This window comes from Homo sapiens, chromosome 3 (genome assembly GCF_000001405.40).
Source record: "Homo sapiens chromosome 3, GRCh38.p14 Primary Assembly".
NCBI classification, from domain to species: domain Eukaryota; kingdom Metazoa; phylum Chordata; class Mammalia; order Primates; family Hominidae; genus Homo; species Homo sapiens.
The window spans coordinates 61445254-62393906 of NC_000003.12; the positions used below are offsets into that span (position 1 = coordinate 61445254).

General features: G+C 40.8%; 3 protein-coding genes, 5 long non-coding RNA genes and 3 pseudogenes across 21 annotated transcripts, besides 42 other annotated features; 4 read left to right on the plus strand and 7 right to left on the minus strand.

Annotated features, from left to right (window-relative positions):
• Positions 59801-60301: an enhancer, noted in NCBI's record as "H3K27ac hESC enhancer chr3:61490728-61491228 (GRCh37/hg19 assembly coordinates)". NCBI's record gives its function as "activates a minimal SCP1, AML or CMV promoter by ChIP-STARR-seq in primed H9 embryonic stem cells {active_cell/tissue: H9 hESC(primed)}" and the evidence as "EXISTENCE:reporter gene assay evidence [ECO:0000049][PMID:30033119]".
• Positions 60302-60802: an enhancer, noted in NCBI's record as "H3K27ac hESC enhancer chr3:61491229-61491729 (GRCh37/hg19 assembly coordinates)". NCBI's record gives its function as "activates a minimal SCP1, AML or CMV promoter by ChIP-STARR-seq in primed H9 embryonic stem cells {active_cell/tissue: H9 hESC(primed)}" and the evidence as "EXISTENCE:reporter gene assay evidence [ECO:0000049][PMID:30033119]".
• Positions 77205-77284: an enhancer, noted in NCBI's record as "active region_20028". NCBI's record gives its function as "activates an Ori minimal core promoter by ATAC-STARR-seq in GM12878 lymphoblastoid cells {active_cell/tissue: GM12878}" and the evidence as "EXISTENCE:reporter gene assay evidence [ECO:0000049][PMID:35858748]".
• Positions 114420-115095: an enhancer, noted in NCBI's record as "H3K27ac-H3K4me1 hESC enhancer chr3:61545347-61546022 (GRCh37/hg19 assembly coordinates)". NCBI's record gives its function as "activates a minimal SCP1, AML or CMV promoter by ChIP-STARR-seq in primed H9 embryonic stem cells {active_cell/tissue: H9 hESC(primed)}" and the evidence as "EXISTENCE:reporter gene assay evidence [ECO:0000049][PMID:30033119]".
• On the plus strand, positions 116318-852356 carry PTPRG (protein tyrosine phosphatase receptor type G). Of its 7 annotated transcripts, none has more exons than XM_017006961.2 (31): positions 116318-117119; positions 303625-303729; positions 544372-544551; positions 558096-558244; positions 570560-570679; positions 632910-633005; positions 687349-687415; positions 711814-711971; positions 722718-722910; positions 746216-746400; positions 749809-749917; positions 756252-756301; positions 757920-758697; positions 773598-773730; positions 785972-786058; positions 798554-798645; positions 809871-809962; positions 817545-817641; positions 822157-822239; positions 822432-822566; positions 823782-823916; positions 826130-826302; positions 827693-827828; positions 828445-828591; positions 830620-830713; positions 831719-831795; positions 832298-832426; positions 836310-836456; positions 837474-837616; positions 847168-847303; positions 847908-852356. In XM_017006961.2, exons 1-31 carry the CDS (start codon positions 117035-117037, stop codon positions 848052-848054), a joined length of 4458 nt encoding a protein of 1485 aa, XP_016862450.1. In that variant the 5' UTR covers positions 116318-117034; the 3' UTR covers positions 848055-852356. The 7 variants fall into 7 exon arrangements, with proteins under 7 accessions (XP_016862450.1, XP_016862452.1, NP_002832.3 ...); XM_017006962.1 differs by lacking the exon at positions 116318-117119 and adding an exon at positions 302772-302790; XM_017006963.2 differs by lacking the exon at positions 785972-786058.
• Positions 171977-189580, plus strand: LOC124909388 (uncharacterized). Its single transcript, XR_007095940.1, has 2 exons — positions 171977-172522; positions 177210-189580. It is a non-coding gene; the product is annotated as an uncharacterized LOC124909388 (long non-coding RNA).
• LOC124906245 (uncharacterized) lies at positions 214248-246631 on the plus strand. The gene is made up of 2 exons (XR_007095942.1): positions 214248-244431; positions 244813-246631. It is a non-coding gene; the product is annotated as an uncharacterized LOC124906245 (long non-coding RNA).
• Positions 226640-227477: an enhancer, noted in NCBI's record as "H3K27ac hESC enhancer chr3:61657567-61658404 (GRCh37/hg19 assembly coordinates)". NCBI's record gives its function as "activates a minimal SCP1, AML or CMV promoter by ChIP-STARR-seq in primed H9 embryonic stem cells {active_cell/tissue: H9 hESC(primed)}" and the evidence as "EXISTENCE:reporter gene assay evidence [ECO:0000049][PMID:30033119]".
• Positions 234974-235473: an enhancer, noted in NCBI's record as "H3K4me1 hESC enhancer chr3:61665901-61666400 (GRCh37/hg19 assembly coordinates)". NCBI's record gives its function as "activates a minimal SCP1, AML or CMV promoter by ChIP-STARR-seq in primed H9 embryonic stem cells {active_cell/tissue: H9 hESC(primed)}" and the evidence as "EXISTENCE:reporter gene assay evidence [ECO:0000049][PMID:30033119]".
• Positions 240615-241350: an enhancer, noted in NCBI's record as "H3K4me1 hESC enhancer chr3:61671542-61672277 (GRCh37/hg19 assembly coordinates)". NCBI's record gives its function as "activates a minimal SCP1, AML or CMV promoter by ChIP-STARR-seq in primed H9 embryonic stem cells {active_cell/tissue: H9 hESC(primed)}" and the evidence as "EXISTENCE:reporter gene assay evidence [ECO:0000049][PMID:30033119]".
• Positions 242884-243517: an enhancer, noted in NCBI's record as "OCT4-NANOG-H3K27ac hESC enhancer chr3:61673811-61674444 (GRCh37/hg19 assembly coordinates)". NCBI's record gives its function as "activates a minimal SCP1, AML or CMV promoter by ChIP-STARR-seq in naive and primed H9 embryonic stem cells {active_cell/tissue: H9 hESC(naive and primed)}" and the evidence as "EXISTENCE:reporter gene assay evidence [ECO:0000049][PMID:30033119]".
• Positions 245090-245629: an enhancer, noted in NCBI's record as "H3K27ac-H3K4me1 hESC enhancer chr3:61676017-61676556 (GRCh37/hg19 assembly coordinates)". NCBI's record gives its function as "activates a minimal SCP1, AML or CMV promoter by ChIP-STARR-seq in naive H9 embryonic stem cells {active_cell/tissue: H9 hESC(naive)}" and the evidence as "EXISTENCE:reporter gene assay evidence [ECO:0000049][PMID:30033119]".
• Positions 246897-247397: an enhancer, noted in NCBI's record as "OCT4-NANOG-H3K27ac hESC enhancer chr3:61677824-61678324 (GRCh37/hg19 assembly coordinates)". NCBI's record gives its function as "activates a minimal SCP1, AML or CMV promoter by ChIP-STARR-seq in naive and primed H9 embryonic stem cells {active_cell/tissue: H9 hESC(naive and primed)}" and the evidence as "EXISTENCE:reporter gene assay evidence [ECO:0000049][PMID:30033119]".
• Positions 247398-247898: an enhancer, noted in NCBI's record as "OCT4-NANOG-H3K27ac hESC enhancer chr3:61678325-61678825 (GRCh37/hg19 assembly coordinates)". NCBI's record gives its function as "activates a minimal SCP1, AML or CMV promoter by ChIP-STARR-seq in naive H9 embryonic stem cells {active_cell/tissue: H9 hESC(naive)}" and the evidence as "EXISTENCE:reporter gene assay evidence [ECO:0000049][PMID:30033119]".
• Positions 247998-248546: an enhancer, noted in NCBI's record as "H3K27ac-H3K4me1 hESC enhancer chr3:61678925-61679473 (GRCh37/hg19 assembly coordinates)". NCBI's record gives its function as "activates a minimal SCP1, AML or CMV promoter by ChIP-STARR-seq in primed H9 embryonic stem cells {active_cell/tissue: H9 hESC(primed)}" and the evidence as "EXISTENCE:reporter gene assay evidence [ECO:0000049][PMID:30033119]".
• Positions 249966-250466: an enhancer, noted in NCBI's record as "H3K4me1 hESC enhancer chr3:61680893-61681393 (GRCh37/hg19 assembly coordinates)". NCBI's record gives its function as "activates a minimal SCP1, AML or CMV promoter by ChIP-STARR-seq in primed H9 embryonic stem cells {active_cell/tissue: H9 hESC(primed)}" and the evidence as "EXISTENCE:reporter gene assay evidence [ECO:0000049][PMID:30033119]".
• Positions 254121-255016: an enhancer, noted in NCBI's record as "OCT4-NANOG-H3K27ac hESC enhancer chr3:61685048-61685943 (GRCh37/hg19 assembly coordinates)". NCBI's record gives its function as "activates a minimal SCP1, AML or CMV promoter by ChIP-STARR-seq in naive and primed H9 embryonic stem cells {active_cell/tissue: H9 hESC(naive and primed)}" and the evidence as "EXISTENCE:reporter gene assay evidence [ECO:0000049][PMID:30033119]".
• Positions 255912-256806: an enhancer, noted in NCBI's record as "NANOG-H3K27ac-H3K4me1 hESC enhancer chr3:61686839-61687733 (GRCh37/hg19 assembly coordinates)". NCBI's record gives its function as "activates a minimal SCP1, AML or CMV promoter by ChIP-STARR-seq in naive H9 embryonic stem cells {active_cell/tissue: H9 hESC(naive)}" and the evidence as "EXISTENCE:reporter gene assay evidence [ECO:0000049][PMID:30033119]".
• Positions 259026-259753: an enhancer, noted in NCBI's record as "H3K27ac-H3K4me1 hESC enhancer chr3:61689953-61690680 (GRCh37/hg19 assembly coordinates)". NCBI's record gives its function as "activates a minimal SCP1, AML or CMV promoter by ChIP-STARR-seq in primed H9 embryonic stem cells {active_cell/tissue: H9 hESC(primed)}" and the evidence as "EXISTENCE:reporter gene assay evidence [ECO:0000049][PMID:30033119]".
• Positions 259754-260481: an enhancer, noted in NCBI's record as "H3K27ac-H3K4me1 hESC enhancer chr3:61690681-61691408 (GRCh37/hg19 assembly coordinates)". NCBI's record gives its function as "activates a minimal SCP1, AML or CMV promoter by ChIP-STARR-seq in primed H9 embryonic stem cells {active_cell/tissue: H9 hESC(primed)}" and the evidence as "EXISTENCE:reporter gene assay evidence [ECO:0000049][PMID:30033119]".
• Positions 269760-270261: an enhancer, noted in NCBI's record as "H3K4me1 hESC enhancer chr3:61700687-61701188 (GRCh37/hg19 assembly coordinates)". NCBI's record gives its function as "activates a minimal SCP1, AML or CMV promoter by ChIP-STARR-seq in primed H9 embryonic stem cells {active_cell/tissue: H9 hESC(primed)}" and the evidence as "EXISTENCE:reporter gene assay evidence [ECO:0000049][PMID:30033119]".
• Positions 270262-270761: an enhancer, noted in NCBI's record as "H3K4me1 hESC enhancer chr3:61701189-61701688 (GRCh37/hg19 assembly coordinates)". NCBI's record gives its function as "activates a minimal SCP1, AML or CMV promoter by ChIP-STARR-seq in primed H9 embryonic stem cells {active_cell/tissue: H9 hESC(primed)}" and the evidence as "EXISTENCE:reporter gene assay evidence [ECO:0000049][PMID:30033119]".
• RPL10AP6 (ribosomal protein L10a pseudogene 6) lies at positions 297172-297884 on the minus strand (annotated as a pseudogene).
• Positions 384164-384767: an enhancer, noted in NCBI's record as "NANOG-H3K4me1 hESC enhancer chr3:61815091-61815694 (GRCh37/hg19 assembly coordinates)". NCBI's record gives its function as "activates a minimal SCP1, AML or CMV promoter by ChIP-STARR-seq in primed H9 embryonic stem cells {active_cell/tissue: H9 hESC(primed)}" and the evidence as "EXISTENCE:reporter gene assay evidence [ECO:0000049][PMID:30033119]".
• Positions 384768-385372: an enhancer, noted in NCBI's record as "NANOG-H3K4me1 hESC enhancer chr3:61815695-61816299 (GRCh37/hg19 assembly coordinates)". NCBI's record gives its function as "activates a minimal SCP1, AML or CMV promoter by ChIP-STARR-seq in primed H9 embryonic stem cells {active_cell/tissue: H9 hESC(primed)}" and the evidence as "EXISTENCE:reporter gene assay evidence [ECO:0000049][PMID:30033119]".
• Positions 421451-421953: an enhancer, noted in NCBI's record as "H3K27ac-H3K4me1 hESC enhancer chr3:61852378-61852880 (GRCh37/hg19 assembly coordinates)". NCBI's record gives its function as "activates a minimal SCP1, AML or CMV promoter by ChIP-STARR-seq in primed H9 embryonic stem cells {active_cell/tissue: H9 hESC(primed)}" and the evidence as "EXISTENCE:reporter gene assay evidence [ECO:0000049][PMID:30033119]".
• Positions 421954-422454: an enhancer, noted in NCBI's record as "H3K27ac-H3K4me1 hESC enhancer chr3:61852881-61853381 (GRCh37/hg19 assembly coordinates)". NCBI's record gives its function as "activates a minimal SCP1, AML or CMV promoter by ChIP-STARR-seq in primed H9 embryonic stem cells {active_cell/tissue: H9 hESC(primed)}" and the evidence as "EXISTENCE:reporter gene assay evidence [ECO:0000049][PMID:30033119]".
• Positions 426532-427316: an enhancer, noted in NCBI's record as "OCT4-NANOG-H3K27ac hESC enhancer chr3:61857459-61858243 (GRCh37/hg19 assembly coordinates)". NCBI's record gives its function as "activates a minimal SCP1, AML or CMV promoter by ChIP-STARR-seq in naive H9 embryonic stem cells {active_cell/tissue: H9 hESC(naive)}" and the evidence as "EXISTENCE:reporter gene assay evidence [ECO:0000049][PMID:30033119]".
• Positions 429622-430328: an enhancer, noted in NCBI's record as "OCT4-NANOG-H3K27ac hESC enhancer chr3:61860549-61861255 (GRCh37/hg19 assembly coordinates)". NCBI's record gives its function as "activates a minimal SCP1, AML or CMV promoter by ChIP-STARR-seq in naive H9 embryonic stem cells {active_cell/tissue: H9 hESC(naive)}" and the evidence as "EXISTENCE:reporter gene assay evidence [ECO:0000049][PMID:30033119]".
• Positions 501397-502118: an enhancer, noted in NCBI's record as "OCT4-NANOG hESC enhancer chr3:61932324-61933045 (GRCh37/hg19 assembly coordinates)". NCBI's record gives its function as "activates a minimal SCP1, AML or CMV promoter by ChIP-STARR-seq in primed H9 embryonic stem cells {active_cell/tissue: H9 hESC(primed)}" and the evidence as "EXISTENCE:reporter gene assay evidence [ECO:0000049][PMID:30033119]".
• Positions 539782-540076: an enhancer, noted in NCBI's record as "tiled region #14465; HepG2 Activating non-DNase unmatched - State 23:Low, and K562 Activating non-DNase unmatched - State 24:Quies". NCBI's record gives its function as "activates a minimal TATA promoter and a strong SV40 promoter by Sharpr-MPRA in HepG2 and K562 cells {active_cell/tissue: HepG2 | K562}" and the evidence as "EXISTENCE:reporter gene assay evidence [ECO:0000049][PMID:27701403]".
• Positions 595957-597156: an enhancer, noted in NCBI's record as "CDK7 strongly-dependent group 2 enhancer chr3:62026884-62028083 (GRCh37/hg19 assembly coordinates)". NCBI's record gives its function as "activates an origin of replication core promoter dependent on BRD2, BRD4, P300/CBP, MED14 and CDK7 cofactors, with strong dependence on CDK7, by STARR-seq in HCT116 cells {active_cell/tissue: HCT116}" and the evidence as "EXISTENCE:reporter gene assay evidence [ECO:0000049][PMID:35650434]".
• RNU2-10P (RNA, U2 small nuclear 10, pseudogene) lies at positions 673047-673257 on the minus strand (annotated as a pseudogene).
• Positions 678173-679465, minus strand: ID2B (inhibitor of DNA binding 2B (pseudogene); annotated as a pseudogene).
• Positions 724577-725117: an enhancer, noted in NCBI's record as "NANOG hESC enhancer chr3:62155504-62156044 (GRCh37/hg19 assembly coordinates)". NCBI's record gives its function as "activates a minimal SCP1, AML or CMV promoter by ChIP-STARR-seq in naive and primed H9 embryonic stem cells {active_cell/tissue: H9 hESC(naive and primed)}" and the evidence as "EXISTENCE:reporter gene assay evidence [ECO:0000049][PMID:30033119]".
• Positions 728789-728958: an enhancer, noted in NCBI's record as "experimental_70816 CRE fragment used in MPRA reporter constructs". NCBI's record gives its function as "activates a minimal promoter by MPRAs in K562 erythroleukemia cells, with activity observed for both the introgressed and non-introgressed 3:62159801 variant alleles {active_cell/tissue: K562}" and the evidence as "EXISTENCE:reporter gene assay evidence [ECO:0000049][PMID:34662402]".
• Positions 743642-743936: an enhancer, noted in NCBI's record as "tiled region #11400; HepG2 Activating DNase matched - State 12:CtcfO, and K562 Activating DNase unmatched - State 12:CtcfO". NCBI's record gives its function as "activates a minimal TATA promoter and a strong SV40 promoter by Sharpr-MPRA in HepG2 and K562 cells {active_cell/tissue: HepG2 | K562}" and the evidence as "EXISTENCE:reporter gene assay evidence [ECO:0000049][PMID:27701403]".
• Positions 744566-745412: an enhancer, noted in NCBI's record as "H3K27ac-H3K4me1 hESC enhancer chr3:62175493-62176339 (GRCh37/hg19 assembly coordinates)". NCBI's record gives its function as "activates a minimal SCP1, AML or CMV promoter by ChIP-STARR-seq in naive H9 embryonic stem cells {active_cell/tissue: H9 hESC(naive)}" and the evidence as "EXISTENCE:reporter gene assay evidence [ECO:0000049][PMID:30033119]".
• Positions 745940-746440: an enhancer, noted in NCBI's record as "H3K4me1 hESC enhancer chr3:62176867-62177367 (GRCh37/hg19 assembly coordinates)". NCBI's record gives its function as "activates a minimal SCP1, AML or CMV promoter by ChIP-STARR-seq in naive H9 embryonic stem cells {active_cell/tissue: H9 hESC(naive)}" and the evidence as "EXISTENCE:reporter gene assay evidence [ECO:0000049][PMID:30033119]".
• Positions 764989-785867, minus strand: LOC124909389 (uncharacterized). Its single transcript, XR_007095941.1, has 2 exons — positions 785783-785867; positions 764989-777419 (listed from the first exon to the last, which is right to left on the minus strand). It is a non-coding gene; the product is annotated as an uncharacterized LOC124909389 (long non-coding RNA).
• Positions 816566-873694, minus strand: PTPRG-AS1 (PTPRG antisense RNA 1). Of its 3 annotated transcripts, none has more exons than NR_038281.1 (5): positions 873613-873694; positions 872555-872647; positions 849447-849525; positions 847361-847464; positions 816566-818889 (listed from the first exon to the last, which is right to left on the minus strand). It is a non-coding gene; the product is annotated as a PTPRG antisense RNA 1 (long non-coding RNA). The 3 variants fall into 3 exon arrangements; NR_038282.1 differs by lacking the exon at positions 847361-847464 and adding an exon at positions 871853-871939 and having other exon boundaries at positions 872555-872650; NR_038283.1 differs by lacking the exons at positions 847361-847464; positions 849447-849525 and adding an exon at positions 871853-871939.
• A 74-nt stretch (positions 873695-873768) lies between these two features.
• CEP15 (centrosomal protein 15) lies at positions 873769-890960 on the plus strand. Of its 6 annotated transcripts, none has more exons than XM_017006931.2 (6): positions 873769-874358; positions 874468-874579; positions 875207-875271; positions 876677-876800; positions 886072-886146; positions 888002-890960. In XM_017006931.2, exons 3-6 carry the CDS (start codon positions 875219-875221, stop codon positions 888134-888136), a joined length of 387 nt encoding a protein of 128 aa, XP_016862420.1. In that variant the 5' UTR covers positions 873769-874358; positions 874468-874579; positions 875207-875218; the 3' UTR covers positions 888137-890960. The 6 variants fall into 6 exon arrangements, with proteins under 6 accessions (XP_016862420.1, NP_065736.1, XP_047304587.1 ...); NM_020685.6 differs by having other exon boundaries at positions 873769-873979; XM_047448631.1 differs by having other exon boundaries at positions 873769-873915.
• Positions 916641-916935: an enhancer, noted in NCBI's record as "tiled region #9750; HepG2 Activating non-DNase unmatched - State 22:ReprW, and K562 Activating non-DNase unmatched - State 24:Quies". NCBI's record gives its function as "activates a minimal TATA promoter and a strong SV40 promoter by Sharpr-MPRA in HepG2 and K562 cells {active_cell/tissue: HepG2 | K562}" and the evidence as "EXISTENCE:reporter gene assay evidence [ECO:0000049][PMID:27701403]".
• Positions 919798-920790: an enhancer, noted in NCBI's record as "VISTA enhancer hs434". NCBI's record gives its function as "enhancer in: forebrain[4/4]" and the evidence as "EXISTENCE:transgenic organism evidence [ECO:0001131][PMID:17130149]".
• Positions 922881-923787: an enhancer, noted in NCBI's record as "NANOG-H3K27ac-H3K4me1 hESC enhancer chr3:62353809-62354715 (GRCh37/hg19 assembly coordinates)". NCBI's record gives its function as "activates a minimal SCP1, AML or CMV promoter by ChIP-STARR-seq in naive H9 embryonic stem cells {active_cell/tissue: H9 hESC(naive)}" and the evidence as "EXISTENCE:reporter gene assay evidence [ECO:0000049][PMID:30033119]".
• Positions 923788-924693: an enhancer, noted in NCBI's record as "NANOG-H3K27ac-H3K4me1 hESC enhancer chr3:62354716-62355621 (GRCh37/hg19 assembly coordinates)". NCBI's record gives its function as "activates a minimal SCP1, AML or CMV promoter by ChIP-STARR-seq in naive H9 embryonic stem cells {active_cell/tissue: H9 hESC(naive)}" and the evidence as "EXISTENCE:reporter gene assay evidence [ECO:0000049][PMID:30033119]".
• Positions 924428-928297, minus strand: FEZF2 (FEZ family zinc finger 2). The gene is made up of 5 exons (NM_018008.4): positions 928026-928297; positions 926764-927673; positions 926280-926414; positions 925964-926096; positions 924428-925089 (listed from the first exon to the last, which is right to left on the minus strand). Exons 2-5 carry the CDS (start codon positions 927613-927615, stop codon positions 924830-924832), a joined length of 1380 nt encoding a protein of 459 aa, NP_060478.3. The 5' UTR covers positions 927616-927673; positions 928026-928297; the 3' UTR covers positions 924428-924829.
• Positions 927021-927580: an enhancer, noted in NCBI's record as "H3K27ac-H3K4me1 hESC enhancer chr3:62357949-62358508 (GRCh37/hg19 assembly coordinates)". NCBI's record gives its function as "activates a minimal SCP1, AML or CMV promoter by ChIP-STARR-seq in primed H9 embryonic stem cells {active_cell/tissue: H9 hESC(primed)}" and the evidence as "EXISTENCE:reporter gene assay evidence [ECO:0000049][PMID:30033119]".
• Positions 927581-928138: an enhancer, noted in NCBI's record as "H3K27ac-H3K4me1 hESC enhancer chr3:62358509-62359066 (GRCh37/hg19 assembly coordinates)". NCBI's record gives its function as "activates a minimal SCP1, AML or CMV promoter by ChIP-STARR-seq in naive H9 embryonic stem cells {active_cell/tissue: H9 hESC(naive)}" and the evidence as "EXISTENCE:reporter gene assay evidence [ECO:0000049][PMID:30033119]".
• Positions 928938-929643: an enhancer, noted in NCBI's record as "VISTA enhancer hs435". NCBI's record gives its function as "enhancer in: midbrain (mesencephalon)[3/3] | forebrain[3/3]" and the evidence as "EXISTENCE:transgenic organism evidence [ECO:0001131][PMID:17130149]".
• LOC105377647 (uncharacterized) lies at positions 928963-930598 on the minus strand. The gene is made up of 3 exons (XR_940901.2): positions 930476-930598; positions 929771-929946; positions 928963-929257 (listed from the first exon to the last, which is right to left on the minus strand). It is a non-coding gene; the product is annotated as an uncharacterized LOC105377647 (long non-coding RNA).
• Positions 931301-931900: an enhancer, noted in NCBI's record as "H3K27ac-H3K4me1 hESC enhancer chr3:62362229-62362828 (GRCh37/hg19 assembly coordinates)". NCBI's record gives its function as "activates a minimal SCP1, AML or CMV promoter by ChIP-STARR-seq in naive H9 embryonic stem cells {active_cell/tissue: H9 hESC(naive)}" and the evidence as "EXISTENCE:reporter gene assay evidence [ECO:0000049][PMID:30033119]".
• Positions 931901-932498: an enhancer, noted in NCBI's record as "H3K27ac-H3K4me1 hESC enhancer chr3:62362829-62363426 (GRCh37/hg19 assembly coordinates)". NCBI's record gives its function as "activates a minimal SCP1, AML or CMV promoter by ChIP-STARR-seq in naive H9 embryonic stem cells {active_cell/tissue: H9 hESC(naive)}" and the evidence as "EXISTENCE:reporter gene assay evidence [ECO:0000049][PMID:30033119]".

Below are 948653 nucleotides of genomic sequence, written 5' to 3' on the forward strand. Positions count from 1 at the left end.
TTAATATTTCAGGATAAATCCATCTTAAACAACTCCAAGTAGACATAATACTTACAAACGAATAGGAATATATTTGTATGCAAAACAGAGTTTGCTACTGTTCTTTTTAAAAAATTTTAATACCTTTAGAAACAAAGATCCAATCCAAACTCAATAAAAATTAATAAATGGGACTAAGGCTTTTTCATTTTTATGTTAAATACATGCAAAATATTTTATTATAACTGGCAGGTAATTTTAATTTTAAAAAAAGATTAAATACTACTAATAATAAGAGGGCTAAATTTCTCCCCTACTTGGTTCTGCAATATCTACAAGGGACTTGTATCTTTCAGACTTTTCAGTAAACAAGTTTCCAACATGGCAAATTTTCATGTAGGCGTCAGCAGAGATATTTTCTATGAATGCCTAAAATAATCATCACTTTTTCCATGTAGATATTTTCTATGAATACCTAAAATAATCATCATTTTAAGCATATTAAATATTATCTTGGAGAGTGTTACAGCTTACACTCAACTAAAGGCCTAGAATGTAGGTTATAATAAAAATTTTATTAATAAATAAATGAATGAATCATGCCACCGGTTATTGCCTTTACTGTTAACATCCGGGACAACTTTTACTTCTCTTTATAATCTCCATTGATTCATAACTTCTCTTGGTTCCCTTATCTGTAAAATGGGAGTAGTAATCGTGCCTCATGATTGATTCAGTGCCGCATTACTGAATCATTGTGAGGATTCAGTAATGTAGCCTATGGAAAGCACCTAACACCAAGCATGGCATTTGATAACCCCTCAACAAATATAAGCTATTACCATTAACAATAGCATAATCATCACCATCCTCATCATCATCGTCGTCATCATCATCGTCAGCATTACCATCAGCATTATCATCATCATTATCATCATCATCATCCTTGAATGCAAATACCATCTGGCTTGTTCTCTTTTTAAGCAGGCATGAGCCTTATTTTCTCCTTGAGGAGAAAATTATTTTACTATAGTTGAGTTCCCAATACATTCCCCACCCGAGGGTACCGTGTAGAAGGGGGTCAGGAAGGAAGAGCTGAGAGAGAGAGGGAACCTGTTAATTTGGAAAAAGCAAGATGTTCCAGAAAACCTTGGCCTAGTGTATGAGAAAAATGGGCTTAGCAATTACAGTTGTTATGAAACTTGGGTTTTATGAAGCCAGAGGCTGGAACTGTACAATAAAACAACTTTGAAATATCAAAAGATCACTTTGGGTGGCCTGCCAGTGGATTATAGACATGACTTTTATAGTGAGAGGGACTGTCTGGCATTGAATCAGAGGAACTATATGGTTTGAGCAGCAGGACATCAGTAGCTAGTTTGAGCTTAAATAAAAAATCAAAATGGCAAATCAGTACAGAATAAACAAAACCTAAGAGATTTGTTTTGTACAGTGTAAAGGAAGAGTGGGTTCTGTAAACATCAAACTCTGGAGGAAAATGCTAGGGGGTTTTCTACCATTTCTCTCAGTGCACTGAAGCTTTTCATGGACTTAATTGATTTTTAGGAAGATATTTAACATTGCAATCTGGATGGGAATATTCTCTGAGATAATTTAAGAACGAATTCATCATAAACGCTCATTTTTCTAATTATTGAGGGGAGAATTGAAAATTGCAAGTTGGAAACAGACATGGCAGAGCCCAGAAAAAAAAAATTATCTCCAATTTCCTAACACAAAAGGAAAGGGGGAATGCAAAAACTGTCCTTTGTTGAAAACCACATCTGCAAAAGCTAATGAGAGCATGGCCTTGCTGTGTCTGTCAACCACCGATGGTTGATAAGCAGCTAGTCTTATAAACGTTACCAGTTCAAAATGGAAACAAAAGCATGCACAAGTTTTCATCTGTAATTGGTCAGAAAGACTGCATACTGCTTCCAGAACTCAGCTGCTTGCTGCTCTGTCTCTTAGATTACTAATCCTCATGCTGTCCAAGTCCTATGTTCATTTTAGCAACAACAATGGCCATTTCTCATCCTCTAGAATGCAAACGACACAAAATGTACAAAGTGCAAAATGAAGTTATGTTATAGGATGTTTAGGAGCCAAGCTTCTGTTAAAGCAGGTAAATTATGAAATAGAAGAGAATACCAGTGCTAAAACTGAACACAAACAAGCCATCATTTCTCTCTGGAAACTTTCAAAATGATTTTGCCAATTAGTTACTCCAAGCTAACAAAGAGGAGACCACTGGGCATTGTAAATGATGTTGTTATATCTGCAGAAAGCCATCTTCAAGAAATGGGTTGTTATAATATTAACACACATTAAATGTGTATGATTGGAGTCTAGTCCACCTGCAGGGTTAAAATAGACAGCTTCTGTACATTACAATCTTTTATGCTACAGTGTCCTACAAACAACCTGTTTGCCAGGAGATCCCACCATTGGCCTTCCAGTCATTCTAGAGAGAATGTCTGAAAGATGTCTTGATTGCAGGTAATTATCTCCGTTCCCCCAGTATATTTACACGTATCTAGCCCAGACTCTTTCATCAGTGCTGGAATTCTCTTGCTAAACACAGACTGATCTTGCTGTCATCAACCTCACCTCCTTCAATCAATCCTTCACAGTGCCATCAGAGATACCTTTCTAAAACATAAATCTGATATTCTCAGTATACTGTTGTGTGTTTGTGTGTGTGTGTGTGTGTGTTTTTCTTTCTTTTTTTTTTTTTTTTTTTGAGATGGAGTCTCGCTCTGTCACCAGGCTGGAGTGCAATGGCGCGATCTCGGCTCACTGTAACCTCCACCTCCTGGGTTCAAGCAATTCTCCTGTCTCAGCTGGGACTACAGGTGTGCACCACCAGGCCCAGCTAATTTTTGTATTTTTAGTAGAAACGGGGTTTCACCATGTTGGCCAGGATGGTCTCTATCTCTTGACCTCATGATCCGCCCGCCTTGGCCTCCCAAAGGCTGGGATTACAGGCATGAGCCACTGCGCCCGGCCCAGTATACTGTTTTAAAAATCAACAGTGGCAAACCTCTTTCCTCCTGGTTTAAGTCCAAAATCCTTATAATAACCATATTTTAAAAAAAAATATGTGCTTGGCATTATATAAATCTTCCATTTAGTAATATAACAATTATAATATTTTTAAATTATTAAACAAGGTTGTTTTTAAAATTTCCCTTAAATCATGTACCTTGTGGCTTTTCTTCTATTGAGTAAACAGTTTCTATTTTTCCCGAGTAGAGCAGATACACATTAGAGCAGTGGTTTTCAACCAGGGACAATTTGTCCTCTAGGAGATATTTGGCAATGTCTGGAGATATTTCTGATGATCACACTGGGAAGAGATGACTGGCATCTAGTGGGTGGAGGCCAGGGAGGTGCTAAACATCCTGCAGTGGCACAGGACAGCCCCTCACAACAAGGAAATATCACAACAAAGCCCAAAATGTGGATAGTGCAAGGTTGGGAAACCCAGCAATAAAACAATAAAAAATATTGCTCAGCTATAACCGTGAAACTGGGGTGCAGAATCTTACACTACAAGAGTGGCCCTCAGGGGGTAATAGATGGGTGGTTGTGAGAACTGACCTTCACTTTGTTTAGCATTACAGTGAACACTAAAAAAGGAGATGGAACTATGTCGTGTATATGGCACACCTGGTAGGCCAGTCTTCAGATGCGTCAGGCAGAGAAAGGGGTCAGGAGGTGTTAATAAAAATTAGAATGGTAGAGGAGCTTGTCATGCCTAACAGACTCCTCAGTCAGCCCAGGTAATATCATTCATTGCTGTAAGTCCCTGTGAAAAACTTGGGGGACCTGATAAGCCATCCTTCTGAGAGCAGCCAGTGACAAATTCTGCTTGAGCTAACAGTCTACTTCTATATCCTTAGCCGTATAAGATTCCTGTATCCTCCAACTTCATCCATTGGGGTTTCCCTTAATCATCATCACTTTAGGACAAAGACACACCAGTGAAACAATGATCTTGGGAGCCAGAGTGAGTTGAGCAAGAAAAACGAATTCTAAAATCTGTCTTTAACACATTGAAAGTAAAACTTTAAGATCTGAATGTATTTTTTTTTTTAACCGCAAGCCAGAGGATAACCTGGATTTTCTTAATCTGGAAAGCAGGATATGACATAAGGAAATTTCCCAACTGCACAGACAGGAAATGGGGTGTATTTGCATGGTGGGGAGTCTGGGGGCAATGTGGAGGAAGAGGAAAGGAGGTCAGGCCCAAAGATACTGACTTCTATAGGCACAGGAGCCTGGGTGGGGCTATATGAGAGGCAGTAAAAATGCCAGAGAGCTTGACAGGGCAGCTGGAAGCCTCAGGAATTTCAGACCAACTTTCCATTTGTACTCCTGGAAGGAGGACACTTTTCACACTGCCTTCAACAAATGTGTATTAGTGAAGGAAAAGGAAACATGGAATATTTTTGGAAAGGAGATGGCCTGGAGGAGTCCAGATGTTTCTACATGTACACAGCGAGGAATACAAAAGATTAGGATGAGGGTCAGGAGTCCAGATATTTCTACATGTACACAGCGAGGAATACAAAAGATTAGGATGAGGGTCAGGAGTCCAGTGAGAGTTGACTTTATAGTGAGGCTGGGTTGGCAACCACACCTTGAGTTCAGAGGGAAGATGTAGCTGAGATTCAGGGGATCTGCAGCCACAGGGCCCACATCAACACAGGAAGAGAGGAAAACACACCCAAGAAAATAAAAGTTTTACTGTCTCTGAAATTCAGCAGCAGTTGCCAAGTGGGACTAAGCACATCTTCATGAGGTCAGCAAAGATTGGAGAGATGAGCCTTGTGGCCCAGTGGGCCAGGCCCCAGTCCGTGACAATACATGTATTAATAATACATGTACACAGGCACCAGCTTATGAGGAAGAGGAGGAAGGGCAACCCTCTGAGAGAAGCAGAACTGAAGGTCTATTCAAATGTGTGAGCAAAGTTAAGGGAACGGACACTCGTGAAGTTGAGGTAAGTTATGGGAAACAAAGAAGCTATACTTTTTTGCACATCTAAATCAGAGTGTTTAAAGTGTTGGTGTTCATTTCAGTAGGAAACCCCTACTTACTGAGTGTAATTATGAAATAACTGAAGCACAGAAAAGTAACTTATCTCACCCAAGGTCACAGAGACAATAACTGGGGGAGCCCTGGCGTCAAAGACCATGATCTTTCCACTCTACTTCTCCTTATAGCAACATTCCAGCCCACTCTTGATGGTCTGGCCCCACTCTAAATTACCAGCCTCATTTACTATTACCTCATACTCTTTTTCTTTCAATCACAAGATTAGTTCTCAAACATGCCATGCTTTTTCTTCCTTCATGGTTTTGAACACATTTCTCCTGCTGCTCCAGTGCACTTCCGAGCCACCTTCTCTCTCCCGAAGTTGACTTTATATTCCACCCAACTTAACACCTTTGAGTAGACTGGAACACTCTTTTTTGGTAGCAAAAGGTGGGAAATATTGAGGAGCAAGGTGACAAAATTTAGTTACCCAAGCTAATTGCCAGAGAAAGAGCACTATTGTCTCTCCCAGTCTGGTTTTCCTCTAGACAAAGAGGCTGCCTGGTTCAACATGCCTGACAGCATGGTTTTACAATCGTGTACTTGATTTTCACTGGCATAGTCACACCCATAAGTTCTCAAGCTCAGAGACTTGGTTCAACCATTCTTTTGACAGCCCACCAGCCACTTAACATTCCATTATTTTTCCTCTGGCACACAAACTTCCTTAATTTCTCCCCAACTTCCCTGCACAATGAAACTAGCCAAGTCACTCACAATTCTTGTTTATCTTACTTGCACGTGGCTTTTCTCATCATCATGTCATTAGTATGAGTTGAAAAATCCCTCTAACCAAGACAATCAGAAGTGCCTCAGCCAGTCCTCTGGTTCACTTGGTTTCCAACTGGCTCATCTCCCTCTTGTGTTCCCAAGAATCTAAACACCCTACAGTCTCTTCCCTTACTGACCCTTAGCAAGGTCTTTCTATGTCTACAGATCAATTTATTTTCTCCTAAAGCCAGTTAGGTTAGCACAGCACTTTCAAGTAGAACTTTCTGCAGTAATGAAATATTGTATATCTGCACTGTCCAATATGGTACCTATTATCCACATGTGGCTACTGAGGAAGTGAAATTTTATTTAATTTAAATGTAAACGTATATTGCCTAATGGGGCTGGTGGCTATATGCTAAATAATGACAGTATTAGAACATTCTATTTAAATCAGTGTAACACACAGATTATTTCCAAACATACTTTCCAAGCCTACGTGATATATTTGTATACCCACTAACCAAATTCATCGTATATACTTAATATTTAAACTAAAATATTTTCCTTCCTCCAGTGCAGATTTCCCTCTTGTTAAACTATAGCCTCAGCTATTATAACCAAGACAAAAATTACTCCCCCAGCAAAGCTTTCCCTGTCATCAGTATAGAAGCAATCATCATTTCTTTTGTGTGTGTGTGTGTGTGTGTGTGTGTGTGTGTGTGTGTGTGTGTGACAGAGTCTCACTCTCTCACCTAGGCTGGAATGCAGTGGTGCAATCTCCTCTCACTGCAACCTCTGCTTCCTGGGTTCAAGTGATTCTTCTGCCTCAGCCTCTCAAGTAGCTGGGATTATAGACACTCGCCACCACACCCGGGTAATTTTTTACACCCGGGTAATTTTAGTAGTGACAGGGTTTCACCATGTCACCCAGGCTGGTCTTGAACTCCTGACCTCAAGTGACTGGCCCACCTCAGCCTCCCAAAGTGCTGGGATTACAGGCTGAGCCACAGTGCCTGATGAATCATTTCTTTTCTAAGACTCATATTTTCTTTATCACTCATAGAATCCATCGCAACATATTAGTTCATTATTTACATGTTGATCTCCCCCCCTGTTAGAATGTGCTCTCTCAGAAGGAGAGAAGGGACTCTTTCATTTATCTTTGATTCCCAACACCTAGAGCAAAAGTGGACGTAACAGTTATCCAATTGTTGGATAAATAAGTGAATTAAAAATAACAGTGGAGGACTGCTAGAAAGGATACAACTATTTTTATAAAATTAGCATAGGAAGGGTAAAATCTAGCTAGGGTGTGGATAAATGTATAGTCTTTTTCTTTCACATTTCTTTTTATGGAAATCTCTGTGATCTATTTGAGAGATGCTACAGAATTGTAATTGCTAATGACACCTCCGTAGAGGGCAGCATTAAAGACAGTATTTGAGTTGTCAGTTAGCAAATGTTGGTAATAGATGGGAGACAACATGCCTGGGAGAACAGTTCTCTGTGTCATCGGCTACATGCACCAACCCAGGACGTGTTTCTGCAGACTCCTGAGTCACAATTATTACACTGGGTGTTGCTGTCACTATAGCTTCCTCCAACAACTTTCCAAATTACTGCTTCATTCTCTTTTCAAATGCCAATGATGTTGGGTCATGTCCTTGACTGAAATCCGTTGCTGACCAAACTCCATAACATAGCCTACAGGACCCTGAATGATCTGACATCCAACCCAACTCTCCAATCCCATCTCAGACTACACTCCCTGCTCCAGCCACACTGGCCTTTCCTCCGGTCCTCATGGTATCTACCAAATTCCTTCTGGCCTCAGAGCACGTGCACTTTCAGCTCATGCTCCCTGGAACTCTTACTCTTTTTTTTGCTCTTTGCATAGTTCATGCCAGCTCATCCTTCAGCTCTCAGCTCAGGCATCACTTGATGGGGGAAGACATTCCTGAAATCTGGACAAGGCCAGATCCTCCTTTTATAAACAACATGTGCCTCTTCCTAACACTCATCACGGATGGTTTTACATATATTTGTGAGTATTTGACACACATCTATCTGTACCTCTGAATGCTTAGTTTCATGTGGACCTGAGCCATGTTTACTTTTATTCACCATGTGACTCCCTGTCCCCTAGCACTGTCCCTGGCACAAAGTGGACACTCAAGAAATATTTTTTGGATAAATGAAAGAATGAATGTATGAATGATGCAAATAATTTCCCTTAAGAGTATAGGTTCAGCAATTAAATATTATTGGGCAGAGAACCAATGAGACTGAAAATTGTTGATGCTCCATTCCATCTTTGGGACTGCATTCAGACCACACTCCTCTGGCTAGGCGACCATTTGAGGCTTCCTTCTTCTTAATATCCCATGCTGCCTTCAAATCTATGAGTCCTGGATATCCTTCCAATAAGCTGTTTTTGCTACTAAGGTAATTTCTGTTGCTTACAACTCAAAACTAATAGTCACTGAAAAGATCACAAGACAGGTTGAGAAACAGGGTCGTGAACAGCTAGAAAATGGTAGTAGGATTAGAACCCATGCAGTCTGACTCTAGAGCTCTCCTCACTGCTGAAAAAGGTTGTGACATGCCCGTGAGTACCATGGCTCATAGGGTGAATTCCAGCAGTTGCTGTGCTGTCTGACTTTGATCAAGGCTTTACTAATGTGTCACCCTCAAACCAAAATATGTCCATGCTTCCCGGTCATTATTTAAAGGATTTCCCCAAGCAGAAACATGACAGTTGGCTACAAGGGTTGGTAGAGGTTTGTGCACAGAACCAGCCAGTCTCTGGGGCACCTACAAGTGTCAGTTCAAGCTGGACACACAGTGGCAGATGAGCTGGCCACTGGAAATTAATGGTTTTCCTGGGGTAGTGCCCCTAAATGACCTTGGAACTCAGTCAGCTTCCAGTTTGAATAATGCCCCCATCTCCTCTCCCCTCTTCCCTACCCAGAGGCTTATCTAGTTCTGGAGAGTAGAATCACTCACCCTGCAAGCATACGTCTAAAATCTTTGGGCCAGAAGCCTCTTTCCCTGAGTTTAAAGTCTCTGTTGTCACTTCCAAAGTGAATGACTCAATCCTGGGGGAAGAAAAAGGCCTCAAGAGAACAAGTACCAAAGCACAGGGGGAGGGACACCATTCAGCTGGAGTTCTCATTGTGCCCTATGACCTTCCCACAAAGAGCACAGCGATAAAGTTTCCTTGTAAACCCAAAAGAGAATGAAATGGGTATAAATACGTTGCTGGAGTCCAGCGAAGAACCCAAGAGAGTTTCTTTGACTGTGTTAGTTACGGATTTCTCACACATACAATAACAAGTTTCTGGCTTTCCTGGCACATATGTTTGAGCAATGTGTTGCTATATCTCTGACAGTTGGTGACATTTCCTTTGCAGTCAGCAAGATTCATAAAGGGGCTGTGTGTCCAATGAAGAAATTAACATCCTAAGTCCCTGTATTTGCTATTAGTCATCATTTATGCCTTTATACAAAAAATATTCACCGAATACCTACTCTATGTTCAGCCCCAGCAGACACAAAGATGAATCCAAAGCAGTCCCTGCTCCCTCAAAGGACAATACATGTATCTAAATAACTATATTACCCAGTGATATTATTAATTAGAACAATTGCAATTAACATGTATTTGAGGACTCATATCGTGCCGGGGACTATTCTCAATACTTTTTATGGAATATCTCTTCTATCTAATCCTTGCTGGAGCTCTGTTATTATACCCATTTTACAGATAAGGACCATGAAGAAGTTATATATTCCCAAGATCATAGTAGTACAGTAAGAATGGAGACAAAGTGCTTCTGGATTCTAGGAGAGAGATGTTAGTCCCACAGAGGGATGCCAGGAAGGTTTTGGAGTAGAGACAGTGTGTGAGCTCATCCAGTTAGTGTACAGTCTACTCAGCTGGTGTTACGGAAATGTGAGCATACTTCTTTTGTGAATCTCACCCTCACGAATCATTGTTAACCTACATCACTCATCTGAAGAGTTGCTTATGCATCTGCAGGCACTGATAACAGACTTAACATGAAGACCTTAGGCTTATATTGATCTGTCTTCAAAGCTTGATAAAGTTTATTCTATTGGTCTGTTGTGTTTGAGATCTGAAAATTCAGTAAATCAATTAAACCCAGGGAGAGAATTGACACAGAGTTAAAAGATCAATTGAAGAAATGGATACCTTGACGAATTTACCTTTTTGCCCAAAGGCCCTTATACAATCAGAATTTTTCAAATGAGTGAGACCTTGACATAAACTGATCTATCACTTTCAACTTACAAATGAAAGAATGAAGGTACATAGAGGTAAAAAGACTTGTCCAAGGGTACACCCTTATCTTGGCACCCTTATCTTCCAATTCCTAATCCAACGTTCTTTTTATTAATATTTAAGAAAACAACTTGCCTGTAATTCCAGCACTTTAGGAGTCTGAGGTTGGAGGATGTCTTGACCCCAGGAGTTTGAGACCAACCTGAGTAACACAGCGAGACCCTGTCTCTACAAATAGTAAAAACATTAGCCAGGTGTGGTATCTCATACCTGTATTCCCAGCTGCTCAGGAAGCTGAGGCAGGAGGATCTCTTGAGCCCAGGAGTTTGAGGGTGCAGTGAGCTACGATCATGCCACTGCACTCCAGCCTGAGTGACAGAATGAAACCCTGTCTCAAAAAAAAAAAAAAAAAAAAGAAAAGTAAAAGAAAACACCTTTATCGAGGCAATTAAAATACACTAAATCGCATATGTTTGAAGTGTACAGTTGACTCCGTTTTGACATATGTATTCACCCGTGAAACTATCACAATAAAGAAAGATATTTCCATAGCCTCCAAAAGTTTCCTTATGCCTTTTTATTCCTCCTTGTGTCTCCATTCCTGGGCAACCAGTGATCTGCTTTGATCACTCTAAATTTGCATTTTTGACAATTTTATATAAATGGAATAATACAGTATGTATTCTTTTTGGCTAGCTTCTTTCACTCACATAAATTATCTTGAGATCCGTTTGTGGTGTGTGTATCCATAGTTCATCCCTTTTTATTGCTGAATAGTAGTCCATTGTATGGATATAACACAATTTGTTTTGCCATTCATCCGTTAATGGACACTTGAGTTGTTTCCAGGTTTGAGCTATTATAAACAAGCCCATGATAAACATTCCTGTTCCAGTGTTTGTGTGGGTGTATGCTTCCATTTCTCTTGAGTAAATATTTAGGAGTAGACTAGCTGGAAATGTGGTAGGTGTATGCTTATCTTTAGAGGAAACTGCCAAACTGTTTTCCAGAGTTGTACCATTTTATATTCCCATCAGCTGTGTATGTGGGTTCTAGTTGCTCCACATCCTCTTCAACATTTAATACCAACTTTTATTTCACTATTATTTTTTATTAGCTAGTAACAATTCCCACTGCAACTAGTAAATTCTTTAATGCTGCACTGGTAGAGGAATGTCCATCAACTGTCTGAGGCCTAACATGACTTTCTTTTTTTTTCTTTTTTTGAGACAGAGTCTCGCTGTGTTGCCCAGGCTGGAGTGCAGTGGCGCTATCTAGGCTCACTGCAAGCTCCGCCTCCCGGGTTCACACCATTCTTCTGCCTCAGCCTCCCAAGTAGCTGGGACTACAGGCACCCGCCACCACGCCTGGCTAATTTTTTTTTTTTTTTTTGTATTTTTAGTAGAGACGGGGTTTCACCGTGTTAGCCAGGATGGTCTCGATCTCCTGACTTCGTGATCTGCCCACCTCAGCCTCCCAAATGCTGGGATTACAGGTGTGAGCCACCGCACCCAGCCGCCTAACATGACTTTCTTACTCTTCATGCTTTTATTTGCTCCACTCAATAGCTTTGATGGAATATCACCTTTGGGAAAACAGAGTAAAGAGAATAGGCATTTTTAGAGGAGAAGTCACCGTGAATGACAGAAAGGGCTGCCTTTCTTGGAGGTGCTCCCCTTTGGTGAATAGGAAGGAACAGGAAGCTCCCTCACTCAAAGCACAGGAAGAATGTGCTATTACCACCAAGCCGGGGTTGGAAACAGCACACAGAAGCTGAAGGCCTTGATACCACGACCCTGGGGGCACCAATGAAGGAAGGGAAAAAGGAAAGAGATCAATGAGAAAGCTCTCCAGTCATCTATTCTGGGGGCTTTTCAGGGGCCACAAGGTGACTTTCCCTTTCTTTCCCAGAGTCTGAGACTGGACACCTTCTCTTGGTCTTAGACTGCCTGTAGGGCAGTCCATATATATCTACTGTTAGGTATATTGTCATAATAGATAACTATTTAATTAGCACAGACCACATGTCAGGAATTGTGCTAAGAATTTTATATCTATTATTTTATTTTAATTCTCAGGACAACCATGTGAAGTTGGAATGACTAGTCCCATTTTACAGATGAGGAAAGTGAGACATAGAGATGTTAAGTAACTTGTTCATGGTCACCAAACTAATTGGCAGAGCCCAATTTGAACCCAGTTCAGTCTGATTTTAAAACCCAAGTAATTAGCCACTGAACTCCACTACCTTTTATATGACTGAATATGAATGCTGTGAATGTGAGTGAATAGTAAATTAGCATGAAACCCCTTCCAAATCTAACCCCTCATTGAGTCTATTTTGTAATATCATGGATTGATTACAGGCATTACATGCCAATTATTCAAGGAATTCCTGCAGTCTTTAAATGTTTGCCAAGTGTAGATCCTCCATGCTCCCCAGCAAATTCTGGAGGGAAGAGAGAATCCATATTTAGAACTTTGGTTACCAATTGCACCAGTCTTTTATTTTTTGCCAACCTGTTCAAGCTCATGTTTCAGCAATTAAAATTGTCCCTCTGTATTTGCTGGGTATTGATTGCAGGACCTCCCACAAATACCAAAATCCATGGATGCTCAAGTCCCTTATATAAAATGGGGCTGTGTTTTTCACATAACCTACAACACATTCTCCTGTATACTTTAAATCATCTCTAGATACTTATAATATATTCAATGTAAGTCGTTGTTATACCATATTGTTAGAAAATAACAAGAAAAAAGTCTATACATGCTCAATACAGACGCAACCATCCATATTTTTTTCCCAAATATTTTTGATTCACAGTTGGTTGAATCCACAGATGCAGAACCCACAGACACAAAAGGGCTGACTGTATTACAATTGTTCAGATGTATGTATGTACATTTACTCCTCCCACAATGTCCAGTGATTCCCCAACTTTGGTGTGCATAAGTCTTACTTGGAGAGCTTATTAAAAGCAGAAATGTTGCTGGGTGCAGTGGCTCATGCCTGTAATCCCAGCACTTTGGGAGGCTGAGGCGGGTGAATCACCTGAGGTCAGGAGTTCAAAACCAGCCTGGCCAACGTGGTGAAACCCCGTCTCTTCTAAAAACACAAAAATTAGCTGGGGGTGGTGGCAGGTGCCTGTAATCCCAGCTACTCAGGAGGCTGAGGCATGAGAATTGCTTGTACCCGAAGGCGGAGGTTGCAGTGAGCCAAGATTGTGCCACTGCATTCTAGCCTGGGCGACAGAGCAAGATTCCATCTCAATAGATAGATGATAGATAGATAGATAGATAGAAAGATAGATAGATAGATAGATAGATGCAAAAATGCCAAGGCCCCGCACTCTGAGATTCTGATTCAATAACATTGGTTTTCACCCCAGCACCTGTATTTTCAACATGCATGGTAGATAAAGCATACAATTGTTATATAGTTGCCCATCATTCATTCCCTGACCTAAAATCTACCCAATTTTATTTGGAGGAATTGCTTCTTCCTGGCTTGGCTTGGTCCTGGTGGGAGGGCTATTCCAGGCACTCACCTCCATAGAAGCCAAATCCCCTTTTCCATGCATTGTTTAAACTAAGGATTTGGCATGTGACTTTCACTAGCCAATCATATTCCCTCTCTCAGGACTTTGAATTTTGAATAGAAGAACAAGCAGAGATGATGCAGCAGCTCAGCAGTGGTGTCCGTTACAATCATGAGACAATTTGGTGCTTTCTGTTTCTTGAGTTTCCTTAGCACCTCCTTGGTATCTCAGACTCCCCTCAGTTCTATGAACCTCTATCCTACCTGTCCAAATATCTTTTCAATAAGTGACTTTTTGCTCAAGTTACCCTAGTTGCTTTTTGATGCTTGCAACCAAAACAATACTCCAGGATACCTCAGATGATTCAGTTGTGAGTGATGCAAAGGCAGCTTTTGAGAAACATTGCCCTTAATTTTCAGTGCTCCCCTACTTGATCATTTGGAGAAAAAGCATGTTATTCCTCTTGACTAGCTATCTCCAGCCATCATTTTCACATAAGTAAACTTGTTAAGTATTTTCAAAAGCATAGGGAGATCCCATTTGTATAATATTTAATTCTTCCTACTTTGCATATCATGCTTACAGTTTCTGCATATAATATGGATTTTTTTTTTTTTTTTTTGCCTCGTTCACTATTAAGTTAGAGCTCCAAAATGCTTTTCTTGGGCTGGCAAACCCAGAATTACCCTCACTAGCTTTTCTTTATTGTGCACCTCGGGAGCCTCTGTTAGTCTAAAAGTAGAGTAAGAATTGGTAGAACCAAGTAGACATCTGACAAACCACTAATTAGCTGCCTGGTAGTGTGTTGATGTGGGCCATGACCTCAGGGAACTGACTGCAATGTGAAGATCCCTAGGAAAGCATTGAAAACCAAAAGACCGCCATTTTTAGCAACTCCTGATGAAATGATGACATTCCAATGATAATAATAGATACTAATTGTCCCCTCAAAGGAAGTTTCTATGGTAATAAATCCTTGGTCACAGATTTCTAGCTAAAGAGTTAGTCATTGCAGAACAAATTATAGTAGAACAGAATAAGGGCTGTAACCCTCTTTTCCCAGATAAGGCAATCTTATGTACTTTGGTATTACATAGTGTTGTTAACTAGTTCTAGATGCAGCAGTTTTGCTGATCTTGGGGTGAATGGACTTCCAGTGGTCAGTGGACTTCGGAGGCCAGCATTCATTATTTCTTTCTCAGAGGATGGCATCTCAATATTCCCCTGGGAGACCTCCATTCCCCCATTGTATTCTATGTAATTTAGGTGGGGTTGACACCACCTCCTTAGCTCGAGCGTTGGGCACAGAATTTAGGCCTAGTTACGGCATTCTATTTCCCTGGCCACACTGATGGAGTTAAGATGAACATATGACACAAGCCAGATCCATGAGACTCAGCTGGTCTTTTGCTACATTGAGAAAAAGCTTCTTTCTGCTGAGTTTGTTGAGTTAGTTCAAGCCAGGCCATGTTTACCACCATTAAGTGAGAGTCCATTTAATAATCAAGTCAACTCAGAGTAAAGTCAAGCCAAGGGACTGAGGAAGACAGATTCCTGATGTCCCTATGCAAGCCCCTGAATGCAGCCATGACTGAGGTTGCACTACCTACTGGGCTTTTCAATTACATCAGCCAATGGAGTCCTTTTTGGTTTTGCTTTCATTGTTTTTGAATTGGGTTTCTGTCACTTGCAACCACAAAACTTTGACTAATACACATGGGAAGCAATAGATTGACTTCCACAAAGGTTATTTGATGAGATCTTTAATCCATTAATCTGGAACTTCCTGAACTACTCTTTCTGGTCTATGAGGGAAAAGTGAAACAGGCATAAGAAAAGGACAGGAAGAGTTTATAATTGATTCCTCCTGCTACAAACACTTTCCCACACATTTCCCAAGCTATGTGGAAAAATCTTGTTTTCTTGCCTTCCTTCTGCACAATGTTTTCAAATTCAGAACATATGCTGAAACACTCCAAATGAACTTGACTTCTGCTGCTTCTCTTTCTTTGGGAAACCACCTCATTTTTTGTGGACTAGCTGGCCTCCCCTCTCATCTTGACGCCTTTCTCCAGTTGTGATTACTTTAAGAAATCCTGCCATGCCAAGGTCATTAGCTTTAGCACCACCGTTACAGGGAAGGCAGGTCAGGTTTGCCTCCTCAAACTCATCCTGGTGTTCCCGCTCAGCTCCTTAATGCATTCACTCTCTAGTCTGTTAGGGACTCTAGTCTGTTAATATTGAATAGCCTTTCCCAGGTAATGGGATAGAGCTACTGAGCATCTCAACGAACCTCACTAGTATCATGTTATAAAGTCAATTTGCAGCTTATCACTATCCTTGATTCCTCGTGAGCAGTGTATTGCCAAACCCTGTGATCTCTGTCTCAAGGAGCTTAAAAATGAAATTCAGATTGGTTAAAAGAAAACACACAGAGGCTTTCAACACCATTGGCCCCGGGTGTGGATAACACCAAGATCACCCGCTTTAGATATATAATAGAAAAATAAAGTCCAAAATCTTGAGGAGAATGGCTGTAGACAAAGAAGATTGAGAAAATGTAGAGGAAAAAATAGTAAAACCACTGGTCTTGTGACTACAAAGGAAAAGACAAGTTGGAAATTATGCTGGAGTTTCTGGCTTAGGAAGTTAGACATAAAGTAGAAAATACAATAGCCATGGATAAGAGCTGATAAATTTAAAAGTATCGCTTTTTTAAAAACCAGAAATAATACTGATTCACTTTAAAAATAGAAATTATCAAAATCACACTGCCCAAGTATAAACACAATTAAGTTTAACCTATTTGTTTAAATGGAATATTCTGTGATCATTCTTCCACATTACTAAAAATTCTAAATGACTTTTTCAAATTTATTTTTTCAGTTAATTGTTCAATATTTCAGGCATATCTAGAGGTATAAAGAATAATATAATGAACACCCAGTTTGAAAAAGAAATCATTACAAACACAGTTGAAGCTGTATGTATAGCCCTCTGTAGTAGCATTCCTCTTTTCCCCAGCAGTAACCATTTGCCCTCTAAAAATGATTTTTCCTGGTTGCATAATGTTCCATTATAGAAATGTAGCATAATCTATTTAACCAATTCCTTATTTTTGGGCATTTGGACTGTTTCAAATGTTTCATTATTATAAATAACAGTTTGATGAGCATCATTATGTATTTTTGCACACATATCTGTGATTATTTCCTAGAGACAAATTCCTAGAAGTAAAATTGCTATTCCCCAATGCTAAAGATATTGTGCTGCACGTTGCCAAATTGCCCTCCAGGAAAATTCTAACCAAGAACACCTTATCCCACCCCCAACCATTGTATGAAAGGACTTAGAAAATAGCTACACGTGAAACACTGGGGAAGCATCATAAATTATATTTCTAATACACCTTTTCAACAGCCAAGCAGAGTGTCTGTTCCCTCCTAGGTGTAGGCTCTGTGCTTGGTACTGAGGATACAGAGGCCACTAAGGCCCTGTTGATCTAGAAGAGAAGAATAACACTGGAGTAGGGGGCAGGAGGTGTGCATGCTACTGGGCAACCTCGTAAAGTGCTTTAGAGCAATGCTTCCAGAGCCAGACCTCCATCTTGGGCAAATTATTTAACTTCTGTGTGCCCCAGTTTCCTTGCTTGTAAAATAGGGGTCATCAAATTTAATCAGCATAATCCATAAATCAGTAGTTCAAAAGATACCATGGGCCAGGCACCATAACTAACACATATAATCCCAGCATTTTGGGAGTCCAAGGCAGCAGGATCGCTGAAGGCCAGGAATTCAAGATAACTGTGGGCAACATAGTGAAACCCCATCTCTACAGACAAAAAGAAAATTAAAGACACAATGCACAATGCCATTCACTTATTCACTTGGAGCATAGTGTTATTGACACACCTGTATGCACAGCATCTTTGGAAAAGGCTTGGGATAGAAAGGGAGGGCAGAGCAGCAAAACAAAAAATAGGGACAAGAGGCCGGGTGCGGTGGCTCACGCCTGTAATCCCAGCACTTTGGGAGGCCGAGGCGAGCGGATCACAAGGTCAGGAGATAGAGACCATCCTGGCTAACACAGTGAAACCCCGTCTCTACTAAAAATACAAAAAAAAAAAAAATAGCCGGGCGTGGTGGTGGATACCTGTAGTCCCAGCTGCTCAGGAGGCTGAGGCAGGAGAATCCCTTGAACCCTGGAGGCAGAGCTTGCAGTGAGCCAAGATCGCACCCCTGCACTCCAGCCTGGGTGACAGAGCGAGACTCCATATCAAAAAAAAAAAAAAAAAAAATAGAGACAGGAAGGGAGGGTGGCAGGGAGGAGAGAGAGGTTTGTGCTCTTGGCACAAAAACACAATTACCCTCTTAAGTAAGAAGGAAATGCTCCATGCCAGGAAATGCTCCATGCCAGTTTTCAGTGTCCCTGCCTATGTGTTGCCCCCAAAACGGATTAACAAAATGTTTCCTTGCTGTGATCCACTCTGCTGGCCTAAGGCCACATATGAGCTGTACAGAAGGCAAGTTACTAGAAGGGCCTTGGCTACCATGCAGAGGGGTGTGTTTCCAGTTGCCAAGACAGAAGGAAAACACTCTCTCATTACACACCCAATATAATCTACATGCATTGATATACTCTATGTATCACCCATAGAAAAAGGCACAATGCAGAACAGTATGTTGCAAAAATACTGTATATATGTAATATATATGTTATATATGTATTTATACACTTATACATATAAACTATAGTTCATACACTCATACAATAATTAATATAAAAGTATTTATTGAGGGCCTACTATATGCCAGGTCCTATGCTAAATGCCAGGAGATATAATAAAAATATGGTTCCTGCCCTCAGCAAGTTTCCATTCTAGTGGCAAAAACTAACATATCTTCTATACTGCCATCTTGTTTAATTTTTTTATAATGATTTGGTATTACCGGTCTAAGAAAAAATAATTTTTGTTTTTAGAATAATGAATGATCTGCAGCAGCTATAAGACAGAGGCCAAGGCAGCCAGATATCTTGAGCGCAGGAGTTCAAGACCAGCCTGGGCAACATGGCAAAACTCTGTCTGTGCAAAAAATACAAAAAAATTAGCCAGGTGTAGTGGCATGTACCTGTGGTCCCAGCTACTTGGGAGGCTGAGGTGGGAGGATCACCTGAGCCCAGGGAGGTTGAGGCTGAAGTAAGCTGTGATGGTGCCACTTCACTCCAGCCTGGGCAATACAGTGAGACTTCTGCTTCAAAAAAAATCTCATTTAATTATCTATTCTAGAACAGGGGTCAGCAAACTTTTTCTGAAAGGGGTCCAGTAGTAAATATATTAGGCTTTGCAAGCCATTGGGTCTTCACTACAGCTATTCAACTCTGCCATTGCAGCATGAAAGCAGCCTGAGATAAGATGCTGATGAATAGCCAGGCTGTGTTACCAAAAAAACCCTGTATTTATGAAGGCAGGATTTTGAATTTCCTATAATTTTCACATGTTGTAAAATATTCCTCTTGAATTTTTTAAACCATTTAAAACTATAAAAATCATTCTTAACTCTTGGGGTGGGTTTGGCCCATGGGTCATAGATTGCCAACCCCTGATTTAAACAGCTAGGTAATAGCCCATTTCGTGGATATTCCAAAGTACTTTTAAATAATCCCCCATTGGTGATATTTAGATTGTTTCCAGCTTCTTCCTATTCCACACAATGCTGTGATGAGCATCCTTGTGTGCATCTTTGCATCCAGAGTATGTAAATGAGTACCTTCCACCTGTCTCTGAATCCACACGGATGTCACCAGCACCAGCTCGTTTGAAAAAATGATATGAGAGGGGTTCTTGAGACAGTCCCACTGAACTGCAAATGCAGAGGATCATAATGGCTCTTTTATTCACCAACCTAATAATTCTATTTTTAAAAGGCTGTCAAATTGGCTGACATGAGTTATTCCTTGTGAACCCTGCTGCTTGTTTTCAGTGATTCATTGTTCTCAATGTTTACTGAAAGGTTCTCAAGATGGCCTTCACGGTTTTCACCAGGAGGCTGTTAGAAACACTCTACAGCCATTTGCCAGGCCGCCCTCTCCCAGCGTTTCTCACCAGGCTCCCTGCCCTATCTTTGTTTTAGATATTCAGTCAGTTTGATATAAGATTTCCTTCCTACCGCCGCTGTAACTCACATACTTGGATGGGTGTTTCGTACATTTTTAGAATTTTTCCCAAGGATCTTCAACTTCTATTTATACACAGCTATCTCCATCCTGTCTACACAATTTCTATTTTTTCCCTTTGTTTGCATCACTTCGAAATTTGAAAGAATAGGTTTATTTTAAAATTATTTTTGCAAAAGCAATACTTATTGCAAAAAAAACAAGTAGAAGCTCACTAAACACCATAAAATAGACCGTGAAGGTCCTCCCTTCTCTGCCCCACCAGTAACCCTACCCCACCCCTAGAGGTAGTCACTATACTCAGTCAGACTGGGACTTCAGATGCAGAACTGCAGATCTCTGTGACATTGGACAAGTCACTTAACTGAAGCCTTAGGTTCTTCATCTGTAAAAGGAGAATGATCATTCTTATTACTTTCAGATGGAAATTATGCTTATGAAGCATTTAACACTTACTACAGTGCCTGATCATACTAACTGCTCAATAAACAATAGCTGTGTTAGAAATATTATTACTACAGTGCCTGACCATACTAACTGCTCAATAAACAATAGCTGTGTTAGAAATATTATTAAGAAATTAGTATTATCCTTCCTCTGTGCAAGCGTAGTCATAATTTTTAACATAATGTATAATTTTTAACATAAATGGCTTCATTTTATGCCTAACCTTTGGTAATTTTTTTCAGTCATTTTTTCTGGAATAACTGTCTTCTTCCTTTTAATGACTTTATAGAATCTCAATGCATTGGTGTCCCGTTATTTGTTTAATCATTCCACTGTTGATGGTTATTTAGGTTTTCAATTCAGATTTTCTTTCTTTCTTTCTTCTGTCTCTCTTTCTTTCTTTCTTCCTTTCTTTCTTTCTTCCTTTCTTTCTCTCTCTCTGTCTCTCTTTCTTTCTTTTTTTCTTTCTTTCTTTCTTTCTTTTGAAACAGGATCTCGCTCTGCTGCCCATGCTGGAGTGCAGTGGTTCATTCATAGCTCACTGCAGACTCAACCTTCTGGGCTCAAGCAATCCTCCCACCTCAGCCTCCAAAGTAGCTAGGACTACAGGCATGCACCACCACACCCAGCTACTTTTTTTAAAGTTTTTTGTAGAGATGGGGTCTTGCTATGTTTCCCAGGCTGATCTCAAACATCTGGCCTCACAACATCCTCCCACCTCAGCCTCCCAAAGTGCTGGGAATACAGACATGAGCCAGAATGCCCAGCCTCAATTCAGATTTTCAATGCTGGAGGGAAGAGCCTTGAACATACATATTTGAGTATTTATGCCAGTATTTTCTTAGAACGAATTCTCCAAAATGGAATTGCTGTGTCAATGGGTATAGACTTTTTTTTTTTTTAATTTTAATAGCTCCCAGAATACTTCCAGCTCCTTGCCGTCCAGAACCTCACGGGGCTGCAACCCTCTAGTCCTCTTGCCAATGGAAAGGCCATGAGACCTGGCCAATAAGTTGTTGAGTGCAAGGGACATATGTCATCACCATTTTACTGCCAGTTTGAAACCTTCCAGGGGTTTCTTTATCTTCTGCCATTGTAATCAGCTGTATTTCAGACAGACAGTGGCTGCTCCACCAGCCTGAGTTCTGTAGTGAGTTCCATGTGAAAGAGAGCTTCAGCTGACCTGCCACAACCACATAGCATGAATGAGCAATAAACATATGTTGTTTTAAGCCACTGTCATTTGGGGGTTGCTGGTTACTATAGCATAACCTGATTGATACACTGCAAAACTGCTCTCCAAAAAAGTTTCTATCAATTCACAATCCTACCAATAGTAAGTGAAAGAGCTGTTTTATTACAGCCCTTTTGCCGTGTTTCCTCATTTTATAGATTTCTCCTTTCCATTAGTCTTATTAGAGATGATCAGAAAAAAAGGTGTGTAATGCTTCAGCCACTTACCAAGGCTTTATTAATTTCACACACCTTCTTATTTATTAGCAAATCCTATTTTCTCAAATATGTCTCACTGTGCTAATATGCAAGTAAAAGGCCTTCTCATGCTCTTTAATTGTTTTTTCCTTAGCATTACCTAATTCCCTTTTTGCTACCTCATTTTATGTCCAAGAGCCTTAACAAGTATACTGTAATCCCATCCATGTCTCTCCTCACCATCTTGATATTCACAAAAGACCTTCCCCATCATAGAGAAATGAGCAGTCATTGTATTTTATATGTCACTATATTGAATTGTCCTTTTAAAAAACTCACATTAATACTTCTGCATAGCTCTTACCTTTATTTGTAAGTACAAGGGGAAATAAGTGTAGATGTTCATCCAAACTCTGGCCACTTTTTAAGGAGCAGCTCAAATGCCACCTCATCACCCTCCGCTTAAGGTAATCGTTGTCTTTTCTAAATTCCCATGTGCTTTTCTATATCTTTTTCACAACACTTGCTTTGTTGAATTGCAGTTAGAGGGGCCTAATTTGTGAACTCATGCTTCCTGTGTTCCCTTTGCAGTAAACATTATTCATTTATATGGAGCATATTTTGCTATCACCGCACTATGAAGTTATATCATGAGGTAGCAACTCTCACTGAGAGCTCAGGAAGGCATGTGATCAGAGCACCAGTGTGAAAACAAGACCTTCTCATGAAGATTTGGGAAAAACCCAAAACCCTTAAAATATGAATGTTCAAACTCCTCAAACCCCAAGTGCATTCCTGTATTTTTTTCCTACAAGCCTAATGATTCTTCTACTGATGAAATCCAGGAAGAAGGGAAGCAGGATGTATTTGATGATAACCACTGGTATATGTACAAACTCTCCACTGGGATGTATTTGCTTGTCTCCAGCTTGGAAAGTTGTAGTGGGACAATGTGAACTGACTGACTCAGGCCAGTTTGGTTAAGTACAACTACTAGGTTGCTTCTCTTGTAGAATATAAATTGCAAGAAGGCACAAAGTAGTTGCTAAATAATTGTTTAATACATAGTTAGAGGTAGGTCACTGTAAACTACCTCCCCTAAACTTGCTGCAATAAAAGTGAGTCTAGTACCAAATTCTGTCACACAAACATTTATTAAATAAGCATTTATTAGCAAGCAATCACAAAAACAGTCATATAACCTCCAAGCTCAATGAAATCCCAGCACTCTATCCTTCTATATACTCCAACCATTCTTTGCATTAAACATTCTCTTGATACAGACACAACGACATTCTTGAAGCAGAATTCAGTTAACCTCTTAGCCAGAATCAGGCAACCAGAATCATCTAAGTTAGTAGATGGAGGCAGGACTATATTAGAATCAAGCCTTAGGCACCACTTTGAAAGTCGAAGGGCAAAAAGCTCACTAGAGTTTTATGTGCTATTTGTGCAATATTGGGAAGTATCTGTAAAATATTTTAGCCAATCTGCATATCTTGAACACTAGTCATTTTAGCATGAAACCTCACTTCTAATATTTATCATGCTAACTAACAAAACTTTTGGTACTAGTCAAGGATAAATACAAAGTAGTTGAAACACTCGTGGTTAAATTTATCTAGAGTATGGCCTTATTAATAAATGCAAACTGGCCATCTCCGGAGGATATTTCCAATCAGAGAGACTGTCGGTTCCTAGGGTGTAGCTTAAAACTAATCAACCACTTATTTAGATCACACTCTCTCTGCTGGCATAATTTAAAATCAATTACAGACATCAAAACACAAGGGGTCACTCATGTCAGATTCTAAAGAACAAAAATTAGAGAGTTTAACACAGCTCTGGAAATCTGGGGTGGCGGTGAACAATAGGCGCAGCAGGCACCTCTCTGTATATCTCCAGTCACATTAACTTTTGTGACAGTGGAATAAAAAGGAGAATTTGATTCACCAAAGGGACATTTCTTCTGGTAAACTGCCTGTGTACAGTGGGAGCAGTTGCCAGGTGACCCTCACTCTCCAAATTTGTCAGGGAGACTACCCCACACGCCTCACCCGCCACCCCTACCCAACACCTCAGCACAAGCTTTGAAAGACATCTAACACACAATTCTAAGATTGGAAATAAGAAGTAGTAGATGCTTTATTCCTTTTTTTTTAAGACTTTATTTTTTAGAGCAGTTTTAGGTTCACAGCAAAATTGAGTAGAATGTACCAAGATGTCCCAATATCCCCTGCCCTCACACAGGCACAGCCTCCCCAATTATCCACATCCTGCACTAGAGTGGTACATTTGTTGCAATTGATGAACGTACATAGGCATATCATTATCCTCCAAAGCCCATAGTTTACATTAGGGTTTACTCTTGGTGTTGTACACCTCCCCTATTATCAACATCCTGCACCAGAGTGGTACATCTATTGCAACTGATGAACCTACAAGGACACATCGTTGTCCTCCAAAGCCCATAGTTTACATTAGGGTTTATTCTTGGTGTTGTACGTTCTATGGGTTTAGACAAATTTATAGTGACATGTGTCCATCATTATAGTATCACACAGTGTAGTTTCACTGCCCTAGAAATCCTCTGTGTTCTGCCTGTTTATCTCTCCCTTCCCCATCCCCTAGCAACCACTGACCTTGTTACTGTTTCCATAGTCACCTTTTCAAGGATGTCATGTAGTTAGAATCATATAGTATATTGCCTTTTCAGGCTAGCATATTGTGTTTCTTCTTTTGTCTTAAGATGGATATAAAGAAAGAAAAGCCTTCTCATAGAGCCTCATTAAATTTCTCCTTCTCACACCCAATCTGCCTCTCACCCCCTCAGTACCCACATGGAGTTGATATAGATGCAGAGTTGAAAGAGGTGGCTCTGGACAATCCTTACTCTCCCCACCTCCTCCTCATTATCACTCCTCTCACTGAAGAATAGACTTTTTATGGCCATGGTATTTTGTGCAACATCTTACTGTGTCCCCATAATTCCTCTACCAAGCCAAGGGTCAACATTTGAAGGTACAAATGATTGCACATGGCCTTTTATTATTTCTTCGGTATTTACATAATGCATTTAAGTTTTTTGAAATGTGTTTTGGGTCAGCGTTAATGGATCAAAAGTGTTGAATGGTATGGCTCTGAGTACGTAGCTACATTTTTAAAAATAATTCTTATGGAAAGAATTTCCCATTATAAGTCTTTGCACTGTAAGTTGCATTTTTCCTGAGATACAGCCTTGACATGCGATATGGATCCTGTACAAGATACATGTACAAGCATATCCTATCTCCCTCCTGGAGACTCCAAACATAGGTCTGTGCCTCTTAATGTCTGCAAGTCCAGCATCTAGCTCAGTGCAATGGAACATAACAGGACTTTAAAATGCATTTATTGAGTAGATCTCACAGGTAACTGACAGTTATTTGTGCTTTGTTTGACTGTGATTCTCGCCATATTTAGATTTGTCTTTCTTATGAAATTATGTTAACATTTCAGTGTAAAGACAATACTTTGGAGACATTGTGGGTTAGGTTCTGGACTACTGCAATAAAGTGAGTCACACAAAATTTTTTGTTTCCCAGTGCATATAAAAGTTATATCTAGGTGGGTGTAATGGCTCACACCTGGAATCCCAGCAACTCTGGAGGCCGAGGCAGGAGGATTGCTTGAGCCCAGAAGTTTGAGACCAGTCTGGGCAACTTAGTGAGACACTATCTCTGCTATAAAAAGATTTTTAGAAAGGGGAACTACTTTCTTTGCTCATTCATAAGAAGCAACTCCTCAAATGTAAAGTTTTATCACATCTTTAGGCTCCACTTCAAATTCTGTTGTTATTTTTATCACATCTACAGTTACCTGCTCCACTGAAGTACTGAACCCCTTAAAGTAATCCATGAGATTTGGAATCGACTTCTTTCAAGCTACTCTTCATGTTGATATTTTGACCCTCTCCTATGAATCACAAATGTTCTTAATAGCCTCTAGTATGGTTAATCGTTTCCAGAAGATGTTCAATTTACTTTGCCCATATCCATCACTATCAAAGGTGGCTATAGTTTTATGAAATGTACTTCTTTTTTTTTTTTTTTTTTTTTTTGAGATGATGTCTCACTCTGTCACCCAGACTGGAGTGCAGTGGCGTGATCCCAGCTCACTGCAACCTCCACCCCCCAGGTTCAAGCAATTCTCCGACTTCATCCTCCTGAGTAGCTGGGATTACAGGTGCACATCACCACGCCTGGCTAATTTTTTATTTTTAGTAGGACAGGCCTACTAAAGAATAAATTTCCAGCCTGAAATGTATTTCTTAAATAATAAGGCTTGAAAGCTGAAATTATGGCCGGATGCAGTGGTTCATGCCTGTAATCCCAACACTTTGGGAGGCCAAGGCAGGTGGATCACCTGAGGTCAGGAGTTCAATACCAGCCTGGCCAACATAGTGAAACCCAGTCTATACTAAAAATACAAAAATTAGCTTGGCGTGGTGGTGGGTGCCTGTAGTCCCAGCTACTCAGGAGGCTGAAGTGGGAGAATTGCCTGAACCTGGGAGGTGGAGGTTACAATGAGCTGAGATTGTGCCACTGCACTCTAGCCTGGGTGATAGAGTGAGAACCTGTCCCCCACTCCAAAAAGAGAAAGTTGAAATTACTCCTAGATCTGTGGGCTGCAGAATGGATGTTGTGTTAGCAGGTATGAAAATAACATTCATCTCCATGTACATCTTTGTCAGAGCTCTTGGGCAACCAGGTGCATGGTTAATGAGCAATAACATTTTGAAATAAATCTTTTTTTATGAGCAGTAGGTCTCAACAGTGGGCTTAAAATATTCAGTAAAACATGCTTTACAGGCAACATAACAGATGTGCTGTCATGAAGGTTTTGTTGTTCCATTTCTGGAGCAAAGGCACAGTCAATTAAGCCTAATTTTTAAGGGGCTAGGGTTATTGGAATGGTCAATGAGCATTGGTGTCAACGTAAAAGTTAGCCTGTCCTTTCAAGTTTTGAAACAGGCCTTGACTTCTCCCTAGTTTGAAAAGTCCTAGATGATATCTTCTTCCAAGAGAAGGCTGTTTCATCTACATTGAAAATCTGGGGTTTAGTGTACCTACCTTCATCAACAATCTTAGCCAAATCTTCTGGATAACTTGTTGCAGCTTCTCTATCAGCACTTGCTACTTCACCTTGCATTTTTATGCTATGGAAACAGCTTTTGTCCTTAAACCTCATGAACCAACCTCTGCTAGCTTCAAACTTTTGTTCTGCAGCTTCCTTACCTCTCTCAGCCTTCATAGCATTAAAGAGAGTTAAGGACTTGCTCTGAATTAGGCTTTGGCTTAGGGGAGTGTTGTGACTGGTTTTATCTTTTATCCAGGCCACTCAAATCTTCTTATCAGCGATAAGCCTGCTTTGCTTTCTTATCCTTTGTGTGTTCACTGCAGTAGCACTTTTAATTTCCTTCAAGAACTTTTCCTTTGCATTCCCAACTTGGGAAACTGTTTTGCACAAGAGCCCTAGCTTTTGGCCTATCTTCGCTTCTAATATGCCTTCCTCACTAAATTAAACATTTCTAGCTTTTGATTTAAAGTGAAAGAAATGCCACTTTTCCTTTTACATAAACAGTTAGAGGCCATTGTAGGGTTATTAACCGGACTGATTTCAATATTGTGTCTCAAGGAATAGATAGGGCTGAGGAGAAGGAGAAAGATGAGAATGGCCAGTCAGTGGAGACTTCAAAACGCATACACCATTTACTGATTAAGTTTGCTACCTTATATGGGCATGATTTGTGGCACCCCAAAACAATTACAATAGTAATATCAAGGATCACTGATTATAGATCACCATCATAGGTATAATAATGAAAAAGTTTGAAATATTGCAAGAATTACCAAAATGTAACATAGAGAAATGAAATGAATTGTTGTTAAATGCTGTTGGGAAAAAAATTGTGTCGGCAGACTTGCTCAACTCAGGGTTGTCACGAATCTTCAATTTGTAAAAAACAAATCTGTGAAGTGCAATAAAATGAGGTATGCCTCTGTTTATTGTGTCCTGAATGCCCATAAAAGAAGTTTAGGGTATGGTTTATTTTATTTTTCACTAGTACAGATTCTACTTTTTTACAGAAGGATGGTGGGCATTGCACCTACCCTAAAGAATTTTTGCATAAAATAAAGTCAGTAGTTGCCATTTTTTTAAAAGACTCTCAATTATGGGGACAATTGGCAGCTAAGCAATTTTATAACTATAAGAAAACCTCATTTAATAATATGGTTAAAATTTTCATATATTTAGCATGTGCAAGTCTTTGTGCTAAGTATCTTACAAGCATGATCTCATTTAACCCTTTATTCTTTTTGCCTTAGCTTCCAATATGGCTTGGCACAGCACTGTTACTGATCCTGTGTTTATTGAAAATGTTGATAGTTTTTTCATCATGAGGTTTTTTTGCATAAATTTGGGTATTTTTAAAATCTGGTATTAAAATATTATTTATCTAAATTCCTGTTTTTTTCGGCACCTCCCTCAATTTTGCGCCCTATTTCCAGTAACAGCCTCAGGGTGCTGGGACTATTATTTTTCTCCCTTTCGAGATAAAGAAACAGAGGGTCAGAATAGTTGCATTTGCCCACAGTTTACAGGTGCCAGTAATGGTGGAATAAGGTCAGATTCCTGATACCATGACATATCAGCCCTCAGTTTACGCACATAGTTTTACAGATAAGGAAACAGAGATGCAGACAGTTAAGAGGGTATGCACAGTCACCCAACAACTTGGGAACAGAACCAAACCAGAACCCAGGATTCCTCACCTGTCTCAAAAACACAGTGGTGTGAGCCGTGCATTGTAGATGCATCATACTTGTTCCCCAGGCTGCACCAGGCTTCAGAGTTCATTCTTTCAATAACTATTTATTAAGCATCTCCTAGGAGCTGTACACTATGTAGTAGTTGGTCCAATGAAGACTGACTTCCTTGGCAAAGAAGCTGGGAAAATGTAGTAGAAAGCATTCATTTCTTCATTCACTATGCTAGGCTCCGGGATACACAGCAGAATAAAATTCTGAAAAGTTCACTGACAAAAGGAGGACATAGATATGCAACTAAAAATTGAGATAAACTAAGCTAAGCTCAACCATAGAAGGACTCAAAAGTTACAGAGCCTCTGTTTCACATTCTGAATGCTGAGTCGCTTTAGTTTAGTGAGCACCTTCAGTACTGAAAACACAAGTGTTATGGGCTGGCGGAAGAGGATTCAGAGAAATGTAAAGGAAGCTTCCGCTCCTTCGGTTTATATTCTACTTGAAGAAAAAGGTCATGTACATATGACATGTCTAGTATTTATTTATCTGACCTCCTAATTATTAATATTAGGTTGGTGCAACAGTAATTGTGGTTTTTGCATGGGCTTTTTTCCTTTTGTTCTCCAGGGTATTGTCAACACCCAGAATAGCAAATGGCACAGGATTGGTGCTCAGAGTTTCGAGAATGATGGAGAACAAGCAGAAATAAGTCTTTTAGGAATTGTGCCATTCTGGTTGGAATTTTGGACACATATTCCCTCTCTTAAAAGTTCATTTGACATATTTATTTTTAACATCTTTTTGTCACCTTGAAGGTGCCATCTTGTGTCTCTATGGGCAAAGGCTATAAAAGATGGATGGTGTTTGGATAAGAAGAGGTCTTCATGGAGAAGTTTGTCTTGGAATTTGACTTCAATAAGGACAAATATGGCACCCTTCCAATATGAGGTTTTAAGAATTTGACAGATAATCAGTCCTTTGGCTTAATCTAGTGTAATGAGTCCCCACGTCTGAGAAGTCAGACTAATATATTAGTCTGAATAATATAAATATTAATATATATATTAATTTCACATACCTTCTTATTTATTAGCAAATCCCATTTTCTCAAATATGTCTCACTGTGCTTATATATATATATATATTATGTCATATATATATATGACAATCAATGGCTCTGTGTGTGTGTGTGTGTGTGTGTGTGTGTGTGTATTCTGGCTCCATTACTTGGACAATTTACCTAACCCTTCTAAGCCACAATTTCTTCATCTGAAAAATAGAGAGATTAACAATATCCAGCTCATAGATCTGTGGTGCCAATTAAGTCTACACTATGGTGAATATGAATATACCACATCCCCTTCAAGGAAGAACTTGCTGACCAGCTGCAGGAGGGCACGCAGCAGCTGCTATAGCTGATAATTCTCTCCAAGTTAGCCTCAGATGTAGAGAGCCTCCCTTAAGGTCAGGCCCTTCCTGGGGCAGCCTATACCCCACGGCTGAGCAAGGCAGAGTACAAGAGTGTGGCTATTCCAGTTTCATACAGGACCTCCTGGTAGTCAACACTCAACTCACAACTCCCCAGCAAGTTGGCTGAGAATTTTTTGAGCCTGAATCACAGTTTTTCTTCCTCTGCCCATTCCTGCTTCCTCCTCCTTCCTTTCACTTTGTTAATCCCTAATAAACATCTTGCACCCCAAACTCCATTTCACCATCTGCTTCTGAAGAACCCAACCTGGAACATATGCCAGCTGCTCAGAACAGCACATGGATCTTAAGCATTCAAAAAAAATTAGTCAGTATTACTATCATTATTATTATTATTATTATTATTATTAATGGGCCTACTGATGACAAGAGCAAAACTGCATGCCTGTTTTCAATATGGTTTTCTGCAATTGTGTTGAGATTATTACTTTTCAATGGAGTTTCCAGGACTTTTAAACCTAATCTTCTCTCTGGTTTTCTCTAGGGGTGAATGTGGATTTTTTCATTCATTTTATATTGTGAGCGACTACTATGAGCCAGGCTCTGAGCTAAATGCTAGGAATGAGAATACACCCAGCCTTGCAAGAGCATTTGAATTGTTGTCGACTGAACACAAAAGTGAGGGTGAGATTTATTGCCCTGCCCACCAGGTGATACTGTCAATATGTAGCTGTTTATCCCTGAAACAGGGGTCCTGGTAAGGAATGGAAAGGATGAGACAGAGCATTTTATTATTTTATTGGCAGAAAGGGAAAAGTTACAGTCAGCCCAGAAGGTGCATCTTTTGCTATTTCTATCAGTTTTCTCTAATGCTTATGATGATGGGAATGCATAGTTCACTGAGTGGATGGAAATTCAGGCTCCAACTATGGCCAAAACCAATGAGCAGTAACGTGGAAGTAGTCAAGAATATACAAAACACAATGAAGAGACAGAAACACTTTAAAGCAACCAGTTATTTTATTCAATCATTTCCTGAGCATGCTGGATGCAAAGCCCAGGTATGATGCTGGGGGTAAGAGACACAGAAATAATTAAAGCAGTCCTTAACCTCAACAACTAAAAGTCTGTGAGCAAAGACTGAGACCTGTACAGACTAGCGATATAGAACATAGAGTATTCTGGCTGGGCGTCGTGGCTCATGCCTGTAATCTCAATGCTTTGGGAGACCAAGGTGGGAGGATTGCTTGATCCCAGGCAACATAGCAAGACTTCATCTGTAAGAAAAATGTGCAAAAATCAGCCAGACATGGTGGCATACACCTGTAGTCCCAACTGCTTGGGAGGCTGAGGCAAGAGGATCACTTGAGCCCAGGAGATCAAGGCTGCAGTGAACCATGATCGCACCACTCCACTCCAGCCTGAGCAACGGAGTGAGACTCTGTCTTTAAAAAATATAATAATAATAATAAAGAGTATTCTAAGAGTGATTGTGTAAGAATGCTATATATGCATGAATATAAGGTAAGTTTATATTTTCTCAAAAATTAATACAGAAATAAGGGATTTGCCTTATATTTTAGTTCTTACCAAGTCTCTCATCACAGGACATGCACTCAAATTTTTTAATTTGAAGAGTGAATTGCTGAACCAGACTAACTTCAACAATGCTGGTTTAGGATAATTATGAGGGTCACCTAACTTTTTAAAAAATAAAAAGTGAAAGAGATTTAAGACAGATTTAGAAACTATTACTGGGTGTATAACCTCACAAATCCAAGAGTCAGATTATTTGTAAACAAAATTTTGAAAGACCATTTTAGAAAGCAATTCAGAACTTTCATGTCAGCAGAGCAGACACTAGATAAACAACACTGCTGAATGAAACAAGTAAAAAGCTGGATTAAAAAGATAAAAATGTCTTTTTAAGTGTTTTGCTGGGTTACAGTCGGAAGAAAGATTCTTCAGAGGCCGAGAATAGAAAATCAAGTTTCCTGGGAAACATTTTTCTGAGACTAGAGACCTTGAACCTTGGCACATACTGCTGCTCAGAGTGCACGCCAGAGGGTTGGGGTTGCAGAGGGGTGCTAATTTCATATTCCCACATAACATTGAAACCCAAACAGGCTATACTCTCCATGTAAGGAGCAAGGAGAAATAAATCTAATGTGCTGATAGGAAACAGAACAGCTCTGGACAAAGGCAGGAAAAAAAAAAAACTCCCTGGAGAATTAGTAACCACAAACTAGACTTCACCTACCTGGGTTTGCAGTCTGAATTCTACCTGTATGATCCCAAAATACTTCCAGAATAAAATTTAATATAAAGTAGATCAGGATAATTTAAAGTTGTGTTTTTTCATACATGGTACTACAATTTTTAAAAACCATTTATTTCTGTATTACACAGGTACACTTAGCTATCATATATTAAAATATATATATAAAAGAAAAGACATATGGACAATTATCAACAAATTCTACATATCCATCTGAATTAATAAGGAATCACACACAGTTTTAAGGACAGCCAATCAAGGATAGCTATGATAGCAAAATGTTAAAGGCAGGATAATATAAAGAATGGCTTGTTTTAACTATTTGCTTAACTCTTTTACTTTAGTTTGGCTTCCACGTAAGAAAAATGAGATAAAGCTTTTAGGGCTATGTTGGAACAAGGTGATATGATGTTCCTTGTTAGTTTGCTAAGTTAATGGCAATCAGTGACTTTCTATAATAATATTAATATTGAAACTGATGAGGAATGATATTAGACTTCCCCTGGATGCCATGGGCCTAAGTCAAGTATTTAACACTGGGAAAATCTCAAAAGCCTTTACAAGATAAATAGGCAAGTCCAGGTGCAGTGGTTAACACTTGTAATTCCAGCACTTTGAGAAGCCAAGGTGGGAGGATTGCTTCAGCCCAGGACTTTGAGACCAGCCTGGGCAATACAGAGAGACCCTGTCTCTACAATAATAATAATAATAATTAAAAATTAGCCACGTGCATGCACCTGTGGTCCCAGCTACTCAGGAGGCTGAGATGGAAGGATCACTTGAGCCTGGGAGGTCGAGGCTGCAGCAGTGAGCCATGATCACACCACTGCACTCCAGCCTGGATGACAGAGACTCTGTTTCAGAGAAAAAAAAAAAAAAAAACAGATAAATAGCCAATAGGCAAGAGGAAAAGAAGTTAGATCCTGGTAAGTATTTAGGTCACCAGGGAAAAATAGTATAAATGGAACAATTATCTTGACATATCCATGTTTCTCTCTGGCAATCAACCTCAGTCTTCCAGATGTTCAAATTTGCTTTATTTGTTCAAAGGGAACCAGTGAAAGCCACACAGCACATCATTTAAATAGCTGGACTCCAAATTTCATCCAAATTGATTTTTTTCCTCTATCCCACTATTTGCCTGCCTTTCAACATTCCTTTTCTGCGGACACTCCTCCTATACATAATATCAAGTAATTCATGCATCACCATAAATGAAGCTATTGACAGAGGAGATGAGGGCAATGCTCACCAAAGCCTAAACAATTAGTGGCTGTATCATGGGAACGGGGCTTGAGAGTCAGGCTGGAACTATCATAAATCCAAAATCAAAATGTCTCAGCATGATTCCCTTAAAACTATAACAGGTCTGCATAGTATTTCATTAAACATAAAGGCTCTTATTTGATAAACCAAAACTAATCTCATTTTTCTGATTAATGTCTTCAATAGGAAAAGCTAGAGTCCACTGTCTTAATTTATTTCTAAGGCAGTCTATAAAAAGCAGGAGGATGATTGTTCTCTAACTAAAATCAGACACCTAGCCACACTCACCAGAAATTGGCAAAAAGATTATACTTCACTGAAATTTAGGGAAGAACATAAAAAGAGTGTTTCTTGAAATAGAAAAAGAAGCATTTTGGAGAGAGCATTTGTTGTCTGACTTCTAGCCTTTTAGCCTTCTGCCTTCTTAACAGGACATCAAAGTTCTTAGTCATGAGTTTTGGCTGAAATTGAACCCTCCCAAAAATTTAAGGGTAGGCCCTGACTGGCTAATGTCAACCAGTACATCTTTCTCCCAGCCAGAGTGAATGGCTTTTTGGAGGAATTCTAGGAAAGGAGTGTTCTCTTTGGAACATGAAAGCTACAAAGAGAATACTTTCTCCTCTCTGCTAAAACAAAAGTGGGGCTGCTGTTCCTGCCACCAGCTTTGTGTGGCCATGATGGATGCCAATCTTTAAATGAAATTGATAATGGGAAAAACAATATGGAGCAACAAAAAGAAACTGGGCCTCTAGCGATGTGGTTGAGCCACTAGATCAATCTATACTTGAAGACTGCGCTACCACTGAACTTTTCAGTTAAGTAAGCAGGTAAGTTCCTCTTATTGTTTAAGCTAGTCTAAGTTGATTTTTCTGCTACTAGTTAATTAATAATGGGGCTGGAACCACATAAAAAGATAGGCATCATTTTAAAAAAACAGACTTGAATAAAAGTATCCAGATTTCTCAGAGATTCTCAGCTTACACAGTGTAAGGTATCTTACTCAACAAGCAACTGTGGCCTGGCTGTTTAGTAAAGTTGAATCTGTTACAATAAAAAGATTTTTAACACTAACATGTAGAAAAATCTATTATTGCTAGCATAGTGGCAAATTTTAAAACAGTTTACCATGAAAAGAGAGCTAAGGCTAATACCTCAGTTCATTCTTATGCATAGGCTGTGAAGAAAAAGCAAAAAAGAACAAGTGTATAATTTCCTCCATCATCTCCATGGCAATTTTCAGTCTCCGTCATGAAATGTTTAATCCAAGAACCTTGTTTGTTTGCTTGTTTGTTTTAAGGAGACAGATGGGAAATCACAGAGACACTCTCTGGACATCCAAGATAAAATAAATAACTTTTTTTCAGTTATCCGTTTTCCTACTGAATGCCACCAAAAAAAAAAAAAATACATTAAGAGGCTTTGTGGCCAGGTATGATGTGCATCGGGAGGCCAAGGTGGGAGGATGTCTTGAGGCCGGGAGTTCAAGACCAGCCTAGGTAATATAGCGAGACCCTATCTCTAAAAAAAAAAAAAATCAAAAAATCAGCTAGGCATGGTGGCACACACCTGTAATCCCAGCTACTCAGAAGGGTGAGGTGGGAGGATCACTTGAGCCCAGGAGTTCAAGGTAAGCCATGATCGCACCACTGCACTCCAGCCTGTGCTACAGAGCAAGACCCTGTCTAAAAAAAAAAAGAAAAGAAAAGAAAAATGAAAAAACAGAACCACCTATGAGGAAGCACTGTTATTACAGTCGTTTTAGCGTTGAGTATACTGAGTGGTTAAGCAAATTATCCAAGGTCAGAGGACTACTAAGTGTGAGTGCAAAGATTCAAATCCAGACTACCTGACTTCAGCCCATTTGCTCTAAACCACTAACCCTCATCCCTGTTGCCATTTTGTGCCCAAGATTCAGATGTATCTCTCTCTTTTAATCCTATAAAACCATCCAGTATTTCTATAATAAAATTTCCCTTTTAGCTTTATATAAGTTGGTTTCTGTTTCTTGCAAGCAAAATGTCTTAAGGAGCACTTTACTGACAACTGGGAATCAACATTTATAGATCCCAGGAACTCCATAAACAGTGAGAAAATGGATAAATGAACACCACCAAGTCCCCTCTACAGTGGGCTACTGGGCATATTAATTCACAACAACCTCAGACTCAGAGTCGCTGAGCAATGCATCTTATTTGTGCCCTGTACGCAGCAGATGCTCTGTTCCTGGGCATTTTTGTAGTAGGTGGATAATTTCCTGGAACTGGAACATGTTCTTGAGAGGAAGAGCAAACAATGCCCTCCTCTGCAGTCTTGGCATTTTGAAGGGCAGATGTAGGACTCAGTCAGTAATTAGAATCCAGGGGAAAATTGCATTGAGATTGAATTTTTGAAAAACAAAGCTATATTACTTATGGCAAGATTAACTCAAGGCTGAGAATCACCATTTTGAAGCCAACCAAATCTGAATTTGAACCCTAGCGACCTCCACCACTAGAATGGTGGTTACTAGAGGCTGGGAAGGGTAGTGGGGAAGGAATGATAAAGAGGAGTTGGTAATTGGGTAAATAGAAAGAATAAGATATAATGTTCAGTAGCACAACAACTAACACTATAGCTAACAATTGTATGTTTTGAAATAAGGAAGTAGATTTGTAATGTTCTCAACACAAAGAAATAAATGATAAATATTTGAGGTGATGTATACCCCAGTTCCCCAGATTTGATTATTACATATTGTATGTTTGTATCAAAATATCACATAGACCCATAAATATGTAAAACTATTACGTATCCATGAAAATTAAAAATTAAATAAAATAAAGGCCAGGCATGGTGGCTCACGCCTGTAATCCCAGGACTTTGGGAGGCCAAGGTGGGCAGATCACGAGGTCAGGAGATCGAGACCATCCTGGCCAACATGGTGAAACCCCTTCTCTACTAAAAATACAAAAATTAGCCAGGTGTGGTGGTGCACGCCTGTAATCCCAGCTACTCAGGAGGCTGAGGCAGGAGAATTGCTTGAACCTGGGAGGCAGAGATTGCAGTGAGCCAAGATCGTGCCACTGCACTCCAGCCTGGCTGACAGAGTGAGATTCTGTCTCAAAAAAATAATAATAATAAAATACGACATTACTTTGGGAATTTTTAAAGCACCTCAAGAAAATACAAAGAAGGGATGGGTGCAGGGACTCACACCTGTATTCCCAACACTTTGTGAGGCCTCAGGGGAAGGATCACTTGAAGCCGGGAGTTCAATACCTGCCTAGGCAACATAGTGAAACCCTCATCTCTACAGAATTTTTTTTTTAATTAGTCGGGCATAGTGGTGCACACCTGTAGTGCCAGCTACTCCCAGAGGCTGAGGTGGGAGGACTGCTTGAGCCCAGAAGTTCAAGGCTATGATTGTGCCACTGCACTCCAGCCTGGGTGATAGAGTCAGATCTTGACTAGGAAAAAAAAACGAAACAGAAAGAAAGTACAAAGAAGGAATTATCAATTAACTATGTTTTGCACAGAATTAATTATCCTACCATCTTGGCCTGTTTGCTGGCTAGGCTAGTTGGTTCATGTTTTTTAAAATCACACAATGATGTTGATAAAAATGACACACATTTGTTATTTTTTAAAAATCCAACCAATGCAGAAAAGAAGAAAGCTTACTTTAATGACCCAAATTCCACCACCCAGAAATTACTATTATTTGTATTAGGTGAACATTAATATGGAAAGTTGCTGTATACATACAGATAGTTGGCTACATAGATAAATTGTTTAATAGATTAGATAGATGAATAGAAATATTTTACTAAAATCAGATCTATTTTAGATGGTTTTAAAAAATATTAAATTTAATTCTACTTGACTTTAATTTTTAAAAAACAAGCTGAAGAGACACTAAGGGCATTATTTCTGAAATTTTTAACTTCTAATTTTCTTCTCTTAAGTCCTAGCTGATGCTTATGCAAATATTCCCATATATTCACCCAACATCGGTGTCTCCTATATTTCAGAAGAAGGGAGACCCTTCAGATCATCCCATATTTTGTTGTTGTGGTGGTGGTGGCAAAATATACATAACATAAAATTCATCATTTTAAGCATTTTAAAGTGTACAATTTAGTGGCATTTAGTACACTTACAGTGTTGTGCAACAACCACCTCTATCTAGGTCCAAAACATTTCATGGCCTCAAAGGGAAATCCTATACCCATAAAGCATACATCCCCCCTTCCTCCTCCCTCCAGTTCCTGGCAACCACTAATCTGCCTTCAGTCTCTATGGATTTGCCTATTATGGGCATTTCATATCAATGGAATTCTACAACATGTAACCTTTTTTGTCTGGCTTCTTTTGCTTAGCATGCTTTTAAGGTTCATCCATGTAGTAGCATGCATTATACTTCATTCCTTTTTTGGCTAAATAATATTCCATTGCATGGATACACCACATTTTGTTGATCCATCTATCAGTTGATGGACATTTGCATTGTTTCCACCTTTTAGTTATTGTGAATAATGCTGCTATGAATGTTTACATATAAAATGTTGTTGAAAGACCTGTTTTCAATTCTTTTGGTATAGGCATATCTCAGAGATATTGCAGATTTGATTCCAGACACCAAAGTAAAGAGAATATCATAATAAAGTGAATCACACACATTTTTTTCCCAATATATATGAAAGTTGTATTTACACTATCCAGTATTTTATTAAATGTGCAACAGCACTGTGTCTAAAATAACAATACACACACCTTAATTTAAAAATACTTTGGCCGGGCCCAGTGGCTCACGCCTGTAATCCCAGCACTTTGGGAGGCCAAGGTGGACAGATTGCTTGAACTCAAGAGTTTGAGACTAGCCTGGGCAACATGGCAAAACCCCATCTCTACAAAAAGTAGCTAGGCATGGTGGCACACACCTGCGGTCCCAGCTACTGAGAGTGAGGAGGCCCAGGAGGTCAAGGCTGCAGTGAGCTGAGATCACACCAACGCATTTCAGCCTAGGTGACAAAGTGAGACACTATCTCAAAAAAAAAAAAAAAAAGGTTAGGAGTGGTGGCTCATGCCTGTAATCCCAACACTGGGAGGCCAAGGCAGGAAGATCACCTGAGGTCAGGAGTTTAAGACCAGCCTGGCCATCGTGGTGAAACCTTGTCTCTACTAAAAATACAAAAATTAGCCGGGAGTGGTGGCACATGCCTATAATTCCAGCTACATGGGAGGCTGAGGCAGGAGAATCGCTTGAATCCAGGAGGCAGAGGTTGCAGTGAGCCGAGATCGTGCCATTGCACTTGAGCCTGGATGACAAGAGCAAAACTCCATCTCAAAAAAAAAAAAAAAAAAAAAAAAAGCTTTATTTCTAAATAATGCTAACAAAAATCTGAGCCTTCAGGAAGTTGTAATCTTTTTGCTGGTGGAGTGTCTTGCCTCAGTGCTGATGGCTGCTGACTGATAAGGCTGGTGGTTGCTGAAGGTTGTCATGGTTGTGGCAATGTCTTAAAATAAAACAACAGCGACGTGTATTCCTCATGAAAGATTTCTCAGTAGCATGCAACACTGTTTGATAGCATTTTACCCACAGCAGAACTTCTTTCAAATTTGGAGGAAATCCTCTCAAATCCTGCCACTTTCATCAACTATGTTTATGTAATACTCAAAATCCTTTGTTGTCATTTCAATGGTGTTCACAGTATCTTTACCAGGAGTCAATTCCATCTTAAGAAACCACTTTCTTTGCTCACCCAAGAAGTAACTCCTTGTCCGTTCAAACTTTATCATCAGATGGCAGCAATTCAGTCTCATCCTCAGGCTCCACTTCCAATTCTAATTCTCTTGCTATTTCCACCATATCTGCAGTTACTTCCTCCACTGAAGTCTTTATCCCCTCCAAATCGTTCATGAGAGTTGGTATCAACTTCTCCCAAACTCCTGTTCATGTTGATATTTTGACCTCCTCCCCTAAATCACAAATGTTCTTAATGCTATCTAGTATGGTTAATCTTTTCCAGAAGGGTTTCAATTTACTCTGTCTAGATGCATCAAAGGAATCAGTATCTATGGCAGCTATAGTCCTTACAAAATGTATTTCTTAAATAATAAGACTTGAAAGTTGAAATTATTTCTTGATCCAGGGGCTGCAGAATGAATGTTGTGTTAGCAGACATGAGAACAATATTCATCTCCTTGTACATCTCCATCAGAGCTCCAGGTTCATTGTCAATGGGCAATAATATTTTGAAAGAAATATTTTTTTCTTAGGTCTCAGCAGTGGGCTTAAAATGTTGAGTAAATCATGCTGTAAACAGATGTGTATCATCCAGACTTTGATGTTCCATTTCTACAGCACAGGCAGTTGATTACACATCATTCTCAAGGACCTAGGGTTTGGGGAATAGTCAATAAGTACTGGCTTCCACTTAAGTCATCAGCTGCATTACTTCCTAACAAGAGAGACAGCCTGTCCTTTGAAGCTTTGAAACCAGGCTTTGACTTTCCCTCTCTAGGTAGAAAAGTCCTAGCTGGGATATTCTTCCAAAAGAAGGCTGTTTCATCTACATTGAAAATCTGAGGTTTAGTGTAGCCACCTCCATCAGTGATCTTAGCTAGACCTTTCTGGATAACTAGCTGCAGCTTCTCTATCAGCACTTTCTGCTTCACCTTGCACTTTTATGTTATGGAGACAGCTGCTTTCCTTAAACCTTATGAATCAACCACTGCTTGCTTCATAGTTTTCTTCTGCCTTGCTCACCTATCTTAGCCTTCACAGAACTGGAGATAATTGGACCCGGCACAGTGGCTCATGCCTGTAATCCCAGCACTTTGGGAGGCCAAGGCAGGTGGATCACTTGAGGCCAGGAGTTTGAGACCAGCCTAGCCAACACGGTGAAACCCCGTCTCTACTAAAAAATACAAAAAATAAGCCAGGCATGGGGGAACACTCCTGTAATCCCAGCCACTCAGGTGGCTGAGGCATAAGAATTGCTTAAACCCAGGAGGCAGAGGTTGCAGTGAGCCAAGATTGTGCCACTGCAGCACTCCAGCCTGGGGCAACAGAGCAGAACTCTGCCTCGAAAAAAAAAAAAGAAGAAGAAGAGAATTGGGGCCTCGCTCTGGATTAGGCTTTGGCTTAAGGGAATGTCGTGACTTTTTGATCTTCTATCCAGACCAAACTTTCTCCCTATCAGCACTGTTCACTGCAGTAGCACTTTTAATTTCCTTCAAGAACTAAGAACTTTTCCTTTGCAGTCTCAACTTGGCAAACTGTTTGGTACAAGAGGCCTAGTTTTTAGCCTATCTCAGCTTTTTCTTTGTTTTTTGTTTGTTTGTTTGTTTGTTTGTTTTTCCTTGAGACAGGATCTCACTCTGTCAGCCAGCCTAGAGTGCAGAGGTACGATCATAGTTCACTGCTGTCCTGAACTCATGGGCTCAAGTGACCCTCCTGCCTTGGACTCTAGTAGCTAGGACCACAGACACATGCCACCATATCCAGCTAATTTTTAAATTTTTTGTAGAGTTGGGATCTTGCTATGTTACCCAGGCTGGTCACAAACTCTTGGCCTCAAGTGGTCCCCCCACCTTGGCTTTCCAAAGCAGTAGGATTACAGGCATGAGCCACTGTGCTTGGCCTGTCTCAGCTTTTGACATGTCTTCTTCACTAAGCTTAATCATTTCTAGCTTTTAATTCAAAGTAAGAGACACGCAACTCTCCCTTTCACTTAGACACTTAGACGCCATTATTGGGTTATTAACTGGCCTAACTTCAATATTGTTGTGTCTCAGGGAATAGGGATATTCAAAGAGAGAGAGAGGGAGAGAGAGGAGGAGGAATGACTTGTCAGTGAAGTAGTCAGAACACACACATTTATTGATTAAGTTTGCCACCTGATGTGGGAAGTTTCTGGAACCCCAAAACAATTACAATAGTAACATCAAAGATGAATTGTCACAGAGCATCATAACAGATATAATAATAAGGAAAAGTTCAAAATATTGCTAGAATTACCAAAATGTGACACAGAGACACAAAGTGAGCACAGGCTGTTGAAAAAATGGTGCTGACAGACTTGCTCAACACAGGGTTGCCACAAACTTTCAATCTGTAGAAAACACAGTATCTGTGAGGAATGATAAAGGGAAGGGCAAAAAAAACCCCAAGGTATGCATGTATATGCCTCAGAGTGGAATTGCTAGGTATTATGGTAATTCTGTGTTTAACTTGTTTTCTATATCAGCTGTACCATTTTATACCTCGTTTTGATTTTCATTACTCATTCTACACTGTCAAGGGCCTTCTTTTGAAAGAGGTTAAAAACCCTAAGTCAATTCTATTACCCTTATAACCATATTCTGCCCATTGCTCTGTATTTTACTTAAATGGGTACAGTCATAGTCATGTAGGCAATTCTTAATCAAACACATGACTCTTTCTCTACTTAATAGCCTGCCTGAGGCACACATTGCCAATTGGTCAGCCTTCTCTCTAACCCGGAAACAGCTTCACAATTTCCAACTTAGTACACTACCAATCAATCCAAGAGCAAACATAAAACTTGAACCTTTCAGCAGGTGTGGTGGCTCACGCCTTAATCCCAGCACTTTGGGAGGCTGAGGAGGGTGGATCGACTGAGGTCAAGAGTTCGAGACCAGCCTGGCCAACACGGCGAAACCCCATCTCTACTAAAAATACAAAAAAGAATTAGCCGGGCATGGTGGCAGGCACCTGTAATCCCAGCTACTCGGGAGGCTAAGGCAGGAGAACGGCTCGAACCCGGGAGGCAGAGGTTGCAGTGAGCGGAGATCGCACCACTGCCCTCCAGCCTGGGTGAGAAGAGTGAAACTCCATCTCAAAAAAAAAAAAAAATTGAATCTTTCGTCCTCCTTGCCTGTGCCTCCTCTAATCACCATTTTGTTCAGGCCATCCTGCTTTCTTGGACAACCCTATCCATTTCCTTGAAGTTTCTGATGGCTGTTGTCTTTAAGACCCAGATCAGACTTCACCATTTTCATGGGTACTCCAGTCCTCTTAATAGGAACACCCAGAGCCACCATATTGTCTCTACCCCATAGTTTGTCCCCATTTCGTATCTCTTAGTGTTATAGGTTTTGTTCCTGCATATAGATACTCTCTCCACAACTCATATTCTTCTTGAGTTTAGTTGAGTGGGAGGCAGGAAGGCAGAGTGAGAAGGAACTGGGCCATATAAGTTAGATGCAGGCCTGAGTTCACACTCCATTTAGCCATGGGACAGGCCAGCTGCCTTACCTCCCAGGGCTGTCTCCATTCCTCTTCTATGACATGGGGGAAAATTCTGACATTGCAGGTTATGATCATGAGGGGTGATACCTACAAAGCTCATAGGAGGTCACTGGTTAATTGCAAAGATGCAGAGCAACACAGTCTGCATTTTCACATCTCCTGTATCTCTCATGCATCACTGACAAACACTGAACATATTCAGATATTGTCTGAACAGGAGCTCAGACAATATCAGCAGATTGTTGTGTTCATTCCACACTTACCCATAAGCATCGGGCAAAGGGTGAGAACCAGGCAGAGCCTCTTCTTTCATTGTATTAGTTAATATTTTGTGCATATGATATATTCATTTTCTTATCTATTTATACCCGCCACTTTCCAAAAAGTTGATGAAACATAAATATCCTCTTGTCTAAATAGGCTTTTCCCAAAAAGCCTCCTCAAAATAGTCATGGACACAGAAAAAATGCTAGAAGGTCTGTTTTACACCCAATGGATTGATAGGTAATAATTCAATTGGACAAATATTAGTTCCCATGTACTAAGTGGGCACTGAATGGCAGGCACTGACTACATTTCACATGGTTCCCCTTGAATCCTCACCACAACCCTGAGTCAGGATGCACTATTATCCTCCTTTTCCAGTGAGAAAACTGAGGGTGAGAGTTGGCCCTATGGCTTCCAGAGGCCGAGATGGAATTTGAGCCCACCGTCTGCCTGACTGCTGAGTCCATCCTCTTAACTCCTATACTATACTCTCTTCAGCCCACAACTGAACTTCCAGAAGGAGCTGTTTTGAAGCATTCAGGATTTTGCCTCATCAAGCACGATACAAAACTAAGTAAAGAGGAGAAGCTTCAGAGAAAACAGCTTCAGCATAAGCTTCATAAGGAAGAGATGAAATGAAATGCCATAAACGCTAATACACTGAAATCAGGAGCGTCACTGGAAGTTATGTGGTGCCAATCAAATCACATTATCCCTAAATATATAGCAAATGGCTTAACAGCTTTTGGGCCCATCTCCTGCCAAAGTATTTCAACATTAATAAAACCAGGTGTGACTGTACAGTCTTTTAGTCATTTAACCAATATGCATGGGCCACTACTGTGTGCCATGCACTGTGCTTGGGGTGTGATCCTTTTGAATCTGTTGCAAGAGGATTTACTCCATAGATATAACTGTGAGATGTGCCATATGTTTCAGGAGAACCGTTGAAATTGCTGTAGGCATTGCTCTGTTCTTCTGGATGGACCTGGTAATTAGATACTAGGAATGAGGTTAAAGAGGAGCTTGAGTTTTTATTAAAAACTCTCTCAGTACTCCATCAACATTATTATCATTTGATAAATTCTTATCACTTTTCTAATGTAAAAATTAAATGTTGTTTAAGCTTACATGTTTTTTTTTTTTTTTTTTTTTTTTTTTTTTTTGAGACGGAGTCTCGCTCTGTCGCCCAGGCTGGAGTGCAGTGGCGCAATCTCGGCTCACTGCAAGCTCCACCTCCCGGGTTCACGCCATTCTCCTGCCTCAGCCTCCCAAGTAGCTGGGACTACAGGCGCCCGCCACTACGCCCGGCTAATTTTTTGTATTTTTAGTAGAGACGGGGTTTCACCGTTTTAGCCGGGATGGTCTCGATCTCCTGACCTCGTGATCCGCCCGCCTCGGCCTCCCAAAGTGCTGGGATTACAGGCGTGAGCCACCGCGCCCGGCCAGCTTACATGTTTTTAAAAAAATCAAGTCCATGGAACAATTCAAGCGTATTATGAGAATGAGACCAAACACAGTGCACATGTGCACATTCCTTTTTTTTTTTTTTTTATATACGGAGTCTCACTCTCTTGCCCAGGCTGGAGTGCAGTAGCGCCGTCTCAGCTCACTGCAACCTCTGCCTCCTGGGCTCAAGCAATTCTCCTGCCTCAGCCTCCCAGGTAGCTAGGATTATAGGCACCCACCACCACATCCGGCTAATTTTTTTTTTTTTTTAATTAGAGACAGCGTTTCACCATGTTGGCCAGGCTGGTCTCAAACTCCTGACCTCAGGTGTTCTACCCGCCTTGGCCTCCCAAAGTGCTGGGATTACGGGCATGAGCTACTGTGCCCAGCCACAGTTCACATTCTTACACCCTTACCGTGGTAGTTAGAATAATGGCCCCCAAAGATATCGACATCCTAATCCCTGGAACATGTGAACATGTTACCTTACATGGCAAAAGGGACTTTGCAGATGTGATTAAGAATCTTAAGATGGGAGATGATCCTGGATTATCCAGGTAGGCCCAATGTAATCACAAGTGTCCTTATTAAGAAAGAGGCAGGCAGGTGAAAGAGAGAGGGAGATGTGATGACAGAAACAGACGTTGAAGTGATGCAAAGCCATAAGCTAAGGAATGCAGGCAGCTTCTAGAAACCAGAAAAAGTAAGGAAATACAATCTCCTCTCTAAAGCCTCCAGAAGGAGTGCAGCCTCACCACACCTTGATTCTAGCTTACTAAGACTGGTTTTGGACCTCCAGAACTGTGAGATAATGTTTATATTTTTTAAGCCATTAAATTTGTGATAATTTATTACAGCAGCAGTAAGAAATGTACAGACAGACCTAATGGTCAGATGTCAAATTTCCTTTGAATGTAATCATTTAAAAAATGAGGGGGTCAGGGGACAGGGGCGTCTTTTCTTACTTGTCTTTTTACAAGCTCAAGAAAGCTAAACTGACCTAGTGCCATGGCTCACGCCTGCAATTCCAACACTTTGGGAAACCAAAGCAGGAGGATCACTTGAGTCCAAGAGTTTGAGACAAGACTGGGCAACATACAGAGACCCTGTCTCTACACAAAAATTAAAAATTAGCTGGCTGTGGAGGCTCATGCCTATAGACCTAGCTACTCAGTAGGCTGAGGTGAGAGAATTGCTTGAGCCCAGGAAGTCGAGGCTGCAGTGACCTGTGACTGTACCACTGCACTCCAGCCTGGGCAATGGAGTGAGACCCTGTCTCAAAAAGAAAAAAACAGAAAAAAGAAAGCTAAACATGGTTTGGCTCTTGTGAAAGTATTAAAAAAAAAAAAAAAAAGCAATGACAGAATGGTACAATATGCAATTTGACTGTTCTAAGAGGTCAGGGCAACTTCTAGAAAATGTGAATAATACTAAGGAATGAGGTTAAAGAGGAACTTGAGCTTTCATTAAAAACTCTATCACTATTCCATCAGTGATTATCATTTCATTAATTCTTACCACTTTTCTAATAGGAAAATTAAACGTCATTTAAGCCTAAAGATTTTACAAAGAACTGTTGTAAGTATAACCCACAAAAAATCTACACACAACCCTACCATGTGGTCCAGTTTGGACACAAAGTCACATTCAAAGAAACAGCAAGCCAATAGAAAAGCAAAGTTGAGAACAACTCAAATCTTGATGTAAACGTTGAAGAAAATTGTAAGGGGGAATATTCACTCTTAATAGATAACTTCTTGAAATTTATTTTGGGACTTCCGTCTTTCTGAATTGTTGCAGTAGCTCTCCCCAAAATTCCCCATTTTTTCCTTCCCAAAAATGGTCCTAAACATCCAGCTCTATCACCTCTCTAGTCTCACTCCCTGTCCCCTCCAAGCCTCAACCCTTTAACATATAGATACATGATTCCCAAGCAAGGGGCCAAGGATGCCGCTAAACATCCAACAATACGCAGGCCAGCCCCAAGCCAATATACTGTTTGTACATAATGTCAGAGTATTGAAATGTGGATCAACTGAAGTTCTCCATCTCTTGATTTTGTTTACAACAAAGGTAGTTCACTGGGTAAGGAGTCAACAAGACTCCACCCTTAAAAATGAGAGGAGGGGGCTGGGTGCAGTGGCTCACGCCTGTAATCCCAGCACTTTGGGAGGCCAAGGCAGGCAGATCACGAGGTCCGGAGATCGAGACCATCCTGGCTGACATGGTGAAACCCCATCTCTACTAAAATTACAAAAAATTCACTGGAAGTGGTGGTGGGCACCTGTAGTCCCACCTACTCAGGAGGCTGAGGCAGGAAAATGGTATGAATCCGGGAGGCCCGCCTTGTGGTAGTTAGAACCAGGAGGCCCGCCTTGTGGTAGTAGCTGAGATCTCGCCACTGCACTCCAGCCTGGGAGACAGAGCGAGACTCCGTCTCAAAAAATAAAAATAAAAAAGAGAGGAGGGAAAACACTTGCAATCTCTTATGATTTGACAAATTTTCTTCTATTCCTGTGCCATCAGAATTAAATACAATAACACACACAAAGTGCCCAGCATGGTTGCTCAAACCATGGGTGCTAAAGGGCGCTCAAAAAATACTAGCTCTCATTCTTTTTTCTAGAAGGGAATGAAGAATCAATTTAATCTTAATACGGTGTCCCTAAAATAATTGCATCTCTCCCTACTATCACCTCCCATCCCACAGCTGCCTCAAAAACTTTTGAATATTTAAATTATAAAAACTCTTCACCTGCTGTAAGGGAGTAGTACATTCCCCAGGAGAATTAGATTCTGGAAATAAGAACATCAGAGAAACAGCAAAGAGGATTATCGAAACCCAGCATTTGACTGCTGAATAGCAAAGGCCTCAATTAATATGTTTTGATACTCAAAACAAACAAACCTTTTGTCAAGTAGCATTCACAATGAGTAAGCAAGGAAATGACTTCTACCTGTTTTCAAAAATGCCTCATTTTTACTGTGATGATTGTGAAGCCCTTTGCATTATGGTTGGATACATAAAATTTCAATTTCTCAGCACATGTCTTTTAAATTGTAGTATAATATAAATAACAACATTTACCATTTTGGCCATTTTTAGGTGTACAATTTGGTGGCATTAAATACATTCACATTGTTGTACCACTGCCACCATCGTCAATCTCCAGAACGTTTTTCATCTTGCAAATCTGAAACTCTGTACCCATCAACCACAATAATTCCACATTTCTCCCTTTCCCCAGTCCCTGGTAATCACCATTCTACTTTCTGTTTCTATGAATTTGACTACTCCACGTGTCTAAAATAAAGGGAATTATAAACCATTTGTCCTTTTGTGACTGGCAGATTTCACTTATCATGATGTCTTCAGGGTTCACTCATTTTGTAGCATGCGTCAGGATTTATTTCCTTTTTAACACTGAATAACATTCTATTGTATGGATATAGCACATTTTGTTTTTCCCTTGCCAGTGGACATTTGGGTTGCTTCTACCTTTTGGCTATTGTGAATAATGCTGCTATGAACATGGGTAGAGCATGTATCATTTCCAAATGCTCAAGTCACGATGTCAAAATATTAACTCGTCCATATTTACTTTAGTTTTGTACGTGCATAACATGGAATTCAAATTTTACTTTTACTGGCCTGTGAAAATATACAAGTTAAGATTTCTGAAACAAAATTAAGCAACAACAAATTACATTATTATTATGATTATTACTGTAAGGGTTAACAGCATGGTGCTCTTTAGTCAGCCTAGCAATGTACAACTCTAGGCAAGAAACTTCATCTTCCAGTCATAGGTTTTATTATTTATGAGTAAGTACGATGCACCGGATGTGGCAGTAGGCACTTCGTAAGTATTAACTCATGAAATGCTCATAGCAACTCTATGAGAGACATACCATTTTCACCCCCATTGTCCTTAGCCTAGCAGCTGAGGGTAGGTAGTTGAGCCAGATTGCCTAGCTCTTCCACTTACTAGCTATGGGAAATTAGTCAAGTTAATTAACTGTATTAATTTCCTCAAGTGTAAAATAGAAATGATAGTATCAATTTCTGAGTGCTGTTACAAGCATTAAGTGAGATGATGTATGTGAACTCTTGAGACCCTACATGTAGTTAGTATTCATAAATATTGCATATTAATGTTTGCATCTACTTTTCACTCAGTACATTCCTGATGCATTTCTTCCCCACCCTAATGGTCATATCTGAAGAGTAAGCTCAGAATTTGAAAACTGATGTTAATATCAGCTTAAACCAAACAAAATGTATTAAGTCAACTTAACTTTCTGAATTACATGAAAATAGTATAATGGCTACATAAAAATCACATTCCAAGTTCGAGTAAAATGATTTAATGTTACCATCCAGTTCTTTTTCCTAGTATGGATAATGACTGAACTGAAATTTCAGGGACTTCAATTTGAGATCAAGGTCTTCATCAACCTTACAAGTTGGCTTGGACAAGTCACATTACTACTCTGAGGCTCATTTTTCTCCTGAACAGAGCAAGGGCATAGGACTCATATCTTTACATATGGATTGGAGTCTCCTGAGTGAGTAAGCTACTATTTGAGAAAGAGTATCTACTCCAGCAAACGAGCAATCCCTAGAAGGCTTCTGTCCAGGGTTAAGTCTTTTTTTTTTTTTTTTAATCCTCCCACTCCCCAGACAGAGTCCCACTCTGTCACCCAGGCTGGAGTATGGTGGCAGGATCTTGGCTCACTGCAACCTCTGCCTGCCAGGTTCAAGTGATTCTCATGCCTCGGCCTCTGAGTAGCTGAGATTACAGGCATGTGCCACCACACCCGGCTAATTTTTCTATTTTTAGTAGAGATGGGGTTTCACCAAGTTGGCCAGGCTGGCCTTGCACTCCTGACCCTAAAGTGATCTGCCTGCCTTGGCCTCCCAAATTGTTGGGATTACAGGCATGAGCCACTGCACCTGGCTCAGAGTTAGCTCTTGATCAAACCTATCAACTGCTTTCTATATCTTCACTGTTAGGAAGGAAGGAGCTGGAATATTGAAGTTTAGCTGACCAGAAGACCATGCACATAGCCTATGACTTTGCAATTTCTAGGTTTTTGCATGTGCTGTTTTATCCATGTGGCATATCTTCCCTTCCTGATGGAAATGTTATCCATACTTCAAGGCTCAGCTCAAATACCATGTTCTGCCGTGAAATCTCCTAGGGTCTGGCCAATTGGAAGGTTTTTCCCTCTTCAATTCCAACAACATTGCTTTATGCTTCTTCATTGTTCTTTATTATACACTTCTTTGCCTGATTTGCATACCTATGTCTAGAAACCTTATCTCTTTCATGTTTGGAATCCTCAGAGTGTTAATGTGGCATGTTCTAGATGCCCAACAAACACTGATTGGTTGGATGTAGACTCCAGCATCCACCTGTAGATGACACCTGTGAGATTAAGTCTGATAATTCAATGCATATGCCTTGTTTGTGTCACCCACACCAACCCTCAGAGAAGACAGTGTTGAATATATTTATCTAAGCAGATTATTTGTTTTGCCTCACCTTGACACTATCTAAATCTTCTTGGTCAGAAAATGTGAGAATGAGAAACCCAGAAAACGGAATTGGAGCACTTTAATTTTTTCTGTATGGAAAAACTTCTTTGTATACTTGATTTGATGCTGTCCTTAATGACCTAATGGAAGGGAAAACCAGCTTCAGCTGGAATGACTTCAGTAGTTTGCTGTGAAGTTTCCAGGAGATAAACAGTCAAAAAACAGATGATTTCAAAAGCCACGATGGATAATCTCAACGGCCACTAAACTGGACCAAATCTCATCACAAATAAACAACTTTGGGTAGGAATAATGGTTGGAAATAAACAAACATGGACCAATACCAATGTGAAACTTCTGTTAAGATAAAGTGGATGGTCTTTTGGAATTATCAGAGCTATTTTTTAAAGTTCACAACGCTATGGATTAAGAATAAAGTATTAAAGAATTGGCAAGATGTAAAATCCATGGGCTGGTGTTGTCCACAACTAAGGAGTTTACCTTAAATGTTGAAAGGGGAAAGCCCTCAGCTCACCTTGGAGAACTGAGTGATGCATGATGTTAAAGGTAGAGAAGCCACATGCAATCAAAGACTAGAATCATCAGAGTCAATATAAACAAAGATGTTAATAGGCAAGCAATAATTGCCATGAATAATTAAATCCAGGATTGGCTGAAGCCAGACTGTAAGTAATTCCTTGATGTAAAACCAAACTCACTGAATAACCTCAAGGGATGTTCCCCACGTGTTAAATGGAAACCACAGTCCCAAGATTCTGGATCTTGCTCTTGGAAAAAGAAAAAGATGGCTGTATTTCTGATGTTGTTGCCAGAGAGTCCTGCCCACTTGCTCAGTGATTGAGATGCCCAGTCTTTCCTTTTCTCTCAAATAAAAATCATATGAATACAAAATTGTATTTACTTTTAAACTAATGCAACACATTTTACTGAAAACATTTGTGATTGTGTTAAGGGACACAGAGATGGTTTTAAGACAGGTCTCTTACTTTAGTAATAATTACAGTAAAGCATGATGAATACAATAATAGAAAGAGAATAGATGTGCTCCAATCCAATGTACACTGAGGCCTCTAACTTCATTCTTCTTTGTTTTGGCAATTCCAGTTTATTTGCATCTACATGTAATTTTAAAATCTGTTTTGTCAACACATTTCAAAAGAAGAAATACATGCAGCCAACAAGCATATGAAAAAAAAGCTCAACATCACTGATCATCAGAGAAATGCAAATCAAAACCACAATGAGATATCATCTAACACCAGTCAAAATGGCTACTATTAAAAAGTCAAAAAATAACAGATGCTGGCAAGGTTGTGGAGAAAAAGAAACGCTTATACACTGTTGGTGGGAATGTAAATTACTTCAGCCGTTGTGGAAGACAGTGTCGTGATTCCTCCAACACCTAAAGACAGAAATGCCATTCAACCCAGCAATCCCATTTCTGGGTATATACCCAAAGGAATATAAATCATTTTAGTATAAAGACACATGCACATGTGTGTTTATTGCAGCACTATTCACAATAGCAAAGACATGTAATCAACCTAAGTGCCCATCAACGATAGACTAGATAAAGAAAATGTGATACATATGCACCATAGAATACTATGCAGCCATAAAGAAGAATGAGATCATCTCTTTTGCAGGGACATGGATGCAGCTAGAGGCCACTATCCTTAGCAAACTAACACTGGAACAGAAAAACAAACACTGCATGTTCTCACTTATAAGTGGGAACTAAATGATGAGAACACATGGACACGGAAAGACAAACAACACACACTGGGGCCTTTCAGAGAGCGGAGGGTGGGAGGAAGGAGAGGATCAGGAAAAATAACTAATGGATACTAGGCTTAATTCTCGGGTGATGAAATAATCTGTACGACAAACCCCCATGACACAAGTTTACCTATGTAACAAACCAGCACACGTACTCTTGAACTTAAAAGTTAAAAGAAATTATTTTGTCAATAAAAACTCAATTTTTTAAATTTAATTTAATTTTTTTTTTTTTTTTTTGAGACGGAGTCTCGTTCTGTCTTCCAGGCTGGAGTGCAGTGGTGCGATCTCGGCTCACTGCAACCTCTGCCTCCTGGATTCAAGACATTGATGTGCAGTTGTCTTTTTTTGTATTATCTTTATCTAGTTTGGTATCAGGGTAATATTAACCTCAGAAAATAAGTTGAGAAGTATTTCCTCTTCTGTTTTCTGGGATACATTATATAAAATTGAGGTTAATTTTTCTTCAAGTGTTTCACAGAATTCTCCAATGATGCCATCTTGGCCTGAAGATTTATTTTACGAGATTTTCAGTTATGAACTCAATTTCTTTAATACCTACAGGGTTATTCAGATTGTCTGTTTCATATTGGTTGAATTTTGGTAGTTTGCGGCTTTTGAGGATTTGGTTCATTTCCTCTGAGTTGTTGAATGCATGATGATAAAATTGTTAATAGTATTCTCTTACTATGTTTTTAATGGCTACAAGATCTACAGTGATAGCTTTTCCATTTCTGACATTGGAGATTTCTTTCTCAACTGTTTTTATTTTGGTAAGTTTTACCAGAGGTTTGTCCATTTTGTTGATTTTTTTCTTAAGGATTAGGTTTTCTTTTCACTGATTTTTCTCTATTATTTTCTATTTCATTGATGTCTGCTCTTTTCTTTGTTATTTTATTTCTTCTGCTTGCTTTGAGTTTATTTTGCTCCTCTTTTTCTAATTTCTTGAAGTAGGAATGTAGTTTATTAATTTTTTCTTTCCTTTCTTTTTTTTTTGAGATGGAGTATCGCTCTGTTGCCCAGGTTAGAGTGCAGTGGCACGATCTCAGCTCACTGCAATCTGTACCTTTCAGGTTAAAGCGATTCTCCTGCCTCAGCCTCCCGAGTAGCTGAGATTACAGGCACCCACCACCACCCCCAGCTAATTTTTGTATTTTTAGTAAAGGTGGGGTTTCACCATGTTGGCCAGGCTGCTCTCCAACCCCGAACCTCAAGCGATCTGCCCGCCTCGGTCTCCCACAGTGCTGGGATTACAAGGCATAAGCAACCATACCTGGCCTGTAGTTCATTGATTTTAAACGCACCCATCTGAACTGAGTTTCTTATATGTGGCGTACAATTGGGTCACATTTTCTTATACACTCTACCAGTCTGTCTTTTTATTAGTGTATTTAGATCACTTACATTTAAGATAATTTTTGTCACATAAATCTGCCATTTTATTGGGTTTTTAAAATTTGTTTCCTCTAGATTTCACTTCACTTTTTCTCTGTTTTGATCTTTCCTCATTTATAATATAAGCATTACTGCTATAAATTTCCCTCTCAGTCCTGCTTTAAGCTGCATTCCACAAATTTTGATAAGTTGTGATTTCATTTTCATTGAGTTTAAAGTATTTTTAAATTTCCTTTGAGACTTTCTTTTTGATTGATGGATTATTTAGAAGTATGTTAATTTCCACATTTTAGAGATTTTCCTATTGTTTTTCTATAATTGATTTCTAGTTTGATTCCGTTAAGATCACAGAATACACTTTGTATAATTTCAGTTATTTTACATTTGTTGAGGTTTGCTTTATAGCCAGGATATGGCCTATCTTGACCAATGTCCCATGGATGGTTGTTTTCTATGTATGTCAGTTAGGCCTTGTTGGTGATTGTGTTGTTTAAATAGCATGTATAGTATGTGCGAGGAGGGGACATAATCGTGGATTTGTCTATTTCTCCTTTCAGCTCCATCAATTTTTATTTCATGTGATTTGAGGCTCTGTTGTTTGATTCATACACATTTAGGACCATTATGTCTTCCTGATGAATTCATTCTGTTTTCATGCTGTAATGTCTCTCTTTGTCTCTAGTAATTTTCTTTTTCTGAAACCTACTTTATCAGATATTAATATAGACACTTCTACTATTACCGATTGTTTGCATGGTATAGCTTTTCCCATCCTTTTACTTTCAATCTACCTATGTTGTTGATTTCAACTGAGTTTTTTTTTTTATTTAATTAACTTTTTTTGAGGCTGGGTCTTGCTGTGTTGCCCAGGCTGATCTTGACCTCCTGGGTTCAAGCAGTCTGCCAACCTTGGCCTCCCAAAGTGCTGAGATTACAAGCCCAAGCCACCATACCTAGACTAAACTGAGTTTCTTAAATGCAGCATACAGTTGGGTCACATTTTCTTATACACTCTACCAATCTGTCTTTTTATTAGTGTATTTAGACCATTTACATTTAAGGTAATTGTTATGTTCTCACATATATCTGTCATTTTATGTTTTAATTATTTAATGTTAAGTTCACAGATACATGTGCAGGTTTGTTATATAGGTAAACGTATGTCATGGGGCAGTATTGTGCAGATTATTTCATCACCCAGGAATTAAGCCTAGTATCCATTGGTTACTTTTCCTGATCCTTTCTGTCCTCCCACCCTCCATCCTCTAAAGACCCCAATGTGTGTTGTTCCCCTCTATGTGTCCATGTGTTCTCATCTTACAAGTGAGAATATGCAGTATTTGGTTTTCTGTTCCTGTGTTAGTTTGCTAAGGATAGTGGCCTCCAGCTGCATCCGTGTCCCTGCAAAAGACATGATCTCATTCTTTTTTAAGACTACATAGTATTCCATGGTATACATACCACATTTTCTTTATTCAGTCTATTATTGATGGGCACTTAGGTTGATTCCATATCTGTGCTATTGTAAATACTGCTGCAGTGAACATATACATGCATGTGTCTTTATAACAAAATGATTTCGTTCCTTTGGGTATATACCCAGTAATGGAATTGCTGCGTTGAATGGCATTTCTGTCTTTAGGTCTTGGGGGAATCACCACACTGTCTTCCACAATGGCTGAAGTAATTTACATTCCCACCAACAGTGTATAAGCGTTTCTTTTTCTCCACAACCTTGCCAGCATCTGTTATTTTTTTGGCTTTTTAATAGTACCCATTCTGACCGGTGTTAGATAATATCTCACTGTGGTTTTGATTTGCATTTCTCTAATGATCAGTGATGTTAAGCTTTTTTTCACATGCTTGTTAGCCGCATATATGTCTTCTTTTGGGAAGTGTCTCTTCACGTTCTTTGCCACTTTTTAATGCGGTCATTTGTTTCTTGTAAATTTGTTTAAGTTCCTTATAGATGCTGGAGATTAGACCTTTGTCAGATGCATAGATTGCAAAAATTTTCTCCCATTCTGTAGATTGTCTGTTTACTCTGTTGGTAGTTTATTTTGCTGTGCGGAAGCTCTTTAGTTTAATTAGATCCCATTTGTCAATTTTTGCTTTTGTCGCAATTGCTTTTGGCATCTTCATCATGAAACCTTTGCCTATGCCTGTGTCCTGAATGGTATTGCCTAGGTTGTCTCCAGGTTTTTATAGTTCAGAGTCTTATATTTATATCTTTAATCCATCTCAAAGAGATTTTTATATATGGTGTAAGGAAGGAGTCCAGTTTCAATCCCCTGCACCTGGCTAGTCAGTTATCCCAGTACCATTTATTGAAAAGGGAATCCTTTCCCCATTGCTTGTTTTTCTCAGGATCGTTGAAGATCAGATAGTTGTAGATGTACAATCTTATTTCTGGGTTCTCTATTCTGTTCCATTGGTCTATGTGTCTGTTCTTGTACCAGTACCATGTTGTTTTGGTTACTGTAGCCTTGTAGTATAGTTTGAAGTCAGGTAGTATAATACCTCCAGCTTTGTTCTTTTTGCTTAAGATTTTCTTGGCTATTCAGGCTCTTTTTTGGTTCCATATGAATTTTAAAATAGTTTATTTCTAGTTCTGTGAAGAATGTCAAGGGTAGTTTAATGGAAATACAATTAATGGGACCTATAAATTGCTTTGGGCGATATGGCCATTTTAACAATATTGAGTTTTCCTATCCATGAACATGGAATGTTTTTCCATTTGTTGCTATCATCTCTGATTTCTTTGAGCAGTGATTTGTAGTTCTCCTTGTAGAAATCTTTCACCTCCCTGGTTGGGTGTCCTTCTAGTTATTTTATTTGTTTTGTGGCAATTGTGAACGGGAGTTCATTCATGATTTGGCTCTCAGCTTGATTGTTGTTGGTGGGTAGGAATGCCAGCAATTTTTGCACATTTATTTTGTATCCTAAGACTTTGCTGAAGTTGCTCATCAGCTTAAGAGGCTTTCGGGTTGAGACAATGGGTTTTCTAGGTATAGGATCATGTCATCTTCAAACATAATTTGACTTCCTCTCTTCTATTTGAATACCCTTTCTTTCTTTCTCTTGTCTGATTGCCCTGGCCAGAACTTCCAACACTATGTTGAATAGGAGTGGTGAAAGAGGGCATCCTTATCTTGTGCTGGTTTTCAAGGGGGAATGCTTCCAGGTTTTACCCATTCAGTATGATGTTGGCTGTGAGTTTGTCACAGATGGATGTTATTATTTTGAGGTATGGTCCTTCAGTACCTAGCTGATTGAGAGTTTTTAACATGAAGCGATGTTGAATTTTATTGAAATAATTTTCTCCATCTATTGAGATAATAATATGGTTTTTGTCTTTAGTTCTGTTTATGTGATGAATCAAATTTATTGATTTGCATATGTTGAACCAACTTTTCATCCCAGAGATGAAGCTGGTAGATAAGCTTTTTGTTGTGCTGTCGGATTTGGTTTGCCAGTATTTTGTTGAGGATTTTTGCATTGATGTTCATCAAGGATATTGGCCTGAAGTTTCCTTTTCTTTTTTTTTTTTTTTTTTTTTTTTGTTATTGTAGCTCTGCCAGTTTTTGGTATCAGGATAATGCTGGCATCATAGAATGAGTTACGGACAAGTCTCTCCTTTTCAATTTTTTGGAATAGTTTCAGTAGGAATGGTACCAGCTTTTTTTTGTACATCTGGTAGAGTTCAGCTGTAAATCCACCTAGTCCTGGGCTTTTTTGGTTGGTAGGCTATTTATTACTGTCTCAATGTCAGAACTCATTATTGGTCTGTTCAGGGATTTAATTTCTTCCTGGTTCATTCTTGGGCAGGGGTATGTATCCACAATTTATCAATTTCCCTAGATTTTCTAGTTCATGTGCATAGAGGTGTTTATAATATTCTCTGATGGTTGTTTATATTTCTATGGCATCAGTAATCCCCCCTTATCATTTCTGATTGTGTTTATTTGAATCTTCTCCCTTTTCTTCTTTATTAGACTAGCTAGTGGTCTATTTTATTAATTTTTTCAAAAAATGAGCTCCTGGATTCATTGATCTTTTGAATGGCTTTTTTTTTATGTCTCAATCCACTTTAGTTCAGCTCTGATTTTGCTTATTTCTTGTCTTCTGCTAGTTTTGGGATTTCTTTGCTCTTGTTTCTCTAGTTCTTTTAGTTGTCATGTTAGATTATTAACTTGAGATCTTTCTAACATTTTGATGTGGACATTTAGTGCTATAAATTTTCCTCTTAACACTGCCTTAGCTGTGTCCCAGAGATTCTGGTATGTTGTATCTTTGTTCTCATTAATTTCAAAGAGCTTTTCAGTTTCTGCCTTAATTTTGTTATTTGTCCAAAAGTCATTCAGGAGCAGGTTATGCAATTTCCATGTAATCGTGTGGCTTTGGATGAATTTCTTAGTCTTGATTTCTAATTTGATTGCACAGTGGTCAAACAGAAACTAGGATTGCAACCTCTGCTTTTTTCTGTTTTCCATTTGCTTGGTAAATTTTCCTCCATCCCTTTATTTTGAGCCTATGTGTGTCATTACATGTGAGATGGGCCTCATGAAGACAGCATACCAATGGGTCTTGGTTCTTTTGTGTGTGTGTGTGTGTGTGTGTGTGTGTGTGTTGGAGTCTTGCTCTGTCCCCCGGCTGGATTGCAGTGGCGCAATCTCAGTTCACTGCAACCTCCACCTCCCAGCTTTAAGCAATTATCTTGCCTCAGCCTCCCGAGTAGGTGGGACTACAGGCATATGCCACCATGGCCAGCTAATTTTTTGTATTTTTACTAGAGACAGGATTTCACCTGGTTGGCCAGGCTGGTCTCAAACTCCTGACCTCAGGGGATCAGCACGTCTCGGCCTCTCAAAGTGCTGGGATTATAGGCGTGAGCCACTGTGCCCAGCCAGGTCCTGGTTCTTTATCCAGCTTGCCATTCTGTGTCTTTTAATTGGGGCATTTGGCCCATTTACATTTAAGGTTAGTATTGATATTCGTGGATTTGATCCTGCCATCATGATGTTAGCTGGTTATTTTGCAGACTTGTTTATGTGGTTGCTTTATAGTGTCACTGCTCTGTGTACTTCAATCTGTTTTTGTAGTGGCTGGTAACAATCTTTCCTTTCCATAATTAGTGCTGCCTTCAGAAGTCTTGTAAGGCAGGTCTGCTGGTAATGAATTTTCTCAACATTTGCTTGTCTGAAAAGGATCTCATTTCTCCTTTGTCTATGAAGCTTAGTTTGACCAGATATGAAATTCTGGGTTGGAATTTCTTTCCTTTAAGAATGCTGAATACTGGCCCTCAATCTCTTCTGGCTCATAGGGATTCCACTGAGACGTCCACTGTTAGTCTGTTGGGCTTCCCTTTGTAGGTGACCAGGCCTTTTTCTCTTGCTGCCCTTAACATTTTTCTTTTATTTCAACCTTGGAGAATCTGATGATTATGTGTCTCAGGGTTGATCTTCTCACTGAGTACCTTGCTGGCGTTTTCTGCCTTTCCTGAACTTGAATGTTTGCCTTTCTAGTGAGGTTGGGGAAGTTTTCATGAATGGTATCCTGAAATACATTTGCCAAATTAGTTCCATTCTCCCCATCTCTTTCAGGTATACCAATTAGTCATGGATTTGGTCTCTTCACATAATCCCATATTTCTTGGAGGTTTTATTCATTTCTTTTCATTCTTTTACCTCTATTCTTGTCTGCCTGTCTTATTTCAGAAAAACTACCTTTTTTTTTTTTTTTTTTCTGAGACTGAGCCCCAGTCTGTCGCCCAGGCTGGAGTACAGTGGCACAATCTTGGCTCACTGAAACCTCTGTCTCCCGGGTTCAAGAGATTCTCCTGCTTCAGCCTCCCAAGTAGCTGGGATTACAGGCACCCACCAACATGTTTGGCTAGTTTTTGTATTTTTTGTAGAGACGAGGTTTCACCATGTTGGCCAGGCTGGTCTCAAACTCCTGACCTCAAGTGATCTGCCCGCCTTGGCCTCCCAAAATGCTGGGATTACAGGCATGAGCCACCACACCGAGCCAAGAAAACCTGTCTTTAAACTCTGAGATTCTTTCCTCTGCTTGGTTTATTCTTGTATTAATACTTGAGATTGCATTATGAAATTCTTGTATTGTGTTTTTCAGCTCTATTGGGTTCATTATGTTCCTCTCTATATTGGCTATTTTGTCTGGTAGCTCCTGCAATGTTTTATCGTGATTTTTAGCTTCCTTGCATTGGTTACAACATATTTTTCTAGCTCAGTGAAGTTCATTTTTATCCATATTCTGAATTCTATTTCTGTCATTTCAGCCATCTCAGCCTCAGCCCAGTTCCGATCCCTTGCTAGAGAGGTGATACAGTCATTTGGAGGAAAGAGAGCACTCTGGCTTTTTTAGTTTTCAGCATTCTTACTCTGATTCTTTCTCATCTTTGTGGACTTACCTACCTTCAATCTTTGATGTTGCTGACCTTTGAATGGGTGTTTTTTTTTTTTCTTTTAATAGTCTGGCCGCTTTTCTGTAGGGCTGCTGCAGTTTGCTGGGGTTCGGTTCCAGTCCTTAATCACCTCAGATTTTCCAGTATCTAGACGTATCACCAGTGAAGACCGCAATGCAGCAAAGATGACAACTTGCCCCCTTCCTCTGTGAGCTCTGTCCCAGGGAGGTATGGACCTGTTGCCAGCACAAACCCATCTGTAGGAGGTGGTGAAGGACCCCAGTCGGGAGATCTCAACCAGTCAGGAGGAATGAGACAGGAGACCGGCTTAAAGAAGCCGTCTGGCCATGCTTTTGTAGAGTGGCTGTGCTGTGCGGGGGTACTGCCTCTGCCTCTGGTTAGCTTAGGCTCTCCAAAAAAAGCATGGAAGCTGGAACAGCTAAGTCACCCAGCAGCAAAATGGCAGCCCACCCCTCCCACCAAGAATTCTGTCCCGGGGAGAATGCAAATCTCTGTCTGCTGGAGAACACCGGCAGGGGTAGCCAGAGGGCCTGGTTGGGAAGCCCTGCCCAGTGAGGAGGAATGGATCAGGAACCAGCTTAAAGAAGCAGTCTGGCTATGTTTTGGTAGAGCAGCTGTGCTGTGCTGGGGCATCCTGTATGCCCCCAGTCAGTTTAGACTCTCCAAAGCCCTCAGGCTAGAACAGCTGAGTCGTCCAAACAGCAAAGATGGCAGCTCACCCTTCCCCATGGGAACTCCATTCCAGGTAGGGACAACACTGTTGCTGGTGGTTGGCTGGAATTCCAAGCCATTGGGTCTTATCCTGTGAGGCACCATGGAAGTGGGGCCCTCATTCCGTTGCTGCTCGGCCCCCTGGATTCAGCCCCCTTCCTACGAGTATGTACAGAGGTCCAACCTCCCACCTTGCTGGAGTTGCAGTCACTTTTGCTGGGAAGCCTGGAGCCAGAGTATGTAAAGCTCCTGGGCCTCCACATGTGCCTGAGCAGCTGCTCTGCTGAGGCTCCATGCAGCTATGTGTGTCAGACTGAAGGCCCTAGTGGAATGGGTTCACGAGGGGATCTCCTGATGAGGGTTGCAAAGATCCATGGGAGAAGCATGATTTCCGAGGGCCGCACATTCACTCACCGCTTCCCTGGTTTGGGGAGGTTCCCCTGGCTCCGTGTTGCTGCTCCTGGGTGAGCCATTGTCCTGTCTTGCTTTTCTTCATTCTCCTGGGTTGAGTTGTTTCCTTGATTAGTCCCAGTGAGAGTACCTGGATGTTTCAGTTGAAGGTGCTGTATTTGCTAACCCCTTTTGTTCCTCTTCGTGAGAGCCACACACTGTAACTGCTTCTAGTTGGCCATCTTGGCCTGAGTTGTTTTTTTTTCCTCTAGATCTCACTTTACTGTTTCTGTTTTGACTTCCTGTGCATTACTTGAACATTTTTTAGAATTCCATCCTGACTTATTTATAGCGTTTTTCAAAAATATAGTTGACAACTATATTAAACACAGGTTTGAACCGTGTGGGTCTACTTATATGCAGATGCTATGGTTGTGATGTTTGTCTATTCTAAACCTCATGTTGAAATTTGATTTCCAATGTTGGAGGTGGGACTAATGGGAGCTGTTGGGTAGTGGGGACAGGTCCCTCATGAATAAATTAATGCCCTCCCTTAGGAGTAATGAGTTCTCACTCTGTTAGTTCCTCTGAGAGCTGGTTGTTTAAAAGAGCGTGGCACCTCTCCACTCTTTCTTGCTTCCTACCTCACTATGTGATCTCTGTACAGCCAATTCCCTTTCACTTTCTGTCATGAGTGGAAGTAGCCTGAAGCCCTCACCAGATGCAGATGAACAATCTTAAACATTACAGCCATCAGAATTGTGAGCCCAATAAACCTTTTTTTCTATATAAGTTACCCAGCCTCAGGTATTCCTTTACCGCAACAATGAAGAGACCAAGACAGCAGATTTTCTTCTGCCTCTGCCATCCCTGAGACAGCAAGACCAACTCTTCTGCCTCCTCAACCTGCTCAATGTGAAGATGATAAGGATGAAGACCTTTATGATGATCCACTTTCACTTAATAAATAGTAAATATATTTTATCTTCCTTATGATTTTTAATAACATTTTCATTTTTCTAGCTTGATTAAAAGAATACAATATACAATACATATAATATACAAAATATATGTTAATCAACTGTTTATGTTATCAGTAATGCTTCCAGTCAACAGGAGGCTATTAGTAGTTAAGCTCTGGGCAAGTCAAAAGTTTTACATGGATTTTTGACTGCCAGGGGATTGGTGCCTCTAACCCCCACGTTGTTTACATATCTTTGTATAGTGTTACTCTGGGTATTTTAATATACACATGTGTCATAACACGTACCAGTATCATTTTACTTTTACTTTTTTTTTTTTTTTTTTGAGACGGAGTTTTGCTCTTGTTGCCCAGGCTGGAGCACAATGGCACGATATCGGCCAACTGCAACCTCCGCCTCCTGGGTTCAAGCGATTCTCCTGCCTCAGCCTCCCGAGTCGCTAGGATTACAGGCGCCTGCCACCATGCCCAGCTAATTTTTGTTATTTTTAGTAGAGACGGGGTTTCACCATGTTGGCCAGGCTGGTCTCAAACTCCTGACCCCAGGTGATCCACCCGCCTCGGCCTCCCAAAGTGCTGGAATTACAGGCGTGAGCCACCGCGCCCGGCCCATTTTACCTTTCTAAGTATAGAATCCCAATTCCATTTAGGTCCCTTTACTTTCTCCGCTTTTAAATATCATTGCCTCTAGCATCAAATGGTGTTATAATTTTTATTTCAATCATTGAATATGATTTATTAAACTGCTGAGGAAAAAGATAGCCTACGGTATATATTTATGTTTCTGCTTTTTCTGTTCTTCCCTTTTCATTCCTGATGCTCCAAGATTTATTTTTTATTATTTCCTTCCTGTTTTAAGAAATTCCTTTAGCCAATCTTTAATGGTAGCTCTACCAGCCACAAAGTTTTTTAGTTTTTCTTGTCTGCCACTGTTTTCTTTTTTCTCTTTATTCCTGAACAATAGTTCCACCAGATATAGAATTTATGGTTGACAGTTGTTTTCTTTCAACACTTTAGAAATAATGTGATACTTCCTTTGGCCCCCTTGGTTTCAGATGAAAAATTTGCTGTTGTTTGAATTGGTGTCCCCTATACATAATGCATTGTGTCTCTCTGGCTGCTTTCAAGATTTTTATTCTGTATCTTTAGTTTGCAAGTTTAATTATCATGTGTCTTGGCATGGACTTCCTTGGGTTTCTCATGCTTGGGATTTGCTCGGCTTCTTGGATGTGTAAGATTGTGTCTTCTGCCAAATTTAGGGAGTTTGCAGTCAAATCTCTTCAAACATTCTTTCAGCCCCACTCTCTTTCTTCTCTCCTTCTGAGACTCTGGTGATACAAATGCTGGATTGTCATATTACTTTCTTCAGGCCCCTGAAGTGCCTTTTTCTTCTATATGTTCAGATTGAGTGAATTCTATTGTTCTGTTCTCAAGTTCACTGATTCTTTTTTTTTGTTGTTTTTTTTTCATAGACACAAGCTCTCACAATGTTGCCCAGGCTGGTCTTGAACTCCTGGCCTCAAGTGATCCTCATATCTAAGCCTCCCAAAGCACTGGGATAGCAGACGTGAGACACCACACCTAGCCTCAAGTTCACTGATTCTATCTTCTCCCATGTCCACACTACTATAGACCCCATCAAGCAAGTTTTTAAAATTTTTATTATTATATTTTTCAGTTCTGTGATTCCCATTTTCTTCCTTTTTACATCTACTTCTTGACATTTTCTATTTTTTCACTTTCATTTGTTTCAAGAGAATTTGTAATTGATTGTTGAAAAATTTTTATGATGGATGCTTTAGAATCTTATCTCAATGTTGATGTCAGTTGATTGTTTCTTATTAAATTGTGATTTTCTTAGTTATTGGTTTTTGGAGTGATTCTTAATTGCATTCTGTACATTTTTCTATTTAATTAGGACACTCTGGGTCCTATGTTAATCTTTTATTTTGGGAGTCACCGTGTTTAGGTTTAGCATGTAAGTCTTGGCCTACTTTTGTGGAGCGTGGTTTCAACAGGAGTTTAATTTTCAGAGAGTTTGGGGTGTTATTTTGATGTATTTGGTTTATCTGATGCCTCTGGTGCTGCTGAAGGGATAGATGAGTTTTATTCAGACCAGACCAGGCCACCAGATGTCTCTTGGTGAGACAAGGATGAGGTGCGATTTACCTACTGTTGTCCCCAACTGCCTTGGCGTCTCTGGATGAGAGAGGATAGTTTTGAGCTCATGAGAATGAAGAAGCTTCCTAGACCAGGCAATGTGATATAGCTGGGGCTCTCCTGCAAGTTCCACATGCCTGCCTTGGTATCTCTTGGTATCTCTTGGCAGAAATAAATAGTCTCAGGCCTGGCAGGAAAAAAGAGTTTGTGGGAGTTTTTTTGTTTGTTTGTTTGTTTGTTTCTTTTTTTTTTTTTTTTAATGGAGTTTCGTACTTGTTGCCCAGGCTGGAGTGCAGTGGCACAATCTCGGCTCACTGCAACCTCCGCCTCCCGGGTTCAAGCAATTCTCCTGCCTCAGTCTCCCGAGTAGCTTCGACTACAGGCGCCCACCACCATGCCCAGCTAATTTTTGTGTTTTTAATATAGACGGGGTTTCACCATGTTGGCCAGGCTGGTCTTGAACTCCTGACCTCAGGTGATCTGCCCACCTCACAGATTTTCTGAATCTTAAATCTTGCATTCATAGAAGTTGGATTTCATTTGCTAATTTTATGCTAAGGATTTGGCATCAATGTTCCTGAGTGATACTTATCTGTAACTTTCTCTTTTGTAATGTCTTCCTCGGGTTTGAGGGTTAAGGTTATGCTTGCCACATAAAATGAGTGGGGAAGTATTCTCTCCTTTCTTTCCTGTTAAACATTGTGTAATAGAGGTTTTACATCTTCCTTGGATGTTTGATAGAATTCACTAGTAAAACCATCTGGACCTGGAGGATGTTTTATTTGTAGAAAGGTTTTCAATAATGTGTTTAATTTCTCTAATAGCTATATAGCTACTGAGATTTTCTGTTTCATCCTGCTCAGTTTAAATAAGTTGTATTTTTCAGAAAATGTGTTGGTTTAATGTAGCTTGTTGAATCTATTGACATAAAATTGTTTGTAACAGTGTATTATCCTTTAATGCCCACAGGATCTGTAACAAGAACATCTAATCCTTGATATTGGTGATTTGTATTTAATTTTTCTCCTGATCATTCTAGCTAGGGGTTTGTCAATTTTGTTGATCGTTTCAAAGAATAAACTTTTTGACTGATTAATTTTCCTTATTGCTCATCTGAGATTTTTTTCATTGATCTGCTCTTTGTTAGTTTCTTCCTCCTACTTATTTGGGTTTACTCTGTTCCTCCTATTATATCTTCTTGTAAATGTATAACCTTTAGTCATTGATATACAAATGTAAACTTTTATCTTTCATTCTAAATACTGTTCTAGCTTTATCCCACAAATTTCAACAAGTTATAAGTTCTTTATCATATAGTTCAAAATACCTTCTAATTTCTTCTATGATTTCTTCTTTGACCCATGAGTTATTTAGAAAAATGTTTATTTCAAAATATGTAAGAGTTTTCTCAATATTATATTGTTATTAATTTCTAATTTAATTCCTCTATAGTCAGAAAAATAGCTTATATAATTTAATTTCCTTGAATTTATTGAGACTTGTTTTATGGCCTAGCTTATGGTCTATTTTTATCAGTGTATACTAAGCCCTTGAAAAGGTATATTCAGCAGCTCCTGGTGTATAAGTATCAATCACATCAAGATGGTTGATGGTGTTATTCAAATTTTCCAAGCCTTTACTGATTTTTTTTGGCTAGCTTTTCTATAAATTGTTGTGACAGTGTATTAAAATTCAGTACTACACTTGTGGAATTGTCTTTTTCCCTTTAATTCTGTTGATTTTGTTTTTCACGTAATTGGAAGCTTAGAAGTAGGAAACAAAAAGATGTAGTCAGGAAATCTACATTCAAATTTGGGTAAGGCTGGACATGGAGTAATGTTAGAGCTACTAATTTTCATCTTTATTAAATAATGATTGTGTAATAATAATATTATCTTGCTGTTCAAGATTTATATGGTAAGACTTTATTATAATAAAAACAGTTATCAGGATAATCTGCAGGCACTTCCAGAAAAAATGTTATTAGATGGAGTTTAAATGAAATCCATTATAGAAAATTGTCTTAAAATGTATAAATACAAGTAGGAGGCATCATAACCATCATCACTATAAAATCAGAGCTAGAGTCTTCTACACAGTTCCAAGATTGTGTTTTATCAAGATTTTAGTACTAATAAAGTTAATTAGAGCTGTTTTCAAAACTCCTTAAAGTAATTATAATAAAGGGGAGCTGTTTTCTATGAAAAAAAGAGGTGAGCAGGTGGTAAAAATATTTTGAAAAGTGCAAAGGATACATTATATGAAATATAATATGATGAAAAGTATGAAATATATCTATACTTAATAGATATATTTAATATAGCATATGCATATGAAAAGTTGACTAAGATACATTATTAAATAAAAAAGAAAATTACAGAATAATATATAATGTGGTTTCTAAAAAGCATACAACTCTCTAAGTGCATATGAATATATGCATATTTGTACAGGCCTAGATCAAGAATGAAATTGTTAACTGTGGACAGCTCTGGGAGGGGGACTTCAGGATAGGGAATTGGCTGGCAGGGGCCTTGGGGAGTTGGGATGGAGAGGGAGGCATGGATGGAGAGTGGAGGGAACTTTTACTTTTTACTATTGTTTTATATTATTTGTATTTTCTTTTATAAGCAACATGCATTGTTAAACAAGAACTTTTTTTTTTAAGTTTAAGCAAAAGGGTGGGAAATAACTCTCCACTGCTAAATCTGACTGGATTTAAAAAATCATAAGTAAATAGTTTTAAAAATAATAACAACAATAATAATAAAATAGAAAATATGCACTGAAAAATAATTAAAGTTTCTAACATTGGGACAGAATAGAACCTGGGAGAAAGATAAAAAAGAACTCCCCAGCAAATTTACCTCTATAATGCAAGACTAGGTAAGATTACTGGAGTATTTTTTTTATAAATTCATGAAGATAATCTGTGCTGAGATTAATGATAATTATACATTGTAACCTGTTTGTTCTATTGGATTTTTAATCAAACTTTAAAAAAAAAAGCAAACACAAAGCTACCTCCTGAGCATTGTAGCACAATAGCAGCCTTCTCCTGTGCTGTCCTTTATTAGATTAATTAAATTAAATTGGTTCTTAGGGGATCACAAATTCTACAGAAGCCTAAAGGAAAAAGACATAGGGCTCCCTAGCCACCACAATATCGAATCAGGACGCGGTTTGATGGGGTGGTCAATGGAAAGACAGAAGGATTTGCCTGCAGACAGTAACATCTTTAAGCAGATCTATTTAGTCCCAACAAGATATGTTAGCCTGCTGAAGTGTGATAATTTAGAATGTAAAACAATCATATAACAGAAAGTGGTATTATCATTGTGTGGCAGACACTTTTAATTGCCAACCTAACAGTCATTTTCTTGTCCTTCTTTTTTTAAGAGACAGGGGTCTCACTATGTTTCCCAGTCTAGACTCGAACTCCTGGATGCGAGTGATCCTTCTGCCTCAGCCTCCCAAGTAGCTGGGACTACAAACACATGCCATGCACCCAGCTTCTAGCAGCCATTTTCCTACCCTGCTTTTTTTTTTTTTTTTTTTTTTTTTTGCCAGCAGAGCTTTCCTCATATTCCAAGAAGCTGAAAATCCAAATACTCAATTTCTGCACCTCTTTGAGTCAGTGCTTAGATATGTGATGAAGTCCTGTCCAATGGGACTGCAATAAGCAGAGAAATAAACAACAGAAATACTCTCTCACACCCTTCCTACTTTTGGACATTATTGGAGACAGATTTTATTTTTTTTTTTTGCAGCTGCATCTTGCAGCTATGAAGAAACACAGGTCACTGATACACTGAAGATGACAGAGCAGCAAGAAAGAATCTGGACTCATCAGTCAGCTGGGAACCCTACTTTGGATTCACCTACTTCTATACTTCTATACTTCTATTTGCTCTGCCCTGGGATGAGGAGGGGTCTTTGGTCTGCTCAGGGGTTGAGCAGAAATTGTGAGCAAAGAGGAAGGGTCAAGTATTGTCCATATTCTTGTCATAGTTAAGAGGACAACCACAGTGTTACAGCAGAAGTATTAGACATGTGAACAATGAAAGGTTTTGGCCGGGCATGGCAGCTCATGCCCGTAATCCTAGCACTTTGGGAGGCCAAGGTGGGCAGATCACTTAAGGTCAGGAGTTTGAGACCAGCCTGGCCAACATGGCAAAACCCCATATCTACTAAAAATAAAAAAATTAGCCTGGCATGATGGCACATGCCTGTAGTCCCAGCTACTCAGGAGGCTGAGGCACGAGAATTGCTTGAACCTTGGAGGTGGAGGTTGCAGTGAGCCGAGATTGTGCCACTGCACTCCTGCCTGGATGACAGAGTGAGACTCCGTCTCAAAGAAAAACAAACAAACAAACAAACAAAAAACAATGAAAGGTTTTGAGTTACTCTCTGTGGTCTGGGAAGGTTCTAGAGCCACAGCAGCAGGAAACAGAGGGTAAAATCCCCCTTGGGAGGCCTCTTGCCCCTCCCCTAAACAGAGCCTCATTTCCCACAAAGAACCTGTAACTTCCAGGCCAATCAGCAGTGACAGAAACTACCAGGCTTTTCAAAGCAGTGACCTAATCCATCCAATCTACTTCCTGTGCGAGTCATTTTTTATGCAGAATTGCTCACTGCGAGCATCAAGGCCACATGTCCTCTATGGATAACTCTTCTTCAGACACTTCGTCCTCAGAGACCCTGAAGACTTCTGTACCTAAATAATACTCCAGGCCAGGCGCGGTGGCTCACGCCTGTAATCCCAGCACTTTGGGAGGCCGAGGCAGATGGATCACGAGGTCAGGAGTTCGAGACCCTCCTGGCTAACACAGTGAAACCCTGTCTCTACTAAAAATACAAAAAATTAGCCAGGTGTGGTGGCATGCGCCTGTAACCCCAGCTACTCGGGAGGCTGAAGCATGAGAATGGTGTGAACCCAGGAGGCGGAGGTTGCAGTGAGCCAAGATGGCGCCACTGCACTCCAGCCTGGGTGACAGAGCGAGACTCTGTCTTAAAAAGAAAAAAAAAATAATAGTAATACTCCAGCTGAGGGCTGTAACTCCTGGGCAATAATAACAATAATATAATTATGGAATAGCTAACATTTACTCAGCTCTCATTCTTTGCCATTTACTAGTTTAAGTGTTTTCATGAACTAATTCACAATAATTCTATAAAGAAGACACTATCAATCCCTCCCATTTTACAGATGAGAACAGTAAGGCATAAAGTAATTTACCCAGCATCTCACATCTGGTAGGTAGCAGAGCTGGGCTATAATCCCAGGCAGCTTGGCTTCAAAGACTGTGTGCCCAGCTTCTACACAAAACTTCTTAGAAATAAGCTTCCATTAGAATGTAAGGGGAGAGCCAGAAGAAAGGAATTAATCTGAAGAACAGATTTGTAGAGGGACAATGCAGGGAAAGAGGGAGAACACAAGTGGACAAATGATTCCAATATGACTGAGTGACTTTCCCTGTGTCACCAAGTTATTCCAAGTCTAATCCCCTGTATTTCTTTCTTCTTTCTGCAAAAGTAGAGAAGGCATCACTGTAGTTAAGCTATCTCCATGAACTTGCCAAGGTTACTGACAAGGTTTGGATCTATCCCCACCCAAATCTCTTGTTCAATTGTAATCCCCAGTGTTGGAGGTGGGGCCTGGTAGGGGTGATTGGATCATGGTGGATCCTTCATGGATGATTTAACACTATCCCCTTGGTGCTGTTTTGTGATAAAGGGTCTCATGAGATTTGCGTGTTTAAAAGTGTGTAACACCTCCCCCTCCACACCCTCTTGCTCCTGCTCCAGTCATGTGACATGCCTGCTTCCCTTCTTTGCCTTCAGTCATGATTGTAAGTTTCCTGAGGCCTCCCCAGAAGCAGAGGCTGCTATGCTTCCTGTACAGCCTACAGAACTGTGAGCCAATTAAACCTCTTTTCTTTATAAATTACCCAGTCCCACGTATTTCTTCATAGTAGTGTGAGAACAGACTAATACAGTTACTAACCTCTTCTTCCAAGGCATCTACTTTTACTCTATCCATTCCTTCATTACTTTCGGTTTGTTTGTTTCATAATGTATTTTCCCCCTGCTAGACTTGAGCTTTAAGTTGCTGTTTTTCTTACCAATGTCTTGAAGACAAAAGATTGTGACAAAAGACACCCTTTTGATGACAAGGACTCAGTTTCGGTTTTCTTAAACAGAAAGGAGCCACAGGGTTGGCAAGATATACAAGAAAAATATTCCCTTTTCCTAGTGTTCCTTTCACCTAGGAGTACTCACAGCCAACATCAGACTGGGCTCCCAACATTACAACTCTTCAGTGACACCTACTCAAAGCCACTTTTCCCAGTGAGGATCCCATAGCACCCATGAGACTGGATCAGAAGCAGCTGCATTAGAACTTCCTCTAAGACAGTAATTCTCACCTCTAGGTGCAATTAGAATCACCTGGGGAGCTTTAAGAAGAAAACCCAAAGCCCACATTATGCCCCTGATCAATTATAGCAGAATTTCTGGAGTTGTGACCTAAGCAATAGTATGGTTTAAAGCTCTCCTAGTGATTCTAATGTGGTTGAGAACAACTTTCCTAAATAATGTGTAACTTCATTATTAAAATATCACTTTCAAAAAGTAAAATCATGACTCTTATGCAAATATAAAACATATATGCCAAATTTATTCAGTTCATCAATAAGTGAGCCAGTAATATGGCAAAACCACCCTCAAAGAGCGTTTCAGGAGCTAAATATTTACAAGCAATGGGTCGGGCACAGTGGCTCATGCCTGTAATCCCAGCACTTTAGGAGGCCCAGGCGGGCAGATAATGAGGTCAGGAGATCGAGACCATCCTGGCTAACACAGTGAAACCCCGTCTCTACTAAAAATACAAAAAATTAGCCGGGCATGGTAGCGGGTGCCTATAGTCCCAGCTACTTGGGAGGCTGAGGCAGGAGAATGGCGTGAACCTGGGAGGTGGAGCTTGCAGTGAGCCGAGATTGTACCACTGCACTCCAGCCTGGGCGACAGAGTGAGACTCCTTCTAAAAATATATATATATATATACACACATATATATATGCAATATTAGCTTAAGGTGGTTGTTTTGATACAAAACTAGTTAATGTCACTCTCCAAAGCAAGCCACAGATTCACTGCAATTCCTATCAAAATCCCAATGGTAGTTTTTGAAGAAATGAAAAAGGTCAATGGGATTGCAGTGGACCCTGAATTGTGATTGATATGGAATTACAAGGGGCTCCGAATAGGCAAAATCATCTTTAAAAAGCAGAACAAAGTTGCAGGACTCAAACTTGCTGATTCAAAATCTTACTATAAAACTACAGTAATCAGAACAGTACGGGACTGGCATAAGTATAGACATATATATCAAGAGAATTGAATAGAAAGTCCAGAAATAAACCCATTCATCCATAGTCAATTGATTTTTTACAAGTATGCCAAGACCATTTAATGAGGCAAGAACAGTCTTTTCAACAAATGGTGCTGGGACAATTGATTATCCACATGCAAAATGAAGTTGAACCCTTCTTATCACATACCATATACAAACACCTCAAAATGGATCAAAGACCTAAATGTAAAAACTAAAACTATAAAACTATAAAACTTAGAAGAAATCATAGGAGTACATCTTCATGACTTGGATTTGACAGTGGTTTCTTAGATATAACACCAAAAGCAAAAGCAACAAAATTAAAAAACAGATAAATTTGACTTAATCAAGTGTGAGAAGACAACCAACAGAATGGGGGAAAATATTTGTGGATCATAGATCCGATAATGGTTTAATATCCAGAATATACAAAGAATTCCTACAATTCAACAACAAAAAGACAAACAACCCAATTTTAAAATGACAAAGGACTTAAACATTTCTCCAACAAAGACATACAAATGGCCAAGAAGCACATAAAAAGATGCTCAATGTCATTAGTCATTAGAGAAAAGCAAATTACAACCACAGTGAGATAATACTGCACACCGACAAAGTTGGTCATAACCAAAAAAAAAGGAGGTGAAAGAGTAAGTATTGGCAAAGACGTAAAGAAATTGAAATCTCCATACATACATTGCTGGTTAGAATGTACAATGGTATAGTTGCTATGGAAAACGGTTTGGTGCGTCCTCAAAAAATTAAGCATTGACTACAGGACCAGCAATTCCACTCCTAGGTAAATACCCAAAAGAATTGAAAACAGGCATTCAAACATATACTTGAATGCTCATAGTATCACTGTTCACAATAGCCAAAAGGTAGAAATAACCTAAATGTCCATCAACAGATGAATGCATCAACACAATGTAGTATACACATAGAGTGGAATATTATTCAGCCCTAAAAATGAATAAAGTACTGATACATACTACAGCCAACACAAAGGAGCCTTAAAAACATTATGCTAGATGAAAGAAGCCAGATACAAAAGGTCACATATTATATGATTCTATTTATATAAACCATCTAGAATAAGCAAATCCATAGAGACAGAAATCAGATTAGTGGTTTCCAAGGTCCAAGTGGATGGTGGGATAGGGAGTGACTGCTTAATGGGTATAGGATTTCAGGATTTCCTTTTAGAGTGATGAAGATATTTTAGAACTAGATACAGGTGGTGGTCAAACACATCGCAAAAATGATGAAAATGTTTCAGAACTAGATACAGGTGGTGGTCAAACACATGGCAAAAATGATGTAAATGTTTCAGAACTAGATACAGGTGGTGGTCAAACAACATCACGAAAATATGAAATGCCACTAAATTGTATACTTTAAAATAGTCCATGAGGCCAGACACAGTGGCTCACACCTATAATCCTAGCACTTTGAGAGGCAGAGGTGGGAGGATTGCTTAGGCCCAGGAGTTCGAGACCCGCCTGGCAACATAGGAAGCCCCTGAATCCACAAAAAAAAAAAAATTTTTTTTTCAGACAGGGTCTCGCTCTGTCGCCCAGGCTGGAATGCAGCGGTGAGATCTCAGCTCACTGCAAGCTCCACCTCCCAGGTTCACACCATTCTCCTGCGTCAGCCTCCTGAGTAGCTGGGACTACAGGTGCCCGCCACCATGGCTGGCTAATTTTTTTGTATTTTTAGTAGAGACGGGGTTTCACCATGTTAGCCAGGATGGTCTTGATCTCCTAACCTCGTGATCCGCCCACCTCGGCCTCCCAAAGTGCTGCCATTACAGATGTCAGCCACTGCGCCCAGCCAAAAAAAAATTTTTTTTTAATTAGCCAGGCATGGTAGTGAGCACCTGTGGTCCCAGCTACTCAGGAGGCTAAGGTGAGAGGATTGGGAGGTCAGGGCTGCAGTAATGATTGCACCACTGCACCCCAGCCTGGGGGACAGAGCAAGACTCTGTCTCTAAATTAATTAATAAATTAAATTTTCAAATAAAATGGTTAATGATTAATTTATGTTATATTAATTTTACCCCATTTTTAAAAAGAACTGGTTAATGTCCAATGAGGCCATAATTTGTAACCCTTGGAGTTATGTGTTCCACCTGATAGAAACTAATTTCATCTGGCTAAACCCTTTCAGACAAAAAAATCTACAAGTTTACCTTTGCCCCTATGAGTTGCGAAATAGCCCTGACAAAAGAAAGTTAACCCAGCACTGTACTGAAAGAACAGCCAGTAACCTCTTCCCTATTTCCAAGTTTTAGGTATTTTTTTCTGACATCATATAGAGTCCAAATTACCAGTTCAGATTTCACTCTTACTGAGGGTTACTTTCACCATTGAAGTGAGCTCCCTTTTGTTTTTTTTTTTTAAAAGTCAGTTGGTCTTATTCAGGGCTATCTCAGTCCATTAGAAATGTACTTAAACTAGAAAGGGAATGTATTGGGATCTAGATTTCTTTATTCCCTGAAGATTTCTGGGAATGTATGCAAATTTTCCCACCTTTTCCTGGCAATCAACAAGCCTTCTGTGTGTGGATCTATCTACTTATCCATAGCATTGTATTAGTCTGTTCTCACACTGCTGATAAAGACATACCTGAGATTGGGTAATTTATACATGAAAAGGGGTTTAATGGACTTACAGTTCCATGTGGCTGGGGAAGCCTCACAATCATGCTGGAAGCCAATGAGGAGCAAGTCACATCCTATGTGGATGGCGGCAGGCAAAGAGAGAGAGCTTGCACAGGGAAACTCCCATTTTTTAAAACCATCAGATCTCGTGAGAGTTATTCACCACATGAGAAAAGCATGGGAAAGACCCACCCCCATGATTCAGTTATCTCCTACCAGGTCCCTCCCACATGTGGGAATTATGAGAGCTACAAGTGAGATTTGGGTGGGGACACAGAGCCAAACCATATCAAGCATGTATTTTTGTATGCAACAATGAGTAAGAAATAAGTATCATTCACTCTGCCTGCAGAGCTGGATTCTCAGCCTTTTACAAGCAAAACCAAACAGAAAATTCTACAAAACTATTTCACCAAAATATTGGGGAAGAACAGTGTAAAGAAACAAGAGAGAGGCCAGGTGCGGTGGCTCACGCCTGTAATCCCAGCACTTTGGGAGGCCAAGGAGGGCGGATTACCTGAGGTCAGGAGTTCAAGACCAGCCTGGCCAGCATGGTGAAACCCCATCTCTACTAAAAATACAAAAATTGACCAGATGTGGCGGTGCCCACCCTTAATCCCAGCTACTCAGGAGGCTGAGGCAGGAGAATCACTTGAACCCAGGAGGTAGAGATTGCAGTGAGCTGAGATCATGCCACTGCACCCCAGCCTGGGCGACAGAGTAAGACTCTGTCCCAAAAAAAAAAAAAAAAAAAAAAAAAAGCGAGAGAGAGAGATGGAGAACTCACAAGAGCATGCAGACCCTGGAGCACTTTTGTGTAGCACTTCAATTTTTTTCTTTCTTTTTTGAGACCAAGTTGCTCTGTCGCCCAGGCTGTAGTGTAGTGGCACGATCTCAGTTCACTGCAACCTCTGCCTCGCAGGTTGAAGCAATTCTCCTGCTTCAGCTTCCCAAGTAGCTATAATTACAGGCCTGTGCCACCACACCCGGCTAATTTTCTTGTATTTTTCGTAGAGACAGGGTTTCACCGTGTTAGCCAGAATGGTCTCTATCTCCTGACCTTGTGATCCGCCCACCTCAGCCTCCCAAAGTGCTGGGATTACAGGCATGAGCCACCGTGCCCGGCCAGCACTTCAATTTTTACTAAATATTTTGGGGGTAACAGAACCCTTTTAGAGTTTAAAGAAAGCTGAAGATATCTTCTGCAGGAAAACACACATAGATACATAAACGCAAAATGTCGCAGATAATTTCAAATGATTTTGTGCCTCCAGAAAGGTTTCCAGGTAAAGAATTCCTATTCTGCGTCCCCCAAAACCAGCAGAAATGGCCAGAGTAAACAGTTTAAAAATGTTCCATGGGATCTGACTAACCCACGTGTAGACAAAGTCTCCAGTCTATAGGTTTCATCTTTTTGAAAAGAACCATAGAATATATAAAATTGCTCCCTTTCTTGGTAGGTTCCTGATATAAGGAAATCAAGTTGTTAACAGAGAAGAAATTGTCAAAGAAGAAAACTTCTTCATAGACCTGCTTTTTGGACTTCTGTTATTTTAACTAATTAGCCAACCACTGTTAAAAGACATTCATTTCGGAAAACTTATTTATTTTGGTCTGCCACATTTATTTGCTTAGTGTCACTCTTATGTACATGGATTACTGGTTAATGAAGTCTAGAACAGCCATATTCAGCATGCATTTCAGTATTAGGCTGAAAATGCAATAAATTTTCTATATCAACTTCTAACTGAAATTAATCATCTTCACTTTCTTCTCAGCTTGAATACTTTTTATGGGCCTTTCTGCTCCTCCCACTCACAAACTCATTAGTTTCACCTGCTAATTTACTTTTTAATTATTTATCTCTGCCATACTGCCCCAGTAGTATTCAGTGGTTCTTAGTAAACCTTGGACTATTTCAGGAAAAAAAAAAAAAAAACTGTCGGAATGGTATTTTTTTTTATAGGAGTCTAAAGTTAAAAATAAGATTTACTTTGCATGCACCATTAAAGGTGATAAATCTTCAAGCTTCAGTTAAGAACATAACAGCATCAAATGTCAGGGAAATTCCTTCTTTATGCCACGTATTTTATAATGAAGTTTAACATAGAATTTAAGGTATTTCTTTTTAAAATGTCACAGAGTTGATGAGCAATCAACTCTTGAAAGATGAAGAAAGAGCTGTGAAACCAGGACTTGTAATTAATTGCTATGCACCAGTACCCAGTGTGGGGTTTTACATCAAACATCTCTTCTCTTTGGGCCAGGGTTCATTCTGACTGGTCAGGCCCCTTGTTCTGATTGGTTGAATGCCTGGGGTGACAACTGTATTCCTGTTTGCATGGGACTTCCCCAGTTTTAGCACTGAAAGTCTAGCCTCCCCTTTTAGTTCCAGGAAAAGTGAGACAGTTACCTCTTTCAACAAAACTCAATGTTACTAATTTAAAAACACCCCAAGTTCACATTTTGTAAATAGTTGTCTCTCTTCAGATTTGTAATACACTCCAGAAAAACATTTTTTAATATACTCAATTTAAAACACATTTAAGACCAGAATGGAAATTACATGAGTATTATGTCAGAAAAGTCTGGTAGCAGAAAGACTAATTTGCATTGGCATTTATAATAGAGAAAATTTACATATTGTGAAATTAAAAGTAAAGATTTTTTTAAAGTATATATGGAAATCTGCCTAAAATATGTTAATCTGAGAATAGTGAAGAATAGAATTGCTTCTACAGCTGAGATTTGTTATTGTTTTTATATTTGAATTGTATTTATTGGAATAAGTATATGAAGTACAAAAGTTCAAAAGAAACAAAAAGTACACATACAATGAAACGTCTCCCACATTTTCTAGACAACCACACAAACAGTTGTTATTTCTAATATTTCTGTCCAGAAATATTCTATGCAAAAAAAGTAAATAAATGGAATTTTTACAGAGTAAAATGATAATTACTAAGATGAAGTTGGAGGAGGAGACCTAACTTGGTGCCACAGCTGGAAAAGGCCTGCCCTGTGGGCTGACTGCAGAGTTGAACGGTAGGTGTTAGTCAAACTAGAAAGACCAGAAAGAACAAAGGCACGGGGTAGAGGCAGCTTGGAGCATTCAGGGAACTGTAAGCAGTTCAGAAGGGTCAGAGCTAAGGGGACAAAAACAGTGGGGACAGTGGGAGATTAATGTGGAGAGACAGGCAGGGCCAGCAAATATGCTTTCTTTCAGTATGAAAGCGCAAGTTTCGTCTTAAATTAGTGTGAACCAAAGAAAAGCAGATTAAGTCTCTACCAGGAGTCCAAAAACAAAAAAAAAAATACAGTAAAAGGCAGTTCTCTTGTTGCCAAGCCTAGTTTGGTCCAACTGCTGGATAATGTGTTAATGACACACTGTGGAGGAGGGGGAAGGTATCCACATAGAAGACAAAACTGAGTATTCTCCAAGACTGATGTCCATCTCTATTAAGTGAATCATAAGCAAGGCTCTGACAAAGGTAGATATTAGGGGAAATTATTTTAGCAAGAATGCTTACTTCCCCCTAAACTGCCTTGACAAGCTCTGAAGGTCATTAGATCACTGGGAAGTACTGCTTTTTAAAACACTCATCAGCCCTGCCTCCTGCAATCATAGTGCAGCCGATGTCATAGCTGTGAGCTTTTAGAAGGCTTTCTCTATGGCTGAAACACTATGGGAGAACCTTAAGAAACACTGTCCTCACTAGCGCATTCCCTCTGCATGTCCATGGACTTCTGGCAACTGTAAACATATTTCTGTTGCTGAGCCAATAAATAGGAACTCTTTTTCTAGAGAGAATGACTTGCACCATTGCATAGTAATTTCTAAGAAATAAAAGAAAGAAATTTCAATCAGTGCAAGACAGGAGTTCCCTTACCTGGCTCTATATTAGAATCGTCTTGAGAACTTAAAAGAGAAAAAAAAGATTCTGACCTTGACTTACCAAGTCAAAAAGAGGGATTGGTGATAAAGGAGTCATCTTTTAAAAAAAAAAATACCTCTGGGATTATTTATACTGATCAACCAGATCTGGGAGATTTCATCTGCTAATCCAGAATGGGGCAGAGTCTTCAAACAATCTTTTGTAATCATAAAACTCGTATCAAATGAGCCTGACTGCATTGAGACTGTTGAAAGGTTTCTAATGACAGGTTGTAAGACTCTTTAACTCCCTGGCAATTTGTTAGTCTCCGTAACAGAGGAAATGGCCAGTGGAGAAGAAAGTCCTTATAGAAACCCATTGGTGATGGGTCATTTAACCATATTGGTGTACCTTAATGCAGTAGATGTGTTCCAGAAAAAAGAGTGAATAAATCAAATTTTTATAAATGGAATTTTTTTTTTAAGTATATGAAGAGCCTTAGAGATTTAAAGGGTTCTTCAGGGGCCTTTTTCAAATCAGCGCTTTATTTTAAAAGTAATACATGCTCGGGGTTAAAAAAAAAATTCACACACAATAGAGAAAAAAGTAATGAGATGTAATAGTCACTTCTTCTCCTTCCAACTCCTCCCACATAATAAACTTAACCCTTACTTGTTTCCCAGCCATTTTCACTGCATATTCCTTGATGATTTTATAAAACCTGTTTGTTATTTTTTTCTCTATCAAAGCATTATAGACACCACCCGTTAGGAAATACAGAGCCCCCTCATTCTTGCAATGGCAGAATGGATGTACCATGATATGTAATATCTATGGTCTATGTAACTATTCCTCTTCTTACAGAAATTTAGGTGATTTCTTCTCTCTCTGTTTCTCTCTCTCTCTCTCTCTCTGTCACACACACACACACACACACACACACACACACACCCCATCCTGGTAAATATATCCTTAGAAATATATCTTTTTATATTTTATATATATTTATATATAATATATATTTATATATTTTTTTATATTTATATATTTATTTATATTTATATATTTTTATATTTTATATATTGTAGATATATATAATTAAATAATATATAATAATATATATGTTATTATATGTATATAGAATATATAAATAATATGTAATATATATAAATAAATATATATGTAAATATATATATAGGATAATATATAGAATACCTATAGAATAATTTCCCAGGAGTAAAATTGCTGGGTAAGAGTATGTGCATGTCAAATTTGGCAGGCATTCTCAAAGCATATTCTCCAAAAAAGTATACCAACTTCCAATCCCAACAACAGTGTGTGACATTCCCTACATTCCCACTTCCTCATCCCCTCTCTATATTATCATATGCTTCATCTTGGTCAGTCTTATCAATGAAAATGGTATCTCAGCTGAGCATGGTGGCTCATGCCTGCAATCCCAGTACTTTGGGAGGCCAAGGTGGGAGGATCGCTTAAGGCCAGGATTTTGAGACCAGCCTGGGCAACACAGGGAGACTCCTGTTTCTATAAAAATTTTAAAAATACTAGTCAGGTGTGGTGGTTCACACCTGTGGTCCTAGCCACTTGGGAGGCTGAGGTGGGAGGACGGCTTGAGCCCAGGGCGTCAAGGCTGCAGTGGGCCGTAATTACACTGCTGCACTCCAGCCTGGGTGGCAGAGCGAGACCCTGTCTCAAAAAAACAAAAAAGGAAAATGTATCTCATTCTTATTTTAACTGATACTGATTTTTCGTGGAGGCTGGGTATATTTTCCTGTTTTTTGGCCACTTGGATTCTATTGAGAATTCTTTTGCAAAGCAGAGAATCATTATTCAGAGTGATCCTTCAGCTGCCATGATTTATCCCTTTCTAAGTTTGGGTTGTCACGAATCAGCCAAAACGTCATTTCTGGTGGACAACCATGCACAGGTCACCCTGATTTCGAAAAAGCCATCATTTGGTTCTGCTCCAGTCCCATTTCTATACTTTGCTTTGCTGCCAAGAGGTTGATTCTTATTTCCTCCCCGCCCACACCTTCCTCATTTCCCTGAGTTCTGGCATCTGTCCCCAGCACTCTAACAAACATGTGTTCTGGAAGGTCACCAAGGGTCTCTTTATTGCTAAACCCCTTGACCTCTGCTCTGTCCTCATTCTCCTCCATTTGTCAGAGGCACATACAGGGCCCTACTGCTGTCTAACCTCTCTGGGCCTCAGCTACATCATGAGATACTAAGAAGAATACCCTTTCTGTCTCATATTCGTTGGGAGTTTTAAGTGAAAAATACTAAACTGCTTTGTAAACTGTAAAATCTACATAAGTACAACTTGTTATTATTGTTCATCTGGACTCCTGTGGTTCCCAGGACAGGGTTAAGCTTAGAGAAGATACTTCTTATTGATCAGCTACTGAGGTTAGTTCTTAGTTCTCCATCTCTCTTTAAAGAGATTTTTATTGAGTACCTACTGTGTGCCAAGCAGCATGAGGGGTGGAAAAAGCAGTAATCACTTTTGGGAAACCGCTATTGAGTGCTGACAATGCACCCAGACTGTGCCTAGTAGCCCACAGGGATAACGATGTTCAACCCGTATATCAAGTCTCAGAGACAAGTATTATCTTTTACATCTGTTTTTTTTGTTTGTTTTGTTTCAGAGACAGGTTCTTGCTCTGTTACCCAGGCTGAAGTACAGTGGTACTATCACAGCTCACTGCAGCCTCAAACTCCTGGGCTCTAGCAATCCTTCTGCCTCTCCCTCTTGAGTACCTGGGACTACAGGCTGTGCCAATACACCTGGCTAATTTTTTTAATTTTTTGTAGAGATGGGGTCTCACTATGTTGTCAGGCTGGTCTCAAAGTCCTGTGCTCAAGAGATCCTCCCACCTCACCCTTCCAAAGCACTGAGATTACAGGTGTGAGCCAACAAGCCCAGCCTACCTCTGTTTTAAAGATAGCAATCTGAGACCTAGAGAGTTGAAGTAATTTACCCAAAGTTACACAGCTAGTAAAGATGGAAGCTGGGATTTGAACCCAAGTCTTTATGACTGCTCTATATAATGCTCATTACATATTACAGCCACCTGCCTTACATGGCTGTAGGGAGACAAGGCTGGCTGTCCAAATCAGAACGAGATGAACTCCTTTTGAACAAATAAGTGAGACAATGTAGATGCTTGATGCGAGCCTGTAGATGTAGATGAGATAAGTAGGTATTTAATAAAGGTAGACTCTTACTAACTCCAGGATCAAGAATGTCAAGATGTGTAACTCAGCTACAAGCAGGCTCTCGGCAGGATTGACATGAGCAGCTCATAGGCCTCAGGGGCACATTGGTTTTCCAGGTGAGCACAACAGCGGGCAGTGCATGATGATTAGTCTATGCCACAACCAATTACCTATTTCCTCCTTCTGCCACAGGGGTCCGTAACCACTCCTGTTTTATTCACTGATTTTATGCCTCTTGCTGGAGGGAACAACAAGGGATCAGGTGTCATACTTCAGTCCTGAGCCAGAAGAAAGGTCCCTGCAGCCAGAGAGAGCAGTCTGCTTCCTTTGGAGAGGAACAGAAGCACTCCAGTATGTGGATCGCATTGTCTCGAAAAAGCCACCCAGAATTTGGAATTCCAAGTCATTCTGTAGATTGATCAGGTAAGTCAAAAAGACACCAAGTTCCTTGGTAAGTCAGCATTCCAGAAAATGAAAAAATTACCTACTCAGAGCTAAATGGTTCCGTCAGAAAATACACATGAACCCACAGGACACAAATCTAAGTTCTATTATGAAAATTACTACTGCTGCCATTTCTCACCCAATCTAAGACAACGTCATTTGCAAAACATGCCACTTTTCAATGTACTCCTAAGAAAAAATGCTGCCAATTAAACTGTGCCATGCCACCATTTGTAAGATGCACCCTCATTTTGGAAGAGACTAACACATGAAAAGATAGGTGTGTCGAAATTGATAAAATTGGTAATAGTAAGAACAACTAAAATGTTATTGTCTGCTACCTACTGGACAGTCTTCCAGGTGCTTTGTACACCTTATCTTATTCAATCTTAAGTACCTGTGAGGGAGGCATGACTCTCTGTCTTTCACAGATGAGGACGCAGAGGCCTAGAAACATCTGCGCCAAACACGCAAGATCACAGAAGTGTTCCTGGAATCCAGATCTGTCCATCCACGCCCAAGTGATCTCTCTGTCACCCCCCCACATAGGTTTGGGAAAGGTAAGTGTGTTCTTTGGAATGCCCAGTGGGCAATGTGGAGTCACTGAGGCTGAGTCGGAGAAGGAGCGTCGGTGGGAAAGGTGCCCAGAGCTGCCACCTGCCAAACAAACCTGGGACGTGGTGCAGAAGACGTCTGGCTCCATGAATAGTTTCACCAAGGTCATCTAACATCAAAGAACATGAGAAAAATTCCGGACAAGTTCTGGCATGTGGTTTACCAACAGGCCATTATTAATCTCAAGCAGCGAGCTGAGATAGCGGACGTGACAGCAAGCACAGTGGGTGGACAGGACTCCACTGGCCAGCCCCAACTTTACAGAATGTGGCTTAATTCTGGAATCTAGGAGAATCCATAGACCAAGGCTGGCTGGCCAAATCTGAACCAGAAGAGCACCTCTTGAGCACCTTCTCTGAGAAACCTCCAATGAATGCTCAAAAAACACTTGTTATAATCATATGCTCTTCTATCATTAAATGCCTACACTCAGGAAATGGACCCCGGCAGGAAGTCATAACAAGAAAGGGTCACAGTCTGATAAAAAAGTCAGTCCCCTAGCTGCCCCATTCCATCCAAGCCAGTTTGTCTCAGAAGAAAACACCTGGATGTTTTTACGAGGAAAAATAACTTTTTCATTAGTAAGGGACAGCAATGTCCTCTGGCAATACTCTCAATGGACATGTCTTAGGACTCACCTGAGGAATTGCGTTAAAAATATGGATATCTGCACCCTCTTCCTCCATACCCAAATCATCTAGCATTTTAATTTTTTTAAAAGTGCTTTAGGTGATTCTTCTAATTCAGGAAGTTTGGAAAACCCTACCCTGCAAGCAGTTCTTGTTTTTTTGTTTGTTTTTTGTTTGTTTTTCTTTTAGACAGAGTCTCACTCTGTTGCCAGGCTAGCATGCAGTGGTGCAATCTTGGCTCACTGCAACCTCCACCTCCTGGGTTCAAGCGATTCTCCTGCCTCAGCCTCCCGAGTAGCTGGGACTACAGGTGTGCACCACCATGCTCAGCTAATTGTGTTTTGTTTTTGTTTTTTGGTTTTTGGTTTTTTTTTTTTTTGAGACAGAGTCTAGCTCTGTCGCCCAGGCTGGAGTGCAGTGGCACGATCTCAGCTCATTGCCACCTCCACCTCCCAGGTTCAAGTGATTCTCCTGCCTCAGCTTCCCGAGTAGCTTGGGATTACAGGCTCCCGCCACCACATCCAGGTAATTTTTGTACTTTTAGTAGAGATGGGGTTTCACTGTGTTGACCAGACTGGTCTCGAACTCCTCATCTCGTGATCCACCCACCTCGGCCTCCCAAAGTGCTGGGATTACAAGCGTGAGCCACCACACCTGGCCAATTGTTGTATTTTTGGTAGAGTCGTGGTTTCACCATGTTGGCCAGGATGGTCTTGATCTCTTGACCTCGTGATCCGCCTGCCTCGGCCTCCCAAAGTGCTCGGATTACAGGTGTGAGCCACCGCCCCCGGCCACAGTTCTTGTTTTAATGGAGAGCCACTGAAATAGTTGTCACCTGGATGGGCAAATTGCTGGAGTGCAAATTAACTTCCTGAAACAAATGGATACTTGAAAGGGTCCTGGTTCTTATTCATTATTTTATCTTTAAAAAAAAAAGTCTGGCCCAGTGGTGGCTCAGGCCTGTAATCTCAGCACTTAAGGAAGCCAAGGCAGGAGAATTGCTTGAGCTCAGGAGTCCAAGACCAGCCTGGGTAGCATAGTGAGACTCCCTCTATACAAAAACTAAATAAATTAGCCAAGCATAGTGGTGCATGTCTGTAGTCCCTGCTATTAGGGAGGCTGAGGTGGGAGGATCCCTTGAGCCCGGGAGGTTGAGGCTGCAGTGAGCCATGATCGTATCACAAACAACTTCCAGTTGATTTCCTGTATCTTGATAAGAATGAGTTGCACCCTTAGTGGCTGCAGCCTAAGAAGGAAACTGAAGAACTGCAGATCAGGGACCATAATTTGGTGGCTACTGTTAAGCTTCCTGCAAGCAATAGTAGGTATGCTCTGTTATTATTACCATTTTACAGATGAGGATTCCAAAGCCCAAAGAGGTTAGGAGCTTGCTAAAGAGTCAAATGTGAGCAGGGCTATTGGGAGCTAAAGAGATAGAAAAAACTCTCAACTTGAAATTTCCATTTAAATAAATCCAATCTCAATTTGGAAATGTTATTTTAGCCCCTTTAAAAGTCGTTAAGCTTGGCAGTAAGAAAACTAAGCCCTACTCTAAAGGAAATTAGGTTCCAGCTTCTTCTGTCATTTTATTTATTTAATTTTGAGACGGAGCCTTGCTCTGTCACCCAGGCTGGAGTGCAGTGGTGTGATCTCGGCTCACTGCAACTTCTGCCTCCCGGGTTCAGGTAATTCTCCTGCCTCAGCCTCTCAAGTAGCTGGGATTACAGGTGTGTGCCGACACACCCAGCTAATTTTTGTATAGTTTTAGTAGAGACTGGGTTTCACCATGTTGACCGGGCTGGTCTCGAACTCCTGACCTCAAGTGATCTGCCCCCATCGGCCTCCCAAAGTGCTGGGATTACAGGGGTGAACCACCGCGCCTGGCCTTTCTTCTGTCATTTAAACTTAACCAAAAAGCGTTATCAAAATCCAAACATCACAGCTGTCATCTGATGAGGTTTTTTTAATTGGTCCAATGTCTTATTAATAAAGATAGAAAAATATTCATTGTGTTTCGGCCGCACCCATTTGCAGTGCCAAGTGTAAAGGGTCAACTGTACAAGAAAGGCCTTTACCTTCTACACAAATCCAAACAAAATTACTCCATCTTTATGTTAGTAAAATAATTCCTTAGATCTGTTGATTAAACTTCAGTATGCAGAAGAACTCTCTTGACAGCTTGTTTAAAATGCAGATTCCTGGACGTGAGATTAGGTCTGAGGTGAGGCCCAGAAATGTGAATTTTATTAGGTTGATGCAAAAGCAATGGCAGTTTTTGTCATTACTTTTAAGGACAAATTCGCAATTACTTTGGCACCAACTTAATAAAAAACAGCTCAGTTGCATCTCCTAATAGGGACTCATTTATCAGACTCTGAACTAATAAAACTTACATGTAACTGCTTTCTCCTCTTACTGTTATCTTCCACACCAAGGGAGCCTGTTTTTGTATTCAATGCAGAATTATCAGAAAAAGCTGGAAGAGCTCTGAATTTCCAGAAAAACAGGTGAATTTCCAGCAAAGTGAAATAACTCATTCATTTAGGCAAATCGGCTCCCCCTTGTGGAATGTCTTCTATGGCAGGTATGGGCCTCTTAAATGAAGCACACAGGTCTTAGTACTGAGCTGATCAACACAATCAACCAAGAGTATTCTTGTGGTTGTTGGAGCTGAAATTCTGGGAAAGACATTTGGTTTCATGCATCCTACTACACTCTATTTCCTGCATCTGATCTGATGTTCTGAATTCCTGTCTCACTGATGTCATGAATAGAAATTAATTGAATTAGCCTGTCTCCAATTTTCATTTGCACAAACCAACTTCGAGTTTAATTCTGCAGTGTCTGCTTTCCTCACAGCCCTCTCTTTTTACAGGTAAAATCCCTAGATAAACAAACCACCCACAAAAGGACTTTTCCCTTGACTATTTCCAAAGATAGATAAGCTAAATGAATTTTGTATAATAGGTTCCATCATCATTTCTAAAAAAAAATTTTTTTTAATCTCTTAATTCTGTGATAATCTCTTGTAATATGTGTTTGCTGTATTATTTAAGATTATTCAATTCTGCAATGGAAAATAAGACAAGCAAATAAGGAAAAGAGATGAAACTAAACATAGAAGAAGTAAGTAGCTTATCAGACACATTAGACATAGATAAGGTAAGCAGAGCAATGCATGTACTAAACATAGAAAAAGATGGAAGGACCAAGAAATTCCAAATAGCCGTGCTGCACAAGTTAGAGACAAGAGTTTTTAAAGTCAGGTTGTGCAGAAAATCACATTAAGGCAATGGTTGCCTTCAAGTGCATGAAGCATTTAATATTCAATCTATGAGGTCTTAAATTGTCTCCTATTGATGACATCCATCCTGATACCCAAAGTATCTGCCCAAGAAACACCTATGGCTTCTTATCAGCTTTTGGGCAGGCTACAGATGTCGGCCAGGAATACTTGCAAGTGTGTTTCTGATAGAGCAAGTATATGTTATGGTCCCAGATACCTTCTGTTTTTTGGGTGCCTTGCTCAAACCTCACCTGTGGTCCTCCTAAAGATATCAGACCATCACTGTGAAGACTGATGCCAGAAAAGAGATATTGAGGAGGGAGGAGAAGGGGAGGAGAAGAAGAGGGGAAGAGAGGGGAGGAGGGAGAGAGGGAATGTAAACATCCCCAGAACTCAGTGTGAACTTTTCACCCCATTGACATCCTATATTCAGTGTGTTAACCTATCCCAACTCTCCCCTGTTGCTTCACACTGGGTGTTTTAAATTGCTTCAATGAACCATATAATTTGAACGTCTTAATTTGGTTTGTGAGCCTTTCAGTTAACTGACCTCTTAGTTAGCTTGCCTGGTAGTGTGTTTGGAGCGTCATTCCACCAGGGAAATTTCCCATACAACATCTCTTATTCTTGTCTATAACATGTTCTAAAATACATCAGTAGAGACATGTAATAGATGTGCGAGTTAACATTACTCTAGCACCCTAAGTGTAATGAATTAACTTTCAAAGTGCCCTGATCAAGAATCCACACTCGGTCAGCATCTGAAGGATCCTAATCAGGAATCCACACACCAGAAAAGCCCCCTCCCCCAAGAGCTTCAAATATCCCTATTGAATCAGCACCAGAAGTTTTAATAATTAGCATAAGAGATGTTAAAAATAAGTTTTCGTGGATGAAACGTGAAGCTGGCAGGAAAATTTGTATAGGCATCTGCACTCTGACATGGATAAGGTCTAATTATCTGGCGAGCCCAGAAGCCTAATGTCTCCTGAGTGGTGCCTAAAGTTTATAACTCAGTTCACTTCTGTGTCATCTCAGCTTACATACTGAAGAATCCTTCACCTGAAAGCGAAGTCACTTCAGGTGAAGTTACCTTCACCTGAAGGTGTAGTCAAGATGACTCGAAAGTGGGGGATTCCTGCCATCACCACATGATAGCATTTGTCTTGGAATAAACCACTCATGTAAAATGTTATCAAAGTGCCTAAAATGACACAGAATAGCGACTTTTGGGAGTTTACAAGAGAGGATCTGTGATTGCTTTGTGTCTGCTTGTTTGCTTACCAGAATTAAATCTGAAACTTGCCTCATTGTTTTCATTCAGTGATATTGTCAGGAAGAACTAGAGCCCTCACCTACCCTAACTCTTAGAGGGTGCTAATATCCATCAAAAAGAACACATGAATTGTGAACAACCAAATTTACTTAGGTTAACTTGAGGTGTGTATTAGTTATCTATTGCTTTGTAATAACCCCAAAACTTAATGGCTTGAAACAATAAGCATTCATTATCTCACAGTTTCCATGGATCAGGAATTCAGACGTGGCTTATCTGGCTGGTTTGGCTCAGAGTCTTTCATGAGGTTGTAGTCAAGATGTGGGTCAGGGCTGCAGCCATCTGAAGGCCTGACTGGGGCTGATGGATCAACTCCCAAGGTGCATCACTTACGTGCTCTGCAAGATGGTGCTGGCTAGTGACAGGAGCTTCAGTTCCTTGCCACGAATCTCTCCATAGGACTGCTTAAGTATCTTCAGGATATTGAAACTGGCTTTCTCCCAGAGTGACTGATCCAAACACAGTTAGGTGAAGGTGTCAATATGCTTTACAATACAGTCGGGTGCAGTGGCTCATGCCTATAATCCTAGCACTTTGTGAGGCCGAGGTGGGCAGATCACTTGAGGTCAGGAGTTCAAGACCAGCTTGGCCAACATGGTGAAACCTCGTCTCTACTAAAAATACAAAAATTAGCCGGATGTGGTGACACACGCCTGTAATCTCAACTACTTGGGAGCCTGAGGCAGCAGAATTGCTTAAGCCCAGGAGGCGGAGGTTGCAGTGAGCTGAGATCACGCCGCTGCACTCCAGCCTGGGTGACAGAGCAAGACTCCATCTCAAAAAAAAAAGAAAAAAAAAGTCTTACAAGACAATCTCAGGAATCGCACATATCATCACGGCCACATTCATTTACAGTGAGTGATTAAGTTTGTCCCACACTCAAGGGGAGGAGAATTAGTCTCCACCTTTTATAGGATGAAATGCCAAATAATTTGTGGACATATTTTAAGACTTCCACAAGGCACTTACTTGATGCTCATTTTTGCATATCAAATGGAATTTATTCTCTCCTCTCCATATTCTTACAGTAAATATTTGTCAAGCACTTACTATGTGCTAGGCCTTGCTGTAGGTGTTAGGAATACAGCTGTGAGCAAAGCAGGGGAGGTTAGGATTGAGCAGGATGGAGGAGATAGCTAATTAACAACAAATTCGAGTGCAACGGAAGGGAGTTGCCAAGTGTCAGGATATGGAATAATGGGGACCATGGTGAAATGATGAGTACCTTCCTAAGAAAGGCATTCACTGTCAAGTTCTGTGTGGGAATATGGGCTGCTCAGTATTTCCAGACTTTCTGATTTTTCAAGAGAAGGTGGAAATATATGCATGTATGTAGAATTCCCAGGATTTTAATGTTAGCGACTACTTCAAATATTTATAAAACACTATAAGGAAAAAAAGTCGGTGGGCCTAATTCAAGCAATAGACAAAAATATTCACATAAAATAATAAAAGCCTAGATAAAAGTTTAGATAAAAGCTCTGCTGTTATCTTAGCGATACTGATTAATTTTTCCGTCTTAAAATGATGTTGATAATTATTTTAAAGATTAAAAACAAAAATCTCTGGGAAATAAGAGTAGGAAAAAATGATGTTGTGGAAGAAATGGGACAGCCTGCATTTAAGTAAAATGAATTTACAATCAAGTACGCAAGACCCTAGATACTTTTCTGCCCTTTCCCCTCACAGAAAATAAAACATTTATGGTATGTAAAAAATAGGTAGAAACAGACCCCACTTGTTGCATTTGGTGACTTAAAAATAAAAGCTAGTAACTTTTTTTTTTCTTTTTTTTGAGACAGAGTCTCACTCTGTCACCCAGGCTGGAGGGTAGTGGCATGATCTCAGCTCACTGCAACCTCTGCCTCCCAGGTTCAAGCAATTCTCATGCCTTAGCCACCCAGATAGCTGGCAGTACAGGTGTGCACCACCACACCTGTCTAATTTTTTTAAATTTAGTAGCGACAGGGTTTCACCATGTTGCCCAGGCTGGCCTTGAACTGCTGAGTTCAGGCAATCCACCTGCCTCGGCTTCCCAAAGTGCTAAGATTACAGGCATGAGCCACGGCGCCCGGGCAAGAGCTAGTAATATTCTTAATTGATCATTTGTTTTTCTCCCCAATTATTTATTGTGTTATAAGTCTGCAGTTTACAATTAAGAACTAGAAATGGTGATGCCACATCTCTTTCTTTAAAAATGTAAATGTTAGGCGGGGCATGGTGGCTCACGCCTATAATCCCAGCACTTTGGGAGGCCAAGGCAGACAGATCACCTGAGGTCAGGAGTTTGAGACCAGCCTGGCCATCGTGGTGAAAGCCTGTCTCTACTAAAAATACAAAAAATATATATATATATTAGCCAGGCGTGGTGGTGCAGGCCTGTAGTCCCAGCTACTCAGGAGGCTGAGGCACAAGAATCACTTGAACCCAGGAGGAGGAGGTTGCAATGAGCCAAGATCACACCACTGCACTCCAGCCTGGGTGACAGAGCAAGACTCCATCTCAAAAAAAAAGGTAAATGTTGAAGTCAGTAAGATTTAATCTACCAGGCTTTCAGATTTAAATTAGAAATCATATGCTAACCTGGGCAACATAGCAAGACTCCGTCTCTTCAAAACAATTTTTTAGGCTGGGTGCAGTGGCTCACGCCTGTAATCCCAGCAATTTGGGAGGCCAAGGCAGGCTGATCACGAGGTCAGGAGATTGAGACCGTCCTGTCTAACACAGTGAAACCCCGTCTCTACTAAAAATACAAAAAATTAGCCGGGCATGGTTGCAGGCACCTGTAGTCCCAGCTATTCAGGAGGCTGAGGCAGGAGAATGGCCTGAACCCGGGAGGCCGAGCTTGCAGTGAGCCGAGATTGCACCACTGCACTCCAGCCTGGGCAACAGAGCAAGACTCCGTCTCAAAAAAAAAAAAAAGGAATTTTTAAAAATAAGATGTAGCGATATACACCTGTAGTCCCAGCTATTCAGGAGGCTTGAGCACAGAAGTTTGTGGTTACAGTGAGGTGTGATTGTGGCACTGCACTCCAGCCTAGGTGACAGAATGAGACCTTGTCTCTAAAAAAATAAATAAACCATTCAACTGACATTCTGTAAATGAGGCAGAGTGAGTGGTGTGGCGATTTGGTTTAAGAAGGTGAATGACTTCTGCAGTTATAAACACAGGATTTACATCAAGAGGGTATTGGTTAGAACATAGGTTTTTAGCTTCAGATTCTTGGTTCAAATTTTAGCCTTTGATCTTAGATAAGTTATTACATCTCTCCAGGCTTTTTCTTTTTTAATTTGCAAAATGGTGATAATTAGACATGCACCTAAGTATTGGAGAGATAATGAGATTATGTAAGTCTTACGCGCATTCATTGTCAACGCTCAGTAAATGTCAGTTATTGTTGTCACTGGGCCACATGCCTTCCATATGGCTGCCTCCTGGGAGAGAAGTCAGTCCACCTCATACAAATCTTTCTTATCCTTAAAATCCAAGGGGTTCTTTGTAGGCCACAATTTGGGCCAACAGCTGCTTTCTTCAAAGGTAGTTTAACATCACCAGGTGGGTATTTGTTAAGTCCCTGAAAAATTGCCTTAATGGCATTTGTACAGGTCCAAATCCTGGAATTCTGTTCATGACCTCCTCTTTCAGGAAGGGTAAATCACTTAAACTCTCAGCTTGTTTGCCTAGAGAAAAGAATAAAAAGTCACTTTCCCAACTGTGATATTAATTAGTAGAAGTAAAGGGTTTTGGAAATGCAGAATATGGTTACTTTTTAAAGGGTAAAACATAAATATTAAGTTCATTGGAATTTGATCACACTGTAGAGGGAATGTAACTGTTTTAATCCTTTTTTGCAGGAAAACATTAGACGGTAGTGGTGATGATTAGCCTGGGTTCATTTTGAGTAGATCTAAGAAGAACCTTGGGAGATGAGGCAAGTTTTTAAAAATTGGAGTTAAAACACACACACATACACACACACACACACACACACACACATACGCAGGACTTTTATAAGGCTGCTTTTTCTCTGAAATCCCTTTAGTAAAATGAATTTGTTTCCAGTTCCCCAACATTTCCACTATTGAATATCTCTAGCTTTAATACGGTCATAATAGCACTCAAGTTTTCTCTTTGTCACTAAGGGGCTCTCTGTTGAGTGTTAAATTGCTCATTTCACTTGCGGAAGTGAGGGTCCCTAAGTCACCAAATCAATGTAATAAATTTTATGAGCTGGTTTATACCGGTGAGGTGTTCTAGAATAATGACTTGTTTAAAGAACTATTTGACTTTTCAAAATGGAAGTATTATCCTTTTAACCAGGAAAGTTCACATAGAAATCCCCAACGGTAGCTGGCATGGTGGCTGACGCTTATAATCCCCACACTTTGGGAGGCCGATGAGGCCTTGAGTTCAAGACTAGCCTGGGCAACATGGCAAAACCCCATCTCTACAAAAAATACAAAAATTAGCTGGGCGTGGTGGTGTGTCTGTAGTCCCAGCTACTCAGGAGGTGGGAGGATCACTTAAGCCGGGGAGGTCAAGTCTACAGTGAGCTGTTATCTCTCCATTACACTCCAGTCTTGGTGACAGAGCGAGACCCTGTCTCAAAAAAGAAAGAAAGAAAATGAAATCCCCAACGCCACGGGGGATAAACTGTCATGGCTCATGTTGACGTAATAAGGATACTTGCTTGTCTTTATTTTTTAAGTGTTAATTTTTATTTCTTTATCGTAACTTAAAAAAATCCCCCATGGGGTAGAAGAGCGACATTATCTCCATTCACTGAAGGAAATCAGGACAGTGGGGCTTGGTGACTGACTTTTCCTGAGTTTGTAATGGAAGCTAATGAACGAGCCAAAATTAGAATCCCTAAATTCCTCCCACTCTCCTTGCTCCACTGAACGCAGTTCATTCCAAGCAGAGGCCCTTCACTTTACCATTTCCTGTTTGCTCTCGGAGGGAGTTCAGCCCCTCCCTATTCCTTTTTCTTTGGTCTGACCTTCCAAAGACAGGAATATTTATCAAAGTCCTCTAAGTGCTCTGCCCAAGCACCAGCCATTTTCAGATTTTACATAAACAACAGGGGGGGTGACACCCCAGCGTTTAGTGAATTTGAGGGGGATGGCATGCCTTTGAAAAGGGATAAACGATGTTTAGATGGGATGGGAAATGAGACCTATGCAACGAGGATGGAATTTACTTAGAAAAGGAAAAACAAAATCTAAAGATGGCCTGGAAAAGGAAATATTAAGGAAAGGAAAAATAGTCATTGGTGCTGGCATAGTGAGAACAGAGCTGGAAACCAAAGATTTAAATTGTAGGAAAGAGGTTAAAAGAGGAGGAAATTTTCTGTTTCCTGGCTCTGAGCAGAAAGGTGGATAACTTGATGATGATGATGATAATGTGCTTAGGGAAGTTTGAAGGCAATGCTGCCTAGGGCAGGAGAAAGGACTCAATGAGTCTGTTGGGCCTCGTGAGTCTCTGGGTTTTAGACTGAGAGCCTGAGAGGTGGGCAGAAGCACAGAGATCTTGGTAAAAAGCAGATTCCAGTTCTAACAAGGGGGCAGGAATCTGCATTTCTAACAAGGTCCTACAGGATGGTGTTGGTGCTGGTCAGTGAACCACATTTTGATTAGCAAGGCTCAGAACTATGCTGTTAAATAGAAATATTATGTGAGCCACATATATAATGAAAAATTTTCTAGCCACTACCTCACAAAAAAGAAACCAGGAAAAGTAAGTATATTTTGTGTAATACACTATATCTAAAATACTATATTAAAATCCAAAATGTTATATATTTACCATATAATCAATATAAAAATTTTTTTCCATACTAAGTCTTTTTTCCATACTAAGTCTTAAAATCCAGTGTGTAAGTGTGTATTTTATACTTAAAAAAGATCTCAATTTGAACTAGCCACATTTCAATAGCCACATGTTGCTTGTGGCTTCCGCACTGGATGTGCAGGTCTAGACAATATTTACAAAAATTTAGCATCGTCCAAATGCCATTGGCAAGCTAAGAATAACTGTGCTTTTAGTACCGAAACCCACTTGGGTGAGATCCAAGAAAACCCAGGGCCATAATGAATTCTGTGCCACTGAGCCAGAGTCCTCAATGTTTAATTATTCACCAGGATTCCCTGAGGACAGGGTTAAATTGTAGATTCCTGGGCTTTACCCCTAGGTATATATTTTTTAATCCCAAACTTTTTCTCGCTCTGTTGCCCAGGCTGGAGTGCAGTGGGGCGATCTCAGCTCACTGCAACCTCCACCTCCTGGGTTCAAGCAATTCTCTGCCTCAGCCTCCCAAGTAGCTGGGATTACAGGTGCCTGCCACCATGACCGTCTAATTTCTGTATTTTTTTTTAGTAGAGACAGGGTTTCACCATTTTGGCCACGGTGGTCTTGAACTCCTGACTTCTTGATCCACCCGCCTTGGCCTCCCAAAGTGCTGGGATTACAGGCATGAGCCACCGCACCCAGCCTTGTTTTGTTTGTTTGTTTGTTTTGTTTTGTTTGTTTGTTTTTTGAGATGGAGCCTCGCCCAGGCTGGAGTCCAGTGGCGCAATCTCAGCTTGCTGCAACCTCAGTCTCCTGGTTCAAGCGATTGTTGTGCCTCAGCCTCCCAAGTAGCTGGGATTACAGTTGCCCACCACCATCCTCAGCTAATTGTTTTGTATTTTTAGTAGAGATGGGGTTTTGCCATGTTGGCCAGGCTGGTCTCAAACTCCTGGCCTCAAGTGATCTGCCTGCCTTGGCATCCCAAAGTGTGGGGATTACAGGTGTGAGCCACTGCACCTGCCCCAAAACTTTTTATTATTAAAAAATGTGAATATCTATACATAGAGTAGAGAAAATAGGATATTAGACCTCTTCCCTTCCTTTCATGCCATTGATGTGGTTGTTAGAGAAACAATTATTTTGGGCGAATTGTCCCTTCTCCTTGATTTAGCTGATTGCTTCCCTATAGTGTTGTTTACTTGTTCTTATATTCCCCATATTTTCTGCAAACTGGCATTTATTGCTGGAGAACTGATGAGATTCAGAGTCACAGAGATCCTAATTAAAGTAGGGGTTTAAGCCCTGGATCCCCATGGGAAACACTTGGGAGCTTTAAAAATTATTGATGGGCCAGGCACTGTGGCTCATTCCTATAATCCTGGCCCTTTGGGAGGCCGAGGCAGGAGGATGGCTTAAGGCTAGGAGTTTGAGAGCAGCCTGGGAAGCATAAGGAGCCCTCCATCTCTACAGATAAATAAAAATAGCCAAGCATGGTGGCACACACCTGAGTCCCAGTTACTCAGGAGGCTGAGTGGGAGGATTGCTTGACCTGGGAAGCTGAGGCCACGGTTAGCCATGATGGTGCCACTGCACCACAACTTGGGCAAGAGAGCAAGACTTCGTGTTTTTTTTTTTTTTAAATAAATTACGGATGCCTGGGTTCCTCCCCCAGAGCTTCTGATGTAATTGGTATGGGGTATGTTGTGCACAACAGGATTTTTAAAAGCTTCTGGGTGGTTCTGGTGTGCAGCAAGGGTGGAGAACCACTGAATTAGACAAACTGTGGCTTGAAACAAGGTACGTTTTCCCTAAAGGCTTCAAAGTAGGTCTTCTCCACCTTCTTATCACTCTGACTATTCCACCTCCTGTCTTGAAGTTCTCCTCCTCCCCCTTATTCCAACAGGAAGAGAAATCACTGAAATGCTCCCAGAGCAAAGCCTAGAACACACTTGCAAGTCTTACTTGTAGAAAAAAAAATTATTTTTCATTTTATAATTAACTTTGCAAAGGAGCCTCAGAGACAGTGTCATGCTAAGAATCGAGAGTCACCTGGGGAGCTTAAAAAAATACCAACACCCACAGTTTTCCCTAGAGAATCGGATAGAATTGTTCTGGAGTGGGTCCTGGTTTGTTTGGAAAGGCTCCCTGGTGATTTTAAGGTATGGCAGGGATTGACATCTAGGACAGTACTTCTTGAATTTAAATAAGTCATCTGGGCATCTTGTTAAAATGCAGATTCAGATTCTGCAGGTCTGGGTTAAGTCCCAGGTTCATCATTTTGATGAACTTCCAGGTAATGCTGGTGTTGCTGGGACAACAATTTGAGCATCAAGGGTGTCGACGGATAATATGCACTACAGCGCTAGAAAGAACTGCCTTTTAATTCTGCATTTGCAATTTACTAGCTTGTATGGCTTTCAGCAAGTCACTTTACTCCTCTGAGCTTTTTTTCCACCCACAAACTAGTGAAAATAAGAATGCCTACCTTTACCCTGGCCAGGCACGGTGGCTCACGCCTGTAATCCCAGCACTTTGGGAGGCCGAGGTGAGCGGATCATGAGGTCAGGAGATGGAGACCATCCTGGCTAACACGGTGAAACCTCGTCTCTACTAAAAATACAAAAAATTAGCTGGGCGTGGTGGTGGGCGCCTGTAGTCCCAGCTACTTGGGAGGCTGAGGCAGGAGAATGGAGTGAACCTGGGAGGAGGAACTTGCAGTGAGCTGAGATTGCGCCACCGCACTCCAGCCTGGGCGACAGAGTGAGATCTCGTCTCAAAAAAAAAAAAAGAAAAAAAAATGCCTACCTTTACCCCATCCCATGCCAGGTGTTCATTAAACACTGCCCTATCATTGCCTGATGTGAATAGCATAGAGAGGCTAGTTGGATGCGGAGTTTCTCTAAGATCTTCACCCTTTGAGGCTAGATCATTTCCAAGAGGTTTGTTTGGCTTTCTAGCAGACTCTTTGTTAAAAAGGACAGATCAAGAGTTTGTTTGTTTGTTGTTTGAGATGGAGTCTCGCTCTTGTTGCCCAGGCTGGAGTGCAATGGCGCGATCTTGGCTCACTGCAACCTCCGCCTCCCGGGTTCAAGCAATTCTCCTGCCTCAGTCTCTCTAGTAACTGGGATTACAGGCGCCCGCCACCACACCTGGCTAATTTTTGTATTTTTGTAGAAACAGGGTTTCACTATGTTGGCCCGGCTGGTCTCAAACTTCTGACCTCAAGTGAAACACCCGCCTCAGCCTCCCAAATTGCTGAGATTACAGGCATGAGCCACTGTGCCCAGCCAGATCAAAGCATTTAAATAAGTATTCTGAGGCCAGCATCAATACTCCTCTACATGGTGCCAGACTTTTTGGTTGGCAAAGCAGAATTTGAGGTGATTCATGACGTGCTGTCTCCTCACCTCTTGTCCTCATTTCCTCTGATCCCTTTCCCCCCCACTTTGCTTCTCCTGATGCTCTGGATTAATTGTCTTTATGTCATAAATCACAGCCAGCACCGCGTGTTTCTATGACTATGTTGAAATAAAATCCCTCTTTTCTCACCATCTGCCTAGCTTACCCTCATGTCTGAATCTCAGCAGGTTCTTGATGCCCTGACTTTCAGTGCTCAGAACAAACGCCAAGAGTTCATCTATTGTGAAGCTGAGAAAAGAAACTCTCCTGTTAACATAACTTATGAACTACAAGTTCAGATCCTCTATTTTTAGCCATATGGAATAATTTGGAAGGCTATAAATCACATAACTGTGTAAACCAAACCAAAACTACCTCCTTTTCACATTAAAAAGAATGTTATATTTATTCTGTTTTCTAAAATTGACAGACAAAACAGTTTGCTGTGGCTTCTTGACTTCACAGATGTGCCTTCCGGGTGCTTTCAGCATTGGTCTGAGTGTTAACAGTTCACAGTGGAAACTGATTAACACCATTAATAGTTTTCCAGTTCAACAGCCCTGTCCTATCTGAATTACTTTTAATATTTGTTTCTTCCATGTGCTCCTCATTCAGGCACCTGACTCCCTCTCAATTTCAAGTTCCCATTGTGTCTTTTGAGGGATCAAATAAATTAAAAGACTTTTTATTTGTTTTCCTGTAGAAATGTCTTTATGCTAAGTGACTGAAAATGTGTTTTCTATTCAAATTAGGGAAGGAAAAAAGATACAGCCTCTCCATATCAGTATTTTTAAAGTGAGCCATGTATTAACTGATTCAATAAGCCATTATTGGGTGTTTCGTTTGTTAAAAAAGCCATGCTGAGTGTCAGGGAAGGAACCAACAGAGATGAAAGTAATGAGAATATAAAATCTTTGTCTCTAAAGACCTGAGAACCTAGAAAGAGAGACAAATCTACATATATGAGCACCTATAATGTAAGCACATGTGAAAAATGTCTAGCTGGGCACTGTGGCTCATGCCTGTAATACCAGCACTTGACAGATCGCTTGAGCCCAGGAGTTTGCAACCACCCCTGGCAACATAGTGAGACCCCATCTCTACAAAATGTACAAAAATTAGCCGGGTGTGGTGGGATGCACCTGTGGTCCCAGCTACTCGAGAGGCTGAGGTGGGAGGATCGCTTGAGCCTCAGAGGTTAAGACTGCAGTGAGCCATGGTTGCACCACTGCACTCCAACCTGGGCAGCAGAGCGAGACCCTGTCTCAAAAAACAAACAAAACAAAACAAAACAATACAAAACAAAACAGCGATGTTGCTCAAAGCCTTCCCAGGTCCAATTGTCCTTGTACACTCTGTTCACAATGCAAACACTATCCATTGTGTTATCATTGGTTGCCTACTGTCTGTCTCCTTGGGAGGGCTATAAGAACTCTGAGGTCAGAAACCTTATCTCACATCTCTATGGTCTAAGCAGAGCCTGGTATTTGAAGGTGTTTATGAATAAATGACAGGAAGGGAGGGAGGAGAAAGAGAGAAAGAGAGGCTAACTTGGGAGTGAGCTGACCTTAGAGCTGCGAAATAGGTGGGGCCTGGTGGCTCACACCTGTAATCTCAGCATTTTGGGAGGCCTAGGCGGGAGGATTGCCTGAGGCCAGGAGCTTGAGACCAGGCTGGGCATAAAGTGAGACCCTTATCTCTACAAAAAAATAAGAAGAAGAAGAAGAAAAAAATGGTGCCTGTGCTCCAGGCATTCAGATCCTGTTGAGGGAGGTGAAATATAAGTCTCCAAACCTGGTAAGACTTCTGTTGAGTAAAAATGAAGTAGAAGACATTCAGGCTCAAGAGAAGCTACAAGGAGCAGAGTGGAGGCCGGTGTGGCAGGACTAATCTGAGAAGTAATTCGTGTATTTGCAGCTCCTACCAAGTCCAGGATAGAAACACTAAGAAATTTTGAGAGAGAGTTTAAGAAGCAGAAACACTCTGCAGTAGAAATGCCAGTGACTAAGCTGGTAAAAGTCCTGGTGGCAAAGCCATCTTCTCTTGTTCACTAACCCAACGTATTTAATTGTATGTACTGAGCCCTAATTCTGTGGAGGCTCTGTTCCAGGTTCTGAGGACCAGAAGAATGAGGATATATGAACTTCCTGCCTGTATGAGGCGCCTACTCCCATGGGCAAAGGCAATAATTAAGGAAACCAGGAAGATGATCCACACACAGGATGGGATAATTGACTGGGAAGCGAAGAACAGGGTGCTGTGATAGAAAGTGACCAGTTGGGCCGGGCGCGGTGGCTCACACCTGTGATTCCAGCACTTTGGAAGGCTGAGGTGGGTGGATCACTTGAGGTCAGGAGTTAAAGACCAGACTGGCCGATGTGGTGAAAGCCCGTCTCTACTAAAAGTACAAAAATTAGCCAGGCCTGGTGAGGTGTGCCTGTAATCCCAGCTACTCGGGAGGCTAAGGCAGGAGAATCGCTTGATCCCAGGAGGTGGAGGTTGCAGCGAGCGGAGATCGCGCCACTGCATTCCAGCCTGGGTGACAGAGCGAGACACCGCCTCAAAAGAAAAAAAAAAAGACTCAGTCTCAAAAAAAAAAAAAGTGACCAGTTGGGGCCGGGTGTGGTGGCTCACCTCTGTAATCCCAGTACTTTGGGAGGCCAAGGCTGGCGGATTACTTGAAGTCAGGAGTTTGAGAGCAGCGTGGCCAAAAGGGTGAAACCCTTGTCTCTACTAAGAATACAAAAAAATTAGCCAGGTATGGTGGTGGGTGCCTGTAATCCCAGCTACTTGGGAGGCTGAGGCAGGAGAACCGCTTGAACCCAGGAGTGGAGGTTGCAGTGAGCCGATATCATGCCACTGCACTCCAGCCTGGGCGACAGAGACTCCATTTCAAAAGAAAAGAAAAATGAGAAAAGCTGGGCACAGTGACCCCCTGTAATTCCAGCACTTTGGGAGGCAGGCAGATCACCTGCGGTCAAGCGTTTGAGACCAGCCTGGCCAACATGGCAAAACACTGTCTCTACTAAAAAATACAAAAATTAGCCGGGCATGGTGGCTCACGCCTGTAATCCCAGGTACTCAGGGGGCTGAGGCAGAGAATCACTTGAACCTGGGAGGCGGAGGTTGCAGTGAGCAGAGACCACGCCACTGCACTACAGTTTGGGCGACAAAGTGAGACCACATCTCAACAAATAAATTGATTAATTTTTTTAAAATGACGAGTTGGATAGAGTGGTCAGGGACAGCCTCTGTGAAGCCGAGCTGAGAAATGAGGAAAATGGCACAGCCAAACATTGAGGAAAATAACTCCAGCTAAAATAGTGGTCGCAGCTGGGAATTTGGCATGTAGAAGATATTTGGGGTTGTCACATCTTAGGGGAGGGGCTGCTACTGGCATCTAGTGGGTAGAGGCCAGTGATGCTGCTCAACATATTACAGTGCACAGGCCAGCCCCTCCACAACAAAGAATTATCTGGTCCCAAATGTCAATAGTGCCAAGGGTAAGAAACCCTGAGCAAGGGAAATGGACAACTGCAGAGACCCTGAAATGGGAGTTATGATAGCTGTTAAGTCTGAAAAACTGGAGGCAGGCTGATGTGGAGGGAACATTCTGAGGTCTGGGAGGAGTAGAAGGTGATGAGGGCGTTAGAGGTGCCGACCGAATCACTTGGGACCATGTTGGCTGTGGCAATGAGCCCACCTAATTGTGTTACTTTAGAGCAATTAAACTGGCTCCTATAGCTGCTACAATTTATAATTTTTAGGTGGATAAGGTATTTCCTTTAAAGACTTTAAAATAAACAAATCAGTTTATGGTCGCTATTCCCAGCTCTCTCTGCAATTCCAGTAGCAGACCAAAAAATGATTTCAGAACAATTTTCTTCTGAGAGCTTGAAGAAAAGAACTTCTAAACAATTGCCCCATTCATCCTATGGATCAACAAAAATTCCTGCAGTCAAGAGGGACCCAGGAAATGGAATCTTATTTAACCTTGTTTAATCCAATTCTCCAGCCTTCTGTCATACATCTTTATGGCTCTTTCGCCCACCCAAATTGCTAATGTGGAAAGAAAGACACCTTCATTACTAAGAACTCAGACATGATGGATGATGATGTAATGATTGATTTGCCATTGTTGGAAAATGGAGCTGTACATGTTAAAACCTCAGTAGAGAGAAGCAAGATTGAATGGAAACGTGGCTATTAATGTGATTGTGGAGAAATATGAAATAATGTAGCTTCAGAGGCTTCTGATGTACATACAAATGTATAGTTTTATAAACATACCAGTAAATATTTAGTTCTCTATCATGCATGGTACTCTTGTGCATCTACTATGTAGAAGGAAATGTGTATGGTATTGGAAGCTAAAAAGAAAAATAAGGCAGAATCCTCCATTTCAAAGAGTTTGTAGTTTATAGGTAAGATATCACATAGTCAACACAGTATAATATAATCCAGAATTAAAGAAATACAAAGTGGAAGCCAGAGACATCTATAGTTTCTGCCTGTCTAGTATGTCTTCTCTTTCTTGTAGTAGCAGCAACTTGATTTTTTCTTTGGGGAACCACTCTCCTTCATTCTCAGTCCAGGTGGACTGGATCAGTTTGACCCTCACTTATCCTCATGCCACCAGGACTGGGCACATATCCAGGCCCAGCCAACCAACTTATTCCATTCCTCTGGCCACAGGCTGGTGTATTCCAGGATTCCAGGGACACATGACCCATGTTGATCCAACAAGAGTCAGCCCCATCAAAGAGAAAGAAGGCCTATCTGAGAATAAATCTAGCCTAGAGTAAGAGAGACAAGAATTGCAGAGAGGATAACTCTTGCTGACATTGTTTAAGCTCCTGGATTTAACCATTCCTGAAGGCAGTGTCCTATTGAAAAAAAATTATTTTTAAGTTTACATACAGTAAAACTGACATTTCTTGGTGCACAGTTCCATGAGTTGTAGTACATACATATATTTGATTATAGTGGTGTACCTACCACTATAATTAAAATAAAGAACAACTCTATCACCTCAAAAATCTCCCTCCTATCAGGGGCAGTTGCTCACTCCTGTAATCCCAGTGCTTTGGGAGGTCTAGATGGGAGGATTGCTTGAGCCCAGGATTTCGAGACCAGCCTAGGCAACATAGTGAGACTTTTGTCCTCTACACACACACACACACACACACCACATACCACACAGAAGTCAGGCATGGTGTTGCACGCCTTTAATCCTAGCTACTTGGGAGACTGAGGCAGGATGATTGCTTGAGCCCCCGAACTTGGGGTTGCAGTGAGTTATGATCATGCCACTGCACTCCAGCCTAGGTGACAGAGCAAGATTCTGTCTCTTAAAAAACAAAAACAAAAAAACGCCCTTCTTCATGATGACTCTTTATGATCAAACCCTTTCTATACCCCTAACCACTAGCAACTACTGATCTGTTCTCTATCTCTATAGTTTTATCTTTTCCAGAATGTTACACAAATGGAAGCATATGAATGTAATTTTTTGAGACTGGCTTCTTTCACTTGGGATAATACCTTTGAAATTCATCCAAGTGTTGCATGTATGAGTCATTTATACCTTTTTTTTTTTTTTTGTACCTTTTTACTGAGACAAGGTCTCACTCTGTCACCCAGGCTGGAGTGACAGAATGAGACCTCCTGAGCCTGGGAGGTCAAGGCTGCATGGGAGGTCATGGCTCACTGCAGCCTTGACCTCCCTGGCTCAGGTGATCTTCCCATGTCAGCCTCCTGAGTAGCTGGGGCTACAGGTGCCCACCACAATGCCTGGATAATTTTTGTATTTTTTGTAGTCAGGGTATCACAATGTTGAACAGGCTGGTCTTGAACTTCTGGGCTCAAGCAATCCACTCACCTTGGCCTCCCAAAGTGCTAGGATTACAGGCATGAGCCACCGCACCCGTCCCATTTGTACCTTTGCATTGTTGATTAATAGTCCATTGTTTAAATGTACCACAGTCTATCCATTCTCTCTTTGAAGGGCATTTGGGTTGTTTCCAGTTTGGGGTGATTACAAAGAGAGCTGCTATAAATATTTGCATAGGGTTTTGTGTGAACATAGATTTTCATTTCTCTTGGGTAAATACCTAAAAACGGGATTGCTCAGTCATATGGTAAGTATATGTTTGACTTTATAGGAGCCTGCCAAAATGTTTACTAGAATGGCTACACCATATTATATTCCCACCGCAATTAATAAGATTTCCCTTTGTTGTGCATTCCAGCCAAAACTTGGTATTGCCATTCTTTTCTTAGGTATTGCCATTCTTTTCTTAATCTATTTTAATGGGTGTGTAATGATATCATACTGATTTTAACTTGCATTTCCATAATGGATTATGATATTGAGCAACTTTTTATGTGCATGTTTGTCATCCATATATTTTCTTTGGTAAAGTATCTGTTCCTATATTTTGCCCATTTTTGCTTGTTTCCTTACTGTGGATTTTTGAGAGTTCTTTATTATTATTTTTAGAGATGGGGTCTCACTCTGTCACCCAGGCTGGAGTGTCGTGAGTGATCACAGCTCACCACATCCTCGAACTACTGAGCTCGAGTGATCCTCTCACCTCTGCCTCCTGAGTAGCTAGGACTATAGCCACATGCCACCATGCCTGGCTAACTTTTCTTACTTTTTGTTTTGTAGAGACAAGGTCTTGCTATGTTGACCAGGCTGTTTCTGAACTCCTGGCTTCAAGCAATCCTCCTGCCTTGGCCTCACAAAATGATACAATTACAAATGTGAGCCACTGTGCATGGCCAATTTTTTTCTTTTTCCTTTTTTTTTTTTTTTTTTTAACCTTCCAGCCAATTATTTTTTATTCCAACAGTTTTTGAGGTACAGGTGTTTTTTTGTTACAAGGATGAGGTTTTTTTTTTTTTTTTTTTTTGAGACAGAGCCTCATTCTGTCGCCCAGGCTGGAGTGCAGTGGCACGATCTCAGCTCACTGCAACCTCCGCCTCCCAGGTTCAAGCAATTCTCTGCCTCAGCCTCCTGAGTAGCTGGGATTACAGGCGCCGCCACCACGCCCAGCTAATTTTTTTTGTATTTTTAGTAGAGACGGGGTTTCACCATCTTGACCAGGACGGTCTCAAACTCCTGACTTTGTGATCCACCCACCTCGGCCTCCCGAAGTGCTGGGATTATAGGCGTGAGCCACCGTGCCCGGCCTAGGATGAGTTCTTTAATGGTGAATTCTGAGATTTCAGTGCAGCTATCACCCGAGCAGTGTACACTGCACCCCATATATTTTCTTTTATCCCTCACCTAACCCCTAACCTCCCTCTGAGTCCCCACAGTCCATTATATTGCTTTGTATGTTTGTATGTCCTCATAGCTTAGCTCCTACTTATAAGTGAGAACATACGGTATTTGGTTTTCCATTTCTGAGATACTTCACTTGGAATAATGGCCTCCAGTTCCATCCAAGTTGCTGCAAAAGACGTTATTTCATTCATTTTTATGGCTGGGTAATATTCCATGGTGTATATATACCATATGTTCTTTATCTACGTCTTGGTCAGTGGGCACTTAGGTTGGCTCCATATCCTTGCAACTGCAAACAAATTGTGCTGCTACAAACATGCGTGTGCATGTGTCTTTTTCATATACTGACTTCTCTTCCTTTGGGTAGATACCCAGTAATGGGATTGCTGGATCAAATGATAGATTTACCTTTGTTTTTTTTTGTTTTGTTTTGTTTTTGTTTTTGTTTTTGTTTTTGTTTTTTGAGACGGAGTCTCGCTCTGTTGCCCAGGCTGGAGTGCAGTGGCGCATCTCGGCTCACTGCTAGCTCCACCTCCTGGGTTCATGCCATTCTCCTGCCTCAGCCTCTCGAGTAGCTGGGACTACGGGCACCTGCCACCACACCCGGCTAATTTTTTGTATTTTTAGTAGAGATGGGGTTTCACCATGTTAGCCAGGATGGTCTCGATCTCCTGACTTCGTGATCTGCCCGCCTCGGCCTCCCAAAGTGCTGGGATTACAGGTGTGAGCCACCACGCCCGGCCTACCTTTAGTTTTTAAAGGAATCTCTGTACTGTTTTCCATAGTGGTTGTACTAATTTACATTCCCACCAGCCGTGTAAATGTGTTCCTTTTTCACCATATCCATGCCACCATTTATGGTTTTTTGACTTTAATTATGGCTATTCTTGGCCGGGCGCTGTGTCTCACGCCTGTAATCCTAGCACTTTGGGAGGCCAAGGTGGGCGGGTTGCCTGAGCTCAGGAGTTTGAGACCAGCCTGGCCAACATGGTGAAACCCCATCTCTACTAAAAATACAAAAAATTATCCGGACATGGGGGCGTGTGCCTGTAGTCCCAGCTACTCGGGAGGCTGAGATAGGAGAATTGCTTGAACCTGGGGGGCAGAGGTTGCAGTGAGCTGAGATGGCGCCACTGCACTGCACTCCAGCCTGGGCGACAGAGTGAGACTCCAAAAATAATAATAATAAAATTTAAAAAAAATTAGCAATTATGGCCATTCTTGCAAGAGTAAGGTGGTATCTCATTGTGGTTTTACCCTGATGATTAGTTAAGCATTTTTTCACATGTTTCTTGGCTGTTTGTATATCTTCTGAGAAATATCTTTTCCTGTCCTTTGCCCACTTTTTCATGGGATTATTTGTTTTTTTCTTGCTGATTTGTTTAGGTTCCTTGTAGATTCTGGACACTAGTCCTTTGTCAGAAGCATAGTTTGCAAATATTTTCTTCCACTCTATGGGTTGTCTGTTTACTCTGCTGATTCTTTCTTTTGTTGTACAGAAGCTTTTTCGTTAGTTTAATTAGGTCTCATTCATTTATTTTTGGTTGCATTGCATTTGTTTGTTTTTTTGTTTTGTTTTGTTTGAGATGGAGTCTTGCTTTGTCACCCAGGCTGGAATGCAATGGTGCGATCTTGGCTCACTGCAACCTCTGCCTTCCGGGTTCAAGCGATTCTCCTGCCTCAGCCTCCTGAGTAGCTGGGATTACAGACGTGCGTCACCATGCCCAGCTAATTTTTGTACTTTTAGTAGAGACGGGGTTTCACCATGTTGGCTAGGCTGGTCTTGAACTCCTGACCTCGTATTCCACCTGCCTCGGCCTCCCAAAGTGTTAGGATTACAGGCGTGAGCCACCATGCCTGGCCTGTTTTTTGGGTTCTTAGTCATAAAGTCTTTGCCTAAGTCAATGTCCAGAAGAGTTTCTCCAATGTTATATTCTAGAATTTTTATGGTTTCAGGTCTTAGATTCAAGTCTTTAATCCATCTTAAGTTGATTTTTGTATAAGGTGAGAGATGGTGATCCAGTTTCATTCTTTTACACGTGGCTTGCCAGTTTTCATAGTACCATTTATTGAATAGGGTGTCCTTTCACCAATTTATGTTTTTGTATGCTTTGTGGAAGATCAGTTGGCTGTAAGTATTTGGCTTTATTTCTGCATTCCCTATTCTGTTCCATTAGTGTAAGTGCCTATTTTTATACCAGTACCATGCTGTTTTGGTAACTATAGCCTTGTAGCATAATTTGAAGTCCAGTAATGTAATACCTCCAGATTTGTTCTTTTTGCTTAGTATTGCTTTGGCTATGTGGGCTCTTTTTTGATTTCGTATTAATTTTAGGATTTTTTTCTAGTTCTGTGAAAAATGATGATGGTATTTTGATGGGAATTGCATTGAATCTGTAGACTGCTTTGAGCAGTATGGTCATTTTCACAATATTGATTCTTCCCATCCATGAGCATGGACTCTATTTCCATTTGTTTGTGTCATCTGTGATTTCTTTCAGCAGTGTTTTGTAGTTTCCCTTGTAGAGAACTTTCACCTCCTTGGTTAAATATATTCCTAGGTATTTTATTTTTACTTTTTTGCAGCTGTTGTAAAAAGGATTGAGTTCTTAATTTGATTCTCAACTTGGTCATTGTTGGTGTGTAGCAGTGCTACTGATTTGTGTGCATCGATTTTGTAATCTGAGGCTTGACTTTAGGAACCTTTTGGATGAGTCCTTAGAGTTTTCTACGTATATGATCATATCATCAGTGAACAGTGACAGTTTGACTTCCTCTTTTCCAATTTGGATTCCCTTTCTTTCTTTCTTTTGCCTGATTGCTCTGGCTAAGACTTCCAGTACTATGTTGAATAGAAGTGGTGAAAGTCGACATCCTTGTCTTGTCCCAGTTCTCAGGGGGAATGCTTTCAACTTTTCCCCATTCAGTATGTTGCCTATGGGTTTGTCAAATATGGCTTTTATTACTTTGAGGTAAGTCCCTTTTATGTCTATTTTGTTGAGGGTTTTTATCATAAAGGGATGCTGGATTTTATCAAATGCTTTTCCTGTTGTCTATTGAGATGATCATATGGTTTTTGTTTTTAATTCTGTTTATGTGATATATCACATTTGTTGATTTGCGTATATTAAACAACCCCTGCATCTCTGGGATGAAACCTGCTCAATCATAATGTATTATTTTTCGGATTTGCTGTTGGATTCAGTTAGCTAGAATTTTCTTGAGGATTTTTGCATCTATGTTCATCAGGGATATGGGTTTTCTTTTCTTTTTTTTTTTTAATGTCCTTTCCTCATCTTGGTATTAGGGTGATGAGTGGCTCCATAGAATGATTTAGGGAGAATTCCCTCTTTCTCTACCTTTTGAAATAGTTTCAGTATGATTGGCACTAATTCTTCTTTGAATATCTGATGGAATTCAGCTGTGAATCCATCTGTTCTTGGACTTTTTTTGTTGGCAATTTGTTTATTACCGATTCAATTTCATTGTTTGTTATTGCTCTGCTCAAAATTTCTATTTCTTCCTGATTTAATCTAGGAGGGTTGTATGTTACCAGGAATTTATACTTCTTCTCTAGATTTTCTAGTTTGTGCATGTAAAGGTGGACTTAGTAGCCTTGAATGATCTTTTGTATTTCTGTGGTATTGTTGGCAATATTTCCAGTTTCATTTATTTACTTATTTATTTAAGATGGAGTTTCGCTCTTGTTGCCCAGGCTAGAGTGCAATGGCGCGATCTCAGCTCACTGCCACCTCCGCCTCCCAGGTTCAAGCGATTCTCCTGTCTCAGCCTGCCAAGTAGCTGGGATTACAGCCATGAGCCACCACGTCCAGCTAATTTTTGTATGTTTAATAGAGACGGGGTTTCACCATGTTGGCCAGGCTTGAACTCCTGACCTCAGGTGGCCCACCCACCTCGGCCTCCCAAACTGCTGGGATTACAGGCCTGAGCCACCATGCCTTGCCTCCAGTTTCATTCCTAATTGAGCTTGTTTGGATCTTCTCTCTTGTTTTTTAAGTTAATGTTGCTAATGGTCTATCAATTTTGTTTATCTTTTCAAAGAACCAGCTTTTTGTTTTATTATCTTTTGTGTTTTTGTTTGTTTGTTTCAATTTCATTTAGTTCTGCTCTGATCTTTGTTATTTCTTTTCTGCTGGCTTTGGGTTTGGTTTGTTCTTTTTTCGTCTAGTTCCTTAAATTGTGACATTTGTTTGTCAATTTGTGCTCTTTCAGAGTTTTTTTTTTGTTTTTTTCTCTCTTTTTGAGACAAAGTCTTAGTCTGTCACCCAGGCTGGAGTGCAGTCACACCATCTCAGCTCACTGCAACCTCTGCCTCCCAGGTTCAAGTGATTCTTGTGCCTTAACCTCTTGAGTAGCTGAGATTACAAGTGCATGCCACCATGCCCAACTAAATTTTGTATTTTTAGTAGAGATGGCGGGGTTTCACCATGTTGGTCAGGCTGGTCTCGAACTTCTGAACTCAAGTGATCCACCTGCTTCTGCCTCCCAAAGTTCTGGGATTACAGGTGTGAGCCCCCATACCCATCCTATTTTGATGAAGTTATATTTATCATTTTTTTCTTTTATGGATTGTGCTTTTGGTGTCTTATTGGAGAACTCTTTGCTAACTCAATGACATAAAGATTTTCTCCTACGACTTCTAAATTTTTTGTAGTTTTATGTTTTACATTTAAACTTATATTCTATTTTAGTTAATTTTGCTGGCCGGGCGCGGTGGCTCACGCCTGTAATCCCAGCACTTTGGGAGGCCGAGACGGGCGGATCACGAGGTCTGGAGATTGAGACCATCCTGGATAACACAGTGAAACCCCGTCTCTACTAAAAATACAAAAAAATTAGCCGGGCGTGGTGGTGGGCGCCTGTAGTCCCACCTACTCGGGAGGCTGAGGCAGCAGAATGGCATGAACCCGGGAGGCAGCGCTTCCAGTGAGCCAAGATCACGCCACTGCACTCCAGCCTGGGTGACAGAGCAAGACTCCGTCTCAAAAAAAAAAAAAAAATTTTTGCCATAAGATGTGAGGTATAGGCTGAGGATTTTTTTTTTTTTGCATATGGATGTCCAATTGTTCTAATATGTTTTGTTGAAAAAAACTATCCTCACTATATGAAATTGCCTTTGCATCTTTGTAAAAATCAATTGGCAATATTATGTGGGCCTATTTGTGGGTTCTCTATTTTATTTCATTATTTCATGTATCTATAACTCCACCAATACCATATTGGCTTGATTAATGAACCTTTATAGTAAGTCTTACAGTCAAGTAATGTGAGGCTTCTAACTTCTTTTTCATAATTGCTTTGCTAGTCTAGTTCCTTTGCTTTTCTATATAAATTTATTATCACCTTGTCTGTATCTACAAAAAGTGGAAATGCACAAATGCATAGATTTATTGAAAATGTATATTTGACTATAATGTCATCCAACCCATGAATATAGTATATTTCTCATTTAATTAGTTTTTATTTGACTTATTTCATGAGCAGCTTATAGTTTTCTACATACTAATCCTACACATATGTTGCTAGGTTTATACTAAAGTATTTCATTTTGGGGAGTTTATCGTAAATGAGTTTTTTTGAATTTTAGTTTTCAATCTTTTGCTGCTCATATATAGACACAAAAATAATTGTTGTAGGTTGACCTTGCATCCTACAACCTTGCTAAACTCACTGGGAACTATGCAGATAATCATGTCATCTGTATAGGGGCAGTTTTATTTCTTGCTTTCTAATATATACGGTTTTTTTTGTTTGTTTTGTTGTCTTATTGTACTGGCTAGAATTTCCAGAATAATGTTGAATAAGAGTGCTGAGAATGTATTATTTACCCTGAGTGAGGAAAAAAAAAAAAAAGAGTGGTGAAAATGAATATCCTTGCCTTGTTTCCAGTTTTGGAAGCAAAGAATTCAGACTTGTATAAGTTTAGCTATGGGTTTTTTTTTAATAGATGTCCTTTATTATGTTAAGGAACCTCCTCTCTTCCTAGTTAACCGAGAGTTTTTATCATGAATGAATGTTGAATTTTGTCACATACCTTTTCTGCTTTAATTGATAGGATCATGTAGTTTTCTTTAATCTATCTTTAATGTAAAAGAGCCTTACCAGTCATATTTGCTATGACTATTTAATCCTTTTTTTTTAGACAGCGTCTAGCTCTGTCACCCAGCCTGCAGTGCAGTGCTGCAATTACAGCTCACTGTAGCCTCAATTTCCCAGGCTCAAGAGATCCTCTCACCTCAGACTCCTGAGTAGCTGGGAGTATAGCCACACACCACTAAGCTTGGCTAATTTTTTTTTTAAGAGACTGGGGTCTCACTATGTTGCTCAGGCTGGTCTTGAACTCCTGGGCTCAAGTGATCCCCCCATCTTGGCCTCCCAAAATGTTGGGATGACAGGCATAAGCCACCACACCCAAACTTAATCCTACTTGTTAAATAGTGTATTAAAACACCACTATATGGCCGGGTGCAGTGGCTCACGCCTGTAATCCCAGCACTTTGGGAGGCGGAGGCAGGCAGATCACTTGAGGCCAGGAGTTTGAGACCAGCCTAGCCATCATGGCGAAACCCCATCTCTACTAAAAATACAAAAAATTAGCTGGGCGTGGTGGTGCACGCCTGTAGTCCCAGCTACTCAGGAGGCTAAGGCAGGAGAACTGCTTGAATCCAGGAGGTGGAGGTTGCATTGAACTGAGATTGTGCCACTGTACTCCAGCCTGGGCAACAGAGCAAGACTCTGTTTCAAAAAAAAAAAAAATGCCACTGCATGTTCATTTTCTTTCAGCCACTGAATATAGGGCTTTTTGTAATGACAAAAGTTATTATTAGGGGACTTAAGAGATTTTCTATGGTTATATATATTTTCAGAATAAATAGGCTTTGCTAAGTCTTAAGTTCTTTAAAATAAACATTGCCTCAAAATTTAAAGTTAGGATGATTACAATGGGTTTTGTTGTTGTTGTACAAACATTCACTTGAGAAGTTGAAAGCCCAGTCACAAATGTGTTTTGTCTATACATGAAAACAAACGAAGGGTAAAAGGTAAATGGGCTTTGTATTTATTTCCTAGGGCTGATGTAACTAAGTACATCCAACTAAATGGCTTAAAACAACAGGAATTCAATGTCTCACAATTCTGGTGGCTAGAAATCTAAAATGAAGGTGTCATCAGGGTTATGCTCCCTCTGAAATCTGTAAGGGAAGTTTTTGCCTCTTCCTAGCTTTTGGTGTTTGCTGGCAATACTTGGTGTTCCTTGGCTTGTAGATGCATCACTCCAATCACATGGCTGTCTTCTTCCTGTGTCTTCCCCTCATCTTTCCTGTGTGCTTGTCTGTGTCTGTGCCCAAACTTCCCTTTTCTATGAAGACACCAGTCATATTCGATTAGGACCCACACTAAGGACCTCATTTTAACTACATTACCTCTGGAATGACCATATGTCCAAATAAGTTCACATCCTGAGCTTCTAAGGGTTAGATACCTTCTTTCAACATTACTTCACAATAATTCAACCCATAACAGGCACTACTCACTTTTAACAGTAGATGAAGTAGATTGTTTGTATAGAAGGCCACAAATTTCCTCCTACCTTTCTATTCATGTCCTTTTGCTTCCTGACTTTGCTGCTTCTCCCATCAAGAACTGGAGTCCATTTCCACCTCCTCTTGAATCTGCCCTGGCCTTGTCTTGCTTTGACCAGTCAAATGAAATGGAAGTAATTTCACACAACTACTAAGTCTAGGTCTCCAGGTGCCTTGCAATTTTCACTCTCACTCTCCTACCTGAGATCTTTTTGTAAATAAGTCTGAGACAGGCTGCTATAGAGATTAGTGGGTGAGGTCTGAGATGCTCCAACCAACAGCCAGCACGAATTGCCAGGCATTTGAGTCAGGGAATCTTAGACTACGAAGCCCCAGCTGAGCATCTGGATTCTGGTGCTATAGATGCATGAGTGACCTCACACAGAACCAACAGAAGAACTACTCAGCTGAGCCCACCCCAAACTTCTGTCCTACTGTTTTAAGCTACTACGTTTTGAAGTGATTTGTTACACAACAATAAATGATTGATACAGAAGAATGTTAAAAGCTTGAGTCTTCTGTTGTTTACAGTCTGAATTGCCTCAACTAAATCACTTAATTCTAACAGCCCCTGCTTCCTTTTTTGTAAAATGTAGATATTTTACTCATCTGTCACCACTGGTTCCAGGTTTCAGGTTTTCAGTTTTAATGAATAAAAACGTAAGGGATAGGAATAAGAGGAAATTATTAGCTCAAGTAACTGACAAGTCAAGGAGTTGGTTTGGCTTCAGGTATGACTTGATTCAAGGACTCAAATGAAGGTATCAGGGATTTGTTGGCCCCCACCTCTGTATTCTTTTTTTCTTCTTGTGTCAGATTCTCAGATGGGCTTGCCCCAAGTGAGGGCCCTCCTTGCAGTATGAGGTTTAAGTTGATCTGGCCTGGCAAACCTAAAAGGAAGTTTGACTTTCATTGGACCTACTAGAAATATGTGCCCATCCCTAGACCAGTCTGGTCAGAGGGATGAAATGCTCCATTTGGTCAGGACTAGGGCACGTGTCCACCTAACCCAGTGAAGTGGAGAGGTGGAGGTAGGGATAGGGGAAGAAAGGGTTAGGCTCACCAAGACCATCTGGGGAGACTGGCACAAAGGAAAACTGGGACACTATTACTAGAAGAAAAGAAATGGACGCTGAGCAGGTAGAAAATAACAGATGTTCACTTCTTATTACATAGGCTGGGTAAACAGATAACAGTAATAGCTTATACTTATTAAATGCTTATTAGGTTCCCAGCACTGATCTGAATAGTTTATGTATATTAATTCCTCTTATTCTTCTCTATTTAGGAAGATGTATGGTTATTATAGTATTCCTACTTTACAAATGAGGAAGCCAAGGCATAAAGTGATTAAGTTGCCTATGGTCATGCATATATGAGTAGCATCAGAATCTAACTAGACTGGCTTGAAAGCTACTGCCTTTAACCTCCAGTCTATATTCAAAATAGGTCACCAGCACTATGGTAGGCAGGATTCTAACATGGTCCCCAAGATCCCCAACCCTTGGCATATAATTCCTTCTTCTTGAAAGTGGGTGGGACCTGTGAACATGACAGGATAGCCACTCCCTTGACTAGGTTACATTATATGACAAAAGTGATGAAACGGTCACTCTCTAGACTCCTGTAGGAGGATTCTCCTGCTGACTTTCAAGGAGTAAGCTGCCATGTTGTGAGGGCGCCGTGTGGCTTAGACCACTAGTTGAAAGCAGCCCTTGGCCAACAGCCATCAAGAAAATAGTAATCTCAGTCCTACAACCACAAGGATCTGAATTCTGTCAATAACCTGAATGTGCTTGAAGGAGGAGCCCAAGCTCCAGATGAGAAAGCCTGGCCCATCCCTTGATTTCAGCCTGATGAGCCCTTGAGCAGAGGACCCAGCCATACTGTGCCCCAGCTTCTCACCTCTAAAAGTGACAGGCAATGAGTATATATTTTTTTAAGCTGCTAAATTTGAGGGTCATTTGTTACTAACGTCAGCATCTTCTCTTTGTAGCCTTTTTATCTTCCATCAGGGTAGCTAGGCTCTCCCTCCTTTGGCACTCCCAGGGCTTTTCACACCAACTTGCTCACTGTTATCATAGAGCTCCCATATCACCTGGGTTAGGATTGTAATTACCAGGTAGGAGCATGGCAGGGCTACTGCTAGGTCATTATTGTGTGACTAGCACTTGAAAGTGTCTATTATATATGAATCGCTCTGTAATTGGTTGCAGAATAAATGAAAAGGCATCTGTGATGTATGTTTGCAAAATTTTATCTTTTGTAGGAACTGGTGGGGCCTGGATTGTGCTTCCAAGGGTAGTTTGGGGGTAACCTTCAGCCTGGGGTCCTAGGACAGTCACCAGTCCATACCGAATTGGATGTGAAGTTTTAGCATGGGGCCTCCTACACTACTAAGGTAGTGGTAATTCACTCTGCAAACCCATATGAGGTTTTCCCCGACTCTGAAGCTCTTTTTTTACATTCCACATTTTGGTGCCTTCTCAAGCCATTATTCTGTTGCCTTGAATCACAGCTGTGGAGGCAAACAGGCCTGGGTTGAGAATCTCAGCTCTGCTGCCCACTAGCTGAGGATCCATCATTGTACTCTTCTGAGCATGTTTCCTTGTCTATTAAATGGGGAAAATAATTCTCACAGCTGGCAGTATTTTAAGAACTCCATGAGAGAACGGAGCATGGACTTAGGAAGGTATGCTCCCATAAGGCATGGGGGCTTGCCCTTTTTGTTCGAGGCTGTGTTCCCAGTGTGTCCCTCAAACAGTAGGTGCTCAATACATTTGTTGAATGAGCAAGCAGTTTATGGCATGAATTCAGCACAATGCCTGGTAGACAGTAAGCATTCCACAAAGGACAGCTTTTACTGTCCATTTCACAGAGGAGGAAACCTCACCTGAGGACGCTGACACAAGTATTTGACGAGTTTTTCCTATTTTATCACTCGACATTAAGAAGGTAGTCAGGGATGCTGGGGTAATCTAACTTGAGGAACGAATATCCCTCATTACAACACTTCCAAGAAAAATGGCCCTCGCAATCCTTTATAAAGAAGTCAGGATTCCAATAAAACCAGGAAGGACCACATTCCAAAGCAAACAAACTCGCCTCATTCCCCACCCTGGGGGAGGGTGTTCACCCCCGTTCTGCTAAAGATAGAGCTAGGGCCCTCCCCAGGAACTTCCTGGCTTTTATTAGTTTGTAATCCCATACGTAACTTTTCAAAGGTTTTTCTTTTGGAAGTGTGGGTGTGAAAATGCTTCCTTAATCACATCGAACGGGAGGATCTCCGACCATCTGTACTTTATTTGAAAACCTAGCATCCGGTTGGGATGTTTGGGTGGGTGGAGGACCCTGCCGTGTTGGGATGAAACAGCAGGGACACGTTTAAAACACAAGAACCATGCGCGGTGGCTCACGCCTGTAATCTCAGCACTTTGGGAGGCTGAGGCAGGCGGATCACAAGGTCAGGAGTTCGAGACCAGCCTTGCCAAAACGGTGAAACCCCGCCTCTACAAAAAAAACCAAAATAAAACAAAAAACAAACAAAAAAAACCACCAAAAAAATAATCAGCCGGGCGTGGTGGCGGGCGCCTGTAGTCCCAGCTACTCGGGAGGCTGAGGCAGGAGAATCGCCCGAACCCGGGAGGCGAAGGTTGTAGTGAGCCGAAATCGAGCCACTGTACTCCAGCCTGGGCGACGGAGCGAGACTCCGTCTCAAAACAAAACAAAACAATCCCACGTCAAGATCGCTTTGAAACACAGGCAGAAAAATTAGGCAAAAAATGTCAAACGGCTAATTACCTTGGCTCAGTTACACATTTACTCGAAAGCCCGCCTCCCCCACTTTTAGCCCCAGCGTTAAGAATGTAAAATAGGGCGCTTAGAAGTCTAAGCGATAAAGATCTTCTTACCGAGAGCCAAGGGACAAAACTCATTACAGATAAGCCTAGTCCTCCCATTTCCCCCGGACGCCTCTCCCCGATTGCTAAAGAAGCAGCCGCTCCCCGGGTAGCTGCCAGGAAATCAGTCCGGCCCCGCGGCGCTGCTTTCACCCTGCAGGGTGTAAGAGGCGCACTTCCTGCGCCCTCCCCGCGGCCAAACCGGGGTGCGGGAACCTTCTCCAGAGAAGCTGCGAGTTGGGGAAACTCCGCCACCGATCCATCGTGGCGCCGGGAAAGGGGATGCGGGGCTCGGAAGGGCTAGATTTCGCAATCCTGGGATCGACATTCCTCCCCTCCCCCACTTTCCCCAGCCTTGGACTGGGCCAATGAAAGCCCGAAAAAGAAAAAAAAAAAAAATTAAATCTCAATGTAGCCGGAGTGCAAAGGCCGCTCGGCTTTGTTTCCCGGCGGGGGAATGCGCTGTGTTGGAGGCGCGAACAGGAGCCGCAGACGGTGAGCCTCACCGCTGCAAATGCCAGGGCAGTGAAGCCGAACAGAAAACCCCATCGCTTTAAAAAGGCAGCTGTCCGCCCTCCCCCTTTCCCCTCGCCAGGGCGAGGGGCCCCTCAAGTCCGGGATCCGCGAGCTGCGCGGAGGATCTCGCCAAACCCGAGCACCGTGCGGCGTCTTTTAAGAGCTCGAACAACGGGAATCCAGCAAAAAACAAGCCGGCCCCAGAAGGCAGCCTCCCTCCTCTCTCCGCGCACGGGCTACAATCGCCCCCAGTCCCCAAACTGTCCCAGTAGAGGCCGCGCGGAGAGAGCAGAGCCGAGGGACCCAGCGCAAGGCGGGAGCCAAGCGCGGCTGCTTTAAGAACGCGGAGAGCGCGCGCCCGCCGCCAGCTGGCCCGGGCTGCGCGCCCCCGCCGCCACCGCGCGCCCCCTGTTCGCTCGCTCCTTCGCTCGCCGGCTTTAAAGTCTCTGCCAGGATCCATGCTCACATGTTACTTCCTGTATGGAGGCATGGCCAGTTTCCAGCCCCGCGCTCTTCGTTCCTTCCCAGCCTGCGCCGGAGCCACAACTTTCAGGAGCATGGACTGAAGGCGCCCTCGCCCCAGCGCCCCTCTGAGATCCTTTGTGTTTTCCTCCGTTTCCTCCGGCCGTTTCTATTTTGGGGGGCTCTCCGCTCCCCCTGCCTCTCCCCTCCCCTTCCCCTCTCGCAAACATGCCTCCTTCCTTCCCGGGGCCCTGGAAGGAGCTGCCTGCCTGAAGCCCGGAGACGCCGCGCCGCGCTCAGCCCCGCCGCCGCCCGCCGGCTCTCGGGCTGTGCTGCGCTGCCGACTCAAGTTGGGGATCCTCGGCTGCTCGCCGCCGCCGCCCGCGGTCCCTGCCTGCCCCAGGCCCGGGGCATCGCCGCCGGCCGCCGACTCCGCGCCCTGCCCGATCGGCTCTCTCCTTTTTAAACGGAAAGCAGCCTTTCTCCGCCGAGAGGATCGTCCCCAGCGTGGCTCTGCGTTCCCGGTCACTTTTTGAGATTTTCCGGGGGGCGCTCGGCGGCTTCCCGGATTCCAAGGGGACTCGGGCCGCCGAGCGCGGGGGGCCCGTGGAGCGGGCGAGCCGGGGAAGCGCCCCGGCTTAGCGGAGGCTCGCACGGAGGCAAGAACTTATTCAACAAGTTTACCTCCCTGCTTTCCTCTTTTCGATGTGCGTTTTCGGACATGCGGAGGTTACTGGAACCGTGTTGGTGGATTTTGTTCCTGAAAATCACCAGTTCCGTGCTCCATTATGTCGTGTGCTTCCCCGGTGAGTGCCGGCCGCCGAGGGGATGCGGCCCCGGCCGGCGCGCGTTGGGGATGCGGAGTTGTCGCCTGGGCGCGGAGCTCCGGCGCCCGTCCGGGAGACCCTGGAGAGGGTGGAGGGTGGCCCGGCGCCCGGATAGGAGAAAAGGATTGCTCCGCTGGCTTGGATGATGTTTAGGGAGGCAGGCTAGTGGTCGAGGAAGGTGGAGGCAGGGGCTGGCCGGGGAGGGGGCTGGGGGACGCGGGGGTCTGCTCCCGCTCCCTTTTGGGGGTCCTGGGGAGCTGGAATCGGGAGAAAGGGGGACTTGCTTTGCTGACTCGTCGCCGATCGGGAGAACTCGAGTTGTGGGGCGGTTGGGGAGACTGAGGCCATGGAAAGGATGCTTCTGTGGGTTTGGGGGGCCCGGGATGAGCCCCCTCGCTCTGGCGGGTATTGAAGGAACTCAGAAGGTGGGGGTTTGCTTTGCTGTTCTCCATCCCTTTGGGAGGGCTAGGTTTCGGGGAATGGAAGTCGGAGGCTGGCTGCGGAGGACTGAGGATGTGTGGGGAGCAGCCTGCGTTCTGGGTCGGGGGCGTCCTCCCTCTCTCTGGGGGCTGGGGCGCGGGCAGCACTTCGGTGCCGGCGTGAGGCAGCCTCCTTGGGCGCAGTGAGACGGCAGGGCGCAGGCGGTTTCGGAGAGATCCGTGTCTCCCCTAGCCCCGGCCCGTGGCCCTTTCCCTCCGCTGCTCTGCTCGATTGGATTGCCTGGGTCTGGACGCGGGGAGGGGGCGGGGGCGGTTTCGGCGGCCGGGGCGGTTTCGGCGGCCGGGTTGCTGTTCGCGCCGGGGCTGATTTTTTTCCTGTCTCGCGCGCCCTGCCTACCTTCATCTTTGCCCTTTTGCAGGCTGTTCGCGGCTGGCAGACCCAGTCTCGCTCCTTTCTGGCCAGGTTAAGACAGGAACAATACTGGCCGTTGATAAGAATAAATCACCGCACGTAACGGTGTGCGGCTCGGCGACCCTCCACTTCCAGCTCTCAGCTGGCAGTTCCCCCTCCTCTCTCCCCTGGGGAGGGCAGAGGCCAGCTGCCTCCCTCTCCTCTCTTGCAGGTCCCCCGGGCAGCAGCCCCGAGCTCCCTCGTAGCTGTCCCTTGGGGTGGAGGCCAAGTCCTGCCCTAGCCCGGGGAAGGGCTGGAAGAAGGGGTGATTTGCTTTTCATCCCTCGCTCCCCTAAGGACAGAGAATTCCCCGTTTTTCTGCCCTCTCATCCATCAACTCCTGCATACCCGGAGGTGGAGGTTATCTGAATCAAGAAAAAGAGGAATGTGCCCCGAGGTCTCCGCTCTGCCTGGTTACAGACGCCTGTCCTCGGGCGGCTGGAGCGCCCGTTTTTGGTGCAGCGGGTCCCTTAGTCCCGTCGTGCGACCCGGAGCAGGGCGCGCGGGAGCCCTCGTCGCCCTTGGGGATCCCCTCGGGGGACTGGCAGCGAATGCCCCCTTTGCAGAATCGGGGATGGCCTCGAGGGGCAGAAAGGGAAAACACCGTCTGGTATTCTGCACCCCCTTTTCTCTCTGCGCATCCTCCTGCCCGCGGAGCGGCACGGAGCTCCAGCCCAGAAACGCAGCTCGGAGGCCGAGCTAGGACGTGCGTCCACACTCACCCTGGGGTTTGCCCACTGGAGTCCTGCCTCTACGGTAGGACACTGGGGCCTGGGGTTTGCCCACTGGAGTCCTGCCTCTACGGCCTCTACGGTAGTGTAGGCCATGGGGACATCTCCCCTTAGAAACAGCTGCCTTCATTCACTAAAAGATCACTGCTCAGTATTTGGGTTAATCATCTCTCCTTTCTAGTCTCCCCTGCTTTACCACGGACTTGACGACTGAGCGGGCTCAGGTGCACACAGGGGTTGAGCTTTGTGAGGGCCACTCTTTAATGGGTGCAGTGGGAGGTCGTGGAGGGCTGCCTTGCAAATTAGAGGAATTTCCAATTCCACTTCTGTCCTTCTTGCGCTCGGGGATGCAGTCAGTGGGCTGACCGTGGTTTTCTTTTCCCTGGTGTGTGAGGAAGCTTGAGATCCAAAATGGGACTGCCAGGGAACCAGCCTTCGTGGGGCTTGGACCATTTTCGTCTTCTCATTTTCTTTTCGCGCCCACGCTGCGAGGTAAATAGCCCCTTTCCTGGTCCGGGAGCCGAGGGGTGTGGGAAAGGGAAAGGACAGTGGTGGGAGGCGCAGGGAAGAGGGCGGTTTGGTTTGGAAAAGTGCAGCCCGAGAGGGAGCAGCAGGCTTTGGAGCAAGGTAAAGTTAAAATATCAGAGCTCTGGGAGACGCTGGCTTTTCGTTTTCCGAGGTTGCCGCGACGCCGCTGGACCTCAGGGGGCGCCCCCGAGCCACTGGTGGGGCTCCTGCCACCTCCACACTGGTCGGCCTCGGCCACCTCCACGCCTCAGGGATGGGGCGCGCGTGCCCGGGTTCCCAGGCTCTGGGGCTGCAGACGCGCCTTGGCGCGAGGCGGCGGCCTCGGCCTGGCGATGCTGCTCCTGGCTTTCTCGAAACCCGCTGGGGGCTGGAGTTAGCCTTGGGACCCCTACTTCTTGCCTGCTATGACCTCGAAAGCGCTTATCTGTTTGACATGAGGGATAAAAATGCTTCTGTTTTGGAGTAGGGTCGTCCTTGTGAGGTCTTAGCCAAAATCCCTTTTTATTTAGTATTTTTGTGTTTCCTCTCAGAATCATAACTCAGCATAACTCTTCAGTTGCATTTGAGTTCTCAGCTCCTGTTCAGGATATGGGTTAGCTGTAGTTTGGGCAGGGTTTTGGAAACACAGCCCTGGCATGAGCTTTTTCCCAGTGGATTGGAAACAGTGGATTTTAGTCTTTGAACAGCAGTGTGGCAGGTTTGGGATCCATTCAGGGTTAATAATGCTTCAAGTGATGCTTTCCAAGTGCAAAGCTAAGAGTGTTACCAAACATGATATTAGGCATATTACATTGCTATATACATCTTTATAAAGCACTGTAGAAACGTTTACAAAAATAGCAAAATATAATGGATCCCCCACCCAACTTCAACACTCACAACTCAATCTTCTCTCATCTCTTCCTCCCCAACACCTTATTATTTTAAAGCAAATCCTACACATAGTTCATTCAAACTCTGATACATATCTCCAATCACTGGGAATTTAATTGCCTCTGACACAGTATAAAATATGTTACTTCAGAGTGTTAACCTTTTATCTAGTTTACATTCTCAAGCTCAGCAGATTTTTTTTTTAATTGATTTTTGTCTTTCGGCCCTCAGAGTGAAACTCTGGTTTTGATATGTTTTGTATTGTAATTACATTATATCTAGGATGCTGCCATTGGAAACAGTTCAGATGGATAAGCTCAGCTGTGTACCTTGGATGTGTCAGAATTGGAGGCTCCATGATTAATGTCGGGTGAATCATGAATCTCCCTCTAAGCTGTCTCTTATTTTATTTGCATGTGCGGGCTTTAGTTCTGATGGGCATCCGTTATGGCCTTAGGAAAAGGCAAAAGTAATATTTGGAAATCAGCAATCTTTCTCTTTACAGGGTGTGAGATTGTACAGGTTTTTTTTCCCTCTCCCTCATGTATCATGTTTGAAAATGAAGAATCTTTACCCAGTCTCTAAACTGGGTTCCTTTGACACAGTTATGGAATAAAATCTTTGATGTTTCCTTCTAAACAGTGTTCACATTTGAGGGTTGATGGACTTAAAACACTAATAAAGATAGGCATAAACAGGGCCTTTTGGAAATAGGGGAAGTTGCTGTTGTTGCTGAAAGAAGAAAGGTCATAGGAAGGGTTGGCTGATGTGGGAAAAGTGACTATTCCATAGTGAAGCTTTGAGTATCTCCCATTAATTATGGACCTGTTTTCACTGAATAAAAGATTATGTTGTTGTTTACATGAAGCGATCCAGCGAATGCTGATGATTTAATGCAGCAAAACAAACAGCCCTTTCAGATTTGCCTTTCTATTCTAAACAGCTCCCAAGTTAACAGAGTAGAATCAGTTATACACCTGTGTGCTGATTGAAAGTAACTTCCTTGGCATTCACGTGAGATCACTTAAAATGCCCTAGAGTAGTTACTCAGGAGCCTCTCCTACTCCCTTGTCTCCCTGCCTTTTCCTGGAGACTTCTTTTCTTTTTTTGAGATGGAGTCTCACTCTGTCACCCAGGCTGGAGTGCAGTAGTGAGATCCTAGCTCATTGCAACCTCTACTTCCCAGGTTCAAGCGATTCTCCTGCCTCAGCCTCCTGAGTAGCTGAGTCTACAGGCACGTGCCACTATGCCTAGCTAATTTTTGTAATTTTGTGGAGACGGAGTGCCGCCATGTTGGCCAGGGTGGTCTTGAACTCCTGACCTCAGGTGCTCTGCCCACCTCGGCCTCCCAGAGTGCTGGGATTACATTGCTACTGGGCTGTTGCTTTAACACTTTGCTTTTACAGTGACACGTTGTTTGTTCTTTTTAAATCTTGATTTCCATTCAGCATGTGGGACAATGAAATGCCATTTCTAGGCAGGTTGAAGATTGCAATATGCGTACATTCTGAATTAAGAGATTTAAACAATTGTAGTTAATACTGTCATCCTGGGTTACATTTCATGTGGTCACATTCCATAACCCGGAGCTTATGGGAAAAATTTAGGGCATCTGAAGTTCCCTCTAAAGCACTTGGTGCCCAGAAATTAGCCCTTGGTTTGCTTTGGTTCAGAGTTGACCTCTGTTAGATGTTGGGTGGTGGTCACTGAAACTGTTTTCGGCTGTATCCTGTTTAGAGAATAAAAGGGCTGTTTTATTAATATTATAGAAGCCAAGGAGTACACTGCTCCCCACCTTTAATTTTCCACCTGAGCTTGATCTAGGTTAAGCAGCCACTGACGAGGTAGAGGGAGTGGCTCAGGAGGGACTCAGGAGGGGCTGAGAAGAGCCTGCTCTGTGAGGGCTTCTTGTGGGATTTGGCAATAGTCACTGAATTTGTCCCAGAATGAGGTTGCCTGTGCAAATGATTAAAAGATAAAACTGGGCACTGTGGCTCACTCCTATAATCACAGTGCTTTGGGAGGCGGGAGGGTCACTTGAGCCCAGAAGTTCGAGACCAGCCAGGGCAACATAGGGAGACCCTGCCTCTACAGATAATAAAAGAAAAATTAGCTGGGTGCACTCTTTTGTCCCCACTACTTGGGAGGCCAAGATGGGAGGATTGCTTGAGCCCACGAGGTTGAGGCCGCAGTGTACTGTGATCATGCCACTGCACTCCAGCTTGAGTGACACAGTGAGACCCTGTCTCAAAAAAAAAAAAAAAAAATTAAAAGATCAAATGTAGGCTGGGCATGGTGGCTCATGCCTGTCATCTCAGCACTTTGGGAGACCCAGGTGGGCAGATTGCTTGAGCCCAGGAGTTCAAGACCAGCCATGTGCAACATGGTGAGACCTCATCTCTACAAAAAATACAAAAATTAGCTGTACTTGGTGGTATGCGCCTGTAGTTCCAGCTACTCCAGAGGTGGAGGACAGGACTTTGGGGCTGCAATGAGCTGTGATGGTGCCACTGCTCTCCAGCCTGGGCGACATAGTGAGACCCTGCCTCAAAAAAAAAAAAAAAAAAAAGTTCATTTGCCAGTCTGAGAAATGGGAGCAACCATCTTACTTGGAAACAAACTATATCCAGGACTAGGGCAACATTCTGTGCACTTAAAAAATCAACTATACTTGTGTAAAAAAGAGTTATCGGACTTGGCTTTGACTTATTTTTGGTATTGTGTTTATGTGGAGTTGTAACCAACAAAATCAATAAAAAGGATAAGTATATTCCAGAAACCTGTATTTACGTCTCCTTGCTTTTCCCTACAATTTGCCTGTTGCAAATTTCTAAGAACATGGGATTGTTAATGTCTCTTTAAAAGATGTCTTAAAGTAATACAGGTAAATTTCACTGTCAGGAAAGTCTGTGATGATTGAGATGTAGAACAGATAAATTTGTGGTTAACTCAGTATGAAAAGGATTGTTAGGTATAAGTGATGGCTGTGCAAGATTGCTTTAAGTAGCTAGAGGGCTTCTTGAGTGATTGTCCCCTTCTATTGGGACAACTATAATTGGAGGGACCATTTCACCTGGTATCATTTGTGGCAAGATATTTGGTGTTTTGACAGAAAAATATATTCTGTGTGAGATAGCTTGCTGGATCTATGCAGGCCTAAGGTTTTTATGATTGCAGCCCTTAATACAACTGTAAAAAAAATTTTTTTTTTGGCCTGGCATGGTGGCTCATGCCTGTAATTCCAGCATTTTGGGAGGCCCAGGCGGACGGAACATGAGGTCAAGAGATTGAGACCATCCTGGCCAATATAGTGAAACCCTGTCTCTTCTAAAAATACAAAAATTAGCTGGGCATGGTGGTGCACACCTGTAGTCCCAGCTACTCGGGAGGCTGAGGCGGGAGAATTGCTTGAACCCAGGAGGCAGAGGTTGCAGTGAGTTGAGATTGCACCACTGCACTGCAGCCTGTGCGACAGAGCAAGACTCCGTCTCAAAAAAAAAAAAAAAGATTCGTTTTAAGTGCTTCCAGGGATAGGAAGAGGAATGACAGCTGATGAGGTTTCTATATGTGCCTGGTTTCTGTTTTGGAAGCCTCCCAAACGGAATTGGGTAGTGTTTCACTTGTACTTGTGGTGGGTGTGGGGATGGAGGTAACTTACACATTGAATGAAAACTTCATGTGTCAGCCAGTTGATGAGAGTTGCCATACTATTTTGTCAGCATGTAGCAGGAAGAAAAATCTTTTAGGAGCCTGGAACTTGTTAATGCTTTTCTATTTGTTTTCTAAACTAGGTGGCTATTGAGAGTTATACAGAACATAGCAAAATAGGTAAGAATATGGCCTCTGGAGCCAGCCTACCTGTGCCATTGCTAGCCGTGCTACCTTAGAAAAGTTACATACCCTCTCTGTGCCTCATTATTTTTTTCTTCCTCTGTGAAATGGGGTGGTGATAGAAGCCTAACTCCTAAAGTCTTTGTGAGGCTTGAATGAGAATGTATATAAGGACTTAGTGCTGTGCATGGTAAACAGTAAGTGCTCAATAACCATTTTTTTAAATCAAAAGTTTTATATGTTTATTTTTATAGAGACCGGGTCTCTCCCTGTGTTGCCCAGGCTGGTCTTAAACTCCTGACCTCAAGTGATCCTCCTACCTCAACTTCCCAAAGTGCTAGGATTACAGGCCTGAGCCATTGCTCCTGGCCACCGTTTTTAAGTGTTCTTAAGAGATTTGGATAGGAGTGTATGGAAAGCGGACGGTGGAACTGAAAAGGACAACTGTATGTATAGACAACTTTTTGAAAAATTGTATAAACATACGTGATGGGTTTTTGTATCTGTCTTTGCTGTTGAGGGTGAGGAGGAGTAGGGATCAGCATGGGGACATTCTATGTAAGATTACTAACAGGTTACATTTTGAGGTTTAAATAAATGAGAAAGTCCTCATGAAGTCTGAGATATCACCTTGCCCACATTGCAAAGGAGGTCTCTGCTTTCTCAGCTTAAAGTGGGAAAAATGCTTTCTGTGGGCTTAAAATGTGTCTCATAAGTCTTCCAAATCCCTGTGTAGAAAGAGTCGCCTAGTCCTGCACCCTCAGATGTTAATTCCTCTTCTCAGGCTTTATGGACAGTGTGGTAATGGAGGGAAATAGGTTACTCATTACTGGGATTCAATTTGGCTCCACTGATGGGAAGCAAACAGTAGTTGGGTGTTTGCTTTTATTTTACACTTGTGTGACACTTGAACACATTGATGTCCTGTCTCTATATGTTCATGGATTCAGAGCTACAGAGCATATGAGAGAGAACCAAACACTGATGCACACCTCGTACCCTCTAATCTTTTCTTTTTTTTTTTTGCAGACTGAAATCAGCATGATATTTTTCTGGCCAAACAACAAAATGTGATTTTAAACTACTCAGTTTAGCTATTTTTGGGGAGTAGCAAAGTGACACAGTTGGCTGCTGAATTCTAGCAACTAAAAAAGAAAAAAATGAAAGCATAGTTCATGGAATATGTAACACTTCCATGTAAGAAAATAGGACAACTGGTCTTATTTTTGGGTCTGTGATACTGTCTTTCTAAGTGAGTGAAGCAGGGTGTTGTATAATGCAGTGGATATACTTTTGAGGAATTCATACTAGTTACAATATACATCTAAGAGGTATTTGAGTTTTCATAGCATTGCTGCCTCATGAATCCTGCAGTGCACTTAAATCAGATCTGTTCATTAATTGGGAATGATTTGGATAAGGGGACACAGCCATAAGCAATTGACCAAGCATAAAAGCATAGTCCAGATTAGTGAGGAAATATTACTGACTTTTTAAGGTTGTCTCGAGAACTTTTTAAGAATTGTCAAAAGGATTTATTTACAAAGCGGTGGTTATTTATAAATGAGTTCTACCTGTTTTTAAAATGACACTTTTCCAGAAGCGTTTCTCTTCAGTAAGTGTGGAGGCTTAGCTCTGTCTGTGGGTAGCTAAGGGTGGTTACCCAACATCTTACGGAAGTGGGGTTGGGTGGCGCTGGGGCTCTGGGAGTTTCAGATATACATATCTCTTATTCAGAATCCACACCAAAACCACAGAGACCTGGGTTGAAATTCTTAGTTCATTACAGCATTTACCTTGGGCAAATGGGCCTCACCCTTTTAATCTATAAAATGGGAATAGTAATTATAATAGCCTACGCTTACCAAGCACATGTGATCTATGCCCCGTGCTTGAGCATTTTATATGCTTTTAATCATCCCTGGAAGTATGAACCATGATTATTTCCACTGTAGGGTTAGGAAACTAAAGTTGAAGAAGGTAGGTCCAAGGTCACCGGGGTAGCAAGGCGCGGGGAGCGGTGGGGGGCGGTGACTGTAATATGTTTCTCTAATCATTGCTCAGGATTTTTTTTAAATTTTATTTCAGACCATTTGCTTTTTGAAGAGAGTATGGAAACTATTTTTCCTAATTGCACAGGAGGGCCAATTGAAAGATCTAGCTTTTTATGTATTTCACCCTGTTACTTTTCCCATATAAGCAAGTGCCATGAACACTGGGTGGAATAAAGGTGTCTTCCTGTACTTGCTACAATTAAATAAGTAAGTAATGCAATTAGTATAGGATTTTATTTGGTTACGTTGAAGAGATGACCTTTCAGCAAATTACTTTAGCTTCTGAATAAGCTGATAATAACTGTGGATAGAGTCTGAATTTGTTGGTGGTGAGTTTTTTTTTGACACTACTCCTCTTCCAAATTACCTAAATTGATTTGCTTTGTAATTTGAGAACTTTTGTTTGGGGCTTTGAATATGGTTACTTTGTAGTAATGCGGTATTTTTACTGTCCCATGTATATCATCTAAGTGTGGGCAGCAGGCTCTGAATCATAACTTCAGGAAAGGTCTGAGGGTGTTGTGTTTGGCAAGAAATGGCTTGGATTCTGCATTTTTCCTCTGGAGTTTGGAACTAGCCATGGGAGCCAGCCAAACCAGCTGTGGGATCTTGGGCAAGACCCTCAATTTCTTTCGGGTTGTTTGCCTCACCCTTCACTAAATGGCTTCTAAAATTTTTTTCTGGAATTTTAGAGATTGTTGATTCCAGGCTAGGCAGTTTGGAAGGGTTATGGTCTTTTTGCAGTATGCAAGTCAGATGCCCAGGACACACTGTGATTTGTGAGGTGCACTTGTTGACTTTTTCCTGTGAGGGTTTGCTTCCTAAGGCGTTGAGAACCCTTCCATTATCTTGCTAACCTTGCTACGGATTATCCTGAGGGAGTAGCAGACAAGGTGGTGAGTGGAACTTGGTTAATGGAATGCCTATAAGCTATGTTTTTGTTTGTTTGTTTGTTTTTTAAACATGAAACCTTATTTCTTCTGGAGACCAAGTTAAAAAAAATATGGAGATTTGCTCATGTCAACAAAGTTATGTGTATAGCGTTTAAAACTATCTAATGTGATTTATGATTGGAGTGGTGGGGGCAGACGTCTTTGTCTAAAATGAGAAACGAAGCTCGTTCTGGATCTTGTGTCTGGAAAGGAGAAATGGAGAAAGGACAGGCATTTATTTGGGTTATCTGGAATTCTACAGATGTTCTTTTGGCCATACTGCATTTAAAAGAAAAAATAAATTAAAAATTAAGAATGCATTAAAAATCAGTCATTTTGCATTCATGCCATCAACAAGTTTCTGGGTGCCTAGAGCATGCCAGGTGCTGTTCTAGGCACTGGGGGAGACAATGGTGACCAAAACAGATGGAAGCCCCGGCCCTCATGACAGCTTCCCGTGAAAGTGGGGTTACTCTTGAAAAATAGGAAGGTCTAGCAGCCTAGGGCCTATGTTAGTGCTTGGCAACAACATTAACCTGAAATTAAATAGTGCTACCCCTTGGGATGGGGCACACACCTGTCCCGTAGTGGTTATTTACAATACTCAGCTGGTCCCTGGAGGTGTTTGTCACCCAAGCATAGGTGATTTTCCTGAGGGACAGATTTTTTCTTTGGGCTTGTTTGGGGTTTTGTATTGCCTGGATTGGTCATGTATAACCATGTGCGTGGGCACATGCGCTAGTGCACACAGGTGCATTGCTGGCTGATGACATGACTTCTTTCCTGTCAATCTTGCTTATGAAGCTGAAGCTCACCTCTCCTGGCTGTGTCGTTTTCTGGCTCTACAAATGGCCTGCTCCTTGGATATTTCACAGTCATGTGTTGACTTCCCTGGTTGATTTGAATTTCTGTTAGCTTGTTCAGTTAAGACAAAAGTGTGTTTTGAAAAATCGCTCATTTAAGAGCTGGTTCTCTTGATCAGTTTCTTGTTATCAGATGGCCCAAGAAGGGGTATGATGTCGGGGGACAAGGGGGGGAAAGCCAGTGACTATTAATAGAGTAGGATCTGAGTACATTAATATTGGAGATGCCATATTAGTGGGTCCCTTGCTACTTAGTTTTTTTTACACAATATTGCTGCCCTCCTAATTTTTGCACATGGATTTCCAATAAATGATAGAAATAGTGCACATTTTAATTTTTACAACAACAACATGCGAAAGCCTGAACTTTGTACAATAGAGTGGCTAGCTTTTGACTATTACAGATGGAAGATTTGAGGGGATGATTCCTTCACCCTTGTTTTAGTACATGTTCATTAAGTGGTCACCGTGATACGCAATACATTTACATGAATTCCCCACATGTGATTCAGAGCCAAATTAGGCTATGTTCTTTGAGGGCAGGACCACATTCCTCCTTGTGCTGTGTCTTTGGTGTGTCAGTAGTGGTAGTCATGTATGAGGGCTGACAGAATGAGTAGATAATGCTCTTCAAATGATTATAGGATGTTTTAGAAGACATTGATGTCACTGTATGTAGTTTCAAGATATCTCATGTTTGTATATTGTGTCTTAAGAGATACACTATCCAAGGTTAATATCTTCCTTAAGAGAATTCTGAGTATATATATTGTCATGGTGGTTGAAGTTTATCTTTAAAAAGAGAAGCTAAATTCGTACCTTCTGTTGGCTGCTAAGGTATCTGTTGCTGAGAACGGGATTCCATTCTAATTAGAGGACAAATGTCTATAGGACAGCAGGGTTATGTTTTGATGGTTGCAATGGTAGTAAACCTTTTTTTTTTTTCCTCTCTTGTGGAATAATTTAAGCTAAATTCTGTGAATCTGGTGGTCATTGTATCAAAAGTGGCCTTGGCTCTTAGGTGATTCAGGAGAAGGTAGCCCTCTTATTAGTGCTTTGTTCCAGAAACAGTGAATGAGGTATGCAGAGAGCAGCAGAGCTTGCCTCAGCTGACAGTAGAGCGCAAAAATGAATGCCATTGCCCAGTAATGGCTTTGTGCAGGTTGGACTAGGAGAAGGGCTTGCCTGAGCTGATCATTTTTGCTTGGTTGACAAGTACTAGTTGGTCACCAGATCTACTGCCCTTGATGAGACAGATGTTGGCTGGTGCATCATGGTGATTCTAATGTGCACAGGCAGAAGCTAAGTTTTCTAGAACACATTGCTAGTCAATGCCTGCCCTGTTTTATCCCTCTTCCCACCAGTTGTTTTCTCTTCTAAAACTAGTCATTTTCTCTTATTTACATGTGTGTAAAGGTTACGAGTGGAGGGTGCAGAAAATCTCTTGACAGTTTTAGGCACTAGCTTCTCATTTTCCCAGTCAGTCAATTTGGGCAGAAGCTGCTGAAATTATTTCATGTGATAGAGGTTTGCATGCTAGAGGTCTTAGTCCATTTTATGTTGCTGTAACATTATCTGAGACTGGGTAGTTTATAAAGAAAAGAGGTTTATTTAGCTTACAGTTTTACAGGCTGGGAAGTTCGAGGGCACGGCCCTGGTGTCTGGTGAGGGCTTTTGTGCTGCATCATAACATGGTGGAGAAGGTGGAAGGGGAAGTGGACATGTGCAAAGAGAGGCAAAACCCAAGTGATGCCCTGGCTTCGTAACAACCCCGCTCAAGGGAACTAATCCATTCCCACGAGAAGTGACTCGGGCTTGCCAGAATGAGAACTCAGTCACTGCCTCGAGAATGGCACCAAGCCATTCGTGAGGGACCCACCCTCATGACTCAGACAACTTCCACTAGGCTCCACTTCCCAGCACCACCATGTTGAGGATCAAATTTCAACAAGATTTGGTGAGGACAGACCGAAACCATAGCAGCGCATAACTTTAGCGTTAGAGTTCTTTCTGAACATATTTTAGGATGTGGTTTTTAGAAGAACACGTCAGTTGCTAGTGAAGTTTCTTAACTGAAATGAGGGAGTTGCTGGTTCTTGAAATTTCTGCTGCTCCTTATGATGCGAAGTGGAGGTAAAATTGATTTCTGGGGAGTCTAGGGGAAATGTAAGCACTCTGACCACATAAACAAAGGATTTTGTGAAAATAAATCTTATATGCCTTGGAACCTTTAAATGGGGTTGAGGGAATGAGACTTGAAGACAAGTGGATTCTGATGAAAGAGGCCAGTGGCAAATGTGTATTTAAAAAAAAATGCATTTTTTTGCAGGTACCAGAGTGAATCCTAGCTTTGTCCTTTGCTAACTTTGGCCAGTTACTTAACTTTATTGGTTTTCTTACCTTTAAAATGGGGATAATGAGAATTTCAACCTTCTTGAGTCCTTGTGAATATTAAATGAGATGTGTGTGCAAAGCACCAGAAAAGCATTAGGCACACAGAACTTTTTTTTTTTTTTTTTTTTTGAGATGGAGTCTCGCTTTGTCACCCAGACTGTTCAGTGGCGCACTTTCGGCTCGCTGAAACCTCTGCCTCCCGGGTTCAAGCAGTTCTCCCTGCCTCAGCCTCCTGAGTAGCTGGAATTACAGGCGCATGCCACCACGCCCGGCTAATTTTTATATTTTACATAGAGATGAGGTTTCACCATGTTGGCACCATGTTGGCCAGGCTGGTCTCGAACTCCTGAACTCAGGTGATGTGCCTTCATCGGCCTTCCAAAGTGCTGGAGCTGATATTATAGACATGAGCCACTGTGCCCGGCTGGCACACAAAATTTTATAAATGGTACCTGTTTTTAATAGCCAGTGTTTAAGATTCATGAAACAAAAGTGTGCCTAAACACGCTCTCAACGAATGCTATGCCACTGTTGTGAAGACATGGGAGAGAGCTGGAGCTGTGACAGCAGAGATCCCACAGCGAATAAAGTGGCAGAACCAGAATCTGAACTGGCTTTTGGCTGTTGTCATGCTTTCTTCTGTGCAGAGCAGGAGTGTGATGAATTAAGGCTCACAGGGCTACCAGGAAGAGGTTTTTTGTTTGTTTGTTTGTTTTTTTGACAGAGGTTTAGCAAAGATGGCTTTTAGGATTTAATTTGTCCTATATCTCCCACCTTGAAGAAAAAGGTTCATAGCTACTCTTCATATTCTCATTGCTGAAATTATCAGCACGAGTAGGGTACACATGCCTTGCTGTATATCTTTGTGTTAATATGGGGCCAGTCACACCCCCTAGGTGCATATAAACAGGGACATTCAGTGAAAGTGAACAGCATATGTCTTCTTCCTGTCCCTGTGTGTTATTTTGCAGTTTTTCTACAGAGGAATTGGAGGTTGGCATTTGAGCCAATGGTCCCCATTCCCATAGCTGTGGTAGATGTTGCTAATTGATCACAGAGCTTTTTGCTACTGAAGCCTGAACGAGGTCTTAGAATCATTTTCAATAGTTGGTCTGGGAGAGGACTTTTGTGCCATCTCTGTGCCTATAATAAGGCAGATTAACCAACCTTCGAAAATAGCATGAGAAAGAGAGGTGTATCCAAGTGGCTACTGTATTCTTGGAAATAGGTGTGCTGCTACATGGGCAATTTTTAAGGTTTGCTTGTCCATAAAATTGATTTGAACTTATATTTGACTCACATTTGTTTATTCAGAAAAAAAAATCCAGTCTCTTGATGGTGGTTACATCATATTTTAATTGGTAAGATCCACTAATGGAGGTATAGGGATCTAAATTCACTTGCTTATTTTTCCTTCAAAGCCCAGGGGTTTTGCATCAGATTATGGCGCTTGTAGGAGTGTTTATATTCCGAAGTGACACCTTTCTGAATTCTTAGCTATTTAAGTAAGTGTTAAGAATGGGCTTGGTGACAGCAGTTTTTAAAACTGTGATTGACTTATTGGATCTTTTCCCTCTGTTGTTTATACCTGACAGAGTATCTTATGTTTGTTCTGAATAAGTTGATTGTTACCTTTAGGGTAGCTTGTTTCTCAAAATTTGAGTGGTCCTCTGATCAGTGTTATTTTTGATAAGGAAATTGAAGAGTAGGCATGAAAGGTGAAAGGAATTCATTTGCAAAGCTGACATCAGATAAATTTTAGGTGCTTGGTAACATACCAAGTACTCGGATGACATCAGGTAATCCCGTATTTGTTTCCTGTATATGAGTTTTTCCACCTCAAGATTCCTTTTGATGTTGAGCCTTTGCTTAATGAATGTGAAATGTCTATAGAGCTCTCTGTTCAATATGGTAGCCACCAGCCACCTGTGGCTAGTAAACACTTCAAGTATGGCATGTCTAAATTGAGATGTGCTTCAAGTGTAAAATATACACCAGATTTCAAAGACAAATGAAAAAAGAATGTGAAATATCTCATTAAAACTTTTCATTGACTGCCTATTAAAATGATATTTTAGATATATTAAGTAGAAAATGCCATTGAAATTACTGTCACTTGTTTCCTTTTACTGTTTCATGTGACTACCATAAAATTTTAAATTACACATGTGGCTCGCATTTGTAGCTCGCATTGTATTTTTATCGGACGGCACTGGTCTAGAGAGCTCTTTCCAACCTTTTCTCACCTTCCAGAAGAGCATTTCACAGCTGTAATCCCCTGTGTGACATTGATTACCTGTTTTCTCTTCCCTACCCCTTCAAAATGTAGGGCTAAGAGAAACTCTTGTAATTGATGGAGAAGGTTGTCTCCTAGAAGATACTGCCTCTGGGATATTCCGGGTATGTTAGGATAGCAGGTTAGGGTCATTTAGCTTTGTGTGCCTGTTTACCCATCTGTGAAATGGGTTTAACAGTCCCTGCTCTGTGAGGTTGTTGGAGGAGTAAATGAGGTAAACCATGTAAGGCATTTGGCACAGGCCTTGGCATCTAGGGAGCACTTGAAAATAAAAGCCGTTGTTATTATTTTACCAGCTCATGAGTAGACATTTAGCAGAGTTCCTGGCATTGATTTCTCCCTCTCCTAGTTCCTGTTGGTGCTACATCGTGGGACCTGTGTGGGTTGCAGACTGGTCCCTGCTACCTAGAAAATCCAGGAACAACATCTCGCTTGAGCTCCTGCTCAGCAATTTGAAAGGTAGAAGGGAACTTGGAGATTTTCAGAGATTGCACACGGCCTGCGGAAGCTTCTTGACAGACTGATATAATCCATTGCAGCAATCAGCCCCTGGTGCCTGATGAAAGAGCTTTATAATTTCATGTATTTCATGAATAGCCAAGCTCATTTAGGATCCAAGCTGTGGACTCCAGGGTATTACCAGTGGTCCAGGCTTTAATACAGCTGTGGATTTATTTGACCAGTTGGATTGGGTGGTGGTCTCTGCATCTGAGTAGTGTAGAGACATCCAAAATCCCCTCTTGGGATGTTTGGTTCCTTTCTCCAACAGAATGCTAAAATGGGTGGCTTTTCCAAGTAAGGTGAATATTCTCTACTCTCCAGCCTGCTACTTAATTTGGAAATTAAAATGTGGAGAATGTGAGAGGCAGACAGGACATACCCATCTGAGAAAACAGTTAGGTCTGCCCAGAAGGGCTTCTAGCTTGGATCCCATTGAGTCCATGTGCATCCACAGGCCAAGGAAATGGGCAGTGGTGGCTAATGGCTAGGGAGGGATGCAAAGGCACAGCTGGGAAAACCCCATCCCTGTTTAATTGTTTTTGAGGTTCCCCCGATGGAAATACTTCCTTCCCAGGGAATGTTTGGCAGGGTGGACACATGCCCTTTGTTTGGTGCAGGTGATAAGAATCTGGGTTTCAGTGGTAAGTTCTTTTACGAGGGATAAACAAGGATGTTAAAGTCTTGCAGTTAGTGTGTTGAAGGGGCGCTGGAGGATCCTCAGGCCCCATCTCGAGCCTTGGAAACTCAGGGGAGGGCTTCTGAGAGCAGCCTGTGAGTGTCCACATGGGAGTGGGAACAAAAAGAGTTCCCTGAGGACTAGCTAATACCCTCCAGCAGAGCCAGACTTCAGAGTGACTCTGAAAGAGACTAGTCCTTCAGACCTTTCTGTTCACACGGAACTTTGGCCAAGTTATCTCTTGCTACGTTATCAAGGCAAACCCTTTCTAGGGAGTGCTGTGATCACCTGCATCTGCCTCTAGCGACAGCTCCCTCTCCCCGTGTCCCTTCATGGGGTCTGGGAGTTTTACTCTTGTGTAGTATTTTCCACTGAAAGCCCCAAGGGAAGAACATCTCCTTCACCAGGGGTGAGGGAGGGCATCCTGAAATTCTGCTGCTATTCCGACACGTGTTTTTTACAATGTGGCTAACACAAACCATTTTTTGAGCACCTACTGTGAGCATGAGCTGGTAAAATAAAATAACTTCATCTTAGGGGCTGGACACACTTTATCTGTAATTCATCCTTGCATTTTCCAGGTGTAAAAGTTGAGGTTTTGCTAAGTTAAGAAATTTGCCCTGTATCACGTAACTTGGAAAGCGGCGAAAGCCAGGCTTCTGACTCCAAAGCCAGTGCTCTTCTTTCTAACAGTGTGGTGTTTCTGTTCATACATGGATACCATCTACGCGCAGCTTGTGAATTGCACTTATTGGATTGAATTTTGGGTACTTTAAGAGCTGAGTTCTGAAAAGGAGAAAGGCCAGGTGAGCGAGGACAGAAGGCTAACTTAGACTGATATCTTCATTTTCTGGCACTTGGCCACTGTAGGGATACATGGAGTAGGGTGAAGTCTTTGTATACACAGCTGACCCTCGAACAACATGGGTTTGAACTGTGTGGGTCCACTTATACATGGATTTTTTCTTCAATAAATGTCTTAGAAGATTTTTTGGAGATTTGTGACAATTTTTAAAAAATCACACATCAACCATGTAGCTGAGAAATATTGAAAAAAATAAAAAATATGTCATAAATGCATAAGATGCATGTAGATACTAGTCTGTTAATGTGTTAACTGATGGTTTATGTTATTAGTAAGGCTTGTGGTCAACAGTAGGCTATTAGTAAAGCTCCTGGGGAGTCCAGAGTTGTACTCTGAGCCAGGCACGGTGGAACCTGTAATCCCAGCTACTCTGGAGGCTGAGGCAGGAGGATTGTCGGAGCCCAGGAGTTTGCAGCCAGTCTGGGCAACATGGCGAGACCCTATCTCAAACAAACAAAATTAAAAAACAAACAACAGTTATACTCAGATTTTCGACCGTGCAGGAGTCAATACCCTTAACCCTTGAGTCGTTCAAGGGTCAACTCTATTCTGATTTTTTTTTTTTTTTTTTGAGACGGAGTCTTGCTCTGTCTCCAGGCTGGAATGTAGTGGCGTGATCTCAGCTCACTGCAACCTCTGCCTCCCAGGTTCAAGAGATTCTCCTGCCTCAGCTAATTTTTGTATTTTTAGTAGAGACGGCGTTTCACCATGTGGGCCAGGATGGTGTCCATCTCTTGACCTTGTGATGTGCCCGCCTCAGCCTCCTAAAGTGCTGGGATTATAGGCGTGAGCCAATGCGCCCGGCCATCTGATTTATGGTTGATAAAATACTATAATGTATTTTAAACTTAGTAAGTGTTACATATGTTAATAAAAGTAAGGGAAAAAAACCTAACTGGGTAAGTGTGTTTTATTCCTGTGGCTAAGAATAAAATAAAAGGACTTAACGATTATTATTTTCTTTTGGCTGCAGAAACCCTTCAGTAGATCTTCTTAAGTTACCTTGGGTAACAGGATATAATTATACCCTTGGTCTGCAGAGGGCATGTTAGCAAGGTACTGTGTGATTTGTACTGGTTTCTGGAGGTTTTGGAGTAGTTACAGGGAAGTAATGTCTTGATGGAGAGAAAATATTTGTGTTTCCCTCATTGGCATGTTAGTCCTAGAGCATAGCAGACATGCCTTCTTGCTTTCTGACTTTTCAAAGCCTGGGCTTGGTCCATTCTGATGTTTTTCTCAATGGTATTTTTTTGTACCCATCTATAGCCAAGGAAGCAGCCATGTAGCCAGGGATGAATTTTAAACTTCTCTGGAGGTGGATACTCCTTGAATAATGAATCCCATCTCACTGTGCTCTCAGTTAGTTCTAGCCTGGAGGAGGCGTTGTAAATCTAGTCGTTAATTCCCCCAGAGAAAGTTGCCAGGGTTTGTTTTTGTCTTTCTTTCATGCCACACCTGTTAATTAGTTCCAGACACTAGCTAATCAGACTCAAGTGTAAAAGCTCTGGGGTAAGAAGGAAGGTCAAATCAGCGGTCTTTCTCCACACACAACAGAAGCCCTGGTTTTAGTAGCAAGGTTTCATGGCATCCTTTTCCCCACCTTAGTTCCCTGACTCTGCATTTGATTCATTTCTGAGTGCAGGCTGTGCGTAGCTCTGGGGCTTTTTGTCTTCTGTGGTGTTAGGTTTGTGCTTCTCAGTTTTAGAGCGTGTGGCCACGAGAATGTGAGAGGGGGAGCAGGGCAGAGTTAATGAGAGAACCCATGGTTGCTTCTTTTTTTCTTTTTTTTTTTTTTTTTTATGAGACAGTCTCGCTCTGTCCCCCAGGCTGGAGCGCAGTGGCACAATCTCGGCTCCCTGCAACCTCTGCTTCCCAGGTTCAAGTGATTCTCATGCCTCAGTCTCCCAAGTAGCTGGAATTAGAGGCACGCGCCACCACGCCCAGCTAATTTTTATATTTTTAGTAGAGACAGGATTCCACCACGTTGGCCAGGCTGGTCTCGAACTCCTGACCTTAAGTGATCTGCTCACCTCAGCCTCCCAAAATGCTGGGATTACAGGTATGAGCCTGTACCTGGCATATAGGTCCTTCTTTATCTTGGCATGTACTGTACTCTTATTTTATTTTGTTTTGTTTTATTTTTATTTTTATTTTTTTGAGACAGAGTCTTGCTCTAACACCCAGGCTGGAGTGCAGTGGCGTGATCTCCCCTCATTGCAACCTCCCCCTACTGGGCTCAAGCCATCCTCCCATCTCAGCCTCCCGCATAACTGGTACTACAGACGTGTACCACCATGCCCGGCTGATTTCTGTATTTTTTGTAGAGACAGGGTTTTGCCATGTTGCCCAGGCCGGTCTCAAACTCCTGGTCTCAAGTGATCCACTCGCCTTGGCCTCTCAAAGTGCTGGGATTACAGGGTGTGAGCCACTGCACCTGGCCCTTATTTTGTTTTATTTATTAATTTTTTGGTGCTGGGAATGCTGAGTATATCATATATTCATACATGTCATTATATCTAAATGATAAAAATCACAAGAGTAGCAACCACATGTAGCCAAAGTGGAAAGCTGTCCAGTACATTCTTTTTCGTCCTGGCACAACTCTGAGATTGATGCTGTTTCTCTAGGGGGGAATGGGGACAGCATGAGATAGAACAATTTATCCGAAGTGGCGAGTGCAGCCAGGACGTAGCCTGATAGGAACCCAGAAGCCTTTGCCTATGTTTGATAAGAGTGGAATTCATGTTAACTTTAACCATGTATTCTGTGTTTGTTGGGATGCTGTGAAGGGAAGGATGACCAGGCTCACTCTTGGGTCCAGCTGTTGACTTCTGGACCTTCCTGTTTCCAGGCTGTAGATACAGAAATGAATGCCTGAGATGTCCAGTGGGACGTTATGATTTTTAACTATTAGGGAGTTTCCTCTTGTACATTATTGCAAGGAAGATAATGGATTCAAGTCAACTGTTAGTGGAAACGCCATGTGTTAGCACTTTGCTTCGGGTTTTGGGGGTTCAAAAAATGTGTGCAAAAAGTCCCTAAAGCAATGTGTTGCAGTGTAAGACTGAAGCTAATAACATGCTGAAATACTGATTCAGATCCCAAGTGTTCAGGAGCGATAGAATAATGAGATAAGATACCTTCCTACGGGTATCCTGGCTGGTATTTTATGTACACAATGAAGTGAACACAAAGTGAACAGAGGCAATAATGAGCATACGGTGGTTGACCATGAGGCAAATGGGCTTATTCCTAGAGATGAATCATGCATGTCTGGGACTTGGACCCATATCTGCCTTGTATCTTAGGTGCTTCCTCATGGTATAAAGCCATTAGTGACTGCTAGCTGGCAGATGGGCCCTGCAGAGATTTGAGAGGCTTGGGAGCCAATGTTGATACGCATGGGAGCCAATGCTGGATGCATTGACTGGCCCCTGAACGCAAGGCTGAGGCATTGTCCATGGAGACTGAGCACAGGGAAGGGCTCAGTGGCTTCCTTACAGTGGTCTTGTAAACTATAGTGTCTCTGTGCTTGCTGGTCATGGACTAGCTTTGTGTCCTCAGGCCCCAGTACATCTATAAGATGGGATGATGATCCCTGTCTCATAGAGCTGATGGAAGAATTGGATGCGGATGTAAGTAAAGCACTGGTCCCTAGCAAACACATGATTATTGTTGTTTTTATTGTACTGCTATTATTTTTGCCTGCCTAGCATCTCTTTTAACATTCTTTGCTAATAGGACCTTTGCTACTCTTTGGGTATTGATCTCCTCTCCTCTCTGTGTTCTTGATGGGATCATCTGCTGATTAAGGAGCTCTGTCCACACCTTTTTGAGGGTGGTAAAAAACTCAGGCTGGGCTCGATACACCTTTTCTCCCTAGAATTGGCATCTTGAGCCACGTGACATGAAGACATCCTCATCTTTCTCAATTCCTGCTCCCTGAAGCTCAGAGCCACTCTGATCCTTGCCCTTTCAAAGCTGGATTGTTTGGTTCTTGGTTGGTGTCTCTGAGATGTCCAAGGTTCTCTCAATACATTCTTTTAATGCCTACGTTAACCAAGGGTTGATTTGGGTCATTTTCAATCAAAGGGCACCAATATCAGCTGGAAGTACACAGAAGGATAGATAACTAGATGTGTTGAGAAGGACAGGAACCTTCTCCCCTGCCTGCCAAAAATAATCCTTTAATAGTGGTTTCATTTCTTTGTTTGGTTTTTCGAGTTCATTCATTTTGAGCTTTTTATCTTCGGGAATCTGAGGACTTTTATTTTGGTGCTAGGGACAGCCTCTCTGGAGGAGACATGCTGATAACACTTAGCCTTAACTGCTTCTCTTGATTTTATTTGTAAATTAGAATCCTAAGGATCTGTAAGGAAATGAGTAAAACTTAATTGTACAACATTTAGAGCCTGAATTAAAAATAATAATAAAAAGAGTCTATAATGGTAAGAGGCCCTGGAGGATGAGATGAATGCTGAGCTGTGTGTCTGGGCATGTATTTTGTCCACACCTAATCCTTTCTGTCATGTTTTAACTACTCCTTAGAGTGGAGGTCAGCAGTGTCTGATTACCTCCAGAGTTCCTCTCTCTTATCGTATCTTGTCCCTCGCTCCATTTCCTTTTCTGGCATTATTGGACAGCAAGTGTTACAACTTAAAATCAATACGAAGCAATTTCATTTGTTTATAACTATGAAGATGAGCGCTTCCAGCAGAGCACTGTACTTTCAAGTAAAGTTTAGGTTTTTTTTTTTTTTTCTACTTTTTCTGTCTGGTGCCCAAAATGCATTAATTTTTCATTGTACGAGTTTGCTTATGTTATCCCGCTTTGATCTAAGGCCTTGTTACCATCATCATCTCTTTAAAACTGGGATTGTTGGCATCTGAATCATTTTTGTGTTTTGTAGGTCCTTAGTAATCACAGCTCCATTGAGTTTGTCCAGCCCTCACACGGAATCTTATTAAAAATGCAGCATCTCTGCCTGCCCCAGACCAATGGAATCAGAATTTGTGTTTCAGCAAGATCGCCAGGTGACTTGGTACATGTTGGAGTTTGAAGACTGCTCTGTGTTTGAATGGGATGTCATTCTAATCTCCACGTTTCTTCATAAATTTTTCACTAATTATTGAAGTATAGCAAATGTTCGTTACAGAAAATAGGGGAATTCAGCTGGGTGTGGTGGTTCACGCCTGTAATCCCAGCACTTTGGGAGGCTGAGGTGGGCAGATTGCTTGAGCTCAGGAGTTCCAGACCAGCCTGGCCAACATGGCAAAACCCCATCTGTATTAAAAATACAAAAATTAGCCTGGTCTGATGTCTGGCACCTGTAGTCCCAGCTACTTGGGAGGCTGAGGCAGGAGGATCACTTGAACCTGGGAGGCAGAGGTAGCAGTGAGCCAAGATTGCGCCACTGCACTCCAGCCTGGGCAACAGAGGGAGACCCTGTCTCAAAAAAAAAAAAAAAAAAGAAAAAGGAAGAAAAGAAAATAGGGGAATAATTCATATAGGTACGTGGAGGAAAATGGCAATCTTCTGTAAATCATCTGTAACCTCAACACGCAGTCTTATGACTTGCCATTTGGTACTATAGCCATTGGGTGGGTTGTTGATTCATTCTAAAAAACAATATTAGAGGCTGGTGTGGTGGCTCCCACCTAAATCCCAGCACTTTGGGAGGCTGAGGAGGGCGGATTGCTTGAGCTCAGGTGTTGGACACCAGCCTGGGCAACATGGCAAAACCCTGTCTCTACAAAAAAAGTACAAAAATTAGCCAGGTGTGGTTCCGTGTGCCTATAGTCCCAGCTACTTGGGAGGCTGAGGTGGGAGGATGGCTTCAGCCCAGGAGGCAAAGGTTGCAGGGAGCTGAGATGGTGCCACCACACTCCAGCCTGGGCAACAGAGCCAGACCGTGTCTCAAAAGAAAACAATATTAGGACAATATTGCAAATATTAAAACATCTTTTATTCAGCATGCAGTTTGATTCTTAGGAGATGAATGATGAAGATCCAAGTTCTGTTTTGGTCAGTGGCACAAAATTCTTGAAGAAACCTTCTTTTCTCTCAAACCTGTTTCATTTGTTGGGGACCTACTGTGTGCCAGGTGCTGCTGCCTACCTTGGGGAACCGTCTAGTTGGTAATCACAGTGGAATATGAAAAGACACTGATTGGGCTATTGGATTATAACATGAATTTTTAGTGAAGCCTCTGGACGGTTGAGACAAAGGAAATTATTAATGCATTTTGTTTTCTGCTTTTTCTTTTTTATTTTTTGCCTTGTTTTGCTAGTATGGATTTTGATTTAATTGCTACTTTAATTGCTTTCATTGGGTGATAGATTCCTCTGATTGAGTAGACCTTTTCCATCCCCAAATATCTAGGAGTTGAAACTTAAGGTCAGGAAGGACAAGTTCTTCAGTGGGAAATAAAAAAAAAAAAGGTGGTTGTCTTGGCAGCGGAAGCTTGCTAATTACACTGCCAGTTGTAGTATCTATTTATGATGGAGGCACTGGGGACCCAATTAGCAGGTCATTTTCATGTAAAAGTTTGGGATTGGACTCTCGTGTATGAAGATGATATGGCAACCAGTGAGCACCTTCCCAGTGCAGGGGAATTGAAGGTGGTTTTAGATCTCATTGCCTTGGATCTCCACAGGTCACTGATAGGAAACTAAAGCTTGACTGTTCCTTCTGTTCGTTTGCACCACCAGTTTCTAAAGTTATCTTGTCTGCAGGGCCAACATTACTGAAAAGTTGCTACTTTTGAGAGCCTGACTTCCTGGGAAGGAACTGGTCATAGTGATGAGACCAATAGGGTTGTGAGAATTTGCAAACTGGAAACATAGGGATGGGAAAGGCAGTGGGACCAGGAGGGCATTGACACATCCCTTCGGTCTGGATGTCCCATTTGTTTCGGGGCTGCCTCCCAGAAACAATCTACTTGGCTTCTTTGACTAACATTGATTTGGAAATGCTAGAGCATCATCAGACAGACTGGGCTACCGTGTTCTCTCCCTGTTTATTCCTTATCATTTGTAGACCTCGTGTTACCCAGGTATTTCTGTGCCCAGATATATGTGTCTGCTTCCAGCTCTCTGCCCACATGTAGGACACAGAGCAGGTGTGACTCACCTGGTGGATGCCAAGAACAGGGGAGTCTGTGATGGCCCATTGCAGGGGCCACTGTTACGGGGGATGGGGGTAGTGTTCTGACTCCTTTTTATGTTACTCACAGCAGAAATTAAGGGCCTATGGTGACAGTATACACAGTCTTGATGTTAGTTTATTTGTAGCACTGATGGCAAATATCTCCCTACATTATTGTGTAAAATAGAAATGTAGAAAGCAAACAGGCATGCTGTGTATAAAGGGCTTTTAACAGGGAACTTGTAGCTATCACTTATAATTTGTCCTTAAATTGTTAAATTTTGAAATAATTTCAGATTTCTAGAAAACTTACAAAATTGTACAAAGGATTTCTGTGTCCCCTTCTCAGGTTCTCCAAATGTTAAGTTGATCACATTTGTTTTTTCTCTCTATGCACATACACTCTTTCTGTCAGACTCATTTTCTCTCAAACACACACTTTTTTTTTTCTGAGCAGTTTAAGTTGCAGCCGTGATGTTTCTTTACCTTTAAAGACTTGAAGATGTGTTTCCTCAAAACAGGGACTTTCTCTTGCTTAAGTATAATACAGTCATCAACATCAGAAAACCAACTCAGATACATTCTGTTATGTAATTACAGACCTTATTCAAATTTAGTTAATTATCCCACTAATGTCTTTTATTTAATAGGAAACAATAAAGTTTTTCATTTTATCTTATTTTATTTTATTATTTTTTTTAAGACAGGGTCTTACTTTGTCATCCAGGCTGGAGTCCAGTGGCACAATCATAGCTCACTGCAGCCTCAACCACCTGGGCTCAAGCAATCCTCCCACCTCAGCCTCTTGAGTAGCCAGGACTACAGGTGCACACCACCATGTCCAGCTAGTTTTTAAAATTTATATTTGTAGAGGTGGCCTTACTGTGTTGCCCAGGCTGGTCTCAGACTCCTGGGCTTAAGTGATCCTTCCATCTTGGCCTCACAAAGTGTTGGAATTCCAGGCATGAGCCACTGCAGCTGTCCCATTTTTTTTTTTTAAACTTTTTTTCTGGTCCAGGATCCAAATCCATGATCACCGTGTTACATTGGGTTGTCTTGTCGCTTTAAAAAGTCTTCTTAAATTAGGAACTTTCTCTTTCATGACCCTGCCCCTTCAAGAGTACAGACCACTTAATTTTGTAGACTCTCCCTCACTTTGGATTTGTGTGATGCTTCCTGTGGTTAGATTCAGGTTATTATTTGCTTTTTATTACAGTTATGCGTCCTGTTTCTGAAAGGAGGCATGGAGAGCTCGTTTCAACTCTTTTTGATCTGGTACTCTTACTGCAGGGAGAAAGTTTTGAACATATACCCCTATTATACATACTTTCCTAAATTACAGTTGTACTCTTATACTGATGTTATATCTATCATAAAACATTCCAGAAATACAAAATTTAAGGATAATTTTTTTTTTTTTATCTTGAGACAGAGTCTTGCCCTGTTGCCCAGGCCGGAGTGATGTTGGCTCACTGCAACCTCCACCTCTTGAGTTCAGGCAATTCTCATGCCTCAGCCTCTGGAGCAGTGATGTGATGTTGGCTCACTGCAACCTCCACCTCCTGAGTTCAGGCAATTCTCATGCCTCAGCCTCTGGAGCAGCTGGGACTACAGGCCTGCACCACCACTCCCTGCTAATTTTTTGTATTGTAGTAGAGACAAGGTTTCACCATGTTGTCCAGGCTGGTCTCAGACTCCTGAGCGCAGATAGTCCGCCTGCCTTGACCTCCCAAAGTGCTGGGATTACAGGAATGAGCCGCCGCGCCCGGCCCTAGGAGGGATAAATATTCATTAACATTCATATATATGAAAAAAATATATACACACACATACTCATATATGCATCCGTGTATATGTATGCATAGATGCTCTGTTGTTTTCTTCAAGTAGCACAGTGCTGGAGACTTCTGCAACAAACAGCAGTTGTAGTCACCTCTCTACAGGGAGGAAGAATTCATAGCATGCTAAGTTGGGATTTATTGATCTCTCCATAGCTTATAGGATTTCCTGTAAAACAGGGGTCAGCAAATCATAGCCTGGGACCACCCAGTCTGGCCCACTGCCTATTCTGTACAGCTAGCAAGCTAAGAATATTTTGCTACATTTTTAATTGTTGAAAATAATTAAAAATAATATTATTTTGAGACGGACATAATTATATGACTTTCAAATTTCAGGTCCATAAGTAAAGTTTTCTTGAAATACCCATGCCCATATTTTATTGAAATAGCCGTATCTGTTTTTTTATGAACAGCACCACAATGGAAGAATGCTGTGTAGCCTGCATGCCTAAAATATTTATTATATGGCCTGTTACAGAAAAAGGCTGCCAACTCTTACTCTAATACCATCTCATTAAGGAAACTATCACTTGTTGAATGATATGTTCCAGGTCCTGAACTTAGCACTTTGCATATATTAATTTAATCTTTGCCCCAAACCCATGAGATACAAGGGTCTTCTCAGATATCTGCTTCTAAGATACTGTCTCTGCCATAGAAGTGAGAAAACTTTGAGGCTCACAGAAAAATTTCCCCCAGTTACACAACTGGCCAGTGGCAGGGCTAGGATTTGAAAGCAGTTCTTTTCCATTTTGGTTGTTGGTGACTCAAAGTCATTCTGAACTTTCAGAATTCAGGTGGTTGATGGGGTGGGGTGGGGGTGTCAGTATGCGTAGCTCAGGCCACTAGACTGGTCTGCGTGTCAGGATGGCCTTGTCCGTTGCTGTATGCTTAGCACATGGGGACACGTGGCAGCTGCTTAGTGAAGAGTTGTCGGGTGGATGGATGAGTGGATGGGTAGATGGGTGGATGGATAGGTGGATAGTGGACAGCTGGATGGATGGATAGATGATGCCTAAACTCAGCATGGAAAATGAAAGTCGAATATGGATGTGTAGTCAGGGTCAGTTACTAGACTAGATTTATAGAAAACAGCCACTCACATTTGGCTAGAGCAAGAGACCCACAGTTTAGGGAATCTGTGGTGAGAAGTTGAGGAGTTAGGCCAGAGATGATGCTAGGAGCCAGAGGGTTTCAGACTGATGCTTTCCGAGACACGTGGTAAGTGGTGACTCAGGATGACACAGCTCTTTGGAAATGCCTAGAGCTTGTGTCCGTGTACCATTGGGCACAATCCTTCTCAGGATGGCATCATCTTCTATTTCAGAATGAGATGGATGGGCCAGGAGCATGGCAGCATCTACTCCTGGAGTAGGCATTGTTGGCATTTATTTTTTTCTTTAATCAAAAAAAAAAAAAAAATAGGCTGGGTGCGGTGGCTCACGCCTGTAATCCCAGCACTTTGGGAGGCTGAGGTGGGCGGATCACTTGAGGTCAGGAGTTCAAGACGACCCTGGCCAACATGGCCAAACCCCGTCTCTATTAAAAAATATATAAAAATTAGCTGGCGTAGTGGCACGCACCTGTAACCACAGCTACTTGGGAGGCTGAGGCAGGAGAATCGCTTGAACCTGGGAGGTGGAGATTGTGGTGAGCCAAGATCGTGCCACTGCACTCCAGCCTGGGCAACAGAGCAAGACTCCATCTCAAAAAAAAAAAGTATAATACATAAATACGTTTTTTTCTTAGAACATTTCAACTAAGGCTTACATCTGTTGACTACTTCCCTCTTGTCCTGCTGCCCTAGAGTATGAAGAGATTTGAATAGGTTTACAAAAGTATATTTATAGAAATACATAGATTATTTTTACATGAATAATATGCTGTATTTATCATTGTATTGCTTGTTTTTTTCATTTGGTAATAGTTTAAAAAATACTTGATTGTTGACCCCTAATACATTTAGCATAGTCTTTTTAGTTACAGTATAGTATTCTATTGTTGAAAATATGTTGCAGAGGTGCCATATGCAGTGGCTCATGCCTGTAATCCCAGCACTTTGGGATGCCAGATCACTCGAGGTCAGGAGTTCAAGACCAGCCTGGCCAACATGATGAAATACCATGTCTATTAAAAATACAAAAATTAGCCAGGTATGATGGTGCATGCCTGTAATCCCAGCTATTTGAGAGGCTGAGGTGAGAGAATTGCTTGAGCCTGTGGGAAGTGGAGTGAAACCTCCACTGGGCAACAGAGCAAGACCCTGTCCCAAAAAAAGAAATGCTGCAAATGTAATTAGGCATTCTCCTGCTGATGGCCATTAAGGCCACTTCACAGAAAACAGTCTTTATATGTACCTCCTTGTGCACATTTGCCAGTATTTGTTTAGGGTCAATACAGAGATTTGGAACTGTTGGATCATAGGATAATAGAAACGAGGGTCTTGGCTAGCCCTCCCCTTCTTATGGTACTGGATACCCGAGGGCAAGATTCAGTCTCCATTAGCTGGTCCTCTTAGCTTTTCTTCTTGTGGATGCTATTTGTTTTTCTTTCTTTTTTTGGAGATTGAGAGGGCACAGGGATGAGCTTGCTGTGATAATTGCAGGCCAAGTTTGTATGAATCCAGGACCTCCTATCTGCTGTGTCACTGGGCCTGCAATGGGTTTTCTTCCCTCTGTTGTTAAGGGACAGATAAGATGTAATTGCCTTAATGCTGAATTGCCTTTCAGCAGGAGGGAAAAGGGACCAGTGGCTTCTCCTTCTCTAGGCCAGTGGCATGGAAAGGAGATGAAGAAGGAGTAGGAAGAGGAGAGGGCAGTGAGGTGTGTAGAGGAACTAGAGAGAATCCTGTAGACCTCAGGTTTTGAACTTGGTGGTGGAAGCATGATATGCTCTGGCTTAAAAATATTCACTGAAGCACTATGTATAGTGGTTGGGGTTGGGGACATGGGCTTTGGAACTGGGTAGATGGTGACAAGGGCTTTGGAACTGGTAGATAGATACGGTGCGATTCCTGTTTCTAGGCATAACTAGCTAAGTTACTCAACCTATTCTGAACTTGATTTCCCCAAGGATCCTTAAGAATTGTTCCTCAAAGGGGTAGAAGGGGATGTTCCAGAAGAAAACAGATGTGAAGTGCTCCTCCACACAGTGGAGTGCTAATTTTTTTTTTTTTTGGATGGAGTTTCACTCTTGTTGCCCAGGCTGGAGTCAACGGCATGATCTCCGTATCACCGCAGCCTCCGCCTCCTGGGTTCGAGCAATTCTCCTGCCTCAGCCTCCCGAGCAGCTGGGATTACAGGCCACCATACCCAGCTAATTTTGTATTTTTAGTAGAAACAGGGTTTCTCCATGTTGGTCAGGGTGGTCTCGAACTCCCAACCTCAGGTGATCCGCCTGCCTCAGCCTCCCAAAGTGCTGGGATTACAGGTGTGAGCCACCGCGTCCAGCAGTGGAGTGCTAATTGTTAATTCTCTGCTGTATGTCAGTTCCTAGTTTTGTGCGGAGACTGTAAAGGATAAGACGTGTTCCCGCCTTCAGAGCAAGTATGGCCTAGAAACTGCTGTGTAAGTCAATCAGCATGAATACAATGTTGGATGAGCCCAAACTGCTTGGAGTTTCTCTCAGTAAGAGGCACTGGGGGAAAAAAGGACTGAATTTTCCCTTTCTCTGAAGCTTAAACTGTGCCAGGGTGAATGGATGTTGCAGCATGCAATTTTTGTTTTTATATAAAGTTTAGCCTAATCAAAATAGTTGCATATTATTTTCTTAGTAGTCATTGTAGGAAACACCAATTTTTTCTTTTCTCTCTCTTTTTCTTTCTTTCTTTCTTTCTTTTTTTTTTTTTTTAAGAAAGGGGGTGATCTGTCTAGCTTGTGGACTCTCTCAATATTCACCCTGTCTCTGAAAATCACCCTCCCACCTCCTTGAATTCTGGTGAAGGCAGTCCCACAAGTTTGTGTTCCACCGGTTGAATAGCCCTGTTAGGAAGACATCCATTTTCCCCCACAAGTTCCCATAAAAGCCGTGGGGCTGACCCTTACTGGACTCAACTTGGGGCATGGCCCCATCCTTGACCTAAGTATGGCCCGTGGGGCTGTGCTGAAGGTGGTTCCTTAGAATAAATACTGGGCAGGCAAAAACAATATAGGTGCTGACTGGGCCTAGGGTATTCTAGGATATTCTATGTCTTACTACTCAGGGTATCATGCTCTGGTCAGCAGCATCACCATTACCTGGAAGCTTGTTGGAAATGCAGACTCATAGACTCTTAGGCCCCACTGTGGGATCTCATGGATCAGAATCTGTTCTTAACATATTCCTATGCACATTGGAATTTGAGATGTGTGCAGTGCTGGAGCAAGTCAGGGAACTCTGGCCCATATCCATCTCTTCTTCATGGCATATCCCTGTATACACACTGGGCACCTCCATCTCCCACCAGGGCTCACACCTTTGAAACCCTAAAGCAGTGTGTGTCAAGAGAGGCCCCACCATGATGAATTGCTTTTAGATGTTCCTATAGTTTCCTTTAAGACCAGGAATCAGCATTTCCTTTGTTAGCTAGGTAAAAATAATGAATTGGAAAAAAAAAAAAAAAACCAACCACAAAAGATGGTCCAGGTTTTCCTCACAGTTAAAATAACTGGTTACATGGGTGGGAATTGCTGCATAAAGGCTTAAATCTATTCCTTAAAAACAAGCTGTGTATACAGTTCTCCTTTTCTTAGCTAAACAAAATGAACTGGGTTTCAAAAATTGGAGATGAATGAGGTTCTTATAATAATCAGTTGCATTTACTTATCAGCTCTTGTTCCTGTTCTCTTCATTTCCTTTCAGATTGAGGCATTTTTAATGAGGAGAGAAGTTAGAAAAGGGGGTCAGGAAAACTGGAAAAAAAAAAAAAAAGAAGAAAAAGCCAGAAAAACTCTTCTGCTGAGCTCTGTAGCTGTTCTCAGTTCTTTAAAGTGCTTGAAAAGTAATATTTTGTTGCTACTAAATCTAATTAATAGCTAGCTGGTACTCATCAAGACCTCATTTCTTTCAACCTTGAAGGCAATTGGAAAGATACACAGATCTGTGTATTATCACAGCAAACGAATTCTCTTTTTTCCTTAATCACTTAGAGCTTGGTAAAGCAATGTAGGCAGCAGACGGACAGCTGTGTTTTAAAAAATAAAACGCATCTCAGGATGTTCACTGTGGCTCGTAATGAATGTGTATTGATTTTTAGAATTACTTTTTGAAAAAAATAGAATTTTGAAAGCAGAATCTAAACTGTATACTAGGCATGGTTCTTAACAGAATAGCCTACCTGTTCCTGAATGTTTGGATTGAGTGAATAAGTATTTGGAAGCCTGTCCTCTGCCCAGCACGGACTAATCAGAATGCTGTGGGCCAAAATGGGTTTAAACACAAAGAGAGGATGAAAATACTCCTCCGGGAGGAGGGCGCCGGGTGGATTACAATGCAGAGCCCTGCATCTCTGCCTGTGTAGGGTGCAGCTGTGGGCTGTTAGTTACATGGGCATTTCTTCCATTCTGAGTGGACCAAGTGTGAATTGACTTGGTGCCTGAGGTGCAGATAGGCTCAAGGAAAGTAGGTCAGGCCTGAATTGTGGCTGTTAGACGTTGGGAGTGCAAGCAGAAGAGAAGACAGTGATTACAAATACTGCCTATTTAGAGGACAAGAGCAACTTCGGAGAGTTGGAGGAGCACCCCCCATCTGCATACCACCTCCTCCATCCAATCAGTTATTTCTGCGGAAGCACACCCAGGACTGATGATGTTTTGTGTGTTGTTAGGTAGACTGTTACTCATTTGGCAGATATTTATTAGGTGTGTACTTTGTGCCAGGTCCTTTGTTTGAACCTCAAACCTGCCTTGGGTTGGTTGTGCCAGTGGCGCCGACATCCATCACTACTTTGCATGTTGGTAATTTATATACTACACTAATAATCTGGCAGTCCTGCTTTCAAGCCTGACTCTTATCAATAAAGCGTAACTGAGAAATGCGCACAGTGTGTTTGGGGAAATAGTTTACAGGAAGAAACACGATGTTACAATAAAATTGGCCTGATCTAAGCATAGCTAAAGTCTGAAATTGACAGGGAATTGTTACAATTAGTGCACTGATTTTTTTTTTCTTTTAACCATTCCTTGTCTGTTGCGGGAAAATGAAAGTTTTTCCTCTCCGGATGAAAAGCGAGAAAACTGATCTGTTTATTTACAGATGTTTGTCATTTTGTCAAAACACACAGATGACGGTCTACGTTCTTTGGTTTCTGTCTGGACATGCTGCATGTGTCTGTATAATGAGAGCAGCAATAATCTCCCACTTCCCCTGGACGAAACCGAACAAGATGTGTTTGTTTTTTTTTTTTTCCTTTGTACTCTGAATGTGGGAACTTAATTGTCTGTGTTCGCTGGTGAACTATTTGTTTCTATGCTAGGTGCTAGTACATATTAACGTTGTACTTCCTTTGCAGAAGGGGAAAAAATCTGATTATATAGTGTTACGTAGCTGCTCAAAGTTAATTGAAATTGACTGAAGTAAGACTCTGGGGACTCTAAGATGTCTCTTCTTACAGCTGGGAATGTGTCCTCAAAGTTTGTATATTCTCCAAGATGGGTCAGCAGTGTTGCAATTCCAAGAAAGGGACTAGATGTCAGAACTTGGGCAAAGGAGGCATTTCCTGTGACTGCTTGAGAGAAGGTGGTAGAGAATTTCATTTTGGTAACTTTAGTAGTTTGGCCCTAGGCCTTGACCCTTCCTTCTCCTAATTGAAAAGACATTATATTCATAGGCTAGTAGGCTGGAATACCATTTATATACTTGACACAGCATCTGTCAAGCTCAGTGGGACTGTCTAATATTCACATGTAAAACTGGGTTGGGGTCTTGGAGTCTTTATTGGTTTTATAGGTTTAGGTAACTGATTCATATAGTAGCTAAGAAATCTATCTAGTGTTCACTCCAAGGGAAAAGATTAGATAATTTATATGTTGTATTTCTTTTTATACTTCTGTTTCTCTCAGTAAACAAAGTGTTTAAAGAATAAGCAGCTATAGCCTGAAGTGTTAGTACCATTGTGTTTTTTTAGCAAGTCTTGGAAAAACTGAAGGTATTCTTGAAAAGAAAGCTCCACCACCCCATGTAATTTATACATAGCCTACGTTCAAGGCAAAAATCCATTTAGGCAGAAGGACAATTCATTTTGAAAACAAATTGCACAATCTCCATTTGTATTTGGTTTTAGAAATGGAAAATGTACTCTTCTTAAGTCAGTTTTCAGTAACTTTTGGCCAAAGGATATTTTGGGACAAAGAGTATTCTTGAAAAGTTGCTTATCTTTGAAATGCTTAGGTTAACGTAGAAATTTTATCGTTGTCACCCCCTCATTCCTGAACCCCACAGTCTCAACTTGTTTTCCATTGTAAGAAGACAGTGGATATGTACATTTAGCTTAAATTAAGTGGAATTGTACCATAGTTTCACATTACTTTTACTGTGTGAGTATGAGACAACATACATATTCATTTATAAAAACAACAGGAATTTTTGCAAGAGAAAAACAGATTTCACTAGTGGTTTTCAAAACACAGAATCTGTTTCAATTCGGATGGATTTGTTGTTGTTGTTGAAGCACAGTATATGAAACACGTAGCATGACCTCTTTATTTGACAAATAACTGGGGCAGTGTAGGGCAAGACACTTGCTATCTGAGGCTTTAAAGCAAGCTATTTGTTTTTTATCTAGTGTAACACTTCTCTCATTCCTGATGAGGAAACTGAGATTCAGAAAGTCCGAGACCCATTCAGAGTCACTGTGAGTTGGTGGGAGAAGTGAGTTTGAACCCAGGTCTCCTCTTTGCTAGTTTGTAATTGTTTCCTTTTTCACAAGTAGAAAAGACAATGAACAAAAATGAGAATTGCATGAATATGAGTTTAGAGTCTCAATTAGTTTATTATTATTATTATTATTATGTTTACTCTTATTCCCTAGTGAGACAGAATTACTTTTTAGAAGTGAATAATTGTCTCAAGGTTTTTATGCAGCTTAACCTATATTTTAGTAACATATGTCTTAGTCCATTTTGTGCTGTTATAACAGAATACCTAAGACTAGGTAATTTATAGTGAAGAGAAATTTATTAGTGCAGGCTTTTGGAGGCTGGGAAGTCCAAGATTAAGGGGCCAGCGTGTGGTGAGGGTCTTCTCGCTGTGTCATCCCTTTGTGGAAAGGCAAAGAGAAGGCGAGGTAGGGAAGGGGCAAACTAGTCCTTTTATAAGGAACTTACTCTCCCAGTAACAAACCCACTCCCTCCTTAATGACATTAATCCATTCATGAGGGCAGTGCTCCCATGACCCAAACACTTCCCATTATGCTCCACCCAACACTGCTGAATTGGGGAGCAGGTTTCCAGCACATGACCTTTGGGCGACAGATTCAGACCATACTGTATTATCCGCCCTCCATATCTGCTGAGTATTGATTCTAGGACTCCCTGTGGATACCAAAATTTGCAGATGCTCAAGTCCCTTATCGTCGGCCCTCTAGATCCTTGGATTTTGATCTGCTGTTGACTGAATTCAAGGATGTGGAACCTGCTGCTGTTAGGGAGGCCTGACTGCATATTTGATGGAAATAAATGGTATAGAACATTTAATGTTGAATTTTACTTTCCCTGGTCTATTAGTTTAGAATACCACCAGCTGCCCACATTATCTAGGGCATGTAAGTCCATTTGTTAAAGGGTCTGATTTAATCTTTTTACCATGTAGGATTTGGTTTTAGGTCATTGTCCTGAACTTAATAAATTGGTTTGGATTTCCTGTGTGTTGTGGGCTTATGTCATCTTTAATTTAATCTATTAAAATGGATAAATCTGCAAGGATGTTGAAGACCCTGTATTTCTTTGACAGATTTCTGTGAGCCACTGAATCACTTTATTTTTGCTAAATATTGATATTTATGTGAAAATGGATAGAGTGATTTGTGTTAGTTGTCATTAGGGACATTTTACTAATAAGAAATTTATCCTCTTAAAGCATTTTGGAGCCATTGTCATGGAGTATAAAACAAAGCTAAACATTATTCTAGCATGAAAAATCCACTTAAAGGGTACAGTAGTTGCCACAGTTTGTTTTTCTTTACCAACCAAGATACGGCTTTGAAACTGAGGGGCACTGGCTATGGGAAGGAACCGCTGGCACTGAATGAATAGAAATTTTGAACATGCTTGTTTTGAAACTCGGCTACCTCTGTTCAGGGTTGACCGGTCTCAGTGGTAACAAGCTAAAAGTGAAATAATGCCTTTTTGCCAACACCATCTTGATTCTTCTTGTATGGACTGCTTGAGCCAATGTAACACATAATGTAGAGCAAAACAAGGAATCGATAAAGCCATTAAGCAGCTCACTGTCTGGCTAGGAATGTTGATGAATGGGTCCGCATTTCCCCTTGGGTGTTTTTATTCACCACGGGAAGAAAAGGAGTGGGCCAAGAAAGTAGAAAAATTGAGAAGAACGGCTTTTCTTGCTTCAGTGAGGCAGCGCAGCTAGTGTCTGTCCTTTTACCCTGGAGATTCCTTTTCTTATCTCTGAACTAGGATGTGAGGTTGAGCGTCCTGTGCTGTCCCCGTCCTGTCTCTTATTTTGGGGCTTTATTACTTGATGATAGAGTGAAGAGCTATAAGACACGCTCATTAAACTCGGCCATCAGTTAAGGTGTGACTCCGCTTAGAGTCGGGGACCAGTGCCCAAGAGATGTGATGCCATTGAGTGGGGCCACAAGAGAAGATGTGAGCTTGGATGGTATATTCGTTTGCTAGGGCCCCTGTAACAAAGTACAACAGCATTACAACAGTCTGGGTGGCTTTAACAATGGCAATGTATTGTTTCATAGTTTTGGAGGGCAGAAATCTGAGAGTGTAGGCAGAGTTGGTTCCTTCTCAGGGTCGTGAGGGAGAATCTGTTCCGTGCCCTCCCCTAGCTTCTGGTGGTCTTTTGACATTCTTTGGCCCGCGGAAGCACCATACCGACGTAATTCCTTCATGTTCACCTGGTGTTCTCCCTGGCTGTGTGTGTCTGTGTCCAAGTTTCTCCTTGCTGTAAGGATACCAGTTGTACTGGAATAAGGCCCACCCTAATGACTTCATCTTAATTAATGATATCTGCAGTGACCCAATTTCAATTCAACACATACAGATGGATAGGAAGATAGCTAGTTTTGTGTCTCTAAAATCTTAGTTAAGAGTGGCTGCAGTCAAGCAACCTCAGTCAAGCAACCTACAGATTTGGAATTAGCACCTACTGTGCATTAAACCATTAATTAATTAATTAACTAATGATAGTCTTGCCCTGTCGCCCAGGCTGGAGTGCAGTGCAATGACTCGATTTCAGCTCACTGCAACCTCCGCCTCCCAGGTTCAAGCGATTCTCCTGCCTCAGTTTCCCAAGTAGCTGGCATTATAGGCACACCACCACGCCTGGCTAATTTTTGTATGTTTAGTAGAGACAGGATTTCACAATGTTGGCCAGACTGGTCTCGAACTCCTGACATCAAGTGATGTACCTGCCTTGGCTTCCCAAAGTGTTGAGATTACAGGCATGACCCATTGTGCTTGGCCATTGAAACTTTTTTCTAGGTGCTTTCACATATCCTGCATTCTTTTTTCTTTGTTTGTTAGTTTGAGACAGGGTCTAGCTCTGTCGTCCAGGCTGAAGTGCAGAGGTATGATCTCGGTTCACTGCAATCTCCATTTCCTGGGCTCAAGTGGTCCTCCCAACTTAGGTTCCCAAGTAGCGGGGACTACAGGTGCACACCACCATGCCTCCCTAATTTTTTTTTTTTGTAGTAGAGACGGGGTTTTGCTATGTCACCCAGGCTGGTCTTGAACTCCTGGACTGAAGTGATCTGCACGCCTTGGCCTCCCAAAGTGCTAGGATAATCGGCATGAACCACCGCACCTGGCTGATCCTGCATTCTTCACCACAGCAAACAAATGCATTCATGTTTCTGAAAGTTGTAAAGGCTTTATAATAGAATAGAATAGAATGGCTGGGCAGGGTGGCCCACGCCTGTAATCTCAGCACTTTGGGAAGCTGAGGCAGGCTGATCACTTGAGGCCAGGAGTTTGAGACCAGCCTGGCCAACTTGGCAAAACCCCATCTCTACCAAAAAATACAAAAATTAGCCAGGTGTGGTGGTGTACACCTGTAGTCCCAGCTAATCAAGAGGCTGAGACAGGAGAATCACTTGAGCCCAGGAGGCAGAGGTTGCAGTGAGCCAAGAGCAAGCCACTATACTCCAGCCTGGGCGACAGAGTGAGACATTGTCTCAAAAAAAAAAAAAAATATATATATATATATATATGTGTGTGTGTGTGTGTGTGTGTGTAAAATAGAATGAACTTTATAGACAAGCAGGCACACTTTAGAATCTTCTACTCATCTTTTATTCCTTTCTGGGTACTGAAAAGCATAGTAATTCTAATTCCCAGTCACCTGCATGAAGACTTTGATTTCAGTCAAGCTCAGTGGGCAGCCAATGTTGACATTACACAAAACATGTACTGTATCATTACGTAAGACATGAACTGTACTTTTTGAGTGATTCACGGGATTTGTCAGGGGTAATTTTGACTCTGGATGAAACCTTTTACTTTGTCTTTTGAACTTCTTACTAAAGTTTGATGATGATGTGGTTTTGGTTCTTTTGTTTTTTGTTTTTGTTTTTTGAGACAAGGTCTTGTTCTGTCACCCAGGCTGGAGTGCAGCGGCACAATGACAGCCCACTGCAGCCTTAATCTCTCAGGCTCAAGCGATCCTCCCACTTCAGCCTCCTAAGTAGCTGGGACCATAGGTGTGCACTACCATGCCTGGCTCATTTTTAATTTTTTTGTGGAGATAGAGTTTTCCCAGTGTTGCCGAGGCTGGTCTCAAACTCCTAAGCTCAAGCAGTCCTGCTACCTCGGTGTCCCAAAGTGCTGGGATTACAGGCTTGAGCCACTGCACCAGGCCTGTTTTTGTTTTTTAAAATGTCTTAAAGTTGGGTATTTTCAAGCCTGCCTTTAGAAGTGGAACCTGTTTTGCAAATAAAATCTTACTTCAAATCTCAATGTATAAAACAGATTTTTAAAAAGAGCTTTTTTGGGCCAGATGTGGTGGCTCACGCCTGTGACCCCAGCACTCTGGGAGGTCGAGGCGGGCAGATCACTTGAGGTCGGGAGTTCGAGACCAGCCTGGCTTACATGACATAACCCTGTCTCTACCAAAAAATAGAAAAATTAGCCAGACGTGATGGCACACGCCTGTAGTCCCACCTCCTTGGGAGGCTGAGGTGGGAGAATCACTTGAACCCTGAAGGCGGAGGTTGCAGTGAGCTGAGATTGCACCACGGCACTCCAGCCTGGGTGACAGACGGGGACTCTGTCTCAAAAAGCAAAACAGAGCAAAACAAAACAAAAGGAGCTTTTCTGAATCAGGGTATCGGCTTCTGTTCGATGCCTGCCTCCCACCTTTCTGAGTTGAGTTAACTCATCCAGAACACACTTTGGGAAGACACTGAAACACTGTAGAATGTGGGCATGTTGGCCTCTGCTATTTGATGTGAGTTTTATTATCTAGAGGAAAATTGCAACATTATATCCTTTGGGTAATCTCCAGTATTTATGGGCTCAAATCAGTGTTGATGGTGTATTCTTTTGTTCACTTATTCAACAAAAACAAAAACGATGTTGGAGGTCAAAGGATCAGTGAGTCTCTTCCATAAGAGTTCTTGGTTTCTCTTTATCCATCCATCTCATATTTATTGAGTACCTCCTATGTGCCATACCTTATTTTAGGTATTTGGAAAAGTGACAAAACCAACAAATAATATCAGCCTTTATGGAGCTTGTATTTTAGTGGGGGGAAACAGACTAACATGATAGAAGGTGACATGTGTCAGTAAAAAGGAAAGAAGAATCATGGAAATCAGGAATTGGGTGGGAGTTGGGTGGATTGCCACCTATCTTAAATAGACCTCATTGGAAGAAGTTAATATTTGAGCAGAAATGTGAAGGAGGTAAAGTTAAAAGTTAGGAGCAGAGGGAACATACTACTCACTCTCATGCGTGGTTTCATTTGAACCTTACAACAACGCTGTTAGAGCGTTGCTGTCAACCTTCAGCCAACACTGACGTTGTCCAGGATGAAGTGATTAGGAAACAGTGGTGGAATTCCCAGCCTGTGGGTGGCTTTATGCAAGATGCAGCTGGCTAATTGGACAAATGTATCTATGTGACTGTGTTAATGGAAGCCTTCTTGGGCTTCTGTTCAGGCCTTCCTAGCTTTTTTTTTTTAAATTTTTAATTTCTGTGGGTACTTCTAGCCTTTTGGCTGGCTGTCTTAGTCAATAGGGTTGAGACTGTACCTGTCTTGCTCACTTGGGTTTCCACAGTGTCTCGTTCATAGCTTACATGTGTTGATTAAACAAGAAGGAAAAAATATGCCACCTGCCCCCTTGTAATTAAAAGAGAAGTTCAAACATCCAACCCAGTGTACACAATCCAGAGGGAAATGAAATCAGCATCCTCACGGTGGGACCAGTCAAGTGTCCAGCTACCTCACACACGTGGGCTTCTAATTTTCTCTGTGGGTCACACTAAATAGTCCATTGTTCATCAAGGAGAGAGGAAATTGATTTCAAATTACGCCTGTATTGGTTAAAAACTGAACTGCCATGAATGCTTTATGGGATCAGGGAGAAGATAGGCCCAGGGTTTTAGCTGCAGTAAAACCTGCTTAATTAACCAGACACTGTCTATTACTATCTTGACAGTCAGCAGGACCCCCTCTTCGGCACAGGGGCTTAGTTTTGCAGCCCATGCTTGCAGGGCCAGGCTTGGTTTAGACCTATAAGGGTGGAGGGTTTGGGCTTCTCATCTGTTGTCTACTTCCTTCCCTGGGTCACTGCTTGTGCCGGCTGGTGAGAACTGATTGTTACATTTTCAGGAATTTTGAGAGCCAATTATTAAACACAGTCTTTTAAAACATAGACTTATGTAAACTTACAATTAAATTACATTTAAGAAGTGACAAATATCTCAAGCTCAACACTTCCTAATGATTTTCCTGCATTTTACTCTGATCTGTGCTCCGGAGGTTGTATCTGTGGTGTGTGTGGTAGTATTACTGTATAATGGTTTGCTACTGCACATCTTTCCTCCTTCACATTTAGTGATGTTACTTCATTTTGGTGCTTTGAAATGGGTCATCATGGGAATATTTATACCATGGAAATCAGCAAACACTATAAATCAGCCACCCTGCTGGAACTGGATGGTAAGTGTTTACCAAACCACCACTGACTTGGGGCATCCTCTGAGTTCCTTAGGGCTACTGATAAAGTTTGGATGTTTGTCCCTACCCAACACTCATGTTGAATTGTAATTCAGCATGCTGGAGGTGGGGCCTGGTGGGAGGAGTTTGGATAATAGGGGCGGAGCCTTTGTGGTTTGGTGCTGTCTATGCCATAGTGAGTTCCTATGAGATCTGGTCATTTAAAATTGTGTGGCATCCCTCACCTACCCCCACTTGCTTCTGCTTTGCCTTCTGCCATGATTGAAAGCTCCTTGAGGCTTCACCGGAAGCCAAGTAGATGCCAGCACTGTGCTTCCAGTATAGCCTGAAAAACTGTGAGCTCTTTTCTTTATAAATTACCCAGTCTCAGGTATTTCTTTATAGCAATGCAATCATGGCCTAATATAGCTACCATTACAAAATGCTACAAACTGGTGAGTTAAAAAAGAAGGAAATTTATTGCCTCACAGTTGTGGAGTTCAGATGGTCCAAAATCAAGGTGTTGGCAAGGTTGCTTTCATTTTGGAGGCTCTGAGGGAGAATCTGTCCCTTGCCACTTTGTAGCTTCTGGTCCTTGCTGGCAATCCTTGGCATTCCTTGCCTTGCAGATGTGGCTCCAATCTCTGCCTCCATCTTCACATGGCACTCTACCTGTGTCTGTGTTTTCACATGCTCATCCTACCATCAGTGTCTCTCTCCCCTTACTATAAGGACACCAGTCATATTGGATTAAGGGCTCATTCTACTCCAATATGACTTCACCTTAACCAGTTATATCCACAGTGACCCTATTTCCAAATCATGTCACATTCTGAGGTACTGGGCATTAGAACTTTAGCATGGCTGGGCACGGTTTTATTGACATATATTTGTCAACATATGCCTGTAAACCCAGCTCATGCCTGTAATCCCAGCACTTTGGGAGGCCGAGGTGGCAGATCGCTTGAGGCTAGGAGTACAAGACCTGTCTGGCCAACATGGCAAAACCTTGTCTCTACTAAAAATACAAAAATTAGCTGGGCATAGTGGTGGGCACCTGTATTCCCAGGTACTCGGGAGGCTGAGGCAGGAGAATCACTTGGACCTGGGAGGCGGAGGTTGCAGTGAGCAGAGATTGCACCACTGCACTCCAACCTAGGTGACAGGGTGAGACTCCGTCTCAAAAAAATAAAATAAAAAATAGAACTTTAACATATCTTGTTCTTTGATGGTGACGGGAGGTTGTAATAATTCAACTTTTAACTTCTGCCAGTGGTTTTAAGTTGCCTATTGTGACATCTGGCCTGTAGGAGCCCAGCTCAGATCATACAAATAAACATTAAAGGCCCATATGTCTAAGAACTTTAGTGGCTTACTATGCATCAGGTATTATTCTTTGTCACATCAGTTCTCCTTTAACCCTCTCAACCAGCCTGTAATGTAAGTACCATTTTTTCCATTTACCAAATAAGGAATTTGGTAAACTGAGTAAGCTGGAATAATTGTCCTGGCTAACAAGTAGCATACTTGGTAGTTGAACGCAGGTCTGTGACCTTTTGTATTGTAACACTGCCATTCATCAGCTTGCTTGCCATGAGTTTTTTTTTCCCCCTAGAACCCTATTAGCTGTGCCACGGCCACATGGAGGGTTCATTGTGGCAAAGTAGGAGAGAAGGAGTATCTGTTTTTCAATAAAACTCCTTGTAGATTCAGGGTCCAGGCAGGGTGCCCTGATATATATTACCTGATTTGATCTTCATGACAACTTTACAAGTCACTCGGTCTGCTAGATGAGAAAATGGAACTGGAGGGGAATAAAATGAACTTTGTACACAGAGCTGGTAAAGGGGACAACTGACGAGGTAGCCCAGGTCTCTTCGGACCTAAAGGCCTTTCTTGTTGGATCATGCCACACTCTGTCCTTCAGCACATCCAACATCTGATAAACTGGCATCTCCCATTCGCTATCCTTCTCTTTGCTGGAGGATTTAGTCACGCGTCTGTTTATTTTCTCATTCAGTTAGTTAAGTACTGAGAGAACCCTAACGATGTGCTGAGGACTGTGTTAGGGGTGGGTTGTGACTTGTAAATAAACATTTATTTTAATTAATTTTTTTCTTTTTTATTCTTTTGATACAGAGTCTTGCTCTGTCACCCAGGCTGGAGTGCACTGGCATGATCTCGACTCACTGCAACCTCTGCCTCCCAGGTTCAAGTGATTCTCCTGCCTCAGCCTCCTGAGTAGCTGGGATTACAGGTGCACACCACCACACCCAGCTAATTTTTGTGTTTTTAATAGAGACGGGGTTTTGCCATGTTGACTGGGCTGGTCTCAAACTCTGGACCTCAGGGGATCTGTCCACTTTGGCCTCCCAAAGTGCTAGGATTACAGGTGTGAGCCACCACACCAAGCCAATTTTTTTATTTTTTTGTTTTTTTTATTTTTAGAAAGAGTCTTGCTCCGTCACCTAGACTGAAGTGCAGTGCTGTGATCATAGCTTACTGCTGCCTTGAACTCCTGGCCTCAAGTGATTCTTTCACCTCTGCCTCCCAAGTAGCTGGGACTACGGGCACACACCACCATGCTTGGCTAAGTTTTCTAGTTTTATGTTTGTAGAGATGGTGTCTTGCTACGTTGCCCAGGCTGGTCTTGAACTCCTGGCCTTAAGCAATCCTCCTGCCTCACTTCTCAAAGCAGTGGGACTACAGATGTGAGTCACCACACCCAGCCTGACTTGTGAATAAATATGAACAGCTTGGCTGCCAGAACTAGAAGGCTTTGGCATCTCCCACTGCCATGCTGCCTTAAAAGGGCATGAGGTCCCACCTCTGTCTTTTCCATTTTCCTGGTTGGTGGCACCCCTCACCCCATGTGGTGTATCCATTTTCTATTGCTGTATAACAAATTACCATAAACTCAGCAATCTAAAACAACACACATTTATTATCTTGCGGTTTCCATGGGTCATGAGTCTGGGCATTAGCTGGGTCCTCTGCTCAGGCTGAAATTAGGGTGCCAGCCAGGGCTGTGATCTCATCGGAGGCTCATTCTCTCCCAGGCTTGCTGGTTGTTAGCAGAACGTAGCGCTTCATGTTTGTAGGACTGAGGCCTCAGCTCCTGAAGGATGCCTGCCTTTGCCTGCGACGTGGCTGTCTCCACAATGTGGATGTTTGCTTCTCCAAGGCCAACAAGGTGGTGGGGGTGCGGGGTGTCAGGGTGTCTCTGCTATTTGTAGTCTCTTTTAAAAGACTCACCTGATTAGGTCAGGCCCACTTAGAATAAATTCTCTTCATTAAATTAAAGTCAGCTGATCAGGGCCATTGATATACATCTGCAATATCCCTAACTCCTGCGGAGCTATATACAGAGCTTATTTCTAAGGAGAGAAGTTCTTCTGGTGTCCCAATGTCAGTCCATGTATGTTGTTATAACAAAATATCTGCAACCAGGTAACTTATAAAGAAGAGAAATTAATTTTCTTACACTTCTGGAGGCTGGGAAGCCCAGGATCAAGGCACTGGAGGCATTCCTTGTCTGGCAAGGGCTACATCCTCCAGAGGGGAGGAACACTGCCCTCAACATGGTGGAAGGAAGAAAGGCAGCTTTCCTGGAGGCGCTGTGGGTCCTCTTTTATAAGGGCCTTAATTTTATTCACCAGGGAGGAGCCCTCAGGGCCTCATCACCTCTTAAGGGCCCTAACTATTATTACTATCACATTGGCAACACCTGGATTTTGGAGGGCAGGCACTCTAACCATAGCACCAGATATCATGCCTTACTCTTAATGATCAAGATTTGGGTCACGTTCAGCTGGACCAATAACTGAACAGGCTCAGATGACGTCCCCACCTACGTGATAGAAGTGAGGATGAAAGCCCCCACTTCAGCCTCAGGGAATAGCATTGTCTTAGGAAAGAGGACTCTCTGCCAAGAGGTGAGAGAAGGAGCTTTGGGCAGGTAAGGATAACACATGCCCACTTTGGAACTTAGAGTGACCAGCACATCCTACACGGATCAACTTGGTTATCATTCTAGGGGTCTAGAATTGGTATTCTGTGTACCTCCTTCCTTGACACTGTAGTGGTATGGACAGCCACCTGTGAAATAAAGCTGTGGGTACAGAGCAGTCCCTGTTAGGTTTTCATTTTGGTGTGAATCCTCTGTCTCCTTGACATGAGTATCCTTTAAATACTTAGAATATTGTCCCGAGAAAATGCCATATGAATTCAGAAATCGGATCAAACTGTGTTCTTTGGGATCCATTAAAACTGAAATGCCTGGGGCCAAAACACTTACCAGATGCATCAAACACTACTGTCAGTCTGAGACTGCTCAGCCACATCGCTACCGCTCTCATTTCATAGGAGTTTTCTTTCCCACAGAAAGGCAGCTCGACAAACTCTTTTAAACCTTACTTTTTTTTGGTTTTGGTAGTGGTAGAGGGAAGGTCTGAGCAAAGATAACAGAGTGGCTACAAACTTAATTATTAATCTGACTCTTCTCTCCTGCTTCTCTTTAGAAGTGACATTCTCTGTGGAGAGGCCAGGAGGGGGAAGTTGTAGCATTCAGGTTTTATCAGTTTGAGGGCCCACTTTCTTCAGTGGGTCTCTGTGATGGCTGAAACGGGTTGCAAATAAATAAATGCCATGTGGGCTCAGGAAGCTAAAGTGAAAGAGTGAGGTGCAGAGCCACAGCGAGGGGCTGGACTGTGGAGAACTGGACGCGACTTGCCTCTTCTCCAGGCCTGGCGGGGTTGGGCTTGGGGTGAGGATTACCCTGTTGGAATTTGAGCCAGCATTGTTAGATCATTCTAATATTTCCAGAGAAACTAGACATCTTAAACTTTACCTAATTACTTCCAATTTTTATTTTTTTTTAATGAATTCAGCTTTTATTACTGCATGAGGGCTGAAATAATTGTCTTTTGGCTAGACTTGTCCTGTGGGTGGCCAGTTTTGATCTCTGGTCCGCAACTTGCCAGGGCAGAAGGCTTATCGGGGATGCTGTTTGATGCCTTGTCAGCATCCATTTCTATCTTCCTTCTTCGTACAGAGCCTCGGTTTTGTACAGATATCTGTCCTCCTCCATAAAGCTGAGCAGCTAGGGAGAAGCTGAGCAGCAAGGGAGAAGCTGAGCCACTAGGGAGAAGCCCAGCAGTTGGGTAGAAGCCAGACCCTAGCTCCAGGTTGGCTATATTTGGTTCACAGCCATCATTAAGGATTGGTTCAGGAGCAACTATGTGATCTCACCACGTGTGTAATGGAATTGGGAGGATGTGTGTGCTGGGCCCTTCCGTGGAGAGCTGCATCTTTCCTTGAAGCCTGGGAATCTGTATTCTGTTTGCTGTGGGTGCTGCCAGGATGTGCCACCCACAACTGCATGTGGCAGCCATCCTGCTGCCAGCCTGAGGGTACAAGGTTGAGGAGAGCTGACCTGGAAGGGAAGGGAAGCACCTGGATTCTTGTTCGACTTCTTTGAGCTGCTCAATCAGCTGGCTCTGGAAGCCTGCCTTTCCTTTGGACTCCCATTTGTGTGAAACAATAAATGTTTTATTGTTTAAGGCAGCATGAGTCGGCCTGGGAAGCAGACTAGGAGAGGGACCTCAGTCCATTTCTAGACTTCATGAACTATTGGTGATAAAGGATGCTTTCCCTGATGCCAGGCTAAGCTGCCACTAATTCAGGGCTAGATGATGGAAGGATTTCATCGTCTTTACGCTGAGCCCTTGCTATTGTCCCTTTAGGGGATTATCCAAGATAATACTCCATCTGAGGTCTGGGCTCAGTGGGGAAGAGCATAATCACTTACATCTGCCATGGGGGCTCAGCATGAGGAGTGGCAGGAGTACCAGTGTTTGCCCTCGATGTGTGAGGTTGGGTCAGCCTGAACATGATACGGAAGCCTTTGGTCTCTAGAGAGGGTTAGATATAGATTGATACTAAACTATGACCTTTTCCATTTATGAAAATTACTCTTCAGGACGATATACCTTCATCAAGGTATAGGAAGTTATTGGACTTCCCTTAGGCCGTGTCCCCTTATCTGTAAAATTGGGCTAACCATCCCTCTATACCTTGCTGTGTGGGTCGAATGAAGTTATGTATGTAAAGTGATGAGCACAGTGCCTTTCTCATTTTAATTTTCATGTTTTCCTGTTCCATTTCTACGTATCATCTTGGCTACCAAGTCAGAAACCTAGAAAGCCTTTTGGGGAACTTTATATATGTTGTGCTGTTTGCTGATTTTTCTGGTGGAGTTTTCTGAGAAGGGAGCTTCGCCTTTCAAGGAAGAGCTGAGTTGTATGTGGTATCATCCACAGTTTCAGGTTCTTAAGAGTAGTACAAACAGAAAAGGTGGTTCACCAACAACTACAAGCACTCTACATCTCTTATCATTCCAGATGTTTCTTTCTTTTTTTAAAATAAGAAATAAGACTGGGTGTGGTGGCTCATGCCTGTAATCCTTGCACTTCGTGAGGCCGAGTTGGGTGGATTGCTTGAGCCCAAGAGTTTGAGACTAGCCTGGGCAATACGGCAAAACCGCCCTCTACACAAAATACCAAAAAAATTAGCTGGGTGTGGTGGCGTGCACCTGTAGTCCTAGCTACTTGGGAGGCCAAGGTGGGAGGATCACTTGAGTCTAGGAAGCCCAGGTTGCGGTGACTGCACTCTAGCCTGGGCAACAGAGTGAGATCCTATCTCAAAATAAATAAATAAAATAGCATTGCATTTTGTTTTCTTATTTCTATCAATTTACACAGATTATTCTTTCCAACTTTTTTCCAACAAGTTAACAATTAAAGACAGCCCTTCTATTAATAATGCAGATAACTTTTGATTATATACAAATTATTTTCACACTTTAAAATGTTTTTATTTGTATCTAGTATGGAGAGGCAGTGAGGCATGTGATGTAAGGAGTATGAACTCCGATACCACACTGCCTGGGTTTGAATCCCAGCATGGCTACCTAGTGGTAAATCACTTAATCTTGTTGTGCCTCAGTTTCCTAATCTGTAAAATGAGAGCAATTATAGTACAACTTTGTAGGGATGTGAGGATTAACAGTTTAATGCATTTAATACATTTAATGTGCTTGGAATAGTGCCTGGCGCAGTCTAAGTGCTGTGTGTTCACTTCTATGCATAGTCAAAAATAACAGTAATAAAATCTGCAGTACTACTACTGGCTCTATCATCAGTCTTTGCTAAGAGATTTTGCAAGACCCAAATCATTTGGTAGATGTATTGTCATTGTCTCTTAGATTACAAGTGATTTACTGCTGAATATAAAAAAATTGCCCAGGCAGGTAAGCTTAGGAAAAGGAGCCTCCATGGGGCAAAGATGCTGGGCTATAGCCAGCAGTCTTCGTAGCAGATGGATAAAGAGATTATATCGTATGTTTGCCTACATAGATTTGGCTGTACTTAGGGTGATAGTAAGAACAGGAACTGAATGTTACTTAAGAGCTCAACACTAATGCATATGCAGCATTTAATAAGACAAATATTCCTCTGTTAAGTGACCATTCCTTTCACAGGTAGGTAGTTATTTTCGTTTCACTCACTTGAGTATTACTTATTCTCTCATTGCCTTCCTGCCTCCCTGCCTCCCTCCCTCCCTCCCTCCCTACCTCCCTCCCTCTCTCTCTCCATCTCTCTTTCTCTATCTCTCTCTTTGTTTTTCTTTCTTTCTTCTCCTGTTGCCCAGGCTGGAGTGCAATTGCACTATCTTGGCTCACTGCACTGTCTACCTTCTGGGTTCAAGTGATTCTCCTGCCTCAGCCTCCCAAGTAGCTGTCACTACATGTGTGTGCCACCATACCCAGCTCATTTTAAAACTATTTTTAGTAGAGATGGAGCTTTGCCATGTTGGCCAGGCTGGTCCTGAACGCAAGTGATCCTCCTGTCTTGGCCTCCCAAAGTGCTGGGATTACAGGCATGAGCCACCGAGTCCGGTGTATTCTTTCTTTTTCTAAACGGCAAAAGCAAGTTTTTGAACAGAGATCCTAATCATCCTGTAATAGTTTAAAAGTATGAGACTTAGAGCCAGTAAAACGTGGGCTTGAGCTCTGAAGGTATCATATACCGCTGTGACTTTATCAGAATGTTATTCAGCTTCTTGTGGGTTCAGTCTCCTTACCTGGAATAAGGTGAATAACCATCCCTCAGAACCTTGCTGTGTGGATCAAATGGAAAGATGTACACAAAGTGACAAGCACAGTGCCTTTCTCATCATTTTAATTTTCATTTTTTTCCCACTCAATGTTAACTACCATCTTGACTGGTAAGTAAAAAAAACTTGAATGCTTTTTTGGGGACTTTATGTATGTTGTGCCATTTACTGATTTTTCTAGTAGACTTTTTGGAGAAGGGAGCCTGTTTAGAAGGAAAAGAGCGATTTTTCTTGCATTAGTAAGTACATTTTTCTAGTGGGCCTTCAGTTTATTTGGAGCTGCTTTCCCCAAATTTGTGGGTCAATTAAGGCAGGGGTTGGCGAACATTTTCTGTAAAGAGCCCAATAGACATTTTCAACTTTGCAGGCCATATGCCTCAGTTGGACATACTCACTGCGTTGTAGTGCAGAAGTAGCCACAGACAGTACATCAATGAATGGGTATGGTAGTGTTCCAATAAAACTTTATTTATAGACTCTGAAGTTGAATTTCATATCCTTTTCATGTGTCAGGAAATATTCTTTTGACTTTTAAAAAACTATTTAAAAATATAAAAATCCTTCTTTACATGAGGACTATTCAAAAGGAAGCAGCAGGTCAGAGTTTGTTAACCCCTGCTGTAAGGGTTTTTTGTTTTATTTTTGAGATGGAGTCCTGCTCCATTGCCCAGGCTGGAGTGCAGTGGCACTATCTCGGCTCACTGCAACCTCCGCCTCCCGGGTTCAAGGAATTCTCCTGTCTCAGCCTCCCGAGTGGCTGGGACAACAGGCGCCTGCCACCATGACTGGGTAATTTTTGTATTTTTGGTAGAGACAGGGTTTCACCTTGTTGGTCAGGCTGGTCTTGAACTCCTGACCTCAGGTGATCCACCTGCCTTGGCCTAATCCCAAAGTGCTGGGATTACAGGTGTGAGCTACCACGCCTGGCCACTGTAAGGCTTTTGATAAGCCCTGTTGCAATCTGTGCAGTTGAGAAGGCTCTCATTTAAAGAGGTTCTCTGGTGAGCTTCTTGGAATGCGAAGCATCTTTCTGTAACCTTTGTCGTGACTCTACAATTCCATCCAGTTGAGCAACTGTTCTCTTGGATGACCTTTGCCTAAAGTGAGATGCACATGTGCCTCCAGTTCAGTTGTAGGTAGTTCTCGGCAGTACTGCATGTGGCCTGTTTCCAGTTAGAAATGTCAACACTGTGAGCCCAGGTAGGTGCTGGGCACGAATTGCCTGATGGACTCTCTGAGAAGCTGTTAACTTCTCCACTGCTTTTGAAAGGATCTTCACCTTTATGCATTCTCTAGCCTATTTTGTTCCTCTGTTTTTTTCCCCCGTCTTCTCTACATTAAAGGTGCATTAGTGTATTCTCAGTGCAACACTTTAGAGTTCTTGGAATGGGCAGAGAGCAGTTATGTCCCATAATGGCAGGATAATCAATGGAAAGAGATAGATTGCCAGGTTGTAAATCATGTGAGAGAATTTGATGATATCAGCTTCGGGGGAATGGGATCCTATTACTCGTTCTGAATTCTCTGGTTCCTGGAATTAATTTGTGTGTGTGTGTGTGTGTGTGTGTGTGTGCGCACTTGTAATCTTTTGGTAGAACAGCCTTTGTTGTGAACCAGAGGATGACAAAGGACAGGTCAGCTTGTCTCAATCTCTCCCTCCATTCCTTGCTGTCTGTGCTCACCTTCGACGAGAAATGCTTTCCATAAAGCCACCAATAGCGCAGCAGAGTGGCTTACGCTTAGACTGTCAGAGTCAAAAGAACATTTATTTCTCCATATTCAAGGGAAATCACACCCTTTAGACTAGGACACTCAAAAGCCTAGTAGAATCCTAGCAAATGCATTTGCTGGCAATAGAAAGCAAAGGGCTTTTTCTATTTTTAAGAGGAATAAACTGTGCCTTTTACTTTCTGACTTAATGCAGAGAGATGAAAATATGCTAAAATCATGTTTTTTTTAAAGGCATAGACCAGAGACATTTTGGAAGCTTTTCATCTAGCAAAGCCAGCGTTCCTTTAAGCAAAGCATCAGGATTGCTTCAATATTTAGGTATTAATATTCCCTTGTGGCTCAATCAGCTCTTTGAAGATGAATTTCTCAGCACTGCTGTCACAATTAAAGAAAGACATGCAGGGGTGAAAGGGAATTTGTGTGTTTCTTAGATTGGAAGGATGTGTTGAGTCAAATGAACATTCTCTCAAGGTTAAATTATCTATTTAAAACCCACCCAATTACAGTGCCAGGTACAATCTTTGATGAGATTCAGGGAAAACAAATTAATCTGTGTGGGAGAGATTCTCTTTGTATGAAGGCAAGCTATGAAATCAGAATGAACTGGGCATTGTTTGTTAAGGGGGAAATGGTTATATAAATTGAAGATGGTGTAGTCTCAAAAACCATGATCCATTATTAGGTTACTGAAGACCTCCTAATAGAAGAGGGTAGAGGTGGTTTATTACAGTTGTGCTTTTGTATTTTGTTGAAAGAATTGTGAGGTGACCACAACACAAAACCATGAGCAATATACTGTGACCTCTGTGTGCGGAGACTAATCCAAGGAATTTAGAGTAATCTCAGGGCATGGCTTTCTAGAATGATCCTCACATCCTGTTGGTTTCACCTCCCAAATAAATCTTGAATCTCCCTGAGCAGTGCTCTCTAAATTTACTGCTATTGACTTGGTGAGCTACCATCCTCCCTGGGTTAAAATATGGTGGTAGCCCTCTAAGTGATCTTCCTCCTTTTAGAAACATCTTCCTAGTACAGATGAAAAAATCCAAACTCTCACCCATGGGCCTGCCTCCGCCTCTCACCTCTTCGCCTGTTGTTCCTCACTCACTCACTCACTAGCTCCAGCCTTCATGGCTGGGATGGTTCAGCAGGCCTGGCTCCATTGTGCCTCCCCATCCTTCTGTTAGTTGCTTGGGGTTGCCACAATGGCAGAGTAATTAAGTATAGTCTCTGGAGTCAAACTGGTAGATTCCAATCCTGGCTGTGCTACTAACCAACCCTATGACCTTGAGTGAGTTACTAAAACCTTTCTGTGTCCCAGTTTCCTCATCTTTAAGTTGGGTATAATAATAATTTGACTTTAATAATACCTTTTTTTTTTTTTTTTTGAGACAGGATCTTTCCCAGGCTGGAGTGCAGTGGCGTGATCTCGGCTCACTGCAACCTCTGCTTCTGGGGCTCAAGTGATCCTGCCACCTCAGCTTCCCAAGTAGTTGGGACCACAGGTGTGCACCACCACGCCCAGCTAATTTTTTTGGTGTATTTTATGAGATGGGGTTTTAGCATGCTGCTCAGGCTGGTCTTGAACTCCTGGATTCAAGCAATCCACCCGCTTTGGCCTCCCAAAGTGCTGGGATTACAGGCGTGAGCCACTGTGCCCAGCCTACTTTAATAATACTTAATAATTCTAATTAGGTTTTTGTTGAGGAATGAATGAATTAAAATATAGAAGGAATTTTAGACCACTGCTTTGAGCTCAGTAGCACTGTATAGATTGTGGCACAGTTTTGTTATAAAATTAGCATCCTCATTATTATGTCTGCCCTTTGGATTTGTATGTGGCAGCTCCTTCTCTTGTACATCTCAGCTCTAGTGTCTTCTTTCAGAGTGACTTTCCCACCCAGCTTCTGAAAGAACCTACCGCTTCCAAACACACCATGCGCTCCACCCGTTATAGTTTTAAAAAGATGGAAAAAATTGTAACAACATAAAAGAACTTTTCCTCGCTGAACTACTTGGATTCATTGCCAGCCTGGCACCCTGTCCCCTCTGGACACTTGAATGTGTATTTCCTACAAACAAGAACAGTCGTGTATCACAATACATCCATCAGTATTGTGAAATTAACTTTATACCACACTACTGTCTAATCCTCAGAACTCATTCAAATATGCCCTAATTGTCCCAATGACAGAAGGAACCATTTAGAATCACGTGTCTGTTGTTAGTCTCTTTCAGGTCTGGAACAGTTTCTCGGAATTTCCTTGGCCTCTATGACCTCGATACTTTTGAAGGTAACACACCAGTTGTTTAGCTAGACTGTCACTCAGTTTTGGTTTGTCTGAGGTTTCCTCGTGATTACGTTCAGGTTATGCGTTGGGACAGAAACACCAGCGGAGTGGTGCTCTGGGCCTTTCAATCCTATCAGGTGATTTGATTTGTCCCATTGCTGGTGGTGTTAACTTTGATCACTTGATAAGGCAGCATCTGCCAGGCTTCCCCACTTAAACTTATTCTTCTTTTTCCCTTTGTAATAAGTGTGTTTTGAGCAGGTACTTTGAGACTGCTTTCCATAAACTTTCAACTTACTCTTTATTTGACTTAATCCATAAATCCTCATCAGTTTGGATGATGGATTTTTATTTTATTTGGGTTATAGTCTGTTACCATCATTATTTTGATGCTCAGATCTCTCCACATTTAGATAGTGGGAGTTCTTGCCAGCTGGTTCCTGTGTCCTTTTGACATGTCCCCATCATTATTTGAGTAATTCCTTACTGTCTAGAACAAGAAGTTCCAGGTTCATCTTGTACTCTGCCGGCCCTGGCTCTGGATTTGGCCAAGAAGCTGAGGAGCCAAAGAGCTCTGATTTCTTTTAGAGGAGACTAGTATTTATTTACTTATTTGTTTGTTTGTTTGTTTGAGATGGAGTCTCGCTCTGTTCCCAGGCTGGAGTGCAGTGGCACAATCTCGGCTCACTGCAACCTCCGCCTTCTGGGTTCAAGCAATTCTCCCGCCTCAGCCTCCCAAGTAGCTGGAATTATAGTCATGTGCCACCATGCCAGGCTAATTTTTGTATCTTTAGTAGAGATGGGGGTTTCACCATGTTGGCTACCTTGGTCTTGAACTCCTGCCCTCAGGTCATCTGCCCACCTTGGCCTCCCAAAGTGCTGGGATTACAGGCGCGAGCCACCATGCCCGGCTGAGAATGGTATTTAGAAACCAACATCTGAGCATATCTTGGGATATTGCAGCCCCCAGGCCCTTTTAGTGGACAAATCTATGGGTTAAGTATGTATGTCCATGTCCATATACACACATTAACATCTGTATGTCTGTTAACATTCACAAGTTCAACAACACATGCTTTATTTTAGTTTTCTCTTTCATGGATTTGTGGGACTCCTTCTGTGACAAGGTGAAACTGGGCTCCGACTGTTTTGAATATGTTTATTTACTCAGTCCATCCCACTGTGTGTTGGAATACTCTTCCGTGTAGACACTTCTCAACTCCCTCAAACACCAACCTCCACGCCAAGCCCTTCTCCCTGCCATATAGACACCCTCCTCGTCTCACTTGGTTACCCCTTCTGGACAGACGGTACTCTTCTGCAGAATAAGGCATGTCTTCCTCCTGGTGGAGGGCAGCCCCATGGCAAAGTACTTGGCTTGGCAAGCAGGGTGTGTTGGCTAGATTTCATTCTCTCAATTGACCGGACACCTTTGTGTTAATACGCAACTTTATGTGGCAACCCTGAGGACTCTGCCCCACCCCAGCTCTGCACCCATCTTGGGACTGAGGCACTGCTGCTGCAGGGGTGCTGCTCTGTTAAACCTAGGAACAGAAAGGGTGTTGTTGGTAGTTGACTTTCCACCATCGATGCCGGAAGATAACAGAAAACTCAGTAAGAGGGGCATAAAGTAGGTAGACAGAGAAGATAGCAAAAGAGGACTGCTGGAGTTTTGGTAAAAGGATTGTGTGCCTGATCCTGGTTTGTGTCCGAGGCTAGCTGCATCCCTGCCCTTGGTATTTGAGGGACAATGTTATAAAAGATTTCACTCTTGAAGTTAAGCTACCAACTGAAACAAGTCACATGGTCAAGCTCCAAGTCAAGGGACAGGAATTACACTGTGTGGGAGGAACTGCAAAGTTGCCTGTAGAAGGACCCGGATACAGACAGGGCCAATTACCCAGTCTACTATAGAGAGGTCAACTTGTTTGCCAAGGGCTAACTTGTTAATAAGTGGTAGAATCTAAATGAGGTCTGTCCAGCCAGGGTGTGTCGGTATTTAATGGCTCTTCTACTGCTTCTGGATAAAATAGTCAGGGACTTGTTCGGCATGTGGGTTGCTCAGGGTGTACAGGCCATTTATAAGGGTGTTCCTTTCCTTTTGCTTTCTCTTGCCTCCTTGTATGTAGGAAGTATACTTTCAAGAAGATAGTGTTAATCAGATACAGAACTTCCAAGAACCAGATGGCCTTCATTTCTTTCTTCCTGATTAGCTATATAAAACCAATTGTCCAACTGAGAAAGGCTTAATTTTACAGGCTTACCGGGGAGGCAAGCTTATTGTTTACAGCTTTCAACCTCCCTCTTGCCTTCCTTGCCAGAGGCTCGGCTCCAGCAAGGGAACCTGAATCTAACACTGAAGAATTTTGGAAGAAGTTGGATTTTTACAAGGAGTCCTCACACAGTGGATAGATACGAAAACGGTCTCTTTACTTCTGTGAGTTAAAGGTGTGCCTGTGTTGTTCTTAGGGCCTGCCTTCTATATCTTCTTTGTTGTGTCATATTTTAAATGGCAAATGACATTGACTGACAGTAAGAGCTTGTATCGTATTTTTCAGATAGTATCTGCATTAATGTCCTGTAGGAAAACGTCTGATAGTGCTGCAGACCATTTTAAGGAATTGAAATCTAAAAATTTCACTGAATTATAAATGTGCAGGTACACTATATAACTAATTATTAAGCTTACAAAGCGGCCAGGTGGTACTTGGAGAATCTTAGTATTTAGTGTGGTGGAAGAACTATTCTTGCATCAGTGGAAATATTACACTGAAGCCGTGTGCTTTTTTATGCAGAGTAAAGATAATAGTGGCTGGAATACAGGATCAGCCATGTGCTATGTGAAAGATGGCAGGCTTAAAAAAATCCATTTGTATTTCTGGCAAATTGTCTTAACATAATCCACATGCCTTTCTAATTTAAAATATAAAAAATTAAATAAAGTTTATACTGAAGTTATATCCATTAAGAAACTGGTAAATTAGTTAAGTCTCACAAGCTTAGACTCCAGCATGAGAGGGGGGTGTGTGTGCCTGTGTGTGTGTCCTGCTCACATTTGAATTGTGAATTCACATTGCATTCCCTTGCAAGGATGTGCCATTTTTAATTAAGACTAAAGCATGGTGGGGTATTCTAAATTGGGCCTGATTATAATTGCAGATGGCAATTGAGCTTTTGGAAGCTGGTTTCTTTAACTGTTAAATAAAAATTGTCTTTTTTAGTATTGGTTTGCAGAAGTTTAGCAGTGGATGTCGAGGGGAAAAAAACGGTAACCTCTTTCTTTCCTTGAAACTAAATGTCACAGCATATCCATCTTCTGTTAAAGGGGTTTAGCTCTGAAGAAATTTTTCTTAAGGCCTTTTTAAACAATTGATCAGATAAAAAATTTTGGCTCATAAAGCTGAACTTTCCAGAGACTTTCTGTTGATGAGAGTCAATACAGTAAAAAATGACAGTATTCATTGTTATTATAAAGAGTACTTTTGACCATCACACTTTTAGTGATCATAATTAGTACCTTAGGCTGGGCTTGGTGGCTCGCGCCTGTAATCCCAGCACTTTGGGAGCCCAAGGCAGGAGGACCATTTAAGCCCAGGAGTTCGAGACCAGCCTGGGCAGCATAGTGAGATCCTGTCTCAAAAAAAAAAAAAAAAAAAAAAAAGTTAAAAACTACCCTGGTGTGTTGGTGCGCATCTGTGGTCCCAGCTACTCGGGAGGCTGAGGTGGGAGGATTGCCTGAGCCTGGGAGATCAAGGCTACAGTGAACCGTGATCATGCCACTGCATTCCAGCCTGGGCAAAACAGTAAGACCCTGTCTCAAAAATTAAAAAAAGAAAAGGTACCTTAGCATACAGAGCCTTCTTCTGTTTGGTAGGCAAACATGGCTTTGTTCTGTGCTCCAAAAAGGATGGGCTTGACAGTCTGGGCTTTTAATGAATTTCTGTATGGAGTTCTATATACATACAATTTCTGCCTATTGATGAGTATGTACACCCACGAGACCAGTGGTTTGTAACTGAGGGAGGGTTAATAGTTTTGTTCTCTTCCAAGGGGACATTTGGCAATGTCTGGAAGCATTTTCGACTGTCAGGACTGGGAGGATGGTGCTACTGGCATTTGGTAGGTAGAGGCCAGGCATGCTGCTGGGCATCCAGTAGTGCACAGGACAGCCACCGCAGGAAAGAATTATCCAGTCCAAAATGTCAGCAATGCAGCCTTTGAGAAACCCAACACTGAACAATGAGCCTCTAGTGCCTCTTTTTGTCTCACTGCAAAAATGGGCTTGGGTTCAACATGGGCTTCCTATATTTTATCTTCCCATTATAGTACTGGTGGGTGTATGAAACATGAATTAATAGAAAATGGTGTTTTCTGGAAGAAGTCAACAAGGAAGGTGAGCTATGAATTAGTGGCATAGCAGGTAACTGGTATTGTGGACAGAGCCAGAAGTTTACAACAGACCTGGTAGTGGATTTGTTTATGGGCTTTGGGGAAATGGACTGTTTTGAACCCTAGGAAGTCTAGCTTTTTTTGGGTAAACATCACCTCTTAAATGTTAACTCTTCTAAGTGATGGATTATTAAACAGGTGCTGATGAAAGCATCTTAATAAAACACATCACACAGTTGTGTTACTCCTTCACGCTGAGCTCTGCCTAATGAAGATTGGCTGTGTAGAGCCACTACTGCTTCATTTTGTTGCATTTTGTATACACAGTTCAGAAAATTAAGAGACAAGGGAACTAGTATTGAGTAGAATAATAAAAGGACTTTCTTGAATGATGGCACTTCTGATTTTTTTTTTCCCTGCCCTACGTGACTGGACGAATAAGGGAGGAAGATGTCATGGGGCCTCTAAACAGCTGATAACAACAGGGTTCATTTACATTTTGTAGCTTGTGTGTCCCCCCTACTTCAAGCACATGCGTAGGGAATTGAAATTGCAGTTTGCCTATTACGTGTTGGCAGTAATCTTTCAAAAAAAATTTTATGTTTCAAAATCAGGCAGCCAACAGCAGTAGCCAGTGATATATGGGGCTATTGATGCGGATTGAATTTGCAGAGGGAAAATGGGATTTGGTTGCCATATGAACTCATAATGAGGTGGCCTCACAGATTTGTAATGGTCAACCATTATTTGCACCTGGAATCCGCCAGGAATCAAATACCTTTCAAGGAGAGACTGAAATGAAACTTGAGGGTTTTTTTTGTTCCTCGTCCGGTGAATGGAGCAGTTCCAAAGTAATGTCATTTGGTTTGTCAGTTGAAGATGCTTAAAGTTAACAGTTACTTTTTTTTTTCTTTTTTGAAATGGAGTTAACGCTCTTGTCACCCAGGCTGGAGTGCAATAGTGCGATTTTGGCTCACTGCAACCTCCGCCTCCCAGGTTCAAGCAGTTCTCCTGCCTCAGCCTCCCGAGTAGCTAGGATTACAAGTGTGTGCCACCATGCCCAGCTAGTTTTTGTGTTTTTACTAGAGACAGGGTTTCACTATGTTGGCCAGGCAGGTCTGGAACTCCTGACCTCTGGTGATCCTCCCACCTCAGCCTCCCAACATGCTGGGATTACAGGCGTGAGCCACCGCGCCCGGCCTTACAGTTACTCTTTTAATAAGCGTAGTGTGGATCAGTGGTCTTCACTGATCCCATTGCCTTATCAGCAAAAAAAAATTTGGACCCATGCCCCAGTGTGTGTGTGTATATATATATATATATATGTGTGTGTGTGTGTGTGTGTGTGTGTATATTTATTTATCTGTTATGTTCTTATACTAAAATCCTATGAAAATTATAAAACCTTAAAAATGTAAAGCATGAGGTCAAAACTATTCTGGATATAGAAGGCTAAATATTGTTTCCCACATCCCCTTTGAATTGTCTTATGCACCCCTGGATACTCAGTGCTGGAAATGACCAGCAGGAATCCTGCCTTAGGTGACGAGGCTGGCACTGGAGAATGTTGGGCCGTCCTTCCTTCCATCCTGCAGGGATCTTGCTAAAATAAATGACTTAACCTTGAAACTTTACTGATTACGTGGTATGTGCTATAGATGGGATTGGATTAATACTAAACATTTCAGCAGCAGTTCTTCTCCCCAGGTGTGGGGTGTAGGCATGAAATAGCTTAAGTCAACTAAAGCTCACCTCTTATGTTTTACCTGGATACTGTGCTTTAGAAGTTTACTTTCTGATTCATCTCAGCAATTTTGTTTTTTTCGCTTCCTCCCTCTTTCTCTCTCTGTCTTCCTTAACTCCTTCACTCTTTCTGTTCTTCCTTTATTCGTGCCAGGGGAGATTGGGACACAGTATTTTCCAAATATATTTATCCTCTCAGGTCAGTTGGAGTTTGTGGGCTAAGAGTATGAGATTTGAAGTTAGGATAATTATAGTATTTGGATGAGTGAATGAATGAATCAATAGATATGTCCCTTCATCCAAACTATGCTGGTTAGGTGATTGGTGGGCAAGCTGGTAAGTTCCTCTGATTCTCTGTTTTCTTATTTGTGAAGTGGAGATCGTTGCTAATGTATGTGGTTCTCTGTAGAATTAAGTAGAGAACACGGGAAATAGCCAGCACATGGTCTGGCATTGTGTACATGCCCATTTAATTTTGGGGTAATTATTATCTCCACAGTCCCTGTCCTTCTTGGAAGTCCTGAAAGTATTTCTTGAAAGTCATCACTCAACTTCAGAGCATCTTAGATACCAAAATAACAGATGGTACAGTATTTGCGGGGCATACATCTTTCACTTAGGTGTTCTTTTACTTTCCTTTTCCCGCCTAAGTTAACTTTCTAGAGGGAGGAAACCAAGTCTTCACTTTATTTTGTGGTTGACTTTTCTTGCCTCCCTCTCCAACACCTCGCTCAACAGGTAATCAAATAACTAATTTTTAGTTGTCAGGTAAAAAGACATTTTTGTGTTTAAGTTCTTCAAACCTTAGCTTTTGGTTGCATCAGAAGACTTGCTTTGAAATTGCACAAGGTAAAGAAGGGGGAGCTGGAAGGATTTCAGGAAGGAGAGTTTGCTATTTGTAATTAGTGCCTAACAGAAGTTGGTACATTTCTGTAGTTTTCCGTTGTCAGTCACTTTGGATGATAATTTTTTTTTTTGCTATTATTTTTAAGTGACAGATTGCAGTACGTATTTTAGGACCTGCCACCCATTTTGATTTGAAAGATTATGTTGTCGGAATTTCAGACACTGCAGGTAAAGATCTAATTTTACTAATTAACAAGGATTTACAAATCTTGTAAATTACTTTCCTCTTGCAATGGAAAGTGCTTTTCTCTGATTTATTATACAAATAATTGCAAATCCTTATAACTGAACAAGGTAAAACTTTTCGTGTCTTTTGGAATCTGTTTTCTGGTTTTGTGCCTTCAGTAATAGTCTTACCTTAGTAGACAAGATGTATAAATTGTGTAAATTACTAAGCAAAGGTGAAGGGAAATATATTTTGGTTATTTCCAGTTAGTAACTGCCTCTTAATGAATCACATTAAGTGCCATAGTCACTTCTTTTTTTCCCAAATTGTCTTTAAGAAGGTACATTTGCACCCTAAGTACAAAAAAGGGACAGTATTATTTTTCTGCTTTTAATAAAAGTAATAATGTCATATTTTTCCTGTTCTAGAATTTCAGGCATCACCCCCTGGAGCTGATGGAGAGACTGGTATTCCACTGTGTATCTTAATATCAGGGAAATATCTCACAGGCACATCAAGCTGATATCACAGGGTTTCCTTGATTGTAAACAATAGAATGGATTATGACTGACATGAGCCAACACTTGGATTTGGAAGGGTATGATAGATTTTTTTGCTCAGGGTCTAAGAATCGTAAGATACCAAACCTTGGAAGGGGCAGGAATCAGGACAGTGGGAGCTAATGGCAAGTTGGTGGTGGAATACATTGGCCCTACCATGTTTTGTTTTTAGACATGGCATTCCCAAGACTCAGATCCCTCCTTGGGCGAGGTTCTGATCTGCATGACTAGGGAGGACAGAACAACTGCATGGTTAAGGCAGAGGAAAGTTGGGGGACTAGAACACAGAGAAATCGGGGGGAAGGACCTTGAGGTTAATTACAACTAGGCCTTGCTTTCTTTAAGGTTATCCAGTGCAGGGCTTTGATCATAGAGTGGATTTTCAAACATTGGAGCAGGAAGAGGCTCCCGACTCTCACCAAAGCCCTGGGGAATGAATGACTTGTTCAGGAGGTAGGTATAGCTTGGGGTTACACCTGGTTTTCTTTAGCTTTGCAACAGACTAGAGAATTTGGTTCTTAAGTGATATTATCTAAAATTGGGAAAGAAAATCTCTTTCAGTTAGCAGAGATAAAATATTGACAATGCTGTGGAGGGGATGTCTATAAATAGGCCTTCTATAATTGAAAAGGAGCAATTAAAGAAGACACAAAACCTTCAGTTGCTGTTTGTAGAAGTCACATACAGGGCTACCTGTGAAAGGCTTCACCTGTTTGAGGATTATAACTATCACTTGAAGAAACAAAACATCTGAGGAGACAGGAGCAGGCAGCATGAGTCTATTTCTAAATTTTACTGCCAAGCACCAAATACAGCCGCTGGTGTTTATTCGGAAATGCTGTTGTTTGAAGGCATATCCAAAGTTCTGTTAGCCTCACTGCCTCCTTGCATTCAGGTGCTCAGTTTACCTGAAACCCCTAAAGAGCAGCCACTGAACTCAGGAGCAGATCAAAACCCTCTCTAATTCCTTTACACTTGGGACCCACCCCTTGATAAAGGTTTTGGGTTTGCTGAGAGTGCAGTATGTCATGGTGGTCCCCTGTCCCAGTATGGGTTGGGGATTAAGATAATCCTGTGAATTTAAATCCCGACTCTACCACTTAATAGCTGCGAACCGGAGCAAGCTTTTAACTTCCCTGGGCCTCTCTAGATATGCTGAATGAAAATCTACCCCCTCCTCCTTCCTTCTGAGTCCTTGTATTATTAGGCATGGCAATGAACCCAACTAAAAAACTACATTTCCCAACTTCCCATGCCAGTAGGGATGGTCAGTGAGTTCCAACTAGAAGTTGTTTTGGGCTTCCAGGAACACTGGAAGGTGAGAAGAAGTATGCTCTTTTTGATTTTTCACATTTTGCATTTTAGATACGAAATGTAGATGTGGTGGTTTGAGCCACAGCATCCATTTTGGGACCATGAGGGAAAGCCCAAGGGCATCGCAAAGACATGGCTATCTTTGGGGTGCTGAGTTCTATTAATACCTGCAGACTTCTTGTTATATGAAAGAAAATTAACCCTTATATGTTTAAGCCTCTGATAGCAGCAGCAGAATGCAGTTCCTGATACTTAACCTCAGGTTCTGCATCTGCAAAATGAGCATAATAGTACTCACCTTCTAGGGTCATTCTAAGGATTCAGTGATAGTGCATACACAGTACTTACCACTGTGACTGGCAGCTACTACTTTTCTTTTTAAATGACTGTTACCATTATCAAATATAGGGATGTGTATTTATTTGCTAGGGTTGTCATAACAAAGGACCACAAACTGGGAGGCTCAGATAACGGACATTTACTGTCTCACAGTTCTGGAGGCTGGAAGTCTGAGGTCAAGGTGTCAGCAGGGTTAATTCCTTCTGAAGCTGGAAGGGATGGATCTGTCCAACTTTCTTTTCTTTGGCTCGTGGATGGCTGTCTTCTGCCTGTGTCACTTTGTGTCATCTTCCCTTTACGCATATCTCTGTGTTCATATTTTCTCTCTTTTCAAGGACATCAGCCATATTCGATTAGGGTCCAACCTAATACCTCATTTTAACTTGATTACCTCTGTAAGGACCCTATCTCTAAGTAAGGTCACATTCGGAGATACTAGATGGGGTTTAGGACTTCAACATACCTTTTTTAAGGGGGGATATGATTCGACCCATCACAGTACATACGTAACATTATCAGTCAAACTTTAGTCTCTCACCCTTTTTCTGATTACAGAAACTCTTTATAAAAAAAATCAAATACTTCTTCATGAAAAATTGCTTCCCTTCCCACCAAAATTGTCCTGTTGTATAAATGACTTTTAACTTTCATCTCTTACATTTTAAACCCATCAACTAAACCCAGCTTCTGGAATCTAAGGGCTTGTAATGGGGCCATTTACATTTCCAGTTAGTTTTAGGGTGGTAATGATCGGCTCTTAGGACGCTCTTCGATTTGAGTATTCACTTGGGTGTGTTTCAAGCCCGTGACTTGGAAATACAAGGGTTTTCTGTTTATTATTCCATACTCTTTAGAGTAGTGTTGATGTGGTCATAGTCATACACGTCATGGGATGTTTGCTGCTCTCGATGAATTTACTGGCCATTGGTGCCCTGGAGTATCTACTACAGAGTGCCCAAGACAGGCTGCCTGGGGATATTTAATGTGTCTAAGAACACTCTTAAGCATTTCAGCCTCCAACATAAGCTCAGTAAGGTGGGACTTGCTTAAATCATATTCCGTGTATAAAAATTTAAAAATGTTGAAGATTTTACTGTTGCAGAACTTACTCCATTTAAACTTGAAACCCAGTGTTCCTACAGCTGCTTTCCTTTTCTATGCAAATATTTCAAGCATTGAGACCATTACCTCCTGAGCAAAGCAGAGTCATTTATGCATTAAATAAATAACTTTCCTGTCCCAACAGGGTTTGTTTGTTTTTTTTTTTTGGGGGGGCGGGAGAGATCACTTTTAGGCGACATTATGTGTTTGTAGGGGCTTGTCTTCAAATAAAAGGCATAATTGAAATACAGCTGAATAGGAATCAAGAGTGTGATTCAAGTGTAAGGTAAAATTGATGGCATCTCTTATTGCTTCGTAGATGAATTACTTTATGGCAGCTTTTTCCTGATAAAGCTTTTTTAAAAACTAAAAATGCATTATTCTAGTCTCTAATTGTCCATCCTGACAGCAGCAAAAAAGAAAGGCTGTGTTTTGCTTTTTGTTTCTTTTCCCTCCCTTAGCAGTGATAGTAGAAATTGCTTATTGCTGGAAAATCTGTATTTGCCTGCTGGTATGCCATTAAAAAAGGGATTTGGTAGCCTGAATTCCATTTTTTCTTTAACGCAAAACATAAGGGGTTGCATTTTCCATACTGGCAGAATGTGGAATGGGTAGGTGACTTGAATGTTGTCTTTTCCACTTAGTATTACCGTTCAAAACCCACGTACACCAAGGAATTGGAATATTCGAATGTGAGACAGAAAGATGACATTGCGGTTAGCACTGTCTGTATCCACCAAATCGTGAACCTTCTCAGAGTCATAGTCCCAGCCAGGGAAGTAAGAGTGTCGCTCTTCACTATTGCTGCACACATCCTGCTGCTGGGTGCCAAAGTGGGGCAGGTGCTCAACTTCCCAGCAGTGTTAGGAGTAAAGGCTGGTGGGGGAGAAGGCTGGTTGGCAGATTATTAAATGTATTTTACATTTGCCATCCAGTTTCATTTTCATGGCCCACATGGCCACCTAGGATATATTCTTAGAAAAAGGAATAGTAACTCAAATCAAGATCAAGCTTCTGATCAAATGCTGGGGATACAGCCTGATGTAAAATGGGACACCTGGATGCAATCAGCAAAACCCACAATGAGGGGAATTCTACACTACAAATGATCCTGTTATATCCAATTTATGTATGGAATGGCTTAAAGAGGCAGAGAAAAGCCTTTGGATTAAAAGAGACTTGAGAGACCTGTCACCCAAATGCAGTGTGTGGACTTTGAATTTGAACAAATCAATGTTAAAAGCAAATTTTTTTTTTTGAAGTAGGGAAATTTGAGTACTGGATGTTACCTGATTTATGGAATTATTGTCACTTTTAAGTACAGGCAAAATAGTAGTGTTGGAATTATACTTTTTAAAAGAGTCCGTATCTTTTAGTGACAGATGCTGCATTAGTTATAGGGAAATTATGATGTCTGGAACTTGCTTTAGGATAATTCGGTTGGAGTAAGGTGTGATTTGGGGTAAAAAAACATAAAATTTGCCTGATACGATAATTGTTGAGGGTAAGGGAATGGTTATGTGGGGACTCTTCTATCTCTGAATGTTGGAAATACAATAGAAAGTTAAAACATAATGACTTACCTGTGTTCTATTCTTTATGATGGCTGCTGGCTTTATCAGGCCTACTTCTTTTTTAAGTATTTGTGGGGTAATGAATATTTAAATATGTAACCTTTTTACCTCAAAGTAATCTAAGTATAAATATGGTCACTAACTGCACAACCAGGTCTCACAGAACTGACAGGTTTTATTTAATGACCCATTTTCCTTTATTTGAACTCAGCCCCATGGAATAAAGGGAATGTTTTATTCATCAGACTGTTCACTTTTTTAAATTTTAGAATGCTTTTGTAGGAATTAGCAGGTGTTTAATTATCAATGGGAGGATTCTTTATTTGCTGAATGCAGTAGAAGGTCATTAAAATAAGTTTAAAATATGAAAGAATCAAGTAGTGAGAGAACTTGGGGGGAAATGAATAAATCTATTCTCTTGTGTCCTAGGTTTGTTAAGGTCAAATGAGGTGTGGTTTAATGTTTTGCAGCTTCATTGTAAACCAAGCCAAAGGAAAATCTTTCTGCCCTTTGGTCAAACATTCCTGAGTGAAGAGAGCACTGGCTGACATGGAGGAGTGCCAACATTTTTGGGTCATACTTTAGAACTTAAGTTTAGATAACTGAGATAAGCCAGGATTTATGGACAGACAGATATATCCCTAGTCTCAACATTAAGCCATTATTTCCATATTGCATCGTCTTTCATGCTCTAAGTATATGTTGGAGTGCCGACTGTGGATTTAGCTGTGTGCTAGGCACTGGGGAATAAGACAAATAAGAATTAGATATATGTGGCTCTTTTGTTTAACTTGAACATAAATGTTTTCCCTCTTTCCCTTTGCTTGTAATTTTTCTCTTTTCTAGCAACATTGCCCTGTCAACTTCTTATCTATTTTTTCATTTTTATATATTTATTTTTTTTGAGATGGAGTCTCACTCTGTTGCCCAGGCTGGAGTGCAGTGGCATGGTCTTGGCTCACTGCAGCCTCTGCCTCCTGGTTCAAGTGATTCTCCTGCCTCAGCCTCCCGAGTAGCTGGGACTACAGGTGTGCACCACCACACCCAGCTAATTTTTGTTGTTGTTGTTATTGTTGTATTTTTTGTAGAGACAGGGTTTTACCATGTTGGCCAGGCTGGTCTTGAACTTCTGACCTCAGGTGATCCGTCTGCCTTGGCCTCCCAAAGTGCTGGGATTACAGGCAAGAGCCACTGCACCCAGCCCTGTCAACTTCTAATGATATAATGTTGGTGGTGATGGTAAATTATTTGGATTTGGGGAAAAGGTGTGGTTAAGGTGAAGCAGTTTGGAGGTGGGGTAAGGTAGGGGGAGGTGAACAGCTACCACTCATCCATCTCTGACCCTGTGCCATACTGCTTATTTATTCATCCACAAATCCTGCAAGATAAGAATCACCCCTATTTTGCAAGGAAGGAAAGGAAACTGAGCTTGAGTAACTTGATCACAGTCTCTCGACTCATAAGCATCTTTGTTGGTAAACACCCAGGTCTGTTTAAAGCTGTGCTTGTAACAAACATACCACATATGTTCTCCAAGACGGTAGGTAATGTGGGCTGTTTTTCAGTGAAACGTCTGCCATGCATTTTCACCATGATGTTGCTTTTTATTGATTTCATTTGGGAAGTTTAGGGAGAAGTAGGAGGGACACTTGGGAAATAGAGGCATTTGTGCCTTCAAGCAGTTCACTCGGGGCACCTGCATGAACTTCCAGGTGTCCTAAGTTAGATTTATTTTTTATTTTGAGATGGAGTCTTGCTCTGTCATCCAGGCTGGAGTGCAATGGCGCAATTTCAGCTCACTGCAGCCTCTGCCTCCTGGGTTCAAGTGATTCTCCTGCCTCAGCCTCCTGAGTAGCTGGGATTACAGGCACCCACCACCATGACCGGCTAATTTTTGGGTTTTTAGTAGAGATGAGGTTTCACCATGTTGGCCAGGCTGGTCTTGAAACTCCTGACCTTGTGATCCGCCTGCCTTGGTCTCCTAAAGTGCCGAGATTACAGGTGTAAGCCACTGTACCCGGCCCCTGAGTTAGATTTATACCTCAAATGTTTTCTGGGTAAAAGAGGGTCCTAGGAAGGACAGACACTATTAGGTTTAATTGCTGTGAAATTAATTGCTAGCTGTTCATCTGCGCTGCTGCTTTGTTTTAACATCAAAGTTGACAAAGTCTCCACGGTGTAGTAGAGAGAGGTCTTTGTGAAGAAAGCTCCTTGCCAGCTGTGGGCATTGACAGGAAGGCACTCTCTTCCTAAACCTTGTAACTGATATTGCTTTTGCGGTCTCAGGTAAGAAGGAGAAAAAGGGTAAAAGTTTACTGTAGATTCTTTAGAAAGCCTATGGCATTTTTGAAGTCATAATAAAAGATAGATTCCAGTGGATCTCCTAGAGGCTCTCTGTGTTAACTGGCATTGTTTAAGTGTAACATGTCTTCAGCTTTAGGCTCCTTAGCCTTTCAAGGGCCCTTCTGTCAAGCTGATGGGCTACCATGCCAGAAATGAAGTCCGATATTAAAATGTTTGTTCAACAGAAGGTGGATGGAGAGCAGCATTTTCAAGTAATGGGCAATAAATCATGGAATTGGAGAAGTTACTCAAATTTTGGTAATGTGCCCAAAGACCCTGGCCATGGCCTTATGACTGAGACATGCATATAAGTGGTGGTTCTTGGCCTTAGGGTGCTAGGAATTGGTTGATTGGATGTGTGCTTTAAATAGATGATATTATTGGTTCAAAATAAAATGATGGGGTGAGAACTGTAAATGCCTCCTAGACCATATTCTGGGTCTTTTTTATGGAGTTGTAGATAGAGCAGATTTTGAGATAAGTATTCATTTAGTTAAAGGTGTTGTCATGAAATTCCTTCTCAAGGAGTTGACTTGAGCTAACTTGCATGTTAACAAATACCACTGTTCTGGCTTTCCACCATCCTGTATGAATATGGAAGTTACATAGAAATAAAACATTTAAGTTTTCTTAGCGTTTAAAGCACTAAACTGTAACATATCTGGTTAATACTTTAGTATTGTGTGCTTTCCTATTAATATGACTTTTTTCCCAAGTAAAAGATGTTTTCTCCTGTCTTCCTCTCTGATCAGGGAAAAGAAAACAGTTTCTGTTTTTCTTTGGAGAGCTCTTCAGGGGATCTTTTTAAGGATTGACTCAACTTTAGGAATTTTTCAGTTGAGCTGACATTCATTGCAATGTGTTTGTGGTTTAGCATGGTTCAAAGTATTTATCATCTCAAGTCTCTTTGACCACAAGGGTAGAAAGAAATATTCGCACACTTGCCCCAAAGTGCAAGTGTGCACTTAAGTAGATTGTCAACTACTTAAAAAATGTATTTTTAGCGGGGCGCGGTGGCTCATGCCTGTAATCCCAGCACTTTGGGAGGCAGAGGCGGGCAGATCATGAGGTCAGGAGTTCGAGACCAGCCTGGCCAATATGGTAAAATCGTGTCTCTACTAAAAATACAAAAATTAGCCAGGCGTTGTGGCACGCGCCTGTAGTCCCAGCTACTCGGGAGGGTGAGGAAGAAAAATCGCTTGAACCCGGGAGGTGGAGGTTACAGTGAGCCAAGATTGTGCGACTGCACTCCAGCCTGGGTGACAGAGCGAGACGCTGTCTCAAAAAAAAGAAAAAAGAAAAAAAAAGTTTTTTTTTTTAAAGACAAATGAAAATTCAAATCTTCAGACTATTGGAAGCAGGGAATTGTTATCAGAAGTGAGGAAGCAGAGCTGACCATTAAAGTTTTTTACTACTATCTTGAAATTGTATGGTAAGAAAAAAAAAATGGGTAGCAACCTTTTGCCAGGTGTGACAATTTCTACCTGATCTGTTAAATTTAGTACAGTAGTCCACCCTTATCTGCGGTTTTGCTTTCTGTGGTTTCAGTTATCTGCAGTTGCCTGCATTCTGAAAATAGGTGAATATAGTATGATAGTATATTTTGAGAGAGAGAGACCAAAACTATATTCACATAACTTTTATTACTGTTTGCTGCTATACCTGTTCTATCTTAGTGGTTATTGTTAGTCTCTTACTGTGCCTAATTTATAAATTAAACTTTATCATGGATATAGTTGTATAGAAAAACCACAGTGTATATAGAGCTCAGCTCCATCCATGGTTTCAGGCATCCACTAGGGGTCTCAGAATGTATCCCCCTCAGATAAGGAGTGGGTCTGCTTTATATTATTTTCCAAAAATTGCGTTTGTTATATAAAAATCCATGTTGCCAAAGTTTTTAAGCTCTGTGTTTTCAAAAGTAGTTTAAATACTATAAAAGTGCTTATTCTACTCAGTCATTGGGGAGAGTATTTCTGGATCAGTAGAGAAAAGGGAAATTGCAAGTACATGAAAAGCTTCCCCTTATTTTTTTTGTGATGTAGGCACTGGAGGTACAGATATAAACAAGATGTGGAACCTCCCTTCAAGGAATTCATAATCCAGTGACAAAGAGGGAAATGTAAATAATCAATTGCTGTAAAATGATATAGATGCTCTGATTGTAGCCTGGATTGGAGGCAGTGGGAGCCACATATAGGGAGTGATCAATTCTGCAAAGGTAAGATTTCGGTCAAAAATCTATAGTCAGCTGGGTGCCGTGGCTCACACCTATAATCCTAACACTTTGGGAGGCTGAGGTGGGCAGATTGCTTGAACCCAGGAGTTCAAGACCAGCCTTGGCAACATGGCTAAACCTCATCTGTACAAAAAATACCAAAAAAATTAGCTGGGTATGGTGGCGTGTGTCTGTAGTCCTAGCTACTTTGCAGGCTGAGGCAGGAGGATCACCTGAGCCTGGGGAGGTCAAGGCTGCAGTGAGCCGTGATTGTGCCATTGCACTCCAGTCTGGGTGACAGAGTGAGACCCTGTTACACACGCACATACACACACACACACACACAAATCTATAGTCTAGAGGAAGTTATAAGGCACATAGGTGTAATGCTTATAATTGATAGGAAGTGATGAGTATGAAAGCAGGTTGACAGATAAAGTGCTCTTTGTTTCTAGAGAAAGAAATCACTTCTGTTCTAGGATATTAGGGAAGGCCTCAGTGAGGAGGATGATAATTTTGCTATATGTTCAGCAGCCATTTTCAGATGAGATCAGGCACGTTCAGGGTGGCATGGCCATAGACACAGCAGCCATTGTCAGTTTGCAAAGAGCTTTCAAGTACATCATCTGCTAGTTATTTGGAAACCCTGGGAGGAAGTTGTGATAATTTAGATAATGACCCAGAGAGGTAGGGCAACATACCAAGGGCCACCCAGCAAGTGATGATGTAAGCATGTGTTTAAGTTGAGCATTTCTGACCAATTATTTCACAAAGAACTAGAGTCATTACATCACTTTCCTTCATCCCCTTCATCCCCCTCCCCTCCCTGCCCATGGCATCACATTACATGTAGGATAAAGCTTTCACTCTGGACCATGTTCTGCAAGATTCCACATGATCCAGCTTCTGTCTTTCTTCCAGGACTAGCCTTCTTGCTTACCTTGCATGCCGGCTGTTTCCAGAATTTATGAAACTTTTTTCCACCCCAGGGTTCTTACACATGCTGTTCAGTTACACAGAAAGAGTCATCCCCACCATCCTTCTTCTTGATTTGGCGCATTGTTAGAATGTCACCTCCTTAGGGAGACTTCCCTGATCTTTGTATCTAAAGCACATCCCATCCTCCCATGAGCCTGCATCTCTCTTCTCTGTTTTATGTTTGTTATGGCACTTAGCACTATCAGAAGTTGTCCTTATTGTTCATTTGTATGTTGTCTTGTATTCCCAACTGGAGTGTGAGTTTCATGATGGGAGTGGCAGGGATTCTTTGTTCACTACTGTTTCCCCCAGCACTTGAGATATAGGAAGCACTTGGTAAGCATTTGTTAATCAAATAAAGGAACCTGTAGTAGCTTAGGGTACAATTACAAGTGGTTTTCCAAGAGCCAGAAATGAAAGTCATTGGGATGAGTTATAGATGCAGCTTATGGATTGGAAATTTGGAATGTATTTGGGACAAAATGATGTGAAACATTTTAATTTAATTTTTGGATTGTTCATTGCTAATGTATAAAAATACGATTGATTTTTTGTATATTTATCTTGTATCCTTCAACCTTGATGAACTCGTTTATGATCTCTGATAGTATTTTTTGTGGATTCCTTAAGATTTTCTGTATACAAGATTATGTCATTTGCAAATAGAAATAGTTTTACTTATTCTTTTCCAATCTGGATGCCTTTTATTTCTTTTTCTTGCCTAATTGCTCTGGCTAGAACCTCAGTGTAGAAGTGAGGTGGCCTCCAAAATAGAAGTGGTGAGATCAGACATCTTTATCTTGTACCTTATCTTAGGAGGAAAAATATATAGTCTTTTACTATTGAGTATGATGTTAGCTGTGAGTTTCTAATAGATACCCTTTTTCAGGTTGAGGAAGTTCTCTGTTATTCCTAGTTTGTCGAGTGGTTTTTTTTTTTTGGTGTTGCTGTTTTGTTCTTTTTATGAAAGGGTCTCAGTCTGTCACCCAGGCTGGAGTGCAGTGGTGTGATCTCAGCTCACTGCAACCTCCACCTCCTGGGTTGAAGCGATTCTCATGCCTCAGTCTCCCAAGTAGCTGGGATTACAGCAGTGTGCCACCATGTCTGGCTAATTTTTTTTATTTTTAGTAGAGATGGGGTTTCGCCATATTGGCCAGGCTGTTCTTGAACGCCTGGCCTCAAGAGATCTGTGTGCCATATGATCTATATACATTAATTTCTTACTGAAGCAAAAATACCCAAAGTGCCAGGATTACAGGTGTGAGCCACCAAACTGCCTGTTTTTTGAGACAGAGTCTCCTACTGTCATCTGGGCTGGAGTGCAGTGGTGCGATCTCGGCTCACTGCAGCCTCCGCCTCCCAGGTTCAAGCGATTCTTCTTGCCTCAGCCTCCCAAGTAGCTGGGATACAGGTGCCTACCACCACGCCCGGCTAATTTTTTTGTATTTTTAGTAGAGACGGGGTTTCAGTATGTTGGCCAGGCTGGTCTCGAACTCCTGACCTCACGATCTGCCACTTTGACCTCCGAAAGTGTTGGGATTACAGGCGCGTGAGCCACCGTGCCCGGCTGTGTGTGTGTGTTTTTTTTTTAAACCATGAAGTTGTGTTGGATTTTATCAAATGCTTTTTCTGTGGAAACCTAAACTTTTAGGCTACAGTTCTTTTTAAAGCAGGTAGCAGGACAGAACTTCTTGACCACCACTCAGCAGAGGTTTGAAAGTTTCCCCTCTTCTCCTGTGAGGTCACTAAGCATTTGTTACAGAGTTAACCGAGAAGAATGCCTGTGCTTATCCTCTGGGAACAACTGTAATGATGGGATGTTTCTCTATAAGTCTGAGAAATAAACTGCTGGAATGTGATGCCATATCTGATATGCTGTGTTTGTTTTGCCAGTGTAATACTGTCACAACACTGTTGAGTGAGCTGATTTCAAGCTGTTGATATAGTTCAGACCTTGGCAGTTCTCTAATCTCCTTGACACTTCAGTGTTTGATTGCATTCGTTTGCCCTGCAAATAGTCGACAGTGTAAGTGATCTCAAAGTGAGAATATATCTAAAGTCTGTATTTGTAATAGACAAGGTTTGAAGGAAAGCTGAGACCTTGTTAAATTCACATATGGACTTCCTGAGCATGCAATAAAGACTTAACTTCTACTTGATGGAGCCTGTCAAACAGCCATATTACAGGCATGATTTGGTTGCATGGGACTTCTATTCTTAATGTTAAAATAAAATCCAATAAAATGAGTTGGCGAAAATCAAGCTGTCATGGAGTTGCTAAAAATCTTGTTCCAATGAAATGCTATGAGAAAGGCCTTATCATTATGCTGTTTAGTTTTTACCAATTACCCTATAAAGTATTAATTTATATATATATTATATATATAAATAATAATTATTATTAGAGACAGAGTCTCACTCTTATCACCCAGGTTGGAGTGCAGCGGCATGATCTCAGCTCACTGCAACCTTGGCCTCCCAGGTTCAAGTGATCCTCCTATCTCAGCTTTCTGAGTAGCTGGGACTATAGGCATGCACCACCACGCCTGGCTAATTTTTGTATTTTTTTGTAGAGGTGGGGTTTCACCATGTTACCTAGGCTGGTTTCAAACTCTTGAGCTCAAGCTTTGGCCTCCCAAAGTGCTGGGATTACACATGTGAGCCACTGCACTTAGCCTATATTATTAATACTATTATTATTGTTGACTTCTTTTTACAAAACAGAAAGCTTGAGTCTTAGGCTGATTGCTTCCCTAAGGCTTAGATGGCCTATGGATTTGATTCCAGGTAGCCTATCTCCACATTTTGTACTCTTGAACATTTTCTAATTTATTTACTAATTCCTCAGTCACGTAAATGTCATCCATGAAAAATATTAGAGTTTTGGTATCTCAGAGATGGTTCCTTAGAGCTCTCAGCCCTAAATGGAAACACATCTTTTTGATAGTGTGTTTTATTTTCCAAATCCCAAGAATCTGTGAAATTAGTAGTGTTCTTGACCAACAGTTAGATAGCCTCTGCTTGAATGCTTCTAATAACTGGAGAGCTCACCACTTCATGGTGACAACATTTTTCATTCTTGCATAAATTCTTCCTAAATTTGAGCTATCCTGAAGGTCAGTTTAGCTTTCCTATCGTCTAAAGTACTGTATATTGCTGTCTGAAAACACACAGACAACTAAATGCTCCAGTTGCTTTTTTTCCCTTTTGGTGACAGCTTTATTGAGATAGAATTCATATAGTATACAGTTTACTCATTTAAAGTATTTTGCATATATTCAAAGAGTTGTATAATGATCTTATTTTAGAACATTTTTATTATACCCGAAAGAAACCTTATACCCATTAGCAGTTACCTATTTTCGTTAAACACCTCCAGCCCTAAGCATCTACTAATTACTATCTTATAAATTCGCCTATTCTGGACATTTCATTTAATAGGTGGCCTTTTGTGTCTGACTTCTTTCACTTAGCAAAATATTTTCAAGGTTCATCTATCTTGTTGTATCAGTACTTTTTTTGTTGTATTTTTAGTAGAGACTGGGTTTCACCATGTTGGTCAGGCTGGTCTCGAACTCCCGGCCTCAAGTGATCTGCCTGCCTTGGCTTCCCAAAGTGCTGGGATTACAGGCGTGAGCCACCACGCCCAGCCTTGTTGTATCAATACTTCATTTATTTTATGGACAAATAAAAGTCCACTCTATGGATATACCACATTTTGTTTATACTCTCATTTCTTTATGGGTATTTGGGTAGTTTCCACTTTTGACTATCATGAATAGTGCTGATCTAAACATTTGTTTCAAATGCTTTTTTTTTGTATGAAACACTGCTCTGTCTGCTCCTGCACTGTGATGATTTTTTGATTAATCTCATGTAGTATTTTACTTGGTAAAATCTCATACTGTTGGTATTAGTCTGGTTCCGCCTTGCTGGAAGTTTGAAATTTTGATTCTTTGATTGATCATATGATTTGTTCATTTCAACCTTGGGTACTATGCCAATTGGTTAAATCTCCATTCTCTGTCCTCATCCATGTCAGTGATCAGTATACTGATTGCTGAGTGGTGTGGCCTCTCTGCCACATAGCTTATTGCTGTGGAGGAAAGAGAGTCTTCTCTTAGCCATTGTTCTGTGTGGAGTTGGCGGACTAACACATTTTTATATTCATATGCAATATTTTCAATTCTAAAAATCCTTATGTTTGTACCAGAACTAAGATGTCCTGGCATTATGGAATTATTCATGTCAGTTGCCTATCTCTGGTCAGGTAGTTAGTTGTGACATCCAGCAGCTCAGACTACAATTTGAATTCTGGCTCTTGTCCCACTTATTATCAGAATGACCTTTGGCAAATGACTTGAAGGTTAACTTGGGTAATTTTCTCATCTGGATAATGCGGATAGTAGAAGGACTTAACCTCATAAGGTTTTTGAGAGGACTGAGTGAAGCAGTCCCCACAATACACCATCATGTGCTGGGCATGTTGGTAAGGGCTGGATTTCAAGGATGAAAACAGAGGCCAGAGAACTTTCTGTGGCTTTCTGAATGTCAAAACTGAGACTGTGCAGATCAAGCAGAACGCTTTCTGTTCCTTCCAAGGCTTGTTCCCTTCAGGTTTCAGTTTCAGACGGAAGCGAAGTTGTTTGTGATGCCGGAGCACACACCTGCGGGAACTGTAGACTTCTTAGGAGTCCACCGGGGTTGCGTCGCATTGCTTCCACGCCTCTGTCCTCACCAGTGTTGCCAACTGTGGATTTGTGTGTGTGTGTTTATCGTTGTTGGCCATGCACCAGAAACAGAGATATCAGTCACATTTAAACTCTGCTGCCCAGGAAACTCCTGCCTACAAACCCAGCCCAGCCCTTTGAGAACCTCACCGACCAAGTGAGTGATATGTTGAGAGATGAGCATAGCCATCTTACCATTCATGTCTGTGAATTATTATTTATTCAGACTGGATCTCGTTAAGAGAACTGTGTGTAATCTTAGCATGATAATCGGATTCCACTTATCACTTGGAACTGTGACTCACTTTTGGAATTTTAAGGACGTAATTACAAAAAAAATTCTTGGTTATCTTTTAAAAAGGAGTCTGTTGTCCTTAGACTTGTTAACTCTTCAACTGCTGTTTTCCAAATCGTGGTACAAAGTTATTATTTGCAGGTATTCCCAAGTGGCCTTATAAAAACCAAAAAGGCTTCTTGCTAATTCTCTTCAGATGCTGATATAGAAATGACACTGATTTTTTTCTTTTTAGTATTTAAGAGCACCCACTAGAAGGATATTTAATATTTGTATGTAGTTTTTTTTTTCCTGTTATGTTAAGCAGAATTTCAGGACCTTGCTGTAGAGCAGCATCTCTCCATTTAAGTAATGTGTAGACCCCTTTTCAAAGGGGAAAGCACCTTGCAAGAACCCTGTGAATTGTACCAAACCCAACAAACATAAGGTAAACCTAAGGTTTACATGCAAGTCTCTTTTGATTGCCAGTTATCAGGGTTCTTGCCTGGCTTGTTGTTCATAAATGGGAATATTTTATTTTTAGATTATCATAGAATTGAAAAAAAAAATCTTCCCAAGTAGCTGGGACTACAGGCACACACCACCATGCCTGGCTAGTTTTTTTTTTTTTTTTTTTTTTTTTTTGGGGTAGAGGGATTTCCCTATGTTGAACAGGCTAGTCTTGAACTCCTAGCCTCAAGTGATCTGCCTGCCTTGACCTCCCAAAGTGCTGGGATTACAGGCGTGAGCCACCGTGCCCAGCCTTGCCATGCCTACTTTTTAATAAGGTTGTTTTTTGCTTGTTCAGTTGTTTAAATTCCTTATAGATTCTGGATATTAGATATTGGTCAGATGCATATTTGCAAATATTGTCTCCCATTCTGAAGGTTGTCTGTTTACTCTGCTGATATTTTTCTTTTGCTGTGCAGAGCCCTTTAGTTTAATTAGGTCCAGTTGTCTGTATTTGTTTTTATTGCAATTGCTTTTGAGGACTTAGTCATAAATTCTTTTCCAAGGCTGATGTTTATAATGGTGTTTCCTAGGTTTTCTTCTAGGATTCTTATAGTTCCTGATCTTACATTTAAATCTTTAATCCATCTTAATTTTCATATGTGGTGAAAGGGAGGTGTTCACTTTCATTCCGCTGCATATGGCTAGCCAGTTATCCCAGTATCATTAATTGAATAGATAATCCTTTCCCTATTGTTTATTTTTGTGGACTTTGTTGAAGATCAGATGGCTATCAATGTATGGCTTTATTTCTGGGTTCTCCATTCTGTTCCATTGGTGTATGTGTTGGTTTTTGTAATAGTACCATGCTGTTTTCGTCACTGTAGCCTTATAGCATAGTTTAAAATTAAGTAATGTGATGCATCTAACTGTGTTCTTTTTGCTTAAGATTGCTTTGGCTATTCGGGATCTTTTTTGGTTCCATATGAATTTTAGAATAGTTTTTGTTTTAATTTTGTGAAAAATGATATTGGTAGTTTGATAGGAATAGTGTTAAATCTGTACATTGCTTTGGGCAATATGGTTGTTTTAACGATATTGATTCTTCCAATCCATGAGCATGGGAGGTTTTTCCATTTGTTTGTGTCATTTGTGATTTTTTTCAGCAGTATTTCGTACTTCTTGTAGCAATCTTTCACCTGCTTGATTAGATGTATTCCTAGGTATTTTATTCTTTTTTGTGGCTATTGTAAATGTGATTGCGTTCTTGATTTGGCTGTCAGCTTGAACATTATTGGTCTATAGAAATGCTACTGGTTTTTATACATTAATTTTGTATCTCGAAACTTCATACTGAAGTTGTTTATCAGTTCCAGGAGCGTTTGTCTTTAGGGTTTTCTAGTTATACAGTCATATCAGTGAAGAGAGATAGTTTGACTTCTTTTCCTATTTGGATGCCTTTTCTTTCTTTCTCTTACCTGATTGTTCTGGCTAGGACTTTCAGTACTATATTGAATAGGAGTGTTGAAAGTGGGTGTCCCTGTCTTTTTCCTATTCTGTTTTTCATTCAATAAAAACTCAACACATACTAAGTATGGAGTGGTATATACCTTTGAAAGCATTACAGACACTACGTTTCTCTTTAACTGGGTTTGCATTCCACTGGAGACTTTCACTGCTTTGCCTCTTGCTTTAAACTCTTACCAGCCAGATATTTTCCTTTCTTGATCTACCCTCTTAAGAGTCCTGCCCATTGTCCATGATTGACAGCTTGGTTTCCTGATTGAGTGCTTTATGTGAACATGAAAATTCATAGCATCCTTAAGGGAGAAATGTAGTTGATGGGCAAAGAACAGACAACAATCAGTCTTTTCCCAAAATGAAAGCCGCCCTCTGGAGAGATCAGAGTAGGTCCTGGGGTATACACCTGGGGCCATTTCCAACACTAAAATGGGCTTTCTCTCCAGTGTATATGTGTTGATCCTCCTCCTCCTCCTCCTCTTCTTTCTCCTGATGAACACAACTTGTAGAACATAAACCAAGGATCAGGCTCTATACCAGGTGCTTTTTGCACATTACCATATTTAATCCCCGTAAGACCCCAAAAGGGAGGTACTCTTATCCCATTTAACAGATGAAGCAAATGTCTTAAAGGAAAGATGTTAGCTGTTTTAAAAGCCTTGTGGCTAGCAAGGGTCTGAGCTGTCTGATCAGAGTCTAATGGTTGCCATTAAGCAGTCTTCACCCTTTTCATGATGCAAAATGGACTTTCAGGTTTAAAGAAACGAAGTCTAACACAAACTGCAGTTATTTAAAAGGCAATGTAGTAATTTAATCAAGATCCACTTGCTTTTGGATATTTCACGTTTCTACTTCTGGTTTCTTCTTGGATCACTTTCTGAATATAATGGATCTGGAGTACAGGGCCACAGCCTTTAGAGTTTCTTTTCTCTTCCCTCAGTGTTTTAAGTGGGAAGGTGTTTGCCCATCAGAAGAGAAACTGTTGGATTGCATGGTGCCCCTTGCTGTTTGAGGTGCCTCTGAGGAACTTGGTGTGGAGATAGGAGGAGATCAGGAGAAGATTCTTCGAGCTTCGGCTAGAAGATGTCCAGGCAGGTTATCTTCTAACTACATGCAACTAGAGGCATATTTACAGAGAATAATCTGAAGCTTGACTCTTTGATCATCAACTCCTTGGAGTAGCCTGTTAGCTCTTAAATACTCTCAGTTCTAGTGAAACAAATAAAATTCCTACCTCCCCCTCCACCGTTCCTTCCTCCTCCTCTCTCCAGATTTCCTCCCCCTCCCTCCCTGAAATATATATAGAATACCCACCATCAAGCATTGTTCTTGGCTCTGGGGATGCAGCAGTGAATGGAAACAGATGAAGTCCCTGTCCTTATGGGATGTTTCTATTGGGGAACAAAGTGGAAATCTCGGGAGGGCAAGACGCCCAGCACATGGTTATCCTGTGGACTGCAGGAATAGTGAGTAGTTTGTTAAGCAATAATTATTTTTATTAACTTGGGGGAGAGAAAGTTTTCACATGTGTATTTCTCCTTGCCTTCTCTCCATGCCACCCATTTTACTGATATGTTTTTAAGGAAGAATCACCGAGTTAGTTCTGACTCTCATTTAGGTAAATGTTTCCAATTCATTTAAGGTTATCGGCTTTTGTGTTTTGTCCCACTACAGATGGGCTTGCGGTTCTGTTTAAAAGATGGGTCATCATTACATATATAGAAACCTAATCCAGGTTTAGTAGTGTCAACAGATGTCTTCATGAAATCTGATTTTAAAAAATCAATTTCTGTGGTTGATTTGGAAGGAGTGGGCCCAAATCTAGAAGCACGGACATGGGCTATCATTTCAGTGCCTTTTAGAAAAATTGCAAAGCAGGAAGTAAACCTTGCTTGCTGAGGTTTAAGGATGGATGGGTCTAATTTTGTTTTGCATTTATATTTAATGGCCTGGGTGCCTTTCCTGTGGGCTGGTGCACATTTAGCTAATGAATGCCTTCTGAGGAGACCTTGTTGGTTATATGGAGGGCACCCCCCAGCCTCCTCATCTGGAAGCCCAGAGAGAAACCTGGTGCCGTTGCCCGCAAGGCCGCTGCAGGGCTCACCTGCAGAGTTGTTTTTGTGTTGCCCACTCGCCTGGATTGTTAGTTTGTAAAAATCAAAGGACTAAGGCAGAAGCCCTGATGCTGACCCCGAGTTATTAAATTGGTTCCTCTGGCCATTTTTCTCAGCCACAGAGCTGCCCACTAGCCACGGGCCCTGACCCCGGGCTGTGGCGTATGCCTCTCTCTCCTTGGGGCCGTCAGCCTTGCAGTTTGTAAAGCCATCATTCAGTTGAGTTCAGGCTGTTGGTTCTATTTTTCTCAAGTACAGTTTGTTATTTTGCTCTGCTTTGCTGCTCATATGCGAGGACCTTTCTTGGCCAGCCTCTTGAGATCTTCTGTTCTGGTGATAGATGCTTGATTCAGGTTTGGAGAGCAGCTTAGTGTCCTCAGATAATTCTGGGAAAGCAACTGAAGAGTGATCTGGTTCTACAAGCTGGTGACTGGACCCACAATACCCAGAAGAGGTCTGCATTTTGCCCCTGGCACCGCAGAGTGAAAGGGAGGCCAGAGTTCTCTGCAGACTCCACCTGTTCTCCTTACTGCCCTTTGTAGTGAATGGACATTGACTCAAGTTTGTCTATCTACACTCTTTGGGGAGCCCCTTAAAACCCGGATTTGACTTGGAAATGAAGCTTTTGGTTATGGCTTCTGATCATGCTATATGTGGTAGAAGCTTAGTGTCTGTATTTTTAAAATTCAGACTGGCTTTTAATACTGGGTAACTAAGTCATAGATGAGGGGAAGTTGATGGAGTGATGGAAATAGACAATTGCCATTTTGCAGCCCATCAATGAATTGATGGATCTGGGCATGAGACATCGACACTTGGTAATATCCTCCAGAGACAATAAGCTGTTGTTTGCCCCTGACAGTAGAATACTTTACCTCCAAGGAAGTAGTCTTATAAAAACAAATACAGCTGATCTGTTCAAGTAACAATTTACAGTAACTACAGAGGACACGAAAACATGGTAAAACAATGTTGTTAGGGATACCATTGGCCTATTCCAGACTGACCAAAGGTCTGCTTTCTTTAACAAATAAATTACAAGAAAGGAAAAAATGATGGAATGGAAAACCTACAGATTAAAGAATTTGAGACATATCCATGAAAGTCTGTAGTCTCAGCTACCTGGGCGGCTGAAAAGGGAAGATTGCTTGACCCCACAAGTTCATTTCTAGCCTGGGAAACATAGCAAGACCCCATCTGGGGAGAGAGAGAGAGAGAAAGAGAGAGAGAGAGAGACAGAGACAGACAGACAGAGACAGACATACCAACTGATCTCCATATGTACCTTATTTAGATCCCAATTCAAATGAATTAACTAGTAAAATCTGGGCATTTGGAGATTTGAACCCTGATTGGAAATGGGGCAAAATTAGGGGAGAGTTGTTAAATTTTTCTAGGTCCAATAATAACTTTGTGTTTTTATTTTAAAAGCACCTATTGGCTGGGCGCGGTGGCTCATGCCTGTAATGCCAGCACTTTGGGAGGCCGAGGCGGTGAATCACTTGAGGTCAGGAGTTCGAGACCAGCCTGGCCAACATGATGAAACCCCCATCTCTACTAAAAATACAAAAATTAGCTGGGAATGGTGGCGCACGCCTGTAATCCCAGACAGGAGAATTGCTCTAACCAGGGAGGTAGAGGTTGCAGGTGAGCTGAAATTGCACCAGTGCACTCCAGCCTGGGTAACAGAATGAGACTCTGTCTCAAAAAAAAAAACAAAAAAGCACCCACTGTAACACAGTGAATGTATATAGAGGACAGTCAGCAAATGCTTATTGAATGGTCAGTTTGATGATATAATATTTAAGTTTAATTGGATTCTTATAGATGAACTAGGATACCCTTTTCATTCTGAGTTGACCATTTGCACCTTGTAGGAAGGAACAGGTGAGGCTTCCAAGTTTGTCCTCCTTCCTGCTCTGTGGAACCAAATCCATTATGTACACAGCCCCTACCCTAACAGAGACGATCACAATCACATTTAAATTATACAGTGCACCTACAGAGTTTCAGCAGATGTGTGAATATTAAGTTATTAATAACTAATTGGGTGCTAATTATGTGCCCTGGAGTTCTTGGAGTGATAAAGAAGTGTCACCTACTGTGTCAGGCCTCTGTCTTTTCAGCTTTGGAAAATCATTTTTGGCAGATGTGCCAAAGTTAACTTTGGAGCTTTAGGTTTTGAATATCATTTCTCACAAGTCTTATTTTATTTTTTTATGCCTTGTGAAAACTTACTGTGAAACTGATGTGACTTCCCATAAGTAAAAATTGCATGTACCGTTTTCCAAAGAGGGGGTGGCCTGTGTGTGATGATAGTGTTTCATCTCTCGGGAGATGGAAGAACTAACATTAATCCCAGGGGAGAATTTAAAGCTGCTCAAGGGAATTCAGAAGTGATTCTGAAGCCCAGTGGGTTTTTGGTATATTTTGGGAGATAACTGGTTTGGAAGGGCTTTGAACTTGGATCTTGCAAGTCTTAGCTCCATCACTAAGGATACGCATCTCGTATTTGTGCACACACGCCCCCACTGCCCCCTTTTTGTTCCATCTCTATCCGAAATAGGACTAGTTTGGCTTTTGTTAACTGGAAGAAATCATTGAGTTAGAAAGCCTGGATACCAGGTTAGGATACTAGGAATGTGATCCATGGTTTCTAAGATTTATAGAATCCTGTTAAATTTAGAAGAAGGGTTTTAATGAGATAATCATTGAAAGGCTACACTCTCCCCTTTCTGTCTCTAGTTGCTTGTAAGCTTTAGATTGCTGGAACTTTGTGCCTCCTATTTGGAACAGGCAATACACTCATTTGTCTTAAAGTCAAATCCAACAAGAAAAGAAGGTGTTGCTTTATGGTCGACATAACCCATTTGCTGCTGGAAAGTTGTTAGGACATTAGAGCTGCTTGGTTTGCTTTGTCTTTTAAAATTAGCTTCATAAATGCACACAATTGAAGAGGCTCCTGATCTTGGATATTGCTTTTCCTTCTCCCACTAAGAACATTAAAAAAATCTCAGTATTTCCAACCCAGGGTTAAAAATATAATATAAAAGGTAGAAGGGAAAACTGAAGATGAAAGTAAACAAATAGAAGGCCAGAGTTACCAAATATTGACAATGATTAACACCTGTTTGTTACTGGTCAAGCTGGCCAAAAACCCAGTGTTTGCATTTAGCCACAGAAAATAAAAGCTCTCCCAGTTGGGTTGTGATTAATAGCTTTGTCCACACCCCGCATTCCTTTTCTATGCTGTGTGTTTGCCCACCTGTTGTTTGGAACTCCTTTCTAGGTTTTGGCCTTAACTGATAGATGATTCCTGGTGGGATCCAGAGACTGTCTGAGGTTCAGGTTTCCAGCCTCCCTTGCAGCTAGTGTGTGGGCATGTGACCCGGGCTCCACCAATCACATGCATCTGTCCCAGACTTTGGATTTACTGCTAGTTTTGCCAACACAGACAGAAGAAAAGACATTTTGCCAGTTGCTACAACATCCTGTTGACAAGAATAGCAGTGGTGGTAGAGAAGCCTCGTTGCCTTAACGGGGCTAGTTCCTGAGCTCCATTATCTAGCCCACGGGTTGGCAAATTTTTTCTCTAAAGGGCCTGATAGTAGATGCTTTAGATCCTATGGACCATACAATCTTTGTTGGAATTATTGATCTTTGTTGTGGTGTTGTGAAAGCAGCCATAGACAATATGTGAGCAAATGAGCATGGATGTGTTCCAGCAAAACTTTATGTACAATAACAGGCAGTTGCCTGATTTGACTGTAGTTTGCCAATACCAGATCTAGCCTAACCAGTGATCCTGGGAGCTGAGCTACCCAAAACTTTCAGTAAATTCTGTTTCTTAGATCAGGTAGACTTGGTTTATTTTCCTTGCCACTAGGGTATTCATTCCTATTTCCAGACTTCATAATCTAACTTACTATGTGCAGAGGCCATAAAATCTTACCTGCTTTATACAGACACAAATAAGGACTCCTCCATTCAGAGAGAGTAACTCTTTTGGATAAAATATGGTTTGTTTTTGATTCTCTGCAGTAGATCATCTTTTTTTATTTTTTTGAGATGGGGTCTCACTCTGTCACCCAGGCTGGAGTGCAGTGGCGCAGTCTTGGCTCACTGCCACCTCCACCTCCTGAACTGAAGCAATCCTCCCACCTCAGCCTCCAGAGTAGCTGGGACCATGGGTCCCACCACGCCACCACGCTTGGCTAATTTTGTGTATTTTTGGTAGAGAAGAGGTTTTGCCATGTTGTCCAGGCTGGTCTCGAACTTCTGAGCTCAAGTGATAACGCCTGCCTTGGCCTCCCAAAGTCCTGGGATCAAAGGCATGAGCCACCGCTCCTGGCCAGATCATCTAATTCTTAATTGAACTGCCTTCTTTGTCCAAAACTCTTCTGGAATTACACATCTAGAAATGCTCCCATTCAAAACATTATTCCCCTAGAGGAGTTCTTTGTACCCTTTCCCCAGCCTCCCCCAATGATGCATTCTATATACTTATAGTGTAATATCAAAACCAAGAAACTGACATTATCAATTCACAGACTTTATTCAGATTTCACCAGTTTAACATGCACTTATTTGTATTTACTCAGTGGTGTTTGTGGTGTGTATGTGTATGTATAGTTTTATGCATTTTTTTCATATGTGTAGATTTGTGTGACCAGCATCACAATCTAGATACAGGACAGTTCCATCACTGCAAAGATCTCATATGCTACCCCTTGATAGCCACCCCCACATCCCTAACCTCTAGCAATTACTAACCCATTGTTATTTCGAGAATGTCATTATATAAAGGAAATCATACGGTACATAACCTTTTGGTGCTGGCTTGCTTTACTCAGTGTAGCTCCCCAGACCCATCCAAGTTGTTTGTTCCTTTTTATTCCTGAGCAGTATTCCATGGTAGGGATGTGGCAGTTTGTTTATCCGTTCATCTGTTGAAGAACATCTGGGCTTTTCCTAGTTTGGGGCTATTACAAATAAAGCTGCTTATGAACATTTGTGTACATAGTTTTTGAGTGAACCTAAGTTTTTATTTCTCTGAGATAAATGCTCAAGGGTGCCATTGCTGGGTCGTATAGTAAGTACATATTTAGTTTTATGGGAAACTGCCAGACTATTCTCCTTTACTAAGCACGTGATAACTGGAATTGGCAGTGTTTGAACAGCTCTTCCTGTCTTTCATTTTACCGTCTTTCACACCATTATCTGGATTAATTTTTAAACAAAAGAGGAATTGCAGTTTTCTTACATGCCAGATATTATACTAAGCACCATACACATACTATCTAATTTAAGCCTCATAACAACTCCCCAAAGGAGGGTCAATACCATTGTTTCTCTAAAGAAGGAAACTGAGCCACATGGTATGTGCGATTAATGAGCTAGATGATCCTGTAATTGTTCAGGTTCATCCAGCTCATTAAAAGTTATCAATTGGCCGGGCACAGTGGCTCACGCCTGTAATCCCAGCACTTTGGGAGGCCGAGGCGGGCGGATCACGAAGTCAGGAGATCGAGACCATCCTGGCTAACACAGTGAAACCCCGTCTCCACTAAAAAATACAAAAAAATTAGCCGGGCGTGGTGGCAGGCACCTGTAGTCCCAGCTACTTGGGAGGCTGAGGCAGAAGAATGGTGTGAACCTGGGAGGCGGAGCTTGCAGTGAGCTGAGATCACACCACTGCACTCCAGCCTGGGTGACAGAGTGAGACTCCGTCTCAAAAAAAAAAAAAAAAAAAAGAGTTAGCAATTCAAACTCTGACCTTGGAGCTGGTGCTGCTTTTCTGAAACCACTGAATGTTTGGTGCCCTTGATGCCTTGAGATGTTCCCTTACGAAGTGTCCTGATTGTGATTGCGGCCTGTGAGGCCCGTTATGGCTTGTCTATCTACTGACACTCCCTTGTACCCATCCGTGAATCCTCTGTCCTCTTGGGTTTTATTTTTCTGTCTTGCTTTTGATATGCCTGAAGCCCAAGACAGGCTGCAACTTCATGATAAGTGGAGGCTTCATGTTTGATTAAACCAGTCCTATGCATTGTCACCTGAGAATATCCTGACAGTGGAATTAGTAAAGGAGACTACTGCAGGGTGTTGTGGACCCCCATGGTGATGAAGACACTCTGAGATTAAAATAACATATTAGGAGATTCGTTAACATAGTTGTCCATTCGTTACCCAGGCAATCCTTGTTTCATTCATAAGGTCTCATGACTGCATCTTAGTTGGACTTAGCAGCACCTAACTTCTGCGGATTCCCTGGCATCCCTCCAGGACCCCATTCTTTCCTGCCTTGAATGCCTTCCTGTGTTTCACACATAGGCACCAAGGATCCAGGTGGAAGACACCTAGCTTGCTCCTACCAGGCTACACATTTTCACCCGAGGGGAAATGAAAACTGGGCAGCAAAAGAGAGGTTTTCTTTTGGAATTACACATCTTGAAATACCTCAGTTCCTCTGTCCTGAGACAAAGGCATTTCATTTTTTGTTGGCAGCTAAATGCAGGGTGTTTGAGTGGGGTGACCCCAGGCTGATGCACCAAGGGAACGTCTAATGCCTGCACTTCCCAGGCTTTCTGCTGCAGAACACACACTCATTTGGCTGCCATCTGTAATACAGTCAGAGAGAGAGGGCAGACATTTTTCTATTAGGTTCTATTACCTTGTATTGGAAGAATAATGGCATGTTGCTTGAATGTTTCCCAAGAGAATGTTTTCTGTGCTCCGTGTATATTTCAAACTCCAAATAAGAAAAGTAATGAGGGTTGGGGGCTGCTGGTGAGGCAATCTCCACTTTAAAGATTCTGATCTTTGTTGAAGCAATTATTTATTTACATGAAAAAATAATGCCTTTTCCTTGAGCTGTCTCAGGAAATCCAAAAGTGAAGAAGCAAATAGACGTTTCATATAGTATAGCAGTGTCAAAGAACAGTCATATGTGAGTTTATTACCAAGGTTAAAAAACCTAGTGTTAACTTTGGGTTTGTCTAAGTTTGTTTTTCATTGTTACACGAGTATGCCGGAGACTGGTTAATTTATTTTACTTCCTCCCTCCCTCCCTCCCTTTTCCCTTTTCACTTCCCTCCCTCCCTTCTTTCCCTCCCTCCTTCCTTCCTTTTTCTATTTTCTTTTAAGAGATGAGGTCTTACAGTATTGCCTAGGCTGGTCCTGAACTCCTGGGCTCAAGTGATCCTCCCACCTCAGCCTGCTAAAGTACTAGGATTACAGGCATGAGCCCCTGTGCCTGGCTTTGGTAATTTATAAACAATATAAATTTATTTCTCACAGTTCTGGAGGCTGGGAAGTCCAAGATTTAGGTGCCAGCAGGTTCAGCTGTCTGGTGAGGGTTTTTCTCTGCTTCCAAGGTGGCACCTTATTGATGCATCCTCTAAGGAAGATATGCTGTGACCTCTCATGCAGAAGTGGAAAAACAAGTGAACCAAACACTATCTGAAGACTCTTTTATATGGTTCTTAATCTCATTAACAAGGGAGGAGCCATCATGGCCTAATTGCCTCGTAAAGATCCCGATTCTTAATACCATCACATTGACAACACCTACGTTTTGGAGGAGACATGCAGGCTTCAAATCACAGCAGGGCTAAATCAGCATAATATGACAACTTGGATTTATTGTGTTGAGTATAATGCAAGGCACTTTGCTTATATTACATTGGCTCCTCTTAGAAATAGGTTGTCGTATAGATGCACAGACTGACACTTAAAGTTTTAGTTACTTGCTCAAGATCATGTGGCTGATGACAGGGCTTGAAATTGGTAAAGCCTTGGTTTGGGGTTTGAATCCTGCCTTATGTCCCTGAGCTCATTATTTCAACAGACTTGCTATAATCTGCTGGTGGAAAGCAGACCATCAAGAACATCTTTTACAAATGGTAGCCTGAAGGTCCTAATAAACAGGGCACTGAGTTTTACTGCTAAACCTAATAAGGGGAGTCTCTGGTTTCTCTCGATTTCTCCTTGTCCTTAATTCTTCCACCTTTTCTTCCCAGAAGGAAAAATAAAACCCATAAGCACCAGGGATTAAAAAGCCTGGTACTTTTTTTCCCCTGTACAAATGCAGTGATACATATTGAATGTGTGAAAACCAGAGCTGTACACGGCTGCTGAGAAATTATCTTTTAATACATAAGGGTTACAAAACCAAATCAAGGAAGCCAAGGGTGGGGGCACCATGTACCTTGATCCTAAAAATGTTGAATGCCAGCGAGGTATTACAGAATCTACCATTGCCACTCACCTAGGAACACCAGTGGGAATGTGTAGTACAAGATTTTTGTGGAATGAGACTCATGTTCGAAGAACACAGTGACGAGTTCCGCACAAAACTGTTGAGAAGCAGCCAAAAAAGAGCTCATAAGAGATTGAGTCCCGGCCAGGAGAAGGGAAACTTGGCACCTGATTTTATTAGGATGCAATAGTTATCCAACCATTGGATGTGCCTGCGGTTTTCACAGGGAAGACCGTAGACCTCAGGATGATAACTGAGTAAGAAAGAAGTTTTGTGTTTGAGCCCATGTGTTTCTAACCAGAGTGCTCTTTTCCATGGAATAAATGTTTCCTAACACTAGTGTGAAGATTTAATCAAATACACACTTCCTCATCAAACGCACAGTCAACTTTTATCTTAAAATTTATTAATGTGATGGTTTTCATTTTCAAATGTAAGCATTTTCAAACACTTAATTGTTTAACTCTCGATTTGCAAAATGAGTTTTTTGGTGAAATGTGTCATTTGAGGGTCTTTTACCACTGTTTGGTTTTATAGCTTGCTTTTCTTGTTTACTTTATGATGTAAACTAATTTTTACTACCAATAAAAGTTTTAGGAATCCTATTTACATGTGAACAATGATTCAGCAATTTGAACCTATATTTTTTGCTGTGGAGTTGTCTAGTAAAAGTTTATATGACTCTGCTGACTCTAATGGCTCCGATAAATTACACATTTATCTGTGTGTATGTTTATATTTTTTTCCTCATTGCCTACACTTCTAGAACCCTGTTCATCAACCTCAATTACACGATGTATTTGGACACTCTTTCTCTTTTTTTTTTTTTTAAAGGAAAAACATAATTTCTATATACTACCAGATGGGTGTGTTGGCTGTAAGATAAAAATCCCAAAATACTTAAGAGACCATCTGGTATCTTGGTAGGGTTTAGTTGATTAAGTTCTTGTGTATTGATTTCAGTCTGAGCAGAGGTAATCTTATCCCTTTGGATCTCTACTTAAAGAAAAAAGTTGTCGTTGACATTTTGTCCCATTGTTAATAATCTTTTTTTTTTTTAAGTTTCACAAGAAAATACTAGTGATAGATGATAGCAGCCATTGATTTATATGCTCACACAGTTGCTCATGACTAGTGGTTGTTTATCCTGAACGGGCCTGATGAAGCCTTAGGGCTAGACTTAGTTCATGAGACACAGATTTCTTTAGAAGATGATAATGGGTCCATGTGGGAATTGACCTGGATTCATTGGTGTTGAGCTTGAAGCTAAGCAATTTCCGTGCACCATGTTGGAAGTTTTCTGGGTGTTACTTTGTAGGCCACCAGTGAATACTGCACCTCTGGTGTACCTTGGAGAGTGTCAGAAGCTTTATATATATTGATCCATGTAAGTCATGTAAGAATCAAATAGCCAGGTGTGGTGGCTCACGCCTGGAATCCCAGCACTTTGGGAGGCCGAGGTAGGTGGATCACTTGAGGTCAGGAATTTAAGACCAGCCTGGCCAACCTGGCGAAACCCCGTCTCTACTAAAAATACAAAACTTAGCCGGGCATGGTGACACACACCTGTAGTCCCAGTTATTCGGGAGGCTGAGGCAGGAGAATCACTTGAACCTGGGAGGCTGAGGTTGTAGTGAGTAGAGATCACACCACTGCACTCCAGCCTGGGCTACACAGCGAGACTTCATCTCAATATATATATAAAAGTAGGCCAGGCGCAGTAGCTTATGCCTGTAATCCCAGCATTTTGGGAGGCTGAGGCAGGTGGGTCACGAGATCAGGAGTTCAAGACCAGCCTGGCCAAGATGGTAAAACCCCATCTCTACTAAAAATACAGAAATTAGCAGGGTATGGTGGTGGATGCCTGTAATCCCAGCTACTTGAGAGGCTGAGGCAGAGAATTGCTTGAACCTGGGAGGCGGAGGTTGCACCGAGCCCAGATCGCCACTGCACTCCAACCTGGGAGACAGAGCGAGACTCCGTCTCAAAGTAAGTAAATAAAAAATAAAATGAAGAATCAAATAAATAGTGCTCTATTCCTCATTCTGCAGATGCGGAGTGTGTTAGCCATTGACAGGGCTGATCTTCAAGTTTACCTCTGCCTGACTCTGAAATTAGAATTTCCTCTACGGTGCAATCTATTTTCCCTGATGGCCAGGACACTTGTTGAGCTCTTTCTTTGGGTCATGGACTGGGCTAGGGTTAAGGGATATTCAGTGGAGCAAATGTTCCCCTTCTCTGCCCTTCTAGAACCTTGTTCCTCTAGTTACAATATTTTAATATTGTTGTTAATGTTTCTTTTCTTATTTATATTTAAGATACATCCTCAGGCTCTTCATTTTAAACAGGGATTCTCAACCTTAGCACTAGTGGTATTTTTGGGCCCCGATAGTTCTGTGTTGCTGGAGCTCTTCTGTGCATTGTAGGATGTGTAGTAGTATTCCTGGCCTCCACTCACTGGATGCCACTAGCATCCTCCTAAGTTGGAACATCCAGGGGTAGTCAAATGCCTTCTGGCAAGTGGGGGATTCTCCCCTAATAGAGAACCATTCTTCTAATGTAACTGCCAGCTATTTGTCACTGGGTGAAGGGTCAGAAGCCTGTTTGGCAGCTGCAGAATCTTTGTATCAAAATGCTATGGAGTGGAGATTTACACTACAACCACCAGATATCATGGGGGTAGAAATTATGCCAAACAACAGATTTGTATTCATTGCAGAACATTTTATAAGTACATATAAGATAAGGGAAAAGTAATTTTTTTTAAAAGTACTTATAAGCCAAAAGAAGAGACAATTTAAAAAATCATCTCACAATGTAGAGATGAATGTGACTTAATGTCACTACATCCTGATAGTTTTTTTTTTCTATACATATTACACATAGGAAAGACGTATTGTACATATAGGGTTAGTCAAGACATCCTGTCTGTGACTGATGTTATGCAATCTACTTTTTCATTTTATATTGTGAACATTTCCCCATTTCTTTAAATTATCCCCCTTTTTTTTTCCAGCATGGTTCATAATGGGTGGCATATTTGTCTCCTGTTCCTTGTCATTTTTAGCAGCTGCAATAGTGATCCTCCATAAATGGGCCAGTGTCTACTTTTCTGTCATTTTAATGTTGGACATTTTATTTGTTTTCATTTTTTTTTTTGTTCTAAATAATGCTTTTAGTCCTCACGTATTTATGTACATGAGACTGTATGCCAGGCACCCCTGCTTCAGGTACCTTGGATAGAACAGTGAACAAGGCTGATCCCTGTCCTCATGGATCTTACAGTCCAGCTGCGTATGTGTAGCTAAATCATTGCATATGTCTTTGTTTTGTTAGGATTCGTCGTGCCCTGCCATTTTCTCAGATGTGTTGTCCCCTGCCCTTTCAACTTTCTTTGCTCATCAGGGTAACCTCTTCCTGTATAAGGGCCCAGCCTCTATGAAAGGGAGGCTCTAGAATCTGCTCGCCTGTGAGATTAGAATTCACCTTGGCCCACACTGTTCCCAGTTATCTAGTGAAATCAGCATGAATCAGAATCTACTAGAAGCAGCATGTGTGCAGGTTGTTAAGCGGGGAGCGGTGGGGGGCGCGGGGAACTGTAAGGGAACATGTAAGGCTAATTAAGGTACATCATCTGTTAGGTGTCTTTTTTGTCCTGTTTTTCATGGATGGCTCCAGGGGAAGCCCAGTGCCACATCTGAGAGGCATAGAGGGAACATGAGATACATGCCCTTCCAGGGCACTTTGACTTTGACAAATTACCTAATCTCTTCGGACCTCAGTTTACTCTTGTGCCTTATAGTGTTGTGGTGAGAAATGAATCGTGTGTGAATAGCATTTACCGTGGAGTCTGGGATGTGGGAGTCATTCAAGAGAATGGGGCTGCTCTTGTGCTTTAACCAACACCTGCCCGCCACCCCCTGCACCCATATGCTAGATAATTGATGTGCGTTCTCAAGTCTTCATAGCACATTTAGGAGATATAGGTGGAATTTTGTTAGTTTTTGCTTCATATGCTTTGAGGCTCTGTTGTTAGGTGAATATATATTTATGATATCATTCTTTTTTCTTTCTTTCTTTTTTTGAGACAGGGTCTCACTCTGTCCCCCAGGCCAGAGTGCAGTGGTGCAGTCTCAGCTGACTGCAGCCTCCGCCTCCCAGGCTCAAGCAATTCTCATACCTCAGCCTCCTGAGTAGATGTGACTAGAGGCATGTGCCACCATGCTCAGCTAGTTTTTTGTATTTTTAGTAGAGATGAGGTTTCGTCATGTTGTCCAGGCTGGTCTTGAACTCCTGAGCTCAGGCAGTCCGCCCGCCTCAGCCTCCCAAAGTGCTGGGATTACAGGCGTGAGCCACCATGCCTGGCCTATAATATAATTCTATCCTGCTTTCTTGTATGCAGCCCAGGGCTTAATGGGTTGACCTTCTATGCTGCTGACAAAGGAAGGCTACCTGTGCTTTTTCTTTTTTTTTTTTTTTTTGAGACAAAGTCTCACTCTGTCGCCCAGGCTGGAGTGCAGTGGTGCAATCTCGGCTCACTGCAACCTCTGCCTCCCGGGTTCAAGAGATTCTTGTGCCTCAGCCTCCTGAGTAGCTAGGATTTTAGGTGCCCACCACCATGCCCAGCTACTTTTTGTATTTTTTTTTTAGTAGAGACGGGGTTTCACCATGTTGGCCAGGCTGGTCTCAAACTCCTGACCTCAGGTGATCCACCCACCTCGGCTTCCCAAAGTGCTGGGATTACAGGCGTGAGCCACCGCACCCGGCCACCTGCGCTTTATCAGCTTATTGAGGTGTGCGGCAGGAGTCCTGGTTGCCTGGTGAGTCATCCTGCAGGTGGAATGGTTGAGTCGCCGAGTCCCCTGCCAGATTGTCCAGAGTTGTACAAGGGCACAGTGCTGCCTCTCAATGACAGGAAATAGGTATGATTTCCTCTCTCTTCTTTGTCCTTATTTCATCTCTGATTATTGTCTTCCCAGCATTTAACCACATTTGCAAGTTACGTTTTTCACTTATTTGTTGACCTGTTCATGATATTCATTAATCCTGTAGATTAAGATCTTCAGGGATTGTTATCAGTTTCACTTATTCTTTTATCATATGGTCCCAGGATACTGCCTGGCACATAGTAGATGTTCAGAAATATGGACTAAATGAGTATTATAATTGACACATCTCAGTCAAGAAGGAGTGGCAGTTATACTCAGTTGTAACTTTTTCTTGAAGATATGTATCTTCAAGTTACTTGTACTAATGGGTGGTTGCATATTTTGGCTCTTTTACTTTGTATTTTTTTAGAAACAGGGTCTTACTTTGTCACCCAGCTTGGAGTGTGGTGGCAGGATCACGGCTCACCACAGCTCACTCCTGGCTCACTCCTGGGCTCAAGTGATCCTCCTGCCTCAGCCTTCCCTGTAGCCAGGACAACAGGCATATGCCATCATGCCTGGCTAATTTTTAAATTTTTTTTGTAGATATAGGATCTCCCAATGTTGCCTAGACTGGTCTTGAACTCCTGGTCTCAAGCCATTCTCCTGTCTTGGCCAACCAATTGTGAAACTGTGTCTGGCCTGTTTAACTCTTAAGTGTAGATGTAATTTACTTCATGAAAGAGTCAGACTCAGTGGCTTATACCTGTAATCCTAGCCCTTTGTGGGAAGCTGAGGTGGGAGGATTGCTTCAGGCCCTGAGTTTGATACCAACGTGGGCAACATAGCAAGACCCCCCCCCCCCCGACCATCTCTAAAGAAAATAAAATGAAAAAATAAGCTGGGCATAGTGGTGAGCTCCTGTAGTCCCACTTCTCAGGAGGCTGAGGAGGGAGGATCAGTTGAACCCAGGAGTTTGAAGCTGCAGTTAGCTATGATTGTACCACTGTATTCCAGACTGGGCAACAGAGCCTGACCCTGTCTCTTAAAAAAATAAATAAATAAGAAAAACAAGAAAGGGCTTCTTTCCTTCTGAGTGTGTGAGCATCCCTCATTTGATGCAGAAGGTGAGGTGACACAGAAGTGGTCTCTGTCTCAGGGATTAGCAAATTTAGTAGGGAAATGCCTCCATAGCCCCCAATTTACATATGAATAGTTAAAAACTGACCGTTTCATAAAATAAGCCCTAACCAGGAATGCATTTTAAGGGAATACTCTTGTGATGAGTGGATTTCCAGAGCAAAGAAGAGACACAGTCTGAGTTACCAGTGCCAATTACTTGGTACCACTGCAAATCATTCCCCTTTGGCAACATTATTTTTAAAATTAACTTTTAGGAATTTCTTCTCCAAGCGTATTCTTGGTTCGGCATTCTAACAGTTCATTTACCTGATTGCATTTGATGGGTCTGTTGGGATTCTGGAATGTCAATTTTACTTTTTAGGAGATAGGTTGCCTGGGTCATGTCCAACATTCTTGTAGATTGAAGATATTTTCCTTAGCTTCTTGTTCTTTGCTTTCTGGACTCACATCCTTTAGTTGTTTTCGATTTGGGGCTACTATAAAAAATGTTTTTACTTATTCTCCAGATATTTTCTTCCAGCCATATGCCGGGCCCCTTTGTTTCAGGCACCCAGGATAGAGTGGTGAACAAATCCCTGCCTGCACAGAGCTGACATTCTAGAACCTGTGTAGGGGAGAGAAGATTCCTTTCCCTTACACATCAAAAAGTTCATGGCTGAGGCCCCCATAACAGATTAACAAGAGAAAAGCAAGCATATTTATTGAATATCAGTTTTACGTGTCACAGGAGTTTTCAGAAATGAAGACCCAAAGCAACGGGGAAAACTGTATTTTTATGGACAGTGGTGCCAAAGTATGATTGGAGGACAAAGGGGTATTATTGTCTACCGGTAATAAACTGTGGGGGTGGAGGGGAGCCAGCAAGGCTTGTTTTGTTCAATTTCTTCTTGGTGTCTCACAGAAATAAGGACGTTCCTTTCCTCTGGGCATGTGGAGGACCTCTCTAGAATGAGGGTGAGACTATGACCTACTTTCAGGGGAAGGTCAGTTAAGTTTTATAACCAGTTTCAGGGGGAGAAGGGATGAGAGAGGACCAGAGAGACCATCCTGCTTTTGATGTTCTCCCAAAGGCAAGGTGCTCCATTTTGAGGCCAGGAGTTTGGTACTAGCTTGGGCAACATAGCAAGAGCCCCCGTCTCTACACAAAATAAAATAAAAAAATAAGCTGGGCATGATGGTGAGCTCCTGTAGTCCCACTACTCAGGAGGCTGAGGAGGGAGGATCAGTTGAACCCAGGAGGTGTTCTCAACTCTGGCACATGCTTGTAGCTGAATTATTGATGATGCCTTTGATTTGTTTTCTTGGGATTCATTGTGCCCTAGTGTCTCCTGTATGTGCCGTCCCTCATGCCTTCAACTTTCTTTGCTCAAAATGAAACCAATTGATGATAAATGAAAGGATCAGTAGGCTTTAAAGCAGTTATTTACAACTGAGCATTTAGAGTTCCCACGCTTAAAAAGTGGGAGCTGTTCCCATGGCTGCTGAGAGTGCTGCGGAAGCTGGTTCTCTTTGTCCTTAAGTTGATCGATAGCAGGCATCAGCGGGGAAGATGCTTTGTACTTTGCTTGTTAAACAGAGGGCTGCTAAGCAGCTGTGGCAGTGTGACCCTGGTTGTGCTGCTGTGGGTGACATGAGTGTGCATGTGGACAGTGGTTATGGTGCTTCCCTACACACTGGGCACCCACCCTATGGACAGACACACTCCATGAAAATGTTTGGGAAGTATAAGAGCTCCAGGCCATGGGATGAAATGGGAAGGACCTAACTCTGATTTCTAGATTTGGAATTGAATCTGCATGTACTGTTCAGGTCATTGTTCTGGCACATATTTGACGGTTTGGTTGTCTTCAAGCTCAGGGGCTGCGAAAGTTGCCAGAATAGGAATGTTCTGGCCTGATGCAAGCAGGCACCCGGTGCCTGTGGATTCAGGACTGGTCACACTGCAGCTGGACATTATGAATTCAGATGTCCCTGATGAGACGGTGTCCTAGGACAGTGGCTAGGTGAGGTCTCAGGATCTCAGGTACAAGGTTAGAGGAGGCAACGTGGAGTCACAGTGGAGAGCCTGGTTGGTCCCATAGCCAGATAGCTACAGGTTCAGGTACCAGCTCTGCCCTCATCTATTTTTTGTGACCTTGGGAAAGTTAGATAACAATTTGAGCTCCTTTTTCTATCTTGAAAATAGGGATCTAATGTCTAACTTAGCTCCCTGGTGTTTTATTCTCCCCATCTCATCCACATCACACTTTTATTTTCAAGTCTTGTTTTCTTTCTGTCATTTATTCCCGAGATAAGTGTATGCTTGTTTTGTTGTTTATTTTCCCAGCTAGGATACAAGTTCTTTGCGAGTTAAGGATTTGATTGGTCTTGTTCACTGCTCTGTCTCAGCACCCAGCACCTACTAGGTGAAGTATTTATAGAATGAAAGGATGAGTTTGCTAGACACTCATGGCCATGATCTAGTGCTCCCAGGTCCGTATTTTTTGGCCAAAGCCAGAAAAAGACCATCTTCAAGTAGAAACATAGTTATACGCCTGTAAAAATTTGACACATTATAGATTCTGGCCACCATGCCCTTGGAACTTCACTTCTGAATCTGTGTTCAGACCAGGAATGTAGCACTGGTTCTCATGGCTTGCTTTGGAGGAAGTCTTTGGAAATTTTTGCTGATAGCCTTCTACCTAGGAGCATGAGTTCGGCTGTTTTCTCCTGCCCCTGCCCCTGCCCCTGCCCCTGTTCCCCTTTTTGGACAGTGCCCAAGACCTAGCAGACACACCTTGGGGCCCCTCTAGCCTGAAAGCCTTTGGTAATCCCTGCTTTTAAGGGCCTTTTGCCATGGCCTGATGAACATCAGACAGGATGCTGATGGTTTTATTCTTGTAGCTCCATAGCCGTCAGCCTGAATAGATGTTCTCAGGGCTTCATATAGGCATATACAATGTATGTTTTCTTTCATCGACAAAGGCACTGATGGTGCAAGTCCAAACAGTGCTGCTCAGTTGAGGATTTTCTTGTTCAATTTTCGGGAGCTCTTGACTGACTGCATTCTGCTTCACTGGAGAAGAAGATAGTTTGATGAGGCTGTGTACACTTCTTAAAAGTGAAAAAGCCTTTGCAGGTTTGTCCAGACAGTGGGGTGACCAGGAAGGAGAGTCAGAAGAGAAGGTAGGGGTCTGGATCCTGATTTTGAGTGTTCATTTCCCAAAAAATCTTAGGAAGATAAACACTTTCTTGGTAACCTTTGAGTGTCATGTTCCTTCTCTGAAGAGTGTATTAGATTCCATGTGGTATACCCAGTAGATTGCATTTTGAGTGTCATTGATGATTAATGGATAGAGACTGCTTAGACCACTGTATGGAGAAGGATTCTGAAGTCATGTCTGGGTGCAGTGGGAGAGTGTCATGATACATTGATTATTACTTTTCATAACCGATTTACCTAAACCAAATAATACTAGTTTTTAAATTCCTGGATGTGATACACAATTTCCTTTAAAAATAAATTTAATTAGAAGAAATGAATGGTTTTTTTTAAATAAGGAAAACTAGAGTTTTTCAGGGGGAATGTGGCTATGGTGGAAACTTTGAACATAGTATGAGAAAGAATGAAATTCTGGCCGGGCGCGGTGGCTCACACCTGTAATCTCAGCACTTTGGGAGGCCAGGGCAGGCGGATCACGAGGTCAGGAGATAGAGACCATCCTGGCCAACATGGTGAAACCCTGTCTCTACTAAAAATACAAAAATTAGCTGGGCCTGGTGGTTTGTGCCTGTAGTCCCAGCTACTCAGGAGGCTGAGGCAGGAGAATCGCTTGAACCTGGGAGGTAGAGGTTGTAGTGAGGTCAGATCATGCCACTGCACTCCAGCCTGGCGACACAGTGAGACTCCGTCTCAAAAAACAAACAAAAATGAAAAAAGCACAAAGAATGAAATTCTGGAAACACTAAGGAGATGAATGTTTACCTACCTGACAGAATTGTTTTGGGAGTTTTAATGCAGGTGGCAGCTTGCTGTGACTTCTAAAGGCAGTACAGAAGTATCACAGTGTGGTTAAACTTCTTTTTTTGACCAGGAGGTAAACCTGAACTCAAAGTCTCCCAAAGCCCTCTCTGAACAAGAAAATAGAATAGTGGTCCAGAGTTTGGATACTGAGGCTGGACTGTCTGGGTTTGAGCCCCCTCTCGCCTCTGTTCACATAGTTAGCGAGTGATATATGCATTTAACTTCCCTGAGCCTCAGTTTCTCATTTGTTAAAGGCAGTACCTCATGGTGTTGGTATCAGGATTAAAAGACCATTTCAGAGGAAGCTTCTAGAACAGCACGTGGTTCAGTATAACACGGCGTCTACGGGTTGACAATGATAATGATGATTGGATATTAAAAAAACCTGACTGGATGCGTTGGCTCACGCCTGTAATCCCAGCACTTTGGGAGACTAAGGTGGGCTGATACCTGAGGTCGGGAGTTCGAGACCAGCCTGGCCAACATGTTGAAACCCCATCTCTACTAAAAACAGAAAAATTAGCTGGGCGTGGTGGTGCACACCTTGTAATCCCAGCTACTCAGGAGGCTGAGGCATGAGAATCGCTTGAACCTGGGAGGCGGAGGTTGCAGTGAGCCCGGATTGTGCCACTTGCACTCCAGCCTGGGCCATAGAGTGAGACTCCATCTCAAAAAACAAAACCTTACACAATTTAATACATTAAACAGGTTTGGACACTTTTTCCCCCCCTAATTAAAAATTTTTTTTTTTTCTTTAAGAGACAAGAGTCTTGCTCAGTTGTCCAGGCTGAGTGCAGTGGCATGCTCCTAGCCTACTGCAGCCTCAAACTCCTGGGCTCAAGCAATCCTTTCGCCTCAGCCTCCCGAGTAGCTAGGACTACAAGTGCATGCCACTAGCCCAGGCTCCCCTCACTTAAAAAAAATGGGTGCTTGGCCTTACAAATTGCTGAGATTACTCTGTCATCTTACTATTTTTATAAAAGTTTCCTTTTTTTTTTTTAAATTTTTAAGAGAGAAGTGATTTCTGAGTGAAGGAATAGCAAACCTTGACTGTGGTGAATATCTTATTTCTCCTTTAGTGTCTATATGCCCGTTTTTATGCTGCGTATATCTTATTTATCTGGCTTCCTAGGCAGTTTAGAATATGTAAAGCATTTATGCCACTGAATGTTTTTTAGAATTATAGCATCTTTAGTGAATGACTGTACCTACGCTGAGCCATTTTATCATGCTATAAATACCAAAAAACACTAGAAATTAAAGAACAAGTTTATTTCATTTTTGTATATAAATTCTATTCCTTTTATTTTTAACTTGGATAAAGAGCTTTGTTTGTTTGTTTCTTAATCACTTCTCTTTTCTTTGTAGTGAGTAAAGAGGAGATATCAATTTGTGTGTAGATATTAGCATTCTTATATAACAGACTCAGCCCTAGACACATAAAACACCAGCACCTACTAGCTGGTGTTGAAATGTGTGGCAAAGAGAATAATGATTTTGATTTACAAATACTTACCTGTCAAGAAACACCACCACCACCCAATCCCTTACTGTTTCTTTTCAGAAATTAATAATTTAAATTTTAATAAGCACCAGGCTTAATGCCTCATCAAGTATTTTTTTTCTTTATTATTTATACATGTTGGTGTAGCTAGCGTGTTGACTAGCACTGGTTAGCACACTAACAAATAGAAACCAACACTATACTCACCTTCTAGGTTCTAGGTTTATAGTTAATTAACCCAAGTTCTCCTGAAGACCAGATTTCTTCTTGTCTTGGAAGGGGTTAGAAGGTAATAGTCATTTGAACATATGTCCACAAAATCTTTTTTCAGAAACTGAGGTTTAATTGTCCTCCTATTGACTATGAGCTAGACTTCATGTCTCCTGATGAACATAATAAGGTTGAAGTGATAGTGACTTTAGAGACAATATCTCTAAAGAGACTTTCTGTCTTGGATAACTTTGAGGAAAGCCACCTGCCATGTTGTGAGGACACTCAAGCAGCCCTGTGGAGGGGCCTGTGTTGTGAGGAATGGAGGCCTCCCACTGATAGCCATATAAGTAAGCCTGGAAGTGGATCCTCTATCCCAGATTAAATATTCAGCTGACTGCAGTGCAGCCAACACTTGACTGTAACCTCATGAGAGAACCTGAGCCAGAAGCAAGCCAACTAAACTGCTCTTACATCCATGCCCCACAGAGCCTATGAGATGATAAATGTTTGTTGTTAGAAGCCATTACGTTGTGGGATAATTTGTTACACAGTAATAGATCACTAATGCACAATAATGGTGGGGGTCAGATACACAGGAACAAACTGAATCCATAAGAAGATGATGGTCCTTGGCATGCCCTTGGAATGGGGTCCAATGATGTTGCAGAACTAGGTAAGGCCTTTCTAGGGGCAGAAAAGGGAATGTTTTGGGGTTAGATTTGGTACTTAGCATCAACAAGGAAGATCTGTTCCAGTAGCATTTTAAAAAGGCCTCTCAACTAAGACTTATTGATGGTGATGGTGCATATGTCTGTCGGTCTGCGGAAATGCAGGTGAGCAAGGGAATGCAGAACAGATGCAGAGTATACACATAGGCGTCTGATGCAGGTTCAAGTCGAGTAGCTTCCGATATGACTGTTTTCTTTAGTTTTCACAACCATTGAAAAGAGCAGGCCAGGTATGGTGGCTCACACCTGTAATCTCAGCACTTTGGAAGGCTGAAGTGGGTGGATCACTTGAGCACAGGAATTTGAGACAAGCCTGGGCAACATGGCGAAACTGTCTCTACCAAAAATACAAGAATCAGCTAGTCTCATAACCCGGTCTCAAAATAAATAAAAAATAAAATTAAAAATAAAAGAGCAATGTCGTTGGCATCCCATTCATGTTTGGGAATGGAATCTGACTTTGCCACTTGGAAGATTGTAATCTCCATGAAGGTAGGGACATGTCTGTATTATTTACTCCCAAATGCCTGGTGTCACAGAACGTGGAAGGTTCTCAGTAGGTATTTGTTGAAATAATAAATGAATATCATTGTATAATTTTGAGCAGATGATACAATCTTTTTAAGCCTCAATATCCTGCTCTGTACAGTGGGGATAAATAACCCCTAACTTGCAATGTTATTGTAAGGCTTGGAGATAGTGTATTCAAAGCAGTAGTCCCCAGCCTTTTTGGCATCAGGGACCAGTTTTGTGGAAGACAATTTTTCCATGGACCGGGGGTTGGGGGGATGGTTTTGGGATGAGTCAAGTGCATTACATTTATTATGCGCTATATTTCTATTATTACTATATTGCAATATATAATGAAATAATTATACAGTTCACCAAACTGTAGAATCAGTGGGAGCCCTGAGCTTGCTTTCCTGCAACTAAGCAGTCCCATCTGAGGGTAATGGGAGACAGTGACAGATCATCAGGCATTAGAGCCTCATAAGGAGCGGGCAACCTAGATCCCTCACGTGCACAGCCCATAATAGAATTTTTGCTCCTATGAGAATCTAATGCTACCACTGATCTGACAGGCGGCAGAGCTCAGGCAGTAATGCTCTCTTGCCCTCCACTCACCTCCTGTTGTGCAGCTCGGTTCCTGACAGGGCACGGACTGGCTGTGGTCTGTGTCCTGGGGGTTGGGGACCCCTGATTTAAAGCACTTACACAGTAGGCAGGCATGTATTTCTCAGAATCCTCAGAATCCATTCTTGTTATGATGGTCAGAGAACGAATGTGAAGTTTTGATCATGTACTTTCTGTTTTGGCAGAATTAGCCTTGGTAATTCAGTTCCTTAAGTTGTGAGTGATGAATTCAAGAAGTGAACTGTTGGATTTTGTTCCACATCTGGATTGTATTAAGTGGATTATTGCCAAGTTCCCACTCTACATGCTCCTTGTAGTCAAGCTAGTGTCACGCCCCTCGCATTTTTAAGAAGGTAACATTACAGTTGTGAGTCATAGTTACCCAGCAGGAAGCCACATTCCTGGGACTCAACTGATGGGGTGGCTGAGCCCAGAGCTCTTGGTCTGATGGGCCATCACTCCTTGTCTTATAATCCTCAGTCCAAGAGCATGACAGAATTATTTCTTTCTGTCACTAAGATTGTTGCAGTAAAGTAACCTAGTATAAATCTGGATATTCTGTAAAAACAATTCACTTCTACCTTTGTGCTGTAAATAATTATGAGCATTACTTTTGGCATTTAAAAATGCATTGTAAAGGCCTGGCGTGGTTCACACATGTAATCCCAGCACTTTGGGAAGCCAAGGCTGGTAGGTCACTTTGAGCCCAAGAGTTCCAGACCAGCCCAGGCAACATGGTGAAAACCCCACCTCTACAGAAGATACAAAAATTAGTCAGGTGTGGTTGTACACGCCTGTAATCCCAGCTACTAGGGAGGCTGGGGTGGGAGGCTCCCTTGAGCCTGGGAGGCGGAGGTTGCGGTGAGCCGAGATCGCGCCATTGCACTCCAGCCTGGGCGACAGAGCCAGATCCTGTTTCAAAATAAATAAATAAATAAAAATAAAAAAAATAAAAAAGCATTTAGGAAGATATTGAGTAGTAGGAAGTTTTTGTCTGAAGGGTTATGTGAAATTTAAGGAACTGGACATCCCCTGTTTTGGTTCAGAATTTTTCTTGGAACCACTAGCAGGTGGAGTTTTCTGATAAATCTTACTGTCTCTATCAGTGTCACCCCTGTTTGAATAGGAACCCTCACAAGAGGATCCATGTTTATGTCAGATTTTATTCTGTCCCATTTTGTGTAGCTGGGCTGTGATTCAAGGTGAAATTCTTAGGAAAGGAAATCTTGTGTAGTAGGTAGGGGCTAATCTTCACCACACAAGCTCCTGCCTTTCTGCCATTCAGAAGTAGAGACCTAGAAGAGATAAGAAATGGGGAGCTAAGAAATACATTGCTGGCCTTCTGCAGTACTCGCCTATCAGTATTTTCACTGTCTCTTCCTGGAAGTATCGTTTTAAATCTATTGCACAAAGTCAGACAAATAGGTTTATTTGAGTCAATGATTTTTTTATAGCGATATGGCAATGTTTTATGGAGGCTCAGAGTTATCTTGCAAGTCTGGGCCAAGTTGTAACTTGAAAGAAAACCCAAAGCTAAGATGGTGAATTGTAAATAAATACACACACACACACACACACACACACACACACACAGGCACAAATATATTGAAGACTTTGTTTTTCTAGGCTGGGTTCTGGTAAAAGGGTTCATGCTTGTAATTCCTGCACTTTGGGAGGCTGAGGCGGGAAGATCATTAGATTGCTGGAGTTTAGGCCAGGCTAGGCAACCTAGTGAGACCTTATCTGTATTAAAAAAAGAAAAGAAAATTAACTGGGTGTGGTGGCATGCACCTGTAGTCCCAACTACAGAGGATGCTGAGGTGGGAGGATCGCTTGAGCCCAGGAGTTTGAGGTTGCAGTGAACTATGGTCATGCTACTGTACTCCAGTCTGGGCAACAGAATGATACCCCATTTCTTAAAGGAAAAGATTTTGTTTTTCTAAAAATGAATTATGGATATGAAACTCTTTTAGTTGGAATTTTATGTATGAATTTGAGAGGTCCAGAAAATGAAATAAAATTAGACTTATATTGGAAAGGATTAGAATTCTAGCTCTTAACGCCTTTTTACTTTTTTTTTTTTTTTGGCCAAGTAAAATGGCTAATTATACTGGGAACTGGAAACAGGTGGCTGTGTATCTTAGTAAATAAAGAACGATGTTAACCTCTCCAGAATGCTGGTGACTATTGAGTTTGGCCAGAAAATCCTATAAAGGAGAAAGAGTTGCAGAGTGTAATAAACTCCCAGATGCTCGATAAAAACCTCTGTTCCTCTTATGCCGGCTGGTGAAGATCAAGGGCGCCGCAGCAGAGCTGCTGAAGGCTCCTTACTGGTGTGAAGGTGATGAGATTTCTCTTCTGTTATCTGTCTGAATTACTTCTGGGCTTGACAGAGATGGGAACTCTCATTTGATAGCAGTTCACAGACTTTGGATATCTTATTTCCCTTAAGTTAAACTTACCAGTCTTCATTTGCCAAATAATTTCCCCTTCTGGGAAGGGTGTGTGGCAAATCTGACAAGCTTGTGTTCAGTTCTCTGCTGTTACTATGAGGCTAGGGGACTTGGAGCAGGCAGCCTAGCCTCTCTGTGCCATCTTTTCTTGCATCTAGCAATGGAAGAAAGGAAAACCAGCCTTTGTAGGGTTGTGATGAAAGTGAAATGAGATGATAAACACCAGGTACCTGGCAGGTGGTTTTACTGTCGCTGGTTTTCTCAAAACCTAAGGCAGAGTTGCTGAAACTCAGCACTATTGACATTTTGGGCTGGATAATTATTTGTTATTATCCAAAGGTTATTACCCAGCATCTGGGAGGACCATCCTGTTCATCGTAGGGTGTTTAGTAACATCTATCCTAGATGCCAGTAGCACACTCATCCTCTTTGTAATACCAGAGATGTCTCAAGAGTAATTTGTTTCTGACCACTGACAGAAGCCTACTTAAGAAAAGCTGACAGCTGATGTCAGGTGTTTTCTTTGTTCAAAAATGGTGTAGAACAGTACTTGGAGTGAATGGGTGACTTCAATTTAGTAATTGTTTTTACATTTAGTAAAGAAATTATGTAATGGTAGTGTCTCCTCTCCCTTACCCCCCCAATTCATTTGAATTAATAATTTAAAAAGTACTTTTAAAACTTAGACCCAGCCATCTGTTCCTTCCTGTTGCCTTACAGCAGCAGTAATTGCTTTAGGATGGGCTTGGAAACAAGAGCGGAAATGGTCTCCAGTGACCCCAAATCATAACAGAACTCGAATCCTAAGAAAAACCACAAGTGGCTTATGAATAAGCTGAAAACTTAAATGCCTCCTCAACAATTTAAATTTGGATTGCATAGCTTATGGATTTGGTGGGACATTCTAACCTCGATGTATCTTTAACATTTTCTGCTTTTAAGATGCAAAGGCGTTAACATAGGGATGGAGAGAAAACTTCCTTCTAAGTTTTCCTAGAAAGTCTGGCACCTTTGACATAGCTATAACAGAAAGAAAAATATATATATGTATTTGATACTGGTTCTAGATAATGCCATTAATTAGATTTAAAATGATGCTTATAGCAAGCATATGTACAACGTAATATGTTCCAGCTACGACTCTAAGCACTTTTCCCATTTTAATTCACTTGCTTCTCAGAACAGTTCTATGAGGGAGGCTCTATTAGGCCTGACTCATGCTCGGCATTTTGTACACGAGGAAACTAAAGCAAGGCAAAGTCGACTGCCCAGAATTACCGGCTAATAAATGTCAGTCTTGCCTGGTGCTGCACACCTGCAGTCCCAGGTACTTAGGAGGCTGAGGTGGGAGGATCTCTTGAGCCCAGGAGTTTGAATCTAACTGGGAAACATAGTGAGACTTTGTCTCTTTAAACAAAATTTTTTTAATTAAAAAAAAAAAAAAAGTCAGTCTGGCTACTAGTCTTTTAAGTCCATTCTGCTGATTCTAAGACTTGATCCACAAGACCAGGGATTGGCAAACCATGGCCCATGGGCAAACATCTGGCCTACTGCCTATTTTTTTGTAAATAAAGTTTTATTGGTCAAGGTGTAGGGGTGGGAAAAAAGTTTTATTGGAATAGAGCCCCTGCTATTTGTTGACTTATTGTCTATGGCTGTTTTCTTGCTACAACAGTAGAAATGAGTGTTTGCAACAGAGACCATATGGCTTGCCAAGCCTAAAATATTTACTGTCTGGCTGTTAGCAGAGTGAGTCTGCCTACCCATACAGAAGACCATTCTCATCCATATGTATAGTCCAGAAAGGTAGGAACAAATTTTTAAAAATCTTAATTCCATATACTTTCAAATAAGATTGAGTTAAAACTCATACATTGAAGGTCCAAGTATTTGGTGCCATTCTCCAGTGTTATGATGAATGTGAAATCATTTACAGGACACCCCTCTATCAGGCATTTGGGGGAAGAGAAAGGAACAGATAAACATGTGAAAAATGGGAGAGTGTGTGAACTCTCTATAGTACTCTAGAAAGCCCGGCTTTAACTCTGCAAAATTTGAAAATAGCAATCTTAAACTTTCTGTTTTTCTCGCTGCTTTTCTGCAACAGCTTCAGAATAGAAACTGACAGGCCCATTTTAGTAGAAAGCAAACGGCAGTGTGTGGGTGGCGCCTTATAACACAGCAACTCAAGGTTAGGTGGGGGGAGACCAAGAATTGAGTTTCTTTTGTTAAATCAGAAATTATGCAAATTTTACAAAAAGTATTAGAGGAAATGTGTAAGGCTTTAATTGGTTTTATGGGTTTGTCGCTTTTTTTTAAAAAAGGTTACTTTGTGAACATTACCCTCTGCTGAACATGTAGACACTTCCTGAAGTTTAATGAGATCTCAGAGTAGAATCACAACAAATGTGACTCTCAGATATTTTCAAGAGATGGTATTATCTTGGGCTGAAAGTATGTTACACTAAGGCTGTCATTTCTTAGGAGGATTTACTCTACCACACAAGCTCCTCTATCTGAAATTATGATGAGCCCCAACATAGAGCTTTTTGCTTATACTAAATTCAGAGAATACTTAGTATTTGCTAAATCAGTGGTGGCCTACTTTTTAAAGCTCATTTATTACACTGAACTTTAGATAATATAGAAATGCTTTCTAATTACAGTTTTGTCCCCTGGTAAAACTAACACTGTGCATTGCGTTTGTATTATTGACATTACCTTCTAGGGCCTTGAGTGAAGGATGCTGAGCTGCGCTGCTCTCTAGGATTGGTTATTTTAAACTTTGATTTTTGCTTGAGAGTGGACTAAGGTAGTGTAGTTAAATAAAAAGTATGAGCAGAAGTGTTTGTTTCAGGCAAGATTTTTTCAGGGCCTCATTTCCAGTGGGGTTGATGGATGATTTTTGTGGCTTAGAGCTTGAGACATTATGAGTTGTTCACCGAGACCCAGAATCAGGTCAGAGGACTGACTCCAAATACTGTAATGTGCTTGGATGCTGGTACCGGTATCAAGAGGCTCAGAGGAACATTGGATGTGTCTGTCCCTAGTAATGACAGCACAGTCACAGCTGGTCTGTGGCTTAACAGTGTCTGCAGGGGCATCCATTCCCATCCCTCTTACTCCTTCTTACTTCTCTTCCTAGACTTTACTGTCTCTGTTAATTACAGTTCCATTTCAGATAGAGAGTTAATTGATTTAAGTTTATGACTGGACCCCCGTGCCTGCAGTGTATTGTTGAATGAATGGATGTTTTGATTTTTTCTTCTCCTTTGAAGCAAGGAATTTACTGCTTGGAACTATGCTGCACAGGTTTTTCTTAACGTTCTGTAGGATACACATTACTTTTTCTACTATGTGTCTTTTATTGCTGCAAAAGTCAGTTGTACTTGAGACAGTTTGGCACTGAGAGGGGAATGTGGCATATCTTGGCACTGTGGACAGCTGGTTGGGTGTTGATGTGGTGACAGGGAGGAGGGAAGGGCTCACAGACCAGACACGTGCTGCCTTTGAATGCAGGTGGTGATCAGTGTGCTTAGTCATGTAGGGCTGCTCTTCGTGGAAGAGGTAGCTTGGTAGGGTGGTTGAGTTTCAGTACTGGAGTCGGCAGAACTAGACTTCTGTCCCCACCCTGGCTCACTAGCTGTTTGACATTGGACACCTTGATTCAATCCCTTTGAACATTAGTCTCCTTGTCTCTTTGATGGGGATAAATATCTGCTTCACACATAGCCCTGTGGGAAGATGTGAAAAGCCCAACTCTGGGTGTGTTAGGGGCAGATAAATGCTGAGTGTTAGCTTTCCTTTAGCCGAATCTGAACTGATTGAATTGCATTGGGACTCAGTTTGTAGTCAGTGACTTATGTTCAAAAACTTGGGAAGACCCAGGAGGGGGTTGACTTATCCCGAAAAATCAGGTTCTTTTTGAAAATGTGTTAATTCTTTCAGGCCAGCAAGGTGTCATCTAAGAATGTCTGCCAGTAACTAGTTCCCAGGGAGTCTTAAAGATGTCACTGTAGCTTTCAGACATACCTGAGTTACTCTTAAGAGCACCTTGCCTTGTAGGAATCCATTTTGTGATATTTGTTTAAATTATGTCACAGCGCATTGCAGACTTGTAATCTGTTTTCAAAATGGTATTGTCTGCGCCCTTATTGATCAGCGCGACATCTTTTACTTGCTTATCTCTGCTTTCCATATGGTCATACTCCAAAGCTAGACCTAGAGCAGACCCACTAACTCATTAACCTCTCTGACACGAAATAGAAACCTTCTAGAAGGGGACCAGCTATGGGAGGCAGAGTTCTTAAAATCTCTCGCAGTCCCCCGGCATTTTCCTGAGCCTCCGGTTGTAGGTATTAGACTGGGCGCGAGTTTTCACAACACGGGGAATTTGTCATGGTTGAGTCTGCTGTCGTTTGAAATACTGCTTAGTTCTTTAAGATATAATTAAGTAGAATCGCAGAAAAGAGACCTTCGTTGGCATTTTTTGTTTGTGTTGTGACTATCGAAATCCCTGCTCTCCGGAGGCTTGCCCTGACTTGGGGTGGGGAGTGTGACGTAGAGACACTGCGAAGCCGGAGCGATCAGGTTAGGTGAGGCCATGCTTAAGTTGGATTCGTTGAAAATATGATTCAATTTGAGAACATGGTAGTGCCCATTTCCAAGCTGTCACAGAGTCCAGGAGATGGGGAATAAAAAATCTTCGGCATCTCTCGGGGAAGATTATTTTGTTTGAGGTCTTAGGACTTCTCCTGATACTGTATGAACTTTCTTTTTTTTTTTTTTTTTTTAATTGATCATTCTTGGGTGTTTCTCGCAGAGGGGGATTTGGCAGGGTCACAGGACAATAGTGGAGGGAAGGTCAGCAGATAAACAAGTGAACAAAGGTCTCTGGTTTTCCTAGGCAGAGGACCCTGCGGCCTTCTGCAGTGTTTGTGTCCCTGGGTACTTGAGACTAGGGAGTGGTGATGACTCGTAAGGAGCATGCTGCCTTCAAGCATCTGTTTAACAAAGCACATCTTGCACCGCCCTTAATCCATTCAACCCTGAGTGGATATAGCACATGTTTCAGAGAGCACAGGGTTGGGGGTAAGGTCACAGATCAACAGGATCCCAAGGCAGAAGAATTTTTCTTAGTACAGAACAAAATGAAAAGTCTCCCATGTCTACCTCTTTCTACACAGACACGGCAACCATCCGATTTCTCAATCTTTTCCCCACCTTTCCCCCCTTTCTATTCCACAAAACCGCCATTGTCATCATGGCCCGTTCTCAATGAGCTGTTGGGTACACCTCGCAGACGGGGTGGTGGCCGGGCAGAGGGGCTCCTCACTTCCCAGTAGGGGCGGCCGGGCAGAGGCGCCCCTCACCTCCTGGACGGGGCGGCTGGCCGGGCGGGGGGCTGACCCCCCCACCTCCCTCCCGGATGGGGCGGCTGGCCGGGCAGAGGGGCTCCTCACTTCCCAGTAGGGGCGGCCGGGCAGAGGCGCCCCTCACCTCCCGGACTGGGCGGCTGGATGGGCGGGGGGGGCTGATCCCCCCACCTCCCTCCCGGACGAGGTGGCTGCTGGGCGGAGATGCTCCTCACTTCCCAGACGGGGTGGCTGCTGGGCGGAGGGGCTCCTCACTTCTCAGACGGGGCGGTTGCCAGGCAGAGGGTCTCCTCACTTCTCAGACGGGGCGGCTGGGCAGAGACGCTCCTCACATCCCGGACGGGGCAGCAGGGCAGAGGTGCTCCCCACATCTCAGACGATGGGCGGCCGGGCAGAGATGCTCCTCACTTCCCAGATGTGATGGCGGCCGGGAAGAGGCGCTCCTCACTTCCTAGATGGGATGGCGGCCGGGCAGAGACGCTCCTCACTTTCCAGACTGGGCAGCCAGGCAGAGGGGCTCCTCACATCCCAGACGATGGGCGGCCAGGCGGAGACGCTCCTCACTTCCCAGACGGGGTGGCGGCCGGGCAGAGGCTGCAATCTCGGCACTTTGGGAGGCCAAGGCAGGCTGCTGGGAGGTGGAGGTTGTAGCGAGCCGAGATCACGCCACTGCACTCCAGCCTGGGCACCATTGAGCACTGAGTGAATGAGACTCCGTCTGCAATCCCGGCACCTCGGGAGGCCGAGGCTGGCGGATCACTCGCGGTTAGGAGCTGGAGACCAGCCCGGCCAACACAGCGAAACCCCGTCTCCACCAAAAAAATAAGAAAACCAGTCAGGCATGGCGGCGCCGCCTGCAATTGCAGGCACTCGGCAGGCTGAGGCAGGAGAATCAGGCAGGGAGGTTGCAGTGAGCCGAGATGGCAGCAGTACCGTCCAGCTTCGGCTCGGCATCAGAGGGAGACCGTGGAAAGAGAGGGAGAGGGAGACTGTGGGGAGAGGGAGAGGGAGAGGGAGAGGGAGAAGAGGGAGAGGGAGAGAGGGAGAGAGAGGGAGAGAGGGGGAGAGAGAGGGAGAGAGAGAGGGAGAGGGAGAGGGCTCTTAAGGGTCCATCATGTTTTGGAGTCTAAAAGTTGGGACCCGGTGTGGGGGCACAACACCTGCAATCCTAGCACCTTGGGAGGCCAAGGCAGGAGGATTCTTGATTGGCCCAGGAGTTTGAGACCAGCCTGTGTGACATGGTGAGACTGTCTCTGCAAAATATAAAAAATTAGCTGGGTGTGGTGGTGCGTGCCCGTAGTCCTAGCTACTCGGAGAGACTGAGGTGGAGTGTATCACTCGAGCCTGGGAAGTCGAGGCTGTAGTAAGTGGCGATCGTGGCACCTGCACTCCAGCCTAGGCAACAGAGCGATACTCTGTCTCAAAATAAAATGGAAGAAAAAAGATAAAACAAATAAATAACAAGCTATAAGTTGTCCCTGCATGTAAAACAAAAATTGTTCCTGCATGTGAATCACAGTCTTTGCGCTTTCTGGAAAGTAATAGAAATTTCTGTGGATGAGCCACTTGGCAAAGGTTATTTCTAAAACTCTGTGTTAGAGATTTTTGGTAAATAACAAAGAGCCTGAATGGTCCCATGGGATAAAACACCAGCTCAAGACTTTACAAAGTGGGGCTCTCATTGAGGTAGTTCTCAGTCTGCAAAATGAAGATGATACACCTTAGATGGTATATATTTCAATGCTATTATTATTGAGAGCCAGTTTGGCATTAGGCATCACACTGAGTACAAATTTATTTCTACATGTTCTTCTTTTAAAATATGGAATTCTTTTATTATTGTTTGTACTAGTTTATTATTACTGTTTGTATAAATCTATGCAAGTACAAGTGCAATTGTGTTACATGCATAGATTATGGAGTGATCAACTTGGGACTTTTAGGGTATCCACCACCCGAGTAATGTACCTTATACCCAGTAAGTAATTTCTTATCATCTAACCCCCTTTCTGACTATTGAACTCTGAGCAACACTTGACTGGATTGGGAGGATTGGAGTAAGAAGAATGTACATTCCTTATGTTAAGATGTGGTAGGAAATAGAAACTTGGCTTTGTCCATAAAAACGTGTGAGTTCATGTCCTTTTCAGGAACATGGATGAAGCTGGAAACCCTCATTCTCAGCAAACTCAGGAACAGAAAACCAAACACTGCTTGTTGTCATAAGTGGGAGTTGAACAAAGAGAAAACATGGACACATGGAGGGGAACATCACACACTGGCGTCTTTGTGGGGTGGGTGGGGTAGGGGAGGGATAGCATTAGGAGAAATACCTAACGTAGATGACGGGTTGATGGGTGCAGCAAACCACCATGGCACGTGTATACCTATGTAACAAACCTGCACGTTCTGCACATGTATCCCAGAACAAGTATAATAATAATAAAAAAAAAAAAGAAACATGGCTTTGCATGAGAAAAGCCTATTGAATGTCTCAGAGATGGACATGTTAATGTTGCCTTGAGTAGAAAGATCTGGATACTGATCTCCAGCTCCCCGCTCTTTCAGTTTTGGATTCTACTGTTACCTAATGTGTTTAAAGCCATATTGGTTAGCAGGGAGTAGTGATCCCAGCTACTCAGGAGGCTGAGGTGGGAGGATTGCTTGAACCCAGGAGGTGGAGGCTGCAGTCAGCTGAGATCGCCCCACTGCCCTCCAGCCTGGGCGATAGAGTGAGACTCCATCTCAAAAAAAAAAAAAAAAAAAAAAAAGCCATATTAGTACTCTATAAATACTCCATTAAAAAAAGGTGGGAGGTAGGAGACGATTCCCCAGTTGTCCAAAAAATTCGATTGATGTGCTGCTGACTTCTGTTTGGTTTAGCAGATGTTTGTTGAGCAGCTGTTTGTTGAATTGGTTGAAAATGAATTAAAAATAATTTTATCTTGACCTTTCTCTTTGTAACTTTAACATCACCTCATGAGGTAGCTGGAAAAGTCCTGGAATGTCTTTCAAACTCTGGGTGGGAATTACTGTTTACAAGTTGTCAGCCAGTGTCACTAGGTGATAATTCCCCTCTGTGTGAGTGTCATGGTTACAGTATGCTTTTTTGCCTCTAAAAGAACAATTATATTCAAGAAATTTCCTAGTGCATTTAAAAACAGCTGGGTGAAAGTCATTTTAAATCCCCAAATCCAACACATTCGTTCTTTTGTGCATTTAATTAAGCAGAAGTTAAAATAAATTAGAACAGGAGACATTCAGTGCTGATTGTTGAATCAACAAAGCAAGAAACAGCCTAGCATTACCCTACCACAGATGTCTGTCACTCAGTGCTGTTGCCCTATAAATTTCCATCAACTCTTACCATTTTTTGAATAACAATTTCTTTTCTAGTAAAAATTGGCATATGATGTATAGCAAGCAATATTCTTTATGCAAATGATATTTCCATATATCTCTAATTTTTTCCCCTTAATGATACATTTATGTTGGTGGCTTGGATAACTTTTCCGGAGGATGGAGGATGTGAGATGGGTTAGGCTAGAATGGTAAGGTTTAGGAAAATATAGAAAAATAAGATTTAGCAGTAAATTTGGGTATTATTAGTGGAAGTCATGGTTGAGGTTGTTTCATTTATGATACTAAATTATTTTAAGGACATGTTAAGTTTAATTTGTCTTTATAATGCAAGTAATATATGGTTCATGATAGAAAAAGTTGATTAAAACATATCAGCCAGAAACTGAGTCCCGTATTTTTCTCACCCACAGGTATCACTGTTAGCATTTCTAGGTAAACAGTCTTTTTTCCCCCTATTATGTATGTACTTTTGGCTATCTTTTAATAACAGGATTATGCTTCCTAGGCAGTTGTATGTCTTTTTTCTGCCATTTAGTAGAATATCATAATTGATATGGTATTTGATGTTGGCTTCTAAATAACCAAGGGGAGAGGTGAGGCCTATGGCTAATGTTTCAGCTGAAACAAGGTTAGCCCTAAGTTGAGGATAGTTTTTGCAGATGAGTAATGAGGGTTTATTATACTGTTGCTTTTGCATACATTTTGAATTATCTTTCCTAAATTTTTTTAAAGTGTTCAGTAAGCCATAAACATCTCCCCAGATCTACACATTCACACCAATGCCATTCTTAAGAGGCATGTGTCATTCCGTGGTAGCATGGATCATATTAATAATTGAACCAGTATCCTATTGTTAGATACGTCTGTTCTCAGTTTTTTCGACCATTCTTGGAAATAGAGGAAAATTTGTCCAGTCATTTATTTAAGAAGGCATTTGTAAGTTAAATTTTTATTTATTTTTCACTACCCAAGAAGGAATCTGGAGTTACAGTAACAGAAGATACTGGCTAGTATTTCGCCTTAGTTAACAAAACAATCATGAAAAATCTTTGTTTAGAAAGTTACTAAAGTCTAGGCGGGCACAGTGGCTCACGCCTGTAATCCCAGCACTTTGGGAGGCTGAGGTGGGCAGATCACGAGGTCAGGAGATCGAGACCATCCTGGCTAACACGGTGAAACCCCGTCTCTACTAAAAATACAAAATATTAGCTGGGTGTGGTGGCGGGCACGTGAAATCCCAGCTACTCGGGAGGCTGAGGCAGGAGAATGGCGTGAACCTGGGAGGCAGAGCTTGCAGTGAGCTGAGATTGCACCACTGCACTCCAGCCTGGGCGACAGAGCCAGACTCCATCTCAAAAAAAAAAAAAAAAAAGAAAATTACTAAAGTCTGTGAAATTAGTACATTTTCTGAATACTTCACTGTAATTCCAGTGAATATTTTACTTTCACACACACACAAACACACACACAATTTAGTGTATCAAGTAATTTTTATTGCCCGATGTCTTGGCGCCTTGATATATTTTAACGTGTTGCGGTTGCATGTGACTCTTCCAAAGACATCTATCGGGAAATGGATAGTTAATGCATGGTGTGTATCTCTCTGTTGTTTATTTACCATAAGTTACTAATTCCCATTTCTCAGCTGAGAGCTATTATAGGCCTTCCTCTCATCAGGGATAGTTGGAGCCAGATAGGATAGAGATTGGGTAACTGTTGGAATGTGGACCACCAATTTCTTTTATTGGCTTCCATAGCTAGTTAGATGGAGACTCCTGACCTGAGTGAGGAGTATTATCTGTCCTGTGAGCCTCCAGTTAGCCTGGGTAAAAACAATACATTAAGAATCACTACCTCTTCTTAGCCAAGCATGGTGGCTCAGGCCTGTAATCCCAGCACTTTGGGAGGCTGAGGCGGGTGGATCACAAGGTTAGGAGTTTGAGACCAACCTGGCCAATATGGTGAAACCCCATCTCTACTAAAAATATAAAAATTAGCTGGGCATGGTGGCGGGCGCCTGTAGTCCCAGCTACTCGAGAGGCTGAGGCAGGAGAATCGCTTGAACCCAGGAGGCAGAGGTTGCAGTGAGCCCAGATCGCACCACTGCACTCCAGCGTGGGTGACAGAGCGAGACTCCGTCTCAAAAAAAAAAAAAAAAAAAAGAATCACTACCTCTTCTTATGTATGTTTAGTGTGGGACAGGTGCTGTGTTATACCTGGCACCTACCTTAAACAACTGAATCTTTATGAAGGCCATCAGAGGCAGTCTCTCTTATTCTTCCCACTTTACATGTGAGGAAACGAGGCCTAGACAGTGAGAGAAACTAACTTGTTCAGTTAAAGTTGCACAGCTAGATATAGATTTTTTGGACATGTTAATTAACCCTTTCAGTGGCTTGGATCACGATCCCAATAAATCAGTGATGAATTTTTGGTAGATGTATATTTACTTATTAATTATAATGTGTGCATATAAAAGCCATAGATCTAGGCCTGTGATTAAAACCTGCCCATTGCTTATGTGTCTAAAAGTTCCTTTTCTCTCTGTGCTGCAATAGCTAAATTTTGCCGATTTTCTATTTTCTGTTCTTACTTTGATTTGGAACAAACCAAGCTTCAAATGCACAGGGTCCCAGAGTGGTAGAGTGGCTTGCTTATTTGATATATTTTTTAAGCTAGTGATTTCTGGAAATCGGCAGCCCCTCTTGATGTGGCACACCTAGACCATAAGTCAGTTATAAAGAGTCCTTAGGAGTGTTGGGCCGTGGATGGGAGGGGAAGGGAAGTGACTGGTACAGTTTCAAAAGGTAGCTTGTGTACACCCCTTCCTCATGAATTAAAATTTATGAAAGCTGTTTGGGAAATTCGATACCCAGAGGTGCAGACACCACATTTGGTAACACAACATGCTGTGTGCAGAACTGGGGCAGAGTCCTGATGTTGGGCAGATGAGGATGTTTTATCATCATTAGACAAACAGTGCCGTGAATGAGGGGCTGTGGCTGGGATCATCCAGCTCAGCTCGTGCTGTTTCCAGTCTCATAAGCAAACCAAAGGCATGCGTGTGGCTGCCCTCCCGCAATCCAAAGGAAGATGGAAGATGAATGGAAAATGACTGTCGTTCTAAAAGACACTTGAAAACTAACAGCTGGGAAAACTGTTCTGAATACTTGAAGGGGTAGCCCGACGGGTTTAAAAAAATGAAGGAAGCGATAGATATTCATGTGTTGTCCAGGGAAGAAATAGTCAACATGTGTTTTACAATGTCTGGCGTAGTTGTCTAGTCTTTACAAGTAGAGGTGTCTGAATACACAGCAGGGGAGTCAAGAATTCGGAGGAGTCGGGTGGGGCTGGAATTGACGGGAACAACCTGATGGTATCTCCCCACATTCCCTTCTTATTTGGAAAGAAGTGCAGTCCATTGTAGCTGTACCCTCTGTCTTTGCATCTTTGATTTCTCCAGCTCGGAGCATCCCCAGACAAGATGGCCTCATCCCTGGTAAAAAGTTCCCTGGCCGAGAGATCAACGTGAATTTCCCATCCTGGCTTCCAGGCGTCTCCGCTTGGCATCTCACATTTCTAGAAAAACAGCACCCAACCTACTTCCCAGACGTGTCATAATCATGTCCCATTTTGATACTTATTATACAAATAACCCCAAACACGTGTACTCTTTCTATTGGTTGTTTGTCTAAAACTTTATTTTTGTTCTCCAAAAGTAAATGCCCATTGTAATACCCAATAGTCTCTTTGAATTTGCATCCCCCATACCTAAGTTTTGGGAGGCCTCCCAATGCTCACCCCTCATTAGTATCTCTGTATTATGTGCAATTTTTTTTTCCTTGAAAGCATTTCTGCAATAATGGCTTTTTTTCCCCCCGTTAAGTGACGACAGTCATCCTAAGTTAAGTTTATTTGACTAGGAGAGGGAAGAATATTCACAAAGGGCACTGGTCTCACGTGATTGAGAGACTGGTAGAAACATGGCAAGATTGGGCCACAGTCAAATCAGAGTCTGGAAAGCTTGCTGCCTCAGGGATGGCTGTACATACAAACTCCCAAATGATACATTAATTGATTTTGATTATATGACTCCAAAGCTTGAGCATTTCAAACTGTTTTCAAACTAATGGCCATCGCATTTGGCAAGGAGCCCAACTGCGCATTGGGTTCATTATAAAAGGAGATCTTGACAGCCTGTCAGGAGGACAGAATGCATGCTAGGGTTTTGAGAAGTTGCTCAGTTTCAGAGGACTTGGTGGTGTTTTTCATTAAAAGGTACCAGAAATTTAGCAGCCCGACCAAGAGCCAGGCTTATAAGTCACGGAATGACCCTGGTCAGTACATGCAGAACCTTAACAGTATGATCTTAAGATATCTCATTAGATTCCAGTGAATAAGGCCAGGTACCGTGGCTCACGTCTGTAATCCCAGCACTTTGGGAGGTCAAAGCTGGTGGATCACTTGAGTCCAGGAGTTTGAGAACAGCCACCACAGTGGAACCCTGTCTCTACTAAGAATACAAAAAATTAGCTGGGTGTGGTGGTGCACGCCTGTAATCCCAGCTACTCAGGAAGCTGAGGCACGAGAATTACTTGAACCCGGGAGGTAGAAGTTGCAGTGAGCTGAGATCATGCCGTTGCACTGCAGCCTGGGCGACGAGCGAAACTCTGTCTCAAAAAACCAAAAAAACAGAAAAGCAAAAAAACCCCACAATCCAGTGAGTAAGACCTCAGCCGGCCTGAGGTTCACAGGGTTTAAATGGAATGCAGTGGGAAGTAAAGAGTGATCCCAAGGAGAAGTAAAAATCTTGACACCTTACTCTCTTCGGCTTGTCCCACTTTTCTTCAACTGCCCCGCTACTGGAACATTTTCTCTTTCTCAATTTCGATTGTCCCCTTAAGCAATTTACTAATTAGACATTAAAACTTCCTATTCTCTCAATCCCAAAGCAAAACTGATGAGCAGAGCAAACCAGAGCAGTTGGGCCAGAACAGAACAAAGACGTACCTGATGCAGGGAATTGAAGCCAGACCCAAAACGGGCAACCCAATAGGATGGCCATCTGCCCCATTAATGCCAGCTTGTCCAAGTGTAATTATTAACAGTGCCCCCTTTCACTCTCCAAAGAGTCCCTGTCCAGACAGTTAATTGTGAAGTCGCCTTCAGATGGCTGGCGGTAAGGAAAGTAGAGTGAGGGAAGCAGGGTAGGTGGAGGTGTGAAAGGGAGAGGGCCTCATCTCAGGGTGGCTGGACCTGCACCAGCATCGGCCTGCATGAATGTGCTCCTACTCTTGCCCAGGCTGAGTATCAAGAGAAGCAAGAAATCTAGATAAAAATCCAAATCCAGAAACATCAGCGTTTTGAGGTTAACATGTTGGCAATTATTCAGCTTTATGAAAAAAAAAAAAAAAAACACAAAAAAACAGCATGGGAGCCTGGCAAAATATGTGGGTGACCCTTGGCTACTTTTGAATGAAGTTTTTCATTCTGTCCTTCAAAAAAAAAAATCATACAAAAAAAATAGGAGATCAAGGGGGAAAAAAAAAAGAGGGCATGGAAAAACCAGCCTCTGGTATAGGCTTTCAGGGTATATTGGTGAGCAAACTTTTCCTAGAGCTGTTTCTGGTTATCAGGTGTGGTACAGGTTGCAGGGAGGTGGGGATGGGGATGACTAGGGTCACAGCAGGCAATAACTAGGGTTATTGGCACCCGGTTGGTGTTTGGTGCCTGCTGTGTAACTTGCTGGGTGTTGGGAACCTGTATATGGCATATGCCATGTGCACAGTGGGATGTGTTTAAAATGTGGGAGACAGGAGCTGTATGGAAATCATTATTTTCAAATGCGGTCATGGCTTTTAGGTTGTGAATTTTTGTTCCTTTCCAAAACCGGTTTAGATGAGCAGCTTTGCTTTTTAGTGAGATTGAGTTAATCTTATATCTTTATGTTCTAAAAAAAAAAAAAAAAAAAAAAAGAAGAAGAAAGTAACAATGTCCAAACTTCCCTGGAGCCATTTCTGTCTCTGTGAAATAGGCAATTTAAGGTCCATCCCATCCTAAAAGCTTTTAGCTTGTGAAAAGCTTCTTTTCTTGCTTTTAAAACCTTCACTCTGCGTTTAGAATAAATGGCATTCCTGGATCTGTTAAATAGGCAGTTAATAATGCCACAGAAACTACCCACCACACACCCAACCACAAAACTTGCTCAGAGGCAGGATGTGTATTGGAATATTCTGTAATGATCCAATGCTGAAACATTACAATCAGCCTTGACCCTGCAATCTGCATTTTTAATTGCAGCCTTCATTTACAGTGGGGTATTGGTCTGCTTTCAGTTTGTCCTGAAGGTTGACTGGATCTCGTAATCTATTCATGTCAGACTGCCTGCTAGGACCAGCATGAATTCAGCTCTTCAGAGGAAGCATTGTCATACAGAGAGGACTCGGCCGTTTGTTTCACCTTGATATATTTCCCAATATATGCTTCATTCTCTGGGGTAGTTTTTATTCCTCTTCTATGAAATGTGGATTATAAGGACTCATGCCCCATGGAATTTCTATAGGGTTTAGATGAGATAATACATGTAAAGTATTTGATATGGGCATGTAGGAAGCACCAAATAAACAGTAGCCATTATGATTTTTCTTGCTCTGGATTTAACTTTTTTAAGCTCCTGAATTTTGGATTAGTAATGTTGTTGACCATGGAGGAAAATTGAAAAAAGATGTTGGCTTCATTTTCTTGATGACTGAAAAGTAAACTAGTGGCCGGGCGCAGTGGCTCACTCCTGTAATCCCAGCACTTTGGGAGACTGAAGCTGGTGGATCACTTAAGGTCAAGAGATCGAGACCAGCCTGGCCAACATAGTGAAAACTTTTCGCTACTAAAAATACAAAAATTAGCCAGGCGTGGGGTGCACACCTGTAATCCCAACTATATGGGAGGCTGAGGCAGGAGAATCACTTGAACCTGGGAGGCAGAGGTTGCAGTGAGCCGAGATTGTGTGACTGCACTTGGGCCTGGGCCACAGAGCAAGACTCCTGTCTCAAAAAAAAAAAAAAAAAAGTGAACTGGTAATGAGAAATGAATTTTGGAAATAATGGTGAACTGCAAACATGGACTATAAGTTAGACCATATTATATCAATGTTAAATTCTCTGAATTTGATAATTCTACTATGATTATATACGAGAATGTCTTTGTCTTAAGAAATTCACTCGAGTATTTGGGGTCCAAGGGGCATGATATCTTCAAGCTATTCTCAAATGGTTGAGGAATAAATATGTGCATAGAGACTTATATAGCAGATGCTGTTAAATGTTGACAGTAATGGGTATGGGTGATGGGGACATAGGCATTTGTTGTAAAGTTAAACATAAAAAAGTTTTTAATAAAGTGGGCCAGTGAGGAAAAAGGTAGCTGGTAACTTCATTCTGTGTTTTTTCACTAGGTCAGAACTACTGGTTCATTTATCATTTCTGTCCAAAGGTGGATTTTTTCCAATTAGTTTATCTATCCTGTTCTTCTTTCCCACCCCTCAATTCTTGATTCCTGGGGATGGTTATTTGAAAAGAACTTCCTTGCCCAGCTTTCAGTGACCCTGCTGTTTTGTTTCCAACTCCCAGTCATAATCCTTTGTTCATGACATTATAATCATCACCACAAGTGGCTAATTGTGATGTCACAAATGGAGGATTATGACTCAAATGAGGAATAAACAGCAGTGGCGGATTAATTCCTAAGCAACGAAGAAGATTCTGTTTTGTGCAAATGCCCCAGGGTAATAAAATTTAAAACCAGAAAAAGGCAAGGGGAAGACAAAGCTGAACATATGTGATCTATTAGCTAAATTGTCCTTAAGTGGAAAGCTTTTCTTTCTCTCTTTCTTCCTTCCTTAATTTTCCACGTGGTATGAATAGCTCCTCTATGGTAGATAAATCGATTTGGTTTTAGGCCTAACAAAGCTCAAGGTGTCTTGCTGACTAATTACAGGGATGTCACACCTGGGCTGAAAAGTGAGTCATTATGGAATCTTTGAGGTGTTTTTATTTTCCATAAAGTTGAATTGCTCTTTTCAGTCAGCATTGCAAAAGTCAGGCTATAAAGATCAGCACAATGGCCGAAGACAGCTGGGCTGATAATTGACGGCAGTCCCAACCTGGAAACTCTGGGTAAGGCCAGCAGAGCCGAATGGCGTCAGTCACTCAGGACAGTTTTCTGAATGGGTGATATGTAAATGAGGCAGTGGTAACAGCTGTTGCTGTGGATTGGCCTAGAAATAGTAGTCAATTCTCTGTGGAGGGTCAATTTTCGATTCTAAGTCAAGGATGTGTTTTTTTCCCTTTTAGGAAATAGGTGGTTCCCATACTATTCAGTTAACCAAGCAGCCAAATCCCTCTCTACACTTAACAGCTCCCTCATCCTTGGGGTTACTTGGCCGTCTCAGGAACACTCTTGAGTTTGTGGCCTTTTCTAAAACCATGGTTGCAGTAGCCAAACTAAACTGGAAATCCCTTTGAATTGTTTTCCTTTTCATGGGACATAGTGTTCCTTTCTTCCGTTTGATATATTTCGTTCTCTGTCGTGCTTGAGCTCTCTCTCGACTTATGACTTCACCGTCACTTGAATATTGGAAGCCTTCTTGAAAAACATTGGTGAAAGACTTGAGGCTACAGTTTGGCATCAGCAGCAGAGCAAATAAAACCACACTTTAAAAACTTGGTAAATTTAGTTATGAAGGAGACCTCCCATTCGAGTCTAGGCGTTTAATAATAGCCTGTATGCACAAAGTAGAAATTATGTGATTATCGTCTTGGGGCTGTGATTAGAATGTGTTGCTATATATTGGTAACATTTAGAAATGTGTAACTTCATCCCAGCTCCATGGTACCGTAGGGCAAGCATGACATAAACATGGTCTTGCAGTTGTACACTGGTTTGAGATTCCCTGGAGACTAAACAGCTATGAGGGAGTCATGCTTCCGTTTGCCACTGTTGTCTCCTTTGTCTCGTATAGGCTATCAGAGATGTTTCCTGGACTTTTAAGAGTAGCTCCAACAGAAGTTTTGCCTTCTGAGTAGTAAGGTGGTCACAACTTGTCCTGTTTCCCCTATGGGAGTGTATATGCTGGTGGTGATGGTGGGGGATCTCACCTTTGTTTCCACATCAGTATGCTGCTGCCAGCTCCCCTCCAGGCTGTGCTGTCGGGACACATCTGTGTGCCTGTATGTGGCTCATTAGGGAGCGGGTTGCCTGTTCTTTTGAGGTGAGCATACATTTTGATTTTTCTTTTGGCATCTTTTGGTTTGGAACATTTACAGCCCTTTTTAAAAATATAGTCATTTCTGTGTGGGTTTTCTCTGAGCCAGTATTTGCCACACTCCAGTGATATTGAGAGAAACAAAGGGAACACGTCCAAGCCCAGAGGGGCTCTGTCTTAACATCTGACAGGAGCTTCTAAGCCCAGTGTGGTTGTTACTGTGGGAAGTCGGGAAGTCCATTACCCAAGGCTGTGGGAAACACAGGTCATAAAAGCGGGGGCCTCTGATCCTGGGGCATTTACAGCTTAGTTTGGGAGCCAAAACTGGACCATGTGAAACAGCTTAGAACAATTGCAGAACCAAGAATTAGCAAATGTGGATTAATGTAGATTAAAACTTGCCTGTGAGATTCCAAGGTACTTGGAAATCTGAGTTTTACAGTTGACTGGGAAAGGCTTCCTGGAGTAGTTGAGTTTGGGAACCAGGTTTTAAATGAACCAATATGGGGTGGTGAAGATGATCGTGATATCTGTCACCAGAGACACCTCTGTGTGAATCCCTTCCCTGCCATTGACTGACCTTGGGACAAATTATTTAACCCAAGTCTAGTCTCCTGGAGATGAGCCTTTGTTTCTCTCTCCCCATCTCCCTCCCTCTCTCTGTTACTCCTCCTCCCGCTCTCCTTCTTTCTTTTCCCGCTCCTCCGCCTCTCTCATTCTCTTTCTTAAGTACAAGACTGCCTACCTCCCTCATCTGGTGGTTATGAGGATTAAACGAGATAGTACATTTAAAAAATTGGGCAATGTGCTTGCACTTACTATGTTGAGAATTTGGAATTATCAGTGGAGGCAGGAAGAGTTCAAGACAAGGAAACTGGCCTGTGCAAACAGGCGCACTGATGGAGAAGGAAGACATCAAATGCCTTATCGTGGAGGGCAAGTTAGTTTGGTTAGAAAGGAAGTCTGACCAGGGAGGAGAAGAGGGTTGGTTAAAATTAAGAGTGTCCTTGATGGTCCCAATAGGGATCTGACTACCTCAGGGATGCAGATACTGAGTTAGCAGTGCAAGGAATTCATTGGGGGTTAGTGCCTGTAGCAGAAGTAAAGGGAAGAAGCAGGATTGGACAGGGAGAATCTCAGAATGTGCTGCAGATCTGCCATAGTGGACAGAAACAGGCAGACCCCAGTAGTACCCCTGACTCCTTGCAGCCCTTGGCTGGGGAAGAGCTTTGCCTTGACACAAAAGCTGCTTGGAACCTGAAGGTTCTTTGCAGCTGAGTAGCAAGTTCTTTGCTGAAGGGAGCTCCAAGTTGTACCCCTGCTAGGGCTAGCTAGAGATACCTCCACTATCTGTGTTGGGGTCCCTATTCTGTCTTACTTCTGTCACATGTAGTTTATTTCCTACACAGCATTTTATCATCAACTATAATAAAAAGGTAATGAAAATGTATCCTGTTAGTCTCTGCCCCTAGAGTGTGGCCTTTGTCAGTGTAATTGACTGCTGGCACATTGAGGAGCACAGGAGAGGGCATTTCCTGGCAACCTGGCATATAATGGTGTCAGATTTCTTATTGCCGTGTTCTCTTTTGAGCTTGGAAAGATTAGTTACCGCTTGTTGGGGTATGAGTGGGAGCGCCGTGCTTCTGAACATTTGCAAAGCATCTGCCAGGACCCTGCACCGTGAGGAGCACTTGGTGCTCGTTACCTCATTCCCGTGGTCTTGCGTGGGGAGGGACTTGTTTACATTTGTTTTAGTACCGAGATGCATGCATGTCCACTTGATGGGTAAGGAAACTGAGTGTTAGAGAACTTAAATATTAAGGTTCTCTAGGACCACTTACCTCAGGAGTGGCAGAGATGGGACCTCAGCTCTTTCTGCCCACTAAGCCTGTCAACTTAATGGCTCTGCTGTCATGTGACAGATAGAGCTGGAGCTAGGGAATGAATGCAAAGAGAATTTGGCCCATACTAGCCCTCTGATACTTACCATTGTTCTCTGTGCCAGGGTTCATGTTAGAACTGGCCTGTGCCGTGAGTAGTTGGTGAGACTGGGGGAAATGAGTGGTCTTAGACGTCACTATTGGGGACTTTAAATGAGCACAGCTTCTGTGAAGGCGACTGGGCCATGTCCATCACAGTTAGATTTGCCTATACCCTTGGATCAGGAAACTCTGCCCCCAGGTGTGTGCCCCACAGATGTACTTGGCCACAGTGCAAAATGACTCATGTCAAGGTTATTCCTTGCATCAGTGTTTGGATTTTGAAAGGATTGGAAATAACCTGACAGCCCATTAATAGGGGCTGTTTTAATAAATTATACTATGCTAAATAATGGCATATGTGCAGATGTTACAATCAGAGAAGCATTGCCCTATGAACAGATACATATGTTTGTCTGTATATCGAAATCTCTATTTCCCTAGATAGCCTTGTTAATCAGGTGGGGGAAAAGCAGGGCGTACAACGGTATTTAGTTAAAGCTACTTTTTTTATGGGACACATACAGGATTATCTTTAGCATCATGGTATTAATGGTTGGTGTTGTCTTGAGAGGTATGGGGAAGAGGTGAGATAAGGAGTCCATGTTTTTATACTTTGACTTTGATTTATAGAATATATACATACATTATCAGTTCAGAAAATTAAATTTAATAAAGACATCCCCAAAACCAGCCAACCAAAAATGCATCAACCGTTGACCACTGGGACTAGCAAAGAGATCAGGTAGAGCTTACCAGTTAGACAATACCTACCCTGAAATGAAACCAAGTATCTGTTCACTTCCAGCTGACAGGAAAAGACGTAGGAAATCTTCACCAGATTTGAAGGAAATGTTTGGAATGGTTTGACTTAAACATCTTATTATCTGGCTTATTTGGAATTTTCTTTAGGGGGCCTTCAGTGACACCTCAAGTTGGTCCTTAGCCATCCACCCTGGTGGGTGCCCATAGATTCAGATAAGCAGTGGAGAGCATGTGTGCTGCACTAGCCCTGTTCAGGGTAATAGCCAGCATGTATTCATACAACACTGGTTAATGATTCTTCCCGGCAGTCCTACTAGGGACTCCACCTTTGTCAAGGCCGTAAATGGACTTTGGGGCTGTACATTAAGAGACCTGGCCTGACTTGATCTGGCTAAACATGGCTTTGGGACCCTCTTGAAGTTTCCAGTTGATATTTTTTATTCTTTTCAAACCAAATCACTGCAGTGAAAAGAAAACAAAAAAAGGAGTTTTTAAATTTATACAAAAGTATGAAAAAGAATGAGAAGTTAGGAAAGTGTGAATTATATTTTAAGTAAGGCTTTGTGGCTTTGTTGATCATGGAAATCTTTTTATTAACACATTAGACAAATTCTTTACATGCCAGTTTGCATTCACTTAAACATTTGTGGGGGTGGTGTGTAAAATGTGCAGCAATACCTGCTCCTTTTTGGGAAATCCATTTGTTAAATAGCCCTCAGAATATGACAGTTTTATAGTAGGATTATGACTTTTTTTTGTTTCCATGTCTGCTAAAAAGGCTAACAGAATAGGACAATTTAATCACATGCCATTATGTTCATAGGGGTTTGGGAAGCTCAGACATGTTTCTAGAAAAGGAATCGCGTACCCAGCTTTTCCAAGTTTCTTAGCAAAATTCGATAATTACTTGATTTGGAGATGTCCCCATTCAGCCCCTTCTTCTGAGGGCATCTGGCCTTCCTGAGTGTGGCTGACATCACTTTCATGACCTTGGCTCTGTTGAGGTGGTTGTCAGGGAAGGTGTGTTGCCAGAACTGTCCTGTCACTCTTCGACAGAGAGAGACAGAGAGACATTTCCTGGACTAATCCATGTTTCCAGCCAGATTTATATTATTTACAGGGTATTAGGCAAGGACCAGGATTTAGCCAGGTGTTGCCCTGGAGAATTGTTTCGGACCTCAAGTCAAAAAAAGGCTGCATGCTGACTAGCGGAGGAAACAGCTCCCCACGGGCCAGCCTAGACTCTGTATCCTGGCATTTGTCATCCCAGCTGGAGTTTTTTGAGGCATCGGAGCTAGAATAAAGCAGGAGCTCATCAGAGGCTCTCTTTTCTCAGTCGCCTCCATCTTTCCAGAGACTCAGAGGCCACCAGCTGTGGCAGCAGGTCTCAAGCTTTGTCGGTGATTAGTTGCACGGCGGGGAAGGCTCTTCGCATTTTCCTCTGTTCTGGGGCTCTCTGGTGGATTGGAGCAGGCAAATCGGGCTCCTCACTGAGCAGGATGCAGGCAAGTCAGAGTGAAAGAAAGGAGCCAGTATCCCCACCACCCGCTAGTGTTTTCCATACCAAAGGACTTAACGCTTATGTTTGCAAAATTCAATAGTCAGTACCCTTGTCAGCTGCTGCTTTAAATTCTGTGTCCTTTGCCTGTTTCTGGGTCATTGCCTAGTAAATGGTAAACATTGCCATATCCCAGCTTCCTTTTTCTGGGTTGCCTTGTGTGAGCCTTGTCAGTAGAAGAAGCTTAGATAGGGCGGCTTGACCTTGGCTGACTTGCCATATTCTTGAACTGTCCTGCCCTGCTTCTCAATGCATCAGGGAAAATATCCTAACATGTCTGGCGTGCCCTTTAACTTGACAGAGAGGGCAGAGGCTGAGGAAGTTTGGTGGTACGACTGCACTTGGTTAAGCAGCCAGTGCTGGCGAAACAGGCCTTACTTAGCCCAGGCATTCTGACTGCCATTTGAGGACTGTTTTTACTGTAATAATCCATCACTCTGGACTTTATGCTCTAGGAATGAAAATTGTATTTACTATTGGCCTAAGAAAAACATATTGCAATTCATATTTGAAGCTGCTTAGCAAAGATCCCTAACACCAGCCAGAAGTGATTTGGCTATTGGAATTACCTGTTTTGGAGAGTGATTCCTATAACTGCTTCCCTATCATCATCTGTAATGGTTGAAGCTATGTGTATACATTCACACGTTTACACACAAAACAAGATAATTTCTTTACTGGGTCTTAGCAAAAAGTCTAGAAGAATTTTCAATAAAACTGGATGCATATTTATGATTGTCTGACTTAAAATGTAGACTGTGTGGCATGTATGAATTTCACTTTGGAGGGAACAGAGTCTTGAGCAAGCACCTCAAATAAATACATAGGCCATTACTCTCTGCTATGGCAGCTGAAACTAAGAAACAGTGAGAGGGCTATGTGGCTGCTTATGTGGGAAGATTTAATTTCTGTTGTAGGATGCTGAGGACCTTGGAAATTGAGGCACTGAAGCTGAAGTGGCAAGGGCAAGTGTGAATTGCATCAGATCTTTTTCTCTCAGGGTAATTTCTTCATATCCCAGGTAAGGTAGCATTTGGATTTCTAGTCTTTATATTTATTGGTGGTGAGTAATTCTCCCCAAAAATGGAGGGGGAGAAACTAGTATGCAAATGATGACAAAATAGAAGAAATCTATCTCATTTTGCAGTGTTCTTATCCCATCATAAAAATTAGTTGATCAGATAAATTGAAGTTTTAACCTGATTCCATTTATTTCCTACTAGACGCATTTTGGAAATCTCAGTTTGTGTTCTGAAGATTTTCTAGCTAGAAAGTTTTAGTGGGGTTAGAAATAGTGTTCCTCTCAATTGCTTCTGAATGAAAGCATACTCCATTGGAAGGACCATCAGCAAGGGCCATACATTCTAACAAGTCTCATTGTTTTTCCCATGCTATTCTTCAGCTTCCTTTTTCTTTGGACACTGTCTCAACCATCCCCTGGGTTTGGTGATGCCAGACTTCCTTCTGGCATTATCCGCAACCGACAATGGACTTTACTTGTTACGACAATATCACCAGCTTTCATTGCATGCGGCAGATGGCCTGGAATGCAGTTTGTCACTATCACTTCTTGGAAATGCAGAGGCCTCCTGGTTCTTCAAGGCCACTAAGCCCAGGAAGGGAGCAAGTGTGAGATGGCAAAGACCCCCTAAGGAACAGCATCAGATCCCTTTCTGGGTGTTTGTTGCAGGGTGGCTCACTTGCTGCTTTTCTCCAGGATAAATGGCAATTGCTTGATGCTTGATAGGGACGTATTAAATACAACGGCTGTCTCAGGACCCTGTCTGCCTTGTTTTTCATCACCTGGACGTCTGATACATGCAAAGTGGAGGAATTACTGCAAAGAGTGGAAGACAGGTTAAACAAACATTCACCACAACTAACTGTTTAAGCTTAAGTCACTAAAACACTCATTGTGTTTTTGCTCTGAAGGTCCATGAAGGGATAGATTCGTCCATCCTCCTTCTCCGTCATCACACATCAAGGCCAGGATTGTGCCATTTATGGATTCCACATCCTAAGAGAAAACTGTTCACTCAGATGGTTTCTGGTAGTGACTCCTCTTCTCTTTGAAATGCCCTTCAAAGTATTTAGCCAGAAACAAAGCTTTTTGGTTTTTGGGCTTGTGTCAGGCTTTTGCTAGAGAGTGATTTTTTTTTTTCAAGGAAATTAATAGATGATACAGTCAATGCTAGACAATTTTAGATCTCAGAGCTGTCTTCCTTGAAAGGTACATTACTGTTTCTTTTACATCTCTGAGATGAGACTGCTCAGAGAATGATTGATTTTGGGGTGAATTGCTATGTTTTTACATAGACAAAATAAAACCACAGAATCCTTCAATAGAGGAAATAAAATATGGCACGCCATCAATGTGGAATATTAGGCACCCTCAAGTGTAAGTCTATGTATATATGACATGGAAAAATGTTTAAGATGTGGTTGGGTGACTTTAAAACAAGTTGCAGTTTGGGCACAGTGCCTCATGCCTTTAGTCCCAGCACTTTGAGAGGCTGAAGTGGGAGGATTGCTTGAACCCAGGAGTTTGAGACCACCCTGGGCAACATAGAGAGACCCCATCTCTACAAAAATAATTAGCTGGGTGTGGTGGCACATACCTGTAGTCCCATCTACTCTGGAGGCTGATACAAGAGGATCGCTTAAGCCCAGGACATAAAGGCTACAGTGAGTTGTGATCACACCACTGCACTCCAGCCTGGGAGACAGAGGGAGACCCTGTCTCAAACAAACAAAAAACAAGTTGCAGAACAATGTGCAAAATGGAGTGTGATCCTATTTGTGCTTCATATATATGAGGATCAGGACCATCCTAAATATGTATGTATATCTCTGTGTGTGTCTGTGTAATTGCTTAGAAAAATGACTAAAATGGTATGAATCAAACTGTGTTCCTTCAGGCAACACTAGGGGGAAGTGGACAGAGGGTGACCATTGCGTTTTGTGTACATCTGTGTATTGTCCTGATCTCATACAATGAGAAATATTTATACACTATGGATAAACAAATTTTGGAAAATATCCCAGCAACGTTAGTAATGCAACAGTGCTTTCCCTGGGGCCACCATTTTGGTTCTCACCAAGAACAGATGGTAGCATCAAGTATTTCAGTAAAATTTTAATATCATAAAAAGCATATGGGGCTTTCCTAAGGTCTGAGAGGCACAGTATAATCATGTTAAATAAAGAGGACTTACATTTAACCTTGGATTCATTAACAATTTATTGCTGGGAGGATAAAAAGGGGATGTTTACATCACACACGGGTCGAAGACAAATACATTTTCGGTTGCAGAGAGTATATAAGGCAAGTAGAATGAAGAATGAGTATTTCATGATACATTTTTTACTTTTATTAATTTTTGAGTACATTCCAGTGCTAAGCAGTGAATAGTATATGATACATAATGAATTTTCTTCTGCTCCTACGCAGAGTTTTCTCCTTAAGGATTCAGCTGCCCTTCAATAGGTGTGGTGTTAGTTAATGGTTTGATGAAGAGTTTTATGTTGCACGTAAGTTGCAAATAGCATTCCTTTTGTTTGGATGCCCAGTAGAATTGGACAAACCAGAGTTCAAATCTCCATGGCACAACTTAGTAGCAATACATCCTTGCATTCAACTTTGAGCTGGGGTTTTTCAGCTATAAAATGTAAATAATAAAATTACTTAACTCCATAGAGTTGATGTATTAAATGAAATAGTGTACAAAATTGATGTAAGTTACAGGTTGTGGCACATGTTGTTTGGTAGATATTAGCTGCTATTACTACATTTTACAGTTTGGAAATTTTCATGCGCGTCCGTGTGAAGAGACCACCAAACAGGCTTTGTGTGAGCAGCAAGGCTGTTTATTTCACCTGGGTACAGGCGGGCTGAGTCCGAAAAGAGAGTCAGCGAGGCGAGGTAGGGGTGGGGCCGTTTTATAGGATTTGGGTAGGTAAAGGAAAAACGGGGGTTGTTCTCTGGCAGGCAAGAGTGGGGGTCACAAGGTGCTCAGTAGGGGAGCTTTTGAGCCAGGATGAGCCAGGAGAAGGAATTTCACAAGATAATGTCATCAGTTAAGGCAGGAACAGGCCATTTTCATTTCTTTTGTGGTGGAATGTCATCAGTTAAGGCAGGAACCGGCCATCTGGATGTGTACGTGCAGGTCACAGGGGATATGATGGCTTAGCTTGGGCTCATAGGCCTGACAGAAATGAGCAGAATTGAAAGATTCATGACAAAAGTTGGCTACTTCTGTACATGCACCTATTAAGCTTTTTTTGGTATGTTGTACATTTTCTTCTTCAGGGTCTTCCCAGCCCTATTAGTAACAGTTGTTTTTATAGCAATTGGATAAGATATGAAACTAAGAACTTTATTATTAATTGGTTGCTATTCCTTGGAATAAAAATGAAAAAAAGATTAACAATGGAAGAATATTAAAAGTACAATTTGCCCATTCATTATATCAGATGTCTCAGTTTTATGGTGAGGTAGGCATCATATTAAGGTACAACTATTTAGCGAGATGTATAAATGATTAATATATGAGAAATTATGAATTTAATACCCGTCCAAAACTTGTTAGAATAAATGACTTTTATGTTCCCATTAGGTTTTGTGATGGGAAATAATATATTTTATGTAAGAGAAAATTCAGATGCTTCTACTTATTACCCATGAGGTGTCCGTGAACTTGGCACGATATTCCTTTTTTCTAATATATTCTGAACTCTCATGGTTAAATGCATAGGTAATGTGTCATAATTGAATACATGTTCTTATCAATAGTGTCTGTCAGCCAGTTTCCAGTAGATTCAGCAGACATTTTCTGCCTATTAGGGGGCTGGACTTGGTGCTGAGGAGTACCCAGGGAGGGTTAAGTTCTTGCCCTTGAAAGGTGTGCTCAGATACTCCAGTAAGAGGCAGGCATAATCTGCTGCAGAATAAAGGTGCACAAGGTGTGTGTGTTCAGGGCTGGGGAGGGAGAAGATGAAGACGTATTGAAATCTGACTCCAGGCTTGTGTGTGGAGAGGAATTAAGAGAAGCAAGGCTTTAGGCCGGGTGCAGCGGCTCACGCCTATAATTGCAGCATGTTTGGAGGCTGAGGTGGGCAGATTGCCTGAGCTCAGGAGTTCGAGACCATCCTGGGCAACACAGTGAAACCCCGTCTCTACTAAAAATATAAAAAAATTAGCCAGGCATGGCAGCGGGCGCTTGTAGTCCCAGCTACTCGGGAGGCTGAGGCAGGAGAATCGCTTGAACCCAGGAGGCAGAGGTTACAGTGAGCCGAGATCACGATACTGCACTCCAGCCTGGGTGACACAGTGAGACTCCATCTCCAAAAAAAAAAAAAAAAAAGAGAGAGAGAGAGAGAGGGAAGCAAGGCTTTAAAAAGTAGGTGATGTTAATGAGTTGAGTAGGGGATGAACCAGCTGGGCTTGAGGATCTACCATGCCATTTCAGAGACAGGGAACAGCATTTTGAATACAGGGAAGAATGCATGCTAAGACGTGGGTGCAAAAATGCCAATTAATTCTTTAGGGAATGACTAACTCTCTAACAGAGACAGAACTGGAATAAGGTAGACAGGCAAGAGGCCAGTTCATGAAGGGCCTTGGGTCTTTTAAAGACATTAAGAAAAAGATTTTTAAAAAGTCCCTTACATAGTTAAAACCACAGTGAGGTAACACTATCTCATGTTGATTGGCGAAGATCAAAATGTTTGATAAAATACCAAACTGGTATGGGTATGAATAAAAGTACTCTATTACCTACCTACTCCTAGACTGCAACTGTGTCAGTACGAACATGCATCTGGTTGAGAACCTGTCGGTTTCCACAGAAAGTAAAAATACGCATACTTTCTGACTCAGTGATCCCACTTCTGAGAAATTATCCCATGGAAAAACTGCATATCTCTACCAAGGTTTATGTACTAAGATAGTTATTGCAGCAACGATTGGAATAGCATGAAACTTAAAACATCCTAGATATCCATAATTAGGGAATTTCAAATTGTGATATATTTGTGCAGTGGGGCACGATGTAGCCATTTATAAGAAAGGAAGCTCTGCATGTATTGATTTAGAATGATTTTCCATCTATATACTGAGTGAAAAGAGGCTATGTGCAGAATTTGTACGGTGTTCTGTTTAAGATTGTGGGAGTGAGGAACATGCTATTCATTCTCATTCTCTCTCTCTCACTCTCACCCTCACTCTCTCTCATTCACTCACACATACTGTCTTTGGAAGGATATGGAAGAACTGTTACCAAAAGTAGCTTCTGGGGAGGAGACCTACTTTTCACTGCGTACTCTTTTGAACTGTTTGGCTTTTTTTCTTTTTCTTTTTTTTTTTGAGACAGAGTTTTGCTCTTGTCATCCAGGCTGGAGTGCAATGGCGCGATAGTGGCTCACTGCAACCTCCGCCTCCCGGGTTCAAGTGATTCTCCTGCCTCAGCCTCCTGAGTAGCTGGGATTACAGGCGCCTGCTACCACGCCCAGTTAATTTTTGTATTTTTAGGAGAGACAGGATTTCACCATGTTGCCAAGGCTGGTCTCGAACTCCCGACCTCGGGTGATCCACCCACCTTGGCCTTCCAAAGTGCTGGGATTACAAGTGTGAGCCACCGCGCCTGGCGTGTTTGGCTTTTTATTGCAAGGTCCTCCATTTTTTCAAAATTTGGAAATAGGAGTTCCTGCATTGGCTTGAGGCTCCTGATGTCTTAAGAGCATTGAAATGGGTGGACCACCATTGGTTAGGGTTATGGGTAGGGTCCTGAAAGGCTTAATGTAGTAGTTTCTAGGTCTCAATTTTCTCTCTATGAGAACAAGTTCCGTTGACTAAAGGATTTCTGTTCCCTTTCTACCTCTGATATCCAGTCCCTTGCAGGGTCCAACTTCATACACCTCGGCATTTTAGGAATTAATTCGGGATTTTACAGTTTGGCTTGATTTGATTTTATTTTGTTTTTTGATTTTTGACTATTCACAAGATTTTTAAAAATGTCATACATTTCCGTTGAAGATATGATGAGTTCTACAGCTAGTATGACATGTTCCAGGTTGCAGTGGTGTAGTTCAAGTTTTATGTTTGTTTGGTTTTAATTTTATTGTTTTTGCCAAGTGAACAATAGTTCGAATCAAGGATGCTAATTATATGATGTACAGAATTAATCAATTTTGAGATTAAAACACTACTGTATACTATATACTAAATATACATTAATGTTAATAAATACATCCCTAGTTCAAAAATGTTAGAATGAGTGAATGAGTATGTTGGCAAGAGGGATGGAGTGAGATAGGGATTTAAGGATGTGTTTTGACAACATTCTGTGGCACAGTCAACATGAGGTTGAGCTGATTGGGATGTAACTACATGTTCTTAAAATGAAGACTTTGAGGGTGTTGTTATGAGAACAAACCAAAAATGCGGTTCTTCCATGCACTTGTAGTACCCCAAAATTCCCCCAATGCTTGTATGTTTGTGCTATTTTGTTGTTGTTGCAAATTGATACGAGTACATATCTATTAAAAAATTCTAGCCAGGCCGGGCGCGGTGACTCACGCCTATAATCCTAGCACTGTGAGTGGCTGAGGTGCGTGGTTCGCCTGAGGCCAGGAGTTCGAGACCGGTCTGACCAACATGGGGAAACCCTGTCTCTACTAAAAATACAAAAATTAGCCAGGTGTGGTGGCAGGCGCCTGTAATCCCAGCTACTTGGGAGGCTGAGGCAAGAGAATTGCTTGAACCCAGGAGGCGAAGGTTGCATTGAGCTGAGATCACACCATTGCACTCCATCCTGGGCGACAAGAGTGGGATTCCGTCTCAAAAACAAACAAACAAACAAATTCTAGCCACATGCTTATTTGCAATGTGAGCCCACATTTGGTTTTATAATCCTTTCTCACTGATGGACTGATGGACTACATGAATACACTTTCTTTTGTATTCATACTGGCTGGGTACTTCAGTGGGTAGGTGCATGGAGGAGCAGGTAACCGGATCTGAGAATTAGTCTTTGCCGGGGAAGCGACTAGAGCCCTAGCTTTTTTCAATGGAGAAATCCCTTTTCTGGCTTTAGCCAGTGTAGGGTAGACTGCCACAAGGAGCTATGATAACTTACCATACGTATTTTTCATGCTTCAATCTGGTGATGGTTGATCTTCGAGTCAGACTGGGGTTTAAATATTGCCTTCTCCACTGATAACGGTCTTGTGACCTGAAAGTCTTTTAAACTTTCTGAGCTTTAAATTTTTCCTCTACTCAGTGGGGATGATGACAGAGTCTCTCTCCTGGAGTTAGTTATTGGGAAGATTGATTTTGATGGAATTCAGGACATACTACTCCAAAATATGGCACCTTGGAATTTGAGAAAACAGCAGAAGCAGAAAGGTCACTTTTACCTTCCCTGACCCTTCTCCCCTGAGGCAGGTTATAAAACCTAGGAGGGCCACTCTCTGGCTTTCTCCTGCTTTTCTTCACTGAAGTAGGTCCTAAGACCCTCATTCCAGAGGCGCCTCCCTCTACCCTGAGAAAAGAGGCATCCTTATCACTGAGGTCAGAGAGATGCTGTTGGGGCTCAGAGAACAATACTCCGAAGTCTCATACTTCGGCATGCTGAGTACTTTTGAATTAAAGAAAATTGGAAGGGCTTCACAACTGCCCCAGAAGCAAGGATTTGGGAACTTTCTGTTGTACTCCCTTCGTCCCCCAGGGTCTCTCTGGAATTCCCCATATCTGACTTAGAAAGCTTCTTACAAAATAAATGCAATGGTCTTAGAAGTCTCATTAAATAACCAGGCACGATTAACCATCAGAGAAGAGAAAAGACTAAAAGTAGTCACCATGCCCAGACATGTTTTTCATCTTTTCTTCTGAAGGCAGCTTTGAGGGATTACCTGGAAGACTTTATCTGCATAATAAGATAACCTTTGGTAACAGTGCAGTTCTGCTCCTTACCTTCCAGTATTCAGTCCCATTCAGTTTCCAAAGAATCACTTATAAGCTATTGTCTGTCCTTTGGGCTCATTCATTCCCCCCTAAAAATCATTTATTGCTCCTTCAAAATTGCCCACAGCCCCCCACTTCCCTTTCCCCTATGAAAAGGGTAGTTACGCCTCAACCATTTGGCCCTTCTTTGAGTCTCATATTTTGCATGACTCCTGTACTTATGCCTGTTATTCTGTCTGTTGTCAGTTTGAGCACACATAAACATTCAGAGGGAGAGGGAAAATTCTTTTTATCCCTACAACACCAAGAAGAATTTGAACAAACAGTCCTTGCTAATTTCCCCTGCGTTTATTCCCATTAGACCATATTCTTTTATCCTGTAATTGTATTTCTCCGTGACTCTTCATTCTTCATCAAACATAGGCATAAAAATACATAAGGTTACCTATTTCTTAGAGTCTTCATTTCCAAATGAAGCTTCCCGTGTCACATAAAACTTACATTAAATAAATATCTATGCTTTTCTCTTGTTAATCTGCCTTTTGTTATAGGGGCCTCAACCATGAACTTAGGTTGGGAAGGAAAGAGATTTCTTTTTCCCTACAATTTGATATAAAGTCTCCATGGCACATAAGAGATAGTCAGTTAATGTTGCTTATCATCATCATCATTTTTTTCTGGAAAGGGCCACATAGAACATGTTTTAGGCTTTGCAGGTCATACCTTGTCTGTCAAAACTATTCAACACTGCCCTTGTAGCAGGCAAGCAGACATAGATAATGCATAAGTGAATGGGTGTGGCTTTGTTCCAATAAAACTTTATTTACATAAACAGGCAGGCTGGATTTGGCCTGAAGATAGTATGTGAACCACTGTAGCTGTGTGTGTCAATACAGCCTTACTTACAAAACCAGGCAGGATAGATTTGGCCCATGGGACATAGTTGGCTAATCCTTACGTAGCAGTGGTTCTGAAACCTTTTAATTTCAGATCTCCTTTATACTCTTAAGAATTATTGAATAGGACCTGAAAGAGGTTTTGTTTATGTGGATCATATCTGTGGATATTTACTGTTCTAAAAATTTTAACTGACAAATTAAAAAAACTTAATTCATTTTAAATAACTAATACAACCATAGCATGTTAACATAAATAACACATTTTTATAAAAGAATATATGTGGCACATATACACCATGGAATACTATGCAGCCATAAAAAATGATGAGTTCATGTCCTTTGTAGGGACATGGATGAAACTGGAAACCATCATTCTCAGCAAACTATCGCAAGGACAAAAAACCAAACACTGCATGCTCTCACTCATAGGTGGGAAATTGAACAATGAGAACACATGGACACAGGAAGGGGAACATCACACACCAGGGACTGCTGTGGGGTGGGGGGAGCGGGGAGGGATAGCATTAGGAGATACACCTAATGTTAAATCACGAGTTAATGGGTGCAGCACAGCAACATGGCACATGTATACATATGTAACAAACCTGCATGTTGTGCACATGTACCCTAAAACTTAAAGTGTAATAATAACAAAATTAAAAAAAATTATTTTTCAGATGAGATCGGGCGCGTTCAGGGTGGTATGGCCGTAGGAAAAAAAAAATTATTTTTCAAAACAAATTTTAGTTGGAAGAGTGGCATTGCTTTATACTTTTGCAAATCTTTTTAATGTCTGCCTCAGCAGAAGACAGCTGGATTCTCCTAACTGCTTTTGCATTCAATCTGTTGTGATATTATAAGTCATATTGTCTCCTGAAAACTCCCTTGCACCTCCTGAAAGTATCTTGGGGACCCACAGGGGTCTTTGGACCACAGTTTGAGAATCTATGTCCTACAGACATCATTAAGGGAAATTAAGTATTACCTTGTAAATGGCAGCTGCTTTTACCTATTATTGAGAGTTTCTTTGTCATCTTTTTTTCTGAGCTAAAAGTGAACATTTCAGTGTCTGTTCCTTCCCCCTGCTGTAGAAGGCATATTTAGTCATGTGGTAGGTGTTTATGAAAGCAGGTTTGCTTTATTTTCTGAAATGATTGTCACCTTGGCTTGAATTGTCTGCTGCTGCATCACAATAGAGTTTTACTACTGTGGAGAAACAAAAGCCAGGAGATAGTCTGAATTCATTGGAGTAAAAGGGAACAAAAGAAGCTAGCTTCAGAGCAGGAAAATGCCTGTGATGACAAAGAAGCCTAAAAGAATGATTTGCATAAAACTGAAACACTTGAAAAGCTTCAAGATAATAAGGTTAAATACAAAAGGAGACTCAACCTCAGAGTGGCTGCTTTTGAAATAAGTTTTCTAGAGGGTTTTCAAGAACAAATATTTCCTACTTAAGTTTTGAGGGCCCTTCAAGTTTAGGTCAGTGATATCTGGGATTCTGGGTTCTTGGCAGTGGTGAGGGGGTCTGTGTGGTCCTCTTGGAATTGATCCTTATATAGTAAATGGGTGGCTCTGAAAATCTGAGGAGGTTTCATGCCCAAAGTCTCCTTATTCTTCTCTGTACCCCCTAAGGATTGCCATATGCTGCTAAAACTTGGCTTTTCAACCAAGAAATAAGTCAACTCTCACATTGCTAGAACGATGCTGTGGGATCCTCATATGAACCTATATATGTGAGATTTTTCTCATAAAGGCAAAATTATTTCATCCAGATCTGTTTTCTTCTTTGATACCTGCAAGTAAATAGATTGGGGGATAAAGCTGCAAATAAGCTGAGAATGTTCCACAGTAAGATTTCTCACAGTCCTGACTAGATAGAAATGAATATTAAAGTAATTCAGCACAGTACTAAAAGCTTGTACCTAATTGCCTTTTCTTTATATTTAGCTTAACTTTAAAGGAAATTTATAACTAAATTGGGCTCAGTGAATTCCCTGGTTGCCTACTTTTATTACCCATTATAACATATTTCTGTTTAATTTACCTCTTCCAGCCGTGATACTTCAGTGAAGATATGAGTATGTATTTGGAAGATGGTGAAGTGAACTTGACTGTTTTGGGAGGCTCAACTCCAGGGCTTCTCAAAAACAACAGCAATGTCAAGGAAACAATTTTAGCCTTGTTCCAGAATATTCACATTTTGGGTTTTCTCTTCTGAATGTAGAAGGAAAAATTCCCCTATTTTTTTCACACTCATGTTCAGCTCTGTCATTTTCATTCTGGGTATACATCCCTTTCCCATTTATTACATCTGTTACTTTTATACTACACAGGAAATACATGTAAAACATCCTACCCACTCTGATAGAAACAAATGTGCATCCCTGTCATTAAAGCTACACCTGTAAGCTTTGCCCCTATCCGGGTCAAAAGGCCCTATCATGTAAGGAATCCCAGCAACTAGCAAGGAAGTGAAGACAGTCTAGGAGGGAAAGACTCCTGGTTTTCTGGAAACCTATGCAGTGGGAGCTTTAATAGTTGCCCTCAATCTCCCTGCCCTCCTTGCTTGCCCCTTTGTTCTGTTTAAGGCTAGCTGCATATTTCTTCTTGTGTTTTCACGGAGTAGTCCACCATCACACCATATGGGCTTTTTCCTGTGGTGATTAATTAGGTTGCATGCTGAGCTCTCTGATTCTTTGGGGACTGTGTTTCCTCATGGTCTTGTCAGAACATGCAGAATAGCTGTGTGATACTTCTCACATTTGCACCCACTGCTAACAAGGTATCTGACAACTCCTCAATATCATGTTGGATGCAAGGCACAGGATGCTGCTGGGCTAGTGCTGTTTAATTTTCAGATCTCTGGTAGCTATGAGTTTGAGGAGGCTCGGGTCACATTTTCTTATTTATGTTTCATCTCTACTTTCATATGATTATAATAGTAATATTTGAAAACTTTTTGCATAAAGGCAGAAGAGGAAAAAACCCATATTTAGTGACTAATTTTTCTACAGTATAATAATGAAAAGAAGTGAGTGCAGAAACATTTCTAACAATTGTTATAATAATGATGGTGATAGAAATAATTGAAGGCTGGGCACAGTGGCTCACACCTGTGATCCCAGTAGTTTGGGAGGCCAAGGTGGGTGGATCCCTTGAGCCCAAGAGTTCAGGACCAGCCTGGCAACATGGCGAAACCTCACCTCTACTAAAAATAAAAAAATTATCCAGGTGTCGTGTCACGTGACTGTCATCTGAGCTACTCAGGAAGCTGAGGTGGGAGGATCAGTTGAGCCCCCAGGAGGTCGAGACTGAAGGGAGTGCCACTGTACTCAGCCTGGGTGACAGAGCCAAGCCCTGTCTAAAAAAGAGAGAGAGAGGGAAGAGAAAGAGGAAGGAGAGGGAGGAAGGAGGAAGGAAGGAAAGAAAAAAGGAAAAAAGTAGCCTGTGTGCTTTCTTTTCTTTATTTTTTGAGACAGGGTCTCACTCTGTTGCCCAGGCTGGAGTGCAGTGGCGCGATCTCGGCTCACTGCAACCTCAGCCTTCTGGGTTCAAGTGATTCTCCTGCCTCAGCCTCTGGGGTAGCTAGGAGTATAGGCGAGCACCACCACACCTGGATAATGTTTGTATTTTTAGGAGAGACAGGGTTTTGCCATGTTGGCCAGGCTGTTCTTGAACTGCTGGCCTCAAGTGATCTACCCACCTCGGCCTCCCAAAGTGCTGGGATTACAGGCGTGAGCCACCGCGTCTGGCCATGAATAGTAGCCTGTGTGCTTTGATGCATCCTGCTAAGACTTTACCCATCCTTACCTTTTAAAATATTGACCCTAACATGCTGAGAATAGGAACTGTTACTTTCTTCATTTTAGAGAAGAGGATTTTGAGGCCCAGGAAATAAAGTAACTGACTGTAAGTCCCTCTTAGGGAGAGTTACATTTTTACAAAACTTTTCATTAAACAATTAAAAAAATTTAGTTTGAGTTAAAACGTTTATACACACGTGTACACACACACACAGGCACAGTAAATTGTACAAATCTGAAGTATGTGGCTCAGTGTGTTTCTATAGGTGTGTTACTGCTTTCACCTGAGTGGCTGCCTTGCAGATCAAGATGGAATACTTTCTAGCATTCCAGGCACATCTGTCATTTTTCCCAACCCCCCACCAGGTAACCACTATTGTATTTCCACTCACCATACAGATAGATTTGCCCACATAACTTAGGGAACTCTTTTGGGTCTGTCTGCTTTTGCTCAACATAATGTCTATGAAATTCACACGTGATGTTGTGCGGTACTTACTCTTTAGTTATTGATTATACAACTATACAACAGTTTGCCAGTTTTCTTCTTGTTAGACCTTTTGAGTTCTTTCTAGTTTTAGGCTTTCATGAGTAAAGCTGTAAAGAGCAATCTTGTAAATGCCTGTTGGTGCACATTTGTATGCAGTTCCCTCTGGTGCCTACCATAAGGGATAAGGTTAAATGTAATTCATACGGTGGGTGCAGAATTTGCATTTGAACCTTGATTCTCTATAGGCAGAGCCTTGGCTCGTTACCACTACCCTCTGCTGCTGCCTGTAATTTTAAAGCCTGTATTTCTCCCCAGGTAAGGAAGTTGAATCTTTTTTTTTTTTTTCCCCCTGTATGAAAGTTCAGTGGACTGGCACTTTAAGATGGTTCTTAGCAGCTTGTGTTTGCCCCACTTATATAGGTGCCACACCATTAAACTGCCTATCATTTTCCGACTGATGCCTTTCTGGAAAATAGATAAAGGACATCAGAAGAATGCATCTTATCAGTATTGATTTAGCCGAAAGGGTTGTAAAGAAATCAGTTACAGTAATGTCAAATTTCATAAGATTGGTTTTGAGAGAGTAGCTGTGTCAACTAGGCTGACATTTTTTCTCTTTTGGCTTTATTTCGTAGTATGGGCATTAATGGTGGAGTGATCCAGATTTGGAAACCAAAAATGGTATTTCTAAGGCATTCCACAGGGCTGGGGGAGTTGATGCTGTATCTTTTCATGCTCCCTTGGTGCTAACTGGCTGTATGGCCTTGGGAAGGCCACTTAGTTTCTCCTGCCTCGCTCATTTGTAAAGTGGGGGGCATAGGATTGTATCAGTGAAACTTCACCTTTTCTTGGTAATCTGATGGATGACCCTCTCCTTTGAAAAACAAACACAAATCTGTGTAAATTTCAAACCCATTTCATATGGGCTTGTTGATACCTGTTAGCTCGTGATTTCTTAATTATAAAGGAAATTCCCAATTCTATTATTAATGAAAGTTCAGCTCTCTGCATTTTGGAGAAGTCTTTTATTATACCAGGTTTATTGTTCTGGACGGCAATATATAGCATTGTAGCTAAAATGAAAATGATACTCCATGGTCTACCTGCAACAAAAGTGAGCTGGATATACTATTGATCACACTTTAAATAACTTATCTTTGTGGACTGCCACTCTGGGCAGCCTTGTGCTGTGAGGGTAGAGAGGTAAACAAGTCATACTCCAGCTCTACCCCCATAGGATTTACAGTAGGGATAGGATCTGATTTGGTGAATTACTATGGAGAGGAGAGGCACAAATTGGTTGTCTGCAAGGCCAGGTAGTATATAAGGAGAGGCACAAATTGGTTGTCTGGGAGGCCAAGTTCTGGAGGTAGACGGCCAGGTTTTTGTGGGCCAGTTACTAAAAACTGTACTTCAGTTTGTCCAGCTGTAAAAAGGGTATAGTAACTGTACCTACCATTTAGGATTGTTGGAGCTTTAAATGAGTCCATGCAGGGTTTCTTGGCTTGGGCACTATTGGACACTTTGGGCCAGATAATTGCTGTGCATTGTAGGGTGTTAAGCATTTGTAAAATGGGGAGCATAGGATTACATCAAGGATTCTTCACCTTTTCTTGGTAATCTGTTGGATGACCCTCTTCTTTGAAAAACAAATACAAATTTGTGTCAGTTTGGCCTCTGTTCACTAGATAGCTCCAGTGTGGTAATAAAAAATGTCTCCAGGTATTGCCAGATGTCCCCTGGAGGGGCAAAATCACCCCCCACCCACCCCACCTTGACTTTGAGAGCCACTAGTCTTATGTTAAATTCTCTTCTAAATGCTATGGTAAAAACACCTGGTGGCTGTTGCCTTAAAGAAAAACTCCTCTGAGAAAGCCATAATTCCCTGCCTAGTGCCCCACTGATGGAAACAAAAATAGAAAGCTAACAAAGCCCTGGTAGCAAAGGTCTGTTTGTTCCCATTCCCCTGCTTACTGAATTATTGATATACTTTCTGAGATGAACTGCATTTGTTCAGATAGGATTAATAGCCACCACCTTCCTGAAGAACAGTAGCTTCTGCCTGGCCCCCGCCCCTGGCCCTTGCAATTTGACAGTTTCTGCTACCTGCTCATTTGCAGCTCAGCTTCCCTGGCTTCCTGCAAGTAGGTCCTTGCTGAGAGCAGACCTGTTAAATCATGTTAAAGCCAGGCAGCTCCTGGGAGAACCCCAGCCTGCTAGAGGTGTGAACACAGGTGCTGGACAGTGAGCTTAGCTGCCTGGGATAAAAAAACACATGCACTGAAGAGCTTTGGGTGGCTGAGCCCCAGGTATTTGCTTATCACCTGTTAATGACCACATACCCCATAGGCATCCACCACGAAGGGGCTCTTGGGGCACCTGAGAGTTGAAATTAAGTTAGTGAAGATGCCTGCGCTGGGTGTGAGGAACAAGTGGAAATTACAGTTCTGAAAAGGCACTTGGAAAGCAGGGAGCAGAATACCAGTATCTGATGGGTTTTGTTTGTTGGGAGAGGGAGTTGGAGGGTGGGAGAATGGGTAGATTCTGATTCTTCTTTTATTCTCCATTATTTGCTCAAGGCTGCTATTTTGTCAGGGGTTTCAGGCTTTGGATTTTGTGGACCAGTTTAAAACTGGAGGCCTGCTGTAAAGTAGCTAAATAACTTTTAAGTTTGTCCAATAGAGATGTTTAAAGAAAAAAAAAATACTATTTACTGTCGCCATCACCGCATCAAAGAAAGGATGCTTTGTCACCAAAGGAGTAGGAGGTGTATAACTGTGCAATAAAGAAGAGTCATTGATGTTAAATGAATCAGGTGTTATGGGCCTTATTCTTGGTTATTTTACCAGGACCCGGGAACGATGTCATCATAGGCTGGTCCATTTGTTTCACTGCACATAGTAGGGATTAAATGCTTATTACTGCTTAGATGACTGAATTAATGAACAGTGGTACCCCGTATTCATCATTCTTGGGGAGGACTGATGCTTGAGCAGAGGCCGTGAGGTGCCCTCTTCAATGGCACCCATCTTCAATTCTTCCTTTTTATCTTTTGCTTTTGACCTTTCCTGAAGTGGCTGAAGATTGTAGCAATACACAAGCATACTCCGATTTCCCCTAAGATGTTGTGCCTCCCATCTGCTTCTTGTTTCATATTGTTCTGTTTTCATGTGCCCTAAGGGACAGTTATGTTGTATAAAGAGCAAGTCCCCCAAGTGTCCTCCCCACTTCGGGTCTGCAGAAAAATGATTGATTATGAGGAATGTGATTTCAGTAATGCAGGCAGGATTAAATGCTTGCCATCTATCGACACTTTGCAGTGCCTTAAAGAGAGCTTTTAAAATTTTGGGCTATCACTAAAAAAAGAAAAACCCAGAAATACCCTGGGGGGGAAAAAAAAAAGAACCTGGGAAAATGTACAGAATACAACTGGGAGCCGTCCCATTGAGTAAGTGCCCAATGTGAGCTGCATCTGCAACTTAAAGCAACACTCTGACCTATTTCTCTTACTAATAATTGGAACATATATAGTGAGATAATATCTGTAAAGGAAGCTGTATTTTTTTTTTTATAACATGTATAAAGCTAACAGCCCAAATTCCTTGCTTTGGAGAATTGCAGAAATGACATTAACTCATTTTCTTTCTTTGATTTTTATCTGAATGTGCAAGTAATTTTTTTTTTTTTTTTTTCGAGATGAAGTCTCGCTCTTGTCCCCCAGGCTGAAATGCAATGGCACAATCTTGGCTCACTGCCACCTCCGCCTCCGGGGTTCAAGCGATTCTCTTGCCTCAGCCTCCCGAGTAGCTGGAATTACAGGCGCTACCACGCCCAGCTAATTTTTGTATTTTTAGTAGAGATGGGGTTTCACCATGTTGGCCAGGCTGGTCTCGAACTCCTGACCTCAGGTGATCCACCCGCCTCAGCCTCCCAAAGTGTTGGGATTACAGGGGTGAGCCACTGTGCCCGGCCAGTATTATTATTATTATTATTTTTAACTAGAAAGCAATATATGAATACATTGAAGTTTGAAAAAACTTAAAAATACATGAAACATGCTTAACCTACCCCTCCTAGTTCCAGTTTCCTCTCAGAGATAACTGCTGTGAATTTTATACATTTACTGTGCATTTACATATGGGGAAATACCTAATTTTCATGTTCCATGAATGGTATTTTCATATTATTAGCCTATTCTTTTTTCTACTTAATATCTCTTAGAAGTCTATACAGGTCATTCCATAGATAGTGTCTTTATTGTTGTTATAATAACTGCTGCATAGTTTTCCATAGTATAAATATTTCATAGTTTATGGAGTATGTAGCTGTTCATGGTTGTGTTCTATTACAAATAATGCTGAAGTGAAAAAAGTAGCATATGCATCCTCATGCATATATGCGTTTTTACCTATGATTAAATGCACAGAAGTTTAGTTAGTATTTGTATTCATCAGTGTTCTCCAGAGAAATAGAACCAACGGGATCTATATGGAGAGAAAGATTTATTATAACAAATTGGCTCATCGGATTATGGGGGGTGACAAGTTCCAAGATCTGCCTGTTGGCCAGCTGGAGACCCAGGAGAGCCAATGGTGTAGATCTAGTTCAAGGCCAGCAGGCTGAAGACCCAGGAAGAGCTGATTTTTTTTCTATTTCAGTCCAAAGGCAAGAAACAAATGTGGCCCTAGCTTTAAGGCAGTCAGGCAGGAGGAATTACCTCTTGTTAGCAGGGAAGGTTAGACTTTGTATTCTGTTCAGGCCTTCAGCTGATTAGGTGATCCCACCCACATTAGGGAGGGCAATGTGCTTTTTACTCAGTCTATCAATTCAAATGTTAATCTCATCCAAAACACCCTCCAGGGCATACCCAGAATAATGAATTGACCAAATATCTGGGCACCTTGGCCCAGTCAAGTTGACACATAAACTTTACCGTCATAGTATTTAAGGATATTTTTATTTTTTAATGCCTATTTTATTATTATTTTTGAGACAGGGTCTCCCTTTGTTGCCTAGGCTGGAGTGCAGTGGTGTGAACATGGTTCATTGCAGCCTTGACCTCCCTGTTTCAAGCAATTCTTCTCCCTCAGCCTCCCGAGTACCTGGGACTACAGGTGCACACCACTGTGACCAGATAATTTTTGTATTTTTTGTAGAGATAGGGTTTCACCATGTTGCTCAGGCTGGTCTTGAAATCTTGAGCTGAAGGGATCCACCCACCCTGGCCTCCCAAAATGCTGGGATTACAGGCGTGAGCCACCACACCCAGTAGTTTTTTTTTTATTTTTTAGGGATATTTGCCTCCCCGGAACGCTGTGTCACTTTGTGCTGCTCCTACTAACAAAGTATGAAAGGACTGTCCTTTCTGCACATCTCAGCCAACTGGTGATCTAAGCTCATTAAAAAAATATTGAGTCACTATGTCAGGGCAACTTTGAATAGTTGGTCTTCTGTACTAGTGAAGAGGGCATGATGTTTTAGAGTCATGATGGAAGCAGTGACCTGCCTCCAGGAGTGTCTCAGGAGCATGAGGACACTGGGCACCTTTCTCACAGCCCAACTGGGGGATCATTAGCTCACCAAAACTTCTTATATCTTCCCTAATGAACTGGGCTCTCTGCAAATCTTTTTTTTTTTTTTTTTTTTTTTTTTTTGAGACAGAGTCTCGCTCTCTTGCTCTGTCACCCTGACTGGAGTGCAGTGGCGCAATCTGGGCAAGCTGTGCCCCCTGGGTTCATGCCATTCTTCTGCCTCAGCCTCCTGAGTAGCTGGGACTACAGGCGCCTGCCACCACGCCCAGCTAATTTTTTTGTAATTTTTTAGTAGAGATGGGGTTTCACTGTGTTAGCCAGGATGGTCTCGATCTCCTGACCTCATGATCCGCCCGCCTCGGCCTCCCAAGGTGCTGGAATTACAGGCATGAGCCACCGCGCCTGGCTTTCTGCAAATCTTAAATTGAGCAATGCATAAACTTTTATTTCTGAATGGAAGATACCAGTCTGGATTCCTGAAAAATATTTTGGAAACTTATATTTCATGTGACTGTGAAGGTGGTTTAGAGCCTTTCAGGGGCGCACTTGCCCTAAACCAAAATCAAACAGGTTAATTTTTAAAATGTCACAAGGTTTGGCCGGTTTGGATTCTAAGTCTGTTGGAAGGAAGCAAACACTGGTAGTAAGATTACAGTAAAAACAATGCAGCTAGCTGCAGGTATGTTAATTTCAGCACTATGCATGTCTATGCTGGATCATTTTGTGCTTTAATCCTTTTTGTGTTTCATCCTTCCCACAGTCCCACTGAGTCAGAGGTATTGTTGTCTCCATTTTGCAGATGAGGCCACTGAGGTAGAGCTTGCCTACTGGGGATACAGCTGATAAGAGTGTAAGCCAGCTAATGCGTGTGACATGTCAGCCTGACCCAAAACTCTTGGCCATATATGGCTTATTGGCTTTGAATGGTTTTCATATTTTTAAACAGTTGCATTTTATTTTTTATTTTATTTATTTATTTTTTTTGAAATGGGGTCTCGCTCTGTCACCCAGGCTGGAGTGCAGTGGCGCAATCTCAGTTTACTGCAACGTCCACCTCCTAGATTCAAGTGGTTCTCCTGCCTCACCCTTCCGAATAGCTGGGATTACAGGCATGCACCACCACAGCTGGCTAATTTTTGTATTTTTAGTAGAGAGGGCGTTTTGCCATGTTGGCCAGGCTGGTCTCAAACTTATGACCTCAGGTGATCTGCCCTCCTTGGCCTCTGAAAGTGTTAGGATTACAGGTGTGAGCCACCGTTCCCCGCCTTAAATGGTTGCATTTTAAATGGTTCCATAAATACCTACCTAATCTTGACTTTACTTCTTGCCTAAGATACTTACTATCTAGCCGTGTATGGAAAAATTTTGCAATGCCTCCTCTTGACTATTACTCCTTCATTTCCCAAGACTGAAAAGAAGCCTTTTCACTGTGCAAATTAACCACTGTGCCAGTGGTTCTCAAATTTCACTGTGCAAGAGAACCACTGTGCCAGTGGTTCTCAAATTTTAGTAGGGCCCTGAATCACCTGGACGGCTTGATGCAACATAGATTGCTGGGCCTTATTCCCAAGGTCTGGGTTGGAGCCTGAGAATTGGCGTTTCTAGGTGCTGCTGATGCTGCTGTTCCTGGGACCACACTAGAAGTAACATTGAGCTAGAAGGGTGAACCAGTACTTCCGGGTGTTTGCCAAGTTACTGTGAGAGTGTCTCACTCCAGTTATTGGTAGTAGTAGCATCCCCTTTGAGTTTGAGCCATAGGTTTGTTGCCTGACAAAATCATGCACTAAGCACGGAAAACTTTTGTTTTGATGATGAAGAAATTTAAAGTATGATGGAAGTGGCTGTCTGAAAATGGAAACAGCTAGTATGAAAGAACTTCAGCTTTTTCTGCTTACATGTTTTAATCTTAAATGTGGTTAGATCTATATTTAAATCTCTTCCTTATTTAAATGATGATAATTAGCATCAATTATTGATATTTCACTATGTGCCAGGCTTTGTGCTAGACCCCTTTCCATGTCGAATCCCATGTAGTGCGTACAATAGTTCTATGAGGTTAGATAATAGTAGCCCCATTTTAAAAGTAAGTAAACGAAGGCTTAGATATAAGAGGAAACTTCTCTTAGTCTCTTGACTAGTAAGTGGCCCCAGATCATTCCAAGCTTGTCCAACCCGTGGCCCAGGGCAGCATGTACCCCAGGATGGCTTTGAATGAGGCCCAACACAAATTCGTAAACTTTCTTAAAACATTATGAGTTTTTTTGCATTTTTTTTTTTAAAGCTCATTAGCTATTGTTAGTGTTAGTGTATTTTATGTGTGGCCCAAGACACAGTCCTTCTTTTTCCAGTGTGGCCGAGGGAAGCTAAAAGATTGGATACCTCTGATTTAGACCCTTGTTCATATAGTTTTCTCTTTACTTTCTTTTTATTATTATTATTATACTTCAAGTTCTGGGATACATGTGCAGAAAGTGCAGGTTTATTACATAGGTATGCATGTGCCATGGTGGTTTGCTGCACCCATCAACCCATCATCTACATTAGGTATTTATCCTAATGCTATCCCTCCCCTAGCCCCCCGCCCCCAGAGAGGCCCTGGTGTGTGATGTTCCCCTCCCTGTGTCCATGTCTTCTCACTGTTCAACTCCCACTTATGACTCAGAACATGCAGTGTTTGGTTTTCTGTTCCTTTGTTAGTTTGCTGAGAATGATGGTTTCCAGCTTTATCCATGTCCCTGCAACGGACATAAACTCATCCTTTTTTATGGCTGCATAGTATTCCATGGTGTATGTGTGCCACTTTTTCTTTATCCAGTCTGTCATTGATAGACATTTGGGTTGGTTCCAAGTCTTTGCTATGGTGAATAGTGCCGCAATAGACATATGTGTGCATGTGTCTTTATAGTAGAATGATTTATCATCTTTTGGGTATATACCCAGTAATGGGATTGCTGGGTCAGATGGTATTTCTGGTTCTAGATCCTTGAGTTATCACAACACTGTCTTCTACAATGGTTGAACTAATTCACACTCCCACCAACAGTGTAAAGTGTTCCTATTTCTCCATATCCTCTCCAGCATCTGTTGTTTCCTGACTTTTTAATGATCGCCATTCTAACTGGTTTGAAATGGTATCTCATTGTGGTTTTGATTTGCATTTCTCTAATGACCAGTGATGATGAGCTTTCTTTCATGTTTTTTGGCTGCATAAATGTCTTCTTTTGAGAAGTGTCTGTTCATATCCTTCGCCCACTTTTTAAAGAGCTTCTGCACAGCAAAAGAAACTATCAGAATGAACAGGCAACATACAGAATGGGAGAAAATTTTTGCAATGTGTACATCTGACAAAGGGCTGATATCCAGAATCTACAAGGAACTTAAACAAATTTACAAGTTTTCTCTTTACTTGCGTATCATTCAGCTTTCACCTTCCCCCATGGCTACCACATGAATTTACATTTGTCTGTCTCTAAAACATTAGAAAAGTTTTACTCTGGAAAAAGATATGGCCCATCAGATACAAAGTTAGTGATGTTATTATAGTCTTTTTTTTTTTTTTTTTGAGACGGAGTTTCACTCTTGTTGCCCAGGCTGGAGTGCAATGGTGTGATCTCGGCTCACTGCAACATCTGCCTCCTGGGTTCAAACGATTCTCCTGCCTCAGCCTCCCAAGTAGCTGGGATTATAGGCACCTGCTACCATGCCCAGTTAATTTTTGTATTTTTAGTAGAGACGGGGTTTCGCCATGTTGGCCAGGCTGGTGTCGAACTCCTGACCTTAGGTGACCCGCCTGCCTTGGCCTCCCAAAGTGCTAGGATTACAGGTGTGAGCCACCGCGCCCGGCCTGTTATTATAGTCTTTAAAAAATTGTCCTTTAACTGCCATCGATTATTTTTACAAATTTGAATTATGTAAAATTTTTATATAGAAAAAATATATGAGACATTTAACAGATGCTAATATCTTGTCACAGCGGCTTAAGACTTTTTTTTTTTAAAGAGAGAACACTGGAGAATTGGCAAGTTCCTAAACATCCATATCCCTTTCTTCCCCATTGATATTGTTTGGCTCTGTATCTCCACCCAAATCTCATCTGGAATATAATTCCCATGTGTCGAAGGAGGGACCTGGTGGGAGGTGATTGGATCACGGGGGAGGTTTCCCTCATGCTGTTCTCGTGATAGTGAGGGAGTTCTCATGAGATCTGATGGTTTAACAGTGGCAGCTTCCCCTGTGCTCTCTCTTCTCCTGCTGCCTTGTGAAGAAGATGCCTGCTTCCCCTTCACCTTCCACCATGATTGTAAGTTTCCTGAGGCCTCCCCAGCCGTGCGGTACTGAGTCAATTAAACCTCCTCTCTTTATAAATTACCCAGTCTCAGGTGATATCTTTATAGCACGGTGAGAATGGACTAATACATCTATCTCAAAGGAATATCTTCTTTTGCTTATGCATACTTTTATCTAGAGCAAAACTACAAAAACATGCATGAAAGGTCATATATAGCAGCTTCTGCATATGACATTGTAATCAATGGTATGTTGACATTTTTTGAGTCAGTACACAGTGGGAGGTGACAAGATTAAGAGAATGAGCTCTCTTGATGTTCATGGAGGGGTAGGTTGTAGGCATGGTATTAGTAACATACCAACTTCAGGAATTTTTATCTGGCATCCCAAGTACCCCCTTTCATCAGCCATGTTTTGTTGTTGTTTGTTTTATTCATTTTTTCCTAGTTTCTCCTAAATGCATGTCTTTGGGTTCAGAGTTATAGGGTCTTATCAGGGTTTTGACAGATTATCTGAAACATCAAATATGTTTTTTTTTTTTTTTGAGACGGAGTGTCACTCTGTTACCAGGCTGGAGTGCAGTGGCACGATCTCGGCTCACTGCAACCTCCAGCTCCCTGGTTCAAGTGATTTTCCTGCCTCAGCTTCCTGAGTAGCTGGGATTACAGGCACGTGAGACCACGCTCAGCTAATTTTTTTTTTTTTTTTTGTATTTTTAGTAGAGACGGGGTTTCACCATGTTGGCCAGGATTGTCTCAAACTCCTGACCTCGTGATCCACCCGCCTCGGCTTCCCAAAGTGCTGGGATTACAGGCATGAGCCACTGCACCCGGGCTGAAACATCAAATAATTTTAAGCCTCTGTATGTGTTGTAACCTCCTTTGTTAGGCAAGGGGATTATAGTAGAGAATGAGGCAGATAAAATACCCTTCCCCTTCCCCATGGACCTTAAATTCAGGTTATTCCAATTTTTATTAGCCCTCCCCCAAATTTAATATAATATGATTTTTCTAAAGGTAATGCTTGTTAAATACAGTCCCAGATTTTACGTGCTGGCCGCAGCATTCAGCAGTTAACATCATCCTGTGTGTGGCAGGCAGCGTGTCCCAATTTTTGGTTTGTAGAAGGTGGTCACCTTATCTATTATGTGGCAATGAGGCATCCACACTCTTATTAGATGGCCTGCACAAGTTATGTGCCCATTTCCATTTGTTAATAGACATTGTGCTAATTGCATGGGTGATTTAAATGTTAAAAAGGCATTAAAGCATTTGTTGTAATAATTAACAAAGAGATTGCTAGGTTACAAATGAACGATAATGCCGTATTTTAAAAATACAGCATTACATATCTGTGCAAAGTGATATATGTTATGAAACATTAATATCCAAATGAGAGATTTGAACTGAATGATCTCCAAAATCCTTTCTAATATGTCTTTTCTGGCTTTCTAAAATATGAGCTCTATGACTATTAATATATTTTGTGAGATGTCAACTGTGCCATATTTCTGCAAACCTCAAGGAGAGGCCACAGCCTATCTTTAGTCTTATGCAAGTATATTAACTGAACCTTGCATGGTGGACTAGAGGTTGCTGATTGTCTTCTATTATTTCTCCATAATAGAAGCCCTGTTTTTCTAGGTGGGCCCATAGCTGCGAGGAATAAAGACCAGCCTTCACCCTCCCTTGTAGTTAGCCATGGTTTAAGTGTGCAACTTCTAGGACATTTCCTCAGTGGAAGACGGTCATGTCCTTAGTCTGTTCTTCCTCCCTGATAGCTGGAATGTGAATACAATGGCTGGATCTTAAGCAGCCATGATGGGACCACGAGATTGGTACTATGTGCCGAAGATGGGAGAGCCACAAGATAGAAGCAGTCTGGCAGCTGTAGATACTCAGATGTACAGAGTATTTCTTGCAGAAAAGTCTGCTACTGAGGGAAGGAGTTAGGGGCTGAGATTCAATCCAGGCTCTTTCTCAAGTTGTGTTCTTAGAGAAAGGTGGGGCCTTTTACTTTCCACAAAAGGATCATATGTTTGCTAAACCATATACTTGCAGGGCTCCTTCCACCAGGAGGGCTGCCTTTCTGTCATTTGTTCAGAGGCGCCACGTGAGCCTTGATACTGTGAAATGTCCCACCATCCCAGACTTCCCTACCTCTGAACTGTATTAATGGTAGAGAGAAGTTACAAGTTACAAGAAGTATCTTGTTTTAGCTACTCCTGTTTTGATATTTTCCATTACTGGTACCTGAGTCTAATCCTGATAAATATATCACTGTCTTTTTCTTTGCAAGAGTCACTTTGGATTTTTTGTTCACAAACAGCAATCAAATTTGAGTAACTCAGTTGAAGTGTTTTGGAAGTTTACAGAAGCTCCCAGAATAGAGAGGCAAAGTGAAGAAACATTGCTGGTCATGGGCAAGGAATTCCAGAGGCTGGGAAGTGAGTGCTAGAGGACAGCATACTTAAAGCCGGGATGGTCTGGTCATAGGTACAGCTTCTGCTACAGAGAGAATCATCTCCTGCTTGCTTTTTTTTTCTTTGTTTTTTTTTTTTCTTCCTTAAGGAGCTTATTTTTTTGTTTGTTTGTTTTTGAGTCAGGGTTGTCCTGTCTTTTTCCAGGCTGGAGTGTAGTGGCATGATCATGGCTCACTGTAGCCTCCACCTCCCAGACTTAAGCCATCCTCCCACTTCAGCCTCCCTAGTAGCTGGGACTACAGGTGTGTGCCACCACATCTGGCTGATTTTTGTATTTTTTCTGTAGAGACCAGGTTTCGCCATGTTGCCCAGGCTGGTCTTGAACTCCTGGGCTCAAGATGTCCACCTGCCTTGGTCTCCCAAAGTGCTGAGATTACTGGTGTGAGCCACCGCGTCTGGCCCTCAGGAAGGTGTCTGTCCATTTGGCAAGGCCCAGATCGTATGTCTTGCCCCCTCACTCTACTGGGTTGGGTGGAGGAAGGCCCTGGGTTCTTGGCCACCAGTTCCTGGAGCAGGAGTGAGTGCAGCTGGGTTGACTGCCTAACTGCCTGCAGTGGAGGGGGCACAGATTTCCAAAAAAGAAATGAAGCTGCTGGGAGGATGAGGGATGAATTCTGAGCAACCAAAATAGAGAAAACAGGAAAGAAGTAAAAGACAACGATGATGACACATGATCACACGCCTCTGTGGTCTCCAGATTAGAAATGGAATAGGGTACATACTAGTTTACCACCAATGGCTTTTTTTTTTTTGGTCCTTAAATCTCTACCATCCAAGAAGTGAGTGCTAACTCTGTATTTATTAGTCCCTGGATAGATAAGCAGAGTCAGTACTCACTGCTTTGTGTAGAGTACTCTCCTAGACATAAGAGGAGCATAATGACATACTGGATGGAGAGGGTCTCCTGTGGTGAGGGTGCTGGGAACACTGAAATGCATCCAGAATCACAGGGAAGCTTCAGAAATGGCTCTAAGCTCTCAGCTCACTGCCACCGCCACGCCCCTTTCCTTTATAACTCTTTAGGGAATGGTTTGTTTGCTTTTTTCCCCAGAATTGGGGATCACGTCACAACTCTGAGGTTCCTCTAACGTCATCTTGAACTCTGCAGAAGTGTGTTTCTTCCTCTGAAGTGCTATTTTGTGGTAATTTAATGTATTTTTTTCATGAATAATTTACCCATAGAGTCCTAATATCTTAAGACAGTGAATTTTGTTGTTTATCAAAGATGTATCTCAACTAGGAGACAGAAATCAATTTCTTATTACAAAGCAAAGACAAAACACAAGATCATCTACCCTGTGGGATAACAATCTGTTTTGGAAGCATTTTGGATTATTAATATTTAAGTCAGGAACACATGGATAAAGAAATTATTGTCCCTTTTTATAAAGAAAGTGGTATATTTATTACTCATCTTATGTGTCCCCATTGCGTACTCTTTTTTTCTCTCATTATCTTTTCTTATTGTTGGGTTATGAAGTGTCCTGAAGTCACAGCATTTTAGGGCTAAAATACAAACTGTACTTAAACTACCTGGTAAAAATACTTGCTTACTTTTTAAATAAAAACTCCCAGCTGGGCATGTTGGCTCACGCCTGTAATCCTAGCACTTTGGAAGGCCGAGGTGGGTGGGTCACGAGGTCAGGAGTTCAAGACCAGCCTGGCCAAGATGGTGAAACCCCATCTCTACTAAAAACTACAAAAATTAGCTGGGTGCGGTGGCAGGCACGCGTAATCCCAGCTACTCAGGAGGCTGAGGCAGGAGAATCACTTGAACCTGGGCGGCAGAGGTTGCAGTGAGCCAAAATCGTGCCACTGCACTCCAGCCTGGGCAACACAGTGAGACTCCATGTCAACAAAAAATAAAAAATAAAAATTCCCAGGGACATAGGCTTCATAACCAATTATGGTGACTTGTTTCTTTGTCTTAAACTCTAGTAGTATTTATTGCAAAAGATATATTGATGCTCTTGTTTAATTGTTATATAGCTGTTTCATGGATTCACGTGTTGTAAAAGATTTTTATGTTTTTGAAGTCAAATAGTCCATACAGGCCATTTTTTTCTGCCTTGTGTGGTTAGTCTCTGAATGCCCACAGGAAAGAAAAATAGTAGCAATAATAGTAATGGTTACAATTTATTCATGCTTCCTATATGCAATGCATCATCCTGACCCTAACCCTTTGAGGTACATATTGTTATTATTCCCATTTTACAGATGAGGAAACTAAGGACTGAGTTTTTATAGCCAAAGGCAATAGACCCAGAACTTGAGAGGTCTCTGCCTCAAAATCACTCTTGTATTTTCCCACAATGAGTAAATTGATACACATACACTTTTTTTACTTGAAGGAGAACTAGTAGGTGTTACTATAAAGAATGATTTGTGGGCCAGGAGTGGTGGCTCATGCCTGTAATCCCAGCACTTTGGGAGGCCGAGGCAAGCGGATCATGAGGTCAAGAGATCGAGACCATCCTGGTCAACATTGTGAAGCCCCGTCTCTACTAAAAATACAAAAAAAATTAGCTGGGCGTGGTGGTTTGTGCCTATAGTCCCAGCTACTTGGGAGGCTGAGGCAGGAGAATCATTTGAACCTGGGAGTTGCAGATTGCAGTGAGCTGAGTTTGAGCCACTGCACTCCAGCCTGGCGACAGAGCCAGACCCTGTCTTTAAAAATAAAAATAAAAATAAATACCAAAAGATTTGTGTTTTATTGTAGGTATTAGAACATATTAAGCTACTGTTTCACCCAGACATATAGCTTTGTAAAAACTAAGACTCGACTGGGTATGGTGGCTCACACCTATAATCCCAGCACTTTGGAGGCCAAGGTGGGTGGATCACTTGAGGTCAGGAGATTGAGACCAGCCTGGCCAACATGGTGAAACCCTGTCTCTACTAAAAATAAAAAAATTAGCCGGGCATGGTGGTGCGGGCACCTGTAGTCCCAGCTACTTGGGAGGCTGAGGCAGGAGAGTTGCTTGACTGGGTGGTGGAGGTTGCAGGGAGCCAAGATCATGCCACTGCACTGTAGCATGGGTGACTGAGCAAGACCCTGTCTAAAACAAAACAAAACAAAACAAAAAAACAAAAACCAAAAAAAAAAAAAAAACGCAGACTCAGAGAACCAAGACAGATTTGGAAACTTCATTCAGGGAAGAATTTGTTAGATCATTGACATTGCTTTAGTTTTAAAAATTCATTTTATATTCTTAGCTAATTTTCATTTTAACAAGCTGTGATGGTCCATAGAAATGAATGGAAAAATGCCAGGTTGATTGAAACTGTATGCTGGAGAAGGTGTGGATCCACTTTAACACATACTTGGCTTCAGCGGGTTAAAAGACTACACAATCATGTGACATTGTGACATTGTGATGTGACCATCCGTTAGTTTTAAAATCTGAGACTGTTTTATATTAGTTATGGGAGTGAGCAGAAAGCACAGAAGGAGGTTTTTGCCTGTGTCTCTGTTGCTTTGAAACAAAATCAGGAAAAACCGTATCTCCAAAAGCAGCCTGTGTGCCATCTTCTGTGCTACTGTAACTTAGTAACTTTTTTAAAGCAATTAGAAACCAGGGACTTGAAGTGGCCCAGAGACTCATAAGACAGGCTGATGATTTCGCTGGATAGAATTGGACTTTGCAGAAAGGTTTTGATAACCTTTTTGGCCTGGTGCCCTGCCCTCATCTAGTCCTTTCCCATTTGTAATAGAAGCATGAAGTTCAATGCTATTGACTTCCCAGGAGTCATTGAATTGCCACACACACAGTGAATTTGGAGTTTGGTTCTTAAGTTGAAAGGGGATAAACAATCGACATTGAATTTGTACCTCTTATAGCTTTGTTGACTTAATGGATTGTCCCCAACAATCCATCAAGAATGGTACATATACCAGCCATCACCTGGCTCACTAAAAGCCAGTAGAAATTCCCAAACCTCATTTTAGGCAAGGATTTCCACTTCTCCTCTTGTAAAAGCTTTCCCAAACAGCAAGGATTCCAGACATGAGACATTGTATTGCTTTGCCTGCTGTGAAACTGTACGATCTTACAATGGAGAGAGAAGAATGGCAATTGGATATGAATTGTAGAAATTTGGGAGAAGGAATTTGTTCGTTGACTTGTATTTTCTATGAAGATGTAATCGAGGAAAGGCCCTGGGCTTAATTTTTTTAATTAACAGAGAAGACTGCAGGTGTTCTCAAGTATTTATCAAGCCCCTGCGCCTTGGGCCTCTAACTGGGAGTTGTGGGGATGACTGGTGTCGAGGTCTTTTCTTGCTAAAGTGTGTGGGGAGTGCATACTCAGGGGATGTGCCCCTCCTCTCTGTCCTTTGTAGTGACTCTTGGCTCTCCCGGGTCTCCCCACTGCCAGTTTTCCTCTGTGATACAGCCTTCGGTGGTGTCTTTGTCAGCAGGCTTGGCAGTGGCAGAGAAAGGGAACAGGGAGAAGGTGGAATAAACCTAACTGGTGGCTGGCCCTTTCCTATTATGGTTCCTTACCCTCCCTTTTCCGTTTTCTCAATCCTTCATCCTGTTTCTTCCTCCCAGAAGTTATGTTAATCAATTCTGAAGTCTCTCTGAATTGAGGCCATGTGTGGTTGGGGTTTGGAAAAGCAGGGCTTACAGTTAGGTTGAGTCTGATCATCACTCACTCACTCTGCTCTAGCGACCCTGGACTTCTTGCTGTTCCTCACACTTCCCAGACACCCTTGTGCCTCACTGTTTTGTAATTGCTCTCCCCTTTCCTGGAACGTTCTTTTCTGAGACCCAACTTGCTCTTGACTGCTTCTGTGAGTCTTTGCTCAAATGTCACATTTTCCTAAGGCCTTTGCTGGCCGCTCTTGCTCACTTTACAGTGCAGTCCTGACTTGTCCTATGTCCTCTCCCTACTTTTTTTCTCCTGGGCACCATTTGTCATTCTATATGTTTTACTTTATCTTGTTCATTATTTATCCCTCCTCCGTCCTGCTTAGGGGGTAAACACCATGATGACAAGGGAATTTTTTTTTTTTTTGAGACACATTCTTGTTCTGTCCCCCAGGCTGGAGCTGGAGTGCAGTGGCAGGATCTTGGCTCACCACTGCCTCCACCTCCTGGGTTCAAGCAATTCTCCTGCCTCAGCCTCCCGAGTAGCTGGGATTACAGGCATGCACCACCACGTCCAGCTAATTTTTGTATTTTTAGGAGAGGTGGGGTTTCACCATGTTGACCAGTCTGCTTTTGAATTCCTGACTTCAAGTGATCCACCTGCCTCGGCCTCCCAAAGTGTGGGGATTACAGGTGTGAGCCACCACTCCCGGCCAACGGGAATTTTTAAACTCGTATTTAATTGTAACATGCATGTGGAAAAATGCATGCATTATAGTGAACCGCTCAATGAATAATCACAATATCTGAACACAGCCATGTAACCAACTCCCAGATGAAAAAACAGTATCACTCCCGAAGGTCTCCCCATGCTCCCCTCTTCCCACTTCAAGGGCTACTACCGTCCTGACTTCTGATATCATAGATGAGGTTTGGATGGCAAGAACTTCTGTCAGTTTATTTCACTGCTGTATGTGCAGGATATGGCAGGTGCAAAGTACACATTGATTGAGTACATTAAAATAATACTGGAAGAGAGACCTGTATTTCTGATGTAGCTAGATTTCTAAAGCTGACCTCCATTGATGGATTAATCCCCGCCAATGGAAAATGCAGTTAGAGGCTTTAGAAATATTATCCAGTGGCAAAACACTGGCCATTATAACTTAGACGATTAGATTTGTCACTTGTTTCTGCTGCGTTGGCCTTGATTATGTAAGTATTTTAGCTGTGATGTCTTTAAGTCCACTCTTCTTGCTTGTAATTTTAATTTATTGTCTGTTCTATTTGCTGGCACTTAATCAGACATCTCTCTGGTGATTGTCTTACAGGATTATTTAACTTCTTCTTGCCTTTCAACTGCATTGTAAATTTAACCAAGCATAATAAATTTGCACCAAATTTTACCCTTCAGTGTTGATTCTTCCCTAGCTGGAATTACTGTACATTTCTGTTTCTGGTCACTGGCCACTCTCTGGTACTACTTGAGAATTGATTACTGTTCCAGGTGGGTGACTACATTAGAATTGCAACCTGAACTATTTTAGCGCTTTAAGTAATATAGTATCATCAGTTTTGATTGTGCTGTTAACCATTTGATATTTGATGATGAGTTCAAGGATACAGTGGCTTCCTAGAAGTTTGGGTTACAGGTGCCTCCAGTAGAGATGTTTACAAACTCAAAGATGTACCATTCACTACAGAGACACTATGCAATTGAGTACAGTTATTGGGCCTTTATCCTGGAAGATGGTAGAGATGTGTCTAGAGAAGGGAGTACCTTTTCTAACTTGCACAAAGTCACATCAGCCAACTGATGGGGTTTGACCATCTGTAAGATGGAATATTATACAATAATTTAACAAGAAGAACATTATATTTTTGGATTAGCTTTGTGTCCTGTTTTTCATATTTAACACCATGTCCTGCATATTTTCCTAAGTCAAAAAGTTCCTGGAGAACTTTTTTTTCCCTTAAAATCCATAGAGGTCATCCCCTGGCTAGGGCTGCCATGTAAGCAAAATCCATGTGTCACCTGGGATGCTCTCGGTTCAAGTAAGGGAAGACCCAACTCAGAACAATGAGAAAATAAAGAAATAAGTTAGTATAAATACTGGAGATCCAGAAGTAGTGTATTTCCAGACAATCAGCGACCAGTGAACTTCACTGGAACCTCATATTGTTTCTGACTTTCTGCTCTGTCATCTGTGGATCAGATTTAGCTTTAGAGTGGTTCTCCTTAGTATGGCAAGATGCAGCAACATGAAGTGTTGCATCGAGACCAGGAGAAAAAGGAGTAGACCAATTCGGGCCCTTGAGCTTGTCTTAATCTGTGTTGTGCTGCTGTAACAGATTACCACAGACTGAGTAATTTATAAGGCACAGAAATTTATTGTCTTATGGTTTTGGAGGCTGGGAAGTCAAAGATGGAGGGGCTGGCGTCTGGTGAGGGCTTTCTTGCTCTGTCCTTCCATAGCGAAAGGTGGAAGAGCAAAGAGAGAGGGCAAAACAAATACACACACACACACACACACACATGCACAAAAGAGGGCCAAACTAGTCTGTTTATAATGAACTCTCTCCCTTCATAATCCATTCATGAGGCTGATGCCCCCGTGGGCCAAATACGTTCATTAGGCTCTACCTCTCAACACCACTGCATTAGGGATCAAGTTTCTAAAAGCTGAACTTTGGGGGATACATTCAAATTATAGCAAAGTTTGCAGTTGAGCTGAAGGGAAATTTGGACACTAAATTGATTTTGATGTAGCAGAGGAAGCAGTCTGGATAAGGGTGGGGATCAGATACAGGATGGGGCATCCAGCCCACTTGCTAGAATTAGAATTGGGCTTTTGGAACTCTGTTTATGCATAAGTCTTCCTGCAAGGCTTATATTTAAAGCAACTATATAAAATATGAAAGTCAGTATCAAATTTCTAGTCCTGTTTTCCTTTAATTTCAGTACTATAACTTCAAAGTGAAATTGTAATTTTTGTTAGGAAATGAGTAACGGTGAATTTTATGTTATGTCTGTTTATTTTGGTTAAATTTTTAAACTGCCTTTTAAAATTTTCCTTCAGACGGGGTGTACTATCTGGCACACAGGATGCCTAATACATAGTTATTCAATCATGGAAATGTATTTTCTGTTCTTAAGAACTTTATAAAGGTGCCAACTGATGTTGGAGTTCTGAAAGTAATGTTTTAATTTGAATGATTTGAGAGATACAAGTGGAACTTAAAAAATTATTTGTCGAGTGGGTTTCTCGGGGTGAGCAGAGGTCGATGATAAATTTAGAGGAGTTGGTTTTGTGACCCAACCCTAGGTTAGAACTATGCAGTATTCAGTCTAAGTCAAATATTTAGGACTATTCTGATTTCCTGTCTCCTTTATTTTCAAGAAATGTCTTTGTTGTAGAATTCATATAATCCATCCTTTAATTGGTACATTGTTCAAAGGCCTGGTAATGTGTGGTAATAAACTTTTGTTTTATTTCCCAGTATTTTATTGGATGATTGACAGGAAGTTACAGATTTAAAGTCATGGTGACTTTTCTATTTTTTTTTCTTTTTACTGTCACAACAGCATTAATTTTCATGGCCTGATGATCTGTTGAGATATCTTTCTAAGAAGTTGCTAAGTTTTATCTGCCCTCATCTTCCTCCATCCCTCCCCCTTGGTATTACCATTATAAATAGGATACATGTGCACATTTTTGGTGAAACAAGAAAAGGGAAACCCCCATGGTTTCATTGTCTTTAAATATATATTTTCTCATGTTACGAGGTCCTTGTTTCTATCAAAAAGGGTTGGATAGAAAGTAAAAATGATGGCTACTGTTAGATTATCTTTAGAAGAGATATATATTATTAAAAATACCATTAACTTTTAATTTTGAAATAATTGTAGATTCACAGGAAGGTGCCAAGATAGTACAGAGCGGTCCCATATACCCCCTTTTTTTGTTTTCTCTAGTGGTTCCATCTTACAGGATTACAGTACAATATCAAAACCAGGAGTTTGATATTGGCACAATATATGTTTGTAGGTCGTGGACATTTTATCTCATATATGGTGTAACCACTGCTGAAGTCCAGATACTGGATGATTCCCATGTCACAAAGATTTCCCTCATTCTACCCCTTTATAATTGCAAACATCCTTTCCTCTACTATCTCCAAATGGTGGCATCCACTAATCTGTCTTACATCTCTCTCATTTCGTCATTTTGAGAATATTGGGCTGGGCCCTGTGGCTCATGCCTATAATCCCAGCACTTTGGGAGGCTGAGGCGGGTGGATCACTTGAGGTCAAGAGTTTGAGACCAGTCTGACCAATATGGTGAAACCTTGTCTCTACTAAAAATACGAAAATTAGCCTGGGTGTGGCAGTTGGCGTCTGTAACCCCAGCTACTTGGGAGGCTGAGGCACTGGAGGGGGAGGTTGCAGTGAGCTGAGATCATGCCACTGTACTCCAGCCTGGGTGACAGAGTGAGACTCCCATCTCCAAAAAAAAAAAAAAGTAGTTATATACATAGAATCATATAATATGTATATAGTGTGTGACTTTCATAGTGCCCCTGATCTCCATCCAAGTCATTGTGTGCACCAATAGTTTGCTTGGCCTTATTGTAAAGTAGTATTCTGTGGCATGGATGCACCACAGTTGGTTTAATCTTTCACCTTTTGAGGGAGATTTTGGTTGTTTTCACTTCCTAGCTGCTACAAAGTCAAATATTAACAGTGCGTACACGTTTTTGGATGATCATAAGTTTTCACTTCCCTGGGATAGTCACCCCAGAATACAGTTGCTGGGGTGTATGGTAAATGTATATTTAAGTTTTTTTTACTGCCAGGCTCTTCCAGAGTACCTTTCCCACTCTACACTCCCACCAGCAATGCATAAGAGATCCAGTTTTTTTGCATCCACCCCAGCAGCTTTTGGTATTACCACTATTTTTTTATTTTAGCGATTCTGATAGGTATGCAGTTATATCTCAGTGTGGTCCCAATTTTCATTTTCCTGGTGGCTAATGATACCGAATATCCTTTCATGTGCTCATTTGCTGTCCTGTCTTTGTGTCTTTTGCCCACTTTCTTATTGGATTTCTTTTTACTGTTGAGTTTTGAGAGTTCTACACACACTCTAGATAGTAGATATTTGCAAACCCCATCAGATATGTGGTTTGCAAATATTTTTTATCAGTATAGAGCCTGTTCCCACGTCCTCTCACCAAGGCTCTTTATAGCACAAACATTCTTACTTTGAATGAAATCGAATTGATTGATTTCTTCTCTCTGGCCGATGCTTTGGTTGTCATATCTGAAAACTCTTCACCAAGCACCAGGTACAGAAGATTTTCTCTTCTCCTTTTTTACCACTTACGAGTTTCATACTTTACATTTAAATGTACAATCCATTTTGAGTTAATTTTTGTGTAAGTTGTGAGATTTACGTTGAGATACGCTTTTTTTTGGGACAGAATCTTGCTCTGTCACCCAGGCTGGAGTACAGTGGCGTGATCTGGGCTCACTGCAACCTCCACCTCCTGAGTTCAAGTGATTTCTGGCTAATTTTTGTATTTTTAGTAGAGACAGGATTTTCACCATGTTGGCCAGGCTGATCTGGAGCTCCTGACCTCAAGCGATCTACCTACCTCAGCCTCCCAAAGTGTGAGATACACTTTGTATTTTATTTTTTAAATTTTTTGCCTGTGGATGTCCAATTGCTCCAGCACCATTTGTTGAAAAGACTATCCTTCCTCCATTGAACTGCCTTTGCACCTTTGTCAAAAATCAGTTGGCCGTACTCTGTGGGTCTCCTTCTGGGTTCTCTATTCTGTTCCATTGATCTTTATGCCTGAATCTCAGCCTATACCACATAGTCTTGATAACTTTAGATATAGAACAAGTCTTGAATTTGGATAGAGTGATTCTACCCACTCTATTCTTCTCTTTTTGAAGATTTGATTCCCTGCCTACCTCCACCACTACCCCCACCTTTTTTTTTTTTTTTTGGCTTGGAATGGCTACTGTGTTCATTGCAAATGACCACAGCACTCCCTGAGAAATCTTCCCTTTCATGTGGCACATTTAATCCTGAGGGCCAGTTCTAACGGTTTGGTAATGTCTTATCATCTGTTTTATTCCTTTCTGGATTCCAATTTTAAGTCAGATCGAGAGAACAAGGCCTGGCCCAGCAGGAGAGTTCTCTGATCCTTCGGTCCTATCTGACTTGGGTATGATAGGTATGTGGTATCAACAAAGCTGGGTTTTTGCCTCACTGGTATCAAATAAGGCACTGCTGAGTGTTAGTTGGAGAAGAGCCAGAAGCTTATGACTGGCTGGGATGAGTGGTAGAGAACAGGCCTTCCCCACATATTTAATCTAACCTCTCTAGTTTAAATATTTCCAGTGGATCATCATACTCTATGACCTTGTGACATAAATCTGCACAGAGCGGCAGTTCTTATCTTCAGACTTCAGTCAAGTTTCATTACTGTGGTTTATGTGTAGTGGCTTTGTTTTGGGGCTTCCGCTTATACTGCTGTCTGCTTGTTTACCATCTCTTTCAAGCGAAAGGGTCTTTTGATTTATGACTTGGTGGGATCCTTTTCAGCATTGATAGAGAGATGTATGGGTTAATGGTTGAAAATACATAGGATTTGGTTGTTAGAGTATATCTAGAGAAATTGAGCTACTTTGAGGGAAATATAATATCAAATCTCACTTGTACTGATAATTTGTATAATGGAAATATACTGCCATTAAATGGATAACACAAAAAAATTGCTAAATATAATTGTAAGTAGGCACTTTCCTACCTAGGACATATAAGATAACCACAAAGCCATTTTATAATCCATTAAACACTGCTGATAGAATTATATCTTCTCCAATGCATGCCCCCTAAATTGCCTGTTTCGATGCCTGAAGTTTTGCCATTAAGGATTATTATTATTGTATTTTTGCATCCCTAGAAATTTTCTTTGTTGGATTGACAGTTCCCTTGAGTTTATGATTTGTTAAGCTGTTCCAACTTATTAAGATTGAATTGGCCGGGTGCGGTGGCTCACGCCTGTAATCCCAGCACTTTGGGAGGCCGAGGCGGGCGGATCACGAGGTCAGGAGATCCAGACCATCCTGGCTAACGCAGTGAAATCCCGTCTCTACTGAAAATACAAAAAATTAGCCAGCCATGGTGGCGGGCGTCTGTAGGCCCAGCTACTCGGGAGACTGAGACAGGAGAATGGCGTGAACCCGGGAGGCGGAGCTTGCAGTGAGCCGAGATTGTGCCACTGCAGTCCAGCCTGGGCAACACAGTGAGACTCCGTCTCAAAAAAAAAAAAAAAAGATTGAGCTATTGAATTTAATTTTGATTTTGATTTTCTGTGGCATTTTTCTGAGTGCTGTAGTTTTGAATGCAGGAGGGGAGAGGAATAGACCTGGAGCCCAAGTTGTTTGGGAAAGTGGTTTAAGTCATTGTAGTGTAAAATCATAATTTTTTTTTTTTTTTGAGATGGAGTAGTGCGGTGGAGTGATCTCATCTCACTGCAACCTCAGCCTCCCAAGTAGCTGGGATTATAGATGCTTGCCACCACACCCAGCTAATTTTTTTGTATTTTTGGTAGAAACAGGGTTTTGGACGGTTGGCCAGGCTGGTCTTAAACTCCTAACCTCAGGTGGTATGCCCAGCTCAGCCTGGGATTTGGGATTATGGGCATGACCCACGGTGCCCGGCCCATATCAAAAAGTTAAAACCATGGATTTTATACAAACAAAATGAATACATGTCAAACGCAAATCATTAATAAGGCAAACAATAATCAAGTAAAGTTGGTTTAAAGGACATTTTGAGGAACTGGGTATTCGTAAGTTACAAAGGCATGCCAGAATATGATTGCTAGGTTACAGCCAACACTGGTTAATGTCCTACAGGGTAATACAACTGCTGCCTGTTTTTCTTTCTTTAAACTGGATATAAATCTACAGGTTAATGTGTAAGGTCACCAAGTCTTAACTTTAATCCCAGTAATATCAAGTCAAACAATGGTATGTTCTAGGTAACTAAATAATTTAAGGTGAGCTTGTTAAATTCTTCACCTACCATGACACTGAAATTTCGGAGAATTTTTCTTCTCAGCAGTTTGCGAAGCTTCTTGGCTACTGATAATGCCTGGGTTTTATCTACTTTACAGTTTTGCTTTGGTCTGGTATGGAAGGCTGGTCTACCTGTTTGTGAGGCAAAGCACTTTACCAGCTGGTAGCTGAACCATTTGTGATATTTTCATTGTTTTTCTTCTTCTCTGTTGACATTTGCCACTTTCAGTCCCATTTCCATCTCCATGTCTTTCTTTCATCTTGTTAGAGTGCATTTATGCCTCTCAAATTTGCCTAGCGTGCTGGCAAAGAGGAACAGTCTGTTGGAGATGAGTGAATTACAGAGTCCCATATGATTTACTTTCTTCACTGTCTTGGACTTGGAGTTAGGTGGACATGCCTCTGCACACACCCGTGCGACCTTGAGCAAGTCTGGTGCTTACTTTAAAAGGATACTGTGAGGAGTAAAGTGTTAAAATAAAGGATTTAAAGCTATGCATGGTGGTGCACATTTGTGATCCCAACACTTTGGAAGGCTGAGGTAGGAGAATCACTTGAGGCTAGGAGCTCAAGACCAGCCTGGTCAACATAGCAAGACCCCTTCGCTACAAAAAAATTAAAAAATTAGTTGGGTGTGGTCGTGTGTGCCTGTAGTCCCAGCTACTCGGGAGGTTGAGGCAAGAGGATCATTTCAGCCTAGGAGTTAGAGGCTGCAGTGATCTCTGATTGCACCACTGCCCTCCAGCCTGGAAGACAGAGCAAGACCTTGTCTCAAAAAAAACAAGTTAAAAAAGAAAAAGATTTAAAAATGGTGTCTAGCACACACACAGTAAGTTTTCAATTAAGATGATCTAGCTAAGAGCTATGTATTTTTTTTGTATCTTATTATTTTATATCTTAGGTGCTCTAACATATTTGAAAACCCATATGCTTAAAAGGACCAGGGAGCAGGCCTGGTGGCTCATGCCTTTAATTCCAACACTTTGGGAAGCTGAGATGGAAGGCTTGCTTGAGCCCACGAGTTCGAGCCCAGTCTGCGCATCACAGTGAGACCTAATCTGTACCAAAAAAAAAAAAAAAAAAGAAAGAAAGAAAGAAAAAAATTAGCTGGACATGGTGGCATGTTCCTGTAGTCCTGGTTACTTGAGAGTTTGAGATGGGAGGATCGCTTGAGTTTGGGAGGTTGAGGCTGCAGTGGGCCGAGATTGCACCGTTGTGCTCCAGTCTGGGCGGCAGAGAGAGACCCTGTCTCAAAAAAACAAACAAACAAACAAACAAAAAGGACCAGGGAGGCTCCCTGTAAGTAGCTAAAGGGGCTTACAGAATTAAATACAGGAGCAAGGGTAATCTGATATCTGGCATCCCAGCTGAGGGGAGAATAGTGATTAGTAGGGGCAGTGGTGAAGGGGAGAACATTTGCACTAAGTGAAGATGGCCCACAACTGTGCATCCGGGCCAGTTGTTGCCGTATGTTTCAGGATGGCTTGATACCAACATTTTTAAAGGGAAGAGTAAAGTCTGATTGTCCTGTGTTCTTTCCCCTTTGTAAAGGTTGGCAACTGATTGACATTTAAAAACCGCTATATTTTTGGGTTTCATAGAGTAGGCTATCAGTTTGCCGTGTTTGCTCTGGGTTGATTTAGGTTACTCAACAATAAAGGTAAATAGTTAATTTAGACCTTGTAAGACCTTGTGACCATAGCAATCATTTTCCCAGTCCTCTGCTTTCACAGACAAGGGAGTAGCTTTGGGCAAAGTTACATGGCCCGTTAGTGACAGTACTTTTACTTTTTATGAAAATGAGCTTTACTTTTACACATTCTTTGATTTGGGGAGTTATATGGTTTAACATACTCATTTTTTAACAATTCACCATGCATTTAAAACATGAGCCTAGTGATTGTTAGAACAAAGGAGGGAAATACACTGAAATTTGAACAGTGGTTATGGTTATTTTTATTTTCTTGTTTATGCTTTTTATGTACTCTCTTGCCTATTTAATGTACTCTGCTCATTAATGTACTTTGCCTAATGTGCTTCTATAGTGAATATTTATTGCTTTCATTATCAGAAAAAGCAATAAATGCCATTAAAAAAAGAATTCATCATGGAAATGCCTAGATATGTGATAATATAATGATTGATTAGTTTCATGGCTCCCAAGATTGTTGCCCATAACGTGGTGGTTCATTTCGTTTGCTCCATGAAAATGATAGTGCGTCTTATTTTGCACCTGAGATATGTTTAGATGGGTCTTCCTTAGGTCTGCTGCGATTTCTTTGACTGAAGGGGTTTGTGACCACCACGGGGCATGTAAGTTGCTGGTGCCACTCCTGGGCAGCTTGCCTGTAAGGGATACCGTCTGTGTTGGCAGAACCAGGGGCTTGTCCTGCTGGGCTGGAGCCCACCAACTGTTGCAGCTACAGTGCCTCAGCTGTCGTGCTTTTACACTGTCATTAGCCATGCAGACCTTTATGGCTCAAACCAGGCCACATCTGTTGTGAGTCCTGTGACCTTCAAAACCCACACCAGGAAGAAATGCAAAACACATTTTTATCTCCAGGCTTTCTGCAAACACATCATTTTAGAGGGCTTATTTAAGAATGTTTTTCTAAACTTATAAAAGACTTTCATTTTTCTTGTCTTCCATTAACAGCGGAGGTTCATTGTTAATGATTTGAGCAAATTAGTGTTGCTCAGAAAGTAGTTTGTTAACCACTTGCATCTGATCACAGGAGTTTGTTAAAAATATTGTCTCAAGCCTCACAGTAGTCCAGTGGAATCATGATCTGAGGGGTGTGTTTGTCCATCCACATTTTAAACCAGTGATTTGGGCATTTAGGGCTATATGCCCTAAGGGACACTCTCTTTTAGAGAGGTAGGCATGAAGTTAGAAAGGTGACTCTAAGATGAGTGGTCATGTGGTGAATTGGGCACCTCCAGGAGTGCCTAGACTTCTTAGAAAGTTTGCTTTTGTTCACTTATCACATTATTGAGAAAGGGAGAGTAAACTTTAGGGAAAGGGGTTCCAAAGTCATGTTACTTGCAGAGTGTTTGTGGCCATTGAAAGATTGGGAACTGGATTTCTAGGTTACAACATTGATTCATTTGGCTATGCTTTTCAGAAATAGTAATGACTATAATGAAATTGTCCTATTTTCTGTATTTGCTGTGGGCCCCTTTAACTCAGTTCCCTCTGAAAACCTGTTGAACACTGTTCTACTCTTTCTGCATTATTCAATGCCAAGCCAAGGTGTTAGGCTTCCTGATGGATTTATGAGCCTCACATTTCCATTGCTAAAGCAGTGAATAGACCAAGGAACGATTTGGCTCCATAAAAATAGTTTTTACCCCCGTTGAGTTAGCAGTCTCTTGAATAGAAAAAAGGAAAAGAGAAAAAGTAGAGTTCCCTTAAATTGTGGGGATGGGATAGGTAGAGAATTGAAAGACAGAGGGTTTGACTAGTTTTGTTCTTGGGGACAGGAACATTAGTAGGGAGTATGCCATGAAGGAGACACAGAAGCTCACTTTCCTTTTTCCTTTTTTTTTTTTTTTTTTGAGACGGAGTCTTGCTGTGTTGCTAGGCTGGAGTGCAGTGTCACAATCTCTGCTCACTGCAACCTCCGCCTCCCGGGTTCAAGCCATTCCCCTGCCTCAGCCTCCCGAGTAGCTGGGACTACAGGCACGCACCACCACGCCCAGCTAATTTTTTGTATTTTAGTAGAGACAGGGTTTCACCATGTTGGCCAGAATGGTCTAAATCTCCTGACCTCGTGATCTGCCCACCTCGGCCTCCCAAAGTGCTGGGATTACAGGCGTGAGCCACTGTGCCCAGTCAGAAGCTCCCTTTCACAGTGCTATGCAGGGCTTTAAAGCCACACATGCCAGACATTCTAGATGGAAATTTCTTTTTCCCATTTATTTTTCCAGCTTTTTCTGTAGTTCTCCACTGTCCAGTAGGAATGGAACGTGAACTGCATAGGTACTTTTTTTTTTCTTTTTTCTTTTTTTTGAAGCAGTCTGGCCCTGTCACCCAGGCTAGAGTGCAGTGGTGAGATCTCGGTTCACTGCAACCTTCACCTCCCAGGTTCAAGGGATTCTCCTGCTTTAGCCACCTGAATAACTGGTATTACAGGCGCCCACTACCATGTCCAGCTAATTTTTGTATTTTCAATAGAGACGGGGGAGTTCACCATGTTGGCCAGGCTGGTCTTGAACTCTTGACCTCAGGTGATCCACCTGCCTTGGCATCCCAAAGTTCTGGGATTACAGTGGTGAGCCACTGTGCCTGACCCACATAGGGACTTTTAAATTTTGTAGCAGCTACCATAAAAAGTAAAAAGAAACAGGTGGAATTAATTAGAATAATTTATATAACCCAGTATATCTAAAATGTCATTTTGACATGTAATCAGAATTTTAAAAATGTTGATGAGATATTTTGCCTTTTTGTTTCTTACTAAGCATTTGAAATCCTGTATTAGCAGGCCGGGCGCAGTGGCTCATGCCTGTAATCCCAGCACTATGGGAGGCCGAGGTGGGCGGATCACGAGGTCAGGAGATTGAGACCATCCTGGCTAACACGGTGAAACCCTGTCTCTACTAAAAATACAAAAAATTAGCTGGGCATGGTGGCGAGCACCTGTAGTCCCAGCTACTCGGGAGGCTGAGGCAGGGGAATGGCATGAACCCGGGAGGCGGAGCTTGCACTAACACGGTGAAACCCCGTCTCTACTAAAAATACAAAAAATTAGCCGCGCATGATGGCGAGCACCTGTAGTCCCAGCTACTCGGGAGGCTGAGGCAGGAGAATGGCATGAACCCGAGAGGCGGAGCTTGCAGTGAGCCAAGATCACTCCACTGCACTCCAGCGTGGGTGACAGAGCGAGACTCCGTCTCAAAATAAATAAATAAATAAATAAATAAATAAATAAATAAATAAATAAATAAATCTTGCATTAGCTAGGGGCGACAGTGTCGGACAGCACAATTTGGAAGGGTGCTTCTTATCCCCACTGCTCAGTTAAAATGTGAACATATGCCTGCGTGGAACATTCCCTTTTTCTGTTTAAAAGAAAGTGAATTGTTTTCGCAGCAGTTAGTTGGTGTTAGCATAATGCCTTCCTGTGTAGGCTGTAGTGTTAGAATTCTCTTTACAAGCCTTGTAATAATTTTCAGGAATGATCACTTTTATTATAGTATTTTTAGTGCCACTAGAGGGTTTTTACAGTGTGAAATCTCTTAAAAGGACAGTCAAAAACATACTGTGTTTCTTGTGGGACACAGGGTTGGGCATTTAAGTACCTAGTAGTGTTCTTGAGACAGATTCTATGAAATTAGAATTGTCCAGGAGAAACCCAGGTCAAAGGTCACTTTGTATCAGTTCAAACATGTTCTATATTGGTATTTCATGTTTGGGTCTTTATACTCTGTATATTTTGTGAAATAACTAAATCTTCATGATTCATTTCTATGTTGTAGCCCCTCACACTTAATTAGGGGGTCCCAGTGGAGCTTCCTTTCCGTTTCTCTATCTGTTTAGAGTGTCTGGGTGTGTATTCATTTCTCTGTCATGTGCCATGTGACTTTGGCAAGGTCCTTAACCATTCTGTGCCTAGATTGCCTGGTTTTTAAAATGGGAATAATGAGAGCATTTATCCCAGAAAGCTCTGGTGAGGGTTAACATGAGATATTTCAGTTGAATAGATCAGCACAGTGCCTCCTGGTACATGGTAAGTGCTAAAGAAGCATTACCTATCACCAGCACCATTACTCATTTTCTTTGTGAATTTTAGCAACTAAAGCAGAGCAGGACAAATTTTAGGAATGGATTTATTTCTTTGACATTGAGATGGAGCTTTAAAAAGCATTCCTGACTTCTTCCCAAAACATAAATTAAAAATCTTTGTTTCTGCCACAATATCTTTAGTCTCATTTCCCTGTTCCTTCTACTGTTTCATCCTGGGATTGATCAACTCTTCACTTTTGTTTTGTTTTATTTTATTTTGAGACAAAGTCTTGCTCTGTACCCAGGCTGGAATGCAGTGGTGTAATCTCAGCTCACTGCAACCTTTGCCTGCCAGGCTCAAGCGGTCCTCACACCTCAGCCTCCCAAGTAGCTGGGATTACAGGTGCATATCACCATACCTGGCTAATTTTTGTATTTTTTGTAGAGATGGGTCTATCATGTTTCCCAAGCTGAGCTCAAGTGATCCGCCTGCCTCGGCTTTCCAAAGTACTGCGATTACAGGCATGAGCCACCACGCCCAGCCAACATCTGTTCACTTTGGGTAAATTATTTTAATAAGAACTCTCTGGTTAGAGCATGACTGTTAAAGAGAAACTTCCTAAATGCATTTTACAAAGTGCTTTTTCTCTTTCTCGCTTTTTCTGAAACACTGGTTCTTGAATAAACCTCAGATATCATGTATGATTTCTGAAATACCTAAAATCTGCAGGCTTTTTTCTCTCCTACTTTTTGGTTCCATTATGTTAAATATCAAAGAATAGATTAACCAGAATATGAATGGACAGGCATGCAAGAAAAACTGGAGGTTTCCAGTTGCTCCTAATACCATCTATTTCTCTCACCTTTTCACTTAATACTCACTTACTGATTATGCAGAGGTGATATTTAAGAACAAATCCATTTAATAAACCTTTGTAAGTAATATTTAAAGGAGTGTTTATTTTTCAGAATTCACCCAGGATTTCTGTGATCTGCGGTTCTTTGGCTTTGGCACCCGGTTGTCCCAATTTGTTCCAGAGTATTTTACTGCATATGCGATGTCTTTCTCGTTTGCTGTCTATAAATCAAAGGAAGAGTTCGTTTCATTTAATTTTGCCTGATAGGGAAACCCCCAAAGATACAAAATGACTCTTCAACGTTAGTGTATTTATTAAAAATAAAAAAGGAAACTGCCTTTTTGTTCTCCTTCCTATCCCAAGTTTGATTGACCGTATTGCAGAGTCATAAAAGGATTTATATTCAGAGTTGAAAAGTCTCCCTGAAATTGATTTCACCTAGCTTCTTGTATATAAATAGATATTGAGAGGGGGGGAATAATACTGAACTGAAACTTTCAATTTTGAATGTGAGCTTTCCAAAGTCATGAAACTGCTTTTCCGTCTGACTCTTCAGATGGATCTTATAGCATAATTGGTCAGAGCCAGAGGAGGTTTTTGAAAAAGCATAGCCAAAAAAGAGAAAGGAAACAAACCCCACTTTTTTAATAGCTGCAGTTTCTTCATCAGGAAAGGACTTTGGTTAAATAGCTCTTCTTCCCAAAAAGGCAAAACATTTTTCCTCATATAATTAATTTAAGAAATTGCTTTTAGAGCTATTTAAACAGACCTAGAGATAAGTGCTTTAGCCATCTTGATGTGCTCTAGCGAAAATTTTTATGTGGTTAGAATTTTTTTAATTAAATCACTTCATTTAAGATTGTAATAGCCCTTTTAAATTATTTTCCTTGAGACTCGTATTGTGTTATTTCAAGTTAATAACTCCTCTTCAAGCAAAGCAAAATGCAAGATATTTCTTCTGATGATTTCTTTCTGCAATTGAAGAGAACAAAGCCAGCCTCATTCTTGCTGGAAAGGAAGCAAATCTAACACCTAATAAAAATGGAGATAACAAAAATGAACCTGTAGCCCTGGGATATTCTGACTAGCAACATTAAAGTGGTTGCCTGGGCAATACTAACCCCAATTCCTTGAGTTTTTTTTTTTTTTTTCTTTGAAATGCCGGGGACAGGCCTACATTGATTGAATCAAACAAAGCCGATGAGAGGCCTGTGTTTGAGGGGGAAGAAATGTTCCTACAGACTTGGAGTGAGGAAGAGAGCAGTGTATTTGGAATTTTTCTACCCAAAGCATATTTGTCCCTGAATACAGATGCATGATTATAGAGCCATCCTGAACAGGTGCTAAAGACAAAGTCTTTCTCATTGTGCAGAGACAATTTACCATAGATTTAATTTATTAATTAGCCTTTACTTAGATGTGCTCACACCGACTTACGGAAAAGTTCTTTTTAGAATTGTTTTGGGAGGCAGAGTTGAGGTTGAGGCCATGCTCACATCCATGTTAAAACAATGATTTTTTTTTTTTTTTGGAGACAGCATCTCGCTCTGTTGCCCAGGCTGGAGCGCAGTGGCGTGATCTCAGCTCACTGCAACCTCCGCCTCCTGGGTTCAAGTGATTCTCCTGCCTCAGATTCCCGAGTAGCTGGGACTACAGGCGCAGGCCACCATGCCTGGCTAATTTTTTGTATTTTAGTAGAGATGGGGTTTCACCATGTTACCCAGGCTGGTCTCAAACTCCTGAGCTCAGGCAATCCGCCTGCCTCAGCCTCCCAAAGTGCTAGGATTACAGGTGTGAGCCACCGCACCCGGCCATTTTTTTTTTTTTTAATTTTTTAATCATCACTGACATAAGGTTCCTCTGAAATCCATAGTAGAGCCTTCTGTACCTCTACAAGTATCATACAGGCAGGAAGTTTTTTTTTCTTGTATGATTATCAAGGGTGTAATTTTATGTACTATATAGCTAAGGGAAAATTTAGTAATAATGTATATTCTTTCTTTTCCTTATTTTCTCTGTGAATACTTGTATTTGGCTTGATTCTCATTAACTATTATCTTTTTTTTCCCCCATTGATCTGTCTAAGCAGTTCATTTTGTGAACAATCCTAATTCAGATGAAGAAGGGTGAAGGTGAAGTTTGTAAAAATAATATCAAAAGAAATCTAAAAACACGTTCATTAGGCATTTGACCAAGTAAATATAAATAGATGAGTTGAATATTTGTTTTGCTTTCCAAACTTTTTCTTCCAGGAGCACTCCCTCCACAGTCCCCTGTGCACAGGTGGAAGTACACACTTAACAATGATTCGTCTTGACTCACCCTGGGGATCGGAGTGAGGAGCCACTGTTTCTGCTCTTGCCCGCCTCCCTCCAATCTGTTCCCTGCCCAGCAGAGTTGTTTTTACAAAGCATATATTGGTTAAAATGTTCTAAAATTAGATTACAGCAATGGTTTATGCAAGTCTGTAATTATACTAAAAACCATTATATCTCAATAACGCTGCTTTAAAGGAAGGCATATATCAGACCATATTGACTGCCATGTTGGTTCTTCATTGCCTTCTTAAGTTCCTTTAAGGTCCTGAAGGATCCTGACTTGGTGCATCTTCAGCCTCCCACTTCTCCCCAACACCAGCTCATCAAGATTTACCAGGGTGGATGCCACCCTTTTTCCTGCCTCAACATCCTTGTATGTGCTGTTCCCCTGTCTTTGAACCCTATCATCTCTCCCTGTCAATGCCCTCAACTAAAATGATGTTTCTTTTCTCCAAATGATGTTTCTTTCCCTGCCTCCTCTCTCTCTCTAAGTACATTCTTTCCCTGCTTGTATTCTCTGTGGCTGTATCATGTGTGTTTCACTTTATTTTCATGTTGTTCAGTCATTATACAAGTTTTGCTTTATGTGTTTATTGATTGCCTTCCTCATGGACTGGAAGCTCCAAGAGGGCAGGAACGGTGTAGAGTATATACTGTTGAATGCCATGGCAGCATCCTGTCATGGAGAGACCAAGAAAACTTGCCTAAATCTTACCAAACTTCCTAGAAATTATCTTTTTGATAAGCAGGAGTTAGGAGCTACTTAAGCAGATGGTGGGTGTTGGAGGTGGAGTACATAGTTTGCTGACCAGAAGCACAAAGCTTGGGGAATAGATGGCGATGGGCTATTGAGTGGCTGACCAGCTAGGGTTCAAGTGGTTTCTTCAACCTGGCTCTGGAAGTCAGAGGTCTTTGGTTTTACTCGGGGGAGAGTTTTGGAATGAGGTCCACCCCCTTCATGATACGGTGTTTTAAGCAAAGGGGTGTCATGGTTGGAGTGTCCCCTGTATTTGATCCCCAGACGCAGGTCCTAGGGCTTGTGCATTCAGGGTGTTTTCTACCATCTACCATGTTTAGGGATTATCTTGGTGGATATTTTTGTTATTGTGAAGCTTACTCATTTCTAAGTTCTGGAATTATTAATCACCTGCTTGCTCCTGGCACATTTTGCTAGAGGTTGTGGATATGCTGAGGTTTTTTTGTTTTTTTTTTTTAAGACGGAGTCTTTCTCTGTCGCCCAGGCTGGAGTGCAGTGGCGCGATCTTGGCTCACTGCAAGCTCCGCCTCCGGGGTTCACGCCATTCTCCTGCCTCAGCCTCCCGAGTAGTTGGGACTACAGGCGCCCGCTACCGCACCCGGCTAATTTTTTTTGTATTTTTAGCAGAGATGGGGTTTCACCGTGGTCTCGATCTCCTGACCTCGTGATCCACCCGCCTCGGCCTCCCAAAGTGCTGGGATTACAGGCATGAGCCACCGCGCCCGGCCTATGCTGAGGTTTTAAAATGGGTACCCAACCACATTTAAATAGGGCTTCTTTGTCCATTTTTATATATATATATATATATACATATATATATATATATATATATATATATATATACATATATATATATATATATATATATGTATATATATATATAAACCTATTTCATTCAATATTTCACATGGAATGTGCATGTAAAAATGACTCAACAATATAAAAGGCCTATATAAAAGGCCTATTTCTTTCAAATACCAAAGTTAGGTGACATAGTTTGTTTTGGGGTTTGGCACAAAGTTACTAACCATGGTGCTCTATTCGACTTATACAACTGACAAATAACTGCTGGATGAATCTGCTTTTTTTTTTTTGAGATGGAGTCTCGCTCTGTTGCCCAGGCTGGAGTGCAGTGGTGCGATCTTGGCTCACTGCAAGCTTATTTCTCATGGATAAAAATGTGTTAGGCAGTCACAATTACACATTTTAAATGAAAGATAACATGAATCAAGATAATTTATTAATCAACATGTCACTTTCTTATTTGCTTCCTTAACTCAAGTTGTAACTTAATGCTTACTTCTTTATTTTTATTTTATTTTTGAGACAAGGTCTTGCCCTGTTGCCCAGGCTGGAGTGCAGTGGTGCCATCACGGCTCATGGCAACCTCAGACTCCTGGGCACAAGTGATCCTCCCGTCTCAGCCTCCTGAATAGCTGGAACCACCTTGCCTGGCTAATTTTCATTTTTATTTTTGTAGAGATGGGGTCTTGCTCTGTTGCTTTTTTTTTTTTTTTTTTTGTTTTTTTTTTTTTGGTAGAGATGGGGTCTTGCTTTGTTGCCTAGACTGGTCACAAACTCCTGGGCTCAAGCTCTCCTCCCTGGTTGGCCTTCCAAAGTGATGGGACTTGGCCTATTTGAAAAAAAAAAATTTTTTTTAAGGCTAGTCAAGGGAAGCAGTGGGAGTGGAGAAAGAACAAAGAAATCTGTTCCTGGTTGTGATCAATTTGATACATATTTCTGCTTGGCTTGGAAGTGACTTTCTTATTTATAGACAATAACCAAAGTTTGTGTAGTTGTAATTGGAAGTTAGAAAAATCACTCTACATTTTACTGTTAATAATATTGGGAACATGATTTTATCTTAGACAATTGCCAATAGTGGTGGAAAGACTAACCTAGACAACTTCTTTCTTTTGGAATTGTTACATTTTTAGTTTTATGAGGCTCATGTAGAAATTTTTCACTTGTGATGTTTGTTTACCTTTGAGCAAGTGGAGTAGCTATTCATATTAACTCACAGATATTTTTATGATGCCTAAAATTCAATTTTGTGAAGTATAGTTGTAGTGTAGTATCAGTTATAGAGGACTGAGAGTAATATCTGGTTCAGACCTATGTGTTCTTATGTAAGTAACATACCTTTTCTGAATAATTGTACCTAAGCTACAGGACTACTGGAAGAATTACATGAGCCTGTGTATTGATGGTAATTTTAATGATGCTTTCCTCATAGGCAATAATTGACTTGATTTAGTAAATAACTTATGATTGGGCCAGGCCATGGGTGCAAACACAGATGGCCACAGGGACTCTTTAAGAAATACAAATGAACAAGTGGGACTGGGTGGAGAAGGCAGCTAGCTGGATATTCATGACTCTTCTCTAAAGAGCTACTTGCTATTCACATAGCATATTGTTGCCATTTGGGAACATGACCCAGCTCTCACATTTTAAAAAAATGAAAATACAGATATTGGTGTTCTCTCCTGGGGTTTTCCACACTGGCAACTAATGCAATACGCATACACCCATGCATACATGTACAGTGGGTGAAACAAAAGTTCAGATGGGTGGCCGTGTTCAGCATGGTGGCCACCAGCATGTAATCTCTCTGCTGTTTGCCATTTCTGCTGGCCATTAAAGATATAAAGAGATGCCACAATTGTAAAATGGAAAGTACAGGTCTGTGGCCTTTGATATTACACCAACACTGTCTGTCACTGATCTTCATTTTCCTGGTAATATTATAGAATCAGGAGATTTGTTTCCTTGAGAATCAAACAGTAGTAAAATGGCCTGAAAGAGTAGTCATTTTATTTCTGTCTGATATTTGATGCCGTGAGCCCAAATTTTTTTAGGAAGGTGCCTGTGAGAAAGAGGGAACCATGGTATTTTTCAGATTTTCATCACAAATGTATAATGAGCTCCATTATAAATCAGTTTTATAAGTGTATCTTTTCTGAGATCTGTTGGAAAGTGTGTATTTTTTAATTTCTGAAGTTTTAAAACTGACAGAGTTAATGGCAGAGGAATGACTCCAATGTTTTGTCCATTTTAGCCCTTATTTATTTTTTTTTAATAGATTCTGCCCTTTGTAACTGACACTATTTAAGAGTAAAATAATAGAGGACTTCAGTATTTTGTTCTCTGCCTGGCTTATAGCTCATTTTTACAATGCTTTTTTTTCTGTTTGTTTTTCCCTCTAGGATACGACATTGCTGTGTGATTCCTCTTTCCCTTGAATTGCCTCTGAGTTTCAGTACTTTATTTTACTTAAAAAACATCATGGCTCTATATTAGGTCTCTTTATTCATGTAAGGTGATGAAAAAAACTTTTTATAGTTGAAACAGTAAGTATATTTGAATATGATAAAATAGGGAATCTAGTGTAATATAATCTATTGTATTTGAGGTTAGCTCAGTATTACAAACAACTAGAAGGACCATTTATAATGCAGTGCTTACAAAGGAACACACTTTTTCATTTTACTTTTTGGGACACTCACCGAGCACATTTTACTACAATTGATTGAAATACAGGCACAAAGGAAATGAGAGGTTGATCAGAATATTTAATTACTTTTAACTTAATTTGATACTTTTGCCCATTGTAGGCATAAAAAAAGATTTTCATTTTAGACTATTGTGTGGGATTTAATGTTCTTAAATGCTCTTTAAAATTTAGAGAAAATTGTGCTCAATGGAGATTTCACCATCCTTGAGGGATCTTTAATTTGTTTGTTGATGTGCCATTAAAATAGATATAAACAACCTACTTAACTGCTTGTCTGCCATTCTGGATATCTTCGTTCTAGATTTGACAATGTGAGTGCCTGTTGCTTGTTTTTAGTTGGCTTATGTTTTGGCAGTATATCTGGGAGAAGAACTAGGACTCTGTATATGAGAACCACCCACCCATCACCCTAAGTAGTTTTCATTTTGGCACTGGAGAACCAGAATTTCTTTGTTCTGATGTTTTCAATTTTATATGGAAGCTGACCTATTCTCCCAGGCTTCTAAGTCCTTTGGAATGACCTAGAATTGGACATACAGTTAATGAGAAATACCCTTATGTGTTACTACGCTGTTTTGCTTTGATCATAGGATGTGCAGCCATATTGTAGATGGAACTTTGGGATGTTCTCATCACAGACTTACTCTGCTTTCACCTTTGCATAACCTTTGTCATATAATCACTTTTCCCTGTAGGAGATAATGACATAGCAGAGGTCAAGTCGACATGGCTGGTTCAATACAGTCAGATGAACCAGTGTTGTGGATGAATGCCGGGGTTATTTTGGAATCCTTTGTGGCCATGTATCTTCTTTTCTTGGTGGACACCTCAGACTTCCATTGACATTCATATACACAAATCTATATGTAAATGGACCACCTTTGTCAAAAACAGTAAGACATTCATTGTACTCTAATTTCAATCATGAATTTGCAATCTTGTAGGAAAAATATTCCCTATGGATATATTATGTAACAACATTTATTCATATTCAATATAGACTCAGTGACCCTTTCATCTCTCTGAGAGTAAAACTTAAGAAAAAACATCTATGTCACGAATGCTGTTTCATGTGGTATTCAGAGGAGCCGGGCTCTTTGTATGAAAAATGTTTAGACTGCAAATTAACACAGAAGAGTTAACACAGCTTGCAAGTCTTTTTTTCCCCGGAAGTCAATATTTCTGTGAAACACTGAGAGTAAGGATTACACAGAATCCTCCCGAAGACACAGTTAAGGCAGATGGGATACACATCTGCTTTTTTATTCTGGAATAAAAACATTTATTCTTATAAACTATGTCCGGTGGCTCTGGGAAATTAAATGAGGCACGTAGGAAACAGTTGCGTTGATATCTTCAGTAGTAGGTGACTCTTAGGACATTTTTATAGGAAGAAATTGGGCCTTTGGGTCTGGAATTTTTTTTTTTTTTTTTTTTGAACTGGTAATAGAATTTATTCAAATGTGCCTTAATATAGGCGCTGGGGCTTGCCCATGGTGCTCTCGATATATAAGGCCCGGACATTCTGCCAGTTTTTCTTGAGCAATGACACCAAGAAGTTGACAGCCAGGTGAATGTTATACACAAGCTCATCGGCTGTCATCTTCACGTGACCAACAGCTACAGCCAGACATAACACCTTCTTCATTTGGAACTTGATTGTGGACTTCACCTCACCCACTTTGGCCACCATGTTTTCGTTGTGTGTGAGCAGGGAAGGGAACTTTCCTGCCTTATTTAGACCTGGGCCGAGGATTCGTGGAATCTGCTTGATCAGAGACTCTGAGGCCAAAAACGCATCATACTTCTTGGCCAGCTTCTTGACCAGTTTTTTATTCTTTTTGAGTTTTTTCAGCGCCTCGATGTCCATGTGGGGGATATCCACGGCCTTAGCCTCGTCACAGTGCTGCTGGTCCCCCAGGACACACACACACAACTTAGGGCGGGGAGTGGACTTAAGTCTGACGGTGCCCGAGAAGCACTTGTCCTTCTGGGGGTCATAGTTCTTCAAGCTGATCTGCAACTCCACCGTCTCCAGGAACTTGCGGCGCTTGCGCTGGTTCCGGTGCAGGACTTCCCGCACCGCCTCGTACAGGGTGTTGCGAGAGACTGCTGCTCATGGCTTCTCACGCCGCGCTAACCGGAAAAGAGCGGGTCTGGTAATATTTTTATCTTTTTTTGCTTCGGGCTGGAAATGAGGTAGGCTCAGTAGAAGTTCTGAGAAGAGACAGAGTTTATGGAAACTCCCTGATGAAAATACCTGTCACTCATTCAGCTCTCTGCCTAGCAACCAACTTGACTTAAGATTCCTCCTGCTGAGTGAGACGTAAGCATCATTGGCTAGTTAATACTATTGGTTTTGAAATCTCCACTCTTACCTTGTCAAAATCGAGAGACTCAGATTTTCCTGTATGATGGGAGTCACTGTATTCTTCCTTTCTAAACCCATTTCATTATTACACTATTCAGACTACTTAAATGTGATATTCCTGATGCTCAGGTTTGTCAGGCCATGGGTGTCTGTGTGTGTGTGTGTGTTGGTTAAAATGTCATTAGAGATGACCTCTTTGAGGAGGAGAATGCAGCAATGTACAGCATATACTGCTGGGCTTCTCTGTGTCTTACATAACTGATATTCCAATTTCTCGCTGTGCTATAACATGACTAAAAGTCCTCCTAAGCTTTTCACTGAAAAACGACTTCCCCTCCATAAACCATAGTGGGCTTGGTGCTGTAACACTTGGTAGAATATATGTGTGCATAACACCATGTCCTCCCTCTTGTTATTCACATGATAACCATAGGCAGATTTACACTTATTGTCTATTCTGAAGAGTGAAACTACATATTTTCATAAGCATGCTCCATTTTTAATTGTGTAATTAAGTTGCTGACATAAGCAAGTATGCAATTTCACATTAAGGTGAGGATCCGTAAAGGCATTCATTTGCATAATTTAATTTTCTGCACAGAAGATATTGAAAATCAATAGCATGATTCATAGCCATACCATATCATTGCCACACCGCCTTTGGTTGTCTGTCTGAGCTTAGAAGAGTACAAAGAGTATTAAAATTGATTGAATTTTGGTGTGCTGACTCTGTATCTTTACTTGGGAACCACAGACTGTTTCTATTTGCAAATCACTGCTCCTTGCCAATAAAATATTAAGTTGCTTAATATACTCTATATATACTTTTTGACTGCTGTTCAAATAATAGTTTTAAAAGTTGGTTTTTAAAAAAAATCACAGCATCGTCGATTAAAATGCATTTGAGGAGAGGACTTAAAGTGTTGTCTTATTTTAAATTATGTGAGTGCCAGTAATAATGATAATTAGTCCTCAGACGCTTTTGTTGTGCGAACATCATAGAGTGTACTTAACAAACTTAGATGGAATAGCCAGCCCACTGCACACCTAGACCATATGGTGTAGCCTAATGCTGCTAGGCTACAAACCTGTACAATGTGTTACCGTCCTGGATACTGTAGGTAATTGTAGCACAGTGGTAAGTATCTGTGTATCTAAACATATCCGAACACATAAAAGGTACAGTAAAAAATACTTTATTATAATCTCATGGGACCAGCATCATATATGCAGTTTTTCATTGACTGAAATTTTATCATGTGGCACATTACTTGATTATGCTCTTACAGATAGGGGAGGGGGAGAGGTCACACATTACTGACAGAGATGGAACAAAAGGGAAAACTAAATATAGTCACCTTTAATGAGTAGTTTATCTAGTTAAAAAATAAAATGTGGTGCTGAGGTTAAAAGTCCTGCCCTGTTCATTTCTGAACAATTGCCTTCCTAAAGAATTGCTTATTGGTTACTCAGGGCCATTTTCTTTTTGCTTCATGTATTAAATGCTTGCTGTTTGTGATAGGTGGGCAGTGGCTAGAGAGTCAGTGAGGTTCTGGGTGGTGGTTTTGCCTGTGGCTTATGTAAACAGGTACATAACATGCATAGATACACACACATTTTCTTACCATCACTACCCTCTAGAACACAGAAACCATCAGCTTTTTGATCTTTCATGTGTTCATTCATTCCCTCACTTTTTTTTTTTTTTTTTTGAGACGGAGTCTTGCTCTGTTGCCAGGCTGGAGTGCAGTGGCGTGATCTCGGCTCTCTGCAAGCTCCGCCTCCTGGGTTCAAGCGATTCTCCTGCCTCAGCCTCCCGAGTAGCTGGGACTGCAGGCGTGCCACCATGCCCAGCTCATTTTTGTATTTTTAGTAGAGACGAGGTTTCACCATGTTGGCCAGGATGGTCTCGATCTCTTGACCTCATGATCCGCCCACCTTGGCCTCCCAAAGTGCTGGGATTACAGGCGTGAGCCTCGCACCTGGCTGCCATTCCCTCACTGTTGATGAACACACACCATGCGCTGATTTCCATTGTGAGTGGTAGGTTGACAGTAGTAGTTCAGGAATATGCCTGTGCCCTATTTCCAGGGAGCTTAGAGCCCTTCATACGCCATGCAGCATGTACTTTAGAAGCCAGTTTTCCTGCCCATGCTGACCTTGCTGTGGAAAACCCACTTTGTACCTCAATACTTTGCGTAGTGTGAGGAAGATAAGATTAACCTACCTTCTTGGGATGGCCCTGTCCCTTCTGTTACCTCTTGTCGTATGTAGCAGAACCGTACCTTTTACTTCTGTCTTAAGTGAATTACCTTTAGACAGGCAGTCCTGTTGCTCAAGTCCAATTCCTTATACCACATTGTGATGTATATGTGTGTCTGGGGTGAAGTCCAAGGCATAGGGTTGGTTGGTTGGTTTTAAAGTAGCCCAGGGTTAAGAGAGCTCTAGTACAACAATGGCCTTTTATGGATGGAGAAATTTATGACCAGGATTTCAAGTGATGGTTTAAAGCATACGATGGGTGTCATTTGAGGATCTTCTTTGGTACAAAAGACAGAAAAATGTGCTTTAGCAGGTAAAACTGATCCCAGTAAAAATAGACCCTCAGAGAGGGCTAGCTTCAAATCAGCTTTGTCGAAGGTTTAAATATTTTATTTTAGTTATTTTATTAAACTTTCTTTCTTTTTCTTTTCTTTTTTTTTTTTTTTTGAGACAGGGTCTCACTCTGTTGCCCAGGCTGGAGTGGAGTGGCACAATCACGGCTCACTTGAGCCTCCCTGGCTCACGCTATCGTCCCACCTCAGCCAGCCAAGTAGCTGGGACTACAGGCGTGTGCCACCACACACTCTAATTTTTTTTTTTTTTTTTTTTTTTTTTTTGAGACAGAATCTCGCTGTGTCTCCCAGGCTGGAGTGCCGTGGCGCCATCTCGGCTCACTGCAAGCCCCGCCTCCCAGGTTCACGCCATTCTCCTGCCTCAGCTGGGGCTACAGGTGCCGCCACTTCACCCGTCTAATTTTGTTTTTGTATTTTTAGTAGAGACAGGATTTCACCGTGTTAGCCAGGATGGCACACGCGCTAATTTTTTTATTTTTTGTAGAGATAGGGTTTCGCCTTGTTACCCAGGCTGGCAGAGTTTAAATTTTGTCAACAGAATTGATTTTTTGGTCCCCCTGGCTTTGGTTCTAATTTTAAGGTCCTCTGTTAATCCCTTACTTGGTCCTCAACCACCCCCCGAGGCTTCCACTTTGTCTAATACCTTCAGGAAGGAAGAAGAATCTCTCTGACTGGCCAGTGTGCCCATACCTGAATGCATCACTGGGGCCACGAGAATGGTTAAAAGTGATTGACTGGCTTGAACCAAACAAGGCTCACTCCTAGAGCTAACATTGGTGGTGGCGGGTTAGCTGTCCAATGCGTGATACACAGCTAGCTGGAGTGGGGATATGGTTATTACAAAACAGATCCTCTACAGCAAATTTCCACTATGTTGTCGGACACTAAAAAGCACTAGGGCTGGGTGCAGTGGCTCACACCTGCCATCCCAACACTTTGGGAGGACCAGGTGAGAAGATTGCATGAGCCCAGGAGTTTAAGATCAGCTACAAAAATAAAAAATCAGCTGAGCATAGTGGCATGCGCTGATGGTCCCAGCTACTCAAGAGGCTAAGTTGGGAGGACTGCTTGAACCCAGGGGTTAAGGTTGCAGTGAACCATGATCTTGCTACTGCACTCCAGCCTGTTCGACAGAGCAAGACCCTGTTTCAAAAAAAAAACAAAACCAAAAGCAGTGTATGCCCAGTGCTGAGTTAGGTGCTCTGCTCACCATAACTTGCGTTATCTTTGTAACAGTCTTAGAAGGCTGGCATTTTTAGGTCCATTTTACAGTCAAGGAAATTGAGGCTCAACCACATACCCTAATGGAAGCCACATTTATTACTAACATAGCAAGACAGTGTTTTACTCACTGTTTTGATGGAAAGAGGAAGGATTAATGGGGAATAATTATTTGTAGAATGGTTTGGATGGAAGGCACCTAAACCTACCTTGTACTTGAAAAATGAGTGGAAGCTTAAATTTTGACATGAATTTTCTTTGAGGACCAATGAGCAGACATAAATGACATCAGGTTTACTTTTTAGGCTTGTGTTGAGAATTTATAGGATTCTTGTTTCCCTCTAAAGGGCTCATCTCTGTGGAATACTATTGTTCAAGCATTACATCTTTTAATGCTAGTCTTTTTAATTGAAGTGTAAGCATAAAGTACTCTACAGGTTTCTTAATTTTTTTTAATGACTGTCACATTGTCTAAAAGGCTAATAATATCTTGGCGATATTATTCCATTGACTAATTTGGAATACAGAATGCGTTGTGTTTTCCTGGTCCCATCTTTGTCTTCAATTGAATATACAGCTTCCCAAAACTTTCTTAAATTTTTTTTTTTCTCTTTGAAAGCAGGCTTGCTTTTGTTTAGGTGCATTTAAATGTTATCATAGTCAGCTGGGGTATATTGTTTGCGTGTAATTCCGTTTCATTTTGGATTTTGAGGCACCTGTGACATTTGTCTTCTTATACATCAGTGTTTTCAGGTGTGGGCTCACAACAAAAGAAATCCGCATCCATGAGGTAGCTGGGAAGAGAGGGCTTTGAACGCTATAGCAGGCAGATGGAAGCTCTCCATAATGGGTGAGAGTAGTATTTTTGCTGTTGCTTGGTGGATTGAAATGATTTTGAGATTTCAAATATACATCACTAATCAGTGTTTCTTTTGTGGGCATTGTGGGCCTTGGAGGCTTTCTTGTTTCATATCTTCTGGCACCACAGGTGACTGTTAGTGGCCCAAAGGATGTGGAAGACTGGTACTAATCACAAGGAGTCTCCTAGGTTTCAGATTGTCCTGTGTTTGGGTGGCTGGCTTTGATGCAGGGATTCTTAAGTCTGGTTTTCTCATCTACTGCATACCTACTGGGTGACCTGGGGCCAGTTACTTTGTGTCTCTGCTCCTTAGTTCCTCCATCTGTAAAAGAGATAGAATGACCCTGGCTCTGTAAAGATCAAATGGAGCCCGAGGGTCTTTACACACAGGTTGTAAACTTATACATGCAGTTGGAACCGAAGTCTACCAGTTAGTTGTATGTATGACCTTGGTCAAGTTAAAGTTCTTTCTGTTGTTGAAGCTTCAGTTTGCTTATCCATAAAAGGGCCCCATTATTGGGATCACTGTTTGTACTGCTTGGTGGTGTTTTGCAAATCAACTAAGATAATGTATATGAAGTGCTTAGTGTACTGCACTTCTTGGCACAAAGTAAAGGTTCCTTGTCAACGATTCCTAATATTAATAATAATAATTTGTCTGGACTTTCCTATAGTTTTTTTTTTTTTTGTAAAATAAGTTGGTTCTAGTCAGTCATCCTCAAGGACTATGATTCTACGAAGTCACCCAATGGTGTTCATTTGACACCCTTCCTGTATCCAGTGGGGTGCTGCCTTTGTCTCATTGTGGGTTTTCCTCTCTTCCAGCGTTGACAGAAGGCTACGTTGGGGCCCTGCACGAGAATAGACACGGCAGCGCAGTGCAGATCCGCAGGCGCAAGGCTTCAGGCGACCCGTACTGGGCCTACTCTGGTAAGTCCAGTTGTTCTAATGGAGATCACACAGGCCAGTTAACATCCCATTCAACTCACTTGAAAGCACACTTTGAATCACTTTTATGCCTGAGTTCTGTTTGCTCAAATCTTTCGTAGTTCACTAAAAGTTGAAATATTCGAGCCTGTTTTTCCTCAAGGTTATAAGCACCTTAATTTATCTCTACCACCTGTTTCCTCAACCTGTTTTCCCCTCAATTTGCGTTTATTTCTGAACTTTACTGTTAATGAGTTATTGTACCAAACTTGTAATTTTCTGAAAGACGTAGTCTTGTCTTTTCTGTTTTTTCAGGGGCTGTGATTTCAGAGAGCAGAAAATATATGGCTAGTCTTGAGCTGCTAAATGTCTGCTAAACATTACAAACATCACATATCAGAATGCTCTATTAGGCTCTAAGCCAAGAAATGCAACTTTATTTTTAAATCACATCTTGTTCTTTGAATATATTTTAGCTGTCTACTCGATGGTAATCTGCAGTCCTTTTCATTTTTATTTTTACTTTTACCCTTTTGAGCTAATGAAGGGAGAGAGCATTGTTCTAACTATGTTGAATGTTACATTGCAAATAATTTTCTTACATTTTAAGGGGACAAAAATGAAGACCGAAAACTAGGGATAGACTTTTCTGGATTAGGCTTCCCAAAACTCCCAAAATATGAGAGGTGGATTGTTATTTCTAGAAGAGATTTTTGATGCTCAAAAATATATGGAAAATGTATTAAAGCTAATTAAGGAATGCTTGAGTAAGATAGACCACTTTGGAAATTACTTTGGCACTGAATAATTCAAACTCCTTCTATGAAAGAGCTTGGAGGCATGGAGTATTAGTCTTAATAATAAATCTATGTATTATGCAATGTTGTTGCATATAGAACTGAAAGTATTCTTTTCATAATGATGCTCGGGTTTAAATCCTGAATTTCTCCCAGCAAATCCTGTTAAATTTATGCCAGTGTAAAATTTATAGGTCTGATCTTTAATTATACCTTATCTATTGGCTTTTTGCATCCTTTTGTCTATTGATAAATCTGCTGCCCCTGCAGGGAGAATATCCTATCTGTTTTGTTTTGCAGTGAACAGATAGTGATTCTGAAGTTTTCCATCACACCCAGTACCTTGTGATTAGAATTATCTAATTAGAGGCTTTTTGTCACCATTTCTGATAAATGAAGGAAATTGGCAGATGAAAGCCAAAATTACATATATATAGCATCTTGCCAAGAAACCCAAAGAAAATTTATCATTTTGTACTCTGTGGCTCTGACATCAGTCAGGAGGAGGCACAAAGTGGCTTGCTATTTACAGTTCATCAGTTTAGAATAATAATGCTGTTAGTCAGGAAATTGGAAGTTATATCCCATTAGCATGTCCAATTGCAAATGGCAGTGAAGAGATGAAAGCCCTTAAACTTTTCCCATTATGTAGTTAAGAATGACCATAAGTGGTGCCATCTTTGTGATGGAGTGATTGTTGATGTCTTTAACTTTGGTAGAGTTCAGAAGTCTCCATTTTGTATTTCTGGAATGCATTGTGTCTGAATTTGGGTATTGCCTCCAGTAGTAGAAGGACTAATGGTTCAAATTCAAGAGTTGGCACACTTTTTCTGAAAAGATCCAGGTAACAAACATCAAAAGCCATGTCGTCTTTGTTGCAACTGCCCAACTCTGCCATTGTAGCTTAAAAGTACCCACTGACAATTCTGGACAGACTGGCTGTGCTCTGATAAAAATTTACTTATGAATACTGGAATTTGAATTTTATAATTTTCATGTGTCAGGAAATATTCTTCTTTTGATTTTTTTCTCATTCATTAAAAAATATACAAACCATTCTTGCTTTGCAGGCTGTGCAAAAACAGGTGGCTGGTTGGATAGGGTCCACAGGTTATATAGTTTGTGAACCCTTGTTCCAGTTGATTTTTTTCCTAGAAATCAGATAGGAGAGTCATTTGAGGAATTGCTTGGAAGGATGTGGACTGGTTTGGAAGACTGAATGAAGTCATTTGTTAGGCATAATGGAAAAAATAAGAGTAAAAGAAGAATAGAATGGGACAGATATCAACTGATGGTATAAAGTTCTTATGCTTGCAACAGTTCTTCCTGACAATTCGACAGTATCTATGGTTGGCTCATGCTGACGTGGTGCAGTATTGGTTCTCATGTCAAGAAGGCTTGGAGTTCATCACAGACATTCCTTAGCATTTGGCCAATGTGTAAACAAGGCCAGGAAGAAGTAAGAGTTGGGGCCTGTTACTTTGGGTACATCAGACCAGCACCTTAAAACCACAGCAAATGAGATGTGGGACTATTAGCTGCAGGCATAGTCCTCTGGATATAAATGCTTGAAAAGTGGGACTGACAAAAAAAGGCTCATTTTTTATGAGGGAAGTGTTTCTAAATTTAGCAAAATGAAGCAGGCAGTTCCTCAAAGATTGCTTTAATAGTCTAGATTTTAATCTGAGGCCTCAAATTCTCTGATTTGTCTTATTTCCTCCTAAGATAATGCCATGGGTGCTTTAGGGGTGCAGTGTGTGAGAGTATGAATTTTGAAGTCATATAGACAAACCATAGTTCAAAGCGAAGTTTTGTTAATATCTTGATGATGTTGGAAAAGTGTGACATGGGAATGATTAATATTAATAGCACTTCCCACATAGGATTGTTACAGGGATTCAGTGAGATGATATTTGTGAAAACATTAACATAGGCCGGGCGCAGTGGCTCACGCCTGTAATCCCAGCACTTTGGGAGGCCGAGGTGGGCGGATCGCGAGGTCAGGAGATCGAGACCATCCTGGCTAACACGGTGAAATCCCGTCTCTACTAAAAATACAAAAAAAAATTAGCCAGGCGTAGCGGTGGGCGCCTGTAGTCCCAGCTGCTGGGGAGGCTAAGGCAGCAGAATGGCATGAACCCGGGAGGCGGAGCTTGCAGTGAGCCGAGATTGCGCCCACTGCACTCCAGCCTGGGTGACATAGCATGCCTCTGTCTCAGAAAAAAAAAAAGAAAACGTTAACATAGTCTCTGGCGTAAAGTAAGTAGTTAATATTACTTCTTGCTTATTTTTGAGACTGTTATTATTACTTTTGCTGCAATTAATGTTGGTTTTGGAATGCACAAGTGTCGCGATTGACAGTGGGTGATGACTGGATAGTTCTGAGAGCTGAACAAGTTAGATTCTCTCAGCCATAATTCTCAAGGGGTGCTTAGTTGGGATTTGGGCATGAGGGTTAAGCAGACTATCCTCAAGTTCAGTGGTTGGCAAACTACAAACTGCAGCTGTGTTTTGTAAAATAAATTCTGCTGGAACACAAGCACACCCATCACATTGCATATTATCTATGGCTGCTTTTGTGCTACAGTTGCAGAACTGAGTGGTTGTGACAGAGACCTAGAATGTTACTATTCCAGTAATGTTGAATATCTAGTAATATTGAATATTAAATATCTAGTAATGGTGAAAAGCCTAGAATATTACTGTATCTGGCCTCTTATAGAAAAAGTTTGCTGGCCGGGTGCGGTGGCTCATGCCTCTGATCCCAGCACTTTGGGAGGCCGAGGCGGGCAGATCACGAGGTCAGGAGTTCGAGACCTGCCAACATGGTGAAACCCCATTTCTACTAAAAATACAAAAATTAGCTGGGTGTGGTGGCGGGCACCTATAATCCCAGCTACTCGGGAGGCTGAGGGAAGAGAATTGTTTGAACCTGGGAGGTGGAGGTTGCAGTAAGCTGAAATCGTGCCACTGTATATTCCAGCCTGGGTGATAGAGCAAGACTGTCTCAAAAAAAAAAAAAAAAGAAAAAAAAAAAGAAAATATTTGCCAACTCCTGCTTATAGTAATATAGCCTGGGTTTTTAGCAGATGTTAGTCTGGTATAACTTTTCACTTCTCATTTTAAGACTAGCCTACTTTATTTCCACTTCACTGCATCACCTTGGAAAATGCAGACACCTTATTTATTTTTGAAATGTTAAACTTTACCTTTATAGGCCTATCAAACAATGCCTTTGTGAATACCTGTAATTTTAGCATAGAGAACTATTTATTGAGGAACCTGGAGATATGTATTAGAGTTCTCTTGTGGTCACTGGAAGATTTGTTGTTTCTCTGGATCTTAAATTTCATCTGCTAGTAAAAAAGGGGGACATAATATCTGATTTTGACATGAAAACATCATAGAAGGTATGAAATGGAACATAAATATAAGTTATTGTTGACATAATAATAGCAATGTAATTTGATGATTGATTTATATCTTTGGATTTCTTTTTCCTTGTACCAACATAGTAGGCAAAAATGGGAATGAGTTAAGTTTCATATAGAATTGTACTGAAAAAATGCAGTAGTTTAATAGTATCTCATTGGAAATAATAAAACAATTTCTTTTCTATTAATTTTACTCAGTTAAAGTATATTTCTGTCTTTCTTGAGGTGATGGTAGCTCATGAATTTTGGAGTTTGCCCAGAACTTCTATAATTATTGCACAAAGAGTAACACATGCTAGGCAGGTCATCAATGCAGGAAAGAGAAATGAAAAATAAATCATAAATCTAGAGTAACTTCAAGTAGAAATTTGAGGGTTTTTTTTTTTTTTTTGGAGATTGGATCTTGCTCTTTCACCCAGGCTGGAGTGCAGTGCCTCGATCTCAGCTCACTGCAACCCCCCAACCCCCTGCTTCCTGAGTTCAAGCAATTCTCACGCTTCAGCCTCTCAAGTAGCTGGGATTATAGGTGTGCACAATCACACTCCCAGCTAATTTGTGTATTTTTAGTAGAGATGGGGTTTCACCATGTTGGCCAGGCTGGTCTTGAACTCCTGACCTCAGGTGATCGGCCTGTCTCGGCCTCCCAAAGTGCTGGGATTACAAGTGTGAGCCACCACACCCGGCCAGAGGCATTTTTATATATAAAGTTATTTTCTCTCTTGCCACTCAAAGACTAGAGAAAAACAGGTGGTAGTTTCTTCCCTTCCTCTGCTTTTTTTTGTTTTAACTTAATTCTGTTTCATTTTTCACAATTTTAATAATCTCTATCTCATTTTCCCCTGTGTAGAAATAGCTTCTAAGAATCAGTACAAGGAGACCATTTCTCATTGTTAGAGAAACCCAGAATTGAAATAGGCAGTGACCAAAATTCCCCGTAAGACATTTCTGGCATTGGGCTGGGTGAAGGTCAAGCAGGATTATTCTAAGAGGCATTCCTGCCATAGCCAGGGGCCATCCATGGTCCTCTCCAACTGTCCTGGGATTTGAGGAATTGCTCAGCTGTAAAATGGAGATGGCTTTGAGGATTAAAGGTAATATATATTGGCACCTGTAGTATGTACTTTTTGGCCTCCACCCTGGAGTAGAGTAGGTATTACCTGTGTGGCTCTTCATTATATGCCACCTCACTACACTGTTCATATAAACATCTTGTTTTATAACATGCATGTGTGTGTCTGGGCGTGTGTCTCATTTCCCCGGCTAAGTGTAGAATCCTTGAAGACAAGGATTATTGCTTATAATTCCTTGTTTCTCCTGCAGCGTGCCAGTGTGTCTTGTTTTGTGGAGATTTGGTGCATGTTTTTCAAGTGGACAAGTGGATACACGGATAAATTAACTCAAGCCAGAGTCTGTCCTTGGGAATTTACTAAGGGGAGTCCTGCCATGAAATTCAGATAAATTAGTGGGTGATTTGCAAAAGGTTTCACTGTTGGATCCCTTTAAATAACAAGCTCCCCTGGTGAACTTAAGATATAATTAAATTCCTAAAATTACATTTTCATGTCTATTTTTAAGAATGTCTGTACAGGATAAAGCAAAATATACGTGCCTGCAGAATTCAGCTTTTGTCATTAGAAGAATGGAAGGCACTGTAGGACCTCAAATTTAATGTTAATATTGTTGTGTTATTTGCCTCTCTCCTAAAGCCTCCTCCAAAATCTCTTAAGGGAATCATTTCCTTAGAGACATTCTCTTCCTAATAGAGACCTCCTTCTTCTTCTTCTTTTTTTTTTTCTTTTGAGATGGAGTCTTACCCTGTTGCCCAGATCTCAGCTCACTGCAACCTCCGCCTGTCGCCCTGATCTCAGCTCACTGCAACCTCCGCCTCCTGGGTTCAAGCTATTCTCCTGCCTGCACCTCCTGAGTGTCTGGGATTACAGGCATGTGCCACCACGCCCGACTAATTTTTGTATTTTTAGTAGAGTTGGGGTTTCGCCCTGTTAGCAAGGCTGGTCTCGAACTCCTGACCTCAAGTGATCTGCCTGTCTTGGCCTCCCAAAGTGCTGGGGTTACAGGCATGAGCCACTGCGCCCAGCCCTAATAGAGACCTTCTGATCGGAAGGAACCACACCACTGAGGAGGAATCAGCCTTGAGAGTCTTCCTCCATGTCTCAGCTCAAAGGCTCCCTGTGCCTTGGTGCTTAGCCTGACCCATTTCTGCCTAAACTCCTCAGTCTCCCCTTTATTTATTTTTAAAATTAATGTTTATCTTTTCTACATATCCCTATTAATCTTACAGTTTTAAAGTAGAATTTCTTTACTTATTTGTTTACCACACTTACTAATTGTCTACTGTGTGCCAGGTGTTGTGCTAAATGTGAAGGGCCAGAGAAGCTGCCCATAAAATTGCTGTTGCCAGATTCCAGTCTTCAAAGACAGGCAGGTGTTTGCCAGGACACACATAGGCCTTGAGCCTGGAGGGCTCTGGCAGTGATTAGAGAACCAGAAGCAGCTCAGAAGCTCTAGAGCATGTGGTCGGGTGGAGAAAGTTAAGGGCTTAATGAAGAGGATTGGAGTTAGACTATGGACAGCCTTATGATATTATTCTACTAGTGACATAGAACTTCTTTCTAAGGATGATAGGGAGTAATTAAAGAGCTTCACCTGGAATTGGACTACAGTTGGTTTTATGTTTAAGACCACTGGTTGTAGGGTTAAGGACTGGGCAGTGGGAGGAAGAGGGCAGGATGAAAAATGATGGGGCTGTATCACTGGGGATTTGAGAATGAAAAGAAAAGAGCTCATGGGAATTCATTATCGTTTGTACAAGGAGGAGAAGGCAAAATGAATTGTTGTCCCCAAGATGATTGAAGATGGCATTGCATTTGTTTTGAAATAAGTAAATGAGGAGTGGTGGGTTGGTTGAAAAGATGAAGAATTTTGACTAGAACCTATTAAGATGTGTTATAGTGTTTTGTCTGCATTTCTTATGCCCTTTAGAGTTCATGCTCTTTGAACAGAACCTTTGTCTGTAATTAGTCATTGTATTTCCCTGTTGCTACCTAAATGTTTTTGGATAGGAGGGCTTCAAGATAGAGAACAAATTGTAGAATAAACTGTTTCTTCCTACAGATACTATTTTTCTTTTATAGTTCATGTGTGGTTCCAAGGGTAGATGGTGTAAGAAAAAACACATATGGTCACACACTAATCAGAACTTTATGTACAAAGGAGAAAAATGTGTTGCCATATGCTTAAGGTACCTGGAGAATTTTTCAATACTTGGCCAAGTTTGGGAATTGCCTCTCCAGTGTTTGAAAGACGTTGTTCTCTCTACTTAGAGTTCTTTTCTTATTTTTTTTAAACTTTCATCCTTGGCACCTGAGTTCTAAAGTTTCTTGGCATTTTCTCTGTGGAGGTGGTTTCACAAGTGATTGTAAAGTTAATGGATGCTAATGCATTAATATATTATCAGAGGACATGAATACATTCCTTAGGGGCCTTGTGACCATTGGAAAAGTCTAGCAGTAAGATGAAATACTGTTTAGTGCTGTGTTGTTATCAAGTGGTACATATCAGTGGTAACAAGATTTCAATTGTTGCTGTGATGGGGTATTTAAAACATGGGTAAATGGAATACTGAGAGTTTGGGTTTTAAAGTGACTCTGAAGGTAGTGGGGTGATGGATCCTTTTTGGAGGAGAGCTTTTTGGCAATATCTGTGAAAATGTTAAATACTGCTCATCTTTCATCCAGCACTTCTGCTTCTCAGAATTTCTCTTTCTGAAACACGTGTGCATGTCTCCAAAGTAGCATTGTGTTTAACAGCCTAAGTGACCAAAATAGGGACTTGGGTAATTATAATACATGCTTACAATGAAATGCTTACCTGAACATCCACCAAAATGGAGGAGGTTGAACTACAGGATGTATTAAAATAATATGGGTAATATGGTCCCATTAATGAATAAAGCTGAAGAATCCAGAGACTACACCCAAAAGTTAATTGCGGTTATCATTGAGAAATGAGGGATACTACCTTTTAATACTTATATTTCTATAATATTTTAATATTTTATAGAAGCATATCTAGAATATTTCAATTTCTTCTACCAGTAGATTCATAATTTTTTTTAATGACCTTTTTATTTTAGAGTAGATGGCTAAATGGTATCAAATTCAGGCAGTTTTCTTTGTAACAATTTTGAGGGGGAGAAAAAGAAAAAAACCTAAAAGGGAAGCCAGAAGGAAAGCAAAAACCTTTTTGTCTCTTTAATTGGCTGTATCTAAATTTTTTAGGTGAAACATTGTCAGTGGCATTTCATTTTTTTATAAAATGCTGATATGAACCTTGCAGAAATTAATGAACTGATATTGACTTAGTTTGAAATGAACATCAAGATTTATTGAGCAAAGCAGTAAATATTGACCCAGCCAAAGATAAGGTCAATATTTACTTTGACATAGCATAAATCCTAATATTCATTAATGTATAAATTTATTGTGTCAACACAAGGCATACAGAAGTTGTATATAAATATTTTTTTCATATCTGCGATGAATCAGAGTCAAACATCTTTTTTCTTGGTTATAAATTTAAAAGGACAATGTTCTCTTCTTTGAAACTACCTTCTTTGGGGAGAGGGGTGTGCGCGTGGGTGGAAGGACATGATTAATTTAAAGGTTCAAAGGAAAAATATACCTAGCTGAATACATGTGTTATAATTAGAGCACAGTGATTTGCATGTGCTCTGTGATTTACTTAAGGGCTACCAGTTTTCCTTTCTAACCTAACAAAACGTTCTCTTTCATTACATCTGATTTGATTCATAAAGCCCACCCACTTCTTTTTTCTTTCTTTTTTTCCATTTTTTGAGACAAGGTCTCACTCTGTCACCCAGGCTGAAGTGCCTGGTACTGACTATAGGCGCACACCACCACACCTGGCTAATTTTTGTAGAGTTGAGATTTCACCTTGTTGGCCAGGCCGATCTCAAACTCCTGGGCTCAAGCCCAGTATTCCCGATTTAGCCTCTCAAAGTGCTGGGATTACAGGCATGAGTCAGGGTACCCACCTAAAACCCACCTTCTGATGATATAAAACGGGGACTTTCTGTCTTTCCCTCTGGATATTGTTAAACTACTTACGTAGAATTTTGTTTGGTAAATAACATATTGTTGGTGTATATCATACTTTATAATACTTTATTGGCTGAAATTTCCCATGTTGAAATTATCTTAGTTTATTATTATTATTTTTGAGCCAGAGTTTCACTGTGTTGCCCAGGCTGGAGTGAAGTGGCACAATCTTAGTTCACTGCAACCTCTGCCTCCTGGGTTCAAACAATTCTCTTGTCTCAGCCTCCTGAGTAGCTGGGACTACAGGCGTGCACCACCACGTCTAGCTAATTTTTGTATATTTTAGTAGAGACGGGGTTTCACCATATTGGCCAGGCTGGTCTCGAACTCCCGACCTCAGGTGATCCGCCCACCTCAGCCTCCCAAAGTGCCACCACGCTCGGCTTCATGTTGAAATTATCAATTTGAGTTGAACTCTCATTCTTTATCTTGTGCCTTCTCTTGGTGGGGTGGTCTTGGTAGCAGTAAGAAGAACGTAAGGAGGACCCATTTCACTGGATTGTGAACTTTTAGAATTGCCAATATGTAGTTGGAATAAGTGTCTAATATATGCTTAAAGACTGAATTTTCTCGCTGTTCATTTAAGCGAAGAAAGTAACTCAGTCACAAGCTTAAGTATAATCTTGTCCCTATGCAATAGTCTTATATGATCCTGTTGTGCTCAGTCCACCTGGCATGTTCTTTGAGTGTAAAGTGGTGGTGTTAGTTTCAGTGTTTGGCTGATCTTGAAATGACCATCACTTCTCTCTCTCAGCTGGTAATCTCCTATGACCCTGTTTGAGATCAGCTACCTGAAGGGTGGTTATCTTCTTGGTTGTCTTTCTTGCTATTAAAACTTAACTGTCCTATGTTTCGTTTACTTTAAGGCCCATTTTCTGTTATGTAACTGATAACTTGTGTAGGTTAAAAACTTATCAGTGGTGTGTATATAACATAGAACTTTGCCTTCTTGAGAAATGCTTTCTAATAACTTCAGGAATTCTCACTTTTCATTCATGTCACTATAGTATATAATAATGTTTTCCACTGCGTGTAGTGGCTCACACCTGTAATCTCAACACTTTGGAAGGCTGAGGTGGGAGGATCACTTGAGCCGAGGAGTTCGAGACCAGCTTGGGAAACAAAGTGAGGACCTGTCTCTACAAAAAAATTAAAAAATTAGCTGGGCATGGTAGCTCACGCCTGTAAGTCCCAGCTACTCGGAAGGCTGAGGTGGGAGGATCGCCTGAACCCAGTCAAGGCTGGAGTGAACCCTGATCACACCACTGCATTCCCAGCCTGCGTGGCAGAGTGAGACCCTGTCTCAAAAATAATAATAATAAGAATACTAACAATGTATTCCTTGAGTGTAGTATTCATTGGCATTTTTATGTCATGTGAAAAATGACTCTATGACTCTCCTGTGATACAAATATTTGACTTTCACATAATAAAGTCATTTCTTCTTGAGGTTTTTTTTTTTTAAATCAAGGAGAAAGTGAGTTTTGTACTAATAGGTCTTTAACATCTCTCTGTCACTTGCTCATACCTCTTTTTATCAAGAAGAGATAGGACTGACCTCAGTCTGCTGGGAGAGTATCTTAGAATTTGATCTCGTGGATTTCATTATACCCTGGTACCCTTCATGTCTGGCAAGCCATGTTAGTTTTCCGTTTTGATGTGTTACATTTCCTATTAAGTCATATTTGAGATTTTATAAAAAGTGGGCCAGTTTAAAGAAAAATTTTATCTAAGCAGTAGTACAGCTGGCTTTCCAATATGGCAAAATAAGTCTTTCTGTAGGAGATATCACCATTTTGGCAGGATTGAAAAGCCTCTTGTTTTGTGCCATATAATCAAACTATATCTGTGATTTGAAAAATGACAAAGGGTATAATAATTCCTAGAATTGGTTTTAAAATGAAGGAAAATAGTATCCTAGTTCAAAAGTTATGGCTCATTGTAAGTGCTGGTCTGGTATAACCATACAGATTGTTTAAAATCTTTAAATAAATACTTGGCCCAATCCCTTTTGTTCCCCCTTTCTCGCTGCCCTGGAAACTCCTTCTCTTATTTTGGGACCTTTTAAAAATCCTACCTTAGACCTGTAAACCCACTCTGTACCATCTGCTGTGACTGATTATTATCTCTGATTTGTTAAATGATTTAAGTTTCATTTCTGCTTATCATGACTTGGAGGGAATTTCAGAGTGATAGGCCTGACTTGGTAGGGTTTTGGGATATGTATTATACTCTGCAACCCATTCCTTTGTTTTTTTACATTTTATTTTAAGTTCAGGGGTACTTGTACAGGATGTGCAGGTTTGTTACAAAGGGAAAGTGCGCCTGGTGATTTGCTGCACCTATCAACCCATCACCTGGGTATTAAGCCCAGCATGCATTAGCTATTCTTCCTGATGCTCTCCCTCGCCCCTCCCTGCTCTCCAGGCCCCAGTGTGTGTTGTTCTTTTCCCTGTGTCCATGTGTTCAGCTCCCTCTTTAAGTAAGAACATGCAGTGTTTGGTTTTCTGTTCCTGCATTAGTTTGCTGAGGATGATGGCTTCCAGCTTCATTCACATCCCTGCAAAGGATGTGAATGAAGGATCTCATTCCTTTGTATGGCTGCATAGTACTCCATGATGTATTTGTACCACATTTTCTTTAGTCTATCATTGATAGGCATTTGGGTTTATTCCATGTCTTTGCTATTGTGCACAGTGCTGCGATGAACATAGGCATGCATGTATCTTTGTAACAGAATGATTTATATTCCTTTGGGTGTATACCCATTAATGGGATTGCTGGGTCTAATGGTATTTCTGATTCTAGGTCTTTGAGGAATCGCCACACCATCTTCCACAATGATTGAACTAATTTAAATTCCCACCAACAGTGTAAAAGCATTTCTGTTTCTCTGCAGCCTCTCCAGTATCTGTTGTTTCTTGACTTTCTAATCATCATCATTCTGGTCAGGCATGGTGGCTCACGCCTGTAATCCCAGCAGTTTGGGAGGTTGAGGTGGGCAGATCACTTGAAGTCAGGAGTTCAAAACAAGCCTGGCCAACATGGTGAAACTTCATCTCTACTAAAAATACAAAAAAATTAGCCAGGCGTGGTGGTGGACACCTGTAACCCAGCTACTTGGGAGGCTGAAGCAGGAGAATCGCTTGAACCCTGGAGGTGGAGGTTGCAGTGAGCTGAGATTGTGCCATTGCACTCCAGCCTGGGCAACAGAGTGAGACTCCGCCTCAAAACAAAGAAACAAACAAACAAACAAACAAACCGTCATCCTGACTGGCATGGCGTGGTATCTCACTGTAGTTTTGATTTCTGCAACCCATTTCTTGAATTGAGTTGATCTTGAGAGTTTCCTTGGACACGGGAAGCCACTTAATCCAGATTTCCTATTTCTGTTGATCCACATTCTTCCAGCTTGAAAGCCTTTTTCTGGGGGAGGAAAACAACCTTCTTCTTAAAGCTGCATGAAATTTTGCTGCTCCCAAAGGCATCATTTAGTAGCTCTGCCCCAATTATTGTTGGCCACTTTTCCTCCTGGAAACTGTTTTTCTCTGTCCCACCCTTCCCCCTAGTTCCAAATGTTAGGCTGATGTTCTTCTTTTTAGCAGAGTGTGCATGCCATTAGTACACTGAGTATTGATTGGTCATTGAGAGATTTTAGCAGGAAAATGAAATATGAAGCTCTTCTTGGCTGTTGGACTAGCACCTGCAAAGATGAGCGAAGGCATTTTTAGTGTGTTTCTGGCTCTGGGGCTCACTGTGATAATGGGAGGTATTTTCTTCTCGCTGTTGATAAGTACATGGTCCACACTCTCCTCTTGGGGAGTGATTTTGACACTTTTTGATGGTCCTATGGCTTTTACATTCTTATACCATTTCCTAATGAGTTATCTTTTCTCTCACCATCTACTAGGGTGTGAAAAGGGAGTTTCAACACTCAAGGCCAATTGAGCTGCATACCTGCTGTGCCAGAAAGAACGAGTTAAGATTTGCTTCTGGCTGGGCATGGCGGCTCATGCACTTTGGGAGGCTGAGGCGGGTGGATCACCTGAGGTCAATAGTTCGAGACCAGCCTGGCCAACGTGGTGAAACCCGTCTCTACTAAAAATACAAAAAGTAGCCGGGTGTAGTGGTGGGTGCCTGTAATCCCAGCTACTTGGGAGGCTGAGGCAGGAGAGACGCTTGAACCCAGGAGGTGGAGGTTGAAGTGAGCCGAGATCATGCCCCTGTACTCCAGCCTGGGCAGCAGAACAACACTGTTGCTTCTCTTTGACGTATGAGTACACCATAGCTAGCAATATTACTAGGATTTTTCTCCTAAATTCCCACGGAAGTCATTTCCGGGAGTATGAATGAGTATAAGGATTTGTTTTTGGATCAGTTTTAGCCTCTAGAAAAGACCCCCTTACTCTCCTGGCCTAAGCGTAAGGGCAGTTTATCGCCTTACATAGCACACCTAGGGTAGGACACCTCTGGGCAGCACCTTTGTACCCTGCCATCTTTAAGGTACACCCCATGTTGTTTAGGCTTTGCCATCCTTAGTGGGTAGGCTTGGTCCTTAGAATCACTTTCCCTGTGTTCTTAACATGGCTTCCAGAATTCTAGATGTCAAATACTGAGTACAAAGTTCAGAGGAGAAAGGGAACGTGTCCCTTTCTTATGTCTCTGTTGAAGAGCATGTAACATGTTCTTCAAAGCATCCCACCCCTGGTGAATCAGCCTTCATATTTTGTTGTCCAGACTTGGATCGTGTTCTCATGCTTAAACCAATTATTGGCAACAGGAATGGGATTAGCACTGCTGCCTTAGACTGATCAGGATCTACCCCGAAGTAGAGGTCCTGGAAATATAGCCCGTGTGGCTGCTACCTATACCTACCCTTGTCATCATTTTCAGGTGTTTTTTTTTTTGAGACGGAGTCTCACCCTGTTGCCCAGGCTGGAGTGCAGTGGCATGATCTTGGCTCACTGCAACCTCCACCTCCTGGGTTCAAGTGTCTCTCCTGCCTCAGCCTCCCAAGTAGCTGGGATTACAGGCGCGCACCACTACACCCGGCTAATTTTTGTATTTTTAGTAGAGACGGGTTTCACTGTCTGCCACTACAGCACCTCCCAGTTTCAAGCAATTCTCTTGCCTCAGCCTCCCAGGTAGCTGGGATTACAGACTCCTGCTACCACGCCCAGCTAATTTTTGTATTTCTCCTTCGTTAGAGATGGGGTTTCACCATGTTGGCCAGGCTGCTCTCGAACTCCTGACCTCAGGTGATCCACCCGCCTCAGCCTCCCAAAGTGTTGGGATTACAGGCTTGAGCCACTGTACCCAGCCCATTTTCAGGTTTTAAAGGCTAACAACCCCATGGCACTTAATAAAGGAAAATGTTCTAGGAAAGAAATGTGTTTACTTTTGAAGTGAAAATTTGATTTCAAAAGCCTGACATCACTGCAAATAAAATAATAAAGCTCCATGAATTTGGAGTCCTTTATGGTATTCCTAGCTTCCCTGTACTCTTCTATAGTTACTAGTTACATTTGGCTATTTAAATTTAAATTAATTAAAATGAAATAAAATTTAAGATTCAGTTTCTCAGTCACACTAGCCAAATTTCAAGTTGTCAGGAGCCACACATAGCTACTGACTACCCTTTTGTATTGCACAGATATGAAACATTTCCATCCTTGTAGGAAGCTCTATGTGACAGTGGTGTTCAGAGGATATAGGCATTATAGAGGAACCAGCAGGTAACATATTATTGAGTACTGAAGATGTGGGTATAAGACCTTTCTGAAAAGCTTGTATAGTGCCCCAGTTGTACAAGCTTCTAAAATTCAGGTAGACCTCCCTGTTCCTTTTGGAGGTCTTGAGAAGTTGACCTAGGGTATATTTTCTGAGCCTTGTTTTTACCAAGGTTCTGAATCTTTGGAGAAATACAGTGAGTGGAGCGTAGAAGTGAGGAGGCATGAGGGCATCCTCATACCAGTCTTCATTCATTGAGTCATTCAGTAAAAGTGTTTATCAAGCACAAGCCAGGTGGCAAACTCAGTTCGAGATTAGGGCTAACTACAACAGAGAACAAAACATACACAGTTCTATTCCTACCTGGTGGAGGTGGACAGAGCAGCATATACAAAGTAACATGTAGTATCATCACATCATTCTGTGAAATAAAGTGTAAAGTGAGGTGGTGCCTAGAGAGGGATTTAGGGGAGAGAGTTGTTATTTTAGCCTGGGAAGACCTCTCTGATCAGGTGATACTTGAGCAGACATCTGAACACAGAGGGACTGAGCCTTGTGGCTATGTGAGGTAAGCATTGCAGGTAGAGGGAAGCGGGGGAGATAATAGCACTTGGAAAGGTTCAATGTTATACCTTAAACTACTCTGTGAATTTTAATTAGGCCTCCTTCTAGAACCTTCTGGCCCTGTATTCTTGCTTAGGATAAATTTTGCATTGTTCTAGAGAAGTAGTTCTCAAGTGGGGACTCTTTCCTTTTTGTGGAATATCTGACACAGTCTGCAGACATTTTTTGGTTGTGACAATTGGAGATGGTTGGGTGGCCAACTGGCATTTAGTGGGTAGAGGAACAAGATGCTGTTGAACATCCTACAATGTACAGAACAGCCCCCACAATAAAGAATTATCTGGACCCAAATGCCAATAGTGCCAAGATTGACGAACCCTAAACTGAAGGCTCACCAGAATCCATCGTTTTTACACAGTTGGTCTCCATGCTGCTGTGAGGTTCTACCTTTCTAGCCAGTCCTTAATTGAATGAGTACGTGGCACAAACACAGCAAGGTGTGTTGTGCACAGTGGCTAAGGTATTAGAGAATAAAGTGAGTGTCATGGTGTTCAATCATCTTTGGAGATTAAAGAGTAGAAATGGAAAGCTTGGCAAGTTGACCATTTCAGAAATCTGTGCATGAAATCATAAAGGAATGAATCACACTTCTGGTCGTGGTGAAAAGCCTACCTCGTAATGTCACATGGAGGTGATGAATGTTGATTGTGCTGCAGTAAAGAGGTGGTGAGATTGCTTTTATTATTATTGTTTTATTTTTGAGGTCTCTTGTGACTATGCCATTTGTCAACTCTTTGATCTAAGAGGCCGTTAGGAAATAATATTCATCTTAGTATTGCTAACCATGAAGGACCCTAAAGGATCAGCTGGCCAAGCCCCTACAGCACCCTGAGAAAATTTATAGTTACCCAGTTGTGAACCTTGACATGTCACTTCAGGGCTGGCAGGGAATAGCAGTTTCTTAAATGATCACTTTTCACTAAAGGAGTGGAAAGGAAACCAGAGCTGTGAATGGTGATTGACAGGCTACCGTGATCCAGCTTTTTGTCAAGTGTCAGCACCTTAATATTTGATAAGGGTTACATAAATGTAGTAGTAATGGCCACAGATATCTTCCAGAATAGATTTCTCACTTTTTTGTATAAATTAAGCAAAGCTACCTTGTGATGGGGTATAAATGCATGTATATTTATCTACACGTGTTATGGTGGCCTGAATTTTCCACAGAGCAGATGGCTGTTTGTACTCATTTGTTCCCAAACCCTCTTGTAGATATTTGAGTATAAAGATAGATTCATGTGGTCACCGCTTCTATGGAGCTCAAAGGCTCTCTTTCTCTTTTCTCTATTGAAACCCAATTTTTATTAGCATTGAAGGCCACTGACGTTGTAGGTTAAACATAAAAACGTCTAATATATCTATCTCAATACTCCTATTGCAGGTCTACGAGGAGTTTGAAAAGGTGTAAGATTATTTATACATCAGAGTGGCTCAGAAATACTTTTTCTTTAAATTGGAATGATAATATCATACCAAAAGTATTGATATATCCATTTAAATTGTGAGCTGTGAATGTTATTCCATCTTCCTTCATTCCTATACAGTTTCGAGCTCAAATTGGAGAAGGTCATGTGAAAACCACTTTTCTCCCCAAAGAAATGTTGGCATTATTTTAACATCTTTTTCCTACCCTGGATTCTTTCTCACATCCCAGACTAATTCCAAAAGAGTTTCTTCAGTCACTGCTGTTGACAAGAGACTTTATTTTTGGAGATAATTTTTTCTTGTTAAGTTTTCTTTCTTAGATTTTGATTCTAACATCTCTAATTGATAATCACATTTTCCAGATTTCTATCTATATATTAAAGGAGTAGATCTGGAATTTCAGCTCTCTTTAGTAGACTGCATTATAGAAAGGAAACTTTGTTCGTATCACACATGTATTATTTAACACCATTATTAATGTTAAAAAAAATTTTTTTTTTTTTTCGTTTAAGACAGTCTCACCCTGTTGCCCAGATTGGAGTGTGGTGTCATAATCTCTGGTCACTGCAACCTCCATCTCCTGAGTTTAAGCAATTCTCCTGTCTCAGCCTCCCTAGTAGCTGGGATTGCAGGCATTTGCCACCATACCCAGCTAATGTTTATTGTATTTTTAGTAGAGATGGTTTTTCACCATGTTGGCCAGGCTGGTCTCAAACTCCTGATCTCAAATGATCTGCACACCTTGGCCTCCCAAAGTGCTGGGATTACAGGCATGAGCCATCGCGCCCAGCCCAGCCATTGATTATTAAACATGTTACTTAGAAAGTAGAATTAGGACAGGAGCACTGGCTCAGGCCTGTAATACCAGCACTTTGGGAGGCCGAGGCAGGCAGATGACTTGAGGTCAGGAGTTCGAGACCATCCCGGCCAACATGGTGAAACCCCATCTCTACTAAAAATACAACAATTAGCTGGGCGTGGTGGTGCACGCCTGTAGTCCCAGCTACTTGAGAGGCTGAGGCAGGAGAATTCCTTGAACCTGAGAGACAGAGGTTGCAGTGAGCCGAGATTGCACCACTGCACTCTAGCCTTGTGACAGCAAGATTCCATCTCAAAAAAAAAAAAAAAAAGAAAGTAGAATTATCAAACTCCATTTTTTTAACTAATTTTTTATGTTAAAAAAGGCATACCATTTTCTTTTACTCTCATTTTGTTTTTGCTTATTCTAGTACATGATGATTTCCTTGTAGTAAATAGTTTTTTCTAATTTTCCCCATGTAGACAAATCCAAAATGCATACATGCTCATTTAAATAATTTGTCCACTGGTAACCTCAGCTGAGCGCTGCCCTTGGCAGAATATGTTTTACAGGATATTAAATGTGTTTAAAATATTCTTTCATATTAATTGGTTGGCATTTAGATGTCTTAAGTTGTTTTAATAAATTAGGGAAAGCTAGAATATAAAAGGTAGAAAATATATACATTTTCAGTGTTCCAAGACACTTTGGTGGACTATAGAATGCTTTAAATGCAAGTTAAGATGAATGTTTTATATTTGGCTGGGCATAATGGCTCATGCCTATAATCTCAGCACTTTGGGAAGCCGAGGTGGGAGGATCGCTTGAGCCCAGGAGTTCAAGACCAGCCTAAGCAACATAGTGGGATCCCGTTTGTACCAAAGGAAAAAAAAAATAGCTGGATATGGTGGCACACGCCTGTAGTTCCAACTACTGTGGAGGCTTACATAGGAGGATTGCTTGAGCCTGGGAGGTTGAGGCTACAGTGAGCTGTGATTGCACCAGTGCACTCCAGCCTGGGTGACAGAAAGCAAGACCCTGTCTCAAAAAAAAAAAAAAAAAAAAAATCTTGGTATTTAATTTTGATCTCTCACTACGGAACAGAATAGATTTATGCATTGGGAGGATAGGAAATATAATAATTAGAGATATATTAATTGATTTTAGATTTTTGTCTGTAAAATACTAGTCATAAATGCAGTTACTAGAATCCATGTTTATGGTCTTTGAATTTGATCAAGACAGAGAGTTATTCATCAAAAAGCCACTAGACCCACCATTTATCACAACTAATCGTGAACTTATATCTCTGTAACTCACAGGTATGATGTATGTCTTTTTTTTGGTAGGGATATTTACTACAGGAATTAATTTCAGACATTGGGAGACTTTTATAGCCATTTAACTGTTAGCTACCTAGAGATTTAAATAATTTTCCTGGTTTCTCTGTGTTAGCCTCTGGGAGTAGAGTTTCTCTGCACAAAAAGAATGTCATCAGTACAGAATTGTTGGAGTCTCTCTTTGCCAGCCTCAGTACTGAGTCTGTGTAGGAAGTCCCCGGCAAGTAGCTAAGTATGGGTTGTTGCTCGGAGAGCATTTTCTCAAAATCTGTGTCTGGAACATTAGTTGAGGAGGCTGTTCACAGGCTTTTTATGGCAGGAGGGTTCTGTGACCATGGAAGATTGGGAAAGGCCAAAGTAAAGATTGTCATACAGGTTTCTTTGCTGCAAGACTTCTCAGATCCTTTAATAGTCCACTCTTAATAGAATTGGAAACTTGTCCTTCACTGTGCACTTAGACGTCCGATTAGAAAGTGAGGGAAAGAGGAAAATAGTTGTGTGGGGGAGGGTGTGTTTGCCCAGGGAAGAGGGGTATGGGGGAGGAGAAAGGTTGATTCTCCTGAGTTGGCTCAGTGTCTACTATCATAATGATTTCCCCACAGCTTTATGAGGGCTGTGCTGCTGTTGTGAGGTGTGGTCACAGGGAAATTTCAGTCTGAAAGATGAGTTCCACATGATTCACACACCTCCTATGAAGTAGTAAAAGGAAAAACTATGCCAATTTACATTAGAAGTATTTTCCTTTCTTCTTTATTTCTTGGAAATGGAGCATTTGTGTATGAAAGAGTTCCTTGGGGGATAAAATGCCATTTAGTTTAATGTGATGACAATATGTATTTAAGTCACCATATGAAAATATTTACTAGAAACAATGACATTTGAATTTATGGACGTGAATTTTGCGTAATACCTTCCTTAAGAGGGTGATGATATATGGGAGTGTGGGATGGTTTTCTTTCACTGAATTTGGGATTAATAGAATTGTCACCCACAAATGTTTGTTTTTTTTGTTTTTGTTTCCATATAGGGTTTTACTCTGTCGCCCAGGCTGGAGTGCAGTATACTTTGGCCCAGTCATAGCCCACTAAAGCCTTGACCTCCTGGGCTCGTGATTGTTCCACCTCAGCTTCCTGAGTAGCTGAGACTACAGGTGTGTGCCACCACGCCTGGCTAATTTGTTCTTTTTCATAGAGATGGAGTCTCACTGTGTTGCCCAGGCTGGCCTCGAATTCCTGGCCTTAAGCGATCCTCCCAGCTTAGCCTTGCAAAGTGGTGGGATTATAAATGTGTGACACCACACTTAGATGCCCACTAATGGTTTGGTGAAAGGATTAAACCCCCCAAGAACTGAATTTTCAGTAATAAGGAATTGAAGATTTTAGTCAAGCCAGAGCACACATGATTGAACTTCAGCAGTGAGGGTACCAAAGAATATTACATTTGGAAATTAAATTTTAAGAGAGAAGAGGAAAAAAACTGGGCGTAGAGAGTATGGGGAGAGAATAAAATATGGTGAATATGGTGATGTGATTCTTGAACTGTCCTTTTGTTTTTTTCTGACTGTAAAGAGTAGCACATTCCCCAATTAGACAATCAGAAGTGTTTTCAGATGTTCCCACCTATCCCCTGGGGAGTCAGGGGCAGACTCCTTTTTGGTAGAGAACCCTCTGCTGTAGAACGTGCAAGAAATAATAATAAATAGTAATAGTATGGAAGAGTATAGAATTATTACATGGTAAAGGTGGCTGTGATTTTTGACCTGATAAGCTTATTTAGCCAATTCCAGAAGTTTCCTTATTGCAAAGTGGGCGGATTTTAAGTGTTCCTTACCAATTGTTAAATGTGGTGAGATGGATTTTATTTCCCTTGGATTCGTGCTATATCTGCCATGGAAAGCCTGGGTGGTGTTGATTGTAGCTCAGATTGAAAATGACAGCCAGGAGTTGCTTAGTTAATGGGGTATATGTTGGTCCTCAATTTGTGCAATTCATTGTTTAATGTGAATGAATAATTTAGGGATGAATGATTGGGTTCATTTTTAGACACTGGCTACCTTAACAGGATGATAGTTGACAGAGCTTCATGTTATATTTCCTCACGTGAAGAGCTAAAGTTGTTGCCCAGGTTAAGTCAAAACATTAGACAAGGTCATAATGTTAATTATTTGAATATGTTAAACTGCTGAATATACATACGTTGGTGCAAAAGTAATTGCAATCTTTTGCACCAACTTAATATATACACAAGTGTATATATATTTGTGTGGTGGTAGGACTAATTACTTAAATAATTTTTCTCAACTTTGCATATACTTTTTTCTTCCTGCATTTAATCTAGTTTCATTTGGATTATGTCTAGTTTCTGTGGAAGTAGCTTCATAAATAATTTAAATGATCTTTGATTTGAGACTGACTCTTAAAAATGGAAATTGCATTTATCTGGGTTAGAATTTTATCTAGGATTTTAATTTAATAGCTGTTATTTTTACTTTCAAATTCATATTTTAATACAATTAAAAGTTGGGTTTTTTAATTTGGGGACAGACAGCAAGCTGTTTTATTTTATTTTTGCCTGCCAAGGAATGCTTTTTCCTTGACACGGACAAGGGTGCTCTTTCTTTTTCTGTTCTAGCTCTCCTGTGTCTTGGACTTCTTAATTCTTTCTGGTGGGATTTTTCTCCCTTCCTTCTTTACCTTTCACTAGAGATAGAGTTATCCTTTCTTCTGGCTCTTGTTTCCCTCCCAAGACAGCTACATCTCACCATTTGCCTTGGCCTCCTTTATTTCTCCTTCTATTCATCTTTTGTACTTGGAGTGGTCCGCAAGGTGAGGAGAGTTGAGCTCAATGAAAAGAAGGTAGATTTTTGCCTTTTTTATGCAGAACAATGTCTTCAAAAAAATCAGAACAGAAAAAATAAGATGCATTCTAATGGATCTTTGACACTTTTTGGTAATGAAGCTTTTAGTTCCCATAGAGTTGTGTGTAGGTCAGAAAATCTGCCAAGTTTCTTACTCTATGTTCAGCTCAAGTTTGCTCTGGCACCAAAGAGGAGAGAAACGGGGGGTTGCAGAAAACAGGGGGTTGAGAGCTTTATCTTTTTGTCCTTTACTTTCATCTAAAAAAAAAAAACTTTCTATGTAAGTCAAAAGGCATACTAATTTTATATTTCAGTGTTTCTTTGAGTTTCATTTAGACCATACAAGCTGACCATGACATATGACTTCTATGTGTTCAGTCACTTAAGATCATCAAATGCCTAGACTTTTTATTTGAAATCTTTGGCATCCCTTCTAACTTGTGTTTTGCAGTTAAATTACTTTGGAGATGAGATAGAAATCTGAACCAAAAATAATTATTGTAACTATGCAACTCTTATTTCCTACCTTGGCTTAATGTGTTCCTATGTGAACTGTGTTTGTTTGGAACAATTTAAAAATATATCTCCTCTCATCCTTTTTCTTTCCTGAACCATAGTAGGCTTTGGTGAGCAGATATGAAAATTGTGATGACCAGGCTGGGCACAGTGGCTCACACCTATAATCCCACCACTTTGGGAGGCTGAGGTGGCGGGTCACCTGAGGTCAGGATTTCGAGACCAGCCTGGCCAACATGGTGAAAACCTGTCTCTACTAAAAATACAAAAATTAACCAGGCATGGTGGTAGGCGCATGTAATCCCAGCTACTCAGGAGGCTGAGGCAGGAGAATCACTTGAACCTGAGAGGCGGAGGGTGCAGTGAGCCGAGACGATGCCTCTGCACTCCAGCCTGGGTGACAGAGTAAGACTCTGTCTAAAAAAAAAAAAAAAAAAAAAAAAAGAATGAATGAATATTGTGATGATCTCTGAATCATCTTCATGTTCCTTCTTTGCCAATTCCCATCGGGGCCAACCAGGGACAAACTCAGGACTTCCTGGGAAATTATACAGTTGAGGGAGGGCGTTAAGCAGGGAGGTGTAAAATATGTTCTTGGAGACTACTTTGTCTACCAGAATCTGTGAAGCACTCGTTTAGTGTTGAATGAGGAATTTAGGAATGATTGGCCTTTGTTGCTGCCAATCATGGTGATGTGTGTATAGGATTATCAAAATGTGTTACAAATCAACCTGCTCATTCACATTACTCCTTTTCCGTAATGTCTAATTTTTGTATCATTAATATTTTTATATTTTATAAAGTATAAAATATTAATATTGATTTTCTTATTATAGCTGATCAATCAGTGGAAAAATGAATAATGTAACCTGCTATTCCTTTCCCCCAAGCCTACTTTCCTGAGATCATGATTATAATCTTTGTACATACACTCTTTTCTTTTTTTAAGCATTTGCCTTTGGTGACATCATTCTCTTCACAATGTAGAGTAGATATCCATCTGAGTCAATACATAAAAATCCATGTTTTTAAAAATAACTGCATCTGTTCTGCAGTGTAGATAGACCATATGTTATTCAAACATTTCCTTCATGATGGACATTCACTTTGTATCAAGCTTTTTCACACTACCAAAGCACTGCAGTATCTATCCTCATGTGCTGGTGCGTTTATTTTTGTAGGAGAGATGGTCAAAAATAGGGTTGCTAGATCAGAGAATATGCTGTAACTTTTTCCCGTGTCCTTCAGTATGGGGATTTTCAGATTTGATTATTTCTACCACAACGAATGGGAGAAATGAGTGGAACTCCATAATAATATAGACTGAAAATAAGTGAATTGATCAACAATGAAGGAATTGCTTTTAGAGGCAACATTTGAAAAGCAAGAAAGACAAGATAACATTTGAAACATTAGATGTTGGTTTGCTGAACTTAAAACAAAACATGCAGGTGTCTATCTTAGGAAATATGTGTGTTATCGGCTGGTGTAGGGTAGGGTGGTGGTAGGTTTGCAGAGGGGTTGAATGTATGCAATAAATTATTTGGAAGAGTGTGTTATTGATGCAGTCAGGTGGAAATTGTTCAGAAAAAAAGTGACAAAGACCATACAATGATAGTTAATTACTAATTAGAAATTTAGAAGATGAAATTTTACCAGGTAGAATATTTGAGAAATAAAAGTGATCTGTTGCTTGAGCTGAAGAGGAAGAGGAAAGATAAACGCCTAACTACAGACCATTGGTAGCAATGTAATAATAATAAAAGATTCCAATTTGATAGAAAGAAGTGGTGAAAACTTTCAGGGATGCTGTGGATTTGGAAGATCGATACATGTGGCCAAAATAAAAGACTTTTGGGATTGGACATGGTTATTGGATAAATAATAATGTATTGAGCATTTCTTTTGTGTAAAAGTGTTTTAGGTTAGTAATGTCTTTTAATTCCTCCTATCAGTCCTAAGAGGAGAGTATGATTACTGCTGTTATTATATAGCTGTGAAAATTGAGGTTCATAAAGAACTTGTCCAAAGCTCACTGCTGTATCCTGAGATCTCAAAAAAGAGCCTAGGATGCTGTGTATGCTTAGGGAAAAAAAATTGTCATGTAAATAAAAAAGTTAAAACCTTCTCCCCCATTGACTTTTTTTTTTTTTGAGACAGAGTCTTACTCTGTCACCCAGGCTGGAGTACAGTGGTGTGATCTTGGCTCACCACAACCTCCGTCCCCCGTGTTCAAGCAATTCTCCTGCCTCAGCCTCCCAACTAGCTGGGATTACAGGCGTGCACCACCACGCGTGGCTAATTTTTGTGTTTTTAATAGAGATGGGGTTTCACCACATTGGCCAGGTTGGTCTGAAACTCCTGACCTTGGGTGATCCAACCGCCTCAGCCTCCCAAAGTGCTAGGATAACAGGTGTGAGCCACTGTGCCAGCCCAGACTTTTTCATTCATTCCAGGCTTAGAGAGTATCTAAGAGACTACAGTCCTTTCCCAAAGTTGACCGCATAGAACACAGCAAAGCATGACATTGAAGAAAGATTTTGTCAAAAATCGAGTTAATTCTCAAGTACAAAGTGCAGATGAGTTTGATGACTGAGGGGTTCCCAGAATGGGAGACATTCATGCTACTCTGGCCAGCACACCGGGAATGTGTGCCTGGGACCAGGAGTAGTAGTTATTCATTTATATGCATTCAGCTAATCATTTTTGCAGACGATTGCATGAATATAAGTACCCCATTTGGAGTTTGCTTGCTGGCACTTGAAAATTTGGCTGTCTTATATATACGAAATGTGAGAGTTGGTACTGGAACTGTTGCATAAGAGTCCAAATAGTTTACAAATGCAGTGAGATCAATTGCAGCCTAACCAGAGTAGCACCAGAGGACAAGAAGGCCACAAAGACTCTGGCAACTTCAGTTGGATGCAAATTTCAAGTCTGTTCCAGTTTGTTTTCTGTTTAAAAGGCTGGATGTGTCTTGCACACTCTCTTGGGAGATTTCAAAGTTAAAATTATTGTTTTATAATTAGCATCAATATAATCGACTTGAGAGGAATGTTGCATGGATTAGTGCATGCAGGCAGCAGGGAGTGAAGGATGCTTGCCTACCGGTGTCTCTGCTTCATTCCTCATCCACATATGGCTATTGAGCAGCTTCTCGGGTTGTTAAGAAAACACAGCCTTGAAAAGGTTATTAGTTAAAACAAGATGGGAATGGACGACTGAGTGACCCAGAGATTGGACTGTGTTTGACCTTTTCCCAAAGTGGAGAATGTATTCTTTTGTAATGCCCACTGTATCCACTTCAAGTTGCACCTCTTTCTCTGTGCCTTCCATACTTCTGAATTCCCAACAGGTGACCTCCTTCCCAACCCCAGTTAATTTTTTTGACTCGTATGTGATGGTGTGTGACATTTTATCCCTTAAAGAAAATTGTTGTTGTTGTTGTTGAGACAGAGTCTTACTCTGTCTCCCAGACTGGAGTGCAGCGGCACAATCTTGGCTCGCTGCAACCTCTGCCTCCCAGGTTCAATTGATTCTCCTGCCTTGCTCTCCTGAGCAGCTGGGATTACAGGCATTTGCCACCACACCGGGATACTTTTTGTATTTTTAGTTGAGATGGGGTTTCACCATGGTGGCCAGGCTGGTCTCGAACTCCTGACCTCAAGTCATCTGCCCACTTTGGCCTCCCAAAGTGCTGGGATTATAGGCATGAGGCACTGCACCAGGCCCCTTAAATAAAATCCTTTCAGTAATTTTAAGCTTGCAAGACTGTATGTAGCAAAGCTTGCAATGCAACATGGCCTGCTTTGGTTCCTGAATATGGGCAGATGTTTTTAATCGTATTAAAATAATGTTACGGGAGAAATGCTAACCTCATAATGGAAATCTTCTTTTTGATAATTTAGTCGATATTAAAAGACAAACTGAGTCTTAGGAAATGCTCAACAATCCTAGAAATAGCTTCATGTAAATAGTTTGTTTCCATGTAAAACAAACACCAAAGGTCTTGGCTAAGAAATCAAGGTTCTGCAACCCAAATGTCCAACAATGATAGACTGGATTAAGAAAATGTGGCACATATACACCATGGAATACGATGCAGCCATAAAAAACCATGAGTTCATGTCCTTTGTAGGGACATGGATGAAGCCGGAAACCATCATTCTCAGCAAACTATCGCAAGGACAAAAAACCAAACACTGCATGTTCTCACTTATAGGTGGGAATTGAACAATGAGAACACTTGGACACAGGAAGGGGAACATCATACACCGGGGGCTGTTGTGGGGTAGGGGGAGGGGGGAGGGATAGCATTAGGAGATATAACTAATGCTAAATGACGAGTTAATGGGTGCAGCACACCAACATGGCACATGTATGCATATGTAACAAACCTGCTCGTTGTGCACATGTACCCTAAAACTTAAAGTATAATAATAATAAAATTAAAAAAAAAAAGAATTCAAGGTTCTGGTATAAGTCATTGCATTGGTCAGGTTGGTCTGACCCCTCCCACATCTCCAGGTTTGTATCTAGAATGTTAGCATCAAGAGTGAGTGGGAGCGTAAAGAATACTGTTTGCTAAGGGAATGGAACTGCTGGCCAATCCAGAAGTCTTTGGTCAGTTTATTTCTTTGGGTGAGTGAGACCTATGAGCTTGACTTACTTCCTTAAAGGTTAGATGATTTTTTTGACCCCAAGTTCTCATTTTTATTGGAATAAAAAAATTAGTTGTATCGCATAGATTAAAATCAACACAGGCGCTTTCCCCTGCTGTGCGAAACACTCTTTGAAATCCCAGGTGTCACTTTATGCTTATGGTAAGAACCCGTTTGTGTCTGTTGTTAATTATTTTCTCTTGGTCAGACCAGTTCCCCAGCCTCAGAAAATTTCAGAGGAGAAAGTACATCCATAGTGAACTGGGAAAGTACTTTCTGTCCTAGAACTTATTAGGGCGGCACCTAGTTTACTACACAAGAAATTCTATCCTTTTAACTGGAACATCTGGGTTCTTAATGCTCTCTGCTTGCAATTATCTGTAGCCTTATATTTTGCCACGGTCTGTCTTGTCATTCTTGAACATTCTCCATCTGAATGCTAATTTGCACACATTCTGTAATTGTGTGTAACTGTGCTTCTTCTTGTGTATTAAAGTCCTCCCTGTCTTTAAGAGTAACTTAAAAACTACTTCTTTGCCTAAGTGTTGCCAGATTTTTTATTTTGCTCCACCCCTTAATTTGAATTAATTATTGCACGCCTGTATAACTTTACTTACTATTTCTGCACTGAACTGTAGCTAACTATTGACTGGTATGTTTTCTTTGCATACTGGTTTGTGAAATTTGTGGGGGTCGAGGTTCAAGTCTCATTCCTCTTTGAATCTTTCCTGGGCCTAGATCAGTACTGCATATGAAGTTCTCAAATAAATATTTGAAGCATTTCGTTGAATTGTGTGTCTCTGGAATATCAGAAATGACATTTCTCTTAGTCAATACCTAATAAAATTTTACTCGGTAGCTTTATTTTTTAAAGATCCATACAAGTGCTGTCCAACAGAAGTTTCTACAATGATGGCAATGTTCTATGCTGTGCTGTCTAACACAGCAGCTACTTGCCACATGTGACCATGGAGCACTTGAAATATTGCCAGTATGGCTGAGGAACTGAATTTTGAATTAAATTAAATTTAAATTTAAATAGCCACATGTGGCTAGTGGCTACCATATTGTACAGCAAAGGCAGAGAAATAAGCTTTCAATCTTGATCTTTTCCTCTTTCATTTCAGCAATCTTTATTAAGCACCTATTAGGTGGCAATACATTTTCTAGGCCCTGGGAATACCAAGATGCATTGGTTAATTCCAGGACTGAGACAACTGTCACGGTACTGCAGAGAGATCAACAGGATCCTATCATTCATTAACACAGGACAGTAAATGCAGTGCTGTTAGGGTTAGCAGGGAATCGGAGACATTTAGAAAAGAGTGGTGTAAAGCCAGGGATCATTTTCAGCCAAAACCGTGGAAATCCGGGAAGACTTTTAAAGAGGTCAAGGAGGGTATCACACAGGAGGATTACGTGACAAGAACATATTTTATGGGCCCTCAGTGGGGAGGCCATTTGTGGTTGATCTGTTTCTAGATAACGTGAAACATGGCAGAGGGTAATCACATCATCTGTTCACCATATTTTTATTCTGAAGAAAGTCTCCCATAATAAAAGACAGAGTGAAGTCCTATTACTTTGTCCATTTATTTGACTCTAAGCCCTGACATTGTTAAATTTCCAGAGTTTCAGATACCAAGTGTATTTAGCTTATAGTTGGTTCTTCAGTGCCTAGTACAATACGTGCCATTCACTCATTCATTCATTCATGTAACAGGATACTTGGAGGCCTGCCCCATGCCAAGCACTGTGGCTCCACTGGAGGTTGTAACCCATTTTGTTATTGGTAGAGGGTCTCAACTGCAAGTTATCCAGGTTCTTGGTGTTTTGATCAAAGAATTGGACAAAACGCTCAGAAAAGTGAGGAAAAGAACGAAGGAATGAAAGCTGAGATTTATTGAAAATGAAAGTATACTTTACAGGGTGGGAGCGGCAGGGGCTCAAGGGCTCCTGTTATAGAATCTCATGGGATCCACATGCCCCCTAGAGGTTTCTTATTGGCCACTTGGTGTTCACGCCATGTAAATGAAGTAGTGGCCCACAATCAGAGGCTGAACTGAAGTTACAAAGCTGCACTCCTATGCAAACGTCTGATTGGGTGGGGAAAAGCAACTAATCAGAGATACTTTCAATTTTCCATCTGCTATGCAGAAAACTTGGGATGGGGGTGGGTTTGCAAAGGGAGTAGCTTCTGGTCCTCTTGTTACTTAGGCCCGGAACGTTGGGGTTTTTCTTTTGATTTTGTTCTAGGAAGTCAGTGTGAATCAGCCTTAGGTTCCCTGCCCCCAGACCCTATTCTCCTGCCTCAACTTGGTCCCTGCTACTATCCTGAGACCCATCTTAGTTGGCCTGTCAGGTGAGAAACTAGTGAACACATCAATAGATAGTACTGACCTACTGTAGCCTTGAAGGAGTGAAGGATCTCAGATAGATAACAGCAGCAGGATTGATTTTAGGCAATGGTGAGGGGAAGGTCTCCCAGTCATGTGATGAGTCAGGGAAAGAATTCCAGGCAGAGGGACCAACAAGTATCAGGACCACGTGGTGGGAAAAGCACATGGTTTGTTCTAGCATCTGAGTGCAGACCCTGGAAGCAAAGCAAAGTGAGAGAGAGAGGAATAGTGTGACAATGAGGTCTGAGAGGGAGGGAAGGAGGAAGGAAGGAGCTGGATCCTGCAGAGTCATGTAGGATGCATTAAAGACAATAAAATCCTAAGGATGATGAAAAATAATCATTTCAGGAGGATTTACACACACACAGACACACACACACGTTCTAAGGGAGGGAAGTTTGCAAAATTTTAGTTTACCTTTGAAGTTACTGAACACTTCTCATGGTCAGTCATGTTGCTCTTTTGAGATACCTCATTTTGGCCATAGATTAAAATGCATTAAGAAGCTGCACAGAGTTGTACATTCTCCTGAGAGTGCTTGAAGCTGAGCAAACTGGGGAAACATCAGATGAATCCTCGGGGAGGAAAAAGTGGAAGATATAATGCTATACAAGTAGGTTTTGACTCCCAAGTCTAATTTTAAGAGTAAGCCCCCCTATGAGTGGCAGTAATTGGCTGGAAGAGTGTGATTGCTTCTAATTGCCTTCCTAATGACACGTGGCAGTGTTGGGAGCTGCAGGCTTGGTGCCTGGCACTGTACATCACAGATGACTTGACCCCGGGGAGATAGGGCTAAAATATCTCCCTAAGGTGAGCCTTTTTTTGCAGTCCTCCAGTCAGTGAAGATGGAGGGATGTAGGTTATGTGAATGGTCCTTTAGGCATTTTAGGTAGGCATGTTCCACCTCAGAGGGTAGATATCCTACCAAACCTTTCAGCTTTAGGAAGATTAGCTTCTTAAATTTTCATATTTTAGCTCTTGTTTAGTAATCAGTGGAGTATTCCAAGAAGTTTATGTTGCATAGATGCTGTTAATATCCCACCCACATTTTCTTATTTTCAAGCACTTATATTTTTATTTTTTGCATGCTGACCTGCTGTCCTCCTGCTGGCACTTGCAACTCTTTCCCCAAGGGCTCTATGGGGCCACAGATGACATGTTGCCATCCAGAAGGGCTGGGGGAATCCATGTCCGATAGCGAGCAGCTCTGAGGCGATAATTGATCAGAGTTAGATATTACCTTCCCTTATCTTGTTCCCTACTCCTCTATTGTTTCCTGGGTCACCTCCCAAAGAAAGTATTGGTACCTCAATCTTTGTCTTGGGACCTGTTTCCTGGGAAAGCCAGACTAAGACACACTACCTTAAGAAAAGTTGATGTAAGAAGTTAATGGCCAAAAAGCTTCATTGCCAGACGTGGAAGTCACATATGAAACCCAAATGTGTTTCTCTGAATAAGACAAAGTCAGCGTTACTATATAAAGTTTAATCAAGTGATGACAAGTTACTTGAAATTAGTCATTTAATCAGCAGCTCTGGGTAATGACAATCAGACTTTGTTTTGTTGTTTCATGGGAGGGATCACTTTTTGAAGCTGGAAAATACCAGAAACTTGAGTGGGGGGCAGGCAGCCACTTAGGCCCCCAGGAAGAAATTACAAGAATGCTTAATGAAGCATTATGAGTTTCCTGCTTGTGACTAAATCACAGGAAAACTGGATTTGTCTCTGATTTGGGCTGTATTTAGTCTGTGAATATTGTATTTGTTCACCCAGTGTTTTTAACATCCTTGGATTCGTTCCCAATATTTAAAAATTGGGGATTTTAATTTAAAAGGTCAGTATTAATATCTTCCTTAAATCACAGTGCACACATTCTGAATTGAAACAGTAAAGTCAGGCAGTTGGGCAACAGGGAGCCTGCATTCTTCCCTGACAGCAGTGTCTCTTCCTAGTCAGTCCCTACTGATGAGTGATATTGTGAACTTAGCCATTTATATGATCTGCCACACCCCATGAGACAGTTGTATTTGCATCCATGATCTAAGAATTTGTTTTCAGTTCATTAACCATTTGAAAAACTTAATTCTTAGGCACTCCTGCCAATGAGCTTTAAATAGGAAGATAAAATGTCCATGAAATTAAAATGTGTGCCTATGTCCATATTCTTTGCTTTTGAGGGCGATGTACTTGATGGCGTGATATTATAAGTTAATGGGATTTTGCTAACAAAAACATGATTAGCTTAGAGCTCTCCTACAACAGGCCTCCAGAGGGAATGGGGAGGAATTTTGGTAATTATGTAGCTCTTAGAGTATTTGACTTGGGTCTCTTTAGTTATCTTAGCTAATTTCACATGACTTGAGAGTATCTGCCAAAAATTGAGGCAACACATGGATATATTAAAAGGAGTTGGATAGGATAGCCTCAGTGATGGCCTCTGTAGGAGGAAAGATGCCTTGGGGCTGAATCTATTGGGAAATTTAATATTGATTCCCATCTTTCCACCTGCATTAAAAAAGTTCATAAACCTTTAGGAGTAGAAGAGCCAATGAAATAGAATTTGCCGAGTGTTTCACATAAAATAGGTTTAGTTGTGTGTGCTTTTCAGATAAAACGTTGAGGGATGACTAGGTATATGAGCATTTAGTCTGTTTTTCTAGATATAAAAGAGAAAAAACATAATTTAAGTTTGACAACTGTCCTTTGATTATTATTTATAATTTAATATATTTTTTGAAACTAATGAGGAATACTCTGTTTTGTGTGGATCAGTGAATTTGGGATACATATCATCACTTCCTACATCCTGACCTCTCCACTGAATAAAAATTTGAGAATGCTTAATCTATCATGAGTTTCCTACATGAGGCAAAATCACAGGCAAACCAGATTTGTCTCTGATTCTCTGATTTGGTCAACAAATATTTTGCTTTTATCAGTATGATAATACTATTCAGCTCTGAATGTAGACAGTTGATTTTTCAATTGAATTATTATGAGATGTTGATTACTAAATTAACAGAATTTATTAATTTCTCTTTTTTTTGAGATAGGGTCTTACTCTCTTATGTAGGCTGGAGTGCAGTGGCGAGATCATAGCTCACTGTAGCCTCAGCCTCCCAGGCTCGAGCGATCCTCCTGCCTCAGCCTCCCAAGTAGCTGGGACCCCAGGCATGCACCACCATGCCCAGTTTTTTTTTTTTTTTTTTATGGTAGAGATGGGATACTACTATGTTTCCCAGGGTGGTCTTGAACTCCTGGGCTCAAGCAATTCTCTTTCCTCAACCTCCCACCGATCTTTTGTTAATAAACATGATTTAAATCTGTCATAGCTTCAGCTCAGCAGGACATGACCATTGCAACCTCATTGAATGGGTATAATCCCCAGATCTAAGTGGAGATACTTTGTGGGTTGTTATTTTGTGCAGCTACTTTAAAATATTGGGAAACACCACTGTTGAGCTCCACTGTGACTTTGAGACCTTTAAGGCCAAGGGGCAAGGTACTTTATATTTCCATCTTCCTTTGGCTTGCATTAAACTTGCTTAAAGATGAGCTTACTCTAGTGTAGTTATCTCTTCTACTGTCTCCTCAATGTCAGATGTTGTTTATTTTCCAAGGTATCACTTGGCTAATTTGACAAACCAATCAGTGCTAATTTAATAATAGATGAAGACAATGCTTTATTCATCAATTTAGTCGTGTGTTAAATCGGTCAGTAAATTGAGTGTGAACCATCAGCCAGGCTGATGAACCCTGCCTTCACAAAACTTGGTATGAAAGACAGACATTGGACATATAATTTCACTAATCTTTGATTTTAAAATGTCATGTGTATAAAGACGTCTGGTGTACAGCTAAACAAAAGTGCTAGGTGAGCCAGAAACTGTGAAGTTTTAAGGACAAGAGTAATTGATTTTGTTAATTGAGGCAGAGTGCTCTGATGAAACAAGGGCTGAAAGAGAAAACTGAAGACGAATGTTTAACCTAGTTGACCTGGCGCATTTTAGAACCCTTCGTTTTAAGCTGAAGGTTATGATATGCTCTTTCATTCATGGTAATAATTGCTTGAGTCTGGATGAGTATCGTGTTTTGTTTTGTTTTGTTTTGTTTTTTAAATAGAGCTAGGGTCTCATTCTGTTGCCCAGGTTGGAGTGCAGTGGTACAGTCATAGCTTACTGAAGCCTCAAACTCCTGGGCTCAAGTGATCCTCCTGCCTTAGCCTCCTAAGTAATTGGGACTACAGGTGTGTACAACCATACCTGGCTAATTAAAACAAATTTTTTTTAAGAGATGGGGACTCACTATGTTGTCCAGGCTGGTCTAAAACTCCTTGCCTCAAGCAATCCTCCTGCCTCAGCCTCCTAAAATACTGGGATTACAGGCATGAGCCAGCACACCCAGCTCAGTTTGGTTGAGTATTCCATTTGTAATTCACTTTTTAAAATATATTTCAACATGGCAAGACCCTGTCTCCACTAAAAATAAAAATTAGTTGGACATGGTAGCATGTGCCTATAGTCCTAGCTAATTGGGAGGCTGCGGTGGGAGGATTGCTTGAGCCCAGGAGGTTGAGGCAGCAATGAGCTGTGTTTGCACCACTGCACTCCAACCTGGGTGACAGAGTGAGACCCGTGTCAAAAGAAAAAAGTGTATTTATTGATTATCTGCTTCATGCCAAGCATTCCTAGGAACTAAAATACTTAAAGAGTGTTCATTGTATTTAGGGTTGAGTAGATATAGATGCCAGTTCACACAGTATCACCATGTGATAACTACAATAATGCAGAAATGCATTGGTTGCTATAGGAACCAGCTATAATGTGTCCTAGGGTGTGGCTTGGTGGACAGGGAAGATGTCTGTGTGTCTGGGTGATATGTGTGCTGTGGTTGAGGAGGGTTGAGATGGTGTGTGCTGCGGGTTGAGATTGACGTTGAGTTGGGGTGGGAGTGGGGAGCTGGCAGCAGCATGTTTGGTGCAGTAGAGAAAGTATGAACAAGGGGTGGAAGCCAGGACTAGCATAGCTCATGCTGGGTGGAGGGCCACAGTGAGGTCCTAAGCCCTGGAAGGAATGTGAAGGCAGGCACTGGAGACAGATGAACTTGGGTTGCATATCGGGGCCTTGTCGTGGAGAGCCTTCATGCCAAGTTTTGGACTCTAAAGTGGAGACATGACAGGGATCTGTGCAGTGATTGACTGAGTTAATTGGAGGTGCTAGCTGGATGTACTGTTGGAAAAGTTCATCTGGCCATTGGGCATTTGAACCTGAGCATGGGATGGGGTCAGAGGTTTGGGATTAGCTTAGATGACTGAAGGAAAATTATAGAGCAATATCCCCTGAGAAACACCAATATTAAAGAAGCTGAAAAACCAAGAGGAACCTGCATAGAGAAGGCTAGGAATGGTGAAAACTACACTGTGGACCTAAGAGCAGTGGGTGAGCCAGAAACTGCTGCAGAATTTGGAAGGAGGTGAATAATTGGTGATGTCAGCGGGGCCACACTCACAGGAGCCTGCCATCCTATTCCCAGCAGCTGATCTGAAGGGCAAGGCTACATGCTGAGTGGCAGTGGGGTTGGGGGACGGGGTTAGGTGATGTTGGATTGAGCGAGAAGCAGCCGTCATTTAACTAATGATTTTCCCTTCCTTCATTTTTTTCAGATACTTATTTCTTAATGCACACCATAATATGTAAATATTTTTGATTCTATAAAGACATAGTTTTAACCTAATTGGGTGGGGGAGAGAGTTTGTGTGAGTGAGTCAAATGAATCATAGAGTTTATTCCTGGAATGAGTACGGACTGTGGTTGAGGATGTTGAGGGTAAGTTAGCAGCTGACATCTGTGTTTCACTTTAAGCTTCCACAAGACTTAAGCCAGATCTAGTTAGCTGATCATCTGCATAGTTGTTCTTTAAGTTGGGTATGCATAACGCTGGTAGATTAGGAGCTTGATAATTTCATTAAGTGATCATGATCTATTTCTTCTGCCTTTCCATTTTTACATGTAGAAGCAAATATCGTTACCAACCAAAATGACCCATTTGCTCTCATTATGAATTACAATTCTTTTAAAGAATTTAGTATGCATATCCTTGACCTTTTTTGAAATTAAAAATTATCTTGAAAATTTACCTCTCCGTCTGTAATTTCTGTGGTGTGCTCAAGAACAGCTTAATAGTCTGAAAACGGATGAATTTAAAATTAGAGAGTTGAAGGTCGTAACCCAGCAGTGATAACTCAGCTAATGAAATATTCATTTCCAAGTACGAAGTGGCACTGTATATCAATATGTTGTCACTGTCTGTCATCATTACGTAGAGCACAGGTATATTTATGCATTTATAAATAGCTAAGGGAAAAAAGAGGCTAATTACATGCAGAAATGCTACAGAAATTTCCGTGGCTGTGCTTCTAACAGGCAACTGCTAACCATTTTTCCAAGCCACGTTTGTGAATTAAGTATAGGTTCTGCACATTAACCTCTGCCGTATTTGGTTTTTAGAATGATGCTCTTAGGGGGAGGACAATTCAGGAGATATACATACTTTTTAAGGTCATGTCCACACTAGGGATTTGTTTATACAAATGTAAAATGAAACGTGCAATTTAGCACCTATCTAGAAAAATTAAACCGAAAACTGTTTGGTTTGAAAAATCTAGAACATTGTAGAAGAGAGATATATTTATATAATTAGCATCACCAATTAAGAATGAATTGACTTTAGCAAAAATCAATGTAATTATCTAGATAATTCAGGCTAATTAAAGACCTTCCCAAATCCTTAGATCTTCATTAGCTGCATGCTTCTGGTAAAAGCAGATTTTTGGGGTGTCACATTAGCTTTATATTTTGCATCAGTCTTGCTCTATTCTGCTGCCGTAGACCTGGCTTCAAATGATAGTGCCCACTTGATAAACAGATGTTGTTCAGGAGAAAATAAAATAGGAAATATAAAATATTCTGTGTCGAATTGAAAGCATGAGGGTCCTCATGTTCTTAGAATCTTCTTAGAAATACAGTATAAAATCTTTATATACAGATACACATTGACAACAATAGAGAACTCATAAGCAGTTACCTGAGCAGGGTTGAACATATAGGTAGGGTCATGATGATAATACACTAATGAACAGCCTGCCTTACACACATGCCTCCAATACACAGACACATACACACTTAGCTTAGGGAAGTAGGGCCACTTCTCTCCTGTTTGTTCTTTTCCTTGGATTCCTATACTTCCCTGGGCCTGTCAGTAACCATCCCTTCTCCCCAGTCACACTTTTTCTGTAGTCCCCTCTCTAAACAGGAAGCGACAACTACTAATTAGACTTATAAATAAAAGCCACCTTAAATGAACATCATGTGTAGGTTTCCCAAGTTATACGTGCCTCTGGCCTTTTTCTCATCATTTACTATGGAAATAAAGACAAACAAACATATTTTCCCCCATAATCTTTGGAGGGTAGAGTAGGTAGTGTCAGATGTGCCTGTTATGGTGGTTGTTCAGAAATTAAAAGAGGGCAATTTGCATTGGCCAATGGACACTTTAGCTTCTAAAAAATTCATTTTATTCTTCTTCTTTGATTATTCCTAGCTTTTAATCTGAGTAAAGGACATAGATTGTGGCTTGGCCTTACTTCATGGCATGGGAAGCACATGATACGAATAAACTTGACTTAGTACTGTATTTGGCCGTGGCTTGACTTGATACCTTGAGCCTCATGAGTTATTTCATCAGTTGGTCGCTAGTTATGGTTCTTTATCTTTCAAGGGCCTTAACAAAAATTTTTAAAGAGCCAGGCTGGTTATCGTAACTATTATAGGAATTCAAGGGTGGTTGGAGAGTCAACGTAGCGAAGAGTTAGAAAAGAGGAAAGAAATCCACCCCCAGACTGGGTATGTATCATTGATAGTGTCAGAAACAGGCAGGAGTATTATTTTTGGAGAAAAGACCTACTTTTACCTTTGTGCTTCTATTTTTATACTTATGTCTCATGATGTTTTTAAGACGCCAGAAATGACATATGTCTATCAAGTTTTGAAACTAATATGTCTTTAAATGATCATTCTCTGATTACATCATGTAGATTTAGAATATGCTAAATTTGAGGAAAATTAGCATTGTGTCTTTGAAATGTCCCACTGGAAATAGAAGCCTTACGCACCATAACTGCTTAAAGACAAAGAGAAAATAGATGTCTTTTGAATTCTTTCTTAATTATCACCATGATCTCCCATGTGTCAATGCTAGTTTTTCTAAGCAAAACACAGTTTTGGTTTTTAACATATATCCTGAAAGGGGAAATAGTTGGTGATCTGGTATCCTTCTTTAAAAGCTCCTCATAACGTAGGCTAAAAGAATCGCTTATATTTTCCCCAAAGCTGAATCCTTTGTGTGCCAAAAAAAAAAGTTATTTAACCTAAGAAGCAAATATTAATATTTCGTTGAGTTGAAAGATGTGTCTGTTCTTCTCTCCGTCCTAACCCCAAATAAAGTGATTGATAAAGAAGGAATTATGGTGATGAATAATTCCTGATGGCCTTTTAATGTTCGTTTGTATTTCCTGTAAATGATTAAGGATAATTACTCTGGAAAGAATCCGGAAACAAGAGAAACTCCATAGCAGGAATTATTTAATTTATGCTGTTACTTCCTTTCCTGCCTTTTCCCTGAATGAATCTAAGGCAACTTTGGTAGCATCACATTGCCTCTGTTTGAAAAACTTTGCTATGCTTAGTTTTAGTGGATGGGTTATCTCATTGGCATCTGAAATGGTAAATATTCCGAGTGGTATCATTAGTTTCGCTTTTCAGTGATCTGTGAAGTAAAGAGCCCCTAAGTAATGCGGGACAGTACAGTTACTGAATCACCATAGTCCGCTTTATTAGGTCCTTCTGGGAAGCCCATAAATGCTTGATCACTGACCCCAGACCTTAATGTTCATTCCTTATTGGAAGCCTTTAATTTTGGTATGATGGACACAATTATATCACAGTGGTTCCTGTGGAGTTGTTAAAGTCAATCTGTTCTTAAAAACTTCTTAAAAGGCCGATTTATTGACTTGATGGGCTGTAAAACAGTTTCCGTTTATTACGGGAATTACCTTCTTAGGTAGACATTTGTGAACATGACGGCTTTAGTGATACCCCTCGTTACCCAGTGGAGTCCTGTTAAAATTCCTGAAATTAGGCCATTTATTCCCTCAAGGATATCGTCTCCAGTGGTGTCTTTTTTTCTTGAAGATGGCTCCCGCTATCTCAGACAAACTTGTGAGTTTGTCTGAGGAAAATAAAGGATTTGTAGCAGTATTCAAAATGTTCCCAGTTTGACAGTAGCTCCCAGTTAGAGAGGCTCCTGCTGCTTGTGTCTACCTGTCCTCAAAGGACACACGGCCAACTTCTTTCCTTTTCCCAGTTTAAAAGTGATTTACTCCCATGGTTGAGACTGGTTTTCAGCATCAACGTGTGCTGCATGGCGTCTTCTAAGTATCAAAGCAGAGATTCACTTTTCATTTCTGGGTATTTGGAAGATGATCAGGTGCCTAGGACTATTAGATGTATAATAAATATGTTTCACTTCTCAACCAGAGTACACAGGGTTACAGAGGGAACTAATTTTATTGAGTTATCAAAATATTAAAATTTGTGATTGGCAATGCGTGAACATTTTATTAACACATTACAAGATCTACTAGCACGTATAACAACTATCATAATATTAAAGTTGTCATGAATGCCTGTGACATTTTGAGATACCTGCAGCAACTGTAATGTGAGTGATTTCTCACAATGACAAATTCTCAAATATTGCTAATAGTACTGTGGATTTTCCTACATTGGTAAATTGAAGGAATTGCTAAATGCTGAATTCAGCAACCAGTTTGAGATTGTTGAAAATAAAGATTGTTTCTTTTTCAATGCAAGTTCACAGATCACTGGAGTTCTAGCTACAGTTTGTTCTAGACCAGAGGTTGCAGATATTTTTGTCCTATAAAGAGACACATGGTTAATATTTTTGGCTTTGTGAGTTGTATAGTTTTCGTTGTAGCTGTTCAGCTCTGCTACATGAAAGCAACCATAGACCATACCTTAACAAGTGGTCACTTTTGAGTACCAATAAAACTTTATTTAGAAATAACAGAGGGCTGGATTTGGTCCTAGTTTGCTGAACCCTTTTCTAGATGAAGGCTCCTCTTGCCAAGACTGGCTCCCTACCTTGGCTGACAAATTCTCACTTTGGGACTTAGTCATTGTTGCTGCTCTCTGTTATTTTGCATGTCTTTTCTCATGTTTAGGTGCTGTGTCTTAATACTTTTTTCTTACATTTAATTTAACAATCATTACTGAGCGCTGGTATGTCTAGTTTCTTTTCTCTTCTTTCCTCCTTTTCTTTTCTTTTTTTCTTTTTCTTTATTTGAAGGCTCTCACTCTGTCACCCACACTGGAATGCAGTAGCAGGATCTCAGCTCACTGTAGCCTTGATGTCTCGGGCTCAGGTGATCCTCCCATCTCAACCTCTTGAGTAGCAGGAACAATGAGTGCATGCCACAATGCCTGGCTCATTTTTTAAAATTTTTTGTAGAGACGGGGTCTCCCTGTGTTGCCCAGGCTGGTCTCAGACTCTTGGTCCTGATCTCAAGTGATCCTCCAGCCTCAGCCTCTCAAAGTGTTAGGATTACAGGCATGAGCTACTGTGCCTAGCCTCTAGTTTCTTATAATACAGAGATGATTAAGACATACTTCTTGCCCTTACAGAAATTCATACTAGTTGAATAGACCAACACACAGATGGGTAAGTGTAAATATAGTGTTATAATTGCTACAGTAGTGCAGCATAAAGTGTTGCTGGAACAATGAGGACAAAAATAACGTATTCCTCCCTCATGGGACTTTTCAGTACTTTGCATTCAGTACTTTATATGGATAGTGTTCCTTTCTTTCCATGACCTGATATATCTAAAGATCAATGTGTCTGTATTTAAGTAAGTATTTTATTTGAAAAGGATGAAGAGTTCTGAAACCCTAAGTGTTTGTATATGGTAATGGAAGTTTATTCACAGGTAATGATAACTTACTGCTTTGGAGGTACTTTGTTTCACGAGTTGATTGTTATTTGAGGCTTCTGTTGTAAGTGAGGTGAGATAAAAAATAATGCCTAAAACCTAGTCCTCTAATCTGGGGACAGTAAATTTTGTGCATGGAGTGAATTTCCATAACTGGCATATCCTGTCCTGGTTGAGATCTTGTGCATCACATGATTTAGTGCTTCATTTTCAGCAGCTGTTTCCTGGTACCATCAGGGTCGGCATGGCCGTGGGATTCAGCTGATGTGCTTATTCCAGTGGGTGGTTTCTCCCTGTGTTGCAGAGTTCACAGGCTGTACCTAGCTCAGTGGAGTAGACTGGTGTGATCACTTAGCCGTGTCTGTCATGGGCAGTGGAGTACAGAGGGTGGTTGCCCTCTCTCCATTTCACACTTGTACTGGAGGAACCCTGAGGCTAGATGGTTTTTCTGTTAATTTAGAAAATCTTTGTCCCCTAATGTTGCTGGACTTGCTGGGGTGGTGAACCATTCGAGTTGTTGCCTTCTCTTCTCCGTCTGTCCCTTCCTTAAGCACAGAGTACTTCGGGAACACCATCTTGTCTTCATCACTATCTTGGGCATCTATTTATTACAAACTTGGAATTGAACAAAAATGTTTTAGTCCAGTGGTTTGGATTAAAATCAAAGTTCATAACAAAACTCAGACCATGTTCTATTTTACTGAAAACATCAATAGTGAGTGTACTAGAGCTTTTGGAGTTAGAAAAAGAACCATGGAAAGCAGAGTTGCTGCTGATGTGTTTTGCTTCTTGGCTAAGTTTGTGTATAAGTTTATAGATGTATACTTTCCCTATGTATACACATGAGGAAGTACTAAAGCAGAACTTTATAGCTATTTACTTTACCCTTGGTTTCACAAATAGCTTCACTGAAACATTACAAGAGAAATTCTCAGTCTCAGAATCCCTTTCATTTCAGAAATTCTTTGACTTCTGTGATTTTTTTTTTTTTTTGGTTTGGTAATTTTTCCTGAAATTCAGTTATTCACTTTGTGATTTAATTATTTCATCTAGGAAAATATGTCGAATAAGTCATTCATCTCTGACATAGGTAGGTACAAGGATTGATTTGTTGATACTTTTTTGAATATCAATAAGATTAAAGTATATATAAAATCTGAGTTTTTGATCTGTTGTATGTTAGCAAGGATATTTGTAATTAAAATGAATTATCAGTCAGCACCTCCTTTTTCCTTTTACTGTGGTTAAGGTAAAGATGTCGGTTAACAGTTTAAAACAATAGTCTAATCAATGGTTGCCGTGTTGCTAAATTATTAATGAAACAGGGAAGAAGTATGGTATAATTTTTATTATTTGACTTGACTTCTGCACCTGTTTTTATGTATAATTGATCCTAAGCTATTAGAGCTGAAGCTTTGAGAATAGTTTTGAGAAGCAAGAAACTGTCCTTTCTTAGTGGGCTGGAAAAACAAAGTCAGCATTTATCTCAGGTATTTACAATGTATTGTTTCTTAGATTTGTCATTTAGGCTTACTCCCACAGAGTCTGGGAAATAAGTTTCTGTTGCAACGGTTTCTTGAGGCATGCTGTTCCAGCCTTTGAGTCAAACTTACCAAGTGACTTTAGGAACCAAAATGATTCTTTTACTTAGATAACCTGTTTGAGGCAAGAGTTGGGTACGTATTTGTAACTGTTTCAGATGCTGTATTTCTAATAAATTTATTTACTTACTTTTTTTGAGAGGGAGTCTTGCTCTGTTGCCCAGGCTGGAGTGCAGTGGTGCTATCTCGGGTAACTGCAACCTCTGCCTCCCAGGTTCAAGCGATTCTCCTGCCTCAGCCTCCTGAGTAGCTGGAATTACAGACATGTGCCACCACGCCTGGCTAATGTTTATATTTTCAGTAGAGATGGGGTTTCACCATGTTGGCCAGGCTGGTCTCAAACTCCTGACCTCAGGTGATCCGCCCATCTCGGCTTCCCAGAGTGCTGGGATTACAGGCATAAGCCATCAGGCCCGGCCTGTTTCTAATAAACTTATAATATTTATTCAATGACATCTATAAACTACAAGTGTCTGTGCTAGTTCGGATGTTGTTTAAGGTCCTTTCTTGCCTTCAGAGGTATCGTTTATTAGTGAATTTATTTTTATCTCACTTTTTAGATTTTGTTAATGATGTGCAGAGTTTTAAGAGAAATGGAAGGCAGAAAAGTACATGTTTAATGCATCTTCCTGTAGAATCTTTAGTTCTAGACACTGGAATGCCTCACTTGTTAGAGCTCCCCTTTTTGCTTGGGTTGCTGTGACCTCAGAGTGTAGGAGTTTTTAGGGGAGCACGGAAGATGAGAGATCTGTAATCTTGTAGTTGGTGTAGTGTCACCAAAGGGGACTCTGGCAGGCACATGACTTTATGTCTTTACTTCTTTCTTGAGGCGGGGAGTTGGGGGTGGGGGAAGGACCAGTTCTTATTCTGTCACCCAGGCTGAGTGCAGTGGTGCCATCACAACTCACTGCAGCCTTGACCTCCTGGGCTTAAGTGATCCTCCCACCTCAGCTCCACAGGCACCCACCCCCGTCACCCCTCCGTAGCTGGGACTGCAGGTGTGCGCCACCATGCCCAGCTAATATTTTTAAGTTTTTTGTAGAGATAGGGACTCACTATGTTGTCCAGGCTGGTGTCAAAACTCCTGGGCTCAAGCAGTTTTCCCTCCTTGGCCTCCTAAATGGCTTTACTTCTCCGTTGAGCCTACACTTAGTGGGCCCACGTTGGGCTATGCCACATTCTTCTCAGTTCTTGGCCCATTCCACCAATGAATTCAGGAATTTGGGTTCATATCTCAGGTGTGCTATGTCACATTTTTCTTAGTTCTGTTTCCCATGGAAAACATAACTTTTTTGTGGGTTTTCTTTCTTTCTTTCTTTCTTTCTTTCTTTCTTTCTTTCTTTCTTTCTTTCTTTCTTTCTTTCTTTCTTTCTTTCTTTGAGATGGAGTCTCGCTCGATTGCCAGGCTGGAGTGCAGTGGCGTGATCTCGGCTCACTGCAACCTCCGCCTCCTGGGTTCAAGCGATTCCCTTGCCTCAGCCTCCCAAGTAACTAGGACTACAGGCACGTGCCACCACGCCTGGCTAACTTTTTGTATTTCAGTGGAGTTGGGGTTTCACCATGTTGGCCAGGATGATCTTGATCTCCTGTCCTCATGATCTGGCCACTTCGGCCTTCCAAAGTGCTGGGATTACAGGCATGAGCCTGTAAATAGAAAGGCTTTGAGAGTGGCACAAGAAATATAAGATAGGAAATATAAACAAGTGGAGGAAAGGTCTCCAAGGTTCAGTGAATGATTGTGAATATTGGATGCATGTCAGGATTTGTCTCTTTATTGGTCCAGCCTGTCGCTTCCTGTCTGTCCCTGCTTCTCACAGTTCTACTATGGCTGTCTGTCACCGTGACCAGAATGGGAGTGGACCACTTACCCAGCCCAGTCTCTTTCACTTGAATGGATATGTCACCTGGGCTTGTGGTGTACCTAGCCAAAGTGGTGGTTTCAAGACTGGTTATGTGTCTCAAAGCAAGGCTAATGAGCATCTTTTCTGAGTTTGCTAGTCCCCTCCCAAACAGAATTTATCTTCTTTTGGATGTGTTTCTCATCCAAAGAAGAATATGCTGCATTTTTGGCTTTGTGATGGCAACTTCCTGGCCTAGAAGGTAGAAAGAGAACCAGAGCTATGATGATACCTGAACCAGCTGTATCTGGAGCTTTGTACCTTAAACTTTTTAATTATTTGAGTCAATTCCTTATTTTATTTATTTGACTTACATTTATGTTCTTTTCTATCAAAAAATAAGCAATACAATGGGGAAAGGGACACAAAAAGCTATTGATAAAAAAATAATAATAACAAGCTATTCTTACCAGCCAAGACCTTAACTTGCAAATTGGCAGAAGTCCAGTCCAGTACAGCTTTCTGGATGCTGTCTACTTGTTGTTGTTTTTTTTCTGGCCACTGTCTCCACCCCTTGCCAGTTTCCTTGAGCTAAAAGGACCAAAGTTAATTCCAAGTTTGGCTAGGTGGTGAAAATGACACTGTGAGAATCATCTGTTCTCTGTTTCTCCCTGCCATACAGAAATAAACATCTTTTTGATTATTAAATTAGAACTAGCCTGAAGTTCTTCCATGGCATGTTGAAGTTGTTTCCACCAAACACCTTGTTGGAGCAAAGTGATTTTGCTGTAGAGGAAGTGACATCCCTGGAAGTTAATGTCACAGATTTTGGAGTATCTGCTTAGTGTTGGAGAAAGGCGAACTTTTCTGTTTCGTTTGCCCAACTGCCTTGACTTGAGCACAGAAGGCCATTTTGCATGAATGCTTTTATCTAAATTCTGTCTTTCCCATTACTTTCCTTGTTTTCCACCCCCATCTCCATTTTACTTTAAAAAAAAATCAGAATAGAATTTGTATAATTATTATGGACTTGTGTGTGGGGGGTATCTTTTTCTTAAGGATGTGTTAGAATTACTATTATTTAAAAAATTCTTCTTGTCTTTATTTTTCTATTGCCATCTGTTCATTTAAATATTCTCAGATTGTTTATGGTTTTGGTTTTCCCTCCATATATTTTCTGGCATTTGGCTCTCCTTTTCTGACACAATAGGTCAGGCTTTCAAAAATCTGGTCCCTATGTAATTTGACTTTTTCAGTAGTCAACATACCGCCCATGCCTTCCGAAGTCTTTCATCTCTTAGGTCTTTGAGCAGATGTTAACTGTTTAAATATTTTGTTGTTTTGGTGTAAAGAAAATTGAAATATAAGACGTCAGTGATAGCATGCTTTGCTTACACCAGAGCAGATTGCTGCTTACAAGTTGAATATGCAAACATCTTTAAAACATGGAACATTCCCTTATGCATTTTAACCATAATCTACAGGTTGTGTATTCTGAAAAATGAGTAAATTCATCAGGTTATAATGAAGATTTTCGTTTGAAAGCTGGTGTTTTTATTCCCTGAATTGGTCTTCAACTTTGGGAACTTACCTGTGGATAGAGTCGGTCTCCCACCTGAGAATGAGAAAGGAATTTAGGTGTGTTTTATACTCTATAACTTCTGGTTCATATTATATTGATGATGGTATTTGGACTTATTTAGTCATAATATGAGTGGTTAAAATAAATGAATACTAAGTTGGTGGTGGTGTAGAGTCAACTAGGAAAGTGACCTCACTGTTACTAGTAGTAGCAACAGAAGCAGCAGTATCAATGATCAGCGTTCATTGCATACTTAATATATTCCTGACACAGTGTCAAGTGTCTCATTTAATCCTCCTGCCAGCCTTATCTGTTAATCCCTTTTAGTATCCCATTTTACAGATGAGGGAACTGAGGCTTAGAATAAGTAGCTTTTCTAAGGTCATACAACTAATAAGTAGTGGGGCTGGGATTTCAGTCATGGTGATCTGAGTCTATTGCTCATGTGCTTGACCACTGTATTGCATTTCTTCATTGTGGTATAGGGCTTAAGAGCACAGGCTGGTGAAGGTCAAGAAGTAGTAACCTCACTAAATCTTACTTTTTTAATCTGTAAAAAGTAGGCGGGAATAGGCCGGGCATGATGGCTCACACCTATAATCCCAGCACTTTGGGAGGCTGAGGCGGGCGGATCATCTGAGGTCAGTTCAAGACCAGCCTGACAAACATGGTGAAACCCCATCTCTACTAAAAATACAAAAATTAGCCGGGCATGGTGGTAGGTACCTGTAATCCCAGCTATTGAGGAGGCCGAGACAGGAGAATCACTTGAATCTGGGAAGCAGAGGTTGCAGTGAGCCGAGATCGTGCCACTGCACTCCAGCCTGGGTGACAGAGCAAGACTCCGTCTCAAAAAAAAAAAAAAAAAAAAAAAAAAAAGTGGGAATAGTATCTACCTTCACAGTGTTGAGAGATTAAATGAGAAAATATAGATGCCTGGTTGGCATAAGTGCTTAGTATATACCGGCTATTTTTATTATTTTTAAGGCTATTGATTACTAGTACTTTAGAACTTTGTATATACTGTGTCTCCCCACCCCCATTACAAAGTGGCCTTTGCATAGTAAAAGTTCGTATGGCTTTGAGTGTAATCATATCTTTGGGTGGATAGTGCATCACTACCTTTGCCTTACATGATATATTAAATAATTGAACAGCAGCAGATACCTCTTTAACTTTATTCAGATTTTGTCCTTGGCCTGTTCCCCACCAGCCAAAGCAGGGAGAAATTTGTAGCTCAGGCCCTCAAGTTGAAAGTGGGCATTAATATTAGCAAATTCCCTTTAATAATCATCCCATTAAATTTGATGACCAGAGGGGACGTCCTCATAGCTTATAACAGAAAATAGTGTCTCTAGGAGTCAAGGGAGCTTTTCCCAAATGTTATCTATTGAGCAAGATTAAAGAGACAGATCACCCAGGAGGCTGATGGTAGGTGGTGTTAATCCATTAGTCCACACGCAGATAACTCGTTAGGTTTCCTGAGCATCCCCCTTAATCTTGGCTGCAGAGATAGAAAAGGAGATTGTAGAAACTTGCCCTGCAGCAAAGATTATTGATATGTTTTCCTCTTACATGACTCAAAACCAAAAAGGAATGTAATAAATAACGGCTGTGACTCCTGGAGTGATTAAAGAGCACTCAGGAGCCAGGAGAGCTGATAGCTGCCAGCTCCAGAGCCTGAGTGGGCAGAACTTGGTTCCTTGAGACAGCAGCTGCCTAGGAAGGACAAAGTCTGCATGACGCTCTGTGGTGCTTTGTGTGCAAGTTGACCATTGTGGCAAGGTCATAGGATAGCATGGTGGGGAGGGGGTTGCCCCTTTGTGTTTGTTGCCCGCACCTTTGCCCTTGTGTGCAGGATTCTCTCTGCTTCCTTTTGTGGATGAATCCTTCTGACTTTTTAGGTCATAGATTTTGTGTTGATTCTTAAGTGTGGCCTCTACAGAGGTCGTTTGCCCCTTAATATGTTTATATTGTTGCTGTTAACTTTATTGTTTTTGTCTGTCTTACCAGACACAAGGCAAGATTTTGTTTCTCTCTTCACTCTCTTTTCTGGCTTAACCCAAGACCTGGTGGTGGCACATACTAACCACTCCAAAATTTTTAGAGGCTGAATGCCAGCTGTTGGCTTAATCCATATGTTTTCATGAAACCATTGTGTTCATCTGTTTTCTCCCGGGTGAAGGGTTAGTTGTTGGATTCAGCTTTATATATTTGGAAATAAGAAATCAAGTGAGGGACTGTAGGAAAACGTAGAGCAGCTCCTGGTTTTGCGAGGTTGTTAGAGGCCAGCCGGCACAGAAATGTTCGTATTCTTCCCAGGAGCTAAGATATTCATCATGAGCTCTTTGAGCCAGGTTTCCATCATCTGTGAAATACAGAAATGATGCTTACTGTGTTCTAGCTCCCCTTAAGGATTAAACCATTTAACAGATCTCACTGATGCAGAAATTTCTTCTTCACATTTTAATATCTCTGAAATCGGAATATACTTTTCATTGAATAATGTTTGAAAATTGTTGGATTTTTTTCCCCCATATTTGAACATCACTGAGATTGGGCTGAGTCTTAAAATCATTGGTGTCTGACTTCATGAAATAAGGTAATTATGGGAGCCGCATTGGTCTTAGGTGTATACTAAATGTTAGTAACCTTTTTCCGTAATAACTAAGAAAAAAATGTTGATACAAACATCACTATGTGAAAGGAAGGCTCACAGGTGTGAGAAGAACAGGGAGGCTGGGTTCTTTCAGGTTTGGTGTTGTCACTAGCCTGGAGTCATTTATCTCCACACCCCCCCCCACCCCCCCACCTCCCGCCTTCCTTTGTAAATCAAGATTTTTGGTTTTTCAGGTATGAAACTAGGTTTTCCATCTAGTGCCACTGATTACCAGTAGCTCATGAGAGCTCTGTGCTTGAGTAGAGTTGTAAAGCCAAGTCCTGAGTTTGTATGCTGGTGTTAGATCATGCTGACTGCCCGGAGTGTGGTGTGGAGAAGGAGACTTGACAGTGCCCTCAGTTTCCCCTCCTGGGTTACCTGATCCTCAACTCTAATTTTTAATGTCAAAAAGAAGGAAAGATGAAGGAGGGACGAAAAGAGTGGGAGAGAAGGAGAAAAAAATGAAAAAAACAAGAAGGATGAGGATGAAATTTTTAAAAAACCAGGTCAATGGACTATTCTTCCCAGCATAAAATTAAAGAAGGCAGAGAGATACTTGAGTCTGCCTGCTGAATCCAAGCATGTAGTAATACTGTTGAGACAGTTATGGTTGAATAATTTTTTCTTCATTCTTAAAATGCTCGTCTGCATTTTAATACAGACAATTGCATAAATTATCTCTTATAGGAATAAACTCTCTTTCCACAAAGATTAACCCTGCCCAGTATCATGGGGAGCTTTTAAAGAGTTTATTAGCTGTGATATAGGAAATAAACACTTCAGATGATTGTGGAAAGAAAATAGATACAACTGTAGCTATAAATGCTAAAATACCAACTCAGCATGTTAGGATCCCTTCCCCAACACACACTTCACCACTATGTAGGTTCCCACCAAAATCCCGTATGTGACAGTAAATGACAACTAGTTAATTCTTTTGGTAGGTTAAGAAGGGCTTTTAGGGTATGGACAGTAATATCAGGCATGAAATTACTTTATCAGTGTAATGTTTATCAGAATCACTTGCCAACTCACTATGCTTCCTCTGAGACTTATATCCAAAACATTTCCCTGAAAGGAATAAAAATTTTTTCACAGTCACTTTGCATTTTAAAGAGTCTGTTCTTTACCACCTCATCAGGCATTCAAAGTGCTGTTGTTGTTGCTGCTGGTTTTTTTTTTTTTTTTTTTAAACCCTTTGAGTTATTTTGAATCTTTTCACTTTTACCTTTGGAAGGGACCCTTAGTGAAGGTCTTGTCTTTTCATCTGTAGCATCTTCCAATAAAAGTTGGCTCAACAACAGCCCATCTGATAACTCAAGAGTCGGAGACAAGGGCTTGACTAGTGAATGAAATGTTCTGCTTTTGTGGATAAGCAGCAAGTAGAAAAGGAAGGTCAGTGGAACAGACCAGAGGCATGGTGAGTCTTTGGCCTCCTGTTGATGGGGTAGAGCTGTGCGGTACAGAGCCAGCCTTCCGTTCCTGAGCAGAGTTCTCGTCATTACTAGAACCTGAAACCTTGAGGGTTTCTTGGTCTTTTTCACCTTCTCTCCACCTGTTAGGGACATAAACATTAAAAATTTTTTTTTATTTTAAAATAGTTTTTGATTTATAGAACTCTACTATTTTCATAATAGTGTTATGAAATACTATTATGATAATTGCATGAATTATCTCTTACAGGAATAAACTGTCTTTCCAATAGTAGTATGAAATTCTATTATGAAAATAAAGAGTTCCCATATACCCCAAATCCAGTTTTTTCTATTGTTAACCATTTACATTAGGTTGGTACATTTATCACCAGTAAAGAACCAAAATTAATACATTTTGATTAAAGTTCATACTTAATCTGTGCAGTACAAAGCCAGCCTTCCCTTCCTGAGTAGAGTTCTCGTCATTACTAGAACCAGAAACCTTGGCTATTCAGATGGCCTTATTTCTACCTAATGTCTTTTCTGTTCCAAGATCCCATACAGGATGCCACATTGCATCTAGTCATCATGTCTCTTTAGGTTCTGCTGGACTGCGACAGTTTCTCAGACTTTCCTTGTTCTTAATGACCTTGGCAATGTTGAGTACTGGTCACATATTTCATAGAATGTCCTTCAATTTGGATTTACCTAAAGTTTTCCTCATAATTACATGGGGCTTATAGGTTTTGGGGTAGAAGATAACACAGGTAAAGTGCCATTTTGATCACAACCTATCAAAGGTACTTGTTTTCAACACAATTTATGACCTTGATCTCCTGGACTGAGTTGGTATTTGTTAGATTTCTCCACTGTAAGTTTGCCCCCCACCATACTGTACTCCTTGTAACAAAGTCACTATGTGCAGCTCACACTTTAGGAGGTGGGAGTTATTCACTAACCCCTTGAGAGTGTGGACATAACATTTTTCCCCAGAACAGTAAGTGTATTTATTTTATTGTTCAAGGGGTTGAATTCTGAATTTGGAAGATGCTGTACTATCACAGTTAAGAGTATGGACACTAAAGCCAGACTAGGGTGGGTGTGAATTCCAACCCTGCTAACTTCCTAGCTGTGTACCTGGAAGGTAATTTAAACTCTCTCTGCCTCACTTTCTTCATCTATCATATGGATCTAACAATGGAAATAGAGTGAAAAATAAAGACTCTGTGGTACAATGCTTAGACCAGTGCCTGGAAAATTGTAATTACTGAATAAATATTGTGTGACTGTGTCCATCAGCTCGTTGTGGGGTGGGAGGGTAGGATGGTGACAGATATATTACTGGTTTTAAGCTGATTTGGTATGTTTTTTCATAGAGCCAGTGTTCTAGAAGGTGGTAGGTTTTCCAGGTGAGTTGAAGACAGGTGACATGTTATTACAGCTCCAATTTCAAAAATAAAGACAGAAAACACAAAAAAAATTCTTTGGGTCAAAAATACCCTGAGCACTAGTAGAGGATAAAGAGTTTTTACTTGAAGTTTAGTAGGTACAAGAACTTGGAGAGTTTCCCAAGGAGGCTTCTCGGTGCCTTGGCTGGGTTAGAGATTGTTGCTAGTTCTTGATGGCGTCCAAGTTACCTCCATGCCAGAGACTTCCGTATGAGGTTGGCACAATCCCTAGTCTGATTTCTCAGGATTAGTGTTTCAAGTTGGGTGAAGAAAGTCATGTTTCCTGAGGTAATAGGTGTGGAGAAAGAAGGGTGTTCCGTGGTGGGGACAGAACTGTGCACGGTACTCTGTTTTTTTTTTTTTGTTCTTGTTGCCCAGGCTGGAGTGCAGTGGCATGATCTCGGCTTACTGCAACCTCTGCCTCCTGGGTTCAAGTGATTCTCCTGCCTCAGCCTCCCGAGTAGCTGGGATTACAGGCACCCGCCACCACGCCCAGCTAATTTTTGTACTTTTAGTAGAGATAGGGTTTCGCCATGTTTGTCAGGCTGGTCTCGAACTCTGGACCTCAGGTGATCCACCCGCCGTCAGCCTCCCAAAGTGCTGGGATTACAGACGTGAGCCACCATGTCCGGCCAGAACTCTGCACAGTACCTTTAAGGAAGAAGAAAGGTGGAAGGAAGCAGAAATCTGCTGAAGCTTTGCAGTGCTCTCTGGTGAAGCCCCTGCCCTGGCACCGCCTGCCGTAGCTTCCCTCTGGGAAGTGACTTCCTGGTAAGGTAAAAAGTGTGTCACCAGCTGCTTCTGCAAAACAGATGCACTGGCAGCCCAGGGGAGTGCTTGTGAGGTGGGAAATGGCTTCTGACTGCTTAATTTAGCTTCAAAAGCACACATATTTTCATGATTACCCCCCAGTGGTCTATGCACACAGACGCCCTCAGGTGCTCTCCAGGTACAGACCACTGGGGAGGGTGGTGTGCGCACACGCATATGTGTGTGTGTAATTTTTTTTTTTTTTTTTGAGACAGTCTTGCTCTGTCACCCAGGCTGGAGAGCAGTGGTGCGATCATGGCTCATTGCAGCCTCAACCTCTAGGGCTCAAGTAATCCTCCCACTTCAGCCCCCAAGTAGCTGGGACTACATAAATATAATTTTTTTTACACACATACATAGAAGAGGGGTGGAGGGGGGAAGAAAGGGGAGGAGAAGATGAGGGTGATGTCTACAGCAATAACCTATGTGGAGTGCAACAACAGAAACTCAAGTCGGCTTGTGTCATAATGGAAAAAATGGAAAAGAATAACGTCTGTGTTGGCCTCAGTGAGGGTTGGGTTCCGCTTCTCAAGACGGTTAGGGACTGTTTCTCTCTGTTTCTGGGCTCTGCCATCCATATTGTTAGCATTATCCTAATTCTGGCTCTGCATTATGGTGGGCTGTTCACTGTCCACAGCAGGGAATGTTTGGAAGAACTTTCTCAGAAGGCCCAGAGGGCCGGATGCCAGGAGTTTGAGACCCGCCTGGCCAACATGGTGAAACTCCGGCTCTACTAAAAATACACACACACAAAATTAGCTGGCCGTGGTGGCGTGCGCCTGTAGTCCCAGCTACTCAGGAGGCTGAGGCAGGAGAATCACTTGAACCCGGGATGTGGAGGTTGCAGTGAGCTGAGATTGCACCATTGCACTCCAGCCTGGCCAACAGAGCAAGACTCCATCTCAAAAAAAAAAAAAAAAGACTCAGTGTTTCAGGTCATGTCAGTTGCATCCTAACTAGCTCCATTATTTGTGCAGCTGGTTATCTTAGCACCAAGATACATGCTGCACCCTACCCTACAGTCTGTTTAGGACCTTAAATCAATTTTTAAAAATGGAAATTATCAGTAATATACAAAAGTAGGAGGAGTAGGAGAATGAGCCCTGGTGTAGTCATTGCCAGTTTGGGTGGAACTTTTAAAAATCACCAGTTCATGATTTGAATAGGGAAGGTGTGACCACTGAGACGAGAACCAGCATTATTTTCCAGAGATGGCAAAATAGAGCTTGAGAAGCTGGCCAAAGAGAAGATGAAATGAATGCTGGTTGCACAGTGTTCAGTATGTAGACATCAAGGGATTCTGGCCCTGTTAGATATGTTAGAGGAAAGGTTTGTTTAACATTAATACAATGTGCTACAGGGGAAGTGTTGTCAAACAGTTATGCCGGTTTCTTAGGTAAAGTTGGCCAGTATTCTTCTTGCAGGCCTAGTTTGCTTCATCATTAGGATAACTGTATGCATTCTCATTGGAGCCTATTATCCAGATATAATTGTTAATTATGTCCATTCTTTCATTCTCAAAATTGATTTGGTTTGGACCATTTATCAGTCCTGGGTAGAAATGCACATTTTCTGACTTTCTGACTGTCTGTCTCTGTGGAGAGCCTCTTTGTATGACACCAGCTCTGCAGCAGGAGTGCTTGTGCACATGGCCATTATGAGAAGGCCAGTTAGATTTCAGGAGTCATGGGGACTGTGAGGACCTGGAATACCCATGCCCAGTATAAAGGTAATTCAAGTTCAGATCTGTGCAAAACCCACGCTGGATGCAAAAACACATTTGCTGGCCAAATTCAGATCACAGGCACCTGGTAGGTTCATCTTCTTCTTTATAGGGAACTGTTAATGTTCTAGACCCTGGGTAGGCAAACTAGGGCACACAGGCCAAATTCAGCTGTCTGATGAACTAATATTGGAACATAGCCACATTCATTTGTTTACATATTATCCATGGGTGCTTTAGCACCATAGACAGAGCCAGAGCCTAAAATATTTCCTGTCAGGCACTTACAGAAAATTTGCTGTGAGTAGAAATCTGTGAGCCATCAATGCCAGTCACACATGTAATTTAAAATTTTCTAGTGGTCATACTAAAAAAGTAAAAAGAAAAAGGTGAAATTAAATTACATTTAGTTGTTTATTTTATTCAACCCATTATCTCTGCAATAGCATCATTTCAACCTGCAATCGATAAAAAAAATTATTAGTGAAATATTTTACATTCTTTTTTTTCCTGCGAAGTCTTTGAAATCTGATGTGTATTATACTCTGTAAGCCCATCCCATTTCTTACTAAGGGACATTGCAATTGCTTAATTGGCCATATGTGCCTGGTAGCCATTGTTTTGGACAACATGGTTCATGTTGTCCATGTTGTCCAACATGGACAACATGTAATGCCTCAAACATTCTGCTAAGCACACTGCAACCCACAGTACTATTTCAACTTATGTTCACGTTTTACTGCATACTTGATGAGTTATTTTTTCCCCCAAAGGATTTTTGTTGTTGTTGTTGCTTCCTGAATGTTGCACTTTTACAATAAAACAATGTTGAAATGTGAATGTCTGGTGGTTGGCTGGGCTCTCTCACTGGGTGACACACCACCATATACTAGCTTTCAGGTGCTCAAAAGTAATTTCTTCCTCAAGAGATTGAAAAATACCTATTTGTCATGGGTCTTCTGGGTCTGTTAGAATAATTACCAAGTATTTGGATAGTTAAAAGTTGCAACGCTAGGGTCTTTTATACTTGCTCTAGGACATAGTTGTCAGGTATGAAAAATTTACCATGGCAAGATCCATTTGTTGTATTAATCACTACCTTTCCCTTAGAGTTGATTTATGGTTCAGAGGGATATTCTGGAAAATGCTTAGATCAAACAAGACCACATTCATTCATGGAGAAAGAGTGGAATGCAGGTTCGTAGTAAAGAAAAATAATTTCCAGGGCTCCTGGGAAAAAGCTTTGGTCACTTAAATGCCCTTGGGCTTTCTGTAAGTAAACATCTGCAGTCCTCTCTATTGGTTTTCTAGCATATTTCACACAAAAGCAGGGGAGCAGAGTAGTGTTAATTACCCTGAGCCAAGTCAGTATTAATCTCAGGTCTCCATTGTTGTTTAAGATTGATGGATAAAGATGTGACTGCCCAGAACTACCTTTGTTCTCTTACTGGAAAGATGTGGACTTGGAGGGGCAATCTGGAGTTAATAGTCAGAACTAGATTGTATCCTCCTTACTGGGATGTGAGCTCTGTCACCTGAGTAACCAATTTCTTTGTAAAGGGATGTAATCTCAAATCTTAGCTTTCAAGCTGCCAGGCTTGGTTTGCTTTTATATCCCCAAATGGAACCGGAACCTTCTTTATTCCAATGGTACATTGTGGTAGACTGTATTCGGCAACCTTTTGTATGAAAGGGTTAACATAGATCTGTCTCATCAGTGTCTTTCTGTTTAAGGATAGCATAAAAGTGCTGATTGTTAACTTCACTTGGTCCTATGCTTATTCTTTATTTTTACTGTAGGATTTACTTTTTCTTTTCCTGTGTCTTTCTCTCTCCAAAAAAAAAAAAAAAATAAAATCTACCTTGATGTGTCAAAGAGATAAAGAAGATGTTATAAACATTAAACAAAAGTTCACGTTTCTGTTTCTTTGTGCCCCCGGTCCCCCTTTTAAAAATAGGCCTCACAGCATCAGGCATTTGCCAGTGCAGCAGTTTTGAAGCATAGGATTTTTCCCCTTCCTGATGTATAAATGCCAGCTCTCTTCCCCCCTTTGCAGACACAGGCATTTTCCTCTTTTGAGTTTTAGTTTTATGATAGCACATTACAAAGAGTTTGACAGATCCTTTAAGATGAAGATCTGTTGATGTACTTCCTGTTTATGGTGGCTCCCAGCTTCACTGGTGATGAGGACACAGGCGCCTGAAACCCAGAGGCAGGGTGGATCTGCACCACTTCTCTGACCTTGCCAGGGCTGACCTTCATCATTCTAAGGGAACTTTTTTTCTTTTTTTCCCCTCCCTAAGCAGTGGTTCTCAATTTGGGGCTATTTTACTCCAGAAGGGGCTTTTGGCAATGTTTGGAGACATTTTTGGTTGTTACAGCAAGACTTGGAGCTACCAGCCTCTAGTGGGTAGAGGCCAAGGATGCTGCTGAACATTCTACAATGCACTGGACTGTCCCCACAAAAGAATGTTCTGTCCTGAATTGTTGATAGTGCCAAGGTTAAGAAACCCTCCCATAAGGGATGTTTTCTAGGCTTAAACAGTGGCCTGTATGTGTCTTTCTCCTTATTTCTTTATTTCAAGAAAAGAAAAACGCTGCCAAAGCAAAAGCCATGCAGTATGTTCATAATAAATTACCTTTTAAAACAAATCCCAGGCCTACTCTTCCCGAAAATGGGAAAGACAAAAAAAAAAAAAAAAAAAAATCAAAGTGCCCCATGGCACAAGTTATCCACTGATGACATTTCCCTCTGAGGACTGTTTTCTGGGTTAGGGTAATTACCACAACCCAGAAGGTCATGGAGTCTAAGTTAAAGGGCGTCACTGATTCAGCTCTCAGATGAGCCACCCCACTGGGATGTATGATGGTATAAACTGCAATTAAATCTTGTGCTGTATTTACTGTGTGATTGGAAGGACAGAAGGGAGATTTCCCTTTAGTCATTCTTACCTAGAGCAAAACTCATGTTTTTTTAGTGTAATGTGATTTCTTGAGAATGGTAGATGTTAGTGAAGTGGGGCAGGGAGATGGATTTACAAATCTTGGAGTTTGCAAAATATGACTTGACCTTTTGTTCTTATGTTGTGGGCTGTGTTTTCTATTAAGCTCTCGATCATATTCTCTCTTTGCCATTTAAGAAAAATACAGCACAAACCTCTGTCAGATTTTAGTATATGGTGACCTAATTTGGTGGGATGATTGCTAAAGTTCTGGAACAGGCCCTTTGTAGCTGATTTTTGTTGAATTGATAAGCATCGAATATACTAAATATAATTTTTTGTGCCTAGGTCTCTTCCAAAACTTGCATACCATTTTTAGCCTGAACTCAGTGTTATCATTTTGGTCTTTTAAAGTGGAGGGAGGGGGAGAGGGAGAATCCAATTATAGCAAGCCTGACTTGATTGAATGATCTTAGAATGAACCTTGTGGGAAATAATGTGTTGGCGAGAAAGAAAGTTGAGTTTCTAAAGTTACAGAATCTGTAGATCTGTTACACAAGTGCATGTAGGTAAAGCCTCCCTGGAATGATTCAAAAGGTAGTTGTAATGGATGGGTTAAAGACTTCATTTCACCATCATCCTTATCCAGGTTCTGAATACACATGCCCTGTCGGGTCTGTGGCTCATTTTAGATACAGTGAGTGGAAAATTGAATTTAATGATTAAGTCTTTTTGGTTTCTGATTTGTGGATTTTCTTGTGATTTTTGTACTTCTGGATTTATATTGCATCTTAGTGAATATCATTTTTTTTCTTCTTAAATTATCTAAAATATGTGATAGGGTAGTTAGCAAACCTGTGTTGGTTATACCTATTGGCAAATGAAAGGAGATGACAGAAATAGGCTCCGATGGGCCCATGGCTGAATTACAGAGTGGTAATTATTCTTTAAATACTGAAATAAGAGTTTTGCCTATTAGAAGCCTCATAAAACCAGTGTCTACAATCTATCTGATTTTGCTGTTGATGTAATTTTAGGAAATCAAATGAACTGGGATGGAAATTAGGTTTCATACTCCGTGGCTTGTGTACCCCTCTAAGTTCTATTAAATTTTATAGGAGTTTTACAGGTGGAAACACAGCAGCACCACAGCTTTTGTCACTTCAAAGAGCAGCCCTTTCATAAACAGAGAATACAGAATCATGCCTTTTATCTTGCCATTTAAAAATTCTTCATTTTCTGCACCCAAGTGATTTATCACATGGACGGAGAGGACAATTCAGGATATTGTATTTCGAAAAAGGGAAAGAGAAGCCATTCAAATTCCTATTAAAATGAATTGCACTAGCTGTACATCATTTTCTAATTTCTGAGACGACTTGTAAATCACAAGGAGAGAGGGCATTCTACCATTGGTCAGGGGAAAAATGGGAAATTTAATAGTTTGTCAAAGATTGATAAGAAAGGATTACCACTCTGAGAGACCCTAACTTGATGAGCAAGTACATTTTGAAGTTCATCAGACGTATAAGCAGTTGGAGAGTTTAATTAAAGTTACTTGTCATTACTCAAGTTTACATCCGGTCTGTCTCTGGGCCAGCGTATATGGTATGCCAGTGACATTGTCAGAACTTAGTTTTGACCCTGAGAGCTGTGCGTTGTTCTTTTACTCCCTCTTGATTCCTCTTTCATCATGTAGAAGCTGATGTGTATTTTAACATTGTGGTCAATTTGGTGACAGAGGTCTTGATCAGTGCAAGTTCCAGTAGTTAGCTGAATTTTATATTTTTCTTTATTTTTTAGCTGATAATGATTCAAGTTGTTGGAATAATCTAAGACTGCTAGAAAATAACATATATACACATATGTACACTTGTGTAAATGCCATCTTGATAACAGAATCATAAATGTGTTCATGTAAGGGTATGTGTGTGTACGTAAATATGTATTATTGAATCGTATTGGGATGATTTTTTTTTGCCCTTTCAGATGTCAAATTGTATATTGAGACTATTTATTCCATTCTTATAAGCAAAGCCCTTCCTTTCCCTCTTGTTCCTGCAAAGCAGCTCAGAGAATGACTTTTAACTGGGCAACCATATTTTTGATCTTCTGCAGAGCTAGGAGCACTCTGACATATGGTTCAACAAAGGCTCGCAGACCGGGGCATCCAGTACTTGTGGTGCTTCTGTTAACGCCTGTTTATCAGATTATTGAAGGGCAAGCTGCTTTCCTCAGAACGTGCTTGCTCTCCCTGACTCTGTGTAATCCTATCCAGGCACGGAGCTGATATTGTTATACAAACAAAACTCAATAGGCATTACTGAAATCCAGAGAGTGGATTCTTTAGGATTGGACCTTTTGTGTGTGTAACCACATTTGAAGGAGACCTAAGAATCATCATCTGGAACTTTTTAAAATTGCAGTTACTGGAAACTAAAGCCAGAAACTAGGAGAAAACCCTCCGATTTTTTGTTTGGTTATTTTTAAGTGGAGAAGTTACAAAGGTGTTAGCTGTTAAGATGTGGAGTGAACTGGAATCCAGTGGCTCTCAAATCTTGCAGCTCATCAGAAACCCCTGGTGAACTTTGTACGTGGCACTCACCCCTATTCCTTAACTGTGAAATCTATACATTTTTTTTTCATCCACCCCAGATAAATCATATGTAGGTGGGCTCTTGGTCCAGTTTGGGAACCCGTAAAAGAAGTTATCAACCTCATCATAACCTTCCCAGGCAGGAATCAATTTCTTTGAATATAAGCCATTCAAATTCCATAATATGATACTGGCTCTAAAGGCACATTTAATTATGTAGGACACACCATCCCTTTCGCAAAATCGCACAAAGATTTCAACTTAGGCCTAAAATCTTTGGCACATACGTTGCACTGGGCACGGATCCCTTGGCCTAGATAATACTGAATTAAACTCCTCCCTTTCCTGCCCTCCCACACAGAATTTGGCCAGAGAAGCTCAGTGAAGGTTATTCTTAAACCCATCCCCGTTGTTCAAATCTGGCAGTAAAAAAGGCTTTACAACTTGGGTCAACTCCTAATGGGGCCTTTTGATCCAAGTGCTTTAAAGTTTAGACCTTTTGTATCTTTGTTGATAAAAACTGAGGTGTAGTATACCATTAAAATTTTTAAAAAATTATTTCTACTGAACCTGTTGGATTTAATCTGTTTTTGCTATCTAGTAGGCTTGTGACCTTGAGCAGATGACTTAACTTTGCCACATTTTTTTCTTTTCTTGTAAAATGGGGGTAATATAATCCATAGAGTTATCATAAGAATAAGTAAAAGAATGTGTAAAGTGTTAGTTCACTGCCTTCCACATAGTGAAGGCCCAGTAACTGTTGTTTCTTATTATTATCACGGTGGGGGAGGTTAGTGGGGGAAAGTTACAAAATGAATAAGCAGCAGACTTTGCCTTAGTCAAGAGCTTGCATCCTCAAATTTGGAGTAAGGTATAATTATATTACCATACTAGAAGTAGGAAGGATTAAAAGAAGAAAATAAAGATGCACTCTTTTTTCAGAGAAAAATGTGATCACTGATGGCTTTTTGCTGCATCTTGAGGGGAGACATTGCCCATGAAACAGTTTTCTGAGCTGAGCCCAGAAGAATAACCCTAAAGGAGTGGGACAGATAGAAAATCCAACTGGAAGAGGAAGTGGTATGGTGTACTAGTGTCTGACACACAGAAGATACCCAAGAAATAAGGGTTGAAAAACATGAGGCTTTATGGAGAGAAACTTACATTTGAGTTCTGATCCTGTTAATTTCTGTAAAATAAGTATTATAACACTGACCACATAGGGGCCAGTGTGGACAGTGAATACTATATGTCATGTACCTAGCAGGTTATCTGGCACGTTGTAAGCTTGAAAAGAAAATAATATAGTTATTCTGTATTAATATGAAGGGGAATAGAAAGACATAAACTTGAAACATAAATGTGGACCAGATAATTAAGGCATTTGAATCCTGAACTAAGGAGCTTAGATTTTATTCACTTGACAGTTGAGAGCCACGGAAGCTTTTTGAGCGGGTGCACAGCTATTGAAGCTCTGTGCTCTCTTGATTTCAAGGTGATTAAGCAGAACAGTTTTCCCCCAGCTCCTGTATCAGGGAGGCAGAGCTTTCCCAGAAGTCCCATTGCATACTTCACCTCAGGTGTGTTCTTGGAATTGTGGCCATGCCCACCTTATAGCTGCAATGGGGGGCTGGGAAACTGTTTAGCCTGTTGAGCCTCTGTAGCTGGAAGTGGGCTGTGCCTGCACAGCCTAAATGGCTTTTGGTCTGTGGCCAGGAAGCCAGTGATACTTGCAACTGTGAGCATAATAGCATGTTGGAGGCCAAAGTGTACTCTACAGGGAGTGCAGGATAAAATAAGAACAATACGACTGGTACAGAGAATAGAGGAAAGGGTAGAGGTTTGTATGAAAGCTGGCAAATTCAGTTCTAGACCAAAAATGAGTTTAGGGTGCAGGTAGGATATCCAGGAAGAAGTGATGCATGGGCAGGAGTAATTTAGGATTAGAGTGCAGGACTGAAAGTATTGATCAGTGAATCATTGATTTGGAAGATGACAGTAAAACCCTAAGAATCTGAGGTAAGGAAGGATGAGAGAGGAATGGACAAGAACCAGATAACAAGCTTAAAGGAATGATTTCTTTTTAGGTGCCCTGTATAAGCAACGACAGTGCGAAGGGATACCTTATTTAGCATTGTTTAAACCTCTTTATCTGCTCCATAGGCATATGACCTCAATAAAGGCAGCAGTGTGTTTATGATGCAGACCCAGCTAGAAGACAAGTTCCCAGGTCTGGCTACCCACCCCTACTCTTGGCCACCCAACTCCTACCTCTTTTGGACAGATTTCTCTTCTCAGCTCTGTCTGTGTAATGCAATTGTCCCTACAATGGCCTTTGACAGAGAAGTCATGGAGATCCAAAGAAACTAATTAGAATGAATAGGCATTTTTTATAAGTAATTCGGGACAAATGGAGAATCCAGTCCTTAAGAAGGGTTGTAATGAGGGTAGCTGAATTTGCTTTTGTGGGCTTTTACTTTAGCGTTCCACCATCAAGGTGACATCATATGATGTAAGAATGAGTATCTGATTGGCTACCTGCCAGCCAATGAGGGTTCCCCCTTGCCTACCTGTGTTGGGGAGTGCAAGGCTGTCACCAGGAGGGCAGGTTAGGGTGAATGTGGCAGCCCAGGTGAGGTAGACCTGATGATTGTTCGAATGTGACACTTTCTCCCTGTCATAGCCCAGCAGCCCCTTTAGTTTGTGACTCTGCTGTGCCTCCCAATTAGGCCTGCTGTGGACATCTCACTTCTGGCTGAACTTTGGGCTGGGTTTTGTGATGCTCTTTGGTCAGTGGAATGTCATGGAAGGCCCATGAATAGAGTGCTTGAATGTGCTTGCATGACTTTACTTGGCCTCTCTGTTCTGCTAGGTACCATGAGAAAAGCATGTCCTAGATTCACAGGTGGAACTTCCTGGCCCCAACCTGTTGCTTAACTCTCAGTCACCCAGTGTACCCAAACACCAGTGAGCAAGAAATAAATGCCTACTGTTGTTCAATACCAAAATCCTTTTTTCCCCTCTTGCTTTTGGTCCCACAGTATTGTTGCAGTAGAAATCTGACCAACACAGCAGACAAGTTGACTAATATGTCTGCTCTTTGGCCAGAAAACCAACAAGAGCCAGAATGGACAGTGATGATGGAAATGAATTAGTTGCATCTAGGGCCATGTAACTTGCCCTCCATTTGACCAAAGCTGAATTTCATTGAAGTGTCCATTCCATCATGCCTGAGTTCTATATTGGAAAATGATCTGCTTTTTCACAAAACACAACTTCAGCTTTCATATCCTGATTAACAAAGACAATATGCATTATTAGACTTAATTTAAAGGTGTAATCAGCCATGCGAGTCAGATAAGGGAAAAAATAGTACCATGGACCTTTTCCAAATTCCCACAGGCTTAAAATATAAAAATTCCCTCAAGAGTGCTGACAGCATACCTTGCCTGTTATTACAGCTTGAGTTTTATTTTGTTCCTCTGCCAGTACCAGAATAAAATTAGGTTACAAATCAGATCTAACGGTTTAGATTATTGTTCATCTTGAGCTCTGCGCTTTCTCTCCATTTGTTGTGGCATAGCAGAAATAATTAAATTTATTAGTAGGCCTGTCTTCAAAAAAAGGCTTTTATTTCAAAATGTGCTTGAGGACATAGTGGGGAGCACCATGAGTTAAGCCTTAGTTTTTCAGGAGGTAGAACTGCTAGGATATAAACGTGTGGTTTTGCAGGATGAAGAGATGCTTGTACCCCAATATAACGCATTCTTACTGCAAATAACAAGTTTTCTGGCAACTTCTTCCTGGTATCTACAGTTGATTGTGTGTGTGTGTGTGTGTGAAAACGATGATTTTTAGATTTACTGTCTTGAGGGTAGTTTAGCAGTGGTCCTGACCATTCATTCATTCATTCATTCATTCATTCATTTTGTCAATCCATCTGTGAGCCATTCAGCAAATATTTATTTTCCACCTTCTTTTCAGGATGTGATCAATTTTTCTTTTGTATGTAATAATCTTTCACACTTTGAAGATCATTCAAAACGGGTATGTACATTTTTGTGGTGTAATGAAAACCCACCAGTTTAAGCCCAGATTTGTCATTAAACTTCCTAAGTTTCCACATACTGCCTCTATTTGTTCCTTTTTTGTAATAGAGGTTGAAGATTATTTGAAACAGAAATGGATGCCTTTGCTCACCAAAAGTCAGATTCATCCTATCTAGGTTTCCAGATAACTCCTCGTTAGCTGCTTTCCACAGTAGAGATTCTTAAGGGACAACAAGACCAGCAAAATGACTCAAGAGTCTTTAAGAAGAATGTGTGCCCCGAGGGCTCCTCAGATGTTCACCCTCAGTCTCCCTGCCCATGTTGGGCCAGCTCTCAGATAATTCTCTGATGCAGTTAAGAGTGTGGGAAGTGATAGAGGGCATTGCGGCAGAGAAAAACCCTGTGAACAACTGTCTTGCTGGTTTGATGAATATTTAATGTGCTCCTACTGGTTTAGGATGCTAGGTTCATCTAAATGTGCATAACTACTTTTAGGGTCTTAAATGCCCCCTTGCTTTCTGGAGACAATTAAAATTTTAAATCCTGTAAACAGTTTTGTTACATGCAAAGAATACTTGTGTAGATCACCTGAAACTGTTTCCCACCAATTGTTGTTTGGGAAAGACTGTTGTATTTGAAATACTAGAACAGGTGAGTGAGGTAGAACATAGTACAGATTCTCTCTAGCATGAGGTTATGTGGGGCTCAACGGAATGGTAGAGCATGGGGTCTGAGGCTGTAGAAAGAGTAAGGTATTTTAGAATGAAAATCTTTGTGGGTATGGCTGGGCACAGTGGCTCACGCCTGTAATATCAGCACTTTGGGAGGCTTAGGCGAGTGGATCACCTGAGGTCAGGAGACCAGCCTGGTTAACACGGTTAAACCCCATGATTACTAAAAAAAAAAAAAAAAAAATAGAAAAAAAATAGAAAAATTAGTTGGGTGTGGTGACATGCACCTGTAATCCCAGCTGCTTGGGAGGCTGAGGCACCGAGAACCACTTGAACCAGGGAGGCAGAGGTTGCGTTGAGCTGAGATCGTGCCACTGCACTCCAGCCTGGGTGACAGAATGAGACTCCGTCTCAAAAAAAAAAAAAAGAAAAAAGAAAATCTGTGTGTGTGTGTGTGTGTGTGTGTGTGTGTGTGTGTGTGTGTGTGTGTTTAGTTGTACTGGCTTATTTTTCAGCCATGAAGAGTTCTAGATGCCTTTAATAGCAGTAGTTGTAGTTGTAGTCATAATAACTTATTGAATGTATACTATGTTCTTGGCTCTTCCATGGAACATCTTGTTTGATTTATTCTAACAAGCCTATGATGAAGGGGCTGTTAATATTCTCATGTGACAAAAGAAGCAAGGTCTCGAAGTGGTTTGTTTATGTTCCAAACATTTGTGTAGTGCTGTAATACATGCTTTTCACATATTACATTAATTCTTACAGACATCTTATGAGATACTGGCTTTTTTTTTTTTTTTGGGGGGGGTTGGAGTCTCGCTCTGTCACCACCCAGGCTGGAGTGCAGTGGCGCAATCTTGTCTTGGCTCACTGCAACCTTGGTCTCCTGGGTTCAAGCGATTTTCCTGCCTCAGCCTCCAGAGTAGCTGGGACCACAGGCATGTGCCACAAGGCCTGACTAATTTTTGTATTTTTAGTAGAGATGGGGTTTCACCATGTTAGCCAGGCTGGTCTCGAACTCCTGACCTCAGGCAATCTGCCCGCCTCAGCCTCCCAAAGTGCTGGGATTACAGGCGTGAGCCACAGCGCCCAGCTGAGATACTATTTTTACAGTGAAGATATTGATGGGGAGAAAGCTAAGGCGCCTTTCTAAACTCACATCCCTAACAAGCGGGTGAGCAGGATTTGAACCAGACCCTCTCGCTCTTTCACCATCTTACTAAAGAGCTTATAGTTCATAACCACTGGAGTATTCCACTTCTCGTATACAAGAACAGCTGGAAGGACAGACTTTGCTAGTTTTTTATCAGAGAGTAAATCTGAAATCCACCTGCAGACCTATGTCTAGTGGTAACTTGCTTTGTTGATATCTGACTTACTGTAGTTCAGCTTCTCTCTAGTAGCCCCGTATGTTTTCTGCTTGTTTTTTGTTTGTTTATACTTGAAGATCTGCTCTGAAGATTTTCTCAGACCTCTGGTAACTGTGAGTTACATGGGAGGCTGCTTAGAATTCTTAAATGTCAGTAGTAGCTACCTAGTGTGCTGCTGCTTTATTTCATGCATAAGCAAAAGGAGAAGTAACCTGTATAAAAACTTGTGTGCCATGATAGGATATTGCTCTTGCTTTCTATCTTATCTCACTTTTTTCTTCTTTGTATTCATCTAGGATGACTGGGAGGGGCTCAGGGAAATAAATGTCGTTGCATGGCTGCTTTGTGCCAAGCATATTGTTAAGTGATTTGCATACCTGGTATCATTTACCCCTGGCAGCAACTCTATCAGGAAGCTAGCAGTTTTTATTGCTATTTCATAAATAAAGATGCTGAAGCTTAGAGTGGCCAGTGGTAGAGACAGGATTTAAACTCATATCTGCCTAGTGTCCTATCTAGTACATTTTCTCCTCTGCAGGGCTGCCTCAGACTCAGGTTTTTTGTGAGCTGCCTGCTAATTAGGTGGTTAGTGGCTGCTGCTTTCTCATGTTTAGTTTTGTTTATTATTAAAAGAAATCTGGCTGGGCACAGTGCTTCACACCTGTAACTGCAGCACTTTGGGAGGCCGAGGTGGGTGGATCTCTTGAGCTCAGGAGTTCAAGACCAGCCCGGGCAACATGGCGAAACCCTGTCTCTACTAAAAATACAAAAAAAAAAAAAAAAAATCAGTTGGGCATGGTGATGTGCACCTGTAATCCCAGCTACGTGGGAGGCTGAGGAGGGAGAACCACTTCAGCCTGGGAGGTGGAGGTTGCAGTGACCTGACTGTCACACTCCAGACTGGGCAACAGAACGAGACCGTCTCAAAAATTAAAATTAAAAATAAAAATAAAAGAAATCTTATTGTTTCATTTTACTGTCTTGATTGGCTTTAACCCTGTTTCCAATGCAGTCTTAGAGATGGAATACATTATAATGGGGATAACCATGTCTCAGTGTCATCTCTCATTTGATCTAATCAGAGAATACGAGGTTATATATTGACAAGATTGTAGGGACCCAGATGAGGGGGCTGCATTGTTTTACTGTGCAAAAGTAGTTTATCCGTTTTTTATTGTGAGTGCTTATTGAGAACCTCATTGCTCTGTGATCTTAATCATTACTAAGCAAGTTGAAAGATACAGTGGCTGTTTATTAGGTTAAGGGAAGCCCACACATCTATCCAATAAATATCTGTAAAGCACCTGTTACATGCTGTGCACTGTTACAGGCACTGGGGATATAGGAATGAATACAGCAGAACATGTTCCTCATTTGCCCTAAAAACATAACCAGTGTTTGGAAATTCTAGAATGGACCTCTCATTATTTTCATTTTTATTTCATTTTAGGCTATTTTATTTCCTAAAGTCACTGGTGACTGGCCATCTTTAACCCTTGAAAATATTACTACAAGTGAAGATCTCTTGATAGCAAAACTGATGACTTTAGGTCTTCCCTGCCTGCTGTTGAATAACTCTTTTAAGTTTGTTATGAAATCTGTAACATGACTTCAGTATCATCTAGTCAAGCTCCTACATTTACCTGGTGAGGAAATTGAGATCCAGGGATGAAGTTCAAATAGCAAGGCAACTCCATTCAAAGTAGGAATTGTGACATGCTGTTGTTTTGTGTCTTGGCATTCTTGAACAGAATTTCAAAAACCCAGAAAAAGGCTGGACGTGGTGGCTCACACCCATAATCCCAGCACTTTGGGAAGATGAGGCGGGCAGATCACTTGAGGTTAGGAGTTTGAGACCATCCTGGCCAACATGGCGAAACTCCATCTCTGCTAAAAATACAAAAAAAATTGCTGGGCATGGTGGTGGGGGCCCGTAATCCTAGCTACTTGGGAGGCTGAGGCAGGGGAATCACTTGAACCCTGGAGGCGGAGGTTGCAGTGAGCCAGGATTGCGCCACTGCACTCCAGCTTGGGTGACACAGCGAGACTCCCTCTCAAAAACAAACAAACACCAGGAAAAATGTTGGAATGTTAACTCTATCCCATCCAGCTATCAGATGGTTGCAGCTTTACTTGGCCTAGAATTCCTTGGACATCTTCTCCCACAGAAAAATCCCAATGGCTACATGTATTCAAATTGTTTATGGAGTTTTTGAAAATGAATTGAGGAGGCACATGGATGGCTGTTTTTGCAGCGGTCTTGATGAGATATGATGAAAGTTTGGTTGAGTATGATTGTGAAGGAGATAATAGAGAAGTGACCAGATTTGAAGACCTTGGTGAGATAAAAGTGATGTCTCACTGTGCTGATGAGAAAAGTTTCAGTTGAAAATTTGTATTGACATGTAGCTTTTTGGTAGGGATAATTTACTGGTAAAATGAAATGAAATATAATGCTATGAAGCTTTTTGGTAGTACCTGAGAGTTTCAGTAATCACTTATATATATATTATATATATATTATATAATATAAATATATATACTATATAATATATAGTATATAATATATAATATTATATATAATATATAATACATATATTATATATAATATATATTACATATTATTACATATTACATATTACATATGTATTACACATAATACATATATTACATATATATAATATATAATATATAATAATATATAATATATAAAATAATATATATAATAATATAATAATATATATAAATATATATTTATAGAGAGCTGTTGGGAATCTCCATCAAAAGTAAGTGCTGAACCTTTTAAATCACTGAAATTTTTTTTTAAATGGTTCAACAATTTTATAGAAAACATTGGTAGGGGGAGATTTTTATTTTGGGGGGAGTTGGTAATTTAATGTACCTTTTCATATTTCTAAGAAAAATAAAATATTTAGTTGATTGTTGTTGGCTTTAGAATCATTATAGTTGAGTTTTCAATGAATTCTGAGAAGAAAACAACCAATAATGGCAGTTTTTAAATCCCAAATTCTTCCATGGAAAAATAAAGCAACTAGGAAAGCTAAACTATAAACTCACAAACAATATCTGTAATGAAACTAGGTTATGAGGTATCTCCATCAGTCTCAGAATATGTGTGGATGGGACAAACCACCTACAGCTACGAGACCTGCGTGGAATTGGCCCCAGAGGGAAGAGACAGAGGACCTGAAGTCTCAAATCAGCTGCATATTGCAGATGCCCATGGGAAAGTGTGCTGGGCCTACTTGGGATGTGCATTGAAGAGTAGGCATGCTTCCATAGCATACCTAGTTCCTGGATGAGTGCAAGGAGACTGCAGTGGAGCAAGATGTGGTGATTTTGGGGCTCTATCATTTTCCAAACTAATAACCTGAATCTGCCTTCTAAGGTAAAACTTGCAAGAGGAAGAACTGCTGGGGGTAGAAGTCAGAATGAACAAGATGGGGCGGTGAGAGTCAAGTATAGACAAGGTTCAGATAACAGTGTGGAAGTTGAGAAGACAGGTCTGTGAAAGCAGAAGGTCATAGTGTTTGGAATCACTTTGTGAAAATAACAGTGGGAGATCTACATGTTAAGAACTAGAAAAGCTCCACCATACCCCCCACCCTAACCCCATGATTAGCGTTTGGGAATATTTATTTTACATTAAAAAATGAGCAGAAGAAAAGCATTACACTTGAACTCTATATAAAGTTATTCCAAAAAAAGGAAATACGGAGCAGCACTCATAAAAGAGTTGAACACTATATACCTGATATTTTAAAATAAGACTAAAATATGAGAATGTGATAGATGGTATGAAAGAACGTTATACATTAGTTTTAGAGAAACTCAGAAATGCCAGAATTGAAGAGAAAGATGGCAGGATTTGGGAAAGAAGTAGAAATAAAATAATGTCTCAGAAATTAAGAATAAATTAGAAAGAATGCAAGAGCAAGTAGAGGAGGAGAAGATTTTAATAATCAAAGAGAAATATAATAATGAAAAAGTCCTATAAAATGTATAATGAAAAAGTTGTTTAGGTGGGTGTGGTGTCTCATGCCTGTAATCCCAGCACTTTGAGAGGCTGAAGTGGGAGCATCACTTGAGCCTGGGAGTTTGAGATAGCAGTGAGTCATGAACGTGGCACTGTACTCCAGCCTAGACAATAGAGCAAGAAGACCCTGTCTCCAAACAGAAAAAAGGGAGAAAAGAAAAAGTTGTATAGAGGCTGCCTAAAGGAGAACCAAAATATGTGTGATAGGAGTCCTGTAAGAAGAAATTGAAAGTAAAGAGAAAAAAAATATTAAAAATCACAAGAAAAAGTCATTGAAATAGGGGCCCTTTAAAGTGAAATAGTGAAATAGTGAATAGTGAAATAGTGAATAGTGAAATAGTGAATAGTGAAATAGTGAATAGTGAAATAGTGAAATAGTGGCCCTTTAAAGCTATATTTAAAGGGCCACTATGTTCCTTACTAAATCTTCTCAAATCATCCCAGATAAATAATATAGAGAAAGTATGGGTCATTCATGAAAAGGAAAAACAAAAATCCTTTGAGCATCCCAGCAAAAAGACTCTGTCACTATAAGGAAAGGAAAATTGGATTCTTGTGAAACTTTTTTTTTCTTTGACAGTAGTGTTATATGCCAAAAAGACAATGGAGTATCATATTTAAGATATGCAAGGATAGAAAATGTGAACCATGAATTTTATAACTCTCCAAAATGGTCTTCAACTATGAAGATCATATGATTGTGAGTGTGCCAGAAATCAGGCAATATAACTTCCATGAGCTGTTTTTGAAGGAACTAGTGGAGAACAAGCTTCAGATAACCTCAAAGCTTGAGGAAGCATTGATGACATAAGTAGAGGTCGGTAAATGATTGCTAATTGTTCTTTCTCTTTACATCTACTAAGGATACCATGTAGTGTTTCAGATAATCATAATTGGAGTGTCCAGTGAATTTGGGGAAGGATAGCACTAGAGGTGACACAGTTTTGTGGCCCTGAATAAATTTGTGTATCTAGGCAATAATTATCAATGGCCACTAGCATCACAAATGGGGGAGACACCTAGACTTTATATAATTCTCCATAGGAGAATGCAGTACTACCTATAAGGTAGTTCTGCCAACAAAATAGGGAACTTTAGTCTGATCAAGCTTCTACATCTATCAATTTACAGAAATTAAACTGAGTATCATGTTAAATGGCACCATGGGGATGCAATCAGCAAAACAGACAAAATCCATAACATGGGAATCTTTATACAACAGAGGGTACAAAATGTTTTTAGCACAAAAAGGGGTAAATGGAGATAAAAGGGGAACCTATAGATTAAATGAGATTAAGGAATACCTTGATTTATCTTAATGTGTATGGCCCTTATTTGGATCCTGATTGAAGCAAACACGTTGTAAAATGGAAAACATTATAACTAGTTGGGAAAATGTATGTGAATATTGGATTTTTAGGAACGGATCATTCATATTTTTTAAGTGTTTCCTGACATTTTGGTTTTTATTAATAATAAAAAAGAATACATTGGAGAAAAAGGGTTTGAGTCATCAGTAAGCGAACATAGGATGTTGAATCACTCATTTGAAATTTTAGTAGATATGTGAGTTAGGGTTCTTCAGAGGAGCAGAAAAAAGGAGATATATTTTTAAAAGACATTTATTATAAGGAATTGGTGTGACTGTGGAGGCTGAGAAGTCCCACAGTCTGCTGTCTGTAAGCTAGAGACCCAGGAGAGCCAATGGTGTAAATTCCCATCTCTCTTGGAGGCCTGAAGAAACTTATGGCCCTGGTTAAGCTTAAACACTCAGGCAGAGAGAAGATGTTTTCCCTTCCTCTGCCTTTTTGTTCTATTCAGGCACTCAGGGTGCCCTGAATGGGTACCTACCCACATTGAGGTACCCACTCGTATTAAGTGGTGCCCACCCATTGAGGAAGGCCATCTGCTTTAAACAGTCTATTGAATCCTAAACACCCTCGCAGACCCACTAAGAGATAATGTTTAACCAAGTATCTGGGCACCCCATGGCCCAGTCAAGTTGACACACAGAAATACCCATCATCTCAGAAAACACTCCCCTTTTTAATTTCTTGTTCCTGTGTCTCTGTTTTTTTTTTTTTTTTTTTTTTTTTTACTGTGGCTTTAGGGATAAAACAGTAATTTTGGTGTTGAATCACGGTGTTCATTAAAATGGAGAAAGCAGGTTTTGCTCTTGGGTAGATAGAGGCGCCTGGCTGCTGGGGATTGTTTGAGTAACAGCTAGCTATAGCATTCATCTTCAGGGGTTCCTGTTTTGCACTTCCTCTGTGACCGCAGTGAGAAATTGTATATGAGTGAGACTTCCTAGGGTTCTTTGGCCACACTGGAGAGCTTGATTACTTGTTACCTCTAACACCTTTATTGGACATGGTGTTTTTTTGATTCACTGTGAACATTTATGGATTTTTTTTCATTACGCCAAGCATTTCAAATATTCCTTTCCTTATCCAGGATTTTTAAATGCTGTGTTTCTTTTGGACTTTGTCTACATTTTGCAGTATTCTCCTCAGCATAGATTTCTCCTTTTAATGGCTACTTCTTCAGCTTTATGAGTTTAACTTTTTCAATAATAAAAACAGCACAAAACATATTAATCATATTAGTTATGATCAGTTCTCATTTGTCTGCTCTTCTTGTTTTCTTTTTTTTTTTGAGACCGAGTCTGGCTCTGTTGCCCAGGCTGGAGTGCAGTGGCGTGATCTTGGCTCACTGCAAGCTCCGCCGCCTGGGTTCATGCCCTTCTCCTGCCTCAGCCTCCCCTGTAGCTGGGACTACAGGCGCCTGCCACCTCGCCTGGCTACTTTTTTGTATTTTTAGTAGAGACGGGGTTTTACCGTGTTAGCCAGGATGGTCTCTATCTCCTGACCTCGTGATCCACCCGCCTCGGCCTCCCAAAGTGTTGGGATTACAGGCGTGAGCCACCGCGCACTGCCGTCTGCTCTTCTTAAGTTGACAGAAAAGGAGTTTTACAGTTTTTACATTTCTTAATCCTTTATGGGAAATAGTATTTCTTTCGTTTTGCATGCCAGAGAACTGAGGCTTAAATGATAAGTAATGTGCTGTGACTTATAAAGCTAATAAAGGAAGGCTAGGATGACCCTAAGCATAGAAGACAGAGGCAAAAGAAGAGGGGAAATATGAAAGTTAAAGAGATATAAACAGTAGAGGGTAAGGGGTCGTGAGGTGAGTGTATGAATAGCAGTATGAGCGATGACAATACTGAATATGATAATGATTGAGAACATCCGCCCAAGATGCATGCTAAGCGCTTTACTAGTATTATATCACTGGATTTCACAGCACCTTTATGTGGTAGTCACAGTTATTTTCTCCATTTTACAGATGAGTAAACAGAGCTGTTAGAATATTATGTAATGTGCACTGGGCAGGCTCTGCCAAGTGCGTGCAGAAGCATAAGCTAGCAATTTAACTGCCTCTCAAATGCATCATAGTAATCTATCTTCCTCCTTCATCATCAGGGATTAAGTAACTGCACCATGGACAATGTAAGTAACTTGCCTAAGTAATTAGTTTCAGTCACTGGCACAGCCAAGTGGAGAATCTCTCTTTTCTGACCTGGAAGTATTATGAGTTTGCTCAGTGAGTTTGTTTTTGGAAATGCTCCTCTATGGCAACATTCTTGCCTATTCAATACTGTTTCTTTGACTTCTGTGTCTGTTTTTAATTGTTCAGCTCTTCTCTTTCCACCCACATCCCCAAATATGCAGTGAGTAGCCGTTGGGTTTCACGTTGTAATTGGAAAAGGTAAAAGCCAGCCTGAAAATAATTCTGGCCTGTTGGGAATGTTGGCTTCATGTTTTGAGAATTTCCCTCGTGTCCCTGACTTCAGAGTTAACTATTTCTTTAATGAGGACTAACATGTTAGTGTTGTCTCTGAACTTTATTTGCAGTAATTCACTAATGGAAGCTTTCACAGCCAACTCTGGTAATGAATGTAGAACAGCGACCTTCTGTAGAAAAGGAAAGAAAAAAAATGCTTTCTGTCCTCAGAGGGATCTTTCCTGTTTGGAAAAACCAAATGGACAAGAAAAATAAATCAAGCATTTGAAGGAAAGGAGCTACATCCTTTAGAGTGTTATATTTGTGAAAATTCTCATAGCCTAGAGATTTTCTTTCCAATTTAAGCAAGGAGGAATTTTCCAATGTGAAGCTATTTTTACATGGCCATTAATGGGGTATTTTTGGTGCAAAAATAGTTTCTGGTCCTTGGTGTAGCAACCTTTACCCTTTTAGTCAAATGTTTTATTCTTCCAACCACACACAGTAGGAGAATTTCTTCTCTAACAGTCCTCATACCTTCCCCAAAAAAGGAGACAGAGGAAAGGCAATATTTGTTTTGAGACTGATTCGTTACATGGCCGATGGTGACTTGAAAACACCTCCCTGTGTGTGTTTTCTGGGAAAGAGAGGAACAAGTGAGTGTTAATTCTCCACTCTGACTGGGGGCCAACATCCCTTTGATACTCATTGTGCTGCCTTTCCTGGTTAGGAGTTCTTGGGGCACTTAATTACCCTGGGCTGAATATTTTTTACCATCTACTCCATCCCATCATGCGTAGTTTGCATTTGCAAGTTCGGTTACTTTGGGAGATTGATGGAGTTGAAATTGATGATGAGCCAGTTGCACAGGTTTGTTTGTTTGTTTTTGTTTTGAGATGGAGTCTTGTTCTGTCGCCCAGGCTAGAGTGCAGTGGCACCATCTCAGCTTACTACAACCTCTACCTCCCGGGTTCAAGGGATTCTCCTGCCTCAGCCTCCTAAGTAGCTGAGACTACAGACACACACCACCACAACCAGCTAATTTTTGTATTTTTAGTAGAGACGGGTTTCACCATGTTGAGCAGGATGGTCTCAATCTCCTGACCTCGTGATCCACCGCCTCGGCCTCCCAAAGTACTGGGATTACAGGCGTGAGCCACCAGGCCTGGCCGCACAGGGGTTATTAATTAGTGGAATCATATTGCTCATTGCAGAGGAGCAAGTAGAACTTAAATGTGTTATGCATTTTGGGTGTAACAAATTTATGCATTTAGAATAGATGTTAATGTAACAAAAGTGATGAAAAACTTAAAGATTATTATGGTAATTTATATATTTTTTAATTTTGTAGACTAGCTTAATAAGGTGAAAGGAAAAACAACTTGTTCTTCATGGAGTTTAAGTTCACATGGATTTATAGTGCAAGTAGAAATCAATAATGTAGGACAACGGAGAAATGCCTTCATTCTTGGATATGTCTGTCCAGCAAATATACTGATAATAAATATCCCTGTTATAAATGATGATGAAGCTGGGTGCAGTGGCTCACGCCTGTAATCCCAGGACTTTGGGAGGCCGAGGTGGGCAGATCACAAGGTCAGGAGATCGAGACCATCCTGGCTAACACAGGGAAACCCCGTCTCTACTAAATTACAAAAATTAGCCAGGCGTGGTGGCGGGCGCCTGTAGTCCCAGCTACTCAAGAGGCTGAGGCAGGAGAATGGCATGAACCTGGGACGCGGAGCTTGCAGTGAGCCAAGATCGCTCCACTGCACTCCATTCAGCCTGGGCGACAGAGCGAGACTCCGTCTCAAAAAAAAAAAAGATGATGAAAAATGAGTTGACAGTTGTGAGATTTGAGTGAGAGATTTTGAACAGTTTTCCAAACCACACTAGACTATTCCTATTGAGTTAGTTTAAAATATTTTCTAGGCTTTCCTGCAGAAATGACTTGTCATATTTGTAGATGAATATGTTAATTTTGACTGAGAAGCCAGGTTAAATTTTTATTTGTTTCCTTAGGTGTTTCATAAGAATGTAAGCAACCTTCCTTCACAAACCCCACACAGTCTTCTACCACCAGGTTACTCATGTAGGATAGGTGGATGGAAGAAAAACAAACTTTACATCTAAGAGGCCTTCCCTTGCAGCAGGGAAAACCATAGCTGCAATTTAATTCTGCTTTGAGGATTTTCAATCTCAATGGAATCCTTAAGTGAAACTGTGATTTCTCAGCAAGTATGGTGGCTCACGCCTGTAATCCCAGCACTTTAAAAAGCCAAAGCAGGAGGATTGCCTGAGCCCAGGAGTTTGAGACCAGCTTGGGCAAACAAAAATTAACTAGGTATGGTGGCACATGCCTGTACTCAAGAGGCTGAAGCAGGAGGATCAGTCAAGCCCAGGAAGTCAAGGTTGCAGTGAGCTGTGACCTTGCCATTGTACTTCAGCCTGGGCAACAAAGCAAGACCTCATGTCAAAACAAACTGTGATTTCTCCACAGTGATGAAAATTTTGTATGACATAAACTCTAATCCTTCAACTACTTGCTGGTCATGTTGATAAGTCATACAAAGTCCAACTGGCTTCCTTAGATTTAACAACCCACTTAGGACAGAAAACCCTTGTGGATATGTGTTCCTTGACATTCAGTTAATTTAACTAGGTGTGGTCTTGAAGCTGCCATCAGATGTGGGCAGTGCAGAATGGGAAGCAAAAGGTGACATGCCAGAGTAGAAGTAAAGAATTGTCTTTTAACCCTGACTCCTTTCTCCTCTAGGGGTGATTTGTGAAAAGGGTAAGAATATTCGAGATACATCAGTAAATGTACTCCTGAAGTCACAAAGCCTGAAGAAAGTTTTCAGGTTATTGGACAGAATTCAGTAATTCTGCACATTCATGTGTCTCAACACTTTTAGGGATTACTAATTAAGGGAAACCCATTGAGCTTACTATTCTCCCATGTTTTATTTTAAAGACCAGTAAGTTAAATGCTTCAAGTGTAAGACTGGTCATACTGAACACAGATTAAATAGACAAACTACAGAAAAATGCAAATAAGTGGTTGAGGTTGCTTCTGGTTATGATCCATAGAAATTGTAAACACCAGAACATAATACAAAGAGGGAAAAGTGGAAACATAAGAGTTTCATACCTATTGTTTTGATGGTTTTACAATGCGTATCATAGATTTTAAAAGCTGAACTAGCAGTTAGTTACTAGATTCTAGGTATGAAATGGGAGGCATTATTGTATGGTAGTTAAATAAATTTCACAAATTTGGAATAAGACCAAGATAAGGTCTTAGTTCTACCACTTGGCTTATTCCGTTTTCTTAGGTTTTTTTTTTTGAGACAGGTTCTCGCTGTGTCACCCAGGCTGGGGTGTAGAGATAGGATCACAGCTCACTGCAGCCTCCATCTCTTGGGCTCATGCCATTCTCCCTCCTCATCCTCCTAAGTAGCTGAAGACTAGAGCTGTTCCCTACCACATCCAGCTACTTTTTGTTGTTGTTGTTTGGTAGAAATGAGGTTATGCTATGTTGTCCAGGCTTGTCTCAAACTTCTAGACTCAAGTAATTTTCCTGCCTCAGCCTCCCAAAGTGCTGGGATTACAGGCGTGCGTGAGCCACCACTCCCAGCCAATCTTGTTAATAAATGATGATAACAGTAACAATTTTGGAAGATTCATGGAAATAATGCATAGGAACTACTTAGCACTCTGCATGGTACATAGAAACTGCTCAAATATCCTTAACTCTCATTATCATTACCAGCTGTCCTATTGTTTTAGGAGGATAAAATACATATCTTAAGTTAAAATGTTTTTTTATTTGGTTGTGTCGTTTTGCACGGAATAGTAGGGAGAAGCCTCCTGATTTGTTTCTCTCGTGGAAATTTGATCTGTATCTGCTAAAAAATGTTTATCCCTTCTTCTGTAAAAGGGACTCTTTCCCCTACGGTGAGTAGTATATAGTGAATATCAATGCTGATACATTTAAACTGTGGAGGCATCAGGGGACCAACCTGCAGTGATGCTAAGTGGAACTGACAAGATAATGACATGCGGGTTATTGTTGATTAATCCAGTTCACTGGAGAATCATTGGGAAATGCATTTATCCTTTCACCTGACCCTCCCAACCCCACAAAAATGATTTACAGTAATCTTGGAGTCACCCAGTCCTTTCTTCCACATCTTCCAGAACTTAAAAAAAAAAAAAATCCGATGTTTGTACTATTTCCCCTCTTCCCTACTTTTGATGACGGCCAATTTGTTAAAAATGTAAGAATGGCCAGATGTTTGGTGTTTGTGTTAGTGGCAGCCTGGAGCTAAGTATGATTTTTTACAGTGAGGTAAAATACTTGCTTCTTACTCTACCAAGTACTTTTTACACCTCCCTTTATAGCCCTTTTTGTAAGCAAAGATGCCTGACTTCTGTTTCTCATCTGTGAAGTATCATAGGTCTAGAGTCCATTAGACATGATAGCCAAATATAAAACGTTCTAAAAATGGAAAGGTTTTTTTTTTTTTTTTTCCGATTATGTGGTGGCAAAACCTAACCTGTCCTGAAATCATTTGGTGATTGAAGTAGTAATTACTATGCTTCTAGAAATATTTTTAGCTCTCCATCTCCAGGCGTATGGTAGCCTTACTTATCCCGCCCTCTTCTAAGTTGAGCATGACTCTCAAACTCAATCAGGCAACTAGAATGAGAATATCGATATGAATGAGGATATAGACGTTTGTTGCCTTTAGTTGGAATCTTTCAGAGTAAGGGCATGCTTTGCTGTGTTCTTCTATCCTCTATAGTCAGGGAAGTGTGAAGGTGGAGCTACCCTCTCAGCCTGGGTACCCCAGTAAGGGAGATGTTGGGCCTAGTCCCCTAAGTGGTGCATTTGCAGCATGAGCAAGAAAACATCTTGCTGTTGTAAGATTCTATTTGGAGGACTGGTTTGCGGCATAACGTAGTTCACCCAGAGAAGTATGTGGTAAATATAGGGCTTTGATTTTTAGTCTTTCATGTAATCAGATGCACTTTCGGAGAAGGGTTTCAATCTCACTTCCAACCTTTGTATACCTTGTTCCTAATCACACCCCATCATACTATAGGAAAGGTGGAAGGTGGACAGAATCTGGGATCCCAGCCTCACTCATGGATCCAAGGTCAGAAATCATCTCATGTCTTTCTGCCAGTGAATGTCCTTCTCGTGACCTCATGATATTTTGTGACATCCCTGATCTGTCCTTCAGTCCATGGAAATGCCCCTGGCTGTAGTCATATTTCTCTGTCTATCTAACCATGTGTCTATCTATATTTTCATATTTATCTGGTTGGAAGCATATATATATATCTTTCAAATACTGGGAAGGCCCAATATTTTGCCTCATTAGGTTATACATACATGATAAACAGCATGATATACATTTTAATATCAAGTAGATAAAATACAAGCTTTTCTAAGCTATAGGTCATCACTGGTGACCCTATCCTGATACAGTTACTTTAGAGATCTAAAGAGATTAGATATTATATTTTCTTATTATATAGTACCTTAAATATGTCTATAACAGATAATAAAATAGTGCATTAGCTCATATATACTACCTAAAGAGAGACACTTAATCTTACTGTATTTATTTGGAAAGTTTAGGTAATTTCTTACATTAAAATATTTTTCCTTAAATTAACTGCTGATTCTTAGATCAAGTCAGTTATGTATTATTGACCTAAATTCCACGTACAGTAATTAGTTTTTGTTTTGCTGGTCATACTGAGTCATTGCGATATTTCTCTGGTATGTGATTTTAGTCTTCTACATGCCCTTTTTTTCTCAGTCTATCAAGGTACATTACATAGTTTATTTATTCTAAGCGTTTCTACGAAATACAATAATTGTCACTCACTTTTTAAAGGTTTAAATTCCTAGGCTAGCAAAGGAGTAAGTTATTTTCCTATATGCAGTCAAACCTGGGTGACACAGTATGGAAGATGTTTAATATCTGTCCATATGTCTGTTTATTCTTTCATACAGCGACACATGTGTTGCACAACTATAACATACCAGGCATAGTCAGTAGCGTCTGGGAATATTCAAGTGAAGAAATCTAAGTTCTAGCTACTCCATGGAGAAGATGCTTTTAGACTAGAACAAGGTAGACAAGGTGTGTTTTGCACGTAGTCTTTCATTTTCATAGTGCCTGGCCCATGCTTAACACCAAATAGGTAGAAAGTGAATGCATGGACTTGTAACCAACATGTGTCTCATCTGGCCTTTCAAGGAAGTGCTGTGTGAACCCAGAGGAAGTGCTGTGTGAACCCAGGGGAGGAGTGACTACACATGGTTGGCGTCGGATGCATTGGAAAGGCTTCAGATAGGATAGTATTGGACTTGAGCCAATGGGAATTGGCTTGGTGAAGACCTCCAGGGGACAGGGTGACAAGCCTTGCCTGCAGTGACAGCAGCTTGTGTGAAGGCACAGTGACAGGGATTATGTGAAAAGAGGTGAGCTGTGGTTTTCATGTCCCTGAGGGATCTGTTTATTTGGGCCAATAACCTATATTTCCTTTTTTTCCCTTGGTCATGGGTGGAAGATATTTACCTATATGACTGATTCTGTACCCAGAAGAGGTGAAAGCCTAGAACAGATGATTTCTCCAATATTTAAAGTGTAGGTTTTGTCAGCATCTGCATGTGTTATATAGATATATATCCTTAGCACGTGGTGTGTATGTGTGTGCATGAGCTTGCCTGTGTGTGCCCGAGTACGTGCCTATGAGTGAGAGAGAAGGAACTTACTTGGCATGGGATATGAAGGAAGATACTCAGTATTTGTTCCGACTCATGCATCCCAACAAAGGCGAAGTAAATGTCTCTGTGGTGTCCCACATAAAACATGAAGCACTAAATAATATTGAGAGAGCCTCGCTGAGCCCTCCACAAATAGTACATTAATGTCAAGGAAGTGTTGAGGAATTCCCAGACAGCGTTGTAGTTCAATAATGACCGTTATTTATCACAAACGTGCACTCTGTTTGTTCACATTGGGTAATGAATGACCTTTCTGTTTCCGTGGCCAGGGCCAAACAGGCCTCTGTCGAGGCGGGTGCAGGCTGGGGGCCATTTATCATGCCTCACTTAGCCCGATCACTGCCTTAAACGACACCACCAGGGACATACTTGGGCTTAAAGGATCAGGCCCGAAGAAAGCCTTCATGGGTTAACTACTCCAAAAGCAAATACTGTCCAACCCTTCCTGCTGTCTCTTTCTCTTGGATTTGATGCGACTACAGTTTGGATGAAATCACATGACAGGTTGTCAGGGAGAGTGTATTAATCCACAGGAAAAGTATATTTCCAACAGTGATGACTCTTGCAGGATTTTTTGTTGTTTTGTTGCTGTCTGACACAGCTTCCTTTTGGTTTTTTTAATTGAGAATTTCTGTCATCCTTCAAGTGAGAGTCATACAGTCAAGAAAATCACCCGGTAGATTAATTTAGCTGGTGTAACATGGTCCTGAACTTGGAATGAAAGGAGACAGAGCGCCTGTGTATTTTGGAGGAAGAGGTTGTCTTGCTTGTGATCTGGTTGGGACTGTTGATTTAGTGTGGAACTAAAGACTACTTCATTTTAGTTTTTATAATGCTGTGATGTTCTTGTATCCTCCACATGGTGGATAGCTCACAGAAAAGAAGAGGAGAAACCTTTGCATGTGGTGATTTAAATACTGCAGTGTGAAGACAGCATCTTTGTTATACACAGTAGTTGTCCTTAAAAGTTAGATTTACATCACAAGCTGGTCAAATTTATTCACTGAAAAATGCATTTAAAAGCCAGCTCTGAGAATTGCTGTGATGTCATGTGGCATAACCCTGGGAATACTGCCAGTTCTGAAAACCTGTGTAGCAAATCAGAATTGCCGTATTTTTGGAAACTTCACTGTGTGAATTTCAAGACTGCTATGCTTTGGAATTATACGGTGTGAACTGTCTTACTCTGTTGTCGTGGAAGAATACTATCATCTTTTAGGTTGATAATGTTTAATTTAGTTGTGTAATTACAGTTCAACCATAAAACCCAGAAATCTGTCAATCTCTCCAACTGTCTGTCTATAGATATCTTTTAAATAGAAAACAAACTTTAGGGGCTTCTCCAGGTTTGCTGATTCTTGACAGATTTGTCCACAATGTTCTCATCTTTGAATCTTCGACTTACGACTTACTTAAAACTGGTGATGGTTCTTTTTGTTTTTGTTTTTTTTTTTTTTTTTTTTTTTTGGAGATGGAGTTTCGCTCTTGTTGCCCATGCTGGAGTGCAATGCCGTGATCTCGGTTCACTGCAACCTCCACCTCTCAGGTTCAAGTGATTCTCCTGCCTCAGCCTCCCGAGTAGCTGGGATTACAGGCACGCGCCACCACACCTGGCTAATTTTGCGTTTTTAGTAGAGATGGGGATTCTCCATGTTGGTCAGGCTGGTCTCGAACTCCCGACCTCAGGTGATCCACCTGCCTCGGCCTTCCAAAGTGCTGGGATCACAGGCATGGGCCACTGCGCCCTGCCGATGGATCTCTTTATCGGGAGGTATAAATGCATCAAAATTTGTGGAGCTGTAGTGAAATTTGTGCTTTGTTTTTACTTGGTGGCTTCCTTTCTTTTTTCAAAGACCTAATGAGAATGTTTAAATAACAGACATCTGGGTTCAGCCTTTGAAGCCTTAGCTTGTACTGTCTGATATTCTCAAGTTTTTGAGGAATATCGGGTCAGTGATGGACATTTAGCTGCAAAATATATTCCTTTAGTGATCCATCTATTTAATCTCACTGATAAAAAGATACTGATACTGATGAGTATCTTTCCTATTTTCATGGAGGCATTATTCAGGCATAACCCAGGATACTCCTAGCTGCTGTTGCAGAATTTTTCACTGAAATATAGAAATATGTGTGTAAACATCTGTCTCACAACTTTTGTGAAAGAGCATAATACCCATTTATGGTGAAGAGAAGGAATAAGCAGTTAAGAAAGGAAGCAGTTGAGTGAATAATTTTGTCATTTGACTTGCATAAAATCATTGGGATAATTTTTACTTATAAATATACCACACACAGGAAGGACCTTTTGTTCCATTTTAAAAATTGCAGGTGACACCTGTTTTTTTGTTTTTGTTTTTGTTTTTTTTAACCTCATGTTACTTCTCTTGCTTGATGTTCAACCCAGCTTAAAGTTAAAGCAGACTCAAGCCACCATTCATTCATTCTGTTGAGGACAGCATCCATCTGGTATCTTCTTACTTTGTTAATTCAGTTATTCTATCTACAATTGTTTCTCACATTGATGACTTAGGAATTTCAGGAATGGATGAGTTAGGAAAATGCCAATGACCATGGAAATAGAGAAAAAGGTATACCAAATTTTGGGTGCTTTTTGAGTTTTCTGTCTTATGGGTAAATGATATTTTTGTGCCTTTTTCTCCATTGCAAAAAGGAAATAGTTTTTCATAAGAATTGCTGGTTCAAACTGTATATAGATAAACACACACATAGGATAGATATTGATGGGTGGTAAAAGTTTTCTAATTGGTTCAGATGAGAAGATTTAAAAATTACTTAAAAGAGAATAAACAACATCTTGTCTATAACTATTCTAGGTGGTTTGTTTTTCTAAAAATAATGTAATATTTTAAAAATGTTTCTAGATGATTTCATTTATACATGGATTTATACATTTGTATCTTATAAATATCCCAGAAAGAGTCAATCAAAAAATTATATCTGCCAAAATAAGTGTAATCATGTTGTTCAGCCTAACAAGAAGGGGGTGCTTTGCATGCACAATTCCATGCAAATGAATTCACATTTCCATTTAGCTGTAATGGGCACATTCTCCCCACAGCTGTGCTTTTCGTTGTGACATGGAGATAGAAGCTCCACTTTCAAAATTATTGGATTTGGAAATGGAGTTAGAATATTGAATTTGGTGCCTAAAATAATAACTATCTCTTTTTAAAAACATTATTATATGCTCAAAACCCCTTCCCTGGACTAAGTCATTTAATTCTCATAACCCTATGAGATAGGTACTGTGATCATCTTCAGAACAGAGTTTTGGAGCATAGAGAGTGGGTAAGCATCTGGGGCAGGGTCATACAACTGGGAAGAAACTGACCTGGACTTGAACCCAGGCTTTCTGGCTTTGGAACTAGCTCTGTTAAGTGCTGTGTGTACAGCCTTCAGGGTATCAGGTCCTTATCTGACATTATCTCACCCTCTTCCCCCAGTGGATCTTGTAGGGTAGGTATCATTATCTTCATTTTATAGCTGAGAAAACTGAGATGCAGAATATGCTGCTCTGATCTTTGGTTTTTACTTACTTTTTTAAAAAAAATATTTATTTCTAGTTTGTATTTCAGTAGGTTTTTGGGGAACAGGGTATTTGGTTACATGAGTAAGTTCTTTAGTGGTGATTCATCAGATTTTGCTGCATCCATCACTTGAGCAGTATACACTGAACCCAATATGTAGCTTTTTATCCCTCGTCCTCTTCCCACCCTTTCCCCGCTGAGTCCCCAAAGTCCAGCGTTATCATTCCTATGTCTTTGCATTCTCGTAGCTTGGCTCCCACTTATGAGTGAAAACATATGATGTTTGGTTTTCCATTCCTGAGTTATATCACTTAGAATAATAGTATCCCATTCCATCCAGGTTGCTGTGAATGCCATTAGTTCATCCCTTTTTATGTCTGAGTAGTATTCCATTGTGTGTGTGTGTGTGTGTGTGTGTGTGTACACAGTTTCTTTATCCACGTGTTGATTTATGAGCATTACCTCGTTCTCCTTCTTTTTATTTGAAGGGTGGAGTAGAGTTAGCCTGAGGTGCAGGTAGAGTCTCCTGACTGAAAGTTATAAATTGAATTCTACATATGACCCTAAATATATACTATAGGACTTTCACTATAATGCCCCCAATTTTGCAGGGCAATTTGCTACATCTGTCAAAATCCAGTGTGCATGTGCTTGATATAGCAAATCTGCTTAAAAACGTGCAGAAGAAATCTCTAGGGCTTTTACTGGCTTAATCTAGTTTATTTCAGAATGTCAGATCTTGCGCTTGGGGTGGTGTTTGTGACAATTCCAGACCTAAGCGAGAGTCCCTGCGAGGATGTAGTGAGCGTGTGTGCCAATGCCCTGGTGAATCCTTTATCCCCAGGCACTTCACTTGCTTTCCTCATTCCGGCAAAGTGTTTTCCTTTCTTTTCTTTTTCTTTTTTTGGAGACAAGTCTCACTCTGTCGCCCAGGCTGGAGTGCAGTGGTGTGATCTCGGCTCGCTGCAACCTCCGCCACCTGGGTTCAAGCAATTCTCGTGCCTCAGCCTCCTGAGTAGCTGGAACTACAGGTACCCGCCACCACGCCTGGCTACTTTTTTTGTATTTTTAGTAGAGACGGGGTTTCAGCATGTTGGCCAGGCTGGTTTCGAACTCCTGAGCTAAGGCAGTGTGCCCGCCTCGGCCTCCCAAAGCGCTAGGATTACAGGCGTGAGCCACCGCGCCCAGCCGTGTTGAAGTGTTTTCTATGGAAGCTCATCTTTGAAAGGAGAGCTCTGTGTAAATGTTAGGTATTCTCATCCACAAAGTTATGGGTCTTCCTTATTTCTCATCTACTTTATTGGCTTCAATTAGTCACAGCACAGTAACTTAAAATGATTAATAACATGGAGGTCAGCTTAGGATTTCAGAAGATGCTTTTCTTGGGAAGTAAACATAACGGATTGCTTATATATTACTCTTTTAGGTTATTTGTCAAAGAACACATTTGCCTTGGAAGGATGTTTGTTACAGCATCTTTTCTTCTTTCTTTGACATGTTGCCTCTCCTGAGTCATTTCTTCACAAAAAGTCTCTTGTGGTTGCAACTGTTAGATGGAGCTTTGATAAAAATTGGTCTCAGAATCATCTGGAATATTTATATTGTCAAGTTTTTTCATATAAATTATTTTATGGCCTTAAGAGTGTTTTTTTCTCAAAGATACTACCCTGGCAGGGGGTCAGTTTACAGTTCAAAACTTTGTTTGCTGTTGAGCTTAATTGATTTAAAAATGTGCTTCTAGCCAGGTACAGTGGCATGTACCTGTAGTCCTAGCTGCTCAGGAGGCTGAGGTGGGAGGATCGCTTGAGCCCAGGAGTTCAAGACTAGCCTAGTGAGATCCTTTTTCTTAAAAACATAAGGCTTGCCACGGTGGCTCATGCCTGTAATCCCAACACTTTGGGAGGCCGAGGCAGGTGGATCAGGAGGTCAGGAGATCGAGACCATCCTGGCCAACATGGTGAAACACTGTCTCTACTAAAAATACAAAAATTAGCTGGGCATGGTGGCGTGTGCCTGTAGTCCCAACTACTCAGGAAGCTGAGGCAGGAGAATTGCTTTAACCCAGGAGGTGGAGTTTGCAGTGAGCTGAGATCGTGCCACTGCACTCCAGCCTGGGCTGGAGTGAGACTCCATCTCAAAAAGAAAAAAACATGAACATTTTGGTTCTGATGTGAGCTGCCAATTTTTTCTCATCCTGGAAGTTTCCTAAGGCAAACATATTGGGAATCCAGCTCTCAGAAATTAGACAATTGAATTATATTTCATCTAGATTGCCCACCCAAGCTAGTGAAAGCTTGGGTTTTGATTTTGGTTGTGTTTAATAATTACAATCCTTTTGGCTGTGTTTTCTATCTGAAATTCAGCTAGATATAGAAATAAAGTCCAAATATACCTAAGATTCAGCATCATAAATGTCAGGTTCATGGAAGGATTATTTATACTTGTATTGAGAATTATGCTGTCCAGTTTGGTAGTTTCCAGGTGTCTCATTGTGGCAGAGGCAGGCTGCCTTCCTTTGGTCGTTACTGTGCCTCAATTACCTCAATATTCTCTTGAGAGAAAAGGGCTTAGGTTATTCCATTAGCCTCTGGTCAGCCCTTCCTGACTCTACTGTTACTTTCTCCTGCTCCAGCCTCCTTTGTAAATGTGGAAGTCAATTTCCTATTCAGTGGGATCATGTCATTCCTACTCCCCCCTTCCCCAGGCTGGAGTGCAGTGGTGCGATCTCAGCTCACTGCAACCTCTGCCTCCTGGATTCAAGCGATTCTCCTGCCTCAGCCTCCTGAGTAGCTGGGATTACAGGCACACGCCACCACACCTGGCTAATTTTTGTATTCCTAGTAGAGATGGGATTTCACCATGTTGGCCAGGCTGGGCTCGAACTCTTGACCTTGTGATCCAGCCACCTCAGCCTCCCAAAGTGCTGGGATTATAGGCATGAACCACCACGCCCAGCCCGTTCCTGCTATTTAAGTCCTTAATGGCCTGGCCTTGTTGGTAGTCTGAAGTGTCACATCAGTGGTTCTTAAACCAACCTTTTTATCAGGATCACTTTGGGCATATGTTAAAATATACACACGTGGGCCGGGCACAGTGGCTCACACCTGTAATCCCAGCACTTTGGGAGGCCGAGGTGGGTGGATCACCTGAGAGGTCAGGAGTTCGAGATCAGCCTGGGCAACATGGTGAAACCCCATCTCTGTTAAAAATGCAAAATTAGCCAGGCATGGTGGCACATGCCTGTAATTCCAGCTACTTGGGAGGCTAAGGCAGGAGAATTGCTTGAAGCTGGGAGGTGGAGGATGCGGTGAGCTAAGATCGCGCCATTGCACTCCAGCCTGGGCAACAAGAGTAAATCTCCGTCTCACCCCCCGCGCCCCCCCCCACCAAAAAAAAAAATATATATATATATACACACACACACACCTGAACCCCACTGCAGATTAATGGCTCTTTGGATATTTGTAGGCCTGCTCTTTGTTCTTACAGCTATGTGTAGGAATCACTGGTAAGTCTTTACCTTCCTTGTCTCTTCTCTTTCCAAACCATTGTTCTTTGTTTAGGCCTTTGTTATAGAACATAGCCCTTTTCTGTTCATCCACTACCCTCTGACCTCTCTGATTCATGTACCCCTCACCTTCCTCATTGTTTTCTGAGTGTGTAGTACATAGTAAGTGCTTGAAAGTGGTTGAAGTAATGCAGTTTAAAGTTGTAACATTTTGAGGCCTGGTGTTGATCTACAAAGATGGTAGGCTCAGTTCCAAACAAGACACTAGCCTTTCCTGTCTCCTGGAGGCCAGCTTTACTTAGGGATAGTGATAATAAAATATAGCAGCTACTATTTACTATGCTCTTACTACCTTCCGGGTACTTTGCATAATGCCTCTCAGACATTATTGACATCAAGGCCTGAACTAGGAATATCAGATAATAATATCTATTGCCATCACTTTGTAGTTGAGGAAATAGAGGTGCAGTAAGTTTTAATAACTTGCTGAAGATGATGCAGTTTGTAAATGGGTGAAGTTCTGTTTGAAACCAGTTTTTTTGTTGTTGTTGTTGTTTTTTGTTTTTTTATTTGTTTTTTTCAGACGGAGTCTCTGTCTGTCACCCAGGCTGGAGTGCAATGGCACAATCTCGGCTCACTGCAACCTCTGCCTCCCGGGTTCAAGCAGTTCTCCTGCGTCAGCCTCCCTAGTAGCTGGGACTACAGGCACACGCCACCAGGCCTGGCTGATTTTTTTTTTTTCTTTTGAGATGGAGTCTTGCTCAGTCGCCCAGGCTGGAGTGCAATGGCACAATCTCGGCTTACTGCAGCCTTCACCTCCTGGGTTAAAGCGATTCTCCTGTCTCACCCCCCAGAGTAGCTGGGATTACAGGTAGGCACCCATCATCATGCCCGGCCAATTTTTGTATTTTTGTAAAGATGGGTTTTATCATATTGGCCACTCTGGTCTTGTACTCCTGACCTCAGGTGATCCGCCTGTCTTGGCCTCCCAAAGTGTTGGGATTATAGGTGTGAACCACTGGACCTGGTTAATTTTTGTATTTTTAGTAGAGACAGTGTTTTGCCATGTTGGCCAGGCTGGTCTCGAACTCCTGACCTCAAGTGATCTGCCTGCCACAGCCACCCAAAGTGCTGGGATTCACAGGTGTGAGCCACCGCACCCAACCTGAATCCAGCTTTTTCATCTTTAGATCTTGACCTTTTGACAGTTACCCAGTAATATCTCCTAAAATGTGGGATACAGTAAAGTAACTGGAAGTTGAGTCACAAGCAGGGCTCCTGTTTGCCCATGTCTTGCTGAATGTTCGGCATGCAGGGGGTACTAGACTATTAAAGGCTGAATACGGAGGTGCAGCCTGAATAGTACGTCATAGACAAGAGCGGATCAGCAGCATTGATTGAACAATAGCAAGGTTTTAGCCTGGATTTTTGTGTTTGAGGTGAAGGAAGGGGATGAGGAATGTCTGTACACGTACACATGTACCATATTTTTCACTTGAGGGTGCTTTCACTGATCAATTTTGAGGGATTATTGAAAATAAGTGAAGACATTGAAACCAGATGTATTAGTCCATTAGGGCAGCTATAACACCACAAACTGGGTGACTTAACAGAAATTTGCTTTCTTACAGTGCAGGAGGCTGCCAGTCAAATATCAGTGTATTGCAAGTTTGCTTTCTTCTGAGGCCTCTCCCCTTGGTTTGGAGATGGCCACCTTCTCTGTGTGTCTTCACATGGCCTTCCCTGTCTTTCTTCTTCCTCTTACAGGGACATCAGCCTTAATGGATCAGGCCCCCGACACTTTTGCCCACATTTAACCTTATTCACCCCTTTAAAAACCCTGTCTCCAAATACAGCCCTGTGAGGGCTTCAACATATGAATGTTGCAGGGGAGGCACAATTAAGTTCACAACACCGGGATGGTTAAACAACTGCCCTGAGATTTCAGATGGTGAATGGGAGGGAACTGGGCCTAAAAGCTGGTTTCTAGGACAAGTGGTGAAGGTGCTCAGAATTATTGTCCTGAACTCAGTATGTGAGAAATAGTTAAATGGGGAAGGTTGTGCTGTTGGGTTATCTACCTGAAATCAGTTGAAGAATCGTTTTTGGTTTCAAATAATTAACCCTAGAAGTTGGGCCTGACTGGAGACTTAGGCCACCAAAACTAGACAGGTTTATATAGTTTCTTTTCCCTTTGAAAGGTCCCTTTTGGATTTAGTTTCAAAATAAGATGGCCAAATTTAACCTCCCTGAAGTTTCATCATACCTTCAAGTTTTTCATGTGTGTGAATGGACAGAGTGCCCACAATGTGATATTTTGGCCCCACATGGTGATTAAAATCAGGCTTTTCCTTTAAAACTCTTCAACAGTTTATGGCTGGGCATCCCTTAAATAAAAACAGTCTGTTAAATAAGTGATGGTATAAATCTGCTTGTATTTGGACCTTTTGAACGAAATACCAGAATGACTTTTTAAAAATAGTTGACTAAGTTTTATTTCAATAACACTGTAATGTTCCATATCAAATGACTGGTCAAAAAGTGACATATTGGGTATTCTTACCACTCTCCCTGAGCTTTTTCTTCTTCATTTGCTTTCTCTTGCTAAAACTGTCATTTGGAATTAGTTCTTGTCTTATGTTTCTGTAAATAAAATTGATAGCATGTTATTAGTGTCTTTGTTTCCAGAATTCTGAGAGTTTGCATTTTAAAAGGAGCTATATAAAATCTAAGCTTTTCATGCTTAATAGGCTAGTCTTTAAGTGAACAATAGTGTGAAGTTAGCACATATTAATTAAAATGTCTGCAAAACCAAAGCTTTATGAATTCAATAAGCATTGAGAGGAGTTTTCAGGTCTCTGATTTATGTGTTCCTACCAGAAAAATTTTAATATTGTAAGCAAATCTAAAACCAACAAGGCATATATCCTTTAAGATAATAGATAAACTTTCAATTAGGGGCTTTAAAGAAAGTAACATCACTGAGAAAAGAAATTTCACAGAAAATTACTTTTATTGGAGGCAGGAAAAGCTTATTTAATGTGTTAAATATATTTAAATAGCTCTTAAGTTGATTACACCTGAAAAATATTTACTGTTCGGTAGATTAGAGTTTGGCCTCTGTAGAATGAATCTTATTTTAGATGCACAGAATGTAGTAGACACAAGAGACTATTCTATGATACTGTTCTGTTTCTTTAAAAATATGTCCAGCTGCTCCTGGAAGCCCCAGATCAACAAGGAAGATAAATGCAAAAACAAACTAAAGTAAAATAGTTAATATTCTTCAGCTGCTAGAAGGCTGGAATTTCTGGGAAGGACCAGCTCCAAGAGCCACAGCTTAAAACATTTTAAACTAACCTTGTCAGAGTTGGGACTTGAACTGAAAAGATAGGAATTTGCTTTAAAATAGACCTATATAGCAACAGTACTTTCGTATTTGAAAAAAATGCCTGTAAAATATTTTTAATGAAGTCTATTTTAAGGTTATAGAGCTAACACATGTTCCATATAGAGAATTTGGAAAATAAACATTTAGAGAAATAAAATCGCAATTAATTACATTAGGGAAAAAGAATTGCTTTGGACATTTTCTGAATTTTCTTTCTGTACCATACCTGCTTCCCTCACCTCTCAACTCTCACCCCCTTCCCCCTCGTTGCCTACACAGCATTTTTTGTCGTTATAAAGCTCACACCCTTCAATGCATTTGGTATTTATTTTGTAATCCTAATGCATCTTAGAGTTGTGTGTATTTTATGTGGTACTATTTCTTTTTCCTCCAAAAAAGCTGCTATTAAAATGACTGCGTATTTCAGAATTCATGGAGTCTTGGAATTTAGAGAATATAGCACACATATATTTATGTATACACTTATAGTTTATATGCACATATATATTTAGATGTGTGCCTGCATTTTCCCCTTGATATTATATCATAAACATTTCCTGGTAGTATTAGGGTCTAGGCACTTGTAATGTCTAAATCATATTAATTTATGTGATTGTGACTTTATTGATATGATTTTGCTTCAGTCACTTAGGTTGCTTTTAGTTTTTTGACTAAGTGTAGTTAACATTCTTAAGAATATTTTTTGCTAGTTTTCTGTCTGAATATCCAGGACCCATTTCGATCTGTATTCTTTAGTTACTAAATCTTTAAAATTTAAAATATTAGGGTTTTTAAGCCCATATAATTCAAGAAGTAAATGCTTTATATGTTGAATTATGATTTGGGCAAATGCATCTTATTGTTTTAGGGCAAAAAACTTAAGCTTTCTTCTATTAAAGTGATTTAATAAGCACTTTGTAAGTGTGTAATGAGGATGATTTGGGTTTTATTACAAATGATGTCAGTGTGAATTGTGTAATGATTTCTTGCTTTGGTCATACTAATTTAAGCTCTAGGAATAAATATTCTTTTATCAAAGAATCATTGATGACTGGGCACTCTGTGGGTGGGTACATGGGACAGAGAATATATTTTTACCTTTGGAGTTTATATTGGGGGAGGGACAGGTCATGTGGAGACAAACAATGCACAAGTAAACAAATATATAGGATACAGAAAATTTCAGATGGAGTTTTTTTTGTTTGTTTGTTTTTTTTTTTTTTTTTTTGAGATGAGGTCTTGCTCTGTCACCCAGGCTGGAGTACAGTGGCAAGATCTCTGCTCACTGCAACCTCCACCACCTGGGCAAGCAATTCTTCTGCCTCAGCCTCCCGAGTAGCTGGATCTCCAGGGGCCTGCCGCTATGCCTGGCTAATTTTTGTATTTTTAGTAGAGGTGGGGTTTCACCCTGTTGGCCAGGCTGGTCTCGAACTCCTGACCTCAAGTGATCCACTGGCCTTGGCCTCCCAAAGTGCTGGGATTACAGATGTGAGCCACCACACCCGGCCGATAGGTAGCTATCTTAATAATGCCCTTTTCCATCCACTGATTATCTTACCAACTTTAACAATGAAAAAAGCATCAACGTATATATTGGGACCGTTATAGAAGTTTACGCCAAAAATGTTAAAGAGATGTTTTATATATACTTGACACAGTCATATTATAGTGAGCAGGAAAGAACCTTTCTATTTAATATTTGTTCTCCCAGGTCATGTGTTTGCTGAAAAGCCATCAGTTAAAGCGAGGCGGCCAGGTGCACTCTCTAGGTGGAGAAATTAAGAGCCTGTTGCTCTCTTTACAGTGATTTTAGTTTTGTGAGGTTTCTTGTTTCTTTTAAAAGAAAGAGAAAAAAATATCTTTGTCCTGTAGGTATAAAGTCATTATCCAGACTAATGGGGCATTGAACTAACAGGAGGTACAAAGTGGACTCTTTTCAAACCTTTTTATTGAATCCGTTTCACTGTCAGGTCAAACAAGATGTGATTAAACTTAGCCCTCGTCCACCACCACCCCCACCTTACCCCTCTGCCCTTAAGAAATGTTTTCATGCTTAGGAAATGGCACCACAAAAGAACAGTCATGTGCTTCTGTCCACTGGCAATTTACCAAGTGAAATAAGCTGAAAGTAAGAGAAAAAGAGAGTACTACTGTGGAATAGTAAAGCTGCTTGAGAAAGATGTGTAAATACAGGACGATAAAGGAATGTGCCAGGGCGACAGAGCGAGACTCCATCTCAAAAACAAAAACAAAAACAAAACAAAACAAAACAAAACAGACTTTTTGTACCAGAGCTCTAAGAGTTAAAAATTTCAGGCAAATTACCCATAAAAATCCCGATGGTGGAAGGGTGGAACAAGAGAACTTGGGTCACCACACAACTCTATGACAGTCATTGTAGATGGTATGCACAGAGTTTGTTGTGACACAGCAACCCTGATAAGTATACAAGAAATGAAAGCCTTAGCTAAATGTTTCTTTATAGGATTGCAATTTCTAGTTTTATTTAATAAACACAGTTATAAGAACCAATGCAGCACTGAACAGGACAAGAGATAAATGAGCCTGTCTCTGAGTATGCATCACACCCTATACCATGTTTAGTTCAGAACAGCCAAGGTTAGCAACCTCCTCCTTCAAATATCACAATTCTATGTGCATCCATCACTCAGCAGCAATAACGTTTCTTATTGCTTCTAAAGGCAATGCCATACACTTGGAAAGCTGTAATTTCACTGCAACACATACATGCACACTACACACAAACACATTTATATGCTCTCTCGCCAGTCTGGTGAGCAGCAATCCTTGACTCAAGTCTTCAGTCTGCACCTTCGAAAGTACCAGAAATGTCCCTTTAGGAAGACAGTTCAGATTTACTTTCATTACATGTTCCCCTCCTTGTATTCCAGGGCAAGAGAGGAAAGATAATAGAAAAGATATTGAAGGCCCACATTAAATCAACCCAACTTACATTTAGTATGTGCAGTACACATTTAAATTATGCTGTAACAGAGATTTCTACTGCTACAACACAACTTGTTTCCTTTTTTCTGGATGACACAGATAAAGTGAATTTTTCAAACCCTCTCAGGGCAATGTATGTGTGGCAAAAAAAAAAAAAAAAAAAGAAAAAGAAAAAGCCAATGGAAAGTGGCAGAGTAATATTTACTACTTCTAGGCCTGACCCATAAAATGTTCCCAGTTAGATGGGGATGGCAGAGCTACAAGACAGAAGGAGACTTGGTCCCTGAATGACAACCTGGAGGGGAGCATACTGACTCACCATACCTGTGCTACTAACTTTGCATAAGTTAAGAACAAACTTTTATTCTGTTGAACCACTGAGATTTGAGAGCCTATTACGGCCACCATCATTATTAATACATGCCCAAGCCACTGCAAATCAAATGGAAATCCAAATTATATTTCATGAAATGTCTGGTATCTCTCTTACAGCTCTGTTGCTCTAGCCTGATTTATACTACTTCCCACTTCATAGAAGAAGTTTTTTATCTCTCAGTTTCATATTGATTCATTCTGCAAAGAAAATCCAGTTTTACCGAATGTCAATTTAAATTTTGATAAGCCACAATCCCACCAATATTTGAAAATGGCCAAGTTAATCTATAGCCCATCTGAAGCAAGAACCATCAGAAATAACTTGAAAAAACAAAACAAACAAAATCAAGGGTTTATACTGTAAGAAAAAGCATAGAATAAAGTTGGTATTTAAAACAGTGTGGTACTGCCAATATAGATTATTATATTGTATATATACACACACATGTATATCACACACATACATACACACGGATCATAGAAACAGACCCATGTACAAATAAAAAATAAGAGATATAAATGAATACAATGTAAGATAGTATCTATCTTCAGGGAGTATCCTGAGACAATTCAAGGTGGGCAAAATGAAACATTCATTGAAAAGTTTTGGTGAAGAAGAAGTTAAAATGATGACTTAGGGTTGTATGTCAGATATTTTAATAATGTTGGCAGTTCCTAGATTCTACAGTCTTTCTCAAAACTAAGAGGTTTATCCCTAAGGCAATTTTCTTCTCTTTTTTTACTACCAAAAATGTTTATTCTATCGGCAGGTTTCCAGTGACTAGAAAAATTTCCTTCTTTACAACTCTGAAATCGTAGCTCAAATCATTTTCTAACAGAGTGAAAGTAAAAACATTATTAGTTGATGTCAGCACCAGCAGAAAATCTCTTAAAACTGGACATTTCTTTAAAAAAAAAAACAAAAAACCCAGTTTTCCAAGTCACCAATTCCATGCACTTAAAATGCTGCAAATTTCAGGTGAAGTAAAATAATATTATAGTTTATGTTCATGTCATTGATAGCTTGGAAAATTCACATTTTACAACTCTTTTTTTTTTTTTTTTTGAAATGGAGTCTCATTCTGTCGCCCAGGCTGGAGTGCAGTGGCACAATCTCGTCTCACTGCAAATTCCGCCTCCCGGTTTCAAGCGATTCTCCTGCCTCAGCCTCCCGAGTAGCTGGGATTACAGGCATGTGCCCCCAGGCCCGGCTATATTTGTATTTTTTAGTAGAGATGGGGTTTCACCATATTGTCCAGGCTGGCCTCGAACTCCTGACCTGAGGTGATCTGCCTGCCTTTGCCTCCCAAAGTGCTAGGATTACAGGCGTGAGCCACCACGCCCAGCTGAAAAAAAGTCTGTTTTTATATTTGTATTGCAAGTTGACACTACTGATGAAATGGCGTATTAGCCTTGCTAGATAAAATACAGGATGCCCACTTAAATTTGAATTTTATCTGAATTTGAGATAAATGACAAATAATTTTTTAGGATAAGTAAATCCCATTCAATATTTGTGACATACTTATCCTAAAAGTTATTTGTCCTGTATCAGAAATTCAAATTTAAGTGGGCATCTGTTTTTGTTGTTGTTGTTACTGTGTTTTTAAGAGGGAGAGTCTCGCCCTGTCACTCAGGCTGGAGTACAGTCATGTGATCATAGCTTAGTGTAGCCTTGAACTCATGGGCTCAAGTAATCCTCCCAAGTTGATGGGACTATAGGTGTACGCCGCCACATCTGGCTTTTTTTTTTTTTCCCCCTGTTTGGTAGAGATGCGTATCTTGCTATATTGAACAGGGTGGTCTCGAACTCCTGGCCTCAAGCAGTCCTACCGCCTTGGTCTCCTAAAGTGCTGGGATTACAGGCATGAGCCACCACACCTGGCCAGCATCTGTATATTATTTGCTAAATCTGGCAACCCTAGTTTCTAGAACAATTTCATCAGACTTTAAAGGGACATTGAATGGTTAGATAGTAATAGGGATACCTACATCAAATAACTGGCAATAGTTGAAAGGTTTTTTAACTATATAAACTAGGGCAAGGCTATATCTGCCTTATTTGTTGTTTCTAATCTTATTACAGTGCTTGGCACATACGTGCTAAATATTCAGTTCTTACGTGGTTGTTTATCAATAAAGGGAAAATTGATTCATTCATTTTGTCATTCTCTTTCTTTTGGGTTTGTCACACTTTCCCCAGCAACCTACCTTAAGCATTTTATGAGTGGAGTTGTTTCATGTTCTTCTTTTGTGTTTTTAAAGTATTAGTGATTTAAAAGGCACCTGCCAAATACCTGGTAGGTGCTTGGTGAATGAACTGTCAAGGTTTTTAATGGGTGCAGAAAACTGAGGGAGGTGATGGGAGAGCAGCTTGTGGTTACCGTGTTGAAATTTAACAAATAATTTTAGGTTATAGATGAGGACAAATAACTTAACAGTGAGGACAATTAAACCGTGGGGTGGCCTCTTGAGGCAAACAGCAGAGACTGTTGCTTTAGGCAGCCAAAGGCAAATGTTTCCACTGGGAAGATGTCTATTGATCCTATTATCCCGGGACTTGAAATAACATTTCCATTTTCCCCTTGAAAACCCATGATGCTGTTTTTAAAATCACATACTTCATCCTTAAACTCTCATGCAAAGCTATTACTTGAGTTAAACCTCTCACCAGAAATGTCTTCAAGGAGTATTCTCTCTGTAAAGGTGTATATTGTGGAAGATGAAAAAAGGAAGCTCTCTTTGGTTCTCTGTTACACGGGGTGGCTGCTTTGCAAGGTGAATCACTTCGGAGACTGTGAAATATTTCATGTCTTATAATGTATTTTCCATTATTTTTGGTCCATAAGCATGTATATTAATAAGTTGTACGAAATCAAATGTCAGAGGTTCAGGGAGACAGTTTTGAAATCCCAGCATTTTGTGAGTGGAGGTTGTTTCCTATTCTTTTGTGTTTTTAAAGTATTAGTGATTTAAAAGGCACCTGCCAAATACCTGATAGGTGCTTGGTGAAATGAACTGTCAAGGTTTTTTAGTGGGTGCAGAAGACTGAGGGAGGGTCCCAGTTTGGGATGTGAATTTGGGTTCCAGATGTAACATTAATTTGCGCTGTCACCTTGAGCAAAGTGCTTAACCTTTGAAAGCCTCAGCTTGCTCATCCATTAAATAGGGATAATAATAGTAATTATTGTGAAGATTAAAGAAGATCTGCCTAAAGCACTCACTACGGTGTCTAATCTCTGATAAATGCTCGAAATATTTGATTTGCTGTATTTTATTATTTATACCTGTAATTTAAAAGAGACAATTATTGTTACATTGTTAAGGCTTAAAGCTACAATAGCAAGTAATTAATTCGTACAATAGCAATTAATATCCGAGTGATGAATTGTCTTCCTATAAGAAGCAGCTAGGAATGTAGTCATCCATGTGACGGTTGCAGGTCCTAGGGTGGTTTCTTATTTAAATTGTAAAGGAAACAGCCACTGGGGCAGCTCAAGAAACAGGCTTCAGAGTCAAAAAAAACACCCATCTGGATTCCCTTCCTGACTCTGAGGCTCATTGACCTTGAATAAAGTACCTTATTTACCTTCTCTGAACTTGGGCTTCCTCCTTGGGTAACTGGTGGCACCAGTGCCTTCTATGCATAGAGCTTGCCACAGTACCTAGAACACAGCAAGCTCTTGGTAAAAGCACAGTGAAAGAGAGACAATATTTTTATTGGGCGTGGTGGCTCATGCTTGTAATCCCAGCACTTGGGAGGTTGAAGTAGACAGATCACTTGAGCCCAGGAGCTCAAGACCAACCTGGGTAACATGGCAAAACCCCGTCTCTACTAAAAATAGAAAAATTAGCCAGGTGTGGTGGCACATGCCTATAGTCCCAGCTACTTAGGAAGCTGAGGTTGGAGGATTGCTTGAGTCCAGGAGGTGGAGGTTGCAGTGAGCTAAGATGGCACCACTGCACTCCAGTCTGGGTATCAGAGCTAGACCCTGTCTCAAAAAATAGAGAGAGAGGGACAATATTTTGCGACTGTGCTGTCTAGTACAGTAACCACTAGCCACATGTGGCTATTCACATTCAAATAGATGGAAAAATAAAATTAAAAATTCAATTCTTCGGTGTTTGGAGTGGAGTTGTTTCCCCTTTCCCCCAGTCATATGTTGAATTCCTAACCCCTAGTACTTCAGAAAGTGACCTTCTTTGGAAATAAGGTTGCTACAGATATAATGAGTTAAGATGATGCCATACGGGAGTAGAATGGGCACCTAATCCAGTATAACAGGTGTCCTTATGTAAATGGGAAATTTGGATGGAGATACAAGCACACGGGGAGAACACCACACAAATGTTAAGGCATGGATCAGGGCAAGGCATCTACTGGCCAAGGAACCCCCCGAAGATTGCCATCAGCCCACGGGAAACTTCAAGAGGGGCATGGAGTAGATCTTCCCCTCATGGCTCTGAGAAGGGCCCAGTGCTGCTGACACCTTGATCTTGGACTTCTGCCCTCCAGAGCTGTGAGACAACAACTGTTGTTTTAGGCACCCAGTTTGTGGTGTGTTGTTATTAGCACCCCAGGACACTCATGCACTCAGTCTCACCGGCTGTATTTTGAGGGCTCAGGAGCCAGTGTGGCTACCATCTTGGACAGCGAGGACACTGAACATGGCTATCACTGCAGAAAATTCTAATAGACCTCCCTCCTTCGGGGATTCCAGGTTGCTCATTGCTCCAAAAACTCAAGCCAAGAAGATAGAAGAGGTTCAAATGATTGTATGAAGCATGTTCTTTGTCTGGAAATCCAGAACAAAACAAATAAATGATCTTTGAAAAAAAAAATCTCTGCCTTAAAGTTGGGCTGGTCAACATGTCCAGATATTCACAGAGACTTCCTGTTCTGGAAGAGATGCAGACAGAGGCTTAAGACAGCCTTCTGTCCTGTGACGGACGAATTTCTGATTCTGCTTCCACTGTTAAACTCTTACATAATTGCATTCTATATAGAGAGCTTCCCTTTGGATCCAGCTTGCTTTTCCCCTTGTCTTCTTCCTCAGACTTTATGAAAGTATTTGCAGAGACGCCTTGTCCCCTGCCATGAGCTGTAAATACTTATGCAGATGAAGGGTTTGTTACTCTAGTTGATGAGTGTTAGGGAACCTGGAGCCTTTCCTGGTTTTGAGCTGTGGCTGAGGACGTAGGCAATTCTCATGCACACTTTGCATTGGCTGAAGTGCATGTCCTGGAGTGCCTCATGCTACAGGACTGGCAGTGAAAAGCCTCTTAGGCTTGGGGTAGAGGTGAAAACCTCCCTCCATGTTTGCACTCTCTCTCGCCATGCCCCCACCTTCACGCGTGGTTGTGACTGCTGGGTGGGGCTGAAGTCACAGCCTTGCTGCAGTCTTTGCCCTAGGCAGGCTCTGTATGATCTTTGGTCAAGGGAAAGCACTTTGTGTGCCTGACCTCTGAGCAGCCCATTTTGGCCCTGAAATCCTCTGTTGGCAAACTTCACATTCAGTGAGTCAGAATTAAAGGAAAATGCTGAAGGAACATTTGCATTTTTTATCTTTTCCAAGTTAAGGCTGTTCTTTTCCAAAGTGGAGTTATACTTTAGAGTATCTTAATATATCTTATAGCAACTCATCAGGTCTTGCAAATGTATTTTATCTTTTCATATTAGAATTATTTCAGACTATTTTTATTCATTATGCGTTTTGTTAAACCAGGTTGTTCCTATAATGAACATGGAATATAAAGACTTGCTCTTCCCTAAATTGCTCAGTATACTATATCTTGAGTCGTCTTTATGCTCAATCTAATGCTTTATTAAAGGAGAAGACACACCCACACACATGTATACATGTGTAAAATACCTGTACTGTGCTCCTACTATGTGTCAGGCACTCTGCCAAGCACAATGCACTTGTTTTATTCCTTACAATAAATCTCATAAAGAGGCAGGTAATTCAATTCATCTTCACATTATAGTTGAGGAAACTGAAGTTCAGGGAAGTCAGGCCATCTGGCTGGAGAACAGTTTGATATCACAGCAAAAGTTCCTTCCCGGAGTGTTTGTGAAATAATGATTTCATTAAACATTGTTCAAACCTAAATTGCGTTTGTTCTTGCAGTCTTTGGAGTACACTGGGCCTTTTGCAGTTGGGACAAACCCATTTCCTCTCTCAGTGGGAAACACTCCAAGTATTCCTCTTGAAACAAAACGTCAAAGATTATTTTTGCAGACTTCTGTGGAGTCATTTTTGGACAACACCCTGGAACAGGAAACCACAGTTTCTCCTAAATTTGTACAGGATGGAAATAGATAACATTCTTCATAAAACCATGGCCACAATTAATGCTTTCAAATCAACATAATGGTGGATGGTTTGTTTTTTGCATTTCTTACCTGAATAGATTATGGGAACCTGCAGCATGGGAAATTTCATGAATAATTTTACAGGGTTTTATTTTATAAACTGGAAATGCGGTGAAAAGATATGTGTAGGTGATGAAAAAGAGTGCTATAGGATTCAACGTATTTGAAAGCTCTCCCTGAAAGATGGATTTGAAATAAAACAGAGTCTCGCACCCTAAGTTATGGGAATGAGATTTACGCTCGCTGACTGAAGCCCAGGTGCTGCTAAAGGTTAATTAGTGAGAGAATGTGATGAACTTAATGAAATAGGTGATGATGCAGTGTGAGGGAAGCCCACACAGTCATCAAAAGATAAATGCACTGAGACATTGTATTTTTCTTTTCTTTGCTACAGAGGAGTAGCAACAACTACACATAGAACAAATCCAGAGGAGTAGCTACAGCTACACATAGAACAAATCCTGCGTATACCCATAGCAGGTCCGGAAGGACTGGGGTGCTTAACTACAGACTTTGCTGGGAGCCATCGTTCCATAACTGCTGAAACTCCTTTTATTTTAGGTCTGTTTCTGCGAAGTCCTGATAGCTGAGTTGACTTAAGAGGAGTTGGACTAAATTTTTAAGGCTACTTTATTTTTATGATTGATTTTTAATTATTCTAAGCAATACATAGTTATTTTCTCTGGGCGAAAAGTTGAAATGTTTCATACAAACCTCATTTCCTTGTTTCCTAACCCCAGACCCTTCTCCCCTTCTTCTCAAATAAAAGCTAGCACTAGTTTTGTGCATATACTACTAGTTTGCTTTTAACGTGTATGTATGTTTATATTTTCTTAGGAAATATTTAATATCCTGTTCTTTTATTTATTTATTTTTATTTTTTATTTTTGAAACCGAGTCTTGCTCTTTCACCCCTGCTGGAGTGCAATGGTGCAATCTTGGCTCACTGCAACCCCCGCCTCCTGGGTTCAAGCGATTCTCCCTGCCTCAGCCTCCCGAGTAGCTGGGATTACAGGCACCCACCACCACACCCAGCTGATTTTTGTATTTTTTAGTAGAGGTGGGGTTTCCGCATGTTGGCCAGGCTGGTCGTGAACTCCTGACCTCAGGTGATCCACCTTGGCCTCCCAAAGTGCTGGGATTACAGGCGTGAGCCGCTGTGCCCAATCCTTGTTCTTATATTTTTAAACATAGAAGGTATGACATATATGTTTTTGTGTGTATGTGTGTATATGAATTTCATACTTTTAAAAAATGTGTCCTATTTGTACCTTGTTTATGTTAATCTTCTTCAATTTGTATATACTTCCTGTTTTAAACTGTTGGACAGTATTTTCACATTGTGGCTATTTTATAGTTATTTATTTGCTTCTCCTTTACTAGATGTTTATATTGTTTATATTTTTATTGACATTAAGATGGTAGTTTACCAACATCTGTCTTCGTGCATCCTTGTACACATACGCTGCAGTTTGTGGTAGACCCATTTAAAATTTTAATAGACATGCAAAAATGAGAGCACCATCTTAAAGCAAATCTTAGAGATCCTTTTTGCAAAGCAAAACATGCCTTTGTATGAAACAGGATATATTTAAAGGTACATCTCAATTTTGCTTTCCTGTGATTTCTGGCAAGATGAAGCTTGCGTGGGCACCTGTGACTAGGTTTCTGAGAGGCTCCAGCACTGTCCATAGGTGTCAGGTTAGGTAAGATTCTTAGAATGTTAACGGTAACTCTCCCTCTTTTTGCCTGTTCACCAATAGCAGAATGCCCTTGGCAGATGAAGGAACACTATATGGTACTAAGACTGAGCCCACAAATGATACATAGTAACCTATGCTGTCAGTCAGTGTTGCAAACAACTGAAGGCTGCTATGGCTTAGTTTAAGCAAAGATGGACTTTGTTGGAGAAAGGGGAGTTGGGGAAATCTCTAGCTGAGCTGAAAACTCCAGCTCAGAAAGGATTAGATTCAGGGAAGAATCTAATCAGAACTTTTTCACTGTCTGTATTTCAAAGTCTCTTCATTGTAGGATGGGTCTATTTTATAGGAGGGTGAATACCCTGTTTGAATGGTTCCTCAAGAGAGGATCTAGTTGGGAAACATATTAACACAAAAGAAAACCGAGCTGCTTTTAGGAATACAGATGCTTGGTGGCCAGAAAATATACAATACTAGCTGCCATCAAATAAACTGACCAATATATCTCATGGCGTGCTTTATCTGTATAAACGTACCTAACATTTTCCAAATGTGCTTTTCACATCTAATATTCATTTATTTGCATGGTGGAAAAATGGGTTGTTTGAATCAGGTATCTATTTTTATAGAATTAGATTAGGGTGAAGTACACTTAACATTTAAAGCACATTTAAATTTTAAAATGCCTGAGAATTGTCATGAGGAGTCTTGGAATTATTAGACTTTTCTTGATGGGTTTGTTGTTACTTATTGGTAATGAGAGAGACATATTCTGATTGAGGTTCTAGTACAGCTGCTACAATCAGTTTCTTCTCTTTGCCTTCAGTAGCATAATTGTGGAGGTGAAAAATCAGAAGGGGTAGTTCAAAAAGTAGTTTTCATGTTAAACAGCCATTTTAAATTGGAGTCACGTAATTTTCCAGTGTCTTATGATTATAGCTATCTAGATTGGCTGACCCTCAGAAACTGTGATGAGGTTAATATTAGTGGTTTTAGGCCACTAGATTTTGAGGTAATCTCTTATGCAGCAATAGATAACTAATACAATGTTGATACAATTGGGGCTGTATTTTTGGTTGATGGTAAAATATTTTGAGTTCTTTTGGAACTAGATTTTAGGGAGTTTAATAAACCCATTTTTGTTAATTTCTTTTTAAGGTGTTTGGATACAGTATTAGCTGATACTACTTTTCTCTCTCTTTGCGTCTGTCCTTCACTAAACATAATCTTTGAAAAGGAGACATTTTTGTTTGTTTGCTGTGCTTTCCAAGAAGGATGGGGTCTGACTTTCTCTTTTTATGGTCAGTTATAAAGTTGTAATAAGGATTATTTTGACCTTTCTGGAGAATATGTCATGACAATTATATTTCAAGCATGTTATACAGTGATTATAAGGTGGGTCCAGTACTTGGAATAACAATTCACAAATGGAATTTTACAGTAAGACACAGATCTATGTTTAGACAAACCTACTTGCATACTTCGGATTTTCTTACCTGAAGAGTTTTTTAAAAACCATGGACATATACTGTTAGCATCCAGCTTCAGTGACGTTATAATTGGGATGAGGTCTTACTGATAAATATTGTGTTTCTTACGAACATGGAAGCTGAGTCCCAGAGAGTTAAATTGATGAGTCTTTGGTTTAGAGGCAGAATCAAGATAGAATTGGAGACTCTGTATTTCTAGGTTACTTTGTGGTCTTTGTATTATGGTGCCTATGTCTTTGTCAAGTTCACGGTGGCTATGGAGATCCTGAGCTTTGAGGGCCATGTGTGAAAGCACCATGCAACAGTTTGCCTTATGAAAATTGCCTGATTTATTCTTGTTTCCAGGGGCCTATTTTAGAAATGTTATCTCAGTAACGCGTATGGACATACATGCATGGACTTGCAAAGGTCCTAAAAGCTGGACGTCTCAAAGACCTCACCTTTATGAGTAAAGTAGACATTGATTGCCACTGCCTACCTGACATCCATGTCCCTTCCTCTTTGCATCTGTTCATCTAAATTCCATTTATTGAATGATTTCTTTGTAACAGCTGTTGTGTTACATGCAGGGGATAGGATAGTGACCAAAGCATACAAACATGCTTGTCCTTGCGGAGCTTACGTTCTACTGTGGGAAACAGACAAAGAGTAAGAAGTATGTTGTATGATGATAAGTTCTAAATAGAAAACATTAAAGCAGGGAAGGGGGGTTTGAGAAAATGGAAATTTTAGAGAAGGTGTGTGCGAGGTTCAGAATGGCCCCCATAATCCCCACTTCCAGGTATTCACACCCTTTTTTAGTCTTGTTAAACAAAGAGAGCTGGTTTGTGTGATCAGTTGACGATGGCAGAGGTGACACTGTGTGACTTCTTAAGACCAGGCCGTAAAGGAATTGCGGCTTCTGCCTTTGGGCTTACTATTGATTGTTTCCTTTGGAACAAGCTCACTCCAATATCATTAGAACGCTGGGGAAGAACTGAGGCTCCACCAACAGCTGGTACCATTTTGCTGGCCATGTGATTGAACCACTTAGGAAATGGATCCTCCAGTCCATGTTAAGCCTCAGATAACTGCTGACCCAGCTGACATCTTGACTGCAATCTCATTTAGAAAACTTGTTTCAGAACTGCACAGCTAAGCCATTGCTACATTCCTGACCTATAGAGATGGTGACAGATAATAAATGTTTATTGATGTTCTAACTTAGTGAGTTTTGGGGGATTTAGTTACACAGCATATGACAACTAAGATGCAGAGTGCTAGGAAAGTCTTTACATAAAATATTCCTTTTGGGGAATTCACTGTGACCCCTTTGTTTTCTCCTCCAAGTTGATGTGTTCTGGGGTGAGCTGTTTTCCTTCTCTGGGCTCTAGGAATGGACACATGACCCAGGTCTGGTCATTTAGGTTGTTAAGATTGCTTTGATTGGATTGGAGATGAATATGTGGCCATGGCCATCTAATGAAAGTCTCCTGTGCTTTACTTCAAATGGCCACATCAAAGTCCTTCCTGTGCTGAGGCTTCTGTGCTTTTCAGAACATAAGCTCAGAGGAACCGGTGGCCATTCAAAAGAGAAAGGCCTGTTTGAGAGTGCAGCCAGCACTGGAATGCAGAACTGAGTTGACAGCAAGAGAATGAGATCTCTTGAGAGAACAGCAGCCCTGTGCTGCTAGAAGGTAGCAGTACTACACACATGCACAACAGATGTACCCCCTGAATAGTTACGTGAGACAATAACCTCCTTGCCCTTTGGTTTTCTTTTGTTTAGGCCACTTTGAGGTGGGATGGTTTCACTTTAAACCAGTGCCCTGAGTTTTCACCATAATTATAAAAACATTGAGCCTCGGTTTCTTATCTGTAAAATAGGTCTGATTTCACCTATTCTCATCTATAGGCTGTGAGAAATTAATAAGGGAAGACAGGTAAAGTACCTGGCAAAAAATTGATTCCTCTGTCTTCTCTATTTACTCTGTTTCTCCTTCCTGCAACTATGTACCCCATTTTGTTTGTTCTCCTAAGGTCTGTGCCTGTTCAGTGTGTACACATACATATTCATGGACATATGAATACATGCTTTTTAAAACGTGCACTATTAGGGAAACTGTACTGGTGCACTGTAATATACATGCAGCATTGTCAGTCTGCTGGCTTATCAAGCACTGTGCTAGTGGACTAGATATAGATGAGATACAGGAAGGTCTTTTCCCGTAAGAAGAGCAGTCTCATGTGAGTGGGCAATACTTACCTGAGGTTTAAACTAGGTATCAGGTAAGATTATAGCTATTTGAAGATCCACATATCCTAAAAACCTGTAATATGAGGGTCCTAGAGAAGGATAATGCTGACAGTGTGATAGAGAAGGTTCCGTTATATTGCTGGCTTATTAATAAAATTGCATATTACAATTTTGAATTTAAGATGCCAAATTCTATGTTTTAGCATTTTTTTCTTTGGTGCCTAAATCGCACATTTGCATTAATTTTTCTAGTAGAGGGAATGCCGCTGGTTTATAGTGGTATGAAGTATTTTTGGAGATGGCTGTGATTTAATTTCTTCTTATTTTCACTGCATCAGAAGGTGAACGCAGTTACTGAGTGGTTCTCTTGTTTGACAACAAGCCTTTCCCTTGCCTGTTTTGTTCCCAGCCTTGTACTTAGGTCCCTAAAAGTGTTACTAAGCTCTCTGGGATTGCAGCTGCTGACCTTAAGACATGAGCCACCTGTAAGGTAAAAGTAATAGTATAGAAAGCTTTCATAACTGGGCTCTTGTTCTAGATTAGCCGCCTTTCCTTTTCTTGTAGGAATTCTTCCTCAAGCAGTTCTCTCAGAACCATGGGTTTTGTAGTCATCTCATTGCAGATTGTACCTTCAGTGTTTTGTAATTAATCTCCTCTAGACTTTCATGGTGTAGAGAAAGATGTTCTCATACCCCTTCCAAAACAGCAGGATTCTTGCCCAAGTCTGGTGGTTTTCAAAGTGTGTTCTGGAATTCTGTGGTTGCTTGGAGTCTTCTAAAATTTTACTTTCTATATTTTGGTCTTCCATGTAAAACTTCAAAACTCAGTTTCAAGAAAAGCTTCTAAAATAGCTTTAAAATGTTCATGTTAAAGTAGACTTTATAGTCTTGTAATGTTTTACTAAGGGGTATAAAATAATATGAAAGGGTAGGCCTTTTTTTTTTTTTTTTTTTTAAAAGCAAAGCACTGATTTAATTATAGTAATTTCTTACTTTTATTTCTCTCTTAGTACTTCTCATACTCTTGGTTTACTGGTGCTTCAGGCCTCACATTAGGAAGCTTGCTGAGGTGTAAGCCTGAGGTAGTTGGAATGCTGTCTTGCTGGGGGGCTCTGGGACCTTGGAGGTTGGCATTAAACCAAGGAAGTGTGGAGCAACAGCCACTAGATGTCAAGGTGTTGTGGAATGGGGGAGTGGGTTTCCCTTGAATTAGGAAGAAACAGATATCTCTATATCCCTCTGGCCACATAACTTAAATTTTACTTCTTCCTATTTCCAGAAGAACTTTCCCTTCCTCCCATCATGTTTTCCTTATTGATTGGGAGGATGCTAGTGATATTGATGGGTGGGTGCTAGTGACAGTCAAGTGTGATGCCCTCAGTCTCTTGTACTTACGTAGAACATTAAGACTAAGGGTCTTTTAAATTGTAAAATACACATAACATAAAATTTACCATTTTAACCACAGTGTACCTCTCAGTGGCGCTTAGTATATTCGCAGTGTGATGCACCCATCACCATTATCTAGTTCCAGAACATTTTAATCACTCCAAGTGGAAGCCTCATACCCATTGAGCAGTCACTCCCCACTTCCCATTTCCCACCGCCCCGGCAACCACTGATCTACTTTCTAAGACCAAGAATTTTACAAGGTATTTTAGAAATTACAAAATTTATATTTTAAGCTCTAGCATAAGAACAAGCCAAAAGAAACAGTTACATGGAAACGAAGCCCACAGTTTGCACCATGATTTCATTCTTCTTTTCATCATTTCTGATTTGCCATCTCAACCTTGGTTCCAAAACATTTTGAAATATATCCTTCCATACTTTTTTTCTCATTGCATGCATACAAGTGTATTCCCGTATTTTGATTCATTTTCTGCACTGTTTATAAATATAGAACTATAGTGTACACATCCCTCTGCAACTAGCTTTTTCTGAACAGGTTTTGTTAACATGTCTCCAGGTCATTAACAAACAACTCTAACTTATTCACTCTGTAGCTGTGTAATATTTCATAAGGTGGCTGTTCCACAAATTACTCATTATGCTGCTCTTGGAGGCCCTTTGAAGAATTAGTAATTAATGCTTAGAAAGTCTTATGAGGAGGACTGGACAGGTAGAATTAGCCCATTTTGTATGTTGGGGCACTGAACCTCAGAGGGTAAACCATTTAAAGTCACATAAGCAGTACTGCTATATGATGTCTTGACTGCTGTCGCTCAAGCTGATGACTTTCAAGTCTTCTACTGCATTTTCTCTACATGAGGCTCCTTTATTTTCAAAGAAAAAAAATGCCCTTTATGTGGGCTATTTCTTTTTCTGATCATTTCCCATCCTATTTTCCTATTTCTGTGTGTGTCTAGTATCTTTTTTTTTTTACCCCCTCTCTCAACATAGCCTCATTTAGTATTTGGCAGTTTTGCAGTTGAGGTAACCAATGCCTCATCACTCCAGAAATCTCATATTGTAAAATCTTTAGAATTAAAAAATCCTTATACAACTGAAGAAAATACAAGAGAGTTTCAATGACTTGCTCAAGTTCATACAGACCTCCAGTGGCCAAGGCAAGACTTGAACCCACCTCTTGTGAATTCATATCCCATCATAGGAGACAGATACACAGCAGCTCCCACAGCAACATTCAACAACTGGTAGTGGCTCTCTACAGCACCATGTGTGAATAAATCTGAGACTTTGATTGATTAATGATGTCTGCCATGAATGGGATGGGTCAGGGAGTAGACTAGAGAGATAACTAAGTGGTGATGCATGTGCCATGGGTTGCCTTTGCCCCAGCACAGCGTATTGACAGTGATGATTCTTGAGTGTGACTCGATAATTATTTTATTTCAAGGGTTTAAAAGGTCAGCCTGGGGACCAATCACAAAGTCAGGGTTGAGATCCTATATATCACAAGGCTTTGAGACTACCTGACCAACATGGGTTTAATTACTAATCCTGCAAAGACTAATATAGTTCCTAACGTTTTATCCATGTTTTATTAGTATGCTGATGTTGAATGTTGGGTGTGTGTTGTTGGCGTCTTCATTTTTTTTCTGCAATCAAATATGGCTTTCTTTCTCCTTTGGAAGAAATGACGTAAGGTGGGTGAAATTGGGCTATCACAGTCTCAGCATTATGGACATTGGGGATAGCTAATTATTTGTTGTGGGGGCTCTCCTCTGATATTTAGCAACATCCCTGCCTCTATCCACTGGAAGTCACTGACACCTCCCTCTTAACACCAGGTCTTTAATCTTGACAACAGGAAATTTCTCCCAGACATTGCAGAATCCCGCCTGTATGAGAACCACTGGCTTAAACTGATACATGTTTTCAATGGGTTGTAATAAGTTTTTTAAAAGGTAATTTTCTCTATGGCCCATTTGTATTGTGGGCGTTGGAATAGTGACAGAAAAGCATGAAGGAAAACAAATGTTTATTATCTTTTGTAAGGCAGTGGGAAGCTTTTCTTTTCTATAGTACTGAATAGGAAAGCCACAAATACAGAAGTACATTTTACAACAATAGGTGGCACACTACTACCAGAAGCCTAGTTCAGAAAGTAGATGGAGACAGTTTTATAAGTGAATGTATTTCAATCGTTTTTTATTAACAGTATTCCCAACTTCTTCATTTTATTTCTCTTAAAAAAGCATATTCTGCTTTAACAGTCCTTCTAAAGCTAATTTTATTTTTAAAAATGAGCATAAATTTGCCATTTGCTTTGCAAAACAAACCTGCAATCAATATAGTATTTATAATAGAGATGTCATATAATTGTGGGATTAAACCAGATTAACTTTGATGTCAATTATTTTTTCAATGCATTATAGAAAAAGGCATTTTTTTAAAGCTTTTCTGGAATATTAGGTGTTCTGTATGTATTTTTTAAAACAAGTAAATGGATGTTTAGTCTCTATTAGTACTTAAGAAACACTATTATAATAAATATGACTTCTGTTGAAAACAGGTCATGAGATATCAATTGAGGGTAGCTGAAAATAGGGCAGCTCAATGCCTTCTTTTCTTTTAAAAACTCTTAAACTTTTAATTATGATGCCTCAGTGTGTATTTGGAGAAGACTGTAAGTTGAAATTTAAAGATTATAACCATGGTGCTTAGAGCTAGCATAAGAGACTAGTTTATTACAAACTCCTTTTAATAAACTCTCTGCCCATACATTGAAAAAATAAATGCTCTCCGTTTTCTTCCTGTTTGAGTAAATAGCACTTCCAATGTTTTAAGTATGCAGAGCATGATCAAAGAATGAGGAGATGGAGACAAAAAGTTGCTGAGTGAATATTTTTATTTTTGTAGTTGTGTCTCTGACTTGTTTAGGAGTTGATTTTTTTAAGACTTTAAGCAAAATAAAGCTTAATCTAGTGGAGACTCTCAAAAGGAATGATGTGTCACTCCTTTTCAAAGTATATGTGCTTTAACTATATAGTAATGTTTTAAAGCTTTTATTAATGCTGGGGTTCTTTATAATGAGAATACCATTCATTGGTCATTTATTACAAACCTATTATATGTTAGATATGAAAGACCTTAGGTTATTTTCTTTCTTTAATCCATAAAATGATGGGAATTAGGACATTATATCCCAAGGAGGATTATTAAATAGTTAATGTCACGGTGTTAGTAAGTCACAGGGCTGAGATTCAAACCCGGGTCTAATTTTGAATTACCCTTTATCTAAAATCATGGAATATCACCACAAGGGAAAATCAGAGCTGACATGAACTTTCTTCCCCCTATGCCTCTGTCCCCCTTTTGTTCCTTCCTTTGGCTTTGGAAAAATTTGTTTAAGCGAAATTCTATGAGCCCCCAGGACAATTGACACAAGGAGAGTTTCTTATTTGAGATCTTGGTTTGATAGTCCATAGTTTTTTTTTTTTTGGTCATTGTTGTTTGTTTGTTATTTATGAGCAAGGAACTTGAGTTACAGAAAGGCAAGCAAATGACCCCCATATTGAACTGCTGGAGAACTTATGACCTGAACCCAAGTCTTAGGAGAGACTCTTTCAAAATTACCTTTCTGTTGGCCTAATTTTAATTAATAAAATACTGCTGCCCACAACATTTAAACTGTGTGGTAATTATTGTTTCTTTTCTTGTTTTTCTTCCGCATTACAACATAAACTCTCCCATCTGCTGTATATTTATAGCACTTAATATAATCCATGGCACATAGATGCTCAGTAAACCAGTGTTTCATTATTCTTTCATAAGCAACTGCTCTTGTGACATCCTTTATTGTGATCAATAGAATATATCATGTATTAATTATATTTCCTTTATAATTTAGTAAACTCTAGGAAACACTGAGGGATTCCTGTTTGTACACCAATCCATAAAATCACGTGTGATTGCTTAGTCCTGTTACTAAAGATGTTGAGACACAGAAGAGGAAATATTGTATGTACATTTCAGAGTGAAAAGTAATTCCTCAGGGTTGGATATGAAATTGAAACAGTTGATAGTAAGAGTGCTGCACTAAGAAGGGAATCCTTCCCCTAAATTTTAATATGTCCCCTAGTCATGCTATTCCATCTTAATGAGAATTGATTTTGTCCTTTCACCTATCACAGACCCTTACATGCTTCCTTCCCAGCCCGTGAAAGCCATTGTTTGATGAGAAAAAAAATACATGACTTTTCTCCCCAGGCATAGAAGGATAATAGCTGTGCTTTTTTTTGTTTTTGTTCCTTTTTTTTTTTTTTTTTTTTTTTTGAGACGAAGTCTCGCTTTGTTGCCCAGGCTGGAGTGCACTGGCACAATCTTGGCTCACTGCAACCTCTGCCTCCCAGGTTCAAATGATTATACTGCCTCAGCCTCTGGAGTAGATGGGATTACAGGCACGCACCAGCACTCACCGGCTAATTTTTTTGTATTTTTAGTAGAGACAGGGTTTCTGCAGGTTGGCCAGACTGGTCTCGAACTCCTGACCTCAAGTGATCCACCCGCCTCAGCCTCCCAAAGTGCCGGGATTACAGGTGTGAGCCACTGCGCCTAGCCCATTTTTTAAAATTAAAGCTTTTCAGGTAACTGTTGTTTCACATGCAGTTGTATAAAATAATACAGAGAGGTCCCTTTTATACTTTTCCCAGGGTGTGTGTGTATTAAGTTCTACACAATTTTATCACTGGTGTAGATTCATGTATCCGTCACCACAGTCAAGATTCTGAATAAGTCCAGCACCACAGGCAGGGTTGCCACAGCCACCCCCCTTCCCTGTCCCCATCTCTGTCCCCAACCCGGGCAACCACTAATTTATCCTGCATTTCTAAAACTGTCATTTCAAGATGTTGTATAAAAGGAATCATAGAGTAAGTAGCTTTTTAGGATTGGCTTTTTTAATTGTCTGGTTTTCTGGACAATCATCCAAATTGTTGAAGATATCAATCATTGGTTTCTTTTTATTGCCAATTTTTAAAAATATAGAATGTTACTTTAAGAAGATCGTTTAGGAAGCTGAGCCTGTATTATGATAGTTTCAGTCACACAAGGTGTAAAGGGAGGTCGTTTGCTATGATTGTTGTTCTCCAGAGTCTCCAATGAGTAGCTTTTTCTTAGTGGGGAAAAAAAAAATTGGCACAGTCACTGCTTCTCAAAGCTTTTGTCAAGCTGGGGGCCAAAAACAAAATCCCACGAAGGCATTGATCAAAGATATCATTGTAGGAGGAAGTCCTAGAGGGCAGAAAATGCTGTCTTCCTTTTGCTGTCTTGCCACAGTTCCCTGTTATTAGAGTCCTGTCCTTTGTCTTCAAAGCTTTGGAGAAGTGCTTCACATAAAAGACAATGAAGCAGGGGCCACCTAAGAGGCTTGTCTTTGTTGTTGTTTATGCAGAAAGTACTGTTCTCTGCTATTGGCAAAGTAATTTTCAGCTCTAGATGAGCCCAGATCAGTCACAATAGTTTTCACAAGCCTGATAGGAAGGCCTAGAGTGGTGTTAATTAGTCAGAGATGGGAGAAGGAGGACATGTGTTAGCATATTCAATCAATGCAGAGTTTCTTCAACTGGCATGGGGGCATTCCTCAGCAGTCACTGCTACAGTAGGGCACTTAATGCATGCCGATGCCCGTGGGTTTGATTGCACTATTTAAATTTTCTGCCATGCATCCCAATGGTGGCGAAATACTGCTGTTTTAGAGATGCATTATGAGTTGTGAAATTAGATTGAAAGAACCTTATGGGGGCAGAATTAAGATATGACACAAGCAGAGGTGAAAATGGTAAACATTTGTGTGCAAGTTGTATCATCATGTAATAATACAGGGGTCTCCAACTCCACGGATTGGTACCGGTCCCTGGCCTGTTAGGAACTGGGCTGCACAGCTGGAGGTGAGCAGCTATGAGTGAGCTCCGTCTCCTGTCATATCAGTGGTGGCATTAGATTCTGACAGGAGCGCGAACCCTGTTGTGAACTGCTCATGCCAGGGGTCTAGATTCCTTGCTCCTTAAGAGATGCTAATGCCTATTGGAAAAAGTGTCTTCCACAAAACCAGGCTGTGGTGCCCAAAAGGTGGGGGACCGCTGGTATAATACATTTATTGAAACTTTTGGAAGTTGTCATGTAGTGTAGTGGCCTCCTTTGGCCAAGGAACCATAACTAGTATTAAAGATTATTTCTAATGTAGGTATTACTCAGACTTTTTTTTTTTTTTTTTTGAGATGGAATTCCGCTGTTGTTGCCCAGGCTGGAGTGCAATGGCGTGATCTTGGCTCACCACAACCTCCACCTCTGCCTCCTGGGTTCCAGCAATTGTCCTGCCTCAGCCTCCCGAGTAGCTGGGATTACAGGCATGCACCACCACGCCCAGCACGCCCACTAATTTTGTATTTTCAATAGAGACGGGGTTTCTCCATGTTGGTCAGGATGGTCTTGAGCTCCCAACCTCAGGTGATCTGCCCGCCCAGGCCTCACAAAGTGCTGGGATTACAGGTGTAAGCCACCGTGCCCGGCCTGATGTTACTCAGACTTAAAGAGTAGCTGCATACAGTTCCCTTTCACTCTTCTGGACTTTGTTTTCCAGACCTGCTTGTAAAAATCTATTTCAGGGAGTTCTCTCTTGTTTTCTTAGTGTCTGTCTGATGTCAGCCTACTTAGTATATCTGCAAAGACTCAGAGTGGTTTATCGGAAGGTTCCAAGTCCCTCCTACTATGTGACATTGGGCATGACATTTAACTTTGTGGGGTCTTAATTGCCTCAAGTATAAAAGCAAACGAGCAGATTTCAGTAGATGATGCCTAAACTCTCATCTAGGTTTAACAGTCAATAAAATCTATGAGGGCGAACTGTAAGACCTGGCACCTTTTTCTGAAGAGAGATTGATTATGCAGTGCAGTTGTCTTGAATGCACTGCACAAGGATGTGCAGACCCAGGAACTGCTTGTCTAATGAAAGGAACCAGCTGAATGTCTCTCTGGGCTGCCAGTGCTTAGGGCCTGACCCAGACGGGGCTTCCCCCTCTTTGAGCAGTGGATTGTCTTGGACTGAGACAGTGAAATCTCCTTTCTTCACTCCTCTTCTTTAAGGAGGATCAGTGTCATCTGCCTCACCTGTATGCCTTCCTTGGAGATGTTCATGAGAGCATTTAGGTGGTGGGTAGGTATATAGGCATTTGCTCTAAAATTACTTCAACTTTGTTTTATGTTTGAGCATTTTCATAGTATTAGATAGGGAAAAAAAACTAGTGGAAATTGAATTGCTTAAACTTTGGGAGCAAGGCAATTAGAATGTGTGCGTAGCTGCAGATCCCAGTAGCCTAGACTTAATTCCTGGCCTTCTCTCAGATGTCAAGTGTCCACAGGACAGGAATTTGTAATGGGTGAAGGATGCCTTCATTTCCCCTTGCCTTTTCTGCTTATTTGCTATGCAAAGCAATTATTCCAGATTTTCAGTGTGGGCCTCAGGAGCCCCTGTGTTACCTTGGGCAATATGACTCTGAGTTCCTAAGACAGGGCTCTGCTCCCTGCTGCTCCTTGCAAGCCTTGGGTGACTTCAGTGTGTTTTCCAGGTTGTCATAGCATTCTGAACATACCATTTAAGCTGGTCAAAGGTAAGGCCACCTTTGAATGTGCAGTTCAACCTTTTCCCACTTTCCATAGAAAAGAGACAGTTCAGCAGGTTGAGGGAATGACCTAGTATGAACGTCAGTGTTGTTCTATGTATTTAGCAGAACTCTTTTAACAACATCAATTCTGAACAAGTTACCCAAGGTTAAGTTCATGCTGGTTGAGGAGAATAGTGCTGGAGCCAGATAGCTTTGAGGTCCAGCCCTGGATCTTATCCTCTCCTAAGTTAGGGAATTTTACGCAAGTCACTTAACTTGTGAATCCACAGCTCTTCACATTTGTACAATGGGGAGAGTAAAAATACCTTACCTACCTCCTGGGTTATTAGGAGAACACAGTCAAACAATCCCTTCAAAATCCTCTCTTTGAACCTGTCATGGATAATTCTCAATAAATGTCACCTAGGGTAATAAGAATTCTCCCTGCTGTATAAGTAGAACCTTTTGTATCATTTTACCCTTATTTACCCAGGATTTCTATATGTACCCCAGGAGACACAAGTGTCCTAATATCTCACAGAAATGTCAAGACTTTGTCTTGTGGCATTGATCTCTAACGATGCCCATGTATGATAGGTGGATAAGGGGACAGTGCTTCTCCTTGTGTCCCGATCGCTGAGTATGGAGAATCCCGGGCTTCTAATTCTCTCCAACTGCAAGCAAAGTAACGGAACTGAGCATTCAAGGATTTTGGGAGAATTAAGGCAAATCCCAGGGGGATTAGGAAACCAGAGTCATTTGGTTGTCCCTTGATCTTTCTTTAATAAACGATCAAGTTCAGCTTTGCATGGTGAACTGAATTTGTTTCAGCTCTTAATTTTTTACCTTGTAGCTATAATTCTCTGGCTGCTGTTGCTGTCTTTAAATCCGGTTCACCAGCCACCTGGAGCATTCCAATAACACAGGCGTTTTAAGGTTTTCACTTCAACATCTGTGCTTTGGAAATTGAGAAGAGACCACAATTTAGGAATATGCTGAGAAGGAGGCATGGAAGACCAGGGGTTCCATCTCCTCGTAATGTGTGGTATCTGTTCTCTCATTCTTCCCAGATTGCTCCACAATGTTCCTCTCCCCACTTCTATTTAAATGGTCCAGGGGAAGCTCTGTCATGATATTTCAATGTCTCAGGAAGGCCCACCATGCCAGCATGCCACTGTCATGGGGTCACATTCAGTCATTCATTCCCTTGCTCACGTGCTCAGAGACCATTTTATGTTTTGCCTGTTCCTAGGCTGCATGTTCAAGCACTTGGCTGTGTTTGGGTTTCTGGAGACTGGAAGTCATTTTTGCTGATTAATGGGGATGATGGTATTTTTGTCCAGGAGCAAACTGGGGAGTTGCTTTAGGTATGTGGCCAGGAGAGAAATGCCTTGGATATTTGTGGGGTTAATACTGGGCTTATTAGAATGCTGTCAGTCACTCCTTGCTCTCAACTCTAGCCACCCATGCCAAACCCCCACAACAATAGTGACAACAACAGCAGTAATAATAGCAGCTACCAGTTAGAGAGCTACATGTGAGGCCTTGTTTGAGCGTCTCATTTAATTCTCCAAAAATCCCACAAGGAATGTGTTGTTATTTTTTACTTGTTCTAGCTGAGGAAACGGGATATTAGAGTTCTGAGTCCAAAGCATGTGTCTTGTAAATGGTGAAGCTAAGATTTGAACTCAGATAACCTTGACCTAGTACCCAAGTTTGTACCAACTGTGCATCATTCCCTATCACCCTAAGCTAGGGAGTAGGTCGAATTAAGGGTACTACCTTCATATGGATGGCCCGATACCTGGTCATAATGAAATCATTCTTTCTTGGCCTTGGTCTCTCCACCTGCCGACAGGGCAGGTGGCAGCAAGCTGCTTACACCACATGAGCATGACAGAGCCCCTTTGTCTTCTCATTGGCCAAGTTCTTCTTCCTCTCTTCATAAATAACTTCAGATTTCCTAGCCCACTGCTCTAGAAAATGTATTTCCTCTGATGGCCACACAGCCGGAGCAACCCCAGAAGGCCTGTGGTGTTGTGCTGCTCTTTATTTTCTGCCAGCTGCATCTGTACTCTTCTAGAAAATGCTGAGATTCAGCAGTTGCTCAAAAGGCACTGACATCTAATTATCATCCTATAGGCTGTTGCCACAAGTCTGCATAGTGAAGTCAATGCTGAGACAGGCTTCCTTTGCCAGTCAGAGGGGCTCTGGCTTGTTTACAGATAGAATCTTTAACTCCTTTGAAGGGCCAGCGTGAGGATACTGGGAAGGTTCCTGTGGGACAGTTTTATAATTGAACCAGGGAACTCCTCTGTGCCTGCTCATATGTGATATGGATAAGTCATGCAGCACCGGTCCTCCTGCATCCAGGAATGGGCTGACATTGATCTGTTCACTCTTCAGGGATGCTGTCTCAACTACTTGCACAGGTATAATTTTATTATATTACGCTGCATATTAAATACCTGCACTTCCCTTTTCCCATCCTGATACAGATGATTTCATTTTGCCCACAGTAACACATGCTTCTGTTTGCACGTGACCATGATCATTTTCTCTACCTCTAGGCTTACAGAAGGGCCAGAGGTGGTGCTAATCAGGAACTGGAAACTTCTGACCCCACTGTGCAGGCTGGAGTAGGGTTGAGGCTGTGGCTGAGAACCAGAAGGAGAAAGCAAGGGCAAGTCCCCATTCTAGAATACCTGGCTAGGATGTGGGGGAGAGAGGTGAGCATAGCTCCTTTCTGTAAAAATTACACTTACACAGAGCTTCCCTGGCTTTGGAACTGTTTGCTCTTTTTTTTTTTTTTTTTTTTTTTTTTTTTTTTTTTTGAGACGGAGTCTTGGTCTGTCACCAGGCTGGAGTGCAGTGGTACGGTATCAGCTCACTGCAACTTTGCCTCCCTAGTTCAAGCGATTCTCCTGCCTCCGCCTCTGGAGTAGCTGGGACTACAGGCATGTGCCACCACGCCCAGCTAATTTTTGTATTTTTAGTAGAGATGGCATTTCACCATGTTGGCCAGGATGGTCTCGATCTCTTGAACTCGTGATCCATCCGCCTTGGCCTGCCAAAGTGCTGGGATTACAGGCATGTGACACCGCACCCGGCCAAAGTGGTTGCTTTTATTCTAACAACGTCTGTGTTTGCAACGGAAGAGAGACCACAGGAGTGCTAGAGCCTGAGTTCAGGGAAGGGTTTGACAGGAGTTTCAAGGCTTCTTGTTGGCGGGGTAGAACATCATCCTTCCAGCCAGGAGTAGCTCTTCATCAGATTGCCCGGGATTGGAAAGGGATCAGTACCAGATGGCCTCCTGGCCCCAGAAGTTCCTTCTGGAGCAGAACAGAGTTTTCTTGTCGCTATGATTCAGCAACAGCAGGCATTGATGGCGGCCCCACTGGGTGCCTGGCATGGCATCATACCCCCTGCCTCCCAGAACCTGCGGCCCTCCTCCATGGCCAAGGAGCAATTGCATGTGGAGCCATACCAGCAGCCCCCATTGAGCTGACTTGGTTGCCTGAAGTGAGAATGGTTAAATGGGTAATTGATGGAAGCAAAAAGCCAAGGGAAGGAGGTACCCGCTGGGTAACTGGTTAGTGTAAGAGGCTATGTGTGTGTAGCTGAAGTTGATCACCATTCCAAGGCGAGTCTTTTCCCCTCTCTTCTTTCCCTCCTTTTTATTTAACAATAATAATAACTTTATTGATTCATTGCTTTTTTTGAGGCATGCATTAAGCCCTTCACATTTATTAACTTGAAAAAATAGGGGAGTTGAGGGCCCAGAAAGGTAAAATGAAGTACCCAAAGTCACACATTTTAGTGAGTGGCAAAAATGGGATCTCAGGGCATGGTTCCTATCTCTTGACAATCTAAGCTCTTCACCCTGTACCTCTTTTCCATCTCTGCAGCCCTCTCTCCCTCTCTTCTTTATAGATACTCTGAGCGTTTATCTTGCATCCAGTTAGCAATGCAGTTTCAGAGATAGAGGACATAGGACGTCCCTTACGGAACTCAAAATTGAGTTTGCAGAGACAACCTTAACCTTTGTAAGGTGAGGGAAGCCTAGAGTCTCATGTGGTGTGTGGGGCCCAGGGATGCGTTTGTAAAGCTTGGGTGCAGTGGTCTTTCTTCCACAGGGAGTCTGAGACCTTGGTCTGCTTACCTTTCTCTAGGGCACCCAGGGCATGAGAAGGTGGTGGTGTTCCTTATAACCTTGGCCATCCAGTAGATAAAGTTCAACAAGTAGGATTGGTTCAGTCTGATACCTGTAGTCCCCTATTTTACATAAGCCCCTCCCCACATTCTCCCTTAAACACATGAAGAAGTGCAGAGGAGAAGGGAGAGGGCATGTCTTGAGACCCAGTTATGTGAAGGCTGTGGATTGAGAGTTTACAGTGTTAGTGATCTCTTGTCATCCTCACAACAGCTCTATGCAGTGGACCCTGTTAGATCTTATATCACGGAAGAAAAGCTCCAAGATCAGAGTTTCAGGTATCTTTTCTGTTTCATCTCTGCTTACAATCTTCTCACAATTTCTTGCCTCTCTCAGATTTGATTCCGAAATCCCTGAGTGCTAGAAGAAAGGCATCATATCATCTTGTCCCTGGTTATCTCATTGAGTTCATTTTCCTGCCCTCTGCCCCCTGCCCCCAGCTCCCTGGCCTCTCTGCTGCCTGATGCACTGCGTCCAACCTGCCTTGAGCCTGGGCATTCAACACTCTGCCTTCTTTCCCTCTGCCTTTCCTTGTTCACTTTCCCCCTTCCAATCTCTTTTCTTCCTCCTTTTAAATTTTCCTTGTGTGAGTTTGATTTTAAAGGTTTTGTTGGGCAAAGTGAACACACTTGGCTTATAGAATCACCCTTAGGGTAATTTGTTACAGAAAATTCTGTGTAATGGGACAGTTTTTTTGTTTGAGTCAGCACAAATAAAGCAAACTCTCCAGGGTTGTGGTCAAATGCTGTTTCTTACAGTTCTCAAGGTTTCTAAGTCCAGGCTCTCTAGTTCTCATGTTATTTGGAACTCCTTTGGGCATTGGTCTTTGTATCTAAAATGGTCTCATGTTTAATTCAATGTGCGCATTTATAACAAGGTCTGATTTGATGACTTGTTCAGAAGGGTGTTTTTTTTTTTTGAAGATTTTGGTAGAATTGTATGATTTTCTGGTCTTTGGACTAGTCACTTCTAATAACTTTTTTTTGGTGAGTGAGTCTGGTCTTCTCCATAGTTTCCACGCTTCATAAAGCATTAGGAGGACGGCATTTCACTTGCCGTTCCCCATGGTCTAATCTCCTGCTGATTTTATTTTAACTCTGAGGGATTTGCTATTGGTCCAGCTTTACCATCAGTTGCATCTCCATCAATGAGGCTGACCTGGAGGGACTGGATTCAAATAGGGAGCAGCATCCAGTTCCCTCTACCTAGAGATTGCCAACTTCTCTGAAGCATTTCCATGAAATTTATAATTTAATTTCTATTTTGGCTCAAGAGCATCTTGGTACAAATCCTTGGGTGTGGCCCTCTTTTGTAAGAAGTACAGAATGAAAGACCATCTTGCCTGCAAACTGTGTGCAGATCTTTGTGAGAAATAAAGTCATGTTTCATTATTTTGGCTGCATGACTTAAAAAATGTCATGACCCAGAATGAATATTGCTTTTCAGTCAGGTGGTTGCACGTTTCAAGATGGCTCCAGTGGCTTCTGAAATGTGTTTACCCTGCGAACATTCCAAAGTTGTCTGTGCTTTGTCCAGAATCCCTGGATGCCATTCATTAACCCTCCCCTCCCCTCCCCTCCCCTCCCTTCACCTCTTTGTCTGACAGAGTCTTACTCTGTCACCCAGGCGGGAGTGCAGTGGTGCATTCATGGCTTACTGCAGCCTCAACCTCCTGGGCTTAACTGATCTTCCCCCCTCAGCCTCCCGAGTATCTGGGACCGTAGGTGCACGCCACCCTGCCTGGCTAATTTTTTGTTTTGTTTTGTTTTGTTTTGTTTTGTTTTGCAGAGATGAGGTTTTCCCATGTTTCCCAGGCTGGTCTCAACCTTCTGGGCTTAAGCGATCCACCCGCCTAAGTCTCCCAAACTGTTGGGATCACAAGTGTGAGCCACTGCACCTGGTCCTGGGTGCCATTCTTGACTACGTCACCTAAATGCTCCTTCTTGTGATTCGACTCTCATCCTATATACCTAGTGCCACCATGACCCCATCACCCTACGTCCCCTCCCCCTTCGACTTGTCCTCATCACTGCATATTGAGCTTTCACTTGGCAAAGTCTTCACCTCCCAGTACCATCACCTTGGGGCTTAAGTTTCAAGATATGAATTGTGGGAGGACACAAACATTTAGTCTATAGTGGTATGAAATGCCCAGCATTATTGTTTCTGTGACCTTAGGACAAAAGGGTACATAGATGCTATTGCATAAAATATTATGTTTCCTAGCTTTTCTGTTGGGGAACTATATAAAAATAAGTTTTGGTACATAACATACTTTCCTGATGCTAATATTTCCATTGTCAACTAGGAAAAATTATTCTTTTTTTTTTTTTTTGGAGACGGAGTCTCACTCTGTTGCCCAGGAGTGCAATGGTATGATCTCAGCTCCAGTGCAGCCTCCACCTCCTGGGTTCAAGCAATTCTCCTGCCTCAGCCTCCCGAGTAGCTGGGACTACAGGCATGAACTACCACACCTAGCTTTTTTTTTTTTTTTTTTTTTTTTTTGTATTTTTAGTAGAGATGGATTTTTTTTTTTTTTTTGTATTTTTAGTAGAGATGGATTTTTTTTTTTTTTTTTTAACCATGTTGGCCAGGCTGGCCTCGAACTCCTGAGCTCAGGTGATCCACCCACCTCAGCCTCCCAAAGTGCTGGGATTACAGGCATGAGCCATCGCACCCATTGTTGGGTAGGAAAAGTAATGATTACCTCCCAGTTTTGAGCATCAATTGGTAACAAAATCTGTGTAAGTGTTGTCTGTATAAATGGTAAAGTTCTATTGAAATGTTGAATAAAATAGAGGCATTCATAGTAATAATAACTGCGTCATACTAGGCTTCTTTCTATGAAATAAATTAGGTCATTTACTAAAAGCTCAATTAATGAATATTACTAAGAAATTTTCAGAAATCACTGCTTAGAAATCAGCAACGGGGTAGAGTGAGTTACTTACAGATGAATATTCGAATCAGGGGTTTCAGGAAAAACTGATGAGAATTGTTTGTTTAGACTGTCAGTCTCTCTGTGCCTCAGTTTCTTTTTTCTAGAATGAAGGGGCAATCACCAGAGTGTCTTGAAGGTCCCATTCAGTATTCCATTTTCCCTACATTCCCTGTTATGTTATGTTATGTTATGTTGTGTTGTGTTGTGTTGTGTTGTGTTGTGTTGTGTTATGTTATGTTATGTTATGTTATGTTATGTTATGTTATGTTATGTTATGTTATGTTATGTTATGTTAATGTTATATTTTAAGACAGGGTCTTGGTCTGTCACCCAGGCTGGAGTGCAGTGGCACAGTCACAACTCACTGCAGCCTCAACCTCCTGGGCTCAGGTGTTCATTCTGCCTCAGCCTCCCAAGTAGATGGGACCAAGGCACATGTCACCACATCTAGCTAATTAAAAAAAATTTTTTTTTGGAGAGATGGGGTCTTACTGGTCTCAAGCAATCCTCCCACCTTGGCTTCTCAACATGCTGGGATTATAGGCATGAGCTACCACACCCGGCCCCTTTTACTGTTTAAAAGCATAAAACTGCTGACTCTCCCTGAGTGTTTGATTCTAATAGGAAAAAGTTCATCCTCTGGGCCCTGTTGGATCATGGTTGATGTAGTATGACAAAATCTGTAGTAGCTTCCATGAAAAGAGGAAAGTTTTGTTGATGTGAAGATTTGTTTCTCTTTAGTTTTATATTTTAGAACTCATCTTGGGTTCCACTTCCCTTTGATTTGGGGGTTGTAGCTTTGGTAGTCAGGGAAGCAGGACCTGGAAATCACAAGGCCTTTTGGAATTGCAGCTCCCAGGCAACACGGCCTGCTTGCCTTCCCTTTTGAAGGAGATCAGTTGCTCCCTCTCTCTTTCTTAGTGTTTCTCAGCAAGACTATTTAACATTTAAGGCCGTAGGCATTAAGAATCCAGGGATCTGTGTTTTAGAGCTGAATGTCCTTCTCCAAGCCAAGCTCAGAGCCAAAGCTCTCAACAGCTGAAATACCTGCTTGCTCTATTCTTTTTAACCAGTGCAGCAGTGCTTCCTTCTAGGATAACAGAGCTCTTCTCATATATTCCATTGACTGTTGAAATCTCAGTAAGGGAAACACTTTTCAAAATGTCTTGTTATGGAAAGGATTGGGCCAAATAAATATATTTCCTGTTGAAAGTAACGTGTACTTTCACTGAAGGATAGCTTCTCTACTACAGCTACTGTTTGAAAGACAATAAGAATGTTGATTCTGGCCAGGTGCAGCGTTGGGCACCTGGAGTTCTGGCAACTCAGGAGGCTGAGGCAGGGGATCACTTGAGTGTGCTGTGATTACACCTGTGAATAGTCACTTCACTCCAGTCTGGGCAACATAGTGAGAACCAGCCTCTTCAAAAATGAAAAGGAGAAAGAACGTTGGTTCTGGAGTCAGAATGAATTGGTTCTAGTGTTTGGCTCTTAGGCTCAGTAACTTGTGATCTTGGACAAGTTACTTATTTTGTCTGGCCGAACTCCAAATTCCCCATCTGTAAAGTGGGAATCATAACTCTGAGAATGGCTTGCCGATGCAATAAGATGAGATAGGTAGTGCTTGTGTTGCCTGACCCTGAGTAAGTGCTCACTCAATATTAATCACAATTTTTTTTTTCATGACCATTTGTACAGTGTATTGTCATGTATATGGAAAGGGTTTCAGTTCTGTTTTAGGGATTTCTCTTAGAAATCTCCAGCAATTTCACTTAGGGAGCTTTTGAAGCCATCTGCCTTAGTGAGCTGTGCTAGTGTGCTCTTTTTGAAAGGTAAGCAATCTTTGGGCCAGTTTGGATATGACTCTTTTACATGTCCAGTCCATATATTCCCAGAAGAATCCAGAAGTCATGGCCATCAAAGTAAAATACCCAGCCTTTTAAAACCACTACATTTGGATAGGAAGATGCTCTCCTTGAAATTACCTTTTACCTTTGAGATCCATCTAGAAAAAAATCTAAAGAGTTGATTGTGGGTCAGGCCCATCAGAGTGTAAGAATGAATTCGAGCTGTAAAAAATGTGATTCTTTTTCTTTTTTTTTGAAGAGCCATTGGGCAGGAGTAAATTGGTAGAACCATTTTGGGGAGCTGTATATATTCAGTAAAGTTGAAGATTTCTATGCTGTTAGGATCAGGTAATTTCATTTGTAATTTAGAGAAATTTTGATACATGTAACCTGGGTGACATGTACAAGAATATTTGTAACAGCAGTTTGTAAGCGGAAAACTGGCTACAGCCTCAATGACATTCACCAGGCAGTAGGTGAATTTGATGTTGTTTATTCATACCTTGGGAGACCATGCAACTGCTAAAATGAATGAATAGGACCAGCAGATCAGTGTGGATACATTTTTAGCTTTACTCATAAGATGTCATATCTTAAAACATCTGATACAGAAATAGAAAAATATGAAATCATATTTTAAATATAGTAGCAAAAAAATATAGACATAGCAAAATACGGAATCTTATTTTAACTATAGTAGTGACTGTATGGCTGTTGATTCTGTTGTTTCTGGGCATTTGCAGCATTTCTTACTTTTAGATAGCTGTCGGAAAAGAAAAATACTATAGGATGGGTTATGGGTTGCCTTTGGCATTTATTTTTAATGTTATACAATATTGTATTTTTGAGGAAAATAAATTGGTAATGTGTGGAATTGGGTAACTGGGGGGAGGGGTAGTTTTTGTCCACTGTATTCTCTGCTTATTTTTTATTTACTTTTTACCATTGGCTCTCTGGTATAAGAAAAACTGAATGATGATTAAGTTCAGTTGACGCAGTATAAATGATTAGCTAAGTGATCAGGGCTCTGAGGCTGCCTTTCTGGGTTTATGTCCCAGCTCTCATTCTTACTGGCTGTGAGATAGGAGGCAAGAGACTCAACCTCCTCCTGCCCTGTTGCTTCCCCTTTAAAATTGTTCAGTAGAGCAGTGAGGATTGAATTGGATTATTCCTGTTGATTCAAGTACTGGACAGTGTTTGACACAGAATAAATGTTAGCTGTTTTTGTATTATTATAGTTTGATATGGAAGAAGGAACTGTAAAATGCAGTTAATTATGGGATCCTGGTAAAAGACACTCAAATCAGACTCTCAGGGGCACAAGAATCCAGAGTGCATCCCATTGAGCCTGCACCATTTCCTCGATCCTCACCTTATCTTTCCAGGTTGAGCCCTCCCCAGACAGTATAATCAGCATGCACTACCCCTGTTTTCTTTCTCTTTTGTACCTTGAGACTTTAGGGTGGCCTAAAAGCATTTGCTGGATCCCCTCAACCTCCTTTGGGAGGCTCATGCTCTCATGGTTGACCACGTCTTACCAAATATGTTTATCCTCACAATTTATCTAGCCAATGCAAATGTCTTTTCAGTGGAGATGATAAATTGGGTATTTAAAGGCACCAGGATAATTTCAAATTTGTGACTTCCACTGGAATGGGGTACATTTTAAAGCAGAGAGGTAAATGTCTTTCTTTTCACTTAAATACCCACCATTCCTTTTTCTTTCTTCCTTTTTTTTTTCTACACATAAACACAGATACTCAACCACTTTAAATTCGTAGAAATTGATCTAGGACAGAGGTGGTTGATTCCCAGCCAGGAATGGGTCTCCTTCTCCCTGGAAATATTTGGCAATGTTTGAAGGCAATTTTGATTGTTAGGCTTTGGGACAGGGGGAGTGTGCTGTTAACATTTAGTGGGAGGAGTCCAGGGACGCCATAAACATAAAGCACAGGACAGTCCTCCACAACAAAGAATGATCTAGCCCAAAATATTAACAGAGCTGAGGATGAGACGCCCTGCCCTAATTTAATGAGAGAGATGTAAGTCCATACCCGTAACTGAATTCCCAGACTTCTTCACCATGGCATTGCTCCAGCGTTGAGTAAATCTGGCATCACAAAATTTGTCTTATGTAGAGCTGGAGACAAAGCAGGGAAGAAGAGAAGCAAACCTGTTAAGTCCCACGTAGTCTACAACTCCATCAGGTATATGGGATGAGCAGGAACAGAAAGCTGTTTTCTTTAGAAATTCTCACTCTTCTCTTTCCTCTGCCGCGAGCTCTTATCTAAAGAAGGGAGATTCAGAGTGGATAAAGATCTCAGGAAATCTTTTGCTCTAGCTTTTGATCCCTCTTCTCAGTTTCTTCTCTTTTCAGTGTGTAGAAGTCATATGTCAAAGCACAGACCTGTTTAGAATATCAAGAGTGTTAATAGAGGCTTCAGCCTTCTTTTAGGCCACATTCTGGTTCTGCAACTGACACTTGAGGAGGTATTTCCTGTTGATACCATTCAAGGAGCTGTTTCAGGAGGGCCCTGGTGCTGCCTGGGGATGGTGTTCTAAGTACTTGATTCCATCTGCAAGGCAAAACGTTTTGAGAGAGAGAGGATTCTCTTTTAAAGGAATCATAATGTTTTTAATGTTAATTATACAGGCTACTCGATTAATCAGTTAAGTGCCATCCTTATACAGAAGGGAAACTGGGAAGTGTTTCAAAATGAAGAGTACCTAGCGGCTTGAAAGAGATGTTTGCTCTATATTTATATTTTGGGACTTGGGTAACTGACGATTCAGACATCTATCAGATGGAGGGCTGTCTGCTTGGAGTCATGCCTCAGCTATACACACACATGCACATGCGCACACACACACGGCACACACACACACAGCACACACTTTATAGGCCGTCTTCATGCCTTTGCCGAGGTCTTTCTGTTCCTTTTAAGAGTGCCATCATTTCTCGCAGAGATGTAACTGGAGAACAAAGCTTGCAGAGGCAGTTGGATATATATTCTTTTTACTCCCACCTTCTGCCTGGAATGAAGATGAGGTATAGGCTGCACTCCGTTTCATTTTTGACCCACTTTGATAAGAATCCAAGGTGAGGGACCCAACTGGGCCTCACTGGTTTCCCACTGGGGAAACCTTATAACTGAAATCTAGTCTCTACTTTTGAAAATCTTAGTCATGATTGACTAAAGGCAGTCTTTCTTTAAATAAATAAATAAATAAAAGCACATTACAAATAAAGCCTTCAAGATTTGAGCATTTGGTAGCCCAATATCAGTCAGTGAAAGAAGTGTTTACAATTAAAAGTAGTAATTAGAAGGGACATGACATGATTTCTGTAGTATTCTTGACAAAAATGCATAACTGTACTCCAGTCCTGGGATGACATCATACACCTTCAGATTGAGGGATATTCTACAGTAAGTGATCTGTACTCCTTTGTCAAGATCATGAGAGACAGGAGACTGAAGAACTTTTTATAGATTGGGGAGGGCTAAGGAGAAATAACAGCTAAATGTAATGTGGGATCCTGGATAAGATGCTGGAATTGAAAAAGGACATTAAGGGAAAATCTAGTACAATTCAAATAAGATTTTTCATTCAGTTGATGAGTTAATTCTGTCACGCTCGTGTCAATTTCCTGGTTTTGATCATTGTACTGTGGCTGTGGGCCACAGTCAACATTTGGGGAAGCTGGGTCAGGGATATATTCTTTGTACTGTTTTAGCAGCAACTTCTCTATAAATCTAAACTTCTCTCAATACAAACTTATTTTTTTAAAAAGTAATAATTAGTATGCATAACAAAACTAGGTTAAACAATTTCTTTTCCGGGCTGGGCGTGGTGGCTCACATCTGTAATCCCAGCACTTTGGGAGGCCGAGGCGGGCGGATCCCCTGAAGTCGGGAGTTTGAGACCAGCCTGGCCAACATGGTGAAACCCTGTCTCTAATACAAAAAGGTATAAGCCCTTCTATTAATATAACTAGCTTCCTCCTCCTTCCCCACTACCACTTAATAGTAATTCATGTTTTTTTCCCAATATATATACTTCTGCCTAATATCATTTATCTGCCTAAAATATTACATTTTTAGAATTTGTCATAATGTATTTACTTAACTTAAGTAGTCTGTAACAGAGTGAGGTCATAAAGTGTTGAACATTCTCGTTCTTGTGGTTCTCCCTTTATTCCTTTTTTTTTTGACATTAAGAAATACCGCCTGTAATTCAGGCTTACATTTTTGTGTCAGGAGGATTTGAGGTCTTTGCCTTGTGCAATCTTTGCATTCCTTTTTAATTCTTTTGTTTCTAAAGTGTAGCACTCCAGACATTAAATATCTGGGTCTAAATATAAGAATATTTTGCATTTTAATTTGCAGGGAAGAAAAATTATATTTTAAAGTCCACAGTTTCTGGCTTTTATTTACATATTTTGGACTACTTTGGTTATGCAGGGAGCACAGAAACATGCCTTAGCATTTGGATATTTATTATTTTCTAAGTATTAAGAACGTGGATGTTCTGCAGCATTGGAGAGATGTTTGAGAATGCTGGCCTGGCCTGGCCCTCAGAAGTTAATTTAGGGTTTTTAACTCTGGTGCAAATGCTTAGGTTACCGGCAGGGGGTTAATAAGTAAACCACAGAGAAGCCACAAAGGTGCCTACATGTGGTTGTTGTGTAGTTTATCATTAGACCAGAAAGCGGGGGAAACAGCTGACCAACCAATTCACAGAAATTTATCATAATTGAGTGGTTAATGCAAGCATACTAAACAGATTAAATCTCAATAGTTTTTGTGTATACCCTGGTAGAAAAAGTAGTAACTGCTTACTTGCACATCGGAAACATGCTCATGGGATGTTAACGTGTTTGCATGCAGAAGCTTATGATGCAATGAGACTGAAATAATGAAAATGATGACAGTAAAAAGGAGAAAATGTAAAATGCATGCTAGTTGGTAAAAGAAAAAAGTCTTCTCTTTGCTTCCAAGGTATTTAAACTCTGAACAAACTGTGTGTGTTGTGGAATATATTGGGTTAGCGACCTTTCAGAATTAGGAAGAAGAAGTTGTATTTTTGAATATAGAAGGCCAGCATAATTACTCAGAGTACAGTAAATGTCCCTATCATTCTTTGAGTTTAATCTTAACATAATTAGCTCCTCGCACAATAGAGTGTTTAATTTGAAATGCTGCCAAGGCTCATTAAGTGAGAGAAGTACTTCCTGAGATCTCTGTTGTTAAATTTGGGATTTTTTGTATGAGATAATTTTCTCAAGAAGTGTTAGGGTATCAGAATTGTTGTTCATATTCTGACATTTATCACCCAAACTCACTGAAACACTTAACATTTTCTGTTTTATTGATGGAGCCTTTTATTAATATTGGGGAATTTGCTATGTCACATGGAAAGAAATTAATTTCCGAAGTCTTGACAAGCGTTCTGAGTGATAGGTCCATTTGCCCTGCTGTGCCTTCCCCACACAATAGCGATAGTAAATATGAGCTGGAAGGATTTATATGAGCTGGTAGGATTTAATTCTTCTATCTCTTCTTTTGGGTTCTGTTTGATTATTGATTTCTGAGTCAGGATAAGCAATACAAAATGTGAACACCAGTGTTTTGTTGTTGTTGTTTGTTTTTAGTTTGCATTTCTATTTTGGCTTGACTTGACATCTCCCCAGGTTGTTTTTGGTTTGTTTTTGTTTTTCATTAAGACAGGTAGGGTATCGCTCTGTCACCCAGGTTGCAGTGTAGTGGCAGGATCAGGGCTCACTGTAGCCTCAACCTCCTAGGCTCAAGCCATCCTCCTGCCTCTGTCTCCCAAGTAACTGGGACTACAGGCGTGTGCTACCATGCCTGGCTAAGCTTATTTTATTTTTTTATCTTTAGTAGAGATGAGGTCTTACTATGTTGCCCGGGTTGGTCTCGAACTCCTGGGCTCAAGCCATCCTACCTCCTCTGCCTCCCAAAGTGCTTGCATTACAGGCATAAGCCACTGTGCCTGGCCCCCAGGTGTATAAAACACAATAGAACCGTCCTATATTTTTGGAATGAGAGTACAGAATATTTTAATATGCTTTGATAGTTTATTACATGTATCAACTGACATGGTTTTACTAGTAAGGCGTCTTATTTTATAAGATCACTAACCTGTGCATACTAGAATTCCTTGGTCTTTGTAAGTACTTCTATATATTAACAGGAGGTAAATCTAATCGAGTATAAAAAACTGAAAAGTAATGATTATTAAGAACCAATATAAATTTACTAGGAACAAATCCTGTGACATTAACCCCATTTCCTTTTTTGATAAGTAATGAACCAAAGGTGTAAAAATTGCTCAGAAAAGTCATTGGACAGTGTGAGCTGCAGGACTATAATGCTGTTCACTTTACATGGTGATCAGACACCCTGAGTGTTGATTACCAAGGCAATAAAAACCTAGAGAGACAGATTTCTTGCTATGCTTCTAGGCTGTGTTTTTCTCTGCGTCCTCACGATCAGCTCATACTGCAATATTAGAGCAGTTTTAAGTCTTCTGATATAGGAACATGGGAGTCTTTTCCCATTTATCGAGGTCTTCTTTTCTTTCTTTCTACGGTTTTCTGTAGTTTTCAGTGTATAATTCTTGTATTTTGGGGGATAAACTTATTCCTAAATATTTTATTCTTTTTGATTTTTTTTAAACGAAATTGTTTTCTTAATCTCATTTTTAGGTTAAATGAGATTAATCCAAAAACTGAATTTTATTCAGTCATATGTTACTTAATGACAGGGATATGTTCTGACACTTTGCTCAATTAGTTTATTGGATCTAATAGTTGTTTAGTAGATTTTAAATAATTTCTATATACAAGAGCATGTCATCTGTGAGCAGAGGTGGTTTTAATTCTTCCTTTGCAATCTATATGCCTTTTATTTTTTCTTGCCTAATTGCTGTAACTAGAACCTCCAGTGCAGTGTTGAATAGAATAGTGAGAGTGGACATTCTTGCTTTCCTAATGGATTTTAGGGTTTATATCCTTCTACTATCTGTATGTATATTTTTATCCTAGCTCAGCTCCGTATGGTGCTTTGTATAAGCCTTTACGTTATAATGAAACAAATCAAAATTCCTTTTACAACTGAGAATGTCAAAAACTGAACCAAGGATTGTCTTCACTACAGCCTATGGTTTTTCACATGAAGTATTCACTTCAAAAATGACCTAGTGATGGTTCCTTTGACAGGTCCCTTTGTATGCAGCTTTACTGCATTCTGTCATGAGACAGCACCACTAGTTTTTGATTCCAGTAATACAATGTCACATCTGGCAGGGATTTTTAAATTCATCTGTTTATCACATATTTATTGAGTGCTTATCAAATACCAGGCATAATTGATGTTCTGGGGAAATAACAGTTAATAAGAAACTTAGAGTCTTGCTAGAGGCTGACAGATTAAGAAATTGACAAATGTAAAATTTTTAGACTATCTCCCCACTGCTACCTTTTCTAGAATTTGTATTTTAGAATACATTTAGCAACGGACCGGCCGTGCACAATGGCTCATGCCGCACACAATGGCTCATCCCAGAACTTCGGGAGACCAAGGCAAGTGGATTGCTTGAGCTCAGGAGTTTGAGATCAGCCTGGCCAACAGGGTGAAACCCCATCTCTACAAAAAATACAAAAATTAGCTGGGTGTGTTGGTGTAGGCCTGTGGTCCCAGCTACTTGTTGGGGGCGCTGAGGAAGGAGGATTGCTTGAGCTTGGAAAGTCGAAGCTGCAGTCAGCTGTGTTTGCGCCACTGCACCTCAGCTTGGGTGACAACGCGAACCCTGTCTCAAAAAAAAAAAAAAAAAAAAAAGAGAGAGACCTATGGCCAGGTGATGAGGTATGAAGCCATTTAATGCGAAGAAGAGCTAAAAGAATGAGAACGTGATTGCATGAAATGTTTAGCCAGAAATCTTGGGATATAGGAGAAGAGGGGGAGACTTGATTGATTAGGTTGTAAATATTTGTCCTATGGACCACGGTAACGTGGATTAGCATTCAGAGTAGTAACCAGTAGTGGGAGTTGGAGTCATAGAGTATTGGGTCTCTTTATCCCAGGAGATTTCCAATGGGGTCAGTTTCTACTGACCTTTTAGAGAGACCATGCTATGCTGTCTTTTTTTTTTTTTTTTAATTTTAAATTTTGTTATAGCCCCTATTAATCTTCATTCCACTCATTTGTTACCCTCTTGGCATTCTTAATATCATTTGTGGCCCTGTCCTTATCATTTTACAAGGGTTTTTTTTTTCCAGATATAAAAATGTTTAATAAAATTTAAGCACATCAAATTTAACATCATATACAAAGAACAGTACTTTATAACAAAGTGAGGTTTACAAGGGGCTTGCTCTCTAAAAACAGCCTTCTTCTTTCCCGATAGATTGTAAGTCTGTGCTTGTAAAGTCATGATTCTCTGTGAGAAGATGAATTGTATGCATGACTGTTTTACTATTGGTTACTACTGCATCTATCAACTTGGGGAGAAATGTATTAGAGACAAAATAAAATGGTTTTAATCTTAGAGAGAACAATGGTGGTGGTAACATCTGCCTTGCCAGCCTCCCAGGTAGAATCCCAGGTGGTGAGTCAGACGACTGTGAGTTTACAAATATGCAACACAGCAGCAATCGATGAACCTTCATGATGTGCTGGACGCTGTTTAGGGACCCAAATAGACCATTTCACCGTCACTGCATGCAGATCTGAAAGCTCCTGTTTTCTAAAGGAGGTTTTTCTAGCCATTTGGGTTTTCCATGAGCAAGTTAGTAATACAGTGAATGTGATAAAAGCTTCTATGAAGTTGACTAGATTTATTTTAGGTAAAGAACACTTTCCTCAAATACATTTACACAACTTCCTTCCTCTCCTCTCCCTCCTATATATAGAAATGAAGAGAGAACCTTAGCCCAGATACCTATCCTCTTGGCTTCCTTTTCATTGTCTTAGATGGTGCCTGATGAGCCTCTTCAGAACCATTGGACACAGTTGGAAAATCACAGGCTCTGATATACTTTGTAGATCTGTATTCCTCCATAATAGTGTTTCCCAACCTCAACACTATTGACATTTTGGTTCCCCTGACAGTCCTGCCCAACTCTTTCAGTTCCAGTCATCATGTATATAACTAGACCCGTGTATAGCAGAGCTACTGCTTTTCCTCATGGAGTCTCATGCTGGGGGTAAGAGCTTATGCGAAGGGAGTTCTACATTTGATTGACTCCTAGTTACATGCCATTACAACTGACAGTATACCCCCTTTTAAAGAAAATACATGTCAAGTCTTTCATCTTCTGAGAACAAAAACTGTGAACAACTTTCTGAATGGGAAAATCACTGGGCATTTTGAAATATAGTTAAAGAGTATTGGGGTAACTTATAAATGGTGGGTCAGTCAACTGCGTGTGTTGTTTACACAATTCCAGTGACTAGTTGGGAAGTTGTTTCCTCTGAAAAGGGACTTGCTCAGCTGGAATTGCTTGCTAAAAGGCTAGGTTTGTTAAATAGATTTGTACTCTGTTTTGGGAAGCCAAAATGTCCCTGAAACTATACTGTTCTGAGATGACACAGTTTGAAATTAGGTGAAAGCATTTACTATGGAGTTGCTCTTAATTAAATTTGAAAGATGAGTCATTGATCTTGGAGATGATGATTTGTCATAATTCTATCTTGGTGGCAGAGTTAGTATGAGGTACTAAGGGCTTTTATTTAAGCTGTGTGCCATCTCACTTATTTGTGTTTTTCTACAAAAGTCCTGCATACTTCCATGAATGTCAAAAGTGATGTCTTAGAATTACATATCTAAATACCTTGCACATCATGCTAGTTGGCCTCTTAATTCAGAGTATTCGTCTCTGGATTTGAATCCCTGTGCCACTGCTTGTTCACCTGTCTGTCTTTCCCATTGGATTGAGTAGTCCAGAGTACATGTTTTTGTTTGTTTCTGTATCATACGTGTTTCTAAAAAGACTAGACCCACAGGAGGTATTTGCTGATTAAATGGGTGCCCCATTCTCCTCTGTTCTTCTTCTAAAATCTCCTTCAGTATTCAGCCTTCATTTTCCATTTCCTCTGCTGCCATCTCAGGCCTCTGCCATCTTGGCTGGGGATTCTACTAGATGCTTAATGGTTACCCCAGTGCCACTCTTCTCCTTAGCAGACAGAGCTCACTTTGCAACCTTCAACCCCTGTGTTCAAAACTTCTCATTATGGCTGGTGACATGCACAGATGGTCACCAACAGCTCAATACTGTGGCATTTCGCACAGGTGAGGTGTTCAAGCTGGGCCTCCAGGGTGTCTGTCCTTGGGGACTTTTTCCTTTTATCTTTAATTATCATTGTAAAGGTTTATCTTTACAATGTAACTTGAAGAAGCTTAGAATAATGATGAAAAAATTATTTGCTGAACACCATGCACTGTCTTCTGACCAAACCACCCCTCCACTTATGGTCTTATTAATACATCAGGTCCTTTGTCACCTGTGTACTGGGGAGGCTCCTGATGTTCCTTGTTTCTGTGTGCCCTTCCCTGTGGTTCTCCACCTGGGGTCTAACGGTGCAAAAGTCCTGTCCTCCAGAAACTTTTCCTGGATTGTTCCAGGAGGAATAACTTCTCCTGCTAGGATGTCCTTTAAAAATACCTGTAAAGTAAGAGTCCTTATTTAGTAATTCAAAACTCCTCTCGTTCCAGAAAAGGAATTAAAATAGCTTACAGGAATATGTAAGAGTCAATAAGAATTCCATGGGGACAAAAAAATAGTGTCTGTGTGTTAGGATATAAAACAGGGCCAGAAATGAGATTAATATAAAAATACATATCATGAAGTTTGAGATACCTTTTATGGGTTGAAATAGTTACCTTGTCAAAGTCGCTCTTTTTTTGGAAGGCAGGGTGGAGTGGGGCCAGGTCTCACTCTGTCACCCAGGCTGGTAGTGCAGTGGCACAATCACAGCGCACTGTAGCCCCTACCTCTCAGGCTTAAGCAATCCTCCCCACCCCAGCCTCTCAAGTAGTTGAGACTATAGGCATGTACCAGCATACCTAGCTAATTTCTGTTTTTGTTTTTTGTAGAGACAGGGTCTTACCATGTTGCTCAGGCTGTTCTTGAACTCCTGGCCTCAAGCAATCCTGCCACCTTGGCCTTCCGAAGTGTTGGGATTACAGGTGTACAACATTCTTAGTTGTATGCTTGTTTTCTTTGCTTACAAGCTTTTGGTGGTTTAAAATGGCAGAAGACATTGGACAATCCATGACATACTTAGGACATTTATAGTCACCTCTTTCTTCTTGACTCTGCTAAATTGTTTTGGGAGTTTTACATTTTTTCTCCTGAGCCGTTTCTTTATCCCCCTTTCGAAACCTAGCTGTATGGTTGCTAAATTGATAATTATGTTACTCCAATCAAATGCTGTAAGTGGCAGAATAGTGATTTAGTAATTGGGTTAAAGTTAGTGTGCTTCACTTTAATATGAAGGCACATGGTATACCAGCTCGGTGAAATGAATATTAAGATTATAAGGTTATCTGAGCATATGTTGGGTCAGCCCTCAGGGAATTGAGTCTGGTGGGGAAGATAGCAAAAGTTATATAAACAAACAAATGCATTAAATGATTAGAAATTGTGTCAAGTCATGTGGAGGAAAGTTTTGATAGAGTTGACCTGCCTAGAAGAAAAGACTATGGAAGTTCTTTTCAAGATTGCATTTAAGGTGAATCAAGAAAAGTGAGAAGATACAAGGTTTTGCTTGTTTTCGTAGGATGTTGTCCTTGGTGGAGGACCAGTTTACACAGAGACTTCCGGGCTGGCAATGGTTTGATGTGTTCAGAAAGGTGAAGAATGTCCACATAATTGGAATGATACTTTAACTTTTCTTCTTTGGAAAAGTTGAAATTCTCTTTAAGGGCATGAAGTTTATTTACCTTTCAAGGGCCTCGTCTCTTCTTGATTTGAAAAAGCAGGTACAAGGCTACATTGTGGTTCAAGTTTTCCACTTGCCATTACTACTAAACTCTAAGGGGAGTGATCTTCAAATTGGATTCCTGACAGATTTAAAATTCCCCTAGCAAAAGAAAACCCCAGGGGAAAAACATGGTTAAAGCTAAGGAAAGTGGGATGCCTCAGGTTTAATCAGAGTACCTGTTCTCCTGCCCAGAGTCGCTTACAGATCTGTCCTGCGTGTGCATTTGGTAAATAATCTTGATGTGTGGTGTTTGCTTTCATTGTCGGCTGTAGTAAAATGTCATTTATTGCACCCTGCCAATTTGAAAATCGTGCTCTTTTATGAAAATACAAGTAGATGAGGTGTAGAGGTGAGGTTTTTGCTGTCTTTTCACTCAATTTGTAAATTTCATAGATCATATAACGGTAAACTATGACAGTTTGCTTAGAAGCAGACACTGGGCAAAATGTATTCTGAATTTTGACTGCAGATCTCTATTCTGCTGTTTGTTTCAAAAAACCACCTGTGTGGATTTCTTTTTTACTACTGTAGAATATTTGGAAAATATGCTGAAGATTACAGAGGCAAAAATGATTATCCATACTTCTGCCCCCAAGAGCTAGCCACTGTCGGTGTTTTTTTTTTAATTTCTTTTCCTATTTGTACATATGCACATTAATTCACGTGAGGACTCGTGTATGTGCAGTCTTGCTATCCTACTTCGTTGTTATCCTCTCACATTTAACCCCAATATGTTTACACCAATTGCAATAAAGGCCAGATGTTAAAGGTCAAACAATCCATTTTATCAATGGTAATGCTATATTGGACAACACAGTTTGGATCTACCAATACAGTGGAGCATTTATAGACTCACTCTTTTCCTTCTCTCCTCTCCTCTCCTCTCCTCTCCTCTCCTCTCCTCTCCTCTCTCGACAGGGTCTTGCTCTGTCACCCAGACTACAGTGCAGTGGCACTATCGTAGCTCTCTAGGGACTTGAACTCCTGGACTCAAGTGCAGTTCCCGCCTCAGCTTGAGTAACTGGGACTATAGGCATGTGTCACCTCACCTTTCACCACCTTTTTGTTGGGTCTAAATCTTGGGACCTGTTTAATACAGAGCTGGGGTAGGTAGGGTAGATTCTTATTCAGCCAGCTACACTGATAGTCATTTTCTTACACTTCTGGTGCCTTCAGAATGGACCACAGGTAGATGGAAGACACCACATGCACACACAGGGAGAGAGGGAAACCCTGGACACTGACCCAGGACAACTCGAGCACCACCCCCTGACATGTCATGTACTACTTGGAGAAAGAGAGAGGAGAACCTATCATGGAAAAGTTATCCCACAGTTTAGATAACTTGGAAGATAACTTCGCTATTCCTGCTCGATCCTTCCTTCCAATTTCAAATCAGAAGAACTGTCTTCCTTCTGAGGAAGAAAAGTGGGTAAGTGGATTCAGGTGGAGAAATTATAACCATAACCCTCCTCTTATAGGAGATGGAGGTTAAAACTGTTACTTTTTATGGCTACTTGAGGAGACACACAAAAGTAAACCTTTCTGCATTGAGTTTTCAAGTCTCAATGACTACCTAGTAGTTCATTTACTTACCTATATTTGTATATTCCTCTTTTTGTAGAGAGTATTTTTGAATATTTTGGTTTGAGATCATGGGGAAATCGTTGCACTGATCAGTGACTAGGAGTCAGTAAGATAGTGTTGAAGGATATTGATGTCTGATGTTGGATGGTCTACAACTTGTCCTGTATGCCTTCCCCGCCCTGCCCCTTGCCACCTCCACTGCTGTTAGGATCTGCAGAAGTCAAAGGTGGAAAGACAGAAAGCTTCAATCAGGAAGATGGGGAGTTAACAGGTAGGGCTGTTTGATGCAAGACATATTGCTGGGTATGTACCTCCTAGCTACCCATGGCCCCAAACTATTTTGAACTACATTAACTAGCTTTTCCATTTTCTGTTTCTTTCCAAATTTGTGTTTTATAGATAATCTTCTTCCAAATAGAAGGTTTTTATTTTCTGCTTAATTGGGTGTAAACAGTTGATTACATGTTTGCTTCATAGACTCTCTGTATCCTGGAATTTTTCTGCTGTTAGAGAATTGATCAGAAGAGGACTGGACTTTTTTTTTTTTTAAGTGAAGCTTTGATTAGGGACGAGGTCAAACAGCGCACAGTGTTCATGGACGATCAAGCAAACCAGTGAAGCATCTTGTGTGCGCTACTAATATCTTGTGTGCGCCACTAGTAAGAGGAAACATCTCTTATTTTCTGATTGTTTTCCACTTAAGCATTATCTCGGAAAACTATTTTTAAAGTATAACCATAGCATGCATATATATATATATATATATATATATATATATATATATATATATATATTTTTAATGCCATCATCAAACACTCATTTCAGCCTGGTAAGACAATTTCAGCCCTTGGTGAGGAGAGAAGGAAAGTTGAAAAAGAAAATTCACAGGACGATACTCTGCTGTGATTTCTAAGCCCCTGGCAATCATTTCTTTGCTCTAACTAAGAGCCATTAAACCAGTTCTAACAAGAGCTCTAGACATAGTGAAAAACACATGCTAAGAATAAAGAGTCCAGCAAAACTTTGAAGATTTTCTCACTTAGAGATTTCCCAGTGTACTGTTTACAAACATGTCCCCAGTCTTGAAGTGTATTCAGATTTCTTTAGGCTAGGAAAACAAAACAAAAAACCAAACCAAATGCAGACACACACCAGAAAGGAAGTTCCTTTACCAATTCATGAAATTCTGGGAACTTTTTATGTGAGCTGCTATTTAACCTTTTGATTGCTGTGTGGTAGTTTTGGACAGTAATCACATTACGTGGTTTGACTACTGTTGTTTTGCAAATTCTATGCCATATATTACCAGACCTTGATTATGGATGATGGCTTTCAGTAAGTTAAAAAAAAAAAAAGGCTGATGGTTAAATCATCCATATTTATTTAGGGCAAAAATGAAGACCTCAGAGTATCTTTGCATATATTCTTTATTCTTAAAGAAAAATTAATACACCACTCATCTATATTGCTGAGGTCACATTCCTGGAAATGCAAAGATATTAGAGGAACATTACTTAAAATCTAATTTTTCACAGGGACAACGTTATAGATTCAGTCAGAGAGCTCTGGAGAATACCAAAATGGATTAAAGTAAGTCCAAGTAAAAAAACCAAAAAACAACAAACATAGAGCCAAAGTCAAAGACACAGAAGGCGCTAAAATAGGTATTATGTGATGGTGAATCACGTCTTCCTCTATACTGTGAAGAGGTTTTGGAGTACCTTTGTATTATTTTATAATTTCAAACTTAGAGAAAAGTTGAAAGAAAAGTACAAAAACCGTCTGTATACTTTTGATCTAGTTTCACTAATTTTTAAATCTTTGTGTGTGTGTGTGTGTGTGTGTCTGTCTGTCCGTCTGTGTGTATTTATTAGTGAAGTTTTAGACGTATTATGCCCCTTTACTTTTAAATAATTTTCTATTTCTGTTCTAGGAAAATGGGTTGTTTTTTTTGTTTGTTTGTTTGTTGTTTTTGAGAGGGGCTCTTCCTCTGTCGCCCAGGCTGGAGTGCAGTGGTGCAATCTAGGCTCACTGCAAGCTCCACCTCCCGGGTTCACGCCATTTTCCTGCCTCAGCCTCCCGAGTAGCTGGGACTGGCCCCTGCCACTATGCGCGGCTAATTTTTTTGTATTTTTAGTAGAGACGGGGTTTCACCGTGTTAGCCAGGATGGTCTCGATCTCCTGACCTTGCGATCCGCCCGCCTTGGCCTCTCAAAGTGCTGGGATTACACGCTTGAGCCACAGTACCCAGCCAAAAAAAGGTATTTTCTTACATAACAAAAGTATAGTTATCTGAATTGAGGAGTTCAGTGTTGGTATGATTTTATTCTCTCAATCCTTATTCTAAGTTTCAATCTCAGCCTTTGTCTCTTTGTTCCTATTATAGGAGATTTCTTCCCAAGCCAGATCATACATTGCATTTTGTTGTCATGTCTTTTTAGTCTCTCTTAATCTGGAACTGTTCCTGAGTCTGTCTTTGAATCTTATGAAATTGACATTTTGAAGAGTATATGGCAGTTATTTTGCAGAATGTCTCTCAAATTAGGTTTCCCTGATACTTCTTTGTGATTTGATTTGGGTCATGCAGGAATAATTATTAGTGATATTGTGTTTTTCTCAGTGCATATCAGGAGGCAGTGGATGCCAGTTTATAAAATTTCTCAACTGTAAAGCTAATAATGTTTTCTCAAGTTAAAGTGACTTGTAAGATGATACTTTGAATCTGTGTAAATACCATATTTTTCATCGAACCTTTACCCATTAACTTGAATATACTTTGATAATTGTTGCTATTACTATTATGGTTGCCAAGTGGTGGTTTTCTAACTCTGTGATTTCTATATATGTATTTCTGTACCTTTGTTGTCATTCTACTGGAAAGAAGCACTTTATTTCCTCCTCTAGTTATTTATTCGTTTGACTTTATCATTGGGGCTCATGTATTCTTGCCTTATTCGGTGGGTTATAATATATTACTATTGTTATTTTGCTGTTCAAATTGATTGTCCCAGATTTGGCGAGTGTGCTCTCTTCAAGCTGATCATTGTGTTATATATCCATGACCCTAACTTGTACATGTCTAACTTGATTAGCAAAGTTAAATTTTAACATGATAGTGACATGTTTACATACTCAGTAATGTGAAAACTTAGCCATTAAAGTGTTGCCGTGTTATCTCCGTTAGTATTTTTATGTTGCCCATATGAAAAGCTGTTGTTATTATTTCTGGTTTGTATGCTTGAGTCGTTAGCTCATTTGAACATTACAGTCTACTTAAAGCTAATTTACATTGTTTTAAAATGGAATCTTCCTGTAGGTGGATGGTTTTTAAGGAGGGATGGCATCACACTCTTCCCCAGAAATCAATCATGCCTTCTTAAACTATTTCCATCCTAAACTGCAGATGTGATTTAGTGTGTATTTTCTTCTTGTTATTTTAATGTTTAGCTTATTTCCCTTGTCAGTTCTGGAGAAGGCCAATATTCGTAATCTGGATTTAATTAAAAACACCAACTTATAATACAGAGACATACCTGCAAACAAGAATGTCAGAGAAACGGATGATGGGGGGCATTCTCTCTGAAACACATGGAATTATTTTAGCAAGTATTCTGTTAAGGGGCCTCCAAATCAAGAGATTTTGCACATAACTATTCTCATACTTTTTGTACGAAGATATTTTAAGTTTTTCCCACTTAAGCTTTTCTGCAGAGTATATGAGGACAGCTGTTGCATTCTTTTTAGTAACAAAGTGTGATTCATTTTGCAGTCTGAAGGTCAGACTTGAAACTCAATTATTATCCTTAAAGTATTTATTAGATGGAAAATTATCCATAGCTTAGTATTTAAGGTTAACTGAATGGCCAGATTTAACTAAAGTAACAATTTAGTGAAGGATGTTGTCATTCATTCTTTGGTTCTCCTTTTCTGTGAATGTATCTTAGTCTGTTTGATTAACCAAGCGCAGCACTTTGCTGTGCAAGGCGATGGTCAGTGGAAGTATTTATGGGTTTTGGGCGGGTTTCTTGTTCTTTGTTTTTTTTTTGTTTTTTTTTTTTTTTAGGGTCAGGTTTTTTCAATTTTCCTTTCAGGTCCTAACTCAGTAACTCCATAGTCTTTGAGCAAAGATGCCTGGAAGCTTTGGCAACAACAAAAGAACAAACATTCCTTGAAGCAGCTATTTTTATAATAATGTTAATATTTTAACAGGTATTTTACTACCTTCTATCCATTTTTGTTCTAAACATGCAGTGACTTGAAATAATTTCCACCTCCAACTGCTGAATTTGAGAAAGAGTTTTCAGTGTAAAAATTGACTTTTAAAAAAAGTCTAAACCCAACTTGAGCCCTACTCCAGCCTTCAGGTTTGAAATCCATGTCAGTGCTTGTCATTTGAGAGCATGAGTCCTTTCTACCTGCCATTCAGCTTTTGAAAGGAGACATTGCTTATGTAAGTGTGAGAGAATGCGAAGCATTCTACAAATAATGTTTTGTTACTTTACATCCATATGAAAAGATAGCTCTTTGTTTTATAATTAGTAAGTACTTTTGCCAACTTTGATGAGTTTAATATTACATTTTATTCTTGAAAATTTGATGTTTTTACGGATAGCAACTTTTTTTTCCAGATATATATGTTGCATGTTTAAAAATTTTTTAAGGCTGGTTGCGGTGGCTCATGCCTGTAATCCCAGCACCTTGGGAGGCTGAGGTGGGTGGATCACGAGGTCAAGAGTTTGAGACCAGCCTGGCTAACATAGCAAAACCCCATCTCTACTAAAAATACAAAATTTAGCCAGGCGTTGTGGCATGCGCCTGTAATCCCAGCTACTCAGGAGGCTGAGGCAAGAGAATCACTTGAATCAGGGAGGCGTACCATTGCACTCCAGCCTGGGTGACAGAGCGAGACTCCATCTCCAAAAAAAATAAAAATACAAATAAAAATAAACTTAATCTCAGTGACCTTTGTCATCCTCCATCCTACCCTGCGTTTGATCCCAGCTGGCTTGACTCTATCCCTTGAAAGACCAATTTTCTGAATCCCCTGAAAGACAATGTGGAGATTTTCTATGTGTAAACCATTTAATTTTAGTCTGTTCATGGAAACACATCTCTACAGATTTAAAAGAATTGTTTCATTCATAGCCATTTTTTGGTGAATCAACCTGAGAATCACCTAATGATGGTGAACGGAGACAGAATTGAAAGAATGAACTTTAAGGTCAAGAATGTTGTTACAGATGCTTACCCTCTGGAAAGCACATGAGGTAGCTGAGAGCAGTGGAGATCATCAGAGGCTAGTTTTAAACTAGAAAACGCATTTTAATCTAAAGAGAGGCAAAGTGTTTTGTAAGCCATTATACACAAAGTACTTCCTGAAATATTTTTGATCCTCTATCATGGGAAGGCTCAGTTTCTTACTGTAATGAAGATAGTCTGTGTAAGATGTTCACCTACTTTTGTGTTGTTCCTTGTGGAAATTAGCATTATGAGAAAAATGTTTGTGTGATTTCACTAAGTTTTCTTTTCTTTTTTTTTTTCAGTAAATTAATACAAACTGATATGCATTTTCAGTAAATAAATTTAATCTTTAAAATAATTTTATAGCTGCCTTTATGAAAATAATAGTGCAAATTTACTAACTGCTGGTAATGTGCTAGGCACTGGACCATTTTGAAGAAAGATTTTTCATTCAGTCTTCATAATGGCTCTGTGAAGTAGTTAATACTGTTATCTCCATTTTACAGATGGGAAAGTATATCTCAGAGAGAGAGAGCTTATGGAACATTCTCCAATCCATTCAACTAGTTCAAGTAGTAGAAACTAGGTTTCCAGCCCATACCACGTGATTTTTTGTTTCTTCTTTTGAGACAGAGTCTTGCTTTGTTGCCCAGGCTGGAGTGCAGTGGCACGATCCTGGCCTACTGTAGCCTCAGCATCCTGGGCTCAAGTGATCTTCCTGCCTCAGTGTCCTGTGTAGCTGCACACCACGATGCCCAGCTAACCTTTTGATTTTTTGTAGGGATAGGGTCTTGCTTTGTTGCCTAGGCACATCTCAAACTCCTTGGCTCAAGTGATCCTCTCACTTCAGCCTCCCAAAGCGCTGGGATTACAGGCATGAGCCACCATGTGATTTCAATGCTGAAATAGGTACCTGGGTCAGGCGCGGTGGCTCATGCCTGTAATTCCAGCACTTTGGGAGGGAGAGGCGGGTGGATCACCTGAGGTCAGGAGTTTGAGACCAGCCTGACCAACATGGAGAAACCCCTTCTTTACTAAAAATACAAAATTAGCCGGGTGTGGTGGAACGTTCCTGTAATCCCAGCTACTCAGGAGGCTGAGGCAGGAGAATCGCCTGAACCCGGGAGGGGGAGGTTGCAGTGAGCCGAGATCGTGTCATTGCGCTCCAGCCTGAGCAACAAGAGCAAAACTCTGTCTCAAAAAAAAAAAAAAGTACCTGGGTCCCTTTAATTGATTATTGATATGTATGTGTATTAATGAATGAAATAAAAATTGGGGCTCACTTTGTTCAGTTTTTAATAAGACCATCTTAAGGGGTTAGGCTGGTTAATAACTAAAGAGTAGATACAATACAGCATAAGAATCAAACTCGATTCAAAACCTTCATTCCCAGTTTCTAATGCAGGGATGTAACAGATGTTCTTACATTTAGACTGTTATCTTGATGGGTGGCACGTCATTATCGTCGACTGCTGATGAGGTGCAGATGAATGCTGCTGGGAGCCATGTGTGATAGTGGAGGAAGTTCTAATTGGAGTGCTCTCAGTACAGAAAATTTAAGAATTTATCAATGTTTTAGGAGATAGCATATTTTGGGAAAGTCAGTGTGTCTGCAAGCTGCTGAAAGATGTTCTTGTAGACTTGTTGAAGAATTATGAACTGCAGGATGCCAGTTTTTGAAATCCCAATTCCTTTGGTAATAAGTATAAAAATAGCCACTATAAATTGAGCCCCAGGTACTGTTAAACTAACTTAATTCTCATAAGAACCCCATAAGGTAGTCAATGTCAATATCTCTTTTTAGCATTTTGGGCAAAGTAGATCCAGAGTGATTACCCAGAGTGATTGATTATTGACTGTAGGTGGAAGAGCCCATTATCTACCGTTAGCTTTGGTAGTCTTAACCGCTATGGCGCAGCTGCCTCTGCAGTTTGGATGGCTCATACAAAAATCCACTTGAGGACTGGGTGATACTTTTTTTGGTAAGACAGGTTTTCTTTCATCTAATGAGGTATGTTTTGGAGTCTTTATGTGAAACATTTTCTTCTAAACCATGATTATTAAGGGCAGGAGCTACGTCTGTGTGTTCACCATTTTATCATCAGGCTTTCAGTGGTGTATAATAAATATTTGTTGATTGGACTTGGATTCTTGAGCGGGGGCATCCAGTTGGTATGGTTAGGGAACTTTTAAGAGAAACATTTCGTTTATGCAAACAACTCTTAAAGGATGTATCTTTCAAACATTTCTTTGGTGCTGGTCAGGTCACTTACTACTGGGCTAATAGGAGTGGTGGTTTCCTCCTTGTTAAAGTTGTCTGTTACCTGAGAGTATTTGGGACTGATAGAGAAGCTGGTGGTGGGGGTGTTATTTGCAGAGAAAGCAGCTGGCACTAAGTTTACAGGCTAATTAGAAATGGTCACGCCTCTAATCCCAGCACTGTGAGAGGCTGAGGTGGGCAGATCACTTGAGGTCAGGAGTTCAAGACCAGTCTGGTCAACATGGCAAAACCCCGTCTCTACTAAAAATGCAAAAATCAGCTGGGTGTAGTGGTGCGTGCCTGTAATCCCAGCTACTGGGAGCTGAGGCGAAAGAATTGCTTGAACCTGGAAGGTGGAGGCTGCAGTGAGCCAAGATTGTGCCACTTCACTCCAGCCCGGGCAACAGAGCAAGACTCTGTGTCAAAAAAAAAAAAAAAAAAAAAAAAAAAAAAAAAGGTCAGCTTTTATCTTATCTGGTGCTGGAGGAGTTGGAAACTATTTAAAAGAGTAACCAAATTTAATCTGAAAAAGATGGTTTACTCTGTTGGCAGCTGAGAAATAAAAAGACTGGAGTAAAAATTGGAAAGAGTTCATTAGTAATAACAAAACATTTATTTTTGGGATCCATGCTATGGTTTTTGACAGTCATCTCTTATTTATTTTCATTTTTCTAACAGCTCTTAGGGTGAAGAACAGTCATTAATTCCCCTTTACAGATAATAGAGACTTACTAAAGGTAATCGCCTAACTTAATGTCACCCAGATATTAGATATTAAGTGTCAAAACTGTGATTTCAACTTGGGCTTTATGGCTCCAGCAATGAGGCTCTTAAAACATGGTCACAAAGAAAACCTTCTTCCTTGGGATGAATCAGATTTGAGAAGATCAAGGGAGTAACAGCTACCTTTGCCCTTGGAGATCAGATCCACTTAGTAGCTCTAAGTTATTAATCTTGCTTTTATTTTTTTTTTTAATTGTATGTTAGCGATCCTTTTGTTAAATGCAATGCTAGCATCCCTCTCTGTCAGGAGTTTGAATCTCAGCACCATTGATATTTGGGGCCCCATAAGTCTTTGTTGTAGGAGGGTATCTTGTACATTGTGGAATGGTTAGCAGTATCTCTGGGCCCTCTGCCCCCATAGCTGTGACAACCAGTGTCTCCAGATGGACGTCGTTAAACATCCCCTAGGGGCAGAATGGATCCCTGATGAGAATCACTCCTCAGCAGGAAGAAGACAGCAGTAAATTATAAACAGGTAAGTGTTCTAACAGGGCTTCTGAAACTCATGCGTATGAGTCACTTCATAGCTTGTCACAGTGGTTTTTTCAAGCATTACTCTGACTTAGTTGGTCTGGCTGGGAGCCAAGGGATCTGGAAAGTGATTGATGCAGGGTGTTTCTTGGACCGTACTTTTAGGGGAAGTAGCCACAAAGAGCTGAACCTCACACCCTTTCATGTAAACTTCCTGCTTAGCAACAGAATAGAGTACCTTCATGGTTATTAAAATGCTTTTCTCCTTGTCTTTTTATTTTTTCTTAGATCTGCTGGCCTATCTTGCTAGTGATTAAGTTTACAGTTCAGCTAATCATTTGCTCCAGGTTTCCGAGCTTGTAAAATCGCATGCTGTGCATATAAATGTATAGGATTTTGACCTTAGAAACTGAGGAGCAATTATCCACATGTCTTAAGACAGAGTAGGCCACCTTTTGACTTTGAAAGTATCACCAGGAGGGCATTTTATTTTTGAAAGTCAAGTTTTGTGTTTCGAAATATGTTTGTTGGGCTTCTTGGTAGCAGTTTAAGTTTTATTGTGATTAGGGGCTGAAACAAGTGATAAAAAATGAAGTTTCCTATTTAGTGATGTGATGTCACCTGTTGCTGCAGATGAGAGTTGGTTCTCTTTAAAAATTTGAAAGTGATACCATTTATATTTCAGGATTCTCACCATGTAATTTCTCTCTTCTGGCTATCAACCTGCACTTTTTAAATTTAAATTTTTATTCAGATTGTAGGTTCACATACAGTTGTAAAAAATAATACAGAGATATCACTTATATACTTTGCCTAGTTTCCCCAAAGGTAGCATTCTGGTAAAACTATGGTATATCACAGGATATTGATATGGATATAGTCCACTGATCTTCTTCAGATTTCCTGATTTTAATTTATACTTATTATGTGCATTATGTAGGTGTGTGCATGTGTGTATAAATTCTATATAATTTTGTCATTTGCGTAGGTTCATGTATCCACTATCCCAGTCAAGATACTGAACAGTTCCAATACCATAAGGATCCCTCATGTTTCCCTTTTATAACCACGCCTACCTCCTCCCTCCTCCCATCTCTAACTCCTAGAAACCTCTAATCTGTCTTCATTTCTAAAGCTTTTGTCACTTCAAAAATGTTACATAAGTGGAATCATACAATATTTAATCTTTGCAGATTGCTTTTCTTTCACTTGGAATAATTCTCGGGAACTCATCCATTTTGTGTATATCAGTGTTTGTTCTGTTTTATTGTTGAGTAATATGCCAAGGTGTAGATGTGCCACAGTTTAACCTTTCACTTATTGAAGGATATCTGGACTGATTCCAGTTTTTGGCTATTACAGATAAAGCTGCTGGGAACATGTGTGTACAGGTTTTTCTATGAACCTACATTTTCTATTTCTCTGGAATTAATAACCAAGAGTCCAATTGCTGGGTTGTGTGGTAGTTACGTATGCAGTTTTATGAGAAATTGGCAAATGGTTTTCCAGAGTGGCTGTACCATTTTGCATTCCTGTAGCAACATATCTCTGCAGCCTTGGCAATTTTTGACATTACAATTTGATATTGATATTGATACTGATTTTTAATTTTTTACTTTAGCCTTTTGGATCACCAATGTAGTGATATCTCATTGTAGTTTGAATCTGCATTTACCTAATGGGTAATGATGTTGAACAACTTTTCCCATGCTTATTTGCTATCTGTATGTCGTCTTTGGTGAACTATTCGTGTCTTCTGCCGATTCTCTTTTCTAATTGTATTTTTTTCCTTCTTACTATTAAATTTTGAGAGGTTTTTTTTTTAATATATTCTGAATACTAGTCCTTTGTTGAATTTGTGGTGTGCAAGTATTTTTCCCAGTCTGTAACTTGTGTGTTTATCCTGTGTTATTTTGTCTTTATGAGCTTTCTTGGCAGAAAAGTTTTTAGTTTTTATTAGGCTCAGTTTATCAAATTTTCCTTTTATAGATCATGCTCTTAGTGTTCAGGTCTAAGAACACTAAGAATGTAGGGCTTAGCCCTACGTTACCAAGATTCTCTCCTATGTTTTTCTGAAAATTTTATAGTTTTACAATTGAAATTTAAATAGATGATCCATTTTGAGTTAATGTTTGTATGAGGTGTGAGGTTTAGGCTGATCTTCTCTTTTTTTTTGCCTAAGGTTTTCCAGTTACTTTGGCACCATCTGTTGAAAAGGGTATTCTTCCATTAATTTTATATCTTCATCAAAAATGAGTTGAGCATATTTGTTTGAGTCTATTTCTGGGTTCTCTCTTCTGTTCCATTGATTGATGTCCCTATCTCTCCACCAATATCACACTGTCGTGATTACTATAGCTGTACAGTAAGTCAATATCAGGTAGAAAGATTCTTCTCTCTCGATTGTTCTGTCAAGATTTTTGTAGCCATTCTAGGGCCTGTGCTATTCTATAGAAGTTTTATAGTCTTGTGGATGTCTGCAAAAACTTTCCTGGGATTTTAATAGGAATTGTATTAATAGTATAGATCAGTTTGGGGAGAACTGGCATTTTTACTACTTTGAGTCTAGGAACACACTGTATCTCTCCATTTATTTAGGTTTTTGATTTGTTTTCAATATCACATTGTAATTTTTAGCATACAGATACTGTACATGTTTTGTGTATACCTACATATTTTCTCTAGAGTACAGTTATAAATGGTATTTTTGTTCCATTTATTCCTTTTTTAGTATATAGAAATGTGATGGACTTTTCAGGTTGATCTTTTATTCTGTAACCTTACTGAACTCACTAGTTTTAGGAGGTTTTTTTTCATGGATTCCTTGGAATTTTCCATATAGACAAGCCTGTCATCTGCAAACAGAGATAGTTTTATTTCTTCTTTTTTTCTTTCTGTATGACTTTACTTCTCTTTTATGCCTTATTTTAGTGGCTAGAACTTTCAGTGCTGTGTTGAATACGAGTAGTGAGAGCACACATCCTTGCCTTGTTCCCAATCTTAGAAAGAACACATTTGGTCTTTCATCATTAAGTATGCTAGCTATACTTACGTTACAAATCTCTCTGTAGGTGTTCCTTCTGATTCTTTGGTAATTCCTCTTAGTGAGACAAGGTCTCACTATATTGCCCAGGCTGGTCTTGAACTCTGGGGCTCAAGAAATCCTCCCACCTCAGCCTTCCAAAGTGCTGGGATTACAGGTGTGAGCCACCATGCCTGGCTGTATACATCTTTTTAAACATTGCACAGAGGTGCTCCGGCCTCATTGTTTGCCCTTATGCTGCTGCTTTTTTCTGTCTTCCTCTTCTTCTGACTTTATCCTTGTTTCTCTTATTGTATCTCTAGAGGTTATGCTTTAGATAATTTGGGCAAGAAAAGTTGAAGCAGGTTCTATTAGATGATACATCAGAATCATCTGAGTTCATATTTAAACCTAGCTTTTCTGGTTTGGCAGTTGAAATAGGCATGATAGGTTACATTGCGTTGTTTTGCCCAGGCATTACCTCTCCTCATTGTATGATTTTTGCAATGGAGTCTCTTTTCTTATTGAATAAAGCATGTGGCAAAGGTCTTTAAATGGAAAGAACCTTCTTTTGATGGTCTACTTGCTGTTGAAGTGAATAAATAAAGAAGAATGAAGAGCCAAAAGAGGAATTCAAAAAGAAAGAAAATGATTCTGTTGATTCTGGGGTAAGATTAATCTGACTTGAGCCTTGGTTCTGGAAATAAGTAACATTGTGTCCCTGGACAACTTGCTCAATCCCTTGTTATTTATTTGTCTGTCTGTCTGTTTAGAGACAGGGCTTCACTCTGTCACCCAGGCTGGAGTGCGGCGGCGCCATCATGGCTCACTGTAGCCTTGAGTTCTTGGGCTCAAGCGATCCTCCCACCTCAGCCTCCCAAGTCACTGGGACTATAGGCACATTCCACCATGCCTGGCTGATTTTCACTTTATTTTATTTTTTGTAGAGATGGAGTCCCATTCTGTTAGCCAGGCTGTAAGTTTTTTAAATTTGTGAAATGGAGACATCTCTCTGGGTGGGTTAAATGAAATAATACAACTTACCTACTCTGCCTAGTGCCTAGGTTCCTTGTGTGCCCTCCATAAATGATGGTTAGTTCTGATAATGGTGTGTTAGTTACACATGGAATGGGTGAATAATTCTGACAGGGAAGAAGAATGAAAAATAGGAGGTGGTTTTGGAATGATTGCTGAGACAGAATTGCTAATATTTTTAGGTAAAAGGAACGTAAGGGAAATATTTTCAGGAAAAAATCCAAAATGACTGAAACAGTTGTGTTTGAGAGTGAACATGGTGAAAACTTGTGCCTTGAAAGTGATTTCATATGGCCTTTTAAAAGGCCCCTTCAGGAGAGAGAGCTGTCGGTTTCTGCTTTGGTGTCATTTCAGTCTTGCTTGGAACATTGCTCTCTGTTGTTGTGCTGTCTATGGAAAAAAGGGTGAACCTCCAGAAGACTCACCAGGAATGGGTCCCAAACCACACTTCCCTGGAGACTCATCGGGGAACACCTGCTACTGGATTTTCAGAACCTGTTTGTGGATTCCAATTCAGTAGATTTGGGGGCAGGGGGACAGGCATCTGTATATAGTTTGAAACAGAGATCCTAGGAAATTCTGAAATGGGGCCAATGTGTCAGTGGGATTCATCGGGATGTCGTGGGATTTAGCAGCTGTAGTAGCATCTTCAGTTCTGCTACCAACTTTGTGTGTAACCCCAGGAAAATCACTTAACCTTTTTGTACCTTCTTTAACTCAGCCTTCTGAAAGAGGAGGCATAAGGGATAATAACTCTGACCTACTTTACATCGTTGTGAAGAATTACTTTAAAAAATGACTGCAAAGCACTTTGCAAATAGAAATTGCTCTATAAATGTCTGTTTTTTAAAAAATGTAATTTTCTAACACAGTTTTAAACACAAATAGTCTTGTTGAGTGCATCAGCTCAAATTACAAGTATCAAATGACATGGTATGATGGCTAGAAATAGTGTTTTTTTTTTTAAATACCCAAAGTTAGAGGCAATAAGGAAACAACACAAGGTTGTAATGTCGTCGTTTATCTGTATCATCGTTAAAAAATAATGCTGACGCTAACCTCTACATCCACATTTTCCGGTTTGTTTTGTTTTGTATTTTTAATAGGCTACTCCCATGAATTTGAGAATTTAATTAGAAAAATAAATGACTTCTACCATTGCTGCTGTGCTGTTAATTCTCCCCCTCCTTCCCAATCTCTCAATGAAAGGCCTGCTCCTCCTGTCATTAGACACATCTGTGGATCTGTTAGAAGTCTGTAAATGGACGCACACCTGCAGAGTTGGCAAAGACTCTGTAAGTCCCCATCCTCTGATGTAAGGTGTGTTTTCCTGTCATTCATCCATCCCTGCAGGAGCACCCCAAACACCTCCTCTTCAAATCTGCTGCAGTGCAGCTCCCAAACCACCCTGTCTCTAAGGCTAAGTAAGACAACTGGAGGCCCATTAATGCCCAGGTCCACGGATTGTAAGCTTATTTTCCACCTCCAAATTTGGTGGCAGGATGGTTGAGGTGGTAACAAATATCAGACAAGTTAGAGGACAGAGTCCATGTGAATTCAGAACACATAATTTTAGGCACTTGTCACTATATGTGTGTACTGTAGTTAAAAAAAAAAATCGTAGGTGGCAGTACAGAATAGTTGCTCTGGAGTGTCACCAGCCAGGTAAAAATCCTGGTCCCGCTGTGGTTTTAGGCAAGGGATCTAACCTCACGAAGCCTCCATTACCTCATCTTTAACCTGTGGATGCTAACAGCAATAATCTCATAACAATGCTGTGAAGGTCAGTGGAAATAAGCATAGAAACTTGTTAGTTCAGCGCCTGGAACATACTAAGTGTTCAACATAGCTGAGCGCTCTTAATCTGCTGACAAAGGCAGTGGTGCCCTTGTAGGAATAGATGGCAAACCATATGGACTAACGTGGATTTCAGATGTTCTAGTAGTCTACATTTAAATATTTTTAAGCTCGGCTACCAATAAACTTAATGGCTTATGTTTTGTTGGGTTTTCTCTTAAGTTATATTTTGCTACCATGTCTGTATATATCTGTAGTTTTTCATACAGATAACACAGTATGATGCTTTGTGCATCCTTCAGCAGTGTGTTATTGCAAACAAGGAGTGTGAAGGTTGGGTTGGTAAGCAAAGAACTGCCTCCATATTTGAGTTCTGTGATGCAAAAAAGTTACTGGATGGCTTTCAACTCTTAATTAATGTTTCTATTGACTGCTGATGCTAAGAAAGTATTATCACTTGTTCCCTCTGGGTGGTATACACTGAGATGAGGTAGATAAGAACAACCTTGGATGTACTGTTTCAGTTCCCTTGGAAACTATAAATCCAAAGGTGAATTTGCACGCTATGTGCAAGATGTATATGCTTCCCAATTTCAACTGCAGTTCCCTCAGTCCACAGAGAAGTGTTCTTGTTTTGTACTGTCTATTGACTGGGCTAAGCGTTAATAGCATCCCAGATTCTTCAATCCAGCAAGCTTTAGAGCCTTTTCACACTGATTCTGAGATAAGCCAATTTGCCAACTGCTTTCCTAGGGTGACCACCTGCTCCTGGGGTCTGAACCATCTGATTTTAGATAAATTCAGGCTCCACAATTTGTAGAATGCCATTTCTTTTTCCTTTACTTTGTAACATTGATATCACTGCTAGATATCTGGACCTTAAAAAAGTAAAAGAAACCTCTTTAATAAAAAGGATGTTTTAAAATGATATTACCTGATAATTATGCTTGCCTATTTTTATACCTCTTCCCCCATTTTTCCTTGATGAAGGTTTTTGTCTTGTAATGAAACGTGGTAATAAAGAGCATATTGGATGGGAAGGTACTCTATTGTCCTACCAGCTTGGTGTGGAGAAAATAAAACGTTAGGTATACACTGAATTGTTGGTTATCACCCAGTATGAATTGTCCTTCTCACCATGGGGTGTACCATATGCAGACTGTTAGCCTGCTCTGGGGACCTGGAGAGATGCCACATTCTTCTGTTTCCAGGCTGATTGGAACTGAAAGGGTTGGGCATGAATGTTAGGGTGGCCTAAGGTAGTCTTTCTGCCTGCTTGTTTGGAAAGAATTAGGTGGGAGAACATGCTGAGAGCTACTTTCCATTGTATGGTTCTTAATACCTCAGGGCTGATTATAGCATTGGAGGGAGAAGCAGGTGCTTGCTAGACAGGTGCATGTAGGCCCAAGGGAACAAATGTAATTCATTGAGCCTTAGTTTCCATCACCTGTGTATTAAGATTCATCAAATGGAAGACGCCCTTGAATGTAAGACCTGCTATCTTTTATGTACCCCTAAGGAAGAAAACTCACTACCAATTAAACTGTGCTATATTGCTAAGTTACCATCAATAATAGTATCTGTCCTGATTTCAGAGATAAAAGATGTAAGTTGTAAAATATAAAAGCACTTATATCATAAATTTCTAAGGACCACATTAGATAGTATACCTGTAAAGTATCAGCAGTGTCTTAACATATAGTGAGCACTCAGTAATCATTAACTGTCTTCTCTCAGCCCTCTCTCCTGGTAGTATTTGGTAAATACTTCCTACCTGGTAAATCTTTATTGAGCATGTAATATGTATCTATCATTGTTTTGTGTATCTGGCATATATCAGTGAACAAAATAGTACATAGATCCTAGCTCTGTTGCTTATTTTTGATATCAGGGATATAATGTGGACTTAGGGACCTGCCATCTTGGTAACTAGGAGAGTCGCCCCTCAACTCAGCTCTCCTTTCCCACCAGGGGCTGCTTTACTTGGCCTTGTCTTTGGGGTTGAATGTGTGTGCCAGTAGCATAGGCACATGTAAGACCTGCCAAACTCCTTCCAGTCTCATTGCCTTCCAGTGTTTTCTGTGTACCTTACACTCTGTCTAAGCTGATGGCATACCTTGCCTCAAACAAACCATGCTCTCTCCCCTCTCCCTTTATCTGTCCCGTGCTGTTCTCTCCATCTGGTATTTTGTGTCCCCCACCATGAACATGCAGATTCCCCAGCGAATCCCATGAGCTGCTGCTCTCCTGATGCCTTACCTCGTCCTTTCATCTGAGTGTAATTTACCACCTCAGGCTTTCTGCATGACACTGCTTTACATCTGCTCCTCTGAGGGTACTCACAGAATGCGATACTGATACTGCAGTCACGTGGCTATTGGCTTCTTTTTTTATTTTTAGTTTTTGAGACGGAGTCTTGTTCTGTCTCCCAGGCTGGAGTGCAGTGGCACAATCTCGGCTCACTGCAACCTCCGCCTCTCGGGTTCAGGTGATTCTCGTGTCTCAGCCTCCCAAGTAGTTGGGATTACAGGTGCCTACCACTAAGCCTGGCTAATTTTTGTATGTTTAGTAGAGACAGGGTTTCCCCATGTTGGCCAGGCTGGTCTGGAACTCCTGACCTCAGGTGATCCACCCACTTTGGCCTCCCAAAGTGCTGGGGTTAATTGCGTGAGCCACCGTGCCCGGGCCTGGCTGTTATTGGCTTCTTAAGGAAGCCCACTTAACAGTAATTACTGGCCAAAGATACATGTTTTTATTAATGCAAATCAGCATGTCACACTGAATTATATAAACATATAGTGTGTATATTAAACAAATTAAGTCATGACCTTACAATCAGGTCATATGGTGGTCTGTACTTAATTATTTTTATATTTTATTAACAGGAAGTGTGTAATTAAGCACGGATGGCTCTTCCCACCCCTTTCCTTTTTACATATGTCTGTTCTGTCTTCTCACATTTCTGGACTGACTTAAACTTGTCAGCCAGAAAGATGGATGTCATTCAGGTATTGGCAGGAAGAGATGCTTCTGTAAATAGTCTCTTTCACATCTGGGTGTTCAGTTTTCCTGCTGGGGCTGAGAGAATCTGATGAGCTTTGGGTATTTCTTTCCACAGCCGGGACTGATCCAGCCTGTGCCTCCTCTCTGGCGTAACCTCATCCTGTCCTTCCTCATTTTTAACACCCAAGTGCAGCTGCAGGGGCTTTCATCCGCCTCAGACTTGCCAGTACCCACCACTTGAAACTGGGCCCTGCTGTGATTGTAAGTCTCCATCCAGAAGGAGCTGGGTTTTTTTCTCAGGACTCAAGAGACTGTGAAAGTCTGAAAAAATTTTGTGCCAAGAGAAAGAAGTGCAAACATCCTCTGTTTTCTGTCTCTAAAGCAGGGTCAGTGGTTTCCAGTGCTGTGTTTTTATGTCATTTGACTAACCATCTCCCTACAGGCCCAAGCAAATGTGGGCAGTGCAGATCAAGCCTGCTTCCCAGGACTTTTTGAGAGTGACGGTGGTACAGTATTTCACTGTTTGTAGCATGCCTATAGACTGCCAATTTACAGGATTTAAAACCTTCCTGGCAGATGTCCAGAGGCCTCTGGCTCATATCTACCTAGTTTCATGGTTGGCTTTCTAACTCTTACATAACAGCTGGGGTTTTTCACTACATTTAAATTGTTACTCAGAATTTAATGTAGTCTTTCTAAAATGCTGTCCCCTAGGTGGCTTAACAAAGGTGTAAATCCAGTCTGTAGAAGCCAAGAAAGGCATTGCATATGAGTATAGCTGGTATTTACATTTCACATATGTATTTTTTTCCAGTTGACAAAAATCAGCCCAGTAATTTTACCCTGGGTTTTCATCCTAGTAAAGAAAATTGTTAAATATTACCAAAGTATAAAGTGATCTTTGATTCTAATTGGAAAGCCTTTTTTTTTTTGATGCTCAAAAGTAATGTTGTAAATGGGTAGAAAATTGTCCATTTGGTTCCTGCTGTCTGTCTTTTCCTGCACTTTGATGAAGGAAAGGCTTTTTTTCCCCCAGTCCCTAGAAGACCTCAAAGGAGCTGCTTTTTGAAGGAAAAGGCTTCATTCTCCCTGCTCGAAAGATTGCCACACTATAGATATTTGAAAATCAGATGCGGTAATCAGAAAGCTATTCTGATAGTCTGACTGCTCTGCCGATACAGGTTATATTACTCTCACACAATATGTTATCACGTAAGGGCTGGGGAGGACATACATACTTCAGTGGGTAAACTGAGGTTAGGGACATAGGGAGCTTGACTGTGATTCCAAGTATGTGGTGAGCTCACAACCCCCAAGATTATCTTATCCTCTAAACGGTCTTGTCATGCGCTTTTCAGGAGTCACATTAGAATCTGCTTTCTAAGACCATATCTAGTGGCTGGGCTGTTTTTTAATGGATCACTTCCCCTTCCATCTTTTGACACTATCTATCCAATTCTCAGGATTCTTTGTCTTTCAAAACTTCATGTGCTGTATTGAACTTTTCATTTTCTCAGATTAAAGGTGGTCTTTTAACAGTTAGCATACTTGCTTGTTCATCCATTTCTTTGTTAGACACGTAACACAAATTCAATCCCCAGGAGTATTTAAGCATCTCCGGAGCATTCTGTGTTTTGGTCTGTATTTCAGTTAAAGATCTACAAAATCAAGAGAGAACTTCTGAAGTCAAACCAAGCAGGTTCAGATATCTGCCCAACTTTGTTGATTTTCACTCTTTCTATGGTGGGATAAACAGGGACAGCTGAGAGGTGTTATTAGAAAACTTTCAACTGAGTCAAAAATAAAAGCAAGGGCCAAAGCTTCTTCACCCTTTGTCTGTGTCCATTTAACTTCCCAAAATACTTCTTCTCTAGATGAAATAGACCATTCAGTATTTCATCACTAATTTTACATGTATTATGTCTCCAGGATTAAGATTCCTTGTACTTAGGAGAAAATATTCTCTTATGAAAGAATCATGTAAGTATTAATTTTTTCATTAGTGTGTTTTATTTCAGAGAGACATGAATACATGGAGTTTTATATTTTAGGTTTTTTTAGCTCTAAAAGTACATGTGACATTATTAAAGTTGGAATGCTTCCTTTTTTTGCTGTGGAGAAAGTGAAGTCATATTTGAAGAAAACATTTTAAGACCTTGGATTTAAAAATTATAGGGACTTGGGGCTGGGCTCGGTGGCTCATACCTGTAATCCCAGCACTTTGAGAGGCTGAGGCAGGTGGATCATGAGGTCAGGAGTTCAAGACCAGTCTGGCCAACATAATGAAACCCTGTCTCTACTAAAAATAAAAAAAAAATTAGCCGGGTGTGATGGTGTGCACCTTTAATCCCAGCTCCTCGGGAGGCTGAGGCAGGAGAATCATGTGAACTGCGGAGGTGGAGGTTTCAGTGAGCCGAGATCATGCCATTGCATTCCAGCCCGGGTGACAATGCTCAACTCCACCTGAAAAAAAAAGGAAAAAAAAACATATATATATGGACTTGGTGTGGTGGCTCACACCTGTAATCTCAGCACTTTGTGAGGTCGAGGTAGGAGGATCACTTTAGCCCAGGAATTCGAGACCAGCCTGGGCAACATAGGTAGACCCCATTTCTCCAAATAAAAAGTAAAAAATAAAAACCTAACCAAGGGTGGTGGCACAGGCCTGTAGTCCCAGCTCCTCTAGATGTTGAGGTAGGAGGATCACATGGGTCTGGGAGATCAAGTCTGCAATGTGTTGTAATTACACCACTGTATTCTAGCTGGGCTGGGAGACAGAGTGAGACCCTGTAGGTAGGTAGGTAGGTAGGTAGGTAGGTAGGTAGGTAGGTAGGTAGGTAGAATTGTGTTCATATTGTAGAAATCCATATATCTGAGTTAGATTTTTAAAACGCTGTCTGACTACTGTTGCTCCTGGCTACAACATTAAAAAAAGGTGTCCTGGTTTTCTTTTCAGGAAAGAGCGATATTTTTATTTTTTTCATAGAAAACAGAATTAAACCAATAAATGAAGTTATTACACTTTTGAGTTGGACAACTTAAAACACACAATGTTTGAAATTATAAAGCATTTTTGCAAGAAGTTGTTATTTGGGGTAACATATTCTGTCACAGTATGCTACTTATTCCTTCTCTTCCCCAACTTCCCCCACCCCTTTTTTTTTTATATAAATGGTGTCATAGTAAATATTTATTATAGAATATGATAACTACTGGCCTGGTTCTTAATGCCTGGTTTATACTCTTGCTAAGAAAAGCTCGAGGGTGACTCTCAAATCTCAGGCTAATTCTAAAACCAACAATTGAGAAGCCTCCTTTCTGGATCCAAAGGCACATGGTCTCTCTCCCCTGCCTCCATGATCAAGGAAGACATCACTAGTTGATCAGGCCGTCTTCCCAGCAGAGCCCAGATGTGCCCTCCTGATTCTTCTCAGCATTGCTCTGAAAGCTGCCTCCATCAGTCATGTCGAATTGGTACTCACGATGAAATCTCTTTGACATCCTTGAATAAAAGTGTGTTTTTATGGAAGGTCCTTTTATGAGCAAAACCCTGTGCTGAAGGGGATTGCAGAAAATCCTTTCTTCTGGGAATTTATAAGTCTAGTAAGGAAGATTATTGCAGCACTGGGTAGAACCATAAGCAAAATGCAGACAAAAGTTCCTGTAATTAAGGGAACACAGATGATAACGATTGGCCTGGAAGAATTCTTGGTTGCTTTGATCTTATCTGAAATCGGACTGTCAGTGGGACTTCTTTCTCAATTGTGGTAAAGCTAAGGAGCCGATTTCCTTTGTAACTGCTGAGCAGAGACCAAGGTACAGGTCTGAAGGAACTTATAAAGTCAGTATTTTGGAACTGGATGCAGCGGCTCATACCTGTAATCCCAGCACTTTGGAGGCCATGGTGGGAAAAATCACTTGAGGCCAGGAGTTTGATGCCAGCAACATAGCGAGACCCCCGTCTCTGTGGAAAGTAAAACAATTAGCTGGGTGTAGTGGTGTGTGCCTGTAGTCTCAGCTATTCTGGAGGCTGAGGCAAGAGGATGGCTTGAGCCCAAGAGTTCGAGGCTATAGTGAGTTATGATTGTGCCACTGCTCCAGCCTGGGCGACAGAACAAGACCACCTCTCTTTAAAAAAAAAAAAAAAAAAAAAAAAAAAATCGGCCGGGCTCACGCCTGTAATCCTAGCACTTTGGGAGGCCAAGGCAGGTGGATCACTTGAGGTCAGGAGTTCGAGACCAGCCTGGCCAACACGGTGAAACCCTGTCTCTATTAAAAATGCAAAACTTAGCCAGGCATGGTGGCGCATGCCTGTAGTCCCAGCTACTCGGGAGGCTGAGGTGGGGAATCGCTTGAACCTGGGAGGCGGAGTTTGCAGTGAGCCGGGATCGTACTACTGTACTCCAGCCTGGGCAACAGAGCAAAAAAAAAAAAAAAAAAAAAAATCAGTTTTTCAGAAGTGGAAATCTAGTTGTGAAATATATATTGGGAGGTCATTGGCTGCATTTGGCCACAGTTCCACATGTAAGATTTGGAGGACGTGGTTAGAGTTTGAGTAATTTAGGATCAACAGTTCAATCCTGTATAATTTAGTGACTCAGTGCAGCAATAAACCCTGGAACCTTCTGCTTCTGTGTTTCTCCTCTGCAGGAATTAAGGGCAGATAGAAAGAAAGCAAACATGAATTAATTTGATTTTATGTGCTTAAGGAGACATAATGAGAATCTGTTGGTGAGGTAGAAGTTACCACCAATCTACATAAAAATGAATAATACTGACATTAAAAGAAAGAACATCAATTATGTTGCAGTGATTGCAGGTTTAAATCATGTTAGGGCTTAGGCTTAACACGTAAGAGTCTCCAGTTCCCGAATTTGTTGGGCCTTACATGGAAGCTGAGATATGACAGAGGGGTCTGAAATACTGCCCCCCATTCCAAGTGAGATTTCCTACTGTTCCTTTCACTGACTTGCCCTTTCACTAGATATGCTATCTTTTCTCAGAAACACTAAAAAGGATTTTTGTGTTTGCAAAGAGTAGGAATGAAATGGGGTTTTTCTACCCCTTCTGATAACTGGGTACTTTTAATGGCAAGGCTATTCTTGGTTTCATTCCTTGGCCAATTTTGAGATAATTTTTTAAGCACATTGGAGCCCACGTGCTCAGTGGTGGTTCTTCAGCAGAAAATTCAAAGATCAGCTACTGAGAATTTTAGATTTCCTGTTGTAAGAGGTCAAACAAATGGTACAAGTTACATAAGCGTTTCTTCGATGATAAAGGAGCTGTTTTCTCTAGATAGGTGTACCCTTTTCAGCTAGCTAATATGAATCTGTGTCAACACAGGTTTTAATTTTTTAATTTTTATGTATTCATTTTTTGAGATAGGGTCTCACTCTGTTTCCCAGGTTAGAGTGCAATGCTGTGATCATGGCTCACTGCAGCCTTAACTTCTTGGGGCCAAGCAATCCTCCCACGTCAGTCCCCCAGTTAGCCAGGACCACAGGTGCACCACCACACCTGACTAATTTTTAAAAATTTTTTTGTAGCAATACAGTCTCACTGTGTTTCCTAGGCTCGTCTTGAGCTCCTGGGCTCAAGCAGTTCTCTTGCCTCAGCCTCCCAAAATGCTCAAGCAGTTATCTTGCCTCAGCCTCCCAAAATGCTGGGTTTACAGTTATGAGCCATGGCATCTGACCTCAACTGAAGTTTTAAAATCTGTAGGACTATACAGTTTAAACCTCAAGGGTAGCAAAGTAATAATATAAAAACTACAATACATGAGGTTTGTTAGAGAAATCGAATTGCTAATATTGCTGCCATGGTATTTGTATACAATAATATACCAAGTGAGATTTTTATCGCTGATAAATATTAAAGTCTGTTCCAAAATCATTTAAACACTTTTTTAAAATTTGGACATCAGGTTCAGAGAGTTTAGTGATCATACTCTTCATGGCATACTGTCCTCCTTGGTTTGTGAAGGGGCTCCTTGTGGTTTGTTTTGCTTTACTTCATTTTTCTCTTTCACTCATATTCCATTCTTTTTTCCCCAAAGATGCTGATTAGTAGTATTTTTAATTCACTTATTTTTGTGTGATATATCTCATTATGCTGTTATGCATTTTAAATCAATGCCAATTTTCAAAGTCTGTTCACATGCCTTACGTACCTCTTCATTGCTTTTGAATGCTGTGTCCTATTTCGTGTATTGATCCATCCCATTCTTACCCATTCCCCACAGGGAGACACTTTGTTTGTCCTGATGAATTTTGCAAATTTAGTGAATTTGTTTGTTGCCGAATGTCACCAAAATGTGCTCCATCACTTCCTAGGATGACTCTACTGTTGCTCTGCACCATCTCTGTTTGAACATCAAGAGTCATATGAGCTTACCAAAGATTCTCATTGCCTCGTATCCTAATGTTGTCCAACCCAGTGGGTATGAAATGGTAACTCACTGTTTTACCTTGCCTTTCTCTTGTTGCTGGTGATGTTGAGCATCATTTTACACCTTTAACCACTGGATTTTCCTCTCCTGGATATTGCCTGTTCCAATTTGTTCCTGTTCCTTTCCTTTCTATGCTGGTAGTGACTGTGTTTTCTTAATTATGTTTAAGAAATTGAGAGTGAAGCCAGCCTTGTAGTACCTGGTGCAGGCTTTGTGTCTGTGAGATAACTCCCGAGGCTCCTCCTAGAATTTCTTTTTGTCTTTTAACAATCCAAGGCTGTCATTTTCCCTATGCTGTTGATTCCCACCTGCTTTCCCCACAGAACCCCCTGCCTCTGTTCGGTGCAGCCAGGAGGAAATCTGAGCAAGCCCCAGACGGTCCCTGCTTTGATTAAAACTGTCAGGGGCTTCCCTTGGCACTTAGGTGGAAGGCCTGAATCTTTGCCAGGTCTCAGCCCCACCTCCCATGATTCAATTCTTGACTCTGGTTGTCCCCCATTCTTTATGTTCTGGCCACAGAAGACCTCTGCCTTATTCTTCCAGCACCTTCTCTGGGCTCAGCACCTCTTATTCCCTCTGCTGCTCCTGTTGTCCTCTCTGCATCCTCTTTCACCTGGATAACGTCTACTCTTCCAGTTTCTCATAGTGTCTTTAGGAAAGCCCCTCTTGACCTTCATACTCCTCTCTCCTATGACAACCTCTATTTCCTTCTTTCAAACCCTTTCAATACTTATGAACTGATACTTAATACATTTTTGGTTTCAAGACAAAGAGGGGAAGGGGGCAGAGACATTTCCCTTGTGAACTTCGTAATCATGAGGTCAGTACCTGTGCCTTTGTTTCTCCTTACTGTATTTTAAGTGTCTGGCCAGGCACCAGAGACATAGAAGTCCAATTAATATTTGTTGAGAGTGGGATAAAAGAGTAGGCAAATTAAATGCTAATTCCATCACTTTGGCTTCCTATGTTATTTTTACTAAATATTTGAACCTATTTTTCCATTTGGGACTACTTTTGATTCTGCTTTTCACATTCACTATGAAAATACATTTAATTGCATTTTTCTTGTTGATTGAATAAATATACTTAAATACATATCTTTCTGTTAATATTGTCTACAAGTGTATTTTTAATAGGGGATGTATTTTACATGTCATTACCTTAAATGTCATTATATACCATGCTGCTGCGTCATGGTTTGTATGATTGTTTCCCCATTTTGAAGCATTGTTTTCAATTTCATTATTTTATAATGAAATGTAATATTTCTTGGTATAAATTAATTTCTTTTTTCCCCAAGTTACTTCTTTGAAATTACTGCGTTTGAACAGCTCTTATTAAAGGCTGCTAGATCATTTAAAGAAAGATTGAAGTTGGTTTCATTGCCAGCAGTGTGTACCTGTTTATCTAGAGCTCTACCAAAAATTGAATTTTATAATTTCATTGTATTTTAATAGCTGTGAAGTGTAACTTTAAAGTTGTTTCAATTTGCATTTCTTTCACTCCTGGTAAATCTGTGTATTTTTCACCAGGATGATTTACGCCCCCAATTTCTTCTATTTTAATTGTCAGTGTGCATCATTTGATGTCCTTCTAATGTAATTAAATCTTTTCTTTTTGTGAGTGGTGTAAGGAGCGAGTCCTCAGGATCTTATCTAGCTGCCTTCTATTTTTATGAAGTATTTTTGTAGCCTCATAGGATTTCCTTCTAAGAGTATTCCTTGGTACTCTTAGAAAATGCGCAACAGTATAGTCAGCTTTAGAAATACCCCTTCTTTATATATAATTTCCATGGGAATGTAGTTATGGCCCCTTACCACTATTAAGACCAAAACAGTCAGCAAACAAAACAATAACTCTTCTATTTACTTGGGTGAGAACTAGCCCACTGAGAAGGTAGGAGGAATTTGCATAATGAAGAGGGTGTTTTCTTGGTTCCCTTTTAAATTTAAAAATTACTCATGGATTTGCATTCTGTAGTGTCTCAGCATCATTTAGAATTAGGCTTTGCTTACTGAAGTCAAACTGCAAAGCTTCACTTATGTATGACTTAATTACCCTTTAATGTTAAAAAGAGGAAAAAGTAAAGAAAAAAAATCCTTTGGAATTGGTCATCATGATTGATTTTTGTGCTCAGAAGACCGACAGTCTTTTCTAAAAGTTGTATAGCTGTTTTTTGATCTTTTGCCTTTTTGTTTGATATTCTTGAATAATCTGCATAGTTTTGATATTTAATTCCCCTTATTCTTGTCAATCGGGACCAAGATTTGGGAGGTTGGCATTTCTTTATTCTCCATGCAGTTAGGAGTTTCTTGTAAAACATTTGAATTATGCAGAGCCTGGAATCATTTTAAGAGTGGTTTGATGTGGGTATTTTAGTTTACTGGCAGGAAACAGACTCTGGAAACAAGTCATTGATGTTTAGGTTTTATTTTTTTTTCACCATTTTTTAGTATTTTTCTTCCAATTTCTTTTTGCTTTACTGGTTTTTCTCATGCTGAAAATAACATGAACAGGTGTATGTGAAGGACTGCAGTGGACAGCTGGGCAGGCTGCTCACTGTGTGAGAGCACCAGCCAAGGAGACCAATGGCGGCTGCATATCAGAGCAAGGGACACCTTTTCTTTTCATTTAAACTTTAGATTCAGGGGATACATGTGCAGTTATGTTATATGGATGTATTGCATAATGTTGGAGTTTGGGCTTCTGTTGAACCCATCACCCAAATAGTGAGCGTAGTCCCCAGCAGGTACTTTTTCAACCTTTGAGGGGACAACGTTTTCTTTTTTATTTTTTTTCTGAGACGGAGTCTCGCTCTATCACCCAGGCTGGAGTGCAGTGGCGCGATCTTGGCTCACTGCAAGCTCCGCCTCCTGGGTTCATGCCATTCTCCTGCCTCAGCCTCCCGAGTAGCTGGGACTACAGGTGCCCGCCACCACGCCCGCCTAATTTTTTGTATTTTTAGTAGAGACGGGATTTCGCTGTGCTAGCCAGGATGGTTTCAATCTCCTGACCTCGTGATCCGCCTGCCTCAGCATTCCAAAGTGCTGGGATTACAGGCGTGAGCCACCGCACCCGGCCGAGGGACACCTTTTTCTGATTCATACAGATGCACTCTACGAGTGCATATGTATGTGTATGCACTCATATGGATGTGTGGCTTCAGTGGTTGCTCAGAGTTTTCTAGATCTTATATTTCTGTATGAGTTTCTTTACGTCTTTTTGTAACCTTGCTTTTGTGGTCTTCACAAAGGGATATCCAGTGGTCTGTGCCTTTTATTCCATTGAAAGCATATTCCTTACTAAGTCTGCACCCATGGCTGGATGAGCATTACCTCGTTCATTACACCTGAAGTGAACATACTTGGTTATGTGACTAATCTCTAAGGGAAATCTCCCCAGCTTTTAGTTTTGTCTGATGCTTTCTTCTCACCAGTGTGAATGTCTGGGTTTCTAAAGCTGTGTAAACTGAGAGGCGTGGTCTTAGAGAAGAGCTCAGCTCTCAGAGATCGGTCCAAATTTACTAAAGAATCCTATTTTGTTTCAGTGTTATAACAAAAGGAAAACCTCCCCCCTTTTCCAGCCTAATTGAGTATACTTCACAGTGGGATCACAAAGGCTCTGGTTTATGTCCCATCTGAGTGGAAACCTTGGTTCATGGAGTTACTTTTCCTCTCATCTACAGTTCAGTGGTCCTAGAACTGATGTCATGATTAGGTCAACATTAAAGATTCCACTGATCTCTGGCTTTTTGACTTCTTTGACCTACGTTTCCTGTTTGGAAAGGGTTAATTACACTTGACTTAAGCGTTTCTTTTTGTGATTCCATGTGGGGTGCTGGAATAAGGTATAAAGTTGATTAATAGTCTTGGAGCTGGGTCTTCTACTTTAAGACCCAGTTCAAATCTGTGTTCCCCATGGGGACTTTGAATTTCTGCTCCCTGCTCATTTCTAGAGAAATGTTCCAGAGAAATGTGACTCCCGGCAATATTTGGTAGCTCCTTGCCATCTGGTAGTCATCATTGACTGCGTCTCTTTCCTGCTATGAATACAGCAGTGTAGGAGGCAGATACTTGCCTATGTCCTTGTTTTCACGTTCCGAGTTTAAGCATCTGAAAGTATTCTTCGTAAATTAGTTAGAACGGTCTTGGCCTTTATGAATAAACATGCTGTTCTGAAATGATACTAGTTTTCCCCCTTTAGAGTCAAGTACCTTCCTGGTTTCATTAATTCAATCTTCTTCCTAGCTTATTTCCAAGAAATTACAATATTGACCCATATCGAGGTATAATTACCTCAATATGTAAGTAATTTTAACATGTAGAAACAGGTTAGGAAAGATACACACAAAACAAATAAATTGTCATGAACTCTCCTTTGATGAGGAGGATGGGCATAGGCAGAGAGGAATACGTGGGCTTTATATGGGATGCATTTTATTTTTCTCCAAATGTTACCATATTGTTTGAGTCTTTTTAAAGCATATCTATTACATACATAATAATTAAGTGGGCTGGGTGCGGTGACTCACGCCTATAATCCCAGCACTTTGGGAGGCCAAGGCGGGCGGATCACCAGGTCAGGAGTTCCAGGCCAGCCTGAACAACATGGTGAAACCCCGTCTCTACTGAAAATGTAAAAATTAGCCGGGCGTGGTGGTGCGTGCCTGTAGTCCCAGCTACTCAGGAGGCTGAGGCAGGAGAATCGCTTGAACCCAGGTGGCGGAGGTTGCAGTAGGCTGAGATCAAGCCACTGCACTCCAGCCTGGGCAACAGAGTGAGACTCTGTCTCAAAAATAAATAAATGAATAAATAAAAATTAAGTGGGCAAGATTTTGAAACTTATCTTAAGATAAATAGCTCTGTCGGTTCTCCATTTCCTTTTCTTTGCATGTTTGGAAGCAGGGCAGTGTTTCTCCCCCTATTTTCCTGTTCTGTGTTTTCTGAATATTTCAGAACATCTCTCTCACTTCTTTTCTGTTGACTTCAATATGGCAGTGGAGGGGTAGTTGAGCTGAAATCTGATTAATGTAGCAAGAGACGGTGTCAAGTTAGAGGAAGGCATTGTTGTTCTGTAATTAGAGCCGTGAAATATATCTTATTTGTCATCATCTTATTATTCTTTGGCCTGTTTCTAGAGATCAGCACAATAAAGTTTGTAAATCCTTGTTCAGAAGCTATAGTTTAAGCCTTGCTGAATGAGGCCTTTTAGGAACATATTTTTTCTTTCTTTCTTCTTTCTATTTTATTTTTTTGAGAAGTCCAGGAAGTATCTGATTATGTTTCAGATGCTCTATGTAAATGGAAATTAATTCTTCAGCAAGAAGACGCAATCACAGAGGGTAAGATTGGTGTTTGCAAAGCATCATAATATCACTTGATTTAAAGTCAAATATCTGAACCTGAATACTATAGGAAATCCCAAATAGTGACACTGAGTTTAAGACAGCTTGAGTTGCATTTTATAACTCCTGGCTGAACAGCACAAATAATTGCAGCCCATTCCTGAATTAATGTGTCTGGGTGTGGGTCACTTTGCACAGATGAGGGAAAAGTAGTCAAGTAAACTATTCAACTGCTTTTAATTCTTATGCATAAAAATATACAGAGTGCTATTAAATTAGATATGAATCTTACAGCACTTAAATCCCTTAGCCCAAATGCAGTCAGTTACATTTGCCATGTAAGACATTTTGATTTAAACTTTAGTCAGGAAGCTGAGGAAACAGTCTCCTCTTGAGCCTAAACATTAAAAGTTGGCTGCATGTTTTTCTTTGTTGGCATTTGTAAATTGAGTTTTTCACAGGATTCTAGACTTATTTTTGGGTGTGTGTGTGTATAGAGCTACACTATTTAATGAAAATATAGTTTGATTCAGACATAGGGTGGTGTTGAAAATTATTTTAGTAATGAGATTATCATAGTTATAAATTGATTTTGAAAATTCTAATTTTCGTGTTAGATGGCACCAAAGAGACTATTTTAACCTCCTACTCCCCACCTTGTATGTTTTAAAATAAATGATTTCTAGAGGTTAAGCTGTGACAAAACTGTGCTGAGAAAAAAAATCTCACTGTCAAATTAGGCACCTTTCTGTGTGTGCTGTAACATGAGATCATGATAATTTAGATTAAAAATGGAGTTTCATAGATGCCTATTCGATTGTTTCTCTTTAAATCTGTTATTGTTATTATTATATTTATCTTTTAATCATTATATGTTTTTAATTGCTTGCATGTGTTAGGTTTCATACATGTTCAAAATCTATTTTATCCTCATAACAGTCATGTAGCATATAGGAGCTATTATGATGTCCATTTTTCAAATGAAGACACTGAGGTATAGGAATATTAAATAATTTGTCTTGGGTTAAGCAAACTGGTATATGGTGGCTCCATTTCCATTACAGATCTCAAGCTTTTAATCACTCTTGATAAAAATCCTACCCAGTGCCTTTTTAAGTTTAAACATTATAACATTCTGAAAATGTCAAAATAATAAGTCGAAATTGATGGTGAATGATGCCCATTCTTGTGGATAATTTTTCCTTGCATTCTGAGCTGTTTTCTTCTGAAGCCTTCGACCTCTCTTCATCCTAGCGATGTGGGGACTGGAATGCTACGGAATCAGCTCTACTGGCTGATGGCAGATGCGTTTTGGGTCAAGGTGGCCGCCAATGCTTTTTGCGTCCCCTGCAGCTGCTGAGACAATATGAATCTGTACGGTGGAGGCCTGCCAAGTTAGACGCTCGGCTCCTCATTATGCTTTGGGAACTCACACGTTCCACAAACCTCCTGCCCTGCAGTGGCTCACATCAGTGCATTGCTATGTCAGGCTGAATAATTCGCAGCATTTAGCACTTAAATTGGCTCATTGCAGACAATCCAATTAGAATAAAGTCTATTATCGTTTTGGTACCTTGGAATGAAATGGAGTGTTTAAGCGGTGAACATGCCACGTTGCCTGGCAGTTGCTCCATGTCTAACTCATATTCGTCTTGCAGGTTCTTTGCGTGTTGCTAAAATCACACCCTACCTTAGTGTGAGCCATGTATGAAGCTCAGTAACATACCTCTCACACAGGCGTTATCTTAATGTGTCAGCATTCAGAGGGTCCTGAGAGCTAGACAAACATGTCTTAAAATCTTGGTTACGTGTCCTGCTAACAATGGACATTTAATTAAGGTTGCTTTTCAGAAGAATCCAAGCAAAGGCGGGGCGTGGTGGCTCACGCCTGTAATCCCAGCACTTTGCGAGGCTGAGGCAGGCGGATCACCTGAGGTCAGGAGTTTGAGACCAGCCTGGCCGACATGGTGAAACCCCGTGTCTTTACTAAAAATACAAAACATTATCCGGGTGTGGTGGCGGACGCTTGTAATCCTAGCTACCAGGAGGCTGCGGCAGAAGAATCACTTGAAGCCAAGAGGTGGAGGTTGCAGTGAGCCGAGATCACGCCGCTGCGATCTAGCCTGGGCAACAAGAGCGAAACTCTGTCTCAAAAAAATAAACAAATAAATAAATAAAAGAAGAAGAAGAGGAAGAATCCAAGCAGGCATTGATAAAGGACGAGGCAAACTAATGAATCATGTAGCTTAGAGATCAGTAAAACAGAAGTTAGAAGAAGCAGTTTATAGAACTCTTGAATTTTTTCCCCTATAACTTGGTCAGTGATAAATGAGATGAGGAGGAAAATATGAGGCAAAGGCAGGATGGTGGAGAGAAGTTCCAAGGAAGACACTAATCAAAAAAATACTTGGATTGAGACCAGGATAGAATGATGGAAATTTTGATGTCAATGTGAAAGTGAGGCATTCTCAGGGGACTAAATCAGAGAGAAACGAGAATTAAGTACAAGTTGTTCCTAACACATTTATACTCATCAGGCTTATAAATGAGAAAGGAAATCAGTTATTGAATGGGAAATATGTATATATATATATACACACACACAGAGTATATGTACATAAGGTGAGTATATGTGTGTGTATGTATTTAATTCTCCTATGATGCATTGTGGTACTCTGAAGATACTGTTGGGTGTTTGAGATACTAATTATTCTTTTGGAGCCACATGTAAAAATAAGAATAAGATCGCCCTGTACAAATAGTACTGAGGATAGGAAATAGTATGGAAAAGCTCCTTATATTTAGTAAAAGCCATACATGTTGTCTAATTATTGTAACTTTAAGCTCAAAAATCACATGGCCAAGAAAGGTGGCAAGGATAGCTTCCTTTACTCCTTTAAGGTTTTGAAAGGGCTGTATTTGAATTAGATACCACAGGTGGACTGGGGAGCGGTGATGGGAAATGCCCTTACTGTCACTGAATATGGCAGGGATTTAAACCATTTCTCGCTACCTCTCTCCTTTGTTTTTGTCTGACACAGGTTTTATATTGCCAGCCAACTTATCCTTATTGATTTGTTTTACACTGTGAGTCAAAAGGCTACCTCATTTCCTGGTGGGAGATCGTGGTTCTGTAAATACTCCTTTATCCCTTTGTAAATGCTGTTAAAGGCTTCTTGAGGAGAATTCGGTGGTTGTGAGGGTGGGACTAGGCAATCTCTGTAGTCCCTTCCCACAGTGTAGTAGGAGAGTTGGTTTTGCACTTGGTTCCCTGTGCCTAAAATGTTCCCAAAAGTCGGGGCATTGATGCTTGTAATTCCTGTGATTCCTGCATTCCCAGTCAGAGATCTGAACTAGCATGCTTGGTAAGCATTGCTTTTGAACTGCCAAGGAGTACTGGTTTTTACATGGAGTCTAGCCATCAGATACCGGCTCATCTCCTGCTTCATTTTCGGTGCTGCGTTGAGGTTGGAGATACAGATGTGGTTGATCATGCACAGTTAAGTAGGGGAGTGTTTTGGGTCTCTGCAAAGTAAGGATGTGGTAGAAATAGCAATACATCTAGAGAATGATCACATGGTGAGTCTGTTTATTAGCCAACAAATAGAAAGCAAATCAAAATGCAGACAGTATCCATGTGGTCATCTGCGATGTGTGCATCTCTATGCCTTAGGTGAAATTCCAGGGTCTAAACAGCTTTGTGCCTCCCTCCACGATGGAGTTTCCTACTTAATGATGAGCATGAATTGGAGGAGGGTTTTGCCCACAGCTGTCACAATCCAGTAGGGGTCACTGGTCCATTTGGGGAGTGAAGATGGACAAATGGGAATGGTCCTGAGCGGTCCCATTCATCTCCCTAGGGAATCATGGTTGCATCTCGTCATGGGGAGGGTTTTCTGTTTCATGTACCTCCTCTAAAGGAAGATTTTTTTTTCTCTGATTGATTTATCTGTGGACCTGCTTATCTACTGTTCTACCTAGCCATAGAGTTTTTAAATAAAAAAGTTTCTGGAATTGCTTAAAAACTTGTTACATGTGCCTTCCCTCACCCTTACCTCTGCAGCTAAGAAGCCTGTCCTTACAAAAGGCGAACAGTCCAGTCGTGGGCAAGGTTTAAGTAAAAGCAGTCACTAGTAGCTGCTGTCTTCTAATCCTATTGGTTACCCAAGAGAAGAAGAAAAATCATTATATGATGGTATCCAGGATTCCAGGCACTAGTTAGGAAATTTTCTTGATTTCTTACCCATAACCAGCTACAGAAGTGCTTGTGACATACTATTGTGGAGGAGGAAGATGATCCCTGGTTGAGGTGTTTTTCTCCATAGGGAGATCCCACATGCCTGCACTCGTCCCCACATCTCAGTTCTAGAACAAACTCTCCCTCACTTGTGAAAGACTCAAAACACTCCCCTACTTAATACCAACCATATCTGTATCTCCAACCTCAAGACAGTCCAGAGTCTTTCCAGCTCTGTGCCTTCTGGAGACCATGTCTAGAAATGCTCATCACTCTCAGGCTCCTCCCAAAATGTCATAGTTTGTACATGAATGAGCATCTACTGAGTGTTCGGATAGTTGTAGTTCTCCATTTTGAAGTAGATTTTTTTTAAGACTTTTTTTATTTTTTATTTTTGAGACGGAGTCTTGCTCTGTTGCCAGGCTGGAGTGCAGTGGCACAATCTCGGCTCACTGCAAACTCCACCTCCCGGGTTCAAGTAATTCTCCTGCCTCAGCCTCCTGAAGAGCTGGGACCATAGGCTTGCACCACCACCCCCAGCTAATTTTTGTATTTTTAGTTTAGACGGGGTTTCACCATGTTGGCCAGGATGGTCTCTGTCTTCTGACCTCTTGATCCGCCTGCCTTGGCCTCCCAAAGTGCTGGGATTACAGGCGTGAGCCACTGCGCCTGGCCAATACTTTATTTTTTTAGAGCAATTTTAGGTCCACAGCAAAATTGAGAGGAAGGTACAGAGATATTCCTTATGCCCCCTGAGATACACATATTTTCATATTTTAGCATTTTTTAAATGTATGTGATTTTTAAACATTGATGTACTGTTCATTAAAGAATTGGAAATACTTAAAAAATTTAATGGGACATTTAATAAAAATGAATTTTGAGTTGATGGTATCTTAGATTTGGTGAAATATGATGTTTTCCTTTGGTGTCTCCTATTCAATGGTAAGCTTTCTTTCATTGGATACCAGAAATCTTGGCTTATAATAGTTACTTTGTGTCTCAGCAAACCGTGAGGGTCTTGTTATAATAAAATTAACAATTAATTACTTTCTTTTCTCCTTCCTTCTTGTCTTCCATCCATCTCCTTCCATCCATCTCCTTCCTTCCTTCCTTCCTTCCTTCCTTCCTTCCTTCCTTCCTTCTTACCTATCTACAGCTTAGGGAAAAAGATGGGACAGATTACTATTTAGCTTTAGGAAAGTCTTATTTTCTTTTATTTTAATTTAATATTTAAGATATTGGTAAAGATAAATCTTGTTGAAGAGCTGTTGAAAACAAAATGATGAGAGAATGAGAACATATCGAAGTAAGATGATGACAGAAAGCTGAGATGGAAAATAGCATGCTAAAATCTAGTAGGATAACGGGATGGATCTTTAGCCCTTGGTGAGTGACATTACAGGTTAAGCGTCCCTAATCTGAAAATTGGAGCTCCAAAAAACACTTCAAAATGTACGGCTTTTTGGCTGCCAGCATGGTATCAAAGTGGAAAATCCACACATGACTTCATGTGACGAGTTGCATTCAAAATACAGTCACAACTTTGTTTCAGGCACAAACTTATTAATTAAAAATATTGTTTAAAATTACCTTCAGACTATATGCATATATAAGGTATATGTGAAAGTTAAATGAATTTCATGTTTAGACTTGGCTCTCACATTTAGACTCAAGATTTCTAAGATATCTCATTATTTATTTGAAAATATTCCAAAATTTGAAAAAATCCAAAATCTGAAATTTTGGATTTTTTGGAAAAGGTTCCTCAACCTCTACTGGATTCTGTACTTACAGGTTAGGAAATTGTTTTTTTTCTGTAACATCTTTATGTGAAGCAAAAAGCAGAGTTTATGCATATTGAGCTTTATTAAACCATGCCTTAACATTTGTACATGTCACCTTACTTGAGTTTCCACAACCTCTGTTTAACATAATAAATTAAGCATCCAGATCTGTCTTTAATGTATCAAGCATGACCCTAGATTTAGTATAAAGGAAGCTCTTCCAGAAATGTAAATTTTACTCAGTTAGTCAACATTTTGCAGCTTGTTGAGTTTCCTTCTGCAGGCATATCCTGCTTGTGAGCCCTGTACTTTTAAGTGAATGTGATCTGCCCTGAGGATTCCTTTTCCCCAGCAGTATGCTATTTCTCAGCCAAAAGTACTAAAATCACTTCAAGGGACTTGATTCATAGGTAAAATACAATTCACAAGTAATTCTGGAAAGCATTCTTCTCCTGGATATCTGCCCTGCATGTTCACTTAGAAAGGTCGTTTAGTCATTCAACACACATTTCATGAATGTTTGTGCTAAATGCTTGGCATGCAGGCTTCCTGCCTTCAAAAGATGTGCGCTCTGGTTGGGGAGATGGACAAGAAAGCTGGCAATAGTAGCAGAGATGCACAGGGAGTGACAGGAGCATGTAGGTGCATACACTTGTGTAGGAATGTGTCTGTGTGAGTGTGTGTGTGTGTACGCTTGTGCGCGTTTGTTATTGCTGCAGGACCTAAGGGGAATCCTTCTTTGGTACAGACTCAGGAGCCTGCACTTAACTATTTCTTGTCTGGAGCATGCTCTCCCTCACCCTCAGCTGTCATATAACTTGCTCCTTAGCTCAGTTCAGGTCTTTTATCTTTTGAGGCAGGCTCTTACTCTGTGGCCCAGGCCGGAGTACATTGGTGTGATCATGGCTCACTGCAGCCTCGGCTTCCTGGGCTCAGGTGATCGTCCTGCTTCAGCCTCCTGAATAGCTGGGATTACAGGTGCGTGCCACCATACCTGGCTAATTTTTGTATTTTTGGTAAAGACAGAGTTTAGCCATGTTGCCGAGGCTGGTCTTGAGTTCCAGAACTCAGGTACTCTGCCTGGCTTGGCCTCGCAAAGTGTTGGGGTTACAAGCGTAAGCCACCATACCCCACCCAAATTAACCTCTTTAAAACATTATTTCTATCCTGCTCTATTCCCTTATGCCCCACTACGCCTTGAATTTTCTTCATAAAGATTATCCCCACTAGGTATTGTATCATTGTTGTCTCACACTCTCCAATAGAATTTAACTCTTTTTACCCTGTTCTTTTCCCACTGCCTAGAGCTTAGTAGGTACTGATTAAAATGTATTAAGTTAATGCTGTGACATACCAGCTCTGACTTTTCCATAATTTGAGCCCATTAACTATTGTGTCTTCCCCAAACTTCACAAAATTAATCATTATTTTGCACGTGTGTCAGTGGAGACCCTGAGCTGTGTGAAAATAAGCGATGGCTTTAGAAAAGTGCTAAGAATTGATTTAACCGTACATCATATTTGCTGTTCCTATGCATATCTTTACTTGCTCCGTGAAATCGCCAGCGTTTTCCCAAAAGCAGACACTCTTTTTTTATTTTTTATTTTTATTATTATTATACTTCAAGTTTTAGGGTACATGTGCACAACGAGCAGGTTTGTTACATACGTATACATGTGCCATGCTGGTGTGCTGCACCCATTAACTCGTCATTTAGCATTAGGTATATCTCCTAATGCCAACCCTTCCCCTCCCCCCACCCCACAACAGCCCCCGGTGTGTGATGTTCCCCTTCCTGTCTCCATGTGTTCTCATTGTTCAGTTCCCACCTATGAGCGAGAACAGTTCCCACCTATGAGCACCACCATGTCCAGTTTATTTTTTGTATTTTTTTTTTTTTTTTTTTGTAGAGACAGGGTCTCACCATGTTGCACAGGCTGGTCTTGAACTGTTGGGCTCAAGCATTTTGGGAGGCCCACCTCAGCCTCCCAAAACACTGGGACTATAAGCATGAGCCACTGTGCCCGGCTTTGTTGGTTTTTCTATCACTATGCTATTATGCTATAAAATATAGTAAAGGGGATGTATTAACTGTTAATTTTATCAAGTAAACGATTCATCTTCGAGAATAACTAGGAGAAACATTCATTTCCATTATACTATTTGCTATAAGACAATTTCATAGACATTTTTAGAGGTTTCTTTAAGATATCCTGTATTAGTTCTTATGCTATAGAAAGCTAGGGCTTTTCCCATCGTTGGATCTCCTACTGGATTTTCCTTTTTTTCTGCTATTCAAAATTTATGTTTCCTCTTGGGCTCACTTTCCTTTCCTCAAAGGTGTACTGCTGTAGTGTGTTCTCTCTGTGCCATGGCTCCAGTTGGCCGGCAGTCAGGTGGCCTGTCCTTCTGTCTGCCAGAATGGTCCTGTGACCATGCAGATCCTGACCTGCACTTGCAGGTCACAGGGTCAGCTGCTTCTGGATATGGCAAGTCCTAATTTGGAAACTGGATTCCATCCTGCCTACCACCAGCCCAGAAGGAAGGAAATGGAGTTTGTGGTGGAAGAAAACCGGCTATTGTTATTAACAGGAGGTTATATTAAGCACTGTCATTTTTAGCACATTCTAAATAAATGCCTTATATTGAAGAGCCAGAGAAGGAAACGGAAACTTTGAAGCACCTTGATTAAAAAGTATGAGCTTAATTACAATTGGCACAAATTGTTCAGCATCTCCCACGTGCTGTCACTGTGCTGAGTACTTACATGTAGTAGTGAACAAGACAGCTATGGAAGAAATAATTGCTCCTGCTGAAAATACTATGGCAGTGAAACAGAAGATGGGATGAAGTATTTGAGTAGGTGATTTAATCCTCTGGTCCAGGGGTCAGTAAAGTTTTTCTGAAAAGGGCCAGATAGCAAATGTTTTAGGCTTGTGAGGGTCATATGGTCTCTGCTGCAACTATTTGTCTTTGTCATTGTAGTAAAAAAGCAACTGTTGTGGACTGAATGTTTCTGTTGCTCTGAAATTCATATACTGAAGCCTTGCTCCCCAGTGTGATGGTATTTGGAGGTGGGGCATTTGGGAAGTAATTAGGTCATAAGCGTGGAGCTCTCATAAATGGGATTATTGCCTTTGTCTAAAGAGTCAGAAGAGAGATGATATCTGCAAGCCAGGAAGGTTATATTGAAATCTTTGTAAGAACCCCACAGAACACACTGGTCCCCTGATTTTGGACTTCCTAGCCTCCAGAACTGTGAGAAATAAATTTCTATTAGTTAAGCCACCTAGTTTGTGGTATTTTGTCATAGCGGCTCAAGGTGACTTAAGACAGAATCATAAATAGTACACAAATGGACATGGCTTCTTTCAGTAAAACTTTATTTATAAAAACAGATGGCAGTCTGCATTTGGCCCATTGGCCGCATTCTGCTGACCCATCACCTTGGTGCTTTTTCTGCTTTTTCTCTGTTGTCCTCTGTGTGTGTTCCTTTGTCCTGATCCTTGTCACCTTGTGGGTCCAAAATGGTTCCACTAGCCTCATGGAGCCTGGCCTTACATTGCAGAGTCCAAAGCAGGAGCTGAGGGAAAATGAAAAACAACTTCTTCATCACCGGAAGCCCAGCAAACTTCTCCTTAAAAATCACTGGTCAGGGCTGGGTGCAGTGGCTCACACTTGTAATGCCAGCACTTTGGGAGGCTGAGATGGGCAGATCACCTGAGGTGAGGAGTTCGAGACCAGCCTGGCCAACATGGTGAAACCTCATCTCTACAAAAATGCAAAAATTAGCCGGGCCTGGTGGCGTGTGCCTGTAATCCCAGCTACTCAGGAGGCTGAGGCAGGAGAATTTCATGAACCTGGGAGGCGGAGGTTGCAGTGAGCCAAGACTGTGCCACTGCCTTCCAGCCTGGGTGACAGAATGAGACTCTATCTTTAAAAAAAAAAAAAATCATCATTGGTCAAAGTTGCAGCACCTGCCAACCTATACGCCAGTGTTCACCAGAGGGGATTAGGATTCTTATAACTGGCTTGTCCCGAGCATGACTTATTCCTTGGGATGAATACATTACTGTTCCAACAAAATCCCTGTTGATGAGGTAACCAGCAGTGTTTCCATAGGAACTCGAGCTCCTGGCTATTCCTAGCCTGGTTCTCTGACCAGCAGCACCAGCGTCACCTGCCAGCTTGTTAGAATGGCAGAACCTCAGACCCTTCCTGTAACTACTATATCAGAATAGAAACCGCATTTTAGCAAGATCTGCAGGTCATTCACAGACACAGTAAAGTTTTAGACATGCTGATCTGGAGAGGTAATGGAGGGCTATTTTAAGGAAATCCATGGAAATAAACTTGGAGAAAGAGTAGCTTGAGTGGTTGGTAGCTGATATGGTTCGGATCTGTGTCTCCCCCCAGATCTCATGTTCAGTTGTAGTACCCAGTGTTGGAGTTGGGTCCTGGTGAGAGGTGATTGGTTCATGGGGGTGGCTTTTCATGAATGGTTTAGCACCATCCCCTTGGTGCTGTTCTTGTGACAGTGAGATCCAGTTGTCTAAAAGTGTGTAGCACCTCCCCCTCCTCTCTCTTGCTCCTACTCCAGCCATGTGATACGTGTGCCTCTCCTTCACCTTCCTCCATGATTGTAAGTTTACTGAGGCCTTCCCAGAAGCCAAGTAGGTTGCAATACCATGCATCCTGTACAGGCTGCAGAACTGTGAGCCAATTAAACCTCTTTTCTTCATAAATTACTCAGTCTCAGTCCTCCTTTCTTCCCCTTCCCTCCCTCCCTCCCTCCCTCCCTCCCTCCTTCCTTCCTTCCTTCCTTCCTTCCACTAACATCATAAGGTATTTTTTTATATCAGTGCAAGAACAGATTAATATGGTAGCCCAGCCTTGACTCCCATTCATATAAATGCCATTATAATTCCAGTTTGTAGTGATATCTCAGATTTAATCCACATCTTAGTACATTTTATGGTGTTTAGTGTTCATAGTGGACCATAATTATTTAGAGGATCCTCTTTACTCCTTTTTGCCTCCAGCAAGTTCTGACAGTGTTCATAGTGTTAGGAGGTTGAAATTAAAACAAAAACGAAAAAAACAGTTCGGGGGGAAGAAAAAAAAAATCTGTACATGTTGTCCTTTTCTACCTGTAATGTAGTGCATGCAGATGACAGGACATTTCTTGTCTTTATTTTGAAAATCATTTGCCATCGTTCATGATGTGCAACTGCATGAGTACATATGACTGTCAAGTGTCTGGATTCTATTTCTGAATTCAGGAAACTCCAGAGTTAAGCAACCAAATTCCATTTCAGAATCCGCTTCTATTTTTGTTCTGTTCATTTGATCTTTTCCATCGGTAGGCACATTAGCTTACTAAGCATAAAGAACTTTTTTTTCCTCCCAGCTATATATTCTCCACAAAACACTGAGGGCTTCCCTGGGAAATAAATCCCTGGCTAAATGGAAATGTGGTTGGTTTCATGGTATATCTTCAGGTCTTGGACAACAGCTCTGTGCTTGCAGTCTTCTTTGTGTGACATTTGGAGGCCGAGCTCTCAAATGTCCCTTGAATTTCATTAACTGGTGTGCTGTTTTGAGTTAACTGTGGAGAGAGGCCTATTGGAGATGGTCCCTGCCAGTTGGGCAGCTCTCCCACTTGGCTGTTTTGAGAATTGTTATATCCTGTACTATGGAAACAGGATGAACTTGGCCATGAGTGTGGGCCAGAAGCCTCTATCCCATTTATGCGGACTTGCTGGCTGAGTTTTGAGAAGTGCATGATTTCATTTGGGCTGTGGTTTGCTGCTAACCGTGTGAGTCTGCAAAATGATCCCTTTTAAGTAGAACCAGGACAGAATAACCCTGGAGCTATGTTTGGTGTGGTTTGTCTGCAAGGGTTAAAAGCTCACTACAGGATGTTGCTGCTTTATAAAATTGAGGCCTCCTTGAAAGTTGTGTCATTTCTATGCTTTATGAATAGGATTATCTTCTTTATGCAGCAGTCATTTGATGTTGAATAGAAGCTGAAGATACAGTTCCTCTGTAAAGATTTCATCATTGTTTGATTGGTAAAGGTGGACATTTTCCCCCCTTTCCAGGTGAGGTATACGTGCGTTCAAAGAGGGATGGGGCAGGAAGGTGGTTGGCGGTGGTCAGAAAGCCATCTGTAACTCAGGTGATTTTCCTGTACCGGTCACCTAGCTGAATCTGAATGAGAGTTTTTTGTAAAGTTGTGGTAGAAGATAAATTAGCCTGATGATGGATTATGCACTATTTCTCTTCTGCTATAAGGGGTATGAGGCCGGAGGTTAGGAGACTCACACACAGTCATGTTGTCTGTCAGAGGGAGGATGAAGCCGAGAGTTGAGTGGCCTTCAAGCTCCCTCTGGTTGCTCATACCTTGTTTCTTTCTCCTTCTTATGAGTTGGGAACATGCCCAAGAAACCTTGTAAGTGTGAAATACAGCATGCCTAGTCTCTCCTGCAGAATAATGCGACCCCATATTTGTTAACCACACAGACCTTAGAATGTGACAGTTTTCTAGCTTAAGTGAATTGGAATGAAACCCTATCACATTTTCCAAACCAGACTTATTTTGCCTGAGTCCATTTTTTTAATCCCCTACTTTCTACTTGAAAAATGAAATTGCTTGAATTTACTGAAAGAAAAAGTCATAGCAATTGTCAGACTGCATGAGGAGGGTATTTATTCAGATTTCATGGATGGGGCCAGTATTTTCTGGAACATGTTGCTGAAGTTTATGAGCATTTAAATTATAGGATGCTATTTGGGATTCTCCCTAAAACAAAAGCTTTTATAGTGTGATACTATGCTTTTAAGAAGACAAAAACACTGGTTTGATTTTTTTTTCATTTCAGTTTTTACTTCTGTTTTAAAAGTTTAAATATATTTTCTAGAGATACTGGAGATAAGGGGGATGAAAATGTCTTATCTCTTTTCAGGGTTGATATATATTTATAGAAAGGTATCAGATGTATTGTGACAGTCTATAGATGTAATAAAATATTTCACTATAAAACAGTTGATTGGAGTCATACAGTGGTTCTCAACTAAAGGTGATTTTTCTCTTCCCCTACTCCTGGGGACATTTGGCAGTGGATGGAGACATGTGTGGTTGTCACAACGGGAAGGATGTTGCTATTGGCAGTCTAGCGAGTAGAGGCCGGGGATGCCACTGAACATCCTACAATGCACAAGGACAACCCCCACAGCAAAGGAGTCTTTGGCCCCAAATGAGAAACCCTAGAGTGGCATAACCAAAACCAAATGCTTTAATAAATACCCAGCCCTGAGGTTTTGGTATTTAAAGTGACATTTAACATCACCAAAAACATGTCAAAAATGTGTCAGCCATTTAACACATGCATAAAGCCTTCTTTTTTAAAATAACAGATGTGAGACTTCTGAGCCACATTTTTCCTAGAGGTTGTTCTCTCTCTGGGAATGAATACCGAGGTGCTATTTCACATTATAAAATTTTTAGCTACTGAAGAATTATGTTTAAATTTGAAAAAAAAAATACTTTTGCTTTTTACCAGATCGAGCGTTTCTTTAGTGGCATTCTCTTTTAATCCAGTGATTTTCAAGTGACCCCGTATTTAGTCCTAAAGTTCCATTTCTCAACTGAAACTCAACATTTAGTTGAGTAGCCCATTCTAGTTCTATATGCTTTTCATAATGGGCTTCCTTTGAGCAAAGTTCATGCATTGCACCTAACCGTCCTTTGGATGTGAGTTTTTCATTGTGGATTACTGCCCAAAGAAGTGATGAATTAAATTGTTAAACTCATTTAGCTGTGACCTGAGATGAATAGAGTGCATTTGAAAAATGAGCACAGGTTGTTTATGAGCCGTCGTGTCGGCATCACACTTCAGAGTCGGTGTAGATGTCTACCGCTCTAGCCCTATGGGCTGCAGTGATTCAGGAGCAAGAGCGAGCAGTGGGTTCTTTCTAACGTGTCAGCCTTTTGACCTTGAGCTGCATTAAGGCTTTCACATGTGCAGTTGATTAAGATTTTTATTTTCTTCCTTTATTTCATTTGTACCATATGCACAGAGAGTCGTGGATAACAGTTTAGACTAAATAAAGGACATTGAATTGTCAGTAATGAAATATCTTGTTTTAATTAAAACTATTAGTAATGCTCTTTCTTGCCCTGGATACTAGGATATTGACATACTTAATGGTAGAATAACAGATAATGCGGTATTTTTTTTTTTTTTTGCTTTTTACTCCTACAAATTGCTTTTAAATTCTCTAAGATCTGGTTGACAATTGCCAGTATAAGTATTTATAGAGAAAGATAAAGATGGAGCTACCTACACTGTATCTATAAATACAGCTGTACATATAAAATTTGATGGTGACAGCCATCTTGCCTGTTTCAGCTGTGTGTGTTTTTAGGAAGATTTGAATATAAAAGATTTGTATTTATATAAATTATTTTTTGTATTTTGTGTGGCTTCATACCCTCAAGGGTGACTTTGAAAGGTATCTTGACCCAGGGACACCAACGAGTTTATTCCAACAATTCCACGTGGAAGAATGTCAGTGATTCCCTGGAGGTCAGAGTTCCGTCTCCCCCTGTCTTCTCAGCAGTGTGATGAGGGGCTCCCAGCACACAGATTATCACTTCCATTCCTTTTGGGATGTAGACCTGCATCTTATGTGTTGCGTCTTACTTTTGAGTTACTGTGAACAACTGTTTTCTTCATCTGCCAGTTAAAGACAAATTACAAGGAGGAAAGGATGGAAAATACAGGAAAAGAGTGTGAAAGCCCAAGAACTTAAAGCTCTGGATGTACAGTTGTTCTTTTTTGTGGAGTCAAGCGTCATTGTGGCATCCTCTATGGGTGTTCCAAAATTACAATTATAGTTAGAGAAATAATATAGGTAATTATGCTGTCGAACCACTGTAAAGGAGAGCACGTAAAAGAAGGCAGTGCGGCCAGGCGCAGTGGCTCATGCTTGTAATCCTAGCACTTTGGGAGGCCGAGGCCGGTGGATCATCACGAGGTCAGGAGTTCGAGACCAGCCTGGCCAATATGGTGAAACCCCATCTCTACTAAAAAATACAAAATACAGAAATTAGCCGGGCATGGTGGCGCACCTGTAGTCCCAGCTACTCGGGAAGCAGAAGAATCACTTGAACCTGGGAGGCAGAGGTTGCAGTGAGCTGAGATCACGCCACTGCAGTCCAGCCTGGGTGACAGAGTGCAGCGCCTAATTCATTGCTTAGAAGGGCCCAAAGCTCCTTCCTGCCCGTGGGCCATGTGCTGTGGTTCCTGCAGCCTCCCCAACCTGATCTTCTCTGTTTGCTTTTGCTCATTTTGCTTCTGCAGCACTCACTGCTGGGCCACTTTGCTCTGTTCTGATTTGCATTCTTGTTCTGTGCTACCTGTGCCTGGAAGGCTCTGGAAGGTTTTGCGATGTTGAGCGCATTTTCACCCTCAACAGTTCTGCTTAAAGGTTTATTACTTGTTGTGGCTAACTCCAAGTTACTTTGCTGCCGTTTTTCTGGAATCCTGCTTGATGATATTTGGTAAATAGAATAATGTTGGCACAGACACACTGCTCTTCTGTTTCATGTGTGGTAGTGGTATGTCCACAGTCTTTTTTGATTCTTCCCTTACTAAGTCATGGCCACGTTACCCGTGCTGCCTCCGGAGCTAAGCTAACCTCACTGGATCTGCTGGCGAGGGACTGTGTGTCCCGGGCCCAAATGGGTTACTGCTCTTACACAAGTCAAGACCCCGTGTCCTCTTAGAGCTGCCTTCCCACCCTCTTCTAACCTTGACTTTACTAATTTAAGTTTATGATCTAACATGATCAAACGCACAACTGAGTCTATGTTGTTTACTTTCTGGTGGCTTCAAAGAATATCCAACCACCTCCATTCCCCTCAAAACAAAAACAAAAACAAAAACACCAGGAGATTCATTCAAGGATGATGACCATATTATCATTTTTCATTGTCTGATCCATGTTATTTGTTGAGTGGATGTTATGACAAACTCTCATGTTTAATAACAAAATCGTGTTTCTGTTCTTAGCTCCAAAGCCAGACCTTTGGTCCTAAAGTTTTTGAAGCTTCTGGTTGAAACATTGCTCTTCTATGTTGTCTTCCTTTCTTAGGAATGGTCAACCTTTATTGTACTCATGACATTCATCATTTGTATTTTCATTTTTTATTTTTTTACTATTTAAAACATGTTTTTTGCTAACAATATTTTCCCCTGCCAAAATCTGTTTGCTTTTAAAAAATGAATTAGCTTAGATTTACTCTCCAGGTCAATTATATATCTACCACTAAGTGTGTGTCAGATGGGGTCTGCAGGTGTGGGACCAACTAGCTCCTTTCTGAAGCCAATGGTTTGGTAAAGCTTTGTGACCTGAGAGCTGCATCTTTGGATTGGATATTACATAGATTCTTGTAATGCAGCACTGCATGGAATTATCCCAATGTGGGCATCGGTGTTGAACACAACAGACCATAAAATTCCATTTCATTTCTGTTGCATAAACATAGGATCACAAATAGTGTGATTATTTCTAGCAGCCTCAGGCGTCTTAGCCAGGGGGAACATGTAGGAGACTATGAATACTTAAATATATTATAAGCTTCCCCACATGAGCTGACCAAGTACCTTTGACACTAGCCTTTAAAAGGGTCGAATATAAAAACCTCTAATACGGTCACTTGCTGAGTTCTTACTGTGTGCAAGGCGCTGTTTTCATGCTTTCATTTGCATTATCACAGCAAGTCTTCAAGCTAGCATTGTAGTGCATTATATTCTCACTTCACAGCTGAGGGCATGGAAGCCCAGAGAGGTCATGACACTTGGCAGAATTGCACAGTAAGGGCAAAAGGTGGGTTTTGAACCCATGTCTTTTGACTCAAAACTTGTAACCACCACCACCAAAATCTTGGTCAGAAACAATTCAGTTTCTCTCACAGTTGCTTTGATCTTGATTGGCTTTCCCTTATGGGTTTTTCAGGCGCAGCATTCTCGTGTTCTCCTTGTCTCAGTATTTCATGGGAGGCAGGCAGTGCCGCAGAGCCTTGAGGAAGACTAATCTGGACCAAGACTGGGGCTAGAATAAATGAATGAAACCCCCCACTTGCTACTTCACTTTTAGCTAAAAAGTCCAAAATGGTTAAATTGGCTGTCTGAAACCCATATGGCTGAGAATTTGTGGTCAGACAAGCAAAACTGAGCACAGCCTCTGCTGCGATCCTGTGATTGGGGTCCCCAAAGCAAATGTCTGTTGGAGTTCCTCAGAAAGCATAAATATGCAAAACAAAAAGGTAAAAGACAGTAGGAAATAGTGGAGCTGGGGTCTATGTGGAAAGGTACATTTCTCTTTTCAACTTCAGGTTAAAAAGTAGTAACAAAATCCTAAAAACCTGGTGGTGAATCAAAATGATGCTGAGATACGATTTTGTCCCCTCTGCAGTAAGAGTGCTGATCTGTGATGGCAGAGATCTTTTTTATTCTTTTTTGCTCTCAACTATTAATTGTACTGGGTACCTGATGGGCACTCATTAAATATGTTGTGAACAAATAACAAACCACTGTAAGACTCAGTTTTCTCATCTATAAAATAGTCATGATGAGAGTTCACAGCTCAGGGGGTAAAATGAGATTCCCCACCAAGCATACGTTGCTTCTGGTGTCTGGTGAGTGTAAGTGATAATGGAAGTGCTGACTGTTAATAACAATTTCCACTAATTGATTAATTGATTATTACCATGTCACTCCTCCATGCTTTACTTGGTAGCAATGACCTTTTGTAAAGGGTCACCTAAGACCATCAGAGTGTGACTCAACATTGACGGTGGCCACTGACGCCCCTTCCACTGCTCTCTAGTCCCATGGTTTCCTCTCCATTTTCTAGAGTGTTTTTTAGATACTGTATCTCACCAGTAGCCATAGGAAATGATGAGATAATCAAACAGATTTCTGCCTTGTCTCCTCAATGATACCAGTTTTTTCTTTCTTTGGCATTTATATCAAACATGTAATCAGTAGATCAGCTAGTTTGAAAATAGTCTCCACTGCAGAAATTCACCCCATTAGATATCTGTGCCATCAAGCCCAGGGAAAGCAAATTTCCTCTCTGCAAGTGAGCCACATGTGGGTCAGGCAGGCTCATGCTTTCGCTCCTGCACCTGTGTTTTCGTGTCTGAATATTTTATGGGCTTAAAGATGCAGCTACAATTTCCTCACTTTGTGGGGACATTTAGCTTGTTCTACAGGGTGTTTAGACTTTCAGTGGTGTGGGGATGTGTATTCTAACAAGAACAAAAGAAAGGTGCCAGTCTTAAGCGTAGCTCTCATCACATTAAGTTTTATATATGCATATATAGAGATGTGTATATATTTTTAAATGTATTAATTAGAATCACTGACACTGCATATTCTGGTGTATGTCAGAATGCCCTAGGAGATGGATGCTTAAGTAATCTGCAGAGTGGATTATATCCTTGCATTTGCTCTAAAACTTGGATTTGCTAATACTGACTGTGCTATTCACAAAATTTAAATATCTTTTCTCGGTGTGTGCATTTGCAATCCTGTTTTTCTGCTGTAACAATAGTCCAAGTAACAGTGACTTTTAACGATATGCTGAATTTTGTTCTCATCTAGTAGTCTGTCCTCCAGCAATTTAGGGCTGATCTGGTGACTATGTTGAGTTGATCCTGACTACGCCTATCTTGCTCCTGTGTTGTCCACCACCTGTCTCATGATCACAGGTGGGGACCCCAGTTCCTGCCATCATATCTGCATTGTGGCCAGCTGGAAGGTACAAAGTATAGAGTATGTCTCATTCCCTTTTAAGAGTGTGTGCTGCTCCCACTCTTGTCCTATTGGTCAGAATTTATTCACATGTACATCCCTAGCTGCAAGGGAAGCTGGGACATGTAGTCTTAAACTTGGGTGGCCAGCAGCCACTGACCTGGGGGTTCTATTGCTTATTTTGTTGAAATAAATTGACATAGTCTTCTGACCATGGGGAGCTTATTTGTCCTGTTGTGTATCATGCCCCTGGTGCTCAAATCAGTGGCTGGCACATCATGATGCATGGGATGCGTTGCTTAAATGAATGAATGAAATGGAGTTCATCTCCTCTTTGGAACTTCTTGAGTGCGGAGTTCCCAACACGTCCCTTCCACCTTCCTTTCACAGCTCTTCTTTCCATTCCAGGGGTTTACAGACATCCTCCTCTCCTTCCCACACATGTGCCTTTACTGGCTCTGAAGAGAGCTGCCACGTGCAGCCCCCATCTCCGCCTCTCCCTACACCAGGCCCAGCACCCACATTCCCTTTAACTGTTGTGCATTTTCATAAGCTGAGGTCCTTCCCCCATCCTTGTCTCTCACCTCCAAACACATTCCAGTTTGCTCATTTATTCTTTAAAAGTGTGATCTACATAATGGAGCACAGCTTCTCAGTTTTGCAAGTAACAGATGGACAGAATACGTCCTGCTTCGTGTGCTTTTGATGGACATCCTGTCTTCTCCACACTCTTGACTACAATTTCTTTCTGTGTGGCACAGAACATGGCAAAATTACGCACGTGCACACATACAGACTCACACACCCAACCCCACCAAAAATACATATTAAACAAACTTCATGGCAGGCAGAAGAAAGGAACTTTCTTGATCTTTCTCCAGATGCAAAAAGAAACACTACCTAAAGCAGTGTAGACAGTTTAGGCATAAGGGCAGCTGGACAGTGGTACATTTTATACCACTGTTAGTATACTTGTGCCATGTAGGGCTTTATATTGACCACTGACTTTACTGCTGATATCTTTTTTTAATCGTATTCTTATTCTCGGAGTCCCTTACCTTTTTTTTTTTTTAATGTTGTAATTTCTGTATATTTGCAAGATGTCCCAAATCCAAGAAGTCATCATATATATAAAGTATGTATATCTTAGAATTATATTAATATTAGCCAACCTCACCTAATCCTGTCTGTCCTGGGCATTGTTCTGAGCACTTCATATAGAATATTTAATTTAATAACTGCTTGGTTTAAATGATGGTGTTCCCTTCAAAATGCGTGTTGAAACTTAATCCCCAGTGTAAAAGTATTAAGGTGTGGCCTTGGATGGTGATGAGGTCATGAGGACTTTGCCCTCATGAATGGTATTACTACCCTTATAAAAGAGATTAAAGTTGAATGAAGTGCTGTCTTGCCCTTCTATTCCCTCTGCCACATGAGGAAACAGCGTTCCTCTTCTCTGGAGATTGCAATACAAGGCACCATCTTGGAAGCAGAGAACAGCTCTCATCAGACATCAGTCCTGTTGGTGCCTTGACTTTGGACGTCCCATCTTCTAGGACCATGAGAAATAGATTTCTGTTCTTTATCAATTACTCAGTTGCAGGAATTTTGTTACAGCAGCACAGACAGACTAAGACAATTACCCTGTGGGACAGGTACTAGTTCTATCCTCTTTAAGTGAGGTGAGTAACTTGCCCATGAATTCTTTTCAGAGATGAGATTCAGTACCAGGTGACTTGAATCCAGAACTCATGCTCTTGAGTAATCATTAAGCTCTACTGTATTTATTTGTGACTTTTTTAGCTTGGCTTTGACCAGGTGGGACCATGGGCATCATCATAGTTTACTGTGCATCAAATAAATAAAAGCCAGAAAGTAGTCACATTCAACCCCCTACCCGCCCCCTACTGGTCAAAACAGAGCTGTGCTCGGTCTGCTGGAGGTACAGATGAGGGCCAGAGCAAGAGCTGTGTGTTGAGATGGGCTAATTTTCATTGTAGCTGTGTAGCTCCAATTTTTTCCTTAACATGTCTACTATGAAAGGGGATCATCGCTTTTTAGTTCTTCCTAACACTGTGAGGGCTTTAGGTTATGGCGTCTGAAATCCTTACGTTTTGGATGTGGAAATTGTGTGTTATTTATAGCTGACACATGAAGAGAATTACCAGAAGTGATAATGGAGGAGGAATACCTTCTGTGATTTTACTTTATCAAAAGCAACCACTGCGAAAACATCCCCTTATAAAAGCCATATGAGGGAATAGGATGTTTGGCTTAGAAGCAGAACTTGATCCTTGAAGAAGTTCACACAAGTGATGTACACAGCAGAAATGCTTTTAATCCCCACAGGTATCTTGCGAATCAGATGACCAGGCAGAGGAGGCTTTTTTTTGAGACATCCCTCGGGGATGCTATGAACTAAAATGGGAATCGTCTTCTCTAAATGTAGTGCACCGTTGCCCTGTCATTTAGATGAGATGTAGCATCAAAGGAAATCACTGGGGATATTCAGTTGCTAAAGTCTTTCCTTGAAAGATGCAAACCTTCAAGGAGACCTAACCTGTGTGAGAGATTGCTTTCTGGAGAGTCAACCTAGGCAAGCAAAGTGCTTGAATATGCCCACCAGATTTGGCGTCCCTGGCCTTCCTTTTAATGTGAGAACTGCTGGCCATTTCATTTTGACCCTGGTTTCACTGCTGTCGCAAAGTGTCCTTTTGAATCCCGTGGTAGCTTGTGCAAGGTTCCTCGTGCTCTTTCACATCCCAGACATGGAGTTACCATTCTCTTGTAAACCAAACCCAGTTTCTGGGTGAGGCTGTCTCTAGATATTATCAGATCCCAAGTCTTAGAAGCCATTTGAAATACCCTTCATTGAGGATTTAAGGCTGATCGTATTTTCATTATTTAGAACAAATGCTTAAAAATAATGTAAAACCAACTTTACTCTGATGAAGGCAGCTGAAGCCATCATACTTCATAAGTTCTCTCTTCTTTTCTTTGAGGCCTGGAAACTTGGAAACATTTTCACAGCTTCTTGCTTATTTTAGAGGCAAGAAACATGCAGTCAGAGTGATCACAGTTTCAGATTTATAACAGGTGACGGCAAAAGGAGAACATTGTGCTCATCAAACTGCTGTGCCACTTCCACCTCCCAGCTCCAGTATATTTATTAACGTCTTTTGAGTAAAGTCTTAAAATTATCTATTAAGCACAATTTTTCACCCTTTCTGATAGATCACTGGTGCTGCCAAGAAGCTTTTAAGCTGTAAATGAAAAGGAAAAACAATCCTGCATTTGATCTTGGGGTTTTTTTTTTTCCCCCTTCAGTGAATTATCTTAGAACAGAATTTTGCCATGAGTGCTTTTATTGGAATTTAAAACTATAATACCGACTTTTCCTTCAGTCTGGGCTTAAGGTTTCCCACTGTTCTAAGACTGCATTTGAAGTTATCTATCTTATCTTAGTGAAAGTTTAAAAAATACTCTTCCTTTGCATTTAAATTTCTTTCTCTGTGGTTAACTAAATCCGAATGAGTCATTTTATCAAAGCTTTAACATGTATGTTTGTTTTCTGGGTAGCTTATCACCCCTTTTTCTTTTTCCTTTTTTTTTTTTTTTACTTTAAAAGTTTTTTTATATTTGGTTGGATAACCACATGATACGGGTGTATAAAGTTGTTTGTATGACCATAAACTTTGAAAATGGGTTTTAAGAAGGCATTTGCACCATCTTATCCTGCAAATTAGTAACTTTCTGATCTGGAAAAGGACTTTTGCTATGCCTCATACATTTCCCTGGAGTTTGATGTAAATTGAAATTTATTATGAATCAAATTCAATTTTAGGTGTTCTTGAGGAATCTGTAAATGCCAGTTGAGAGGGGAAATTGATTTTGCGTTCAGCCCTCTATGATGAATATCCCCGTGTTTGACACGTGTAAGTGTTCCGCTTATGTTAGTTATTTTTCCTAATAACCTTTCAGAAGTGTCTGCTAATGAAAGTTGTACCTGTTTTTTTCACTTAAGGTGCGGTCAGTTGAAATATTTGCTGTTGCTCTATATTTTATGCAGAGTCTAATGCTTACGCTACGTTATAAACTGAGTCTAAATGGAAAATGAAAATTTTCATTATAGTTGTCTTTTTTTCTAGGAGAAATTAACAGGTACATCTTCTGGAATGAGAAAAAAGTAATAGCATTGCTTAACATTTTCACTATTCAATATCCAGGTATAATTGGTTTCGAGATTTTTGCTTTGGGGGTGAAATATTTCATGAGCGGCCATTAATTCCCATAATAACTGATGTAAAAACTGAGCTTTATGAATGGAAAAGTAGATTCAGACATCAATCATATTTGCTTGGGATCACCCCCTGCAGTTCAGCATAAATCTGTGATTTCCATTATAATACGTTTAAATTACTGCAGCACCTGGGAAAACCGGAACTGGGTACAGGCGCGATGTCCACACTCACCATTTTGACAGTTGTTTGGATCCCGTTCAAACTGGCAGTCACACTTGTAGTGTGTTTAGGAGCAGTTTTTGCACAACTTAAGGAAGCATTTAAAAATAAAACACTGTTTTCTGATAGAAAGCAGCCCTATATTTACTCACACGAGGTTTGCAAAGCTCAGTGGAATAATTTGACATGAAGTGCCTCTAAGCAGACCTCAAACAAGCTCCTTGCCTCCCATAAGCTTAGAAAGAGGATGCTTACATAGCAAAACTGAGTAAATATGCACAGGGCTCATAAAAAGTCGTAAGTGATGGAACCTAAAGAAAAAGCCAGTGCTTAATAAAATCGCAGTGTGAAGATAGATTGCTAAATCTGTCATCCTAGGAAAATGCCAGGCAAATACACAGAAACTGCTGAAGATTTTATAAGATTGTTTAAGGTTTAGCCATGTAAAAGAAGTAAGGTGCTGCATTTTGGGAGAAGATAATCCATACTCTATTTCTGAAATGTTGGGTTTCTAGTTTTCAATAATAGTACATGAAATGGTTTGAGAGTTATATTTAACTTTATTCTCCTGCATTGATCCAAAAGGTCCAATAAAATGTTAGATTTTATTATTTGAGAAGTAATCATTTATTTTGCAAAGCTAAATAGGGAACTCTGTTTTGCCCTTTCATGAAGAGATGGAGTTTCTGCAGCTGGAGCACCATGTGCAGCTCCATGGGCTTTGCAATGTCCACCCATGTTTGATGGAGAAAGAGAGTAACATTTTGGATAACTTTTGAATTGAATGGAAAGAAGTATTGGTGGGGTCCATGTCTTGGCTTCCTTACTGACTTGTCTTTTTTTTTTTTTTTTTTTTTTTTTTTTTTTTTTTTGAGACAGTCTTGCTCTGTTGCCCAGGCTGGAGTACAGTGGCGACCTATCTCAGCTCACTGCAACCTCTGCCTCCCAGGTTCAAGCAATTCTCCTGCCTCAGCCTCCTGAGTAGCAGGGATTACAGGCACCTACCACCATGCCTGGCTGATTTTTGTATTTTTAGTAGAGACAGGGTTTTACCAGGTTGGCCAGGCTGGTCTCGAATTCCTGACGTCAGGTGATCCACCTGCCTCGCTGGGTGGATGAAGTGCTGGGATTACAGGCGTGAGCCACCGTGCCCAGGCACTGACTTGTTTTTAATGTGGTTGCATTACTTACTTTTCTGCACCTTCTTTAACTTTAAATGAAAAATAACCTTTCCTAGCAAAATACTGAGTGCGTAATTAGTAGATAGGTGAGATAGCACTGCTGGCAGAGGTCATGCATGAATGAATGAAACTTGAGAAATGCTGGACTTCAGAACAATTAATCTCATAGCAGTGAGGATACTCTGAAGGAAGTGCCAAGATTTTTTTTCTCCTTCACTGATTCCTCCTTTCTGCCCTGGTTGTTTTTGCATCTGATTTGGCATGTGCTCTGTGTGTCTTGTGATGATTTCTTGTTTTGTTCTCTTGGTAGAATTACACATTTCTCAAGGGGATTTTATTCTGGTTTTTATTGATTTCTATGGATTCAGTAGATGCTTTTATTTATTTATTTATTTATTTTTTATTTTTTTGACAGAGTCTCGCTCTGTTGGCCAGGCTGGAGTGCAGTGGCGCGATCTTGGCTCACTGCAAGCTCCGCCTCCTGGGTTCATGCCATTCTCCTGCCTCAGCCTCCCAAGTAGCTGGGACTACAGGCGCCTGCCACCATGCCCGGCTAATTTTTTTGTATTTTTAGTAGAGATGGGGTTTCACCGTGTTAGCCAGGATGATCTCGATCTCCTGACCTCATGATCCGCCCGCCTCGGCCTCCCAAAGTGCTGCGTTAGATGCTTCTTATATGATGGTCAAACCAATGTGGTCTGGTGGAAGGAGTTCTGTAGTTGAGATCAGACACATTGACATTCTGATCCCAACAGCAGCCATTACTTATTGACTCTTCTTAGGCAAGTTAATTTACAGCTCTGTGCACTCTTCTTCCTGTATTAAATGGAAAGAATACTGCCATCTCACAAACTTGTTGTGTGGATCCAAGGTGATAATCATTCATGAGTGCAATAATTGCCATACTTGTCATAATAATCCAGCAACCATTGTCCTGCAGTCGTCCAACATGCTTCATCCATGTAAAGGGCTTCGCCCAGTGCCTGAAATCTATGACTCTCATTATTATGATTCTCTATCAGGGATAATCTCAGAGAGTCAGATGATCAGTTAAGAGGTCAGTGATTTAGGCCAGGCATGGTGGCTCACGCCGGTAATCCCAGCGCTTTGGGAGGCTGAGGCGGGCAGATCATGAGGTTAGGAGATCGAGACCGTCCTGGCCAACATGATGAAACCCCGTCTCTACTAAAATACAAAAAATTAGCCGGGCATGGCGGTGCATGCCTGTAGCCCCAGCTGCTTGGGAGGCTGAGGCAGGGGAATCTCTTGAACCCAGGAGGCGGAGGTTGCAGTGAGCCGAGAGCGCCACTGCACTCCAGCCTGGGCGACAAGCAAAACTCCATCTCAACAAAACAAAACAAAAAAACAGGTCGTGATTTATAGATGCCATAAAATATGACATTTTGCTGAACTAACCATTGAAATTTGATCAATAGTCTCCCTCCAACTTCCCCTTTTTTTGGTCTTTAAAAACAGTTTTTTTCATTCTTAAGAAGTTTGACTCACACTCTATTGGCTTATGCTTTGTTTATAAAGAAATATTTGATTTGCTAACCAGCATGTAAGAATAGATTTTTTTTTTTCTTTAGAAAGCCAGAATGCTGGCCAGGTGCGGTGGCTCATGCCTGTAATCCCAATACTTTGGAAGGTCGCGGCGGGTGGATTACCTGAGGTCAGGAGCTGGAGACCAGTCTGGCCATCATGGTGAAACCCTGTCTCTACTAAAAATACAAAAAATTAGCCAGGCGCGGTGGCAGGCATCATAATCCCAGGTACTTGGGAGGCTGAGATAGGAGAGTCACTTGAACCCTTGTGGTGGAGGTTGCGTGAGCGGAGATCGCGCTACTACACTCCAGCCTGGGCAATAGGGCGAGACTCTGTCTAAAAAAAAAAAAAAAAAGGAAGGAAGTTAGTTTTGCATCATAAACAGAAATTGGCCATGGCCATGTTGGAGCTATTCCCTTTACCTGGGTGCTCTCCCAGGAGCCATGGTCCTCAGCCATCTGTACTGCCTTCTAACTCAGAGGCAGTTTCTATTTGTCACCACATTTGCTGTCATTTTCCAAACAGCAGAGTTAAGAGGAAGTGAAATGCCTATTTTCTTCATATACCTATTAAATAAGAGAAAACAAAAATTAGACCAAGCCCCATTCACTCATGTGAGTGTACCCCATGGCCCTTTTTTCATTTTGTCTATATTATTGAGTCAATTTTAGGTTCAACAAATATTTATTGTTCACTTCATAATGAGACCTGTGTTAGGCACATTTGCATATCTTATTTAATTCTCCTAACCGTTATTTGAGATAGTTAATGATGATGACCATGAATTCACTTTTTTTAAGAGATGAAGAAACTGAGACTCAGAGAGGTTTGTGAACACAGCTATTACACAGCTATTAGCCAGAAGAGCTAAGTCTTAAACTCTGACCTGGACAATTCTGTTACATTTATGTTTACTGTAACATAGAAACTTTGCCCCAAATCTCAAAAGTATTGCTTCTCTATTAAATGTCTTTTTTAAAATTGTCCCAGAGAATAGAAAATATAATTTTTATATGACTTAGCAAACTTCCTTCCCAAACATGATATGAAGAAATGAGTGAAATCTCCTTTAAATAGACATCTCAGTCTTTCTAAGTATTGTATGCCAGTAGGAAGAAGGCTAGTATTCTCCCTAGGATATGCAGGCCAGTGTATACAGATTTGTCTCACATCTGGGTGCAGATCTCCTTGCCAGGTGCAGAATGGGGACTTTACGCCAGGTATGCTTGTTGGTCATTATAAAGTTCAAGTGAATTGTGTATAAGTCTTTGTGTTTTCATGACAACTTTTTTTTCCTGATGTTCAGGTACCAAACACAGAAAAATCCTTACGTGAAAAACAGATACAGATTCTTGTAGTAGGAAGGGAATTGCATTAGGGGTTGGAGTTCTGGAGTTTTTGGTCTAACCACATCCTGTCTTAGGAATTTTGCCATATCAGTTGTTGTGAACCTGTTTTCTAAAAATGCTGACAAAAATACATGTAATAGGCTGGACGTGGTGGCTCACGCCTATAATCCTAGCACTTTGGGAGGCTGAGGCAGGTGGATCACCTGAGGTCAGGGGTGTTCGAGACCAGCCTGGCCAACATGGCGCAACTCCGTCTCTACTAAAAAATATCAAAAGTAGCCAGGCCTTTAATCCCAGCTACCTGGGAGGCTGAGGCAGGAGAATCGCTTGAACCCAGGAGGCAGAGGTTTCAGTGAGCCAAGATCGCGCCACTGCACTCCAGCCTGGGCAACAGAGTGAGACTCTGTCTCAAAATAATAATAATAATTTTTACCTTGTAAGTTTACATTGCCTGGGCAATACTGAAGAACACATGGCAGTGAAAAAGTTCTTAATACAGGGGAGCTTTTATCATGTTAATGATTTACTGTCACCATCATGCCCTAAAATATTACTCTCTTCATGGGGTACGTCAAAATTTCTTATACGAGTCACTTAGTGTGGGTCCCTTTGAAAAAGCATGAATGAAATGGCAGGGCCTATGCTCCCAGAGGATTGGATAACTGCTGCTTAACTAATGGGATAGAGGTCATCACCCTCCCTAGTCTGAAGAATAGAGAAAACAGAGAAGCCAGAGTGTAGGTAGCAGTTTCAGATCTGGGTTATCTCCTTATACTTCCTTTAGTTCTCTTACATTAAAAGTAATTTAACTTTTTTTTCGTTGAATATATATTGAGCAGGTGCTATATGCCTTGGTTCCAGCAGCAAACAAAGTACCACATTTTGTCAGTTACATCAGGGTTTCTCAACCTCAACACTATTGACATTTTGAGCTCATTTTTTGTTGTTGTTGTAGGGGCTTTCCTGTGCCTTTTAAGGGAGTTCTGCAGCATCCTGGGTCTCTACCCACTAGATAACTGCTGTGACACCTCCCATTTGTGACAACGAAGCCTCCCTAAACATTGCCCAGATGTTCATTGGTGTGCAGAACCACCCTGGCTGAGAGCCACTGAGTTGTTGGATGTACAGTTTTCACATATTGATGTCCCTGTGATCGGAGCGCATCTTACAACTGATGCCCTCCTGTTCTTAAGATTGGCAGTGGGATTCTTCTTGGCTTGTGGCATTGTACAGCAGGTGGACACCGTGCTTCCATCGTCTTCCTCATTTCCCCTAGCCCCTTCTCAGAGCTCACAGTCAGCTGGCTGCAGTGGAAGTCTGGGGATTAGATGAAGGTGAATTTAAGTCCCTCTCAGTTTGAAGAGCTCTATGACTTTATCACAGTCTGAAATTCCCCTTTTCACAGGGCCAGACAGCCTCGCGCTACATGATAATCTGTTTGTGAGTTCGAGATCGTTGGATTCATTAGGGAATGACTAGGATAGTTGTCAGCCTCTGCTTTGTCAAAGTATAATCTTGAAAAAAAAATTTTCTTTTTCAATTTTAATATAGTCTATCCCACTGGAATGTACTATCACTGGCAATAAACTGGCTCTGGTTCTTTTTAAAGAAATTACTGTTACGCTGTAGCATTTGTCTGTATAATTTTAGTTATTGAATTAAAATCTTTTGGGACCCCAACAGGATGAGATCATTGGCCAGCTGGCTTCCTCCCACCTGCACCTGGACTGAAATTCCCCGTGGCATTAGAGGTGTTTCGTAAGGTGCTCCCTGCTGTCTGTCCTACAGATTGCAGTGGCTCTGCTGGAAAAGAACGGAATTCTATGCAAGTTGCGTGTGTCATGAAGGTCTCTGCACAGTGGGTGTGTTTCTTTGTCGTCTTTTCTCCACTCTGCTCTTCTGTGAAATGTGCCAGCAGTGGACAGAACAGGGGCAGAGGTGATCAGTGACCATTGCACAGAATATCAGTAAGTGTTGTAAGGTATATAGTCTTGGCCAACAAATTGTAAGCAAAATACCAGGAACTTCCTAATCTAGTAGGAAATTTTGTATGCTTTTGACAAACATCTGATCCTACTGACACTGAAAGTCCTTAGAAGGAAAAACTTGAGGCCAGGTGCTATGGCTCACGCCTGTAATCTCAGCACTTTGGGAGGCCAAGGTGGGCGGATCACCTGAGGTCAGGAGTTCGAGACGAGCCTGGCCAACATGGTCAAACCCTTTCTCTACTGAAAATACAAAATTAGGTGGGCGTGATGGTAGGCGCCTATAATCCCAGCTACTCGGGAGGCTGCGGCAGGAGAATTGCTTGAACCCGGAAGGTGGCGGTTGCAGTGAGCCAAGATGGCGCTACTGCACTCCAGCCTGGGCAATAGGAATGAAACTCCGTCACCAAAAAAAAAAAAAAAAAAAAAAAAAAAAATGGAAAAAACATAAATGGAGGTGAGCTGGAAGATTGAGTGAACTCATCTGAGCCAGAAAGGATACATCTACAAATTTTTCTGGGAGAGTATAATAGCAGGCTGCAAACATAAATATGTCATCTGTACTTAAGTAATTTTGCTAAATTAATAAGATCAACAATGGCTACCATTTAGAGAACACATTGCATAACTAGGCACTGTCCTGAGAACTCTGAATATAAAATGAATACTGACAGTGACTCTGAGAGGAGGCATGGCAGCAGACAAGACGGCTATTTCTGTCCCATTAGGTGAGAAAAACGAAACACAGAGACGTGAAGTGGCTTGCCCAAGCTATATGCTCATTAAACATCACTGGTGAAATGAGCTTTCCTCTGCTCAGCCAACTTTCTTGATTGATTGATTCATTCATTCATTTTTTTTCTTTACTATTATCTCTCTCTTTGTATGAGACTACAAATTGTTATAGTAATTGACTTATTGATACAGTTACTAATTATTTAAACAGCACAAAATTAAAAACTTGGCCACAATATTATTAACACACAGCTGGGGATTAATATTTTGTGTCTTCCTCATACAATCCCAAAGTCAACTTCACCTTCCCTAGCAATAAATAAAATCACACTGGATAATTTTAAAATTTTCTATCAAATGTGTGATCAAGTCTGTGCTCTGACAGCAACTCTACAATTGGCAGGAGCTGAGAAACAAAATACATTTTTTAAAGTAATAAATAAAAATGTTAATTCCTGCCATGCCTGTGAGGTTTGAAGCTGGGAACAGAGAAGGATTTAATTTAGGGAACAGAGAAAGATTTAATTTAGAAATGACTTCATAAAGACTTAGGTTCTAATTAAGAAGACTGAAAGAAGAGCATCAAACCCCACAGCCTACATTCTTCTGTGGGCCTGTTTGATAGTGAGCTCTCCTGCCTTCAGAAGTGCCCTCTGTACTACATAGATTGTGCTGTGCATGGTTGAATTTACATGGGATGCCTATCTACAGGTAAACCAAGTACAGGTATGATATTCCATTCCAGTGGATTTAGCTCCATCTTGATTTTGTAAATGAGATGCCAAAAATACCTGTGTTCAGTAATTAGTGTCGCTTTCTGCATCAGTGTGCTATTTTGGCATTGCTCTCTTCTGTTGCAGAAATTTGAAGACATCTGTTTACTTTCAACTCTCAGAGACCTTTTTAAGCACACTGAATTTGTAGAGCATGAGCTTGTTCTTATGTTAGAGCTCCTTACGGTATCTTCCCTCTTCTAGAACTTTTTAACAAAATTATTGAAAATCAGTGAAAACATTTGAACAAATTTAGACATGGTATGATGAGAAATGACAGCTCTTATTAAAAGGAAGAGTGTTCTGCTAAAATCTCTTCTTGGGGGATGTATGTTTGGGGTTAAGTAAGGAAGAGTTTCAGAGGTTTCCAGCAGCGATGTAATCCTTTATAGAAAAGGCCCATCGTTCTTTTAACAATAGCCAAAGTGGACCGACCAGGGTGGCAGCGTTTTCATTAGCAATGATAATTAGTCCAGCTTAATCACGTGGGCATTTGAGCTTTTGATCCCATGCTAATTTGTGGACCTGCATAAGGAGATAAACTAAGTGGACTAAAGGTCAGTTTTGTGGTTGGCCTGTGTAATGAGCATCTGTTCAAAGTATATAAAAGACTTGTTTAAAAATTGACAACAATTTATGAAACCAGTTACAATGTAAAGGATGGTACTTAATTTATACCTGAGAAATTATACATACAAAATACGTGACATAAGGAAGGGTTCATTTCAGCAGCAATGGTTCTGACCGGTGCCAGGGCAATATGGGAATGATAAATTGAGATAAAGTGCACAGAGTATGCAGTGAAGGAATGTCAGTGATATATAGGAAATCTGAAGCTTTGGAGGTTGCCCAGATGGAGGTGACTTGTATCCGTTAGGATTTATTCAGGCATGTATAACAGAAAAGCCAGGACAAGCAGGGTGGAAGCAAAAAATAGGAACTGATTGACTGAAGTAACTGAAAAGTCTGGGGCTGGTTCTGGCCTTTGGCTTCCTGCCTCTGCCTGGGTTGGCTTCCTTTCTAGGCAGGCCCTTTCTTCGTGGTGGCCCCTGGCATTACTGGGCTGAAATCGTCTTATAGTTGCAATGCCAAAGGAACAAAATCTTCTCTCCCTAAAATTTCTTGCAAAAGTCTTATCCTTGGACCAGTCACCGCATCTAGAGGGAAAAACTTGTCTAATTGCCAAGTGTGAATGTCTGCCTGCCTCCTTTTTCAGAGGAGGCCCTGACCAGACCCTGCTTGCCTTTCAGAAGGACTGAATATGGAATGAGGGGAATAGTTTCTTAAAAGGAAATCTGAGTGGGTCCTCAGAATGAGAAGAATTGGTGCTGGCCAGGCACGGAAAACACGTATCCCATAGGAAATCAAGAAGGAAACTCTAAGGCCAGGCGCAGTGGCTCAAGCCTGTAATCCCAGCACTTTGGGAGGTGGAGGCGGGTGGATCACCTGAGGTCGGGAGTTCAAGACCAGCCTAACCAACTTAGAGAAACCCGGTCTCTACTAAAAATAAAAAAATTAGCTGGGTGTGTTGGCACATGCCTGTAATCCCAGCTACTCGAGAGGCTGAGGCAGGAGAATTGCTTGAACCCAGGAGGTGGAGGTTGCAGTGAGCCGAGATCGCTCCATTGCATTCCAGCCTGGGCAACAAGAGTAAAACTCCGTTTTACAAAAAAAAAAGAAGGAAACTGTTGACTGCTCATAAATGCAGTCATTCACTCCCTCATCCTTCCTACCAAGAATTATTGAGCACCTGCTATGGCCAGGCATTGTTCTAGGTGCTGGGAATTCAGTAGTGCACCAAACACCTCAAATTTCTTTCTTCATGAAGCTTAAAACATTTTTCATGCTAGTGTTATGGGGGGCGGTCAAGGGTGGGTTATGTCCTCCAGATATGGAGTGATTGGTTGCTATAGCTACAATAAAAGGCAGAGGGGTTGACGGATTCTGTAGTGGGAAAAGTAATCTAGGGAACAGGAGATTCTATTAGAGAAAAGGAAGGGAGGGATGGAGAGAGGTTTGAATACCTCCAAAGTGGAGTCTGACTTTGGGTACCTGGAGTATTGTATCAAGCACAGAGGGATTTAGCGTAGGTGTGTAAAGAGCCTTTTTGTTAATTGGGAGTGAGAGTTAATGTATTTACCTTTGAGAATGCAGTCATGATACTGTGTTATTTTAGATGCTTTGCCTGCCCTGGAAGAAGCACTGAGTTGATGATCTAATAGCTTGTTACCACTGTTAATGTCTATGATTATCTTTGTCACAGTGGGAATATAGCTGTCAGGGAAAGAGAAAGGCATTTCTTCTTCACTTTCAGTAATCGAGCTCAAACTGCTGACACTCCAAGGAAAAGAGAGAAGGCACTTAACAAAAAAGACAAGCCAAGAAAAAAAAAAAAAAGCCATGGGACCTTAGCATGTGATGGCTTTTAATGGGAATGCTCAGATGGTCTTGCCAACGGCCTGGTTTTCGTCACCAAGGGATTAGTAGAGTATGACCTGATGGCTTAAAAAAACAACTCAAAAAAACCAAATCAACCAACCAAACAAAAAAACCAGGTGTGCTGGGGTATTTATAACCGAAGGAAAATGGATTTAAATGAACAGATGGAAAAATAAAAATAATGCAGTTTTTCTTGTTGATGGTAGCGTAATGAGGATTAAATAAAAATGTAGCCTTTTATGTTTTGAGGGGTGCAATATGAAGGAGAGGCTCTGATACAGGCTGTCTCTTTAAGGAAAGAAGCAACAAAAATTAATTATGTAGAGGAGAATCAGGGTCTTGAGCATTGGTGGTGGAGAAACCACAATTGAAGTGAGGCTTTGGGTAGCGTTTACTATGTGCCACATGCCTCAATGAGGGTCTAGTATATTTTACCTTTTATGCAACTCACCTGCCTGGAAAACAGTATTGTCCTAATTTCACATGGGAGGAATTTGTAACAGAGAGGGGTTAAGCAACCAAGTTTCCATGACTGTCAAATGCCAGCTCAGGTGCTGAAACCTAAGACATTTTTTCCCCTTCCTAAGCCTTTGGGTTTCTGTTTTGTTTTTAAAGCCTTTGGATTCTTTGTTTTTTTTTTTTTTGTTTGTTTGTTTTGGAGAAGAAGTCTCGCTCTGTCACTCTGTCACCCAGGCTGGAGTGCAGTGGCGTGATCTCGGCTCACTGCAACCTCCACCTCCTGGGTTCAAGCAATTCTCCTGCCTCAGCCTCCTGAGTAGTTGGGACTACAGGCACCCGCCACCGTGCCCGGCTAATTTTTGTATTTTTAGTAGAGACTGGATTTCACCATGTTGGCCAAGATGGTCTCAATCTCTTGACCTCATGATCCGCCTGCCTCGCCCTCCCAATGTGCTGGGATTACAGGCATGAGCCACTGAGCCCGGCCAAGCCTTTAGTTTTTAATCACTGCCTTCCAGGCCCCTCCTCCAGAAAAATCCCTGAATGGCCTTGCATTACTAGTAATATAAAGTTTTAAAATACTTTGTGTGGCTTACAAGGTCCTTTTTAGCTTTCTCTGGGAGACAGTTTCCAGGCCTGTGCTGAATTCTTTTGTCTTTCCTCACATTCTTTTCCCCCAGCTCTCCCCCATCTGACTTTCTGCCATCTTACTTACTTCCTCTTATGCCCCTGCAGTTTTGCTTATACCTGTGTTATGACACCTATGCCTCCAAATTGTCTTTTTCTGAATGCTTGATTGTGAGAACTTCTGGGAGTTCCAGTCTTGTGGAAGTTGTATCTTATGTTTTTTGCCCCCATGATTTTAGACATAGTAGGTGTTCAATGAAGTAAATGCTGAAAGAAAACTATAAATGGTAGGTTTCAGAGGGTTAATTGTTCTTGGTATTTCTTTCAGACAGAAGCCCAGAGGAACTTTAGGAGCAGCAACCATGCCTTAAATGGTTTTTTTTTAATACATTTTTTTAAAGCATTGGTTATAGGTTCTTTCTGTACAGTTGTGTTAGAGGCAGATTACATTTACTTTCTTGCACCTCTGGTAACTGGATAAAAAAACTCTTTGTTCACCTAAGAAGTCTTGCTTCATATTTGAACTGGCTGATTCGACCCCCTTTAGTATTTTACCATGTTTATGCCTGCCACAGGAAATGTGAAAGTGAGTGTTTTTTGATCTTTATGTTTAAATTATTAATGTAAAGTCAAAACTGGGAAGAGAGCTCAGTTGCTGCATGGCATATACGTAAATATTATCCTATTTGAAGAACGGGATTTCTGGAAAAACTCATGGGGATTTTGCAGTAATCCTATGTCCTGTCATGTGGACAAGTATTTCAACCCAGCTGTCCCCAAGACATGCCATCGCTCCCTTTCAGCCCATTGGCTCTGTGGAATTTTCATTGCAGGAACATGGAACTGGTTAAAATATCATTTTCGTAAGCAGTACAAGAAGCTGTAAATTGCCCCCTAGCTCTTAAAGACAGTAAGTCATTCATTGTTAGCAGTGATAATGCATGCCTATACAGATTTTAGGAGTGTTTCAGTTCTGATCTTTCATGTTAGAAAAGTAATCTCCCTTCCCAGTTGAACTCTTTTTCCTAGTTACTAGAATTGGAAGTGGCAATCACTTCTATTCCAGCCTGTCCAGTGTTTTCTGCTGAAACTATTTAGAAAGTGTGATGTCCTAATGGGACCTGGCTAACTTCTTGAACTGTAGCTTTTAATGTTCTTGGTTTTGTAATAATCTCATCCTTTCAAAATTTGCTTGAAATTTGTGTTTCTTTGACCTCTGGTAGACTATACTTTGGTGCCCTTTGTAGAAAGATTTTCTTTGACTCAATATTGTAGATAGTTCAGGCAACCTTTTAAAGAAGTATTCTTCTTTGTATGGTTCTAAGAATTCTTTACACATTTAGTTCTGGATTATTTCGTGGGAAGATGGCTCCCAATCTGCTCTCTCTAGTCTCCTTGAGGGCAGAGGACTCCCCTAATTTCCTGTGTATTTCCAGCGCTTGTTTCCGTGTCTGGTTCTGAGATAGTCTACACAGAGTGTTTTTTGGGGAATGTGCAAGGGTTTCTTCTTGGCAACAATTGACTTCTACTGTTTTACAAAGTACAGAGAGGCTGTGCTCTGTTGCTGATGGGGTTACTTGATTCTGTGAAGTGCTCTTTTCTGACTGGTATTAGCAAGTAACGCAAACCCAAATTTTAAAAATGATAGAATCGGCCTGGCGTGGTGGCTCACGCCTGTAATCCCAGCACTTTGGGAGGCCGAGGCGGGCAGATCACGAGGTCAGGAGATCAAGACCATCCTGGCCAACATGGGGAAACCCTGTCTTTACTAAAAATACAAAAATTAGCTGGGTGTGGTGGTGCGTGCCTGTAATCTCAGCGACTTGGGAGGCTGAGGCAGGAGAATCACTTGAACCAGGGAGTCGGAGGTTGCAGTGAGCTGAGATCACGCCACAGCACTGCAGCCTGGCGACAGATCGACACTCCACCTCAGAAAAAAAAAAAAAAAAAAAAAAAGACAGTATCAGAATCCCAGTCTTCCTCAGACCTCATATGTGGAGGCAGTGCATGTTTAGCAAACCTGGGGCCCTGGGAGCCACCACTGACTGTTAGGACCACTTTAGTGCCTGTGCTGTAAGCCAGGATTTTGAAGTTCTTGGGGGCAATTTTGCTTTAAGCAGTGTTAGGGAACTCTTTACAGGTTTGTGAGCTGGGAGTGACAAGCCATTATTTTATCCACACCAAAGCTTTGAATGATAAAGGGGTTGAACCACTGTCATTCATTAAATTCATTAACTGTTGGAATTCCTCTAAGGATCTATCTGCAGGCCCCTTCTCTTCTCACTCTGTACACGGTCTCCCCAGGCAACTTCATAATGGCTAAAATTACCATCTATTCCAAGAGCATGCTCAAATTGATATTTCTGGCTGAAATCTCCCTTTTGAGATTAAAGCCCTTATCACCTACTTCCTCCTTGACGCCGGAGTTCTCAGGACACCTTAAAACCAAGTTCAGTATCTCTGCCCATTTCTGCTTCCTTACCTTTAAACCTGTTCCTCATTCAGTCCTTTCTGTCCCCAGGAGTGGCAGAAACATAATCCATTTGCCCTAGCCTCAAACCTGGGATGTCTGTCTTCCTCCGTCTACAATTAATCATCAGCCAGCTCCTATCAGTGTCACTTGAATCCATATTTTCTCCCCTACTCACTGCCACCACTAAATAGTAATCTCTTGCCTTCTGTGGAAGCTGTAGAACATCGCTTCAAGTTTACCCTCTTGTGACCCACTGTTGTCTACACAGAAAATCTGGAGGAACCTTTAAAAATGGGAATATGAATGTATCACTCCTGTGTCAGTAACTATTCTGGGACCATTTTTGTGGCTTCCAATAGGTCTCAGGATACATCCTAGGATCCAGCAATGACTTTTCTTAATTTCTCGCCCTTTCTACTTACCGTGCCCCAGGTCAAGCCCACAATTTTCCCTACACCTACTGCTGTCTCTACTCAGAAACGCTTTCCCTCCTCCCAACCTGCTTCACCTGGTTGAATTCTAGCTCCTGTTTCAGAAGCTTAGCTTTAATCACTTCCTTCAGGAGGCTTTTCTTGCCCCCAGCTAAGTCAGAGCCTTACTCTTCTCCCACCCACCCTTGCTCTGCTACTGACAATGAAGAATTGCTTGAAAGGGGCAAAAATAGAGAGAAACTAGATACTGACACAGGCACGCAGGCAAAAGGAATGGTTAGAAAAAAGGAATTGCTGGTCAATTTCGCCATTATTGACTTTGTCCCTTGGTATTTAAAAACCTAGGCAGGTCCCCTAGTATCAGTGCCTCTAGGAACGTGAGCACTTCTGGATGCCGGGCAGCACTTCTAAAGGTTACCTACGGGCTCCCTAGTAAATTAAGGTTGTATATTGCAATGGCAATTAAGCAGTGTAATAAATGTGATTGTTGTGGTGGTTCTATGGGGAGGGGAGACTCTTCCCACAGGCTGGGTTCCTTTCCTGCTGCTTGTCTAATTAACATAATTTCTAGCCCCAAGGCTCACTGCTGCATTTTCTTCTCCAATGTAGAAGGGTGATGGAGATGCACCTTCCATTCTTTCAGCACGTCAGTCATACTAAACTACACTCTGTGAGGGCCAGGGGAAGGAAACAAAAACCCTTCTGTGTATGTAGAGTAAGAAGTTCTACTCTAAAGCACAAATGCTCCAGAGAAAATACAAGGGAGTGTATTTTCTGCTGCTGTACAATCTGCTGCTCTCTTCAGATGCTTTGACCTGTTCCTATAGTGACTTTGTCACATGATTCTGAATTTAAGGATACATCTACTTCCTACATAAGACTAAGTTGCAAACCAGCTGCAAATATGTAGTACTCCCTTGGATGAAGAGTGTTGGATTGGAAATCTGGGGAGAGGACAGACTCATTGGTCTTCCAGTTTGTTTTCCTAGAGATTTCTTGAGAGTAATTTTGACGATGCCCTGCTTGGTTTCATGTTACTTGCTGACTTCAGCACCTAAATCCCTTCCCTGCCCAACTTCCCGCCTCCACCAAACATACTGGTTCCTTACTGAGGTTTGAATGTAGGTTTGAATGTATGCATGGTTCCCTGTTAAAGTTCTCTTGTTTGAGGTTCATTTTTTAATAACCCTTGGCAGTGTGCTGGGAAATGTGTTAGTGGTATTAGTGGTGGTGTGCTGGGAAATGTATTGGTGGTAAATTTGTATATGTTTGTTTAAAGATGAGTGTAATGTTGAGAGAGGTTGGGCTGGTGATGGTGTTGAAACACAGGATCTCAGACTCTTAGGGCTGGGGAAAGCTATTAATACCATCTGCTCTCATCACTTTGATGTTCTGTATAGGGCTGGTTTGTAGAGCCTTTCTATTAGATGAGGTAAGCAATAGGGACCTTCAGAGATTCGTGGGGAGACGTTTATTCTAGCCCTGAAAAAATGGCACAGTATGAGCTGGCAGGATTGGAGAGAGGAGGCTAGACTCAAGCGAAGCCAGGGGGAGAATTTAAGGTGAAGATTTGTCAGACACTGACACTTGTAAGATACTTCCCTTGCAAAACCGCATACTACATCCATTATTTTTCCTTAAGTTATAGCAGTGGTCCACTGGAAATGTTTTGTGGTGATATTATGGGAATTCTGCAGCATAAGGATGAACAGATGAGAATATCTCAATGAGATGTGGAGTTGGAGGACTTAACAAATCAGATGAGAAAGGACAAGCTTGAAGACAGATCAGTTTAGGTAAAAGTGATTGCATGCATGTGAGTTTGATTGAACAGTACCAACATGTCCTGAGCAAGATGGGAAACTTTCCTAATAATCATCTGATGGAATCAAGTTGTGATAAATTGTTATCATCATAGTATTATTTCAATTTAATGGCCATACATAATGGCATCTCCCAGCAATTAATCTAACATTAACCTCCACCTTAGTTATTGAATGTATACTGTGGTTTAGGCTGAAAACATGATGGATAAGAATTACTGACTGCTTTGGATCTGTATACGATATGTCATAGCCTTGAACTTTATTCTGTTCTGCTTCAGTCTTTTTCAGACCTTCCTGTACGAACCCAAGTCTTTATTATTTGTGACCCAATAGCATGTTAGATGTTTTTAACTGGAAAATGTGAATGGCCACTTTTTTTTTCTCTTACGCGAAGTAAATGCTATGTAAATTGATTTTTAATGCTTTTATTGTCCCACAGGAAGATAAAAACCATTAGCTAATGACAATGGTAATGTTTAAATAGTTTTTAATTTTAAAATAATATTTGTAACCTGCAATGCTATGCTATCTCATTTTGGACTTAGCGAAAATGTGTGAGCATCTACAGAAATGTATGTGAATTAGGCTCCAGGAATAAAATTGCATAAAAGTACAACTGTGGCTTAAATCTATTTATATGTATGCTTGGATCCTGAGCAATATAGATACCTGGCTAGAAACCTGGCTGTTCCATTATAACTGAATGTCAAATTCCCCACAGTTAGTCATTATTAAAAATACCCTTGTCTTAAATTTACTTTGGCACGGGAATGTTCTTGGTGATTACCATACTGTGTTACTCTAGGGAGTTAAAGATTTATATTATGTTTCAGTTCTACTGAAATAATAGCATTCGTAGGCACACAGATATCTCTATGTGTATACTGATATACTTGAGAAAGTTCTCCTTTAACAACAGGTGATTTTAATATTATCTGAAAAGAAATAAAAATACTTTGTTTCATAGCACTGTGGAGTGTCAACAGAAATCTTATTTGTTCTTTACTCCTAAAATAGGAGTATAACACAAAGTAATATGTTATGCTCACTAAAGAACAGAATCTCAATTTCAGAGATAGAATTGCCAAGTTCATTATTTCTGGAGAAAGGAACAAATATTAACCCCTTAGTTTAACCTGAAAATGAAAGAGCATGTGGACTAAGGGGAAAAAAATTATATATATATATATATGAAAAATTGACTTTTCTGTCTTTTAGTTGTATGTCTTTATCTCCAACAGATATGTGATTATCCTCCAGAGAGGACCATGAGAATTTATTTTTAATTTTCATTCCGTTAATTACTTGTGTAACATATGTATGTCCCCATAACAGCCAGTGCTCACTCGCGTGCACGCTGTCTCTCTCTCTCTCTCTCTCACACACACACACACGCTTACTACATATTCATACATTTATTCTACAGGGAAGAAGAGACAGTTGGAGACACTAATATTCCAGCTGTCGGCAGCAGAATCATTTCACAACCTTCTTCCCAGAACTTTTGGTCATTACTATTCTTGCCCCTCAGCCTCACTACTCACTGAAAAAATATTTAATGTGGATCTAGTCAGTTCCAGTTTGGTTAGTTTAAAGAGATCCAGGAAGACTGAGCAATCATTTACTAATCTGTATTCTAAAAAACCAGCTCAAGAATTAATTCAATTAGATATGCCAGTCACCATATCTGGAGATTAAAAGCAGGCAAACAGAAGGGAAATAAGGAAAATGAAGCAGGGCAAATGGGACTATTACTGATATATTAAAATGAAAGACTATACTAAGACTTCTCATATGCGTATATTGAGATTTTTCCTGCTGGCAATGATCAAGTACAATTACATACCTTTTGTATGACATTTCTGATTGGAAAGGTTATGTGACATGCAGGGAGGGGTCTTAGTTATTGGCTCTTTAGCTATTTCCCTCTTTATCCTGGAATAGTACCACAGTGTGTTTTTCACTCCTTTAAAACATTCTTTAATGAAATTGCTTTGAGTCATCCCTGTCTCTGTGCTTTGCCTCTTTTATTCCATTGACTTGTTTAGGGTACATAGGAAATTAGGTTGAAAATGTGTTAGTATTCCACATTAATATTAACTTGAAGTCTTTCCCTTGTATCACTAAATCACTACAGATAAAAACTTGTACTGTGAATGCATGCTGCTTGTCTATAAATATCACCTGAAACAGCAAATAAAGCCATGTATGTTTAACTGAGAAGAGTTGAGAATTAATGCTAAATTAAAATATTGTCACACAGATTAGGAGAGGCATACACACACACAGTCTCTGATGCCTTTCTCTTTACTGTGAACACTGAATAATAATTATTTGACGAAGGTAGTGCGTTGTAAATATTTATAAACAGAAATGTAAAACAGTGAGACCACAGTGAATAAATTATTTTGAAATATTTTAAAATCCAGTTTTTATATGCTTTTTAGTAAAAATTATTCATGGTGATCAATATTTCTTTCTCACTTGCCATCTGCTCCACTTCTTTGCCTGTGCAGTTCTAGGTGAATGATGCACTGTGCTGTATAATGTACTCCACAAATTTATTGACTTGGATGCAGCATTTTTATGGAGAGCAGGCAAACATGTAATCACTAAACACAAGTCTTCTGCTGTTGTAATTGCCAGCTCCTTCCTAACCACGGGAACAATTAGGTGATCATTAAATGGCTTCCAAGGGGATGCCTTCCTCTCCTGTCTTACTGCTGGTGTCATTTAGTAGCTTCTGCAGGAGAAGGTGGAAGAAATCTATTCCACGTAGTCCTGGAGTGACTGGTCAAAAGGATTTCATCTTGTGTCTTACAGGCAATTTGTGAAGAGCCCCTGTTTTCATGCGATTCCATTTTAATTCAGTTGCAGCATCCAGTTTTGCACTATTGAATCACCCCACTTGAAAGCCTCAGAGAGGGGCTTTTGGGCTGAAACAATGACACTTAGGTGGTTTGACCACCCCTTTCTTAGTCTGAAAGCAGATGTCTGTATCCACTTACTAACCTGTGACTCTTGTGAAATTTTCCTTTTGTTACCTGGCTTGGAGCATTTGCCTTAATGAGGTTTATGTATTTTTCTGGTTTGTTAGTTATCCTTTTTATTCTTCCAAGCAAACCATGTTAGACTTTATTATTATTATTACTTTAATTTCTGCCTGTTTAGGGGCTAGTTACAAATATTCAAGGACTTTTCTTCTTTTTTTTCTTTTTTCCTTTTTTTTGAGACAGACTCTTACTCTGTTGCCCAGGCTGGAGTGCAGCGGTGCCATCTTAGCTCACTGCAACCTCTGCCTCCCGAGTTCAAACGTTTCTCCTGTCTCAGTCTCCCAACCAGCTGGGACTATAGCTTCGTGCCACCACACCAGGCTAGTTCTTTTTGTATTTTTAGTAGACATGGAGTTTCCCCATGTTGGCCAGGTCAGGCTGGTCTCAAACTCCTGACATCAAGTTACCCACCCACTTCAGCCTCCCAAAGTGCTGGGATTGTAGGCCTGAGCCACCATGGCTGGCTGGAATTATCTTGAATCGGGTAAAATCATAGCAACCTAGTAATGCTGCCTGTAATTTGAAGACACCTGAAGGTCAAGGGTTCTTAATGCTGCCTCTCCTATGAAGCCATCCCTGATTCTCTTAATTTAAATTAATTGCCCTCTTTTATATGCCTCCATAGTTACAGGTTTTTTCTTTTGTTGTGTTTCATGAATCTGCCTTACATAAGTTCTCTTTATGATCATCTTTCCTGCTGAGTGGCAAAGTCTTCAAAGGTAGACATTGAATCTTATCTATCTTTGCTTTCCCCTGCTGAACACAGAATATACACTTTATAATTAATTGCTTGTTGAATTGGAGATAGTCACATTTTTCTAACCTAATGCCCTATAAAAGAACTCTCATTGTGTCATTCAAGGATCATTTAGTGGCAAGAATGGAAATCCACACGAACTTACTTTAGGCAAAGGCAGGAGGTTCTTTGGAGAATACAAGGATGTCTCTCACACTCAAGGCTGGGCAGTACATCTAGCCAGGACTCAGTGGAGAGAGGGGCCACTTCTGGGAAAGTCCTAGGAGCCCCACTCCTGTGCCGCACTCACTATCTTTCTGTCTCTTGGTCTGATGGTACTGCTGTACCATGGTACCAGCATCTGTCAGTCTGATTATCAAGCTTTTTGTTCTCTTTCATTAAGTAATGACTTACCAGGAATGCTGCTCCCTCCGGTCCCTGCAAATCTAAGGCCTCAATATGACTAGTTATGTGTTCCAATTTCAGATTCCCTGCAGAGAGAATATCATGGCCTTCTCTGGGTCAAGAGTCCACCTGTGTTAGCTTAGCCGAGGCCCTGAAGAAAGGAGGACATCTAAGAGAGGCTCACCTGATTTGGAGAACTACCCTGTCCTCAGGCTCCCAAGCCAGCGGTCCCCAACCTTTTTGGCACCAGGGACTGGTTTTGTGGAAGACAATTTTTCCATGGGGGGATGGTTTTGGGATGAAACTGTTCCACCTCAGATCATCAGGCACGTGCAACCTGGATCCCTTGAATGCGCAGTTCACAATAGGGTTCGCTCTCCTATGAGAATGTAATGCTGCCGCTGACCTAACCGGAGGCGGAGCTCAGGCAGTAATGCTGAATCCTGCTGAGTGTCTTGGTTCCTAACACTAAGGGATGGGTTTGGAGGAGCAGAAATGATTGTTGGAAGCAAGTGATTGGTATCTGCATGCAACTGTGCCGCTCAAAGGTGCTGGAGAATGACTAATTTGATGGAGGAAAATAGCAGTATTAGTTGTGGTTTTCTTTTCAAAATTTCTTATGTTCACAACACTTGTGTTTTGTCCTCTGAAATTTACCCTCTACACCCTAATGCTTGATCAGTGTCCCTGCCTGTGTGAGAAACCCTCCTGGACCACTAAAGCCCAGTGTCATTTTGTTCTTCTTTGCCCTTTAAGAGAATGGTACATTGCATTCATTTTACATCTGCTTGGGCTGAGCTCTGTCCTGCCCCTAACGTTCTGTGCTGTTCTCATCGTTGTCTTCTCCTCTGCAGCTTCTGTTCATGCTGTTCCATGTGCCTGGAATGCCCTTCCCCTCATCCTTATATATCCATCAGAGCTCAGCTTACGTGCCACCTTCTCAGGAGTCGCTGTATTCTGTAGGGTCTCCTTGATATTTTTATTTCACATTCAATTATCTTATGTTGTTTTTCACAAGCTGCATTTACACAAGTTTGTGTTAGTTTACTTGCTTCATACCTTTCTCCCCCACTGGAATGCAAACCCCTGAAGGCTGTTCTGCCTTGTTCATCTTGGATCTCGGTGCTTGGTATCCAGTAGGAGCCCCGTAAATGTCTCTTTAATGTGCAACTGTCTGGCTGTCATGCATCTCCTGGAGTGGTGGCATGGCCTCTTCTTCTTGAAATGACTGAAACGGAACCCTTTGTTAGGCCATCTGTATCAGGGTGATAAATTCCCTGTTTGTGTAGTCAGCTGCCCTGCCAGGAACATGGCACTCTGTAATGTGCATAATATAATCATTTAGCTTTTGGGGTGATTTTTCTGCATCATTTGATCAAGTCATAAACCTAAGTTATGAAGTCTACTCTGGAGACTGAGCCTAAGTAAAACTGATCAATGGGATCTGTCTTGGGAACAAGAAATTTAATATACTCTGCTTGACAGCCAACTAGAGTCATTGTTTTTCCTTCCTAAATGCAGATCTAATCATCCAGATATGACAAGGGTGGGGTTTTTTGATGAGTAGGTTAGGCAATTTTGTCCCCCTTGCTTCTGGATCAGAAGACAAGATGGTTTTAGGCTGGTTGCTTTTGTCATTAAGTAATTATAGCTTTATAATGGGTCTTGGGGAGTATCCTGCATTCCTGTGTTCTGACCACTGTCCCCTGTACTCCCCTGTAGCTCAGCTTTTGAATTTCCTAAAATTAAGGCAATGAGTGGTATGTGTAAAATCTTGCATTATAGAGACTGGGCTCAAATCCTAGACCCTTCACTGATCAGCTGTGTTAACTTGGGCCAGTTACTCAATCCATTAGCCTGCATTCTTCATTTGTAAAATAGGGATAAAAATGTTTTGTCTTAGCAGGGATCTAGTAAGGCTTCATTATGATGATATGTGTTCTTTGCACAAGGCCAAACAGGCAGTAAAGTGTTAAAAAACTTTGGCATCAACATCATTCCCATTATCATCATTATCTCCATCTCTCCAGTAGGACCTTCAGAAGTGACACTGATGTTACCTGGAAGGAGGGGCCAGGAAGGGGAAAGGGTGTGACTAATACCCACAAACATTATCTTAGGCAGCATAAGTTTCCAGAAACATGGATTCACTTATTATTCATTGGTTTGAGTTCAGCTTTTCTTGTTGTTTCCAAATAATACCTTTAGGGTTGAAGTATTAGGGACAGGTGTGTATGCAGTTTTTTCTCAGCAGTGGGGATAAACATGTGGTTGCAGGACACACAGGCATCTTAAAATTCGGACTTAATTAAATAAATGAAAAATAAACCATTTCACTTCATTTTTCTGCTCAGGTCAGATTGATGTCTGTTTTCTTAGGGTAATTGTGGCTTGATGCTCTGTTTGGTCCCCTAAATAAGAAAGTTTAGGCACATCATTCCTCAAAGATCAGATATTCCTTGTCTGGAAGTCTTGTTTGTTTGATCTTCAGAGTATTTTAAAAATAGAAACAGACTGAGAAAATCCAGCCATGCTTGAAAAATCTTAAGGTTTCCATGGATCTACATTGCTCAGTCTCAACCAGACACTAGAACTGAGTGGAAGCTGCTTTCTTTAGACCTGTCATTCTCAAATTGTGGTCCCTGGGACTAACAGCATCAGCATCAACCCAGGGGACTTGTAAGAAACACCCATTTCTACAACCCATCATCCCAAGGCTTTTAAATGAGAAACTCTGGGGTGTGTGCCACTGTCTTTATCAGGCCTTCCAGGTGATGCGCATGTGGCTAGAGTTTGAGAAGCATTATTTCAGACACAGCTCGGGCTCTGCACTCCCCAGTTACAGTTCTTTGCCCTTCTTTGCTGTCTTACACCCAGCTCCCTACACTGAGTTAAATTGCCTCCCTGGTGCCATGAAGTATTTTTTTGTCTAGGGACTGCTAAGGATTTTAGGGTTGGGTTTTAAGTACGTTGATTTCTCTTCTGCGTCAATATATCTGACACCTTAAGCTCACTTAAGTCCCTTAAGCTTCTCTAAGCCTAAGAAATACATGGTGAGAGGGATGTGTCTCTAAGAATATGTTTAACATTGTGGAAGACTGTTGACAGCTGTGTTGACTCTCAAGACAAGATCAGGATAATAGACTGTCTAAAAGGAATGTGTTAATTTTATTGCTTGAAGTATAAGCATATCAATTTTTCTTAATTATGCTAGAAATGGTGGTAGTCAGGTAGTCAGGTTCACCTAGTTGTGAAATCTTTCCTTTGCTCCTGTAGTTGCATGGCTTGAGGGAACATGTTTAACCTCTTGAGTACAACTTTGCTCATCTGTGAAATGGGAATTACATAACCTATGGCAAAGTGAAATGGGGAGAGTTAAGTGTGGCGTGTATAGGAAAACTGTTCCTTTGAGTTCCTTTGCTATTAAGGCTCATTTTTTTATATCCACAGTCACATTCATGAAGCTTTTCTGAAGAACAAACACACCCTTTGGGAAGTATAGTCAAAAGCGGGAACGTATTTATTGAGTAATCAATAAGCTATATATTTTGTCATGTATGAATTATGTATGCATTATTTATAATACCTCACACATGAATCATACTTATAGTAAGCATTTTTTGAATGCTTAGTATGTGTCAGGCACTGTTCTAGAAGCTGGGACACCAAAGAGAGCTGTTTAGATAAGATCTGTGTTTTTACGGTACTCATATTCCGCTTTGGAGAAGGAAAGGGAGACACAGTAAACAAGTGTTATGTTTATTTTTTTGTTTGTTTAGTCATTTAGTTTTTGTAATTTAATTTTTAAAAATAGATAATACATGTACAGCATTTGAAAGTCAAAATAATGTAAAAAGGTATATGCAGAGAAGTCTTATTTCCACCATGTTGGTGAATTCTATATTCCGTCCCCACCCTATCCTCCCACAGGTAACCATATTTATTAGTTTTCGTTTATCCTTCCAGGGTTTCTTTATGCAAATATAATTAAATTATATATGTTCGTAATTTCTGCCTTAATAAAAGGTAGCATACTATACATGCTGTTCTGCACTTTTAAAGTAGGAGTTCTTAACCAGCATAAGACTTTAAGGGGTTATTAAACATACTCCCTCAAGGTTTTAAATACCATTTTATATGTATCTGTCAATAACTTTCATCATATTTTCAAAGTCATCTATGACCCCCAAAAAGGGTAAAAATCATTATTTCATAAGAGTTTACAGATTACCAGATACCTGGATTTGTAACAAACCATGAACTGCAGTAAAAGATATATATGGCATCTAGAAAAAAAATCAGAAAAAGATGCCATATATAGAAAAATGCATTTGAATTAATACGCATTTAGTGAATTCAGTGTAATTTTATGCTTTTATACTTGCGGATGCTAGAAAGAGAAAATATTTATGATTAATTCCTTATGAGACTACCAAGTTAAGTACTTACAAGATACCAATGAAATACATATTAATCCACATTAGAATTTAAAGACAGTATTTTATTTTCACAGGTCTCTGTTGTATCAAGTATAAATGACGAAATTGTTAATAGTTCTTACAACTTGTATAAGTGGATAATTTGAACTGTAGAATATACTTTGTAGAAGATGGGTTTTTTGTTAGTTTCTTTTACCTAAATGAACATATTCATGACAAGTTGAAGCCTTGATCTGGGCTTGTCCTTTGGGAGAAAATTAAATCTTAACCTAAACAATGGAAATACTAAAGGAATGCTTGTTGAAAATATGTGCAATATATATTTTAAAAAAAAAAGACCTCAGAAGGCAAGGGTATATTTAGAATTTGGTAGAAATTTTGGTATCTGTATTCTAAACATGTGGTTTCAGTGTACAGGTGATATGTTTAAGTGGATGTAATTTAACAGTATTCTTTCAGATAGTATTCTATGCAGTACCTAGCAGCAGTTGCTCATTTAATACATGCAGGGAACACATAAGTAGCTGGAAAACAAACTTTTATCAGTGTAAGTAGAATTGTCTCATGTGGAATTTGCTTCAGAAGGTATAGAGCACAATGGTTAATGTGTTATCTTTTCAGAAACATAGAACTAAGTTGATGGGAAAGAGGGGACAATTTTACTCTGTAATCACTAAAGTGGTTTGGAGACTTTCCCAAAGATATTGGCAGGATGGCTTTATAACATAAACCATGACTTGGAGAGGATAAAATTAATCAGTAATCTTCACTGAAGTATAAAGTGTGAATGAGGCGGGAAACGTCATGGGAAAGGAGATCTTTTCTTATGGACTGGGGGACTTTCTCAGATGGTTCTCTCAGCACTGTCCTCTCCTGGGTGGCATTGTCACATGCATTTATTTATTATGGGGTTATGAGTTAATGACCCACCTCCATTGCCGCTGCTAGAGCAAAATGTTAGTTTGAGATCAAAACTCTCCATCAAACATAGTTGAATTCCAAATCGCTGAACTGCCCTTCACTAGAAGGGAAAGTGATATGACCTGTTCTGCCTTTCTCCAGGCACCTATAAAGCCAATAATTCTCCATTCATGTGAAGCTCCTCTTGTCTTTATTGCCTTCACCACTTTTTTCCACTCTTTATTATAGTTCCTTTGTCCGTCCTTGTGTCGTGGTTTTACACGCGTGGCTCAGCCTGAGCTTCAGGCTTTGTTCTCTCTGCTTTTTTATGGCCTTTTTGATGAGTCGCTGGGTAGTTCCAACCCACTCTATTGTCATTTGATCACATACTGTCTCATTGACCTAGAATTTTAGAAGGAAACGCAGTCTAGATTAGTATCTCTTTGAATTGTTCAGCCTTTAAAAAAAATCCAATCAAAATGATATAATTTTGTAGTTAGTAAAGAATCCGGGGCCGGGTGCAGTCTCTCACGCCTGTAATTCCAGCACTTTGGGAGGCCAAGGTGGGCGGATCACCTGAGGTCAGGAGTCCGAGACCAGCCTGGCTAACATGGTGAAACCCTGTTTCTACTAAAAATACAAAAAATTATCCAGACGTGGTGGCATGTACCTGTAATCCCGTCTACGTAGGAGTCTGAGGCAGGAGAATTGCTTGAACCCGGGAGACGGAGGTTACATTGAGCCGAGATGGCGCCATTGCACTCCAGCTTGGGCAACAAGAGCGAAACTCTGTCTCAAAAAAAAAAAAAAATCCAGAATGACTACAGTGTTAAGCTACGGTGGCTCACACCCAACATGGTGAAACCCCGTCTCTACTAAAAATACAAAAATTAGCTGGACGTGCTAGTGCACGCCTGTAATCCCAGCTACTGGGGAGCCTGAGGCAGGAGAATGGCTTGAACCCAGGAGGTGGAGGTTGCAGTGAGCCAAGATCACGCCATAGCACTCCAGCCTGGGTGACAGAGCAAGACTCCGTCTCAAAAAAAAAAAAAAAAAAAAGTTAAGCTTAAACCCTTAGGGTGGACTTACTTTAATGAGCAGAAAATGTGTGAGTTGTTCAAGAGTGTTCTTCTAAAGCACTTGCAAAAATAGCTTTGGGTATGCTCATTCATTCATTCATTCTTCTACAAGTATTTATTGTGGTCCAACTGTGTGTTTAGCATTGGGCAATAATAATGGCTAATATTTAACACGTAACATGCTCACTATTTGCAAGACACTAAGCATTTCACCTCATGTAATTCTAAGAGTTAGGTGCTGCAATTATTCTCATTTTGTAAACAAGGAAACAGATGAAGAGTTTAGGTAACTTGCCCAGGACCACTTACATGCCAAGTGGCAAAAGTGGGATTCTGTGGTCTGGTTCTAGGATTCATGGTCTTTATCACTGTGCTATGCATGATTTCTTTCTTTATTGAACTTGTCATCTAGTCAGATCTGACCCGTGCAGTTTTGTTTTCAGGACTCTCAAAGCAAACTTTTCTTTCATGGCAAAAACAAATCTATTCTAGCTCCATCTGCATTACCACAGAATCCAGATTAGTAGATTTCAAAAGAAGGAGGTTTAACCATAGCTACTATACCTCCGCCCTGAATATGTGACTTGCATGTCAACAAGGTCTTCCATATTGACTGACATTTACATGTGATATTTGGTTATCGAGTTTAACTAAGGAATCATCTCGCATGCTTAACTATCTGCTGGCGAAATTTTTGATGCTGTGGAATGTGTCAGCGCCAGTGGAGTATTATAAGTTAATTACTTGTGTGCACAGCAGGCAACACTGATACAGGTGGCCTCTAGCAATGTGGAGATGAGACATTACTTGAGACACCTGAGATGTGGCTGTGAGTGAGTTATCCTGATGAGTGGGGAATGGGGAATGTCAAGAAGGCCAAGTATGGCTCTGTCCTGATGGAATGTTCATTCAGATGGAATGTTGATAGGTTGTGAACCATACCATTGTTTTACAATGGGGTGTGCTGATGTGAGGTTGCCTTCTGGTGGCCCAGGTAGAACTATGTGATAGGGATTCAGGATTTATAATTCCTCTTCAATAACATGCAAAACATGTAAAGATGACTAGGACCCACTGACTTAGTTTTCATTCATTCGTGTTTTTTTTTTCTCACTTTCCTTATTCAAGAATGATTTGCTGGGTGTTTATTATATGCCAGTACTTTTTGCTACACTCTGTGGGAACAATGGGAAGCCAAATAGACAGGTGGCTCTAGAATTTCTATATAAGATTCTGCCACTGCAGAGTGGGTAGAAGCGGATCTAGTTGGATTTGTCTTGAATCAACACTGGCATAGCAAGCACTTTGTTTCTGCTTAGCTTGTACATTTATTAAGGCCACTTTGTTTTTGCTTAGCTTGTATGTTTATTAAGGCCACTTTGGCCGAAGTTTTCTCCTAGCCATTTCTGCCATAAAACTTAAAGTTGGGCTTGTGAGAAGCAGGACTTGTCACAAACAGCATTGGCTTAATTTCTTTCTAGTGGATCAGTGAAACTCAGATTGGTGCTCCCAGAGAAAACCTGGTTTTCTGAAGTGTATGACAAAGTAAACTAATCTGGAATGGTGGGCTCAAGGAAAACTTCTTGAATAAGTGACACTTCTGCTCAAGTTTGAAAATGGAATACAAAGTCTAGGCCTGACCTGGACCATTATGAGATCACACATAGGGCCTATTGCAGTTATCACAGGCCTTATCTTTGTCCGCACATCTGGTTGGGAGATGGGTCTGTCAGTGGGGGCCTCTGATTGTGATTTGATCTCTTGCATTGAACTATAAAGGCTTTTTTAACAAACTAGGCAGAGTCGAATGTTAAAAACCTCCATTAGAAACATTTTATTATTACTCATTTTATCAGCAAGACCTTCAGTTCATCTCACCTTTTTCAACTCCTTAATCTCCATTCTACTTGTCAGAAGTAGTAAGAAATATTAACCCACCATAGGAATGGTCTCACGCCTCATTTCAAATGTTAGTAATGCATCAAAACCCTAAGACTTATATTAACTGCATTTTAGATGTCTAAATTCATTCCCTTACTGGGAAGGAAAGGTATATAGTTAAAAGCAGAAAAGGGCTAATGGCATAATAATTTATAATCATGGTGTTCTGATTAGAAATGAGTGACATTCTTCCAAATTTAGTGCATGTAACTGCCACTGAACACTGATTATAAATTTGGCTAATTTGAACAAAGGCTTTCCTTGTTGGTTAAGACAGCTGTGTCTATCTTTACTATTGTTGCAGTAAAACATTTTAAGTGGAATTTCTGGGTCAAAGTGAATGGATGTTTTTAAAGATGTATATATAAACAAAAGCTTGTGTGTGCGTTTGTGAATATGTATTTGTGTATACACAACTGACTTCTAGATTTTCTCTAGTAAACATGTAAAATAAGTATTTTTAATAATAATAATAGTATGTGAGTAAGTTTAGATACAAAATTTTGGTCCTCTGGCGGGGAGATAAAGGAGGGGAATATGGATGTTAAAATATATCAAGCACGTCTTATTGGAAGTTGAGAAAGAAGAGAGAAATTCCTTACAGTGACATGTTACTCTTCCATGAAATAATGCTTCTGACATTAAGCTAAATGGATGATGTCATTTTGGCCATAAACAAGTACTAAATTTGGCTAATACAATGGTCTGAACCATTAAATGTAAAGATTTTTATTTTGTCAAGTGTGGTGTGATGGTTTATGCAATCATGGATATATGATTTCATATTCTGCTTTTTTTTGCTTTTTTCATCATCCTTTCACTTACTAAATGGCTTCTATTTCAGAGCTATGTCATATTCCATCAGTGAGTATAGACTTGCATTGTTGGACAGGCAGTTTGTTCATCCCTTTTTGACGCTAAGAATATGGATATGAAGCCCATCTGTGCATAACTGTTCCTTTGCTGAGTTGGATTTTCTTAGGTTCTTAGATTCCCACATGTAGACTCATTGGGCTTAAGTGTGAAAATTGATAAAGTTTTAATATATATTGTGAGAATTCTTCCCCAAAATATTTGTGGTAAATTTTAGTGCCTTTGGCATTATCTGAGAGTGCTTCTGCCATTGTATCCTTGCCACTGGTAGCTTTTTATAGATCTATTTGATATAGATTTCAAACTAAAATTCCAGGTAAAATTAAGGTGCTACCATTTGGGGGTTGACTTTGGCCTATTCATTTAAGCCCTCTCAACTTTACTTTCTTCATCTGTTAAATGTTGGATGGAGGAGGGGAGGGAATGATATATGAGGATGATCTTGATGATATCACTGTATCGATGGTGATACTTCATGGGACTGTGGAAAGAAAATCTGTGCTATGGCAGTTGGTCAACTTTAAAGAACATTTGTAGGGTAATGATTCTCATAGCTCACCTTTATTTAAACCTGTAAGTTCTTTGAGACATGGTGTTGTCTGTACTCTGTACATTTTACTGAACAGATGATGTCACGTATAATTAAAACTAAGAGCACAAACTTGAGTCTCAGATTCACCAGAATTTGTACTCCTACTCCATGTGAGTTAAGTCCTGCATGTATCAGTTTATACATCCTTATTATGGGAATGTAGTACTATATTTGACACAGAATGGGGTGAGGAGTAAAATGAAACACTACAGGCCAACTGCCTGGCTCAATGAGTGGTTCATTAATGATAGTTAGCAATGGTGACAGCAAGAGTGGCAACAGGTGTGCACATGACAATGTGGTCTCCAGTGGAGCAGAGAACCTTGTCCCTCAACAATGTTCCAAGGTACCTTGGATGCAGAGCTCAGTACATGTAAGGTCTGGGGTAGAGGGAACCTTGAATGAATATTTGCATCAATGAATATATAATAGGAGTAGTATAACAAATAATTTGTGAATGAATTAATTTTTCTTCTTGGGGAATTTTAATTAAAGACATGAAATAATACAATCTTTTGGGTACACAGTAGTCCCGTACAGAATTGTATGATACACATTATCCTTTTCAGCAAAAAGTATTAAAGAAGTTGGAGAAGAGGCAGTCTTCTTCAAGGGCAAGAGGGATAGTAGATGGTGATCCAGGAGTAAAGTGAGGAGGTGAGGTGGGTCTGGGAGTTGGAACTGGCGCCTTTTAGAAAGTTTTTTCCATAAATAACCTACAGACTCGGTCACCCTCAGTCCCTGCATCGTGCATGGACCCTGGTGTGCACATCTGGTCATTGGGACTAAAACATTTGGCACCTATCAGCTGCATATGTCCAACCTGGGGAGCGAATCACCCGGCCCAGCATCCCTCAAGACATGATAGGGGAGGAGGGATACAGCGATAATGATTTTCCCCTTGGAAAGCTGCACTGGGTAGATGGTACACACCCATGTCCTTTCTCAATCACACTGGTAGAATAGATTAATTTATATGGAAGTACAACTTAATATGAAACCAGTGAGGTTGTTTTTTAGATTAATACGTTTCAAAAAGATTTTGAGATAATTTTGAGTTAAACTGTGAGGCAGATCAATCTTCAGCCATAGATAGATTCCTATCACTCCTTTTTAGCACAAATAATTGTTCATTTGACATCAGTCATAAATATTCTTAAGCAAGGTAATGAAATGCCACTTTTTTGAACCATGTGAGATATATCTTCTGATTGTGTTTCCAATGTCAACTCAAGTTAATGTGATTTACCCAGAGTAGGGTACCTGGGTAGCTTTTTGGATGGCATTGAGAAACTCATGAGGAGAAGGAAAGAAGGCCTTTAATTTTTTTGTCATGTTCTGACCTCTGTCTGTGTTTTAGTGTCAGGATAAAGACCATACTTAAGGAATTTTCCTTTCTTCTTTGTTTTGAAAAATCACTGACAAAAAAATGCAGAAAACACAGGGAAACATCTAAGGAGGGCTGAAGAAAACACAGTTGCCTTATTTTCAAATTTGGTGTAAATGTTTGCTAGTTGTAGAAGCTAATTTAATAGCTTCATCTGCAAATTATAAGTAATACTTGACAAATATTCAATATGTGTTTTGCTTTGAGATTTTAGTTGTTAATATGCAACACATTACCTATAAATATGCAAGGGGAAGAAACTCTTTGGGATTAGAAGGAGTTGTTTGGAATAATTAATAGTAAAGGTAGGTTAGTAGTGATGGCTTAACTGTGATTTTTTTTTAAGTGGATGTTCAGAATTTATTTGAACTCTTAAAAAAATTCTAGGATCTAGATCTGCATCTTAAAGTCACATTTAATTCTTCTTGGCTTTGAACTTGGTACATCTGCAGTGGTAGGTTAGGAAAGAATCACCCAATAAAGGAATTTGAACCAAATGAGTTCATAAATGGGAACTTATACCTGCCACTTATTCCTGACACCATCTAAAATCCTGAGTTTATGAACCAAGTGAGTCCATATATGGAAAGTTATACCTGCCACTTATTTCTGAAACTGTCTAAAATCCTGAATTTAAGAGTGTAATATTGCTTATTTATTCTCTATTCTGTCAATATTTCATTGATGCCCCAGTGTGGTTTGAATATTAGTGATGGTAGTAGTATCAGGGAGGACTTCATGTCTTTTTTTCTGAAACGGAATGTCGCTGTCACCCAGGCTGGAGTGCAGTGGTGCAATCTCAGCCAACTGCATCCTCTGCCTCCTGGGTTCAAGTGATTCTCCTACCTCAGCCTCCTAAGTAGCTGGATTACAGGCATCTGCCAACCATGTCCGGCTAATTTTTTTGTATTTTTAGTAGAGATTGGGTTTCACCATGTTGGCCAAGGTGGGTTTGAACTCTGAAGCGAATAGAAGTAGGCTTATCATCATGGAAGTACTTACCTGGCCATATCTGAGTGAAGGACAGTTGAAGTACTTGGTCTCATTGGGACCATGTCAAGATATTCCAGGAAGAAAATCCTTTTCTCATTTTGTCAAGGCAATACTAGGAAATCAGTATTTGTATGGATATTCCATATTTTTGATTAAAGGGCCGGAATCAAATTCTACTTATTTCCATTGCTCTTACAGTGCTGGGTACCATATTTGAACTAAAACTCATTATCTTGTAACTAAAGGAAATTAGAGGTTGATGAGTAACTAGTCCATGAGCAAGTTGCTTCAAAACTGTTCCTAGAAGTTTGACTACATTTTATAACAAGAGAGGAGATGTCACATAGGTATACTTCCAGTTAAAAATCCCTCTTCGGATCATTTGGTGTGATGGAAGTGTTCTGAAACTAGATTGTAGTGATGGTCGTACAACTCTGTAAATTTACTAAGAGTCATTGAATTGTACAATTAAACTGGTTGACATTAAGCATATATAAATTATACCTCAATAGAGTTGTTTAAAATCCACTATTTTAAAGTTAAACTTCAAGGAAGAAAAAACAAAAAAGAATAAAAATAAAGTGAAACTGCGTTGTTATTTGTGTGTTTTAGAATACTTATTGACCCATGTGTATGCAGCAATGCATATAATGGGCCCATCGCTGTCATTTTAGAATTTCCCTTGGGGCAGTGAGTGAACAATAGACAATATACGAAACAAATAAATGTGTACTGTATATTAGAAGGTGTGCGCTACAAAGCAAAAAATAAAAAGAGGAAGAAAGCACAATGGAAGACGGTTTACATATGTGTGGCAGAATAGGTCTTATTGATAAAGTGACATATGAGGACCTCCAGAAGGTGACTGAGTTGCCTGTTACTCTAGGTAGGCTGAGGACAGCAGAAAAATGCTGATCATGTTCAAAGGACAGCAAGGTGGCCTGTTTGGCTTCTGTAGAGGGATCCATGGGGAGAGAAGTAGAAGCTGTGATCAGGGAGGTAAATTTGGGCAGAGGCCAGATGTGTAGGGCCTTATAGATGATTTTTCAGGTCTTTGTCTTTTACTCTGAATGATGTAGCATGCTGTTGGGGGGTTTCATGCAGGTGAGTGACATGATCTGACTTAAGTTTTAACAGGATCCCTGGCTGCTGTGTTGATAATAGACTGAAGGGGAGGGGAGGGTGGGTCAGAGAGTCAGGTTAGGAGACAATTGCAGTCATTTCTAGGACAGGTGATCCAGCATGGGACCCTGAGTGTTAGTAGTTAGAAAGGGCAAGGAGTAGTTTCTGGATCTCTTTCTTCCCTCCCCTCCCCTCTTCGTTCTTTTTCTTTTTTTTTCTTTTCTTTTTTTTTTTTGAGACATGGTCTCACTCTGTTGCCCAGGGTGGGGTACAGTCGCAGAATCATGGCTTACTGCAGCCTTGATCTCCCGGGCTCAAGTGATACTCACACCTTAGACTCCTGAGTAGCTGGGACCGCTGGCGTGTGCCACCATGCCCAGCTAATTTTTAATTTTTTTTTTTTTGTAGAGACAGGGTCCTCCTATGTTGCTCAGGCTGGTCTTAAACTTCTGGGCTCAAGTGATCCTCCCACCACAGCCTCCTAAAGTGTTGGGCTTATAGGCATGCATCTCTGTGCCTGGCCTGGGATTTTTGTGAATGTACAACCAAGAATTTGCTGTGCTGTCCGGGAGGGAGTTAGGGAGAAAAATTAATGCTAATAAATGAAAACAAGCTGTCCTGCCGAGACACTTGAAAGGTCTAAATTTCCCCTTAAAAAGTAGTCCTGCAGTTGAGAACTGAGGATACAAAGAGAATGAAAGCTGATTACAGCATGCTTCATCCTTTGTCCAGCATCTTCTGAAAACGGTTATTTTATATTGCAGCTTTGTCTGCATTAGCAGTTTTACCTGCAAGGAAAGGAATTCTAAATTGCTAATTAGAGCACTTGTTTTTCACAACTAGGATCCAGCTGTTTTGGAAATCACTAAGCATTTTCTCTGGAATGGGAGTTCCTGAACTAAAGTATTGCAGCTAAGTTCATCAATATGGTAGATGGGAATTGACATATGCTTGCATCATTCAGGGTTTAGTTCTAGAATCTAAAAGGAAAAATGTATGTGCTGTCTCCTGCTTACTGGCAAGCTGTGGATCTTAACTTCAGTTTCCTATTAATCGTATTTTTTATGCATCTTGCCAAATAGGACTCTTCATTGTGTTTAAGAAAATGATTTGGGTCCAGATGCGGTGGCTCATACCTGTAATCACAGCACTTTGGGCGGCTGAGGCAGGCGAATCACTTGAGGTCAGGAGTTTGAGAACAGCCTGGCCAACGTGGTGAAACCTCATCTCTACTAAAAATATGAAAATTACCTGGGCGTGGTGGTGGGCGCCTATAATCCCAGCTACTCGGGAGGTTGAGGCAGGGAGAATTGCTTGAACCCGGGAGGTGGAGGTTGCAGTGAGCCAAGATGGCTTCTCTGCACTCCAGCCTTGGTGACAGAGCGAGACTCCATTTCAAAATAAATAAATAAATAAATAAATAAAAGATTGGTTTCTTCTTTAAAAAAATAAAACTCTCAGACATGTAGGAGTCCACCACAAAACTGTCAAATGATGCTTTCCTTTGCCTTCTTGATAATGTACATAGACTACTGTCAGAGATTTTTTTTTCATGGTATTAGTGATATTTAAACAGGTAGTTGAAGAACTGTGGAACCAACACCACAGAGCCATACTCTAAGCCAAAGTTTTCTCTTTTCATTTCCAGTAAACAAGTTACTGTGATGCCTCATGACTGTCTTTTTTAGAGTGTGTTGGTATTGTTTTAAACTATTTTTTAATCTTTTGATACCTTAAATAGGGCAGACTGTCTTAGTACACAAAGGCCTATGGTTTCAATTAGTTGTACATGGAACTTTTTTTGTACCAGTTTTTATTTCTACCTTAATCTTGCAACGTTTATGTCATTAATCTTCTCAAATTTAGTATGTCCTTTGGGAGGCTGAGGTGGGCAGATCACCTGAGGTCAGGAGTTCAAGACCAGCCTGGGCAACATGGTGAAACCCCATCTCTAAAAAAATATAAAAATCAGCCGGGCATTATGGCTGGTTCCTGTAATCCCAGCTACTCGGGAGGCTGAGGCAGGAGAATCACTGGAACCCAGAAGGCAGAGGTTGCAGTGAGCCAAGATCATGCCGTTGCACTACAGCCTGGGCAACAAAGCAAGATTCCATCTTAAAAAAAAAATTTTTTTTTAAATATGTCCTTTATGGAACACTGTGCCTTTTCGTGACTGACTGTCTTTAGGCAACAAAAGCAATTGCTTACTCACTTAATTTCCTTTTATCCACCTACTTAGCTTTGTGCCCCACCTAAAAACATATGATTCTATTGGAAACGTTGGTACTTTTGTTAATACATTTATAATGATAACTGTTTTCTTTGCAGATTATGAAGAGACAGGGTCAAAGATCCCAGTACTGGTAGTCTGTTCTCACCAGTGCATGTCCTTAGCTGAGAGATCCTGTCCTTTGTGGAGCAGCTGAACTCAGCTGTAAGACACAGACCTGAAGTCTGTGTTGAAATTGTCCTTCAGATTTGCCTAACATCCTAACTGCCCACCAGTACCAACCATTTAAATAGTGCTATAGCAAGAAGTTTAACGAGAGTCTCTGGAGCCATCTCTCTGAGTTTGAATCTTGCTTTCACTACTTGCTTGATGGTGTGATCTAAATACCAAATAGCATAACCTTTCTGGCTGCAATTTCTTCATTCAGAAAATGAGGGTAGTATTGTCAGGAGCAAATAAGGTAATCTGTGGACGTTGGTCCATTGTCAGTGGCCTATAAATGTTACCTGTTAATAAAGAATTGGTGTGAAGGGTTAAAAACCGTTTACTAGGGGAATGATCTTGGACAGGTTATTTAACCCTCTGCCCTCACATGCCTCATCTATAAAATGGGGGTAATATGGAAGTTTATGGCCTACAGTGAATTTGAGAATTATGTGAGATGACTCTTTGAAAGCACTTAGCACAAATGTCTGGTAACAGCTAGTACTCCATATCAGCCTGTCATATTGTTCTTGGCTGTTTTCCTCATTCTCAAAACAGTTTCCTTGACCTCACTCTTGGAGGTGCTGTATGGGGCCTCAGAAATATGTTTTATTTCTAATGAGGTTCTTCACTGCAAATCTCCCAGCACTAGTCTTTTTGGTTTAGCATTTCGGAAACACTGTCTTCGTCATCCATGACCATTGTCAGTGAGCTGCCACATCTCACCATGGAAGTCCTAAAATGAAACTGTGTTTCACTTAGAAATAGAATTCTACCTATTTTTCTGAAGAATACTTTTTTTTTTTTATGGTGGCAACTTTGTTTGCTGTCAATATAAATATATCGCTTCTGTAACTCTCACAGTTGCATGTGTTTCTCCTCCATCAATGATCTGTTTAGCCCCTAAAATTATAATAATTCCTGTGGTCTGTAAAGATTTTCATCAAACATTTTATGTCGATCACAAATTTAGACACAATGAAAAACAAGAAAGCCGGCCATTTTTACGTTTTCACTGATTTGCTCTTTTTTATATATTCTCCTTGTATACCCCTATTTATTTGATGCAATTTTATTTGCCAAATGCCCCCACTGTCATGTGTTGGATTACAAAGGTGAAGTTCTATGTCCTACCCTTGAAGAACCGTGTTCTAATATTCCCCAAGGGAGGTCCCTTGTTACCTACTGTTGGGAACCCTGCAATGTGCTGGAAAACATTACTACATTTTCAAGTGCAACTGACATGGATGCATTTCAGCGAGATCCTTGACAGAATATCTCTTGATATTCTCAGAGTTGACATGGAGAAATGAGGATTCATAATAGATTGAAAAACCCTTCCCTGGGAATTCTAGATAATGCACTACTGTAATGATGGAGAGTTCTATCTTTAGCCCTGGCCTTTTGAGCATTTTTATCAAACAGCTTGACAAAGGAGATGGATTTATTAAATTTGTGAATGTTGCCAGGAGGCATAGGTCAGAAATTGGATGACAGTCAGGATCTCCCTAGTTCCCAAGAGGTCTGATGGGTGAAATTTAAATATAATGCAGTAGAGAAGCAACAGGTAATGCAGTGTAATGGAAGAGTTGTATAAACTTGGGTCTAAATCACAGCATCAGCTTAATTGTTTACTTGTACTAATGGGTATATTAGCAACCTACAGGGTTCTCATATGTGGTTAACATAAAATAGAATATTGACTTCCTTTTTAATAATAAATTGTCTCATTTTTAGTTTCAAATGAAGTATTTGTTTTAATATGGATCTGATATAACATCACATGGAAAAGACTGTAGGGTCTTTTTAAAAAATTTTTTTTTGAGAGGGAGTCTCGGTGTCTTGCCCAGGCTGGCATCCAGTGGCACGATCTCGGCTCACAGCAACCTCTGCCTCCCTGGTTCAAGCAATTTTCCTTGCCTCAGCCTCCCGAGTAGCTGGGATTACAGGCGCCCACCATCATGCCTGGCTAATTTTTGTATTTTTATATAGATAGGGTTTCAACCTGTTGGCCAGCCTGTCCTTCAACTGCTGACCTCAGGTGTTCTGCCATGCCTTGGCCTCCCAAAGTGCTGCAATTACAGGTGTGAGCCACCGCGCCCAGCTTATAGGGGTCTTTTTCTCCCACATAATTCCATAATGCATTGTTTCTCAACCTTGTTTATTATTGCCTATCTCCCTAGGAGTCTTTTCAGACATTTTCTCTTTAATCACCCCCTAGTCCCTGAGATTTTAATACCACAGATAGATTGTATATCTGATTATGTGCTCTATGTATATTTGTGCCTTAAATGTAAAAAGAGTACAATATTTCTGCCCTCCCCCACCCCCCACACTCCAAGAACAAACTTTTACCTCACCGGGAGCAAGACCACCCAACTAGAGGCAGTGTCACCCCTGTTGAGAATGCATGCTATGATGTGATAAAACCTCAGGGGTTTCAGAGTTCATTGAGAATGTCCTGAGATCCAGGTCTCATGAGTTCTCTAATTGTGTGTCTAATTTTTTAACATGTTTTTGGTTAATTATAGAAGTATTACATGTATTTTCAAAATAAGTATCTCCCTGGATCATGCATGTGTTTTGACTTCCAGAAGTCATCATCATTAATGGTTTAGGAAGTTGCCTTGTAATTTTTGTGTATATACCGTTACTGGTTTTGATTTGTATTTATTTTTTCTTTACATGATGTGATATATTTCTGTAATAATAGTTCTGCAACTAGCTTTTTTTTTCACAGAATGGCATTAGATACTTCTACCTCCATTTGAAATTTATATGGTTTTTTAAAAAGTTTAACTTTTAAATTGGTAAGATATTTATATGATTCAGTGTTCAAAGAGTATAAAATAATAAGTAGTAAAAAATTGCTCCTATTTCCTCTCCCTGTGTTAATGTTATAGTGTCTTAAATATGTTTACAGAGATACTGTATGCATGTAAAAAGGAATCTGTGTGGCCACTTATTTTCTCATATTAGAAACACAAATGGTGTAACATAATGCATGTTGGGTTTTTCAATTAAAAATGTAATTTAGAGGTCTTTTAATTTGAGTTTAAAGAGGTTTACTTTTTCCCCCAATGAATTCCAGACTATTTCAGGCTTCTGAGTAGCTGGGATTGCAGGCACCTGCCACCACACTCAACTAATTTTTGTATTTTTAGTAGAGACGGGGTTTCGCCTTGCTGGCCAGGCTGTTCTCAAACTCCTGACCTCAAGTGATCTGCCCGCCTCAGCCTCCCAAAGTGCTGGGATTACAAGTGTAAGCCACCATGCCTGACTGACATTTAGAGCTGATTGATTTCTAGCATCTCTTTGCGTACTAGAGAACTTTTACTTTTGCAGTATGGATTGCAAATGTGTTTTGCTGGTCATTTGTCTTTTGATGTTTTTTACCGTAGTTCCTCCAAAGCAGAACATTAAGTATTCTTTATTGTATTTGATTTTATCAGTCTTTTTTGGCTTCTAGTTAATATGTGGAAATGCTTTCCCTACTCTAATTCTTCCCACAACTGCTTCTTATACTTTTATATATTTATTTTAAACATTTAAATCTTGGATTCATTTGAAGTTTGTCCTAGAGTAAGGTCGTCTAGTTTTGGACCATTGCATAGTATTATGTAATAAAATAAGTTTGTAATAAAATAAGTGGTGGATATTTGCATTATTGCCAATTCTTTCGTATTATAAACATTGCTGAAATTTAATATGCTTTCTTGTAAACATATGTATTAAGTTGCTGGTACATAAGGTATGCAGATGTACATATTACCTATGTGCTGTATTTCTGCCAGGGAAGCAATATTTTGTGATTTAGAGCCAAGGTCAACAAACAGTTTCTGTAAGGGCAGATGATAAATATTTTAGACTTTGCTGTCTCTTTTAAAACTACTCAAATCTGATCTTTAGACAATATATGAATGAACGGATATGACCAAGTTCCAATAAAACTGTTTATAAAAACAGGTTGTGGGCTGGATTTGATTCACAGGCCATAGTTTGCAAATGCCCGTTTTGGAGCATGGTTTAGTCCCGTAGATCTGGAATTGACTGTTTGATCTTACACATACTACACGAGGGCAAGTTTTCTAGCTTCTGAGCCTCAGTTTCATTATCTGTAAAATGGGGAAGGTAGGGCATATTTGACACGAGTTGTTGAAAGGATCGAAGAAGATAAAATGTAGAAAGTTTTCATTACAATGGATATAGTGAATATTCTCCAAATGGATGATGGATTGTTGATGTTAGTCATTTGATAGCAGAAGTAGGACTTGGATGTTTAAAAACTCAGCTATCAAGATAATTCAGATTTTGATGCAATATGGTTGATTATTGATTTTTCCTTTTGGTTCAGAGTCCAATAGTCTTTGCACAGCACCGTTACTGATAATATCTTTCTTTGCCTGCTCATCACAGATGTTTTGAACTCATTTAAAATTTTATGACACTTTTGAAATATTATTTGTTTTGATAACTGAATTTTTGGTGAATGCCTTGTTTGCCTTACCCTAGTCCTATCCCTGTTGAACAGATATGAAAATAGACAAGTCTCTGACATCGTGAGGCTCATTTTCTCATGGGCCTTGCACTAGGAAGAGAAATTAACAAAGCTAACAAAATAGAGAGTGGCTAAGGTTGCTATTTTAGATAGTTAGGTCAGAAGGCCTCTCTGATTAGGTGACTTTTATGACTAGTATTTCTGCTAAAATCCCTCTAATTTTTTTCCTAGGTCTCATTTACTGGAAGTTACTTACACTATGAATTTATTGAAATAGAAGTGCAAGTTAAAATCAAGTATTCACAGTGTGACAGTGGGACACAGAATTCATCATGTTGTTTTGGCTTTACCGCATAAATATGGTGCTTTATGTCTAGACATTTCCCCAGATAGCATTTAATAGTTAATATATTTTGGAGCAAACGTTCCTCCTTTTATGGTTGTCACAGGAAGTGAGTTAATCATCCTGTCTGCACCCTGTGAAGTGTTTCCTAGTCCCACATCCCATCCACACCAGGCCCCTGTGCTGTTGAGTGAGTGCCTTGTAAAACTGCTTTTAATTTCTTTTTTTTTTTCCTCTCAGCCTTTATGTCAGTGGGTAGGTATACAGACCCTCAGCCCTCCTAAACACCAAACTCCCAAATTCTGTCTCTGGGAATTTTTCCCTTTTCCTACTTGTGATTGAAATTTCTCATGAGCTTGAGCATCTTTTTAAATATTAAACAAAACCTTGTGGAGCATGATACTGAGTAATGGTGTGAAAAAGCCCTTCCATACAAAGAAAGGAAATCCTGGCCGTGTTTAAACCAGACCTTAACTGCCAGTTTTGTTTTGCTCTCTGGGTTGCATCTCTGACTTTTCAGAATAGTGCGTGCTCACCTCAGCAAGTCTTTCCCACATGATAACTTGAGCGGTGGCATGTCTCTGAGGCAGAAAACTTCAGCAAGAGGCAGCTGTTCCCGTTAAGTGCTTCATGGATTTTTATCCCATGACTGCTGTGTTAACAGTAAAAATTTACAGCAATGGACTTCAGAGCTTGTTTCTTCTTTTTTTGTCTAAATGAGATCTTTAAAACCTTAGCCAAGTTCGTCCTTCTCTTATAGGGAAAGAAGATAGGAAGAAAGAGGGAGAAGGAGGAGGGAATTTAGGGTTGTTATTTTTATATATTCCATCCAGAATGCATTCCTGATTTTTGTCTTTATAATTTGACATTTTCGTCTTAGTGAAAACATCGAATAATTTAAATGTTGGTCTTCTTAAACCACCATTTTGATTATATCCTATATTTATTAGTTACAAATAGCACAAAGCCTACTCAGATGGGTTAAAATACAAAGGCAGTTAAAACTGAAAAGTCTAGAGATAAAATTTAAATTCAGACATGGTTTGATCAGATCTTCCTCTCTATTTTCCTCCCTTTCTCTTGTTACTGTCTTTTTACTTTTCAGCTTTGGCCTTCAGCTGCTTCCCTCCTGATTGCAGGTCATTCTGCTCCCTTCCTTCTTCATTCACATTCAAGGGAGGAGGGCCTCTTCTCCCCTACAGGCTCTGAACAAAATTTTGGGCCTTGCCTTGTGAATAGTACCAACCTAAACCAGTCCCTCTGTATTAGTCCGTTCTCATGCTGCTGTGAAGAAATACTTGAGACTGGGTAATTTATAAAGAAAAGAGGTTCAATTGACTCATAGTTCCACATGGCTGGGGAGGCCTCGGGGAACTTACAGTCATGGCAGAAGGCACCTCTTCACTGGGTGGCAGGACAGAGATTGAGTGCCCAGCACAGGGGGAGACCCCTTATAAAACCGTCAGATCTCGTGAGAACTCAGTCAGTATCACTGCAACAGGATGGGGGAAACCGCCCATATGACTCACTTTCCTCCACCTAGTCGCTTCCATGACACATGGAGATTATGGGAACTACAATTTAAGATGACATTTGGATGGGGACATAGCCAAACCATATCACCCTCTGAACTGAGAAATCTTCCAGGCGCTAACTGGCGTAGGCCTGGGTTAACACCCTTTGCTGATTCAATCTCTTGTCAAGGAGGATGAGATTCCACTAATTGCCATATATTAGTCAAGTGCTGTTTCTGAAGCTGGGTCAGGGTCATGCCATTTAGATATTAGTATTTGGATGTGTGTTCCTAGAGGAAAGTATGGATAATCATGTTTAGTGAGTACTTGGTATGTGCCAATTACTGTTGGACATGCTGTTGGTGTAAATCATTTATTAAACCCTTATCACATCCTTGTGGTTACTTTTAGTAAGGTACTTGGTGGGGTTTGGAGGTCAGCTGGACTATCAACAAATATTTTGTGTCTATTTGATTCTTCCAGGTATTACAGGACGTGCTCCGATTGAATTTAGAACTCTTAGGAGCTTTAGAGGTGATCTAATGTAACCCTGTAATTTACATGTAACAAAATTGAATTCTTATAAAACATCACCACTGCCATATTCATGTCCACTCTCCAGAGATGAAACTGGAATGGAAAGAGCAAATACGTGACATGACTGTCCCCCTAGAAAGGTATTGCTCATTAATCTTGTCTTTATGAATAACTAGTCATACAATTTGTGAGTTATTTGGAGCCAACATGCAAGGTAAATCTTACTTGTTAGCCTTGAACTAGAACTCAAGTTGCCAGTCACCTTGCCCAGTGCTCTTTGTACTCTGTTGTATGACCTTTTTAATCCTTGGATGATTGTTTCTATTATGTCTCGATGGAAAGTCAGGATTCTAAAAGAACATATTAGTCAAAATGTTGACTATTTGGGGGTGTACCTAACTTTAAGGTTGAAAACTTCAGGTCTGGAACGAACTCATCTCCATTTTATAAACACTTAAGATGTTTGGCATTGGCTAGTAAGAATTGTGATAACTTTGTTAGTATCTCAGATACTTGTTGAAGCCAGTTTCCTGTTGTATCTATGAGAAGCAGGAATAAAGCTGGTACAACTTTAAGTCAGCCTAGTTAGGTTTGGGGTGAATAAATGATCCCAATTATTGGTAGAAATTTTTAATGAATGTTTGGATGTGGGGTGGATTCAACTTGAAAGATATAACTTTTAAATCCCAGATACACCTAAACATGCATAGGTCAAAGACTTTTAAGTCTTTAAAGGACCTTCAGAATCTTGCAGTGTGTGGATGGCATGCATATTCATGGTTTGCACTCTAATAATGTCATATTATACACCCATGCGGGCATCACTAATCAGTCAACTCCTTTTGAGCCTTTACTCAGCCTAGAGGTCTGTGGCTCAGAACTAAAAGGTAGCCATTATTGCCATCTTTACTCTTTTTAATACCCTCCTTTTCCAGAACAGTAAAACAGGCTCCAGAGAAGCTTTTTACCATCAGGATTAGAGTCTGGGACCTCCAGTTTAGGCATTGGTACTGAATGAAATTTTACCTGAAATAGTTTTAACATCCAGTCCTAAAATAGACACCCTGGGAAATTAGACAGATAATGGTATTAAAAAATGAACAAAGTAGTTAGTTTCTATTTCTGGTGTTATTGTCTGATATTACTTCTGGTATTATGGTTAGTTGTTGATAGTTTTCTTTAAGCACACCATTGATATGAAATGGAGTACTGCAGTTTTTACACCTTAAATTTAAAACCAAAAAATGTGTATTTCATTATTTGCAAAGTAACTTTATATTTTCTTAACTGGTTTAAAATTTAGAATATTTCTATCAACAAAGTTGAGCAGCTTTATAACTGAATATGAATAAAGTAAAAATAGTGGCAAGCAGTAATATGCATGCCTTTTAAGACTTTTTCCATTTTTCGTGTACACACAAACAATAAATGCACAAGAAGTAATTAAGCTATTAGTACTGGAGAATGCAAAAGAATTGTAATCAGAATCCCATAAAGATTTTAATTAAAACATGGAATAATTTAAACCTGTGTATTCGATTTCGGATAAAAAGCATTAATTATAATAGGTAAAAATGATACACATATTTTTGGATTGTTGCTATTGGTTAAAAGTAGACAACAAAATGCAGAGTAATAAGCCTGGATTCAGGTAATATTTGTAATATAAGTTTATTGAGAGAGGCATTAATAAGCATATTTGACTAGAAACAGCACATAACATGTATATTAGTTTTGTTTTTAATTAGATTTAGACAGAATTCATTATTTTTAATGGCTTTTCATTAGTGAATAGGAACCATTATTTGGATCTATTGTGGTAAAATAAATTCAAGGTACATGCTTATTTTCAGCAAAGAACCTCTTAGGTATTTAAAGAAACCACTGTTTGGAACATGAATCATATATAGGTATGTGAAATTCCTTGCTTTTAGACAAAAGTATGATTTCTATGCTCATACAACTTTTATCTTAGGTCAGTTATTAACAGAGAACTATACTGAAGTGAGACAGTTTGCTTAAATTGTAGAAAATTCTTGTTGTTGACCAGTTTTATTTGTCCTTATTTGGACTTTTCAAGTAGTATTGCTGGGGCTGATGGTAGGGCAACATTAAGGTGTTTCTCTCAGATTTTTATATGATATTTGTTTGAATAGAATTAACTAGCATTGATTTAAAATTTATATGTGTCGACCAAGTTCTTTGGGCTAACTCTGCCTTAAAGAAACTGAGTATGAAGTGAAGTCTCAGATTCAAGCCCAGATTTACAGTATTTGCCATTATTTTCATGTGAGGAATTCTATCTGCCTTAAACAGACCAGTTGGAATTAATCTCCAATTGTGTGATTTATTCTCCCTACTGTGGAAATATGTCTTCCTGATGCTAGTCTACTGAATTGTAACATCTCAAAATGAGAAAAATACAGTGACTTGTGAATGGCACACTAAGGAGGTAGAAGTGGATTATTTTAATGCAGAAATGAGCTATAGGTTAAGCTAATGATGTTTTTCTTAATGACAGCTTTAAAAACTGAATTTCTCCAACTTTATATAAGGTTTTTATATAAGCTTAAATAATATCACCCATGAACTTGATTATTTTCTTTACCGTAGTCTCTTGTTTCCTTCGTCTTTTGTGTTTGCAGACTCCATTTATCCAAAAAGAATATGACAGTCATCCCAGTATTACCCATAAATCAGTGCCCATCTCCCTCATCTATCATGCCATAGACACGGCCTAAGTGCATACCAGTAAATCCAGTAAAACCTGGTTAGTAAAATTTAACTTATTTAACACAACTTATATTTTACTTGGCTTCTATGCAGTTTGCTCCATAATTTCTTCATTTCATTGTCAGAGTAGCCACAAAAGAATGACCTTTTGACAAGGACCTACTAGGAACCCAACATGGGTGTGTTTACTATTAACTGAGCACCAAACTTTACTCAGAGCTCATGAGTTTTTCCATTAATTTTTGTTTTTGATTCCACCATTCAATCTAGAGCACCACATTCTATTTATTGTCTGTGTCTCCTTAATCTTCTCTGATCTCTGACAGTGTTTTAGTCTTTCTCATGACCTTGACACTTTTGAGGAGTGTTTGTCAATTATATAGAATGTTTGTCAATTATATAGAATGTTCCCCAATTTGGGTTTGTCTGATGTATTCCCCATGATTATACCAGGGTTGTGAATTTTTGGAAAGAATACCACGGAGGTGATTTGCCCTTCTTACCACTTCCTGTCAGATGTCCAAGATAGCCATGTGGTCTCACTGGGGATGTTAACCTTCATCATTTGACTAAGGTGACTTTTGCTAGGCCTCTCCACTGGGAACTTACTCACTAAATCTAGCCAAAGATGGGATTAAGTTCTTCTTGCCAGAGGGGCGAACTCTACTTTTGACTGTTGGCTTCTGCCCAAATGGGAAATGCCTGAGTAAGATGACCACAGGCTAGTAAACTTCTCTGCACTGCAGGAAGTGACTTCACTCAAGTGTCACCGCCACCATAAGTTCCCTCCTGGGGAGGTGGGGCCCCTCCTCTCCCTTTGCATGCCATGAAATGCTTGCACCCACCTGCCTTAGCCGTTGGGTGGGCTACATGTCTGTTTCATCCATTGCCTAGTCAGTTTCTTGACAGTCTGCTATACATTTACAAGCCAGTAACAGAGGCAGTAATTATTGTGGGCAGCACTTACTGAACTTTTAGTGTTTGATAATGCTCTAAGCACATGGATTATCTAATATAATCCTTACAGCTACCCTTTGGTATCTGGGTACCTCATTGTACAGAGGAGGGGCTGTGAGCCACAGGCAGCTTAAATTGTCCAAGGGAACTGGGGCAGCCCTGCTCCTTATGTCCCATTTCTCAGCCCTGTCTAGGACTGAGCAAGTGTCGATTCTGTATTTAAATTGATAACAGTGATGGATTGATCATTAAGACTAAATTTCTTCTTTGATTGACCTTCTTTGATTACAGAGGTCTGTTAAAGCATAGAAAAAATAAGAGCAGTTTAAAAATGATGATGCTTCGCAGAAGGCATCAAAAGCAAGAGTTCTACTGCACCCTTTCTTTAAAAAGCCATAGTCACCTTTGCTGGGCTTGTTAAATTTGCACATGGATTCTTTCATGGACATCTCATATTTGCAGCTTATTTTACCTTGTCACAGTTGAAACGAATTTAATATATTAGTGAAGAACGAAAAGGAGTATTTACTCCTGAAGTTGACATCCTGGCTCTGGAGACCAAGGGAGTGAGGAATACTTAGCAAGAAGTCAGTAGATAGATGGGTAAACTCAAACTAAAATAAATATGACAATGATCATATTGAACAATCATATTTAATACGACAATCATCATATTTAATATGATTGAATCATCATATTAAAGAGTGGAACTCTGCCACTCTTTAATGTCTTCTTTCAGTTCTCTCTTCTTTCAATTCATTCATTTGTACCTAAAAATATGTTTTAAGGGCTTACTGTATGTGAGCCCCTGTGATAGGCATTGGAATGAAGTTGTACAAGATACAGAAGGAACCAGTTCTCAGAGTTTACCACCAGTGGGGAAGACAGACATTTAGATATAAATGGTAAATTGTATAATAGTAATAATGGGGTCCAAAGGAAACCAAGAACCCCTGTGTATCTCTCACGAAGGGACGTTTACCCTGAGATCAAACTTTTAGCCAGGGGTTTCAGATGTGTTTATTGAATTCATTAAAAAGGATATATTTGTCATCACATGTTGAATGAGAAACACTATTACATTCCCTTAGTACTTAGAGGTTGGCAGTATGTCTCAATCAAAATCTCATTTCTTTAAGACTTTCATCAGGTGAACAGGAAATTACTTTTGGCAGCCCAAATTGCCCTGTGTTTTCTACCCCGCCCTTACCTCTTCCCTTTTGAGAACACGGACTTGTGTACTAGATTGACGTGTTGGAGTTGGTGAGCCACTCAGAAGGATCTTGCTGCCAAAATACAGATGTCTTGTTACTTCTAAGAAAGAGTCAGTAAGAGGAAACTAAAGTGCAAGTGACTTCTTATTCTTATTTTAGATGGGTAATATCATGTCTGAGAGAGGAAGGCTTCTTGTTAAGTGTTCATCTCTTCCCAACTAGGTTTAAGTTAACCATAGTCTTTATTTAGTATCTTTTTTTTTTCTTTTACTTAAAAGTATTTATTCAAATTTGTGAAAAACAAAGCATTCAATACTATGAGTCTTGTGGAACTGCAAATGATTAATGGTATAATTCTCAGTCTTTTATAAAGTGTCTTAACACTGAAGAGATTTATACAGTGTGGAATGGCAATGGTGCTTCGATGTGAGAATAGATAATCAATATCTGCAAGCTTGGAAAAAGTGTTCTATTTCCTCTGCTAATGACATAGGGGTTTTTGCAAGGCAAGGGTGTCTGAAGCATGAAGTACTCCAAAGAAGAATTAATTTGAAATCTGAAGTGGAAGATCAGTTTCAATTAAAATTGCACTTGAATGTATATTGGGTGGAAGTGTGAAAGCAAGCATGTAGTTGGCTTAAAGCTTCAGATTGTTACCAGTGAATAAATGAATCCCACTGGTATGAACCCAGATTATATTTTTATAGAGTGATAAATTGTATTTTACCCATGTCTGGAAGGTTATGAGAACTAATATGAATGGCAAGTACTTTTCTGACATCGCAGAGTATTTTTTAAATTGTTAGTAGTAGGAGGAGAATTATCAGGTATCTGTTTTTACAAATGATGGCTTGCATCTATTATTTGAGTCATATGTATTTGGATTTATTTTACTGTGTCCCATATCATTTTTCTCTGTTGAGTGTAATTTTATTGTACTGTAAGTTTCTAGAAGGCATGCATACATACACATATGATATTATGATATTAAAACATTTAGATTCCATAATTTGGATTTACAAACTCAATTGTGGCTAAGTAAAATTCCTATTTTGGTCAGCCATCTAATAAATCAACAATCACTTTATTTGGTTTTTCAATGGATTCTTTTGGCATCTGGAAGAAAATTTAAGCTGTAGACAGGATAATTAGAGCCATTCCTTACGTCTCGTTCGTCTCCTTTTTTTTCTTTTTTCTCCAAATATGTAGATGCAAGATGAAAATAAAGTTTGGCCAAAATAAAATTTGGCTAAATATATGGCAAATGCATACTATCCCTTTGTGAATCATCACAGTCATAGGGAATTTGACAAAGAGGTAAAAAAATACATGAGTGAAAAGCCTATGACAGTTGTAATCGTGCAGTGAAGAAAATGGTGATGTGAACTTTTTCCGGATAGTAGCGCGACACTTATAAATGACTTAAAAGTGCCCCAAGGTTGCTAGACCTTTGCCAGTCAGTGAACATGTTCATTTGGATAGTCTGTTTTTAATCTTACTCTTTGGGATGAGGATTAGGGAGAATGACTGAAGCATTAGAGTGAGGCTGCGGTATTTTCCAGATAGCAAAAATATGCATCATTTTTAAGGAGCTATATCCATTGCTCTTGCAGCCATGAAACCTCCCTTACCATAATGGAAAATACTTTCTGTGATTGTCCCATTTTTCTTGTACCATTGTTTATATCTACTGTGAGCTGTTACCAGTTTGGGGGGAATGGGGAAAGCCATGGCAAATGATTGGGTGGCAGCCACTCATGTGGACTCTTATTTAGTGGTAGGCAGGTTTATCTACTACTAAACTAACAAGGCTAGTAGTTAGACTTACCTACTAATAAACTAAACAAGATTTCTTTGTGTCTTCCATTGTATGAGGCTAGGTATACAGGAGGCACAAAAATCCCCACCCATCTACCAGTATTTCTGTAGATGAATGTATATACACACATTAAGCTTTCTCATTGGGAAGCCTGTGTTTTACTTGCTAAAAATTGTGAAGTTTTTTTCTTATCTAATTCTCAATAAAGGATTCAGTCTTAATCTTTCCAGTAAAAGTTGTTTCAGCAGGCTACTCCCGCTTTGTTGTGTCAACAAGGTTAAAAGTAGGATGCAGAAAAGTCTAAGAGCCTGTAGTCAACGTAATAGAAACTGCTCCCATAATATTTCATTTCCAAATAGGACAGGGAGGCAAATGCAGTGTGTTTTCTGTATTTATACCTGATTGGTACCTATTAGAATTATGCTTTATGGTTGTGCTTTCTTCATTTATTTCTGTGGCATATGTCCCCCCAAATTCTTTATTTATATGAGTACAGAGTCCAGTCTGAAGGTAACTTTATACCTGCATTTTCTACGAGAGAGAAGGATTGAAAAGGAGAGATGAGTGTCTTAACACTCAAGTGTACAAATGAGGGCCAAACTGAAAAATCTTTCACAATTAGCCAAAGGAAAAACCTGCCTTTATTGCCTCCATGATTTGTAATGCCTCTCATCTAGTTTTCTGTTGCCTTTAATTTTTTTTCCCTTTTTCATGTTTACAGTCTTTTATGGGCTAAGAAGAAAGTTGTATTTAGGATATTGCCCACAATAGCAAAACATGCTAACTCGATCAAGGTGCTTTTTTTGTGAATAAATGCTCTGCTTATTTTAGGAAACATTTAAAAATTGTCAGAAATATGGACAACCCTAATAGCCCTTCTACACAACTCTCTTAACCTGATTAAAGATAAAGTTAGCAAATGTTTGATTGTAAATCAAGAAGCAAAACTAACTTAAGTAACATCTTTTCTGAAATCTTCTTGTCACATCAGGCCAATGGCTTTGATTCATAGTTTTCAGTACATTCACCTCTTTGGATTGGGGACATGTTGAGAGATGCAGTGCTCAGCTTCCTAAGATTTATTCATTTCATCCCTGACCCTTGAACCATGAGGATTGAAGTGTTGTCTTCTTTCAACAGGTGCCTATGGTCCTGAGCACTGGGTCACGTCTAGTGTCAGCTGTGGGGGCCGTCACCAGTCTCCTATTGACATTTTAGACCAGTATGCGCGTGTTGGGGAAGAATACCAGGAACTGCAACTCGATGGCTTCGACAATGAGTCTTCTAACAAAACCTGGATGAAAAACACAGGGAAAACAGGTAGACAATGGCTTCTTTATTTGTCCACAGAGCAACAGGAACTATTTTTGGATGTCTCTGGTGTTTTCCTTAACCATGACTTGCTCCTTAAATAGTGCACATTGCTGTGGGGAGCCTAAATCAGTCCTTAGTTTCAGAACAAGTTATGTAACTCAGTAAATCACTCTGTGGCTAATCACCCTGTGTCTTCATTTTTTTAAAAATATAAACTATAGATAATAAAGTATTATACATCTAGACCTAGGGTAGTAGTGATTAAATGAGTTAGTAGATGTAAGGTATGTAGAAGGACTTTCAGAAAGCTACCCAATCTAGTAGCCACTAGCCACATGTGACTATTTCCATTTAAGTTTTAATTAAAAATTAAATAATATTAAAATTTGGTCCCTCAGTTGTATTAGGTACATTTCACGTGCTTATCTGCCACATACGGCTAGTGACTACCCTATTGGGCAGCCCAGACAGAGGACATTCTCTCATTGCAGAAAGTTCTATCAGGTAACATTGTGCCAAATATGCAAATGGAAACAGAATTCTTATCTTTCTTGAGATTTTGCTTTATTAATATTTTTTATTACTTCCGAGTACAGATGAACTGTCTCATCCCTTTGTGTATCAGACCAGCAATTCAATTCTTCCACTTGTCATTTTGGGATTTGTGAATATGCAGCATCGTCTTTTTACCATTGCTAATGCGAAGAGCTGCCTCCCTCTCAATTACTGTTGTGCAAATATCAGTTTATAGATTGTCCTTGTAAGTACCAGAGAATGCCTTGCTGTGCTCCACTGTACGATCTGAAAATAAGCTCTGGGATGTTATATTACATCTCTGCTTAGTGCTACCTGGGGTTCTGTTGATGCCTAAAGATATTTTTCACTCTTATTACTTAACTACTTATGACTTTGGCCCATTAAAGCAAGTTTTTTTTTCTCTTTCTCTTCTTAAAGTGAACCCTTTGTAACCAAGGATGTCACTGTGAACCACTGTTAGTAATCCCTTTCAGGAGCCTTGGCTGTCAGAGCCCTCATGCTGGGCTAAAATGACTTAGCTCCTAGCCCTTTGGTGCTATTCATGTTGTAGGTCACAAAGTTGCCTTTTTTTTTTTTTTTTTAAATAACCTAACTGGCTAAATGGGCAGCTTTAGGGATCCATTTTCTTTCTTTCTCCAAACCATCATTTGAGATTATTCATAGCTGATTGCTTTGAGTTTGCCTGGCATGTTCATAGAATTGCTTCCCACTCACTTAGCGCAGTGATTCCTGGCTTTGGGCCTTTTTTATAATGCCCCCAGAAACAATTCTGCTTCCTGTGTTATAGCAGGTGACCCTCTCCTGTACCTTGATTCATCTATATGAGTAGCTGCGTAGAAAAAACTGGTGATCCAATAATGTTATTTGTACGTAATTTTTTAAATTTTTGAGACGGAGTCTCACTCTGTTGCCCGGGCTGGAGTGCAGTGGCATGATCATGGTTCACTGCAACCTCCACCTCCTAGGTTCAAGCGATTCTCCTGCCTCAGCCTCCCAAGTAGCTGGGATTACAGGCATGTGCCACAACCCCCAGCTAGTTTTTGTGTTTTTAGTAGAGACGGAATTTTGCCATGTTGGCCTGACTGGTCTCGAACTCCTGACCTCAGGTGATCTCCTCGCCTCGACCTCCCAAAGTGCTGGGATTACAGGCATGAGCCACTGCACCTGGCCTGTACGTACCTTTTCATCCTCACCTCTCTACCACCCCAGCACAGATTGTGTGCTTATTGTTACAATTCAGAATTTACCTATCAGTTGCCCTACTTTATGTTTTAAATATGGTGTTCTTAGGATAACCGCAATGAGATTATTTCTCTTCATACCATCTAAATGTAGTGGGCGAGAGCTTTGCCACACTGGGTGCAATCAGATTGGAACTGAGTACCACCTCAGCACCACATTCTGGAAGGCTGTCAAAGACAATCACTGGGCTCTCTGATACGGTTTTCTACTTGACTTGCAACGCTTGACAGCCTTCGGCAAAGATAACACGTTTCATTGACAGCTTTCAGCTTCGTATCACCAATGACAGGTTTTAGACGTATGTAGGGTTCACTCGATGCAAGCTGATTCATGACCTTGGTCTTCCAGAAGCTGATTATCAATCTGTGTCACTCTCCTGGCTTCCTAGAGTGATCCACAACCTGTTGCATATCTCTGAGTGCATGCACTTGATTTTAGAGCAAAGCTATCCAAATACGAAGCCATCAGTCTCAGAAATTTCAGAAGCACAGTGTTCTGAGAAGCAGAAATAGATCTTTGTTACTCTCATACAACTTATTACTGTAAAATTCACTACATAATATTAGATAGGCCAATATATTGTAAATACTCTAAGATGATTCTGTAGGAAGGGTTTTTAAAAAGTGACAACCAGTTATATGCAATTTGAAACAAAGAACATGCATTTTTGCATTTTTTTTTTTAATCTCTTGAAAGAGTTTTAACTTATGGTGGTTTAGAAACTTGGGTGCAGAAATCAACTTGTATTGTTTTGTTTTAACACTAATAGAAACTTCCTTCATTTGGTAGGTCTTTTTTTCTGAGACGGTCTCACTCTGTTGCCCGGGCTGGAGTTCAGTTGGCATGATCTCAGCTCATTGCAACCTCTGCCTCCCGGGTTCAAGCAGTTTCCGTGCCTCATCGGCCTGAGTAACTGGGATTACAGACAGCCACCTCCATGCCCGGCTAATTTTTTTTTTGAGACGGAGTCTCGCTCTTGTCACCCAGGCCGCAGTGCATTGGTGCAATCTCGGCTCACTGCAACCTCCGCCTCCCGGGTTGAAGCAATTCTCCCACCTCAGCAACCCGAGTAGCTGGGAATACAGGAGTGCGCGCCACCACCCCTGGCTAATTTCTGTATTTTTAGTAGAGACAGGATTTCACCATGCTGGCCAGACTGCTCTGGAACTCCTGACTTCAAGTGATCTGCCCGTCTCAGCCTCCCAAAGTGCTGGGATTACAGGCGTGAGCCACCGTGCCCGGCCATGCCCGGCTAATTTTTGTATTTTTAGTAGAGACAAGGTTTTGCCACGTTGGCCAGGCTGGTCTTGAGCTCCTGGCTTCAAGTGATCTGCCTGCCTCAGCCTCCCAAAATGCTAGGATTACAGGCATGAGCCACCATGCTTGGCTATTCTGTGGATCTTAACACGCCACATTAGTTCATAAATTTTTTAGAATTTTGGAGAAATGAGTATTTATTTGCTCTGTTTTGTCTGGAACATATAAATTCAACTGAACAGTGCATATTAGTGCAGGCTAAATTAGGGTGGGGTTGATAATTTCCACATTGAATAATATTGATAGGTAACCTATTTCTTTTTTTTTTTTAAGAAACCACCTGTCACTGTACTATAGTTTTTTTTGTTGTTGTTTGTTTGGTTTATTTATTTATTTTTTTGAGATGGAGTTTTGATCTTGTTGCCCAGGCTGGAGTGCAATGGTGTGATCTCAGCTCACCGCAACCTCCGCCTCCCGGGTTTAAGCAATTCTCCTGCCTCAGCCTCCTGAGTAGCTGGGATTACAGGCATGCGCCACCACACCCGGCTAATTTTTTATATTTTTAGTAGAGACGGGGTTGCTCCATGTTGGTCAGGCTGGTCTCGAACTCCCAACCTCAGGTGATCCGCCCACTTCTGCCTCCCAAAGTGCTGGGATTACACGCATGAGCCTCCGTGCCCGGCCCACTGTACTAGTTTTGAAAGATTGTACAATTAAGAGAAATGGGTTAAAGGGCTCATGGTATCTGTGCATTATTTCTTACAACTGCATGTGAATCTGCTATTCTGAGAAAAATTAAAAGTTTAATTTAAAAAAATTCATGTATCATAAGCCACATGGTCTGTCTTTGTGCCATCCATTTTATATCTATCTTGCATACCTAAAAGTATTTTAGAGTATTTTGTGGAACTTTATATTCCAGGAAATAAATTCAAGAGGGAGTATTTATTTTTTTCTGATGGAAATTTACAGGTCACTTATCTGTAAAATAGACTCTGTCTTTTGTATATTAAAATATGAATATAGAAAGTTAATATTTAAAGCGGCCTATTACATACAGACAGTAACTCTCCCATAAAACAGCTTAAATGTTCAGATCTGTCTTAATCCCCTGAGAGTGCTATATATCCTATCCAGCATAATCAATAGAGCAACTTGGTTGTACCTAGCCCACTTCTCGAAAGTTGTCTAAAATATCTTCACAAGACAGATAGCATCTCTCTATTTCTTCCTGAGGAGCCGTAACTATCTATTGTGCCAGTTCCCATTTGATTTCATCTAAAGTTATTTCCCTTTCTTTCATTTTTGTAGAATGAAAAGGTAATGCATTCATCAAGAACATTTCAAGACAATCTTGCTGTTCCTAGCATTAGCTTCCAGCAAAATGATCAGAATTTAATACTTAGACGGTGCTTCTGATGTATGTTAATAAGACGTGGCCTTCTATGAATTTTAACTATTGGGAGGGTTTTTATTTTATTTTTATTTTATTTTTTTAAACTACTTTTTCTTATATCCCACACTGAGGACAAATAGTAAATGTGTTTACCACAAGGCATGCTACTTTCATCTTCTCACATTGTATTGGTTTATTATATTTTTTCTTTGCCTACATTCTTCCCTATTTGTCTGCATATGCCATAGTGCCTGTGATACAGGTGGATTCAAAATATGGTTATTCAATTCACACAAGAATCAACGGGAGGGAAACTATGTATAGATGGGGAAGTCAAGAGTCATTTTCTAGTATGTTACTGAGCCCATAAAAGTAAGGCAAGTAGTAGGACACTGTTGCATTGAGTTTACTTTACCTGGCTCTTAGAAGTTTTTAGTAGAGTAGCAACTTAAGAGCACACAGAGGCAAGCTAAATAATGAACAAACTAATTGCAAGCTGGTAAAAAGAGAAAAATAAAATCTTAACAACCTTGGTCACTTCCACATGCTATTTCCCTGACTGAGCTTGTGACCCAAGCTAAGTGTTGGAGGAGGATGTAGCTCTGCTGCTCTGCTCAGACACAGGCCAGGGGTAACTACCCCTCCCCAAGGTCAAGCAAGTATCTGGAGTTGAAAGATACTCTTTGCCCTGTTGACTGCTGCCTCTCTGCAGCCCTGAAGAGCCGCTTGTCTCTTCCAAGGTCAGTGGAGACAAGGATGTGTGAGCCTTACTGAGAGTCAGCACCAGGCTACCACTTTAGATGGGTACCTTACAGGTTTTTTTTTTCTTTTTTCTTTTTTCTTTTCTTTCTTTCTTTTTTTTTTTTTTTTTTTTTTGAGACAGAGTCTTGCTATGTTGCCCAGGCTGGAATGCAATGTCACCATCTTGGTTCACTGCAACCTCCGTCTCCTAGGTTCAAGTGATTCTTATGTCCCAGCCTCCCAAGTAGCTGGAATTACAGGTGCATGCCACCAAGCCAAGTTCATTTTTGTATTTTTAGTAGAAACAGGGTTTCTCCATGTTGGCCAGGCTGGTCTCAAACTCCCGGCCTCAAGCAATCTGCCCCACCTCGGCCACCCAAAGTGCTGGGATTACAGGCATGAGCCACTGCGCCTGGCTCATTACAAGGTTTTCAATAGCAATCTTCATGATGTCTGATTTCCCTCCAAAACTGATGGACTTTTGTGCCTAGCCCTCATGCAAGATGTGATCCAACAGTGGCATGGTTGCTCAAGTGTAACACGGATGCCTTTAGTAATCAAGAGATTGGTTAGGAAGTTTCTAGGAAAAGTGTGTTTGTGTGTGTGTGAGGGGGGTGTGGGTGTGTGGGTATGGGGGTGTGTAGGTATTGTGTATGTGTGTGTCTTCATATGTTTCTGATAGTCTAGGCTTTCCGCCTGCCTGCCCGCCCGCCTTCCTTCCTTCCTTCCTTCCTTCCTTCCTTCCTTCCTTCCTTCCTTCCTTCCTTCCTTCCTTCCCTCCCTCTCTCCCTCCCTCCTTCTTTTTCTTTTTCTTTTTTTGATGGAGTCTCACTCTGTCTCCAAGCTGGAGTGCAGTGGTGCAATCTCTGCTCACTGCAACCTCTGACTATTCTTTGTATTCTGTTGGACTCGATATGTCTTTCTCTACGGATCTCTCCACGAGCCTTTACATTTTTTGTTGTTTCATTCTCTCCCGCATTTCCTCCTGTGTCTTCTTGCATTTGCCTCCGCTGGGGCATGTCTCTGTCTCTCTGCCTGATTCTGCCTGTTTTCACTCCTTGCTCCTAGCATTGGCCCCCTTCTCTCCCTTCTTCCTGTCTTCTTTCCTTAGAGCTGGCCATAGAAGAGAACTGAAGTTTAAAAAATGTTTTTATTTGTTGTATCTGTGGAGTAGATTTTGATATTGACAATAATAACCTAAATGTGTTCTTATTGTAATAAAACCTCTCTTATCCCTGATAATATTGGATGGGGAGGGCCTGGAAAAGTGAAATACATGAATGATTCCCCAAATGTATTTCTGGGAGGGTTTCAAACTCACCTGGTACCAATCATTACTTTTATTTTTAATTATAACGCTTCCAGTAGCCTCCTCAATGTAATGATCCTTAATAGGTGTAAATATGGGATGATGATGGTAGACCATTGTGGAGTCATCATTCCTTGATCAACAGTTGCTTTTTTACTCTGAGTTTTGTTTATGGCACTGATGAATAGGTCATTTCACCTACAAAGAGACTGCCAAGCTTCTGATTAAGAGCAGAACATCAGCCAAGTAGACAGACATTTGGAAACATCTGGGCCCTTGGCATTGTTTATATTGGGCGTGTCTAATATAAACAGTGTCTTTGTAGTACCCTGGGGCATCTCTGGTTAGCTTAAGGTTGCCCAAAGAAAGAAAATGTAAGTTTAATTTTTAAAATCCATTCTTTATTTGGGGAATGCTAAGTGTGCTTTTGCTCTACTTTATACATTTTCCTGTTTCAAAGGCCCACATTCTTTGGTTCTTTCATTCTAATACTATCCAGCTTTGCCTGAACCCTGGAATTGAGCTTGGAGCTATTTCACTGGGTCACTCTTTGGCTAGATACTCTGCAAGCTGTGTTTCCTGTCTGCTAAGCTCCATTTTCTTTGTTATCCCCACAGCCTCAGTCCCCAAGTTCAGTAGTAGGAACTAGTTTCTGTGTAGACAGAAGCCTCATTAACCAATTACCCTGAATGTTACAGGCCATTTTTTGAAGAACCTTTTCTGTTTTAGGGTACAGCGTTCTCTGCTAGACTCCTCCATCTTTCGTGTCTTATATGGTTAAAAGTGTTAACTAATCCACCTTGTTCATCTCACTCAGTTTAGCAGTGAGTTAACTGAGACCCAGGATAATCCTGCAGTTTGTCATCTCTTGGATATCTGAGGTTGCTCTTACTCAGCACGTCCAGTGACTCTTTACTGGATTACTGCTATCAGCTCCTCACTTATTTCTACTGACAGCATTGCTTTCCTCCCAGGCCTTCTCCACAGAGTAGCCAGAGTAATCTACTTAGTTCCCTAATCTGATCTTGCCTGTCTGTCTCTCCCTCTTTGTTGTTCTCTCTCTCAAGCATATCAAGGACTTCCCATTTCTCTTGGGACAAACACAGACTGCTCACTGTCCGTGCCTCATGCTCTGTCCTCGTGTCCCATCCTGCTCTCTGGGTACCTGTCACCTTGGCTTTCTCTTACTCGTTACCACTACCACAGGGCCATTGATTCTTTCTTGATGTTCTCCCATCTTGTTGGCACTTCCCCGGGGTAGCTCCTTTAACTCTCAGCTCAGACCATGACACCCTCCCCTTCTCTCATCTGGGGTTCGATGCTCAGGTGCTACCCCTTGTCCCACTAGCAGGTTTGCTTCTGTTGTCTGTTTAGTTCTTGGGACCTGTCCTTCCCATCGGCTGTAAGTTCCATAAGGGCAAGAGTTGTGTCTGATTTACCCACCTTTTTCTGCCAGTCATTACTCAGTAAATATTTGTTGAGTGTTTGAAAAACATGAATGTCAATGTCTACAGGGAAATTAGTGGAAGGCTGGAACTAGAGCCAGTGCATTCTGACTTTCAGACAACAGCGTTTCCCTTTTACCAGGAGTCCCAGGGCAACCCTCTGATGTCACAAATATTGTGGAAGGTGGTCTGGGGATCCCATCATTAGGGTCCAATAATGGTAGGCTTTTTTTTCTACCTTATACTCTTGGCAACGGTGCATCAGGGTAGGAGGATATGATAGTAAGCTGCTAGTTTTCCTGTCATCCATTTTTCTTTACTTTTTAGCACATGCTGCTGTTTACTCAGATTTTGGTGTGAACATTTGCTTTAGCCTGTGTTATACACACATGTTGAATTTAATTTATAAACAGTTGGGGGATGTCCTGCAAAGAATGCTATGAATGCCAGGTACTTGGTCAACCCTTCCAGTTCAGGAGAAAACTAATTCCTTATTTAAGATGTGACCTGACCCACGCTTTGCCCTGGCCCTTTGCATAGCCTGGAGCGTCTTTACATCATGGGGAGCCCCAGACATAGGGAGAATCTGGTGAAATCTGTGGATCCTTCCCTAGGATAATAACCTTCCTAAAGGTTGCATAACACCAGTGCTATTCTATGATGTGTATGAATTGCTGCTGTGAGCATTCGTCGTATATCAGCCCTTGTGAACCCCTTAACAAACCTGTGAAGTAGCTGCTATCTTATTCCAATTTTACAGAATAGGAACGAAGGCACCAAGAAGTGCATTAACTTTCTCGTAAGTGGACAGTGGCAGAACTAGGATTCAAGTTTGGACTTACTGGCTACAGAGTCCAGCTCCTAAGCTTCACGTGTGCCCCATGCTCAGAAATTTACTTCTTGTATCAAGAAGGTATAGACCTCCAGAGCCCATAGGTAGCCACGGCTATGGACTGTTGGCCTCTAGGTTAAGAAACCCTGAATTTGAAGCTTCCAGCTTCTTCTACTGTCTCCATCATTCTGCTTTGATTTCATCACAATCTACATTAATCACAGCAAGGATAGTTCTAGAAACTTCATTCACCACATAGACCTTTCCTGTCTTTGCTCTTAGCCCATCTGTCCTAGTTAGTTCAGGCTGCTGTAACAAAATAACATAAACTGGTGGCCTAAACAATAAACATTTCTCAGAGTTCTGGAGGCTGGAGGTCCAAGATTAAGGCACCAGCAGATTCAGTATCTGGTGAGGGCCTGCTTTCTGATTCATAGATGATACCTTCTCACATTCCATGGTGGAAGGGAAGGCAGCTGGCTGGAGGCCTCTTTTTTTCTTTTTTTTTGGATGATATCTCATTCTGTCACCTAGGCTGGAGTGCAGTGGCATTATCTCGATCACCGCAGCCTCCGCCTCCTGGGTTCAAGTGATTTTCCTGCCTCAGCCTGCCAAGTAGCTGGGATTACAGGTGCCCGCCACCACACCCGGCTAGCCTTTTGTACTTTTAGTAGAGACGTGATTTCACCATGTTGGCCAGGCTGGTCTCAAACTCCTAACCTCAGGTGATCCGCCCCCCTCAGCCTCCCAAAGCGCTGGGGTTATAAGCACAAGCCACCGTGCCTGGCCTGGGGATCTCGTTTTGAAGTGCACTAATCCCATTCACGAGGGTTCCACCCTCATGGCCTAATCACCTCCCAAAGGCCCTGACGCATCATACCATTACATGGGGGATTGGGGTTTCAATTTGTGAGTTTCCAGGGACAAAAACATTCAGTCTGTAACACCATTCATTGTTCTCCTGTCTTTAGCTGTTAGCTTGGCACCTTCCAGTTTGTGCCTTATCCAGATTCAACTTTTCCTGCTGTTGTTTTAATTTTTAGATTAAATTTTATTTGTATTTATTATTTTTGTAGTACCGTTTTCTTCTAATTTATTTATTTCATTTTGATTAAATGAATTGATTTTAAAAGAAAACTCTTTATCAACACCATTATTGGAAAAACCAGTTCTGTTTGACTGGTAGAGACTTACTGCTAGAAATATGTCCATAATCTACAAAAATAAATCAATCTTGCTCATGTTATTAAATTTTAGGGTTATGCTTATTCTTGAGTAAAAGTGGGAAATGAATGAGTATCAGGGAACTATGTGGGTTATATTAGCACCCAACTATGATTTTCTTTTCTTTGATATAATCAAAAAGATAGAAATAATTCAGAAAAGGCAGTATCTTTTTTTATTCTGTTTTAGTGAACTAAAAGCATCTACTCAATACTTAAGATCTCCCCCCCAGGCCCGGGCTGGGCACAGTGACTCACACCTGTGTAATCTCGACACTTTGGGAGGCCAAGGTGGGTGAATCTCTTGAGGTCAGGAGTTCGAGACCAGCCTGGCTAACATGGTGAAACCCTGTCTCTACTAAAAATACAAAAATTATTTGAGCATGGCTACTCAGGACACTGAGGCAGGAGAATCACTTGAACCCAGGAAGCTGAGGTTGCAGTGGGCGGTGATCACATCATTGCGCTCCAGCCTGGGCAACAGAGCGAGACTCTGTCTCCAAAAAAAAAAAAAAAAAAAGTCCTTACCAATTTGATAGACTCCAAATGGTATCTTATTGCTGTTTCTGCCTGTATATTCTTACCCAGGGCAGACTTCGGTGCCAGATTACAGAGAACTTAGAATGTAGAAAGAACGGTGCAGACCTAGGCAACAGAAGGGAGGAAGACATGTGGGAAAAGACATCCAGAGAGAGAAGCATCCAGAGAAAAAGGAGACCAGAGTCACATCCTTTTTGGCATGCAAATGTTTACATATTGCTTTAGGTTTTGAACATTTTCTTGAGAAGCCTTCTCACTTGCCTGCTCTTCAGAACCGACAGAGGTAGATGCCATCTCAAAAAAAGTAAAATAAAAGATCTCCTCCCAAATAGTATTTGAGCCACCCCCGCTCTTCCTATTGTCCCTGCCTAATGACACTTGTTATTGTGTGAGAAAGTGTTGCTTTAAAGTATAACTTTCTCTGAAAACAGAGAGTTACACCTGTGTGGCCAGTCTTCCGTGCTGTCCAGGAGCTCCACCCTTGATTCTAGAAATGAGTTTGGAAATAACCACCACTGAATATGTGTTTGCTGGCTTCCTGGCCCTGGATCATCTGCTTTCCCAGTGTGATTTTTCTCCAGGTGTCAAAATAGCCCAGCCAGGTAGGCACTGCAGTAATTATCACCATTTGAACAGTGATAGAAACTGAGGCACAGAGAAGTTGGGTAACCTTCCTGAGGTTACCACTGTTAAGTGGCAGAATGGAATTCCAACATGTCTTGAGCTCATATGCATGACATCTTGTGCTCTGCAGTGACTGCCTTCGGTATATTCTGTTTCAAACAGTTCAATGTTATCACTGGTCATCAGAAAATGTGCTAGCTGGGGAAGTTCTCTCATTCCAGTTTTGTGTGTAAACAAAAATATGAGACATTTTTGGAAGGGGTGGGTGGACATGTAACATGCTGTGTGCTCTGGTGAGAAACACTGTAAAATGAAAAATGAGATTAATGTTTCAGATTGTACAGTTCCCTAATTATGCTTTTAATTATTCATATAAAACAAGTAAAATGACCCCTGACAGAGATATAAATGATTTAGGTAAAATCAAATATTTATAAGATGCTGCTGATTCCCTGGGTGTATTGTAACAGATGCAATCAAAACGTTTTGCCTTCGTCCTGTGGATGCAAAATGTTATGTATGGAACTTATAACTGGCTGAGAAGAATCAACAGTGTTTGAAACACTACTGAGCTAATGCCTAGATGTTTTGACATCAGAACTAAAGGTATGTGGTTGGTATAATATAATATTTTAGAAGATATTTTATTATATCTGTATATATAGATATATTTTATATAAGATTTTAGATATTATCTTCTAAGATATTATATTTTAAGGGTCACACAATGATAAGTTTCCCATTTTTACATTTTTAAATGATTTGAAAAGGAAAAGTCGGTAATATTTCATGACACGTTGAAAATTTTGTCAAATTTAAATATCAGTGTGGTTAAATAAAGGTTTATTGGATCATAGCCTCACCCATTCATTTAAGTATTATCTGTGGCTGCTTCTGTGCTATAAAGACAAGATTGAGTAGTTACAGTAGAGACCAATTGGCCTGCAAAGCCTAAAATATTTACCAACTGGCCCTTTACAGGAAAAGTTTACGACCCCTGTTCTAAAACATGCCCAACACAGAGTGAAGGTGGCACAGTGCTGTAGCATGTTTAATTGGCACAAGAAACACTTACTTTTACTTCATTTTATCCTTTAATTTGCTGTTCTACTAATTGAGCATTCCTTGTATATTTTTTCAGAAGTTGGAGAAAAACTGCCTTTTGAATGCAATAAAAAGGGATTTATATGAGAAGGTTCCTTCACTTGCTTTTAATGCTTCCTTTATATAGAGAAGTACTGAAACTAATTGCAGTATTCTAGAAATGGGTCATTAGCCTAGTCCCTATCTTTTATGGAGACCTAATTTTCATGCAGGATTTCTCGCTAAAGCTCTAACTAGGATCTCTTTAGGAAGAGGAGACAATGAGGATAAGTACTTTCCCATGGCTTACACAAGCTTGGCTTTTGATCACAAACCATTCGGTATATTGTTTGGCACCTTACATGTGTTTAGCAGCCAATAAGTATTTATTGAATGAATGAATGAATGAATCCACTTCTAGAGAAACAAAAAAAGGGAATATATCTCTTGAATAGAATTTGTTTTTTATGCATTTAGACATTATATTCCTTTTGGAAAAATATTTTTTGTCAGTGTAAATCCAAGTTATTCTCAATTTCTCCTTCCTGTATTTCAAGAAAGAGCAGTATATTTTTGAAATTTAGGGTTGGAATTTAGTTGAGGTTCCCTATGTTGCGGATGCTTTCAGGTATTCTTTGGATGGGTTAAGGGAAAATATTTTTTTGCTTGAAAGTAAAAGAAACAGTCAAGAAAACGAGTTAGCTGCCAGTATTTGAGTGACTTCAAGAGTAGATTTTTGCATTACACTTTCCTGGGTACTGTTATTAAATACAGACTCCCAACTGTCTTCCCACTTACTGTTGCCTTGATATTGGAAGCACCCACAAATTTTTATTTCCTGATATCTTGCCTACATTTTCTGACCAAAGAAACATGCCTATTGCATCTGGCTGATCATATATATTTCCTCTCTTGTTCCAGACCTTGAATCTTGGGGTAGCCCCATGAATCAGTGCTTAAAAAGAAAAATCTTGCTCTCTAGATGATTTTGACCATCAAGCAGTTTTAGGAGACACTGATTCAGAGCGACTTTTTCTGTCATTGTTTCCATTTTTTTTTTTAAATCTGTTAAATGGATAAGTAATTCTGAGATCATTCTCTGGAAAGTATCATGATTTAGGGCCAACTGGTGCTCTGAGAGCATTCTGCAGCTAGAATGAACTAATTTATTCAGGCGGGTGTGTTCAACATATTTTTTCATAGGTACATGAGGACATAATTCATATCATGGTAATGGTGAACTTTATTAGAAGTAACAGAAAAACTCCATTTGGTTTTGAAACTCACTTTGTTTTCCTCTCTTCTCATTTGTTTCACACAGTCGCCATCCTTCTGAAAGACGACTATTTTGTCAGTGGAGCTGGTCTACCTGGCAGATTCAAAGCTGAGAAGGTGGAATTTCACTGGGGCCACAGCAATGGCTCAGCGGGCTCTGAACACAGCATCAATGGCAGGAGGTTTCCTGTTGAGGTGAGAGAAAGTCAAGATCTCAACGTGTAGCTGTGCTTCGGTCTTTATGTTAATCAGATGCTGTGCCCTTACCCTCAGTCATTTTGCAAATCACAGCTGTACAGTACCTAACTTCCTCTCTCTGGAAACCCTTTATCCATAGTATGGCAGGTGGGTATCCATCCTTGTTTCTCACCTTTGTTTAACTGGAGAAACACAGAAGCCACAGGCATCATGGTTTGAGTAGACTCACTACTGGTTGATGATGTTCATCATGTGTTTCATTTGACACAGTTTCTTTTCACTGTCTGTTCCCATTTTTGAAAGGTGACATTTTGTACGAAACTGGGTTGACTTCATTTTCACCCTTAAGAAAATAGAAAAGTTGGCAACATGAAGAGGAGTCTCTCTCAGAACCTTCTCTTGGTAGCAAAGTTTTAAGTTTTTTTTGCTCTCACTGGCTGTTGAAAAAGAGGCTGTGGTGGTATGAGTCACTGTTAATTTTGTTAGGATTGATGGTGACATTTTGCTTCTGCTGTGTCAGTCTTCTCAGTGATCCATCCTGCTGGACAGAAGAAGGGTGTGGGTGCACTAGGTCAGATGCTGCTGTGTATCTGCTTAGAGCCAGGGTGAGGGCGGGAGCATGTCTCCAACTCCTTTATTAATGTTGAGTAGGGACAGCACATCTCTTCCAATGCCAACCTTATATATTTCCTCTAATCATGATTGTTGTGTGAATATTCTTTTGTTGTGATGAACATGTTTGTTTCTTGGTAGGTCCCCCATGTGGTAAGCCTTAGAAGTGTGTGGAAGAACAAAATAGATGTGGTTCTGAAACCTGCCCAATAGTCCTATAGACAGTTGCTTTGGATAAACATAGAAATTGACCCTTCTGCTCTTAAAACTCCACACTTATGTTTTATTTGAGTTCCTTCCTCAGGAAAGGACCTTCAGGCCTCTCAAAAAAGTATCAAAGGGCTGAAGTTCACCAGACCATTGCACCAAATACCTCCTTGCCCCTCCTTAGTTCTTGTTTTCTTACACATTGTTACATTTCTTCCTTGCTATATAAATCTCTAGTTTTAGTCAGTCGGGGAGCTGGATTTGAGACTGAGCTTCCATCTCTTCTCTCGACTGCAGCACCCGATTAAAGCCTTCCTTGGCGATGCTTGTGATCTCAGTGATTGGCTTTCTGTGCAGCGAGCAGCCGGACCTAGACCGAACCCCTGGTGTTTCAGTAACAGTTCCAGCCGATGGCTGTATTCAAACATGGAGTGACTTTTCACTGGTAACATATGTTAATCAAAGGAGCTGCATGGCCAAGAAAGGTTTTCAACTGTTAGAATTTCATAGCTTCTACGTCTTGTCCTGCTTTGATAATCTGATGAATTCTTGAGACCCCCTTCACAAAGAAGACACATGCATCTATCTACACATAGATTTACATGTAACTGATAGGGTTTCGTCATTCTCCCTAGCTCCTCAGGCCCATTTTTGAACCCTCTAAGTATCCTGGAAGCTCTGTTGAAGAATCTCTACACAATATGAAAGTAATGTTTATTTTTCTATAGATGCTTATATGGCCATGTATATTTGTTTCTTATCCACTGTTCCTGGAGAAACCAGAGATAACTACTCTGAGAAAATGCTTCATGTTTTTTCTTGTTTAGCTGACAAATTCTCAGTATCAGAATTCTTCCTGCATTAGGACTCCTCTATCTGTGGGACTTCCTATCCTAGTCACAATAACGATATCTTTCATGAGTTGGGTTTCTACTTAATTGGTTCTCTTCCACCCTTAAAATGGAATGAATCATTTCTTAGAAGTCTTAGCTTTATTTCCACTTGGAAAACTTTATTCCTAGAAGCAAAATTACATCATGTTCTTAAGTGTAGGATTTTCCTTCTGGTCTTGCTGACAGGTTCCCATTGGCAATATGAGTTGAAGGGGTAGCTTTGTGTCCAGCAAGCCTTGCTCTGAAGCCTCTTTGTCTTAGAATTGGGTTTCCGTTTGTTCATTTAATGTCGTTTTGGACAAAAGACCTGTCCTGAAAGTTTAAAAACTTAATCAGATGGCTACCTTGGAAAAGAAGACCTCTAGAGCTAGGAACTGGGAACCTTGCCTCTGTGTAATTACATTTCCTCATGCCAAAAATGGCCAGTTTCCTCTTTACATTTGATTCTGGGAATAACGTATCAAAGACATTAATATCCTTTTTTTTTTTTTTTTTTTTTTTTTTTTGAGATGGAGTCTCACTCTGTTGCCCAGGCTGGAATGTAGTGGCGCATGATATCAGCTCACTGCAATCTCCGCCTCCTGGGTTCAAGCAATTCTCCTGCCCCAGCTTCCCAGGAAGCTGGGATTACAGGTGTGTGCCACCATGCCTGGCTAATTTTTGTATTTTTAGTAGAGACAAGGTTTTACCATGTTCGCCAGGCTGGTCTTGAATTCCTGACTTCAAATGATCCACCTTTCTCAGCCTCCCAAAGTGTTGGGATTACAGGCGTGAGCCACCGTACCTGGCCAGAGATTAATATTCTTTTGAAACCTATGGCTTTTGATGAATATTTCAGTTTTACATTTCTCAGAGGGAGCCATTGAATTCAGAAGCTAATTAGAAATGGCAGCCACCATGCCCAGGCTTATTGTTTGACCAGGTTGTTTGGATGTTTTTCTTTTAAGTAATGTCAGATGGTAAGGCTGCCTATATCAATTGGGTTTCTCATTGAGGTCCATCTGATTCATAGCTTGATTTCTAAAAATGTGATAACCATATTAATGGTATATTTGGAGGAACTTGAATTTCAGAGATTAAATAACTGCATTAAATTTAACTTTAAAATATGCACAAGAAAGTTGCTTGCCTTTGCCCAAAGTGTGTCTGTGATATTTTATGTTAAGTTGCTTTATTTGAGCTCTTCATTAATACCCATCTCTCCCTACGATTTTTATACTATTTGAGCATCTTACGCTTGGTTTATTTCTTTTCATATAACTACATTGTTTTCCATATAACTACATTGTTTTCATTCTTAAAAACTAGAATGAAAGTAAGAAAATTTAATTTATCATGGAGCAATTTATCAGCATTGGGGGCATTAATTATTTGTCTTGCATGCAGTATGTATGAGGGCTACAGAAGAATCATTGTTGAAGATTGTACTAGGATTGGTAGAGTACAGCTATGGTTCTGAGCTGGGGTCAGCATCTCCCCCCTGCACCCTGGGACATTAGGTAATGTCTGGAGACATTTCTTGTTATTGCCATTGTTAGAAGTGTTATGGTATTACTTTCTAGTTGGTAGAGGCCAGGGATACTGCTATACATTCCAATGTAAAGGACAGCCCCCACTAAAAGGAATCATCCAGCCCCAAAATGTCACTAGTGTCACTGTGGTGAGATTCTGGAGTGGAGAAAGCAGTGTGTTTAGTGGAATTAAGCATTTCTTTATCTAAGTAGCATCATTTAAAATACATTTGAATAAAGAGGACTTGTTTCTTGGGAAGTCATTCCATCCTCTTTGGTTTTTAGAGAGTAAATGTACCTTGCCTTATGTGTAACAGCATTGCTGTTCCTGGTTTCTTTAGTATCTACTTGAGATGCAGTCACGACCTTGGGAATTTTAACAGCTCCCTCTGTGCTGTGGCTCTGCAGGCTGAATTTTAAACATGTGCCCCACAAGAAGCTGGATCTGCTCCCTGAGGGTAAATGGCAGCAAACTCAACTTTGTAGGTTTTGTTGCTTCCCAGGAATTCTTTGAGGTCATCTGAGACAACTTTGTAGGCATCCAGAAATTAAAGCTCTCTGAATTTTCCTGGCTGGAATCCTAGACTCCGTCTTGTAGTTCCTACACTTAAAAACATCTAGTCTAATAGTTAACAAAGAAAGCCCTTGTACAAACAAAACAACAAAACAAGACGAAAGCTCTTCAATAACCAGTGTTCTTTACAGCTCAGTTAAAGTTAGAAAAGAAAGTTGAAGTCAGATTACAATGCCATGCCTTGGAGACTGAACTCAATTTGGATCCTCAGATGCCCTCACCTCCTGTTACTGAGCTTTATTCCTTGCCTAGCAGCACATTTTTCTTGAGTATCTTCTGTTGTACCTGTGCTGGTACACAAAGATAAGTCAGAAAGTCACAGTTCCTGCCTTCAAGGTATTTACACTCCAGTGGTGACACAGAAATTAAACATTGGTCATGTAAATATATGTGCAATTTCATTTGTGTTATAGTCTGAAGTAGAGGGACATTTTGATAGGGGATGGAAGCTTTCAATGGAGACATGGATACTTATTAGACGGAAAAGATGAGTTGGAGCTTCCTAGTAGAATAAGGATATGCAAAAGCCCTGAGGCAGGTGGTGTTTGTTAAGTTTAAGGAATAGAGAGGCCAGTAGAGATTTTGGTAGGCAAGATAATGTCTCTTCTTCCAAATGTCTGCTGTAAATACGTTACTTTATGTGGTACAACAGACTTTGCAGATGTGATTAAGTGTCCTTAAAGTAAACAAACTCAGAATATTCCAGTCATTAAAACAGGATGACCTGTTTCAGTTCTTCTGTGGCTACTCAGCTTTCTGTTGTCTGTCCAGCCACAGTTATCTATGACAGCTTCTATCGTATCCTAAACTTTTTTCCTATTCCACACTCATTCCTGTTCTGTGGTTGGTAACTTAAATAAAGGTTCATATAACACTAATAGAAATTGAATCATGCTGTATTTCCACTAATAACCAAAGTTGCAGTTAATGCAAAGAGAAACCTCCAGATAAAACCTTTGAGAACTCCATTAAAGTGGGGGGTTCATTGCATGCTTGTTGTTTGAGGTAATTAAAATCTTATTTATGACAATAAAAGATCACGGGAGTTGTTGATTCAGACTTACTGGTGCTTTATGAGTTGAAGTCTTCAATAAGCTTAAATGATCCAAATTGATTGTATGTGCCCCTTCTGGTAAAAGTCACAGCTGGTTCATTTCAGCTCTGTTCAGAGCATTTTAGTGAATGAATAGAAGCAAAGGCATTTTTCCTAATGTATACCATGTACACGTTACCATATGGTACAGGTCTGCAATCCCTTATCTGAAACTCTTGAGGCCAGATGTTTTAGAATTCAGAATCTTTCTTAGAAAGTTATTATAGCCCAGCGGTCCCCAACCTTTTCGACACCAGGGACTGGTTTTGTGGAAGACAGTTTTTCCGTGGACTGGGTGGGGTCGGGGGTTCAGAATGAAACTGTTCCACCTCAGATCATCAGGCATTAGTTGGATTCTCAAAAGGAGCATGCAGCCTAGATCCCTCGCACGTGCAGTTCACAATAGGGTTTGTGCTCCTATGAGAATGTACTGCTGCTGATTTGACAGGAGGCAGAGCTCAGGTGGTAATGCTCCTTGCCCACCACTCACCTCCTGCTGTGCGGCCCAGATCCTAACAGGCCATGGACTAGTACTGGCCCTGTTGGAGCCCATGTGCCATGTATATTTCAGAAGGCAACCAGTAAGGTCTGGAACTACACCCTTAAATTCATTAATATTCCTATAACGAGCAAATGAACAGCCATGCTAAGTGGAAATATCAGTACTCTACATAGCTTCACATTTCTTCATATCTGGTTTTACCACCAAATTAGTTTTTGTACCAAATTCATAAAAAGAACAAAATACCTTTTTGTCTTGAAAAAGTATCCAGGGCCATTGTATGGGTCTCATGCCTATTGAGTGACTTCAATGTCTTATGTCTAAAGAGCACTGCTGGGTAGTTACAACCATGACACAAGCAGGTTAAATCATGTGTCTCCCTGTGGGGTGGATGTGTCCCAGTACTTCTCTCTTCCTCCTCCTGTCTTTGTCTTCATATTGTGCAGCATTCTTAGGCAAAGTTCAGGATTGTCCAGCCAGAAGTTTCTAGTTTTAGGCTGACCTTGTTCTGTGATCGATTCTCCTTTGAACATTCTGTTTGGGCCTGCAATTGTCTTCAATATCCATGTCTTCAGGTATGTTACCTTGACCTCCTACTGCACTCTTCTCCTGTCTGCTCAAATCCTGCCTTCCTCCTGAGAGCCTTCCTAATGATTTGCCATCAATTTTATGAAGTCGATCGGGGTTCTTCCCTGGAATACGTCTGTCACATTTTGGTTGGAGAGTTGTCTTGTAATGACCCCTAGGTTATGGCTCAGGTAAGAGAATGTGTTCCTTGTCTCTGGTAAGCACGTCCAGTTGTGTCACACACATAAAGGCCTTGCACAGTGCCACCCTCTCCACACTGATGCAGGCACTCAGGTTCCTGCCTTACTTAGATGTGGACCAGCCTGTCTAGGGTTTGAGGCCCACATGGATCCTGAGCTTCAGCAGCATGATATGTTAAAGCCTAGACTACATGTCAGGTTGGGTAGCACCGCTTAAATAATCCCTCCTTCACTGCTGGAATAAGTTTATGTATACATATTTGTATGCATGTATGAATGACAAGGTCTTACTGTGTCACCCAGACTGGAGAGCAGTGGTGTGATCACAGCTCACTGCAGCCTCAACTTCCTGGGCTCAACCGGTTCTCTTGCCTCAGCCTCCCGAGTAGCTGGGGCTACAACCACACACCACCGTGCCCAGCTAATGTTTTTTATTTTTTGTAGAGACAAGGTCTTGCTATGTTGCCCACGCTGGTCTTGAACTCCTGATCTCAAGCAGTCCTCCCTCTTCGCCCTCCCAAAGCCTGGGATTTCAGGTGTGAGCCACCATGCCTGGCCTGGAAATAAGTGTGATGGATGAAATACTTTCTTGAAGATTTATTTGTACATTGGCATATTAAGGGCTTTGAAGAGTCCTCCGCTGAAGAATCTGTTTACCTTTGTTTAACACAATGTTTTCCCAAACTTACATGGCCTCTGTCCCTCTCTTCTTGTGTGTGTGTGTGTGTGTGTGTGTGTATAAGTTCATAATATCACTGTTTTGGAAATGTAAGTTTATACTTTTCTCCTCTCAACCTTTAGTCCATATTCCTTTTAAGAAATGGGGTCCTGTTCAAATACATTGTTGTTTTGGTTTCTTTTCCTTTTCTATTTTGTTTTTGAGATGAAGTTTTCCTGTGTTGCCCAGGCTGGTAGTGCTGGCTACTCAGCAGCATCTCATGAGCCCAGGAGTTCAAGGCCAGCCTGGGCAACATAATGAGAGTCTATCTCTAATAAAATAAAATAAAATAAAAAATAAAACTATAAAGACATCTTGGCTTGTTCAAGAAACAATTTTTTAGCATCTTTATGAACTTGATGCTATCTTGTTTTATCATTAGAACTGTCATCAGAGGGGGTCTGAGATATTTTCTATTAAAAATAACATTTCCAGTATAACAGTTTTTCCCCCGTGTTGTGTACTTTATGTCAGTTCCTGGAATTATTACAGGTGATGCACGATTTTTGCTCCTTTAGCTAAGCAAGGTCCAGGTTCTTGTCTCATGACCAGGAAAAATTAGGCACGTGGACACCAGAGAGTGAGTGCAGTAGAATTTATTAAGTGAAAGGAAAGCCTTCAGCAAAGAGAAGGATCCTGAAAAAATGGTTTCCGGTTGCCCCCTTCCCAGTTGAATACCCTGGCTTGTATCTAAAAAACTGATGAGGCTGGGTTCCTTATTTGTATATGGCGTGAATTCCTGGTGGCTCCACCCCATCCTTCCAGTGCGCATGCAGGCCCTTAGACTGAGCTGCTTCATATTGATTTATTTCCCTCCCGTGCATGTGTTAAGGAATTGAATTGTCCGCCGCTGGCATATTTAGGCAAGCTCCCTGTGCAGGTTCCCTTATCTGCACAAAGTATCTGGTGTAAACACATGGGGCGGGTCGGAGGTTCTACGGGAACCCTTCCCTTACTGTCTGCCTATAGAAAGCTGGTTAACTCCTTTCATAGAGTCTCTGAAAAGTTTCTTTTTTCACAGAGTCCTTTGTCATGAAGCTTAAGACAATGCCTGTTTTCTCTGTGCTGCCTCTTCATGGAGCGTGGACGTGTTAGAGAGATCATCCCATGGTTATCTGGTGTTTGCTATTCTGTGGTGTAGCCTAGTAGTGACTTCCATCAAATGGGAAAGGAATTGGTTGAAATTTAGTTAATGACTTTATTGAAATAAAGATTCCATTTCAGAGCAGAATGTTTCATCCTTTGCTAGTGAAATGTTTAATTTCCATCTGGCTGATCTTTTATGTGTATGTCCTGTGTTAATTAAGAGGAACATGTGAGGATGCCCTAGTACTTAGAGAATACTCAGTGGAGAAGTTAATGCCTGGTTGTGCAAAGCAAGCGTGCAAGTTTTGTGAGGTAAAACAGCTTTGGTCCCTGGCTTGGTAAATCTCCATGATGTCTGGCAGTCCTCATCGCAGTCATCCTTAGACAAGAACTTGGCTCAGGGCTGTTTGATGGTGTGTCAGTGACACGTGGTGTGCTGATAGCTGTTTGAATCATACCAAAAACTACAGTAAAGAAGATGGCACACTCTGAAAAGAAAACCTGGTTAAGTTGGAGATACTCTCAGTGTAGAAACTTGGTGACCGTGGTGGCCCTCACAACCATATAGAAGGCTTAGGGTAGTGGCGGTTGTGGTTGAAGTCACTGATACTGGTGTTGGTAGTGGTAATAGTGATGATATTGTAGATGCAATTTAATAGACACGACCTATATCAGGCACTTTCTAGATGTTTCTTCATGTCAACCTTGTGAGAGAGGGACTCTTCTTATACCCATCTTAAAGATGGAAAGACTGAGCTTCTGCAGGCTTGGCTGAGACTTCCTGTTAGTACTCCAGAATCTGGGCTCGAATATCTCCAACACCTTAACCATAATTGGTTTTATTAGGTAAGTAATTCTGCTGTTTTTCTTGTCATTGTTTTAGGTTGTTTTCAGAACCGCTGATGCAGTAGGTAGAAGTCATTTTTTCAGAATCTTAACTGTTGCTTATTGTACCAGTTGAGTGTTCCTCATCTGAAATGTCTGGGACCAGAAATGTTTAATTTTTAAATTTTTTTTATTTGGGAACATTTACTTATATATAATGAGGTTTCTTGGGGATAGGATTCAAGTCTAAACACAGAATTCATTTATGTTTCATATGCCCCTTAAATACGTAGCCTGAAGGTAATTTTTTATAAGTTTTAAATAATTTTATGGATGAAACAAAGTTGTGAGTGCATTTTCATTGCAACCCGTCACGTGAGGTCAGGTGTGGAATTTCCCACTTGTGGCATCATATCAGAGCTCAAAAAGTGTCAGATTTTCAAGCATTGAAAAGATTTTGGATTTTTAAGATTTGGGATGCTCAATCTGTATCGTAGGAAAGAAAAAAATGAAAGGGCTTCAAATGTTCAGAGATGGCTGAACCTGTAGTAAAATATACAGAGAGATACGAAGGGAATAGAAATTAGTCAGCACTTATGCCTAGAGCTATCTGTGCAAAAGGGTATACTTTTTATCTGGATTGACCGCTTCAGTCTATTTTTAATCACTGAGAGCAATACTATCTGGTAAAAATATAATGTGAACCATACATTGTCACTTTAAATTTTCAGAAGCCTCCTTAAAAGAGGTAAAAAGGAAGATATTATTTTATTTTATTTTAACAAATATTTTTATATTATACAATAATACAACTTAAACAAGAATATTTACTATAAAAGAAATTCAATTTCAGTTGAATTAATCTGTTTCCCCAATACATTCCAAAATATTGTTTTAACATAAAATCAATATAAAAAGGTATCGCTGAGACATAGTACATTCTATTTTTATACTATGTCCTTGAAGTCTGGTTTGTATTTTACAGTTACTACCATACTAAAACTTGCAAAACTTTTTGATTCCAGACCACAATAATGGAATTTTGATAATAAACTACATGAGAGACTAACAAATTCTTTAGGAGGTGTTTTTATGTTGAATTTTTGGTAATTTTGACTTCTTCTCTTCCAACGGCGGCAACAAAAAAGGTGAAAGGATAGAAAGTAGCAGGTATGTACAGTGAACAAATCTGAAGAACTAATGTACAGCAGAGGGACTATAGTTAATAAAAATGTATTGTATGCAGTATTCAGGATTTTTGCTAAACGTGTGGATTATCTCTGCTCTTGCAGCAGGGCTTGGGTAGCTATGGGAAATGATGGGTATATTAATATGTTTCACTATAATCATCATTTTACTATCTAGATTATGTACCTCATAATGTTGTATACCTTAAAATAAAATTTGTTTTAAAAATACACATATAGTAGTTCAGTTTTATATTGGAATCTGATTTATTTATTGAAAAGGCTTCACTTAGATGCTGTACAGGTTTTTTTTTTTCTTCTTCTTTATAAGCTTTAACTTTTTTCCTCTTATTCTTTTTTGCAACATTTGTTCCTGGAGCTTTGAACACTATTCTTCTCAGAATCCACTTCCAAGCTCGGGAACTCAAATAAAGCTGGCTGGGGAGACCTTTGTGCACTGAAGGTAGAGACTTCAGGCCGCCAGATCAGATGTATTGTAAGTTCAGGTCAAGAGGATTTATGGGCCTGTGTATCAGCAACACCACCAACTGCCTTTTTCTCTTGTCCTGTCAAAATTTGAGCGGGAAGGTTTCAAGCCATCTTAAATCTAAAGCCTTTAGCAAGTTCTTTAGTGCCACCGTCACTCAGAAGGGACAGTCAGAAAGATTTATAAGGAATAGAAGGGAGTCAAGTTTGAAAGAAAGTCTATTTCCTCTCTTCCCTTTAAATCCCTGGCATAGAATTTCATTGCACCCCCCCTTTAATGGAATGGGAAGAAAGTTTCAAAAGCTTCTCAGTCCGGATTGTTTGGCCTGGCGCTGTATTGAGCACGGATACTGCTCTGGATACGTTTACTGTGATGGATGGAGACCAGCTGGGCAAATTTACCAAAACCCTATCTTATTTAAAAATATAAATTTCATCTCTTGAGTGTTGGAGGATGTCTTAGCAAGACAGGGTACTTTAAAACTCAGGTTAGTATGTGGAAGATATTTAGGTTAATAGTAAAATAACTTCTAAATCCCAGCTATTACCACACAGATAGAGCTTCAACTCCTGAATCTCCCTATTAAAACCTTCACTCTGTTCATTTCTAAAATTCAGTATTTCAGGGAATTTTCTGAGTTCATGCCTCTGTGTTCAGCATGCCCTGATTAGGGAAGACTTGGAGTGAGAGAAACCTCACGCACTCCCCTTGCTATTTCTTAGCCTGCCTCTGTGTTTGCTTCTTTGAATTTGTCTTTGTCTCTGATTGCCTGTCTCTATCTCTTTCATCATCATTCTTTGTGTCATTTATTGGAAGGGTATAAGTGGGTACTGAAATACCTAAGCATATATAGTCAGCACCCATCGAAAAAGATGGCCCCAGCATATTTTCTGGATTCATCTTATTCTATCTAAATTATCTGCCTAAAAGTTGACTTAGGAAATGCTGCATGACATGTCTTCCTCTTAGAGCTTGATAATGGGCTATCACAGTCCTGAGACATATTCTAGGGCTAACATAGTCCTGAGACATATTCCAGGGCTAACATAGTTCTGTGACATATGCCAGTAGGGAAACCCCAAATAGTTCAGTGGAGAGCTTTTCTTTCAGCCATGATGCCATGATAATACAGTATGTAGAATGTTTAAATTATTTCCTTACTGGCTTCTCTAGAGACATTTCTAAATGACGCACAGTGTTTATTCATTTGGTTCATTAACAGAGCCTTCTCTGTGGAGGGCAGAGTGTCCTGGCCTCAAGAGGCTTTTTCTTCAGCAGGCACTGAGGCCCTGAGACAGGAGCCTGCCTGGCCTGTTTGAGGCAGAGGCAGGAACCCGGGGCTGCTGAAACAGCAGGAGAAAGGAGCAGAGTGATAGGAGGTGCGGTCAGCAGATAGGCAGTGTGATGGTGTGAGGTCTTGGAGACCATGGGAAGCTCTGTGGCTTTTACTGCAGGCAAGATGGGAAATTGTTAGAATGTTTTCAGCAGAGAATGTTCTCCATCTCAGTTTCCTAACTTATATTTTTTAACATTTTATTTTAAACAAAAAAAATTTTTTTTTACAACCCAAGGTCTTGCTGTGTTGCCCAGTCTGGCCTCGAACTCCTGGGCTAATGCAATCGTTCCACCCCAGCCTCCTGAACAGCTGGGACTACAGGCACACACCATCACACCAGTCTATCTAGTTTATGTTTTAGAAGGATCCGTCTGGCTGCACTTGAGAGTGGGGAAGACCTGTGGGTGCTGAGAGCCAGGCTAGGAGATAATTGTAACATTTCAGGAGAGAGGATGGTTGGGTGGGCCACAGAGGAGTGTTTTGAGAAAAACATCTGATTCCAATTGTTTTGAAGGCAGAAGATGCTCGTGGAGGGGATATCATGTTGATGTTATCTCAGGGCATGCGGTTTATACTTCTTGGTTTAAAAAAAGAACAATTTGAGGAGAGAAAATCATGGACAACTTACCAGTCAGTAAGTTTTTTAAAAGTCTTTTAAAGCTTTGACTATCCAGTATTCAAATCTTGTGTAATACCTATTACAGATCAGTTTTCACTGCATAATATGTTATATACTAAAGAATGTAACATAGAGAAGTGATCATTAAGCACATTATTAATAGTATAAACCCCCTCCTCATAGAGTAAATTTGAGTTAATAGACATAGAGTACTTTGAGCAGGATTTGGCATTCTTACAGTTTATTTATATTAACTATATATATTTTTAAGACCTAGTCTCACTCTGTTACCCAGGTTGGAGTGCAGTGGCATGATCTTGGCTCACTGCAACCTCCGCCTCCCAGGTTCAAGCAATTCTCCTGCTTCTGCCTCCTGAGTAGCTGGGATTACAGGTGCTTCTACTATGCCCAGCGAATTTTTTGTATTTTTAGTAGAGACGGAGTTTCACTATGTTGGCCAGGCTGGTCTCGAACTCCTGACCTCGTGATTCGCCTGCCTCAGCCTCCCAAAGTGCCGGGATTACAGGTGTGAGCCACCGCGCCCGGCCTGTATTAACTATTAATATGAACTCAGTAGTCTTCTTGTCACATGAAGCAACAGATCCCCAATCCATCTATTTTGTTTCTTTTCCACTATTTCTACCCTGATTCAAGCCAACACCATTTCTGACTTCAGTCATTGCTATAGATTCTAAAAAAGGTCTCTCTTGCCCTTCACAATCCACTCTTTATCCAGTAACCAAAGCTTTCTTTTAAACACTTGGATTGCATTACATTTTTCCCTCACTTAATATTTTCCAGTGGTTTCCAATCACATGTTGAGTAGGTCCAAAGATCTTACCTTGGCCTACAAGGCCCTAGTTGACCTGGCTTCTACTCTCCCTCATTCACCCCCACACTTCTCTCCACCCTCTTTTCACTGGCTTTGTTCTTCTCCCTGATTATCCCTCACTCCTTTCCTAAGCCGTCTTATCATTTCATGCTCTCTCCTCTTCCAAAGTAAGTCACTTTCTTTTCTATTACCCAGTTTTATTTTCTTCATAGCATTCATCACTTTTTTGAAGTTATTTACTTATTGATTTCTTTACTTATTTATTAACTCCCTCCCCCTCCCTCACCCCCGTATACTGCATGTGAGCTTTTAGAGGAGGGGATCAGAGGAGGGGATCGGTCTGTCTGTCTACTGTTGAATCTTGGCTGCTAATGAACATAGTCCCATAACAGCGTAAGCAGTGTTACCCATTAGGAAACCAGCATTCTTGTATTGTATTCTTATCTTGTGGGCCTGCTGGTTTAAAGGGTAAGAAACTCTAATTCCTGAGAATGAAAACTTTTAATTCTTCATAAAAAGAACGTTTAAGAAAGCAAATCCTACCCCAAAAGTATGTCTTGTATTAAGAATGTGAAAGAGCCCAGTAAATTAGTTACTCCCAAATAAACACATTCATCCTCTTGCCTCATGCTGTGAGGCTAAGCGTTAATCGTTTAGCTCAGAAAATGATTTTTTTTTTTTTTTGAGGCGGAGTCTCGCTCTTTCGCCCAGGCTGGAGTGCAGTGGCGCTGTCTTGGCTCACTGCGAGCTCCGCCTCCCGGGTTCACGCCATTCTCCTGCCTCAGCCTCCCGAGTAGCTGGGACTACAGGCGCCCACCACCGCGCCCGGCTAATTTTTTGTATTTTTTTTTTTTTTAGTAGAGACGGGGTTTCACCGTGTTAGCCAGGATGGTCTCGATCTCCTGACCTCGTGATCCGCCCGCCTCGGCCTCCCAAAGTGCTGGGATTACAGGCGTGAGCCACCGCGCCCGGCTCAGAAAATGATCTTTTTAAGGTCTGTTCTTCCAGAGTGTAGCTCTTATATTAACAACCATTACATCCACATATCAAGACAGATTGTTTCAATTAGTCAATGAGGCCCACGTTTTTGAGAGCTGTTAATATGTACATGAGCAATTACTGTAGCAGAGTTAAAAGGTGTGCCTTTGGGAATTTTAGATTGAGATTATCAGTTTCATTCATGAGCCAAGACAGAAGCCATGAGAATTGTATGCTGCATTTCTCTGCAGGTTTGTTCGCTAGAAGCCTCTCCAGTGCCCACACTCCAAAGGTTATGAAGTTGCCAGATTCCTTTCCTTGGTCCAGTCCTCATACCATCTCAGAACAGTGCCTTCCTTTGTATTCATTGAGAACCAGGCAATATGCTGAACATTTGGGAGTTTCATAGTGAACAAGACAAGCAAGCTCCTTGACCTCATAGAACCTGAGAGACCAACAGAGTGAATCTTAACCCAAATGTACATCAGAATTAAGTGGGTACTTTTACATGTTCCAAAGCCAAATTTGAGTAATTTTCGTTCATTCCTTATTACTGGTAAATGAAAAGAAAAATAAAAACCTTCAGCTGACAGTCTGCTTTTCCACGTTCAGATAAAAAGCCGTGCATCTTTAATGTGGATATGATGCCTCTCCATTGTGCTCAATCTCACCGTTTCCCTTCTAAAGTTTACTAGAATCCCACAATGTCAGCAGGAACTGGAGTCAAATAATAGATGATTTGTAGGCTTCAGGGGTGTCACCACTCTCTTTCCAGTTGGCCAATCCTCTAAATGATTCGAAGTCTCCAAGTTAGTCTCAAAAATGCCTGAAATTCCATTATTTGAGTTAAGGTATTACTGCCTCTTCAAATGGTAGTCTAAGGAAAGAGCAAAATGTAAGCACTTGAACTACATTGAATACATTAATAAAACTCATCAGGTAATGCCCCAGCAGTAGCATTACAAAGCTCAAGGCATCCCTTGGAATAGGATGCATAGGAGGTCAACTCTGATAGGACAAAATGTGGGCAGGTCTACATGAGCCACATCCCGGGGAAGCAGGAGGACCCACCCACAGTTATGGTATGGATCAGTGTATGGGTTGGGAGAGGAAGCATTAGGTATAGAAGGCACGCTGGATTTATGACAGACAGTAAGTGAGCCTGCCCCAGTGCTAGAGGAAATGATTGGAATGGACAGTGGTGTGCAAATAGAGTGCAAGAGTGGGTCTTGATGTTTTTGAAGGGATCCTCTTAGAAGAAGGAATCAACTTGGTCTTTGGGGTCCCAGAATGAAACCAGGACCTGCAGAAGCTGACCTTACTGAAGAAACTGGTTACAGCTGGGGCCTCAGCACCCAGGCTAACAGCAGGAGCTAACCAGGTGCTCATCTGTTTCACATAATTCAGGGTAGATTTTCTAAAATCAAATTCCTGAGGTCCCTCTGCGACCTCCTGAATCAGATGTTGAACAGTAAGAGATATTCCCCATACTTCTATCAAAAACAATTCCTCAGGCCGGATGTAGTAGCTCACACTTGTAATCCAGCACTTTGAGAGGCCAAGGTGGGTGGATTGCTTGAGCTCAGGAGTTTGAGACCACCCTGGGCTACATGGGGAAACCCCATCTCTACCAAAAATACAAAAACTTAGTTGGGCGTGGTGGCACGCATCTGTGGTCCCAGCTACTTGGGAGGCTGAGAAGGGAGGATTGCTTGAACTCAGGGGGTGGAGGTTGCAGTGAGCTGAGATTGTGCCACTGTACTCCAGCCTGGGTGACAGAGTGAGACCCCATCTCAAAAAAAAAAAAAAAAAAAAGTCCTTGGAAGAATAAGCTCAGGAGATCTGTTGTATAACAGGGTGATTATAATGAATGACAATGTATACTTGAAAATTGCTAAGAGAATAGGTTTTAAAATATTACTGCCACACACACACACAAATGGTAAGTACGGGAGGTGATGGATGTGTTAATTAGCTTGATTGAGTCATTCCACAATATATTTTGAAACATAATGTTGTATGCCATGAATGTGTACAATTTTTATTTGCCAACTTAAAAAAATTAAAAACAAAAACTCTTACAATAATAATGATAGTTAACTTTTTGAAAACTACTTCCTGTGTATACTTAGAGTACTTAACATGCATTGTGCCATTTAATCATCACTTATTAAAAACATTTTTCCACAAAAACCTCTATCTCTATTTTTCAGATAAAACTGAAGGAAGAGAGGTCATCCTTATAGAAATCTCGGTGGAGTCTAACATCTTCTTGATAGAAATAATTTTAGGAGTATAGTAGTCTGAGTTTAGGTACCATTTTCTGTTGATCATAGATTCTGTTGATCATAGAGTGATCTGTTGTCATTTTGACTCATTTCCTTCCAGTACTTGGCAGAGGGTAGGGGGAGATGAAAACATAGTCAATATCAAAATGAATATGTTTACAGTCTGCTTTATCACTTTGCATATTGTGAATATTTTCTGTATTTTCTAATATCTCTCAGTTCTTCAAAAATGAAATCTAATTTTCCTACTTGTACCTTGCTGCATTCTACAGATTTTTCACAATTAACACACTTTACTTTAAATTCAAGAAAAAAAACCAGAACAATGAGTCTCATTTAATGTCATTTCTAAGACCTTATTTTTGTAAGCTAGAACAAGTATAGAGGCAGAATATAAAAATAATTTTTTCTCAAAATGCAAATTGTTTATGGTCTTTTGATTATCAAAGTAATACATGTTCATTACAAAGTAATTCACACAATATGTGAGTTAAAGAAAGCGTGTGTTTCTCTTGCAAACAAGTAACACTCTTTTGAAATGCCAATATGACTTCATAAACTTATTTCCACTTAATAGATAATGGGAGTCTTTTCATTGTCAGTAAGTAGCTACTTACTGAGTCTGTGACTCAGAGGGCAGCACCCAGGCCAGCAGCAAGTACTTAGCAGGGGCTTATTTCTGGTTTTGTTGTTGTTGTTGTTGTTTGTTTGTGTTTTGAGGCAGGGTCTTGCTCTGTCTCCCAGGCTGGAATACAGTGGCACATCACAGCTCACTGCAGCCTCGAACTCCTGGGCTCAAGGAATGTGTCACCATGCACAGGTTTTTTTTGTTTTTTTTTTTTGGATACAGGGTCTTGCTATATTGCCCAGGTTGATCTTCAGCCCCTGGGCTCAAGCAGTCCTTCCACCTTGGTCTCCCAAAGTGCTGGGATTATATGTGTGAGCCACAGCACCTGGCCTCATCTATGTTTTTTAATGCTGCATAGCTGAGGCCCTTGAGCCAGATCCCTGGGGTTCATATTTCATTACTGCCACTGTGTGAGTACGACTCTGGTCATCTGTTGAACTTGTTCCCTCATCAGTAAAATGACTTTTAATACGAATACCTGCGTGATAAGAGTTTTTGTGGGAATTAAACTGTAATACTTAGAAACGTATAGTTTAGTGTCACATAGTAGGTGATTGATAAATTTTTGCTTTTTTCCATGATGTGGATGCAATACATTGTTGGACCTTTCGGCTCTTTCTGTTGGTCTGTCTTATAAACATCACAGCTACTTAGATCATATATCTGGGATAAACTTAGGTTTAATAGGAGCCAGGTGTATATGACATGAAGATGAAAGGTAGGAGAGATGTCTAACATGCTATTTGACTGGTTGACATTTGAGAATATAAGCCAACATTAGTCAGAACATCTGACATTTTCAAAAGAAGCTAATAACTTGTTTGAAAAAGCCAAAAATATATGTTTATGTGTATAGTATACCCTTTTTGTTAAAATACAATACATTGTCTCGGCCTTCATGATGTACTTATGGGCTAGAATTAGTGATCAGTCAGGGTTTTAAATCCAGAATGTTTCATCTCAAAGTGGAAGTTCTTTGTGTTACAGTGCGCTTGTCTACCTTTACCTTCGTGAATTGAGAAGTTTGGGTTGCTATGCTAAAAGTTAATTCATTTGATATTATGTGATGTAGCTTTATATGTCAGCTCTGAAACTGTCTATAATAATAGTGACTTTCTCTCACCAGAATGCAATATATGGGTTCCTAATATGGGGCTAATACATTTCTTGAAATTATATGTAAAATTTTGGCCATATAGGTCTTTTTCCTTTTCTTTTTTTTTTTTTTTTTTTGCATTCCATGTTTTGTTTAGACTTTCTATTGTTTTCTGATTTCCTTTTTCCCTTCCCCCTCAAAAAAGAAAGTGTCTGGAGAGAGAGGAACAGACTTTTTTTCTGTAGAACTAATTTGTCTTTTACTTTCCAATGTAGAGAATACATATATATGTATACAATTTACGTTAAATTTTATTCATAACCTCATTACTGGTCTCATGAATTTCTAGAGGTCTGAAAACTCACAGCCAAGGCTGCTGTACGTGACTATTCCGCCAGAATCCTATGGGCGGGTACCATTGCTGTCTCATTAATTTCTGTAACCTCAGTGCTGAGTGTAGTACTATGTATGTTATAGGTGACCTATTTACATTTTTTGTGAAATAAAAGAATGAACCCACTATTATTTGTCTTAACTAATTTCAACATGTGAGAAGTCTTCCAGCTTACGTTTGTAAGAACTAGATCATAAAATGTCTGATCTTTTAGTTAAATCTAGTTTTGGTGCTAGGACTTGGCAGAACAATACCAGTATCTATGGGCATTTTGTTTTGACATAACTGACTGGCAGACATAATGCTTGTCACCTTCTCTTGGCTCAGGAGAGGGTGGAAAGTTCAACAGGTTTTACCCAACAGGCATTTTTCAATTTAAGTAGATTACGGTGTGAACGATGCAGGTAGAGATCAGAACTGGCAGGGAACTGGGATTTGAATAGGGCCTTCAATTTATTTGACATATCTAATGTTCTTATGAATGGGGATGGAACCCTGGTTTTTGGTGATAGGTAGAAAGATTGGCTCCCAGATTGATAGCGTCTTGGGTGGATTAGTAAATCGATTTGTTAAGAGCTGGAATTATATACCTTTTGGGTCTAAAATTTACCTCACAACAGCTTAAGATAACAAACCTACTGCCCCTTGCATTTCAAAGGTATTTTGTATAGAAGCTGTAAGTTGCTTTTCTGTAGAACTACTATTTCTACAAAAATAAAAGCTATTATTTTACTAAATAAAAATTGGTAATTGATTTCTTAGTGATATATTGTTCATCTGAAGCCTTTTATTTTTCTTGTCTGTTATTTTAAAATTTGTTCTTCAATTGTCTTATTGCGTGTTTATTAAAACAATATAATTAATACATTCAAAACAAAATTAAGAAAATACATCACCAATTAATTAAATTTGACCTCAAAAGGCTGCAGCTTACCTTTACAGCTATATATATTATGACTAAATTACTTGTTCTAAATAATGTAATGAAACAGAAAAAAACAATAATGCTAACAATGCATATTATCTTATGAGTTAATTATATTTCTGTGTTATATTTAAACACAACCTTGAATTAACCTCAGATATAAATATATTAATGAACAGATATTGTGGTTGTCTCCCACATAATACTAATGAAAACATCAGGAAACTAGAACTTTTCCTTAGCCAAAGATAGAATTAATCAAAAACAGACTTATGATGAAATTTACCTCAACTCTTCATTAGCAGTGTTACTATGAGTGTATATCTCTCTGTGTATATTTGCAAATTTCAGCCAAAGACCCTGTTTTTTTCACTCCTCTTTTTACCTTCTTGCTGGGATTTCTCCAGTCATTTTTCTTCTAAAGTTGTAAGTGCTCCATCTGGTTTGGAGCCTTTCTTATTCCTATGCACTCCTCCAAGTATATTTTTGAGTATGCATTACTTTCCTCTCTAGCCATCATCCTTGTTTACTCCTAGACAAACAAACAAAAATCTTTTTCGTGCACAGTTACCAAAAATGGCTAAATTTAGATTCATCCAACATCTGCCTTTATTACGGATATGGAAACCTAGGGAGACTGTTGAGATTCCAAGGCTACCTGGCAAAACCAAGTCTTAAATGCGAAGAGATTAAAACCTACCTACTGTTTTGAGGTGAGCATTAAAGAAGGTACTAGTTGTGGCAGTGTTTTGGAACATAGTAAACCCTCAGTAAATATGAAGTTTTTCAGAAATGCTCATGAGAACATGAGATGTTGTGCAGTAATCCTTCAATAATGGTGTTATTGTCCACATTATTGCTGGGGAATACTTGAATCCTCAATGAAAAGCTTATCTTAGGATGTATCCTAATTGTTTTCTTAGACAAGAAGAGGTTCAAAAACAAGAAAGGGGGTCTAGCTTTCTGTCATTATTGGAAAGACAAGTGAAACAAGGCTGTTGTAAGAGTGTCTGTTTAGTGTAGTTTTCTTTTTTAAATTTTAAATATTTTTTTGACTGACAACTATGTTTATGGTACACTACATGATGTTTTGATATATGTGTACATTATGGAATGTCTAAATCAAGGTAATTAACATACATTGCCAACTATTTTCTAGATGTTCACTTCCAAGTCCTTTTTGTGTTAATTCAGTGCTTTGGTTTAACCCAACCTGGTAATAGAAAGGAATAAATTTCTCCATTTATCAAGATACTTTTACAGAACTCCCATCTCCCCACTTGTCCATGATATAATTATTTTGGCAATAGTGATAATGAAAGGTCACTATTTTGTGAGATTTTTGTTAAAGAAAAAGGAATAGAGCATACACTTTTTAATGCCAGGTAACTTCAAAAGAATATTTGACACTGCTACTGTGATTAAGTGATTTTAATTTTCTACTCCATCACGCTTAGGTAGCCTGCACTTCCTGTATTTAAGCAGAAATGGAATGGAAGTAAGTCAAGTCAGAGTTGATACGAGTTTCACTAGCTATGGGTAAAGTTTCCAGTTTATTCCCTTCTCTGTAGAATATTTTTGGCCATTTCTTCATATGTCACCCTTTCTTACCAAGTGGGTTTTTAAAGAAAGTAAACATTATTGGATGCAGGTTTTCCTTCTGCAACCCCTAATGTGTTATCTGATAGATAAGGATGGTTTAACTAATGAATTTACTTAAATCAGTAGATCTGATAAATGCTTTAGACTTGACTTCATAGTGCTTGGGTTTAGGGACATAAATAGGGCTGTGTTTTGTGAATTTCGACATGCGATTTTCCAATTCATCAGTATCAGATAATGGGAAATTATTTACCACATTTTCAGTAATAATCTGTCTTTCGAAGCAGGTTGCTGCCTCTGTTGTGTCGACCTAACCCTAGCAATTTCTTGTTTGTTGGCATAAAAGTTATTTTCCAGGAGTATGAAAGTCATGCTTGTGACCCCAGTTAGAAGGGAGAGCTTTATATAATAGGCTGGGAGCTGGTCCAGTTTTCGTATGTGGGCAGTGAAGTCAGAGTTAGACACTGCAACAGGGAGTGGGATGAAACACTAAAAATTTTTAATATGTGGTGTCTTAGCTGTCACTACCCACCTCAGTGCTTAAGAAATGAACTAATTGTTAAAATTATAGGTCTGAATGCATGTATATATATAGCAACACATATTTTTGATGCAGATGTGTTAATGTTACTATGGGGAATTTTGCTTTACATTTTGCTTTGGTGTTCGAGAAACCTTGGCAAAAGGACTGGGAAGGACTCTGAGAGAGCTTAGTGTTTGTGTTCCTTTATCTCCAATTATTTGTTTGGAATTTTCAATTAAATATAATGGGAAAACCATTTTTTTCTTCAGTTTTTTTGATGACTACTTTTCTTATTTTACAGTAACCAAATTTTCATCTATTTTTTTAAATTGCTTGATTAGGATCTCAAAGGGTTCTAAGGTTTTGTTTTGTTGACAGCCGTAAAATGTAACCATTATGGAGTAATTTTTTTCCCTTTTAAGTCTTTTCATGTGACCTCAATTTTTCAAATGTTTTTTCCCTCAGGTATCTACCTGTCCTTAAAAATTGCCAAGCTTCAGAACAATTCTTTTATGAACTAATGTAAAAATTGTAAATGTTTTCACATAAAGGCACAATAAAAAATTATCTAGTTTGAAAAAATTGTTTAAGTAGGCTCTGTATAGTCTTCAGTGATGACCTAACTAATTTTTACTAGAGTTAGAAGAGAAAATCTCTAGCAGTGGCTTCCTTACGAATTGGCTTTTAGAAGGCAAAACCATTTTTATATTCTTTCCCATATTTTACTGATACATTTCTAATCACAAGTTTTTGAAAAGGTTAATGGAAATTGCAATGCTTTATTGTCATGATGCTTAAGTGATTTCTTTTTCAATAAAGGGTATGTTATTAAAGAGAAAAATGATTTTGCGACCTAGGCATTAAAGTATGCAGTGCCATCTGTCTTAAGCCTGGGTAATCAATGGTGTAAGTGAGGCCAGTTTATTTCTCATAGATTTACTAGCATCACTGCATAAATAGCCATAATGGAATTGATTTCTTAGGCTGAAGCAGCTTTTATCACATACAAGGGTTTGATGATGACTGTATTAAATGTTGACCTTTGATTAGCCTTAGTCTTTCTTGGTTACAGAGGTCTTAGAAACTTCATGCTGAAAGATTGAAAATGCAATGTTCTTGACATTCAAGTGTTTTTTATATTAACTACTTGTTCTTATTTTTTACTTCCTAGACAAGCTCTTATGTTCCATGTGTCTTGATTGTTCTGTATCTCAGTAAAGTTTTATGGCTACCATGGGCACCTCCCTTCTGATCACCCAAGAGGCACAAAGAATAACACAGTGAGTTAGAGCATGAGATTTGAACCCAGACACGTGTGCCCAGGTTTGAATGCTGGGCCCTGTACTGCTGCCTGCATGACCTAGACATGTAACTTTACTTATGCAAGCCTCAGTTTTCTCACCTTAAAAGCATGTATTAGAGGCCAGGCACGGTGGCTCACGCCTGTAATTCCAGGACTTTGGGAGGCCAAGGTCGGTGGATCATAAGATCAGGAGATCAAGACCATCCTGGCTAACACGGTGAAACCCCGTCCCTACTAAAAATACAGAAAATTAGCCAGGCGTGGTGGCACGTGCCTGTAGTCCCAGCTACTCAGGAGTCTGAGGCAGGAGAATCGCTTGAACCCGGGAGGTGGAGGTTGCAGTAAGCCGAGATTGCACTGCTGCACTCCAGCCTGGGAAACCGAGTGAGAATTAAAAAAAAAAAAAAAGATATAAGAAAATTCTGCTTAGATTGTTGTGTAAAACAAAACAAATTGTGTATTGATTGTACCTGGCAAGATGCCAGACATATGGGCAAATGAATAGGAGCAATTATTATTGTCTGCTCTTCCTATTGTTGTTACTACTACTGAGTCAAATCATTTAGAGTCAGTATAGATATTCTCTGTTTAAATTCTCTCCCCGTGCCCTGTTTTCTTTTTTTTAAGCATAGATCCCCCTTCTCCATGGCTAGTTAGTAGAACAAACTGGGGATGACGCTTGTTACATTAATCTAAAATGGTTTTTCTGCAAATGATTTAAAAATCACTAACTGATAGTGTGGAGAAGACCTAACTTCCAGGCTGATCTAGCTCTGAGGAACATTATGAGGGCAAGAAAGTCTTTGTCCCACCCAATGCCGTGTCTCCAGAGTGGTGTCCCTTAAACTGACCTCCAGTCCCTATACTTTATTCTGATCCTGGTCATAGAAGGTGACTGGCGGCCTCATTTCTATTGCATTCCTCCTGCCACCCCACCATCCCCTGAAAAATGCAGTGGGCTGTGTCAGCATAAATCAGCTCCTCACATACCCCATTCAGCAGCCAGTGTCTTCAGTGTTTGAGATCCTGGCTGAAAGCAAGTGTCTGCTTAAAAATAATTTGTCGCTTACCTGAAAAAGCCTCTACACCCTGCAAAATCTAATTTTTCCAAATATTTTCGAGTGCCAACTCATATTTTAAGCCAAGCAGCTGACAGACATTTACCTGTAGGCTAGCTTAATCAGATTTTAACCTAGTCAGAAGCCTAGCCAATGAAATAAACTTCCTTTGTGGGCACAGATTTTTTAAATCCATCAAAAAACGTGCCCCAGAGCCAGTGTGATTTTTTTAAAAAAAGGATTTGCTAAATGATCACCCAGGAAATGTGTGTGTTCGTCTATAGGACAAGGCCGGGGATTAGGAAGAGAGGCACTTTTTTTGTGTTTCAGTAAGTAATTTTCCTTGTTATAATAAAAAATCACATCACTTGTTGGAAATCTGGTTGGTGCCCAACTGCTCCGGGCAAGTGTTTGCAACTCGTGATTATTTATTCCTCAGATCTTTTTAGATGTGTTATGTGTGAATCAGCCCAGCCTGCATTTAAGGCTTGAAAAATGTTCTTTAGGATTCCTTGGTATCAAAGCATCCATTAATTACTGAAAGGATAAGACAGTGGTTTACTGGAAGTCAGAATCTGCATGTTCTTTGTTCTAAAGAGGAGAAAAGAAGTTTTCGGTAGAAAGGAGAGCCACTTTTAAAGATGCCCTTTTAATATATTTTTGAAAGGTATGCATTTTTTTGTCATAAAGAGCTCTTCAAAATGATCTTTTTGTGGTGACATCTACATTACTCTGGAAAATATTCTTATGTTTCTGGCAATGATACGCTAATTACAGCCTATACATTTTTAAGAGTTGAATCTGTCATATTCTAGGAGAGGAGTGATTCTGATTCCAAACAAAACTGAAATGCATGACCAAACACATTATGAAATGTGTGGTTTCATTAAATCCTGTTGTTCATTCAGTCAGAAGAAAATTGTTTAGTTCATAAGAGGAATAAGAATGCTGAGGTATTACGATTTCATTTCCGTATATCCACAAACCTTTCCATTCATATTTAAGCCTTGCCACCGTATTATGTTATGTTGCATGTTGGCCATCAAGGAGGTCGGGTCACAATTTGGAAGAACATTGTTTTATACCAAGGCTTTGTTAGCATTCCTGGGTTGCACATAACAGAAACACACTCAAGTCAGCCTAAACATAAAAAGATTGTTTATTTTTAAAATATAGGAGTGTCTAATGAAACTCAGTGGTACAAATGTGGCTAGACGGGGCTAGAAAGGAGACAGAAGTCTTTTATTGTATCTTTAGCTTTTGTTTGTGTCTTGGACATTTCCTCCTTCTGCTGTAGACAGCTTCTCTTAGTTGGTGTCATATAGTCTGGTTCCTAATGCTTTTTTGAGTTTGTAGATTATGAGTTGATACTCACTGAGAGTCCTTTGGCCTAATGCCAAAGACCCAGGAACGACAACCTCATTGGTCCATCTTGGGTCAGGTGGTCATTACTTGGTCCAGTCCAATTGGCTATGGCCATGGAATGCACAACATACATGGCAGACATGGGCCTATACCTGTGATCCTGTTTCCGGAAAATGGGGCACTTAGCAGACTCCCTAGCGTGTGTGAGTGTCTTCTCTCACACACACTAAGAATGTGTGTATTCTGACTTGTGAAGGGCCAGATGCATCTAGGATAGCCTCAAATCTCAAGGTCTTGCAAGAATTCTATGTGTATCTTCTGGACACAGTTCAGTATCTGAATCAAGGAGGACTAACACAGGTCCGAGTTAGAGTCCATTTGGAGACACTGCTTACTTCATTCTCACAAGTACATTTCTCACTGTCACAAGCTTCAAATGTGCGTCCCAGAAAGGAAGAGAAAGCTGTCTATTATTTAAAGATGGGCTCATTATCAAAAGGTGACCAGAGGTATCTGCTTACAATTCACATTCCTAGCGCACCCTTAAAAACGCTAAAACACTAGATATTATTTATGAAGAAGTCAAAATATCAGCATGTCCTCTGAAAGGATGCTTGGGTTATTTATTTATTAATTTATCCATCTTCATTGGAAAACTTACCATCTGGATGCTGTCCACATTTTAAAAACACATAAATTAAAACCCAAGGCAAATTGACTACAACATGGGTGACCTTCAAACCTCTTTTATTCCAGCCAGTCATTTCCCATTCTGATTGTGCCAAAAGGAGGCAGGATGAAGGGAAAACATTCACACACATTAACAGAACTGCATCTTTTCTTCAGTAAAATCAGGTCTTCCTCCATAAGACCTTGCATTTATTTTAAACTTTATATTATAAGTAATGATAAAATGTGAATTATGAATAATATGCAAGAGTAATATTCCTAAAATAACACAGTGCATTTCATATTGCCGGCCACCTTCCACCTGTCACAAGACATTGTCCAATCTGATTTTCTAACTCGCATTTTCTGACTCTGGTTGAATGACTTTATACATTGCTTTCATGATTATCTTTACATTCTGTTAAAGGACAGGGGTTTGATGAATAAATATATTGTTTGCAATTTGCCTCTATCATTTGTGTATCCTGAATTACTCAAGTTTTAAATTGCATGAGGCTTTTAGTGAAATCATGTATATCCAAACACAGGTTTAACTTTATGCAGATAGGTGTTTTACATATACACACAGTTCTAAAATGATGGGAAAATTTTCCCTGTGTTTTTTTTTTTTTTTAACTTAAGTCAGTTCCTGCGTTTTTTGAACTAAGGCAATGTTGACACATTACTCCCCCTCTCACCCAAAGCTTAATTAGTTTTTCAAACTGATATTTATCGAGCTTCCTAAAATCCACCTGCCAGATTCCTCATGAAAACAGTCTAATTGAAATATTGCTTTAAGGAACTTTTAGAGGTAGGGAGGAAGAAAAATATGTACATAAGACTAATTAGTATTTTTTAATGAATGCTACATTTGCATAAATTGAAAGTTTCATTCTATGGACTTATTGTAGAGTTGTGGTTAAATCGGCATTAGTCAGCTTGGGCATGTTTCATGATTATTGGTAAAGGGAATTACACTTTTACTGGAGATGTCATCATTGATCAATCAGTTGACCAGCAAGTGAGCACTGGAGGAGGCATGAATCTTGGGGTGGTGGGAGAGTCATCAATCACAAAACCCAGTTTGGGAGGTGAGATGCACTCATGGACAGTTAATGAACAGCAAACAGTATGAAATGAGAAATGCTGAATTGCAGACAAGTCTGAGGATATGTGAGTCTCTATAATGGAATTAATTGTTCAAAAAACTGAACAAAACAAGGAATTGTCATTGAATTCATTTGGGATGAAGGCTGATTTGCCTCTGGAATGGGGCAGGAACTTAGACTGACCCCCCACTGCCTGGGTAAATCTAAAGCAGATGCTTTAGATTTAGTCAATATGGATTTGAATAAAAATATCCAAGACACAATTTGTTGGTGTAAACCAATTGCACTATTGTAAGAAATTCTGAAATTTCCACTGGCTAAACGGGCAACTCTAATAGAACCTTTATGGCTGGGAAAAGGTGAAACAACTGGATTTTATTGAAATGATTTCAGTTTTTTAACAAAAGTATTGAAGGAAGGATGAACAAATACGTAATCAACAAATAGGTGTTTAGGAGTAACTGTATACCAGCTTATGTGTCAGGTGAATAAGATAGAACTCATATTCTAATTACAATTGTAATACAACAGGTGACCTGAAGGCTACATAGGAAGAAAATAAGATGAGTGGCTTACCTAGCCTAGAAGCAATGGGTTTACTTCCAAAGAAGAGTGGTATATTCTCTGAAACGGAAAGAATATAGAGGAGTTGGATAGGAGAACGTGGGGGAAATGTGTGTCCAGGGAAAACTGCAGCAAGCCCCAGTGTTTAGGAAGAGAGTGGCACATTTGCAGAAGTCTCGGATGGCTATGGACAGAATGAAAATAAGATTACCATGATATGGAGAGGTAGACAGGGGATATGACAGTAATGAGTTTGGATTTTATTTTAAGGGAGATGAGAATCCTTCGAAGCGTTCTGAAGAAGGAAGTAGCGCAGTGAGCTACCTGATCCTGGTAGATGACCGGGAATGGGGAATGGATGGTGGGATGGAATGACCTGCAGTGTAAAATTACCTTGGGAGGCTCTTAAAGTAATACAGCTAAGTGATGGTGGTTACTAATCTAGATCTGATTGGAGGCAGGGGCTGGGTTAAGAAGTGGACTGATTTAAGGGATGTTTGGCAAATGAGGTTGACAATTCTTGGTGTTAGTTATGGAGAGAAGATAGAGACATTATTTCAGGGGTTTTGGTTTGTGCAACTAGGTCCAAAGGCAGTGCTCCATTGAGACAGTGAGCTCTGTGGAAGTGGCGGGTGTAGGAGGAAGAGGATGAATTCTGTTTTAGATAAATGTAGATATATCCAGTTGGAAATGTCTAAGAAACCAGTTGGTTAGATGGGTCTGCCACTCAGGACACAAGTCAGAACTGGAAATAAAGATTTGAGAGGCATTAATATGCACATGGAAATTAATGCCTTAGGGCTAATGAGAATTCCTGGGACAGATGGATTGAGTGTGTACTGGTTCCCCTGAGCTGTGAGTTATACCAGCCTTCAATAGACATCTTGGGGAAGGTAGATGGGCCTGCAGAGAACACAGAGTTGGACTAGCCAGAGAAGTACAAGGAAAACCCATGTTCACAGGAGCCAGTGGGCACATTTGCTTTGAGAAATATAGGATTAGTCAAAAGTGCCACCTATTCCCTGAAAGTCATGTGGGGACAGGGACTGAAATGGAATTCAGCTACAAGAAAGCTCTTTAGTGACCTTTCCCCAAGCAATTGCTTTAGATTTAGTCAATATGGATTTGAGTAAAAATATCCAACACACCATTTGCTGAGCAAATTGAATACCGAATATACTATTGTAGGAAATTCTGGAGTTTCCAGTGGCTAAACTGGCAACTCAGTAGAGCCTTTGTGGCTAGGAAGAGACAAAACAACTGGATTTTGTTGAAGAGCATTCCCATTTTTTTTTTTAGAAAAGTATTGAAGGAGAGAGGGAAGCAACAAATCTGATTTAGTGAAGACGTTTTCCTTGACAGCAGGATTTACTCCTGAGTTATAAATTTGCCATGATCGAGACTAAAATGCAGTGAAAGTTAAATTTCACCTATATCTCATTCAACGCCTAACGTGATTTAAATGACAGGATTTCAGGAGTGACATGTAGCTTTGGATCTAAATATATTTTTTATGGCTGGAAATTTTAATTTCAGATCAGTGAAAAATCATGACGCCTCTTCATGTGTAAGAGACTTAAAGAGTGGAGTGTTAGGCCGGTGCAGATGGTTTTGTCAGGCAGAACTATTAATGCTAAGGGGAATCAGATGGCAGAATTTGCACAGGCTTATCTATAAATGCGCACCTGCAAGATAACATTGAAATGGTTGAATGACCGACCTAGTTCTAAGATAGTGACATGATGAGTTCATCTTGTTTTAATCTCACATTGGATGTTCAATTTGCCTGTGACATGCTGGTATAGATGCCCTATAAAAGTATTATATGTGTGTGACCCGGCTCCTGCCTCCCAGCCCAGTTACATCTGGAAATACTCTTTCCCCTTTTCTCTCTGCTCCAGCTTTAATGACCTTCTTTAAAAGGCCTTGCCTCTTCCCACCTCAGGACCTATGAACCTACTTTCCTGCTTTGTCCTACTTCTGAGAAGAGTCTTTCCAGACTCTTCTTATTAAAGCTTCAGTTCAAATGTCACTTTCAGAGGAAGGCTTCTCTCTCTTCCTTGCTGAGATTTGGTATCCCTGGTATCTACTCTCAACTGCTCCCTATACATTTTTTTTTTTTTTTTTTTTGAGACAGGGTCTCACTCTGTTGCCCAGGCTAGAGTGCAGTAGTGCCATCATGGCTCACTGCAACCTCAACCTCCCGGGCCCAAGTGATTCTCCCACCTAAGCCTCGCAAGTAGCTAGGACCACAGGTGCACACATACCATGCCTATCTTCCCCCCCCCACCCCCCACCAGAGATAGGGCCTCCCTGTGTTCCACGCTGGTCTTGAATTCCTAGGCTCAAGCAATCCTCCTGCCTTGGCCTCCCAAAATGTTGTGATGACAGGCATGAGCCACCACGCCTGGCTTCCCTGTACTTTTTTGGAGTGGATGCAAATTACAGAGGGAGAGAGTTTAGTAACAACTACCATGACTACTCTTTTGAGGTTTCCAGCAACCCTCATTGTTGACTGATGATTCTTCTTTTTTGAGACGGAGTCTCACTCTGTCCTCCGGGCTGGAGTGCAGTGGTGTGACCTCAGCTCACTGCAACCTCTGCCTCCCAGGTTCAAGCGATTCTCTTGTCTCAGCCTGGGACTGAGCTGGGACTACAGGCGCCCGCTAATGCCCAGCTAATTTTTGTATTTTTGGTAGAGACGGGATTTCACCGTGTTGGCCAGGCTGGTCTTGAACACCTGACCTCAGATAATCCTCCTGCCTCGGCCTTCCAAATTGCTGGGATTACAGGCATGAGCCACTGAGCCCGGCCAGCTGATGATCCTTATGGAGAAAATGATAATACAAGCTAATACAGGGGATTGGTTCTGCAACCCCCGCATATACCAAAATGCTCACATACTCAAGTTCAAAGTCAGCCCTGTGGAACCCAAGTATACAAAGAGTCAGTCCTTCATATACATGGGTTTTGCATCCTGAGAATACTTTATTTTCAATCTGCATTTGTTTGGAAAAAGCAAACCCTAGCAGTTCAAACTCATGTTATTAAAGGGTCAACTGTATTTTAATTCTCACTGGAAACCTGCGGTGTTGGTATTATTTTCATACACATCATGTCAGGAAACTGAAGTACAAAGAGGTGAGGCTACCAGCCTTGGGTCACTCAGCTAGTAAGTCCAGTGAGTGGTGTTGATGCAGTTCAGAACTTGCGTGAGGTCTGATTGTGCGGTCTCTTGGAAAGGCAGCAAGCTGCTCAGAGCCATGTGTGAGTCTGTTGGTAGAATGTCTTTCAAACTCTTCTCTCTTGTAGTCTTCCTAGTTCGTCAGTTACACTTAGAGGTAGATATCCATTAAAATTCTTACCAGCTGGTATACATTTCTCTGTTCTGATGGAAACTTGTATAGTCAGGTGATAAAGGCATTACAACGGTACCAAGTCAGCATCGCTCCACTCAAAAGAAATTTTTTAAATGTCCGTGCTGGCAGCGGACAAGGATGAATGATTAAAAAATAAATAAAATCAAAGCCATGGCTTTGATGAGTTTTCTGTATCTTTCTCCACAGTATACTTGGCCACCCCCGCAGCCAGCTGCTGGAGGTGCTGGTTCAATAAATGTAATGGGAGCAATCTCACTCTATTACTTTTAAATTAACTTAGTCTATGTGGCCATCCCTGTCCGTGGCTCCTTCTTGGGGAGGAGGACTGCACCGTATTGATTCAGGTGATGGATGGGAATATTAAACGTTCCAAGGCGGGACAGGAGTCCTACAGTGGGGACTCCACCAAGACAGACCTCCAGGCCTCTGAGCAAGTTAGCTCTGCTAGATCAGGGAATGGCAAAACCCTCCAGTAAATTTAAAGTTAAAATCTGAACACCGAGTCTCTGTTTGGGGCTTGAAAATGGCACTGTTTTCAGACTCTGAATTTGGAGACCATTTTCTCTTCCCCAAGTAAAAGCCAGAGCTAGAAGAAAGTAACATGAATTCATGGTCATCAGGCAGGGCTGATATTTCAAAAACCTCAGCATCACCTGGAAATGGGAATAGCACTGTCAAATGTAAAAGCCAATCAGAAAGGTTGCAGTTCAACTTTCTTGCCCTGAAAAATGAATGGGGTGGGTTGGGGTGAGAAGGTGTGAATAATCTTCCGGGACATTTCAGAGTAGTTCTAACAATAATGCATTAAAGTGTCAGTAGATGAAATGATTAATTGAATTTGCCTTCATTTTTCTCATTTATTTGCTTTTGGTCCTGTCTTCACTATCTCCTATTTAAGAAATACAAGTATTCCTGTTCAGCTCAGTCCCTAGCCCTGTCTCTGAAGTCCTTTATTATTGCAAAGTGACATATGTGAAACCTTGCCACTGACATTCATAGACTTATAATCCTACTCCTTCAATTGCTTTATTAATGCTTTGGCTTTCAGCATAAAAGCAAGCACATTGGAAACCACGGAAAATTTCTGATTATGACAGTGACATTTATCATTCTCTAATGGAGGAGCTGTAGCTTCTAGGTGGAAAGTTGGCGAGTGCATCCAATGCACAATTTCCTTGTTTTAAATGCAGTCTTTGTTGAGAGGAGCTGTTCTCCCAGATGCTGGATAATACCTAAGCCTTACATGGTTGTAGGCCTATGTCCAGCAATTGGTGGGAGCACTGTTAATTTTTAACTGTAGGTTTTATGGGTGAAGAATTGATGTCGCATTAATTCAGGGATGTATTCAACATATTACCAAGTGCTTTCTATGTGCCAGACAGTGCTCTGTGCATTTGGAATGTGTCAGTGACCAAAAAAAAAAAAAAAAATCCTGCCACTGTGGAGCTTCTATTCTAGCAAGGGGTAGACAGATACAAAAACATCATAAATAATTGCATATGTTAGAAGGTGAGAAGTACTTTGGAAAAATACAGCATAGGTTAAGGGAAATAAGCTGAGCCAGAGTTTTGTTGGGGGTTGTGGGTTACAGCTTAATAGGCCTTAATAGGCCTTGAAGGAGGTGACTCTGGTTTGGAATATCTCAGAACTGCATAAGGAATTCCAGATGATGTGATAAAAAAGAAATCCATATTGAAGAATATGAAGTCCTGGGTTATTGCAAACTGAAAATGCATTCCTCTTTTTCTTCCCAGCTTCTGAATCCTCTTTTCTTCTGTCCAAGTCCTGGCATTATTTGGGAGCAGTGGCCACCTCTCCTGCCACTCCACACTGTAATGAGAATTGGATGAGAGAGTGCAGAATGTGACATTTGTGTGTGATGCTTATGGTTTGTCATGAAATCCACTCAAGAGTTAAACAAGTCAAGGGTGTTAGCTTTAGGCATGCTTTTGCCTCACATTTATTGGTGTTTAGTATGATTCACTGACCTGAATCAGTTCTAATGGTACACTTAGATATGCAACTTCTTGGGAAGGAAAAAGACAAAAATGTCCCTAGTGCAATTTTATTGAGATTTTGGTCCAAAAGGAAGCAGTGTAAATAAACAGCAAAAAAAGCCATAGCTAAGGTAATGTGCTTCAAAACAAGCTAGAAGACAAATGCTAGGTAATTCGTACCATCCTCTGATTAAATGGCCATGAGCAAATCATCGGGCCCTCCAGGGCACACTCCATTCCTCTTTGTTGTGGCTGTGGGATGACACATCTGTGCACAGCTCTGCACTCAGAAAACTCAGGCTCGTTTGCCACCACTTCCCTACCTCCCTCAGTGCTGCACGTGCGCGCGCGCACGCACACACACACACACACACACACACAGTGTTCCCTGATGTACAAAAGCCACTAATAGTAATTATTTAATGATAATAATCTTTGCTTGCATTATCTAATCTCCCAATGGCTTTATCAGAGAAGTACTCATTTTATCCCTAGTTTACAGATTTGGAACCTGGAGCTAGGAGTGGTTAACTTACTGATGCCCAGCACACACAGCTAGTTCAGTGATAGGGTTAGGGTGGCTGGCCCCATAGGTCATATAAGGATACATTTGCTCATATGGAAACAAGTTATTTTTATTGACATGGTGCCAGATCACCAGGTTGGTGGAACTTGTCTCTTGATGTCATACTTCCTGATTGTCTCAATTGATGTCTCCAATCCTCATTTCTTACCTTTAATCTACCTCTCCCTGCCCCTGTGTTCTTTGCATTATAGGATGTTTAGCAGCATCCCGGACCTCTAGCCAACAGATGCCAGTAGCAGGTAGCAGCCCCCTATAAGTTGTGACAATTGGAATATCTGCAGGCATTAGCAAATATCCCTTGGGGGGGCAAAATCGTCTCCATTTGAGAACTTCTGGTCCAGATGTTCAGGTTACATGGACCTACTCTTGTGTGCCAAAATCCAACTCTTCATCAATAGTCAAATTTCAAATCCATCTAGGAACTGTTTGGCTGTGGCTGAGTGTATTAATCTGCTCCTACTGCCATGACAACATACTGTAGACTAGATGGCTTAAATAAGAAATTAATTTCTCAGTTCTGAGGTGAGGGCTGGAAAGGCCCAGGTCAAAATGCAGGCAAGGTTTCATTAGGTCTCGCCTCTTATTTGTGCATTCCTGGGGAGACAGCAAGTTCTTTGCTGTCTCTTCTTATAAAGGTGCTAATCCCATCATGAGGGCCCCACTGTCATGACCTCATCTAACCCTAATTACTTCCCAAAGGTCTCATCTTCAAATATCATCACACTGAGAAGTAGGGCTTCAATCTACGAATTTCAGGGGAGTAGGGGTGGGCAAACATTTAGTCCTTAACACTGAGCCTTGATATGTTGGAAGGACATCCAGAAGGAGTGTCAAGTCAAATAGGCCAGAGCTGGTTCATGTCCCAGCTCTATTATTTGGACAAGTTACTTAACCTTTCTTTGCCTATTTTCTGACCTACTAAATAGGGATAAAACTAGTTTGGTCTAGGGTTTTGGAAATTAAATGAAATGATTGATCCCAAGATGTGTAATTTTTATCAGGAAACTAATTTTTGTTCTTTTTGTTTGCACAATCTCTCCCTAAGTTGGTAATGCAGGCCCACCTTCAAAGTTGGAAAATCATAGTAAAATGAGAGTTTGTAGCTCCTGGTGTGGTCTTTGCAGAGCATTCGATTAAGCATATCATTGCTTATCTAATGAATAGTTATGCTTTTTTCTTTATTTTTATTTTTATTTTTTTGGAGACAGGGTCTTGCTCTGTCACCCAGGTTGGAGTGCAGTGGTGTAATCTTGGCTCACTGCCGCCTCAACCTCCCAGGCTCAAGCTATCCTCCCACCTCAGACTCTCCAGTAGCTGGGGCCATAGGCCCATGCCACCACACTCAGCTAATTTTTATATTTTTGTAGAGAGAGGGTTTTGGCATGTTGCCTAGGCTGGTCTTGACTCCTGGGCTGAAGTAATCTTCCTGACTTGGCCTTCCAAAGTGCTGGGATTACAGGTGTCAGACACCTTGCCCGGCCATGCTTTGTTTCTTAATGACCGCAGTTGTTACAGCCCACCCAAATGAGCCTATGTACATATATGGAGATATATATAGAGAGATTTTTTTTTTCCAACTTCCTCTATTTTTTAATTTATTTTAACTTCAGGAGTACATGTGCAGGCTTGTTATATAGCTAAACTTGGATCATGGTAGTCTGTTGTATATTTAGTCACCCAGGTATTAAGCCTAGTACTCATTAGTTATTTTTCCTGATCGGAGAGAGATTTATTTTTTGAGACAGAGTGTTGCTCTGTTACCCAGGCTGAAGTGCAGTGGCATGATCTCAGTTCACTGCAACTTCCGCCTCCCAGGTTCAGGCAATTCTCTTGCTTCAGCCTCCTGAGTAGCTGGAACTACAGGCACATGCCACCATGCCTGACTAATTTTTGTATTTTTAGTAGGGACGGGGTTTCACTGTGTTGGCTAGGCTGCTCTTGAACTCCTGACGTTAAGTGATCTGCCTGCCTTGGCCTCCCAAAGTGCTAGGATTATAAGCGTGAGCCACCACCCCTAGCCAAGAGTTATGGTTTTTTTTTTTGGTTTTGTTTTTGTTTTTTTTTTTAAAGAGAAGTGTTGTATGTCTACTCTTCTAACACGTATATACAACTTAAGTTAAAAAAAATTTTTTTAAGCTAGTAAGAAATTTCTGGGAAGTCCTTACCATCTCTGGTAAGAAGTGTTTTCATGCAACAGGGGGAAAAAATATCTTTTTTTCTAATAAAACTGTGGAAACAAGATGAGTAATTACTACACGAAAGCACAGAATGTTTTCCAAATATTGTGATGGGTGTTTATTCTACATTTTTCTTCTCTCAAGGCCAGTCATGGGCTTGTACAGAAATATGAACTTCAGTTCTCAATTATTGGTAGATCTGAAGGGAGTCTATGTACAGAACTATTGTTTACCATCCCGAGAAGTTAATTTCATAGATAGATCATTTAAACAAATATGACCGTGTTTTAAATTTGATTTAAGAATGCATTTGGGGTGATTAGCGATGTAGCGACTCCTGCAGCTGGTGAGCCTTAAATACGCTTTATAAAGATTCCTGTCCGTTGCCAGCACAGCTGTAAACACTTGGCGCCTTTGCTTTGTAACAGTTACAGCACTTGCCTTTTTTCCCCCAGCCACAGAGCAGTGCTAATCATTAAGTATGTTTAATAAAAAATATCTTCTCAGCCTCCAAGTGACTCTCTGTTAAATATTTTAAAAACTTATCCCACTTAGTGAGACATTCTTGACATTAAATAGATTTAATAAGAAATTGTTAGTTTCTGATGGTTTTCAGTGTTAAGTATTTTTTATAGGTAGTTACTTTTCCAGCCGACAACCAGCTCTAAGTCTTTAATATTTAAAATGTTGCTTTTATAGCTGCGTCCTGCATCTGTGTATAAAATATAGCATGAGCGTTGCCTCTAAATTTTGAAAGACTCCTCCTAATGAACATAAGAAGAAAGCATTTTCATTTTCTAAGCATATTTATATTTCACATACCAAAGTACATTCCAAGTTTCACAAATTGGAGACAATTTCTGCCCAAATATCAGTTTTAACATCTTGTAAGATGCCAGTAACAAAGGCACACTTGAAATGTACTTATCTGGCAGTGAGCACCTATGGGAAAATGTGCTGTGGGTAATGATGAAGACATGTAATGTTGTGTTCCACTGAAGCTCTCTAAGACAGTACAGAAAATTTCGACTGTCTTCAAAGAGTTTATTCGAAGTTGCACGTGAGTCCAGTTTTATTTTTTAAGACAGAGTCTTACTCTGTTACCAGACTGGAGTGCAGTGGTGCAATCTCAGCTCACTACAGCCTCCACCTCCAGGGTTCAAGCGATTCTCCTGCCTCAGCCTCCCACGTAGCTGGTACTACAGGCATGCGCCACCACGCCCAGCTAATTTTTTGTATTTTCAGTAGAGTTGGGATTTCAACATGTTGGCCAGGATGTTGACCTCATGATCCGTCCGCCTTGGCCTTCCAGAGTGCTTGGATTACAGGTGTGAGCCACCGTGCCCAGCCGAGTCCAGCTTTTAAGTGGAAAATAGAGCACCGGAGTATAGGAGCTTGTCAGAGCCTGGTCAGGGACATCGGGGCTAGCTGTGAACACACTTTGATTTCTATTTTGAGCCTGGGTGTGGCCTCTGCATATATAGAGGAGTTTCAGCAGTTTTGCCATCTTTGGGTGACTGACTTAGGCTATGCACTGGAGGCAACATGGGAGACAGACATAGAGGTCAAGCCCCTGGGATGCAGATGAACAGACCAAACTTTGAGTCCTGGCTCTGCCCACTTTTCTTTGTGAATCTGAGTCAAGACTTCACCATTCAGTGTCTCTGTCTCTTCCTCTGTAAAATGTGGGTAGTAATACCTGATGCTTGTGGTGGTTGTGAGAATTAAAGGAGTTGATACATACTCAAGTTTTCTATTCTCGGCACTTACAATATATTCAGTGTTCATTGAACATTTACATTTACTCTATTTTGTGTGTGTGTAATTGACTAGCAGAGTAAATTCTTTGCAGCCATGCTTCAGAGAAGGATTGACTTGGAGACTTAGAAGCCTTTTCGGATGCCAAATTTGATAAATCCAGGAGACAGAACGTTGTTTCTTACCTCGTAGTACTTGAAGAATACTGGCATCTTTTTTCATGGGTGAGCAGATTGTTGTCAAAAGGTTGAGATGATACCATCCAAGAATTCTAGAAACACACAAGACAAGACTTTTAGTCTGAAATTAACAAAGGATTGAGCATGTCCTTGAATGTCTCCTTTTTTGTAATGTGAGGAAATTCTGCCGAACCTCTGCCTTCACATACAACCTTCCACTCCTAATTCTGAATTTTAGATTTCTCCCATTGTGCTTAGAGATCACCTTTTGGCCTCTTCACAACCCCTGCCCCCTTCCACATCTGATATTGTGGGAGATTATACAGGATTCAAGTGGTGACTAAAAGGAACTTCTCATTTCCACCTGCAAAATCTTCTATTAGATGTCATATACCGAGATATGACGGTGGTAATGATCATTGTGATGGTGGTGATGGAGATGACAGTCATAGTGATGATGGTGCAGATATGGACTTTGATGATGGTGATGGGGGTGGTTGTGGTGATGATAGTGACTATAATGCTGGTGGCTTCCTTGTACTGACTATGACCATGTGACTCACACAGTGCTGAGTGCTGTGCCTGCATTATCTCATTTAACCTTCATCGCCTCTTAATTCTGCATCATAATCATCCTTGTTTAATGAATGATTAAGCATCCGTTAAACACCCAGGCTTTAGTTTACCCAGGATTATACCCAGGGAATGGGGAAGTGAGGTCAGAACCCAGACCTGCCTCACCTCTTAACTGCTTTGCATGTTGCCTCTCAGAGGGTCACAGAAAATCTTGCACTGCTGGCACGCCAGTTGCTTCTGGGGCTCTAGGATTTGGGGCAAGCTCAGAGATGCACAAGTATAACCTGGAGCTTCCACACCAGTTATGGAGTCAGAGATGTGAACAGTAGTATTTCCAGCCTTGCCCTGGCCTGTCATAAAGCCATGCCCAGCGACAGGTATGGAATAAACCTGGGCTTCACCAGTAGGATCCAAGTGACCCTGTGCCTTTGGAGTAAGTCCCTGGGTGTCCCAGTGTCCATATTTTAAAGACCAGATATTTCTACAGCGTGTCTTTGTTATGCCAAAACCCCTTCTGAATTTAGATTTTCTGATCTTCTGACAGACTTATTTCAGGTATTACTCATCTCTGATTCCAGGTCTCACCTTTTCTTTCTGTATCATGAATTTTTAAGCATGGTGTTCTTTTGCCTGAAATTTTCTTCCTCCCGCACCGCCACCCTGCATGACCATTTGATATTGTCTCTTTTCCTTTGGGTCTCAGCTTAGCTGCTTCATCCTAGAAGGCTTCAGGGTCTCCTCCAACCTCCACTCCAGTTCCTCTACTAGGTGTTCCTGTGGCAGCTTCTCCTTTCATAGCTTCTATAATTCTGTGCTGTAAGTGCTTGCTTTCTCAGTTGTCTTTCTTGTGAGACTTTGAGATGCTAACCCTTTAGGCCCTACGAATCCCTGTGTGCTCAGCATTTGGGTGTTCAGTAAAGATTAATTCCCTGCTTGAATGAATTCATTGAATTCATGTCATGTTTGTGTCCTAGAAACACATCAAGGAGCACAGGATAGGAATTAGGGTTGTGACCTTTATCCTTTGACCCACATCTTAAAAAGGGTCAAATCTTTTACTTACGTACAATTAAGCACACGTAGTAAAAATAAATTTCCAACTGGAAGGTACTCTTTAGGGTACAATTTTTTTTATTAAGTGACGTGTCAAGATTATTGGGCTAAGTTGGGGTAAGTTCATCAGTTTAAAATTTTCATTTTTAACAGACAGAAGGCATGAGAAAGGCAAAACTCATTTTCCTGTGCTGTTTAATTCGATCACATAAAATTATCTCAACAAATACAAAGAAGCCCAATATGTTTTTCCACTAGGTTTCTATATTTATCTTGTAGAATCAACTCTATAGATACACCTTTAGTGCTTTGTTCTCTAAAACATAATTTTGTTTATTTTCATATCCTATTTTCTCTTTCCAGCTGCACACATCAAGACTTTTTAAATCAACATTCAATTATCACTAAATGACTTTTCTGCCTATTTCAGAATGATTTTAATGTGGTCATGTTTATTTTATTAAAGAATTTTTATATCTGCCTTGGGATAATGCAATTAGAATTCTTTTTACCTTTATGCGATCAGTTTAGAGCCCTTCTCATAAGAGAATAAACAAAGATAATAAGAAGGCAATATTTTTATTTTAAAAGGGCAGATAAAATATCCTCTGTTGCAAAAGGTCTCTTTTGGCTCTTTGTTGAATATGCGGCAATTCAGAGAAATAGATCATATACTTCGAAGTTAGGTCATCTTGGTTTTAGGTATAGAAGAACAAGCTTTGGTCGTGAATTTAAGGTTTGTTTGTTTGTTTGCTTGTTTTTACTTCTGCCAGGTTTATGATTGTTAAAGGATAGACTCTTGAGTTCCTAAACAGTAGAAAACACAACCCTTGTCTAAGGGGTGGTATAATCTAGTCAATTCGGAAGAAAATACGTGAATGAAGAAACAAAGTTGTCGGTGGAAGAAAGTTTTGAAATCCATTAGAAAACAGGACAGCTTATCAATATCATAGGGGCCTAGTGCAGATAGTTGGCATGTACAGGGAGCTAGAAGCAACATGAAAGACTGTGGTGAAAATTTTCAATTTTCTCTGTAGGGTATTTGGAGGATAATTTTTGCTCCCAATGATAATGGAGTCAGCACCCTCTTTGGAGCCATGAACACTCTCTCTTAACTTCTTCTCAGAACCTTTCCTGTATACTGCCACAATCTCAAATGCTTGGCATTAGCCAGAGGCTGGAGTGCAGGAATCTGATGAAGAGTGCCGCTTCTTAGCCTTGGCCTTTACTAACTGAGCACTACTGAGCAAGTCACTTAACCTCTCTCTGCTCAGTTTCTCTATTTTGAAAATGGCTCTTGGCCGGGTGTGGTGGCTCACGCCTGTAATCCCAGCACTTTGGGAGGCTGAGGCGGGCGGATCATCTGAGGTCAGAAGTTCAAGACAAGCCTGACCAATATGGTGAAACCCCGTCTCTACTAAAAATACAAAAATTAGCCGGGCATGGTGGCACATGCCTGTAGTCCCAGCTACTCAGGAGGCTGAGGCAGGAGAATCACTTGAACCCAGGAGACAGAGGTTGCAGTTAGCTGAGATCATGCCACTGCACTCCAGCCTGGGTGACAGAGCCAGACTGTATCTCAAAAAAAAAAGGAAAAAAAATGGCTAAGGAATGCTTACCTCATGAGATTATTTTAAGATTAAATGAGCTATTGTATTTAAAGCATTTAATACACACAGTAACTACTCCTGAAATCTTAGCTGTGGCTATTAATAAAAATAAAAATAATCAATAACATATTGTGCAGCCATATTGTCATTATTATTAATATCCTTCTAATCTCAGATACGTCATTGCCCAGCCCAAATGCCAGCTCTTCCATTAAGCTTCCTCTTTTCACCCATTGGAATTAATTACCCTTCTGTATTCTTATTTACTTTGTCCTGTATGTTTATTATAGCCCTTAATACTTGATGGATTTTATTATGTATGTCCTGGAAACTTGGGAGCATTCCTTACCCATCCTTTTAATCAAGACTGAGCATAGTAATTATTTTAAATTAAATAGCATTGTGGTGGAGGAGAGGACAAAAGAGTGTGACCCGGATGAGTGTTTTAATTTGCATTCATTGTAAGAATGGGGAAGGGGTGTTGGTGTGGGGTGAGGGCAGCCATTTCATGAAACTCATAGTAGTTGTCTCAGAATGCTACCTTGTCTTAGCTTTGCAATTGAAAGGTAGCTTAGATGTCCATTGTTGCTTTTCAGATGATGCAAACCGTCTTAGGTTGAATATTCGCTGTTCAATTCAGGAAGAAGTTTCCCCAGATGGAAAGCCTTGAATTATTTATGCAGTGTTTATCTCTGAGTTTACTTCCCATCACAACCAATTAAGGCTATTTGGTTTCATTAAAAATAGCATTTTCTCATTTGGGAAAACATTTATCTGAAGGAAATTTAAATTTACCCACTTGGAGGCTACAAAGCTGGTGTCGAGTTAGCTGTACCGCCCTTAGCCAAGAAACAGAGAAGGAAACAAATGCAGTTTTCTCCTCGCTGTACATTTTTTCCCCTTTTAGTTCTTTAACAGACATGAACTGTGTAGAGTCAAACCTCATTTTGTCCAGCTCTTAGATTTAAATCTCTGCAAATCAGAAGCTTATAAATGGCACAGGGAAGTAGATCTTATTGCCCTCAATGCTGCTGTTTTCTGTACCTGTCAAATGTCCTTAGTAATTTGTTAAAATAGTTTAATATACATAGAATGGTAACAGTCACCAGTGCCAGTCATTACCTTGAATAAAATGTGTTAGGTCTTCTCTTAACAGGTCATGACCTGAACACAAGGTTCTGAGCATCCCCTTCCCACTAATTCTGATGGTATGCCATTGAAAATGGCACTCAAGCTTTATCTTTTGTAATGCAAGCTTTGCATTAATTCATAAACATATTTGAAGTGAGACTAGTTATCTTTGCATGGGCAAAGGTGAGGCAAAGTGATAGGGCCAGACAGAACCCAGTGACCATTCAGCCAGGATGTCTCAATGACAGTGCTCCAGCAGGGGCATCATGATCTAGATTCATCTATAGGAGGTGGTTGATCTCTCCAAGATGTGTTCTGTCCCTTCTCTTCCCCCTGTGAGGTGGTCGCACAAAGCACCATTCCCCTCTCTTGGTTGTTATGTGAGGGCTGTGACTGTCAAACTTTGGGATGCTCTAGTTACCTTACTAGGGCACCCTCTCCCCACTATACATCTTCCACAGAAGGCCAGTTATAACCTGTTAGGCAAGAATGGAATTGGAGGAACACTGAAATGGCATGATGTTGATGATTTGATTGGTGGTATCAGTTCATTTCCCCCAGAGCGTATCCTTGCATTTTCTCATCCACTCCATCCATTCATGCTTTGAAGTTACGTGTGTGGGGATGGACCCTCCAGGATTTCTTCTGTTTTTCTCCCTTCTGTGTGACTGTCTATCTTTCATTGACCTTTTCTTTCTTTAGAGAGGTCAATAGCAGTATATAATGGAGGAATAACAAGTACCTTATGTATACACTTCCTGAGCCTGTGCCAAACCTCACTAACTGATCATAGAATTTTTTCCCAAGTCTGATAGGGCTTCTTAATCCTTCTCAAAGAAGGGAGCCAAGCAGCCACCACCAATTAGTCATCATTGGCATGCTTGCTGCCTTCATTTTATTTCAAAGTCTTTCTTTCCTGCATTTAGTCTGGGGGACTTACTGTCTCTCATCATTAGGTGCTGATTTTTTTTTTAAATCAGACTTTAAGAATTCATGTATCACCTACTCTTTGAACTAGTCCCAAACAAAGATTTTTGTATTGAAAAAGCCTTTGAGAAGACATCCTTAAGTTTAAAGGTAGATGTTTGTTATTTATCTGGATTGTTTTGACTGTTGTTATGTGGAAAGATGTTTTAGACCTGCAGTATGCGTGGAGAAAAGTATGCTAGTAACAACTACTACCATTTATGGGGCACTTACAGGATGCAAGACTGTGCACTGAGCTAATTATGAACATTATGCCGTTCTCTCAATGTGCTAAGCAGGTAATATTACCATCCTGTATTATGGAAGATACAAGTGGGGCTTAGAGAGGGTAATTTGCCCATGGGTATTAGTGCAGAGCAATAAGTGGAACCCAGAATTAGAACCCACATTTTCTAAGTTTGCAAGCTTCATTTCAAATTTCAATCATAGTCTTTCTGGTTAAAACATGCTGTGTGATATAACCCCATTTACTTCAATATTCTTGCCTTATGCTGTATTTGAAAGTAGCTTCTAGAATGCAGGGATTTTTTGGATTCTTTGTTTCACTTGCTGAGCTTCCTATTATTTATTTATTTATTTATTTATTTTTATTGAGATGGAGTCTTGCTCTATCGCCCAGGCTGGAGTGCAGTGGCATGATCTCAGCTCGCTGCAACCTCCGCCTCCCGGGTTCAAGCAATTCTCATGCTTCAGCTTCCCAAGTAGCTGAGACCACAAGCGTGAACCACCACGCCTGGCTAATTTTTTTGTATTTTTAGTAGAGATGGGGTTTCGCCATGTTGGCCAGGTTAGTGTCGATCTCCTGACCTCAGGTGATCTGCCCTCCCCAGCCTCCCAAAGTGCTAGGATTACAGGCGTGAGCCACCATGCCCAGCCCCAGCTTCCTATTATTTAAATTGTATCCTGGAATGCCTTGCTCACTGTTACAGACTTGCATGAAGTTCAAGTTTTATGTAAGTTCTCTAACCCATTCAGCTGTCACCTTATGTAATACGCATTTTCCCCTCTCATTTAATGCTGGATGTCAATGCTGAGCTCCTCAGAGATAGTACATGCCTCAGGATGGTAGGACCCCTTCGTCCTAGATATAAATCATTCCAGCAGGGGCCTTTGAGTTCATAAATGCAATCAGCTTTTCTCTTCCTTTCCTTACCATTCCCTCCCCCAGCCTTTTAAAAACAGATTTCAGGTTTACATTTACAGGATCGCAAAAAAGCCAGCACAGTTATTTAGCTCCAGTCTGCAGTTAAAACAGTGGGATGCATAGCTAATTTCACTCATATTTTTTTAATGTGCATTAGTAACCTGGCGCTCCATTAATTACAATATTTCATATTGGGAAGCTAAACTGGCTTTTCTTGGAAACCTGCTGAAAGTCAGACAATTACCTCTGCAAGCTACCTCTGAGTGTTTCGTATTTAATAGAACATGTTAACATAATAATGCTGTTTTATGGAGAAGAGAGGATGAATTTTGTACTGATAATAAAAAGCCCACTTAAAAAAAGAAGAAAGAAAACAAGGAGGTAATGAATGTTGCTCTTTCCTAGAATTAGAGAAAATATATCCACATGAGGCAGTGTCTACACAAGCCAAAAACAGGTCCAGGTGGATAATGGGTATTGTAACCTGCTTGCTTGACAGTTTATAACTTTCCTCCTACTTGCTGTTGAGTCTTTGGGGTGGAAGAAAATACAGAACAGTTTAGAGTATATCCTTATTTCTCCCAAGATAGGTATTTTGTGACCTCTAAGTATAGACAAAATGGATAGAAAGTAAATCCTTCTGTCTGGGCAGTGGAAAACTGCAATCGCTATGTGTACCTTTACCTCTTGTAAAATCAGGATGTAGGAAAACATTGTAGGGTTATCCACCAGAAGGGCAACCTTTTTTATATAAACTTATCTCTTCTTACTACCTTTTTAATCTATCTCCCAGTTGTTTTCAGTGCCTGGGAGTCCCCATGAACACTTGTATACGGAGATTGGAGTAAATGGTGCTATTAGCAGACTATTGTCTTCAGAAAATCCTAGTGGTCCTTTATTCTCTATCTAGAATCATACAAGTTTCCTGCATTACATAATTGCTGTGTCATCACATTTCATTTGATCTGTAAAGGTGAACATATTCTTTTTCCCCTCCTGCGAGGAACAAAGCTGGAGAATATGTATAATTCAAAAATTGGTCCAGTGGAGGCACATAACTTTCATTTAATTAAAGGCGCTGAGTAAAGGGAGTTTGAGATAAGCTTGAACAAGTAGACTGCTGCCTGTTTCTCTGACCTTTTCAAAAGGGATACAATATGTAACTGAATATTTTGCGAATGGAGTCAGGAAATATAAAATAGAAGAAATGACTTTGACACAACTTTGAAGTTGATAACCTTGAAATGGAGTAAGAAGGTGAAGATCCTAAAAAGTAAAAACAAAACAAAACAAAAAAAAAAACAGAAGCCGGGGAGAAACGTATCTCATCGTCCCTCTTTTGTATCCTTCAGCTGACTCAGTACTCAAGCTATTCCCTGTCCACTTAAGATCTGTGTAATGCGAGCAGCATGTTCACTGTTTTAAGGTTATACCACAGATTATGCATGCCACTTTTCACTGGTAAAACGGGTTTTAGTTTCTAGGAGTCTCCATTTTCTAATAAGTTAGTGAGATGTTTCGCCATTTGGTATACTGGGTAGAGAAGGATTTATTCAGAAGTAATTTTGAAAATCTTATTCTGTTAAAAATGTCTTTCCCATTTGAAATATTTCATTTGCATTGTGCATATAATGGAAGTTTGCTTTGAATGATGCTCGCTGTTTCATGTAATCAAATGCATCTTTTACTCGGTAACTTTCCAAGTGGTGGATAGGATTTTCATTGTCTTGCACCCAGTATCATCAACTGGAGTGGAATGGCTAGATAAGTCGCAAAAGATGCTGGGTGGTAATTTGTTTTTGAACTTGCATAGGTTCAAATACCATAATATGTTGATGGGAACATTTCTGGGGAAACTTAGACATGTATAATATCTTACGAGTTGTGCAGTACTCACCCTGCGTGGTAGGTCAACGGGAATTCAGAGTAGGGAAGGAAGATATTACTGAGCTGTTGAGCTACATTCTGAAGGACACTAAAACTGCTTGGTTGAAATAAAGTAGTGTTAGGAAGTAATTTTCACGTGGCTTTCTATAGACTTTCTCATACTTCGCTGTTTTTGCTGGACTTTGAAAAACATCAGAAAATGGTGTTAAATTGGAGAAATATTAGAAATAATTGAATGTATGATTAAAGTGACACCAAGGAAATTCTTAAAGCTACCAGTGGACTGGAAAATCAAGCTTGTTGAATATTTTAGTGGATGTTAGCAGTATCAGAAAAAGGATAGTGTCTCTGAGTAGAGAAATTGTTAAAAGAGGTGCAATAGGTAAAACAATACTGTCAATCCATTATATGAAAGAAAATAGGATAAAGAGACTCTTGACTGGTGTGGAGAATAATAGAAATACAGTTACACACCACATAACAATGTTTTGGTGAACAGTGGATCACATATATGACAGTGGTTTCAGAAGATTATATTACTGTATTTTTACTGTACCTGTTCTGTCTAGATATGTTTAGATACCGAAATACTTACCATCATGTTACAGTTGCCTACAGTATTCAATACAGTCATATAGTTTTACAGATTTGTAGCCTAGGAGCAGTAGGCTATACCACATAGCCAAGGTGTATAGCAGGCTATAGCATCTAGGTTTATGTAAGTACACTCTGATGTCTCAGCAACAATGAAATCGCCTAACAGTGCACTTCTCAGAACATATCCCTGTTGTTAAGTGACACTTGACTGTCTAGATTTGAAAGTTGCTTGAGAGATGGCCGAGTGGCCATGTTTTTTAAATAAGGAAGTTGAGAAACAGGGATATCAAGTGCTTGGTACAGTTTTGTTCATTGTATTGTTTTGGTTGTAAACTATCTAATCTATCCCAATCTAGCTGAAGAAAAATGCGAGAATTTAGTGACTAACATAACTGCAAAGTCCAGAGGTATCATTGGTTTCTAGCCATAAAGACAAGGTATCAGGAATCTGTTTTTCTAGTGAGCTCTTGTTTTCCTGGATGACCTTCATTCCCAAGCAAGCTGTCTTCTTGGGGTTACATAAAACAGCTCCATCCTACATCCCTCTAGGTTCAGATTCAATGGAAAAGAGAATACCTTTCTAAATATTTCCGGAAAGTTCTCTATTAATACTCCGACTTTGTTTAAATGGATCACATTTCCATCCCTGTACTCCAAGGTTCTATAGGAAGCTTTTCTTCTAAGGGAAGGAAAAGAATTGTTATCCAAAGGAAATCAGAAGTTGGTTACTAAGTGGCGGTCAAGTCAACAGGTGTCTCTTACAGAGTACAGAAAGCCACTTTCGGGCATAAGTGAGGCATGTCTCCAGGTTTCCTGGTCTACCTCATCAGGCTGCCATTCTTCCCACTGGGACCATTAATCCAACAAATATTTATTGAGTGTCATCCATGAGCAAAATATAGAAAGTAATAAGAGTCTCACTGTCAAATTGATTTCAATTTGGATTGCTCTGGTTACTAATTTCAAAGTCAGTTGCTATGAGCATCATTTGGCACAACTGCCCTGGAACACTGGATCAGCATTTCTGGCATGGGAACCCAGAAATCTGCTCTTTCAGCAAGCCTCCCAGTGACATGATTGTGCAGCAAGGTTGAGGAGCTACTGTGCAAGAAAAGAGTGCTTTGAACATGTGTAAATGTCTTTATAAAAGCCATTTGCAGCTTATTTCTATCGTAGTTGGAGTTTCTCAAAGCTTAGGAGGCATGAAGTACCTAATTTGGAATAATTATATTAAATTCAGATTCCAGGGCCCCCCTTGAGACCTATTCAAATTTCTAATCTTGTTCCTAGGAATCCACATTTTCTTTAATCTACCCAGGTGAATTCTGATACGTGATAAAATTATTCTCCAAAGTGGAATATAAAATGTTGAACCATGGTGGCTCAGAGAAAGGTTTTAGAATACTAGTTTTATGTTTTGTCAATTAAAAGAAAGCTGTGTTAATATTTGATGTATATGTTGCAGCCGGCGCCCTCATGTGGTCTGTGTGCCAGGTGGTTACATGTCTTATTTGGCAGGTATTCAATGGAAAGAATGGGAATACCAGTGTACACAGAAATTCAATTGCTTTCAACATATTGCAATCAACTGCATTTTATATATGCCTATTGTAAGTAAATCTGTGTGTTAATATACCTTTGTAACCAAACCACCTCTCCCAGAATAGACAAATGGCTTAATCAACATGGTCTCTGTCACCCATCTTCTGAGTAAAAAAAGGATCTAATCAGATCTGACATGGAGCTGGGCATGGAAATTATAAATTATTAGGACAGTTTGGTCTATGCTTTTTTGATATATGCTTTTATATATGTCTTCTCTCATTAACCATAAGTCTCATCTGCAATATATTTTGTGAATTATTTCCAAATGTTAAAGATTAGCACGATACTTTAAAATGATGTTTCTTTCATTTTCACCGCATCACTTTTTTTCTTCTTTTGTGATTGTTTTAGGATGAATATATTGTGTTAGTACAGTAATCCAGGTGTGTAGTTTATCGGTAAATAAAATAGTGGGAACTTACCCACCTACACAGAACTTGTACCAGTTGGGTAGTACATGATCTAAAGAAATGCAGTGACCACTGTTCTGTCAAGGCCAGGCATAGCGGCTGATGCCTGTAATCCCAGTGCTTTGGGAAGCCAAGGCAGGAGGATCAGGAGGCCAGGAATTCGAAACCAGCCTGGGCAAGATAGCTGAGATTGCATCTCTACAAAAAAATTTAAAATGTAACCAGGCATGGTGGCATACACCTGTGGTCCCAGCTACTTGGGAGGCTGAGTCAGGAAGATCACCTGAGCCTGGGAGTTCCAGGCTGCAGTGAGCTGTGATTGTACCACTGCACTCCAGCCTGGGTGACAGTGAGAACCTGTCTCTTAAAAAAAAAAGAAAGAAAAGAAATGGCCTGTCTTTGGAACTCTCTTGCTCACATTCTGGTACATTTGGTTAGCCTTTCATTTCCTTGTTACTTGACTTTAAAAAGACAAAAGAGAAGAAGAAAAAATAAACTGCCATTTATTGTTAGATTTCAACCATAAGGAAAACACCTTATCTGTATTTATTTACATGTTGATAATTGCCTTCTTTCTGTTTGTCAGATACATATGCATATCGCTTTGTTGATAGAAAAGACGGAGATACCCAGAATAGCCAGGAAGCACAGCCCACACCACGCATTAATTTTTAAACCATTTCTTAGATCACAGAGTCTCTTGAATCCATTCGCTTTTCCAGTTTCAATAGTGTTTGACAAAAGGAATGTGTTAGTGTGCATTCCTCTGGCTTTGATTTTTTTTTTCCTAAGGATACATCAAACTCTTGACAGATATATGAGTGTCATTTTTTGTGGTTTAATATAGACTGTATTTATATTTATAAATGTAATTGCTCTCCAAAGGAAATCAGTAATTTGTTAGTGATTATCTGTATTTTGAACTTCACTGCCTTGGGTTTTTTTTTTTTTTTTTGGAGACGGAGTCTCTTTCTGTCTCCCAGGCTGGAGTGCAGTGGTGCTATCTCAGCTCACTGCAACCTCCACCTCCCAGGCTCAAGTGATTCTCCTGCCTCAGCCTCCCGAGTAGCTGGGATTACAGGCGTCCGCCATCACACCTGGCTAATTTTTGTATTTTTAGTAGAGACGGGGTTTCTCCATGTTGGCCAGGCTGGTCTTCATCTCCTGACCTCAGATAATCCACCCACCTCGGCCTCCCAAAGTTGTGGGATTACAGGCATGAGCCATCATGCCTGGCCTTCCTTTTAATAAATTTGAAACTTATCTAGCTAGTGCTTAATATTCTGAAGGGATGAATTTGTTTGCTGTAAGAAAGATAAGCATGGCATCTGCTTCACACCTGTGGTGTTGGGGATAAAGAGCATGCAGTAAGTTATATTGAGGGACCTTTGCAGGATCTTCAGGGGATGGCCTCTGTTCTGGGATTTTTTCTCATCTAAATGTAAACTAAAATATAGATTTCCTCTCCCCATGAGAGCATTTAGAGTTACGAGGCTCAAACTGCTGGTTAGATAATTTGACTTCCTAGCTCTGCCAAGCCCAGCTGTTCATGCAGTGCAAAATTTTTTAAACTTTCTATTGAGGTATAGCCTACATACGGTGAAATGTTCAAATATGAAGGGTACTACATGAGGGACTATACATGTGTATACACCCTGTAACTACTGTCTGGGTCAAGATATGGAACATGCCCATCACTCTGAAAGGCTTCCTAGTGGACCTTCTCGGTCTTAACCTTACCCTCACTGCACATCTATGAGCGTACTGACTTCCATCCTCTTCTGTCCCTTTTTGTCTATTTGTGACCAACAATGATTGCTGCTGCTATTGTAGTCCCAATTGTTAGACTCAGAGTCATTCTTGGGACTCTCACAGGACAATTCTAACATTTCTATAGCTCCAATAGGAGGACAAGGCCTGTCTGCCTTCAGACTCTCCTGGTAGGCCTGAAGTAATATACAAGGTATTCATTATTTGTTAGCTACTGTTTTGAATAATGGGTTTCTTTCTTCTATTTGGCCTTCTCTCCAGTTGGTCTTTAATGTGTACGTCACCTGTTTGGAATAACTGGTTATGTTAGTGTCTATAGATCCATTTGTAAGGATCAATTTGTCTGAGTAGCTTGCTGTTTTCTAACACTGGTTGGGGCCTCCAGGGATAGAAACGTGGGCCAGGTGATTTGATAGAGAGGGAAATAATCAGGAAAGTCAGTGGTTCTTCTGGGTGTCACCTGACTTCACCTGGTTGCCAGAGCAGACTGTAAGGAACAAGAGGCAAGTTAGCAATAGAGGTTGAGGCAGCTGCCTAATCATGTGTCTCTTTGGGACATTTGAATTCTTCCAGGTATTTGGAAATGGAAGCAGAAATGGAAATCTTTGTTTTTGTACCTTTTTTGAGTTATATTTTGCAGTCTTAAAAGAACTGCATTGTTCCTTCATTTATGAAGCGTACGGGAGTATGTGACAGGGAATTCAAAGATGTGGTTTTGCATTATACAGTGCTTACGTGAGAGGCATGTATTTTGCTGAATAAGTTCATGGACGAGGTATAAAGATGAAATTATAGGCTTTAGTGGGAGCAAAAAGTAGACACCACTTCCATGTTTCCATGGGGAAATGGGTCAGGGGAGCGATTGCTCATTGGAATCAGGAAATAATTCATGTAGCAGGTAGCACTTAATTTGAATCTTGAAAGATGATGAGTAGGAGTTTTTCAGGTAGAATTATATCTCAAGTTTTCCTGCTTCTGGTTGTTCTGAACTGATACACTCACATCATAAATTGCTATTGTAGTTAATATTGTAATTAAGGCCCAATTATGTTTCAAGTATCAGTGGAATTGAGTCCACACTTTCATTGCATTGCAAAATTTAAAGCAGTAATTAATATAGGACTATTATTATACCATTATACTCATTTTAAAGATGATACCATACTTAGTTTTCTATGTTTTGGATTAAAATTGCAAAATGTGTTAAAAAATGTAAAGGCATCACAGAAATATCGCTAATAAGGCTTAAATCATTGAGGCTGGGCATGCTAATGAGAGAACAGCTACTGTTTGTTGAGCTTGTAACACGGACTAGTCACTCTGCTTTATTTTATCACAACTGCTTTTCATAGCAACCTCAATAACTAGGTGCTTGTTAGATCTAATCCTGTTTTTCAGATACAGAAAACGGAGACATAGGTGAAGTTCCCTGTATTTATTTCCTAGGGTTGCCTTGACAAATTATCACAAGCTAAGTAGCTTAGAACAGCAGATATTTGTTGTCTTACAGTTCTGGAGGCTCCACATCTGAGATCAAGATGTCTGTAGGGTTGGTTCCTTCTGAGGGCTGTGGGAGAGAATCGCTTTTGTGCTTTTGCTCTTAGCTTCTGGTGGTTTGCAGGCAGTCTTTGACATTTCTTGGCTTTGTAGATGCATCACTTGCCTTCATCTTTGTGTGGCATTCTCCTTGTCTTTCTCTGTGTCCACATTTCCCTAATTTTTAAAGAACATAGTCATATTGGATTGGGATTCATTCTAATGGCCTCATCTCAATTTGATCATCTGCAAAGACCCTGTTTATAAATTTTCCAAATAAGGTGACAGTCATAGGTATACAGAGGATAAGGACTTCAAAATCTTTTGGGAAGATATAATTCAAACCATAACATTGCCCAAGCTCACTCAGCTAGTAAGCAGTAGAGAGAATTCAAATCCAAGTACATATGACTCTATAGCCCAAGGCTCTAACAACTGTGCCATTATACATTAGGGAAATACATTCGTATCCAAGAATATTGTACGTTTTAAAATTCAGCAGTGAGTAGGCAAATATCAGGATATGAACATCCCATCCAGACAGGATTGACTTCGAATATGCCCTGGTAAGAAGTGTTAGTCCAGTTGTCATGGAATTGTAGATGTTTGCTGTCCACTGAGATATGTGTTATGTGCTTCGTTCTGTACAAAGGGTATAGGAGTGATATTCTATTTAGTCTAAATCAAGCTTGTCCAACCTGTGACCCACGGACCACATGTAGCCCATGAGGGCTTTGAATGTGGCCCAACACAAATTTGTAAACTTTCTTAATACCTTATAAGATTTTTTTTTTTAAGCACATCATTAGTGTTAGTGTATTTTATGGTAGCCCAAGACAATTCTTCTTCCATTGTGGCCTAGGGAAGCCAAAAGATTGGACACCCCTGGTCTAAATACAAAACATTGTATCTCAACCTCAGCATTTTGGGCTTAATAAGCCTTTGTTATGTCATGTGCATTGTAGGATGTAAAATAGTATTCTTGGCCTAAAATATCTAAGATGTAATAGATGCCAGTGGCACCCCTGACACAGTTGTGACAACCAAAAATGTTCCCAGACATTACCAAATGTCCCCTGGGGTAATTACGATTACTGCAGTTTGAGAACCACTGGTTTAGAAAGAGAGGAATGACATGTGGCTAAACTGTGCCACCCTGTCACTTGCTGTGCTTTGCCTAGACTTTGTGTCTATTTAGGGTGGTTGCTGGCAAAGTGTGAGGAAGACAAACTGTTTCTGTTGAACTTCCCTTGAGGCTCTATGTCATTCATGGACACGAGAAGGAGGTCCACAGATGGAATGGAGAGTTGAAGACTGAAAGCGCATTATGCATGCTGTCTGCATAACTTGACTTTTACAAAGCGAGATAGTGGCTTTGGAATAAACGGGAGATAAAAGTAAAGCTCTTTCATCTAAACAACAAGGATTATCCATGTTTCCAGAGAAAGGCAAATGACTCTGATGGCAGACTGAAAGTCAATGTTTTGACTTAACTATTTTGGGAGGTATTTGCAATTGAGATCAGAGTTTTAATGGGCCTTACCTGAGAAGGAAAGGCAGGGATGGTTAACCCTGGCTACACCTTTGGGTTTTTAACCCTGGTGTTTATGGTGAGAAACCACAGCCAATCTCAGCCAACCATTGAACATTGTCTGGAAATTCTGACTTAAGACTTACCCACATCCATCCTTCATCCTCCAGTTTACACTGTTTTCTGTTGTCCAGGAAGATGGAGAAGTACCTCTTTTTTTATTTCAAAAGAAGTGCTTTTCTGTAGGCTGCCTTGTGGGACTCCCAAAGGATGCCATTTCCTGAGACACGTCAAGGTATCTGCATCTTAGACAGTGGTGTTACCATGTCCGCACATCAGTCAGTGCATTTTCTCTTGGCCCCAGGCCAGTAATGTGGTTGTGTACACTGGTCACAGCTCAAAAAACTGAAAAATGAACTCTGAGCTTTACTGCAAAGAATGCCAGCTAACAAAAATAACTCTGCCAGAGCAGTGCCCTGGACAGGTTTGCAGCTCTGAGATCTAACAGTGCTGATGTATGGGAGTCCAGTAGAATGCTTAAAAAGAAAGGAAAAAATAGAAAAAATCCATCTGCTGTGCCGTTAACATTCCAAAAAGGTAATGCCCAAGAACTCCAAATGGGTCCTAATGTGCTGTTTAAGACTCAGAAAACTCAGCTTTAAGTTCTACACCACTCTGTGCTCCCAGACTGGGAACAAAAACAGGGTATTTCCGTGAAGTGCAAATAGATGATTGTATGGAGGAATCAGTGGGTAGGAATTATTTTGCTAGCATGTTAAAAATACTTCAGGTGTAGGCATTTCAAGAAATAATAAAGCCCAATACTCTAACCCTTAGACCAGAACTTGGGGCTACAGATGGAATACAATGCTTTGAATAAAACTATAACCCCTACCAGAGACCTCTTTGAAAACACAGCAGTGCTAGTATGGATGTGCTTCCCCTAGCATGCAATTCCCCATGGATCCAGCCTTATTGCGTTTCTCTGTACAATTCAGAAAGCAGGACGGAAAATTGTGTGTACCTAGCCCAAGCTATCTTTATTGTCTGATGTCTAATACAACCTCATTCCTAACCTCACCTTAATAATCTTATAAGGGAGCATAAGTTGCCTTACGGTGGGAAGGAACCTTGCTAGTGTGATGACATTTGGATATGCACTTATTTATTATTATTATTATTTTTTTTAGAGACTGGGTTTTGCTATGTCAACCAGGGTTGTCTGAAACGCCTAACCTCAAGTGATCTTCCCACCTCAGTCTCTGAAAGTGTTGGGATTACATGAGCCACTGCACCCAGCTGGATGTTCATTTTAAGTGCGTCAGTCCTTTTATGCTAAAGCTTGTCATCCCCCTCCCCCTCATACACACCTTTTTGTTGGGATCTACAGAAAGTCACCTATGGATACTGCCAAGCTTCATTCTTGCCCTGCGTTTATGGATCTGGGGAGTTTATGTCCTGAGTATGTAGGCCGTGGGTCTGTCCCGGGAAGCAGTGCATGTGTAGGTGCTGTTGTTAGCATGACCCAAGTAGGCAGTAGGGACCAGGTTGAATTCAGTGTTGATAACAGCATCCAGCAGATAGGACTAGGCTTAAATTCTGACCAAGGCAGTTGTTGAGTCAAACTAGGTCCAAGAAGAAAGAAAACAGAGCCCCAGTGATCTGAACCCACTGAAGTTGAGCTCTACTCCCAAGGGAAGGGCTCTTTTCTTCCCTAAACTGCATTATGATCCCTGCTGTGTCTTTCCCTTTGCTTATGAGCAATTGTCACACCAGAAGGAGATGGGGACTCTACCACAGAACTCTGCTCTTGGTAGGCAGACGGGAATGATCATCCAGTGTCTGGCCTGATGAAGCATCAGCCCCAGGTATCCGGTCTGCTCTGAAGGGGCACAGATTGTAGAGTCACTGGATCCCTAACTGTTCACCAGCTATGTTCTTGAAGCAGTTTCTTAACCTTCCTAAAATTCCCTTTCCCAGTCTTTAAAATGGGGATAATAGTAACACCCGCTATGTAGAATTGTCATGAAGATAAAATTTCCTAATCTTCACGAAGCACATGTCCTAGGGGACTCCTTCATAAGTGGAACTCACAAAATTATAGATGATTCTTAGACTTGGACTCTCTCAAATTCTGGTTCCTCATTCCATTCCCCTACTAGCAGTCAGCTTGAAAACAGCTCTAAAGCTTGCCCTCTGAAGACTCTGATCTCATTACCCCAAACCCCTATTGTCCATAAAACAGATCAGGAATGAGAATTCAGCTTTTGATCTTACCTTGTAAGAAATATGGACCGAGACCTGGTATGAAAGACATTTGTTTTAAAGCGTCATAGAATCTCATGTTTAGAATGAGCTTAAAAACCAACTGCTGTTGAAAGTCAGGAGTTGGCTGGGCACAGTGGCTCACGCCTATAATCCCAGCTCTCTGGGAGGCCCAGGCAGACAGATTGCATGAGCCCAGGAGTTCAAGACCGGCCTGAGAAACACGGCAAACCCCATGATATGGTTTGGCTGTATCCCCACCCAAATCTCATCTTGAATTATAGTTTCCATAATCCTCACATGTCATGGGAGGAACCTAGTAGGAGGTAGTGGAATTATGGGGGCCGTTACTCCCATGCTGCTGTTCTCATGATAGTGAGTGAGTTCTCACGAGATCTGATGGTTTCATAAGGGGCTTTTCCGACTTTTGTTTGGCACTTCTTGCTGCTGCCATGTGAAGAAGGACGTGTTTGCTTCCCCCTCCACCATGATTGTAAGTTTCCTGAGGCCTCCCCAGCTGTACTGAACTGTGAGTCAATTAAACCTCTTTCCTTTATAAATTACCAGTCTTGGATATGTCTTTATTAGCAGCATGAAGACAGATTAATACACACCATCTCTACAAAAAAATACAAAAATTAGCTGGGCATGATGGCACAAGCCTGTAGCCCCAGCTATTCCCCAGGCAGGAGGATCGTTTGAGCCCAGGAGGTCGAGGCTGCAGTGAGCCATGGTCACACCACCGCACTCTAGCCTGAGCAACAGAGTGAGACCCTGTCTCAAAAAAAAAAAAAAAAAAAAATCCTTCCTGCTGATTTCCTGTATCTTGATGAGAATGAGTTGCACCTTTAGTGGCTGTAGCCTAAGAAGGAAACTGAAGAACTGCAGATCAGGGACTATCATTTAATGGCTACTGGCTACTGTTACACTTCCTGCAAGCAGTAATAGGTAAATAGAAAGTCAGTAGATGGTTACTCTTGGTTGGAGGGTAGTGACCAGATGAGATTGCACAAGGCTTCTGGAGGAGCAAGAAGCGTTCTCTTTCCTCATCAGGATGCCAGTTACGTGGATGTGCTCACTCTGAGACTTCATTGAGATCACTCACAGTTGCACTTACAGCTATGCACTGTTCTGTCTGTATGTCAGTATTTAGTAAAGTTTGAAAAGAAATCTTGTCATCCTGTGCTATGTGGTTCTTGTTTTAGTCTTTCTTTGTTGTTGTTGTCTTGTATTTCTTGTTTCAAATATTTACAAAAGAAATTCTCCTTGATAAATCTTTAAACAATACTGAAGGTATGGAGTAGAAATTGAAGTCATTGTTTTATCTCTATTCTTGCCTGCATTTTCAGTTCTCAGAGGTAACCGAAGTTAAATATCTTATAGATTGTTTAAGGTTTTCTGCCCTCCTTTATCTGAAATATGGGATGATCATAATACATGGAGTTCTGTAACTTGCCTTATCATTGGCTTTTTTTGCATATCAGATACAGAATCAACATAGTTCTTTTTAATACCTGCATAATATTTCATAGTATGGATGCATCCTAATTTATCTTGTTATTCTCCTAAATTGTCAATGAACGTGTCTGTATCCTTCTGCTATTATAAATAATGCTTCTTGAACTCCCTGAATCTCCCTTGTAACATTTGTGACACTGGTCAAATCCCAACTAAGGTAGCCTGTTTTAGCATCCCTTGATTTAAAATACCTTCTTTGAAATTAAGCTTTTGTCCTGGAGTTTTTAATGGGCACAACTCTCTATGATGACTGAAATCTGAAATTTGGGAATTACAAACCAGACTTCCTGGGCAGACTTCTGAGTGTGTTCACTGTTGTGTATTATAAATTCAAGACAAATTAGAAAAACAAATGTTTGAGCAGGACTGTATTTAAGGTATCGTATCTCTGGATGTTTTCTATATCCACTAACAAGATAGGTCATGAATGGAGCCACTCTGTAACCTGATTATTGGTTGACACCATCTCCGGTAGACTTTTGTCTTCATGAAGTCATGGTTTTGATATTTTGCTGTTTTTATCCCCTCCTTTAAACTCTATTTTTATTCCAAATTACTAACTTCCCTGCTGAGATTTATCTATCAGAGTCTCAAGATGCTCTCATTAATAAAGTTATTAACCCCTTTGCTAACTAGCAGCATCCAAAGCCTAAAAAACATTACTTGGCTTTCTCTTTTCTTTTCTTTTTTTTTTTTTTTAGATGGAGTCTCGCTCTGTCGCCCAGGCCGGAGTGTAGTGGTGCCATCTCAGCTCACTGCAATCTCTGCCTCCTGGGTTTCAGCGATTCTCCTGCCTCAGCCTCCTGGGTAGCTGGGATTATAGGCGCCCGCCACCACACCCCAGTTAATTTTTGTATTTTTAGTAGAGACGGGGTTTCACCACGTTGGCCAGGCTGGTCTGGAACTCATGACGTCGGGTGATCTGCCTACTTCGGCCTCCCAAAGTGTTAGGATTACAGGCGTGAGCCACTGCGCCCAGCTGCCTGGCTTTCTCTTGATGCCAAGGTTGCTGCTTTTACAATGGCTGGCTGTTGGAGAGTGGCATTTTTCGTTACAATTTAGTATGGGGGGGCGGGCGTGGTGGCTCACGCCTGTAATCCCAGCACTTTGGGAGGCCGAGGCAGGTGGATCACCTGAGGTTGGGAGTTCGAGACCAGCCTGACCAACATGGAGAAACCCCATCTCTACTAAAAATATAAAATTAGCTGGGCGTGGTGGCGCGTGCCTGTAATCCCAGCTACTCAGGAGGCTGAGGCAGGAGAATATCTTGAACCTGGGAGGTGGAGGTTGCTGTGAGCCGAGATTGTGCCATTGCACTCCATCCTGGGCAACAAAAGCGAAACTCCATCTCAAAAATTTAGTATGGGATTAAATGAATGGATAGCAGGATGAACTGTTGTTTGATAAAGCAGGTACATTTAAATGTTAAGGGAGGTATCTAGGTGGGTTGTATACAGGTGTTCACAGCAAAATTCTTTCAGCTTTGCTCGTATGCTTAATGCTTTTAGTTAATAAAATGTTGGGGGGAAAGCATATGAAACAATAAGAAAATGGGAAAATCTAATTAATGAGGGACTTGATCTGAGTCATATGTAAATGAATTCCCTATCAAGTAACCAGTTCAACAGAGACATCTATTTTTTGAAAAGAAGTTTTGTAGAAATTACAATTATACTAATGATGAGTAAGAAGATAATGTTGATCTCATCTCATAGATTTTATGGCATTGTTTTTTTTAAAGGCAGGATCTCATTGTGTTACTTAGGCTGGTGGGCAATCATGGCTCACTGCAGCCTGACCTCCTTCTGGGCTCAAGTGATTGCTCTACTTCAGCCTCCCAAGTAGCATGGACCACAGGCATGTGCCACCATGCCCAGTTAATTTTTGTAGAAATAAGGTTTCACCATGTTGCTTAGGCTGTTTTCAAACTCCTGAACTCAAGCTATCTGCCCGTCTCAGCCTCCCAGAGTGCTGGGATTACAGGCATGAGCCACCATGCCCAGCCAATTTTGTGGCATTCTTACTTGCCCTGTGGTGTTAAATACTAACCCCAAACTAGTGTAAGGTTATATTCAATCATCAAACTTTGTTTTAAGTCATCATCATTCAAATGTATGTAAAAGCATCATCTCAATTTTGCATATTTGGAAATGGGGACCCAGAATAATTAAATGATTTACCCCTGATCTTAGCACCCGATGAGGCAGAGCTTGAACTTGAACTTTCATTTTCTAATTATTATCTTTTCCACTCCATCATATGTTTTCTCTGATTATGAGATTCTGAAATCCACATTTTCCAGAGAATTGATAGAAAGATCATCAAGCCAAGGATTTTGAACTATGATCAAAGCTACAATGGTGGCAGCCCACTGTTCTTTTTACCACTAAAGCCTTTATCCAGTTCAGAAAATGCCTCTCTCTAATCATTCCTGTTGGGTTTTAACCAATATATCAGGAAGACGTGCTTTGCTGAGCTTTGGGCAGCCTTGTTTTGCTCTCTGATTCTCTGGTGTCCTTCTGAGCAAAGATACGGTCTGAGAGAGTTAATATTAATACTTTGTGTTTATATAAAGTAAAATTATAGTGCACAGTGTAATTTTATGGCTAGGTAGGTGGGAAATTATTAGTCTAAATAAATACACTTTTTAGTAGAGCAGCTGTGTTAAGTAAATTAAATTCTGCATAAATCTGAAACAGTACCTCGATTTTCATTTTTATTTATTTATATTTTTTGTAGAGAACTAGTATCGCTATGTTGCCCAGGCTAGTCTTGAACTGCTGGCTTCGAGCAATCCTCCTGCCTCATCCTCCCAAAATGCTGGGATTCTAGGTGTGAGTCACCTCACCTGGCCTCAATCTTTTCTTTATTTCTTTGTTTCCTTTGGAGTGTTAGTGAGCTTGAGTAGTTGTGCGTTTCATTGTGGTAAAAGATACATGAAGAGTGAATTGTGTTACAGTGAGATCAGGAATAAAGGAAGATTACACCCTGCGTGATGTGGAGCTGTCTGTTGCTAGGGGCTGATGGATGCATTCCTTTAGAACACTTTGCTGATGAGGCTGGTCTTCTGAGTTAGGTCCCTAAATGGATCTATTAGATTCACCCTCTTCTTCTTACAGCAGTGGTGGGGTTTGGGTTTTGTTCTTTTTTGGTTTTTCTTTTTCTGCTCATTTCAAGGGAGACTTTTTTTCCGATGAGCTACATTTTTAGAGCCAGCAAGTGTTTTAAACAGTTGGGATAAACCACCTTTCTTGGCCCCAAATGAATACAAGTCTTCTCCCCAGAGAAAACTACTGTTAGTTTGTGCTGTTTTTCCAGACGTGAGCCTTCCCTTGCCTTAGATCTATATACTTGGGCATATACCCACAGGACACAAACTATACTGAGTTGTATGACATTTTTAAAGTCAAATGTGATCACAGTGTATTTATTTTGCAAGTTGATTTTCTCCTCTAACAATATATCTGAGAACTTTCAAGGTTGGTCTTGAACTCCTGGTCTGAAGCAATCCTCCTGCTTCAGTCTCCCAAATTAGTGCCTAATTTCTTCCTTCCCCTCCGTAGGTTCTACCATTCTCCTATTTATTATGCATATCAAGTTTTTCTTCCCCTGATGCCATCGATGGTGGGGCATAGATACTTGAATATTTGTCTTTGTATATGCAGCACTTGTGGCAAAGTATTAATATTGTGAATAAAGAGCTCCTTAAATAATAAAACAGGAAATCATTAGAAAAAACTAAGTAAAGATTCTTTACTTACTGGTTATTTGGATTTTTTTTTTTTTTTTTTTTTTTTTTTTGAGGCGGAGTTTCACTGTTCTTGCCCAGCCTGGAGTATAATGGTGCAATCTGGGCTCGCCGCAACATCCAGCTCCCTGGTTCAAGTGATTCTCCTGCCTCGGCCTCCCGAGTAGCGTGATTACAGGCGCGTGCCACCACGCCAAGCTAATTTTTTGTATTTTTTAGTAAAGATGGGCTTTCACCATGTTAGCCAGGATGGCCTTGATTTCCTGACCTCCTGATCCTCCCAGCTCGGCTTCCCAAAGTGCTGAGATTATAGGTGTGAGCCACTGCACCCAGCCTTGTTTGGAAATTTTTAAATGAGAGCAGAAGTACCCATCCAATGGTAAAAAATAAGAAGGATCCATAAATCCAGTGTTACGAATGGTATAGGAAAATTGGTATTCTCCTGCACTGTTGATTAGAGTAAAAAAATGTGTGTAATCTTTTCAGGGGATGGTTTGGCTTGAACTGCTTCTAGATATCTGTCTTAGAGGAGGGATTTTTTGCTCACTGAGGCATGTTTACATATTTTTTTAGAGGTAGTGATTTTTAACCTTTCTAGCTTGTGGAGCCCTTGAAGATTCCAGGGAAGTCCATGGTTGTGTACCGCATGAGACCAGGGCTGAAAATGGGTCTTTCAGCACATGGTTGTAGATGGAACCATAGAAATCTGTCTGATCAATGAACTGTTGAAGTGATGGACACTGTTCAGTGAATACATGTACCACCTTTGGCAGTCTTTCAGGGGGCTTGCAGCCCTGCTGGAAGCCAGATTCATAGTTCCATAAATTTGTTTTTCCCCCTTGATCAGTCATCTGACCAATGCTGTTGGTTATTTTAAGGGATACTGAATAATAATAATAATAAAAAATCCCGGTGGAGCAATGCAACGTATTTTCTCCTGTGTGGGAAATAACTCATTCATTCATTCCATAGTCATTTAATGAGTGCCTACCATGTGCTTAGCTTTGTAAGGACCCTCCCAGTGGGAGAGGTCATGATACAACATCCAGAAGAACCTTTTGTAAGGGGATCTCCACCAGAAATGATAAGATGACCTCAGGAACAGAAGAGCTCTTTTAAAGAACAGATGTTCTAGACCAGTTGACCCAGCTAACCTTAAAAATACTTCACTGTAGAGGTTCTCCCAAGGACACTAAAGGGTGTGGTTTGGATTTATAGAACTCAGAAGCGTTTGGAAGCCTTTAGTTGTTTTGGATGTGTGTTCTCAGAAATGTTTTGCAGCAACCTTTTTCTTATGGAGAACCATGATGTGGTAGCATTCAGCTGTATAGTGCAAAATGTAGTTTTCCAGATAAAAGAGCATAACTTGTCTTTGTGACAAGCTTTCTTGGAGGTCTCTGGCTGGGAGAAGAGGAGGGAATACAACCAACTAGATCTACACCTGTGTTAATTTTGCTTAGCTTAATTGCAAATTCATGACGTCATCATTTCCCCGAAAACATGACGAGGTGGAAAATACAATATCAGAAATGAGGAAAGAACTCTAATGGTAACTTTGGTTGAGAAAGTAACAAACTATATTTCAGGTTTCTTGTATTTCAAAATGGGAGACATATTGCTGATTCCTAGTTGGTTTTGAATGATTTATAACCTTTTATTTGTGGCTGAGTGTTGCAGTCTATGTTGTCATGGAAATTCTATTGAATTTATAGGTCCATTTATCCAAAATGATTTTCCAGACTTCATTTCATGGTGAATCATGTGGCTGTTACTCCCAAGTACAAAGCAATTTCTAAAAAGTTTCATATTACAAAGAGCACAAACACTGTGGTAGTGATTTTTGTGTTTTTGAAATACAAATGAGTTCCAGATGCACCTAGGGGCCCCTCCCCCTCCACTGTGTCCAAGGCGTTAAGCTCCACTGCATTTCAGAACCAGCTTTATACATAGAATAGCCATGCAAGCAAGGAAACGTTGTTTCATTAGAAAAGAAAGCCATTGCAGTCACCTCAAGAGAAGTTGAAATTACTGGTTTATGTGTATGGACAAAAGTGCTCTCCTGGCTGGGCGCGGTGGCTCATGCCTGTAATCCCAGCACTTTGGGAGGCCGAGGTGGGCGGATCATGAGGTCAGGAGATCTAGACCATCCTGCTCAACATGGTGAAACCCCCTCTCTGCTAAAATTACAATAATTAGCTGGATGTGGTGGCACGTGCCTGTAATCCCAGCTACTCAGGAGGCGGAGGCAGGAGAATCACCTGGACTCAGGAGGAGGAGGTTGCAGTGAGCCGAGATCACGCCACTGCACTCCAGCTTGGCGACAAAGTGAGAGATTCTGACTCAAAAAAAAAAAAAAAAAAAAAAATCAACTGCTCTCCCAGTTTCAAGCTCCCTCACAGCAGACTTGATCCTCCCCCTCAAGGTTCAGTAGTGGTGTGAAAGGGAAAGAAAAACAAAGGGCTTTACCATGCCCACTGATAATGTTTCATGTTGACAGGGGGTGTAGGACAGGGTTTCTGCATCTCAGCACTATGGACATTCTGGGTGGATAATTCTTTTCTTTTTTTTTTTTTTCTTTTGTCAACCTCCAAAGCGTGAGTAGGCACAGGAAACTCCCATGATGTGGGGCACTATTCTTTGCATTTTGGGGTGTTTAGGAGCACCCCTGGCCTCTACCTGCTAGATCAGTGGTCCCCAACCTTTTTGGCACGAGGGACCGGTTTTGGGGAAGACAATTTTTCCACGGACCTTGTCCATGGTGGCGATGGTTTCAGGATGAGTCACTTGCATTGTATTTATTGTGCACTTTATTTCTATTATTATTACATTGTAATATATAATGAAATAATTTTACAATGTATAATTGTATAATGTAGAATCAGTGGGAGCCCTGAGCGTGTTTTCTTGCAAGTAGATGGTCCCATCTAGGGATGATGGGAGACAGCGACAGATCATCAGGCATTAGATTCTCATTAGGAGCGTGCAACCTGGATTCCTTGCATGCGCAGTTCATAATAGGGTTTACGCTCCTGTGAGAATCTAATGGCATCCTGATCTGACAGGAGGCAGAGCTCAGTCAATAATGTGAGCTATGAGGAGCAGCTGTAAATACAGATGAGGGGGTTAGGGACCTCTGTGCTAGATGCCTATCACCCCCTCAAAGAGTGACAACCAAAAATGTCTCTAGACATGGCCATATTTCCACTGGGGTACAGAATCACCCCATGTTAAGAACACTGCTCTGGAAGCTTTGTACTAGGACCCTAGAGAGAACTAACAGGTAGTGCTCATTGCTAATGGAATTCTGGTGAGGATGTTGTGTGGTAGAACAGTTTTAAGTAAGTGGGCTCTACAAGCAAATGCCTAGATTTGAGTCCCAGTGTTAATTACTTCTTAGATAAGACCTACTATCTCAGCCTTAATTTCCTTCTGTATAAAATAGGAAAAATAAGAGTATCACTTCTAGAAAATAGTAGTATTGATTTAAGGAATTAATTGATGTAAAACGTTCAGAATCGGGCACATTTAAACAACCCTCCTGAGTGCTTTATGCTTGAGGCTGCCTCAGGGGAAAGGGTAGGCAGGGGCAGTGCCTGGCTCTTGTAATAGTTATTGGGCCCTAGGCTGGAGGGATTCTCTATGTTAAGGCCAGTCACTGGAACTTGCTCCGTCAAGCAGGTAAGTTCAATCTGACCATACTGTCAGATTTAAAGTAGCTTATATTAAATGGAATGAATGCAAAACAGGGCAGTAAACTCGGCCCTACTCTGTTTTGGTTTGTTTGTTTGTTTTTAATTGAAGCAGAGTCTCACTGTGTCACCCAGGTTGGAGTGCAGTGATGCAATCACAGCTCACTGCAGCCTTGAACTCCTGGGCTCAAGTGATCCTCCTGCCTCAGCCTCCTGAGTAGCTAGAACTACTGGTCTATGCTATCATGCCCAGCTAGTGTTTTTGTTTTGTTTTGGTTTGGTTTGGTTTTTTGAGATAAGGTCTCCCTATGTTTCTCAGGCTGGTCTCAAACTCCTTGGCTCCAGGAGATCTCAAAAACATCCTGGCACCCAAGTATATGCCTCATAGCCCTAGTGTGCACCTTAGGTTCTACTGCCCCAAAACTTGGGATTCCTGCCGTAAAGTAGTTGAAGATAATTCCCTGTTACAGGGCAAATGAAAACAGGAAATAATTAAGGATTAGTGTACTCTGTGATTAATGATATTGCATAAAGGAAGTGTTTGAGAATGTTTATTTAAATGCCACCTTGCCTGCAAAGATACCCGCTACCTACTATTCTTCAGAGCTTGGTTCCTCTAAAAATATTCTTCCAGTGAATGCCACACACTGGTTTCTTTGCCACACCCTGTGGCATGACTTCTTGGGATGTTGGCTAGCCTGTGGAAATGGTTTATTTGAACCTTACTTTAAGTATCCCTTCTGGTCATGAAGAAAGTCATCAGGACATATTGTAAGAGAAAAATGAGAGCTGTTTCATCAGTTTTTACTTCTCCAAAGCAAGCGCTTAGCGAAAATGTATTACAACAGCCCCTTGAGGTGTGAGTATTACCTCTATTTCACAGAAGGGGACACTGGGCCTTAGAAATCTCCAGGCTCTTCAATATACAAATCCGGTCTTATTCTATAGCAAATACTCTTAGATCTTCATCTAATACTGCCAACTTTATGGATATTTTTCTGTAAGCTGTAAGAGTGTGAACTGGGCTGTAACAGGGGCTACATTCTCCAAGGTAGAAGCCTGTTAGAAAGAAGTGAGAGAAGATGATAGAGTTCAGAGCTCAAAGAAGCTCAAAAAGTAACGGAGTTGCAAAATGGTTTTATAATGTGATACACAGACAGACATACCTGTGTATGTTTGCTTAAAACCGGTAATGATTTTAGGGGGTGTATTAGTCAGGGTTCTCCAGAGAAAGAGAGCCATAGGATCGATGTCTCTCTCTCTCTCTCTCTCTCTCTCTCTCTCTCTCTCTCTCTCTCTCACACACAGACACACGCACACACACACACACATGCACGCACAGAGTAACTCCGGCCTATAATTCATGAATTTTAGCTAAGTTACTCTAGCTAAGTTGATCTTGCAGTCTTGAGTTCAAAGGCTGGAAACCTGAGCTCAATCTGTGTTGCAGTGTAGAGGCAGAATTCCCTCCTCTTAAAAAGACCTCAGGTCTTCAGCTGATTGCATGAGACCCACCCACATTATAGAGGGTAATCAGCTTTACTTCTAAAGTCTACTGATTTAAATGTTAATCACATGTAAAAAATACTTTCACAAAAAATAACAATGATCCTTTTAAAAAGTAACTAGGAATAAAAACTTTGTTCAATAGGATAAAACAAAATACCCAGAGTGTTTGTGTTATGTATTTTAATGTAATATGTATAATGTATATTTATCATTTTTCTCCATAATTTAAATGAATAGATCTTCTTTTGTTGAAGTATTAAAATTTTAGGCCAGAGTTACTTAGACAATGGTTTGACTTTCTTGTGAATTAAAGAGAAAGTAACATAATCTGTATTTAGCAGAACCATACCTGGAGTCACTTGGCCATTTCACAGTGATTTTGGCTTGTATTTGCACCTTTCTGAGCATTTACTCCAGCAGTTTAAATTCCTTCATTCTTTCAATATCTTGAGCCCTCCTTGCCACTGATTTTGTTATTTATTCCAAGAGATGGCATGGATTTTGTTAGTGTTTATGGCTTTATCACTTGGCTGTCCTTGCTTCAAGCCACTTAGAGCTCCCACTCATTTTATTCATTCCAGAAATAAATTACTAGTATTTACAATGGGCAGCACTGTGCTAGGGACACAGCCTTGCACTGCACAGACTTACGTCCTGCGTGCATACATCTTTCTGTCTACAGGCAATGGCAGAATTAGAGTTAGAGTGTAGTGTGTTGAGTGTGTGCGTCCTGGCCTCCTTAATACTAGCCGTTACAAAATAATTTAAAAATCATGTTAGATTAGGAGCTTATTTTACAAAATGCTTAACTCTGTCATCATCCTACGCATGTCATCAAAAAAGCAGAACTGGCAGATTCACTGTGTTTGGATGTTTACTTTGCCTTCACTTCACATCTTTATTCTTAGGCACCTGTTTCTTGTCCACCACCACGTTCCCACTGGCAGGTTAACACCAAGCTTGATTAGAAAAATACGTTTCCCAGGTTTGTCAAAGTAACCTGCACAATGTGCACATGTACCCTAAAACTTAAAGTATAATTAAAAAAAAAAAGAAAAAAAAAGAAAAATACATTTCCACCTCCTCAGTTCTGTTGTCTGCTGCCTCCTATGTGATTTTTAATTCTGCTGTTGCCTTTTTGGTTACCCTCTTTATCTCGTCCTGTTTACGTCTCATCTCCATCTGTTCTTTTCTGTAGCTTTTGCCTGTGTGTTCTTCCACTTTAATAAAAATCCCCAGCAGTATCCTGGAAATGTCTATTGAGTCGTTCAGTAGATTGCCTTCCCCCTGAGCTATCTGCATGCTGTTTCCTTACTTACTCCGTCATGATTTTTTTTCTTGGACCATGTGTGGGGGGCACGTGGGAGAAATCGCTTTTTGAGAGGAAATAAAACGTAGAGCTTTCTAAATCTGCATATAAATTACTGTTGGGTTTTCTACTCTCATGTTGGGATCATTTCCTTTTGCTTCCATGATCACAGCAACCAGGGAGCTGACTTAGGCACACAACTATAATAGTAGGCACACAACACACCTTCTGGGAAATGCCCCCTCCTGCCCATTGCCTGTATAAATGTAGTATTTGTTTAATAGATGCCTCACTTGACCATGAGCCACTCATTGCCTTATGCTTTTATTTCGTGATACACTCAGTCAGCTTTGGCACTCAAAAATAAAGTTAACCTTGTCTCATTAATGATATTTTAGTCTTCCTAAGTGCAGACTGTATCTTCATCTGTCATGGTGCCTTACAGACAATAGGCATTAAGCAATACTCCTGCCAATTGGAAGGAAGCACAGTGATTAAGATCTTGAACTCTGAGATTTGAAAGACAATTTTGAAATATAATTTTTCTGTCCCAACCCCACTTTCCTTCCTTAGGAGCTTTGTAAATTTCAAATTACAAATTTTGTAAATCCTTAGTTTCCTTGCCTATAAAATGAGAATCGTACGGATACCTATCTCACTGAGTGCCAATGAATCATAGTACAGTACCTAGCATACAGTAGGTACTTACTAAAGGTTTGAAAAACATTAACAATGTTTTAATATGATTAAAAGTATCAAAGGCTCAGGTTTTCAGATTTGTTGCTTTCTATTCATTCAACTTAACATGGACAGTGACACATGTAGGAAACCAGACATATACACATTTGTAAAGTCAAACTACAACTGGAATTATTTTAAATGTAAGGGAGAAGTTGCACAAGGCAGGAGGAAAGGGAAGCTAGGTGGACATTTTGTTGTCACTTTGTATGTATCACACTAGTACCTTACAACAGTGGAGCATTGACTGTTGTCAACCCTGTACTCACAGTGTCCTTTTCACCTCCCTCCCATTACTTGACAGTATTGGGATTCATGCAGGCATTTGCCATATATGTATTTTAGGACATGTTTCCTGGTCGATGATGATGCTTTTAATGTGAGTTGTTTTGCCCCTGTAAAATTCCATTTTCCAAATGTCAAATTATGCTATATGATACTCTATGTTATCCATCACCTTGATCTGGCTAGAAAAACACCTGGAGGGTTTTGCAGTCAAGACATTCCACAAGGCAGAGTTGAATGATCCATTTGGGCTAATGACTCTCACTTACGACTTTGAAAAATTTGGCAGAACTGGTCCCATGATTGTGCCCTGGTGCAAGCAGTCTATCGGTGGCTTTTTAATTGAGTTTCATAGAGTTTGTTTCTGTGCTTGAGAATATATATGTGTATGTGTGTGTGTGTGTGTGTGTGTGTGTGTGTTTTATGTATATCATATATAGTATCTGCTATCTCATGGAACTCTACATGATGAAGGAATGTCTGTTTATACAGGATTGATTCAACTTTCCTTCCCTTGCAAAAGAGAGGCCTGCTTGGAATAGGTTCATCGACCTTTAAGCTATATAGTTTTCTTAAAGAATCAAACCCAAAGTATTCTATTTCAACTATGTTTGGAAAATACTGAGTTAAAGTTACTAAGTCTTCGAATAACCTTTGAACCAGGACTTAAATGGCCAATTCTAGGGATAGGGCAGGGAAAATGTAGGATGAGCCCAAAACATCTGTGCTTGATAGGAGTTGCTAAAAAATAAAAAAATAGGAGAACGTGGCAGAGTGACAGGGAAATAGTTTTGAAGGGTCTCCTACTGGGCAAATGTGGGACAATCTGAGCATCAAAATACATAATGTTAGTAATGGAATCTGATATCTGATAATGGATTGAATAAATAGAAACAAAAATAAACAAGTCCATATGGATGTAAATGAATGAATGAATAAGTGAATAAACTGCAGTGCAGGGAAAGCAATTCCTTACTCTAGAATGCCAGTAATGAATATAGAAGGAATGGTGGAGTTAGAAAGTCACCCAAGGATACTAAAGTAGTGAGTCAACATTAAATGAGGAGCAGGATATTTATCTCATGCCAAAGTATCTCTCTACAAAATACTTTTTAATTATGAAAGGAAAATTAATAACATTATAGTGGAGAAGCCCAATAGATAGCACCTTAGCCACATGATCAAGATAAATACCTCCAATAGCGGGATAAACCCGCATAAATGTGCTTGCTGATATGATGCACGGAGAAGATATAAATTTTTTTTTTTTGAGACTGAGTCTCACTCTGTTGCCGAGGCTGGAGTGCAGTGGCGCAATCTCGGCTCACCACAACCTCCGTCTCCCAGGTTCAAGTGATTCTCCTGCCTCAGCCTCCCAAGTAGCCTCCCAAGTGGCAGGCACCTGCCACCGCACCTGGCTAATTTTTGTATTTTTGTAGAGACAGGGTTTCACCATGTTGGCCAGGCTGGTCTCAAACTCCTGACCTCAAGTGATCCATCCACCTTGGCCTCACAAAGTGCTGGGATTACAGGTGTAAGCCACCACACCCAGCTGACAAACCTCAATTCTATGAAATTTCTGCCCTGTACGCTTCCAACTGTCAGAGTAAAGAAAGAGGCTCAGTAACTGTTCCGGATGAAGATGGGGTTGGAAGAGGTCAGTGTAAAAAGACAGGACAACTAAATACAAAGTTTGATCCTAGATTGAGTTCTGGACTGAGAACCAGAAAATGATCTGTAATGGACTTTATTTGGGCACTTGCCAAAACTTGAAAATGGTCTGTGAATTAGATAATAGTATTGTGTTAATGTGAAGTTTGGTAATTCTAATAATTATTCTGTGATTATGTAAGAGAATGTCCTTATTCTTAGAAATTACTCACTTGAGTATTTAGTGGTAAAGGGGCCTATTATCTCCCATTTGCTCCCAGATGATTGAGGAAAAAAAGTGAGAGTGTGTGTGTGTGTGTGTGTGTGTGTGTGTGTATACAGAGAGAGCGCAAAAGAGGTATAGTATAAATAATTGGTGATACTGGGTAAAGGAGATAGGGAACAGTTAATAGATCCCTTTATTGCTGGATTTTCCAGATCTTTTTTTCTTTTTTTCCTTTCTTTTCTTTTCTTTCTTTTTTTTTTTTTTTTTTTTTGAGACAGGATCTTGCTCTGTCACTCAGGCTGGAGTGCAGTGGAGCCCTCAGTAGCCTCAATAGCCTCAACCTCCTGGGCTCGAGCAATCCTCTCACCTCAGTCTCCTGAATAGGTGGGACTACACTCACCACTCCTGGCTAATTTTTTGTAGAGATGAGGTCTCACTGTGTTGCCCAGGCTGGCCTCAAACTCCTGTTCTCAACCAGTCCTCCCACTTGGACCTCCCATAGTGCTGGGGTTACATGCATGAGCCACATTGCACCTGGCCCCAGATCTTTTCTTCAGCTTACGTACACCACGTTTCTTCATAGAAGGATTGCTGTAGAGTGAGCATCACTTAGATTAACATTACTAGAAAGAACAGACTTTGGGGAATATTGAACGGAGGGCTCTGGGATCTAGAGCCCAGAATGTTGAAGGGAGGGCTCTGGGCACAGTTCATTTTGAGGATAAAATTGATGGTAGCTACCCCAAACACCTGCCAAAGGTGTTTTTGGAAAATAGTTTCCAGCCTCTGTCCAAACTTGGACATCACCACCGCTGACAAAGTATGTTTCAATTCACGCATGTCCAATTCACTCAGCAAAACCTCATCTACTTATTCTTACATTTTAGACACTTCAAATATTACCGTAATTTGTTAGGCTACAACTTGAGAAAAATAGTAAGAAAAATAGATATTTCAGACCTGTGCTACTGTCCTTTTTATGAGACATTTTATTATCCAGATGGGTGGAGCTGTGACCCAAACACATTTTCTAAAAATGTATTTTTTTACCCACTTGTAAATGAAAATGCCCTTGAAGAGGTCTTAAAGTATTTTGTATCACACGCTATTCGGGTGATGCATTAAACAATGCTGCTCCTGCACATGGGCTGAAGTATAAGAAAGCCTTCTGTGAACCTACTTAATTTGAGGGCCTGAGTTTTAAAAAGAAAGTGAAGTGTAATTTTCTGAATACACCTGTGTTAAGTTTCTTTCTTGGGTTAGTAGTATTGTATCCAAAGCAATTCACCTAATATTAAACCATTCTAATCTGTACCTTATTGAATGGATTTTTCTCTAAAAATTCATGATGTCTAAAGCTGTCCAAACCGTAAGGCAACACATTTGTAAGAAACTGCCAGAATTGGTGCAAATTTACAGTCTTAGGAAAAAGAATTACCTTTAAGAAAGAAAACTCTCCAAAAGAAAACTACCCATCCTTCTCCCATGTACTTAGGTATCAGAATTTTCCTAGGAAGTGTCCTGATTTGGGCTACCTGATTGCCCTCTTCACAGAAGAAATGCCGTTGTATTCTTAGCATTTGAGTTAATTCAGTCATCAGAACTCTGTTTACCTTTGACCTATATTTAGCTTTTCCTTCTGGGACTTTATTGTTCACCGTCAAATCTCTAAATCTCTCTGGGGTGTGGTTGTTCAGTCTATTACAGAAAATAGCATCACGCCTTTTGGAAAAGTAGGGAAATAGAGGTCATGAAAGAACTAATTATATAGAAGATACTGTTTTCTGTAAGGAGTACCATCATTCTAGATGGTTCAGTGGAATCACACTCTTACTAGAAATGTTAAGATGTTTGCCAAATGTTAATCTTAAAATATGATGATGATGATGATGACCAGGCGCAGTGGTTCGTGCATGTAATCTCAACACGTTGGGAGGCCAGGGTGGGCGGATTGCTTGAGCTCAGTTACTCTAAACCAGCCTGGGCAACATAGTGAGACGCTGCCTCTAAAAATGTATATATATATGTATAAAAACTAGCCCGATATGGTGGTGTATACCCGTAGTCCCAGCTGCTTAGGAGGCTGAGGTGGGAGGATCGCTTGAGTCCAGGAGGTCAAGGCCGCAGTGAGCCATGATCATGCCATTGCACTCCAGCCTGGGTGACAAAATGAGACCCTATCTTAGAAAAAAATACATATGTATATATGGTGATGATGATGGTGATTTGTTGAGCATCGATGAGGTCTAACCATGGTGCTTCATGTTATACACTACGTTAACTTATTTGAGCCTCACAATTAGCCCAGTAAGTGGAAATACTTGACTTTATGCCTAAGAAAGCTGGTGCTTGCAAGTAAGGAAGCTGGAATAGGAACCCAGGTCTGGTTTTTTTTGTTTGTTTGTTTGTTTGTTTGTTTGTTTTTTAATCAGTGTGGAGGCTTCTGGGGATACCCAATGGTTCATTTTTGTTCTCTACATCTTTTTTTTTTTTTTCGAGACAGAGTTTTGCTCTTGTTGCCCAGGCTGGAGTGCAATGGCATGACCTCGGCTCACCGCAGCATCCGCCTCCCAGGTTCAAGTGATTCTCCTGCCTCAGCCTCCCGAGTAGCTGGGATTGCAGGCATGCACCACCATGCCTGGCTAATTTTGTATTTTTTGTAGGAACAGGGTTTCTCCATGTTGGTCAGGCTGGTCTCGAACTCCCGACCTCAGGTGACCTGCCCGCCACAGCCTCCCAAAGTGCTGGGATTACAGGCGTGAGCCACTGCATCCAACTGTTCTCTGCATCTTTTTAAATGTCAAAATGTGTGCCAGCATTAAAGTTGTATAATGATTCTGAGTTGACTTACCTGTGTTCTGCTTTTTGAATAAGAAATTCTAGTCAGGCCCAGTGGCTCACACTTGTAATCCCAGTGTTTTGGGAGGCTGAGGCATGCAGACTGCTTGAGGCCAGGAGTTTGAAACCAGCCTGGACAACAAGGCAAAACCCTGTCCTTACAGAAAATACACAAATTAGCTGGGTATTGTGGCATGCACCTGTAGTCCCAGCTACTCAGGAGGCTGAGGTGGGAGGATCTACTGAGCCTAGGAGATGGAGGCCGCAGTGAGCCGTGGTGGCTGCCACTGCATTCCAGCCTCGGCCACAGAGTGAGAGTGAGTTTGTTTGTTTGTTTAAAAAAAAAAAAAACAAACCATAATGCTAGCCAAATGTAAGAGAAGATATTTAAGGTTGGGATGAAAGCACATGGATTTTGGATTCTCTCTGATGTGTAATAGTAGGCAAATTATCGTCAAATTTCTGAAGCACTATTTTCTCATCTATAGCTGAGTATAGTAATTTCTGCCCTAATTTTTTTTACAGGGCTTGTTAAGAGGATTAAGAAAAATAATGTGTGGGTTAGCTTTTTGCAAAAAGGTGGTTAACTCCATTAAAATTTTGCTTCTTAATAGGGAAATTTCACCATGACCTGGCTATTAGAGGACTAGAAGGCATTGGTTTTACTTATTTTGGGTGGCATGAATGCATTGTAGTTATGTGAAAAGATGGGATATATTCTGACATATCTAGGGGTAAAATGACATGATGTCTGGGTTTGTTCTAAAATACGTTAGCAAAGGGCCGGGTGTGGTGGCTCATGCCTGTAATCCCAGCACTTTGGGAGGCCAAAGCAAGCAGATCACTTTAGGTCAAGAGTTCAAGACCAGCCTGGTCAACATGGTGAAAGCCCATCTCTACAAAAATACAAAAATTAGCGGGCATGATGGCAGTTGCCTGTAATCCCAGCTATTCGGCTGAGGCAGGAGAATCGCTTGAACCTGGGAGGCGGAGGTTGTAGTGAGCTGAGATTGAGTCACTGCAGTCCAGCGTGGGCAACAGAGCGAGACCTTATCTCAAAAAAAAAAAAAAAAAAAGTTAGCAAAGGAAAAATATGAACAGGTGAATAAATTTGGCAAAATCTTATTAGCAACTGGGGAATATACATTTATGGTACTATTCTCTCAACTTTTTATTTATGTTTGAAAATTTTCCTAATACATTTTTTTAATTGTTCTTACAGATGCAGATTTTCTTTTACAATCCAGATGACTTTGACAGCTTTCAAACCGCAATTTCTGAGAACAGAATAATCGGAGCCATGGCCATATTTTTTCAAGTAAGTTAACAGTGGCTGAAGTACTTCAAAGAATTCTTTGAGTATTTTTTTTAATTTGCCGAATTGTTCCATGTTTAATGAATGCATCTGTTTTCTAGTTCACACCTGTCCAAATGAAAGATATTTCATATTGTCTAATGTGTGATTTAAAATGTAAATAAGTATGTTTAGAAACATAATGAAAATTTTTGCATGAATTACTCTGATTTTATTGCTACTTGACTGGTGCACAGATTGAAGAACACATTTATCATCTAAGTTACTTCGCCGCTGAAGCATTTTGAACAGGTTCCTTCAGCATATTAAGAGACTGATATAAAAAAAAAGGTGTTTTTTTGAGCAACTTTAAAATTTGACATTACTTGCAAGTAAGTTAATAAATAGCATCCGTCACTTTTCTAAAGAGACCCCCTCTCTTTCCCTCTCAGAAATCCCCATAGTAACTAAAGTTTTTGTTGCAACTATCTCTGTGTTGGTACATTTATGAACTCTTATCCTTCTGTCCTCTCTTTTAATATGATTGTGTTGATGAATGCTCATAACTCAGTGTTGATTCTGCACCTAGAATCCCAGCATTGCATCCTGTGATAAAATAATGCTGTTCAGGCTTTTTAATAAGTCAAATCAAAGTAGTGTTGATCAGTGAGTGCCTTGACCAACTTGCCTGTAGGAGACCTTGGTGCTTTTTAGTGTGTAAGGTAGTCTGAGTAGTAGGCATCTGTGGTTTGTCTTTCAATCTTAAAGTTGACCTAGCGACTACATAAAGGTGTTCATTTCACCAATGAGTCTCTGTTGGAAAATGAAGTCTTTTTGACAACTAAAGGAAAGTTAAAGACATAAGAGCCTTCTCCAACACGTCTTTGACATCTGCCTTTTTGAGCAAGTTTGTCATTGAGGTGGAGCCATTCTTGTTTGGAGTATGTTAATTTCACCACCCTTTTCAATGGGTGACACATGAGTGACAGTTTTCTCCCTTTTAACTACATTTCTCCCTTTTCTCAAGGGAGATAAAGGCTCAAATGAGAGATCAGATGAAAATTTGAAAAGCTTGATATTCTACCTAGAATAAGAACAATGGTTGCCATTGGTGATTATGGCACTGGTTTTCAAACAGTGGGTTCTATCTTACTGTTGAGCCATGAAATTATTTCAGTAAGTTCTGATCAGCATTTTAAAAACAGTGACGTAAAATAATATAGAATAGGAAATAAGTCAGAAAATATCCGTAAAATATAGTAAAGGTAAATGTATTTATAGAATTTGTTTATGCACAGTAAAGCATACTGGGTGTATGCTGGGTCATGATATAATGTGTATTGCTTACTGTGGGTCGTGGTCAAGTATTTTGGAAGTTGTCTGTTTATGCTATGTATTGGTCTAATTTGCCCATTGTTCTCCAACACATCTCTTTTTCCTCATTACTTTTCATGAACACAATAGAGCATAGTGTTTTAAGAGCTTATTCACTGGAGTCAAGATACTTGCTTTTGAATTCCATGATTTCTGCAGTGTAATGGTAATGTAGTTATTTAAACTTTTCAATCTCAGTATCCTTATCTGTGAAGTAGAGAGAACAGCTAATACATCATGTAGATTGCAGTGGTAATTAAAGGACTTCCTAGTATGGCTCCTGGAACATAGCGGACACTTGGAAATTCCCAAATAGTATGCATCTATAGCCCTCCATGTTTCTGTGGGATGGAGACCCCATGGTATACATATTATCTTTTTATGAACAGAAGTATGTTCTGGACACTGCCCTGTTGGCAGATGACTTGAGTTCTGTCTGGACCCCTTCGGTTCATTTTTTTTTTTTTTTTTTTTGAGATGGAGTTTCGCTCTTGTTATGCCCAGGCTGGAGTGCAGTGGCACTATCTCAGCTCACCACAACCTCCGCCTCCCGGGTTCAGGTGATTCTTCTGCCTCAGCCTCCTGAGTAGCTGGGAATTACAGGCATGTGCTACTATGCCCAGCTAATTTTTTTTTTTTGTATTTTTAGTAGAGGCAGGGTTTCTCCATGTTGGTCAGGCTGGTGTTAAACTCTCAACCTCACGTGATCCGCCTGCCTCGGCCTCCCAAAGTGCTGGGATTACAGGTGTGAGCCACTGCGCCCAGCCCCCTTCTGTTCTTAAACTGTGATTGGTTTGTGTTTGGTAGAACTGGGACCACACAAACTGCTCTTAAAACAGTTCCCACATGCCTGGCTAACACCTGGTTTTCTGTCATCGTTCCCTTAGCATGCTGCTTTTCATGCAGCTGGACCTCTGCTCCTGTGGCCCTGCCGTCAGATGCACCCTCGCTTCCTTCTCTGTCATGCCAACCTGTGCTCAGACCTCCAAGATTCTACTTCATAGGGAACCTTTCTTAAAAGAAAATTTAAAAAAAACTTTTTAATGTTTTTATGAGTACTGGAAGGACTAGTTTATGGCATGCTCTACCCAAACACTTTCTATTTTTTTCAGCTCTATAAACTCTTGTTAAATATAAGACCAATTAGAATTTTAGGCAGGCAAGACACATTGGTGTGCAAATCAACAAAATACCTCACTGTGAAATCTAGGTTTTGAATTTTTAAAGTATTTCGAGGACACCGCTACTAGTTTGCATATAAAGATATTTAATGTACACTTCATTTGTTAGGTCCTTTTCTAAATTTGGCTTGCTATCCTAAAGACACAAATTAGAGGTCAGATGATAAAAAATAGAACATAATTAGAGGCCGGGCGCGGTGGCTCACACCTGTAATCCCAGCACTTTGGAAGGCCGAGGCGGGCGGATCACTAGTTCAGGAGATCGAGACCATCCTGGCTAACACGGTGAAACCCCATCTCTACTAAAAATACAAAAAATTAGCCGGGCGTGGTGGCGGGCACCTGTAGTCCCAGCTACTCGGGAGGCTGAGGCAGGAGAATGGCGTGAACGTGGGAGGCAGAGCTTGCAGTGAGCCGAGATCGCGCCATTGCACACCAGCCTGGGCGACAGAGTGAGACTCCGTCTCAAAACAAACAAACAAACAAACAAACAAACAAACAAACAAAAACATAATTTTACATAGATAGCAGCTGTATTAAGCTGCTTCCTTTGTCCTTCTTATTTATTTATTTAGATACAAATCTCCCTGTTGCCCAGGCGGAAGTGTAGTGGTGCAATTATGGCTCACTACAGCCTCCAACTCCTGGGTTCAAGGGGATCCTCCTGCAACAGCCTCCTGAGTAGCCGGGACTACAGGTGCAGGCCACCATGTCCGGCTAATTTTCTTATTTTTTTGTAGAGACAAGGTCTTGCTTTGTGGCCCAGCCTAGTCTGGAACTCCTGGGCTCAAGTGATGCTCCTGCCTCAGCCTTCTAAAGTGCTGGGATTATAGGCGTCAGCCACTGCGCCCGGCCCCTTTGTCTTTCTTGTAAGCACACACGTGCTTATATGCTTGAATTCTCACTATGTCATGCAATGCAAATAAAAAAAATTGTTACTTCAATTTGGCATTCTAGTTAGATCTCATTTTTTAATTTTTTTGCTCTCTATAAGAATGATAAATTTGAGAGTTTGATATTTCTTCCCAAAATAGAGAAATCTTGGTGTATATTTCCAAATTCAAACCTGGCATCTTACATTTTAGTATTGAAGAACGGTTTGTCATCTATTCAACATCTATTCGATGCCAGGAGTGGTACTAGTTTCTGTGTTAAGCATAATAAACACAATCTTCTCCTGTGCACTAGAACCTCACTGTCATGGTCCCACAAATAACGGCCAAAAAGAGTTGAACTCCTCTACTTGTAAAAAGGCTATACTCTGACTTGGTGCTTATAAACCCACATATTCATTATTCAGAGTGACACAAAGAGAATGACCCAAAAGCCCAGGCCTAGGCAAGGCCAAGTTCTGCAGAGATACCAGTAGTCCAGATGCTGATTTACTTCATGTACTAGAATAATTTTTTTTTACCATTTCAATTTTTCACTATCCATGCTTCTTTTTTTGTTCTCAACATGTGCCCATTATTCCTGGTAATTTTGGCTTTCTGTCTGCCTTTGCTGTGCTTAGATATGAAGTTCATAATGTTGCCCCCCAAAAGCACCAAAATAGGCACAAACCTAGCAGACATCTGGTTGTCCAATGAACCCTTACATTGGCCTAGAGTAGTGGTTACTTGCACTTTGCCCCATTGTGGCTCACAGGCATGATTTGTTGAATTTACACAGTGTTTATGATTCTTTTCTTCAGTTAAATATGGAAGGTTTTACACAAAATGTCTTGATGATGTAGCAGTAATCGAGATGTGTCTAGTGGCTACTTTGGAGGGAGTGTGTGTTCCCATTGCAACAAAATCATCAAGCAGTCTTATTCATGTGTTCACATCAACGTGATCTTAAGATCATGATGACTGGCCCGGACCCCAGTAACTCTGAATGGCAGCTGATATATTTTGGTAACGGATAAGAGTTGAGGGTCAGTCTCAGTGCTAAAAGGTGAAGAGCCAGGTCTGCTGTTGAGCACAAGTGAAGGAAGGAAGAACAACCTCCATGTGTGGAAGACGGTGAATCAGGGCAGCCACATCTTGGCCCAGACAGCTCTAGAAGGTGCGCTCCCTTCGTAGCCACTGGTTAAGTGTAATATTATAATTTTCCATCACATGGTAGTAATGTGTCTGGAGGAAGGATCACCTTTTTCTAGATCATGCAGATCACCTTTGGGTTTGTTCCCTATCGAAAGCATAGGGGAACAAGTAAGAGTAAAGTTTGCTTTTAAAGGATTTAAAACATAAATTTAAAATAAAAATATTGTCAAGGGATAGAGGAATTTGTTGTTAAAACACTCAAGAGAATAAATACTTGTTTAGTTGATTTATGTAAGTACAGAAACTAAAATAATTATTTTTTATTTGTTAAAGTAAAACTTCTGTTCTCTACTGTCAACCTAATTTGAATGCCTGTGAAAATATAAAATATCAGAAGTTATTATTTGGTTGGTGCAATAGTAATCGCGGTTTTTGCCATTACTTTTTTTTTTTTCTTCCTTTTTGTGGAGAACGGGGTCTCACTATGTTGCTCAGGCAGGTCTTGAACTCCTGGGCTCAAGCTGTGCTCCTGCCTCTGCCTCCCTAAGAGCTGGGATTACAGGCATGAGCCACCGTGCCCGGCTTTGCCATTACTTTTAAAGGCAAAAACCGCAATTACTTTTGCAGCAACCTAAAATGCTGTTTCAAAATATTGTGTGATTCTGATAACACCCTTCATGGTTTATCTGGTGAAACAAATAAATATAAAAACCCAGGTTTACATGAAATAGAATCAGTGGAATAATTAGGCAATTTGTGGAAGGATACTTTGCTTTTAAAAACTGTAATTCACAGAACAATTTCATTGGTTTCTTTTTAAGTTGGTAGAAGAAAGAGTACCCAATACTTACAATGACCTTATCTTTAAGTAGTCCTGTTCTTTTGAGGCCAAGAATCTTTTATCGTCACCCTCAGAATTGGGTTCTGGTGTTTCTCCCTTGGCTTCCGTCTGTTTCTTCACCATTAAATGCTTTCATCTACTTTCTCACTAGGACCAAAGTGTCTTTTAACCATGCAACCTTCTTAATGGATTTCAGTCAGATGCACATAGAAGTTTGGTATTCCTGTTCTTTATCTTTGGTTAATTGTGTTTTTTCATGAAGTATATTGTTATTGAATTTATTATCTTAAGGGGAACATCTCATTCATTTCATTACCCAGTTGCCATTGTCATATGAATGCTTGAAATTTCATTTATATTTCATTAATTCCATTGAACTTTGGAATCATAAATGCATGATTCTTCAAGAGCATCTACATTAAGAAACGTTTCTTATGTGACATTGTTTCCAGCCTCCTTTATGGCTGTGGTCAGTTCTGAATCTTTGCATCAGAAACAAAGATATAAAATGATTGTCATGTCTGTATCCAGAGATCTAGTCAATAGGTATATTTCTGAATACATTTAAGAAGTAATTGAATTGCATCTGATTTATTCATCATTCTTAAACTATTTCTTTTTGACAAACTGTCGTCACCAACTCTACTGCAGTTTCCTCATTTAATGTTCTCCTTCTACTGGGAGAGTTGAGCTGCCTTCCTTTGTACCAGTTTTCATTTTTATTTAAATTCTACCCAGAATATGACTGTAGTCCTTTGGTTTTTCCCTCAGGTCTGTAGAGTCATTTGCCCCCTTTTCATTTCTGCCCTTCTTTCATAGTTGAAAGGAAACTTCAGAACTCAAATGCTTTGCAAGTTGCGAACCCATTCTTTATATCATGTCGGTGTTACAGACTGCTTAATTATTTTTCTCCATCTGGAGAGGCTTAGTAATTAAATGAATTGCAGCACCTGGGATTATTTATAGACATTGAGAAGGCAGGAGGAGTTCTTGATGACTCATCCATCCAGGGCTGGCGAGGAAGCCTTTCTCTCCACTTCCCTGCATTTCACCTTCCCCCTCCTTCCCCACCATAGGTAGATATGATCTGTCCTTCCTTTGACCCACTCTGACTTATAGCATTCCATCTTGTATTAAAGCTGTTATTTTACTTGCTTTCTTCTGCATTAATACTGTGAGATCATTGAGGCTTGAGAGTCTTCATTCATCATTATGTCTCTTACACACGGCTAAAACTGTGGCTTGATTGTGTAAATACTTAGCTGAATTTCATGGAAACACATTTAGGCTCCATTGTCTAGATTGGAAAGGGACAGCCTAATAGCTTATTAGCTACAAATTATAAAAAATAGGCATTAGGGGGTAGAGCCTGAGACTACTAGAGTATAAACTCTCTGAAGTTGAAGTCTGTGTCTTGTTCCTCTTCTTTTTGTATACCACCAACCCACCTTTCCCTAGCCCTCACAGTAGTGCATTGACCTCAATTATTGCTCAGGAAATATATACTAAGTAAAACTGAGTTAAAGGAAACCTCTGTGTTTTATCACATTATTAATTATTTGGGTTTTTGAAAAGCATATATCTAGATGGCTGTGTAAGCGTCACCCAAAAAGGTTGCTGTTTGTGTCAGAAGTGTAAGATTCTTGAGCTGGTCAAGGACATTGAACATGAAGACTGTGTAACGATTCATTGAGGTTGGTACCTCTCTTTCCTGGGGCTCCATTGGATCAAACATGTTAAAGGGATGCATCTCCATTCTATAGTGCGTTCAGAGGCCTTAAAGGACTGTTTTACTGTAAAGAGTATCTGGGTGTATCTTTATAAGGTTTCCCAATAAAATGCGTTTATCTCACTAGGTGATGAGTGAAGAGGGTTTTTTGGATCATTTTGCTAATTTTCTTTCCCATTGTCTCTGCCTCTTTCTTGCATTTTTCTTTACTAGGGTTCCTCTATGATAGTTGATGAGTTAGCTTCTGTGTGTTTTAGTTCATCTGTTAACTTTTTCTTGCTCTTGCTATTCTTTACATGTCTATGTTTTTCTGCCTCTTTCCCCCCTTTCTCCTTCAGATTTTCTAAGCAAACAATGTAAGATTTTCTTGCTTATGTATTCATTCTTGCATTCATTTGCTAACTCATTTGTTCACTCTGCATATTTCTTAAGCACCTTCTCTGTGCCATGCTCCATGGAAATCATGAGGTATCCTCAGAATTGTGTCCTGCCCTCAAAGTAGTTGAGGGACAGTAAGTTTTCAGAAGGGCCTTAAAATTCTTTCTTCAAAAGTAGCTTCATTTTATCTTTGGGAGCTAGGGGAGGACAGATCAAGTCAGGCAGATAAAATCTCAAGAGAATAATGCAAGAATTATATCTTATGTATATTTTTAAAATGATAAATATTTCAGTTTGAGAGTATGAAGTTTCGACTTGTAAATTTTAGAATTGGACTCTTCTTTCTCCATTTTTCTTCTGTTCTGGTATAAAGCAGAACACCACTATTAAAGTATAATTCATTCCTTTTATTTATGGTGACCTAAATTAATCTTTTTATTCTTTTTAACTATCCCAAAAGAGTCTTTTTCTTTTTTTGATGAAGAATAAATTTTCTATCGTGTTATGGTTTTAATTTTTTTTTTTCTTTTCATGGTTCTGATGGCAGTGTGAAACAAGGGCCTTTAACTCTGGAGAGAGAGAGAGAAGGGATAAATTAGTAATTTTACCCATCTACCAAATTCCCACCCTAACCCCAGACCCCCAGAAAAAAACAAGAACTATTTTTGAGTCTGAGAAAATTGAGTTTGTGTTGGAGAATGGTGGTAGATTATTTAGAACTTCCTTCTTAGACTGCTTTACAAGATAATGACGGTAAACTAATATGATTCCTAATTTATTCCTTTCCAGTTGCTGCTGTTTGAATATCGTCCTTCTGGCATTTTCCACATCCTTGGTTTTATCCAGATATAAGTTCAATTCTTTCACTACATTACCTAGAAGTGCAATTTCAGAATGTTTTGGGTTGATTAAGAAGACTTTTTTTTAATCCACAAACAAAAATTAAAATACATATGTTCCAATTAAACTATTTTAACAGCTAATTGATTTCATAGGACTTACCATTAAGTGAAGGCCAGAGTCATTCTTAATGTTCAATTGCAGTTTTGGAATAGATTTGTGGATGTACAACATTGAATTTATAGCCTATCAGGTGTTTTCAGCACATCTTCTTCTGCAAATGGCCTGTAATTCAAATTTCCTCTTAGTGGACATTACAGAGGACTATTTAATTATTGGCGAAGCATTACATAATTAAGAGACTTTGAATTCTTTGAATGTGACCATGTGAAAATCTATTTAAATTAAATCATTGCACTTCAAGGACGTTACCAAGTACTTTGCTTTTGTACATCATTGAATGATAGTTTAAAATTGTTTTGGCCATTAGTTTTCATGTAAGTCACAGAATGTGATTTTCGTAAACTCAGAGAAGATCTTAGGCACTCTGTAGTAACCTTACTATGACAGATGACAGGCCTGACCCTCTGAAAGGTTAAGTGATTGACCGTGGTCCCCTAGCTCTTTGCAGTCTGCCAAGCCAAGAATTTGAGTTGTGTGACTCTCAATCCAGCGACTTTGTTTTTTCCTAGATTTGGTCTTCCTGGAATATGACCTAGTAGGATGCTTTAGCTGATTAGATTTATCGGGAGAACTCCTGACATAAAGCACTTTATATTCACAACCGTTCTTACCTCTCTTTCCTCCCCCAGATAAATTAGTTGCAAGATGTTTCTAAATAGAATACAAACACCACTAATAAAAGTTAACATTTGCTGAGGACTTAACTGATGTAAAATGCTAATGACAACTACTATACAGTGTCTCACTTAATCTTCACTGGGACCCCTCAAGGTATTATTACCTCCATTTTATAGATGTGGAAGCTGAGACATGGAGCTTTTTTCAGTATAAATTACTCAAAATTACACAGGCCACTAAGTGTTGGAGCCAGCATTTCAATGGCAACCATATATCTCCAGGGTCTGTGCTCTCAGTGAAGAACTGAATGGGAAAAGTTGGGTTTTCTGTTGAAGAGGGTAGAGGGAGAAGTATATATTATTGGTCCCAGTTATTGTCATCTGCATATAATTGCCTTCAGGCCTCTCAGTTTTGCTGATAGCTGAAGAGGTATTTTCTTGTAACTTAAAATTATGTTCTTCTTTTTGTCCATAGTTACAATCTTCGATCCTAAATTATCTTAGGCTGTGTGTCTGTAATTATTTTATAGATTTGATGACATCTTTTTTCTTTAGTTTCCTCCCTTTTATAAAAAGGCTATAAAGAGTATAGAATAAATGCTGTGGTTATGTAAGCATAGTGTGAGTGAATGGGGTAAAGATTTGAACTTTGAATTGAATGTATTAACCTTTTAATGGCAGCAGTTCTGAAGTGGGGAGGGAGGGAATGGGGGTTTTGCCCCACAGGCAATGTGGCCATGTCTGGAAACACTTTAGGTGTGTCAGGGTAGAGGCACTGCTGGCATCTCACGGAGAGTGCCCAGGAACGCTGCTGAACATCCTGCAGTGCACAGGAGAGTCCTCCACAACCAACAGTTAGCAGCCCAAAATGTCTGTGCTGGCTGAGGTCAAGAAACTCAGCTTTATGGTCATCAACTAGCTAAGTGACTGAAGATATCAGAATATCTTCATCTCGGTAGAGGGGGGTCAGTTAGGGCTATTTGGGTTATTTTCTGCAGGCCGAAGGCCATAAGAATAACTAATAATCCCAGTCCTAAGAACTCCAGTAGTCCCTGGCTAACCAAGACTTGAACAACTGGGATTCCAACATAAGGTGCAAAACTTGCATGCCAAAATATTTAAATCTGCCCTATTCCTACATATCCTAGGTTTACCTCCGCCCTGTTAAATTAAAGCACCCACATGGGTATTTGTTTGCAGACACTGCAGTGATTTTTGAAACAAGCACCAATTTAATAGAACATTGACTTAGATGTAGAAAAGTAAACAGAGGTAAGAAGGTAAGAGCATGTACAAATGCTTTTGAACTTGAAATCAGCGAGAGCTAGTTTAAAAAACTCATAGGAAGATCAATGAAACTCCCTTGCAGAGGTTGTAGGAGAACCTGCTTCTGTAAATTACAGCACTACACAGTTTCCTTAGCATTATAGAAGGATTTTCCCAGGACAGGATTTTAAAATGATAAACGCTGGCTTATTTTAGAGGGTTACTGTTGTCTCTTGCGAAATCTTTTTACTATCTGGCCATCTAGGCATTGAGGGCCAGGATTATTAACCATCTTTAACTGTATGCATACAGATGCTACTCACCTGTGCCCATTTGAGAAGAACTTTACAATTCTCTTTTGATTTTGTTGTTCAGGGTTTACACTGAAGCTACTGTTTTCTCTATCTACAGCATCTTAACATTTATGATATGTCTCAACCCATCTGAAGCCCAGAACTTTTGTTCTTTGTCTTTTCTGGATAATGCCTGCCTGTCTCTTGAGTATCCCTGTGACCCACATTCCCAAAGCAGATATCATGTACATCACATAGATTATATTTTAAGACAGACCAGTCTGCACAGATCTTTCTGATTTTATGGAAATACATCCAACCATTTTTACATGATGTGATGGCAAACTTGGAAGAAACTTAATTTTATTTGTCCGTGTGAGACTTTTTATGATTTTCCCCATGTTCCTCTTTTTCTGTTAACATCTTGATCTTGGTAACACTGTTTTGCTGATTGTGATATTTTTCAAGAATGCAACTCCTGTGGTTTGTAAAGGATTAGGAAACGGTCTATTGCAAGAACGTCCATGATAGAAATATTTTATCCTTCCTGCCTTTTAACTTGCCATAGGTCAGAATCTCAATGTGATATAGTAAAAGACACAGTAGTTGGTGCTCATATCATCTCTTTATTATGATTGTACAGGTGTCTTCTGAGAAAATTTTTAGCATCAAATCCCCGTTTGGGGTCTGTTGGGAGCTATGAGCATAGCTGTGCATTCACTCACCTCAACAAGCTGGTACAGCAAATTCTATTTTTCTTGGCTCATTGTGTTCTCTGAGTATGTATTAAGTTGTATGATTTTTTTGTGAGTGTGCAAATTCCTAGGTAGCTGTATAAAAATGATAGAAGAGAGCTAACTAATTTAGGTCTTGCGTATTTAGAATTTGGATTTGTCCAAAGTTGATGTAAGCCAAGAATTACTTATGCATTTTTAAGAAGGCATTTTATTAGACACATCAGGACTGTAAATAAAATTGCAATGGGAGGAGTTGCTACCTCCATGTATCAACTGGCCATTGTCAACCCATTTTATGTGGGTATATTCATTTAATATAGCCCTTTGGTTATAACAGAGGACTCTTATGTGTTCACACAAATGGATTTGGTGAGAGATACTTCTAAAATTACACTGTCAGTAATTTGTTTGCACCACATATAATAAAATGTTCTGCATATGAAACAATACTCAATTCTGACTCTTGGATAATTCACTTCCAGGGACTTCTCCATCCATATTACTGAGGTCTTACTCAACACTGTGCAGCGTATTCCCTGGTAGCTTGGCATCCCTGAACACCATTCTAATGAGGTTTCAGTGAATTATTTCTATTTTTAGGCACTCTTCAAAGGTGGCTGCCAGACACTAGTTCTAGTTTTTTTTTAAACTGAACCGATTATAGGGTTTAGTGCCAGATGCTTCAGAAATGCAAGCAGCTAGCTAACACAAAGCCAATACCTAAGTCTTTTAGGAAAAGAGATGAATGTTTAGGGTCATATCTGAACTTAGTAGCACAGCTACTCCCCCGCTGCCCTTTTTAATGGCTGTCAGACCAAAGTTTTGTGGTTTCTCTCTATTTTGAATTTTGTAAGTGAAAAATGTCCTCATCCGACTAAAACAGATCAGACAGGTAAAATCCCAAGTCTTCTGAAAAGAGACTTTCAGTGTCTGACTCTCTTTGAATATTAACAATAGTAAAAATAACAGTAGGTGATATTTACGGACTCTGCTCATGTGTCAGCGCCTCTGATAATTCTGCCAAGCATTCTATGTGCGTTATCCCATTTCATGCTCATAACAGCCCTCTGAGAAGGAGATTCTGATTCTAGAACCTTCCCCAGATGCTAAGAGTCCCTTTGATTCTGAAATCCATGTCTGAGGTGTTGGAGTGAGGCGTCTATGTATAAATTCCAACTTGCCACTTACTGGCTTGTTCCTTTGGACAAATCTATTCAATCCCATGCCACTTCAATCCCTTTGTCCATAAAATGGAAATACCAATTTGCTGCGAACTTCAAATGAGATAATGTCTGTGAAAGTACTGTGGAGAGGTCTTTGACCCAAAAAACATTTTGATGATAAAAATAGTTAAAATAACAATGTTGATGATGATAATTAGCAACGACTAGGGTTAAAAAATGCCAAAATAAAAGGAAATACTTTGAACCATTACTTCCCCATACCATGAAGTCTGTCCCAGGACATATATCGCTTCAGTATGTCAAATATACACATCCTCCTGGCCTACTTGCATGTTGTTGGAGGGTGCTTCAGATCTGATTGCAGTTGGCTGTGAGACAAAGTCTTAACTAGTTGTTATTGGTGCTATAACTCAGTAATTCAGGAGGAGGTAACCAAATTCAAATTTCCTCAAGGAGCATCTGCATGTCTTTCTTACTACTTTAAAGAGGAGCTAAAGTAATTAGTCTTAACACCTTGGATGATAAAAGAAATAGATTTAATTGGAGCAGCCAAGTCGGCTGAGAGAGAGACAAGTAACACATTGATATGGACCCAGATGCCTCCAGATGGTGGTGAGGCCATTAGAACGTAAAAGGGCCCTATAAGATTTTCCCCTGGACCCCAAGGAACTGCTTAATTCCTAGTAGTGAGTTCCTCTCCAGGGTCAAAGTCATAAAACGGGGATCCTTTATGTGGCCCTATGTATGCTGGAAATGTATCCTTTCCTGTGAGCTTCCTTATTAGTGTCTACTTGGTTAGAGACAATGCCAGCAGTGGGATGTGATCGTTGGAGATTTTAGAATACTAGGGCATGGGAATTATTACCTGTTCTGGCAATTTATTTCATTAGTCCCAGTGTTTGCCGTGGAGGGGAGGTGGGAGTTGAGTGGGAGATGTTATTCTCTTCTATATGGGGCAGTCTTGACTCTTGAGTTCCCCATGGTCTAAAGGGACGAGATACCCCCATACAGCATCCCACCTACCTTCTCTCTTGTGTCCCTTCTCTTGCCTTCTTTGTTCATTTCCTTTGCAATGTTGTGGAATCACTATAGTGTCCCATATATGGTGGTTCAGCTGCTGTTCACAGAACTGAATTAAACGTGGTCCCTATCATTAGGGAGGTTACCCCTTATACATGGACACACACACACACACACACACACACACACACACACACACACACACACACACACACACACACACACAATCTGTAAACTCCTTAAGACAAGGACCGGCCGGGTCCAGCTGCACATGCCTATAATCCCAGCACTTTGGGAGGCCGAGGCAGGTGGATCGCCTGAGGTCATGAGTTCATGACCAGCCCGGCCAACATGGTTAAACCCCATCTCTACTAAAAATACAAAATTTAGCTGGCCGTGGTGGTGGGCGCCTGTAATCCCTGCTGCTCGGGAGGCCGAGGCAGGAGAATCGCTTGAACCCAGGAGGCAGAGGTTTCAGTGAGCTGAGATTGTGCCACTGCACTCCAACCTGGGCAACAGAGCAAGAGTCCATCTGAAAAAAAAAAAAAAAAAAAAGAAAAAGACAAGGACCTTTGCTTGTTTGGGGTTAATATCCTCAATGCCTATCACAGAGAGATAATGAATGAAGACATTCCTTGTGAGTCAGCTTGGTGAAGAAAATGGACTCTAAATCCAGATTGCTCAATTAAATCTCAGTTCTGCCCATTAGTAGGAGTAAAATTCAGTCAAGTACACTTAACCTTTCTGTGCCTCAGTTTCCTCATTTGGAAAATAGGACCAGTAATAAGAGACCTACCTTGGAGGGTCATTTTGAGGTTTGTATTAGTTAATACGGGTAAAATCAACAGGTGACTGGTATGTAGTAAGTCCTCAGTAAATACTAGCTCTCATTATAATTTAAACAATAGCATGTGCCTGTCATATGTGTAGTGATAAACATAAGTTACCATGTACAACAGTTGTGCAGTGGGAAGGGTCGTTAACCTGCATGTGTGAGAGAGGAAAGGCATTCTCACCTAACAGGTTTGTGATGTGTTACTATTTTCTGTTTCTTCCTCTCCAAACTCAGTGGGCCGAGAAAGTGTAAAACAACTTTCCTCAATCATGGCTCCACACTGGAATCACTGAGCAAGCTTTAAATAATACCGATGCTCAGGTTCCACCCCTGGGATTTAGATGTAATTGGTCCAGGAGATGGCCTGAACATCGGTATTTTTAATAGCTGCTTGCGTGATTCTAAATAGTGCACACAGGTTGAGAACTAGCAGAGCTTATCAGAGATCCCTTGAGGTCCCTTAATTGCCCTCCATCCCGGCTCCTATCAGGCTAGCTTGCTGCTTAGGCGGTTGATGATTCATTTAGGCCATACTCTGGGGACTCTAGTTTTCTTAAAGAGCATGTTCTCAACTCCTGAGGTTCATGATCCTCCCGCCCTCTGCTTCCCAGAGTCACACCAGTCCAACTTGAATTCTCTTCTCATTTTATAGTGAACGGCAGGAAGCCAAGTGATCAGACGTGCCATTGTCTGTTGGTTTCCCCACCTTGGTTTATTATAAAAAGTAGTAGTAATCTCACAGGTGGAGGGGAGCGTGGTCATTTGTCCCACCTCATTGGCACCAAAAGAAACCCAGGTATGAGATTTGCTCATAAGGTGGATTGGAGGATATGACTGGCACCAGAGGACGGTATACGTTTTCATGCTTCCTCCCTTGGAGATGAGCATGTGGAACAAGGCCTGCCTGGCCTATCAACTCAGGTACAAGGGATTAGGAGCAGGTGCATGGTTGGCCCATGGACCTGCATATACTGGAGGCTGGAAGTAAGATCATCCCCTCGGGCTGTTGCCTGGGAAGATAGCTCCAGAGGAAAGGGCTGAGCTTGCTTTTCCTTTTAGTGAACCTGCATTAAGATGGACCTATCCTTACCTTGGGGAGAGGTAGCTGGGGGTAGAGAGGGAAGAAAGACAGCTTTTTTTCCAAGCACTTTGGAATAAATTAGTTTTGCTACAAATTACTACATCTGGTGAGAGAGGAAGGGCAAGTTCTTACCTTCTCTCTTCCTTTTCCTCCTGCTTCTCCTATTACCAGTAATATTAAGGAAGAAAACTTTGTTTCTGTGTGCCAGTTCATATCCATTATCTGCTTTGATGCCTCAAACCTGTAAAGTAGGGACTTCTATCCCCAACTGACAAATGAAACCAAGGAACAGAGATATTCAATGATTTGCCCAGGGCCACTCAACTAGAAAACGGTAGGATTTGAAGCCATGTCTTTCTTACTCTGGAGGCTCTTTCCCTCTTCTGAACTTCAATATTAGGCTGCCTCCTACCCTCCTGGAAACTCCCTACCCCCTTTTTCTTCCAAAGAGTGTGGATCTAGGGTAGGGTCAGCCACTCCAGTATATGTCTGGTCATCATCCCTTGGTGGGGTGCCCTTGTGACAATACTTAGGACCTAAGACAATTAGGACTTTGAGGAAAAGTCTTTTTTTCAGTGGAGATCTTGTACTTTGGAACCACTTCTTCTGCAGGTCGCTCTCTCCTGAAATCTGGATGGTGCTATGGTCGTGAGAGCTTCGTGTTTTCCACTAGTCCACCTCCAGACATTCCGTTGAATACCTATGGAATCTCACTTCAAGCTCATACAAATTGGTTGTTGACGGTTATTGCCATGCAGCTCCCCTGGTCCCATTGCTTCAGTAAAAGATTTTGGATATTCTGTGCCAGGATGTACCAGGCTCTGGCAGCACCTGCTGAGTTGCTCAGTACCCAGAGCCAGTTCTCTTCTAGTCCAACGTCCCCACTGAGGCTATCCAGGGCCTATGCTGAGAATTTGTTTCTGCAGTGGACCAGAAAAGATGCTTGTCTTATGAGACTGGGGAGAGTAGGGAGGCTGATGGACCCCTCAGCTGCTGCTGAAACTTTTTAGAAGCCCAGAAGCAGTTCTGCTCATGCCTGGCTGTGTTCTGCCAAGAGGCACTTGCAGATATTCCCACATCAGGAAGGCTGCGACCTGCCGCAAAGGAGCAGTTGTATCCACAGGCCGACTGTGCCATGCAGAATGGTAATCTACCTTCTGTGCCTTTATCTTCCAGAGCAGCAACATCATAATCTTCTCTCTGGCTTTATAAATGATGAAATGTCGCACAGGGTTTTCTGTCAGGCAAACATGTAAAATCAGCCTGGATACCCAGCAAAGTACCATGCCTTCCATTACATCCTTGTTATGAAAGCTTCATTTAAAAATTCTTGGGTCATAAAGCGAAGAGAGAGCACGGTGTACCATCACCAGTTGTTAAGCAGACAGTCTTGGTGTCAGAGGGGACTCTTACGCCGTGATGCTATCAGTTACAGAGAATGTCAAAGCTGCATCCCCCATGTGACCTTCAGTGAGGCAAAGGAAGAATGTCTACAAGGAGATTTTTGTGAGGTGGTGTGGTTGCAGCCTCGCTGTGGACTTAGGAGGCTCTCTGGGATACAAATGACAGCAGTTAGAGGTTACACCAGTAGAGGAGATCACGTACCATCCTGCGTTCTCAATGAAAGAAGAGTGTTACTGTCTCAGCCTGTCTAGCTTATACATATATAGTATAACCTGGCCTCCTTCAGTATTCATTCATCAGCTATTTCTTGTAGCCAACTGTATGCCAAGCACTGTGCTAGGCACTGAGGCTGACCTGATTAGAGAATACCTGTGTGGCCTTGGTCTTTGTGGACATCACAGGCTATTGGGGGAATAGAAGTTTATCATGTAAATGTGCCAATGGACATATGATTCAACATGTGTGAGGTCTAGTGAGGGAAAAAGACATTGATTGCTTTGAGAGCATGTGATGAGGGTCAGGTCCAGGTTTGGGGGAGTCAAGAAAGGCTCTCTGGGAGAAGACAGGATTCAGCTGAAGTTAACTAGAGTGGAAATTACAGGCTGAGCAGAGGAGATTCTCAGCTACTAGCAATAGCATGAGCAATGGCCCCAAGCAGGAGAACTGAGTGCTCAAGGACCAGAGAGAAAGCCCTCAAGGCTCAAGCTAGAGCATTGACTTCACTAGACCACAAAAAGAGCCTTGAAGGCCATCAGCCCTAGACTTTTCTTGGGGAGCCAATGAAAAACTGGCAGAGCAAGGGGACTAACTTGGTTGGCATTTTGAGCAGATAAGGAGCACTACCGAGAGAGTTGAGCTGGAGAGAAGTAGGGGAGGACACATGGGCACCCCTTTGGCAAAAAGAGGAGAGATGGTGGTAGCTGGGACCTCGGGAAAAATGATATCTTTCTATTACCAAGATTGTAAGGATTTTATCTTCTTATATAGGAGGAAGGGAGTTTGTTTCAGGCTCTGGGAGCATGCATTTGAACCAACTTGGTGACTCATGAAAATAACGCTTCTGGAGGGTGAAAGCAGGTCAGAAGGGGCTTTAGAAATGCTGCTCACTATCAGGTTTATAGAAACACTGTTATTGTTTTGATACTGGCAATTTTTCTGAGCTCACTTTTTGCTGCTTTTCTCATTTGATATTTTCTCCTGTCGTCTTTATTTCTTGTTTTATGTGTGTTATGTGAGTGTATTGAATGGGCTTTCTGCTTTCTTCTGGTTCTGTTTTAATTTTGGAGAGCTGGACAAGGGCATGATTATGATGATCAGCTCATGTGTATGTTTTGCCATGTGTTATCTCTGCAAATACAACTGGCTGCTTTCCATTGTAAATGTTAATTTTGCAGCCATATTGTAAAACCTGTAAATCCATAGATTGAACTTCTTGGGGGATTTCGTTAGTGTATTTCTGCAAACAGTCCATTGATGTCTAATACATAAAAATGACAGTCAGCATTTATATAGTATCATATTATTCTCTCCACCCTCAGAGTTTCAGGACAGATTGATGACCAGGCTGAAACCTGATTATAATTATCCAAATAAAAGAACAAATTAGGTGGATGGTTCCTAGCTGCATTGGGCTTTAATGCCAAACACATTTTATACTCAGTTATAATTTGCAGTTCCAAAGACCTCCCATTTAGGTTTCATTTGTAGTACAGAAGGATTTTTAAATGTACACAGTTTACTAGCCCATCTTAGAAATATGAAGCAAAAATCCGCCCATCTTAAAAGTGAAATTATGGGCCAAGCTGGCTTAAGTTGACAACATTAGCAACCCACTGTCAGAAACACAAAGACACCCCCAGCCAGCCATTACTATTATCACGCGCTTAAGCAAAGGGCAAACTCAGAGTTTCTTTGGAACCGATTGCCTTTGTTCCACTTAGTATCATAAAGGAGATATTGGCTGTAAAACCTAATGGTATAAGATAGGCTTGGTAAAGGACGCCCTTTTCAGTTCCTTCAGATCTTGCTCATGTAATCTTCCAGCTGAGAAGTGAGAATGTGACTCCTATTAAATGCAGTTCAGGATGTTCTGCCAAAGGCGATATTACTCCAGACCTGTGTCCGTTCCAGCAAATGAAAACCTAAATAAGTCCCACAACAGCACCGAGTGTTCTCTAAAGGACTGTGGTCTGACATTTTCACGTAAAATAAACTAACACTCATAAGTAATGGTGCATTTTCAACATGCTCGTGTGACAGGTATATGAACGCGATTGGTGGTGGGGGGCATATTTTTGGGGGCAAGAGAGGACTCCTCATTCACCCTTCCCCAAGTTAGAAAATGCCATAGCATAGTAGGAATGCATTCAAAAAACAAATTTCTAGATGATATCCTGCATATGAAATAAACTCCAGTCTTTTGTACCATCTGTATCTAGCATACTTATAAAATAGAACAAAGTGTGCATTTTTAATAAAGAAGCATGGTGTTGATTTTCTTCTTCAGTCCTCTTCTTCTTTTCTATTATTTTATAAGGTACACAAAGTATATTATTTGTTTTTAGGAATATTTTAGTGGGGCAACAAGCATGGCCAAACATTATCTCGTGAAGCACTTTTTAGAAGAGGAAGCATTTGAGATTCTCAAAAGCACTTTCAGTGAAATGTTTTTAAATGCACATTATGATGTTAAGAAATTAACTTGAGTTATTAAAGCGGCAAGTATGTTAGACTAATAACTACTACCATCATGCTTTCCCAGGTTTGAAGAGCTGCTATCACAGAGATTTAATAATTCTAATTCGAGGTTATCTTCATTAAGAATACTAAGCTTTAGAATGATTGCATGACTGATAAAAGAATTAGAAAAAATAGTTTAATATCAATTTACTCTTCTATAGGGCTTGACAATTTATCAAGTGCCTTTACCTATATTACATGATTTGATCTTTAAGACCAGTACAAGCCCTCCATATCCTTGGGTTCTAGATTTATAAATTCAGCCCAGGAATTGAAATTATTTGAAAAAAAATAAAAAAAAATACAACAATATGAAATCATACAAATGAAAAAATAATACCATGGTTTGCATATCACTTACATTGTATTAGGTATTATAAGTAATCTAGAGATGAGTTAAAGTAAGCAAGAAGATGAGTATAGGCTGTATGGAAATACTACACCATTTTATATAAGGGACTTATGCATCTGTGGATTTGGGTATCTGTGGGGTTCCTAGAACCAATCACCTGTGGATAGTGGGGATAACTGTGGGCAAATAAGGCATTGTCAATTTTATCCCACCCTCCACCTTGGCCCCAGCTTTTATTCTGGCCATTAAAAAAAACAGAGTTGGGGGAAAAGATCAGAGGTTAAGTAACTTGCCCAAGGTCACATGGCTGGAACTGGCACCCAGACCCTGTAGCTTTTATTTCTGTATTCTTTATTACCTTCCAGGAAACCTGGTTTTTCTGTAGTAGTTGGCCTTTTCTTAGGTTTTATGAGTGGACAGGTTCTGTGAATATTCTAGAAGACATGCTAAGTATGTTTATATTTTCTCTCAGAAAGCTAGCAGAGTCTGGTATCTTCCAACCTTTCATACTTAACATCTCCTTGTTAACAGATGGTAGAACTGAAGGGAATGCATAAACTTGAAGGGTTGTGGTCACAGAATATGTTCTGACTCCAGATATAGGGGTGTGAAGTGTAGGATGTTTTAGAAACAAAAGGCATATCGTAGTGCCACTAGACAGACACATTGTGAGATGATGCATTTTTGTTGTAATTTAGAATTTAGAGTTGTTTGAAACAGGACGTATCCCTGATGCCCACCTGCCTACACATATAGTTGCATTTCTTATTTGCTCTTGAAATTCCCATGTTTAGGAATTTTCACCACTGGCACTAAAAGTGGGGCTCTTGTCCAGGATTTGATGGTATGAGGAAGATTTGCCTGAATTTGTGACTCAGAGTAAAGCAATAAAATCCAGAGGTCCAGTAGTTGAAGATTCTCATAACCATCTATTTCTGCCTCACCATTAATTCTGGTGTAAGCAAGCCCTTACTGTGGAATGTCATTTTTTGATTCCTTACTAACCGTCGCTACTTCCTAGTCTTTCAAAATGGTATTTTAGGCCTGAAAATTAATTCTAAGAAAATAGTTCAAATACTAGAAAAGTTGTGGCCGCAAAAGTGTTGATTCCACTCTTATGATAGTGAAAATTGTTAGGAAAAAAACACAAATGCCCAACATTTTGGAAATTATTAAATAAATTAGGTCCATCCTGAAGTTGGAATTATATGACCATTAAAAATTACGCTTTATGTTCTTACACAGAAAGGTGGATGGAAAAAAAAAGAAAAAACTTATGTTTTATAGAGACTTTTAATGACATGAGCCATGTTATTAATTAATACTGTTATTGATAAAATGTTAATACCATAAGCAAACACTGCAATTAAGAATAGCAAACACGTATATGGTTCTTATTACAAGGCACTCATCAAAGCATTTAATATATATATCAAGTGACTTTGAGGTAAGTAGTCATAGTACTTAAGTGTTAAATCTTTTTTTTTTTTTTTTTTTTTTTGAGGCAGAGTCTCACTCTGTTGCCCAGGCTGGAGTGCAGTGGCGCGATCTTGGCTCACCACAGCCTCCGCCTCCCAGGTTCAAGCGATTCTCCTGCCTCAGCCTCCGGAGTAGCTGGGACTACAGGCGTGCACCACCAAGCCCGGCTAATTTTTGTATTTTTAGTAGAGACAGGGTTTCACCATGTTGACCAGGCTGGTCTTGAACTCCTGACATCATGATCTTCCCACCTTGGCCTCCCAAAGTGGATAAATCTTTTAATAATGTAATTTTTAGATGAGGAAACTGGAATCTAGCTAGTAGGTCACATACCTAATAAGTGGAGGAGCAGGAATTTGAACCCCCGAACTCAGCCACAACTGCTGTTTACCCCAAATAAGGTCCACAAATCATGACACAAAATGTGTTTTTGTGTATGAAAAATTTAGAAGGGTCTATGACCCAATTCTCAGCTCTGGTGACCTGTGTGGTGGGAATTGGGGTGACTTGTTCCTGTTCTAGTCTTTTCTATATCTTAAACAGAAAACCGACACTTTGGTTATTACAACATAATGCAATTTTAAGTAAATAAGCAGGAGCCGTCTTTACCCTCCTGGGATTTCCTTGTGGCCGAATGAAAACCCACCCCTACGCTGTCATTTTATGTCTTTCAGTTTCTGTGCAGTCAGACCACAGAGAGGGGCTTTCTTCACCATGGATTTGGCATCCCTTCAGTTAGAGAGTGGATCTGGACATATGCCAGATTTGCCTGGATGTTTTTCTGCTTTCCAATCATAAGCCAAAAAAACAAAAAAACAAAAACAAGAAGCACACAGGAATGTATGATTTGAATTCTGGATCTCTCAGTTCCCATCTCTTAATTTTTTAGTTGTTTGGCTAAATGCTTGGGCATTTTAGCCATGGAATAAATACTAGTAAAGACTTTATGGAATACGTAGCAGGAGGCATTTTTAAATGGTGCACTGTTTCCACTGAGCTGTGGACAGATGGGTTGTTTATAGGCTGTTTCATATCCAGCCTCCTTTTTTGTTTTGTTTCGTTTTATTTTGTTTTGGTCTTTTGCTGGTGAGAAGTAGAACCACGCTTCTTTTGTTCTTTTTCTACCTCTCTGCTAAATCTTCTTTTATATGTAATATTCTTTAAAGTATAATTTGCAATGATAAAGTGGCATCCAAAATGCTAAAGGAACATGTTAAGACATTTGAAGAATCTCTTTCTTCTAGAAAGATGTATGAAAATATTTGTTAATAATAAATGATTGAGGGTTTGCTTCAGCATAATTGGAGGAGTGTGAGGATGTAGACAGAAGAAGACTGGTCATGAAGCTGAGTGATGGGTACGTAGGAGTTCATTACACTTATTCTTTCTACTTTTGTTTATGTTGAACAGTTATCACACAAAAAATGAAGCAGCCACTTAACTAGTATCTCAGCAATTCTATTGCATCACGAGATGCAGCAAATTTAGTTTGAAAGGGTAATTTTCAGGAAAGAAAACTTTAACATAGAACTTCAGTCTGTAAAAACCAAAACCAACAATTGAAATATGGAAAATTCCGACAGGCCATCACATTGTGTGCATACGGAATCTATACCATGCCAAAGAATAACTGATTGTTCATTTCAACTTAACTTTATGATAATATTATTAATCAGTTTTGATATGTTTAATTATGGCTTTTGAGCTTTAAGCCCTTTATAAACACTTCACTGTCTTACCCTTTACTACTACACAAGTATCTGAAATGTTCACTTTGACTGCAGACTCTCAGCCTTCCAGGCCATCCTGCAGTCTCCCTTGATGCTAACTAGGAGCACTTTTCTTTCATCGTTATCCTCATGTAGAATTTGGCAGTGGCCTCCAGTGGCCTGTGAATAAAATCCAGATGTTTTAGTTTGGCCCAAACCTACCCCTGCTGATTGATTTCTTCTCCTGTGAACCACTTCCTGGGAATGGAACCACATAGAGCAAAAATAATGAACTATTTAAAAACTCTTGATACTTATTTCCAAAGTCTTCAAAAACAGTTGTACCAATTTGCACTCCCATCAAGTATGTAACTCTGCCCATTTTGCCGTACACAAATAAACAGCAGGCATTATTATCTTTCAAAATCTCTCCTGATGTAAGCCAAAGAAAAAGTATCTCTTTCTTTTTTTAAGTTATCATTGAGAATGGACTTTTTTTTCCTACTTTGATTGGCATTCCTTCTTTCCTATTTAAAATGTATTTGCTCGTATCTTCCCCTATTGTTACCGTATTCCTTAGTAATATTTTGGTAGCAGGATAGAGGCTCATTGTGTGTTCTCACATGTAAACTTCCTGAGGGGGTCTTGTTTCTTATCCATTTTTGCATCCTTAGTGCCTGGTCTAGAGCTTAGCACAGCGTGGATACTTAAGGTAACTGTTGCCGTGTTTGGACACCTTTCTTTCTGTCTTCCTTTCTTTCCTTTCTTCCCTTTCTTTTCTTTCTTTTCTTGATGGAGTCTCGCTCTGTTGCCCAGGCTGGAGTGCAGTGGCGCAATCTTGGCTCACTGCAACCTCCGCCTCCTGGGTTCAAGCAGTTCTTCTGCCTCAGCCTCCCGAGTAGCGTGGGACAGGTGCACGCCTCCACGCCTGGCTGATTTTTGTATTTTTAGTAGAGATGGGGTTTCACCATATTGGCCAGGCTGGTCCCGAACTCCTGACCTCATGATCTGCCCACCTAAGCCTCCCAAAGTGCTGGGATTACAGGCGTGAGCCACCACGCCCGGCCTGGACACCTTTCTTTGAAAAATGAAAATGAACAGAGTGGTGTCCATTTTGAGTGGGTATTTCTATAATACTGGTTGCTAGGAAATCTGTTTTTTTTTCTCCTCTGCAGAATAAATCATCACTACTCTCTGCCGGTGACCCCTGGAGAGGTCTGAGAGGTCAGTGGCTACAACACAGGAATAAATGTCCTTCTGATTTGTAAGCTTTGTTCCCCATATCAGGAGCATTGGTTAGGAAAAAGAAGTGTATTGTGCTGAAATCTAAAAGTTGCTCATATTACAGGGCACCTACCAGTAATTTCTCATGCCATCATCTAAATTGAAGACTTAGTATTGTTAACAAGTTTTGAAAAGGCATTTTTTAGCTTGTTCCTCTAGATTATTTAGTGCATTTTCCCCCACTGGTACTAAAAATCAGAAGTTAAATCACAAGTCTTTCTGTTATATCCTACCAGCCCATCTTTTATGACATCCTGCTTCTCTTCTTTTCTTCCTGTAAAAGAAGATTTTTGAACCTATAAAATCACTTTTTAAAATAGACATTTTTTCCTAACCCTCAGCTGTTCCTCATCAAGTTTTTTTTTTATTTTATTTTGTGTTTCCAGCTATTGGAACATTCAACCTCAAGACTGTGATCTTTCTGTGGCATGCTTGGACTCATAGCACGCGGAAAGGAAGCCTGTCTTGTGCATTGTTCTAGGACAAAGTCCATTAAGTGAAGGTCTTAATAAAATATTGAAGGTCTTAATGAAATACTCTCAACCCTCACCAGCTCCCCACCAGTGCTAAGCAGGGTTTTGCCTTCTCCTCCCACATGTCTAACTAGAATTCTTCTAAAGGAATAAACTAAGAGCAAAATAAAAGTTATCCATCTCCAGCGCCTGGGATTCCGGTCTCACGGTTTTTAAACCTTTTTCCTGTTTCCATAGTCTGAGATGTGCCTAGAAAGGCCAGCCCTAGAAAGGAATACATAATTATCTTCTAGTTTGCTCCATCTCCTTGGTTCCCATGAAGAAATTTCAAGCCTATGATGCCTTCTCCTACAGATAGATCCTCTTTTCATTCTGATGTCATTTTGTGACAGTTGGTGAATAAAAGCAGCAAGCCCAGGCCAGGTGGCAGAGTATCTGTGTCTGCATTTTGATGACACCTGTCATCAGAGAATCTAGGCACACAGGCTGGGGCAGCATCCATGGACGAGGCAGAGGAAGTGGGTAGCCTAGAAACTCCACCAGCTGAGGAGTTGTTTCGTGGTCTCAACAGCTTGTAGAGTGTTGATGTAATTTTGCAGGTAGACCCAAACCTTTAAGCAACTTGCATTTTACCAAGAGTTGCTCATCATTTCAACCTCTCACTCGCTATTCTCACCATCAGATGCAGAATCCTGTTGCAATAAAATCATAAATGAAATAAAAGCACAGTCAAAACTGTGCCATCCCTCTGATTAACCAATGTTGTTAGCTCAGGGTCTAGAGTATTAGGTATATTTTTGTTACTTTATGGAGCCTAAGCTTGCTGCTACATGGGAGGGAGCTCTACTTGCTTTACTTCCTGCCAAAACGCAAGATGCACTTTATGACAATACTGATTTGGAACCTTCTAGGGATTTTTTTGTTTTAATTGCCAATGGCAGAAGGACACTATTATGGTACTATTTTATACAACTCATGGACTCAGGCACAGTGTCATGGTGAAATGATTGTATATAGCCCTGCTGGCCTTCCATCTCATACTCCTTCCATGATTTGTGGTTATTGTCTTCTTTTGCTTTGTTTTGTCAGCCAAATATGAGATTTGAGCATGAAATCGTATAGTTTTAGAAATTCCAGAATACTTCTTTAATCCCTGAAAGTCAGTACAATTCTACCTAAGGACTTTCAGCCCTTTGCCTTGTTATCTGAAAATTGTCTTTCTCTGGATAATTATCTTGACTTTATTTATTTGCTCATTCAGTTATCCACTTAGTAAATTATGATGAAGTACCTTGTATGCAACAGGCAGTAATAGGCTATTTCGTAGCAATTTCAGTGTCCAGTGGAGAAATGTAGACTAGTATTTGTGTTTACGCCAGTTGAGGACCTTTTTAAATAGTGGACTTGAGCTTAACTCTCTGCTTCTTCTTGCTTTTGATGAGGAACAGAATTCACTTACACATTTCACTGGGAAAAGACCTTCCCATGTGCATTACTACTAGCGGGAACAAAAGCTGGAACTGATGGTCTGCAAGGTCATATGTCATCATATGTCAAAAACTTCAGAGCTTTGCAGATTTTTTTAACCTTGCATTATGCTGGGATTATTGCATTGTTCTAGAACTATTGCATTGAAAAAAGCCTAGAAGTGTAGTAATCAAAACAATAACATTGCTTATATCTAGGTAATAGGATACATTTTTATTTTTAGTTTGCCTATTCATCTTTCCTAATTTCTTTGCAGTTTATTATACAATAAAGAAATCATCATTACTTAAACAATATAGTTCAGGCAAGAAACGCCTCAGTTAAAAGAACTGTGGTCATTTTGGAATGGTGAATTGCTGTATTTTTTATTAATGGATCTGGAAACTTCATTGCTATAGCGTGATGTTGGGGGAATGAAACAGTTGTTCATAGATATTTATGCATGGAGCTACACAAAGACAAATAACATGTTTTAGTCATTGTCAGTGGGAAAATTGGTTGTATTTCCAGGGCATCCGTATTAGCAGGAGTAGCCAAATAGCTATATTAATGTTCTGGTGTGTGATCTGAGTTAATTACTGCCATAGTTTTGTTAGACTTCGACATGATTTCTTTTCCAGCAAATAAAACTTGAGAAAATTCAAGATTGGTATTAATTATGTTGCTCCAAATGAATTTCTAATGTAGACAACTAAAATCAACAACTGTGAAGCCATACTATCAATAGGAGAGTGAAGATCTCCTAGCATAGACATAGCATAGAAAAACCTCATTTTGATTTTCACCTCCTTACAGATAAGATTAGTTTACTTGTCTAGAGAGGCATTTAAGAATAGAAGGTTTCCTGAAGACTTTCTGGAGGAGAGGCTGATGGAATTGCCTCTGGGTGCGTAAGAAATTAGCTTAAAGGGAACATATGCTAGAGCCACAATATGGGTGGATTTGGTATTATTCAGTCTGGGCAGTTGAGGTTCTACAAATCACAGATTCTATAGTTTTTAGAGATACCATGGAGTCTTTGAGGTATAATTTGTGAATCAGGAGCTAGTCAGTTGCCCAACATTCATATGTCAACGTAGATCTCTTGGTGTCTTCTCAAGGTCATTAAATCATTCACTTAATAAGCGTTTAATGAACATTCCACTATGTGCCTAGGGAACAACAATGAATATGACAGATGCAAGCTATGCTTTAAGGATGTCTGGTAGGATTAGTTTTGTAGAAACATTAACACATTTAGAGATTTTTTCTGCCTTATAAATATCAAGACTGTATCACAGTAACTGATCTTTATAGTCATCATCTAGAAATGAAGTTCCTAAATTTTATTTTCATGGTGACCTTACTAATCTATATATGTGTGTCTCCCAGATAAAACTTTTATCTATAGCAAAACTGAAAAGAAGGTGATATGGGCAGATTTTCTAAATCTATATGGTTTTGCCATCATGGAAACAGAGGTAGAAGAACCTAGAGAAGGTTGGGGAGGGCATCACCAATTCACAGTGAGTGAACTTTCTTTGTTACTGGACTCTAACATCACAGTTGGGTAGCACCTTTGTGGTACATCTCAGCAGACACCATACACTAAGCAGGGCATTGCTGAAAGTCATAACTCAGGAAAGTGAGATCAGAGTGCGGGATCTCTTGTCAGATATCCAACAGCTAAATGTTGTCTGTCCTGGGGCATTAATAGATAATTGTCTTATAGTCCTAGTCCTGAATTTTTTTGGTCCCCTGCAAACTCTTAAAGGCTTTTTTTTTTTTTTTTTGGCTTGATCTCACTCTGTTGCCCAGGCTGGGGTGCAGTGACGCAATCACGGTTCACCGCAGCCTTGACATCCCCCAGGTTCTAGCAGTCCTCCCACACCAGCCTCCCCAGTAGCTGGGACTACGGGCATGTGCCACCACGCCTTGCTAACTTTTGTATGTTTTGTAGAGATGGGGTTTCACCAAGCCCTCTTGATATCTTTGGTGAAACTATACATACCTCTAGGAACAGAAACAGCAGTCTTGTGTTTCATCTGGCCTGGCTTCCTCTGATGGAAGTCATATACCTAAGAGTATTTTAATTGTATCTATTTCCACAGCACTGAGTATCTTTGGGTGTATGACTTATATCCAGTCTCCTTTCTAAGGAATCATATGGTTTCCATAGGAAGAATATAATGATCGATATTAATACGGGAACCTTATTGAAGAGGAAAATGATAACTGCCTTTTCTGGATTACCTTCACTGGCAATATAAGTGTCAGGCTACTCTCAGCATTAAGAACTTGATTTCCTATTTTGAACCAGGATCTCTCTCACCTGTAAGTTAGAGGTGTTCCAATTAAGAGAAATGTGAAACAGTTATAGAAATAGAAACGACAGTCATATGGTTGGTTATATCTCACTTTTCACAGTTGGCATCCCTGTTAAGAATTATGTTTCCATCCAAATCTTGTCACTAGAATCAGATTCGTAGTTACATCATGGGAGCCAACTGTTCCAGTGATCTATATGGCAAATCACTCATACCATGAAGCATACTTCTATAATATGATTAGTCACCTCCTAATTTGAGATTTTTGTGTCCCCAAGTTTTCATTAAAAGGAAGCTTCTGGGCTATTAAAGATGCATTGATATGCCTACAGCATGATAGATGCACATGAAATACTCCTATAACAGATAACACAAAGAAGATAGCTTTTTATAACTCAAACAAAATGTTTCTAAGTCCCAGGCAATAACCTGCTAACTTGAAGACATGTTTATTTCTGCTATAAATACCAGTGTATAAAATGGGTTAAGACCCCTCTGGAGATTTTTTTCCATGTGAATTGAATTTTGAATAATATATGGTACGTACTATAGTGAAAGTTTCTTAACTGATCTTGTAACAGAGAAAATGTACAAAACACATATTTTGGTGTCTGAATACTGATATTCTCTTCTCAAACTGGAAAACTAACCAGAGTCACGGTCAAAGATAAAACAGTAAAAACTCATATTTGTTGATTCATCCATTCATTCATTACATGTTTATTGAGCACCTATTTGTGCTAGCCAATGTACTAACTACTTACTAAATTCCCATTCTTCTTAGTTACTGAGAGAAAAAGCTTTTAATCAATGCCTTATAGACTTTTTAGCATATGCTGATGATAAATCCGTGGAAATCTCTGCACTCTCACTCAGACTCTAATGGAAAGTATGCCAGTTAGTCATTTATTACCTCTCAGTTACAAGTTTGCCTTTTCTTGCCCAACTTTGTAATCTTGGTGTAGAACCCTGGAAACATTTCTCTCTCGCTCTTTTTTTTTTTTATTATTATTAAAGTTCTGGGTTACATGTGCAGAATGTGCAGGTTTGTTACATACGTATACACGTGCCCTGGTGGTTTGCTGCACCCATCAACCCGTCACCTACGTTAGATATTTCTCCCAATGTTATCCCTCCCCCAGCCCCCCACCCCGCAACAGGCCCCGGTGTGTGATATTTCCCCGCTGTATCCATGTGTCCTCATTGTTCAGCTCCCACTTATGAGTGAGAACATGCAGTGTTTGGTTTTCTGTCCTTGTGATAGTTTGCTGAGAATGATGGTTTCCAGCTTCATCCATGTCCCTGCAAAGGAGATGAACTCATCCTTTTTAATGGCTGCATAGTATTCCATGGTGTATATGTACCACATTTTCTAAATCCGTTCTATCATTGATGGACATTTGGGTTGGTTCCAAGTCTTTGCTATTGTGAACAGTGCCTCAGTAAACATATGTGTGCATGTGTCTTTATTGTAGAATGATTTATAATCCTTTGAGTATATGCCCAGTAATGGGATTGCTGGGTTAAATGGTATTTCTAGTTCTAGACCCTTGAGGAATCACCACGCTGTCTTCCACAATGGTTGAACTAATTTACACTCCCTCCAACAGTGTAAAAGCGTTCCTATTTCTCCACATCCTCTCCAGCATCTTTTGTTTCCTGGCTTTGTAATGATCCCCATTCTAACTGGTGTGAGACGGTATCTCATTGTGGTTTTGATTTGCATTTCTCTAATGACCAGTGATGATGAGCTTTTTTCCATGTGTCTGTTGGCTGCTTAAATGTCTTTTGAGAAGTGTCTGTTCATATCCTTTGCCCATTTTTTGATGGGGTTGTTTTTTTCTTGTAAATTTGTTTAATTTCTTTGTAGATTCTAGATATTAGCCCTTTGTCAGATGGATAGATTGCAGAATTGCAGAATTTCTCCAATTCTGTAGGTTGCCTGTTCACCCTGATGATAGTTTCTTTTGCTGTACAGAAGCTCTTTAGTTTAATTAGATCCCATTTGTCAATTTTGACTTTTGTTGCCATTGCTTTTGATGTTTTAGACATGAAGTCTTTGCCAATGCCTATGTCCTGAATGGTATTGCCCAGGTTTTCTTCTAGGATTTTTATGGTCCTAGGTCTTACATTTAAGTCTTTGATCCATCTTGAGTTGATTTTTGTATAAGGTGTAAGGAAGGGGTCCAGTTTCAGTTCTCTGCATGTGGCTAGCCAGTTTTCCCAACACCATTTATTAAATACGGAATCTTTTCCCCATTGCTTGTGTGTGTCAGGTTTGTCAAAGATCAGATGATTGTAGCTGTGTGGTGTTATTTCTGAGGCCTCTGTTCTGTTTTATTGGACTATATATCTGTTTTGGTACCAGTACCGTGCTGTTTTGGTTACTGTAGTCTTGCAGTGTAGTTTGAAGTCAGATAGCGTGATGCCTCCAGCTTTGTTCTTCTTGCCCAGGATTGTCTTGGTTATGCAGGCTCTTTTTTGGTTCCATATGAAGTTTAAAGTAGTTTTTTTCCCACATTCCTCCTTTAATAGCTGGTGCAGCAGTGGGTTGTGCCTGTAGAGGACACTGGGGGCACTGCAGAGGGAAGTCAGAGGTGGGGCTTTCCCTCCTGCTCTCTTTGTTGCTTAAGGGCCCTGTAGGCAGCTGATCAGCAAGAGGGAGGCCCAACCAGTGCCACTCATCTCAGCAGCTCTCAAAACAGCTGCAGCCCACACCCTCCAGCAGATGTCTTTCTGGGCTGCTCCTTCTAATCTATGCTTTCTGGTAAATTTTTCCACAACCCAGTGAGTCACTCTTCTGGGTATGTGCTGGTCCGCTCTCACTCCACAGAGTTTCTTCATCACCTAGTGGGCCATTCCTATAAACCATCACCAGCACACCCTCTGGCAGTTTCTTTGCCAGAGGTTCCATGTTCCTGTGACATTCATGCCCTCTCAAGGTCTAAATATCAGCCTTTGCACAGAGGGCCCTCTTCTGAGTTCTTAGTTTCTTCCTTGTTCAGTAGCTCTCTCTCTATTCTAGAAATAATGGCTTTTTTTTTTTTTTTTTTTTTTTGCAGTAGCTTTTCCTGTACCCCTTAGAGACCTCCCTCCCCATTTTTGGTAGTTACCTATCTTTTACTTGTCAGCAATTCTTTATATATTAAATTTTCCCTGCTCAAATTACTGACGTGGTTTCTGTCTCCTGACAGGACCCTAACTGAAAGAGATGTGCTAAGAGAGAAGCCACCTACAAAAAGAATTGCCACCAAACTACCAACTTGTGACCAACAGCTATTTTGTTCAGCATGCTCAATAATTGATTTTAGTCTGATTACATCGGACGTTCCATAATCAGGTGCTGAATATTTTCCCCAGCGCGACTTTATTGAGTACAAAATAAATAAATGCCCTCTTATGCTTCCATAATATGAAGGCATTTATCCACTCAGTAGAGATTTATTCAGTAACGTCTGCAGGCTTGGCATTGGAGTAGATGCTTTAAAAAAAAAAAAAAGGAATGATACGCTCTACCTTGCAAGTTTTTCAGAGAGACAGGACTTGTGTGTGTGAAAAGTGCAATAGAGTTTGCAAGGCAGCATACAGTCCCATTAGCATTTGTATTGCTTCATATTTCTAGACTAAGTGATGTTGCAGAACACCAGTATTCTGTTCTATACAATCCGTTCACATTTCTAAGAGCATGAGCGTTCATTTGTCTTTTCAATTGTTTCCCACTTTCTCTGCATACACAATACTTGCTGGTAGAAATTGCGAGGGCTGTAAGTTGGTAGGTTCTCTGTAATCAAGGAAAATAAATAGTTTCTGACACTAGATCTTTGAAATGGTGTCTGAATATGCACACTTTGGGGCTTTAGGAGGCATCTCTTTGGCTGTATAAATTACTGGAAGCAAGCTGTGTGGGATGAAGCAGGAGAGCTTGTGGAATGTCATTGTTTTAGAGATTGTAGGGCTCTGTGGGAAGTGATTCTAGCTTTGGAACCTTTACACAGCCAAGATTCTTGGAGCCAGATGTAGGGAGTCTGGTTTCTCTTCATACATGTACACTGTATGGAATAATATTTAAGATGTTATTATGCCAGAATTGTTGTAGTGAGTTCCTTGAGTGGAACTGTGTCCCCTTCTCTGTGCATTTCTTGTAGAGAAGTTAAGTCAAATCAACAGGCAGTGCCTGCGGAGCTCGGAAACTGTTGGTGAACGTGGTATTCTGGAATCCACGAGGCCAGCCTTTCCCAGAACATCCTTTGAGGAGCAGTACTCCTGGAAGATGCTCCACCTCGATCAAGTCCTGGAAAGTGATGTCTAGTCTAGCACAGCTTCCTCTTAGAGACTGACAGTGTGCTTTAACATAATAAAGGCTCTCTGATAAAGACTGAAGTAAAAAGAATCTGTCATTTTCTTTTCTGTTTAGAGACAAGGTCTTTCTCTGTCACCCAGGCTGGAGTGCGGTGTCATGGTCATAGCTCACTGCAGCCTGGAGCCTCCTAGGCTCAAGGAATTCTCTCATCTTAGCCTCCAAGTAGCTGAGACTACAGGCACGCATCACCAAGCCTGGCTATTTTCAAATTTTTAGTAGGAACAGGGTCTCACTGTGTTGTCCAGGCTGGTCTTGAACTCCTGGCCTCAGGTGACCCTCTGGCCTCGGCCTCCCAAAGTGCTGGGATTATAGGCGTGAGCCACCACCGGGCCCATTTTCTAACATAGTATTCCAGAAATATCATTGTCACCCTGGATCTTTTTTTCCTTTAAATGTCAATTGTCCCACAGAAACATTGTTTTCCATATGCAAATTGAGGATGTTGATTTTGCATATCTGTCCTCAAAGCCCTCATCTACGTGTATGTATGTATGAATCTGTAGGACTTAAAAAATTTTGTTTTGGTGTTCTCTGCCATTCTTAAGGACTTGAATGATTAGATAAATGAGGCCTAAAGAGGAAACCATGCATGTGAGTTATAGGAATTATGATGAGTAGGCAGTGGCTTGGGTTGTACCAGAAACACCATGGCCCCAGGTTGAAGCCCAGTCACTACCACTTTCTTTTTTTCTTCTTTTTTTTTTGAAATGGAGTTTCACTCTGTCGCCCACGCTGGAGTGCAGTGGTGTGATCTTGGCTCACTGACTGCAACCTCTGCCTCCCAGATTCAAGTGATTCTCCTGCCTCAGCCTCCTGAGTAGCTGGGATTACAGGCACGCACCACCATGCGCAGCTAATTTTTGTATTTTTACTAGAGGCGGGTTTCACTATGTTGGCCAGGCTGGTCTCAAACTCCTGACCTCAAGCAATCCACCCACCTCAGCCTCCCAAAGTGCTGGGATTACAGGCGTGAGCCATCCCGCCCTGCCAGTCACTACTACTTTCTAGCTATGCCTTTAGGCAAACATTTGTTCTCTCAAAGTCTTAATTGCCAGAGCTGTTATATGAGAATGATTATTTGTTCTAACTCTTAAGGTTGTTGTAGATAAAGAGAAATAATGAATGTAAAGCACTAGTATAGTGAATGGTCCTTTATAAGCTCCCAGTAGATATTAACTGTTACTATTATTTGAGGAACAGATTGCTTCTAGCATTTGAGGTAGACCTTTACGAGTCCTATCTGGGCATTAGAGGCAGGGACTGCAGTCATTTTTGCTAAGTTTTCAGAGGTTCTGTTGGTGAAATGAAAGAGATCACAACTGATATCAGGGTAACACCTGGAAACATTACCATCTCCCTAAGATGTATGTACGTTCGTGTCTGTGAGTAGTGGTCCTGAAGGAATGGGAAAGAAAAACAGCAACTCAAACCTGAGGTGACTTCTCCAGTTTGGTGTCAGATGTCCATGATTGACTCTTCTTCTGCGACTGTTTCTTTGGAGGTCACTTTGGGGTGTATGTCTTTAGGTCTCTTTCACCTTTCGGAGCAGACCGTACCACCTGAAGTCCTGTTGATTATAGAGAATCATATGTATCACAATTCTTGGGGCAAAAAAAATGATTCATGTCTGAGAGATGATTTAACTTTGGGCCTATTTGGGAAACCAGCTTCTTAGGTTTAGTGCAACATCTTCTTGTGCTCCTTACCCAGGTCAGGATGAGGCCAGGCTCCCAGAAGTTTGCTGAGAAATTCCATATTGGCATCTCCTGACCCCATCCAGCTCCACATGGGAGGAGAAGTAGATTAAAGATTAGCTGTGTGGGAATATGGCCTGTTCCTATTACCTGCCACAGAGGAGTCCAGCTGTGGTTTGACAGCATCTGACACTGTGTCAGAAACACAGCAGCCAGCTGGAAACCGATCAGCACCACTCTAGTTCCTGCCACTCACCCTACCTAGGTTACTCTTTGCTGAAATGCTTACTGTGATATATTTAAATACTTATTTATAATTTAATCATTTATATATCTGATACAAATGTGCCGAATTTGATATATACACAGATCCAAATCGTAAAATACACATACCAAATTATATATAAAAATATGAAAATTGACATATGCAATATATCAACATTTGAATACAATGTGTTTTCGAAATGCAGATCACTTTTTCTGGTTGTAAAAATAATCATGCTTGTACAAATGTCAAGCAACATGAGGGACTATTAAGGAAAAGGGGATCCTACCCTCTGGAGGGAACCAGTAAGGTTTGCCTTTCTGCTGTCGGAAGTTTTAAAAACACTTACAAATATGTTACCTGAATAAAACGAAACTACTATAAAGTGGTTTTGACCCTAGTAATATGTAATAATCATGTCTTGATATTAGAAGATACAGATTTTCCTCATCCTTTTTAACTACTTCATAGTTGACACTAAATGGCGGTGCCATAATTCATAGTAGGTAGCTATTTATGGATTTATTAGAGTAACTTCAGATTGTCATCCTCTGATAAAAAATACTGATATGTTGTATTGATATGTTTATGCCCGTATCCACTTATCCACATTATTTTTTAAAAGTCTTAGAAGTGGCTTTCCGACCGGGTGTGGTGGCTCGCACCCGTAATGCCAGCACTTTGGGAGGCCAAGGTGGGCAGATCACCTGAGGTCAGGAGTTCGAGACCAGCCTGGCCAACATGGTGAAACCCCATCTCTACTAAAAATACGAAACTTACCTGGACATGGTGGCACCTGCCTGTAATCCCAGCTACTTGGGAGGCTGAGGCAGGAGAATCACTTGAACTTGGGAGGCGGAGGTTGTAGTGAGCCAAGATCGCACCACTACACTCCAGCCTGGGCAACCGAGTGAGACTTTGTCTCAAACAAAAACAAACAAACAAAAAAAAAACGTAGATTTCCTAGGTTAACAAGTATACTCAGTTTTAATTTTGAAAGGCTGTTGTTCATGTAATTCTCTTAACCAAGTACACAGGTAATCAGTTGACCATATTCTCATTAACACAGGGCATTTTTGTTGTTGTTGTTGTTTAGGAGTCATTATTTTATCTCACAAGTTTCTTGTGCTTTTATGATATTCTTTCTCTTTCCTACATGTAGTAGCCAAAGTACTTCATATACTTCAACTGTTTGAGTTATGTAACAGAGTCAGTAAGAAGCAGAATAAGGAATGTTAACCTCTAAACATACCAAGATAATTTTTTAAATGTGTTTATTTATTTATTTGAGACAGGATCTTGCTCTGTCTCTGAGGCTAGAGTGCATTTAGTGCAATCATAAGTCACTGCAGCCTCGAACTCTTGAGCTGAGACAATCCTTCCATCTCAACCTCCTGAGCAGCTAGGACAGGTGCATGCCACCTTGCCCTACTAATTTTTAGTTTTTTGTAGAGACAGGGTTCACTATGTTGTCCAGGTTGGTCTTGAACTCCTGGCCTCAAGCAATCCTCCCATCTCAGCCTCCCAGTGTGCTGGGATTACAGACATAAGCCACCACACCCAGCCATAAAAATGTTAGTAACTATTTTAAAGCCCCAAATCACTATGGTAATTTACATTCTTGGGCTACTATTTACTGACACTGTTTTGCTAAACTGGGATTCAACTGACTGTTGCAATTATACAGAGGCAGAGTTAAAGCTCAGATTTTCAGGTCATCAGAAAAATAGAGATTTTCAGAGCATCGTCACATGTTTCTCATCTCTTATCTTCCTACCTCTTGATCCATACCTGAGTGACCTGACTACCAACCAGACAGAGTTTTAATCTCCCTCAGGTTTCATGGAAGGTGGTGTACAGAGTATCTAAAATTCATAGATAACCTTCCTATTGGTTTATCTTCTCAACATTAATGCAGATGACTAGAAATCACACATGAAAAAAACCCCTTTCCCTTGGGTGATTTAAAGAGTGTTTATCTTTGGTGCAGACTCTCAACTAAAATTTTTTTTGGTAGCATATATCAAGAGGTTTTCAAGGGTTGAGGAGTATAAGCAGGTAGGTTACCACTCGATGAAAAGTGATTGGTAATGGAGGAAAGACCGTGAAACTCATGTTTGCTCTTTACTGATAGCCAAACCCAAAGAGAATTAATGTCACTTCTATATCTGCTTGAAATCAATATTATTAATTTCTAGTATCTCAGAATTTCAACTTATAGAGTATAACTGTGTCAGGCACCATATAGATTGATCCAAGGCACATTCTTTTTTTTTTTTTTAGAGACAGGATCTCACTCTGTCATCCAGGCTGGAGTACAGTGGGACTAATTTTTGTATTTTTTGCAGAGACAAGGGTTTTCCATTTTGCCCAGGCAGGTCTTGAACTCCTGGGCTCAAGGGATCCACCTGCCTTGGCCTCCCAAAGTGCTAGGATTACAGGTGTGAGCCACCACTCCTGACCCCAAGGCACATTCTTACAGTGGGAAAGAATATCATTACAAGGGTTGCTCAAAAAATAAGTTTCCTATGATGTTTTTAATTTGCCGGTCAAGGTTTCAGTATATTTTAAGCAACTTTTTCAATTACAGTAATAACCAGTATTTTGGGGTGTTTATTCGATAAGTGGATTATTGTAGCAACTCTCATGACAGCTGTAAGAGGTTTATTGTCAGTGTTGTCTTTATTGTCAGTTGTTGTCAGAGTTTGGGGAATTGAGTCTCAAGGAGGTTAAGTTACTTGCCCAAAGTCAACCAGCTAACCAGAGCCCAGAACCCAAACCTGAAGGTCTGCCCAACTCTTAAAGTCCTTGCACTTGCCTGTGAGGTTCTGCTGACTTCCGTTGTCATAGGACAGATTGAAAATCCATCTAGTATCAGGTAGGCCTTTTAGTATCCTTTGGAAAAAGTTAAAATTCAGCATGATTGCTGTGCTGCCTCCTTTCCTGAAATGTTACACCCTACTCTGATGTGCTTTATTGGCCGGAAATCTTCTTTCCATAAACTGCATCAAGTTGGTGATGCTTTATGCAACAGAAAGAGAAATAATTTACCATAAACACAGCAAATCATTGGATAAATCTATCTTGATATTTTCACATAATGGTATTCTCTACAGTAATAAAAATGAACTACTACTTGGACAAACATGGGTGAATCTCAGATATAACGACGAGTGAAAGAAGGTGAGACAAGATTCTGGTGTATGTTTCCATTAATGCCTATGGAATATGGGGCTATCAACTGGAGGGTCTTAAGGAAGCCTTCTAGAGTTCTGGAAATTTTTGTCTTCATCTGGCTGAGGTTGCATGGGTGTATACAGATGTGAAAATGCATCTGACTATATACTTAACATTTGTGTAGCTTACTGGTTTATGTTACACCTCAATGAAAAATAAAGATAACAGGCAAATCACAACACACATTTCTTCTGGGACCTCAATGTCTAATGGGAAGACCATTTTAAACTAAGGACTTCCACGTTTTAGAGTTGTTTCCTAATGAGACTTCTTATAAGTCACCCAGCTTACAAGTGGATCAGTGACCTGACAGTCTTGAGGAGCTAATGCACAGGCAATAATTTTAAAATAATTTTAAAGGTTCACAGGCACCAATTTATATGTCACCATATCTATACACTAAAACACACATACTACATTCACTAGAGAGCTCTTCAGGGTTCTGTGTGTCTTTACTTTCTATGACACTTGCAGAAGAACGTGTACCCTGAGACTTCTGCTTTATTAGAACCTGGTGACCCAATTATTATTCAAACGGACCATCTTTAGTCATTTATAGAGGGTTAAATTATGTTTAAGGAGGCAATGAAGCATGCAATACATTTTACAAAGGTTTCATCTGAAAATGTAAGAATAAAGTTTGAGAATTTAAAGGGGACTTTTCCCAGCTAGCTCACAAACTGCTTGAATTCTGTATATTGTTCTACCAACAGAATCATTGCACTGTGCCTTATATAAATGTTGAACTTCGCATATTTAACATTCTAAAATAACTGTCACGTTTCTCAGAGCATGCTCAGTCTTTTAAATTACATTTGCAGGGATACCAAGATCTGATTAACACAACACTTGTAAAAAGCTGTTTCTAGATTTTTGGAGATTTTCCTGTGATGTTTACAGGTATGGTTCATTTACTGTGCCATAAAACTTGTGCAGTTTTTTATCATTAGAAGCCTCCCCGGTTGGTAACAACTATCAATCTATCAGTCATTCCACAAAGATATTTTGAAGGCTTACTGTGGAAGAGGCACTGGGTTTCCTATTGCAGTATATCTTCAAACAAAACAAAACTTGTAGTCTGGTTAACATAGTATTAATACTATATCTACTAATATCACAATTACACAATTCACAGGGTTCGAGCATCTGACTGGCAGAAAAATTTCATTTTCTTTTGTCTGTACTTTTGTTTGTCTAATAGATATATTTGCAGTACAATACATCCTAGTATAATTGTTGGCACTTATTAGGTGCTTAGTAAATATTTGTTGAATGTATGAATTAGTGGGTGAATTAATGAATAGGTGGATGGATGAAGTTTAGCACTGATAATTTTAACAGTAATGTTTACTGTTCAGTAATTTCATCAGTGAATTCTTGCCATGTGCCTGGCATCGTGTGAAGTATTTTATGTGGATTATCTCATTGGTCTCTCCTCAGCCCTCTGAGGAAAGTACAGCCCTAAGAGGGAAGTATTATTAATATCTCCGTTTTCCAGACTGAAGAATCTGAGGCTTAGGACAGTTAAGTAATTTGTTTGTGTAAAACTGGAATTGGCAAACTTTTTCTATAAAGGGCCAAAGGGCCAGATTGTAATATTTTTGACTTTGCAGGCCATGAGCTCTCTGTTCCAATTGCTTGATTGTGGTTTTGTAGCACAAAAACAGCCACCAACGATATGTAAATGAGTGGACCTGACTGTGTTCCAATAAAACTTTATTTACAGATGCAGTCTGTGGGTGGGATTTGCCTTGGTGGTCATAGTGTGCTGGCCCTTGTCACACCTCATCCATGATAGAAGTGTAATTTGAACCAAGGCAACCTGACTTGGAAGACCTTGTGTTTAACCAGTTAAGAGCAAATTCTACACTTGATCTTAGCCAAAAGGCTGAGAAGTGTTAGGAGCAAATTCTGATCTAGAAAAAGGAAAAAGGCTAGAAACTTGCTTTAGAAGTCCTCGTTAATAATGACGACTATTATTTTTTAAATTTTATGTTTTTTGCTTTTACCTTTCCTTCTTAATTCCATACCACTTTTCAGTCATGGATTAAAAGAAAATAAAAAGAAATCTCACCACAATGTGATAATCCCCTGGTCTGTATACAGTGGAAAAATAATGCCTGTGTCACAGGCATCTTTTCATTTTACCCCTGCAGAACAACCCAGGAGGTGTGTGTCATTGTCCACTTGCCCAGAGTGATTAAAGTCACTTACCTCAGGTCACACAGCCAAGACTTGGATCACATCTTTTGGACATAAATCCCAGAACTCTTTGAACTCTCTAGATACCCTGATTAAAGTCTTCTTTTAGCTTCATCCTCCTTAACGTCTTTTCCCTGCTTCACCTCTTTAATAGCTATCTGCTTTTCTTCTAGGAAGCAAACATCTTGTTAGCACCAGCTCTGTATTGGCACTAAGATAGAGCTGGGAATACGAAACAAACTAAATAAAGTGCAAGCCCTGCCCTCAGGGAGCTTCTGGTCCAGTCAAGCGATCAGATTTCTAAACAGGTAATTACAATGAAGGGTAGGAAGTGCAGGAGAGAGGTTGTGTTACAGGTGGGTGTGAGCATTTCTGACCTGCTTAAATTTCAGAGACTCTCCAGCCTGGATTTCCTCAGCTGACGCAACCAGTTGGGCTGTACCCTGAGCTTTAGGAATTGACAAACAGACTGGTGCCAGGAAGGAACTAACAAGAGTACTGAGTTAGCAAACATTTGGAATGGGCCAGGGAAGGCCTCCCATGGGAGCCACATTGAGCTTAGCTCTGATGACTGAGAACTTGCCCTGCAAAGAGCTGAGGAATGAGCGGCCTAATCAGTGGGAACAATGCGGGCAAAGGCCTAGAGGCAGTGAAATGCTCCGAGTATTTGAGGAAGAGGAAGGAGGCCCTGGAGTCCTGTAGGGAACCATGGAAATCCTGGAAGAATCCAGAGGTCGGCTGGGCCCAGATCTGGGAGAGCTTTTACGCTGGCATGGGTTGTGATTAGATTTTTTTTTTTTAATTTTTTTATTTTTTTATTTATTTTGAGACAGAGTCTTGCTTTGTCACCCAGGCTGCAGTGCAGTGGCACAGTCTTGGCTCACTGCAAACTCCACGTCCTGGGTTCAAGTAATTCTCCTGCCTCAGCCTCTCGAGTAGCTAGGACTACAGGCATGGGCCACCACGCCTGGCTAATTTTTTTTTTTTTTTTTTTTTGTATTTTAGTAGAGGCGGGGTTTCACCATGTTGGCCAGGATGGTCTCGATCTCCTGACCTCGTGATCTGCCCACCTTGGGCTCCCAAAGTGCTGGAATTACAGGCGTGAGCCACCGTGCCCGGCCAGATTTATTTTTAAAAGCTCATTCTGACTCAGTGGTTCTCATCCCTGCCTGCACATCAGAATCATCAAGGGAGCTTTTCAACATCCAGATGCCCAGGCCACACCCTCAGGTCAATCAGAATAGTGTTTTGTCATTGTTGTAGTCTACTTTTGTTTTTAGTTTTTTGGGTTTTTTTTTAAGCTGGTTAAAGATGATTCCAGTGGGCAGCCAGGGTAAAACAACTACTGGTCTATCAGGCAGAGAAAGAATTGGAGGGTACAGCAGAGAAAGCAGGCAAACCAGTTAGGTCAGGCTTCTGGAAGTGGTTTAGGTACAAGATGGTGTTGATCCAGGATACGGTTAGACCAGAGGAACTGCAGAGAAGTGGTGGTCATATTTAAGATGCATTTAGGAGGTAGAATCTTCCAGAATTTTGGGCGTCAAGAAAGGAAGTGAATGGGTTAGGAAAGGGGTGGAATCAAAATAATTCCTAGGTTTGGGGATTTAGTCTGCTGGATGGAAAAATGTTAAAATTGTATTAAAATAAAAGATTGAAGGCCAGGTGCAGTGGCTCACGCCTGTAATCCCAGTGCTTTGGGAGGCCGAGGTGGGTGGATCACTTGAGGTCAGGAGTTCGAGACCAGCCTGGCCAACATGGTTAAACCCCATCCCTACTAAAAATACAAAAATTAGCCAAGAATGGTGGCATGCACCTGTAATTCCAGCTACTGGGGAGCCTGAGGCAGGAGAATCGCTTGAACCCAGAGGTGGAGGTTGTAGTGAGCCGAGATAGTGCCACTGCACTCCAGCCTGGGTGACAGCAAGACTCCATCTCAAAAAAAAAAAAAGAAAAAGATTGGAAGATGAAAGATTGGGGTGTGGGTAGACGATTGTGATTGACTGAATTTAGTTCAGGACTCAAAAATGATTGACCTGTCTATAGCCAGAAGTTGGAGTATTTTTGGAACTTTGTGTGTTCCTGGTTGGGTACCAGCAGGGCATGCCTGCTTATTTGGGAGAAAGAATGGCTTATAGCTATAGGTTTTTTTTCACAAGACAGCCAGCTCTGTCGCCCAGGCTGGAGTGCAGTGGCCCTATCTCGGCTCACTGCAAGCTGTGCCCCCCGGGTTCATGCCATTCTCCTGCCTCAGCCTCCCGAGTAGCTGGGACTACAGGCGCCCACCACTAGCCTGGCTAATTTTTTTTTTTTTTTTGTATTTTTAGTAAAGACGGGGTTTCACCATGTTAGCCAGGATGATCTCGATCTCCTGACCTCGTGATCCACCCGTCTCGGCCTCCCAAAGTGCTGGGATTACAGGCGTGAGCCACCGCGCCCAGCCTATAGCTACAGCTTTTAAGGATCTTGGATGTGTTAGGAACTGTGCTAAATACTCACGGATCTTGGATGTGTTAGGAACTGTGCTAAATACTCATTTAATCCTCTTAACAACCCTATGAGGTTTTTCAGGGGGGTGATCTCAACATTACATATGAGGAAATTGAGGCACAACTAGATTGTAATTCACTTTCCCATGACTATACAGCTGCTAAGTAGAAGAGCTGGGTTGTGAATCGGGCTCTAGCATCCTGGTTTCAGAAACCCTGTACTTAACCACTACACTAGTCTTAGGTACCCAGCTTGCAGTTTAAAATGAGCTCATCGTGTTCACCTACAGGGGATCCATCTGCACGTTTTCTATGGAGTTACTTATTCCCAGGTTACTGTCAATGGCAGTTTTCATAAGATAAGCCTCTTCCTGGCTAAATGTTACCTACACCACCCTCTCCCCTACTGGGACCATTTTTTTCCATCCAAACTGCTGGAAGAATTGAAAGATCCTGAGCACAGTTGCTTAAATAAGTAGACTACATGCTCTATGAAGAAATCATATTATTTTCTCAGAGGAGAGAGAGTTGGCCCAGTGAGGAAATGATTGCTGGGAACAAACTTTCTGGTTTTCCATTTTGTTCTGCTACAAATGGCACGTTCTATCAATCAAGGCCTGCCAGGAAAGATTTTGTCTTTCCTCATTGCAATTTAATTTTAACCTCTGTTGAACTCAGGTGCATGTTAAATACAAAGCTGAACTCTTCAGTTAGCATTAATCTATGTCCTCCTCGAGATGGGGCTGGATTTTGTTTAGACTGCCTCTTCCCAGAAAGGAATTTCCCTAATTTGTGGATTTTGAGATGTTTGTCTACTTAAATAAGCTATCTGTAACCCCCCACCCTGAAAAAACATAGCTTTACTGAGACCCTTAAATCAAATGCTCCGACAGCTTTAACAGTAGCTCCCTAAAAACAGTTTTCACTAGTTTGTCTGTGAATGAAGTACAATGTTTAGGTGAGTTAGCAGGTTTATTTCATAGAGGATGATGACAAGGAGCTTAAGTTTCTCTTGTAGTATCAGGCAGCAAACCCCTTCCATGAGCCCATGGTTTGGAATAGGGAATGGCCTGTGAGGTATTGCTTAGGAGAGTGAATTGATACTTAATCTGCAGAGACTACATTATGAGAGCAATCATTCAGTGCTCCAAGAAAGCACAGAGTAAAACTACCCCCTCTTAAAAGAAAAAAAAGCTTTAGGATATGTAATTAGTTTACACTTAATTGCTGTGGATATGAAACAGCAGCACCCACGCCACTGCATAACACTCTGTGACTTGTTCAGTGGCACCTTTCACTTAGGTTCTGTGCTGCAATTAATTGGTTTTCTATGTTTGTTTAAACATAAAAGCTACTGAAAATTCTATATCCCAGAATTGATTATCGATGTTTATTTGCTCCATTTGGGGTTCGCTCATTATTTTTGCCAAGTTTTCTTGGTTGGAACTTGGATTTTAAACAAACTGCTTCTTTTCAAACTCTAGAAACGGTGACATAGCAGCTGAGGTCCATGAGGGGCAAGAACTCATCTAGAAGGAGGGGAAATGCCTTTTGATAGCTGATGCAGCAGTGTAAGGAAAATGGTGTTGTGTGGGTTCATTACAGAAGCCAGGGCCCCCAACCTGTCTTGTGGGAGCTAGAACTAGATCATCAGTTCTATGAGGGCAGAGCACTGTGATTTGTTCAATGACGTATTCTATTCCGCTACTCAGTTCTTGGCATACGGTTATCTACTGATATGGAGCAAATTACTACAAACTCAGCAGCTTAAAATAACACACATTTATCATCTCAGTTTCTGTGTGTCCTCAGATTCAAGGTTTCTCACAAAGCTACAATCAAGGTGTCAACTGGGACTATGATCTCATCCGAAAGTTCAACTGGGGAATGATTCACTTCTAATTTTACTTAGATTGCTAGCAGAACCCAGTTCCTCAAGGGCTATTTGACTGAGGAGCTTAGCTTCTCTTTAGCTGTTGGCCAAAGGCTGCTGTCACTTCCTTTTGGCATTATCATAGCTCACTGTAGCCACTAACTCCCAGGCTCCAGCTATCCTCCCGTCTCAGCCTCTGGGGTAGCTAGGACTATAGATGTGCACCACCAAACACTGGCTAATGTTTTTTATTTTTGACTTCAGACATGTTTTATTATAATCTTATACAGTCTACATAAATTTGAACTTGTATTTATTTGGGTTCAGTTATAACATAGCATAATAAAAATCAAAGCACTGGTCCTCTGAAATAAAGCAGGCAATCACCATTCAATAAACACACTTGATTTATTTTGTATAAAAGGGTTACGTTTACAACTAAAAGTTTAAACTTTTATAAAAAGTTTATCATGAATAAGTACATCATTACACTTTTTAATGCAGAAATAGACATCTCTGCCACTATACAAGAAAACTCTAATTAAAGAGTTAACAAGGTTTCACTTAAATAGATATATTTATATATAAATATATACACGGCATTCAGTAGGCTTGTGTCAAAAAGGTAATTTCTGACCAAAAGACTTCATTTAAGTGACTGAATACTGGATCCTTCTGGTATTGACACTCCACCTTTGAAAAAAGGCAAAGTCTGCTTAGATTGGGCAATTCCTTGTGATTTTAACGTTTTCGCTCCCCATGGTGGGAATAGTATATGAAAAAAACCTTCCAACTGCAGAAAGGGCATTTAAAAGTCTTTTTCATAAATAACGAATATCACAGTCCAAGTGAGAGAACACCCTGGGAAGATGATCATTCTTAGTTTTCCTTCCCTTTTTTTTTTCTTTTTAAAAAGGTCCATTCAACTTGTCCTCCTTGTGAAATGGTTGAAAAATAAGTTCAGCGCTTAAAAGGTTCTGTGAATTTGTTGTTGTCGTTGTTGTGCAAAGAAAAAAAAGAAGTCATGATTATTCAGCCACACAGTGCTTTCCTGTCATTTGACATTAACTCCGAAGGGAATTCAGAAGCCTGCAAGGACAGGATGCTGATGTCCGTGTTGAGGGTGGTCAGCGGCATCCTGGATGCCTGGTTCTGCCCGGGTCTCTGGTGATGCAGGCTGACAATAGTGGGATGCAAGTCCAGGGTGATCTGCAGGTCCAAGATGTAGTCGATGACGTGCTGCAGGATTTCCATCTTGCTCACATTCTTGTTCTGGGGGATGCTGGGCACCAGCTCCTTGAGCTTGGAGTAGCAGTCATTCATGTTTTACAGCAGGCTCATCAGGTCATCCACCGGGGTTTTGCTCTGGGAGATGCCCAGGCGGTGGTCCAACAGGCTGTTTTTCCTAATGGACCTCACGGGACTGAAGGCTTTCATGCTGACCGCGAGGGAAGGTGAGACCGGGAGGGAGCTGGCTGTCCTGAAGCTCAGGCCACCGCTGCCGCCTGCTGAGCTAGCTGCGCTTGGCACCGGACTTGGCTCAGAATCACACTGGCTAATTTTTAAAATTCTTTTCTAGAGATGTTGTGTTGCCCAGGCTGGTCTCAAACTCCTGGCCTCAAATGATCCTCCTGCCTCAGCCTCCCAAAGTGCTGGGATTACAGGCATGAGCCACTGCGCATGGCCAGAATCTTTCATAACATTGCTTTTGCCTTATTCTACTGAATAAAACTAAGCCACTAGATCTAGCCCACCCTCAAGGGAAGGTGATTACATAAGGGTCTGAATACCTGGAGTCAGGGGTCTTTGAAGGATCATCTTAGAGTGAGCCCATCACAGTCTGCAGTAGAATTCAGTACATATTGGTTGAATCAATGAGTTTAAGGAGCCAGTGCTTATAATTTGAGCTGAGGGCCCCTAGCTTTGTCCCCCTGTCACCTTTTTATATAACTATAAAGGGGTATTTAAGGTCATTTACGTCATTTTAACATTCTACATATGATACCTACATGATATTTACATGGTCTTCCCCCGTTCCTAATACTGCAAAATGATAATCTTACCTACTCCTATGGAGGGATTCTTTTTCAAAAGAAGGATCAACCTGGCAACCTGTTTGATCCAATGTGCCTTGTCTCTTATATTTTTCATGCTGCATGCATGATGGGAATTTAAAGCCATCCCCACTCAGTGTTTTCTGGATTTCGAGCCTTTTGTAAATGGAGTGCCCCTGAGTAGCTTTTTGCTTCCAGGGAATGAAAAAACAAGGGTGAGAGTTCACATCTAATGTGTTTTGGTTGAAGTCACTTGCTACATGTGAAAACAGTCGGCTCTGCCTTCTCCACTAAGCCTTTGATATTGTTGGGGCTTTTCAGTGTATGGCGGGATTATTAACAAGGGAAAGTCAAAGTTGTCCAGCACTGCCACACAGAATCAGGAGAAACTTGTAGGCAAGTCACTGAACCTGAAATAAGCTCCTTTTGCCCCAGGCTTCCCCAGATCTCATACCTTTTTTTTTTTTTTTTTTAAATTCAAACGTCATGACAATATCTGTGTGAAACAGTTTGCAACGTAGCTTAAGACTCTAGGTCATGCTTTGCAAAGCTGGAATTTCTGTTTTACCTCTCCGGTTCAGGAGCAGCCTGCACTTTGAGAAGATTGGCAGGGGTGGGACAGACAGGTTCTGGGACCCCGGCTTGAAATGCTGTAAAGCCTTTCCCAAAACCTTCTTGTCTCTGAAACACAGTGTATTAAAAAGACAGAAGGACAAAAATCACCATGCGGGCCCCCACGGGAGTACCATTTGCCAGGCACCCCAGCCATCCCACTTCCTCCCTCTCTTCTGCTCTGGCTTTGAAATGGCGTGTTGAGAGAATCCAAAGTTTGATCCTCATGAAAATGAGAAATTGCATGTATTGACAATCTGCAAGACTGCTCCTGGCAAAATCTGCCATTTTGTACGGATTTGCTACCAGCCTTGCTGTCACCCTGCGGGGATTGGTTTTTCCAGTAATGCACTCCTCCAAGCCAAGTCTGACAATGAGATGGTAAATACTCTGGTGGGTTGGGGAGGCAGGGGCAGGAGGCCAGAGAATGGTCAGTTTAAGTAGATCAAAAGCACAAAATTCATTTCCTCAAGTGGCCTTCTCTGACCATGAATCTCAATTCTCTGGAGATGAATAACCTGTGAATTAACTAGTTTCCATTAATATTATGAATTAACAGTAAGTAAGCCATGTCCGTGCTCAAGCTGCGTTTGAAGTGGGGAGGGTGAATCCTATTAGCATTTATAATTGTGTTTTGTTTTCATATTAATCCCTTCCCAAGGCTGAGGAATTAGGAGTTTTCTCATTTGCCGATGGAAACCAGTCCTAGGAGTCTGTCCCTGTCAAATCCTGGAAAATAGATGATGATACAGGGCCATACCTTTTGCTTCAGTCAGGGGCACTTCTGTGAGAGGCCTCGGTGACATTTTGCTTATCTGTTAGATTAGGCTTAATGTATGATCCTGGAATTTAGTAGTTGCATTTAAAGCAATTCTCTAGACCAGGAATCCACACTTGGTTACTCATCTTTATCGGGATTTCATGAAAAGTCCTACAGGTTTACAGAGCTCCTTTTTCCTTTGCCATTCATCACTCTCAATTGTGTCTCTGTATTCCTCTCCGACTTATTTCATGGCAGTTTGGGATGCCACATGTGCCAACATCTCTGATTCTGCTTTTTGTAATATCACATTGCAGCAGTGATAAGAGACACTAGAAAATGATGTTGGAATGTCAAAAGGGAAAAACTACATTTCTATATCAGAAACTAAGACCATTGGCTATACAAGAAGGAAGGTAATATTTGTGAAGACTAAAAAGAAAAGTCAGGAAAAGAAAATTGTTTTCAATATAGCTCAGTGGTTAGTGGTTTCATGCTAAAATTGTCTTCTTGAACATGGCCACATTTCCTAAATTATTGCCAAGTGTTTAACTTATTAATAAAGGAAGCCAGGCAGTGATCTCTTTCTGGGTAAGGGCTAACCAAAATGCAAGGATGCAAAATAACCACATTATAAATGCTTTCTGACAGCAACGTGAACCAAAATCTAGTTAGTGGTCACTAGGATGTTGAAGTCAGAATGAAAGAAGCTACAGCATCCTTGCCACGTGGCTCTTTAGGTAAGAGCCACGGAAGGAGGGGAGATTCAGATGTGAAATCAAACATCCTGAGAAGTGCTTGCCCTTGTCCTCATACAGCAAATTAGCTTCTGAATACACAGTTACCTGCTAACTGCTGGGGTGGGTGAATCCTCTTCTCTGCAATTCTGGAAGGCCATGTGGAGTCTCTGGTCCTGCCCTTTGTCACTTTCCTCTGCAGCCATGGTTAACGGTATAGCCATTCACCCTCAGCATGCATAAATCCTTTTTTCCCACAAGAGGATATCGGCTGGATGTGATGTTTATGGAACTAAAGGAGCAGCTGGCGGTGTCGGATTCAAGGCAAGTAGGTTGTCTTGACCATCCTATTTAGCAGATGGCCAGGACTTGATAGAGCAAAAATTATTAGGATCCAAGTCAAGGGCCAAATGGCATGGGGGACAGTAGAAGTAAATGGCAGCACATATCTGAACGCAGGCACATGTCGTCTGATGGGGTCTCTGTGCTTCCTTTTCATTTTACTTCAAGCAAGAGTAAACACAGGCCCTCCTGTAGAGCCTCCAGGTAAACATATCTCTAGAGATTATTGATAGCTTGGCTACTAATTTGATAATTGTGTGGATCCTTATGGTGGGCTATTAATTGAAAAGAAAATGTTACGAAGTTTAGATTTCATGAGCGTTTATGTGAATTTGGCCTTCAGTCCGAACCTAGGTTTCATGGTTTTTCTGTATTGTCAGTATCTCTATATACTTTGGTTGTATCTAAAGACAACTGAAAAGCTTTAATTCAGAGCCCTTTTTCGAGTTTGTGTGCCATCTTTTTGAAGATGACTAATGCCACGAAAGCTGCTCTGAAGTGGAAGTGCCAGGAGCGAAGTTTTGCAATGAGAGTACGAACTCTGCAGGGAAAGGGGGTGTCTGTTTCTTCTAGTCCATTTTAAGCTCATTTGTGCAATTGCTGCCTTCTCCGTATTACTGCATAACTCCTTTGATCTTAAAGTGGAAGGAAGCAAATTTCAAGAGCCAGGATCACTTCTCATGTGGCTTTAAAAGGAACAGCATATTACAAAATTGAGTGGATGTCAAGTAAAACATAAATTTGGATCTTTTGAAATTTGAACTCAGGGAGATATTACTTTCAGAGCCAAGCACATTGACAAGCTCAGGGATAAATTGCATTTGTTTGTCATTCATTTAAATTCAAGTGTTAGGTCAACTTGTTGCCCGGTGTTATTGTCCTTTATTGGATGTGGCATTTGTACTCAGCATTATACTCTAAACTTTAAACGTTTAATCCTCATGACAACATTATGAGACTGTATCCCCATTTCACAGACAAGGACACTAAAGCTGAAAGCATCCATACCTGACTCAGAATTCCATATTTTCCCCATCCCTGGCCTCCTGCATCCTAGATGGAGAATAAAATGTAAACACAGGTTGCTAATACAGCCCTCTTCACTGTTGTCATATTTAAAAGCTGCCAAAATTGCTTAGCTTATGCCCATGAATTTTTTTTTAAGTGGCAAATTGATTGAAACAGTGAGTGAAAGGGATTATTTCAGTTAGGGTTATGCCTGACTGGAACAAATCCACTTATTAGCATGCTCTTTGGATTCCCCACCCTGACTTTTGGAACCAAGACATAGACCAGAGAATGAGCTCAGTATTATTAGTAAGTTACTTTGACCAGCCAATAATCTCCATTTTCTCTCCTTTTCTCCTCATTCATCTTCTCAACCCCAGCCATATTAACCACCAGTGAAGACGATGGGAGCTGAATGGATGTTGTAGAAGGCTTTGCATTTGTGCAGTTGTTTAGAATCTGGGGTCACGTTCCTGAGCTCAGATGAGGTGAAGTCTGAGTATCAGACATGGAGAAGCTGTAATCAGAAGTGACCAAAAATTGAACCTGGGCTAGGTTGACTGGTTGTTTTCCTTTTGCATAGCCTACAAATATTATTGGTGTGTATCAGTCATGGAAGATTAGAAACACTTTCTTTGAGCCTTCACATTATCAGATAATACTAAATGCATTAAAAAGTTCCTGTCGTAGTCTTTTTTGTGCTGCTGTCACAGAATGCCACACTGGGTAATTTATAATGAACAGAAATGTATTTGGTTAACGGTTCTGGAGGCTGAGAAGTCCAAGAGAATGGCCCTGACATCTGGCAAGGCTTTCTTGCTGCATTGTAACCATGGCAACGCGTATCACATGAACAAGAGAGAGAATGTGAGAGAGCAAGAGGGGGTTGCAAGGGGGCCAAACTCACTTTTATAACAAATTCCCTCTAGCAATAATGATGATAATCTATTCATGAGGGCAGAACCCTCATGACCTAGTCACTTCTTAAAGGTCCTACTTCTCAACACTGTTGCACTGGGAATTAAGTTTCCAACACGTGAAATGTTGGGGATACATTCAAACCATAGTGGTCCCCCTGACTATAAAATATTCCCTCTCATTCAGGATCCAAGATCAGAGTATCTGAGAAACATTGCCATGGTAGAGAAGGGATAACACCTTTTTGGAGGAGCACATGAGTTGATCAGGTGGCCAGCAAATGTTGTGTCTTGTGATGTGGAATATTACTGGGAAACTTTTAAGACAAACCGTAAGCCAGATATATTGTTTCAAAAAACTACTGGTATCATAGCCTGTTTCTCATTTTTTACCTTTGCATACAACTCATGGAAACTAATGGCTAAATTTTGCTGTGTACCAAATGATTCCAGTTAGTTAAAACAGATCGTTTTATGGGTCAGTAGGTTGGCTGGTCAGTTGTGGGTATGGCTAGTTCAGCCCATCTCTGTGGACTGCAGATGGTTCCACTGAGGCTGGATGGTCTCAAATGGACTCACTCACCTGTCTGGTGATGGCAGGCCAGTGAGTCTAGAAGAACGTTAGCTAGGACTACCTATGTCTACTCCTTGTAGTCGCTCATCCTTTAATAGGCTAACTTGGAATTCTTCATTTGATCTTAGGATTCCAAAGAATCTGAGTGTTTTATGAGCTTGTGTCTGCATCATGTTCACTAATTCTCCATTCACTAAAGCAAGACATATGGACAAGCCCAATTTCAAAGAATGGAATAATTGGTGTACACTTTCCATAGAGGAGGGCAAAGTCAAGTTGTAAAGGCACATGTAACAGGGATAGAGGGAATTTGTGGCCATTTTGTCATTTCTCACAGATATTAGAGTAACTAACTACAGATAGTTAAGCTGGCATCCCCACCAGAATGAATCAAAGGGACCATCTTTTTGTCTATAGCTTCAATTTGGTATGGAATCATTCTCTGGGATCCTTATTTTATTCTATTCTGGCCTCTTGAAACTTGGCCACTTTTACTGGTTAGGTTCTCTTCTCTTGCATTCCTGAGCTGTAATTCCATTTTTGACCAGGTTTTAAAATTTTGATCAATTACTTGCTAAGGTACAAATACGATGTTTCTTCTAATGCAATTTTGATTTGGTGTATTCTGTGCAGTTACCTTTCAAGAATGTTTCACGCTTCAGTCCCTGGCTTGAGCTTCTTCTCAGGCAATTTGTAGGCACACTTATGCCAACTCCCAGAATTCCACCTTTATGGTCTGATACACTGGGTTCCTATTCACTGATTTTTTTTTTTTATCTGTAATGTTTACAATGTAGTAGCAAATTCCACATATTTTATTAGTCTATAAACATAATCCTGTGTTTAGTAGCACCTGTATTCTGAATTTACGCTCTAGACATTAAGATATAATCACTATTAACTCATAGAGCATCTAATGAGGGCTTCTGACCCTCAACCTCTGCACCACTGACATCTTAGCCAGAAAAGATATTGTAGAGAGCTATTCTGAGCATTATAGGATGTTTAGCAGCAGCTCTGGCCTCTACCTTGATGTCAGTAGCCCCTCCCCTTCTCATCCCCCTCCCACTGCTATGTGACAACGAAAAACGTCTCCAGACATGGTCACATGTCCCTCTTGTAGGGCAATATCTCCCCCATTTGAGAACCACTGCTCTCTTCTGGAGATGCTGAGGCTTAGGAGAGATGGAAGTGTGTGCAGTGTGTGTTATTGTCAGAGAGGACACACTAGGAACAGCAACCCAACAGGGAAAATTTGTAAGAGTAAAAAGGAATGTGGAAAATTTTCAGTCACCTTAAAATTAATTCTAGGGGTGGCTCTTGATTCCTCTGAATTGACCTGAAAACATCAAATTGGATTGTGCTACACAGTGAAAGGTTCATCAATATCTCAACTTCATTATGTGAGAAGTGGATTAGATATAAATACTATCAATGGGGGATGGGGGAAGCAGGAGCTATGCTGGCCGTAGATAATAGATTTTTGAAAAACTCTTTATTTTGGAAAAACTTAAATATACATAAAAGTAAAGAAAATTGTATAATGACCCATCCTATACCCACCACCCAAGGTCATAAATGATTGATTCAAGCTAATCCTGTGGCATGTATACCCCGCTCACTCCCCCTGCTGTTCACTCTTGGATTATTTTGAAACAAATTCAAGACGTCATTTCATGTCATTTGTAAATATCTCTGTATGTCTAAAAGAAAATACTTGAAAGCCAAAATTGTAATATGCTGCTAGAATTTTAATCTTCTAGAATGGGCAAGAATGAGGAGTTCTGCTGAGTAGTATCAGAAAGTTAAGGGAAAGAAGAGGTGGGAAGAAGACTGAAGAGGCTTGACTTTTGAGGGGGATTAAAAACCCCAGGAGGAAATGAAGGTGGGAGACACTGTCTCTTCAAGCTTCTCTCCCCTCCTCTTCTGCTTTCCATAACTTTTAGAATATGTGCTTTTTCACAGGGGACTGGGATCCTTACGAAGGAGAATAGGCTGGCAGAAAACAGATTCATTTTCTAAAAAGAAGGGAAAAACACAGTCACCAGAAGATGTTGAAATTTTCCGTCAATGATGGATTGCTCTCTCATGACTTTCAATGACTTTTTAGCCGATTGGGCCTACTTTTAATAAAACAAGGCAAGAAGAAAATCTTGCAGTTGCTTTTTAAGATTTTGCTAGGACTATAGTATTTCTCTCCTGTTACAATGTATTCTGAGAAGTTTCTTTCTTTTGATTTAAACTTCCTCACTTGATTTTATGATGTCATAAATCTCCTGCATTTGGTGAGAGCCATGGTGTATGTGAGACCTAAGCAGCTTGCTAGATAACATTCTATTCTCCCCCTTCTCTTTAGAAGATTAAACTGAGACTGTTGTGCCTGATGCCAGAATAGATTTAACCAATCATGTTTCCTTTACATTTAGGTCAGTCCGAGGGACAATTCTGCACTGGATCCTATTATCCACGGGTTGAAGGGTGTCGTACATCATGGTAAGTATGCCACATACACTTCCTTTTGCTGGGATGTGAAGGGCTCAGATCTCTACCTAAAAGAATCAGGTTATCTTGCAGAGGACAGAGGGTGACACCTATTCCTCATCCCCTGATGTTGAAGGGCATTAGAGCCATTATATGATGGGTAAAGAGCATGCCCATTTATTACCTGCAAATGGGTCTGTGTTAACAGTAAGCAGTTTGTTTCTTTTCAGGTACTAGTTTGAATGCATATGTTATAAATCAGAACACCTTAAGATGTACTATTCTTATGTGTTGAACTTGCCATTTGTTTCATATCTCTCCTAAAAATATTCTTTCAGTTGTCTTTTCACCTATAAATGTTTGGTTTGCATCACAGATCTAGGGCAGCATTTTAAGTAGCCAGACAAGTTATTAAACTTTGCAGCATGTGAACAAGCGTCATGCAGCTACTAGAATGGAAAAGGCCAGGCTGCTGTTCTGTGCTGCAGATCTCTTATCCTCAGGCATAAAACCGGGAGAGAAAGTAAGATAAATGGGTTCTGTCTTTTCCAACTGGTTTTTATTGGAAGAATTTCCCTGCAACTGTATTATCTGCACTGCATCATTACCTATGACATCAAGATCCTCTAATTTCAAAAGTACCCTTGTCGCAGTGAGGTGTGTAGTCGAGATGTAATGTAATGATTTGCAAAGTTTTAATAATCTAATTAGAATTCCAGAGACGTTGACAGAAATAGCATTAGTAACCATAATAAATCTCCCCTTCATCTCCACAGCTGTGATAAAACATCTTCACACCTTTTTGAGAGGATTGTCTTTAGACATTAGCCAACTCCATAGAGCTTAACAAACATCTTCCCCCTCTCTTTCCGTGAAACTAAAACCAGTTGTCAGGGGTCAATTGGAGCAAGTAGGATTTTGGATTAATTGTTCCGTTCTCAAAATTGGTCAGTCATGCAGCAGGTAACAATAGTAAACCTACTCAGTGTAGAAAAATAGGGTTACTGAAAACACCACATAGAGGCTTTCATTTTAAGATATTTCTGGGCCAGGCATGGTGGCTTATGCCTGTAATCCCAGCACTTTGGGAGGCCGAAGTGGGTGGATCACCTGAAGTCGAGAGTTTGAGACCAGCCTGGCCAACATGGTGAGACTCTGTCTCTACTAAATACAAAAATTAGCTGAGCATAGTGATAGGCGCCTATAATCCCAGCTACTCGAGAGGCTGAGGCAGGAGAATCACTTGAATCCGGGAGGCGGAGGTTGCAGTGAGCCAAAATTGCACCATTGCACTCCAGCCTGGACAACAGAGAGAGATTCTGTCTCAAAAAAAAAAAGATATATATTTCCATTGTTTCTTCCCAGTTCTCAGTTTCTGGAAGGGTACTAGCCCCATTCTTCAGGGCTCTTACCTCCCAAAGACTCCACCTCATGTCATAAACTTGGGGATTAGCATTTCAACATAGGAATTTGCTTAGGGGACACAAACCTTCAGGCGACAGCAGAGGCTGCTACATATGGAAAAACGATATCTGGCTCTGGGAGGGTTGCCAAGATGCCCGGGGTGTGGTTTCAACCCTACCCTCTAAGTGGGAAGTCAGATGAGACCTGCAAAATACACTGACCTACAAAGGAAGTTCACTTATTCATTCAGCAGAAATATATTTCATGCCCACGCTGTGCAAAGCCAGGTTTGGAACACTGATTAAGACACACACAGGCCAGCTCTCATGGACCTAGAAGGGAAGTGAAGTGCTGCCTTCCTCTCCCGCCAGTCTGCCTGGTATGCAGCCCCTCCCAGCTTGTGCATTTGCTGTTTCCTCTGTCGGGAGAGTTCTTCCTTCGCTTGTGCCAAGGGTGTCTCCTTCTTATGCCTTCAGGTCTCAGCTCTTATCTTGCCTCCTTAGAAAGTTGTTTCTTAAGTATCCTATCAAATTATTCATCCCACCCTACTCCCATCACTCTCTGTTACACCATCCCAGGTTTCTTTCTTCAAAGCACTTAAATGTATCTGAAATAACTGTGTTTGTGTTTTTGGTCATATATCAGCTTCTTGGGTATCAGTTTCCTGAGGGCAGAAAACCATGTTGATGTGGCACGCTGTGTCCAGCAAATAGTAGGTACTCAGTATGTTAGTCAAATGACTGAATCAAGTAAGCATACAAATAAATAAGTGAAAATTTTCAAAATATGAAATGGGATGAAGGGAAGGAGGAACTAAAGCCCATGTGGGTATTGCCTTGATTGAGAAGAAAAAGGAGTAGGAGTATGTCGTTCTTCCAAAAGGGAATGGAGGACATTAGAAATAGTTTTTTAAAAAAAACTTTTGTTGGAGGCCAGGGGCAGTGGCTCATGCCTATAATCCCAGAACTTTGGGAGGCTGAGGTGGGTGAATCACTTGAGCCCAGGAGTTTGAGACCAGCCTGGGCAACATGGCAAAACCTTGTCTCTACAAAAAAATACAAAAATTAACTAGGCGTGATGGTACATGCCTGCAGTCCCAGCTACTTGGGAGGCTGAGGTGGGAGGATCACCTGAGCCCAGGAGATCGAGGCTGTAGTGAGCCATGATCATGCCAGCCTCCAGCCTGGGTGACAGAGTGAGATTCTGTCTCAAAAAAAAAAAAAAAAGAAATAAAAATAAAAAAGCTTTTGTTGGAACTAGAAGCATTTCAGTTGAAAGTCCTGTGAGGGATTTGAATGATCTATTAATTTGAAGGAACATAAATAATCATGTCCTTCACAGTCTCTGGCTTGGGAACAATGACAGAGATGTGTAAAGAGAAAAATCAATATGGATTTCTGTTGCAGTTCAGAAATGACTTTTATTTCTTCAGCTCTGGGAATCATATATTAGAATGTTAATTTCTCATTAATTTTTTTTTAAACAAGAAGCATCTTAAATGTTTCTTCAGCTGAAATGTGAAGGAATAACCTGCTCATATCAGCCAACTGTATTTGGCAGTTGGTCATTAGGGTCCTCTCTTAAGCAGACGCCAAGGTGGAATTTGAAGTGCAAGAAAGATTTTTGGCAGGGAGGGTCTGCCTGGGAAGGATCAAATGGAGAAGGACCAGGGGTTGGTGGGGAGAGCGTTTGGGCCACGCATAGTGCAGGTCTGACACCTCTGCAAGGAGAGAGGTGAGCTAGGAGGATTGGCTGAAGGCAGCTGTAAGGAAGTCTTTGCCAAGCTGTCAGAGAGCCCCAGAGCAAAGACTGCCCCTGAAAGGAGTCCTGTGTTGGCAGGAATGGCCCAGCTCTTGTTCCCCACCATGTGTTGTCATTGGCTGGAGCGTCCCAGCAAGAATAGCCTGATTGTAGACGCTGGGCAGATCCTGGAGGTGCAGCTGCTGCAGGCTGTCAGTTCAACAAGCTCCTCACAGCAGCTTGTCTCTGAAAGGGGGATCTCAGGGGTGCACGCTTAAGAGTGGCACAGAGCTTCACGTCCCCTTCCAGAGGCACCTTCCTAATCACACTCCCGTAGTGCTCAGAGATTCTTACAAACAGTCCTGGCTCATTCTGTCCGTAGTTACTGAGTGCCTAATCTCAGTACACCATGAAGCTAGGCATTGAGACATGGACCTGCCCTCACCATGTATGCATATGCTTGGTAGAGATGTACAATTAAGTATGTAATGACATTAAAGTGTGGGAAGCAGCACACTTAACTCAAACTTTGGTGATTGGAGGTGGCTCAAACCAAGTGAACATTAAGACCCAAAGAGTGCATAGAGATTATCCAGACAGAGAAGGGATGCAGGCAGGACCAGTATAGATGAAGGTGTCTGTTGGTAAGAGAGGATGTGGAGAATGGTGAGAATGTGGAGAATGGATGACCAGCTCAGTGGTTGGACTGAGAAGAAGCTCCAAAGCATTTCCCAGTGCTTTGAGGCTTGGAGAATGGTGACTGATACGGTTTGGCTGTGTCCCACCTAAATCTCATCTTGAATTCCCACGTGTTGTGGGAGGGACCCAGTGGGAGGTAATTGAATCATGGGGGCAGGTCTTTCCTCTGCTGTTCTTGTGATAGTGAATAAGTCTCACAAGATCTGATAGTTTTAAAAAGGGGAGTTTCCCTGCACAAGCTGTCTTCTCTTGTCTGCCGCCATGTGAGACATGCCTTTCACCTTCCACCATGATTATGAGGCCTCCCCAGTCACGTGGAACTGTGAGTCCATTAAATCTCTTTCTTTTGTAAACTGCCCAGTCTTGGGCATGTCTTTATGTGCAGCGTGAAAACAGACTAATACAGTAACATTGCTTCTCTATTGCTTTTCTAGGGAGAGACACCCTAGAAACCTCTTGACCACATAAAGTGCTGTGTCTTACATGTTCATTTGTCTAGGCAAATTGTGACTTTTACTAACTCAAAAGCCATGAGGAAATATAAATAGAATGGAGTGAGGTGATTTGCCATTGATTCTGGTCCCATCTATCTACTCATGCAGTGATAGATGGAAGCACTAAAAGGTATCTAATCAAGTATTTTATTTGCCCTATTATCAACATCCACTGGAGAAGAAAGACTTAGGGGAAAATTGTAAATCCTATTCACTGTATTGGTTCAGTCATTACCAGCACTTTTTGTATACAAGAACCAGCAGTTGCAAGTGGCCATTTCTGATGAAAATACTGGTTGCTAAAACTTAGTCTAGTTCTGATGTGTTTAAAATCCATTTTTTAAAAAAAAAATCCTGTTTGTGAATCGGTGTAAAAATATAGTCTTTCCTTCTAAGTGAGAGGCAAGAGGTCAGGTGAATATGGCAGATGAGGCAAAACTCTGCAGCCCAATTTGTTCAACTTTTGAAGCCTTAGGTTGTGCAGCATGTGGTCAGGCGTGGTCATGGAGAAGAATTGGGCCCTTTCTGTCGACCAGTGCTGGCTGCAGGTGTTGCAGGTTTCAGTGGATGTCATCGATTTCCTGAGCATACTTCTCAGTTGTCATGGGTTCGCCAGGATTCAGAAAGCTGTAGTGGATCAGACCGGCAGCAGAGACCACCGTGATCTTTTTTTGGTGCAAGTTTGGCTTTGGGAAGTGCTTTGGAGCTTCTTCTCAGTCCAACCACTGAGCTGGTCATCACTCGTTGTCATATAAAATCCACTCTTCGTCGCATGTCACAGTCTGATCGAGAAACGATTCATTGTTGTTGCATAGAATAAGAGAAGACCACACCTCAAAACAGCAATTTTAAAAAAATTTTTGCTCAACTCATGAGGCATCCACTTATCGAGCTTTTTTACTGTTCCAATTTGCTTCAAATGTCGAACTACTGTAGAATGGTTATCGCTGAGTTCTTTGGCAACTTCTCATATAGTTGTAAGAGGATCAGCTTCAATGATTGCTCTCAATTGGTCATTGTCAACTTATGCTTCTCATCTTCAAGGCTCTCTTCTCTTTTGCAGAACTTCTTAGACCACTGCTGCACTGTATGTTCATTAGCAGTTCCTGGGCCAAATGCATTGTTGATGTTGTGAGTTATATCTGCCGTTTTACAACCCATTTTGGACTCAAATAAGAAAATTGCTTGAATTTGCTTTTTGTCTAACATCATTTCCATAGTCTAAAATAAATATAAAATAAACAGCAAGTACTAAGTCATTAGCAAAAACACAAAGTGAGAAATGTGCATTAAAATGATGTGTAACATAACCATATTTATTGAAGAATGCATTCCCACATCATTGTTGCAAATATGAACAGTGCAAAAACTGCAGTTCCTTTTGCACCAACCTATTTGCATCAACAATTTTACCTAACTGGTCCATGTTAAGAAATGTGTGTGGGCCGGGTGCAGTGGCTCATGCCTATAATGTCAGCACTTTGGGAGGCCAAGGCAGGTGGATCACCTTAGGTCAGGAGTTGGAGACCAGCCTGGCCAACATGGTGAATCTCCATCTCTACTAAAAATACAACAATTAGCCAGACATGGTGGCACGCATCTGTAATCCCAGCTACTTGGGAGGCTGAGGCAGGAGAATCACTTGAATCCGGGAGGCAGAATTTACAGTTAGCTGAGGCTGCGCCATTGTACTCCAGCCTCAGTGACAAGGGCAAAGCTCCAAAAAAAAAAAAAAAAAAAAAAGAAAGACGAAATACATGTGCATTATACGTCGCTTCTCGTCCTTTCGGCTAAGATCGAGTATGTGTGCGTTATGTCCTGTGTCAGTTAAGAGGTGTGTGTTTTTTCTTTTCATGTTGTTGGAATACATAATTTGTCTTCCTTTTTATAGTGCTCACTCCAGGAAAATCCAGCAGGCTGTTTGTGTACATACACATATACTGTGAAAAGACTTCAAAACACCATCCTCTTGTGTCAGTCGTCTAAAACGGACCACTTTTGTATTCCTGATAGGAAACTTGCCTGTGGTGATTGCTTGGTATTTTATCATTGTCTGCTTGTCCTCTTTTCCCACCCCTTCCTCACTGTCACTTTCCTCTCCTGGAGAATGTACCATCTTAGTGAGGTGTAATAGGTTTCTTTTTCTTTCAGAGGAAATGTGAGGGGGACAGTCAGAAATTGCCACAGACAGCTGGGTACAGTGGCTCACACTTGTAATCCCAGCACTTTGGGAGGCTGAGGTGGGTGGATCACCTGAGGTCAGGAGTTCGAGACCAGCCTGGTCAACATGTTGAAACCCCATCTCTACTACAAAAATTAACCAGGCTTGGTGGCGGGCACCTGTAATCTTAGCTACTCGGGAGGCTGAGGCAGGAGAATCGCTTGAACCTGAGAGGCGAAGTTTCCAGGGAACTGAGATCGCCCCACTGCACTCCAGCCTGGGAGACAGAGGGAGACTCTGTCCCCCCTTCCCCCAGAAAAAAGCCAAAAAGAAAGAAATTGCCACAGACATAATGAAATCTTCTGCTGGTCAGAGCTAGACGGCTGCTCTCTCTCGGTCTTCCCTTCCCTGGCTCTTCCAAGAAAGCTATCAGTGAAAGGACAAATAAGTTATCACCTGAGAACTCGCTTCTATTAGTGTCACAAAATGAGGCTCTTGCAAGCTTTTCTTGTCGAAACACGGCACTGGCAGTTGTGGCTATGACAAGATCAAAACTTTTCTAGCAGACCAGCTTTCTCATGTGACTAGTTTGTTCACTTGGCTCACATTTGGGGTCTCCCTCCACCTTTTTGCCCCTGCCCTGGGACACCCATCATCTCCTCACCAAATCTATGGACAAAGCCCTAGAATAGCTAGAGTCACTCCAGGCCTCTAGCAAAAAAGGAAGAAATAACAGTGAATTTGCAAATATGCATTGACTGCCCTGCCAAGCATTTCCAGAGAGTGGAGAAAGCTATCTGAGAAACTCCACATCATTCATCTTTCCGTATTCCACCTGCTGGGACTGAAGTTTCTACAATAAAGAGTAACGGAGTGTCATCTCCAGGTCAGTCCTCTGAATTCCTTCTAGAACAGTGGGTAGACTTCATCTTACACAATTGCTGTTGCATCACCAGCCACACATTCACTGTTTAAAAAGAAACCGGCCCCAGGATATGGTGCTGCCTGCACTGTTCCCCTGCCGGGGATGCACTTGGTTCAGCCCCTTAAGAAGACCATGTGCCTATTTCTGCTGACGTTACACATGCACCCCGCCCTCTGAGCCAGAAATACCACACTTAAGTATATCCCCAAGAAAAATATTGACAAAAGACTTGTGCATATGAGCCTTATTCATAATAGCCACAAACTGAAAACAGCCTAAATGTCCATCAGTGGGAACACAGATATAGAAGTTATAGACTGTTCATACAATGGAATATTATGCTGCACTTACAAATAATGAACTATATAGATTTACACAAAAGCAAAACAGTGGGTAATGCATGATTCCATTTATGTAAAGTGTGAGAACAGGTCCATCCACAAAATTAATCCATAGTGATGAAAGTCAGAACAGTGGGGAGGAGGGGCCGGGTGCAATGGTTCATGCCTGTAATCCCAGCACTTTGGGAGGCCGAGGTGGGCAGATCACCTGAGGTCAGGATTTCAAGACCAGCCTGACCAACATGGTGAAACCCCTTCTCTACTAAAAATACAAAAATTAGCCAGGCATGGTGTTATGCGCCTGTAGTCCCAGCTACTCAGGAGACTGAGGCAGGAGAATCACTTGAACCCGGGAGGTGGAGGTTGCAGTGAGCCGAGATTAAGCCACTGCACTCCAGCTTGGGTGACAGAGTGAGATGAGACTCGGTCTCAAAAAAAAAAAAAAAAAAAAAAAGAGTGGGGTGGAGGAATATATTGAGTGAAAAGGAACCTGAGGAAATTTTCTTGGGTAATAAAAATCTTTCTCTATCTTGATCTAGAGGATGATTGCCCAGGTATAATATAAAAATTTCCATGCTGTCCCCTTAGATTTCTGCATTTGAGTGTTTGAAAATTAAAGAATAGCTCATATATATTACACATTAATTTCCCAAATATATTGCTTCCACAAAGCTTAAAAAAATTAGCAGCACATACCAAATAGTCAAATATTAAAAATCTTGACAGTGTCAAGTGTTGGCAAGGATATGAATGCAGGAACTCTCATGTTGTTGGTAAGGAGATAACTGATATGATCACTCTTTAGAAAATAGTTTGGCAGTATCTAGTAAAATGAATCTAAGAGATTCCATTTCTATGTCTGTCCCCTAGAGAAACTCATATATGTGTACCAAGAGATGTATAGGCCAGGCGCGGTGGCTCATGGCTGTGAGCAACTTTGGAGCCGAGGCAGGTAGATCACTTGAGCCCAGGAGTTTGAGACCAGCCTCAGCAACATGGTGTTTTATCTCTACAAAAAAGTAAACAAAATTAGCCTGGCATGGTGGCACCCACCTGTAGTCCCAGCTATTTTGGGGAGCTGAGGTGGGAGGATCGCTTGAGCCCAGGAGGCAGAGGTTTAGTGAGCCAAGATTGTGCCACTGCACTCCAGTCTGGGTGACAGAGCGAGACCTGGTCTTAACAAAAAAGAAGACATGTGGCTGGCCGCAGTGGCTCACGCCTGTAACCCCAACATTGTGGGGGGACGAGGCTGGTGGATCCCTTCAGGTCAGGAGTTCGAGACCAGCCTGGCTAATGTGGCAAAACCCTGTCTCTACTAAAAAAAAAAAAAATACAAAAATTAGCTGGGTCTGGTGGTGCGTGCCTATAATCCCAGCTACTTGGGAGGCTGAGGCATGAGAATCACTTGAACCCAGGAGGTTGAGGCTGCAGTGAGTCAAGACTGCACTCCAGCCTGGGTGACAGGGCAAAACTGTCTCAAAAAAAAAGAAGACATGTGGGCAAGAATGTTTGTGGTGGTGATTTTCCTAATTACCCAAACCTAGAAATGCCTCAGGTGCCCATCATTAGCAGGCTGGATAAAGACGTAGTGGTGCAGTCATAGAATAGAACATTTCACCACGATGGGAAAGAATGGCCCACTCAACAATATGAGTGCATCCGAGATTGGTAAAGTTAAGCAAGGCAGGCTGAATGAGAACTGGCCTCAAATTCAAACCTAATCTAAAAGGAATCACCTTTGAAGTCTTTTTACGTCTTAGCAAGCTTCTGAAGAAAACATTGTGCATTCCCAAAGATAAACTTCAAAACATGAGAAAACCCAATCTTTATTGCTTAGGAGTTTATATGTGGGTGGTAAAACTTAAAAGGAAACCCAAGTGATTATTTCAAAATGAGGATGGTGGTGACTTCTTGGGGGTGGATGAGAGAGTGACAAGGGGCTGGCTGGCCGGGTAGGGGAAGGCAAGGTCTTCTCGTGTTCTGAGTGTTGGTCACACACCCACACACCAGAGCTCACTTCAGGATCATTTTTCAACAGTACCTTGATGTTTTGCACGCCTTTCTGCATGGGTGTTATATTTCACAATCAAAGAAGACAATGATTAACATTAGAAAGGAAGAGATTCAGACATTGCTTTCCTCTGGGACACATCAAGTTCCAAGTGGCCTCACAACAACCAAAGGGGAGTGACAGCACTTTTTAAAAACTTTCTTACCATAACTACCCCTGACAGGCTGTGTGTTCTCTCCACAAATTGATTGCAGTCCAATGAAAGAACTCTGCCTGCCTTGGAATTGTATCATTAAGAGGTAACTCTGAGAGCAAATATCTCCTTGTAGAGATTAGAAACAGGAATCAGAAACAAAGGGGATGGGTTGTCAAGTGACAGGTTTAAACACAAAGGGCGCCTCACTGCTGCTGTGCTGGGGCATGCTTGCTCTGTCTGATTAGCCCAGCAGGGATCACTGCATATTCCAGAAACCCTCTGAGATACAACCACCATGGCCCGCATCATATAGAAAGGCAAGCAAAGCAGTCAGAGGCGGGGCGACTTGCCCCAGCGTCACATCATGAGAAGTGACCCAGCCCAGAGTCTAACCAAGGTCTTCCTGACTTCAGACTGGCTCTTCTGACTCCAGGTCCTCTCCCGCTCAGATCCCTGCCAGGCTCCCCACCTACCTTTTTCCATCTTGATTGAAGCTCATCATATGGGTTTTGTTGAAGGGGCAAGTGAAGACATATTGAACAGGACCATAATCTGTCACTGTCACCCTGACACCATTGTGACTATCCTTGTGGTCCAAAAGCTCGAAATAAGCCATCTGAGGCCAAATGGCTGAAGTTTCTGAAAATATCTTTTGTGGACTTTGGAAGAAGAGGACAAATTCTAGAACAAGCGACTTTTGGGAAAAATGAATCCTGAGGCAGAAATGTCATTATAATCCAGCAGCAAGAAAATGGAGCAGAGCTGAGTTGCTGTGAGGGGTTCTTGCCTGTTTTTGTGTGTGTGAACTGCCAAGCTCCCTGAATCAGAGTCCACACATCCTTCCATCAACTGACTGCCTAAGGTGCTGAGGGTAAAATGAACAATATTTCTCTTGTCCTTGGAAAAATTTTAGTCTCATGAAGAATCTTTTTTTTTTTTTTTTAATTTTTTTGCCCTTGACTTTCTTAGCGTAAAGACTAATGTTACTTGCATGCAAAGTAATCTCACGTTGAACCTTTGGAATGAGCTTTATTAAAAGTCTCCATTATGGAATACTTTTAAAGAAACAGAATTTTGTTATTTTTCACTTGAAGTTGGACTCTTAGGAACACAACTGAATGAGGTTTCTAGAGCAGTACTTCAAAGTTCAGGCTGGCCTGGGTTTGAATTCTGGCTCTCCAGTTTGGGAGCTGTGTGACCCCAGTACAAATTACTGAACCTCTCTGTCCCTGACTTTCTGCCTTGTAAAATTAGGATAATGAAAGTGCTTATCTCACGAGTATCATCGCTAAATGCATTAAGACAGGGAAAACACAGAGAAAAGAAGGCGTGCCTGGTATGTGTTCAGTGCCCTCTAAATCAGTGGTCAGCAAACTATAATCTGCAGACCAAATCCAGCCCACTGCTTGCTTTTGTAAATAAAGTTTCATTGGAACACAGCTGCACTCACTTGTTTACATATCATCTATGGCTACTTTTGCACAACAATGGCAAACTTGAGTAGCCGTGACAGACGCACTGGCCTGCACCACCTTATGTGTTTAATCTCTGGCCCTTTAAAGAAAAAGTTTGTCAATCCTACCTCATCTAAACGGTAGCTATTGTAGTAGCTCTACTAATAGTGTTGCCTGCACCCAGTAATTTGTTTATGTTGGGGCAATGTAAATACTCACTCAGGTCATTACTTACCATTTGCTAGGCTTTACAGAGATAGGTTTCAGTTTTCATTTTGCCAAGATCATCACATGTTTCAACTGAATTAATGAGGGTTCTGTTTTAATGTTTAACTTAAAGAAATCCTCCAAATTATTTTCTCCCTTTTGAACAGGAAAACCAATGCTGTATTATCTATAGCTCACTGATAATTTTGAACATCTCAACATGCAACAAAGTTTCCCGTTTGAAGTTTGTGTTTCCAGCATTTAATTACATGGAACTTTCCTGAAATGTGCTATAAATATGCAGCACCCTGATCTTGGCTAATTGGCTCACATCTATTAAGGATCCAGGAAGGACTGATGCTTATCAGAACACGTTTGATCTCAAAATCTTCTAGAAACAGGCACACTTAAGCCATTTCCACCATTTCCTGGATTTCAGTGCATCAGAACCACCACCATAGATGTGAGCTATTTCCACTTCTTTTCTTAGCCAGGAAATGGGATGCTGTGCGACTTCTATTTTATCACTAATAGTATTGTTAACAATAATGTTAAGACGTAAAAAGACTTCAAAAGTGATTCCTTTTAGATTAGGTTTGAATTTGAGGCCAGTTCTCATTCAGCCTGCCTTGTTTGTCAATATTTTATCGTTTGAACAGGATTATGGGAACCCAGGGAAATGCCGTTTTCCTGCTTGTTTCAGTGGGATGTGAAGAGCAAAGAGAGCTCTTAAAAAAATACCTCCATTTGCCTACTGCAAAAGTGCCTGCTAAAGTGCTTGGGACTACCGTGTGTGATTTTCTTAACCTGCTCGCCTGCTCTATGTATGTCACCTCGGTATAGGAGAGACAGACACTATTGCGTAGTGGGTTTGAAATCCAGTTCTGCCTTTGACTAGTCGTACAACCTGAACAAACCACTTCACCTCTTTGTGGCTCAGTTTTCTCAACTGCATCGTGAGGTAATACTAATACCAGTCTTGCTGGTTTATCCTGAGGATTCAGTGACTTACTGTACATAACTGTGCCTGGCATGTGGTAAGCACTCAGTGATAGCTGTCACCACTGCCACCAACCCCCACTGCCCATCATCATCATTATTGTTACTTGTGGACTTGAATATGGAAACCACGTGATGACAGGAAATGACTGCAGAGTTCTGGGTACTGCCACCATCACTGCCCATGTAGTAAAATGGAATGCATGTTGCTCAACTTAATTCGTCCATACAAAAATAAAATGAAATGATGAAGATGATGATGATGATGATGATGATGACGAAGATGATTTGGGTAGCCAGTTTCTTTTGAGATCAGGGGAAAGGGTAGTGGACAAAGAACCAGGAAGTGGGTGAAAGGAAGAAGCAGCAGCCTCTCTGCTTCTGCAACTGTTAACCTCTGTCTGTGCACCTAACCCTACCTGGATGTTCTATAAATACAATCTTATTGAATCCCATCAGCAACACGTTGAGGTAAGAATTCTTAATCCCATTTTATAAATAGGTAAAGTGAGGTTTTAGAGAGATGAGCGAATGTATCCCAGCCATGCAGTGGAACAGTGATTTGAACCCAGTTGTATTGGACTCTGAATCACATTTCTTTGTGCTCTGCTGGGCCAGCTTCTAAGTCCCAGCATCGACTAACTTTCTGATAACTGTCAAAAGCACTTAACTCTTGTATATCTTGGTTTTCCTTTGTGAATTAGGTCATTGACTGAGCATCAAAAGGAAGCTAAAAGAATGTACACGTCGTGTCAGTTATGGCCACCAGAACCCTGTAGGGGAGAAAGGCAATCAATGAAACTGTTCAGTGATAATATTGGGTTTTTGTCACTGTATGACTCTATATAATTTAAATGTCATGTTCATTTCCTTAATTGTTGACAAGACTGCTATCTTTATGTGCTTTCTCTTTGGAAATATTAATGTCAACATACATTTCATTTAAACATCAACCCTTAAATCAAAATGCCATCCTTGGTCAGCTGAAACCTCTAATAAAGTTGGAGGAGGCTAGATGTCTTAGATGTCTTTGAACCCTGTGGGGTGGCTATTCATGACCTTGGATTGCTCTTCTCCAGGTGCTTCAAGACAGGGATCTGATTAATAAGGTGGACTGTCTCCCTCCCAGGCCACCTGCTTCAGACCCCACAGCACTAGTTATTCATGCCATAGTATGGGCCCCGGGATTTTCTCTGGACTGTGCCTGTAAGGAAGGCCATGAGGCATGCATTTAATCCTCTGCCTGCTGATGGAGAGTGTTTCACAGGCAAAAGTAAATTCCATACCTCCATCACTGCATGGAGTTGGCCCTATTCATGCTCATATGTATTGCCTGTTGCTTTTAAAAAAAAAAAAAAATACGCCGCCCTCATATAGGAGTGCAGGGGTTGGCAAAATTTCTCTGTAAGGTGACTGATAGCAAATATTTTAAGCTCTGTCAGCCATATATTCTCTGTTGCAACTACTCAACTCTGCAGTGGTAGCCTGAAAGCATCCGTAGACAATGCATAAACAAATGAGCTGTGTACCAACAGAACTTCATTTACAAAAGTAGGCACTAGGCCAGATTTGGCCCATGTACCATAGTTTGCCCACTTTTGACTTAGAGATATGTCGTGAGTTAGTTTGGTCAATTTCTTTTAGCCATGTATGAAAGACCTACTTTATAAAGTGCTACGTTGGGTGCTGGGGATAAGGTCAGGAGGCATGGTCTTGCTGTAACAGAGCCTACAACCTGTCAAAGAGACCATGTTAGCCAATTACGCAGACTGAAACCCAGGTCTTAACAACCTATGACCTTGGGTAAGTTCTCAGCCCTCACTAGGATGTTGATTCCTACTTCATAGGGTTATGAAGCTTCACTTAGAGAAAGGCCACAGCAGGGCCTGGCACCCAGTTTCTGAACCGTAAGTGTGAACTGGGAAAAGGAGGCAAACTGAAGCAAATCCCACAGTGTGGAATGGAGTCTTGGGGTGCAGGTCAGTGAAGGGTAAACTGAGGCTAGAGAACCCAGTCACTGTAAACAGATGAGAGTCAATGCTGCTGCTGCCTGGCCCTATGCACATCCTTTACTGTGGTCACATAAAACAACAAGCTCTAGACCTGGCTTCTACTAGACTCAGAAAGTTGACGGGGCCCTTTGCTGTGAGTCCTACTGAATAATGTCAGTATCTTAGTTAATCAATTCTGCGACTCTCATGTCTTCATATTTTAGCAACTCTAAAATTGGGATGCATCTTTGAGTTCATATCAAGTCATTGTTTAATTAGCAACATGTTTCCTTTATTAGTGGTATTGGAATAATGATGCATCTCACGATTGATGTTGACTTGGAGATGAGGAAAACAGTATCTGGGACTTGTTTGTTATTTAAAATATACCAATAGCTACTGTGCTTGTTTGTTTCTTCATTCTCTTTTCACATAATTATTAGGCACCTACTGTGTTCTGGGGAAGTGTTTTAGCTGCTGGATATATGTACAGGCAAGGTCTTCGCTCTTGTGGAATAATCAAGCTGTTGTGGCAGACAGTAAACAAAGGAATGCTGGAAAGGAAATGAAGGTGTGATGCAGAAAGTTAATAACAAGCTGGGCGTGGTGGCTCACGCCTGTAATCCTAACACTTTGGGAGGCTGAGCCAGGCGGCAGGAGTTCAAGACCAGCCTGGCTAACATGGTGAAACCCCGTCTCTACTAAAAATACAAAAAAATTAGCCAGGCATGGTGGTGCACGCCTGTAGTTCAAGCTACTCGGGAGGCTGAGGCAAGATAATCACTTCAACCCGGGAGGTGGAGGTTGCAGTGAGCCGAGATCGTGCCACTGCACTCCAGCCTGGGTGACAGAACAAGACTCTATCTCAAAAATAAATAAATAACAGAGAAAACATACTGAGATGGGGGGCTCAGGCGGTGACATTTGAGCTCAGACATGAAGGATGAAAAGGCATCATCTCTATGGAGGGTGGTGGGAGGGGAAGCATTCCAGGCAGAGGGAACAGCAAGGTGAGGAGGCAGGTAGGTGGTCAGCAAGGGAGAGAGAGGAAAATACAGGCTGCAGTGGTAGACAGGTCATGTCGGGCCCCATGGCCACCATAAGGAGTCTGGATTTTATTCTAAATGAACCAAGAAGCCACTGGAAGATTTTAAGCTGGCCAGTGTCAGGATTAGTTTTACATTTAAAAAGCTAAAAGAGGCTGGGCGTGGGTGCCCACGACTATAATCCTAGCACTTTGGGAGGCCGAGGCAGACAGATTGCCTGAGGTGACTCAGGAGTTTGAGACCAGCCTGGGCAACATGGTGAAACCCTGTCTCTACTAAAAATACAAAAAATTAGTTGGGCGTGGTGGCGTGCCTGTAGTCCCAGCTACTCGGGAGGCTGAGGCAGACGATCACTTGAACTCAGAAGGTGGAGGTGGCAGTGAGCTGAGGTCACGCCACTGCACTGCAGCCTGGGGGACAGAGCGAGACTCCGTCTCCACAAAATAAATAAATAAATAAATAAATAGCTAAAATAGTTGCCTAGTCTTCAGTGAGATTTCCTCACCTGATCCTGCAGATGAGGACCCCAGAGCCCAGGGATCCAGAATGAGGGTGGTAGAAAGATGGGCATAAGGAGAGCTAGATCCCTTCCCATGTCACACACAGTGCAGTTGTGGTCCAGCCTCTTTCCTTGTAAACCTTGTTTTCCTCTCATATATAAGACAAAAAACTAGTGTCTTTGAGACCTCGATTTCCCCATCACCCAATCATAACTTCAGTCTTGTGCCTGTTCCTTAAAATCATTTACTGTGAAGCCTTGCAGATGGCCCTACTTTGCAAACAGGACAGCCCCATTCCCATGCTGTCATTCCCATTACATCCTACTTATTAATGACAGAACGATGACATGCTTTGAGAATCAACACCCTGCTATAGAGAGCAAGTATTTTTGTTTGTATTTGGATCATAAAATTAACTCCCTCTGGGGTCCCCCTAGGGAGGCCTCTTTTTTTTTTTTTTTTCCCTCAAGGCAAGAGTCTCACTCTGTCACCAGGCTGGAGTGCAGTGGCGCGATCTTGGCTCACTGCAACCTCCACCTTCCCAGTTCAAGCGATTTTCCTGCCCCAGCCTCCCAACAAGCTGGGACTACAGGCACACGCCACCATACCTGGCTAATTTTTGTATCTTTAGATGTGGTTTCGCCAAGTTGGCCAGGTGGTTTCAAACTCCTGACCTCAGGTGACCCACCCACCTTGGCCTCCCCCAAAGTACTGGGAATACAGGCATGAGCCACTGCGCCCGGCCATCTTCGTTCTAATCTAATACTTTCCCACCTCCCTGCTGCCTTCTGGATTCTCACCCTCAGCCTCTTTCTTTCCTCCCAACTTGCCGTTTCTCACCCCTGTGTTTGGCAGGCCCTCCTGTTGCCCACTGTCACACCCACCTAAGACTCCTCCCAGGTTACACACTACATTCATGGCCGGTCTAGACTTAACCCAGAGCTGCTGACTCCATGTCTAGTGTTTTACTCAGTTGTGTCACCTCTTCATAATTCTGAGCGGGATTATCAATTGTACTTACCCAAAAGCTGATTTTTTCCCCCCCTCAATCCTGGGAAGTTTTGGACAGTTGATCTTTTCCTTCTGTTTTCCCTCCTGCTTACTTCACTCCAACCATTTCTCTTTAAACCAGGCAGAGTCCCTCTGCACTGGCTTTTCTCCCTTCCTGGAGTGTTCTTCTCCCCATGTAGCCATGTAGCTCAGTTCCTCACTGCCTTCAGGCTTTCAATCAAATGTTTCCTTCTCAGTGATCCTGCCCTTGAAATTGCTGTTTGCAAAACAGTGGTCAGGATAGGCCTCATTTAGAAACGGTGATTCAAATATGACTAAGTTTGCTAACAGCTGCAGAACATTTGGTCCCAAAGCAGCCGTGAATGGAGTAATGAAGAAATGTTCTGGACAGAGTGAAGAGCCAGTGCAAAGGCCCTGGGGGCAGTGTGTTCATGGGACAGCAAAGAGGCCAGTGTAGCTATACCTAAAAATCAGAAAGTGGAAGTGAATGAGGCTGCACAGGATGTAGGAACCCTTTGATACAGTCCCTGTAGAAAGTGGCTAGTCAGATATGGTCCTGAGACCAGCAGCATCCATTTTATTAAAAACGCAGAATCTCAGCTCTCATCCCAGACCTACTGGATCAGAATCTGCATTTTAACAAGCTTCCCAGATGATTTGCCTGCACATTGAAGTTTAAGTGGCGCTGTCATAAATCATCTTCCATTTCTAATGACTTAATGCCCAATTCTTTCCACTATCCACTCCTTCCTTCCCTCCTTGCATAACACCAGGCAGAGGCTAGCCCTGCCCCAGTGATCTTAGGCATTTAAGGAAAAGTTAATTGCTTTTCCTCTAAAAAAAAAAGTTGTGGGAAACCCTGAAGAAACCAAATAATCATTGGGCTAAAAACAGAAGCTTGGGCTTTCATACACTTTCCTAAAATTAATTGGTCCTTTGTTTAGGGAATGCCTCAGGTTTTCTTCCCCTAGAAACTACCACATCCTGTCCAAATAACCTTCCAATCTTCCAATGTAATACATTGTTTATTGGGGTGTGGGAGTGGGTGTTCAGTGCACTTCCACAATTCCTGATTACTGCACAGGTCTCTTCTATACATTGACTGTTCATCGTATTTTATAAAGAGCTTTCTTTTTTTCCTATATAACCAAAGCATTGAAAATATTAGGCTATTAACATACCAAGAAATGCAATCAATCAGCTGATTATCATCTAATGTTTTAATGATCACATTTTTAATCCAATTATCCATGTTTGAATCTTTCAGATTTTCTTTAATTAAAAATTGCCTCCTTGCACTGCTATCAGAAGTAAGAAATTGAACAGAATCAGCCAGATATAATTTAATGTTGAAAGGAAACTGCAAGGATAACTGGGCCGCGCTGGGCTTAATGGTTGACCATGACTTGAAAGCCCTTATACAAAATTTCCTAATTGATAAGAAAAATTTAATCATCTTCAGATATAAACCCTTTGCATTCAAATAAGGTATTTCTTTTTCCAAATAAATCTCCCCTAACTGGTTATTCATATTGTCATTCAAAATGCTTAAAAATGAAAGAAAGCGTTGGGTGAAATGTAGACTACTTAATACAGTGTGTATTTAATATAAAAGTCATACATTATTCATTTTTGCAATTTGAATAACTTTGAATTTAGCATCGCTGTTCCTCATCTTTTTCTTTGATGAACAATTAATTATTAAAATATAATATTGTCTGCATACAGCACCCGGGATCCTTGAAGGTGGAATACGAGATGCATTTCTTTTCAATTCTTTTATCTAGTAATGCACAGTACCTGCTTATTATGGTATAATGGAATGAATGGTGGTATAAATAGTTTTTCAAATATTTTTCTCAACTAGTAAGTGGCTGGGACAGGAATGTTTTGAATTCAAATGACTAATTATGATAAAAGTTGGAGGCAGAATGCACTGATCAGGATGGGCATGGAGTCACACTGCCCTTTTATAGCAAGACTTATTTAACAAGCACTATGCATGCTTACTGTGTCAAGCGCTCTCCTAAGCTCTCACCTGATGTTAACTCATTTGAGTCATACTCAGAACCTCCTTGTAATGTCAGTGTTATTATCCCATTTTACAGATGAGGAAACACTTACACAAAGGTTAAATAACCCTTCTCAAGTCAAACCTTTAAGTAGAATAGTTAGGATTCATATCCAGGGGACCTAGCTCTAGCACTTCTCCCCATTTTATAATATCTACATTTATTAAGATTTTATTAGCCAGGCATATGGGCTCACAGCTGTAATTGCAGCACTTTGGGAGGCTGGGGCTGGAGGATTGCTTGAGGCCAGAAGTTTGGGACCAGCTTGGGCAACACAGCAAGACCTCATGTCTACTAATTTTTTTTTTTTTTTAATTAGGCAGGCATGGTGATACAAGCCTATAGTCCTAGCTACTCAGGAAGCTGAGAGGGGAGGATTGCTTGAGCCCAGGAGTTCAAGGTTGCGGTGCCACCACAGCCTAGTCAACAGAGTGAGAATCTGTCTCTAATTTATACAAACAAAAAAAAGATTTTATAAATGGAAGAGTTTACGTTTTCAGCTGAAAAGTGCTTTATTTCTTCCTCCCAGTGGCTATACTCAGGAACCACCAGTCTTGAGTCTGGCCAGTTGAGCCCCTATGGCTTAAGCTGGCATCAGTGGACAGTACTAGAAATGTAGAGCTACCATTTCTAAAATTGTTTCTAATTTGTAATTAAGCATTGCAAGCACCCCATTTATCAGTAGAGCACTGTCAGTGGGACTGAGCAGGCAATGAAATTTTCAGAAAGATCACTGCAAACTGCTCTTCGACTTGAACTGAGATGGGGGAAAAAGTCGAGAGTTAATTCTGTAATGTATTGCTCGTGTTAATTCTGTAATGCATTGTCATTTACTAATGGGGGCACCTGAACATATAGCATAATTCCCCCCACCCCACAGGTCTGGCTATGGCTGTCAAGGTGACTTTCTGATACTTGGGATTCCTTTCCCACTTCCCACCCCCAACACTTGTGTTAAAATAGGGGCAGGCAGAATATGACCGAAGGCCAAATCCATTCTACTGTCTATTTTTGTATGGCCCCTGGGCTAAGAATGGTTTTTACATTTAATTCCTAATTAAGTGAAATGTTATTCCCCCAAAAAAGAATCATATTATTCTCATTAAGTAGATATATATTTTGAAAATTGTTCTCAGTTATTAATAGCATTTCAAATACAGTTAATAAGATTGTGAAAGTGTGCTTGTTATTTAAGTACCTACATAACATCTTCAAATTCACCTCTTGGCCTGCAAAGCCTAAAATATTTACTCTTTGGTACTTTATAGAAAACGGTTGCTCGTTCCTAGCTTAAAACCCAAAATGAGCCAGCCTGTACCTCATCTGGGCTTGTGGTCAGCCACATGCTTGCCTTGATAAATCTGGGCTTACACTGGGCCAGGAACTATACCAAGCCCCTTATGTCTGTTAACTTGCTTAATTGTCACAGCAACCCTGAGAGTAAATATTCTCATTATTCTCATTTTACAGATGATGGAAGTAGCTCAGAGAGGTTAAGGCCTAGGCCTAAGGTTGCACAGCCATCAAATGTCAGTTAATTCGAAGCCCATACTGGAGCTTTGGCAAAGAAAGCTTTAACCTAGACTGCTCATGCTGATGGACAATATATCTAACATGGTATGCCTTTAAGGGCACAAGGAGTAATCCAGTTAAAAAAAAAACAAAAAGACATGCACAAAACATTAAAGAAAGTACATGACAGAACATTGGTAGCTTAGAGGAATAATAGTAAAAGTAACAACAATGAGAGTAAGAATAATATCTATCACGTATGAGATGTTTACTGTGTTCCCAGCTCTTTCTGAACCTCTTTCTTTTATTGACTTATTTATAATCTTCACTACTGCAGCCTAGGAAGGTTTCGTAACTTGCCTATGCTCACACAGCTCACAGATAGCGGAGCTGGTATTTGAACCTGGGCAGGCTGAAAATCTGTTCTCCAGCAGCAACCCTTGAAGGAACTCACAAGTGCTGGGGGTGCTGGTGCAGGCAGTGGTTAGATGTCAGTTTTCAGCCCTGAATGATGTTTTCTGCTCTCCAGGCATACTGTTTCAGATTCCCTGAAGAAAGAATCCCATGTGAGTCTCTGTATTCTTCACATGTTTTTGACCTTAGGTCTTTTACTTCATCCTGGTCTTCTATTTATCCAGCCCTAAAGTCAAAGAATTGGACTAAATCGATGGTTTTCAAAATGTCCCTGGATCCCCTACTCGGCTTCAGCCACCAGGGCTGACTTAACTTATTTGAGTTGCTGGGGTCTTGAGCAAGATTTTGTTTGAAGAGACCATCCTTTGGCCTCCAAAGCCACTGAACTAAGCCACTGAACTGTCCAAGTCCCTTCCAGATCACAAAGTCCTAAGATTCAATGGCAGTGATAGTGGTGGAATGAATAAGCAGTGAAGCCAGGCCCTCCTCCCCTGTCCCTTGTACTGGGTCTACCCACCTCGCCACCGATCTGACTGCACGTGCTGATCAGCAAAAACCAGAGCTTGCCTCTGAAGCCCTGGTGTTGGTCAAGAACAGAGATGCCCTTTTGAGTTTGCAGCAGGGGTCACACGCACTTTCCATCATGCCTGCTTAATCCATGAGCCCATCTGAGAACTTACATAAGAGTCCGACCCTGCCCAATCAGCGTTCCCCTTTGAAATCTAATCTCCTCCTGTTGGTGGGGCAGGTGCTTTTGCTTTATCTTTTGATGCTCTTTAAAGCCATGGCCTCTTCCTATAGTGTGTTTAGATGGGGGCTCGGCTGCCAGGGGTTTGCCGGGGTTGTCTTGTCACTTCCTGTCAGCATACAGCATGCTTAACTGCAACCCTAATGTTGGACTCGGCTCTGAGGGGAAAACTCTTCTGATTCTCTAGCCATTCGGCCTGGATCCCTTGATCCTAAGGCAGGTTGGTGTGCTGCAGTGTGACTCGAAGTTCACCTACAACATGAGGGAGACATGAAGGTGGTAGTTTTGCAGTTGGTGGTGCCAAGCCCTACCCACACCCTCTATCGCTTGGGGCTTTGTGTTGACTCTTTACACAGCCCAGGAAGCTCAGAGGCAGCAAGCAAAGGCCAAAATATTTTCTTCTCCGGGCCAAACCAGTCCCCGCCAAGCATGCTTGCAGAGATTTCCCCTGTCATTAGGCTGCTGGTAACCAGGTTTAAATTAAAGCCCAGACTTGCCAGTGGGCGGAGGGGCAATTCCGTTATTTCTAGCCTTTTGTACAGCAGAAATTGTTTTTGTAATTTTGATTATAGAACCCTATGATTTGAAGACTTTTGCATTTATTGGGTAATACTAAATTTTTATTTTAGAAAAAGACGAATTGAACACCTCTCTGAGAATCAGCCAAGGTTTCTGAGCCTCACGAATAACTGCTGTTACTTCGCTGTTCACCAGTGCTTGGGCTTGGTTATTTAACCTCTCTGTTCCTTGATTTCCACATCTGTAAAATGAGTATTAGAAAGCACACACTTCATAGAGTTGTGAACTAAGAGAGCATAGTGATGTGAATAATAAAAGCCTGGATTCTAAACCCAGCTACCTGTTTCTGCATCCCGGCTCTGTAAACTGGGGATAATCATAGAACTAACTTCATGGAGTTATTTTAAGCATTAAATAAATTAATCTTTATAAAGCTCTTAGAACAGGGCCTCTTGCATATAATAAGTGCTGTTTAAGTGTTTGCAACCTGTAAATACTCAGAATAGTGCCTGGCATATAGGCGAAGCTAAATCAATGTTAAGTCTTCTTCAACTAATCTTTTCCAAAAGGAAATTGCAATTTTAATTATAATATAGTTGATTCTTGTTGGGTTTTTGCATTATCCCCTAGTTACACAGACTTCTCGAGTCTGGGGATGCACAGTTGCCCAAATTTCTGTACTAGTTGTTCTGCATGAAAATGAGAAGAGGAAGGAAGGAGGAGGTATGAGGCTTGGGAATGATATTCCTGTAGCCTCAGGTGTGTCTATGAGGTCACCTGGAACCCTGTTCCCGGGGCTGGTGGAAGCCATGAAGGAGCTAAGGGACCCCATGAGCAGGACTCCAGTAGTCTTATTGCATCTCCAACAGGGAAGGGGAGAGAATCCCAGATGTAAATTCAAGACTAGATGTCTGGAGATGTATGTAGAGACTAGAACCTTCTCTGACTCACGAAAGAAGCTAGATAGTTTACTGGGCATGCTTGGAAGAATTATAAGATATTTTCCTCATCTTCTCTACGACACTATTCCTTCCTGTCCCAGGGCCTTTGCTCATGCTGTTTCTACTGCTTACAATGTTTTTCTTTACCTTGTTTGCCCCCACCCTTGCATTTTCACCTGGCTAACCTCAGTGCCTTCTATGGCTGAGTCAGAGCTGTGTGGAGTCTTCGGTGTCAAGACACCTGGATTCACATCCTGGCTTTGCTTCTTAGGAGCTGTGTGACCTTGAGCAGACACTAACCCATTCCATGCCTTGCTTTCCTCATAGATTAATCATATTTTCATTGTTGGGTCTGAACTTAAATATCATTTCTTCTGTTTAAGGGAAGATACCGCCACATTTGTAAAAAGAATGCTGGTTCCTGGGGCCATTCTTTTTAAATTTCTAGTTGTGCCTTGGTTGGGCTTCACTTCGATTTGGAGAGGACTTGGGTGAAACCATAATGAAATGTAGCCAGCTTTGGAATTGCATGTTACTGGTGACTTACAGTTTTCTTTTCACAGTGATTCTCTCATTGTGTCCCAAAGTTTGTTCCACTGATTATCTATCTGTTCATAGATAATTAGAGAAGAGTTCTATGATGAAACAAGATTGGGAAGGGGTGGGTTAAACAAAGTCAAGCCCATTTCTTTTCTGCAAGACTTCTCAGAGATTTTGGTATGCTAGAATATTTTGTCTATTTCCTGGGGAAGGGAGAGGGACTTTAATGTGGCCCAACCATGTTCATCATGGAACCTGTATTTTATTGAAATATACTGTGGTACTGGTGTCCTCAGAACACACCCTGGGAAATGCTGCTTTGTTTACTGAGGCTCTCCCACCACCAAATGCTAGTGCTTCTCAGGATATAAACAAACATAAGGCTTGCGATGTGGCACCAGCATGCCGAGGGTGTTGACTGTGTCTGCGGCTCGGAATGGCATGACTTACCATTGTGCTTTTCTTTTCCCTTTTTCCCCAAACAGAGAAGGAGACCTTTCTGGATCCTTTCGTCCTCCGGGACCTCCTGCCTGCATCCCTGGGCAGCTATTATCGGTACACAGGTTCCTTGACCACACCACCGTGTAGCGAAATAGTGGAGTGGATAGTCTTCCGGAGACCCGTCCCCATCTCTTACCATCAGGTAGATATTCTTCCTCAAGTGGGGTTTCTGTGTTTACTTGTTTTGTATTGACTTAACGATCCAGCATGGCTAGAGTATACCACTAAGGAATTTGTTCTTGATCCTGTGCATATCATTGATTCCTGCAGTCTTTCCCACAAACATGTTTTTGAACCCAAGAACTGCAAGCGATAGAATGTGGTTTCTTAGCCGCAAATGAAATTAACTCACTAAAGAGAATTGCACTCATGAAATCTGAGTATTGTTTAAGTATTCAATCTTGAGGAGGTAATAATAGCTATCCTCAATGATGATGACCTTTTGTGCCAGAAACTCTTCTAAGCTCTTTATAAATGTTGACCCATTTCATCTTCATGAACAACACTCTTGTGAGGTAGATGCTATTTGTACCCCCATTCTACAGTCTTATGAGGAAGGTGCTGTGCATACCCCCATTTTATAGAGGAGATCAAGCCACACAGAAGGTTATTTGCCCACAATCACACAACTGGTAACCATGCCATGGTGTCTGATTCCAAAGAGCATGCTCTGACCACTAAGCCTACCCACAGTTCAGAAAAGAAAGAGATTTGTGGACATGGAGAAATGAAATAAAACATACCATTGATTGAGTTCTTTCTGTGTGCTATGTACTTTACTCAGCACTTTATACATATCAACTTAATCAGTGGCAACACAAACATAGAGAGATGGGTATTCACATAGAACATCATGGCGTGGAGAGATTGGGTAACATGCCCAAAGATTCATGGTTAATGAATGATGAAGCCAAAAACTAAGCCTGGGTTTGCCTGATTCCAAAACCCATGTTTCTGACCACTATATTGTACTGCTTCCTTCTGAGTGTGGACTGAGAACACTTCATGGGAAGGCATGATTTAGGCTGGGCAGTTAACTGTGGGTAGGAACTGATGAACTGGAGATAGAATTGAGGCAGTGTCAGAGGAAGGGGAACCATCCAGGCAGTGAGAGGTCTTTAAGTCACCTCATGAGGTTTGAATGCATGGTTGGGGATGATTCTTAGGAGGGACATGTTAGTTGTGCAAAATTCAGCATGGACTGAATTACAAAAAGTGTCAAATTTCTTCTGCATTATTCCCAAAAATAGAGCCAGGAACGATGGGTAGGATTTGTAAGAAAGTGGATTTGAGCCATTAACCAAGACTGTCCAAAACTGGAAGGTACTTAGGATGTCTTTCATAGAAATGACCACCTCCTCCAGTCTGATTGTTCTAGTACCAGTTGACCTTCTGGGTCTTATGTCAAGTATTCCAGTAGGTGGGTCTGAATAGACATTGGCCAACCAACTACTTGGCTGGCCTTGGGTCACATGTCCATCTTTGAATGAGCCATCAGAGGTGAATGAGCCATCAGAGGTGCCAGATAGCATCCTGAAACATCCAGTGTTACCTGTCAGTGGGTAAATGGGGCAGGTTCCCTAGAAGAAGGTAGGGGCAGTAGAGACACTATCCCCCTAACCAAGTTAGGTCATGTAAGGCCAGGCTGAACAAATTTATTTGGCCTCACTGCTGTTTTGGCAATCATTTTACTTTCAGATTTTTTTTTCCTTTTAATCTGACCCTGACAATAAAGAAAGGACTGGCGATTTGGTTTCAGAACAGGATCTGCCAGCCTTAAGGAGATAATGAAATAAGAAATGAGTTTTCTTCCTAATGGTGATGCCAACATTGTTTCATTAAAAAAAATAATAAAGTTACAGCCCAAATATTTATATAAACAGCGTTGGTGGAAGGAATTTTTTTTTCAAGATCCTTTTTTGTCAGTTAATAAATACTTTTGTCTTGAAAGATTGAAAGGTTTACGGCTCAGTGGCTCATGCCTATAATTTCAGCACTTTGGGAGGGTGAAGCAGGAAGAACCCTTGAGCCCAGGAATTTGAGACCAGCCTGGGCAACATGGCAAGACCCCAATCTCTGCAAAAAAAAAATTAAAAAATTATCCAGGCGTGGTGGCACATGTCTGTTGATCCCAGCTGCTTGGGAGGCTGAGGGGGGAGGATCACTTGAGTCTAGGAGGTCAAGGCTGCAGTGAACTGTGATCATGCCACTGCGCTCCAGTGTGGATGACAGAGTGAGACTGTCTCAAAAAAAAAAGAGAAAGATTTGAGATAATGAAGTTAAGGAATACTGATTTGGCTACTTTTCATATAGAATTCCATGTAAGGAGAGGCAGAGAGTCGTTGATTAGCTGGAGAGAAATAAGGACCATTAACATATGCTGGGTTTCATTATAGCTCCAGATTTGAAACAAAAAACAGTTTGGGGCTTGGATGTTTTGCCAAGTGTTTGTCTTTTAGAAGCATTTTGATCACCATTTTTGTAACTGGGGCTCTGAGAAAGTGCTTTTTAAATATCTCCTCACTATTCCACTCTCTGCCACCCATACGCTCAAAGAAGAAATAATGTAAGATTTGTATTTGCCTTCCAATATATAACTTCTCTCTAGGTATTGTATTTCAGGGAAATAGAAAAGAAATCAGTCATATTTGCTTTCCAGGTTCTTTGCTACAAACCGTCTTAAGATAATACTTTAGTTTTATCAGACACTGCTTCATGTGTCCCTCTCTCTCTCCCAAGGGAGGAAAACAGCTCATATTCATGTGGCCAAACTGGATCCTTGCTGGCTGGCTTTGTGGAGGTCACAGCTGTGTCAGCCCTTGGAAAGGAAAGCATTCGCCATCCAAGTATTATCGCTTCAGACCTTCCCACCCTGACCCTGCCAACATTCTTTCTGAAGTTAGCACAGAATGTTCATTTCAGAAAGGCGAACAGCCAATTCGGAAAAGCCAAGTAGTCAGGAATTCCATGTCTGCCTCTGACAGAAAGAAAACATTCCTAGTCTCTCGTTCTTCTACTTCTCTACAGTCTCTGTATTCTCTCTTTTCTTCCCTGTCATCCAGCATGGGTGCCTGCACTCAATGAAAATTTGAGCATATTCACCATGAAATATAACGGTTAGCACAAAGTGTTGACTTGTATGATGTGGATTTCTTTGAAGCCTTTCAGAGTACATACAGGCAAACAGTAATCTTTCTTCTCTTGTTCCCTTTTGTGAGTCTAGTTGGGCATTCAAGTCAGCCCTGCCAGCCTGTGCACTTGTACCTCTGGCTTGTGTGATAATCTAGATTAAAATACAGCATTGCTAATGGAACCGCACATTGGTTTGGGATTCCCCACTTAGTCAGCATGGCTTATGTGGCCCCTCTAAACATCTTCTGAAAATATCAGGCCAAAATCATGTCCCCCAAACAAAATGGGTCACCCCAACAAAATGGCAGCACTCTCGGCCCTTCTGTGGGATGTCAGAGGAGCCGGACAACACATGGAGATGGTTGCAGGCAACATATTCATGATCAGTCATAGAAGATGATTAGCTTTCAGTCCAGTTAACTAGGATTTGTTTTCTTCTAGAATAGTGCTTCTCAGATGATGGTTCTTTGCCCATAGGCAACTAACCCAACCCTTCCTTTCCAGGACTGTTTGCATCTTGTAGGTTAAAATAAGGCACTACCTATGATTTTCCCCAGCTTGAATTTTACTTAAGTGCTTGTAGGGGGTGCTATCAAAAAGGCAATAAATAAGTCTGACTGCATCTACTTTGTTTACCTTTAGATGTGTGATTTTTTTTTTTTTTTTTTTTTTTTCTGACAGTAAGCTGGAGTGGACAGAAAAGGTTTAATTGCATGACCCTTTTTAACCAAAGGTATCTGTGAGAAACAGTAGAGCAGCTCTTTGAAATTAAGACTGTGTGCTTTGGAGGCAAACTGCCTGGGTTCCATTTATGGCTTTGTTCTTCGGCCAAATTACTCAAGTACTCTACTATTTGGTGCCTCGGTTTTCTCCTCTGTAACATCATGATGATAATACTCCCCTCATGGAGTCACAATAAAGATTAAATGGTGGAATATGTATAAAATGCTTAGACTAGAATATGTATAAAGTGCACATCACAGGAAGTGCTTTGGAGATATTAGGCGTTGTTGTTGTTGTTGGTTTTGTTGTTGTTGCAGGTATTAAATGATCACCAGCCTTTAAAGCAGGACTGTCTGGTAGAAGTAAAATCACATCATTTAAAATGTTGTAGTAATCATGTTAAAAAATGTAAAGAGAAACAAGTGAGATTAATTTTAGTAGTATAATTTATTTAATCAAATGTATCCACAATATTATCACTGCAAATGTAGGGCTAGCCATATTTCTAATGGAATAGCCACGTGTGGCTACTGGCTGTCACAGCTGTAAGGTTTATCTCAAGGCCACGACAACTGGTGAGTCACTTAATTCAGAACGTTTCTATTTCAACACATGACGTGCAGTGCATGTGAATGAAGGAGGTTTTTTAATGATGGGGTGAAGATGCCATATTAATCCAAGAGAGATGGCTTTCTTTGTTAATTATGGTTAAGTCCTTTTCCTTCTATAAAGCCCTTTCTATAATCACCTTCATGCAAAACTGACTGTAGCCACAGGAGGGGCATGGCCCTGCATTTAGCTAGCTGTTCTTAGATTTTATGTTTGCAGCTGTGGTTCAGTAAGTAAAATTTCGGATGCTCCAGGCTACTGGGAATTTAATATTCCATTATCATTGTCTTGTTTAATAAGGAGGCAACAAACACGACCTGCCCTGTCATCCCTCAAATGTGTGGTGAAGCTAAAATAATCTCCATGACCTTAGGTGAGATTTTCCAGTTTCTAGTTAGTATCCTTGGGTTCCTTGCTGTGCTAATAATGGACCGTGGTTTTGTTTAATTGCCATTATATGCCCATCCCTTAAACTATTGTACATATCAGCCTTTTAATGGCTCATAATTATATTACTTTTGGTATTCTCTCATTTCTCCCTTTCATCCACAGTGGTGTCCTGCCCAAGTCTTGTGGACAGGAGCTCTCGCTACACACGAAGGGCATGAATAGATTTCAGCTTGCCTTTGATTCGAACCGACAGATTAAAAACTAATTATTCTCCGTAATACTTTTATAATAAAAACTAAGTTGAAATGATTTATATACACTTCGAGCCAACACATTTGCAATTCAAGGTTAAAATTGTTCTTGAAACAGCACCAGTTAAACTGCAATTACAAATCCCCAAGCAGGGATAAAAGAAAGAAATGTTTTACACATTCACTTCAAAAGTTTAAGAGTCAATTTAATATTATAGAAATAAAAACTTTCATTTATTTTTACTAAATGATAAAGACTTCATTAGTTGTATTAAAGTCAAGATAAATCCAAGTGTGTTTATTACCCTGCTGTGGCAAAGGATCAGCCAAGAAAAGTGAGGGCTTTGGGAGGTGGACGGGATTTTCTCCTTGGGCCTGCTGTCTTGTTCATGCCTCCCAGTTCTTTCTGCGTTGGGCTATTGGCAGTTTCTATTCAGAGTGCAGAAGGATGAAGATAGATAGATGTATGTTGCTGATGCAGGGTGCCCTGTGTGGAATGGCCTTGAGGTTAGCTAAAGGGAATTGTTTCAGGACTTATACTATCACTGCATCCATTTCTCCACTGCAGTGTGGCTCTTTCAGTGGATAATGCTAAGGCCTTTTATGCCTGTGGCATGAAATAGCTGAGAGCATACAAAATAGAGTCACACAGACCTGCTATTCTAAGCCTCACTTCACCTCTTGGTTCCCGTGCCTGCATTAGTCCATTTTCACATTGCTATAAAGAACTACCTGAGACTGGGTAATTTATTAGAAAAGAGGTTTAATTGGCTCTGCAGGAGGCATGATTGGGAAGGCCTCAGGAAACTTACAATCATGGCGGACAGGAAGCAGGCATGCATTACATGGCTGGAGAAGGAAGAAGAGAGAGAAAGGGGAGGCGCTACACACTTTTAAACAACCAGATCTCGTGAGAATCCACTCACTGTCACGGGAACAGCAAGAGGGAAATTCCGTCCCCATGATCCAATCACCTCCCACCAGGCCCCTCCTCCAGCATTGAGGATTACAATTCCACCTGAGATTTGGGTGGGGACACAGATCCAAACTATATCAGTGACCTTGGGCAAGTTACTCAATGCCTCTAAGCCCAATTTCCTTACTAGTCAATAAAACTTATACTAATACTGCTATTAATAATAATATTACCACCAGCCTCATGGGATTTCTGTGGATTAAGTGAGAGAAAGCACATACCAGTCTCAGCACAATGCCTTGCATGTAATAGGCACTCAGCAAATATTGGCTGCTAGTGTTCATGATATAATAAGAGTGTTCTGTAATGCTACTTTAATGTCATTATTTAATGTCATTACTTTAAGCTAAAAAGAAGTTGGAAACCAAAATAATGTCTGTAAAGTACTTAAAGAAGTACCTGGCATGTCATAGGTTTGATAAATATAAGGGGGATAAGGAAGGGAAGGTTGATACAGCATTTTACAGTTGTTGTAAGCTTAGAGTACAATTGTAGTTACCACATTCCTCATGAAATAATAATGACAGTAGTGATAGTACTTACTGAGCACCTGCTGTGTGCCAGGAATCATTCCAAATATTTTATATATCACAACTCTTTGAATAGTTACAAAAACCACAGGAAATAGGTAATGCTGTTACCTCCATTGTACAAATAAAGACACTGAGGCACAGAAAGATTAAATAATTTGACCAAGGTCACACATTTAGCAAGTAGGGTTTAAAAACAGGATTTTGTACCCAGGTAGCAGGGGTAAGGGTTTTGAATTTGGAGAATTAGGCATAGGCCAGATCATAAGGGCCCCACCATTAAGGATGGGAGGCTGTTAAAAAGTATTGAACGGAGACATTACGTGATCTCATATATATTTTTCAAGGATCACTGTTTAGCTATTAACCAGATCTAGAAAAGCAGAACAGATTACGGACCAAACATCGGACCGGTCAAAGACCCAGAAAGACACAACTTTGTCCGTATGGTTTGTTCTGTGGCTCCAGCCTGATTTCCATATTGCACAACTCTAGGGGACACTTTCTCATGGTGGGCTTATGGCACCTTTTGGAATCAAACAAAGTGGAGGTCCAAGGCAAGAGTCAGGGTGTGGGGACAGACTGAAGTTGCTGTGTAATGATGTATCAGTAGATTTCGTCACTGCCCACTTGCCAAAGTGAGAAATGTAGACTCCTCTCACCAATCCAAGGCTCCTGGAGGTTTTTAACTCACTGGCCAAGCATGCCAGTTGCCAAAGAGACAGGCCACTGGCGATTTTCATTTAAGTTAGAAAAATGACAGGGTTTTAGTGAATGCCGCCAACCCACAGAAGGACATTTGATGAGTGTGCTAAGCTCGTCCTCCTTTCCCTCTTTTGTATGACTGTCAAGCGCAACTGTGATCCAGTTGACAATATAATATCATTCAGGTCATCAGTTCACTCCCAGAACCATCACATCCTTTCTTCAAAATCTTGGGGCAAGTTAAGTTAATAACAAGGAAGCCACCATGCTTTTAAACCGTAGCATGTCATTAAGCTGCAATAGCAATTTAAGTGAAAGCATTTTTGTGTTAAATTCACAACCTGCCTCATTTTTACAGTTATGTGACTTGTTCTTTCCTGAGGCTTCAGAAATAAACTTTTTAGGAGAATTTAATGCTGGCTCTGAAAGAAGCAAGTATTCTAGAGAATAAACAAACTGCAGAGTCGTATTGCTGAGACAGTTTTCTGAGACAGGCCATTCTTTTCTGGCATCTCAGAGATTAAACTATTTTGGGACAGATGGCTGTCTCTTCCAGAAAATTTCCGGTCTAATTCACGATGTATGGCAGCCCAGTCCATTTCTCTAAAAAGTCATCCTGAAAGTTAAGGAATGTCTCTCTCTATTAAACTCACGTCTCTATGGCTTTAATTTAAGCCAATTTCCGTTTATTTGGTCTTCTCTGGACATGGAGAAGAGCTGGTCAGCATCTTCCACATATGAGGGGCTTTATGAAATTACTCCTTACTCACCTTTTCCTCAGGCTAACCAATTCCACTTCCTTTAACCTTTCCTCACAGGATTTTTTCTCCATCTTTTTAATCATTTTGATTGGTCTTTTTCTGGGCTGTCTCCAGAGGGTCTTTGTTAATACTTCTCATATGATTTTAAGAAGTTATTTTCTCTGAGAAATCAGAAACCTGCTCTCACATTTGATGCATTCAGTTCTGACTTTGGTAGTCCTGTCAAGTGAGTTCATATCATGAGGTGGAGGTGATTTTTCAGCATCTTTAGTTGTCTTCATTTGAGTGGCTCACATTTGGACAAAGTAATCAGTCCAATTTTCCTAATTTTTCTGTCATGTCTTGCCTTTCCTTTGCTGTAAATAAAGAAGGAATAGCAGAAAGAATAGGAAGGCAGGCAGATGCTACCTAGAGACACTATGAGTTTTTATGATAGTAAAGTAACTCAGAGAATTGAAGTAACACAAGAGTAACAGGCTGCTTTGGCTTTTAGGCTGGTTGTGAATCCGTCCTGGTTCTATGTAAAAGGCAGAAAAAATTCCATGGTTTATTATCATTTTACATAAGCTGTGGAATTGGAGGGGAGGTAGAATGATAGGTGAATTCATATACTTCAATGATTTTTGCATGGCTAATATCACTACCTCAATTCATCGCTTTCTCATGCAAAGAGAGGGCAGACTGTTTGGAAGCAGGTCATTTTCTGTGTCATTCTCTGAGGCTGTTTGAGAAACAGTGGGGGTTAGTTCCAGGGTTCAGGATGACCACCTAGAATTTGCAGAAACCCAGAGAGTGATTTCCCTTTTTTATTTTCCACATTAGTATTAACTGCCTTCTGGTTCCCCGAAGCCTTGACAGTCACTCAATGCACAGAGAGCATCTTTCTAGCACCATTCGACCATTTCTCCTGCAGAAAGCACTCTTATTTGGCACCAGAGGATCCAGATGGGCCAGAAACAGTTCATTCAGCTTTTCTCTTCATTCTATTTTCTTCTCCTATTAGTATTTTTGGTGGCTGCATATTTCAAATTACAGTTCTTTTTTTTTTTTTTTTTTTTTTTTTTTTTTTTTTTTGGTGACAAGAATAACTTTGTGGCCTGTTGAGGACAAGTCTCTGTCACTCAGTTGCTGTTCCATTCCTCATATGTAATAGAATTACTTTTTTTATTTTTAAAAATTTTTTTATTATTTTTTTGAGACAGAGTCTCATTCCATCACCCAGGCTGGAGTGCAGTGGCACAATCTCGGTGCACTGCAGCCTCCGCCTCCCAGGTTCAAGCAATTCTCATGCCTCAGCCTCCCGAGTAGCTGGAATTAAGGCATGCACCATTATGCCTGGCTAATTTTTGTATTTTTAGTAGAGACAGGGTTTCACCATGTTGGCCAGGCTGGTCTCGAACTCCTGACCTCAAGTGATCCACCCACCTTGGCCTCCCAAAGCGGTGGGATTTCAGGCATGAGCCACCGGGCCTGGCCAGAATTACCTTTTTTAATGATCACAATGTTGAGGGACACAAAAAAATCCCTTTTTTGTTCTGTTCTGTTTTTGAGACAGGGTCTCACTCTGTCACCCAGACTGGAGTGCATGGTGCAATCATAGCTCATTGCAGCTTGCAACTCCCAGCCTCAAGTAACCCTCTCACCTCACCCTCCCAAGAAGCTGCGACTACAGGCATGCACCACCATGCCCGGCTGATTTGTGTATTTTTTATATAGGCAGGGTCTCGTTGTCTGGGCTACTCTCCAACTCCTGGGTTCAAGCGATCTTCCACCTCAGCCTCCCAAAGTGCTGGAATTATAGGCTTGAGTCACCGCACCTGGCCCAAAGAATCCCTTTTGATAATAGAAATATGATTTGGGCACCCTGATTTTTTTCCTTTACTTTCCATAAAAGTTAGATCGGCAGTCCTGTAAGAGATGTTTCTTAATAATATTAATAATAATGATGATAGCTAACCTTAATTGAGGACTTAACTGTGTGCTAAGCAATTTACATAAATTTTAATACTTCTGACAACTTTATAAGGTAAGTATTATTACGTGTTTTACAGTTGTGGATACTTGAGTTACAGAAAACTTGAACAGTTCATCTCCGATTACCCATCTGGTAAATGTTGAACTTAGGCAGTTTGACTTGCAAGTCACACATTTAGTGACTTGGCGACTTTGCCAAACTTGATCACTAGTATGTCGGAAGATGCCAAGAATTAAATCCCTAATATTTATGAAGCTCTTATGATATACTAGGAACTGTTTTAAGCACTGTACTTGGTTTAAATATTTTGTCAGCACTTAAAATTGACAAAAATCCTTTTGGGTAAATATTGTTATGATTATCACCATTTTATTGAGGAAAAATGGTGGCTCAGGTTAAGCAGCTTGTTCAGGTCACAGAGTGGGTAGGCGATGGAGTTAGTATTCATACCCAGGCAGTCTGGCTCCGGGACATAACAGTTTGACCGTGACCCTATGTTTCTTGCTAGAATGGTAAAGGCTTTTCCAGCAGGGCACTGCAGAAAGACTGGGACTCTCTCATGGGAGGCACAAACTCAGAGTGCGGTATAGCCCTCAAATGAAGTGTTTTGCTGGTTAGTTGGCAGGACAGAAACCACAGCCAGATGAGCCTGTTGGCAGTGTTTCCAGCAGGCAGCCTCAGGTCCTGCTGGGTTTAGCAGCCCTGGCATTGGGCACTTCCTACCGTTTCATGCTCTTATCACCTTCACCTGCTTTGGACCAAATAGCTTTTCTAATTGATGTGTGTTTTTTGTGTTGTTTTTTTTTTCCCCCTCCCCTCTCTGGTCCTCTGTTCAGCTTGAGGCTTTTTATTCCATCTTCACCACGGAGCAGCAAGACCATGTCAAGTCGGTGGAGTATCTGAGAAATAACTTTCGACCACAGCAGCGTCTGCATGACAGGGTGGTGTCCAAGTCCGCCGTCCGTGACTCCTGGAACCACGACATGACAGACTTCTTAGAAAACCCACTGGGGACAGAAGCCTCTAAAGGTATATTTGGCTTAAGTGCCTTGCCCAGAGGAAGATTCCTTATCATAAATTACTTTAAATTAAAAGGAATTCAAAGCCAGCCAGGAATTGGGACTTGGTGTTAAATGCATATGTTTCTCTGCTAAAGGGAGCCTGTCTGGCTGAAAAATAGGAGCAGGTGTGGGAATATATTCTGTTAAATAGGTATGATAGAAATTGCCCTTTTGACCAATAATAGATAATTCTGTCTGCATTTCTGCCTTGTAACTTCAAAACTTACTAGCAGTGTCTAGAGAAAGCTTTCTGAAAAGTGTCTTACTTTTTATGTGTTTCCCTGTTGATCAGGAGCTTATCTCTGAGCTCAGACATCAGTGAAACGGGAGAGTTCCCTGACCCCACTCCCCGCTTTGAAGGACATGCAACAGGAATGTGGCTCATCTGTTCAGTCACCATTCGCTGCTCAGACACATAAGGTCTAGGGGAGCACATAAGGGAGGGGGAGCACACAGATGGGCAGGTGCAGGAGCCAGGGTGAGCTCCTTGGGGCTCTGGCACTAGGGTTATGTGTCTGTGACTCCTGAAGCCCAAGTGGGCATGTGTTACAGTGGGCTCTTTCAGCCTTGCCGTCTGTGGACAGCTTAAGTGTTAACCAGCTCAGTGACCTCTTGGTACCCAGGTCCTTGTCTGGCGTCCAGGAACAATCAGGTCGCCCATGGACTTGAAGGATGAATGTGGGGGTTTTATTGAGTGGCGGAGTTGGCTCTCAGCAGGATGTATAGGGAGCTGGAAGGGGTATCAAGTGAGAAGATGATGGAGTTCGGCCATTCGGTGGGCAGTCTCCTCTCTGATTGTCCCTTGACATTCAGATGCTCCTTCTCTTCTCCCTGCCACGCCATTCTGCTGTTCTTCTGCTCTTCTATTCTATCCCTCTCGTCTGCTTCTGGAGCCTGGGGTCTGGGGTTTATATGGGTACAGGATAGCGGGATATGGCGGGCCAAAAGGCAACTTTTGGTCATGAAAACAGGAATGTCTGTTTTCACTTAGGGCCCAAGGGTCTCCAAATTTGAGGGTGGGGCCTTTGCCCGGGAACTGCCCGCTTCTAGCCAGTATTTCCCTGTCTCCTGTCCATATCATCAGGACCTTTGAATTGCTCCCAACACCCCAGTATATAGCAGTCTTACTACCATCCACCCCCGGCAAGAACTCCCATACCAGCCTCACCCCTACTGGAAATCACTTGCTTATTATTTTTTTAACCTATTATTTAACAGTTTAACCCCGGTATCTGATAAACATAAGTTTATCATTTTCAGGCATCTCAGTCTTTTTCCATCTCTACTTGCTCATGTGAAATGAATATGAATCTCTCTCCCAGGAAACTAGAACTTCTGGTTCTACCCTCACACCTCTCCTCTCAGGCTCTGGGATTTATCAGAATTGGGTCACAGAGCTCCGGAAATGCTGAGGGGAGCAAGGCTGATCAAAGCCCTATTACTTGGAAGGGAGGAAGGAAAAAGAAGGAATTTTCTTTTGGTGCGAAAAGGGATATTTCCCAACCCAGTGCTATCCTTCTTCAAAATTATGAGCTTGGGTAATAAAGGGAGAGCTTGTGTCATTTATCAACACTGGAGGTAGAGTGGGCTACTGTTAGTGTGGTACGTTACGTGGAGAGGTTTTCTTTCAAGAGTGCCCCCACCCCCAACAAAAGGGAACAGTTTATTGGCATATGGACTTTGTAGGAACAGGGGGAATGGGATTCTATTCCACAAGTAACTGCAGTGACATGCACTTTGATGATATGAAAGAGCCCATTTTCTAGGCTCATGTTTCTGAAAAGGAGCTAAAAGAAGAGGAGAGGGAGTTTAAGAATGTGATCATTTCCTTCCTGTCTGTGTGATTTTGTTTGAGGTTAGTGAGGAGAAGTGAGTCAGGCACCAGGTTCCCTCAAGAAATGCTTGAGATTCAAGTAATTTGGGGACAATAGATTGTCAAGGGCATCATTCTCTGGGAACAATGGGAGAATTAAGAAGCTCACAAACCTGTGAAATATCTTAGGTTGGGCTGCCGTGGAAAACCTCACATGAACTAATTTTTTTTTTAACCTAGTTAAAAAAAAATGAAGAAAATAACCCAACTAGAAAGCTTTCTCCCAAGAGAAGTTGACTGAGAAAATCAGGTCTCCTGGGGATTTTGTGAGAGTTATATGCAGAGGATGTGGATTGGGGGGGTGAGGAATTCCTATCACAAGTGAGTGCAAGATCTGATAGCTCAGAATTGCTGAGATGGTGACAGATACAAAGCTCTTTCCTGAAAAAATGGGCCAAGCATATGATATATCAGCTGTACAGAGAAAATGCATGGCCTTTATTATCCAAGAAAGCTAGGGAGGATAATGGTTTCTATTGTGTTAAATTGTCAAAGTAGGCACGATCTTCCACTGAACGGGCCTTCTCTGAATTTGACCACAACCACAGAACCATCCTTAAATACGGCAAATTCATGTGTCATTCTACTAGGTTTGTTTGAATTATCATAGTGCTCGTTGCTGACTCTTTAAGACATGGGAATATTAAAATGTTTTCTGATATTTTTAGAGCCAAAGAGAGAGCAGGATCTAGATGCAGTCCTATTTGTGTGTTTAACTTATTATTGGAGAGCTACACGTACATAAAAGTGCAGTACCCGTAATACGTGCACAGCTTGATGAATTTTCACAACCTGAGCACACCTGAGTAACAAGCACCTAGATCAAGAAACTCCCGTCTAGGATCTCAGGACTCCCCCATCATCCCCCTTCCTAATCACTCTGTGTTCCCAAGGGTAACCACTTCCAGAAATTCACTTAGCCTGTTTAATAAATTGCATAAAGTTAGAATCATTCAGTATGTCCTCTTTTGTGTCTTGCTTCTTTTGCTCTACAGTGATTTTAAGCATCCTCTCTGTTGTGGCCTGTAGTTGTAGTTTGTTCTTCTGTATTGCTAAAGCCCATTGTGTGATTATACCTGAATATATTTATCCATTTCAGTATACATGCATATGTAGATTATTTTCAAGTCTGGGTGATTACGAAAACTCTTGAACCTGCCTTTTAATGAATATGTGGATATATCTCTATTGGGCATACACCCAGGAGTAAAATGGCAGCATCCTAGAGTACACATATTTTCAGGTTTGGTTAGAGACTGCCAAATGGCTTCCCAAAGTGACTGTATGTGCCACTTTACACTTTTGCCAGCAGTTTAGGAAATTTTCCTATTTTTACAGCATTTTTTTAAAGGCATAATTTACATACCATAATATACAGCTATGGTAAATGTATAATTTGATAATTTTAGCAAATTTATACTTGCGCAGCCATCACTGCAGTCCAGTTTTAGAATATTTTCATCGCCACAGAAAGTTCCTTCCTGCCCATTTGCAGTCAGTTATTTCTCCTGCCCTCAACCCCAGGCAACCTCAGGTCTGGTTTTGTCTTTCACTTGGTGTTAATGATTTTAACATTTACCCATGTTTGGCATGTATCAGTAGGTCATTTTTTTTTTATTGCTGAATAGTGTCCCTATTTTTTTTTAATAACAGCTTTATTGAGATTTAATTCACATACCATGAAATTCATTCTTTTAACGTGTACACATCAGTGTTTTTTACTGTAGTCACAAAGTCATGCACCCATTGCCACCATTTATTTCTGGAACATTTTCATCACCCCAAAAAGAAACTCCATCTGTAGCAATCACTCCCATTCTCCTTCCCTTCGTCTGCCCTGTATGTCCCTCCCTCCCTTCCTCCAGGGCTAGGCAACCACTAACGTACCTTTTGTCTCTATGAATTTGTCTATTCTGCACATTTTATGCAAGTGGATCATATATGACTTTTTTGACTTAGCATAATACTTTCAAAGTTCATCTGTATTGGGGGCTGTGTATCAGAATTTAATTATATTTTGTGGCCAAGTAATATACCACATAATATGTGGAGGTGCCATGTTTTGTTTATCCATTTATCAGTTAATGGACATTGAGTTTTTTCCACCTGTTGGCTGTTATGAATAATGCTTTTGTGAGCATCCATGTCCAAGTTTTTGTGTAAATATACATTTTCAAGTCTTTTAGATGTAAACCTAGGAATAGCATTGCTGGGTCATATGGTAACTTTCTGTTTACAGTTTTGAGGAACTATCAAACTATTTTCCAAAGTGGTGGCATCAGTTTACATTCCCATCAACAGTGTATGAGGGTTTCAATTTCTCCATATCCTCACCAACACTTGTTATTGTGCATCTCTTTTATTTTCACCAACCTAGTGAATATGAGGTTGCATCAGTTTATAGTTCTGATTTCCATCTCCTTAATGACTGATGATCTCCCTGTTTGTTTTTAAATGCACATGTCATGGAACCACAGCCCACATGACCAAATGTTCCTCCTTTTTTTTCCCTACGAAGACTCAGGTAACTCAGCGCCACTATAGGCCAAAAGATGCTGACACATCATCAAACAGCCTGGAGGGCTTAGATTATTGACCTTAGAGATGTAAGCAGGAAAGAGCCAAAGCATGGAACAAGTCCTTTTCCTTCCTCTACTCTTCTGCGAAAAAAAGTTTTAAAAAGAGAATGAGTGGTATTCTGTAATCTTCAGGTAATTCAAAACGAGCAAAGCCTGCCTGATTGGTATTCTCTATCTGATAATTATTGGAAGCTTTCAATGCCCAGGAAAGCTATGATGTTTTATGCATTCATCGGGCTGTTGTCACAGAAGAAGGAAAAATAAATTAATTACATAAGGCAGGAGTCATTTAACTTTTTTGGTTAAGGGCCAGATAGTAAATGTTTTTGGCTTTGTTGGCCATATGGTCTCTGTTGAATCCTGGGTACTTGTGGGACATTGGTTCCAGGACCCCTACGGACACCAGTATCCTTGGATGCTCAAGTCCCTTATATAAAATGGTGTTGTATTTGCACATAACCTGAACACATCCTCCAGTATACTTTAAAATATTTCTAGAGTACTTATAATATTAATACAATGTAAATGCCATGTAAATAGTTGTTATACTCTACTGATTTTTGTTTGTACTGTTTTTTATTGTTATATTGCTATTTTTTATTGTTTTTTTTTCCTTCCAAATATTTTTGGTCTGTGGTTGGTTGAATCCATGCATGCAGAACCCATGGATATAAGTGCCGACTGTACTCAATTCTACCAGTATAGCAGGAAGGCACCTGCAGATGATATGTAAATGAGCATAGAAAATGTCTTGCGGTAAAGTTTTATTTCCAAAAAAAGATGGCAGACCAGAGTTGGCCTTGGGACTGTAGTTTACTGACCCCCACTCTATGGAGTAGCTTAAACTGAGTTGGAGAACCCTAAATGGGGAAATCATAGGCTTGTTGTAAGATACATATTTTCTGTCTTCAAGGTGGTAATGGCCATGACTGTGAATGTGTTGGATCTGTGTTTCCATTCCACTGAAAGACCCTAGGACCAACCAGAGATTCATTAACTTGGTAACCACCCACTTACACTTCACTTTAACACCCGGTCATCTTTCACATCAGAGGGGTAACCAGAGCCTCAGTTGACTGAATATAGCTCCCCGCCTCCTCTGTTCCCTGGTTATGATCGTGAACTTGAGGCAGCCAGTGGTGGGGGCCTGTGTTCATGCACCCATATTTTATCAGGATGATTGGACGTCCTGGAATAGAGAATACAGAATCCAGCCTTTCGGTGCCAAGCACAAGAGGCAGGGCCCCTTAAGAAAGAAGTGGGGGAAAAGTCATCTTAATATTGTATTGTTGCTGAAGAAAGACTTCTATATGGATGTCATCCATAAAAAATAATAAAGCTCTAGTTGCAGTAAATGGAAACAATATTTAGGCTTATTGGATTGTTCAAGGGACATCCGATTTGCCACTCTGCCCTTTGTCGGCAAATAACTTAGACAGACTTTAGGATTTAATGGGCTGTCATTTCAGTTATTCTGCAGCATATCCCGGGTACATGGGAGAGCATTCAGTGATTAAGTGCTGAATACTGTCTATTGTGAAGACTTTTGGAACAGGGAACAGAGAAAAATAACTTTCCTTCCAACAACATGAAACATATGGTTTATTAATTTAACCAAACCTGTTCAAACCGCAGTGGAATCAAAACCACTTGATCTGATAATTTGATTTGATGGCTTAATTAAAATGACACTGTATAATGTAATAAAAGCAAAGGAAATGGAGAGGACACCGGGCTGCCTGCATACCCTCTAGGCTCCTAAGCCGATGTCGTGTTTTTTTGGTGAGTGTTTTTTGCCTCTGCTGATGGAGGGATCTCTTTTTTAGCTATGTTTTCAATTCTAAACATTGCTTCCTGTTTTGGTTAAAAGCACTTTTAAAGGACATGTACCACCGTGCAAGGATGCCTGAGTAAGTAGCCTATTTAAAATCAGTACATTGAGAAAGAGGGTCACATTTTCTATCCAAATTAGCAAACAAAGAAGTAAATCCATGACTGGTTTAAAAAAGAGTTTGACATTGAAATCATGGTTTTCTGCTATTTTGGGAGAAAATATTAATGTTGTTCTATTTTCAGTTTAATCATTTCTACTCACCAGATTAATGAGCTTGAATTACTTATCTTATTAAAAGAAGCTCTGATATGAACACTTAATGCCTTTGCAGGCAGCTGCCCTCCTAGAAACTCTTGCAGAAAGTTACCTTGTTACTGCCAGAAACTTTTAGCATAGGAAAGTATTAAGAAAAACAAACTTTTCATGCAGCCCCCATGGAGAGTTTTTAACCCCCTTCTTTCAAAAATAACTTTGATTTGTCATTCTTTTTTTAACCTGGAGTGTTTAAGAAAGAAGACAAAAAAAACAGGTCTGTTTCAAGACCCTTGGAACATCCTAGGCTCTCATACTTCTGAAGGTCCTGCCATATTATATCCAACATTTTTAAATGCTCAGACATTTCATGATTACTCTAAGTTTATGTAAATATATGAGTTGGTGTTAAGTTGCATTTGATAGGTTGACATAATGTTGATATTTTATAGACTTTTAATGTAGCATTAAATATTTTGTATCAATTGTTGTAGCTAGTAAATTTCTTTTCATATGTCAGACATTTTTTCTAGCTTTGAAAAGCTTATTGACTCTAGGAGTGGTGCCTGAAACACCTGTGGTCAGAAAGGCTAGCAAGAGAGCCGAGTGCCGTGGCACGCGCCAGTAGTCCCAGCTTCTTGGGAGGTAGAGGTGAGCAGTTCGCTTGAGCCCAGGAGTTTGAGGCCATCCTGGGCAACATAGTAAGCCTACGTCTCTTAAAAAGAAAAGAAAAAGAAAGTCTGGGAAGAGGTTTTTGTGTGCCAGATGCTGTGCTATTGTTTCCTATTCATAGTTGTTTTATTTAATCCTCAAAACAACCTCTGCCAGGATTTGCTTTTCATTCATTAAATATTTATTGACCATCTACTATAAAAAAGTTCTAGGTACTAGAAATAAAGTTGAACAAGGGATGGTCCCTCATCATGGAGTTTACATTCTAGAAAGGAGAAATAAATAAACAAGTCCACTGATGATGGGCTTCAATGTTGTCCCAAAGGGAATCAAATCAAGTCGTGTGCTAAGAGCGGTAGAGTGTGGTGAGGTGGTGGGGAGGAGCCCTTCTAGGGATAAGGCAAGTGAGGACAGGGAGCCAGCCCCACAGAGATCTGGAGAAGAAGGTCATTTGCAAGGGCCCTGAGGCATGGGATCCAACCTAGAGCGAGGTAAACAAAGGGGGAAGCAAGATCAGAGAGAAGAGCTGGAGAAGCAGGCAAGAGCAACTCTGGCAAAGACTTCTCTTGGTAAAGAGTTAAGACTGTTAGGAGTTAAGATCTTCTAGCAGTGGGAAGCCTCTGGAGGGTTTTAAAGAGGACTCTGGAATAATCACAACGTCTATAAACTTATTGTTCTGGCTGTTATGTGGCGAATGCTTGCAGAGGACTTGCACTGGAGTCTGCAGGACCCTGCAAGAGGCTGATGGAAATATCGCAGGTTGGATGAGGATGATCATAGTAAAAGTATAAGTGATCATTAGGGGTGGACTTTGGAGGAGAGCTTTGGAGATTTACTAACAGTTTGGATGGAGGGGTGGGTAGGGTGAGCAAAGTGAGAAATGGAGTATTATTGTTTCTCTTTAACAAGTGAGGTGTCTAACGTTCAGAGAGGGTAAGTGAATCATCCAAAGCCTCTCAGCCAGGAAGTGGTAGAGCTCAGACGTGAACCAAGATCCTCTTATGTCCAAACGCAATATTTCCATCATCCAAGGGACCGCCATCTTCCACAAGAACTTGCAAGTGGTGCCTCTGTGTTTTGGATGTCATCGGGTGACTTGAACAACACAGTTTAGTACTCCTTCCCTGAATGAAGGAGCTTTAAAAGGAAACATACTTGTGGGAATGAGGTGCTCTTACCTTCCTAAAAGTCATCACTGGGCTCAGTCTTTATCTGCTTGGCTTTTATCTATTTTGTCAGGTTATCTTGGGTGCTCAGGGCATAGGGTATTGGTCACAGGGTTAGTCCTGAGAGTCCTGCACCCACTTGATCTGTACCGTGGGGCCATTTAGGCAGAAGATCTTGTGCATCCTTGGATGAGGAGGGCCTAACACAGTACCTGGTACATAGTAGGTGCACAGTCATTGCTAAGTGAACGAATGAATAAATAATAAGACAGGATAAGGCAGTGTTAGAATACAGACTTGGGATTCAAGCATACCTAGACTGAAATCCTAGGAACGATTCACTCCTTTGTGACCTTGCTCAAGCTAATATCTAAGCTTCTATTTCCTTGCCTCTAAAATAGAGATAATAAGGCAGAGCCCAGTGGCTCACGCTTGTAATCCCAACACTTTGGGAGGCCAAGGTGGGAGGATCACTTGAGACCAGCAGTTCCTGACCAGCTTGGGCAACAGTGAGACCCCATCTCCACCAAGAAAAGAAAAAAAAATTTATCTTTTTTTTAACATTAGCTGGGCTTGGTAGCACACACCTGTAGTCCCTAAGCTACTCAAGAGGCTAAGGCAGAAAGATCACTTGAGCCCAGGGGGTTGAGGCTGTAGTGAGCCATGGTCATGCCCACTGCACTCCAGCCTGGGTGACACAGTGAGACCCTGTCTCAAAACATAATAGTAATAAAATAGAGATAATAATCATACACTCTCTTCCTCAGCCAGTGGCCTTTCAAATAAGACTTATAGTACAGGATCTTGGATATGGAAATTACTCTGCAAATAATTGTATCTTCTTATCTGTAGGTCAGCAATAGCTTCTTTGTATGCCCAGGACAACCTGTTATATGTGACATGATCATTGGAGAACGTATTTCAGAATAAGGGTGCCATGCCCTCTTCCTGTTAGAAGTGTGAAGCCAGGCTGTTCGAACTTGTCAAAACCTTTCTGATGAAATGTATAATCCTTAAGGTGGTCCACACATCAAGTCCTGTCCCCCTCTCCAGCCCCGTCTTGTACTTTCCTTCCCTTGGCATCCTACACTTCAGTCCAGCAGCCATTCTGCAGTCCCAGCAGGCTGTTCCCTCTACCTGGAAGGCCCTTGTCCCACCTCTGTACCTAACTGACCCCTCCTCAGCCTTCATAACTCAGCGCAAGGGTCCCTTCCCCAAGGAAGTTTCCTGACTGCCTTGACCCAGCCACTTGTTTCAGGGCACCAGTACCTTTCCCTTATAGTACTTACCAAAGTTGAATTTTTACATCTGATTATGCGATATGTGATTTTTCCCCCTAATATCCAGCTCTCCCACTACCCCATAAGTTCTGTGAGGGGTGAGACTTTTCCTTTTCTCTGTTTTTATTGGAGAGAGGGTGCTATGGTAACTGTTGACTCCTCAGTAAATACTGGATTGGATGGGTTGTTGGGTGGGTGGGTGGGTGGATGGATGGATGGATGAAAATGTGAATCCATGGATGGATAAGAGGATGGATGGATGTGTGGATCCACAAATGGATGGGAGGATGGATGGATGGATGGATGGATGGATGGATGGATGGATGGATGGATGCACATGTGGATCCATGGATGGATGGGAGGATGGATGGATGCATGGATAAATGCATGGATCCATGGATGTATGGGAGGATGGAGGGATGGATGGGAGGATGGAGGGATGCATGGATGGATTAAGCTAACATATACATATCAGGTGGCCAGGAATAAAAAATTCTTACCAAAAGAGTTTGCACAATTGGGACATGTATGATGTAGCCCAGGCTGGGTGCTCCTACTGGGGAGCATTGCCAGGCATCTGAAGTAGGATGTCATGCCAGTACTACTTCCTGAAATCAGAGAGGCTCCTGGGATTGGGGAAGCCACCTTTTACTCTGACCAAAAGCCACCTTGGATGGAAGCGTACATTTCAACAAAACATGGAGCGAGGGCTTTTCTGTCTGCCTCAAGGAACAGCCTAAAAGCAGAGAATGGAGTCACTTAAAGTGTCAGGCACTCGTGTCAGGATGCTCTCAGGCAGAATCGGCTGTTATGGCTTGGGAGCGTTTGAGCTGATACTGGTAGCAGACTCCAGGGGCCATCTAGTGTTTTCACACTTTACCTAATTACTTAATCCTCTCCATCTCTAGGCAGGTAGACAGAGTTTGATCTTCAAGGCCAACTTAGCAACCCTACTCTGGCTTTCTTTGCTCACTAGAAAAATCTTCTCTGACATTGGGTTTACTTGTGTGGGCACCATGGTGCTTGTGAACAGCAATCTGGAAATTAATAAAGGCCAACAGCTTCCTTACTCCCAGAGCAGCACACTTCCCCTTTTTCACTAACTAGCATTCACAGCCTATGAAACATGAGGCTGCGAGACATTGGTGTGCCTCTCATTGGAGCCATAGGAGGTATCTAGCTGGGAGACATCTTCCCCATTCATCCCACTCATTATTCCTCAAACAAACACGGGTTGGTTGAAGCTGTTTTTCTTCAGGTATCTGTCCAGGAATATGGACAGAACCCTTCTTTCCTAGGGCATAAGAAACAGTCTCATCTCCCTGCCCCTGAAGCCTGAAAATCAAAGAACAACTGTTAAGACCCAGAAGAGGGAGCCCCATGTGGTGTCCTCTTGAGTCAGGCTTTTCTTATTCCTTCTCAGCACAGCCAGTGGTTGTTACGGTTGCTGGCTTCACTCCTGGGCAACTCTCTTGACTGGTTTTGTGATTCCTAAGCACTGGCTGGGACCGAAATAAGTATCTTGGCTGTCACATTTCAAATCTCTGCCTGTGCTGAGAAGGCGCTGCCTGTATGTCTGAGACTAAATGCTGTCAGGTATTATCAGGTGCACAGAGCTATGCAATTCTTTGCTTCCGGGCTGGCACCAGGAAAGGCTTGCCAGAAGAGAAGAGCCTTCTCGCTGAGGAGTGTGCTGACTGTTGAAAACTTGGTTTTCACCCACCAGCTGCTCTTCAGAGCGTATGGACCTATTTGCCAGGGGCAGCCAAGAGACTCAAGTGGCTCAGTCCCTGCCATGTGCTGAATTGATGATTCCACTTGGGCCCACTCTCGGGCAGTGCCTGCCCATAGCCTGGTCTCTCCATCAACTGACAGTCTCCCTGTTTCCTTCTTGGGTCCCTTTGACCAAGTCTTGACCTGAGGGCAGTACCAGGTGTGGGAGGCCCTGAAACCATACCAGATAGGGCCATCCTTACCAAATGATCAGTTGGTTCAGACGCCACATCTGGGGATTGAAATGAGGTTGGAACCCAAACATTGGAGTTCATCCTACCACTCCACCCACACTCAGCCAGAGCAGAGAACAAGTAGGAGTAGCAAGTGGCCAGGAAGTAGCAGAGATGCAGAGTTAACAGGTAAATGCCATGCGTGAGCCAGGACACTACTTTTAAGCATAGTAGGTACCAAGCCGAGCAGACTACCTGTTTCCAAGAGAAATTATTTTAAGGCTCAGATGGAAAACAAATGAGGGCACCTTAACCATTTGCATCATAATAATCTAGACTCAAGTATTTCTATAAAATCCCAGCTAAAGCCATCTGTGTGGGTCACTGGTTGATTTCCTGACGTGGCTGTTGGGATCACTAATAAAAACAGCTCATGGGATCTTAGATCTTGGATGGTGTTTGGATACCAGTCTTGTGTTGCTAAGGGCAGCTTTAGAGCTCTATTTTAGGTGACCCGCTGTTTCTTCATAGTAAAGGGGACTACAACATTGTCTCAGCAGTGGGAAGCAGGAGAAAAACATCGTTATGAAAGAAGGACACTGGGCATTTACCCACCCTAGCTCCGCAGCCAGGTCTGTGGTTCAGACACTCAGTTGGAGCCCTTCACTAGGGCAAGACATGGGGAGAAGGTGGAAGGTCAGAAGCACCACGAGGGAAGGATGCTGTGCTCAATTAAAGTGGGATAGGTCCGCTTTGCTCTCTTAGCAGGAAATCACAGCATCATAAAGTTGAAAGGGAGAGAATGTACCCCAGGGTACATGGAATCCAGCCTTCCACCCAGCGTCCAAGATGCACGCAGCTGTTATCAAGTGAGGCTGGGAAGATGCATCATCCTGAACTTTGTCACCTCCCTTAGCGCTGAGCTGAACAATGCTCTTTCCTGCACAGGACATGGACACCTCCCATGGCCTTTAGCTCTCAGAGGAAGAGGGATATCATGTAGAAAAAAGAATCCAAGGAGGTAAGAGAGGTCAGGGAGAGCATAATGTGGGAAGTCGAAACCAGTGCTTGAACTGGAGAATTGAATTTCTGCCTCTGCTTTCCCAGATACTGCCTATTTCTGTTTTCTGAGCATGTAGCTCTGTTACATGCACAGCAGAGACAGCCAACAGGATAAGAAACAGTTTTCAAATTTGCTTTCTTCCATGGTAATTGCAACACAGAGCATCTAATACTCATTTGTTTGCTGAGAAACTGAATTGTAATTCAGGGCTTGTTCATGGAAAGGGAGATGTCATTGTACTGTGTAGAAGAAAAGTCCGCAGGTAACAGGTGGCATCAGTGAAGACACCATGGATTTAAAACTTGAAAGCAGTTGTCCTAGCACTTAGGAGAATCTGGGGGCAACTCCGCACCAGGGTCCCACATCGGAAGAAGGTGGCGGGCTAGCCAGCAAATTCTGGCCTCGGCAGCCAGATCCACCCCGGGATAAACCCCAGCTCCAGTGCTTCCTAGCTTTGAGACCTAATCTTGGGCCACTCTCCTCCTCATTCCCTGCTCACAGTCACACTAGTTTCCTTCCCAGTTTTCTCATCACAGGGCCTTTGTACACACTTTTTTTTTCTGTCTGACATACCCAAGCCTCCTTTTTTCCTCTTTCCTCTATAAACACCTACTCATTGTTGAGATTTCAGTTCAAACTATGCTCAGTAAGTTTTCTAAGCAACTCCCCAAGTTTAGGTCAGGGTTCCTTATTAAACCTTTATACAGAACTACTATAACATTTTCCTTAAAAAGCGTGTAATTATATATGCCTTAGTGCTAGATGGGTTTAACCATTTTGGTGCCATGGACTCCTTTAGCTTATCTTCTCATATTGATGGTTTTAGATGCTTAAAATAAAATATAATAGATTACAGAGGAAGCCAGTTATCCTCAGATATTTTCGAAATATCTTTAAAATTGTACTAACTTACCTGCTTCTTGATGAGGGCATTAAATTACAAGATCCAGCTGCAGATCTAAAAATCATTATAATGTTGATATAATGATGAACATGAAGGAAATTTTGAAATGCAACTGAGTCCTGAACACCATGGAGATTGGAGTGTCCACACAATCAAATATCCAGTATAAATTTTGACTCTCCAAAAAGTTAATACTTAAGCCTTACCAGTAACATACACAGTCAATTAACACATATTTTGTATGTAATATGTATTATATGCTATATTCTCACAATAAAGTACTCTAGAGGAAAGAAAATGTTATTTTGAATATTATAAGGAAGAGAAAATGTATTTACTGTTCATTAAATGGGAGTGGATCATCACAAGGGTCTTCATCCTTGTCATTTTCTTGTTGAGTAGGCTGAGGAGGAGAAAGAAGAGGAGGAGTTCGTTGCCCTGTCTCAGGGGTGGAAATTCACTTATAAATTGACCCATGCAGTTCGAACCTGTGTTGTTCAAGGGTCACCTGTATTGGTAATCACTGTAATCTAACAGGAATAGCTTTGTGATATCTTTTGGTGATTATCACACAAGTCTCGTAACACTACTGTAGTTTGTTGCCAACATTTAAAATGTAAGGAAATGCTACATTTTTGTTAGAGATTAGTGAACATAAAAGTGGACTTTTTTGCTATCTAAGTTCACAAACTTCTGTGAATTCTATGCAGATCTCCTAAGGACACTCAAAACCTCTGTTTTACGGAGATTCTGTTGTTGATGTGTGTTCTCCCACTGGGCTGTCATCTCCAGGGGGTCAGGAGCATGACAACATGTGTTCACCTTTATCCATAGTTCCTGGTCAAGGGCCTGACATATGGCCGGTGCCGAATAAATAGTTAACAGTAACTAATTCTTTGTTTGTTTGTTTGTTTGAGATGGAGTCTCGCTCTGTCGCCAGGCTGGAGTGCAGTGGTGCGATCTCAGCTCACTGCAACCTCCGTCTTCCAGGTTCAAGCAATTCTGCCTCAGTCTCCCGAGTAGCTGGGATTACAGGCACCTGCCACCATGCCCAGCTAATTTTTGTATATTTAGTAGAGACGGGGTTTCACCATGTTGGCCAGGATGGTCTCGATCTCTTGACCTCGTGATCCACCCGCCTCAGCCTCCCAAAGTGCTGGGATTACAGGCATGAGCCACTACGCCCGGCTAACAGTAACTATTTCTAAAGTACGTTTGCTATATGTCAGTCCACGTGCATTTGTGCATTTCATGCATTTATCCCAGAAGCTTTTACCCAAGCTTTATCCAAGGCCACACAACTGGTTTGTCTAAAACCAAAGCAGTCTGACCCTAGAGTAAGCAAGTGAATGAATGACCCTCTTAGATCTAGGTCTCTAAAACAAGGGTAATGATAGAGCCAGCAGCCCCACAGAATTCCCGTGAGGATTTGATGACATAAGCTGTGAAATGTTCTAACAGCCCAGAGCTGGGCTCATCAGATAGGACTCGTTACTATTAATATGTCAGTACAGAGTAGGCCGGGCGCGGGGCTCATGCCTGTAATCTCAACACTTTGAGAGGCCGAAGTGGGTGGATCACTTGAGGTCAGGAGTTCGAGACCAGCCTGGCCAGCATGGCGAAACTCTGTCTCTACTAAAGATACCAAAATTGGCCAGGTGTGGTGGTGGGTACCTGTAATCTCAGCTACTTGGGAGGCTGAGGCATGAGAATTGCTTGAATCCAGGAGGCAGAGGTTGCAGTGAGCCAAGATTACACCACTGCACTCCAGCCTAGGCGACAGAGTGAGACTCGTCTCAATTAAAAAAAAAAAAAAAAAAGAATGGCACAGAATGAAGGCCTTGGTGGGTGGGCACTATAGCAGCAATCTGTATATTTCCAGCATCCTGTCACTCCTTGAAGGACCATGAGCTCCCTATGCGTTTCTGATGGGGGAAGAGGCGATTGCTGCGTCCAGTTTTAGAGAGACCCGAAGGAGTTGGAGGCTGCTCTGGAAATTGTCAAGAGACCCCACATTGTCATTTGTCATTGAGAACTGAGAAGGGAGTGGGGATGGGGAAGGATGAAGGAGAAGGGAACGGGAAGGAAGCTTTTTACCTGCTGGGACAGCTTTCCCCTTTTAAGCTCTTGGAGTAATGCCCCTGACATCTTTATTAGCATCTTGAAGATAGGAAAACAGTTACGGGACGTGTATGGGGCAAGTACATACATGACTGCTCCATGGAGTGCCCTGTCAACTCTGGTTCAGACTCAGGCAGATTGGGATTCAGTTCTCCATTCTCTTCTCACTCTGGTTCCTTGGCCCAGCCCAGTAACTTGGTCTCTCTGAAGCCCAGTGTCATCATCTTTCATGGGGTGAATGGAGCCCAGCTCTCGGATTCGGTTATGCGTTGTGTGCGGGGGATGATCCGAGAGGAATGCACAGAGCCGGGCCCAGGGCATGTGCGTGGCAGCCGCAGCTCCAGCTAGAAATGATTCAGATGGAAATGCACATTACACTGGAGCTGGGGTCCTGCTTTGATTCCATCGTTCCCAGTTCCTTCCTCCGTGTGGTTTGCCCATCTTGAGCTCTTGGGCAGGGATGGGGGAGGCAACACCCCAAGCACCAAGATTCCAGGTTTGAAGTCCTACGCGGGCTGCTGAGGAGGATTCTGTGTTTACCTAGACCTCTTTCATATAGCCCTTCAAAAAGATAATCACTCCCTGAGGCCATTTCTCTGGAAATTTCCCTTAAAGGATTCCATATTTGAAGGTGATAAAGAAATGACAGGCATTTAAGCAGTCTAAGGCAAGGCTTGGGCTCTCTTCCACCTGACTGGTTCCCTCCTGCTTTTAACAGGAAATGCCTCCTGCTCTTTCTCCCCACCAGGGCCAGGCAGTCCCCAAGAAACAGGCATCTCCCCCACGGTCGTCTGCTGGCTTAAGCCAAGCTGTTCCCTCTGACACCGCCCCTGTGTGGCATATGATGTTGCAACACCTCCCACCCAGGAAGCAGCAGTTTCATCTGTGTTGACAGGCACTGTGAAATAGTGAATCTGCACCGAATTGGTTTGTTTGAGTAGTAGTACTGTCTCTTTGACTCCTGATCAATATTTGGCCAGTTGCGTCGGGTGTGAAACTCCGAGGGGGCAGGTGCTGGAAGAAGGCCCCTGGAGGAACCTTGAACTGCAGATAGTTTAAGGCACTTGGAAATTACACTGACTTTCAGACAGAGCATATCACATTAGTTTATCTAAAGCCCCAAATGAAGAGGATGGGGTGGGGGTGGGGAGCCTACTATTTACTGTGGAACCACTGAGAAAATATCCTTGACATTGATTTAGGATCAGAGGACCTTGGGTGCTCTGCTAGAAGACTCTTCATTACTTAAGGAAGCCTGGGATCATAATTAAAGGTGGTTCAGAGTGAAGGCAGAAATTCTCAGAGCTGGTGAGGAGCAGTACCTTCATGCCTGTGAGAAGCAATCGGACCCCAGTGGGAACATAATCAGGCCCCTGAAAGGGGAAAGGCTGTTGTCAGGAGGCCTCACAGGGGATATTTGTTTAGAGATCCGGGTGTGGCACCTCCCGCATGGTTAAAAGGCTTCAATTTTGTGCAAAAGGACGTATCAAGAGGTCTATCAGACTTCCCTTTGTTAGGTGCAGTTTACAAGGACCATTGAGAAGAGATAGATAAGTACAAGTATTGGGCATCTGTGGTGTGCCCTCGAGAGTGCTCCTGGTGTTCATTTTAGACCAGTAGAAAACTCACCTCGCCTTGGGGGCCAGAGAGCTGCCGGGGAAGTGGGCTGAGCAGAGGCAACGGGGAGTGGTGGAGACTATGGCAAAAAAAAAGAAAAATTGAGTACACACTCCCATCTAAAGGAAATGGTTGCTCTCCTGCTCTAGCTCACCACTGCCACGTGTGGATGCAGGCGTGATTTTAAAGCCCATATTTATATGTAAAATATACCATTTTTTTAACACTGTGTGGGCCATAGAGTGTGTCCACGTACTTGCCATTGGGCCTGAGGCCCACAACTTTGGGTTTATCCACAGTGTTCCCTCGTAATCCTCACTGCAACCTTGTGAGGAAGATAATTGCTAGACCCTAGTCATCCATTTTACAGATGCGGACACAGGATTTGCATGGGTCTGGCTCCAAAGCCCACACTTTCTGTTATACCAGCTCTTCCAAACTGATCTATAGAATTCTGTTTTGCTGCGTTTGCCTGTTTCCTTTTTGGACTTTTGAGGGAGGTGTTGTTTGAAAGAAGGGTTTCCATCACTTAAAGAGCAAGCAGAACTTTGGAAGCACAAGGCACAGTGGTGTCTGCCTGCTCGCTTGCCTGAGTTATTTGACGGGTGTCTGGTACTATCGTTGCCCCAGTCGCCAAGCATCGGTGGTTTTTGTTCCCTCTGTAGACTGAATGCTTTTCTTATTAGCAGAAGGCATGAGTTAAAGACCAGAGACAAGATCCTCAACACATTTGAGGCTCCTGGCAGTGACCCCAGGAATGAATTGTGTGGCACTGATTTTGTACATGGAATCCTCTTCAATGGAGGACGCTCAAAACAGCATCCCTCATTCCGTCAGAGAAACGCGAGCCCCTGCCAAGGGTACCAGTGATAAGGAGCTTGGTGGTCCCTGCCTGGGAGATGCTTGCAGCTCAGTCAGGGGGACACAGAGGTGGGTAGGTGGTGAGGACAGAGGGTGATGGGCACACAGGGTGAGGAGGGAAGCAGTGAGAGTGCAGGAGGACACGGGTGGCCCATCGGCCTCAGAGGGGAAGCAGGGTGTTGAAGCTGGATTTTTTTCTTTTCCTTTTTTTTTTTTTTTTTGAGATAGGGTCTTACTCGGTCACCCAGGCTGGAGCACAGTGGCATGATCAAAGCTCACGGCAACCTTCACTTCTTGGGTTAAAGTGATCTTCCACCTTAGCCTCCTGAGTAGCTGGGACTATAGGTGTGCGCCACCACACCTGGCTAATTTTTGTGTTTTTTTCTAGAGCCGGGGTTTCACCATGTTGTCCAGGTTGCTCTCGAACTCCTGGCCTCGAGCGATCCACCCACCATGGCCTCCCAAAGTGTTAGGATTACAGGCGTGAGCCACCACGCCTGTCCTTGAAGCCGGATCTTTAAGGGGGCTGGGGTGGGGGCTGGCCAGAGATGCGTCCATGAAGAGGAAGATGGCAAGCCATGAGGCTGACGATGTGGAAGGGGAACATGTCACACAGGACCTGTGGACCACGGGAAAGACTAAGGCTGTTACTCCATATACAACCAACTTTCTGTTCATTCAGCAAGTATTGATTGAGAGCCCACTACGTGCCAGGCACTGTCTTAGATGCAAGGTAATGAACCAGACAAGACAGAAAAGGCGCCAGCCTTGTGGAGCTTCCACCTAGTGGGGGAGATAGATAATTACAGATCGTCAATGAAGTCAATAATACAACTCCACGTACTAGTAAGTGCTGGGAAGAATCTAAGCTCTGTGAAGGAGCAGGCCTGTCAGCCTGTGCAGAGGGGCAGAATTCAGTGCCAAGAATACAGTGCAGTTGATAATTGTGTTTCAAAAAAAGGCTTGGCCTCTCCTTACTGTCGCAATCTGGGATCAGCACTGATCCACGGGCCGAAACTTACTCCCCACCACCTTTTGTGTAACCATGAGCTAAGAATGGTTTCTATATTTTTAAACAGTTGGAGAAAAATCAAAAGAATATTTTGCAACACATGAAAATCCTATGAAATTGAACTTGTGTCCATAGATATTTCTGCTGGAGCACAGCCACACTCATTCATGTTTACATACTATCTGTGCTGCTTTGTGCTTCAAAGGTGGAATCAGTAGTGGTTACGAGAGACCATGTGGCCTGCAAAGCCGAAAATATTTACTATCTGGCCCTTTACAGAAAAAATGTTTGCCATCCTCTATTCTAGGCCCTCCTAGTACTCTGCAAATGCCTCCTCCAAATTTGGCCCAGTATAGCTAGAAAAAGCCACTACCCAGGATGGGGGGTAGAGAACAGAAGAGACATCTCTCATCAGACTGCTCTTCCTATAGCTCCTCAGCCTGCAAAGCCCTGGCCTCATGCTCCTCCTCTCGTGTAATCAGGGACAAGCATGGATCTTTGGAGGCCATTAAGTTACAGAATTCCCTTCCTGGCAGGTGATCCTGTTAGAGCGAGGCCAGATCTACCTCCTTTGAGAGCTTAACTCAGTATTTTTTAATACATTGAGACAGTGAGATTCTGTACCATCATTCAAGACAATGACACTAAGCTCTACTTATTGACGAGGAAATATACCCATGAGTTGTTGAGTAAAACACAACAACAAAAAATTCTAGGGCCAGTCATGGTGGCTCACGTCTGTAATTCCAGTACTTTGGGAGGCCAAACAGGGAGGATCACTTGAGCCCAGAAGTTCAAGACCAGCATGGGCAACATAGTGAAACCCCGTCTCTATTTTAAAAATTTAAAATTAGCTAAGTGTGGTGGTATGCACCTGTAGTCCTAGCTACTTAGGAGGCTGAGGTGGGAGGCTTACTTGAGCTCAGGAGGTTGAAGCTGCAGTGAGCCATGATCCAGCCACTGCACTCCAGCCTGGGTGACAGAGTGAGACACCACCACAAAACAAAACCAAACATTCCATTCTAGTGCCATCCACATCCTATTCTATTTCTATCAATTGTGCGTATGTACTTTCACATGTATATAAAGAGATAACTGCATGTTGGAGTCCCAGAATGTTCACAATCGTTTTCTCTGGGCACTGAGATTTGGGGTGAATTTTTTCTTTTAACTTTCTTTTTACTTTTTTGTACTACTTGGGTTCCTTTTTTAAAAAATATTAACATGAATCATCTTAATGCACACAGAAAAACCCATCTATTTTAATTTCAAAAAATAAGAAGAATGGTTGCATCTGTATGTGGGTGACAGAATTATTTATGGGGGTATGATGTAACTGTCAGAGAGGGATGCTTCCCCATACAGTGTTCATTGCTATTTGGAGCAGGGGAATGAATGCTTTCAGAATGAGGAAGATAAATAAGAACATGGTGGGAGGTGAGAAAAGATAGAGAAGTTAGGAAATCTGAGATGGTCATCATTATGGGATATAGAAGCTTCCCAATATGTACATCTCGGTTCGTTATTAGTATTTGGAACGCTGGGGGTGTAGCTATTTCCTGATCTTTCCCCCGCCTCCTCCGTGTTCTGTCTTGAAAAACTATGAAGCCACTTAGAAGCCGGAGTATTTAAAAACAGTAGGTTGGCGCCACCTAGTGCCCACGTTCTGTCACTCCGCCCTCATGTCTCCGTGGAAGCCTCCCTTCAGATTCTTTGTTTGATGTCCCTTCTCTGGTGGCATTTGCGCAGCGGACAGCGTGATGCCTCCCAGGGGTTCTGCGGGGCAGTGGGAATGACCCACTAATTTATCCCTTCCTCCCTCCCTCCCTTCCTTCCGTTTCTGTCGCACTAAGTGAACCTTACCAACTGAACTGGGGTTTGGCAGTTGAAGAGTAAAAGGTGGCCTCCCTGTCAAAACCAATCTACTTTTCTCCACCGGCCAGGTCCTCAAAGCTGGGCCATGCGTCTCTGGCAGGAAAGCCATCCTGTCCCCAGAGCTGCCTTGGGTTTTGGGTTCTTGAGTAGGAAATACGGGAGTCTGGTTCCTGGTGGGCTGCAGGGCATGTGGGTGGTCTTTGGAAGATGCCAGCGGGTCAGAACCAAGCCGTGGTCCCCTGGCCTGTCTCTGCCAGCACGCCCGCTTACTTCTTACCCGGTTCCTGCACCCAAACCAGAAGGTCCTCCTCACCCTCCCCTGCCCTCCTTACCCGGCACATCACCAGGCCTCTGCGTTTTACCTCCTAACTGTAAGCTCTAGGACCTGCCATTCCTCCCTGGTCTTCCAGCAATTGGCCATTGCCGCCCCTCCTCACAGGCCCCCTCCTCCACACTTGGCTTCTCTGGGGCCTTCTACACTCAGCTGAAGTTCAGGGGATCTTTGTAAAGCACCAACCTGATTGCATCACTCTGGGGCTCAGTTCTTTCCAGGGGTGTCCAAGGACTCGTGGGAGAAAGGCCAGAGTTCAAATCTGGCCCCAAGGCTTCTCACTGCAGCTACACCTGTGCCCTGCCTGCCTGTCTTTTCTGTGACTTGCTCCAGCCCCTCAGACCTTCCCACCGGATCCCTTTACAGCTCCCACCCCCTTCATCTCCATAAGCTCTCAGCTCTCAGTTACATGAACCTTCCTCAAGGGCATCTTCCCTGGGTGCCAAAGCCCGAGCCACCTCTTCCTCTCCCTCCTCTCCCTCCATCCTGTCCTGGCGTGCAGTGATGGCTCTGCGCATGGGATTCTTTGGTGAGCCTCCATCTCTTAGAGTGGAGGTTCTCAGCCGAAGGTGATTGGCCCCTGCAAGCAACCTTTGGCAACACCTGGAGACATTTTTGGTTGTCACAAGTTGAGGACGGGGAGCAGAGCTACTGGCATCTAGCAGATGGAGGCCAGGGATGCTGCTATACAGTACACAGGACAGTCCCCAAGAGCAAGGCATTGTCTAGCTCAAGAGGTCATGGGTGCTGAGGGTGAGAACCCCTGCCCTGGACCATCAGCTCCATGAAGGCAGGCAGCACGGCCACACGGGTCTGGACACCCCTGAGAAAGCACACATTTCCGGCTGACTGGATTGGACCTGTTGAGCATTTGTATAACTCATTCAGACCTGTCAAGGTCTCAACACTTTCATAGGTTTGTCTGTAAATAGATTTAGATCCACCGTGTCCCTTAAACCTCTCAGCCCCAAGGAATAAGAAGATGAATGAGCCTGACTTTTCCTTACACCCCACGTCAGGATAATTACACGGGGTTCTGCTGTTCCAGAGAAAGTCATCCTTGTGTTATGTGACTTTGCTTTAAAATTATTTAAAGTCTCATCTTAAATTTATTTATTTACACTCGGACCTGTTTACAATAAGATTTCGTCTACAATTTTAGTTAGCACACTCCACCAGTCCAACGGCCTGGCTTCTTCAAAACGTCCATCATGAAGAAAAAGGCTGTTGACCATGAGGCTGAAGTCAGGGGGACACAGTGATTAAGGATCTTTTGGAGACAGCGGGGAAAATTTGAATATGGACTATATATGAGATAATAGTATTGAATTCATGTTTAGTTTCTTTCATGTGAAACTGGTATTATGGTTACATAGGAGAGTGTCCTCAATCTTGGGAGATGCAGGACAGAGTATCTAGAGGAGAAGCGTCAGAATGCTGCAGTGTTTACTGGCCTAGCAGAAAAACAGTTCTGTGTGTGTGCGCATGTGCATCTGTGTCCCGTGCATGTGTGTGTGTGCATCTGTGCCCCATGCACATGTGTGCGTGTGTGCGTCTGTGTCCCGTGCACGTGTGTGTGCGCATGTGCCTCTGTGCCCCGTGCACATATGTGTATGTGCATTTGTGTCCCGTGCACGTGTGTGTGCATCTGTGTCCCTTGCACACGTGTGTGTGCATCTGTGTCCCGTGCACGTGTGTGTGAGAGAGAGGGAGAACAATGTTCTCCCTCTCTCTCTACACACACAATGTTAAGAGGACCCAGGAGAAGGGAGCATGGGTGCTTCCTGTATTACTCTTTCAACTTTTTGAGGCTGCAGTCCTTAGGGGCACGGATTGAATGGCGCATTGTTCTGAAAGCTCCCTGAGCTGAGCCCTGTGTATCTTCAGTTTGCAGCTCTCCACCCATCCACATGAAGGTGCAGCCTCTGAACCAGACGGCACTGCAGGTGTCCTGGAGCCAGCCGGAGACTATCTACCACCCACCCATCATGAACTACATGATCTCCTACAGCTGGACCAAGAATGAGGACGAGAAGGAGAAGACGTTTACAAAGGACAGCGACAAAGACTTGGTATGAAGCCCCTCCTCTGATTCAGGGTACATGCTGCAGAGAGGGACTCCTGCTGCAGCTCTCTGCCAGGCACTGCACAGTGTGCCAGCTCTGTGTCATCTGTCCTCACACTGTCTGGTGAACATGGGCACTGCCATTGCTGCGCTGCTCGAGAGTGCCGGGGAGGACAGTGGATGGAGCCTGCCTGGGCGCCATCCTGACCTTAGACTTAACAGCTATGCAACCCGGAGAGCCGGTTCATTTCTTTAGATTGGTTCCTTTAAAACTGACTGCTTTTTCTTTCATTATTAACAGCCTCAATTAGGCCCTTTTCATCTGATGGGATTATCATAAATACTAAATGAGCTATGCAAGTATTCAACAGGTCCTATATAACTGTATAAATATTAACTATTATTTATTACGATCATTCTCCTCTTCCTCTTCCCCTACTAAAGCTACTGCTGCTGATGTCACCACCACCACTGTCCACAGTCGCTGCCACTTCCCTTTGTCACATTTGTTCTGCCTTACACATTTCCAATACCTGCCAAACCCCTACAGCTGTGTAATATTTTATCTCTTTTCTCAGATACTCAAATGCTATACTATCTGACCTCACTTTGGGCTACACGTGCCTAATTCAATGTCTCCTCTAAAAATTTACATAAATGTTTAGTGTCCAACACACAAGCCCCTTCAGAACAGATGTTTGCAGAAGCCATCTCCTTCCCTATAAAGCAAACTCCACAACTACTGTCTTTTTTTTTTTTTTTTTTTTTTTTTTTTTTTTTGAGACAGAGTCTTGCTCTGTCGCCCAGGCTGGAGTGCAGTGGCGCAATCTCGGCTCACTGCAAGCTCCACCTCCCGGGTTCATGCCATTCTCCTGCCTCAGCCTCCCAAGTAGCTGGGACTACATGCATCCGCCACCATGCCTGGCTAATTTTTTTTTGTATTTTTAGTAGAGACAGGGTTTCACCGTGTTAGCCAGGATGGTCTCCATCTCCTGACCTCATGATCCGCCCACCTCGGCCTCCCAAAGTGCTGGGATTACAGGCGTGAGCCACTGCGCCCAGCCTACAACTTCTGTCTTTAAGTCTTTGCCTAAAAACTCAAAGTGACACATTTGGTTTGAAAGCCTTGCGTTTATTGTTAATCAAAGGAAGGCTCTGGAATAATGAAACCCGTAATTGTATATGCACATGAAAAATGCAGTAGCACCAAGTGGGATTCTTAATGACTGTTATCACTTTTTTTCTCCAATACAGAGTCCTCCGGGCCCATTCAATCAGTTATAGAATAATACTTTTCATATTTCTTTAGATGAAGATTCTTTTACTTCATTTCCATTTATATTTTCAATTTCCCCACTAGACATTGTTATCTGGGTCACGTTAGGGAATGATGAGCTTCGTGAAATCAAAGAGGAATGTGTTGAAAGGCACCCAAGGTTATGATGTATTTTAACCTTTCTCTTGTCACAACTGGAAGTCCATAAGGGATTTTTCTCTTTCTGGAGTGAAGATGGCTTGCATTAATCAGCAGAAACCATCTAGGCGCTTATGCAGTTTCTTGTTCTAAGTGGAAAATAATTAAACATGCAAAGATGAATAGATACCGTCTTGGAGTGAATTCTAATAAATCCCTGCATAGATGGAGTGAAGATTTCGCTCTGAACAGAAGATGGGGTCAGAGGTTTAGAGAATGAAGCATAAATTAGTTTCAGAGAAAAAGAGAGATGTAGAGAAAAACATGCATTGACAGCAACTTCTTTCTTACAAGAATTTCTAGGGCTGGTTATTTTCTTTGGGGACACACAAAATTAATTTTTCTAATTCCTCAGCGAGTGAAGAGTGCTGACTTAGTGGCAACAGAGCTATTCTCTAACTCATCATGGTTATTGTGGCCCAGAAACCTGGAAGTAATACATATCATTTGAGCAGCATTTTCTAGAGGGCATCCACCTTCCGCATCGTCACCACAAACCTGTGGGCAGGTGTTATTGCCCGCCTTTTCCAAACGAGATCAGTGAGGCTTAAAGTTAAATAACATGGCCCTAGCCTACCCCTCTCACTAGGAAGCTGCTTTCAAGGCAACAGCAGCAGGTGTGGCCACAATAACATTTTAATACCAGTTCAGAGGTTTTCAATAGCTGCGTTGGGAAAACCCACTCCCAATCGGTGGCTAAGCTCACAGAGCTGCTTCTATACTTGGCCCAGAACACATGCTTTGATGATAAGACAACTCATCTATTAAGAAGAGTCTTTGAAAATCAGTTGCTTTTGTTGTTCGTTTCTTTAGGAAGCAAGTGCTGCCTGTTTTTTAGGTAGTTTCCATTTTCTCGTTTTTAAAGGCTGTCAGAATGAAACTGTGAGGAAGAGGGACCTGGATTTGGCTAATGTTTGACAAGAGGTTGGCAAACTTTTTTCTGGAAATGGCTACATAGTAAATATCTGAGGCTTTACAGGTCATGGAATCTCTGGCATAACTACTCAACTCTGCCATTGTAGAGTGGAGGGAGCCATACACCTACCTAAACAAATGGCCGTGGCTGTGCCAATAAAACTTTATTTATAAAAACAGACAGTGGGCCACAGCTTGCCAACACCCCTATGTTAGCCAAGTGGCATTCTTTCTGTTGCTCGGTGTGGTCTACCTCTGAGCAAGGTTTGCTGGGCCTATGTTATGTAATTCTCACAAGTACCTATGAAGTAGCTCTTCCTCTCCCCATTTTACAGAAGATAGCAGAGGCTGAAAGAACTGACTCAGAACCCCACAGCTTGTGAGTGGTATGAGGAGACTATGTCCTCTGCCTTCTAGCCTGGTGTTCTTCCTTGCATCATGCCCCATACTCTGCGTAATAAAAATACAGCGAGGCCTTTGAACTGTAAAGAAACAGACCTGGGCAGGCAGGGTGGCTCACGCCTGCAATCCCAGCATTTTGAGAGGCTGAGGCGGGCAGATGATCGAGACCAGCCTGGCCAACATGGCAAAACCCCGTCTCTACTAAAAATACAAAAATTAGCTGGGCTTGGTGGCGGCCTCCTGTAATCCCAGCTACTCGGGAGGCTGAGGCAAGAGAATCACTTGAACCTGGGAGACGGAAGTTGCAGCGAGCTGAGATTTTGCCATTGAACTCCAGCCTAGGTGACAGAGTGAGACTTCATCTCAATAAAAAAAAAAAAGAATAATGTTACTCTTTCCTGTGTCCTGAACATTTCGGTGTTGAAAACAGGTTCCCAGGGAAGCTCATAAAAATAGATTCCCAGGCAGGGTCCAAGCGGTCTTTCCTTCCAAAGTGAGCCTTTGGTCAGCAGGGAAGCATCACACCTGTCAGGCATTGTCACGGCACTCAGGTTTGGCTTTAGAATGCAAAGTGTGCCTTGGCCTTCAAAACTAACTCACTGCTTTTTCCTTCTTTACTTACAGAAAGCCACCATTAGCCATGTCTCACCCGATAGCCTTTACCTGTTCCGAGTCCAGGCCGTGTGTCGGAACGACATGCGCAGCGACTTTAGCCAGACGATGCTGTTTCAAGGTGAGGCTGGCTTCCCCTCCTGTGGCCGGGGTGCCCCTGAGACTCCCTCCCAATGCTTTCTGCTTCTTCCTGCTCAGGTGCTGGGGAAAAATACAAACAAGCCTGGCAGAAGAATCAGTGTAGGGTTTTAAAGCCTATGCGGGAAGCCCTAGTAATTTAGGTCTTTTAGGTTGGAGGTTTTATCGGCAGAAGAGGGGAGAAAAAACAAAACATTTTTGATTGTTTTATTGTTATTTTCCAACTGTGGGGAACCAAGTACTCGGGCCTTTTTCTCGGTCACTGTCCAGCGCTGTGTCAGATCACACAATCACTTCCAAGTTGTACCGCTGAATATCCTCTTTGTCTTTCTAACGTGATTCAGTTAGCTGTTCTCTCAAAAACTGCAGCCCATAGCAGCTACACCTCACCCTTCCGACTTGCAAGCCACACAAACAAGCGCCTGCATGCAGGATCCTTGAGATTCCTGGATCTAGATAGATGGTCCTGATGACTTAGGGACTAATAGAAAGGTCCAGGGCCAGAACTAGGGTGAAGCAAATGGGACATTTGCCTTTGCTCAAAATTTTAAGGGGCACCAAAAAATTGAGTGACCAAGAGACATAACATTTTAGTGGGATTTTTTTTGTTTGTTTGTTTGTTTTGAGATGAAGTCTCGCTCTGTTGCCCAAGCTGGAGTGCAGTGGGGTGGTGTTGGCTCACTGCAACCTCTGCCTCCTGGGTTCAAGTGATGCCTCAGCCTCCTGAGTAGCTGGGATTACAGGCACCTGCCACCACGCCCAGCTAATTTTTTGTATTTTTACTAGAGACGGGGGTTTCACCATGTTGGCCAGGCTGGTCTTGAACTCCTGACTTCGTGATCTGCCTGCCTTAGCCTCCCAAAGCTCTGAGATTACAGGCGTGAGCCACCACGCCCGGCAATGGGATGTTTTTTAAAAGCAAAATTAGGCTGAGTGCGGTGGCTCACACCTGTTATCCCAGCACTTTGGGAGGCTGAGGTGGGTAGATCAGGAGATCAGTTCGAGACCAGCCTGGCCAACATGGTGAAACCCCGTCTCTACTAAAAAAAACAAAAATTAGCTGGGCTTGGTGGTGCGTGCCTGTAATCCCAGCTACTCCCAGCTACTTGGGAGACTGAAGCAGGAGAATCACTTGAACCTGGAAGGCGGAGGTTGCAGTGAGCTGAGATCATGCCACTGCACTCCAGGCTGGGCAACAAGAGTAAAACTCCGTCTCGAAAAATGAAAATATAATAAAATAGATACAAAAATAAAAATAAAAGCAAAATTAATGTAAAAATCTCATGAATAAAATATCTGAATTTTAAGTAGAGATAGATACACTCTGTCTTACTTGCGCCAACCTAATCCCAGTCCTGGTTCCAGTATTATTTAGGCAGCTGTGGGCTGTAGCCACGGGCCGTAGTTTGGTGATTTGGTTTGATGACAGGCCTTAAGACCAGCATGGAAGTAGGGACCAGGGTGCTGGACTCTGCTCTGCCAGCCTGAGGTCCTCTTGGATCAGGTCCTTGACTTCTCAGGTCCTCAGTTTTCCCTGAGGGAAAACTTATCTGTCAAATAAGAAAACCACGCCAGGTTAACCAGGCCAGTGGTGAACGCTTTTTGAGTTACAAATCTGATGAAGGTTTGGACATTTTCCCTACAAAGTGCTAGAATTTTGCATACAACTTTGGGGACCCAGTCAGGCATGTGAGTTGTGGACCAGCAGCAGCAGCAGCAACTGCAAGATCTCCTGGAAGCCTCATTTGAGAAGTGCACATTCATGGGCCCCTCCCAGACCAACTGCATCAGAATCTTACCTGGGGCAGGGGGCGTTATCCAGGAATCTGAGCTTTCACAAGTTGGCCCTGATGGCCCTGGGAGCTGGCAGGCACTGTAAGGGGTTCTGGAGTGAGGACCTCTGGTCTGAGTCCCAGCTGCCTTTTGGAAGCTGCACAACTTTGAGAATGTTTCTTAACTGCTTGAACCTGTAGTTTCCCAATCCAAAAAGTGGCAGTATCCATAGTACCTACCCCATAGGGTCTTTGTAGAATGATGTGGGGTAATGGATGTTAAGTCATTCACATAGTGCTAGTTACTGGCACTATGTATAAATCCCCCCCTTAGTATTAGTATATAAAAATAATAAATAATAAACCTAGGATTAGAAGCTCTCCAGCCTAGATTTCCTGCAAGGATCCCTTCTGGCTTGAACATTTTCCATTTAGTATTTAAATATTCTTTGCTAATGTTCACATTGATCTCATCCTTCCATTTAAACTAATGGAAATGAGCATAGCTGCATTTTTTTCCATAAATAAATCATGCTCCCTGTGCCCACCTTTACTGTGAACATATTGGTCTCTTTCCCTGTGTCGAGGAAGGACTGCAGGCCAAGGCCAGGTCTGTGCTGGCCTAGGGGAGAAGGAAGGAAGGCAGACTGGGAGCTTGCTGAGGCCGGGGCCCTTGGAACTTCGGACACATAAATCATGATTAAGGCCTCCTATGTGCTCCATCCAAGAGCCTAGAATCTGCAGAACTGCCTTACCTGATTAATAGACCCAGGGCTCCCTGGCTTCTGCATGGACTTTGAAAAATTAAATGTTTGTAATATAATGTAATTCAAAAAGGCCCTGTCAGCTAATAAGTTCAAAGCATGGAATAGTTTAAATGTCTGATGACGATGACTTGCTGAAAATGGCCAGTGTCTCCTTGTCTACAGACTTTCTTTCCTCAGAGGTGGACGTGAGTTTACTCATTACATATATTGGCATTTATCCCTCTATGTTGATAAGGGGGCAAGTTTTAAAATGGAAAGAAAAAAGATATCTCCTTTTTCAGAATAATTAGGTTTCTCAGTAATAAATTTAATCTGGCTTGGGAGCATTAGGAAGCCACATGGAATATTTACCATATTATAGTAAATATAACACTATTTAGGTTGTATGTAACATTGCAATAAATATGTTTACCTTACTGTGGAAAATATAACAATAATATAACAATAATAATAGCAAGCAATATTTGTAGAATGGCTCACAGTGACAGCATTGTTACATAAGTTATTTCATCTGAACCTCACTTTATGGCAGCTGGTGCAGTAGGGGTTATTTTACAAACAGGGAAATGATGGCTTGGGTGCAGGTGACTTCAGAAGAACTCTGCTACTAAGCTGAGTTGGGTTTTCTTATTGCAAAGCCCAATCACTAACACACAGCAATGGCCCACCCCAAAGAGTAAAAATTACCAAATACCTGCAGTCTTCAACAAAAGGTTGAAAATATTGATGAGATATTCAAAGCCTTTTTGCAGTTCTCAACAGTCATGGAAAATGGGGGTTTATATGCTTCTTCTCTGAGCCACAGACTCATCCGTGGCAAAGCCCATGGATCCTCTCTCAGACTGGTTTTAGATAAATAAGTGAAATACACAGGAAAGGAACCAATTATATTCAATACAGTTGTCAAAATATTTTAAACACATTTGGGATATAATAATATATGTGCTTTTTAAAATTAAGGTATTAAATGACAAGTGGTTGGTCTGTTAGCTCCAGTGATTTTTGAATAGTGACGAACATCAATGATATTCCAAAATAGCTACAACAACTCTAAGGCAGTAAGAAAATATCTGAGATTTCAATCAGAGACAAAGCTGCAGGTCCTGCGAATGCAGTTGAGATTGGTTGCCTACATGCATAGTGGAAAAAAGGGCACCATTGCAGTGAGAGCTTAGAAAAACCCCATTAGGCCCATGGACCCTAGGTTAAACACTCCTGATCTGAAAGGTCCTGTAGAAGCTAGTCCTAGTTACTAGGGCTATCAGTGACCCCAGTGGATATTGACCCCAATGGAGATTGTTCAAGACCAGTGGAAAGCCACATGCTGATGGGGTGGCTGTTCAGTTTGTTGGCATTAAATAGAGCTCCTTTTAAAGGGGAGGTAAAGTAGTTCCTCCTGGGAATCTTTTTTCCTGTCTTAACTAGGGGAGGCATGCACACCTGTCTGAAGCATGAAGTATTGATCTTTGAGCAGCTCAATGATCATGGGAGGCTATATTTAGGCTGGGTGAGACCCCTGTTATTTGCTTTCTTTGCTACCTTATTTGACCTGGGACCTACACACGTTTGACTTTCCAACTGTGCAAAATGGATATATCATCAGGTCAAGGTTGCAAACTCTGGCATCCATGGGGCCAGGCAGGGGGCATGTACACATGAGGGGAGTGCCATCAGTGGGAAATTGGAGACCATGTGGCCACCTAAAGGGGGTGATGGACACTCAGCCCCAGCCGAATGGTGCCCTGCTGGAAGGTGAGCCTAGTTTTGCCAATATCGTGAGTTTTCAGATAAGCAAGAGATTGAGAGCTTTAGATAAAGCTACCATCTACAATATTGGTGGCAAATTCTGTTTTGTTTTGTTTTGTTTTGTTTTTATAGAAGTTTGCAGGCCAAACAAAAATATATGTGGGTCACTTGCCATTTCTGGTTTTGGTACCTGTCATAGCAGGTACAAGTGTTATTACAGCATTTTCGCTAATCTCTCAGTGTATATAGGAAGCAGCTTTTCAGTTTATATAGCACTTTTGTTTTTTGAAAGAACCACATAGAAGCAGTTTGATGGAGTTTTTAAAAAGTCATGTTGTTTAGCATTATTTGCAATAGCCAAAAGGTGAAAGCAACCTAAGTGTCCATTGACCGATGAAGGGATAAACAAAATGTGCTATATACACACAATGGAATATTATTCACCCTCAAAAAGGAAGGGAATTCTGACACATGCTGCAAGGTGGATGAAGCTTGAGGACGTTATGCTAAGTAAAATAAGTGAGACACAAAAGGACAAATATGTATGATTCCACTTATATGAAGTATCCGGAGCAGTCAGATTCATAGAGAAAGTACCGTGATGGTTGCCAGGGTTGGGGGAAGGAAGAAATGGGTTCTTCAATGCGTGTAGAGTTTCTGTTTTGCAAGATGACAAAGTTCTGGAGACGGATAGAAGTAATGGTTGTACAACTGTGTGAACAACCTTAACACTACTGAACCATACACTTAAACATGGTTAAGATAGTAATTATTTTATTTTATTATTTTATTTTATTTTTATTTATTTATTTTTTTTGAGACAAAGTCTTGCTGTGTCATCAGGCTGGAATGCAATGATGCAATCTCTGCTCACTGCAGCCTCCACCTCCCGGATTCAAGCGATTCTCCTGCCTCAGCCTCCCGAGTAGCTGGGACTGCAGGCGTTCACCACCACACCCAGCTAATTTTTTGTATTTTAGTAGAGATGAGGTTTCATCATGTTGGCCAGGATGGTCTCAATCTCCTGACCTCATGATCCACCTGCCTCAGCCTCCCAAAGTGCTAGGATTACAGGCTTGAGCCACTGTGCCTGGCCATTTTGTTAAACTTTAAGATGATAAATTCTGTCATGTATTTTACCGTAATCTTAAAAAAAATTTTTTTCTAAGTTATATTGTTTAATGATAACACATAGAACAGAGCTACAGGAAGAAATAAACACCAGAAAGGGTAATGTATGGTTAATACGAAATCATTAGACCATTTAAAACAATTGGCAGTAGCTTACAGGATTTTAAAATATAGGTAGGAATAAAAATATAACAGTACACAAAAGGTAAGGTGGGCAAATAGAGTTAAATTATTGTACAGTTCATTTTTAATAAGTGGTGAAATTACCAATTTAAGGTAAACAGTAATAAGTTAAGGATGGATAATTAGAATCACAAAAAGGATAAGAAATCATGACCAAAAAGATAGTAGAGGAGGAACAATGGTGTAATACGATTCCAGTTAAATCAAGTTCAAATACAGGTAAAACTGACAGAGTCCAAATAGTGGCTAGCTTTGGGGGTGGAGGTGGACATTGACTAGATGAGGGCACAGGTACACCTTTTCTCTAGCAACGTGCTGGCGATATGTCTTTATATTACTGTGGGGAGTGGTTACACAGGTGTTTACATATGTAAAATTCATTCAACTATACACCTATATTTTATGCATTTTACCGTATGTAAGCTTTTACCTCAATAAAACAGAAAACAGTAAAAATTGAAAAATAACTTTTTAACTAATAGCTTAAGACAGGGGTCAGCACGCTACTACCCACAAACCAAATCTAGCTCTCCGCATGTTTTTGTAGGACTCGTAAGCCAAGAAGGGCTTTATATTTTTAAATGGTTGGAAAAAATCTACAGAATAATATTTTGACATGTGAAAATTATATGTAATTCAGATTTGTGTTCATAAGGAATATCTTGTTAGAGCCACAAAAAAAGTTATATTGCTTAAATGTAATTTCTTTGTTTCTCAGCTAATACCACTCGAATATTCCAAGGGACCAGAATAGTGAAAACAGGAGTGGTAAGTAGAGAATGGGAAATTGCTTTGTCGTGGCTGGTTGTTAATTTGCTTGCAGTTAAAACTGTCACCACGAAGTGGCAGTATAATGTTGTTAAACTGCTCAGTGTAAAGCGGTTATAGTAGAGAAAAAATTACATTATTCACTTTTTATAATTCAGTACCTTATGAACACAAGCTGTGCAACAGTGTTAGGTGGTTATATTATATAATTTTGTGAAGGTAAAAATTCTTCATATTTTTAGTTATGATTTGTGGGATCAGACGATGCAGGACCACAAAGGAGTTAAATCTGTTCCAACCCTTTCATTTGACATATACTCAAATTCAGAGGTTGTCATTTGCGTAAAGTTATATGGATCTGAAAATTTCTGGAACCAGAATTAATATCTTAGTTTCCCCATTCCTGGTTGGTATAATGAATAATTAAAATACTAATCACAGCAGTGGTGATAATAATAATAGCCTAAAATTCACTATGCTCTTCCTGGGTTTCAGGCACAGATTATTTTATTTACTTCTCCAGGCAGCCCACAAGGTCAGTGTTACTGTTGTTCCCGTTTTACAGATGAGGAAACCGAGGCTCAGTGAGTTAAAGTAATGTGTCCAGCATCACCCAGCAGGCAAGCTAAAATTAGACTAATAGCTCAGAGCAGCACTTCTTGTTTTCCTAAGATACCTTATGTGAGTAAAACCCCCAGACTTGAGCCCCAGTTTAGTATGGTGGTAAGAACAAGCCGAGTCTTAGACCCAGGCAGCCCTGCATTTGTGCCTTCCAGGTCATGTACCTTGTGTAAGCTCTTTAACATCTCTGTGTCTGAGTTTCCTCACCTGCAAAATGGGGTGATGATCATGCCTGCCTCCAGAGTAGCATGGAAAGCCCTGGCACACGGTTGGCATTTGTTAATTGGAATTCTTGTTATTGTTGTTGATGTTGTTGTCATCTGTATGGGCTCAGATTTTCCCACGGATCAACTTAGAAACTGCAAGGTACAGTGACTCTGCAGTGCCCAACATGGAGATGCAGAGATGTAAACCAGTGCCCAGAGCATGCAGTGCAGAGCATGGCTCCTGCCTCTGACCCTGTCATTGCAGACCTGGGCAGGCTGCTTTCCCTCCTTGTCCACCCACTTCCTCACTGGGAGACAGTGGGGTTGGACTGGATCACCCAGTATCTTTCCAGACCTAGAGCTGAGTATCTACTCAAGTGTCAGTGATATACATAAAATCAAAGGTCTTCTGCCTCTCATCACCCCAAGAACAGATGACCATCTGATTTTTCCAGTTCATGACTTCTTTGTTGTGTAAGTCAGCTTTAACACTACTTAGTTTTTTTGGCACCTAGCCTCATCTTGGGTAATATCAGTGAAAAGCTGAGTTTGATCGACTAGTTATGCATTTTAACATGTTCACAATTATAAAACCATTAAAAATAAAAGTTGATCACCCATGGACCACCTAATGTCAACTTTATGCCATACATTGGAAAACTCCATAGCATAGATGAGTAAAATCCTCAGAGGGTGACAACCAGGGCCTCATTCCCAATCTCAATTACTGATGCTTCTCTGCTTTTTCTTCTTCTGCCTCTTTTCCACCCTTGCCGGGTGACCCTTTCCAGCCCACAGCGTCTCCTGCCTCTTCAGCCGACATGGCCCCCATCAGCTCGGGGTCTTCTACCTGGACGTCCTCTGGCATCCCATTCTCATTTGTTTCCATGGCAACTGGGATGGGCCCCTCCTCCAGTGGCAGCCAGGCCACAGTGGCCTCGGTGGTCACCAGCACGCTGCTCGCCGGCCTGGGGTTCGGCGGTGGTGGCATCTCCTCTTTCCCCAGCACTGTGTGGCCCACGCGCCTCCCGACGGCCGCCTCAGCCAGCAAGCAGGCGGCTAGGCCAGTCCTAGCCACCACAGAGGCCTTGGCTTCTCCAGGGCCCGATGGTGATTCGTCACCAACCAAGGACGGCGAGGGCACCGAGGAAGGAGAGAAGGATGAGAAAAGCGAGAGTGAGGATGGGGAGCGGGAGCACGAGGAGGATGGAGAGAAGGACTCCGAAAAGAAGGAGAAGAGTGGGGTGACCCACGCTGCCGAGGAGCGGAATCAGACGGAGCCCAGCCCCACACCCTCGTCTCCTAACAGGACTGCCGAGGGAGGGCATCAGACTATACCTGGGCATGAGCAGGATCACACTGCCGTCCCCACAGACCAGACGGGCGGAAGGAGGGATGCCGGCCCAGGCCTGGACCCCGACATGGTCACCTCCACCCAAGTGCCCCCCACCGCCACAGAGGAGCAGTATGCAGGGAGTGATCCCAAGAGGCCCGAAATGCCATCTAAAAAGCCTATGTCCCGCGGGGACCGATTTTCTGAAGACAGCAGATTTATCACTGTTAATCCAGGTAAGTGGTGCAGGTCTTCTTCGAGGGTTCCTGCTCCTGTGAATAGTCGTACCCTTTTTCAAAAAATTGGGAGCAGAAGGTGAAGCTTCAGAAGGTACTTAATATTCTTAGAATCATATATGTCTGTCATAGAAAAGGTGCACACATGTGAAATGTGTATGTGTGTGTCCCTGTTTTACTCCAAAAGCCTACTCTCTTACGCTGGAGTAAGTCTTTCTTTGATATTTGTTTTCTTGCCTCGGAATAACTCCAGGGACTTCAACCAGGCAATGATATACATGAATAAAAAAAGCCATCGATCTTAAGAAGTTTATTTATTAAGATTTCATTCCATATTCATTATATAATGTATCTACAAATGGCTAGTTTGGTGCCAGGGACTGGGCAGGGTGCTGTCCCAGGGGATCCTAGTCCCTGCCTAAAAAGTTTAAAGGGGAAGGCAGACAGATGACAAGACAGTAGCTAGCTGGAGCGCATGCCCAGAAGTTAGGTAGCAGGAACGTTAGAAAGCCAGCAAGCTAGATGGTGGTTAGTCGGCAAGCTAGATGGTTAACTGGCAAGCTGGAAAACTAACTAACTGAAGTTTTCGATTGTGAAATGGTAATAGAGGAAATAAACAGGATGCTGTCCAAGAGAATTATGGAGAGGATAGGGACCTACCTTAATTAAGAAAGGCCACTCTGGAGAAGTGGCTTGTTCATGGAAACCTACAGAATGAAAGGCTTCAGCCTGGGGAGAGCTGGTATTGGCCCATGGTCCTTGCCCAAGAAATACGGCCCTCTCTCCCAGAGCTCCCATTGCTGTGGGAATGAGCCAGTGTATAGACAGTGAGGCCAGGGCATGAGATCCTCATCTCCTGGTGGCAATTTTGTTGCTCTATCATATGCTCAAATCTTAATGAACCATCCTGATAGTTTCTGCAAGGGAGCCATAAGCATGAGGAGTTGTTATTGTTGTGAGGGCTTTTCTTAATAAGAAATTCTTCATTTTGCCAGACTACAAGATGTTTAGCAACAATTTTTTTTGCGTCTAAGCTGTTGTGGAGTTATAAGAGTGCAAAAAAAAAGCAACTGGTAAATATTTATTTGCTTTTGCACTTGTAAACATTAAAATTCATCTAAAGCTGAGATCTCGTATGTTAAGATACAACTTAGAATAAATTTTCATGTTTTGAATTACTTTCCTCTTAAAGCTGCTATGAACTAATTTTTTGAAGTGGGGGTCTCCTGTGGGTATTGCTCACTTTAGCTGTGACTGGGGGAAAGGTGCAGAGTAGCCTTTTGTGGAACTGAGTGAAGGAAATGTGGGGCCACTTGGGAAGCTGTTTCTGTAAGAACAGTGACATTCCCTCTAGGAATTACTTTGAAAAAGTTGAATTTCTTGCATTTGAAGACGCTGAAGAAACATGTACGGAATGCCCACTGTATAAGAGGCACCAGGCTAGGCTTTGGCAGTAGAACATAGGTAACACAGACTTCTCTTCTCTTGGGGTTTGCATTCTGGTAGGGGAGCTTGAGAATATGCCAGTAAACAAATACATACCCTTAAGTAGCCTTAATTGCTACAGTTGGGGAGCGGAGGGACAGTGTAGCTCTGAGTGGTCAAGGATGACCTCTGAGCAGAGAGCCAAGTGGTAAGAAGGAGCTAGCCATGCAAAGATCCAGGGAGGGGAATTCTGGGCTGCAGGAACAGCAGGTCCAGAGACCCTACAGTGGGGAATTAATTTGGATCAGTTGAGGAGCTATCAGGCCAGTGTGGTTAGACCAGAGGGAGTGAGGGGGAGAGGAGGGGATGGATTTAGAGATTGATGGAGGTGCTCTGGAAAGGTACTCGTTGACCACGCTGAGGATTTCCTTCTACTAGAAATGAGAAACCAGGGTAGATCTTGGCTGCAGTGTTACTTGATTGATTTTTTGAAAGACCTCTCAGGCCTCTGCGTGGAGATGATATAGGAAGGCAGGAATGGATGAAAGAAGCCCAGTTAGGAGGCAGTGGTAATGGTGGCTTGGACCAGTGTGTTTTCTATGAAGACAGGTGGTGGACTTGGAATTGACTTTCAAGCTTGAGTGTTCAGCCTCTGGACTATGGGCTCTGGCAAAGTAGCATTCTCAGCCTGCTCCTCTTAAACATTTGTTTGACCACATTCCTGAAAAATGTGGCTGCTGAGAGCTTAGGCTGGGAGTATTTACAGTTTGAGAGATGGGAGAGAGGCAGGGACTGGGACCGCCCCAGGTAAGTGGAAATGAGTTCTTGCCATTGGAGTCAGGTTCCAGATTCCAGAGACAGGGGAGAAGAAATGGATGGCAAACTTTGGGGGCTCCCTACTCCAGGTATGAGGTGTGTAGGTCCTCGGCTTCCACCCTACAGAAATCTGAGAGCATCTACAATCTTGGCAGAGTGGCTTTGGGAGTCAGATCAACCCAGTTGGCTCTGTCCCTTATTCACTCAGGGTCCTCAGGTAAGTCTTAGTCCCGTGTCCTCGTTTGCAAAGTGGAGCTAATGATCATGCTTAATGCCGAAGGTGGTGTGGCTGTGGAGACCCCCTCACTGTCACTGACAAATAGGAGCTGTCAGCAGCCCAGGTGCCACACAATGATGGTGACTGTGAGGAGGCCCCCCACAGCCCTTTCCTTTGCTATTGTCTGTGGACATTAAAGCTACTGGTCCCCAAGTAACTGCCATTAAAAATGACCTCCAGATGGCCGAGTGCAGTGGCTCACTCCTGTAGTCCCAGGACTTTGGGAGGCCAAGGAGGGTGGATCGCTTAAATCCAGAAGTTCATGACCAGCCTGGGCAACATGGTGAAACCCCGTCTCTAGAAAAAATACAACAATTAGCAGGGCACAGCGGCTCATGCCTGTAGTCCAGCCACTCGGGAGGCTGAGGTGGGAGATCACTTGAGCCTGGAAGGCAGAGGCTGCAGTGAGAAGATCACACCACTGACAGAGCAAGACTCTGTCTCAAAAAAAAAAAAAAAAAAAAAAAAAAAGAAGGACCTCCTCCTGAAACTCAACACTGGTAAATCAGAGCTTTCCCTTATCACCTTCAGCAAAGTGAGAAGGTCCACTTCTGAAAGCTAAAAAAAACTTCCTTGAAAATTTCAAGCAGTTCAAGTCTGAAAATGGTGGTGATGATTGTTTAAGCCAGATATAAGCAAACTTTTTCAGCTAAGGGCCAGAGAGTAAATGTTTTTCAGTTTTGCAGGCCACAGGTCTCTGCTGCAGCTACTTAATTCTGCCTTGTAGCACAAAAGCCACCATAGACAATACACAGCTGAGAGGATGTGATAGTATTTCAATTAAAACTTTGTTTGCAGAAACAGGCGATGGGTCTGATATGGTCCACAATCTGTCATTTGCCAACCCCTGGTTTACACAGAAATCTGCATGTGCCTGTTGATTAGTAAAGGACGTGAGTGACCTGAAGGTAAAACAAGCAAATCCCACATCAGTCAATGATCCTTCAGGTCTTGCTTCACTTCCATTCACCCTGTCCTTTGCCCTGTCTGCCTCCTCCAGTATGGTATTTATTTTTTAATGAAATCGCCATCATTTTAATGTTAGTGATTTATTTTAAGGACTTTGTGTGTACATTTGCTTTAAATCTGTTACACATTTATTTTTTCTTCATATTAAGGAAAAACAATTACTTTAATCAATACCTGGTCTCTGAAAAGAGTGATAATGTGTAAAGTTACACACTGTTATATTTTTATGAGTATCTCCAAACAGCTTGTTTAAATCCCTTTGGTGTTTCATAACATATTTTTAAGTCCTGTGAGTAGTGGCTTTAATATATTATCTCCCAGGGAAGAAGAAGAAGGGAATCCTTCTATAGAAGAAGTGGCAAACCCAGACACCTACAGAAACCAGTTAATACTAATGAGAAACAAGGACCAGGTGTTAGACATTAGGGAGTGGTAAGGACTGCAGCAAATTAAAGAGCACATGACTTTTCTAAAGAGGGCCATCTCACTCAGCTCCAACAGATTACTGCCAGTGAGAATGCCTAGTGAGCCAGAAATCCAGGTTTTTGTGCAGAACCCCCCAACTTTTAAGTAAGCTCAAATTTTTAAAACAATTTCTGCTTTTTAAAAATGTAGGCCAAACTAAACCCATCCCTGGGCCAGGTAGGAACCGCGGGTGGTCAACCTCTACTGTAGTGTTGATTGCTAGAGTTGCAACTTCCTGAGAAGCCTTTCAGAAGGCTTGAAGGCCTAGGTGTACTCCCTCCCTTTCACCAGGCTTTTTTCTAGCGTTTCTTTAGTGCAAAGCCCTCAGCTGGATGTCTGCTACATGGAAATCCAGCATGTGGTCCCATCCTGAGGAGCCACAGCGTGAGCCCAGAAGCCAACTGATGCAATGAAATGTTCTTGGGGGTACTATGCAGTACAGCATACCCTACAAAAACATTTCAGAGTGGGCATCATCTACAAATTCATCATTTGGTGCTGGGATTTTCCATTTTTGTTTCCTTAAATTAGGGAAACTCTTTTTTCAGGTTGAATCTTGCTCAGAAACTCAGTATGTGAACACTCATTGCTGAAGGTTTACTGACTGCATCTTCTGGCTCAGCCCTGAGTCAGGTGCTAAGGGGACATTCCACTTCAGGGGTCGGCATACCACAGCCCGCAGGCCACTTCCATCCCCTGGCCTGCATTTGCATGGCCCATGAGCTAAGAATGAACACAATTGGGCAGAGGCTCTGGGCTGCTATTCTGCTTTGAGACAGAGTGGAGGGTGCAAAGCTGCAGCCACTCTGCTCCTTTGGGCAAACCATGAGGCGCCTCTTTGGAACTCTTAAGCACTAAGGAACTCAACGTGAACACCTTTAATTACAGAAATAATAACAGCGTCACCAGTGAACATTTGTGCTAGCCCTGCCTATGCAGAAGGCCAGCTGCATATGTCACTGATCCTAGAGTACTCCCATGAATGTCGTACTTTGTTGCTGTCATGCTGGTGAGGGAAGCGAGGCTCAGATGAAGGAACGTGCCCAGAGCCACACGGCCCATGGCAAGACAGAGCCCAAATATGGGCTCTGACTCTATAGTCCAGGGGGATCTTCCCCATGTGATGCTGGCTTTGGCGCCAGTTCCCAGAATGAGCAATGCCAGATGATTTCAGATGCAGTATTAATTAAGTGAATATTTTAATGTGTGCTTTTAAAAAGAGACTAACTTTCCATTGGTGACAGTGGTTCTCAACCAGAGGGAATTCTGTCCTTCTCCCTAGGAACATTTGGGAGCATCTGGAGACATTTTTAGTTGTCATAACTGGCACTGGGGTGCTACTTGGTGTCTCGTGGGTAGAGGCCAGGCCTGTTGCTAAACGTCATATGGCGCACAGGACAGCTCCACAACAGGAACCATCTGGTCAAAATGTCATTAATGCCAAGGCCGAGAACCCCTGATTTATAGTATTCATGTAAAGTTTCCTTATTGAAGAAGTTTACTTGAGGACAAATAGAGTAGTAATTTAAAGACAAAAATAAGTACCAGTACAGGTTCATGCAGATCGGGCAGAAATCATGAATGCAGTACCCAGCTGTCTAGGGATTGGGAGCACTGCAGCATGCTTTATTTAAAATTAGTTACATCAGGCACTTGTAAGGACTATCAGAAGTACTTTTCAGCCAGTGCTAGTTTTGCTCGTCAGGTTTCTTTCTAGAGAAATGTTTTCTTTATAATTCTGCCCACCCCCGTCCTGGTCTGTCATCTTCCTGGCATGTCCGTGGGAACAAGCTCAGGGTAGGCCGAAGGGGTTATTCAGCTGCCAGTATGGTTTAGTTTCTTCTCAGAAAGTATCTGGGTCCTTGGAGTTTCTATTGCCCACTGAACGATCTTTGAATTAAGACACATGGTAAATCTCATGGTATGGAAAACCAGACCCCACTAAGAACAATTAGATTTCCGGAGAGGTTGGAGTCAAGAATTCAGGTTGCAGCAGGTGGCATATTTGGTATAAGATTGGTGTACAACTTCTGTCCGTGACTGATTTCAGAACCACGTACTATTGCAACCAACTGTCAGTGGTGGCCGTCTGATAGGTTAGGGCTTGCCGTCTTTTAGGGGCTTGGAATTAAATTAGGATTTATCAAATGCCTCCCCACTTTCCCACCACCTAATTGAAATAGAGATGACAGACCATCATTTTGATTGTTTGAGTCTGGTGAATTAAGCTCTGCATGAAATGGTAAGGGAGCACTTATTCACAGGAACTCTTGGCAGTGATATAAATGGAAACGAATGATGCTCTAATCCTGCCCACACGAGTTAACACAGAGCCAGTGTCCTGTTGCAAGAGAACATATTTATTTGTAACTGATGAACAATCATTTCTCTGCAGCAGTGGTTTGGGTAACGTCAGGGCTCCAGAAAAATAAAAGGCCAGTTTTGTGGCCCTGTAAAAACAGCAGCCACCTTATCATTTCACACCCGTTAGAATGGCTTCTATCAAAAATATAGAAAATAAATGTTGGCAGAAATGTGGAAAGAAGGGAACCCTTTGTGCACTGCTAGTGGGAATGTAAAATGTGCAGCCCCTGTGGAAAATAGTATGGTAGTTCCTTAAAAAAGTGAAACCAGAATTACCATATGATTTAGCAGTTCTACTTCTGGGTATACACTTGACCCTTGAAAAACAGTCTTGAACTGCTTATATCCACTTATACACGAGTTTTCTTCTGTCTCTGCTACCCCTGAGAGAGCAAGACCAACCCCTTTTCATTCTCCCCTCATCAACCTACTGAAAGATGATGAGAATGAAGACCTTTATGATGACCCACTTCCACTTAATGAATAGTAAATATAAATATGTTTTCTTCCTTAGGATTTTCTTTATAACATTTTTTTCTAGCTTACTTTATTGTAAGAATATAGCATATAATACAAATAATATACAAATATGTGTTAACTATTTATGTTATTGGTGAGGCTTCCGGTCATCAGTAGGCTATTAGCAGGAAAGCTTTTGGAGACTCAAAAGTTATACATGAATTTCTGACTATTCAGGGATTAGCACCCCTAATGCCTATGTTGTTGGTGGGTTAACTGTATGCCCAAAGGATTGAAAGCAGGATCTCAAAGAGGTATTTGTAGACCCATGTTCATGGCAACATTATTGACAATAGCCAAGAGGTGGAAGCAACCCAAGTGTTCATCAATGAGTGAATGGATAAACAAAATGTGGCATATAGTACATACAATGAAATAACTGTTTAGCCTGTAAAAGGAACGAAATCCTCTCACATGCTACAACATGGATGAACCCTGAGGACATTATGCTAAGTGCAATGAGCCAGTCACAAAAAGACAAGTAATACATGATTCCACCTATATCTAGCATAGTCAAACTCAAAGAAACAAAGTAGAATGGTGGTTGCCAGAGGCTGATGAAAGGGGAAATGGGGAGTTGTTTAATGGATATAGAGTTTCTGTTTTGCAAGATGAAAAAGTTCTGGAGATCAGTTGCGCATCAGTTGCACAACAATGTGAATAACTAAACATCACTGAATGGGACACTTAGAAATGGTTAAGATGGTAAATTTTGTGTTATGTGTTTTTCCACTATTTTTTTTTAAAGCAGCCACCTTAATTCACAGATGTGGGAGGTTTTTAATGAGTGGTATGGCTCAGAACAAATATGTTGAAATTCCCCACGATGGAAACAGGCTATAAATTTATAAGTATGCATATCGTCCTTCTCTTTATCTTCCTTGCAAATTAAAGAATCTTGCTCTTCCCTACTCCTGATAGAGGCCTCTTGGATCCAAGCTAGTTTTAGTCTTGACACCAGAGCGGTTCTTGTCCTGTAGCAGAAGTTGAGCCCTTCCTGGAGGGTAGGAGGCATTTCAGATGGGTCCATCTGATGTATTGCTGCCGGTAGCATTTATAGTACATTGTACTCCGTTTTTATTTGCTTCTACTGGGATGAGAGCCAAGCCAGTAAAAGGCAAACAGCATTAATTCAGTGATGACATATGCCACTGAAAACTGTTTTTCTTTTCTTTTTTTTTTTTAATTTTTTTTTAAAAAGCAGAATGGAGGCACTTTACTCAGATTCTGCTGGGTGCTGAAATAAAGACGGAGAGAAAGAAAGGCTGTACGGAGAGAAAGAACGGCTGTGGGGAGGTTGTTAACCTTACCTTCCTCCTGCATACGCTCAGAGAGGGTTCGTTAGCATTTTGCTCCAAGTTTCATGGGGAAGACATTTCAGGAGCAGGCTCATTCTTTGAGTCTGGGCTCTAACTGGCCTCACATCACCCTCTGAGTAGCTGTTCACCTGCACATTACATCCACTGGGGGAGTACTGGGTATCAGTTGATACTCCTTTCCTCATTGTCATCTTTTCTACACACAGATCCAAATGTGCTGAGGAGAATGGACTATGTTATATGGGCAGAGCAACAGCATGGTTAGTTTCTAATTGGCCTAAAAATAAAATCTCTTCAAAAATAAACAGAATTGGAGAAAGCTGCTTTGTACAGAAAGAGCCTCTTCTCTTGAGCCAGGTTATTGGTATCAGGATCATGGTGAGTTTATTAAACCATGATTTTTACTTTCGTTTTTGAGGCCTTTTCAAAAGACCCGAGTTAGTGTTGTTCTGCAGACTCATTGGGTCAGAGTGCCATCTTGCAAACTGAAACCAGGCTGGCCAGAGTGAGCTTGCAGTGGGAGTTGGGAGTGAGGAAAGCTGGTCTGGTGTGACATTAGGGAGTAGTGACGACTGTGGCAAACCAGTGAGACGCACCCTGTCTGAAGGGAGTGTGCCGCTTGGTTCCAACTGATGTGTGCCACGTGGGAATTCAGGCTTTTGTTGCCAACCTTGAACATTTCTAGTGGAAGCTACCATTGCTGATTTTTATCTGAATTCCTTTGCTTATTAAATGTTGGTAGCTATGTCACAATTAAAAAATAACTACTTGGAAGGGGTGTCAAACCAGGGTTGCCAGTTCATAACCCAAGTCAGGCAGGAATTGAAGGGCTAGTCCTGCTGGGAAAACTACATCATCTGGATGAACCAGAGATGGAGGTGAGGAGGAGCTCTGTTAACCCAGAGGTCCTGTCCTTATCTTGGTGTCACAATTTGGGCATCATGGAGGGAAGCAAACCCCCAGTAACTGGGCAGCTCAGTTCTGCTGGACCCTTCAGGAGGCAGCTAGGTTACCAGCAAAGCTCCGAGTGAAAGTGTGCTGCTCCTGACAGAGGGGAGCATCTAGTGTTACTAAACTGTCAGAATTGTTGTTTGGCTCCATTGAAGGAAAGAAAAGAATGAACATTTCTTGGGCACCTCCTCTGTGTCAGGCACTGTGCTTGGTACCTGACTGATCCAGAGCAGCTTCATAAGCAGGCAGCCTGTGCACTCACACAGGCCCTGTGCTCAGAAGGGCCTATGCTTGCTTTCATACTGTCTCATACTCTACTGTCACCTTCTCAAAACTCTTTTATAACTTTCGAATGGGCCCCATGATTTCATTTTGCATTTGGTCCTATAAGTTACATAGCCATAACTTACATAGTCTGTTTTCACACGGACGATCTTTTTTCATCCTCAGGACTCCCCGAGAGGTGAGTGTTACCATTTGTCTCCCTTTGATACAGGAGTGAACAGACACTCAGAGATGGGCATTTACCCAAAGCCACACAGCTGGAAAGGCCTAAGTCAAAATTTGTACTCAGGTCTGCCTGAGTCTGGGGTGCAGAATTGCCCATCTTGTGGCACGCTGCAGCTGTTGTACCGAAAGGCCTACAGCATGTTCTGGTCTCTGGAGGCCTAGGCATGGGGAAGTTTAGCCTCATGGATTGTCGGTGTCTGAGGGCATATAATGATATGGGTGTATACTCAGGGCCACATTTTGTGTGTTGTAGTAGTCCTAGCAGCTTGCTGTTTTATTAGGGCCACAAATTGAGTCAGGGAGCAGGACGGGTATTTCTTCTGAAGGACACAGCAAGAAGTACGGGGGCCGTGCACAGTGGCTCACACCTATAATCCCAGCACTTTGAGTGGGGGCTGAGGCAGGAGGATCCCTTGAGCCCAGAAGTTCGAGACCAGCCTGGGCAACATATCAAGAAAGTGTCTCTACCAAAAAAAAGAGGGAAAAAGCAGTATGATACAGTCTAGTCTCAGGGCAAACTGAGATTCTAGCTCTTTACCAGCAATCTCATCATAGGCAGCCCTTTGTGCTGATACTCAGCACATCTGAAGTTCTGTATGACTGCCACTTACACACTCAGATGTTACAGAGAGGAGTCAGATTCAGCAAACACCCGGTGAGTGCTCACCATCTCCTGCTGCTGTGTGAGGGTGCTGAGGAAGAGAGTGGTGGTGATGATAAGTAATGATGCTGTTGCTAGGATGGTGGCGGGTGATGGTGTTGCCGAAGCTGGGGTGGTGGTGATGACAATAATCACAATAGTTAACATTAACCAGGTGCCAGGCAACATTCTAAGTGTTTTGTATGCATTAACTCATTTAATCTTCATCCCACCACAATGCCGTATGCAATATTATTACTTCCATTTACAGAGGAGGAGACTGAGGCACAACGAGGTTAGGTTAGTTGCCCAAAGTTGCAAAGCTAGTAGGAGGCAGAGCTTTGTAACTGTTCTTCCATACACAGACGGAAATCAGCCCTGCCTTTGGGGACCTAGAGTAACAAAAGAGCGATTATAATTGAGTATGATGTGTGCAGTAAGAGCAACACAAGATGATGATAGTGGTGGTGGTACTTGTCATTTGCTTGATGCCAGGCACACTTCTAGGTGCTTACATGCACCTTCTCATTGAATTCCCCAACAGTCCTATGAAGTAGGCTCTTTTCATCCCATTTGATAGATGAAGAACTCCAGGCCCAAACTGGTTTAAGTTATTGGTTAAAAGTCACACAGAAAATGGCCAAGCCAGGATTTGAACCTATAATCTCTGCTCTGCCCTTAAGAGATAGTACAAACTGGCGGCTTCGGGAAGCCTCACAGAGAAGGCAGCATTTGAACCAGGACTGAAGGATCAATAAGATGAATTCTGGCATCAGGAAAGGAAAGGCACTCCCTGCAGTAGGAATGGGAGGGGCAAAGGCAGAGAGGCGGGACCATGGCTCAGCATGGTCACTGATTAGGTGAGTGTGGCTGGAACCGTGACAGGGAACAGCAGGAGATGATGCTGGGTTGGGGATGGAAGGCTCTGCTCCTGAAGAGCCTTGCTTTCCCCACTCAGGGGTATCCTGAGGGCTATGAGGAGCTACTTAGGAAAGTGACAGGAGCAGATTTGACTTGGTCACCTGGAGATGGAATCCAATTCCAGGTTCCTGGCACCAGGAAGACAAAGCAGTATTGTGAATTTGAAAATGAAATCAACTTTATCATGCCCCACATGAAAATTCAGTCGCTCTTATTTTTGCTTGGCTTTTATGTAAAAGACCCAAGCCAATGAAACTGCCTGCCATTAGTCAAGGTCAGAGTGAAACTTGTCAGAAAAACTTCCTTAGGTCTCTCACTGACACTACAAGTTATTGCCAACCTGAGAGCTCCTCCACAGAAATTACCATTTGGAGACTGTCCACAGTGGGATTTCAGATAGGCTCCAACCCCCTACGGGAACCCCCCCCCCCCGCCAATTATTACACACTTTCACCAAATGTTAGAGGGAGAAATGACTCCATTGTGGAAATCAAGTTTGAGCCCAGCTCTGACCTGGGCTGTGACTCAAGAGCCTTGTCTTCAGGACCTTCATTCTCTCTCTATGCTGGTGGTTCTCACTTTTTCTGGGGCCTGAACCTCTCTGAGAATCTAATGAAAACTGAACACTCACCCTGTAGAGGAGGAGAGGGGGACAGACATTATCACCAACACAGAGATGCCCCTGTGGCTTGAGGGACGATATAATGTGCCACTGATCCACACAACCAGATGGTCACTCCCTAACCCCTTCCCAAGGCCGAGAAATTCTGGAGTGGTCACTTTTCACTGGTTTTAGAATGGCTGAAATATGCTGGGCGCGGTGGCTCACGCCTGTAATCCCAGCACTTTGGGAGGCCGAGGCGGGAGGATCACTTGAGGTCAGGAGTTTGAGGGCAGCCTGAGCAACATGGTGAAACCTCGTCTCTACTAAAAATATGAAAATTGGCCAGGCGTGGTGGCACACACCTGTAATTCCAGGTACTTGGAGGGCTAAGGTGGGAGGATCGCTTGAGCGTGGGAGGCGGAGGTTGCAGTGAGCCGAGATCATGCACTCCAGCCTGGGTGACAGAGTGAGACCCTGTTTCAAAAAAGAAAAAAAAAAAAAATGATAGAAATACCACAGAGGTGGTATTGCCAGTGATTGTTTAGGGATATAAGTGTGAGGGACTATTTTGGCCAAGAGTTCCTTTCTGTGGTTCGGGATGAATAGGACATGGAGTTTGCATTCTTTGTAGCAGCACAGGCAAGAATCCTGTTCTGTAAGGAGTGAGGAGAGGAATAAGACACTGAGAGTCCCTCCTGTACCCAAGGGCTTCACAGAGTGGATACTGATTTTAACTGAACATGTGGCCTATAGCGTCAACCCTCCCAACATTGTTTTCCATTAACAGGACATCCAGGTCTTTGAGATTCCCCCCCCTCCCCCACCAGCCAGATAATTGCCTGGCTGGGCCACCCCCTTCTGGGACCCCACAAAATTATTCTTATTTGCAACTCTGGTTCCTCTGGCCAGCCACCAGAGCTCTGCTATAAAAGCATTATGTTGATGGAGAGAAGGCATGCCTGATCTTTGTCTGCTTTGGCTTAAAACCCTGCAGTAGTTTCTACTGCTCTTACGACTAAATTCAGTTTCTTTATTTCAGCCTAAAAGGCCCTGGCTTCATCTGCCTTCCAATTCCCCATCTGGGTCCTCCTCCCTCTCATTCTTGAACTCCCACTGATTTGATGGTCTCCGTGCAGAACACCCTTCTTCCCCAACTCTCTGTTTGGCTAACTCCCCTTCATCCTTCAACACTTGCCTTCGTTGGGGAGCTCATGGAGACCTGGGCTTGGAGAGCTATTCCCCTATGGCCCCCTGTGCTTCCCCTGGTGCCACATTCATTGCATTCTAATTAATTGTTGTTGTGCCTGCCTCTCCCCATTTAAAAGATTCCTCCCCATGGGTACAGCAGTGCTACTATCTGATGTACTGATGTGTCCCCATCCCCTCGCACCAGGCCTGTGCACAGTAGGGGCTTGGTAAGAATCTCTCCTATCTAATGAAAAAATGGAGCAGGGAGTTAGGAAAATGGGCAGGCACAGCTAGGAAGGCACTTTATAAATGGCAAAGTGCTCTGTGGAGGTTTTTAATCAGAGTGTGCTGCACCTACTTGACTCTGTCTTCTTACCTGTGAGCAGGGGATACATCAGGTCCTGTCTGCGTCACAGGCCTGTGCCTGAAACAAAGGAGGTGGTCAACATCAAATGCATTAGAGGAAATCCAGTGAAACGCATCGTAACACACTTCTTCCTGACTCGGGAGTCTTGCCTCTTTAAAAATCTGCTCCCATAGCCAATTCTTTCTTCCCTACTCAGCCTACCTTCTCTCACCTGGAAACTCAACCTGATTAGCTCTGCATTTAGTCCATCCTGCAGAGGGACACTCCGGGCTGGCTGAACGCTGGCCTCGTTTTTGCAGTGCAGGAGGAATCCTTGCTGGGCTCAAGTCAGCCTGCAGCCAATGTTAGATTTTTTTAAGGGGCTTCTCCCTGTGATCACAGGCAACCTTTGCTTTTTCACTGCTTGCCTCTGTGCACCTGTGCTCTTCCCAGCCCCAGCACCCCAACCAGGGCTTCATTTGGGCCACCTGGCATGTTCCGGGCATCTTCTTCACAGTGGAAGGGAAGATAGGATCTTCTGCTGAGGCTCCTGGGGACTTCTGAAGACATTCAGGGCCTGGAGAGGTGGAGGAAGGAGCTGCCTGGTTAACAGGTATTGGCCGACCAGAGAGAATCCTAAACTATTTGGCAAGCTTTCCCTGCTAACCTTTAGATTGTGGCTGCTGGTTACAGACGTGCTCTGGGAATAGGGTGTGGTATGGCTTCCTGTCTTGGGAAAGAAAATAGGAGCTTTTGGAAGGATCTGGGGTAGGTGATAGGATCAAAGGACAAACTGGAGAAGCATATTTTAGGAAAAACAGGATCTCTGGGGATCTGGGTGGTAGGAGCCCACGGACAGAAGCACCTAGGTGCTCCTGCTGGGATGTGCTGTTGCTCAGTCTTAGAGTCGGTGGTTGAGATTCTAGGGCAAGATGTCATTGTCCTGGCTTGAGTGCTAAATCGTTGACCAGAGCAGGGAGCCCCACACTCCGATGATTGTCCCACCATGACTGTGTCTGTTAGGGAAAGGTGGTTTCCCAAAGCAGAATTGGGGTGTAGTTGTTACTACAGGAAAGAGTAAGGGATGCTGAGCAGCAAAGAATAGATGGCCATCGTAGTCACAGCCAGTTCTCCTAGTTATCCTAGTGAAACCCATCATGCCAGCCCTCTTGCCCTTGCCCTAGAGAACCTGAGAGGCTCTTGGACAGCCATTCCACCCTTGCTTCTTTGAGACTTCAGCACATGTCCTCAGCACATTCAAAGGCTCTTCTGGGTCGGTCATGTTCTTGGGGTAAGGCTGGAATGTCTATGTCTTCTGTACAGCTGTCTAAAAACACCTTCAACTGTATCTGTAAATCCATATAACTGCCAATTACAGAATGCAGCCCATAGAAGAGGCCCTGTGTGGGTTGGGATGGGGCAGGAAATGGTGAGGGCTGCGGATTGCCCCTCCTGTCATGGGGCAGCTCAGAGCAAATGGCCCAGTTCGCCAGAAACCACACAAAACTGGAACAGAACTCTGCATCAATTCTGGCTCCCACCTCCACTAACCTCTGTCCTCTAACTGGGATGATTTCTCTTGGCAGCGGAAAAAAACACCTCTGGAATGATAAGCCGCCCTGCTCCAGGGAGGATGGAGTGGATCATCCCTCTGATTGTGGTATCAGCCTTGACCTTCGTGTGCCTCATCCTTCTCATTGCTGTGCTCGTTTACTGGAGGTAAGCCAGGCAGCACCTACAGCGTAGATTTGGGGGCCAGATGCTGGCCAGGTTTTGCTCACGGGAGGGGAATCCCACGGCCTCTGCATTCAGGAAGGTGAGGTAGCTTAAGTGTTTCTGGTCTTGCCACCCGGAAGGCCATCTTGTCTCTGTTAGATGATGGCAGGGCCAGATCCACTTTTGAGGTCAAGGCATTTATGGTAAGCTTCTGGGATTTAGTACCAAAGAGGTTTTTGTTTGAGAACCAGGGAGATCCAAGTTCAGATCCAAGCTCTGCTACTTGCTAGATCCAAATCCCGTGTCCACTTTGATTGTTAGTTTCAGAACCAGCAAAATGAGTTAACAAGTCATAGCATTTGCAGTTTTTCTGAGATGATGCTTACTTTGTTGTAGTCACATAATAACTCCTCTTTACCTTAGAATTTTTTTTCATAGTCTTTCACTGAAAATTAAATTGGGTGATAGGAAAACATTTAGCATATTATGTGGTATTTAATATATGTAAGATTAAAATGGCAGATTGTAAGCTATCCGGATTCTCACTGCTTCTCATGGGAAGCCAGGTTGCAGCCTCTGTTTAGAAGTTGTGTTTTTTCAGCCGGACCGTCTCAGCCAGCTCAGCTGAGCAACTCCGTCAAGCCCACTCGTTTGGCCTGGGTGCCCTCACCTCTCAGACTAACGTAGGAGGCTTCTGCCCTTTATCTGACAGGCTTCACCAGTGAGAAACAGGTGTCATATTTTCATCTCTCCCTCCCTTCTTTCCATTCACTCAATTTTGAGCCCACACTTTGTGCCAGTCTTCTAGACACAAATGATTTCTGAAGAAGTGAGTAAAACAGATAAGAATCCTTACTGTCATGGAGCTTACAGTTTAGTGGAGGAGGCAGGCAATAAACAAAGCAAATAAGTAAAACATGTAATTTCTAAGATGGTGGTAACTGGATAATGGAGAAAGCTTAAATCTGGAAAGGGGAGGGGCCCATGGGGGCCTAGCAGGAGTGTTCAGAGTGGTCAAGGAGATGATACCTGAGCAAAGACCTAAAGGAGGAGGGAACCAAATGGGCTCCACCTGGGGCAAGTTCCAAGTAGAGGAAACAGCACATGCAACGGCCCTGAGGCAAGGGCATGCCTGGTGTGCACCAGGAACAGCCAGAGGTCAGTGGGGCTGAGACGTGAAGACAGGGGTAAGGTGGCAGAAAAGGGTATCAGAAAGAAACAAGGTAGAGCAGGATCGGGTCATGCTGCACAGCCTTGTGGGCCATTGTTAATGCACTGCCTTTCACTCGAAGATGAGTAGGGTTTGGTACAGAAGAATGTTATGATTTGACTTGAAGATTACTTGGCTGCTGTGTTGAATACAGACTGAAGAGGAGCAGGGGCAGAAACAGAGACCATCGGGGAGACTACTGGACTAGTTCAAGAAGGACACGATTGTGTCTCAGATGAGGGTAGCCGTGTAGGTGGTGAGAATTCATTGTGTATAGATCTATTTTGAAGGTGGGAGCAACAGAATCTGCTGGCAGATTGGGTCTGTTCCTAATTGGCTGGAACAGAAGAATAAGGAAGGAGGTCATCTCAGGTTTCCTCGGGCGTCTGACGGTAACCATAAGCCCTTTAGTGCTGCAGACCAGCAAGTTTATGAAGTATGTTGTATTTTGGGGTGAGCATAGGAACACTAGACTCACCTTCATGTCATCCCTTCTCCAGGAAAAAGTATTGTGCAAATATGTTTGAAGCCCATTGGTAAACTGGAGGCCACCTAGTGTGAGTTTAACTAATCAAGTGAGGTTAACAAGGTCAGCATGCCTATCTCTTGGCTCTGCTCAGCACTGTTTGGTTTTAGTCTCAGACTGTCACCACAGGGGAGCAGAGAAGTCCCACAGCTGCCACAGCATAAAGAAACACTTTGTACCCAGCAATTCTGGCAAAACCCTCCAGATTGTTTCTGACTGGCCCACCTTGGATCCTCTACCCACCCCTAAATGGATCACAGTGACCAAGAAGGACCATGGGGCCAAACAGGCATCAATACCCAGCCAGCCAAAACATGAGTATTTACTACAGGTTTCTTATAGGGAAGGGCTGTGTCATGTAGTAAACAGCTTTAAAATCCTTCCATTCAAGATGTATTTTCCCTTTAGAAAATGACAACTGTTTATACTTCTGAAAATCTCAGTGAGTCCAAATGGAAAATATGAATTGAATAATATCTTAATATTTCCTGTCTGAAATATTTTTATGATGTTTATTATACATGTATGCATATATTTCATCAAAAGCTTCATTTAAAGTAACCAGAGCTTTAAACTTCATCCAACAGAGTCTGGACTTGAGCTTTTACCAAATTCCTACTCCCAGTAGCACAAAAAATGAGTGTGAAAAAGAAAATTCTTATAGAGCAAGGAAAGTAAAATTAAATTAGTGTTAGGATGAATGAGTTGGCTAAGCATACAGCCTAGAGGGGACAAGGACCTTTTTTCTGTCCAACTTTTAAAAAATTATTATTAATGCGAAAGAAGAAAGCATTGGGGAGCTCACATAGAAAATTGGTAAATACAGAGGAGACATGCGTTTCCCTTTGGCAATGCAGTTTTTTAGCTAGAACAACAGTGCTTTTCTTCTGCCTTTTGAGGCACAGTAAGACTGGATGATTGGCAAACAGACTTGACATAAGTAGAGCATTGAGGCAGATCAAAACCTTCTGGATCATTTCTTCAGGAGGCAGGCCTGGCACCGGGGGGTTCAAACCTGCTCACTGTGGCAGCATTTTCTACCACAACCAAGGAATGGCCCTTTGCAGTTATTCTGATTTTTGAGTGTGTTTTCTCCAAGTTGTTGATACTACAACTTAATAGGTTCATGAAATAGTGGAAAACTACACTCAAGGTCTCTGAATTCTGTCTCTTCCAAGTCTCCCGCTGTACAGTGGTGTTAGTGCTAATGTTCAGTGAGTCCTTTTGAGTGCCAGGCACTGTGCCAAGCACTTGGGTGGCACCAACTCATGTGATTCTCACAACAGATCTGTACGGTAGGTACTATCACTGTCCTTTCTATTTGACCCACATTCTTTGACCAAGGAAGAGAACGAGAACTCACATTTGTTGAAAGCCTGCTATGGGCCAAATAGTTGGCAATATCATCACCAGAACCCTTTTGTTGTTCAGAACCCTTTTCTATTGCAGTTGACAAAAATCCATTTCAAAATGCCTTAAAGCTCAAGGGGAAAAAAAAAAGTTTGATTCATGGAATTGAGAAGTTCAGGAGCATTGGGCCTGGCTGAATTTGTAAGATGGAACATCAGGACTTGGCTGGTTTGGTCTGTCTGTGTTTCTCTTGCCGTCAGTTTCTGGGATTTGCTGTCTGTGTGGTCTTCTCGCTCAAGCAGGCCCTCTGCCTGTTTGTACAGAGCAGCCTCTGGCCATGTTAGACTTACATGTCTCCACCCCAGTGCAAAGGGAATCTTTCTTCTCTAATAGTTCCACTTAAGTCCCAACATGGCATCTCTTATTACTGACTTCTGTCATTTGTCCATACCCCGGAGTCGTCTGGTGGCCAAAAGGATGGAACATTCTTGTCAGGCCTAGGTCTTATATTTAACTCTGGAGCTCAGAAGTAGGATCAGTACCATTGCCATCAAAACCTTGGACTGAAGCCGAACAAGGGATGGCTTTCCAAAGGACCATCAAGACCTAAAAAAGTGAGTAGAAGGTTCAGCTAAGTATTCTGTTACTTAAAAAATTATAAAGCTGTTTCTATTGCATGTGCACTGGAGCCATTTTCAGCTTCCTATTATTTATGCAATGCTTACAGAGTTCCTGCCATGCATCCTGGTGGGCCTAGAGATTTAGAGATCAGGTCCCTTGGCCCTCACAGTCCATTGGAAGAGGCAGATGAGTAAATAGAATTGAGTATGGGGAGTATTTGGAGAAGGATAAATCCAAGTTGCTATAACAGCATATAGGAAGGGCTTCAGCCCAACCTGGAATAGGGGTTGGGGTCAGGGAAAGCTCCCTGGAGGACCTGGGCCTTGAACCACAACCAGCTGTCAGCCAGGTGAAGAGGGTGTGGAAGAATGAGGCTGGGGAGAAAAAGCCTGGCCTACTGCAAGCAGATAATGTGGCTCAGTGTTGTTGGAGCAGAGTGTGGGGACAGCAAGGGCCGGATCATGAGGGCCTCATCGAAGGGAGATGTGCCATATCCTGAGGATGATGGGAAGGTATTGAAGGAGCCAAAACTGCAGGAGGGCAAGATCAGAAAGAAACACTACTGTGTCTAGAGACTGTAACACGGGCCTATAGTCACATAGCCTGGATTTGGAGCCACACTCCACCACACTGTTTATCTGTGCAGCTGTGGAGCATGTGTTCCTACCAGCAGTGCTGTCATCTCTAAGGTGTGAATTTGTTTTGGGGAGATTTTTATAAACTTATTTTGTGTATAAAGCACAGATTTACATATACATAAATAGCATTGTGCATTCGTGGTATTAAAATTGGCACTGGGCAATTGGGGGGGCGGAGTCTAAAAGGGCCCCTCAGAGGAGGTGCCAATGAAAAACAGGTTGAGAAACACTGCTTTAGACAAAGACTTCTCCACCAACTTCGGTTTCCTCATCTGCAAAATATAGTTAAGAAATGGGCCACAAGTTCACGTGAGGATTCGGTGCAAGCTATGGAAAATGCTTGTCCTGGTGCCTGGCACATGGTGAATGTGAGGTAGTGTTATACCAGATCTGACTTTAGGGAAAAATGGAAAATGTAACTCTGGGTCCTGGTATGCCTCAAATGAAGTTTTTTTTTAATAAGGAAAATCAAATGTACAGAGCTAAATGAATTTTGTCCTTTAAATGTCATCACATTGTATAGCTGTACAGAGTTTCCAATATGTCCATTGCATACAACATGCTTGAAAATAACTTTTGGAATTTCTTTCTAGAGTTCATTCTTTTGAAGGATCTCAGTTGTGCAAAGTATTTATCCTAGAAATAGATAAAACTCATCTGTTTAGAGCTAAATATAGCATAAATGTAGGTTAACCAACTGAGCAGAACCACTTTGGGCCAAAAAAGGAAAGGGGTGACTATAATGTTAATGAAATTGGTTTGGGTGATGCTCCTAATAGGCCTTAAAGTCAATTCCAGAGGAGGACATCCCTAAATAACTGGGTTAAAGACATGACCCCACTCCCACCCGCAACCCCAGGAAACAACTCTGAAGCCCAGTGGCCAGCCTCATTAATTCCAGGTTGGCTGTATTAGAGTAAGCTTCATTGATGTTGCAGCAGACACACCCTAGAACCCCAGTGGCTTAATAACACACAAAGGTTTATTTCCCACCCACGTGAGGTCTGACAGGGTTGAGCCGCCCTCCTCCACCAGTGGTTTCTCTTTCTGGAACACATATCTCCCAAACTGGTGTAGCAGGGATAGAGAAGTTGAGGAGGCACCAAGCTCTCAACTGCTTGGCCTAGAAGTGGAACCCTTCACTCCTTCATTCACCACTGGCCACAGATGGTCACACAGCCCCAAGGACACAGATGAGGTAGGGGGAACACGTGGGTATTTGTTAAGCACTGCCACAGTATTCTTAAATATTTAAACCCATTGGTATCATTGAATTATGTATATGTTTCCTGAAAGGGAGAACTTTGGAGACCAATCATTAGTCTGTACTTAAAATTTGGCTGAAACTAAAAACCATGAGCAGAAACCTCGGATACCTGTATGTCTGAGAGACCTCAGACATCAGTCTCATCGGGGACTATTTGAGCAGTGTTTTTATAGGCAGCAACATGGATCTGTGGGGAGACATTTATTCTAAAATGTTTTTAGCTGAGCTGTTTCAGGTAGGACACTATAGTTCTCCCTTGAATGTCCCTCGCAAAGGTCTGCCTTGAAGAGCTGTAGGAACCAGAATCTGTAAAAACACAGAAGTTGCTATAAAACTAGGAAGAAATGTAAGCAAAGTGATTTTGGACAAGGGGCAGGGTTGTGAGGCAGATAATAAAAATAAAATCAACTAACAGTTACAGCTTTAATGGCACCCTATTGTGTGCCTTATAAATATTGCAATCCATACAAGCATGCAGTGGTTCAGAGCTATTGGAAATAAGGGGAAAAAATCAATTCAAAAGTTTTCACAGTGTGCCATTTTGGTCTTTTTACTTAAGATGGTAGTAAAACATACCTTTTGAATTCCAACAGTCAGATACTGCATTCCAAGAGCTTCGCATCCCCTGCCTTACCAAGACAAGCTGTTTTTATGGCAATAATGTGCTGACATTCCTGAAAAGACTTGGAGCAGCACAGCTGCTGCCACTCAGAGAGAAGAGGAAAATTTTGGAAGGTTTCTTTTTGATTTACATAATTTGAGGTTAATGCTGGGAGAGGAGCTATGGGAGAGGAGCTATGTGCCCGGTGTCCAATCAGTGTGCTAGGGGGTGCAACTTATTAGTTGTGCTGTAGAATAGCATAGCTATTAAGAGCCAGACATTTCTGTCTGCTTAGAATTGTATTACAAAGATATTTTTAGTTTTGTTTTTTTTTTTTCTGTAATCCTGAGGGATGTTGCATAGAAGGTAGTTCTTATTGCTCTGATGAGCAATATCTCACCCCTGAAATGGCTTTGTATATCTGAAAAGGCTTTGTATATCTAAAGGTTCTTAAGCAAAAAACCTTTTTTTTTTTTTTTGAGATGGAGTTTCACTTTTGTCACCGAGGCTGTAGTGCAATGGTGTGATCTCGGCTCACTGCACCTCCACCTCCTGGGTTCAAGCAATTCTCCTGCCTCAGCCTCTCGCATAGCAGGGATTACAGGCACCCACCACCACGCCCAGCTAATTTTTGTATTTTTGGTAGAGACGGATTTTGCCATGTTGGCCAGGCTAGTCTCAAACTCCTGACCTCAGGTGATCCACCCGCCTCTGTCTCCCAAAGTGCTGGGATTACAGGTGTCAGCCACCACGCCTGGCCAAGCAAAGAACCTTTTATGACTATGTACCATACTAGACATGTGCTCAGCAGATTATACCCCCACCTAATTAGTATACGAATCCTGGGAAATAATCAGTATTGTTATGTTCATTTTGCAGATCAGAAAACAGAGGCTTAGTAAGATCATGTGACATCCCCAAGTCGCAGCGTTAATTTTTGGTGGATTGTGGATTTGAACCCAGACAATTTGACTTCATAGCCCACTGGGTTAGCCAATACGTTATCTTGTCCAGAGGAGGAGTAGCATGCCTGGTGGCATATACTTCCCTCCATAGCCTACTTTTATAGTGCATGTTTATGTGTCAAAAAGACACTCCAGGAAAAGGGGATGTCTCTGCTGCTGGACATGGTGGGAGTAAACTGGTTTGGAAGGCCAGATATAAATCATCCTTTGTTTTGGATTTGCCAAAATCATGTGAAAGAAAACTTAAGAAACCAATTATATTTTCAGGTGTTCTGGAAGCTAACTAGTGGTACTCACTCAGTTACATCTCCATTATTTGAGAAGATTTTTATGTTGAATAATATAACCTATTTGGTCTTAGTCCCAGCTGATCAGTGCTAGTTTTCTTGATATTAAATGTTTAATATCTTATTGACCATAATTCTAGCCTAGAAAAAGACTTGCAAAAGTATAGAGCAGCTTTACTTCTCAAATTCAGATAGGACTGAGCTAACTGCAGATTCTGGAACAGAAAACTGGAAACTCCCTAAGTGGGAATTGTAACATCTGACCCAGGTTTGTTAAAATTTGGTATGAGAAGGATTTCACACTCTGATCTGGTAGATTCACTTCAGCACATGACCAAGCCATCTGTAAATTCTGTGGTAAATCAGTCAACACCAATTTAGCCACATATGCAAATAGGAAAAGGTCTCTCTTTTACTCTAAGTCCCATCTTTAGATTTTCAGAAATTTTGCCATGTGTTGGTGCCTCCTCATTAAGAATGCTGTTCATGAAAACAAGTGAGTTTTGTTGACATTGCAATTTTTTTTCTTCCCTGGATGTTCAGTGGGAGACAGAGTGTAATAAATATGAAGGGATGCAAACCGCAAATGTGTGGGGGATTTGTGTTGGCATAATGGAGGCTCAGGCAAACAAACAGATGCATGCGAGAGTCGAGAGTGGCATGTGGTAACACCCCTCTCTTGCTTGAGGGATGACTGACCACATGTGCCTCACTGGAACACAGATCCCTCCTGTACTGCCACAGTAGCAACAATGACACCAGAGCTGCTGTGAGCCCAGGCACATGTTCTTCACCCATCTGCTCTAGCGGCCGACACTTCCAGGTCTACTTGACGATGACTGGGTTTTTGGTATAGGTGTTTGTCCCCTTTTCACCCCAGCAAAGTCACAAAGGAGACAGGTATCATAAGAATGACTTCTCACATACAGGTAACTGTGAAGACGTAGGAAAGGGGAAACACCCCTGTTAACCAGCAATAATAGCTGAATTAATACAAAGAACACCTTATGTTATTTAATCCTCCAGCAGCCATGTGTGGTAGGCAAGGAATCAGGGACTGCATCATTCTTGTCCCAAGAGAGGAAACGGTTTCCAGAAGGGGGAATGACTTGTCCAGGATCATAGAGCTTGTAAGTTTTAGAATTTCTCAGACTTAGGGTTTTGGGTTTTTTGTTGACCTAAGGCCCTTTATGGCTGGCCTAGTTACTCCTTTGTTAGTTCATTCAACATTTCTTAAGCATCTAGTTAGTTCCAGGCACTGGAGAGCCATTGAGGGGACAGAGTTCCTGCATTTAAGGGGCTCATACCTGAGAGGAAGAGAGGAGCAGGTAAACCAAGGTAATCCCAAATAGAGGTCAAAAACTGGTGGCCTCCAGACCAATTTTATTTAGCTAACATGTTTTTTTAAAATCTTGAATTATTTAGAAAATAGAAAGATGTGATGAAAAACCCCAGTTATCTGGCTTCTTCTGATAAACCGGACAATTTAGCAATGTGTTCTCAGATTCCCTTGTGTCCGTTGGTGGCTGGATGGTGCTATGGTGGCCCATTTTTGAGAGGCTCTCCCTTGCCAGTTTGCCAGTCTCTGCCCTCCCCGCTATTCCCTGCCTGTTTGGCCCCTGTGGGTGGTTGATTTTGCATTCCCCTGGGTTGCAATAGTGATCAAGGAAAATAGTGTGTTCTGGGAAGGACTCTGACCACAGCCAGGGTTAGGTGAGAAGGAGAGGGAGCCAAGAAGGATTTCTCGGAGGAGAGAATGTTTGGACTGTATTTTTTACAAAACAAAGAAAAAGGAGGCTGGGCGCGGTGGCTCATGCCTGTCATCTCAGCACTTTGGGAGGTCAAGGTAGGTGGATCACGAGGTCAGGAGTTCAAGAACAGCCTGGCCAAAATGGTGAAACCCCGTCTACTAAAAATACAAAAACAATTAGCCGGATGTGGTGGTGGGTGCCTGTAATCCCAGCTACTTGGGAGGCTGAGGCAGAGAATTGCTTAAAATCAGAGGATGCAGTAGGTGGAGATCACGCCATTGCACTCCAGCCTGGGCAACAGAGCAAAACTCCATCTCAAAAAAAAAAAAGAAAGAAAGAAAAAAGAAAAAGAAAAAGGACAAGTGCTCCAGGCAGAGGTCGCTGTGTAGGAGATGACCCAGAAGCACTGGATCATGGCACATTCATTATTTCTTAGGGCAAACTCTGCCAAACTGCCCTTCCTTTATGCAAAGCAAAGTCCACTGTTAACGGGTAGAATCAGATTCTTTTCTGGAAGATTCTACATGTACAAAGTACAAAGGCACTGGGTCAGTCCTGGTTGCTCAATGTCCTCTTATGCTGAGGGAGAGTGAGAATCAAAAGGTAGGTTTATATAAAACTTTGTCTAGTTTGGAAAACTCTGAGCTTCCAAGTCATTATTTTTGGTGGGTTTGTGTGATCACCATCTTTTCTACCAACAGACCATTTACTGGACCACAGGTATTCTGGCATCATTTTTTTCTTTTAAAACTGGTGAGTGTGCCATTCTTTTCTTTTTGGAACCCATATCTGTGGCCATATTTCAAGACTTTTTTTTAATCATTAGGAATAATTTTTACAGTTCAGCTTTTCAAAGCCTGACAATGTGTCAAGCCATTGGGGAGAGCTCAAGCACATTTTGTGGTGCCAAAATATGGCTTGCCTCAGAGGGTTTGAGTTTATGACGACACCCTGGTGTTAAACTATCTTGCTCTGAGATGCTAAAAGAGATGGGGGTAGGGAGTCTTTTGAGGTCCCCAAACTGTTCCTGGAGGTGGTCACCCCTTTTTTTCTTTCTCTATGTGCCTGTGCTGGGAGATCTGGGTCACATGGCAGCTAATGCTGTGGATCCCAGGCAACTTTTTGCTCAATAACTGTTTCCCAAATGGCTACTCAGGGGCCTTTCAGAATTCACGAGAGCTGTCAGTTGTTATAGTAACCGGCCCCCTGCTGTCGAATTGGCCCTGAGATGCCAGTGGAAGCTCTTGGAACAAGCTAACACATAGTCATTAGACAAAAGCGGAAAGAGATTCACTGCTAAAGGTTGCCAGTTAAACATGCTCCATGATACTTAAAAAGCTGGACTGATTCTGTTAGGGAAGCGGTGGGTGGGTAAATTTTTAAACCAAGCTTACTTTTCAGGAAAGGGAAGCTCCTTGTATGTTCAGTCTATTCTAGGTAACAACCATCTTTCTTTGGATTTCTCAGAATTAACTGTCTTCTCCCCCCGGGGTTAATTATGTCTGTTCTGCTGGTTTGCTCAGGTAGCCTCAAATATCTCAATTATTCAAGATATTAGTTATTGATTGTGTGGCATTTGCTTCTCAGCAAAAGTGTTGTCAGTTTACGGGTGGTAGTTTTAAGCGCCTGTGATTGTGTGTGAGGAAAAACTGCGGAGATAGCCGGCTCTGCTCCAAAATTCCTGAAAGAGTGAATCTGGCAGAATTCAGAGTAGGGCTAAGGGTTGAGAAAAAGTCTAAATATTTTAGGAAGCTGCAAATTTCAAGTTTTTATGAGAATTTGTAAAAACATTCCAACACACTCATGATTTCTTCAGATTAATGTTCATAGCCACACTGAGTATATCCATGATGTTTGTAGGACAGTTGTTGTAGTTCCAGGATGTACTCAATAGAGGGAGACAAGAAGTTCTGTGTTACAGCAATCCCTCCCCCCTTTTAATCGTATTTCCAAGTTTGACTTCTCCAAGTTTTGGTTCCTGTGCCAAGCACTTTTACCCAATATGGAGTCTAATAATTAATACAATCATTGAAAGCTTGTATTAAGGGTGAAGAAAACCTAACACTCCAGAATTAGAGGATGTTCATTCCTAGAAGTGAAAAACCACCAGCGGACTCAATAGTTAACAAAATGTTAACTCCTTTGGAATTACATACCTGGCTTCAGAATTCTTTGTGGGACTCAACAGAACTTCCAAAAAAAGAGAACTTCCATATATCTGAGTTTGTCATTGCTATTTTATCAACAGAGTTTGGAAAGAATAGGAATCATTTCAGTGTGAAATCCTATAGCCCAGCTGGTTTGGGAGACTAAATATAATTAAATAAATACTTTCAAGTGTTCTTGTGTGACAGAAGTGCATCTTTCAAATTCTGTAGCCAAGTCTCAGATGCTACAGTTATTTAAGTTTTAAGGAGAAACTAAATATAGGACTTAATATATAGTAATAACTTGCCAACTGCTGTTCCCATCTCCCTGAGGTGCCTCTCCTATTTATTCTCCAATCTGTATTGTGAATTAAGAAAATGTTTGTTCTGAGATGAGAGGAAAGCATGGGGTAAAAGACAAAACCCGAAATGTGTCTAATGGCACCAAATTCAGAGACATTTGTGGCAGAAGGGAGGACCAAATGATCTCCAAGTTCACTTTACTCCAATGATATTTTAAGCCATTCTGTTTGCCAGGGCAGTGTGTCAAAGGTGGAAGAGTGGGTATATGAATGACAAGGGTCATCACTGTGTTTGTGATATCCTAACCTTCCATTAACACCGGGGTAATAGAGGCTGCGAATATGTAAAGATGACTTAAAAGAGTAAAGTTCCCACTGGGTATTTCTTACCTCAGCATAAAAGCTCCTCATAAGCTCCTTTGTGCATAAGCATCCTCTTTTGAAAATGTCACAGATGAGGCCTGATGACGGGGTCTGTCTGTGTTAGATGGGAGGGGAGGGCATTTGTATGCAACTCTTGGTGGCCAATTGAAAATACTGTATTCTACACCTGTTCTCTTTTGTTTTTTGTCCATTTAGAGGGTGTAACAAAATAAAGTCCAAGGGCTTTCCCAGACGTTTCCGTGAAGTGCCTTCTTCTGGGGAGAGAGGAGAGAAGGGGAGCAGGTGAGGGGCGGTCAAGCTTAAGTGGGGGGCGTCTTGATGGCCGGGACTGGCTTGCCAAATTTTTGTTTTGTTGCCATGGGGATTGAAGTCTTGTAGATGGCACAGTGCTGAAACTCACCTGCTTTACCTGAATTCCCAAAAGTAAGACTTGCAAATATCAATTCAGCTTGTGGGTAGCTGGTACCAATTAAAAGTATGTCCTGTGTGTGCTTGCTTTGCTTTATTTTGCAGTTTTGGGGGTGTTATTTGTTTCCGGGTTTGTATGTACTGGGGGTGCTCTATGTTTGTGTGTCTGTATGTGTGTTGCATCCATTTTCTTTCCAAATTTTTAGATATTTGCATGGTTTTGAGCTTTTAAAAAAACATATAATGCATGCATATAGCCTTATGTGAAAAATACCTCTTAGAAACCTAAATTTGTAGATAAGTTAGGGATGAAGAGTAGGAAGGGGAGAGAGAAGTGAGCAAACATGGATGTACTATGTGTTTTTCCTTAAGAATGGTGAAGTTGTTTTTTTTTTTTAAAAAAAGGAAATGCATATGAGTTCTGGATAGTTTGAATACTTGGAAAAATTATTGTCCTGGAAAGAGTTATAGTAAATGTTTGGAACTCATGATTGTACAGTTTTAATCACCACACTTGAGTCTCTTGATAATATTTCTGTAAGGCCTGTCTTAGGCAAACTGTATTTAATATTAATATCTTTTAATATTAAGTTGCTAATTAGACTAATTCACTAATCCATATTATGTCAGGAGCAGTCCCTTTTTACTTTCAATGAACCAATTTATAGGATTTATGTTAGAATTTTTACATGGAATGATTCATCTCCATTGGTTGTGGGTAAATCAGAATACTGAGATGAAATTTTAGATATCCAACTATTATAATCAGATAAACCTATGAAATCTGAGAAGGTATAGTTTAGGAGTTGTGACAGATTAATGAGAAAGTATATGATCTATTTTCTTTTACACTGTACTGTGCAATTTTGGCCTTGTAGGGAAAGCAATAACTGCTAACACTGGTAACTAAATTATTCTGTGATCCCTTTTTGCTTATTAATGTCTTTAATTTCTAATACATTTTCAAAACTAAGGATAGAAACTGAAATAGAAATTTCTCTGTATAGTTTTGGAGTCAAAGACTAATCTTAAGAGAGGAAGACGTTGGACATCACTTAAATGCTTAACTGTCATACCCAGTCCATTATAAATATGTTGTGTTTTTGACTATAACACTTTAAAAACCCAGCATCACCTTATGAATATCACAAAGATAAATGCACATCCAATTTCAGGTCCTCCCCAGAAGTGATGATGTAGCCTGCCAGACTATTTCTTTTATGTACTTCGACCCCCACGTCAGTGGGCCCATTATAGATATATTTTAGATCCTAACAGAGATGCCCCAGTCTCTCTGGTATCTTCTCTGCTGCTCAGTGAAGGAAGCACAATCAGTTTCATCTAGGTCTAGGAGTTGGGAACCATCTTGTGAAACTACAGGTATTTATAGAATCCCTCTGATTGTGAATCATATCATTTACTTTTTTAAATAGTGTAGCAGCTTAAAAGACAGACTTTGGCTCAGGGAGATATGTGTTCTAACTGCAGCTCTGCCACTTCCTGGCCCTGCGACTAGGAAGGGCCCATAGGGCCTTAGTTTCCTTATCTAGAAAATGAGTCTAATGATAGCAACTTTTCATGAGGTTGTTGTGAAGATTAAATGGGGGTAGTATATGTAAAATGCTTAGTGTGTGAAATATATTAACCCATTGAGAAGATGAGGAAATTCAGGCTCTGAGAAGTTGTCACTTGGCTAAGCCACCCTGCCTAAGTGGTTGCCTTGGGACTCCACTGCAGCGGCGTGAATCCTGAGCAGTACCCCCTCTCACAGCTACATGTGCTATGCTAAGTACTCCATGAAAACGATATGGGCCAGATACAGATCCTGTCCTCAAGGGGCGCCATGTCTGTGCTTCTTACGCTAGCCGCCCTGCTGTAATGTACAATTCCTCATTCTGGCCCACTGTCCCCTCTCCTTCCCCATGCTCTCTCCCCAGGCACTTTTGCTGCCTCCTTTCCTGACCCATGTCCATCCTGCTGCTGTTCTATAAAAGGGCTTTGAAAGACAGGGTGCCCCCTACCTCTGTCAGGCTTCTGCAGGAGGCTGGAATGCAAGCCCTTCAACCAGGCTCTCTCTCACCTTTGCCTTTTTCATTCCGCTCTCATTTTCTTTCCTGGCTTGTATCTCCACCTAAAATGTGGCCAGGAATCAAAAGAAGAGCCCCCAGTGATAGCTAAATTGCAACCCTCCAAACAGCTACAAGAGCTGTTACAGAATCCCTACACATTAACTTCATGTGGCATTACTCTTCTGCCCCTGTCATCTCCCTGTCCCACAGCAGGAAGGAAGGAGACTGTGCCGCTAAGACGCGTTGCACAGAGAATTGCTAAAAGCAGGACAACAGCTGTGAGAGGTGATTATCCTCCCAGAAAGGAGAGGAAAAAAACATTGAAGATCAGACCCAAGTATTTAATTTTTTAATAAAGCTGATTTAAGTTTTGAGTAAGTAATACTTGACATGATTCAAAATAAAAAAGTTTAAAATTATATGCACCACTAAATTACCATCCCATCACTCACCCACCCTGCTCCCTACCTCCTCACAAATAGGTAGCCCCTATTGCTAGTTTGTTGTCTATTCTTCCAGGGATTGTTACACATATATAATATATAAGCAAATAATGAATATCCTTTTATCTCCTTGTACACAATGGAATACAGCATATGCAATCATGTGCCTTGCTGTTCTCACTTAACACACGATTTCCCTATGCCTATATAATTTCCTCATCCTTTTACACAGAAGCATGGTATTCCTTTGTATAGAAGTGTCATGATTTAATTAACCTATCCTCTGTGGCTGTCATTTTGATTGTTCTCCGTCTTTTGTTATTATAAACAATCGTGTGATGAATAAGTTTATGTGTCACTTTGCAAGTGGATAAGCATGTCTGTAGGAAAATTTTCAGAGGAAAATTTATTGGCTGTATCACAAGGTACATGCTATTGTGCATGTATGGTGCCAAGTTGCCCTCCATAATGGGATACCAAGGTGGGCTTCTCTCTGCAGTCTATGAGCATGCTATTTCCCTACAGCCAACCCAGCACACTGCATTGTCAAACTTTGGCCTTTTTACTAACCTCATAGGTGAAAAAGAAACGGTGTCTCGGTGTGATTTTAATGTATTATCTCTTACTATAAGTGGGATTGAACCATTTGTTTTTCTGTAAACTGTTTATATCTTTTGCTTGTTTTTTCTTTGAGTTATTGGTCTTTTTCTAATGAAGAGAGATAATCCCTTGGTAGCAATGTGAGTTGCAAATATTTTTTCCCAATTCATAGTTTACTTCTTAACTGTATTTATGGTTCTTCTTTGATGTTTATATAATCAGATTTATCTATATTTTCTGCTTTGTTTTCTAGATTTTGAGTTTTCTTTTAAAAGTCTCTCCATTCTGAGGTTACTCTTTTTTAAAATCACTTTTATGGTTTCAAATTTTAATAGTAAATTCATTTGGAATTTAACCTGGTTGATCGTGTGATGTCTGAATCTACTTCCCCCCCCCGAGATGGTCTCAAGTATTTTAAAAAAAATACTGTAATCTGGGGCTTAGTGAAGAGGCATATAATACCTTCTTAGATCCTTAAAATATCACTCACAGCAAAATACAGTCAATCAGTATATTAACAAAATAAGGAGTTGCCAAGAGGCTTTTACCCAGACATTTTAGATTATAAATACTGAAAAATATGTGCAGTAAATATAATGTGAATTTCATTTCTTACCTCCTCCCCAAAATGAGTTGGACTATCACATCACTGTTAACCTTCCAAAATCAGTGGGATATTGTGTCAGTGCCTTAAAACTGTGGCAAATGAGGTGGAGAGCCCCTCAAGCCTCAGTCCAGATGTTCAGAATATTCCAGTCTAGGGTCTGAAGGGTGAGACAGACACCTTAAAGCCCCTGACTTCAAGCCTTCTTTTCTAAGTAATAGCTGGAAGTCTTGGGAAGTCCTGTCCAGGGCTCACTTTCTCAAAGCCAGCTAAAATAAAAGAACTGTCACGGTCTCATCAAAATGTGGTTTCTGAAGAGACCTTTTCTCTCCTATCTCCTGGAAAGTATTACCAGTACTTCAGTCAGACCTAGGTATCTGCAAGGATTTCTTGGCAAACTTAATGCCTAGCTAAGAGAATATAGTTTTGAGACCACTTTTGTGCCTATAATTTATCATTTTCTCCCACCTTCCTAAAGATGTTAATTGCAGGCAATTTGAATCATCCAATAAAATTCTCACTATGGGAATCAGATTTTTGTCACTTCTGACTGTACCAAAAGTCGACTAGGCCATCTCTCCTATTCATGTGAAATCCAAAATATTTTTGAAACATTCTCTCCTCGTTTTAGTATCTGTTTCCTCTTTCACACCCCATCCATCACTGCATGATTTTGTTCTCTTTTCTCTTCCCTTTTCCCTTTCTCTCTCCTCATATCTGTTAAGCCCTGCTTATCTAAGGTATGACAGCCATATGCCCTGGGACTTCCACAGCCCTCATGTGAAACTTGCCATTTGATTATCCCCCAAAGCACATTGACATTTGTCAAATCTCACGCCCCCTTTTATGATTTGGAAAATATGGCCACTAGAAACATATTTTGGTTTGAGTTTTTCTTTTGAGAAGATCCCTTCCGGAAGAGATACTACAAGTGTAAACTGAGTTTTATAAACTGAATCACTTAACATGCCATAAAAGAAACTTAACAGCAAGTGAGTTGTTGTATATGAAAAATCTCAACTTAGAACTTACATTGGGCTCCTTTCCAAGTGGAATCCCGGAGTTATTTCAGACACTCCTCTTTGAGGAAAAGCCCAACAACGCCTACAGCCTTTTTCTTTTATTGTTGTATTTGTCACTTCAATTTCTTGAAACATTTTGCCCTAATAAATCAATCCATGCCTTTTTAATACAGCTCTCAATCATCTTCCTTGAAAGCATGTGAACGTTTTCAACTTTCTATTTGTAAGTGGCTCTTATTCATGCAGGGTTTACTACAACAGATCCATTTACAAAAGTAGATATTAATGCGATTTCTTTTCTTGACAGCATGAAAATAAATGGGATTATTAGCGGGTATGCTACTGTAAATTTAAATGAGGGCAGTGTGTAAATCAGTTAAGATTGTATAATTAATATTCAGCAGCAGCTCAGCTAACTGCCCTCTCTAGTCTGCAATTAGAATTTTGAGCTACACACTGCTAATAAACTCTTTGCCACCCTGATGTGATTATAGAACCATTGAGTTTAATTTGAAGACAGTCACTTGGTTTCTAATTCCTATATACCAACAATCAGTTAGTTCATGATTCTGGGTTTTCATATGAGTCTGGAGGCCACACTGTGGTCCTCCACCCTGCCCATGTCCAGTAGTCATGATGTTGTTCAGGGCAGTGTTGTAGTAAGCAGAGGACCCTGGATGAGAACAATGTGACATCCCAAGCTTCTCAGAGTGGGTGTACGTGTTGACCCAGATGTCTGTAAACCTCAGGAACCCCTTTTTCCTGTAAGCAGGTTTGGAGACCTGCCTTTTAAGGAGGTTTGTTTGTTTGTTTGTTTGTTTGTTAATACAGCAGTGTTGTGTGGAATTCCAGACATTTCTAATGTTCAGTCTTTCTGCACTCAAGTTCAGCACTTTGCTTCTGAAAAATATTGGTCACTAAATTATTTCCAGGTTCTTGTCAGAAGGGCAGAAAAAGATATAAGAAAATTGTTAGCTCATATCAGAGGTTATCTAAACAGGTTCCCGGAAAAACAGAAGCCACAGAAGAAAAGGCCTTTATGCAGAAATTTGGTCATTCTGGGTATTCTTCCTTAAGAATTCCTGGGTGGAAATGGGGGGTCAGAAGTCTAGAGGTTTTTTTGTTTGTTTGTTTTGGTTATTTTGCTACATTTTGTTTGGGTAGTAAGTCTCTATAACTGGAATTTTATTAATACTTATAAAGGACTGTCAGAGCAGCTGGGCGTGTGTGTGTTTCATTAGTCAAGAAGGCCAATTAAACATACTGGAACCTGTCATGTGCTGGCAGTGTATATTTTTCAGCAGGGAGCTCAGGGACTTGACGTTGACAGCTGATACTGGCCGATGTGTTTCACATCCTGACTAAAAGATGTACTCTGCACGTTGTGTGTGCTCTGTTTTCCCAAGAGTAGACTTTATTTTTAAAGAGGTCTTTATCCTTAAAATATCTCCCTTATTTGAAAGCATGGAAGGTTATTTTTAGAAATTTCAGTCCAAGAGAAAATATTCCTAATCACAAGCTTCATGTGTCCCATGTGGGCTTTTAAGAAGCCATGCATACTTGCACATTGCTACCATCAGGGCTTCAGACACTGTACAGATCTGGACCACAGGTGTGGGTTGTGGGCTTGAGACCCAGAAAACTGCTAACCAGATGCCATACAGATTTGATCAGCTACTATCACACATTACCCTCTGGACTTCCAATCAAACCTTTCTTAGAAATCTTTTGAAGATATATGAGCCCGTGTTTGGTTTTCTAAAAAGGGATGAACGAATGGAGAGTAACATAGGAAGCTTGCTTCCACTCTGCTACTTGGAACTTTCTATAGAAATGTGCATATATCTAATATGTTAGTCATCTTTGGTCAAGCACCAGAAGCACTTCGGTAGCATTTAGGGCTATGCTGTAAGAAAAGTGCATTCTTTTGAACAGAGACGCTCATTCGGTGAGGCAAAATGCTTACTCTGTGAGAGGGATATGAGAAATGGGACCAACTTAGGGACCAACAGATTCACATTTCCCGTTTCACTTTCATTCTGTCTCACATACCCACTGAGTTCGAACTGAGGAGATAACTTGTGCAAACTGAGCTCTTTCTTGTACCCATCTGGGAGCATTCAGTGAATGTTTCATGTAAGTCCCTCTATCTTGGGTATCTTGTTGATGGGGGTGGGCTTTAGAAAGCCATCTAAAACAGTGGTTTTCCAGTTGGTTTAAGTGGCAGGAAACTTGGAATTCAGGATGTCGGAACATCATTATTATTAATAATATTGAAATAAATATTGACAACTTCAATGCCTTCATAGAAACTGAAATTAATTTTCCTACCAGACAAGTATAGCAGTCCACAAGGGTGGACTCTCAGGAGCCATTTTCCCTTTCTCACAGTGGTTCATAATTGGACACAGTACATACCAGAATCCCTAGAGGGAGTCTTCACAATACACAGAGCTATATATACCCCACCCTGCACCTGCTCTGTTAGAATCATCATGAATGGGGCTTACCCTGCCTGGGTATTCTAAAAGCTCCCTAAGCCAAAGAGCTATGCACTGCTTGTTAATAACCACCATTTGACTGATACTTTACTGATAAGAGAGAGAGAGAGACTGAGAGACAGACTGACTGACTGTTCAGGGCCCTCCAAAATTAAGGCATACCTAAATCAGAGTACTTAAAGTGTCAGAAAGATATATGCTGCAAATTGTACAATAGGGGGAAGTAGAAGATAACTAATTTGGGTCATTACTAGGCCTGTCAGAGTCAGTGAAAATAATGTTACCTGGCCTCAGTTTCTTAAAGGGCACAGACAGCACCCAGGCGTTGGGGAAGGGATGAGAAGTAAAAGGGCAGAGGTGGAAACATGAAATATATGGTGGGGAATCATTGGATTATACTTTGTAGTTAAATTTGTAAACATACTTTTTCATTACAAACATCTATTTCATTGATTTCCCTTTTTAGGGTACTTACATATACAAATGTTCACTGAAGAGAAATGATAATTTTGGAAAATGGCTCTTTGTGATCCTAGAAATCTGATTCATTCAGGGAGGGTCTGTAAGGGTAAGTTAGTTGAAAGAGAATTAGACCTAGATAGAAAATTGAAATTGCACGCTCAGTGACACACGTAAGCACTTCGAGAAATTCTTTTTTTTCTTTCTTTCTTTCTTTTTTCTTTCTTTTTTTTTTTTTTTTTTTGAGACCAAGTCTTGCTCTGTTGCCCAGGCTAGAGTGCAGTGGTGTGATCTCGGCTCACTGCAACCTCTGCCTCCCAGGTTCCCAGGTTCCAACGTTTCTTCTGCCTCAGCCTCCCGAGTAGCTGGAACTACAGGCACGTGCCACCACACCTGCCTAATTTTTGTATTTTTAGTATAGACGGGGTTTCACCATCTTGGCCAGGCTGGTCTCAAACTTGTGATCCACCCACCTCGGCCTCCCAAAGTGCTGGGATTACAGGCGTGAGTCACTGTGTCTGGGCAGCGCTTTGAGAAATTCTATCTCCATTCCCCTGCGCTCAAAATTAGAGACAATACTGCCTCCTTAAGTAGATCACAGTTCAGAGGTTTAGAGGCATTAAAACTTGTGTTTTTCTTTTCCTTTTCTCCAAAATCCCTGCTTTTGCTTTTTTTATTCCTGGATACCTCTGAAGGTCAAGAAGCATAATTTCTCGTGGAAATTCCCTGAAATGAGCAAGTTAAAATACAATGTCATGTGATATGCAGCTGCTTTTCTTAGGTATTAAACACAGTGTAGAATTTGTACATGCAAAGGGACCATCTTCATATTGTTAAGGATCATGAAAAGCTGACAATAGACTGACCACCTTCATCAGTCCCTGGCCCAGAGTAGACCCCCCAATAGATAGTTATTAAAGGAATAAATTAAATACCAGCATTGTAATGCCTCCATGAAATGGAAGATTAAGCAAACATTAATAAAGAGGATGCCAGTCTATATTTGTTATCAAGGAGAGATGCATATAGAATGATCTCATTTCGTTTTTTAAAAATAAAACCCCCATGTAGTCCCAGCTACTTAGGAGGCTGAGGCACGAGAGGCGTGAGAATCGCCCGAACCTGGGAGGCGGAGGTTGCAGTGAGCTGAGATCGTGCCACTGCACTCCAGCCTGGATGACAGAGCGAGACTCCATCTCAAAATAAAATAAAATACATACTCCCCCAATACCCAGAAAAAAAAATGGAAAACAGCCCATCTGTCTATATTTGGGTGAGACTATAATAATAGCCCACAGATTGATCTCCTTGTTCCATTTCTGCTGCCCTCTAATCCATTCATCATGTAGCAGCCAAAATGAGCTTTCTGAAAGAAGCAAATCAGATGGTGCCTCTCCATGGATTAAAGCCTTTCATTGACTGTCCCCTGCTCCTAGACACCAGTGAAGGTTCTTTGGTCGCTAGATCCTGCATGATCTGGCTCTGGCCCACCTCTCCAACCTTGCTTTCCACAGCCTTTCCCTTGCCTCTGGCTTCCTTCCAGTTTCCTAAAATGCACCAAGCTCCCTCTGCTCTAAGGCTCTTCAACTAGCTGCTTGACCTGCCTAAAATGGTCTTCCTCCAGAGTTTTACAGGGTTAGACCTCCTTAATCAGGCCTCAGCTCAAATGCCACCTCCTCAGTGAAGTCCCTTCCTTCAGCCGACTTCATTTACCACCACATCATTCTTATTTTCTTCATTGCTCTTGACTATTTGAAGCAATTTATTTGCTTGTTGTGGATTTTTCCCCATGAAGACATAAATACTAGGAGAGTAGGTGCCTTGTGTGTCTTGTTTATCATTGTGCTCCCAGCTCCTCACTGCAGATAGATCAAGGAATAGTGAATAAATGAGGAAAAGTATACAGGGATAGACCTCAAAATATTAATAGTGATCATCACTAGGAGGAAGATTTTGGGTGTTTTTAATTGATTTTTTTCTTTTTGTTCATTTGTCTTGCCTAATTTTTCTGCAAAGATGATCTGTTGCTTATATAATACTTTATCAATTACTCCAGTGCTTAGCCAGGCTTAAGGAAGTAGTTTTAAGGATTGCAGACAGCGGCGGGAATGTGTTGTCTGCATACTTGATGCTGTGCAGTGGGTGCTGAATAAACATTTGCCAAATCCATTGAAATCTTTATTCTACGGGAAGACATTCCCCACAAAGTTCTGTAGTTAGTTGCCCACCCATATATTTGTGTGGGAGGCAAGTGCATGATGTGCAGCAAGGTACAGATGCGGAGCTTTGTCCCCCAGGTTTCTGATCCTTATCCCCAGTCGTGTGCTTTTCGCTGGCAATCATGGAGTTATTTTGCTCCAGGGAAAATCCATTATAAACAGCAGCACATGGGGCACTAGAGTGTGATTTGCTTCAGTACACACTGCTTTTTTCAAAGATAATGTGGGGCCTGTAGTTCCACATATAACTGAGACTGGCTGAACTGTCTGCCTGTCTTGTAGGGAAAAAAAAATCTACAATATAGTATATATATATATCCTTTCCAAGTCACTTTAACAGTAACTTGGCCAATAACAATTGTATTTACTAATAGCTTTACATTTTAGAAGTCTAATAGCCATAATAATTATGGTCTTAAAATCAAAGTTATTTCTTGCATGCATTTGTTTTTTTCAAGTTAAAGGCTAACCCAGTAAATTGCATCCCATTCATCTTAGTGACTTAGAGCACTTATTTGGGCTATTAAGTAGTTGAATAGCTGTCCTCTAACTCAACAAAAGCAGGTTTTCCTTAGCTATGATACTGGATGGTTAAGGCTTTCATTCATTTGTGAAGTCCATAACCTGTGTTTTAACTTTAATGTTACATTCTGGAAATCTGTGCAAATTGGAGAAGGTGGGGGAGGAGAGGAAGGAATCCAAGAGTAGAAAACTTAATAACTAATTTAGAGAGAGAAGGAAGTTATCTCAAACATCAAAATAATTTGTTTCACATAGATTTCCATTGCTTTACATTCAGAAGATTTGGTTAGCACCAGAGCCCTATAATATTATGTGCATTTCATATCCATGTAGCTTAAGTCTGACTAACTTATGTTCTTCACAAATTTAGGTAAAGGCAGCTACGCAAAGAGTGATGAAAACTTGTTTTATTATTTATATTATAAATGCTGAGCAATTCATAGGAAACAAAAAAAACACGCTCATTTTTCTTCAGTGCTCTATTAGAGTAGTCCTGGGAGGCATGTGTCAAGAGTTGTAGTAACTGACGTTCAAAATCTCCTAATGGTATGGAGCAGCAGTCTAGATTGATTCTAGAGCACTATCCAAATGGAAACTGCTTAGAGCTACTTTCCATCTGAAAATAGGCACTGCTTAAAGAACAGCGCTTCATACTATGACATGTGATCATTTCTGATTGCGTGTGGTTATAATAGCCTGTATAAAACCTGAGATGGAAACATCTTTGTAACTCTGTGGTCTCTTCACTCCCAAGGAGATCTTGTTTTTTATAGTTTCTTGATTTTTCTCTAACCTTCCCAACCCTAGCCCCTTCTTTGGCCTCATAGAAACAGGGTATGCCCAATGGAATCATCCCAGGATATTTTTGATTAGATTGAGCAAAGACAACTGTGAAGAAAAGTTGACTTATCTGGTAGTTGGAATACGGGCCCCAGAAAAAGCAAAGCTGTAATGTGTGTAAATGTTGTTTGGTGTGCGACGCCAGAGGAGGACAGATCCCAGTGACACTGTGCACCAGAAGGATGCCGCCTGCTTGGCTAAAAGACCCAGCAGTAGGGCCAGCTATTGTAAAGCCCCTCCGCCAAATGAACAGGGACCCTTCTCTGGTCACAATAGCCATTCACGCTGAGCAGCTTCATTAAATATTCAGCCTGTGCTTCCGGCAGCTCATTAGGGCCGCAATGAGCAGTGACGTGGATGCAGGAAAGCTGAGGGCCAGCCAGCATCGGAGGCAGAGGCTGAGTGAGCTGCTGATGGCTTTTCTCTTCATTGCCTGTCCTATGATGACCAGTGTGTGCTCTCTGCTTTGCTTGAAATACAGGTAAAAAAAACAAACAAGCAGATGACACGTAAGGGCTTCAAGACCTTGTCTCAGATGTTGTCTGGCAAGGGCCTCTGATTCTGAGTGCTTGCCTTCCTGAAGCCCTCTGACCCCTTTAAAGAGCTGTCTGAGGCTTAGGGGGCCTTTGCATGAACAATGTGGTGCTATTGTGTACTTGGGCTGTTTGATGACGATGTTGGAAGGGGATATAAGGTGTGGTTTTGAACTTGGTGCTGGGGATTTAGAATAGCAAATTATTCCTCTGTAACGTACCAAATTTAGAAATATTGTGAGATAACCCTAGCACTCTGTGTGGTAGGTTTACTCTCTACCATGTTTTCACGTATTTGAGTAGTTAAATACTAAGCCTTTCCCTTTGAACTATCAGTTTGGATGCGGTGATGATAAAAAAAATGGATATGCTGTAGCAATTTTGGGCCCCTCCAACAGGCTGAATGTTGTCCTTGTATCTTGTTACTTTTACATGAGTTTACCCTCAGTGCTGTGTGATGTTTAAAGCTGGGAAGATCTATAAAATAAGAATTAAAAGAAGATGAACTCAAATAAAGTATATTCTATTATTGACATGTTTTTCTCTTTTCTACACAGAAAATGTTTTCAGACTGCTCATTTCTATGTGGAAGACAGCAGTTCACCTCGAGTGGTCCCTAATGAAAGTATCCCTATTATTCCTATTCCGGGTAAGTAAGACACTGCTCTTATTTCCAATGGGCTAATTGTTTTTCTCTTTTATTCTCAGTTTTATGTGATAAAACAACAAAATATTTTATAGCCTTTTAAAGCTTGCCCAGTATAAGAAATTCTCTTTAGAAGAACAAATAACTGAGTTAATGTAGTATACAGTCATAGGCAGGAAAGGGAAGTACAGTAGAAAAAAGGGAAAAACCGTACAAAAACATTCTTAGTATCTACTTGGACTAAATTTCATTTGCATAGGCAATTTGTGCTTATATTTTTAAATCACAATTTGTGACACATTTTTTTAAAGGTGATATTTTTCTAAGATTCTTTCCTCTAAAATAATGTATCTTAATGTTCAAAGTTTTGGTTCTTACGATGGTTGTGTGGAAATAGAGGAATACATTACTGGTCTGGTGGATATTTCACTTTTCTTCTAGTAAGAAGATAAAGCACTTGGTTAGTGTTGGGGTAGGGAATAATGGAGTGCACACTGTAGTGAATCCTAGCAAATGCCATAGACATTTAGAAGTTCAGCAGTGGGTTAGGTGTAATAGGATGTGGGATTTGAAGATCTCACCCACCATTTTTATTTGGCATCCCTTCTTCTTTGCCAGATTTTAACTTTCTACGTCCTGGTTTCATTATGTGCTTCCAAATACGTATCTTCAGATATTTTAGATACATCTATCCTCTTGACATTACTCTTTTGCAAACAGAAGCATCACTTTGATTATAATGCCACCCCTCCTCCACACCTGAAGCTCCCCCATCCTGCTGATCTGCCCTATTCTCCATAATGCTTTCCACCAGCTAATGTGCTATTTATTTTACTTTTTTCTTTGCTCTCTTCCCACTACAATGAGAGCTTTATAAGGGCAAGTGGCTATATCCTCAGTGCTAAAATAATTCTTGGCACATAGTAGGTATTCTTTAAGTACTTACATGAATGAACGTTAGAAAAATTTCCTTAAAGTTCTAAAAAGGTCTTGGCTGTGAAACTCAGAGGTAGAGTCATTCTTTGGGTACCATGGAGAAATGCTTCTATTGTTTGCAGATTGTCACTACGTGTGGTTATGGTTGTGGACTGAATTGCCCTGTTATGTGTCTGTATATTGCTAAGTCATTAGATATTACTGGGATTGTCCATGTTTTGTACATTCTAGTCAGCTTTTCTCACTAAAACTTGCCACACAGAAACAAGAAGATTAACAGAAAGTCTCTGATTAACTTCCTGTTGGAGCATTTTGTGGCTGCTAAACTAATTCTCATAAAGATAGGATAAGTTTTGTGTTACTGTGTGTTCTCCACTAACCCTGCCCCTTTTTCCTTGCTGAAGGAGACTACTTTTCCTTTGAGAGTAGAGAAGGTAGACAGGAATCATCAGTCTTCATCAGCATGAAATAAGTAGTTTCATTGAATCTACTGGATTTGCACAATAGCGTGCATATACTTTTTCCTCTTGCTTTACCTACAATATGTGTTGACCACTGGAAAATTCCTGGCAGCCTTTCTCCCCTCTGACCTGATTTGTCTGACACAGACTCAGTTGTTTGGTAGCTGTGTAACTGAAATCCATTTTTGAAGAGTTAAATGGTGAAATACTTACTGGGCTGTTTTTCCATTTCTATTTTCTTTTACCACTGGATTAGGAATCAGAAAACCTAGGTCCACCCTGAAATCTTTGTTCAGTGCCTTCACCTCTCTGAACCTTAGTTTCCAGAATCTGTAAATTAATTAGGATGCCTATTCTCCTTGCCTTTTGAGGTAACTGTCAAGACAACAGTAGATGATATTTGTAAAAGCACTTTGGAAACCATACATTAAGCGAAACGTGTAAGCTGTTGCAACTTTCCTTCCCAAATCATGGTACTGGTAATCCCAGCAGTCATGGAGAGAGAGCATTTGCATGACTCTCATGTTAAAATTGTGTCCCTGACACCGAACTACATCCACTAGGTGTGCCCTACCTTGAATCACTCTTCTTTGATATAGGCTTTAGAACTTTCAATTCACTAGGATCCTCTGAATATGCCTTGCAACACCTTTGAGTAGGTATATTAGACCAGAAATTGCTTTTGAATGTTTTCTGTTTCATTCCCAGTTACCTATTTAATTAAGAAGTTAAATACTCAAAACCCAGGGGCATTTCTTTAAATGTGTCTTTTTCCCTTTTAAATATGTTTCTCCTAATTCATACTCACTACTAGTAATATAACTATATCAAAAGAAGACTGCTTCACATTCTCCACTGAATGAGAAGCCCATGTATTCAATTGTACCTCAGTTGGCAAGGTGAGGCATTCTTGACAAGCTGTAACACGTTTGTAAAGATGAATTATTTTAAATGTAAGGCAGTGTGATGTTAAAGGGCTTACCTAGTGAAATGACGAGTGAGGCTCATCTGTTCTCTCAGGTCTTCATAGCTAACATAGCCTTATTAGGAGTATGCCTAAACAAATGAACTTACTTCACCCTTAACTGAGAGTTACCCTAAATGACCTTTCCTTAAAGAGCTTTCAGCTTGATCACAATCTCTCAGCTTGGTAAATAAAACCCCACAGTCCTATTTAATAGTTACATTTGGAAAATATTTTAATTCACAAAGCACTTTTTAAACAATTCACTGTTCTATTCTTTAGGATTTCTTCTTCTTTAGTTATAGCAGTACAACGGTGTCTCATAAAAGAAAAACACAATTCAATTTTTAACAAACTTGTGAGTTATTTTCACTCTACTAAAGCTTTTACCACAACTTTTCTTTAATGGAGACCTCCATGGAATCATTTTAAATGATTTATCTTAGAAATTATCCAATTGTTTTTATTTCTAAAAATAATACGAGATTTATAGAGCTCCTATGAAGTATTTATTCTACCCATTCAATCTCAGTTATATTTTATCCCTGCTCAAAACCTAAATAACAATAATACCAGACCCCAGATTTGTCAAATTATTTTACCACTTGGGCTCTTCACTCTCTATAATTGATTTTTTTAAAGATATTTGCAGACAACAGACATAACTAGTAAACTGAATCATTATACTGGCTAAAAATATGTGCAGCAGGGTGAAGTTGAAAATTCTGGTACCAAGCTGTTGTAAAAATAGAGCTCCAGGGTCATCACTGTGGAATATGCAATACACTGTGTTCCCAGAGCTTATTTTACAGTTAGCCTCTTAAAAAATTGTTATCTAATAATTATTGAGCTTTACCAACAAAGTATGTTTATTTTCACTATAGTCCTATAGAGACAGGTACAGTTGACACCCCCATTTTCTGGATGAAGAAACTGAGGTTCAGAGACTTTTTTTTAATTTGCCCAAGGTTACAGAGCTAAGCAGTGGAGCTAACACTGGAATTATCTCTGTGACTTCAAAGCACAGATGCTTATAAATGGCTCTGCCACCTCTTGGCATACGACTGTAACAGTTTTCATATCTCAAGACTTCAGACTCCTCATTTGGATATTGATTCATTAAATCAAGGCATTTTCAAATACATGTGAATATTCTCTTTAGTTTTTTCTGAGTTATTGATCATTAACTTCTCTCACTAGCACTGACCATTTGGTTTTTCATTAAATTCTCTTTCATCCTCCTGGAGGGAATTTCATAATTCTTGGGTTGACATTTTCCCCATATTAAAAAAATCTCCCCTCTCATCTCTGTTCTCTACTTATTTTTATTCTTTTCCTTCCTGAGAGAAAGACTCAACTCAGCAAGACATCCATTCCCTGCACAAAAACAGGTCTGTGTGATTTAAATGACTTAGGAAACAAGTCACAGCCACGTTGAATGTTGAACAAATTTAGACACTAACTCAGCAACTTTGGATGATTCTGCTGTGGCTAAAATTCATAAATAAATAGCTTGTATCTTTAAATCCCAAAGCATACGTGGAATCAGTAAGTTATACTGACTTTTGGAAACTATTATAAAATAGGTAAATGATTAAGGAAAGCTTTGCTAACCCTTTGATACTCCTCCCTTTGAGATAGCAGTTTATAGGAGTTTTTGAAGAATTTTGAATGACCAGTTTTACTAATTCTAACAGGAATTTAGGATATTCAGTGTGTTCTTCTGATTTAGTATAGCAAAGACAGTGTTTTAAGAACGAAGACTTTTTTTTTTCCCCTGGTCTCACCTAACACTTATGCAAAATATGGAAATGCTAGACAGAGACTGTGAATATATATGGTGGTTGAGGTTAATTAGCCATGTTAGAAAAAACTCAAAATGCAAGAGTATTTATCCAGCTTGAAAGAAGTGCTTTTGAGGTTGGCTTCCAATCACTATAAAGGTAGTATCAATTATTTTATCAGATAGATTTTGAATGGTTAGTGCCTGTTCCATGCATGACATATGGGAAAAGTAGGAGCAGGAGAGATACGTTAAACTGTGACTTCTGCAGGAGAGTGAAAGGGGTTTTGACTCAATATATTTCACTAAGGGTTTTTCAAAAGAAAATGTTCCCTGGTTACTGGTTTCCCATTGTTTCGGTGTGAGGATAAAGCATAATTGAATGCAGTAACACAGCTGTCAGTCCCCTCATATGCTTTCCATCTTCTAAAATACTGAAGTGGTCACAAAATTCTGTCTTTAAGATCCATAATATTCTTAACACTGACAGGTACTTATAAAAATCTAGTGACTCAGGAATATTCTTTTGAAAAAACAAACTTGAATATTACAATTATTAATGAAGCATTCACTACATTATATTATTCTTTTAGGCTTTCATTATATATAAACTTTTAGAAATCAGAACTTAGCTCATGAAATTAACCTGTTATAGAGCATATTGAAAGAGCTTTCCTAAATATGCATACTGTCAGACACAAATGTCCTAACGAATGCTTTTCTCTGGAAATTAGAAAATCTAACTTTCTAATAAGAGCATTACAAAACAAAATGTTGCTGCTAACCAGTAGCTTAGAAATTCAGAAATGATTCATGCCTTTCCAGCAGTTAAAATACATCTTAATAATTTGAAGGTCACTGGCTTCAGCAGGGTGCCAGAATATAAAGGGGTTTTAAACATGCAGTTTAAAACCCTTGGGATTAAACCAACCTTGTTGGCATATTTTATTTATACAGAGATTATCTCCAAAAGAGATTCATTGGTCTTTTGACTATAATGAAGCCCTTTCTTTATTGACTTCATTGTGTCATAAATGAAAAGAGATTTCTTTTTATGGCAGGAAATAAAATGTTCCAACCTCCACAACACTCCATGCATCCTAAGAGTGGGATTTAGACAAAAATCTATTTGTTGTGTCCTAACTCAGGAAATCTTGATAATGTCCTTTTGTTTCATATTTGCTTTATCTTCCTAAGTTGACACAAAGGTATTACCAAACACCTTGAGAGGCCTGAATTTGGCCTCTGAGAGACTGAGAGGGCAGACAGGAGGGGCAGGGGGCTGAATTCCTGAAAATGAGGTCTATCCACTAGAGGTGTGGTTAACAGTACCTGCTAACAGGCCAGTTGTTGGAGCAGGGTGGAGGGAAGGGGGTGGGTAAGGTCTGAGCTGCACTGATTTGACCCAAGTACTATGCTAGGGCTCTGTTTTTCTCTGCCCATGGAGATTTGGTCGGAATTTGGGATAGGGTTGAGAGATCTGCCAAGGGTTAAATGAACTTTACAGGGATTGCTCATAGAGTGGGTGACTTAAGGACCTCTGGAATCTTAATGGTATTTATATAAATACTCACACACTTCCAGAGTAAGCAAGAAGGGATATTTTATTAAATAGACCTTAAGTCAATCAACTGCAGCAGCTAAGCATCTTGTCAGGAAGGTAAATGCCATTAACAATTTATCTACCTGGCATCATCAAGGTGACCAGTCTACCAGTGTGAATTTTCCAAGTAACTGAAGCCTACCCTCAAAGCCAAAGAATATCATTTCAATCCTTTTTGCTGAAAAGTTTCTTTTAAATGTAAGCTCTAGGGAGGTAATATAATAAGGAAGAACCCAGGCTTTGGAGTCTGCCTGGCCCTATTACTTGATAATGACAGTAGCCTTGGCAAGCTTCTTGGTCCCTGTTAGGCAGTTTCCTCATCTAGAAAATTAGATTAATCACAGCACCTAGAACATAGGGTTGTGCATGTAAAGCAAGTAGCACCTAACAATAAATCATAGATATGAAATGTTTACTAAATGCCAGGCACTCTTATAAGTACTTGTGTTATCTTGTTTACTTTTCATAACACTCTATGAATTATGAAATGTTTACTAAATGCCAGGCACTCTTATAAGTACTTGTGTTATCCTGATTGCTTTTCATAACACTCTATGAATTAAGTACTGTTAGTTATTCCCATTTTACAGATGAGGAAAGGGAATCAGAGAAGTGGAGTCACGCAGTCTGGCTCTGGCTTTTCCACTTATACCGCTGCCTCTGGCTTCCTGATACACAGCAAGCATCTCATCACTGGTGGCTGATAAGAATCACAGATACTCAGTTTTACTGAGTTACATGCTAATGGCCTTACCAGGAGCTGTGTACTAAGGCTGGGCCCTCTGTGCAGCTCCTCCCTGTGGTGTATGTTCAGGGACAGCTTTGGCTGCTTATTTTTCCTTTCTAATATCAAATAAAAAACTATGGGCAAGAAAGCTGTTTCTCTTTTTATTTATCTGTTATTCCTTAAGATTAAGAGAAAGGAAATTTAGCGTGTATGAGTAGGTTAGAGGCATCAAGTGTTGGTGATTTCCCTCTAACAGTTCTGAAGATGCAAGTACGGCCGATACATAACTGTAGATTTTGGAAACAGCTTTATGTTCGAATGCCATTGTTCTTTATTGCCTACAGTGTTGCATTTGAGGTCAGCGTTATCTCAGCTTTGGTGTTTTCTTCTCAGTAGAAGTTGCTGTCATCAGTTCACCCTCTTCTGAGGCTCTGCTTTTGGTACCTACAAACCTAATTTCAAGCTTCATCAAAAGTACATAAGAAGGTTTTGTTGTGGATTGAACAAAATAAAAGGCCCGTTATGTACATAATCTAATTCTAACCACAAAAAGCTAAAATCTGGGAACTTACTTAAGGGTAAATAATAATATTTAATAACAATAAGCCCACCTCTTCAGGTACTGATTCTCTACATTAGTCATTTTATAATCGGGTGATTTAGTGATAATGGTAGTGGTCCCACTTTTGCCTAGTTTAAACCTTTGGTATCTGAAAATTTTGTAAGTACAAATAGTGGCTGAGTAAAGTGGCTCATGCCTATAATAATCTCAGTGCTTTGGGAGGCAGAGGCAGGAGGATCACTCGAGCCCAAGAGTTTGAGACTAGCCTGGACAACATAGTGAGACCCCATCTCTACAAAAAATATAAGCCAGGTGTGGTGACGTGGGCCTGTAGTCCCAGCTACGCAGGAGGCTGAGGTGGAAGGATTGCTTGAGGCTAGGAGTTCAAGACCAGCCTGGGCAACATAGCAAGACTCCATCTCTACAAAAAATGTAAGCCAGGTGTGGTGGCATGGGCCTGTAGTTTCAGCTACTCAGGAGGCTGAGGTGGAAGGATTGCTTGAGGCTAGGAGTTCAAGACCAGCCTGGGCAACATAGCAAGACTCCATCTCTTTAAATTAGCCAGGCATGGTGGCACGGAACTATACCTAGCTACTTAGGAGACTGGGGTGGGAGGATCACTTGAGCTCAGGAGTTTGAGGTGGCAGTGAGATACAATTGAGCAGCTGCACTCCAACCAGCCTGGGTGACACAGTGAGACCATGTCTCAAAAAAAAAAATTAGCACAAAATTATCAAGTGATATTTATCAGATTAACCAGGATATTAAGAATTAAAAAGTTTAATTTGTTATTCCTTGAAATTATAGTACTTTGAGAATGAAGACAAACAGTGTATCCTAGTACACAGGAATACAGTCTTTGGGTTCAATGGACCTGGGTTCAAATCTCAGCTCTGCCACTTAACTGAGTCTTTTTGGACAAGTTGCCTCGGTTTCCTTATGTGCACTTTGAGAATAACCATGTTCCCTTCATCTGGTTCTTACAGAGATAAATGTGTGAAAAACATTTAGCACAGTCCCTGGTAACCAGTAAGGGCTTAATAAATGGTGGTTTTCCTCTCATTCTACCAGCTTTATCATTATCCTGCTTTTGTTATACCATAATAATCTCTCATTTAATCTGTTGTCAGTGAAAACATCTTCACTTTGATTCCAGCCCCTTTTTTCCTTTATGCTTCTCCCACCACCACCACTGCATCAGTGACATTTACTCCCACTGTCATCAAATCCATCCTTTTAATGGCACTTGTAGTCTTTATCACATAATTACACTGTTCTTGCTCTCCCTTGTGTTCATCTCTTCACCAACACAAATGTCCTTGAGCAGAGACCATCTCCCTAATATCTGGCTGAATACTAGGTGCTCAGAAACGGCTTCATCCAGGGGTTTCCCATTCTCTCTGAGTCGGAGCACTTTTTATCTAGGGTCTGCAGCCAACTTCTTCTGCCATTCTAAACTTTTTTCAGCTGCAAGATGCATATGAAAACAGTATGCATTTCTTGGAGTACATGTTAATACATATAAAGTACACAGAAAGTGCCTGGCCTAGTTAATGCTGCTAATATTCCCTTCAATCTTTAATGAAACTCAGACATTTAGGTGGAGATAGCATGTTTTGGATGAATGTCTTCTTAAAACACACAGGGCCTTTCCAGATAAAAATTGAGCTGATTAGGCCTCTGATGCTGTCCTAATTGCTTGGCCTTCTGCTAGTTACATTGATTTTATAATCATCTGGCTCATGTTGAGAGAATGTAATAGAAAAATTATGAGAATGATTAGAATAATTAGTCATAGCCTTATATTCATCTCAGTATAAAGAAAAGAGATTTATGACTCCTCAGCTATTTATCTTGATTGCAGGGCAAATGCTGTATTATCTGGGTAGCTGACAGTGGTCAGTACAGCATGCATCTGTATGTATGTCCGCCTGTCTGGTACTTTTGTGACATTATTGGTGGTGCCTGGAAACCCAGAGGGTGTGGTTAGGCGTCCTTGGATAAAGATGCAAATTGGAGAGACTAGTGAGTCATATATTTCCATGATTATCACACTGAACTCTGCTGGATTTTTGCTGCTTCTAGCCATAGTGGCAGCAGGCATACTGATTTCTGGGCATGTGTGTGTGACATTAGCTTGGATATTACAGTTGAGCACTTTGCAGAAAAAAACAATAAGCAGTTAACCTGAAAGCATTTCTTTTAATGATCTGAGGTGGGCTATGGCCTTTAAAATGCTGTGGTTTTTACCTTACAGAGTAAAACAGTTCTAAAGCTGACATGTTTTTTCTTATTTTGAACTAGAGTCCATGTTCCTAATCACGGCACTGTAAGTTCTCGGGAATCTAAAATTCTAAACTATCATTGTCGTATAAATGTTGCCTTCAACTTATTACTCTGCTAAATATGTCACTCTGCCCTTGAAAATAGTGTTGTATCTGTCATTTCTAAGTATATGAAAGTCCTATAGTCTACATACTAGAGTGATTCTGTGGTTAGGTTGTGTCCCATCTCACCCATTTTGCCTCTTGTTTGAAAATGAGTTTATTCTTGGGCTAATCATTTAGAGACTCTCCAGCTTTGTACATAGTAACCCTTTTCTCAACTTGAGATCATTTTCATTGCCACTGATCATTATTGTAGAATTTGCTTCTAAACATTTTAAGTGAAGTGATCAGATAATTTTGGAAATTTTCTTGAACTGTGCATTCTGCTAAATATTCTGGAGAAACATTTTGGCTCCGCTTACTCTGTTAATGCTGGTTACATCATGAGAGCTATAGATTTCTTGGGCATGCAAAATGATTGCATATTCATGAACATCTTCAATTCTGAAATATTTGTAAATAACTTGGCAATTTTTTTCATAAGGTTGCCTATTAACATGATTAGGACTTTAATTGTTCACACAGGAAGAATTTGTACTTACAGAGCACCACCTATTTGATAAGTAACATTTCTATGCTAAGCAACTTGGATTATGAACACATAAGTCACCTTCCTAAAACAAAGTATAAGAGATGCTATTTTCCACTTAAGCATGATTCAAGTTTGAAAATGTCAATAGATGCAAAAAGCCACCCTAGAGCTTTGCTCTCTCGAAAGAAAGAAGGAATGACATAGTCAATGTTAACTGTCACCAGATGAAGAGAAATCAGATTGTCAGGCCTGGATCTATAAAATTCTTGCCAAAGTAGGACCTCATTTACACATACAGATCTTCATACCCTTTGCTAAGAAAAGCATCTGTGGCAGTTTAGATGTTTGTGCGTTTGCCAAAGATCTTTCACTCTGAATAAAGTAAATGTCATGTCTGTTGTTTATCTCAAATTCAGCAGAGTATTTTTAAAAGGAAATATTTGTGGGGGAGGGTCGAGGGAGAAGGGAAGAAGGAGGTTGGGGAGCTCCAGTTAGTTGGGTGTGGCTATTTTATAGCAGTACTCAAGTATCATGATAAATAAGCTTAAAACATACTTTGGGCTTATGAACTGAAAGTCTCCTTTTGAAGTGACAACACGAAATAAATGGGAATGTGGAGTCTTCCCGAATCTATACCTAGTCTGTCAACACCAAAAAAATCCAGTTAATTCAGTCAAACTGATTATTTGGCATCATGTAGACACAGCTGTCTTGAGCTAAAATTTTGAACACTTAAAGATAGATGGCATTGTACCCAGAGCCAGCTGGTACAATGGCATCTATCTATAATTGTGTATAAAGGATTGCTTAAAACTTATAAGATTGGAAATAGAACTTAATTGCTTAAAGTTCAAGCTGGACTCCATTGAACAGCAATTAAAAAAAAACAACAACAACAACAACAAAGAAAACCCCTGGTGTGATAAAATTTCTTGGCAAATGGGTACCCTTGATAAATTCACACTTTTAGTTAAGAGTATGCTATGGTAATTTAACTATGTAAATTGCGTTGAATATAAAAATAAGGGGAATTCTCTATGTACCTTTTTTTAAAAACCATATTTAACCTGGCTTGTAGGCATTAAAGTCATAATGAGATCCTAATGTAAAATAAATTCTGAGACTTTTCTTCAGGACATCTATTTTGTGTGATACAATTATTTTGCTCTTTGCAAAAATCAAGTATTTGTCTTAAGGATGCTTTGCTTTATCAGTGTAATTTGTTTTATGGAAGTATTCTATGTAACTTTGAATATTATTTTATTCCCCCCAGATGACATGGAAGCCATTCCTGTCAAACAGTTTGTCAAACACATCGGTGAGCTCTATTCTAATAACCAGCATGGGTTCTCTGAGGATTTTGAGGTATGTTTCAAGGCTGGAAGTTAACTTCCAGAAACCTAAGTCTTACTTTATGCAGATTTTTGTAAACTTGAACTGAATTCATTCCAAGCATAACAAAACAGTAACTACGGAAAGTGGAGTTTTTCTTTTCATCTATTATTTTAATAGGCATTCTTTTCCAAATAAAATTTAGGTGAAAGGGGAGTTGATTGTACCTGTCCTGAATATGTATTTCTACAAAAGAACCGACTTAGTGATAGAAAAGAAGCAAACTGGTAGGGATTGCTTTTCAGGTTCTTGCTACATCTAATTCTAACTGGGAACAGCAGTCATAACACAAGGCTCCCTAATTCCATGTCTTTTCTGCAATGCACATGGTATAGTGAAGATAGCAGGTTTGGTGTCTGAGAAACTGGGTGCTGGCTTCATCAGTAGTGAGCTTCATAATCCTCAGACCAATCACCTCATCTCGGATCCCCAGTTTTCCCATTTTTGAAAAATGGCACCAATGTCACCTACATTGTAACGTCGTTGGAAAAATAAATGATTAACATCTTTAAAAGTGCCAAGTTCATTGTTAAGAACCATGCAAAGGTTGACTGTTGTTGTTTTCATGATTATTAATCCTTGGAGAGAAGACTTGGGTTAACACAGCCTTCTGATTTTAAGAACTGGTGTGTAGGAAACAAGGTAGAGAGAGGCATGTACCACCCTGCCAACTCTGGGTTCTGTGCCAGTTCAGCAGTGACAGGGTGTCAATGAGGAGCTATTAAACAGACTGCCCTTTTCTTCACTGAGGCGCTTAACTAAGGCACATCTCTGGCAGCAAGAGTTGTGTCGAGGAGGCCAAGTTTTCATGGCAGCTCAGCTGTCTTCTAGCTCTGTGGGTAAGTTGGTTCCTTTCTCTGTCTCATTTCTACTTTAAAATGGAAATGATGATGATGATGATGCTAACCTACCCATCTCTTTCAACAAAATTGGTTACAGGGCAAAATGAAGTAATGGAAGGTAAGCACTTTAAGATCATCTAGGAGTCATACAGCTGGAAGGTGCAGTTACCTTGAATGAACAATGAGAAATAAAAACAGGATGAAAAGCCCCTGTCTATGCAAATTTAGAATCCCAAAAGGCTATCATAAAGGCAGTTATATTGCTGACTTGTTTTAAATTAAGTCTTTCTCTTAGTTTTTTTGTTAGTTTTTGTTGTTTTGAGCAGAATGAAAACAAAGGTGGTAGAAAGAACCTCTGATTTATTCTACGAAGTCATATGTTTTATGGAACCAACAAAAGCATGTCAAGTATTTAATGCTATTAGATGCTTACTAAAAAAGGTGCCTATTCAACTACAAAGAACATGGTTTAAGTCAAACATTTTGTATTCATGAGGACAGCAAATGTGTGTGGTGTTAAAGTGATTTAGTTCAATTGACTGTTGGCTGGATGACTGAGCAAGAATATTGAGGCATTTAACAACGTTGATGGTATTCAGGACAAACATTTATCCTCTAGAGAGCCGAATTTGATCAGGATGATCAAATGCAACTCCAGTTTCTCAATTATTTATGATTTGAGACCCCAGTGCTATTCATCACAGCTGGTTTTGACACCATTTAATTATTCAAAATAATCAGCTACACCTCTGTAAACTTGATCTGACTTAAAATGGGCTTTGCTGCATCAAAATCATGCTTCTTAACAAATCCTGGGCATCTGTACCCTATTTCTGTCCTAAAAAAATATACTGCAGCTAAAAGCTTTAATCGCCTACATTGAACTTTAGAGCTTAAATAGTATTAGCTGATACTTATGGGAGTGGAATGGGGAGGGCAGGCAGGAAGGTGAAAGGGCTGTTGTGATTTCACTGTCTTTTCAGGTTTGAAAGGTTTAAAATCAGAGCTGTTCACAATAGGAAGAATATGCTTTCTTCTAAAAAGAACAGCAAAGCAGCAACGTAAAGGGGAGAATAAGAAAATAGAAAAGCTCACCAATACTACTGTCACCTTATAATTAGGTGAAAATTTGAAGTACTTTTAAAAGAGTAGTATTCCTTTTGGGTAACTGCTAAAAGGGAAAACTGGTAATAGGCTACATAAGAAGCTATTACGGCTATTTTATAAACAGAGATAGTAACAGGCTTTATAAGAAAGGACAGAAAAAGATTTTGTGTAATTAAAAACAAAATTGTATTATGGTAAGAGAGTTAAGGTAATCTTAGTCTCAGATTTCCAGACCCATTTACCTGGAATAATGATGGCCAGCATTTACTAGTTAGCACTGTGCATGGATCATTCTATTTCCTGAGGTAGGTGTATCTTATTGTCCCCATTTTACTGATGACGAAACTACCCATGAGAAAACTGAGGCTGTGGGTGGCTACATTTTGAAATGGCAGGAGTAGGGTTTAAGACCAGGGTATCTGACTTGAACCCACATGGTTCACCTTGACACCATCCAGACTCTCATTAAAGTAGTGTCCTGGGCCAGGCACAGTGGCTCACACCTGTAATCCCAACACTTTGGGAGAACAAGGTGGGAGGATCGCTTGAGATCAGGAGTTCCCAACCAGCCTGGACAACACAGCAAGACTCTGTCTCTACAAAAAAAATTTTTTTTAATTAGCCAGGTGTGGTGACGCACAACTGTGGTCCTAGCTATTCAGAGGCTGAGGCTGAGGCAGGAGGATCACTTGAGCCCAGGATATTGAGGCTGCAGTGACCTATGACCGTACCACTGCACTCCAGCCTGAGCGACAGAGCAAGACCCTGTCTCAGGAAAAAACACCAAAAAGCCAGAGTAATGTCCTGTAATGAGCCAAGGTCAGAAGGAGAAATAAGGAAGCTTGCAAGTGACTAGAAATGATCATGCCTCGGTGCCTTAACAATACAAAAGTGGGGAGAGCAGCCAAATTAGGAACCCCCCCCACTAGGAGTATTAGCTGCCCATTACATGATCTTTATGGTCTCGAGCCTTCTAAGATAGCTGAGAATACGACTTATAAAAATCTTATCCAACATGTAGGCCTAAAATTAGTCTTAAAATTATGAGAAATACAACTGAAAAGTTAACAACTGGACATTAAGAGGAGCTAAAACAACCCATCTAACAGTTACTGATGATCTACCATTCTCTGGACATAATATAAGATACAAATATGAATTAGAGTCCTTGCCCTCAAAGAGTTCAATCTGGTACTGGGGGAGGCCAGAGTGTACACAACCAAAACAGAAACAGGACAAAGCAAAATAAGTGCTATTGTACAGGCATAAAGTTCTGAAGAAGTGCAAAGGAGAAAGGCATCTATGTATTTTCATTGGAGATTTCAGCAAAAATTCTCATCCATCATGTTTAAACATCTCGGAAGTAAAAAAATGTTGGTGAATAACTATCGTAGTTTCAGAACTTTACTGCTTGGAGAATGAGAAAAACAATTCACTGGTACCTTTGACTCTTTGTCTAGAAGTGTTGCTGTAAGCCAGCTTTTTGTTCTTGTCAAATAAATTCTAGAGACCGTGAAAAGCAACATCATACAGTATTTGCAGTCACTAGAAATAACATCAGTCCTTTTCTTGTGATAGCGTTGGATGACACCATTACCTTGGCTACCTGAGCTAACTTCAACCTCATTGTCCTTCCCAGGGAGTAGTTTCCCAGAGTAGTATTAAAAGATTGACAGCCTCTTCCTTGGCCCCCACAAACATAATGCAGAAGGCTTCCAAAAGACCAGTGCTAGCATACTCTTTCAAAAGGAAGGCACTCCAAAGCTCCATGAGTCAGAAGAATTAACAGGCAGGGACTGGTAGAATCAGAAGTCTAAAAGAGTGCAGGATGAGGCCAGAAGTCCACAGCCCCTGGACAAGATCCTTTGGGGGACTGCCTCTATTACAGTTAACCAGCTGTGCTAAATTTGGGCTGGTTGTTCATCTTAAATCAAAAGAACAAAGCTTAGTCCACCTGAGCCCATGCTCTGAGGGACCAGTGGCCACAATCACTTTAGGAAATGAAGGGAGATGTCCAGGGCTGCTGATGATGTATAATAGGGAAGTCTCTGGTCAGAGGTGTAATGCTGCACCGACTGCTGCCTGCAAGAGGGCAGAAAATGAGCCTGTAGGCAGGGCTGTCCAATCTTTTGGCTTCCCTAGGCCACATTGGAAGAAGAAATGTCTTGGGCCACACATAAAATACACTAATGAGAGCTGATGAGCTAAAAAATTGCAGGGAAAAAAAAAACCCTCAATGTTTTAAGAAAGTTTACGAATTTGTGTTGGGCTGCTTTCAAAGCCATCCTGGGCCGCCTGTGGCCTGTGGGCCATGGATTGGATAAGCTTGCTGTAGAGTTAGTTTCCTCAGCGTTTTTGACAAAAATGCCAGTTTGGGTCTTAAATATCTTAAGAAAAACGTTTTTAAACGGTTATGAGGTAAATCACAGTTTTTTGAGATTTTGGTGAAGAGGGAGATAAAAGGGAGATAGCCAGATTTCATGAAAAATAATTCTTATGCTAGAGACCAGCTGCAGGATAATAATGCTGTGTTATACTCTCCAAAGATAGGTTAGTTTTCTAGGGGGCAAATGCAGTCATTTTGATAAAGATACATGGATTTGGATACAGGAAGAGAACAGGCATTCTTACCAAGGTAAATGGCAATAAAGCAATAAGCAGGAAATCAAATGGTCTTTTCAAAGGGTATGGAGTTAATATTGTCTGGGATTGGGAAGGGTGGGGAAGATAAGATGGGACCTTGAAAGCCTGGCTAAGGGAATGTGGAATCTCTCCACACGTTTCTGAGGAAGGGAATAACAAAGTCAGCACAACGTTTGAGGAAAATCAGTCTGGCAGCAATTTATACCCTGAGCAGGAGAGAGTAGGGGCTGGAAGATGCAGTGTAACCAGCACCTGTCAAAGGCCAGTTCTGTGTCCGACACTGTACATGCACTGGGTCACTACCATGACCTAAACCCATCAGTCATCTGTAGAACAGTCTCTTTACCACAATTGTAGGCTGCCTGAACTCAGGCACTAAGAATGTTACCCCTACTTGGTGTAATACTTGGTAACCAGATCCAAATAATTTATTCTCAGCTACCTTTTTGGAACTGAGCAATCTGAAAGATTTCTAGAAGTTTTGTTGCATTATTTTTTTGAATTGAGCCACAGTATAGTAGGACAGTAGGTCTTTAAGTGCTCTTTAAATAGCCTCTTGCATCAATGACTGTAGGTAGGAAGTGATTTAGCCTACATCACCTCCCTAAAATTCTCGTTACATCAATTTTTAGGGTTTGTTCAGTCTTCGATTTTTTGCTTTATTTTACACCTGTTTTATGTTGGCCTTCTCCTATGCTTATGTGCCTGTTAAGATTCAAACTGTTCTTTTTGAGAATTCTAGCTTTGTTACATAGGGAGTAAAATATAAACAAGCTTAAACTATTTATCAAGTTCTGAATAGGTAAATTTACAATGCATACTCCATTGGCCAGTGTCTCTTTAAAGGGTTTTTAACACACTAAAATCCTGTTAACTTTGAAATGGCAGTTCTGATAGAGAAAAGCCACTCCCAGATCAGATGATATTATCAGCATCTAAATGAGCCAGGCAGTACTGCAAGGAATTACAGATGACATTATTATCTACATGACAAAATCAGAAGGCCTCAGGCAAACCCCATGGGTTCTAATAAAATCAGATTTGACAATATTTATTACGATTTTTTGTTTCTGTCATTCATCTAATTGGAAAAGTGAAACAGAGGCAACAGATCAGACAAGGGGTTTTAGATAACAAAGAGTTTGGCCATATTGAATGACAGCTTTAAACAATACTGACAGCTGCTCCCAAGCAGTCTTGGTCAATTGCATTATATTAGAAAAGAGGCTCCAACTTCAGTCCATAGCTAGGGTGGTCAGATCTATACAACAGGAAAAAAAAATCAATAAACAAAGTAAATCTCAGACTAAGGTACTAAAAGCCAAAATCTCTCAGCATAAGATACCTGAACAACTCAACCCTAAAGAAGTACATGCCAAAGGTGTGACCTTCAAAACCCGAAAACAAAAGACTAACTTGTTTCAAATCCATTTTCAAAAGTTGTCTGCCCTTGAAACTCTTCAAAAGAGCATGGCTCAGAGCTTATAAGGCAGTTTCAAAAGGCAGGTCCCAACGTGCTAAGTTTGGCTAGCATTGCTCATGTTCTTACGTAGACTGATTTGTGATCACACTTTATTATCTCATTTTAGAGAAGAGCCAAAGGGCAGCCTTAAAGCTCCTTAAACCAGTGTTTTCCAAACCATAGGTTATAAACTATGTTAGAACAGAATATATTGGAGTTTAGTAAGAGTAAGGAAAGGGTAAGAACTGTCATTAAACACACTTTCCCAGAAAGGTGGATTGAATTAATGCCTGTGGGGCTTTTTTTTTTTTTTTTAAATGGACAGCTGGGAAGGACTATAATTATGGAAACTTCAATTTACAGTGTCCAACAATTGGAGAGTCATTGAATACTGTTTCTTTGAACACACAGAAATTCTTTGCTTTTATACCTTAAATTCTTTGAGTACAGTAACTTCCTCCTTCTAGAGAAGAAGTGTACTTCTCCCTGGGGAAGTACTTTGTGAATATAAAAGACAACCAGTTCATTGTTTTCATTATGTTTAATGTAAATACTATGGAAAACATGCATAATTACTAGGCAACTCCTTTGTGGAAAAAAAAAGTCTGCATGCTTCTAAACTCTGCTACATCTGTTCTGTGTAAAACATTTCTCCTGATAATTTTGTGTTACTTTGTTCAGGCTCTTTGTAGCAGCTGTGTACTGCTAATGACTTCCCTTATTAGTCAGCTCCAGTACTTTCTTGGGTTTGAAGCATATAGTGTAGAAAAATTTGGCTTTTCAGCAACGTTGTATTAGGCTAATGGATGACGTTTAAATCCACGGCCAAGGTAGGATAAGAGTGTTATTTCTGCTACTGCTATTTTTCCAAAGAAGGATAACTTTTAAAATACTAGAGTTCACAAATAATTTGTCAAGACTGTATATATGAGATATGACCATTAGTTGGGCTGTTATTAGGGTTATTTCAGCACTGAGTCTTTAGAGTCAATGCACCCTCACAATTATAAAATGAGGCTATAAGGCCTGTAAGCATATTGCAAATCATGGTAGAGATTATACTTCTTAGAAATTCCCTTTCTTCCTTTAAGACTTAGGTAAATTTTTTCACCTGTCTAAAGCCTTCCTCTGTTCTGTGCTCCCATCAGAGCTTTCTCAGGCCTCTTTTGTATTCATCATGTTTGACTATCTTTTTGAATATTTTTCTCACCCATAGACTATGATGTATTCAAAAAGAGATATTGTTTTACATCTCAGGGACTAGGTCAAAAACTAGAAAAAAGTAGATGATTGATGAAATAGTAAATAATGAAATCTTTATACCTTTTTCACATTCTTCATAAACTCGTTATAAATATATCAATAATTATATCCGAAGTTGGGATTGAGAAGGTAACGGTGGCTGTGGCCAGGGAGTGAGTAAATACTTTATGCCTTTAAATGTATATGGTGTTCCTTTGTTTCTAAACTGTGTCTATAATCTTGCTGTTTTCTTCACTAGGAAGTCCAGCGCTGTACTGCTGATATGAACATCACTGCAGAGCATTCCAATCATCCAGAAAACAAGCACAAAAACAGATACATCAACATTTTAGCATGTGAGTAATAAGCTTTAAACTACCTTCAACTGCGAGGAAATTAAATTTTCATGCTGGGTATAAGCTGAAAGCCAAGCAGTCAGAAGCAGGATGCCAAGAAAGAATGATTCTTGCAAGCTAACCTCTCATTAGCCCATCTTCAACAGTGTAGAAGTTGGGACATTTTCTTCCCCCTTAGCCTTTCATTAGGCTGTCAGGGCTCAGCGAGCTTAATAAGGTGACTGAAAGAAAATGTTTGGAGCTTCGCTATTTTCACATGAAGTGATGTCATATCACATGTTGGGAGCCAAAATTTGAATGTCACTTGGTTACACTGACATTGTTTTTAACCTGTAAGGGCCAAATCTTTTAATACAAATGAAAATATTGGGAATTGAATCAAGCAAGCTGAATTTCAAAGCATTCTTTCAAAGACTACATAATTGGCTTGTACCTTAAATGATGAGCCTCCAGGCCTTTTGGTCCATGTGCTTACTCCTATCTATCACATTTCCATGGTCAGGAATATTCTGTAGGTTAGGGACTCAAACAAATGGACATTCTTCATACAGAGCCTCAAGGAATACCCTAGGAGCACAAGCTACTTCTATGGCTAGAAGACCACATTTCACAGACATGTGGGGCTTGGCTCACTGGCATATAATATATGCTTTGATACTAAGGGTAGGGGCATAGATATTTATAGTTAACATATACCATGGTAAGGACATTACATAGAATTGTATACAATAGTGCATTTAAATTGGACCACTTAAAATTTGAACAGTACTGTATAATGTTTTCTTAAAGTTTTAGTGAAATATAATTCATATACCATATGAAATTTACCCATTTAAGGCCAGGCACAGTGGCTTACGCCTGTAATCCCAGCACTTTCGGAGGCCGAGGCAGGTGGATCACTTGAGGCCATGAGTGCAAGACCAGCCTGGCCAACATGGTGAAACTCTGTCTCTACAAAAAATACTAAACTTGGCTGGGCACAGTGACTCACGCCTGTAATCCCAGCACTTTGGGAGGCTGAGGCGGGCGGATCACGAGGTCAGGAGATCGAGACCATCCTGGCTAATGCGGTGAAACCCTGTCTCTACTAAAAATACAAAAATTAGCCGGGCGTGGTGGCAGGCGCCTGTAGTCCCAGCTACTCGGGAGGCTAAGGCAGGAGAATGGCATGAACCCAGGAGGCGGAGCTTGCAGTGAGCCGAGATCACGCCACTGTACTCCATCCTGGGTGACAGAGTGAGACTCCATCTGAAAAAAAAAAAAAAAATTCTGAAGTTAATGGGATGTGGTGGCATGCGCCTGTAGTCCCAGCTAATGGAGAGGCACACGAATCACTTGAACCCAGGAGGGGGAGGTTGTTGTGAACCAAGATTGTGCCACTGCACTCAAGCCTGGGGAACAGAGCAAGACCTTGTCTCCAAAAAAAAAAAAATTTCCTAGGGTATACAACTCTGGGGTTTTAGTATATTCACGGAGTTGTACGATCATCACCACAATCTAATTTTAGAACAGTTTTTGCACCTCAGCAAGAAACCTGTTAGCAGGCACTCCCAATTCCTCCTTCTCTCCAGCACTTAGAAACCCTGTATCTACCTTCTGTCTCTGTGGTTTTGCATATTCTGGACATTTCATATAAACAGATTCATACTATATGTGACCTTTTGTGTCTGGCTTCTTTAATTTAGCGCAATGATTTCAACACTCATCCATGTTGTACCATATATCAATACTTCATTCCTTTTTATGGCTGAATAATACTCTAATGTGTGGATATACAGCATTTTGTCTATTCATTCATCATTTGATGGACATTGTTTCTTTTCCGCTTCTCAGCTAGTATGAATACCGCTATGAGCATTCATGTACAAGTCTTTATGTAGACAGATATTTTCACTTCTCTTTGGTGTATACGTAGGAGTAGAATTTGCTAGATTATATGGTAATTCTATGTTTAAAATTTTGAGGAACTATCAAACTCTTTTCCAAAGTGGCTATTCATTTTACGTTCCCACCAACAATATATAAAGGGTCCAGTGTTTCCACATCCTCACCAACTCTTACTATTTAAAAAAAAAAAAAAAACAGCCTTCCTAACCGGTATGAAGTGGTATCCTATTGTAGTTTCGATTTGCATGTCCCCAATTATTAGTGATGTTGAGCATCTTTTCGTGCTTATTGGCCATTTGTATAACTTGTTTGGAGAAATGTCTAATCAGATCCTTTACCATTTTTTAACTGGCTTACTTTTGTCTTTTGTTGAGTTGTAAGAGTTCTTTATATATTCTGGATACAGATCATTTATTGAATATACAGTTTGCAAATATTTTCTCATTCTGTGCATTGTCTTTTCACTTTCTTAATGTGAGTTCTCTAAATTTGTTCCTTTTTCAAGATTGTTTTGGCTATTCTTTCAACAATTGTTTCTGAATTGTACTACTGTACTGCTTTTGTTAAATTTATTCCTAAGTATTTTATTCCATTTGATCCTAATGTAAATGAAATTGTTTACTTAGTTTTATTTTTGGATTGCTCATTGCTAGTTTATATAAATACATTTGTAGGTTGTATCCTACAACCTTGCTGAATCCGTCTTTTCTAGTAGTTTTTTCTTGATTCCTTGAATTTCTGTATACATGATGTCCTCTATAAACAAAGGTAGTTTTATTTCTAAATAAAATGTTACAAAAACTCCAAGTTACTTTTGAATAGGATTGTTTGTTCTACTTTTCTGAGAAAATGAACTGGTTAAAAAAGCCAGGGGGAGAACAAGGAAGAAAGTCAAACCTCTCCCTAGTCTTTGGATTGACTTTGGCAGTATTTGTTGGCCAGCTCAATCAAGGCTCACCACTGCTGTGACTATGAGGATTTCTCTATCCAGATACACCTCCTTTCTAACCAGAGAAATCAGGCAAGGATATGTATACATCTGTGCCTTATATATACATACATACATACACACACACACACACACACACACACACGTATACATCTGTGCCTTATATACACACACACACACACACACACACACACACCATTCTCTCCACCAGAGCATCCTTTACTTCTCTAATGTCAAACATCACTTACTGCCTTGCTAAAAGTATTGTGGCAAAAAAAGGAGGAGAAAATCAAAGCAACTAATGTGTGATGTGCCCAAAGGTCATGGTGTTTTGCTAGAAAACCATCATCTCTGGTTAAATGTGAATTGCACTTTCACAACTTCATTTGTGATTTTACTTTCACAATTTCAAATTAGATGTAATTTTATTTTTAAACATTCAGGGAGTTAGGTTTTGGTGTTCTCTTGGCCACTCAGATTCTGGGCACATTGCCTGCCTTCATCTACCCTCTATATTAATGCCTTTTCATAGCAAAGAATAGCATAGAAACAAGTAAAATCAGACCGTGAATGAGCCAGAAACATGATGTATGAAAAACCTTCTCTCAGATTCATCACAACTTTCAAGGTATATGTGGATGTTACCAAATCACCTCCCAAATTGATCTATTAATGTCTTATTTGTCAGTCTAAGAAATAACAATATGCAATTAATGACTACTAAGGCATAACGGTTTGGATCCAGATGCCTTAGGAGAAATTTTTCCTTTGGGGCCTATTTATATCAAGCAACACCTGTTTCATGTCAACTGTAAACTGAAAGTTTGTCAGAACAACAAAAACAGTTCACAGTTCCAAAAACATAGAGGGCTCTCAAAAATTGCTTGGTATATTCTGAGGTCAGTAATGCCTATGCTGATCCACTCATTGGACTTCTTTTTCAACTAGCCTTTTATGATAATGACTATAAACAGAAACATAAATTGGGTTTTGCCCATTCTGTTTCTACCTAGGGAAAATAAAATTATAACCTCAGCTTCCTTTTACTTATTTTGCTATCCTAAAAAAAACAGGCACAATCTGCTGGGCAACTAGATACACATGTCATGCATCACCTACCCCCAACTTTTGTTCATTAACTGAGGTTAAGTGGATCCTAAAATCTGAACATTAACTTCAGATTCCTGTAATGAGATTACTCTTAACAAAAGCTCTGGTTTCCTCAATTCCTTAGGTTCTGTTAGGGTAGCAGGGAATCCAAGTGAATTAGCAATGGAATTGCCTGAAAATATTAATAGATGTTTTGGACTTGACAGATCAGTCACCCTTTTATATTTGTATTAATGGGGAGGGAACAGGGGCATAGGGCATAATCAAAGCCCTTTGAACTTGGCTTTAAAATACAGAACAAGCAAATACCTTTGAACTTGGCTTTAAAATACAGAGGACTACAATTTGTAATAGTTTTACATGAGTTTGCATCCTGAGAGCAGGAGATGTAGGAGTGGCTCTGTATTTTGGGATGGGTTTGAATGCTCTATTTAGTTGTTCTGCCAAAAGTTTTCTCAGACTACCTTGGGAGATGTCATGTTACCTGATTGCCTTGTGTTGTGCTTTAGAATGGTGCTAGTTTCTGAATTATCCATTTTATTTCTGTTTTTTTTTCTTATCTTCTATAGATGATCACAGTAGGGTGAAGTTAAGACCTTTACCAGGAAAAGACTCTAAGCACAGCGACTACATTAATGCAAACTATGTTGATGTAAGTCAGAACTGTTATTATAAACCTGTTTCTAGAAATTGAAGACTGCAGCAGAAACTGTTTAATATATTTTAATACTGTACAGAGCTTTCACTAAAAACAAAGCCCATTCAATATGGAAGGCATTTGAATTATTGACTGGTCTTCTGTGATAACTGCTTTCATCTCACTTTGTGCTGTGTCATTTTGAAGGGTTACAACAAAGCAAAAGCCTACATTGCCACCCAAGGACCTTTGAAGTCTACATTTGAAGATTTCTGGAGGATGATTTGGGAACAAAACACTGGAATCATTGTGATGATTACGAACCTTGTGGAAAAAGGAAGAGTAAGAGCCTTTTGACTCACTATCTTAATAATGCACCTTCATTCAAAAGATACTTGTGGAGTACCTGCTTTAGGGTAGGAACTTGACAAGGTATAAAGAGTTACGGAAATGAAAAGTGTTCTCTCTGCTTTATCTTGCTTATGATTCAGAAGGAAAGAGAGCTAAGGCATTATGAGAGTAAATGTGATGACAGAGATGAACAGGGTATCAGTGGAATGCTGCAAAATGAATCAATGTATCCTCTGTACATTCCTCTGTACAGAGATTTTTTAAAGGAGCAAATACTTGAGACTTGAACAATGATTACGAGGAATTACACAGGCTAAAAAGAGAAGGAAAGGGTGTTCTAAGTACAGGGGACAGACAACAGTAAACAGGGAAATTGAAAGAAGCGTGGTGTAGACAAGGAACTACTAATAGTTAAGATTGGGGGAAGCAAAAATTGCCTAAACAGTTTAACCATCATTAAGAGGACCTTTTAAAAAAATGATTAGTGCTGTAGAATTTATTGGATTATGAGTTTACATTAGATGATGCTAATTTAGGCTGGAATAAAAGCTACACTTCAAGGAATCACCACACTGGGTTGATAGGTGCATCAAACCACTATGGCACATGATTCCCTATGTAACAAACCTGCAAATCTTGCACATGTACCCCAAAACTAAAACTAAAAATTAAAAACAAACAAAAATAAAAATAAATAAAAGAACCTACGCTTCAGGTTCCCTGCTCAAAATCACCACTGCTTCATGTTGTGGAGTCACTGTTTTACTTTTGATGATCCAAGTTACAATAAGAAGAGTCTCACAGTTAGAAGAGAACCTTCCATGAATCCAACCCGGCCTTCCAAATGATACTTAAGCTCCCTTTATAACAAACCTTACCCACATTTCTTACAGGTCAGACATAGAGGTTTCTTTCTTAGTCCCTTTTAAAAATGCATTATAATGCAAAAATAAAAATGCATTATATATTGAAAGGTGACCATAAATACTAGGCCCATTTCTCACATGGTCTCACACAAACTTATCCCAAGCCATCAGCCTTGTCAGAGGTCACACCTGCCTTTAAGCAGTTAAACTCACGTATTCCTTTTTCAGTCAACTAAATGGCAATCTCACCTGTGTTTTAACATTGTCGTTTGAAATTACATTATCAACAGAATTGTGGCATAGATTGCAGTTATACTTTACAACTTTTTTCTTTCTGCAGCGAAAATGTGATCAGTATTGGCCAACAGAGAACAGTGAGGAATATGGAAACATTATTGTCACGCTGAAGAGCACAAAAATACATGCCTGCTACACTGTTCGTCGTTTTTCAATCAGAAATACAAAAGTGAAAAAGGTATGGAAGGAATTGGGTAGGCTGCCAGGGCATCCCCTTTTTATACTTGTATGAAAATTACTGTACAACCAAGGCCAAATCTCATAACCAACTTGGTTTTTAAAAAGTATTTTTAAAACATTTTTTCATAACTCTTTTGATTGACATCAGTGTATGGTGTGAAAGGTATTGGCAAAGCATCTAATAGAATTTAACTGGCCTGATTGAGCCTTTAATCTCTACATGAACAGGCTTCATTTTTTAAAAAATCATCCTCTTAGGTTTTGGTAATACTCAGCAAATATGGCAGCATCTGTTTGATTTAGCTTTTTTATTCCAATTTTCTGACAGATATAAAGCATTGTTTCCCAAAGTATGTTCCAAGGAATACTTGTCCTGTAAGATTCTTGTAAACATCAGATTCTGCTGTTCAAGAATGGGAAATGAATGCTACATAATATATATCCCCCCAGCATTTTAGAAATTTACAGTGAACATAAGTGACCAGAGCACTGGTGTTAACAATAATACCCTTCTCTATAGAACTACTAATACCCTAGGAATCACATTTTTGTGGAAATACTGTTTTCAGGTTATCTCAGTTTCTTTTTCAAAATCCACTGTCACAACAAATATCCTAGATCAATCATCACAGCAGTACACAGTCTCCCCTTAATTGTGGAAGGTATGTTTCAAGACCCCCGGTGGATGCTTGAAACCTCAGGTAGTACTGAAGCCTATTTATAACAATGTCTTTTCCTATACATACATATCTATGATAAAATTTAATTTATCAATTAGGCACAGCAAGAGAGTAACAATACTGAAATAGAACAATAATATTCTATAATAAAAGTTATATGAATATATACTGTTTCTCTTAAAATACTGTAATATTTTTGGACTGTGGTTGACCTCGGGAATGTGAAACTGCAGATAAGGAGGAAATACTGTATTAAGAACTGTAAATAGACGCTCATTAAAAAATGTAGTTATTCCACAGAACTTAGGTATGGCAGTTGTTTGCAGCAATGGGATAATTTTTTTTTTTTCTTGGTGTCTTGGACATTTTGGAAAATGTGATAAAACTGTAGCCTCCTTGCCCCATTTATATTCACACTTACTCACATTTTTATGTAAAATTTCAGTGGCTCCAAAGCCCATCTGTGATCCCAGGTTAACTATCCTTTCTATGTATGTTTATTTCCCAAAATGGCAGAAATAACATGAATATCAGTAGCATAGCAATACATCTGTGTTCTCTACTATGAAATAGAGCTGCTGGCTGGCTCAAGATGATCAATAACCAGCAAAAAACTTACAAAGCCCAACTGATGAGAATATTTCAGGTATTTAAACAGGGCCCACTTACTCTTGTTTTAGAAACAGCTTAAGTCAGAGGAAGAAGTCAAATAGGAACTTTAGGTGTTTTACATACTAATAGGAAAAAGTAGAAAAATGAGAGTTAACAGAAGAATTAAATTAAAGCCATCATGGGCCTTTGTACAATAGCACAGGACCAGACACACTTCAAGCTTCAGTGTTAATGACCCTGAGTCATCCAAAAAAAATTTAGAAATTAGGTATTGATAATAAGAAATCGTATCATAGCAAATAATCTATTTGGGGAATATTTCATCTAAAGTAGTTAAAATGTAAAAAGTTCAGACACTTAAAGGAAAACTACTCTGAAAAAGTCATTTATGAAAGTGACAGGTAAATGAGACATTGCCTCTGACTCTAAAGACAGAAGTATTTGACATTTAAAATCTTCCCATCACTTCCTGGATAGTTTACAGCAGCAACAAGCACTCTGGCTCCTAAAGGTCCAGCCTGGACAGTGGAGAAGGAATGGGAATCACAGCCCACAGAGACATGAAAGCAAAGTACTAAGATCTGGACTTGGGGCAGAAAGTCAGGAAATGGAGGCCTTGCAGGAAAAGTACAAGTGCTTTGGATAGTTCCAAATCCAAAAAAAACTGATACTAAATGTTCATTCTTAGTACAATCTTAAACAGTCTTCTCTTCTAAGTGATAGTGACACTTCATATCCAGCTTGGTAATGTCTCCAATTTAATGGCATGAAAGTTGGCTACAAGGGGGAATAACCTAGCCTGGGAACAGTGATTAGGGTGAATGTGATCAGTGGTCATGTGTCCTGACACCCTTACATTATTTTTTTCCAGAATGTCCACCCCCCCGCTTAAAGACATCTTTTTTCACTTTTCTCACAGGGTCAGAAGGGAAATCCCAAGGGTCGTCAGAATGAAAGGGTAGTGATCCAGTATCACTATACACAGTGGCCTGACATGGGAGTTCCCGAGTATGCCCTTCCAGTACTGACTTTCGTGAGGAGATCCTCAGCAGCTCGGATGCCAGAAACGGGCCCTGTGTTGGTGCACTGCAGGTAGGGTCTAGGATTCAACATGTGAAATAGATGGGGCAGGGGACTTAGGCCTCAGTGACCTTGGACCACAATGATTGCTACTGCTTTCACTTAGAAGCTGAATCTTCCACTGGAAACTGGGATGGATAAGACCTATGATAGTCTTAAAGAGGCTCTATTCCTGTAACATTAAGAAATCATCTGCTGCTTCTGTGATTTTTAAAAAACTAGATCAATCCCTAGTTTTTATAAAATCTTCTTATTAATAATATCAGCCAGGCATGGAGGCCAACTCCTGTAATCCCAGCACTTTGGGAGGCTGAGGTGGGTGGATCACTTGAGCCCAGGAGTTTGAGACCAGCCTGGGCAACAAAGTGACACCCCATTTCTACAAAAATTAAAAATAAAAAAATTAGCCAGCATGGTGGCACATGCCTGTGGTCCCAGCTACATGGGAGGCTGAGACAGAAGGATCCCTTGAACCCAGTAGGTCAAGGCTGCAGTGGGCTGTGTTCACATAACTGCACTCCAGCCTGGGTGATGATAGAGCAAGATCATGACTCAAAAAAAAAAAGAAAAAATTACAAAATCCCCATTGTTTATAGGAAAATTGTAGCCTGATCCTAATAAATAAAAATATGACGTTAAACACAAGAACTTTCCACACTAGAATAGAGATTGTGTTTTTGTAAATGGCTTTTCTGAAAGGTTCTTCTAAATAACAATATTTATAGTATATATGAAAATATTTCATTTTTAAATTTTTAGTTTAAATGTTCCATATAAAATACCTTTTCAAAAGCACTGGGAAATCCTTGTATAAAGCTTGTTTTTTGTCAGCCACAGTAAATGACTTTAGTTGGTTGTTTAAAAATGCTTTTATTCTGTTTCATTTGAAAATGCATTCTTGCCTCTTTTTTGTTTGTTTTAAACTTTGGTACTCAAATACATGTCGCTTGTTCTGTGATTTATGTTGCAATGCTAAGTGAATAACGTACGTCATCTAAGGTTATCTAAGTGGGGTTTAGGCTGGGAGTGGTGGCTCACACATGTAATTCCAGCAGTTTGGGAGGCCAAAGTGGGCAGATCACCTGAGGTCAGGAGTTCGATACCAGTCTGGCCAACACGGTGAAACCTCTACTAAAGATAAAAAATTAGTCGGGTGTAGTGGTACACATCTGTAATCCCAGCTACTCGGTAGGCTGAGGCTCGAGAATTGCTTGAACTGGGAGGCGGAGGTTGCAGTGAACCGAGATTGCGCCACTGCACTCCAGCCTGGGCAACAGAGTGAAACTCCATCTCATCTCAGAAAAATAATAAAATAAATGGGGTTTAGATTGGAATTTTTCGAATCCAAAGTTAACAGTATGATAAAACAAAAGTGCCAGTTGAGTGTCTTCATTTCTTACAGTGCTGGTGTGGGCAGAACAGGCACCTATATTGTAATAGACAGCATGCTGCAACAGATAAAAGACAAAAGCACAGTTAACGTCCTGGGATTCCTGAAGCATATCAGGACACAGCGTAACTACCTCGTCCAGACTGAGGTAAGGAGTAGCTGCCAGCGTCCTCACGACATTCTGGCAAATGCTGTAACTGAAATTTGTTAAATGATAATGAAGAGACAGATTCATTCTTTTAGGGCTTGCAGTAATTTACAGGTTTGTATTAGAAGATATTCTGACAATGATCCTATTCTACGGATCACAGTTTTCCATTTCTGTATGGATCTTAACATTTGGATTCCTAAATAACTACACAAGTACTTACGAAAGAGATACAGTTGTTTCAAGAGCTGTGTTAGATGGTAGGGGGAGTTAAACATGTTGTCTGGCCTGAGAAATACATAGGAGAGGATGGTTCTAAAACCCTTCATTGAACACGATTTTTTGTTTGCTTATTGAGTTGAAGCAATAAGCACAGTATAGAATACCGTGATCCAGGCACAGTATAGAATACAGAGCTAAACTTAACACAGTCTCTACCGTAAAATAAGTTAAGACTGATAAAGTGAGTATTGGAGCAAATCACCTAGCTGTAAGTGCTTGAAGGAAATCACTGGGAGGTCCCTGTTAGCAGCAGAATTAAACTAAGGTACACTTCATGAATGAGTGGCTAACCCTTAACACTCCCTCAGTGACTACCATGTATTGTACCTCTTAGGAGCAGTACATTTTCATCCATGATGCCTTGTTGGAAGCCATTCTTGGAAAGGAGACTGAAGTATCTTCAAATCAGCTGCACAGCTATGTTAACAGCATCCTTATACCAGGAGTAGGAGGAAAGACACGACTGGAAAAGCAATTCAAGGTAGTGCTTTGAAAAAGTTTCTTTGGCATAAAGCAAGAAAATGTTTTAAATGCCTTGAGTTTGGGGGTTATGTCTTCTTTGCATTAATGTATACACCGAAATGGATTACTATTTGTACTCCTTGTACTCCTTAAATGTGATGAAAAAGAAAATACGGTTTTGACCTATGTATGAATTGTTGGTATTCAAGTAGATATACAGTGTTGTATTTTCTTCTGAGCAATTTATGACTTTATCTGAATATAAACATCAGCCCCTGGCCATAATGACATAGTACTTTAAAGTAACTCGTTTAGTCCAAAAAATGTCCTATTTTTTCTGAACTAATCTATCTTACCTTAATTATTAAGAATGATGACTTGTAGACATATTGTCCTAAAAATATGCCTATTTCAAAAACTATTTCAGAAGATAATTTAGGAATTTAAAAAGAATTACTAAACAATACTAGAGAAAAGTTAACTTTTCCTAAATGGTTGTTCTTTTTCTTTGATAGGGACATGAAGAAGCTTAAAAGCGGTTAAGGTTTATATGGAATTGACTGAAGTGAAGGTGAAAAAGAGAGATTATAAGGACTATTAAAATAATTAGGGCTCAGTCATCTGATAATAAATCAAAATTGCTTCTAACTTTCAAACATCGCCTGTCTCTCCAGTTACCAAGTGCTTTCCTATTTATCTTTGTCTTTTAAATTCTATTTTGCACATTGTTCTGTATGTAAATAGTTTCTCCCTTTGTATCAAGATTCAAAGAATGAGATGAATCTACAGTTTTAGTTTTCATGGTAAAACTTTCCATAGACTGAAACTTTCATTTGAATCTCAGCTGAAGAAATGAGACTGCCAAGCAAATTATACCAAGTGATATGAAATGAAAAATAGTTTAATTTCACTGAGTTCAGTCATAAAATTAAAAATTTTTAGCTCCCCATTAACATTCTACTATAAAACCATGAGATAATTAATAATGAGGACACAGTGTATCATTTTAAATGTTTAACATGAGTTCTTACAAAATATTAAGTACCAACATTTCTTAAATTCTGCCTTTTTCGTTTCTTCAATTTTTTTTTATACATACTTTAAAACTTCATTTAAGAAATGCGACCAGGTAGTTGGTTCTTTTACAGGCACTAACCATTTTAGAGCTCAAGATGAAGAAAAAAACAAGAATCAAACTTGAAAATGAAAATTATATCCAGGGACCATGAGTTTTACTAAAGCATCTGGAGAAGAACACTGATCTCATATACTCCATTAGGATGGATGCCAGCCCCCAAAAAATAGGATTGACAAAATGGTTCAACCAAGCTACATAAACAGGAATAATAATCAAACTACTGGGCTGGTTACTTATAAAAGCCTTAGAACAATGTTAGTTCAGTTCAACAGAAATGTACTGAGAACTAGTTAAGTACTCCTTTATCTTCAAGAAACTTGATTAGCTCGTAATCAATAGCATTAAGCAATCTTTTTTAATGTAGACTCACGTAGGTCTTTTATGCCAGTGAGGATCACAGAAAAAAATTCACAGCAGCAGTGACATCACATAACAGAAGAATCCACATAGTTCTAGAAATATCTATTGCACACAGTACCTATTTCTACCTGATAGTAGAAATAAGAAAGATACAATCAAGGTCACTGAGAGAAGTACCACTAGGAAAGCACAAGAGTGTTCTCTGGGGCTGGGCATGGTAGATTACACCTGTAATCCCAGAGCAGCCTGGGAAACACAGGAAGACCCCAATTCTATAAACAATTTTAAAAATTAGCTGGTTGTGCTGATGCACCTGTGGTCCTAACTACTCAGGAGGCTGAGGTGGGAGGATCACAGTTAACTGAGCTACAATCATGCCACTGCACTCCAGCCTGGGCAAGAGAGCAAGACCCTGTGTCTTAAAAGGTTCTTTGTGGCACAGAAATGGTCTTGTTTATCAGTAATCTGATTGGGATTTTTGCCAAAGCATCAAGCAAATGCTATCAATTATATCTTTGAATGAAGACTAAAATGTTTTTTCTTTTTCAGCTGGTCACACAGTGTAATGCAAAATATGTGGAATGTTTCAGTGCTCAGAAAGAGTGTAACAAAGAAAAGAACAGAAACTCTTCAGTTGTGCCATGTAAGACTTTAAAACAGTTTGTTAGTGATCTTTTATACTGGATTGTATGTTAGGTACAGAGGCAGCCACTACTCTGATGCTATTGATAGCACCCTTCAATTGTACTGTACGTGGCCGTATGGTAGAAGGTTTTGAAAATGTCCTTTTAGTAACCTCATTAATGTATGACTTTATACCAGCCTCTTACCTGGTACTACCAAAAGGGAAAATGTTATGCTTATTCAACTAAGGTAGTTTAATGAAACTGGGAGAGGTGGTTGTCAGTGTCAGCAAGTGCTCCATCTATCTGACGTAGAATACAGCTTCATTTCACCTTGGAATGCAAGAATTGGGTTACTTCTACCATATTATAACATAAAAAATAATAATAAAGCTGTTATTGCTGTGGCATTAACATTCCTCTAAAACTTAGAATCCTGGATTAATCTGTACAACTAGAACTACCTTATTCAGTTACTGTGGCTATTGAGATCAAGGCACTGTTGATTGGTGGTGACCTTTGTATAAATAGCTAAGGACATTGCAGAGGATGCTGTCTGTGTGCTGTAGGCATAGACATGGGTGATCATTTGGGAGATTTATCTCTAATGAAAAAGGCCACTCTTTTCTAAGACCATCATGAGCAGAAAGACATGGAGAAAGGGGTTGGTAAAAGGACAAAGTATATGTTGGTATAATTGTAGGAATAACAAACTAGAGTCAAAAGTTATCTAAAATCCTCTGTTGTGTCCATATAAAGTATTCTGTTATTGATCTGCTGTAAAAATCTCTCCCACAGTAAAACTGTATTCCTACAATGCCTGTGTCCTTCTGGGTATGTGCAGCAAAATTTCATTTTACATTCTGCCTCAGCTGATAACACTTTAGCTTGTTTAAAAATATAGATAAGTCTTAGAAAGGGAAGCCAGGAGGATATGTTATTCATCAAGCAAATCTCAGAAAGAGCTGTTGGTTCTGTGTGTATAATAAGGCAAATGTGGTGTTTTTGTTTTTTCCATATGATAGCTGAGCGTGCTCGAGTGGGTCTTGCACCATTGCCTGGAATGAAAGGAACAGATTACATTAATGCTTCTTATATCATGGTGAGAGTCAACAGTTAATTATAAATAAAGTCAACTAAACTGAAAGGTGTTAAAGAGCAGATACCACCTGTGTGACTGATGTCATTTTTGAAATAATTTCTCAATGTGTAATATGAAAAGTATAGAGATTTCTGTATCTTGAAACTTTTAACAAAAGATACCTAATCAGTGCTGGTACAAAAATGCTTAAATTAAGCAGAATGCTTCTTAAGGAATTAATTTTATTGTTAATTTCACACATCTAGTCTTTGAATAAATGTTGAAATTTCCCTTAAGTGAAAACAGCAGGGTTAACTAGAAGTGAACTGCACATGGAGAGAAAATTGTCTGCACAGTGCTAGCAGAAGTACATCTAAAAATTAGCCAAATGTACCGAATGCCTTTCTCAATTATTTTAGTGTAGTCAAAACAGTGCTATCTTATTTCATGAATATATTTTACTACCACAAAGTTAGAATAAAACACTCATATTCACTGATTTTTTTTGTCTTCCCAACTGAAGGGCTATTATAGGAGCAATGAATTTATTATAACTCAGCATCCTCTGCCACATACTACGAAAGATTTCTGGCGAATGATTTGGGATCATAACGCACAGATCATTGTCATGCTGCCAGACAACCAGAGCTTGGTAAGTAAAGCACATCTGCTATATATTAATGAGCCCATGAGGCTACAAGCATAAATTACTTTGATACTTTGCCATAGGGCTATAGTATCCATATATGCTAGGGAGGGAATTTAAAATTTTTAAATTCTCATCTTGAAGTCTGTGGAGATTCCTTTCATAGTCTCACAATACTGTCCCTATCAGTTCCATTACTTGAGTCTCTGATGCTATTGATATCACCCTTCAATTGTACTGTCTGTGGCGGTGTGGTAGAAGGTTTTGAAAATGTTTTTAGTAACCTCATTAATATATGACTACACCAACCTCTTCCCTGCTGTATGTCACTTTTGAAAAGTAAATAATTGTAGCTTACAGGTACTGAGTATGTAACTGTGTTTACATGCATTAACTTGTTTAATTCTCAACAATTTTAAGACATACATACTATTATTATCTCATGTAATAGCTGAGAAAACTGAGAACAAACTTGCTCAAGAGAGCACACACAAGTAACTGGAGCCAGGATTTTAACCTGAGTCATCTGTCTCCAGAGACCATGCTTATATAATCATTTTACTGTATGTCTTACCCCAAAATATTGTATCAAAAGTACTAATAGTGAATTTTTTTTTCCCACTCCATAGGCAAGTCAGGTCTACTGCAGGGATAGGCTATTTTGTTCCCACTTAAAGGTCTTTAGGACTGAGCTGCTACTACTTTTCCCTCCCTTAGTCCTTCTCTATTTCAGTCTCTAAACTATACAGAAGGGTGAGCAAGTTTATAAAACAGACTTAAATGTTTCTGCTTAGATCTTGTGGATACTTAAGTTTCGGAATTAGCTGGGTCTATAAAAGTTACTGTGTGGACATGTGAACCCATGAGGTAAAAACAAAAAACAGTGAGGATCTGCCTTTATGATAGTCAGATTAATGAGTTTTTTAATCAAGGAAGAACAGCATGTGACTGAACCCCCAGTCTTGGTGACATGCATTTGACTGTGTGCCCAGTCAGTAGGAACTTCTTCACTTTGTCGCATTTTGCTCCAGCTTCAGGATACCAAGACTGCTTCTGTATGATGGAATGGCAACAAAGTTGAGAATCTTAAACTAAAAGCTGGAGTGTAAATTTTCAAATTAGCTGGCAATAGGGTCTATTCTGTTTGGCATGTGGAAATTGGAGGCACTTAGGGTTGTTAAAACGTTCATTTGTTGGATGAATCAGTATTTTGTTATTGTCACTTAACAGAGGGCAATCACCATAAAGCATCTACCCAGCAGCTCATTTGTATGGGGAGGCTGGAGGGAGACTGGACCAAATAAGTGGATACATGTTCTGCAGACACTGAGGATATAGGAACATGGCATCTCAGTGTCTCTCTGAGGCCTCAGAAGGCTAGATTAGAATCATATACAACTGACCTCTCAGTTCTGAGATGGAGAGTTTCATCATTGCACAGTTTTTCCTAAAGATTGATATCTCTGAGTTCTTTTTGTTTGTTGTATTATTACTGCTATACCTTTACCAGGTCATAATTCTGTAAGGAGCCCAAAAGTCACTGCTTCCTAACTCACAAAGTACGGATATAGATGCCCAGATATCTTTGACCTATAAATATACTTGTAAGCAAAACAGTCATGAGACCAGTGTGCCTGCTGAATTAAGAAGCAGCATTTATTTTTCTTAGACTTTCAAGATGAACCATTTTTCTACCTTTCTTCTACCATAACTCAAATCCCTTTGGTAGCCTTTAAGCTAGTTAATTTACTATTCATGTTATCATCATAGTATTTCTTTAAAGTAAGTAGTTTTTATTCCCACTTTTCAGATCTGGAAATTAAGGTTCAGATTAATTTACCCAGGATCACATCCACTCATAAATCCTATGCTTAATCTGTGCATATTTGTTACATTTAGATGCCCTGTTCATTACCTTATGTCTTTAATATCTGTGTCCTTGGACAAAACCTATTAAAACCCACGACAGTTACAGACTTCTTTTGTATAGACTAAACCCAGTTGCTAATCTGTTTCCCCTTATGCTGAGCTTTAAAAATAAAAATGTACTTGGCAATAAGCTATATTGAAACTTGAAAGGGTGATAAGTCTCATTGGACGTTGGCTCATTTCTAATGCAACAATGTAAGATTAAACAAAGCCTTCTTTGTTTTGAACATTATTCAGAATTATTTCTGACTTCAATGATAGTAGCTAGGCATCCTCAGGAAAATGCCCGTAGAAACCTATATACTACAGGAAAACTACAGTTTGCCATTGGAGCTGATTGATTAGGATACGTGGTGTACATCATAATCATATTTCTCACAGTCTCCAACCTATGCAACAATTAACTTTCTCTTAGGCATCCATAGTTTTTAGGGATAGAATTCAAGGACCAAGCCTGCATATCTATTTTTAATCTTAAAATGGATGAACATTTAAAGCTTGCCTGATTCAAGGCTGAAAGACTTTCTATGTTATCCCCTCTTGAAATATAACATTGACAGATTTCTTTTAAAACTGCCTTGTACATACAGCCAACCTACTTACTCACACACAATCTTCCAAAAAAGTTCTATCCCTTACCATTTATTAGCAGAGTGATTTTAGATAATTTATGGGCCCCCTCCCCAAGGCCTTGTGTCCTCATCTGTAAAGACAGGTGATACAAAATCTCCTCAGGGTTAATATACAAAATTTGTACAGAACTCATACAACTCAGTAGTAGAATCATGAAATACCTGATTTAAATATGGGCAAAAGACCTGAATAGACATTTCTCCAAGGAAGACATAAAGATGGCCAAGAGGTATATGAAAAGATGCTCAATCTCATTAATTTTCAGGGAAATGTAAGTCAAGATACCCCACACCCATTAGGATAGCTATTAAAAACAATCAAAAGATACCAAATGTTGGTGAGGATAACAAAGAAAACTCTCACACACTGTTGGTGGGAATGTAGATTGCTAGAGCCATGATGGAAAACTGTCTGGAGGTTTCTAAATAAATTAAAAATAGAACTACCATAAGACCCAGCAGTCCTTCTTGTGGGCATATACCCAAAGGAAGTGAAATCAACACCTCGTAAAGATATTTGCACTCCCGTTCATTGCAGCATTATTAGCAATCGCCAAGATACGGAAACAACCTAAGTTTCCATCAACAGATAAATGGATAAAGAAATTTGTGGGGTAGGGAGGAAATGGGAAGATGTAAAATAAATCAAGAGGATACAAAACAACAGATGAGGAAGAACAAGTTTAGAGATCTCATATCCAACATGAGGACTACAGGTAATAAAATTGCACTGTATTTGGGAATCATGCCAATATTGAGTACATTTTAGCTGTTCCTGCCACAAAAATGAAAGTGAGATGATGGGTATGTTAATTTGCTCCTAATTATAGTAACCTTTTTACTATCTGTATGTATCCAACATCATACTGAAAATATACAAGAAAACTTACAGTGTTTATGAAAGTCCTTTGCAAAATGCAGTTCAACTACAGAATTATTAACATAATCCACAGGAAATAATTAGCATGTCTTGATTGCTTAAGCAATTGTGAAATAACAAAATTAACTGACCTAGATCCTGCTTTCTTTTTTACTATGTCAATATTACAGAATACTTCTCAACTGTAATAAGTCCCCTATAGTGGGAGTGTTTCAGGTTGCTACACTAACAGGTGAGAGATGCTAGAAAATGATTATCAAAATATATTTTACAATAGAATACAATAACCATTCAACTTGGTGTAGTTCGATGGGAACATATAACTCTTATGAATTCAGTTTAAACGATGGCTTGAGAGGGATGGGAAATGACAAAATCCGTATGCAAGAAATAGAAAACAAATCCTTGACAGAACTGCAGAGGCTTTTTTTTTTTTTGGATTCCAAAGGCAGAAGATGAGTTTGTGTACTGGCCAAGTCGAGAAGAATCCATGAACTGTGAGGCCTTTACCGTCACCCTTATCAGCAAAGACAGACTGTGCCTCTCTAATGAAGAACAAATTATCATCCATGACTTTATCCTTGAAGCTACACAGGTAACCTAAACCTCAGTTCCTCACTAATAGCCATACCTGGGCCCTGGATCATCATTCTAAGTAATAATGAAATAATTTACCACCCTCAAGCCAGGCTCAGGCATTTGAGTAAGACTTAATTTTAAATATGTACATTTTCCGTTTTTCTTCCTTCAAATATTTGCTTTTTCCAGCTGGCTAGATGAAATGTAACAGTTCCTCTGATTCAGCATGCATACAAATAGGTCTGTTGACCTAATTATAAAAACAATATACTAGAACTCAATATTTTCTTTGCCATCAGAAATGTAAGCTTTGCAATGTGTTGCACAGATGATAATACTAAGTTTTTTTAAGTAAATATTTTGCTGCCTTCTTGTGGGATGAGTAAGCATGGGGGGGCTCTTATATTAGTAATTTAAAGGATGAGCCCCTTCCTTGTTTTCCTTTAATTTTATAAATAAGAAAATAGAGTAGGATATAAGGTCTTTAATAATTTATTGTCACTTGAAATTTTTGACTAAGCCAAATGAATTGTTTCACTAGCATGACCTACTTGGTTGTTTGTTTTGAGACAAGGTCTCACTCACAGTGGCATCATCAAAGCTCAGTGTAACCCCAAACTCCTGGGCTCAAGCGATCCTTTCACATCAGCCTCCCGAATAGCAAAGACTATAGGCATGTACCATATGACTAGTTAATTTTTTTTTTTTTTTAATTTTTTTAGAGACAGATCTCCCTGTGTTGCCCAGGTGGGTCTTGAACTCCTGGCCTCAAGCAATCCTCCCACCTTGGCCTCCCAAAGTACTGAATTACAGGCATGAACCACTATGCCTAGCCATGCTTTTTTTAAAAAACAAAAAAACAAAAAAAAAAAACCTTCCTGGTATTTTTCTTCTTTCCAGCTGTGGTTTGGTTAACACAACATTGTTGAGAGTTACCTATAACACATGGCTTTCTCAGGAGCAAGTTCTAGTCATTAGATTGTAGATATGTGAAATAAAGGAAGGGATTTGACCCATGTTGTATTGGTTACAGGATGACTATGTCTTAGAAGTTCGGCACTTTCAGTGTCCCAAATGGCCTAACCCAGATGCCCCCATAAGTAGTACCTTTGAACTTATCAACGTCATCAAGGAAGAGGCCTTAACAAGGGATGGTCCCACCATTGTTCATGATGAGTATGTATCTGTTTCTTAATTTTAAAATGTAGACCGTTTTTTTGTTTAATTTCTTGTTGAAAGCAGTAGAAAAGGAAGCCAGAATTTTAAAACCTATCAACAACCTCAGCTTGTGACAACTCCATGTTATTTCTACTGTGGACATGTACAAAGTGTTGTTGCTCTGTTTACATTTTAATATGTCAAACTCTTCCAAGACTCCAGGTTCTTCTAGAGTATATGTTCTAGAAAGGGGAAAGTATTATATCTTAGCCTACAGAGGTAGATCTGCATGCATTTAGAGGTGTTATGTGTTAGTAACAAATGAGTAAATTAATAACTGTTTACCTTAATTAAATACTTTTTAAAAATCCTTACACTGAATTTCAAACACTTGTTAGGGAAATAACCTTTAAAAATATGACTTAGTTGATGAGTAGAGATAAAACTACTAGTATTAATGATAATATTTAAAGTTCATGATGTGTTTTAAAGTCTTCAGTACTGTCTTTTGGGATTTAAAGAATATGAATCTCAAAGAGAAAAATAACTTGCACCTGGTCTCAAAGCTTCTAAGTGTCACAATGGTATCCCAGCCCAGCACCTTTCCACTTTAATAAGAAGGAAAGGGTCATAGATATATCTTATTGTATATAGATATTTGGAGCCAAACTTCATGGCCTGTAAGTCAGTTGTATAATTGAATCGTTTCAAATCACAAACCTTTAGCCAATATGGAATCAATTATACATTCCCATTTTTATTTCAGTTCCAAGGTAGCTCTTGGTCAGCAGCATTCATTATGTTCATTAAATTACCAACTAGCTACCCAAGTAGCATAAAGTATTAATAAATTTGAAAGTGAAGCTTATTGTGAAGGCTTTTTTTCCTGGCACTAATGCTGTATCATGATGTACACAAGAGCTCAGCACCTTCACCTCAAATCATAGTACTCTCCTACTTGAAGTAATGTGTACTAGCTGCTTCCAAAAAATTTTACAGTCTTTCAAAATGTTGGCCTGACTCTTGATTAGTAAGGTGAAAAATTAAGATTTGAAAAGCATTACAGTTGAAACATTAATTAAATAGCATAAGATCAATGGAAATGTGACAACCATCAACAGTGTTTAAATAGCACAGACAGCCTCAAAATAACTGGGGAGTTGCTACTGAACTAAAACTTTGTGGTATACAGTTACAGCATAAAGTTAGGGCATTTTCTAGAATTCCTGGGTTTTACCAGCTCTTATCATCTCTTGTCATCAAATTCTAACGTTACTGCCCAGTTATATGACTGATTTTGCTGTTACGGTAGTACTCCGAGGTGTTTTGTCCTGAAGTCAGTAATGCACCTAATCTTATATTTTAGGGTAAGGAAAGAGGAAAAGAAAAATAACCACCAGTTAAATACTAAACAGAAGTGTTTGATTCACTTATCTTCATTCAACTTTTCAGTATATTTGTCTTATTTAGTGATTTTTATGTCACATGCTGAAAATATATCCCCTCCAGAATTAATCAGATGTATACAGGCCTCATTCTTAGGCCTGTATACAAAAAGAGCAAATTAATCCTAAACCAGTAGATCTGCAAATATCATATAGGTGAGATGCCTTAAAAGCCACCAGTAGAAATGTATTAATTCATTTATCTACTATCTGTAGGGGATAAGTTAATTCCATTGAAATTATTGAAGAGAAACTTTAAAATTTTTGAACAGTTGCTAGCTCTAGTGAGATACTCTGAACACCAGTTCCTTTTCAGTTTCCATCTTACCTACTTTCTGTACCTCTAAACATCACTTCCTGATGGGCTACAAACACGTCACATTCAGCATAGCTAAAACCAAACTCATCTTCACTGCCTGCCCCTAATCAACTTAACTGTACAGACCAGAAACATATCAGAGTTATTTTTGAGTCTCCCTCACCTCCAAGTCTGATTGGCCACCAAGTCTTCTTGGTGCCATCGATTCTTTCAGTAGACTTTTGAAAATCTTTTACAATCTAGTGTAAAGTTTACATTTCCAGTTGTCATCCCAATCTGCCACTGAAGTACTTCCTGCATGCCACCTTGCCCCTGCAAATCCTCTTTCCTCTGAGCACCCTTTCATTCAATACACAGTTCAAAAGTCACTCTCTGAGACTCTAATTCATCCCAGAGGTGCTAAGCAAAATCATTAACATGACAACCATACCAGATAAATGTCATTCCTGCTTATCATGTCACACCATAATTATTTGTATACATGACTGTCACTCTCACATTGCTGAGGCCAGCAATGGTAATTTATTCATCCCAGTCTCCACCGGGGGAAACCCAATGCCTGGGACAGCGTGGGTACTAGACAAGTATTTGCACGAACGGGTATGTGTTTTAAATTGTGGTAACTTACAAACTATTAAGTATATGTACCCCTATAACAAATTGTCCCCAGAAAGCCTTGCTTTTTGTCTCATTTATTGTTCAAAGTCATTTTGGCTGCTTAAATTCTTCTTTTCAAAGTGTTTTTAAGCTCTGTCAAAAGCAGGAGTCAACAGGCTTGGAGAGAAGGCCTGCACGCATTTGATCTGTGAGGCAGAGAGTTGAACTTTTAGTGTGCAAATGTTGTGACATCTATTTGGTCTTCATAGAGATCTTTTTAACACCTACTTTTGGGGGTGGCAGGTGGTTGTTGGGGGGGGGGGGTCTCAGGTGTGTCCCAGGTGGATGACATTTCTAGATAAGTGAGCTAAGAATAAAATTCCTAACCAAAAAGTAAACTGCTTCTATTTGAGGACAGGCACAGCTTAAAGACAAACTGCTTCATTCTCAGCATTCTATTGTCAACTGTTCAAGATTATTCTGCTCAGAGGCTGATCTACATCATTATTGTCAAATTTTAAAAACAGCTGGGTTCCCATAGATATTTAGAACATAGGCATGGTTCTCATATAGTCTTATAAGACAGCTGTAGATCAGACCTCACCCAAATTACTCTACTCACTCACAGACTGAAGAAGAGTTCCCTTTGCAAATACTTAATTACTCACTCTGGAGATACATGTATCACCCTACTGGATAGCATAATAATATAAAAATACTATCTGCCTTATTCATACCCATTCTGTCATGAGTGGACAATTAAAAAGAGTTTTCCAGAAGTACATGACATGTGATAACATCACTTTTAGGGCTAATCGTATTTTAACATTTTCTCAGTTTTAATTTCTAATACAGTAAATATTGACATATACAGCCCAAATCCCCTGGAGGTCCTCAATAATTTTTTATTTTAATTTGGCCCTGAGATCAAAGAGTCTAAAGACTGCTGAGATATTCTTTAAGTGACACAAGGCATATGGACTGTTTTCAATAGCAAAGGCTGCAAAGACACCCACAAATCATAACTAATTCCAGTATTTTCGCTTTTATTGAGAGCCTTATGGAAGGCTTTCATGTTGTCTTCTTCCCTAAGATTGATACTTATTCCAGCTTCAATTTTTTTGTTTTCCTTTCTGCCCTACTGATTTCAAAAGGAAGCTGCATTTCTTCACAGTGTCAGGGTTATAACTCTGGATAGCAATCTTGGTTATGATTTTAAAAACAACGTATTAAAAGCTACAATAATAAGTAAATATATGAAATAGTGAAAATGGTTAAATGCTCACAGGTATTATCCTGACTATACAAGGAATCACAATGTGTTTTAAAATGAATATAGACAGAGCACTTAAAAAAAAACATTACTGTACTTCAGGAGCTTAAAGTACTTTCATTTCTTTTGTAAAATCTTTGAAGTAAATAAAGGCAGGGAAAGATGAAAAAAATAGGGTTTTTTTCTTAACATCACTAGTTAAATAAGCATTACTTTTAATGGAGCCCTTAGAGGAAGTGGCAAACAAAATATCAAAGCCAGTGAATTTATATACTACTGTCATTTTACCTAGGTTACAGATTACTTATACCACTTTTGCACCAAGTCCCTGTAGTTTTAAATGCAAATCCATGAAACTCGATGAGCATTCTTTAATCCCACTTAGTTCCTAAACTTTTGAAAGAGAATGGCCCTTTTTGTCTTTGCTCTGTCATTATGTTTGGTATGCAGAAGATATTTAAAAGTATCTGTGCATTTGATTGATTTGACTTGCGAGTTTCTTGTCATGTTTAAGCCATATTGTATAAATACTTTTAATTTTACTGCTTATTTAACCGTGGCTAAATACAGGAAAGGCAACCCATGGAAAGGTGAGAATAATCTCACATGGAGTGCATGCATACTCCGTAAAAACATACATGTTACCTGACTTTTCTATATGGCTGGCCACAGATAGCTTTGAAAGAGCTAAGAAAAAAGGGGAGATTCTTAAGTTTAACCATTTCACTAGAACAGATTAAACAAATGTTAAATTCTTCCCCTCCTAAACAAAATCAGTACAAATGACTTTTTTTTAATACCATGCTAAAATGAGGTCAACTCAGTACAATTTAGAATCTGAGGGAAGACAACATGCTGAACAAGAACCAAAAACCACAATAAATCAGAGTTAATAGAGCTATCATAATAGGGTATTAAAATATATCCTCAGAGATCTAAAGGAAGATTTTATGAAATGAAGAACATTTATTATGAAATAGGAACAAATTCGGCCTAAGAATGAGAAAATACATTAATTCATGAAACTAAAAACTTAAAAGATAGGATACTAGTGGAGTGTAGAACTGAAATGAAACTAGAATGTGGAAGTCACATACAGAAGTTCTAACATATGTCTAAAAAGTTATCCATGGGGCAATAAAATACAGGTTAAAGAGGAAGAAATAACAGCTGAGGTTTTCTAAAAACAGAATAAAGTATTCAGTTCTTAAACTGAGCGACCAGGATACATTTGATCAGTAGCATTCAGAGAGATTTGAATACCACAGTTAACAAGCGTGATCTAATAGTGATATAGAGAAGTTCGCACCCAAGAGAGACTGCACAGAGAGACCTAGAGTCTCTTCAAACACAAATGGTTTATTTATATACATAGGCCATAAATGGAATTTCAATACATTCCCCCAAAACAGATACCATACAAGGCTACATTCATTGATTACAACCCACTTACATTAGAAACCACCAGTGAAATAACATCCCAAATCCTTATAACTAGAAACAACTAGAAACTGAAATCCTTACATCTAGGATTGCTTATAAATAATTCATGCATCAAAGATGTAACCAAAATAAGTATTTCACAGTGTCTAAAACTAAATGATGATGAAGGCACTGCATTTCAAAACCTGGTGAAATGGAGCCAAACTGTACTTAAAAAAAAAAAAAAAAACAGCCTGTGTAAACTCTACATATTAGAAAGGTTAAAAATAAACAAACCAAGCATTCAGCTCAAGCCAGAAAAAGCACCAGAGAAATCAACAAAAAGTACAAGGAATTAAAAGCAAATAGAAGGCGATAGTAAAATTTAAGCAATAAATAGTTTAGTAAGAGATACAGTTTTGGAAATATGATGAAGGAAAAAACCTACCGTATATCTGTAGCTACATTAAAAACATTCAAGAATTGGCCGGGCACGGTGACTCACACCTATAATCCCAGCACTTTGGGAGGCCAAGGCGGGCAGATCACCAGGTCAGGAGTTCAAGACCAGCCTGGCCAACATGGCGAAACCCCGTCTCTACTAAAAATACAAAAATTAGCTGGACATGGTGGCAGGCGCCAGTAATCCCAGCTACTCGGGAGGCTGAGGCAGGAGAATCGTTTGAACCTGGGAGGCAGAGGTTGCAGTGAACCAAGATTGCACCATTGCACTCCAGCCTGGGCGACAGGGTGATACTCCGTCACAAAAAAAAAAAAAAAAATTCGAAAGTTGTTAATTTGCTTAGGTGTGATAGTGTGTTTTCTTTAAATGCTTATCTTTTAGAGTTTGATACTAAATTATGACTAAAACACCTGAGATTTGCTTCAATATATATTGGGGACGAAACAGAAATGAAATGAGAATGGCCATGAGCTGTTGATCATTATAACTGAATGATGACTACATGAATGCTACTGTACTATTGGGCTTTGGTGTCTGTTTAACATTTTCTATAATAAAAAGCTAAAAATAATACATATTTTAAAAGAAAGAAAATAAGCATTTAAGACTTTATAACTCTATACTAATAAATGTTTAAGCCTATAAATAAGCATAGTAAAATAACATTTAGTGAACACATGGTATGTGGTGTGTGCCAATCTCTGTTCTGAGCCATTTACAAGTATCAGCTCAATTTTAAACTCTAGTCTCACTATGCGATCTTGGCCAGTTACTTCACCTGAATGTGCCTTATTTATTCAACCTCAGAATGTGCCTTATTTATTCAACCTGAAATGGAGATAATACTGGTACCCATACCATAGGGTTACTGTGAGGACTAAGTCAGTACATGTAAATACCTATAAGAGAACATGGCACATGAAGTACAACACACGTTAGTGATCACTAAGAACTGAATAAAAGAATGAGTTTTCCACCTGTTAGGGCCCACAAGTCCTGGCCAAGGCTACATATGAACAGTAACACACAGAAGATTTAATGCAATGTTGATTTAAACAAACAAGGCTTAGCACCAGAATGGAAATGTATAGGCCAAGTCTTGCTTATTTGAACACTGATGCAAAAATGACAATAAAAAGCTGTCTAATAAAACCCAGTATATTAAAAGAATTACACATCATGAAAAACTTATCCTAGTAATGTAGAGCTGGTGTTAAGCTTTTGATATATTATCAAAAGTTTATCAGTGAATTCAGGACATTTTAAGAGACATTTCAAAAAAAAATCGATATTGAAAAGCGTACAATAAAACAACACCCATTCATGATCCCCCCCCCCCAAAAAAAACACTTAGAGTAAAAATAGAAAGCATCCTCTTTACCTTTATAATTGTTATTTACCAGATGTATATTAGCAAACATTTAAATTTAATATTAAAAACTTAGAAGCTTGAACATTTAAGATACATGATACTTGCTTTCAGTTCTAGCACGTAAGCCTATCTAGGTGCTAGCCAACACAGTAAAAGCAGAAGATAGAAGAAGCGTAAAAGATAAAAAGAGGGAAAGTTCGCATTATTGGCAGATAAAGATGTGGTCAACTACCTAGAGAAGCCACAAACTATTAAAACTTAAGCAGGGTTCTTCTGTTTGACCGGATACAATTTCACCATGTGAAAATCAGTAACCTTCCCATGCATGAAGTGAAACCAAACAGAAAATGTTATCACAAAAGGAGGCCATTAATAGGGGTAATAAACTCTAAAGTACCTAAAAATTTACCAAAAATGGAATTGGCAAAGACTATAAAGAAAACAATAAAACCTAGTTAAAAGCTATAAAAGGCCTGAATAAATGGAGAAAAGACATTGTGTTCATGAAGAGAAAAACTCAAGATTGAAAAGATGGTAATTTCCTCAGATCCATCTATATATTCAGTGCAACCTAATCAAAATCCCAACAAAAATGTTTGTTTGTGTTCCTTAACAATCTGGTTTCAAAATTACTATGAAACACGATGGAGTCGGGTGGAAGGTCAGAGTTATTTGGACATCAGTGTACCAGTAAAAAATGAAAATTATATGTTTGAATCACTAAAAACAATACGAAGTAAATGTAGAGACAGCCAAGACTATTACAGAAACTTGCTTTATCAGATATCAAGACTTATTAAGGAATTGGGATACACGTGGGGAGGTACAAAAAATAGACAAACAGAATAAAAGGTCAAAACAGAGTTCAGAAATAGGCTTGCATATATAAGAATGTAGTACATGATAAAAAGGAAGCTGATGTCAGTGAGAAAAGATCACACTGTAAAATAAGAAGTGCTGGGACAACTGGTTATCCAATGGAAAAATAAAATAACTGTAATCAGACCCCTTCCTTACATCAAAGCAAGAATAAGACTCAGATGAATTAGACAATTAAACGTAAAAAAGTAAAATTAGAACATGTAGGAGAGTATCTTTAAAATACAAGGTTAGAGAAAGCATTCTCAAACAAGATTCCAAAAAAAGCCAAAAATAAAAGATGTATCAACTTGATTACATCTAAACTGTACTTCCGTATAACAAAATGACCACAAACAATGTTAAGAGAAACAGATCGGGGGGCAAAAAAACTCACAAGTACTACAGACACTATAAAAATAACTCCTATATAAATCATTTTGGAAGAGGCAAACTTAGTAGAAAAGTGTTAATTAGGCGATTTCAGAAGAGGAAATATAGATGGTCAGTATTCATAAAAAGACATTCAGCCTCCCTGGTAATCAAGGAAATGTAAATTAAAACCCTAGTAAGATACAGTCTTCCACTCATCAGATTGGCAAAAGTGTTTCAAGTTTAAAATGATGAGGAGAAGCAAGTGTTCTCGTGCTGGGAATAGTATGAACAGGTAACAGCCACTTGGGAAAGAAATATGGCAGTGTCTTTAAAACTAAAAACAGGCATACCTGTGACCCTAGCCCTTCTACTCAGTACCTATGCTAAAGTGCACAAATTCAAACAAGCTAAATGTCCATCTAGAAGGTAAACCTGGTATGCATGTAGCAGATGAAATAATGAGTTGAACTGAAATGTAGTGATACACCTAAATCTGGAAGGCTGTATCTACACGTGTAATAATTTTTACCTCTGGAGAGGTTACCTCTAAAGTTGGGGGGTGGCTAAGGGGGACTCTGGTCTTATTTGTATTAAAGATATAAAACATGTAATATTTTAATTTTATGTAACAATTCAGAAATGACATTTAAGTTTTTCAAAAAACAATGGGCACAGGGCATCTGAACTCCAGTCTCATTTCTGCCACCAGCCAGCAACATCATCTTGAACAATTCATTTAATCCATCTGTTTTCTCATCACTAATGTGGAAACTGTGTGCCATCACAGATTCTTGTGAAAAGTGGAGTTGCCAACCTGGCCTGATGGAAATTTACTACCTTTCTAAGACTTTTTTGTGAGGCAAAGAGAACCACATTTATCTTTCCAAGGATTTCATAGAAAGTGCTCTCATTAGGAAAGTTCCACTTCAGTGCCAAAATAATTATTTCATATGAAATTAATTTTGGAAATTGTCTGTTTTGAGCCATATAATTCCATTTTTAAATTTTTCATATTCTGTAAGTTCAATTTAACTGTTTGGAATTGTTAAAAAAAAATTCAGAGCCCTTCATCACTGGCTGCTTGTCCAATAACGTCTAGTTAAGAGGTTCTCTTTATTGTTTTTTCTATTGTACCACCCAACTCATCACCAACACCAAATCATCTTTAGCTCTCCTAAGTCTACTTCTGAACCTCTCATTTCCTATTAGATATCAAGCTAAACGTCTCATGAACCAATTTGGGATACTCCACTTTCATAAACAAATCTCACCTTTATGCTAGCTTCCAAATCCCTCCCCCACCAGCATTTCATTCAGTCGTGTCTTTAGAGTAAATGTCAAAACAGTCTACTTAGTTTCTATGAAAATACATGACAGTAATTTCATTTCAATATATTTGGTCCCTTTGTACATCTGAAATCGTATCTTTTTTTTTTCTCCCCCAGGTATGGAGCAGTTTCAGCAGGAATGTTATGTGCCCTTACCACCCTGTCCCAGCAACTGGAGAATGAAAATGCTGTGGATGTTTTCCAGGTTGCAAAAATGATCAATCTTATGAGGCCTGGAGTATTCACAGACATTGTAAGTAGTTTGCTTATGTGTAAAACCTGTACTACATCAGTTGAAACTCAGACTCACAGTTTAGAGCAGTAGTTCTCAATTGGGGGTGATTTTGCCCCCCAGGGGACATTTGGCCATGTCTGGAGACTTTTTTGCTTGTCACAACTGCAGATGGATGGCATCTAGAGGATACAAGCCAGAGATGCTGCTAAGCAAACTACACAGCACAAGACAGCCCTCAACACCATAGAATTATGTGGCCCAAAATGTCAGTAGTGCTCAGGTTGAGAAGCCCTGCTTTAGAGGATAGTATTCTCTGGTTATCTTCATTAACCAGATATTAACCAGATATTGGTTATCTTCATTAACCAATAATGATTGTTCATTAACAATCAGCACTGAGAATTGGTTCCAAGCTAACAGAGATCAAAAGGACATGAAGAAGGTATAGGTCTTGACTATAATAAATTCAAATGATTTTTTTTTTAGTTTTTTTAGATAACATTTATGCTATTGCTGTTTCTCTAGTGTGTTTTTCACAATTACCATTTTAATTGGTATTTCCACCTTATGTGAAATCACTAAACTGTTCTTTGGCTCAAACTGTCTTCCTCTTGTTTTTCAGGAACAATACCAGTTCATCTATAAAGCAATGCTTAGCTTGGTCAGCACTAAAGAAAATGGAAATGGTCCCATGACAGTAGACAAAAATGGTGCTGTTCTTATTGCAGATGAATCAGACCCTGCTGAGAGCATGGAGTCCCTAGTGTGACTGGAATCCTGAAAGGGCACTTAATTTGTAAACTTCTGAAGACTGAGAACTTTTTTGAGGCCTTTTTTGCCAGACTCTAGGTTATACAATAACCCAGTTACTTTTTTACACTGATAAAAGTTTTGATATTTATTTTTTGCCATTTTATGTCTTAATGGTATCCTACTGAGCATTTGCACCTCTGTTCATTTCACACAGTGAAACGCAATTTTACCTAGTTTGCACTATATGATCAGTGTTACTGCCTATAATCTTATACAACAGCAAACCCTGATGTGACATTCCATGACGACATACATGCTACTTTTTTTTAGTTCAATACAGTGAAGGTCTTTGTTATGACAGTGAATATTGCTTTTATTATTATTATTGCTGAAGTGGTTGCATTCTACTAGCAGGCAATGCTGTACTTTTCTTCAGTCCTCCTCTCCTTTTTATTTTAGGCACTGTTCAATACTGTATGCCTTCTGTATTTTAATGGAGTGGATAGCATTGTTTTCTTTTACAGACTAGCAGGCTACTGGGACCTAAAAAGGTCTGTTAATGTCATGGCCTTGAAACAGTTCCATTTATGCTGGTTAAGAGATCCCTTAAGAAGTTAGAAGGCTTAAGAACTGCTTCATGTGAACATCCCTTATTAGTTACAAAGTTATATTCACAGTTTTTTAAAAATGTGTCAAAATAAAGGATAACTCTGTATTACAGCTTTCACAGTAGCTATGTGGACAATGTGTTATTTCCATTTTGACTCTCTAAAATAGCTACATCCTAAAATCAGGGCTATCTTTAACAATAGCAAGATAGCAATATTATATACAACTCAGTTATGAGACCCTTTAGTTATTCTCCATTAATGCTTCTTAGTTTGTAATACCATACCTCACAGTAGGTAGAAGAATGAAAACTTCTGCAGGTGTGTAATTTTGAAACTAGTCCTCTAAAAATTCCCTATTACTCCTATAGCAATCTAATAAAAACTACCTACATAGTTACTGTTTTCTTTCCTTCTTTGCCAAATGTTTTATAATAAATCTCTTAATTACATACATTTTTCTACTTAAGATTAAATTGGAAATACTGTCTTAGCAAAAGTCTTGGGACTATCTAAACTCCCACACATAGATAAATCTGATTTGGAGAGAGAAATTTAAAATATTTAATTAAAGGTGATACCCACATTTTCAAGTTTTTAAAAGAGGGAGATGGCTTTGTATGCTTTTGTGTAGTTTAGAACAGATACACATTAGTAAAAGATACCAATAATCATTAGAGCTCAAGGAAGTTATTAGGTGCAGCCTCTGGAGCCATACTCACGCTGCAGTGCATAATGGGAAAATTAGGAGCATTAATAAGAAATTTCAGTAGTGTTTGTAAGGAAAATAAGCTACTTACTGAGATCTGTTTCTTCTATTGCATGTTTGCTTTTGAGGGACAGCTTCTGTCAAAAGTGAAATCATCACCAGAACTGGGCCTGTTAGGAAGAATAGGGTTTTATTTACTTTTTATGTCAATTAACTTCAACAAAAAGGCCACGCTGGCTGCTGTCATGCCATCTGGGTATGCATTAAACATTAATGATGATCAGCACTGAGGTTCTATTTATCTTGATTTGGCTTTCATAAAGTTTGTCAGAATGGTGCTGGAGGACCAGAAGTGCTAAGGAGAAAGAAGCTATGGGCCAAGTTAAAGAATTTGAATGCAAAGGCCAGGTCAATGGAGTTTTCATAAACTACATAATTTACCAGGGTTTATCTCATCTTCTCAATACATAGATTTAACAACATGGAATACTCTGCTTTTCAAGAGCTGCGTAAGCTAGTCCTGAGATAAGATGTTCAAGAGAGCATGCTAAGTTGCATGTGCTAGATGAGAGACACCTTTACAGCCCCTCCGCTCCAACCAGAGGTGACACAGGAAGCTCTGTAAAGTTCAAGTAAAGCTTGAACACAGGAACACTACAACTGCCAGATGCTGAGGAGAATCAGGAAAGCAATGAGCTAGACTCTTTTTTTAGTCAATTAAGTGGGTTGTTTTAGATGTATAGAGTATTGATATGAGTTAACACTTTTTAGTAGATGGCAAAGTGGGCTTGATGTTCAAAAGTAATGTTCGAGTTAGGGTTCATGGTCCCTTTCTCAGTAATTTTTTCTTAATAAAAGTAAACACTGGTTCAAAGACAAATAGCAAGTATTCCCTCCTGTGCTATTTATAGAGGGCTCAATTCGTAGAAAGGCATACCCTCCAATGCAATTCTGTGGCTGTCCCTTACAGTGGTTTCAGAATCACGAAAAAACAGCTAGTAAATAGGATAGAAACAATAAAAGAAAGAGTTTAGAAGTTCCCTGTGAGCAATCTGTGTGTCTTCAGCGAGCTTGAACCAAAGTCTTCATATCCTGACCCACTGAATTATAAGCAATTGCTACTTGCCCATCTTGCCAAAGTAGTCCAAACACACTTCAATGAGGACAGTTATATTTAGCAGGTCCTCACCCCTGCAAGAGACAGCATATCCTCACTATTATTATTCATGTGTTATTGGCAAAAACATAGCTTGCATCTTTCCAGAGGCAGAGTTTCAAAGACAGGGTTTTCTTTGAGACATAAGCACATTGCTTAAGTACATAACAAGGTTATTAACACTTGCACTCAGGGGAAAGGAAATAGCTATTGCAAATTAATGTGTGCAACTTAATAAAATAAGCTGTTTGTGTATATGAATTTAGCTCTAGGTAAGCAAAATGCACACATCATATAAAAATAAATTGCAATGATCAGACCAAGTGGCTGTGCTGGACATCAAAGAAAAGACATGCTGTTGCCATCAGGAGAACTCTTTCTTATATGCGATAGCCAAGATATCTTCTTTAATATGAAAAAAGTTAATTTCTGAATTTCAAAAAGAGTAAGATTAGCTAATTGGTCTTCCTAATTTTTATGCCTTTAGAGTTTTTAGTCTATTCAAGTAGAAGAGTCCAGCGAGGCCAAAGAAGGGTTACGGTGTTCAAGTTCTGGTTGTTGGAGTTTTTAGCCCAGAGTGACATACTGAAATCAGTAAATAATTATTTTATAATGACACAGCACAACTGCCTTGTTATGAATTTTTCTTAAATGCATATATACTGTATTTAAAATTAAAATATAGATACCAATTTACCAAAGATACATATTACTAATTCTAAGCAAAACTAAAAAAAAAACCCAACTCATCATAATTTAAGAATCAAAATGTAGTTTGTCTTAAGAATTTAGTGGTTATACTGGAAATGCATTTTCAACTCCTATGTTCTAAAGTTTATGTTCAAATGGTGCCAGTGAATTTTTATATGAAGGGAAAATGCCTGCTTTTTTTTTTTTTTTAACAGATGTAATTTCACTTAACCCTTTGCGCTTTCCCTTAGTTGTCATTTAACATACAATACTGGCTTTACTTATCTCTAGAAAGAAGAAGGCATGCTACAAATAGGAAGGAATTGTAATAATGATATTTGGCCTCTACTTTGTCTTAGCTGTTAAACTGTTTTTAGTATTTTTGTTAAATATTTGCAAAGGGAAGCATTTTCTACAGAGGATAATTAATTTCAAGAAAAATATCTTGAGTTTTAAGAAATAAACATCTCCAGAAAAGGAGAAAGTCGATTTTATAAAATGTCGCAACTCTCCAACATTTGGGGTAGTGACTCCTTTTTTGTTAGGACATTTGAAACTAGCAAGCAGCCATTGTTTCTAAAGAATTCTGGCTTCACATTGACTCATGTTTCTTTCACTCCATTTTGAAATAGCTAAAAATCATTAAAACTGTAAATATTTTGTTGCTTGGGTAAGCATCTTCTGGGAACTTTGTATCTATGGTATATAATCATAGAATTTTATATTTTCATATAAAGCTAATTTTTTTCTAGTTTCAACTCCGTCATAGTTTTTTTTCCTTTTTGTGGTGGATATGTGAATTCAACTTTCTGTGTATTGAAGTAGCAAAAACCATCTTTACATTCCAAAAGAATCCAACATGTGTTATTTCTTTGAGGCAGTGATTGTGAAAGTTGGGTTTTCTTTTTAATTCCATTGACCATTTGTGCAATAGGAATTAGACATAATTAGTCACTGAAAACATTCGTCACATTGACCCATTTGGAAAAAGTGTGCTTTTTTTTTTTTTTTAAATTTGTTCAGGGGGAGGGGTTTTGTAACCTGAAATTTTTCCCTTTTTCTTCTGTTTAAACTATATCAAATCATTCTATTATAGTGTTATTTAATATGTAAATTGTATTGCTATACATAAAATAAAGTATGGTTTTTGATGTATTCAGTAGTGTTGAGCATTTCTATGAAAATGTCTATATCCAATAAAATAGGTTACTAGTCTCCCTTAACAGATCACATTAATACCCACCAACCCTCTGGTCTAAGTTTTCATGGTAGTAAAATGAACATTGGTAGTCGTCTTTACACAGGCAGCAAACCAAAAAGAATGGTCTTTGCTGGGTTGATTTATCAACGTTCTTTCTCCTTTAAAGAGTAAACAATGACAGTTTTACCTGCTCATCTAAGGAATCAAACTTTATTCAGTTTATGACTCTGCTGCTAAGTTGTGAACAGAATTACTATTTTCTCTAGTGTATCAACTAGGTTTGTAACAACTCTCTTAATATTTACGAGGTAGGATGAAGGATATATCCTGGCAAGAGTTCTGGAGAATCTATATGTGTAAGATCAGTACAATTGCTTCTACTTAACAAGAACTTTTGACATTTCCAAACAGGTATACAAGTCCCAAACTTGGCAGCTTTGGCCTACCATTCTGTCTTAACTTTTAGTGGCTCCATATCAGGTGCTCAACTCTTCCTACCCAAGGCCCCAGTTTTTCTTCCCATATAGATAAGAGCTGAAACTTCACTCTCGCTGTCATGAGGAATTTAAGAAACAATGTGTGAAGAGTATGTGGAAGAACAACTCTAGCACAAAAGAATGAAATCTCTTAGGATATAATCCTAGTCTTCCTCAAATTATATCCATGGGGAAACTACTGCCCTATATCATAGGATACACCAGAGGTCCACGAATTGATGGCCCGTAGATTGCATTCAGTCCACAGATATATTGTATTTGGCTCATAATTTTAAAGTTTGTATTAGTTACCAATATTTAAAACATGAAAACTTTTGCAATAAGATTCAGGTTTCAAACTCCTTTAAAAAATTTGGGTGTTGGTGTAACAGGCTCACACTCTCCCATGACAGTAACAAGATGGAAATGAACAGCAGTTTTTGCATTTAGGGGAAACATATGCTCTCCAGTTCACCAAAGTCTACATTGCTCCCTATCACATTATGTCTAGCCATCATCAGTCATTTAATTAACCTGCCTGGATCCTGTGAGCAGTTGCCTCTGAGACATCCAATATGAATTCTGACACCATCTTCCATCTCAGGCTAGTAAACCAACAACCAAGAGTGGCAGTAGAAGTATCTCTAAGTCTTTCATCATGAAAATCCTAGACAACCAGCACACAGCCCAGTGGGTTCCCACATTACTAACTACCTCTAAGTCCACCCAAGATGATTCCATTAAGCAGCAGTTATGACTATTCAAAATCATTAAAAAAAATCAATTTTCTACTCCATGACTTTTACTTGCCCAGGACATAACCTTAGACGAGGAAGCTTCATTTATGCTACTACAAGTGGCAGAAATAAACTAGAGTAAAAAAGCTACTGGTCCAAAACTCTATTTTTAAACAGCTAATTGTGGAACTTTGAGATTTAGAAACAAATCACTACTGACCATGCCTGGATTCAGAGACAGGATTGAAGACAATGGCTTTAAATTCCTGCCTATGTTAGTAAAATCGCATAAAGGCACTAGAAGATGGGAACCAGAAGTTGGTTACTAGCAAGTTAAAATTGGCTTTTGTGATTACGAAGTTAAGTTTGGCAGAAAAGGATAATTACACCAGCAGTTTATCTGAACATAACAATTATGTTCCTCAAAAGTTGAAAAGAAGAAATTAACTTTATCTAATTTGTGGTAATTTCAAATCATTTGACTTGTAGTTACTGGCCTATAAACTATTTTCCCTTTCCCACACCCTACACTTGCAGGGTATAAAGGCAGGCTTTGTAGCAATATCCAGTGGGCCTTGCAGAGCTTAGCAGAACATTCTAAACCAGAGACATCTTTAGCACTATGTTAGGATCCATTCCATAAGCATTTCCTGCATGTCTACTACAGACCACATGTTAGTTATACTCTATATAGAATGTAGAGTTGTTGGCAGAGGCATTTCAAGTCAGATGAGACAAAGATGGTAATTTAGTCTTAAAAAAATTAGGTCTTCAATTTATTCCAAAATATTTAGTTGGCACTATAGTAGAGATGGTTTTTAGGGAAAGAATAAAAAAGACTATTGTGCAGCAATGTGAGCAAACAAGTAAAACCTGTAATCACAGACACTCTGTATTACATAGTATGCTGACAAAATTCTGTTTATTCTATATTAGTTACTAGAACTCAGAAAACATTTTTCCATACAGTAAAAAATGTTCAAAGATAAGGACTACAACAGGGTCAAAAAGCCAAGGGTGCCAGTCAATTCTGCCACTTACAGTGTTATGAGGCAAGTTACTTCAGCTTCCTAAGTGCCATTTTCTTCATCTGTAAAATACAGAAACTAATGTTTACCTCATAGACTGCTCTGAGGAGTAAATGAGATGATGCATGCAAAGATCTTGGGATAGTAGACAGTAAGTACTCAATTAATACTAGCCATTTTAAGTATCATATAACCCTGCTTTATTTAATTGCTTGACAGACCTTTTGTCAATAACGAGTCAACCTACCTAAGCTTGCCCAATTAAATAGAAATACTGAGAAATTTCTGTCACTAATGAGGGAGCTCACAAAGTCAAATAAAGGCTGGGCGTGGTGACTCATGCCTGTAATCTCAGCACTTTGGGAGGACGAGATGGGCAGATCACTTGAGGTCAGGAGTTTGAGACCAGCGTGGCCAACATGGTGAAACTCTGTCTCTACTAAAAATGCAAAAATTAGCTGGATGTGGTGGCACACACCTATAATCCCAGCTACTCAGGAGGCTGAGGCAAGAGACACTTGAACCTGGGAGGAGGAGTTTGCAGTGAGCCAAGATCATGCCACTGCACTCCAGCCTGGGTGACAGAGTGAGACTCCGTCTCAAAAAAACAAAACAAAACAAAAACAAAGTCAAGTAAGATCCAAGAGAGGTGAATGGGGATGAAGGTAGGTAGTGAAAGCAACACATATACCCTACTGTCCAGAAACAAGAGTGGCAGAAGCAGGGAATGGATAAATACACATGATGCCCCAAAGCTTGAATATTTCTCTTCTAACCATTTAAGTCACTCTGTGCCTTCTAAGAAAGTTTTTTTTTTTTTCAAAAAAGAAAAAAGCTCCATAATTTCAGAAAAGTGGAACAGAAGGCTTAATAATATTTGTTAATGTCAAGGACCAAGCACAGAATATTGCACAATACTACGAAAATGGTGAATGTTATTTCCTTCACTAGCAGCAGCGCTCTATCTCTGCCCCAAAACTCTATAAGCCAGTACAAACAATGATAATTCCTTTCTCCTCAGCCAATTTTTATCTCCTCTATCTCTCGCTACTTTCAGTAGATCACTGTCATTATCATAACCATCATCATCCCTTAACCTAGGCTTACTTGGCCTCATTAGCGATTCATTATTGTATTATGAAGAAGTGGCCATAAATTAGAGGCACTTCATGTTTTGGTATTTATATGGTGAAAGTATCTCACTATATAAATAATATTATCTGTTCCCTGTGTCAACACTATTGACTTACTAAGTAAGTTATGATTATTTTTCTTATAACACTTGGTGTTTAAACAGTAAATTTAAAAATATATGCCAATATTTAACATTTTCATGACTCAGGAATCCTGACAATGTTTCAAAATTGACCATTTAAAAATAGCTATATGGGATGGGCTCTTACAATAGATTATTAGAAATGCAACATTTTCCATAGAAAGATGGGCAATAATCATGAGAACTTATAATTTATCATTAATATTTGTTATTAAGATACCTTTTGCTTAAGACACATTGCTTAAGAATATGTGAACTGGATTTTGTGTCAGAACATTCCAACATGGTTAGCAGTTCTTTTCTGAGATTTTCATGTAATGTTTCTCTTATCTCACTGGTTAGGAACATGCTAAGAACAACCTGGGGTCCAAAAAATGCAACTCCCTTAGGTGCTTTTGCAGAGTGAAAATTACTCAAAAAGTTTGATGGGATTTTTCACTACCTCAATATTTGCTACTTTTCAAATCTCATTATTGGATTTACATCTAAATGCTGGCATGCCCCAAGCTTCTGTTAAAGTAGCCCTTTTTTCTTCTATGTATAGCCTCTGTCCTCAGGTAATTCCATCCAAATCCATGGAATTATGTACTTTCTATATGCCAATGACTCCCAAAGTACATATGTTGTCCAAACCTATGCCCTGAACTCCAGATTTATATCCAGCTGAACATTTATCATCTCCATTTGTATATCTAATCAGCATCCCAAACTTAACATGACAAAAGCACAACTGGAATTTTCCCCCAACCTGTTCTTCCCCTAGTCTTCTAATAGTAGTAACATCTACTCAGGTAATCAAACTAAAAATCTAGCTGTCTTCCTTGACTTCTCCTTATTTCCTGCCATTTAAAAAGAAGAAACAATCCAATTTTTTAACACAGGCAAAATAGCTGAACAGATACTTCATCAAAGATACACAGCTGGCAAGTAACACATAAAAATATACTCAATATATTTAGTCATTAAGTAAATGCAAAATGAAACCACAATGTAATACACATATTAGAATCAGTGAACTTGAAGACAGGTCAATATGTATAACCCAAAATAAAATACAGAGAGGAAAAGAATGAAAACAGCATAAAGAATCCAAACACTGTGGAATAATATCAAACGATGTACATACTGTATAACTGGAGAAGAAAGAGATAAAGAGGCAGAAGAAATACTTGAGGAAATGATGACTTAGGTTTTCCTGTATTCATGACATCAAGCCACAGATCCAAGGAGATTAGAGAACACCAAGCAGGATGACTACCCCTCCCACCCCCCCCAAAAAAATCACACTTAGGCATATCATATTCAAATAGTAAAAACCAAACAAAAAAAAAATCCTGAAGGCAGCCAGAGAGAGTTTAAAAAACACTTTATCTAAAAGTAAATAAGAACTTATCTTCTTGTCATAAACCATGCAAGCCAGAAGACAACAGAGCGACATATTTGTGTTCACTTCTGTCAACTCAGAATACTATACCCGGTGAATAGGAGGTTATTCTTCTAAATGATTTATGTGAACAGGTAAAAATATTTTCTATTTAGAGCCATATTCTTACAGACTGTTTTTGTTTTCCAAATGAAAGTCAATACTTGAATAGATATGTTTTGTACTCAAGGTGATGTTCCACAAATATGGTTTAATGAAAGCCTAATTAGTTGTCATTAAGGTATTTATTTAGGGAAAAGCTTAGGCAGTCAGCACAATCCCTATGTACTAAGCTAGAATTAGCAGAAAGAATGCTTATGTTGCTTTGTTAATAAAGCTCAAATGAAGACAGAAACATACATTCAGATTCACATCCACATTATGCAAGCAGGAAAACAAATCAAAAAGACAAGACTAAAGCCACTTTAGGGAATAACCAGTGTGCTTCAAAAAACACTTTGGCAGACAGCAAAGAAATCCAAGTACATTGTTGAGTTTGCATCATGCAGGCTATGTGTAAGCCACATGAGATACAGAGCAAAACGGATAAAAGCCAATATGGTTTTTTTTTTTTTTTTTTTTTTTTTTTTTTTTTTTTGAGACGGAGTCTCGCTCTGTCGCTCAGGCCGGACTGCCGACTGCAGTGGCGCAATCTCGGCTCACTGCAAGCTCTGCTTCCCGGGTTCACGCCATTCTCCTGCCTCAGCCTCCCGAGTAGCTGGGACTACAGGCGCCTGCCACCGCGCCCGGCTAATTTTTTGTATTTTTAGTAGAGACAGGGTTTCACCTTGTTAGCCAGGATGGTCTCGATCTCCTGACCTCGTGATCCACCCGCCTTGGCCTCCCAAAAAAAGCCAATATGTTTAACGGATGTATTGGAAAAACATTTTTTAAATGCAAATATAAAGTTCTGTTAATTAATCTCCCTTAAAAACCAACTAATTTAATCTTGTCAATCCTGCTTAGAGCATTCAATAGTTCTTTAATGATATCATCATTCCTCACTTTACTACTACCATTTATCCAACTTTGCATTTCCTCCTTTCTTCAACTCACACTCATTTTCTAGCCAAGTCCAATCTATTCATTCACATACTGTTTCATCCCTACACTGAGGTGTTTACCTGTCACACCCCTCACTTGAAATGCTATCCCCTTCACTCCAATGCTCAGATGATGACCTTCTCTTTGAAACTATTTCTGACTTGATAACCTGTAACTATTTTTAGTAAGATGAGCCACTTGGTTTTATACTCCTGCTATGACAAATTATCCCAAGTCTATTCTTCATCTTGTTATGCAGGAGTTGTCTCTGAGAAACAAAAGGTGATGGGTGAATGAGGACATGAGATATGAAACCACTACTAAAGACAAAATGCTCAACACTCCCAAAGAGCCTTGGGATGGGGTGGTATTCTTTTAACATTATAAGTTGACATGGAAGGTGACCTCCCAATTATGACTATGTGAGGTGAGGGCCTTCAATAACTGAGAGCTATAAAAAGAGAATGCATAATGAGTAAATATTGTTCACTTTCCTAAATAATCTTTTAAACACTTTTATGAAAGTTTTTCTAAGAGTACTGTTCTTCAGAGATAGAAATCTTATGCTAAGAGTCTATGCCTTAGTTTCTAGGAATGGATTGGGGTCACCCCATCTTAAATGTTAAACCAGTCTTCCAACCAAGAACTACAATAGTTGGTAAGGTAACTATCACAACCATGTTAACATTTATTGAACATATTTTATATACCTATCTCTACATATTCCAAGCCCTGTAGAAGATAGGAACAATGTAAAATAATATGCAGTTTCTATACAAAGATACACACATACACACACACACACACACACACGAAGTGTATACAGACCTGGACTGGGCATGGTGGCTCATGCCTACAATCCCAGCAGTTTGGGAGGCTGAGGTGAGTGGATCACTTGAGGCCAGGAATTCGAAACCACCCCGGCCAACATGGCAAAATGCCATCTCTACTAAAAATACAAAAATTAGCTGGGTGTGGTGGCACACACCTGTAGTCCCAGCTACTTGGGAGGCTGAGGCATAAGAATTGCTTGAACCCAGGAGGTGGAGGTTGCAATGAGCAGAGATGACACCACTGCACTCCAGCCTGGGTGACAGATCGAGACTCTGTCTCACAAATAAATAAAATAAAATATATACAGACCTGAAAAGTTAAATAACACTACATGACAATTTATCATTAGGTTCCAAATAGATTAGTATTACATAAATTACAAATGGACTGGTATTATTAACATAAATAAGTGCCACAAGAGTTCAGAGGAAAAGCTTCAAGAAGGATGTGATACTTCAGCTGGACCTTAAAAAACAGATAAATCTTGAGTGAAAAAAAACAGGTAATGAAGGACATTCGGTTCATGTGAATGTTGGAAACAGACTTGCATAAACAAAACTTTTTGTCTTAATAAATAAGATGAACTTGGAAAAGTAAGATAAGGTTTACACCATGGAATACCTTAAATATCAACCTAAAGAGTTGGGACTTGACTTTGCCTGAAGGTGACAACCAAGGAAGATATATCAATAATGTTACTGTCAAAGAAAGACTATAAACAACTTCAGCAAAGTCTCACAATGTGCAAAAATCACAAGCATTCCTATACACCAATAATAGACAAGCAGAGAGCTAAATCATGAGTGAATTCCCTTTCACAGTTGTTACAAAGAAAATAAAATACCTAGGAATAAAACTTACAAGGGATGTGAAGGACCTCTTCAAGGAGAACTACAAACCACTGCTCAAGGAAATAAGAGAGGACACAAACAAATGGAAAAAAAAATTTGATGCTCATGGATAGGAAGAATCAATATCATGAAAATGGCCATACCACCCAAAGTAATTTATAGATTCAATGTTATTCCCATCAAGCTAACACTGACTTTCTTCACAGAACTAGAAGAAACTACTTTAAATTTCATATGGAACCAAAAAAGGGCCAGTATAGCCAAGACAATCCTAAGAAAGAAGAACAAAGCTGGAGGCATTGCACTACCTGACTTCAAACTATACTACAAGGCTACAGTAACGGAAACAGCATGGTACTGGTACCAAAACAGATATATAGACAAATGGAACAGAACAGAGGCCTCAGAAATAGCACCACACATCTACAACCATTTGATCTTTGACAAACCTGACAAAAACAAGCAATGGGGAAAGGATTCCCTATTTAATAAATGGTGCTGGGAAACTGGCTAGCCATATGCAGAAAACAGAAACTGGATCCCTTCCTTACACCTTATACAAAAAATAACTCAAGATGGATTTAAGACTTAAAACCTAAAACCATAAAAACCCTAGAAGAAAACCTAGGCAACACCATTCAGGACATAGGCATGGGCAAAGACTTCATGACTAAAACACCAAAAGCAATGGCAACAAAAGCCAGAATTGACAAATGGGATCTAATTAAACTAAAGAGCTTCTTAACAGCAAAAGAAACTATCATCAGAGTGAACAGGCAACCTACAGAATGGAAGAAAATTTTTGCAGTCTATCCACCTGACAAAGGTTTACTATCCAGAATCTACAATGAACTTAAAACAAATTTACAAGAAAAAAAAAACCCATCAAAAACTGGGTAAAGGATATGAACAGACACTTCTCAAAAGAAGGCATTTATGCAGCCAACAAACCTCATCATCACTGGTCATTAGAGAAATGCAAATCAAAACCACAATAAGATACCATCTCATGTCAGTTAGAATGGCGATCACTAAGAAGTCTGGAAACAACGGATGCTGGAGGATGCGGAGAAATAGGAATGCTTTTACACTGTTGGTGGGAGTGTAAATTAATTCAACCATTGTGGAAGACAGTGTGGCAATTCCTCAAGAATCTAGAACCAGAAATACCATTTGAACCAACAATCCCATTACTGGGTATATGCCCAAAGGATTATAAATCATTCTACTATAAAGGCATGCACACGTATGCTTCTTGCAGCACTATTTACAATAGCAAAGACTTGGAACCAACCCAAATGCCCATCAATGATAGACTGAATAAAGAAAATGTGGCACATATATGCCATGGAATACTATGCAGCCATAAAAAATAATGAGTTAATGTCCTTTGCAGGGACATGGATGAAACTGGAAACCATCATCCTCAGCAAACTAACACAGGAGCAGAAAACCAAACACCACATGTTCTCACTCATAAGTTGAAGGTGAACAATGAGAACACATGGACACACAGAGGGGAACATCACACACCAGGGCCTGTCGAGGGGTGGGAGGAAAAGGGAGGGAGAGCATTAGGACAAATACCTAATGCATGTGGGGCTTAAAACCTACATGATGTGTTGATAGGTGCAGCAAACAACCATGGCACATGTATACCTATGTAACAAACCTGCACGTTCAGGACATGTATCCCAGAACCTAAAGTAAAATTAAAAAAAAAAAAAAAATAAAGACTATAAAACAGACCATTTGAGTCAGTACAGTTTTTTTACATTTTCCTTGAAAACACTGCTTCTCAAAGATCAGAATTTTCTTGTACAGCTCACTCTACTTAAAAGTATCCCAAGAACATGAAATTTTAATACAAATAGTACAGCTCTCTTTTAAGCAATAGGTCAAAAATAATGAAATCTATTCCACGCATGTGGAGATAAAATAGTATTATAATTTTGTGCTTTCAAAATATACCTCAAAATCCAAGATTTGTTAATTCTACTCTTCTGAGAAACTTTGCTCTGTGAGTTTAAAACGTTTTAAAATTAAGTTTAAATTATTTACTTGTCAATGACTTTTGAGAATTCATTTGTGTAAGTTTCAGGATGAAAAACGAATACCCAGTAATTCTGAGTCTAAAAGACATGGGAAAATTAGTTAACAACGCTGAATGAAAAATATAAATAAAGCTAAGAACACTATTGCAAGATTTACTGTAAAAAAAAAAAACAACCCTTTATTTGCATGTCAAATCAATGTATAAATACCTTTATTCACCTGCTAAGTAAACTTTAGAGCTTATCAGTCTTTTCAGCTCATATTATTACAAAGATGAGAGAAAATATTATCTTTGAAAAGATAAGGGCTGGAAATTCATAGAATAAATCAGGACTAAAATACACCACAGTCTTGCTATCAAGGAAAACTCAGTCCATAAGATAGGCACATATACTAAGTTAAACAATTTATAAGGTTTTTACACCACCTTAGTAAGAAGACTATGTGTGATACAGTCTAAGAAAATAGATCTAGTTTACTGTTAAAGCCACTCTAAAATGAAAACCTTACACTTCATAGTGTCTTCCAATTCCAAAAGCACTTTCATATCCATTATCTCACTTGGCCCTCACAAGTATCCTGTAACGTAGAGAAAGAAGGTAATTTTTGCCTTTCTTACCAATGATGAAACAGTTCATCAGTAGCAAATCTAGAGCTGGAATCTACATGTTCTCATTCAATAAGATGGCTATTCAACACACTGCCTCTCTAGCAAATGTAAGTCTAAGGGCTCAGCACATTTCAATTGTAAAGGTCAAACTCCCTAGTTCTATTCACAGCATAAACTGGAATATGCCTGGGATATGAAGTTTACTGATTTTTTTTATTTCTTTTCCTGTACATACTTTGTTTAAGGGTGTGCTACCCTTACCCGATGAAGGTAGAAATTTGATAGGGATATATTTACATGCAGCAAAGTTGGCAGAGACGTAAATTTATATAAACCAATTTTTTTCACAAACCTTCCCATAAAGTCACATAAGTACTCTCAACAGACTATATTTTAAAATATCAATAAGAACTGGTGATCTTAAAATGAATTACAAAGCATTCACAGCTGTCAGAAATTCATCTGAACCATAAAATTATATATTTTTGAGAGAGAAATAATATTTTGGGCACATGAAATAAGTGAATGTTCCATCATTATACCCCTAAAACATCTTTTGTAGAGAATTTTCTCACACACATAAAGAGTTCACATGCAAAACAAACTGTAACAAAAACTATTCAAAAAAATCTTTCAGCAATGCTAAAATACTTTAACTATATAACATATTTTCTGTGCTGTGTCTACTGTGAATTACTTCTCTACCAAGAACTTACTCATACTAAGGATATTTAAAGCAAAGCAAATACCATACAAATAATTATTTAATCTTATTTCTCAGAATCCTTAGTTATCTGATAGCAATTCAAAGTACAGTCATGTCTTACATTAATGATGGGCATATGTTCTGAGAAATTCATTGTTAGGCAATTTCACTGTTATTTGAACATCACAGAGTTACTTACACAAACCTAGAGGGCATAGCCTACTATATACCTAGGCAATATGGTACAGCCTATTGCCTCTAGGCTATGAACCTGTACAAAATGTTACCATACTGAATACTGTAGACAACTGTAGCACAATAGTAAGTGTTTGTGTATCTAAACATATCTAAACATTAAAAAGGTACCGTAAAAATATGGCATTATAATCTTATGGGACCACCTTCTTACAAGTAATCTCACTGACAGAAACTTTGTTTTGCAGTGCATGACTGTATCATTTAAAACACATCCCTAGGATTTACTGTGACCTTCAAATGTCAACACTACGTTGATTCAGAAAGGATAACTTTCTAATACATTTCATATTATTATAGTAGTCCACATGTAAAAACCACACTTTATGAATTTAGTAAATCATTTATGTGAATGTAGTTCTAGAAAGCATGTTTAAAATACCAGTTTTTAATTCTATCATATAGAAAGTCAAATTTCTAAAACAAAAACTGAAAAAAAGCCATTGTGAGATGGGTTACATGATGGGTAAATATGTCAAATGTACAGCATTGAGGTACCAGCATCATACTTACAGTATCTTCATAGTTTTGCTTCTGCAGCCCTTTCCAATTTGAGGTCTGTCTTCTACCATTCAGTGTCACCATGGTTACCTAGACTTTATTTATTCATTTATTTTACACTTCTCTTCAGCTGAATAGGGCTAGGCTCTCTTCTAGGTATTGAGGATATAGCAATTAGCAAGATAGACAAAGTTCCTGTCTTCATGAAATGTATGTATATGCCAGTGAGAGGAAAGACAAACAAGTAGGCAAATATATATCAGACAGAGGTTAAGTATTACTTTAAATAAATAAAGAAAGCAAGGTAAGAAGACAGAAAATGATGGTGAAAGGAATTGTTTTTGGCAGGGTGGACAGGAAAGCCTCACTCGGGAAGTGACTAGCAAAGAACACATAAAGCTCTGTGGAAGATATTCCAGGCAAAGGGAACATCAGGTGAAAAAGTCCTTGAAATGGGACTAAGCTTGGTGTACATCAGCAAGATAAGAGTGAAGAAAGGGGAACCTGGTAAGAAATGAGTTTAGAGAAGTAAGCAGGGATCTGATCAAGCAGGGCCTTAGAGGCCATGCCAAGGAGTGTGTATTTTATAAGGGCAATGGAAAGCCACTATAGGGTTTAAGGAGGGGAGTTACAAATTCTGATTTATGTTTTTAAAAAATCACTAAGACCATAGAGAAGACTGTAGAAGGAAAAATGTAAGATAAAGAAAACTAATGATGAAGGTGTCACATTTCTTTAGTACTTGCATGTTTGGACACAAGGTAGGTAGCACACTGTACCTATAACAACACACTCCCATAACTTAATTTAAGGTTATTCTTTGATCATGAAATTAGGAAGAAAAATGTAAAGGATAGGATCAGATATCCAAAGATATTACTCAAGACACTCATGGTGGATACGAAATAGAAGTCTTTTAGAAAAACCCCAAAATCTGATTTTAAAATAACTAAAGTATAACCTCACATATCACCAGATTGTATCCAATAACTAAAAGATTTTAAGCAATCAATTTTACAATATATGTTATTTTTAAATGAGCTAAAAAATGAGAGTGCTATACATTAAAGATTACAAACTCTCAGTCTGCTGGTATGTTTTAAGTTATTTGCTTTGTAGTTTTTTACTTGAATGACTTGCTAACACTGAGAAGTAAGATGACTTCATATGAAAATCCAGGTTTCTGTCTTTACCTCAAAAATCAGCAGCTCCAGGCTGGGCGCGGTGGCTCACGCCTGGAATCCCCCGCACTTTGGGAGGCCGAGGCGGGAGGATCACAAGGTTAGGAGATCGAGACCATCCTGGCTAACACGGTAAAACCCCGTCTCTACTAAAAATACAAAAAATTAGCCTGGCGTGGTGGCGGGCGCCTGTAGTCCCAGCTACTCGGGAGACTGAGACAGGAGAAGGGCGTGAACCCAGGAGGCGGGGCTTGCAGTGGGCCGAGATCGTGCCACTACACCCCAGCCTGGGTGACAGTGCAAGACTGTCTCAAAAAAAAAAAAAAAAAAAAAATCAGCATCTCCAGCACCTTTTATTCTTGCAAGGCAACAATCTTGGAAGTGAGCAACTCTATTTATTCTTATAGAATTCTACTAGAAGCTTCTCTAAAAATAAATGGATAAATTCTTTTACGTTACTTTTTGAGTAACATGGGACTTTTTATGTTGCTTTAAAAAGAAAAGAAAGTGTTTATCCTTTTGCCAACTTAAATATATTCCACTAGCATCCATGAAGAACCCATTATGAAACAATAACTGCTATGAAGAGTTTGGAGTCCAGGTAAATAATTCTAAAGGCACAGGAACTCTTGGAGATTCTACTGAACATTTAGGCAAATGCTGACTCCAAGATCTGAGGTGTCCAATAAGGTCCTAGTTTCCAGTAGGGTGACCTGCACCTCCACACCTTTATGCATGACAGTAACATTTCTTACAACTTCACAGGGCTTACAAAAGTGGAGAGCAAGTCCCTTCACCCAGGGCATCAGCTGCCATGTATGAGCTAATCCACTATTCAGACAGATACTCAGAGCATAAATTGCTATATATAGGAAATGAGAATCAAATCAACTAGTCCTCTCAAAAGGATTAAGTTATTTCATATAAAATCTACAATAAAGCATTTTTAAAACATATCACATCCTTTCCTTTTTTAAGCTATCTGACAAGTCAGATGAGACTCCTTAGGTCTACTTTAAGTTATTTTTGTACTATTTGCTAGATACCACATAAATGTATGGTGTTCATAAACAAGAAACAGTTGCACTCTACAAGTCTATAGAAATGACAGTACACAACGAGCTGAGACCACGAGATGAGAACAAAGTATAATCAAACAAGCTTTTCTTTTCCCTCATAAATACCATCAGAAACATAATTTTAGCACCCCAGAAAGCAACAAGCTAAAATTGTGAATTAAACAGATGTAAAAATATATTTTTAATGCAAAGCAAAGGAAAGAAAAATGCGATCTCAAATGTACATGCATGGATATCTATGGCAGATTTTGAAGTCTACTTTTATGGAACACACTTCATGAAAATAAGCTTTGCTTCTACTTAAACATTTCAAAACATTAAATGTGTAATAGTTTTCCCAATGGCATATGGTTTGAATTGATAGTGGTAAATAATTGTACATAAAATGAAACTACACTGACCTAAATGTTAGTAAAAGTGACAAAATAAAATACTAGCAATATAAACCGTTGCATGGGTGTATGCCATATTACCAGGTGAAAAAAAAATTATTGCAATTACAGGCTTTCATTATTTATTTCACCTTTATGTAATTACATCTTATAAATGTTTATTTAGTAATATCAATCTGAGACATCATTTTGAGAATATAATTAACTGGATAGTAAAACAGAACGTGTGTGTGTTTTACTATTTTTCTCTTTATTTCAAAAAAGTTGGTCTTTGTTAGTTGTGTTTAACTGCCATCTAGAGTTAAAATGAATCCATTTCTTTTCCCCTCTACTTCTTTTCAAAATTTTTGGCATACAGGCAAACATGTTTCACTTCTTCACATCAAACAAATATTCATCAGACAAAAAAACTGTAAAAGGATAACTTCATGCAATTTTTCAAATTACTGTTAGCAATTACACCTACTGCAAATACTTTAAGTTGACTAAAAATTAAGACTTACATTTACACTAGTTAAAACGCTATTTTTGACGATATAAACAAGCCAATGAACAACCTAATACACATCTGGACTTTGGGAAATACATTAAAAACTTCAGGTTATAGTCTATTTCATGACCTACAATTTGTTTTTTTTTTTTTTTGAGTCCAAGAAAAGCAGACCCAAATAAAAAGATATTCAGTAGTTACTTCATTTTTTTCACATATGAAAAATATGATTATGAAAAATTAGCTAAATCCCAGGCCGGGTGCGGTGGCTCACGCCTGAAATCCCAGCACTTTGGGAGGCTGAGGCGGGCAGATCACCTGAGGTTGGGAGTTCAAGACCAGCCTGACCAACATGGAGAAACCCCGTCTCTATTAAAAATACAAAATTAGCCAGGTATGGTGGCACATGCCTGTAATCCCAGCTACTCCAGAGGCTGAGGCAGGACAATCGCTTGAACCTGGGAGGCAGAGGCTGAGGTGAGCTAAGATCGCACCATTGCACTCCAGCCTGGGCAACAAGAGCAAAACTTTTGTCTCAAACAAACAAACAAAAAAAAAATTAAAAAAAAAAAGAAAAATTAACTAAATCCCAACTGCATATTCAACTAACTAAACTTTTTACTATTCTTATGTTAAAAGTGGCATTCAAATCCCAATTTCAGCAGGGAGTTTGTAAGAATAAGCCATCAGTACAATTACTCAGCTTTCAATTTAAGAAAGGCATTATTAAAAATCTATTTTAAAAAGGGATACTGAAGAGAAAAATGAAATTAGATTTCAAAATAAGACTTGATGCCCTAGCACAGAAGAAATGTATTCACATGAAGTGTTCCAAAAATTAGGTAAAATATTACTGTTCTCATATAAATAGAGTATAGGTTTTTTTAAATTAACTTTCCCAAATGCATTAAACCACAACAGCTTTTTCTAACAATATTTTTATACATCATTAGATTCTGAAACAAAGAAGTTGCAATCCAGTAAAACTGCAACTCTTGTTCAAAGGAAATTATATGCAAGTTTTCAAGTGGATGCACACAGCAAACAATGATGATGAAAAACAGGCTAGTGCAAAGAGCCTTGAATGTTTTCAATAAACACAACTGTAGCATTACAAGAAGATGGCAATAGCAGAATACTTATCAAGTACAGTACTCAAGTACGCATTTAAGAAGGTTCTTAATTGCTTGCTCAATTGTGGACTAATAAAGTTATTACAGGATTATAAGAATCAAAGAGGAACAAACAGAGAGAAAAAAAAATAAGCAAGCCTGAAGGCCGTGAACGAGAAAACGCCTACCTCAAGAAAAGCCTGGATTAACAGTCATAGAGACTAGTGAATGTACTGAGAGCCACTGGAAAATCATGGAAACAGGACTGAAAAAAAAAATAAAACCTTCTATAAATTTTATACGTCTGGAAAAGTGTCCATTTAAGACAATGGGTTTGTCTGAGCTCTAAATTACTGAAATTTGTGAAGTAAAAAGTACAGATGGTCCCTGACTTACAACAGTTCGAGTTATAATTTCTTGACTTTACAATGGGCTTATAGGGTATTAAATGCATTTTTGACTTACAATATTTTTGACTTACAGTAAGTTTATCAGGATGTAACCTCATCACACATTAAGGAGCATGTGCATACACATTTACTATGTATACTGTTGGGGCTTAGAAAACAACACTGCAAAATGAATGGCGTTTTGGCATGCTGAACACTTTGAACCATAATAGGAAGGCCTTAGAAATTACCTCAGAATCAAGGACTTTCTTCTTTATTTTTTTTTTCTTTTGAGACAGGAGCTTGCTTTGTCACCCAGGCTGGTCTCGAACTCCAGGCTTCAAGCGATCCTCCCACCTCAGCCTCCCAAAGTGCTGGGATTATAGCCGTGAGCCACAGCACACCTATAATCCCAGAATCAAGGACTTTCTAATCTCTCCTGTCCTCCCTTCTCCCCACCCCCAGAACAGGGTGAAATTTAACTCTTAATATTCCTTTATCCGCCTTAAGACCTGGCCCACCAAAGAGAACACAACTGCCTTCCATCCCCTCCTTGAAATTTTATTACCAGGAAAGAAGACTGAGGCATGTAACCACACCTGAAGGGATTTTGTTCTGCCTGTTAGGCTCAAATTACAAAGAAAAACATTTACAAGCTAGTATTTCTACCTCCCAGGTCCATTCATCTTCCCTAAAGTCATGTATTACCTCTCTAAAAATTGTCTACAGCACCCCCTTCACCATTTCCCTCTCCCCGCTGGAGTATTTAAGCCTCAACCATCCGGCCCCTCTTTGAGCCTCATATTTTATATGGCTCCTGTGTTTATGCACATTAAGTATATTTGTATGCTGTATTAGTCCATTCTCACACTGCTAATGAAGACATACCCAAGACTGGGTAATTTATAAAGATAAGAGGTTTAATTGACTCACAGTTCTGCATGGCTGGGGAGGCTCAGGAAACTTACAATCGTGGCAGAAGGTACCTCTTCACGGGGCAGCAGAAAAGCGAATGAGTGCACAAGCCAAGGGGGAAACCCCTTATAAAACCATCAGATCTCTTGAGAACTCACTATACGAGGACAGTATGTGGGAAACCACCACCATGATTCAATTCTCTCTACTTGGTCCCACCCTTGACACAGGGGGATTATTACAATGCAAGGTGAGATGTGGGTGGGGACACCAAGCCAAACCATATCATATTCCTTTTTCTCTTATTAATTTGTTTATTGTCAGTCATTTCCACAAAGGTTCAAAGAGAGTAGAAGGGACACTTTCCCTCTCCTGCTATAATACAACAAACAAATGACTTCCTAAGAATCAACATGCGTGCTTTCAATTTAAAATTTCTAATGTTTTCTCAAGTGCATTTTACAACTACTGCGGTTTTTGTTTTTCCAAGGAAGGAAGAGGCATATGCAAATTCTCACTGGCAATCTCTAGGATTGAGCATAGTTTTATCAGCAAGATCTCCGCTGAGAATGTCTAGAACATAAACATCAACCGTCAGAATGATTTCTCTATTGCAGCATTTTATCTGATTGAACCTAAATTGATACCTGGTTCACTAACAAAAGCTCTAAAGAAGTATCTGCTTATAAATTCTCTCTACTCAATATCCATCAGGGCCAATTTAAAGCATTTCAGATATATTTTGAGTATAGAATATTTTACCATAATAAAATGAACAGACTATAATTATGGAACAAGGTAAATTTCTGATTATTTTATTTCAAAGTAAAGTACGCAGGCAATTGGACCCACTACCAAATTTCACCCAGGATTTCCTGAAATAGGAAGAAAAACTATGTCAGTCATGAGCTCTTTATTTTTTTAGTACTTGTCTATCCAGAGAAAACTCAAAGTGGGTCTAAAAAGATGGCCTTTATATAAACTATAACAGAATTTACTGTTAATAACTTGGAGTATTTGAAATAGTCAAGGATTCTGCAATTTTTTTATTTCTTACTCTTTAACGCTTGTCCTTTCTTTTCCATCCTCAAGCCTTCCTTTTCTGTCTTCATTTCTATTTTCTACTCACCAGTCTTACCTCCTCCAATAATTTCATCTCTTTATTACTATCAAACCTCCATTTTCAAATTATATGGCATCAGAAATGAAATCTTCAAAATTAAGGAAAATGAGGAGAAAACATTCTTCCCAATGCTTCCTTTCCATTAGGCCTCACACCAGATGTACTCACATGCACACATTTCTATGCAAGCTGCTTCCCTCATTTAGAACACTCCACACCACACTCTCCTGCCACCTGATACACCCAATCACAAAATGACTTCCAAATCAGCCCATTTTTCAAGGTCCACCTGAGTCTTTCAAAATGCTGTCTATACTATTCCAGCTCATAGTGCTCTCTCCTGTCTTCCCTATCATCCTCATAATCGGCATACTTTTTAATTCTATAACCTCAAGATAACATACAGAATTATTTAGAATACTAACATCAAACACTTTGAAGTTCATTTACTAGCAGTGTGATCTTAAGTAAATAATTTCTCTAAGTCTCAATTTTCTCAGCTATAAAAATGAGGATACTAAGACTTCGGCACACTTGCTCATAGGGTTTTTATGAGGATAAGGTGATTCATGGAAAGTGTCTGGTACAGAATAAACATTCAATAAAAACCATTTTTTATGTTGTCAGCCATCATCCTCCAGCTTTTTGTGTATACTTTAAAAGCCCAGCCAGATTCTAGGCTCTTAAGGGCAGATTACATCTTACAGATGTTTAATACATACATGTTTATAGAATGTATGACTAAATGATACAATGTTTTCTAAATAATGAAGCTGGGGGCAATTATAGAACATTATATGAGGCTGAGGAGATAATTATCGCATGCTGGTGCATAGAACTAGTCCAGGGGTTAGGAAACATTAATTTCACACCACCTTTGCAGATTATCTCATTATGGGTCAGTTGTTACTTAGTAGGTTGCAATAATTTTCATGGCTGTGAATGCCTCACTCCAGAAAGTATCCAAACTTACCTGATAAATACAGAAGCTGTATATTAATAGATACAATGTTGCCATAGATTCTTCCTCAACAGCCTGGTGTCTCACAGAAAGGATCAGCTGTGGGCAATATAATGAGAAGGGCAGCTATCACAGACCTTTAAGTAGAAAGTAACCACCTTTATTGGATGCTATAAAATAAATTATCAAAGTCTATCTAGATAACCCCCAAGTGTCTGTGATATATTCCTGATTGCTGTTCTTAAAAACTGCAAGAAAACTCCCAAGGTATTCCTTAGTTCACAGCTAAGGCGGATGGTGACCTACAAAAGTTGGGCTCAAAGTTGAAAGAGCCGGATTTGTCCCAACTGTGTTACTATGCAAACTTACACAAAGCAGGGAGGTAAGCAGTTTGTCAAGCAACATACAAATGCTGTAATGAGCCTACAGTTATTATTTTCATGCAACCCATTACCAACTTAAGAAAAATCCTTATTTGTAAATGTACATAAAAAATAAACAAGAATTCCTTATAACCATGCAAAAGCTCTATTTCATTCCTAGAACAGAGGACCACTCAAGGGTCTACTTTTCATCTTTCCTAAGTGGTAAGGGTAAGGAACAGCAAAATCAAAGTTCCTATCAAGTGAAGTTAGAGTACTCTGAAATTATGATGAATGTTAACGGGAGGAATTATTTCATTCGTTCATTCAAATATATTTACTGAGCACTTACATGTCAGGCAGTTCCGGTTGCTGAGGATACATCAGCAAAGCAGAGACAAAAATACCTGTTCTTAGGATGTTCAAATTCTAGTGGTGGGTGCACCTGCTAAACAAATAAATGAGTGATTACACAATATATGCAATGTTACTGTGTTACGGAAAAAAATAAAGCAGGTGGAGGATAGGGAGCCAGGAGGTGGAGATATTCTTATATTGGAGATTGAAGGAATGGTCCTGTGAGGTGACAGATCGAAAGATACAAGGAATCAAATCTATAAATGTCAGAAGGGGCTTTCCAAGCAAAGGAAACATTAAGTGCAGAAGTCCTGACGCAAGAGCTACGTTTTATGTAAATATTCTACGAGGAGAAAATTTAAAAAACACCTTGGATTTTGGAGTCCTAGCTCTTTGTCTTTTACCAGCAGAGTATAATTTATAAAGAAAACAACTTTACCTCTCTTGAACCTGTTTCTTCCTCTGTATATTAGAGGACTGACACTACCATATACTTATTTCAAGGAACGAAAATTAAGAAACGCACTTTACAGAAACGAGATATTACAAAGTGCTAAATTAACAACCAAGCTTGTCTCCTTGGCTGTCAAATGAAGCTAATGTGCCCATTTCACAGGGCTTTGCGGGGACTCAATGAGATAACCAACGTAAATATGTCGACTGACACTCAGAAACCCCGCAAGGCATGATCAAGCAATACTACTGTCAACACAGGGTCTACCAACTATGAGCAGGCAGGGGCTCTTGCTGCTCTGCTCAGTATAAGACGCCCAGGACGAAGCACCTCGAAACTGCTCCACAGGCATTCGTTGAATAAACCGACTGTAAACTCGACTCACTTTAGACTACTGTGCCGAATTTTTCGCATTTCTACATTCTGCTGGGACATTCCAGCTTCTAAGAACCCAGCTTCACTCTCTGAAACTCTTTCAACATATGCAGGTCTCACTTTAAAAGGTCTTGAAATGGAGTTCCTACCAGACGGCCTTTCCCTAGGGTTCATAAAGACCCTTTCAAGCCACCCTCCCGCGCGCCGCGTTACCACACGCCCACCTCCTGGTTGCCGCGACTACACCTCACGAACTTTTCGCGCCCCAAGGCGGCCCTTTATAAAGATGCGGTGACGTCACCGCGCGCCGCGCGTGCGCAAATATGGTAACGTGACCACGCCCTGGCCTGCGCTAAGGCCCCGGCGTCGGCGCAGTAGCTGGTGCCTTCCCGGAAGGGCTCAGAGGCGGGCTCGGTGAGTGGAGTCGGACAGTGGGTGGGTGCCCTGACTGCCTGACGGCCGCGCAGGGCCTTGCAGGACCGCTGGGGAGGATGTTGTTAACGTAAAGAGCCAGGCTGATGAGGAAGGTTCATGAGTCCTTTGGGTATAAGCGGGAGTTGGGGCGGCCGGAGGGCAGATGACTCTGAGAAGGTGCGGATCTTCGATTCTAAGGGGAGAATGTGATTTGGTTTTGTCTAAAGTGCTGATAGTGGGCCTCACAGAAAAGTTACCATGAACCGACTTTCCGGGATTCCCTTGGCGCTGCATTAATTGGCCTCGTTGCAAAAGGAAACCGAGAGGAAGGCGGCAAGACTTGGCCTGCGGGTGATGTTAGCGGAAAATATCTGTAATTTAGACCCCGGAGGGCGGGCCTGTGAGCGATTGCTGTCCGCGGTGCTGAAGGAAAGGCAGCCACGCCCAGAGGAGGAAACCTAATGAGGGCAGGGCGGTGTTTCCGTTTTCCTTGGCCGGGTTCAGCACCCTACACTCAATAAGCGTGGGCTTTCTAGCAGGACTGGACACTCAGGCGGTGTGTCAATCTTTAGACAATCTTTATAGAGTGCATAGATGTTTAATTTCATAAAATTTAGGAAAGCTTCATTTCAGGAAGGAATTTTATTCCTCTTTTTCTCCCTTAGGGCAAGCACTTTAACCTTTTAAGCCCAACCAGATGAGTTGCCTGCAGTTTTGGAGGCCTTCAGAGCATTTCACTAGACCTCTGTCTGTGTCGGTCCAGTGTCTTTAGCCAAGGTGAGCTTGCTCGTGGTGTGAAGTGTGCCACGAAAATGGGCTTTCCTGCACTCCACAAATGAGAGTGCTTAGCAGCCAGGGGAAGGGGAAGGTATCTATCTAATTGTGCTTTTCCTCGCAGTTACACATGAAAAGTACTTTCCTATTTAGAAGAGAGATGGTAGAACTGGGCACTCTTCCAATAAAGGAAAGACCTTGAATTTCCAGTTGGTTCTCATACTTGTTTGCCTGCCTTTCTGTCTATGTGTGTTTGCACATGCATAAGGGATGGTGTTCCTGTGTTGAATTTTACAGAGCAGATTTTTTTTCTGTTGATTCAATAAAACGTTTAGTAGTCTTAGTACCAGCTGCTTGTTTGTTTTTAATTCTGATTAAGGTTAGAGTCTAGAAAGAGAAGACAATATGAAATATGTTGGGTTTACCTAATTCATAGTATTCTTAGATGTATCTGGCATGCTGAATAAAAATGTGTTTAATTGCATCCTTTCATTTTATACATTATTACATCTTAAGTTTTCTTTTCTCTTCTGAGAGAACCAATGGATTAAGGTACTAAAATAATCAAATGTTGCAAAGCTGAGGACATGTGGTAGAAGTAACTTTAAATGTTTTTATTCTTTATGACAGCTTTGATTAAAGATGACTTCCTTGTTTGCTCAAGAAATTCGCCTTTCTAAAAGACATGAAGAAATGTAAGTTTTTTTAAAGGGATGATTCAGATATAGAAATTGGACTGGCTTTGTTAGTGAAATATTGTATACACAGGATGACTTAAAAATTTGCAAGCATGTCATTTTAATTTTCTGACACTTAAGAGGTTTTAGTGTTAGGGAATTTCATTGTTTCTTATGAATAAGCAAGATTAAAAGGTATGTTCTATGTATTTTTACTCTTTGTAAGTAATATATAGATAAATTTGCCCCTCCTCCCACCCTTTCTAGGCTCCACATTGGCATTTAATGGGCTTCTCTAAACCTCTTACACAGGGCTGGCTTCTTGGGTATGTGACTTATATACAGTCACAGGTCCTGCATTTGGTTTAATGCTCTCATGCCATTGTCTTGCATCATTTTGGACTGGACCCTGCAAATTGTGTAGCCAGTCCTGCTCTTTGCTTTGTATTATTCACTCTTTTCCTCCTCTGTTTGTGGGCTTTCAGGTTTTCCTTTTCTTTAATTAATTACCAGACGTTCTTTCCTTGGCTCCTAAGATACTTTCCTTACCAAAAAATTGACTGTTCATAGACCTGAGATTTTAATTCCACCTTTAAGACAGCCTGATGAAACACAGTGTTTCTTGAGAACCTCCACAACTATTTGGGAAACAGTTTGACTGTTATGTATACCAACGTATGTATCTTTTAATCATCTTACATATTGTCCTAAAAAGAACAAAAACATATAAAATAAGCATTTGACCAGCAAGAAACTTTTAAAGTATATTATATGTAACGAAGTAGTTTGAAGATGTTTACTTGTAATTTTTTACATCTTTCTTCAATTACTGTTTTACCTTGTTGTGAGTATGCATACATACACACAGCCTCTCACTCATATATCAAACCATCATCTTTCTCTTGGAAAAAGAGGGAAAAAATATTTTTATTGCTTCTTCAAACATATGGAAGTTTAGCACAATTCTAAATGTGTAACATGAGATTCAGGGGTACTGAAGTGTTAAGCAGAAGGTTTCATATAGCAAGTTATATCAATGTATGTGTGTCGGGAGGTATATATAACTATGTGTACAAAGGGATATGTATTACAGTTTGCATTTTCACCAAAAATTAAAACATATCTTCAACATTCTAAAATAATTTCAAAAGACCAGAGAGGCTAAAAAAACAGAAGCATGTACTTATGGCATATATAAAGAATATGTTAATGAAAATAAAAATAATTTTAACCAGATTGACTTAAGACTTATTGAACTACCTCAGATTTTTCACTGTCTTATTAGTCGACATAGTAATTGACTTTCAGAATAGGTTAGAGTTGAAGTGAGGTGCAATTAAGAAATGAATTTTTTATATTGGTCAAGCAGTAAAATGTTTGCTTTTACTTTTTTAACTCTATATAATCTTCGTTTTTTTTCTAGAGTATCACAAAGATTAATGTTACTTCAACAAATGGAGAATAAATTGGGTGATCAACACACAGAAAAGGCATCTCAACTCCAAACTGTTGAGACTGCTTTTAAAAGGAACCTTAGTCTTTTAAAGGTAAGTTTCCATGACTTGAATATAGAGATTTATCCCACCTTCTCAAAAATCTTTTAGGTAAGTTTCATAAAATTGATTTATATAACTTATTGGTTCTCAGTAATAAGTAGAATTACTAAAGCAGCATCTTTTTTAAAAGCCCATGTCAGTTAGATAAGTAGCATATGTATCCTCATTTTTTTAAATTAAAAAAATTGAACTTTGCTTAAGCTAAATGTTTGCAATCAACTAGAAAATCAATGACTACAGAAGGAATTGTAAGGTCACCCTTTTGCAAGAAGTAAGAAACAGAAGATGTACCTTTCCATCTTTCATCTTCTTTTATTTGAAAGGAAATCCTGAAAGGCCATAAAGTACCTATAAGATATTGAGAGCCAACTCACAACTATCAAACATCATAAAAACAAGAACAATTTGATTTTGTCTGACTAGGTAAACACACAGAATTCATATCTATGATAACAGATTTCCCAGCTCCCTCTTGATGGATATGGAGGAGTGGTCAAAGTGTATGATTGTGCGGGGCCTCACCATTTGGCCAATGTGCCCATTTGGAGTAGAATCATATGTGTAACATTTTTGGCTGCTTGTTATACTTTGCTTCCAGAATTGTATGGCTTCATCCATAATTAAAACCCTAAAGTTTGCTTCCATTCAAGCTTCCAAGAGATCCTATGACTAAAACATTTGGTAGTAAGACTATATTATTTAAGTTATAAAGCAGTGTTTTCAGTTTTTTATTGTTAAATATTTTCATCGATAGGCATGATATAGTTATCTTCTGTCCTCACTAGAGGATAAAGGAAGAGGAAAATTCAGTTATCTTCTCAGCTTCTGGCAGTTTGATCCACAGTAATTTAAGTCACAGCCATAGTGCTACCAAAGCATTCTATATTGCCATATGTCTTACTTGCCCAATGGTGTTAGCAATATTTATTTTTAAATGGAAATATATAGGATAATCTGGAATTTGCTCTGAAAAGTTAGAAAAACTAAATTAGAAGGCTTAATTGCTACCTACCTGCAGCACGTGATATGATATTTGGTTTTCAAGCATTTTCCTTTTAATGAGCAAGTATTTGATGAATGCTTAGAGGGTCCTTACTATTGAGCTAGTTCTGGGCAGAAAGTAGGGACAACAAAATAAGTATAAATCAGAGCTCTTGATATCAAGAACCCAGAAACTTTGTGTGATCAAACATTAAATTACATGGAATGGAGTCAGGACTACAGAAATAAGAGTTAAAACATCTTTGAGAGCTAGAATATTCCAAAAGGTCTCAGAGAAGAAGCTAAGCCTAGCCTGTGTTTCAATAGGCAGAAGGCAAGGCATACTGTTGGATTCTTACAAAAGAGCCAAGACCAGAAGACTGACCTTGTTAATGATCCTGGGAGCGTGACTAACTAGCTTAGAAATTCACAGGAAACAAGGTTGGATATGTGTTATGGGACCAAAGAAGTTGAGACTTGATATATAGACATAATTCAGTACTGAAAATGACTAAGCAAAAGGAAAATATAGACTTATATAAGAAATAAATGAGTGGGTATTTAAGAAAGATTCATTTGCTATTTAGATGCAAGATGATTTCAAAAATGGAGAGAACAGTGTTCAGAAGGGTAGCTAAGAAATCGTAGTCATACATATATAAGGAACATAATGAACCTGGTTTCATAGTTATGAGAAACTTCAATTTGGTATGATTTTTCCCCTGATTATCAAAGTAATATATTCCTACTGTAAAAAAAATTTTTTAAAGTGTAAAGTAGACGAAATAGCATACCTTCCATATCATCCTATTGATCTAAAATTAATACATTTTTGTATATTTTCTTTCAGTACTTCAATAAACATTTATTGAGCATCTATTATATCACAAACACAGTGCTTGCTGCTAGAGATGCTGCCTCTTCTCTTTTTTTGCATTCTTTGAGTCATTGCATATGCAATTTTTAAAATCCTACTTTCCTCGTATGTTTTTAAACTTTGGAAAGAATTTTAGTGGCTCTACCATAGAAGTCATTATGAAAGTAAAATAAATGAGACTTAGCCGGGCACAGTGGCTCATGTCTATAATCTTTGGATTACACTTGGGGAGGCCAAGGCTGGAGGATCACTTGAGCCCAGGAGTTCAGGACCAGCCTGAGCAACACAGCAAGACCCTATCTCTAAAAAAAAAAGTTAAAAAACTAGCTGGACGTGGTGGTGTATGCCTTTGGTCCCAGCTGCTTGGGAGGCTGTGGCAGGAAGTTCCCTTGAGCCCAGGAGTTCAGGGTTGCAGTGAGCTATGATCATGCACTGCAGTCACTGAACTTGCAGCCTGAGTGACAGAGTGAGACTCTGTGTCTGGGGAAAAATAAATAAATAAGACTTGATTGCAGAATTTTGAGTTGGTAGACACTTTAAAAATATGTATATTAGATTTGATTCTCATGTAAAGGTATTTAACTTTTTTTAGCACTAAAACTTCTTTCATGTTAAAATAGATAGAGGTGGACCTGCTTTGGGTCAAAGCCTCACTGTTCAGTCTTTCCTTGACTGCCCAGCTGTGGCTTTAAGCAATTGTGAAAACCACTGATCTGGGCTAATTCCTTAATTTAAAGATGAGGAAACCATAGGGCAATTACTCCTGATAAACTTGTTCAGGACAAGTTAAGTTACATCTAGGACAGGTACTTCAGAAGTACAGCCTACACTTTAAAAATGGTTCCAATAAAACTTGAAAGCATTTCTGTAATAAGAGTACAAAATATGGATGACCTCTATTAACATCCATTATTTGACCTTATTTAGATCTTCTGACCAATATAATAAACATTAAAAAGGAATGAGCTTTCACTTTTGAAAAGGAAAGTATAACACTAGCATTTTGGAATGATATGGTTATATACTTTAAAAAGCCAAATTTGTTCTAAAAGTAGTATAATATGAGTTAAGTAAAACTGATGGATAAAAGATACAAAAATCAATAGTAATTCTATGTATACAACTGGAAAATATAAGAAATGAAGTTCACATTAGCAATAAAATTCTAAAATACTTGGGAATGATCTTAACAAGGGGTTTGCCTGATTGGTGTGAAGACAATTATTACACTGAAATGGAAGATTTAAAAGAAAACTTACAAGGAAACATATGCCTTAATCCTGACTAGGAAGACTATTGTTTTTTTAAAGTCAGCTGTTACACATACCCTCTGAATTGAGTCTTTGTAAAAACTAACATAAAATAAAAAAACAGCTATCACAAAATTATTTTTAGATTTAAATAAGTTCCAACAGAATTTGCCTTGAACTCAATAAAATTTCTGTAAATTCCTTTGGAAAGTAGCAGGAATATAAAATATCAAAGAATGTATTTTAAAAAGGAGCAGTGAGGAAGAGACCAATTCCATCAAATATTTGAGCATATTAGTAAATGAATAGATATGAATGTAGGTAGTGAAGAATAGGCTTCAGTCAGTAACTATCATAAAAGATAGTGAACTTTGAAAACACAGGGTGGGTGATTTTTCCCTGTTAGTATTAGTAAAATGGAATTTATCTGCCTTTTAAGAACATAACAGAATTGGTATAGATTTGAAAGAGAAAGAGAAAATTGTGTTTTTTATAAATACTGCCACACTGTAAGCTGACATCTCTCCCCACGTACCTACCATAAAATTTAGTTTTATCTAGAAAGGCAATTGTGTAAGTAGGGCCAGGTGCGGTGGCTCACGCCTGTAATCCCAGCACTTTGGGAGGCCAAGGCGGGCAGATCAAGAGATCAAGACCATCCTGGCCAACATGGTGAAACCCCGTCTCTACTAAAAATACAAAAATTAGCAGGGTGTGGTGGTGCGCGCCTGTAGTCCCAGCTACTCTGGAAGCTGAGGCAGGAAAATTGCTTGAACCCGGGAAGCAGGGGGTTGCAGTGAGCGAGATTGTGCCACTGCACTCCAGCCTGGGGACAGAGTGAGACTTCGTCTCAAAAAAAAAAAAAAAAAAGGCAATTCTGTAAGTAAACATCACCTCAAGAGTAAGCTCATGAGTAAGCTGGACAAACACTCCGGGGTGAGAAAGAATGAGAAAGTGCTGCAGCCGGTGAGAGAATCCTTCCACTGAAGAATGCCCTGGAAGCCTTTATGGGGCAGTTGGCAGTTAAACAGAGACTTCAACAAACTGCCATCCAAGATGGTCGGTGACTTACAGGACCCTATCTCTCCTTTTTCCTTCTTACATTTCTCACCTCCGGTTCCTTGAAGAATATGTTTAATAAATGCTTACATTGTACCAATGACCCTGTATCTCATGCTTTAGTATCTTATTTTTTCTATCCCAGAAATTGGCCCTCCAGCAGATTAAAAGATTAAAACCAGCCTGGCCATAGCTGGATTCACTGTATATATTTATAGTGAGGTATTAGATTTCAAGTTTTGGAGGAAGTGGCATGTATAGGGATGGGAAGAGAAAGAGATCTCAGCATGTGACTTTCTGTGCTCATATTTCACCTTTCCTAATCATGAATCAACTCATTTAAATATAGCCTTCTCAATTCTGCCATAGAGTAACATTTATACCATCATCCACACTGGGAACTTGTTTTTTAACTGTTATGAAGAGTTTCAAGCCTATATAGAAGAGGGAATGGAAGAATGTACTTGCATGTGCTTATTACCCAGATTCAATAATTATCGAAACATGGCCAATCTTGCTTCATCTATATACCTCATCCCCTTCCCCAACCACTCAGATTATTTTGAAGGTATTCTCCAGAAATCATATTGTTTCACCTATAGCTATTTCTGAATATATGTATTTTTTCTGTGTATATCACTAAATTATAAGGACTATTTTACTATTTTAAGCAAAATCACAATACTATTATCAATAAGAAATTACCACTAATTCCTCAAGTATTCAGTCAGAGTTCACATTTCTCTGATAAATCTGTAGGCATGTTTACATTTGTTTGGATTAGACTCCAAATAAAATCTAACATTGTACTTGATTGATAAGTCTCTAAAAGTATCCCCTGACCTTTTCATCCACTTTTAATTTATGTGTAAAGGAATTAGGTCATTTGTCCTATGCGTTTCCCAGTTTGGATATTGCTAATTACATCTCTGACGTATCATTTTGCATGTTCCTGTATTCTCCGTAATTCCTATAAATTGATCTAGAGCTGTGCTGTCCAACAGAAATATAATGTGAGCACATATGTAATTAAAATTTTCTAGTAACCACTTTTAACAAAGTCAAAAGAAACAGATGAAATTAATAACATTTTAATGAGGCATGTACAAAATATTATTTCAAATGTTTCTATCAAAAATTCGTAATTAAATATCCCATATTCTTTTTCTTACTAAGCCTTCTGAATTCAGTGTATGTTTTGCACTTACAGCACATCTTAGTTTGGACTTGCCACATTTTTAGTGCTCAGTAGCCACATGAGAAGTTCTAGAGGCTGGATCAGATTCAGGTTCATTGTTTGGGGGAAGAACATTTCCATAATTCCTGGCTGTCTCTCATTTTGGAACGTTGGCAGTCATTGATGATCATTGCCTAGATATATTCATTAGAAGTTGCAAAAAGAATATTCAAATTCTTTTATTCCTTCTCTTTCAATAGCTTGTAACTTATATGAAGAGAATCTTCCCCTCATCACTTACTTGATTACACTGAAGTACATACAGTTCATGTAGGAAAAGGTATGATGACTGGTGAACACTTTCTCTATAGCTTTCAAAATCATAGTTTGGTTCTCTGGCATCCTCTAATGGTGACGAATGAGGTGGTATTTTGTTTTTAATTTATCTGGGATTTGCAATGTTTCGATCCCTTGCAATTTTTGTTCTTATTTATGCCTGATGTGTCCCATTTTTACTATGGGGAAGCCTCTTCAAGTTAACTCTTGAATGTCTTTGACATGATCCTAACAGTCTTTGATAGTTTCTTTTCTTTATGATGTGATAAGTTATTCCAGGCTCATTGTGTGCCTTTGCTGCCCAGACCTGGAATTGGCCATTGCTCCAAGAAGCCCTGGTTCCTTTTGGCAGGAAATATATTTAGATCTCTCAATCTGGGCACTAGGAATGTTTATTGCAACTTGTTTTGTTGTTGTTGTTAAGATAAAATACATCAAGAGCTCATAACAGTATCTCCAATTCAATTGCACGATTGCAGATTTAAATTAAAATCGCTGATCTTATGCATCTAACCTTCTTTTTCTAACACCAAAAATCTGTTTCCAAAGAATTATTCTATGATACAGGCATAGCTATCACCAATAATATGATTACTGAGAATGGTTTTCAGTAAGATAATTTTTACAATTTCTTTTTGTCTCCAGGGTGTACCCCCACTAGGGGTGTCCAGTCAATACTGTGTTCTAAGAACACTTGATGTAGCTCTTCTCTGTGTGGTTATACCACCAACTACATAATAGTTAGATTTGTCACATTTGGTTTCCATTTTGGGGGGAATTGCTTTTTTATTTGTCCTATAACTATATAAAATTTTAAATGTTCTAGTGGCAAGTCTATAAGACAAAGAAACAAAGTATAGTCAAGTAAGCATTGCCTCCCTTTTCGCCCCCCTTTTTCCTTTGCCTCTGCCTGCCTTGGATACCTTTTTTTAAAAAAAGTTTTGGTTTATAATCAGGAAACTTTGACATCTTATTTATGCATTTAATGAATATTTAATGCCTAGTACATGCCCTGCACTTTGTTAGATACTCAGATGCATAAAGGTTGTATGGGACGCAGTCCTTACCTTCTGGTAGTATATAATCAAAGGAAAGGTTCTTATATGGAAGTATTAGGGTATAACTGGCTACAGAAGGCTAGGATCAAATTGCGAAGTTTTTTTTTTTTTTTTTTCAGTCAGGCTAAGGAATTCACACTTCGTCCTCTATGTAGTGGGTACTGATGATTTTTTAAGTCTAGGGAAAGACATATTCAAAGTAGTTCTTTAGAAAAATGAATTGATCCCCTCTTAGGTATAGTTGGAAGTAAAACAAGACATACTCTAGGCATGCATCATAGAGTAAGTACTCCTCAAGTATTTGTTGAATGAATAAGTGTAATAATAAGGCCATAGCATTGGGAATGAAATGGAAAGGCTAGGAGAGATATCCTGAAAGAACAATTTATAAACCTTTGAAAATTTAAATGGCAGGTATAAGAAGAGTTAAAGATAGAGTATAGAGCATAGGTATCTGAGGGAAGAGAATTCCCACTATTGTTCATTCATTATATCCAGTAGGAATAAGATGAGCTTAGTTTCATTTGGTTGAGAAGTAAGGGCTAGGAAGAAAGGTTAGCCATGCCTCTACAGTAAAAGTTATTAAAGCTAGATAGACCACAGTCTTGAGAGAGATAAGGTAAAAATAAGAGGACAGCTGCCACAGATCTTAAGAAAGCTCACACTTAGGAACAAGGAGAGAAAAATTAGCGAGCTAAAGAGGAAGAAAGGTAGTAATCAGAGGTGAGCATGTCATCTAAGAAAGCAAATATCTCTTAAGCTAAGGAAGAAGTTTTTCAGAGGGCTGATCATTTATAGTCAGAATGCTGCAGAGGTAACAGTCAAGTGTCTAACCATAGGCCTGCTTTACCAGGCCACATGTCTCCTATTTGTATCTGCTTTTCCATTTACAAATCTGCTCTCCTGTAAGAGAGATAATAAGTATCCTTATTTTCTGGTCTTCAAGAAAAATGCTTATAATATTGTCTACAATGCTAAGTGGCGCCAAGATCTGCCACTAACAATAATCTTATAACTTCTTAGAATAATGACCATAATTGGACTTGTGATTATTTTATTTGTGTTTATTTGATTTATAAAGGTAAAAAACATGTTTTCCAGGACCTTGTAAAATCTCGGTATAATCGCACAAATGTTATTAGGCTTCTGTATCTGTCGTAGTGTCAGCATCAAAAGCTCTTTAGCAGGCATCTTAGCTATTAACTTCCGGTATGGGATAGACATGCTAAAAATCAGCTTTTTCCCCTAAATTCATGGCTTTTTTCCTTCAAATCACCTTCCTCTAGACAGCAGGTGCATTAATGGTTGTGCAACTTTGGGGAGTCCCTTTAGGGAATTTCCTGTTTTTCCCTTTTACATTTCACACCCATTCCTTGCTCCCGCCGCTACCATCTGCTATCTCTTTTCTCCTGTTCAGCATTGGCTCCTTCACACCCCACTCCCACGCCCTTTTCCATCTCTCTCCGTCTGTCCAACAGCCCTCTACTTAGATTGCTCCAATGCTTGTACAGGAATCAGAGAACTTTCTCTTTTCTATCAACTCACTAAGCTCAAAAGAGAGACAAAATTTATATGGCCTGTGACCAAGGCCACTGTGAACTTGACAGACATAAGTGGGAACAAGACAACATGGGTGCTGATTTTGGGAGCATTTATTAGACAATGCTCAAATGTTTCACTAAAAATTTGCGGAGTCCTGCATTTCTGGGCATTTACTTCATGTATATATCAAGATAAGAATCTTTACCAGGGTATGAATGAAGTTTAGTTACCTTGGTGTTTTTACAGCTATAAGAGAAAATACACATATGTACAAGTAAAACTACACATTAAAGCATGGTGCTTGAATACTTTCAGCTGAATGACATACTAGCTAGCAATAAAACTTGCTATTGAAATTAGCTTAGAAAGCTAGTACTAAAAAAATCTAGACAGTATAATGAAAAGGTTCTTGTCACTAAGTACTGAGGTATCTTACTGAGCTTCCATAAATATATGTAATATTTGCATATATATAAATTTTTAAATTGAACATTGAATAAATGAAATGTGTGCCATTGATACACTATTTACATCATCTGGAGAGACTAGAACTCTTCACTTTTAAGATTAGCACAGGGTGGGTCTGAGTATCTGACTATTTTTGTATCTGAATATTTTATTATTTTATCATCTTTCTGGCTGTTTTTTAGTGATGTAAGAGCTAAATTAATGCACTGAGCAGTATTATAAGACACTCTTGGTGCATGAATTACTGACATTTACTAGCTATTCAAAAGTGAAAAGGCAGAACTTAGAAGTACCACCTCCCCCACCCCTATCAAAATAAGAAATGCTGTATTCTTTATCTGAAATGGATTAATTGAACAATGATCAGTTTTCCTACCATAGTGTGCCTCCATCCATTCAGATTATATCCAGAGAAGAGTTGAGGTGAGAGATTTGGGATACAGATATTGCTAGTACAGGTGCCATTTGTTTTATGTAAATCCACTTTAATATAAAATGCCGATATCTGTTACAGGATATAGAAGCAGCAGAAAAGTCACTACAGACCAGGATTCACCCACTTCCACGGCCTGAGGTGGTTTCTCTTGAGGTGAGCATCTTAAGGAACAAATGTAAAAAGAGAGACCCTATCTATCTATCAGTAGTGCACTACAAGTTAAACAATGGTTATGTGTATTTTCCAGATATATTTATTCAGTAAATTAAAGAAGATATGCCTGTTTGAGCTTTTTATGTCCACAGTACTGTACTTTATACATAGTAGGTAACTGAGAAGTATCTTGATTTTAAAAAGTTTAGCAGTTGGAAATTTTATAAAGATAGGGATCTTTTCACCTTGTCACTTAGAAACAACTATCCTGTTAAACCATAACAGACAATATGCACTAAATCATGAGATGACAACACGCCTAACTCAAATGCTTTTGCTGCTTGCTGATGTTAGAAGTAGCAGTTTAGTCCCTTCACCAAAAATTTAACCATAGCTAATTAAATGCATATTATCATACAATATAGTATGGCTTTTGTCTGTTTTATTTTGTTCAGTTCAAGAAGAGATTGGGAAGATGGTTAGCAAAAATAAACTATATTTGGTATATGAATATGTTTGTGATGAATGGGAATTTACTACATATGGAATAGTTTCATTTTGTATTTTTAATGACCTTTCTCAAATACAGTTTTGCTTTCTCCCCAACTGGGGATAAATAGACTCAAAATTAGAGGCTGAGAATTTTCCCCTCAATTTTCTGTGTCATCTAGGGTAATAAAACAAGGCAGTGATCAAGGATACAAAAAACTCTGGTACAAAGTTGTGTCTTGGACATGCTTTTTCTTTGTTTGATTCTCCTATACCTTACTCTGGCATATACAGGACCCACACAATGGGAGTTACTCCAGCTGTGAATGTCAGGGAAACTCCCAACCACGGGCCTCAGATGGTATTTTTCTTAACTAGTCTTTCACAGCAGGATGACCTTTACTTTATGTATGTCAGGCTGTTTCTCAGACCACATGCATGGATATATAGACATATAGAATCCCTCACCATTTTCAACTTTCAGAACTGCTGTATTTAATGCTTGGAGTGAATATTTTTGTGTTTCTAGTGCTATCTCATTGGCTGAATTTCCAAAAATGAGATTGATAGTGATGATCTAATATCAGTTGCCCTCCTATGACACAGGGCTTTGGGCAGTTTAGTTCTCTTTGACCTCCCTAGGGCAGTCACCCAAGAAACCAAAGCTAGACACAACACAGCAATGTTTCATGAGCTTCTAAAGCCTATAGACTTCTACAGTCAGACCAATAATACAGCATCTCAACTTCCAAGCTATTTGTATTAAAAATGGTTAAATTATATTGACATTTTGTCATCACAAAAATGGGGAAAAATTATAGTGGATATATATTTCCTACACAATTAAGGGTCCAATATCTCTAATTCCTGTACTATAACACACTAGTTGTATTTCAGTTCCTGATCTCATCCCAGGTCAAATCTTTTGATGTTAATCCTGAAGCATGATTTATGTTTGATAATTTCATTGTAATAATTTCAGTATGGGGTAATCATTTGGTATGGGATTTGGAATATTAAACAAAAACATTTAATGATTATATCACCATAAATGATACTATTAGCAATAATCATGAAGTTGGCCACAAGAGGGCGTGTAAAATCACAATAAAATTCTAAAACCTGTAATTCTGCCAGGCTCTGGTTTTACTGAGAAATTTGAAAATTAACACTAGTAAGTAGCCAGATTTTTTTCTAAAATTAACATAAAATATTCTGTAGAGGAAATGCATTCTACATATATGTGTGTGTGTGTGTGTGTGTATACACGCATACACACTCTTAAGTGAATAAACATTTAGACTATTATGAAGAGCCAAGTTCAATTGCTTGATATGCTTTTTTACTTTTGGATTTTTTTTTCCAGACTCGTTACTGGGCATCAGTAGAAGAATATATTCCCAAATGGGAACAGTTTCTTTTAGGAAGAGCACCATATCCTTTTGCTGTTGAAAATCAAAATGAAGCAGAAAATACCATTCAAAATGAGGCACAGCGATAACTTCTTCACATGCTATTTCAAAAAGCCTGTTTAATAAAGCTGAATGTTAAGGTGTATGTAGGTTATTGCAGGAACTTTAGGAATTAAATATGTTCATATTCTTCGATTATCTCCTAAGTGACAGTGAAGATATGAGAATTTACTGGCAAGTCACATGTTATCACCTACTACTATTTCAAGGTCATGAATTTGCTTTCTACCAAACCCATAGATGTGTTAAACACGAATATTAAAAGGTGGACTCTTTATTAATTAAATTATTGTCAGTGTTGTGAGTGTGTTGCTTTAAAAAAAAAAAAATTTACAATCATTCTCCTCTAAGCAGGTATCTTGGTTCTGGTTTTAAGTTAAGTTTTTTAGAATCCTTACTTTTTAGGGACAAGGTATAGGATCAACATGGTTCTTTTTTTTTTTTAAACCATTATTGTTTCTTTTAACAAATTAAAAGACAATGACACCTAAACTGCTCTAGCAAAATAACTTATGAGAAAATAAATTCATAGGATTTTGTCCCTCACAGATAGCCAAAGCTCTGCAAGTTCTGGAGACAGAAAGAACTGAACTATAAAGCAGTCAATAAGTAGCCAGTTTCAGGAAGACTCAGACTTGGTTTTGAAAAAGGATGCCTTTTAGAGCTGGGAAAGGTTATTGGATTTTGACTTGGTTATTTAAAGATTGCCAACCTTGTGAATGCAAATAACCCCACTCTTGTCTTTTCATCTTTAAACTTCCCCTTCCCGCTTCCTTCTAATTTCATTATTCCTGAAAAAACTGTCAGTCAGAAAGCGTTGGGTCACAACCCTAAACAGCTTTGAGATTCCTCAGTCCACCACTGCTTGAGCACTTAAAAAAAAAAAAGAAAAAAAAAATATGTATATATAACTTTCCAGCTATAGAGGCAGCCTCTGCTAGTAAAGGGTACCTATGCTATATTACAATGAAATGTTTTAAATTTCAAACTGGTTTATGTTTTTAAAAGAAGACAATAGGAAAAGCTAAATACACAGCAACAACAACAACTATATTGAAACGTCCGTTGTGCCGATAAGTTCCTTTAAACTACCATCTTGGAAATATCCTGTTGAGTGGGTGTTGGTGTGGGTAACAATAATGTTGTTTTCATAATATGTGCTGGCAGATTAGCACACTTCTCTACAGTGTTAACAGTTGTAATTAAGGAATAAACAGCACAGGGTGTCAGTCCGATGACAATTTCATCTATAGTGTCACAATACAAAATGTCACAAAATATTAGAACTGTTATATAACTATAAAAAGTATCAGCTTAAAAGCTAAAAGCCTTTGAAAAAAGAAGACAGAGGAAGGAAGAAAAAAGAAAACTGGCATAGCAACCAGAACAATTTTATACCTTCTCAAGAATGTTCTGTCATGAAAATAAATTGATAATTTTTTTCTGTTACATTACAGTTTGGTTTCTAGCCATCCAGTTGATTTAGCAGGAGAATGCAGGTTTTTTTAGCAGCTTTGAATTGGTAAACAGATTTAGATGTAGTAGAAAGGAACATGAGGAAGTTGTTTTTTTTTTTAACATCCAATCTTTCCCAGCATATGCACATAAGAAGGTGAATGAAGCAATGTGAAACTTACTTCTCTTTAGTCAAGTGAAAAAAAGGCTAAACATTTGTTAGATGGTAAAATATTGTGTCAAGCGAGTAGGCAAATTCCAAAATTACACAGTGGTTGATACATTAACATCCTCAAATATTTGAGCATGCACTTCCTTTGAGATCTGTAAATTAAATCACCAGTGGGTTAGATAAAAATACAAAACAAATGGCAATCTAACCATCTCAGAAAAGGTTCAGGTTTTTTTCTCCCTAAAACTGAGAACTTGCTAAATAATTTTTGAAAAGCATAAACGTAATACACCCTGGGTTACGATCGAGGGCAGAAGGGAAGGCATTTCCAAGGCTCCTGCTGTAGTGTTTTTCCCATTTTTGTTAATACCTCAAAAACTCCCAGAGATGACTTTATTCCTGGCCCCTGCAGAGCTCCCCTCCCCACCCCCACCTTGTAGACTGTAACAGATTGCACCACATGGTGTCTGTTTAAAAAAAAAAAAAAAATTCCCATAGGGACCTGGATATCCCATTAATGGGCTTTATGTTCCTCATGGCAAATTAGCTTTACACAGGAATTTCCAAACATTGTTTTCTGTTAAGAAGGGAGGAATACCATATATAATGTATATTTTTTCTACAATTAGTAGGAATCAGACAAGGAAAAGGAAATGTCATCTATTCATACCTTTCTCTCCAAATTCAGTGTTCTTTCCATATGCTCCATTGTACTCCACCACTCTTCTCCATGAAAACTATGAATTTATGGTTTTTTTTTAGAAAAATGGAGTTTTCAAAATGAAAGTCAAATAATTTTTTCCAAAGCCGTTTGTGGACTGTTGCAAATGCATAAATATTCAAAGCTCATTTTCTGCAGAAACACTTCTGGTATATGAAATTATTAAACTGTAGAATGCTAAAGATCAGAAGAAGCTACAGTTTTTCTTTAAACTTGAAAAAAAATTAAGAAGTATTAAGGAAAAAGCTTAATACTCTGGAAACCAGACATCTGGTCTTTCTCATGCGTAGGGAGCAGTGTGAATGAAAGTGAAGTCAAACGGACAGTTTTTTTCTGCATTATGCACAAGGTGTTTTAAATTGTCAGCTTAAGGTTTAGATGAAGATAATCTTTAACTTTGTTTACAATTTTTGCTATTTTGCATTATCCCCCTTTTTCCATAAAAAATAAAGTGAATATGTGTGCATATTTATTTTGAATCAAAATTAAACTTATTTTGAGATTATTTTGTCACTTCTGAGATAATTGGAGACACGTGTGCACGTGTGTGTGTGTGTGAGAGAGAGAGAGAGAGAGAGAGAGAGACAGAAACCAAGGGTTGCTGTCACCAATTCAAGAGGAAGATACTAAGCTTTAAACCAACTGGGAAGTAGGTTTTTAGTGTGTAAAGTTAATGCGCAAGGCCATAAATTTGGCTTATCTACAAAATATAGTCTTCCCTCTCCTTTCATTAGTGTATTAATTTATCTTTTTTACTGTAAGCCAATTCACATCTTTTTCTTTTTAAGCTAGTCTTTTATTTAAAACACAATAAAGTTTTCAATCCCGCTAAGGAGTTCCCCACCTCCTTTTCACACACTGCCCAAATATGAAGTTAATAGCTACATGGTTTAAAACACTATACATTTCAATAGTCACCTATTTTTTTAAACCTATTCCACTGTAATTAGTATAAAGAGATATCTTTTTTAAAGAGTTGCTGACCAAAACCTATTCTTCAGAGAAGGTAATAACCAGGTGATGAGTTCAAGCAGAAAAAAACAAGTCTGGAAAATACGTAGGAGAAAGAGAAGAGAAGAGATTACTTTGGGAAACCTTCAAGTTGGAACAAGGGTCCCTCCCACCCCCATCCCACCCCATGTGTTTCTAAACACGTGTTTCTCTTATAATTTAGAAGTTAATTTGTCTATATGGGAAATTTAATTCCCCATTGTTAATAAAAGGGCATTTAGAGTTTTCTGGGACAAACATGGGGATGTGTCAAACTTTGGCAATTAAGAAGAGGATTGATTTGTGGATTTGACACCTGGCATTGTGATCTCCCTTTCTAACTGGATCTGAGATTATATCCTTACTAAAATCCAAGAAAAGGAAAATGACTTCAACAAAACCAGAGGCTCAAAATGCTTCCGGACATCACTTTACCTCACAGAGTCAAGTTTCCCTACTTCCAAAGAAAAGGGACCAGGTCCCCTAAGTTATAGTAATGTTTTAAAGTTCTTGCTATTTTAAAAACTGAAATTCATGTCTCAGACAAAGAGACTGAGAGTCCGCAAAGTAGTATCTAGATTGACTACAGTAAAAAACAAGAAATAGTTGCACTGAGTGGAAACAATGAAATGTTCTCACTTTAGACAGTGATGACTTAGTTTCTTTTTTATGTGACTGGTCATTCAGACTCCACTGTAAAACTCAAAGGATTTTTTGTTATTTCTCCCTAAATCTAGGTTATCAAAGTAGAAATTTTTCTGATGTTTTATACAATACCACTTTGGGACCAATGCAGTCACATTAGAGGGAGACAAAATTCCTTTCATATATTTTGTCTAGCACATCTCTAGCTTCTTTCATCTCCCAGTACCAATTAATTATTTTTCATACCTTGTTCCAGACATTTTTAAGGTCTGTAGAACTTACAAGCATTTCCTTGTACTAGAATACTCCAGCCTAGTAAAAACAATACTAAGATGTTCAAAAGAAGCCAAATCTAGAGCCCTTTAAAATGATACCCAATAAACACAGAGGTAGAGAACACTTGGACACCATTGATTCATTCATTCATTAACAGATCTTATTGACTGCTTTCTGTGTAGCAGGCACAGTTCTAAGCACCAAGAATACAGCAATGAAGAAAACAAAACAAAACAAAAAACCTGTGTCCTCATAGAATTTACATTCTGGTAGAGGCAGCAAGTAGAGGGGGCTAAAGGCAGACATAAACACCAGAAGAGTAATATGTGGTATATCAGATGGTGAGAAGGGCTAATATAGTATGAACATCTAAAATGTCTTAGTACAAGAAAATAAAGCAGACTTTTGTAATTTTTCAGTAATATGATAGAACTGAGAGTCTCTTTTCCTATTCAAGGATCTTGAGTTGGGGTTTTCCAGTGAAGCAGCATTTCCACTGCTTCTTATTTGTAAATTGTGCAAGCTTAATGAATAGGTTTATGATAAAGGATGAAAAAAAATTCTCAGTACTTCAACAGATGTTTATACACAAACGTCCATAGCAGCATTATTCACAATAGCCAAAAGGTGGAAACAACCCAAATGTCCACTGATGGATGAATGGATAAAATGTGGTGCCTATATATATGGCGGGACATTATTCGGCCTCATAAAGGAAGAGAATTCTGATACATGCTACAACATGCATGAACTTTGAAGATGTATGCTAAGTGAAATAAGCCAGACACCAAAGGGCAAATATTGTATACTTTCTCTGATACGAAGTACCTAGAGTAATCAAATTCATAGAGCGGTAGTTGCCAGAGGCTAGGGGGGAGGAAGAATAGGGAGTTAGTATTTAATGGGCATAGAGTTTCAGTTTGGGAATATGAAAAATATCCAGAGATGGATGGTGGTAATGGTTGTACAGCAATCTGAATATCCTTAATGCCACTGAACTATATGCTTTACAATGGTTAAAATTTTTTATATTCTGTGTATTTTACCATGATAAAGAAGTCCTTTACTAAACATAACCTGAACACTTCCATATTGTAAGCGATTTGATTTAAATCTTATTTGTGATCATATATAAGCATACATATAAGCAAAGTTAATTCCTTCTAGAAAATGTCTATAAACATTGTCCTCCATGTTTTCAAATTAGTTGAATGTCTGCCTTTAGAAAGGTTGGTGTCCTGAGTTTTTGGTTGGTTTGTTTTTGTTTTGTTTGTCTATGAAACTCCTTACAAACAAGCTTCTAGTCCTGGTTCTGCCATTAACTGCTGTTCAGTTTCTTCAGTGAATTGAATTGGACCTCAATTGTCTAACAGAATTTTCTGCAGTGGCGGAAATGTTCTATAACTGCGCTGTCCAATATGGCAGGCACTAACCACAGGTGGCTATTAAGACTTGAAATGAAGCCAGTGCAACTGAGAAACTTAAATTTTATTTAATTTCAATTATTGGAAAAATGTTAAGTATGCCTGGGACAACTTGGGCGTGTGAATCTACTTTTTTAACTTTAAATTTTATAAAATCTCAAAAGAGATCAAGTATTCCAATGAAAATTTAGCATCCCAAATGGAGGTATGCTATAAGTGCAAAATACACACTGGATTTCAAAGACAGTGATACAGTTTGGCTGTGTCCCCACCCAAATCTTATCTTGAATTGTAGTTCCCATAATCCCCATGTGTCATGGGAGGGACCCAGTGGGAGGTAACTGAATCATGGAGGCGGTTTCCCCCATGCTATTCTGGTGATAGTAAGTCCTCACAAGATCTGATGGTTTTATAAGGGGCTTCCCCCTTCACTTGATTCTCATTCTTCTCCCTGCTATCATGTGAAGAAGGATGTGTTTGCTTCCCCTTTCGCATCATTGTAAGTTCCCTGAGGCCTCTCAGCCATGGTGAACTGTGAGTCAATTAAACCTCTTTCCTTTATAAATTACCCAGTCTTGCAGACGTCTTTATTAGCAGCATGAGAATTGACTAACACAGACAATAAAAAAGATATAATATTAAAATTAATTTTACCAGTTTTTTTATAAAGTAGCTACTAGAAAATGGAATCTTACATATGTAACATATTTTCTTGAACAGCATTAAACTAGACAATTCCTAAGAGCCCTTGCAATTCTCTGAGTCAATATCTTTTTGTTGTTGTTGTTTCTTTGTTTTTTGGTTGTTTTGTTTTGTTTTGTTTGAGACAGAGCCTCACCCTGTCATCCAGGCTGGAGTACAATGGAATGATCTCAGCTCACTGCATCCTCTGCCTCCCAGGTTCAAGTGATTCTCCTGCCTCAGCCTCCTGAGTAGCTGGGACTATAGGCGTGTGCCACCACACCCAGCTAATTTTGTATTTTTAGTACAGATGAGGTTTCACCATGTTGGCCAGGCTGGTCTCAAACTCCTGACCTCAGGCGATCCACCTGCCTCGGCCTCCCAAAGTTCTGGGATACAGGCATGAGCGTGCCCGGCCTGAGTCAATATCTTTATAAGCATTTTTTAAATGCACCCTAATATTTGACTAGAAGCCCATAATTGCTGAATTTGGGGGAAAGCTTAAGGTTAAATATTTAATTAATATTTGTACGCTTCCAACAGAATGCAAAAGAAGAATGAAGGTAAATGAAAGTTTATAAAGCCAGAGTAACCTGGGCATGGTGGCTCACACCTGTAATCCCAGCACTTTGGGAGGCCAAAGCAGGAGGATTACTTGAGCCCAGGAGTTCAAGACCACCCTGGCCAACAGAGCAAGACCTTGTCTCTAGTATTATTGTTATTATTTAAAAAGCAGAGTATCATTTTGTTCTCAGAGTTATATTTGAATGTGTGCTCATTTTTAGAATCCCAAGTCCAAGTGGAAAGCCTAGAAGATATTAAATGCTCAAGAAGTATTTGGGGTTGGCCGGGCGCGGTGGCTCACGCCTGTAAATCCCGGCACTTTGGGAGGCCAAGGCGGGCGGATCACAAGGTCAGGAGATGGAGACCATCCTGGCTAACACGGTGAAACCCTGTCTCTACTGAAAATACAAAAACTTAGCCAGGCGTGGTGGCGGGCGCCTGTAGTCCCAGCTACTCGGGAGGCTGGGGCAGGAGAATGTCGTGAACCTGGGAGGCGGAGCTTGCAGTGAGCCGAGATCGCACCACTGCACTCCAGCCTGGGCGCCGGAGCGAGACTCCGTCTCAAAAAAAAAAAAAAAAAAAAAAAAGGTATTTTGGGTGAATGTTAAAACCAGGATTTGCATTTTGACCAGACTCTTAATTAAAGTACATTTGATGAGAACATTTATTAAAGATGAAACAGCATGAGGCTTCAAGCCAGAGTAAATAATTTGGCATTGGTTTTCATATGGTACAATATAAAAAGAAGTTGGATACTGAAAGCAAAGGTATGTCTTTGCTCGGAGGACCTTGATAATCACTGGAAGTAATGTTAATATTCAGTGATAACAAAGCATCTTTTATAGGAAAAATACATTATAGATGAATACTATTAATCGTCAAATTATAGATGGTGGAATGGAAGCAGTATGACATTAAGTGATTGTCAAAGTCACACTAGGGATTTGCCTCTTATACCTGGGGTCTCAGCATTCTTAGTTTTTCCTTCTCCCCTGTTCCCACTACCACACTGACAGATTCTCCAGAGGAACCATGGAGAAGCAATTACCAGTTAAAATTAGGTTGAAAGGAAACACTGGTTTCACAAAGCATGTATTTTAACTTTATAAACTTAACAGGCTGAGAGTCCGAAATGGAATTAACATCATTGTCACGAACTAGTTGAAGACTGAGCAAAGACCTTTGTATGTATTAACCTTCAATCAAAATTACCGTTTTTTGTTTTTGTTTTTGTTTTGTTTTTTTTTACAGATACACCAGGTCCTCAAAGTGCCCTGACATGCTGCCATTAGCAACACCAATAACCTGAGAAATGGTGCTGTTTTTGCAATTAGGTGATTGCTTGCTCATCTCACAGACTTTTTCTTTATTGACTTCCTTACATGTTTGTCAATTTCAGAAACTCCTGTAACTAGAAAAAAGCTTCCTTTTACCACATTCTCCCTTTTTAAATTGAACCAGAAATGAAGTTCAACTGAACAAATATTTATTACTTAGACCCAGAGTGGACTAGAAATTACAAGTGGAGATAAACAATATGCCTACCTCAGAGCTTTTTGTCTCTGGGGAGTCAGCTGGATAAACAGAAAAAGTAGAGTGTTATAGAAAGACCAAGGTAGGGCTTCTAACACGGCCTGGGGAGTGGAGAGGAACGGGGTGGTGAGGTAAGGGAGCTGGGAGTGAAAAGAGAAGAAACCTGTGCTACAGAAACTAGCCAAGAGACTTCCAGTATCAACATGGCGGGTAAGCAATACTAACATATCCCCCTCTGCAACCTTTATACATGAGGGACATGTTCACTTTCTTGCCTCTGATTTTCTCCCCAACTCTTTCCACTGACACTACTCTAGTTTGAGGTCTTTAGCACCTTTGATCTTACTAAATCCAATGTTTGTCTTAAGCACTCACTCATCTTTCTAAATCCCTTGGCAGCATTTGACACAATTTATCACACTTTTTTTTTTTTTTTTTTTTTGAGGCAGAGTTTCTCTCTGTTGCCCAGGCTTGAGTGCAGTGGTGCAATCATAGCTCACTGCAGCCTCAAATTTTCAGGCTCAAATTGCCTCAGCCTCCCAAGTAGCTGGAACCACAGTTGTGTGCCACCATACCTGGCTAATTTTTGTTGTTGTTGTTGTTGAGATGGGTTCTCCCTGTATTGCCTAGGCTGGTCTGGAAATCCTGGGCTCAAGTGATCCTCCTGCCTTAGCCTCCCAAAGTATTGGGATTACAGGTGTGAGCCATCTCACCCAGCACTTCCTCCTTCTTGAAACGATTCTTTTATGTTCTCCAGCACTGACAACTCCTCAGTCTACTGGCTCCTTTCCCTATTCCCTGTCTCCTAAATATTGGAATACCTCACAGCTCAGTCTTTGACCCTCTTCCCCTTTCTAGATATTCCGTCAGTGATATTTACCCATCCATAGTTTTAAATATACCCACTAAGGGACAAGTCCCAAGTAAATATTTTCAGCTCTGATTTTTCCCTTGAGCTGAATCAACACTTGACACTTGGGTATCTAATAAGCATCTCAGATTTAACATGTCCAAAACAGCTCTAGATTTCTCCCCTCAAACCTACTCTTCCCACAGTCTTCTCCCTCTTGGCAAATGCTGTTATTACCCCTCCAGCAGCTCAGATCAAAAGTTTGGAATCCTCCTCAACTATTCCTTTTTCCCCTCCCACCATACTTATGATCCATCAGCAAATCGTGTGGGTGCCACCTTCAAAATATGTCCCAAATCTGACTGTTCCTCACCACCGTGATCCCCAATATCCTGGACACCCTTGCCTGGATGACTGCAGTATCCACTTGACCGTTCTCTACACTTGCCCCTCTTTTCACGCAGAATCATCTAAATAACACTGTCCTGCCCACAAACCTCCAAGGCTTCCCATTATCCTTGAAATAAGATACACTCTTTATCATGGCCTAGAAAATCCTACATGACCTGGATCATGACTATGCAACGTTCTTTCCTACCATTCTACCCCTGACCTCTGAGTTCCAACCATACTGACTTTCTGCCCATCCCTTACCCCCACCTCTGTGCTTTTGCACTTGCTCATGCGTCTGCTTGGAAGGTTCTTCTCCCTCTCATTTCATTCAGGTCTCTGCTCAAAATCCCACCTCTTGGTAGAGACCTTCCCTGACCACCCTCTCTAACATAAGACACCATCTCCACATGCCCCATAAATTTCTGTCATCTGACCTGCTTTATCTTCATGATTGACATGGTTTGGATCTGTGTCCCTGCCCAAATCTCATGTCAAATTGTAATCCCCAGTGTTGGAGGAGAGGCCTGGTGGGAGGTGATTGGATCATGGAGGCAGACTTCCCTATTGCTGTTCTCGTGATACTGAGTGAGTTCTCACGAGATTTGGTTGTTTAAAAGTGTGTAGCACCTTCCCCTGCACTCTCTTCCTCCTTCTTCAGACATGTAAGACATGCCTGCTTCCCCTTTGCCTTCCACCATGATTGTAAGTTTCCTGAGGCCTCCCCAGCCATGCTTCCTTTACAGCCTGTGGAACTCTGAGTCAATTAAACCTCTTTTCTTTATAAATTACCCAGTCTCAAATAGTTCTTTATAACAATGCAAGAATGAACTGATACAATGATACAATGACATTGTGTCATGTACCCGCTTATTAATGTGTTGTATATGTCTGCCACTGAAATGTAAGTTCCATGATGACAGAAACTGTCTTGTCACCATCATATCATCGGCCCCATCACAGTATCTGGCACCTAGAAGGCACTCTATGAATATATTTTGAATAAATTAAAAGAAAAAGAAGCAAATATCTCTATAACCCTGTTTAAAAACAAGAAGAGAAACATCAAAGAGCCAGAAACAGTGAGAGCAGAGAAGCCACAGTAGCCATAGCCTAAACAAGAAGCAGTCAGAGAGGGTGGCCAGAAGCAAAGAATTCACAGAAAAGGAATGACAACAGCCAATAAAGGCAAGAAAAGGTGCTAAATCTCAAATATAAATGGAGAAATGTGAATTTGCCCAACATACCATTTCTCACTCCTCACATTGGAAAAATTAACAAAGTTTGATAGTATTAAGTGTTGCTAAAAATGGAAGAAAATGTCCTTTCATATGATGCTGGTAGGACTGTAACTAGATATAGGCACTTTGAAGGGTGATTTTGCAGTATCTACAAAACCTGAAAATGCACCCCCAATGACCCAATATTTTCATTTATATCCTAGAGAAACATTAACACAGTTGGACAATGATGCATATGTAAGAATGCTTCAGTAAGCATTTAAATTTAGATTTCTAATTTAAAAAATTAGAAACGAATATCCTCAGCACAGAAATAAGTAAAATCCCCATTGTCAAGAATATACTTTTGGTGATCATTTCTTTTTTAAAAACTGGCCTGTCGAGTCAAAGGGATCATTTCTATAGGTCATTACTAGAGAAGTTTCTCTGAATGTGTAAAGAACTAAAAAATAAGAATCAACTTAAAAAATGTAAAAACCCATTGTCTAGCCATACAATGGAACACCATGTAGTAGTTATAAGGCATGAAGTACATCTATACACGGTAATATGGACCTCCGTATTACCAAGACATACGTCTCTCCACGACACACTTTTAAGTAAAACAGGCAATTTGCAGAATAATTCAATATGTTATTTCTATGAAAAATATACATGCACAGTATGACCATGTGTCTTCCAAAGAGATAATCTATTTTTACGTTAAAGAGTACAAAAGGAGGTGGATTGTCAAAGGAGACCTCACCTTTCTCTGTAACACTTTACTCTTTCACAGGTAATACATGAATATATGTGTGGTTTTTTTTTTTTAGTATAAGGAAATTAACTGAGAAAACTGGAATAAGGTTGGTCTTTGGAACAGAGCTAACAGCAAGAAACCATGAAATCGTTCAGCATATGCGAAGAACAAATAGGTCTTTATTGTTAGAGCATAAAAATTGAAGTAAGGAGTGGCAGAAATTGAGACTGGAGAGGCTGTCTGAGCCAGATTGTGGATGGCCTTGTGTGCCAGCCTAAGGCTTATGGACTTTATCCAATGACTCCACACCATTCATCCATGTCTCTAATATACATCATAGCTTTGAGAATGATAAGAAGTTTCTCAGTAGCTTACCCATTTTTAAAAATACACCTTTTTTTGTTTGTTTGTTTGAGAGAGTCTCGCTCTGTCACCCAGGCTGGAATGCATTGGTGGGATCTCAGCTCTCTGCAACCTCTGCCTTCCACGTTCAAGCGATTCTTGTGCCTCAGCCTCCCAAGTAGCTGGGACTACAGACACAAGCCAAAATGCCTGGCTAATTTTTTGTATTTTTAGTAGAGACAAAGTTTCACCATTTTGGCCAGGCTCGTCCCAAACTCCTGGCCTCAAGTGATCCGCCCGCCTCAGCCTCCCAAAGTGCTGGGATTACAGGTGTGAGCCACCACTCCTGGCCTAAAATACATATTAAACCATTGAGTTCTCTTGTAGCCTTGCAAAACAGTCATTATCTATAAGCCCCTGTCACAATTTATAAAACTTGCCCCACTAAAGCCAGATTATTTTAAACATCATAAAAAACAACAGACTAACTATGGCATGTAATAAATTACTCATGACCTACTTCTTTGGAATCTTGGGATTAAAAAATTAAATGGAAAGAAAGACAATGATGGTTAATTATAAAGATATTGTCGCCAGGCTCGGTGGCTCACGCCTGTAATCCCAGCACTTTGGGAGGCCAAGGTGGGTGGATCATTTGAGTTCAGGAGCTCGAAACCAGCCTGGTCAACATGGTGAAACCACGTCTCTACTAAAAATACAAAAATTAGCTGGGCGTGGTGGTGGGAGGCCTGTAATCCAGCTCCTCGGGAGGGGAGGCTGAGGCAGGAGAATTGTTTGAGCCAGGGAGGTGGAGCTTGCAATGAGTAGAGATTTTGCCATTGCACTCCAGCCTGGGCAACAGAGCAAGACTACATCTCAAAATAAATAAATAAATAAAATAAAGATATTGTCAGGCCAGGCATGGTGGCTCGCTCACTCCTGTAATCCCAGCACTTTGGGAGGCCAAGGTGGGCAGATCACTTGAGATCAGGAGCTCGAGACCAGCCTGAACAACATGGTGAAACCCTGCCTGTACTAAAACATACAAAAATTAGCCAAGTGTGGTGGTGCATGCCTGTACTCCCAGCTACTTGGGAGGCTGAGGCAGGAGAATTGTTTGAGGCTGGGAGGCGGAGGTTGCAGTGAGCAGAGATTGGCCACTGTACTCCGGCCTGGGTGACAGAGTACTGACTTGGTCTCAAAAAAAAGAAAAAAGAAAAAGAAAAAGATATTGTCAACCTGCATATTTAACTGCTTTACAAGTGACAGCATTCAGTCCACTAGTCAGCACTTCATTAATTCATCAAATATTTGTTGAGTTCAACTGTGTTAGGTGCTGAGGCTGGATGATAAGAAAAGACAATCCCCACTCTCATGGAGCTTACAATGGAAGGGAAATAGATATTAGTTGAGTTACTGCAACAGAGAAATGTAGAAATGCAACACCAATAAGTTTTATAAAGGAGTGGCCCATGATGGTTGAAGCACATAATGGGGGAATATGACTTAGGAAGGTCAGGGAAGGTTTTGCTGGGGAAGGGGCGATTGAGGTTTAAAGGAAGAAAAGGAAAAACTTAGAGAAGTGGCAATGGGTAAGGAAGTTAATTATTGACAGTTGGAAAAGCATATGCAAATGTCCTGTGGCTGAAAATACACAATGCTGATATTTTAATGGACCTTTAAAAACACAGTTCCTAGGCCAGGCACAGTGGTTCACGGCTGTGATCCCAGCACTTTGGGAGGCCTAGGCCGGCAAATCACCTGAGGTCAGGAGTTTTGAGACTAGCCTGGCCAACATGGTGAAACCCCGTCTCTACTAAAAATACAAAAATTAGCTGGGCATGGTGGTGGGCGCCTGTAATCCCAGCTACTTGGGAGGCTGAGGCGGGAGAATCACTTGAGCCTGGGAGGTGGAGGTTGCAGTGAGACAAAACTGCACCACTGAGGTGACAGAGTGAGACTCCATCTCAAAAAACAAAACAAAAAGCAGTTCCTAAAAAAAACTTTTTAAAATTTCTGGCTGTTCTCTAATTTGTTGACCTAGAGGAAGATGAATAGAATATAAATCAAGCACATACCTAAACACTTGACCTTGACATTTTGCCCCACATAATGCTATTTCAGTGGCAGACAAAGCTCTAAATCCATTCTGTTTGAAGATGACATTCTTAAAATTGAGACTGCATCTTCTCTAGTAAAGTGCCTAGTCTTTAGTTACTTAATAAAGTACCACAAATAGTCAAATTAATAGCCACTAAGAATGAATAGCTGTGTATTCATAAGAAAATTCTAATTTAAAATAATGTCAAAGCATTTCTTTAGCTCCACACAAAAGAAACAAGCAGTTGATTGCTGAAATTTATACCTTATTGTATCTTTTTTGACATCAGTAGAAGCTGTGTATCTACAAGAGGAAAAGTTTGTTCCCAATTCCTGAGCCAAAATTTGTCAATGCCTTCAGCAATGACTTCCTAAAATGTTTTTGACTGCAAGCCACATTAAGAAATCTATTTCAACTGTGACTTGCCACAAACAGACATATAGAAAGATATATAAATAAAACAAGTTTTGTCTTTCAAATAGGACCACTGGGCCGGGTGTGGAGGCTCATGCCTGTAATCCCAGCACTTTTTAATCCCAGCACTTTGGGAGGCTGAGGCAGGCAGATTACCTGAGCTCAGGATTTCGTGACCATCCTGGCCAACATGGTGAAACCCCGTCTCTACTAAAAATACAAAAATTAGGTGGGTGTGGTGGCATGTGCCTGTAATCCCAGCTACTCAGGAAGCTGAGGTGGGAGAATAGCTTGAACCTGGGAGGTGGAGGTTTCAGTGAGCCAAGATCGCACCACTGCAGCAAGACTCCATCTCAAAAACAAAAACAAACAAACAAACGAAAACCAAAACAAAAACCTGTAAAAAGATTTTTAAGAAGAGTCAATTTGGGAAACTGGAATACAGATTAGATATCACATTAAATCAAATAATAATTCTTAATTTTTTAAAATGAGGTCTCGCTCTGTTGCCCAGGCTAGAGTGCAATGGGGGGATCATGGTTCACTGCAATCTCAAACTCCTGGGCTCATGCAATCCGCCTGCCTCAGCCTCCTGAAAGCTGGGACTCCAGGCATGTATCACCATGCCTGGTGAATTTTTAAAATATTTTTGTAGATACAGGGTCTCACTATGTTGTCCAGGGTGGCCTCAGACTCCTGGCCTCAAGCAATACTCCCAAAGTGCTGGGATTACAGGTGTGAGCCACTGCACACCTGGCCTATTATTTTCACTAGTGATCATAATAATTACACTGTGGTTTTTTTTTAAATGTTTATACTTTTTAAAGATACATGCAAAGTTTATGGTGAGAAATGATGTAATATTTGGGATTCCCTTTAAAATATATTTCATAAAAGAAAAAAAAACAAGCTAATGTGAAAACGCTAATGCGGTAAAAACTTAATTATTTGATCTGGGCGATGGGTATGTGGGAGTTCATTAAACTATTCTCTCTAATTCTGTATATGCTTGAAATTTTTATAATATAAAATTAAGTTTGGCCAGGTTTGGTGGCTCACACTTGTAATCCCAGCACTTTGGGAGGCTGAGATGGGTGGATCACTTGGGGCCCAGGAGTTCAAGACCAGCCTGGCCGACATGGGGAAACCCCATCTCTACTAAAAATACAGAAAATTAACCAAGCGTGGTGGGGCGTGCCTGTAATCCCAGCTGCTTGGGAGGCTGAGGTGGGAGAATTGCTTGAACCCAGAAGGTGGAGCTTGCAGTGAGCTGAGAACATGCCACTGAACTCTAGACTGGGTGACAGAGTGAGACCCTGTCTCCAAAAAAAAAAAAAAAAAATTAAGATCACAGCCGGGTACAGTGGCTCATGCCTGTAATCCCAGCACTTTGGGAGGCCGAGGCAGGTGGATCACCTGAGGTCAGGAGTTCGTGACCAGCCTGGCCAACATGGTGAAACCTCGCCTCTGCTAAAAACACAAAATTAGCCGGGCGTGGTGGCGCATGCCTATAATCTTAGCTACTTGGGAGGCTGGGGCAGGAGAATCACTTGAACCCGGAAGGTGGAGGTTGCAGTTAGCTGAGATCTCGCCATTGCACTCCGCCTGGGTGACAAGAGTGAAACTCTGTCTCAAAAAAATAAAAATAAAAATAAATAAAATTAAGTTCAAACGAAATGAACCTACTTTATGTACAATGCCCTCTGATATTTTATGTATCTTTTTAAATTAAATAATAGAAGAAAAAATGCTAATAATAAGCCCAGGTTGATTTCATGATGCACTAAAGCCTTGTGATGTATGGTTTGAGATGCTAGCTACCTCTGTCTCTGCTCTGCTCATACAAAATCACTGTAACACAAAAGACACTTTTTGGTCACTTGAATGCAAATTCAAAACAGAAAGCCTAATTCTGTTTCCAACTTCCAAAAATGTAATGCTTCTTGACATTTCCATAGTTGTCTATTTAAGTTCAATGTAAATAGCTGCTGCTACTTTGGGAGTGCCTGATAATGTCTATCACAGTACAAGGATGTATGTCTCTCTGGTGACATCTAAATGTTGATCTTGTAAATTCTGCGGCAACACATAATGTAGTACAAAGATATGCCAAGCAGCATCAAAGACTTTTTTTTTCAAAATCTGAGTTTAATCTAAATGTCAAATTAAATTTAGAGGAAAACAAATTACAAAGTGTATGTAGATGACTTCAGCTAATTAATTCTCCCCATTGATAATATTTTGAACTTTGGACACAAAGGTTGTTAAATGCTTTATTTCTGTTGTTACTTACAGTTGCTGATTTACAAAGCAAGTTAACTGTATAACCCAAAATTTTTTAAAAGGCAAATTCTATTTTTACACTAAGTGGGAATTTCCAACATTAAATCAATCTATCTATACCCAGTGTTTGTATTGTGCTGAGATTTAGATTTTAAAAAGAACCCTCTAGTTCAAAAAATAAATATATCACTCTCTACCTTTCTTTTGCTAATGGGGGAAACATGTCCATTGGTTCTAAAAGGTCACTTTTTGTGAATTTGTGAATTTGTGAATACCTTTCTTGCCCTCTTTCCTAAAACCCTATGTAGCAGAAACCATTGGCTGGTTATCTAACATCCTTACTACTCACCTTCCCCTTACTTAACTGCAACAAAATTTTATTCACATATCATCTTTTTCTAAGACATTGAGTGCTCCAGGGAAGCTGCTCCATCCCAATTGATAGTTCCAGGAGCTACAAACCAACTCATCTAAACCAGTCATGCTAATCCCCTTCTCCTTGCCATTGATTGATTTAGGACTAAACATGTGATAAAATTCTGGCCAATGAAACAGAAGAGTAAGTTGGCAAAGAGCGTTTCTGGAAAACGTTTTCTTGCTCCAAAGAAACAGAATACTTTATTCACCTGGACATTCTCAGAGCTGCATACGAGGCCAGAACTCCTGCAGTATCTTTCTACCAGCCTCGAGGATAACCTCACACAGAGGATGGCCAGTCTAAGAGAACACAGAAACAGACTTGAGGCCCCTACTTCTGGGTTTCTAGTAATATGAAATGATCAGTTTCCTTATTGTTAAGCCACTTGCATGTTACTTGCAGCTAAGAGCTCTAAATGATACATTCACTTTGTAGAATTTCAGGCAAAACTTCAAATCCTTATTTGTTAAGCAATTTGTGATATGAAACAGAGAGTGGATCTGTTTAACTCTCAAACAGCTGGTCATTTCAATTCAAAAACAAAAAAATGGCCAGGCATGGTGGCTCCCTCCTGTAATCCCAGCACTTTGGGAGGCCAAGGTGGGTGGATCACTTGAGGTCAGGAGTTTGAGACCAGCCTGACCAACATGGTGAAACGCTGTCTCTACTAAAAATACAAAAATCAGCCGGGTGCAGTGGTCTGTGCCTGTAGTCCCAGCTACACGGGAGGCTAAGGCAGGAGAATAGCTTGAACCTGGGAGGCGGAGGTTGCAGTGAGCCGAGATTGCACCACTGCTCTCCAGCCTGGGAGACACAGGTAGACACGGTCTCAAAAACAAACAGATAACTGTATGAGTTGATAAAGTATCAAGGAAAGATCCTAATGGCACAGGTCTCTGAAAAGTTTAGGGGTACTTTGGCAAATGAAGTCAATAGAAAGAGCAAAAAAGATGGACAAGTAGAATGATGACTCAGTTAACCCTATTAGAACAAGGGGGAGGGAAAAAATCTCACACATCTGAATTTCACTCATCATTATCCTCAATGCGTTTGAAGGCATGATTATAAGATTGTCAGCTCCTACTGAGGAAGAGTTTGGCATTCTGGCCAATTATGAGACAAGCTATACTCTTACAAGGATGTCCAAATGGCTAAAGTTCTGAACACATACACAAGATGGGTCGACCTACATATTTCATTACATGGTACTGCACAGTATGTATAAGTAGGCAATTTCTGAACTTAAGTATCAGCAGAGAGAGATGCTGCTCTAATACCTGGAGAGACAGGATAAAAAGAAAATTGAATATTGACAACAGATCTTTTTATGGTAAAGGAGAGATTAGGCCACTCTCCTTCTGCAACTGATGAGCAATTACTGGGCAAAGAACTAGCAGAATTGCTGTATCACTCTGTCTTCACCAAGGACTGTATAATTACTCCTTTCCATTTCTAATTTTTAGAAAAGCATGCCTGGTGGAAGAAAAGGTAGGTAGGACTTGGTTTCCATTTTCAGGGGGATAATGTGAAGATAATGTGTTTTGACTCTAGAAACATCTTGAGCTCCTTGAAAGAAAGGAACTATGTAATTTTAAAATGAGAATAATTATATATTTTATGTAAAAGAGTTATACGCTTGGCTTATGATATTTAAAGCAAAATGATCACAGCATATGTTTGTTTTCTATGATTTGGGAAGTGGCATTCGATTTTAGAACATTGGCTGGCACATAGTAGGCACACAGATATTAGTTGAAGGAATATTTGTTCACTAATTGCCAGAAAAAAAGTTTAAAAGGATAAAAATATGTTGTTTATCCATCTGAATAGGGAGAAAAAGCCTTTTTTAACTTCTAAAACTTCTAAATAAGTTTAAAGTCCTTTTTTGCATGATACAACTTTAGAATAAATTATTTCTATTATTACCTTTGGGGTTTTTTTAAGCTGACAATTTTTAAAACTAGCAAATATATTTTTAAACAGTTTCTAAAACTAAATTAAGCTTGATAATTAGGTGTAAATTGAGATGTGAGTGGCAATTCTATTTAAACTCTTTAAAAATCCATTCTATACTTATCAGTATTCTTAATAGAACATTTGAATTTTAGAAGAATTTGAAAGGAGATAAAGTTTAGGCATATCTGCCTTCTATGGAGGCTTCCATGGATTTATTTCAAATGTACTTTTGCTTTATTTTTAAAAATCCCATAAAGTAAGTTTAATAATTCAATGGGATTTTCATTAATGTGGCAGGACATTATAAACCACATTTGAAACCATACAAGTACATTTAATTCTAATTTGACCCATACATGTACTATTTCTTAAAAGCTTATCAAATCCAGACCTTTGAAAATGCATACACTGTAACAGATTTTTTAAAAACATGATGGAAAATATATACCACCCAGCTAAACACTCTCTTGATTTAGAATCGAGGCCTATATGTTTCTATTTCCATAGTGACTATTGCTGTGGAATCGACATGTTTTAATTTAGATATGAGATTATAAACATCATTTGGAGGCAGAATTTATTTTTTTCTCCTACAATTTCTGAAAATTGATCAGTCTAACTGCTGAACAGAAGCAAATTCTGGAGCAGGATTTAGAAATTATTTGGCTTTTGGGGCATTTGAGACTAACAAAAGATGAGTTTTCACAGAAACTCATGGCTTTTAAATCTTTAATCCTTAAAAAATGTAACTTTTCATACTTTATAAAACAAAGAAGAAATTCTTTATCAGGACTCCTTCAGAAGTATTTAAATTGTGCTAACATATTGTTTCAAAAAATAAAAAAAATCAGGGCAATTAGATAAGTACAGATTCTGCTTGCATTTTTGTCTAAAAATATCCTAAAAAGTTGAAATGAGACATTATACGGTCATCAATTACCTAAGAAGAGTAGTGACAGTGTGACGCACATTTAGGTCAAGTAAAAGTTAGCAACCCAAATCACTCATGAAAGAAAAAGAAGGAAAAAATTATATTCATTAGCTTTTTTCCATGAATTTTTTTGAACCCCTACCATTCCTGGTCAAGAAGCTCATAGATGAGGGTAGGCCATGAAGAGGAAACAGGCAAGTGTAGTGGAGGCTTGTAAGTGCTCCCGTGGAGAGAAGCTGAAGGTGTTGGCAGAGCACACAGGAGGAAGAATGCAAAGGGTGGAGGAAAGGGTCCTGAGGGTTCTACAAAAAGAAAAAGTTGTAGACACCAAAAGGGGCTCCTTCTTAAAAAATAATAATAAATAAAGACGAAACACTCAGACAACTCTGCCTAATATGGTGGAATCACAGAGCCCAGCTGGCACATAAGCAGACACCATCCCGTTCCTTATGACCGGAAGTTATTAAAAGTCATACGATTTCAATAACCCTTGAAATGCAGCTTTTGGATTAGGATGAATAAAGTTGGAAGAGGCCTTCATAAATTCATTCTATACTTGTCACTCTTCTTATTATAACATTTGAATTTTAGAAGAATTTGAAAGGAGATTATTTAAACATCTCCAACTCTTTCTGATCGCTTTTTGTTTTCCCTCGTAAGGGTAGAGTGAATCCAAAAGTTTATACAACTCAAGGATTGCTAGAATTGCCCCGCCTTCAGAAGCCAGCTCCTTAGCCCAGGGATAATCTATCGAAAAGAAACTGTGGGTCTGCAGAGGGGAAATCATAAGAGACATCAGCCATGAGGGGAGAAAAAAGATGGCGAGAGAAGACATTATTTTGTTTAACTGATGATCAGCCAGACTCATCAATGACAACAGAAAGCAAAAAGCTAAAGCTTTTACAGCATTATTTCAGGCTTAAATTTTCTCTGAAAGCCCTGCAGGTGTTTGCTGAAGGTCTTCTCCAATTTAATGAGGTGTGTCTAGTATACTCTTTGAAAGGATCATATTTAGGCCAGGCATAGTGGTTCATGCCTGTAATCCCAGCACTCTGGGAGGCCAAGGCAGGTGTATCACTTGAGGTCAGGAGTTCGAGACCAGCCTGGCCAACATGGTGAAACTCCATCTCTACTAAAAATACAAAAAATTAGCTGGGCACGGTGGTGCGTGCCTGTAATCCCAGTTGCTTGAGAGGCTATACTAGACAGGAAAATCACTTGAACCCAGGTTGCAGAGAGCAGAGATCACGCCATTGCACTCCAGCCTAGGCAGCAGAGCAAGACTCCATCTCAAAATAAAATAAAATGAAAATGCCATATTTAACATCTATTGTCAGGCTTTTTCACTCTTTGAAATGTTATTAAATGAAGACCTGCTGGGACTCTGGAGGCTATGAAAAGCAATGGGGCAGATCAGAAGGGACAAGACAGTCGTTCATGAAATATTTACTGAACACTCACTATGTGTTGGGTACTATTCTGGGATCTGAGGAATGCAGAAGTGAAAAGAATGTATAAAGATCCCTGCCTTCACGAAGCTTACACTCTAGTAGCTGGAGAAAGATAATCAATAAAGCAGGGGAGGGGGACAGGGAGTGTATGTGTGGGAGGGGAGAGAGAGAGAAGGAACGTGCCATCAGGGTAGATTTCATATTTCAAACAGATCTGTAGAGGAGTAGATTGGTAGAGGAAAGCCTGCCAAGATCTCAAAGGGCAAGATCTGAGCAAAGACATGAAGGAAGAGAAGGATGATCCGTAGGGAAAAGGGTTCCAAAGAAGGCACAGCAAATGCAAAGGTCCCGAGGCAGGAATGTGCTTGGCATGTGAGAAGAACATGAGGAGGCCAGCATAATTGGAGTAGAGAAGAGGAAGAAAGTAGGTGCGCTCAGAGACATTCATTTGAAGGGATGGGGGTGAGGGTCTTGCAAGTCACAGTAAGCCTTTTACTCTGAGTGGTAAATGGTAAAGCATTGGAGTGTTTTGAATGGAAGAGTGACACGATCCAATATTTCTCAACAAAGATTGACTGCACATCTACTGTGATTCAAGTACTGTGCTGAGCCACATACTTAGGTGCTAAGAGTACACTAATAATCATGACAGACACAATCCTGGTCCTCGTTGACGTTATATCCTAGTGGGAAAGAAAGAAAAAAAAACAAGTAAAACAACCCACAAAAAAAGAATTTCTACTGTGATAAGGCTACAAAAAACAAAAACAAAAACTCAGGCACTTGAATAATGAGAGATGGGGTGAGAGGAGTGTATGGGGAAGTTTACTTTGTGTAGGAGCATCAAATAAAACTTCCCTGAGGAGGTGACATTTGAGGCGAGTCTTAAGAGATGCAGAGGAGCTAGCTCTAGCTAAATATAAAGTTGGGGAGAAGTATATCAAAGGGACGGAACTGCATGTTCAAGGGCCCCAGGAAACAAAAGGATGTGGCTTGTTACAAGGAGAGAAAGAAACCAGTACAGCTGGTCCACAAAACATGCAGAGAGAGAGAGGAAGATAGGATGAGACTGTAGCTATAAGCTGGAGCTCGACCAGGATAGTAAAGGGACCTGAATATGAAACTGATGACCTAAGGTAGACAAAATGTCAGACATCATAAGAGAACTATAGATTTTAAAAAACAGTAAGTTTTGAAGAAAAACAGCTGGCATGGGGCATTTGGAAGGGAGTAGTGTTGAACTATTTGTTGTGGATGCATTGAATCTGGCCATGTTCAGAAGGGAAGACGACATTATGAGAAGACAACATCATGGGGGTGGGTCGGAGTTGTCTTCAAATGCCTACTCAGCCAGTAACAGCTGTGGCTAAACTGACACTTTGAGAGCCTCTGTTTTCCCCCACCTGAAATGATGACATGTGCCTTGCAGGTGTGGGAGAATTAGAAATAATGTTCATAAAACTCCTCATGTATTGCAAGTGCCAAATAAGTGATAGTTATGATAGAATATGAGTTCTGTTGATTTGAGTTTCTACTCCCCAGCTTGAGTGAAAGCACAGAGCCAGTGACAGCCACCATCTGAACCTTGCAAATCATTTTCAACACATCACTTTATTTGTACCTCCAGCCTAGATTTGTTAAGTGCCTACAAGGTGCCAGGCATGAGCTTGGCATTGGAAATACACTGCTGACAACAAGCCCCTGCCCTGTGGTACTTCCAATGTACTTGGGAAGCAAACAAAGGAATAAGGAAATATATGACTTGTGATAAGTACTGTGAAGGAAAAGAATGAAAGAAATGTGGAATGAGTAAGGAGAAGGATGGAGGAAGAAGAAAGGAAATCTAGGAAAATGATGTGAAGTAAGGGGAGACAAAGGCTCTTTCTAAAGTAAGCCTCTTTGTAAGATAAACTATCCCAAGTGTTACTACAATTAGTATTATTTAACTCCCTCCTTTTCAGGAAAAGCTCTTCTTAGTACCCTATACTCCGAGGAGGAGAGGTAGCCAGCCAGCCACAGGAAAAGTGAGGTAGAGGAGGGAGAAGGATTTTCACTCCTTGGGCTCACCTCAAAACACTAGGGGTGGGAAACAAACTAAGGAGGAAATCAGCCCCCATTAAAGGGCTCATAGGGAAAACTGAAAACTCCCAAATCTCTTTTTTCTAGCAGACACTTTGGCATTTATTTTCCCAGAGGACAGAATATATAACACTGACTTCCAAAGCCATTCATTTCCCTTGATCTAACCAGAAGTGATGTGATGAGTACTTTAAGCTTAGAGCAGCCACTTGTGAGTTCTACAAAGCACCCCCGAGGGATGCAATTGCAAACATCAGTACGTTCTTTTACAACACAATATTCCTATGCAGTAGATAGTTGACTTATGTCAATTTTATAGATTTGAGAGAAAACCGTAGAGACCTTGTGCGTCTTCTTCAAATTAATCCTAGACCTACAGCTTAAATCCCATGTTTACGCTGGCTCAGGCAGAACCTCCAACTCTGCTCTGCCTTCATCCCCAGAGAAACCCTGCAAATTTGATTATAGATGTATAAGATATGAGAAATTTATGTGAGAGAAAATTTTGGCCAAGAGGGCAATTTTACTAAAAGTCATGCATTTTTATGAATCAGTCACAATAATCAGAGAGCTTTGATTTCCTTCATTTCTTTTTCCACAAACTGTGTCATGACTGAAGTTGTCTGGCAGCTTCTAGTTGTTATTAGGCAACACAACTGGTGCTAGCCTATGAGAACTTGATCTTATAGGTTAAGACTTATGAGCCTATACGAGAGCTTATGAACACATACTTCACAACATTTAAGGTTGAAGAGGTAACTTGAAAGAAAATCTGATCAAGGAAGTTGTGTTTGTTTTCTGATGTCTCTTAAAGATCAACAGTACGATATAATCCATTGTCCTTTCCTTGTTCATCTTAGGCCTTAGGAGACTCAATGTCTATTGAACCAGGCTTCTCTTTCAGTAATCTCTGTAGCTACCGTATTTTTCTCTTATTTGTAACCTTGTTTTCTATTTATACTAATAACTTTATTGAATATACGGCATCTTTATTTGAATATATGGAATCTTATTAAATATATGGGACAACCTTATTGAAATATGTACTCACTTTTGGAAAAGAACAAAGGATAGATACAGAAAACTTCTTCCCCAAATGTACAAGGTTGTAGGATCTGTGTTCAGTTAACAAAGCAAAGACTTCTAAACTCAGACTCTGGAAGCTAGCCTTCCTCCCATCTCACTGCTTGGCCTCAGGCAACTATCTTTCTTTCTTTCTTTCTTTTTTTTTTTTTTTTGAGACACAATCTTGCTCTGTCCCACAGGCTGGAGTGCAGTGGCGCAATCTCGGCTCACTGCAAGCTCCACCTCCTGGGTTCATGCCATTCTCCTGCCTCAGCCTCCTGAGTAGCTGGGACTACAGGTGCGCACCTCCATGCCCGGCTAATTTTTTGTATTTTTAGCAGAGACGGGATTTCACCGTGTTAGCCAGGGTGGTCTTGATCTCCTGACCTCGTGATCCGCCCGTCTCGGCCTCCCAAAGTGCTGGGATTACAGGCGTGAGACACCACGCCCGGCCTCAGGCAACTATCTTTCTAAAGTCTGGGTCGAGATGCTCTCTTTTTTAGTAGACTACATTTAGCAACTTGTTCCTACATCATGGGAGTGCTGGGGGGAGAAAAAAAAAAAAGTTATTTCCTAAGAACTCTTTCTAAGCAAAACAATCCTAACTCCCATTATTGTTGTGCTATATTTTTAACTTCTCTCTTTCCTAAGCTGTTTGACCAGTGTCAGCCCTTCTTACCCTAAAGACATTTTTATTCTGAATATAAATATGGGGTGTGGATAGTGTTTTCTTCCTCCAAATTTTTTTTTCAAGAAGCAAAGCAGAGCACTGAATGTGTAAAAGCCACGCTGCCTGAAGGACCCTCAGGAGTATAAGGAGGGATTCAGGTAGACAGTAAAAATCCTGGAAAGGGAAATCCAATCTTGACTGTGAGGTGTCCTGGTTCCAGGACTACAAAGAGAAGGCGGGTCATGGAAGGAAGCTGACTATACTCATCTGCATCTTTGGTGGCAAGCCATAGTGGACAACACTGACCAATTTATGTGAAAAAGGAATTCACTGGAATGTTATTGCGCAGCTAATAAAACAAAACAAAGGTTGTAATGCCAGATTTGGAAAGGCAAAAATTAGAGCAACTCAGGGTGTGTAACTAACAGGTCCACAGTCTTCTTAAAATAAATTGATTCACAGTCTCCTTGGAATGAATGAGCATCAGTTATTTATAGTCTTATCCCTCTGCTCAAGGGTCAACAGAGAAAGCACCTGTATGACCTAGCTTGGGTCCCATGTCTGTTCCTTGGCCAGTGGATATGGCATGGGGGGAAGGACAGATTGCTTCACAACAGTTCCAGTGATCTGTGTTCAGTGAAGAAGGGCAGCTATCCCAAAGCAAATTAGAATGCTGATAACCAGAAGAAGGGAAAGTGGATGCTGCTCAGGCAAAAACAAACAATAAATCATCCTTGTGTTTAGGAATTGTTCATTAGTGACAGTCATTGGCACTAAGACATCCTACAAACCTCATCATTCTATGAGCTTGTGTAACAGTTCACTCTGTCGTTCCCTTCTCCTGACACTACAGCTAGGTCTCCGACTTCTGTGACTTCAGGAAGTGTGAGAGAAAGAGTGGTATCCTGGAAAGCTCTCACCCAAAAGTCTGTTAAGAGTCTCAAGTTCCTAAGACAAGCAACCACCTCCTTGTGGAAAAATATGGCCTACCCAATATAACTGTTAAACAGTCACATTTAAGTCAAGGATGTGTTGCTTCGGTGATTCCATCTGGAGACTTGGCTGGGAAATGCACGGTTTAAAAACATGGCAGCAGTATCTCTTTCTATAAATTTTTTTACTTTGATCAATTACCATTCCATTCAGTGGGAAAATGGTATATGGGTCAATGGCCTACTCCACCCACTGGCCAGGAATGTTCTTTGTTTTCTGTGGCATACCCTCAAAAACTCCTTTTCTGAGTCCTAAAGCAGATTTGAGCTGGATCAACCAATGGGCAATTTGGAGCTCTGGGGGAAGGGAGGCTTTTTTATTAAATCCAAGTGGATTAATCTGAGGGGCCAACTGGAGTTGTATTGACGCTTCTCTTAGTTCCTGGGTGCATCAGGGACTTAAATTGCACCAAAACTGGTATCGGCCACCTATTTAAAGTAGCCTTCTCCTAGATATGTCCTATCTGGTCACTCTCTTTTATTTCCTTCCTAGTGTTTACCATCATCTGAAATTACTTCTTGTTATTTGGCATGTTTATCATGTGTCTCCCACCATTAGGATGTGAGCTCCACAAGGTCAATCTGTCTTCTTTAGAGTTGTGTCCCTACTGCAATGCCCAGCACAGACCAAGCCTTCAATAAATATTTGTTTTATGACTAAAGTGCTACAGAATGGAGTGCAACATGGCTATTCATAATACTGGGTTTGGTAACCTTCCCACCCATGGGGAGGAGTGGAAGCTGATATCCACCTCTTAAATTTAATGTACCCACTAAATGCCAAGCATAGGACACAACATAGCCAACAAAGCAGACATAGTTCCTGCCCTTATAGTTCTTATAGCATTTTATTTGCTAAAGAACACTGTAGTCTATTTGCTCTGCCAAGCAAGTATCCCAAGATTAGAGTGGTAATAACATTAGCAGTAGTAATTAATCATAAGAGTAAATAGCTATAATTTATTCAACATCTATGTGCCATGTACTTTGCACATTTTATGTCATTTAAATCCTTCTAACAAGACACTGGGGACTCCAAAAAGTGGGAGGATGGGAGACGAGCAAGAATCGAAAAATTGCCTATCAGGTACAACATTCACTATTTGGGTAATAGGTATACTAGAAGCCCATCCTACCAGACCAGTATGCAATATACCCACGTAACACACAAGCACATGTACCCCCCAAATCTAAAACAAAATGAAATATCTGGAAAAAAATCTTTCTAAAAACTACCCTATCAATATTAAAGATTTCAAAGATGAGACTACTGGGTCTCTGAATGTTAAGCGGAATCACCTACGGTCATGCAGCTGGTAAGTGTTGAAATCAGCTGACTTATGTGACTCGAAAGCCCATGATGTTTCATCTACCTCCTACTGCTTCACTCAGAAACAGTCAGGCCTCAGCAACTGTTCTCTCTGCCCTAAGATATCTCTAGCTCCAGAAGTCAAATCCATTGGATTATTCAGGAAATTTAGAATGCTGTCCAGTCACTACCTCGTAAGGTCCCTCACCTTCCAGCAATAATAATTGCGGTCACTTACCTAAATGCTGGCAATGGATCAGGTGTTAGACTTGTCCTATTGCATTAGATCATCATAACAGTCCTGTGCAGTAGATGTTATTGTGCTCATTTTGCAGATGAGGGACCTGAGGCTTAAAGAGGGCAAACCTCTAGCCCAGTGTCCCACAGCTGCTCAGCAGCAGAGCAAGGTTTCAGAGTCAGATCTGTTAATACTAAATCCAGCCATGTCAAACCACATATAGTTGCCATCAACTTCCTGTCTTTTTTTTTTTTTTTTGCCTCTGTGTTTTCACTTAAGTTTTCAGAGATATCTCTTCCTCCTTTCTTCCATAGCGAACACTTGCTGCTCTTTGAAATCTCAACGTAAGCATCACTTCCTCAAGAGGAGTATCTTAGACTTCCCTGTCTTCTGCCCAGTATCATTCAGGAATCTTAGGGTTAGAGCAGAGAGACTGCATTTAAGCAAATACATAAGTCCACATGTGCATTTGGCTTCAGTGATACCAGGATCCAACGAGGTCAAGGGCCAGGTCTCAACTTTTCTCATGCTCTACCTCTAACATTCTCAGCACAGGAAGGTCTTTCCTAACATTGTAGCACACCAGATCCCCAGACTAACATCTAACTGTAACCTATTTATCAACCCAGAAGAAAGACTTCTGCTCTGGCAAAGTCCTGAGTAGAACTCTCATTGGCCCTATTTGGGTCAGGTGCACAGTTCTGAGCCATTGGCTGTGACCAGGAAGGTGCTGCACTCTGATTGGCCAGGCCTGGATCACATGCCCATGCGGAGGGCTGGAATAGCTTCCACCTTAACCGTGTGGACTGAGAATGGGGGAGGGGTGGTTTTTCCAAAGGAAATACTGGGTGCTATTACCAGACGGGAGAATGATTATAGCAGGCAAAAATAACAGATGTCCACTACACACACCAACCCAGACTAGATTGAATGCCCAATTTCATCTTCTTAACCACGCACTGTATGGGGATTTTTGTTGTATGTGTTTTTCTCCTCCACTAAACTATAAACCCCTCCAGGGCAGAGGCTATGTCCTCTCTCTCTCTCTCTCTCTGTATATATATATATATGTATATATATATGTGTGTGTGTGTGTATCTATATATATGTGTATATATATATGTGTGTGTGTATATATATATATATATATATTTTTTTTTTTTTTTTTTTTTGAGACATAGTCTTGCTCTTCACCCAGGCTGGAGTGCAGTGGCGCAATCTCGGCTCACTGCAAGCTCCGCCTCCCGGGCTCACGCCATTCTCCTGCCTCAGCCTCCCTAGTAGCTGGGACTACAGGCACCTGCCACCACGTCCGGCTGATTTTTTGTATTTTTAATAGAGACGGGGTTTCACCGTGTTAGCCAGGATGGTCTCGATCTCCTGACCTCAGGATCCGCCCGCCTCGATCTCCCAAAGTGCTGGGATTACAGGCGTTAGCCACAGTGCCCGGCCTCTCCTCTTCTTCTTTGTAAATTCAGCACCCAATAGACTGCCTGACACATAAGAGATGTTCAAGCCATATTTGTTGAGTGAATGTCAAATGTATGAATTTAAGAAGAGCTGATGGTATTTCATCTTACGTCTTTCTTTCAAAGGCAGCACCATGGTGAAGTGGAAAGAACACATGTGCCAAATCAGTGTTTTTCAAAGTATAGTTTGGGGAACCACCTGCATCAGATCAGATGCAGATTCCTGGGCCATAAACCAGATCTGTTGACTTGGCATCTCATGAAATGCTAAGTTTCATGGGGTCCAGAAATCTCCATTTTTAGCAAAATGTTTATGTGATTCTTATGTACATTCCTGTTAGTACCGTGGCACCACTATCAGACAATCAACTGAGGGTGAGTCCCAGCTTTATTGTGTGTCAGTTATGTGAACTAAAGGGAGTCATACCCTCTCAGCAACTCAGTTTGCTCCCTTTTAAAATAGGGCTAAGAAAACTACCTCATAAATACGTAGTAAGCCGGGTGCAGTGGCTCACGCCTTTAATCCCAACACGTTGGGAGGCTGAGGAGGGAGGATTGCCTGAACCCAGGAGTTCAAGTCCAGCCTGGGCAATGTAGCAAGACACTACAAACATTTACAAAATTAGCTGAGCATGGTGGCACATGGTGGCGCATGGTGGCACACGCCGGCACATGCCTGTGGTCCCAGCTACTCAGGAAGTTGAGGTGGGAGGATCACTTGGCTGCAGTGAGCTATGATCAAGCAACCACATTCCAGCCCGGATGACAGAGCAAGACAAGACACTGTCTCAAAAAAAAAAAAAAAAAAAAAAAAGTAATGAGGAGTCAACAAGATAACACTGGTAGTTTCTTTATAAAGCGTTGTATAAAAGTTTTAATACTTGAGTTTTTCTAATAATAATGGACTCTGGAATGCTTAGTATATACACGCCAGTTGTTGTTCTACAGTTCTAATTGTATGTGTTAACTCATTTAACTCTCACAACAACCCTGAGAGATAGGTATCCTTAATATTTCCATTTTGCAGATGAAGACACAGAGATAAAAGTTGTTTTCTGGCAAGTGGCTGAGACAAGATTTGAACTCAGCTTGCTCTTATGCCAGACTCCAGGCTCCTAGCCACTCACCCTTTCTTCTTAGAGATAACATGCCATCCTTCCTTAGGCAATTAAGCACCAGCCACTTCAGTGGCAAAGTGAGGACATTTGGAAACTCTGGGGACACCATTGAAACTTTCTGAGGCAAAATAACTCCAAATAAGACCTAGGACTGAAAAACACTGAAGAAAGGAGAGAAACAATGACAGTCATGTTGGGCCATGTAGCTTTAACAGGATGCCTTGGTGAAGAATTAACTGTATCAGATTCTGGTCTCTCTGCAGTAGAAAAGTCTCATTTTCACCTCCCTTTCCTGAAACACACCTTCTTGATTCTGTAACACTTCTGTGCTTTGAAAACCAGAGCTAGTCTCTAATCTTAGATGACTGTTTTTATTTTGAATTTGGTATACTTCTTCTTCCTCCTTTCTAACTTCTAGACACTAATACATTTTTTTCCATGAAGCATGAGCAAAGTCTGGAAGTGCAAGCCAAGCCCTCAGAAATGTGATAGCTGTTACCAAGGATTTGAGAGTAAGAATACAAAACCTAGAATCAAGATTTAAATGCTGCACTCTAGTATCTGAGATGGCACCCATCCACCTCAATGATGGAATCAACAAGGCATTAAGAAACCAGAGAATTTGTTCTGGGTTGCTTAACTAATGGACTAAACTTAAAAATCCTGTCACACCTCTAGCTTCTGTTTACCTGGCTCTGCTGAACACCAAGTGTAAAAGAACCTCTCTAACACTTCTGCTGTTGGGATGCCTGGACGTTTATGTTTAATTAAAATGTAATATGTATCTCATATAGACATATACTGTTGACCTACTTTGTTCAAAAAAGGAAACATTAAAATGAGGTAGTTTCTTAAAGCCAGAGGAACAACTATAATAATTTGAATGCTTCATGACCTATTCCACAAAGCCGTGGCAGGATCAATGTCTTCATTTCCTTGCCATCTCTGCTCCGTGCAGAATTAGGAAGGCAATCACCTAAGGGTGAAGGTTTTGAATGGTCACTAGGACAAAGGAGGGTAGAAAAACTGAATGTGAGCTGGTAACATATGGTGCCCTTGGGAGGCCTATGGGTCTAGAAGAGAGGGGGGTGGCTTGCTGATTGCCAGCAGCTAATTACCAAATTATCAGAACTTTTGGGGAACCCTCGAATGCTAGCCTGATACATTCATTTTTCACTCATGAAAGAAACATCCAGAGGGTGGGGGATGGGCACCAAGAGCTTCAAATCAGCACCTCCAAAGGCCTGGGGCTGGTGGCTGGAGTTTGCTCTGCCACGGAGAGTCAGTCCACCCTTCTGCTTATTTCCTAACTCTTGGCCTGTTGAGTTCTTCACACTATCTGTCCACTGTCCACCAAGGGGCCTGGCCATGGTTCCCTTTTCTTGGGCTATGTACTTTCAACCAGTTTTGAGCAGCCCCATTTCAGATTGGCCTTTTTATGTTTGATATAAAGAATAGTTGTTGGCCAATTTCATCTTTTCATCGCTGTTCTCTAGGCCTGAATCCAAGCAGTTTGTCAGATGCTCATTAACTCCCCCTTTGGCTCTTTCTAGTGTGTCTCCTAAGCTCATTGTGCCAAGAACTAACGCTTTCTTTTACACGATTCTCTTTCTCTGCTCCATCAGGGAGACAAATTACTTTCCAAAAGGGATCGCCAGGGATGGTTTAATGAGAATTTCTTTGGGGCTAGGCATAGAACGCAATGTAGTTAACATTCGGTGGACTTAATTGGACTTTTCTTTTCTGCCTCTTTTAAAAAAAATCTGAAGCTATCCTGTTAATCTCTCATTTGTAATCAATTGTGTTGACTAAACAAAAGTCTAGGTCGTCTTTTCTTCCTGTCCCAGACAATCCTTTGTTGCCTCTAAATGCCTCATTCTTGAGTGATCCTGGTCGCGTAGATGGGCCCGATTGTTGACAGTTCATTATTGCGCTTTTGTCCATTTAATCTTTCTTGCTGTGTTTTGCATGTGCATGCCTTAATGAGCTCCGTTGGCAATTAACATGTTTCTAGGAGCAAACTGGTTGCTCAGACGTTTGAGAGGGAAGTGCAGGGAAAAGGGCAACGCAGCTGCCTTGAGGTTGTTTATTTCCCAGCGTTTTCTCAAGACTCCTGTCCTCTCTTTGGCAGCCCCCCCACCCTTCCTCTTATCACCTCTTTCCCTCCCCCGGCCCACTCACCACCAGCACACCTGGACGCCTTACTGCTTTAACTCTTGGACCTGGCTCAGGCAGCCCCCTACTCACTTGTGAGCCAAACAGCAAAATGGGGACCATCTAGACCCACTTCTGCGGCTAAGGCAAGAATGAGCACAGTGCTCCCCAAAATGTGTCTGGGATGTTGGCAACTTTTCTGTGTCACTCTTTGCAGAGAGGAACCTCTAACCCGCCTAAGGCAATAGGACTGTACAATCTGTTATGTACGAGGCTGTGGCTTTGGAAGAAGGTTTTTTTTTTTTTTTTTTTTTGAGTCTTGCTGGCAAGATTGCTGAAGTGTGAGCAGTCATGGACAGAACAAACATCTTGTAGGGGAAAAGATAATTGGAGTCTTTTTTGTGTCTGTGACAGGATTCCCCTCCCCCGCAATTTGATTTCTTAAAAATATTTTTTAAGGGCAGCCTCTTCAATTTAATCAAGGTTAGAATATTAATATGTAGCTGATGACTACCTTGTTTAAGTCATTTATTAATATTATAAACTACAAGTCATGCAAACAGTTTAATATTAAGAGAGAGAAAAATCAGAAAACAGAGCCTTTCACCCATCAATTCCGATGCATGGTGAGTAACTAAGAAGGATGAATAGCTAAGATGGTTACTGAAAGGGCTTAGTGTTGGCTTTAGAACATGTGCTGGCTGTGAAAGGTGTTTTGTAATTCAGGCAGAAGGTTCATTTTCTCCTCACACTACTTTTCAGGTGAAGGAATCCTTTCCTGAATCCCACACCTGAAGGAAGCCGACATCTTAAACCTGGGAGTGACTTCAAACTTGTGGAAAGTAGAACTAAGCCCTATAGATACAGAGAACTCTGTTTATCTACAATTAGCACCAGATGTGAAATAACACCTTCTCAGGTGAGAGCGATTGACAGAAGCTGGTGTGAAGGTTAAGTAACAATCAAGTTATGAGGAAACAACCTCAAGGATGTTGAAGTGTGCAAGAAACTCTACTCAGTTATACCCCTGAGCTACAGTTAATGTTCCTCCCCCCACCACTGCAGAGATGAGCAGTCCATGAGAGAAATGCCTCCACCTCTACGCATGAGTTTTATATTATTTGCTGCCTAGTTTGCAAGCAAGCACGCCCCCATCCCTCTTCAGAATTTTAAGCCTGGAAGCAAATTTCTCCAGTTTTATGAGATGGGGGACCCTAGGAGTCTCTCTCCGTGAAAACTTATTACAGACTTTCTCAAAGAATGTTCTCTCACTTGATGGTTAGGGAGTTATTTCCCTGGGCAGTGGTGGGGAAGGCGTTCTCTCTTTTATTTATCTCTCCTTCTTAAAGAGAACTTGACCCTGATTTCCACGTGCAGGCCAACTTTTCCCATAACTTTTAAAAGAGGAGACCTTGCATTAAATTTTGTGGTATCTGTCCCTCACCCAAAGTTTTGGAGCTATTTAAGAAAAAGGTGGGCTTGCCCTGGTCATTGTCTGGTCTTCAAGAACCACATTTGCAAAGGATCCTCTCCAGAGGAAGGAAAAGATTTTGGTTGAGATGGCTGTCATAGGGCACTGTCATAGAACACCCAAGATCTCCCAGACGTAATGGGGGGAGAGCGCTAATAAGACACTATTGTACTATATGAGGACAAGGAAAGGGAGCTGACTCCTTAAACCGGCCTGCAGTCTCCCTGGGGATAGATGTCTGGGAAAAGCAAGGCGATATTTTCATATCCTTAGCCGCCAAGTCCTCCTCGCCCATCCTGGGGTTTCCTGGGGTTTGTGGCATCCACCGAGATTTCGGAGTTAAATCTGCATATTCCTCTGGGTCCCAATCTCCCCTAAGCGAACTGCAGCCAGAACGAGCTAACATTTAAATTCCCCCTCGCTTCCTCTTCCCCCCTCCCCTGGCTGCGTCTTCCTAGACTTGAGGGGAGGAGGGGAGGAATACAAAAAAACGAGGACGCTCTCCTTTCAGGAAATGGAATTCTAATGTACGCGTTCCTATTTCTGAATCGGAGGTACTAAAAATACCCCCGCGACAGCCTGAGGAAGCTGTCGCCGTCCTCTGTGCAAACAAAATCGACAATTCTCCTTCCCCGCGCAATGGGTCTGCGAATTGGGCGGCGGGCGGGGACAGAACCGTTGGCTGACCAGGACACAACCTCCATCCTGCCCCAGAGCGTCTTTCTCCGAGCCCCAACCCCGAGATTCTTCCTCCACTGAAGCGCAGGCCTCCTAAAACCCCCGGAGTTCGAATTCCTGCTCTACCAAGCCTGGTGACCCCAGGCATGTCACATAGTTCATCTCTGCCTCTATTTCTCCGTCTGTAGAGTGGGAATAATCATGCCCAGCTTGAGGGTTGTAGTCACCGTTCGAGAGGATGTGTGTTAAGTTCCTGGCATAGAGCAAGCCCTCGGGAGATGACAGGGTTTTCGCTAGTGGAAACCACTGGCACTCTCAGCACTGAGCGCCTACTGTATACCAGGTGTTGGGCAAACCCGCACTCCAGTCACTTTCTGAGTTACTTGGCGGAGTGAGGGGGTGCCCTTTGCGTTAAGCATCTTTCCCTTCAAATAGTCGCCTCCCGCCGTGGAAATACGCGTGGGGTCAGCTCCCAGCCACACTCGCCCCCTCAATGGGGAGGTTGCGTGGAAGCGCACTCCCGGGCCCCGCGCCGCACTTCCTCCTGGCGCTGGGGAACATTGTTCCAAGAGACGTGGGCTGAATCGCCGCGCGGATATTAAAAGTGTGTGTGGGGGGAGGCCCGGAGCGACGCGCCAGTAATCCGAGCTCTTGATTATCCAGATTCGGATCAAACGGGGCGGCGGCGGCCGGCCCCCTCCTGGGAATGATTAGATGATTAATGTAATGCTGTTTGAAGGGTCTCTGTTTTCTCTCTTAATTTGGGTCATTACTTAGAAAGCAAGCGTGAGATCATTTCATCAGCGTGCTCGGCAGCAGAGATAGCTATTCAGGAAATGGGCTAACGGAGCGGTAATCAGGACCCAGGAGGCGGCGGCGGCGGCGGCAGCGAGCTCGGGGAGCCCGGGCGCGCCCTCCGGCGGCAGGGCTCAGGGCACCGGGAGGCCAGCCCCAGACCGAGAGCGCAGGCCAGTGAGCCCCGAGGCTCTGGCTGGCCTGGGGGACCCTTACCCTCCAGTTCTCGCCGCCAAGGGAGATTGGGAGCGGTGGTTGCCCTCCTTAGGTCTCCCGGAGAAGGGGACGCGCCCAGAAGCTCTCCGGTGGGGTAGGGCGTAGATCGCTTACCCTCGCGGGGCGTGGCGCTTTGCTCAAGGACGCTCCCAAAAGCTGCTCCCCAACACCCAGTCGCTTTTAACCCTTTTCTTTGAATTTGCTTACCCAAATAAGGCAACACCCAGAATCCCAAGCGTCTGAACAGTCACCAAATAAAAACTTGGCACCTGCTGTAGGCCGACGTAGGCCTGCTCGCCCTCACTCCTGGGGGCCTTAGCACACAAGCCCAGCAAGAACACCGGTTTGGCCTCAACCCTGGCCCCAGCGTCCCAAAATTGGTGCATTTAGGAAGGAAATGCTATAAACGCCTAATTCCTTCTCGTTCTTTGGGGTTGCTGAGCTGACCTCGCCGCGAGGGGAGAGGGGGAAAAAAACGCGCACTAATGATTCTGTTTATTGAGTTATATATGTATATATTCCGTGTTCGCTTGTACAGGAGGATTTACATGGCTGTATAAAGATGGCTAGGGGCGCCGCGCTCTTCTGGGGCGCTCACGGTGACAGGCTGGGGTTAAAACTGGCTGCCCCAGGAGAAGCGGAGGCCTGGAATTAAATACGTTTCGGCGCACTGGATTTAAATAAGTTTCCTGAATATACAAAGGTGGGGGCCACGAGTTTGCTGCCAGTCATCGAGGAAACATTTAGCTTTCCAAAAATATGCTGGTTTCGATAAATAGATTTTAGCCTCTCTGCTATAGTTTTTTTTTCTTTTAATTTTAGAAATAAGTTTATATGTGTGATCTGTTTTCAGGTGGTACAGGGAGGGAAGGAAGGGCAAGGCAGTAGCTCTCAGCTCTGCACTGTCCTAGTCAGGTCCTTTGCGGAGGGGGCAGCAGGGCCCACGCTGTCGTGGAGTTTGCGCACATGTTTCTTTAAGTCAAAGTTTCTGCAAAACCCTTTGCCGCAAGTGGCGCACGTGAAAGGCTTCTTGTCGTTGTGGGTGTGCATATGGAAGGTTAGGTTGTAGACCTGGTGGAAGGCCTTGTTGCAGATGGTACATTTGTACTGCTTCTCGCCGCTGTGGGTCAGCTTGTGGTTCTTGTAGTTCCCTACAACAGATCAAGAACAAAAAACGTGGGGGTATGGAGTAGAATGGTGGGGAGGAAGAGGCGGGCGTCCCAGGGGCAGCCCAGGTGCCTGCTCAAAAAAGGCGACGCTTGGCTAGGCGGGCGCGACCTCTTCGAGTGAAGAAGTTGTCAAACTTCGTAAGCGTCAAGCCGGGTGCTCTCCCGACAAGACCGAGACTGAGTCCCGCGGAGCCGCTCTGCGCTCCTGCTCTGCCCGCCACAGAGGCTGGTGCAGCTTCCCTCCCGCCGCGCTCCGCGGGCCGGGAAACTTTTGCGTAGCCCAGAGACGCACCGAGTCCTTCTCCTGGCTGATGCCTCGCTAGAAGAAATTCGCACGAACCCGGGCTTCATCCTTTTTCTTTTCCCCCTTCTCATTTTTAAAGTTACTTCTTTCTCGCCCCCCAACTACCAACTGAAGATCCAAAAGTGCCTTGGAAAATCCGATCCAGGGGCCAAGGATCATACCGGTTTCCCCCAATCTTAGATTGTTCCCGGGAGGGTTATTTTGCCTCCAATATTTTTCATTTGAAAGGGAAGTTCCGGATACAAAAGGAACCTTTTTCTATAGGGCAATACCCTCTCCTTTTCCTACATCCTTTCCTTCTGTCCCCGTGCTTCCTTCGACCTCTCGAATTCGGAGTCTCTCAGTGCACCCAGCCTGCATACAGCGTGGTCTACTAACCCCGCTAGGAGAGCTTCCCCCTACACCAGGCACAACCCGATTCTAAAGAAATGCTGCGCCCGCGCCTGCAGATTTCGCCTTCTCTCTCCAGATCCCTCTTTGCCTTCCTGCCAGCCAGCCGCGACCCGAGTCCTGAGGTGAGGTGAGAAGAGAAGGCCTCGCCTGGCACGTTACCTTTTTGGTGAAAGCCTTTGCCGCAAAATTCGCAGACGAAGGGCTTGTAGCCCGCGTGGATGCGGATATGCGTGTTGAGCGTGGAGCTGCGGTTGAACGCTTTGCCGCACTGGTTGCATTTATGTGGCTTTTCCTGAGGAAAGGGGCGAGTGCACAGTAAGGAGAGGCCACCTCGGGAACACCTGGAAGGGACATCCCCCCCACCCCCACTCAACCCTAGAGGGTAAGGGATAATCTTTGGCCATCGTATCCCCGGTGTTATCACTAAGATTCTGGGGGTTGCGCGCGGGCTAGGCCCGACCCGGGGGCCACGTACCTGGGTGTGGATAATTTTGTGCCTGCAGAGCGTGCTGGCCTGGCGAAAGCCTTTGCCGCAGACTTTGCACACGAACGGTCTGGCTCCGGTGTGGACCGGCATGTGGCGGGTGAGATTATAGTGAGCGTTAAACACCTATGGAAAGACATGGGGGGCCTTGTGGTGCGTCTGTCCGAGGGCCTACAATCAGCCCCGGGGGGGCCACAGCCTACCTCCCCCAACCAACACCCCCTTCAGAAACCAGAGCCTTTTTCAGTTTGTAAAGTGCTGCCCAAACTCCTGCTTACACCAATACTGTGTGGCCGCTGACAAGGGCATCCCCATTTTACAGAATAGGAAACTGAGGCCCAACGAGGCTCCCAGTTTGGGTAGTCAACTACTGGGGAGCTCCTCAGCTTGAAAAAGGGGCATTCCAGGCTGCCCCAAGGAAGCCGCCGCCGCCGATCGCCCCTCCCGGCCCCCCTCGCCGAACCCTGGGCCTCACCTTGCCGCACACCTCGCAGGTGAAGTTTTTGGGCTTGCCATCTGCGGAGCCTCCTGGCAGCTTGCTGTGGCCCTTGACGCCTCCGCGCTCGGCAGTCAGGGCCGAGTTTTCCTTCAGTACCTGCTCCAGCGGCGCCGGCAAGCGCTCCTTATGGGGATAGGGAGCCGGGTGGGGGAACTTGTCCGCAGCCAGGCCGGCCAGCTTGGCGTTCTCCAGCAGAAAGAGCTTGGGGTGAGCAGCCAGGGCGGCGGGGGCCTGCGCATTGAGGAGGCCAGACGGGAAGAGGTGGCCGCTGAGGAGCTCAGACGGCGGGTACGCGGTCGAGTCCAGGTAGTTGAAGTAGTAGAGCGAGCCGCTGGCCGGCAGCCCCACAGCCTGGTTGATGACCTGCGGCTTGATGACCCTGCCCGCGGGCAGCGCGGACGGCGCCAGGCCCAGCTCGGCCTTGCAGCACACGCCACAGTTGGTTTTGCACAAGCCGCTGGCGCCGCACACTGGGGCCCCCCCGCCGCCGCCGCCGCCACCGCCGCCGCCGCCTCCGCCGCCGCCCGCCCGGAGGCTGCTTTTCCAGAGCTCCGAGTAACTGAGCAGTGTCTTTGACGGCACCTCGTAGCCTAGGGGCTGGAGGGGGATCATACAGGGCAGCGGCGAGCAGAGGTTGAGCAGTTTCTTGCCCTGGCTGCCGTCCGCCTCTAGCGCTCCAGGCCGGGGCTCAAAGGGCGCACGGGGCTCCGACGTCTTGGCCATGATGCGCTCGATGGAAAAGGCCAGTGTCTTGGAAGTGGCCGGCGACGCTCCGGCGCGCGGGCAGGCCGGGGGCACCATGGTCTCCAGGGAAGCCGAGCTTGCCATGGCGCGCGGAGCTGAGCCGAGCCAGGCTGGGCCAGGGCGCAGCCTCTCTCCTCTAAGTCTGCATTCCGGAAAAGGCAGGGGGGAAAACTGCAATTTAATAAGCACCTAGTCGGGCCCGGGTCACCCATTTGCATTCAAATGAACAGGGGCAAAACAAAGTGCACCCAAGGGTACCAAATTACCGCCCATTAACCCGGCGCGCAAAGGAACCCACCAGCCCCTGCCCTGGGACTTTGAAAGGGGGAAGAAGGGGGAGGGTTTACAAAAGAAAAGGGGGGGGGCGGTGAGAAAAGAGTCTCAAATTAACCCCCCTGAGCCCTTCCCTGGACCCGGGCCTCTGCCACGCGTGCTGGGAGCTGGACAGTGAAGGGGCAAAGTTAAAGAGGACCGGAGAGCCACCTCGCATTTACCTCTTTCCCCCACCACCAAGGAGATGCGTTCCGAGCCATGCAGCGTGTCTCTTCTGTCACATTTTGATGGCAAACATCTTCCCCTCCGCGTGAGATCACTGTCTTTTACATTCAGCTGACATCACATGAAGTCACTTGAAGTGGAATGACATGGGCGGCGGCGCGGCTCCCGTAGCGGCCCCTGTGTTCCCCCGCGCCTGCCGGCCGCCGCCACCACCGCCCCTCAAACTTTAAAAGGAGGCAACTGGCGCCCGCGCTCCTCTCGGGAAAGTGCGAGCGGTTTGCGAATAGGGAAAGAGGGAAGAGACGGGAGGGGGAGGGGGAGGAATCGTGATGGTTTTGCCGGTGGAAGGAAAGGGGGGGGGGGACCCAAACCCAAACCTAGGCAGAGTTCCGTGCGTGATTCACAACTTTGGAGGCCTGCAGGTTTGGGGGACGCGGGGAGGGCGGAGGGTCCCGGACGCGGCGCCCCCAAAGGGCCCCTGGGTATCAGTCTAGTAGCCGAAGTATCCCTTAGCCCTCCGCAGCCGAGCTGGGCATCGTGCTAATAAACTGCCATTTACCCACGGAACCGGCGCCAGCCCCGAACACGCGCAAATGATAATTACCTCATTAGGATGTGGCGCATGGACGCGGGCGCCGCGTTTGGAGGGGGGAACTTGTTAATGGGGAAATATTAATTTATGCAAAAGCAATGAGCTCGCCTTGGCTGGCGTCGGAGGTCGGGAGAAAGCTCCCACTGACTAAGGACGACCCCGAAGCGTCACGGAGAGCAAGGCCGCTCGCCGGCATCTCGGGGGCCTCGGCGCCGCGCAGGTGCGCCTCCAGCTTTATGGCCAGCTCTGGGTCTGAGGCTGGGGGAGACTAAACCGAGAGCTGGAAGACTTTCGGAGATCCTAATAGATCAGAATTGTTGATTTATGATCGGGTTTCTGAGGCAAAGCCGAGTTCTGCTTCTGGTTTAGGGCTGCGTGCGGGGAGGATTCGGAGGGCAGCTCTCCCAGCTGATGGGTACTTACTGTTTGTATAATTGAGAAGGTCCCATCTCCACCTGTTTAAGGAGCAGATTGAAACAGCAGAACCTCCCCCTGGATCCTATTAAAACGTTTTTCCTCCTAAGGCCATTCAGTCGAACCAATTTTCCGAAGTGATTCATAGAGCTGAATTCTGCCAAGGCAGCTCTTTCACTTTTAGCCACTAAAGCACCGCGTGGAACCGGGTTTTGTGTTTTTCTAAAATAAAGAGAAGGATTATCAGAGAGGAGAGGGAGGGGGCCTGAAGGGGGACGGGCAGAGACTTAGTGTGGCCAGAGGTACAAGCAGAGGGAAGAAAAGACCCTTTTCTAGACAGGCCCCAAGTAAGTTCGGAGGAATTCAGCGTTTTGTGCCTGGCGCACAAAAGCAGCGCGCTCCGCGCTTGGTTTGGAGGGGCTGAATTCATCTGTTTGCAGACCATTCCACCTGCGTATCACAACAAACTGCTCAAAGACGCTCCAGCACTTTCAACAGGCCGGGTGCTCTTGGCGACAACAAAAGTGGTCGAGGCTGAGGGTTCTTACGGAGGGGGGTGGTGGTGGCTAGCAAGAGAGCGAGCGAGAGAATTAGGTTTAGGAAAGGGGGAGGACTGGGTGCAAGGGTTTTTTGAAAAGTTTTGGCTGGTTTTGTTCGCGGGACAATTATATCTTGCTAGCCAGCTTTTGCAAGACCACGAGCTTTGTAGCCGCAATCACAGTTTAAGAGGATTACCGTGGATATAATATGAGCAAACAGGGTTTGATAGTGAATTCCATCTCCAAAGACACACGATCATGTGAAGCCAGAGAAAGTGGTGGTAGAGGTAAACCCTCTGTTTCTTCACCCAGGAACAAGTCTTGAGAGGGCTGAGTATCCTGTCCTAGGCCCCTCCATGCTGCGAAACATCCCTGGAGAACGTTAAGGGACGGGGGAGAAAAGCTCTAGTTTTAACTTCAGGCAAATCGCTCCCTTTTTCCCTTCAATAAAAGTCTCTTTCCTTCTGCCCACCCATCCAGTTGCGGCTCCTTTGAGGTGCAATTTTAGGCAGGATTTGGACATAGCAGGTAAAGGAAGGAAAAGTGTACTTGGAAAGAAAAGAGAGGGAACAGAGAGAGGTCCCTGAGGGAAAGTGGCTTGGAGGTGGACTGCAATAGGCTAATGCTCTCACCCTGCCAAACTCTGAAACTGCCCCTAAATTCCGCAATCATAAGTCTGTTCCCATAACGTCACCCTCCCACCCCCTCCCCAAACTACCAGATTTCTAAGCCAAGAGGCTTGCTCATCTGGAGAAGAACATTTCCATATAGCCCATTTAATTTAGAAGATGTTCAGAGAGACAGAATTCCAGACCCAGGGTACCCCTATCCCTATGTTAATGTGAACACAACAGCACAGATTACTCCCTCCTCCCACCAAACATGAAACAAACCAACTCACCCCAACATTGAAACAATATCAATACACCTGCAGCATCTCAAGACCCGAATTTCTATCCCGACTCTCCTGTGGATCCCGTTTGCCACAAGTACTGCACCCCAACCCTTTTTCCAAATTGGGTAATTGTTGCTCTCCGCAGCAGCTCGAAAGATCTGCTGGTTTGAAAGCTCCATCAGGCTGAAAGGCTTCCAAGGGCTTCCCATGAACCTGCCTTGCCATTTCTATCGCTTTTTGTGGCTGCATAAGCCATCTCTCGCTCTCTCTCCAGCATCACAAAGGAGTGCTACCTCCACAGAAAGAAAACATTTGGGTAAAAACAAGTTGCCCCTAATGTGCCTCTCTTTCCAAATGTTGGGTGAATACACTGGCTTTTATGAAAGTATTTAATTAGCTTCCACAAACTTCTCCTTCCCTCGCCTGCAGATTATATTGAAGTGGAGGGTTGGAAACTATTTTACACCTTGCCACTCACATGTTAATTAATCTCTATCTAACCCTAATTGCAGTTTATTCAAGCACCGCTCAACAGCTCACCCACACAATAAACACTGATCCTACTTTTATACATATTACTTCACGTTAACACATTGAGTAATTAACTCCAGTACCAACTAATAGTGCAAACAAATATTTTCTGTAAACGAGATGATTTCAGGCAGAATAATAGAGGACTGGGGAAATGTGGCGCATGGTGGAGGGAGTGCTGAGATTTCCGTTCGCTGTCCCCAAATCCTCCAAATTCATTCTTATATACAGCATCTTTTTTTTGTTTGCTTTGAGGCTGAACTGCTTTCTTTTTTTCTTTTCTTTTCTTTCTTTTTTTTTTTTAAAGAGGGACAACTATAGAAATTAAAATCTCACAGTTTTAGGGAGTCGGTGGAAGGGTTCTGTGGGATTTGGGGTGACATTTTTTCCACCTACGCATTTTCAGTAAAGGAAAATCCAAAATAACTCGACATGAAGGGCAACATGGGGCTCCAGGGCTGAGCAGATGTTTCAGGGATGTGGATTCATTTATGGAAAATAATGTCATCTTATCCCTCCCTCCCCAAGAAGTCTGTCCCCCAAAGCATGATTTTCCAGTAGAAGTGGGCTGAGGCTATGCTGACATTCTGTAAGTTCCAGTCTCTTTCCCAACCCAAACTGGTACACAAGCTCCACGTTGGAGGTGTTGGTGCCTTCGGGTCAAGAGGAGGACCCAGCAAGCCGCCTGTCCGGGAGGCACGCGGTGGCGGCCCAAGTGAGGCCTACTAGGCCGCAGAACGCGCTCCGCTCCAGGGCAGGAGTCCTAGGTTGCCCTGTGTAATCCCCGGGCGCCCAGGCCCGTGGCCTTCCGATTCGCTCCATGGCGTGGGTTGCAGCCCGTCACGCACGGCCGCCGGGCCCGAATCCACCTTGGCGCCTTCCCTAGCCCGAGGCCTCAGCCCCAGGCCTATTTCACTTGGAGCGCCTCAGCCTAGAGCCGGACGCTTTGGCTTCTTCGCCATCTGGCCCTAGGTTGGGCCTCAAACTCCCGGCGGCGGTAGGGAAACAGACGATCACAGTTAGGCCTGAGGCCCCTCGGCGGCCTGTGTCCTTCCCACGCCGAAGAACAAGGCGCCAAGGCCGGGCGCGTCCGCTGCTCTGCGGGGCCTGACCGGGGCGGCGACCTCTGGGATCCGCGGCGGTGCGACGCCGCGCCCTGGCCAAGCAACCCGCACACCACTGACTGGGGATCCGGGCCCAACCTCAAGGACTGGAGCGCAGTGTTTTAATTGAAATCGCAGGTTTAAGCACAGCTGGCGGCTGTCTATTGATTTTTACAGGAGCTTCTCTTATGGGAAGCATATTAAATATGACTGGCGCGGCTAGAGCTGAGACTCTCCTCCCTCCCCTTCCCTCTGTCCATTTTATGGTCACTAACCCGAAGCACTGTAATGATGACTTTTGTTTAAAAAACATATTTTTTTAAATGCCCGAAATCGCCCTCACTTTAGGACAAATTAGCAGATGCCTTCTTGCGGTGTAGACAACCTCAGAAGAAAATCCCTTTCTTGCGCAAAAAGCTCACACATTTGCACCACGGAAGAAAAAGGCAAGCATTTCCACTCCAAAAAGTGTTCCAATTTCAGCCCCTGTGGCATGCATATCTTGGTTCTGGATGACAAGGGGCACTATTATTTTAAAAACCGTTATTATTTTTTCATCTGGTTGCAATACATAACACAGCGCCCTATGTATGCCATCTCCCCAGGGAGCCGAGCAGCTTGGGAGGAGAAGGCTTGCTTGCGGCTCCCGAGTTTGGGGAAACACGGGCACTGGGGACCCCGCTCCTTCCTGACTTTTTTTTTTTGGGGGGGGGGGAGGAACCAATCCTGAAACAAACAAACTTTATGGTTTAAGGAATGTCTTTTCTTATTCCCTCCCTCCTTCCCTCCCTCCCTCCCTCCTTCTTCCCTCCAGCTCTCCTTCCTTCCTCCTTTCCTTTCTTTTCTTCCTTCTTTCCAAAGGAACATTTAGAATCTGATTTACTTGGTGCCGCGCTTAACCGCTGCTGAAAATAGATTAACTTCTGAAGAGAAATTCTTTTGCTATCCTCTCTTTTTTCCCCAGGAAGCATTTTATTGAAAACATTCGAACTGGCTTGCCCGTGGCGGGCTTGTCCAAAGCACAGGGGCCTCCGCCTTCGGTGCGCGTTGTTCTCAGGATTAGTGCTGTTGGGAGACAAAGAGCCCCAGATACCCGAGGCTGGGAGCGCCGGAGAGCTCCCAGGTTTCGGGTACCCTCCCGGAGCACGCAAGCACAGTCCCAGGCCTTTAGGGACAGATGGGCCAGAGCCGTCTGCATCTGCCCGCATCCTTTGGGAGGCTGCGATGATCGCAGCCAGGGTGGCCGAGCGCCCGGCCCACTGCACCCGGCGGCTGTTTTGCAGCGCCCCTGGCATTCAGGGAATGGTTTGCAAATCTCAATGCACCACAGACTAGTTTTCACCGTGGAGCAGGAAAGGCGCCTATTAGCCAGGGGCAACCGGCTTTGCAGACCTGGGCGGGGGCGTAGGGGGAGGGGCGGTGGTGCAAACCTATCGTGATTTCCAGGATCCTCCCAACTCCCTCCGCTATCACATCAGAGGACATTCGCTGACTCTTCGGAAATCTGGGCAGCGAATACACTTCTAGGCCAGAAGAATTCTCCTAAAAGAGCAGATCTGCAGTCTATCCGTGCAAGCTTAGTACTCTCCTCTCTGCCCTGGATGCATATATATTCACAAACATATATATGCATATCATATATATGCATATTGTTTATATGTATGTATGTATATACTTATATACTATCGGCAACCCATCACTAGAAATGCTATTTAATTAGGAATCTGATCCAATACCCGCGTGCAGCAATTTGCCAGCAGACGTGTCATTTTGTAAGGCGCAGTGAGGGAAGGAAGTCGTCTCGCCTACCTGGGTTTTCCACTTGCTACGCGATTTTGGTGTGCAACCCAAAGGAAATAATCGTTTATAGAGAACGATGATGATGTATTTTTATATATGATATAACACACACATCCGTGTATGCATATTTGAAATTAAAAGGCGTTTTGGTGACTGACTGGCCCTGCGTAGTTGAGAGATGTCGGTTTCCGACTCCCTGGGAAGACGGCTTAGGATCCTCCGCGTTATTTAACTTGGCAGCTGGTTAAACTCCGCGGTGGAGCCTGCCCAAAGGTATTAGCGTTAAGTGCTGAGAGCAGGAGTTAAGCCGGCAGGGAAAAGGGACCGGAAGGGGTACAGGGGTGAGGGAAACCGATTTCAGACTTCCCCCAACTTCTGTAAGTTTGCCAGGCAATGTAGGTCTGAGTTAGATGGTGCATTGAATAAGAACCTGAAGCGTTGTGATCGCTTTGCAAGCGAATCTCTCAGCTCTGTTTTGTTTGTTTGTTTTGTTTGGCTTTGATAAGAACTTCTCGTGTGTACCGGCAAACGGAAAAGTTCTCTCTTGCCCGCATCTCTGGAGCTCTCAGTCGAATCCCATCTTTTCTTTACCTGGGTAAAGATCCCTGATGCTCCACCCCGGGAATTTATAGTCTGACTTAGGTGAAGACAAAATGAGAACTCTAAAATACTGCGAAGAGCACATCAATCAATCAAAAAGGAATCAATCTCTTCTTTCTGCTTCCATCGCTGCCTTCATCACACACACAGACTCTCCCTCTTCGGGGATGAATCTAGGGTAGCAATTAGTAGATGATTACTTATTACTGAGGGCCTATTGTATGCCACAGCACTAAGTTTAATACCCACCCTAGTCAGTCCTCAACATCGTCCTGTGAATCCAGTGTATATAATAGATATCTCCATCACACAAATGCAAAAATTGAGGCTCTTGGAGGCTGGGTAGCATGTCAAAGCTCACGTAACTGGTAAGAGGTTTTCAGAGGTGTACTCCTAAGCACCATACTAAAAACCCAAAACTAAACAACTGGCTTGTGCTGCTGGTGGAATGGAAATAGGGACAAACACTTTGGAAAACTGCATGGCGGTATCTACTATGGTTGAGTGTTTGCATTACTTATGACCCAGCAACACCACTCCTAAGTATATACCAAACAGAAATGAGTACCCGTGTTCACCAAAAGACACGTACTATAATGTTTACAGCAGCACTATTTGTAATAGCCTTAAATTGGAAATTGACTGAATAACCATCAAGAGTGGAACCCATAAATAGTGGTATACTCACAAAATTAAATACTATACATCAATAAGAATCAACAAACTGCTGCTACACTCAGCTTCATGAATGAGTCTCAAAAATAATGTTGAGCAAAAGCAGCCAAATTCAAATACTTGGTACTGCATGATTCCATTCAAAATAGGCAACATTTGGGGACAGAAGAGAGGGGCTTCTGGGGTACTGAGAAAGGTCTGTTTCCCGATCTGGGTTCTGGTTTGTGAATGTTCATCAAGCTATGTACAGTTTATTTGTATACTTTTCTAACTATCTGTTAAATACACTTTTTATATTTCTATATACATATTATAATATCTATATATCTGTTAAATTAGTGAATCATTATGAGTTAGTTTGACTTGCTCCCATCCCTCAAGTCCTCAAAGAGACACTACTCCTCACCTGCCTCTTGAGTTATGCTCTTTTAATTTCTTTCTCTGGACCAGACAACCACATCAATTAATTGGCCTCTCATCTAGACTTTTAAAAATAAACTGCATCCAAACTTCTAACACAGTTGTCTTTGGAGGCAGGCAGTTAATCCAGCTTCTCAGGGAACCTGCAATAAGCTCAAGAATGCTTAATCAAGGGAGCTCATTTGCAGCATTCTTCTCACTCACAACCTCAGCAGAGGGGTGGCAGTTGTGAACTTGAACCTGTACCCCTTGCCCTGGGGTTCTAGGTGAATGACTTCAGGCTAGAGACTGCCTCAAACTTTCCAGAGACATTATCTGGCAGGTTGCCTTTGGAGGTGGAGGATCTGGTTGAGGTCAGGAGGACAGGGTCTGAGATGTTTGTAGGAACTGGCATTAATAGAAAGCCTTGGCAAGTCCTTAGAGCTCAACTCACTGGGTCTTGGCCCTAGACAAGACCAGGGGAAAAAAGACAAAATCTTGGCTCCTTGGCAAGTGACCCAGTTAGCAGAACTGGGAATTTTGCTCTGGGAGAGGGTGGGGAAGTTTATTTTAGCAAGAAAAAGCCTTGGGACACAGAAACCAAACCAAATGCTTGACAATCCCTTTGTGCAAACCCATGGTGAATCCTGCCAGGGACATAGGTTACAAATCCGACTTCGGCACTTCAAGAAAGATACCAAGAACCTACAGCTAAAGCAATTAAGGTGGGGGCAAGGAAAAGGTAAGAGCTGGTGCTCCAATTCACATAAATTAAAAAGATAATTCTTGTCCCGAAAAATTGAAAGGAGATAGGACCTAAGGCAATATAATTCATTCATTAGTTAGCCATCTTGAGCCGTTAGCTATCTTGAGCCTTTCTGTACTGGGTACCATCTAGATGCCAATATATACAGCACTTCCTGAGATAGACACAGTCCCTGCCCTCATGGAACTTACATTCCATCATTCAACCAATAGGCATGCATAAGTAAGTATCCTCTCTAAACCACTATGTGCTGTTATTGGAGTATTGGAGAATGAATGATGAGCATGGTGGGGTGATATAAGACTCTCAAAAAGGGTGGAGTTAAAAAAAAGTACAAGCAACCAGAAATAAACTCAAAGAATTCCCTGGCAGTAAGGTTAACAAATTTTAAAAACTTCTCACTCCAGCAGAAGTTACAGGCTAAAATCACAAATAAAGAGTTTCTGCAGGCATTTCCATGATGTGTGGGTAGATTCACCCTTTGGCAGCTCATTGCTTGGTGCTTTTTCTAGAGACAGATTTCTGGCCTGGGTGGAACTTGGGTCTCCTTGGAGCAGGGCATTTCTTAAAACGTTATGACACAACATAAAACTCCTTCCTGGGCTTTGTAGGGCTAAGTGTCTTTGAGGCAGTGTGGCTTCTGCAATCTGATCAAGACAGAAGCCTTGCTTGTCAGTTCTGTGTGTCCACAGGCAACTTACTAAACCTCTCTGCAAGGCTGAGTTGCCCATCTTTGGCAGGAGAGAAATACCTGCTTCATCATAGGTAAGGACTAAAAGAAAATGCACAGAAGGATCTCAGCGCTGGTGGCTGGCCAATAGAAAGCGGAGTATTCACTATTGTGGTTATAATAACTATTTTGATAACAATGGTTGTTCAGGCTGACTAGAGGACGAGAGGAAAGAAGAGGGCAAAAAAAAATTCTTTCTTATTCTGTTCTTTACTTCTTTTATTTGATTTTGTAAATAAGGTGGGTTTTTTTCTGATTTAAAAAATAATCGATGGAGAAATTTTGGGAAAAGTAGAGAATTACAAAGAAGAGAAATTAAAATTGCACAAATCCTACCACCCAGAAACTGCAGACAAGTCTTTGGTGTATATTCTTTCTATGCATTTACAAGATGACATCATATGATACATACTGCTTTATAATCTGCTTTTCCATTTAATATAGCATGAATATTTTCCCATGCTTTAAATATGCTACTAAGACATTATTTTAATGTCTCTGTAGTACTTCACTATATGTCTTTCACGTGAGTTAGTCCTTTGTCATTGGATATTTAAGATGTTTACAATTTTTTTGCAAGAGTTCCATCGGGAACATTCTCACACATGAATTTTGTGCATAGCTGATCCTGTAGGACAAATTCCCAGAAGCAGAAGTACTATGGTAAAAGATATGCACATTTTTAAAGCTTTAGATACCAACTGACAAACTGCCCTTCAGAAAGGGGATACATATTTAGCCCCACTCCAGTCAGCAGGATGTGACAATTCCTTGTTCCCAGTACCTTCACAAATACTACGTATAATCATTTAAAAAATCCTTACCATTGCCTGAGCCTGGGAGGTGGAGGTTGCAGCGAGCAAAGACTGCGCCACTGCAATCCAGCCTGGGTGTCAGAGGAGACCCTGTCTAAAGAAACAAAACAAAACAAAAGGCTGGGCTCAGTGGCTCACACCTGTAATCCCAGCACTTGGGGAGGCCGAGGTGGGCAGATCACCTGAGATCGGGAGTTTGAGACCAGCCTGGCCAACATGGTGAAACCTACTAAAAATACAACTGGTGAAACTCTACTAAAAATACAAAAAATTAGCTGGGCATGGTGGCGGGTGCCTGTAATCCCACTTACTCAGGAGGCTGAGACAGGAGAATCGCTTGAACCCAGGAGGCGGAAGTTGCAGTGAGCCAAGATCACACCACTGCACTCCAGCCTGGGTAACAGAGTGAGACTCTGTCTCAAAAAAAAAAAAAAAAAAAAAAAAAAATTCCTTACCAATTTGATAGACTCCAAATGGTATCTTATTGCTGTTTATGCCCATATATTCTTACCCAGGGCAGACTTGGGTGCCAAATTACAGAGAACTTAGAATGTAGAAAGAACGGTGCAGACCTAGGTAATAGAAAAGAGGAAGACATGTGGGAAAAGACATCCAGAGAGAGAAGCATCCAGAGAGAGAAGCATCCAGAGAGAGAAGCATCCAGAGAAAAAGGAGACCCGTGTCACATCCCTTTTGGCATGCAGATGTTTCCAGATTACTTTAGGCTTTGAACATTTTCTTGAGTAGCCTTCTCTTCCCTGCTCTTGAGAACCCCGTAGTCAGAAAATGGGCTGCTAACCCTCTACCCACCCTTCCTTCCTTCCTTCCTTCCTTCCTTCCTTCCTTCCTATTTTCTTTCTTTTCTTTTCTTTTCTTTCTGACAGAGTCTCCCTCTGTTGCCCAGGCTGGAGTGCAGTGGTACGATCTCAACTCACTGCAACCTCCGCCTCCCAGGTTCAAGCAATTCTCCTGCCTCAGCCTCCCGAGTAACTGGGATTACAGGTGTGTGCCACCACACCAAGCTGATTTTTGTATTTTTAGTAGAAATAGGGTTTCACCATGTTGGCCAGGCTGGTCTTGAACTCCTGACCTCCAGTGATCCCCCTGCCTTGGCCTCGCAAAGTGCTAGGATTACAGGCTTGAGCCACCGTGTCTGGCTCCTCTACACTTTAGTTTTTTCTTTTTTTTTTTTTTTTTGAGACGGAGTCTCACTCTGTTGCCCAGGCTGGAATGCAGTGGGGTGATCTGGGCTCACTGCAAGCTCCGCCTCCCGGGTTCACGCCATTCTCCTACCTCAGCCTCCCGAGTAGCTGGGACTACAGGTGCCCACCACCACGCCTGGCTAATTTTTTGTATTTTTAGTAGAGACGGGGTTTATACCATGTTAGCCAGGATGGTCTCGATTTCCTGACCTCATGATCCGCCCACCTTGGCCTCCCAAAGTGCTGGGATTACAGGCGTGAGCCACCGCGCCCAGCCTCCTCTACACTTTCTAGACCTTCTGTTCTACAGCTTGCTTGTGGGTGCTCATCTGGCCACCTGAACTTGAGCCCAGTGAGCAGGAGCCTGGGGCTAATGAGGCCATGGTGGTCTGTGCCTCTTCCAAAGGGCTCCCAAACAATTAGGTTCTGGCCTTGGCCAGATGTTTTACAAATGCAGCCTGGCTGGCCAAAAGGGAGGACACTCATGAGAACTGCTGGGCCAGTGCAAACCTCTCACCATGCCTACCATGCCTAGAAAAAGAATCAGAAGCTCCAGCCAAAGGAAGTACTAGAAATGAGAAGAGGGGTCCTGGCCATACCCCACAAATAGAAGAGAAGGTACAAAGAGGAGGATTATTTACCTGCACGAGCTAGACTTTTGTGCTGAATTTGAGCTCTCATCCAGCCAGAGAACTGCATGCTTGTAGTTGCTTCTCTGATTTCTGCTCTATCTCTTGTTGTGATTTAAAAATAACCAAATCTTATTTTGAGGAATTTTATATATACACAAAAGAAGCACAGAGTAATATCATGAACCCATATACCATCACCCAGCCCCAATAAGATCAATCCATGGCCAATCCTGATTCATTTACATACCTATCTATTTCCTCCTCATATTATTTTAAAGCAAGCCCCAGACATAATACTTTGTTATCCATACATTATTTAAAGACCATCACCTAAAATACGATAATTCTTTGACATCATCAAATATGCTCACATTTCCAATTTTTAAAATAAATGTCATAATTAAAAAATCCTTTCTTTATGGTCCAGATAATGTTCGTATATTATGATTGGTTGTTCTGCCTTTTAAATCTCTTATAATTTATAGACTTCTCTCCATTTATTTATTTATTTTTTATTTTATTTTTTGTCCTTGCAATTTACTTTTTGAGAAAATCAGGATGTTTGTCATGTAGAGTTTCCCACAGTCTATATTTTGCTGACAGCATCCGTGTGGTGTTGGCGATTTTAAAGACTCACTTCTTAGGATGCTGTCCTTCTTTCCACCACCCCTTTTGAACATTCCTTTGGGAATAAAACTTTGCCGTTTAGGCCCCCTGGCCTGTGGACTCCTGGAGAACAGGGGTCTGTCTTGTTCAGCTTTGGTCCTTGCAGTCACATTCATCACCTGGGTCCTTGCAGTCACATTCATCACCAAGTTATGCTTGGTTTGTTGATGAATCAAATGACTCAAAGAATTTTGCTCTCTTTTCTTTATATTTCTGGCATGTGCACCCTTGCACTCAGCTTATAGCAGTGTATTTTGTACAGCTGTTTTTTTCCCCACATGCATGTTCAGTGTCGAAGGACAGGACAAACTTCATGTTAGTTTAAATACATAGACCTTTTCCCCACAGTCCTGTAGACAATGCTCAGTGCAAATCAAAATTTTTAGTCACTGTTGGTGGCTAACAGGCTGACTGACTTTCCATTTTCTTCGGTTCCAGAATGTGTATGCTGGTGCTTTCATTCTCCTTACTAATATTTTTTTTTTATTTTTATTTTTTTCCTTTTTCTTTTTTGAGATGGAGTCTCGCTCGGCTGCCCAGGCTGGAATACAGTGGTGCGACTAGCTGGGACTACAGGTGCCCGCCACCATGCCCGGCTGATTTTTGTATTTTTAGTAGGGATGGGGTTTCACCATGTTGGCCAGGCTGGTCTTTGACCTCAAGTGATCCACCTGCCTCGGCCTCCCAAAGTGCTGGGATTACAGGTGTGAGCTACCGCGCCTGGCCCTTACTAATATTTTAAGAGGTGCCTAGTTTTTAACCGAAGAGAAGGAAGTCTTCCCAGACTGTCCCTTGAATATTAAGAAAATATCTATTTTATTTCCATAATAAAGAATTCCTTTAGAGGTTCTTCTCACTCCCACCCATACCTCCACAATTTCCTTGGGAGCGGAAGTGGTACAAAGTAATGTACAGGAGAAACTTAACATTCTATGAATAAGGGCTTGCTGGGAGAATCAAAGGAAAGCTGAGCAAGCCCCCATCGTTTAATTAACTTTGAGCATCGGCTTATTTAACAGAGTTTGCTGTGGTAGGTATTCTCTTTTGATTTCTGTTTGTAGATGAAATTAAGTTTTCACTTAGCATAAAGAAGTAAATAAATGAATACTGATCAACTATGGAGCTATTAGTAGATTAAAGTTTTGTGTTTCCTCACTTTTTTTTTGGATGCAATAATAAAAATCGCTAACCCTAATTGAATTCAAACAATGTAATATAATATGTAGTGAAAATCAGGTCTCCCTTCCACCCCAAATCTCTACTGTCTTTCCACAGAGACAATCACTGTTACTGGTTTCTGCACCTGTGGGTATGGTAATTATGTACAATGATTGTTATTATTGTATCAACAATGTGAACCTATAAAGCAGGTGGACTGGTTATCCTCCTCTTCAGACGAAGTAAATGAGGTTTGGTGGGTATTAGTGATTAGTCTAAGGCCACATGTTTATTTGAATGGCAGAGTGGAAACTCATAGCTAGCCAGTTGAGACCACCCTGCCCCCCTCCTTGCTCATAACCACTAATTTCATCCAATCACAGTTTCATCCTGCCAAGAAACACAAAAATATGACCTATTAATATCCTCAAACAATAAACTAGAGACTATCATTTGTTGAATTGCTTGGCCGGTTTGATGGTTTGACTTTCTTTCAAAAAAGTAAAAGTAGGCCAGACACAGTGAATACACCTGTAATCCTAGCTACCTGGGAGGCTGAGATAGGGGGATCTCTTGAGCCCAGAGTTTGAGGCTGCAGTCAGCTATGGTCGCACTGCTGCACTCCAGCCTGGGTGACAGAGTGAGACCTGTTGCTAAAAACAAACAAACAAAGAAAGTAAAAGCATACAGCTTATGTTCTTTGTACAAAAAAAAGAAAAGGACACTATTGCTACTTTATAGGTAAATAAATTAGGATAAGAGTAAATGGACAAAGCAAAAAGCGAGATGAGGAAGAGAAAGATGAAGAGCTTTGGCAGAAGTTCTCAAGTTTTCTGTGTGTGTGCACACAGGCACTGCACCATGGACCCCACTGGTAGTCTGGTAAGCCTGTGGACCCCTTCTCAGAATAATGCTTTCATTTTTTAAAAATTTGTTATTATTATTTTATAGAGACAGGGTCTCACTTTGTTGCTCAGTGCAATGATGCAATCTTAGCTTGTTGCAGCCTCAAACTCCTGGGCTCAAGCAATCTTCCCACCTCAGCCTCCCACATAGCTGAGACTACAGGTGTATGCCACCACACCAGGCTAATTTGTAAATTTTTTTGTAGAAATGGGGTCATGCTATGCTGACCAGGGTTGTCTTCAACTCCTGGCCTCAAGTGATCCTCCTGTCTCAGCCTCCCAAAGTCATGGAATTACAGGTGTGAGCCACCATGCCTTGCCCAGAATAATGCTTTTAAATGAATAAGATAAAATATGTAGGCTTCTAAAAGATATCAATCATATTAATAATGTAGTTATTAATCAAAATATTAAAAAATAAATGTGTGATACAGTGATATATATGCTTCTTTCTTTCTTTCTTTTTTTTTTTTTGAGATGGAGTTTCACTCTTGTTGCCCAGGCCGGAGTGCAATGGCTCGATCTCGGCTCACCATGACCTCCACCTCCCAGGTTCAAGCAATTCTCCTGCCTCAGCCTCCCGAGTAGCTGAGATTACAGGCATGCACTACTACGCCCAGCTAATTTTGTATTTTTTTTTTTTTTTTAGTAGAGGTGGGGTTTCTCCATGTTGAGACTGGTCTCGAACTCCTGACCTCAGGTGATCCGCCTGCCTCAGCCTCCCAAAGTGCTGGGATTATAGGCGTGAGCCACCGTGCCCAGCCCCTCTTTTTTTTTTTAAATTAGATTTTAAACTTATTCATGTTGCCTAACTGAAACTCTGTACCCTTTGACTAACATCTGTCTGCATCCCCTACCCCTTGTTCCTGGTAACCATTGCTCTACTCTCTGCTTCCATGAATTTGACTTTTTTAGATTCCACACATAAGTGAGATCACACAGTATTTGTCTTTCTGTGCCTGGCTTATTTCATTTAGCATAATATCCTCTGAGTTCATCCATGCTGTTGCAAATGACAGAATTTCCTTTTTTTCAAAGGCTAAGTAGTCTTCCATTTATATAGACACCAATTTTCTTTATCCATTTATCTATTGCTGGGCACTAAGGTGGATTCCATACGTTAGTTTTTGTGAATAATGCTACAATAAACAAGGGAGCGCAGATATCTCTTTGGTATGCGTCTTTCCTAATGCATGAAACAAGATCTAGTGGCAGATCTAATAATTAAGGTAATTTAGAAGCACTTATCACTCAGAAATCATAACAACTGTAATGTGATAGGAAAATATCTGATTTCCATTGGTCACAGAGTCACAAATACTACAAATGCTACTGTAGGTTGCTGCCTCCTATCTCCACCCCCATTTAAGCTCACGAACCTCTTGAGTCCTAGCCAAACTCTTCAGGTTAAGAAGCTCTTCTTTGTAAGAGGACCTGAGCAGAGGTTAGAGGGTGATACTTAACCTTCCATCCTGTGTCTGTTGCTAGGACTACACTTTAATTCTACATTTTTCTTGTCCGGGTACCACCTTTATTGGAACACTTTTTTTTTTTCTTTTTTGAGACGGAGTCTCTGTCACCCAGGCTGGAGTGCAGTGGCACGATCTCGGCTCACTGCAACCTCCGCCTCTCGGGTTCACGCGATTCTCCTGCCTCAGCCTCCCGAGTAGCTGGGATTACAGGCGCCCGCTACCATGCTCAGCTATTTTATTTTTGTATTTTTAGTAGAGACGGGGTTTCACTATGTTGGCCAGGCTGGTCTTGAACTCCTGACCCTGTGATCCGCCCGCCTCAGCCTCCCAAAGTGCCGGGATTACAGGCATGAGCCACTGCACCCGACCGGGACACTTTTTAAAAGCAAAGCTGTTTAAAATGCAATCTTTTAAAATGTCTTAAATTTGAAAGAATTGTAAATGCACAGGGTTGAAATAATCAAACAATAACATTAAAAATAAATTGAACTGAAAAATAAATCTCCTTTCCATCTGAATTTTGCCATCCCCTTTCCCAGAGATAAGCACTCTTACTAGTTTCTTCTAAATTTTTTTCCTACATCAGCCATTGCTCTCAGTTCTCAACAGTAGAACTTGACAGCAGAAAAGGAGGTTACACAGTAGCTCCCAGAATCGGCTGAAGGCTGGGACACAGGCTCCATCAGGAACCAATGGAACAGTGATGTGAGGCACAGCCAAAAGCAACCATAGGGCAATTCTGCTTGGGCTGCTGCTGCTGGGCCCACTCACCAGTCTCCGGATGCCCCTCAGTGATCCCGAGGCCCAGGAAAAGTCCTTCAATGCTGCCATGCCTTTTGGTCCTTCTCTCAAGAGTCAAGATTCTGAGCTAGAGCATCTGGTTATTAGGCACATTCTAGTTGTCAGGGGCAGGGAGAGGGAACATCCCTTCCTCTTCAGTTTCCATGGATTTGGATTCTGGGAAGCCAAAATGATAACTGTTCATTTGATTTATTGAAAAAAAAAATACACACACATAAATAGATTTGCTTATTTTTTTTTTAAACAAATGGGAGAGTTCTTTAAATGCTGGTCTGCCTCTTGATTTTTTTTTAACTTAATGAAATATCAGCAATATATCTTGAACATTTTTCAGTACCAGTGCATATAGATCTACTTTGTTCTTTTTCCTGGCTCCATTGTATTCCACTGTATTGAAGGCTGGAATTTATTTCACCACCCTAGAGAGTCTTCCAAATCCAGCCTGGCCAGGCAATGCTTCTGGCAGTAGAACTGCTAATTCTGTCTTGCTGTTCTTAGGCCAACATTGACCACAGACTCTGTCCTGGGTTGCAAAAGGGTGATTGTAGCAGATAATGTTGGTGTCCTGCCCACCTCTGTTACCACTTCATTGCAACTGGGCTTGACTTACCATTGCTGTTCTTGTACTTATTTGTCTTAGGGCTTTCTGTGATGATCAGAGTCTGCTTTGCCCATCTGCCCTGCAAGTCTGAAATGCTGGAAAATTAACATTGCCTGCCCTCTCCCCCAATCTGTCCTCAACCAATAATGAAAAAGAGTTGGAGTATAAATACCCCAGCTCTCTCACTCCTCAGGAGGAATAACTGAAAAGTATGTTCTACCCTGGCTCCCAGATTTTCCCAGAGCAATCAAACTTCAGTTACCCATAGTGGCTGCCTTGCTTCTCAATCTTTTTCCCCCATTCCTCTATTAGTGTTTCCTGGATCACCTCCCAAGTAAACCACTTGCACTAGAATTCTTTTCTTAGGGTCTATTTCTAGGGAAACACAAATGAAAGCAGTGATGATGAAGAAGGGGAGACATGGAAAGAAACTCATTTATTTATTCATTCCTTTAATAATTATTTACTGAGATCCATAGTCAAAGACAAGTAAAGGAGAATGTGAAGAAATGTAGACAAGGGGAACAAATGCTTCCCTTTCAAGGCATAAAAGCAAACGCTAAAAAATGAAGTGGGTAGCAAGAATACCTTTCTTGACACTGCTTAACACATTGCTGCCCAATCCACCACTGATCATGTGCTGTTCCTTTGGGAAGAAATGGAATAAGAACGGTGAGTAGCAGAATTCAGCTTTCTAAGCGTAGTGACTTGGCCATATCTATCATCTGTTCAAAGCCTGAAACATGTGGCAGGCTCTTAAATCCTTAAGAAATTAACAGTAGGCCAGGCGCAGTGGCTCACGCCTGTAATCCCAACACTTCGGGAGCCAGGCAGGTGGATCACTTTAGGTCAGGAGTTTGAGACCAGCCTGATCAACATGGTGAAACCCCATCTCTACTAAAAATACAAAATTAGACAAGCATGGTGGAGGGCACCTGTAATCACAGGTACTTGGGAGGCTGAGGCAGGAGAATCACTTAAATCTGGGAGGCAGAGTTTGCAGTGAGCTGAGATCATGCCACTGCACTCCAACCTGGGCAACAGAGTGAGACTCTGTCTCAAGAAAAAAAAAAAAAAAGAGAAAGAAATTAACAGTAAAATATTAGCTAACATTTGTTGAGCACTTAGCATGTGTGCCTTTTTTTTTTTTTTAGCACTTCACACATAGAAATACATTTAATCTTGATGACAACCTGATGAGCTTATAACAATGGGTAATACCTAGGGTATGATTCTATTTATATCTTACAGATGAGATAACTGAGGCCTAGGGAAATGAAGTAATTTTCCCAAGGTCATGTGGCTAATGATTACCACTGATCATCTGAAATCTGGATCAAGGTCATCCTGACCCCAGAACCTATGAGAACCTATGCTCACAACCTCTTCCTTCTATTCACTCCTGTGATACCTGTTGCCCAATGGTCTACAAATCCTGTGGTCTCTTGCTTTCATCTTTACTTCAATATTTTAAATAGAGTGGTTTGAGCTCCATCCTTTGTAATAACAAGATCTAGCCCTCCTTATTCTCAGAGATCATCTTTCTCTAATTTACTGGGAGAGGAATGAGTGCTTGTTTCAAGATCAACTCCTAAGTCTCTAGTTCCACCTCTGCCCTCAGTTCACTTTGTGAAAGTTTCTTCCCTAGGACAGCACCAACTTTTCCTTGTGCTCTCCAAGAGAATATTAACCCAAGACTGTGTGTATAGCAGCCTTGTTACGGAAGTTTGAAGATGACAAAGAGTAGATGCAACCTGAAGTTTATTAATTGTCATTTAATTAGGGCTCGGAAGAGTTCAGATTTTCCAAATACATTGTGATGTCAGTACCCTTCATATGCCCTGGAATTTTTAATCTATAATCTTGATGTCTTATTTTAAAAATTTTATTCAAAGTTAGACTAATTGAACCAAAAAATACTATGGAGGAATTTTTCATGCTCAAAACCCTATTCCAGGAGGTGTTGGAGGCGACTGAGTGAGGTGCATAGTTCAGTGGTCCTGTTTACAATGTAGTGACATTAGAATTTGAAACCTAGCCATAGCTTCCACATAAACTGTACTTTTCATTGCACCAAATACCACCAGTATTTGTCTTCTTATGTTGCCTTTGATTTTCTTTTAAACACGTTCCAAAATTTCTGACACTTTCTCTGAAATTTGTACTATCTTTAATCACATGTTTCCTGCTTTAAGCAAAGCCTTGTTTATTCTTTGCAATTGTATTCACTGCCCAGGAAACAAGCCAACTTGTTTTTGATGGACAGAGGGAAATATGCCAACTGAACCATGTTTACAATTGCTTTTGGCCATCTCACCATCAATTCTTAGGAAATAAGAAAAATTTTATTTGTGTACTTTTTGCTTGTCGCCTTTGCATTCCTCTTAATTTGTAGTTGTGTGTATGTATTAATTGTAATCGTTTTATCCCTCCGTTAGCTGGTGGCTGTGATTAATTTGTTGTTCAGTGTTTTTCTTTGACCTTCAATGTACTGTCAGGGTAGAGAACTCTGCTGGCAGATTGCACCATCGTCAGCCCTTTTCTCATGTTTTGCTTAGTTACAACAAATGCTGATTTACAACTTTAGATGAAATGCATGGTTTCATAAGAAGGAAAACAGATGATAATTTTAGTATTTAAATGAAGAAGCAAAACAACCTTGAATAAAAGATGAATATTGATTTTTAAAAATTTGTTTACCAAGAATTACAGAATTGTGCCTCATTTGACTTAATTTCAGACTTGTTAATTATGTGTCTAAGTTAGCCACAAAGAGAACACACTTATTTTAAATTTTAAAATTTAAAGGAAATGAACTTATTCAATTTTGTGCTTAAACACTAGTCATACAACTCTTGTAGTTTTGTTGATTTCCTAAAATTTTTATAGAAATTCAAATTTATGACAGTATGGTTGTTCATACCTGCATTGAAAATTCAGGTGAGGTCAATAGATTTTCTAAAGCCATCGTGATTCCCCATCTTCTTTGTAATTCCTTCTTTATAGACAGAATATATTGCAATAAATTTAGTTTATGTTTTCTTGGTCATGATCATACTCAGGTGTATATTGCTGATGTGCACCCATTCAATTCAACCAACATTTATTGAGTGCCTACTACATGCAAGGCACCAGACTGGCATACAGAAATGGATACACAGTGCCTGACCTCAACTAGTTGGCAGTAGTCTAGCAGGGAGACAGACACATAAACAGATAACTGTGATATAGTGCAGTTAGACTGGGATTGGATTTGGGGTGTTTCAGAAATTCTTTAGTCACACATTTTCAAACAGTCTTTTGGGTCACTTCCACAGATGGCTCATTT

Bases quoted from the DNA above. Each gene is read 5' to 3' on its own strand.
- CEP15 (XM_017006931.2), top strand. From the start codon at position 875,219: ATGACTTCCTTGTTTGCTCAAGAAATTCGCCTTTCTAAAAGACATGAA. The intron at 875,272-876,676 runs GTAAGTTTTTTT...TTTTTTTTCTAG, and splicing joins TCTAAAAGACATGAAGAAAT to AGTATCACAAAGATTAATGT. The intron at 886,147-888,001 runs GTGAGCATCTTA...TTTTTTTTCCAG, and splicing joins CTGAGGTGGTTTCTCTTGAG to ACTCGTTACTGGGCATCAGT.
- FEZF2 (NM_018008.4), bottom strand. From the start codon at position 927,615: ATGGCAAGCTCGGCTTCCCTGGAGACCATGGTGCCCCCGGCCTGCCCG. The intron at 926,415-926,763 runs GTGAGGCCCAGG...GTCTTTCCATAG, and splicing joins CCTGCGAGGTGTGCGGCAAG to GTGTTTAACGCTCACTATAA. The intron at 926,097-926,279 runs GTACGTGGCCCC...CCCTTTCCTCAG, and splicing joins ACAAAATTATCCACACCCAG to GAAAAGCCACATAAATGCAA.
- PTPRG (XM_017006961.2), top strand. From the start codon at position 117,035: ATGCGGAGGTTACTGGAACCGTGTTGGTGGATTTTGTTCCTGAAAATC. The intron at 758,698-773,597 runs GTAAGTGGTGCA...TTCTCTTGGCAG, and splicing joins ATTTATCACTGTTAATCCAG to CGGAAAAAAACACCTCTGGA. The intron at 822,240-822,431 runs GTAAGTCAGAAC...GTCATTTTGAAG, and splicing joins TTAATGCAAACTATGTTGAT to GGTTACAACAAAGCAAAAGC.